Raw genomic sequence first — 1,153,433 nt, 5'->3', positions numbered from 1 at the left:
GCAGAAATTTTAGTTGAAAGTCTTAAGAAATACAAGTTCTAAGAGGACATGGAGTATGCTTTCTACTCTCTCTGCATACTTGTCAACATTTCTGAACATTGCAGGAATTAAATAAGTCATAAGAATCCACTACAAATAAAATTTTCTAAGCAGGTTAATATTTCCCACTGTCTGTTGAGCATCAGTGCTTGACTTCCCTTTGGCATTTCAAAATCATTCTGTCCAAACCTGATTTTTCTTTATTAATGATGTTAATTTCCACCCAACTATACAAGATAAAAAATCTTGACATTATTTATTTCTCCTTTCCTCCTTTATTTTCCCTATTTGATCATGCAGTTTTTTTTTTTTTTTGAGATGGAGTTTCACTCTTGTCGCCTAGGCTGGAGTACAGTAGTGCAATCTCGGCTCACTGCAACCTCTACCTTCTGGGTTCAAGTGATTCTCCTGCCTCAGCCTCCGAAGTAGGTGGGATTACAGGTGCTCACCACCACGCCCACCTAATTTTTGTATTTTTAGTAGAGACAGGGTTTCACCATGTTGGCCAGGCTGGTCTTAAACTGCTGACCTCAGGTGATCCACCTGCCCTGGCCTCCCAAAGTGTTGGGATTACAGGTGCGAGCCACCATGCCCGGCCAATATCTTCTACAATTCTAAATCAGGGTCATTTTTCTGAATTAGTCCTTTCGACTTGTTCGTGATGCTACTCTTTTAGTTCAGGCCAGCATTGTGTCTTACCTAGACAACTACGAAAGCTCCCATAAATGTTTTTCTCTCCTTTCCCTCATCTTCACATAATTCCTAAAGATCCAGTCTTACTTTACGGCTCTCCTGATTTAATATTTCCGCTGGCTTTCCACTTTATCCCTAGGATAAATCCATATGCCTTCCCCTAGTGTCTCAGTCTGTGTGCTGTAATAAAATACTACAGACTAGGTGATTTATAAAGAACAGTTCTGGAGGTGGGAAGTCCAAGATCAAGGTGCAGGCAGATTTGGCGTCTGGTGAGGGCACAGTCTCTGCTTCTGAGATGGTGCCTTGAACACTGTATCCTTACATGGTGGAAGACGGAAGGGCAAGAAAAGCCTAAGCTACTTCCCTCCAGCCCTTTTATAAGGCGCTAGTTCATTCATGAGGGTGAAACTCTTATGACTTAATTGTTTCCTAAAAGACTTCATCTCTTCCCCGGGCGCGGTGGCTCATGCCTGTAATCCCAGCACTTTGGGAGGCCGAGGCGGGCAGATCATGAGGGCAGGAGATCAAGACCATCCTGGCTAACACAGTGAAACCCCGTCTCTACTAAAAATATAAAAAAATTAGCTGGGCGTGGTGGCGGGCACCTGTAGTCCTAGCTACTCAGGAGGCTGAGGCAGGAGAATGGTGTGAACCCAGGAGGCAGAGCTGGCAGTGAGCCAAGATTGCGCCACTGCACTCCAGCCTGGGTGACAGAGTGAGACTGAGTCTCAAAAAAAAAAAAAAAAAAAAAAAAAAAAAAAAAAAAAAAAAACTTCATCTCTTAATACCACCACAATGGGAATTAAGTTTCAATAAGTGAATTTTGGGGGACATTCAGACCTTAGCACTTGCTAAATAAGCCCTTGACAATCTGTCCTTTTTTCCTGGTTTCGTCTTCTGTTTGCACTCCCACAGTACAAACCATTCAGAGGCATGGAGAGCAGACCCTGAACTCGGATAGCTCAATGTCTCTGCACTGCTGTTTCCTTATTTCACGATGCCCTTCCTCTCCTTCTCTAATATACCAGTTTCTGCATATCCTTGATAAACCAGGTCAAATGACACCTTTCCATTAAGGTTTCCATGACTTCTGTACAGGGGTTTAAATCTCTTCTTCATGTTACATAGTATTTTTTATTCATCTGAGTTCAACACTTAACCTAGTATATTTAATTACTTGCTTCCAGATTGTCTTTCCCCATTAAGCTGTGCAAGTATTCTTATTCTTTTAAGAAGGCACTTATTCCAATGACCTTATGTAGGTCCTAAATGTAATTCCTCATTGTCATTACTGGTGAGGAATTAAGCTATTAGTTTGGTTTGATCTTATTGGTTAGAAGAAAGGAAGACACTGGCTCCATAGATTTCTCTTAGGTCTTTCTGGTTACTGGGGACTATTTCAGGGCCATGGACAAAGGTAATTCAGTACTGAAATGTTTGCTGTGCTCTTAGTAAAGAATCAGACCTCGTGTGCTTCCTCAATAAGCATGAGACCAATCAAGGGTTGAGCAGAGTGTCCCAGCCAGCAACCCCCCTGGAATTCCAGGGGCACCCGGGCAAAGGCTGTAGAGAGACAGTCAGAAATCTCTGGCTTGTAGTTACTTTCCACTTATTGAAGACTTCTTTAGTACAAAAATGAGGTGGTCACACAAAGGAAATAATGAATTCTGGAATTTTGTCTCCCCCTTGTTTTTGAGTTTTTTGTTTTTTGTTGGTTTTTTTTTTTTTTCCCCGCAACCTCTTCCTCCTGGGTTCAAGCGATTCTCCTGCCTCAGCCTCCTGAGTAGCTGGGATTACAGGCATGTGCCACCATGCCTGGCTAATTTTGTATTTTTAGTAGAGATGGGGTTTCTCCATGTTGGTCAGGCTGGTCTCTAACTCCTGACCTCAGGTGATCTGCCTGCCTCAGCCTCCCAAAGTGCTGGGATTATAGGCATGAGCCACCATGCCTGGTGGAGTTCTTTCTTAAATAAGGGTGTCCGGTAGTCATTTGGCCATTTCACCCCTTAGCAAAAAGGTCTATTTTAGTATAACATTTCTTGAGTGTTTGCTATGTGTGGACTAGGCATAGCTTGGATAATGAAGACATGGAACAATTCTTCAATTGAAAAAGAATGCAGACAGACAGACACATGCACACACACATAGGCCATGAAAATACTTCTCCTAGATGTGTCTGCTCTAGAACTTTCTGGGCTGTTAGGTGAGCACAATTTACTACCAAGACTAATGACTAGACTTCAGTGTTGGTTCATTATGATTTTCCTGTCAAATCAGTGTATGCATGAGTATAATACAGATGATCCAGTTTAACTTGCATCCAAATTCCATCGCTCAAATCAGTAGTGTAGACATGGCCTATGGTTTCAGCCTATCTCCCCACCTGGGAATTTATTGGGAAATGTTGCTTTTCCCTTTTTGTATGCATTACCTTTCTTTGCTTTTCCAATAAAATTGATTTTTGCTCAGGATGAATCCCTTCCTATGATTACTCACAGTCTTGTTGATGGAATAAAGTTCTGAGGAAAAAGCACATTTTATATTCCATGTGGGAGAAACCTCACTGGGTATGATTATTTTTAACCATGTGAAGTTCCATGTGAATTTTCGTTAGATGTACAACCATTTTCAACAGAGCCTGGAGACAGAAAGGTGCTGTACTTTGTACCTGAGTCTCCGAAAGCATTCGGTCGGCTTCAGCAGTTATCTGACCTAAAGGAAACCAAGTTCTCTTTCCTCATTGCAGTCTGCCAGCTTTCCCTTCTTCCTCGCCTAAGCTTTTCAAGCGTTTGTGTCTCAGCTCAGAGGGGGAAGCAGGGAGAATGGGCCCTGACTAAATCCAGATAACATAAACATTCATTTAAAATCAGGTGGAAGAAATAAACCGGACAGCTATTGGAACAACTAAGTTCAGCAGAAGGCCACAAAGATACAGAAATATCAATAGCTTTTAAAATATACCAATTATGTGCTATATAAATAAATAAATATTCTTTATAGTTGCGTCTGTAGTGAAAAAAAACACAAAGTCTTACTTAGTTGGAAGATATTTTTAGCAGTTGGGCTATGCCTAATATTTGTGGCTTTTTAAAAACAGTATTATCTGAGAAAAAATTAATAATTCTGCCTCAATGGCTAGTCACTGGGTATTTTAAATAATTCTGCAAATAAGTATAGAAACCTTCTTTATGAACTTTTGTGACATGACATTATTATGTTACAGCAGAATAGATGAAAAACAGCACCTAATTTCTGTTCAGCCACAATGAGAGGTGAGGTTACAGCCTACTTCATTAATCTTACAGATAAGAAATAAACTTGTTTTTCCTAAACTGTTATAAGATTGATACCCCCGCTACTGTTGTGTTTTGTTTATTTGTGTAAACTGTCTGGGCTTGTGGGCACCGTACTTGATTTGTCACTTCTGGATAAGATAATTTGGGATCTTTCACATTTCCAAATTATGTTGTGCCTAGGGAGTTGAACCAGCTGACAAATGTGATGTGCCTGTGCTGTGGCTCTGAAGGGGGGACGCCGCAAGGGGGCTGATGGTGTGAGCGGCGTGTTGGTTTATTAACAGACACATTTGATTCCGGAGGTTAATGCTTTTGTGCACAAGACAGATTACACAGCACACAGTCTGCATCCTGAAAGGAGACTCAGAGGTGCAGTGAGGTGGGTTGGGGACTTGGTTCCTTGGAGCTGCTGTTGCTGTCAGCCTGCTTTAGGGGAAGTACTGTGGACCCAGTTCTTGGAAGACCATGTTTCTGGGTTTCTAGAATTGGACCCTTTCCTGCAGTTGTGGATTTTTAATTTTAATTTTGCCATTGCCTATGTAAGCCACCTTTAAACAAAAGTTTGGGATAGGAATTTGGGAATGCTGCAGGCATAGGCAACTTGTTGCATTGTCATGAATGCAGCCTTGAGTGAAGTCATTGTCAATCTATAAAAAAAGTCAGACAATAGTAAAAATATGTAATGCTTATTGAGTGGTGTATGCAAGACACTGTTCAAAATATTCTCATGTATTATTTAATTCTCATTTCAAGATGACGTGGATACTACTCATCCATTTTATAGATAATAAAACTGAGGCTCAAAGTCATTAAATAACTGCGCAAGGTCATTAACTTGAGGAGAGAATCTCCGCAAGTGTCTTTTCAACCCAAGTAAAGGCAGCTGCAGAGCTGCACTCCAAGCTGTGGTGACAGTAGCTCCCATGGGTAGGAAAAAACCTCACTTGGAGGTAATTCTAATTTGTTTATTTTTCTCAATGGGTCTACAGTCTGGCGTTGAGTTTGATCTCCTCTTGAGAGAGCATAAAAATGGTTCCTCGGCTCACATTCATCCTTAGCAGAAAGATGTCTCCCTTGATCCAAGACTTTAATACCAGAGACAGTGATATGGTTTGGCTGTGTCCCCACCCAAATCTCATCTTGAATTGTAGTTCCCATAATCCACATGTGTCATGGGAGGGACCCGATGGGCAGTAATTGAATCATGGGGGCAGTTACCTCCATGCTGTTCTCATGATAGTAAGTTCTCACGAGATCTGATGGTTTTATAAGGGGCTTTCCCCACTTTTGCTCAGCGCTTCTCCTTGCTGCCACCATGTGAAGAAGGATATGTTTGCTTCCCCTTCTGCTGTGATTGTAAGTTTCCTGAGCCCTTCCCAGCACTGAGGAACTGTGAGTCAATTAAACCTCTTTTCTTTATAAATTATCCAGTCTTGGGTATGTCTTCATTAGCAACATGACAATGGACTAATATAGGCAGAGAATTAGTGTTTTTCTAGACAACTACTCCAAGCATCCTCACTCACTGAATTTCTGTAGCTCTGGGTTCCTGTAATAGCTACTATACAGATTTGTATAACTTGAGATAATAACGACACTGCTGCTTCACCCTGCCTTTTTCTTCTGTATGCTTTCTGTTAAAGGACCATTAGCCTTGGAATAATGTCTCATGGATTCTGCTGTTCACCTGGACTTTAAAGGCAGGAATCCACTGATGCTTTTCCTGAGAAAATCTGTCTGCCATTTTGACCACAATCTGAGAAAGATCCCCACTTTCCTCCAAGTCACTGAATCTGTGACACATTCTATGTTATAAAGAAATAAAGAAACATCTCCTTTAAGAACTAAAATTAGAACTACTGTTCAATCCAGCAATCCCACTACTGAGTATCTACCCAAAGGAAAAGGAGTCATTATATGAAAAAGATACATGCACGTACATGTTTATAGCAGCACAATTCATAATTGCCAAGGTATGGAACCAACCTAAGTGCCCATCAACCAATGAGTAGATAAAGAAAATGTGGTATAAATACACCATGGAATACTATTCAGCCATAAAAAGGAATGAAATAATGTATTTTGCAGCAACTTGGATGGAGCTGGGGGCCATTAATCTAAGTGAAGTAACTCAGGAATGGAAAACCAAATATTTTATGTTCTCACTTATAAGTGGGAGCTAAGCTATGAGGATGCAAAGGCATAAGTATGATATAATGGACTCCGGGGACTCACGGGGGCAGGGAAGGTTGGGAGGGGAGTGAGGGATAAAAGACTACACTACACATTGGGTACAGAGTATACTGCTCAGGTGATGGGTGCACTAAATCTCAGAAATCACCACTAAAGAACTTATCCATGTAACCAAAAATCACCTGTACCCCAAGAACTATTGAACTAAAAAAAATTAAAAAAGAAATATCTCCCTGTCCCTATTTGTCTCCTTGCTTACCTATGGTATCTTCAGCAACCCTAATGTATGGCTGTTTTGTTATTTCACGTCTGCTCTCAGTGAGTGACTCCATAGTGGAGCCCAAGCTGCAGTTTCTCAATTTTAAGAGTCACATTTCTGCCCACATTTTAACATCTCTGAAATTGGGATATATCTTATAGTCAATGGTACACAAGATTTAAATGGGGGCATTTTTTCTTTCTTAGAGATACATAAAATAGTGTATCACATTATTGATGATTACTTAGATTCAATGAAATGGGATGATATGTATTTGAGGACCTGGGGAAAAAAATCTCTTTTCGAGTCAATGTTTGTCAAATGCCTGCTAGGTACTAAATGTTTGCCAAATGTTAGAAATACAGATGTGAACAGGGTAGATCCCTAACCTCAAGGAGCTCACAATCTCCTATTTAATAAGAGTGATAAAAAGTTTAAGAAGTGAGGACTGGGATGTATTAATGCATGCAAAGGGATTTGCTATGTTTAAAACAATTTCTAAGTATACATTGTTATTATTATGTCCTGAGTTCTATAATATTAAAACTGCCTTCAGAATTACAGTTGGGACCATCATTCTTCAAGGCTGTCATTATATTCCCTTGATGCAATATTTTTCTGACAGAAATCTGACAGAAATCAACCAGTCCTCAGAGTTTTTACTCTTAGCCTTCCTCTCAACTTAACGAGGGATCCTTTATCTTAATTGGGTTTAAATATATCTTCGTTTGACCCTAATCAACCCCTACTGTAGAGCTGTGAATTTCTTATGCTTTTTTCTTTGTCATTTTTTAATTGACTTTCCTTAGTGAGTTCTTTCAGCTAACAGACCCCTTTAGAAAATGAAGTGGTGGAAAGTAGTAGAGAGTGAAGCAAACTTACATGGAATCTGCTCTGGTTTAGCCATTTTTGTCTGTGCCTTCAGTCTTCAGTTCATGGTACTCTGAGTATGGTCCATAGACTATCACTTGGAAACTTTTTAAAAAATGCTGAATCTCAGGCCCCACCCCAGATCTACAGAAACAGAATCTGCCCAAAGTTGTTTGCGTCCATGTGAAAGTTTGAAAATTGCAGTTTAACATCACATAGCTGAAAAGTGGAGGAGTGAGGATTCAAATCTAGTTTTTTACTGATGTAAGTTATACTCTTCCACACTGATTCTTCTGTGTTCTAAAATGCCAGTGCACTGAAAGTGAAATAATATCTTTACCTATTTATATTTTTCTTACAACCCTAGACAGAATAAAGAGCTTATTAAAATAAAACAGTAAAAATAAATGTTTACATCATGATGATCTCCTCAAAACATTACACTCCATGTGCTCAAAGGTCCAGAGAGCTCAGGATTATTGTAAGGATGAGGAAGAATGAGTGGGATGAAGCCAAATGGATAAAATCAAATTATGGCCATGGTTGTCAGAACAGCCATGTTCAGAGGTTGAAATTTCACATCCTACTCTTCCAATTGCAGGAAGTGATAAGAAGGAATGGAAAGGCCTCTACTTAGGAAGAAGGAGGAGGAGGAGGCAAGAAGAGGGATGCTGGCTGGCCACCAGCTGATGAAATATTGCCAAGTGTTGTGATAAATAAAGAGAAATGAAGGGCATTCTTGGATACAGAATGGTATCAAATGGCTTCATTTGGATTCAGTGCTGTTCTTTTTGTTGTTGTTGTTGTTTTAGAGAGGAAGGGTCTTGCTCTCTCTCCCAGGCTGAAGTGTGGTGGTACAATCATGCCTCACTGCAGCCTCAACCTCGCAGGCTCAAGCAATCCTCCTGCCTCGACCTCCTGAGTAACTCAGGTGCGTGCCACCACACCCAGCTAATTTTGTATTTTTTTGTAGAGATGGTTTTTTGTCATGTTGCCCAGGGTGGTCTTGAATTCCCAGGCTCAAGAGATACATCCACCTCAGCCTCCTGAGTAGTTGGGGTGACAGGCATACACCACCGCACCCAGTTAATTATTTATTTTTTGTAAGGACTCATTATATTGTCCATGCTGGTCTCACTGGGTTCATGTGATCCACCCGCCTTGGCGTCCCAAAGTGCTAGGATTACAGGCGTGAGGTACCGCACCAGGCCTGGTGATATTCTTTATAGAATAACAACCCTTTTCCTAGTAATACCTTTGGCTCACGCCACCATCCCTGGCCATGGATTTGGTGTTATTTATTTATTTATTTATTTTTGAGACAGAGTCTCATTCTGTCACCCAGGCTGGAGTGCAGTGGCATGATCTCCAGTCACTGCAACCTCCACCTCCTGGGTTTAGGCAATTCTCCTGTTTCAGCCTCCCCAGTATCTGGGACTACAGGCACACACTACCATGCCTGGCTAATTTTTTGTATTTTTAGTAGAGATAGGATTTCACCATATTGGTCAGGCTGGTCTTGAACTCCTGACCTCAGTTGATCCACCTGCCTCAGCCTCCCAAAGTGCTAGGATTACAGGCGTGAGCTACCGCACCAGGCCTGGTGATATTCTTTATAGAATAACAACCCTTTTCCTAGTAATACCTTTGGTAATCATTATAGAAAATGGTATGGACAAATATTCTTATCTCCGTTTTTGGACAAAGAGTAAGAGACTTAAGATATGAAGTATGAAGCCGTATCTAGAGACGCACAGGGCCCCTGATGTAAGTGGTTTCTTCAATACATCCCTGATCCTTAACCTAAGTCATACTTGTTCAGTACTTAAAACTTGTCCTGCATCTGCACAACACCTCTGCTGTTATTTACTGAATATTTTTCTTTACATTGATTCCTTTAAATTTACCCTCTACTAACTACTAATATTTGTGAAATTATGGGTTACATGTGCTTGTTACATATATTTAAAAACATATTAAAATGGATTTATAATTATCTGAAAATTTACCTGCTTAAGTAAATTGCCATTCATTCATACATTGACCATTTGCCTTAATGCCACATCGTCAATCTTTTAAAACTTTATATTTGGAAATAAATTTAAATGGACAGAAAGGTTTCAAGAAGAGCACAAATAATTCTATACACCTGTCATCATGTCACTGTGTTTGCTGTATCATATTCCCCTTCGAAATCAGAAAAGTTAGTGATAGTACAATACTATCATCTAATCTACAGTCCTTATTCCAATTTTGCCTGTTGTTCCAAACATGTTCTTCATGTAGCATTTTATCTGCTAATTCTCACCAATTCTGCCAAATTCTGATTAAGATCCAAACAAGTTTCAGGCACTACCATTGTTTTTCATGTCTCTTGGCTCTCTTTTCATCTGGAACACTTTTTTAGCTTTTCTTTGCCTTTCAGGACATTGACATTTTTGAAGAGTACGGGTTTCTTGTTTGGTAGAATACCCTTAGATTTTAGTTTGTCTGATGTTTGCTCATAGTTAGATTTAGGACATGCATTTTTTGGCAGGACTATCATAGAAATGATATTGGGTCTTTCTTAGTTCAGAAATTTACTTTTAAACCTCAGTCTCTGCTAAAAGGACCAGGGCAGGGCAGTGAAAATATAAGATAAGCCCAGAACATCTTGTTGCCCAGAAAGTGAGGATTTACTTAGAATGTTGTGGAAGCCAGCTTGAAGGGGCTATCTGTGGTCAAATATAGGATAATACAAGTATTAAAAATGAATGACAGTAATGGATCAATTACCCATTGAATAACATAATACTCATAATCAATGAGAGAACACTTCCTTGTTATAATAGAATTCTGGCTAATAAATGTAGAAAAGAATAGGAAGAAAGAATATATCCTAACTAATAAACATAGAAGAAAGAAATAATAAATGCCAGGCGAGTGTGGTGGCTCACGCCTGTTATCCCAGCACTTCGGGAGCCAAGGTGGGTGGATCGCCTGGGGTTAGGAGTTCGAGACCAGCCTGGTCAACATCATAGTGAAACCCCAAGTCTATTAAAAATACAAAAATTAGCTGGGCATGGTGCATGCCCATAATCCCAGCTACTTTGGAGGCTGAGGCACCAGAATTGCTTGAACTTGAGAGGCAGAGGCTGCAGTGAGCCAAGATTGTGCCACTGCACTCCAGCCTGGGTGACTGAGTGAGACTCTGTCTCAAGAAAACAAACAAATAATAAATGCCAACTAATAAATGGAGGAGTTAGAAAAATCACCATTTTGCAGCTGTGATAGTTATAATTGGCTCAGGTAAGTCTCATCTATGGGTAATAAAACTAGAGACTAAAAGTTTAATGAAGAGCAAGTTATTTACGTAATCTCAAAGTATCTTCCCTCATTGTCTATAGTAACCAAATATATTTTGACTAGAAGTCACTTTAAAGCTGAAATACGCTGGCTAAAAATAAAGATTTCAGGCCTGCCAGGCTGGACTCATCAAATCAGAATGTCTGAGATTGGATCCCAAGAATCAGCTTTTTAATAAATGTCCCAAGATGATTCTTAAGCATGTTAAAATGTGGTAACTACTGACTTCATGCCTCCAGTCTTTGAGCTGATGAGAACTCCACTTTTGTCATTTTACCATGACCCAAGGTGGGACAGGGTGGGTGCTGACATGTATCAGAATCACCAATTTCATTTCCTCTTGATTCTGATTTAGATCTGATTATTTTAGACCAGGGATTAATTGGGGACCTTGTGCTTTCCACAAAGCATCTTTTTTTTGGTCAAACCAGGAACAAAGATTTCAAGATACTAAACATACAGTGTTCTACTTGTTATCCATGTGGTTTTAATTAAGTTTTAACTAATTCCCTTTATCTTGTTATAGTTATTAATGATTCTCCACGTCCTGTCACATTGATATGTAAAAACAGCTCCGTGGCCTGTATGGCCAAGGAACAAAGCCATTATGACCTGTCGTGTTAAAGTGGGGAAACTGATCAACTTGCAATTTGTTACCTTCTTTGATAAATTTATGCTAAAGTTGAGCAAAAGTGCAAAGGAGACAAGCGTCACAGCCTATCACCCCTGCTGCAAATGCAGTGTATAGAAAGAAGTATTGCAGATTGTTAAAATTTACATATATCACTAGAGGGATGGAAAACAAGGTGGTTCATTTCAGGGAAGCTATTGGTAGCAATTGAATCAATGTATTCCAACTCAAACTTTCAGAATGCTACAGTCTTTATAATGGCCATATGTTCTCTAATGTCAAATTGGCACATGTCATGGACAATGATTTTTTTTTAAATAAAGGTTTTGTAAAGGTGAACAAATTAAGTCACATTTATCTTCTTGCTATTGGAAGAAAAAAAAGAAATAGGAATTCACCTTGGACAATCTGGGAATAGATAGAATCACTGCAGGTGGGAATCATACTTTGGGTAAAGCAAGACAAGTTAGGTTGGAAGGGACAGCATGTGTTCTCACTGCTGCTAGAAACAAATGCTGACTATTCCGGATGTGTTTAATGCAAGCATGTTCAAAGCCTCTTGCTGTGTAAACTCTCAAGTTATCTTACAGGACAGGACCACTAAGCCTCATTAAATGTTTCTGCTGATAAGTAAGTAAAGTGATCAACATGTCCAGTTTAAGAGATCTTTAATTTTTAAAATAAAATTTTTGTTAATCTTTATATATAGCTATCATTTAATGAGCACCTGCTGTAAGTCATGCGCTATGCTGAGACCTATTCTCCACACTAATTTAATTCAAAGAATAAAACTGGAAGATGATAAGTATTATTACTGTCCCTGTATATGATGAAGGTACTGAGCTAACTGAGGTTAGGTACTTGCTCAGCTTCTCAGTGGTAGAGCCAGGATTTGAACCCAGGTCTCTGGCTTCCAAATCTATAGTGTCTGGCTCACTCTAGTGCTCTTACAAGAGAGAAAAGTCCAGCCATGCTGTCATCCTATTACTCTCTAGCCACTTTGTCCTTTCACTCTGTGAGCAGGGCCTTATGGGGAGACTTTACTCTCTGGCCCCTGGACTAGGTCAGCCACAACTCCTCCCTGTTATGTTTCTATGGTTCCTTTATTTCCTTTACCATAACAAACAATAAAACTTCATTAGTACTCACATTTAATGTTTCTATTCTCCACTAGACTGTAAGCTTCATGAGGGCAGGAGCTATGTCTCTGTTGTTCACAGCTATATCTAGTATTTCTCATGGCACACAGTAGGTGCCCAGTGAATACTGAATATACAAGGAATGTGCCAAATCATCACTGAGTTGCTGTTGTGGTGAAAAGTCTTTTCTTCAGCCCTGATGGCTCTCCCTCATCACACCTTTCATTACATCTCCTTCTCTCCTCCTACCTTTTTGTCCCATGAGAACATGTAGCAAGCTATAGAGCAAAGGCTCAGATGCAGGCCTTATTTCCGTGTTCGCATTCTTTCCTCTACCCTATGCTGTGTTTAAAAGGAGGTTTCTGGCTGTGGCTCATATCAAATCATCTGATGATTTCCCTTTTGCTTCTTATTTTCTGTCCCTAACACTAATTTTTAACTGGCTGCAGCATCATGGCAAGAAAGTGCCACCCTTGAGTGTCCTGCCTACTCAGCCAAAAGCAGCAGCTGTTCCAATAAGCAATTTGTTATTCAGCACCTGAGATTGGCTTCCTCCTTCCAGCAAGACTGCAAGCTCAACAGAATGTAGGAAAGCATGAAAAAGTTTCTAGCTTGTTTCCCTTAATGCACCAAGGAAAGCAGTACAGGTTGAGGAAGGACATTTGCACTCTGGGCAAGGAGAACGGGTCCCTACATGTACAATTTCAGCTGGATTTTTCTTGGTGGAGTTCTGGGAATTAAGAATGGTTTGTTTATTAAAGACTATAAAGAAAAGACTAACAGATGATTTTGTTATTATCCTATTGTCTGCCCCAAGTGGTGTGCCGGTAAATGTGGCTTTCCCCCTAAAAAGCCCTGATTGGCAGTGTTTGCCAATTTCTATGGTGTAAATACTTCCATCGTGACTGATTTCAAGTGAGCAACATGATGTCACTGAATACATTGTAGAGAGGTAATGCATATGACTGACTCTCATAAATTAGTGTAAGCAGATCCAGCACACTGCCGTCTGTTTGGATCCCATTACCTCCTACAGGGTAATAGCGTGGCTGAGTTGGGGCCCGAGTTAGGCCTGATATTTCTCATGGGACACCATGGTAGGTGGTAAGAAGCAAGGGGCCAAGCCAGTGCATATCAAGCTGACAAGGCACCTGCGCTAGAGAGGATATAAACAAATATCCCGTCGTCCAGTGGGCTAGAGGTGGAGGTGTAGGGGGATTAAAGTGCTGACCTCAAACATGAAAGTTTATCACCAGAGGCAGACAGATTTATAGTGGAAACATTAGTGGTCCCACTGACTATCTGGGACCTTGGATATGTGACTGAAACTCTCCATGCTTCAGTTGCTTTCGCTATACAATGAGATAATGATAGTTCTGTCATTGAACTGAACTGGATCCATTTGCCTGTGCATCAGGAAGCCAAACACCAAAGGACCAGGCTTTTTTTTTTTTTTTTTTTTTTTTAGCAAGAAAGGTTTATTGCAAGTCTACTGGCAAGGAGACAGGAGGAAATGCTCGAATCTATCTCCTTGAGTTGGGGGTTGGGTCAGATTTTATAAGCATAGGGTAATGAGGCATGATCTAATTGGATTTTATGACAAGGTGATGTTGGGAGGCATGATCTGACTGGATTCTGCCGTGGGGCAATGCCAGGGCTCAGACTCACTGGATTCTGGATCCTGCCATGTGGTGTCCACTTCTTGATTCATTCCCCTCCTTCTTGGTCCAAGCATTTAGGTTCCTCTGTGGTTGCGTGCTTGGTTCATCTGGGTACGTTCAGGCTGTATGACCTGAGGGTCCATAGCAACTGAAAAACAACTTACAACTTTATTACATAAAAGTTGAAGCAGATTGGTCTGGTGTGGCTACAGTTCTTGCCTTAAAGAGTTTTTGTGATGCTGGATTATTATAATATATGTAAAGTGCTCAGCATGGTGCCTGGCACAGAACAAGTACTCAATGTATAGTAGCTATTCAAATAAGGCTAGAATGCATAAGAATGGGGTGGGACTTCCCGAGAAATTGTCTCAAACATTAGGAGGTGTTCACAGCTTATCTCCTTGGGCTGGCAGTAGGTTTGTTGGGGGTTCACTGTCCCAACGGGTCAGGACTGTGGGGGAGTGGTCAGTGTAGCTGTTGGTGAGAAAAAAAACATCAAAACAGTTTTTGATAATTGGCAGTATTTGTTTTTTTGGTTTTGTCTTCAAAACGGGTTTAAAAAATCTCATTCTTCCCTTTGTGGCAGGTTGCGCAAAACAGTCTTTAAAATGGATTTGCAGTGGCTCATGAACAATGAACAAGTACATTTTCATGTTGAAATTCTGTTAAAGGAGAGATTAGAAACCATATTTATAGCGAGGAAGAAGAGATGAGAAAATTACTAGAACATAAAATTTAGCTCTGAGCTTTTCGGTGGCTTAAGGAGGAAATATATATATATCTATGTGTATAATATGCTATGTAGCTTTCATGAAGAATGCCTGTTTTTCAAGCAAGACCATTTCTTCTGTTTTTTTTTTGTTTGTTTGTTTTTTAAATTTATTTGTTTTTTTGTTAAATTCCAGTAGGTTCTGTCAGTCATAGGGAGCCTGAAGTACCCATCACCATCCGTCTTTCTGGTTTTTTGGAGTCTAAATTTGAGAAAGGCAACCACTCAGGATTTATTGCACCATTTCTAAGAAGTACATTGTGTCCTTCTACTGGGCCTCCATTCTTATTCCTTCTCCCAATCCTTTCTTGAAACAACAGTAAAAGTGATCTTAAACATATAAATTGGACGTCAATTTGCTGCTTAAACTCTGGAATGCCCTCAGAATCAATCCAGACCTTTCACTGTGATCACATTGCCTTGTGCAATCTGCCTCTGATGTCATGTCTCATGCTCTGCCCTGCTCTGGACCTTGTAGTTTCATGGCTTCCTCTTTCCTGCCTCAGGGCCTTTGCACATATCTTCCCTTGGCCTGGAACAATCTTCCCCTCTCCACAGAGATGGTGCCTGTCTCACTACTGTTTGCCGCCTCAGCCTTCCCAGGTGGCAGTTTCAAAAGTAGATTTCATCTCTGCTTGTCTCTTTCTCAGCTTCTTTTTTGCCTTTATGGCTGGCATTTGAACAAGCTATATTTGGTAAGATAAGATAAGGAAATAACTCTATTTTTCACCCACCGCAGCTTCAAACCTGTTTGGGAAGGATTTGCCAAAAATAATATTGCAAGCAAATCCCATGGCTTTTATGATAATTATTGAGTATTAAAATCATCTTGTTTTTTAGATATTAAATAGTTTTAATCCAACTTAATGCCATAATTTCAGTTCCTCATTCAGTTTGTTTTCCTGCCTTGTAGACTCAAGCTGGACTTAGGTCCTATTGACAACAGTCGCAAGTGTATTGTGGTTCCATCTTTCATTTTTTTTCACCTTCTTCACTTCTTTCCTCCCCTGCTTCCCCGCTGGACTCCTCCTGGCATTTTCAGAGTCAGGCTGAAAGAGGAGGGATGAGGGAGAAATGAGAGGTTAATGGGCAAGAAGATCTTTTCCAGGTAGCTGGTGCTGTTTGCAGTTCACTCGTGACTGTCAGATGTCCTCTGTCAAGGTGGATTCACAATTGCTGGCTCTTCTTTGGGAAGAAGACCCCACACAGGAGGCCTCCATCCTGCCCACCCAGCCTCAATGGGGGGACTCTCTGACTCGCTTCCATGAATCTTGGCCCTGCAGTTCCATCTCAGGCACTGTACCTCACAACCTCTCTGTCTGTGAGGGTGGCCTCACTCTCCTGGGCAGCTCTTTCAAGACAATTCAGGCCAGGCAGCTTTGCACAGCATCCACTCTGCTCACTGGAAACATTTGGTATTTTGCTGTGTACTCCTGGGGGAACTGGCCACTCCCAAGGCAGCCCTGTCCCTTGGCTCCCTTCACTGGCTGCTGCAGCCAGCCTCTGGCATGTGGACTCTTTCTCTGGTCTCTGTGCACTGGGAGACTGAAAAACTCCCTCAAAAGTCACCCTCCGTTCTGGTCCCCTGGCAGCACCAGGGAGAGAACCCCCCTCACCCCTTGCCTGAGATTCTCTCTTCCTTCATCTCTGGGCTTCCTTCATACATACAGATTAGGGTATTGGAGGTGGGCTGTGGGTCACAGGACTTCCTGGATGGGTGGTCTACACCTTTCCATCTTTAGTTACAGTTTGCTGGAGGAGGAATGAGAGGGTTTTATTTATCACCTATTGTTCTCAGCTTTGGGCTTCAGCCAAAATTCTAAGACAACACCAGAAATTCCATTTAAGATCTTATTCTATGTGACAATTTGTTATTTTTTCTCAGGAGCTCAGCTGAGCTGGAGAGAGGGCTGAGCTATCAGGTGTAGGAGTAGCTGATGAAGCATCAGGGGGGTTGACATGGAAGTACCAGCGCAGCCTTTATTCACTAACTGCCATGGTACAAGCAAGGGGCTAAACCCACGCAGTAAGATTTCCCCTGCTGCCCATGGCACAGTGCACAGGCTGAGGTCAGGTGGGTCAGAGCAGGTGTTGGGTAGAGGGAGCAGTTTATGGACTCTGGGGTTGGGGAGGATCAGGGCTGAGAGCCAGGAGTGGAAAAGTACTGAGTACTGAGTCAGAGTGGGAAAAATGGTCTTCCAGGATTTTCCGTTCTTTTCACCATAAGTAGGACTTGGCAGAGATGTCTGCGGAGGACCTCTGCCCAAGGCCTTGGACAAAGAAACCCAGGAATGAAGGCTCTGGGGCTAGGGTTACAAATATGTGAAGAGCAGGACCAGCTAGAGGGGCCTGAGTCCTTTCCAATTCCCTTCAGAGCCTGCCATGCAGTGGCTGTGAGCCAAGTCTGCTGTGGGAAGGGCAGATGTTGCCCATGGAGCCAGCCAGGTGAAGCCTTTGTACTTGCCTATGGTCAGGCCTGAAAAATCACACATAGGTTTTTTAAACCAGGAGCTGGACTCTTCATTTTATTTATGTATTTATTGTTTCTTTTTTTCTCGAATGAAATCCTTATGAAGATAAGGACCTTCTCATTGGTCCCCTGTTGATTTCCCTCATGCGAAGCACAGCGCTTGGCACATAGTAGGTATTTGATAAGGATGTGTCGAGTAAATGGAGGAATTCCAGGCCAGTGCGGTACAGAGGGAAGACCCTGTTGTGGCCTTCAAGGGGGTCCTTGACGGATAAGGCCTAAATGACAATATTTGACAGAACAGTACATGTTTAACCAGCATTTATTATTATTAGAGGAAAGAAAGATTGTTATGATCAAGGGGGCAGGAGAGGCTTCAGGGAGGGGCATGGTTTGAGGTAGTGGGTCTGTTATGGATGGGATCTGAAGAGGTGGAACTCAGAAAACACCATTTGGCTCGTAAACTTGACGTCAGGCTCACCCACACTTCCTAGAGCCATCTGTCTCGATATCTGCCACTTTCCCAGCGGAACACTTAGAGCATGCAAATATCTGCCCAAGTGCTCGCAGCTCCCCACCGGCGTCAAACCGGGAGGCAAAAGGAGAGGGTGGTATTTCGGGGACCCAAATCCTTCATCTCATTTAGTCCACTCCTTTTTTGGGTGTGGACATTTCATTCCCTTGTATTTTTTTTTTTCTCCTCCAAATCATTTTTACTCTCTTTCATCTTCTGTCACTACTTCCTGCTTCTACTGAATTTTAAGCTTCTGTTTATTGAATGGGGATGAGAGTATTTTCAGGTTTGTTTGAATGCACAAAGGAAGAAGGGGCTTTGTAAATGCATGGCAATCCTCGCTGTATTCTAGGAATCTTTGATCCTCAAAACTTGTGAGCCTTAATCCTCCCATCCTTGACCGTGGGGGACTAGTGCTCATTGTTTCTTAAGCACTTAGCCATTTGAAGACAAAAAGTAAAACCACAAAATCATAGAATCTCAGCTTAGAGAAGAACCTTCAAATTCCCCTGTAGGTAAAAGGCAATATTTTTCTTTTGGGTGGATGAATTTATAGGAACATTCCCTGGTAGGTCTTTTAGGTGAAGAAGACAAGCCCCTATCTTCCCCTTCCTTGCTCCACCCTGGGTGTACATTGGATGGCAAAGATGAGGTCAATAAGGGTCCAGAATGTACTTGTGCAGCAAAATAAGGTCAAAGTTTGAATATCTATGGCAGGCAAGACAAAAGGTTGTCAGAACCCAGGAGTCAAGGGTAGGAAGAGATGAAAGAACACAAGGAAATTTGCATGCTGCTAGACAAGAGGAGAAATAACAGAGCCAATCGGGCACTCTCTTTGGCAGGGAGTGGAGAATATATTTCTAGGGATTTGATATCTGATTTTTAGTTTGAAGCTGTTCTCTGCTTTATGCTCTAAATACCTTCTGCTGTCTGCAAAACTTTAGTAGAAATCTGCAGCACACGATTATCTTGTGTTGGTGGTACTCTGGGGAATAAATGCAGAGGGGTGCTGTGCATGGGGAAGTGACCAGGAGAGGGCATGAGCCTCAGGAGCCAGAGGGTCCACCGGGCAGCAGTGATGAAGCAGGCATTAGGGTGTACTGACTCAGGTGGACAAGAGTGAAGAAAGCCTGTGTAGTACTTCCTGCACCAGAGAGAGGCGACGCTTGAAGGACAGTGGGCAGGAACATGATTTAGAGTTCCCTTTATCTTTTTTTTTTTTTTTTTTTGAGATGGAGTTTCGCTCTTGTTGCCCAGGCTGGAGTGCAATGGTGTGATCTCAGTTCATCACAACCTCCACCTTCCGGGTTCAAGCGATTCTCCTGCCTCAGCCTCCCAAGTAGCTGGGATTACAGGGGCCTGCCACCAAGCCTGGACTTTTTTTTTTTTGTATTTTTAGTAGAGATGGGGTTTCACCATGTTGGCCAGGCTGATCTTGAACTTCTGACCTCAAGTGATCCACCCATCTTGGTCTCCCAAAGTGCTAGGATTATAGGTCTGAGCCACTGCGCCTGGTCTAGAGTTCCCTTTATGTTATCTCACCTTTGAAAAAACCCATGCATTTGATGAAATGCTTTCTTGGTTGGGATCCAAATCATTGATCCAGAGCAACAGGCCTGAAGAGGCTGCTGTTTTATGGGACCGTAACATCAGAGATGGCCTTTATCCGTCCATATCCACCTGCCAATCAGAATTCTTTGCTTTCTGGAATCAACTAGTTACAAACCATCCAAGATGTCTGTTCGCCCAGCCCATACTTCTCCATTTCCTCAGAACATTTTGATGCATCTCATCAGATGTGTCTGGAAACCAGTTATCCCATATCTGATGAGTTTCCTTTACTTTCTCAATTAGAAACATCAGTCAAAATGGGAATAGGTCAATCAGATATGACTGATTTTTCATAAACATGTGGCTTCTCTTTGGCTGGATTTAGTGTTCTAAATGATCACAAACCTATTTTCTGATAGACTTCTCATCTGTCAGGTCTGGAAGCGACGGTGGTGGTGGATCTTCTCATCCCACAGTCTTATTTTGTGGAAGACCCTGAGCCTGGACTTGGCCAAGGTCACACAGCTTATAAAAAGTAGGGGGTTGAATTTAGCTTGTAATAAACATCTCCTTCCATAGTTTTCTACTGTACGCCTTTTTTTTTTTGAGATGCGTATATACTTTGTAGCTCAACTGAAGTCTTTTTAATTTGGCTTTTAAAATGTGCATATACTCTTACACTAACTAGAGTGTAAATTCCTCTAAGGATGGATATTTTTGTTGTTTGTAGCAGAGGCCAGGGATGCTGCTAAACATCCTATAATGCACAGGGCTATGGCCCACAACAAAGAATAACTCAGTCTAAAACTCCTGTAATAACAGTTCTATTATTAGTTCTAACATGTTCCCTCTTTGTACCCTGCACCCAAGAACTTTGCAGAGAACATTCAGTCTGCTGTATCTATATTCAAAAGAAATTATTTAAGATTTTGCTTCCAAGTGACTGTCACTCTTGAGTTCTGCAATGATGAGCTAGTCATTTCAGATGATGAGCCAGGTCATTTCAGATCAATGTTTCTGTTGAGAACTAGAAAAGCAAACACACACACATGCATGCACACACACACACATGCGCATGCATGCACGCACTCGCGCGCACATACACACACATGCGCACACACAGACACACACACCCCTGTGTAAAGGTGCTGGCCAGGTTCACAAGGCAGGGAAAATGTGTAAGTTTAAGGCCTCTGGGAGGAGGGAGTCAAGAGAAGTGAGCTCCCTATTGGGAGCAGCTTTTTCCCTCATTCCAAAGTGGCAACAAAGAGGCTGAGAAGTAAGTGCAGCTTTGACAGTCTCAGGGACTGGGGACTTTTGGTTGGGATCCTGTAGGGCTACACCCTGGGACACTGGTTCTCAATGGGGCACCTTTGCCCCTTCAAGGGACATTTGATAATGTCTGGGAACATTTTTGGTTGCCACAATTGAGGGTATGCTACTGGCATCTAGTGGGGAGAAGTAGGGCATTCTGCTCAATGGCCTGCAGTGTGCAGGGCAGCTCCCCCATAACAAGGAATTTCTGATCTAAAATGTCAATAGTGCTGAGGCTGAGAAACTCTAGTAAGAAACCCTTCCTAGGAGTAAAAGCCTGGAAATAAACCAGCCCTCACAGAGACCAAAGCCTGGCTTCAAATCATCTAAATCTCTGAAAATCTCTGATTGGTTTTTCAGCCTAGCTACCTGACAGAAGCAAAACCGAATTCTCCCTGGAGCAGGAAAATGTTAAGGGAGCCTCACATGTACACTAATAATCACATATAAGGTGGGATGGGAATAAAAGGAGTCAAGCATCAGAAGATTCTAAGTTCCTCACATGGCTCACTGGCAAAATGCTAATTTATGTTAGACCTTAATTAAAGTTAAGGATGTATATTGTAGTCTTTAGAGTAATCACTGAAAGAATGGCAATTTTATCTATCTATCTATCTATCTATCTATCTATCTATCTATCTATCTATCTATCATCTACCTACCTACCTACTTATATATCTACGTATGCATCATATAGTAATATAGTTTGGCTGCGTCCCCACCCAAATTTCATCTTGAACTGTAGCTCCCACAATTGCTACCTGTCATGGGAGGGACCTGGTGGGAAGTAGTTGAATCATGGGTCTTTCCTGTGCTGTTCTCATGATAGTGGATAAATCTCACAAGCTCTGATGGTTTTATAAGGGGACTTTCCCTGCACAAGCTCTCTCTCTGTCCATCACCATGTGAGACATGCCTTTTGCCTTCCACCATGATTGTGAGTCCTCCCCAGCCATGTGAAACTGAGTCAATTAAACCTCTTTTTCTTTATAAATTACCTAGTCTTGGGCATATCTTTATCAGCAGCATGAGAATGGGCTCACATTGTGTCTGTCTGTCTGTCTGTCTGTCTGTCTATCTATCTATCTATTATTTTCTACCTATGTATCATCTATCTACCTGCTTGCTTACCTACCTACCTATCTACCTATAATTTACTATCTATTGACCTATTATTTTCTTTCTATCTATCTATCTATCTATCTATCTATCTATCTATCTATCTATCTATCTACCTCTCTATAAGGAGAAGGAGATGGGACATTTAATATCTCCCAAAGAAGTCAGGAATCCAAAAGAAATATTAAACAAGAAGATGGTAAAATTAACCACAACTATCTCAATAGTACATTAAATGAAACCTACTATTCCCATTAGAAGGGAAAGATTGCCAAATTAAGTGAAAGAAACAGAATCCAACTAGAAGATTGTGATTCGTTTCAATCATTCTGACTGAAAAGCAAATTCTTATAAGAACTAGCATTACACTGAATGATTTCTGTTTTAAGCCATTGCATGTATTTATCATGTAACCCCTGAATTTTGCTCTCTTATTTCATCTTCTTTAGATGAGGACACTGTGGCACAGGGAGGTTCAGCAACCTGCTTGAGGTCACCTGGCTAGGCTAGTACGTGTTAAAATGAGGATTTAAGTCAGGCCTTCTGGTTCTAGGACTCATGTTCTCATCAACAGTGCCAAATCTAATGAGGTGTTAGTACTATCTTGTGTTTTACGACATTTCTGGGAGTCTCAACTGATTATATTTTGTCCTACAAGTAATTAAACAATGTTTTCCAGAATGTATTCTCTTATTATTTTGTTCAGATAATACAGCATCTCTTATTATCTGTATCCTCATTTTAGCCACATTTTCATTTGGGATTCTTTGGTTGCAAGTGACAGAAATGGACCCTTTTTGCCTTAAGCAAAAATAAAGCTTCCTGAAAGAGCATGAGAGAGTTCACAGAATTAACTAAAGTTTGGAGAACCAGGCTTAGGAACCAAGGCATTTCTGGCGGGGGAGGGGTATAAAGGTGGCAAGAACAATGCAGTAGTCTTACATGGCAATTGCACTGCGTTTATAAGCTTAAACTCTTTTTACTTTCATCTCTTTCTGTCACTTTATTCAAGATGCACATCCAAGCATAGAAGTATCTGAGTGGCCTCATGTGAGTCAGATGCCCTCCCCAGGGTTAGGGGAACACAGGACATTCCAGGTGACATTCCCATCAGGTATATCACTGGAAAAGTAATACCCAAAGGAGAATATGGCCACAATTACCAAAGGAAGGTGACATAGATGCTGGGAAGCCAAGAATTCCATAGGTCCATCATGTCTCCCTTTTAAAAAATTCCAAGTAGCTCTACTATGATTACCAATTTTTTAAGAAAGGAAATTTAATATGGAAGAGTCCCTATATAGGAACAAAAAAGACTGGGAAGAATTATAATAAGATATAAATAATTTTGTTTGAGTTGTAGAACTAGGATTGTTTCCTTTTTTCTTCTTTTTTTTCCTATATTGTGCACTTATTACTTTTTTGATAAAACACTTTATCTTTCCAGATGAGTGGAATGAAGGCTGAGTGTCCCTTTTGAAGGTCTGAGGATATAATCACTAGTGACTCTGCATTAATAACAGGACCGTATGTTCCTCTTGAAATGCAACAACTGTCTTAGGATTTTATTAAACTCTAAACAGAAACAAAAAAGACACACTAACAAAAAAGACACACACACACACACACACACACACACACACACCCCCCCAAACACCTCAATTTGGAAGGGACTTGTGCTTATGGGTTGGATGCAGAAAGAAGCAATTTTCCTCTGTTTTTTTCTGCATGAGCAATGCTTTTGCACTTTGATATTTGTTTCACCAATAAGGTGTTTCATTATTTCTCACACATAAAAAGCTGGTGCCATTATGAGATACCGTTAAAGACTCTGGCTTGCCCAGATGTGTCTCAGTAAAAACAGCCTTTCTGAGCAGTGAACGAGACTTGTGAGGATGATGGGAATGGTGGCGGAGAAGAGATCCTTTTTCAGAGACTGGAAAAAGAAAAAAATATAAAGCCATTTGCCCTGCAGAGATGACAGAACACATTTTTCCTAATCAGTGGGTCACTTCACCTCTGCGCTATGTTTGGGGGAATCATCATGTAATTCCAAGCCTAAGGCGGGGTCACCAGATACGCTATCTTCTGCTGACCCTTCTCTGAGCTGCTTCTTCCAGTTTTCATGATCAAATTTCTCTGCTCCTTTGGACCGGCTGGAAAAGAAGTTATGAGATCTCTCCATCATTTGCCGCTCTCCTAGGTCCTTCTTCCTTTGAAGCTTTTCCAGTTTTGGTCTCTTTTTCTCCTCCTCTCAATGTTTCTCCTTCTCTCTCCCCAACTTTTGTATTTCTGGGGATCTCTTTCTGTTCCCCAGGGCCTTTCTCTTTCTATTTCATTCTCAAAACCCATTCTGGGATTCTATTTGAGTCTATCCATCTATCCAGCTGACCACAGCTAAAACCAGGAAGTTGAATCAGTCCCAGCTGCTGAGGCCCAGGCTTCGGCTCTGCCCCGAGTTGCTCCGGGTGTGGGCTGGTATCTGCTGTTTCCCATCATTCTCCAGGAGCGCTGCCTGTTCCGAGCTTGGATTGTGCTTTCTCTCCCCCTGCCAAGGGGCTCTGCTTCAAAAGCCCAGATTAGAAAAGATGGGACATTTGGGGAAAAAAAAAAAAAAAAAAAAAAAAAAAAGAGCTTGTGCTATCTTGGCATTTCCTGTTCCAATAGCAGATTTCTTATGCTTTGATGATTCCAGAGTGAGAACACAAATTGTTAAGTGGATTGGGGGTGGGAGGTTCTAGTGAGGGAGAAAAGCTTATTACTTCGGGCCTCTTGCTGTGGCTGTGCACCCTCCTTGCTGCCCTTCAGCCAGAGTGCGGCTGGAGGCCAGGGACTCCATCTCCCAGGCCTCAGTGCCCATTAGATGTTCAACAAATGTATGGATTAAAGATCTCTTACCCCTCTTGAAAATTTGTTTTCCAGCCTGGCCATGCACTGAATATGTCCTGAGAGCTAATGTGGTATCGACTGGTTAAAGCTGAGAAGAGCAATGATGAGGAGGAGGCATAAGCAGAGAGGAGGTTGGAAGGAAGAACAGTGGCCTGGAAGGAAGAGAGAAGCATGCGTCCCAGCAGTCAGGACTGGAATTCAAGTCACTACAATAGAAGCAGAGCAAAGGAGCCCTTTAGACCTCCCATCTCAGAGGACCTGGTTGATTTCTCAAATCTCTTCACTTCCATGGGTTATAACAATGGTAATAATGACAATAATAATAGCTAAACATTGGCATGAATACAGCATTGCCGGAACTGTTCTAAATGCTTTGCAGGTACTAACTCATTTTGTTCTCACAATCATCCTAAAATGTGTATCCTATTATTACCATTCCCATTTTACAGACGAGGAAATGGAGGCTGAGCAACTTGCACAAGGTCACACAGCAAGTAAATCATAGCACAGAAAGCATGAGACCAGTGATACAAGAAAAACTTTAGACAAGGTAAGTTTAAGAGTTTATGTGAGTGAAGAATGATTCATGAATCAGGCAACCCACAGAAGCAGAAGAGGAGATCTCTGATCTGCAACATGGGGAGTGAGTATTTATAGACAGGAAAAGGCTGAAGAAAGTAGACACAAGGAACAGAAAGTGAATTGGTCGTTTCAAAGTCCTTTCCTTGTAAAGGTTAAAGCGGAGGGGACCTCCTTATTAATCAGGTTTAGACTGGCCTGTTTGGGGATATGCTGTTATCTATTTCTCCCTCTTCTAATTCTTCAGAAGGTCATATAAACAACTTAATTATGGCTTGGTGATGTGGAACTTTAGCATGAATGACTCCATTTTGATTTGGTCTTTGGGGGCCTACTGCAGGAGGAGCTCAGTCCCAATCAATGGCCACCTCTAAATTTTATTTAAGACCATGCAGGCAGCTCCAGAGCTTGGTCTCTTCACCAACGTGCTCTAACCAGTAACTCTGGCGATTCGCAGATGTTTATCTCTAGGACTGGCTTGTCTAGAGAGTAGTTGACAGCAGACCTCCTGGGATGACCATAATCCTGAATTGGGTCCCATCTTCATGCTCCCCTCTGGTCCTCTAGAACTGCCCAGGGATGAAGCTGATTGAGGGCCTGCTGAGCTGGAGGGAGGGAAGGAAAAGATGGGGAGGACCCCTGCACAGTTGTCCCCCACTAACTCGTTTCTCCCTCTCCCCCACCTCCTGTGTCTCCTTTCTTGGCAAATGGTACCTCTTTCTAACCAGGAATCTGTAAAATTTCCTTGGGCCTCTTCTTCTGTCTCATGAGTGTCACCGAGGCTTGCTCCTCTGGCCTCTTTATGCTACTCACATCCTCCCCTCGCAGGGACTGCCACTGCCCCCATGCATGTTCTCTCAGCATTCTCTAGAGCCACCAGTAGCAGCGTCCTAACTGGTGTGCTCTCAGTTATGCTGGTGTCTAACTCGATGCTTCTCAAACTCATTAAAACACAGATTCTAAGCTCCCACCCAGATTCTGATTCATTCGGTCTGAGATGAGGCCTGAGAATGTGCATTTCTAACAAGTCTTCCGGTGTCGCTGATGCTGCTGATTGGGGACAGTGCTTCGAGAGCCGCTGTGCTAACCTGTTCTCTACACAGCCTCCAGATAAGTCACCTAAACCCTGGGAACTACCATGCTTTGAATCTGGCCATGGCTCCCCACTGTCCTAGGAGAAAGTCCAAACTACTTAGAGTGCAAAACAGCTTACCTCTGCCGCCTCGTCCTATCTCATAAGTTACACTTCTCCAGGACACAGCTGTTCCTAGTGCCACCCTCACACCCCCAAGACTACGCTGGCTCTCACCTTCTCCTCGGTGCTGGGGACACAATACATGGTAGCTGTTGTTATCATAGGGTTAGAGCTGATGATCACAGGGGCACTATTGCAGGCAGAGTCTGGACTCTCCCTTTAGCTTACAGCCCTGAGAGTCCTTTTTCAAGGCTCCCACATGCAGTTGGCTGGTTGCTTCTTGGCCTTACCCTTCCTCTCACCCAGCCTGGGCTATCCCCTCTTCTCCTTTCCTGGCCCTTTTTTTTTTGTTTTGAGACAGGGTTTTGCTCTGTGTCACCCAGGCTGGAGTGCGGTGGCATGATCACGGCTCACTGCAGCCTCAATGCTCCTGGGCTCAAGAGATCCTCCCACCTCAGCCTCCTGAGTAGCTGGGACTATACCCACATGCCACCATACCCCACTAATTTTTGTATTTTTTGTAGAGATGAGGTCTCACCATGTTGCCTAGGCTGGTCTCAAACTCCTGGGCTCAAGTGATCTGCCTGCCTTGGCCTCTCGAAGTGCTGGCATTACAGGCGTGAGCCACCACACCTGGCCTTGGATCTGACTCTTTTACATGTGCACATAGGGCCATCTGAGATAGAGTAGGAGTCAGCTTTGTGGTGGACACTTTCCTTCAGGGGACTCCTGTTAATGATGCTATTGATCCAATGAGTCATCTTGGCTCGATAGGATCAGCTTCTCTGCAGCCCATGTCCTAGCTGCTTCCAGGACAAATCTCTCTGCTAGTTGTCCGAGTGATTATTGTCAATGTCCTGTGTTCCTTTGCAGCCAAACCAGTGGGAGAAGGGAATGCAGAACTAGGAGGCAGGATGCATGTTGCCTTTTAAATTTTTTAAATTTTATTTTTATATTTCAACTTTTATTTTAGATTCATGGAGTACATGTGCAGCTTTGTTACATGGGTACGCTGTGAGATGCTGAGGTTTGAGGTATGAATGAACCTGTCACCCAAGTAGTGAGCATACTACCCAACAGGTAGTTTTTCAGCCCTTGTCTCTCTTCCTCTCTTCCCCCTCTATTAATCCCCGGTGTTTATTGTTCCCATCTTTATGTCCATGAGTATCCCATGTTTAACTCCCACTTATAAGGGAAAACATGCAACATTTAGTGCTTTGTTCTTGTGTTGATTTGCTTAGAATAATGGCCTCTAGCTGCATCCATGTTGCTGCAAAGGACATTATTTCATTCTTTTTATGGCTGCATAGGATTCCGTGGTGTATCGTACTACATTTTCTTTATTCAATCTAATACAATGCATCTGATTAAAACTTCACTTGTAGTGTTACTCCCTGATGTGCTCTTATCTTAAAATCCAAGTAAATATTCTACGCTTTGGAATGTAACTCAAGTTCTGAAAAAAAACTTGGATTTTCTTACTGATTAGATTTATCTCCCTCCCCACCCAGCTCTGCCCAAAACATTGTGCAAGAGTTTGGGTTTCCTTACAGGCTCCTGTTCCTTCTTCCACTGAGTAAAACTTTGGAGCATATGAACTCTAAGAGCTTGTCCTTAAAAGTCCCGAATCCTGTCATTAGAGGAATTTTGGCTGTTCCTAATTAACCTTGACCTTGTTCTCTCTGCAGCCTCAGGCTAAGCCTGAGCCTTTAGCTCAAACTATACAGGATGTATTACAGTTGGATAAGAGGGAGAGGAGTGGGGTCTTATGAGAAATCAATCTGGATTCAGCAAACATTTGCTGAGCCCCTACCGTATGCTATTGCCTGTGCTAGGTTCACTTACAGATACCCAGATCCTGCCTTAAAACCTGTATTTGGCAAAATGGCTTTGTAAATAAGAAAATAGATAAAACAATTATATAACTAGGCCCCATTGTCTTCACGACCTTCATAATCAGTTGCTTTCTTTGTTACATTTTAATTAAATTTGTAGGTTTGATTTCCTTTCTTGGGACTTTGGTTTTCTCTGACCCTGCAATTTAAAAATTTGCTTTTAGATCGAAGACATTTCACAAGAAAGTCTCTTATTTAAAAATCTTAATCAGACTAAAGGAACAGGCCCAAATAGTAGAGATTCTAGGTATACCCACAGAGGCTCAAATCAAGCCCACTATAAACCAGCCATGTGTAAAACTTTCTGATGCACAGTTAGAGTTCTCTGGGACAGAGACAAGTCCATGCACTCTTTAGTGGCCCTCTGTTCAGTTTCATTTCTGGGGAGTTTTTTTTAAAATCTTTTTTGGGGGTATAATTGATATACAATGAACTGCACATATTTAATGTGAACAATCTGGTGAGTTTGGACCTAGGGCAGTTCGTGATGACTGTGGGGAAGCCCAAAGATAAAACCCAAGTGTCAGAGTGTGTCATCATCCCAGCGGGGTTGCAGTCGGCTGACCCTCAGGAGATAAGCCTGTCCTAGAGATAAGCATTTGGGGATCATCAGAGAGTGTGGTAGTTGAGAGACCAAGCTCTGGAGCTGCCTACCCAGATTCATGATACTGCAGTAGCACATGCCACACTACACGTGGCAATAAAAAAAAAATGGTCATTTTTCATCTACCTGTCTCTTTCCATCCATCAGACTCTGCGGACCACCACTGTGTCTCATTCAACTCTCTGTCTCCAGCACCCAGCACGGTACTTGGTACATAATAGATGTTTATTAAGTAAATAAGTAATGATGCCAAGCAGTGATGCAGCTTACAACTTGATTGAAGAGAGAAATTGCACACAGATCCTCCTCTGGGTAGAGAAGATTTACTGGTACAATGACATGGGACACCTAAGAAAGGGGAGACTGACTGGATCTGTAGGAAGAGTTCAGGGAAGCCTTCTTCAGGAAGGCAGTATTGAGCTGAACCTTAAATAGCATTTGCATACCAACTGAGTTATATAGATAATAGATAAAAGATTTGCATATATTTTCATAGGAACCTCAAAATGCATCTCAATTCAATGTGCATGATATTTAACGTGCTTTGCTTTGCTTGGCCAAATAAGTCCCAACGGAGTACCATTAGAATTGCTATATGCTATTAAGAAACAACATACATTCTGGAAGCTCTTTGTTGTTTCACAAATCCAATCATTGAAAACCCAGCTCTATACCTTCTGACATGGAAAGAAACACCCTCTATGAATCTGGGTAGAGGCTAACCCGCTATAATGAAGATACCCCAAAATACCTTGACTTAAGGGAGATAGAAGCTTATTCATCCTCATGTAACATTCCCAAAGTGAGCAATTGAGGCTGATGTGCTGGCTCAGATTCATATGGCCATTTGTGGGCCAAGTTCCTGTCTTTTCGTCTTATGACTCTACCATTCCTTAGAGCATTGTCCTGTCTATATGGTCCCTCTGAGATGCACCTCATGTGAAGGGATATAGAGGATCTCCCGGGCAAGCAACCTGGAGATGGCACAGAAGTTGCACATTTCATTGCCACTCACTTCCCGTTGATCTAACCTAACCATACACTTAGTATGCATGGCTAGTTGTAAGGGAGCCTGGGAAATGTAGGCATAATTGAAGCTGACTGTACCCCAGCTTTGATTCTATTCCTAATGAAGAAGGAAGAAGTGGCTTCCAGTGGATAGCCATCAGTGTTTGCTGAAAAAGGATTCACACAAAAAGATAAACAATTTATAAGCATTTACAGGGAACTTTAGCAAGCATTTGATCAGTTCTTTATTTTAGGCTTCAGCAAGAAATGCTTCCATCATCCAGAATCCACAGGGTGTTAGAAGTTCAGATGGCTTATCTAGTCCAATTTTAGGTGGGACAGTTTAGTCTTAGTCTCTCAGGATGCATTCATAATTTCTCCCTTTCTCCCTCTCTCTCTCTCTCTTTTTTCTTTTTTTGAGATAGAGTCTAGCTTTGTCACCCAGGCTGAAGTGCAGTGGCATGATCTTGGCTCACTGCAACTTCTGCCTCCCAGTTTCGAGCAATTCTCCTGCCTCAGTCTCTCCAGTAGCTGGGATTACAGGCATGTGACACCACACCCAGCTAATTTTATATTTTTAGTAGAGATGGGATTTTACCGTGTTGGCCAGGCTGGTCTCAAACTCCTGACCTCAAGTGATCCACCCACCTCAGCCTCTCAAAGTGCTGGGATTACAGGAGTGAGCCACCGTGCCCGGCTCCCTTTTTTTCTCTTATTCCACACCCACCTCTTGGCCATTTTTGATCCTGTTGCTTCTTTCTTCAAACTTCTCCTTCTCTCAGTGTCTTATCTTAAATTTCATTTGTCAGTCATTCGCTGCTCTACCTGATCCCGCTGCTGGGATGGGTTTTCAGACAGAGCGAGGAGCTTCGCAACTTGAGATTAGAGGAGAGGAAAGGGAAGGGGTCCATACCGGGGTCAGGCATCAGGGCAGACGATCTAAAAGACACTTAACCTCTTATACTGCAAAGACGCCTGCAATGTATTATGCTCAAAGATTTTGTGAGTCTTTCTCCTCTGTGAATTACAAAACACAGTCCTCTTCTACAGATTAATCTCTGGAAGTCGCAGAGAAAAGGTGATGAAAAAAAGAAATGCCCACCCACTACAATGGAAAGAATTAATGCCCAAATGAATGAGTGAGTGAATGAATATGTGACATTTCTGGCTTGCTTCTGATTCACCAGCGTGTAGGGATATAGTGGGATGCAAGTCAGATGTGCTCTCTGCTCCTGTGGGGCTTACAGACTAGTAGTGAAGACAGCCACTGACTAAGTCACTTTGAGTGGACTGAATTTTAAAAGGGAAGAAGTACAAGGGGCTCTGACACCTGTAAATGAGTGAACTAGGTTAGCAGGTGGGGAAAGGAAAGGCTTATTTCCTTTAAAGCAAGGTTCAGACTGAGATTCACATGACAAGGAAGAGTTAACTAGATGAGGTGTGGGTGAGTGAGTGGAGTGGGGAATGGGCAGGGGAGAAGAACATTCTAGAAACAGAGAAAAGCATCATGAGAGCCTGGCAGTGGGAGGGAATATGGCCTCTTACCAGAACCAAGAGAAGTTCACTGTGGCTAGAGAGTAAGAAACGAGGGGGAGAGGGCAGGATGGTGCCCTGGCCATGTAATTCTCTCTGAGGAGGAGGTTGAACTTGATTCTGAGGGCAAGAGGAAACGATTGAAGAATTTTAAGTAGGCAAGTGATATGAATAGATTTTCACTTTAAAAGAAATCCATCTGGAATCAGAGTGGAGAATAAATTGGTGGAAGGAAGGGAAAGGGGCAGAATGGGAGGCTATTGCTTTAAATTCAGGACTGAGAGGACTGCAGTGGGTAGTAGGTGTGGAGTGAGGAGGGACATAGGTGGGAGGAATTTTAGGTTCTATCTAGGTGATGCCTTGGAGGCTTAGGGGGATGAAATAGGGATTTGCCCACAGTATCTAGGTTACGGAGAGGCAGAGTTTCCATCAGGACATGTAAAATCCCAAGCCCTAGTCTTCACTGTTCCTCTCAACCAGCAACTGGTGAGAACAAGTCTTCTTGTGACAACCAGAGGCAATGGACAGTTACAGATGAAGAAACAGAGGTTGTGAGGGATGAAACAATTATCCCAACATCAAATAGTTGAAGGTGGCTGATGTAGACTCAAACCCAGACAGGCAGACTCAAAAAGCCTACATCCTTCTCCATGACAGCAGTCTCATGAAGCCACAGTGTATGCCTCTGAGTCCGTTGGGCATGACCCTCCCTGGCACTGTGAAGGTCAACTCCTGCTATGCACTCTGTTCAAAGAGTTTGAGTTACAAAGCACAGTCCTCTCTTACAGACTTACTTCTGGAAGTAGCAAAGGAAAGGTGATGGAAAGAGGAGAGAAATGCCCACTGTGGCCATTCTGGGGTTTGGAGAGGAGACAGGACCCAGCAAAGAAAAATGAGGAATTGAGAGAATGTAACAAGGGAGGTAAGAGTGAGAGAAATCTGACCCTGAGCCCAGAGAACCATGACCTTTCCTGGTTCCCACTACCCCCGTGATCCAACCACATGGTCCAGTAGAAAGAGTGGGACTTTGAATTCAGTCAGTCCTCTATTTATTAATGGAGGTCTTCGGTCATTCATATGAACTTTCTGAGACTCAGTTTTTTTTGTCTGTAAAGTGGGGATAATAATACCTATATTAAGGGTTTGGGGTGAATTAGTAAAGATCATGTATGGAAAGAGCTGATTGAAGCATCTGGTACATGGTCAGTACTTAAAGCACAAGGCACCCTCATTTCCATGGTGATCATTTAATTTATTGTCCAAAGAGGACACATGGGAGTCAAAGGGGAGACTGTAATAATTACACTGGGACAACAAGCAATAACTGGAACTGTCGCAGGCAGACTAGGACGTATGGAGGGGCCTGATCACATCTCACTCTGACCTCAGAAGCCACTAAAATTCCCAGCTCTACCTGAACCCACACTTCTGCTCTGGAGTTTTCAGAACTCTCCATTCTTTCGGGCCATGTATTTATTCATTCATTTGGGGAAAACAGTTCCAGGTCTCGTGCTAAGGGCAAAGGAGGCAGTTGCTAACGAGACTCAGTGCATGGTACTTCTAGAGGGGTTCAGAGTTTGATGGAGGAGGCAGGCGGTGACACCACAGTGTGGTCATTGCAGTCTTAGGGGCAATGGCAAGGTGTCTGGAGGTGGGGCAGAGAGAAGCATGGAATTCAGCATTGGAAGAGTTCCTTGAGACGTAGTGCACTACCTTCATTTTACAAAGAAGAATACTGAGGCCCAGAGAGGTAAATCAGCTTGATAAAAGTCACTCGGCTAATTGGGGCCCACATGGGAAATCAGGACCTGAACATTTCATCCTGTTGCATGATGCCCAGGGTACTGATGATTTAACAGCCCTGGTCAACCAGAACTCCTCCCTGACCTCTCCCAGATGCGCTGCCATCTTACCCTCTACTGAACTAGCTCTGGACTGTCCCTTTTTCTTCTCACCACCTCTCTTCTCTTTCCTCCCTTCCATACATTTGATTAGATACTGTGGGGAGTGCAGACATGAGTCAAAGAGGTTCTAGCCCTTAAGGGAGATGGATGGATAAATAAATAATGAAAAAACGTAAAGAATAAATTGCTCACTAGAGGTAAAAAAAAAACGTGCGTGGGTAGTTTAAAATGGTTGAATCTGGTGGAGAGATTGCAGAAGACTTTTTTGGAAGGTGGTACTAGAGCTAAGCCTAGATACTTGTTTTAGAAACTTTTTTTTAATAGGTAAAGAAATAGGAAAGGCAATCCAAGACCAGTGTAAACAAAAGCTTAAAGAATAAAAATGCATTTCATATTTATGTGATTATTGTGGGTAGGGGACAGGCAGGCAGAGACATGTTAGGTATGAGGAACAATGAGGGGAGTAGGTCATAGAGGGTTTTAAGTACCTTTTGGAGGGGCTTTTCTTTAATAGCAATAACAAATTAGTAAGAATAATAATCCAGTGCCTGCCACAAGCCAGGAGTTCTGGTGACCACAGTTGTTTAGTTTAGACCTCATGACAAATATTTGAGTTAGATGTTATGGCCCCATTTTATAGATGAGGAAAACTAGGCACATAGAGGTTAATTACTCATCCAAGTGCACATAGTTGGTAATTGATGGGCAGACAAACTATTTGAAATCCGCCCCCTTTGCAGTAGACACAAGCCCCAGAGAAGTTTGGAGTGAAGTGAGGGGATGGGCTAGAATATTGCTGGTGCTGCCCTGTAACCTTGGATGTGTCACCTTACTTCTCTAAGCTTTAGCTTCCTCATCTCTTAGCCAGATGCCATTATAGTGTGTATTCCACAAGTGATATTACAAGTATTTAGTAACTGGTTGGCATGGCATTGACCAGTTATGATGGGGACAATCTGTAAACAACCAGGATGGTCACTGTGAGGAGCAGCTCTGCCCACTTCTTCAGGTTGTTGAGAAAATTAAGTGAGGATGTGTTTGTAAATCACTGAGAACAGTGCCTAGCCCATTGTAAGCATTGCAAAGGAGGCAGTTGCTAATGAGACTTAGTGCACGGTACTTCTAGAGAGGTTTAGAGTTTGATGGAGGAGGCAGGCAGTGACACCACAGTGTGGTCATTGCAGTCAATAGTGATTGGAGATGTGGGAGAGTTTAGGATGGAACAAGGGAAAACTTTAAAAAGTAGAAGTCAGAAGGGAGAGATAATGTGGGATAGGTTAGCACTCAGCAAGTGAGAATTCTACCTCTGAACCCCCCCAGGGGAGACTGGTACTTGGGGGAAGCCCCACATAGGCACAAAAGTTAAGACTTACAGTCTGATAGGTCCGGGTTTGAATGTTGGCTTACTGCTTGGCTGCTAATTTGTGATGTGACTTCAGACACTTACTCAACCTCTTTGAGCTGTAAGTCCTCACTTGTAAACAAGATAAATACAACCTTCCTGCAGAACTGTTGTAAAGAGCAGGTTAAGGATGCCCAGGAAGGGCCCACCCAGTCTTCATGGGGCCACATGTATTCATAGGTGACTTTCCTCACTCTGGAGTAGCTTGCTGCTCATTTGCAAGGGGCTCTGATCTGACTGGGGTCTTCATTTTCTCCTCCTCACCATGGCTGGGAAGATATTTCCCAAATGGAGCTTGAAAATACCTTGATGTGTCATAGTAAAATAAATCATTGTGATATTAAATGTCTTTCTTTCTCTCTTTAGTTTATTGCGCCTAAGACGTTGGGTATTCAGTTGGCATCTTCTATGCATTATTATAAATTGACACCGGTGACAGGCATAGACCCAGACAATGCCTATGGTGGCTATGAATTTGTTTGTTACTTAAAATGGCGCTGAGAAGTGACAAGAACAGAGGTCAATTTGGTGGAATTAAGCTTGTGCTTCTTTTTTCCAATGTTGCTGGTTGCCTAGCAAGGTGTGGGTGGGCTGCGTGTGTGCTGGGCTCCCAGGATGGTTAAAACTAGAGGAGACAGATTCTAGTGGAGGAGGCAAAGGGGTGTAGGCAGCTGATCTTGGCTGAGTGGGGACACTGAAATGAGTGAGATTGCAGTTTAAATCCAGGCTCTGAAACGTATGTGCCCTGGAGCAGGTGGCTGAATATATCTGAGTAACTGAGCGTACTGAATAACTGAGTATCTGTAATACATCTGAGTAACTGAGCATAGACATAATATGAAATGGGTGGTGGAAGGGAGAAAAGAATGGGGCAGTGCAGGGGAAAAGGTGCTGCCTCAATGTACCAAAGTAATGTCTATATCTCCATATCATGTTTCAGCATCCTCCCAGAGAAAAGAGTGTCTTTGTGTCTTCCATGAAGTTTGAACTGGCATATTCAGTTAGGATTTGAAACTGAGTTTTTGGGTATCTACAGCTCAAGATACAGGTTTTAGTTTCTGAACAATTTTATGCTTTATCATTTTGGTATGGTTATTCATGAGTTCCCTTACCAGGAATGCTGAAATAGACTAAATGTTTGTCTCCCTGCCCCAAATTCATATGTTGCAACCTAAATCTGCAATGTGATAATATTTGGAGGAGAAGCCTTTGGGAGTTGGACTGAATTCCACCCTCTTGAATAAGATTCGCGTCCTCATAAAAGAGACTCCAGAGAACTTCCTTGCCCCTTCCACCTTGTGAGGATGCAGTGAAAAGATGAACCAGGAAGTGGGCCCTCACCAGACCAAATGTGCCAGCACTTTGATCTTGGAATTCTCAGCCGCCAGAGCTTTGAGAAATAATTTTTTTGTTGTTTAAGCCACTCAATCTATGGTATCTTGTTAGAGCAGCCCAAACAGACTAAGACAATTGTCTTCATCTTTGCATGTCTAAATCATACCCAGTCTTCAAAAGCAGCTCAAATGCTACCTTTTCCTAAAAACCTTGAAAACCTTTGCAGTAGACCCGAGCCTCAGAGAAGTTTGGGGTGAATTGAGGGGATGGGCTAGAATCTTGCTGGTGCTGCTTCAGCCCTGTGACCTTGGATATGTCACCTCACCTCTCTTAGCTTCAGTTTCCTCATCTCTTAGCCAGACAGCATTATAGTATGAATTCCACAAGTGATTTTACAAGTATTTAGTAACTGGTTGGCGTGGCATTGACCAGTCATTTTGCAAGAGAAAACCTTGCAAAAAAGGTTTTGCATGGCATTGACCGGTCATGCAAAACCTTTTTGCAAGATTTTCTCTCTTCAAGCACTTGTATGTTTTTCTTTTTTGTTGGAATACATGAATTAGTTTCCCTGGTAAGCTAAAAAATTCATAGGTAAGCTCAATTGTTTATCTTCCATGGAACTTAAGACAGTGTGTTGCTCATGATAGGTATTAGACAAAGGCTGTCTATTGATTCAGAAAACAAACAAAAAAATGCAACAAGATAGTAGCTAGCAAGACAGTAAAAATCTACAAGAGTAGGTTTAAGACACTGTCCATCAAAATATTTGCCCATTAGGGCTTCTTAAATTTCTCATTCTAGTGATGTTCTAAAGGGTAAATTGGTCTTTTGCATGGGGATTTTATTTGCTTTAATATTCGTTTTTGTCACTGCCAAGGCAAAGTGGATCTCCATTATATTTATGTCCTAATAACAAGGCCCTGCTGTGCCTTGTTCTGGCTTGTTATTGTGGTTATCAGAAGCTCTCTAAGCTTCAAATTTTCTAAAATGAAGGGGGCAGGAAAGAGAGCAGGATCAGGCTAAGAAATGTTTGCTGTGATTTTCTTAAGCTTCTTCTCTTGGTTTGTTATGAGAGCAAACTGATTAGAAGCCCTAGTGAAAGCAAAGGCTAGAATTAGGAACAAAAGAAAGCAAAATTAGAGTAGAGTTAAATCTAGGTGAGATGGACAGAGATCGTGAAAATGAAACTCAAATACAGGGTATGTTGTATACTGTGTACACTGAGAATAAGATATTAAAGATGCACTACCTGGGGGAAGTCATTAGCTCATGACTTTATTTAATGAAAACATTTTTGAAGGCGTTCTCCTGTTTTTATACATACACATTCCAAAAAATACGTATGTGCTAACCTCAAATGTGTGAAAGATGCAGATATTCATGGGATGATGGGGGCTTCATTCCAGAAAGCTTAAAATACTAGAAAATCCCTACAATTACTTCTTCATTTTTGGTCACAATTTTCAATCATATATAATTAGTGATATTTTGTACATGTTTATCTTCTGTTTCTTGTCCTTGACAGTTAATCGCATGTGTGGTTGACCCATGCTAAGTTCATTAAGCATTGAATTGAAACAAAGCTTTGCTGCTTTGAGTGTGCTTAAAGATTTTTTTATTTATTTTATTTTTTTTATTTTTTGAGACAAGGTCTCGCTCTGTCACCCAGGCTGGAGTGCAGTGGCACAATCTTGGCTCACTGCAAGCTCTGCCTCCCAGGTTCATGCCATTCTCCTGCCTCAGCCTCCTGAGTAGCTGGGACTACAGGCACCCACCACCACGCCCAGCTAATTTTTTTGTATTTTTAGTAGAGGCAGGGTTTCACCGTGTTAGCCAGGATGGTCTCAATCTCCTGACCTCGTGATCCGCCCATCTCAGCTTCCCAAAGTGCTGGGATTACAGGCGTGAGCCACCACGCCCGGCCAAGTGTGCTTAAAGATTTGTATCTTAATTTTGATTGTAACATGTTTATACCTAGCTTCCTATCACAGGTGTCCAGACTATTTTTAAAAATTTCTCATTTTTATAAAATAAAAGGTAAAATATAATAAAACAGTGGGTTAAAAAATTAAACAGTGAAGTTCTTCCCAAATAGAATCTTACCAGGATCCTGATACGCAAAACATGGAAATAGGGCAACCTGATTCAATTCAACAATCCCAATACTGGGCATCTACCCAAAGGAAATCATTATATCAAAAAGATACCTGCATTTGTATGTTTCTTGCAGCGCTATTCACAATAGCAAAGATATGGAATACAAGTGTCCATCGATGGAGGATTAGATAAAGAAAATATGGTGTATATATACTCACACACCATGGAATATTACTCAGCCATAAAAAGAATGAAATCATTTTCTTTGCAGCAACATGGATGCAGCTAGAGGCCATTATTCTAAATAAATTAATTCAGGAACAGAAAACCAAATGCCACATGTTCTCACTTATAAGTGAGAGCTAAATAATGTGTATACATGGACATAAAGTGTGGAATAATAGACATTAGAGACTCAGAAGTGTAGAAGGGTGGGATAGGTGAAGGATGAGAAATTTAATGGGCACAATGTACATGATTCAGGTGATGGTTACACTGAAAGTCCAGATTTCACCATTATGCAATATATTCACAGAACAAAATTGCACCTGTACCCCTTAAATTTATACAAATAATAAAATAAGTAGACCAACTTTGATTAAAATTGAGCCAGGAATACAAAGGTCTTAGAGGCATCTCTCTGGGACCCCCAGAACCCTGTTTAAAGACCCTTCCAGTAATATATTCATATTCTGCATTGAACACTATGATACAGCCCAAGGTGACAACACTGTCAGAAAGGAACTTGATGGGTACTACTATTAAATAGTTCAAAATGTTCATTTGTCAGCTCATAGAAGAAAGTCTTTCCTGGGTATACGAAAGTCACTTTATGGCGTTGGTATGCGATGTGTGCAAAGGCAGGTTGTCTGAAAGTAGAAACTTTAGAAGTGGCCTGGCGCGATGGCTCATGCCTGTAATCCCAGCACGTTGGGAGGCTGAACAGATGGATCACTTGAAGTGATCAGGAGTTTGAGACCAGCCTGGCCAACATGGTAAAACCCCACATCTACTAAAAATAAAAAATAATTAGGCATGGTGGCATGCACCTGTAATTCAGCTTCTCTAGGGAGGCTGAGGTGTGAGAATCACTTGAACTTGGGAGGCAGAGGTTGCAGTGAGCCGAGATTGCACCACTGCATTCCAGCCTGGGTGATGGAGCAAGACTCCTTTTTAAAAAAAAAAAAAAAAAAAAAAAAAAAGGAGAAACTTTGGAAGTGGATGACTGTCTGCATTTCACTGGTCCAGAACCACCTGTCTGAGTGCAGCCATCAGACAGCTCTGTCTTCTTTCTTCTCCAATCTGTTGCAGTGAACTCTGGTCCTTCCACTCACCTTTTCTTGGCTCTGAGACTGCATTCTCCTGTCCTGTCCTTTTTGGTCATCTCAGCTGCTTCTTAGGTACGGAATGAAGAGATTGATTTTTGAAGAATTTCAAGTTCTTGGCCACTCAACATGTGACCATGCACTAATTATTATGTTGAAATTGCTGTGATGTCAGGTGTTTTCCCCAAGCCTTTACTCTGCTCATTTGTAAAATTAGTTCTTCGATCACATTCTTGAGCTTTTTATTACGCACACATTTTCTGAATGCCTGACACAGGTAAAGCACTGCGGAAACATGTGGGGCTTCCACTCCTCTTTCAAAAGCCTATCAAATGGCACCTCCTCCATGAATTTTCCTGCCTTTGTCATGGAAAATTAGGGCTCCTGGTTCTGGGCTGGGGCTTGTACATGACTATAGGCCATTGTTGATTACAAGCTATACTGTAGCTGTTTACAGGACTGTCTCTTCCACTAGTGTATGAGCTTTTGAAACATAGGGGTGCTATGGACTGAATGTTTGTGTCTCCCCCAAATTCATATGTTGAAATCCCAACACCCAGTGCAATGGTACCAGGAGGTGGGGCCTTTGGGAAATAATTAGGTCATGAGAGTGGAGACTTCGTGAATGGGATTAGTGCCCTTAGAAGAAAAACAGGAGAGGTTAATGATTCTCTCTGCTTTGTTCTCTATCATGTGAGGATACACTGAGAAGACGGCTGTCTGAACACTAGAGAGAGTCCTCACCTGAACCTGACCATGCAGGCATCCTGACCTCAATTTCTGGCCTCCAGAACTGTGAGAAATAAATGTCTGTTGTTTAAGCCACCCAGGGTATGATAGTCTGTTGTAGCAGCCTGCGCCAAGACAAGGGACTTGCTTTAATCATTTTTGTTTGACTTAAGGTAATATGATTTGCACATAGCAGACCATCTACATGTGGAAGAAAGGAGGTAAAGAAAGAAGGGAGGGAGGGAGAAAGGAAAGAAACCGTGTGTGGTGGACACACTCTAAGGTTGCCCCCAATGAGTCATACCTCCCCTTGAGTGTGGTTGGAGCCTGTGACTAGCTTCTAGACCATAGAATATGACAAAGGAGATATGACAGTCACTCCCATTGTTGTGCTACGTTACACTGGACTCTGCCCTAGCAGACAGGAGTGAGAGATAAACCTGCTGGCTTTGAAGAAGTGATCTGCCAATTTGTAGGAGGGCCTATGGAGGGGGCCACATGGCAAGGAACTGAGGGTGGCTTTAGAACTAAGAGTGATCACTGGCTGACAGCAAACAAAAAAACATGGGCCTCAGCCATGCATCTGCAAGGAAATGAATTCTGCCAACAACCATGAGTGGGCTTGGAAGTGAATTCTTCCAAGCCTCCAGATAGGAAATTGGCTCAGATGACCCCTTGATTACAGTCTTGGGAGACCCTGGGTAGGACCATGCTGAGTCAGGCCTGGACTCCTGATCCCTGGAAACTGAGATGATGAGTGGATGATGTTTTAAGCTCTATGTTCATAGTAATTTTTTCTGTGGCTGCAGAATAAGATACGGAAGTCCAGAGTGGGAGGCAGAGAAGCCTCTTAATTTGTGAGCTGCCATCTAACATGAGCAGTCAACATTCCCCAAAGGCAGCAAGAGAGAGCCTTGCCATCATCACTCCTTGCCCCCTCACTCATTCTACAAAGGAGAGGACCAAGGAGGAAGACAAGAGAGATCCTTTGGGGTTGGTGTGCTGATGGGAAATGTTCAGGTGAGAAGTGATTACCTTATCCCTTCTCCCCTCAAAGTCAAGTGATAGGGACGATCAGAGAACCCCTGGAAGACTGGAGCCAGTCACAGGAAGAGTGATGATCATCTTAGCCATTAGTTACATCTGTATTTAGGTAGCAGATCTGCCTCTTGAGTAGAAAAAGTGAATGACAGTGAGTTGGCAAAGCCTAGAAAAGGCTGGCAATCAGGCAGTCAGCACTCTCATCACTTGGCATGTCAGAAACCATGATTTTTCTAGAGGTTAAGAGTATGTCACAGGGTCAATTCAGGCTGTTTACTAGCTGGGGAAACTGCAACACCCGTGGGAGCCAAATGAGAGACTGCAGAGGTCAATTAAGATTTCCCTTTGGGTATATACCCAGTAATGGGATGGCTGGGTCAAATGGTATTTCTAGTTCTAGATCCCTGAGGAATCGCCACACTGACTTCCACAATGGTTGAACTAGTTTACAGTCAACAACGATAGACTGGATTAAGAAAATGTGGCACATATACACCATGGAATACTATGCAGCCATAAAAAATGATGAGTTCATGTCCTTTGTAGGGACATGGATGAAACTGGAAACCATCATTCGCAGCAAACTATCACAAGGACAAAAAACCAAACACTGCTTGTTCTCACTCATAGGTGGGAATTGAACAATGAGAACACATGGACACCGGAAGGGGAACATCACACTCCGGAGACTGTTGTGGGGGTGGGGGGAGGGGGGATGGCATTGGGAGATATACCTAATGCTAAATGACGAGTTAGTGGGTGCAGCACACCAACATGGCACATGTATACATATGTAACAAACCTGCACATTGTGCGCATGTACCCTAAAACTTAAAGTATAATAATAATAAAATAAAAAAAAAAAGAAAAAGATTTCCCAAGGAAGGCATCTGTGCTTTGGGAAGACTGCACAGGGCCCTGGAGGAAGCCACACAGGAGAGGCAGTGTTCAGATGCCCACCACACAGGGAGGGCCTCAGCGGTTCATGGCAGCAAATGTAAGGAGAATTCCCTTCTCCCTGATCCATCCTCTCCATGCCCACTATCGATAGGCAAAGAGCCTATCCTGAAGGGGGAGGAGGAAGTGAAAAATTAGACCTAACACCCTCCCATTCAGATTTTCCCAAACTATGTGTCCAGCCCACAAGGCAGAAGTGTTTAAGTTCGTATCACAGATAAAATTGAAGTTTTAAAATAAAAGGGACTTTTAATACCTCAAGGTAGCCATGAAGTTATGTATTATGCCTAAGTGTCATCAAGAGATTGAAGAGAGGGATTCAACAGAGAATGGTTGAAAGCAGTCATTGGAAAAGACAATGATCGTTTCACGTATATGACCCCAATGCGTTAAGACTTCCTAATACACTTAGGTTTTGCCTTCAGTGAGCTCATAGGTGAGTAGTGGAGATATAATAAGATCAGAAATAACACATGTTAGAAAGGATGAGAATAAATGTATCATATAAAGGGCCTGGGAATTCAGAGGAGAGATGGACTTTTCTGATTGGGGGAGGAAGGAAGCGTCACATGTTGTCTATAAATTTTCTTTAATGTCATCTCAACAATTATGATATGTGTTCAAAAGCAAAAAGTTCTCCATGGCTAACATCCCAGAATTATAAAAGATGTTGGACTATCTTTATTTCATTTATTTTATATATTGATGGTTTTTTACAAGATTGGACTCTGCACAATTGGCTGAGTACCAAACTAAAAATCCTGAGTGCTCTAGTGTTTCTTCCACTGTTAAGAAATGACCATTTAAAGTAACAACTTAAACTGCCTTTTCTCCCTCCCTTTCCTCTCAAATGTAACTTTGCTGAGGAAGGAAAAAGGAGAAATATTCTTGATATGTATGTTGGTAACACAAAATAATAGTGAATTTGAACCTTTTCTGATAGCTGTGTTTTAATGTGGGGTCCTGGAAAATAAGGACATATACGTCAAAGTATCATAGAATATTGGAGTTGACAAAGATAATAGTTTATTGAACATAACCTAACTAAATAGTAATGTCAAAATCAAGAGGAGAAGACAGATTTTTGAATTCTTCAAAACTTGACTGTTGGATGTGGGGTGGGTAAGGAAGAGAGAGGAGTGAAGAAAATATCTGAGGTTCTGTCTTGGTCAGCTGGGTGGGTAATGGTGTAATCATGGAATCAGAAACACTGGAGAAGGAGAACAACTTGGGGAAAAGTATTGCATTATGTTTTGTGTTACATAATGCATAAACGTTTATGCATTACATAAACGTTACATAAAACGTTTTCTGAAATCATGAGTGTTCATGAACTCAGTGGCCTTCTCCCAAGGCTATGGTCATTGAAGTCATGGCTTAGTTTGGTGAATTTTCCTGCTTTTTAAGTTCAATAACAGGCTACCACAAAGGGTTCAGTGTCAGAATGGGCATATATGTAGGCAGAGTCCTGCATGCATTTACCCAAAAATATTCACTATGTGCTACTATGTGCCAGGTACTATTCTGGTGCTGGGGAATGCCCTGGTGAAGCAATGGATAGGGTCCTTGCCCTTATGGAGTTTACATTTGCATTGGGGTATCAGACAATGAACAAATAAATAAGCAAGGGAAATAGGAGGCTAAACTCAGTTCTTTGCAGAGATGTAAACATACATTATGGAAGAGAGTGACTGGGACAATTTTGAGTTGGATATTGTAGTTGTTGCTTCTGCTTGTTTTTAGTAGCCATTCCTGCCCCAACCCTGGCCTCACTCCTTGTACTGGCTTGGCATGGCCTCAAATTTCTTACCCTCTGGTCACCTTAGGGAATGTGACCCTTGCCCAGATCCCTCACCAACATCAATCATGTTGGTCTTCTTGCCAGTGATCAGTTTAGGTACATCAGTTACTGGTCAATGGAATCAGAGGGTTACTGATTGGAGGAACTCTGGTAAATGCTTTTCCTGCTAACAGAAAGAGCTGCATGAAAGGAGGTGCCTGTTTTTTTCACTGATCACCATTGTGTCCTCATGTGAAGTCAGGAGCAGTTGTGGTCACGTTGTGACCATGAAGGGAGCATTGCTGATCTGCTGAAGATGGCAGAGTGGAAAGCTGGGAAGGACCTGAGGCTTTGATGGAGTCCTACTGCTGAATCATCCAACCCTGAGAACTACCCTGCCTCTCTATGTTATATGTGTGCATTGCTGAAGCCTTTTTATTTATTTATTTATTTTTTTGCTATTTCTGGTTGGGTCTTCTTTGTTACCTTTTGCTGAAAGCATCCTAACTGATACATGTGGGGCTTTCAAGCTGATATGTGAAAGTCAAGGGGGAGGCCGGGCACAGTGGCTCACGCCTGTAATCCCAACACTTTGGGAGGCCGAGGTGGGCAGATCACGAGGTCAGGAGATCAAGACCATCCTGGGTAACACGGTGAAACCCCGTCTCTACTAATAATACAAAAAAATTAGCCGAGCATGGTGGCACGCACCTGTAGTCCCAGCTACTCAGGAGGCCGAGGCAGGACAATCACTTGAACCTGGGAGGCAGAGGTTGCAGTGAACCGAGATCGCTCCACTGCACTCCAGCCTGGGCAACAAGGAGAGACTCCATCTCAAAAAAAAAAAAAAAAGTCAAGAGGGAGGCAAGGTATGCCAAGGGATTGGAGGAAGAGTACCATAGGCAGTAGGGGCAGCAAGTCCAGAGGCCTGAGATGGGAACAAGCATGATGTGTTTGAGGAAGAGAAGAGGTTGCTGTGGTGGTGCTGGCAGTGATGGAAACATAAATGAAGGTGAGGTCAGAGGGTTACGGCATTGCCACCCCAGGTAAAGGGGCTTGGATTTTCATCTAAATGCAGTGCAAGTCATTGGAGGGGACAGTTTCATTTCTTTCATTTCCCCATCTCCTACACCCAGCACATAATTGAACTACATTTTGGCTCAGAGGTTTTTAGTTTGATCAAAATAATTCCAATAGTAGAAAGATCGCTTGAAAGTGAATATTTTTCTCCAATGCCTCAGTGTAAAGAGATAAGACCTTCTCTCTGGCAACAGACGAAGGGGTTTCTCACAGTTCTTTTATCAGATAAAACTTCAGAAAGTACGAGTAAAGCAAGTCAGGAACACGTGCAAAACTGCAGAGATGACGACTCTTAATTAGCTGCATCAAATGACTCTTGGCATTCTTAATTTTCACCTTTTTGTAACAATTCAATTCATTCCAAGGTTTTACCAGAGTAGACAGGCATGAAATGAATTCTCCATGGTAGGTTACCAATGGCAGAGAAATTGTGAGCTTTGAAATGGCTGGAAGAAATCACGTGTGCGCTGGCTCTTGCTTTTCCCTAAACTCTGTGAATTCTGTCAATATTAGTTCTGTGAAATATGTAGACTGCATTATTTGAAAGAAATAAGCAGTTTTACTTTCTTCAAGCCTTGTCTGTACTCCATATTTTCCCTAAGACCCCACTCTCATGAGAAGGATATTTTCTAGTGGGCATGCAGTGTGGTGGCTGAGAATCAGGAATCAGGACACCTAAGTGCTAATCTGGTCTGAATGTGTAAAAAAGACAATGTAGGGGGTTTTAGTTGACTCTAAGATTTTTGTAGGTCAGTAGTGTAACAGGGCTGCCATAGTGAAATGAGATGAGCTTGCTCCCATCCTACTCTAGAATGCCCCCGCACGCCGTCCACAAGTTACTGTTTACACTGCAGAAAAAACCACACTATTTCCTTTCATTGAGTATTTTATTAAAGCTTTATTGAGGTACAATTGATATACAAAAATTTTACACAGTTAATGTATACATTTTGATGGATTTGGACATATTCATACACCTATGATACCACTGCCATCATCAAGGTACTAAACATATCCATTACCTACAAAAATTTCCTTGTGTTCTTTTATAAATTTTGTTGTTACTGTTATTTCATTTTTTGTGATAAGAACATTTAACATGAGCTCTATCCTCTTAACATCCTTTAAAGTGCAAAATACCGTATGATGAACTATAGGCTAAATTATGTTGCACAGCAGATCTCTAGGACTTATTCATCTTGTATAACTGAAACTTTATACCCACTGAGCAACAGTTCGCCATTTCCCCTTCTTTCCAGCCCCTGGCAACTACCATTCTATTTCCTGCTTCTATGAGGCTGACAATTTTAGATACTACATATAAGTGGAATCATGCAGTATTTGTCCTTCTGTGTCTGGCTTATTTCACTTTGCATAACTTCCTCCCGGTTCATCCATGTTGTCAGAAATGGTAGAATTTCCTTCTTTATTTTAAAGGCTGATTAATATTCCATTGCATGTATATATTACATTTTCTTTATCCATTCATTTGCCAGTGGGCATTTGGGCAGTTTCCCCTTCTTGGCTGATGTGCACAATGCTGCAATTGGGGGTGCAGATATTACCTACTGAGTCTTGAAATGCATCATTATTCTTCCTGGAATGTCCTTACTTTCCCAGTGTTTTCTGTTTTAAGCTATGTTGAACACAAACCTTGTTCACCTTCTCAGATTATCTCAACCACTCTTATTCTAATGCTTCTGCACACCTTCTGGAGAATGCTGTCACCTCATTTTCTGGCATCCTTATGAACTCCCTGAGCTGGCTGGCACTCACAGTTAGAGCTCTGAACTGCATTGTCTCCATGCCCTACAAGCAAGCCCCTCTGCTTCCAGACTTTTAAGATTAGAACTTAAAAGTCCCACCATGGGATATGGTATCTGGGTCCTTGATTGGATGCCAAGAGACTGGAAGGTGTAATCTGAAGTGTGGGGCAATCAACTCGCTGGAGGGTGATCTTTTCCCAATAGGAATCAGGAGATGGAAAGGGAAGCTAGGCCCATAAATTCCAACTCTTTTTGCCCCTTTTGGGTTGTGGTGAGATTGTGCAGTTCCTGTTTCCAAACATCCCAGAGAGATCTTGTGTGGTGAGTAAACATGTCTCTTGAATTGCCAACCGTATCTCTTTGTTGCTAATTGTGATGTGGTAGCTGTTGCATTGAACTGTGTTGCTCAGTCTCTTTCCTTACCTCATTTCACCTTTTCTCTTAGCCCTCAGCACCCCGGGCTTGTACGTAATAATTGAAGTGACAGCACTGTAATTCTTGCCTTGGGGTCTACTTTCAGGAGGCCCCAGACCGTAATACTTTCCTGACAGCTTCCTGCTGGACTTTGACCTCTGCTATGGGACAGTGGAAGCTCTCTTAACCCATCTCCCCCGAATTTTTTTTTTTTTTTTTGAGATGGAGTTTCGCTCCTGTTGCCGAGGCTGGAGTGCAATGGTGTGATCTAGGCTCACTGCAACCTCCGCCTCCTCGGTTCAAGCAATTCTTCTGCCTCAGCCTCCCAAGTAGCTGGGATTATAGGCATGTGCCAGCGCACCCGGCTAATTCCTTGTATTTTTAGTAGAGATGGGGAGAGGCAAACATGTGCCATGGTGGTTTGCTGCGCAGATCATCTATGTAACACACCTGCACATCCTGCATGTGTACCCTGGAACTTAAAATAAAAGTTGAAAAAAAAAACTACATTGAATAATTTGGATTTAAAGGAATGTTGCTAAAAAAAGAGAAGAACTACGGTGAGTTAATTGTAAAAGTTTTGGGGGAACATATAATCATCTAGAAAGTTTCTATAATTTCATGGCTTTCCAAGTGTCTTTAAATTCTTGCTCTACTTTAAAGAAACTGAAACTAATGACTAGGACTGATATATTATTGATGTGGCTTATGCAAGAAAGAATACACAGAATGCCAATCAGTAGTTGGATAGTTACAAAAAAGGCCTTGGCCCTGCATCAAAAGATGGGAAGCACTGACAGCTCTGTAGCAACCGATGGATGGCTTGAATATAGGAAAAGCCAGGGTGTCCAGGTATTGGGTCTTGGAGGGCAGAAGTTGCCTCTGCCCTCAAATCAATCTGCTGCTTAAAAATTTACAGAGGAGTTAAAGTCACTTATCAAAAGGAAAAAATTGATTAGGGAATAACTCTCCAATAGAATGAAAGCAGTTCTAAATTACAAGATATTTTCTAGAAAAGCATGGTGCAAAGGTAAAGCAAGTGCTACCAGTTTACGCAAAATCCAGGCAAAGATGTGCAGCAGCTGCCTGTAGCAATACAAGTGGAATTTCAAATTTTGACTTTTATTATTGGCCAACAAAAACGTCTTCAAGATTTAAGAGATATGAATTGTTTGTTTTTACAAGATAAGTATTCCTCGTAAAAATCAGCATGGACAGACACTGAGTTATTCTATAAGTTGATTTCTTTCCCATGAATGTATACATGTTGTGAAGAAGCACTTGAAGAAAATAGCCATCTGAAAAGCCTGTGCTTTCTTTATCAATGTTTTTCAAATTGTAGATTTTGATTCTTTGGTGTGTCATGAAATAAATCTACTGAGTTGGGATACAGGATTTTCAAAAATGAAATGAAATTGAATAAAACAGAATAGAAAATGTCAGTGTGCATTATATGCTGTAAAGGCATTTTATGAAAATTGTTTTATTATACATTTTTGTGTGTATGTGTGTGAGCATGTATGTATGTATGTATACATGATATAAAATTCCTAGCTGTCATGTAAAATTTGTCTTGTATTTCTGGCAAAAACTTTGAAGGCCTTTGGTCTAAAATAATGCTCCTTCATGTTTTGGTTATGAATAATGTAAAGAAAGTGATTTAAATAAATGCCAGGTTTTTATAACAGAATGCAACGTCCTTGTTCCAAGTTATGGATCAATGAGCTATAAAATGTTTTAAAAATAATTTTGGAGTTTCATTTTAGGAAAAAATAGAAGATAAGAATATATAGGCACCATACATTAAAAATAATTAACATTAAAGGGTTATTTTCTTTTCATGTAGCGTTTAGTGGGGAGTGAAATTCCCAGTTTGACATTTACTAAGTCTTAGAGAAAAAAAAAATGTTGCCTGAAGTTGACAACATTAGAAACATTTTGGACTACAAGAGATTAATTAAGAGTTAAATCAGTTTGGTAACTGAACCCAGACAAAATTGGAGTTTCCAGTGATTTAATAAAAGATAATATATGACAATGAACTAATGATTCCTATTTATGCAATATATACTAAGGGCCAGGGAAGAATCATTAAGGCCATGATAGAAATACATAAATCAAAAAATAAAGAAAAGAGGGGAAAGGAAGTGTGATATACCAAGTCCAGAGCCCAAATCTTCACATTTAGAAGCCAAAGCTGCCCTGGGAAGAGTTTTGTTTTATTGAATCAACAGCCAACTATATTACAGCATAACAAATGTACGTGCTTCAAAAGTACACTTCAAAAACCATGTTCTTTTTCTTAACTTTCAAATAATGGTTCTATTAAACAAGTGGATATTTATATATTTTAAATAAAACAGTTAAAGTTTATGTGTATCGTTTTTATGATTCACTGCCTCAAGTGATTTTTTTATTTACGTGATCAACACTGGTCGTGAGGGTTTGCATAAGGCTTCTGCAGCCATCGTCTTCTGTTGCTATTGTTTATCTTCGTCTTTCATGTAAGAGCCTAGTGTCAGTGAAGTGAGCAGTTTCTGGATCCTGACTTCCTGGGTTAGATCCTAGCTCTTCTATCTCCCACTAAGAAGATCATAGATGTGCAATCCAGCCTCTCTGAGCCTGACTTTTCCCTTGAGAAGAATGGGGCTGGAATATCACCCAACTTCACTGGATTAAAATTCGAGTAATGTATGTAAAGCCCTGAGCACAGGGTCAGGCCCATAATAAACACTCAATAAATGACAGTTTTCCCCCACTGAGATGCCTTAAATTTATCATAAATGTAATTGGCACAGTCTTTTATAATTTCAAAATATTTTTCCAGCCTAAGTTTCAGATTGCTTGGCATGGGCTAAAAATCATTGTCGATGCTCCCAGAATTTTTAGGAATTTTCTCAGCATAGCAGCAGTTCAAAATAATAACACTAGCTTATATTTTCATGCATTTTTAGCTTTTAAATTCGTCGAGAGTGGCATAACAGGCCTTATTTTCCCAGTTTTATAGATAGTTCAGGATTACAGGGCTCAGAGAGGTTAATTTACTCACCCATGGTCACCTAGCTCATGATGGGGAGAGGGGACTGACTCCATTCTCCTGACACCAAGCCTGGTTCTTTCCAACCACTGTTTTTATGTGCATAGTCTTCATGGACCTCTGTGCGATCCAGCATCACACCGCATGGTAAAGCAGCTGTCTGTAAGAACTTAGAAATGGGTCCAACTTGGAGGAATCTCATTATCACTTTTTGAAGCATTACCCTGACTGCATTTTAAGTTGTATAATTTTTCTGGATCTGACTCTTAGATTGATGTTGGTTATTGGCAAGTACTGTATTTCATTCGGGTGAAATTTTCCTCATAACCTGATTCAACCTGTATTAAAAGACAAGAGGAAAGGAAAAAAATAAACCCCTTCAAATAAAAGGCATTTAGCAACTCTCCTGCTATTTGACTTATAAAAATAAGGGCAATGATTTAGTAAGTTTATTACCTAACTCCTCAAGACCCAAAGATTTATGCCATCTGGACCTCCTGATTGGTCTCCGTTCAGTTTCTCCATGAAGCCTCTCGCCTCTTTTAAGCCACAGCTGAAATAAATTACTAGGCATCTCTTATTGTCCTATATATTACAATTCCAGCCTTTTAATATATACACACAAAAGGATTTCAGTAGCTTGGACTAGTTAAAATTAGTGGAAAATTTGTACCTTTAGTAATGTTTGGTACTTTTGTCTTGAGATATATATATGTGTGTGTGTGTGTGTGTGTGTGTGTGTATATATATATATATATATATATATATATCTCCCATCTAGGTTTCTACATTGTTGGCTGGGGTCAAATTATTCTGCATTTTTGTTGCATTATTTGCTTTCCTCAGCCTTCCTAAATTTAAAAAGCTTAGCTTTATTCCTTTCCCCATTTTAGTACACTGATTTTCACCCTTAAAAGAATCAAAATTTCATGCAGAAACAACTTGCTAGTATCTTCATAGAATTTATGATTTTAGGAGAGCAGCAAACTGATTCAATGAAATATGAGTTCTTTTTGAAAGTGGGATTTTCCTCCCTATTGCCAATTTCTGTTTCCATTTTCCATTGTCCAAGATGGAATTGGGTTTTTTTCTCTCTCAAACTATAGCATGAAGCCAGCAGACCTCGGTTTGAATCCCCATCTCCTTTTTCATGTTGTGCATTTTTAGGGTCCTAAAAAAACAGATCTTTCTAGGAAAGAATTTCTCATGCCCTTTCCATGGGTTTAGGGTGGTCTGCATTTCTTCTTATGTTTTAGAATAATCTCTCACATATGGCTATGATGGGGAGTGGTGAGGGGAAGTTGGGGTCAAGATAAACATTAGGAGGAAGAAGTGGGAGATTTGGAAAAGATTTGTCTCAACAGCCCATAGTCATGTTATACAAAGAAGGCAATGAGCAGGATTTTGGTATGCCTGAAGTCCAGAAGAGAGGTAGATAAAGTTTAAAGTTAAAAGTCTTGATTTTTCTATAATCAAATTCCCCTGAATTTAAGTACATAGGCAGTTTAGAGAGCCTAAACCATTTGGGGTTCGCTCAGCTGTGTCTCAGAAACCCAGAAAAGTCTTTTCTGTAAAATGAACTATCTAAGTGTGTGATGGTAGACATTAGCTTATTTATTTATTTATTTTAGAGACAGGGTCTCACTCTGTTGCCCAGGCTGGAGTGCAGTGGCGCTATCGTAACTCACTGTGACCTTGAACTCCTTGGCTTAAATGATCCCCCCTCCTCCGTCTCCTGAGTATGTAGAACTACAGGCATGTGTAACCATGCCCAGCTAATTTAATTTTTTCTTTTTTATTGTAGAGGCAGGGTCTCACTATGTTGCCCAGGGTGGTCTGGAACTCCTGTCCTCAAGAGAACCTCCCTCTTTAGCCTAGCCTTCTGAGTAGCTGGGATTACAGATGTGAGCCACTACACCCAGTCTGCTTATACTCTGTGTAGACATACAGTGCCTTTGAACACCCATTTGGAAAATTCCACTCTAGAGTTCACTACTCCTAAGGTAGAAACCAGAAGTCCCTTTCCTAGTCTTCTTAACAGCTTTGGTACAGGTATGTGAGCAAGATCTATTGATAGCCTGAGCCTCAGTTTGAAGCTAGTGATGTCAGAAAAGTGGGATCACAGAGAATCCACGCTGCAAGGATGGCCGGATATACCCAGGATCCAGAGGCTGTGGGAGAGAGGGCCTTCAAGTGGTGTCTGGGGCTAGAGGTCTGTGCTGCAAACTGCAATGCTCGTTCACCTGGGCAGCAACAGCATCTTGGCTGCAGCAGTTTTACAAAGTGATTTGAGATCTTTCCTGGCTGCGTTGCCTTTACTCTTGGTTTTCACATCTGTGAAAAGAGTGTTACTAACACCAGCCTCGCAGAATCTCTGTGAAGATGAAATGATAATGTATGTGAAGACACTTGGTTCCTCCAATTACAGTGAATGTCCATTTCCTTCCTTCCTTTCCCTGTGTTTCATTTCTCCCTCCGGGGTCATGTGCTAGTTGTCTTAGGAATTTGAGGGCTCTGAACTGAGCAGACAAGACTCTACCAAATGTGACTCCCCAATTCTATGGTGACACGAAGAGTTTCCTCCAGCCTAAGAAGTGAGGAGAAAAGGGCAGGGAAGCGACTTCTAGGTAGAGGTAGCTACGGGAGCAAAAGATAGGGCTCTAAACTGTTTGGCTATGAGAAATGAGAGAAATGGGAATGCAGTCGGTCTTGCTAGAGAGCTTGGAGCACGCTTGCCTTTCTGCATTTGCACTCTGTTTTGAAGTGGCATAAACATAATTATTGACATGGAAAGTTGTTTACAATATACTATTAAGTGATAATAGCAGGATACAGGGCAGTAAATGCAATATGACGCCATTTTGTTGTAGACGTGTATGCATGTTGTATACATGCATGTGTGGATTATGTGTATATCCATATACACATGAAAATCTGTAAGAACATACATCAATCTTAAGAGTACTAAATTTTAGGTTGTGAGATCACAAGTGAGTTTTTTTTTTTAAATCTTAAAATTACTTAAATTGTTTACCTATATATTTTTCTTAACCGAGTGTGTATTATTTGCGTAATAAAAATAATATTAAAAAAGAGAAAAACATTGTGTCACTAAATAGCCTTCAAACATATGACAATTTTATTTCACCTATTGTCTATTGTTAGCTAGTAGGTGGTTTCCAGTTTTATTATATTATATTCCCTATTATAAAAATGCTGGCATTAATCAAATAAGGTTTTATTTGTTTTCTGTTAGAAAGTCATCTTTAATTACTTGAGTGGCTTAGTGTGGCTATTTTTGTGTTTGCCTTTTAAATATATTTTTAAAGAAGAAATTTTTGACATTTCCTCTTTTGTACTTTTTTTTTGAGACGGAGTCCTGCTCTGTCTCCCAGGCTGGGGTGCAGTGGCGGGATCTTGGCTCACTGCAACCTCCACCTCCTGGGTTCAAGCAATTCTCCTGCCTCAGCCTCCCTAGCAGCTGGGATTACAGGCATGTGCCGTCACGCCTGGCTAATCTTCGTAGAGATGGGGTTTCACCATGTTGGCCATGCTGGTCTCGAACTCCTGACCTCAGTTGATCCATCTGCCTTGGCCTCCCAAAATGCTGGGATTACAGGCATGAGCCACTGTGCCTGGCCCACTTTTGTACTTCTTTTATAAAATGTTCTTGAATTTCCAGAATAGATGGAGCTCTAAGGTAAACTGGAACTCTGATTTTTTGGACATTCATGAAACCAGATAACACACACCAAATTGCAAATGGAATGCAAGTGTGCTCTCAATCCCTAAGGAAAGCTGCTCTCAATCCCGAAGGAAACAGCACTTAACAAAATCTGAAGGTGAAATGCCCAAACTGAAAAAGCTCTTTAAAATATCAGACCGTTTACATTTTCTCACGTGATTATCAAAACCAAACCAAACTAAACCAGAAGGAAGATTTCTACACTGTCATTTTGCCAACACATTCCTTTATATTAAAAATGAAAAGACCTTAAAATACCCTAACAGATAGCAAAGCCTTTGAGTGCAAGTTTACATGCAGGGCCAGGGATATTCATTAAAATTGTAATTAGACTATGATTAAATTCATTCACAGTAGAAACTTTGCTTGTAAGTGTTGCTACAGGAAGAAACCTCCAGTCTGAAAATTAGTTCAGCAGTCTGAACGATTTTAATTATCGTTGATTATCGCTAGAGAAGAAAACCTTTATTACAGCAACAGAATGAAGATCTTTTTTCCCCCCTTTTTGGTTTCCTGAGCTAATATGAGGTACATATTTTGATAACCAAATGTTTCTTTAGGCAAAGAAAATGTGAGAAAATCTGAACAAACTCTGATAGCAGGAGAGCAGGAGTTATTAAATGGTCTCCTGATAGATAATGCAGTGGTCTGTGTGGTTTTTCATTGTAAGTCAATCATTATCATTTGGTTAAGGGAAAGGGAAAGGGACAGAAATGGAAGTTTTTAAACTGTTATGTCTGTGTGCCATCTTTTGTGACAGGCAGTTTCTCCTAGATCCCTTCTCGTATTTCCATTTCCATTTTATAGGTGAAGAAGCTGGGGATCAGGTGAGTTAAGTGACTCTCGGATTATAAGTGGTAGAATGAGGACGAAATGCTCTCTGACCCCAATGCCTACTTCTTTCACTCTGCCATTTGGAGGAGAAATCCAAGGCGAGGGTGGAGAGGCTTTTGGAATTGCTTTTCCTCTTTCGTGTATATGCTCTAAGTTGTGTGTGTCACTTTGTGCTGTTATACACCTTCTTGGCAAATGCTTGCACCTAGTTCTGCCTTGAACCAGCAAGTCTAAGTGAGACCGAGGGGAACACATTCCGGGCCTGACTGCATTCCTTGAATCCTGTTAGCAATTACAGCTTCTGCAGATCCGGCTCCACTTCTTCCTTTCATCAAAAGCGTAGAGGCTGTAGGGCTGCTGAGGGCCTGGGTACAGTGGAACGGGGTAGACGTGCAGTCAACAAATCCGATTTCTGCCCCTAGACCACATTCCTATTAACTATGTGATTTGGAGAAATTCACTGTGTCTCCCTGGAGTTCCATTTATTCTCTGTTAAATAAAGGGGAGGTAGATTTAACATTGGAGGCTCTTACAGCAGCAATATTCCAGTATTTCCTGATGGTGTCATCAGACTTTCAAAGCAACAGTGGAAGCAGGGAGGGTCGTCTCGGAACACTCATGCTTCCTCCCCGCCATTGCCCAAAGCCATGCTGACCACTCATATTTAAAAAAATAATTCTGACAAATGCCAAATAGTAGGGAGACTAGTATACAGTATAATGGACTCTCATATACACATCATGTAGATATAACAATTGTTTGCATTTTTCCATATTGGTTGTATCTATTTTTGTGCTGAAATTTAAAGCATATTATTTATATAATGGCATTTCACCAATGAATCCTTCAGCGTGCATCTTTTTTAAACTATTTTTATTTCAATAGCTTTTGTGGTACAAGTGGTTTTGGTTATGTGGATGAATTATTATATATAGTGGTGAAATCTGAGATTTTTAGTGCACCTGTCACCTAAGTAGTGAACACTATATCCAATATATAGGTTTTTTTTTTTTCACACCCACCTCATCTTCCTGCTTCTGAGTCTCCAAAGTTCATTGTCTCAGTCTGTTTGCCTTTGTGTACACATAGCTTAGCTCCCACTTGTAAGTGAGAACATGCAGTATTTGGTTTTCCATTCCTGAGTTACTTCACTTAGAATAATGGTCTCCAGCTCCATCCAAGTTGCTGCAAAAGATATTATTTCATTCCTTTTTATGGCTGAGTAGTATTCCATGGTGTATATATACCACATTTTCTTTATCCACTTCATTGGTCAATGGACACTTAGGTTGGTTCCATATCTTTGCAATTGTGAATTAGCTTCAGTGTACATCTCTAAAAAGCAAAGGCCATTTTTTTTAAACAGAAAAGCCATACAATTTCCATGCCTAATATAATTAATAATAATTTTTTTAAATCCTCAATGACCAGTTCATGCTCAAATTTCCCCAATTGCCCCCCAAAATGTTACAGCTGAGTTGTTTAAATGAGGATCCAATCAACATCACTCTTGGTTGTTACGTCTGTTAAGTCTCTTTTCATCTAATACTATACTTTTCTTCATGACATTGACTTGTTGAAGATTTGGAAGGAACTGGGCTAATGGTCCTAGAGAAATTCCTTCTTTCTGAATTGCCGGATTGCCTCCTCCTGCTGCTAGTGTTTTGGTTCCTCTTTAATTCCCACATGAACTAAACATTCGATCTAAACATTTGATTAGATCCAGGGTAAACATTTTGGTAAAACTCTTCATGCATGATGCTGTGTCCTTCATATTTAATTACTTCAGTAGGCAAGTAATGCGCTGGCAGCTTGGCTGTAGCCCTGTGATCTTATATTTCTCCTGTGATTGGCCTTTGGCTGTAGGAGACATCATGTAAATATCCAGTTCCCTATCAACTTTTCATCTAAGGGTCTTGGTGGTGTTGATAATCCCTGCCTTAATCACTTTTTCATTAGTAGCTATAAAATGGTAATTTCCTAATTCTATACATCTTTCTCCATTTACTAGCTGATACTATTCTAGATAGAAGAATTTTCTGAGGGCTCATCTTGACAAAGGCATGGTCTAAGTCCCAAAGGTTTGGCACCCTGGCTTCTTGCTTTCAGTGTCTTACTGGGTTTTCCTTACATCAGCCTTAATTTGGGCTAGAGAAAAGTGTTTCTCAGCATTGTTAGATCAGGCTTTTCTTTTCAATAAGCCACAGCTTCTGAAGAAAACAAAGTTAAGCTAGCTCATGAAATTTGAAAGATTTCCTTTTTCTCTTGAGAGGCAAAGAATCTCAAAGGAAAACAGGCAGTGCACTGCCTCCAGAATATCTTGAAAGTATACATTCTTTTCAACAAGGCTAACGTATATGATAAAAAATTATCTCCCTTTAGAACAACTTCCTTCTCCAAATTGAACTCTTAACTTTGATATATCACTGTGGGTGTGTTAGCAACATTTTCAGGAGATACGGGTTAAATCATTCTCAGGAGATGCTGTAGCCTTTGCTGTTAACTGGGAGATGTCCTCTTGTATCCCCCTTATGAGTTACAGGTATCTTGCCACACTCTGAAGACAAGCTCCAAAAGATGTGAAAATTTATAGGCAATCAGGGCTCTGGTCCATGATGATGTGAATTCCAATGTTTCAGAGCTTGCATAGAACAACTATGAGAGAAGGTAAAAAGCTCTCTGAGATAGTGGGCATGCAGGATATTGGTTTAGCAGATGATTCCACTGAATGGACAATATGCAAGCAAGAAATCAGTGAATACATTTATTTCTGGAATATTTTGACTTTAGACCCCTAAATTTTTTTTTTTTTTTTTTTTGAGACAGAGTCTCGCTCTGTCACCCAGGCTGAAGTGCAGTGGTGCAATCTTGGCTCACTGCAACCTCCATCTCCCTGGTTCAAGCAATTCCCCTTCCTCAGCCTCCTGTGTAGCTGGGATTACAGGCGCATGCCACCACACCCGGCTAATTTTTTTTGTATTTTTAGTAGAGACAGAGTTTCACCATGTTGGCCAGGCTGGTCTCAAACTCGACCTCAGGCAATCCACCCGCCTCGGCCTCCCAAAGTGCTGGGATTACAGGCGTGAGCCACCTTGCCCACCTAGACCTCTAAATCTTAAATAGATAGCCTAAATTAAACCCTGTGATGGAACCGATGCACCCTAAACATCAGAAGTAAAATAAGAAGTAAAATCAAGGTTCTTTGTAGCAATGCCACTTAAGCTGTGTAGTGAGTTCTCAGGATGGTGTAACTTGGAGTTAGGCAGATCTGGGGTTCCCATTCTGGCTCTGACCTTTAACAACTGGGTCAATTTATTAACTTTTCTAAAGCTCAGTTTTTTCACTTGTTTATAGCTGGAGTCTTGTTTGAGCAAAAGTTGGAATCCAGAGATGTCTTTGTGTATCTGATAAAATCATAGGTCTGTCCTGCTAGAAATCAGTTGGCAGGAGGAATTTTGGCCCAGGGAAAATGAGATCAGAGGTCTTTGCAGATGCCTGAGTGTGGGGAGGAAAAGGGGAGGCTTACATGGAGTCCGTGTCAGACAGTGGTCTTTAAGATCAGCCTTAAGGCAGTGTCTAATCTGTAGGGGGTGCTGACTAGAAGCTAAATGAGATGTTTTCATAATGGTCCTGAAGGTTTACTTTTGGTGCCCAGGGGTTAAAGTGAGACACAAAGTAGGTAGACTTTCCCTCCACTTCTGCATGGATCTCAGCATGGTGTGGTGTGGCAAGGATGGCAGAAAACAAGACCTATTTTGGCAATTTAAAAGCTGATAACTTTGAGAGCACCACTGGTGAACACTTGGCAAAATACCAGTTTTCTCCCAGAGATTTGTAGACGGGGGCTGAAGTAGGATGCCAACTTCAAAGGTTTTCATGAGCAACTCCTCCTGGATAGCCCAGAGCTTGAAAAAGGTGGTTGTGAGCTCAGATAAAATACTTCCAGCACCCTAGAGATCCTGTAGAAAGAGCACACAGGCCCCACAGGATTTAAGGTACAAAGGCTGGTATTGGTTTATTTGCATTTATAGACTTTTTGTTGTGGTCTTTCTGGAGATTGATTTGTAGGAGTATGGCCTACTGCAAAGAGTTTTCTTGAAGATTAAATAAAGAAAACATTGAACACAATACTTGGCACGATGCAGCAGTTTAACAATCCTTAGCTCCCTTGTGTTTTATTTTTATCCTCATTTCTATGGAGATATATAAGGTCTTCTTCTGAGGTCTAACTCTTTGGGTAAGTAGTACATTGTTATGTATATTGGTTTATTTATTTTGCTGACTTTTCTGTACAGGAAAACATTCCTCTATTGCCCTCTTGATTCCTTTCCCCTGTTCTTAGCAACAGTGGCAATAACAACTGAACATGGGTAGCCTTCCAATAACATCCCACAAGTGGAACTGGAAAAAAAAATGTGTCCAAATAAAGATGATAAATATATTCCCGTGTTCTTGTTAATGAACAGATATCCAACCTGCATGACTTTCTCTTCTAGTCATGCAAGAGGCAAGGGTAATTTAGAAACACTCATGCTCTCTTTGTCATGCTGTTGACAAAAGGCTTGCAGAAAAAATATAATACACCTCTGTTGAAAATAAACATGAAAAAGCCCTTAAGACATGCAAAGCAAGGTCTATAATTTGGTGTAAATTTTTTAGCCTGAATAAATCACATCTGTTATGTCCTTAGTGCCAAAGAAAGGCAAGACTGTTTCTGGAATGGGGACAAGTCTTTTATCTTGTCCCCCAAAGGGCCTTGATGATGTTAGAAGGTAGTATCTTGGTGATACAGCCAGGCAGAAATTGTCCAGTAGATATGAACTATGGGAAAGGATAATTTTTTACGGATCTCAGTCTAGTCACTTGTTTTTTCTGTTTTTATTTTTATTGATACATAATAGATGCACATAGTTTGGGGTTACATGTGATCATTTAATGCATTCATGTAGTTTGTAAAGATCAAATCAGTGTAACTGGGATATCTATCACCTTAAATATTTGTCTTCTATGATGGAAACGTTGGAGTTATTCTCTAGCAATGCTTCAATGATTCAATAGATTCCACTGGCACGTTACAGTTTATGAATACAGTAAAAATTCCTTTATTTAGATCCTCCCATCTTTGACCCATATTTCAAAATGAATACTTAAACACCCTTCTCCCCCTCTCACTTGACCAGGTGGACTCCAGCTGTCCTTTAAATGCAAACTTTGCCCCCTCCCACCGTATTTGATGGAGTCAACTACCTATTCTCCATGCTGCCTCTGCACTCTACATTTACTTCTGTTAGGGAATTTACCAGACATGTTACAGATTTTTGTTTTCACGCTTGTGTCCCTAACGGGAGAGTTAGATCCTTAAGAAAAGGGCCTGGTCTTTCTATCAATTTATGCCCAGAGTTTAGCTCATTTCCTGCCTGTACAGTATTGTTCCATAAATGTTTGCCAAAGTGATTCATAGAATCTCAGGTTTAAAAGGAAACTTTTTGGTCATTTTAGGAAATGTAGAATAGTGGCACAGATTACATCCAAGCCATATGCTCCCCTCAGTTAGTAGACAGGGTTATGAGGCTTGCTCGGGGTCATACTGTGAGCTATTGGTAAGCAGAGGCCAGAATTCATAAGTCCTGGACCAGTTCAAGGACGTAACATTCTACAGAACACTAGTTGCTTGGATATTAACAGTTACTTTAAGAAAAAAATACATTACATCTTCAAATTAGTTGGGCACATCTCTTTAATGTATAACTGTCTTGTGAAGTTCTAAGAATGAGATAGAGGCTGCAGCATTTCCCAAACATTCCTTCATGGAACCCTTCCCTTGTATGCCATCTTACAGAACTGATATTCACCAAAATAGGTTTTGGAAAACACAGCTGTGCTACGCAGAAGAATTCCCCCACATCCTTGCCACACAAAGATGTCCAAGACCTCATCTCCAGAATCTGTGATTATGTTCTATTACATAGCACAGGGGAATTAGGTTGCAGGTAGAATTAAGGTTGGCAATGAGTTGACCTTTAAATGAATAGTTGATTGTGAACTATCTGGGTGGCCAACTGTGGTCAGGCCCTTAAAAGTAGAAGGGGGAAGCAGGAGAGGAGGTCAGAGTGATACAATGTGGAAAGACTCAACCTGCTGCTGTTGGCTTTGAAGATGGAGGAGAGGCCATAAGCCAAAGTGTGCACGTGGCCTTTAGAAGCTGGAAAAAGCTAAGAAGTGAATTCTCCCCCAGAGCCTTGAGAAAGGAATGGAGCTCTGCCAACACTTTGATTTTAACCCAGTGAAAACTGTGTCACACTTCTGATCTCTAAAATGAGAGGCTAATAAATTTGTGTTGTTTCAAGCCGCTAGGTTTGTGGTAATTTGTTATAGCAGCAATAGAAAATTAATACAACAGTCCTAATGTCACAAGCTGCACATTTACTGTGCTCCCACTCAAGCCTGGGAATAATTCATATTCATAATTATATTATTTATATTCATGTCTTTATGGTGAGGTGGAATGGTTTTCCTGGTTGGCTGTAACCTGATCCCTAAAAACCATATCTTATTTCATTTTTACAGGCATAAGAGGCAAAATCACATAAAATTTCATTTTTATGTATAAAGAAGGACTAATTAGTAACTGTGAGTTATGAAGGGTTACAAAAATTTGTTTTTCATAAACTAGAAATGGCAACATTTTTAGTTTACTGAAAACTTGAACTCATTATTCCACCACACCGTCTGGGTACAAAATTTAAAGTTTTTTCAGTGAAAGAGTTTATGTCAATAATTGAAATGTTTGTGATTTGGAAGGAGCAAATTTCTTCATCCATGGGGATCAGCATTGTGCTAAACTGGTTATAGTTTATCGGTGCTGGTATGATTGACTGTTAAAATAATAAATTACTGTAAGTTTAGGGATTCTAATTTAGTTTGTTGAGGACTCTTTGGTAAATCCCAGATTGTGTAGTGATATACATTTCTATCAAGAATATTCTTGGACTATAGCTTTCCAGGAATTATGTATTGGCACATAGTAAATGCTCAAATATTTGTTGATGTGTTGAATAAATGTGCTAAGTGCTTTCTGCATATTGTCACATTCAATCAAAAAACATTTTTAAATGAGCATGCTGAGGTTTAAAGGGGTCAGGTTATTTGCCCATGGTTTTGTGCTTACTTAGTCTCAGAGCTGGGTTGGAGTCCAGGAGTCTCCAATGCCAGAGACCCAGTGAGCTCTTCACCATAACACTGGGATTGTTGAGATCAAATGCTAAAGCCAATGGCTATATAATAAACTCATCCCTCTGTTGGGATTTAAGAGACTTCCTAGAGTGATGTCTCCATGTTGTTAGGGATTTACTTTTTGATCGAAAAGTAGGATTCAATGGGTTAAGAGGGGTTTTTGCCCTCCCTAATTAGACTCTGATGAAAAATTATTGAGAACGACTGTACTCAGCCAATGAGTGGCCCAAGTACCTTTGTGTGTCTTGGAATCATTTTGCCATTCCATAAGCAAGATATATTAATTACTCCTTATATGTTGGCATTGTGCCAATGGTTGAGGAAGACACCCAGCAATATGATCTTTGACTCAGGTGACCATACTTATGGGTTTGCCTAGGACAGTTCTGTTTATCTTTGTTGCCCTGCTGTAGTTAATTGTAGCACCCCCGCCGCCACCCTTTTCAGGATCTCAAAAGAGTTCTGGTTTGGATGATAAATTATACGGTCACCTTACCTGTGGTAGACCTTCAAGAGGCTTGCAAACTCATTGGTGAGAGAAAAAATATAAATATTTAGAAATATTCACTAATCTCTTTCTGTCTTTGGTAGGCGGCTCCTGTAATGGCTCCCAGTGATTTCTGTCTCCTTGTATTCATGTCTTTGTGTAATCGCTTCCCTTAGAGTGGGGTTGAACCTAGTGACTTGCTTCTAATTAATGAAATTTAGTAAAACTTATGATATTTCACTTCTGAGATTAGGCTGTAAATAAAACTGCCAGCAAAAATATAGAATGCCAACTTGAATGTAAACTTCAGATAAACATTGAATAATTTTTTGGTGTAGAATGTCCCATGCAATATTTGGGAGATATTTATACTAAAAAAGTATTCACTGTTTATTTGAAATTCAAATTTAATTAGGTGGTCTACATTTTTTTTACTTTTATTTTTAGTAAACGTAGAAAACATCAAAACACATAACATAAAATTTACCATCTTGACTATTTTAAAGTGTTCAGTTCAGTGGTGTTAAGTGTATTCACATTGTTGTGCAATTGCCACATTTTCTGATCTTGAAAAGTTGAAACCCCAAACTTATTAAAAACCCGCTCACCTTCGTCTAGCTCCATCAACCACCATTCTACTTTTTGTTTCTATGAATTTGACTCCTCTAGATACTTTATAAAAGTGGAGTCACACAGCATTTTCGTTCTTTTGTGTCTGTGTGTGACGGGTTTTTTCACTTAGAATAATATCCTCAGGGTTCATCTTGTAGCCTGTGTCAGAATTTCCTTTCTTTTCAAGGCTGAATATTCCATTGTATCTATATGCCGTATTTTGTTTATCCATTGATCTGTTGATGGACACTTGGGTTGCTTCCATCTCTTGGCTATTGTGAATAGTTCTGCTATGAAGAGTGGTGTGCAAATATCTCCTTACTAGCTATTGGTCTGTTCCCATTTTGTATTTCATGATTCAGTCTTGATAGGGTTTGTGTTTCTAGGACTTATCAATTTCATCTAGGTTATTGAATTTGTTGGCATATAATTACTTGTAATATTCTCTTATCCTTCTTATTTCTGTAAAATTGGTTGAAATGTCCCCTATTTCATTACATTTGAGTCCTGTTGCCTTTTCTTCGTTAATTTAGTTAAAGGTTTGTTAATTTTGTTAAGCTTTTCGAAGAACAAACTCTAGGTTTTGTTGATTTTCTCTACTATTTTTCTGTTCTCCAATCCATTTATCTCTCTCTAATTTCCTTCCTTCTGCTAGTTTTGGCTTTAGTTTGTTCTCATTTTTCTAGTTTGTATTCATTTTATTTATTTCTTCTTTTTTACCATATGCATTTGCAGCTGTAAATTTCCCTCTTTACACTGCTTTGAGTGTCCTGTATTTTTATTTGCTAAATATGGCAACCCTAGCTCTAAAAGATGGTGATTTCTGTTTTGTTTGTACTCCCTCTCTTGCCTTCTTCCTTTCTCACTCTGGCCAAGCCAGCTGCCTTGCTGTGAGATGCCCTGTAGATGTTGAACAAGTACCAAAGGAGGTCTCAGTCTAACAATCCATGAGGAACTGACTCCTGTCAACAACCACTTGAATGGACTTAAAAGTGGATCGACTCCCAGTTGAGTTTTAAGATTACTGCAGATCTGGCCCACACCTTGATGGTGGCCTCATAGAAGATCAGAGCCAGAGGCCCCAGCTGAGCCATGCCTGCATTTCTGACTCTCAGAAACTATGAGATAATAAATGTTTGACACTTTAAGTCACTAAATTTTGGGGTAATTTACTATGCAGCAATAGATAGGTAACACACTGTCTTAACATTTTCTTTGGATGCAATTCCACTATCCTCTAATGGCTTTACTTCTGTGTACAGTTTTTGCAATCTTGAAAATAAATGGTAACTTGAGCATGTATCTGATATGTGCATTGCTCAGAGACATGAATTAGAGAGTCTGACATAAAATTAGGTCATTTAAATGGCAAACTAGATACAATAAAAATGTCTTGTAAGTAGGAATTTTATTGGAAATAAAACAAATAAATTTATTAGAATCTTGTTGAAATTGCTGGTGAGGGTACTCCTGAGAGGTTCTGCAAACAGGAAATTAAAATGTATAATGTCTATTTAGTGCACTCTTTTCAATATTGTGAACATGATAAAGGGTTAATGTAATATCATTCTTAAATCCCTATATATATCGATTAAACTAACTATGATGTATTCATCAGTGGAAGACTATGTAGTTATTTAAGATGAGAGTCCACAAATATACCTATAGACATGGAGATTTGCTTACAGTAAAATGTGAGATGAAAAGGGTAAATCGACTGCAGAGTTTTGCTGTTATAGGTGATGCTGTGATGAACATCTTTGGAGCAAAATCGTTGCACATGTCCAGGATTATTTGCTTAGAATGGGTTTTTAGAAGTAAAATTGCTGGATCAAAGTCTACCCCACTTGTAAAGGTTATGTTGTGGCCTAATTCTTGCCATTCCAGGGGACCATGGCAATAGATTTTATCCCCGTGTCCAGCATTTGCTTGAACATTTGCACATTTCTAATTCAGGCCTTATAGGAGAGACTCATTAAACCTCCTGCCTCCAATTTGCCTACTCTCTAAGAGAGTAGCTTACTGACTAAATCTTCATCATTCTACTTCTCTCCTGAATCTATTGCTGGGCAGTTCTTTTTTTTTTTTTTTAAACATTATATTACTGACAGATCTTCATTGAATGTAGGTTTACCAGACACTGTTCTTTGGTTTAAAATCCACCAGTTTTTCTTTTGAGTGTATGTTAAACAGAACACAGTTGTTTATATTCAGAGGAAAAGTAACCTGGCTTTATCTGTAACTTAATTACCATGAGGTCTCATGTGTGGTCTCTGGTGCTGTATAAATTATTAATGCTGTAATTGTGGAGTTCACCTATTGGGGATTGTTACTCCCCTTCTCTAGAGAACCAAGCTAGCAAACAGCTTGTGCATTCGCATATATTCTTGGAGTGGACTTTTTTCCCCCTGAAGCATTTTTACCCCCTTTTCAGCCCCCTCCCCCTTTTTTATGTCACTTTTATTCTCCTTGGAAACAGTCTGTGGCATTCTTATAGCTGCTGTTTCTCCTCTGGGTAGCTATTTAAATATCCCCCTAATATTTCTCCATTATAATGTGAGCCATCAATAGCACAATGCTTTGTTGGCCTGCCTTTCCAGGACATACTACAGAGCTATTCCATTACTCTGGCATCCGTCAGGACAATAAGCCACAAATCTTTTTCAGTGCAGCACCTGGCGTGGCCACCTTTGGGTTGGAAGGCAGAGAAAGGCAGGACTGTTTACCCCGCATGGAGAGAGAGCAAACATATATATTCTGGTTTCTTCTGCATGTACTCTTTTGAATGAGCACCACATACTATGAAGGAGAGACCATGATTGGAAGGGAGGAAAGTTTTCTTTGCTTAAATGATTCAGTCAGAGAAATTTCACAAGTCCACTAGGGAAAAGACTTCATCCAATATGTGCTGGATTTTCTTTGGAGGATTTGCTAATGATTGGTGGGAGCCCCGCTTCTTATTTATTACCTACTTTTCTTAATAATAAAAGAGAGACCATGTGTTGGGTGTGTGGCTTGCTGATAAACTCACTTGGAGCAGTGACTGGCAAGTAGGTGTATTTTGTATCCTGTGCTATTAGAAAGAAAATAATAAACACTATTAAGAAATTTGTAGCGTTTAATGGGGGTTCCACTTGGACTTTAAGATTTATGCCAAATCAGCTAAAAATATGAGGTGCTAAGTGTTTTATTATTTTTAAAAGCATTTTGAACATCTTTTAACCTCACTCAGAACATCAAAATAAATTCCAGATGGTTTAAAGAGTCAAATATTTAAAAACCTAAACTGTTAGAAATTCTAGAAGAAAATAGATGTGAATATTTATGAAACCTCCTCAGGGGGAGGGTTTCTCAGCTTAAAGTTGACAGAATAAATCACTAAAGATGTGAATGACAGATCTGACTACATAAAAATTTAAAACTCTCATACATCAAAAAAATCACCAAGATTAAAAAGCAATCAATAAAACTTGGAATAATGTTGTAGAGAATTCAACAAAGGGTAACTCTTTTAAATAAATATAAAACTCATATACATTCAGTAATACCAGGACCTCAGTAAACAAATGGAAAAAGAACAAAAATAGGCAAAAGACAAATATGAAATATATTGGTAAAAACTGAAAAAAAATTTAATTTTCCTTATTAACCAATTAAATGTAAATTCAAACAATAATAGGATGTTACAGCCCTTCTTCCAAAATTTCCCCACAATTATCTGATATTTAAAATGAAATAATAATATTGAAAGTTGATGAGGGTAAGTAAAATATTTACTCTCATCCAGTGGTAAGGTAAGGAAGGTAAAAGCAAGAGACTATCCATGTTAATAAAAATACTCCATTAAATTAAAATAGGGTATAGCAAACAATTGGGAGCTTTACTTTATATAATGGAATCTTAGCATGTTTTTAAAATGTTCTTAAATAAATTTTTTTCTTTCTTTTTTTCTAGTTTTTCTAAATTCTCTGTAATAATTATATATTGCTTTTAATCAGAGGTAGATCCTTGGCCCCACTCATCTCAGTTTTGTGGTACCCTTGATCCCTTAGCCAGCAGATTTTTCTTCTAATTCCAGTTCTTATTGTAGTCACACCATTTTCTCTTCCCTGGTATTAAAGCTCTGCACTTTTCTACACATAGAACCATAACCTCCTTTTCTGCCTTTCCCACCAGTACTATGTCAGCCTATTCCACCAAATTTATGTCCTCTCTTTTTCCTATGGCTTTGACCAATATGCTGTCCTTCAAATCTGAGCTTCCATATCAATCTACTTTTTTTATTTTTATTTTTTTGAGACAGAGTCTTGCTCTGTTGCCCAGGCTGGAGTGCAGTGGCCTGATCTCAGCTCACTGCTACCTCTGCCTCCCGGGTTCAAGTGATTCTTATGCTCCAGCCTCCCTAGTAGCTTGGATCCAGGCACCTGCCCATATGCCCAGATAATTTTTGTATTTTCAATTGAGATGGGGTTTCACCATGTTATACAGGCTGGTCTCTAACTCCTGACCTCAAGTGATCCACCCGCCTTGGCCTCCCAAAGTGCTGGGATTAGAGGTGTGAGCCACCGTGCCCAGCCCACATCAATCTGCTTGTAACCCCAGCTCCTTTTTATTAGCTTTTGAGCCTTTATTACTAATGCTGATTCTCTCTGAGCTTCAGTTTTCTCATCTATTAATTGGGCACCATAACAATATCTGCTATACAGAGTGTGCGAATTTGATTAAGTGAGAAAATGTAAGTAAAAGTGCTTTGTAAGCCTTGAAGCTTGAAGCTCTTTGCCAATATCATTGTTGTTCTGATTACTATTATTTATTCCATCTATATTGGAATCAGAATTATGGTGCTAAAGGTAGCTGAGTGTTCTCTGTCCAGGCCTCCTGATGCACTGTCTCATTTGCATAGTCAGCCACCATTGGTAGGAGAGAACTTGGCCTTTGACCTTATTCGGGAGGGCCTGGGAAGGGGAATGTTTTAGCTCTGCAGCTTTTAGGAGACCTTGGTAGGACACTCTGTTTCTGTTGGTGTGAGTAGAGACAGAGATAGTGCAGGACCAGAGCATCTGTTGGGAGAAGGAGGTTGGAGAGCTCTCTGCCTTTGCTCCTAAGTCTCCTTATTTGTTTTGGGTCAGTAATGACTGTGGTGGTGGCCGTTTAGTTCATTTCTTCCTGGAGTAATGAATTGGTGGACTGCCCTTTGCTGAATGCCTCCCATAATCCAGCAGGCATTCTCTAGTACTAGGAACTCTGCCAGATGCTGAGGTCAGAGATAAGTAGGGCAGGCGCTGCCTGTCAGGAGCCTACAGACCAGAGGAGGAACACTGTCCTGTAAAGAGGTGGTTATAATAAACGGCCCATGCTACTGTGTGTAGATAATTAAGTGCACAGAAAGGTGAGTAGCCAGCCCTGTGCAGACCACAGAGAGGGCTGGGGACAGGGGCATTAAAATGTTCTGCACAGGGAAAGGATGGCCTTAGAGAAAAAGCAGGCTTTGAAATGGGCTTTGAAATGTGCAAGGTATTTTTCCAAGTGAAAAGATGGAGTAGAGCTATTTCATGCAGTGGGGGAAGCTTGTATAAAGCCATAGTTGGGGACAAAACTGTAGCATAAGGCCGTGATAAGGACTCTATATCTGGAACACAGCATGGTGGAGATAAATGAGTATGAGGTAGGAGAGAGTGAGGTTGGCAAGGGCTTGGCCACTGGGGACCATCCTTGTTATGATAAGAAAGCACAAATCACGGGCCGGGCACGGTGGCTCCTGCCTGTAATGCCAGCACTTTGGGAGGCTGAGGTGGGTGGGTTACCTGAGGTCAGGAGTTCCAGACCAGGCTGGCCAACATGGCAAAACCTCGTCTCTACTAATAATACAAAAAATTAGCCGGGCATGGTGGCAGGCTCCTGTAATCCCAGCTACTCAGAAGGCTGAGGCACGAGAATCACTTGAACCCAGGAGGCAGAGATTGCAGTGAGCTGAGATTGCACCATTGCACTCCAGCCTGGGTGACAGAGCAAGATTCTGTCTCAAAAAAAAAAAAAAAAAGAGAAAGAAAGAAAGTACAAATCACAATCCCTGATCCAGAAACCTTCGTGCCAGATGTAGTTTTAGAATTAGAATTTTTCAGATTTTGGAAACATAATTATTTTCATTGTATTGTACATCCTATCCCAGTGGGGCTTGGGGCAGCATCCTGTAAAAATTCTGTTAATATTTCTGACACCAAATAGTCACACCCAAGAAAGAAAGAAAGAACATAATGATCCTCGAGCCCGTTTAGGTCAATTTTGCTCAACTACGTATAAAGAAACTTTAGATTTCAGAGCTTGTTGAATTTTGAAAGTAAGGGTAAGGAGTTACGGGAGCATAGTAGGATTTCATTTTTATTTTAGTCCTGAGGGTAATAGGTGGTCATTAAAAGATTCTGCACAGGAAAAGGATATAATTTTAATTGGGTGGCAGAAAAATGTATCTGTAGCCTTTGTAGAGAGTGAATTGGAAGAGAGGGTCAAGGGATTCTCTGACTTTATCCTACACTCTGCTCCTGAATCTGCTGCTCTCTTTTAACATTCTTCAGACATTTCCTTTCTTTACTTCCTTCCAGATCCTCCTCTTCAGATAAGACTTTATATTTCATGCTCTTCGTAGGTCCACTCCACACATGCCTGGCCTCCCTCCCTGGGGGGAGTGAGTTTCCCTTCATCTTAAATCCCATCTCCCCAGAGAGCTCCCCTGCTTGTATCAAGAAGCTTGATTCTGTCCTCCTCAGCTTCCACTCTCTTTCATACCGCCAATCATCTTCCCTTAGTGTTGAGAATTTTAGCATTGCCCAAGAGTTGTACAAGTTCATCTGCAGGTGAAGAAATGGGCCCAGAGAGAGGCACAACAGAGCAAGTTGGCATCAGAGATGGTTCTAGACCCAGCTCCCCTTGACCATGATTTAGAGTCCCCTCTGCTCAGCAATACTGGTGAATTACAGCATTCCAAGAGTTTGATTTGAGCCTGAGCTGACTTTTCTTTGGAAGGATGATTTGAAGGCAATGTTTGATGATTTTCAAAATTTTATTATGATGCTTGGCAAGATGCCAAATGAATGATGTTTAGACTCTAGGTCAGACTTTTATACTTAGTCTTTTCTAGCGTTTATGAGCTTGAGTCACCATTTTATTCTTAACCTATGAGGTCCTTTGATATACAATAGTATAGTTATGTTTATTTTGGACAATTATTTTACAACTTTCAGTTGCATCTTGCTAGCTTAAAAGGAGAGTGTTTGGCATAATAGGAAGTAACTGTTGAAGAAATGCTGCCAAGCTCTTTATTATTTTTCAAACTGTGATGGTGAATCTTCCTTTTTTTTTTTAAACCATGAAATGAGAGGGCTGGGCGGAAATGTATAATAATTTATAAAACGGCACTTTACTTAAATACCATTATTTAAATAAGATATTGTCTTTTGCTGAGTGTTTTTAATGCACATTTGGTTAATATATATTAATGTTAAAAAGAGAAGAGGAAAGAGGAGAATGCTAATGTATAAACAGACTCGAAGGATTCTAAGAATCATATATATATATATACATATATATATACATATATATATATATACATATATATATATACACATATATATATATATATATATATGTATATATATATATATGTTTGAGACAGAGTCTCACTCTGTCACCCAGGCTAGAGTGCAGTGGTACGATCTCAGCTCACTGAAACCTCTGCTTCCCAGGTTCAAGTGATTCTCGTGCCTTGGCCTCCCGAGTAGCTGGAATTACAGGTGTGTGCCAGTACACCTGGCTAATTTTTGTAAGTTTTGTAGAGATGGGGTTTTCCCATGTTGGCCAGGCTGCTCTTGAACTCTTGACTTCAAGCAACCTGCTCGCCATGACCTCCCAAAGTGCTGGGATTACAGGCCTGAGCCACTGTGCCCAGCCTAAGAATCATATTTTTTTTCAGCTATTTTTTTTTCTTTGCCCCCTGAATTTTCCCCAGCCATTGGAAAAGGATTACTCCTACAACGCTTTGCAGCAGGCACATGTGAGCTATCTTTAAACATATTCCAGGTGATCTATGAACACCTCATCAGCACAGTATAGCACTGCTGCTGGAAGACAGGGAAGCAAGACAAAATCCTGAGATTGACAATGCTGTCAGAATATTTCAGGTGTGGAAGTTTGATCTACTTAGTCTTGGTGATCTCTCATATTGGATCTAGCTGTTGGGGCTTACTGGGTACTTGATTTATGATCATAGATAGTGTCCCTGTGAAAAGGGGAAGAGCTGGACCCTTGTTCTACTTTCTACCTGCCATGTGACTTTGGGCATGGAATTTACTTCTTTGAGTCATAATTTCTTTATATATAAAACTGATATACCTGCCTCAAAAGATTGTTGTAGAGTTTAAATGAGATCATATAGAATTACACAGCACTGCACCCAGCACATAGAAGATGCTCAACAGGTGTTGGTTTAGTGAGGTATCATGGCATGGTGAGAACACCATGGTTTTTGTCTTCATGAGCCCTGGGGGCAAATTCTGCTCCCTCATTTACCAAAGGGATAAACTAGAGTGAGTTACTTAACATTTCAAGCCTCAGTTTCTTCATTTATAAAATGTGGTAAGTTGATCAGGTAATCATGTTCATTTTTTTTTATTAAAGGGGTCAACATTGTTTATTAAACAAGTATTTGTTAAGTTCATACTAACAAATGAACTTAGTTAAGCCCTGTTCTGGGCACTGGGGATAAAATATTGCGTAAAACTTATTCCTTGCCTTTAAGGCACTCAGACACTAATCCAGGAGCTGAATATCTGAACAAGCAATCATACTAGAGTGTGGTGTGCACTATAATGGGGAATAACAGAGTTCAAATGGCAATGCCTATTTGGAGACGCTTATCCAGAGTTTGGGAGCTGCAGATAGATTTTTAAAAGAAGCGATGGCTCAGATAGAACTTGAAAGAAGTGCAGGAATTAGCTGTTAGAAGTAGGATTGGGAATAGTTTGTTATGGATAGGCATTATCTAAAATGATTTGCATTTCTCACTTAATCCTCATGATGACCTTAAGAAGGAGATATTATTATTACACTGATCTTACAGATGAAGAAAGTAAGGATTAGAGAGCTATGTCCAAATTCACTCTAGAAGGCACTTTTTGGAGTTTTGCAGAGTTCATCACAATATTTTTCCTCTAGGAATGCTTTCCCTTCACTCCCCCATGCACACAGTAGGGTCTTTAACAGTGGATTTCTGCCATATGTTCTGCTTCCTAGTGACAGTTGATTAGACCAAGAATGAAGACCTCACCCAGGCTTGGCTAAACAAATTCTGTATTGGTAATGTAGGAATTGAATCCAGAGATACAGAGAGCAGAGGTCTTAGAGTTTACTTTGTGTCAGCATGCTTGAGAGAAGGCCCATAGACAGCAAAACTTTTCTCTGTTTTGGCTTGGATTAGGTTTAGCTGTGAATAAAAAATAAACCAATTAACAGGGTTTTAAAGAAGACATTTCTTCCTCATGTAAAGGAACCTGGAGTTTGGGGTCCAGGGCTGATTCAGTGTGTCCTTGATTCTCAGTGATCTGTGAATATAAAGAACACTATGTCTTTCTTTTCCATCATTATGCTTCTTTTCCTTTATCTTGCTTTATTTCATGAAGTCCTCTATCACAATTTTGAATAAATTAGGCAGAAAATATCTCATTCCCATTCTTAAGAGGAAAATGTTATTTCACTATTAACTATTAAGTGTAGTTTTTTTGTAGGTGTTCTTTATCAAATTGTGAAAATTTTCTTCTATTCCTGATTTTTTAAGGGTTTTATCAGGAATGTGTGCTGCACTTTGTTAAATGTTTTTCCTGCATCTATTCAGATCACATTTTTTTTTCCTTTATTTGGTTAATGTGGCGAATTATATGGACTGATTTTCAAATATTGAATGAAACTTGCATTCCTGGGTAAAAGCTCATTTGGTCATAACTTTTATTCTTTTTATATATTGTGGTTTGCTGCTTTTAAAATGACATTTGTGTCTATGCACGTGAGAGATATTGGCTGTTATTTTTTTCCCTTGTAATGTCTTTGTCTGGTTTTGATAGCAGGATTACATTAACCTCAAAAAGTGAGCTGGGAAGTGTTCTTTTCTCTATTTTCTGAAAGATTTTGGGTAATATTGGTATTTGCTCCTTTGTAAATATTTAATAGAATTGACTAGTAAAATCATCTGTACCTGTGGTTTTCTATGTGGCTATTTGTGTTTGAATTCAATTTTTTAGACAGCTATAGGACCATTTAGATTTTCCATTTCTTTTTGAGTCTGCTTTAGTTTTTGTAAGTTGTGTTCTCAAGCAATTTGTCCATTTCATCTGTTTCAGGATTTTTGGAAATACACTTGTTTTTATTTCTTTATTACCCTTTTAATGTTTGAAAGGTTTGTAGTGATATTCCTCCCCTGTTCCCCTTTTTGTTGATATTAGTCATTTGTGTATTTTTTAGTTCATGGTTAGTCTTACTGCAGTTTATCAATTTTATTAATTTTCAAAGACCCAACTTTTAACTTTGTTAATTTTCCTATTGTCTGTTGTTTTACTATTTTATTGACTTCTGTTCTTGTCCTACTTTAATTTTCTTTGAAAAACATTTTAATATTTTAATATTTTATGGGGACAACTCAGGACAGAGAGTAATTTTAGTTTTCAACTTATTTTTACCTTACTATTTAAATTATATCTTGTGTAGCATATATATTTTTTGCTTTTTAAAGTCCAGTTATACACCTTCTGCCTTTCAATTAGATAGTTAATTTATATTTAATGTACTACTAACATCTTAGAGTTTAAACTTATTATTTTGCTCCTTATTATTCATTTGTTCCTTCTGTTTTTTTCTCATGCTAATTTCCTGCCTTCTTTTGGATTAATCAGTTATTTTTTAGAACAAAAATTCTATTTTGTTTTTTGTATTGGCTTCTTATTAATATCTTTTAAAATTATGCTTTAATAAGCACTATTTATGACAAACACACAGCCAATATCATACTGAATGGGCAAAAGCTGGAGGCATTCCCTCTGAAAACTGACACAAGACAGGATGCCCTCCCTCACCACTCCTATTCAACATAGTATTGGAAGTTCTCGCCAGGGCAATCAGGAAAGAGAGAGAAATAAAGGGTATTCAGATAGTAAGAGAGGAAGTCAAATTGTCTCTGTTTGCAGATTATATGATTGTATATTTAGAAAACCCCGTTGTCTCAGCCGAAAATCTCCTTAAGCTGATAACCAACTTCAGCAAAGTCTCAGGATACAAAATCAATGTGCAAAAATCACAAGCATTCCTATACACCAATAATAGACACAAATAGAGAGCCAAATCATGAGTGAGCTCCCATTCACAGTTTCTACAAAGAGAATAAAATGCCTAGGAATACAACTTACAAGGGATGCGAAGGACTTCTTCAAGGAGAACTACAAACCACTGCTCAAGAAAATAAGAGAAGACACAAACAAATGGAAAAACATTCCATGCTCATGGATAGGAAGATTCAATATCGTGAATATGGCCATACTGCCCAAAGTAATTTATAGATTCCATGCTATCCCCATCAAGCTACCATTGACTTTCTTCACAGAATTAGAAAAAACTACTTTAAATTTCAAATGGAACCAAAAAAGAGCCCATAGAGCCAAGACAATCCTAAGCAAAAAGAACAAAGCTGGAGGCATCACACTACCTGACTTCAAACTATACCACAAGGCTATAGTAACCAAAACAGCATGGTACTGGTATCAAAACAGATACATAGATCAATGGAACTGAACAGAGGCCTCAGAAATAATGCCACACATCTACAACCATCTGCTCTTTGACAAACCTGACAAAAACAAGCAATGGGGAAGAGTTTCCCTATTTAATAAATGGTGTTAGGAAAACTGGCTAGCCATATGCAGAAGACTTGAAACTGGACCCCTTCCTTACACCTTATACAAAAATTAACTCAAGATGGATTGAAGAATTAAATGTAAGACCTAAAACCATAAAAACCCTAGAATAAAAGCTAGGCAATACCATTCAGGACATAGGCATGGGCAAAGAGTTCACGAGTAAAACACCAGAAGTAATGGCAACAAAAGCCAAAATTGACAAATGGGATCTAATTAAGCTAAAGAACCGCTGCACAGCAAAAGAAACTACCATCAGAGTGAGCAGGCAACCTACAGAATGGGAGAAAATTTTTGCAATCTAACCATCCAACAAAGGGCTAATATCCAGAATCTACAAAGAACTTAAATTTGCAAGAAAAAAACAAACAACCTCATCAAAAAGTGGGCAAAGGATATGAACAGACACTTCTCAAAAGAAGACATTTATGCAGCCAACAAGCATATGAAAAAAAAGCCCATCATCACTGGTCATTAGAGAAATGCAAGTCAAAACCACAATGAGATACCATCTCACGCCAGTTAGAATGGCAATCATTACAAGGTCAGGAAACAACAGATGCTGGAGAGGATGTGGAGAAATAGGAAAGCTTTTACACTGTTGTTGGGAGTGTAAATTAGTTCAACTATTGTGGAAGACAGTGTGGCAATTCCTCAAGAATCTAGAACCAGAAATACCATTTGACCCAGCCATCTCATTACTGGGTATATAGTGAAAGGATTACAAATCATTGTACTATAAAGACACATGCACACATATGTTTGTTGTGGCACTATTCACAATAGCAAAGACTTGGAACCAACCCAAATGTCTACCAATGATAGATTGGATTAAGAAAATGTGGCACATATACACCATGGAATATTATGCAGCCATTAAAAAAGGCTGAGTTCATATCCTTTGCAGGGACATGGATGAAGCTGGAAACCATCATTCTCAGGAAGCTAACAAAGGAACAGAAAACCAAACACCACATGTTCTCACTCATAAGTGGGAGTTGAACAATGAGAACACATGGACACAGGGGGGGAAACATTACACACCAGGGCCTGTCAGGGGGTTGGGGGCTAGGGGAGGGATAGCATTATGAGAAATACCTAATGTAGATGATGGGTTGATGGGTGCAGCAAACCACCATGGCACGTATATACCTATGGAACAAACCTGCACGTTCTGCACGTGTATCCCATAACTTAAAGTATAATAAAAAGATTATGCTTTAGTGTTTGATCTAGGGCTAACATTATGTATCCTTAATTTATCAAAGTCTGTTTAGAGTCCATAGTGTACCCTTAAAATTCCCCTTAAAACTTTTCACTTGGCACTTTCCATTCCCCACTTCAAAACTGTAATTACTTTAAAACACTTACTCTGCATCCCTTTGTGCTATTGTTGCCATATTTTTGCTTCTACCATGCATATATATATATGTTTTGAATAATATTCTTAATAATAATATATAATATTAATTAAATACATTTAAAATAATTTTTTACTTTAATCATTTGTTTTAAAAGTTGTCTTTTAAGGATTATAAAAATATGAAATATGGGGGTTGGCCAAGATGGCCACCTAGAAACAGGTAGTATGCACCATTCTCAGGAAGAGGAACAGAAGGGGTAAGTGAATACAGCACCTTTAATTGAAACATTCAGGTACGCACATCAGGACTAATCATGGAGAAAACTCGACCCACAGAGAATGGAGACAAGTAAGGCAGGATGACCACCCACCCAGGAGTGACATGAAGCCAGGGTAACCTCCCCTGCTCAGGGAAGCAGCAAGTGAGTGAGTGACCCTGGTAACCCATGCTTCTCCCGTGGATCTTTGCAGCCCTAAGGTCAGGAGATCCTCTCGTGAACCCATTCCACCAGGGCCTTCAGTCTGACATGCAGACCTACATGGAGTCTCAGCAGAGCCGCTGCCCAGGCAATATGTGTAGTCCTGGGAGACTTAGATTCTCAGGCTTCCTGGAAAAACCAGCTGAAACTCCAGCAAAGTGGGAGGTTAGATTCCTGTACATACACCTAGGAAAGGGGCTGACTCCAGGGGGCTGAGCAGTGACGGCCTGTAGGTCCCGCTTCCACCGCACCTTGCAGGGTAAGACCCACTGGCGTGGAACTCCAACCAGCCAAAGGTAGCAGCATTACACCTCCTTGAGACATGGTTCCCAGGAGAAGGGGTGGGCCACCATCTTTGCTGTTTCACAGCCCTAGTCATTGTTGCCTTAGGGCTCTAGGAGTCAGAGGGAACTAGGGACTGGAGCAGCCCCCCAGCACAGCTCAGTAGCTCTATAGAGAACCAGTCAGACTGCTTATTCACCTGGATCCTGAATCCTGTTTCTCTTCACTGTGTGGAATCTCTCAACTGGGATCTCCAGTGAGATACCATCTCACTCCAGTCAGAATTGCTATTATTAAAAAGTCAAAAAATAACAGATGCTGGTGAGGTTCCGGAGAAAAGGGAACATTTATACACTGTTGGTGGGAGTGTAAATTAGTTCAACCGTTGTGGGAAGCAGTGTGGCGATTCCTCAAAGAGCTAAAAACAGAACTACCATTCAACTCAGCAATCCCATTACTGGGTATATACCCAGAGGAATAGAAATCATTCTACCACAGAGACACATGCACATGAATGTTCACTGTAACACTATTCACAATAGCGAAGACGTGGAATCAACGTAAATGCCTGTCAGTGACAGATTGGATAAAGAAAATGTAGTAAATATACAACATGGAATACTATGCAGCCATTATAAAGGACGAGGTCATGTCTTTTGCGGGAAAATGGATGAAGCTGGAGGCCATTATCCTTAGGAAACTCACACAGGAACAGAAAACCAAATACCACATGTTCTCACTTACAAGTGGGAGCTAAATGGTAACACATGGACACAAAGAAGCGAACAACAGACACTGGGGCCTCTTTGAGGGTGGAGGATGGGAGGAGGAAGAGAAGCATAAAAAGTAACTATTGAGTATTAGGCCTAGTACCTGCCTGATGAAATAATCTGTACAACAACCCCCCATGACATGAGGTTACCTATATGACAAACCTGCACATGTACCCTGAACCTAAAATAAAAGTTAAAAAAAATATAAAGTATATTCCTTATATTTAACACTTACCACTTCTCATGCTCTTTAACACTTTCTTCAGAGTTTCAATCCGGTGTCATTTTCCTTCAATCTGAAAAGTATGCTTTTTCTTTTCTTACAATGCATATTGGCTGGCAACAGATGCTCTCAGCTGTTGCTTATCTGAAATTATCTATATTTCATCCTTGCTTTTGAATAATAATTATACTAGCTATTGATATTCTAGGTTGACATATTTACCCTTCCAACACCTTTAGGAAGGAGTTCCATTATCTGTTGGTCTTTTATGTTTATGATGATAAGTAATAATTGTATTATTGTTCCCCTGAATGTAATGTGTCTTTTTATTCTGGCTGCTTTCAAATTTTCTCTTTATCTTTGACTTTTGATAGCTTCATTATGATGTCCTAGGCATGGTGTTTTTTGTATTTATTTAGCCTGAGGTTCTCTAGCCTTCTGGATCTATAAGCTAATCTTTTTAAAAATCAAATCTGGGAAAATTTTGACCATTATTTCTTGAATTATTTTGCCGTGTTCTCACTTTTCTGTTCTTCTAGGACTTATGTGATGTTTATGTTAGACTGTTTGATATTGTCCCATAGGTCTCTGAAGCTCAGTTAATTTATTTAGCTCTTTATTTAACAATTATACTAATAAAATAACTACCAATTATGAATACCTACCATGTGTAGGCATCATGTTAAATGCTTTATATATGTTGTTTCATTTAATGATTCCAACAAACTTTATGAGGTATGTTTGATTTAAGTTGAAATTATGTAATATCTTCATTGCACAGATAATCTAAGGGTGTTAGTTTTTTCTTCCTTCACAACATCCAGCTAGACTACCTTTCTCAGCCTCCCTTGCATTTGGGTGTACCTATGTGTCTGAGTTCTGGCCAATAGAATATGGGTGGAAATGATATATACCACCACTGGGCTTGGCTAATAGAAATCCTCTAAGGAATTCTCCATCCTCTCTCTTCTCTGCCAACTGAGTGTGTATGCTTGTAATCCCAGCACTTCAGGAGGCTGAGGCAGGACAATCATTTGAGGCCAGGAATTTGAGACCAGCCTGGGCAACATAGCAAGACCCTGTCTCTACTAAAAGTACTTTTAAAAAATTAAAAAAAAAAACTGAATGTGGTGGTGCGTGCCTGTAGTCCCAGCTACTTGGGAGGCTGAGGTGAGAGGATCCCTTCAGCACAGAAGGTGGAGGCTGCAATGAGCTATGATCACACCACTGTACTCTAGCCTGGGTGACAGTGAAAAACTCTATCTCTAAAAAATAAATAAAAACAAAACAAAACAAGCTTACAATCTTTTTGTTGAAAATGGTGAAGAGTCCATCAGCCTAAATCCCTGAATCACTGCATGGAACAGTTCCCCAACACTCTCCTCCATTTGCCTTGCTGCAGCTTCTACTTCACATGAATAAGAGAGAAACTTCTTTTCCCCATGCTAATGAAATTTTAGGATTTATTTGTTATAAAATCAGTATTACCTTAACTAATGCAATACTAAAGCTCAGAGGAGTTTTAAATTTTACAGACAAAATAAGTAAGGGTCAGATAAGTTAAAGAATGTGTCCAAGGTCACACAGCTAATAGGTGGTGATGCCTGCATTTTTAAAACCAGAATTCTCTTACTCAAAAGCCTGTATCAGAATCACTATCTAGTTTTCCTTCCTTTCACATCTATGTATTAGAAAAATGTTTTGCTAGTTGATTTAGAGTAAAAATGTGATTATACATTCTTACCAAGCAGCGTAGAAACAGCAGAGGGTCTGGAGTCAGGGAATCTGGTCTACGGGCAGGGTTTATTGCTTTCTGCCTGTTTAATTGGGTGCAAATCATGCAGTACCTACCTTGCAGGATTAACTCTATCATTACTTGCAGTAGCCACAGAAACAACAGGCAACATTTATTGAGCTTTTACACACATTATCTCACCACTCTGTAGTGCAAGTACTATTATTATGCTGAAGTGTATAAATGAGGAAACACAGAGGTTAACTTTAAGGACAATCTTCAATAAAATAATGTATTCATAGTACCAAGCACAGTGTCCGGCATATAGTTAAGTACAAATGTATGTTAGTTCTTTTTTTCTTGTATGTTTATATATTGTTCAGTAGAATCACAAACAACATGATGCATTCAACCAAACACTAACACAGATAATATTCTAGGGTCATGATTTTTGTCACTCAGGTTCCCAGTTCAGATTTAAACTCTTTACCTTCCAAAATACATCCCCAAAAGGCAATTCCTTCTTTATTCAATAACTCATTCACTTGGAACTATTTCATTAGCAGCTTCTAGAATTTTCATTGATGGAAATGGAAGTTCTAGATGACCATATCTTGTTCATCTCCCTGTACAGCTAGGGAAGGGTGAGAAAAGACCCTTTTTGCATTTTACTAAAAAATAATAACTCATTCAGCATTGCAAATTCAGAAAAAACTGAATTATATTTGAGCTAAATTAATCTATGTGAATTAGACTGATACTTAAATTATTTTCTTTATATAAATTTCATTATAGTTACCCAAAACATCCCGGTATGTGGGGTGTTAAGTGGTTCATGAGTAAAGCTTAAATGCCAAAATTAATAGCACAGCTGTGCAGAGAGCAGAATTTGAGCTTTAACTCCGTTATGACTTTGCTTTTTGGAGACTGAATATTATATCTTAAGTTTGGGCAAAGGATTTGAGGAGGATGAACCTTTAGATGTAGAGTAAATGATGAATTAGGTATTAAGGTAAGATTATAACAAGTGGGACAAGTTGCTAGCTTCCAGACTGAATGGAAACCATCTTTTGTTTACAGCTCACTCAGCCCTACTGCTCTGAGCATGCTCTGTTGCGTTTTGTTGTAGACAAAAGCTACATGTTAACTTCAAGCTTCCAGCGGCAGTCATGGACCTGGCTCTGCAGTCTCTACTCTAGATTCTGACAGTACTGAGACACCTGGGCCAGTCTACTTCAGAGTAATCATAGCTGAAGTGTAGCAGGTTAATTGGTCACTCTCTCTCTAAGTGGGCCAAACACACCTGAACCTCTATGAATCTTTGGACAGACCTCCAATCATTGGAGAGCTATAGACAAAGCATGAAAGATCATCTCTTCCAGGCCTACATCCTTGTAGCACTCCCAGAATAATAACACAATAGCCTGTATGACCCCTTTTCCTACTGTGGACATGCATAAGATTTGTGTCACTTTGATTTTCCAGATTAAAGCTGTCTGCAGCACCCACGTACACATATTAGCAGACTAGCCCATATCTCCTCCTCTCCTATTCTGAATTATCCAAGAACCCCCAGGTTTTCTCAGTCCAAAAGATCCAGTCTTGCCTCAAAATAGTTCTCGGAGGAAAAACTTGGCAATGTGGTAAACCCATTTTTAGTCTCTATTTTCTTCTATTGTTGCTTCTGTAACTGTCACATGGCCCAGGTCTTAAAAACAGAAGATATGCCTAGTTGTTTGCCCTCCATGGATCACATGTTTCTTTCTGGATGCCTGGGTGCTGCTCTGGGCATTCAACCATTTCATCTGCTGACAGGGCAAGTGGAGGGAGAAAGGAGAGACCTCTCCCTGCAGTGTTCTCTGGGCTTCTCAAATCCCAGCAATTTAACAGGAGACTGGATAGGGCCTTCCAGTGGTGTTTTGGGGAAGGTCCTTCCTGCCCCTCTCAGAGTCACATCAGCCAAGGATTCCCTGAGTCAACAATGGCCTAGACTCTGACATTATAACTCTTAATTCCTTCATACCAGGGCAACAACTAGCCCCTGGGAGTGCTATGTAAGAAACAGGCTCTGGAGCCCATGACCTCAGGAACCCTCAAACCATCCCCCTTCCATCTTCACATTGCTGCCCTGGAAGTCCTTCCTTCTCTCTGTTCCAAGTCCTCATCTGTTCCCCATTGCAGAATGAATGACACTGCTTTTGAGAGTCAAACTTTCTTCAAATCACATATCAATAATTATAAAAATAGTGTCCCAAATACAGTGGTCATGTATAAGGAATATATGAGGAAGATTTTCTTAGCATAGTTTTGTAGATGAGGACACTGAAGCCTGGAGACATTAAGTGACTTTATCAAGAACACAGAGAAGTGCCAGAGATAGACCCCAAGTCTGTCTGATTCCCAAAAAAATGAACCTATAGGTATGAGCATTATTTTTAGCATTACAATCTGGAACACAGACAAGAAGTAACGCACCTGGGTGGAGGGGCTGTGATACCAGTGACTATGTCAAGGACAACCCATAAGGCTGTGGCAAAAATCCACCCAGGACAACTGCTGGAACTGCACCCTCTCAGGACCTGCCATCTTCTTCCTCCTTGGCTTCTCCTCCTGTCACACATAAGGCCAGGATATCCAGTCCCTGAGATATGCATTCCTAGGTTGGAACTTCTTCCTTCCAGGTACTGCCACTGATTGGATCTTGTGGGCCAGGAATGGACCCATCCTGAGTACCCAGGGCTTAGTAGGCACAGGTCCATTAACTAGACTCTTAGTTAATGTTTGTTATATGGACAAAGAGGGATATTCACTAGACATGCACATCACAGAGACGGCCAGTTCACCACCCCCTTCAAAGGGTAACAGCCCCATTGACAAAAAGTGACCGTAGATATTTTCTTGAATGAAGAGTTGCTATTTGATATTCCTAAATTAGTAGTGAATATTGGACTTGAGGGCAGCTGATTCCTATGCTGGCTACTGAGCTATGGGGAAGCCAAGCCCAGCCTGAAAAGTGATGGGGGACAAGGGAATGAGCCTAACCAGCAAGATTTCTCCCTTTGTCTCATCTATTGGATTATCCAAGAGCCCCCCAGGAAGACCAGCCACATCAACAAAAGGAGAACTAGATGAGCAGTGAGACTGACTCCCAAAACTTTGTGTTGAATGAGATGTGCAAATCTAATGCATTTTGGAAGTTTACGTTTCCAGAGAATGGTTTAATTCTCTGGTTAATCTGAAAACTCAACAGGAGAAGAAGACTATATTCTGGTTTCATTTCTAATGCAACAGAAGAATTCTGGGTTCTGAGATCTGACATCTGACATCTTAGCAACCTGTTCTTCATGAATGAGGAAACAGGATTGGAAAGGCCAAGCCCCTTGCCTAATTTGAGATCCATTAAAGAATCCTAAAATCCTCAGACTGATGCTTACCTTCTTCACCAAAGACCCTCCCTGAAGTGCTTTTTAATGGTATAAGCTACACAATTAATAAGTTTGTTAGTGAGGTTGCTGAGGAGGGAGTGAGGGCGTGTGCAAACTGGATGTTATATATACATATACTATGTCATTTAATTCTTAAATCACCCTTTGAGATGATTATTAGTCTCACTTTAGAAACAATAAAATGAAGGCTCAAGGAGGTTAAATAATAATGATAATGATGACAGCTATCATGTGTTAAATGCTTGTTACACGCTAGTTTTAAATGGTTTACATGCAGCAACTCAATCCTGCACACAAAAAACCCTGTTAGGTAAGCACTATTACTGAGCAAATTGCCTGAGAACACACAGCCTAGATTTGAATCAGGTCCCACCACTCTGACAGCTGCATTTGAGCTAAAGCAGATGTTCCTAGAGCAAATCAAATTTCTATGTAAAAATGTGTGGGAAATTTCAAGGAATCCAGCATCAAGCATGCAAACATGTTTATTGCATTTGTGTCCTAGATAAACAAGAATCTCTGCTAGGTGGATGGACGAGGTTTATTTCATGTTTGTTTCCCCAGTGCACTCAGCATGCTGCAGCTTAGCAAGTGTTACTTGATAGATAAATGAATGAATGAATATAAAATATTTTCATTGCTTTGCCATTAACTAATTTAATGACCTTAGGCAATGGCTTGGTCTCTCTAAGCCTTTGCTTCCTACGTGTAAAATGCTGATGAGAAAAGGAAGGAGGCATGTAGTCCTAATCACTTAGCTTACCCTCTGTGCTGAGGGTAAGCACAGAGGGCTGGGAGAACAATGCAAGACTTAAGCCTACACCTTCAGAATAATTTTCCTTTTCACACCAGGTCTTGTTGGGAGTCATCCCTTATAGGTCAAGTCAGTCTCAAGCTGGAGGAAACCAAAATTCTTAGGAACAATATAGTGTCTCCAAAATTATTGGAGACAATAATTTTGTCTCCCATAATTTTTGCTCACTGGTATTAGGCTTGTGAATATGTGATGTTGCATGGGAAAATACACTTTGCAGTTGGAATTAAGGTTGCTAATCAGCTGGCATGAAGTCAGGACATTATTCTGGATTATTCAAATAGGCCCAATATTATTGCATGGGCATGTAAAGTCAGAAGAGGAAGGCAAAAGAGTCAATGAGAGAGAGATGGCAAAAGAGGAGGAGGCAGAAGAGATAGAAAAGATGCAGAATCATGAGGACTTGACACACTTCCTGGCTTTAAAGATGAAGGATGGAGGCCATAAGGCCAGCAGCATCTAGGAGTTGAAAGCAGTTCCCAGATGACAGCCAGCAAGGGATCGGGAACCTTAGCCCTGCAACCACATGGAACTAAATTCTGCTAGTAACCTGAATGTCACTGGACACAAATTCTTGTCTCCAGAAAGGAATGCAGCCTAGCCAACACCTTGATTTTGGCCTTATGAGACTCGAAGCACAGAAACCAGAAAGATCCACCAGACTTTTGGCCTACACATCTGTAAGGTAATAGATTTTTATTGTCTTAAGCCACTAAATATGTGGTAATTTGTTATTGAAACTGTGGAAAACTAATACAGGTTTCAAGTAGAAACAGGAGTGAATCTTAGTACCTGAAAAAAGGGAAATGTAATGCATCCACTCTGTTATCCTGGTGGTGGATGAGCTGAAAAGTCAAAGACAAAACAGAGAAAACCTAGAGATTGGCACTAGCAGGGAATGATGACTACTCCTAGGCTCTAGGAACAAAAGGGGGTGTTTGGATGACTGGAACCAAGGGGAGGATTAATAGGCGAAATTTGGAAACAGTGTGGAGAAGCTGCTGTTGCTGGAGATGCTGCTGTTGCTAGAGATGCAACATTAGGTATGGAAAGAGAAAAATGGCTTCCCATTTGCCAAACAGTGAAAATCTGGCTGACATGGGAACCTCAGAAACACAGCCTGCACAGCACAGGGTGGGGAGTGGTGGGGTGAAGTTGAGGAGGGAGACAGATTCCAAGTAAATGGGTCTAGGATTGAAATCACATTTCTCTGGAGGTTAGATGGGAGGCAGTTTAGTTGTCTATCATAGATTTTTACCCTGGTGTATTTTGAAACTATGTTATTATATTGAAGTAGTTTATAATTGTTACATTTTTGAAGTAAACTTTAAAAAATTGCCATTATATAGTGATCCTTTTCAAGTCTAATAATGCTTTTGGCCTTGAAGTATTTTTCTGATATCATAAAACCAACTTGCCTTCATTTGGTATTTTCCTGATATATAGTTTTCTGTACTTGTTACCTTTCTGTGTTCTTTTAAGTGTGTTGCATATAAGCATTTGGCTAGATTTTTAAAAATTCTTATCTAAACATCTTTGTTTTTTAATTGGTGAATATAGTCCATTTATATTCATTGTGGTTGCTGATGTATTTAGTTTTATTTTTACCTTTTACTTGGTGTTTTTAATTTTTTCTCTTTTTATGCTTCTTTCCCCTAATTTTCTTCTGATTTGAAAGTTCTTTACTGTTTTTTTCCTCTCCTTAATTGTTACCTTTAAAATTTTAACATGCCTATCTAGCTTAAAGCCCCAAATTATCAATATTTCCACACTCATTCAGAACATTGCAAGGAACCTAAAAACACCTCAGTTCTGATAACCTGCCTCTGGCCTAACATGCTATTATTTTCTAGTATTTTATTCCTATCTTGCTTTTTCTTTTCTATAATCTATTCAACATATTTGATACATATAAAATAATTTTTCCAAGTGATATGGTTTGGCTGTGTGTCCCCACCAAAATCTCATCTTGTAGCTCCCATAATTCCCACATGTTGTGGGAGGGGCCTGGTGGGAGATGACTGAATATTGGAGGCATCCTGTGCTGTTCTTGTGATAGTGAATGGATCTCATGAGATTCAATAGTTTTAAAAATGGGAATTGCCCTGCACAAGCTCTCTCTTTGCCTCCTGCCATCCACATAAGATGTGACTTGCTCCTCCTTGCCTTCTGCCATGATTATGAGGCCTCCCCAGCCATGTGGAACCATAAGTGCATTAAACCTCTTTCTTTTGTAAATTGCCCAGTCTCAGGTATGTCTTTATCAGTAGCATGAAAGTGGACTAATATAGAAAATTGATACCAGTAGAGTGGAGTAGAAATGGGTAACAGGCAGATGTTGGAACAATTTGTAGGGCTTAGAAGAAGACAGAAAAGGCTGGGTGTGGTGGCTCCCAGCACTTTGGGAGGCCAAGGCAGGGGATCATGAGGTCAGGAGATCGAGACCATCCTGGCTAACATGGTGAAACCCCGTCTCTACTAAAAATACAACAAAATTAGCCGGGCATGGTGGCGGGCGCCTGTAGTCCCAGCTACTTGGGAGGCTGAGGCAGGAGAATGGCATGAACTCGGGAGGTGGAGCTTGCCGTGAGCCAAGATCACACCACCACTGCACTCCAGCCTGGGCAACAGAGCGAGACTCTGTCTCAAAAAAAAAAAAAAAAAAAAAAGACAGAAAAATGTGGGAAATTTTGAAACTTTCTAGAAACTTGTTGAATGGCTTTGCCCAAAATGCTGATAGTGATATGAACAACAAAGTCCAGGCTGAGGTGGTCTCAGATGGAAATGTGGAACTTGTTGGGAACTGCAGCAAAGGTGACTCTTGTTATCTCTCAGCAAAGAGAGTGGTGGCATTTTGCCCCTGTCCCAGAGATTTGTGGAAGTTTGAACTTGAGAGAGATGATTTAGGGTATCTGGTGGAAGAAATTTCTAAGCAGCAAAGCATTCAAGACTTTGGTGCTGTTAAAGGCATTCAGTTTTATAAGGGAAGCAGAGCATAAAAGTTCAGAAGATTTGCAGCCTGACAATATGATAGAAAAAAAAATCCCATTTTCTGAGGAGAAATTCAAGCCTGTTGCAGACATATGCATAAGTAATGAGAAGCCAAATGTTCTTCCCCAAGACAATGGAGAAAATGTCTCCAGGGCATGTCAGAGGTCTTCACAGCAGCCCCTCCCATCACAGGCCTGGAGGCCTAGGAGGAAAAAGTGGTTTCATGGGCCAGGCCCAGGGTACCCATGTTGGGTGCAGCCTAGGGACTTGGTGCCCTGCATCTTAGCCTCTCCAGCCATGGCTGAAAGGGGCCAATGCAGAGCTCAGGCTGTGGCTTTGGAGGGTGCAAGCCTCAACCCTTGTCAGCTTGTAGTGTTGAGCCTGTGAGTGCACAAAAGTCAAGAATTGAGGTTTGGGAACCTCCACCTTGATTTCAGAAGATGTATGGAAACACGTGAATGCCCAGGCAGAAGTTTGCTGCAGGGGTGGGGCCCTCATGGAGAACCTTTGCTAGGGCAGTACAGAAGGGAAATGTGGAGTCAGAGCCCCCACACAGAGTCCCTGCTGGGGCACTGCCTAGTAGAGCTGTGAGAAGAGGGCCACCATCCTTCAGATCCCAGAATGGTAGATCCACCAACAGTTTGCACCGTGTGCCTGGAAAAGCCACAGATACTCAATGCCAAGGCTTGAAGACAGTCAGAAGAGAGGCTGTACCCTGCAAAGCCATAGGGATAGAGCTGCCCAGGACCATGGGAACCCTCCTCTTGCATCAGGGTGATCTGGATGTGAGACATGGATTCAAGGAGATCATTTTGGAGCTTTAAGATTTGACTGCCCTGCTGGAGTTTGGACTTGCAGGGCCTGTCCCTTCTTGGGGGCCTGTAGCTCCTTTGTTTTTGTCAGTTTCTCCCATTTGGAATTGCTGTATTTACCCAATTCCTGTACCCCTATTGTATCTAGGAAGTAACTAACTTGCTTTTGATTTTACAGGTTTATAGGCAGAAGGGACTTGCCTTGTCTTAGATGAGACTTTGGACTCTGGACTTTTGAGTTAATGCTGAAATGAGTTGAGACTTTGGGGACTGTTGGGAAGGCATAATTGGTTTTAAAATGTAAAGATATGAGATTTGGGAGGGGCCAAGGGTGGAATGATATGGTTTGGCTCTGTGTCCCAACCCAAATCTCACCTGGTAGCTCCCATAATTCCCACGTGTTGTGGGAGGGACCTGGTGGGAGATGACTGAATTATGGGGACAGGTCTTTCCTGTGCTATTCTTGTGATGGTGAATGGGTCTCACAAGATCTGAGGGTTTTAAAAATGGTGGGTTCCCTGCACAAGCTCTCTCTTTGCCTGCTGCCATGCACATAAGATGTTAATTGCTCCTCCTTGCCTTCCACCATGATTCTGAGGCCTTCCCAGCCATGTGAAACTGTAAGTGCATTAAACCTCTTTTGTAAATTGCCCAGTCTCAGCTACATCTTTTTCAGCATCATGAAAACAGAATAATACACCAAGTTATAAAACATGACAATTGATGAACATCCATATACCCACCATCAAGTGTATGGCTTTTGCATTACCTGTAAATTGTTATGTACTTTTTCTCTATCCCCTTCTCCTCTATTTCCTCCTCAGAGGGAACCACTTCTGATGTTTTTTGTTTGTTACTTGTTTTTATCTGAAAACTTTGTTGAATTGCAGCAACAATAGAAAAACAGAAAAATTTGTTGAATTGCAGCAACAATAGAAAAATGGAAAAATTTGTTGGATTGCAGCAACAATAGAAACATTTTAAATTTAAAAATTTTTAACAAAGGTTAACTAACTTTGTGGATATGTTTAATAATGTTATACTGCTTTAGGACTTGCTTTTTAAAAAACTCAACATTATATTTTCCAGAAAACACATTGCTTTGTGTAGCTGCATTTTATTCCTATCCATGGCTATATAATATTCCATTGAGTGAGATCATGATTTGTTATCTATTTTCTTGCCAATAGGTAGTTTCTCCAGTTTTTCTATTATGAACAATGCTTTTGTGAGGATTCATGTATTACTTTTCACACTGCTGTGAAGAACTGCCAGAGACTGGGTAATTTATGAAGGAAAGAGGCTTAATTGACTTACAGTTCCACATGGCTAGGGAGGACTCAGGAAAGTTATAATCATGGCAAAAGGGGAAGCAGGCACCTTCTTCACAAGGTGGCAAGAGAGAGTGTGAACATATGAAGGAGGAACTGTCAAACACTTATAAAAGCATCAGATCTTGTGAGAGCTCACTCACTATCATGAGTACAACATGGGGGAACAGCCCCATGATCTAATCACCTCCCACCCAGTTTCTCCCTCGACATGTGGATATTATGGGGATTACAATTCAAGATGAGATATCGGGGGGCACACAGCCAAACCATATCGATTCATGTCATCTAGGATGTATATTTAAGAATAGAAGAACTGGGGCATTGCCGAAAACTATTTACCATTGTATTTCATCTTTACATTTTAGATATGCCTACCTACTATTCTTTTTTTGCATCTTAGACCTCCATTCTGGAATCATTTTCCTTTCCCTAAATCATCCTTTAGAAGTTACTAAATGAGGTCATACACAGTGGCTCACACTTGTAATCCCAGCACTTTGGGAGACCGAGGCAGGTGGACCATTTGAGGCCAGGAATTCGAGACCAGCCTAGCCACCATGGCGAAACCCCATCTCTACTAAAAAATACATAAATTAGCCAGGTGTGGTGGCACGCACCTATAATCCCAGCTACTTGGGAGGCTGAGGCATGATAATCACTTGAACCTGGGAGGTGGAGGTTTCAGTGAGCTGAGATGGCACCATTGCACTCCAGCCTGGGTGACAGAGTGAGAATTGGTCTCAAAAATAATAAGTTACTTAATGAAGACATCACGCTTTCCCATCTCAGCTTTGAAAATGTTGCCAGCTATCACCTTCCCCCAGATTAAAGTTTGAAAAATTATTCTTTGAGGTAAATTGATAACTTAAGAGAAAAGTACTTATGAATAATGACATTTGGGAGTGCCCCTATCAAAGGACTGAGTCTTTTGCCCTGTGCCCTCATGTGAAACCTTCAATACCCACAGAGCTGACAATAGCATTTCCCACTTCAGTTTTAAATATGAAAGACAGCCAAGGATATATAGGCACCCATAAAAAAGGGAGTAATCTTTGGAAAAGGAAGACATGGGATTCTGTTAACAGGTTGAATGTAAAGACATTTCCTTAGTAAGTATTGGAAAATTCATCATGAGCAGTACATAGCAGACCTGAAGAGCAGCCATTGGATTGAGCAGGAGAATCGAACCTTCTTGGTGTGATAGATTAAATTATTTGTCTCAAATTCTCCTCCCCTTTTTGCAGGCACATCATTGGCACACTCTTATGGTGGGGGAGCTTGGCTTTGAGCTTGCCCATGTGACTTCCTTGGGCATATGGCATGCGGGTTGAAGTAGGAGTTGCCAGCTCTCATTCTAGGTCTCAAGGGATTTGTATGTTTCTTATTTCTTTCTCTTGCTTCTATAATCACCATGTAAAGCCCACTAGCTGGCTGGTCCTGGGAGAAAAATGAGATACACATGGTGCAGAGTCAAGCCTGCATATCCATGAAATTAATGGTAACCTTTTAAGGCAATTGAGCTTTACTGAAGAAATAGCTAACCAATACGAGTAGAGATATGATGGAGATACTATACATCTCCTGATGTGCAAGGAGGAAATACATTATGTGATCCACTTGTAAATAATATTTTATAATGTAAACATCAAATACTGATTTAACCAAAATTGAGATACAATAGTTATGTTAGGAGGACAGGGATGCAAAGTGAGTTGTGTGTGTGTGTGTGTGTGTGTGTGCGTGCACACGCTAGTGGGGATTATTTACAAGGGTAAAATACTCTTTTTTCAAAATAGAAAATTGTGAAGAAAAATAGTTTCTCAGTAATATATGTTTTTTTCTTTCATAGTAAGAGAATCTTAGCTAATAGTATGGCTTCTCACTGTAAGGACCAGAGTTCCCAACCTCACCTGCAGTGAGATGGGGCCATTACACTAAGTTCTATACAATAAGATATAAGTGGAATTAATCCATACATCATTTCCTGAGTTATATTCTTTTTTTTTTTTTTTTTTTGAGACGGAGTCTCACTCTGTCGCCCAGGCTGGAGTGCAGTGGCGCGATCTCGGCTCACTGCAAGCTCTGCCTCCCGGGTTCATGCCATTCTCCTGCCTCAGCCTCCCAAGTACCTGGGTTATATTCTTAAAGGGAAGCAACAAGCTCCCATTCTCGTCTCCCAATCCCATTGGATGAATTTTGGTCATGGTGATAGCCTGCCTTAGATCAGGTGATTAAGGATCCTTCTAACTTGATGCTCTGCCATCTGTTACAAAGAAAAACCATTCTTTATTTTAAGGCACTGTCATTTTATTGTCTGTTACACTATCCAAACCTATATCCTAAGTCAGAAGCCAAAAAGTAACGTATGAAGTCGAACAATCAAGAATGAGTGGTATAAGATATTATTTAGAAATATTTCATTAAATACCAGAAGAAATACTTAGAAGACTTAAAAAAATGTTGCCACGGGGAACTCTTAAATTTATAGAGAGAGATAGAATAGGGAACCAGTTATTTGTGCTTTTAAACTATGTACATACATTATTCCCATGAAAATTACATTAAAAATATTTCCCACACAGATTAATACACAATTTTATAATTTGTGATTGCTATCACCTTGAGTGAATTATGTTCCAACATAGAAAATTGTGATTTAAGGTATTAGAGAAAACACCAAGTTAGCAAGAGTTTCATCTGAAACCATACAACTGCTGACAAAAGTTTGATCAACGACATCACTCTCATGTTTGTAAGCCAAAAGCATACATATATTATAGACCAGAGGATGGTTTCAAAACAACTAGACTATTACATGACAGTCAAGAAATTTGAAAAAAAGTGTTTTGATGCAACTGTGGATTATCACTTCAGGGGTAAATGAAGCACTTACTGGGCATTGTAAGGCTGTAGACCTACTTGCCTGAAGTGTGATCATGATTTAAAATATATATATGGCCCACTTGTGACATGAAATAAAAAACGTTGCATTAGCCTCAGCCACGTTGGAAGAGATGAGAATGTTAATAAGACACTTTGCTGATGTTACTCTTTGGAAACACTGCCTCTTCATGTATTGCTTTTACTTAAAAACAGCCTAATAGAGCCCCAGTTTTTTAAACTCAGCTTTTAGATGAGCGGGAAATCTAGGAATTCAAAAATAATCAAGGCAATGTGGACAAATGAATTGTTATTCATCAGAGAAAGAGAATCTTAGAATCTTGCAGTATTAGATTTGGAAGGGCCCTTAGATTTAATTTCCTGCAACTGCTTCATTTTTTTAAAAAAAAGGGAGGCCAAATCATGGTAGTTACTGGCTTGGAGTCACTCTGTGACTTAAAGGCACTTCTTCCAGATGAAGACAGTGAAACACAGAAGCCACAGAGCAAGAGACCGACAAAATGAAAAAAGAGAAGACCATGCCTTGTCTCTCTCCCTGGGGATAGGTCTCTGGTCCACAGGTCAGGCTTGATGAGAGGCATGATTCAGGGCAGGGAGAAGATTTACACTGAGTGAGAAGTTGGAGTTTTCATTTAATTTTTACAATTTTAATTGTTAACTTTTATATTAAGTTCAGGGGTACAAGTACAGGTTTATTACATAGATAAACTTGTGTCATGGAGGTTTGTTGTACCAATTATTTTATCACCCAGATATTAAGCCTGCTACTCATAGGTTGTTTTTTCAGATCCTCTCCCTCCTCCCACCCCCAACCCTTTGAACGGTCCCGTGTGTGTTGTTCCCCTCTTTATCCATGCATTCTCTTCATTCAGCTCCCACTTATATGTGAGAACATGCGGTATTTGGTTTTCTGTTCCTGTGTTAGTTTGCTACAGATAATGGTAAAGTTTTGATTTTAAAAAGACTAGACTTTTAAATATGTGAAAGTGAATCACAGAGAACTCCAGGAGATTGCTCTTCTAACTAAAAAGTCGTTTGGAATACATGCAGTATGCCATGAAATGTGGTCCAAGGGCAAGCATGGAAGGCCTAACCAGGAGCGGTTGACGGCAGTGATGTAGGAAAAAGAAAACTCTTGCCTAATGGCCATGAGTTCCACACACTCAACAAATCAGTTCATTTGTCTACAACTCATCTCACCGGTATGCATCCTGCAGCACACCAGGTGGTTGATCTTGGCATTCAGAGAGGTAAGAAGGACACGTGGAGGAGGGAGAAGCAGAGAAAGTGGAGTTCAGTTTGCCAATGTTGAGTTTGAGAGATGTGTGGAATATCCACCAGTAGGGATAGTCCTACTCGCAAATGATGAGTAGGGAGTACACTTTCACTTTCTCCTTTAACTGTAAAGCTTAGGAGAAAAGTTTGCAATGGAGGTAGAATTTGAAAGAGACATTCTGTTTTCCATGGTAATTGAAATCATGAAAGGTGATGGCAAATTTCAGAGAGAATACATAGGTGAGAAGAGAAGAGGCTGAAGATACAGGCCTGAGAGATGGAGACATTTGAAGGGTGAATGAACAGCAATCCATACTGGAAGATGGGAATGTGTGGCCAGAGATAGAAGAAAAACCAGAAGGAGAAATGTCACAGGACCTGGGAAAAGAAAATGTTTTAAAGAGGAGGAGTTGTGAATAGTGTCGAATGGAGCAAATAAGTAAAAACTGAAGGCTTTGGATTTGGTAAAAGTAAAGTTATTCATGACCTTGGTATGAGACTGTGAGAGAAGTGGTGAGGGTGGAAACACAATATTGAGGGTTTATATGTAATTTTTAAGATGAGAGGAACTTGAGCACTGTATTAGTTCATTCTCACACTGCTATGAGGACGTATCCAAGACTGGGTAATTTATAAAGAAAAAGAGGTTTAATGGACTCACAGTTCCACATGGCTGGGGAGGCCTCACAATCATGGCAGAAGGTGAAGGAGGAGCAAAGGCACATCTTACATGACAGCAGGCAAAAGAGCATGTGCAGGAGAACTGCCCTTTATAAAACCATCAGATCTCATGAGACTTATTCACTATCATGAGAACAACATGGGAAACACCCACCCCCATTATTCAATTACCTCCCACAGCGTCCCTCCCATGACAGGTTGGGATTATGGGAGCTACAGTTCAAGATAAGATTTGGGTGGGGACACAGCCAAACCATATCAAGCATGTTTGAAGCTACCAGGAAGGAACTGTAGATAAGAGAGAGATTACATTGACAGTAAGAGGGGTTATAGGTGATGGTGTAAGATCCTCAAAAAGGCACAGTGAGACAGGATTAGGAGGCCAAGTGGGAGGAATTAACCCTAAATTTTCAAGAGTAGGAGGGATGCATCTTCTTAAACAGGGAACAGAGAAAGAGTTGGTGTGGAGTCATCATGATTATAGTTTTAGCTATTAGTAATAGTAACACACTTGGGCCTCATTAACAAAGGTATGCCATCAACGTCAAAGGAGGTGACAACCTCACTAAACTGTGATCTGGCCAGATGTTTTGGGCGATGCTGTGTGCAGTTTGGATGGCACATCTTCAGTGGGAGATTGACCACCTGGAGGGTTTACTTAGAGGAGTTAAGCCCTGATGATAGTGTCTGAAAATGATTGAAGAACAAGTAAATGTTAGCTTGGAGGAACGCAAATTTGGCAGAGATGCAATCATGGTTTTAAAAGATCTAAAGTAGAGGTCACTGTTGGTCTGTTTTAATATTAGAGGGCAGATATAGGCAATGAGTAGAAGTTATAGGGGGCAAACCTCTTTTCGTGATATAGTATGACTAGAATTTAAGCGTGAACTGACTTTTTTTTTAAGGAATATTAGGGAAAGTGGTGAAAGCTAGCCAAGGTTCCACAGAGAATTTAGGACTACATAAATGTTTCATTCAAAAAGTATTGAGTTTTTATCACGTGCCAGATACTGTGCTGGGTTCTGGCCACACAATCTGAATCAGGCAATTAGCCTGGAACTAAGTGTGGGAAACAGACATATAAAAAGATAGTTAAAATACAACCAGCTGCACTTGGCATAGCACACACCATTCTAGAAGATAGCCATAACTATTAATAAAATATTAATGCATTCTATTTATTTATTCATATATCTCATCACAAACACAATTAAGAATTTCATTCTTCTCAGATACAGCATTTTATGGGCCCAATGATAGAACTCTTTAAAGAAAAACACATGGTTGCTCACAACTAATATCAGGTTTTGAAAGGCAGAAGTAAAATTATGTCAGAAGTTTCTGTTCTAATTCTGTGAGAATCAGAAGGAGCACAGGTGCTATATTCAAAATAATTCACTGAACTGAAAAAGAGATGGAGTAATAGATGCCTAGAAATTACACGAAGGCTGTGTAAACACTTCCTAACTACCTGTCATCTATTCGTGTCAATATTTATAAGTCAACAGACATGGTTTTCATGCAATGCCTGCATGTTCATTGGTTAAAGTAATTGGGAGAAACAAAGCCCAACTGAATCTGGAAAATCACGTGAGGGTTTTATGTAATATATCTAAATTTAGTGCAGATACCAACAGATACCTGGGAACATGAGATCAGAGAGTAGATCTGATCCACCCAAGCCTGGTGTGGAGTGTGGAGGAAGAGGAGCAGGCTTGAGAGGTGCCTGCAAAGGCACGGAATGGAACCAGTCAGATGGATGGGAGGGAGGGTCCAGGAAAGGGAGACCACAAAGATAAAGTCATGGGTGAACTGACACAGAATGTGTGTGTGTGTATGTGTGTGTGTGAACGCGTGTGCATGTATACACCTTTACACCATGAGCAGTTCAGCAGTTCTGTAGAACAAAAATATGAGGAAAGTTTCAGTGATGAAATAGATAAAATGGTCTTTTGAGCCTAGTTGAAGTTGAGAGTCATTTGAAGAGATCAGAGTGGGCAAGACTGGGATTAGAGAAACCCTGCCTGTGGTCAGGGTCCAGAAAAAGGTGACAGTACCCAGACCACTGCAGTGAACCAAGGGTAGGGAAAGAAAATGACTTAGAGAAATGCCTGACACTTGGTTTTGAAGGTGATATGATTCAGCTGTGTCCACACCCAAATCTCATCTTGAATTGTAGTTCCCATAATCCCCACGTGTCATGGGAGGGAAGTGGTGGGAGGTAATTAAATCGTGGGGCAGTTACCCCCATGCTGTTCTCATGATAGTGAGTGAGTCCTCACGAGATCTGATGGTTTTATAAGAGGCTTTTCTCCATTTGATTGGTACTGCTCTCTCCTGCTGCTTTGTGAAGAAGGACATGTTTGCTTCCCTTTCTGCCATGACTGCAAGTTTCCTGAGGCCTTCCCAGCCATGAGGAACTATGAATCAATTAAACCTCTTTTCGTTAGAAATTTCCCAGTCTTGGGTATTTCTTCATAGTAGCCTGAGAATGGACTAATACAGAGGTGCTGTAGGATTTTGGATTTTGCAGTAGAGGAAAGAGCCTTGATCAGAGTTTCAGGAAATAAACACACTATCATTCTGGTTTGCCCTATATGACCACATGTATTCCTGTGGCAGACCCATTCACCTACTATGCCTCAGTTTCTTAGTTGCTTGCAGTCTCAGTTACCACTGCAAAATGGGGCAACCTAAGGGGAAGACAGCAAAGGTTCCTTCAAGCACAACAGTTCATGAGTATATTGTTTTCAGCTCTGGATAAGCAAAGCACAGTAACACCTTCATTCAGAATTTCTAATTACAAATATTTGAGACCAACAACGTGGCAGACACTGTGCTGTGATAAATATTTTCCTGCTTTTAGAGGGGCAGATTAGGTCCTCGTCCCCAGAACAAGTTTATTCCCCTCCCTGCTGGAGAGGAGATTTTCACCTTCATGCTTATTCTCCTAGGAACCAGAACCATTAGGCATGATTAAAACCAGGTCTTATCTGGAGTTGAAGCTGGTGCTCTGAGATGAAAATACTAGGTACTGTGAAATAAACTTATTGTAAGGATAAAAGAACTCACAGAATGCTGGCCCTGACCTAGCAACTCATCTGTACTCAAAGTGAGCCATTAAGAATCATCATTTATCTTCATTGTGGTAATTTGTCCTTTTATGAAAGAATTTCTGGATGTGTGCTTTTACCACTCTTAGAAAGCTGGTAGTTTTGACAAATTCACAAAATAGGTTTCTAATTCCATTCTGCTCCTATCGCATCCCAGTAATTCTCACATTATTTCTGGAAGATTAGCAGACACACAGTTGTAGTGAGATAATTAGTATTCATAGGAGATAATAACATCGAGGGGTTTTGTTGCTCTTAGAATCTAAATGAAAATACAAGGATAGCAAAAGTTGGATTTGTGGTAATTTCTTGGCACAAATTGGGTGCTTGTTTAAATAAATTTTAATGTCACAGATGAGATTGTGTAATGCAAACATGTTGGATAAGTCACTGACAAGAAAGTAGACTTTGTTTACTTTATCCTTAGTGTCCTACCTGTAAACAAAGGCATTGCTCTTTCTGCAGAACTCCCGTTCTGCTATGAAATGGTTAATCTTGAGAATTGTTTCAGGCAATAAAATACTGACTGGAATCTTTCCGACAATACTTTACTTCTTGATTTTTTTTATGACTAATTGAAATGAAAGCCTGGGGAAGCTTAATGTGAAGGAAACACTATGTGCTCTGTGCGGTGATTCTGTGAAGGGGTGTATGTGGTGGGGAGCTCTCTGCTCTGGAATTTTAAGTTAGAGATCTAACTGAAGAATCAATATTTCAATTAGATGCTGTAGTGGGTTTGGGATTACTGTTACTGTAGCTGAAAGATTGCTAGGTATTTTCTTGGGAGGGGTCATTACTGTGAGCTGTTTTTTTATTTTCTTTTTAATCATTGCTCCCAGAGTCTGTCTACTTTGTCTGAGTTTGAACCACTGAAGTGGCCAGCTAGAAAAGAACCAGAAATGTAAATTATTATTACTGCCCTAAAGGCTGCTAACATCTGCAGCAGCCATTTGAGGGAAAGTCACCATTGTCTATTATTTTGTAACATCCTAGCATCTGTGACCCTTTGAACTGGCAGGACCAGTCCCACCATTTTTTTTTTTTTTTTCGAATAGTGCTTCCAGTGATCACCTGGAGGTGTGGTCAGTGAGAAAGTGACAAGGCACGGTGTGGGTAGACCTCCTCCCCTTACCCTGGATTCAGTCAACTAGAGTAACTCCCCTTTCATCTATTTTATATGTTGAGTTTATGTGAGATTTGATTTCCAAGATAATTTCATTATCTATGAGTGAAACATGATTAATGCCAAGTCAACCTTTCTGACTTTCCTCACAGATGGTCATCCAGGTCCTACTGAGCCACTTCTAGGGTAGGGCATTCAGGAATTTGTCATTTTAAGTAAAGTCACCACTAGCACCACCACCAACCAAATGGTTTACTTCTCAGAATTTGAAATATTTGAACCAAGATAGTCTCATCTGACTTTGAAAGCTTTTCATCCTCAGAACCACATTTTGTCACCAAATGCTATTTTCTCATTATGGCCAAGAATAACCATACAAATTAGTTATGATCATCCTGGGAATAAATGGAATGTTTTTCCCTCTTCCTTCTGATTTTTCCAAAAGAGGCTCAGTAACTGCATGAAGCAATCACTCCTCCCGTCCTTTTCATCTGTGTTTCTTTCAATATTTATGGAGGTTTTAGCAATAGTGTATCACACAATTTAGACCATGATCTGAGAGAGTTGTTCGGAAATGTTTGTTCCTATCCAACAATCTTATATGGCCAAACTTACTACTCCATGAGTACTGGTTTTGCATCCTTGGTATAATGAAAGCAAAGAGCATTGGCTGAATTGTATAAAATGATATTTTTGTGTATCTGTTTTTTCTACTAGTTCTTTGAGAGCAGGAATTATATTGTAGTCAACTACCCCCATCCCCTAGAGCACTGCCTAATCACAATAGGTGCTTAATAAATGCAGTTTTAAAATCTGGAATCAGAGCACCTGTGTTTAAGTCTCTTCCAAGACATTTACTTGCTGTTTGACCATCAGTGAAACATTTCATTCCCTGAGCTTCTACTTCCTTACATGTAACTTAGTGAAAATAAGAGTATTACCTCAGGTTGTTGAAAGAATTGAATGAAAGACCATGAAACACTGTCAAAAGCCTGAGAGAAGAAATAAACAGATTATCTGAAGAATTCATAGTCTAAGAATTTATCAAGATATTTAAAACTTTGTCCTAGGATCAAATTGAGTCATAGAAAGGCCATATACTTGCAACATATTACTCAGCCTCTCACAGAATGTCTTTAATTAAACTATTGTTAATTATAACTTTTCAGTTATTTTGGTGTATATTGAAATATACTATAAAAACAGTTAAAAGGATCTTGCAAATGTATTACTTAAAGGAATGTTGACAAGGAAGATATTCTACTATGATGCTCAGAACTCCCTATATACTCATTATATATTTAGTGTCATGAAAAAATTAAAAATTTTAAAGAACTATTACAGTTTGATATTTGGGAATGATCTAACTATGTCTCCATTTTTCCTTTGGCTGCTGGGAAGCTCAGAGTCAAATTTGAGGCTCAATTAGGGAAAATACAATTTTCCACCAAAAACAATAAGGATAATTGATCTGGTTATTCTTTTTGGTTTGCAGTATTTGTGCTTTTGTATTACATAGTCTTGATTTATTTTTTTAAACTATGCTTTTATCTACTATGGAATTTCACATTCATGGGAGATATTTTTAAATTGTTTCATTGAATGTTTCTCAAATTACTTGTGGAACAAAAAAATTAACTTGATACTTAAGATAGCTGAATATAAAATAACATTTTGAGAAATTTAAGTATCTATGGTGGAAATGGCTAGCACCTGGCCCATCTTATAAAAAATGCAGAACAAAATTGAAATTGATCCTAACAGATATCTTACTGTTAGAATTTGGGATGAAATTTCTGCCAGCTATAAGATTGATTATGTTGGATTAAAAAAATTAGAGATATACCCATGAATCATTAAATAAAACCAATGGGCTCTGCCTGGCTGATAAATTATAATTTGCTATCACATTCTTAGAGATTCGTCTCCATAAATAAGAGCTGAATGTAGGAGCTGTGGCTGGGAGAACATGTATTCCATTGACTCATAGTGCCAGTGGTCTAGGTGTGGACATCTTCCTTGTAGTAGGCATTGTGTGTGTGTGTACGTTGGGGGAATGATATTCAATATCCAACCTCTTCCTCTTTAGGGATAGCTCACACGATGTGTGTAGATTTGGTGGGATGCAGACTGCTTACTACCATATGAAAAATGAAATCTGGGAGATTCTTATGACGGCCCCTAGTAGCTTAGAGCATGAGCACATAATTTAAGTTGATCCAAAATGCATGCAACCTGAGACTCTTGATGATTTTGAGAATAGAATAAAATCTCAGAGATTTTTCTGGATAGTGAAGTGCACAGAACTTCCACAGCTGCAAACAAAATCCAACTGAAAACAAAGTGGAAACAGAGGTGTTTAGAGATCTGGTCCTACTAAGCCTGAAACCCAACCCTGTCTTTGTTATTATGTTACTTGTACCCAAAGCATCCTAGCTGGCATAATCCTCACTCCGTAAGTCCAGTAGATTTATGTATCTAAATATATAAAGGTCTAATGGATGCTGGGAATAGTTTAGAGGCACTTCATATCACCTATTCTTTCTATATTGGGAAATTCAGGAATATTAATTCTACAAAGTTCATTATCATTAGTGAGACGTTTAGAGGCTATCTCATACCGCTTATTCTTTCTATATTGGGAAAATCAGGAATATTAATTCTACAAAAGTCATTATCACTTGAGTGGGAAAAAAGCGTAAAGTGACAACAACCTATGAATATTGTTGCAAACTTAATAACACCTCAAAATTCAGCAGAAGCACAGTTGTTGGAAAATGACTTCCACTGGACCCAAAAGAACACTAGAAATGTTTTGGAATCCTCAATAATGTCAGGAGAACATGGCCTTCACAGGAGATCAGGAACTGATTAGAGAGGTAATAGGTTGGGAAATAATATGACATTATAAATTCAGAAGGCAAAAGGATAAGACATAAAGGCAACAAAATGAAATAAGGAGGGATCAGGATGAGGAAAGGGATGATTAAAAGAAAGCTAATATTGCAATCAGAGAATTAAAATCTATTTGAGGAAGTAAAGAGTAGACCTTAGTAAATCAAATTAATTATGTGGAAATTAAACTTCAGATGCATTCTGAGACAGAGAGAGATTATATATAAGTGGAGGAAAAAAATCATCTGTATATAGTTATAGGTAATTTTATTTTCTTTTTTATTAGTTTTAAAAACATTTCTTCTATAATAAATAGGTATTAATTTTGAAGCAGAAAAGTTTTTTTCTTTCCTTCAAAATTGTGTTTTTAATATACATTTCATTCCTGGGTACCTATCCAATGTAAACTTCGTTAGCATTCAGAGGACCAGGGAAATCTTAACTTGCATAGAAAAGAACAATGAAAAGACCCCTATAACCATGGCAACACAAATGTTTGTATTATCAGACAAAGACTTGAATGCAGCAATTGTAAAAATGCTTCAAGAAAGTTTGCAAACACCGCTAAAGTGGATGGAAGAATAGAAACTCACAGTAAAAAGTGTAAGATAAGAAGCAAATGGAAATTTTGGAACTGTGAGGTATATAATAAAAATTAAAAAATTAACTAGATGGACTAAATAACAGAATGGATATGACAGAGGAGAAAGTAAATGAACTTAAAGATTGAACAATAGAAATTATCCAGCCTGAACAGTAGAGGAGGACAATAGCAAGAAGCCTGATATTTGTGTCTCTAAAGTTAAAGAAGGAGAAGATAAAGGGTCTAGTGCTAATAAAATAGGTAAAGGAATAATGACTGAAAATTTCCTGAAGTTGACCAAATAAATTGAATTTATTGTTAAACATCTTCTGAAATAAAATCCACTTGCTTTGATGGTTTCACTGTCTAATTCTACAAACATTTAAAGAAGAAATAACAATGCTATACAATCTCTTTGGAAAATAAAAGTGGAGAGAATACTCCCCAATTCATTTTACAAGGCCAGCATTACCCTAATATCAACACCAGAGAAACACAGTACAAAAAGAAAACTACAAACCAATATCCCTCATGAACATAACACAGAAACCTCAACAAAAATATTATACAATGGAATCCATTACCAAGTGGGGTTATCCTGAGAATGTAAAGCTGCTTTGATATTTGAAAATCGACCACTGTAGTTGTGATAGGTAATTTTATGTGACAACTTGACTGAGCCATGGGGTGCCCAGATATTTATCCCATCTGTTTCTATGAGGGTGTTTTTGGATGAGATTAACATGTAAATCAGTAGAATGAGTAAAGCATATTGCCCTCTCTAACTTGGGTGGATCTCATCCAATCAGTTGAAAGCTCAAATGGAACAAAATGACCCTTTAGCAAGAGAGAGAGAGAATTCTCCTGCCTGATAGCCTTCAGGCTAGAACATAGGCTCTTCCTGCCTGATGGCTTTCACACTGGGGCATAGGATCTTCCTTGTACAGTAGCCTGCCAGCCTTTTGATTCAAACTGGGACATCAGCTCTGCAGATTTTGGATTTGCCAGCCTCCATAATCACACAAACCAATTCCTTATAATAAATATCACACACATATGTATGTATATGTATAAAATGTACATATACATATACATTTTATTCATTCTGTTTCTCCAAAGAACTTTGAGTCATCCAGTAGCCCACCATATTAACAGTCTATAGAAGAAAAAACACAGGACTCTATCTACTGGTGCAGAAAAATAATTTGACAAAGTTTACGTCCATCCAAGATAAAATGTCTCACTGAAGATTGATACGGTTTTGCTGTGTTACCACCCAAATCTCACCTTGAATTGTAGCTCCCATAATTCCCACATGTTGAGGGAGGGGCCTGGTGGGAAGTAACTGAATCATGGGGGGCAGGTTTGTCCCATGCTATTCTCATGATAGTGAATACGTCTCACAAGAGCTAATGGTTTTTATAAAGGGGAGTTCCCCTGCACATGCTCTCTTTTGCCTGCTGCCATATAAGACGTGACTTTGCTCCTCCTTTGCCTTTTGCCATGATTGTGAAGCCTCCCTAAGCATTTGTAACTGTGAGTCCATTAAATCTCTTTCCTTTGTAAGTTACCCAGTCTCAGGTATGTCTTTATTAACAGTGTGAGAACAGACTAATACAGATAGAACTTCTTCAACCTAATCATAAACATCTACAGGAAACCTACAGGTAACATTATTATTAGTGGTGAAAGGCTGAATGCTTTCTCTCTAAAATGGGGAACAGGCATAATTGTTCATACTAAACCCTTTTATTCAACATCAGATTCAAAATCTTAGCCAGAGCAATAAAGCAAGCAAAAAGACATAAAATTCATGTAGGCTAGGAAAAAAGAAATAAGACTATTCTTTTTTTTTTTTTTTTTTTGAGACAGAGTCTCACTCTGTTGCCAGGCTGAAGTGCAGTGAAGCGCTCAGCTCACTGCAACCTCTGCCTCCCGGGTTCAAGCGATTCTCCTGCCTCAGCCTCCCGAGTAGCTGGGATTACAGGCACCCACCACCACACCTGGCTAATTTTTGTATTTTTAGTAGAGATGGGGTTTCACCATGTTGGCCAGGATGGTCTCGATCTCCTGACCTCATGATCCACCTGCCTCGGCCTCCCAAAGTGCTGGTGTGAGCCACCGTGCCTGGCCAACTATTCTTATTTGTAGATGACATGACTGTCTACATAGAAAATATCAAGGAATATACAAAAATACTTTTAGAATTAATGAGTTCAGCAAGGTCATAAATATAAGATTTAAAAATCAATCTCATTTCTATAAACTAACAATGAGCACATGGAAACCAAAATTTAAAAGGCAATGCCATTTATAATTGCTTCAAAGAAAACTAAATACTTAGGAAAATATTTAATATAACATTTACAAAATGTGTGTGCTGACAACAAAATGCTGCTGAAAGCAATAAAAGAAAACCTAAATAAATGGACAAACATATATTCATGAGTTGGAAGACTTAATTTAGCAAAGATGTAAATTCTCTCCAAAGTGATCTATAGATTTAATACAATTCCAATTAAAATCCAAACAGCCTTTTAAATATATATACACACTGATTTAAAAATTTATATAAAAAGACAAATGACCTGTAATAGCCAAAATAATTTTGAAAAAGAAGAATAAAGTTAGATGAATCATACCTCCTGATTTTGAGATGTAATAGAAAGCTATAATAATCATTGGATGTAATGGGGTGGAGAGAAATCAGCATCACTAGGAAGTGAGATGCAAAATAGGTTAAATATTCTGAAGAAACAGGAAAGCTAAGTTAAAGAGATGATGAGCTGAAAGATAAATTTCCCATTCATATTTTGAACAACAAAAATATGTTTTGCTAGTGCAAGCCAGAGGACTGGGAGATACCCAGGTGGCTGACATAAGTTACTATTACATTTCTTTATTTATACTTACAACATTATCTACAACAAATTTAATATTTTACACATCAGTCTAAAATGGTTATTAAAGCACATATGACAATTTTTGTTCATCTCCAAATTGTACTGAAATAACAGAAGTAATATAAAAACAAGAAAGATTCCAAGGCAGTCCTGGCAAGTCAGGAACAAAGACTTCAGTAGATCAGCAACACTGAGGAATTTCTAGGGCATAAACAGAAAAGGGGATCAAATCAATAACAGCAGTTGTGGGGGAATCCACAACACAATACAAAGAAGGAGGCCCCTGAAAAAGTGAAGTTTCCCAAAAGGACTCTGGGTGAACAATTACAATATGTGGCAATGGCTGGCAAATGGGAAGAGGCCTCGCCAGAGTTGGTAGGGTTGCTAGTTAAAAGGCTGCCAAATCACTGAGCCTGCGCAGCACCTTCAGTGTGGATGGGCTTAGGGTTTGCCCTTAGCATGAATTCAAGAGAACACATTCCTGGTAGAATGGTTGATTTGCCTCTGAGTTTTCTGAACTTGTGCCTTAGAGGTGAAAACAAGTATACGATCGTGCCCGAGGGAAGGTCTAGCTGCTGCCAGGTGGCCGGAGTCCCTGTACCCCAAAGGCACACAGACTCTTTGTAAACCCTGAAAAGAGGCCTATGCCTCTTTTGCATGGCTCCCTGTAATTATAATCCACAATCCCATGCACTGAGAACAACCTCCTTCCACTGCCAGGCCTCTCCACTAGGCATAATGGGCACAGTGCCTGTGCCTGGGGCCCATGACACTGTTAGGGGCCCAATAAAATGTTCTAATTTCTTTTGAAATCAGAATTTTAAAAAATGAATACACTTTAGCATGAAATACATTCATCTTTATACCAATGCAGCTACCAAATATAATTTTTAATATTTTTGTATGGAGAAATGGGCCCATGAAAGTTATAATGGTGCCATGCTTACTATGAATATTAATAATTCTATGTCTTCTTTGTAAGTGTAAACAGGCAGCCAGGAATCACTAAACTTTGTAAGAGAACAACATGAAATAGCAAATCAGTCTGAAAAAAATTGAGGAAAAAAATCCAAGGAAGCAGAGTTAATGAGATGGAAAAGATATAAAGTTTTGAAAATTTGAGTTAGTATGTTCAGAGGTTTGAGAGCATTTCAAATATAAAAAATAAAATGGATTATCTGAAAGCTAATCATAATTGAGCATTTCATTTAAAGTCTTTTCCACATACAGTAGTCTCCCTTATCCATAGGGATACATTCCAAGACCCCCAGTGGATGCCTGAAATTGTGGACTGTATAGAATGCGCTATACTAAGTACTGAATACACTATGTTTTTTCCTAGATAAACAGGCTATGATAAAGTTTAATTTATAAATTAAGCACAGTAATAGATTAATAACAATAATAAATTATAACAATATACTGTAATAAAAGTTATGTGAATATGATCTCTCTCTCTCTTTCTCAATATTTCATTTTACTGTCTTCACCCTTCTTGTGATCTGTCATTAAGTCTTTCTATGATGAGACATTAGGTCTGGTTCTCATTCCATGATGTGAGGCAGCCGTTGACAGTCAATGTCAAGATGCATTACTTCCTCGGGGTTGTAAAATGATGATGCACCCGCTTGATCATTCTTTCTTCATTTACTAGCTAAAATATTTCTGTAAATAGAAACTTCCCCTCATCAGCCTTTTGGTTACCCTGAGGTACAGTTTGTGCCAAAAAGACAAAATAAATGCTTTTTTTAAAAATTAATTTTTAGACTAAATGATCTGTGCCTTAGCTACTTCCAAGGATTAACCAAAGTGTTTGTGTTCACTTATTTCTTTTTGTTTTGAAGCATCATTGTGAACTGACAGATTTTAATATATTGATGTTTTAAGCCAATGCATTAAATACTCTTCTTCATGTTCACATTATTTCATATTTGGCTAGTAGGAACCTCTTCAAGTTATTCTTAAGGCCAATTCTTTACATTTCTGTCCCAGACTAACAGTGAGCTATTTCTCCAGGCATCTTTGGTTTCCTGGTAGTGGGAAATGGTGGTTAGAAACCACAATATGCACTGTTTTTCCCCTCCTATTTTTTTTTAAAACTATATATTCAGAAAATTAGCCTTTAGTCTCTAAGTTGCAACTTTCTTCCTTGCTTTATTATTTGTCTTTTATGTTGCTTATAATGTTTTTATTCCGTACTTATTTTTGCGTTCGTGTAGACTTTTAAAATCATTTAAAACTAATTTTAAGATTCTGGCTAAATTTGATAAATGATTAAAAGTATATCATGAGCAAGTATTTGTAACCTAGACTAACATTCTGTCCAAAGTATTATTCAAGTTTGAGGGTTAAGACATTTTTTTGAATAAATAAACCCTATAAGTTTACCATCTATGAGGCCGGGCACGGTGGCTCACCCTGTAATCCCAGCACTTTGAGCGGCTGAGGTGGGTGGATCATGAAGTCAAGAGTTTGAGACCAGCCTGGCCAACATGATGAAACCCTGTCTCTACTAAAAATATTAAAAAATCAGCCAGGTGTGATGGCGGCACCTGTAATGCCAGCTACTTGGGGGGCTGAGGCAGGAGAATTGCTTGAATCAGGGAGGCAGAAGTTGCAGTGAGCCGAGATCGTGCCACTGCACTCCAGCCTGGGCAACAGAGCGAAACTCCGTCTCAGAAAAAAAAAAAAAAAAGTTTACCATCTATGCATCTCTTTTGAGAAAACACAACAAAATAAATTTTAAATTTTTTACATGTATTATAAGAAACATCATTATTTTAACAGCCCCTTCTTTCTTGCTAATAGAATTCAGAATTTTGTCTAAGTACCAGATAGACGTGTACAGGAGAGGCTGGCCCCTCTTCAGCCACGAGGAATGAATCATGGTTAGACTAAGCCAAGCATGGTGATCTTATTCTCCTTGCCAGTGATGGGAGAGGAGAATCTATCTCTAGGTTCTAGAAAACACTGGGTGCTTCTGGAAAAAGTTTTCCTTAAGCCCTAAGGGAGGAAATATCTTTTTCTGTCTCAGATGCTATTTGTCTGCAAATAACACTGGGAAACACTGTCACCATTTTAAAACCATAAGAGGGCTCATTGGTATGCTGAGCCTGGCAGAACAGAAAGATGAACACCTGGTGCCTTGATGACATGGTAGAGCTGCTAGATTAACCAACAGGGACTATGGCCAGGCTTCTAGTTGTGAAATACCAAATGCCCCCACTCTATAAACCACTGCTGTAGGGTGAGATGGGGAGGGAGGACAGTGAGGTCTGTTCCTGGCGGCTGAAAGTATCTTGATTGACTCATAAACTCCATGGAAGGGGAGGTTGAATAGAAGACACACTGATGAGCAAAGGAGCCAGCTGAACTCATAATTAGGCCTAAATAATTGTTATTATTGAGGCTGAAATGAAAGGGAAAGTATTCCCAGAACGTGAGAAGCACAATGTTAAAAAAAAAAAACAAAAAACAAATCTTGAAGAAATAAAATTCCAGGTGTTTTCAAGAAAACCTGAGGGATATGGTGGTGCAGCGAAGAAGTAAATCTGTGCTAAAGATTTTGTCCATTGGGTAGGATAAACGGGAAAGTTCTAGATCAGCAGTTCTCAGCCCTGGCTGTACGTTAACATTACGTGGTACATTAAGGGCTGACATTCAGGCCCCACCTTGGACCTAAACTCTGGCAGTGGTGCCTGGTTATCATGTTTTTTAAAATGCATATTACATTACAGACTTTTTAAACAAGATTAATGAATTTATATCAGGCAAATCAAAACAAAAGAAAGGCAGAATAATAATATGAATATTACTCAAGACAGATTCAAGATACAGTGTGTGTATTAAATGACACACAAAGGGATGTTTAATTTTGATGTAGCATATATGGATAGGTCTTTAATATTTGAGATGTGAGCATTTCTATGAATCCAAATTACTTTGGAACTTTCTTTAATTTCATCTATCTGATTGACAAGAAGAACAGTGGGCTCTCTTGGGGAATTGGGGCCCTCGTGACCCTTCCTGAGATCATTGAGAGCCTAAGCAGCCTACAGAGGATGTCCGTCCAACTCCAACCCCAAAGCAAGGAGAGCCCACTTCCTGTACCTCCTCTCTACAGTGACTTCTCACTGTTGTGCAGCAAGCACAGGCCTTTCTCTGTCCTGCCAACATAGCTGGACCACACGGAGAAAAGTCTCTTTCATGCTGGCTGCTACTGTATCTCACTAGCCCAGCTACCAGCACAAGCCAGATGACCATTTGAAGGAAAGCATCTCTACTTCCTCAGGGATGCACTCTGTTCTTTCAGAGTTAGCCCTGTTTCTTCTAAGGTTCAATGCCCCAAATCCATCCATCTACCTGTTGTAAAACTCAAAGTGCAACACTTGTTCTAGCTTTGAATTCATCATGGAAGATAACAGATTTTGCTGCGTAAACAACCACCCCAACTCTTACTAGCTTAAGATAACAACCATTAGTTACTGCTCTTGAGTCAATGGGCTGGGTGGGTTCTGCTGAACCAGGCCAGGATAGGCTGATTGTGGCTGGGCTCTGTCATGTATCTGTGGGCAGCTGGAAGATCAGCTGGGGTCTGGCTGGTCTGGGATGGCATCAGTTGGAATGGCTGGTCTGTCCTTGCTGTGGTCCCTTATTCTCTACCAGGGTGGTTTGAACTCATTCATGTCACAGCAGCAGCGTTCTAGGAACAAGAGGAAAGGTGTGCAAAGGCTTTTGAGGCTTAGGCTTGGACCTGGCACAATATCACTCTGAGACTCTGTGAGTCACAGGGTCATTCCAGGTTCAAAGACTGAGGAAACAGGTCCCTCCAGTTGGTGGGAAAGTTTGCAAAGTCTCATTGCAAAGGTGCACAGATTCTGGGAGGGGAGGTCAATTTCCATATTTGGAACCATCAAGCTTTCATCCCTTTCATTTCTTGGACCAGGGTCACCACATTTAGTTGTACAGGCTTCATATTACACAGTTCCAGGGTGTGTGAGTCACATTCTAATTCTGTTCCACAAGGAATAAATCCCATCATTCTTTCTTAAGATGCTCTTCAGATACTTGAAGAGAGCTATTCACTCACTACATACACACACATACATGCACGCACACACACACACACACACACACACACCCTTCCCAAGGGCAACTTAGTTTACTACCAAATTGGTTTCTGGGACATGAAAACAAAGTCTGCTATTCTAAAATTCAGCTAACGATGTTAACATATTACAGGTTTAAATATACAGAATCTCTTTACTTCAGCTATTTTACATGGTGGCATTAAACTTGCTTAAGCTACAAAAACTTACACTGTTGACCCTTTAAAATAAATATTTATAAGTTTCATTTTTAGAAAAAATGTTTGAGTGTCTATTGGTTTGTATTATCTACAGCTAAATATATTCTGCAGTTAGTTTAGCATTATTATTTCTAAAAAATAATCCTTGGGCTTAAGTATACATTTTTGGTGAGGCTATGAGATCATTCAAGTAAATGAAGAGCCTTGACATTGTTATATCTCTTCCTTATTTTCATGAAAAAGGGGACTTTCATTAGGGCAGAGTTTTCATTTTGAAAATATTATTCCATTAAGATTGTTGCATTGCTGGGAGAGTAGATGAGTATCTATTTCTGTACATTAAGATCCAAATTCCATGTAAACTGCCTCCTTGAAACTAACGATGCTATTAATAGGTTCCTCCAGTGTTCTGTTCAGCATGGAGAGTAGGAGTGAGGCAGCATCTTTAATTTACTGAGGGTTGGAACACCTTTATACAACTATTATTTCTGGAAGCAACCTTTACCTTTCTGAATGATGTATTTGTGCAATAGGATGGATGTTACAGATTTGCATTATCAGAGGATAGAAATCACTCATTTCTGCAATATCTCTGGCAAGCTGATATTAAATGTATTTTTTTCTTTATTAAACTGAAATTGAGAGTTTGTTAATCTTAATTTTAAAAAATACTGTATTCAAATCAACCAAATCTCATCAAATATATTTATAGTAAAAACTTGCTAATTTGATCATGTTCATTAGGAATCTGTGATTATTTGGAGAAGGCCTGGGGTAAAGTTCATCTACTAGCAATATCTAAAAGATGGATTAATAAACAAAAAAATAGTTTGAACCCAATTTCAAGGAGAATACATATCTTTTAAACAATAAAATCTGCTCTTAAGTCCTTAGAAACACCTATTTCACTCCAGACAACATAATGAAAGGTTATTTCTGTTGAAACGCATGTTTGTGTGCTAATTATGAAACGTTCTTGCCTTCTGAATGAGGAAAGCCTCGAGATATGCTTGAAAGAAATAAACCTACAGTTCTGTGAAAATATTATATAATTTAGGCCACTGCTGAATAATAGTTTATGCATGAGAGTCAATTCAGGAAGAAATAAAATGTTTGCAAGCTATGTTTATTTTTTTCTTTTTGTTCAAAGCAGGATAAAGTTAATGAGAAAATTGATATTCAGCCACTAACATATTACCATTATCAGGACATATTAATATCAGATTTTGAGAAGCAGCAGTAGAATATGCTTTTCTATTTCTTGCACTTTCCATTTTGAGACCTTTTAGAGTTTACTGAGGGATGTTAGTGTGTGGTACTTCACTTTTTGCCCAAGTGATACCTGAATTAGAGTCTCACTTTGTTGACAGAGACACTCACACAGGTGAAGTCACACAGAGAGATGGCCACAGCACTGGAGTGAAAACTGGTCCGTTTCATTCAGGGCTTCATGTACCACAGGTGGAGTGGATGAGGAGCTGTGCTATAGAGAAGGATGCTGCAGGTGCTGCTGATGGAAGCCTCCACCTCCCCGCTTCCTCTCTCCTGACCAAGCTTGTCTCTAGTCTCAGCTTCACCTGCAAATGCTGCATGGAACTGAGAATGTCCTTTGACTTTCTGAACTTCAGTTTTCTTGTTCATAAAAGGGAGGCTTCGATTTGATTCGTGTTTCTAAAACATCATTCTTCCACCTACCATATGCCAATTTTTGCCATGGCCATCATCCATCAGTATATGATATGGTTTGGCTTGTCCCCACCCAAATCTCATCTTGAATTCTCAGTGTGTTGTAGGAAACACCTGGTGGGAGGTAACTGAGTCATGGGGGCAGATCTTTCCAGTGCCACTCTTGTGACAGTCTCATGAGAGCTGATGGTTATTATAAGGGGGAGTTTTCCTGCACAAGCTCTCTCTTTGCCTGTTGCCATCCATGTAAGACATGACTTGCTCCTTCTCGCTTTCTTCTATAATTGTGAAGCTTTCTCAGCCATGTGGAACTGTAAGTCCAATTAAACCTCTTTCTTTTGTAAATTGCCCAGTCTCAGGTATATCTTTATCAGCATCATGAAAACAAACTAATACAGTATCCTTGGCTTGATATCTCTCTATAATTTCGTGGACTTTGCCTTCCTAAATTTATTGATTTTCTAATTTATTGATTGCTCTCAGAGTCTCCTCTTGGTAGGCAAGTTTGCAAAGTCTCATTGCAAAGGTGCACAGATTTGGAAAGAGGAAACTTTCTACTGCTACCTTAAATGGAAAACCAGCATTACTTTGCAGGGAGAAAACCGTTAAATACCATGAAACAAAACAATGACAGTCAGTCCTCACACATGCTGTTGCCTGTGTAACATGATGCAGCTAAGACCTCCTCCTGTCTGTTAAAAGGGAGACCAGCAAGTGTTAGAGAGTTGGGAAAGACAGCACTTCATGTAGACTTTCTCCTTGACACACTCTAGTAATGAAAGGCAATTGAAAAGGGAATACCTCTTTCCTTTTGTGAGCCAAAGTCACTTAATTCATTATCTGTGCAGCACCCAAATGTCTTCTCTACCAGCTGTGGCCTGCGTCCTGCACTTTGAGAAACACTGACAGGGAGAGGGGGGTCTTTGAATGTTTTAAGAAGCTATCATTTATCCAATTTTAAAGACCTGAAAGATGGAACCCCCATGGCAATCAATGACTATCTTTCACAGCTGTCAGGTACTGGAGTTCTTTTTCTACTTCAGCCCTTCCTGCTGTTCTGGAAACTCCGGTTATATTAGCCAAGCCCCAGTAGAAGCAGAAACAGCTGTTCACCGTCTTCCCCTAAATTCCCCACTCGTGCTTGAAGATTGTTAGTGAGTCACCACTTGGTCTTTGTTTTTCTAAGCCAAATTATGTCGGGTCCTTAGCTCTCTCCTCTTCCATCCCATTTACCAATTATGTTTGTGGCTGTCTGATTCCCAACAAATTTCTACATGCACCTTGTGGATCCTTGAATTCTTCCTAGTCCAAGGCCAAGGTGTAGAAGTTTTTTGGAGGTCTGCTATCTTACCCATATTACTTAAAGGCACCTTTTCTAAGAGAAGCATCAAAGTGTATATAACACAACTTCTATCCCAGGACCAGGGTTTACTTGGCTGTCTCCTGCTCCTAGTTTCCTTCTCTAAATCTCTAGACCAGAGATGCCAAATGGGCTGCCAGAATACTGGAGCTGGTACTACTTGTGTCTAGCCCTGTGCTATTCCAGGTGTGATCTCTGGGCTGGCAGCATCAGTTCACCTGGGAGCCTGCTAAAAATGCACATTTTCAGGCCCCACCAAGACTTAACTGAACCAGAATCTCTTGGCATAGGGACCCATAATCTGTGTTTTAACAAGCTCCCCAGTTGATGTTTAGGTCCAATAAAGTTGAAGATTTGGCTGGATCCCACATAATATTTTAAACATTTTTGCATATGGCTCTGATTTTTAAAAATTAGGTCTTTCATAATAATGCAACTTTCCAGCTTCTTTTTAAAAATTCCACCATCTGGAAATAATTTTCCAGACTTCACCTCCCTCCTGGAATCGAGCCTGTCAATATCTCCCAGTGATAATCTCCGCATGGCGATCCAGTGTCAGCTGCCATTTTCCATATGCAGGCATTATTGTTTTTCCTGGAGTGGAAGGAAGGTGAATGTAAATTACGTCTTGTACGTAGATTACTATCCAAAGTGGTCAAATGAAAGACCCAGAGGGCCATGGGATTCAGTGAAAAGGAAAAAGATTTCTGAGCGGAAGTGATGTGGCTTGCTTTAATCCTCTCCATTGTTTTCCTAGCCCTGTAAACATTTGCATATGTGACTCCAAGTGTGTTTTAGATTTGTTTGACTTTTCCAGCGACAGCTTCTCCTTTGACTCTGCATATTGCCTCTGATTCCTGCTCAAACCCTCTGCCTATTCAAACCCTGGGTCCTGACCTCCTGCAGCCTGCTCTGACCCTTGGCTGTTTAACTGCTGCATGGCATGGATGCCACAAGTCACTCTTCAATTGATTAACAACCCCTGTGCTTTTAGTTTAGTACATTGATTTGTTCAGAATGTGCTGTGCCACGTAGGATAGAAGAAAAGCCTGCCTTTGGGGAATAGGAGAGCTGAGTCTGATTTCAGGCTCTGCACTTACTGGGCTGTTAGGAGAACTAGTGAGAAACACATGGAAAGTTCCTATCATAGTGTCTGACACATAGTAAACACCAAGTCAATGGTATTTTTGATGGAGTTTAGTACTTGTTTATTTGGTAATAATGTTAACTATGTATTTAGCACCTACATGAGGCCAGGGCTGTGCTAACTAGACATTAGGGTACAAAGATGAGGTAAGGGAGTCAGGCACATAAATTCTTGCAATAAAGGCCTATGTACAAAATGCTCTGGGACTGTAGTTAGGAGGAGCATTTGAAAGATTTTGTGTATGTGGTTGTCAAGCTGTATAGTCAAGGCTGCATAAGAATTTTCTTAGCAGAGAAAAGAATGAAGGGCTACCTTGTGTATAAATACTCAGACATAAGAAAGAGTGTGGTGTGTTCTGTGAATCTTCCAAAAATAATGGTTAATTTGGTGTTCCTCTAGTGAATGGGAAGAGACCAACAACATATGAGATTGGAAACGTAGACGGGTGAATGGTGAAACGCACTTTCCCAAACTTACAAGAATTTAAACTTCACGTTGGAATAAAATTTGTGTTTTCAAAAGGCCACTCTTCAAAAGGATCTTCTCAAAAATCAATTAAATTATGCTCTATAGATTGTATGAGGAAGACATAGATATGAGAGAAGAATCTTAGAGAAGTTACTATCCAAAATGGTGGACAAATATTTTTAAGGGACAATGTAGTCTCAGATTTGTTGAAAACTTAGGGAACCCATTCCTCATGCATTCCAGTGAGTAAAAGTTTTGCTGCATCAGACTTACAGCTAAGTCAACGCAAACTTTGTCATTGAAACTAAAAATGACCAGAGAGTGGTGAAAGTTGTTGCCTTGGCAACGCTGACAAAAGTACAGTCAGAGAAGGATTTACCTCCAGCTAGGCTGGGTAGGAATTTTCTGCAGCTAGGCTGTAGGTAAATTACTATTTGGTGTACTTTGGGCCAGCAAGTTAACACCATAGAAAAGTCTAGCTTGGCATTTCCTGACTTGGAAGTGCTTTAATTTGCTCCTCTTGGCGAAGTATCCCCACGGGCTTTGCTCTGGGTTGGCCCTTTGTGAGGCAAATGTGTGATTCGATGGGCTTTGACAGGCCTGCCAGGCCAAAAAAATATCTTGCCAGGCCCAACATTCCCACTCTGAGCTTTTTCTGTTGGTTAACACATTATTTCCAGAAAGCTCTGTCAAAATGTAGAAGCGTTACCGGAGAATTACAGCACAAGAAGCAAACAGCAGAGAAAAATGCAGGTAGTGTCAAAGAGAGAACACTAGATCACCAGGCAGAGGTCTGGGTTCTACCCATAAAATAACCATAGCACAGCCCTCTGATCTTGGGCAAGTCTATTATTATGATTACTATTTGAAGATTGGTTTCACTGTATATATTGATATAATATTTGTTCTCTACTGGGAAGCTATGAGGGTCAAATGATATAGTAAAGGTGTTTTGTAAACTATAAAGTACTATGCAAAATATAAGAGGCTATTATTTTAAATGTGTGTAGGACTGAGGCAGAGGATATAATATTTTGATTGGGGTGAGGAAGGAACACACAGTGACTACAGCATGGGAAAAAAGGTTGTGGCAGAAGATGAGAAGAGTGGGGTGGGCTTCCACGAGGACATGGCATGCTTTTTGAGTCTTGTCTCCATGATACCCTAAGCCACTCTCTGTCTATCTCAGCCATCCTGAATTACTTGCCATCTACTCAACAGATCATGTTGTTTCATGTTTGCATTTTACAAAAACTGTTCTCTCTGCCTGGGTTTCCCTGCTCCATCTGGTCCACCTAAGTAACTGTCTTCTTTAAAGATCCATCTAGATAGGTTAGATGCCTCACCACAGAAATACCCGATACCTTTATGTTATTTGTTTCATCACATGGCAATTATGTGTACATATTTGCCTTTTCCACTTAGATGGTGTTATGGAATGAATTGTGTCCCCCCGCCATGCTCCCAAACCCCTAAATTCATACGTTGAAGCCCTAATCCTCAATGGAATTATGTTTGGAGACACAGCCTTTAAGGTGGTAATTAAGGTTAAATGAGGTCATAAGGGTAGAACCCTAATCCAATAGAACTAATGTCCTTATAAGGAGGGGAAGAGAACTGGAGTTTGAGTGCACAAAAAAGGCCATATAGGGGCCCAGGGAGAAGGCAGCTATCTACAACTCAGGACCTCATCAGACACTAACTCTTCTGGCACTGTTATCTTAGACTTCTGACTTTCAGAAGTGTGAAAAGATAAATTTCTGTCGTTTAGGTTACCAAGTTTGTGGCATTTTGTGATGGCAGCCTGAGGAGACTATTAGGTAGACATTTTGATGGTAAGCATCTTAAGGGCAAAGACTGCATGTTACTCATTTTTGTACAAGCAGGGACTGGAAAATAGTAGATAGTAAGCATATAATTCTCAAATGAATGAATAAATTAATAATGTAGCACACTGGTCAGGCATGGTGGCTCATGCCTATAATCCTAGCACTTGGGGAGGCCGAGGTGGGTGGATCGCGAGGTCAGGAGTTCGAGAGCAGCCTGGCCAATATGGTGAAACCCTGTCTCTACTAAAAATACAAAACTTAGCTGGGTGTGGTGGCAGGCGCCTGTAATCCCAGCTACTCAGGAGACTGAGGCAGGAGAATCGCTTGAACCCAGGAGGCAGAGGTTGCAGTGAGCCGAGATTGCGGCATTGCACTCTAGCCTGGGCAACAGGGCGAGACTCCATCTCAAAAAATAAATAAATAATAATGTAGCGCACCTGGGCTCAGTTGGTGGATCAGGTGAGGCCAGAACCGGACTAGCTGTTTACTCTGGGTCAGTGACTGTGACTATGGAGGCCTGGAGAATGAACAGTAGCAGGAACTTAGTGTGGTCATAGAGCAAGTCAGGGCAGGCAGATGTAAAACCAGGAGAGTCCCACTGCAGGTCACAGGCAGATGTCCAGGCTGGCCCTGGAGTAGATGTCAGAGAAGTTTAGTATCAGAGGAGCCTGGGGATGTGGGTAATACTTGCCTAAAACCCTCTAAAGTACTCCATTATATACAGGATAAAGGCGAAGATTTTAACTCTGTCAATATGGTACTCTATGACATGGCCACAACCCACTCTCTCTGCCTACAGTCGCCCTGTAGGTTGCACAGTAGGTATTTGTTTGTCTGTTACAGGATTATGTCTTCTTCAGTTTTGTTTTTACCCAATACCAAGAAGAAGGCCTGCTATATTGTAGGTGCTCAATAAATGTTTGCCTAATGAATGGGATAAAGTCTAAGTAGGTTCTATTCTGAGTGTTTCTTAGTCACTTAAAAATCCTCTTTATAGGCAAGTGTCATAGAGCTGGTCACCAGGATTTTTAAGTGACTGAGAAACACTCAGAATAGAACTTTTTTGTAGGGTCTTACATTACTTTCATAGGGCTGCAGTATCACCAGAAACTTGGTGGCTAAAAACAACAGTAATTTTTTTCTCGTAAATCCTTCCTTACCTCTTCCAGATTCTGTGGTTCCAGGTGTTCCTTGGCTTCTGGCTGCAAAAATCTAATCTCTGCCTATCTTCCCTGGATTTCAGCTCTGTGTGTTCTCCTCTTCGTTCTGTGTCTTCTCTCCTTCTTTTCTCTATACTTGTCATTGGACTTAGGGTCCATCCTAATCCAGGATGATCTCATCTCAAGATTCTTAGCTTTATTATATCTGCAAAGACTGTTTTCCAAATAATGTCACATTCATGGTTTTGCATAAACGTATGTTTTGAGGGACCACTATTCCACCCACATAGATCCTCAGAGAATTTGCCACCAGGAAATAAGCTAAAGGAGCCATTGGTCAAAGTTGGATCTCAGATGAATGCTTAAGCTCATAGCTCAATTGCAGAGAGTGTCAGGAGGCAAATAAGATCATCAGCACAACTGGATTTGGTGTTAAATCCTTGAGCCATTGGCCTAGTGTCCCTTACATTGCTACAGACTAGTAAAGGAGCATAGAACCCAAAGAAAAGACGTGAAGACTAAGCAGCCTTGGTTTTGAGTTTGGAAGAATGCAAAAGCTGAAGTTTTTTTTTTCTTTTTATTTATATTATACTTTAAGTTTTAGGGTACATGTGCACAACGTGCAGGTTTGTTACATATGTATACATGTGCCATGTTGGTGTGCTGCACCCATTAATTCGTCATTTAGCATTAGGTATATCCCCTGGAAGTTTTGTTTTTTTTTCCTTTGACATTAAAGCCTGGTTTAAAAAAATACAGAGAGTGACACTATCCAATTTTTAAGAGAGTGAAGGGAAATGGTTACTTTCATATTGATGGTGAGGATAAAATTGGTACAACACTTTAATACTCAATGTATTGAAATTTTTAAAAGAAATTTGCATACACTGTGATCCAGCATTTCCTCAAGTAAGGCAAAGATTTGGCTGCAAGCATATAGCTACAGGAAAAAACTGGAAATAACCAGTATTTTCCACAATAGGTGATTATTTGACTACATGACAGTTATCATGAATTCAATAGGTGGAAAACCATATTCCTATTAAAAAACAAGCAAACAATTGGTGTTGCTGCAATGTACTCTTTGACCTGATGTGATGATCATAAATATTCTGCTGAGTGAAAAAAGCAGATTAAAAAGTATATACACAATATTGTGTATTTCACTATTTTAGTGAAAACATTTACATTTTACATGAAGATAAGGATGTGTGCACTCACTTGTGAAGAGCAGTTATCTCTGGTTTGTGCAATTATGAATAATTTTTTTTTTTTGCTGATTTTTGTCTTTGGTCTATCATTAACATGTATTACTTATATGAAAATGCAAGTTATTGTAGAATATGAAAAATGTGGTCTCATTGAATAAACTTTTTCTAGACTATGTGTATTAGCTGCTACTATTATAGTTATCTAGCCACAATGATCTCAGATCTAATTTGCATAGTAATGTTTAAAAAAAGGCATTTATTCTTACGTTAGTAGGAAACAAGAGCAGACAAGTGAATTTGTTTAAACATTTGTAAAGTGCCAGCAGCCTGGCTGGCTTGAGGATTCCAAAATTCATCTTAATGTTTTAGAACATGCTGGCTGCTGAACCTTCTGTGCTGTCCACACTCTGTGGCATTAAAAGCTGGAAATGTAACTGCTTCTCACTTTTGATCTACTTTAAATGATCGGATGTCAGATTAAGCGAAAGGGGGTTGGGGGAAAGCTCTTTGTAAATGGTGTGCAGCTGTGCAAGCAAGGGGCTTATTGTATCAGTGTCCCCGAAGGCATGTTGGAAATGCCATGGTTCTGGGGGCACCAAAACTCCCTTCCTTGGAGCCCCAGATTGCCTTGGAGGTGAGAAAGCAGCCTAATTGCGGGGAAGAATTAAGGGCCCACCAACTCAACCTGAGAGACTCCACTTGAGTCAATGGTGTATATCAAGGATTCTGCTGCTCAGGAAGAAATTTGAAAACCTCTGACTGATTCAATCCCCTCATTTTACAGAAGCACAAACCAAAGCCCAGGGCCAGGATGGGTTGGGGTGACTTTCCCAAGGTCACTCACTGGCATAGCTGGATTTAAATGAGTCTTTGGATCTCTAATACTAAGCCATCTTGTCTCTGGACTTTATTGGTGTCCTCATGTTAAAACAGAACTCTAGGCTGGGCACGGTGGCTCACACCTGTAATCCCAGCACTTTGGGAGGCCGAGGCGGGCAGATCACAAGGTAAGGAGATCGAGACCATCCTGGCTAACACGGTGAAACCCCGTCTCTACTAAAAATACAAAAAATTAGCTGGGCGTGGTGGCGGGTGCCTGTAGTCCCAGCTACTGGGGAGGCTGAGGCAGGAGAATGGCATGAACCCGGGAGGCGGAGCTTGCAGTGAGCTGAGATCGTGCCACAGCACTCCAGCCTGGGCAACAGAGTGAGACTCCATCTCAAAAAAAACCAAAAAAAAACCAAAAACAAAACAAAACAACAACAACAAAAAAAACAGAACTCTAGAACCTCTCATGTATAGTTATGTACTTCTTAACGATAGGGATATGTTCTGAGAAATGTATAGTTAGGCAAGTTCATCATTGTGCAAACATCATAGAGTACTTTCACAAACCTAAGTGGTATAGCCTACTATTCATCTAGGCATAACCTGTTGCTTATAGGCTACAAACATGTTCAGTATGTCACTGTACTGAATGCGGCAGGGAACTGCAATGCAATGATAAGTATGTGTGTATCTAAACATATCTAAACATAAAAGTACAGTCAAAAAATGGTATAAAAGATATTAATAAAAAAAGGTATGCCTTTATAGGGTGCTTACCATGAATGGAGCTTGAAGGACTGGAAGTTGCTCTGGGTGAGTCAGTAAATGAGTGCTGAGTGAAGGGTAAAGTTTAGGACATTTCTAGACAGTACTATAGACTTTATGAACACTGTACACCTAAGCTACATTAAATTTATAAAAGTATTTTCTTTAATAATAAATTAACCTTACCTTTTTTCACCTTAGAAACTTTTAATTTTTAAAAACATTTTGACTCATTGGTAGTACACAAAATAACTTAAAACACACATTGTATAGATGTACAAATACATTTTCTTTCTTTATATTCTTATTCTATAAGCTTTTTTCTATTTTTTTAATTTTTTATTACTAAAAAGTTTTTAAAAACGAAGACACAAACACACACATTAGCCTAGACCTCCACAGGGTCAGGATCATCAATATCAAGGTCTCCCACCTCCATATCTTGTCCTACTGGACAGTACTCCAGAGCAGTAACACACATGGAGCTGTCATCTCCTATGATAACAATGCCTTCTTCTGGAAGACCTCCTGATGGACTGCCTGAGGCTATTTTACAGTTCCCCCCCCCGCTTTTTTTTTAATAAATAGAAGGAGTACACTCTAAAATAATAATAAAAAGTATAACAGGCCGGGTGTGGTGGCTCACGCCTGTAATCCCAGGACTTTGGGAGGCCGAGGTGGGTGAATCACGAGCTCAGGAGATCGAGGCCATCCTGGCTAACACAGTGAAACCCCGTCTCTACTAAAAATACAAAAAATTAACTGGGCGTGGTGGCGGGTGCCTGTAGTCCCAACTACTTGGGAGGCTGAGGCAGGAGAATGGCGTGAACCTGGGAGGCGGAGCTTGCAGTGAGCTGAGATCACGCCACAGCACTCCAGCCTGGGCAACAGAACAAGACTCTGTCCCCAAAAAAAAAAAAAAAAGTATAACGTAGTAAATACATAAACCAGTAACATAGTTATTTTTTATCATTATCAAGTAATATGTACTGTACATAACTGTACGTGTTAGCCTTTCATATAACTGGTTTGTTTACATCAACATCACCACAAACACATGAGTAATGATATACAGTCGCTGCAGTGTCACTAGGCAATAAGAATTTTTTATCTCCATTTCTCCATTATAATCTTATGGAACCACCGTCTTATATGCGGTCCATCATTGACCAAAATGTTCTTATGAGGGACACGGGAGTAAAACTATGGCTGCCTCTGATTTGACCAAAGGTCCACAGTGATAATGGCAACAGCCCTCCTCCTCCTCTACCCTCTTCTCCCCAAGATTAGCAAATATGGAGTTTTGATCAACAGTGACCCCAAGCTCTAGTTCCTTCTGAGACCTCAGAGCTTACACCAAGTGCTCTTAGCCACAGAGAAGTGGCTCCTGGAGGGACTCAGTGATCAATGCAGACCACAGTCTCTCTCAGTGTGCAGCTGCCCCCCCCCCACCCCGCCCATCATTCCAGGGACAACGCAGGAGGACCCACTTTTATTTTATTGAAGAAGGAGGATTTTTTCAAAAGTCAATTTTGCTACAAGGTGCTGTGAAAGAGCAAAGATTACTTATGCATACCCCTTGTTCCTCAAGAATCTTACAATCTATTAGATATGTGGAGACAACCCATTTTATTACCAGGAAGAATGGAATAAGCATTTAAAACAGATTCAAGCAAATCTCTGCAGGAACAAAGAAGAAAGAATGGTTCATTCTTTCACTATAACACATGTGTGGAGCGTCTACTCATGCAGGGCACTGAACTAAGTGTTTTCACACAGGAAGTAGCAAAGAATTGTTCACTCCCGATTTCTTGGCTTGATTGCCTAGAAGACTAGAGCACTTAATAATTTTTGTTGAGCCTGGAAACATAGTTATCTTCTTTTTAAAATACAAGTAGTCATCTTTAGACATTGAGAATGTTGAAATCTAAGCTTCATAGTTACGTAGTTGTACATACATGGCCAGACATATTCATAAAGGCTGAGGCAAAGTAGAAATCACAGATGCAACTTTGCATGTGACCAGATTTCTCTGGTTGTGAGTTCTCTGTTGTGAATTTTGTGTCCAGTAAAATATAAAGCCCCTTAGAATCATGGAAATGTAGAGACCCAGAAACTTAGAAGTCATGCAGGAAAACCCATTCATTTCACAGATGATTACATTAAAATATAATTACTACTCCAATCACATTACACTGTTTTATTTTTTGATCCCATTTATCACTATTTACAAACATGTTTATTGATAAAAAGGTGAAGATGAAAGGTTATTTTCCCTTCAAAATGTGCCCAAGTTATTTGTTGTTACCTAAAGGAAACTCACATATCTCTCTTGGCCATTTTACCCAGTCCTTTGTCCCACCCCTTCTAACTCCAGGGAATGCCCTAGAATAGTATCATTAGGCAATATTAGTAATATTATTATAGCTATATCTGGCTCAAAGTTCTTTTCAATGCTCTATAGTTCCAAGGGGTGAGGTTATTGTTTTGGTGTCCATATTTGGATTCCCTTTATTTTAGATCCTCTTCCTACCAGCGGCCAAGACAATGCTGGGGGACTGGGACTGTTCCTGCTTAGGGGAAGACCTGGCCATCTCTCTTTCTTTGGCTGTGACCTCCACACCCTTTTCTGCTTTCTGACTGGTCCTTTCCAAATATCTGAGGAGGTCATATGGTGGTGGCTAGATGCCTCTTCCTGCATGGGGAGAGGAGCCCTTCCTTCCTATGCAAGGAAATCAGAGAGAGGCTGTTGTTCTGCCTCGTCTAGGCTGAAGAAATCTTCCTGACTCTGCACCATCTGTCTCACCTTCCAAAGTCTGCCAATCTAACTAAAACTTTGACATCAATACCTCTGTTATACATATGGATCCCTCCAGAACCTCAAAAGATGATAGGTGGCAGTTGAGGGAAGGATTATATCTCTTATATATCCTTTCTGTCTCTCACACACATCTATCTGTAGCTGTCTCCTCTATATATTATTGTCCACTTTTCCATGGTTTTCATAATGCTTGATAAGTGGCAGAATCACCTACTCAATCATTCAATTGGAGATATTCATTCATTCAGAAATAAGTTTACATAGGAGCCAATGAGATTTCTTGCAAATCCAGTTACAGATTAAGTCCACTGGTTCTCTTCCCTTAACATCTCTGTGCTCTATTTCCATCTCTCTGTCTCCACAGCTACTGCCTTCATCTGGCTTTCAGTAACTCTTCTTTATCCCTCTGCCAGTCTTCCTTATTCTAATCCATCATGGAGCTGGCCAAGGACAATCTTTCTAAACATGATTCCTTCCACTAGCTCCCAATGCACATGGTAAGACAGACAGGGTGGAGAACACACGCTTTCATGGGTTATTCAAGACCCTTCCAGATTTAACCCATGCTCTCCCTCTTTTGGGACCTCTTATCACCCTGATTAAGTTGCCTATGTCTCGACTACACTCATCAACCTGCAGTTCCCAACTCAACAGGTGGGTTCACACCTCCATTTCCCTGTTCACTCTGTAACTTCTGAAGAGAATTTCCATTGCCACTTGTTTGCATTTCAAGGCTCACCTATAGTGTCACATCCTTTCTAAAGCCTCTTGTCCTCTTCTCCCTCAAGCAGATTTGACCATTTTCTGTAGTGACTACTATGGGGGACTCTATTGACAGGACTTGTAAAACCATTTATTACTCTTCCTTGTCAGTGTCCACATTGGATCTAGGCCCTATTAGTTCAGATGTCTATTTTATTTATTTCTGTATTTTTCCCGTTCCTATGGTGTAAATGTGTCTCCCCCCAAAGTGCATAAGATAAAATCCTAACCCCCAAGGTGATAGTTTTAGGAGGTGGAGCCTTTTGAGATGTGATTCAGTCATGAGGTTAGAGTCCCCATGATTCGGATTAGTCCCCTTTTAGAAGAGATTCTAGACAGCTGCCTTGCCCCTTCCTCCATGTGAGGACACAGTGAGAAGGCACTGTCTATGGAGAATGAGCTCTTACCAGACATCAAATTGGCTGACACCTTGATCTTGGACTTCCCAGCCTCCAGAAATGAGAAATGAGTGTCTGCTGTTTACAAGCCACTAAGTCTATGGTATTTTGTTATAGCAGCTCAAATGGACTAAGACACCTTCCCAGCACAAGGCCCTCACACATTGTAGGCACACAGTAAATGCATGTTCAATTAGTTAAGGTGACATGAATTGGACTGGCCATTATCACACAATCCACAAGTTTTGACAGGTCAGACCAGTTCTCATTCTTCCTCCTTCTCTGCTTCTCCTCACACTCAGTTTATTTCCTTCCTTCCCCCTGAAGCCAGTTTTAAAACAAAAACCTGATTTTCAGACATCTCTCTCTTCCTCTATTAACAATGGTTTCATTATATTTCAAATAAAATCTAACTCCTTATTAGTTAGGAATGTTCATATTTAAACTTTTGCCAGTCTCATAGCTGTATGTACATGGCTAGACATATTTATCAAGGCATTATAGAAAATACAGGTGATAATTTGTACATGACCAAATTTACCTCCTTAGTTTGATCTACAAAGTCCTACATGACTTGGTTCCTGACTTCTGTTACTTTATCTGGGCCACTCCCCACTTCCTCACCACATTCCAGCACCCTCTTCTTCCTTTATCTCAAACACACCAAACTCAATCCCCCTGTCAGGCCTTTTGCACTGGGTGTTCCCTTTCTCTGGGATGCTCCCTGCCTCCTTCTGCTCAGTTTGCATCATGAGACATGCTGATAACTCAGGGCTAAGCAAAAATGCCACTTCTCAGAGGAGAAATTCCTGATAAATTCACCCCTACTCCATTGATTTTTGGTGCCACTTATCACTATTTATAAACAAGATGTTTATTGATTTATTCCCTTGTATATTGTCTTATTTCTGTGTATAAGAATGTAATGATGGCTAACACATAGCTCACATTACATGCTGGCCATTGTCCTAAGTGCTTTCATGTGTATTGCCCACTTAGTCTTTACAAGAGCCCATGAGGAGAGATCTGAAGTAGAGAGGGGTTGAGTAATTTGTCCAAGGTCTCAGTCCTCTTAATCACTGTGCTGTGCTGCTCGATGTGTGGATGTGGATCTTATGGATTCTGTTCGCTACCATATTTTGGTTCTAAAAGGATATTGTTTATATCCTTATGATCCAGGAAATGCATGAGTGAATAAATGAAAACAGTACTGAATATGCTGCCTCTCCTTATTTTAAGAGATGTTGGTATTGCATTTCAGTGAAAGAAGTTATAAAGTGGTAAAGTGAAATGCTTTTTGGTTTAAGTAAATTATCTTTATTCTAATTCTCTGGATATACTTTTCTAGACATGAATCTGAAATCACTCTACCCCAAAACAACAATAACAACAACAACAACAACAACAACAGTCTTTGTTTAAGCTGGAGTAGCAGTGGAAAAGTTCACTCTATTCTTGGGAAGACATAAAACTTCACTTGCTATGCTCCATAAAGTATCCAGAATAATTCTATGCATAGCCATTAAAGAACTCTATAAAAGGCACTGAATGTTGAGACCACTCAAGCAATCTGATTGCTTAATTAAATGTCTAGAAATGCTCAATATGTGCCAATTGAAACTGTATCACCCATAAAAAACAGCGACATGCTTTCTCTTTTTCTTTTAATTTTTGGTTTATAATAGCAATAACAACGTTGGCTGTGGGCATTTCCTGGAGATTAATGACTGGCTAGGTTTATCGCCCGGACTGCTTCTCCTGTGGACAATCAACTCCTCCCTACTTGTCGTTCATCCATTGAAAAGCACCACACAGCTCCCTCTGGTTTGCTAAGGAATGTCAGTATTTGTCAAAGCTGGTGGGGATTGGTTTGTGAATAGTGATTTGTGGATTCTTGGAAACTCTGTGGCAATATTGACATCTGCGAAGAAGACAGGTTCCTGACTAACCTCAGAGGTGGCCTTTGATACACTCAGTGTATACACGAGAGCTTGCTTTCCTCCACTGAACATTTCAGTGTGATGGTTTAAAGGGGCTTACAATGAATTTTTCTGCTGTCGAAGCTTTGTTCTTTTGTCTTCTGCTATGTGATTTTCTTAAACCCATGTATGGACATAAAATGCTTTGAAATCACAGAAAAAAAGCCTCTTTTGAAGTCAAAGATGTTGATGGCTGCATGTAAGGAAATGGTTCAGAATACGTATAGCACAATACAAGCAAGTTAAGTTTCCTTCACCCCATCTCGGCGAGGCTAAGACTGCTGGAAAATCTACAACTGGTTGCAATTTTAATTGTGATTCTTTGCTTCTTAATTGCCAAAAGAGAGACTTAATTTAAAACATGAACACGCTCTCTCCAGTTCCAGAATGTCAACGCAGCAAATCTTTAGCTACTCCTTCCCATTTGTCAACAGCAATGTCACAGTGTTGTAAGCCTGTGTTGTAAGTATGGCCTTGAGTTTTGTCCACTATAATAATGATATTAGCACCAAACATTTGAATAGTGCTTTAGAACTTACAGAATGCTTTCTAGGGACACATGATCAATCTTGTTTTCCAGATGAGGAAACTGTTCTGAGAGATAAAGTGACTTGCCCACGATCATATATTCCATAAGTAGAGGAGGTATTCCACATTTTCTGATTCTAAATTCAGTCTTTTCTCAGATCTTCCTATTTCCTGTCTTCCAAAGAGAGCTTATCATACACTTTTTTAAATCCCTTAAATAATTTCTTTTTTTCTATGTGAGAGTTAGTGACGGGCCTTAAACAATAACAGTTGCTACTGTTTATTGTTAACTATGGACACACATTTCACATATATTATTTCATTCTATCTTCACAGTTCAGTGAGGCAGGATCTATCACCATATTACAGGAGAGAAGACTGTGGTTCAACAAGGTCAAACATTCTAGTGGACTCAGGCTCTGTAGATGAGCCTCCAAAATCCATAATCTTTTGGCTGTGCTGTCATGTTACTCAACAGAGACTATCCTCTGTGGGAATTTGATGGTTTGGTAATTTTATTTCTGTTGCTTAATATCAAATATGGCTGTTCAGTGAGTCAAGAATGAAACCTTTGAGAGCTCAGGACCAATAATACTGTTGACTACAAGAAGATGAAAATAGCCCACCTGAATGGTAGCCAGAATGGAGCTCTCTTTAAAGGTGGTATGGGGTGGGCTTTGGCATTCCTCTTGATTATGACAGGAATAGTTAATTTGACAAATGTCTTCATTTTTTAAATTTTTCCTAATTGTGACATCAAGTGATATATATATATATATATATATATATATATATATATATATGTCTTGAGAGATATATATCTCAAGTGATATATATACCAGGTGGTTGGTTGTCGTATCATGGGACAGACATCTGCAGGTTTTGTGATTGCCAGGCTTAAACCTTAGCAGGGCATAGTTTAAAGACCCATTGGGCTACTAGGAACTAGATAAATCCTTTACTACATCCCTTACATTCTTTGTAGTAAGGAGACTAAAACCTAGGAAGGCTGGATTACTTTGCTCAAAGCCTTTAAGCAAGTATTGGTTTCATTTTGTTTCCTGGAGGTAAGTGATTGATGAGTTTTGTAGCTGCTCTGGGAATTATATTTGTACTGTAGAGAATGAGATAGACCCAGGCCCTGCCCTGGGAGAGCTTAATGTGTGAAGTCAGAGGTTAGAATCTTTCTTTTAGCATCATTCAATAATCAACTAAACATGTTGTTGTTGTTATTATTATTATTATTATTATTTTTGAGACGAAATCTCACGCTGTTGCCCAGGCTGGAGTGCAGTGGTGCCATTTCGGCTCACTGCAACCTCTGCCTCCCGGGTTCAAGTGATTATCCTGCCTCAGCCTCCCGAGTAGCTGGGACTACAGGCACCCGCCACCACGCTCGGCTCAGTTTTTGTATTTTTAGTAGAGACAGGGTTTCACCATGTTAGCCAGGATGGTCTTGATCTCCTGACCTTGTGATCCGCCCACCTCGGCCTCCCAAAGTGCTGGGATTACAGGCGTGGGCCACGGAGCCCTGCCCATGTTACTCATTTTAAAGCTATGCTCATGTCTTCACTCACCCTGAGTCCTTGCTGGTCATGTATGTATCACCATGTTCTTGTGATACAGCACCTGGGATGTCAGCTACACATAGGTAATAGCCAGGGAGTTTCCCTTTTAACCTGATGAATTGGAGTGAGATAAGAGACAGACCTTGAAAGTGCCCTTCACATACTTCTGGGCTGGAATTAGGCCTGGGCAACTTGGTGCCTCCCTAATGCTTTCTTTTCCCTCAGAGCTCAACTCTAGTGCTAATCTCCTGCGGAGGGATAAGAAAGCGACGGGATCACTGCTTCCTTTGAAGGCTTCACTTGCCCACTTCCTCCCTACCCTGCCTGTCTCCTCCCTTTCAGGGAGTTTCATTCTGTGATGGTCCCACTGGGCCATTTTGTTCCTCAGGTGTCCCTGACAGACATCAGAGCTCCCCCTGAAGTTTAAAGCGAGGAACAGGGCAATGTGGTCAAAACTGCATCCAGCAAGGATTGAAGATCTTGAGAAATGAGATTGTTTTGTCAGTTTTTCAAGTTGTTCATTTATATGATTTTATTACACAGCCTCAGGAGAAAACAAAAATAAAACCAAACAAAAACAAAATTAAAAAATAGCACCTTGGAACTCCAGAGTCCACGGTAATTTATTTTCTCCGAAGAGCTTTCTCCTGTGGTTTCTCACTCTGGAGAACTTGATTTGCCATCAATATTTAAGATGAAAATAAAGTAGTTCTTCAAAAATGAAGATCACCTAAAACACAGTGCTACTTAAATGTCAAGAAGCCATTATGTTTAATAACATTTTTTAAACTATTAAAGTTGAGTGGTTACCTTTTATTTTGCATTTAGTCACTGATGGGAGACATTTATTTAGTCTTCTATGCTGCAAATGGTGATGATGTTAGTAGAGAAAATTCTCATTCTGAATAATGGTCTTATTTATATCATATCTTACCAAGGAATGAAAATGTACAAACTGTTAAAAGAGTGAGGATACTGTGAAAATTATGACCTTAAGACTATAGAATTATGAAATCAAAAAATGTGATAATTAGTTTGTGTTGGTGAAATGGCATATACTGTATATGTGTTTTAACCACCTTTAGGGGAATGGGCAACCTTAGAAACAAATAAAAAGATCTTAAAATTTCTTGTTAATCAATTTAGAATACAATACCATCCAGTCCCCTTCCATGACATAATCAAACATGCAAGGGCTGAAAAGAAAATATGGAATATAAATATAAATGAGATTCTTTCACTCCTATGTGTTAATTTATGAAGCAATTTTTAAATAGCCATTTCTCATTTTTTTTCAGAACTCCTTTATTTTCATTTTAAACATTTATGGTAAATCAAGCTCTCCAGAGACTAGTGCCTGGCAGTTACTTAAGAAAAATATTTAGTAATTTTGTGGAAATCTTGCAACCTTTTCTTTAACTTTTTAATCTCCTATCAGATGCATTAAATTTTTGATAATAGCTATAAACTAGAGAAAAATTGCAAATTCCATACAAAAATGGCGTTATCTTTGGAATCTTTGTTTTTTCTGAGTACAAATCAGAAATGTAGAATGTGTTGAGGACACAGTAGAGGGCACAGATGTGTGCTGCAGGGAGCTAAAACATGCAATTCTTATGTAGACAGCATCTGATCCCTTAACATTTGTGATTTCGAAGTCCTCTGATCCTGGATCTCATGTGGATGATAACCTTTAATGAAAAAGGCCACCACTTACGGGGTGTCTACTGTATGTTGCATATTTTCCAATTTGGTCAGGTAAGATTTTTTGCGGTGTAAGTGACAGAAAAATCAAATAAGTATTGACTCTATCCAGGATTCAAACAATATCACCTGGAGTTGACGTTCCTCCACTTCTCAGCTGTTTCTTTGGGTTGTTAGATGTAATCCTGCAGTCAGAGCAGTGTTTCTTAACCTCAGCACTATTGACATTTTGGGACAGAAAATTCTTTGTTGTGGGGGGCCATCCTGTGCGTTGTAGAATGTTTAGAAGCACCCCAGCCTCTATCCATTAGATGAGAAGAGCAGCTTTCCCAGAGTTATGACAACCAAAAATGTTCCCACATATTGCCAAATGTCCCCTGCAGGTCATTGACAGCCACCAGAACCACTGGAATAAATTAACATGGCGCCAGGTGCTCTTGAAGCTGTATCTTTCCTGATGCAGACCCAGCAGAGAAAGACTTCTGTCCCAGAATTCTCAGGGAAAAACATTATGAGATTCACTCCTACTGGAGCTACTCAGGAAGGTGGACCACCCTCAAAGCAGTTGCCCTAAAATCACCCCTGAAGCCAGCTGAGATTGGCAGGCCCAAGCCATGTGTTCCACTCTAGGGATGGGAATGGAGCACCAGTCATACCATGTAGATGAGAGCTGGGTAGAGAGAGACTATCACCCAGTGAAAACCAGGGGAACAGCTGTGAGAGGGGTAGAAGGTGGGTGAGGCAAACAGCAAATGTCTACTTGCAGAAAAGTGACCTCACTTAATTTCACAATAAGTGAGGCACAGAGAGAATAGGTAAATTGCCCAAGGTCATACAGCCAATGCATGGTCAGATATACAGTTGTTTTATTATATGAATCAAAGAATGGGAAACAATGCCTTTCTTTGTGCAATCATAGAGCTGTCAAGAGTTAAAAATTCATGTCCAGGTGTATTTGCAGTGTCTTTCTGAAGCAGAGTAGGATATCTGCTCTCAGTAGCCTGACTTAAAAATTAAAATATATTTCTCCCCAGTTACAGTATCATAAGTGGTCAAACGATGTATTTATAATACTGCCACCTTAGTGTTAACACCTACTTCTGGTTCATTATGAGTTAAATAGGCTTGTTTGTTAATTTAGAAAACCAGTCATAACGTATGAAATTGTTTCTATCAAAAAAATGCATTCTGAATACTAAACTATCAGCTTACCAATGAACTTCTGGAAAATGCAGTACCTTTCTAAGCTAGGGGTTGCATGTGTTATGAAGCTGACACTCTACTTTTAGGTGATTCATTTCTTCCATGAGACTTGAAGTATTTGCTCAAAGTTTCAAGCCACTGGTTGAATTTCTAATAATAATGAAATTTACACAAGTTCCCATGTTACAGAACGGAAAATGACCCAAATCTAAGAATACATGAAACAATGAGAAGTTGCACAGTGAGCTCCAGGGATCTACCTGTCACTTGCCACCTATATTCCCATTTTTAATCAAAGGTCTTTGTTAATCATATCTGGACAGGTTATAAGTCACTATATCTTAAGAGATTTCAACTCAATATTGAGCTCAAAGTTGATTTATTTACATTAGGCAGAAAGGAAACATGATTGTTTTTACTTGTGAAATGCATTGGCTTCACTTTAAAGCTGCCCAAAGCCCTGAAAGCAGAGAGAGAAAGAGAGAGAGATCCCTGCCCTTCCTGAGGTTAGAATTTTAGACTTGTCTTTGGAAGTGCAGTACTTGTTATAAAATTTTCTTAACCTGTCTCCCACCCACATCTTCGACAATTTAACAAATTCCCTTTAAATAGGCTGCCATTTTGCACTGTTGCCATCTACTTGTCAACTTTTAAGCTACTCTTTTGCATAAGATGATGTTAATGAGCAGGGAAATCCCATTGCTTAAATTTAGTGAAACTTTAGCTCACTCAAGGGGCCTCTTTGGTAAGTTATTCTCTTTAAGAGATGATGTGAAAATATCTATTTAAAATAAGGTTAAGAGCATTACTGCAATAATTTTTACTTTTAAAAACGGGTACCTTTGGAAACACATTTATATCAAGAATGTTCAAGAATTGCAGAAAACAGCTGCACACAATCTTGAGAAAAATAGCTTTAGCTTTCTATAAGTTTTGCACTGTTTAAGGACTGCACTAAAGGAATTTGAAATCAAGATGATTGACATTATGCTTTTCTTTAATGCTGCAGACATGAGCTTTAAAAAAAAAAAGTACTCTGCACGCAAAACATAATTGCTCTCTGCTTCTGCAAAGGGTTCCCTTCAATATAATTGCATTTTGCTGATATAACTGATTAAAATAAATTAAATGAGCCACTCACTTATTCTTCCAGTTTGCAAACTTTGAAATTTTTAACAGGGTTTTTATACAGGCATACATTGTGCAACTCTACAAACTATTTAGTAAAGTGTATTATAAGTGCACTTTTGAAAACCTAGATAACAAGTTCTTAATAAAAAGAAAAGATGACACAATGTCTAGCTCAGGGGCCATCAAGTAAATCTCTCTTGATGCCTTTTCAAGACAGCCAGTTCTTACCAGCTTTGTCTAGGCCCTCTGTAAGATGGGCGCTGCCTTCGGTGAAATTTATATTTCTTCTGATTTGTTTGCATCGCCATTTGGTAAATGTTGATGAAGGAGAGGCAAAGTTCTTGGGCTGGGCTTCCATTTCCATGTTCTTTCATGATCCTTAGCTTTACTATTAAAAAAAATAGTATCTGTATGTATAGTATGTGTGTATATTACATTATTAATTATATTATGTATATGTGTATGTTTTACAAAGATGAGCTTGTTTCAAGACTTTTTATAAGAAGTCCCAACTAAGCTTTCTTGTGATGTATGCATTTATGAACACATGTATTATTTTAGTGGTAAATCGATGTCATTTGCACTACAGAAAATATATCAGAGTTTATAAATATGTTGCAAAATAATAGCTACTTGGCTTAAAGTAACTTATTGAGTATGTGGCAGTTGTTAAAAGAAAGAGTTCATGCATTGATCAATGGAATGACTGCAGAGTGACCATAAACCAAAATGGGAAGGGAGAATAGAAAGAATAGAAATCGTGGTAGAAGACAGAGTGGCAGACGAAATATTGGAAATAATCTACTCATTTTCAGTTTTCTTTCTAAATAACATCATATCTCACTGTGTCTTTTGTCACCAGGTGTTATAAACCTTAAATATGTGTGTGTGTGTGTGTGTGTTTTCTCTGAGAAATTTTGAGGGAGTTAAGGAGACCGAGCTCCTCAAGTCTTTAAACATTCTGGTCAGGTTTCCTCCAGGGGCTTGCTGCTGGAAGAATGTCTTATGGGTAAATTTCCACTCTCAGCAGGGAGTGTTTTGCATGAACTGACTCCCAGGAGAATATGTTATTCCATACAACAAAGCCCAGGCAGTGACTCATATTAAACTGACCAGGATGGGGGAGGGGAAACATTGACCTGGAGGGAGTTGAGGGGAGGGTAGAGGACACAATTTACTTTCTAAAAACTGACTACAGCTCTCTGGGAAATGAAAAAGCTCTGAGGTTTCTGTGTTTCCTTGTGATGTCTTTGTATAAAAAGTATTTGCAATGTGTCATAAGGATTTTCTAAGACAAAATGAAGATTCTCAGTCAAGGGAAGAAAACCCAAGACTTTCTTAGACAAAAAGTAAGGAAACTGTCTTTCTCACCTACAGTTGTTAGTTACAATATCAGCTATAATTGATAGGATGGATATGGCTAATTTAATAAAGCCAGTTACTGCTCAGCACAAGAAACAAGACTCATAAAGATACTGATTTTAAGGGAAAGCCATTTCTTGCCTGGGTTTGCATGTTTCAATGCGACACAACGTAAACATGGATTCTTCTCACAATAGCTAAAACAACTTGAATCTCAAATACCTTTCCTTTTTAAAAAGGTTAGAGACTCACCAACTGTTACTGCCCTGATGTTTTCTATTGTTAGAGGGCTGCTTCTTGATAAAATGATACAGCTGTGCAATTTGATCCTTTTAATTATCTTTTTTATTATTACAACATGCACCAGGGTCCTAAACTTCTGAGGATTTATTGATAAGGGCGTCTTCCACTTGTACTGCCCCATTTTATTGCTGTTTTTATAATGGTTTCTAACTAATAAAATGTTATCTTATTCATTTTGCTTATGTGTAATAAATCAGAAGCCTTTCCCCTTCTTCGGCTAGGCAGATATGGGTGTGCACGGGTAGGGGAGATTGTCTCAATATGTTAAACCAATGATGTCTTTTGCATACAAATAGAAACTAGTACAAGAGCATTTCATTAAGGAAAGTATCGCTGTTTCTGCATGACCTAGGGAAAATTAATATTCTAAATACAAAATCATGTGACTTGGGGTTTTGCCTCTTTCCAGCAATCAAAGCCGTGAAAAGCTGTCTGGAATAAAGCTTAGGTTTCTTCTTCATTCCTATGAGCAATATTATTTCCTTGTTGAAGAAAATAGATACGATGGAAAAAATAGTGTGTGCAGTTTTTAGGCAGCTTTATATTCTGGATGTTATATTCATTCAACAGATATTTATTAAACCCTTGAGATGTGTCAGACACTGTGGTAGGTACAGGAGTGAACAAGAGACATGGTTCCTGCCCCCAGACAGCTTATATTTTTATGGGGGGAAACAGATACCAAACAAATGATTATGTCAATGAATATGTAATTTCAATTGTGATAAGGGTTGGGAAGGAAAAGCTCAAGAAATTGAGACAGTATATTGCATTAGGATTCATTCACTCATTCAGATGACTTTTCATTTTCTTGCTTTATTCAAAGACAAGGAGGGCACCACTGCAGCCTGGTGAGGGAGGCTTGCCCTTGCAGACTGTCTCCTGGGGGCCCCTGAGACACTGGGTAGCAGTTCACCCAAAGGAGTAGGCAGGACGTGGTGCTGAGAGGAGGAGCTGCCATGTTATCTGAGAGCTGAAAAGTTTTCCGGGCACAAGACCACATGGGCAAAGGCAAGGGGAAGGGCAGGGCATGCTTTCAGAGGAGAGTGAATAGTTCTAGGAAACCAGGGGAGGAGACCTGCAAGGTTTGGAAGTAAGCCTGGAAAATCAGGCTGAAGGCAAGCGGTGAAGAACGTTGTGTGCTTTGCTGAGGCATTCAGACTTCATTCTGAGAGCTGCGGGGGCCTGTAGGAATTTAAAGAGGGAGGTCATAGTGGACATATTCAGTTACCGATAGAGCATCCATCTGTCCATTTCCCCTTCCTGAGAGTAGTTCCACTTATTTTCAGGTAGCTACCCATCTCCCAATAGCCCATATGCTCCAGGGGAAGTTGAACCAACCTCCAGCTGCAGGGCTTGACCCTATTAAGAATCATCAGAACCCTCTTAATACTATTTAATAGCCCTCTTAATACTTCTCTGGACCTGATTGGACTGGCCATTTTGGCTGAGGCCAATCAGCTCATGACTTCACTTTGGCTACAGGACCCAATTTAGGAATAAGTATATGACCAGTTCCTGGCAGTTAGATGCAAACGGGGGATCTGTGGGAAAATTCTGGGAAAGCAATTTCTTTTCTCTTAACAGAGCCATTGAACAAGATGCCTTTTCTTCTTATGAAAGCCAAGGGGTACAGATGTGGAGCCCAGATTGCTATAGCCAGCATGCTGTCTGGTTGCCGACCTCAAGCTGAAGCTCTCACCCCCAGTAAAGTACAGTCTGCATGGTTTTGTATGCCTCTTACTCACATGTGATTCTAGGTAGGATACACAGTGGAGATTAATCATTGTAAGTACCTCACAGGAGGTTTGGCAGGGTGCGTGGCTCATAGTAAGTGTATAATAAATGTTAATTATTTTTATTCATTTATTAAATACTTACTGAGAGTCTGCTATGTCCAGGCACCATGCTAAGTACTAAGGATAGACAGTAAGCAAGAAAGACACAATCCTTGCCCTCAGGGTATGACTTATCTTTTATTTGTCACTTGCAGGGATTTTGTTATTCTCCATATTGCAGTTAGTGACCGATGTGTACTTTACTCATGTTTATATCCACCCATGGTGCTTAAGATGGTGGCTTATAGGTGGTGGAAACTCACTGAATGTCTACTGAAAGGAAATGCCAAAATAAACATGCATCATATGCCTTGTAAGTGCAAACCCCTGAGCCAACCCACAGCAGCAATACTCATGGAGAGACTGTGTAGTTCAGTGGTTAGAGGAACTGGTGTTTGTTTCAGAAAGGCTTTCCTTTAAATTCTGGCTCTGATGCTCAATAGCTCTGTGACCCTGAGCATGTTACTCTTTCCTTGTCCTTAATATGATAATACATGTCTCATTAGGGGTGTTATGAGGGATTAAATGAGATGGAAATTATATATATTATATACTATACATAGTGTATTGCCTAGAAGTATGCAATATATTATATATTGCACATAGTGCATTGCCTGGAAGAAAGTCACCTCAATAAATTACAGTTCTTTGTTATTTGGGTATTTCACTGACATGAAATATTCACTTTGTATTCATTTGGGTATTTTATTTTAACAAACTTTAGTCATTTTGATTCCCCAGCTTCTGGATACTTTCCTATTTGAGCAGAAGCCCAAGGAGGGGGCAAGTATTTCCTGTCTCTACTGGCTAACAGCTAGATCCAGGGCCAAAACTTGAGTGTGAGTAAGAAGAAGCTTCTGTCTAGGACTTTGAATAATGAGAGAATGATGTGAAGAGACATTATCCATGGCATCTGTGCTGGACTCAGGAGATCACTGGTGTAGAGTGAATGTCCAGGGCAAATGAGTCTAGCAGCATGGAATGGGTTGGGAGGGAGCACATGGCCGGTAGTGATGGGGCAGGATCCTGGCTCTGCTCACAGACTCTTGAGCCTAGTTCCTCTGCCTTCAGATCCATTCCTTGAACGTCCCAACACCATTTATTCATTCCCTTCCTGTGTAAATCAACCAGAGTTGCTTTCTGTTGTTTGCCACCAATGACCTTAGTTGCATTTGTGATTGCATAAATGCATCTAACATTTGCATTCTATGAAATGTGAGAACTTCTAAACCAGAAATTCAAATTTTGTACTTTTATGGCATTAATGGAATACCTCATGAGTTACTGAAGGTTATTTGTGTTATTAAAAAGTAAACTTGAAAAAAAATCAATATGAAATCTTCTCACTAAACCATTAAAAGCCAGATACCCAGCTGTGAGGCTACCATATAGAAATAACCTTATTTTATATTTCTTGAGCTTGGCTAAAATCCAGACATGACGCTGCTCAGATAATGTTATTTTCAATGTGTCATCTTATTCGTGGCAATCTTCACTGTATGTGTAACTCAAGAAAATATTGACTACAAGCCAATCCATGGGCCAAAGCCTTAAATCTAAACTCTGTCCCAACTTTTTACTTTAGCTTACTTTTAACTTTTGAAATGTAGTCTTTGTAATAGGCATTGTCTCAGTTTTAGAGGAGGGGGTCTTCTGTCAACAATATTTAGATCAGTTGTAGTTAAAACTTTTTTTTTTCCTATCTGGAATGTGATTTTAATAGAAGATTCTATTTGAATAAACCCAGAGTCCAGAGGCTACATGGTTTTTATGCTACTGCTCTCAGGGAAGATTGGAGGCTTCCATTGCTCATCATCTCTTCTGTGATAAACAATATACAGAGCAAGATAGAAACAGTGATGAATTCATGGACAAAAACAAATTAAACAAATTTGAGAGGAGAAAAAGGGGAATCATGGCAGACAAGGGGCAGGACTAGATTGCAGCTCTGACTCAGATGGACAGAGCAGTGTATGGAGGCTCGCATCATGAATTTTAGCTACAGAACGACTGCAGGAATAAACTAGGAAACCCGAGGGGGCCACAGACCCTCCGAAGGAAGCAGATTGCTCCTGCAGGACCCAGGAGATACCCCAAATATGCTGAGTGCCCAAACTGCAGGAGTGGGGAAGGGAGATTGTTTACCTCTAAACACACATCCCCACTGGGGAAACTGAAGGTCTAGATTACGGCAGAAGATTTTGGCTTTATCTGGAGCTCAGTCAATTTAGAGAGCCAAGTGAGGTACAGAAGTAGAGGAAGCAGTGGAAAAGGCCCTGTGAGCTCTCTGGGTCCCCAAGCTGGTCATTCCTGCCTGGCTTCACAGGAATCCTTTGGGAGGGCTGCCAGAGGCACTGGGAAAAGGCCACAGGGAGAAGGAAATTTCCAGCTGAACATTGTAATAATTTGAACTGATCAAGAAGCCTCCTGGTCAGAACTTGGGGAAGGGTGTGAATCCAGTGTGCAGATTCCACTGACTGGGGAAGAAGGAAATCCATACTTGCTTTCGCAGCTGGGAGGCAGGTAGCCTGGGGCAAGTTCTTAGCCCTGCTCACCCACTGCCTGGAAACAGGATTGGTGCTGTTGGGGGTGTACAGTGGGAGTAAGACTGGCACTCTGGGTTGCACAGGAGCTGGGTGAGGTCTGTAACTGCTGGCTATCCCCCACTTCCCTGACAACCTGCATGACACAGTAGAGATAGCCACAGTCCTCCTAGGAGCATAACTCTGTTGATCTGGGAACCTCATCCCCATCCCCCACAGCAGCTGCAGCAAGACCCACACAAGGAGAGTCTGAGCTCAGACATGCCTAGGCCTGCCCCCACCCAATGGTCCTTTCGTACTCATCCTGGTAACTAAGACAAAGGGCATATAGTCTTGGAAGTTCTAGGGCCCCACCCACCATGTTTTTCTCCATACTACCACAGCTGATGCTCTCTGGAAAGCGCCACCTCCCGGCAGGAAGCCAATCAGCACAAAAATAGTGCATTAAACCACCAAAGCTAAGAACCCACACAGAGTCCATTTGACCACCCGGCCACCCCCACTGGAACAGGTGCTGGTATCCACGGCTGAGAGACCCACAGATGGTTCACATCACAGGACTCTGTGCAGACAGCCCCCAGTAGTAGCGCAGAGCCTGGTAGACTCCCTGCGTGGCTAGATCCAGAAGAAAGATAACAATCACTACAGCTCAGCTCCCAGGAAGCCACATTCATAGGAAAAGGGGGAGAGTACTACATCAAGGAACACCCCATGGGACAAAAGAATCTGAACAACAGCCTTCAGCCCTAGACCTTCCCTCTGACAGAGCCTACCCAAATGAGAAGGAACCAGAAAACCAACTCTGGTAATGTGACAAAACAGGGCTTTTAACCCCTCCCCCCACCCCAAAAAAATCACACTAGCTCACCAGCAGTGGATCCTAACCAAGAAAAAATCTCTGATTTACCTGAAAAAGAATTCAGGAGGTTAGTTATTAAGATAATCAGGGAGGCATCAGAGAAAGGTGAAGCCCAATGTAAAGAAATCAAGAAAATGATATGAGGTGAAGGGAGAAATATTCAATGAAATAGATAACATAAATAAAAAACAATCAAAACTTCAGGAAATAATGGACACACAGAAATGGAAAATGCTCTGGAAAGTCTCAGCAATAGAACTGAACAAGTAGAAGAAAGAAATTCATAGCTTAAAGACAAGGTCTTTGAATTAACCCAATCTAACAAAAACAAGGAAAAAAGAAAAAGAAAATGTGAACAAAGCCTCCAAGAAATCTGGGATTATGTTAAATGACCAAACCTAGGAATAATTGGTGTTCCTGAGGAAGAAGAGAAATCTAAAAGTTTGGAAAACATATTTAGGGGAATAATTGAGGAAAACTTCCTTGGCCTTGCTAGACACCTAGGCATGCAAATAAAGAAGCACAAAGAACACCTGGGAAATTCGTTGCAAAAAGATCATCACCTAGGCACATTGTCATCAGGTTATCTAAAGTTAAGATGAAGGAAAGAATCTTAAGAGGCAAAGGCACCAGGTAACCTATAAAGGAAAACCTTTCAGATTATCACAGATTTCTCAGCAGATGCCCTATAAACTAGAAGAGATTGTGACCCTACCTTCTGCTTCCTCAAACAAAACAATTATCAGCCAAGAATTTTGTATCCAGCAAAACTAAGCTTCATATATGAAGGAAACATACAGTCGTTTTCAGACAAACAAATGCTGAGAGAATTCGCCACTACAAAGCCGCCACTGCAAGGACAGCTAAAAGGGGCTCTATATCTTGAAACAAATCCTGGAAGCATATCACAATAGAACCTCTTTAAAGCATAAATCTCACAGGACTTTTACAACAAAAATACAATTTAAAAAACAAACAAAAAGTGACAGGCAACAGATAGCACTATGAGTGGAATGGTATCTCATATCTCAATACTAACATTGAATATAAATGGCCTAAATGCTCCGCTTAAAAGATACAGAACTGCAGAATGGATAAGAATTAACGAACCAACTATCTGCTGCCTTCAAGAGACTCACCTAACACATAATGACTCACATAAACCTAAGGTAAAGGGATGGAAAAAGACATTTCATGCAAGTGAACACCAAAAGTGAGCAGGAATAGCTATTTTTATGTCAGACAAAACAAACTGTAAAGCAACACCAGTTTAAAAAGACAAAGAGGGACATTATTGGTAAAAGGCCTTGTCCAACAGGAAAATATCACAATCCTAAACATATTTGCATCTACACTGAAGCTCTCAAATTTATAAAACAATTGCTAATAGACTTGAGAAATGAGATAGACAGCAACATAGTTATAATGGGGACTTAAATACCCCACTGACAGCACTAGACAGGTCATCAAGACAGAAAGTCAACAAAGAAACAATAGATTTAAACTATACCCTGGAACAAATGGACTTAACAGATATATACAGAACATTCCATCAAACAACTGCAGAATATACATTCTATTCAATGGCACATGGAACTTTCTCCAAGATAGACCATGTAATAGACCACAAAATGAGCCTCAATAAATGTAAGATAGTTGGAATTGTATCAATTACTCTCTCAGACCACAGTGGAATAAAAAAGGAAATCAACTCCAAAAAAACCCTTCAAAACCATGCAAATACATGAAAATTAAACAACCTGCTCCTGAATGAGCATTGGGTCAAAAATGAAGTCAAGATGGAAATAAAAAAATTATTTGAACTGAATAGCAATAGTGATAAAACCTATCAAAACCCCTGGGACACAGCAAAAGTGATGCTAAAGGAGAGTGCATAGCCCTAAATGCCTACATCAAAAAGACTAAAAGAGCACAAACAGACAATCTAAGGTCACACCTCAAGGAACTAGAGAAACAGGAACAAACCAAACCCAAACCCAGCAGAAGAAAGGAAATAACCAAGATCAAAGCAGAACTAAATGAAATTGAAACAAAAAAATACAAAAGATAAATGAAACAAAAAGCTGGTTCTTTGAAAAGATAAATAAAACTGATAGACCGTTAGCAAGATTAACCAAGAAAACAAGAGAGAAAATCCAGATAAGCTCAATAAGAAACAAAACAGGAGATATTACAACTGATACCACAAAAATATGAAAGATCATGCAAGATTACTATGAACACCTTTACATGCATAAACTAGAAAAACCTAGAAGAGATGGATAAATTCCTGGAAAAATACAACCCAACCCTCCTAGCTTAAATCAGAAAGAATTAGATACCCTGAACAGACCAATAACAAGCAGTGAGATTGTAATGGTAATTTAAAAACTACCAACCAAAAAAAAAAAAAAAATCCAGGACCAGATGGATTCATAGCATAATTCTACCAGACATTCAAAGAAGTATTGGTGCCAATGCTATTGACACTATTTCATGAGATAGAGAAAGAGGGAACCATCCCTAAATCATTCTATGAAGCCAGTATCACCCCTATACCAAAACTAAGAAAGGACATAACCAAAAAAAGAAAACTACAGACCAATATTCCCAATGAACATAGATGCTAAACTCCTTAAACAAATACTAGCTGACTGAATCCAACAACATATCAAAAAGATAATCAACCATGTTCAAATGGGTTTCATACCAGGGATGGTTAAACATATGCAAGTCAATAAGTGTGATACACCACATAAACAGAATTAAAAACAAAAATCACATGATCACCTCAATAGATGGAGAAAAAGCATTCAACAAAATTCAGCATCCTTTATGATTAAAACTCTCAGCAAAATTGGCATACAAGGGACACACTTCAATGTAATAAAAGCCATCTATGACAAACCCACAGCCAACATAATACTGAATGGGGAAAAGTTGAAAGTGTTCCCTCTAAGAACTGGAAAAAGACAAGGATGCTCACTCTCACTACTCCTCTTCAACATAGTACTAGAAGTCCTATCCAGAGCAATCAGACAAGAGAAAGAAATAAAGGGCATCCAAATTGGTAAAGAGGAAGTCAAATTGTCATTGTTTGCTGATGATATGATCCTCTACCTCAAAAACCCTAAAGACTCCTCCAGAAAGCCCCTAGAACTGATAAAAGAATTCAGCAAAATTTCTGGATACAAAATTAATGTACACAAATCAGTACCTCTTCTATGCACCAAGAACAACCAAGCAGAGAATCAAATCAAGAATTCAATCCCTCGTAAAATAGCTGCAAAAAATAAAATAAAATACAATACTTAGAAATATACCTAACCAAGGGGGTGGAAGACCTCTACAAGGAAAACTACAAAACACTGCTGAGAGAAATCCTAGATGAACAAACAAACGGAAACACATCCCATGCTCATGGAAGGGTAGAATCAATATTGTGAAAATGACCATACTGCCAAAAGAAATCTACAAATTCAACACAATTCCCATCAAAATGCCACTATCATTCTTCACAGAATTAGAAAAAACAATTCTAAAATTCATATGGAATCTAAAAAGAGCCTGCATAGCCAAAGCAAGACTAAGCTAAAAGAACAAATCTGGAGGCATCATATTACCTGATTTCAAACTATACTATAAGGCCATAGTCAACAAAATAGCATGGTACTGGAATAAAAATATGCACATTGACCAATGGAGCAGAGTAGAGAACCCAGAAATAAACCCAAATACTTACAGCCAACTGATCTTTGACAAAGCAAACAAAAACGTAAGTGGGGAAAGGGCACTCTTTTCAACAAATAGTGCTGGGATAATTGGCTAGCTGCATGTAGGAGAATAAAACTGGATCCTCATTTCTCACCTTATGTAAAAATCAACTCGAGATAGATTACGGACTTAAATCTAAGACCTGAAACTATAAAAACTCTAGAAGATAACATTGGAAAAACCCTTCTAGAAATTGGCTTAGGTAAGAATTTCTTGACTGAGAACCCAAAAGCAAATACAATAAAAACAAATATAAATAGCTGGGACTTAATTAAACTAAAGAGCTTTTGCACAGCAAAAGGAACAGTCAGCAGAGTAAACAGACAACACACAGAGTGGGAGAAAATCTTCATAATCTATACATGGGACAAAGGACTAACATCCAGAATCTACAATGAACTCAAACAAATCAGCAAGAAAAAAACAAACAATTACATCAAAAAGTGGGCTAAGGATATGAATAGACAATTCTCAAAAGAAGATATCCAAATGGCCAACAAACATATGAAAAAATGCTCAACACCACTAATGATCAGGGAAATGCAAATCAAAGCCACAATGTGATACCACATAACTCCTACAAGAATGGCCATAATTTAAAAAAATCAAAAAACAGTAGATGTTGGCATGGATGCGGTGATCAGGGAACGCTTCTATACTGCTGGTGGGAATGTAAACTAGCGCAACCGCTATGGAAAACAGTGTGGAGATTCCTTAAAGAACTAAAAGTAGAACTACCATTTGATCCAGCAATCTCACTACTGGGTATCTACACAGAGGAAAAGAAGTCATTATATGAAAAAGACACTTGCATATGCATGTTTATAGCAGCACAATTTGCAATTGCAAAAACATGGAATAAACTCAAATGCCCATCAAGTGGATAAAGAAACAGTATATATACGATTTCTGTATGTATTACACTTATGGTGTATATATACACATATATATACTCTGTGTGTGTGTGTGTATGTATATGTATATATATATGACGGACTAGTGCTCAGCCATAAAAAGGAATGAATTAATGGCATGCACAGTGACCTGGATGAAATTGGAGATTATTATTCTAAGTAGAGTAACTCAGGAATGGAAAGCCAAACACTGTATGTTCTCACTGATACGTGGGAACTAAGCTATGAGGACGCAAAGGCATAAGAATGATACAATGGACTTTGGAGACTTGGGAGAAAAGGGTGGAAGGGGGGTGTGGGATAAAAACCTACAAATAGGGTGCAATGTGTACTGCTCAGGTGATGGGTGCACCAAAATCTCACAAATCACCACTAAAGAACTTATGTAACCAAACACCACCTGTTCCCCAATAACCTATGGAAATTAAAAAAAATTATAAATGGAGATAAAAAATAAACACGGAAAAGGTGCAGTAAAAATATGGTATTATAATCTTATGGGACCCCTGCTGTATATGTGGTCTTCATTGACATTAATGTTGTTATGTAGAGAGTGACTATATATGGAATAACTCATGAGGCTAACATTAGAAACCATTTGAAAAATAAAGTAATAAAAAACTCCTAAAAAATAAATAAATTCGAGGGACATTAGAGATGATCTAGTCTAGAGAAATCAAACAGCCTTTATTATGCATGCCAATTTTAATCGTGGGTGGGGTTGCATGGAGTGCTGTTGAGAATATTTATGAAATTGCATCCAAATTCAGTGGGAAAGAGTACTGTAATCAACGAGTAATGTCTGTCATAGGAGGGCAGAGTCATGGTACATATGTCAATTATTTGTTCTCTGATCTAGTCCAAAACCTTCATCTCACGAATGAGGAACAAAACTCCAGAAAGGGGAGGAGCCTCTCCATGACTTGTTAGTTTATGATGTTCCTTTTCACAGATAAATGCTTCAGTTCTCCAATGATTCTTTATGGAATGTGATTTTAAGACCCTGGCCACACTTTGTTCTGTATACATTTCAGTTTGTTATGTGAGAACAGCAAGGGGTCCTGAGAGGCATTGGCTGTGGATTCCAGACATAGCTAGGTTTGAATCCTAGCTCATCTACTCCCCAACATCTCTGAAACTTAGCTGCCTCATCTTAAAACAAGATTGGTAATTATTTTATATCTATAGGGTTGTGACAATCCATTTATTCATTTCACAAATATTTCTTGTGCACTTGCTATGTGTCAATGCACTAGGGCTAGAACAGTGAACAAAATAGGCAAAATCCTTTACCATCCCGAAACTAACTTTCTACTGGGTTAAATGAGATTTTATGTGTGTCTGTGTGTGTCTATTAACAAGTACCTGACACTTGGTGGCTACCCACTAATCACTGGTTCCCTTTCATCACTTGCTGGCCCTGAACTCTACATACTTCTCTATGTCTGATGAGGGCAGAGCAGCTGGGCCTGACAATAACCTTCCTTTGTTAGAGACATGTACTAAATTTGGCTAAGAGCAACCTTAATTCACAGGAACTCTTGGGAGATAGTTCTTTTGCTCTGTGGGTCCTTTCCTAGCCTGAGTAGGGTATAACTGGCAACTATGGGTGGCCACAGATCATTGGCGCCCTGCCCTCAAATGGTAAGTTCAGCCAGGGTCTCTTTTGCATACCCATTGGATGTCAATTTCTTTGTCACTCTTTCTTCTAATTCTCTCCCTCCTTCTTACACATATAGAACAAAGGAAGAATGAAATTCATGAAGGACAAAGCCTGTCAGTGCTCAGAAAATCAGTCTCTCTCTCTCTTCCCCTCCCCCTTTTTTCCTTGCAAAAGAAGGAAGAACTCTAATGTCTAGCTGCTTACATCTCTTTCTTGAGCTTTAAGGGGATTCTATTAGGAACAGAAGAAAGGGTAGAAGCCTCCCCTACTCACTTGCCTGCCTTATAGTTGTGATTTGCACATCTCCTTCAAATTTCCATCCTGTACACTTTAGGAAAATAAAAGTGGCTACTCACCAAGAAAAGACTAGGTAGTTACTTAATAGATAGATTCAGTTCTTGTTGGGGAAAGAAGAAACCTAAATACAATGGATTTAAAATGTAAAACGATTTCAGTGGACAGTTCCTAGAATCTGGAGAAATATATAGTTATAGAAACAGTTCTGGTAATGTGAACCAGAATTGGATTAATCTCCTTCTCCCCTAAATTTGATTATTTTCCCCAGGTAGTTCACACTCTTACAATGTAATGAAGAGCTAAGTGCCCAGGGGAGTTTTCCATTTCCTCTCTCCTGCTTGGTTTTGGGTGTGCATGGAAAACAGTGCTTGTGGAAAATTTGGTTGTGGTCTGTTTCCTATGGTTCACAGTCCAGGTGAAGCCAGTTGGAAATTAGATTTCTATTTGAAGAGAGGTATAGTTTTTTTTATTCTATGCCAAGATAATGATGCTGTTGGTGTGAGGGAAAGTTGGAGGACATTTCCCAGGCACAAGATTTGAGGGTCTGGCACAAAGTTTGAGAGTGGTTTCCACATCTGCTTTTCACTTCCTGGTTGTGTAAGCAAAGAAAGTGGGAGGGGAGAGATCTTAGACATGTACAGCATCTTGCCTATGTGGAAAACTTCATAAACTTTCAAAGTGCTGCACTGCCAGCAGCATCCTCTAAATCCTGTAGGGGCCATGTGGAGGAGGCTGGGCAGAAATTATTTTCCCTGTTTTGTATTTGAGAAAATGTAGATGTGGCAGGGCAAAGTGCCTTGTTTACACTTACTAAGTAAGACAGAGGCAAGACCAGGATAAGAACCCACATCTCCTGCGCTTCAACCAGGTCCTGTCCCACCTTCCTGCCGAGGGTGGCTTCACTTGTCCAGGAGCCTGGCACCTTAAAGCTCTTCTTGACAGTTGTTCCAGCTGCTGGTCCCAGTCTTGAGTGGTTGACCATCCAGCTGAGGGTCTCAAAATCTGTGACTGTTGCCAGTGCCTAAAGCTGAGCTAAACACGGACTTCTCTGTCTGTGTCCCCACAAACCCTAAACTAAAGAGGTCATTTGGGCTTCAAGCCACATGCTGATCCCAGAATCATAAGAGCTGTCTCTTCCATCCACTAATTTAAGTTGACTCATTGGCATTCCAGTTTTATCATAGGAAAAGTAATGATGAGTATTGTTTGTCTCATGGGATTGTTATAACTAAGGGAGAAAATTAATGTGAAGATGTTTTGTAAAGAATAAAGTACTGCATGAATGTAATTTATGCATGTATTACATAGCAGTTACTGTGTGCCAACCCCTGTTTTGAAAGCTTTACAAATATTAGCTCAAGTAATCTTCACAGTAACCCTATGAGCTAAATTTTATTACAATAATAATCCTTATTTTACACATGTGGAAACTGCTGGTCCATGTCCCACAGTTGACAAAAGTATAACTGGGATATGAACCCAGGAAATACATAGCAGACAATCTACATCCTCGACCATAACCCCATGTTGCCTGCAATATGTGATGATTATAACTATGATTAGAGATGTGGCTAGAAAAGGCACAACAGTTCTCACTTTTTCTCTTTTAAAAGCCTGTGAAAAATAAAATTCAATTATGCAGAGAATGAATCAAGGATTGTTGAAGATAAAAGCAGAAATTAATAAATTATAAAAGAGAAAGATGCAGAAATGATAGACACTTTCAAGAGCTGATTCTTTGAAAAAAAAAAATCCCGTAAAAGAAAGAAACTTCTTGAAGTCTAATGAAAAAAAAAAAAGAACAAGTAAAAGCACAACCACAAACACTAGAAATGATAAGATATATCATGTATTAGAGAGGAGGTGGAAAATGTATGAATACATTATCTACAGTTCTATAGCAAGATGTGAAAAAATGTTCCCAGATCAATTTCCTAAGTTAATTTTGGTAATTTAGAATTTCTTAGGAAATTGACCAAAGAATATATATGTATATTTTTTTCTCATGTGTTGGCATGGGACATCCAGCGTAATATCCTTTAATGATAAAACTGAAAGGGATTCCCATGAACATGAACATATCCACAGTCATCAACCCTGATTTGGCAAAAAGATAAGAAATAAAGCAGAATAATTCAAAAAGGGAGACAAAACTATGTGTGATGATGTTCTTAAAAATATGAAAATCTCAACCAAAGAAGCAAATAAATTAAGAGTTCGGGAAGGTGGCAGGTTAGAAAAAATAAATATCCAGAATGTAGGTTTCCTGCCTACTAGGGATAATTAATTTTCAAATGACATGGAAAAGTCCCACCCTCTTTATAACATCAGTCAGTATTATGGAATAATTATAATTAAAAAATGGGCAAGTATGTGTACTACATTTCAAAATCAACGTATTTAAAATTTCAAAACTTTATCCCGTTGTGGTGGCCATGGAAAGAGAACCTGCTTGGCTCCAATACCGCCTACCATGTAAAGGCCACGCCCTCCCCGGGATGCTCCCAGTCAATGAGCAAGGGCGACTGGGTACCAGCACATGGCTATTTCTACCAGAGGTGGAAATCCTCCATTGCGAAATCTTTGGCCTAGGCTCCCCATCAGCTGGGTGAGATTTTCTTGGCTGCACAGCAGTGTGAGGCTATTTTTACCCATTTCCTCCCCCAACCCATTTCTTGTCCTTTCCCTCTCCCCTCTTTTTCTCAATAAGACATTTGAAGTTTATTCCTTTCCTTCTTTATGAATGTCAGATTTCATCAGTGGCTGACGGTGTTCCTGCCTTTTCCTGTGTTCTCTCCTATATTTTTCTCAGGCTCCCCCGCCACCTACCCCACAACCTAAAAAAGACACTAGAGAAAATTATCTTTAAATGTGTTGGGTTTACTCAGGAATAAGAAATCAGGATTATAATCTGGAATGCATGGAATGGCAAACCACCAGGGAAGGGTAAAGGAAGCTTGCATTAGCAAAAAGGAATTTAAATAAGATGCTTAGAAACAAAGTTTATTGTTTCCAGAGATTCAAAGCCAGGATTGCTGTCAGTTCATTGGTGGATTTCCCATTTACTGGGCACGTGTTCTGAGAGAATCTTACCTGATTTACTGCAGTCCTAAAGAATGTCTGGTAATAAATCTTATCAAAGCAGGAGATACGTGAAGGTGAAAGGGTTTCTACGGGGGTTTTTATAAAGTCCTGTGAAAGGTTTTTATCTCAGGCATGTAAGCATGCGCTTCCTCTCCTTCATGCCTTCCCAGCCTTATTTTGTCTGGGTCTGATAAAAGTGATTTCATCTTGTTATCTACAACTTTCACACCCCAAAACGCATCTCTTACATGTCTGATTCTGTTCTAACTTTGGCTTCCTGAAGAACTTGAATTGAAACCCACCAACAATGCTATTTCATAAGCCCCCTTCCAACTTTATTTTTTTTATTTAGCTCTGTCTACTATTTAACATTCTCTGTTGTACTTACTTATCTTATTCATTGTCTTAATCTCTATCTCACTAGAAAAGAAGCTCCATAAGGGCAAGGAATTCTATTTGTTCTTTATATTCAGTACCTAAAATAATTCCTGGCTCATATTAAGTGCTCAATAAACATTTGTTGAATGAATTAATGAAGGAAATGTTATTAAATAAGACTTGAATAATGTTCCTGGAAAAGATTGAAAATCCCAGTAGAATTTTTAAAAGTTTAAATTGAAAAATAAATATTTAAAAATAGGCAAAAAAATTTCAAAAACAATAGCAAGATATTATATAAGATATTGACAAGTCTAAAGATGCAATAATTAAAACAGCCTGGTGATGATATGGGAATGGATGGACTGATCAGTAGGGCAGAATTAAAGCCCACTGTCAGGCCTTTTTGCAAACTTGAGGCATGAATAAGCATTTAAGAAAAGTATTATTCAATAAATGATATTAGGAAATCAATGAGAAAATAATGAAAACACAATTCACAAGAGAAGAAATACAAATAACTTACACAACTATGAAAAAATATTTGACTCATGGAATTACAATAAAAAAAAAGGCACCATTTTCACCTTTAAATTAGGCAAAAGTAGGGTAGGTAGGTACATAGAATATTTATACCAAACAGAGAAATCATGTGTTCTTTATGCCATTGATGATGCTGTCAACAGTCTTTTTGAGGGTGATTTGACGCTATACATAAGAAAACTGATGGTTTTGTGTATCTTTTGAACAACGACTTTCCAATTTATGATTGCAGCTTAAGAAAATAACATAAATATGAGCAAAAATTTAACTAAAATATATTTCTTACCATATTGTTTATAAAAACTTATAAAATGGAAATAAATATGCGACACTAAAAAATTGGCTGAATAAATTATGCCACTTGCACATTATGATGTATAATTTAGCCATTTGAGTGATTTTGTAGAATATTTAATGTCAGAACAATGCTAAACATTTTACTGGTTAGAATAAACTAGATAAATGGAGATAGGCATAATCTAGTGTGAGAAGAATTCCAAAGTTCTCAGTGCCTTACACAATGGCCCGAAACTGGGTGACCCTTAAGGGCAGTTCTCATCCCTCCACATGTTGGTTTAGCATTTCAAGATATCTCCTTCTTATGGGAACATCTCTTATATTTCCATCTCCATGTCACAGCAGGAAAAAGGCAAATCAGATAGTCACTACTACTAAAATGCTTCTACTTCAAAGTGACATATGTCACTTCAACTTAAATTTTAATTTGACAAAGTCAATGGCTACATCGCACCTCAAAGGACAGGGACGTAAGTCTTGCAAGGAGAAGAGAACAAGATATCAATGAATAGTAGTATTCTTACAATTAACATGTTCTGTTAAGAGTTTAAAATGACAATACAGCTTGTAAAAATTGCGTGTAAATATGTGTTTGTATGTGTGTCTCTGTGTATATCTGTTTGGATAGAGATATAGATAAGATAGATGTGGATGTGGACAGATACATACGTGCATATAGGGTCAACAGAATCTCTCTGGGTAGCGGGACAATAGATGATTTTTATTTTCTCCTTTTTCTTATCCGTATTTTTTTTTTTTTTGAGACGGAGTTTCGCTCTTATCACCTAGGCTGGAGTGCAATGGCGCGATCTTGGTTCACTGCAACCTCCGCCTCCTGGGTTCAAGTGATTCTCCTGCCTCAGCCTCCTGAATAGCTAGAATTACAGGTGCCCGCCGCCATGCCCAACTAATTTTTTTTTTTTTTGGATATTTAGTAGAGACGGGGTTTTGCCATATTGGCCAGGCTGGTCTTGAACTCCTGACCTCAGGTGATCCTCCCGTCTCGGTCTCCCAAAGTGCTGGGATTACAGGTGTGAGCCACCATGCCCGGCCTCTTATCTATATTTTTAAAGTATTTTTGCAATAAGCAAATGTTACTATAATAAGAAATCAAGTTATAATATTAAGAAAAAAGGTACATAATATGTTTATAACTGTTTGAAATTCAAATTTTATGAGTCTTTTAAGAAAGTAAAGTCCTTTAAATTTTACCCTTTGCCATTTTTGATTATTTCTATCTCTTCTCTCTACTACTTCGCTCAGGTCCCTAAGCAGAATAAATTGTTGTTAAACTTCTGTTTGAGATGATTGTCGTTAATTTCCATCCCATTTCAATAAGATGGTGCTCAACTCCTGTGACTGAATTGTGATTAAAATAGCATTACTCCTCTTAAGGAAGATACAATGAAAGGACAGTTGGAGTTAAGTGTATTCTGATGGCATGCGAGCAATTGTCACTAAAGAGATTTAAGATATGACCTTTTATTCTCGACCACAAGTGTTCTTAGAAAAAAAAAGAAAGCCTTGTGCATTTTGAATATCAGCACTCAACCCCATTTGGCTTAGCAAAAACTTTGAAGGTTGAATTTTAACCTTGTTTTCTATTTCATTCTTGCCCCTTAGAATTCAAGTGTCTGTATTGGTGAAGGCGAAAGTCCTGCTTGACTGAGGCCTCCGTAGCCTGTGACTCCATCTGAGCAGTGTCCCTTCAGAAGCTGCTTAAACATTTCCCTGAGCTTAAAGAATTGCACTGCACTCTGGGTAAGCATGGTGTCTATTATATGGTATTGAGATTAATTAGATGAATCTGCCTTAGATGAGGGGATCTCCAGAAAGCATCCAAACCAGGCTGCACACAGGACAGCTTTTGTGATAAAGCAGAGTCTTTAGAGAGATGTATTTGGACTTCTACAAGTTCTGATGAGATCCTCACTCTCCTTCAGATGTGAGGCTCCAGAAGGAGGACTTTAGGATCTAGAAGTTTGCATCCCAGTGTCTCCCGGAGAATGTTGCTAATCTGTTTGCTATGAATTCTGACTTTATTAACTTTCTTCTGAATCTTTAAAATAAACAAACCCTATTTAATTTACCTGAGGAATGTCTATGCCTGTCAGTCCTTCATTCTGAGCTGGCTATTTACATTTGTAAATGTAAATATGAAGGCCATGAAGGAATAGAAATAAACTTGAGCTCACTTAAGCGGAAAAGTAGTATCCTTAAATTTAAGGACATATGCAGAAACACCCAAAACCTGTGTTCCAATTCTGGGAAAGATAATCAGAATGGTGTATCTTGGATTAGGGGATTTAAGACTCCCAAGTCAAATAAGTTACAGCCTTGTGACAATGTAAGGAATTCAATTGTATTAACTGATGACTTCCCAGTGGATGGTGTGAGGCAGTGGTCGGTGAAGGGTGATTGTGGATTTCTAGTAATTCGCTATAAAGAGAGGTATGTTGGGAACTCTCAAGAGTCTCTCGTGGTTGGGCATACCAGTGTCCATCAATGTCCAATTTCTTCCCCATTCATGGTGCAAGGAATATACTTACCTTCTTTAGCTCCCTTGCAGTTAAGTGGGTGCCATGTGACTTATTCTGGCCAATGAAGGATGAATGGAAGTGAAAGATATCACCTCTGAGCTGAGATAGTAAAAGGAGCATATGTCTTTCCAGTCTTGCTCATTCCTGCCGAATCAGCCAAGGAGGAGGCATAGAATGGCAGTGGTGTCTCCAACAGTTTAGAATTTGAGGTTACCCCACAGTGAAGGTGTATTAGTCCATTTTCACTCTACTGATAAAGACATACCTGAGACTAGGAAGAAAAAGAGGTTTAATAGACTTAACAGTTCCGCATGGCTGGGGAGGCCTCACAATCATGGTGGAAGGCAAGGAAGACCAAGTCACATCTTACATGGATGGCCTCAGGCAAAGAGAGAGCTTGTGCAGGGGAGGGAACCTCCCCTTTTTAAAACTATCAGATCTTGTGAGAATTACTCTCTATCATGAGAACAGCATGGGAAAGACCTGCCCCATGATTCAATTACCTCCCACTGGGTCTCTCCCACAACACGTGGGAATTCAAGATGAGATTTGGGTGGGGACAAAACCAAACCATATCAGGATGGTTGCCCTGGAGAGATACCTGGACCAGTAGCTGACATTAGATGACTGAGAAATGCATCTTTGTGGTGGTAACCTACTCATATTTGGGGGCTATTTGTTACCATGGCAAAAATTAGTCTATTCTGACTAATTTACTCTGTACACTGGTTCTAATCCATTTTCAGGCTGGACCCCAGTCTGGCTTTATGTCCTCTCTGATCTGGTCTCAGCTTGGGCCATTGCTGAGTGCTGACCACGCTATAGCTGTTTATTTAGCACTGGGTCTTCCAAGCCATCTTATCCACCACAGGACAAGATCCTATCTTTAAGATCCTTGACCTGATAAACTGCTCTGAGGAAGCAGTTGCCATGCCACACTTTTCAGATGGGTCCTTTCTTCCCTCCAACCTAACCTTTATTATCTAAAGTAGTTAAGAAAATGGGCTTCAGATTCAGATGAGCTTAGGCGCAAATCTAGTCTCAGTTATTTCTAGCCAAGAAAATGGAAAAAAATGAGAAAGTGGCTTAATCTCTCTAAAACCTTGATTTCCTTACTTACGGAATGGAAATGGTAATAGCACTTATGTACGGGACTGCTGAGAAGGTAAAATGAGAAAAGTGAGTAGTATGCCTGGGAAGAAGTGCTGTCACATGGTACATGCTCAATAAAAGCTGGTAGTCTTCCCATTTCTTCCCCAGATCAGGGTCAGTTTCCTATTTCCCAAGTTCTTTCTTTATAAGTCACAGTTTAGCCATTATCAACAAAGTCTGGCAGATGTGGGATGACCTGACAATATGCCCGAAAATCTTCATCTAATAATCTTTTCCTTGGGGTTTAGAGGGTAGGAATTTTATCTTCTAAAATGAAGGCTTACCAAAAGGACAAAGTGCTGGGGACAGAGTTTCACGTTTCAGCATGTATGTCCCCAAGCAATCTTCTGTTGGCCAAACAGCTGAGAGGGAAAGAATAAGCAACATCCCTCCTTCTTGCCCCATCTTTGCTTACTGGTTTGGCTGCTGTGTGTGGGCCATGCTTCTAAGAATGAATCCTCTCTATTTTCTGCTCTGCTTCCTTCTTGGGGATTCTCCATTGACCTCTGGACTCCAGCCATCCTAAACGTTCCTCTGTTCCTCCAGGGCCATGGTTTGCCTACCTCCTGGCATTCATGAGTTTTCTTCCTTTGGTCAGAAAAATCCTCCCTCCCACCCTGCCACCTTCATTTTGCTACCTCTTATTCAAAGTTAGGTTTTCACATAGACATCACTTTTCTGGGAAGTCTTTCCTGACTCTGCAGTCCTAGGGGGTTGCTTCTACTGTGAACCCCATAGCATCTCACTTCTTTCTCCCACTCCCATGTTTATCCTAATTGGCTGTCTACTCGTTTCTCATTAGAGTTTAAGCCACCTGAAGAGTTGTAGCCCCAGCGCCTCACATAGGACCTGGCACATCACAGATGCTCAATAAATATTTCTTGACAAAACAAATGAATGTCTTCTACTCAGAATTTTCATATTCATCTTAAATTTTCATTATCTACTCTATCTCTGTATCTAAAAATCATCTTCCAAAGATCCCTTCAGTTCTGCATTATTCTTTATCACCCTTGCCCCCAGTATCCCCTGCCTACCCTTCCCCTCCTCAATGCCCATATGCCAGGAGCTCCAGTTCATTCTGGAATGGCACAGTAAGAAGCATGATAGTCTAGAACCTGGCTACTCAAAGAATAATCTGGGCCACAGAAGCTTTGGCATCCCCTTGGGAGCTTGTTAGAAATAGGGAATATTGGCCTCACTCCAGACCTATTGAATTGAATCTATCATTTAACAAGATCCATAGGTATTTAATTCTGAAGCATATTTAGGTTTGAGAAGTGCTGATGTTTGATTTGTTCACTTTACCCTCTAAACATCAGTTTCCTTTTATTCCAAATGAGAAAAATAATACCTGTACCACTGAGTTTAGGTAAGGATCAAATAAGGCAGTTCATATACAACACTTAGCATAATAAAGATGGATATTATTAAAACATCCTTCCTCTTCCTGGGTCATTAGTCAGAGATCCCCAGTGTGCTTTTGCATATGAATGACAGTCTCTAATTTGCCCTGGATAATACTTGTAGACTATTTCCATTTTTGAAATCCTAGAGAGCCCATCTTTGAACTGTAACTTTTAGGAGGATCTCTTCTTCCAGTGAACTCTGAGTGGACATTACTGTTTTGGGAAATACCAGTTTTTAGTGCACATCTTAACATTTTAGAAATGTCCTCATTATCAACTAAGTTATTAGCTCCTAAGTAATGAGGCCATGTCTTAAAGCCGTTTTGTCTCTAGCAGCTGGAAAAATATAATGCCCTAAAAGAGGAAGAGCTCAAATATATTCTGATTTTGATGATGATAATGACAATTGCTTTCTCTTGATCATAACTTTCTGGAGAGGTAGAATTTGTTACTCTCATCTTCCTAGCCCAGTGTAGTGCTATGGTTTCCGAAGTTCTATTTCAGCAATGGTACCCTTTTGGCAATAAGATATTATAGAACCCCAATAGATATTCAACATCAGAACTGTGCTGCTGTGGCTAAAATTGGGAAGGGAACCCAGAATGCCTCACTTCTAGTCTCTGTGTCCCATGCCCACATTGCTACAGGAGTCTAGGAGTCAAAAGAACTGGCTTTGAGTCCTTCTGAAAACCTTAGCAAAGATCTTGGTTGTGTCACTTTCAACCTGGTGACCTTCAACCTGCTCATTCTCAAAATACACTTGTTTACAAAGTGGAGGTAAACAGAAAATACGGAAAAACTGGCATTAATACTGCTGTTTTATGTTTTAAAGGGAAACAACGTCTCCACTGTTTTGTACTTTTTGTCCTCAAATATCATGAGATATCAGAGAGATCCAGGATCTAGGACCAAGGGTCTTATAAGAAAAACTGACAAAGGGGATTTAGATTTTTAAGCACATTATCCTTGAGAGGAGGTATAGGCCCCAAAGAGCTAATTTGGCCGTAGACATAATAAAGAGGAGAGAAGTAGATTGGGGAAGTCTTCACTAGAAGTGTGGGATCTGACCTTGTTGGAGCTCAAAACATGATAACCCTAAATTTGGCACCTTGGTCTGCTAAGGATTTTAATCTGAAGGAAACTGAGGAAACCACAGAAGCAGGAAGGTTGCCGTATTAGTCAGGGTTCTCTAGAGGGACAGAACTAATTGGCTAGATGTATATATGAAGGGGAGTTTATTAAGGAGTATTGACTCACATGATCACAAGGTGAAGTCCCACAGTAGGCCGCCTGCAAGCTGAGGAGCACGGAAGCCAGTCTGAGTCCCAAAACTTCAAAGGTAGGGAAGCCAACAGTGCAGCCTTCGGTCTGTGGTCAAATGTCCGAGAGTCCAAAAGCTGAAGAAGTTGGAGTCAGATGTTTGAGGGCAGGAAGCATCCAGTATGGGAGAAAGATATAGGCCAGAAGACTCAGCCAGTCTGGTCCTTCCACGTTTCTCTGCCTGCTTTTATCCTAGCCGTGCTGGCAGCTGATTAGATGGTGCCCGCCAGATTGAGAATGGGTCTGCCTCTCCCAGTCCATGGACTGAAATGTTAATCTCCTTTGACAACACCCTCACAGGTACACCCAGGAACAGCAATACTTTGCCTCCGTCAATCCAATCAAGTTGACACTCAATATTAACGATCACAGTTGCTCTCGGACTTTTACTGTCCTTTCTTTTCTGGAGACTCATCTGACAGGTGTCCTGCCCTACACCAGCAGGGAGTGAATGTCACATAGAGAGGCCAAGCAGAATCTGAACAAATAGGCCTTGCTAAGTTCCCCCCAGGTTATTAACATTACATTATACCTTTGTCCTCCCATCATACTTCTGCATGACTATTTATAAAAATAATCCAGTTTTTCCTGAGTCTTTGGGTCTTCACTTGTGAAGGTTCCCATGTCATGTAAAACTTATATTAAATACATGTGTTGTGCTTTTCTCTTGTTGCTCTGCCTTTTGTTAGAGGGGTGTCAGCCATGAATCTTGTGATGGTTGAGGAAATTTATCTTTTCTGTCCTACAGCCTGTAAACCTTCCTTTTCTTCCTCTCTCCTTCCCTGATCCTCTATCTCACCCTCCTTCTCTTCTCATTGTGCTTTTCCTCTAGAATGGGCCCATTCTAAAAAGGCCCATATTGAGTACCTCAGAGGAAGTATAGATGGCTAATAAACATAAGGAATGATGCTCTACTTCAATATAGTTAAATAAAAGGCAATTAATGCTATAATAAGTTGCCTTGGAAGTTGTTAAAGGTCAGATTGCCAAATAAACAAGAACACCTTTTTGATGAGCTATCTTCACACAGTGTATAATTCCCTGTGTATTTTTTGAGGTATAAATAATTCCATTTCAGATATTTTGATATTTACGGAAATACCAAAAATAAGTGTTGCCTGGCCAGCCTAGAATTGCCCATTGGGGCAGAATTATTTGACTATCCAAGGGGAAGATGATGAACATGACAGGCTTTTGTGACTAGTAAAGTTTTGCATGGGTGTAAGGTACCAGCAAGGAATTTTTTTGAGGATTTGGATTTGCTTTTTCTATCCCTTCTGGTTCACCACGCTTTTTCAGGCTGGGCCCTGAATAATCAGCCAATATCTCTGGCATCTCCTGGAGAGGGGTGGGGTATGGTAGATGTCTGAAAAGGGTTAGGGCTCATTGACGGTGGCCTAGAGCATTCTCCAGTTGCTTTCCTTCGTTTCCACAGAGCAGGAAAAGCATGTTCTGTCTTATTAGATTTCGGAGACGTAGACATGGTACAATATTCCTGATTCAAAACTGTCAGCTAAAAAGAGGGGACTGAAGTCTTGGGTTAGTAATTTGAAAAGATATTAAGTGAAAGGAAGAAAATAGTTGCAAGGCCTAAAGACAGATTCTGTGATCAGAAAGATCTCTGTATTTCTCACACACTATCCTTAAAAAATGAAGTGATTAATATTTGAAATGAGAAGATCATTAACACAACTGGTGTGAATGGAAGCAGATCTTACAGTCATGTAAAGAGAAAGGGGCAGAAAGAGAGGGTGGAAAGAACTACCTACATTTACATTTGGATGAAAAGTCATTTAAGACCTTGATATGTACATGGGCAAAGGAAATGAATGAAAGTTTACACCAGAGGAAAGTTAAATAATAAACACACTAGAAAGTGTTCATCTTGTCTTAGGTAGCCCATACAACGGTGGGTATGAAATGGTTAAACTGCAAGCTCCTAGACTGTACAAACACAATTGAGATGTTTAATTATGTTTCTCAAAAAGCTGCCCCTGGTATCCACATTTCTTTCCGATTCAGGTTCATCTGAGAGTTACCTCACCTACTCCCTTCCTTTGGAACCGGGATTGCTCTTTCTAGCAACTCTCAGTGCTTGGAAAACAAGTTTGTCATCTAGAACTCTCTTTCCATTGCAAATAAACTCTGCAATAATAACAGCTTTCATTTGTGGGGCACATATCATGTACCTGGTGTTTTTCTAGGCATTCCTGTGTTAATTAACTTCATCCTTATCACCACCCTATGACATGTCTTCTTATCCTCCTCCTCCTCCTTCTTCTACAGATAAGTAAACTGAGGCAGTTTTCGCAAGGTTATAGAGCTGGGAAGTACCTGATCAGGGATTTAAAACCAGCCAGGCTCCTCTAGACCCCACACTATACCTCTCTATCTTCAACCTCTTTACCCTTTTATGGAAGCCTCTTTCTTTTTCTTATGTTAACTTAGCTTTCCCCATTCTCTACAGGATACCTATGTTGTGGTGTTACTAGGTATCCCCCCAGAGCAATGCTTTAGTAGTCAAGTATAGATGAAAAGATTATGGTAAAATATGCTTCTACTGCACAGTATTGCTCTAATTTTTTAGTTTGTATTATGATGCTTCCAGAAGAAGGTTTACTGTGCAATATTTCTTAAATGCATATAATCATGAAACCTTTATTTTACATTATTGGTTGTTTATCTGTAACATCTGGGCAAGCTACCGTTGTATAGAACACAACTGGGGAACATCACTTTACCTAAATAGCAGCTGGACCTGGGTTTTCTCCCAGACTTCACATCTCATGGAGACCTAAGCATGGGAGAAGTTCTCCCAGCTGCTTCCGGACCATTACTCTTTCATCTTTGTGGGCATAAAAGCCCTCTTCCTTTGAGGCTAATGACACTCATCTATACCACTCTTTACTACTTCTCATTGCCTTTAATTGCTTAACTCTTGGCTTCTTCCTCTTGCACACTGAAGCCTTTGGCAATTGCATAGCTATTTTTGTCTCCACCCTAGTTCCTTCAATTATCATAGGCAGCATCTATGTAGATGAGTCACCCAACAGCCAGACCTCCAAGCTCCTTTTTTTCTGTGACTCCCATGATCCTTACACTTACTCCCCTTCAACCACCTACACCCATGGTTATTGCCAGGAATCCTAAACCTAAAGAATGTAAATTTCCATACCCCACAATGACCTAAATTTCCCTCCTTTCAGCTTACTCACTTCCTTACAATGCTTCTGATTTTTAACCACATCAAGACTGCTGTACTTTCAAACTTCCTCTGCCACATGGCCTGCCATGCCCTTTCCAATACTTTTCTTTCTTCATTCAGTCTAAATCCCATGGCATGCAACTTCGACAACTTTATTGCTGGCGTCCTCACATTTCTCACCCTCTTATTCTTTTGTTAGACCTGTCCAGTTCTGCTTGGTCATTCTTTCATTCCTGCTATCAAAGGTCTTCTTCTCTTGAAAGCATGAAGGAATATGATACTTATCATTATCTCTGTCCAAGCAGTGATACTCTTCCACTTCCTATTCCAGTCTACACAATAATAGTGGTTTATACTTCTCTTTCCCTCATCTTTCTCCCTTATTTTCTTTGAGGGCTACCAGAGATCAGCCTTCAATGTTGGTTGTACCTTCACATGAATTTAGTTCCAGGAGTTCATGTATGTAATATATTTTCTTCTGTAATCAGCTTATCACAGATTAGCATTCTCAGGCTTTCTAGCATCTTCAGTGGGCTTCATATTTTCCACATCACTTTGCATTACCATTGTCAATGGATACAGCCCATCCCTTTCACAAACATCCATATTGCAGAACAATTTTTGTTCTCCTTAGCACCTTTTGTAGCAAGCCAATTTAGGCCAAATTAGATCTCCCCTGATTTAATTAAAATTCCTGCTGTTCAGGAGACATTTTGTGACATGCAGCCAGCATGCCCAGCAGAAATCCGTGTGTGTGTGTGTGTGTGTGTGTGTGTGTGTGTGTCTGTGTATTTAAAAGGTGCTTTCATGGTTTGTACCTTCTGGGTGCTAGAGTTTTGACCTAGCAAAAATCAAATAGTGCCCTCCCGGGCTTGATATCTGAATACAGCAATATCTTGATAGGTTCTTTACTTCAGGATTTTTTAAAGATGATAAAAGGATTAGTTGAGCAAGACTAATCCTTTACTCTGGAAAGAGATACTATACAGGTGATTAGACAGAAATGCTTACAACAGCCAGCCACGAACACTGTGATGTTCTAATATCAATATCCAGGTCCTTTTCTGCAAGGAACTAAAGATAACCCAAATCCAGCTGGACAAAGAAAGCATCTCTTATCCAGGCCTGGATTCTCAGCCTTTTTCTCCTTCCATTTGATTTCCAGGTGAATGCCCTATATTGCCTCGTCCCACTTATTTTTTTTTCTCAGTCATTACTTCTGGTGATTAATCACTGTTCACTGTAATCAGTGTCTTTTTTTTTTTTTTTTTTTTTTTGAGACAGGGTTTTGCTCTGTCACCCAGGCTGAAGTGCAGTGGCATGATCATATCTCACTGTAAATGTGAATTCCTGGGCTCAAGTGACCCTCTGGCCTCAGCCTCCTGGGTAGCTGGGACTATAGGCAAGGGCCACCATGCCTGGCTAATTTATTTATTTATTTTTTGATAGAAATAGGGTCTCACTATGTTACTCAGTCTGGTCTCTAACTCCTGACCTGAAGCAGTCCTCCCACCTTGGCCTCTCAAAGTGCTGAGATTACAGGCATGAGCCACTGCACTTAGCTAAGCAGTCTTCATCAGTTTATTTATTTATTTATTTCAGTTTTGCTTGTCTTTGATATGTTCTGTAAAATTATAAGTGCCTACTCTTCGTTTGTTTGCTTATTTTTCCAACTCTGAAGAAGGCTTTTGTTTTTTTGCTTCATGCTGTTGCCCTCTTTGTAACCTATTAGGGGAACCCACCCCCAATATTTCAACATAGGTTCTTTCTATTTTCCATAAGTGTTGGCCAGCTGAGAAATAAAAAGAGACAGTACAATGAGAGAAATTTTACAGCTGGGCCACTGGGGGTGACATCACATATCAGTAGGACTGTGATGCCTGCCTGAGTCTCAGCCCAGCAAGTTTTTATTAAGGGTTTCAAAAGGGGAGGGGGTGTAAGAACAGGGAGTAGGTACAAAGATCACATGCTTAAAGGGCAAAAAGCAGAACTACTAATAAGGGTCTAACAAAGATCACAGGGCAAAAGGCAAAAGCAGAACCACTGATAAGGGTCTATGTTCAGTGGTGCACATATTGTCTTGATAAACATCTTAAACAACAGAAAACAGGATTGGAGAGCAGAGAACCATTCTGACCACAAATTTACCAGGGTGGAGTTTTTCCCCACCCTAGTAAGCCTGAGGGTACTGCAGGAGACCAGGGCGTATCTCAGTCCTTATCTCAACTGCACAAGACAGACATTCCCAGAGCAGCCGTTTATAGACCTCCCCCCAGGAAAGCATTCCTTCCCCAGGGTATTAATATCAATATTCCTTGCTAGGAAAAGAATTTAATGATGCCTTCCCCACTTGCACGTCTGTTTATAGGCTCTCTACAAGAAGAAAAATATGGCTTTTTTTGCCTGACCCCACAGGGAGTCACACCTTATGGTTGTCTTCCCTTGTTCCCTAAAAATTGCTGTTATTCTGTTTTTTTCAAGATGCACTGATTTCATATTGTTCAAACACACATGTTTTACAATCAATTTGTACAGTTAACACAATCATCACAGTGGTCCTGAGGTGATGTACATCCTCAGCTTATGAAGATAACAGGATTAAGAGATTAAAGTAAAGACGAGCATAAGAAATTATAAAAGTATTATTTGGGAACTGATAAATGTCCATGAAATCTTGGCAATTTATGTTCTTCTGCCACGGCTCCAGCCGGTCCCTCCATCTGGGGTCCCTGACTTCCTGCAACAGTAACCTGAGTGCTGGATCTTATCTGAGTCCACTATCAAGTAAGGCTGAGGAGGGTGAACATTTGTTCTTATTTGTTAGGCAGGAGAGCTCATTGAGATGTGAGCTTAACATGGACCTCCATATTGTTCAGAGGCAAGAAAGAGACTTGCTGAGTAAGTGCCTACAGCAGACACTGTCAGTGTCTTATCTATACATCCTGCCTGCCAGTGTATGCATCTCTGTGTCTAGGACCTTTACCATTCTCCTTCTAAGTGTACCTATAGGAGCAAGAGGCAAGTATGAAGTATTTGGAGATTAACAATTCCTAAGCCATCTTGAATCAATGACACTTGTATGGCTGTATACATACCCCAGGTGCCTCACTTTTTGAGGGGGATATTTGTGAAGAGTGTGTTTTGCATCATTTCCCAGAGTTTTCCCTGGGATGAAGTTCTAGCCACCCACCAGGGTAATTGGCTTAATAGCACACCCTTTATCAACTGCCTTCTCTTCCTTGTATGATTTCCCCTGGTCCCCTACTGGGGTTCCCAGCACATTCCAAATAAATGTCTTACTCAAATTCTTGTCTCTAGTTCTGTTTCTGAGAAGACCCAAATTAAAATAAACATTACACATTGTTCCAGCAGCAGGAGTATTCCATTCAACTATTTAACATACTCTACTGTGAGCTACATTGGCTAAGGACTTTGAGTTTTATTTTAAACACTTATAAAGACACCAAAGATTTGAGTTCTCTGTAAAGACCAATTATACCTAAGGAAGGGTTATATTTCTTTAGGGATTTCAAGGTCTGCTAACTCCTGTTAAGTGGGGTTTTCAGACCATAAAATGCAAAATCATTCTTGGTATCACTATTTGTGAGCCCAGGAAGAAAAGGGGAGACAATAAGATTGTTTCCAATGATTCTGTAATTATTAGAGGATAGTAGCAGTGTGAAATTTTGAAATCTGGTTGATTAATGCATTGTAGCTTTAAAACAATTTATTGTATTATATTCTGAGAGTACTAAAAGTAAATGTTTTCAGTATGATTATAGCAGCTGCTATAGTGGGCCAGAGGAATGTATTCAAATGCTTATTGCTGATAAAGAATATATGTAAACTTAGGATATTCATGCATTCATTCATTAATTCACTCTGCCAAATATATTATTAGGCTGTTGAAGTTCTCTATGGAAATTTTCAGGTCAGTGATTGTGTTCTTCAACTCCAGAATTTCCGTTTGGTTCTTTTTTATGGTTTCTATCTCTTTGTTAAACTTCTCATTTTATTTATATATAGTTTATCTGACTTCATATAGGTGCATATCTGCGTTCTCTATAGCTCACTGAGCTTCAGGTTGATCAAATTTAATTCTTTGTTAGGTATTCTCCATTTCTTCAGGTTTGGTTACCAGTGCTTTATTTATTTATTTTTTGTTTGTTTGTTAGTTTTGGTGGGGGCATGTTTCCTTGATTATTTGTGATTCTTATGGCCTTGTATTGTTATCTCTGTGTTAGAAGGAGTAGGCACCTCTTCCAATCTTTACAGACTAGTTTTGGCAACGAAAGTCCTTCACCAGCCAGCCCATCCAGAGACTCTGGGTGGGCTGGATGGCAGGGTCTGTGGGTGGGCTTGCAGCTATGTTTCTTAAGGTGAGCTGGTTTAGTGCCTGAGTCCATGAGGGTGGGCATAGAGCCTGGGTACTCAGGGGTCAACCTAGTGATAAGGTCCACTGGAGTGGGCCTGGAGCATTGGTCCGTGGGTGCCATTCTGGCATGTGGGGATTCCAAGACTGGTCTGGTACTGGAATAGTTCTAGAGTTTGGGTCTGCAGAGGCTGGTCTGGAAGCTAGGTATCTGAGGGTCAGTCTGTTGTCTGGGTCCATGGGGTTGGCTTGGGGGTCTGGGTCAGTAGGGGATGGCCTGGCAATAGGGTGGGCCAGGAACCTCGCACTATGGTGGCCAGCCTGGTGCTAGAGTAGGCCTATAGTCTGGGTTGGTGGGGCTAGACTGGTGCCCGGGTCTACAGGGATTGCCTTGGAGCTTGGGGCCTTAGGGGCCAGCTTGGCCCTGGGGTGGGCCTGAAGCCTGGTTCACAGTGGTCAGTTTGGTACCATGAGTCACTGTGGCAGGGCTGGTGCTGGGGTCCACAGTGAAGTTGGGTGCTCACTTTGTTCTCCTTCCCCCACTTGGAAGGCATCTCTCACCACACGGTGCTGTGTGAGCTTGGGGAAGGGAAGAGGTGAAGTGGGTAATGTGAAATTGTCCTTCCTATCATCTTCAATGTTTTTCTTATTTCTGTGCTACATTTGGATGATATAATCTCTCACCTGGATTTCTTAGCTCTTATGAAGTTGCTTTTATGCATGCATAGTTGTTCAAATTAATGTTTCTGCAATTGGATAAGCACTAGAAACTCCTATCCTGCCATCTTGCTGGCATCACTCTCCAGACCCGTTCTACCTGAGATTATTTCTCTGTGTAATTACCTGTTAGTTTTATGTCTCCCACACTAGGATGTAATCTCCATGTGAGTGGTTAAGGGCTTTGTCTTTTTCATTACTCTATCTTTAGCACTTCACATAGTACCTGATACAGTTCAATATCCATTTGTTGAATGAATCAATGAATAAAACCCAAGTTATTCTCAAATCCACAGATGTATAAAAAACTGAATGGACCTGAAAATTCCGACAAAACTGTTGTCATATTTCATGACTGTTCTGCCTAGGATTAAGCTAGCTCTGCACTGTTATGTTCATAAAAAGTCACTAAAAATTTCCATAATAAACTCACTTTTCATGGACACATGCCCTTTGCTTGGTCTTGTGGGCTGGATACAATAAGCATAATTAAAGCAATAAATAAAAGTGCCACTAGCCACATGGGACGCAGAATTCACTCCCAAGGGCATCCCATGGTTTCTGACCCCGGTTTTACTAAATAGACACTTAAATAGAGGAAGGAGAAGTGCACATAAATAATAAATGAGTGGATATAAGCCCACTGTCTGCTGCCTCCATAATTCAAGACCACAGCTTTTCTGAGTTGGTCTTTTTGCTCCATGAACCTGAAGATGATGCTCGTGCTATTGTTTCCAGAGACCAGAGCTGTTTCCAATTTGTCTCTTTTGTATGGTCCACTTAACAGCCAAAGAACTGTTTCATCTCCTGAATGCTGGTGTTCTCCATGGAGCTCTAACACTTCTGCACATCCTGTGAGTAGGGGTATTGGAAACCTTTTCTGAATTATCTTTTTGTGTAAGTTTGTACAGCAAAGAGCCTTGGAAGATAAAGATAATGTCTCCCTTTAGGAGAAAGGTTGGGCAGGGTTGCCCAATCTTCATAATAGATGGAATTTCTTAAACTCAGGGCCCTTCGTCTATAATGCAATCCACTGTGCAGGTGTTACCTGGTCCTCTTCACATCTCTCTGTGGGAATGGAGGCTTGGGGAGCTGGCACAAACATTGGTGATATTTCAGCTATTGCTGTGGCTGTTTTGTCCTTGTTTGTGACCCAGGAGTCTTGTATCTTCTGCCAGCATCCATAAAACTTTGGCAGGTTAAGTTGTTAACTTGCAATGAGTGTAAAATCTCAGACCTTTACAGTCTTGACAATTGGAGTTTGGTAATTTCTTGTTGATTGGGCAGGATACCTGTGATAAAAATATAAAGTCTGGTGATAAGATGAGGAAATATCTGAAAGCTATATCTCATGAGGAGCAGTTGAAGGAACCCAAAGAATTCATCCTAAAGCACAACAGCCCAAGAGAGAACATGAATGCAGCCTTCTAGTCTTTTAAGAGTAGCATGGAAGAAATGAATGCTCTTTGGGCTGCTACAAAAGCCAAAGTTCAAGCCAATATGTGGAAGACATATGGAAGCAGATTTCAGCCAACTGGGAAGGAGATATGCATCTCACCTGCAAAGAGCTGTGAGTAATGCACAGAAACTGACTGGATTTTATAATAAGATAGAAACTGTTTTGTGAAGACTTTAATTAGACATGCTGAAGAACAGAATGGGTCCCCTGAGTGGGTCCTGGGCTCAAGGGTATGGAAGGTGGTTAAAACACATCTCTGGAATCATTTATAAAGAGGCCACTCTTCTATTAGATGAGAGATTATTTCAGGTAATATCTTAGGTTTTTTAGAACAATCTCAGATTCTAGACATTTTTGGTTATCATCTTGCTGATATGTCCCTTCTAGACCACAGGTTCAGGGAGGTTAGAATGCAAGTTTTGGTGTGAACTTGCCTGAAACTTTTAAGCCACTCTCTATACTCCTTTCCATAGCATTCAGCTGACTTCTCATAAAAGCAGAATTCTAGTCTAGAGAAAACCCAGAAACATATATGAGAAACTTTAGGAAGGAGCTAAGTCATACTGACTACTTCATTATTTACTCATTCATTCAATGGAGTTACTCAGCATCTAATTTGTACTAGACCCTGTGCTGGGTAAGGAGAATTTGGGGAAAAGTGACATCAAGTTGGGAACACAGATAAATAAGAGTACATCTTTCTTAGTGTTAAGACAGATGTAAACCCAGAGTTCTGTAGGAGCAAAGAGGGGAAACATGAAGTAGAGTAGGCATAGAAAGAGAGTGAGGAGACACTTCCCAGAGGAATTGAGCAATTTTAGAAGTTTAGGTTAGGGTGTAACTTGCAGAAAGAAAAGCATGTCCTGTGTCACAGAGATGGGAAACCACCTGGTATCCAAGGGACTATGAATAGTATAATCTGTCCTAAGCAAAGGTTGCATATGGAAGAATGAAAGGGCTGGGGATTTAAGCAAAAGCCATATCACAAAAGGTCTTGTGGGACAGAAATGAATAGAATTTCCTTTTGCAAAGATGACTCCAGCTGCATGAGCAGGATAGACTGGAGGGAGAATGGCTTAGCAGCAGGAGATCAGTCAGGGAGTGGCTGCAATAATCCAGGATGTTGAAGGTTGAAAAAGTGTGATGAGTGTACACTCTGAATTACGGGCAGAAAAGTATGCTGGATTTGCCTTAGAAACCCTTTATGTGTCAAGAATAATTTCAGAGTTCTGAATCTTGGACACTGTAGCCTGTCTAGGCAAAGGACTCACGATCAAATGTGCAAGGGGTAATCCCATTGATGGGGATATTGGTGGCAGCAGGTAGGCTGGGTTGGCCTATCTTTATTGGTCTGGGCTTTTCCAGTTCTTCTGAAAGGCATTATGGGTGGTGGGTGCATCCTCCAGTATCTATGGCAATCCTTTAAAGATTGGGTGCTGAAATATTTCTGAAAGGGAAAGGGCTTGGTTGCTTGGAAACCAATGGCCACTATTAACCACACCTACCAGCCCGCTCCAGATGAAGTCCTTTCTCTTTAGAAAGGAATTTCTAATTTCTCCCGTCAACTGCCACTGCCTACGTACTTAATTTCCTTTTGGGGTGTAGCAACCATCTGGCCTGCTAACAAAGGGTTTCTAATTGATTATGCAAAATGTTCATAGTTAAAACTTGGCCAGATGTGAGTCTTTCTTTTCTTGACCCCTTCTTTGAAATCAGAAGAAAACTGGGCAGGTTTTTTTCTTTCTTTCTTTGGGGCTAAGAACAAATAACACAGTGACAGTACCTTTTAGAGTTCTCATGTCCATTTCTTTTTTCTAATTGATTTTTATTGAATATCCCCAACTTCAGGCAAAGAGCTGGGCTAGACAGCGGCAGATCAGAGGAAGAAAGATGAGACCATTTCCCCCCAGTAGGTCATAATCAGGCTGGGGAGAGAAGAAGACAGGCAGGAAGTATGGGCAATAGGGCTCAGGATGTGCTACCCTCTTAAAGTGGTGGCCCAGAGCCTAGCACAACAACCTTATGCCTGGTCCTTAGAGTGTGCTCAAAGTGGATTCATAGCAGAAAACAAATCTGTTGAATCAGAACTCTCCATGCCCGGTCTTCTTCTGCACTCACCATAGGTTCCTAACAAAATGAACAGATAGTCAAAGCAATTCAATCATGGCCCAATGACGTGAATCCAGGAGAATAAAAAGAGAAGCACAGGAGCACAGCTGGGTGCAGGGAGGACCTTGGGGAGGCCCCTAATGGAGCTCTCACCCCAGGCATGGTAACCAGGAAGTCAACTACATGTTGAGAATTGTTACAGGCTGAATTGTAACCTCCTCCCTCACATTCATATGTTGAAGCCCCCGCAACTCTCAGTGCCTCAGAATGTGACTATTTTTGGAGAGAAGGTATTTAAAGAGATGATTAGGTTAAGATGAGGCTATTAGGGTGAGATCCCTAATATAATAAGACTCGTATCCTTAGAGGAGGACGAATAGACTCCAGGGATATAAGCACAGAAGAAAGGCCATCTGAGGACATGGCAAGAAGTCAGCCATCTACAAGCTAAGAAGAGAGGCTTCAGGAGAAACCAACCTGCTGGCCTTGAGATCTTGAACTTCCAGGCTCCAGAAATGTTAACCAATACATTTCTGTTATTTTAGCCAGCCAGTCTGTGGTATTTTGTTATGGCAGCCCTAGCAACTTTTATAAGAATATTCACACAGACCATCCAAACCTGGAGAGAAGCAAACTTAATGTATTTTTCTTCTTATAATTGGAACAGTGAGAAAAGCTGCAAGGACAAGTCTAATGACAAATGGAAGGCAAAGAGGTCCCAAAGAGTGATATGCTGTGATGCAGTGAGGACTCTGAGGCTCCATGCTGAGTCAAAGCAATGAAGCCAGAGGCAGTCCTCTCCCTGCTGGGAATAGCTTAATTCCCCCAGGCCCCCCAAGTAAGTAAACACTGGAAGAGGGCATTTAACACAGTGTCAGAAGAGAGAGGAGCCGCCAGGGATCCCAAGGGTGTCACATCTAATAGAATCTTGCACTTTGGTCAGCTGAGCTTCCCTGACCCTCTCCTCCAACCATCACCATCCTGAAAAGATACACCAAAAGGAACACATAGTAGCTATCCTCAAAAATGCATGTTGAGGAAGAAATTATTAGTCTTAAAAGTCACGTTGGAACAAAGAGAAGCACTTTTAAGAACTAGTCAGTAAGAGCAAGATGAAAAAAAAGAAAAGAATTTAAAAAAAGAGTGTGACAACTATAGAAATAAACCACAAGAAAAAGTAAAGAAAAAGAAAATTTCATCCAAAACATAGAGAATTCAGTCTAGAAGAAAACATAACCCAAGGAACCAAAGGCAATTCCCCATGTGTTTCTAGTTATTGAGCAACTGGGTGACAGTGTGAATTCAATAAAAACAAATGCTCGAAGATGAGCTACTAAAGCAATAGAACACGATGCAGAGGGACATTGCCGCCCTATGGAAGAAAAATGGTAGAATAACATGCTTTCAGTACATAACTAAAAAATAAAATTAAAAAACTAAAAAAGGGAAGAGACATTGCTGAAAATTTAATTATTGAAAATACAAAAAGGCTTGAAAACAGTACCAATGAAGGTGAATTAAAAAGACCAAGAAAAGTAACTGCTGATAGGGCAGAAAAAGATAAATCTAACAATTATTCAATTCATTTAGCAAATATTATAGAGTCCATCTGTGACATCAATGAGTTTACAGACAATAAACATAAACAGGCCAACATGTCACATGGTGATAAGCAACAAGGAGAAACAGAAAGCAAAGGAAAATTGGAGAGGGCAGTGGTGGGGCTGTAGCTATTTTATACAGGATGTTCAGAGAAGGCTTCATGGGGCAACTCTGGAGGTGAGACCTGAATGAAGTGAGGGAACCAGCCCGAGGTTATTTAGGGAAAGTGAGTTCCAGGAAAAAGGAACGCAAATGCAAAGGCCTGGGTGAGAACATGCCTGATACATTTGGGAGCTTCACGGGGGCCATTGCGAAGGGAACAGAGAATGGGGAAGGTGCTAGGAGATGAGGCCAGAGAAGTAGAAGGGGCCAGATGAGCATTGCCTTGTAGGCTGTGGCAGGGATTGGGTAGGAATTCCATAGAATGCTTTGAACGGAAAAGGACAGGGTCACTGTGGATGAATTGTTGAGATGAGACTGTTGTGAAGTGAGGGGGTGTGCGGAGAGAGCAGTTTGGAGATTGTTGCAGTAAATGAAGCAGGAGATGATGGTGGGATAGAGCAGGGCCAAGGGGAGGTTGGTGAGAAGCAGTCAGATTCTGAATCTATTGAAGGGAGAGATCAGAAGATTTGTAGGATCAGATATGGAGTCTGAAAGAAGGGGAGGAACCAAGGGTAACTGCAAAGGTTTTGGCCTTAGAATTTGGAAGGATAAAGCCCCCATTTATGAAACTGAGGAGATTCTGGTAGTAGCAGGTTTGCGATGGGAGCCAAAGTCTGGATTTGGGTGTGTTAAATTTGCACATAATTCAAGTGAAGATACGGGAGGTGGTTAGATGTACAATTCTGGAATTTTGAGAAATGCTCTGGCTTAAAGATATAAATGTGTGTGTTATCAGTGCATAACTGAAGTCTTTGAAGTGGAGAACCCAGCAAATAGAACAGAAAAAATATTCAAAGATATAATGAAATAAAAAATTCATGACTCTGCAGATTAACAGAACTAGCTCTGCTTCAAAACAATTTAATGGAGAGCCCCTAAGCAGAGAGGGCATGCAATGTGGAGACATATCCTGGTTTCGTTGCTGAACTTCCAAGAAAAATAATGAGCTCTTCAGGCATCCCGGAAGAATAAGTAAGTCACAGAAGCAGGAGACAAGAAGACTGATCACAGCATTATTCAGTAGTTGAAGGTAATAGACCAATGTCTACATTTTTTTTTTTTTTTGAGATAGAGTCTTGCTCTGTTGCCCAGGCTAGAGTGCAGTGGCACGATCTTGGCTCACTGCAACCTCTGCCTCCTGGGTTCAAGCAATTCTCTTGCCTCAGCCTCCCAAGTAGCTGGGACTACAGGCAAGTGCCACCACGCCTGGCTAATTTTTTGTATTTTTAGTAGAGATGGGTTTCACCGAGTTAGCCAGGATGGCCTCCATCTCCTGACCTTGTGATATCCCCATCTCAGCCTCCCAAAGTGCTGGAATTACAGGTGTGAGCCACCATACCCAGCCCAATGTCTACATTTTTTGGAGGAATTTGTGATTCAGTAATATCAGTTATAACCAAGATGTTGTTCAAGAATAGGACGACAGGCAGATATTCTTAAATAACTCATAGAACTCAGGAAATATTGCACCCTTGAGCTCTTACTGGGAAAAAATCACTTAAAAATGAAATCGGGCCACTTAAGAGATGAATCAAAGCGTAGCAGTGAGGAATGGAGGATGTGGTAAGAGTGAACATTGAATCCACTTAAATATAGACCTAATACTAAAAAATTGTTGAGAATTATTGCTACAAAGCAGAATGCAAATACTACAGTCCTGACAGAGTAAAATGATGCTCTAGCTAACGAAAACTGGGAGGTGGCGGGAGGTTTGGAGGGAAGAAGTGTGAGAGTGCTAATGGCTTCTTTGCTCACGGGAGTCAATCAATGCTGCATAAAATTGAAACTTATTAGTTTAAAAACATCTAATGTCTCTAATGATGATCATCATAATTTTATTACCTAACATCAGAAGTGTTTTTAAATATCTATTATAGTAAAGAAACATTTTAAGATTAGCAATTCCTTCCATTTCATTTTAATTTTTTTTTGTTTTGGTAAATTCAAGTAAACATTCAATAAAAATACTGCTTATAGCATGATTCTATTTTTAGAAATGTATGTATCAATCTATTATCTATCTGTATATATAGATAGAAAAATATGTGGAACAATGTTTATCTGGAATATTGATGGTTAGTTTTGGGTGAGATCATTTGAAATGATTTTTAATTTGTTGGGAATTTTTTTGTTTATGCTCTTCTGCATTGCTTGAGTTCACAATAAGTGTATATTTTATTTACAAAAATAATATTTTATATATATATATTTAAAAGTAACCATGAGACATTGCTTGTGGGTGGCTCCCAGAAGGAGTGAGAAAAAATATTACTGAGGAAGACTTCTTGGAAGAGGGGCTTTAAGGAGAGCATTTCCCATTGGGAAATACCTGGATGGGCCTAAGGAAAGAAAAAATATGTGAAGCTGTAGAACCACATAGGGAAAGCCAGGGCAAAGATACTTCTTATTCAAGGAGTAAAGAAAGCCTCCTTATATTCATCACCCATTATGTGCCAGACTACAAGTATCTGTCTCTCGCAAGGTAAAGGCTATTATCCCCATATGTAGTAAAGGGTTAATTCAGCAGACTTGGTGTGTTCAAACCCTGTACGTTCCAAAGAAAGGACTGGCCCTTGACCAGCTCCGGAGAGGTAACCTCTGCACCGTTGGAATATCCTGCCTAGTAAAAGTGTCTTCGTATGACTGAAGCTTTAGCCCCATACCAGATAGTTTAGGTTGCTTACGCTGACAATGTGATTTAAAGTGAACACCTGTTTTTGTTCACCTGAGGCCTAGCTTGCATCAAGTTTGACCTCTGGGGATGCTGAAGACTGAATAGTTAAGATCAGTCACATGGGTACTCCATGCTGACATAACTGACCCCAAATAAAAACCCTGGACACCAAGGCTTGGCTGAGCATCTCTGGTTTTGGCAAAGCTTTGTATGTGTTGTCACACATCATTTCTGGGAGAATTAAGTGCTGTCAGTATGATTCCACTGGGAGAGGACAATAGGAACCTTGTACTTGTCTCTCTGAGACTCTTCCCTATGTACCTTTTCCTTTGGTGATTTTGATCTGTATCCTTTCACTGTAACAAACCATAACTGTGAGTATAAAAGTTTTTTTTTCCTGAATTTTTTTAGTCCTTCTAGTGAATCATTGAATCTGAAGGTGGTCTTAAAGACCTCCCACAGAACTCCACTTTACATATGAACTAAAGCTCAGAGGATTTATGTGACTAGCTTATGATCACACAACCAGTAAACAAAAGAACCAGGGTTGAAACCTACGTCTTCCTGGCTATACAGCCTCACTTTTATCTCTGCAACAGAGGTTTTCAAACTATTTTTTTCTTTTTAGCAGCATAATGTTTTGGGATGGGTATACAAAAAAAGGTAACAAGATTCCCAATATGCAAATTAAGAAGTAGAACAATACAGTATTTTTGTTGAAGTGTGGGTGGATGGTGGCCACATGTCATTTGGCCCACCTCCTATCCCTGAAATGGAATGCATTAACCTCATTAGAATCCTCTGGAAAAACGGATGTTGGGAAATGCACCCTGGATTGTGTCATTGAAAAACACTAGAGTGAAACTATTTTCTCAGGACCGTTCCTCACACTCCAAGATGCTGTTTTGTGGAAGCTAAATGGAGCCTGGGCTATTTGGATTCTGTAATTCCAAATTGGTCTATTGATAAATCCAATATTGACTTGACAGCCTCTGAAGCTTCATCATGCCAAGCTAGATCTTTGGAAACAAGGCTGGAAACCCACTCCAGGCACATTTGCTACCTTTAGACCATCCTCCCTCATCAGCCTTTTCTCACTGTCTAACTCCTCCATGGCCATCTCGGGCTTCATGTGATCCTGGAAGTTGCTCCTGACCCCTCAAGTCGTAGCTCAGTGAACCCTCTGTTTAGGATGATGAACTGTTCCGGTTTGCCTGAGGCTGCCCCAGTTTTACCACTGCAAGCCCCATATTCCAGGAAACGCCTCACTCTCACATAAACAGGATGTTTTTTTTAACCCTACTTTAGTCTTCTGTAGTAGTGTCCCTCAAATTTGAATGTGAATTTGAGTCACGAAGGATCTGAAAATGCAGACTTTGCTTCCGTAGGGACAGTGAGGCCTGAGATTTTGCATTTTTAACCAGCTCCCAGGTGCTGTTGCTGCTGTGGTCCTGCTGGTGTCAGGACCACAGTTTGAGTGGCAAAGGATTGGGGCACACTTTGCTTTCTCTGTGTCGGTGATCATTGCACTTGATTGTAATTTCCTGTGTGTTGATTTCCCCCACTAACCCGTGAATTCCCCAAAGAAAGGAACTGTATCTGAAGCACCTGTATTCCCAATACTAATAGGACGCCCAGCACAAATTAGGTGTTCAAAAGATTCCCTTTGGGCGAGAAGAAAAGAGAGTAGAATTCGTTAAGAGGGGCCCAGATTTGTGCTTGAGGACCAGCCAGGACCAGTAACTAAAGACCAGTTGACTAAAGATTTTTGTGTGGAATGAGTAAGGAATTGGGGTAAGGATTTTTGAGTCGAGTTTGATGTTATGCCCCTAAAGAGACCACTGGCACGTGTGACCAGAGGGAGCGCGTGGGTCTGAAATGGAATGCATTAACCTCATTCAAATCTTCTGGAAAAATGGATGTTGGGAAATGCACCCTGGATTTTGTCATTTAAAAACACTAGAGTGAAAACTATTTTCTCAGGACTGGTCCTCACACTCCAAGATGCTGCTTTGTGGAAGCCAAAGGGATCGTGGGCTATTTAGATTCTGTAATTCCAAACTGGCCTATTGATAAATTCAATATTGACTTGATTTGTGTTAGGTAGAATCAACAATGCCACAGTGAGATGGCCTATTCAACAGAAGGGGGGAAACACTCTGAGAAGTTAAGCAACTTGTCCAAGATCACACAGAGAGTAAGCTGGACAGGGCTGAATACAATTGTATGATTCCTAATTAGAGCTCTTTCAACTACAACACACCAAATCCCAGAGTAAAAAACAAAACAAAACAAAAAACTATTGTGTGCCAGGCAGGGGGAATGTAGTTTTGTCCCCTATTGCAGCATTTTCAGAGTATCTGGGAAATAGCATTGTTCCCCTCACAAACAGAACTGTCAAAGATTGAAAAAATTCAACTTTGCAGACTCCTAAAAGAAATGGTGGTTTGGCCAGTGACCTCTGAATTGAGCTGATTGAATCTGCAGTAGGCATTGCCTGGAGCCAGCAGGACTGTAGCCTGACATAATTCTTCATCTACTCAAGTTATAAAGGGGGAAGCAAGGTTGTCCCTTATCTGGGAATCCCCCTTATTTGAAGGATTTTGACTAGACCTTGATGGTAATTAAATTGTTTTTAGGGCCTAATGCATAATATGTAATGTTTGCTTCCTAATGACCACCAGATGGTTTTTCAATGCTAATGAGGGGTGTATAATGACTCCCAGATTCCTAATAGAAGCTGTAGAAGTCAGCTGCTGTCAACCAAATGGATTCTCTGGGCAGAGTTAGTACTCCCCAGGGCTGGTCACCAAGCCTGGACTTGGGCAGAATTGGGACAGGGATTTTCCATACTTGTTGGTATTCACAGTTGGCTGTTGGCAATGAGGGCATGCTTAAATGACATCCACCTTGGACATTAGCACATAGTAGGTGCTAGATGGAGCTTGCGTGTCGAATTCATCAAAGGATGTCATACTTGGAATAGATCTTACAGTGCAGGTTTGCCCACTTTTAATTAGTGTCAAAATCTCCCAGTATTATTTAAAAAATAACTTTCCTTTTTTAACTTTTATTATATGAGTTATAGATCTGCAGAAAAATTAAAAGTCATAGATTAGCAAAAAGAACAAAAGAGAAAGAATGAAAGGGAAGAAAAAAGTAATGAAGAGAAGAGTAGAAAGAAGAATTTTTAAAAGGGGGAAAAAGCCATTTATAGGCTTACTGTATCTAGATCAATTTACCTAAATCTGGTTTGGCTAAAACAAGTTTGCCTATGAATCATTTGCCAATTTACATTTTTCTAAAATTAAATCCTCTTATGCATCTTTTTGGAGCTTACTCTTTGTCCTTGCATCTTTTTGGCATGTAAGTATTCCTAACAAAAAAGGCACTTCTAACTTAAAAGCAATTCTAACTTATTTTTGTCTATCAAATTAGGATTTGTCAAAATTGCAATGTTTTATAAATAATAAGACACATTTGAAAGGCGGATGATCTTAGCAAATTATTAGTAGATATTTGGAGAAGTGATCTTTAGGAAAACTGGTTTTAGGTGAAGTGGCTGTTACTATACCCATTACCTATCTTTGACCAATCTCCATATTTGGTCTCTGTCTAGTCTTTTTGACATGAGTCTACTCATGTCAGTATAGACAAAGGAGATTATCTACACATGCACACATATACACTAATATATATACACACACAGAAACACACACATATATACATCTATGTATATATACATATAAAACATATATATATGTATGTACATGTGAAGTACACATATATGTATGTTTCATTAGATACAGTATATTAAATATGCCTTATATGTATATTCTATACAGTGATATTTAAACAAAAATGAGATTTTAATTTAAAACCTACTCAATTAATGGAAACAATATATCACTAGAAATTCTATAACATTAAATACCTAAATAGTATTTGATTCCATTGATAAGTTATTGTTGGATGTTGCAGTTATTCCCAATGTTTCTCTATTACAAACAGCATGCTTCATGGCTTACTTTCCTTTTTGCTCCTAGCAATGTATCTCAAACATCTTTCGTGACAGTATGTATAGATGATTCTTCTGGACAGTTACATAGTTTTTTACAAAATGGATGTGCCATAATCTTTCAAAACTGCTCCATAGTCTTTGGGGCTCAACTTGTGCGTGCATATGTAGTATTTCCTCAGATTAAATTCCTAGAGGTTGTATGCAAGCTTTTAAAGCTTTCAATACATACATTTCTAAATTTCTCCCCAGAAACATTGTGCCAATTTATATGTCCACCAGGGGGATGTGATAATGCCTATTTCCTTTCACTGATCTCAACTCGGGGCTATCCTTTCTTTCTTTCTTTTTCCTTTAATTCCAAAAACAATAATGCTCATACTAAAAAAGAAAATCAAAAAACAAACCAATAATGAAGAATTATATAGAAAAAAAAGAGGGTAAAATCTCCTTCTTTCTGTGTATCTCTTTCCCTGATCTTCCCATCCAGTTTCTCTACCAAGAGGGACCTCTGTTAAAATTTGGTGAGCATCCTTCTAGAACAACTCTGTGCATATAGATTGCATGTACTTGGTCATAAATGGAATCAGACTATGTATACACACATGTGCACACACACACATACACACACACACACTATATTGCTCACTTTTCTTTTTTCACCTCACAATATATCACAAACATCTTTCCATGACAATAAGTACCACTCTTGTTCAAAAGAATCAAGATGAGTCTACTCATGTCAGTGTAGACATGATTCATCTTGATTCTTTTGAACGATTACATAGTATTTAAAGAAAAAATGTGTCACAATCTTTTAAAATTACTCCTTATTAATGGACATTTAGCTCCTATATATTCACAATTTCTAATATTTTTAAAAAATTGGTCCATTTGATAAATGAGAAAATAATGTTATTTCTATCTTAATACACATTTCCATGATTTCTGATTTGGCTAAACATTTCTCATATACTCATTGACCATTTGTATTTTGTGTGCAAATTGCCAGCTACATGTTGAAGCAGATTCTGCTCGTGCTCCCTAATATCTGGATTACACATTTCTAATAGTGTGCTTGACTGCATTTTCTAGGTCTTTTGCTTCTAAGTGGGGTCAAGTGGCTGTTGCTTATCAATTGAATGAGAGCAGAGGAAATATGTATCACTTCCAGGTTGAGATGGTTAAGGATGTGTCCTGAAATATGGAGGAGCCGCATGCTGGAAAGACCCTGGGTTCCTGAGTTACTGCATGGAGCTGAAGCCCTTGTATCCATTTACAATGAACTATGATAGAAGCAAGAAATAAACTCAGTGTTGAGCCACTGAGATTTGGGCTTGTTTATTACAGGAACTAATATTACTTACCCTGAAAAATATATGGATAGGCGGCCAGGCGCAGTGGCTCACGTCTGTAATCCCAGCACTTTGGGAGGCCGAGGTGGGTGAATCACAAAGTCAGGAGTTCAAGACCAGCCTGGCCAACGTAGTGAAACCCCATCTCTACTAAAAATACAAAAAAAATTAGCCATGCATGGTGGCAGGCGCTTGTAGTCCCAGCTACTTTGAGGCTGAGGCAGGAGAATTGCTTGAACCCAGGAGGCAGAGGTTGCAGTGAGCCAAGATGGTGCCAGCCTGGGAGACAGAGTGAGACTCTGTATAAAAAAATATATATATATAAAATATATATATTATATATAATGTATATGTATGTATATATACATGTATATGTATGTATACATATATACATATATGTGTATATGTATATATAATGTGTATATATATACATTATATATATATGTACTCAGTAAACATTTGTTGAGGACTGAATGATTTACAACATCCTCTACATACATTAAAAAAGTACTGCATATAGGTATAAGTCCTAGACAGTGCTTGGTATACAGATGGACTTGTTGATTTCCTATAGTAATTCCATGACTTCCAAGAATTTGGGGCCTGTGGATTAAAGGCATTGGTGTGGCTAGACAAACTTACTTAGCAAATTGCAAAATTGAGACCCAGAGATAATTGACTTGTCCAAGATCACCAAGAGAGTGATTACTTAGCCATGACTGGATTCTAATTCTTCTAATACCTACAACAGTACAGTGCAGTGGTTAAAACAGGCAGTGTAGATACTTGACTCCAAACTCCCAGCTCTGCCGCTTACTTGTCATGTGGCCTTTAGTAACTTGTCTAAATCTCTGTCTTTCCCTCTTTGTGAAAAGGGGACAATAGTACCTCAGTGTACCTGGGAAGTTTAAATAGGTAATAGTCAGCCTTCCTATCTGTGGGTTCTGCATCTGTGGATTCAACCAACTGTGGCTCAAAAATATTCAGAAAAAAAATTCACACAGTTTCAAAAAGAAAACTTGAATTTGCTGTGCGCTGAGTACTGCATTGAATCCAGGTGAATGAAGTGATGTGTTAGCATTGTATTAGGTATTATCAGTAATCTAGAGAAGAGATGCTTTAAGGTATACAAAAGGATGTGCACAGGTTTTATGCAAATACTATGGCATTTTATATAAGCAACCTCGGCAACTGCAGAGCTTGGTATCTGAGGGGGTTTCTGACATGCACAGATACCAAGGAATGACTGTGTATGTAAGGTTATTGTGATTAAAGTGTTCCTCTCTGAAAAGGTAGTCAGTAAAAGAAAATAATGATTATAATTGTTTATATTAGACAGCTTTACTCATTATTCACTTACTGATCCCCTTTTTGTTTTATGCCAGATCCTTGCCAAGTGCTGAGAAAACAAAGATATGTAAGATGCTATCTCTACCCTCGAGAGGCTCAGGGTCTTGTGGTCTGAGAAAGACTCACGAGCAGGCTGTTACACTAATACAGGCCCGATGCTGTGTTCAGGTGCACAAAGGGAGTGACAGGCTCCATCTGAGGGGCACTGGAGGGTAGAGAGTCCATTCCTTGTCTTCCCTCTCTAGAGAGTGAGTACCTGTGTTTCTACATATGCATAAAGCATTCTAGGTGACTGAAATAAGCAGCAGGAGTACACAAAGGCCCAGACATGATAGGATGTAGTGATTCGAGGGGACACGAAAGTTTGGAGCCTCTATGTACCTCTTTCCGCACAGACTCCTACATGCTTCCTCTCTTTACATCATGGGTGTACCAAGCAGTTCTCAGACTTGAGTGTGCATCAGAATCCCTTGGAAGGCTTGTTGAAACACAGATTGCTGGACCCCAATTCCAGAGTTTCTCCTTCAGAAGGCTGGGGTTGGGGCTTGACATTTTGCATCTCTAATAATTCCCTGGGCAATGCTGATGCTGCTTGCCAGGGAACCACACTTTGAGAACCTCTGGTCTACCACAGCAGCTCTCATCCTGGCAGCAAATTAGAATCATCAGGGGAACTTCAAAAAATAGCAGTGCCAGGGCCCTGTCTCCCACATATTTCATTTCAGTTGATCTAGGGTGGTGCTCATAGGCATATTTTTGTTTAGTTTTCCTTTTAATAGACTTTTAAAAATAGCAGTTTTAGGTTCACAGTAAAATTGAGGGAAGGTACAGAGATTTCCAATAACCCTGCTCCTCCACACACGCACAGCTTCTCCCACTATTAACATCCCCCACCAGAGTGTACATTTGTTACGGTTGACAAATTTACAATGACACATTATTATCATCTGAAGTCCAGCATTTACATTGGGGTTCACTCTTGGTGTTGTACATGCTATGAGTTTGGACAAACATGCAATCATATGTATCCACAATTACAGTAGCATACAGAATCACTGTCCTGAAAATCTGCTGTGCTCTGCTTATTCATTCCTCTCTTCCCCTGTAACTCTTGGCAACCACTGATCCTTTTACTGTCTCCATAGTTTTGCCTTTTCCAGAATGTCATATAGTTGGAATCACACAGTATGTAGCACAGTTAGATTGGCTTCTCTCACTTAGTAATATGCAGTGATGTTTCCCCATGTCCTTTCACAGCTTATGGTTTATTTCTTTTTAGTCCTGAATAATATTCCATGTCTAGATGTACTACAGTTTACTGACTGATTCACCTACTGAAGGACATACTGGTTGCTTTCAAGTTTTAATAATTATGACTAAAGCTGCCATAAACACCTGTGTGCATGTTTTTGTGTGAATTCAAGTTTACAGTTCCTGTGAGTAAATACCAGAGAGTGTGACTGCTGGATTGTATGGTAAGAGTATGTTTAGTTTTTTTGTAAAACTGCCAAATTGTCATCCAAAGTGATTCTACAATTTTCCATTTCTGCCAGCAATGAATCAGCGTTCCTATTGCTCCACATCCTCATCAGCATTTGGTGTTGTCAGTTTTCTGGATTTTGGCCATTGTAGTAGGTAAGTAGTGGTAGCTCCTTGTTCTTTTAATTTACATTTCCCTGATGACACACATCATAGAGCATCTTCTCTTATGTTTATATGCCATCTGTACATCATCTTTGCTGAGGTGTCTTTACAGTCTTTTGCCCATTTTTCAGTTGGGTTTTTTCTTTTCTTATTTTTAAGTTCTAAGTGTTCTTTGTTTATTCTGAATAACGGTTATTTATCAGATATGTTTTTTTGCAAGTGTTTTCTCCCAGCCTGTGGCTTGTCTTTTCATTCTCCTGACAGTGTCTTTCACAGAAGAGAAAAATTTAATTTTAATGAAACTGAGTTTATCAATTCTTTATTTTATAGGTCATGTCTTTGGTGTTGTACAAAAAAAGTCACCTCCAAACTCAAAGTCATCTAGATTTTCTCCTGTATTATCTTCTAGGAGTTTTATGGTTTTGCATTTTAAATTTAGGTCTGTGATCCATTTCGAGTTCATTTTTTTGAATAGTGTAAGATCTGTGTCTAGATTTGTGTATTTATTTTTGCATGTGGATGTCTAGTTATTTCAGCACCATTTGCTAAAAAGACTATCTTTGTGCCATTGTATTGCCTTTACTTCATTGTCAAATATCAGTTGATTTAATTTATTTGGGTCAATTTCTGGGCTTTCTATTCTTTTCCACTGGTTTGTCTATTTTTTTTTCACCAATACCATACTCTCTTGATTATTGTCACATTTTAGTAAGTCTTGAGGTCAGCTAATGTCAGTACTTCAACTTTGTTCTTGTCCTTTAATATTGTGTTGGTTATTCTGGGTCTTTTGCTTCTCTATATAAACTGTAAAATTAAGTTTCTGGATATCCACAAAATAACTGCTAAGATGTTGACTGGCATGGCATTGAATCTATAGATCAAGTGGGAAGACTCAACCTCTTGACAATATTGAGTCTTCCTATCCATGAACATGGAATATATCTGTATTATTTAGTTATTCTTGGATTTTGTTCATCAGAGTTTTATAGTTTTCCTCATATAGATCTTGTTGTATATATTTTGTTAGATTTATACCTAAGTATAGATGTTTAGGGGTGCTAATGTAAATGGTAATGTGTTTTTAAGTTTGAATTCCACTTTTTAAATTGCTGATATATAGGAAAGCAATGAACTTTTGTATATTAATCTTGTATTTTACAACCTTGCTATCATTGCTTTTTAGTCCCAGAAGGGTTTTTTTTTTTTTTTGTCAGTTCAGTTTTCTACATAGACAATTATGTTATCTGCAAAGAAATGTTATTTCTTCCTTTTCAATCCATATATCTTTTTTTTCTTTTTGCATTAGCTAGGACTCCTGGTACAATATCAAAAAGGAATGGTGAGAGGGAACATCTTTGCCTTATTCCTGATCTTAGTCGAAAAGCTTCAGATTTCTCATCATTACATATGACATTATCTGCAGGTTTGTTGTAGTCCACACTTTATAAAGTTGAGGAAGTTCTTTTCTATTCCTTGTTTCCTGAGGGTTTTTGTTATGAATCGGTGCTAGATTTTGTCAAATGATTTTTCTGATTGTATTGATATGACCATGTGATTTTTCTTATTTAGCCTGTTGATGTGATGGATTACATTAATCAATTCTCAGATGTTGAACCCAACTCACACACTTGGGATAAATCCCACTTGGTCATAGTGTGTAATTTTTACATTTTTTTTTTTAATTTAATTTGCTAATATTTTGTTGAGGATTTTTACATGTGCATTTATGAAAGATATTGGTTTGTAGTTTTCCTTTCTTGTAATGACTTTGTCTGGTTTTGGTATTAAAATAATTCTGACCTCACAGAATGAGTTAGAAAGTATTCCCTCTACCTTTATCCTCTGAAAAGGTTGTAGATATTTGGTATAATTTTTTTTTTAATTTTGGTAGAAATCGCTTGTGAACCTATCTTGGCCTGGCGATTTCTATTTTGAAAGGTTAATTATTGATTCAATTTCTTTAATTGGTAAAGACTAATTCAGGTTGTTTATTTCTTCTTATGACAGTTTTGGCAGATTGTGCTTTAAGGTATTGTTCCACTTTGCCTGCATTCTCAAATTTGTGGGCATGAAATCATTTCTTTATTATTCTTTTAATGTCCATAAAGTCTGTAGTGATATCCCCTCTTTCATTCTGATATTAGTAATTTCTGTTCTCTCTCCTTTATTCTAGTTATCCTGGCTACATTTTTTTTTTAAATTTTACTCATCTTTTCAAATAACCAGCTTTTAGTTTTGTTGATTTTCCTATTGATTTACTGTTTTCAATTTCACTGATTTTTTTGCTCAATTTTTATTATTTGTTTTTTTCCTCTGCTTACTTTAAATTTAATTTGCTCTTCCTAGTTTCCTAAGGTGGCAGCTTAGATAATTATTTTTAGATTTTTTTCTTTTCTAATATATACATTCAGTGCTATACATTTATTTGTAGGCACTGCTTTTGATGCATTTCTCAAATTTTGATAAGTTCTATTTTCATTTTCATTCAGTTCAAAATATTTTTAAATTTCTCTTGAGATTTCACCCTCAGCCTATGTGTTATTTGGAATGTGTTGTTTACTCTTCAAATATTTTAGAATTTTTCAACTATCTTCTTGTGATAAATTTTTAGTTTAATTTTTTGTAGTCTGAGAGCAGACGTTGTATAATTTATGTTCCTTTAAGTTTGTTAAGATGTGTTTTGTGGCCCAGAATGTGGTCTATTTTGGTGAATTTTCCATGTGAGCTTGGAAAGAATGTGTATTCTACTGTTGCTGGATGATATAGTCTATAGATGTCCATTATATTCAGTGGATTGATGGTGTTGCTGAATTCAACTATGTTATTTTCTGATTTTCCCCCGCAAGATCTATTTCTGATAAAGGAACGTTGAAGTCTTTAATCATAATAGTGGATTCATCTCTTTCCCCTCGAAGTTCTCTAAGTTTTTGCATCACACGATTTGCTGATTTGTGGTTAGGTGAATCACATTCATGATTATTATGTCTTCTTGGAGAATTGAACCTTTTCTCAGCATGTAATGACGCTCTATATCCTCAATAATTTTTCTTGCTCTGAAGTTTGCTTTTTCTGAAATAAATATAGCTACTCCCACTTTCTTTCTTTCTTTCTTTCTTTCTTTCTTTCTTTCTTTCTTTCTTTCTTTCTTTCTTTCTTTCTTTTTTTTAGACAGAGTCTTGCTTTGTCACCCAGGCTGGAGTGCAGTGGCGCCATCTCAGCTCACTGCAACCTCCACCTCCCGTTTTCAAGCAAGTCTCGTGCCTCAGCCTCCACAGTAGCTGGGATTACAGGAGTACGCCACCACTCCCAGCTAATTTTTTGTATTTTAGTAAAGACAGGATTTCACCGTGTTGCCCAGGCTGATCTTGAACTCTTGAGCCCCAGCAGTCTGCCCACCTCGACCTCCCAGATTGCTAGGATTACAGGCATGACCCACTGCGCCCAGCCCCACCTACTTTCTTTTGATTACTGTTACATGGTATATCTTTATCCATCTATTTACTTCTAACCTACATGTGTCTTTATATTTAAAGTGGGTTTCTTGGCCTGGTGCAGTGGCTCATACCTGTAATCTCAGCACTTTGGGAGGCTGAGGTGGGAGGATTACTTGAGCCTAAGAGTTTGAGGTTTCAGTGAGCTGTGATTGTGCCACTACACTTCAGACTGGGTGACAGAACTAGATGCTGTCTCAAAAAGTAAAGTAGGTTCCTTGTAGAAAACATAAAGTTAGGTTTTGTTTTCTAATCCCCTCTGACAATATATGTATTTTAATTGAAGCATTTATTTCATTGATGCTCAAAGTGATTAGTGATATAGTTAGATTATTATATACCATATTGGTTTCTATTTTCTATTTGTTGCCCTTGTTCTATTTTTGTCTTCTTTTTTCTGCCTTCTGTTGTTTTGATTGAGCATTTTATATGATTTCATTTTCTCTTCTTTCTTAGCATATCAGTTATACCTTTTTTTTAACCTTTTTTAGTGATTGCCCTAGAGTTTGCAACATACACTTACAAGTAATCCAAGTAGCTTCTTAAATAACACTATACCACCTCACAGGTAGTGTGAATATCTTATAATAACAAAATAATCCTAGTTTTTCCCTCATATCATTGTTGTCATTCATTTTACTTATACATAAGCATAACATAGATGTGTGTATATATATATATATCTTAAACATAAATATATATGTAAAGATATGTATATCTTATGTTAAGGTATGTATAGCTTAAAATGTATATAATCTTAAATGTGTATATATATGATATATACATATCTTAACATATATATAATCTTAAACATATATACATATAATATATAAGTTGATTTTTGGCTGCTATAACAAAATGCCATAGCCTGGACAGCTTACAAACAACAGAAATTTCTTACAGTTCTGGAAACGTCTCTTTATCCCCTTATAAGGGTACTAAACCCGTTCGTGAGGGCTCGCGCTCATGACCTAACATTAATCACATATCAAAGACTCCACCTTCTGATATGATCACTTTGGAAATTGAGGCAAAGGGAGGCAGAACAATTGTCTAAAGTCACACAGCTGAAAGAGTCAGGATTCAGGCCTCAGCAGTCTGACTCCAGAGTCCTAAATCATTGAACATGTGGTTGTTGGAAAATATGCAACAGACTCCCCTGGGCCTAGCTAGATTTCAGAAAACCAGGGAAGAAAGCCCCCTTTATAACTTGAAACACCCGCTTCCATTCTCTGTAACTTAGGATCACTCCCAACCCATTACCCTGAGAATCACAGCTGTGGGGCATGAGGATTCAAGAATAGATAACATCATCCTTGACTTTGAAAGGAGCTTGCAGTCTAATGGTGGAGAGAGAAAGGAATACAAATCTGAATAGATACAATAGCTACTCTTACTGAGTGATCATTAGTGAGGCCTTTCAAGAGGGTTGTGTGAGGTCAATATTATTATCGTCTTCATATTACAGATGAGAAAATTGAGAAACAGAGAGATGAAAACATTTGCCTAAAGTCAACCAGTTATAAATGGCAGAGGCAGGATTTGAATGACAGCTGTACAACTTCAGAGCCCCTCCCTTTATTTCACAACACTGAAGTGCTTTGGGGCGGGCACGCTGGTCAATGTATAGGGGTGGTTTATTTATTTAGTTTCTAACTAAGTTACTGCAGGCAGCCGTGGCTTCATGGAGCAGAGCCTTTATATTGCCACTGGGTGGATTGCTATGTGTGTTCCTGTCATCTGGCTGAAGGGTGGTTAATCCATCTCAGCTCTTTCCACCCAGTGCAACACAGGCAGGGGAGGAGAGGAAGCAATTGAGTTTTGCTTCTTGTTCTAATGACTTTAAAGGCTAAAAGTTTACAGTTGATTCTCGAAAACTCAAGTGCCTGTGAGATAACACATTTCTGTTGTTTAAGCCAAAAAAAAAAAAAAAAAAAAACCCATAAAACAAACAACCCCACAAAAACAAAACAAGATTTTAAAACACACTCAAGTGCCTATGGAGTCTAGGCTGGCAAGTGAGTGAGGGAGGACCTTGTAAACTGGAGGGCTCACACCCTCCAAAGTGGATCTGCTCCCTTTCACCCTCAGCTGCTAGGCCCAATGCAGAGGAGATGCAGAGGAGCTATGGGTTCATAGACATCACATATTTTTTTTTTTCAAAAAGGAGATGTATCAGTTTTTGTGCAAAAATCTCCCAATTTCAAAAACTAGTTTATTTATTCAACAAGGTTAATGAGGTAAATACAATATGTGGTGTGTGCTGGGCACTGTTCAACGTGTGCTGAGTATAACAATGGAGGGAGAAAGTATCTGTTCTCAAGGAGTTTATCTTTTAGTGTCAAAAGATAGTCAATACACAAATAAACAGTAGGCCATAAATATAATATCCCAATGGTGATATGTGCTATAAAGCAGGGAAATAGGGACAACAATAAAGACTTGATGCAAGGTGGCTACTGGGTATGCAGATGGTCAGGGAAGGTCTTACTGATATGGACACATGAACAGAGACATGAAAGAGGAAGAGTGAAGTCAAATACATTAAGATGAGATCCTGTCTGGTATGTGGAGATGCAAGGCCCAGAGTGGCTGGAAGGGAGGGAGGGAGAAGGAAAGTGGTGTGAGGTAGAGTCTGAGAGGAAGAGGAGGCAGATGATACGGAGCCTTGCAGGCAACTGTAGGAGATCTGTCTTCTGTACTGAGATGAGAAGCCAATGGAAAGTTCTGAGCAGATAATTGACATGATTGGACTTCCTGTTTTGAAAATGATCCCTTAGGCTGATGTTGGGTTTGGGGGCAGGGCAATGGTAGGAACAAGGTAAGTGTTTAGAAAGCTCTTGTAAAATAATCCAGGTGGGAGATGATGTTGTCATGGCCTAATATCATAGTGATGGAAATGAGACAAAGTTGTCAGGTTCAAAATATACTTTGAAGGTGATGCTGATAAGACTTTTTGATGTGGAATTTAGAAAACAAAAGAATGGAGGATAATCTCAAAGTTGTAAGGCCAGACCTGCCACTTTCCTTGGAGGAGAAGACTGGTAGTAGAAGCAGTCAGGGAAGGAGGTGGAATCAGGGGTTTCAGAGATATGAAGTTGGAGATTCCAGGTAGGTATACAAGTGAAGAGTTTGGATTTTATATGATTCAGGAGTTTGAGGGATGAATCTGGGTAGAGATATAATTTTTAGAATGGTTGCATTCTAAAAGTATTGAAAGTAGAAAGTATTGAAAGCTAGAGGATCGAATGAGATTACCTAAGGAATGTATGTAGATACAGATGAGATGTGGTCCAAGGACTGAATTCAATGTGAGACGTGTCAGCATGATTATATTTTTCTCTTGATGTGTTCTACTATGTATGTGAAAGCTCAAAATAGGCAGAGCATTGGATGTAGCCAGCATTGGGAATTTGCCAGGTATAACACAATAAAGGGACAGAAGTAAGGAAATTGAGGGTATATGCAAGGATGTGAATGTAATGGTGGACCGTACTATCTAGTTAGGGAGAACTACGTATGTGGATAAAGAGAATGAAAAGGAGATAGAGTCAATGGATTGGAAGTTCCCATAGGATTGAAGAGTTGTTGGACTTACAGTACTAAAGAGAATGATCTGGAAAGGTAGAAAGTGCTGGTTAGAGAATAGGAGAGAGAAATAGTGATTATGGAGAGGGTGCTGTTATTGGTAAGAACAGAGTTTATGAAAGTATAACCAATGCTATATACAGATGACAGTATGTGCAGGTGGGACGGTTGATCCTCCAAAGAAAGTAGGCCAAGGAATTGAAAAGATAGTTAGTAGAAGTGTCATCTGCAAAGGTAGCTCTTAAACTTCATATGCTCCAGTATCATCTGGAGGCCCCTCTCCCCCATGTCTGTTGCAGTCCAAGAATTTGCACTCCCAACATGTTCCCATGGGCTCCTGATGCTCCTGTTTCAAGACCATACTTTGAGAATTACTTCAATTAATAGCTACAAAGATAGTGAAATCTTTAAGAATCATGTCAGGAGTAGTATCTTAACCATCAGGGAATCAATTAAAGGGCTTTTGCCAGAATACATTTTTATTACCAATTAGGGAGGCATACACTGTAGCACAATGAGTCTCAAACTTGGTTGTTCATCACAATTATCTGGGGAGTTTGTGAAAAATACAAAGTCCTGGTGAAGTTCACAATCTGAGAAGTCCAGAGATTCTGAATCCATAGATTTGGGGTGAGGTTTATAAATATGCATATGAACAAATGCCAGAAGTATTTCTGAGTCAAATGGTAAAAGGGCCACACTGCAGAAACACTGGAGCAGTTACGTATATAGTCCAGCTGTTTGACCTTGGGCCAGTTTACCAACTTTTCTGAGCTGTAGATTTCTTCTCTGCAAAATGGCAATAAATATTTTGCCTGTAAGATTATTGTGAGAATTGAATAAAATACATGTGAAAACCTTTTATAAACATAAATTCGCTATCAACTCTACTTTTTATAAATATAAGTAATTATGTTAGGAAAAATTTATTTCTATATCCAGTGTTTCAGTTGTACATGGGAGGAAGAGTGAGAAAAAAAGAGAACATTTGCATTTGTTGATTTTCTACTTTGTGCAAGGAACTGTTTTAGCCATTTCACTTATGTTTTAGAATTATATTCTCACAGCAGAGTTCCTGGGTAAGAAATGTCTCAGGGCTTGTGAGAGGCGGTAATGAATCACACTGTTCTTCCTTTTGCATTTTTAACCAATTAAAAGATAAACATAATAGTCACATAAGAATCAAATGCCTTAATAGTCATAAAACTAGACTAGAAGTGGAGGTGAACTTACTTCCTCCCACTCCTATTTCACACACGTACGCCCCACCATACTGATACATACACACACATACACATACATCCCTTATGCTAATTGTTACACTATTGTTTTTTGGCTCCAAATCCACCCTTTAATACTCATCTCTGCAATGCCAGGACTGGGACTGCATTTGGGCTTTGTCGGCTACTCCCTGCTAGAATCTGCCAATAGGGGGCACTAGAGAGAGAGTATGGGAGGCCAGAGGGTAAAGGAGGAAACTGTCTGTTGGCTTCCTGGCTACTTCGAGTTCATTTGAGCATCACCCAGCCTCTTCCCTTCACCCTGGCAGTGGTGTTTCTTTCATATAGAAGTGGCTAAATCCAGTTTGCAGCTTTAAAAAAACACTCGTAAAATATACCTCATTATACTCCCCCTGCCTGCACCACAGCGGCACTCCTAGGCTGGCAGTGCCCCTTCCTCAGAGGTCTCAGTCCCAGCTCCATGGGCTGTTCTCCAAGTTCTAGGTTGTAATGACGCCAGCTTCCTCCCTGTGTTCCCCCAGCCCTATGGATGGTAGCTGCTGCTTGCAGTTACTACCTCTGCCATACCCTTGAGCTCTCTTTTATTCTTTCAGTTACCTTGGTAACAACTTTATATCTAGTTAACAATTCTTTATATTAAATACTCTCTTCAAGTAACTGGTGTGATTTCTGTCCCCTGAATGCACTGACTCTCTCTCTCTCTCACACACACACACACACACACACACACACACACAACATGCACACATACCAGGGAAAGCAAACAACTGCAGCTCTCCCCTTCCACTGGAAGAGAACTTATTTGTCATGTCCACCATCTGCCCCACACAGCAGTACCTTCTTTTTCCATTTTCAAAAATTTTTTAATAATGGCCAAGCTCTGAAAAACATGGCTATGTCTGATTATTCAGTGGTGGGATGGAGAAAGAGATTATACTGATCACTGAGGTCATCTTTTCCTCTCATGTGACCACAGTGCTTAATATATTCCTCTAGGGATGACTTAAATTATTTCCATCTTTGTAAATCCTTTGCCATGCTTTCTTGGCACGTTCAACACAATCTGGCATCTTGTAGACTCTCTTGCTCATATGTCTTTTGCCTTTCACTGGAATGTAATTTCTTTAGGAATAGGGGCCACATTTTATTATTTTATTCATCTGTGCATCCCTCCAGCTCAGGAGTTCTTCAATGGAGTTACAATTCTTGGGGCTGGGAATTTGAATAGGAAGAGAATACATCTTTATTTTCACTAACCTCTAACAGAAATTTAACATGTCCTTCAATCATGATATAGGCAACAAGCCACAGTAGAATGAGCAGTGCCTGTAACTTTGCAACAATAGAAATCCCAGATGTTTCTATATCACATTATAGGTTGTTGCAGACCTCTTAAAGTATCTAAAGCTTATCACTGCTCTGACACGATGGTAGTCATTAGACTTGCTGCTAGATTGTGTTATGATATTTAAATAAAGAAACACATATATTACCATGTCACAATTTTATAAAAGTATTTTGAAAACTGTATTTCAATATAATTGGTTTCCTTTGTAATCCTATGCTTTTGTTTTGTGCATTTACATACATTATTCTGCTAAAGGAATCTATAGCCTTCATCAAACTAACAAATAAATTCCCGTCTTGTACCATATGCAAAAATTAGTCCAAAATGAATCATACTTATGAAATTAAATCCTCAATCTATAAGACTTTTAGAAGAAATCAAGGTAGAGAATCTTTGTAACTTTGGTTTAGGGAAAGAATCAACACCAAAACATAAACCATAAAAAAAGTAAGAAATTGGACTTCATTGAAATTAAGAACTTCTGCTCCTCAACAGACCATTTTAAGAGGATAGAAGACAAAAGACAAACTGGAATAAAATATTTGTAATCATAAATCTGATAAAAGACTTGTATCCAGAATACATAAAGAACTCTCAAAACTCATAAGTAAATAAATGCCTTGATTAAAAATTGGCAAAGAATTTAAATAGACACCTCACCAGCAAACATGAATGGATGGCAAATAAGCACATAAAAAGATGCTCAGTGGCCGGGCATGGTGGCTCATGCCTGTAATCCCAGCCCTTTGGGAGGCCGAGGCAGTTGGATCACCTGAGGTCAGGAGTTCGAGACAAGCCTGCACAACATGGTGAAACCTCGTCTCTACTAAAAGTACAAAAATTAGCCAGGTCTGGTGGTGGATTCCTATAATCCCAGTACCCAGGAGACTGAGGCAGGAGAATCGCTTGAACGCAGGAGAATCGCTTGAACCCAGGAGGCAGAGGTTGCAGTGAGCTGAGATCGTGCCATTGCACTCCAGCCTGGGTGACAGAGTGAGACTCAGTCTCGAAAAAAAAGATGAGCATCATTTATCACTAAGGAAATGAAAAATCAAAATCACACAACACAATACCTCCACTTGCCTGCTGGAATCCCAAACAAAACAAAACAGAGCAAAAGTGGACAACTGACAACTAATAATACCAAGTTCTGGAAATAATGTGGAGCAACTAGAACTCGCACACACTGCTGGTGAGAATGCAAAATAGTGCAGTAATTTTGGTAAACAGTTTGACACTTTCTTGTAAGATTAGACATACACTTAATCTACGAATTGCCAATCCCACTCCTAGGTATTTACCCAAGAGACACCAAAGCTTATATTTACAAAACAATGTGAATGTAAATATTTATAACGGCTTTGTGTGTAACAGCCAAAACCTGGCAATAACTCAAATGTCCTTAAACTTATAAATGACTGTGGTACAATTCATGCAATGGCACACTTCTTAGCATTAAAGAAGGAAAGAGACCTGCACGTCCTGCACATGTATCCCAGAACTTAAAGTATACCAAAAAATGGCTAAATGAATTTTTACCAATCTGAATTTGTTTAGGATGGCCTGGTTTAAAAGATAGGCTGGTAGAATACCAGGAAATTAATCTGAGATAAAACAGGTAGAGAGCTTTCTTGTGGCCACTTGAGAGGGATTTTCTGCAGCACTAACAAGTCTTTGCAGTAACTCTGGGACTTAGGAACATCTCAAAGGGATAGACCAGCATCAGTCTAAGTGAGCATGAGTGAGGTACAAAAAAGTAGAGGCTCATGAGATCGCTGATTAGAGATGTGTCATTGAATTGATATGCCTTGTGTAGAGAAAACAGCCGTGGATCTCAATATATATGCAAGATGTTTTGTCACAAAGTGGATGCCTAGAATCACAGACATCTATTTGCAATCAAATGCTGAAGTGCGTGGTATAAAGATGGTGAAAGAGCCTCCCCAGGAATGCCAAAAGATCCACCCAGTTGGTCCAGAAATCTCTGTTAGAGGGTCAGCTGCTTCTCATTAGGCACGACTACATGACCTTTTCTGGAAACTCTGACAAAAAAATACTTGGAATCTAGCAGACCCTGTTTTATGTTATAATTTGTTTATTCCATTTTCAAAATGTGTTGTTGAAAAATGGATAAAATATATTAATTTTTTTAAAAAGGAAGAAAAATTACTGATAATGCAACAAGGATGAATCTCAAATGTATTATGATGAGTAAAAGAAGCCATAATGGCTACATAATACATGATTCAATTTTTATGGCATTCTGGAGAAGGTAAAACTAGAGATGCAGAAAACAAATTAATAGTTGCTAGTGAATGATGAGGGGAAGGGCTGGTTACAAAGGGGCATTTGGAAATTTCTGGGGGTGATGGAATTGTCCTACATCTTGATTGTAGTGGTGGTTATATGATTGTATATTGGCAAAGAATTTAAACAGATATCCTGTCAAAACTCATAGAACTCTACACTAAAAAAGGTAAATTTTATACCATATAAATCGCATTTCAATAAAAAATGGAAAAAAAATAGGCAAACGAAACAAAACACCAAAACAAATTCCCACTTCTTGTGGAGAAAAACACATTAAAAAACATATGCACATAAATACATGGAGGACAGCTGATGCTAGGAACTAGAAAGAATAGAGGAACAAAAGGAGATCAAGAATGAGAGTGCATGTCATCAATGGTAGACTGGATAAATAAAATACGGTGTGTGTGTATATATATATGTATATGTATGTATGTGTATATATATATATATATATATATATATATATATATATATATATATATATACACCATGGAATACTATACAGCCATAAAAAAGAATGATGCCCTGTCCTTTGCAGGAACATGGATGGAGCTGGAAGCCATCATTCTTTTTTTTTTTTTTTTGAGATGGAGTCTCATTCTGTCACCCAGGCTGGAGTGCAGTGGTGCAATCTCGGCTCACTGCAAACTCCGCATCCTAGGTTCACACCATTCTCCTGCCTCAGCCTCCCAAGTAGCTGGGACTACAGTCGCCCACCACCACGCCCGGCTAACTTTTTGTATTTTTAGTAGAGATGGGGTTTCACTGTGTTAGCCAGGATGGTCTCGATCTCCTGACCTCGTGATCCACCCACCTCAACCTCCCAAAGTGCTGGAATCACAGGCATGAGCCACTGCACCCAGCCCTTGGAAGCCATCATTCTTAACAAACTAATGCAGGAACAGAAAACCGCATACTCCATGTTCTCACTTATAAGTGACAGCTAAAGGATGAGAACACATGGACACAAAGCAGGGAAACAACAAGCACTGGGGCCCACCTCAGGGTGGAAGGTAGGAGGAGGAAGAGGAAGAGGGGCATAAAATAACTTTTGGGCACTAGGTTTAGTACCTGGATGATGAAATAATCTGTACAACAAACCCCCATGACAGGAGTTTACCTATATAGCAAGACTGCACGTGTACCCCTGCAGCTGTTTTACTTTAAAAAAAAAAAAAAAGAAACCCACACATTATAAATAAATAAATGTAATAGAGTCACACAATGGAATAAACTACAGCGATAAAATAAATAGACAAATAAGCCAGAAAAAAATAATGAGAGGGCATGTAAGTTTACATAGAATGGTCAGGGAAGTTCTCTCTGATCATATGAGTTGAGAACATGAGTTTGAATAAAGTTCATTGTATTTTAAAGATGGTGGAAAGAGAAAAGTGAATATTTATCAAACCTTCCGCAAGAATGATGATTTTCTAAACTCTATGGTGGAAGAAAGAATGAAAAAGATAAATAGATTTTCCTTTCCAGTATTTACAAAAGTCTGTGAAACCACCCTCTTAAAATATTGTAGAAGATGGTATCTGGAGCAATCAGACAGAGACATATGCATTAGTGAATGATTAAGAACCTGGCCTGAGAAAGGGTTTTAAGCAGAATATGACTTGGAGTGACCATGAGGAATGGGAGAGGGGATGCAGACAAAGGTGAGTACCAAGATGGTGTCTTTGGAATGTCCCTCCTGCGCCCCATCCATGGGACCTGACCCCTTGCCACAGGGTTTCCCTTCAGATCCTCAACACCTTCCTCTCTCTGATTGGAGTTCAAGAGGTTAAATGAGTAATTTCCCTTTGCAGGTGCTGTGTTCAGGTGTTCTGGTTCTATATATAAAACTCTGGGGCTCATGTGCAGATATCCAGAAAGCTCAATTAATCCCAAACATCCCTTCCCACAGAGATATCCCAAAATAAAATCTTCAGCACATATAAAGTGGCTTAACTATTTCCCTGACTTAATGACTGAATTTAAATTCATAAAGGGTTTGTATGAGGCAGATGCTGAGGTTTATTCCCCAGGTTCATGGGCAACTGAACAAAAAGACAGAAGCTCAGACTAAAGCTGGAGAGTTTGGGGCTGGACATAAGGAAGAACTTCTTAACTGCTGGAGAGATTAAACAGAGGAATTGGCTCTATGGAGCAGTCAGGGAAGTTCTGTTTCTAGAGTTGCTCAAGGGGAAAAGACACATGTCAATTGTCTCATTGACATTTATTGATTAGGGCACAAAATATACCATATTAATCTTTAAGCCCTATAATAGTGTCTGGCATATAGTAGACAAACCTCCTTGCAATACAGATACATGAATAAGTGAATAAATGACTAAAACAATGTAATGATGTGTCAGATATAAAAAATCATAAGATTTGATGATGCCCTAAAGCATTTGTATCAGTGTTCAAGGGCCACAATGATGCTGTGTAACAGACAGTCACAAACCTTAGGGACACAGAGCAATAAATATTGAGTTCGTTTCATGAATCTGTGGGTTATCTGGGGGGATTTGTTGATTCTGCCTTGTGATCTTGTGGGGACTACTGGTTTATCTTGACTCTGTTCCATTAAATCTCTCATCTGTCAGCGAGCTAGCCCATGTTTGTTCTCATGGCAGACACAGGAGTCCAAGAGAGCAGAAGTCAGCAAGAACCCCAACTCTCTGACATTCGACTGACCAAAGCAAGTTTAAGTCTAGCCCAGATTCAAGGTGTAAAGAAATAGACTGTACTTCTTGATGAAAAGGGGCTGTTAAGTCATGTTTGCAAAGCTTGGAATGAGGGGAGGGGTTGTATTTGGGTTCTCCAGAACCAATAGCACATGTAGATAATTTGACATATAAAGGGTATTTATTAGGGGAATTGGCTCATGTGATTATGGAAGCTTAGAAGTCTGATAGGCTGTCTGCAAGCTGGAGAACTGGAGAAGCCAATGGTGTCACTTTCAGTCGAAGGCCAAACAAAGGACCTGGAGTTCTGATGTCCAAGGGCAGGATAAGAAGAATGTCCCAGGTTGGGCGTGAAGGCTCATACCTATAATCCCAGCACTTAGGGAGGCCAAGGTAGGCAGAGATCACCTGAGCTCAGGAATTCAAGACCAGCCTGGCCAACATGGTGAAACCCCATCTCTACTAAAAATACAAAATTAGCAGGGTGTGGTGGTGCATGCCTATAATCCCAGCTACCTGGAGGCTGAGGCAAGAGAATCACTTGAACCCGGGAGACAGAGGTTGCAGTGAGCCAAGATTGTGCCACTGCATTCCAGCCTGGGCGACAGAGTGAGACTCTGTCTCAAAAAAAAAAAAAAAAAAAAAAAAAAGTCCCAGCCCCATAATGGAGAGAGAGAATTTGCCTTTTCCCTGCCTTTTGGTTCTATCAGCCGATTGGATGGTGCAAGCCCATATTGGGTGAGGGTGGATCATCTACTAAAAAAAGGATGAATAAAAACATGGCCATAACAGACATTTCAGATTTAATTAGGCACATACCAGGACATAACTACATGGAGTTAAGATGGAAAAGCTCTGGGAGGCCGAGGTGGGTGGATCACGAGGTCAAGAGATCGAGACCATCCTGGCCAACATGGTGAAACCCCATCTCTACTAAAAATACAAAAATTAGCTGGGCGTGGTGGCACGCACCTGTAGTTCCAGCTACTTGGGAGGCTGAGGCAGGAGAATTGCCTGAACTCAGGAGGCAAAGGTTGCAGTGAGCTGAGATTGCGCCACTGGACTCCAGCCTGGCGACAGAGTGAGACAACATCTCAAAAATTAATAGTAATAATAATAACTATATATGTAAAGGCTTCACATTGCAGGTCATGTGAACTGTATCTTCAAAGATAATTATGCTGTTCCAAGTAGAGAAGAGTCAAGGACATTCTAGATAGAGGAAACAACAATCATATAGGCTCAAAGGTAGGAAAGAACATGATGTACCTGGGGGTGTAGAGAAATGGGGAGCAGGTATGCACTGTATAGGGCGCAGTGGCAGGAGGAGAAGGGGGTACGACTGTGCTAGGACAATATCTGATTTATTTACATTTATTTGCTTGTGAATCCATCTTTCCTACTGGAATGCAAACTCCATGAAGGTCGAGACTTTGATTTCCCCAGCATGTAGAACTCCGTCTGGCACATAGGATGGCACAGTAAATATTTGTTGATTGAATGCATGTAGAATGGCCGGTAGGCCTTGTGAGGGGAGTTGAACTTTAACCCAGAGGTGTTGGGAGGGAACTTAATTTGCAGATAAGTGGTTGAAGATTATGATAAGATTTGAGTTTCAGAAAGATATCTCTGATGCTAGAAGAAATGATGAAGGATAGAGAATGGAATCCTGGCAATGGAAGTTGGAAGCAGCAGCTACACAAAAGTAGCTAAGAGTTTCAGAACAGAAGAGGCTATAGGCCTGTGTTTTCTGGAACAGAAGTGACCCTGGGAGCTGAAGGGAGTGCATGCTAGAACTTCAGGTTGTTTGCTGAGGCATTTGAGGTATTAATGATCTGCTCAATATTTTACGGAGAAATGTATCAAGGCTAAGAACTGTTGATTGAAGTTTTTCTTTTGTTGAATATTATTCAGTGTTTATTATTCATCTGGCATGATCTAGAAACTGTTGAAATACACATTTTTATTGATCTGCATAAATTTTTTTCATTTTATTACATAAACCATATAACTATCATTTGAGAAACAAAATCTTTCTCTACAAAAATAATAAAAAAGTGGATGTAGCATTATTTTCCTTCCTACTTAAAATTTGTCCGGAATTCAAAAGCATCATCAGCATCCCTGAGAACATGTCAGAAATGCAAAATTGCGGAATCACCTTAGATGAACTGAATGACAATCTACATTTTAGGAAGCTAACAAGTGATCCATGCAAAGCTTAAGAAGCTATACTTTAAGTAATATTTACTTCAGATATTTTCCCCCCAAATGAGGCCATTTAAGGAAATTTCTATTTAAAGCCACATGAAAATATATACCTATCTTTACTTCCTAATTAAGGAAAAGTTAAAATTGAAGGCATTTGAAAAATTATAAAGGATAAAAAGCATAATTATTTATCAACGTCATTATCAAATATTTGACTGTACATGTTGGTTTGAGGTTTTGCTCAGTCCCATAACTTAACATGGTTATGTTGTGTACTGAGTTGTCACTGCCCTGCAGGCTTGAGCCCAAATGTAACACAGTTCATACACTGGAGGTAGGTTCAGCGCCCTGCAGTAGAAATGCCCAGCTGAGTCCTGCCTGGATCAGCCAAAATTATTAACATGAAAATCCATGAACATGAAAATCCATGCTTAGTGTTATAAGCCACGGAGTTTTGAATAATTAGTTACCAACCAATTAATTAATACCAATTGTGCAGATGTTGACCAATATAATATTTCTACATCTACTCAGACAAAAGTATTTTATTAAAATGTATGGCCTTGAACTCAAGATGGGCACAAGTTTGCTCCACTGACAAATAGGGAGGTAAACCCACCCCTACTTGGCTCCACAGCCTGTGTCTCCACCATGACACATTTGCCTTCTCTGAAGTTTATGCTGGATGTGGTTTTCTACTGATGTGCAATATTATGGTGATGCTGTAGTAAAGCACTGTTCCAGTTGGCCACATACATTCCATTTCTTCTCCAGTTGAGTTTTCTTCATTCTGCAAATATGTGGCATTGGAAGCTGGAAAGAGGCTACTTGGCTGAATGAAACCTTTCTGATGGAGTCTATGTAAACATACAGAAGAAAAAATGTGTAACTAAGGTTCATATCCCTTAAAAAGAATATGTAGACAATTCAAGTGGCTGTATTAAAAGTTTCACATTCTACCACCACTTTGGTACATTAAAAGAGCTGTGAGAAACCTGACCTGCCAAAAAATGAAGGGCCTTAGTATACATTTTTAGCAGTCCATTCATAAAGATTTTAAGAGGAAATTAAAACAGTAATATTTGAGTAAGAATAATAAAATTTACATGATTTGGGAAAATGTGCCTGTATGTTTCTAATATGCATGTAAGTACATAGACAGCATATTTGTTTTATTGTTGGCTGTACATACTCATAAAGATCTGCATAAACTCTTTTGTGTGTATGTATCTTTTCGGGGTCTATGGTGTGCCCCAGAAACTAAGTGTGCACAGTAGTAAGAGCATTGAAGTCAGAAGTTCTGAATTCAGGTTCTAGCTTTTCTACTTTTTGGCTGTGTGGCCCCAAGGAAGATACTTTTCCTCTAAGCTTCATCTTCATTCATGAAACAAGGTTAACTGATCATTTCTTGTCTACTTTAGAGGCTTATTGAAATAATCATATAAGACTTATGATCTCATAAGGGAAAGACCTAGCATTTATTAAATGCCAGGTACATTGCTGAGCACTTGACATGCATGTTCTCATTTAATCCTTAGAACAATCTATGAGGTACTGTAGTACCAGTCCCAATTATTATATTATCCTCAATTTACAGATTTCATAACTGAGGCTAAGAGCTTAATTAAACCAAGCACTATTCTATAAATTGTAAAGTAATATTAAATAGAAAGTGCCGGTCTGACTACTACCTTCACTTTATAAGGAAAATATGAAAAATTTTCAATATATGGATCCCACCTTCTGAGAGTTGAGCGACTTGTGCCAATAACCGAAGAAAATGTAAGAAAACAAAACAACAAAAAACAAACCACAACAAAAACAGGCAAAGCAGCATTCTGTGCAGGTTCAGGCAGGTATCCTGGTCCTGGTCCAGTCCAGGTCCTGAACTAAGATAGAGAATGAAAAGAAGTTCAGAAAAGATATCTATAAATAACTGCTGTAATGGAGACATTTGTAGAGACAGAGATTATGCCACCAGACTGTCTATCCCCCGCAACCTTTCTAGATATTCTTCCTGTGATGAGAAGCATTCCCACCATAGTTTATTAGGGCTGCTTCTAGCCCTAGAGAGAACTGCTAAAGACTTATACTGACTTCCCTGGTGTGTTAGCCAGGGTTCTCTGGAGAAAAAGAAACAACGGAATGTGCATATATCTGGAGAGATTCATTTCAAGGAATTGGCTCATGCGGTTAAGGAAGCTGGTAAGTTCAAAATCTGCATGGTGAGCCAGAAGGCTGGAGACCCAGAAAAAAGCTGATGTTGCGGTCCAAGTCCAAAGGCCATCTGCTGGCAGAATTCCCTCTTACTCGGGGGAAGTCGTGCATTTGTTCTAGTCAGCCTTCAGCTGATTGGATGAGGCTCACCCACATTAAGAAGGGCAATCTGCTTTACTTGAAGTTCATGGATTTAAATGTCAGTCTTATTCAAAAACACCCTCACAGGAACATCCAAAATAATGTTTCACCAAATATCTGGACACAGTGGCTTAACCAAGCTGACACATAAAATTAACAATCGTACCTGGCTGAACATTCAATACTAGGCTTAGTGCTGGGTTGCAGCAAGGCCAAGAACAATAAGCTTATCAACTGGGCAAGTCAACAATAATTAGGGAGCACTACTTGGCTTTCTAATGGGCTCTAACACTAGTGTTTGGTGTGGGTTGTACAAAGAGTGCTGGCTTGGGACAAGGTTCCATGCCAACTCACTCTATGACCTGGGTCTCGTCTCCCTGCCAAAGCCCCTTTATTTCTTCCTTCATATCGTGGCATTAAAGTTGTGCTAAATGCAACTCTACCATGGTATGTCCCATGGCACAGCCCTTTAAAAGGACCCTAGTACACCCTACAAAGACTACCATAATCCTGTCTGCCTTCCCAGCCTCCTTGCTACCCCTTGCACCTTGTATTTTGCAAAATCACGATGCATGCTACCTCCAGGCCATCGCATTCATTGTTTCCTCTGAGTGGGTTATGTGTGGTGGCTTGGCAGAAACCCTAATTTAAGGCTCACCCTTAGAGTTCCCTCTATCATCTTTTCAGGTTTCCCCAGTCATCCTTCTTTACATGCAATGGACTAGCCTCCTCTTTATAAAATCTGTGATACTTTACTATATTTATTCATTTGTTTTTGTATCTGTGTCACCTGCTGACTGAGAATTGAACACATAAGTGCTCCATGCTTGTTTACTAGATGGTGAATGAATGAATGAGTGCATGGGCATAGACAAGAATGAATGGCATCCAGGGTTATACCACTTGCAAGGACAGAGCTGGGATGTGAACCTCTACTTTTCTGACTACAAAGTCACTGATGTTTGCTTTAGAACAAAGACTCCACAATGACAGTTGCAGCTGGTGCCAGGCTGGCTATATCTGAATCTCTAGAGCAGGTTCTTGGTAAAAATACAGCTCCACCCAGATCTCATAAACTCTTGGAGGACTGAGAATGGAGAGGAAGGGTGTTAGGATACCTGGTTTAAAAAAAATTCACACCTGTGGTTGCATTTCTAGGAGTCTGCCCTCCAGGAATAACACACAGATGCATATGGATATAGTACACAAATGTCACTTCCGCATTATTTAAGATAAAAAGTAAAAAAAAAAAAAACCAACGTATATTTTCATCAAAAGGGGAAATGGTGGCCAAGTGAATTACACTATATTTATTCTCTGGAATGCCAGGAAGACATTACAAGAGAATGAGAAAAGAGAACCAACATGAAAAGATCTCTGAGACATATTTTTCACTGAAAAAGGCAGGTCATGAAAGATAATATATGCTATGGTTCCATTTATTTATTTATATTAAAAAAAAATTTTTTTTTTGAGACAGGTTCTCACTTTGTCACCCAGGCTGGAGTGCAGTGGTGCAATCTCGGCTCACAGCAACCTCCGCTTCCTGGGTTCATGCGGTTCTCCCACCTCAGATTCCTGAGTAGCTGGGACTACAGGTATGTGCCACTACACCCAGCAAATTTTTGTATTTTCTGATGGAGACAGCGTTTTGCCATGTTGGCCAGGCTGGTCTCAAACTCCTAACCTCAAGTGATTTACCTGCCTTGGCCTCCCAAAGTGCTGGGATTACAGGCATGAGCCACATGCCTGGCCCCATTAATTTTATTAATGAAACAAAAAAGCCTCAACACATGTGTGGCTGTTATCTCCTTACATACGTGCTATGTTCTAAATGTTTGTGTCCCCCTCAAATGTGTATGTTGAAATCCTAGCCCCCAAGGTAATAGGATGTCGGGTATTTGAGAGGTAATTAGGTAATGAGGGCAGAGCTCTCTGATTGGGATTAATGCCTTTACAAAAGAAGCTCTAGAGAGCTGCCTTGTCCCTTTTTACCACATGAGGATGTAATGAGAAGGCACTGTCTATGAGGAATGGGCTCTCACCAGACACCTAATCCACCAATGTCTTGATCTTGGACTTTGCGTCTTCCAGAACTGTGAGAAACAAACGCTTGTTGTTGACAAGCCACCTAGTTTATATTTTTTGTTAGGATAGCCTGAGTTACTAAGACAGTATATAAATGTCTAAATGTATTGATAAAAGTATGGAAAAAACACCGGCCTCTTAACATTGATTTTCTATGTAATTCGAGAATGAATTGATTTGAAATCAAAATTAAAAGCTTTCAGGTATGAGGGAGTATTTGGGGGATGACAGAAATGTCACAACTGAATTGTGTAGTTGCACAACTGTATACATTTACTAAAAGTATTACGTTTTATACTTAAATGAGTGAATTTTATGGGCTGTAAATAATACTTTAACAAAGCTCTTTCTCAAACAGACTTCCCAGATGATTTTGATGTGTATCTAATTTGGGGAACACTGGCTCTAAAATGCTTTTTTCATTCCTTCCCTTTTTTCTAAATCCCATCTTCCTTTCTTAAATGAATAAGTGTGTATCCTTCATTAGGAAAGATGATAATAAAATCAAGAACACATGATAAAAATCCAAATGCCATAACATTTCTATAAAGTATTTATAACTTTGCATATTTGAGGATTGGTGAAATAAAAACACATTCGAGTTAGAATTCCTTAGGGAACTCTAACTTTTCTCAAGTTAAAATTTTTTTTAAAGGTTTGATTTTAAGCCCTAGTTACTTCTGAAGTCTATGGCTGAACATCATTCTTAAAAAAAAAAAAAAAAAAAAAAAGCCTAGAAGAATGCATTTTGAAACACAGGACTTAATAATGCCCATTTCACCAGGCTGTATAAGATCATATGAAATAACTGTATTAGATGGGAACCTACTGTACTCTCTACACCTGTCCTACCCTGTTCCTCACTCAGGAAGGCTGGCTCTGGGGTCTCTCTCCCTAGACTTCAGTTTATTGATCATGGTTGGCTCTTGGCCCATTGGAGGCTAATTTATAGGTTGGTGAGAACCTATGTGGTTACTTGGCTAAATACCTATGGGTTACTTGGCTTTAACTGCCAAGACGTATGTTGCCCCACTGAACCAATGAGATCCTATTTCTAGTGGCCTTTGAAGGCAGCCTGCTACAGAGAGGATGAATTCATTGCCCTAACAGTGGTGCAAGAGATTGGGGAAGAGTACACTATCCATTCAGTCATGAGCTGGCACTGGATGGCTCAGAACAGAGTTTCCCATGTGCTGAGCACATTCCAGTCTCCGTGTAGTCTGTCTGAGCACTTGTTTCCTGCTCTTCTTCATTTCCTGTACATTTTATGGGAAACTCCTCCTCCTTGCTGCACCTTGAATGAGGTTCTGCACTGTACAAGTGAAGCAGCCTAATTCGCCCAGCACAGGAAGTGGCCCAAGAGCATCCAGGAAGGGTGCTTGCTAGTGATGTCTCTCTATCATTCATGCTGCATTCAATAAACACACCAGTGCCTGTTTGAAATAGGCTACACACGGCCAGGCACGGCAGCTCACGCCTGTAATCCCAACACTTTGGGAGGCCGAGGCAGGTGGATCATTTGAGGTCAGGAGTTCAAGACCAGCCTGGCCAACATGGTGAAGCCCCGTCTCTACTAGAAATACAAAAATTAGCCAGGTATGGTGGCGCGTACCTGTAGTCCCAGCTACTCGGGAGGCCAAGGCAGGAGAATTACTTGAACCTGGGAGGCAGAGGTTGCAGTGAGCCGAGATCATGCCACTGCACTCCAGCCTGGGTGACAAAGTGAGACTCCGTCTCAAAAAAAAAAAAAAAAAAGAGAAAGAAAGGAAATAGGCTATACACAACAGCTTCTTGGCTTCTCTCTGATTATTTGAGTTGGGTACTATTTTTATTATTATTCCTTTTTTAGAGATCACGAAACTGAGACAGTTAAGAAGTGGAGCAGGAATCAAATGCAGGCAGTCTGGGGTCAGAACACTCACCCAAGCCAATGTGCTATTCTGCCCTCAGTCGGTACCAATTCCCTTTTTCTTCCTAGTTTTTCTTCATAACACAATTTCTTAAGAGTCTTCCATCTGCTTGTGAGGTCAAACTAGGTCACTGCTTAATCTGTCTATTTACCTTAAAGCTTCATAATTCAAAAACCTCCACTGTAGCAGATTGTCCCCTTTTTTCCTGCTTGCTCTTTCCTCCTGTGATTTGCATAACAGTATCTCACATTTCTTGAGCCTTAGCTCAAGAGAGTCAAATGTGCTCTGCAGTAGAAACAGGCATGAAACAGAGGGGAATGTAGTAGAAGGAAGATAACTTCAATATCTGACCTATTTTCTTCTTTGGTGTTTGACACAGGAATGACTTTAGAAGTACAAAGTATAACTTGAGAGACTATGGAAACTTTAATCATTCTGGTATAATTTTTCAGACAATTCTTCCAACTAAAAAAATATTTTCTGTACCATGAAAGTGAATTTTTTCTTCCTTTTAAAATGCACATGCTCATGAAAAAGAAATGCGCATGACTTCGATAACATCAGAGTGTGAATGAGTTTATTTCTGATACAAAAGAAACACCCAGAGTTAGAGGACCTTGTTTCTCAGTCCCTTTTCTGCCGTTTTCTGGCTTGGTAGCTTTGGGTCAGTCACTGAAGTTTCCTGAGCTCTAGATTCTTCACTTGTAAGATGCTTGCCTTCCTTGTGAGACTCTGAGGATGATACACCATATCCATAAAGTTCCTCATGCATGGTTGGGTTGAACATACTGCAGTGTGACACTAAACAATATCTGTTATTGTGAGCAGGAATAGCAGGAGGTCCCTGAGTCTTTGTCCTGTACTTAGGTGTAACCTCACCTTCATAAAGCTGTGAAATTTCTTCATCTGGGGAAAATCTCACATTCTTTACAGGATTCTTATGAGGATTAAATAACAATGATGTAAAATGACGTCGAAGATATAAGTTGCCAATAAACACAAATGATTATGATTGCTACACAAATCCTTCATTCCAAAGATATTTCTCGAGTGGAAAACATGCTGCGTGTCAGAGAAGGCATGATTGTAATCCTTGTTATTATATTCTGGGGGTAGGTGTGACGGTGGTAATGCAAGCTAATGATTCATAAAAGGAGGCAAGGGTAGTCAAAGGTGGATGGGGATAGTTGGGGATAGGTAAGATTAGATGAGAATGGAGGATGGATTAGGGTGATCGAGGGTAGATGAGGGTTACTGAAGATACATGAGGTTGAGAAGAGTGGTCAAGGGTGGATGAGGATAGTTGACATTAGGCAAGGGTAAAGAGGGTTAGCAAGGGGGCTTCTGAACTGTCAGCAGGGAGCATCTGCTGGAGAAGGAAGGAAGCAGAAGAACCATGTTTGGGTACTGCAGCCAGGCCATTTTTATAGGCCCCCTTAGTGAATTAAAGATGGAGTTCATTGTTGCTGAGGATGCTAAGGCATTAAGGGCTCAGGGATTGATTGGCATCTGAGCCTGAGAGTGAGGGAGGCTAAAAAAACTAGAATCTGTTCCTAAGTAATGCTGTATCATGTTGTTATGTGACAAGCACCCAAGGCAGCCAATTTTTCATTTTTCCTTTAATTAAAAAAATTTCATGATATTATAGATTGACCTATCTCTTGTCTAGGCTGTGTGAGGAAGGAAGGAAGGAAGGAAGGCGGAAGGAAGGAAGGAAGGAAAAAAAGGGGAGGGGAAGGGAGGGGAAAGGAGGAGAGAGGAGGAGAGAGGAGGGGAGGAGAGGGGAGGGGAGGAGAGGAGAGGAGGAAGGAATTCCCCTTAAATGGCTATATCTCTAAATGGCTATATCTCTAAATGGCTTCTGGTGTGATGAGCTAACAACTTACTCCACAGGGGGAGCCTGGATGGGCTGCAGGGCCAGGTTGTGGTTGCTTCCAAAGATGGGTCTAAAACAGAGGACCCCTATACTCTCTGTCATACCCTTCCCCTCTGCTTCTGCCATACCCGGAATCACCAGTTTATCATAAAAGTTTAGAATACATGACCATAGAAAGATTAATTTCCCGAAGTGCTTGCTGTAGGTTTCATGCTAAGATTAAGTCTCAAAAGTGACTTTTCAAAAAGCATAGATCTGATTGCATCACTCCCTGTTCCAAAACTTTCCATGGCACCTCCCTGCCTATGAATAAAGTTCAGATTCCCTAAAATAGTGCTCCTTGACTCCAATACTACCTCTTTGGTTTTCAATGCCATTCTTCATATCTCATACTCCCGATCTGGTTCCTGGGCCAGTCACCATTTCCCAAACAGACTCTGTGTTTTTTCAGCCACATGCTTTTATCTCCCTCCCAAAATGATCATGCTGTGGGTCCCTGTGGACTTCACAACTGTCCTTTGACACATCCTTAGAGGACAATGCACTCCATTCCCAGGGGTTGCCAGAGTCTATAGGGATCCAGTACCTTCTTTTGTCTAGGCTCACATATCAATTTTGCTATAGGGTCTTTATAAAGGCAGGTGTGAATTTGAGTTTAATCCTAATTTACAACTTATACATTCCTACTTCCAAAAGAAAGCATTCAAGGTGGCAACTGTATATTGTTGTTTATGGAAACACATCTCCTTTGCCCTGCCCAAAGTGTGGAGTTGCCCATGTTAGATTCCTATGGTGGTCATCATTTTGATAAGTATTGCAAGCATCATGATTTTATTTCCTGGCTTTTGTTTGTTACAGATATTTCTGTTTCCCTCAAGCCAGCCTGTGTGCTGACTCGCTTGGCAGCATGTTCAAGATTGAAGGACCCCTCCTTTCCCCATATGCGTAACCTATCCTGGATTTTAATTTCAGAGGAAGAGCCATAAATATGTGTCCTTCAGTTTGAAAAGCCACACTAAGAATCCGGCAGCTGGGCAAAGGAGGCTAAAGATAAGGTTTCCTAAGGCAGGAAGAAGGGGGCGCGCAGCAAAAAAGCAAGAAGGGATCCATAGTGTTGATGCTTTGCATGCTGGATTCTTGCTGCACTTACAGACTCCGTCTTTCCATTTAGGAGGTGGGAGGGAGAAGACTCCTCAGCACATGCAGAAATAACAAATGGCCATACATCTCTTACTCCAAAAGAGAAGGGCAGGCAAGATCTGCAAATGATCTGATTTCTGCTGGCTAAGCAGGAGGAGAGAAACATAACAGCAGCCTCCTCCAGCTCTGCAGAGCTGGGACTCAGCTTCCTGACTTCAACTTCCAGCCCTAGATACTTCTCTGTGAATTTTCAGGGCATATTTGCCGTTTGTATCCAGGCTCCCCTTCAGCCTGCATTTCTTTGGTAATACTTTGTGATTGCTGGCCAGTGGTTATTTTGTGGGATTGATACATAGTAGCATTGCAATTGTGCAGGAGGCTTTGTTCAGAGAAACATTGTGTTTCCATGCCAACAAACTCCAAGAGGCTGCCAATCTTCCTTCCTTCCTTCCTTCCTTCTTTCTTTCCTTCCTTCCTTCCTTCCTTCCTTCCTTCCTTCCTTTCCTCCCTCCCTCCCTCCTTCTCTCCCTTCCTCCCTGCCTCCCTCCTTTCTTCCCTTGCTCCTTCTCTCTCTCCCACCTTTTCCTTCCTTTTACCTCCTTTTTGTTTTTTCTTTCCTTCCAAATGTTTCATGCCACACTCAAAGTGCAATTGTCAGAAGGACAAACACAGTAGGAAAGAGGCTACAAGGAGATGAAAGGCTGTGAGAATGGTCGTCATAGTTCATTCAATCTGCATGTTGCCCTTTCAGTTTTAGGGTTTTTAACATGTCACACAAAAATAATTTTATACATATACACAGAAAAATAATTTCCTGAGTGCTAATTTTGCCCAGAAATGGAACAAAATTAGTCATCAGGAAATTCATACAATGCTTTATGCCAAAATTAAGTCTCAAAAGTGACTTTTCAAAAGGCAGAGATCTGATTGCAGCACTCCCTGCTCTAAAACCTTCCATACAATGCAGGATACAATGCATCCTTCATACAATGTGAAGGATGTTTGGGGAGCTTTTGGTTGACGGTGTGGACTTCCTCAATGAGACTGGAGATAGCATCTCACGTAGAGAGTAAGAGAGAAGGTGGCAGTGGACCGTGCTTTGGAAGAGGCAAGGTCCAGAGGTAACACGACCTTGCTCTTGTTACCAACGAAGCCAGTCCTCCCCAAAATGGGATATTTCCCTTTTCAGTGCTGTGAAGCCAATATGCAAAACTGAAAGTGAGCATTGAGTGATACAGATTTTATTCCACGGCCATGGAATTGAGAGGCAGGAGCTCAGCTCCCAAATCAACCTCTCAGCTCATGAGAGCTGGGAAGCCAGAAATATAGGACATATTTAGTGAAAGGGCTGGGTATTAAAAACAAGGGGAGGGATATTCATATCTTTTCTGGTAATGGGCAGACAACTTCTGGGAACCAGAGTACTGCTTTCCTTTTTGTCTTTTTATAGTTTCTTCTGGTCAGTGTCATGGTGATTGTCAGCTGTCATGGTACTATGGGAGTGTCATTTAGCATGGAAATTAGGTTATAACAAAGTTAGAGGTTCTTCTTAGGTCAAGAGAGCTGCTGTCTTAGATCTCACAAGTCTTGACTGGTTTGGCCACTAAGGGGAACTTCTGACCACAGGCATCCTGTTTCCTAAAGGTCAGTGGAGTTAGGGCAGGGTAGAAACTCACCTATGCCCTGTAAGCTTTACACTGGTAACACTCCAACCTGAAGGGAGGATAATAATTTTAAGGACACAGACCATTTTCTTAAGTCTTTACATTCCTACTCCCTACCCGACCTTGTCCAATACACTTCCTTTCACATAGCAAGTCCTCATTAAATTTTTAGAGATGAATCAGAATGAGCCCCTTGGCCTCTTCCTGACAGTGCTTGCCTCCTTTTCACTGTTGTTCCCCCATCCCATCCCAGTGACATGCTGATTTACTAAGCTGGGCTTGACTGTGCAATGACATTTAGTTTGTAGGTGGTAGACACCCAACTCAAATTGCCCTGAGGGGAAAAAAGACGGGAATATTTTCTCACAAAACTGAAAAGTCTAGGGAGAAAAACCATATCCAAAAGGCTAAAAATTGCCATGAGGATATAGAGTCTTTACCTCCCAAAGGTCCATTTCTTTCTGGATGAGGGTCATTCTCCTTCCCTGTAGTGGCCCTCCTGAACTTCAGGTCTGAATATCAGGAATGCACAAAGTGCTTCCTTATCAAATAGTCCCAGCGCATAGTGCTGATTGAATCTTCTTTACTGAGATTGTACCAAGTGCCTATTTGTGAACCAGGCCAAACCTGAGATTTGTGTCCACCTCAAAGGCAAGGGAGGGTGTTAAGACCACCTAAACTCAGGGATTAAAGTGGAGAAAGGGTGGCTTTTGGTGGAAAGTTGGGGTGCTGATAGGAGAGAGAATAAAGATGAATACCAAGGAGGAAAATTTGGGGATTGAAACAATCATCAACCCACCTGGTATAAATTGTCTTCTTTTTTATATTTGATGGTGACTGTGAACTTCAAAGTGGCATTTCCTTGCATGTGGCCAGTTGCAGGTGGCTGACAGTTCAGCACAGATGCTGTAATGACTAAATCAGAAAGTCCATTTTCATACTCTGTTCATCCATTCCCAAAGATGTTTATGAGTACTTAGATTGCAGCTTCCGGACACCAGGAGAAAACATCACTATCACGCGACGTTATAATTCTAATACCAGTCATTGGGAAAGGAAGCATAAATGATAATAATCTGGGGAAAAGCCATCTCTCCTTCTCATTTCCTGCCTGTGTGCCAGGCTGTGCTCTACTTTGAAAGGAAGCAGGGGGAGCATATTTGAATATGTCCTTCTGTCACTATCAACACTGTCACTGCTGTAGTTCCAGTCTTCAAGGTCTTTTTCTGGGATTACTCTTTGGTCTCCCAAATCAGAGTTCCAGACTGTCCTCTACTTACCTTAGTGCAACCTCCGCTCTGGTGCTTGGGTGATCTTTGGAAGGCAAATCACAGTGCACAACAACACCCTGCAGACCTAGTCATGTCACTCCGGTTGCTCCCCTGTCTAACTGTAGCAGGATTATTTCTCAAACATTCACTATTTGCCTCCACATTTTACAATATTTTTTGCTGTATCATGTACCATCTTTACAATGCTTTCTTTAATATTTTCTTTAAATGTACTCTTATTTTAAACTTGCCCTTGTCCTAAGCAATAATTTTCATTACATTTCAGTTTTGATGTGTTGCTTTTTCTTCATTGAACATGAAGGAAAATTAAAATAAGTAAACAATGATTTTTAAATGTTTCTAAAATGATCTGCTATGCCAACAAGGGTAACATGCTCTTTTTTGGGAACACTAGCCCTCAGGATTAAATCCCAAGACGAGATAGCCTTAGGTCTTCTTGATCTGGCCCCAGATCACCTTTCTGGCCTTGTATCTTACTCCAGTTGGTTCTCCGGGCTCCAGGGATTTTGTACCCTTCACATGTCGTGATGCCTTAGGCTCTGTGCCTTTGCATATACAGTTCCTTCTACTGGAATTATGCTCTTTCACTTCCTTCTTTGCTGGACAGGCCATTTTTACTCTACAGTAGTCACCCCCTTCGTGAGACTCTGCAAAGTGATTATTGTCCCTCCTACTAACAGTTGATTCAACTGTAAGCTGGACATATTGTACTGTGTCTGTGGATTACTCAGCCAACTTTCTTTTTTTCCCTCAGTCAGAAGCTCCCATCAGGTATGGGGAGAGGTGATATGTATATGTATTCTGGAGCCAAGCACAGAGACACCCTCATGAAGGTTTGCTGTGCTTTCTAGAGTCCTGCTTGGTCATATCTGTTCAATTTCTCCTTCCTCAATACCAGTAAAGATCATTTTACTTTCAGAAACTGCAACAGCAGGTATTTGCAGAAGGTCCATGGCTCATTCTGTGGGTACCATGTCTGCCCACAGAACAACCCATTATGATTAATTCCACAAAGCAGTGATCCTTGCTTCTTTTCTGGTCAGTTATAACAGAGAGTTATATACAGAATGTTCCTATATGTGATACTCTACCTTGGAAAAGCACAGGGTTATTATCTACATTTTCCTAAATGGTAACCATAACTCCATCTCCTCCTTTCTCATCCAAGGTAGCAAATTCAAAATGGCAGTGAGAGTTGTGTTACCAAAGAAATAAAGTGGGAGGTAGAGGTTGCAGTGAGCCGTGATTGCACCACAACACTCCAGCCTGGGTAAGAAGAGCGAAACTCTGTCTCAAAAATAAATAAATAAATAAATAAATACATTGCAAATATTTTAAATTGTTAGATTGGTGCAAAAGTCACTGTGGTTTTGCCATTACTTGTAATAATTATTTTTAGCAAAAATCACATGTGAAACATCTCACAACTGAGTGACGTTTTCCCCACTATAATACAAGCTCCAGGAACACAGGTATTTTGCTCGGATTTTTTTTTCCCCACAAGTACATTCCCAGTATCTGGGCAAAATGCCTTAAACATAGATGCATGGGAAATATTTGTATTAAATGATTTCACTCATGTATTGCTGACACAGCACTGGATTGTGTGAGTGGAATAACTGAGTGCTTGTAGGATGGGTTAAGGAAGGGGAGATATTACAAGGTAAGAAGATGTGCACAAAACTTGATCTATAGCCTAAACTCCTTAGAGCCGTGCATAACTACACTCCAAATGTACACGGATGCTCAATTCATGGCTGCTTGTCATTTTAGTTTAGTTTTTTTTTTTTTTTGAAATGGAGTCTCACTCTATCACCCAGGCTAGAATGTAGTGGCATGATCTCAGCTCACCGTAACCTTCACCTCCCGGGTTCAAGCAATTCTCCTGCCTCAGCCTGCCACACAGGCGTGTGCCGCCACACCCAGCTAATTTTTTTATTTTTAGTAGAGATGGGTTTTCACCATGTAGGCCAGGCTGGTCTCAAACTCTTCACTGTTTGTCACTTTGAATTTTCACAATCAATAAACACTAACAAAACAACTTTTCTTTTGTGGTGGCGTATGATATGATAATATCATATATAATGTTATATTCCATTACTATGTATAGTCTGTTAATAGGGGGTTCATACGAGGATTATCTTTGGATGGAACAGGTTATCTGTATATTTTATAGGCTTTTAAAATTTTTATTTAGATTTCTGCATTGTAGAGAAATTGCTGTAGGTTTCTTTTTTTTCTTTTTTTTTTTTCTTAGATAGAAGGGTCCTCTCACCCCCTTACCAAAAGGTCCTTTAATAGGGAGTTCATACAAGGATTAACTTTAGATGGAACAGATTATATGTATATCTTATAGGCTTTTAAAATTTTTATTAAGATTTCTGTAATAAAGAGACATTGCTCTAAGTTTCTTTTTTTTTCTTTTCTTTCTTCTGATTCTTTTTTTTTTTTTTTTTTTTTTTTAGATAGAAGTGTCCCCTGACCCCCTTACCAAAGGGAGGGATCTTCATCCTAGAGAGGATGGTGCCCACTGCTCCAAACACACCTGCTGCCTTGCCTGTTGCCACCTTCCCTTCTCTGCACCCCTGTATGGCTCCTCCCTCACCCCAAGAATCCCAATGCTTCAATTGCCCTTTTATGTCTCTCAATCTCACCCAAAGCTGCTCCTTTCCCCCACCACTGCGTAGTTGATGGGGACATAGACATACAGGCAAAAAAGCCGGGTTAGGTGCTCTTCGTGATCCCTCTGCCATGAGATTATGTGCTTTTAACCGTGAGCTACCTAAGATGACAGCATAGAGAAGGCCTGCTTTGAGCTCGTCATTTCTCTTTTGTCTGGCACTTTCTTTCCTTTTAACAGTATTTATTGATATCATAGGTTGCCATGTATCATGGTGATTACCAATGTATTAGTCCGTTTTCATGCTGCTGATAAAGATATACCCAAGACTGGGTACTTTATAAAGAAAAAGAGGTTTAATTGACTCAGTTTCATATGGCTGGGGAGGCCTCACAATCATAGCAGAAGATGAAAGGCACATATTACATGGCAGCAGACAAGAGATAAGGGGAGCCAAATGAAAGGGGTTTCCCCTTATAAAACCATCAGATCTCATGAGACTTATTCACTACCAGGAGAACAATATGAAGGAAACCACCCCCATGATTCAATTATCTCCCACCGCATCCTTCCCACAACACATGGGAATTATGGGAGCTACAATTCAAGATGAGATTTGGGTGGGGACACAGCCAAACCATATCAACCAATATGCGGTGGTGTTAGCCGTTGTTAATGATGAAAAGAACAAAGGCGGAAATGTTTAAAGCTCCAGCACCATGATCCCCAGACACAATACCTTCCTCATCACTACCTAGAGCTGACAATTGCCAAAGAGCACCCATCACTTCTAATGTTTTCTGTTTGTCTTGGGCAGAAGTCAGGTCTTCAAAGGCTTCTGAGCCAAAGATTGAGACTTCTCTGAAAAAAAAGCATCTTAAAGTCAAGCCTCATGATAAATTGGAGAGAGTATTAAATGCCACTAGAAAACAAACCAAATAAGGTAAAAGACTTTGGGTTGGGATGTTTAGGGCCTTTCCTGGCTACACAAGGCCTGTGTCCAGCAAACCCTCTTGGCGAATAAAACACTGGCCAGAAATGACCCCCAAAGGCCTTGCTGATTCCCCAAATTAAAAATACTGTGGGCTTTAATATCCAACTCAAGCCTCCATTGGCCTAACATCTTTTCTAAGCTGCAACTAAGGCTATTATTTTTACACAGTCATTAAAACCAGAAGTCCACTCATAAAGAGAAGATCAAATTTGAAAGGAAATATAAAGTAAAAAAAAATCTGGACTTCAAAACTTAATCGTAATAATGCCAGGAGCCATTCCATCCCATTTCTGATTTATGCTTCCTACAAATAAAGATTGGTAAATTGTAAGTTTTTATTTGGCATTTATTGTGCATTTCGGAGGATTTGTAAATCTGGCATTTGATTTGTTGGCATTAGGGCTGCCGTAGAGGACTTGTAAATCAGTTTTCTGATGTGGCAAATCAATTTTGTTTTAGAGATGAAGCTCAGTGGCTAAGGGAGATGGGAGTACAAAGAGATATAAATTTTGTGGGCTTCAGACGGGAGAGTGTCATGAGCAGGACCAAGGGAAGCCCTCCCCACATTCTGGAGGAACCAAAGTCTCAAGGATTGCAGATCTTAGATTATGGGTTGCAAACTGGCTTCCACGGGCCAAAATATATTCCATAAATGTGTTTTATGTAACTCATAAAATGTTTTTGTTTTTAAATTTTGGATTAACGGTCATCCCTGGGACACTTCATGTAGAAATTCAAGTTGAAGTACTCTCTCTTGAAAAAGCATCAGAAGTTCCTGCCACTTGGCCTGTGAGTCCTCATGGCAACAGCCAGCTGCAGTTGCAGAGCTGTGGCCTCCGTTACCTGAGGCATGAGCCTCTAAGTCGGCCACAGTTCCTACCTGGCCTCTCTACTCACATCACCTTCTTGCCCCCTAGGAACATTTGAGCTCATGACCCTATTGTAGGCACTAGAACATTCTGAAGACTAAGTTCAGGAAGCAAGCATACTAAAAAATTATTTGTTGTTTATCTGAAATTGAAATCTAACTTGGCATCCTATAATTATACCTGATAATCCTACTGTGGTAAGCAGAATTCTAAGGTGGCCCCTAAACTGTCCACACCCCTTATGTATATGCTCTATATGATGCCCTCCCCTTGAGTGGGGCAAGACTGTGGCTATAATTAGGTTATGTGACAAAAATGAAGACATCTTGCAAATGTAATTCAGGTCCCTGATGGGTTGACTTTGAGTTAATCAAAAAGAAGATTATTCTGGTTGAGTGTGGCTTAATTGGGTGAGCCTTTCAAAGACATTGTTCTCTTCTTGAAGGAAAAGGTATAGAGTATAAGCGGTTCCTCTGCTGGTCCTGAAGAAGTAGACAGCCATGTGGAGAGAGAGAGCCAGTGGAGGAGCACATGTGACTACCACCTGAGAGCAGTCCCCAGGTACAACTAAGAAGAAATGGTAGTTCCAGTTATGCAGGCTGACCAACACGTTGATTTCAGCCTTGTAAGACCCTCAGAAGAGAGCCCAGTTGACTCATGCCCCTGGAAACTCTGAGATAATAAATTGGTGGTGTTTTGAGCCTCTGAGTTTGTGGTAACTTACTAAACAGCAATGGAAAACTAATACACACATCCACATCAAACTCTGTCTTTTTCAAATTTCTTTGTCTTCTTCTTTTTTTTTTTTTGAGATGGAGTCTTGCTCTGTTGCCCAGGCTGGAGTGCGGTGGCATGATCTTGGCTCATTGCAACCTCCACCTCCTGGGTTCAAGTGATTCTCCTGCCTCAGCCTTCCAAGTAGCTGGGATTACAGGTGCTGCCACCACACCTGGCTAATTTTTGTGTTTTTAGTAGAGACGGGGTTTCACCATCTTGGCCAGATTGGTCTTGAACTCCTGACCTCAGGTGATCCACCCACCTCACCTCCCAAATTGCTGGGATTACATGTGTGAGCCACTTTGTCTTCATTTAAAAAATTTTTAGTCACTTTTTGGTAATTCCAGAGGTACTCATAAATCCCAGATGAGGGAAATGATAAGTCATTTTCTCTCTTAACTAGGTGATGCTCAGGATTAGTTTTATTTTGAGAGTTCTGATATGCTGACTACCAGCAAAACCCATGTTTTTGTCTATACAGAGGAAGTTTAATGTAAATAGTCACATGACAGCATAGGCCGGGGTTTAGCCTGGACTCCCTCAGTTCTCTCTTGGCTTCTCTTGCCTTACTTCCTCTTCCCTTCATGGCCTCTCTTCCATCCTAGTGGACTTCTAACTTCTCTTTTTTGCCAACACTTATTTCTCCATCTTTTCTAATTTAAATTCCTAATCACAGGAATCTAATGGGACTGGTCGCTCCCTGTTCCTGAAACGTTTTTGGGCCAGGCCACATTAAAAAATCTGAGAAGTGGGGCCTGAGAAATTAGGAATTCTGGTTATCTGTTGCGGTGTAACAAGCCATCCCAAAACTCGTTCGTGACTCTGCAATTGGGAAGGGTTCAGTGAGTCCAGCTTATCTCTGCTTCACGAGGTATCAACCGAAATGATTCAAATGGGGCTGAAGGATCCATAGCCCAGATGACTCACTCACATACCTGGAAGTTGGTACTGGCTGTTGGCTGGGAGCTCAGTGGAGGCTGCTGGCCAGGGGCCTAGGTTCCTTCCCGCATGAGCCTCTTTACATGGCTACTTGTGCTTCTCTGCAGCATGGTGCCTAGTATTTCAAAAGAGAGGAAGTAGAGGTTACAACCTCAGAAGGCCTCCCTTTGGAAACTGACATTGTATCATTTCTGCTATATTCTTTTGGCTAGGCAAGCACAGATTCAAGGAGAGGAGGCATAGGTGACCTCTGTCTTCTTTATAGGAGGGTGCCAAAGAATTTGCTGCCATATTTTTAAAATCAGAGTGTCTGAATTATCAATCTGTTATTTTACTGTGAGTCAGGTGATCATTTCTAGTTAAATTATCATGGCTGAGGAGTGATTGTTTGGTACTGAATATGGCCCCTGCTATAAAGGCAAAAACACTGGCTGCATCCCTTCGCAAGGGATGTGATTGAGGCAATTTTCCATAGAAGGTATATCAATTTATTTTGTGCTGCTATAATAGGATACCTGAGACTAGGTAATTAATAATGGACAGAAATCTGTCTCCTCTCTCTCTCTGTCTCCAAAATTTGTGCCATTGATATCAAGAATATCAACATATTCTTGATTTTAGTCACTTATCAATAATTGTGTTACAAATGAATTCTCCCAGTTGGGAATTTGTTATTACTTTCTTTAAAATGTCTTTAATGTATAAAAACATCTTAAACTTCTTCCCGAATTTCTTTCAAAATTTGATACTCTTCAAACTTTTTAAATTATTGTCCATCACAAATTTGTCCAAAACATTATTTTTCAATCAATTGGCTGTAAAGTTACATTTTAATCTTGATTTACATTTTCCTAATTACTATGGGGATTGAACATCTGTTTGTATTTTTTTTTAGCCTGTTGTATTTCTGCTCCTATTTTGTTCCTGTTCATACTTTTAAAATCCATTTTTCATTAGAGTATTTTGTCTTTTTGTTTTGTATCTAAAGGAGCTATTTACTTATTTTTTTAAAGACGGGGTTTCACCATGTTGGCCAGGATGGTCTCGATCTCCTGACCTTGTGATCCGCCTGCCTCAGCCTCCCAAAGTGCTGGGATTACAGGCGTGAGCCACTGCGCCTGGCCTAAAGGAACTTTTTATGTACTCTTTATATATTCTTGATTCTAGTCACTTATCAATTAATTGTGTTACAAATTAATTCTTGCAGTTGGTAATTTGTTGTTTTACTTTCTTTAAGATGTCTTTAATGAGTAAAAACATCTTAAACGTCCTCTCAAATTTTTTATAATAAATAGGCATTTGTTTTAAAACAGGGAAAAATTTGTAAAATGTCCCAGGTGAAATATTTAATATACATTTCAATTTAAAAATGTGTGTGCGTGTGTGTGTTTATTTGCAAGGACATATACAACAATTTTGACATGTAGTATCAAAAATAAGGTTGTAAATATTATTAAATATCTTCATACTTTTTGTGTATTTAATGTTATGCAATTAATATTTACTGTCTGGAAATTAATAATGAGATTACTGAAATTTTAGAAAAAAATTAAAATCTAGCAAAGTAAAAAAAAGACTGCTTTCTATATCAAAATAAGGTGATTCTAACACAGGCAAATAATTAGCTATATCTAATGCCTTATATAGTGAGGTCACGAACCATGATTTCAAGTATAAAACATGTAAATTGCCTTAATTTCTTAAAATACATAGCTCCAGAGAAGCCTTAAAAATAACATAATCATTGTCATTCATTAGTATTATCATTATTGAATCAAAGAAGCTAAAGTTCAACACCAGGGCTTTATGATGAAAACCAACACAAAATAAATCACATCCACTACTTGAGCCCCACTGTGATGAGACTGAGTAGAACTTTTTCCAGAGCCAGATACACAGCTCTTTTTTTTTTTTTTTTTTTTTTTGAGACGGAGCGTCGCTCTGTCTCCCGGGCTGGAGTGCAGTGGTGCGATCTCAGCTCACTGCAAGCTCCGCCTGCCAGGTTCACGCCATTCTCCTGGTGCAGCCTCCCGAGTAGCTGAGACTACAGGTGCTCGCCACCTCGCCCAGCTAATTTTTTGTATTTTTTTAGTAGAGACAGGGTTTCACCATGTTGGCCAGGATGGTCTCGATCTCCTGACCTCGTGATCCGCCCGCCTCGACCTCCCAAAGTGCTGGGATTACAGGCGTGAGCCACTGCACCCAGCCGATACACAGCTTCTTAAAGGCCACAGTTAGGAAGCACACCTCTGAATTCATATTTGGAGAAACAAATGAATTTTTGAACAAATGAATTGGTAGGCTTAGAATTTCTGTCACCACTTAGGAGTATGATATGAAAATTTATAAGACTGATCACAACCCTTACATCACACGGTATTGGGAGAGGGTGTGTCAAAAACTAATTCAGTGCATATTAGAACACACTGAGTTCAGGATTTATTAGAACTTCACATGCTGGCCCTCACTGATTTTGTTGCTAGAAGGATAATAACTATATTGTATGTTTAAAAAATATATAACCATTGTTGAAAAGAAAAGGTCAGGTAGGAGTTACAGATTTGAGTTGAAATTTCTTATATAGTAACAACTATTGCTTGTGTAATCCATCAAAGTTTTAAAATGACTCTCGACTTCGTAAAATCACTTCATACCCGTGATAATCTTATGAAGCACAGAAGAATCATTAGTTCCAAGGAGGCAATCAAATCTCAGGAGGTGTACATTCCCGAAGAAACATAATGGGCAAGTGATAAAGCTAGGATCAACTCCAGATCATTTTTCTCCAAATTCAGTGTTCGTTTTTTCTATCCGATAATGGAACCTAGGAATATGGCCGATCAGTAATTGACTAAACTGCCAGGGATATCTGTTTTTTCATTTCCTAGATGTAGTTGGGACATTAATCAGTTTTATAAGAGAAATGCGTTCCATTATGAAATTATTAAATGAGCTCCCCTCTTCCAGGGACAAAAAGAAGGGAGCAGTTCAGCTACTTGAAGAAACCAAATGGTATGTTGAGGCAAATTAAAACCAGAGAGTCAGTTGGAGAAGCCCGAAGAGTAACCCAGGTGTCAAAATACAGACACGTCAGGAGAAAACAATGCCAGCCTCCTGCCAGGGATCTATCTTAACAAAGCATCCAATTATCTTTTGGCTGCAAGGTAAGTGGAGTCAGGGGAAAGGCAATGTCACCAGATTAAATGTGGGATGTCTGGTTTTGCGGAGCCAGCTGGGGATGGGGTGAGGGAGGAAATGCAAGCTGCATGAGTAAAGACTGACGGTTGGTTGGGTCAGATGGTCTATGTCAGGAAGTGATGAATGATACAACTAAATACAGAAAGCAAAGGCCTTGAAAGATAGCAGGAGGGCCCTTGATAAAAGGGCCCTTTTATGTGATTTACAGCTTAAAAAATAGAAGAACAAGCATCATTCCTTCATTTAGTTATTCACTGAATAAACATAAATCCACTGTTCGATGTTGGGAAATCAGAGATAAAAAACACTTATGTCGGCCAGGCGTGGTGGCCCACACCTACAGCAATTTGGGAGGCTGAGGCGGGCAGATAACTTGAGGTCAGGAGTTTGAGACCAGCCTGGCTAACATGGTGAAACCCTGTCTCTACTAAAAATACAAAAGTTAGCAGGGCATGGTGGCAGGTGTCTGGTAATCCCAGCTACTCAGGAGACTGAGGCAGGAGAATGGCTTGAACCCAGGAAGCAGAGGTTGCAGTGAGCTGAGAATGTGCCACTGTACGCCAGCCTGGGTGACAGAGTGAGATTCTGTCTCAAACAAACAAAAAGAAACAAAAACACAAATACAAAAACAAAACAAAAAACACTTATGTGATCCTGAGAGAGTTCCCAGTTTATGTGTAGTTGAGGAACCACATAAACAAAAACATTATAATGCACTGGGATGAGTGCAATAATAGAAGGTTGTGGAAGCACCCACGAAGGCTTGCCGAAAGAGCTGATGTGTGAGCTGAGCCTTGAAGGGTGTCTAGGAGTTAGCAATGGGAAGAGAGTGGAAAGGATGCTCTCCTGGAAAGGGAATAGCAACCAAAAGACCCTGCATATGAGCAAGGCGGCCAAGCAAAAAGTCAGCACCACGAGGGGATGAAGAGGCAAACACACAAATCACTGGAGTTAGGAAAGTGCCTGTGAATAGGGATCAGATTTGCTGCAAGCTTCTTGTCAGCCACAGAAGAAAGAGGAGTGTGACAAAGTTGCATCATCCTCATCGTCAGAAAGGGTGAGCACTAGCTTCTTGTGGACCCCAAATCCACACAGGCTTTTGATTAGGAAATACAGAGTTAAAAATGAACAATTTTTTTAAAGGCAACAAGCTGCTAATGAATAAGCAATTATATCACCCCAAATCAGTTGGTATCATCGGAAAGGGGCACATTTGGCTTAAACCCAGATTACAAAATATCAGAGGGAAAGAACCCAAAAAGCTTCAGGTTTCACCCAATCTAGAGAGTGAGTGACCAATTTAGTGGCTTTAATTTCTGGGGCTCTAGGAATTCCATTGACCCAACTATATTTCTTCTAAATAACATCAGAAACCCCAATATAAAAACACAAAAGTGACAATGTCTTCAAGAAAATAAAGTAAGACCCATTAATTTTACACCTTGCTCAGACACCAAAAAAAAAAAAAAAAATCAGAAAAACATTTTTGAATGTGTAGATCTTATGAATTTTTCTTGAAGAAACCACTGAAATATAATGTTTAGTTAACAAAGAGATGACTGGAGAATCCGTAGCAAAAAAAAAGAAAAAAAAAAAAAAAAAACACCCTATTAGGATTATACTGAGAAGTAGAATAAAGACTGAATGAATAAGAGTATTTTAGCTACAAAACATAACACAAATGCTACATATATGACCAATGTAGAAACTATATAAATTATAATAGTTGAGAGAGAAGGATGAGAAAAAAATGAAGGCAGTATAAGTGTGTTCTTATGTTCTTATCCTTTATAACCAGGAGTAAAAAGATATCATTTAAACATGATAATTTATGGAAAGTCATTCAACTAAAATTGGTGAGTAGGGCAAGGGAAGATGTGGACATGTATCAATTTTATCACTGTTATAGAAATTCAATTGATACTGTCTAAAGAAAGACATCATTAAGTGAATTATGTTATTATAATTATAAAGAACTTATCCAGAAGATATACATAAATCTTCCAAATGATGAGAAGAAACACAACACACGCTGTATAGTGAAAATTTTTTTTAAAGTCAAGAAAATATATACGAACAGAAAGCAAAACATGACGTCAATATTAAATGTATCTGACGTGTCAATAACTATAAATGGCTTAACTACTACATTTTAAAAATACATCTGGATTTGGCCAGGTACAGTGGCTCACGCCTGTAATCCCAGCACTTTGGGAGGCCAAGGCAGGCGGATCACGAAGTCAGGAGTTCGAGACCAGCCTGGTCAACATGGTGAAACCTCGTCTCTACTAAAGATACAAAAAAATTAGCTGGACGTGGTGGCGCGTGCCTGTAATCCCAGCTAATTGGGAGGCTGAGGCAGGAGAATTGCTTGAACCCAGGAGGCGGAGGTCCCAGTGAGCTGAGACTGTGCCATTGCATTCCAGCGTGGGCAACAGGGCGAGACTCCATCTCAAAAAAAAAAAAATCTGGATTTTACAAAGCAAAATCCTATGATATGCTGAGAAAAAAGACTCATTTAAAGCAAAGAGTGGTTGAAAATATAAGAATTAGGAAAGACACACCAGGAAAAAAATGGTTAAGTAAAAATAAGAGCAGAAAGTAATGCATGTAAACAATTGTTGAACTAAAAAAAACTGTTTTTTGTTTTTTTGTTTTTGTTTTTTTTTCTCAGACAGTGTCTCACTCTGTCCCTCAGGCTGGAGTGCAGTGGCGCCATCTCAGCTCACTGCAACCTCCACCTCCCAAGTTCAAGCAATTCTCCTGCCTCAGCCTCCTGAGTAGCTAGGATTACAGGTGTGCACCACCATGCCTGGCTAATTTTTGTATTTTTAGTAGAGACAGGGTTTCACCATGTTGGCCAGGCTGGTCTCAAACTCCTGACCTCAAGTGATCCACCCACCTCAGCCTCCCAAAGTGCTGGGATTACAGGCATGAGCCACCGCGGCCAGCCAAAATAAACTGTTTTTAAGGGAGGAACAATAAATAGATAAACTCTGTTGGATAATCAACTCAGGAAAAACAGAAAGAACATACAGATTACATCATAAGAGCCAGACCACTACTGACAAAGGAAATTGAAAATATGAGACTACTTTGCTTTTTGCAAATAGATTGGAAAGCAGAATAAAATGAGTAATGATAATGAATGATTATCTAGGAATACATAGATTACTAAAACTGACCCTATAAGAAATAAAACATCCGAAAAGATAAAATTCCCTAAGTTGCTCATGTTTGCATTCACACACACAGACCCATAAACATTGAGAGCAGAACTGGATTCCAGTTTTTAGGGTCTCAATACTTAAAAAATTTTGTTATTCTCTCATAAATAAGTATAAAAATATTGAAATAAAAATAGCAAAGTGAGGCTGGGTGCAGTGGCTCATGCTTGTAATCCCAGCACTTTGGGAGGCCGAGGCGGGCAGATCACCTGAGGTCAGGAGTTCAAAACCAGCCTGGTCAACATGATGAAACCCCGTCTCTACTAGAAAGACAGAAAATTAGCCGGGCATGGTGGTGTGTGCCTGTGCCTGTAATCCCAGCTAGTCAGGAGGCTGAGGCAGGAGAATTGCTTGAACCTGGGAGGCGGAGGTTGCAGTGAGCCAAGATCACACCACTGCACTCCAGCTTGGGTGACAGAGCAAGACTCTGTCTCAAAAAAAAAAAAGCAAAGTTAATGTTTGTTTGGAAAGAAGATATAAAAAAGGATAAATTACAAACAAAATGGTAAACCCAAATGCAAATATTGCAAAGCTCAGGTAAATAACATAGTATTTTTATTAAACAATACATCCATACTATACTTTTGCAACAGTTTTTGGCAGCATACTTTGTTATCTCTTCATATAATAATGCCTTTTGAGCATCATTTTCTATAGAAAGATGAGAAAGGCAATTTGGTCTTCCTCTAGTGATATTAATTAAAAATTTTTAATTATTGCCTCTTACAGTTTTTTTTTTTTTAGCTTCACAACTCATTACTGATAATATAAAAATATCTTAGGATTATTGGCAAGTTTGGGAAAACCATTGTATTTTTTCCTATATGAGATATGTATTTTCAGGTATTTTAAATTTTCTCATGCAATGACTAATCTTAATTACTGTTTGAATTTATATCGCTCATTACCTAGAGCAATTTAAAACATTTTAAAATTTCTTCTATGTTGCATTGAACTACATAACTGTGTGATCAAATTACTCATAAGCAGCATGCATTCACATATTGATAAATATGTGTGATGTTGTCACTGGAATACTTGTTTATTCAGGCTCTTTCAGTTTTGGGTAGTAATTTGGCATGCCATTTGTCTGGAATCTCTCAACTTTGCTAAGGTGCAATTCAATAGATAGGGACACAAAAGCAGACAAACAACATTCTACTTCACATACAGATGTATTTGCTGTTTTGAGTATTGCTGCAGATTTGTGCCGTACATAGGAGAATTTTAAGTTCTATTTTGTGCAGCTTGATTTTTTTAAAGTGTGATGCTTTTTAAAGTGAATATGCTACATTATTGAGGATTTTTCTTTCAGGAGTAATCTTCCATTTTGACTGGTATTGACTGAGAACAAGTTCTTTGCTTACACATTTACACGTATGGCAATTGGAATTTTTTTTTTTTTTACAGACTACGTTCTGATTCCCTATACTTCAAACTTGGTTTCTTCTTCACCCTGGATACTTGCAGAGCCGGGCACCACTCATGTGATAATGCCAGGTGAGGAAATACCCTGGGGAGTAGGAGTACTCTGGAAGCCAAGACTACACACCAAATCTGGCAACAATAAATAACAAAACACAGAAGCTGGTTGACTGTGGTTGATTGAAAACCATAGTGTGTGTGCGTGTGTGTGGTATCCTGTTAAAATCAAACTAAATGTACATCGAACTCAACTTTCCTATTGCAGGCTGGATTCTCTAGAAGCAGATGCTGGGAGGCTATTTGGGGTACAAGGTGTTCGTTAGGAATCAACAGCTGTGTTGGGAAGGAGAGGACACAGGATCGCACAAAGGAAGACATCAACAGTGCTGTAGAGAGCCCTCCAGAGGGTAGCATTTGTCAGAGTGTTCTCCATTGGGCTGAAACACCTGGGCATTCATGTTCTTCTCACTCAATCACCAGGTAAGAGGGCTGCCCTGACAAGGGTAACATGGTCAGCAGGGAGGCTATCCCCAAAGGAGCCGGCAGCTGCAGACTGCCGAGAACACTTTCTGCAGGTGAGATGCAAGTCCTTTCTTAAAGGGGGATTTGAGCGGCCTAGTTGCAAGTCTATCACGTTCCCTTTAGCCAGACCCCCAAAAATGTCTGCAGTCCCTCCAACACCACCTGACAGAAACAGAAGGCTAACTTAGAAATTAGCATGGAGATAGTGGCCTAAGCCAATTGTGACTAAAACATCTCACTTTACAGATTTCACAAAAGCATATGATCATGTGGACAAATTGCTAGGGCCCTTTCAGGGACTTATTAGGGTCCCATGCAAGGGGCCCTGAAGCTTAAGTTCACTAGCATCCACTAAACCTGGGAGTATAGTCAAAAGTATTACATCCCCCAGAGCAAACACCCCAGATGGTTTCACAGAATAATTCCACCAAACCTTTAAGGACGAGGCTAATCCAATGTGACTTAAACTGTTCCAGAACACGGAAGTATAAAGCAGTTTTTGAAATTCTCCTTTTTGAACTTAGCATAATATTGAACCTAAACCATATATAAAGAGAAAAAAAAAGTAAATTGCAGAACAAACTAATTTACCTGTATTGATAACAAACCGAATCCAGAATGCATTAAATAAGTAATACTATAATCAAGGGGGTCTTAATCCCAGGGTATTGAAATGTTAGGGAATCCATCCATGTAATTCATCAGAGAAACTGATCAAAAGAAAAAATTATATAATTATTTCTAAAGCTACTGAAAAGATATTGGATAAAATTCAATAGTTCACCTTAATAAAACTTTAATTAATAAAAAGAGAAATGCTTATTTATATGACATACAACTATATGAATATGTATTTTAAATGTACCTTAACCTGAAAATCAACATTATGCCTAATGAAGAAACAATAGACTCATTAAATTCAATTTCAACAGAATTTTTTTGGGGGATCTAGGTAAGTTGAGTATAAAATTAATATGGAAATTAGGCAAGCAGAGAGAGTTGAAAAATGCTAGAAAAGAAGAACGATTAAGGGAATCTAGGTTTTCCATTTATTAAAACATGTTATACATCTACACTAATTAAAGCAGTGTAGTATTGCTATATGCATGCACAGATGGGTCAGTGAAATATACCAGAAAGTGCAGAATATAAATGCAAATACATATGAGAACTTAATATATGAAAAAGGGATAAAGCCAACTTCAAAAAATGGAGTTGGGAAAATGGGGTAGCCATCTGAAAAAAATACATATCTTGCTGGCTCCTGACCTCACCCACACTTGAAAATAAGCTCCATATTTTTAAAAGATTCAATATAAATTGAAACCATAAAATACTAGAAGAAAATATGGAAGAATTTTTTAATATTAATCTTGGAGAAAGGAAGTCATTTCCTAGAACACAAAACCAACATGAAACATAAATTTAACAACATAAATGTAAAAACAGAATTCCGCAAAGAAAAAAATAAGCCTAAATTCAAAGACAAAACACAAAGTAGGAGCAAATATTTGCAACTCAGACTGCAAATATAGAAATCATCTATCTAATAGAGAGAATCTACAAATCAACATAAAAAAAGATAAAAACACCTAAAAGAAAAATAGGCAAAACAGTTTATAAAATAGGAAATACAAATGGTTTTTACACATATAAAAAGATGCTCAGCCTAATAATAAAATAAATGCATACTAGAAGTACAATGAGATATCACTTTTTGCCTATCAAATTGGTAAAGTTAAGAACATTTAATAACATTCTGTGCCAGCATGGTGTGGGGAAATAGAAACTCTCCCGTAATGGGAAAGTCATCCGTACATCCTCCTTGGAGGGCAATTTGACAATATTGATTGACTTCACAAATGTCTGTCTCCTTAATCCAGCAATTCTACTTCTAGAAATTTATCCTCTTAATGCAAAATGGTTAAATATCTACATTTGTGTATGGTCCAATGTAACACTTGAAAATGATCAAAGTAATGAGTGTACAAAGAAATCATACAATAGAAATAAGCAAAGTGTCCATCATTAGGGGATTAGATAAATATGTTATGGTACATCCTTTCAGTGGAAGACCGTGTGGATACGTCTTTTTAAATAAAGTATTTTCATTTATACTGGTATGAAATGATTCCATGTTATATTACTTAGTTAGCAAAATAGTATGCATAGTATGGTTTCATTTGAGTAAAATATAAAAAAGAATACCTTCATGTATATTTTCCTGTATATGCAAAAAGTTTCCCGTGCATGATACATAAAGAAATTATTATATTGGTTGCCTTTAGGAAGGAAATCTAGGTAGTTGGGAGCAGAGATGCAGAGATACTCTTCTAACTTTTGCAAAAAGTATTGCAAATAAAGAAATATGCTAAGACATGAACCTTGGTAATATGAAAATTTGACTTTTGGTTATATAGACATAGTTACACTGGATGGTAAACATAGTTCTGAGTGTCAGGTGGCAGCAGAAAACAAAATGGACACATTCCCTGCCCTCTAGTGATGATATTCTAATAGGGGTAGAAAGACAGTACATGAAGAAGCTTATAAACACCAAGAGGTAATAAATGCCATGAATGGAAATAGAAAGGAAATATACAGGGTGGTCAGACAAGGTCGCTCTAGTAAGAAGGTGGAGCAAAAGCCTCAAAGAAGTTAGGGTTCTGATATGGTTTGGCTCTGTGTCCCCATCCAAATCTCATCTCAAATTGTAATCTCCATGTATCGAGGGAAGGAACTGGTGGGAGGTGATTGGATCATGGGGATGGTTTCCCCTGTGCTGTTCTTGTGATAGTGAGTGAGTTCTCATAAGATCTAATGGTTTAAAAGTGTGTGGCTTCCTTCACTCTCTCTCTCCTGCCAACTTGTGAAGAAGGTACTTGCTTCTCGTTCACCTTCTGGCATGATTATGTTTCCTGAGGCCTCCCCAGCCATGCAGAGCAGTGAGTCAATTAAACTTCTTTTCTTTATAAATGACCCAGTCTCAGGCGTGTCTTTATAGCACTGTGAGAATGGATTAACCCCGGTGCCATCAGAATCCATGTGGGGAAGGTCCTTCCAGACAGAGAGAAAGCAAATGCTAAAGCCCTGAAGCATGAGTCCCAGGAGTGTTTGAGAAACAGCAGAGACCAGTGGGGCTGGAGAGGCTAATGGGGATGATAGGAGCTCAGAGCAGAATGTTGATGGGAGGAAATCATGTTGGCCTCTAGGCCAGAGTAAGGATATTAAATTAATAGTCATTTCCACTCCAGTTTCAGCTCTCAAAAAGAAACAAAGTTTGATGGTGAACAAAATGCAAAGATCAGGAGGACCCAGAGCCCAGAAAGCAATATAGAGGGGGAATCCCTGGGAAGAGAAGAGGGCACGGCGCTGAGAGGTAAGGGTTGAGAGCAGTGAGCTTCGCTGTATCTTTTGAAAACTGACTGGAGCACTTGAAGATGTCAAAGAGAGCCTTAGGCCAGGACTGAAATGTTTAAATGGCAGTTAAATGAACATGGAATTAGACCTACTGTGTATATTCACACTGAAATCAGTCCCTGCATAATCAATTGGCTTTTACATCATCTTTTCTAGAAGTAAACATTTTTAACTAACAAAGAGATCATTGATGCTTACCTCCTCCAGATAAGCACTGGGGCTCTTTATTGATTTTGAGAGTCTCACTCAGCTGAACACATATTGTAAACCCTTTTATAGATCCTAAGTGTTTATTGGATAAGGACTGGGACCTTTTCAAATATATTATCAGCAGTCTTATGAGAAGTCTTTCTGAAGTTTGCTAACTTGTAGCCATGGGTCTCTCTGTGCTGAACAATGAAATGTCTTATCTTCCCTACATATGTGTCTTGAGGCTCTTTCATTCCTGTGGAAAACAAGGCAACTATTGGAGGGATATTGGATTAAACTCAGGTGTAAAAGAAAACTTCTAAAATTTTTCATTAAGGAATTGCACTGTGGTGTGCATGAGCCCTTGGGATCACTCTTTTTCAATGCAAGTCTTACAAACAGCAAAGACTTCTTTTTTCAAATGGGTGAAGTTTATAGGAGAATAAATTGACTCAGTGTAAGATTAAACTTTCTGACATAACACTTCAACAATGGGACATGATGCTTTGAAAAGTAGAGACTATTCAAAAAGAATGCAACGACCACTTTCCAGAGATGTTAAAGAAGGAATTCATGAGTAGGTAGGATTTTGGATGAAATACTTTTAGGTTTCTTCCAACTCTGAGCTGCTATAACTGTGTCATTCTATAATTCTACCTTTGCTTTTGCATTTCTGTATTTAGTATTTTCTCAGATCTGTCTGGATCTTACTCAGGGAGACAGAACTAACTAAAAATTTCATTCTTGATGGGATGGTCTGCTGAATTACAGGCAGGTTATCTCTCCAGGCTCTTCCAAGCTAGCATAGCTAGAATAAGAATCTGGATTCCGGACAAAGGAGAATATAACAGAGTGTCTTAGACTGAGCTTGCCAGAAGCAAGGCCTGAGATAAGGAAGCATTCCTAGGAGATAGTAGTAAGAGAGGCAGGAAGCAGGACAGGAAATGGGCAGAAGCCAAGCCAGAGTCCCAGACTCAATCTGATCCCACAGGGACCTCTGGAGTGTAAACTACATTTCAGTGTTTACCCCAACTTAAGCCGAGGATACTGGGCTTCCATATTCCCACACCAGTTAGTCGTTGACTAAGATATTAACACGTAGGCTTTCTGTGCTCATGGGGAAGAAGGCTTCAGTAATATAAGAGAAGACCCAACAAAGAGAGCTGCAGAAGCAAAAACACACAACATTCTGGGGAAGGACTCACAGTAAAGTTAAAAGGGATCCAAGGTGGACTTGAGCAGAATGCTAACAGCGTCCCCCTCAAAAGTCATAGCAAATAATACACAAAGCAACTTCACGTCCAAATCCTAAGACCATAAAAATGGTCAGAAACAAACGTAACAAAAGCAAGTTCAGATACTGAGTGTAAAATAGGTGCAAGTAGTTCCTTCAGGGTTGCAGAAGTTAATTTTGAGAGAGCGATGGAAGTTTAAATTGATGTAGTGTATTAGCCAGGATTCTGCAGAGAAACAGAACCAGTAAGATATATACATATTAAATATATATATATAACATACACATATTACATGAGTATGTATTATGTAATATGTACATACATATACACATATATTACATATGTATATTATACATGTAATATATATCTTTTAATATATTGTATATGTGGAGAGAGAGAAAGAGATTTATTTTAAGGACTTGGCTCATGTGATTGTGGGGGCTGGCAAATCCCAAATTTGTAGAGGAAGCTGGCAGCTGAAAACACAGGAAGGAATTGATGTTGCAGTCTTGAGGCAGAATTTCTTTTCTGGAAAACCTTAGTTTTTGCTCTTAAAGCCTTCAACTGATTGGATTAGACTCAGCTACATTATCTTTACTTAAGGTCAATGATTGTAGATGTTAACCACATCTACCATGTACCTTCAAGGCAAACATCTAGATTAGTGTTTGGTTAAACCACTGGATACTATAGCCTGGCCAAGACGACACAGAATATTAACCATCAAATAGAATATTCTGCATACCACTGAGGGTCTTTCTAAAAGTAAAATAAATTTTGTGGATCTGAGCAATACATGCTAGAATCAGGGAATGTCTTTCAGCCAAGTTTTCTGGTTCCCAACTACTCATATTCTTGTGTGGACGAGGATCCTAACTTACTCATCTGCTAACCCACACTTGGGTTACGAATCTCATCACAAAGCTTGGCTTCAAGCATGACATTTACTAAATGAACCACCTGATGTTATGTTTAAGTTGTGGAGTAAAGAACAAATTCATTAATGAGAACCCTGTTTAGAGTTCTTTTGGAATGAATAATCATCTCTTGGTTCCACGAAGACCTTGTGCCCATCTGTAAATTGTCATTATGTGAAAACATTGACTGAGAGGGAGGCTGCTGGGGAACAGAACCTGCAAATCATGGGGACTTGTGAACATTGTCTTCTTTTCCTTACTGCCTGTCAGGCATTGTCATGATGAATAACACACAAATGATAGCTATAGTTGACAATAGAAAGTAAGCTCTGACTTTAGGTTGATGGGTCTCATTTTTTTCGCCCAACACGGTTGAAGGATATAACTTCCCCCCATTAGCAACAGAGGTGCTTTACAGAGGTGATGATGGAAATATCACCCACTTGAATCTCAGTGTAGAGGGAAAAAGGGAGTTACACAGCATGGTTCTGCTCTGTTTCTTCAGTGTATACTGCCATTGAGAATCATCCTTCCCAGTAACAAAATTGTGCTTTGCAAGTTCCATATATGTGTTTTGAGTAGAATTGAATCTGGTAGAACTTCTATTTAAGATTGGACAGGCAGGCAAGATAAGCTTGAAGATTCCTTTTGTTGACTCAGTAACACAAGCCCTGTGAAGTGAATTACAAATGGTGTTCTCATTAGTGAATTTGTTCTTAGAAATCTCGAGTCAAACAGTAGCTTCTGTAAGACTCTATATAGTTTATCAATGTCCACAATAATGCTGTATGACAACCAGAGATTCTCTGTGGCAAATAACAGTAAACAAATTTCTGATTTTTGAGTTTTCAGAGTTCAGCTGATCTGAACTGGGCTTAGCTGATTTTGGCTGGGTTTGCTTATGTGTCTACAGACAGTTACGGGTCAGCTAGATGCCTCTACTGATCTTGGCTGGGCTCACTCTGAGTTCCAGAGTTGGAAGGCTGTTGGCTGATCTTGGTTGGCCCCATCTGAGATAAGTGAGGCAACTCAGTTCTGCTCCATGTGTCTCCTCGTCTAGTGGGCTAGCCCAAGCATGTTCTCATGGCAGTTGCATAAGTTCAAGAAGATTTCCTAAGGCTTAAGCTCAAAACTGGGCATGGTCACTTCTGCTGCCTTCTATTGGCCTTAGCAAGTCACAATGCCAAGCATATTCAATTTTGGGCGAAATAGACTTTATCTCTCTGTAATGAGTAGGACTGCAAAATTATGTGGCAAAGGGAATGATTTACATTGAGGGATGAGAAAAGGAGCCATTGTTACAATCAGTCTACCATGGATTCTAAATTATTAGCATGAAATCAAATTCTAGTAACCATATCTCACTGTCTACTCACGTCGGCTGGCTGTCATCCCTAGTAATATGTCAGAAATGAAATATCAGGAATGATTTTTCTTTGTCTGGAGAACTCTGACATTTCAAGGGGAACTGTACCAGCTAGTGTTGGCCCAAACTCAGCTGACCCCCTGCAATATTGAGCATAAGACTGAAATACACAAAGGCCTCCCCTCCCCTCCCCTCTCCTCCCTTCCCTTCCCTTCTCTCCTCTCTGCTCTCCTCTCCTCTCCTCTCCCCTCCCCTCCCCTCCCCTCCCCTCCTCTCCTCTCCTCTCGTTTTAGGTCATAGGATGTCCTGCCTCAGTGTATTCTCTCATTACTTACATGTTATTAATATCATATTATAATTACTAGGATAATCTCCAGGCTTTGCAATTGCCTGGTACTCCATAACTGCTCAGTAAATATAGGCTATTATCATTATAGTGCAGATATTCAGAATAAGGTGTTGTATTTTTGGAACAGGTCCAAAGTTTCTTGGTTAGTAAAATATAAAAAATGGCCTCATTATAAGCCCGCCTGACCCATTAAGAACGATCTCCCAGGACAACCTTCTAAAATGCCAGGATAGGTGCTCCACTGTAAGAGTAACCTATTAGGAACATGAGTCCAACATTCATTCTTTAGCAGTGAGATCTATGCCATGCATTTGTTACTGTTCATTTTATTCACTGTAGCTCCATCAACTTGTTGTACAATGTAATTTTCTCATGGAACTCCATTAAAGGTGGGAAGAGGGTGCATTAAACAAAACAAGAACCCCTAATTTTTTTAGCCATCAGGCATTAATTTATCAATGCTCACGTACATAATTAATGGTCTCGCACAGCTTGTGACAGCTGGTTTGTTGCAGCCAAAACCCAACCTTACTAAGTTAAGATTTGGAGGTATGCCACAAGAGCCTAGTTAAACCTGTCATGAACTCCTCATTTGATATTTTAATAGGCTTTCCTGGCATGGAACCCAATTGCCTGGGCTCACTCCCCTCTCAGTCTAAAAGGCGTGAGTTCAGCTTCATCACTCTACATATCCTCATCTTGTCTCAAACACTTGGAGAATGGGGCTTTGAAAAGGTCAAATCCACATAGAAGAGAAGTTTATGCAAAAGCTCAAATAAAAACAAGATGAACGTGCATACAGACAACATTTAGTACTGGCAGCCCATAAAACAAAACCATGTTGCTAACATGTCCAAATATCAACAAGTCCTTTTCCCAAAACATACTGAAGAATAAAGGATTTGAAATAACAGTTCAGGGTACAGTTGGTGTCATCTCACAGTTTGTAAGTTTGGCACTATTGATCTACAAAAAAACTGTAGAGAATTCTAATATATTGAGCCTCTTCTCTATGTTGTATCCCACATCAATGATTTTATCTGTTTCTTGCAAACACTTGTTTGCAAAGTTGTGATTTTGCAAGGGTGTGACTGATCCGAGGACACATGATTGATGACAGGCAGAGCCAGACTTAGAAGTTGAGTGCCTAATTCCAAGGCAAGTCTTTGCCACAGTATGCAGATGAGTAATTTAGCTTACATGAGGTATTTAGAATCTAATAGGTTCTTTATGTTCATGTTGATGGCAAATGGTGCTTCAAACACATATCTACATAAGTATTATTCCTTTGTTGCATACTATCAGATGGGGGAAGTCAGCGTACAAATTCATCAGTGAATTCTCTCTGGAATCAGCTGCTCTGTGGGCTCCTTTTGGATAAGGAAACAAGCCAGGCAGAGGTAGTCTTTCCAATTCCTCCAAGTGCTTCATCCAGTACTTCTTCTTTGCCAGCAACTACATGAGGCACTTTTTGTAGGGGACCCTACTTTCATCTTCATGACAACACTTGGAGATAATTATTGGTACCCTCAATATTACATATTTTGAAATTGAGACTCAGAGATGTGAAGTAACTTGTTCAAGGACACACAGCTAATAGTTAGCTATTCTAGCACTGAACTCAGTTCTGTCTGACCCTGAAGCCCGTGCTGTTTTGATTTTGTTCATTTTCTACTAATTTCTTATGTGGCTAAGATGCATGTCATGATCTTGCCTATTTATTAAGAAAAGGCACCTAGAAGCAACATCAGAGAGTGAGTTTCTTTTATCAGAAACAAATCTCCTGGCAATTTTGGAATTAGCCAGAAAGGGTTCAGATTGCCCGAGTGGGGCTGTGGAAATATGGTTTGGCGTTGGGACTAAGGGTAGGGAATGAGGGAGGTAGGGAGACAGAGGAGCTTAATGAAGAGGGTACTGGGAAGCCTCATCAGCCTTCTATGAAGAATTATGATCTGGCTCTTAGCTTCCAGGGAGCAGAGGTTCTAAATGGCCATGCTTTCAGTTTCCAAACTCAGGAAGTGGTGGACAAAGTGAGACCAGAGTTAATGCTTTCACACCTGTAGCAACCAGTTCCCCACCCATCCCTTGCCCTCAAATCATCTCAGGTTGTCAATATCTGATAGAAAGTTCCATATCTAGGCACTCTGAGCCAGGGACTACTTCAACTGTACGTCACTCACGACTTAGCAAATCCTATACCAAAGGCACGTTGGAACTGCCTATGGTGGTGTAAATGCTCTGAGAGTGTAGCAGAGACTACAGGTACCTGGATAGCTTTGGGATAATCAGTCTATTCCGAGCAGAAGATCAACTAGAAGTCAAGGAACTAGAGCTCCATCCTTGGAACTTTGGGGAAGAGGATCCTGGTTGGCAAGAGAGAGCTAGACAGGCTGTGGGGAGCACAGTAAACTGGATGGCATCTTGGCCAAGTCTCCGTTCTCAGTGGGACCTTAAATTTGGGCCAGGCATCAGCCTTTTTGTAAATTAGGAAAAAGGAACTTTTCTGGATGAATAATAGTGAAATGTGATCCTTCTCTCCTCTAGGTAAATGTCAGCATGAGTCATGTGTCACATGCAGTGAGGGATTTTGGCCCTGACTCACTCCCTAAGGCAGGCATATTTTGGCAGTGAATAAACTGCATCACTGTAGCTGGTAACTCTGCCTGGATAGGAATAGGGAATAGAATCAGAATCTTTTTATATTATGAGATAATAATATAATAATTGTAGTAAAGTTTAAGTCTTTATAAGGATCAGAGAGAGAATCTAATCCGCTCTAACCTAAAATACAGTATAATAATGCCTGGTACATAACAGGTGCTGGATCAAAGTTTGTTAAATAAATAAATCCCAAAGTGGGTCAGTTTTGCAGCTTCCTTCTGAATAGTGCTTATAGAACCACTAAAAATAGTTTTCCATTTTCACGTTCATGACTACTGAGGGTTCATTCTTTAGAGTACAAAGGTTTTCTATACAACTCAAAAGTTCTTCCACTGCTGTTAAGTTTTTTTCATCATTTATTGGTCCATCATCTAATCACTTTTCCTTTTTCTACTGATCTTACAATTTTATAAATCCATGACCATTTAGACTTCAGATGCCCATATCCAACATCATCTACTAAAAGTCTCTCTTTAAGACTTCTTTATCAGGAGATAAGGAGATAAGGAAAGAGTGTCTTATGGTGTGATGTTGATGAACAAACGCTCATCTTTTCAAATGCTTAATACTTAAATATCTGAGTACTGTTGTCACATGCTGTTAGCAGTGACCTTCCTTTTCATTGTGTCATCAGCCTCCTAAGTGATCCTGGTTCCACGTCATGCAGTGATTTGCATGTGCTCCATGCTGTCTTCCTCTGCATCCAGGAAGCTCATCAGACCCTTTCCCTATACTACATCTTCTGTGGTTCTTACCCAAACTATTGCAATAGTCTCCTAACAGATCTTTTGCCACCAAATCATATGTCTCTAATTTATCTTCCAAACTGCCAGAAGGAATTTCTTAAATTAAAATATTATCATAAAATTATGGACTGTTTCTCATGGCCTTAAGGGGATCAAGACACTCTTTACTTAATAAGGTACTTGAAGTCCCTCCCTGTCTGGCTCTGTCTAACTTCACAACCTCATCACTAGCTGCTTCCCCCAACAGTCCATACCAAGCCTGATGAACATTGTACATTTCTTTTCATTGTTTCAAGCCTCCCTGTCTTGCCTATTTAAAAAAAAATTCTTCGAGCATGACCATCCTTCTCCTGCTCAGATAGTAATCTATTTGTCCTTCAAGAAAAGATGCAAGTGTTTCTGCTGGTTGATGATTTTTTTCAGCCCTTCTACTGCACCTAATCCCATTCTTACTATCTTTGTTAAAGATGATGTTTATTCTGTGAGTTGCCATTATGTATGTATTTATTTTTTACCCTATTATACTTGAGTTTGTGGTGAGCAGAGGAGTGCAGAATATTTTTTTATTTATCCCTCCAGATCAACTCTCCACATGTTTCAACCCTGATTTGTGTCCAGGACTATGTATAGACTATATCCGTAAGCTCTTTTGCTCCAGGCTTCCTGGAGATTTCAGCCAATGGGAGACACTGGGGGGAAATCTGAAGAAGGAAAGAAGTTTAGGTTGGAGTGTTTTTACCAGAGCTCTCAATTCCCCACTCCTAACTGGATTGTGTATTGGCTGTATTTGTGTTTCCCTACCAGAGGCCACAGCTTCTACCCAGTAGTTGGGCCTACTGTCTCTGAGATCCAGGAATCACTGACTCCACTCATGTTCAGGGCTAGAGTTGCTAACAGTGCCTCATTATTGCTAGCACCAGGATAGAGCACCAACCTGTGCTATTGTTTGCACTTTTGAAAATGGTCGTTTCATCAAAGTCTTTTGAATTCGGAAGAATATATAGGCCATATGTTTCCTGCCAGGCCCCTGATAGATACATGGACCATGCCATTTTTATCTTGGTATATCTTGAGTGGTATCACAAATCCTGAACACCTGGCAACTGCACTGCACAGTGGTTAAGAGCTCAGGCTTTGGAGTCAGACAAAACTTGTTCTTATCCCAGCTTCACTATTATGCAATCGTGGGTTAGTTACTCTAAGTCTCTGTTTCTTCAAGATACAATCGAAATAATAATAATAATAATAATAATGCTTATTCACAAATTTCTGAGGATTAAATGGGAAGATAAAGACAGATTGTTTATCACTGGGCTGGATGTAGTAAAGAATTTGACCTTGCCCAAAAAGAGCTCTGGACCTTCTCCACAGCTCGTGGGAGGTAACCTCTAAACTCTTAAAATTTCTGGTACGAAGGTCTTTGAAATTCATAGCTTGCCCTTGGCTCACACTTGATAATTCATTATTCTAGAAAATGACTCGTGGTAGGCCCTTCAAGCCACAGAAAACCAGCTTGACCTCCATGGAGGGGGTGGCTGGAGCCTGAGTTCAACCACATGGGTAATCAACTAATCATGCCCAAGTAGTACAGTGCCAATAAAAGCTCTAGACCCCATGGCTCAGGTGAACTTTCCAGGTTCATCAAAGACTTTGATGAACATTCAGAACGCTTCCAGATTCTGTCCCATGCATCTCTTCCCTTGTGTGATTGTAATGTATCCTTTCCTTGTAATAAACTATAACAGAACACAATAGCTTTCAGTGAGTTCAGGGAGTCCTTCCAGCAAACTCTCCAAGCTGAAGGCAATTTGGGGATATCCCCAAACTTGCAGTTGGTGTTAGACACCTTGAGCAGACCTGGCAGTCTGAGGACTATGTCCGCAAATCTTATACATTGGCTAACTCTGGGTAGCATGGTATGTGGTGATCGCCCAATAAATTTTCCTACTGAATGTTGATTTAAGAAGAGAATAAAAGAATGATAGTGGGCAGTCAGCACACATACCACTTTCACAGTCTGGGGATCCCTGGTTGTGTCTGTGGGTCCCCTATACCATAAATCTGCTTTCAAGTTTTACTGACTTTATCAATGTTTCCTTTTGAGCCAGACTATCATATTTGATTTGGATCCAAGTGGCACTGTTTTGGTTACAAGCTTAGAAAGCTGAAATGCAGTAAAAATAAAAAAGGTTAAAACTTCCAAATTGCAAGTTAAGAGAGATTTTTTTTATCCCAGAATGTTTATTTTAAACATTGTTTTAATAGAAATCAGTTGAATCCCACATACCAATAAGATGATCCTCTGAGACAGATTGACTCTACCATGTCAGAATGATTTTGGCAGGCTACGGAGTTCTTAATTCTTACTGTGTGAGAGGCCATGCCTCGGTCACACCTCCACTGTAGAAATTCTCATTCTGGGGTCACAAAGGGTGACCAAGTGTCCTGGTTTGCCTGGGACTGAAGAAGTTTCCAGGATATGGGACTTTTAGTTTTATCTTTTGTTTTCTTTTTACATTTTTTTTATTTCAATAGGTTTTTGGGGAACAGGGGGTGCTTGGTTACATGAATTAGTTCTTTAGTCATAATTTCTGAGATTTTGGTGCACCCATCACCCAAGCAGTGTACACTCTACCTAATGTGTAGTCTTTTATCCCTCCCCAGCCCCCACCCTTTCTCACAAATCCCCAAAGTCCAATGTGTCATTCTTATGCCTTTGTGTCTTCATAGCTTAGCTCCTACATATGAGTGAGAACATAGGACATTTGATTTTCCATTCCTGAGTTACTTCACTTAGAATAATAGTCTCCAAGTCTGTCCAGGTTGCTGTGAATGCCATCATTTCATTCTTTTTTATGGCTGAATAGTATTCCATGTTATATATATATATATATATGCCACATGTTCTTTATCCACTTGTTGATTGATGGGAATTTGGGCTGGTTCCACATTTTTGCAATTGCAAATTGTGCTGCTATAAACATGCATGTGTAAGTTCTTTTTTTTTTTTTTTGATAATGACTTACTTTCCTCTGAGTAGATACCCAGTAGTGGGACTGCTAGATCAAATGGTAGTTCTACTTTTAGTTCTTTAAGGAATCTCTACACTGTTTTCCATAGTGGTTGTACTATTTTACATTCCCACCAACAGTATAAAAGTGTTCCCTTTTCACTGCATCCACACCAACATCTATTATTTCTTGATTTTTTAATTATGGCCATTCTTGCAGGAGTGAGATGATATCACACTGTGGTTTTGATTTGTATTTCCCTGATACTTAGTGATATTGGGCATTTTTCCATAAGCCTGTTGGCCATTTGTATATCTTCTGAGAATTGTCTACTCATATCCTTTGCTCACTTTTTGATGAGATTGTTTGATTTTTTTCTTGCTGATTTGTTGGAGTTGCTTGTAGATTCTGGATATTAGTCCTTTGTTGGATGTATAGATTATGAAGATTTTTTTCCCACTCTGTGGATTGTCTGTTAACTCTGCTGCTTATTTCTTTTGCTGTGCAGAAGCTTTTTTGTTTAATTTAAGTCCCATCTATTTATCTTTGTTTTCATTGCATTTGCTTTTGGGTTTTTGGTCATGAAGTTTTTGCTTAGGCCGATGTATAGAAGGGTTTTTCTGATGGATCTTCTAGAATCTTTATGGTTTCAGGTCTTAGATTTAAGTCTTTAATCCATCTTAAGTTGATTTCTTTATAGGGTGAGATACTATTAGTTTTAAAACTGTCACTTAAGGCTATCCTGGGATGCAGGGCTTTCCGTGCTAAAACTGGGAAAGTTCCAGGCAAACTGTGATGAGTTGGTTAGCCTAGGACCATGGGACCCCCACCTTCTGACCCCAGTAATTTAGTGTAGGCAAAGCTCCTAAGAGTAGCCAATTTCTGGGCTGAGGGTTGCCTTTGAGATGGTTTGGCTTGAAAACTGCATCTGACTGGGAAAACCATGGCTAATGAGGCCAATTACATCTTCTCTCTGAGGGAATTAGAACTTAATTTGGAGAGAGTTGCCCAACTGCTGGCAAGATGAAAGGCAACAAAAGACACACAGAGAGAAGACACCAAGAGGTAAACCAAGTCACAATAATGGAGATCCAGGGGGTGATCCATGAACTCCTCTGATGGCGAGGCATGGTGGAGCCAAAACATCTTTGGATTCTGAAAGGCCTGTTTTGAGGTTATGAATGATGGATCCGGAGCATATAAATAATATGGCTTTAAAGAAAGCGTGGGTACAGATGTGTAGAAATGCTAGATATGGCTGGTTGATGCCAATTGTGACTACTATAAGTCCTAGTTGGCTCGAAGTGGAGAAGGCTACAATTTATTTGATGTTGTTTTGTGTAAGAGCACAGACTGCTGCAAACAGGGTAGTGGTGGCGCCTAGGCATAGTGTGAGGGTTTGGATTGTTGGGTTGTTTTCTGCCAAGGGGTGAAAGCGGATGAGTAGGAAGACTCCAGCTGTTCCTGTGTCCACAAAGCTCACTGTCTTTTCGTGGTGCCGGGCTAAACTGTTGCAACTCCTGCTTTTTTATCTCCCCAAGCTCCCTTTTCATAAGCCTTTCATTTCTCAAGTGAAACTGAGCAAACTCTGTTCTAAAACAAAAGTCTAAGCAGATCATCTACACTGGAAGTTCTGGTGATTTGGGATAGGGGGAGAAAAGAGTAATTCGAGGAAATAATGGAGAAAGTGAATTTAAAGTTGACACCACATATGGCATTCGGTCTTTGAGTGAGTTTCTTTGGTTTTTATTTTGGGGAAGACATAATAGGTGTATATAATTATGGGGGACATGAGATTTTTTGATAAAGACATGCAATATGTAATAATCACATCAGGGTAAGTGGAGTATTGAGTGAGTTTTTTTGGCTCAATGAGAACAAGGGTATAAGAATGTATTTAGTGCCTAGTGGGTGTTGGGCACTTCACATAGTTTATTGCATTTAATTTAGTCTTGTTAACAAGATTAAGAGGTACATTGATTGTCTCTTCCATACAAAAAAGCTTCATAGAGGTTGAACGACTTGACCTTGGCTCTCCATAAAAGGAATTTCAATTCTAGTTGGTATCAATGCAAAGACATTAGACCTTGATGCTTCTTATTGCATATGGGAATTAATTGAGCGACTCTGGACACTGACAGGGGTCTGTGGCAATGATTGAAATATCCTTTTGAACTTGGGACACGTATAGTGGATAGCAGAGTCCATGGTCCATCTGCTCACTGCCAGGACATTTTGCTTTCAGCCTTCTCTGACTCTTTAATACATTACTGACCCTGGGCCCAATTGTCATGCAGTTACTTTCTTTAAAATTTTCAGGATACTTTCACAAATAGAGCTGATATGGTTTGGCTGTGGCCCCCCCAAATCTCTTCTTGAATTGTAACCCCCATAATCCCCACATGTCGAGGGAGGAACCCAGTGGGAGGTGATTGGGTCATGGGGACAGTTCCCCCCATGCTATTCTCATGATTGTGAATGAGTTCTCATGAGATCTGATAGTTTTATAAGGCAGTTTTCCCTTCTCTTGCTAGCTCTCTCTTTCCTGCTACCATGTGAAGAAGGACTTCGCTTCCCCTTCACCTTCCACCATGACTGTAAGCTTCCTGAGGCATCTCCAGCCATGTGGAACAGTGAGTCAATCAAACCTCTTTTCTTTTTAAATTACCCAGTCTTGGACAGTTCTGTATAGCAGAATGAAAACAAACTAATACAAGAGTGACAGTTGATTGACTAAAAAGTATAGGCTCAGAAAATGAAACAACTTGCCCAAAGCCACACAGTGAGCTTCTGCCAGATTAATGGCAAGAATACCAGGAAATGAAGGGGAAGGTAGAAGGAGGTTCCCAGAAGAGCAAAGGGCTTAACTGGCACACAGACTTGGGATAGAATAGGAACATCTAAGCCCGGTTGCCCATTAGCTGGCCGTGTGACTCACAGGCTGCTTGCTGTCTTTCTTGAGGCCTCTTTTGCCCCTTTCACCTATATGGAACTTGTTTCAGTAACAGGCACAAAATGGAGTCATTCACTACGCGCCTTGGCACTCACTGTGGTCTGAAGTTACAGGTCTCCTTCCCTCTCTCTACTCCTTCACACCATCCTGTATCTGGCTTTATCAGACTCACCATTCAAGTGTAACTGAGAAGCTGCCTCCTCCACATCCCCTGGTCCCCAAATCTGGGTAAAATTTCCCTCTTAGATGCTTCTCTAGCATCCCGTGCCTCCCCCATCTCATTTATTGTAATACCTTATTAGTTCCCGTTTCCTTTACCAGGCAGCCAACAAAGATGACATTTGTCCTGTATGCCACTGCTGCTCCAGCATGCCTGGTACATAGTAGGCATGGAACAGATAATTGTGGAATAAATTAATTAATAAAGAGCCATGGAGTCACAAACAGTAACCAATCCCAAGACGCTTAGGAGCCAACCAAATGAAGGAACAACAACAGCAGTGCCTGCTTTCCGAGTGGCCAGTGGACACCAGGCATTCCTTTCCATCATATTATTTAAATCCCTAATGGTTCTGCGAGGCAGGCATTCTCCTTCCCCTTTGAAAGGCTGAAGGTCAGAGATGTTATATGAACTGTCCAACTCATGCACTATCAGAGGCTGAGATTCAAAGACTTGCTTCTTTGATTGCAAACTCATGCTTGGAATCCAGAAATCCAATAGGGAATCAGAGCAGGAGAGAAGCGAGAGTTCCCACAGACTCCCGTGCTGGGGAGCAAAGCAGTGCATGGGTCACATGGGGCTGAAGCAAGTGGCCTGCCTGGTTTCCAGGCCCAACCCTGGGGCAGCTGCTAGGGATAGGGCTGCCTGCCCTTAGTGAGGCTCCTTCAGGCTGCCCTGGAAGGCAGATTCCCCAAAGCTTGATTTTGTTTGTCAGCATTTCTTGTTCTGCCCACGCAACATTTCTTTAGAATCTGGAGTAAAACCAGCACTGTTTTTCACAATCAAGTTTCTCCCATTACCCAGGAATAGCCAAACCGACTGGGCTGTTTCATCTGCTATTTTTCAGAGAGCTTTTGTGCTCCCCCTTGGCGGGCCTCTTCCCCTTCCCTCAGTAAGGTTGAATTCCCTGATGGTAATCCTAATTATAAGCATATGTTGTTGCTCTCAGCTACCACTGGACTTGCAAGCTTTTGTTGTAAAGGCAAAAAATTGAAAGTTGTTTTTGGAATATATTTTCTGTCAAGGGGCAGTTTCTGTAGACAGAAAAGTGATTGTCAAATGCATTCTTGGAGCAGATTTGCATACTAAGCATGAGTTCGAACCAGGTAGCCATGTCAGGCAATTACTGCATCAGCAGAACAATGTTTTATAGCTTAATGTGATGGTCACAGGATCTGAGTCTCAGAGACTTGTTGGCTTACAAAACGTTAGTGGGGAATTGAAAGCTCCAAAAAGCATCCCAACGATCTTTACAAATCAGTTCGGGAATTAGTTCAAAAATCAGACATTTTTGTAAGCAATGTTCATTTATTTAACTGATTGTAGTCCCTTTCTTCAGACTTCTCTCCTCTGCAACAGAGCAGCACGCATTCAAGGGCAAGCTGTCTGTGTCTTGGCTGGCTTTACTCCAGGCATCTGTGTAGCGATGGGGCAGAAGGGTGTGGGTGGAGGCGCTGGATGACATCTTGGCCCTGTTTACTAAGTGGGCTGGATTTTGGTCAATCTGGCAGCCTGTTCACCCCCTCCACCCTGTCCCTTCTAAGGTCTCTACCATGTTACAGAGGAGAAGTGGGGACTACATATTCCCAAATCTCCTTCCCCAAATTTGCCTGCCAGGGAGACATACTTGCACAAGATTTGGAAGGTTGAAGAGCAGGAGAAGCTGTGATTCTCTGGAGGCAGTTGTAGCAGGGATGTGCACAGAGGTGAAATTCACAGAGGCCTCCTGACAACTGCTTGAGAACGACCTGCTTCAGTGCTTCAGGCTGACGACTTCAGCGGTGGCTTCTCTGGCCTCCACTTTCCAACTCTTCCCTCAGTTATACAGCCCTCTAATTCCAATAGTGGAACGCATAGACTGGCTTCCAGTTCACTGAAGGAACCTGGTTAATGCAGGATATTTTTCAGAAAAGCATAACACTTCACAGAGCAGCAACTCACCAGCCATTTCCCTCAGTTATTTCTTACAGAATCACAGTTTGCTGATGCTGAAGGAGATCTTTGAGATCATGTAGGCTGATAGTTCCTCAAAATTTGGATTTCATTGACAAATGTAATTTTTTAAATTGTATGACTGAGTTGGGATTCACAATGATTATTTTGCTGAGAATATTTTTACATGTTTTTCAAGTAAACTATCACAATCATTTTTAGAAGAAAAGGCATTTAACATCGTGCTTCAACAAAGCAGCCTATAACATCGGTATAAAGGATATTATTTTAGAGTGAACACATTTAGCTTTATGCAAAGTTTGCTACAACTTGCTTTTTTTTTTTTTCCATTCTATGGCAGGCAGATCTAAGCTGCAGTCTTCATTTTACACGTAAGGAAACTGAAGCCCACATAAAGTAGGTAACTATCGCAGAGTTTATTCTGGGCAGAGCTAAGACCAGAACCCAGTTCTTCTTGTCTTTAGCCTAAGGTTTCTGAACCGTAGCACTATTGACATTGGGGGCTGGATAAATCTTTGCTGTAGAGGATAGGGGAGTTATCTTGTGCATTGTAGAGTGTTTGGCAGTATCCTTGGCCTCGACTCACTAGATGCCAGTAGCTCTCTCCAGTTGTGGCAACCAAACGTGTCTCCAAGCATCACCAAATGCTTGTCTCCTGGTTCAGAACCACTGCTCTGGTCTAAAGGAACTTCTATGCTAAGTTACTTGTGAATGCATTTTCACTTTTATCACCAATGACACAATTGTAAAAGAAGCAACTTTTAAAAATATCAATTATCTTTTAACTGAAGACAAACAAGGAAGAGATTCTTGGGGCTTATGACAAAGGGAGAGGCATGTAGAGTATGGGGAATATATGCCCGGGAGTTCTCATGGGTGCAAGCCTGGGAGACAAATTCATAGCATACCAACAGATTGATTAATTAACTTCATTATAATAGCTCCTCTTTATTGAATGTGCTGAGCTAGACACTTTGCAAGTATGATCTCATTTTTTTCCTGCTCAAAAAATCTGCAAGGTAGGTATTTTTAATCCCGATTTTGTAGAGGTAGAAACTGAGGCTCGAAGAGATGAAAGCTACCTACCTGGAAAGTGAAAAGCGAACCAGATCTGCCCAGCTGTTTTCACACTGCTAGTTCTCCAGGTGAGCCAAGTGTCTAAGTTTCAGCGGCAGAGGAGGCACTGGCATCAGCATTGCCCTAGCATCCTGCCCCAGGTAGCCAGGCATGGTCAGGTCTGCAGGCTGCTGCTTATGCATGCGATTCAAGGAAAGCTGGTAGGGCTTAGGGGCCCACTGGCACCACAGTTTCTAGATCCGCAAAGAGACTCCTGGGATTCCAGATGGCTTTCCAGTCTTTTCCACTTGTCTCTTATAGAAGTCTTTCTAGCTGAGTGGTCTTCCTGTGGCCCCCTGGAAACTCTCATGATTTTCTGATTTTATTCATTCTGTTCCTCTCACTTGAATGCCCATCTTTTCATCCACCCTACCAGGTAGGTGAATCTTGTTTTGTAGGATTCAATTCATGTCCTACCTTTTCTGTGAGATCCCCCTGGGCCAGACCAGACTTTTTTTGCAAAATCCTTTAACATCATACTGCTCATATGGTTCTAAGTGATATCCTACTTACTGTTGCTAATCTTTTCATAAAAGTGCACATTTATTATACTTACACTACTGGATATATATCCCTGGAAACAAGAACCTAGGATGTTTGGTTCTCATATTGATCCTGTACTTACTAGCTGTGTGATCTTAACGATGTCATCTAACCTTCCTGAGGTCCAGCTTCCTTATGAAATAAAAGAACAAGGATATTTCCCCTGTCTGTTTCTGTAAGGATCAATTAAGAGGGCAGATCAAAGTCCTTTACAAATTGTAAAACTCACCATAAATATTTCTATTATGATAATCGTTATAATAAAAATGTTTTCATACCATCTGTATATAATATATTGGCAATAAATATTTGCAGATTTATTGATTGAAATAGTCTTCACTGGCAAATGTGCTATGTAAAGGCAGGGTAAGATCGGGACTACTGAGGTCAGACAGTGCCCTTAGGCTCCCTGCACTGGGGTTGATGCTGGCTGCTGAGGAGTCAGGGTGTTTATGTGCAGAAGACAGCATGGGGTGCTTATGGTAGGCAGGATTCTAAGCTGACACCCAATGAGTCACCCCCTTATATAATTTCCTCTCCTTGAGTAGGAGTGAAATCTGACTTGCTTCTAGCCAATGGCAAAGCTGATGAGATTTCACTCTTGTGCATTGCATCACATAAGACTGCAGCAAGGGATTCTCCTGCTGGCTTTGGAGAGGCAAACTGCCATGTTGTCAGAGGGCCTGTGGGAGGGCATCAGGCAGGGAACTGCGGGGGCGCACTGCACCATTCTGTGTTTGCGAATCGTTTTTTTGGGCCCATTTGGAAGGACCTATTCTCAGCGTTTGTGTGCTGCTCAGGTACAGGAAGCACCCTATCCCCACTCACTACCCAACGTAGCTATAGGAAAAGTCAAACACTGAAAACTTGGTGTCTTGCTGCCTTCCTTTCTCCAGCCTTCTTTTCTCATCTACACCTGAGATAGGGGGCCCCAAGAACTCTGTTCTCTTCCTCTTTCTCTTTGACAGTCACTCCCCATCTCCAGAGCAAGGTGGATCTCACCCCCATGGTTGTGGAGGAAATGGCTCCATGGCGTCATTTCACAGAGAAGGAAACTGAGGCTCACAGTAGCAAAGTGACTTGCCTGTGGTCATACACGGTGAGTAGGCAGCCAAGTGGAAACTCAGACGTCCAGTCCAGCCTCATCCTGCCAAGGCTCCACCCATGGCCAACCCACACAATATGGTGGGGACTGGTGGCTGGCGGCCATCCAGCTATGCTCATTTGCAGTGTTCCATGTTTGCACATATAGAATCATACTATAAATATTGTTATTCCCTAGTTTAAATTAGAGTTGGTGATGGGTCTTGATTCAGTGTTGAGAGAGGGCTGGGGGAAATACAGAATGATGCTCAAAGACATTTTTTGTTGGTTTCAGTACTTAAAAGCAGATGGTGAAAAACAGCTCTAAAGCTGTTTAAAATGTGTGTCTGGTCAAAGTGCTTCCTAAAGTCCCAGTGCAGAGCCACAGAGAGAAGACACAGGGAAGCAAGAGGAGGTTAGACAATCCTGGGAGCATCACAGAGGCCCATTTTTCTGGGCATGATGGGAGAGGTTGAGGGCATCAGCAATAGTGCTTTCATTTTGGTTTGCTTGGTCCTAATAGATTGCAGCTGTGAACAGGCAGACAAGAAACAAATTTTGGAAGAGCAGAATTCTTGCAAAAAGAAAACAAAAGCCAATTACTCCTGAGAACACTGGGAATGCCTAGGAAACATGGGAAGGCCTCTCATGAAGGATGCTGCTGACAGCAGCACGTGGCCTCCAGTCACCAGGGCAGCTTCAGCATTGCCAGTCAGATATGTCAATAATTGGAGTTCTTTCAGCATGTGGTGCATATTCTCCCCCCATGGCCTGAACAGAATGCAGTCAAGCCAGGGATCTAGGTTTGGGGTTGAGCAAAGACAATGAAAGGCAGCAGATTCATGCAGAAGAGGGTCTTAAGAAAGCAGGACTTTATTTCAGGGAGTGATGAGATGTCAGGGCTGGAAGTGACATCAGAGGCCATGGAATTCAGGATCAGGTAACAGATTGCACCTTCAGTGGCATCCCTGGCGATTTCTGAAAGCATGGTGTTGAAAGTGGGCTTGGGCTTACTGGGAAATAGGCCTGTGATGGATTACCAATGTCTGTCAAAGGGGGCAGGAGTAAGGAGTGATAACACGTAGCATGTATATCATTTGCCCTGTCGGATGGTTCCACCAATGTATTTACAAACGAGTGAACTGTGACCTAAGAAAAGAAGTGATATTTCCAAGACACATAGCCAAGGGACAGTGGCAGAGCAGGTCCTATATTCTGATCCATTTACTAATCTCATCCAGGGCTTATCCATTTATCATTTAACAAATACTTATTGAGCATCTACTTTGTGCTCCCTTGGCAGGTGTTCTTACATTTCAGCTCTTAGCCCTTAATGCAAATGTAGGCTTAGATCCTTATCTTTTGCAAAGGATCAGTGTCATTGGGTAGGTCCTGAGACAAATTTGTTTTAATTTCCTGGACTGTGCCATTGAATGCTTGCCCTGTGGCAGGAACTGTCTTCAACACTTTATGAATCTGAAATGGTAACATAGTGGTCAAGACCATAGACTCTGGAGCTAGACAACTTGAGTCTCAATCTTTGCTTTGACTTACTAACCACAAGCAAGTTATTCAAGCTCCCTGTACTTGTGTTTTCTCATGTCTAAAATGGAGATAATAATAAGTACTATTTACTTCATAATGTTGTTTTACTGATTAAATTTAAAAGCCCTTAAAAGAATGTCTGGTGCTTCATAAATGTCAGTTATTATCATTTGAAATTTAATCTTCATAACAATCCTATAAAGTGAATATGATTGGTATCTCCATTTTATGGAACAAATTGTCTGGGTCTAGATCATGCCTCTGCTACTGATTGGCTATGTGATCTTACGCCTCAGTTTCTCAAGCATGAAATGGGATAGTAATCAAACATACAGTGTAGTCATAATAATTAAATTTAAAATGCACCAAAGTGCCTAGAACAAGGTAATTGTCAATGAACATTATTCGTCATCATCATCATCGTCATGATCATCATCATTGTAATCATCTTTATCATTGCCATGTGCAAAGGCCAAGGATAATGGAGAGTAGCATAAAATTTGAAGATGTGAGGATCTCTACTTGAACCTGTACAGCTAATGGATACTACTCTCTACACCCACACATCCAACTATTTATATCTCACCAGCACCTCATTTACAATATTGTCATAAGCAGACTCCTGATTTCTCCCTTCTTCCCTGTTTCTTCCTCAGGGAGCTCTATGCCAGGGAATGATACCACCTTAAGGAGTGCCATATCCCCACGCATATGAGCCAAGTACCCCAGCATCTCTCACCCTAGAGGCCTGCTCCATCCCCACACCTGCTTGGGTTGATTTCCTCTTTCTTGAATGCTCTCACTCCTCTCTGCCTTCACTGCCTCCTCACTGGTCCAAGCTACCATTACCTCTCATGGGACAGTTGCAGTAGATTTTGAAAGTGCCTCCGCTCACCTATTTATTTCCTTCTCCAATGTTTTCTCCACACTTTAGCCAAAGAGATTTACGTAAAATGCAAATTTCATCATTTCACACCCTTCTTTTCTGCTCACTCCACCCTAACCACATCCTTAAAACCTATACACACACTTGAAACCATCCCAGTGTTAGGATGAGAAAGGCCACATTCCTGAGCATGGCCCATCTCAAGGAAGATTCTGTGGTGCAGGCTTCCATCTCCCTCTCCTGTCTTACCCTGAGGCTCACTGGCCTTCCCTTCCACCAGTGTCATCCTGTCTCTCACCCCTGGGCCTTTGCACATGCTGCTTCCTGTCAAGTGCACCCCTGATCCCACCAACCTTCCTTAGTTAACTCTTACTCAACTTTCAGGTCTTAGGAAAGCAGACGTGAATTTTCTTCAGCTACAACACTTGGAGATAAGAAATGGCACAATATTTACTTAAGAAAATTGGACTTTAAGTCCCGGTTCACCAGGAGGCAAAAAATTTCATTTCTATTGTTTTTTCTTTGTACATGTGTGTGAACAGGGGTTAGGGAGTGTCCAGGGTCTCTGGTCTTTAGAACACCAAGGTCCTTGCTGCAATGTGAACTGTCCTAACTCAGAAGGTTCACTGCTCTGTGCTGTGCTTTGCAAGGGAGTCAGTGCTGAAGGTGGGAGCCTTCATGTCTCTGCCAGCCCCTGAGCCCACTGGCTTGCTGTTTACCCATGAATATTCGGTTGTCATACCTCCCTATGGGACTGCAAAGAAGGAGTGCAGCTATCTTTTACTGCCAACAACCACGCAAACTCCATCTTTTCCTAATACTGTGCTTCCCTCTCCCAGGGAGCTGTTTCTGTTTCTACTTCTCCAAGCCCTTCCTTTGGGCTCCAGCTCCTCCAGAGTGACTCATTTGGAAATACAGGGAATACCTGGATATAATATTATAGAAGAGGAAGGAGATGCTGACACCAGTTTTTCTTAATAACTCACCCAGTTACATCACTTAAAAAGAAAAAACGATTCTTAACCATTTTTATGCCAAAGATGCCTTTGGCAATTTGACAAAGCCCATGGATCCCCTTCCCAGGATAATGTTTAAATCCATAAAAGATGCAGGATTGCAATTCAAATAAAGTAAGTTCTCAAACATGCTTAAAATGTGTAGTGTCTCATATATGGGCCTCTTGCAGTCATTAAATATCAGGATCTCATGGTAGGTTTAATAATTAACACAGGCATATTTTGTTTTACTGAGCTTTATTTTATTGAGTTTTTTACAAATTGAAGATTTTCACATGGACACAGGAAGGGGAATATCACACTCTGGGGACTGTGGTGGGGTGGGGGGAGGGGGGAGGGATAGCATTGGGAGATATACCTAATGCTAGATGATGAGTTAATGGGTGCAGCACACCAGCATGGCACATGTATACATATGTAACTAACCTGCACAATGTGCACATGTACCCTAAAACTTAAAGTATAAAAAAAAAAAAAAACCAAATTGAAGATTTGTAGTAACCCTGTGCCAAGCAAGTCCATTGTGCCATTTTTCCAATAGAATGTGCTCATTTTGCCAGGTGTGGTGGCTAACACCTGTAATCCCAGCACTTTGGGCGGTGGAGGTGGGTGGATTGCCTGAGGTCAGGAGTTCAAGACCAGCCTGGCTAACATGGTGAAATGCCGTCTCTACTAAAATACAAAAATTAGATGGTCATGGTGGCATGCACCGTGACCATCCCAGCTACTCAGTAGGCTGAGGCAGGAGAATTGCTTGAGCCTGGGAGGCGGAAGTTGCAGTGAGCTGAGCTCGCACCACTGTATTCCAGCCCATGCGACAGAGTGAGACTCTGTCAAAAAGAAAAAAAAAAAAAAGAAATAATGTGCTCATTTTATGTCTTTGTGTCACATTTTGATAATTATTACAGTATTTCAAAATTTTTCATTTGTGATCAGTGATCTTTGATGTCATTATTATAATTGTTTTGGGGCACCACAAATCTCACTCATGTAAGATGGTGAACTTAATTGATAAATGTCATGTGTGTTCTGACTGTTCTACTCACTGACTCTTCCCCCACCTCCCTCCCCCTCCTCTTCTCTCTCCCCTCAGGGGTCCCTATTCCCTGAGAGAGATATATATATATATATATATACACACACACACACCCATATATATATGTAACATATGTATGTAACATAGATATAAATATAAATATATATATAAATCTATATATCTATATATTGAAATTAGGGCAATTAATAACCGTACAATGGCCTCTAAGTATTCAAGTGAAAGGAAGAGTCACACATCTCACACTTAAGTAAAAAACTAGAAATAATTAAGCTTAGTGAGAAAGGTCATGTTGAAAGTCCAGGCAGGCTGAAAACAAAACCTCTTGTGCCAAACTGTTAGGCCAAGTTGTCAATGCAAAGGAAAAGTTTATGAAGGAAATTAAAAGTGCTACTCCAGTGAACCCACAAATGATTAAAAAAAAAAAGCAAAACAGCCTTATTGCTGATATGGAGAAAGCTTGAATGATCCAGATGAAAGATCAAACCGGCTGTTAACTTTCCCTTAAGCCAAACCCTAGTCCAAAGCAAGGCCCTAACTCTCTTTAGATCTATGAAGGCTGAGAGAAGTGAGAAAGCTGCAGAAGAAAAGTCTGAAGCTAGCAGAGGTGGGTTCATGAGGTTTAAGTAAAGAACCCACTTCTATCTACTTTTAGTTTATAAAAGAAGGTGAAGCAGTACAAGGTGACACACAGCAAATGCTGATGAAGAAGCTACACTGTTACCCAGAAGATCTAGCCAAGACAACTGATGAGGGTGTCTACATTAAACAACAGATTTGCTACATAGACAAAATAACCTTGTATTAGAAGAAGATGCCAAAGATGCCTCTAGGACTTTCATAGCTAGAGAGGAGAAGTCAATGCCTGGCTTCAGAGCTTCAAAGGACAGGTTGACTCTCTTGTCAGGGGCTAATGCAGCTGGTGACTTTAGGTTGAAGCCAAGGCTCATCTACCACTCTTAAAATCCTAGGGTCCTTAAATCATGCTAAATCTACCCTGAGCTCTATAAGTGGAAGAACAAATCCTGGATGACAGCGCATCTACTTATAGCATAGTTAACTGAATATTTTAAGCCCACAGTTAAGACCTATTGTTCAGGAAAAAAAGGCTCCTTTCAAAATATTGCTGCTCACTGACAATATACCTACTCACCCAAGAGCTCTGATAGAGATGTGCAAGGAGATTAATGTTTTCATGCCTGCTAACACAACATCCATTCTATAGCCATGGATAAAGAAGTAATTTCAACTTTCACGTCTTATTATTTAAGAAATACATTTTGGCTGGGTTCAGTGGCTCGCACCTGTAATCCCAGCACTTTGGGAGGCCGAGGTGGGCAGATCACCTGAGGTCGGGAGTTCAAGACCAACCTGACCAACATGGAAACCCTGTCTCTACTAAAAATACAAAATTAGCCAGGCGTGGTGGTACATGCCTGTAATCCCAGCTACTCAGGAGGCTGAGGCAGGAGAATCGCTTGAAACTGGGAGGTGGAGGTTGCAGTGAGCTGAGATCGTGCCATTACACTCCAGCCTGGGCAACAAGAGCGAAGCTCCATTTCAAAAAAAAAAAAAAAAAGAAATGGATTTCATAAGGCTGCCATAAATAGTAATTCTTGTGATGCATCTGGGTAAATTGAAAGCCATCTGCAAAGGATTCACCAGTCTAGATGCCATTAAGAAGATTTGTAGTTCATGGAAGGCAGTCAAAATATCAACATTAGCAGGAGTTTGGAAGAAGTTGGTTCCAGGCCCTATGGATGACTTTGAGGGATTCAAGACTTCAGTGGAGGAAGTAACTGCAGATGTAGTGGAAACAGCTAGATAACTAGAATGAGAAGTGGAGTTGGAAGATGTGACTGCTGTAATCTCATGATAAAATTTTCACAGATGAGGAGTTGCTTCTTACAAATGTGCAAAGAAAGTGGTTTATTGAGATAGAGTCTACTCCTGGTGAAAATGCTGTGAATATTGTTGAAATGACAACAAAGGATTTAGAATATTACATAAATTTAGTTGATACAGCAGCAACAGGGTATGAGAGGATTAACTCTAATTTTGAGAGAAGTTCTACTCTGAGTAAAATGCTGTCAAACAGCATTGCATGCTGCAGAGACATCTTTTGTAAAAGAAATAGTCAATTGATGGTGTAAACTTCATTGTTGTTTTATTTTAAGAAATTGCTGCAGCCACCCCACCCTGAACAGTCAGTAGCCATCAACATTGAGGCAAAACCCTCTACCAGCAAAAAGATGACTCTTTGAAAAGTTCAGGTAATAGCATTTTTTTGGAAATAAAGTAGTTTTTCTCTTTTGAGATGGGGTCTCACTTCATCACCCAGGCTGGAGTACAGTGGTGTGATCATAGCTCATTGACACCTCAAACTCCTGGGCTCAGAAGAGCCTCCTGCCTCAGCTTCCCAATCAACTAGGACTACAGGCATGCACCACCATGCGTGGCTAATTTTTTTATTTTTTGTAGAGAAGGGTCCTTGCTATGTTACCCAGGCCGGTCTCAAACTACTGGCCCCAAGTGATCCTCCTACCTTGGCCTCCCAAAATCCTAGGATTACAGACATAAGCTACCTTGCCCAGCCAATAAAGTATTTTTAAATTAAGGTACAACATTATTGTTTAGACACAATGCACACTTAATAGACTATAGTATAGTATAAAAATAACTTTTTATTTGCACTGGGAAAATGAAAAATTTGTGTGACTCAGTTGTGTTGTTCACTTTATTGTCATGGTCTGGAACTGAACCCATAATATCTCCAAAATATGCCTATAATTTCAAAGTCTTAATGAAAGGAATGTAAGGACCATTTCAAGATCTCTGCAACAACTGTAAAACTACTACATTCGTTAGCTACCTTAATAAATTGAAGGAAAATCTAAATTTTAGTTAGAGTGTAGTTAAAATAAAGTTATACTAAAAAAGCTGGCATTCTGGGGTTAAGATAGAGGCTCACTGTTCATGCATGGCTTTTGGTATCATTTGGGTTTTTAGCATATGTACACAATATTTTTTCAATTGAAAAATTGGTTTGGTTAAAAAAAATAGATTCAAGTGATTATTTTCCACTATAAAATTTCCATTCACAGCATATAACCAACATAGAAAATTTAGATAATATTTTTAAAGTGGTTTCAATTTCATTCGTATCTATGATGTGCCAAATAATTGGTCTGCATTGGTTATTTCATTTAATCTTCACAACCACCCTGCAAGGTAAGTGCTAATATATCTATCTTACAGATGATAAAATTGAGATTCAGTGAGATTAGCTATCGTACACCAAATGACACAGATATAAGTAGCAGACATGGGATTAACATCTAGATCTAGACCAGGCGTGGTGGCTCATGCCTGTAATCCCAGCACTTTGGGAAGCCAAGGCGGGTAGACCACAAGGTCAGGAGATCAAGACCATCCTGGCCAACATGGTGAAACCCCATCTCTACTAAAAATACAAAAATTAGCTGGGTGTGGTGGCGCACCTGTAGTCCCAGCTACTCAGGAGTCTAAGGCAGGATAATCACTTGAACCTGGGAGGCAGAAATTGCAGTGAGCTGAGATTGCGCCACTGCACTCCAGCCTGGGTGACAGAGCAAGAGTCTGTCAAAAAACAACAACAACAACAAAACCACATCTAGATCTATTTAACTCTAAAGCCCATTGGTTTTTATTTATTTATTTATCTATTTATTTATTTATTTATTAACAATACTAGGGTGCCTGTTAGTATGCAGTAGAAGAAATAAAAGAAATGGGAGATATACAGTTGATTCTCATTATTTGCCATAGTTTTGTTCTATAAAGTCACTGCTAACACTTAACTGGGAATACTGAACCATTGCTCCTAGAGAAAATACAGGGTTAGTTTCCTGTGAGGCTTTGGTCATGACGTTTTGGTCAACCAATCAAGACATAACTCTGTTTGATGTGTGCTTTTGTTTAAAGATACCTTTTTAATACATGTTGTTGATTCTTTAATGTGGAACTCAGCCAACAGTAAGTGAAGGAAGCTTATCTAACACACGCATTTTCTCCGTAAGGTACATTACAGACCTTGTAGCTTAGGAACACTAGGCAGCAATTCAGCACCATGCTTGGGGCCATTTTAAATAGCAGATCACCAAAAAAGCACAAAGATTCAAAAAACGTGCTACTAAATAGACCGCGAAGAAGACATTTGTTTACAATGTGAGGGTTGAAACGAGAAGACAGAGCATCGCCTCATTGGGCCTCAGCTGGCAAAGTGCACACCAGGTGACTCAAATTTTTCACTGCACTGCACATGTCCTGAAATAACTGTGAAAGAGCCATGAGTATTGATCAGGGGGTTACAAATACATTTCAGCAAGTAGACAAATTCACAAATATGGAATCCACAAATAATGAATAGCAACTGTGTATTGTTAAGATTTAGGTCAATTATCCTCCAGTATTTCTGAAGTAAGCAGATAACTATTTTCTGATCACTCACATAAAATATGATCTCCCCATTCATTAGAATCCACTGCAATATGGCTTCCATTCATTCCAGTGTTCTCCACCCTTCTTCTCATGATTCATTGTTCTAAATAGCTCTTATCACCACTTGATCCATTGTTTTTTTTAGTGGTCTGTCTTTTCCACTAGAATATAAGCTTCATGAAGACAGGCATTTCATTTTGTTCAATCTTATTACCCCATTGCCTCTGAGAGTGCTTGCCCCATAGTATGCCCTTGGTAAGTATTTTGATGAATGAGTGAAGAAATGAATGACTATATGCGCTTGGCATTTAGTTGTGATTGAGCATCACTGCAAGCATTCAAACTTGTATGATATCTCAAAGGCAGTTTGATGGCACTGCCAGAATTCTTGGCTTGTAGCTATGTGTCTAAAACATTCCCACTCACCACCGGACGGGAAATCCAGCACAGGCTGTGTTTCTGAAACTCTGGTGAAAATGCGTAAAGGTTAAGCTCAGTGCTAAAACCACTGACATTTGAACAGCCTCAATGAGAAAGCAAAGTGGTTGCAAGAAACATTCATTTGAGGTTTTATGTTGGAAGTGTGAACTCCCACGATAACGACTCTTAAAGGACCATATCGACTTGCTGGGATTTGTATGGTTGGGCGGGTGAGGTGGAAATGCTGTTCATTAAAATAACAACACACATATGCTGGATTCTTCCAAGTGAAGATCGGTGGAGCATGGCAAATGGAGGGTCAGGTTTAATTATCAATGCACCATAAACAACGTTCTTTGCTGGGTAAACTCTCTTTGCACTGGAAAATGGTTAGAGCTGCTTGTCTTAACTTTGCTTCAAGAATGAATTCAAACCTTACTATTCTGCAAGAAGCCTTCTTAGACTCTCAGTGTCAGAACTTTTCCTCCCCATATTCTGCGGGTGTTAAAGCAGGCCTTCCATAGCACTACCATAGCCTATCCCATCAATTTATACATTTTAAGTTTCCATCTACTTTCCAGTAATACCTTCCTCCCTTGTATCCCTGAGTTTAGTCTTGCTTCCACCCCCTTTTGTTGAAATGAGGTCTTGCTTTGTTGCAGAGTGCAGTGATGTGATCACGGCTTACTGAAGCCTCGACCACCCAGGCTCAAGTGATCCTCCCACCTCAGCCTCTCAAGTAACTGGAACCACAGGCATGTGCCACCACATCTGGCTAATTTTTTATTCTTATTATTTATAGAGATGAGGTCTCATTATGTTGCCAAGGCTGGTCTTGAACTCCTGGGCTCAAGTAATCCTCCCACTTCAGCCTCCCAAAATGCTAGGATTATGGATGTGAACCATTGCGCCCAGCCTAGTCTTGCATCTTTTTAACTTATCTTTCACTCTAAGATCAGAAGGTTTTGTGCTAAAAAGCAGATTTGGCCATGCCATTTCCCTGTTTAAAACCTGTCAAGGTCTCTCCGTTGTCTTTTGCATAAGGTCTGATCTCCTCGCTTGCTTTAGTCTCCATTTGCTTCTCATCCTCACGTCCATAGAGAAAACAACATTGAACATGAGATGATATTGTTGAATCTGGTAGATGGGTAAGACATGGGGATTCATTACTATTCTTTCTACTTTTGTATATGTTCAAATTTTTCCAAATTAAAAAAAAAGAAAGAAAAGAAAAAGAAAAATGCTTTCTGGAGGTAGCTGGGTCCTAGCTGAACTTGACTTTGAGTTCCCCAGGAGCAAGAGTTTAGGTGAAGGCATCACAACCTGAGGGACCAGCATTTACAAGGCCCTGAAAGTTACCCTAGAACTTTGTAGGAGCTCATACACTTGATGGGGCACTAACTAAACAGCATTTTATGGTTCCCCCATTAGACCTAGCCATGCCAGCGTGCACCATTAATTCCATGTCAACTTCATCAAAGTGATTATTTCCATTCATCCAACCAAAGGCTACAAAAACTGTATTTTGATGCATGGTTTAAAGACTGAAAGTTTTTACTTAGTGCCACTGACCTCTTGGGGACCACAGTGGTTTAGGATGGCTGGAGTTTGATATGAGAATTGCATGAGATGAGTGTAGAGAAGGAACAGACTGTGAGGTACAGAGTGAGTGTTTGGTGACTGAATGAACGAGTGTACCAGCTGGGAGAAGAAATGTATGAAGCATGCAGAGACTTGAAATTAAGAGTCCAGTTAAGTGGAAGACATTCAAGACTGTTAGAAATGGCTTAAGAACAGTAGTGGTATGAAGGGCTCAGATTTGTTAAGTGTACTATCATGTGTATTAAACATTGGACCAAGGCTTTGACTTAGGTCTGTTTTGAAGTTTAATAGGAGTCTGCATAATAAAACATGCTTCATGGAGTACCTGGAAGTTCAGATGGTTTTAAAGCACCAACTTTAATGAATGAATAAATAGAGAAATCCTGTGGAAACATCTGGTCTTCCGCATCTGACTTGTTTAACGTGAAGTTGGCTGTTTGAAACTGAGTTCCCTCAGCATGTGTGAATTGTCAAGTCACAAGGATTATTCCTCTCCCCCATAATAGTTATGCGGATGATTTTTCAGGTGACACATGTGAGGACAAATTGGATTCCACAGAAAAGCATGAATCAAGGGCTATATGAGTTTTACACTTCTAGAAAATTTTATCTTTTCCAGAAGTGGGAAACTCATATAGCCCTTGAACCAGAACAGGTAAAATAGAACTCATATACCTCCTTTTTGTATTCTTTTCAGATCATGTTTTATGGGTATAATCCCTGAGAAGAAATAACTCTTCATGATAAAATAGAAGCCTATAAAAGCAGGCTTTTGTTGTCTTGTTATAGGAGTTCTTCACACAGATGGTCCCTGTAGAAAGATGTCCCCCCACCCCAAGTGGCAATCATTTAACAGTTATTGAAAGACTGTTTAAAAATATGTTTATGACCTAGCATTCGTTTTCTAAAGAAAGCATCAGGGATTGAGGATGAATGAGATGTTACCCGTAATACATGAAGTTTAGGGACCAATGGCAAAAAAAAAAAAAAAAAAATTGAAAAAACAAAAGAAAAACACAAGAATGACACAGTGAAATTTGGGTACTCAGAGGAAAAAGGTGAGAAGGGGATGAAGGATAAAAGACTACAAATTGCGTTCAGGGTATACTGCTCAGTGTATACAAATCACCACTAAAGAGCTTACTCACGTAACCAAATACAATCTGTTCCCCCAAAACCTATGGAAATAAAAAAATTAAAAAGAAGGCTGGGCGCTGTGGCTCATACCTGTAATCCCAGCACTTTGGGAGGCCAAGGCGGGCAGATCACAAGGTCAGGAGATCAAGACCATCCTGGCTAACACGGTGAAACGCCGTCTCTACTAAAAATACAAAAAAATTAGCCGGGCATGGTGGCAGGCGCCTGTAGTCCCAGCTACTCAGGAGGCTGAGGCAGAAGAATGGTGTGAACCCGGGAGGTGGAGCTTGCAGTGAGCTGAGATTGCGCCACTGCACTCCGGCCTGGGTGATAGAGCAAGACTCCGTCTCAAAAAAAAAAAAAAAAAAATTAAAAAGAAAAGATATTTTTGCCCATTTTGGTGCCTTTGGCTTGTAAGACCAACATGAAATGTTAGCACAAAGACATCGTGGTTTTGTGTAAAGAATATGGGCTTTGGTGTTAGCGAGGCAGGCTTGAATCCTGGCTCCATGAGTTACTTAATGAGTTTCTGATGGAACCCTACGTACATTGTGTGAAAAAAAAATTGGGTGGTGGTTGGGAGGATTAAGTCCATATATAGGCTTCTAGTAAGTGTTCAGCAAATGCTTCCCTTCTTCATTTTCTATTCTTCCACCAACATTGTCCCCTTAACTTCCTTCACCTAAACATATAAACCACTAAGAAAAGCTCAGCTATATTCCCATAAACCAGTAACAGGATCCAATATTCAGGGCTTTATGGGAATAATAGATCTAGGCCTGAAACACTAGGATGATATTTTGGGTGTATGCTTTTAACAAAATATAGAAAAACACTCAGTTGTTATGTAAAGTTACATAGAGAAATTTACTCATGTTTGTTATAGTTACCTAAACACCGTGTGTCACTTGGTATTTGTGTCCTTTTAAAATGTTTCACTAAGGTTCCTTGTACCTGTGGGGGGTCCACACTGATGCTGGCTGCAGTTTGGATGCAGAACCTGTAAGGGGGAAGCCTGGTGCTTGGGGCTGACCCCCACCTCCCAAAGGCTCTTTTGCCCCCAGGCTCCTGGTTGGCTTTGGATGGCGAGAGGTGCTGGGAAGAGACTGAGGGCAGGAGGAGAGAGAGTGGAAGGTAGGGTGATATAGTTTGGCTCTCTGTCCCCACCCAAATCTCATTTCAAATTGTAATCTCCATGTGTCAGGGGAGGGATCTGGTGGAAGGTGATTGGATCATAAGGGTAGTTTCTCCCATGCTGTTCTTGTGATAGTGAGTTCTCATGAGATCTGATGGTTTAAAAGGGTGTGACACTAACCCACCTCCCCCCGATGCACTGAGAAGAAGGTGCTTGCTTCTCCTTCGCCTTCCACCATGATTGTAAGTTTCCTAAGGCTTCCCCAGCCATGCGAAGCTGTGTCAGTTAAATCTCCTTCCTTTATAAATTACCCAGTCTTAGGTTGTTCTTTATAGCAGTGTGAAAATGGACTAATAACAGATGGCTTCCCTTCCCATCCCTGCTGCAGCGCCAGGATCCCAGCCATGGCTGTGTCTTTTCTCAACAACATCTCCCAGTGGGTGACTTCCCCGCAGCTCCAGGGCTCACTATCCTTCCCTTGCTCCCCCAGGCCCAGAGGTAGTACAAGCTTCACCTGGTGCTTGGATGCCTTGACATCCCTTGTTAGTTCCTGGGACTCTGCTCTGTGAGTGGTCCCTTCAGCCTGTTCTTGCCAGGACCCTCCTGGTCATCGTGTGCTGAGGCCTGTACGCTGGCCTCCAGTTCCCCATGATGCTGTCTCCTGCCTCCCCAGGGTGCTCTTTGCTCTGGGCTTTGGAACCTATCTGTGGCTGCCTAGAGTCACCACGTTGTCACTTGCTTTCTGAAAATGGAACTTCCTTCTCTCTGGAAGTGCCCCTGTCAGGCCCCTGGTGATTTTTCTGGCTCTCTTGTCTCAGTTCAGGCTGCCCCACCTCCAGGGCATCTTCCCTGGTACCCCCAGGTTAGGCCCAGTGCCCTTCATCTCATTTCCACAACATTTCACACTCCTATCTCACCCTGCAATTATGGCACCCTTTAGGCAAAAATGAGAGTATCTTATGTGTGTGCAACTGCAGCGTCCACTACGGTGGCTCATATATCCTAGGGGCGTAATATATCCCTACTGAAACAAAATCATGTTGGCCAACTTTTCAGTAGATAGCTCCTTCTTGGGCACACCAGGAAAGACAGAAAGAGAAGCCAATTAGAAAGCTTCAATAAATAAGCAGACACATAATTTACTGTCTAAAATCACATTTTCTGACCATAAAGAACAAGGAGTTAGGAGGCAGTCTGGGCTTTAACCTGAAATGAGGCAAGTGCCAACGTCTGCTGACTGCCAAATGACAAACCTCAGCTCTGGTCTTTCTTTAAAACATCTTAATTAGAAAAAATACAATAAAATATTTTTATTTTTAAAATCATTTCTTTCCCTCACCCATTCTCCTATGTATTTTCCAGTGAAAATGTTCTGCCCATGAAATATTTTTGCCATGGAACCTAATGCTGTGACTGGTCTGTTGAGTTTTAAAATATTTTAGGGTGCTTACTGTACCTACCCCCCGGGAGCCCCGAACACCGCTAAGAGAAAACTAAAGGGGTGGTAAGAATTTGGTTTTTCAAATCTGCTTTAAAATTAATTCTGTTCAAATATACATTAGTATTCTTTGTTCTTTTAGTTTCTGCTGCCAAAAAGAACCAAAAAATAAAAAGTGGCATTTACCTATGTGCTTATATGAAATACAGATTTTTCTAATCATGCTTTATTTGAATTTCAATCTTTTTCCTCTCTCCATGTTATGACGAGAAGGAGCAGGAGACAGTTAGCCTTGATCTATACCTGGCCTGATGTGGTCTGTGATGAATTCAACCGAAGGGACTGCTCTCTATACCCTCTTTCAGCATTAACAGGAAGCATTAGTCTGAAACACCTTCTCAGGGATACTGAGGCCATAAGAAATTGTCAAGTCTTTGTCCTAAGGGCTTTTATACAGATGATGCAATGCATATACAGAAAAATACTTTAGCTGTCTTCTATTTCTCAGAAGAGGAAGCCCATTTCCCAGGCTAAGAAATTATTTCCAAGACAAGTTTCTTAATACTCAAGTTTAAAGAATTCTATCCCAATGGATTAAAAAGAAAAGCCTCAAACATCTTCAGCCTTTGTAACTATTTCTGTCTTTGCTTCAAACCTGACCTTCTCCGTGAAGCTTTCTCTGAGCTTAAAGCAATCCTTCCCTTTTCCACGTCCCTTCCTGTTCTTCCATATAGCATTTATTTGGTCACTAATTAGCCATTCAGTGCCCTGTGGCAATAGCATGAATTGCTGTTTAGATCCAGGTTATCATTTCATTTTTACGGCTATTCCTTGGCTTTATGTCTCACAGCATGGTGTTACTTTTACTGAAATCCTCTCCTCTCCTCTCTCTGTGAACTTCAACTCATCCTTCAAAACCCATCCTGAATATCACCTCTTCTTTTGATTGTTCACCATCTTCTGATCCATACAGGCGAGGCTGCTCTCTCCTTTATGACCTCAGTGTATTTTGGTTTCACAATCTTCACCCTAGGACCATATTTACTAAAACAAAAATTACAATAGATGTGGTACTAATGCAAAAGAAGTTTTAAATGGATGTGGCCTTGTAACTATAACACTCATCAAACAGCACTGAAAATATTTACACGTCATCTCTGAATGCAGGACACCATGTCACTGTTACTTTTATCTCTCCCTGAACAGAAACTCCTTGAGAGTAGGCATTATATTTCGTATTCTTATTCTCAGAGTGTATCACAAGAACAGGTACATAACGGATGCTCAGTAAATGCTAAATAGTTAAGTAAAAAAAATAAGTGTGATTTGGTCTTAGGGAGAACAGTGTTATATTCCATCACAGTTTTCACTTTTTAATTTGATTTGTAAAAAACAAAATCAATGTCATCCCAGTGCCCTAGATACTCTAGTGTTAGGTGTTATAGAGTTTATTTTTTACTTTTATGTTTTGAAATGGAGTCTCACTCTTGTCGCCCAGGCTGGAGTGCAGTGGCGCGATCTTGGCTCACTGCAACCTCCGCCTCCCGGGTTCAAGCAATTCTCCTGCCTCAGCCTCCCTAGTGCCTGGGATTACAGGCGCACACCACCATGCCCAGCTAATTTTTGTATTTTTAGTAGAGATAGGGTTTCACTATGTTGGCCAGGCTGATCTCGAACTCCTGACCTCAGCTGATCCACCCACCTCGGCCTCTCAAAGTGCTGAGATTACAGGCGTGAGCCACTGACATAAATTATGTCAGACAGTAAGAAGTACATTGAAGGAAAATGAAGCAGGTAAAGAGGAGAGGGAGGGCGCTTTAAGGAAGGAAGCCATGGCAATTATAATGTGTCTATTACATGAAGACCCCAGAAAAAGTGCAGGTCAGTGCAGCCTGCAGGAGCAGAAGGAGCAGGCCAGGGAGCTATCTGGGGAAGACCACAGCTGTAGCCCTAACCCTGACCCTCATTCCTGGCAGAGGGAACAGGAAATGAGTGTGGCAGAAGGGGAAGGAGGGAGCCAAGGAGCTCTAAGAGCTGATATCAGAGAGATAAAGGACAGGCAGGGGCAATGCTCTGTCTATGGGTTTCTTATATTTCAGTGACTTTCAAAATGTCTGACAGTCACAGATGTTCCAGGTGTAGTCATGGATTCTGCAGTGTTAGTAGAATAAGGTCTTCTTCCTCCCTCAAGGAGCTCAGCTTCCTCAAAGACACAGAACACAAAAGAGCTGCGCAATGCAGGAAAAGATCCGAGTCGAGGTATGAACAGAGTGTGGTGAGAATTCAGAGGAGGAAGTCCAGGCTGTGCAAGGAGGTTAGGCAGGAAGTGAAGGGGGAACGGCGGGGAAGGATCAGATTACAAAGGGCCTACGTGCTTTTCTAAGGAGTTGAGGCATTCCTCCCACTCCCAGCTATTGACCCTGATTAGGAAGCATAGGAAGAAAATTTGAGATGTTAAAGTCAGTTGGACTCCCAGAAGGCACCTGCCAGGCAGTTCAGGAAGCTCTTGTCCTCTCATTTTGGATAGAATCAGAGGATGGGGCCTTAAGAGCCAACCTGAAAGATGTTTGCTCCCCTCTAAGGCCAAAGAGCTGAGTAGAAAGCCCTAGTGAGTGTGAGAAGCAGAAGAGGCACAGAAGAGTGACCACACTCCTCGAGGCATGTGTTACTTAAAGTCATGTTTGCTGCTATAACAAAATTTCTAACGTGAATGGCTTTCCCTAGTAGAGGTTTATATCTTGCTCATATAAATTCCCAAACAGGGTCTCCTGATATGGGCAGCTCTCCTCCAATGTGGAGGCTCAGGCTCACCTTTGCCCCCATCTTGTGACAATCTGAGGAAAGAGAATGAGCATGGCAGATTGTGTTGACAATTTCTGTGCGCAAGACCTGATTTCACTTTTGCTCGGATTCCACTGACCATACCTACTTGCAAGGGAGGCTGGCAATGGAGCCTACCTGTATGCTCCCAAAAGGAACAGGGTTTTGATGAAAAACTAACCAGTCTCTGATCCTCAGGGGGAGCTATGAAGTACGTATTATAATGCCTAGCACATAGGAAGGAAAAAAATAAGCTTATTCCTTGCCCCACTTCCTATTCCTTTTTCACCTCGATAAAATGCAGGAGATCTTGCCTCTGTAGCTAGTGTTGGAAAGTTTTTGTTATCTGACAAAGAGTTTTGTAATTAACTTATTGCAATAAGCTATAGTCTAGAATGGAAAAGCAGTACAAGAAGGATACAGAAGCACCCTTCAGCAGGGCACATGAGGCCTGTTCACGGCCTACCCCTTCCCCACCTCTCCTCCTTCATCTCTCACCTCTACTCCCCAGTCTCTGCATGTGCCTATGTCTCAACCACACTGGAAGGCTTGCTGTTTCCAAACATGCTGTGAATTTCCACAGCCGCTCAGCTTTGCTTCATTGCTTGTATTCTATGAGATGCCGTTGTCCCATCCTTCTATGTGCCAGTCTCAATACCAGGTGCTAAGGATGTAAAAAAAGAAAGCAAGAAAGGAAGAAGGAAAAATACAGACCTAAGACCCAGCTCCTGCCCCCATGACCCCACATTCTGACTGGGCATTCACCTTCTCTGTAGAGTCTGGTTCTGTATCTTCTTCCTACCACCTTCTCTGTCTTCTTTACAAACAAGTGCCAATAAAAGATTCTTTTTCTATACTCTGAAAACACTGTACATGCACCTAGGCCTGCAGTTCTCAACCTTTTTGGTCTCAGGACACTTCGCATGCTTAAAAATTATTTATGAGAAAATCTTTATTGACCAAGGGCCAGACAAAGAGTTCTTTGACTTGACACCAAAAAGCATAATCTGTAAAAGAAAAATATCAACAAGTTAGACTTTGTCAAAATTTAAAACTTTTGTTAAGAGGATTTAAAAAAATCAGAGACTAGAAGAAAATAGTGGCAAATCATATATTTACAGAAGACTTGTATGCAGAATATAAAAGAACCCTTTGAACTCAACAGTAAGACAACATACAATCTAATGACTACCCAATCTATGGACAAAACTTGAAGGGACATTTAACCAAAAACGTATGGATAAGTACATAAAGAGATGTTCAACATCATTAACTCTTAGAGAAATTCAAATACAAGCTAAAATGAATTACTACTACATGCCTATTAGTCTGGCCAAAATAAAAAATACTGACAATAAAAAGTATTGGTGGCCAGGCACATTTGCTCACACCTGGAATGCCAGCACAGCACACTGGGAGGCTGAGGTGGGAGGATCACTTGAGCCCAAGAGTTCCAGACCAGCCTGAGCACATAGTGGGTCCTCATTTCTACAAAATTTTTAAAAATTAGCCGAGTGTGGTGGTGCATGCCTGTGGTCTCAGCTACTTAGGAGGCTGAGGGGGGAGGATCGCTTGAGCATGGGAGATCGAGGCTGTAGTGAACCATGGTCACATTAGTGCGCTCCAGTCTTAGTGACAGAGTGAAACCCTGTCTTGAAAATTAGGACTGGGTGTGGTGGCTCACACCTGTAATCCCAGCACTTTGGGAGTCCCAGGCGGGCGGATCACGAGGTCAGGAGATCAAGACCATCCTGGCTAACACAGTGAAACCACATTTCTACTAAAAATACAAAAAGTTAGCCGGGCGAGGTGGCAGTCGCCTGTAGTCCCAGCTATTCGGGAGGCTGAGGCAGGAGAATGGCGTAAACCCGGGGGGCAGAGCCTGCAGTGAGCGGAGATTGCGCCACTGCACTCCAGCCTGGGTGACAGAGCAAGACTGTCTCAAAAAAAAAATAAAAATATTTAAAAAAAAGTACTGGTGAAGATGTGAAGCACCTGGGTCTCTCGTACATTGCAAATGGGAAGAAAAAATAGTATACTCATGGTGGAAACATAAGGCAGTTTCTTATGTGGTTAAACACATTCCCCATATGACCCAGCAAGCACAGTCCTAAGTATTTAGACTAGAGAAATAAAAACACATATATGTACAAAACCTGTACACAAATGTTCACAGTAATTTTATTTGTAACACTGAAAACTGTGCAAATGTTCTTAATGAGTGAATGAATAAATAAACTGTTGTATCCACAATGGATACCATTCCATTGAATGGTATCTATTGATTCAATGGAACACTACTTAGCAATAAAAAAGAACGGACTATTGATACAACTGCTGGGATGGATTGTAAAAGCTTTATGTTAAGCAAAAAACGCTCATTTCAGAGGGTTTCATACTGTATGCTCCCACTGGTATAATATTCTTAAAAAGTGACAACATCATAGTGATAGAAGATCAGAGAACCCAGGAATTAGGGTTGGGAGGAGAATCTGACTATAAAAAAGGTGATGAGGAAATAGCTTAGTGGTGATGGAATAGTTCTGTATGTTCATCCAAATTAATAGTGACATGAATCTATAAGTGTGATAAAATTTCATAGAACTTCCTCTCTCTCTCTCTCCCCACTCTCTCTCTCTCTGTCTCACACACACACACACACACACACGAATACATGTAAAAACTGGTGAAATACAAGTAAGATCTCTAGTTAATGGTACTGAATCAAGGTCAACGTTCTGGTTTTGACAATGCACTATAGTTACATAAGATGGTGTTATTGGGGGAAGCTGGGCAAAGGATACATAGGATCTCTCAGTACTAATTTTGCAACTTCTTGACAGTCTTCTCTTTCAAAATTATTAAGTATTATTAAAGAGCTTCTGTTTATATGTGCTATATTTATCAGTATTTACTATGTTAGACATAAATTCTGAGACAGCTTTATATATTTATTTATTAATTTATTTTAAAATAACAGTGAACCAATTATACAATGACATGAATAATACATTTTATAAAAAATGACTATATTTTCCAAGACAAAGCAATGGTGAGGAGAATGGCATTATTTTCCACGTTGCAAATCTCTTTCATGTCTGGCTGAATGGAATACAGCTGCATTGCCCTATCTGCTTCTGCATTCTATCTGTTGTGACTTTATATGTCACCTGTGGAAAACTCTACTGTACACTCATGGGAGAAAGAGGGTGAAAAAGGCAAATAACATGTTAGTTTTATTATGCAAAGAGGTTGGGCCTCACAGATCCCCTGGAAGTGTTTCAGAAATACCCAGGGCTTCCTCACCATATATTGAGAATTGCTGATCTAGGTTAAGGCGAGTCCCATAGTATCGAGCTATTGATTTTTGTGTCTCCACCCCTGTAAGACGGTGAGCTACAGCAGGGCAGAAACTTTGTCTAATTCACCTTTTTCCCTGGAGGCTAGCACTGTGCCAAGTACTTAGCAGAAATTTAATCCACATGGCCAAAAGAACAAAGAATGAATTAAGGAAAGCATTTATTATTCTGTTTTTTTCTTTTGCCTTTTAAGGTCTGTAGGTGATTACAGTTTTTAAAATTTGAAAAGAAAATCTGAGTCTCTAGAGATGTGCTGTTTGTAGAAAGTCAGTTTGTCCAGAAAGCAGCGGAAGGCGGTTGAGAGACTCAATGAGGCAAGCCAAGTTATTTGCATTCATAGTGTTCTGGCTGACTTTTCCCTCCCCTTGTCTCCTGCCATCTCTGATTTTTATGTTCCTTGTCAGGATACGGGAGTACATACAGGATATATAGCATATGTTGCAAGGTCTGGGAGGGCTTCTTTGCAGGACCACAGCTAGGATCAATTAAGTAACAAGGAAGGTAGAAAATATAGCTACAGCTGGAAAAAATCAGTTCGTCAGGCATGCAGGTTGCAACCCATAAAAGGTCAGCAGGCAACTGGAGTGAGTAAGCTGTGAGTGAAGCTTTCAGCTCTGTGGAGCTAGAAGGAGCTGCATGGTCCTGGCATCCTGATTTCCAGTTGGGCACACACACCGTGGATAAGGAAGGTGTGCTGTGGACTTTGCAAATGATGCTCAAGTTGAACCCCAGTTGCATTTTTTATCTGGCTTCTCAATTGTTGTCTTCCTGTTCCCCAGCCCTGTGTGAGTTATTCCACAGTGACAGGTTGGTTTTATGGGTTGAAGGCAGACCTCAACTACTAAATTTCAATGAGTGAAAGAAGCTGGACCTGAATTAGGGGACGTCTTGGAAGGAGGAGTACAGCAGCAGTGATCCCTAAAAATAAAAAGTAAAACTTCATACATCATCTTACCACTCAAGTGTTATAACTGGAGATCAAGTTTCAGGTTAACTTCCGACAATGAGTAACTTCTGAAAAATTGATTAATTACTTACTCTTTGTTAGTTCAGGAATTAGGGGTCATTTTTTCATACTCTGATTCAGTTCCTCCCTCTAAGCTTTTCTCAGGATAATGATTTTATATATGGACAGATATTTATACACAGTCATGCACTGCAAAATGACATTTGGGTCAATGATGGACTGCATATATGATGGTGGTCCTATAAGAGTATATTAGAGCACATAGAGAAACCTGATACATGGCGCTTGATATTAGCATTGCAAATCAAGTAGGGGAAATGATTCATATTTAACAATGGTGCTGGGACATTTGGTTTTCCATATGAAATAAATATACATACATAAAAATACATATACCATCTACATTTTTGTAAGTATGCTCTATAATGTTTGCATGACAAAACTGCCTAACAATACCATTTCTCAGAACCTATCCTTGTCTTTAAGTAGCATATGACTGTATATATTTTTGTTGTTGTTGTTTTTAAGGGCAAAAGTCTAAACAGATACATGGGAATTTTTTTTAGTGTTCTTACAAAATTAAACACACTCTTCCATTTCCATCAGAGTTCAGAACACAATTAGGGATGGAGACCTGAATTTAAATGAAGGATTTCAACTGAAAATAAGATTGCAAACATGGTCCTAATGATCACATTTGCTAAAAGTTTATGCTTTCATTCAACAAATGATTATCAAAGAACCTCACTGTGTGAGAGTCAGAGACCACAGAAATTAATAAGGTTAGTAGGGTCATTTCAATGCTACCTAAGTAAGATTATGCATAGTAGGACCACATAGTAGGACTACAAAGAGAAAGATGTTGCCTCTAACAGGTGACTTCACAAAGGTAGAGTTTTAGAGGAGGTCATTGGTTTACAATGCACTTTCACACTCAGGGTATAATTCTTAGAATCTTAAATACCCTGCGAGTTATAATCATCATCATCTTGATTCAGTTCAGAGAGACTATGCTGTGTGTTCCTGTTCGGTAAACTAAAGTTAGGAGCTAAAACTGACGCTTGGATTCAGATCCTTCGACTGCAGAACTTTTCCTAAACTACTGCTGGGATGAGAACTAAATGAGACTGTATTTGAAAGTGTGTTAGAAAGTTGTGTATAAAGATCGGGTATTGCCATCAGTAAAGCATTTTCTATAAAGTAATCATTGTAGTGGAGGTTAAAAGAGTATAATCCCTTGCCTTTTTCACACTTTCCATCAACTTTTTGCTTAAGTGCTTTCCTTCTAATTCAGTATTTATTGAGTGCTTGGTATGCCCTGCTTCGTACCTTGTGCGAGTTAAAAGAAAAGTGCATAATAACTTATCTTAGTTCATTTGTATTTGGGAATGAATGCAGCATGGTTCAAAAGGGGACTTTGGACATTAGATGGAAGCAAGTAGATTAGAAAGAGGAGCAGGTTTCTGGGAGAAGTTGATCGTTTCCATTTGGGACATGGAGAATGGGAGGTGCCAGGATCTTCTTTGAAAGGAAGGGCTCAGGACACGGGTAATGATTGGTATTAGAGCTGAGGCAGAGATATCCAACCAGATAGATGAGGAGGTGGCTTCCCCAAAGAGAAATAACAATTTTCTGAATGTGAGGCGGTCTTGGGTAGTGTGGAAATGTGGGTTCTTCTGAGAGAGAAATGCAGAATGTGTTCCAGAAGCACTTGTTGTGTGAATCTGCTGGGCTCTGGCGTCCCCTCTCTGAATGTTTTTTGCTGGAGCGAAAGAAGCATCGTAGGTAGCATTCCACTGAGCCTTTAGTCTATTCCACTGGAGTCTGAAATGTTCACCAAGATAGCCAGAAGCCCAGAACCAAAGCAACAGCAGCTCTGGATTACAAATGAAGGGCAGGAATGCAAGTGAGAGACAGAAAGTTGAGAAGTGAGTGGAAGTTTTTTTTGTTTTGTTTTGTTTTGGTTTCTTTTGATGGAGTCTCACTCTGTCACCCAGGCTGTAGTGCAGTGGCGCCATCTCGACTCACTGCTAGCTCCGCCTCCCAGGCTCACGCCATTCTCCTGCCTCAGCCTCCCGAGTGGCTGGGACTACAGGCGCCCGCCAACACACCCAGCTAATTAATTTTTGTATATTTAGCAGAGACAGAGTTTCACCGTGTTAGCCAGGATGGCCTCGATCTCCTGACCTCATGATCCGCCCGCCTCGGCCTCCCACAGTGCTGGGATTACAGGCGTGAGCCACCGCGCCTGGCCAGTTGTTCTTTTAAGATCATGGGAAGGGAGTCCACAATAACAGGGAAGCAATCCTGCTCTTTTCCGTGGAAAACTTTGATAGTAAGGGAAGTCAAAAACATTTAACCCTAGAACTCAGAGATCTTTTATTCCCATCATGATTTATCCATCATATTGTGGTTATTTGGGGGAACCAATATGGTCCTCTGTGGCAAAGACCCCACTAGTTTGTAGAAGCATACTTTGTATATTAATACTGGATATGGTATTGGTATTAAGCTTGGATATGGGGCTGAGTTTTATACTTAGGTACATGAAGGGGCAAAAAGGATGAGAAGAAGCATTTTGTTGTGTGTATGTAAAATGAAAGAATAGGAGCACCAGTCAGAAATTCTCTGTTCTTCCTTTCTTTTTCTATTTCAGAGGAGGTTGAAGAAATTTAAATAAGCCCTGATTAGTTCAGGATAGGAAAGGTGGGCTGCAAAGTCAGCATGAGTCAGTGTTGAGTCACTGTTCTTATGAAATAAAGCTCATGTTTGCCAAGGTGGAAGGGAAGAGAAGGGAATTCAAAGACTGCTGAGGAGGAAAACTCCTTGCCTGGACAAGAGTAAGTTATCAAAAAGCCTGGGCATGACTTTGCGTGAATCAGTTGTCCAAAGAGACCACTTGAGCCTGTTGATCCAAGTAGATCCAGAGCAGAGGGGCCCGCTCCACAACCCCTGGGAGTGCATTAAAACTAGTTTCCACCTCAGACCTACAGAATCCACTCTCCCCAAGGGATTCAGAAAGCTGTTTATTTTAACAAGTACCCCAAGATGTTTACACTTCCTTAGAGACAGAAATCTCTGATTATCCAGCAGCCCGTAGGAGCAAGAGACTGTTTTAGCTCTTCTTTGGAAAATGCCAAATCGTGCCTCTTTAATACAGTTGGTTCTCAAGTGTTTGGATAGGTAAATTGATCAGATCAAGTAGGAGTGGCCATGCACGGTGATATAGTTTGGCTGTGTCCCCTGCCAAATCTCACCTTGAATTGTAATAATCCCCACGTGTCAAGAGCAGGGCCAAGTGGAGATAATTGAATCACGGGGGTGGTTCCCTTCATACTGTTCTCCTAGTAGTGAATCAGTCTCACAAGATCTGATGGTTTTACAAATGGGAGTTCCCCTGCACATGTTCTGTTGCCTGCTCCATGTAGTACATGCCTTTGCTCCTCCTTGCCTTCTGCCATGATTGTGAGGTCTCCCCAGCCATGTGGAACTGGGAGTCCATTAAACCTCCTTTTCATTTTAAATTACCCAGTCTTTTTGGGTATTTCTTCATAGCAGCATGAAAATGGACTAATACACAGGGTGTAAATATAGTAGGGAGTTTTCAATATGAGCATGGTGTTTAGGGCAGTGCAGATGTCAGGCTGGGCAGAGCTGTTCTAGAGGAGCAGAGATCTAGGAGCAAGTCCCTGGGAAGGGAGAAAAAGAAGAGCACACACAAGACAAGTTTCTTGTGATCCGTATTTTTGACATGGACTGAGGAAGGTGCTTTGGAATTGAGAAGTCAGAGCAATACAGAGGAGAGGCCCTGTGGCATCAGGTGCAGCTAAGACAGTCTTGGGTTCCAGTTGTGATTTATTTTGCTGTTTCAGGTCCTGGTTCTGCCAGAGCTTCAAGACATTGGGTCAATGACATCATCTCCCTACGCCTCTGTTCCTGCTCTGCATGACGGGAGCACCGAGGCAGACCACAGCCCCTCTTCCAGACCCTCCTGGTTGACTAAAGCAGCATGGATACATGACCAGAAGTCCAGAGTTCGCATGGCTCAGGGAAATGAATTTTAGCCAGGAATGAGAGAGGAGGGAGGAGGAGGAAGTAGCAGTTTTACCACATTTACTGACAAGCTGTGCGATGTTGAATGAGTGGCAATTGTACTGCGGGAGCATGAATTTTCAACTGACTAGCCCAGCGACGCCTTGAAAAATGGCTTTTTTCATTTTTATTTTTATTTTTTTTCCCAGCCCAGCCCTCCTGTCAGAGAATTTTCAAACTGGAAAGAATCTTAGCTTAGGCAATTTGACGCTTCATTCTGCAGGTGAGAACCTTCAGGTACAGGTCTACCTGACACTAAAGTTCAAGAACTGCAATTCCAAATTCCTGAGCCCATGAACTTTTTCCCCCTAGTTTTGTCTCAGCCAACAGAACCAGCCATGGAGCTCGCTGGGTAACATTTGCTCTCTGGCTCACTGACTTTCTAGACTTCAGGGCATATTCACTTCGATACATTGTACAAATTAATTTTGTTTCTAAAATAGGAGTGGTAAATAAGGATGACTAGGGGCAGTCCTGATTTTTATGTGCTAAACATTTATGGAAATATTTACAGTTTTAGTCAAGGGTGGCAGGGTCTGGGGAGGCGTTATGAGGGAGGGGAGAATGGATTTGCCATAGCAACAGAAGTGAGCGTGAGACATGCTTTCCTTTGTTTCTGAGTTGCTGGAGCACTCATTCGGAAGTTGGAGGTGTATCCTACAATTCGCAAGTTGGGTTCTTTCCTCTTCACATTCTCCCTCTTTGTTTGGTCAAGTTGTTCACCTGTCACACTCAGGTTTCTGCACTGAGGACCGGGAGATCTGCAAAGGCTTCTTTCCTTTGCTGATACACTGGTGAACTGTGGGGACACACATAGAGCCAAGCCTCCCAGGGCTGGGGTACTAGTTTCCTAGGGCTGAGTGGCTCAAGCAACACAACTATGTTCTTTCATAGTTCTGAAGGCCAGAAGCCTAAGATAGAGGTGTCAGCAGAGCCACACTCCCTCTGAAGACTCGAGGGAAGAATCCTTCCTTGCATCTGGTAGCTTCTGCTGGTTGCTGGCTGTCCTTTGCATTCCTTGGTGTGTGGATGTGTCACTCCAGTCCCTGCCTTCATCCTCATATGGCCTTCTTCCCTGTGTGTCTCTGTGCATCTTTTCTTTTTCTTAGAAAGGGCACATCCTAATTCAGTATGACCCATCTTAACAGATCTAATTACATTTATAAAGATCCTACTTCCAAAGTTCATGTTCTGAAGTTCCAGGTGGACATGGATTTGGTGGGGAACAATATTCAACCCAGCACAGTTGGGGTTTTAGTGGTGCTTTTGAAGTGAATCCTTCAGCCTGTGTCCTATAGCTCTTGTATTTGTTCTTTCCCAGATTAGAGGGGTTGACTCCAGATCTCTCCAGGCTCAGTCCCTATCCATCTCCTCTAAGTCCAGGCTCTTTGTTTCTTGCTGACCAAAACCTTTGGCATCACAAAGAACATTTAGACGTGAGTGACTGGAATCTTGTCTGCTCCCACTTCCCCACAAAGAAGTCCATCTCCAATGTATTTTCCTCCTCCGTGCTCCACCTGCACCAACCACAGCTTCTTACAACCTGCACTTATAACTATCCAGCATTTTTCAAACTGGGTTTCCCACATTCACTCCTGGAGGCCTCTGCTCTGCCTTGAACGCCTCTTTCCCATTTCCAAGGCTTCCAACATGATGACTCAAATTCTATGATGCATTCCTCTTTTCCCACCCACCTTGTGTTTCATCAGCATATTGCTCATACTTCCGTTACAGCACTTGGCACACTCTGCCAAAATCTATTTTGGAATCTACTCCCTTTGGGCTCTCCACGTGTTTGTTGAGTGACTACTGTAAGCCATTTACTATTAAAATCGCTGAAGACCAGAAAGAGAGCAGATATATGTCACTGTGGGTTGGACGTAGCCTTAGTGGAGAAAAAGCACAGCGTGAGGCCATAAGATTATGAGGCGAACCCAGCCTAGGGTGGCTGGGGAAGACTTCACAGGGAGAGGAGGAGCAAACCACAGTGCTCAGGACGTGTATGAAAGAGTTTGCTGTTAAACAAGTAGGGCATGGGAATTCCTAGGGAAGGCAGGTTGAATACCCACCTACCTGTGCTGTGTGGGGAACCCACACATCTACCTAGAGCAGTGAGGAAGTTCTAGCCCCTCCACCTCCATCATCTCTCTGATCTTTAAACCTTGAGAGTGTGTTCCTGCTCCAAGCTCTTGCCCTTTCAGTTCTTTCTGCCTGGAACATCTTCCCTGAGGTCTTCAGGTGGCTTGTACCTTTACAACTCCCAGGCCTCAGCACAACTATCACCTTTTCCCAACTCTCTGCTCACATGCTAGCACAAAACAACATCCCTCATTCCTGTACTCTCAGTCATATCACCCCATTTTATCTTTTTCTTAATACCATTCTCTGAAATTATCTTGTTTATTTATTTGTTTACTTATGTTCTTTGTCCCTACCCACTAGACTGTCAAGTTCCATGAACAGCCTTATCTGTTTTGTTCACTTTTGTGTCCCAAGTACCTAAAAGACAACCTGGCACCCAGCAGGCACCCAGCCAGTGTGGAATGAAAGAAGAAACAGCCCCCTTTGCTGTCAGATGCCAGGAGCGTAATGAGCAGAGCACTCCGTGATTTTCTTGCCCTTATCAAACACGGTCTTTGTTAATCCCTCACAAAGACACCGTGCTCTTAACATTTATAGGGCTCTCTCATCCATTTTCTCATTGAAGACTCTCAGCCTTCCAGGCAGGCCATGTATTATCAGCCGTGTTTTGTCGGGAAGATTTTCACATATCTGGCGGGTGGAACTGAGGCCTCCTGACCCAAGGCCAGCCTCCCTCCATTACCCTCCCTCCCTCACTGCAAAAGGGCCCTCCCTGTCCATTACAGAGTCTCCACTTTGTAGCCTTGGACATAAGGAGATGGCTCAACTTCTCGGTACACTGGGCTCCAGGTCAGATATTGATTCAAATGATGGCCGCTAAGCCTTAAGTTGCACTTAGGAGTAACTGGAACAATCTTGCTCTGCTCCTGCCTCTTAGCTTTTCCCCAGCAGACCTTGAGGCTGGTCCCAGCCCTCTTTTTGGTTTCAGAAGCTCTCTGATTTCACTGCACCTGACAGTGGCTTCCGCAGAGTTTGCTGCTTCCAGTTTCTGCAGGAATTAGGAGTTCTAGTGAGAGGTAGACAGGGGGCATAGGCAACAGCTTTCATCCATTAGCTGTCACTCGTGCAGTGCTTTTGGAAGAGTTCTTCCTTAGAAGATGAAATGATCCTCTTCTGGAGATTTCTCTTAATAAAATCATCCAAAATACAGAGCAATGCAGAGTTTGGTTTTGAATAATTGGATACAGCCTAAATGTCCAACAATATGGGAATGGTTAAAAAATGAAGAGTGATCAACCCATGGAATGTTACCATTACAAACATTGAATAGAAATATCTAATAATGATCTGGGAAAACTCTAAACATCAACAAAATGTTAAGTGACAAAGGCAGGATGCAAAATTGCAGGTCTACTCTAATAGCTATAACATAATAGAAAACAGCAGCTAAAGAAAGGCTACAGAGAAAAATATCCAGTTATATGAGAATGACTATATTATGGTGCTGGGATTATGGGTGTGGTGTTTCCCTCTGTTCTTCTAATTTTTCTGTTATGCAACATTTAAGTAATTTTTTTAAAGACATTGTTTAAATGTTGCTTTTGTAACTCATGATAATTAAGCATGCTTTCAAAAGTAAATGTAATCAAAAAGGAAAAAGTTAAAATGTACTGGTATTTCCACCACTGGTAACACAGTAGCGTATAGCTTCCCATTCTCTCTACATGCACACAACTCTCCATTTTCATAAACGAGAATGAAATCATACTCTATCTATAATTTATAGTCTAGATTTTACTTAGTGATATTTTATGAATGTTTTAACATGCTAATATTCTACCACAATCTTACTGTAAATTCTGCTTAGTTTGTGTTGTATGAATGTATCACTATCTGGTTTATCTTCCATTGTAGGTTTAGATTATGTCCAACATTTGGATGTTACAAATGAAAATTGTAGATACTCTTGCTAACAAATTTGTCTCATACATTCTTGATTATTTAAGATAAAATTTTAAAGTGGGATTTTTGAGTGTTAGGACATGCACATTTTTAAGTTTATTTATATATATTTAATGTATTCTATATATATAGTCAATTTATATTTCTGTAAGTTGTGTAGGAAAGAGTCTGTTTTTCCACGCTCTTGCCAACAGATCGGTCATTATCATTTTTACACTTTGGCTCATTTAATAGCCGTGAAAGTGTATGCTATTTAGATATCTTTCCATGCAGTTTTTAAAGACCTGACTCAAATAGCTTAAGCAAAAGAGGTCAGGGGTTGGAGGAAGGGAGAGATTGATTGCCCACTGAACCACCAAGTCTCTGGGGTAGATCTCACTTTAAGTAAGATATGAAACATTGCTGGAACCCATTTCGAGACTGGGCATCTTCTGAGTTGGGTTTCTCCTCCATTATCTCAATATCTAGGCCTGAGAAGGGGGAGTCTAATAAAAACCTGAGAATTGAGTCTTTTGGCCCAGGCTGGACCTACACAGGACATGTGGCCAACAGTGTACCAGGTAGTGGAGTAGGCCCTGGTATAGACTTCTCCTCTGAGGTGCAGGGGCAGAGTGAGGGTGCCGTGGATCTATAGGCTATGGTGAGGAGAGGGCAGCTTCCTCAAAGCCAAAGCAGGGATGGCTATCAGCAAGAAAAGGGAGAGGATGTTGGGTGACTAAATGTAAAAGTATACTGTGATGTTGTGAAATACATATTTGGTCTTCATCCCCATTTTCTGACATACAGCTTCTGAAATTATTGGAACTCAGCAGGGATAAGAGTGAGTGTTACATGGACATGAACATGAGACAATACTGTGGACTGCTGGAGGAGAGGGTGGCAAGAGGGTGTGGATTAAAAACTACCTACTGGGTACTGTGCTGGCTACCTGGGTGCAATATACCCATGTAACAAACCTGCATATGTATCCCTCATGTCTAAAATAAAAGTTAAAATGTTTAAAAAAAAAGAAAACAGTGAATGTATTCTGTATGTTAACAAGATTACCACTGGCTGGGGGCCCTTAGATAGCTTCAGGATTGGGGCAGGTCACAGGAAAGACCAAGGCAGTATTAGAGGTTGGAACTTTCAGCTCCACCCAAGACTTCCAGGAATGAGACAGCAGCTGAAGTTTGAGTTAATCACCAATGGCCAATGATTTAATCAATCATATTTATAATGAAGTTTTCATAAAAACCTCAAAAGGGCTGGGTTTAGAGAGCTTCTGGATAGCTGAACACATGGAGGTTTCTAGAGGGTGGTGCACGCCCAGAGAAGGCATAGAAACTTCACTCCCATTCCTCCATAATGGTGCCCTATGCATCTCTTCATCTGTATCCTTTGTAATATCCTTTATAATAAATCAGTAAGTCTGAGTGTTCCCCGAGTTCTGTGAACCACTCTAGCAAATTAATCAAACCTGAGGGGAAAGTTGTGGGAGCTCCGGATTTATAGCCGGTTGGTCAGAAGTACAAGTGACAATCTTGTGTTTGTGACTGGCATCAAAAATGGGGGTGATCTTGGGGACTGAGCCTTTGACCTGTGGGATCTAATGCTATCTTCAGGTAGATGATGTCATAGTTGAAATGAATTAGAGGACAGCCAGTCGCTGTCTGCTGGAGAATCATCTGCAGAGTTAGTTGTTGGTGGAAAAAAGCCCTACACATCTAGAGTCACAGAAGTGTTCTGTGTGGTGAGAGGATAGTAGGAGAAACAGTTTTTTTTTTTTTTTCCCACTAATATATTATAAAGAAAATGCATCCTTTGAAAAGCTAACACCCTTAGGCCGGGCATGGTGGCTTATGCATGTAATCCCAGCACTTTGGGAGGCCGAGGTGGGAGGATCATTTGAGGTCAGGAATTCAAGAACAGCCTGGCCAACATGGTGAAACCCCATGTCTACTAAAAATACAAAAAATTAGCCGGGTATGGTGGTGCATGCCTGTAATCCCAGCTCCTCGGGAGGCTGAGACAGGAGAATTGCTTGAACCTGGGGGGCAGAGGTTGCAGTGAGCTGAGATCGTGCCACTACACTCCAGCCTGGGTGACAGAGTGTGATTCCGCCTCAAAAAAAAACAAAAAAGGCTAACACCCAAACCCACATCAGATCATATTTATGTATTCTTAAAACATCTACAGTTTCAAATTTTGCGTGGGATACCATCTTCAAGAAGAGCTCCAGATTCCTGAATGGTTGTCCCCCTCCTCCTCTCTCCCCTCTCCAGCTTTTTTCCCTCATCCTCTCTTTAATGATGTTTCCCTTTGACCTTGAACAAACTTTAATCTCCCTGAACATGTTTATCATCTGTAAAATGGGCTTACCAATCCTTACTTTAATCTAACTGACAGAATAGCCGTAAATCATACAAAATGACCGCATGTCTGGTAAAACCTTTCACATCTCGTGTTTGACTAGACATTTCCCACCAACTCCAGGACGCAGACTTAGAGCACTTGACTATGATTTTCAGACTGCCTTTAGAAAAGCTCATTGTGTGCCCTTGAGAACAGAGCCTAATTATCTGACACCCGTTGTCCCGCTCTATCAAAAATGCTGTGGCTGGGCACGGTGGCTCACACCTGTAATCCCGGCACTTTGGGAGGCTAAAGCAGGTGGATCACCTGAGGTCAGGAATTCGAGACCAGCCTGGCCAATATGGTGAAACCCCATCTCTACTAAAAATACAAAAATTAGCCAGGCATAGTGCTGCACACTTGTAGTTCCAGCTACCAGGGAGGCTGAGGGAGGAGAATTGCTTGAACCCGGGATGCGAAGGTTGCAGTGAGCCAAGATCGTACCACTGCACTCCAGCCTGGGTGACAAAGTGAGACTCCGTCTCAAAAAAAAAAAAAAAAAAAAACAAAAAACTAGCAATTCCTGCCTTCAAATACGTAATTTAAATGTAAAGAATAAAGCCCTGTGCAAGTGTGAGGTAGATGAGGCCATGGATCAATGAAGTCTTCATTTGTAGGATGGGTCCTGGTGGTACTTAACGTTTTTCTTTCAGTGACTGCTGTCCACCAACCACATGCCAGCACCATGAAGAATGCTTTCATAGGGCTCTCGTCAAGTGTGGTCCATGGAGAAGAAACCCACAAAAGGGTGTAAATTTCTCTTACACCTGTACCCCCTTAAGGGCTCTATGCCCTCACCAGCCTCCACTCATGAAATATTCTAGCTGAATTCTTCTTCCTGGTATCCTGCAGCCTCTGCTCCAAGTGAGCAATTGCTTGTGTCCTCTCTCTCTTTGCAAGTGACTGTCTCTCCTGGGATTCTGGGCTAGTCCAGTGGCCTGTGACCTCAGATCTTTGACTTATTAGAGAAAGTTCACCAGCTTGCCATTCGTTTGACTTCTTTTTGTTAAAAGGTCAGGAGCAATGCTTTTCCCAACTCTTTATATCCTGAGCAGAAACTAGAATATCTGCTCTGGGTTGTTACTTGAAACCTCGCACTGACTATGGAAGGTAGGCACTATTTGTATCCTCTTTAAAAATGAGGAGACTGGCTCAGAGTTGAGTTCAAATTCCCACACAATTTGAAAAGAGTGGAGCTGAGACTTGAATCCAAAGCCCAGTAACCACTTTGCAAAATGATTATTTGTTTTATTTTGTTTTGTTTTTTGAGACTGAATCTCGCTCTGTTGCCCAGGCTGGAGTGCAGTGGCACTATCTCAGCTCACTGCACTCTGCCTCCTGGGTTCAAGCAATTCTCCTGTCTCAGCCTCCCGAGTAGCTGGGACTACATGCACACACCACCACACCTGGCTAATTTTTGTATTTTTAGTAGAGACAGCGTTTCACCATATTGGCCAAGTTGCTCTCAAACTCCTGACCTCAGGTGATCCATCCACCTCAGACTCCCAAAGTGCTGGAATTACAGGTGTGAGCCACTGTGCTTGGCTACAAAATGATCTTTCTAAGTGTGTCTTTGGGAATAGCATTCTTCTGAGTGGCTAGACTGCAGCTTCAATGGGGATGAGGCTGAACAGAACAGGAGAGGGCAGTTCATGAAAGATGATGATTTCTAGGTGAGGAAGGCTGTAGTCCGTCAAAGATTCCTGATCAATGGGTGACCTGGCACTTAAGAGGAAGATTTGTGGCATCAGTGTAGAGGATGCATCAGAAAAGCCAAGTTTGCAAGAATTTGAACTGAGCCTTAGCTGAGGATTTAATTTTTAAATCATTTGGAACAAGAGAATCAACAGCACTTGCCGTGAGGGTGGAGAACTGGGTGTTGGAGAATCTGTTTGGGGTCTGATTTGTGCCTTTGAGAAGAAGGTGATGACACAAATGTATTCAGAATCAGGAAGAGGACCTGGTTTGGCAGCAGAAGGTGGACAATGAGCTTGGTTTTAGACAGATTGTGCTGCAAGTGTCCAACCCGGGGAGAAAAGTCTGACAGGTACCTGGAAACGGGACCCCAGGACACTGAAGCAGATCAGAGTCATGGGCTGCCCAAGGTGATCTCTAAGGCATTGTCTCTTGTCCATGCACCTACTTATCACCAAGCAGGGTCTCCAGTTTTTGGAAAACTGAAGTAAAATCAACAACTCAAATGGGAATTTTCAGGAGTTTTAATGTAGCATGCATGAAAAACAAGCAGATCTTTCCTTCTCTTTAATGCTAGAGCTCATCATGCAGTGACAATTTGAAATTTACGACTCAGACTTTTAACATGTTTCAAGGAGAACATTATCATTTGAAAACCTTGCAGAGAGAAATGTGTCTGTACTAAGTGACACTATCTCCCTTTTGTAAAGAGACCCCAATCATTTACATTTTCACTTTTGCTTCCCATCTTGTGTTAAATAATTCTGACATTTTCTTCAAATGCAAATTATATTACTGAAAATTTCTCACATGTGAGGTTTTATTTTTCCAAAAGAGAGAGAGGATTTTCTTTCATGTGACAACTCTGGCCGTCTCCTGCCTGGGTCTCTAACCCCCACCGCTCTGGTTAAAAAAAAAAGGACTAATTTCATCTGGTTTTTCTGCCTGACAATGCCACTTCTGTGTATTAGTCAGGGTTCTCTTAGAGGGACAGAACTAATAGGATATCTCTATCTCTATCTCTATCTATCTATCTATCTATCTATCTATCTATCTATCTATCATCTATCTATCTATCATCTACCTACCTATATACCTATAAAGGGGAGTTTATTAAGATTAACTTACATGATCACAAGGTCCCACAATGGGCTGTCTGCAGGCTGAGGAGCAAGGAAAGCCAGTCTGAGTCCCAAAACTGAAGACTTTGGGGTCCCATGCTCAAGGGCAGGAAGCATCCAGCACAAGAGAAAGATGCAGGCTTGGAGGCTAAGCCTGTCTCGTCTCTCTCATATCTGTTTTTCTGCCTGCTTTATATTCGGTGGAAGCTGATGAGATTGTACCCACCAAATTAAGGGTGGGTCTGTCTTCCCCAGCCCATTGACTCAAATACTGATCCCTTTTGGCAACACCCACACAGACACACCCAGGATTAAGACTTTGTATCCTTCAATCCAGTCAAATTGACCCACAGTATTAACCATCACATTCTGTCAGAAAAGGGCTCCTTGAATCTTAAACGGATGAGGAACTAGCTGTTAAGGTCAACATTCAAAATAGTCAATAATAACTTCTAAAACCCTAACCTTGGAGTTGGGAAGACCTTCAAGGTCAGCAGATGCTGGCTGCTTCCCTCCATTGCTGAATTTCCATTAAACGTCTCCACCTATTGGATGTTCAGCCAGAGCTTACATATCTCCAGTGGCTGGTAGAAAAGACACCCTAAACTAAGAAATCAAGTTAAATTTCAATTCCATTTGAAAGCTTCTACCCATTGGTCCTAGTTAGCCACTGTAGCATTAACCTGGAACAGAGAGGCAGTATTCAGCATGCTGGGGCTTTGCAAATAGACACATTTGGATTCCAGACCTTTGCCTGGGGCAGAAAGCATATTTTGAGCATCATCTGCACCACCTGGAAGCTTATCAGAAATGCAGAATATTGGGCTTCACCCCAGACCTACTGCATTCTAATAAAATCCTCAGATGATCTCCATACTTATTAAAGTTTGAGAAGTGTAGCTTGAGAGAACTTAGTCAATTACCTGTGTCTTCAGTTTCTCGTCTGAAAATTGAGACAGTTGTACTTGATAATCTTTAAAAGTTCGTTTCACCTATAAAACACTAAAGTCATAAATATAGAGTTTATAAAAATCTATTGGCAGCTTATATTGGCAAGTGAACAATTCAGATATAAAAAAACAGGGAGAATTTAAAGTACACTATTGTTTAGACATTCAGTTAGAATATTTTAATAATTATGCTGATAAAAATTATAGAAAATAGAAAATTCTGGCCAGGTATGGTAGCTCATGCCTGTAATCTCAGCACTTTGGGAGGCCAAGGCGGGAGCATCACTTGAGCTCAGGAGTTAGAGACCAGCCTGGGCAACATAGTGAGGCCCCTGTCTCTACACAAAATTTAAAAATTAGCTGGGTGTCATGGGACATGCCTGTAGTCCCAGCTACTCAAGAGGCTGAGGCAGGAGGATCCCTTAAGCCCAAAAGTGAGACAACTGTGCTGTTACACTCCAGCCTGGGCAACAGAGCAAGACCCTGTCAAAAAAAAAAAAAAAAAGAAGAAAGAAGGAAAGAGAAAGAAAGAGAAAAAAAAATTTTCTGGATACACACAAAACTTAATGATTATAATACACAAGAAATACAATTAGAACACTACCAAAATATCTCTAAATGGTTATTCATAGGTTCTGTGATTAGGAATGTATTTCCCTGCTATTTAGTGTCCCCTTATGTGATGACGACAGAAAAAAAACAAACAAAAAAGCACCTTTAGTTTTTAATCAACAAGAATAAAATACAAGATTTTAAAACTTCAAGTTTTACAGGCAACCATACAATTTATTTCATAATGAATGTATCAGCTCTATTCATCATACATAATACGTCCTTCAGCTATTGTCTTTCAAGGCCAACTCAAGTCTCACTTCTTCCAAGCCAATTTCCCTTCTTACATATTCTGAGGTCAGGGACTTTGTTTGAATCAGCTCTGTGTCCCCTTCCTGACAAAGAAATGGACTTGGATTAGGTACAAAGTAAATGCAAAATGAAGGAAAGGAAGGAAGGAAGGGAGACAGAGGAAGAGAAGACAGAAGGGAGGGTGTGAAAACAAAAGAATGAAAGCATGACAACAGGCCCCAGTGCTGATTGAACTCCAGCCTCTTTGGAATTCTGCAGAATTTTTCAGAGCCAGACCCAGCTATTAGTAACAAACGGCCTTTCATTGTTTGCTATAGTGTCATGGTTTTTGCTTCTCCAATGAGATTTCAAGTACCTTAAGGAGAAGAAAACATGCTGCTTTAAAAATGTGCTTGGTTATTGTTTTCTGAAGCAATTTGATTTGGGAGAAATACTGTTTATTCCTACTTCTATAGGAACAGGATAAAATCTCAGGATTGTCAGTGTTTGAAGGTGTAAGGTGAGGGCACAAGATTATCTAACTGGCTTTTTAAAGTTACCAACATAGTGAAGTATCTTGAGTGTGTGCACATAACAACAAAGCTTTGAATACACGAGGCAAAAACTGTTAGAAATGAAGGATGAATTGGAAGAATCCAAAATTAGATTTTTCAACAATCTTCTCTCTGTAATTGATAGAACAACTAGACAGAAAATTAATAAAAATATAGAAGTCTTGAACAACACTAGCAGCCAATTGGACCTAACTGACTTTACAGAACATTCCACCCAATAATGATAGAACTAACACTGTTTTCAAGTGTACATGGAATAGTTACCAAAATAGACTATACTCTGGGCCATAAAAAGGTATCAATAAATTGGATTAAATGTATAAAAACTATTATCCCTGGACATGATATTAGATTAGAAATAAATAATAGAAATATAAACCTAAAAATTTCCCAAATAATTATATATTAAATAACACACTCCTGGGTCAGAGAAAAAAATCAAAAGGGAAATTATATATTATTTTGAATTGAATGAAAATGAAACCACACCATATTAAAATTTGTGGAATGCAGCTTAAGCAGTATTTAGATGGAAATTTACAATACTAAACACCTATGCATAGTAGAAAAGAAGAAAGTCTCATATTCTTCCACCTTAAGAAAATAAAAAGAGCAAATGAAACTCAATGTAAGTTGGGAAAAAAAGGAAATAATTTAAAGATTGGAGTGAGAATGAATGAAACAGAAACCAGAAAAACAATTTAGAAAAATGCATTCAAAAACTGGGGTTTCTTGTTCTAGAAGAAAGGTGGCTGTTCAGGGACAAAAAGAGATAAAAACAAACTAACAATTGCCAATATTAGAAATGAGAAAGGTGACATAAAAACAGATTTTACACATATTAAAGTGATAATAAGGGAATATTATAACTTTATGCCAATTAATTCAACAACATAAATAAAATAGACACATTCCTTAAAAGACAAACTGCCAAAGCAGGCTAAGGAAGTATCAGTTACCCAAATACCTTGATATTTGTTAATAAAATTGAATTTGTAGTTAAAAACTTTCCCACAAAGAAAATGCCAGGCCCATGTGGCTCAAGGGCACATTCTACCGAATTTTTTTTTATTGAGATGTAGTTTTGCTGTTGTTGCCCAGGCTGGAGTGCAATGGCGCGATCTTGGCTCACTGCAACCTCCGCCTCCCAGGTTCAAGCAATTCTCCTGCCTCAGCCGTCTGAGTAGCTGGGATTACAGGCATGTATCACCACGCCCGGCTAATTTTGTATTTTTAGTAGAGATGGGGTTTCTCCGTGTTCATCAGGGTGGTCTCGAACTCATGACCTGAGGTGATCTGCCCATCTCGGCCTCTCAAAGTGCTGGGATTACAGGCATGAGCCACCACACCCAGCCTACCAAATATTTAAGAGTGAAATAATACCAATTGTACTCAATCTCTTCCAGAAAATTGATGATGTGATCAAATATGTAGAAAATCCAAAGAAATCTATAGCAAATGTACCAGAACTAATAAGTAGGCTGCAGTATACAAGATCAATATTTTAAAAATCAATTGTATTTCCATGTGCTAGCAATGAATAATTGAAAATTCAAATTTAAAAACATTAGTGCAAAAATTATGAAATACTAAGGCAGTGCTGGGATGAGAGTGAGTTACAAGAAGCATTCACTTCAGGCCCAAAATTTAAGGCACTGAAAACTCAGTAATCAAGATAAATAATATTATAGTGCACTATTTTAAAATATTCAAATTAATGCAAAAAATTTATGATGAGTAAAATATCAAAATTTTAAATAATGACAAGATATGTTGTTTATTTTGTGACCCTGCATTATAGTGCAAGGGAACAGTTGTTCCCAATCAGCCTGTGGTTGTAAGATCTATATACTGACAATTACAAATCATCATGGAGAGAAATTAAAGAATACCTAAATAAAAAATGGAAAGATATATCATGTTCATGAATCTGAGTATTTTGTATTATTTAGATGTAAATTTTTCCCATATTGATCTATAGATTCAACAATTCCCATAAAAACCCCAGCATGTTTTTTTATTTTCGGTGGAAATTGATAAGTTGATTCTAAAATTCAAATAGAAATGCAGAAGACCTAGAATAGCTAAAATAATTCTGAAAAAGAAGAACAAAATTGGAAGTCTTGTACTACCTGGCTTCAAAACTTATTATAAATCATTAGTAATCAACAGTGTGGTATTGGCATCAAGATAGTTTAGACAAATAGATTAATGATATAGAAGAGGAAATCCAGAAATTGACCTACGCATGTATTTTCAATAAAAGTGCAGAAACAGCTTAGTAGAGGAAGGATAGTCTTTTTAACAAATGATTCTGAAATAATTGGGTATCCGTGTGCACATTTTAAAAATTAATCATTTCTCAATAGTTCTTAAAATAGTTTTGGGTAAAATCCCAAACTATAAAAGTCATAAGGAAAGTGTTACGATCTTGGGTAAGGTAAAGACTTCTTAAACATAACATCTAAAGCATAATACACAAAATAAAAATTATAAATTGTCTTTCATTAATATTAAAAACTTTTGCTCTGTGAAAGACCCTGACAAGAAGATGAAAAGACAAGTCCCAAACTGGGAGGAAATATTACTAAATTACATATCTAATAAAGCACTTGCATTCAGAATATATAAAGAATGCTCAAAACTCAATAATAATAAAATAAATACTCCCTCTCTCAAATAGAAAAAATATTTAAACAGACTTCACCCAAAAAGATATAGAGACAGAAAATGAACACAGGAAAAGAGGTTGAGTATCATTAGTTATCAGAAATGCACATTAAAATCACAATGAGATACCACTACACACCTATTAGAATGGATGTAATTAAAAAGAATGAGCATATTAAGTTTGGGTGAGGATATGGAGCAACTGGAACTCTCATATGAAGCTGGTGGCAATGTAAAATTGTAACAACTTTGGAAAACAGTTTAGCCATTCTCTGAAAAGCTAAACAAACACCTATCTCATGTCTAGTCACTCTACTTTTAGGAATATATAGAAAAGCAGGGGTTTGGAAACTGTAAAGTAAATGTTTCAGCCTTTCCAGCCAAAATGCTATATACTCTGCCATTGTTGCACAAAAGCAGCCACGGATCTTAAATGAAGGCGTAAACGAGTGCATGTGGCTGTGTCTGTAGGCAGTACCCAAGAAGCCACAGTCTGCCAACCCATGCAGACATCCATATAAAGGCCCGTACATAAATGGTCATAAGCAGTTTGATTTATAATAGCCAAAAACTGGAAACAACCCGAATTTTCACTAGCAGAAGAACAGATCCACAGACTGTGACATATCCATACCATGAAATAAAACTCAGAAACAAAAAATAATCATTTACTGATACATACACTACATGCATCTTCAAATAATTATGCTGTATGAAAGAAACCGATTTTTAAAAAAGAGTACCTACTGTATGATTCAATTTATATAAGATGCCAGAAAATGAAAACTAATCTATAGGTGCTGGAAGCAGATCAGTGGTCGCTGGCAGAAGGGCTGGAAGCAGGCAGGAGAAAGATGTCACAAAAGTGACTTCTGAGAGAGGTGGATAAGCTCATCATCTTGATTGCAGATATTGGTCTCGTAAATGTATATATGCAAGGCTTATCAAATTGTTTACTTTGAATATGTTCAGTTTATGGTATGTCAACTATACCTCAATAACGCTGATAAAAACCAAACCAAATCAAAACATAAACCTTCAGTGAAGGGGCAGCATGGAGCTGGCCTCAGAAGGCACCGAAGTCAAGGCATTGAATGTCATTAAGACTTTTCTTTCTTCCATCTCGACGTCTCTCTACAGACCGGCTTCTCTCTCTGAGGATAGCCTGTCTACATAGGAGGCACGAGGCCTTGCTCTGCCTTCTGGAATAACTCAGAACAAGCCTTGTAGGGAGGCCGAGTGATGTCCTGGAAAGGAATGGGCATAGGAGACAGATAAACCTGAGTGAAAGTAAGATTCGCTGCTTACTTGTTTCATGATCCTCAGCAAGATCAAAGCCTCAGTTTTCTAATCTGGAAAATGGGACAATTGCTTACTTTACAAGGTTGTTGTCAGGATAAAAGAGATGAATGGGAAATCATAAAATGCTACCAAACATTAGTTCTCTTTTCTCTTTCTTCTTTACATATCAACTATATTAGTCAAGGTTCTGCAGAGAAACCAACAGGATGTGCATTTAGAGAGAGTTAATTTAAGGAATTTCCTCCCTGCAGTTATGGGAGCTGGCAAGTCTGAAATCTTCAGGGCAGGCCAACAGGCTGTAGATCCAGGAAAAAGCTGATTTTGCAGTCTTGAGCCTGAGGCAATCTAAAGGTAGAATTCCTTTTTCCTTGGAAAATCTCAGTCATTTCTCTTAAGGCCTTCATCTGATTGGACGAGGCTCATCTTCATGATGAAGGGTAATCTGCTTTACTCAAAGTCCACTAATTTATATGTTAATAACTGTTTGAAAATACTTTGCAGCAGCATTTAGACTGGCATTTGAGCAAACAGCAATAACCTAGCCCAGATGACACCTAAAATCAATCATTACCCCAACACTTCAACTATTTGAAGAGGAAAATTTTGATGGTTAGCACTCTTCTCTCTCAAAGCTAAATGTTTTCAGATTCTCCTTCCCACCCCATGGACTGGATTTTTTTTAAAATTTATTTATTTATATATATTTTTGGTTTTCAGTCCTCAGCTTACTTATGTCTTTCCTTCCAGTGACTTACAATTTTTTTTTTTCCCAGTGATATTAGACCCAGACTCCCACATTTATGGACTTCATTTCCTTTGCATTGTGAAGTGGCCTCGCCCTTAGAGTTCCGCTGACTGTATCATTTAAAGAACTTGAGCTTGTAATGAGGTACCTGTAGATTTTTAAGATGCAGAACTCTTTCCTTCCATTAGAACTGGCCAATTTTATGAGATCTTGAAAAACACAGGATGAGCCTCTGGGTTTCGGTGATGGGCCATATGCCGCAAGTCAGACTGCATCAGAGCCAAAAAATTCTAATTCCTTCACAATAACGTTTAATGGTAGCTTATAAGGGTGTACCTTGGCTGGGAATTTAAATGTCTAAGAGGAGGTAAACAGGTTGCAATTTCATTGCTTCTAAACACGTGACTGCCTCAGGGGCTTCTGATTTATTTATTTATTTTTTAATGGAGTGAGAGGCCATAAACCCTTCCTGCTGGCAGGCTGGCAGGCCATGCAGATTTTTAGAGGTGCACCAAGCTGCAGCCAAGGGCAGGTACTGGGAAGCTGACTGAGCCCCCATAATTAAAACCATGCTCTGCAAATGCTTTTGATTTCAGGGGTCACATCTGATTTCATCTAAAACATTCTTTTTGGTCCCTTCTTAACCCAGTCTTGACTTTTCAGCATTCACATCACTACCAGAGTGGAGGGTGGGAGGAACGAGGCGTGGGGGTGGGGGACAGAAGAATGTAAGGGGTACACTGAGGGTTCAGAATGGAGTTTTGTTTGTAACTTGATTCCAGTTGGGCATTTGCATACAGTGTTGGTGGTAGTTATTGAGTGTTATCTCTCTTTATCACATATGCTTTCTTTAATTCTTTAGTTTTTGAGTGTTATCTCTCTTTATCACATATGCTTTCTTTAATTCTTTATTTTTTTCTAGATACTTTGAAAAAGGTAAGAATAAAAATGACTATTTAAGGATGGATTTCCCTTATTATTCAAAGCTCACATCCAACTTCTATCATTTTCCAATGAAAAACATACATTTGTTATTATTTGCTTTTGCCCACACACATTTCCAAATGTTGGCAGGTTTGTTTTCTGTTTTAACTTGCAGGTATCATCTGCTGAGATGTTACTTGGCCTTTACCTAAATATTTGGCTGCACAGAGCACCCATTTCACTTTGGGGTAATGCTTTGTTCAGTGCCTGAAAAGTCTATGTAGTGAATGAAGACTTTTGCTGTTCAAAATGCGGAGCCTCAGTCCGAACGGACTTTGCAGGCTCTGGGATATCTGGGATATTCGAGTTCTTTTTTTTTTTTTTTTTGAGATGGAGTCTCGCTCTGTCACCCAGGCTGGAGTGCAGTGGCACGATCTCGGCTCACTGCAAGCTCCGCCTCCCGGGTTCACGCCATTCTCCTGCCTCAGCCTCCCGAGTAGCAGGGACTACAGGTGCCCGCCACCACGCCCGGCTAATTTTTTCTGTTTTTAGTAGAGACGGGGTTTCACCGTGTTAGCCAGGATGGTCTGGATCTTCCGACCTCGTGATCCACCCGCCTCGGCCTCCCAAAGTGCTGCTATTACAGGTGTGAGCCACCGCACCCGGCCTCGAGATCTTAAAAGGGTCTAATTTGGTTAGGAAATCAACAACAAAAACTTATCAAAGCTCCCTCTAGCAGAAAATGCTAGCAACTTATTTTTTCTGTAACACTTGATATGTTTTCTTAGGTTTAGGTTATTTGTTTCTGCCGCTACATTTTGGTTTAATACAATTGCATTATCTTTTACACTTTTAGTTGTATTTATCAATAACTTAGATAAAAGGAGGAAAGCAATTTGAATACCCCCATTTTAGTTAGTCACACATATTTATGGGGCATCTGTGGTGTGGTAAACACTGCGCTGGTGGACTAAGGAAGACAAAGAATAAGACATCCTTCCTGTCTCTGCCTCAGTTTCTCATCTGGAAAATGAGGTGCAGCCAGTGTGCAGCTGGTAGACTGGCTCTCCAGAAGGGGAGAAAAAGAAGCTGTGATTGTAGTGTTTGCCAACTTCTGTGGTGGAAATAATCCCACAATGGCTTATTTCAAATTATGAACCAAATGGGAGTGAACGTGGCATTGAGAAGAGGTGTGCACGATTGCCTTGCTCCAGTCTGACCTGTCTCCAGCACACACCCCTGGGGCCAGTGCAGTGCTACCTTTTCCCCAAAGCTGTCTCTGAGCCTCACCTACTCTCTACCCTCTTTCCCTTACATATGTCAGAGCTCCTGGCACATCTAGGGCAACTCGTGTCTTTTGGTGGAATAAATGAATATTAAATAGGAAATGAACACCCTGAATTTTGAACATTAGCTAAAGGCTATATGCAAACACACTCCTGTCTATCAACTCGGTGGATCTCCTTCTATAAAAAGAAGAGCTGTTCCCCCCTTCCTTTTCATTTCATGTACTTCAAAAGAAATGGCAGCTTGGTCATCATTTTCTCTTGCAGGAGTTCTCCTGCGCAGGGCGCACACTGCCACGGGCGGATGTATGTACAGCCTGCGGCTTTAAGGCTTGTCTTGCGGTTTCCTTAACTTAAACCTTAAACCAAGCTCTTGAGAGAAGCTACACGAAAAGTAATGATCCTCAAAAATGAATGCATTGTAACAGCAAGAAGAAATTTAATTAGCCGCCATAATAGCATCATTTAGGCTTCTTTTTCTTTTCTTCCTTTTAAAAATAAGTGCAGTGACTAGAAATTGTGGGTCCCACCATCTTAGTCCCTTGAACTCTATAACTGGGACAGAATGGGGACGTGTGCGTGTGTCTGTTCTCTACATTTTAGTTTTACAAATAGGCTCATCTGATTTTTAAAAATTGTAATAATTTTAAAAATAGTCCCTTAGCCTGCTTCCCAGGAAAGCCGACCTGTGATGACATTCAAGGTAAAGGGAGCAGTCAGAATGCAGGCGGGGAGGGAGGAAAAAGCCACGCAAGCTTTCCTGTGAAGATTGCGTGGCGTTTAGAGGGAGGGAGAGCCTTATAAAGAGCCCAGAGGTGCCTCTTCCTGTCTACTCTGAAGTTGCTGCAGATGAAGAGGATGCTGTAAAAAACAAGGGATGGAGCCGAGCAAGGTGGCTCATGCCTGTAATCCCAGCACTTTGTGAGGACGATCGGGGTGGATCACCTGAGGTCAGGGGTTCAAGACCGGCCTGGCCAACATGGAGAAATCCTGTCTCTACTAGAAAATACAAAAATTAGCGAGGCATGGTGGCGGGTGTCTGTAGTCCCAGCTACTCTGGTGGCTGAGGCAGGAGAATTGCTTGAACCTGGGAGGTGGAGACTGCAGTGAGCCAAGATGGCACCATTGCACTCCAGCTTGGGCAACAAAAACAAAACAAAACAAACAACAACAACAACAAAATGAGTGATGGTGGCTTCTCAACTGGCCTTTCTCCAGAAGCCTCCAAGACCAAAGGCAAAGGTTCTTCAACTGCATAGGGAAAGGAAAACTCAAGGGCAGGTCTTCTTAGATTGCCCCCAGATTTCTTGCAGGGACAGCTTAATTGCATGAGGTCCATGAAACCTCACGGCATGTTATCAATAGATAGTCAGCATCCTCTACATCTTCCCCAGCTTTATTGAGGTATAACTGACAAATAAAAATTGCATACATTTAAAGTGTACAACATGATGTTTTGATATACTTACATGTTGTGAAATTACCACAATCAATAAAGCTGATTAACATAGTTACCTTTTTTTGCGGTGATGATACTTAAGATGTACTCTCCTAACAAATTTCAAGTAGGTAATACATTATTATTAGCTATAATCACCATGCTGTATATTAGTTCTTCAGAACGTATTCCTCGTATAACAGAAAGTTCGAGCCCTTGGGCCAACCCCATTTCTCCACCCCTCTGGCTCCTGGTAACTACTCTTCTGCTCTCTGTTTCTATGACATAGACTTCTTAAAATTCCATATGTAAATAAGATCATGCAGATAAACATGATAGAGAGAGTATACTCTACATCTGAAGCCTGAAGCCAGCTGCTATTTCCTGAATGACACCCGGCTATGGGGGATACAGACCCTGACTTGCCTCTGGCCCCCGCTTCCCAGTGCAGAGATGATGTCACCTAAAGAGGAGCTTTTCCTTTCCTCTGCCTGCACAGACAATGATTAAATAGATCCAAGCTATTTTTTGTGTGTGTGTGTTGATATTTCTTTATGAGCAAAATAGATGATTCTATTTTAAAAGTAGAATTATTAAAGTCATATATGTAATTGATTAAACAAGTTCAAATATAAAAAGATAATGAAAAGTCTCCCTAACTCCTCAGAAATCACTACAATGAACAGTTTTGTGTCTCTTCTTAAAAATTCTCTATACATGATAAAGTACATTTGTATATATGTATTTAAAATTTTTTCATTTTTAGGGCAGGTGCGGTGGCTCACCCCTGTAATCCTAGCACTTTGGGAGGCCGAGGCGGGTGGATCACAAGGTCAAGAAATTGAGACCATCCTGGCCAACATGGTGAAACCCCGTCTCTACTGAAAATACAAAAATTAGCCGGGGTGGTGGCATGCACCTGTAGTCCCAGCTACTCGAGAGGCTGAGACAGGAGAATTACTTGAATCCGGGAGGCAGAGGTTGCAGTGAGCTGAGATCGCACCACTGCACTCCAGCCTGCCAATAGAGTGAGACTCTGTCTCAAAAAAAAAAAGAAAAAAGAAAAAATTTTCATTTTTAACATACGTGGGATAATGCATTACATACCTGTTTTAGTCTCCTTGCATTTTTTTGCACTTAATTTATAGAATAAGTTCCATTGCACATAATCCAAAACCAAACTACCCTGCATAATAAACTGAATTTGTTGACCTACATAATTAGAAGTTCAGAGAAAGAGCTTGATTCAAGGTGGATTTGACTCAGTGGCTTAACTATGTTATCAGAGATATGGTTTCTCTCTGTCTGCTTTGCCTTTCATGGTATTATTGTTAAGGCTGGCTTCCCATCCCGGCTGTCATATGACTTGTTAACATCCCCAGGGCTACATACCTGCATGTCCATATGTAGGCAGAAAGAGAGAGAGTTATTTCTTGAAGTTCTCTCAGAAGAGCCAGAAAACATTAATTTTAATGTTTTTTCACTTGGAGGCTCAAGTCAACAATTTTCACATCTTATTGGCATGAATTGGGTCATGTGCCTCCATTGGAACCAATCTCCTTAGAAAAGGATGGGGTTACATGAATTCATTAGATTTGAGCCAAGGAAGGACTCACCTTAGAACCAGGGGTGGAGTTATCATTTTCCAAGCATATGGGCTGTGAGTGGTAGGTGTGGCTATCCAGGCAAAAAATAAAATATTTAGCACCAGTACTTAACATCGTGTTGGGAATATCTCTCTGTAGCTGTATAGCTAGAGATATTTTCTTTTAAAAAATAAAATTGTCAGCATAGGGCTAAAGTATGTAGATACAATATTATTTAACCAATTCCTTACTAATGAACATTTAGGTGATTTCCAAATCTTTCCTGATATAAAGCCATGCTTTAGTGAATTTTATACATGCATTTTTGCATACATGTGGATTATAGGTATATCTGTTGGCCAAATTCCCAGAAGATGGGTTGGAGAATTTAATCAGCATACATTTAGTTACAGAGAATCAAATGTTTTCCAGGGGGTAAAGACTCAAGTTTGAACTTTCAGGAATGATTGTCAAAGTTACACTATTGGACTGATCCACCAAAGGAGCTGCTGCCTAACTGGGAAGTTGCCTTGCAGATGTCAGCTCCCAGAATCCCACCACCACAGAGCCATGATCAAGAAGCACCAAGATCAGGAATCAGTGATGATCAGGAAGCCACTGCTGCTCCAGAATTATCCTGTGCCAGTGAAATGGATGTTATATGCTGTGAGCTTTGATACCCACAAAGCTAGTGACCACAAATACAGCAGGAGCAAATGTCAGCTTCATTTTTTGCCTTCCAAATCTCATATGGTACTTCTGATTGATGGAATCTCATTCACACTTGAAACCTTATCTGCAAGGGAATCTGGGAAATGCGTGGCTTCCTGGCTTCCACTGTCAAGGAGGCACCCTGGGAGGAGAAAGATATGCATTCCAGTCTCTCACATGTCAGGGAGTGTGCATTTTTAATTGTGCTAGATCCTGCCAATATTCTTAATGTATATATATATATACACACACACACACACACACACATATACACACACACACACACACACACATTTCTTTGCTGCCTTTGTAGAACTAAGATCTCTATAGCCAAAATGGCCCCCATTCCAACTTCACTGTGACTCTATAGATCAAAAGCAATCCTTCACAGCCTGTATTGATTAAAAAGGATGAGCTTCCTTTCAACTGCAGCAAAGAGATGAGCTTCTGACTCGTTAGCCATTGTTGATCATTTCTATAGGCCTGATTCTGTACCAGTTAATTCTCACTTCTTCCCTACAAAGTAGGTTTCATCATCTGCAGGCTGGATATGTAGACAGTGCTCATAGGTAGAGCCCCGAAGGACTGGCTTCCCTTTTAATTGCTGGGTGACTGTATGTACCAGTTGTTAAATATTTTGAGTATCACTTTTGATCATTCCTAATTTATAGATACGAAAACTGAGGTTCTAAAACATTAGGGCATTTCCCCAAGATCAGAGGGGTGGAAAGTAATGAGAATTTGAGCCCAGTGGTGTATGGCTCCAAAGGTTGTTTTTCTACCACACCCACTGCCTTTCTGCTGAATCAAACATTAATACAAAAATGCTTATATAGTATGGTGTAGTTTAATAAAGGCTCTGCTTTTAAAACACATTAAGACACAGCTCTTAGTGTTAGTGAATATATTTTCTGGGCACAAATATTGAGACACCATTTTATGACAGATCGTCCAGCAGAGCTCACTGAGGAACTGTCACAAAAATACAGGGTAAGACCCTGTTATATAATCTGACCCAAACCAACCTCTCCACAGCCTCATCTCTGCCCCTCCAGCCCCAGGGCCCTAGATGCCACATACTCACTGTACCACGTCCTTACCCTTGCCTGGACTTAGGGGTGAAGTGCCCTTTTCCTAAAGGATGCCATGCTTCAAAGCCAGCTCAAGAAGATACCTCTTCAGGGTAACCTTTACTGACATCCTCAGAAAGTTTTGTTTTTTGTTTTGTTTTGTTTTGTTTTGTTTTTTGAAATGGAGTCTTGCTCTTGTCGCCCAGGCTGGAGTGCAATGACACAATCTCAGCTCACTGCAACCTCCACCTCCCGAGTTCAAGCAATTCTCCTGCCTCAGGCTCCCGAGTAGCTGGGATTACAGATGCATGCTACCACACCGGGCTAATTTTTTTGTGTTTTTAGTAGAGACAGGATTTCACCATGTTAGCCAGGCTGGTTCGAACTCATGACCTCGTGATCCACCTGCTTTGGCCTCCCAAAGTGCTGGGATTACAGGCATGAGCCACCGCACCTGGCCAGAAAGAGTTCTTATTTCCTCTCACCTTGTAATTGTATCTCTTTCATACTCCTGACTAAAGGTAGAATCTTCTGCCTTTTCTTCCCCCCGCCATCAGGCTGTGATTTCTTAAAAATTATATCTTAATCATTTTTGGCATTCCTTGGTGCCTGTCATATAATGCATAAATATAGAAGCGGGGGAGGGAGGCGGGGGGGCGGGTGTGGCTGCCTGTTTTTCCAAGTGGAAGGCTAAGATGGTAAGGTTGTCTGTGTTATCCATTTCTTCTACTGTAACTGAAAACTTGTACTTTGAAAGCCAATATATTGTCAACTATTCTAGAATCTTAAGTAGTTTCTTTATATAGAGCAGAGAAAGCAGTAAATTGCAATGGGATAGAGAACAGGCTTTGGAGTGAGAAACTCCTGGATTTGAATCTCAGCTCTGCTACTTGCTATGTTCATGACTTTGAATGACAACCTCCTTCAACTTTAGTGTCTGCACTGGTAAAATGGGGATGATAGGAGCGCTTATTGCATAGCCTAGTGTGAGGCTTAATGTGCATAAAGCACCTAGAGCAGTGCCTGACAGTGTCATCCAGTAGGGACACTAGCAGAAATTGATGAAGAGAAGTTTCAAATATGCCATTTTCACACTTCTGTCCCAGAAGAAGAAAGCATTAGAATATTGCTTTCAGATTTTCATTTTTGTTAAAATGCCAGAATTCAAGAATTTTGCTTAATGGGTGAAATATATTGCTCATATATTTGGAGCAATCATTAGAAATAACCTTTCCAAGAGGCACCAACCACCATCCATCCATATGAAGGAGAGCTAAGCCGCAAGAAATGGATGAGGATGTTTTTTCTCATCTCCACTGCAGCTTGTTGCTAGGTACAATCACTCCAGGAGGTTAATATCTTGATCCTTGGGTAAAACAAAGATACAACTCATAAGAAACAGATGCACAAATGGAACCACAGCTGAGCATGGAGCAAGGGAGGAAAATTTGCAAAGTAGAGATTTAAAAGTTTCATGGTACCATGTAAGCTCTGCGATAGGGACCTGGGATAGAGTGCTGGCAACACCACTAATTAATTATGGGAAAGCCATTTTGTTTTCTGTCCAAGCCCATTTTTCTCACGGGCCATGTAGGGGAAGAACAATAATTTTTTCTCCAATTCTCATAGGTTCGTAGTTGGAATGGACCCCTGTAACAATAGACAGATTAATTAAAAAAACACATTTATTAACATGTATATTTTATATATACATGGGAGATACCAGGGAATGAGTAATTCTCATAGAGGTGAATTTGAATTACAGCTTATATAGCATCTTTAACAAAGTACAGTAAAATTTTAGAGAAGCGACAAAACAAAGGAAAGGAACTTTGAATGTGCAGAATAGCAACTTGTGGAAAGGTAAACTAAGGGCACTTAACGGCAAGTTAGGAAAGCTGGTTAATGTAGATTCCACTGCTGCCATCTCCACCGGCTAATGTTGTCTTAAAGGGTTAACATTTCTTCTCTCTGGTAGGTGAGGGCATGGAAACCCTTTGCCTTTGCACATTTATATCCTGCTTTTAGGCACATGAAGGGCAGAGTGCTTTCCTGCATCTCCTCCTTCATTGCCTTTGGCTCAATAATCCTATATACTTTGGTGTGGCATATTCTGGTTTCCAATAGGCACAAAAGTTCCCATGTCTTACACCTTACCGGGGTTTTCAAAGCACTACTCAGATGCAGAAAATTTGATATTAACAAGGTTAAGAAGCATCAACCAACCCCTCTGTTTCTTGATAGCACCTTTGTTACCGGAAAGGGGCCTTTCATGCGCGTCCGTGTGAAGAGACCACCAAACAGGCTTTGTGTGAGCAACATGGCTGTTTATTTCACCTGGGTGCAGGCGGGCTGAGTCCGAAGAGAGTCAGCAAAGGGAGATAAGGGTGGGGCCGTTTTATAGGATTTGGGCAGGTAAAGGAAAATTACAATCAAAGGGGGTTTGTTCTCTGGTGGGCAGGAGTGGGGGTCGCAAGGTGCTCAGTGGGGGTGCTTTTTGAGCCAGGATGAGCCAGGAAAAGGACTTTCACAAGGTAATGTCATCACTTAAGGCAAGGACCGGCCATTTACACTTCTTTTGTGGTGGAATGTCATCAGTTAAGGTGGCGCAGGGCATATTCACTTCTTTTGTGATTCTTCAGTTACTTCAGGCCATCTGGGCGTATAGGTGCAAGTCACAGGGGATGTGATGGCTTGGCTTGGGCTCAGAGGCCTGACATTCCTGCCTTCTTATATTAATAAGAAAAATAAAACAAAATAGTGTTGAAGTGTGGGGGCGGCGAAAATTTTTGGGGGGTGGTATGGAGAGAGAGAATGGGCAATGTTTCTCAGGGCTGCTTCGAGCGGGGTTACGGGCGGTGTGGGAACCTAGAGTGGGAGAGATTAAGCTGAAGGAAGATTTTGTGGTAAGGGGTGATATTGTGGGGTTGTTAGAAGAAACTTTGTTGTGTAGAATTATTGGTGATGGCCTGGATACGGTTTTGTATGAATTGAAAAACTAAACGGAATAAGAGAGGAGAAAAACAGGTATAAAAGGTCTAAGAATTGGGAGGACCCAGGACATCTGATTAGAGAGTGCCTAAGGAGATTCAGCGTAGTCCTGCCAGCAAAGATTATTTATTTACTTTAAGAGTTAAGAGTGGCAGTTTGGGGATAGCACCAGGAGATATCAGCTGTGATGGCTTGGAGAAACAGTCTAAACTGGCAGTGTAAACAAGAGCAGGTCATGTATGAGTAGCTGAGAACGGTGAATAAGAGTATGACTAGACAGAAGATAGTAGGGATGACAAGTTTTTTGGGGCACAGTCCAAGTTGGTCTGGTGTCTGGAATGAGACTGGGGCCTAATGAAAAGGAGCGTCTATACAGGAGCTTAAATGGGCTGTACCTTGTAGCATTCCAAGGACAGGCCTGAATTCAGAGAAGCGAAAGTGGTAAAAGTATTGTCCAGTCCTTTTTAAGTTGGTGGCTGAGCTGGGTGAGGTGTGTTTTTAGTAGACCATTAGTCTGTCACTGAATACTAAGAGCCTGAAAAACTGCTTGGCTGATTTGACTAATAAAGGCTGGTCTGTTATCAGACTGTATAGAGGTGGGAAGGCTAAACTGAGGAATTATGTCTGACAGAAGGGAAGAAATGACTGTGGTGGCCTTCTCAGACCCTGTAGGAAAGGCCTCTACCCATCCAGTGAAAGTGTCTACCCAGACTAAGAGATATTTTAGTTTTCTGACTTGAGGCATGTGAGCAAAGTCAATTTGCCAGTCCTGGGCAGAGGCAAATCCCAGAGCTTAATGAGTAGGAAAGGGAGGAAGCCTGAACAATCCACGAGGGGTAGTAGAATAGCAGATGGCACACTGAGAAGTGATCTCCTTGAGGATAGATTTCCACGATGGAAAGGAAATGAGAGGTTCTAAGAGATGGGCTAGTGGCTTGTAACCTACATGGAAGAGGTTATGAAATGACGACAGAATAGAATGGGCCTGTGAGGCTGGAAGGAGATATTTTCCTTGGTCTAAGAACCACTTGCCTTGTGTGGGAAGAGATTGATAGGTGGAAGTTTCAGCAGGGGAGTAGGTGGGAGTGACCGATGTGAAGGAGAAAAACTGGCCGTGAGGGACAGAAGTTGGAGAGCTAGCTGCTTGTCTAGCCACCTTATCAGCATAAGCGTTGCCTAGAGCAATGGGATCTGACGCCTTTTGACGCCCCTTTCAGTGAATGACCCCAGCTTCCTTTGGAAGTAAAGCGGGCTTGAGTAGAGTTTTTATTAAAGAGGCATTAATGATGGAGGACCCTTGTGTAGTGAGAAAACCTCTTTCAGCCCATATGACTGCATGGTGGTGCAGAATATGAAAGGCATATTTAGAATCAGTATAGATATCGATGCGTAGTCCTTTTGCAAGAGTGAGGACTTGAGTTAAGGCAACTAGTTCGGCTTGCTGAGAGGTAGTGGAGGGGGGCAGAGCGGTAGCCTCAATAATAGATGTGGAAGATACTACAGCATAGCCTGCCTTTGCTGGTGAGTGGCGATTAGTCCTGGTGGAACTGCCATCAATAAACCAAGTGTGATCAGGGTGAGAAACAGGGAAGAAGGAAATGTGGGGAAATGGGGTGAACGTCAGGTGGATCAGAGAGATGCAGTCATGAGGGTCAGGTGTGGTATCCAGACTAATGTGAGAGGCTGGATTGAAGTCTGGGCCAGGAACAACAGTAACTGTGGGAGACTCAACAAAGAGTGAGTATAGCTGAAGGAGCCGGGAAGCAGAAAGTATATGAGTCAGGTATGAGGAAGAAAATAGATTTTGGAAGTTATGAGAACTGTAGAGAGTGAGTTGAGCATAGTTTGTGATTTTGAGGGTCTCTAAAAGTATTAAAGCAGCGGCAGCTGCTGCACACAGACATGAGGGCTAGGCTAAAACAGTAAGGTCAAGTTGTTTGGACAGAAAGGCTGCAGGGTGCGGTCCTGGCTCTTGTGTAAGAATTCTGACCACGCTAACCATGCCTAGGAAGGAAAGGAGTTGTTGTTTTGTAGAAGGTGCTGGGGTTTGAGAGATCAGTTGGACACGACTGGCAGGGAGAGCACATGTGTTTTTATGAGAATTATGCCGAGATAGGTAACCGATGAGGAAGAAATTTGGGCTTGATTGAAGTAATGGGGGCTGTCTGTGAAGCTTTGCAGCAGTACAGCCTAGGTAATTTGCTGAGCTTGATGGGTGTCAGGGTCAGTCCAAGTGAAAGCGAAGAGAGGCTGGGATTAAGGGTGCAAAGGAATAGTAAAGAAAGCATGTTTGAGATCTAGAACAGAATAATGGGTTGTAGAGGCAGGTATTGAGGATAGGAGAGTATATGGGTTTGGCACCACGGGGTGGATAGGCGAAAACAGTTTGGTTGATAAGGCGCAGATCCTGAACTAACTTGTAAGGCTTGTCTGGTTTTAGGACAGGTAAAATGTGGGAATTGTAAGGAGAGTTTATAGGCTTTAAAAGGCCATGCTGTAGCAGGCGAGTGATAACAGGCTTTAATGTTTTTAAAGCGTGCTGCGGGATGGGATATTGGCGTTGAGTGAGGTAAGGGTGATTAGGTTTTAATGAGATGGTAAGGGGTGCATGATCGGTCGCCAAGGAGGGAGTAGAGGTATCCTATACTTGTGGGTTAAGGTGGGGGGATACGAGAGGGAGGATATGAAGGAGGCTTTGAACTGGGGGAAAAGGTGGCAATGAGGTGTGGTTGTAGCCCAGGAATAGTCAGGGAAGCAGATAATTTAGTTAAAGTGTCTCAGCCTAATAAGGGAACTGGGCAGGTGGGGATAACTAAAAAGGAGTGCTTAAAAGAGTATTGTCTAAGTTGGCACCAGAGTTGGGGAGTTTTAAGAGGTTTAGAAGCCTGGCCATCAATACCCACAACAGTTACGGAGGCAAGGGAAACAGGCCCTTGAAAAGAAGGTAATGTGGAGTCGGTAGCCTCCGTATTGATTAAGAAGGGGACGGACTTACCCTCCACTGTGAGAATTACCCAGACCTTCTGTGATGGTCCTGTAGGCTTCCGAGGCAATTGGGCGGTGTCAGTCTTCAGCTGCTAAGCCCAGAAGATCTGGGAAGGAGTCAGTCAGAGAGCCTTGGGCCAGAGTCCCAGGGGCTCTGGGAGTGGCTGCCAGGTAAGTTGAACAGTCCGATTTTCAGTGGGGTCCCACACAGATGGGACATGGCTTAGGAGGAATCCCGGGCTGCGGGCATTCCTTGGCCTGGTGGCCGGATTTCTGGCACTTGTAGCAAGCTCCTGGGGGAGGCGGCTCTGGAGGAACGCCTGGCTGCTGCGGTTCAGGCATTTGGAAGTTCTTGTGTGCTGGAGATATGGCTGGGGTTTGTCTCACAGTTGAGACAAGGAATTGCCTTTTTTCTATTATTGTACACCTTGAAGGCGAGGTTAATTAGGTCCTGTTGTGGAGTTTGAGGGCCGGAATTTAATTTTTGGAGTTTTTTTTTTTTTTTTTTTTTTTTTTTTTTTTTTTTTTTTTTTTTGAGACGGAGTCTCGCTCAGTCGCCCAGGCTGGAGTGCAGTGGCGCGATCTCGGCTCACTGCAAGCTCCGCCTCCCGGGTTCACGCCATTCTCCTGCCTCAGCCTCCCGAGTAGCTGGGACTACAGGCGCCCGCTACCACGCCCGGCTAATTTTTTGTATTTTTAGTAGAGACGGGGTTTCACCGTGTTAGCCAGGATGGTCTCGATCTCCTGACCTTGTGATCCGCCCGCCTCGGCCTCCCAAAGTGCTGGGATTACAGGCGTGAGCCACCGCGCCCGGCCTGGAGTTTTATTTAAAGTTGGGAGCGGATTGGGTAATAAAATGTATACTAAGAATAAGACGGCCTTTTGACCTTATAGGGTCTAGGGCTGTAAAGCGTCTCAGGGTTGCTGCCAAATGAGCCATGAACTGGGCTAGGTTTTTCATATTTGATGAAAAAGAGCCTAAATGCTACCGATTTGGGAGAGGTAGGATAAAGAAAAAGGAGTATCAACCTTGACTATGCCTTTAGCTCTAGCCACCTTTTTAAGAGGAAATTGCTGGGCAGGTGGGGGAGGGCTAGTCGCGGAACGAAACTGTAAGCTGGACCAGGTGTGAGGAGGGGAGGTGATGAAAGGGTTATAGGGTGGAGGAGCAGAGGCTGAGGAAGAATTGGGACCTAGCTCGGCCAGGCGAGGAGGGGAGATGTCAGATGGGTCTGTAGAAAAGGAAGATTAGAAAGACTCAGCGATGCTTGGGGTTGGGACTGAGGGGACAGGCGGGAGGGAAAGGAGGAAGATTTGGGACGAGTTGCATTGGGCACAGAGACTAGGAAGGGACTGATGTGTAAAAGAATGCCTGGACGTCAGGCACCTCAGACCGTTTGCCTATTTTACGACAAGAATTATTTAGATCTTGCAGGATGGAAAAATTGAAAGTGTGGTTTTCTGGCTATTTGGAACTACTGTTGAGTTTGTATTGGGGTCAAGCGGCATTGCAGAAGAAAATAAGGCATTTAGGTTTTAGGTCAGATGTGAGTTGAAGAGGTTTTAAGTTTTTGAGAACACTGGCTAAGGGAGAAGAAGGAGGGTGGAAGATTGCCTATAGTGAATGAGGCAAGTTTAAAGAAAAGGGAGAGTAGAGACACGGAGGGAAGTGGTTCAGGGGTTCTTACCCTCCAGAAAAGAACAGGAGGACGGGATTGATCTCCCAAGGGAGGTCCCCTGATCCGAGTCACCGCACCAAATTTCATGCGCGTCCGTGTGAAGAGACCACCAAACAGGCTTTGTGTGAGCAACATGGCTGTTTATTTAACCTGGGTGCAGGCGGGCTGAGTCCAAAAAGAGAGTCAGCGAAGGGGGATAAGGGTGGGGCCGTTTTATAGGATTTGGGCAGGTAAAGGAAAATTACAGTCAAAGGGGGTTTGTTCTCTGGCGGGCAGGAGTGCGGGGTCGCAAGGTGCTCAGTGGGGATGCTTTTTGAGCCAGGATGAGCCAGGAAAAGGACTTTCACAAGGTAATGTCATCACTTAAGGCAAGGACCGGCCATTTACACTTCTTTTGTGGTGGAATGTCATCAGTTAAGGCGAGGCAGGGCATATTCACTTCTTTTGTGATTCTTCAGTTACTTCAGGCCATCTGGGTGTATATACGTGGAAGTCACGGGATGCGATGGCTTGGCTTGGGCTCAGAGGCCTGACAGGGCCCAGATCCAGACTCCAAAAGAAAATTCATGGATCTTGCCCAGGAAAGAATTCAGGGCAAGTCCATAAACTAAAGTGAAAGCAAGTATATTAAGAAAGTAAAGAAATAAAAGAATGGCTACTCCATAGACAGAGCATCCCGGAGGGCTGCTGGTTGCCCATTTTTATGGTTATTTTTTGATGATATGCTAAACAAGGAATGGATTATTCATGCCCCTCCTTTTTAGGCCATATAGGGTATCTTCCTGATGTTGCTATGGCATTTGTAAACTGTCATGGGTGGGAGTTTAGCAGTGAGGACGACCAGAGGTCACTCTCATTGCCATCTTGCTTTTGTTGGGTTTTGACCGGCTTGTTTACTGCAATCTGTCTTATCAGCAAGGTCTTTATGACCTGTATCTTGTGCTTACCTCCTCTCATCCTGTTACTTAGAATGCTTCACCTTCTGGGAAAACCTAGTACCCAGCTCCTATTCAAGATGGAGTTGCTCTGATTCAAATGCCTCTAACACCTTGATGTGAGTGTTGTCATCCTGGAGGTAAAACCAGGCCGGTGATGCCTCAACTTCCTGTCCAGGAAAGGGACCTGGGATAGAGTGCTAGCAACATCACCATCTAGTTATAGGAAAGCCATTCCTGTCCAGGGACAGAAACTAATTGAAATTGAAAAGTAGGTTGAAAAATTCATATCTTGTGTTTTCTATAAGTTTTGTACATTTGTTCTGAGGTTAAAAAAAAGTTCTTAAAATAAAACACACTCCAGAAACCTCAAGTTTAAAAATGACTATATATCACTGAACATACCACTTTTTTTTTTTTTGAGATGGAGTCTCACTCTGTAGTTCAGTGGCATGATTGTGGCTCACTGCAGCCTCCACCTCCCAGGTTCAAGGGATTGTCCTGCCTCAGCCTCCCGAGTAGACAGGATTACAGGCTTGCACTACCACCCCTGGCTAATATTTGTATTTTTAGTAGAAATGGGGTTTCACCATATTGGTCAGGCTAGTCTTGAACTCCTGACCTCGTCATCCGCCTGCCTCAGCCTCCCAAAGTGCTGGGATTACAGGCGTGAGCCATCGCATGTGGCAAACATAACTTTTATTAATAAGAATAAATATTTTATTAAACCTCTAGTATTCTTTATTTTAATTGGTTTATTTCTCTCCTTCCTTCCTTCCTTCCTTCCTTCCCTCCCTCCCTCCCTCCTTTCTTTCATTTTAATGTGTGTTTGTGTGGGTGTACCACTGAAAACCCTTCATGGAATGAGGCAGATGAACGTACATGAACTTTAACATTTTATTTAATCCTCACCACAAATTGATGAAATGGGCATGTGGCCCATTTTACAGATGAAGTAATGAAGAATCAAGGAGTTCAAGTAAGCTGTCTACCTCACAAAGCCAGGAGGTGGCAGAGCCAGGATCTAAACACAAATCTGATGCCAGGACTCCCAAATTCAGGGTGTGGGAGGACCTTGACCTACAACCTCACTGTGCTGCAGAGATGAGGGTTTCCCAAGGCTGACCTGGGCAAACAGATGAGCTGAACACTTAAATGTGAATGAGCTGACATTTACACTTGACCATTTTAGTTGTGCAACGAGCAGATAGAACTGGATGTAGGGATGGGATTCAGGTAACTTTCAACCAGGAAAGAAAGAATGGTTCAAGAGAAAAAATCCAGGATACTTCACAAGAAACCCAGGAAGCATATTAGCCCTCCTGGCTGGTTATCTTAACTAAGAATCATGGACTGGAACTTCAAGGTTTCTGGTGTAGATGTTGAATCACACAGTCATTTAAGGACACCGGGGTGGAAGTGCACATTTACACGCAATTGGTGAGAAGTGTGGAAAACATTTTGTCCTTGGCTTTTATTTATGGAATCTTCTCCCTTAGCTCCAAACTTTCTAATCTCTTCTTTTCTATCAAGAAACATTACCAGAAAGTGATTGGCCCATATATGTAAGCTTCTTTAAGATTTGGGCACTTGTGAATACCACAGGTCTTTGCAGAAGGAACCTGAGATTCCTGCACTTCAAGGCTGGCCATTGAAATGCAAGCTCTTGTTTTTAAAGAGTCACTTCCAGATGGACTTCAAACTCCCTTTTGATCTCTTCCAGGCCCTTCCCCAGCATCATTCTGGAATGCTCACTTTTCCTAGAAAGTGGCTCTTTTCCATCTGGTTGTGCACAAACTACTCTCCCTTGCTGACTTTCAATAGGGTGGAAATTAGTTTCTGGGTGATAGGGCTTCCTATCGTGATTTGTTTAGCTCTGATTGTGGGGGGTATTTATGGACAATTTAGTTAACATTGCTGTCAACACTGGCAAGCAAGTTTTCAAAAAAGTTTTCCCTAGTCACGCATCTACTTGCTGAGGAGACAGGCAGTTCTTTTTCTACTTTCTCAAATATGAGAATATGTCATTAAATGAGCCTAAGAAGAAAAACAAGTCCCCATAGTCACTGCAAGGGGCCGCAACCAGAAAGCACCTATTTTGTTTAATATTTTTCAAAGAAACATATTCATATGTTCTTGATGCCTAATCTGAAAAAGGGCAACTGCACTTCTAAATGTTGCTTTCAAACCAGTGAAACAAAGTATTCTTGGAAGAATAAATTGTTGCTCCCAAACTTGGACATGGGTGATCCCTTTTATGCTTGCTGTCTCCCAACAATACCTACAGCAGAGAGTCTTAATTTGGCTTTCAGAGGGACTCTGAAAAGTCATAAAAATGTTTCCAGTGTGTATGTGTGTGCACTTAGGATTTTTCTAGGGTCTGGGGTCATAGTTTTCATTGGATTTCTATAAGAGACCCATAACCCTCAATGTTTTACATTGAATGACCTAGTGTGGCACTGAAAAAAACTTCCTAGGGAGAAGTTGGCCTGGCCCCTATTAATTAGACCTGGGGAAAGTGGGCAGCAGAAGTAGAGTCACATCTGCCTTCAGTGTGATTCTGTCTTTCAACAAACATCTAGCAAGGACTCAGTGAAAGGCGGTAAAAGGCAAGAGATTTGATTGTCTCTCTTTTAGGAGTCACAATCGTGAATGCAATTGTTAACTGCAAATTACTCAGCCCCTTTCAAGTCTCTGGCTGCAGGATGGAAGCCTAGAGCCTTCCAATTCCTGGGGGAGCCTACATGCTGTGTGATGAAGTGTTCATTAGTTGATTTGTGTAAAGTGCTTTGAAGATCCAAAGACCCAGAGTGCTAGAAGCATCCTCGACCTCCTTAAACTTTCTTTGTCTCTCTTTACCTAAAGGCAACTTGTCAGTACCATGATGAGGTACCCAAAATACAGACCTTGCTCTGAAGTCCTCATAATCAGTAAGTGGCCCACCTGAATAGAGGCATTTTCTTCTTTCCTGAAGAGGGGGTTAAAAACTTGACTCTCATAAGAGGCCTAGTTTTGAACAGGAGCTTCCCTTGTTGACCACACTGGCAGCTTTTATTTGAAGATGCTTACAACAAGTTAAAGCCTAGAGTGTTTGGTGATAAATTAAGTCAGAGGATATGCAGGCTGGATGCCCCAGTGCATTTGGGAGGCAAGCTGCTGGCAGTGGGATCTGTATGATGCCTGAGAAGCCTCCACGGGGGATAAAAGGATCAGAATTTACAATCTAGTAGGGGTGTAAGATAAGCACAGAGATAACTACGGTATAAATCAGGATGTGTTCCACTGGGGCTATAAGAAAGACTCAAAGAACAGGATGGGCATTAGAAATGGGCCCATCATGCTTTATGTGTTGAATCAGAAGTTTCAAGAAGCCAGTGGCTTTGGAATGAGTGACATCAAATTATAACCAACACTCATTGTGTCCTCCGTATGTGCTCATTGAACTAAATCCTTTCCATGCATCATCTCATTTAATGGACCTTGACTGACAGGTAGGGTGGTGGCAGGTGGTTATGCCTGGGGACAGCATCGCTCAACGGAAAGAGCAAGGACAAGAGCCAGCAGCTTCTGTGCAAGGCTTCTCAACTAAAGCTTCTGTCTACGTTTCTTTACTCTTTTCTTGATTCCTTACGTATAAATGTAAATTTTTGGTTTGCATTAGCTTCTACTGATTAGACTCACATGTGCCAAAAGCATAAAAAATCATGACTTCAATATTAATTTCAATATCTGGATCATATGATCCGGTGGGTGCAATGTCAGCTCAGGAGCATCCAGGTGGAAGGGGCTGGGAGCAGTTGGAGACTTGTCTAGATAAGGCATTTGCCTAGCAAACATGCCTTAGTTAGGTTATTTGCATTTGCCTGGCTTGGATCCTCGACCAGAAAAAGACATTAGTGGAACATTGGGTGATATTTAAATAAGGTTTGTTAATTAATGATATTGTATTAATGTTAACATCCTGATTTTGATCATTGAATTGTGGATATGTAAGCTTTTAGTATTTGAGGAAGCTGAGTGAGGAGTATAAGGCAATTCATTATACTATTTTTACAAATATTTGCAAGTCTAAAATAATTTCATAGTGAAGAGTTAAAAATAAGAATAAATAAAAAGAAGTAAAATAATGCATGTGGATTTGGAGTGATCGGGGTGGAACTGGGTGAAGGGAATTGGGACAAAGCCTTAACCCCTTTCCTTGGTTATGTCCCTGCTGGGATGCTTGTTGAAAGCAGAATCCTGGCCCCAGAAAGTTCCAGAAAGTGGTCTGAGAATTTATATTTGGACAGGCTCCTCCAAATGATCCTTAAGAAGAGGTGAGTTTGGGAAACAGCATGATCTCATTTCCTCAAATTCCCCTGCCAAGTGAGAAACATTATCCCCAATGTTCAGAGGAGGAAACTGAGCCTGAGGGAGGGTAAGTTGCTTGAAGTTGCAGGTCTGTTAAGTGGTGAAGGTGGGGTTTGCTATGTTTTTCCTTTTAAAAACTCCCTAGTAAAACATTTCTTAGGACCCGCCACTAAACTCATGTGATATTTATATGCTTATCTGTTCCAGAAACTCCTGGCAGGCACTTCCTCGTTTAACAACCCTCCATCCTGCCTACCTTGCCAGCATCCAGCAGGATGCCTGACACATAGTAGGGAATGCTCTTTATATCTGGATTGGGCTTTAATAACCATCAGTGCTTTTATCTCATTGGTCATCTTGTATATGGGTCCCATCTAGAGGATACAAATAACTATTTTAGCTTGGAAAAATTCTTGGCTTTCTAGCCTTTCCATTTCAAGAAATGTTTCTGTTGATTTTAATTTAATTTGAGGCACATAAAACACACACAAGTGGAATTAATCTAATTTCAAATATTAATTACAATTTTAGGAAAATAACTTTGATTAAGTGATTTAAAGGCAGGGACGGGCTTCTCTGTAAAATTATTTCCAATCCCAGAGCCATTTCTGGGTTCTTCCTCTCTCCCAGTGTATAGAATCTTGGAGATTACTGGGATGCAGTAAGGCGGTGTGTTCCATGCATTGTGAAGATGTTTAATACTGTGATGACCAAGCAGAATCTAATATTCTTGGCCCTTGCACTCCCAAGCACTACTATTTTGCTTCTCCCACTCTTAATAACAGGATTAGGAGAGGAAAGGCAAACCGTGTGAGACTCATTTGAAGGAAGTAATGAGATTCAGGACACATTACCCCAAAATATAGCACCTTGGCATTGCAGGAAACAGCAGAAGCAGGAAGATCACTGTATTAGTCTGTTCTCACACTGCTAATAAAGACATACCCAAGACCAGGTAATTTATAAAGAAAAAGAGGTTTAATGGACTCACAGTTCCACATGGCTGGGGAGGCCTCACAATCATGGCAGAAGGTAAAGGAGGAGCAAAGTCATGTCTTAGATGATGACAGGCAAGAGAGTGTGTGCAGGGGAACTGCCCTTTGTAAAACTATCAGATCTCATGAGACTCATTTGCTATCACGAGAACACGGGAAAAACCAACCCCCTTGATTCCATTACCTCCCATTGGGTCCCTCCCATGACATGTGGGGATTATGGAAACTACAATTCAAGATGAAATTTTGGTGAGGTCACAGCCAAACCATATCAGTCACTCTCCCCTTCCCCTCACTTTTCTCCCACGAAGCAGGTCATAAACCCTGATGTTCTCCTGCCCTGCTATAGGTCGTAAAATCCTCATTCCAGAGGGGCCTCCTCTATACTTGGAAACAAGAAACATCCTTATCTCTGAAAACACAGGACACAGAAGAATCTGAACAAACAGGCCGTGCTAAGCCCTCTCCCTTGCCCCAGTTTATTACCACTAGATGGAATCCTCTGTTTCCAGTTAAATTTCTCCATGACTTTCTTCTTTTCATCAAACTTAACATAAAAATACACAGGTTTTTCTGTTTGTGTGAGTCTTCAGTCACTTATATAGGCTCCTGTGTCATGTAAAACTTACATTAAATCCATTAACAGGAGCAAAAAGAGAGATAATTCATTTCATCACTTAAAATTATGTATTATAATGAACTATAGTTTATTTTTCTGCCAGTGAGCACGAAGTTATCTGTTCTATAATATTCTGGAATATGTTCATAGGCATTATTATTTTTTTTTTATTGTTATTATTGAGACAGAGTCTTGCTCTGCTCCCCAGGCTGGAGTACAGTGGCAGAATCTCAGCTCACTGCAACCTCTGCCTCCCTGGTTCAAGCAATTCTCGTGCATAAGCATTATTTTTAAGTTTTATATTCCAGGAAGATTAAAATGATAAAAGCACGGGATTCAGAGACCAAAAGACCTGGGTTTACATCTAAGCTGCATCACTTACTGGCCATGGGACTGGGATAAGTCATGTAACTCCTTTCATCTCAGTTTCCTCACTGATACTACAAGGGCTCCAGTAGTCACCCTTAACCCCACTGTTATGGCCAGGTTTAATCAAATGGCATGAGTTAAAAGGACCTGGCACTGGGGATGTGGATATAATGAGAGTCACCCACTGCTAAGCAACCTGCAGTAAAGCTCCCCTCCGTATTCCACAGCCCTACTCCTTCTCGGCATCTAAACTCCAAGCACCCAACATCATGCTCCTTTTGTTCCCTGGCTAACTCAGGATGCCCCAGTTCCTTCTGTTCTCAGTAGTCCAGGAGACCCTTCCTAGTGTAGGGCAGGAAACATTTCTTTCCTCACCCATCACTAGGTTTGTGGCCGAGGCCCCTATTAAAAAATAAAAACAGATTAACACGAGAAAAATCACACAAATGTATTTAATAAGTCTTACATGTCACAGGAGCCTTCAGAAATGAAGATCAAAGAAACAGCGAAACCTGTGTATTTTTATGCTTTGATTTGATGGAGCGTGGACAAGTTGTGGAGAAATATAATTGGACAAAAGGAGTATGGTCTAACAGTAACAAACTGGGGAGAACTTAGAAAGGTCTGTTGGTTCAGATTTTTCTCTGTGTCCCTGTGACTTCAGAGGGAAGGATGTTCCCGTCCTCCAGGTATAGGGAGGGCACCTCTCACATGAGGGTCTTGTGATCTATTTCAGAGGAAGGTCAGAGAATCCTTTTATGGCACGCTTCAGGGAAGAAAGGCAGGAAAAGGTCAGAGTGACCTCCCTGCTTCTGCTGTTCTCTCCGATGTCAAGGTGCCATGTCTTGGGGGATTGTGTCTGGAGCGCCATCCCTAGTCCTGAACCTGCTCACCCTTAGGTTTAAACAGTGATTCCTGTGCTAAAGTGTTCCTGGTGAATGATGACTCTTAGGGTCATACCTCTCTGGTTATGACATGACTTATCCAGAGTCATGCAGGAACATGGTAGGAAGGCAGGAGTAGAGCTCTGGACTCTGCATTTTTCAGGCCAGGCTGGGTAGTTGTATCCTCTTTTCCATTCTATCTAGGGCCCCAGAATGTTATCCTGTCATCCTTGTGTGTGATTTGGGCTTCAGTGGCTGAACTCCTTGATCCTATTTGCAACTTTGAATATGCTTTGGGTTTCAGTTTTAGTTCAGAGACTTCTGGGACTGAAAGTTAGCTACATTGGGGGGCTTTAGTTTATGATTTTTCTTTTTCTTCTCCTATACCACTACAATGCTTTGAAAGGGAGAGCATGTCAGCAATAGCCTGAACCTCATATCTTTACATTTATTTTGCTCTTAACTATGCTTTGAGGAATTGGAGAAAATGCCAATTCCTGCACTGCAATGCAACATATTGTGATAGATGCTTCTTCTGAGATCCCATATGCTTCATATTGCCATGGAAAAAGCACTGGCATAGCAAGATTTTTTTTTTCTATAAATTTCCCCAGAGACTGAATTGGATTTCTGTTGGTTGCTTTTACAGCAACATTGTCTGATCAAGGGGGTTGGGGAGGGGCGGTGGGGGGGCAGGGAGAGAGAGAGAATGAGAGAGGCATGTTGAACATTAACAAATAGAATAGGTTTTAAAGCACAGTTGCTTTAAGACAGCAGCTTAGAGGACACAGCCTTAGGGTGCTCCTGGTTCTGATTCTGCTAACTAATATATAAATGGTCTTACCTTGGAGTATTGGAAAAGCAGTTAACTTAGAAGAAGGAAGGCCAGTTCCTGACATGGCCACTCATCCTTTCTGAGTCTCATGCAAGTGTATCAGTTAGATTTTGCTTATGAGATTTAATAATACAAATGAATTGTTTTTTTTTTATTTCTCACATTCTGGGATGGCTCTAATGGAGCTGGATTATTCAGGGTAGCCTCGCTCATGTGTCTGGCTGTTGGAATGATGTCACCTGGAGGACCTTGGCCACGTGACTCTCATCACCCAGCCAGTTAGCCCCAGCTTGTTCTCCATGGTGGTGGTCGTGGGATTGTCCAGCCATTTTATGCCTCAGCTCATGTCACATTTGCTCATGTCCTCTGTGGCCAAACAGGTCACACATCTAAGCTCACATTCAAGGGGCACAAAAATAAACTGGTCTTGACTGGATGTTTTGAAAAATCACATTACAAAGAGGCAGCAAGCACAGCCTGCTATCACAAGTAAATTATGCTCTCTGAGCCTGCGTACCCTCAAATTTAAAATAGGTGAGCACTATATACCTAATAATTCAAATTTATCATATCAAATATGACCTCTTGACCCAGTGTGCCACCCCACTTCACCTGCTCTTCCTCCACTGTCTCCTATTTTCGTAAGTGGCACCATTATTTACCTGCTAGCTGAAAGCAGACACTTGGAAGTCTTCCTTGAGCCCTCCTTTTCCTTATCCTGGTATTCCTCACAGCTAACCCAAGCAAGAAAGATTCATGGATACTGACTCCGGAAAAGATCTCGTACCTGTCCACTTCTCTTCCTGCTTTTGTCCTTTCTCCCTCAGCAAGCCCGAGCCTTCCTCTTCTTGGAATTTTCCTGCAGATATTCACGTGGGCTCCTTTGGTTCTTGGCTCAAGGTCACATTCTGAGTGGGGTGCTCCTTGGCCAGTAAATGTTCACTGTCAACCCCATACAATCTGGTATTTCATACCCGCTTTTCTTGTTTATTTTTTCTCCTTTATACTTATCACCAAGTCACCTATTCTTTAATTGTCCGCTCCACCAGAACTTCAACTCTATGAGGGCAGGGGGCTATTGGTGTTTTGGTTCACTAGTGAACCTCCAGTGCCTATAGCAGTCCCTAGCACATAATTAGCAATATCAATTTCTTGAATAAGGAAAGAATATTTTAAGGAGATACTTCCCTTGTTGTCTGAATCACAGAATGGCCTGCTTTCATGTACAAAGGCTCTTAGGCACCTAACTCAGTTCTAAAAGGTCAGAGAAATTTGCCAGAGAAGTGGCATCTGAGACCTGAAAGCTAAATAGTCATAAAGAAGGGAACAGGTGAGAAGACACAGCAGGGTACCGAAGTGGACACATAGGTGGCTCACTGGGTATAGGAAAACCCCTGATGTATATTTATTTTTCTAAGAATGAAATAAGCTTTGCTTATTTTTAATATACTCTTTAGTACTAGAGTCCTCAGTAGGTACCTGTGTGAGACAGGTAGAGGTCTCTCACTGTCACTAATACTTGGAGAGGTGTCCCCATGGGGAGATGCAGGGGTTCACAACAAAACAGTTTGACAAAGACCCTCACTTATTTGTTGTTTTTGCCACATTCTGACTCACTGGGGGTTTCCTGTGCTCAGTTGTATTAATATTATAGTCATTTAAATTGCTTTTAACTATATTAAACTTCACAAAAATGAGCAAGCCCCTTGAAAAAATTCCTGTAAAGAAACTAACTTGTACTGAAGACAATACTATGAAAGCAAGCACACACACAAAAAACCCCAAGGAGGCAGAGGCAGCATTTCACCTCCTCCTCAAAACAGTGACAATCTATTCCCATCAGACAAGAAGGGAGGGTGGTGGAGATAAAATTGCAACCACCAAGACAATTTGAAAAATAAATTTTCATCAATTATTGTTAGCGATTTCAAATAGATTATGCTTAAGCTATTAGCAACACAATGACATAAAACATTATGTTGGAGAAAATGTAAAATATAGTCCATTGAAAATTTTATCTTATTTTGGCTTCTTTTTAATTGAGGTATCATTTACAGATGATAAATTACACAGATTTTAAATGTCTGGTTACAAAGATTCCTTTTATCATTTTCTTGTATTTTATATAAATGTAATTATACAGTACATCGTGTGTGTGTGTGTGTGTGTACTTGGCTTTTTTTTTCTCAACATAATGTGTGTAAAATTTATCTGTGTTGTTTCTATCAGTAGTTTGTTCCTTTTTACTGTGTACTCATGTGCCACTGTAGAAATTTACCACAAAATTTACATTCATTCTTTCATTGATGAATATTTGGGTTGTTTCAAGTTTTTAGCAATTAAGAATAAGGCTGCTATGGACATTTTTTTTTGTAAGTTTTGGTGGACAGTTGACTTTATTTCTCTTGTATAAAAACCAGGGAGTGGAATTGCTAGATCAATAAATAAGTGAATTTTTAAGTTTTATAAGTGGTTACTTTTAACATTGACACCAGGAGTGTTTGAGTGTTTTAGTTGCTTTTCATCTTCACCTTCATCCTCATCCTGTCATGTTATCAGTTGATTTAACTTTAGCCATTCTTCTGCAGTGGTATCTCTTTATAATTTTAATTTTCATTTATGTGTTTCCTAATATCAGTTGAGCATTTTTTCACATGCTTATTGGACATTTCTATATCCTTTTTGGTGAAATGTTTGTTCATGTCTTTTGCCTGTTAATTTTTTTCCATTATTGAGTTTGTATATTCTAAATGGGACTCCTATATCAAATCTGTATTTTACAGACATATAATTCTACATTCATAAATTCAACCATTCATGGATCAAAAATATTAAAAAAATGCATCTGTACTTAACATGTACAGACTTTTTCTCGTCATTATTGCTGAAATAATACAATATAACAACTATTTACAGAGAATTTACATTGTGCTAAATATTACAAGTAATCTAGAGATGATTTAAAGTATACAGGAGAATGTACACAGATTATATACATATATTATACCATTTTATATCAGGGACTTGACCATCCTTAAATTTTGGCGTCATAAGCGGGTCCTGGAACCAGTCCCCCATGACTACCAAAGGATGACTGTGTGTGTATATATATATATACACGCACACACATATATATGTGTGTATATATGTGTGTATATATATCTGTATGTATGTATATATGTATACATATATATCTATATATGTGTATATAGATATATGTATGTATATATGTATACATATATACCTATATATGTATATATATCTATATGTATGTATATATGTATATATATCTATATGTATGTATATATGTATACATATATCTATATATATCTATATGTATATATGTATACATGTGTATATATACATATATGTATATATTGTATATATACATATATGTATATATGTGTGTATGTATATATCGCATATATACATATATACTCACCCAAGTATTTTTCCCTATGACTTAACTTTTTAAAATAGTATCTTCTGATGAATAGAAGATTTTTATTCTGATGACATATAATTTATTATTATTTTTTCTTTAATGGTTTGTGACTTCTGCCTTTTTCCAGAAAATCTTTGCTTATCACAAGGTTGTGAAGATTTTCTTCTATGTTTTCTATTAGAAGATTTATCTTTTTGGCTTTTATTAATATGTTTGGATCTATAATCTATCTCACATTAATTTTGTATATAGCATGAGGTAAGAATCTAGGCTTCTATGGATATCTATTAGTTCCAGCATCATTTGTTGAATGGACTTTCCTTTCCCTATTGAACTGCTTTGTACTTTCAATGAAAATCAATTGATCACATAAAGTCTGGGTGCAGTGGCTCACGCCTGTAAACCCAGCACTTTGGGAGGCTGAGGTGGGCTGATTGCTTGAGCTCTGGAGTGAGAGAACAGCCTGGACAACATGGCGAAACTCCATCTTTACGAAAAAAAAAAAACAAAACGACAAGAATCAGCTGGGCGTGGTGGTGTGCACCTGTAGTCTCAGCTGCTGAGGTGGAAGGGTCACTGAGCCCATGAAGTCAAGGCTTTAGTGAGCCATGATCATGCCACTGAACTCCAGCCTGGGTGCTGGAGTAAGACCCTGTCTCAGAAACAAATGAACAAACAAAAACCAAAAAACAAAAAGAAACAAACAATTGATCATACAAAAGGATTTATTTCTGGACTGCATTTTGTCCTGTTGATTGATTTGTCTATACCTATGCAAATACCACACTCTCTTCGTGATTTAGCACTACACTAATCTTAAAGTCACATAGTGTAAGTCCTCCAATTTTATTCTTTTTGGAGATTCACTTGATTATTCCAGGTTCTTTACATTTTCATAAGAATTGTAGACACAGCATACAAATTTCTATTTAAAAATCCTGGTGGGATTATTATTTCGATGGTATTGAATTAAATTCTGTGGAATTGATATCTTAATAATGTTAAGTCTTTTTACCTATAAAGGCAGCATATTTCCTCATATATTTAGGCCTTTTCAAATTTCTCTCTGGAGATTTGTAGCTTTGAGAAGAGAAATCTTGTCTATCTTTGGTTAAATTTGTTCCTAATTTTTTTAACGCTTTATGACACTATTGTAAATGGAATTTTATATATTCTTTTGTTTTGTTTTCTAATTGTTGGCTGATAGTACATAAAATTATAATTAATAGTTGGATGTTGGCCTCGATGTATCCTGAGATACTGCTAAACTCTCTTAATAGTTCCCATAGATTTTTTGAGGGAGAGAGGAGTTGGCGCCTTATGATTTTCTATATTGCTTATACATAGAAAAGTTTGACTTTTTAATTTCAAATCTTCATGCATTTTATTTCTTTTTCTTGCCTTATTAAGCTGGTTAGGGCCTCCAGTGTAATGCTGAACATAAGTGGTAAGAGTGAGTCATCTTGCTTTGCTCCTAATCTTATGGTAAAATAATTTAATATTTCACTACTAAGTGTGATGCCAGCTGTAGGTTTTTCATAGTTGCCTTTTATAAGATTGAAGAATCTTCCTTCTGATCCTAGTTTTCCAAGAGTTATTATTATGAATGGGAATAGAATGTTATGCATTTATTGAGCTGACCATTGAGTTGAGTTGGTTTTTCTTTATTCTGTAAAAATATGAGTTATTTTGATTAATTTTCAAATGTTAAATCCTACTTAGTCATGATGTATTATTCTTTTAGTATATTGCTACATTCAGTTTTCTAATATTTTCTAAGTATGTTTGAATCAATTTTATAAGGGATATTGGTGTATATATTATTTTCTTGTAAAGCCTTTGTCAGGTTTGGTATCAGCATAATGCTATTATCATAAAATAAGTAGATTACATGTCCCATTCTCTTCTTTCACTTGAAAGAGTTTCCATAGAATTTTTATTATTTCTTCTTTAAGGAATAGTAGCTTTATTTTTTTTGATAGAATTCACATGCACCTGGATATTTCTGTGTGAAAAGGTTTTTCATAACTAATTCAATTACTTTAATAAATATGAGTCTTTTTTGTAGTTTAGCTTTTGTCAGTTTTGTTAAGTTGTATTTTTAAGGGATTCATCTATTTCGTCTATGTTGCTGCATTTATTGACATTATGCTGTTCAAAATAGTTCCTTATTATCCTTTCCATGTGTGTAGGATCTTTAGGGATCTCTTCTCCTCTATAATATATTTTTCTTCTTCTTATTGATTTGCTCTTAGGGGTTTATCAATTTTATTAACCTTTTTAAGGAAATATATTTTGATTTTTAAATTTTTAAAATTGTTCTCCCTAGCATGTTTGTTTTTCACTTTACTGATTTCTACAGTGATCTCTCCATTCTTCTTCTTTCTTGGGGTGTGCTTTGGTCCTCTTTTTCTAGCTTTTTAAGTTTAAAAATTAGATAATTGATTTTAAATTTTCTTCTTCTACAAGAGTATCAGATATAATTTCATTGCAAACTGCCTCCTATAATTTTTGATATGTTATATTCTAACCTCATTCAGTTTAAAATAGTTTCTGATTTCATTTTTGATTTATTTTTGACTCATGGATCATTTAGAAATACACTGTTTAATTTCCAAATATAAGGCATTTTTTCTCATTGTCTTATTGGTATTATTTCTAACTAAATATCATTGTGGTCAGAAAACATACTTTGTAGATATCAATGCTTTGAAGTATAGTTAGCTTGTTTTATGGTGATTAAAAAAATATTTTGTCTAGGTTTTATAATTTTTTTTTTTTTTTTTTTTTTTTTTTTTGAGATGGAGTCTCACTCTGTTGCCTAGGCTAGAGTGCAAATGGTAAAATCTTGGCTCACTGCAACCTCTGCCTCCTGGGTTCAAGCGATTTTCCCTGCCTCAGACTCCCAAGTAGCTGGGATTACAGGCACACACCACCACACTGGGCTAATTTTTATATTTTTAGTAGAGACAGGGTTTCACCATGTTGGCCAGGTTGGTCCCAAACTCCTGACCTCAGGTGATCCACCTGCCTCGGCCTCCCAATATAATTGTTATATGAAGGAAGGCTATTCCAGTGAAATTTCTCCACCTGTGTTAGTTACTTATTGTTCTATAACAAATACCACAATTTGGCCAACTAAAACAACACACATTTATTATCTCCTATTCGGCCATCTTGAAAGAAACCCTACACATTTATTATCTCAAAGTTTCTGTGCATCAGGAGTTTGGGCATGTCTTAGTTGGGTCCCACAAAGCTGTAATTGAGGTATTGCCTGGTTCATGTCTTCTAATGGAGCTCAGGATCCTCTTCCAAGCTTAGGTAACTGTTGGCAGAATTCAGATGCCTGAGTTTGTAGGACTGAAGTTTCCATTTTCTAGAGGCCATAGGCAGTTTGCTGCCATGTAGGTCTCTCCATAGGCAGTTCTCAATGTGGCAGTTTGCTTCTTTAAGGCCAAAAAGAAGAGTCTCTCTCATGCACACTAGGAGAGAGAGAGAGAGTAGAGAGAGAAAGAGAGAGAGACCATTGAGAGATATATGTGTATGCATGTATGCAAACATACATATGTATGTTTATAAGCACATACACACACAGTAATCTAATCTCAGTAGGGGCATCCCATCACCTTTGCCATATCTATTAGCTAGTAAAAAGTCACAGACTTCAGTCATATTCAAGGCAAGAGGATTAGGCAAGGGTGTAGCTCACTGTTTATAAACGTAGAAACCTGCCTTCGGAAAGCGCCCCATGAACTCATCTACACACAAGCACCTGACTCCTTAGCCACTAGCATCACCTCTGGGCACCCAAAGGAAGGAGACAATATGGACAATAACACTGTGGGACCGAGATTGTTGGGTTCATGATAGAATTCTGCCTATCACACCACCTTCACTAGAAGGGCAGAATTCTGCTTTCCTTTTAAAAGATGTTTTTGCTAGATACAGAATTCTGTTGGCCCATTTTTTTTAACACATAAAAGATATCATTTCATTGTCTTTAAGCTTACATATTTCTGGTGAGAAGTTAGTTGTGATTCAATTTGTGGTAATATGTTTTCAGTGGATTTTTTTTTTTTTCCTCTGGCTGCTTTTAATTTTCATTCTTAATCTCTGGTTTTCAATCAAATAGCTGACTATGATTTGTGGCATGGTTTTCTTTGTATTTATCCTGCTTTGAGTTCACTCAGTTTTTAGATCTGGAGATTGAAGTATGCTAACTTTTTAACTTAAACTTTTTATTTTGAGATAATTGTAGATTGACATGCAGTTGTAAGAAATAGCACAGAGAGATCCTGTGTACTCTTTATGCATTTGCCTGCAATGGTAGCATTTGTGTAAAACTATAGTACAATGTTACAACTAGGACCTTGACATCGATAAAGTCAAGCTACATATTGTTTCATTACCACAAAGATTTTTCATGTTTCACTTTTATAACCATATTCATTTTCCTCCCACCCTATCTTCTCCTTAATTCCTGATAACCACTAGTCTGTTCTCCACTTGTGTAATTTCATCATTTCAAGGATATTGCATATATGGAATCATAAAGTATGTAATATTTGGGGATTGGCTTTTTTCACCCATCATAATTCTTTGTCTATTTGTAGTTTGTGCCTTTTTATTGCTGAGTAATAGTTTATCACCATATGAATGCATCACTCTCTTTAACCATTCACCAATTGAAGGTAGCTGGGCTTTTTCCAGTTTTGGAGTATTACAAATAAAGCTCCTATAAACATTCATGAACAAGTTTCTGTGTGAATGAAAGTATCATTTCTCTGGGGAAAATGCTCAGGAGAAAATGGCTGGGTATGGCAGCTCCATATTTAGTTTCTTAACAATTTTCATGAGTAATTACATACTTTTCCATATGCATCAGGAATATGTCAATGATCCTGTTCCTCTGCATCCTCACCAGCATTTGGAGTTGCTATTTTTTTATTTTAATTTGATGCATCTCACTGTGACTTTAATTTGCATTGCCCTAATGGCTAATGATGTTAAGCATATTTTCATGTGCAATTTGTTTATCTTCTTCAATGAAGTATCTCTTCGTGTATTTCATCCACGTTCTAATTGGATTGTATGCTTTCTTACTATTGAGTTTTGAGTTCCTTATATATTCTATACTCTTGAATATGTGGTTTGCAAATATATTCTGCCATCATTAGCTGACATTTTCATTCTCTAATCAGAGTTTTTCATGGAGCAAAAGTTTTAAATTCTGATGAAGTCAAATTCATCAATTTTTCTTTTATGGGTGTGTTTTTGGTGTCATGTCTAAAAACTCTTTCCTACGCCTAGATCCCAAAGATTTTCTTCTATGCTTTTTTTTTTCTGAGTTGGATGGTTTCAAGTTTAATTTCATATTCAATTTTAGTTAATTCTTGTATAAGATATGAGTCTTAAGTTGAAGTTAATTTTTATAGCAATGCATGTCCAATTGTGCCACCACCATTTGTTGAAAAAGCCATCTTTTCTCCATTGATTTGCTTTTGTACCTTTGTCAAAAGTGAGTTGAACATGTTTGTGTAAGTCTGTTTCTGGATTTTCCAGTCTGTTCCATTGATATATGTGTCTATCCTTATGCTATTATTACATAGCCTTGATTACTGTAGCTATCTAGTAAGTCTTGAAATCTGGTGGACTGATTCCTCCCATTTTATTCTTTTTTCAAAATTGCATTAGCTATTCTAATTTATTTGTTTTTCCATATAAATTTTAGAATATTCTTGCCTAAAATTTAATTTTTAATCTGTATCTACAAATATCCTGCTAGAGTTTTGTTTTGTTTTGTTTTTTGAGACGGAGGTCTCTGTCACCCAGGCTGGAGTGCAGTGGCGTGATCTTGGCTCACGGCAACCTCCACCTCCCGGGTTCATGCCATTCTCCTGCCTCAGCCTCCCGAGTAGCTGGGACTATAGGCACCTGCTACCACGCCCGGCTAATTTTTTGTATTTTTAGTAGAGATGGGCTTTCACCATGTTAGCCAGGATGGTCTCGATTTCCTGACCTCGTGACCAGGATGGTCTCTGATCTCCTGCCCGCCTCGGCCTCCCAAAGTGCTGGGATTACAGGCGTGAGCCTCTGCGCCCGGCCTCCTGCTAGAGTTTTTATAGGAATTGTGTTAAATCTTTGTATTAGTTTGGAAATAATTGACAGTGACATTTTTATTATGTTGAGTCTTCAATTCATGAACATAGTATCTTTATTTAGTTATTTGATTTCTTTCATCAGCATTGTGTAATTTTGATCATACAAGTCTCACCCATGCTTCGTTTGATTTAGACCCAAGAATTTCCTCTTTTTAAAATCTATTATAAATGGCATTGCATTTTTAAATTTTGTTGTTCATGTGTTCATTGACAGTACATGGATGTATAATTGGTTTTCGCATGTTTATCTTTGATCTTGTGACATGGTTGACCTCACTTATTCTAGGATTTTTAAAAATAGATATTTTGGGGATTTTCTGTGTCTCCAACTATACATGTGGATTCACTGATTTCAAAAATAGTCTCTTTTGACTTTCTGTATCATGGCTGCTCATGTGACTTATCTGTTTCATTTTTTATTTCTAGTTTAGTATATTGAAATTTCTGCCTCCTGGGTTCAAGTGATTCCCCTGCCTTAGCCTCCAAAGTAGCTGGGACTGCAGGCATGCACCACCACGCCCGGCTAATTTTTTGTATTTTTAGTAGAGACAGGTTTTCACCATTTTGGCCAGGATTGTCTCGATCTCCTGACCTTGTGATCCACCCGCCTTGGCCTCCCAAAGTGCTGGGATTACAGGGGTGAGCCACTGCACCTGGCCATTTAGTACGTGTTTTATCATAAAACAATATACTAACATAGTAGCATATACATAGATATACATTGAGAATGCATGTTCAGTAAGGATGTATGACCAAGAGCTTAGAGAAAACACCTGAACTAGAAAAGCAGCAGACAAACCTTTTCTCTAGGTTTGTACTGCTGTAGGTCATATAAGTCTTTACATACAACATATAAAAGTTATAGATTTCATAGCAAAGCACTTAATACTTTCTGCCATTCCATTTATTCAAGCAGAATACTGAGTGGTTTGCTTCTTTGCTTATTATGGCCTTTCTCCTTGATGTAAGATCAAGGAGAGAAGTATATCATTTTTTTCTTTACCACTGCCTGCCCAATACCTATCCCAAAGCACCCAGCCAGTGCTCAATAAAGATTTTTAAATGAATAAATAAAAGAATTAATAAAACTTGTTTTGAGTTCCTAACCTAGGATCCATCCACCCTGCCCCAAGTTCTCTCCCCGAGTGGGGAGAATTCTCTAGCTTTTATCAGATTCTAAGAAACAATTTATGGAGCTCAAAGTATGAAAACCCATGGATTGCAGGACAGGGCATGAGAGCTGATTAAAAAAAAAAGAGACATAAAAGGAAAATCCTGATAAATTATTCTATATCTTGATAGGGATGGTAGTTGATGGGTATGTGCATTTGTAAACCTATCAAACCACATTTAAAATCTGTACATTTTATTAATTTAAAATTCTATTTAATAATATTAATGGAAAACTCCATTGAGCTTGTTTCATTGTATTTTTTTCACACTAAAATAAAGAAAAGGGCTCTCGACAAATTATCCATTAATATTAAATCCTGATTCTGCTCCAGCCTGCAGGGTAAAGAAGCATTTATAGCCAGTCAGAGCTCTGGATTCTTTTTAGAAACCTTTATTATTCTTTCCTTACATTATGCTCCCCAAATGCTGTTTACTTTTTTTTCCTGTGCACGTGAAAGAGAAGCCAGCTTAGAACTTTTAAAATCTTCATGAACACAAGGAAAATGAAACAATTTCTGCTGTAAAATTATAACTGATGACAGAAAGTAATAAAAGACTAAAACTGTTTGGGGAAAATCTGGTTTTTGACATCAATAAGGAGTAACCTGTAAAAGGAAGACACAAAGGAACTAATAGATATTGCTGTTCCTGTATAAACAAGACTCTTCTTGTGTGATTTTACATCAATGAAACCTGACCTGGTGAGGTACATTGTAAATGCATCTGGAAACCAAAGAGAGCAAATGCAAAATGCCGTATCTGCTAGAACTTCAGAAAGTAAAAAGATCACGTAATGTGGGAAAGCTTTCTCGTAACAGAAATGATAATGACACCTCTGTTTTCTGAGTTAAGTCTGGCAATTTTGATGGCATGTATTCATTCATCTTACAAGTTTCATGCGCGTCCGTGTGAAAAGACCACCAAACAGGCTTTGTGTGAGCAGTAAAGCTGTTTATTTCACCTGGGTGCAGGCGGGCTGAGTCCGAAAAGAGAGTCAGGGAAGGGAGATAAGGGTGGTGCCATTTTATAGGATTTGGGTAGGTAAAGGAAAATTACAGTCAAAGGGGGTTTGTTCTCTGGCGGTTAGGAGTGGGGGTCGCAAGGTGCTCAGTGGGCAGGAGTGGGGGTCGCAAGGTGCTCAGTGGGGGTGCTTTTTGAGCCAGGTTGAGCCAGGAAAAGGACTTTCACAAGGTAATGTCATCAGTTAAGGCAAGGACCGGCCATTTACACTTCTTTTGTGGTGGAATGTCATCAGTTAAGGCGAGGCAGGGCATATTCACTTCTTTTGTGATTCTTTAGTTACTTCAGGCCATCTGGGCGTATACGTGCAGGTCACAGGGGATGCGATGGCTTGGCTTGGGCTCAGAGGCCTGACAATAAGTGTTTATAAAAGCCCCATTTGTGTAAGGGATAGTGCCAGGTCTGGGGTTCACCAATGGACATGGACTGGTACCTGCCATTGAGGAACTTCTATTTTAGTAAGGGACAGGGACCTAAAACAGAAAGCAGGACACGGTGAGTGTTGTGATGGTGGCACATGCCATGTGTATGGGATGATGGAGGTGGAGGGACACTTGTTGCTGAAGAAGTCATGTCAGCCTTTTTTCTGGGGGTAATAGTGAAGCGAGGTTTTCAGAACTGATTTGATTGACATCTTATTGGTTACTGCTCTGTTCCAGGCTTTTGTATACACATTCTCTTGCTCAATCATATAACGTAATACCTCAGGATGTAGGTAACATTCTCCTCATTCTCCTGAAAGAGTAACCCGATGTTTGAAAAAGTAAGTAAAACATTTTGTCCAAGTAGGCAGTGAGCGGCAGAGCAGGATTTGAATGCAGGGTTTTGATGGCAAGTGCAGCCTTTGTTTCTCTTTTCCTCCCTCCTTTATTCTTTGCTTCTTACCTGTTTTTTCCTTCTGGTGTCCTTTCTGCCATTTGGTACTAGATATTAGAAAATTGAAGGAAAAATAGGTGTTTGGAACTGGAAAAGCTGGCAAAGAGCATCTCAGTTCCCATCTACCACCACCCCCGGCCCCGAAAAAAGCCGATATGGACCAAAGGCCTAGAGGCGTAATATTATGTTCAGACAATAGTCCAGGGATGGCGGAAAGTTTTCAAGTTCATATCCCATTGTTCACATTTCCCCATTGTCTATTGGAATGTCCTTCCACTCCAGCTCTGTGCATGGCAATCACTGTGTTGAAGTTCCGGCTCCAATAACATATTTTCACACTGAATGATTCCTTATTTTTTTGGAGTTTGAGGTCTCAATGTGATATTTCACAAATTTGGAAGGAGGAAAATAGAGTTGCCCTCTAAAATATAAAATTTACCAGTTATAAAATCATAACAGAGATGTTCAAGGTCTTAAGGAAAAAGGATGATGTCTAAGTCATTACACGTCTATGGCTTCATTGACTGGACAGCCAAATGAAAAGACCTATGGTGCAGCATGGAGGAATCCCAAGGAAAATACAGCAGTGCTCTTCTCAAAACAGTTAAAGAAAGCCCACATTTGTATCTTCAGGTCTCGGTGGGAAAATGATTCTTATTGTAAAATGTCTGCATTGGAATAAATCAATTAAATACTCTGCTATTTTGACAAACTCATTTTGTTCTGATTCGTCCTCACTCAGCACCTTCTAATTAGGTTATGGATCCTTGATCAAGTTGGGCTGGAGCAAGGGAAAGCCTTGATCATGCCAAAGAAGTCGCTGTGGCCCAATGGACAACATTTTTCTGCATGAATTAACATATCAGTGTCTGTGTTGTAGAAGAATCTTGGTGGAAAAATTCTACAGATCTGAGATCTTTAACAACACCATGTGATGATTATTGCTGCTTATGGGCAGCAAGTGGGAGTAGCAAACTGTGATATTGGCAAAAGAAAGCTGATATTCTTCTTTCCAGAAGGTATACTACATCAAAGACGGAAAAAAAAAAAAGGTAACCCCAGCAAAAACTTTTGCCCAAACTCTCTTTGTTTACAGTCTCTGCTGGATTGATTTCGATGCTTCTATTACAGAAATGCAAGAAACTTGTCCTTCTGTGTCCTGTAGAACATGACAGAGGAGACTTATGGCTGAACATCAGCACAGACCCATCATTAGTTTCTCCTTTAAAAGAGGTCAATATAAAGACTCAAAAACATGGAGAAAAACTGCCCACCTGGCCTGCAGCAACTTGGCTACAATGCATGGATAACTCCTTTTCTTATGTGTCCTCAAATCATTAAATGGTTAGCTCTCAGCTCAGAATGCAGCATCATTTTGGACACTTAAAGATTCTCACTTCAAGTCTGTGATGATTGGTGGGCAAAAGTCTAACAGGTAATGCCTAGTATAGAGTAATTGTCCATTAAATGTTTGTTGGATGACAGTTCCTATACCTTGATTGTTTCCTCCCTGAAATCCTACCACACTTGTGTCACAAAAGTAATAGTGTATACAGATTAACCTTTTTTATCTTGCTTATTCTTACCTACTAGACTATACATTCATTAAATCCACAGATTATATGTCCTTGTATCTTTGCTGTTGGTGTACTGCCTGGTACCCATCAGGTATTCCAGTGATCTTGTTTCTGCAGTTAGGTTATTAAAAGGTTCATGAGTAGCATCTATAATAAGTCTTTTATGTACCTCTCAATATTTAAGACAGAGTTGTTCCATGCAGTTGGCACACAATAAATGTTACTGACAATGACACTGAGGGATTGAGAAGAAAAAAATTCACCTTTCTTGAGATTCTGAGCCTGTATCTATCTTGGCTAAGTAATTATGCAGATAATTAAGGCTAAAAAGAAACTTGCTGTTTTCATTTGCACGGAACTGCCAGGAGTCTAGGTCTGCGGTGATCAAAGTCTCTAGGTGATGGTTTAACTCCTTGTCTCCCCAACCTTTACAGACAAACCCATAGCACTGAGCCATCCCAGAGAGCCAAAAAGAGCTAGAGTTAAAATAACAGTCGAGCGTCGGATTTAAGAGGGAGAGACAAAGAGAATAGAGATGTCATTTTTATCTTTAGAAAAATGATCACCTCACTTGCTGCATTTTGGTAAATGGTCAGTAGATGCCTATGAAGATAATGATGAAAATGCTGAATGAAATTGCTGAGCGAGGTCAAGAGTGGACTGTGGGAGATAGGTATTTGGTATTTGCTGTTAAGATAAAGGATGGCCCTCACTCTCACCTTCCCCCCACTTTCCCCATTTATTGCCAACTATGAAGTCTTTTCTAATTGTCCTTTTTAGGGAAACCCTGTCTACTAGGCACTCGGAGAAAAATTAAAGCCTGGGAGGGAAGCAATAATGCTAGTGTTTCCAGGCACACAGAAAAGAAGAGACCACTCCAGGTCCACGCAAATGTGAGGAACAGAAAATGAGAGATGGGCTGGGTGAGGATCCCTGGGATCCAGGGGCTGTAGGTCAGTAAAAACGGGCTGCTTTTGTAAAGACCTCCTCTCTGGATGTCGGGTCGTTTCTCCCACACAGCCACCAAACAAGGCAAGCATTCGCTTAACACTTTTTTCTTTCCTTTCTTTTTCTTTTTGGTCATTAACTAAGGCATTTATTAAATATTTTTACAACAGGCCCTCACATGTATGGTTTCAGTGCATATGTGGTGTACGTGTAAACACTGCTGCATTAAATTTAAAATTACAGTGAACTTTGTCAAGAGTGCATGGAGAAATGTCAAATAACTGCTATGGAAAATAAGGTTATATAGTTCTTCCTTAATATAATAGATCTTAATGTTGGTTCTCTTATATGTTTAAAATAAGAATTACTACAACAACAAAAAAAACCCCACAGAAGTATCTCATCCATTACTGTTAAATGCTGGTGAACATCATATGGGTTATAATTTTAATATTTTTTTATTTTACAATGTATTAAATAATTATTCTTGTGCAATAACTACATGCATTTAGAGTGTGCAATTCAAAGAGGAGGTCATGGGAATCCCAACTTGAAGCCAGTGGGTCAGAAGTTCCTGAGGCCTAGACTTGCAACTGGTGTCTAAGGGGGCATAGTCTTGGGGACTGAGCTCTCGGCCTGTGGTATCTGACACTGTCTCCAAGTACATAGTGTCAGAATTTAATTGGAGGATACTCAGCTGGTGTCCACTGCTGGTTGGTGGAGAAAAACCTCCACACATTGGGCTACAGGAGTCTTCTGTGTTGATTGCTTGTGGTATGAGAGCAGAGGAAAAACCTGGTTTGAGAGTTTTTCCAAAACTTAATTTTTTTTTTTTTTTTTGAGACAGGGTCTCACTCTGTCACCTAGCCTGGAGTGCAGTGGCACAATCTTGGCTCACTGCAACCTCCACCTCCCAGGTTCAAGCGATTCTCCTGCCTCAGCCTCCAAAGTAGCTGGGATTACAGGCGCATGCCACCACACCTGGCTAATTTTTGTATTTTTAGTAGAGATGGGGTTTCACCGTGTTGGCCAGGCTGGTCTCGAACTCCTGACCTCAGGTGATCCGCCCGCCTAGGCCTCCCAAAGTGCTGGGATTACAGGCATAAGCCACCATGCCTGGCTCCAAAATTTTAATATTTAAGGTGCTGGATATCCTAATTACTTTGATTTCATTATTAAAATGTATCAGATTACCCCATATACACCAAAAATATGTATATCTTATATGTAAATAAAATAAATAAAAATAATTATGGTAAATCTTAAAAAGTGTGTGCAATTCATGAGTTTTGACAGTGGCATACACCCACAAAAGTGCCACCACAATCAGGATTCAGAACGTGTTTATCATCCCTCAAGAATCCTCAAGCCCCTTTTCAGTTGATTCTGCCCCACTCTCTCCCTCCTCGGGCCTCAGGCAAACACTGAACTGCTTTTGTTACCATGGATTGGTTTACATTTATATAAATGGAATTATACATGTGTCTGGCATCTTTCACGCAGTGTGATGCCTTTGCATTTCATTCATGTTGTTGGGTGTCAGTGGTACACACTTTTTAAAATCACTGAGCCATATTCCATGGCATGGGTTACACTAGAGCTGGCTTGACCGTTCACCTGCTAGTGGACACTTTTGTTTCACCCAGTTTTTGGCTGTTGTGAATGAAGCTACTTTGACTATGTATATACAAGTCGTTATGTGGATGTGTGCTTTCATAATACTTAGGCTGACTCATGTCCTTTTGAAGAGGTGGGAAAACGAATGGCTCGGAGATAATGGAACTAGGCCAAGGTTGCAAATAACTGACAGGGCAAGGCCTTGAACTCAATTCAATTCAACTTCAAACTCAGTTTCTGAAACTGAGCACAGTCTGGTGTTACTGGTTGAGAGTGCAGGCTCTTTAGAAGCCAAGAGAGGCTCTAAATCCCTGTTGGCGTGTTGCTGCATTAGCCTCCCGATTTCGTTTATTTCTCAATACACTTGTTGAGCTGTACTAAGTGCTCGGCTCTGGGCCACATGCTGGTGTTAGCTACAGAAACGACTAAGACACGTCCCTGGCCCAGCTGAGGCATGCTGTGATTCTCCAGTAGGGTCAGTAGCAGGGAATGCATGTGTTCTAAGTGCTGTGAATGAACAAAACTCAGGTTCAGGCCAAAAAAACATGGAGGGAACCCAAGCTGCTTAGTGTTGCTCAAAAACGGGACACAGGAAGTGGGGCCTCCATTTTCAGGGGCTAGAAAGGAAGCTGGAATGACACAAAGCAAGGGCGGGCTGAAGACTGGGCAGAGCTATGACCTCTTGCTCCTGTGAGGCAGGGAACCACTCCTCAGCTCCAGCTGATTTGGGCCAGGCCCGTGGACATCAGTTGACGTAATGCTAAAGATGGCATTCCCTGGTCAAGCACTGTTGTATTTATTTTCTATATTATTGCCCCCATTTTACTGAGGAAAGAATTAAGGCATGAAAAGTAACTTCTCTTTCCTCAAGAGAAGTAGAAATGTGCACCTTTCAATCAAAATATTCAAATTGGTAGGCTGATTAAAATTAGTGTCTGAGTTGGATGCTGTACACCTTGCAGTTTGAGATCTTTGCACTGCATACCGTACAGACTCATATGCTGAATGAAGGAAATTGGACTCTATCCTGGGGCAAGGGAAAGAAGCGATAGGGTTTAAGCAGAGGCAGTGATTTCAACTTCAATTTTGGAAAGATCATCCTGACTTTTAAAGGCGAGAGGCTATGACAACACATTGAGGACTAGTGGGAGGCAAGTCAAGTGCCCAGCAAGCAACACTGGAGGAGACACCCACTCTCAGGGCTGTTATGCAAGTGCCCCAAACAAAAGATTTAAACCAGCTAAATAAAAATGACAGCAGATTATAAGATGTCAGGCTGGACAGGACCGGAAATAATATCAGAAATGGGAGTCTTCCTGGCCTCAGGTCACATGAATTCAGCCTGGGGGTGGGAATAAATTTATCTACATTTGACTTCTGGATCCTTCACTTACCATCCCAGGGACCTGGCGCAGATCTCCTGAACTCTGAGCCGCTGGGTCTCTTCTTCTGTCAGCAAAGGCAAGAATTTGCTTTAAAGTTAGTGTGGGCATCAAAGGAAAATAAATCTTGTCATCTTGGGGAAGAGGGTGTTTATAGTAACCCCATGTGGTGGTGGATGGGTGGGGGCAGCTCTTTTTAGGACCCTGGGTCTGGAGGTTCCCAATCCATGAGAGACCTAGACTGGGTCAGGACAGCAGTGTTCCTGGCCCTGGTCCTTGCTGGGCTGTGGGGCCCTTAGTAACTCACATTACCTCTCTTGCTTTATTTCCTTCTGAAAATATGATGATTGGCTTAGATTTCTAAGGTTCTTTCGAACTCTGAAAGAAAAACGTGTATCTACAATTATATAAATGCAGAGAAAAGAATGAAAAAGACTAGGAACCTCTCAGTCTGAGATTATATCTGGATTTATCACACTATGTGGTAAAGAGGATTTTTTTCTTGTCTATTCTTGATATTTCCCATCTTTTCCAATTTTGATTGTGCTCCATTGTAAGAAACTGGCCTGAAATCAAGGGCTTGGTGGTGTGATTTTAAGAGTCCAGGTGAACCCTTCTCTGAAGACCTCCCCCAAAGATGCCACCACCTCCTGTTTACTGTTCGTTATTTTGTGGGAACAGAGTCTTCCTTGGAGGCACTTTTAAAAATGCAAACATCCAGTGGGAATGTTCTCCAAGGGCAGCTTTTGCTATTTTTAAGCCTCCACCCTTGACACTGCAGCTGCCTCTGAGTCCCCACTTCTTTCCCGGGTTTCCACACATGGCAGGCGGCAATTTGGCTCCTCTGAGAAGCGCTGGCTGGGCTTCTAGATTCAGCAAGAGCCCAGGCTTCTTTCTGCATTTCCAGAAATGGAGGGAGTGATTCAGATCAGATCCCCAAGATTAAGAGGTTGTATCTCTCTTCTGAGAGTTAAAGCTGAAGCCAAACGTTATGTAACAAAGCAGATATGTGTCTACAAAAACAAGAGCGGTTATAAAAGTGCTTATGTAGCCCTGAGGACAAAAGCATTAACAGCTGGCACTAGAATCTGTCTTGAGGGAGACTTGATTTCTCCAGGAAATTCCTTTGATTAGCCTCTTGGGGGCGGAACCCTGAGGGCATTAGTGGAGGGTGCGGGCGAGGGGTGTGGGGAAAAGAATGAAAGTGTTAAAATGAAAGGAGAAAGGGAGGTGGTAAATAGAAAAAGGAAGATGAATATGGTGGGATATCATGGCCAAGTTGAGGTACATTTTTTTTTTTTTCTGAGACAGAGTCTGGCCTTGTCACCCAGGCTGGAGTGCAGTGGTGCAAACTCAGCTCACTGCAAGGTTCGCCTCCTGGGTTCACGCCATTCTCCTGTCTCAGCCTCCCGAGTAGCTGGGACTACAGGCACCCACCACCATGCCCGGCTAATTTTTTGTATTTTTCAGTAGAGACGGGGTTTCACCGTGTTAGCCAGGATGGTCTCGATCTCCTGACCTCGTGATCTGCCCACCTCAGCCTCCCAAAGTGCTGGGATTACAGGCGTGAGCCACCATGCCCTGCCTGTTGAGGTGCACTTTTAACAATTAACAGTGGTGATTGTGCCAGCTAACATTTCCTGAGGACTTACTATGTGCCACATGATGCTTCAGGCTTCAGGTAGACTGTCTCGTATCACCGTCCTATGTTTAGGGGTAATGTTTATCCCTGTTGTACAGATGTAGAAACTTGGCAGAGGGGTCAAGCAACTTGCCCAACATTTCAAAGCTAGTGAGAGGAACAGATTTTGTAAAAGGTCCAGTATCAACTTGCCTTGTGTGTATAACACCCTCTGTCTTCCCAAGAGTTCAGTAAATGGATTCTGCTCCCAGGGAGGGCTGTTCAAGGATCTACTAGATCTAGAAGGACTTATAAATCTTCGTTCAACAACACTGGCTGGCCTCGACAGATGAGACGTAGAAACCTGGGGCTACATGACACAGGCTCAAATTGTTGAAGTCAAGACTAGGACTAGACTTCAAATTTTCCTACTCTTGGTCCCCAGAGCTCTTGCTGTTTGGTAAAGCTGTGAATTTAGGTATGCTTTGTTTGTGGACACCTCCCAGAGTTATAAAAGCAAACTCCTTAGCTAAGCATATAACGACCTTTATACTGTGTCCTAGGATGGCCTCTCAGCCCTGCTAATACCTACTCCACTGCACTTTATTCTGGCTGGAAGCAGTGTGGGCAGCAAGCTGGACTGAGTGGGCAGAGGTGAGGTAAAAATTCAGCAAAACGAACAGTGGTTTTGTTCTAATGGCAACAAAGAGAAGGAAACACATACGTGCAATACAGCAGGTGGTGGAAATACTAATAAGAAAAGTAAGGAAACCGTAAGGCTGGAGGCTGCCATGCTGGATAGCTTAGGCTGAGAAGGCTGCTTGGTGAGGTAACAGAGCAGAGATCTGAAAATGGAGCCATGTGGGAGAAGGGAGTTTCAGGCAGGAGGCCCCTCAAGTGCACATTCGCTGAAGCAGGAACGTGCTGGTGTGCATGCTTCTTGTTTATATTTGTTCGTTGCTGTGTAAACTCCACTTGTAGAACAGTGTCTGGGCACATAATAGGTGTTTAATAAATATTCTTTGGATGAATGACGGAGGTGAGTAAGAATGTCAAGGACTTAAATAAGGGCTATCTCAGGGAAAATGGATAGAAGGAATTGGCAAACTTTGTCTGGAAAAGGGTAGTAAATATAAAAGATATATTTAGAGTAAATATTAAAGGAAACATTAAATGTAAAAGATATATTAAAATATAGTAAATACAGGCAGTTAGTAAATATTTTAAGCTTGCTGGGCCCTACCGTCTCAGTCACAATGATTAAACTCTGCCCAAGTGGCACCAAAGCTGCCAAAGATGATATGTCAATGAATGAGCTTGCTGTGTTCCAACAAACATTTATTTACCAAAATAGGTAGTGAGTTGGGTTTGGCCCATGGGCTGTAGTTTGCAGATCCCTGAGATAGAAGAAGGGACAGATGCATCAAATGTTAGGACTCAAAATTTCAAGACTACTAGATGTTTAAGGAAAGAGTCAAAGATGAGTGTCAGACTCTTCTCTATAGCAATAAAACAAAGTTGGTATAATTCCCTAAGATCAAGGAAAGTCAGATTTAAAGAGAGAACAATGACACACCTAGATAGATGTTCAATGGATCTGGGTGTCAGGGGTAGGAATTCATGGAGACATAGGTTTTGAGGTAGTCTTCACTTAACTGGAAGTCAAAGGCTGGAATTTAAAGTACTTGCCAGGAGAGCTTATAGACAGAAGAGAAAGAGGTCTTTCTCTTAGCTATCATCACCTTGGGGTCCTTGAGGAGAAGACAAGGAGACTGACTTCAGCACATAAGGAAAGAAATTCACTGTGGGCAGAAAGACACTTTTCCCACTGTGGTGGAGTCAAGAACAGTTGAGTATAGCAGCAGGTAAGTTGGAAACTACAGCAGGAGCTGAGGGATAGCTTACCTGAGGACCCCACTTTTCCTATAAAGCTGGATGCCAAGTCTTCTGTTTGTGGCGTGGGGCATCTGGAAGGGAGCCGTGAAACAGGACACAACCATGGTGGGTTGGACAGGGAAGCTCACTTACTGGGAGAGCTTGTTAGTGGTGGAATCTTATGCCTTGCAGAAAAAGAATTCTTTCTCCTTTCATTTGGTTCATTCTTGAAGACCATGCTCTGTTGTCATCTTCTCCGTGAAGTCCTCCATGGCTCACCCCAGCAATTACAATTGCTTTCCCCTAGACTTTGGGTTGCCCAGTGTGCTGCTTGCTCATTCATCCATTTGCTCATTTAAAAAAAACTTCCCTTAGGCTCTGCGATTAGCCCTCTGCTATCTTCTATATTGCTCTCATTCTACCACCTTGCAGTAGAAAGGCAGTCTCAGGAAAAAGATTAGAAAGGACCCATATTATTCTGAACAATTTTCAATATACTTTATGCTTGTGACTTAAGTATCGATTCCAGTTTGTATATCTTTGAGGTAAATGCAGATCCAAAATTAGACTTTGTATGGGACCAAAAATTCCATCAAGGGTGATTTTTGGCAGGGCGGAGTCCCTTCTTTCAGGAAGGTACATTTTTCTACTAGGCACCCATGAGGATAGAGCCCAGGATAATGATGACAAGGGATTTAGAGTTGGACAGATACACCATGGTAGATGTCATATAGGGAAATTACCTTGATGCAACCATGACCTCAAGTTCAATACCACAGTTCTAGAGGTTAGAAGGCCAAGATCAAGGTATCCACAGGGATAGTTTCTTCTGAGGCGTCTCTCCCTGGCTTGCAGATGGTTGTTGTCTTCTCCCTGTGTCTTTATATCGTCTTCCTTCTGTGTCTGTGTCCTAATCTCCTCTTTTTATAAGAACACCAGTTATATTGGATTAGGACCCACTTTTATGACCTCATATTAACTTAGTAACTTAACTTACCAACTTTAGATACCCTGTCTCCAAACATAATCACCTTTTGAGACACTGGGGGTTAGGATATCATCATGAATTTTGGGGGGTGCAAGGCAGCCCATAACAAGCATCTGTGGGAATACCTTAGAGATATTGCAGGTTCACTTCCAGACTACTGCAATAAAACAAACATTGCAATAGGTGAGTCACACAAATGTTTTTGTTTCTTGGCGCCTATAAAAGTTATGTTTGCACTGTATTTAATGTGCAGTATGTCTAAAAAAAAGTACATACCTTAATTTAAAAATAATTTATTGCTAAAAATGCTAATATCACCTGAGCCTTCAGCAAATCATAATCCTTTTGCTGGTAGAGAGCCTTGCCTCCATGTTGATGGCTGCTGATTGATCAGGGTGGTGGCTGCTGAAAGTTGGGGGTGCTTGTGGCAATTTCTTAAAATAAGATAACAATAAAATTTCCCCCATCAATTAACTTTTTCTTGCATGGAAAATTTCTCTGGAGCATGAAATGCTGTTTGATAGCATTTTACCCACAGTAGAAGTTTTTTCAAAGTTGGAGTCAACCTCTCAAATCCTACCACTGCTTTATCAACTCAGTTTATATAATATTCTAAATCCTTTGTTTTTATTTCAATAATGTTCATAGCATCTTCACCAGGAGTAGATTCCATTTCAAGAAACCATGTTTTTTGCTCATTCATAAGAAACAACTCCTCATTCTTTAAAGTTTTATCATGAGATTGCACATCTTCAGGCTCCACTTCTAATTCCTATTCTCTTGCTGTTTCAACCACACCAGCAGGTACTTCCTGCACTGAAGTTTTGAACCCCTCAAAGTCATTCATGAGGGTTGAAATCAACTTCTTTTGAACCTCTGTTAACGTTTGGTATGATTTGGCTCTGTGTGCCTACCCAAATCTCATGTTGAATTGTAATCCCCACGTGTCAGAGAAGGGGCCTGACGGAAGGTGACTGGATCATGGGGGCAGACTTCTTTGTTGTTCTCCTGATAAAGTTCTCATGAGATCTGATTGTTTGAAAGTGTGTAGCACTTCTGAAACTGATTTTGCAAAATAATAACTGAGGAAATTATGACAATAAGAGAAATCAGAACTAACTGACTGTATCTTGCTTCTAACCCTTAAGCTGTCCTTGTTTATTCCTGGGCATAGGCCAAACTAACTTTGGGAAGGAATTCTGTTCATGGTTTGACTCTGAAACAAAATTGATGACAGCCCTTTCCTGAAAAGACCCCCTTCTTGCCTGGGGTCCAGTCTGCCTTTGCAGGACTAACAAATTAGCTACAAGATTAGAAATTACAATTTAGGGGTCATGCAGCCTCTGACTCCAAGAGTCTGAACCTCCCCAAATTGCTCGTGGGTGTAACATCACTGTTATAAAACCTAAGATCAGTGCTTAAGATATTTTGTAGACCCTGTACTTGATGGATCAGCTGACATCACTCAGACTGGTAATCTGGCCCAGTCAGTTCTGCCATTGCACCCAGAAACAGAAGACATTAAGAAAACCAGATTTCTATGGCTGGACGCTGTGGCTCATGCCTGTAATTCCAGCACTTTGGGAGGTTGAGTTGAATGAATCATTTGAGGTCAGGAGTTCAAGACCAGCCTGGCCAACATGGTGAAACCTCATCTCTACTAACAATACAAAAAATTAGCCTGGCATGATGGCGTGCACCTGTAATCCCAGCTACTTGGGAGGCTGAGACAGGAGAATTGCTTGAACCTGGGAGGTGGAGATTGCAGTGAGTCAAGATTGTGCCACTGCACTTCAGCCTGGGCGACAGAGCGGGACTCTGTCTCAAAAAAAAAAAGAAAAGAAAAGAAAACCCAACTTTGAGCCCCCTCCATGATTCCATCTCCAACCTGATCAATCATCACTCCCCACTTCCCAAGCCCCTACCCACGAAATTATCTTTAAAAACTCTGATCCCTGAATGCTCCAGGAGACTGATTTGAGTAATTGTAAAACTTTGGTCTCCCACACAGCCGGCTCTGCGTGAATTACTCTTTCTCCATTGCAATTCCCCCATCTTGATAAATCAATTCTGCCTATGCAGCAGGCAAGGCAAACTCATTAAATGGTTACACTTCCTTCCTTGCCCTCTGTCTCCTGCCATCATGGTAAGACATACTGTTTTCCCTTCGCCTTCTGCCATGACTGTAAACGTCCTGAGGCCTCCCAGTCATGCTTCCTTACAGCCTGTGGAACTGTGAGCCAATTAAACCTGTTTTATTCATAAATGATCCAGTCTCAGGTAGTTCTTTATAGCAGTATGAGAATGGACTAATACAATGTTGATATTTTGACCTTCGTCCATGAATTACAAATCTTCTTAATGGTATCTAGAATGGTGAATCCTTTTCAGAAGGCTTTCAATTTACTTTGCCCAGATCCATCAGAGGAATCACTATCTATGACAGCTAAAGCCTTATAAAATGTATTTCTTAAATAATAAGACTTGAAAGTTGAGATTACTTATTGATCCATGGGCTGTAGAATTAATACTGTGTTAGCAGGTGTGAAAGCAGCATTAACCTCCTAGTATGTTTCCATCAAAGCTCTTGGGTGACCAGGTGCATTGTCAATGAGTAGTAATATTTGGAAACAAATCTTTTTCTCTGAGTAGTAGGTCTCAAATGTAGGCTTGAAATATTCAGCAAATAATGCTGTAAACAGATGTTCTGTCCTCCAGGCTTTGTTTTTCCATTTGTAGAGCACAAGCATAGTAGATTTAGCATAATTCTTAAGGGTCTTCAGATTTTTTGAATGATAAGTGAGTATTGGCTTCAATTTAAAGTCACCAGCTACATTTGCCCCTAAGAAGAAAGTCAGCCTATCCTTTGAAGCTTTGAAGCCAGGCATTGGCTTCTCTTTTGCTATGAAAGTCCTAGATGACATCTTCTGCCAGTAGAAGGCTGTTTTATTTATATTGAAAATCTGTTGTTTAGTGTAGCCACCTTCATCAATGATTTTAACTAAATTTTCTGGATAACTTGCTTCAGCTTTTCCATCAGCACTTGCTTCTTCATCTTGCACTTTTATGTTACAGAGACAGCTTCTTTCCTTAAACCTCATGAACTAAATTCTGCTAGCTTCAAATTTTTTGTCTGTAGCTTCCTTACCTCTCTCAGCTTTCATAGAATTAAAGAGACTCTTAGAGCCTTTCTCTGGACTAGGCTTTAGCTTAAGGAAATGTGGCTGGTTTGGTCTTCTATCCAGACCACTAAAACTTCATCCATATCAGAAATAAGGTTATTTCACTGTCTTATCATTTACTTATTCACTGGAGTAGCACTTTTAATTTCCTTCAAGAACTATTCCTTTGCATTCACAATTTGGATAACTGGCACAAAAGGCATAGCTTTTGGCTTATCTCAGCTTTTGATCTGCCTTCCTCACTAAGCTTGATCATTTTTAGCTTTTGATTTAAAGTGAGAGATGTGTGACTCTTCCTTTCACTTGAACACTTACAGGCCATTGTAAGGTTATTAATTGGCCTAATTTCAATATTGTTGTGTCTCAGGGAATATGGAGGCCTGAGAAGAAGGAGAGAAAAGGGAGAATGGTTGAATAATGGAGCAGTCAGAACACACAACATTTATTGGTTAAGTTCACTGCCTTATATGGTTGCAGTTCGTGGCCTTCACTAATTACAGTAGTGACATCAAAGATCACTGATCACAGATCACTGTAGCAGATATAATAATAATAATTAATAATAATAATAATAAAGTTTGAAATATTGGGAGAATTATCAAAATGTGATGTAGAGACACAAAGTGAGCCCATGCTGTTAGAAAAATAGCACTGATAGACTTGCTTAAAGTAGGGTTGCCACAACCTTCAATGTTTAAACAGCACGCTATCTGGGAGGTACAATAAAGTGAAGTGCCATAAAATGGGGTATGCCCGTTACCTGCTCCAGACAGTATTCAAAGATGCTAGAGATACAGCAATGAATGAAAACAGGGGAGAGGGGAGGTGAGTACTAATAATGATAAATTATAGGAAGACAGCAAATGACAGGTTGCATAGTTGGAAGTTTCCTTGAATGAGAGGAAGGGCTTTGGGAAAGTCTTGCCCCTCCAAGCCACGTGATAAAGAAGCTCCATTCTGCAACTTCTATCAAAATGTTTTGATAGAAGAGATGCATTTGCCCATCTTTCTTGCTGCCCTTCCCATGTCCACTTGAGGGGGACATGTCCTCTCCTTTCTGCTTCCTGATAAGCCTCTACCATTATATTTTCCTCATTGTGGTGTGTGTGTGTGTGTGTGTGTGTGTGTGTGTACGCCTGAGCTGCTCTGGAATATGGTTCAGTGCCTGGCACGTAGAAGATACTCAATAAATCTTTGATGAATAAATGAATAAAACCAGAACAGGCTCTGCCCTGTAGGCTTTGCAGTCAAGAGTATGTGGAATTAGGCTATGGGTGAGGCAGAATTATAACAAGCAGCAGAAAACTCAAGAATCTGGGACAGCTAAAAGCTTCTTGTCTGCTTCCCTGCCATCAGCGGCAGGGTTTCTGCAATGCAAAGGTGGATAAAAACTTTTGTTGGCTGTTTAAAATAAAACATGAAGAGTAAACATTTTATTGTAGTTTTTAATTGTGAGGCTTTCTGCAAGAATGGGGGAGAGACAGTTCTGTTTACTCACAAAGGTAAGCCTGAAACTCTGATTTCATTTACAGTGCAAGGAAAGTAGGGGGAGTGGAGAGGGTAAGTTGGGATATTAGCACAAGTACAATTTAGTGAGTTCTTACATGCCTGGCACTTTGTTCAACTCTTTACATATGTGATTTCATTTAATCCTCATGTCAGCAGGACAGTTCTGAATGCCTTCATTTTGAATACCAGGAAACTACTCAGACTGTTTGAATAACCAGCTCCAGGACACACAGCTTTCCCATCTCAGAGCCAGGATTTGTCTGGGCCCTTCTGACTGCGTTGCACCTGCTGTTGCCCTCTCTCCTTAGATTCCCTTTCTCCAAAGATGCCTCAGTCGTCTCTTCTTGTCCCTCGCGTTATTTCCTTCCACAGTTTCTCCCTTGCACAACCTTGAGCTGTGCACTGGTACTTTGCATCTTAGCTAAGCTCCGGCTCACAGATTCTGAATCAAGAGACGACATTAACAAACCTGTAGACACATGGTTGAGTTAAAAAGTCATTTTTGTCTTGCTTTTTCTTTGCTGAGCTTGATACTCACATAGAAGACAAAAACCAAGGCAATTAACTTTCAAGAAATTACGTTGCCAAATTTTGCTCTGTGAAATAGTCAATGCATGAATCTTTTTTTGAAGATATGGCCCCCTTGGTTGACTTAAGTTAACTGAAGCTGGATCTAACTTACTGCACAGAGATCTATCATGATCTGTGAACAGTGCGAGCCATCAGGGTGAAGAAAAGGCCAGTCCTATCTGAGTCTGTAACTGAGACTGAAAATTGCTTTGATGAGTTTGTGACCTGATAGGACAAAATGCCCCAGAATTTGGTAGCTCAGGTTCTTTAAAAGTTTTGACTACAAGGTGCCTACCTCTCCTTGAACTAGCCTGTCCTATTTTAATAATCTCACCAACATCTTTCTTCATCTACCATCTTTGTGTTGCAAGGTAAAAAAAAAATGTTTTGATAGAAGAGATGCATTTGCCCAAGTTAGGATGCCTAAAGTAGTTTCTCTTCTTGATATGCTTTCTGGCATCCTATGGAATGTAATCACCTGGAATGTGTATGAAGGTTAGCGCACCTATCTATAAAAATATGCTCAACTCTGTCATCTTATATGTGTATCCTATTCATAAAAATATTGCCAATAAGAGGATCGTATATATCAAATAAGAACATGCTTTAAAATGTGTAGGGTTGAAAAGAAAAAAAGAACATTCAAGGGCAGTTGTAATTTGAAATACAGGGTTATTTTCTAGGCAAAGAGAGGAAAAAGTGATTTATTTATTTCGCAATTATTTTTTATTTGTTTTAATATTTTCCTTTCTCCATGAGGTTCTCTTCTTAGTCTTGTCCTTCCAAGATTGTACTCTGCATTCCTTTGAAAAATCCAACATGATATATTTCATGAGGAATAACCTTAGCTGGAAAATTGAGAGAGATATCGCTTGTGTACACTATTAAGCCATGACCCCTTGTAAGGTTTAAATGGAACCAAACCTTCAGTTTGGTTCAGGTCCCTGGGCCCTCAGCCAAGATTCTAGGGTCAGATGCAGTTTGGAATTTAGGATTATTTAAATTTTAGGAAAGCAACTCATTGTATACAGTAATCCGGCCATACTACTTCTTCAAAAATTATATTAATTATCACACAACGTGGGCTAAAAGCTGTCAGTAAAAGGTTAGGTTTTGTAGCCAAATGAGTCTTGAAGAAAGCTTCCAATTTTTAATTTTCTGAGTATTTTGGATTTTGGAATTCCAAAGAAGGAATTGTGGATCTGTAGTGTATAATTAGAAGAAGGTACAGGCTCTCTAATCTCATTTTCAGGCCATCAGCTGCCCTGGCAAAAAAAAAAAAAAAAAAAAGTCCTCTGGAGAAAACTCCTTGCAGAGAGACCTAAGACTCTCTTTGTCCATCACCACCCTCCTCAATTAAGCACAGTGGAGATCTGTGCAATTTGGATTCAGTCTCAGGGAAATCTCTTCCCCATCCTTTACCCTCTGTCCTGTGTTTTCTTCCTCAACTTAAAATGGTAGGAGTTTTAGACAGGGGAAAATGGAATTTGGCATTTTTATTTTTTAATTTATTGTTCTTTATTCTTCTTTTTACAAAAGTCATGTACATTTATGGAAAAATCAGATGCACCGCCAACAACAAAAAGGGTTTTAAGTCACCAACCACCCAACAATAATGTCATGAGCTTGCTCTATATATATATATGCTCTTTCAATATATATATAATATATATACATATGTGTGTGTGTGTGTGTATATATATATATATATCTTTCCAGATTTTTATTTTTCTAAGCATGTAGAAAAGGCATTCTTTTAGCCAAATGAATTAATACTACACAAAATTCTGTAATGGAGAACTTTTAGAAAATTAACACTTTACAGAAATGGTATGTATTTTCAGCAGGCAGTCATAAATTAAGAATTAAAAAATTTGAATCTCATTGTAAATATTTTGCAGTTGGAAATGGGGCATACTTTTTTATACTACCTTTTATTTAGGATTTGTGTTAACTTCTTGTTAATCTTCTTGAGAATATATATATGACCCCTGAGAATCCCACTGCAGAGCCTCAGGATGAGGTTATATCCCCAACATGATGGCAAGACTTTTGGCTTCTTTAAAACTTGACATATAAACTAGAGAAAGAGCAAATATTTTAAAATATTAGAGCTGGAAGGAAATGTGGAAATCCATTTGGCCCACTTGTGTAACAGACAAAGAAACTGGGAGTCGTGGGTGGCCCATTCAACTCAGCAACACTGGGTATTAATGCTTGAGTTCAAATCCTGTTTCCCTTATTGGGCAAATCACTTAACTTTTCTGAGCTTCAGTTTCATAAACTGGAGTAGAGTTAATACCAGTGCCTACTTCATAGGGCATCATGAGGATGAAATGAGGTAGCACACTTAGAGAGCGAAGCATTATGCATAGCCATTAGAGAGATCCCAGGAAGTTTAGTTTTGCCTGTTAGTGTCAGACCTGGGAGTGGGACTCAGGCCTTTATACTCTCAGCCAGGGCTCTTCCCCAACATTAGTCAGGGAGGACTGGGGCAGCAGTATGTGAGGTATAGTCTTCAGAATGGTGTGGTGGCAGGAAAGGGGCAGAGACAGGGCTAGAGCAACTTGAACATACTCACCCCCAGATATAGTTTGGATGTGTGTCCCCACCAAATGTCATGCTGAAATGTGATCCTCAATGTTGCAGGTGGGGCCTGTGAGGAGTGGTTGAGTCATAGGGGTAGATCCTTCATGAATGTCTTGGTACTGTCCTCGTGATAGTGAGTGAGTTCTCACTCTGAGTTTATGCTAGATCTGGTTGTTTGAAAGAATACAGCACCTCCTCTTCTCTCTTGCTTCATCTCTCATCATGTGATTCCCCTGCTCCCCCTTCACCCTCCACCATGATGGAAATCTTCCTGGAGCCTCACCAGAAGCAGATGCTGGCACCATACTGCCTGCAGAATCCTGAGCCAAACAAACCTTTTTTCCTTGTACATTACCCACTTTCAGGTATTCCTTTATAGCAATGCAAATGGCCTAATACACCTCTTCCTTTTCTTTCTTTAAAACTATCACTGCAAAGAGTGAGCAGCTGTGCAGACCATCTTTCTCTTATTACACGAAACTTGAACTATATATAGAAGGTGAGGTTCCTCAATGATAGTCTTTCACAACAATGGGGGTGGGCCATCCCCTAGTTCTACAGTTTGATGTTTATTCCCCCAAACTTAATGCTGAAATTCAACTACCAATTTTGAATGTGGGGCCTAATGGGAGGTGTTTGGGTCATTGGCTAAGAAAATTAGTACCAAGGGTTAGGGTGTTACTATAGAGATACATGAAAATGTGGAAGTGGCTTTGGAACTGGCTAATGGGCAGAAGTTGGAAGAGTTTAGAGGGCTCAGGAAAAAGACAGGTAGATTAGGAAAAGTTTGGAACTACTTAGAGTTTGGTTAAGTAGTTGTGACCCAAACGCAAGTAGATATATAGACAGTAAAGGCCATGCTGATGAAGTCTGATGGAAAAGAAGAACTTATTGGGAAATGAAGCAAAAGTCACACTTGTTACATTTAAGCAAAGAACTTGGGTGCATTATGTCCATGCCATAAAAATTTGTGGAAACCCAAACTTAAGAGTGATGACCTAGGATATCTGGTGGGAGTAATTTCTAAGTAGCAAGGCACTCAAGAAGTGGCATACCTACTTTTGATAGCTTACAATAAGATAATGGCAGTGAAGAAATTACCTAAGGTATAGTTTTAAAAAAGCAGAGTGTAAAAATTTGGAAAATTTGTAGCATTGCCATATGATAGGAAAGGAAAGAGCATTTTCAAAAGAGAAATCCATGCGTGATATGGAGCAACCACTTGCTAGAGAGATTAGTGTGACCAAAAGGGAGTCAGGTGCTAATAGTGGAAACAATGTGAAAAAGACTGTGAAGTCATTCTAGAAGTCTTCTCCCTTTTGGAATGGAAATGTTTACCTAATGCCTGTACCACCATTGTATCTTGGAAGTAAATAACTTGGTTTTTTTTACTTGTTTGTAAGTTTTTTACGGATTCATAGCTGCAAGAAACTTGCCTTGAGTCTTAGATGAAACTTTCAACTTCGGACTTTTGAGTTGATGCTGGAAAAGTTAAGACTTTTGAAAATGACTGAGAGGGATGATTGTATTTTCCACTCTCAGAAGAACATGAGTTTTGGAGGACCAGGACTGGAATGCTATAGTTTGGATGTTCATCTCCCCACACCCCATGTTGAAGTTTGACCCCCAGTGTTGGAGGTGGGGCCTAATGGGAAGTGTTTGGATCGTAGGGAGGATCCCTTATGAATGACATGGTGCTCCTCACAGCAGTGAATGAGTTCTTGCTCACTCATTATTTTTGCTCACTCACTATTAGTTTCCACAAGAACTGGTGCTTAAAAAGAGCCTAGCACCTTTCCTCTCACCCTCTCTTGCCTCCTTTCCTGTCATGTGATCTCTGCATACACCGACTCCCTTTCACCTTCTGCCACAAGTGGAGGCAGCCTGAAGCTTTCACCAGATGCCCAATCTTCCCACCAGCAGAATCATGAGCCAAATAAACCTTTTTTTCTTTATAAATTACCCAGCCTCTGGTATTTCTTTATAGTAATACAAATGGACTAAGACATCTAGGATGTAGGGGAATGAGATAAAGATGATTTTGGAAGGAAGTCATTGCGAATGTATGGGAACCTATCTGTAAGGTAGGCACTTCCCCTGAAAGAATAGCATTTCCACCTAGACATGGCTAACATTTTTGTAAAATTAACATGAAATGTGAAATATGTAGTCACTGTGCTTGGCAGTAATGTGTAGATTTCCTCAATATTATGTGAACATTGGAGTTTAATATCAGCTTGCTACTTGAAAGATGCAGAAAACACAATAAAATTTAGCTTAAAACTGATGACTGAAGAAACAAAGACATAGAACATAAACATAGATGTGTCTGGCTGGAGGAAATATGAACAGCCCTTGTGTGGCTTGAAATACACATGCACAAACACAAATCCAAGTATACACACACACAAATGTGAGTATGTGTACACACATGCACACAAGCAATAGCATCTTTTAAATTTCCTGGTGATCGTGATCTGACAGATTAGAGAATTGGTGGTACACTCCTAATGTACGATTTGCTAACCATGCGATCAATTTTATTTGCCAAATATCTTTTAATTATAAGATCCATCATCTCATTTTTATTTTTTTTTTTAATGTGAGTGCCACAAAAAAGGAGCTGGGTTTGTAACAACCAGGTCCTGTCTTCTAATTATATTTACTATTAGATTTCAGGAAATTTTAAATATTCTCTGAGTTTGGAGAATTCAAAACACTCAAGCCTCTTGGAAGATTGTGATCTATAACCTTAATTTACTTAAAAGAAATCTCTAATAAGGTCCAATAATTTGTAGCCTGATACTAATTTTTATGCAATGTTGAGATGGCCATTCATCCTTTCCCCAGGGAAGTTCTAGGGGGAAAGGTGCCAGGCTAAATCACAAATGAAATTAGTTTGCAGGCTAGAATGACATTTCTTTTTTTTTTTTTTTTTTTTTTTTAAGCCACACTATTCCTCTTCATTTCATTAGCTATTGTTTGGAATAGCACGCTTGGTAATCTCTTGGGGGAGGAGAAAAGAATTTGGAGTTTAAATATAGTTTGGGATCAGTAAAAAGTAGAACATTACTCAATGAAAGGAGGAAAAGGATCCCAAGACTCTTCTTCTGTTTATTAAAGAATTGAGGAGAAGCTGTAAGCAAAGGAAAGAAGAGACTGAGTTTTTTCTTATCTGGTTTTTAAAAATGCCATCCATGTTTAAACAGTTAAATGTATCTTATATCCTTTGCAGGAATTAATCCATTAGGGCCTTCAGAAATTCTCTTCTTGGGTGTGTTTTCTTGACATATTTGGAATGAGCGCTCGTGCAAATGGAGCATTTATAAGAAAACCTCAAACTGGAGATAACAAAACCAAAAATACAAACCATGCAGCATTAACAGTGTTTCAAACTTCCATGAATCAAGTCTAAAATGAATATAGGAATATATTTACTTTCCTCTTTGCAAGAATGAATAGGCAGGCAAACCCACTTCCTCCTCTACTGGGAGGGGAAGCAAGTCCATTAAATCATATTTTAGGTCCTTTTAAAAGGGTACTTGGAACCTATACCCAGGCTACGAGTGCCACTGTGCTCTTGCTTTAAATGCCCCAACGTGTTTTCGTGTGCTGGGTTCATCCCAGCCTTTCGCAGACGTGCACACACATCTAATCCAGCAGTACAAAGCTGCCGGAGCCCTACCCCCAGGAGGCTCTGAGCTCCTGGCAGAATCTCAGCTTTTCTGAATAAGATGGAAATTTATTAGGAGGAAATTATTCTGGTGTCTTCAGAAATATAACATTCCTGATAAAAATCTTGCTCCTGACAGCAGACTAACAAGATACATTTGTTAGTGGTTTCTGTTCCTGGGAATCAGCGGTGAATGCCCTGCCCTTTTATTGTATCGTTTGAGGGAGATGCATGCAGTGACAAGCATGATTTAAGTTCTGCATTTTACAAACATTGGAATTGTGAAATATTGCCATGTACTCTGCTGAATGTATGCTACGTGCCATAGCCCTGCAGAGGGAAGGAGTGGTGACGCCTGGCCCATAGTAGGTGAACAGTAAATTATTGGTCTTTTAAATTTTCATAGTAAATACAGTGCTTGCCTTCAGAAAGCTCATTGCCTGACAGACAGAAAAACAGATCACTTCAGATACTGGTAATTCACTGATGGGGGCTTTGTACGGCCAGATATATAGTTTACTCTCAAGAAAGCCTCTTAGAAAGCTTAGCTCTTATTTATTTCAGAAACTATTGTTACAAGCTTTCTTTTCTGATTTCCTATTTAGTTATACATTAGAAGCAGCAATTAAGAAAAGCTAGAGCTTGCTAAAAGCAGTCGTAAAAGCAGGGACACAGAGGTATACCACTGTGTGAGGGTAAGAAGCTTTGTTCTCTTATACCAGAGAGCAAAGAAGGAGGCAGAAAAATTAGAATAATCTAACCAAAGAATTCAGATACCATAGAAGTTTTGGGGTAATTTGAAATAGAAGTCTACAGAGGTATATTATATCAAATATGTTAAGGACATTTGAATACACAGGTCCTATTTTATATAGTCACGTTTATGACTCTTAATTGCAAAAAACAAAAACAAACAAAAAAAAAAACAAGGCTCAAATGTGTTCAGAATGGCCTATTTAATAAAAGAATAAGGAAATATTTGATTATTTTAAGAAAAATTTAAAAATGATCAAATGTTCAAGTGTTGGCACTTTAAAAGGATATTTCAATATTTGGACAATTTATGGATACGCTTTTCCCATTAGCCACATCACCAGGTAAATTAGATTTCACCGTGTTTGAGAGAAAAGTAGATCACTGTCTTAAGCTGAGTTTAGTATATTGTATAATTGTAAAGAAGAAAAAAGATGTGGATTATATTTTGTACTAATTATAGTTAGCAGAACCCTCTACATATTTTGAGTTAAGATGCAAACATATTATTGAATATTTAGGATTATATATTAGTTTCCTGTTACTGCTGTAACACATTAACACAAACTTGGGTGGCTTAACACAGCACAAATGTATCGCCTTCCAGTGCTGGAAGTCAGAAGTCTGAAATCAGTTTCACTGGACAAAAGTCAAGATGTTGGCAGGGCTTGTTCCTTCTGGAGCCTTTGAGGGAAGAATTTGTTTCCTTGCCTTTTTCAGCTTCTAGAGGCTGCCTGCATTCCTTGGCTCATGGCCCCTTCCTGCATCTTCAAAGCCAGCAGCATAGCGTCTTCAAATCTCTCTCCATCTCTCCCATGACTTCCATTGTCCCATCATCTTTTCCTGTTCTGTAGTCAACCCCTCTGAGTCTCTCTTATGAGGACACTTGTGATAACATTTATGGCCCACCCAGATAATCCAGGACAACCTCCTCATCTCAAGAGCCTTAATTTCATTACATCTGCAAAGTGGCTCTGCCATATAAGAAAATATTCACAGGGTCCAGGGATTAGGACATGGACATCTTTGATAGCTCAGAGCATAAATAAGTAACTGTGGGCAGGGAAAAAACTTCATTCCCATCTGACCTCATGTCTAATATTACTCTGATCTTACTCTGCCCATTATCTCATTTTTTCTGTCTGTGCTTTTAAGGTGGAGAAATGACTCAGTTTGAGTGAGGCGTGTCAAAGAAGAAAGATGCATCCTTGTCTCAGTCCCTCCCACACCTTCAAGGCTGTGTCCCAGGTTGCAGGGTGGGGGACGCTGGAAGCCACTTGCCTGTGAATGTTCTCTAATAGGACTTCATTTTGTCATTTAGGGCTCTGTTTGCATTACTATTTTGTCATATTTCACCATTGGTTTAGGTCTCAGGTAAAGAAGAGGGGCACTTTTTCAGGAGATCTCCAATAGTATTACATGCTTATTAGTAAAATTAAAATAACAGACATTTTATAAAGTAGACCTCATAATCTTTCCCTTTAAAGTTAACTACTGTGAATCTCATTACTGGGTATATACCCAAAGGAATATAAATCGTTCTGTTATAAAGATACATGCATGCCTATATTCATTGCAGCGCTATTCACAATAGCAAAGACATGGAATCAACCTAAATGTTCATCAATGATAAATCAGATAAAGAAAATGTGGTGCATATACACCATGGAATACTATGCAGCCATGAAAAGGAATGAGATCATGTCCTTTGCAGGGACATGGAGTTGGAAGTCATTAACATCAGCAAACTAACACAGGAACAGAAGACCAAACACCACATGTTTTTATCATGGTGTTTTTACTACTCTATTATTATTATTATCATTATTATTATTTTGAGGCTGAGTCTTGCTCTGTCACCCAGGCTGGAGTGCAGTGGCATGGTCTTGGCTCACTGCAACCTCCGCCTCCCGGGTTCAAGTGATTTTTGTGCCTCAGCCTCCCGAATAGCTGGGATTACAGTCATGTGCCACCACACCCAGCTAATTTTTGTATTTTTAGTAGAGATGGGGTTTCGCCATGTTGGCCAGGCTGGTCTTGAACTCCTGGCCTCAGGTGATCTGTTTGCCTCGATCTCCTGACCTCGTGATCCGCCTGCATCAGCCTCCCAAAGTGCTGGGATTACAGATATGAGCCACAGTGCCCAGCCTACTCTGTTCTTTTAAGTCTTATTTTCGCCAGGTGTGGTGGCTCATGCCTGTAATCCCAGCACTTTGGGAGGCCAAGGCGAGTGGATCACGAGGTCAGGAGATCAAGACCATCCTGGCTAACATGGTGAAACCCTGTCTCTATTAAAAATACAAAAAATTGGCTGGGTGTGGTGGTGGGCGCCTGTAGTCTCAGCTGCTCGGGAGGCTGAGGCAGGAGAATGGCATGAACCTGGGAGGTGGAGCTTGCAGTGAGCTGAGATCGTGCCTCTGAGCTGAGATCTGCACTCCAGCCTGGATGACAGAGCGAGACTCTGCCTCAACAAAACAAACAAACAAAAAGTCTTATTTTCAATTCTCCAGCCACGCCAAATGTCACATGCTGAACTGTGCTCCCCAAAATACATATGCTGAATTCCTAAGCCCCAGTACCTCAGAATGTGATCTTATTTGGAAATAGGGTCATTGCAGACGTAATTAAGATGAGGTCATACCAGAGGAGTGAACCTCTAATCCAGTATTACTGATGTCCTTATAGAAAAGGGAAATTTGGAGTCAGACATGCAGACAGCGAGAATGCCATGTGAAGATGAAGGCAGAAATTACGTGATCCATCTGCAAGCCAACGAATGCCCAAAATTGCCAGCAAACCACAAGAAGCTAGGGGGGAGGCATCAAAGAGATTCTTCTTCACAGCTCTCAGAAAGAACCAATCTTGCCCACACCTTGATCTTGAACTTCTAGCCTCCACAACTATAAGACAATAAATTTCTAAGCCACCCACTTTGCGGTACTTTGCTATGGGAGTCCTATCAAACTAATATACCAGGTTACTCAGAAACTCCTCATTACATCTTGTACGTTTCCTTTTTCTAGTTTTTATTTCTGCTTTCCCCTCTCCTCAGAACACCTTCCCTTCCTTCAGTTCCCCATCTAAGGAAATGCTACCCATCCCCCAATGGTCTACCTGCCTTAACATTCCACAGCCAGCCTTATATTTTCAAAGTAAATGCAATAGCAGTGATGCCTGGTAGTCTTGCTTTTAATGACAATGTGGTCATTGATTGGAAAGATATGTGATTAGTAGTTTGGCAGTTGCAGAAGTCATCTGAGGCCAACACCAAAGCACACTTGTGGCCCTTTCAGGAATAAGCCCATCGTGCCGCTATCTGTCCCAGGCTCACACTGTCCACTGGCCCTGGAAAAGCATGTAGGAGTCTGCCAGGTTGGACACGACAGAAGGAGATTCCAGCTGCCATAGGTGACTTCCAAATCAATTCTTTCCACAGCTGACTTGAGTGGCACTTTGGGGCATAGCTGCTCAGCTTAAGCAAGTGGGCCCTCAGCCCCAGCAGACCCACTGTACAGCTGGAAAAGGGGGTGCACATTTGCTTCTGCCCTTCATGGATAATTTTAAAGGAAATATCATAGGTTCACTGAATCATAAGGACATTTTACATAAACAGTGTCTAGAAATGATCTGAGTTATACGCTCTCCTCTATTCTTCGAGGCAGCCACAAACGGTTTTTTGCTGGTCTGAAGTCAAACACCACAATCCAGAGGACCCACCATTCCCTAGGTATGAGCGGTCTCTGAGTGGTCTCCCTACTGCTGACCTCTGTGGGCCTGCTTGTGCTTCTCTGTGCCTGAGTCTTAGAGCCCCCTCTACATCCGTGCAGGGTGTACGTCCACCCCCAGACTGTATAGTATAATGCGCCCAGTGATTTATGGGGTCAGACAGCCTGTGTTTGCCTCAGTTTCTTTCTCGGCTGCTCTGCCTAGGAGCTGGGCGACTCTGTGTCCACTGATCAGTCCCTTTCTGCCTCCATTCTCTCATTTGTAAAAGATAATAGGACCTAATTCATGAGACTGTTCTAAGAATTAAGTCAGATAATATGTGCAAACCACTCAGACGATTACCTAGCCCATGAAATAAAATTGTAGCTGTTATTGTTTTTTTATTTTCTATTACCCATAAACTACTCCTAAGATTGGAAGAAATCAAGTAAGATCATATATGTAAAACAGTGCAGGGTCTGATACACATTATGGTAACTGTCATCATTATGTAAAATGATTTGAAGACTATATATCTTTTTAAGTTTATTTTTATATATAAATTACATATAAATGTATGTATACTCATATAGAAATTATTAAAATCTCAATATAATTTGAATGAAATGGTTTGATTGTATATAAGTGATTTCTATATAAATTATTTGAAGACTATATATATTTTTTAATATTTATCTACTAATTTTTTCAGTCAGCCTTTATTGAGCACCTATTATGTGCTAGGTTTATATTTGTAGTATACAGTTTTTCCAGCGTAGTAGATTGACCACTGGGTTTCTCAATCTTTCCAATCACGATTAGTCCTTTTTTCTCTGATCTCTCCTTGTACCTCAATTTCTTGCGTTATATGTGGTTTTATGATCTTCCTTTATGCATCAGAGTAACTCTGAGTAGATCGTAAACTTCTTGAAGGCATGTGAATACATTCTCCTGTCCTATCCTAAGCAGCTCCACAAAGCCTAGGTCAGTGATCTACTCATGTTAGGGGCTCAGTAAAAGTGTTTTGGATGGAACTAAAGATTTGGTATCAGAGTCTGTCATCAGCCATGTGATTTTTTGAAAGCCACTTCACTGTCACATGTCTCAGTTTCCTCATCTCTGAAACAGATGGTTCAGATAGAGGAGAGATGGGCAAAAGGTGTCATTTGTTCTGCCAAAGCTGATGAATATGTAGTGGCTTCTTGGAGTAGAGGATGCAACTGAGCTATGGACTGGGAAAGAAAAAGGCCATTACCACCCATCAGTATCTGCCATGGTGAAAGCAGAGGGAAGGGCCAGGGCAACTCTAAGGTGCTGTCTAGAGAGACAGTTCTACATTTTTATGTGCTTTGCTTATTAATCACTGTATCCTTTCCCTTTTATTTGACACATACTGAGCATACAGCATTATTCAAATTTTGAAGGAGCTTTTTTTTTCATCCTTAGTATTCTAAAACTCAAAGGGATTTATAGCCTGTAGAAACTTGTCCATTTAAAACCAGTGACACCAGATGGTCCCCAACAAATATATAATTACTTCTGACTTGCGCTAACAATCCAAGCAATGAACTCCTGAAGAGGTAATTGGGAGACATTTGTGTTTTTGACAATTTTGAAAATGTCTTTTATTTTTTAGCAAATAAATAACTGTGGTATTTTCAGGAATATACTTTTATTGTAGATTCTTTTAAAATGCTCATGATCTAAAAGAAGAATATTAAAAAACACCCATCATTCTACTGCCTCAAGATATTTGCTATTAAAAGTTCATGCTGCCATTTCAGATTTTTTCCTGTTGTTACATGTTGCGTATATGTAAGTATATATATTTTAAACTAAAGGAGAATTATACCATTCTTTCTGTTTTATTATCTTTATGCCATCAATTTATAATGAACATCATTTTATCTTTCTATGTCAATAAACATACATATATTAAATTATTTTAAACTTAAATTATTTCATGGTATTATGTTGGGACTTTGGGAGGACCCTCCAAATAGCAACCATCTTTCTTACCTGAGTTCTGAATTATTTGAGAAATGAATATCACCTTCATTCCTGATGATGAAGGTGCAGCAGCTATTAGCTGAAGACTGGTAGACTGACTGATACTGAACCCCAGAATTAGAGAGAATTCCCTCCCCAGCCCCAGGCAGCACTGAACAGGCAAGTGTGGTTCCCGTAGAGAACAAGAACCTCTGCAAGCATCTCATTCCCAAGACATGGGAGGGAGGGACTGGCTAAGCACATCCAGTTGATTGTTCCCAAACTCATCAATGAGAAAAGTCACCCCTGATTTTCTGTGGAAGAGTAAGAAAGGGGATAGAGAGGAATAGAGATTATTCTAGTGGAGCTCCCTCCATATCAAAGGAAACATCAGAAATACAGAAGCTCCCCCCAAGGTATGCATATGCCGTAATTTATACAACCAGCCCTTATGAGACATTTGGCTTGTTTCCAATCATTCCATTATATCACACATTATTTTATCTGGACATGATTATTGTCCCCCATAGGTACAAAAGGGATGCTCAGTGTTGTCTGGGATCATGTGGTTAGTGTTGGACATACACTTTGAATTCAAGTTCTCCCGACTCTAAAGCTCAATATCCCATCCTTCCAAGGTGAATGAGAGGTTACCTTGACCAGGGCTTCAGGCAGCTATGGGAAAAGGCTTGATGGCTAAGGTGGGATTTACTGAGTCTTAACTATGGATATAGAACAACTAGGAAACTACCCAAGGATCTAAAACAAATGTGTAATGGTCTGGTGCAGACCAGGTGTAAATGGGGCAAGTGAATGATCCTAGCAGGATGGAGTGAGGTAGGGCAAGGTTCCAGGAAGAGGAGACTTTCTGTGCTGCCAGCCAGCCTGTAAGCACCGAAGACTGCCCCTGAACTATCTCTCTAAAGGACTGACCTGCTTCAGTTTAACTGACAGTGGCCACGCCTTATCTCCACTTTCTCTAAGATGTCAAGAGAAATTACAGACACGTGTCTGCAGAGCCCAAGTCCCTGAGGCTTTTTTATTGGAAACTTTGTCATACAGAAAGCAGCACCCAAGTGTCAGTGATGAGACTCAACTCAGATGGCAGGGCTTGGCAGCCGTCCTCATAGACTGCCAGTTTGATCTGAAGATGGATGTTTCATTGACAGCAGGCACTTCTGGTGTGTCAAATCCCACACTAACAGATCGCTCTCGTTTTCTAGTTTCCGGCCTAATGGTCTGCAGTGTGTAAGTAATTTTTCCCACCCTTCTTCGTGTCTCAAAGCCCTGCTGTTTGCTCTAAGGTGAGATATAGTCACAATCTTGCTTTTATGTCAAATGTATGATGTGCTTTATTTAGCTGGGATCTGCTAAGATGCTGTAGGTAATTCTTTCCCTGAGCATCCCTTGGCTGGACTGTGTTGTAACAAGTCTTGATTGAATACTGGTGGTTTGATTCAGGGAGAAAAGCAAAACTACCCCAATAGATAAAGGAAGCAGATGGGTATGCAAAGGCAGGGGGCAGCTCTGGTTCAGAAATGAGCTTAAGGAGAACACAAGGAGAAATGGACCAGAACCTCAGGAGTGCAAATGACAGGGGACCCATTCATTCCTCGTCGATTCCTTCTAGCCTGCAGGTAGTAGGTGCTTAGTGTATGTGAGGCTCCGTGTTAAGAACTGCTTCATGTAATGTGCCTGAATGATACAAAAAACAATAAAACAAATTCCTTGTTCTCAGAGGCTTATGTATAAGATGTACATACAGCTATAAAATGAAACAATATGATGCATGTGTAATGCAACAGCTTCTTGGGACACTTTTGGTTTTGTTTAATTTTGTTTTTGTTTTTCTTGAGACAGGGTCTCACTGTCTCCCAGGCTGGAGTGCAGTGGCGAGATCACTGCTGTCTGCAGTCTTGACCTTCTGGGCTCAAGTGATTCTCCCACCTAAGCCTCCCAAGTAGCTGGGACTACAGGCATGCACCGCCATGCATGCCTGGCTAATTTTTCTGTATTTTTGGTAGAGATGGGGGTTTTGCCATGTTGTCCAGGCTGGTCTTGAACTCCTGGACTCAAGTGATCACCTGCCTTGGCCTCCCAAAGTGCTGGGATTACAGATGAACGTGCCTGACTGAGATGTTCATTTGTGTCTTGTCTTCACTCTTTTTACCACCTGTCTCAGAGAGTTGCTTGAACCTCCCATTCTTTCTTGCCCTGGGGAAAGGTTCTGTTGAAGAGAGCAAGGTAGTGAAGCAGCACGCAGGGTATGTAATGGCCAATACTGCCTTAGATTATGGGTGTCATAGAGAATGAGATTAAGCCTAGTGAACTTGTTAAATGAACTTATGGATATATATTTTCAGTTTTAATAATATTTATTGAGCATAACCTTCAAGTTGGGCATTTCATTTCTGTAATTTTATTGTAGTTGTAGTAGTAGTTGTTACTGTTGCCCTTCTTAAAGAGATGGGTAAACTGAGGCCTGGAGCGTTTTAAAAACTTTTTCCTATTCTCACTGCTGGTTAATAACAGAGACAGAATTTGAGTCCATGCTTGTCTCCATTTCAGTCACTTTCCATGGATAAAAGTTTTGGATGTTGGAACTGCAAGCCGTTCCTTGCATTTCATCAAGAATCGGTCACACTATTGTTCTAAGTATGCAGACGCTATAACCTATGGACTTGAGAACTGAGGAAAAGGAAAAAAGACTGGTTGATATAGCCAAAAGAAGGTGACTGATTGCTTTAAAAAAATTATTTAGTTAGCCAGGCACAATGGCTCATGCCTGGAATCCCAGCACTTTGGGAGGCTGAGGCAGGAGGATCACTTGAGGCCAGGAGTTCAAGACTATCCTGGCCAACGTGGTGAAAACCCATCTCTACTAATAATGCAAAAATTAGCCAGGCATGGTGGTACACACCTGTAATCCCAGCTACTTGGGAGGCTGAGGCATGAGAATCCCTTGAACCCGGGAGGCAGAGGTTGCAGTGAGCCGAGATCATGCTACGGTACCCCAGCCTGGGCAACAGAGCAAGACTCTGTCTCAAAAAACAAAACAAAACAAATCAAAACAAAAAACATTGAGGTAGTTAGTTATTTTGATATGGTGGTCTCGTTATGTTGCCCAGGCTGGTCTCGAACTCCTGGTCTCAAATGATCCTCCCTCCTCAGCCTCCCTAGCAGCTAAGATTACAGGCATGAGCTTCTGCTCACACTAATCCACTGATCTTGAGTTTGATCTCACCTCCATCTTTAACTCTTCTGTAATTTTGAACCAGTTATTTCTCCCTTCGTGTTTCACTCTTCTCATTTACAAAATGAGAACTTTGATCTGACAGACCCTCTGATCTCTGCCCCTTGGAAAGTGCATTAAAAAGGGGATTCAGATCAATTATGCATGAAGCAAGAAGAATTGCAATTCTTGAATGTAGACTTCAGAAGAATGAGGGAGCGAAAGACTTCACTTTTAGAAAAGACATATTACTTTGGGAATATATTTGCTGTCTTATCTATCTTCAGAGGCTGGTATCTAGAGCAGTCCAACACGTAGTAAGCTCTCAATAAATACTTACTGGCTGCATATGATTTGCATTGCAGGAGCTAAAACTTGAGTCCCATATTAAGGGAGAATGTGGTTGATATTAAAGTCAAATATAGAAATAAGACATGGACAGAAACACAGAAATCTCTGATTCTGATTTTTAAAATTAGGTAAAAATTTATCCTTTTGATTACTTAAATGATTGTTTCCTAAAGTATATTTTATGATATGCTAGTCTTCATGCTCTTATGCGATAAAAGGGTTTTACGATCAAATAAGTTTAGCAAATATCCATTCATGCCATCCCTCTCCTTAGGGATTCAGTAAACATGTTAGCATATCAAAGGCCCTGAAAAGTCCTGCAAAAAGTAAATCTATTTAACTTCATCTAAGGTTTCCCACCATCGCCCATTCTTTTAAAACAAATAATGTTTATTAACATCTATGGAGTAAACTTCGAGAAGCACTGAATTAGATACAACTATTCTCGAGAAAGGAAAATGTATTAAATAACTCCTAAAGGTCCTGTTTATTGTTATAATAATATTTATATGTTATGATATAAATGTGAGACTGCCCTTGGCCTCTTAAATACTTGTAGAAAAATCCGTGATTCTAATTTATTTTATTTTGATCAGAATTTTAAAAGCAATATTTGGAATTTTATTTTTAGGTTCAAAAATTTGTTTAGTGCTTTTTTGCAGTAATTTTCTGCTTTTCATCTGGCTCTTTATAATCTAGAGGACCTCTAGTTGCTTTCAAAGATACATTGCTCTTTTTCTCTGGAAAAATAATATTACACCATGTTGAAGAGGATTTAAATCCATATATTTTGGGGAGTGTCTACTTTTTAAGGAGGGTGGTCTTTTGAGCTGAGGAAAATGGGTTCCTCCACGCTGATATGTATGAGAAATCTAAAAGGCACTGTGTGACTGGCTGTTGCCAAGAAAGCAAGCATAGTAATGAGGAGTTCCAATCAAGGAACCTCTTAGAGGCAGTGAGGTGCCATGAAATGAGCAGTAGCCTTGGAACCAGAGACCTGGGCTTGCCTGCTATGTTTGCCCCTTGTTCGCTATGGGACCTAGGACAAGTTACTTCATCTCATCTTAGGGTTATTGTAAGGTCCAAATCATTTAATGCATGTAGTAATATTCTATAAACTAAAATATTACCTAAATATTACAATGAGCATCATTACATTCATCTAGAACAGGGACGTCCAATCTTTTGGCTTACCTGGGCCACATTGGAAGAAGAATTGTTTTGGGCCACACATAAAGTACACTAACACTAATGATCGCTCACGACCTAAAAAAATTGCAAAAAAATCTCATAATGTTTTAAGAAAGTCTATAAATTTGTGTTGGACCACATTGAAAGCTGTCCTGGGCCTCATGGCTGCAAGTTGGGCAAGTTTGATCTAGAGGGACATATAGAAGATGAGGGTCTTTCATGTGTAATTTCTTTTTCTTTTTTTTTTTTTTTTTTGAGATGGAGTCTCACTCTGTCACCAGGCTGGGGTGTGGCACGATCTCGGCTCACTGCAACCTCCGCCTCCCAGGTTCAAGCGATTCTCCTGCCTCAGCCTCTCAAGTAGCTGGAATTACAGGGGCCCACCACCACACTTGGCTAATTTTTCGTATTTTTAGTAGAGATGGGGTTTCACCATGTTGGCCAGGATGGTCTCAATCTCTTGACCTTGTGATCCACCCGCCTTGGCCTCCCAAAGTGCTAGGATTACAGGCATGAGCCCTCTGCACCGGGCCTCACATGTAATTTCTAAACATTCAGAACGTAAGGCTTATGATTCCAAATTTCATGCTTTTTCAAACCTACTGAAACATTCACCTCCGCCTCATCTCAAGTTTTGCTTCTCAGTGTTTACTGTGGAAGCTCTACCATCTAGAAATCCAATCCCCAGTTCTCAAATTCTACCCCGACAGCTGTTCCTCAAGGCTTTCAAAGCTTCAAAAGATGGTGTCTCCAGCAGCAGGTTTAAAACTCCATGTCATCTGTTCCATGAAATCTGGACTTCTCCCACGTTACTTCTCCCACTTAAAAGTGAATTGAACCATTATTCACCTACTATTCATATTTCACCTACTATTTTCTCATGTCTGCTTTTTGGATAATATCTTTTATTCTTCCATATCCTTCACCATTCCCAGTGAATCAGTAAATTAGTAATAATCTCCTGAGTTTACTTATTTAATGCCAGCCTTTTGTAGGTTGAATTTTGCCCCACTAAAAAGATAAGTTTAGGTCCTAAACCCCAGTACCTATGAATGTGACCTTATTTGGAAAAAGGGTCTTTACAGACGCAATCAAGTTAAAATCAGACTGGAGTAGGGTTGACCCTAATTCAATGACTGGTATTCTTATTTAAAAAAAAAAAGGGGGGGGGGGGAGGAAATTTGGACACAGAGAAAAAGACATACAAGAAGAAGGTGTAGATTGCTGCAATCATGAAAAACTAGCAAGAAGTGAGGAAGGATCCTTCCCTAAAGCATTCAGAGAGAGCTCAAACACCCCAAAACCTTGACTTGGAATCCTAGACTCCAAAGCTATAAGAGAATCTATTTCTGTTGTTTGAAGCCACCAACTTTGAATACCTAGTTATGGCAGCCCTAGGAATCTAATACACATACTCACTGTCATTTTCCTGGTTCTTGCAGGGATGACTGGCTGTAAATGCTGCCTGTGAGATCATTCTGCTCCCGCCTTCCCCGTTAAATTCCATTTTGCACGTGGCAGACTGAGTGATCTCAACTAAAATTCACTCAGATCGAGTTACTTTCCTGATTCATTGCTCTTAGGATAAAGTCTCCATTTTTCTTAACATAGCTTCTCATCTTCTCTTTCTAACTATCCCTTTCTTCTTCTTCTTCTTTTTTTTTTTTTTTTTTTTTTTGAGAAGGAGTCTCGCTCTTTCACCCAGGCTGGAGTGCAGTGGCGCTATCTCGGCTCACCGTAATCTCCGCCTCCCAGGTTCAAGCAATTCTCCTGCTTCAGCCTCCCGAGTAGCTGGGACCACAGGCGCCCGCCACTACGCCCGGCTAACTTTTTGTTTTTTTAGTAGAGATGGGGTTTCGCCGTGTTAGCCAGGATGGTCTCAATCTCCTGACCTCATGATCCACCCCCCTCAGCCTCCCAAAGTACTAGGGTTACAGGCATGAGCCACCACGCCGGGCCCCCTTTCTTCTAACTTAGCTTACCCTCAGTTCTCAGCTTTCATGACATTTCCACTTCCCTGTATTCCTTCATCAGACAGGAAACTCCATGAGGAAAAGTCCTGTGTCTTATCTTCATCACTGTGATTTCCTTAGACATGGTACTGTGCTGAGCATGTCAGATATATGAACATTGGTTTCAGTAATTCATAAGTTATCCCTTGAGTATAGATACAGAGACTGAGGCCCAGAGTTTACGTGAAATCCAGATAAAGGCTGTGGACTTGCTAGCATTATTGCTATCCATAGCCTGTATTTATTGCCAAAACTGAACTATCTTTGCAACAACTCTTTGACGTGGGATCTTTTAGTATCCTCCTTTCCAGAAGAAGCAACTTAGGCACAGAGTGGGAGAGACTTGCCTGAGGTCATACTCCTAGTTAGTGGTAGAGCTGGAGATTGAGCCCACGCAGCCTGACTTCAGATGTCACAGTTTCAGCATAGCTCCATTTTCCCTGGATAGTTTGTGTCAAATATTCAGATCTGGTTGGGGGCCAGGTATCAGAAAGTCATGCATCTTTATTTTTGTTTCTGAGTATAAAGTCCCTATGCACTGTAAAGAAATTGGCATTGCTCACATACCTTCTGCACAGTGCTTTACTGGAGCCTAGATGACAAAGTTCAAATCTGACTTCATCTTCATTCAACATCATTTAGTGAGCACCTTTTATGCATCAGGTTCTATGGTAGACAGTAGGCATGCAGAGAAATCAAACCAGGTCTTGGACTTAGGAGCTCACATTCTGATAAGGGAACGAGTCAAGCAAATGAAAATATTATAGTTCAATGTAATGGATACACTCATGGATTTATTTCCAAGGTAAAGAGCTGGTCCTGGGAGGGCTGGACTCATTTGCTTTGGGAAAAGGGAGCTACAAGAAAAACTTCTGGCTGTTGAGTAGGAAAAGATGATGAAATAGTCCAGTGTTTTTCTTTTTTCTTTTATTATTTAATTCTAAGCAGTTTAGTAATGTCAAACAAAACAAAGAGGGCAGAGTACAAGCCAAAGAAAAGGGCTGGAGCCAGAAGATAATGGGATATCTATATCATGCTAGAGAGCCTGGATTTTGCCAAGGGGTTGATATAATTACTGAAGGATTTAGTAAAGGAAGAGATACAAAGACTTTTGCTTTAGAAAGTCCACGTGGCTGGCCTCCTTACATTATAAAAAGCATATTATGTTTCTATTACATGCACATATGTGCATTTTGTGTATACATGTATTTTTGCGTGTTTATATTGATGTACACATACTCCTACTGTGAGTCAGTTGAACTGTATGATACTGCGATTTCTATTGGTTAAAAAATGGTCAAATATCACTATTTCCAACAGTCTGACCTGTAATTTATAGTATGGTAGAAGAATAGATTGTGAAGTCAAAAACCCTAGGTGTGAATTTCACATTTTAGCTTGAGTTCCACAGAATCAGACTGACACAAGGACTCAAGGTGAAGGAGTTTCTGGCAGGACATGCCAGTTGAGGAAGAGACACAGAGAAGAAAATGCAGCCCACAAAGGGTGTGCTATCCAGCCAGCCACAACAGAAGCCAATGGCAGTGGAAACTTACTCTCACTGGGCAGATGTGGAATTCAGTGTAGACATGCATCTCAGAGGCAGCCCACCCAAGGGGACGGGGCTGGGATATTTGCATAGTAACTTCCATTAGTAACTGGTTAAGAGCTGCTGCTAAGGACAGGCATAGTGGCCTTCATAGCTCCAGAGAAAGTCCTTGCACTCTCTATTAACTGGGTTTACATACTCCTGTTAGAAGTCTGCCGGGGTGCAATACAATGATGAGGTCTGAGGGATATGATCCCCCACACCCCTCTCTATGACTTGCCAGCTAAATGGCCTTGACTTAGTTCCTTAATGCCTTTGAGGCTCATTTTTGTACTACCAAAATGGGGACCACAATACCTTCACCTGGGGAGGATTAACACACTTTATTGTTAATATACTACGAAGGTAATATATTTCTAGTGCATTAACACCAAAACAAATAGCAGTCTCAACATTTACAAAACAACTTTTCTTTTCTTCTAGAACTTCTCCTTACTGAGCCTTCATTTCTACTCCCAGAGAAGTCCAACAGGTAAGTTGTGCAAACCGATAACCTTGAACTCCACGAGATAAGCTCTTAGAATTGAAAAGTAACATATGCCTCTCTATGGTGTTCCTTTCAGTGAAATACAGCCCACTTATTGCTAATAATATTTCTGCTTCTTCATGCAAGGAGGATGTCAGTAGTGGGGTCACTTGTGTGGCCCATAGAGAAAGCTAGCGCTGTTTCCATGGTGTCATACTAAGAATTCTGGATTGTGTCTGCAGCAAGAGAAGTTCAGATCTCAGGGGTGGCCAGCTGCTCTGCATTGATACCTAAGCAAAGGGGAATTGAGATTTTTCAGGGTGAACACAGAGAGTCCTGAATTACAGGTTCATACCTGGAGGAAAGACCAGGAAGGCATGCGTTTCCATCTTAAAATAACTTCCTTGCCAGTGTCTGAAATCCCACTTCCAGCAACCCATGTTTTGTGTGTTAGGTATTGCTCTCTCTCTCACTCTCTCTCTCTAAATTGAACTATAATTATATATGGTGAAATGCACAGATCTTAAGCATAGAATCTGGTGAGTTTTGAAAAATGTATACACCTGTGTAACCAATAGCTCTATCAAGATAACATTTCTGTCACCCCAGAAAGGTCTCTGCTGCCTTTTATCATTCACCTTCCCCTGATAGCCATTCTTTTTAGTTTTATCCCCACAGATCAATTTTGCCTGATCTCAAAATTCTTATTAAAAATAATAAAATATGCATTCTTTTGTGTTTTGCATCTTCTGCTCAACACAATAATTTTAAGATTCATTTATGTTGTTGTGTATAACAGTAGTTTCTCCTTTGTTATTGCTGGGTGATATTCCATTGCATAGTATACCACCATTTGTTTATCTGTTTTCCTGGTGATGAAAATTTGGGTTATTTTCTTTATTTTATTCTATTTTATGCTATTACGAATAAAATTGACATGAATCTTCTTGTAAAAGTCCTTTTGTGGACAAAGGTTTCATTTCCTTTAGCAAAATATCTTGGAATAATGCTCTATAAAAGAAGGTATACAAATGCCCAACAAACACCTGTAAGAATGTTCACCACCATTAATCATGTAAGAGATGTACATTTAAACCACTATGAGATACCACTGCATCCCACTAGGATGGCTAAAGTTTACAAATATTCTCTTTGAACAGGCAAATGAATCTGGAAATAATATTCTTTTAAGTTTTTAATGTTTTTGTTAGGAAACAAACACACAAAAATAGAATAGTTTAATGAACCCTCATATATTCATTTCATAGATGCAACAATTACCAACATTTTGCCATAATTACCTTGTGTCATTTTTCAACAATAATCAATTATCCCATTCTCTGACACAAACTGGGTGGATGTCCTACAGTTCAATTCAATTCTGTCACTAATTAACTGGCATTAGTACAGACCCCACAAATCAAGGGCTCAGTCCCATAAGCCTGCCCCCACTTCAGATGCCAGCCTGAAAGCGGGTCCTCAGGACCTCTGCATTTCTGCCTGGCCAACTACAAAATTGGGAATTCTGAGGCTACTCTCCCTATCAAATTTGGTAATTATCTAGAATGACTCACAGAGTTCAGCAAAAGTGCCTTACTTATAATTACCATTTTATTATAACAAATACAGCTCAGGAACAGCCAAATGGAAGAGATGCATGGAGCAAAATATGGGGGTCATGGTTGGTGGGGTGCTTCTCAACCTGGAAGCTCCCTGAACCCCACAACTTAGAGGTTTTGTGCAGAGGTTTCATTACATGGTGTGATTGATTTAATCATTGGCCATTAGTGACTGACCTCAACTTCCACCTCCTCTCCCCTCCTCAGAGGTCCTGACATGGGGCTGAAAGTTCTAACCCTCGAATCACAAGGTTGGTGTCCCTGCTGGTGGCTAACCCCCATCCAGACGCTACCTAGGGCACCCCATAAGTCACTTCATCAGATAAACTTAGGTGAGGTTGAAAGGGACTTGTTATGAATAACAAAAGATAGTCCCCTATCACTCAGGAAATTCCAAGTGTTTTAGGAGCTCTGTGCCAGAAACAGAGGTGGGAGGAACAAAGACCAGATATTTATTTTTTTGTTACGCCACATGTCTCAGTTATGTCTTATTTGCGTATTTATTAGTTTTTAAAATTTTGCAGTAGTATTTAATTTAACTTAATTAATTAATTTAGAGTTAGGGTCTCATTCTGTTGCCCAAGCTGGAGTGCAGGGGCCAATCGTAGATCACTGTAATCTGAAACTTCAGGCCTCAAGTGATCCTCCCACCTTGGCCTCCCAAGCTCTGGGATTACAGATGTGAGTTACCATCCCTGGCCTGCTATAGTGTATTTTAAAGAAAAACTTCTATATCAGGTTGTTTTATGCTTAAGTAAGGATATTTCATATATAAACAAAACACTATTTTGTACTTAATGAACAATAATATCATCTAATACCCTCTCCATACTTAGATTTCCCAAATCATCTCAAAAATGTCTTTATAATTGATTGACACATTGCATTTGGTTGTAACATATGGTTTTCTCTTTTATCTAGAAGGGTCCCTAGCTTATCCCCTTCCTTTTTTCCCATGCCAATGAATTATTAGAGAAATCACATCAACTGTCTGTAAAATCCATGCTGTGATTGTCTCCTAATAGTACAATTTCTCTGGTGCCTTCATCAATGTCTTTTCTTTTAAAAAAAAATTTTTTTTAACTTTTATTTTAAATTTAGGGGTACATCTGCAGGCTTGTTACATAGGTAAACTTGTGTCATGGGGGTTTGTTGTACAGATTATTTCATCACCCAGGTATTAAGCCTAGTACACATTAGTTATTTCTCCTGATCTTCCCCCTCCTCCCAACCTCCACCCTCTGAGAAGCCCCAGTGTGTGTTGTTTCCCTCTATGTGCTGATGTCATCTTTTATTTAAACAAGAAGACAGATCTAAAAGATTCAGGTTCTTGTTTTTAGAGCAAGAATACTTCATAGGTGGTTTCATTTATTTTGATGGGTATTCTTTGAGTGTCTACCATGTTTTCAGTGCTGAGAGTTACAAAGGTAAATTCCATATATCAAAGCCTTGTTGTTAAAGATGTTATCCCAGTTGGTGAGAAAGGCATGTAAGCCAATCAATATCATAATATAAATGCCATGGAGGATTTGGGTGGGGGATATAAATTCTGATAGGGGCACCAAGGCTACGTGAGAAAGTGATAAATGAACCGGCTCTAGAGAAAACAGTAAGGTTTGCCAGTCGAAGGAGAGAGAGTGGGGAATTTGCTAAGCCAAGGACCTGTGTGTCTACAGGAGGAGATGCATAATTTCACCAGAACAGGTTGTTGAGGTCTTACAGAAAAGTGGAAGAATTTGGGCTTTATCTTTTGAGCACTGGCAAGTATGGAAAGAATTTTATCTGAGGGTGGGCGCTGGGTGGGATTGTCAGCCTGGAGTGCAGTGTTCAGCACCTGAGTGTGAATAGATTTACCAAGAATTGCCCTCTCATCTCGAGGCAGACTCCACAAGTCCTGTTTTAATTTCTTAGGATGTGGCCCCAGACAAAAGCTGACATTTAGCGTGTTAAATGCCCCATGCCATGTTTATTGTGCCCCTTGCCCCATCAAGTGGCCTTTGTAACCATGGAAACAGTTCAGGTTTTCAATCTAGCAGAAGATAAAGAACAGGCATATGGTGTTGAGCGGACTATGCAGACAACATTAACTCTCTTTTCCTAGACTGCTCGATGATGCTAAGCAAGTTGTAGTGGCAGCAGCCAAGGGATAGTCCTGCCAGCTGATGTCCACCCAGTAGCTGACTTCTGCAGCCTGTATATTATGTTAATGATTGGAGGAGGCATCATGGCACCTGCTCAGAGGAATCAGTGAATAAATGGCAGGCTCCCAGTTCTGGAAAACTGTAAAAATGACTCAAATAAAGAAACTAGTTGGGCTGCTCTGCCTATGGATAGCCATTCTTTTGTTTCTCTACTTCTCTAATAAACTTGCTTCCACTTTACTCAGAAAGAAAGAAAGAAGAAAGAGAAAGCAAGCAGGAAGGAAGGAAGGAAGGAAAGGAGGAAGGGAGGGAGAGAGAGAGAGAGGGAGGGAGGGAGGGAGAGAGAGAGAGAGAGAAAGAAAGAAAAGAAAGAAAGAAAGAAAGAAAGAAAGAAAGAAAGAAAGAAAGAAAGAAAGAAAGAAAGAAAAGAAAGAGAAACTAAGTAGGTGGAAGTGCTAGAGCAGGGACAAGAAAATTGTCACTGCAAAGCCAAAGGCCCCCCGATTTACTCTTCCTGGCTGCACTCAGAGGCTGGAGGCCAGGTGTGAGATCATCACAAAACACTGATTTCCAGCCCATCTCATGTCCAATCCCGTCAGGTGGAGTGGGGGACTTTAGCACTATTTTTTCAAAACCCCTAGGTGATTCAAACACAATTGGGTTTGCAAACAACTGAGCTAACCCAAGCAAAGGATAAGTCAACCAAGTCAATCCAGATGGGCAGGAAGGGGATGAGCTAAATCTAAGACCAGGCACTAAACTTCTCAGCAGCCTAGCAAGGGTGCACAGAGGAGACCTCCCTACTTTGAAGAATCCCTTTGATGTGTCTAATACATAATTAGAGAGATACCACTGCTTCAACGGTAAAGAGATCCTACACAGCAAAGCTGCTGAGAAAGAACAGATTAAATTCAGTGTTGCCCAGCACTGGTGTGTAGAACAGATGGAAAGGGCAGCACCCAGCTGCACCTTGCTGGAGAGGGAGGCATCCACACCTGTAAGCCCTCTGCTACCTATTCTCCTGTAGTCTTTAGGGGAGAGCTCTGAGTATACATTCAGAAGTTGCTTGGGAATTTTAGCAGGCAACAAAGACCATGTACTGTGGGTGAAAGCAAATTATTAAATAACAAAAAAACAATCCAAGCTGCAATCTACCAGGTTTCTAGGGCACTCAGTGTAACATGGGAGTTCTGTTGGACCCTACTGAAGCAATAGGTGTGTTGCTTTCCTTAAAGACGGACGACACCATGTCCTAATATTATGAACTCCAACTTTTTTTTTTTCCTGTAAACTCTTACCAGCTCTATCACTCAGCACCTGAAGCTTCAAATAATTGACTTGTGGAAATGAAGACATAAACAGAATTTAGCTTCTTCTGCTCCAAATCACATGCACCCATAGCCTTAATTCCTTCTTGTGGAGCTCTCGGTACACATTTGAGTCCAAGCTTCTATGTTTATCGATAAACTGAGTGTCTGCAAAAGCAATTGTTTGTGAAATATCAAGAGTTGTAGATAACAATTATAAAGGCCAGTAAAATTCAAATGTAAAACAATCAATCAGCAAATATTAAACACCCAGTGTATATTTTTCTACTTTTCCCCCCATGGCAAATTTCACTATCTAACTTACTAATAATTTACTCATTTATTAAGCATATTGTTTGTCTTTCTCCTCTTGCGCTAGGACGTAGGCTTGTTTGCGTGTTGAAGATTGTCCCAAGTCCTAGCTCAGTGCCCTGTGTGTAGTCACTCAGAACTACTTATTGGATGAATTCATGAATAAAAGATAAACAGGTTCTGGATTTCAGGTTCTGGATTTCCATGAACAAAATGAGCTAAGGCTTGATTTATAAATCCAAATTATAATTTCTGGCTTAATGCAACCCCTTTTGTATTAATAGGAAACACCAGAAGTTAGCTGAACATTGGGTGGTTGGTAGGTCCTGTCAGGGAGCAAATGAACATCAGCAGTCAGCATGGTTAGAAAAGAAAGCAAACTAGTCTGATGCTCTTGAAGGCTATTTTCATCTAGTAGAGATGTTGGGATGCTGCAAACTTTTTTTTTTTCCACTTTGAGATTTTTCTGTTTAGATCATTGGAATCATTTTACTTCATTTGCAAACAACTGAGTGAAGGTATTGTGATCTGTGACCATTAGGATAACAATTTTAGAATCAGAGATGCAGAGATTGACTTTAGACTGTAGATTGTAGGGAGGAAAGATTTCTTTCCTCACCCCTCTGTAGGTTCATGGCTGAGGCACCTGTAACAAAAGACAAATTAACAAGAGAAAAACATATAAATTTATTTCAAAATGCAAACAAATAGTTTTCCTTTGCTACTCTGAATCTGGAAAGAAAAGGACAAGAAGCTTTTACCTTCCTTTCCCCACTGGAAACTACAGACAGTGGGGAGTGTCTGTAGTATCCAGGAGTTTTTAACGTTCCTCACCCCACTGGGAACTACAGACAGTAGGGAGTGTCTGTAGTATCCAGGAGTGCTGACCTTGGGAAGAATTCTTACCTTTTTTTTGGCATTTTGTTCATTGTCCCAGGATCTCATCTGCAGGATTAAAAGTGACCAGAAAGTCTCAGCTGTTCTACCTGGGGTGTGAGAAACAAACTCGGGGGAGGCAGAAGAAATATCTTTCTTTACTATCACAGGGTTCATGGCTGGGGTCCCTATAACAAAAGACAGATTAGCAAGAGAAAATCATATACATTTATTTAATGTAAGTTTTACATGACATGGAAGCCTTCAGAAATAAAGACCCAAGGAACAGGAAATCTGTATGTTTTTATGCTAAGTTTGATGAAGTGGATAGTTGTAGAGAAGTGTGATTGGACAATAGGGGTATAATCTAATGGTAATAAACCAGGGGAAACTTAACAAAGCTTGTTTATACAGACTCTTCTCTGTGTCCTTGTGTCTTAGAGATAAGGACATTTCTTTCCTCTGGGTATAGGGAGGGTACCTCTGAGATGAGGGTCCTATGACCTGCTTTGGAGGAAGGTCAGAGAATTCTTTTATAATCTGTAGCAGAAGACACCGGCAGGGGAATGCCAGAGAGACCTTCCTGCTTCTGCTGTTTTCTCAAATGCCAAGGTGCCATATTTTGGGGTAGCATCCTAAATTCCATCAAGACTGTAACCTCCTAAACAGCAGAGACCCATTTTTGGTAGGCCTACCACACAGAGGGCACTTCCATATACAGTTGTCAAGACAAACCTCATAACTTGCCCCCAGTTTATAAATAGAAGGGTCAAGATTTGAAACCAAGTTCATTCCCTTTCCACTGTCCAGGAGGATAATCATCAGGATGGCTGGAATTTTCTGAGTGTTGTCTTTGTAGCAGCCAGTTCCAAACACCTTATATTTCAAGTTTGTGGGGAGAAGGAATTTGAATCCAGCCTGTCTCTCTTCAGAGTCAAGACTCTTTATTGTTAAAGTTGTATTTTAGTGTCCCTGAGATTGGTTTTTATGCATAGAAAACACTATTTAGAAGTTGTATTTGGGTCTAAACAACTAGTATTCAATGCATCAAAGTTATAGATTCATGAAACCTAGCTCTTTCCTAGGATTTTAGCTTCATTTTGAAGTTTTTGCTTTACTTATAAATCTAGCAAATGTTAGCAATTTTTTGTTTATTTTTGTTAGCAATCTTTTTGTTGATCAAACAGTTGACATTTTTTATTATTTTATTTTGAAAAATTTCAGACATACACAAAATAGAATGAATAACATAATAAACCCACATGTATCCATCATTCAGTTTCAATGATTATCAGTCAACTAATGGACAGTTTCTTCCATCCATACTTCTACTCACTTCCCTTTCTCTTATTATTAGAAAGCTAATTTGCATTATCCTATCATTTCACCCATAAATACTTTAATATGTATGTAAGAAAGACAAGAACTCTTATAAAAACATAGCCCCTATTTTATTACTTTACATAAAATAGCAGTCAATTTTCAATATCAAGTTTACAGTGTTACTCAATTTTTCAATTGTTTCGTAAATGTCACTCTTGTAAAAACATTTTATTTGTTTGCATGAGAATTCAAATAAGATCCATATATTGTGATTAATAGGTATTTTAAATTTATTTTAATCTATAGGTTGTTTCTTCTCTCTCTCTATCTCTCTTTGCTACAATTTGTTTATTGAAGAAAATGGGTTATTTGTCCACAATCCTTTCTTTACAGAAATAATAAAATTTATATTTTGCATAATTATTTAATTGCATTATTTCACAATACACACACAATAGTCTCTGAATGACAGCATCAACTTTGCCATAAACAATAGGAAGATTTTTGAAAGTTTACATATTTGAGGGACAGTTCTTTTTGTCCTTAGGGTGTATCCTACCCACCAGGGATAAATAGTCAAATTATTGTGACTTACAGTCATTCGGAATTATTTTTCTTTTTGTGGATTTGACACAAACTATATATACAGTGAAATTCATCTGTTTCATTTTACTTTTTATTAGTAGTAATTGATTTTTAAGTTTAATTTGTTTTAAACATATGTAAATTTTTGGCATAGTTCCCAAGACAATCAAAAAACAAAGCCAAATCTTAAAAAATAGCCCCCAAATAGGTGACTATTTTCTTTTTATTTTAGGGCTTATTCTTTAATTATTTGCTTTTTGTTAATATAAGCAAGTATATGCATATATCATACTCCCTTCATTTAAGAAAACACAGTATTCACACTTTTCTTACCTTGCTTTTTAAATATAACAATTGATCCTATTACTCTATAGTATATATTGATAGAGCTATTCCTTATTTTTTATATAAATCTGCATGTGATTACATTGTGTGAATGTGCCAGGGTTTATTTGACCAATCTTCTTCTGATGGACACTTCGGTCATTTCCATGTTTTTGCCATTATAAGTAATGCTGCAATAAACAGCCTTGATGCTATTCCTTTCCCTCCCTCCCTCCCTCCCTCCCTCCCTTCCTTCCTTCCTTCCTTCCTTCCTTCCTTCCTTTATAAGTAATCCTGCAATAAATAGCTTTGATACTATTCTTTTCCCTCCCTCCCTCCCTCCCTTCCTTCCTTGCTTTTAGCTAGGGTATTTGTAAAATATATTCCTAGAAATTGGATCGAATCAAAATGTAAGTGCACATATCTACCTATCTATCTATATTTATATATATATAGATATTGACAAATTCTCTTCTGTAAGAGTTTTACAACTTTGCATTTCTAGCAGCAATATATGAAAGTGTCTACTCGCCTAAAGTCAAACCTATAGAATTTTTGCCAAATTAATAAGAAAGCTTGGATTTTGCTACTTAATGAATGAGAAATGGTATCTTAATCTGAAGTAGATTTCTTTAATTATAAATTAACTTGAGCTTGTCTACAACAGTAATCATATAATTTTTCTCTTTTGGTTTATTAATATGGTGCCTTATACAAATACAACCTCTGATATTGAACCACCTTTGCATTCCTCAAGAAAAAAGTATCCATGGTTACAATGTTTATTTTAGTTTTTTTGTTTGTTTGTTTTGTTTTTTTTTTTTTGAAACGGAGTCTCACTCTGTTGCTCAGGCTGGAGTGCAATGGCGCTATCTCGGTTCACTGCAAGCTCCACCTCCCGGGTTCACTCCATTCTCCTGCCTCAGCCTCCCGAGTAGCTGGGACCACAGGCGCCAGCCACCACACCCGGCTAATTTTTTTTTGTATTTTTAGTAGAGACAGGGTTTCACCGTGTTAGCCAGGATGGTCTCGATCTTCTGACCTCGTGATCCGCCCACCTCCGCCTCCCAAAGTGCTGGGATTACAGGCGTGAGCCACCGTGCCCGGCCTATTTTAGTTTTTTTAATACTTTTCTTTTAAGGTTAGGATTGTTTATTTCTTTAATGCGCTATTGGGTTATGTTTGCTAATATTTTATTAAAGATTTTTGCATAAATATTCAGTAGTGTGAATGGTCTGTATGTAGTTTTCTTTTTTGACATAATTTTGTCAACTTATACCAATGTTATATTCACTTTATAAATCCATTTAGAATTTCTCCTTATTTTTATCATTTATTCTTTAATATCATATGAAAAATGCATATTCATTGAGAAGCCCTTTTAGCATTCCAATGAACTGAGGTTGCCTATCTACTAAGGAAGGCAGGTAACATCTCAGTTAACTGTATAAAAGAGACTGTCGCCGGGTACGGTGGCTCACGCCTGTAATCCCAACACTTTGGGAGGCCAAGGCGGACGGATCACGAGGTCAGGAAATCGAGACCATCCTGGCTAACAGAGTGAAACCCCGTTTTTACTAAAAATACAAAATTTAGCCGGGCGTGGTGGCAGGCGTCTGTAGTCCCAGCTACTTGGGAGGCTGAGGCAGGAGAATGGCGTGAACCCGGAAGGCGGAGCTTGCAGTGAGCGGAGGTCACGCCATTGCACTCCAGCCTCGTCAACAGAGTGAGACTCCATTTCAAATAAATAAATAAATAAAAATAAAGACTTTGTCTATGAATGAGGCTTAATGCTGCAGACAGCTGGTCAGACTCTCAGAGCTATTTTTCCTCATTACAGAAGATTGGATAGCACATAGCACGTGCTCAAAGATGTTTGATATTATGATAAGATGACAAAAGGAACATAAGCCTGATGAAAATCATGAATCCTAAATTAAAATCAGTACATGTGGTCTGGCAACAGGATACGATATTTTAAACTGGGACTATCCCAGAAACCCCCAGATGTACAGTTATGGCTCCTATAGACTCCCTAATGTTTAATTGAAGTTAACTATTTGTCCATATGCAAAGAGAGGAGGAAAGAAATGAACTAACCCTGAGAGTATTTACTATGTGTGAAGCTATATCCTAAGGGCTTTTCTCCCTTGATCTTATTTAATCCAAACTAAGAACCCTTAAGAGTAGTTATTAGTTATTATCACTAGATTCAGGTGAAGAAACTAAAGCTTAGCATAGTTCAAGTAACTTTTTAAAAGTAATTGTCAAATTAATGAGATAAGAAAGTGACAGAAAGGAAACCAAAAAGAAACTCGGACTGTTGGTTACAGAACCTACTTTTAACTACTACACAAGGAATCTTTTCTTTTCTGAGTTTATTAGGGGTAGTATACCTTAGTAGCAAAAAATTTAAAAAATAAAAATAAGACAAAAAGAAATGAAAATAGTATGAAATTTCACCTTTTGAGAAAATGTTTCAAATGCCTTCTTCCAGGACATTTCTTGTCTAAATTCATTCATATAAATATGCACATATAAATGTTTATGTGTGTGTATATATATATATATATACACACACACATATATATTTTAGCAAAGATGGGCAAAAAAGCTATAAATACACGTAGAATTTTGTTAACTTTTTAAAAAAATTGTAGAATTTTCAAGTTTTCAAGATTCTGCTTTTTAAATTTTAATAACACAATTTCCCTTCTTGCTCAGAAGGAAAACTTGATCACCTTTTTTGTGGACTCTGATGGCTGGCTTTGATTCCTCTGCCATGCCACTGCTTCTTAAGAGGTTGTACACCCCAGGCGCAGTGGCTCTCGCCTGTAATCCCAGTACTTTGGGAGACTGAGGCGGGAGGATCACGAGGTCAGGAGTTCGAGACAGCCTGGCCAACATGGTGAAACCCCGTCTCTACTAAAGACAGAAAAAAAAATTAGCCAGGTGTGGTGGCGTGCGCCTGTAATCCCAGAAATACGGGAAGCTGAGGCCGGAGAACCGAGAGCAGCTTGAACCTGGGAGGCAGAGGTTGCAGTGAGCCGAGATTGCACCATTGCCCTCCAGCCTGGGCTACAGGGCAAGACTCATCTCAAAAAAAGAAAAAAAAAAAAAAAAGAGGTTGTATATATTTTATAAGTAAGAGTGGGCAAAAAAAGGGTTGCGGAAGGATAAAGGAAACAGTCCCAGGCAAATGTAGGTAGTCAATAAATGTTTGCTAATTGAATTAAAGAATGCATGATAAGTTCGATCTTCTTATATTTAAATGCAATTATTTCATCTTTGTAGCAAGTAATAAAGGATTGCAAGTTTCTGGGGGTGGGGCCACTTTCACTCCTGTCCCCGTGAAGAGACCACCTAACAGGCTTTGTATGAGCAACAAGGCTGTTTATTTCATCTGGGTGCAGGCGGGCTGAGTCCGAAAAGAGAGTCAGCAAAGGGAGATGAGGTGGGGCCATATTATAGGATTTGGGTAGGTAAAGGAAAATTACAGTCAAAGGGGGTTGTTCTCTGGCGGGCAGGGGCCAGGTGGGGAGGGGGTGTCACAAGTTGCTCAGCGGGGGAGCTTTTAAGTCAGGATGAGCCAGGAGAAGGAATTTCACAAGGTAATGTCATCAGTTAAGGCAGGAACAGGCCATTTTCACTTCTTTTGTCATTCTTCAGTTACTTTAGGCCATCTGGATGTGTACGTGCAGGTCACACGGGATATGATGGCTTAGCTTGGGCTCAGAGGCCTGACAGCCACTACTAAGAAATGATTGTAATTATATTATTGCCTCCACTGGCTCCACTATTGAAAGTGAAATGATGAAGGAGTTCAACAGCTCACGTATGAGGAAGTAAATTTTAGGGGCCTTTTTGTGCTTCCTTTCCTCCCCACCTCTTACTCAGCTAATGATCTAATGGTAGGAAAGCAGGCAAAGGCCATAAGCAGGCAAGTTCAGAATAGAAAAATATACAGATGAATGATTGTCATGAAAATACTTAATCTCACTTATAGTCAAAGAAATGTCAGTTATTACAAAATACATAACTGTGAAATTATTGTATATGTGCATTATACATTTTGGTGGACACTGACAAATTGTCTTCCAAAAGGACAGGACCCATTCACACTCTTCCCCAGTGATTACTATGGCCATTCCTCTACTTCTCTGACAGACGTGAATTTTTTCTGTTATTAACCTAACAGGAACCAGCATTTTATGTTGATTTTCATTTTCTTGATTATAAGTGAGGTTGAATGTCTTTCCATATTCTCAGTGGTGATTTGTACTGTGTGAATTGTTGGTTTATATCTAATGTTCATTTTCTATAGGATTGTTTTCATTTTCCTATTGAGATATACATTTTTAAAAAATTAAGGCTATTAATCTTTATTCATTTATTTTGCAAATATTGCCACCAAATGTTTTATTTATCTCTTAACTTGGCTCACTGTGTTATACAAATGATAATTTCATTGCCATAATTATCAATTCTTTCTCCATTGACTTCCAGGTCTTATGCTTGACTTTGGAATATATTTCCCATAGAGATTTTTTTTCCCATTGCAGTATTATCAGAATATCCTTCTTTGGCTGGGCGCGGTGGCTCCCGCTTGTAATCCCAGCACTTTGGGAGGCCGAGGCGGGTGGATCACGAGGTCAGGAGATCGAGACCACGGTGAAACCCCATCTCTACTAACAATATAAAAAATTAGCCGGGCGAGGTGGCTGGCGCCTGTAATCCCAGCTACTCGGAGAGGCTGAGGCAGGAGAATGGCGTGAACCTGGGAGGCGGAGCTTGCAGTCAGCTGAGATCGCGCCACTGCACTCCAGCACTCCAGCCCGGGTGACAGAGCGAGACTCTGTCTCAAAAAAAAAAAAAAAAAAAAAAAAAGAATATCCTTCTTTAAATATCCTCCCCGCCTTTTTTTTTTTTTTTTTTTTTTTTTTTTTTTTTTTTTTTTTTTGACAGAGTTTCCTTCTTATTGTCCAGGCTGGAGTGCAATGGTGTGATCTTGGCTCACTGCAACCTCTGCCTCCCAGATTCAAGCGATTCTCCTGCCTCAGCCTCCTAGGAAGATGGGATTTCAGGCGTGCACTACCACGCTCGGCTAATTTTGTATTTTTAGTAGAGAAAGAGTTTCACCACGTTGGTGAATTCCATGAAGAACTAATAAAATATGGCCGTGCAATGAAGAAAGTGGGTTTCTGTAGATTGGGTCATTAGGGAAGACTCCGATGAAGAGGTGGTGTTTAAGCTGAAACCTGAATAATGATCAGAAGGTAGGCTTAGAGTCTGGGGAAAAGAGAATCCCAGAGAGTGAAAAGCAAGTACAAAGACCTTAAAGGGAATTCTAGTTTGGGGTATTTGAAGTCAGAAGGTAGGCGGAAGAACTGGGAAGAGGAAAGACATGGACGTGCTCAGAGATGTACACAGGGTCCAATAGTGAGTGGCCTCACAGAGCCTGGTAAATAGCTATCTAGGGTTTATTCTAAGTGATAAGGAGACATTGGAGAACTTTAAACAAGGACACCCTGTGGTGTGATTTAGAATTTACATTCGTATGCTTGCCCTCCCTGAGGCTGCCACTAGAGGGAGACAGGAGGCGCTGAGGCATTCACACCGCAAGCTCCCCAGGTACTGCCCCTGCTCAAGGGAAATCACCGTGCATTCAGGCCATTACCTGCTTCAAGGGCAGGGAATGTACAGGAGGGAAACCGGCTGTTCTGACTGGGGAAAGAGGGCCGGAACTTTGTGTTGTTTTTAAAAAGGCGGGTTATCAATGGATCTGCTCATGTCATCTCTTTGATTTTGTTTGTTTTCATTGTTTGATTCTAAATAAGCAATCATACTCCAGATATGAGGTTCGGCGTGCCACTTTCTGTTGTCCATATACTGACCACACCAATCTGTAGGGCCATTGTCCCCTCCCCATTGAGTGATGATCTAGTTCCCAAAGCAGGATTCTCCGGACCAATCTCACAGCCCCCTCCCCAAAACCCACAGCCTGAATCTTGGGAAATTGTTCAATTTCACCATAACCTTAAGCAGAGTCCTATAAATAACTAAAATGTATGGCTCAAATTCTTCTGCAGTAAACACATTGGAAAGAAAAATGTGCAGTCAAACCAAGTTCCAGTAGATGAGGAGCTTATTTTTTAAACTGGGGAAACTAACACATTGAAATTCACATAAAGCAAAATAATTGGGATTGTGCCTTAGAGTTTAGCATAGCAGGGGTTGAAGGAAACAAGCTGGTATGAAGACCTCAGCAGCAAAAGAGAAACGTCTTCAACATTTTAGGCTCAGAAGAATATCTTCCTCACAAGGGAATGTGGTGTAAGATCTGGGTCACTGACCATGTTGACTGCTGAAGCTTGACACATTGTGAATTCTAAGACAACCGTGTTGCCATTTACATGGGGAATAAAAGGGATTCCAAAATTTTTAACTTGTTTGAGGAAACACACTGCTGTAATAAATACTCCAAAGGCAAAATTAATGTCATTCAGCGACTGAGAGAGAGGTGGTAACCCACTTACTCCCTGAACTAGAAAAGTAAATGACAACCGCAAGTTTTATCTTTAAATAAAGCAAATATAAATGAGTATTTTTCCGTTAAACATCACTAGAAATGTTTGTGCCAAACATAAAAAATAAGTGTGTGTATAGGATATATACACACACTTATCTTTTATGGCACCCATGTTGTGTGACTTAGAATTTACATTTGCGTAAATTTTGGACTTACAGAAAAGTTGCAAAAATAGTACAGAGAGTTGCTGTATGCTCTTCACCAAGCTTCACCTAATGTTAACATCTTACACAGTCATGATACATGATTTAGTTAATGCTCACCATTTATTCTATACAAGCCTTCAGTGACTGGATAATGCCCACCCACATTGGGAAAGGCCATCTGCACTACTCAGTCCACTAATTCGAATGCTAATCTCTTCCAGAAACACTCTCACCAACACACCCAGAAATAATGCTTAATCAGATACATGGGCATTCCATGGCCGTCAAGTTGACATAGAATTAACAATCACAAGTCCACCCCTTGTCAACTTGGCACCCACACACATCCTCTTAAATCATACTTATTCTCCAAATAAACAGAATTAAAAGGTCAAAATTCCACCAAATGTTATACAACTATCATGTGTACAACCAGAAATGCACTAACCCCTTCCACAGAGGAGGAAATAAAGTCCTTGAGTGATGTTAACTCTTCTCCTTGATATTTTATGACTTATAAATTATGATGTAGTTAATAATATTAAATACTATATTATAAAGTCAACACATCTTATAATATGTGATAAGAAAATAAGAAAGGGAAGAAAACAACGTTTGCTTAATGCACACATACACACACACAGACATACTCGTAACAAAATAAGGAAGAAATACTCATGACAGTGACAGCCTTCATTTCTGTAACTGGTCACATGGCTGTAGCCAGTGTTTATAATGACCTTTTTCCACTACCCATTCTGTATTCCTCTTGCCTTCAGCAAACACCTCAGCTGGCTGTGGTTCTTTACCTGTTGGGGTGGCCCAAACTTTCATTTATGAAGGTCCTGAGCTATCTGTAGTCCTTCCTGGATTGGGTCACTCTTCATGGACATTAATCACAGGGCATGGTGACACTAAGAGACATGCTAAGGAATCTCCTACATTCCATACATCCATAGTGGAGTAGCAGTTCAGTTTCCCCTTGGAAGTCAGGATCACTCACTCCAGGCAGTACAAAAACTCCTTTCTTTGCCTGTTGATTGATTTGGAGTCATGAGGAGCCCTAAATGGCTGGAAGTCTTAACTTCCAGTTCAAAAGAATCATTTTTGTGTCTCCTGATGGAAGAACTTCTCCCTTTGGAACTAAGACCTCTAGGCCAGCAGAGAAGAGGTTGCAGGAACAGGAAGCAAAAATTTTGCTAGTGGGTCCCTAAAGGTAATAGTGAATGGTGACACTCTCATTTCTACCCTTTGATTCCTGGACCCATGAATCCTGGCTATAGGAGGAACAGTACTATATACTGGATGCTGACTGAGAGACTTATATAGTCTTTTAGAAAGCCTTGCCCCAGCCCTGCCTGGTACTGCCACCTAGCTGACATTGTTACTGAGTTTTCAACAGGCCATTTCACTGATCTATCAATGCAGCTGCTAGAGGATGGTGGGGAACATGGTAAGACCAGTGAATTCCATGAACATGCACCCACTACCACACTTTCTTCTGAAGTGAGTTCCTTGATCAGAAGAAATACTCTATAGAATGCCATGACGATGGATAAGGCATTCTGTAAGTCCATGGATGGTAGTTTTGGCAGCAGCATTGCATGCAGAAAAGACATATTCATCTCCAGAGTAAGCATCTATTCTATTAATGAAACACTGCCCCTTCCGTGGTGGAAATTGTCCAATGTAATCAACCTGCCACAAGGTGATAAGCTGATCACCTCAAGGAATGGTGCCATATTGAGCACTCAGTGTTGGTCTCTACTGCTGGCAGATTGGGCTCCCAGCAGAGGCCATAATCAGATTGGCCTCGGTGAGTGGAAGTCCATGTTGCTGAGTCCATGCATAGCCTCCATCCCTGACACCATGGTCACTTTGTACATGAGCCTATTGGGTGAAGATACGGTTGCCTGGGAAGAGAGGCTGACTGGTACTCACAGACTGGATCACCCTATCCACTTGATTATTAAAACCCTCGTCTGCTGGGGTCACCCTTTGATGAGCATTCACATGGAACTAACATATCTTCATGTTTTATGCCCACTCAAAGAGGTCTATCCACATATCTCTTTCCCAGATTTCCTTGTCACCAGTTTTCCAACCACGATCTCTTTAAGTCCCCGATCATCCAGCCAAACCAATGGATGCAGCCCATGAATTGTATATAATCGCACATCTGGCTGTTACTTCTTCCTGGCAAAAAAACCCAGATGCATTGCTTAAAATTCTGCCCACTGGAAGGATTTCCGTCTACCACTGTCCTTCAGGATGCCCCAGGAAAGAGCTGGGGTGCTGCAGCTGTCCACATTCAGTGGTGCCTGCCCATGATGCAGAACCATCGGTAAACCTGTTCCAAGCCTTTTCTTTCTGGGTCACCTGATTGTAGGGGACTCCCCATGAGGTCATAGGTCCAAAATGGAAAAGAGAAAGCAGTGTAGCAGAACTGGTGACCATGGCATTTGGGACACTTCATGTAGATTACTTGTGCCTTCACGACCTGCTCAGACCCCATCGTGTATACACCACTTCCATTGGATAATGGAGTGTTGCTGTGCACGCCTCCATTTATAGCTTGATAGGCCAGCTAACACTCAATTCCTTGTGGTCAATTCAGGTCCCATGGTGACTTGCTGGCTCATGGTTCAGTCTCTACTGAGGCCTGGTAGCAGGCCAAGGGCTATTTCTCAAAACAAGTGTAGTTAACCACAGCGGATGGCAGGGCTTGCTTCAAAATCCTGAGGGCCTGTGCTGTGATCCACCTAATGGGCCTGCTAAAGCTCCAGACAGCATTCCTTGCCCATCTGCCACGGAGACACCAAGCACTATTGAATCTGTTGGATCGTATGGTCCAAGTGGCAGAGCAGGTTGCACAGCAGCCAAGACCTGCTGCAGAGACTTCTCTTGTTCTGTGCCCCTCAAATTAGCAGCTTTTTGGTTCACCCAGTAAATGAGTTGGACTAATGCACCCAAATGAGAAATATACTGCCTCCAAACTCCATAGAGGCCTATCAGGCATTGTGTCTCCTTTTCACTTGCAGGCGTGGGGCCAGATGCATCAATGTGTTCCCTGCCTTAGAAGGGAAATCTCCATGTGCCCCACAACACCAGCCTCCCCTTGAGTGAATTGAAGAGCCATGACTCTCTGATTTTATGATTCAAGTTAGACTTTTGTTCGCTCAACCTAGAATTTGCTTATATACATTAAGTAAGAATTCAGTGGGTTTCCTGTCTATTTCACTTCTAGGAACAGCATGATCAATTAGTCAGCCCCACAGGTCAGTGTGAGTCAGACTGCTCTGAGGGCTGCTTCGACTCTGCTGTGCCAGACAGTGGCCACATTCACCTGGCCTCGGGTGGTTGATGCTGCCGTGTGGCCCCTGCCACCCCAGGATCCAATTACACCCATTGCATTTAGGTTTCCCAATTCAGTAACTGAAGTTCCACTGTAAGGCCTGGGCTATATAGAAAAACAACTGTGGGATGATTTTCCAAGGATGCTGGGGCTCCTCACATAAGTTTATTTCTCACAGTTGTGGTGGTAGGGTCTTAGGACCCTTCCAGTGTGAGTGAGTCGGTTTTAAATGGTGAATCCACCCTAACATTCCATCTCCCTAAGCTTTGAATCCCTTTTTCTACTTTATTTATTTATTTATTTATTTATTCATTTTTTTTTTTTTTTTTTTTGAGACGGAGTCTCACTCTGTCACCCAGGCTGGAGTGCAGTGGTGCAATCTCAGTTCACTGCAAGCTCTGCCTCCCAGGTTCACGCCATTCTCCTGCCTCAGCCTCCCAAGTAGCTGGGACTACAGGCACCTGCCACCACGCCCGGCTAATTTTTTTATATTTTTAGTAGAGACAGGGTTTCACTGTGTTAGCCAGGATGGTCTCGATCTCCTGACATCTTGATCTGCCCTCCTCAGCCTCCCAAAGTGCTGGGATTACAGGCGTGTGCCACCGCACCCAGCCCCTTTTTCTACTTTAAATCAAAACGGCTTTGACATTTCCAGCTCAGTTACCATGGCCCACCCTTTGGTCCATGTTCCAACCAACCAACCAAACAGCCAAACTGCTAGAGCCCTTTCTAACTCCTTGAGCTGCAGCATTAAATGCAGAATCTCTCAGTGAGTCCATACCAATAAATTCAGCCCAATCCAACTTTAAGTTTCTTCCACCATTATTCCATCCCTTACTATGCGTTCCCACACATGTTCTGGATTTCTGTCCTTGTCATTAGAAAACTCAAGTCTTTCTTTTGGAGTGCAGTGCACCTCCTCCGGGGTCACACTGTGTCCCTCAACTGTAGGGCTGCTGGGACTTACTTCTGGTTACAGGTCTAGAAGCAAACAGGAACTATGGGATGGCTCCTAAGGAGCCTCAGCATTGTCCTGCACAGCAACTGCCTCAGAGAGGCCATCCAGTTTCCTTGGGAATGCGGGGTGAGGCCCTTCACCCTGCTGACCCAGTCTACCAATTCAAATGGTAGTGTCATCCAGAAACACCTGCACTGTACAGACACATTCAGAATAATGTTTGATCAACCGTCTGGGCACCCAGTGGCCCAGTCAAGTTGACACATAATATTAACCATCACCATTTCCAACACTTGCCTAGCAGATCTGATGCATTGTGGTGACAACAAATGTTTACCCATTTCAAGTGAACATATGGGCCATTGCGTCCATAGAATATTGATTGGTTTTGATATTAATTTGTCACTGATGACATATTTCGCAGCATGTTGCATGTTTTGAAAAGTTTGCTACATATCAGTAAGTGCATCCAGACCTAGTTTGTCAAGATGTGCTAAGTACATGATACTCTGTGGGTGCAAGTTTCCAGGCATAGGGCTCAGAACCTCTTACTCCAGTTAATGAATCAAAGAAAAGGTTGAATTATAGGTTAGGAAGTCAAGGAAAGCATGCTCAAGAAGTGGCATTTATGGGCCGGGTGGGATGGCTCATGCCTGTAATCCCAGCACTTTGAGAGGCCGAGGTGGGCATATCACCTGAGGTCAGGAGTTCGAGACCAGCCCAGGCCAACACAGTGAAACCCGGTCTCTACTAAAAATACAAAAATTAGCTAGGCATGGTTGGCCTATAGTCCAAGCTACTTGGGAATCGCTTGAACCCGGGAGGCGGAGGTTGCAGTGAGCCAAAATAGCGCCATTGCACTCCAGCCTGGGCGACAGAGTGAGATTGTCTCAAAAAAAAAAGAAGTGGCATTTATGTCCAGTGCTGAAGTATGAATGCCAGGGAATTCTTTGCCCTGTTGTTTATGATTGTGAAAAATTAAAAAACACTCAAAGATTTGTCAGCTACAGTGCTTTGCATCCATACGGTGGGTTTCCTTCCACTAGCTCCCTGTGGAGGCATGGTGGCTGGAGAACTCAGCCCATGCACAAAGAGATGAGCTGCTAGATCCTTCTGTACAGCCTCTACAGTGGAGAAAATCAGGTGCATTTCACATTTTTCTTCACACTTTGAAGTATTGCATGAGTTTTCTTCATGAATGTGTATCATGCTCATCAACATAAAAATGAAATCAAAATTAAAAATTACTGGTGGGACTATATCCACAGAACTCATTTATAGGGCAATTTGGCAATATGTAACAAAAGGTTTACAAAGTACATGCCCCTTTGCCTTAAAATGATTTTACTTTTAGAGTTTTGATGTGGACACATATGGATATACAAAGAGATATAAGGATATTTATCAAGGATTGCTGTACTAGAGAAAAATTGGGAATAATGCAAATATCAACAGCAGGGGACATTGAGATCAGTTAAGGTCCATTCCCAGAAGGAAATCCTCCGTGGCTCTCAGAAATGATGTGTAGAAAACTATGAATGAGAATTCACTTGGGAAACAAAGCAGATAAAAGCAAAAAGTGGACTGATAAAAGCAGTGAGTAAATGCTAAGTCCCTTGCAAACAGGAGCGACAGTAAGTGCAGTTTTCAGGAACACAGTCGTTTCTCCAAGTTACCTCAGCTATTAAGTACTTCAAAGGCGATGGCAAATGACAGGGGAAACCTGTTTGGTTCTGGAAAATGTACCATTCTTTACAGTTATTTTCTAAATAAATTGTTTGATCTTGGATTAGGGTAGAGCTTTTATGAAAGAAAAACATACATGTGCTTCAGATGTCAGTCTCAGTAATAAAGGGACTCAAAAGTCAATTCCACGAAGGCGCAGGCTTGGGGATTCCTTTGTCAGAGAACGATTGTCTAGGTCCAAGTCGCGCAGAGGAAGTTTGTCCTTGGCAGGCTGTGTGAGACTTTGTGCAGCACACTGTCTTTCTCCAGCCTCCAGGGTGTCCGGAGGCATCCTGGTGTCAGCCGCCGATCCAAAAGTTGGCTCTCAAAGCTCCAGGGGAGGGAAAGAGAGGCAGGAGGCACATGGCTGAAATCAGGATGAGTGACAGCAGTTCTGGCAGATCGGGCAGGAAAATGGCTCAAAGTTAGTTCTGATAAAACAGAGCACGAGGAGAAAGTCATACCACAGATAATAATTTTTAGTAAGTTAGAACACAGTTTTTAAAAGGCTGTCATTTATTCATTTGTAAATATTTGCCACCCATTCTGGGACAAGCACAGTTTAGTGGTATGGCAGTGTGTGTGTGTGTGTGTGTGTGTGTGTGTGTATGTGTGTGTGTGAGAGAGAGAGAGAGAGAGAGAGAGAGAAAGAGAAATAGAGAGAGAGATTTGGAGGGAGGGTTCATGTAAAGATTAATATTTACCTAAATAGAAGAAGGAGGACTCTATTCCTGTTTGATAGCTCCCTGTGCTTGGAGGAAAACATAGCTAACTCAGCAGGGGTGGTGTGAGGATCCAATGATATAATTTTTTGTGAATTACCAGACCTTACATTTGCATGACAATTAGTAGGCAATCAGTAAATGACATTATTATTGTTATTGTTATTACCCTTGTTAGTAAAGGAAAAGAAAACAGGTAGGGTCTCCTTGCAGTCTCTTCTGTTTTGAGCCAAGTCAGCCTCTTTGTGGTTGGATAGCAGAAGGTTTGCATGCAGAACCCATATCCATTCTCTATTAGTTTGCTAAGGTTGCTGTAACAAAGTACCACAAACTGAGTGGCTTAAATAATCAGAAATGTATTCGCTTACAGTTCTAGAGGCTAGAGGTCCAAGATCAAGGTCTCGGCAGCCCATGCCCCCTCTGAAGGCTCTAAGAAAGACTTCATTCCTGCCTCTTCCCAGCTTCGGGTGGTTTCTGGCTGTCCTTGGTGTTCGTTGGCTTGTAGCTGCATCACTCTAGCTTCTGCTTCCCTCTTCATGTGTGTGTCTGTGTGTCTGTGTCTCTCCTTGTAAGAACGTTAGTCATCAGATTTAGGGCTCGCCCTAATCCAGTATGACTTCATCTTAATTTGATTACATCCACAAAGACCCTATTTACAAATAATCTCACATTGAATGTATATTTTGTGGGTGGCTATACCCATAAATGCACTCACCTTCTGGTAACAGAACCCTGCCATTTTGTTGGGTCCCTGGATTTAGGAGGGCCAACCTGCCCCGGGCTGGGGGAGTGGGCATGTGACCCAGGACTGGCCACTCTCTTGGCTGCAGAGATTGGTTTTTATGTCCGAATCAGGCAAGGAGACACAAAACTGGGATTTTTGTTGGAACTCTTGGAAAAGAAACCTCTCTTTCTGCTGGGCTAAAGTGGGAGAATATGAACCCAGCCTTACCCACGGTCACCACATGGGCAGAGTCTACCAGCAAGTGAGGAAAGCCTGCCTACAGGGGCGGCCACAGGTTCCAAGTCCTGGAGATGTAGTTTGGGCCCCTGGATCCTACTGAACCTGAACTCAAATGCTTCTGACTTTTCCAATTAGATAAGCAAATAAATTCACTTCTTTTTCTTTTTCACTAAGACATTTGGAGTGTTTTTTTTTTTCTACAAGCAGAAGAATCTTGAATGATACTCTGTCTTCATTCTCTCATTTATATTTTTCTTATTTCATGAAAAACATGTGTCACCTGCCCTCAGGCAGCTCACAATTGAGTGTGGAGATGAACAGAGACTGTGGACCCTCTGAGAGCATCAACAAGGGGAGCCAGACGCCCCTCATTCCACTCCCATTCCACCAGCTACTACCTGTGTGACCCATGGCAAGTTGCTCAGACTCTCTGAGCGTCTGTTTCCTCACCTAGAGAGTGGGAACAAAATAGTCTTTTTCTTATGGGATTGTGTTAAGGATTCAATGAATCAATATTTATAAAATGCTTGGAACAATGCTTGACACTTTGTAACAGCTATTGGCTATTAGGGGCAGAAAATATTCCTCAATTCGCATAACAGCCCTATGAAGTTAGTGCTATTATCTGCATCTTGCAAATATGGAAACTCAAGCTAACTGCAGTGATATGACTTACCCAATTGTCACAGTGAGAAAGGTTCAAAGCTGGATAGAGAATACAGCGTCCTTGACACTTGGCTGCATGGTCTTCCATAGGTCAGAAGTGGATCACAGAAGTCTCAATAGCAGCTCTGAGGTCTTCTGGATATGAAATAATTAATGATGACAAAGGGCTTTCTAGGGAATTGGTTCCTGGAAAGGGAGCCTCTCAAGTTATCAAATTTGCCCAGTTTGGTTTCCCCAGTACCTGACTTGTAGTAAGTACCCAATTGCATTAATAAATGAACAAAAATAGCCTTTATACATCACTGTTATATGAATAGCTCAGCCTGGAATTAAGGGATATAATTTGCCAGGACAGCTCCAGGGATGCATTCAGATATTTCACCTATTTATTTTCAAAAAATATACTGAGTTCCTGCATGTGCCAAGCCTTATGCGAAATTCTGAGTGTACAGAATTTTTTATACATTGGTGTATAAAACCAGCACATTATCAGCCCTTGTGGAACTTATAATCTCATAGGAAACACAGGCACAGGCAGTACACAAGTAAATAACAAATACAGATGTAATTACAGATGGTGATCAGTGTCAGAGACCTAACAAACAGAATTCAATGAGAGAAAGTAATGGAGCATGGATAAATTATTTATATAACTTGGTCATGGATGGCCTCTTTGAACAGGTAACATCTTGAGCTGAGAAGGAGCTAGCCATGCCAAGGCCAAGAGAGGAGTGTCCTACAATCTAGAAGAAAGAATCTGACATATACTGGGAATGAAGTAGAAGTGTCATGGCAGGTGGTGTTTGCTGGGTGAATACAGGCACAGATGTGGTTGGAAAGGCAGGAGGTCAGAGAGCATCTGATCCCACAGAGTCCAAAAGAGGAGGGCCCAGCACATTGCAGGTACTCAGGGATGACCTGTTTAATAATTAAATGAACATTAAGTGGTCCATGCTATGAGGTTGGATTTCACTGTTGATACTCTTGAAATAAGCTGTTATCAATGGCTATGGCCTTTCTTAGTCATTATAATTTCTTATTACATTTGGCTTAGTCAAGAAGACATTAGAGCTGGGCGTGGTGGCTCACGCCAGTAATCCCAGCATTTTGTGAGGCCAAGGCAGGCGGATCACCTGAGGTCAGGAGTTCGAGACCAGCCTGGCCAACATGGTGAAACCCCGTCTCCACTAAAAATACAAAAATTAGCTGGGCATGGTGGTGCACACCTGTAATCCCAGCTACTTGGGAGGCTGAGGCAGGAGAATCACTTGAACCCAGGAGGCAGAGGTTGCAGTGAGCCAAGAGCGCACCATTGCACTCCAGCCTGGGCAACAGAGTGAGACCCCACCTCAAAAAAAAAAAAAAGAAAAGAAAAAAGACATTAGAGAATGACAGCAAACACCTCAATAAAGGAAATCCAAGACAATTCTAAGACTGCAGGGTAGAGACAGATTTCCAAGCTCTTTGATGTACTCAGCAATGCCCTTCTCAACTCTGAATTCAATTTATAAACTTTAAAAGCCTGGACAATGACTACTGGTGCTGTTTAGAAGATGACCTTGAAGTTCCACAAAGTCATAAAAGATTTTAATTCTAGGTGGTAGCCAAGAACAATGAGAGCTTTTTCAATATCTGTTCTGGGTCTTCTGTTTCATGTGCTCTGAGAGAGTTTTCTGAACAGATGTATGCTGGGGACTTTGTTGACCAAAATCAACTTCCCAAAGCATAGTTAAGTTCTTGAGTCGCTCTGAATCTAATTTATCCTCCTTGTATTAGCAAGTCATCTTGCTTGAGCAAACCACTTATTGGCTTCCCAGTGCCCAGGCGATAAACTGCAAATTCCTTCAGATGGCACTTTCAGGTCTCCTGGAATTGAACTTCATCATCTTTTTATTATCTCTGCCTTCACCAAGTTGCTTGACTTTGCTTGATGTCAAATATGTTCATTTCCATGGTGTCCGCTTTGCTTGGCGTGAACTTTCTCAAACTTTCGTCTTAGTCTTGTCACTGATCCTATGAGGCTAAATACAAATGCCAACTCCTCTGTGAAGCCTTCCTTGATTTCACTAGTTTGAATGAATCCCTCCTTATTTCAAGGCTCTTTGTAAATTAGCATTTTGTTTATTAATATGGAGATGCCTATCATATTATGCCTTAGACCTTTTTTTTTTGGCCGCTTCTCTACTGCTCATGCCTCCTCCTTATCCCAGCCTGCCTTCTATACTTCACAGTGTCACTTTACATGTGCTTCTGATATTGGTTAATGCCTATTCCCTCTTCTAATAATAACTAATAATCATGAGGACTTACTAAATGCCAGGCACTGTTCTAATCAACATATATGCATTAGCTTATTTTATCCTCATAGGAATCATAGGGTTGCTATTAACTCCACTTTACAGATGAGATGAGAAAACTGAGGCAGAGACAGATGAAATGCCAACATCATACAGCTAAATGCAGGAGTCACGATTCAAGCCAAGGCGGTGAGGCTCCAAAGCCCATCGCTGACAACATTATTCTAGACCACCTCTCTCCTGGAGTAGGGGATTAGTTCTGTGTTTCCTTTGGTTTGGTTGTTGGAGCAATATTACCAGCACTTGGCATGGTGCTTAGTACATAGTAGGGGCTCAATATATACCTTGTTGAATGAAAGAAGCATAGTTTTGCATGTCTGCTAAGTTGCCTGAAGGCAGACACTAGATGGCAAGGGGCAGGAAGGCAGGTAGCCTGTGTGCCACATCACCTTGGCCTCCCAATGATCCCTAGCACCTAAGCAGATGCTGGGTACCTAATAATCATGTTATTATTTGAGCATTTAGATGTGAGGGTTCTAATGCTGTCAGATGTATTTGCTAATCCTTAGCAACAATCTTATAGACTAGTTTTTATCATTGTCCCCATCTTGCAATGAGATGACTGAGGTGCAGAGAGACTGAGTCATTTGCTCAGGTTCACGTGACAACTAAGTGGTGGCACCAGGGTTGAAATCTGCCACGCCTTCTGTGTTTTCATTTATCTGTATTCCTCACCACATCTCAGCTCTACCTTGCCTTTACCTATTAGTGAAATGCTTATTGACCGAAGAAGCAGGTTGTATAGGGCACAGAAATAGGTAAGGAAGGGTTGGGCGAGGTGGCTCACGCCTGTAATCCTAGCTTTTCGGGAGGCCAAGGTGGGTAGATCACCTGAGGTCAGGAGTTCAAGACCAGCCTGGCCAACATGGTGAAACACTGTCTCTACTAAAAATACAAAAATTAGCCAGGCATGGTCGTGGGCGCCTATGATCCCAGCTACCTGGGAGGCTGAGGCAGGAGAATCGCTTGAACCCAGGAGGTGGAGGTTGCAGTGAGCCAAGATTGCACCACTGTACTCCAGCCTGGGCAACAGAGCAAAAACTCCATAAAAAAGAAAGAAAGAAAGAGGCAAGGAATGGTAGAGAAGGGGAATTGAAGAGTGGTAAGAAAGCTGGCTGTCTGAAGCAAACAGTGCTTGGTTGAAGGATTTGGAAAGGATGCAATTGATAGATTAAGACAAAGGACAATATTTCAAATACTTGGAAGAACCAGGCAGGTAAATGGAAATTAGGGACATTGGAGGGGACAGCTGTAGAGTGACAGAGACCATGGTGAACGGGCAAGAACAAAGAGGCCGGCCCCACTGCACACTGCCATGCAGCAGGGATGGGGCCAAGGGTGGTCAGAGCTTATAATTTTTCAGAGAAGATGAAAATCTGGATTGTATGTGAAATTCTTCACTTTTTAAACTGTGGGTAAGTATTTCCACTTAAAGGAACAATAATCATTCTGTGGGTTAAACCTAAGGTGAATGCAGCTAAATGAGGTCCCGAGTGTAAAGGGCAGGCCAGCTTTTAGAGCACCCTGAACGTCTGCATGAGGACTTTGGGAACTCATTCATACTCAACACACAAAATGATGCGTAAATGAGCATGGCTTAATCTTTGGGGGTAATAGAACTGTTGTGTTGGGGGTTAGACTTGTTTATTCTTTGCTAGGGTACAAATACTGCATACTTGCAATTCTCTGTGGTTTTCTGAAGAAGTTGATTTACAATCTTAAAATAAGCACTTTGTTTTCTTCACTTCTTAGCTCATCCTTGACCCAGAAGAAGACCAGTCATAGCTGATCCTTCAAGAAGCAAGAAAGAAGACAAACAGATGAACGATAAAGACAACCAGGTAACCTGGTGGTGCAAAGGATTCACCTCCTAGCTTGTGGATTTAGGAATCTATGCTGGGAGATCTGGGACAATGACAAAGATGGGAGTGGTGATTTGCAGGGCAGGGCTTCAGGGGCAGGGGTCAGAGCGAGGCAGGGGGCATTGAGTGTCTGAAACTAAGCAAGACAACGAAGAATAAAATCCAAGTGAGGGGAGCCACTTTATCCTTTGCTTCTTCTTCCATTTAGTCAGGTCCATGTGTCTTGAGCGTCTACTATGGGCTCAGCACCACGCTGGCCACCGGGGACAAAGAACAGAAATGCCCTTGAGATGAGGATGGACCTGACCTCTGAGCAGCAAAATGCTTAAGTCAAGCAGTCAGGCAAACTGGCTGTGAATCTTGTCTCTGTCACTTATTCATTGCATGACTTCAAAGAACTTTCTTAGCCTCTCATAGCCTCAGTTTCCCATTGGGTAAAATGGGAATAGTAATCAAATCAATTCCACAGATTTATTGCAAGATAAACTAAGAGTGATTGTGTAGACCACTCACCACAGTGGCTGGCACATAGCAAGTACTGAACAAGTGACAGTATTTGTTCCTTTTATGTATTAATAGAAGTCCTCTAATAGAAGAATATAGAAACTACACTACACTGACGACACCAAGGGGGAGGATGAATTTTTTTTTTTTTTTTGAGATGGAGTCTCACTCTGTTGCCCAGGCTGGAGTGCAGTGGTGCGATCTCAGCTCACTGCAACCTCCACCTCCCGGGTTCACATGATTCTTCTGCCTCAGCCTCCTGAGTAGCTGGGATTACAGGCACCTGCCACTACGCGTGGTTAATATTTTGTATTTTTAGTAGAGATGGGGTTTCACTGTGTTGGCCAGGCTGGTCTCAAACTCCTGACCTCCTGATTCACCTGCCTCGGCCTCCCAAAGTGGTGGGATTACAGGCGTGAGCCACCGCACAGAGCATGCACCATAGTTTAAAATTATGTTCCCAAATATTTACTAGCTCTTCTACACTGTCTTTCCCTTGCCCTCACTAGATGGCAAGGGGCAGGAAGGCAGGTAGCCTGTGTGCTATGTCACCTTGGCCTCCCAGTGATCCCTAGAACCTAAGCAGATATCAGGTACATAATAATCATGTTATTATTATTATTTTTATTATTATTTGAGACAGGGTCTTGCTCTGTTGCCCGGGATGGAGTGCAGTGGTGAGATCTCGGCTCACTGCAACCTCCACTTCCCAGGTTCAAGTGATTCTCCTGCCTCAGCCTCCTGAGTAGCTGGGATTACATGCACCCACTACCATGTCCAGCTATTTTTTTCTTTTCCTTTTTTTTTTTTTTTTTTTTTTTTTTGGAGATGGAGTCTTGGTCTGTCACCCAGGCTGGAGTGCAATTGCACGATCTCGGCTCAATGCAACCTCCACCTCCCAGGTTCAAGGAGTTCTCCTGCCTCAGCCTCCTGAGTAGCTGGGCAGGCACGCGCCACCACACCTGGCTAATATTTGTATTTTTAGTAGAGACTGGGTTTCACCATGTTGGTCAGGCTGGTCTCAAACTCCTAACCTCGTGATCCGCCCGCCTTGGCCTCCCAAAGTGCTGGGATTACAGGCGTGAGCCACTGCACCCGGCCTATCATGTTATTATTTGAGCGTTTAGATGACAGGGTTCTAATGCATTTGGATGTATTTGCTAATCCTTAGCAACAATCTTATAGACTAGTTTCTATCATTGTCCCCATCTTGCAATGAGATAACTGAGGTGCAGAGAGACTGAGTCCTTTGCTCAGGTTCACGCGACAACTAGATGGTGGAGCTAGGGTTGAAACGTGCTCTGGCCATGCTGTTGGCTCTGCCTCTATCCACTGTGAATGGAATATTTGTTGAATAAATAAACAAATGAATGTATAATTTAAAAAGATTTATGGAGGAGACAATTTAATTTAATAGAAGGATAAGTAGCAGTTTGTAGGTAAACTAGGGCCAGAAGTACAAATGTGGCCATGCATAAGAAAGATTGCAAGTTTAGGAAGATCAAGTATAGCAAATAAATCAATGAATGAACACACAAATGAGTAAATGAATGAGTGTGTGTGAGTGTGTGTGTGTATGTGACAGAGGGAGAAAGAGACAGCACAGAAGTGCGGGTCTTACCGAGCCCTGTATGCCATGTTCCTAAGGAACTTGCACGTTTTCCTACTGGCAGCAGGGAAACACTGAGGGGGAAAACATGGGACATGATCGCTTTCACTTATCTGCAATCCACATTCTCATTTGAATAAGGACAGACCACAAGTTAGAAGAGGACTGTGAATCTGTGGGCAGGGGGACCAGTTCGGAGACTCCTGAAATAACGGGGATGAGAATCAGGGATATGGATCAGCATTATCAAGTTTCAGGTAGTTCTGAAATGAGAGTCTTTCACTATTAATGGCAAGAAATATTTCCAATTATAATTGGCAATGGTCTGCAGAAACAAATGAGAGCAAACCAGAACCTTATTCAGAGAGGGATTCCCTTCCTAAATGGATTTTTGAACTGTTTCATTTTTTTTGTTACTATTGGCCTGCACACGCCTGCCTAGGTGTTACTTTCATTCTTGAACTGAAATGGTCACATTAACACAAACTCAGGCAGACACTAAACTTTCAGAATGTCTTTAGTTTGAGAGTTTAAACATAAGGAACCATTAGGTTTTGCAGTGGCTGCCATACCAAAACGTAAATCATGCCAAAATTGTTTGAAATCCTGTCTTTAGAAGGTTGTGTGTTTTGACAAACCTTGCAGCAAATTTGGTCCAGCTTTCGGATTTGTAATGAAACCTGAAACCAAGCATTCTCGCCTGCCTTGGGGTCTCCTAGCGCAAGTTCCAAGCAGCCTTAGTGTAATACCTACCCTAATCTCATCCTGGCAAGCGACATTAGTGTGTTGGGCTGCGCTGCTGGAAGCTTGGGGTGGACTCAGCAAATATTTCATGCAATTATGAAGAAGGACTGATCAAGACAGCAATACACTTTTCTGTGTCTGAGTATTTTTAAGAGTGTAAATTGCAGAATTAGCAATACTCTATCCCCTGTTGGCTAGTGACTTGGAGATACCCAAGCCATGATTGGGGCAGAAAGTTAATTAATCTGCTTATTAAAAAGAAGAAATGTCTCATTTGCATGCATTTGCATTCAGGTCTTGAATTCATTATGCTTTTTGGTGGTCCTTTGCTTTATTTCCTTAATACCACTGACCTACCTAGGTGTTAGCTCAATACATTTAAATTTTGTGTGGCTGGGCTTTGTTTAAGTGTCGTATCTCTGGTTATAGTGGGTTCTAGCAGAATTTGATTATTTTATAGATTGTTTAATTCTCTATAGAGATTTTCCCCTTCCATGGGCTGTTGGGATTTCTTATGGTTATCATATACCACAGTTGGGAAAATATTTGTTTACTTGACCAATCTTGGAAAATACAGACTTTGTCTCCATAAGAGTTGGACATGTTATCTGGGGATGATCCATTCAATTATTTGCAATTTCCTTCTCAACCAAATTTTCCATGGTCATTTTTGTGGCAGTTTTCTCCTTCTTTGCTTTTCCTGTCTTATTGGGAGTTCTGCTTTGGGTTTTTGTTTTTGTTTTTCCTTCCTGGGAAAAAAGACCATTGCTCTCCTTAAGTGTATTTTCTACATTCCACATTCAGAACGACTGTTTTTACCTGAAAATGCCCAGGCACCTTAAGGGCCTGAATGAAGTCTTGGGAGAAGAGGGAGGTGGCTGGGAAGAGGGGTGAGTGGGGAGAGATGGGGGTGAGATGGAGTGGAGGGCAAAGAATATAACAGCCCTTGGAACAACAGCAAGTAAAGCAAAACTACATAGGGAGATTAGTGCTGAAATAAATCTCTGCATGTGAGTGAATCACCGGTCCCAATTCGGGGCACCATAGTGCCCGTGTTTCTGTATTTTGTAGTAATCAACATTTCCGATACATTACAACAGTGTGGTTGTCAGGGGTGAGCGGCTCATGTAGCGGTTAGACCACCTCTATGCTAACAAGCTTAGCAATCAGGTTGTGAAGGGTCCTGGCTGGAGGAAAAAAATTAAAACCAAACCTTAGACCTCTTGTCAGACTGCGAGGAGAATTATATTTGTGAACTAGTCTACAGTGTGGACAGGAAATGACCTCTCCACAAACTGCTTCTTTAAAAACAAGCAGTGGTGCCTAAAGCTATCCAGCTCCTCTCTCTCTCTCTCTCTCTCTCTCCCTCCCTCCCTCTCTCCCTCCTCCCTCCCTCCCTTCTTCCCTCCCTTCCTCCATACCAACCTCCCTCCCTCTCTGGAGCTCCTGCTCTCTCCCTCTCCCTCCTCTCCCGTGCTCCCTCCCTCCCTCCCTCCCTCTTTCCCTCCCTCCTCTCCTCTCCCTCTCCTCTCCTGCTATAGAGGGCTCCGACAGCAGTTCCCAGCCAGCGTGTTCAGCCTGCCTGCCTGCCTGCCTCTGTGTGTGTGTGAGCGTGTGTGCGTGCGTCTACTTTGTACTGGGAAGAACACAGCCCATGTGCTCTGCATGGACGTTACTGATACTCTGTTTAGCTTGATTTTCGAAAAGCAGGCAAGATGTCCAGCACACCACATGACCCCTTCTATTCTTCTCCTTTCGGCCCATTTTATAGGAGGCATACACCATACATGGTACAGCCAGAGTACCGAATCTATGAGATGAACAAGAGACTGCAGTCTCGCACAGAGGTAAGTACTTCAACCTTGGGGATGTGTTTGTGTATTTTTGTTAAGCTATGCATTAGCTTTTCCTAGGGTTTCTGGCTGAATTCTATGGGAAGTGTCCCACTTGATACTACCACGTACGTGGAAATGAGCGCCAGGATGAATCCACGAGTTTGAACGCTGGGTTTCCAGGCACAGCAACTCTTGTAGCAGAGGACAGTTTCTGCCGGAATCTTGAGACAACCCAGCACTTGATTCACATGCCGGGTTTCCAGAAATGTTGCTCTTCCAGAACTCTGGTGTTTTACAGGCTCTGAGTCCGTCCTGTTGGTGTTTCTTGAGATATAATTCCAAGGAATTTTGTGATTGTTTGCATCTGGCTATATATATATATATATATACATATGTATATATATATATATATATATACATATGTATATATATATATATATATATATTTTTTTTTTTTTTTTTACAAATCCTAGAGGAAGTCTGCTTTGACCTGTATTTGCTTTTCAGAGTCACCAAAATCGAGGTAAAAAGGGGCAGAAGAGTAACCCTGCCTACTTCTCAGAACTAGCCCTGGAGGGACACATGTTTGTATATTTCAGTGTTAAAATCAGAAACCAGTTGCTTGGGGCAAGGGGACTCTAGACTTTCTCCTATTGCTGTCGGCCGTGCCCCCCTGATCACTCTACCTTAGGACAGGAGCTGGTTCAGCTTTCAAGTCAGCTCTAGTTTTTGCATATTTGAGATCTTGTGCCTGAGAGAGGGAGACTCAGCCTCCTAGGCAGCCAGCAACTCTGGGAGCAGAGAGAACAGGACTTTCAGAACTTTTTAAATGCAAAACTCCAGACTCGCCTCCTGCAATTTAAATATTTTATGTCAGTTGACTTTTTCTCTGTGCTAGCTCAGCTGGCAGGTCTTGCTGCTGGATTGTCCATCTGCCTGTAAGTTGGGGCTTTGTGTGGAAGTGTTCGGAAAAGGAGTTTGTTATAGGTGCACCAAAGTCACTTTAGGAAGTGGAAATTGCTAGGAATTTAGTCTTCTCTGCAGAGTATAAATACCACAAGATTTATGCCAAAGAGCTTTTAGGGAATAGCTCTGGTGGAATTTTAGATTGAAGATTGACTTTTAACTCTAGGAAGGGACTCCATTAAGTTTGTGCTATGGGATAAAACACACTTGGCTTGAATTGTCAACAGAGCCATAGAGAATTCATGACGTTTCGTGTATTTAATACAGCTAACAAGATGTGACCTGCTTTCTGATTGGCTAACTGCTGGACAAGGACTTATATGTATTTTAAAAGCTGGGTTGTCTTTAATGACTGCTGTTTTCTTTATATGTTAATACACCATAGATGCTAAATATGACTGCTGGTACTCTTGCTCTTTCTAGAAGCCAGTAGCTTCTATAGAAGTGCAAACTATGTTTTGCTTAGGATGGTGAACTGTTGGCAGTGACTGATATTTGTGCTTGCTGTTTTGTGTATGTTGCTTTGTGTGTGTAACAGTTTGTATATTTCCTTCAGATCTTTGCAACTGTGTGTTGGAATCTTAAATCTCTGCATAAACCATTGGTTGACACAGGCTGCTTTCAGAATTAGGATAGAAAATGTCTTATAGTTCAGGCACACATTAATTGCAATACAAATTTGGAAAAAATAGTCTTTTAAAAGTATGATTAGTTATAAAAAAAAGAGGCCAGGGACCATTATGGCTCAATTCTTGAACAGCAACAATATTTAAAAATGACCTGTCCACCTTACATTTTAGAAAGTTTTTGAGGAATTGCAGAGATTCTTCTCCATCCTCCTGCAGTTAGGAACACAGGCAGCTTTCTCTGATATCTGCCTGCCCTCCTGCCCATTACTGAGCACTTGGCCAGGTCTGAGCTAGGAGACTTATCTGCAAGATTTCCCTACTCTTGCCCTCATAAAAAAAAACTGCAGGATTCAATATGGTCCCAGGTTTGTTTCCCATTTGAAACAAGACATTTGAAAAGACCTCCTTTCACAGTATGCTTTGCAAAGATGGTACATTATTTTTTGTGAGAGCTAAACTCAGGAATTCCTAACTTTTGGATTATGGGGTATTACTTTTAGAGATTTAGTTCTGAGTAGAAAAAGACTACTTCATAGCTCAAGAACCAAGAGAAGAAAGCTTGCTATGACGAATCTTAAAGATTTTTTTAAACCTCCCTGCCTGTAACAGTAAAGTGCTATGAACTGTTTTCTGGTGTGTCCTAGAGCTAACCGTTTACATTTTTCCCTCCTTAATTAGATAATTTTTCAAATAATTTTTCAAATAATTGCCTCAATACTTCTTTTTTTCTTTGCTAAGCAGTAAGTACTGTCATGAACGCAATGCCATACATTTGTTTTTATTTCATATGAAAAGGAGAGAGAATCAAATAATTGCTCCTAAGATATTTAAATATTTACATTAAATATTAAATTTTGATCATGATGTATGTACTTTGAAAAAAACAACTTTCATGTAAAGTTACACTATACCTTTACCAATAATTGTTATTTATGATAAAGCTGCTCTGAGTTCTGGAGAGGGATTGGTTGGGATAAAATACAATGATACTCAGCAAGAGTTATTAGTTTATTCACACGCAAAATCAAATATGCCTTTGAGTGACTACTTTGAGAATTTAGCCAAAGCATACAACCATTTTGGGCAAGACTGACTCACCCATCCCTCTTCCATCTCTCTCTTCCTCTCTCTCTTCTGGTTCCACTCCTATAGTATATAGTATTATTTCATTAAGTCCTAATATCTCACACACACACACACACACACACACACACACACACACCCCACTGGGTAATACTCTCAAGTCTTCACCCCTTTTGGAACATGGACCTGGCTAGAAAAAAAATATATAGCAAATCAGTATGTGATGAAGAAATTGTAATCAAGTTTCTGGAAATTTCCTAGAAACCTCCTTTTTTATATGGAAAGAAATTAGTAAAGAACCATGATGTTTACCTACTCTCCTTCCATGGCTGATCCCAGGGCATTTTCTCATGGGGATCCATGCATTTCTTCCAATTAAATTAAATCAAAGTTCTTCAGAAGCCGGGAAGTTTGAGTTTAAAGAGGATGGCTTTGGGAGTTAATATTATTTCTAACTCTTACAAACTAGTTAGCATGGGTCTTGGTTCCTCATTTGCAAATTACCAACAGTGTCCCTTTAATTGAAAATTCAGATTTTCTTTTTTTTTTTTTTTTTTAGCATGAAAAAGTATTATGAAGTAAAGAGTGCAGACATTATTTCTTTGCTCATGGTATTTAGTTCAAAATCACAAAATCACAAATAGTTCTTCATGTTGGCACTATGCTAATTTAAAAAAATACCATAAACACCAGAAAAGTGTGAGTTCCGTTATGTATTTTTCCTGTTTTGAGGGTTTTTTTTTCTTTTATCAATATTACACATCCAATAATAAAATAATTGGGTAATGGTGAAGAAAACTTGAAGGTCCAGTCTGTTCTTAAAGCTAGCACTTAGAGCAAGTAGTTCCTGGACCAAGTAGGTACTCATTAAACATTTGTTGACTAGCCAATCAGTGAATCAGTAGACAAAAGGAGAGAATTTGAAAACCAATGCTTTTAAATTAGCACCTTCCCTGAGAAATACAATTCTGAAGTTTTTTGGGGCCTGGTATCTCCTATTGAGCTGAAGCAGCTTTGCGCCTCTGCTTCTCACTCTCCCTAAAGTGTTCATCTCACATCCCCCACATTTATTTTATGTGAGGTCATTTAGATCCATAATCTTTGTGGCAAAGGAAAGCAAGTGGCTAAGTACTAACAGGACCTCACCTCTCTGTAAAGGAATAGGCATGCATTAAAAAGCAAACAGCAACAACAACAAAAGTATATTTTAAATGCTGCTAGCTGTTCTGGGAAATAAATTTTTTTTTCAACTTTAGAATCTCAGTGGAATTTAATAAAGAAATGTGTGGGTGCTCTTCCCACCCTTTAAAATGAAATTAAGAAAAATTCTGAGGTTGGCATCACTGTTGTTCACTGTAATTCCCAGGCAGCAGAAAGAAGTTTACATTTTCTGTTGCGTATGCTGTCAAAAATTGACCCAATGTCTTCCAAAATTCATGTATTTGAATGGTTTGGCAGTGCCAAATGTATTTTGGAAGAATACAACCACCCAATTATATAGTTTTAACACTGTACACACAATACAGTCAGATAGGATATAAAAATATGTTCTGAAGACTTCAGAATTTGTTCTGTGAAAAGCTTCAATAAAAGCAAAAACAACGTATTTTTTCATTTTTAGGTCTCAGCCCTGAGATGAAAATATAGGTAAAATATATGAGAAACATTACAGTGGACATCATTGTAAGTGAAGGGATTTAACTAATGTTCGATTATTATAAAATTTACGAAAGTTTATCAAGTAAAGTTCACAAATCTTTGTTACAGGAGATAACTTTTCTATACCTTGTTTTCTCATTCAAATGACCAAAAACGTCTGCATTTAAGTGAAGATATTTTTAAGTATACATAGTTCTTCATGTTGGCACCATGCTAATTAAAAAAAAAAATACCATAAACACCAGAAAAGTGTGAGTTCCGTTATGTATTTTTCCTGTTTTGAGGTTTTTTTCTTTTATCAATATTACACATCCTCTTCCAAAAGAGAAAACTGTGATTACAATCGGAAGCTGTACGCACAAGGATTTTATAGAATTACAGTTTTTAGTTTCACAGGATTTAATATGAAGGTTACAAATGTTCGAAGACCTGGAAATTTAAATCTGCTGGTTTTCACCCCTTCTCAGCTCAACTCTGAAACTCCCTGGGGAGGGGGTGGGGAGGAGGGGGATTCTTAGTCCTCTTTTCTTTCAGCTACATTTTTATATACTTTAGTCACAGGGTTTCACGTTGTAACATCATGTTTATTCATGGAATAGCTTGGTATCATTGATGTTCAGATGGAATCTAGTTAAAATGAGATTAGTTATTTTGGATAGGTGGAGAAAAAGAAAAAATGCTTTGTGGTAACTTGGAGGTTTCTCCCCCCTAGAAATTTAGAAAGAAAAATGTTGCTGCTACTCTGAGATATATGAATGATTTTCAGTGTTAAAAACAGAACTTTGCAAGTTGTTTGAAGAGGGTTGGTGAGGTGGGGGAGGGGGCTGGGTGGTGGAAAGGAAAGCTATTTTGAAAATGTTAAATGAAACCAAAAGTGCAGTTTTAAAAATGAGAACTTCCAAACTCTCTTATTTTTCAGGATCTCTACATGGCCCTCAGAAAACAAATTGTAAGACTCTTATACTGATTTTATTTTCTTGAAGTCTTTTTTTTCCCCCATTTTCTTACTATGGGAACTGTTTTTAATTAAAAATTGCTGCAAACTAACTATTCATAGGAGGCCAAGAAGAAGAAAAAAAAAAGAACTTTCAACTCACATTCAACACAGATTCTTATCAGCCTAAAATCAATGCACATTTAAATTTCTCTCTTTTTGGTGTGTAAATTATGATGTAGGATTTAAACGCTATGCATTTTTTAAACATTTAGCTTTTTGTTTGGGGTCCAGAAAGAAATTAATTTAAAGTATATGGAGAACAGGGCCATAAATCTCTTTTTATTACAATTGTCCACATTAACTCATTTTTCATGAGGAACACAGAGCACCCGCTTTCTGAACAAGCAAACGAAACGTAAAACAACCCCAAACATCCAACTTTATAAATGATCAAGAACAAAATTCATAAACTTACTTATTTGGATTTGGTTGGTGGGCCTCAAAATATAACTGACCTGGGAAAACAATGTCTTTTTGAAGTGTCAGAACATAGCATTTAAAAAAATGTCCAAAGGATGTAGATACTACAAATACCTTCGTCATTTTCTGACAAGGCGTTTTCCTTCTTTTTAAATTTTTAAAAATCAATATGAGCCTAGATTTTTTTTAAAATTTAAATTCTGGCAGCATGCATTTGAACCTAGGCAACTATTAATGCTTAAAACAAAATTCAGGCATTCCTTCAAGAATTTCCATACTTCAGGCAATGACAGTCTCAGGGTCTGGAAATATAAACATGATTAAGATATTTTCTGTCTTCTAGAAGCTTACAATTTGATAATGAGGGGAGACATACAAACCACACTTACAACAGAGAGCCATGATAGGTTAATACACGGTGTATCGTGGGCCTATTCCTGTAGTGAAAGGTATATACACCTTTCTGAAAGGCAGTCATAGAATAGCATCTATGGAGTTTTCAGTGTCTGTTGGGCAAGTATGAATACTAGGTGCTTTTTGTATGTCGGCTCAAGTAACCCTCATGATCACGTCGTATGATACTAATATCTACTAACATCTGCACTTTTACTAATGAGGAAACTGGAAACTGACAGGTTACATAAATTGTCCAAGGTCAAATAGACGGTAGTTTAGCTTCAGAGGTTGTAACTACTCTGCCATAGCACCTCTCTTGAAATAGGAAACACGAGCTAGGAATCTAGTTTTACCTATAGAAATTTTTAATGTGAATATATATTCATTTTTGTTTTCTAAGACAAATTGACTTTGGAGGTGGCTTGGAAATTGATCCCATTCACTAACTTGATTCTGCTAGATGTGTCTCAACTGCCTAACTTAATTTCCAAAGGGACCAAGTGAAATTCCAAGGGATGGATCCAGGGATGGAAAATATACCCTGGTTACTGAACAAAAAAACCCAAATTACACTCCTTATTAAAGAATACTTAAGGTCGGGCGCGGTGGCTCAAGCCTGTAATCCCAGCACTTTGGGAAGCTGGGGTGGGCAGATCATGAGGTCAGAAGTTCAAGACCAGCCTGGTCAACATGGTGAAACCCTGCCTCTACTAAAAATACAAAAATTAACCAGGCATGGTGGCACACGCCTGTAGTCTCAGCTACACGGGAGGCTGAGGCAGGAGAATTGTTTGAACCTGGGAGACGGACGCTGCAGTGAGCCGAGATTGTCCCACTGCACTCCACCCTGGGCGACAGAGCGAGACTCCATCTCAAAAAAAAAAAAAAAAAAAAAGAATACTTAAGATTCCCACTTTATCTGAAGAGTGATTGAAACTGTTATAGAATATAATGCCTAGTCATCTAAAAGGTTTTTTTTTTTTTTACTTAAAAATATTTAAATTTCCATTCAGTGCTTCTTCTTAGTTGTGCCCTGGGAAAGATAGTGTTTTTATTGTTTTAAACAGTAGTGAATGAGTATAAAAGCTATCTCATTTTTTGGTGGAAACAATAACCAAAATAAATGTTAGGAAATTAAATTACAATTCAAATTGGGTATAGTATTGGCTCCCTTTTCAGGTAATCAATTAGGAATCTTAGGGAAAATAAAGACATAAAGGGGAAAGAACTTCCAACATGTTTGGCTTCTCAGGATCTTAGTTTAATCTACTCCTGAGAGGAAGTCAGTCTCCCCACATCCTGTCTGTCTGCAGAAGTTCTTTGTGGGAGGTGATATTTCCTTCCTACCCTTGCAGACCACTTTAGCTACCTGCAAAGCCATTGTCATGAGAGTAAATGCCTGCCAGTTGTTGAAGATAAGATAGATCTCCTCATTTGATCCACCCCCAAAGCCTGAGATGCACGCATTCTGGTTCTCCTTTACCAGACAAGCAACCGAGGCCTCAGTTCATGCATGGCCATCCTGAGATTTGAGAGCCCAGGGGCTGGATCATCTAACTTTTCACTGTATGGTCTGTCCTGGAGCATATTGGTAAAGGGATGTTGCCTCCCAGCTGCCCACTTCCTCTTGGACGCCCTGGTAGCCACACCCTTCTCTCACATTAGTACCACGTTGGACCAGCCTAATTTGAAGTTTTAGTCTTCCAGTTCAAAATAGGAGGCTTAGCGTTAAGGATTTGGCAGACCCCTCTGAAGAAGAGGAATCTGTCCTGTTCTGGTGACATTACAAGCCCCCAGCCTCTCTTTTTGGAATCAGGACGGCCTCTTAACAGCACTCCCTGCCCCCCCTTTCCATCTTATAATCTGATCCCCACAAACAGCCAAGGTGATATTTTTAAAGCATAAATCAGATCATGTGACTCTCCTGCTTCCTCTCAAACCTAGAGCAAGCTCTAAACTCCTTGCTCTGGTTTTAAGAATCTATTGATCCCTTCCTTCCTGATGGTCCATTCTTATCTGCTACCAAGTGTTCACTGGACTGGAGCCACGGAGGGCTTCTTTGGGATCCATTAGCTTGCCAGGCTGATTCACACTGCAGGACCTTTGCCCTCGGTCAGGGAACACCGAATATATGGCTTTCTCTGTAATAACTCAGCTAAGTATTAGGAGACCTCAGTTGAGTTAGGATTTGGCATAGTGCTGGCTTTATTTGCAGGTAATCAATTAGAAAAAGAAAAGAAGGACAATAAAGGAAAAGAGTCCCAGCAATTAGGAGGTCCTGTACTGAGCAACTTAAATGTTCTCTTCCTAGAGAGCCCTTCCTCAAACAATTAAAATTAACCCCCAATCACTTTCTATCACATGCCTTCTTCATAGGAATTATCGGAAGCCTGTATTTTCTTGCTTCTTGTTTATTTCTTAAGTATTTGCTTGTCCTTGATAGAATATAAGCCCCATGAGGGCAGGGACCTGATTGTCTTATACATCATTGCATCCCCAGTGCCCTATATAGCACATGGCTCATGTGCAAAATATTATCTATTGAATAAAGAAAATTAAGTTGTTCCAGCACTGGCCATCCTAATGCTAAAATTTTCCCCAAGTCTTACCAACAATTGCCTACAGTTCCAGTAGGAGAAGAATCTGTGAGCCTAATAGCCCAGTGAGCATTCACTGCTAGAACGCATGTCCAGCCCAAAGGAAAAAGAAGCCCTGAGAGAACAAAATTTCTTCTCTGAAGGGAGTGTTGACCTGACTATTTTGCCCTCTGGATAGTGCAAATCTGTTGGGAATCTCCTGACTTCTGATTAAAAATATTTATACTTATCCTAGTGTTTCTTTTCTCATTTGATATTTCTGCTACTTCTCTCTCTCTGTATCTACCTGGGAGCCCACAGCCGTGAATTACGGTATGAATCATGATAATATGTTACATTTCCTGGAGCACTTTGCATTTTAGGTAAGTGCTTTCGGGGCCATTAATTAGCTTATTTGAAGTGATTTGCACAACAGAAAATATGGGAAGTTCTATCAGTATATGATGCTGTGGTCTGTAATAACTTTGTGTTTGCTAACTGGTGTGTGTGTGTGTGTGTGTGTGTGTGAGAGAGAGAGAGAGAGAGAGAGAGAGAGACATTTGTCCTAATCAGATTGTGTTTGTGTATGTGTGCAGCTTTTGGTTAGGGAATATGAACATTTTTTTTCACCAATAGTTTTTTCTTCTGGAATGAAAAGAGTGACCAGCCTTGAACATAAAGGCTTCAACCTCAGTATGACTTATAGTAATACAGATTTGGGTCCAAACTCTGAGTTTGTCTTCTACTTGCTGTGTAATATTAAGGAAGTTTCTTAAATTTTCTGAGCCTCAATTTCCTTAGCCTGAAAGTTACATTGCGAAGTAAAGAATAAATGCATGTATAATGCCTGGTATATGATAGGTGCCACATCATTGGGAACTATGATGATGATGATGACGATGACGATGATACACTTATTCTGGATTCTATCAGCAAATTAAATAATGTAAGTAATGCCAAACATTGCTTCATTTCTTAAAAGTATCTTTAAAAATACTTTTTACATGCCTGCACTAGCATATTTCAATTTAATAAACAAAACTTGCAATAACATGATCTAGGACTCTTGAGTTTGGTTGTTCTCGTGTGATAATGCCAAAGGGGCTTTTCACTGTTATATGGCAGGGATGACATAATAATCATATACCTTGTTATGTGAGAGGAATGGCAGAGTAGTCACAATCTCCTGCAAATTCAAGGCTAGAATTATTTCTTAGGCATACCTATGGTTAAGTAGTAAGGGTTGACCAATGTATGAGACCATGTGTACTCCGTTTTGTTGGGAAAAAGCTGTGATTGGGGTTTTCTCCATTTAAGAACTCAGTGGAGACAACAAAACATTAAAAGGTTCCCTTTCACCAGTGTCTTTGCAGGGCTGTCTGAATGGGGGCCCCAGGAGAGGGCTGGAGAGCACACACCCACTGGCCTTGACTGGCCATTTCTTCTAAGGACGCATGCTTCTCAATATGCAGCCCAGCACAGACTTCTCCAAGGGAGCTGGGTCAGCACTGGTCAGAAGCCTGAAGCACCACCTGCGTGTCTGGACTGATAACAGCCCTTCCAATTGATTCACTGTGACACCTTGTGGCTTAATGCACACACTGGTGGAAGTAGTGAAGTGCTGAACAGTACCATACGGTATCTTTCTGGCCACAGGGATCAGGTGGATGGGTAGTAACGCTACCTGTCTCTTTTTTTTTTACAGATGCAACTGGGCACTACACTGTGCTGATTTGAAGAATTCCTATTGAATTCCTATTCAAGAATTCAATAGGAATTCTTCGGATTACATACATTGTCCTATACTTCATTTCTCTGACCAGGGCACCTATGATTTTTATAGTCATATTAATAATAATTTTTATCAACTTTTATAAAGTAAGATCTTGTGTAGCTCAAACGTTAAATTATTTGTAGCCCTTTTTTTTTCTTTTCCTTTTGGTAGGAGTTAGGGTGTGTTAAACTTCTCTTCCCAACGTAGGTCATTTCTTAGGACTCATGAAGATTTGATCTCAATATTGAAAATCTGTGTAGAGAAGCAAAAGCTAAACCAATACATAAAACTGACCAATTGGAAATACACACAAAAAACAACCTTTTTTAGACCTTACAAGTTTAACACGATTACCATGTAGTTGGCTGAAATTTATTACTTGAAATTAAACTTAAACAGTCAGTGCATATTACCTGCCTTTGAAAGGTTCTAATTTGATGGAACCTACTAGTCCCAAATTAGATGAATCCTAGAATTTCAGGGCTGGAATGGTTATGAGACCATCTAGCCCAAGCTCCTGATTATGGAAGTGCAGAAGTCAAACCCAAGCGGGGCTAACTTGGACTAAGCAGTGCTGTCAATTCATAAGCCATCTCAGGTTTCTTTTTATTCTTTTTCTTTTTCTTTTTTTTCAAGTCTTAGCACTCTCCTGTCACTATGTAATTACCAGGAACTGGCTAAATCCAAACACACTTACCAAGCATTAATCTGCACCTCAACACTACAAAAACTTTTGTATTCCAAGCCCATATCTCCGTTTTCAGTTTTCCAATTGTCTTAAAACAGTGTTGATTTTTTTTTTTTTTTTTTTTTTTTGAGACGGAGTTTCGCTCTGTCGCCCAGGCTGGAGTGCAGTGGCACGATCTCAGCTCACTGCAAGCTCTGCCTCCTGGGTTCACGCCATTCTCCTGCCTCAGCCTCCCGAGTAGCTGGGACTACAGGTGCCCGCCACCATACCCGGCTTATTTTTTTGTATTTTTAGTAGAGATGGGATTTCACCGTGTTAGCCAGGATGGTCTTGATCTCCTGACCTTGTGATCTGCCTGCCTCGGCCTCCCAAAGTGCTGGGATTACAGGTGTGAGCCACCGTGCCCAGCCAAAACAGTGTTGATCTTTAGTGTCATGCTATTGATGTTGAAAAACACATCACTAACCTTCATTGCTTTTGAATTTATGATTTCCTTTGCCAGTTTATTTAGAATAAAGCTGCATGTGCTTTAAAATACATGTCTCCTTTTTTGGTTTTAAAAACAGTACATTATTAATGTAGAGTATTTGTGAAATACAAAAATGTTCAAGGAGGTAAAGAAAATCGTCTTTAATTTTACTGTGCAACAAAATTGCTGTGAACATGTTAGTATATAAATTTAATGCACACATACATATACATAAATCTTTACTTGCTTACAAGCATATTGAGCATCCTTTTGAATCCAGCTCTTTTAAGTAAAATTATGAGTATTTTACCGTGTCCTTAAATCTTCTTAAAATATAATTTTGAGTTGCCTGAATTATTCTTACATCTGTTTATGTTTCAAAAATTAACACCATATAGATATTTTAAAAATTATTTGGCTCCATTGTACCATGATTTGAGATCAGCTTTTGTTTGTTGGTTTGTTTTGTTTTTGAGACAAGGTCTTGCTCTGTTGCCCAGGCTGGAGTGCGGTGGCTCCATCAGAACTCACTGCAGACTTGACCTCCTGAGCTCAAGTGATCCTTGAGCCTCAGCCTCCTGAGTATCTGGGACTACAGGCACATGACACTGCACTAGGCTAATTAAAAAAAAAAAATTGTAGAGATAGAATTTCTCTTTGTTACCCAGGCTGGTCTCAAACTCCTGGCTCACGGTGATCCTCTTGCTTCGGCCTCCCAAAGTGCTGGGATTACAAGTTTAGGCCAGAGTTAAGTATTCTTAACAATCAATTTTATCTCCCATTGTGGTAGAAGATTACTGGTATGAAGGAGTTAACTATGATGACTATTATAATGACCGTTAGCATTTAGTACTAGTCAGAAGTCTTGAATCCAGACCTCTCTCTCACTCCCTATCCCCAACTTGAGGGCGGATCCTTTTTTATTTCTGCTTTTCTTTCTCTTGTATTATTTCTGAGTCAAAAGGCAGCGAGCATGTAATCTTTCACAAGGTCCATAAATCAAAATATTTTAGCACAATTCATAGTGGGAAGAGGAAGCTTGAAATAATGTTAAGGGTTAGTGTTGATCTAGAACCAGAGAGTTGGGATATAGCAAGTTAATTTATGACACCTCTGAAGGACACGTCTTTAATTCAAAAAGAAAAGGGATACCTCAAAAAGTGGGTTGTGTCATGACTTGTATGTAATGTTATCCTGTTTTCCTTACTGGATCAAAAAGGTCTTTGGGATTGGGCACTATCTTGCTCATATTTGTATCAGTCATAACAACTGATATTCTCTGTGGCCAATATCAATCTTCTTCTAAAGGCACATTTCACTAAGGCAGCCATTTTGTTATCACTTTCTTCTTTTATTTTTTTGAGACAGCGTCTTGCTCCCCAGGCTGGAGTGCAGCGGTGTGATCATGGGCTCACTGCAGCCTCGACCTCCAAGACTCGAATTTCTCACACCTTAGCTTCCTGTGTAGCTGGGACCACAGGCATGCACCACGACATTTGACTAATTTAAAAAGTTTTTTTTTTTTTTTTTTTTTTTTTTTTTTTAGAAGTGGTATCTCCCTATGTTGCCCAGGCTGGTCTCAAACTCCTGAGCTTGAGTGATCGTCCCGCCTCAGATCACTGTTTTTACATGAGTAATATGCTTTTTAAAAATAAGCCTCATACACGTATGCTTCTAGTACAACATAGGTTGTACAATAAGATCATGTCCTCTCCCATAGCATTGGCAATAAGCGCTTAACTTCTGGAGTCATGCAAATTGTTTTCTTTACTTAGTGGCTGTGTGACCTTGGATAATTTATCCATCTGTACTTGGGATGCCCCTATGGGTAATGTAGGGAATAACAGAATCTATGTGTTTGGGTTCTCATAAGATAGAGTGAGTTAATTCTTGTAAAGTGCTTAGCATAATGCCTGCACCCTATAAGGGTTAACAATTATTATTGTGGCTTATTTGTTTAATGGATATTGAACATCTACTACACATGATATTACTAGTCTAGAGATGAAGAGGGCAGTGTCCTTCTCTTAAAAGAGCTTACTGAGGACACAGTAAGGATTTACAGGGAAGGAAGGTCTTGATGGATAAATGGGAATTTGCCAATTAGAGAAGGGTGGTGGAAACGGTGTTTAAGGTAGAAAGAACAGCAAATGCAAATAAAGTGATATTATATTTTAGGAAGGGTGAAGATTTTGACACTGCTGAGGCTTAAGGTCTGGGGTGTATGTGTTAGCGTGTATATGATTGTGTGTGTAGGCCTGGAGAAGAAGTAGGGGCCAAATTGTGGAGGTATTTAAATACCAAGCCAGGGTTCTTTACCTTTTAGAGACTATACTTTGGACGATAGCATGATTATTTAACTTCTCCGTGTCTTGGTTTTCTCATCTGCAAAATGAGACAACAGTAGTCCCCACCTCACAGAGTTGTTTTAGGGAATTGAATGAGGTAAGGCATGAAAGCCCTCAGACCAACACCTGGTACATAGTACGGATTCAGTCAGTATTAGCTTCTACTATTGGGCCAAGGGAGCTAATACAGTGTTTTGTTTTATTTTGTTTTGTGTTGGCTGGGGAGTGAAGCAATCTGCTATGCCTTTGAGCAAGAACACTCTGATCCCTTTGTGGAGGGTGGACTGGTGGTCTGTCTTGGAGCACATCTGTCTGCTGAGAGGAAGAAATCAGTGGATAGGGAGATGCACAAAGGAAAAATTACACACACTTACTGGCTGACTGAGCTATTTTTAGCCTAGTGTGTCTGAAGCAAAGGATGGATTTTCATGGTAGTTTTTTTTTTAAAGATGCAAAGTTCCCGTAAGCCAAGGTGATGTAACTTGCCTTGTGACATTTTATTTGCCCATCCTTGAGGTCCACAATGTGGGCCATGAATCGTTTAGCGGCCTGGGGCCTCTAGTCTTGAGTTTTCTTCCTGCCTTGACACAATTGGGACCTGTGTGGGAAACCAGAAGTGATGTGCTGGCCGTCAGCCTGGCAGGAGGACCCCACGGTGATGTGGCAGGGAGGCAAGGGAGAAGGCTGCATGGGGAAGAGAAAAAGGCAAGAAGCGGTGAAACCTGACCTCACCCAGCACATGGGACATGAGTCTCTGACACTCAGTTTCCACACTGGTAGAATGGGAAAAATCATCTGTCAACATCAGAAGAACATCCCAAGCCCTAAATGGGCGGGTATCTGGTGTGGCTCTTCCCTCTACTGCATGGTAGTTCATGCCCCATTGCAGGCCCATACGCTTTGTGCATTGAATGTGTGTTTTTCTTGAATCTTTCTCGTACCTTCTTCCCTCTGTAAACTTAAGCCTCGGAGAAATATTTTCTTTCCCTTAGTCTGTTTCCTCTTCCGACTTTCTTGGATTAGATGAGCTATGAACACCAAGGTTCTCTCTTCAGCCGCAGTCTACGATCCCAGTTAGGTGGACTGCTGATTTCTGTTTTTAACCTGTCACATCCAACACAAAGTCAAGGTAAATAACGTATTTTTGGCCCTCTTTTGAGCCTCCTTCAGCTCTTTTTCTCCCACCTTCTTTGGTGAGGGATCTTGCTGGTCACAGTGTCTTGCCTTTCGGCACAAACTGGCTGGAGAGGACCATGTTTTGCCTCAAAATGCTCTGGGCACCATTGTCTTAAAACCCGCACAGAAAGGAAGGCTCGATGGTTGTTTTTTTTCCGTCCTCATAAAATAAGCTCGAAATGCAAATGCGGAATCTACTAAAATTACTGAGTTCAGTGGGTGCCCTGCATCGCCAGTTTTTTTTAGAAAGGTTAAAATTCATCTGAACTAAGACTAGAAAATAAGCTTCAGGTGTTAGGTTATTCTGAAAAGACTGTTAATGCCTATTGGCTAAGTGCATTAAACTGCATGGAAATGATCACTTGTGTGTACTATTTTAAAAACTGCTTGCTGGGATGGTGATTTAAACCTATTTTTTTCTGGGCTCAAAACTTCACATTTGTCTGTTGAAAAAAAAGTACTGTATTTGAAACAAATAAACATTAAAATATAGTTTATTATATTTCCAGGTGTTTGTCTGAAAGGATATGTCAAGACATTTTTCGTTAGAAGCTGAAATCTCAGCCTTAATTCACTCCATTGTATTTCCAAGGAGCTTAACCCTATATAATATTACCTGGTCTCTGGAGACCTCCTTGAAGGGATACCAGATACCCTTAGGATAACTAAAGAATGGGGGAGGTGGGGAGAGAATGGAGGGGCAATGGTTTCCAGTCCTAATTCTATATTTCCTGTGACTTTTTTGTATGGGGGCAGGGGAAAAGGAGAGAAGAAAGAACTCTGCTGAAAAGGAGAGAAGAAAGAACTCTGCTGTTAGTTTTATTACAGCTTTGATTTTAAAACCATTTAAGAAGTAGCATTCATGGTGGCACCCTGTGTTGTCTAGGATGGAATTGCATTGACTCATTCATTCCTTAATACCTTATTGAGCTTTTTTTTTATTATGTGCTCAGTGAGGGAGGACCATATATAAACCCTGCCCTCAGGATGCTCACAGCCTAGTGGGGAAGATAGCCAGCTGAACCTCCAGTTATAACTGAGGGTGCCAAGAGTGAGCTGTTGAGAGCAGCGAGGACAGAGGTTTTCCCAGCCAGGATTGCGGTACTGAGACATGCACACACGTGCATACACATGCACAGACATGTACACTCACACCCTAAGTTGCTTGTGCTATGTGGGAAATTTTGACCCACATATTCCTATGTTTAATTGAAGGCACTGTTAACTTCTTAACAATGCTACATCTCTGATGATTTTAGGAGGAATTAGACTGCGTAAACATCTCAAAACAGGGAGGTGAAGCTAGGAAGCATAAATGCCCCAGTGATGGCTGCAACTAGGTCTCTTAACTTATTGTAATCTAAACCTTGGGTGAGGGAGAAAGAAAAAAAGAGCAGCTTTTTAAAGTCCACTGAAGACTTCAGATGTGGCAAAAATAATCATTTTTTTTCTGGCCATGAGAAATTGTCTGAGTAGAGGGTGGAAAATTTCATCCTTATCAGGAAGTTAATCATAGTAATTTATGTGGAACTTCCAGTTGGTTACTTAGTCAATCTTAAAAAAAAAAAAAAAGGCCCAAATTCCCCTCCCCGAATGACAGTATCGAGAGAACTTTAGGAAGAAAGCAAATCATTCAAAGCCTTGAATGGTTAGAAATCCATAAAGATGAAGGCAGGAGCCTGGATGAAAAAAGAAAGAAAATCTCAAAAATCCAGGAGCAGGAGCCATGCTAATCAGGGTGAATATCTGCTGAGTCCCACAGCTAAGTGCTTTACATCATGGCCTCAATTAAGCCACACACTACTGTGATACGTAGTGGTATCCACTCCATTTTTCAGATAAGACAAGTGAGGCCGAGAGAGGCTTAGTAATTAGCCCAGGGCTTCAGAGGTAGCAAGAGCTATCTCTGCGACTTAAGCCTGGGTGTTCCCAAGTTCAGAGCTGAACTTCACTTGTCAGCTCCGCTGCCTCTCCAGACAGCGCCCACTTTACAGATGAAGACACTGAGGCCCAGGTAGGTTGCAGAAGGTCTTAAGTCTCACTGTGAGACGCATTCAAAGCCTTCTCATTGGCTGATGACTTCGATTTTGGTTCCTCAGTGATCCCCACATTCAACTGTGGGACCAGTATCTGTTTACTGAGAATCCACTGTGAGGGTCACACCACTGTGAGAGTCATACCACCAAGGATTTCTTGAGGTTGGGAACCTCGCCTGGCTCCTCTTTTTGTGTGTGTGTGGTTTTTTTTTTTTTTTTTTTTTTTTTTTTTGAGATGGAGTCTTGCTGTCTCACCCAGGCTGGAGTGCAGTGGTGTGATCTTGACTCACTGCAAGCTCCGCCTCCTGGGTTCACACTATTCTCCTGCCTCAGCCTCCCAAGTAGCTGGGACTACAGGCACCTACCACCACACTCGGCTAATTTTTTGTATTTTCAGTAGAGACGGATTTCACTATGTTAGCCAGGATGGTCTCGATCTCCTGACCTCGTGATCCGATGCCTGGCTTATCTTTGTATCAGCAGCAGAGGACACAGGGCCAAGGGCAGAAATGATAATCTAAATAGTGCTTGAATGAATGAGGGATATGAAAGAAGTAGTAGGCTCCAAAGTTTACACAGAGTAGGAGAGGCAACTAACTATAAGCACCATGCAGACAAGCACTGTTCCTCTCTTTTCAGGCACAGAAGGCTATGGGACATGTCTATGCAAACTAGAAAAACGTGCTCCTTCTGAGTGAGCCTATGGCCCTTTCGTGAAAATGAAAAGCTTCCTGGTCTTCCTGGCAGACATTAGCTCCATGGGGCTTAGCAAAGCGCTCTGGATTTCAGCCGTTTCTTCTCCCCTTGGTCAGCTGCCTTTTTGCAGTGTGGAAACTGCCCAACAGGAAATGGAGGCCTGTTTTGATTTAATTTAGTCACCCAGAACCTGAATTCTAATTGATCTTCACTAAATCTTGATTGGACCCATGAAGAATTTTTAAGATGGTGCTAAATTCTCTTCTGTCATTAAGATACAGTGCATAAAGAAGAATGTTTAGGCCATGTGTCATGGAGGAGGCTGGGATCGGTTTGATAAGGGATTGTAGGATTTGGATTTGTTGGGAAGAAGAAGGGCATCTGGTTTGGGGAAATAAAGGTCTGAGATGCCATCAAGCAAACATGTCTGCCATAGCAATAGGATGTGGTTGGCTGACTTCTGCACAGGAAAGTCTCTGCAGGTGTAAAGAGAGTTGGACACCAAGAGGAGACATCATTGTCTCTGTGTTCCGTGCTTGGGTACCATGTCCATAGAATGCAGTGTGAATGAGGCTTCATGGAGATGTTAAATTGGCTTCCTGTTTCTAGGGTAGACACCCTTCCTTCTCTACTCCCTCTGTGTTAGTTAGAATTCTCCAGAAAAGCAGATATAGGGTATATATCCAGGAAGAGATTCATTGTAAGCTCTAGACTCACATTGTTACGGAAGCTGAGAAGTCCCATGATCTGCTGTTTGCAAGCTGCAGACCCAAGAAAGCTGGTGGTATAGTTTAAAGTCCTGAGGGCCAGAGAGCTGATGATATAAATTCCAGTTCAAGTCTGAAGCTTTGAAACTAGAAGCACTGAAAGTAGGAAAAGATCAATATTCCAGCTCTTAAACAGCCAGGCAGAGTTAAGCCAACTTTCCTCTGCCATTTTGTTCTATTCAAGCCTTCTATAGATTGAATGGTGCCCACCCCCATTGGGAAGGGCTGTGTGCTTTACCCAGACAACAATTCTAACAGCGAGTTCTAACCCTAATCTCAGAGAAAACACCTTCACAGACATACCCAGAGATAATGCTTAACCAGGTATCTGGGCATCCTTTGGCTCAGTCAAGTTGACACATAAAATTAACCATCACATCCTCTCCTGCCAAAATGCTGCCTTCTCAGATATAATAGAGGCTGGTGTCAGAGGTCTTTGAATGTTTGTCTGAGGACTTTGGATCTGACTTTATTGCAATAGGGAATATTATATGTTCTTCAGCAGATCCATTAACATCTTATTCATTCCCTCATTTGGTACATCTATATCAAGCAGGGCCAGGTGTTTAGCATACAATACCGCATAAAAACAGACATTGGCATTTCTTGCAGGAAATTTACAATCAAGTAAGGGAGCTGTACAGCAATTAAAAACTCATACTAAAGTATAGTTGTAATGGATAAAATGTGCAGTATTTATCACAATGTAATCAGTGCACTAGAGGAATCAAGCATGTTTCTGTGAAAGCGTAAAATAAATAAGGAAAGCTGACCTATATTGGTGGCAATAGTGGTTAGGGAAGGCTCCTTTGAGGAAGTGAATTTTTAGCTGAGACTTAAAGAACAAATGAGATTTAGCTAGAAAAATAGGACATGCGATGCCAAGATGGCATTTTAAAAGAATAATAGTAAGTGCAAAGGCCCTGTAGCAGGAGGGAGCTGATTCTCCATAGTTCAGAGAGCAAAGAAGCTGATGATGCAGGTTGGGGTCAGACCGTGTTTGACTACAGATAGGATGTTAAGGGTTTTGGCTTTTTAGGTTTTTGTTTTAATTCTAAAAGTAATGGAAAATGTACTCCATTTGGTGGTGGTCTGAGAGAAGGTACATCATTAGAATGACATTTTGAAAACAACACTCAGGCTCCTCAGTAGAGAATGGCTTCAAAGGATTTAAAAGCAGAAGCAGAAGGACATATTAGAGAAGGATTGTATAGTTTTCTGGTAAAAGATGACAGTGAATTGTATGGGCAATGGATTAGCCGTGGAAGGTGTTGAGTATAAGTGGTCTCCAGCCAAACTCTATGGTTACTGGAATAAGAGAGTAGGAACCCTTCTCAGGCTTTATCTTTATCTATTCTTGTCAACTGTATGTACATGTGTCCCCCAGCCCCAAATAACTGTACAGTTTAATGATGTTCACTCTATACAGTTCCCAGAATCCATTGGAAATTGCTGTAACAGCATATCCTCAATGCCCATCAATTCTCCACGTCCAACTTCTCCATGGCCTCCTCTGCCTCTGCTGATCTGTGAACTTCCCAAGCCTCTTCCCCTACCTGCTTTCGATTGGCTTTAACTTTTACAATATCTTCATTACTCCAAGTTTGTTCAACATCTTTTTTATTTTTTTAAATCATAGATTGATTTAGTTTATTCTCTTTGCCATTTTTGAATCTCATTATTTCTCTGTTTCTCCTTGGTTATTAGTGGCTCTGTTTTCCTTCAATTGCCTCTTGTCTTTGAGAAGCTCTTGTGATTCTTTTAGGGCCATTTGCCATTTGATTGGTTTGTCTTCCTTTTCCCTATAAGCTTTAAATATGGCATTATAGTTTTATCCCCTTTCCTCTTCTTTAGGTACAACTGCAGACACTTTGCTCTTCCAAGGTTACTAAGCAGTGTCTGACACAATGTAGAAGCTCAACAAATACTGGTTAAATTTATTTCTTCTATTGATTGTTCAGGCTTTGATGACATCACTTAAAATGTTTCTTGTACACACCCTGTTTTCTACTGATATATGTATGTGTATGGCTACCTGAATCCAGGTTTCTTCTAGGAATATTCAGAAAGTAATTGATTTCTCTGTGGATCTCTAACAGTGACAAGAATTTTCACCTATGCCTGCGAGAATACCTTCAAAATTATTGGGTGCTCATCATAAACACACATCAGTTTAACAAACTCTTATGGATGCATTGACTTTCCCAGTTAGTTGCTAGATGACTTCGGATGATTTGCATAATGGGTCTCAGTTTCCATATCTGTTAAATGGCAATAATCAGAGAATTTTAAAAAATTTAAGGACACCTGGAAAGCTTGAAGGATCCCTAGAAAGCATGTGTTTATTCCACATAGTGGGAACTATGCTAGATTCCAAAGACACAAAGACAACTAAGACAACTTAGAATAAGAAGGAAAAGAGAATGATTCGTTGCAATGATCCCCTTGAAGCTCCAGTTGAAAGTCAGAGGATTGCCCTGGATTGGAAGTAGTCTCCAAACTGACATCATTTTCTTTTTCGAACCATATCTGGCCTGTCTCTCTTGCCAGATGCATATTAAAGGTAACAGATTTGAAAATGTTTGGAATAAATAAAAGCTCTAGTTAGGTGTGGTGGCACACGCCTGCCATCCCAGCTACTGGAGAGTCTGAGACTCGATGATTGTTTCAGCCCAAGAGTTCGAGGTTGTAGTGAGCTATGATGGCACCACTGCACTCCAGTCTGTGTGACAGAGCGAGACCTTGTCTCTAAGGAAAAAAAAAAAAAAGCACTATACAAATTCCACATTGGGAAATTTTCACTGAATCAGTGGTTAAAGGTTTATACAATGGATGGAGTATTTGGTTAGTGAGGAGAGATTTTTGAGGATCGATGGCAATACTTATTTCTAGAAATAGCCTTGTTTTTGCTGATTACTGTTGGTAGGGATCAGTTTAATGCTTTTTCCCCTAATGTACCTAGAGATTTGTGGTAGAATTAGCTATGCAAATTGAATCCTTAAAAAAAAAAACCCTCCACAAACCTGTATGTTATATTTATAAACTTTACATTGTACTAAAGTCAGCAAATGTCACAGAATTAAAATCAGTAAATGCAAAAGTGAAGGTTTCCATAGCAACAGTAACTCACCCATATTGCACATAAAATGAAATGTACATTAGGATTTACATTTAATCGCCTATTAGTGGAGAAAAGTCCTATATATAACAGGTGCAATATGAATACATTAGGGTGACCCTAGCAACTCTTTATCTTTTAAACTCCAGGCTCTAGCTGCCGTAACTCTTTTATATCTACCAAGTTTTGACTCCTTTAGGGAAAGTGAGGTAGGAAAATTAGAGGCAGCGTTAGAGCAGAGGTGTGTACCCCTAGATTTAAATGCAGTGGAATATTACCATTGCATAAATTATCAATCAACTCAGTAGGTGTTTCAGGGAAAGAAACAGACCCAGAATACTAAATGTTTATGAAATTGTTGCACGTAGGGTACTTAAGAAGAATTTCTGTCTAGCGTAGTCGGTTTATCCAAACCTTGAGTGCTTCTGAAATATGCTAATGCAAGATGATTTTGTGACTTTGAGTTGGTTGCGGAATGGCCCAATAGGAGGGTGGCAGGATTGGAGCCAGGGACATGGGACATGGCCCCAGCCCATCACTCTGCACATATGGCCTCCCTTGTTGAATTTCAGTTTCTTCCTATAATGCATTCCTACTTCCTATAATGCCTGCTATCCAGGATTCTAAGAATCAAATAGGAGTGGAAGGAGAAGGATAGAGGGTATTTTGTGGAAGCTAAAGCTCTCTATATGGACAATGATGTCGCTATTGTGAATGTGACTTTCATAAGGCAAATATCATCCCCAGCAGTTATACCATGCCTTTGGCTGGTGGTCCCTGGAGACGGCCTATCCTTGGCCGTCTGCTTACATAAAGGAATGTCTCTTCGCTCTGCAGCAGCTCTTCTGGTGGAGGGCTCTGAGTCATTGCTGAGAATAACCGTCATGCCTCCTCCAGCTCAGTCTACATCAGATAACTCTAGATAGAGACTCTTCTATTGGTCAAAACTTTCTTTTATAAAATTGGAAGAAATTTTTCTAGTCACTAGACAGATGATTCACTCTAAAATGCAGTTGATTTTTAAAAATAATTTTAAGTAAAATTGATCGTAAGTTTTTTTTTTCTTTTTTCCTCTCCATGAGCTTTAATGTTCTTTAGTATTCCTTGGCTTCACTCTAAACTCTTTGATTCAGTTGGTCTGGAGTAGGCCACAGGATCTGCTTTTTATCCAGTAGCATGGTAATCTTTAAAAATTTATTTTTCAATTGATAAATTAATTTTGTATAGGTGAAGACATCAAATGAGTTTATCTGATTACCACCCAGATCAGATTTTGCCAGCCCCAGAAACCCTACCCTGATGATAACCCCTTTCCTTGTATAGTCTTAATTGACTTTTTTGGTATTAATTCTCTTATGTTTCCCCAGACACTATGTTTCCCCAGCTGCTATTGATTCTCAGACTGGCCTGCCTTACTATCCAGCGAATACTTGTTGGCTGTTTTTGATTCCCTGATTTTCTGGTCTATCAGATGTTCTCTAGCTTCCTTCCTGCCTAGACCCTGATAACATGCATGTCTATGGCTGTAGTGGTTTGTTCCACTGGCTTGTATTTTGGGATGTCAGGTCCCCTTTTCTTTTCAAATATAATTTTTGTTTTATTGAAAAAATTGAAAGAGCTTTTTTAAAACATAATTGGACCAATTTTTGTCAAGTGCCACTCTTGTGCATACATAAACAAGGCTATAAATGAAATACATTGGTTAGGTATTACTAAGACTTACACTCAGGGTCTAATGGTTTAGAATTGTTCTTCAACTCATGGTTGTCCACGATTTTCCACGTAGTATAACCTTTGTGCCACCAAGGATGTTGGTGAGATGGCATTCTTCAAAATAATACTTTTAGAAAACAGACATGATGCAGGTCTCTGAGCAGGCTTTGCATTAGGTAGAGCTTGCCTAATTTTGAATTTGATTTTCAGGAATGTAGCGAATCTTGTTGGATGCACACTCTCCCTGATTCTTACCCTCAACTATTTGATTGAGAGGAGAAACAGTGATCTATCTGTCTCCCCTTTTCTTCCAAGCCATTCGCACCCATTCTGCAAATTATGATGCTTCTGCTTTGAATATTTGCACATGTACAATGACAGTGATGGCTTGACAGAGAGGGTAAATCATAGTCTAATTGTAAAACATGCATTGAGACATCAGATTGATATTGGAAAAAATGTGCATCTTAGAATTAATGAACTTATAGATAAATATAGACACGGGATTTTTCTATACTTCTTGTCTTGTAACCTTCTTTCTCACTTTAAAATATATTCTACTTATTTATTAAATATAATATAAAACTGAATCTTAAGATCTGCATATTTTCCAGCCTATGCATTGCCATGATGATCTTATCATCTAATTTTGTTATAAATGTTTTCCATGAGTTTTTGGTTTGGAGTTTGTGTAGGGAGTTGGAGATATTTTTAAATGATGCTATCTTGTTCATAACAGTCAAAAAGCAGAAGTAACCCCAAATGTCTGTTAAGCGGTGACTGGATAAACAAAATGTGATATATCAGTACAATAGGGACCATAAAAGGATGAAATTTGGATCCATTGCTACAGTGTGGACGAGCCTCAAAAACATTATGCTAAATAGAAGAAGCCTTTCACAAAACACCACATATTGTAGATTACGTGGATGGAAACAGTAATTCCTGCAATTGACATGAGAGATCATGTTGGGATCATGAAAACCTGCTGAAACACTGAAACTGGTTGTGGTGATGATTGTTATGACTTGGGCAATTTACTAAAAATTAAAACACATGAATTTTGTGATTTACACATTATACGTCAATAGGATCATGAAAAAAAACTTTGCCACCAATGCTGTTTTCTCAAATATTAAGTTTTAAGACTAAAAATATGCAGAATAATATAAAATATAAAAACAATATTAAGAAATACCAAAATACTCCTTGTTTTAGAAAACTCTTTAGGAATTGGAATAATTTGGTTTTTCTTTGATGAATTTTTTAAGGAATAAAGTAGAAGAATAGAAAGCCTAAGGACAAAGAACATTTTTTTTTTTTGTCATAAGATCAACTGGTGAATAGAGACCATTAACACCGCCAAGGTTAACCCCAGGCCGAATGCCAGGTTCTCTTTTTAACCCCAGGCCGAATGCCAGGTTCTCTTTTCCAGGTTCTAGCTCAACCCTGTCCTGTGCTCCAGCACTTTCAGTGATAGGCAGCCCACTCCATTTTGAGGCAATCCATCTTATTGACTTAGGGTTCTAGTTAAAAGAAATGTAAAAAAATTAAGCTCAAGTTTGTCTCTTAGTCACTATCATTCACCAGCCCTTTTCTGAACTTGTACAAAATGAGTTCATTCTCTCTTCTACAGGAGAGCCCTCCACTATCCAAATATGAGGAACTTATCATCCCAAGGCTCCAGGTCTTCTCATTGCTAAATATAGCACCCTGGGCTAAATATTCCCAGGGTGCTCAGCTGTTTCTCAAATGCAGAGGAAATGCCCGATACACCATTCTCCTTCACAGCATCTTTACCACCCTGCCACTTGGCCTTTTTGAACCCCCATTAGATGGTGAGCATTTTCCTTATCTGATTGCTTTCCCCTGTCACTGGGCTGTCAATGGGACTCTTAGAATTGGCCTTAGAAGCACATGGGCTCCCCGACAATGATCTGGACAGCCTTGCTTTGAATATAGTGGATCTTTTGCTTTTCTTGCTTTGTTTGCAGAACTCAAGGAAACATATTTTCTGATCTTGTCATCTTTTGCTAAAACATACTGAAAGTTAATTAATAGTCATGGCTGTGAAATCTTTTCTCTGGTTTTTTTCTGCCTTATACTGATTTCTAAACTATTTGCAAATATTATTTTTGATTGTAACAGTATGAAAGGGATTGAGAGTCCTGCCTACACTGACTTATAATAAAAGATGCCATGAATTTACCTGAGAATCTGAGAAGGTCTATTGCTCTCATTCTTTAAAAACTTTTTTTGTTGTTGTTAAGTATCTGCTTTATGCCAGTCATCCATTCTCAGCACAAGAGAAAAAGAAGCAGTGATAACAACAAAGATTCTTTTAACCAGAATAGAACTTACAACTCAGTTGAAGGAACCATACAATAAACAAGTAAACAAATATATATATGCCATAGCATTAAGTAGTATTTGAAAAGTTTTATCCAATTCTGAGGAGCAGTAACTCATGTTATGGATGAATGATTGAAGTTCAGGTATTCATTTGTGGTGAAGAAAAATAAAGATAAAAAATAAAAAATAAAGATAAAAGAATAAAAATAATATGAAGAAAAATACAGTCACAGGATAGAGACATATGATGGACACTACTTTAGATAACGTGGTCAAAGAAGACTTCCCTGAGTAGAGACCCATGCAAAGTACAGAAATGAGATCTCTATGGATAAATGTTTAACAATTGGGTCTTTAAAAAAAAAGAGCGTGTATATACATACATACGCTTATTATAAGTTTTACTAATAGATATATAGTTTACAGTTTATGGATAATAATAAAATATACAATATTTTTTATTATAAATTCTATATAGCCAATTAATTCTCCCAAAATGCTTTCATTGATTTCTGCTGAACTCTTATAGTCATAGCCCAAATGTAATTTTCATTGATGAATAAGAGTAGTTCTGATGTGGGCTGGGCGCGGTAGCTCACACCTGTAATCCCAGCACTTTGGGAGGCCGAGGTGGGTGGATCATCTGCGGTCAGGAGTTCAAGACCAGCCTAGCCAACATGGCAAAACCCCTTCTCTACTAAAAAATACAAAAATTAGCTGGGCGTGGTGGCGGGCGCCTGTAATCCCAGGTACTTGGGAGGCTGAGGCAGGGGAAATTGCTTGAACCTGGGAGGCGGAGGTTGCAGTGAGCTGAGATCGTGCCACTGCACTCCAGCCTGGGTGACAGAGCGAGAGTCTGTCTCAAGAAAAAAAAAAAAAAAAAAAGAAAGAGTGGTTTTGACATGAATGTTGGCTGATATTTTCTTTTACATTAATGATTAAGAAGACAATGAAACAACAGAGATGAATATTTGAACTTCATTCATTCATCAGTGACATGAGTCACTGCTCTCCTGAATTGGATAATACTTCTCGAATACTGGAAGAATATTTCCTCAAATTTTCTGCCACTCATTATGTTACAGCTTCAGGCATGCAAACTTTTATACTTAATTCATATTATTAACATTTTTGCATCACTTTCTTAAATCTACACAGTCAACAAAATAAAAACTCAAGCCCTGCATTTTAGCATTTGCCAATTTCTGTAGTAAATACTCCCACTATGGCTCATTTGAAGGTACATATATTCAAAGTGTGGGGTTGAGAAAAGACACACACCATTATACAGTATTTCCATCATGCAACAGACATAAATAACCCCAAGGGCACCAATAATAGTAACATGTGGCAAAATAATTAGGAATTTTGGACTATTTATTACCTTTGCTTTCAGTATGATTTGTTTAATTGGAAGTTAGAGGCTGTCTCACAAAATTTCTGAAAATTTAGCAATAGGAGAGCTCCAACACACTGCTGAGTGCAACATATGGGTCTCACTCATTTGCCAGAGGAAGCAGTGTATGTAGGTCTAAATCAGAGATAGGCTTTTTGGGTTTAAAGAACGCAAGGAGGCAGGGCATGGTGGCTCATGCCTGTAATCCTAGCACTTTGGGAGGCCAAGGTGGGCGGATCACCTGAGGTCAGGAGTTCGAGACCAGCCTGGCCAACATTGTGAAACCCTGTCTCTACTAAAAACTACAAAAACTAGCCAGGTGTGGTGGCGGGCACCTGTAATCCCAGCTACTTGGGAGGCTGAGGCAGGAGAATCTCTTGAACTGGGAGGTGGAGGTTGTAGTGAGCAGAGATTGCACCACTGCACTCCAGCCTGGGTGACAAGAGTGAGACTCCATCTAAAATAAATGAATAAATAAATAAATAAAGAGAATGCAAGGAAGTGAGTGTTGTGGGTATGAAGTGGACACAAGAAGGGAGGGAGGCTGCAGAGATGGTGAGGCCAGATCAGAGAGGGCTTTTATACCTGGTAAAGAGGGATGTTAAGGGGAGTGGGGGCGACCACAGGTCCCCATATGCTCTGGGTAAGGCCACACATACACCCCTTCAGCAGGATTGCAGAGCCCCTAATTAGCTTTGTGATTTTTAAGAGCCACTTCCCCTTCTGGCCACCACTTTTCTTATCTGTAAGATAGAGAAGTTGGACTAATGTGACATTTAAACTTCCTTCCAATTCTAACCATCTCTGGATCTGGATAAGACTTCGCTCCTTTTCGTGTAATGAATGCAGCGAGTCCTGCTGCCTACTGAATCCGTCCATGTGGCAGGCTCCTGGGCTTTCTCACTATTCCCTCCTATTAATATGGTTATGGTTAGTCTTCCAAATACTGAATCCACGGCATCTTCTGCATCTCCTTCCTTCACCTCTGAATGTCGTGGATCGCCTCTGCAGCTGCCTTGTACAAAACACAATGGCTGCTTCTTCCAGTAAAGCATTTGGGGTTGCTGCTGGCTGGCATCCCAACATGGCCACCCACTCACATAGGCTCATGTCACCATCACGCTGAAAGAACAAGTCCCCAAAGACTGAGATACATGGCTAAGAAAATACTGCAAGTAGGAAAACAGGCTCAAGGAACATCCTGAGTGTTGTTTTTGGATCACCACATTGACTTTCTAGATCACTTCCAAATTTGCAACCTGAAACAGCAGGATGTTCCTCAAATACTTAAGATGGAAGGCGACCAGAAATATCACTGGGTAAAGTGAACATCTACGTATTGGTATGACCAGCTCCAAACTCAAAAAATGAAGCACGGGAACTGTACTTTTGTGACGTAAGAAGCTCGTAACTCAATAATAGTCATAATTTTAGAAACACCCATGGTGCAGTGGTTTCGATTTCAGGCCCAAGTACTGAACTCTCTGCGCTTGGATTTCAGGTCGACCATGCCTCAGCCAAGTCATCTAACTGAAGATGAGTCTGTTGCCTCATTTTTAAATGCAAGCTGATGGTAGCAGTAACTGCCTTGTATTGGTGTTATTGGAATTAGATGAATTAATACTGTTCCATAGTGTTCATATAACATAGTTGTTTTAGAAGCACCTTCACACCCATGATTTAATTTTCTCTTCAAAACAACCCTCATTTCTGAAGAAAGTTGTCTGATATTATCACCTCCATGTCTGACGGGTCAGCATAGCACCTTTCCCAAAACTTCAAGCATTTCTGAGTTTTTTTTTTTTTTTTTTTATGACTTTTGCATTTGTGTACTAGAATTCTGCCCTTAGAACTGGACTGCCTGAGCTTAATTTCTAATTTAAAACATTTTACTACTGTGTGTCTTCAGGCAGTTACTTAACTTCTCTAGGCCCCAGCTTCCTCACCTGATGAACAGGGATAATTAAAATAATAATAATAACAATAATGATGCCCACCTCATAGCATTGTTGAGAATTAACTGAAGGAAACTTTATGAACCACTGAGGCACTTAGGGTGGTGTCTGGCAAATGGTAGCACCATTCATCATCATCAACATCATCTACCAGCATCATCATCACCAATAATGTCATCATCTTCATCATAATCTTCATTAAAATCATTCTCATCACCAGCATCATCATCACCAGTAACGTCTTCCTCTTCATTATCATCTTCATCAACATCATCATCATCACCAAAATCATTGTCAACAGCATCATCATCGTTATCACCAACATCATTACCAACACCATGACCACCATTATCGTCATCATCATCCTATGAGAAGAAACAAATCCTCAAAACAGTTAAAAGACTGGGCTAACGAAAGGCACTGAGATAAAGGTCTTGGCAATTGGTGTCCTATGTGAATAACAAGTGCTTCTGTGTTATACTCTGCATGGTTGCAATCACTTCAGTCTTCATCCTTTGAAAGGAGAAGTGTGGGTGAAAGAGGAGGAGAGACAAATCCATTCACACAATCTGCAACTTTTCCCATCTGCCTGAGTGAATATTCGTTTTGCTTTGCCTTAAGATTCTGCCACCAGACTTTGATTCCAGTGCTGAGTGACTGTCTGGGGTGGCAGAAGGGGTTGGGTGGGGGTGATGACTCTGACCTCTCTGATATTAAGAATTTATACAGAAAATAGTATTTGCTGTGCATTTTAATCAGCAAAATACACCCCCGTCAGCAGATGTTAATTTGCATTCTGACAATGCTGCCCCTGGAACCTGAGAATGTGATGTTGGAACAATAAAACATTTTTGAGTAATAATACCTTTGTCCTATCAGGCGTCCCCAAATTTAGAGGTCTGGTCCCTGTTCTTGCCTGAGATATTAAAGCACAGAAACTATGGGTAAGCCTGTTATCATTACTCAGGCTCAATTGACCCAAAAGTAAAATAAAATGGGTGATACCTACTCTCTTGAAGATAAAACTAGAATAGATAATCTATTAAGGTCCACTTAAATCACTAAGATAAACGAGTCTAATGTGATTAAAAGAAAGGTGTGGAAAATGCATATGTAATTACTGTAGGGCTTTATAATGACAATCTTTCTGGGCTTTGGTAATTTGAGAGGTCTGGACTTTATCAGGGATAGCAAATGGATTTCATTTTATGTGACAGCTCCAACAGATGCTAGTGGATTGTTTTTGAAGTGGTCAGGTTAGGTTAGGGATAGAATGTTGTCATGGATTGTTGATATCTTCTATGTGCATAGGAGGATATTCATATCCACTTGGATATGAATGCCCGACATTTTTCACCCTTGGACTTCATTGTCTTGAAGTGTCTTGGAGTGCAGCTATTTGATTATAGATCACCTCTTCACCATTGCCCCCAACTACCACCTTGAAGTCTTGGTGCTATTATCATCTTTTGCCGATGAATTACTGGTTCTTATTTCTACATTTTAAAGAGCCCTCTTTACCATCTCAAGTTAATGATTCTTTAAGTAGCTATATCTCCTGGAATCCTTCTTTACCTAGAAAACACTACAAACCTGGGCACTGCTATCCTGTACCTTAGTGGTTCTCTAGTTGTTCCTGTTTTCTATTGGCATGAAAGAACATTTATAATGTTCTATAACCGGTATGGGCTATTTCTTAAGAGTTGATTGCAGTTCCCTTTTCTTGTCTCTGTGACAGATTCATTTGTATTTCTAGTGCCCTGAGCAGGGCTTTTAATTAATACTCTGGGGGTAATTGACCTACCCATCTTTAGTGTTTACTTTAAATTTTACCTGAGTCTTACACTTACTGTATTGTATTAGATTGTGTATTAATCTGTGATGAGTATTAATCTGTGATCTGGGCAGGGCTCCGCAGGTTAGCTCATCTCTTCTCCCCTCAGTGTTACCTGCGGGTGTTTCCAAGGCTGAGCATTGGAATGCAATGAGGCCTTGCTCATTCCCGTGTCTGGCAGTTGATGTTGGCTCCTGACTGTGCCCTGGACTTCCCCACAGCATGGAGGCTGGGTTCCAAGGGCTAAGCCTCTGAGAGACACTGTGCCAGACAGCAGTCATATTATCTTTCAGCACCTAGTCCCAGAAGGTATCACTTCTTTCAGATTCTGTTTGGCAAGGTTGTCACAAAAGTCCAGCCAGGTTTAGGGGGAAGGAACAGAGCCTCCTATACCCATTGATATGGGAATATCTACACCACCTTGTAAGAAAAGCGTGTGGGATATTATGTGTATTAATGTGGCCATGTTTGGAAAATACAATTTGCCATACTCTGCAAACAACACAGGCCCATTTTTGGTTCAAGATCTTAAGATCTGATTAATACAGGGAATGAGATAATAGTCTTGGTGCTGTTACCAAGACAGGACAGTTTTGTATGTTTTATCGGTTAACATGTCAGTGGAATATGTCAGATTTTTTTCCCTATGTCCAGCTCCCTTTATGACTCCTTTCTTTGACTGAATATGGAACATAATGCAGTGGGAAAAGCACCGGCCTGGAGTCCAACTTCTTTTCACCCTGTCTTTTCATTGACTAACCTAGAGTATAACGTTGGGCCACTCACTTCCCTTTGAGGCTCAATTTCTTCATCTGGCAAATGAGGGTATTAGACCACACATTCTCTTTTCTTTCCAGATTGTTACAAAATTCTTTGATTTATTTATTTGATTTGGTTGGCTTATAAATTATGTATTTATTTTCTTAAATGCATTCTTAAAATTAATAAAGTAATATAAAGTAGCATTTTATATTTTGAAAAGTAAAAACTATTACTTATTTTTCCATTATTTAAATTCGATATTCCTCTACTTCTTCCCAGTCCTTTCCAATGTAGTTTATAAGTGAGGTGTGCTACTTTGTAACTCACATCTTTATTAACTTAGTACCATGTGTATTTTCCATATTGATGCCTTTTTGTGTATTGATTGTTTTTAAATGGCACTTAGCGGAAAGAAAATCTGCACAATCACCTTCCTATTCTCCAGGTCCCAGCTCTTATCACAAAGTCCTCTGTAGATATCCTGTTAGGCAGGAACAACAATTATTAGACTTCCATGCGGAGATAAGGCCTTTGAAGAAAAATAAAATGGGACAAGGGGTTAGAGAGTGCCTGAATGGGGGTAGCTGATTTAGAGAGGAAGTTTCTCCGGGGGAACACTGGAGCAGGGGCGTGCAGGAAACTGAGGCAGGAACCCTGTGAAGGTTTGGGGAAGAATATTCTAGATGGAGAAAGTGGCAAGCACAAAGGTGGGAATGTGTTTGGAGTGTCCATGGGGCAGCAAGGCCAGTGTGGCTGGAAGGGTGAATGAGAGATTCTATTCCTGAGCTCTCTCAGATGAATGCCTCTTCTCTTTGTTTCTCCAAAGTCAAATTGGATTATCCCCAGAGTGACTGTAGACAGCCACGTGCAAAGAGCTGAACCCTAGAGTCGGTTGTCAACTGCTCTCTGCTGATGTGAAGCTGGTTTAGCTTACAGAGAAAGAAGAGAGTTGGAGATGCTTTTTTCTCCACAGAAAGGGACATGGACACATTTACCAGATGGAAAATAACCCTTCTCTTGGAGGCTGGGGCATCCTCATGATTACAGGAGCTGGTGTGAGGAGGTGCCCTTAGTGCCGTCTCCAGCAGGGCTTGTGGAGCTGAGACTGCTGCCAGCCCAGCCCGAGCCCCTGTGCATCAAGCTGGTCGCAGGGAACGTTCCCATGCTTATTTTTCCTTCCCGTGAAGAATGCAGAGGCTTCCTGCAATAGGGCTGAGGGCAGTGATTTCTGAATACTGGTCACTGGAGCCCAGGGAGGTGTAAAGATGACCATGTAAACTCTAGGTATGGGCTCTTTCTTTCTTTCTTTTTTTGAGATAGAGCCTCGCTCTGTCACCCAGGGTAGAGTGCAGTGGCGCTGTCTCTGCTCACTGCAACCTCCACCCCTAAGCTTCAAGTGATTCTCTTGCCTCAGCCTCCCTAGGAGCTGGGACTACAGGCTCACACCATCAAGCCCAGTTAATTTTTTGTATTTTTAGACGAGACGGGGTTTCACCATGTTGGCCAGGTGGGTGGGTCTCTTAACTCCTGACCTCAAGTGATCTGCCCACTTCGGCCTCCCGAAGTGCTGGGATTATAGGGGTGAGCCACACCACGCCTGGCTGGTATATGGTATGGACTATTTTTTTTCTTTTCTTTTTAGATGGATTTTTCTCTCTTTTGCCCAGGCTGGAGTGAAGTGGCATGATCTCTGCTCACTGCAACCTCTGCCCCCTGGGTTCAAGTGATTCTCCTGCCTCAGCCTCCCAAGTAGCTGGGATTACAGGCGCCCGCCACCACGCCCAGCTAATTTTTGTATTTTTAGTAGAGACGGGGTTTCACCATATTGGCCAGGCTGGTCTCGAACTCCTGACCTCAGGTGATCCATCCACCTCGGCCTCCCAAAGTGCTAAGATTACAGGGGTGAGCTACTGCGCCCAACCGGTATGGGCTATTTCTTAAGAGTTGGTTGCAGTTCCCTTTTCTTGTCTCTGTGACAGATTCCTTTGTATTTCTAGTGGCCTGAGAAGGGCCTTTAATTAATACTCTGGGAGTAATTGACCTACCCATCTTTAGTGTTTACTTTACATTTTACCCGAGTCTTACACTTACTGTATTGTATTAGTTTGGCACCAAGGCATGCAGAGATCTATGGTGTCATCTTGTCTGTGCGAAGAAAGTCCAAGAGACCTATTCTATTTTAAGGGGTTTTTATTACCATATCTGAAAGCAGGGTTGGATTTTGATGTGATGAATCACTCTTTGATTTTCCCCTGTGTTTGTTTCCTAGTTTTGCCCTTAAAACATTTACCCTGGATCTTTAGAATGAAGATCTAATAAAATTGTAGAATAGAAAAGAGTAATGTATATTTGCCAGGTTAGACTAGCAATTGAAAAAAAATCTGTTGAATCTCAGTGCCTTAATAAAATAAAGGGTTTTTGCTGTAGGTGTGGCGGTGGTGGTCGTGGTGGTTTTTCTCTCTCTTCCTCTCTCTCATGTGAATGACAGTAGAGTACAGGTAGGTGGGAGTAGGATGAGATTCTGCATCACTGAATCCTTCAGGGACCTCCTCATTAGCAGCTGGGCTTCCTTTGAAGCCTCTTCATCCAACCAGGCAACAAGCAAAAAGAGTATGTGCCAGGCGCGGTGGCTCACACCTGTAATCCCAGCACTTCGGGAAGCCGAGGCGGGCGGATCACGAGGTCAGGAGATTGAGACCATCCTAGCTAACACGGAGAAACCCCGTCTCTACTAAAAATACAAAAAATTAGCCGGGCGTGGTGGTGGGCGCCTGTAGTCGCAGCTACTCGGAAGGCTGAGGCAGGAGAATGGCGTGAACCCGGGAGGCGGAGCTTGCAGTGAGCCGAGATCGCGCCACTGCGCTCTAGCCTGGGTAACAGAGTGAGACTCCGTCTCAAAAAAAAAAAAAAAAAAAAAAAGAGAATGTGAGTCTGGTGGAGGAGGTCTTAGAGTCAGGCCTGGAAATGTTGCACATCCGACCCACCTCTGTTGTATAAAACTCAGTCACCTGGCTCCAGCTCCTTGCAGAGGGGTTGGGAAATGTAGCAGGGTGTAACTGTCAAGTGGGAGAAAACAGATATCAGCTCTTACAAATAGTGTTTCTCAAAATGGTTTGCTCCCCACTTGCACCACAATCCCTTGGTGCTGGAGGTGGTAAGTAAAGAAATACAAATTCCCTGGCTCAAACCATCACCTAATACAATCAAATACCTGAATGTGGGGCCCAGGAATCTGCACTTAAATAAGCTGGTGTTTATGATTATTCACTAGCTAAGAGAGGAGAAGGGGGAGGTGATATTGCAGAAAACATGGTAAACTCTCCTCTCTTTCTGCTTTCTCTATCTTTGGCACCTTTTCAAAGAGGAATTAAATTAATAAGTTGTTGATTTGTAACTCTTGCCCTTTAAACATGCGAGCACTCAGCAGGCTGGATGTTGGAATCATTAGTCAATACATCAATACTCTTAAGGACTCGTTCACTTAACTAATAAAGCAAAGCCAAGGTTGTTTTTTTCCTCTGTCCTTGGCTGGCTGGAGCCCGTGCCCTCTGTGACTCCAACGATGCGGGCTGCCCAGGAAGCACTGGTGATGGATGGCGCCCTTACTCAGCTGACTCTGACTCGCTGGACGCTCTTTCCTTTCCTCGTCCTCTTCCTTTTCCTGGTTGCCAATCTCTGAGGGGCTTGGCATCTTTATAACAGTTGCACAAAGAAGTTCAAATTTGCTGGACTTCGGGGGCGGAGGACTGTGGCTTTGTTCCCATCTCTCTTATCGTTTGGTTTAATAATTCCAATTTCCTTATATTCCCGTGGGAAACTGGACACCTTCTAAAAACTACTGATGGTTGCAAACATTGTGGGTCACAGATAGAGCTATTTAGAGAGAATTCACCAAGGGCCAGAGCCAGAGGGCTCCTTTTTTTTTTTTTTTTTTTTTTTTTTGAGATGGAATTTCACTCTTGTTGCCCAGGCTGGAGTGCAATGGCATGATCTCGGCTCACTGCAACCTCCACTTTCAGGGTTCAAGCAATTCTCCTGTCTCAGCCTCCCAAGTAGCTAGGATTACAGGTATCCACTATCACGCCCAGCTAATATTGTATTTTTAGTAGAGACAGGGTTTCTCCATGTTGGTCAGGCTGGTCTTGAACTCCCGACCACAGGTGATCCACCTGCCTTGGCCTCCCAAAGTGCTGGGATTACAGGTGTGAGCCAGCACGCCCGGCCAGGGCTCTTTGATTCACATAAGATTAGAACGGCTTCCATCCTTACATTGGTATCAAACTTGGGCTTCTCCTTCCAAATATTTAGGAGAAAAATAAAAAAAAAAAAAAAAAATTGAAAAAAATGATGTATTAGGATTCAAAAGAAAGAGACTTAAAGGATTTTAGTTCTATTTCTGTATACTAAGCATGTGAAGATATAGCCCAGAGATTGTGCCCATTCTTGTAAAATAATCTCCATGGAACAGGAAGATAAAATAACTTTTGGATGAGAATTCACTGTGTGGCAGCCTCGATGTCCTTTATTTCTCACAACCTTGTATGGGAGGAATCATTGCACCCATCTTCCAGAGGAAGAAACTGAGGTCTGAGGGGGTTGGGTAACTTGACTGAGGTCAAGGGCTGGGGCATCTGAGCAAAGAGTCAATTTAGTTCCACTAATAGCTCTTGAGCACCTAGGGAGTATCCCCGCAGGTGTATAGGTTCGGGAGGATGAATCTGCCCAGTTTCTATTTGAGAAGACAGGAATGGCATTGCAGGCGGGGGGAACAGCATGTGCAAGGGAGGAGTGGCAAGGCATAGTGTGTCTGCGGCTGTCTGTTGCTACCATATGGCTAGGGCAGCAGGACCAAGCTGACTCATGGCTGGAGGCCACAAAAAGCCATATTTGAGATTCTGCAGCCCATGAGGACAAGGCTTGAGAGTTTAAAAGCACGGACTGGCGTGATAATCCCTGTGATTAGAAGGAGGCCTGGGACTGGCAAGAAGGTTAGATGGAATGGAGTCACCTGTGGGGAAGGGAGAAAGTCTAAGACAGGCTTTGGTCTTCAGAGAAGCTGAAGAATTGTTACTTCTGCTGTGTTCTTTGAGCAACTATAGCAGTATAGTGATGGTCCCGTAGGGAACACTTGTCAAAGTCTGGAGACATTTTTGGCTGTCACAACTTGGGGTGGGGGACACTATTGGCATCTAATGGGTAGAAGACAGAGATACTGCCAAGCAGCAGACAATTCATGGGACAGTCCCCTACAGCATGAACCATCCAGCACCAAAGTCAATGTTGCCAAGGTGGGGAAACCCTGACCTGCAGCGATTCAGGGCTATAACTGGCTGGTTCTGACTGAAAATCACATTCTTTTTCATCTCTTTTGATCAGTTTGGTAAGCCTGTGCTTGACTTTCCTCATCTGTACAGCATATATAAGAAGACAAGAATCCAGTGGTAGGACAAGCATTTTTATGAACATTCCAATGATCATATTTGATATATATGTTCTTCATAGACTCAGAGTCCAGCAGAGAAGTCCTCCATACCCTAATGAAGCCCGCTGCTTTTGGGGAGGTCTTTTGAGTTACCATGCCTAGTATATTTAAGCTACAGAATCCTTGTGTCAAGACGAATGCTGCTTTTTTGGCAAATTATTTTAGATTGATTTTTTTTATAGCTGTAGCAATGCCCCTGGGGTATTCAGTTTTTTTCACTAAGCAGATTTGGACCCATGTAGTAAAGAATTACAGTGTAGCCAAGGTCACAGTATTGCTGGATATAAAATACATTCACCAGCCATGACTTAGTCCACAAATGTGGATCACTGCCAATATTGCTTCAGCATTAGAGAGTCTCTCATTGAATAGTCTGGTCATGAAGCAAGTGTTCATTGAATGAGATCATCTTAGAATGCTTTGTCAAGAAATCCTAGAGCATTTGGCTGTGAGAAACCACCTATTTTGTTCAGTCCACCTCTACTCTGACAGATGAACAAACCTGGACCAGAGATATTGAATGACTTACGTGAGGTCACAGAGATGATGGGTGGTAGCCTTAGGTGGCACTCATTTATAAAAGTATAGGCAGAAGGCTGGTGTCATTTTCTTCAAGTTTGATCAGAGGTGAATCAGTGAGATAGAGACCTGTGGGTTTAACACAGAGATAACCTGAGAAGATTGCACATCTGCTCTGATACAGGACCACTTTGTGGGTGTGTGTGTATGTGTGTGTGTGTGTGACAGTGGTGCTCCTTTTACCTGAAAGATCAAAGTTTCTGAATTATTAGGCTGAAAATGCGTTTATGGTGCATTTCTTAAAGGTCTCATTAGTATTTAAATGGTACAGGAAAGTGCAGATAAATTGCGCATTATGAAAAGAGCCAGTGGGACTGGCAGGTAACATTATTTCCCTGGCTACCCAAATCCATCCGTCTTCTTCCATGTTTGTCTCAGCAGAAATCCATAGTTAGGAAGATACTCTTTTGGCCAGGTTAGGGCTGCACTTTGAGTGCATTTTCCCATGTTTGAAATAAAGCCAGGGCCATGTTGCTGGGTAGTTTTGGGTCTTTGAATTCTATCTCCATGACTGGCATGGTTTTCTGAGAGGTTTTCTCATCTGTCCAACAGGAGTATTAATAGTACTTGTCTCTAAATTGGAGAAGATTAACGACTTGAAAAAATTCACATTAAGCGTTTTGCATAGTGCCTGACAAATTTTAAACGTTCAATATATGTCACTTTTTATAATTATCTGTATCACTGCTGTTATTTCATTACGAAATGTGTCTGGCACATAGCAGATTGTCAATGAACATTGCTTCTTTTTCTTTTCAGTAACCCCTCTGGTACTGTGATTGTGTGGCCCTTGAAAAGTCATCTTCCTCTTTGGGCATCCTATTTACAATAAAACAAAGATGGCCCCTCCCAGCTTTACAAGTTCTCTGTACTGAGTCTCTGAGTCAGTGATTCTGGTCACACCACAGTTAAAGAATCCGAAAGCATAGTTGTAGGGAAAAGTAATGCACACCTAATGAGGATGCAAAGAGTAGGTCTCAAGATGCTGATTTGGTTGTGAAGGTTTGCTCCTATAATCCAATAGATGTAATTAGGAGGGGAAAACAGAAATAGGGTATTGTAGCAGCTTCAGTATTGCCATACTGTTATGGCTTTCAAAATGCGGTTTAATAGCTAGTCAAATGGCTCTTATTAAGGTGCACGTGATTGAAACACCAGGGCATACCACCAGCCTTGATGGTGATGGGGGCCTAGCTCTGTATATTCACTACTTACAGAATTCAGCTGAACACAAGTTAAAGCAGCAAAATGATTCAAGGACAAGTCATTTTTCTTTTTCTTTTTTTGGAACGTAGTCAGAGATCTGGAGTAGGACTCCCAGGGATCAGAGTAAGCATTCATGACTTATTGGTAGTGTGATTATACCACATTTCTTAGCTCAGTTTCCTCATCTGTAAAATGGGAATATTAACTGTCGTGGGGTGGTGGTAGTGCTTTAACAAAATGAAGCATAGTATAGTGCCTGGCACTTAGTAATCTCAAGAAATGTCATTTTGTTGTCATTTGTTTTTTAAAAATGTAGCAGTTGAGCAAAGTTCTATCTGAAGACTCTTTATTTTAAAAAAGTCTTCATTTGAAGCATGGAGAGTTGGCTGATCATGTGTCAATTAGCAAAATATTTTAATGGATATTAATTTTTTAAAAGATATCGTAAAGAACTTGGGCAACGATACGGAAAGAATTGTGTATTGACGCAGTTTGTATAGTTCAATAAATATTGTATCAGGTCCAGGATGGAAAAAGGATGTTGCCGAAATAATTGTGATGTGATAGTTTAAAAAAATAAATCCAACAATAGGCCAGTGTACTGGCCAGCAGGAAGCTCCAACAATACCCCCACCTTTTTCCTGTACCTTACCCGGAGTTCCTTCAGGCGACACAGATAACCGATGGGTGATAAAGTCGAGGACCGGGTCTGGTGCCAGCTGAAAATAGAAGAATTAGTGTCAAACTGTTATCTGATCAGAAAATGGACTTAGCAAACACCCTTCCCAAGCAGCGTTTAAGAAAAGTTTGTTGTGGGGGAAAAGTCTTCTTTTCACCTGAGCAGTCCCTCTTAGTCACAGTGACTCACTGAGACCCAGTTCTCTTGAAGCCCAACCACTGACTCGTCTAGTTGCAGGGGGAATTCTTGCATCATGCATGAAGCCCTCCTTGGAGCAATAATGTAAACAGGAATTCCTTGCATTTATAAAGCGCTCTATGCTTTCACCATGCCTGCCCATTCTTTATTCTACTTAGCTCTAGGAGCAACTCCTTGCTTTGAGTATTATTGGCACAGCTGTGAACCTGGGAAGTGACTCATCCTTTCTATGCCTCAGTTTCCTCATCTGTAAAGTGGAGAATAATGATCTTATCTATCTCACTGGGTTGTTACTAGAATTGTGTGAGATAATGCAGGCAAAGAATTTAGCAATATAGCAGGCATTACTTGCTGTATTTTAATAATCAAATAATCAGTAATTATTATTAATATCAATCTTGTGAAGGACAGTATTATTGCCATTTTAGAAGTGAGGAAACTGAGGCTCATTCAGTCAATATATTTATTGAACAACCAAGTCCCAGGCATTATTTTAGGTTGGGCTGAGGGGAGGGAGGGAGGGACGGTAAACAAATAAACATGAACACAAGATGTACTGTGTTCTGGTATGTGATATGAAGAGCCTAACACTGAGTAAGGGAAGAGAGAGTAAAGAAGTTGGGTCGGGAGGTTTGCTTGTTTAGACAGGGTAGTCAGAGAAAGCCTCACTGCTGAGGGTACCTTTGAGCAGAGACCATCATAAAGTGAGAGAATGAGGCTTGCCAACATTTCGAGGAAGAGCATCCAGGCAAAGGGAAGAGCCACTGCCAAGGCCATGCAGCAGGAGGGTCTCAGCGTGTCATGGGAAATGGCAAAGACCTCTTTGTGCTCGGAGCAGAGTGAGCCAGGGCAGTCTGGGGACAGGAGGTTGGATTAAAGGAAGCCAGGCTTTGAAGGCTGTGGTGAACACTTGTGATTTTGTCCAGTGGGAAGCCACAGGAGGCTTCTGAGTTGAGCTTTTGATCTGAATTAAACTTTGTGTAATGCTCACCCTGGATGCTATGAAGATCATGTATGGTAGGTAGGCAAGAATGGAAGCAGGGCTATCCGTCTGGAGACTTTTTCAGTTCAGACTAGCAAGGATGGTGGCTTGGATGTGAGTAGTAGAAGTGGAGGTGGTAGAGATGGCCACAGACAGTGAGGAATAAAAAGGGCACGTAAGATTCCATTCATTCCCAATCCTTGAGGAACCGTTGGTCTACCAAGGGATAGAGACATGTCAAAGAAACAAAGGGCTTCCCCCGACCTGCCCCTGCTGCCACCTGACAACATATTATCATTGAGGACATAAACTCCATGGGTATTCCATAAGCTCCAGAGAGAATGTTCTATGAGAATTAGTAACGGGGTCATGATGGGCTTGCATGGTCAACAAAAGCTCTAAGAAGAAAGTGGGACTTCAAGTCTACTTCAGAAAATTTGAATAGCAAGAAATAAAGGCAGGAAACTACTTAATTTTGAGGAATCTGTATAAGGAAAGACACAAACCAGATCAAATATAATATTTAATGTCTCTGAACATTTAGGTTACTTCTATAATTTTGCTGTACAAAATAATGCTACAATGACATGCATTAGCTGTATAACTTTGGACAAGTGACTTAACCACGCTGGACTCAATTTCTTCCTCTATAAAATAAAGAAACCAATAATATTTATCTCATAGGGCTGTTGTGAGGATTAAATCGGTAGTAATGATTAGAACGGTGCCCAAAGTCTATTAAACATTATATAGGTGTGAGCATTTCTTTAGAGTAAGTACTTAAGGACAGAATTACAGAGTTACAGAACATACACATTTTAAATATAAATAAAGTTTTATTGTAACACAGCTATGCCCATCCATTTACATACCCTCTATGGGTGCATTGTGCTGCAGTGGCAGAGTTGAGTAGTTAAAACTTTGACCTGCAAAATCAAAGATATTGATATTTACCGCGCGGTTTTTGTTGAAAAAGTTGGCTAACCTCTGTAATGGACACACCTTAATTGTACTTAAAAGTGACTTTACCAATTTACATTCCCTTTAGGATTCAGAGTATGAGAATATCCACTTCTGTCTACTCTCACTAACACTTGATATTATTAATTTTGAAAATTTTAGTCAAGCTGATGAATATAAAATGATATCTAAATTTAACTTCCATTTCCCTGAGCAGGAATATCAAAGATTTTGATCTCAAGCTCATCTGACACTCTTTAAAAATTTTGAGAACTCCAAAGTTTTGTTTTGGCATTGTTTCAAAGGTTTGCAAATCTCTTTAATATTTGTTTAATAAAGGGTGGATGGATTTTCATATTAGTTTCTGCATTCACTCCGCTGATTTGTTTTGTTTGAAGAAAATTGGCCTCACATAGATTTGGGGTTGGAAAAGAAAGGAATAGTCTGGAAATCTCTTGAGATAAATATAAATATTCTTTGTTGCTACATCCAAACTCTGTAAGTGGTATTTTCTTAAGTGTTAGCTTTAGTGTGGAATCTGAAACCATAGCAGTGAACTTTTCATGCTCTGTAATATTAAAATCCATTAGTCCATCTTGCACTTTGAATGGATATTTTACCCACTCATGAATTTATAATAACATGCATTGGTTATTTGGAAAATATTAGTTCACTTAGTTTTGCGTATCTTCCAAATTTGACACATTTCATTATGCAACAACAATAAAAAAATCACACTCATTAATATCATCGTCAATCTCATCAGAAAAGGCTTTAAGTGTTAAGAAGCTGTCACACTCACATAGGCAGATATAACTTTCCTAACGTTTATTTTTTTCAAGAAAGCTCAAAGTTTGTCATTGACAATAAATGCTGTGAATTGTCTTCCTCGATGTGATTGGCTCACTTTGTTCATTTTTGAGAAAATATCTGCCAACTATACATCTGAATAACTATAATTTGTGGGTTGCTTTTCAACTAAAATGGTATTGCACAAAGTAAGCCATTAGTTGAGCTTGCAACAATCATACAAGTGTTTTTCCTAGGATGGTCTTTATTCTTCTCATTCCGTCTGTCCCTCAGAAAATTAAAAACTCACGTACTCCATGGTAGAGATATAATTTATAATTTGTACTTCTTCATCAGGGAATTTTGTAAAACTCTGAGTGCATGGTGGTGACAAATATGATTGCTTCTTTATAGCTTGGTACCATTGTTAAGGATTTGTGATTTGTGCTAAGGATCCCCAGTTTTTCTCACTATTGCTGTGCACTCTCAGTGCAGTGTCAACACAAAGCAAAAGGCAAATAGTGAGTGTAGAAATTTGATGAAAATAGTTTTAATCATGTGTATCCCTGGAAATGATCTCGGAGAGTACTTGAGAACAGTTACTTTAGATAATACTGAGGTTGAGCATTATTTTGTAGGCATTTCCTTCTGTATACTGGCTGTCCATATTTTTTGCCCATTTTTTCTATTGGGTTGTTTGTCTTTTTCTTACTGATTTTTAGAAGTGAAATTATATTTATATATAAATGATCTTTGATAAATCTTGCTTCCTACCCTTTTTCTGAATCTTGCAACTATATCTCCACCAATAGGGCAAAGCTTAAATAATCGTGTGCATCCATACGTAGTAAAATGCCACAGTGTATGAAATGTACTAACATAGAAAGGCTTAAAATGTGTTGTTCATTAATATAGCATATATCACTCTTTAATTCTCCTCCTCTACATGAAACAGTTATATATATACACACATAATATACACATATATATTATAACGTTATATGTAATAGTTATATATAACATATATATAGACGTAAAGTGTATTACTTATAAATTCTTCTCCATAGTTCCTCCCGTAGGGAAAGGGAATTGGTAATACTCTACATTATTGTTTTTTTTTAACAATAAACAATACATAGTATATATTTCACCTGTGTGTGTGTGTGTGTGTGTGTATGTATATTTATATTTAAATGCACAGGAAAATAAAAAATATCTGGAAGGACACATAGCAAAATAACCACTGTTATTTTGGATTGACGGGAAGAAAGCAAAATAACCACTGTTATTTTGGATTGAGGGGAAGAACCCACAATAGAATTATATAACTGTGACTTCAAGTTTATTTGATATTTTTATTTTTTACAAATAGAATATATTTATGAATTAATTTTTAAAAGTAAACTTTATTGTGTATATTTAAGGTATACAATATGATATTATTGAATACATATAGATAGTATAAAGGCTACTATAGTAAAGCAAATAACATGTCCATAATCTCACATACTTATCAATTTGTTTTGTTTTGTTTTTTTCTGGCAAGAGCAGCTAAAATCTACTCATTTAGTAAGAATCACCTATACCATACAGTTATATTACCTATAGTCCTCATGTACAAACATTTAATCTCTAGACTGATTCATCCTACATCTGTTATTTTACATTCTTCAATCTACCTCTTCCCATTTCCTCCCTGCTCACCCCCTGCTATCCCTGGTAACTACTGTTTTATTATGTATCTCTGTATATTTAAATTTTTTTAAAAAGATTTCACATCTAGGTGAGATTGTGTAATATCTTTATTTCTGTATCTGGCTTGTTTCACATTGCATAGTGTTCTCCAGGCTCATCCATGCTGTAGCAGATGGCAAGATCTCATTCTTTTGGTGGTGCCAAATAATATTCCATTGCATATATGTACCACAGTTTCTTTTCCCTGTCATCCACTGACGGATGCTGGTTGTGCCCACATCTTGACTATTGTGGAAAATGCTGCAATGAACATGGGAGTGCAAATATTTTTATTAGGTAGTGATTTTATTTCCTTTGGGTATATGTCCAGAAGAGGGATTACTAAGCCACATGTTAGTTCTATGTTTAATGTCTTTGGAAACCTCCATCCTGTTTTCCGTAATGGCTGTACCAATCTATATTTCCACTAACAGTGTACAAGAACTCATTTTTCTCCACATCCTCACCATTTATCTTTTGACTTTTTGGTAACAGCCACCCTAACAGATGTGAGGTGGTATCTCATAATGGTTTGGATCTGCATTTCTCTGCTATTAATAATGTTGAACACCTTTCCATACACATATTGACCATTTTTGTGTCTCTTTTAGAAAAATGTCTATTCAGGTCTTCTACCCATTTTCTAACTGGATTATTTGTTTTTTCACTATTGAGTTGTATGAGCTATTTGCAAATTTGGGATATTAACCCTTTATGAGATACATGCTTTGCAAATATTTTTTCTCAATCCATAGGCTGCTGTTTCATTTTGTTGATTTAGTAATTAAAATAGAAAATTTAAAAATTAAAAAACATGCCTTCTTAATTCTTGTAGCATAATAACACATGAAGAGACATTTGTATTGCTTATTCAATAGGAAGAATTATAGTACATGCATATTTGAAAACGTGATGGTATTTTCTGGAAGAGAGGGCTTTCTTTTGGTTGCTTTCTAATGAGAAGTGATGCCTACCTAAACTGTTACAGAGATTTGGGCCAAAGATTTTTCTAAACTTAAAGTGATCTTTCTTTTTTTATCTTCAAATTCTGGCCAACTAATATAAATAAACTTACTTCAATATTTATATGAGATCCAGGGTACAGTAACCACTATTACTTAAAATATGTGGATCAGTTTGTTTAATTTACATATTAGTGACTGACTTTTACATGCCTGTAACTGCCTTTCTTATATTTACCATAGGAAAATAAAGTTTTTAGTCCCAAAAGAATAATTTAAGGGATTTAAAACAAATGTTACTCTTGTATTTAATTCATACAAAAAACAAACTGGTAAAATCCTAAATATAGCTAAGGTCAAATTAGGAAAAGCTGAAGCAAGTTAATTTCCTAGATATTATCTTCTGAAGTTATTCATGCTATATATTCTGATGATTCATACCAGTGGAATATGTAATTGGTAATGATCACAGGTATTCATATAACATCTTTTGTCCAGATGATCCTTCAAGTACTTTATGAATGGATTTTCCTTCATGTGGCAGCTCCTAGTTCATCCCATGTGTGTGGAAGTTCACCACTTCATTGCATTGCAGATGTGTATGAAGGGAAAAGAAAGATCCATCCTGTTTGTCTTTTCGTGTATCTGACGCTGTGTGATTTACACAGCAGAAGGAACATTTCCTTCCTCCCTAGTCATGGGTAGGACACAGGATACCTTGGTAATTTTAGTTTTAATGCTCTAATGTTCTGGGTAAGAGATGGAGACTAAAATGTATCTAGGACCTACTATATGCCAGGTACTCTGATAGGTGCTTTGCATGTTTTAGATAATTGCATCTTCATAAAAACCCCAAAATATGTGGTTATTATTGTCTCCATTTTACAGTTGAGGAAATGATTCTTGTCTGAGATCACAAAGCTGGAACATGAGAGGATCAGGATTTCTCCCAACTGCCTGTGATTTCAGAAATCAAGCTGGGTCACTACTGTTTCTTTTATGGTAAAAGTAATACTAATGGAGTAGGCAGAAGAACACTGGGCAGCCATTAATCTCCACCATGTTTTGGCTGCTACGCACTTGTCCACCTTGTGGCTCATGTTTCTCAGATTGTGCTCAAACTCTACCTTACTTTGATCCTCCCTCTCACTGGAGACATTGCTTGATTTCTCTCCTGCCTTCCTAAACCATTGTTTGGAAAAGACTGTCTCTGTATGTCTTCACTTCCTTCTCATTTGTTTGCTCTTAAGACAGTTTGACTAGCTTCTTACCCTTTCTCTGAATCTGTCTCTGAGGCCTCACTCATCTACACATTGGCAAATCCTAATGACATCTTTTGTGTTTACCTGTTCACCTACTGGAATTTTCTTTTTTTTCTTATTTTATTTTTTTAGAGACAAGAGTCTCGCTGTTTCACCCAGACTGGAGTGCAGTGGTGCGATCTTGGCTCACTGCAACCTCCACCTCCTGGTTTCAAGTGATTCTCTCACCTCAGCCTCCCAAGTAGCTGGGATTACAGGTGCCCACCACCATGCCCGGCTAATGTTTATACTTTTAGTAGAGACTTTCTATTGTGATTGCCACAATCCCTACTAAGAAACTCAAGTGCCTTGGTTTTCATAACACTATTGTCCTTGGTTCCTTTTTTCCATTTACTCCCCATACTATTTGGTTGGTTTTGCCTAATCCTTTGCATTCTCTCCTTCCTGCCACCCTCCTGACTCGTACCTGCTTGTGAGAGCATATGTTAATTTTTCACAACTTTTGTAAGCCTGTTGATATCCTGTTGGTAGCTTGAAGTTGGTTATGGTGGAGTATTTACACCATAGAAATTGGCAGTGGTTTAAAATCAGCTTCTCCTCACTCCAAGAGCAGGCTGTTTACTATTCACTAGCACCCCACTGCTTCCACTGACCCTCATAATTGTGGATATTTTCTAGATAGCCCTTCTGAACAAGTTTTCCCCTCACTTAACACATTCTCCCTGGGTGTCATCTCCCACTCCCCAGTACACACACACACACACACACACACACACATTTATGGTTTTAACTATTACCTATATCATTTCTCCTAAGTATCTATCTCCATCTTGAACTCATTTCAGAGTTTCAGACCTGTATGTCCAAACACTTCCTGGAAATTCCCATTTGGATGTTGAGCAGGTACGATAGATTCATCAACTCCCAAACCAAACTCACCATCTTGTTCTTTTCCTATGTCTCATGTTTCAGTGAATGACCCCACCATCCACTTTCTACCCAATCCAGAATTTGAGAGAAACGGTTACTTTGGATCACCGTATGGTTACTTTTTAATTCTTAGACTGTTCAAATTTCTACAATGTGGGAAACCTGACATCCTTGTGTTCTCCTCTGTTCTCAGGAAAGGGAGGAAATAAGCTTATGTAAATTAAATATCTATCTACTGGGTGCCAAGACTTTCAGGAGCTTTTCCATACATAAATTTACTTAATCTTCTGAATATTTCTATAATGTAGATATAACCATCAAAATTTTTTGCATGCAAGGGAAATTGAGCCTCAGCTAAGCTCAATGGCTTGTTCAAGGATGTTCAGCTAATAGGTGGTGGGGCTAGAATTTGTCCAGGCCCTATCCAAAGCCTGGGATCTTTCCCTTATTCCAGGCTTTCTCTGGCTAGATGTGTCCATGTGGAGGGAAACTGGCAGTTCTTTGGCGGCTCCCATAACGGACTCACAGAAAGCGCTGCCGACTTTCTCCTTACACAAGAGCTCCAGAGGCCCTCTTTCTAATGCTACCTTCATAGTCTCCCAAAGCCAGCATTCACCTCCCCTCCAAAGATGTTTATAGCATATCACCTCTTTGATGTACCTGAATGCATAGATGCAAAGTTTATTAATATATGTTGGAGTTTTAAAGATGAAAGCGCTTCACCTTCCTGGGGATTGTTAAAAGTATGCCTACTTTTCACAGTTTTGTTTTTAAATCACTCACCAGTATGCAAAAGCCTACCAGATGACTAGCATGTGTGCTGGAAGAGATGAAATGTAAGAGGGACCAGGTGTAAGGCTAAGAGCTGGTGTCTGCCTTCAAGGTACTGACCCTCCAGAAGTGGGCAGAACCCTCCACCCAGGGAATGGCCAGAGAGTAATAAGAGGGAATTAAGAGCAAATGCCCATGTGTTCTTGATAGCTATTTTTTCAATAGCTACACTTCAAAGAATGTGTTATTTTTTGACAAACAGGAAACAGTCATGCCATGAAGTGTCACTGTATTAAATGGCTCCCAAAGAGTTAATACATCAGTTGGACCAGAGGGATTTGAAGGAGGCAGCACAACTCTCTAAGAAGGCTCCTCAATGAGCCACCAGTCCCTTTAGACATTGCCTTTGGGTTCTTGCTGCATGGAATGTGGTCATGATAAAGTGTAACTGACATTCATTCTATCGGTATTAAATATTTGCTTGATGCCAGGCATTTTGAATGAAACAATGGACAAGATGAACAAGATCCTTTTCTCCTTGATCTTGCATTAGAAGAAATCAATTTTTAAAAGAAAAAGAAATATGATAGCAAGAAGCAAAAGAGGAAGATGAAAGACAGTATGTTTGGGGCTACTTTAGTTGGGGTGGTCACAGAAGTCCTCCCAGGGGAAGTGATATTTAAACAAAGACATTTTTGAGAAGAAGCCAGCCCTGTGAGCATCTTGGGAGAGAACTAACAGGCAGGAGCCAATGGCAAGTACAGCAAAAGAAAGACAGAGGGAAAAAAATGAATATGGATGAAGCAAATGGCCTGGGATTAAATTGAAGGCATAGTGGGGGCCAGATTTTTTGGTCTTTGTAGATCGGGGAAAGGAATTTCAATTTTCAATTTGGGATTTCATTTTAGTGCTTTGAGAAATCTTTGAAGAACTACCAGTAAGGGAGTGGTGTGATTTGATTTAGGCTTTAATCAGATATATCAGTAGATGTAGCTTTCAGGCGGCCATGCAGAGAGTGCATTACTGGAAAGAGTGTGGATGATTGAGAAGGCTCTTTCAGTGGTCAACAGGAGACATGATTCTGACTTGGGCCAGGATGGTGGCCGTGGGGATGGGGAAAAGTGGATGGATTTGAGATGTTGTTTGCTGATATATCAGATGTGGCTGACAAAGGAAACAGAAGATTAAAATATTTGTCTTCAGCAAGTATGTGGATATTGCTATTATTTACTGAGATGGGGGTTACCTAGATGGAGTTAAAAGAAAGTATGGGGAGAAGGTTATTTCTTTTGTTTTAGTGTATGACGCTGCAGCTTCTGCTAAAATCCTGTTCAAGCTGAGGAGGGTTAATATGTCCTTAGGCTGCCCACTCCATTGTTGGATGTCTCTGAAGGCCAAATATTCTTCCACATGCTAACTAGACTCTGCCTTCCTGCAACTTCTATTCATGTGTACATTCATGTTTCTCTGGAAACACATGGAATACATCTGCTGTCTTCTTAGAAATGTGTGCCAAATATGTGAATACTCAAGATTTTTGACATTGTTTTAAAACATTAAAATTTCAAATTAGTTTGGGTACAAATGCCATTAATTAGATTATAGTGTATATACATGGACTTCTCCAAATTGAGCTTCTCATCTGTGTACAGAACCATGTTACATAGCCTGAATTTAGAATGAACAGTAAGCCTTTATTAATGACTTGTTGCCAAGACCCTTTACATAGTTCTTTTTTGCTTTTTAAAATTCACTTTGTCCCTACTTTCAATATAATATATACTTACTGTAGAGTGTAAGAAAAACAGAGACAAGTAGCTGGATTTCAAAAATAAATACCTTTCAGCATTCATCAAAGACCCTGACAGTTAAGTATTTGGCTTATTTTTCTCAGTACTTATTTTTATTTTATTTTTTTCACAAGACTCTATGTATTTTACATTTATATTTGGCTTTTTCATTTGCATTATAGCAGAGATTTAAAAATATTACTTTAAAAAATGTGTTAGGCCGGGCGCGGTGGCTCACGCCTGTAATCCCAGCACTCTGGGAGGCCGAGGCGGGCGGATCACGAGGTCAGGAAATCGAGACCATCCTGGTTAACACGGTAAAACCCCATCTCTACTAAAAATACAAAAAATTAGCTGGGCACTGTGGCGGGCGCCTGTAGCCCCAGCTACTCGGGAGGCTGAGGCAGGAGAATCGTGTGAACCCTGGAGGCGGAGCTTGCAATGAGCCGAGATCCGCCACTGCAGTCCAGCCTGGGCGACAGAGCGAGACTCCGTCTCAAAAACAAACAAAAAAACATGTGTTAAAGAACTTTTACCAATGATTGCCAAGTATTTCTTTCATTTAATAAGATGATAAGTTATTGCAAGAGGTTTAGGTGTTTCTAACGATTGTTATTTTTTACCACTATGGTAAACATCTTTGATGTAAGAATTTTTTCAAAATTTGGGTAACATCCTTAAGGAGGAGGTGTCACAAAATAAGAGTTTGGACATTTCCTAAAATCTTCCTCTAGAATGTTAACACTGAGTTTCCAACAGTATTGAGTAATTGACCTTTCCATTAGTATGGATATAAATGACCCTCTGACCACATTCTGGTCCCCGTTAAATGGTATCATGAAAAAAAAATTATGCTGATTTGATAGTCAAAAATTATTTGGTGTTGATAGTCTCATTTGTATTTTGTGGCTTACTAGTGAGGATAAATATTTTTCTACATGTTATTACAACATATAGAAATGTTTTTATCTTGCCATAAAAACAATTACGGGAGATTTTTCATTAATTGGGGTCCAACTAACTAGAACCTCAACTATTCCAATTTTGGGGTGAGAGTCAAATTGAAAAGAGAATGAAATGACACATACTGAAAAAGGAGAGAAATTAAAATAGAGTGGAGTCTTCTCCAGCTCTCAGTATAAAACTCATCAAGGCAAAACTGTTTTATTTAGACATCTGGGAAATGTACTTTGACAAACATCCGCTTGATGACTGTCAGTGTCATAAAGAGACTTTGATATCAAAAATCCACAGAAATTGTTGAAATAAATTATATATTTTTGTGACAAAGCACTCTTTGCCTGCTCATTTGCATTGTCCATGTGATTTGGCTTTGGCATCTTAATACAAAGGAGAGCCCCATTTTCATGTAAATGACATGATAGAATTAATGGAGAGCTCTAGGGAGTCTACAAACTGCAAATGTGGCATCTCCCCTACCTGCTTTTAGCAATGCTTACCCGTAGTTGCTTTTCAGTATTTTTAACATATAAATGTTTCCAAAATTTACATATTCAGTGTTTTTATAGCTCTAGAAATACTCTCTCAAACTACTACAGAAGGTAACAAAACATCCTTCAAAAGTCTGATTTCCATGCATTTAGGCCATAAAAAATATATAGATAGAATTTTTAGACTCACTTCCAATAAGTTAAAATGCAACTTGTTCTGCTAAAGAGTTTGATCTTCTGCTTACCAACAGTACCGGGGTAGACAAGGTAGAATGTACTTTGCTTTCTATTTTTAAAACCTGGATTCACTGGGCTATTTGGTATTTGAAATTATTAAAGCTTAGTTAGCCATCTTGATAGGTTTACATGTTACAGCTGAGGCTTCTTATCTGTTAAACCAAGTGTATTAGACAATGTAAAAACATGTTAAGAATGGGCGGAGGTCTTAGAGAGTGCATTGCATAGAAAAAGTCTGAGAGTTGAGATCAGACGAACCAGACCTTATAATCCAGACTTGCTACTTATTAACTTTTTTTTTTTTTTTTTTTTTTGAGACAGAGTCTTGCTCTGTCGCCCAGGCTGGAGTGCAGTGGCGTGATCTCAGCTCACTGCAAGCTCTGCCTCCCGGGTTCACCCCATCCCATCCTCCTGCTTCAGCCTCCTGAGTAGCTGGGACTACAGGCGCATGCTGCCACACCTGGCTAATTTTTTGTATTTTTGGTAGAGATGGGGTTTCTCCATGTTGGCCAGGCTGGTCTTGAACTCCTAACCTCAGGTGATCCATCCACCTCGGCCTCCCAAACTGCTGGGATTACAGGCAGGAGCCACCGCGCCCAGGCTTATTAGCTCATTTCTTTTGGGCAAACTATTTGACTTCTCTTGCACTGTTTCCTAATTAATATCCCCATAAATTAGGACTAGTAGTACTTGAAAATTAAGGGGTTGAATGAGATAGTACACATAAACCAGCTAGTAGAGGACCTACCCATGGTAGGTATTTCATAAGTCCTATGCGATTAGTATTGCCTCTGGTCTTATTCCTGTCACTGTTGCTGTCATAGGATGTTGCTGCAAGAAACAGTAGATGTTGGGATAATAGGTAATCATGTATTTTGTAGTAGCCCATATGATAAATAGTATTAGCAACCATAACAAACATTTATGGAACACTTAACATGTGTCAGGTCTTTGTGCCTGCCGTAGGAAGGCAAGAGAGAAAAGCAAGCTTTGCCTATTGCCATCTGGGTTTCTCTGATAGAAAAAGCTGTTACTGAGAGAGTTAAAACACCCACCAGTGCTCAAAGGAAACAGGGGTGGCCATGGGATAGTCACAGAAAGAGCTGAGAGGAGATCTCGATGACATGCATTGCAGTTGTGATTGCAGTTACCAAAACGGCTCTTTAATAAGGAGGCTTAATGTATAAATTTGGGAGCAGGGGATCTGCTTCCACTCTTGCATTCCACTTCTCCCCTGGAAAGCCCTCTAGAGCTTCAGGGACCACAGAACAAAGGCCACTGACCTTGTGCAGCCTCCACCTGCTAGCTTTAGTACAGTGAAATTGAGACCCCACATCTCTAATCTGGGACTGGGCTGAAACATGCACTGCATGAGTCTAAGCTGTTGACTCTTAAAGAGCCAGAGTGAACTTTCCCCCAGTGGGCGGTAGATTCCGCTGCATCTGCTTATGGATGTTTACTCTTGACCTACCATTAGCAGAGACGTGACATGATGTAGTTTTCCCTCTTGTACCTTTTAACCACAGACCACAATCCATTTGCTCTGAACGTTTAATACAGTATCAAGCCTGAAATCAAATGAGTGCAGGTGGAAGAAAACATTAGGTGGTTTAGGTCAGGGAAAAGCAATGTTTTCAGGGCTTCTGCAAAATGTGCTAATGTTGTGAGGAAAATCAACAATAAGATCAGGGAAGTAGCACTCGAAACCAATGTCTTAAAAAGTCATGGACAAAAAAACAAAAACAAAACAAACAAAACAAGATGAGAGAAGACATGGGGATTGTTCTTGTAAACGCAGAGTCAATCAATTTGATTTCTTAACATTAAAACACTTTGTGCTTTAAGGATGTATCCCAGTTACCCCATCAAAAAGCAGAATTGGAAAAAAAAGTCTTAAGAGAAAAATAACAGACAAATCCTTAATATCTTTACCATAAAAAGGGACATGAGAGAGCCCCAAGTGTTCTTGTGAAATAAAGTTTAGAAGTTCCTTTTCCAGATGTGGAACTGCAGAAATGTAAATAAAGCTTTAGTAAAGGGAGGTCATTGGCCAAGGAATTTGAAATGAGGCACCCAGGGAAGTGGGAGGAGAAGTGAGGTATTTAGTTTTTACTTCTACAGCTGTTGCTTGGTGACTCACCATTGATAGATCCTTTTTTTTTTTTTTGGAGACAGGGTGTGTCTCTGTCTCCCAGGCTAGAGTGCAGTGGCTGGGCCTCAGGCCTTCACCTTCTAGGCTTATGCGATTCTCCCACCTTAGACTCCCAAGTAGCTGAGACTATAGGAGTGTGCCACCATGCCCAGCTAATTTTTTTTTTTTTTTTTTGTAGAGATGGGGTCTTGCTATGTTGCCCAGACTAGTCTCAAACTGCTGGGCTCAACCCGTCCTCCCATTTTAGGCTCCCAAAGTGTTGGGATTACCAGTGTCAGCTACCACACCTGGCTGATTGATCTTAATAGGGAAAGCAAACTCCTTAGTTTTTAAAGAAATACAAATTCGTTGGGCGTGGCAGCTCACACCTGTAATCCCAGCACTTTGGGAGGCTGAGGCAGGTGGATCACCTGAGGTCAGGAGTTCGAGGCTGGCCAACATGGTGAAACCCTGTCTCTACTAAACATACAAAAAATTAGCCGGGCGTGGTGGCACATGTCTGTAATCCCAGCTACTTGGGAGGCTGAGGCAGGAGAATAGCTTGAACCTGGGAGGTGGAGGTTGCAGTGAGCCAAGGTCATGCCATTGCACCCCAGCCTGGGGAACAGAGTGAGACTCTGTCTCAGAAAACAAAAACAAAAAAAAGAAATACAAATTTATAAAATAGAATTTTTTAAAAAATGGCACCCTGTTTTTATGCTGTTTGATAATGCCATTAATAATGTATAGGTTTAAAATATCTCATATTTTAGAACTTGGTGATGAACTATGTATACACTTGCATTCAATATTTAACATTTAAGAATCTGTTGAAGTGGTTCATTCATTCATTCACTCATTCACTCATTTACAACTGTTTGTTGTCAGACCTGACTCTAGTCTTTGGAGACTGAACAGTGAAGAAAACGACATGCTTCTTCCCCTTAAGAAGCATACACAGAGAAAATGCCTTCTTAGGAAATAATCCAGTATGCAGAAAACGCTAACTTTCCAAAGACATGTATTATAATGTTATTTTTAACACTAAAATTGAAAATAATCTTACTGTTTAAAAACTAAGGAAATGATTACTTATAATAAATTCACTGGATATAGACATTGAACAAGGTGTTTGTAAGAAAAGTGTTTATGCTGTATTAAGTAAACACCACAGAGTACAGATTTGTATATACTGAATGATTGCAATTAGGCTGACAATAAGGAAAGGAAAAAGTACCAAAAAAATGGCTGCGTGGTAAGACTGTCTTTTTTCTGTTGGCAATATTGCTCTTTGCAATATTTTCTTTTTGTTTAAGTAAAATAATAACAGTGTCCTCTTTCACAAACTTACTTTGTGTTAGGCTTTATGAGCTTAATATACATTTACTCATTTAATCCTCACAGTAGCCCTATATCACAAGTCAGGAAAATGGGGCAATGAGGGTTGTAGAATTGGATTCAAACCCAGAAATACCAGTTCCAGAACCTGACCTCTTAACTACTACGCAAATCGCTCCTTTAGAGAGAAAAATTGTTCCAGGTTTAAAAATGTGAATCCAAACGCTGGTCTCCAGAGCTCAAGCTCTTATGCCTTGTTGGTAAGATAGAGATCTTAACAATATCCACTACTCAAAGGCTGCTATGGAATGAAGCACATATGATGATGCTTGTGAAAGTGTTTTGTAAATTTTAAATTTCCATTCAAAGATCACTCATGGGGTGTATTCAAAATATCTGAGTGCCTTAATAAATGTGTATATTAAATAATTTAAAGCACATTTTTGTTGAAGTATTCACAGGTAAATTAGCTAGTTTATATATTTTAAATAACTGTTTAGAGCATGGATTTTTTTTAATTTACAGAAAATGTACTGAATAAGGTTTATTTTGTAAATTAGTTTCTTCTGCTAGGTTGACTTCTTTTTGCTCTTTCTCCGTTTCTCTCTCTGACATTCTCAGTCCCACCATTGTATGATTTTTCTTGACTTTCTCCTTTCATAGAACAAGCCTCTTCAAGGTCAGGAAACCACTGTAATTTGCACTTCGGAGGTATTTAGCAGCCAAAGGTTTAAATTCCCAGCCAGCAATTGGGAGTCCGGGCTTGGGTTGCTTTATTATGCTTTATATCTGTTGACTCTGAGTAAAAAATAATGTGTGGAGTAGAATTACAAAGGTGACTCTTAAAAGCATGTTTAAGGATGATAACTTTAAAATGTGCTCACCAAAGCCATGAAAATAGATGAGTTCCCCAAGAGGTACCCAGCAATACACCTTTATAGACTTCTAGAATGAATGTATAAATTCCATGAGGGTCTTGATGGCCTCTTGAAGAAACTGGGGAGGAGCTTTGTGTTCTAAGAGTTTATGGTGTGTTAGGTTGCATCATATGCATTTGACATTTAATTTGAAAGTGGTCTGTTTAAAATGTCATCTGTTTTTCATTTGTAGGGGCCTACTTGAAAATGGTAGGTTGGACCCTATGACCTCCTGGTGTCCTCCCAACTCTAAAGTATTGTAGTTGTTCAATTCCAAGGTAAATGTAAAATTTCTTTTCCAGCACAACAACTGATATTTGTGTACGGCTTATAGTTTACAAAACATTTTGCACACACTCCATCTTATCTCAAAGAAGAAGAAAAGGGGGAAGAAGCCCTTGATAAATCTACATTAGAAAAAAATGCACAACGTGTCTGCTATTTTTCTGTGTGTTGGTTGCCTTCGAGATGAAAAGTAATGTTCTCATTTGAAGGCAACTGTGAGAATTAGAATCTTATTCACATGTGATGTCTTCTAAAGGATTATCAAACACCTGTTTACTAAGTGCACATATAATATATAATGCCATTCAAAAAGTGGTTTTACCAGGTGGGAAATGTTGAATAAACCATGTCATCATAATCTAATTTAAATATTTGGTTCATCTGTTTCAGATATGCAAGAGAAAATATTGATTGTTCTGGGATATTGTGAATCCACTCACATTTTCTATGTGCTAAAATAGACCTTAGTATACTGGCTATGTTACCTATGCTTTTCCTGGAAATTCAGGTCTGTTCAGAAATGTCAAAGCTAGCTATGGTTATGCCTGCCCTGAATTTTAAAAAATGTAATAACTGAATCTTTTTCTACAGGGGTAAGAAAAAAAATGGTATTCTATAATTTTCCTTAGGGACTTGGTTAGATAAGTCCGGGCATATGTGGTGTACCCAATCAAAACACAATTTCACAGGTTATGAGTTTGCATGAGATGCGGTCTATCTCATGAAACTTGGGTTTGAATGTGCATGCAGAGATGGGGGAAACACTGCTGCAACCAAGCAAATCCTCTTTGATGTTCCTAATCGAGTCTATGTTACTGGCGGCAATTCTTTCCTTGCAGGGTCTCCTCTAGGTTGGACCAGGCAGCCATGAGCCAGGAATGAGGCATCACCCCTGTTATTGCAGGCAGAGAAAGAGATGTCTCTGATCATTCTTGGACAAAAAACTGAGCAATATATCATATTGAGAGCTATAGATTTCTGGACACTTTGTGTGTTATGCATACTGCATCAAGTGCTATAATACATTTGACAGTCTTTGTGAGTTGAGCATCTTTGTTTGAGACGGAGAGATGCAAAATAAGTCGTCCAAGGTCACAACTTGTTGACAAGGGACTGAGCCAGAATTTAAACCCAAGTCTATTGGACCTTAGAGTTCACAGCTAACCACTGAGCTGTCCTGTCACTCAAGTGATCCCAAACGACTTCTGTACTGTAGATAAGCTACTGAAGCCACACAGTGGATATGGCCTTCCCTCTTTCACCTTTTCCTCTTCCCACTGCTGACTTTCTGTGAGTTTTCCTCTATCATGGCTTCTTGAATAAATGGCCAGTGGCTGGAAAAGAGGACATGGAAATTATTGATGTGTATTTGTGATTAGGTTCATTGACAAAAGATTGTAAGATATATATATGTATCTTTTTACATAGTTGTGATAGTAGCACATGCATACATTTATATTACTATTTGTCACTCAAAGTCATTTTCATCTGAACTTCTCTAAACATGAGTGTCAAGTATATCACTGGTGCTGACTGCTGGGCTCAGTGCCTGAGTTTGCCATTTTTGTCTGATAAATCTATCAGAGTTGATAGTTGAGCAAGTTACTCAACTTCTTAGGTCCTTAGCTCTTTGTCTGTGAAGTGATTATATTTCCTTCCTGATAGGATTGTTGGGAAAGTTAAAACAGGTGATTCTGTAAGTGCTTTATAAAGTGAGGAGGGCTATAGACATAGTATGTATTTACTACTAGCATGCAAAGGATTTAGAAGACCTTTAGGCTGTTTTCAGCCAAAAAGACTTAGTGCACTTCATGAAAATGTTGGCCACTTTAGGTAGGCCCAAAATGCGCATGTGTGTGTGTATGTGTGTGTGTACATATTATTCATAGACCTGTTTATAAAGACTTGGATTCAGACTCAGAGCAGTTTCCTCATCTACAAATCAAAGGCTATAATTTCCTCATAGCTTATATAAGAAAATGGATATGAAGCTCATGGCACAGTGCCTGACATGTTGGTATCTCTAAATAATAGTATCTTTTTTAGTTTAAGACTTCCTACATGGAACACAGGCTGGGGTAGCTTCATATCACTGTTCTACCATTAATTAGCTGCCCATCCCTACTTAGCTTGGGCAAATTCCTTAACTCTTGACAGATTACTTAACTTGGGAAAGTTACTTAACTTTTTGAGCCTCAGTTTGCTCACGTAGAATGAGGATCATCACCACCAAACTGGGTGTTATAGTCTGGGTTTGTATCCTCCAAATCTCAAGTTGAAATTTGCTCCCCAGTGTTGGAGGTGAGGCCTAATGGAAGGTGTTTGAGCTATGGAGGTGGATCCCTCATGAACAGATTAATGGGGAGTTTGTGAATTGTCACTCTGTTAGTTCCCACAAGAGCTGGTTGTTGAAAAAGCCTGGCATATCCTACTCCTTGCTCTTGCTTCCTCTCTTACCAAGTGATCTCTGCACACATCGGCTCCCCTTGCCTTCTGCCATGAATGGAAGCAGCCTGAGGTTTTCGCCAGATGTCCAATCTTCTAGCCAGCAGAATTATGAGCCAAGTAAACCTTTTTCTTTATAAATAACTCAGTCTCAGGTATTCTTTTATAGCAGCACTAAATGAACTACTATGCTTGCTCATGGTTTTGCTTAAATATAAGCTGTGTATTAAGTGTCTAGAATACAAAGAATAAAAAATAGTTTCATTCCCCTCTCCTTTCTTTGTCTTTCATTGTTGGTGCAGCAATTTCGCAGTCCTGCTTCTGCAGAATATGCTTGGGGAAGCTGGTCTGCTCTTTTGTGAGGCTTTCTCACTAACATAGAGCAACATTTTAATTTCTCATTAATCCTAGGGAAGGAAGCTTAAAAAACAAAGGCAAATGAAGTCTCTTGAAGTTAAGTCACTGACATGACTATGCCTATTGTGCGTTTTAGAGTAAGTTCTTCCAAAATGCATGGAACTAGGCTTTTTGCTTTTTATTCTTTGCTCAGTGCATGGAAGGCTGAATCATTTATTAGTATTAATGGATAACAGATTAATGTCCTTTTCCTCACACTGGAAGTTGCCTACTCTGCCAGGCAGAGAAATGGTTGAGCCAAGTTTGTGACCTCAGTGTGTGTTGGGAGCTCCAAAGCAAGATACTTCTTCCAATGTGTTCTCCAGAGAGTGACAGTACACTCTGGGTGTCCTTTTTTAAGTACATGACAAGAAGAAGCATGCTGACATCCCAATAGCACTTCCTAAATCTTGGCCCAAAACTCTTAGCTGTAGGTTTCACAGACATGTATTTGTGTCTTTAAAGGCCAAGAGGGAGCCACAAGTGAGCCTGTGAATAAAGTTTAAAAGTCGCCTTTCCAGATGTGGAGCCACAGAAATGTCAACACAACTATGGTGAAAGGTGCCCTCACAGTCACATGCCGAGGGATTTGAGGTAGCAAGCCTGGAAGAATGAAAGGCAGATTAGTTTGAGTCTCTGCATCTGTTGCTTGCTGATCCCCATTTTTAATTTCTCCTAATTAGGGAGAAGGTCAGCCTCTCCTAGCTTAGGACCTGGAATGTGCCTTTTGATGAAAAGTTTAGCTCATATATTTCCATGTCAGAAAAACTCCATGTTGTGGAAAAACTCATGGCTCAAGAAGATGCCTAAATGTCTTTGCTGTTCATACAAACAGGGCTCTGATTTTCTTTAAATGCAAATCAAGTCAAGCTTTCATAACTGCCAAAAGCCTTATTTTGCACCTTCTCTGTATTCAAACTGTGTGAGATGCCATGAAAATATAAACCCTAGTCCCTGCCTTCAGCAATACCACAATCTCATGTACAAGTTTTATACTTTTTACAGAATTCAGTGCATGTGCACCAAGCGCCTTCCCTGTGTGAGCTAGCACGCTAAGTGCTGTAAATTTCAAACCTAAATGATACCTTCCTGCCTAACATATCATACCAAAGTTTAGTGCTTGAAACAACCACCATTTTTTTTATTTGTAGTACTGTGCGTTAGTAAATTTGACTGCACTGAGGTGAGTAGCCCTTCTGTCAGTCTCAGGCTCAGTCTCACCTGGGATCACTCATACAACTTGGCAACGTGGGCTGGGTGATTGAACGTGGCCTTATGCACATGTCTGGCAGTTAGTGTTGGGTGTTGGTTGGGCCATGTGTCTCTGACAGGTTAGCCCAGGCTTTTTCATGCAGAGCCAGAAAGCAATCCTAGTGTGCAAGTGACTTCTAAGTCTCTATTTTCATCCTGTTTTCTAACATTCAATAGACTCTGAACATTCAATAGAGCAAGTTATGTAGCCAGGTCCAGAGTCAACGTGGGAAGAGACTATGCCAAGGTATGAATATAGGAGGCAGGATTCTTTGGTGACCATCACTGTAACAACCACTAACCCTGACCTAAATAATAAGTTATTATTTTATTTATTTAGTCTCTAATATGTGTCTGGTATGGAAGTTGATGCTTCACATATGCTATTTCATTAAATATATATGGTAGTTCTCCAAGGTAGATGTTATTATTCCAGATATTCTGAAGTTAGGTAAGTTGCCTAAGGTCATACAGAGAGTAAACAGTCATGTCAGAATATGTCCATGTCAGAAAAATTCTGTGTTGTGAGAAAACTCATGGCTCAAGATCAAAATGTCTAAATATCTTAGCTGCTCATATCAACACTGAACTGAATAATTCCATGAACTGTTTTTCTCTCTACTTTGCATTCAGGGTCTGCACAGACCTGGACTAGCAACCATTTTGGGAACAGAAGATGAAGTATGAAATTGTGTCAGGCAGGTAATGGTTATGTAGCAGTTCAGTGTGTGTAATGTGAATGACCATTTAAAATCTCCAGAATTAAATTCTAGAGATTTTAATTAGACCTTCCTACAAAGTGGAAAGCATCTGGGCTTTGGTTATAAAAAGTGCTAAAGTTCAAAATCTGGCAATGACACTTTTAGTGTGTGATTATTTAAATTTTATGAGCCTCAGTGACCTCATCTTTAAAGCAGAAATACTTTTTTAAGGATTCAATAATTCCATGTGTGTAAAACTCTGAGCACAGCATTGGTAACTAGATGAAATCAATAAATGGTAGGCATGAATGATTTGGAAGGAAAAAATAGCAGAGGTAAAAGGGAGGGTATCTTAGACAAGGGGAGCAATGCTAGAAGGAGGGAAGGCTCTGATAGTAGAGAAGACGTTGGCCTCTGTCTGAGCAGTGAGAGCTGCCAGTTTGCAGCAGAGATCAATAGAAAATAGCAACAGTTAGGCAAGATAAAGCCCAAATTTGGAGAGCTTTGACATCTGGGCATCTAGGTAGAGGAGGTAAATTTGCCCAGTTGGAAAATGGAAACCTATGGACTTCCTGAGCACCTGGGAGTAACTAAGATGTTCATATGATTTCAAATCCAGCCATCCTCAGAACCCAGTTTGTTCTCCCATTATCCACGTTTATCCTCCCAGCCAAACTTTTAATCAGTGCAGATGAAGTTCTAGATTTTAGTCCCACAAGCTCAATAATTTGAGATTCTTCAAATGTTGAGGATGAGGCCAATAGTGGAATGGAAAGCCACCTCTCTCTTCTTTGTGAATGACCAACCTTTGGTTCACACCATGGATACACTTATACATACAGTCATTATCTTTGGAAAATGAATGTTCTTTTCTATTGATTGAATCTTACAGTGAAGTAATGGACAGACAGTGATGTGTTAAAGCCAACCAGTTTGTGCATTTCTATTGTGTTGCTAGCTTAAAATCATCCTTACTGGCAGTATTTACACCAAAGAAATTAGCAAATACTACAAGTCAGGACCTTGTACCCCACCATTCCTGAATGTTCTGTTAAACATTTACCAGCACATCACTAGAGCTCAGATAATATAAATGTGAAGTTGAGCTCTATCTGGTAGAGCTGGAAGGAGAGTTCCCACCTCGGAAAAATGAGTGTTTCTTTTGAGTTACCTCAAAACAAAACATCACACCTATCAAATGGCTAAAATTGTAGAGACTGACAACAGCAAATATTGCTGAGGATATAGAGCAATTAGGACTCTCATTAATTGGTGATGAGAATATAAAATAGTAAAACCACTTTTAAAACTCTTTGCCTGTTCCTTGTAAAGTAAAACTTACACCTATCCCAATGACCTAGCAATTCAAATTTAATTACCTAGGGGAAATTAAAACTTATATCTACAGGAACACTTATACAAAAATATTTATAACAGCCTTTAAAAATAGTCAGAAACCATGGCAGGGAAATGGATGAACAATTTGGATCTGTACATACAATGACACACCACTCAGCAATAAAAAGGAATGAATGACTGATGCATGAAACACCATAGAAGACTTTCAAAAATATTGTTACACAAAAGAGGCTCAAAAAGTAAATAGTGATGGTTCCATTTACATGATTTCAAGAACAGGCAAGTCCATCTAATGGTAATTGACCGCAACATTGGGCTACCTCTGTCTGGGGTGTGGGGATGGCATTGACTGGCAAGGAGCCTGAGAGAATGTTCTAGGAAATATTCACATTTCTGTAAGATTAGTGGTTATACGGGCAAACACATACTTCAAAACTCAAATTGTAAACTTGAGATTTATGCATTTTATGCCACATAAATATTACGTTGATTTATGAAATTAAGGCCTCTATTCTTGAATGTAAGATATGTGTGTAATTAGCAATTCCTTCATTGTCTATGCGGCATAATAACCAAGCCACTGGGATCAAGCAGTCTGCACCATGTACAGCTCTGTGATTTGGGACAAGGTATTTCCTCTATGAATTTCAGTTTCCTCATCTGGAATGTAGGAATAATATATTCATCTGTTGTTCAACCAATAATTCCATGTGCCAATTACTATGTAAATGGATGCTGGGAGTACAATAGTGAACACGACAGAGCCTTCCTTTCCTTCTTGACTCCTGCCTTTTTTTTTTTTTTTTTTTTTTTTGACATGGAATCTTGCTCTGTCACCCAGGCTGGAGTGCAGCGGCACAATCTCAGCTTACTGCAAACTCTGCCTCCTGGGTTCAAGCCATTCTTCTGCCTCAGCCTCCCCAGTAGAGGGGATTACACGCACACACCACCATGCCCAGCTAATTTTTGTCTTTTTAGTAGAGACGGGGTTTCAGCATGTTGGCCAGGCTGGTCTCGAACTCCTGAACTCGTGATCTGCCCGCCTCGACCTCCCAAAGTGCTGGGATTACAGGCTTGAGCCACCGTGCCTGGCCTTGACTCCTACCTTCTAAAGCTTGCACCTATAGGAGTCACGTGCTCATAGGGGTGAAGACTATCACTGATGGAATTCTGTCCCAAACTGCGGAACATATGCCCTGTGTAAAGGGGACAACCCCTATTCTACTTTCACTCAATCACGCCACATAGGTGTGATGGCACAGTGATGTCAGATCTGATTTTTCAAGAGAATCTGGAAATACTGATTGTGAAAGTTTGGCAGTTCATTCATTTTTCCCAAAGCATATTGCAGACCAAATGCTTAAGCTTGTGACCCCTTGCAAAGTTTATTCATTTATACACAATTCGTTAATAAGTCGTCCCTAAGGTGGATCAAGCATTGAGGCAAGCCCTGGACATTAGTGAACAAAACAGACAATAAGCCCTCCCTTGTAGAGGAGGCAGAACATTAGTAAATAAACAAGCAACACATAATAGAGTATCAAGAAGAACTAAGTGCCATGGTGAGAAATATATTAAGTTAAGGGGCTACTGCTGTAGAGAGAATGGCCAGAAATGATTTCTCTGGAAAGATGGCATTTGAGCAGAGACTTGAATGAAGTAAGAGAGTGAACCACGGACATTGGGTAAGAGACTTACAGGCTGTAAGAGAGCAAGTACAAAGATCCAGGGGCGGAGGTGTGCCCAGGGGAGCAGCAAAGGGCTGCGGAGCTGGAATAGACTGAGTAATAGAAAATGAGGAGGGCGGGGTGCGGTGGCTCACGCCTGTAATCCCAGCACTTTGGGGGGCTAAAGCGGGTGGATCACAAGGTCAAGAGATCGAGACCATCCTGGACAACATGCTGAAACCCCATCTCTACTAAAAATACAAAAATTAGCTGGGCGTGGTGGCATGCGCCGGTAGTCCCAGCTACTCGGGAGGCTGAGGCAAGAGAATCATTTGGACCCAGGAGGCAGAGGTTGCAGTGAGCAGAGATCGCGCCACTGCACTCCAGACTGGCGACAGAGAGAGACTCCGTCTCAAAAAAAAAAAAAAAAAAAAGAGGAAAAGATTGGTGGAAAGCGAAGCTGTTGGGACTGGATCATATTGTTAGTGTGAAAGGAGATACCGCAAGAAAAGACAACTGACACTCAATAAGTATACAAAGAATGAAGGAATAAAAGGCAAAGGAAAATTAATTGTTTCTTCTGTTTTGTGCCATAATATCACATTTGTACATACTTCTCAAGGACACCAATATTAAGAAATGTCTATTGAAAATAAGTTATAAGAAAGGTCTCATCTTAAAGTCCTTTATTGATTAATTAGACATATATCTCATCTTAAAGTCCTTTATTGACTAATCAGACATATTCCCTTTTATGAATTTCAGTGAATTTTCTAGAATATCTTATTGGCCTGAACATTAGACAGACCTAGCTTTTCTAGTTATAATTGAGTAAGCATATTTGATTTCTTTTCTTTCAGACTTTATTATGCCCCAAGATTAAGATAAAAGTGTGTTTTTTAAGTGAATAAATATTTATTTTTGTCCAACAGTGGAGCATTGGAAGGAGCAAGGATTTCATCACTGTTTGTTTCCTTATGAGTAAAATAGGAATATTCAAATGAACTTGTGTGACTGTGTGTTAGGCACTCAGTAAATATTAAGTTATTCTGAGTCCCTCAATTTATAGGATTTTTCAAAATTGTTCAGATGGTCTTGCAGTTTTGCTTTCTAGGAATGTGAGAGGTTCCTAATTTCAACCCCAGCTAACTCCTGTGTCCAGTGTCCTATTTCCCCAAGTATCAGTAGTACTGGTGGTACTTAGTACTTACAGAGGTCCCTTAAGTCTGATGATCCTAATCTGGGCAGTGGTCTTTCTCAGAGCCTTGTGGGTAGATTGTTAACATGCAGCTCAAAAAATTCTAAGCCAATTACTTATCTCTCTTCTAATCAACTTCAAGACTTAGGCTGTGCAATTTTGTTTCATTATGAAATTTGAAGTTACACTGTCGAAATAGAGTTAGTGTCAATGTGCTTAGAATATACCAAATTCATAAACATTTTCTCTAAAAAGTATTAAGCTTAAAAAGTTAATTCAGTTTAAGGAATATAAACCAAATTATTTTATATTTGAATCTCAACATAAGAAGTCAAAATGTAATGCTGCCAGATAACAATATCAAAGGTATTTTTCTTTCTCTATAATTTCATCAGTATGTCCTCTCCCTTTTCTCCTATTTGTCAAATTTTAGCAACCCTAACTCTGCTAATTATAAGCTAGGCAAGTAATCTTGGACAAGTTATTTGACCTCTCACTGCACCAGCTTTGTTATCTGTAAAATGATGATAATACCAATACCTTCTTCTTGGGGTACTGAAGATAAGAGAACATGATATGTGTAAAGTGCCTTCCACAATACCCAGAACATAGCAAACATGTAATGAATGTAGTAATAGTAATTATTTTATTTTCTTTTGATTCAGTTGGGACTATGTTCAGCTGTGAGTAACAGAATACCCAAAATAACTGTTTTAAACAAATTAAAGTTTTGTTGTGAAGTTTTGTTATGAATTCAGACAATCCAGGGCTTTTATAGATGCACCAGGATCAGCAGGTACAAAGGCATCTTTCCTGATTTCTGCCAGTCTCAATGCATGGGTTGCAATCCAGAGTCCAGGATGGCAGTTCCAGCCCTGGTTACGCCCATATTAGCACACAGAAAGAAAGAGAAAGGGATGTGCCTCTTCACTTTAATCATAGCTCCCACTAGATGCACCCACTACTTCTGCTGATACTCCATTAGCTAATGCTTGCTTACATGGTCACACTTAGTTTCCAGGGAGACATGTCTGGACAGTCATGTGCTCAATTAATATCCAAGTATCCAATTACTGAGAAAAAAAGAAACTAGCACCTTTGCTCGGTTGCATTCTTCTTAGCATAAGCCACATTCTTTTTATGAAGTTGTCCTCAGTTACTTGGATGCCTCAGTTGTCCTTTCATTTAGAAATGCTCCTTGGACATCCTGAATCTGACTTCTTTTGTCATCAGCACCATCACTACCACTGCCTTCTTCAAAGCCACCATGTTCTGTCCCAGGATGGTTGCAACAACCACCATAGGGACTTTTTGCTTCTACTTCCACACAATAGCCAGAGTAAGCTTTTGAAAATGTAGGTCAGAGCATGTCTCTCTCTTCTCTTCAAAACCCTCCGATGGCTTTTCATATTACTCAAAAGAAAACCTAAAACTTTGCTGTGAGATCTATGTGACCCGGCTTACTCTTCCTCTTACTTTATCTCTGTGTTGCTCTTCCTCACTGTACTCCAGCCATCCCACCTCCTTGCTGCTTGTCCTATACTCCTAAAAGAAGTTCAGTCTTCCCTTATGATATTTGCACTTAAAATAGAAAAAAAAAAAAAAAGCTCAGAGAGGCTGAGTTGTCCAAGGTCATGCAGGTTAGAAGTCATGGAGCTGGGATCTAAATCCAGGTCAGTCTGACTATGAGTTCTGCACCGTTCTATTCAACCCCATTGCCTAGAGGTGCTTGATTGCTCAATAATAGATTCCATGGACACAGTCAGCTCTTTCTGAGAAAAGGCAGCTCAGCATTTCCATGAGATCCGCACATCCTTTTGCAGAAGAAAACAATGTCTTCTAGGTTCTATCTCTGCTGGAACCATCAGGAGCCCTTATTCTCAACCCTGCAGCCTTAGAAAATTAAAAGCATCATCAGGTCTGAGATTGGCACAGGCTAATTGGATCAGCCATCTTCCTTTCATGAACCAAATGAAATGACACTCCTTGGACCTCCTCGGGTCCAATAACTTCTGCTGTTATTCATGCAGAATCACCTCCATTTGGCACAGGCAGAATTAGATAGAGTTCTTACTCCATTCACTGAGTTGCCTTTTTTGCTGATCATTGCAGTTGATTTAAAAGAAACAAAAAGGAATATGCTTGCTCTTAATGACTCCTTCATGTAGATCAATTATTTTACCTGGACAAGTTTCACTTGCCTTCAGAGAGTCTGACATGCCTTGGGAATTATGTGAGATCTCTCCTCCATACATATGTGGATTAGTCTGTTCTTACACTGCTATAAAGATACTACCTGAGACTGGGTAATTTATAAACAAAGGAGGTTTAATTGACTCACAGTTCCGCATGGCTGGGGAGGCCTTGGGGGACTTACAATCATGACAGAAGGAATAATAGGCACCTTCTTCACAAGGCAGAAGGAGAGAGTGTGGGTGAGTGAAGGGGGAAGAGCCCTTTACAAAAACCATCCGATTTCCTGAGAACACTCACTATCATGAGAACAGCATGGGGGAAACCACCCGCATGATCCAATCACCTCCCACCAGGTCTCTCCCTCAACACCTGGGGATTACAATTGGAGATGAGATTTGGATAGGGAGACAGAGCCAAACCATATCAACATGTGTATGTGTTTTTCTTTTCTTTTTCTTTTTGAGATGGAGTCTTGCTCTGTCACCAGGCTGAAGTGCGGTGGTGAGATCTCGATCTCAGCCCACTGCAACCTCCACCTCCCAGGTTCAAGGGATTCTCCTGCCTCAGCCTCCCGAGTAGCTGAGATTACAGGCACGCGGCACCACGCCCAGCTAATTTTTGCATTTTTAGTAGAGACAGGGTTTCACCATGTTGGCCAGGATGGTCTCAATCTCTTGACCTCGTGATCCGCTTGCCTTGGCCTCCCAAAGGGGATTACAGGCATGAGCCATCGCGCCCGGCCTGTGTGTGTGTTTTTCGAGTGAGAGGATACACAGCCTTCATCTAGTTCTCCAAGGCATCTGCCACTCCAAAAAAATGATGAGAAGTACTGGTCATAAAAAATTCCTAAGTCATTTATTTAGCACAGAACATACAGACTATGTGACATCACCTCCTTTTACTTATGAAAACAACCCCATGAGTTAGTATATTACTATGGTAATTTCATAGATGTGAAATCTGAGGTCAGGGAGATTCAATTACTTTTATATAACACACACAGGATTTAACCAGGGGAATCATGCTTCAAACCCAGATCTATTATACTCTTAAAAATGTGCCCTATTTTTATATTAATATATATTTTATCTTATCAAAGCAGCATATAGACACACGGTTTTAAAAAATAAATTGTGTTTTCAAATAAAAGTTTTCTTCTGCTTTCTGCATTGTCTGTTTCTTTTGTTCGTTATTTTCTCCCTGTTTATTTGTGTCAGTTTCTCTGTTTTGTATTGGGAACTTTGCCTAATTCTGGGGATTCCTGGTGGTCCCCTTAAGCATATGGTGCTAACAGCTACTTACAAGCTCTGAGTGTGATGAAGCTTTTGCTTAGTGGTTCTCACCACCAATTGACTGGGTAGCCAGTGAGCATGTTCACTGGAATCACCCCTGTGACAGTTCCTAGAGTTCTTTTTTCCTGGATCCTTTTCATTTCTCCAGAGAAGAACTTACTAACACTCTGCTTAGCATGAGTAAGGAAGCAATGAGGAGTTCCAGTGAGGGAGGAGGGGAGGGGGTAAGGCATGTAAGTGCTCTCACCTGAGAATGTAAGTGTTCTTAGCAGAACGCCAATTACCAATTCCGTGCTTCACCCATCTTCTTCAGCCACGCATTCAAGTTCTGAGCCTTTTGGGGGTTCTGTAGTATAAACTGGCTCACTTTTCTTTGGTATTCTTTGCTGCAGGGTGCCATGTTGCAGGTGTCTCCACTTTTAATAAAGATAGGAGTATTTCTCTATTCAATAACCATCTTCCAAGAATTGATTGAATGATCTCACTCATCTTACCTCTTCCATTCCCTTTGGCTCCTTAAGTCACACTTTTTCTGTTACTTCTCTATCATTTCAGATAGGATTTTTTTAAGTGCACGTGGTCTTGCTGTATTCTAAAATGGAAGTTTCTAGGCTTGCTCTTTCCTTTATCACTATACTATCTCCCAATATCTATCACATGATAGGTGTCCAAACTCTGAGAGAGATACAACAAAAACTTATAGGGGATTCTGCTGTTAAATATTTTGTAATCTAGCACTGATGAAACTGTGCTCATGGACTGTGTACCTCCAACACAGACACACAATCACACATCCAAGAGGAGGGGTTACAGATTATGGGCTAAAAGGAGGTAACTTTCCTAACTAGAGGTATCCAGAAAAGCACACTGGAGGAGGTGGAAGGAAATGTATTTAAGACTAGGGAAACAGTGTAAGCAAAATCCTAAAGGCAGAGAAGTGTAGGGGCCAGAGAAAAAACAGAGTCCATCAGCTTGACTTGAATAAAGGAATGCAGGAATGTATTGATACATGAATCTGGCTGGGCACCAGGTGGAGGCGAGCCTTGAAAGTTTGATTAGAAGTTTGAGTATTATTTTATCCTAAGACGATGGTTTGCCACTTACATCCTGCTAACAGATGGCATAAAGAGCGTCTGTAAGAACTGAGGTGGAGCTTCTAGAACGAGAGGATTGGAGAGCGAGGAGAGCAGATGGAAGCATCCTGGGGAAAGGGAGGAAATGCAGCTTTGGGACTGGAAGGGAAGGAAATGGTTTGGTGGAAGTGGGAGGTGGAACGAGAGAAAGATTCCAGAAAGAGACAGGAAGTACAAAAGTGGCAACAACCAAGAGTCAAAGAGGAGAAAACCAGCTGCTCCTCTCTGCCTGATGGCCGTTAGGAGATAAGAGGATACGAAATCCTGAAAGGGTGGGGAGGTCTGGCCCAACCAGTGTGTCATCTGGCCAGGGCCCAGGTACTGGCCACTCTGAGGCTTTTCCATGAATCTTTGTGATCCTCCTTGTTTCTTTTCACCCCTCCAGTTGTCAAAGCATAGACATATGTGCAAAATTTTGAAATAAGAAAAGCAAGATCATGTTGATCTTGCAGTTCTGGCAAAATGTGAATATTGAACTGCGTGTAGACAAGAGAATTTTCTTGATCTATTCACATTCCACATTACACACACACACGTATGTATATTTCTGTTTTTCCAAAATAAGGCCTTTTTGACACTAATTTGCCTAGCAAATCTTATGAACTAAATTGAAAGCCTTGCAAAGCCTATTGCCAAGCATCTCAGAATTGTAGTCTTTGCTTAACCAGTTATCCTTGTTCTCATCCTGTTTTGTTTTGGTTTGGTTTTTAAGCTTTTCCAAGTATGGTAGGAAAATTCTGAATACGTTTAAGAGCAAAAAAAGAGTAGCATCTTTTCAGATGCATCTTAGCACTTATTTCTTTGATCTTGCATAGCTCTACTCTCCTTTTGAAAATCTCAACCTGTATCCAGCCCTTCTGAATTGCCTCTCATTCTGACACTGTCCTCCTGCTGTCTCTGCAGTGCTGCCCCGAGTGGAGCTGCCTTCTCTGCTGATGAGACGGGTAGTGCCTTCAAGGAGATATCCATGAAGCACAACTTGTGATCTGGATTCTTGTTTCTTGGTGATGGGGTTGTTTTTGTATTTTACCAGCACTCCTTTAAGTGTGGCAGGATGTAATGATGAATAGCAAATAAGAATTTTCTGTGCAACTGGTTTGCACTTTCTTCAGACTTCAGGTTCTCACGAGGGAATCTTCCTTTATGTTCCTGTCTGAATCATGATTATGATTGAGCTTCTACACCAATCAAGCCTAGTTTAGTATTTAATCAATCTCAAATTACCCGCCGAGTTGTTGCAGTTCAAATGTCAGTCTTGATGCCTCACTAAGCTCCTTCCATTTGCATTTAATATACCTTTTCAATTCTTTTTCTCCTTTATTTTCCTTTTTTTTTTTTGTTCTGCCCTTTCCCAAATGTTTAAGCTTGTTGAAAAGAGCAGATTTTCTCAAGCATTTGCAGTCAAATGAATAAGCTAATAAATCATAAATGGGCTTAGAAAGAGGATTTTCCCTTTTCACGGTGTACATTAGAGCTAAGGTTTAGCAGTTGTTGGAAACGCTTGTTGAAGAACTCTGTCTACCTTATAAAACCTTTTGTGGGAGGAGCCTGGCTCACCAGAGTGAGGCAGAAAGAATTTCAATGCACTAGGAAGACAATGTCTTTTGCATAACAATTTAATCCATCCATTCATTTACTGGTGAATATTCATATTCTGGAGGTAGAAATTTCAGTATTTACACATTGGTGGAAATAGGAAATGTAGATGAGCCCCAGGTAAGGTAATATTTATGTTTTTGTTTTAAATGGCCAGAATCTCTTCAACTGAATTTCATTTTTGTCCTTTTGCTTTTGTTTACACTGAAATAAATATGACTTGGAAGGTTATAGATGCTGAACTATTGGGACTAGAAGTGCTCTGAAGACTTTCATTCTGTGACAATTATGTGATTTAAAATCAACCTGTCCAATTATGATTCGAATATTGTTTTAGTCTCAGTGTTATAGCTATCTCATCTATCTAATCTATCTATCTCTGGATCTATGTATCTATCTATATCTATCATCTTTATCTCCTATCTACATATTAGATAGATTAATATTTCTCTATCTAGTCTATAATCCATTAGTAGATTAGATAGATATATATAACATTAGGGCTAAACTAAATCAATATTAGTGATGTTAATTTATACATAAATAATAGAATATATAATGATAATATATAATGAATATATATGACATATTATACATACATAGGCACATATATATAAAATTAGTTTCATAGGTGATTTATAAATAAACTATATTTTGGTGCTTTAATTGTATTAAGACTTCCTAGAGAAAATGAAAATTGCTGTTTATTAACCATTATGGGAAAGAATTTGCCTGTGTATTGTATCTCATATATCATTTAATTCCTATGTTCAGTAACAACCTCATGAAGCAGAGAGTGAAGCCCATTGCCCAGAATTCCCAGGCCGTGCTCTGGATGTTTTTCTGTTTCACTAGAGAGGCCAAATGATGTCATTTCATGAAGTCCCACCTATTGACTGGTTTGGCTATTGGAAACATTGTAAACCTGGGCTCAGTTTAAAAAAAAAAAGAGTGGCCTCACTTACATGCAATGATTGTGGTTCCCTCCATCTCCCTATATGAATAGAATTAGAGTCTAGAATTAGAAGAAAAGGAGCACTTTTCTTCTTTACCCGCATTATGTGGCCTTGCGAAGACCCACATGAATTACAGACTGGATGTGGCCAATAGATATTCAAGGTACCCTGCTTGCCTTGGGGATTCAATGCACTCAGAAAGGTTAGGGTCTTCAAGTATTCCTCATTCTCTGGGTCATTAACCTGGAAAACCCTAGCTTCTGTCTTAGAATTGCCATTTTGGCTATAATTTGTTATTTCTGGTTAATCTCTTCACTCAGTAAATGGCCTATAGATTTAGACACACTGAGGATTCATATGAGGAATAATTGGAGCTGTTTATTCCAAGTTGTTAACAGGTCTCATTATACTATGAAACCGGTCGCTTCCTTTTGCCTGTGGTGTCCTTCCCACATTATATCTGCTAGGTGAGCTACTCATCCTTCAGGGTCTCTCTTTCCAGCCACCCCCTCCAGGAAGGCTGCCTCCCTCAGATTTCCTAGGCAGTATCTCAGCTACCACTGCATTGCAAATACTTCCCTGTTATCCCACATGTATTCACTCTGCATCTACCATATACCAGGTACCATTTAGGTACCATTAACATGTATGACATCACAGTGTAATGCTTTCCTTGTTTTATCTCTCCCTCATGTGGCTCTAAGCAGGCTGAGATGCTCACTGTCTTATTCACTTTCCTATCCCCAGCAACCAGGCTCATGCCAGGACATGGCTGGCACTCAATAACCATGTGTTGAGTTAAGGAAATCCCCGTTCAGTCTTAAAAGCATGGGTGAACACCCATGTTGTGGGTAAATTCTTCAGAAATTGGATGGATTAAAGATGCCTAAAGTTTGCCAGTGAGGAGAGTGTGTAGAACCAGGGAGTTTAACAGTTATGAACATGGACTTTGGAACTCAAACAAAGTTGGGACCACATAGGTTTAGGTTCAAATTCCACTTTGCCTCTTGGACAAAGACACTTAAGTGAAAAGCAAAAGGAGGATGATAAAACCTACTACATAAGATTGTTATGTGGATTAGATGAGACAATGTTTGGACAGGTCTCAGCACATAGTACTACTGAATATGTGGCATTCATTATTTACAGCTTTACTGGGTTGTACAAGCATTCGTGCCCTGACTTTCATTTGCAGTATCTCATGTACTCATCCCAACAGCTCGTCAAGCAACTTGGCCAAGCTGTGTGGGTGGCATGTGGTATGATTAATTTTCTAACTCAAGACTTCTAAGTCCAAAAGCTAGTGGTATTTAACTTGTACTATTCTGCTTTGTATGAAAGCACATTTGTGTGCATACACAGACACACACACATACACACACACAATCTCTCCCCTAATAACTCTTATTAATTTTTCATTTGTGTCTAAAAACCAAAGGACGGTGGTCTGCCCTCCCTCAAATGGACATTCCAAAGTGGCGAATGGTAGTGTCTTACGTTCTATGTGTTGAGCAGTACTTTTATTCCTAAATTTGCCTGCCTCTGTGGAATTTGAGTATAGTATCACTTTGCAGTGCCGCACAGTAACTTGTGTTGTGATGTGGTGTTTATAAATAGATGTAAATAGTTAACACTTCTTTGAAAACGAATCAAATCCTCACTTATAGCCTTTATCAACCAGCTGGTTCTTGTAAGCATCTTCCCGGTCTGTGTGCAAACATTACTTTTAAGTGATCAGCTGGCATAATTAGGTAAGATTGTACACTAGAAGCACAATTCAGTTTTCTCTTCATCTTGGCTGGAAGAAGAAACAAACATCAGGGGTGATGATATGATGGTAAGTTAGATGTGGGAGATTTTTCCTGCAGCTGCAGTACCTTGCTAATCATCAGAGCTAGTTATTTATTTATTTCTTTTTCTGTTTCAGTTCAAAGGTATGGCTTTGTGGAACCTCAGGCAGAGAGGTAATTACGAAGCCTGGTACTATGGGTGCAGGCATCATCACTGGCACAGAAAGCAGCTTGGCTGTGGTTAAGCTTTGTGTTTTATTTTCCATCTGGATGTTTTCGCATTTAGTGCTTTCTCCTTTTTAAAAAAAAATGTACTTAAAACTCTCATCGAAGACTTAAATCAGGTTCAGGGAAATTGAATTTAAGACCTGGCCAGGGATGGGATTGGATGCTGTGACTTCAGAGACAAGATGTTGTTAAATGGGTAAGAAGATGTTGAGCAAGAAAACCAACACAACTAACTTGATGAAGTCAAAAGAAAGTGACTTCTTATCTCGGGATAAGAAGACCAACATTCAAACATTGGCTTTGGCCATTGAGCAGGTCACTAAACCTCCTCACTTGACTTCATACTCTGATCTGTAAAATGAGGCTTTGTAAATCATCCCCAGATGTATTGACTGCCTGTTGTGAATCAAATTCTATGGTGACAGTACTGATGTGATTCTTACCTCGTGGAGCTCAGCTGCCCGGGAAGACAGACAAATTGTGCTTATATCAAGTGTGCTGTGAATCCTGGCAGGAGGAGTGCCGGACATGATGAGTTAGCAGGGCTATGTAGTTATTCTCTTCACTGACTCTGCAGCTAGGCTATCTAGGGTCACAGCCCTCACTGATTTGATCAGCTGTGTGAACTTGAGTAAAACACCAACACCTGCTTAATTGGGGTCCTGCAAGTATTAAGAATACTAATAGACATGGAATATGTAGACTATCTCCTGGCACATAGTATGTGCTTAGTAAATACTGGTTGTTAATATAAGAGCACGTGGTCGGGCACGGTGGTGCATGCCTGTAATCTCAGCACTTTGGGAGGCTGAGGCGGGTGGATCACTTGAGGTCAGGAGTTCAAGACCAGCCTGGTCAACATGGTGAAACCCTGTGTCTACTAAAAATACAAAAAATTAGCCGGGCGTGGTGGCACGTGCCTGTAATTTCCAGCTACTTGGGAGGCTGAGGCACGAGAATCACACCAGGAGGCAGAGGTTGCAGTGAGCCGAGATCGTGCCACTGTAGCACTCCAGCCAGGGCAAAAGAGCAAGACTCTGTCTCAAAAAGAAAAATAATAATAATAATACAACAGCACATGACAGAGAAAACTAAGATTATGTAGAGAGTATGGGAAGACCAGACCCCTGAGAGGAAATATTTAAACTCAGACCTAAAAAAAATTCCGTGGACACTCTTAAAGACATCCTCCACTTGACATGCTCTCTAGGTTAGCTGACATGCTTTCTTTCCTCTGTAAAACATTGTTTGTACCCTAAGCTTATGGCCATTAGTCATGCTATCTCTGCTTTAACCAATGTTCTATTAGCCTACCTACTACCAGGCCATTTTATATCAGATAAAAGAATATCTACTATAAAAATAATAGTTAATATTCATGGTGGCAGACCCTAGACACAGATAGCAGCTGAGCTGTACATAGGCAAGTATATATGAATTATCTCGGTCAACTTTTTTTTTTTTTTTAAACAATCCTAGTAAGCCTTCTTTTGATGTCCATTTTACAAATGAGACCTTGAGGTGATAAGCTACTAAGTAGCAGAGCTAAGATTTGAGTCTAGGTCTCTCTGGGGCTAAGCCTGCTCAGCTGAAAGCTCTTGGGAAATTTGTTAGGTGGAAAAAGTGAGTGTGAACATTCCAGAAAAAGAAAACTGTTCAAAACCTCTGAACTGAGATGGGTTCCAGGAGTCCTTCCTTCCAGCTCTCACGTTCATTATTTAATCATAGAGGCCACTAGTTTCACTGTAGAAAATGAGGCTTAGAGAACCTGGGCGATTTGCCCAGTGGCTTTACCTCAAAAATTCCTGATTTTTTTTTTTTTTTGCTTCAATGTTGGAATGGTCTCCATTTTCAGGTACCAAGGATAAGATTCAAATATTCCGGCCGGGCGCGGTGGCTCACGCCTGTAATCCCAGCACTTTGGGAGGCCGAGGTGGGCAGATCACGAGATCAGGAGATTGAGACCATCCTGGCTAACACGGTGAAACCTCGTCTCTACTAAAAATACAAAAAAAAAAATTAGCTGGGCGTGGTGGCGGGCGCCTGTAGTCCCAGCTACTTGGGAGGCTGAGGCAGGAGAATGGCGTGAACCCGGGAGGCGGAGCTTGCAGTGAGCCGAGATGGCGCAACTGCACTCCAGCCTGGGCGACAGAGCGAGACTCCGTCTCCAAAAAAAAAAAAAAAAATCAAATATTCCATGTAGACGGCTAGTGGTTTAAGAGGCTATGAGCTCTTTTCTACCTTTTTGAAAAACAAAATAAAAATAGCACTCTTGATACCAAAACTTGCACTGAAACTCTCAGGATAGCTAAATCAATGCTTCCTTTATGTTAGTTGCTTCCAAACCTTCCCTGTCTTTAGATTGAGTGGGAATGATGACGGAGCGAGAAAGGGAGACAATTTAACACGGAAGAAGGTGCCAAATGGGTAAAATATTTTGCAGAAAATTAGCTCCAACTTTGCACATTCTCTACTGTCAAAAAATAATGAATATTTTTCTTTTATAGCTGTAAAGCAATTGATGAGTGGTCAATCCATTTAAAAATTATCAACTCATAATAAAAAGTTAAAAAAAACTGTAAACATTTAGTATGTGATAAGACCATTGCCAATGGAAATTTGCCATTTAGAGAAATTAGGCTTTTGGGGGGCGGTGGGGGAAACATCCCTTATACCATTAAACATTATCATTCTGATCTTTGTCCTAAAGTGACTTTAAAAATAAGATTGAAATATTGTCGGACTATTTTGAGTATGTACTGTGCAGAAAAATTTTACTCTATTTTCCTTCTGTTCTCGTTTTTTTTTCTCTCAAAATTTGGAACAAAAGGGATTAGAGTTAAAAGCATGAAGAACAAGCTCTTTAAATGCTGCATATTCACATGAAGAGAAAGCGTGGTACACATGAGCTTCTTTACAGAGAACATGCCAGGCGTATTTCCTCTGGAGCCTCTGCCCTAACAAGTTCACTGCCAGGAAAGCTCTGCCTGGTATGGGGCTGACTCCTTCCTGCCATTCAGATCTCAGCCCAAATGTCACTTCCTTCGATGTTCCCTTGACCTGCACTGCTGAAGTCATCACTGACGGTTTTTCCCCCTCTATAACACTTATCACAATCTGCAGTGATCGTGTTCCTTTGTTTTCTTGTTCCTCCCTTGTCTTCCCCCTCAGCTAAGCTGTAAACTCCAGGGAACCTGCTCTTGTTCACCAATAACAAGAGCAGTGAGCAGTGCCCAACAGAAAGTAGATCCCCAATAAATATTTTTGAATAAATGAATAATAAAAAGTGCTTTAAAAATACTAAACTACCCCCCTGTGAATGTATTATCATGCAAAAATTGAAATCAGAAAAGAAATTTAAAAGTCTAAGACGATATTTGGTCACATCGTTTCTAAATTTTTTGAATAAACAATATCTTACATTTTCCCCAAAAGTCCATTTGAACTTTATTCCTCATGTACTATTTACTTGAGTGCCAATTTCTCACAATTTTAGAAATTAATATTTTGCAGCATAAAGTACTTCTGCACATAGAGCAAAAAATATATGCTTGTTGGCTGACTACAAAGTAAGAGTCTGCATTATTTTAGATTTGAGAGGAGAAAAATTACTTGGTCCCACATTCTGACCAACAGAATCCAGAGGATCAGAGAAACAAGGTCATCCGCAATTTATGTTGACTCTTAATACTTCCAAATAGGTGCTTGTCAACATTTGTAGAACTGCTGAATCATGGAATTTCAGTGCAAAAGGAAACTGATTCATTCACCTCCTTCAGTCCCCAATTCCAACACTTGAATCCCTAGATCGCTGCTTTAATTTTGCAGATGGTATCCTCTGAGTTAATTTAGCAATGTATGATATTGCTCACACTTGTGTTTTAAAATATTCCCTTGAGGTTTAATTTCTAGACATCATTATATTTAATAAAAATTGAATTGTGAGTGTTACATCTCAAATTGGAAGGATGGTTCTAATGCTTTTTAGAGAGTAAAATTTCATTTAAAAAAAAAATACTGCTTGAAATGAATGCAAAATGCATGACCTGGGTCTTGGGAATATTTTCTGTGCAGAAATTTCTTTTTTTTTTTTTTTTTTCCTGAGTGCAGGAAAGTGAGGTTCAGGGAGGGTTCTTCTTTGACCAAAATCTGACCTAAAGTACTGAATGTTTTTGGGGTTTGAATAATAAAATATGAACTGATAAATATGTCAAATATAACCTAACAAATGGCCATTTTATTCAGGGTCTTGTTCGAAATGAATTAGATATAGCCTCTGTTTTATACAAAATTATGATAGAAATTATGAATGTTCCCAGAATTCTTTCTTTTAATTTAGAAAGAATCATAAAAGGTCACCTAGCCCAGTGGCCTTCAAACTTTTCTATCTGTAACCTATAGCAAGAAATGCACTTGTATGACATAGACCTGTACACACACACACACACACACACAAGCAACCACAACTGAAACGAAAGATTCACAAGCAGTACTCATTCTTTCTGCATGAGATGTACTTTACTTTCTATTACTTGGTTTAAAAAATGTTGGCTTTGCCTTTATACAATACACTGATTTCAAGTCACATTCAGAAAACAATAATCTGGCCCAAACCATTTACTCTATAGACTGGAAGACCAAAATCCAGAGAGAGCAGCAACACTGCCTAGCTCATACTAAATTCAAGTAACCCTGTCTTGAAATTGAGTGTGGTAGTTAACATACTGTCTTTATCCCCATCAATGGTCCTATACAATAAAAAGAAACTACAGTTTAGTCAAAGAGAAAAAAATATACAACTTCCTTCTTGGAGCTGAATCCAGGTGCTTCATTGGGTAGATTCCCTAACCTCTTTAAGCCTTACTGTACTCATTTTTTATAAAGGGATTTAAACCCTCATCGTAACAAGCCTCACCATAGCCCTGGTAGGTGGTCATTGAGACAACAGGAATGAAATGCCTGACAAAATTCCTGGCTCACGTTCTTCCATTTTACTTATAAAAGAAGTCAATGAAGGAAAATAACAACAAATGATCGACAAATTCAAAATATTGTATTTTGACTCAATTGCCAGAATGTTAACTTTCTCTGTAATACCTGGTGTGGCAGAGTAGGATGATCACAGATTCATTGACAGTTCTCCCATTGAGAATGTGGTCCGTTTCCCCTCTCTTTGCGTTCTGCCTGGAGTGGGGCTGTGTTGGGTAAGAATGTGCTGCAGGCTGTGAAAGTGACGCACTGCCAGCTCTAGCTCTAGTCTTTAAGTAGACTGATAGCTTTCACCTTGATCCATTGGAGTACTGAGCCTTGTGAGAAGTGTAACCACCCTGCTAAGGAACCATGTGGGGAGATTGTGGTACTACACAGAGAAAGAGAGAGTTTCAGCAGAGGCCCGGCCTTCCAGTTATCCCCTTTGAGGGGCCAGGCATGTGGAGAGTCTCAAGGACTGTCTAGGTCAGCCCAGCCACCCTCCTCCCATCAGGCTGAGCGTCACCTAGTTTAAACCCATATGATGCTACATGGAGCAGAGAATCACTTAGCCAACCCATTGACCCACCTAATTATAAAATTTAGGAATATAATTGTTGTTTTAGGCTACCAAAATTTTGGGGTAATTTTTTTTAATTTTTTTATGCAAGAATAGATAACCAGAAACACTCAAGTTGTTACAAATAGTTCAAGTAAGCAGTTTCCTAGAGGCAGCATGATACAAATTCTGGAGCAAGACTCACTTGATTGACTCCTTGCGCTCGATACTTAATTGATTTATACCTCAGTTTCCTCATCTTTAAAGTGGGGATAATGATTCTACCCACCTTATATGATTACTTTGAGGATTAAAGAAAGTCAATACTGGTACACAGAAAGTACTTAGAACAGGACCTTCCACATAGAAAGCACTATGCAATTATTATTATTCTACAGCAAAGAAATATATATTTGAACACTGACTTAGATTACAGCTCAGAGGATTGGGTTTTACTGCTGTTGGATTGTGAGCAGGGCTTTGCTCTACATTCCAGGTCTCTTGAAATCTGACTTGCAAAATTAATTCAAACTGGCCTTAGGAATGAATATCCCCATGGGGCTTAAAAGAGATAAAGAATTGTAAACAAAGGGCAAAGAGACAGGACATTTGTCAGAATGGCATTTAGTAGCAGGGCCACTGTTCTTTAACATTGTTATTAGTGAGGTGGACAAGAGGTTGAGTAGCACATTAATCATATTTGTGACATCAAATCATGCGGAAGACTGGGGAGAACAGGAATTATATCTCTCTATCAGGAGAGAGTAGGAAGTCGAGCTGGGAAAATGAAACAGTAAGATTAAGTGTTGTAAAGTTCAAGATTTAGAATTAGAGCCATTGATACATCGATCCTTTACAAAAATATGTTTTGAAGCATTTTAGTTGAACAAATATTTACTAAGAGTGCGTTACATGCCTGGTATTGTGCTCAAAAATGGCAACTTCTAGCAACTCCTTCACAGGGCCTGTTCCCCCCACAAAGAGCTCATGGTCTTGTTGGCGATGCAATACTGAAGCCAATAAAAATAATACAGGGTGGGGGGTGCAAGAACAGATATAAGTACAGGGCGCAGATGACATACAGATGAGGGACTGAATGTTTCTACTTAAGGTGGTATGCACCACAAAGGATATGTAGACAAAAAGTTTGAAAAACTAGAGAGAGAAATGGGAAATTGAGACTATATATATAAAGAGAAATGAAATAAAAGACTGCAAGAGAATGAGATTTGGCTGTGCCCTTCTTGTTGTGAAGGACAAAAAAGAAAACAGGATGAGTTAGAAGCTGTTGTCAGAGAAAATAAGAACTAAAGCCAGGTGTAGTGGCTCACACCTGTAATCCCAGCACTTTGGGAAGCCAAGGCGGGTGGATCGCTTGAGGTCAGGAGTTTGAGACCATCCTGGCAAACATGGGGAAACCCTGTCTCTACTAAAAATACAAAAAAATTAGTTGGATGTGGTGGCAGGCGCCTGTAGTCTCAGCTACTTGGGAGGCTGAGGTGGGAGAATCGCTTGAACCCTGGAGGCAGAGGTTGCAGTGAGCTGAGATCGTGTAATTGCACTCTAGCTTGGGCAACAGAGTAAAACTCCATCTCAAAAAAAAAAAAGAAAGAAAGAAAAAGAAAATAAGAACTAAAAATGAAGATATAATTGAAGAAAAGTGATTCATGACAAAGGCATTTTTGAACTTGGGAAATGCATTGCTATGTGTTTATATATTGATAAGTAATATGTATTAATACCATGGATATCCACACATACAGCATTTGCATAGCCTTTGGAAGTAATAGGATTTTTTAATTTTTTATCTTTTGGAGACAGAGTCTTGCTCTGTCACCCAGGCTGGAGTGCCACGGCGTGATCTCAGCTCACTGCAACCTCCACTTCCAGGGTTCAAGTAATTCTCCTGCCTCAGCCTCTCAAGTAGCTAGGATTACAGGTGCCCACCACCACACCTGGCTAATTTTTGTATTTTTAATAGAGACAGGGTTTCACCATGTTGGCCAGGCTGGTCTCGAACTTCTGACCTCAGACGATCCACCCGCCTAGGCCTCCCAAAGTGCTGGGATTATAGGCATGAGCCACCGTGCCCGGCCTGAAGTAATAGGATTTTAAGCCAAATATATTAGAACTCTTCATTTGTTTATTTATTTCCTTTCAGTGAAGATGATACAATGGAAGGACCACATGTCACTGTTCTTTCAGAGCTGACAGTTCAGCTGAGCAACAATCATTAATAAAATAATCATGTCAGCATACAGTCACAACTTTGTCATCTTACAAGGAGAAACCTAGGGGAGCTATGAGAGGGGGAACTGGAATCTAGTACTGAGAGCTTCTTAAAGGGATTCTTCCCTAATTCAGTGACTTTGTCTTGAGACTTGAAGAGTGGGTTCTGTAGGTAGGAAGAGGAGAGGTGGAAAAGGCTGTAAGACAGACTACAGCCTATTCAAAGGTCCTGTAGTCAGAGGATCTTACAAATCAGTGCTTGTGAAAAATAGAGGATTCACTGGAAAGGGTACTAGATTTCAATAAACACCACATAACCTTAGATGGAAGTGTCTTGGATTTACTCTAGCTTCAACAGAAACTCAGGGGTAATTAAGACCCCAGGGAAATTTGGATTGTGTAAACCTTGGATCTAGGAGAAACAATTAAAAGAGGCTCTTCTATGTCCTCCACACGCACCTCCCCATACCCTGACAATGTCACTAGTTTCAGGGATAGTTTAGAGGTAGACTTTTAATCTGAAGTATTTGGCCTGGTTAAAATTGTGATCAACACAGTATTATTATAGCTTTCAGCTGGAAAACCTGGTTCTAAATCCAGCGGGATTTTAACACTGTCTTCCCAATGGCAAACCTGATTAATGCAATGAAAAACACAATACTTTGCCTTGGAGTTGCAATTAAAAATGTTTATTAAAGTTCATGCTCTCCTGCTTTGTGATTATTTTCAGAGTTGATGTGAACAAATAAGTAAATTACTGCATTTGAATGATGTGAATACATAGAATTGTGTTTCCCCGAATGCTCTTCTCCATAAATCGGGCATTGTTTATTAAAAGGAAGATACTTTTGCTTTTGAATGGAGCACTAGTTTTTTTCTTCCAACTTCTGCAAGTTCGAAAAAGATAGGTTGCAAATCTCACTCCATTTTCAGGACCCAGGAAGTTTTGTTGTTTCTCCAAATAACTCTGATTTGCCTGTTTTCTGATGCCTATCACTTTGTACCCCCTGATTCTAGCACTTTATCATATCCCCTTTTAAAAAACTCTCTTAGGTGCTTATAATTTTTTCATCCTGGTCATATTCCAAACCATAATTTCTAGCATAGCAGCTAGCACTTGAAAAGCTCTCAATATCTCTGTTGATGGACACATTGTCTATATTGTTGCATCAGCTAGGGCTCTTAAGTTGCAGAAAACAGAATGTGACTCCTGTTAACTTGAGCCAGAACATAAATTATTGGAGGATTACAGGGGTTGCTCATATAATGGGCAGGGAGGCTGAAGAATCAGGCTTGGGGGAGTTGGGAACGAGCAGATAGGACTTAGCAGCAAAAATGATTTCATGGTTTTATTCAGTTGCAGTCTCTAGATGGAAACCATTCTTTTCTTCTGAACTTGTGTCCTGCTATTCAAGATTCAAAGTCATAGGAGAGAGAATCCAACTGTCTGAATCTAGGTTCTGCTATTGACACATGGTTGCCCTGGAACAGACAAGTAGCCACAGGACTCCCTCAGCTTCCGCGGGTAGCTTAGTTCATTTCCCAACCTGGCCTGTGCACACTAAGCAAAGGTAATTTTCCAGAAGCAAAATCACAGGGCTGTTAGAAAAACAGTATCCCTGGCCGGGTGCGGTGGCTCACGCCTGTAATCCCAACACTTTGGAAGGCCGAGGCGGGCGGATCACGAGGTCAGGAGATCGAGACCATCCTGGCTAACAAGTGAAACCCCGTCTCTAGTAAAAATACAAAAAATTAGCCAGGCGTGGTGGCGGGCACCTGTAGTCCCAGCTACTCGGGAGGCTGAGGCAGGAGAATGGCCTGAACCTGGGAGGCAGAGCTTGCAGTGAGCCGAGATCGCGCCACTGCACTCCAGCCTGGGCGACAGAGCCAGACTCCTCTCAAAAAAAAAAGAAAAGAAAAGAAAATCAGTATCCCTGTGGGTAGCCCCTTTACCCGCCAAAGCCCAAACGAACAAAACAAACAGATATGTCTATTGCAGATGGAAATAACTCCATAATTAATGAAATTGATTTTGAGTTTGTTTTGGCCTCTAACTTGCTGGTGAGCTTGGGTGTGTCATCCTCTCTGGTCCCCTCACTGTCTTGCTTATTAAACTTGGTAACTTTGAGTTCTCTACCTCACCAGACGGTTGGGGGGACTGTAGAAGATAATGTATCTAAGAGTGTTTTGTAAATGAAAAATATCATATAAATGCAGAATACTCTTACAGATTTTTGTGCAGGAGGTGTTTGATGAATGAAATTGAGAGGTTGACTCCTCTCTTGAGCGTTGAAGCTCCAGAAAACATATAAAGGTGACTTTCTCTCATTTGCGTCAAGTATTCTAAAGATAATAATAATATTGTCTCACATTTACTGAGTATTCACTATGCATTGGGCTCTCATTGAAGACTTCTTCTATGTCCTACACACTTAATCCCCACAAAAACCCTATTGTTAGTTAAATGCTATGAATAGTCTTATCATACAAATAAGTAAACTGAGGCTGGGCACAGCGGCTCACACCTGTAATTCCAGCACTTTGGGAGGCTGAGGCAGGTGGATCTCCTGATGCCAGGAGTTCCAGACCAGACTGACCAACATGGCGAAACCCCGTCTCTACTGAAATTACAAAAATTAGCCAGGCATGGTAGTCCCAGCTACTAGGGAGGTTGAGGCACGAGAATTGCTTAAACCTGGCAAGGGGAACTGAGATCGTGCCACTGCACTCCAGCCTGGGTGACAGAGCAAGACCCTGTCTCAAAAAAAAAAAAAAGTAAACTGAGGCACGCCTGCTTCAAAAGTGTCTGTCATCAACATCTTTCTCTAGCTCTGTGTCCCATTGGTAATATTTAAATGTTAATTTTTTTTTTTCGCCATCTTAGAAGATTAATGAGGAAATGTTGGCATAATATTTAGCGTTCCTTGGAAGAAAGCTTCTGGTGAATACAATTATCGTTGTGCATTTTCATAATAATGAAATATCACACTATTTTTATATTCTTGTTCTCTTTAATTAATCTTTCCAGTCCTATCACAAGCAACTTATTTTCTAAAGCCAAAGACTTTGGAGTAGTTAACCTTTCTGTTTTCTCCTAAGTTTAAATACACACACACACACACACACACACACACACATTTAATACACAGATATATATATATATAATTTCATTGATTCCAGCCTCAAGTATTTATCACTTTTGCTTTTGTTTTCCCTGAGGGTCAGAGCTGTAGGGCTGCAAGATATTAAACCCTGTGTCAGAGAAGAGTGGTATCTCCCCCAGTGGACAGATGACCTTATCAGATTTGAATTTAGGGGAACAAAACAAGCAACCGTATGTTAAAACTTTAACTACTACTACAGAATTAATATCTGTGCCTCTTAGATCATAATGAGCCCTTCCTGTGTTAAGAGAAAAAGGAAAGGAGGGAGAAAGTGATCTAGAAAGAATTTCCCCTTGATATCTTGTCACTCACCCAAATGGCTGGTGATAATTGGACATTGGAGACATTCGTAAGATCAGACAGGATGTCACTTCCTTAAGAAGCTACATCTCTGACAATGGAGTGTCAGTCATTGTCTCCAGACACCGAAGCTCTATGCTTTGCTAATATCAATGTGCTAAACCTCAATTATCAGAAAATACAGTGAGAAATTATAAAGGACGGGATAGAAGACTTCATCCAGGTAATAGAGTGCAAGATATCTTATTTGTGATAAATGTAAATTTCCCTGTTAGCCACATAGAGATAAAGATTTGATGGGGCAGGATTGAAGGCTTAGAAGACAAATAATGGAAAAAAATATTTGGAAAAATGTCCACAATCCTATAAATGAGCTCTGATAATTTTGTTAACCAGAACAACATAATAGCCCTTCTGTCTGTATAGTCAGTCTTCCAAGTCTAAGAAAGCGCTTTCTAGTATCAAATATACATGTGCATATCCTGGCTTCACTCTTTTTACCAGCATTTACTAACCGCATTTTTATAGTAGTCTTCCCCAATGGAGAATGTAATATTTTACAGCAGAGATAGAGATAAGTTGACATGTGTGTCTGTATTGTAATAGGAACAAAATAGTTATTCTACTAAATTCAATTAATATGTTTAAGGGGGAGCAGATATACGTTTGGGGTTAGATAAACTACATTTACAGTGTAACACAATTCCACAGAAATGACAGATTAAATGATCATTGTAGAAAATCGGGTCTAGTAAATGCCCTTTCCCTAAAAGGTTTATTCCAAGTTGAATGAGTATACCACAGAGAATTGAAGTTTAGTCCAAGTTTAGTCATAGCGATATGTGAATACTTGATTAAAACCAATATAGTAGAATAAGCCAAAGGTGGTTCTATCCAGTGTAAGAATCCTAATCAATCTGACAGAAAGCATCAACTGAGTAAATATACTAAGTGAGGTATCTGCTTGGTATTTTGGGTGAATTAACCATGGGACATAGCATTGAGACCACATGTGACTCCTGATTAGTGCTCAATAAGTGTTTGCAAAATGAAGGGAAATATAAACCCAGATACCCTGAAAGTACAGTGTGCAAAGCATATCCCATGAATCAGTTCACTTAATCCTTTTAACAAACCTGTGCTGTAAATCAGGGGTCCTCAACCCCCGGGCCATAGACTGATACCGGCGTTAGATTGTCAAAGGAGCGCAAACGCTATTATGGACTGCACATGCAAGGAATCTAGGTTGTGTGCTCCTTATGAGAACCTAATGTCTGATGATCTGAGGTGGAACAGTTTCACGCTGAAACCACCCACCACCCCCCACCAGTCTGTGGAAAAATTGTCTTCCACAAAACCTGTCCCTGGTGCCAAAAATGTTGGGGACTGTTGCTATAACTGATTATTCTTACACTAAGAATGAGTAGACTGAGAAGTTTAAGACTGAGAGGTTATACTCTTAATGGAAGGTAATAATATTGGAATTTGAACCCCAGCTCAATTCCTGTTTGGGGTGTTCATAGACCCCCTGGATCTTCCGTGAACCCCCCTGAAAACCTTTTTCTGATTTGATAACTGTTCGTCTTTCTAAGGGCGGTATTAATAGTTTTCATCAACTTTTCAAATAAGATCCATAACCGTGAATTTGAACCCCAGTTCAATTCCTGTTTGGAGTGTTCATAGACCCCCTGGATCTTCCGTGAACCTCTCTGAAAACCTTTTACTGATTCGATAGCTGTTCATCTTTCTAAGGACAGTATTAATAGCTTTTTCATCATCTTTTCAAATAGGTCCATCACAACGACCCTTATCTTCCCTCAAATTTAAGAAGCTCATATACAATTGAAAAACTGAGATTTAGCCATAACAAAATAGAAAACATAAACAGATAAATTAATAAAGTTCAACATAGATAATGTGTGATTAGGTGTCTGGAATGAGGTAGAGTTTGAGATTGTAGGGACCCCCGTGGGTAGGATGATTTTGGAGGGTTTCTTTTAGGAAGATGCATTTGAGATGAGTCATGTTGAAGGATGTTGCTGTACATGTGTCATGGAACTGGGTGCCAGACTTGTGCACCGTGACTGGACTCTTCCTCCCTCCCCTCTCCCTTTATAGTAGCATTTGACAGCAAGGAAGAATTAATTACCACACATTTCCCTCTGCCTAGAGCTGATTACCTGCAAGGCTGCTCCATGAACATTAGGCTGAGAACAGCAAGGAAAATGCCATTTGGAAGCATTCCACTCAGAACGGATGTCCAGCTGCTCATTTAGATCATGAACTGTTTGTCAATACTGACAATTAGTGGGCTAAAGATTGCATTGACCACATGAAAAGAATCAATATGTGCAGTACTTGTTAGTTATTTACTGCCGAGTGTATTAAAGCCTGTAGATTTCTTATAAATCCTTCAAAGCCATCCTGCTATGATCCTCTTGACAACACGCATTGACACATCAATAAATCCTTTTGACAAGGATGATCTGTGAAAATCAATACCAGTTTATCAGCAAGTCCCATGTAGTTCCGTTTTTTTGTTTGTTTGTTTGTTTTGTTTTGTACAGGCCAGCAGAAGTTTAAGATCATTTTCCCAAAGGAAGGGAACCAACATGGTTTAGGTACAAAACTTGTAGTCACTGTATGCCTAGAAGCACTGACATTGATTAAAGTCCTTTGCTCAAAGAATCTTCATAAATCCTATAAGGGACAGAAACCCACTCCCTGATACATAGTGGTAACTGCAGCCACCTTTAAGAGTGAAGTGCGGAGTCAAAGGTCTTAGTGTATAGTAATTGTGCCTGCATCTGCCCAGTCTTTAACTCTTCTCTATCTCAAGAAAGCTCGAGACCATACCAGCAGATTCTCACCCTCAGTCCTGGACAGCCTTTAGCATTGGCACCTGTTTGTTGAACTGATTTGCTTTACATTTTTTTACCATATGAGCTTAATTGAACATTTGTGTTAAGCAAAAATACCCACAATTGAGCTTATATACAAAAGTAATGTATTAGGATAGTGATAGCTGCTGTAACAAACAAACCTCACAATGTCAATATCTGTTATGTAGCATCTGGTCAATGTAGCTGTTTCTGGACAGTGAGTGATTTTCCTCTACATAATGATTCAGGGGCCCAGGCTCTTTCCAATTGTAGCTCTGCCATCTCCTAAGATTTAGGGGATCTTAGACTTTCAGCCTGAGGAAGTAGAAATAGAGAGTAGAGATACATGCCCATGTTTAAAAATTCAGATCTAGAAATGACATATAATTCTTAGGCTTATATTCCTTTGGTAAGAACTTAAAACAGGGCCACAAAATGCAAAAGGGACTTTCAGAGTAGTTCCTTTAGAAGGGCAGCCACCTGTCAGTGACAATCCCATTCATGCAAGGGGACCACAGATTTTCGGTGGAGAGCTAGCCATAAATGTACACCAGGACCCGCTATTTACTGCTGTACTAATGCGTGTAATACATATATGCAAAACACTGTTCTGATACTTCACCAAGTTTTCTAGCAAATGTGGAAAACAGTCCATCTGTCCCAAACTAGCAGAACTTGGACAGGTTTTCTTTCTGTCACTAGTGTTTCTGGTAAGCACACTACAAAACAATAACCTTTATTTCTCTAGGCATCCATGGACCTCGGCTTTTGGTAGAAAAGTAAGCTGCTAAATCAAAACTGTCTCAAGTCCCTCCTTTGAATGTTCCATTAGCAGCAGCAGTAAAACAGTTTTAAGGTATACTGAAAGATAAAGGTTCATAATCATCTCATGTTTTCTCTTTAAAAAATCCCTCAAAACACAACAAAAACCTCAAAGGACTCAACTGCACTAAACTTTCAGGCTCCCCAGCCTCCCCTGGTCATTACTAAAATCTGCCTGAAGCTCCATTTGTCTGAGGGCATTTTTGCTATCTTCCTTCTTTCCGACTTATAAGAAAGTCTCTGCTGAACAGCCATGTCTGTGTCTTGCTGAAACTAATAAAATCATATCTATCACTCTCTTGGGGAGCTCTGTCTAGAGTTGCATTTGAGATCCAAAGACAATGAGAAGCTCCTCCTGGCATGTTGCTATAATTAAAGATTCCAGAGTTTTCCAGAGGGGCATATCAGAAGAGAGACGTCCACTGTAAGATTATTGAATTTTCTGCTTTCCTTTGCTTTTTTTCCTTCTTTTTTTCCTTTTTAATGATTCAACACACTATATTGAGTGTGTAAAGGTGTACATTCTCTCATACTTTTTTTCCCTAGCATAGAAGCTCCTTTGACATATGAAATTGGGAAAAGAAAGAGATTCTTTGGGGAAAGCCTCCCTTCACCGGTTGTACCTTCTCCTTATTTAAATATTTAAATTCTAACAGAAAATTCCCTGTTGGTAAGAGATACACTTCCTAAGTACTCTTTAGTTTTTTGCCCTGTTTAGAAATCTTTGACAATTTCTCATGTGCCAAGGCTGGAAGAGGAATGAATATTTGGAAGGATAGATGCAAATCAAGACTGGGTTTAGGGCTAGAGAAAGTTGATCTTTTGTGTCTTAGCTTTTAGCCATCACAGCTTCTCCATATACAATGTTTAAAGGGTACACCAGGGCAGGAAGGGCTTGTGTTTCTCCACAACTGACTTGACCATGAAAGATCTGGTGGGCTTTCTGCAGTATAGCAAATGAAATAGCTCATTAGCTGTAAGCAGCCAATAATCTTTTGTGATTCACCAACAGCTACTATTCCTCAGGGAAATTTATGCCAGGCAAGGCTGGAACAGTAAGAGAGCAAGAAGAAAGGGGACATATAAAACAAGGGAAGAATGAGTGAAAACATGCTTCACAGCCTTACAGAAAACACAGTTCTGTTTCTCACACACACAGGTTTTTCATTGTATTCCATCCTTGTTTATAGGCTATTTTTAGCATCCAGCATTATTCCTGGTTAGAAGAATGACTTTGGTTATTATCCATAATTAATTAAGGCCATATGGCTCTTGAAATATTCTACTTATGAATATAATAATTACAATAAGATCATTACTGTTAACATCTTTCAAGTCATGATCACATTCAGTTCTAACCCTGTGAAGTACACAAGGCAGGAATTTACAACCCATTCTCCAGATGAGATGGCGATGAAATTATACATATATCTTAGGATTGGCTTTCAGAGGCAATAACTTGAAACAGGGCCACAAACACATGTCAGAGGGACTTGTCAATGTGTCCCAGGATGGGACTGATCAGCTCCAAAAACCAGTTTTCTTGGTTCCCAAACCGTGGCTTTTTCTATTAAGGAGATTTGAAACGCAAAAATACTGCTAATAATGTGTATATAGCATTTTTCTAAGTCCTTTCTGTGTATTATCTCACTTGATTTTCCAAACAATGCTATGAGATAGGCTGTGTTATTAGCACTATTGTGTAGATAAGAAAATGAGAACAAGAAGAGGTGAAGTAGCTTGCCCTCAGTGACACAGCTGGGAAGATGAGGAGCTGGGAATACAACCCAGGCAGTCTGTCCACAGAGCTTACTCCTAAGTTCCATGCAACATTTCCACTCAACCCTAAGCAGCCATACATCCCAATATTTGGGGAAGATTCTTGAAGGTGTCCCATGGCCTTGAAGATCTGGGATTCAGATCAGAAACATGTTAGCCTTCCTTTCTGAGTCCTGAATGAACTCCTGCAAAAGTAGTTTTTCAGATATGTGGAAAAAAATTGCCCACAAAGCAGCTCCTCTGCAACTGCCTGCTCACTTAATGGCAGGGCTCCTTCTACCTCCAGCTTCACTGATTGCCGGTGTCCACTTGTCCCTTTCAGTGCACTGGATTCAGACCAGCCCTATGGGCATTTATTGGTAACTTTCATCTGCTGTGGGCTGAGTGCCCACCATGGGCCAGTCACTGAGCTGGATCTCTGGAGAACACAAAGAAAGATACACCCCACTCTTCATTCTTAAGAAAATCAGAGTTTCATGGGGAAAGAAAGAGGTGTAATCAGGTAATTACAAGATCCACAGTAAGTGCTAGAACAGAGGAATATGCAGTTCTGGCTGTGCGGAGTCAAAGAAGGTAGAATATTAATTGGCTGCTCAGGAACTGAAATCAAACAGATTTGGGTTCAAGTCATGGCCATCAGTTGGTACCTGGAAGATGTTAGGAAACTTACTTTCCTTCACTGTTACTCAATTTCCTATCCAAGCACATGAAGATGCTAATTCTGTTTCCCTGGGAGGAAATATGGTGAGAATTATATGAGAGATCTCCATATGAAACCAATCACATAGTAAGTGTTTGGTAAAGGTAATGATAGCAGTGATAACCATCCTGACAGCTTCATGGAGGCTGTGACACTTCAGGACAGCCTATGGTTTTCAGTCAGAGAAGAGAGGGTGCCTGAGAGCAGAGAGAAGAAAATTCTCATGCCAGAAATCAGCATGTGCAAGCCACAGGATAATTTCTCCCCATGGCACAGTCCTGAGAATACTGTCAGGCAATAGGCTCTACCTGCCTTTTCTCTCTGCAGGTTTTTCCTACTCTAGTTGATTCTACATGCAGTCAGAGGAATCATCTTTCGACGCTGTAATTGCTATCCTGGCATTTTTTCTCCTGAGAACAAGGTAGTGGTTCCCAATTGCCTCTTGAATCAGCTGGAATCAAATTGATCACAGGCTTCAAGCCTTCCCTCATACCCAGCAGCTTCACCTCATCTCTCATCTCTCTCCATACCCTGAATTTTCTCTCTACTCCAATCAAGAAAGTGGACCATGAGCCTGTGCATTATTCTCCACCTCTTCCTCCCCAGGAGACACTGGACACCCTGAATAAGCATTTGACAACATTTCTAAAGTGGATGTGTGCGCTGTGATTTTAAAGTGATAAATGTGTTGAAGCCTATTAGGTAGAATTTATCTGTTCATAAACCAATGACTTTGGCCCAGATAAACACTTGCTGATATAGAAATGAGTTTGTTGACTTACCCAGCATTTAAAAATATTTGAAGTCCACATTATGGACCGAATGCTTTCATCCCTTCCAAATTCATAGGTTGATGTCCCAATCCCTAATGTGAATGGTACTTGAAGTTGGGGACTCTGGGAGGTAATTAGGGTCAGATAACATGGGAGTGAGGCCTTCATGATAGAATTAGTGTCTTTAGAAGAAGAGATGCCAGAGCTCTCTCTACCCTTCTCTCTCTCTCCATCTCCCTCTCTCTCCTTTCTCTTCCTCTCTCTCTCTTTTTCCCTCTCTCTCCATCTCTCCTCCCTCCTCTTTGCCGTATGAATACACAGAGAGAAGGTGGATGTCTACAAGCAAGGAAGAGAGCCCTCAATGGAACCTAACCACACTGGCACCCCAATTTTGGATTTCCAGCATCCAGAATATGATAAATAAATTTCTTTTGCTTAAGCCAAAATACTACCCAGTCTATTGCACTTTGTTATGGTGGCCAAGGTGGACATATATTCAACTTTATAGCTTTTAGCCAAAAACAAGAAGAAAAGAAATGAGAAAAGAGCAAAAAATAAATAATTAAACCTAGCAAATACCTAACTCTCCTCCCAAATGGCAACAGTTGCCTCAAGCTGAGTAGAAGCTGCCCTTTTTCCATTGAAAGCTCCAGTTTGCCACAGTCCTCACCAATTCCTGTTACCTCTCTCCACTATACTTGGTAAGCTGTGTCTGTGCATTGCCTGAAAGACAAGTGTAGTCATTTGAGCTTTATATTCTGCTTTAGAGTCGCCCTTTCTTCCTTGGGAACAAAACTTCGTTGAAGACCAACCATTGCTGTGTTGCACAAATCAAACACAATAAAGTAGCATATATGTATTTATAATTAAAAAAATTATGTCAACAGTAAGATACAGGGGACAATTTAGAAGAGTTAATTTCCCCTTAATTGTCATTTTGCATCTCATTTACCCCTAGGCAGAGGCCCTTCCAAATTTTGTTTGTTTCTGTCTTTTTCTCTCTGTTTTACCCCCTTTCTATGTATTAATATATATGTGTATATGTAATATAAACACAAAATCTAATTGTATAAAAATATGTACCTAGCCAGGAGTCCCAGCTACTTGGGAGGCTGAGCCCATGAGTTTGAGGTTGCAGTGAGCCATGATTGTGCCACTGCACTCCAGCCTGGGACATAGAGTGAGACTCTCTCTTAAAGAAAAAAAGTATCTGTTTTTTCAATTTACACATTTACATGGATCAATTAAAAAAACTTTCTCTAAACTTTCTTCAGCATGCAATCAATAATTATATTCTAAGAGTACTCAATCAAGTGATGAAATAAAATTACAGTCTTCAGGAATCTGCTTCCTGCAGTAACATCAACAATTCTTAAAGGTAAAAACCTGTAGGCCCATTATTCTCAAAACCTGGCTGATTTGAAAGCTATTTCAGTTCCACATTAGTTATATATTTTTAAAAAAGTAAAATAACAACAATAAGCATTACTTAAGCAATTCCTCTGTGCTTGACATTGTGCTAAGTTGTTCTCTTCATTATGAACAAACCTAAAATAAGTAAGACTATTTCCATTTTACAGATGAGAAAACCAAGACACACTGAGATTCAGCAACAATAAAAATAAAGCACAGAATTGTAACTCAGATTTTTTTCCAGTAGCCCAATTCTTATTCCATTTTTGTTATATTTCTCATGATATATGGTTGAAAAATTGTTGGTCATATGTGAAGCTGCAATAAATGCATTTTTTTCTCATCAATTGTTAGCAATTTGGTGAGTGCACAGGCTTAATAAAATTTGTGCTGCTTTGATTTAATTTTAAAATAAGAACAAACTTTGCCCTGTGGTCAAGTCTTCCTTTATAAATTGAACTCTGGACCATTTTTCTTAAATGATATAAATTTATACTTGTTTTTCTCCAATTCCCAAGCAAATACTCCTACAAAGTTTTTATGAAGTTGCAATTCTCATAGGAAGTCAGCATCCTTCTAATTTCTTAACAGCAGCAATGTTTTCTATCTGATTCCCCAAAAACTGATGACTTCAGTGATTTGAGTCAATGACTTGATATAGGCTTAAAGACTTTTAAACTGAAAAAAATGGTAGGAGATGGGTTAGCAGTAAAAGAAACCAACAAACTAGGGTCAGTGAGTTCTAAATCTAAATTTAGTGATATTTGCCCAATGCACAAATAAGCTATGCCACCCTTAATGTAGTCCAACAGGGAGAGTCTTTACAGTAGAATATTACTGCATCAAAGAATCTCCCTAGGATGCCAACTCTGTAGCCTTTCTTCTAAGCCATGAGTTAAAAAATGCTCTCAGGAGACAGTGGTCAAGGGGTCTCTGGCTCCAGTGACAGCCCCCTGAATGTCCTGAGGTTCAACTTGAATCTCAGGGAAGGACACAAGGGTGGGTCCTATTTCATACTCTTCCAGCCTAGAGGATTTTTCTCTTAAAACTTGGTCTGAAATTAATGATCCTGGTCGTCAGGAGCTAATACGAGCCCTTAGAGCCTCTCACATAAACTCCACAGTTGGTGTCCCAAGCCTGCCTCAGTTCCATTGGCCCCCATGATTCAATTATCTCCCACTGGGTCCCTCCCACAACACGTGGGAATTATGGGAGCTACAATTCAAGATAAGATTTGGGTGAGGACTCAGTCAAACCATATCAGTCACATAGGCCTGTGGAGGAGTAAATAAGAGAATCCACATCAAGCACTTAGCATTTAGCTCTGGTTCTCTTCTAGTGTTTCTTTTAATCCCTTTTGTGTCTCTTCAAACAGACCTAACTTGTTTCCTGAAAGGTGAACATGAGAGTCAGCAATGAGATGCAGCTCTCTAGCAAGATGTTCTGATGGGACATGCACCCCAGCGCCATCCATAGGAGTTCTTCCCCAGGAAGGAACACACCCACATCCTCACTCCAGGCTGCTTGTTTGGCCTCTTTTTCTGGGATGGCTTTTGCTGGCAGATTTTGTTCATTCATGTGAGGAACAGGGAAAGGAAATAATTGCTGGTGAACAACAAAGAAGCAATAGACAATCAGCAGTGACTGCTGCCCCTGAGGCGGGGTGGGTCTTGTTTGAAGAGTCTAGGAGGGATGGAGCCTGCAGACATTTGTCTCAGTTCACTTTCACCACAAAGAGGATGGGCCTCCACTCACTGTGGAGATGGGGCAGTTGGTGATGGGGATGGGTGGGGCTAATGCTTACTGACACTTGGAGCCCTTCCCTACACACTATTTGGCTAATTCACCTGTGCAAGGCTATCAGGTGAATAACTTTGACAAATGGAAACCACAGCCTCCAGAGTAAGCACACTTTGGAAAGAGAGAGCTAAACTCAGGTTGTCCTTTGGGGAATCCTCAGGAGTTAGAGGATCCTGGAATTCCATGGGTGTTTTCAAATGATAACTAAAGGTAGAGATGGGACAGTCCATTCAAAAATGATTCACTAGTTTGCCTCTTTCCTGAAAGCACCTTTTCCAAACTCATTGGCTTTTCTCCAGGTATGGGTGGGTGGGGGTCAAGCATATATTTATTCTTTCTTCCTTTTAAATAAAGATTGTCTATTATTTTTGGAAAGACTATAAAACACTGAAATTTTTGGTAGATCTGTTCAATTTTATAATTCAATTTCATAGGAAGAGTGATGAACATTATTATGTTGCACTATTGAACAATGTAATCATTAAGTCTGTGTGGTTAAACGAAAGGAAATCATTGGACGATAGTGAATCAGTACTTGGGGAAGATGGGTGACTCAGTGACTTGTTCCCCAAAGTGTTTTCCTAAGAAAATATCTATAGTATGAATCTGCTTGCCCTCTTTCCCGTATTTCTTATACCTTCAATTTCCTTCTCCTCTGGGTATAAGTGGTCCTATTATACTTCCAGTTTCATTTATTCATTCAGCAAGTTTTTTTTGAGTCTCACTGTGTACCACACCCTCTGATGGAGGTGGAAATGCATAAGTAAATAAACTAAAGCAAATTTCGATCCCTGTCCTAACGAAGTGCAGTCTAATGCAGGCTACAGACAATTAAACAATAATTGCAACACAATGAGAAAAGTGCTGTGGTTCATGAAGCCCAGGGGCTTAAGAGCTTACAGGATGGGCTTCCATCTAAACCAAACAGAACTGAAGAGGGGTTGGAGGGAGCCCCAGTCTGAGGGGGTGGGAAAGTTCCTGAAATGCCAAAGACCTGGGTGGTAAAACAGCACTGCCCAAGGCAAGCTTGCCAACCAAGATGGGGAGCTTTGACTTCATCCTCAGGGTCATGCATCCAAAGTATGGGGACAGTGTCCCACGGGGAGTGAGAAGATCAGATTTATGTTTTAGAAATGTCTTCTGGCTGGGCGCGGTGGCTCACGCCTGTAATCCCACCACGTTGGGAGGCCGAGGCGGGTGGATCATGAGGTCAGGAGATCGAGACCATCCTGGCTGACACGGTGAAACCCTGTCTCTAGTAAAAATAGAAAAAGTTAGCCGGGCGTTGGTGGCGAGCGCCTGTAGTCCCAGCTACTTGGGAGGCTGAGGCAGGAGAATGGCGTGAACCTGGGAGGCGGAGCTGGCAGTGAGCCGAGATCGCGCCACTGCACTCCAGCCTGGGCGACAGAGCGAGACCCCGTCTCAAAAAAGCAAAACAAAAACAAAAACAAAGAAACGTCTTCTATTCCTCTCTATCCAGTTCATTTTATATGACTCCCTATCACCCCACAACCACTTAGGCACAGTCTTCATCTTTGACTTCCTTTCAGGGTCACTGTGCAGAGAAAAATGACAAACTGTCAACGGATGATTGTTTATAAAAGGTAAATTAACAAATCTTCTAAAATGAACACATGTCAAATATTTTTTAACCCAGTAACTAATGAAAGAACTGGTAAGATGTTACAAGCAATTGAAAGGAGAATTCAAAGGACCCTAAGTTTATATGCACTAAAAGAATGGTGAAATAGGTTTATAAACAGATGCAGAGACTGGTCTGTTCACAGGGCAATAATCAACTCGATACAAATAATGCATGTCTACACACAAGAATTATTTACATTATTATCAGTTTTATGGAGTTGCTGAATAGCTCAAAGACAATATATGGTGGAGATAACCCAGATGGACAGGACACCCTTGAATCTTTTTTGCCCTTTTGAAAGCTTTTCACTTTTTTTTTTCCCTGACAGTAAGGTAAAGAAATATGTGTCTAGGGTTCTGGAAATCTATATTTGTTTCCCAGCTCCGCCACTCTCGTTTGAGCTTTCCCGTCCCGGACCTCAGTCTTTTCCTTTTTATCTACTCATATACTGGGCCTCGGTATATAATACCATTTGAACAAAGCAAAAAATAACTATTGAAAAAATAACTTACACTATATGTAGGGTTGCCAGGTTTCCCAAATAAAAACATGAGATGCATGGGGAAATTGGAATTTCAGATAAATATCAAATACTTTTTTTAGTATAAGTATGTCAAAAATATTGCATCGGACATACTTATACTGGAAAAGTATTATAAGTTTTTTTCTGAAATTCGAATTTAACTGAGCATCCTGTATTTCATCTGGTAAACCCTAACTATATGCCAAGTGTTAAGCAAAAGGTGTAGCTGTGTATTACAAGAATCCAGAAAGGTCAATTCGAGAAGACTCAGGAACCCTGAGACTGCATTTCCCATGCTTTTGCCTTTGTTCTTGTTCAATCATAAATCCTCTATACATGTGAGGGGAGAAATCAAGTTCAATACAAAACTGGGGCACAGATTACAGGTTGGCAGGAACCTAAGTTTCTGAAGGAAAGGAAAGGATGGGGCAAGAGCCCGTGGAGAGAATCCTTTCCTTCTTCCTATTCAATGTTTGCAGGTGATAGGCTCTGACAAGTATTTGTCACTGGCAAAGGAAACTGGGCATGGGGCTTATATCCCGTGAGTGACTCCTCTGGCCCTAGAAAATAGTTCCATCTCTAAGTGGGTTACCTACTATGTGTCTGTCTGAGGCCAGCAGGTGCCTCAGGCACCATGTTCAGTGTTTGGGAGTTCACAGCACATTGTGAGTTGGGGAGACTTCTTTCTGGATCCTCCAGACTTTTACAGGATTGCATCATTCATGTTGGAGAGCTTTGCATGTTCTTTTTTTTCTTAACTGTGTAGATGGCTGACAGATGAAAACCCCAATCACGAGCTGGGCCGGTGGCTCATGCCTGTAATCCCAACACTTTGGGAGGCCGAGGAGGGCAGATCACGAGGTCAGGAGATCAAGACCATCCTGGCTAACACGGTGAAACCCGGTCTCTACTAAAAATACAAAAAAAATTAGCCGGGTGTGGTGGCGGGTGCCTGTAGTCCCAGCTACTCGGGAAGCTGAGGCAGGAGAATGGCGTGAACCCGGGAGGTGGAGTTTGCAGTGAGCCAAGATCGCGCCACTGCACTCCAGCCTGGGCAACAAAGCAAGTATCCATCTCAAAAAGAAAAAGAAAAAGAAAACCCCAGTCATGCTGAATAAGCACTGCTGAATCTCTGTCACTTGAGGTGACTGAAAATTACAGAGTCCAGTTTTCCAGGCTAGAGCCAAAGAAAGAAAAGTTGTAGGAAGTCTTCCACATTGTAGGGAGGTGAACTGAACATTTCAGGGGCAGATTCTGTTCTTACAGAGAAGGCCAAGTAGAGAAAGTTCCACTGGTTACTGGCCTTTAGGAGATGTGTGAGGGAAGAGGGAGGTGGGGGGCATTTTCAGCTTTAGCACAGGTGGCCAGTCTACCAAGACTTTCTGGGAGGTAGCAATCACGAGCCAGGAAGGTGCTTCTCAAATTACAAAGTAGATAACAGTTGATTTCGTTGGTGTGTTTCCATGCATTTATTTTTTCTCTTATTTCTTGGAAAGTCTTCTCTCTCCTGGATTCTCAGGATCCTATTGCTGCTTTCCAAGATCCTAAGTCATGTCCTCAGCTTTAGGCTTCCTCCAAGATGGACTTGATCCCATAGTTATCCAGTTGTGTGACCTGGAGCAAGTTACTTGAACTCACTTCTTTCCCCATAACATGATAGCTGGGAACTACTTCATATAATAATATTCACAATGCAGAGAAAGGACACATGGAAAGCCCTCAAAAAGTCATTTTGAGGGTCATATAGATTGAGGAATATTCATTTATATAAACACATTGAATTCTCACAATACCCTGTGAACTAAGTAGCATCATTAATCCCATTTTTCAGCTAAGGAAACCAAAGCACAATTAAATAAAATAATTTGCCTAAGATTATACAGCTTTTTTTTTTTTTTTTTCGAGACAGAGTCTTGCTCTGTCGCCCAGGCTGGAGTGCAGTGGCACGATCTTGGCTCACTGCAACCTCTGCCTTCTGGGTTCAAGCGATTCTCCTGCCTCAGCCTCCCAAGTAGCTGGGACTACAGGTGCATGTCACCATGCCTGGCTAATTTTTGTATTTTTAGTAGAGACAGGGTTTCACCATGTTGGCCAGGCTGGTCTCGAACTCCTGACCTTGTGATCCGCTCACCTCGGCCTCCCAAAATGCTGGGATTACAGGGGAGAGCCACCATGCCCGGCCTTGATTATACAGCTCTTAAGTAGTGATGGTCATAGGTGAGCAGGGAGTCTGGCTCATGGGATAAAGTTATTAACCATGAAGCTCAGAGCCTCTCTAATAAATGTTAGCTATTATTATTATCATTCCTAACTATTCTAGAGAACCCTAGGACCCGAGAATGTAACAGCTATTCAGTTCTTTAGTCATATTAATTTGGGAATACTCAAAATGTCTCAGCATATTAAAGCATTTGAGAAGTCAGATAGTAAAGACATCATTTATTTTTTTTAAGTAGACTTTTTACTTTAGAATGCTTTTAGATTTACATAAGAATTGCAATGATGGTAGAGAGAATTCTCATGTATGCTGTGCCCATTTTCCCCAGCTGTCAAGATCTTACGTTAGTATGATCTTAGTTTGATCTTAGTATGATCCTTAGTTTGTCAAAACTAATGAACCAATATTAATACATTACAGTTGACCCTTGAACAATGGGTTTGAACTGCATGGGTTTACTTACACCTGCATTTTTTTCAGCCAAAGGCGGATCAAAAATACAGCATGTGTGAGATGAAAAGCCCTCATACAGGGCGGGCTGACCTTTTCGTCTATGTGGTTCCTCAGGGTTGACTGCAGGACTTGAGGATTTTGGTCAATGCAGGGGTCCTGAAACCAATTCTCTGCATATACCAAGGAACCACTGTATTATTAGCTAAACTCCACACTTTATTCAGATTTCTTCAGTTTTTTCATAATATTTTCAGGCTTCCCTGTAGAATACCACGTTGCATTTGGTCGTCATGTCTCTATAGGGTCTTTTTGCTTGGAACAATTTCTCAGACTTTTCTTATGTTTGTTAACCATGAATGTTTTAAGAAGTGCTGGTTAGGTATTTGGCAGAATGTCCCTCCGTTTGGGTGTGTCTGCTGTTCTTCTCATGATTAGACAGGGGTGATGGGTTTTGGGGACAAAGAGTACCAAAGTACAGTGCCATTCTCATCACATCCTATGAAAGGCACATGTTACCAACATGGCTTATTAGTGACAATGTTAAGCTTGATCACCTGGCTGACTTAGTATTTGTCAGGGTTCTCCACCACAATGATTACTCTTTTTTCACGTTTCCTTACCATACTCTTTGGAAGGAAGTCACTAAGCCCAAGCCCAAGCTTAAGGGGTAGGGAGGCTCTATCTCTTTGCAAGGGGGATGTCTACATAAATCACTTGTGATTCTTCTGCATGGGAAATGTGTCTCATCTCTTCCATTTATTTATTCAACCATGTATGTATATCAGCATGGATTCATGGATGTCAGTATTATACATTGAGTTATAATCCAGTACTATGTTATTTATCTTGTTATTCAAATTTTTCCACTTTTGGTCACTCATTGCTACTGAGGTGTTGTTGCTTTCAGACTCTCTCAGCAGTGAGAGTTTAGAAACATATGTGTGTATACTAATGCCATTTAATGTTTTGTTTTGTTTTGTTTGAGACAGAGTGCTCACTTTGTTGCCCATGCTGGAGTGCAGTGGCACGATCTTGGCTCACTGCAACCTTCGTCTTCTTAGCCCAAGGAATCCTCCCACCTTAACCTCCCCACTAGCTAGGACCACACGACACCACCATGACGGGCTAATTTTTTTTTTTGTAGAGATGGGATTTCACCATGTTGCCCAGACTCCTGGACTCAAGAGATCTGCCCACCTCAGCCTCCCAAAGTGCTGGGATTATAGGCGTGAACCACCGCGCCGACTCATTTAATGTTTATAAGCAAATGTTTCCCAAATTTCTTTGACTTCGGGGACCTCCTTCCCTCTCAATACCCCAAACATTGCTTAACACACCTCAGAAGGTTAATATTCCATGGGATCCAATTTGCTAAGTGGGACTATAGCAATAGCATTTGTCTATCTCAATTTTAACAATAGAAAGTATTAGTAACAGTAGCTACAATTATAATAGGTACCGTTTAGCGACTATCTATTATGTACTGGTCCTACAGGTTAAGGTGGTGGGAGAGACTCCGGAGTCCTCATTCTCAAGGGATTCGGAGTCTAGTGAAAGAAAAACAAATTACAGATCAGTGTCATAAGTGATTTGCTGGAGATAAAGGCCTCCATTCATGGTATTGTTCAAGCCTGAATAACTGCCTGTCTTTCTGCCTTCCTCTTGCCTCTCTCTGGTACATTACCCAAGGTGAGCTAGAGTGAACCACCTCAAATGCTGTTAAGGAAGTATCTCTCTCCTTTGGAAACCCTTCAAGGGTTTCCTGTTGACCTCAAGATAAAGCCCAGCAGGACTAGGACTAGAGGGAGACCAGCAAGACACCTCAGGACAAATGTTAGGAAGGGCTTGCTCAGATGCAACCTTGCACTTGCACGTTCCTGGCAGTGAGCGCATCCTTAGATTGTGCCCAGATTTCTTTTGGTGACTTACAAGGCCTTTTATGATTGGGTCTCTGTAATATGGACTCTTTAACTGCCGTCTCCACCACAGGCTCTCTCTCTGCAGCCACATCTGACATGCTTCTCTTCCCCAGGCTCTCTCTTCACAGCAAGGTCCAGGTGTTTCTGGAAGAATCTTCTCCTCTTCATCTGACCAATTCCTACTCTTTCTGCCAGTCTTGGGTAAAGGTTATGTGCTCCGGGAAGATTTCCCTGTCCTCAACTCAGGCTCTCCATCGAGATCCTATTTTCAAGCATGTCTTCCCCCCTCCTCGCGCCCTCTACTGGCCTAGAGAGGCACTGATTCTATTGATTGTCTACTAGGTTGTGTCTTTCCTGTCTGGATTTTCGTTCACTGTTTAATTTCACTGCCTGGCACGTGGCCATGAGTGCTCAATACTGTCAGGTTGAGTAAATGAACACATGATTGTATGTGGGAATGAACTCAGACTGAACATCAGGAAAGGCTTCCAGGAGCAGGTGATGCTTAAGTTAAATCAAAAAGGAAAGATGAAGCTTCAGTAAGGCTGAGAACTTTAATAATAGGTTGAACCCCATCCAAAATTGTCATTTATGTAAACAACAAATGGTTGAGTGTTCATAAGCATCAACCTAATAATAGGTAACATCATTGAATATTTAGTGTGTTATGCTCTTTAAATGTATCAATTTATTATTGATGCTATTAACCCCATGGGATAAATACTTCTATTATTTACATTTGAAAAATGAAGAAATTGAGGTACAGAGAAGGTGAGTAACAGACCCAAAGTCACACAGCTCAATAACAAAGCCAGAGCTCCAGCCTAGGTCATCCACTTTGGAACTCAGAACCCTTGGCCTGCATCATGAAAGCAAGGACAGGAAAGGTATAAGAAGATGAGATGTGCATTTTTCATTGAGATCTGCTGCACAGATTGAAGGTACAGTGATAGCTGAGGAGGAGCTGCAGTCATCCTGAAGTGGTCATCCTAATATCATTACATGGTTTCTTTTAGCCGCCTGTTCCCTTAGCCAAGATACACCCTGACTTCCACCTCCTGTCAACTAAAGCACCTTCAGGATATAGAATATAGCCTGGCATTTTAGGGGGTGTAAGCCATATCATCTCAGCTCTACCCCAGGGTGTCAGCCCCATGCTGCCTAACCCATATATTTGAGCTGCTTGCTGTGGGCGTTAAGGTCGTTAGTAAGCTCCAAGAAGGCCCTGTTTTGATGAGAGAGAGCAGTGCTGTCCCCTTTGGGCATGGCCCTTTCCCTGGAAGGATGCAAACGCATTTTGAATATGTAATACTAACTGAAAGAGGCAGTATGGCTTAATGACCTTTAGCTGGTAAATCTAAGACATTACTGAGAGGGGTAGGAAAGGAGCTGCAGGTCCCAGATAAGTGCTTTAATTGCACCAATAACCCCATGTAGTTTTCCAAGGCCTCAGTTTCAATATCTGTAAAATGGGGATGGAGCCTGCCTGTCTCATTACATTCTGGTCCCTCTTAACTTTCATGTTCACTTATGGTTCTTACCACATCATGGTTCAGATTGATGTTCTATACAGCTGTGCTCCAAATACATTTTGGGTTTTATATTTCCTACCCCAGTGGAGTGACTTAGACTGCAGGGAGAGGTTACAAAGAGGAATCATTAAAAAGCCCTTAGTAATAATTGGTGAAATATTTACATGACAGATTTAGATTTATTCAGGTGATTTTATTCCTGAACAAAACACTGCTTTTTGTATGTATAAATGGCTGCTTAAAAGACAAAAACCCTTTAACATGAGAAAAAACACATCTTGGGTAAAGACCTGCACGATTAAAAATAAGAAGCTTCAAATGGCAACCTGGGAGCTGATGGTTTGATGGTTTGGGCTTCAGATGGAATTCCACCTATGGAACCCTCCAAACCTTTAAGTATAATTAAGCACAAAATACCACCTGAAGGAACACTGGAGATTAGACGTAAACCCACAGAAGCCAGAAAATTCAGGTCACCAGCCTCATTCTGCCCTGGTTAGAGGGTGCTTTGATGCTGTTCTCTCCCTGGGGGTCAGGAGCTGCATATAATCTCCTAAACCATAAGGACCAAAAAAAGGGCATAAAAGCTTGAATTAAAGGCAACGCGTATACCAATTTTCAGCTGCTTCCCTTTTGTCAGCTGAAGGAAGCCTATAGATTCTATTTAGCACACTTAGAAATGAAGTTTCCTGATTTGGAAAATCAAACGTTTAAGCTGTACAAAGAAAATAGCCACCTTCAACCTCTACTTATATAACCTGAAATCCTGTACAATATACTCCAACCAAGGGGGTCCATTTCTTTGGGGCCCTGCTCCTTTTCTTTTGGGTTTGAAGAGGGCTTGGGATTGTTGAACTTGCTCAACATCACACAGCAAGAATGGAGCAGAGCTGGGATTTGAACCCCCAAATTGATGTTTATTTCTACAACAGTATGCTGAAAACATTTTCAAAAGTGCCTTTATAAAATGTATCATGATGTTCCTTCCTCCTTCCTCTTGTTAAAGCTTCCTGTAAGAATTTTCATAATTCCTGCCTGTAAGTCACTGAGCAAAAAGGACTGTTTAACTGCAGAGAGGAGCCGAGGAGAGGCCAGGGACATGGATAACTGGGAGGAACGGCAGCTTTTCACATTTATCTGTCCAGATTGGCAGGGTAATGTCTATGGGCTCTGTGCTCTCCCCATAACCATGATGCATCTTTCGAAAAGGAAGAGAAGTTGCTCAGAAGGAGCAGTTAGATAATTGGTTGTGGAGAGGAGGACTTAGCAGACAGCAACAGGTATCAACTCTGTGACACTTTCATCTACATTAGAAGGTGAAATAGGTCTTAAAAAACTATCCTGTGTGATACAATTACATGGTAAGAGAAATAAAATCTCATGGCTGAGACTGAAGTCAGATCAAATTTAAAGCACAGGTAATTAAAGAGACAAATCAGTATCTATCTTATAGGCTTGTCATGAGGATTGAATATTTGTAAAACACTTTAAACACAGTCTGGCACACAGTAAGAATACAAGTATTCAGAAAGTAACATTTCATGGGTCGCCCTGTTGTCCCGACTAAAATATGAATCTAAGGATAGAGAGCTCATATTCCTATTACACAGTAAGTGCTCAACAAAGTTTAGTGGATAAAAAACTTAGGTTAACACTAATGATCTCACAATATGTGAAATCCTCAAATCCACACCCATTTTGTTTCTCATCAAGTGTATACATGTTAGGGTATTGGAAGTATAAAACACTGCAAAATCAAGATTATGAGACTGTTCAACTCCTCTCCTTCAAAATTGAGAATTTATCTACGTAAGTCACTAAAAACATTAAGGGGATCAGGAAGTATCACATAATAAAAAAATGTCTGGAGCTTCAAGCTTTCCCCATGTAAATAGGTACCACCATTTCACACAGCTCTCTGAAGTGCTCAAGTTGCTGAAATGAATGTACAGAAGTTATCTTGTTTCTGGAGATTATAGGGAAACACTTTATGATACCTGAAGGGTCAATTCGTAATCTTCAATAAAGTGCTGGTTTCTTCGTGCAAGCCTCCCAGCCTCCTTTACAAAATCAAAAACAGGAGAGGTACTACAGCAAATTACCTGATTAGCTATCTTTCAAAATTAAATTGGTTCTGATCTGGATGTTGTCAAAAAAAATATCTAAAGCCTGGGGAAGATTACAGTGTTTGTAAATCAAAAGCAGCTGCTTCTATTTGTAATGGCTGTCTTTCTTTTTTTTTTTTTTTTTTTTTTTTTCCTGAGCCAGAGTCTCGCTCTGTTGCCCGGGCTGGAGTGCTGAGGCATGACCTCAGCTCACTGCAACCTCCGCCTCCCCCCATTCAAGCAATTCTCCTGCCTCAGCCTCCCGAGTAGCTGGGATTACAGGCGCTTACGACCATGCCCAGCTACTTTTTGTATTTTTAGTAGAGTCGGGGTTTCACCATGTTGGCCAGGCTGGTCTCGAACTCCTGACCTCGTGATCCACCCACCTTGGCCTCTCAAAGTGCTGGGATTACAGGTGTGAGTCACCCTGCCCAGCCGTTTTTTTTGTTGTTGTTGTTGTTTTGGTTTTGTAAGCCTGATTTGACAATCCCCTTTTAGGTTTGAGTTCACAACAAATATGAAAACTAAGCAAAGCATTAAAGCACAAAGAACAGGCTTTGTCATGGAAATCCTAAAATGCCCTTAGCTATTGCAGGAGTGTGAGATGTTGGCTTGGGCATCAGTAGAGAAAGCTAACCTGGTAGTTGATAATGACAAGTAGTTAGGTAAGTAGATTTTCTGAGCCAGGCAGTTGGGCTTTTCTAGAAAATAGAAGTTGCTGAGCAAAAAGGGTGTGAAGAAAGGGCCTAGTGTGCCTGTATGTATAGCTCTCATCCACACAGCCTAAGTCCTGGATTGCCTACTGAAGTCTCTACTCAGGATACCGCAATTTAACAGTTTCACACATTGCTTTGGGTTTTAGGCATTTTTTTTTTTTCTGGTTCATACCTGAAAGTAACTTTTTGCAAGAGCATTAAACTTAACTCTGGGTTACCTGGAAGAAGAACTGGAAATCTCAGATGACTCACATTTCCTGTGTTGTAACTCCAGGATTTTCAAACATCTGACACTTTCATCCCAGTTATTGAGGAAATAATATGTTAGCTCCATCAGACTGCTTTGAATAGTCATGCATTGCTTAACGACAAGGATACCTTCTGAAAAATGCATCCTTAGGTGATCTTGTTGTTATGCAAACGTTATGGAGTGTACGTACACAAACCTAGGCGGTATGTACATTTTTATTTATATATTTTTTTCCTATGGAAAACCAAATGTTCCAGCACTATTACTGATATCAATCATTTCCTCTACTCATTCTGCAATGCTGATATCTAGTGCCATGTATCAGGTTTCTATATTTGCTTCAATAGAACCTTATAGGACCGCTGTCACATAGGCAGTCTGTTGTTGACTGAAATGTCCTTATATGGTGCATGACCGTATTATGTTCTGGGGTAGAAACAAAACTTTGAGGGCATGCAGACCTGAGTTTGAATCCTGCCTTCCTGCCTTAAGAGTTTTGCCATGCTGGCTAAACTCATCAGCCTCTTGGAGTCTCGAGTTGTAAAATGCAACTAGTAAATGCTGTCAGGAAAGACTTCCTTCCTATAAGCACTCAGTGTCTGGTATTTAGTGGGTGCTTTAATCACTGGCTACTGTTATTCATTGTAGACCTTTCAAAAGGGTATACAGGGACAACATGGCATTAAAAGTCACCTACTGTGTGTCCTTGAGCAGATAACTAAAACTCTCTGAGCCTTGACTTTTTTGTCTATAGAATGGGGATAACCACACCCATCTCATAGGGTTTTTGTTTGTTTGTTTTTGTTTTGAGGTGGAGTCTTGCTGTGTCACCCAGGCTAGAGTGCAGTGGCGCTATCTCTGCTATGTGCAACCTCCACCTCCCAGGTTCAAGTGATTCTCCTGCCTCAGCCTCTCGAGTAGCTGGGACTACAGGCGTGTGCCATCACACCCAGCTAATTTTTTGTATTTTTTAGTACAGATGGGGTTTCACCATATTGGCCAGGATGGTCTCAAACTCCTGACCTTAAGTGATCTGCTCGCCTTGGCCTCCGAAAGTGCTGGGATTACAGGCATGAGCCACTGCACCTGGCCATATAGGGTTTTGAGAAAGATTAAATGAAATATTCGGTGAGTGTCTGGAACATAGTAAGCAGTGAGTAAATGGACAAATGGTAGTTGTGTTATTTTCATTATTGTTGTTTGCAGCTACAACTGCCAATGAAAAACTAAATCACAAACTTCCTCTAGATGGTCCTGTTCACTTTACTCGTTACATTGGTTTCAGAGCATCCAAAGTTTGAGCTTCTTTCTTTGTTTCTTCTCTCACTCTCCTTCCAGAATGTAGGTTCATGAGGTCAGGGAACCTTGTTTGTCTGGTTCACTGCATTTTCCTCCATCTCCTAGTTCAACATGTGACTCATCGTAGGCCTTTGATAAATATTTGTCATGGAAATGAATGAATGAGTAGACACTTTAGGCAGAACCCCATTTTCTCTCTCCCACTTGGGTCCGTGGATCACTGTGGAGTAGCTCTCCAGCATCTGCCTGGTGTCTGATGGCTCTGCCATACGCATCATCCTTCCAGTAGATTCTCTCCACCTCCTGGCATCTTCTCAGGCCACCTCTTTCCGCTGCCTGCTCCCCCTCCCCCAACCAGTGTGTGCTCAGGGAATGCAAACTAATTTAACCAAAGCCAAACATAATTAGGAGAGTAAATCTGCTGCTACTGCTGCTGCTAGAGCAGCAGAAAAAAAACCCCATAGCATGCATTCCAAAATGAAATCCGGTCTGGGGGCTTTGGGGAGCCCCTACTGTAAGTGTAATGGCCCTGCTGCGGTGGGCTGCTGGCTTCCCCAGTAGGCTGGACAGGAAGGAGTTAATTGCACAGTAGTACCCTTTTGCTGCCAGGAGTATAAGGAGGCAGGGTAACACCCATCTTATAAACTTGCCTGTTCTTGGGGCTCACTATTAATGTCATTCGACGCAAGGCAGTTCCAAAACCAAACTCACTTCTTTCCTACCTTCCTTCTTGTCTTCATTCATTCATTGGTTAGTTTGTTTTTTCATCTACCGGTGCTCACCCTTCTGCTATCATGCTGGGTACTGTGCTGAGTATTAGAATCACTGCAGAGGGCAGAAGCTGGTCCAGGGCATCCCCATAGGGGTTGGGATGGCTTGGGGCCCACACCTTTTAGAAGACCAGTCTGGGATCTAAAGTGTCTCTCAGTTTCTCTTGGTTTCGCTCAGACACTTGAATGGATTCTACCCCATTACTCTCCCAGGAACAGGAGGGATTAGCATTTGAAGAATCAGCATAGCAAGTATTTTCTTTTCACTTCAATTTTATGTTGCCAAGGGTTGCTTGAGGTGGGGAAGCTTGATGCAGATGACACAGGGCATCCCCTTCCCATCACCACCCCCAAAGTCCCTCTTGAGCCACCCCTTGGCATCCGGCACTGGCAGTGAGCAAAGCATACCTTGCCCTGTGGAGAGTGGAGGCTCCTGTTAATAGAATGGTCTGGAGCTTCTTAGCTACTCTTGCCATAGGTGAAAGGCTATTGAGAAAGCTCTCGGGATTTTCTTAAAGCCAGATATCTTGATCGCCAACTCGCAGCCCAATGCCCAGCCCTCAGCACTATACAGGGAATGCCCATCTGGCAGAGAGGAGGGGGAGGATCGACTTCTGCAGCCAGGAAGAAAGAGAGTGGCCAGGCACATGCACCCCAAGCTTGGTTTCATTTATTCCTATAGGAAGAAAGAGAGTGGTCAGGCACATGTACCCCAAACTTGGTTTCATTTATTCTTAAGTAGTGGGAAGCAAATCTGAATTTGGGTCCTGACTTCCCTTTCTAGTAACAATATTTACAATATTTTGAGTGTCTGCAGTGTCCATGTGCTTTGTTAAGCTCACTAGCTATGAAATCCTGCCAAATCCTTAGGGCAGTCCTACAAGACAGTAAAAAGTGTTCCCACTTTCTGAGTAACAAAATCAATAGGAAGTGCACCATATGCCTTCTAAGTGGTAGAACTGGGGTCTGAAGGAAGTTTTGCCCCCTAATATGCTGTTGTAACACCCTATGTTTTGCTTATAGTTCATCTTCTTGCACCCCCACTCTTTTTTTTCTGAGATGGAGTTTCACTCAGTCACCCAGACTGGAGTCCAGTGGCGTGATCACAGCTCACTGCAACCGTAGCCTCCTGGGTTCAAGTGATTCTCTTGCCTCAGCCTCCCGAGTAGCTGGGATTACAGGCGCATGCCACCACACCTGGCGAATTTTTTGTATTTTTAGTAGAGATGAAGTTTCACCATGTTGACCAGGCTGGTCTCGAACTCCTGACCTCGGGTGATATGCCCACCTTGGCCTCCCAAAATGCTGGGATTACAGGAGTGAGCCACCATGCCCAGTGAATCGCACCCTATTTTTGTTACCTATTTATTATTGGCATTCCTCCGTAGGCTGTAGACTTTTTGAGGCAGGATTGCATCTTGATGGTTCTCTATAGATCCTCAACTGGTAGCATAATCTTTGACACAGCATAGCTGTTCAATACATGTTTATTGAGTGGAAAAGGGAACACCTGAATAAATGCCTCTTCAGCACCTGCTACTTTTTCCCTCTTTTGCAGCCAAAAAAACAAAAAACAAAAAAAAAACCTCTCAAACTATTTTAGAGGGAAGCTTTTTATTTCCATTTTGTGACTGACTTTATTTAGATATCAACAATAGGTTCCCCCTTCCAGCACCCTAAAACTTCAGGGGAGATGGAAATCATCTCACAGATGGGATAGGGACCCTGAGGAGGCCAGAAGAAAGCTGTACTGTGTTCCAACTCCACCAGTGGCAGGGTTCACAAAAGATTCGGGAATAGAGTGTGCAGGGCTTAGGGCCTGGTTTGGTGAGGGAAGAGAGGTGCCTCTGGTTTCTGACAAGGCATATGTATTTTTCCCCAAACAATAATGTTTAGGCATTTGAAGAGCTCTCAGTTGTTCTAAGTCTCTTATATTGACACTGAGAGGTTGGCAAAAGAGAAAACAATAAGGGGACCCTGGTAGCCCAATCCCACTCCCTTTCCTAGCCCCTAATGTCTGTGCCAACTATGTGACTCTTAGAATATACTCTTGCTAGTTTCTCTGTTTGAATATGTGTTTATGTGTGTGTATCCATTCAGATACAGGAAAACTGAAAAACTATGCAGGGTAGGACCAGTTTGCATTCCCAGGCTCCAGTTTCTCAGTACACAAGAGAGTCACAGTTAGTAAAGATGTACTGGGAGATCCCAAAATGCCAGGCAGAGTTCTAGGTACAGGGCTGCAGCAGTGAGCACAACAGCTGAAATCTTCTGCTTCCTTGAGTTCACATTCTAGTTGAAATGAGACAGACAATAAACAAATAAACAGACAGCAGATGCTCAAAAGTTCTGTGGTTGATAACGATGCCGACTACAGCATTTGCCAGCTCTGCTAATGAGTCTCCCTGGAAACTTGAGTGGTTGATAAGAGGATTAAGAACCTAGAAAAGTCTTACTGGTAGATCGGCTGACTTATGAGTTACAGAGCCTGTGGATCATGGTGGATATAGGATTCTGTCAGTTACATTCTGGCTGAGAAGAAATTCAATTAAAATATATATGTTTAAACTTTCTTCTTAAGGTATTTGTTCCAGAAATCAGAGCTCCCTTTTAGTGGTTGTTAATATCAGGAAATGAATATCTGATTACATTTTTCTAAGGCGAGTCCCTTAGCAGCAGGCAGAGTCTCATCTCATCGTATCTTCTGCATAATTCATTTTGGGGAGAGTCTCTTGAGTTTTGCTTTCAAAACTTAAGGAGGAAAATGAAGCTGGTTTGAGGGTCATAAGAGTTTTTAACCTTTCTGGATAAGCAAAAATACCTAATGTGATTCCAGGAACAGACCCTGAAATGTGAATTTCTTGAGAAGTGGTAGAGAAGCTAAGCCTTCTAAGTAGGAAGTCTAGGTGATTCTCTGATTGGTGTGGATGTGGGTCGAGGGGAGCAGGCAGACTTAGGAGTGTGAGCCTGCCAGCCAGCCAGCAAATATGTTGTCCATGCCGCCCTGTCTATCTGCCATGCATTTCTCAGGAACCACTTCTCATGCTTGACTACAGCTTATTATCACAGAAACATTACAGAACATTGTTTTCTCTGCTTTCACCCAATGCGGCTGCTGCCCGGCCATTGCAGCCATGGTAGGCGATGCTGCCACATTACATTTTGGCCTGTTTACGGAGTTGGAATGGGCACTTGCAACTGCTCATTACAGTGATGCATCCGTCCTCACCATGAAGCCTTATGTTTCTCAGCAGAGCATGACCACGTCTCCCAGGGAATATGGCCCTTTCCTCCTTTGTTCTAGACTGGCCTGAAGTTGAACTTGGACCCAGGAAGTGATTGAGAAAAGGCTGGCATTGGTTGGTGCCTGCTTCAGTCTCTGCTAGGGTGCAATTGTGGCCTGGGGTGTTCCAAACTGTTGGATGGAGGCACGTTTATCATGCTGACAGACATTTTCTTTGTGTCACATTTAGTTCTTTGGGTCACCGAGAGAATTTCCCAGAGAATTTCTTCCAGGCTTTTAAGAAAAAGGATTTATTTTTACAAAATTGGGATTATTAAATATACGTACATACACACATACCTATATAAATAACTTGATATTATTTTTCTTTCGTTCACTATTATAAGCATGCCATTAATAACAATGAAAAAAATAACTGTTCTTCAATTATAGAGCAACACCCACTCATTGTAGTAATCTAGGTCCTGTGGGAGAATGGAGGGTATTTAAGGGTGGCAGAGCAAAGGGGTGTCGACAGTCTACACCCAGGGAGCAGAGCACCAGTGAGCTAGGAAACGATTGTTTTCTGACATTATGGTTATTTTTAGGGAGAATAAAACCAGATGCAGAGTGCATAGGGTATATAATGGAGAGAGGATAGAGTTGTTGGGAGACGGAAGAAGGAGAGAGTGGTGGGCTACCATGGCAGGCTAGGATTAGACCCCAGAAAGGCCTGAATGGCATGCTGAGGAATTTGAACTTTCTTCTCCAGATGAGGGATTCCACTCTAGACTTTGATGACTTGATAAAGTGAGCAGAGGTAGATTTAAGGAAATTCACAGCATTCTTGGTTCACACAGCTTTGGCCACCTCTGCCTCTGAAGCTATTTCTAGGTCCTGAACCATTGCTCTTTATGGAGGGGAAGAGGAAAAATATCTGAGGTTCTTCACAAGAGACTCTCATGCTTGGGACCAGCCTCTGAGCCCCTGGGAAGAGATGGTGTTTCCTATTGCCTGCTAAGGAAATGTGCACATTCTTATTTAATTTTTATACTAAATTTTCAAGGTGGAATTACCAGTCCCAGTCTACAGATGAGGAAACAGAGGTGTAGAGGTTCCTACTACAGAAGCAGAATGAGGTGCAGAGAGTGGCTTTGGACTTCCAGGAGCTTGGTTGGCCTTGTAGCTCTGACAAGCTCCACATGGATGTCCTTGGACAAGTCAGTTCACCTCACTGAAGAGGAGAATTTGTTTCCTATGTGGATCACTTTTGCCTATGTGCCCCAGGGTGCCATGAGGCTTACATGAGATGAAACGCTGATTATTTTAAAAATTCTTTAAAAATTCTTTTTAAAATCACACAAAAAGTTAGCAAGCAAAGGGAACCACTGGCAGCAGGGTCAATGCACTATGCAAAACAGATATTAATTCTGTATAATCTGATTCTTGTCCAGTCATCTTAAATGAAGGCTTAAAGTGATTCTTCAGTAATAAAGGGAATTACAATTCCTACACGATTGTAGAAGCTTGGAGAGCAATTCTAGCACAAAGCAAGCAATTATACATTGCAACAAAATAAAAAACTTTTTTAAAAAGTCAAAAGGGGGGAAAAGGAAACCAAAAACCACTCAAATCCCTTTAGAAACACTATTTAATAATGCAAACTCTCTTTTCCATAGAATTCCAATCAAGGGGCACTTTGGCCATGAGGAAGCAATTAGGAACATCTATGATTTAATGAAAATGTAAAAAACCAAGGGCAAAGAAAACAACCATGTAACAAGAGTCTACTTCTCATATCCCTGCCACCAAACTGCAGGACACAGTACAGCTGCAAGGCTTATACCACCGATGGCTAATATCAGCCAGAGACATGATCTCCATAAGCCAGCTCTGCCTTGTCTTTTTGCTAGAATGCAAAGAAAATGATGCTTTAAACAAAGCAAGAGCCAGGCATGAATGGCACCAAGTGAGGACAACCTCCGTGGGTGGCCATTCAGGCCTTCTGTGATTTAATGAGGAGAAAATGCAAGGTCTGGCTTTGCTCTCTTGGGCCTTGGTGAGAACATGCATCCTTCCTTATGCAGGATTTGGCCATCCATGGGGCTCCCCCTTCCTGACCATAAACATCTACTGTAATTTTAATTGTAAACAACGTTCCTTGCAACAGTAAAGTATAAATCACTCTTCTATGACTTGGAGCTCTTCCGGCCTCAGACAATGAAGCAGGGTCAATCTGTCCTGCTGACATCATCCCATACCCCTAGGCCCCTGCTTCTCGTACATAAGCCTTCTTTCTGTTTTCTAAGCACTTTGTACTAAGTTATGCTTCGAGTCTTGGCACTAGCTGTCCTGCTGCCTGTACGCCTCATCCTTCACATCTTTGAAGACATGAGTCTTATTATTTGGGTCTCAGCTCAAATGTCATCTCCTGGAGAGAGAGAGGTCTTTCCCAGCACCATTTAACTAAAGTAAATCCAGTTACTCTAAGTATTATTCTATTTTATTTTTTTCAAGTACTTCTCATTGTCTAAAGTTATCTACACCAATAATACACCCACATGTTTGTCTACTGGACTTATCTGCCCCCTTCCTCTACTCCCCCTCTAGATAACAAGGTTCAAGAAAACAGAATTTTGTCTTCTTATTTATCACTGTGTTCCCGTCTCCTAGCACCGTTCCTAGCATAGAGTAGGCACTTAATAATATCAGTAGAATGAATAAATAAAATGCTAACTTGCTTGGGGTTTGTGAGTCTTTGGAAAGACTGTGTTGGTCAAGAAGTATTTATTTTGCTGGGTGCGGTGGCTCACGCCTGTAATCCCAACACTTTGGGAGGCTGAGGCAGGAGGATCACAAGGTCAGGAGATTGAGACAATCGTGGCTAATATGGTGAAACCCTGTCTCTACTAAAAATACAAAAACTTAGCCGGGTGTGGTGGCACACACCTGTAATACCAGCTACTTGGGAGGCTGAGGCAGGAGAATCACTTGAACCTGGGAGGTGGAGGCTTTAGTGAACCAAGATCGTGCCACTGCACTCCAGCCTGGGAGACAGAGCAAGACTCCGTCTCAAAAAAAAAAAAAGTATTTATTTTATTCATTCCTTCTTTCAACATTTGTTGAGCGCCAAGTATATTCCAGGAGCTGGAGAAAGAGCAGTGAATTAGATCTGATTTCTGCCCACAAGGAATTCAGAGTGGAGATGGAGAGAAAGAGAAGGAAGCAGCATTGCGGCCTGATGTGAGATGAGGAGCACGTCACGGTACGAAGGCTTAGCCAGCGCTTGACATAGTAATGATACCTGGCCTGTGGTTTGGAATAGTATGGAATTCAGTGGTCCTCACAGTTAAGTAAGTGGGCAAATTGTTTCCTAGGCTGCCCTAACAAGTCACCACACACTGGTGGCTTGAAAATAACAGAAATTCACTCTCTCGCAGTTCTGGAGTCTAGAAAGCTGGAAGAAAAGCATCAGCAGCCTTGGTTCCTTCTGAGAACTTTGAGGAAGAATCTGTCCCATGTGTTTCTCATGGATTTTGGTGGCAACCCTTGGCATCCCTTGGCTTGTAGATGTGACACTCCAACCTCTACCTCCATCTTTACATGGTGTGCTTGTGTGTCTGTCTCTGCTTCTTATTTTAAGGACACCAGTCATTGAATTAGGAACCACCCTTATCTTAACCTATTAATCTGCAAGGACCCTATTTTCAAATTAGGTCACATTCCGAGATTCCAGGCAGACATGAATTATAGGGGAGGGGGCAGGTGACACCATTCAATCGAGCACAGTTGGCTACACCTTACTCTTATTCTGAAAAAGATACTTAACTTTGACGAGCATCAGTGTTCTGAGGGATTTAGTATGACTCTCCACTGAGCATTTGGGTGCATCAGAGTATGAGGAGTGACCCACATAATTCTCCCCGTGATCTACTCCAACTACTTGGGGAAGAGGAGCAAAGTAGGTTAGTGGCTGGCTGGTAATCCTCCTCACTGTTCGTGCCTTCTGTCCTCCAGACTCCCTCAGCTGAGGGCTCGTACTCATCTGCTCTGGCTTTATTTTCTAACTCAAAGTCTGATCTGTGTCCCACCAAAGCATATGCCCAGTTAAGTGCTCCTCCTTGGAGTTACTCTGTGAAGACTCATTCTCAAGTACAACAGAGCAGCTAAAGAAACTGCCGCGCATGACAGCTGCCTTCACTTCTGTGTGGCCCTTAAGATCCTAGCCCCACATCCTTTGCTGCCCACTCTTATGCCCCAGCCTGGCTTCTGATCTGTGGCATCCCTATTCTGTTTCATTCTTCTGAGGCTTCCCTCCAAATCACAGTTGGGCCACGGTCTTAGCTCTTCTTAGTAATGGGAACCAAAGTCCCTGAAGTCAAAATAGAGGACCAGAACCATGGAAAGAGTCAATTAATCTATTTAAAAGAGAGGTGCTTAGCCACCTCCAGGCAACCTTAAACCCCAGAGATGCCCAGAAGGATTCAAAACATGGGGTTCAGTGGAAAGATGACAAACATGAGAATCCAACAGCCCGGAGTCCAAGTCTAAGCCCTAAACTTTATTAGACATCTCACTGTGGATAAATTGCTTAACCTTCCAAGAGGCTATTGCCTCACTGACATCAATTCTTACCATTTAGTTAATGTACTCATTAAATTTTAAAAAGTAATAAAGAATTTAGCCCAATTTGAGACACGTGGAATGTGTGTTCATGAAATGTTTTTTGAGTTGTACAAAAAAAAAAAAAAATTGAAATACCCAACACAGAGCGAATAAACTTGTAAAATTGAGAGAAAATACTGGATTGGGATCTGGAGAGAAAGGCTGTCATTTCCACTAATACACAAATACAGCTTCTCCTTGGCTTGCATTCTTCAAGTAACCTTAATGTTACCTCCTCTGGTGGCCTTATGGAGCCACCTATATCTAAAAGGAATCATCTTGGCCAGGTGCGGTGGATCACACCTGAAATCTCATCACTTTGGGAGGCTGAGGCAGCTGGATCACTTGAGGTCAGGAGTTCAAGACCAGTCTGGCCAACATGGTGAAACCCCATCAGTACCAAAAATACAAAAATTAGCTGGGTGTGGTGGCAGGCGCCTATAATCTCAGCTACTGGGGAGGCTAAGGCCAGAGAATTGCTTGAACCTGGGAGGCGGAGGTTGCAGTGAACTGAGATCACACCACTGCATTCCAGCCTGGGCGACAGAGTGAGACTCCATCTCAAAAAAATAATAAAATAAAAAAAAATTAGAAATCATCTCACTTCTGTGTAGTCTCAGTCCATTTTCCTCATACCAATTCTTACTAGTAACAATTTTTTTGGTTTTATTCACTTGTGTGTTTATGGTTTGTCACCTGCTCTAAATTTTGAGCTGCATAAGGTTTTTTTCTAAACTCTATTCCCAGCATGTGTGACAGGGAAGTCTACTTGATGAAAGTTGTTAAATGAGTGAACAAGTAAGTAAATAAACCCAGTTAGAGCAAATAGAGATGCTGCCATATTTTCACATTTTAACAGTTTCAAAAAAACAAATACAGAAAAGAAAGAAGATCTTGCATTTTGGAGAAGAAAATGAAAAAAGTCAAAAATAATTTCAAATTATATTTCTACTTGCAATTATAATAGCAAGTTAAGAATGACGAGACCTTGCATGTCATCTCCAGTGGGCACCCAGCTGATGCCTGGAACACTTGGACAGCAGCACTGCATTCAGTCAACTGAACTGACCATGGGGAAGGGGAAAACTAACTTGCCCTATTCATCCATTTCCTTTGACTACTCAGCATTAGGGCTGGTTTACCACTTGACAGCCCTAAACGTTAGTCTCTTTTAAAAAATGTCCTTCAAATATATGAGGACGCAGCCATGTCTCCTATGGCCCTTCATTTTCTCCAGGTTACTCACCCCGTGTCTTCCCACTCCTTCCCAAGAGGCAGAGTTGTATGTTTCAGGTCTTCTCATTGGCCAAGGTGGCAGGTGGGGCTAACAGCAGAGCCACTTAACTTGCCACCTAGTCTCGTTCTGAAGTGAATACCAAGTGTGAATGGAAAAGATCTGCAGACAGACCCAGGCCATGCATGCTTCGAAAGCACACTTAGTTTCCCATAAAGCCATAAAAGGTTTTAGATGACATTTTGCTTCAAAAAAGACAGATTCTTAAATGAGGGCAATTTCAAGGAGATCAGACATCCTGTGGTGCACTTAGTGGGGGAAAGCAAATTGCATAAACATTGCTCATCTGAGCAGCGGTGAGGCGTCCTGCCAGCGGTGGTGGCACAAGTTCAAATCCCAGGCTCCCAAAGCCAAGTTCTGCGGAGGCTCCCCTCCAGCTCAGTGCCCCCCACAGCTTTATGGCCAGGCTAAGTCATTCATTCCCCCATGTTTCCTAGAACAAAAGAACACAAGAGAGAAGTAAAGTGAGGTTTGTGAAAACAATGCATTTGTCTCGAAATTGTCCTTTTCTAAGTTATAGGGAGACAATGAGATAGGAATGAAAGAACATTGGCCTGGGAATCAGATGTTCTTGGTCTAATATTAGAACTGGAAGGGCCCTTAAACCAGAGCTAGTTCAGTTCTCTAACTTTACATCCAAGGATATTGAAACTTAGGTTAACTTTGTTATATATTTGTCTGTGTGATCTTGAGCAAGTTGCTAAGCTTTTTTTTTTTTTTTTTTTGCAAGTTGCTAAGCTTTTCTAGCCTCAGTTCCCAATCTGTAAAATGGAGATGATGACAACATTATCTACCCTTAAATAGTTGTGATGATTAAACCATATGGGATAATGCATGTCATGTGCCTGAGAGAGAGAAAACACTTCAAAATGGCGAGCTAATATTATTTTTCTATCAACAGGTAGTAATTGGGCTTCTGCTGTGTATCAAACTCTGCTCCAAATAATGAGGATACAACAAGAAATGAACACTGACCTTGTCTTCTTGAAGGCTGAGGGGGAAGACAGACATAAAAACACAAACTCACAAACACTCTTGATGGTGGTTGTGATAAGCGGAGAGATGGTGGCAGTGGTAGTGGGGAGGTAAGGTGAGGACAAGGTAGGGCGGGCAGGGAGCCTCTGCAGGTGTTGACTAGTAGAAATGAACCAGACTGGGAATTATGCAGAAAGTTTTATATAGAGAGGAGTTTCGTAGACATGATATAGCTCATGAGGAAGCAGCATATTTGTCTTGCATGCGTGTGTGCGTGTGATTATGTGTGTGTGTTGCATGAGGAGTGGTTTGATGGTCCTCAAAGGGAACAGTTGATTGTTCTTGGAGACATTCCCAAGACAAGTCTGAGAGCTAACATTCAGATGTCAGACCTTAAAGCATTCATGCATGGAGAAGGCCTCTTTGCCGTCAGTTTTTAGATCAAATAAGTGTGCCCAATAAGGACTACTGATGGAGAATATAAAGTTGAGGTATGCTGAGAGCTGGCAACCAGGTAGTGTCATAGAAGTAGAAACGCAGGGCTCTGGGAGCAGAGGTGTGAACTGTCCTGAGGTGGAGAGGGATGGGGGAGGAAGGCAGGGCAGGGACAAGATTGAAAAGGAAAGCTACACCAGCAATAAATCCCAGTCAGGCGTTGGTAAGCTTCCAAGAGAAAGAAAAGAAAGTGATAGCTAATATTTGTGTAAGAGTGCTATGAATCAAGACTAACAGAGTTACTGATCATGCTCTGTGTCACAGCCCTGTTCCAAGCACTCTGCACATATGATCTCATTTGATCTTGACCATAAACCCAGGCAGATGTGATTGCTGTCCCCATTTTACAGATGGGGAAACCGAGGCCAGAAGAGAGAAGGAATTTACTCAAAGTCACACAGCTATTAAGGAGTGGAGATTACTTGGTCTCATCACAGGAGGGACCTAGAACTCTAAATTGATCATGACACATGCCTGCTTAAAGCCTTTCTATGATATCCCATTGCTTGTAGGAAGAGAACCCACATCTTGTTTGGCTTTGCCAGGTCCTGCATGGGGGTTCAAGCCCTGGCGCTTCCCCAGCTTCACCTTCAGTCTCCCACAGCCAGCTTCCAATGCTTGGATGAGCATCTTCCTTTCAGTCCCTTAAAGGCATCACAGTTCTTCAATCTCAGGGCTGTTGTACTTGCTGTTTCCTCATGTCGGCTGACCAAATCCTCTCATGCCTCGGCTCTCAGTTGAAATGTCGCACTAACAGGAAACCATTTCTCACCTCCCAGACCATGGGGGTGCCCATCCTCTCTCCCCTAACACCGTATGCTCCTCCCTCACGTCATTCATCCCAGGTGTAATTTGATCATCGTCGAGAGGATATTTGATGTCAGTTGCCTGTGGGACGGGGCTAGGCTATTCCTGTTCACCCTCTACTTCCAGTGCCTGCATAGAATCCTTCTAAATCCCTGTCTGGCTCCCTCCCGCCCATTCTTCAGGATTTTGTTCTAAATGAGTGGTGCTCAAACTGGGACAATTTTGTCCGCCTGACCCAAGGACATCTGGCAATGTCTGGAGACATTTTTGGTTGTCACAACTGAAGGGGGTGTTATTGGCCTCTAGTGGGCAGAGGGCAGAGATGCTGCTGAACACCCTAGAAGGCACAGGACACCCCGCAGTGAAGACCTGGATAGCTGTAAATGTTTGCGATGCTGAGGTTGAGAAGCCTAGCTCTAAAGAGCCGTTCCCTGCAGGGCCTTCTGTGGTTATCCCATGTAAATTTTACTTCTCCTTCCCCACTCCCATATTTCATGTCCTCATTTTCTGCTTTACTACTTTTCTCCTGTACACTTAATGCTATCTAATAAATGACATATTTCATTCATCTTTTTCATTATTTGTCATCCGCTAGTATACAAGGTCTTCAAGGACATGGATCTGTGTCTTTTTTGTTCACTACATTATCGCTAAATCCTAGAAGAGTGTCTCGCGCAAAGTAGGCGCTCACTGCATATTTCTGAATGCACGAATGAATTCATAGTCCTAGGTAACTACCCCCATTCCATCAAAGAGGCCCCTTGGGGTTGAAATCCATTTGCCATCCCTATGGAGACTGTCCTTGGACTTTGGAAGAGATGGAATTTAGAGATTTCTTCTTTTATATCCTTTGGTTGTGATGTTGTCTCCACTTTAGCCATCACTAAGATCCCCCAAAAATGTTTTCACTGAAGGCAAGAGTGGGGAAAGTGGGCAGGTTCTCTCAGTAAACAACAAATTCCTAAAGAAGTGAGTGTTCTGGTAGGACCTCTTTGGAAGGACCCTTGGAATTGTCCTTATATTTGACAGATGGGGAAACCAAGGTCCAAGCACACCCTGTAAGGACATTTTGAACACTGACGATTTTTTGATTTGGACTTACTTAAGGTCACCCATCAAAGAAGTATCAGGATCAGAATCAGAACCCAGTTTCCTGACTCCCAGGGAGATGGAAGGGGGAAAGCGAAAAGTTCTGCTGATCTAAATATGGATGCTGGCAGGCAAGCCACAATTTTCTAAAGCTCTCTTTTCTCTTGCAAGTTGTGATCTCTAGTTGACAAGGAAGCAAATTGAATAGCTAAATGGAGAGCTTTCTGAGATGCTGAGATGCAAATTAGCCTGAACAATGTGCGACTGTGGATTTGAGGTTGGTGTGCAAAATAGAGGCTTCGCTTCAGTCAGTCTGCTTGAAAAACTCACTCTGATGGGTCCTTGCTCTTTTGCAGCCAGACACTATGCCAGGCACGAGGGGTACAGGAAAAATTAAACACCGATCCTGCCCTTGAGGAGTTTGCAGTCTCATTTCTCATGAGGCAGACAGACAGTGGAGGGCATGCTGTTTTTAATCCAACAAAGAGGCACTGATACTGAGAGTGTCCGTGCTGTGTCAACTGTGTGTCAGGACCCAGCTAACTGGATCATGCATTTCCTGAGAATGGGGAAACCCATCTTGAATGTCACCGGCAACCATAGTAATAATGATGGATAACAATTATTGATGCTTACTGCATTCCAGGCACTGTTCTAAGCACTTTAATTTATCAGTTAATTTAATTCTCATAATAGCACTATGAGGTAGCTACACTTATTGTTACCATTTTTTACAGTGAAGGCAAATGAGACTGAGTAACTTTTCCAAAGCAACAGAGCAAAGAATAACGTCATTGATGTCTAGACCCAGGTCCTCTGGCAGCAAGGTGTGTAGGCTGTATTTGTAAGATGCATTATGGATATATATTATTTAATATCCACAGCAACTCTGGCTTTGGGACCTTCTCTGCCACTTAATAACAGTGTCCTTTGTTGGGCATTTACTCTGTTCCAGTCACTGGTCCATGTATTATATAGCTTAATCCTCACAATTAAGAGTGAGGTATAATGATGTTCATTTTATAAATAATGAAACAGAGGGACAGAGAGCTCCGGTAATTTGTCTGAGATCACACAGGTAATAAAAGCCAGGATTCTGGACATTTTGTGTGAATGAAGTCATCATCCAGTATATGGCCTTTTGTGTCTGGCTTCTCTCATTGCCATAGTGTTTTGAGGCACATGTTATACACAGCATGCATCTGAATTTTCTTTCGTTTACTACTTCCAGTGTACCATTGTCTGAAGATACCACATTTTGTTTATCTGTTCATTAGTTGATAGACATTTGGAGTGTTTCCATTTCTTGGCTGTAGTGAACAATGAAGCTATGAGCATTTATGCACGCATGTATGTAACCTTTTATTACTAGGTATTTTCCCACAGTCCCCTGTCTCTTGCTCACACACACACATGCGCACACAAACACAAAGAGGAGTTCAAAGGGAAGAGTTCTGAGGCCAGATTATATGACTTTGATCACTGACTCCAAACTGTACCAGCTGTGTGACTCTGAGAAAATTAAGTAACCTTTCTGAGCTTTGGTTTTCTTCACCTGTAAAATCAGGATAATAATTCACCTCTCTGATAGTGTCATTCAAAGGCTTGACTTAGATAATGCACGTTGTTTGGCTCATAATTACACAATCAGTAAGTGCCAGGTAAGCAACAAGAATACAGAAAACAACCCAAAGAAGATGGTGACTCCATCCATGCAGTGCACAGTCTAATTGCTGGGACATAAAAGTATAAGAATTGGACATAATGTAAAATAAAATAAAAACATAATATTACAGGAATAGTCACCATGAGGTTCCCATTAATTTTTTAAAAAAACGCATATCTCAATCTAGAAAATAAAGACTTTTCTGCAGGTTGGAAGGTGTGAGAGGCCTTAGGATCAAGGCAGGTCAGGATGGAAGCCTTGAGGAATGAACAAGGGATGGTTGAGAAAGTGTGGGAGAATGCGTGGAATGAGGGCATTGCATCGGACTAGTTACACTTTTTGTTTGTTTGTTTGAGACGGAGTCTCACTCTGTTGCCAGGCTGGAGTGCAATGGCGTGATCTTGGCTCACTGCAACCTCTGCCTCCCTGGTTCAAGCAATTCTCCTGCCTCAGCCCCCCGAGTAGCTGGGATTATAGGCATGCGCCAGCACGCCCAGCTATTTTTTTTTTTTTTTTTGTATTTTTAGTAGAGATGGGGTTTCACCGTGTTGGCCAGGATGGTCTTGAACTCCTGACCTCGTGATCCACCTGTCTTGGCCTCCCAAAGTGCTGGGATTACAGGCATGAGCCACCGTGCCTGGCCTGACTAGTTACTCTTGAGGCTGAGATGGGAGAATCCCTTGCGTCCAGGAGTTCGAGGCTATAGAGAGCTATGACCACACCACTGCACTCTAGCCTGGGTGACAGAGTAAGACCCTGTCTCTCTAAAAAAAGAAAGGAATATAAAAAAAGAAATATTGCAACTATAGAAATGGAGGGGAGTACGGGTTCCTAACAGGAACTGGTCTGTGCAGCAGGAGGTGTGACAGGTCAGTGAATGAAGCTTCATCTGTATTTACAGCCGCTCCCCATCACTCACATTACTGCCTGATCTGCACCTCCTGTCAGATCACTGGTGGCATTAGATTCCCATAGGAGCACAAACCCTATTGTGAACTGTGCATGCGAGGGATCTAGGTTGCACGCTTCTCATGAGAATCTAATGCCTGATGATCCGTCGCTGTCTCCCATCATATGCCGATGGGATTGTCTAATTGCAGGAAAACAAGCTCAGGGCTCCCACTGATTCTACATTATGGTGAGTTGTATAATTATTTAATTATATATTAGAATGTAATAATAGTAGAAATAAAGTGCACAGTGAATGTAATGCACTTGAATCATCCTGAAACCGTCCCCCAGAGTGTCCGTGAAAAACCTGTCTTCCACGAAACCAGTCCCTGGTGCCAAAAAGGTTGGGGACTGCAGGCTTATAGCATTTTCTCCTCTTCAGACATCATAAAGACAGATATCCTCCTACCTTTTCTTCTAGTAGGTTTTGGTTTTCTTTATTTACATGTTTAATTCCTCCAGAACTTATGTTTTGTTATGTGAGCTATAACCTAATTTATTTATTATTTGCGGGTGAAAAGCCAATTGTCTCCACACTCCTCATCAAATAATTCTTCTCAACCTCACTACCCGGCAATGCCGTATCTACCAGATACTTATTTTCCACACAGGCTTCTGTCTGTGTCTTGGTTCTCCATTCTGTCCCACTGTTCTGTTTGTCTGCCTATTTTCTTCACTTTATATTATCATGTAAGAATGTGCTTGTGTTATTTTAAACCATGTGTGAACATTATATTTTAAAGATTTCTGTTTTCTTTCCAGTGGACATATCAGTTTCTTGAATCATTTCTCTATTGTAGGGCAAACACATTGTTCCTAGTTTTTTGTGTGTGTGTTTTTTTCTATTATGAGTGCTCCTATGGTGAGCAATTTTTCGTATAAAGCATTTACATATTTTTGGATTATGTCCTTTGGATGGAGTCCCAGAAATAGAATTACTGAGTCAAAGGGCATGAATATTTCTTAATGCTTTTAATTCACAGCATATATTTATTTAAAACATTAAAATGAATAAAGATTCTGTAAAGTTCCTGGTACTCTATGATGTGGTTGTAATCAGCTGGGCTGTGCCAGCTCTGAACCTTGGTATGGCTGCCCTGTGGCAGTTCAAGAGGGAGATTAATGTGTCTCCTTGATAGATTTATCTTTTGTCTTTGGTAGTTTGTCTAACACATTTTTTGTATTCATTTATTCAGGCAGTCATTTTTAACCACCTATTATATGCCAGGCTTCAGAGCAAAGCAGGCAATAGGATCTTATATTCCCAATGAACACAATTTCTTGTATGTAAGAAGACAAACAAACAAAATTGAATGATCAAGGAAAAATATAGACTGATGTGATAGCAAGTAGGCTTCTGTAGATTCGATGACCCAAAGATGACAAGGATGCTGAGATTTGAATGAGGAGAAAGAGAAAACCACACCAAAGAGAGGAAAGGCATCCACTGGTGGTGGACACAGCTGGTTCAAAGGGCCCTGTGGTGTAGTGGAGTGCAGCCCTAGGCCCAAAGGAAGGTCCCCAAGGTAAGAACCTAGATCTGCGGGCTGTGCTGAGAGTGCAGTGAACCAACAGCAAAGAAGAAGAGAAAGTCCCATCCACACAGGAGAGTGAGCTCCCTACACAGCAATGACGAACCATAGAAAAGTTTTAGCTGGGAGGGACACAATCTAATGGGTATTGTTAAAAGATCCTCCAGGCTTCTTTGCAGAGCACAGGTTACAGGGGAACAGGAGTGGGGGCTGAGAGATGAGTTAGGAAAAAGTCACTGTTGTCCAGGCTGAAGTTACTGGAGGCACAGAGAAGGGGTGGCAGTGGAAGGAAAGAAACATGGGTGGATTTCCATTCATGTGTTGGAGGTAAATTCATGGGATTTGCTGACAGATTGGAGGTGTGGAGTTAGGGTAAGACAGGAATCAAGAATATGTTCTCAAATGCTGGCCTAAGTGACTGAGAAACTGGAATTACATTATGGAGATGGAAGAGAATGAGAAGAATTGGCTTGTAGGGGATGGAGTTCGGGGAGATATCTGGCTTTGGCCATGTTAAGCCTGAGATGCCTCTTTGGTTAAGAAGTGGAGAGGTGAGTGAGGCAGTTAGAGTCACAATTCTGAAGTCCCAGGGAGAAGTTTGGAGCTGTAATATCTACTTGGGTGTCACTGACAGAGAGAATTCAAGTCCCCTGGTAAACAGATTTGTAAACAGAGAAGAGAATAGAAATGATTGACCATCATCAAGAAAAACTTATTTTTTTCTAGGTTTCAAGAATATTCTGGGTTTCTTATATTTGTCTTTGTGAACAAAAATATTTTTTTCATTTTTTCCAAGTAGGAAGAGAGAAAATCTTGAGTTTTCTTATCTAGTGGTTTCCTATGGCCTTGGTCCTGGCACAGTCCTCCAATGTTTAGTGGTGACTTGAAGAATTTTTCTTGTCATTTGATCAACTATTCAAATGCAATAGGGTGGGTCACAGAAACAAGATTTTGAATCTTGCAAGCTTTTCCAGAAACATTCCCTTGTCTGCTGTGTTTATGTTGGAATGGAAAATTTGTGCCTGATTTTACAGTGAACTTTTCTCAAGATATACGACTTGCTGCCTCATGACATTATCCTGCATCTCGGGACCTCTCACACCTAGATGGTGTGATGTAATACGATGCGCGGTGCTCACTGCCACAGAGCTGTCATGAACAAAACCTGTGCTTCTAGAGTAATGCCTTTCCACGTCATTTTCAAAGTGGCTTTGCATAGGGTTCCCAGTATATTCTTTTTGATTGTGAGAGTACATGTCTCCATGTTTGAGCATAAAATAGGAAATTTAGTTATTAAAAAACAACCAATCCTCTTTCATACTAGAATAGTATAGAGTAGAGATTGCAATGGGCAGCAAGTAAAGCTTTGTGGATGGAAAGAAAAATTTATGAGTCAGAGAGGATGCAAATTCCAATGTTGCCGCTTATTTGATTTGTAACCTTGGGTACATTTCTTAACCACTTGGGGCCTCAGTTTCCCCACTGACATTGGGATAATAAAATTACCAACTTGATAGCCTGTGAGGACTAGAAAATACTACATTTTGAAACTCTGTGTGTTTTCACTGATTCAGTCATCAAAGAATCAAAGCCCCTGTTTCACAAACATGTAAATAGAGCAGAGAGTGGCAGTGTTCAATTATCATAAAATTAAAAGTGCTGGTTTTCTTCTGGGTTTTGAGAATGTGCTGGGTTTTAGTTAAATAAATATTTATTTGTTGAATTAAGTGATTTAAATAATTAAATAATGGAGCAATTATTTGTTGCCTTCCTGCCATGTGTTAGATACTGTGCATGTAAAACACACCAGACATGGGTAAGATGTTGCCCTCAAAAAGCTGACAGGAATCCCAACTTCAAAAAAAAATTATTTCATCACACTTGTAATAAGTCTGGTAGCAAAAAAGGCTCAATTGTTGGCACATACACACTGAGGCATTTGAGTCATTGCTTTTAGTTATTCTAACTAACATTTCTGTTTGGACTGCTCAGAATTAATTACTGATTTTGTGGATCAAAGCTGGAGATTCAAATACATGAATTTCTCAGGTCTTTGGGGGGAAAACCACTGATGTAACTTCTACTGAAGAGCTGTGTCTACTGGATACCAAGTCTTGTCTTTCTGCACATTTTAATATGCCACTTTCTCAAGGCAGCATCCACGTGCACTATACAGGGAACTATAGTGAGCACCTTCTAAAAGGGAGGGCTTGATTTGTGAGTGAAACACCAAGATGCTCTCTCGAAACACACAATTTGCTATGTTGGTAACATGCCGTTTTATAATTCAGTTAAAATAATAACTAATGCTTACAGTTAAATAAAATGCAATTTAGCTGAGAATGAGCAAATCACAGTTGAGAATTAGAGAAGAAAAATTCAGTCTCTAGAACATGAGTTGTTTAAGAAAAAAAAAAAAATCCCATAGGGCTGGGCACAGTGGCTCACACCTGTAATCACAGCACTTTGGGAGGCCGAGGCGGGTGAATCACCTGAGGTCAGGAGTTCGAGACCAGCCTAGTCAACATGGTGAAACCCGTTTCTACTAAAAATACAAAAATTAGCTGGGCATGGTGGTGGGCTCCTGTAATCCCAGCTACTTGGGAGCCTGAGGCAGGAGAATCGCTTGAACCCAAGAGGCGGAGGTTGCAGTGAGCCGAGACTGTGCTACTGCACTCCAGCCTGGGCAACAAGAGGGAAACTCCATCTCAAAAAAAAAATAAATAAATAAAAAATAAAAAGAATCCCATAAAAATAAGTAAAAAAGGGGAGATTTAAAATTCCCTCTCTGCATCCTTTTCAGGCTTGTGCAGCTACCAGCTGGCAAGGGCAAATGGTCTTACCTTATTACTTTTATTTGTGTGTCTTCAAGCCAAATTCCATAGGTGTGATGGAAATCCTTGCTTTGGGCTGCCTGTTCCAGAGAGAGACCCAAACGTTCAGTGCACTTGGCCTTGACTGGATGTTGAAACAACTAAGAAGACAGATATTTTAGAGATATTGTTTTGAATAAAGGAACATCATAATGGAGCAGTCATGAGTCTAAACTTGCTAGCCAGTAGCCAGAGTCCTTGGGGTTGAACTCTTTCTTGGCAACTTGATAGCTGTGTAATGTTAAGCAAGTATCTAACTCCTCAGTGCCTCAGTTTTCTCATCTATAAGATGGGGTTAATAATGCTACTTATATTATAGGGTCATGGTGAGGTTTTAAGGGGTTTATAATGTGCAATGAGTTCAGAAGGGTGACTGGCATACAATAAGTGCCTTGTAACTGTTGACTATTATTATTAAGGGAGGCTGATTCAAAATAAACATGGTTTGAGATAGACCCTTGGTTTTGGAGAAAGGGTGGCTTGTGATTAAGGAATCAAAAACACAGTTACAGTCTTGGAAAACAAATGACCTGAGCTTCCTTCAGTGTGAGAGGGACTCTAGGTAACGGAAAGGCAGAAGGCATGAGATTTGGAATTTTTTTTGTCTTCTTTCTTAATATCTGGATATGGCAGAAAAAGAAATATAGGCAGAGCAAGTGTAGCAAGTGTGTTTCTGCCTCGGTCATTTCAGGCAAATTTATCCTTTCTTCAATATCTTCTGAGAAAAGTTAGCTGATGCATGTAAAACAGGAGTGACTAAAATAGTAAGATACAAATTAATAGTGTTATTTAAGTGTGTGTGTACAAGAGAGTAGGGTTATAAGATGAGACATTCTCATTTTTTCTAGAACCACAAGATACTGAAGAAAGTCAATGCCCTCCCATCTCCCATCTTTCAGACCCCTTCAGAATGCTCTCCACTTTGACCTGTTTAAGTTTATTTTAATAAAAAAAAAAACACATTTTCAAGGAATAGATGCTTTAAGTATGGTTCATTCTTTGGAGGGGGTGTATGTGTACCACGTGACAAGTGGTTGCCATGGTAATTTCTCATTATTGTTGAATTGAAAAATAATTACTCTGGCAAAAATCCCACGTAACCTGTCAGTGCTTAAGTTAGAGATGCCGAGGGGCAGCCCTGGCACCGGGATCCTGTTTTTGGTGAAGAGGGATAGGGTTGGGAACAGGAGAGAATCTAGGATGGAAGCAAAATGCTGCTGTAGATTTTTAAACATAATTAAGACTCTCTTCTGCTATTTGACATGACTGTGTGTCTCATCCTGATATATGATTAGGCTGATGGTGAAATTTGGGCTCACCTGTGAGATGGGACAAAAGGACTAAGGATTGTAATAGCACAAATGCATATAGGGGATTGTTTAGAATAAAGAAGCTTTGATGATATTTTTTCCTAATTAAAATATGGAAGAATTGTCAACAACCACTTCCCCTGTCTGTGTTCAGGCTGAGTTAATTTCATCTTTATTTACCTGGAGGCTGCTGTATGCTATTGTTACTTTCTAGCTTTGGGGAAAAGAATTCACTTATTACTTATTAATATTCACTAAACACTCGCCACACACAGTTCAGATACTAAACAACAGCAAGAATTGGAAGTACCTGTCTGTTGGGAAAACATGTGTCCCAGATCAGAAGCCCTGTGGCAGTGTGCACAGACCTCAATCTACACATGAGTTCGGGCATTTGGTACTCAGTCCTCCTGATCCATGAGTCATTGTGGAGTGGCATCGAAAACCTACGTTTGCTTTCTTTCCTATGCTTGTGTCAAGAAATAATCCTCCTTTTGGTTAATGAAGGCCTTAATATACACTCCTCTTTTAAAAGAATGATCGGCAAAGTTGGAGTGTTATTAGTAGTGTTACTCCATTTTTGCATCTTTTTTGGACTTCTAGATATTCATCCTTCTCCCAGCAGAGCTAGTCTCTGTTTTTGTCATTAAGCTGCTCCTGCTACTAGATCCCACTTGGAAATATATTGCTTAACAGTACTCTTTGAATCTCTACCCATGCATCAATCAGACCAGATGCAGATGCTTTTAATATGAAAGTACAGGGACCTCCTAATGAAAGGACCAAAATATAGACAGGTACAAACCATATGTCTAGGCATATCCACTTTAGGCATATGCCTGAGAGAAATTCTTACATATAAACACAAAAGGAAACTACACAGACATTTATGGCAGCATTGTTGGGATGACCAAAAAATTAGGAACTATCTGAGATTATTAGTAGCAAAATGTTTAAATAAAATGTATTACCGTATATCTATTCAGTGCATTAGTATGTAGCTTATATAAGGAAAGAGAGACCCCAATATATAAATTGGGGCCAAGTGCGCTCATGCCTGTAATCCCAGCACTTTGGGAGGCCGAGGCAGGTGGATCACCTGAAGTCAGGAGTTCAGGACCAGCTTGACCAACATGGTGTAACCCTGTCTCTACTAAAAATACAAAAATTAGCTGGGCGTGGTGGTGGGCGCCTGTAATCCCAGCTACTCGCGTGGCTGAGGCAGGAGAATCGCTTGAACACAGGAGGTGGAGGTTGCAGCGAGCCAAGATCGCGCCATTGCACTCCAGCCTCGGTGACAGAGCGAGACTCTGTCTCAAAAAAAAAAATATATATATATATACACACACACACATATATGTGTATGTATATATATATACACACATATATATACATTTATATATAGACATATATATGTGTATATATATAAATGCACACATATATATGTCTATATATAAATTGGATAGGTCTTCAAACACAATGTTAAATTTAAACAAATCACAGTTAAGGAAGAAAACAATGTATCCTATCATGTAAATAAAATATTAAAAAGCAAAATAGGACTGTATATGAGTGGAATCATGCATGTATATTAATATAAAAGATGGGCTAGGAAGATCCATATGGTTTTCATGAGACAGTTGTTTATGGAGGTCTGAGAGAGGAGAGAGAAAAACAGAGTAGGATATGGTGACCCAGAACATTTATTTATATTTGTAACATTTAATTACTTTAGAAAAGGAAAATGCAATAATATTGCAATAATTGTTAATTCCGGGTAATGGGCCCATGAGTCTTCATCATATTCTCTTTTGTTCTCTATTTTTAAAATTAATAAAGTAAAATTTGGCTTGATTAATGACAGCCAGTCAAGTGCATTCATGTACTACAAGCAACCTTAACCAACATTTCACTGAGATGTATAATACTCCAAAGGTGGCTCAAAAGCGTGGCAGTGTAGGTGTGAGATAATTTATTTAAATTTCTGCCTCCATATGAACTCCTGACATGCATGCCTGGGGCATTCCGTTATTGTGAGATGAGATAACAGTGATGTGACAGAGAGAAGACTTCTCTCGAACACTGTCTTGGCCCCTAGCCACTGAGGTTAGATTTTAAGATTCCTACAATTTTAGAGAAAGAATCTTACTCGCCTTGTGGGTAGGGCCTTATCATCTGTTTAGTCCGTTTTTCTACTCCATTATTGGGTACTAATTTATAGGATAATCCTCCTGAGGATGCATAGATACATAATGTCCATTCCCTATCCTTAAGTAACGTAGTCTGCTGGAGCATACTTTAGGAAAATGTGTATTACAAGGTGATGATTCCATGATAATTTCATATACACTCTATTGGGATTATGGTTGTCAAGATTTCCTAGTACAGGAGACAGTGAAAGAGGGGTCCACGAACTGCATCTTGGCATTTGCTGGACATTGTAGGTCAAAAGAATGACATATGCAAAGGCAGGGAGGCACAAGGAGTTGAGAAGGAGCCCTTAACCCTGACAGGTGAGCTGCTGGAGGTCCCTTGGCTCAACACATTGCTGGGAGGCTAACTCCAGGGTCCTGCATATATGTTGGCTCCTTTCTGGTGTGGTAAGAATGTTTTTTCTCTGGATAGACTCTCTTTTAGCTTACGTGCACAAAATGTTGTATCTCTTACATCTGCCAGTCCCAGATGTGCGTGCCACCCAATACACCTGGGAACAAGATGTCAGACTTGTGGTTGTGTTTTAAGAGCGTGTGCTATACCATTTACTTGGAAGTCCCAAAAGGTTGATCTTTATCTTTTGGGCAAAGATGAGACTGGTCAGTCTCAATGTACCTCCTGGTTAATCTCCAAGTTAGTTTAACTTGTGATGATTATGTGTGTGGAGTAAGAGTGATCAGCTGCACCCTGCTTTGCCTCTAAACTTTAGCGGAAACCGGATTTAGTGAGCTGCTCTATGGGATCCTTCATCAAAACGGCTTATAACTTAACTCACACAGCCTCCTGCTGGCCGTCTTGCTGAACTTGGCCACATTGCCAGGTCCAAAAGGAGAATGGGCCATTTCTGTGGTACTTCCGCATCATTTCTCCAATGATGTTGGCTCTAAGTTTACGGTCAGCAGGTGGAACTGCTAGCCTGTACATAAAGCTGCAGAATTTTAATTAGTATCTTTTCTTTCAAATGACCATGGTCTCTTTTTCTTCCTCACATGTGGCCAAGCTAGAGTCTGTGTTGCAGGGTCCATACCATTCTAGATGACTGACAATTAAAACTTGGAAAATGGAGGGAATGAATTTTTTTTTTTTTTTGTAGTGATTGTCCACAACTCATAAGGTAGCTGTGTCACCAAGAACTGAGTGTCTACTGGTAGAGTTGTTAGATCTTCTGCCAGAGACATCTATTTGGCTCAGCAGAGGTCTTAGCTGTATTTCAGCCACTCCCTAAACTCCTAATCTCTTTATTATCCGCATTACTTCTACAAAATTGCCTAACTGATCCCAGGAACTATACCAGACAACAGAATGGAAGCAAGAAGTGTTCCAAAAGGAGATTTATTATCAGGAAAACCATGTGAAGGTGGGAAAAAGGGTATGAACTCCGAAAGGTTGGAGGGGGAAATTTCCTCTAGTCAATGCTGACCTCTTCCTCTAACTCTTGTAAAGCATTTTTGGTCTTCAACCCAAAGTGGGAAATAAGTTTTTAAGTAAAATTATTTACAAAAAAGCATGTATTGGAGTTAGGCAGACTTGTTACATGAACTTTAGCTTCATCACTTTCTTGCTTTCTAACCTTTATTGAGTAGCTTACCTTTTGTGAATTTTAGATTCTCTATGAATATCTTAAGGGTTAAATGAGATAATGATAAATAATAATAGTTGACACATATTGAACAACTACTATATGCCGGGCAGTTTCTGTTTAGTCCTCACAGCACACCGAGATTATTAGTCCCACTTACCCAACAAGCAAACAGACGCAAAGAAATTAGATGTGTTGACTGAGGTCATCCAGCTATTAAGAGGCAGAAATCATATGTGTAAGTCAGTATAACATAGAAGTTAAGGACATAAGTTCTCTATAAGGCTGCCTGCTCTGCCCCTTGGTAGCAATTAGGGTAGTTGTGAATATAAAATGGTTCAATACATGTACAGCACTTAGAAAATTCTGGATTACGATACTAACATTAACCCGGGACCCTCAAACATGTGCTCTTTCCATAATAAGCTTCCTTCATATACATCCAACACAAGAATGGCCTATACCCAACACTTAGTAATTTTTGTCTTAAATCTCTATTACTTTTATTCCTTTCCTAAATAAACATTTGTTCTGTCATAACTAAAGACTAATTCAAAAGCTCTGTGTGTGTGTGTGTGTGTGTGTGTGTGTGTACATGTTTACACATGGGGGGAGATTGAAAATTACAATCTAAATACACAGAATGTCATTTTTATGCCAGTTTAAAATTATTGACCAACAGACAAAGTAGGGTCCACAATCAAGTTCTCTGGACAACTTTGTAAAGTGACTTCCCGAGCTGAGTTTGTGATGCCACGATAAGAAATTTATTCCATCCATCTATCTATTAATGTGTTCTATCAGCCAAACAAAAATATTATCTTATCTACCTATTATATGCCTGGTACTATGAACTTAAAGGTTACATTTTTATTTTGAGGATGTTCTTTCAAGATTTGTGACCAAAACCAATTATGTGTGTGTGTGTGTGTGTTTTTGTGTGTGTGGTGTTACCTAATGTGCCCATTCTCCCAGCAGACCTCTTCTGAAATTTCCTGAGACGTTGATTCATCCCATGTTCCACTGAAGCTAGTTTGAATCATATGACATTTCTCATTCTTGGGTCATTATGTCTCTTTCAACTTCTGCCAAAACTCACGTATGTATGTAGGCCCTGTGGAACCTGTAACACAGCTCATAGACATTCCTCGAACCTCATTGTAACTTGAGTACTTTCTTTTCTCCCAGTGACCTCAGATCAGCCAGCATTTCTATTGACTTTTGCCTTTCACTGGTTCGTTTTCCAGCAGAAGTGTCAGAGACCAAGAGTTAGATTATCAGAAAATAGAGGATGATATGATTTGGCTGTGTCCTCACCCAAATCTCATCTTGAGTTATAGTTCCCATAATCCCCATGTGTCATGGGAGGGACAAGGTGGAGATAATTGAATCATGGGGGTGGTTTCCCTTATCTTGTTCTCGTGATAATGAGTTGGTTCTCACGAGATCTGATGGTTTTATAAGGGGTTTCCCCCTTCACTGGGCATTCATTCCTCTCCTCCCCTTCCACCATGATTGTAAATTTCCTGAGGCCTCCCCAGCCATGCTGAACTGTGAATCAATTAAACCTCTTTCCTTTATAAATTACCCAGTCTTGGGTATATCTTCATAGCAGTGTGAGAATGAATTAATACAGAGAGGATCCAGTCACTGGGCCTCTGAATAATGAGCAAAGCAAATGAGAAGTAATACATTTTCATTCAGATTTTTAACAGTGTTATAGACAGATGCTGTTGCCAGGGAAAAGGGTTGCTAATGGTTGAAGTGATAGGGGAAAGTGCTGATTTATGAACAGACTATTTTATAAAGTTCATTTTTTTTGAGACCAGGTCTCACTCTGTCACCCAGGCTGGAGTGCAGTGGGGTGATCTTGGCTCACTGCTACCTCTGCCTTGCAGGTTCAAGTTATTCTCCTGCCTCAGTCTCCTGAGTAACTGGGATTACATGTGCCCACCACCACGCCTGGCTGGCCAATTTTTCTATTTTCTATTCCATTTAGTTTTCTATTTTCTATTCCACTGAGTTTTCTATTTTTAGCAGAGTTTGGGTTTCACCATGTTGGTCAGGCTGGTCTCGAACTCCTGACCCTCAGGTGATCCATCCACCTGGGCCTCCCAAAGTGCTGGGATTATAGGCATGAACCACCACGTCTGGCCATAAAGTTCATTTTCAGTGCAGTTCTTTATAAAGTGGAATGCCTCCTGCCCTAGATATGATATTAAAGATGGTAGACAGAGGCAGGGAAAGGGCATTTTATTGATCTTCACTGTCTTTGGGGTGCTCTTCTGCAGATTTTATCTCCTGAAGATTTTATTGATCTTCACTCCCTTTGAGGAGCACTTTATACCTACTAATTTATTTAGTCCTCAGATCTGTGCTGCCAGATAGTAACTATTGTTGTTATTATTGTTATCCTCAGGTTCTAAATAAGTAGACAGGCTGGGGAAGGTAGAATAAGTTGCTAAGTTCACAAAGCTGGGAGGAGGCAGTGTTACCTGCAGGACTGAATTCCGCCATGATGTATTACCAACTGCTTTACTGTGAAGCGCCAGGCAGTCTCCTGAGCGTGAGTCCTGGCTGCAGGTCTGCACAAGGCAAGGAGCTCAAAGAAGAAATCAACCTGAGACTAAATATTCCCTTTCAACTCTTTCTCCCCTCTTGCTGAATCCTAACCACAGCCTCTCAAAGACTGTCAGGGAAATGTAGCAGGTTGCTGTACAGAGCAAAGGATGGGTAGGTCGGGGGTGTCCAGTGGTCTGAGTTTAAATTCCATCTCTGACATTTATTTGCTGAGTGTACTGGAGCAAGTGACATTTACTGCCTAAGCTTTGGTTTCTGCAGTTGCAAAGTAGAGATAATATGAGCAGCTTCATTCATTCATTGAGCTGCTTTTATGAGTAATATCCTAGGCTAGACACTGTTCTGGGGGTTGGGAGATAAAGTAGCAAGCAAAACAAAGCCCCTGTGTACAAGAAGCTTATATTTGTATTGAAGAGAAAAAAAAAAAAACCACACACACAGAAGAAATGGATTCATAGTGTGGATTAAGTAGGAAAATACACATAAAGTCATTAGACTAGTGCTTGGCATGTGGTAAACACTCAATAAATGTTAACTGTGACTCTTTTTCCATCTGTGTAGTGATTTAAAGTCGAATAAACCAATGTATCCAGTCTTCCGAATAGGGTTTCTTTCCCTGGCAGATTCCTCCACTTCCAAGCCCACTGAGTTTTCTAAAAGCTCCACAAGCTTCCAGAGCATTGAGGACGTGTGCCACGGTCTCAGATGTGGAGTGAAGCTGCCTGTTTAGTTGCTCATGTGATTGTCTTCTGCTAGTGGGCTTTAAGCCCTTTGAGGGTAGGGACCAGTCTCTTATTCAGCTGTGCATTCTGAAGGCCTACACATAGTTAAGTGCCCAATACATACTTGTTTCTGAAAGGAGAAAAAGCAGAGTACTTTGTACGTGGATCCATGCATTGCTCTTCGGTGGTTTCCTATCTACCCTGTTTTACTGAGAAAGGGATTGGCTTTTGCTATGGTGATTGGAAGGAAGCCAAAGAGAGACGCAAAAATTCATTTGTCTGAGCTTCTTCTTTTCTGAAGGAGAGGACGGCATCAATCTTCCGTGGCTCCTTAATTATTCTTGCTGGGACTGAGGGTTCATTCCTAAGGTCTGCCAGTGACAACAACTTAATGTTGTCATAAGCAGAGCAACTTAATGGGAAGAAGAGAGGCTTGTGGTATCTCTGCCAGGACTCAGTAGTGGGACTATTACATGGGGAGTGGCAATTCCCCTTCTATCTCCCCTTCCATCTGACAGGCAGCTGGGATGCATCTTGTCTTCAACTTCCAATTCTCTGGAAAAACATGGTGCTTAAGAATTTTGGGATAAATCAGGTCCTATACCGAGAATTTGACTGGGATGTGATTCCTCCTGTAAATATGACACTCTGTATAACCTTCTTAATTCACTGTGAGAGGGGCCCTCTTCTCCCCTTGGAGATTAACAGTGATTCTAACTGCCTTAAACTGGGCCGCTTCCAAAGTGTTTTCTGCATGAGCAAGAGAAACATTCAACCCAAAACAAACAAACAGAATTCATATGGATGGCCTGCATTCTGCTGAACTGCTCTATTTTTAATACTCTTTTTTAACAACAAGCTAGTGGTTGCCTGTCCTCTTAAAACAATCAAGAACAGTCCATATATATGTGACAATCGCTTGTGTGTGAACTTCTCTATCAATCTATCCATCCATGTATCTGTACCTGTATCTTTTATAGGGATATTTGTGTATAGTAGAGCTAGGAACATCTCTGTTGATTAAATTATGTTTGAAAATTATATTTAACCTGGTTGTAATATTGTGGTTTCTATTTATAAAAATGAACTCTTAAAAGAGCAGACAGAGAGAAAGAGAAAAAAAAGTCAAGTGTATTTTACATTAAATGCAAACCCTTTTGTCAAAAAACATCACATTGTGTTTTATAGCACATTTATTAAATCTCCCCAAATATATCCTGGAGAATTAATTTTTATTCGATTGGTTTGAGCTCACTTACTGAATTGGAATTTGGTCCCTATTTGAGGCAATTAATTTGAAGAGTGACCGCCCACCTACCCTTTCCTAGAACACCTACACACATACGCGAAGTAATGAGCAAGGAGCAACTGAGTTTTTCTTTCTCTTCCCTTTTCTCTTCCTCTTTGAGATATTTCCCACTTTCCCTTGTTAAATAAATGATCTGTCTCTTTGCAGGATAGTGACAACCTCTGGTGGGACGCCTTTGCCACTGAATTTTTTGAAGATGACGCCACATTAACCCTTTCATTTTGTTTGGAAGATGGACCAAAGCGATACAGTAAGAAAGAAGTTTATTTTTCTAATATTTCCTCGTTTTGTGCCTGTAAGAAAACCGCGGGGGTCTTCAGAGAATAGCACAGAGCTGACAGCCTGACAATAATACCTCCACTCCTGACAATGTTCTTGCTTCTCATCGAGTCATTGTCACTGGGTGGCAGCCCGAGTTGGCTCTGACAGGTTTCCTTCGAGGCTTAGAATGTTTGGGTATTTGCCTGTTTAGAGAGTGAGGCAAATATGAACCAAGTCACCCAGTGATGAGTGGGAGCGGAATGATGGACAATTTCCATGCATCTCTTTCTGCCACCCTCTTTTATCCTTGACGGTTCACACTTGACATCCAATGTTCTGCTTCTGAAGGTTCTTAAAAAAAATAATTCCTACTGTCACTGTATCAGCCACATCCTTCTAATCCCCTCTTATCAATTATCTCAGGTATTTATTTGACAAGTGCTATCTTTTTTTGGGGTGTGGGGAGGCCACAGTTGCTTTGAACATACAGTTTGGGATTAGTGTTGACAGAATTATAGTTCCTTGTCTTTCAGGCGAGTGATAACTCTGTAAAGATCCTCAAATTACAGCCTGTGGCACCTTGGGTAACAGCTGATCTGTCCTGATTAGGTTCAGCCAACTTGTCAGAGATCAGATTTGCTAGTTGCGCTATCAGACCAGGAGGCATAGATGCATCAGCACAAAAGCAATTAATGTCCAGTTAGATCAGAGAGAGATGTGTTTTCAGAAATCAGTGTTGCACCTAGGAAAGAATCCATCAGAGGAAAAACATCCCCACTGTCACAAACACTGAAATGATGAGGGAACCAGCCATGGAATGATGAACCAGTCATGGTATGAATGAGTCAATCCAGAACATTTGAAAAATTTATAGGTAATAGGGTTCTTGATATGTATGATTGAAAGCTCTGATTGTTGCTAATCTATTTCAAAGCCACTAGAGAACAACAATTAAACAAAAAATTGGGAGAGGCTTTAGGCAACTTGGTGCTATTTGCATACTATTAGCAACTATACTAGTAGCATCAATTGCATAATTAACTGATTAATTATGCTAATATATGCACATGGCGATTCTGCAATAGTGTTAAACACGGGAGGAGCAGCCCAGAGTGGACTTGCTGCCCAACTGAAACTGGTTGCCAGGCGCATCTCTTCATGTTTGTGTCTCATGGACTTTTAAGGATGTGGGACATTTCTAATCAATATTTTGGGCGAGAGGAGGGGCAGGTAGTATATCAGAAAATGGGCTGTTTAGAGCACCTTTATATTCAACAAAGTGACTCCTAGTGTACACACTGATAAGCCTACTTCACAGGGGTCCTGCTGAGTTAACTTGCTCTCCGGTGTGTGGGTGCCCCCAAGCAGCCTCATGCCCTAAAGAGGTGTATCAGAAGTCCCTGGGAGATAAATGAACTCAGCAGTCCAACAATTACTCCCTCCTCAAAAAGCTGCCTGATCAATGGTGTTTAATTTCTAACCAAGCAGTCATCCATCCTGAGCCACCTTATTTTTTTCTGAGGCATAAGCTCAGATAACTTCAAGTTATCATTGTTTTATGTTCTTGTGCTTTGCTGGTTCGGGAATCCATCAGGGACTGCTCAGGGAACTAGAATTACAGTTTTAAAATATGTCCTAATACAACAGATTCTGGCTCTTCCCTCTGTCCATCCCACCCCAGCATCATTTGGGAGTGAATCACGATCATCGCCTGTTTAAGATCTTATCTCCATGAACAGGAGTAAATGCCTGACTACCAGCCATTGTTGCCCAGGTTTCTTTGTTTCTCCGAGCCAAAATATTTCCCGAGTGGAGAAGAGAAACGAAGATGATTGACGGTCTTGAGCCGAGTCTCATCAGCTGCCTTGCTGACAGCCCGGTGATGTGCACACGCTGCTGATGTGCCGGCTGGTGACAGCTGATTGACAGCCCAAGACTGAGAGACAAGGAAGATGAAGCTTGCTTAGAACGCCTGATGTGCACTGTTTATGCAGCGCTCTGAGCTCAGGCGCTGCCACCTTAACCCGTTCGAGGTCCAGGCATGCTGTGCCAGGCTGGGCAGACTCCTGGCTGTCCTGGGGCTGGAAGCTGCAGCTCTTCCTTCATGCTTCCAGGGAAGCTGAAAGCTTTGTTTTTCTGATGAGGAAAATAAGATTTGGCTGTTGCATTAGTATTTGTTAAAAAAAAAAAAATCCCCAATCACACACATACGAAATAATAAGAGATATTTTAGCTGAGGGCTTTTTTTTAGCCTTTACTAGAAAAAACTTTTCATTCTTCCTCCCCATCGCTGGTGTCTAGGGGGGTCCTTTTGGGTCTATAATACTTTATCTCTAAGTTGCCATAAATCCTGTAATAGGCGTCTGCTTATTTATTTATTGTATGTCATTCCTTATTAGAATGTTATTTGCATGTGGATGAGGGCTCTGTTTTGTTAATTGCTGAGTTCTCAGATTAATACAGGAACTCATACATAATAGGTAGCTCAATAAATATTTGTTGAATGAAGGAATAAATGAGGACACAAATGCATAGACATTTGTAGAAAAGTTTATATAATCAAGTAAAATGTTGGCAAAGCTATCCTTTACTGAGGTCTTTGGATTTTTTTGAACAGGAAGAAATTAACTCACAGTGGTCCACTGGCGTACTCAAACAAACTCTGGGTTACGATCTGATCTTTTTTTCTTTTTTTGAGACAGAGTCTCACTCTGTCACCCAGGCTGGGGTGCAGTGGTGTGATCTCAGCTCACTGCAACCTCCACCTCTGGGTTCAAGTGATCCTCCTGCCTTAGCCTCCCTACCGAGTAGCAGGGATTGCAGGTGTCCGCCACCACTCCCAGCTAATTTTTGCATTTTTAGTAGAGACAAAGTTTCACCATGTTGGCCAGGCTGGTCTCTAACTCCTGGCCCGAAGTGATCCACCAGCCCAGCCTCGGCCTCCCAAAGTGCTGGGATTACAGGCATGAGCCACCACATCTGGCTGTTCTGATAGATTTTAATAGGAACAAAAGTCCCGGCAGTATAATAATTGAAGAGATGATGATGTTCTGGGTGATATATTGTTCCTTTCATTCAGAAAGCAGAAAGCTCCTCAGTATTGACCCTCTTCCTCCACGTGCTCCATCTCTTAAGCCCTTCACTCCCCTGATGGGGGTGTGTCCGCCCAGGTGAGATATGATTGGGCAGGTGGAAGCTACTGATGTTTTCTTAGGGAACAGGTGGTAATTGGTGGGGAGAGCTTCAGGATGGGCCAGGTTATTAGACTATGTGAGAAATTGGCCTGTGCATCCCTAAGGCCACTTGCCTGCCCCCGCCCTGGACAACACCAGGAAGGTACTACTCTGGCAGCTGGAGAAGTGGGCAGTTCCATGGAGGAAGTTCTATCCTTTGGGTAAGGTGGACTCTAGGAAAGAAGAGTATCAGAGGTAGACAATTCCCTGGCAGCAGGTCAGTAGAATAAAGAACATTAGGGCTAAAAACGGTCCTTTCTAAAAATGGAAACTTGGTCCAGAGAGGTTAGGTGGGTGCCCCACAGGTGAGGCTGAGCCTCAGGTTTGCTGATTCCAAAGTCAGCTTGCTCTCTCTCTCTCTCTGTCTGTCTGTCTCCCTGTCTCTCTCTCTCTCTCTCTCTCTCTCACACACACACACACACACACACACACACACACACACCCTATTCCTACATCATGCCATAGCTAAAGGAAAATAAATGCTTTTATCAACACACACATTTCTGGTAACAGAAATAAGGGTCCCAAATAATTACTGTCCTTTATCTGAAACAGAAGACAAAGAAAGCCAAGGATCAGGTTCCTCAAAGCCCTCTGTGCACCTGCTCTGCAGTTCTAAGTCCAGCATAAAGTGTTGCTTTTCCTTCTCTGTCTTGGGTTAGGCTGATCACTTGCTATTAGTTTCAAGCACAATATTAATTTCCCTTTGCTCCTTTTAGGCATGTAGCAGAACCGTTCCCCACACTATTCTTCTGCCTTATGACAGCCACAACCACCATTTGAGTAATATGCTTCTCAGCTGGCCTAGCCTGTGTCCAGGTCCAGGTCCACAATGGCCACATTCTTAGGAAATATGTGGTTCACATCTCATTTGGAAAATATTTCCTTCCTGGGAGAGATACATGGAGAAGGATCTCCTGAGGCCCATCTCAGCAGGCAATGCAGGGCTGAGAGGCTGGATGGTGCAGGAGAAAGGGAACAGGGGTTCAATGCAAACATTCTTGGGCTTTAATCCATGCTTTGCTTGATAAACAGAGACTTCATTTTCTTATGTGCAAGTGAGTATAATACTACCATCACTGGGCTGGGTGCTGTGGCTCACGCCTGTAATCCCAGCACTTTAGGAGGCCAAGGCAGGGGAATCACCTGAGGTCAGGAGTCCAAGACCAGCCTGACCAATATGGTGAAACCCTGTCTCTATTAAAAATACAAAAATTGGCTGGGCGTGGTGGCATACGTCTGTAGTCCCAGCCACTTGGGAGGCTGAGATAGGAGAATTACTTGAACCCAGGAGGCGGATGGAGGTTGCAGTGAACCAAGATCATGCCACTGCACTCCAGCCTGGGTGACAGAGCGAGACTCTGTCTCAATAAAAAAAAAAAAAAATACTGCCATCACTGGCTTGTGAAAATTAAATGAGATGTTATAATCAAAGAGCTGAGGATCATTTGAAGCATAGAATGATCAATACTTATTATCATTGATATGCATGGCCTTGGCCTCACCATAGCTTCTATGCATTGAAAAGGCTTCCCAACTGGGCAGGACTTATCAAGTGAACAATGTGGACAGCCTGATGCCGAGGCTCCCTGGCCAGGTGGGAGTCCATACGACCTTTTTAATGGGCAGTTCCTGCTGAAATGCAGGACTGAGGAGATTGGGCTCTGCTCCCAACATTCAAGTGCAGAAACCCACTCTCGCTTCTAGTAAGTGGTGAGCAGGAGAAGGGAGTGGAGAGGGGAACAGTGATTAAGAATGTGTGGGGCAGAAGACTCCAGAACACTTGGTTAAACTATGTGTAAGTGGGCGTGGCTTTGCAGGTTAGTGGGGAAATAGTGTAACTACTAAAACACTACCTTGTTTCAGAGCACTTTCTGTTGGCCTGTTTCTTAGAGAAAAACCTAATTCTTTTCTAAGTGGCCTTATTTGAAACATAAGGGTTTGATGGGATGGCGCATGTAAAGTTTTTGGCAGTGCTTTCATCCCTTTGAAAATGCTCCATAACACATTGATGGGTGTTCTTATTAGATTGGATTCCAATAAGCACATTGTTTTCTCTAGACTGAGATCTAGGACAATGCAGATAAAATTTTCATTAACCTTTAACTACTATCTGTGGTTTGGGGCTAGGGGTCCCAGTAATTCTCTATCACACATTTGTTATTTCATCTTGACCTTAGTACCCTGTCTGGAACGAGGATTTCCAGAGAGACCACACACATTCATGGCCACACTAGCCAAAAGCTATTCCATGGCTGCTGGAGGGACATTTCGCTCTCCAAAAAGAGAAAAGTTGTTTTAAGAAATGTCATCACTCTCTGCTTTTCTTTTCCTCAGTCACCAAGGCTCATTAGATAGTCTGAAGAACCACAAATCCACACCTCTGTGGAGCCATTTCTACACTTGCTGTTTCTCTTTTACATTGTCGTTCCTTACCTCCTTTATTTTTCCTGAAAGCTCCAGTAGCTTTGCAGTATTGACTAAGTTCTTCAATTTTGTCTTGTAATATGTGTTTTTATGTGTTGTGTATTTGGACATGTTCCCCTAAGGTACAGAAATTCTGCAAGGGGCCCAAGTATGTTCACTATCTCCGGTTTCTATTTCTCTACTGCTTTTTATTGGTTCGACCTCACCCAGCTATATTTTTACTGTGCTTGCTATATAGGAATTCTGAAAGCATTTTTTCTCTATTTTTTCTTTCTCTTTCTCTAATATCCCATTACATGATTTAAAACATGTTTCTGGGAAAATCACTCCTTGGTAATATGCATAAGGCATTTTGACACCACACTTAATAACTACTATGGCAGGAATGTGGCCACTTTAAAAAGTTACATGCAAAGAATGTGCTCTGCAGCACATGGGGAAAGGGATTTCAAGCGCAAGAATTTAAGACCCGTGTGTGTTTTTTCTAGGAATAATGCCTTTGTGGTGTCCACCTGAAACCTAGAAAGGCACAGGTTTCTCTGGCCACTGCTTAAAGCTCTTGAGCCTTCTCAGAAGGTATGGCCAGCTGGCCCTGCAGACTTGGTCTTCCATAAAGTAATTTTGCTTCCCTAAACATTCCTCCTTCTTTTTTTTTTTTCCATCCATTGAGACAGAGATAACATTCACGGATTTTGGATCCACGCAGGTTCATTTTGAGTCTTTGCTCCTCCATAACTGCCAGATGTTAGGCATGTGAGATGACATTAGACATGTTGCTTAAACTACCTTAACCCCAGTTTCTTCATCTGTAACATCTGGGTAACAATGATGCCAACATTTTAGGGTTAAATGAGATGCACCTGTAACTTTAGCTTAGTGCCACTCTTGAAAAGCACAGAGTAAATAAATATTTACTGCATGAATTAATGAATGGACGAATGACAGAATAAGTGAGTGAGTTAAACCTATGAGACAACAGCCACTTCAAATTACCATGGAGTTCCCATTATTTATTTGGCACATAGTGGGAAGAACTCTGGTTTTGGGCAGAGCCAAAACAGACTTGTCTTCTTTCTATACAGGAACCAAGAATTTAAGACCAATTGGGGAAAAAATGAATATTAATGGCAAATGGTGAGTTAAACAAACAAGTTCCAAACAATTACAATTACCACATCTGTCCAACAGAGGGTGAGATTTTCATCCCCCATTTTGCTCAGAGAGCAAGGAACTGCTAAACATTTATCAAGTGCTGGTAATTTATTTGGGCAAGTTATATGTAAAGAGTGGGCTCTGTATCTTGTTCACTGAGGACCAGAGGAAAGGAAATTGATTTTGATTGCATTCAAAAATTTATTTTCAAGAAAAGAATACACTTCCTCAGAGTAGTCCTTCATGTTTAATTATGGGAATGGATTCTTGCCTCTGACTGTGGCATCTTGGTTGCTTAAAAACATAAATGTCATTGTCTCAGATGACCCTGGACCATGCATTTATTCGCATGGGGTTCCATTAAATGGTTTCCAGATGGCTCTAGCCCCCGATGTTGTGATTTTATTTTATTTTTATTTTAAAGATGAGGTCTCACTCTGTCATCCAAACTGGAGTGCAGTGGGAACTGATATTGTGATTAATGAGTGTCCATTTCAGTAGCAGTTTTCATTAGGCTGGTGAGATTTGTAGCAAATTCATTTAGAAGTAGAGCAGATTGTCATTCGAAGTTGATTTGTTCCTTCACTCATTCATGGATTCATTCTTTCAGAACTCACTGAACTCTTGCTGTTTGTCAGACATTGCCTTCCTAGGCCAGACAGTTCTTCGGAGAAAGACAGTTCATCACAAATTTTTAAATTTACTTTTGATTTGATTTTATTTAAAACTCTTACCTTAAATTAGCATAATTGCCTAAGTTGCTCAGAAAGAGAATATTCTTGTGACATTAATGGAAAATCTAGGACTAGTCCTAAAAATACTTGAGAGAAAGCCCGCAATTGATAGATGAACTGACAGATTTCTGAAAAAGAAAAAGGAGACCCATCTCTTCCCATTTGTGGTTTCAAATTGATAGTATCAGAAGTTGCAAATTGGCCATAACAGTGGCTTGAACAGACATTCCATTCTCTAATGTCTGGTAAATACCACACTAATGATCATATGAGATAATGGACAGAAAAGTGCTTTGAATGAATTTAAAGTGCGGTACAAGTTGAAGGTATAATTATTATCATACTTATAATTAATGTTTCAGATATGGTATGTTTTTATTATCCCCTAATATGTTATAAGTCAAGCTGTTATGAAATCTGAGGTGGTTGTTAGCTCTTCTCTTAGGGGGTTACAATTGTCAAACGTACAGGCTTAAACGCAAGTCATATCTATGACTGCCCTCACGAGCTTGTTCTGGAGGTCTGAATGAGGTACTAACCAGAAAATGGACATTATGTGCTCTTTGCCTGACTCTGTGTGACTATGTTATCTATGGAGTCCTGGCACGTGCATTTCCTGACTTTCGGTTTTATAGAGTATATTGCCTATGGTTTCCAAACTGAAATAACACTACCCCATAGTGGGTAAAACAAAGTGTGTCAAATCTTTTCATTGTCACAATGACAGGTGTTGCTACCAGAATTTATTGTCTGGGGACTGGAGAAGAGAACTGTTCTACACAATAAAAAATTATTGAGAAACACATTATCTGACTCTTCTTACCTCCAACTTATTATCTTTTTGAAGTTAGGGTTGCCAGATAAAATGTAAGTATACAAATGCAATACTTGAGACATCATACTTCTACTACAACATTATTTGATATTTATCTGAAACTCAAGTTTAACTGAGCATCCTGTGTTTTCTTTGTTAAACATGGCATCCCTACTTCAAGGACCCCAGTTCATGTTCAAATGTGAAATCTTGACAATTCCAGAGCAGCTACAGTGTGGTGTGAGCATGACACATGATACAAAAAAGACTAAGAGATCTACCTGGACTTCTTATTCATAAGTCTTTCTTCTATTTATTTCCAGACACTGTACTCATGAGCCCCAGTTAAAGAAAGAAATGCCCCAGCAGAGGTTGGGAGTGAGGATGCAGGTCAAAGTCTGCCTGAATTTAAGTCCAAAGTCTGCATTGCAGGCCTCCTACAGTTGACTGTGCCAGGCATCTGGGCAGGTGTTGAGCGCATGCATAGGAGTGTGATATATATGGCTTGCCCAAGGGAACTTGCAGTATAACAAGGGAGACAGACCCATAAACGATGAACTCTAATGCAATAGCATCCACCCTGTAAGAGTAGTGCAAGCAAAGTTCTGTGGTGCACTAGAGACCTAATGTACAGCATAATGACTATAGTCAATAATACTGTATTATATACCAGGAATTTTCTAAGAGATGATTTCAGGTGCTCTCACAACAATGGAAAATTGTAGAAGGATATGGCTATATTAGTTTGCTTAATTGTGGTAATAATTTCACTAAATTTATGTATATCAAAACATATTGTACATCTTAAATACATAGAATTTTTATGACAAAAATAGAATTAAAAAATATAAAAAGTACAGCGAGGCATGGAGAAGCGGGTGTTGATGAAGTCTGCTCTTAATGGAAAAAGATTGAGCCTAGGAAAGACTTCTTTCTAACCTTCTAAAAGCCTTAGTTCTTAAACTCATGAGAGAAAACACTCTACCACAATGTCCTTCAAATACAAAGCTTTCAATAGATATTTGTAACTTGAACAGATGATGCAATGCTGGTAAATAGCACAAATGTGACCCATGATGTCTGAATATCTAGCCCACAGGCACATTATTAAACCTATAGTTTTCCCCATATTTTAATAAGTTTCCACCATCACAATCTCAAGTGACTGCAGCCTGTTTTGTATTATAGAGCAATCTAGAAATTTGTCCACAAAAAGAACAAGGACTTGAGACTCATATATATATATATATATATATATTTTTTTTTTTTTCTTTTTCTTTTTCTTTTTTTTTTTTTTTTTTGAGATGGAGTCTTGTTCTGTCACCCAGGCTGGAGTGCAGTGGTGTGATCTCGGCTCCACTGCAACCTCCGCCTCCCAGGTTCAAGCAATTCTCCTGCCTTAGCCTCCCGAGTAGCTGGGACTATAGGCGCTCACCACCACACCCGGCTAATTTTTGTATTTTTAGTAGAGACGAGGTTTCACCATATTGGCGAGACTGGTCTCGAACTCCTGACCTTGTGGTCCACCCACCTCGGCCTCCCAAAGTATGAGCCACCACACCCCGCCGAGACTCATATTTTAAACTTCAAACTAAAATTATGCCTACCCAACCTACAATGCTAAGACTGATTTTTTGTCTTTGGTGCTTTGGACCATGAGATTGCTAGAGTATTTCACCACATAGTCTCAAAACTTCCTAGGAAATCCAATTATAGCATTAAATTTTACAGAATAAGTAATTCTCAGCAATGGTTAACTAGGTACTTGATTCTTATTGAATGCATCTTACTGGGTATAATTTCAGTGGAAACACCTATTTATTTATTTAACCTTCCTCAATGACTTCCCATGTGTTATCTTTCTGTGCCCTGGGAATAAGAAGATGAATGAACAAAATCTCTTGCTTTGGAGGAGCTAAAGATCCAGCGAGCTTTTGTTTCAAAGACTTGATTATTAGCAGAGCTTAGCCATGTTTTTTCATGTAGATACCCTCTGCCTCTGTTTATAAATCTGTTCCTAATAATGCTTCACACTCTATTTTTACACATTATTTCCAAACGCTACATTATTACTATTTTTTAAACGTAAAGCATTTGGAAAAATCAGTGTTCAGCTGAGATGTGTGCAGTATTTCTTTTCTTTTCTTTTTTTTTATTAGATGAACTCATTTATTTGACATATTAAATTAGACAAAGAAATATATATGTAACCAGATAAAAACAATCACATTCTCATACTACTTGAACACATAGCAGTGGTCAAAAATAATGGATTGTAAAATGGACCCCAGGATTTAATGCAAAAACCACCCCATACGAGAAAAGTTTCAGGCTTCTAACTTCACTGAATCCAGTACTAAACGTGCTTCTTTATATTCCTCAGCTTCTTCCAAGTCTTTTTCATTTTCTAGTATCTGTTGAAGATCCAAATATGCGGCTTCCAACCTGCGCTGGCAATCTGGGATCATCATCCGGGATTCTTGTAGGATCTCTGCCTGCTTTTTAATGTCATAATTTTCACCATCTTCAGCTCTCATTTTTTCAATCTTTTCTTCTTGTTGTTTTGCCTCTTTTTCATACATCACTTTTTCTTTGACCAACCGCTTCACCACGCCGGTCTTGATCTTGATCTGTCTCACGCGAGGATCGGCCATGGTCCCTCGAGCGCTGCGAGAAGCAGTATTTCTTTTAGATAATAATGGTTGGTGATATTTTGGTTTAGTGGAGTGAGCCAAATCCAGGTATCCTCCCCCACAATCCAATGTGTAGCTTAATCTTCACATTCATGTCATGTTTTAGAACTGTGAACACACCTTATTTATGCAGATGAGGTAAAATAAAGCATTTGTTGAAGTCAGGTCAAATTAGCACTCTTCTACGACTGTATTAAGCAATGTTCAGATGGATTTCATTAAGAATGTAGAGGCTCCATGACAAAATTACCCATCAGGGTATGTTTTATTTATTGTTTAATCAAGGTAATCATATTGGAGTATTTGAATTCAGGAGCTTACAGAACTGGGTGCCTTCATGTATTTTGCTTTTATTATTCATTCCAGAAGAATCAGCTTCACAAACCATTATGCCATACTTGTTTATTTTTATGAAGTTGTCCTTTCCTAATTGGTATTCTCCTTACTACTCTTTGATGGGAACTTCCCTGTCACAATATGTATTTTTGGCTTTTCAACAAGTCAGGAGAACTTGAACTTGACAATGATGACACTAATTATCATTCTGAAGATCTGAAAAAGGAGGACATAAGGTCACCTGGGAGCCTGGTGATAAAGCCCCTCCCATTTAATGAAACACAGCAGCATCACTCCCTTACACATCAAAATTTGTTCTCCATTTTATCGAAAGCAATATTACATTATTTTTACAAACTTTCCTTAAAAAATACATTATGTCTGACTTAGTCCTGCCTTTGAATAATCTTATTTGCAGTTTGATTGTTTGTCTTTTTTTACTTTGAAAAATGCATCATTTGCTATGTCAGGATGAGGTTGTTACACTGAAAACAATGAAAAAAGAAGAGTTCTTTCAAAATCTAATTATGAGCTTGTCCCAGTCAGTAATGCTTGGGAGGGTATTTCCTCATAGACACACATGGTAACTCCATGTTACTCTCATATTCCGATATTCCGGATAAAAATCAACCACCTGAGATGGTTCTCAGGTAAAGGATAATTATTTGTGTCTGTGTTTTCAGAATTAATTCAAGCTTTGAAAATATTCCAAAGATTAAAGTTAGCTAGCTGAGAGATGTATTTGTCCGTGTAAAATTTCCTCTGGAAATGTTTGTCATGTCATATATGAGAAGTACTAGCATTTGGTAAACTCAACTATACTTATTCAGTGTTCACTTGAGGCATTTAGAAAGTTCAACCTTCAAGCTTTAAAACAATTAATAATAATTCTCTTTTTCAAATTTGCCTGCATAAAATAACTTAATTCTCATGCTTATTTGCTTTCCTTCAATAGGACCATAAGAGAAATGATAAACGGTGTTTGACTGATTATGTAAATAAACTGCTAATTATATCCTTAATAGTTCTCCATGCTTCTAGACACTGTACTGGAATGTATTTCTTATAAAATGCTTTAGTACTTAGAGCTCTATTATTTTTTTAAAAGATAGGCCCAAAATCAGTAATTATGAGAGTTATTATTCAGGTTCACAGCAGTGCAGCAGCTATTTTTCACTTGATAATTACCTTGTTAAACTAATGTCAGACCAGCGCCATGCCTTATTTAAGAAAATGGTCCACCAGCCCCGAGTAAGCAGGCCCAGCTGTGGAAATATTAAAAGATTTATTAAATTCAGGCTCGTCTTCAGCATTGTCTCATCGACATTAGTTATGGGACTTGTAAGAAGTTTTCTATTTCTCATTAGATGTTTGCAGCATCGTTCTTGAGGTCCTGCTGCAGCTTCTGACAGCTGGTGTTTCCATTGTGTTCCTTCTATTTCTAGCTCTGGGCTTTGTGGCCAACCAGGGCACCTTTTAATTGGCACAATCTTCATTCAGAACCCTGAGGAGAAGATGACCCATTCCCTGGAAATTAGGAATGCATATGATTACATTTCACTTCCTATTTTCCCATTTTTTTAATTAATTATTTATTTATTGAGACCGAGCCTCACTCTGTTGCCCAGCTTGGCATGCAGTGGCACAATCTAGACTCACTGCAACCTCCACCTCCCGGGCTCAAGTGATTCTCCTGCCTCAGCCTCCTGAGTATCCAGGACTACAGGCGCGTGCCACCATGCCCAGCTAATTTTTGTATGTTTAGTAGAGACGGGGTTTCACCACGTTGGCCAGGCTGGTCTCAAACTCCTGACCTCCAGTGAGTGGCCCACCTTGGCCTCCCAAAGTGCTGGGATTACAGGCATGATCCACTGCACCCAGCCACCTATTTTCCCATTTTTAAAATTGCAGTTTCACTTATTACCTTTTTCCCTTTGGAAAAGAAAAAAAAAATCAAGACTCTCCAATATTAGCCGTGGCTTTGGCTAAAAAGAGACAGATACAGATTTGAATTTTTAGTCCCACGTAAGTACTTCTTGCTATGATATTATAATTTGCCAAAAAAATGGAGTCAGACACGTAGTTGGTTCTTGGTGTTTTTCAAATATGTTCAATAATGACTTACTGGATTAGTTAATAAGTTAAAATGATAAACATTCTAATAATGCTTTACAGTTTATGAAATGCTTTCATAAATCAGGACCATCTGTAAGCTTACTGAGGGTGAGGACTGTGTGTCATTCACCTTTGTAGTCACTGTGCCTGTTTCTGTGATAGAGAAAGGCCCATGGTCAATATTTGCTGAGTACTACTTGGTGACCATGTGTCATTCCATCATCACTACAAACCTGGGAGCAGGTGTCAGATTGACCATTAGTGTTGAAGAGACGACAAAAGCGAGGCCTTCAAAGATGCAGAATTCAACTCTTCTGCCATATAGGCCCATACTGTGTACCCTTTACCATCCCACAATTCAGAACTTTTTTTTTTTTTCAACAGTAGAGAATCTTTAAACATGACCTGTTTGGATTAAAAAAAAATTCTAATCTCTTACTCTGGATCCTGGACACTTACCTCCTTCTCTCCTCATTTGCTCCTCCCAGAAAGAGCACAGGTTAAGCATAATTAGTTCTTTGTGGCAAATGTGTACCTGCAGCCTGTTTTTCTTATTGTAGTTAAGTGTGGATTGCTGAAATCCCTTCGACATTGCTGCTATGAAGCTGACATTTATAAATTTTCTTTCTTAACGCAGTATGGGGTCCTCCATATGTCTTCCACAATAACTCTCTGTGTTTTCAGGGAATCTAAAGATTTATTTCCTTCCAAGTCCTTGTTGCTGGCATTTTCTCCAAGCCTCCAAAACTGCCAAGAGATGAACTTCAATTTAGAGGAACTGTTACATTTGTCATTGTGAATTTGCTAAACTTTGGATAAATTTGAAGATTTATGCTTATTCGCAAATGGGCCCTGAGAATATCTTTGGAGCTCAGAAAGTTCACGCTTGACTTCCTTTTCACTGTTCTAAGTAAACGAGTTCTTAAATCCCTGCAGTCTCCCCGCCTGGGCTCTGGGTCTCTGCCATTGCCTCAGCCTGCATTCATTTGGACCAACAGGAACTGAGATTTGACTTACCTCTGAGGTGTAGAGAAGGAGGGCCTTCTGCCTGCCTTGTTCTGTGGAAATCACATACTCAGTCTGTATTTCCAGGATGACCCAATTAGAGAATGCCTTACATAACCCCTCACTTTAAAGGCAAATAGCCCAGGCCTATGAGTCAGACAAGCTTGGCTTCAAATCACGACCCTGTCCTGCAGTTACCATATGACCTCGGATGTTACACCTAATTTCTCTGAGCCTCACCATTTTGATCTGTATAATGAAAATAGTGTCTATCTGACACTGTTATTATAGTATTTGTGAGTAACATACATACAATCCCTGATACACAGGAGTTTTTCAATAAGTAATAGCTATTATAATCTGTATTTATATGTACAGCTAACATACCAAGAAATTGACTTGGCTTTGACTTGCTCAAGGCAACCCAGCTAGCTGGTAATAAAGTCAGGATTCAAATTAATGTTTCCTAATTCTTCATAAAACACGTGACTTGGCTGGGCGCGGTGGCTCACGCCTGTAATCCCAGCCCTTTGGGAGGCCGAGGCGGGCAGATCACGAGGTCAGGAGATCGAGACCATCCTGGCTAACACGGTGAAACCCCGTCTCTATTAAAAATACAAAAAAAATTAGCTGGGCGTGGTGGCGGGCGCCTGTAGTCCCAGCTACTTGGGAGGCTGAGGCAGGAGAATAGTGTGAACCCAGGAGGCGGAGCTTGCAGTCAGCTAAGATCAAGCCACTGCACTCCAGCCTGGGCGACAGAGTGAGACTCCGTCTCAAAACAAAAAACAAACAAAAAAATCACGTGACTCGGCCAGGTGCAGTGGCTCACACCTGTAATCCCAGAACTTTGGGAGGCAGAGATGAGTGGATCACTTGAGGTCAGGAGTTCAAGACCAGCCTGGTCAACATGGTGAAACCCTGTTTCCACTAAAAATACAAAAATTAGCTGGGCATGATGGCGGGTGCCTGTAATCCCAATTACTCGGGAGGCTGAGGCACGAGAATCACTTGAACCCAGGAGGCAGAGGTTTCAGTGAGCCGAGATCCAGCCACTGCACTCCAGCCTGGGTGACAGAGCGAGACTGTGTCTAAAACAAACAAACCAACCAACCACATGAGTCTATTTATTAGTAACTTGCTAAAAGTTCCATACTCTCATTTTCATTTTAAACAGTCTAGAAGAAACCTAGTTTACAAGGACCACATATCATATTTTGTTCTTTGAGTCATCTTCAAAATATTTTAGAGCCAAGTATAGGGGGAAGTGTCATTAACTGCCTTGATTTTAGTGATGTGTAAAAAATTGGAGACAATCTATTTGATAGGTATTTTAGTTTTCGATTGCAGAATATCAAATTACCAAAAACTTAGTGAATCGAAATTACACACATGTATTATCTCACAGTTTACCTGCATCAGGAGTCCAGGCTAGGTTGCTGGGTGCTCTGCCTAGGGTCTCACAAGGCAGAAACTGAGGTGTCATTTGGGGCTGAGGCTTGTTGGCAGAATTTGTTTTTTTGCAGTGGTACGATGGAGGTTTCTGGTTTTTTTTTTCTGGCTATTAACTGGGGGCTGCTTTCATCCCTGGAGGTCTTCTACTGCTCCCTGGCATGGGGGTCCCCTCTACAACAAGCAGCTTGTCTTTTTAAGGCAGGAGAATCCCTCTCCCTTCACCTCTCCAACATTAAGTTCTTGCCTCATTATATCAGACCTGCCCAGGAAAATCTCTCTTTTCATGCACCCAAAGTCATCTGATTAGGGACTTTAATTGCAGTTGTAAAATGAGTCATGGGATAATATCCCATCATAGTAACAAGAGCCACTCATGATCAAGGAGAGGGATTATGCAGGGTGCATATACCAGGGGTGGGAATCTTGCAGGCCACTCAGAATTCTTTCTACCACCAGGGCATGAGGCATATACATAATTATATTATAATATGAGACATCCTGACAAGCATATTTTTTGAGATGAAGTCTCACTCTATCGCCCAGGCTAGAGTGCAGTGGTGCGATCCCGGCTCACTGCAACCTCCGCCTCCTGGGTTCAAGCAATTCTCATGCCTCAGCCTCCTGAGTAGCTGGGATTACAGGCTTGCATCACCATGCCTGGCTAATTTTTGTATTTTAGTAGAGATGGGGGTTTCATCATGTTGGCCAGGCTGGTCTCGAACTCCTGACCTCAAGTGATCCACCCACCTTGTGCTCCCAAAGTGCTGGGATTACAGGTGTGAGCCACCACACCTGGCCCTGATAAGCATCTTCAAACAAGAGAAAACTGCCCTGTGAAGCCAGAAAACAGAAGTCATTTCCTGCTGTAGGGGTTGGGAGGCATGGCAGAGGCAATAAGTATAATTTGAGTAGGCAGAAATAGAGGCGAGGGGCAGTGAGGTAGAAATGGAGTGGAAGAAGCACATCCCAAGGGAGGCAAAGAAGGTATTTCAGGAAAATGGTGAATGCTTTTGGTTGGCTAGAACTTGCTACTCTGTGGTTTTTAAGAGACTTGTGTTTTGAACCTATTGAAATCTATAGAAAAGGTGATGGGGACACTCTTGGGTATACCTGATTCCATGAGCGTCCTCTGCTTTTTTCATATACTGGCTAATGAACAAGAGGAGAATTTGGCCACATGTCTGTTGTATGTGGTGCGTTGAATCCTATCACCGTAGTCACCCTTCAGGACCTTGAAAAAGTCTTTCTTCTCCACCATTTCTGACAGAGAATTCCAAACTTAGGGGCTTCTGTGTCTTGTAAAATGCCTTTCTCCCTTTTAGAAAAGGTAGACAAGTCTGAAAAAAGTGGGTTCAATTCTGTAAGCTACACATTAAACCAGCTGGAGTTGGTTGTAGGTAAAATAACTCAAAACCATGTTGTATAAGAAATGTGTTGGCTGGGTGCGGTGGCTAAGGCCTGTAATCCCAGCACTTTGGGAGGCCAAGGTGGGCGGCTCACAAGGTCAGGAGTTGAAGACCATCCTGGCCAACATGGTGAAGCCCCGTCTCTAATAAAAACACAAAAATTAATTGGGTGTGGTGGCACATGGCTGTAGTCCCTGCTACTTGGGAGGCTGAGGCAGGAGAATTGCTTGAACCGGAAAGACGGAGGTTGCAGTGAGCCGAGATTGTGCCACTGAACTCCAGCCTGGCAACAGAGTGAGACTCTCTCAAAAAAAAAAAAAAAGAAAAAGAAAAGAAAAGAAAGAAAGAAAGAAAAAAGAAAAAAAGAAATGGTGCATGGATTCATTCATGTGTTCATTCAGCTAATACATACCATGTTCCTGCTGTGTTGCTCAATCTACTTTTCCTCTGGGGATCCATTAAACAAGATAGCAAGGGCCCCTGACCTCATAAGGTTTATAATATAGATTCTAGATCATAGATAATTTAGACTTTAAATTCTTGCAGAATAAGGAGCTTATAAAGTAAAGCTTACACTAATTATTAATGAATTTTAGTTTTGATAAGTGCTTTGAGCAAACTATATGTGATGCTTTAACCAATCTCTCCAGGGGGCAGCAGTGAAAGTTGGCATGGGGTGTGTAGAGGGGAGTCAAGCTAAACCTCTCTGAGAAGTTATAATAAAGGATGAAAAAAACCTAAGTAAAGAAATACATCTTGGAGTGTTTGCATATATCTGTTGAGCTGACAGAGTGAAGAGACTGTAGATTTGGGATAGACTGGATCTGACTGGACTCCTGTCTTGTGTTTTCCTGATCTACAGGTTCTTATGCATCACAGCCCACCTCATTCCCTAGTTCCCTCTGGAGGATTAATTGTCCCTTCTGTCTGTGCCAGTGACATGTGGCACACATATCTGTTATGTTACAGCTTTCATAGCGCGTGGTCATCTGTTTATATGTGCTCAGCTGGGACCTCTCTGGAGATGTCCTTGGACAGTAATCGCAGCCTTTTCACCCCTTAATCTCCAATATCTGATATTTCACCTGGCACTATACTTGCTAGTGAATGATATTTGTTGAATGAATATATCACAACTAGTTGGAAATGATAGAAGTCACATGTTGACAAACTGTAGTGCTTTAAAAGGAAGATCTTTCAAAACAACAGTTTTCCAAAATGCGACGATCTGCCCCAGAATGACAGGCAGAGCTCACCATCCCTGGAGCTGACAAACATCCCAGAATTCTGTGTATACAAATCAGAAGCAAAGCAGAATTTGAAAAACTCAATTATAACTACACTCAATTATCAAATTACATCTTTGATGCTATTACTTGAGAAAGTGAATGCATTTTTTTTCACAGGCTAGATTTATGTCCACAAGTTGCATTACTGATTGAGAGAGTCTTTCCTAGCCATACACTTCTGAGTTGTGCTTTGCATTTTGGTCTCCTTACTGAAAGTTGTATTTAAAAGGAGGATAAGATTTTTTCTATTATAAGTAAAATACACGCATTGCATTAAAGAGATATTCCAAGTAATTATTAGGGCTGAAAAGCTTGTCAAACTATGAATGAAAATATGCCTGTGCAATAGAGTAAGGCATCAAGACAGACAGAATAATTGTCACTTAGTATAGAAGAAAAATGTATGTTCATATACATGAATTAGATCTCATCCTGAACACAGTTCTCCAATGGAAGAGAGAAGCATAAGTGGTTATGTCCCAGAAGTCCATGAGTTCTATTAGACAAGTATCACATTAGCATGAGACAAAAATGAAACCGATGCAGAAAGTTCATGAGGTAGTACCTGCCATGCTGCTTTTAGCAGCAGGAAGGGCAAAGGATATGGAGGGACAATCAAAAGAACAGCTCGCACGATTGGAGGCCTGGTGGGATAGATCCATGGGCAAAGAACAAAAGATGTGCGATGTAGCTAAGCAACTGTTACAGAGGATGCATCGTGATAGACACCTATAAACCTCCAAGGCTCGCATGTGGCCTGTTTAGGGCAGTATGTGCCAGGAATATAACTGAATGCAAAAAGACAAAAGAAGAGTTTAAACAGCCGAGTGTGTGCCAGAAGAAAAAATGATGGAAACTGTCTCTTAGCATTGAAAACAAAGCTGATTTCTTTCAAATGGGAGATGTCACAGTTTAGTGCTAAAAAGACAAAACCAAGGAATATTTATGGAGCTCTCACAGTCAAATATCTGGTGACTGTTTCCCATCTCCAATTCCAAGTTTAATTTTTGTTTTTCTTCCATTAATCATATTAATTGTACCATGTGATTGTATGATTCCTTTATTTTATGTTAAAAAAACCTCCCTCATGTAACTCAGCAAATGAACAGATACTTTTATGTTGTGATTATAAATTTTAAAAGTATGAACATCTGAATTCAGGTGTGAAAGGCAATGTATTTCATTAAAAATAGTTGCTTTAATATATTTGGTACCTTTATTTTATGTTTAAAAAAACCCTCATATAATCCAGCAAATGAACTGATATTTTTATATTGCGATTATAATTTTTAAAAATATGAACATCTAAATTCAGGTATAAAATGCAATCTATTTCATTAAGAATAGTTATACATATATATGTATGTATATATATGTGTGTGTGTATATATATATATATATATATATATATATATTTTTTTTTTTTTTTTTTTTTTTCCCCTCTGTCACCGAGGCTGGAGTGCAGTGGTATGATCTTGGCTCATTGTAACCTCTGCCTCCCGGGTTCAAGTGATTCTTATGCCTCAGCCGCTTAAGTGGCTGGGACTACAGGCATGCACCAGCACATCTGGCTAATTTTTGTATTTTTAGTAGAGATGGGATTTCACCATTTGGCCAGGTTGGTTTTGAACTCCTGACCTCAAGTGATCTGCCTGCCTCGGCCTCCCAAAGCGGTGGGATTACAGTCATGAGCCACCATTCCTGGCCTACTTTAATATATTTTGAAATCATAATGACTTAACCTTCTTTCTTTTTTTGCTTTTTACTTGCTGTCCACACCTCCAAAAATTGTCTCCAAAAATTTTTAAATACTTATATCATCAGAAGGAGTTTCAGAAACTGACAGGGTGGTCAAAATTCAAGATTTTAAAGGAAGATGATTTGGGGGGTGCCTTAGATTGGTTTAATTAAAGAGAAGCCCACTTGAAAGTTTCATCTGGAAGAATTGGAAAAAGCCTTCTCTTTCAATCTCTCTCAGTTTCTCTCTCTCTTTCTTTCCTAATTATTTTCTTCTTCTATCACAAAGATTTTGAGGCATATTCCAGAATGATAGGGAGTTTCCCAAGTTAGAAGAATTGGGCCCAGAGTTTTAAACTGCCCCTCTCATCAAAGGACCCCAAATTACTAGAAATATCAGCCAGCCTGAATTCAGAAGATTTGCATAAAGTATGAGTAAACAATCCCTGATAAGAATTTATTCAATATGGGACTGCAAATGTTATTTCATCCATTCGCATATTCATTCATTCTACACTTAACACTGCTAACATTTGTTCATTAATTTGCCAAATGTTCTCTGTCTCCTTGTACTTAATACATGTGAACCAGATTTTCACTTCCCTCTGTGGATGCCTCTGGTAGCCTTAAGAGTCTTCATAGAAAATGTGAAAGCAAAAGTGTCTCTTCACATTTAACATACATAAATCTGGATTTTGTATAGCAAAGTAAAAATTAATTTTATGTACCGAAGGGTTAACTTTCAAAAGTTGTAAAGGCTAAGCGATAGCTTTTAGTCTGTGGTTGGCCTCATGTGAAGGCTATAGAAAAATAATTTCCAGAGTTCAAAGCTCCTTGTATGTTTTATCATTAATTGATTTTCTCCTCACCTTCCTCCTCCTCCTCTTCCTGTTTCTCTGTTTCCTTCTTCTTCCTATAAAAGAAAATACTCTTCATTATTTGAGTCTCAGGGTGACAAAGTTGTGCAATCCCTTTTGGTGTTGGGGAGGTGGGTGAGGAGCAGCGGTGTATCCAATAACAGGGCTTGTGATGTTTCTAAATTTTGTTTTACTGAAATCCTACTTGAGACGTCCCATTTTTAGGTTCCTCCCAAACTACTGACCACATCAGGTGTTGATACCTTTGGTTGGATATTCTAAATAGATCTCCTAAATCATGTGCTTTTACATAGATGCTTCTATACCTGTCACTTTATTTACTAAACAGAATGTGATTTGGGATTAGAGCAAACTCACATAAATGACTATTAAATTCAATAACACCTATAGACAGGTATTATATTAACTCAATAATAGCTGTAGACAACTAGTTCCAGTCATTTGGAATCAGATAAGTCCTTATTCTAAAGTCCCTCCATTGAGAAATAGAAATTGTTGGAGAAGAAATGCAAGGGACATATATATGTTCATTGAAGATAATTCTTAAAACACAGAAAAACAAAAGAAAGAAGGATAGTAAAAATTATCCATAATTGCATAGTTCAGAGACAAATCATTCAACATTTTTGTTTATACCCTTCTGATTTTTCTTTGTTTTCCAAGTTTATATGTTTTCTTTACAGAATCAGAAACATTCTGCATGCACTGTGCAACATGTCTTCATCTTTGCTCAATATATAACAACCACCTTTTTGTCATAAAATTTTCTTTTATGTTCCTTTTAATGCCTCTGAAATGTTCTGTTTTATGAATTAGCTTCATCTAATTAATGTACTTCCTGTCATTGAATATTATTTGCCTTAGTTTTTTATACTATAGTTAATTTTGCCTTAATGAACATCCTGTCATTAATTTTTTGTGTACACATCGAATTTTCTTTATTAGAATAAATTCACAAAAGAAAAAATGCTAAGTTGAAATAAAAATTTAAATTACTGTTTTAAGACAGGAGTGGGGGCTGATGCCTATAGCCTCAGCTACTCAGGAAGCTGAGGTGGGAGGATTGCTTGAGCCCAGGAGCTTGAGGCTGCAGTGAGCTATGATCACACCACGGCACTTCAGCCCGGGCAATAGAGCCAGATCCTGTCTCAAAAATAAATAAATAAAATTAAATAAGTGAAGAAACATAAATAAAATATAGGTTTTACATTTAAAGATTTTTAATAGACATGGTCAAATTTTGATTCTTAAAATTGGTATCAATTTAAACTCCTACCAGCAATACATAAGAAAGTCCACTTTACTCTTAGCAGCAGCAGTTATTGTTACAAAAAAAAATACATTTTAACTTTCTGGTCTCACTCACTGTTTACTTACTTATACAAAATATCTATATCTTTTTAACATTTATGTTTAAAACTAATTCCAAGCATAAATTTATGAATAGTTTTTTTGTTATTTTGATTTTGGGGGATTTAATCAGAACTAATACCTCAGGGAAGACACTTAACAATTTTTGTGTTTCTGGTTAGGGTTTTAAAAACATTATTAATTTAAATGTTTGGTATTAAATCTTTTTATGAAGAGGTCCCTGTTGATATGAATTTCTGTCACATTTTATGTTACCTCCTATAAACAAAAGAAGTCAAATTCTAGATTTATTTTTAAATAAATTGAAAAATAGACTGTCAACACCCAAGAATTTGAAGGTATGATATAGATTATATTTCCAAACCTGCACAGTTTGATATCATGTGTTCAAGAAGATTCTGCGACTCGCCCACACAACCACTTGTGTGACAAGGGCAGGGTTTGAACCCTGGATTTCCTGTACTAAATTTAATATGTTTCTCCATTGTTTTCTACTAAAGCCATTAACATCCCCTCCTGTTCAGTGTCACATTTGCATAATTCAAAGTGCTCCCGAAATGTTACATTAGATTAGGTATTAGACAAAAGAGTCTAAGTTGGAGGCAGAAACAGCCTTTTTAAAAATACAGGCAAATAGACAATGTAAAGATTGGATTCTTGCTTTTTGGGGACAGAAACTCAGGAGTGTTGTGTGTTGAGTCTAATTTCCCTATTTGGGAAGACGTTTCATTGACTTTGTTTTGGTAATCCTCTGGGAGTGAAGGAGGGTTTAGAAGTAAAGGCATGCAGGTGAATGTAGCAGGTGAGTTGAAGTCCAGGGTACATGTGCCTGTGATCCAAAGGAGGCAGATAGAGAATGTGGAGAGAGGACCCTTCTTGCCCAGAGCTGAGCTTCAGGAGCATGAGAGAGCTGGAGGTGGGAAGGAGTGTAGGAGGAAAAGCACCAGGCTGGGCTGGCCAGTGATGGCTGGTGCTGCTGGGTACTCATAGGCTGCTGCCCAGACACTGTGGCATCTATAAGTCCAGCTCCCTGGATAATTGCTCTTCTGTCTTTCTCTCTCTTTTTAATTAATTAAACTCCACACTTTCCTTGGATTTCACCAGTTTTTCCATCCAGGGTACCACATTGCATTGACTATCACATCTCCAACAGCGACTTCCGGTCTATGACAGTTTCTCAGTCTTTATTTTTCACTATCTCATCCATCTTGAAAAGTACTGTTCAGGCAAATATCCTGTAGTGCTTACTAATCTGAATGTATAGCTTTCATAGTTTTTCTTATGATTAGACTTGTGATTACACTGAGGTTGTAGGTTTTGAAACAATATACCAGAGGTGAGATACCCTTTTGTCACATGATATCCACATGCCATCGCTGGTGATGTTAACTTTCATCTCTCGGTTAAGGTAGTGTTTGCCAGGTTTCTCTCCTGTAGAATTGCTGTTTTTTTTTCTGTCCGTTCTCCATTTATTGAAATGAATATTCATTGACTCTATTCATTGGATGCCAGTCACTAAATCTAGCCACCTGCATGGGAGGGCAGAAGTTAAGCCCCATCTCCCACAGTGGGCACTAACTACACATTAAAATGTGGATTTTTTTCTTTAAGAAAGATTTATTTTTTCTTACTCATTTATTTATATAGTCATTGATTTGAAAACAGACAAGCAGAAGGGAGGAGAACGCAGCCTGCCCCAGGGAGAAAGCAACTCTTCATTTGGACAAGTGGTTTGAGCCTCTCTTCTTACAGATTCTCTGGGATGCTTCCATCTCCCTTCCTGTCTCCCACCACATCAGGGGACTGCGGGCAGCATTGGGGAGACTGATGTGAAACGCGAGCGGCAGGAGGCCCCAATGTGGACAGGCACTCATAATTTGATGTCCGCACTACATACATCATTCATCATTACCCTCAGCGTCAAACACTGTCATGGAGGAATGATGACTGTTTTCTTTCTTTTGTACCCATGTGATGGCATTTCACAACCCGAGCCCTTAGAAGATGGGAAGCAGCTGGCCAGGTCTGGTTGCTCACGCCTGTAATCCCAGCACTTTGGGAGGCAGAGGTGGGTGGATCACCTGAGGTCAGGAGTTCGAGACCAGCCTGGCCAACATAGTGAAACCCCGTCTTTACTAAAGATACAAAAATTAGCCAGGCATGGTGGTGGGCGCCTGTTGTCCCAGCTACTCTGGAGGCTGAGGCAGGAGAATCGCTTGAACCCAGGAGGCGGAGGTTGCAGTGAGCCGAGATTGTGCCACTGCAGTCCAGCCTGGGCAACGAGAGCAAAACTCCATCTCAAAAAAAAAAAAAGAAAACAAGAAGTTGGGAAGCAGCAGCAGCTCTTCCTCATCTTTGGTGAGAAATCATGGGCAAGACAGGGCCTCGGCCAGGGGGCTGGGGCAGAGGAAGGGAAGAGGGTGCTTCAGAGGGTTGGAAGGACTCTGGATGGAAGGGAAATGGGGGAAGGTGAAAGCCAGGAAATAGGGATCAGCAGTGCAACTATGTTTGTTGGAGAACCTTTTTTTGTTTTAATGAAGTCTCATTTCATTCATGACAACAAATTCTGGGTACCAGGCACCGTTCCAGGGAACAGAGATTCCACTTCTGAAATTCCTAGTGATTAGTAAAGTTGGCATGTTCCTTAAATCATTTCCATTCATTCATTCATTTATTCGTTCTTTCATTTGCTCATTTACTTAATCAACAGGATTAAATACATAGTTGTTGGATGCATTACCACAGTGAGTGGGTTTTCAAACACCTTGCTCCAAAAACTGACTTAACTAGCCATTTTTTTATTAGCCATCATCACTGTCACTACAGTTGCCATTTAAGGAGAACCTGCTATGTGCTGCAAACTAGGTTAAGAATATTACACAAAGCATCTTATTTAATCCAGCCAACAACTTTAAAAGGTGAGTATCATTATTCTTATTTATCAGATGAGAAAATGATGGCCAAGTCAAAATTTGAGCTCAGATTTTATTGTTGAATACAAACTGTTCTCTTTTCCCTATGCCAGGCTGCCTCTCTAAAAATAGGCATTGTCTCCTGCAGCTCCGTCTCTCCCAAGTATTCAGATTTTATTTATTATATCTGTTACCACTAATAACAATATTTTTAAAAATAAGCCAATATGTGATGATAGTGTGAAAAGTAAACATGGTAATTAGGCAACATCAAAATGAAGTTAATTATTGCCTTGATGACTAGGGTGGTTTGTGTACAGTCGTTGAGACGGGGAAAGGCGTCACATCAGAAAGTGGTACTCCCACATCCCTGCCGTATCACAAGGCTGTGCTCAGCCTATCAGGGGATTGCTGGAAAGGGAGCAAACCTGAATTCGCTGGTGCCACACGAAGACTTTTTACCCAGGGCTGCTATTTCCCCAAGGCTTTCTCTTTATTTTGTGATATCCCTGTAGCTTCCCTTTGAGGCACAGACATGAACCCCCAAGTTGTAGATGTTTGGTTTTGTAACCCAGAGTCCCTTGCCTGCTATGTCAGCAGCCAGATCCTGATTCACAGGCCAATTTCTAGGCTGTATTTGTGCACACTTTTTGGTCAAGAACTTTCAGACCAAATCAGGAATCAGAGGTCAAGACAACCATTCCAGCTGGATACTAGCCCTCAAGAGCCCCCCAACTTTTTTTTTTTTCCAAATTCTTAATCATTGGGTATCTGTTCAAATTTATTCCAATTATCCTGCTCACAGCATCTTCTCCAGGGTTAAATTTTAAATGACTCCAATTCACCTTATAATCATGAGTGGCTAGGTTGGATCTTATTTATTCCTATCTTGCATTATAATTAGAGGTAGAAAAGTAGGCTTCATCAAGGTAGAAGGCAGCCTCACCTGATTTTGTTGCTATTTGATCTGAACACTTAGCCTAAGTAAGAAGGCGCCTGAGTGCGGAGCTTGTTCTACTTCACAGCTTTATTCTTTTTGTTCTGGTGGTTTATAAAAACGTGTATCTGGTTCCAGTCAAGGCTAGTTCTCCCAATTGTGATTTGAGTGTGTAACCTTAGCAGCTGGCCCAGCAGGTTGTGAACATCCCTATGCCTTTCCCCTGACCTTAAAGAGTCAGCCGATGCAGAGAAACAGTAGCTAGGTAGGAAGTGGGTGGATTTGCATAATTTGGTTTTCTAAGTGTAGAGTGTTCATTTTTAACTTACATTGGCTTCACTTTGTTGCCAAAACTCTTTTCAGAAAAGAATGCCTCCCACAATTTTTTTTCCCTCTTCTTGGTCCCTAACAGCCGATCCTTCAGATGTACATGTTTGTTTGTCCAAACAGATGAGAAATCATCTCAGCTATCTCTCATCAAAATAAAACTTTCTGTATTAGGCAGTTTCTCTCGTTTTCCAATTTGACTTCTATATAGAACTATAGCTGTGGATGGTAATGAGTTTGCCATGGCAATTTCAGGCTATCTGTACTATAAAATCCTATTCTATCCTTGCATAATAATCAGGGTTATTAATGAGGAATTGAATTAGTAGAAAAACAGTAGACTGAGCCACTGTGATTTGTTCGATATAAGTTAATAATCATACATTATATAGCATTTGCAGCTTCCTTGGGCTCCAAAAGTGAAGCTATGGTGGCAAAGAGCATTGTGATCAAATCCACACTAATGAAGTAACATTTGGAGCTCTGCAGGGGATGAAAAGGAATGCATTGTTATTGTGAGTGCTGGAGCATTGTCCTTTACCATTTTAGGGTGTATTGAAATGCATAACTAATAATTGTATTTGCATTAATGAAAGAAAGCTCCAACCAAGTCCCAAGCCTCTTTGAAAAGGCAAGGCTGAGGGTGGGGTGTGAAAATCATAAAGCCGGGTGTCTTGAAACAACAGTTCATTAGGGAGGGGGACTGTCCTTTTCTCTGTGCAGCAGGTTCAAATCCATAATAAAACAGATTAGAATCTAAGCAACTTGAGATTGATAGGTTAAATTGTTTACACTAAGCTGCTTTGAAGGAAAGGATCTACTTTTCAAGGCAAGGCCTCTGAATTCCTGTTGGGACATTCTTAGAATTTCACCCACAGCTGGCAAGGAACTGGATGGGTTTTTTTCAGAGGTGGTGGATTTGCCTCAGATATCTTTGGATTTACATTGGTTTGCCTTTTTGTAGTTACTGCTTGAAAAGGGAAGCACATAGACCTAGATGAGCGAAAAAATTCTCACCAAATGTTACCAGCTGAAGACAGCCTTGGCCAGACCAAGGGATGTGGAGACTAAAGCAGGCTGAGGAGGTCTCTATGACCTTTCAGGAAATTACAAGTGTCTTAGACAGCTTGGGCCGCCATAATAAAATTTCGTATACTAGGTGGCTTAAACAATAGACATTTATTTTCTCAGTGTTGAAGGCTGGAAAGTCAAGATCAAAATTCTGGCTAATTCAATTCCTGTTGAGGGCTCTGTTTCTGCCTTCCATCTTGGCTTGCTCACTTGACTTGTGTCTTTGTGCATGTGTGCAGAGAGAGAGGGAGAACGCAAGAGAGCACACACACACGTGCATGCTGTCTGGGTCCCTTATAAGGGTACTGATCCATCAGGTGGGACTCATCTAACATCACATGGCCTCTTCTAACATCCCAAAGGCCCCGTTTCCAAATACCATCACATCAAGGGTTGGAGCTTCAACATACGAATTCTGAAGGACACAATTCAGTTCATAGCAATAAGTGAACCCATATTTCGGAATAAGTTTGTACAAAGTGGGAAGTTGGCTGTGTGTTTTAATTTCAATCCAATCCAATCCATTTCATTCCAGTCCAGTCCACTCCAGCCCATTTCATTCCATTCCATTCCAGTTCTAACAACTACCTCCCTGAGTTCTACCTGTGCAGCCAGCACACCATTGTCATTGACTCCTTCTTTCTCCTATGTACATCCTTCCCCTAGGTCTGATTCTTTTTGGTGGTCAAGAGCAGTTCGTTTATTTGTTTTCTTCCTGCTTTTTCTGTCTCCAGTGGTAAGTCCCTTGAGGAAAGTGTGGGAAAGCTTTGTCCTAACTCTGTTTTTCCCTTGCCATAATGCCTGGGGGAAGTAACTTGAACTCTAAGTAGCAAGATTCTTGACAGTCAAGGGGGATAAGAATAATATTTAATGGAACAGGATTGTTGTATGTGTTAGGCAGAATGTCTCAGAAGTAGGGTGTAGGAGCTTGGTAAATGGCACCAGGTGTCATGACAACGAATAGGTCTTATTCTGATGGTCTTGGCCCAGTGTGGGAAGCAGCTATGAGAGAAGATGAAACTATTGGGTCAGCCCCTGTGCTCCTAACTCAGCACAAGTCTGTGAGCTTATGACCTGATTCCGTCCCATGCTTTCCTAACTGGGCAAGTGACTTTAGCTCTCTAAGCCTCCATTTCTCATGGATAAAATAGAATGGAGACACTAGTTGCCACCTTATAGAGATTGGGGGAGGAATAAATGAGATGATGTAGGGGAAGTGCTTGGTTTGTAGCATATACTCTGCAAATTTTAGGTAATATTATTTTTTAAAAATCTGTAATCTGGTAAGCAATATAGTTTTTGAGTCTTTATCATGCCTAATTGACTCACTGAGCTGGACATGGAAGATTGAGAGATTAAGAACAAGATCTGCCCTGTGGAATTTAGAGTGTACAGGTGAGACAGGTATTAATCAAAGACCAGACAATACAAAGTCGTGACTATGATAATGACTGTGAAGCAAAATTCCTGGTGCTATGGGATTGTGTAAAAGTAATACTCATATTTGGGCTGGCAGCTGGCTGAACAGAGCTACAAAAGGGATGGACTCTGGGAATCTCAAGATCCCCCTATTATGCCAGAAATCACGAGAAAAGCTAAGACAAAAGGGCTAAGAAGGATGTATTACTTTCTGACGTTGCAGGCCAGAATCTAGAATTTATTACAAACAACAGAAATGAAAACAGAATAGAATAGAACAGACCTGAAGTATCTGGATAATGCAGAGCCTGTTGTTTTTAGCATGAGAAAAATATGTTTCCTAGGGAAAAACTGTATGGTGAGAGCAAATAATAGGAGGGGGTCTTGGTTATGCCCTAATATTAAACAGTTACACGACAACGACTCACACCCAAGGTGTTAAAAATCAATGCTAATGATGGAACACTTCATGCGGTCGTTATTTTAGAAAATCCCTAATCAAAACAAATGCAAGGGGTGAAGTGTGCTCAGTGCCAGAGTTTTGTGTGCTCCTTAGAAAGACGATCTATTCCCTGGAGAGAAAGGAAAGGATCAGAAATGATAACCACTTTTAAAATACATCAGCTTGCTCATGTGTCGGTGTATTTTTTCTTTATCAGCTTTTCAGCCAAAGCTTCATTTGATTTGTGCAGGGAGGTGTATAATAGGAGGAGGCCAGTGAGCTGATTTTTATAGAGTCTGTTTGTAGCTTAAACAAAGATGGGGGATTTGGAGGATAAAAGCGGCCTGAAATATAGCAGATTATGCAGCTCTATTTTTCAAAGATTTGTTAATTCCCCTCCTCCCTCTCCTGCTCTCTGGCTGAGCCGGTGTGTTTTGTACTTTTTTTTCTTTTCAGTTGCCATTCAAAGAGAAAAATCTAAGTTTTAAATGTGAATTTCCGACTGAATTTCACGTGGCCCAGCTGTTACCGTGGCCAATCCCCTGTAAGCAAATGTGCGTTACCCTTAAATAGTGTAGCCTTATGATAAATAATAGGATGAATAAAGGCTGAGCTTATAAAGGCTTTTTTAAAATGACAAGCGTCATTCACAGCATGAGGAGAAAGGGCTGGAGGGTTTGTGTTTTTGTTTTTAAAGTGAAAAATGATGAAGTTTGTTTTGAAGTCTGAAATAATCTGCAATACAATTAAGAAAGAGGGAAGCACTCAAGTTTTCTGCGAGGCAAAGACTTGCCTTTTTCTGTGTAATTCAGGAGCTTGTCATCCATATTTTCAGGATCTGGCTGGTAATGACATGAACCGTCTTTCATGCATTAGCAGACCATAGATCTATACCCAAGTCCTTCCAATAAAAAAGGGATCTCATTTGATTTTTAAATGTGGCTTTAATTTCTTGACAGGGTTTAGCACTTTATTTGCATGCAAGCTGCCTGGGCAAAAAGTCTTGTGGAGCCTCATTTTAGAAACTTTTACTTCTCTATTTTATTTTTAGTGAGATTATTACTGTGTGTTATTTAGCCTTTTAACCAACATTTATTGTGCCATCGTCTCACACAAGTCCTTTGCTGTGCTCCTTGAAGGATAGAAAGATATACGTGATATGATCCTGCCCTCAGAAAGAGGATGCTCTAGATCATCTATCAAGCCTGATGTACCAGAATATTTTCATGTTGCAGTTGGCTAGAAAAATTACCCCAATATAAAGAATAGATGCATTGTGTGAGTTACTGTGTGAGTTTCTGTGCCATGTGATAATGAAGCTTAAATTGTAAATACAATCACTATTTCTGTAATTAATATGTTTATATAAGCAAAAAATAATCCTTTTTGCCTCCCTAGGTTTGAAGTACTTAAAAAATATTTGGAGTTAATATTAATGCTCTGCCTGATACTTGATACTATACTGTACTGTTTAATTATCTATCCATCCATCTAGCTAGCTAATCTAGCTATCTCATCTCTCTATTTCTATTTCTTTCACTTTACTCTGATATATTAAAATGCACAGTTTCTGGGCAAGCTGACATCTTTGAGCCTCTTGAGGGACAGCTCCTCATTTAAGAGATCTTCTTGTTGCATGAAGGATTTACTCTTCCCTCCCCAAGCTTTTCTACAGCTTTTCTTTTCAAGTAAATTTTATTGTTTATCCCTTCTTTTACTATCTGATACCATGCTTCTTATCCTTCTTTCCACACCCTGCCCTGTGCCACCTCCTTACTTTTTCTTTAAGCATCCTCACTTTTATATGCAAAATTAAGTAACAAATGCAACTTCTAGAAATTCCTCCAGTTCCCCCATAGTAAATCTTTGTTCAGATCTCCAGCAAATTGTAGTAAGATGAGTCGGAAAACCTTGGCTCCATTTTTAAATGGCTGCTCCCATGGAGCCTTGAGAATGGTTAGACTGTAAACCTTCCTGAGCTTCCTTCAGTTTATTTATCTGTAAAACTTGGGCTAGATAATGACCTATGCTCCTTCCCACATTAACATTTCATTATTATATGTCAATTCATTTAACTGAATAGAACTTGCCTCCATCTTAAAAAAGCAAAACAAAGAAATGAAAAATGAAGACTTAATCAAACTTCAGAAATTAGAGGTTTTAATGGTAGGACAGAAAGAGTGGGATGCTAGATAAAAATTAGCTTTCAGGAGATATAAGAAAATAAACACTGGCTATTGATAAGGCAAAATGAATATTTCAGAAGTAGCTATAAAGTACCTCTCTTCAAAGCAAAATGTCATCTCTTGTGCTTGAGGAATCATTCAGGAGACAGGAGGGGAAAAGCCAGGTAAGAAATACCTCAAAAAGGGGTTCAGAGATGTGTTTCAACTGCATTCCCCATGCTCGAGTCTTCCCAGTTCCTGGAGCAGGGTGCAGAGTGCACCTAGACCTGCATGTGGGCTTGACAGACACACAACCTCGGCTTTTTATCATCCCTGGGACACCAGCCTTTTCGTTTGTAAATTGCTGAGGTTGTTTCTTCCTTTCTGCAGAAAAGAACCTCCCCTGCTCTTCTCCTAGGAGAAAAACCTAAGAACACTACACTTTCTGATCCATCTTCTAATGTCCTGGGATTTTGCATGCTCTTTGAGTTGATGAATCAGGAATCGTGCCCCTGGCAGCCTCTACCGAACTTACTAGTTCTACTTCTAAGCCACCCTGAGAGGAAACTGATCTCTCTCACCCATCTTTTAAATGCATTTCATCAATTTCTTAATCTGTGCAGTTATTTAGGAACTAACTTACCATCAAGCCACCTTAATTATACCATTTTTCTAAAGCAAACCAACCCATGTTAATGTGAACATTGTTAAGAAATAATTATACACACACACACATAATGTACATATGTAATTTTTTGTGATTCAGATTTCTTACTGTTAGTGTCTATTTAAAGCTTTTGAAAGAGGCCCAGTCTTTTCTGGAAAATGTGTGAAAATAGATTTGGGACTGTTTTGTCATCTGCTGAATATTTTTCTCTTTCTGAGCTTTAATTCTAACCAACGTTCAAAAACCCCCTATGCAGCCATTGAAAACATGGTATTGGTAATGATTCTGTTTGATTGGAAATGGCCACAGGCTGGTCCTCCCTCCCCTTTAAAGTCTTCCTTATAAATAATATATTGTGATTCGGCTAAGGTGGCTTAAACAGCTTTTTGTTGTCAGCATTTTACTTAACGCACATGAACGTTTTCTGGCTGTTGTGTAGTTGGCCAATGGTGAACTCCACATACTCATTTGGGTTTGAACAAATTCAAGGAACCTGATTCTGGTGCTGCAGTTTTCTTCTCATATTCCTTGCCTCCTGTTATTTTGCATGTACTAAAATATAAATGTATTTATTGAGGATTGAGCACCTGCCTGGGTCTGGTGCATGCATAAATACCATTGAATTTCATCTGCACTGTAATTCTACAAGTTTGGATTTATCATTGGTATTCAGAGGTAAGAACCCAAGACTCAGAAACGTTAGATCATTTGTCTTATGCCACACAGCAGGTGAGGGGATGAAGCTGAATTCAGGAACAGGTTTTTACTGTAAACTGAGCATTTGCCTTAACTAAGCTACATGCATTGTTAGTAGCATGTGACATGTTTTTTAGGTGGCAATTGAGTAAATAGATTTAATAGGTACTTACTTTAGTACTTATTAGGAAATTACTATTTTTCCATTTAAGATAAAAGTATTATAATTAATGTTAAAATAAAAATTTTATATGAAATGTATATTTAAAGAAAACATTAAACAATTCAGTGGTTACATGCACATAAAAATTATATATAAGCATTAATGGATATTTTATGTACTAATATCATAAATATATGATATATACATATAATGTATATTTATACATTATGTATACGTATAATATATATACATAATATATATATACACATAAATATATATATACGTGCACATAAATGAAGACCAACCAAATGAGAACAAGCAATGGCTATTTATTTAGAGCTTGCTGTAGCAAGGGAGTCAGCCACTGTCACTTGCTTTTGGTAGAGACTCAAAGGCAGGCAGAGGAGTGGGAAAACTTCATAGTGGGAAAAAGGGAAGGCTTCAGGTATGTCCCTGAGAGAGGTCTTTGATCTGGGGACTCTTTAGAGGGGCTAAGTAGGAGCAGGCATGCAATGTGATTGGTTAGTGGTACGTATTTGGCATCCTCTGGTTGGTTCTAAGTAGAAAGTGGGAACAAAGATTGAGGAAGCTGTCAGTTATTAATTAAAGTCTGGCCAATTTGGGCTGATTGTTACAGAAGCTATTGTTTAGCTTCCTGGATTGTTACTAGAGATAGCGGGATCCGGCTTCCTGCAAGCCTGACTTACGGCAGGTTGTCTTCCTGGGTTGTTTATTGCAGATAAGGGGTTGGTTTCCTGGACAGGTAGCTGCATGCTGTAGGTCAGAGTTCTACTTTTATGTATGGTCTGGCCATTGTCTATTGGCATATTCAATCTCTCTCTCTGTCTTTCTCTCTCTCTCTCCAGATATATATATGTGTGTGTGTGTGCGTGTGTGTGTGTGTGAACTTGTGTATGCACACAAGAGGTAGACGGCTATTTAGATATTTTATATACTAATGGCTTAGCATGATTAATAACTCAGGTTCATGTCAGTGAATAGGTGGGGCTAGCTTTAATATATTTACCCAAGAGAAATGTTCTGCTGCTTCTATATGTGGACAAGCAGTTGCAAAAGAGAGAAGTGGATAAGTCCTTATTAAAATTGGAGTTACTAGTTTCAGACACAGAGTAAATGGATCTCAGATTTTTCCTGTTTCTACCAATGACATGGTATCTCCATCTGCAAATCATTTTTTATTTCTGGACTTAACCTTCCTATGCTTCTAAAATAAAAATTCTAATGCCTATCAGTTAACTAAATGACTAGAATAATGTGTATGTGCACTGGGGAGTACCTCGTAAGCACTCTTCCTCCTCTTGTGAAAACTTCTTTCTGAATTGTTTAATTACTCATTTATTTAACATTTATTGAGTCTTGAGTAAATGCCAAAGTTTGCATAGGGTTTGGATTCAGATTTGGACACAATATCTTCTCACTGTAATTTGGGCTTGCTAATCAATGAGATGAGGGTAACTGAAAAGTATTGACATGTCTCAGAAGGTACAAACTGTGAACATGGTTCTGGAAGGAGAATCTCACAGGGCATCTGAACTTGATACTATAGATTTACCATGGCCCAGTTAAGGGTAACTTGAACTGGGGCTAGAGAGAAGACTGAGTTTAGTGCTGGCTTCATTCACTCAACAAGCATGTTTCTGCCTGCCAGGTCCCAGCCCTGGAGGCACAGGTGAACGAGACAGGATTCATGACTTTGATAAGTGCAGAGAGAAGCAAATGTTTAATAACACAACTATCTAGTTGCCAAACTAAGGTGATTTTCCCTGTACCCAGGTGCCCACAAATCTCCCTGCATCCAACACACTCCAGTTACCCATTCTCCCTCTTAGTAATAGAACACAGATACCCAGATAGTACAGCAAAGACATGAACTTCACATTATCTTGGTAGTTTCAAATATAACAGACCTTGGGACAGAAAGCTGACCAGAGATGGACTTTGGGTTGTTAAACTAATGTGTCACATTTAAATTTATTGTTGTCATAACAAACCCCTTAAAAAGCATTTTCTATATTTGTATGACAAGAAGTTTTTTCCTTTATTCATTCATTTGCCTACACAGTTTTTGATTGGCTGCACTGCACTAGGCACTGCTGTAGGCAGTGAGGAGATGGCAGGAGATGAATTGATGAAAGATTCTAACTTTATGGCACTGTCGTTTGAATGGATGAAAAATTGGTTCTATTCAAACATATTTGTCCTATTCCAGGTGGTAGCAAGTGTCATTGACAAGAAGAGGTGGCAGCAGGAGGAGGAATCTGGGAGTGGAGGGTGTTGATTCTTACTGTAGGTGGTCAGTGAAGGGCTCTCTCATTCACAGGCATTTTAGCAGGGATCTAAAGCAAGTGTGAAAATGAGTCATGTGGATGTGAAGGACATTTCAGGCAAGAGGGCAGAAAACTCAGGTTTCTGAAAGTGGGGTCTGCTTGGCATGACAAGAAACATCCAGAAGGTCCGCGTGGCTCCAGGGGACTGTGGCAGGAGATAATAAGGTTAAAATCAAGAGAAGACAGTTTGGAGGTATAAGATGGGGTGAGTTCATGTGTGGCAGGGCAAGGAAGTGATATGGTTTAAATATGTTCCCCAATGTTCATGTATTGGAAATTTTATCAATTCCCAGTGTAGCCATGTTGACAGGGTGAGACCTTTAAGAGGTAATTAGGTCACAGGGGCTGTACCCTCACCAATGGATTAATGCTGTTATCATGAGAGTGGGTCTCTTATCCTGGGAGTGGCTTTGTTCTAAAAGCGAGCTCTCTCACACTTGCTCTCCTGTCCCTCTTGCCCTTCCATCTTCCGCCATGGGATGACTCTCACCAGGTGCTGGAACCATGTCCTTGGACTTCCCAACCTCCAGAATTGTGAGCTGAATAAAAGTCTTTTCTTTATTAATTACCCAGTCTGTGGTATTCTGTTACAGCAACAAAAACCAAAGTCAGACAGGGAGCTAGGTTATCCTAATACCTTATTCTTAAACATTCTTTCTCAAAAACTTTGTCATTATCAGGAAGTGTCTTACCTTCTGTGCAGCTTACATGCTATATTAAACACAGTACAGATGCTCCTTAACTTACTGTGGAGTTACATCCGGAAAACCCATCATAAGTTGAGTACATTGTAAGCCAAAAATACACTTTCAATTTATAATATTTTCAACTTATGAGAGTTTATCTGTATATATTCCTATCAGAAATTGAGGAGCATGCTAAATATGTATTGCTTTCACACCATTGTAAAGTCAAAAAATCATAAGTGGAACCATCATAAGGTGAGGACTGTCTGGGCCTTCTTGCTGTTTCTCATCATGCCAAACAGACCCTACCCTCAGAACCTTGAGTTTTCTGTCCTTTTATAAACAAATACAGTATTTATTGATTACCTATCATGTTACAGCTTCTTGGGTCACACAGAGATGAACAAACCATGGTCCTGACGTAGGAAAGTTGGCAATCAACTAGATAAGAAAGATTGGATAAAGACAGTATGGTGAGTGCCGAGAGAAGAATTTAAACCATACTCACCTCACTTAGGATATGATGGCATCTTTGCCTAGGGCACAAAAGAGATGACAGTTGATACACATCTTAAAGGATGAATGTATTCAAGTGGAATTTCCTTCTGAGGCTAGCCCTTTAAAAATATCTGCTTAATAGATATTTTGCTATATTGTAGAATCACAGAAAAAAAGGAGCTAAAGGGTCCTGAGAGGTGTCCTGAGAGGGCACCTATTTCATCTCTCATGTTTTCCAGCTGAGAGGCAGTGTAGCAGGTGGTTAAATGTGGGTTGGAATTCCATTTGATCCCATTAACATGACCCCTGCTTGGCAAGCTACTTTCTGTGCCTCACTTTTGTCCTCTGTAAAGTGGGTTTACTAATGGTACTTAGTTTATAAGGTTGTTGGAAGGATTCTCTGAACTAAAATGCAAAGTGCTTTTAGAAAAACAACCAAAATACATGGAAGAAAGCTTTCATGAAGTAGTAGCTGCTACTATGATAAGAACACTGAGGCCCAGAAAAGTTCCATAATTTGCCTGCCGTCTCTTAGGTAATTATTGACAGACCTGAATCTAGAACCCAGATTGTTCTACTTTCTAATCCAGCAGCCTTTCATGGACACAGCATTTCATTCTGTCTTAAATTAGTTTATGGTATTTTAATTTTTTATTTAAACAAAATGAAAATGAATTTGAAACTTTTATTTACTTTGCCGAGCCATGGACTGTGGCTTAGAAAGTGAATGATTCATACCTTATCTCTAGTTCTCTTAAATTCTTGGAAGCATTTGACAAACATCACTGTACTTTCACCCTCTTTCGGCTTTAGATTATCTAGACTAACTGGCCTGTGCCCAACCCTATCGACAGAGTAACTGGGTAGTTTTAGTGTCAAGACGAGACAAGGAGACTTCCTCTGTGGTTAGGATCAGATCAGTGTGAGTTTCCTTTAAGAAGCAAAGTACTTTTCATCTGCTGACACTTCACAATTTAGGTTTGTTGCTCCATGTCCTATGGATACATTTGTGTGCAATAAGTTTGCCATTTTCCCCCTCAGTTTTTTTGTTGGATGATCTGAATTTTAGGGAGCCCAGGGGAAATTTTTGTTAAAAAAATGATGCTAATTTTAATGGACTCAGTTTAATTAATAATTCTAAAAAATTAACATAGATATTAAAAGTGAAAGGGAGAACCGGAATTCTATCTAGGAAGTGAATACTTTTTAAGCCAAGAGCTACCTCTTCCTGATCATAGAAAGGTGGGGACACAGAATTTAAAGACCAGAGGCAAAACATGCTGTCCCTTATATTTTGGATTATCTGTCAATTTGCCTCAGTTATCAATGTGGATAATTAAGAATTGACCCTGATTTAACTTGCATGTATTGTGTGCCTGTTTATAGATCTTTATACCCTCATGGGAGGCTATAAAAGGAAAGATAAGGTTCATTGATTTATTTCCAATTTTACAAACAGTCCAAGCATACACTTACTCAGTCATTTAAGGACGGTTTTATCAACAGTTTAAAAATATGATGGAGATTAAATATGTAAATTGCCAGAGGACATAGTTTTGGAATAAGGGAGTTTATGGTTTGTCAACTTCAGCTAACATTCAATGCTGAATTTTTTCTCTAACTTCCCTGTCAAGTGACTTGAACTTGGGCTTGCATTCCATGACAGATGGAGAGCTTTCCATCTCTTGGATCAGCCTAGTCTATCTTTAGACTGCTCTTGTGCTTAGAAAATCTTCCTTGTATTGAGAAGGATCCTACCGCTTTATAGCTTCTATCCATGAAATAAGATAATGATTTTAAAGATCTTGGTCCTTTGATGCAACATGGTAATTCCTTAGTAAATGTTAATGACTATTAATATTACTATTATTGTCTTAGAAATAGTAGAATTAGTGTTACATAAATATACGAACATCCATATTGCTTATTTATGGTGCATATGGTTAAAGCTTCCTAATTAAGTTAATGGGGACCTGACAAAGTCAATTGAACCAATTGACCTTGATGAGTTGAACATTGATGGTTGCCATGATGCCAGAAGATCAGAGCTGGCCTCTGTCTCTGGACATGGAGATTTGTGTTTGAACTCAGGTGTGTCAGTCAAGGTTCAACCAGAGAAACAAAACCGGTAGGAGACATATATTAGGAGAATTATTGCAAGGAATTGGTTTATGTGATTGTTGGGGATGGCTTAGCAATCTGAAAATTATTTGGCAGGCCAATGGGGATGAGCGAGCTGGAACTTTCAGGTGTGAGCTGACATTGCAGTCCACAGGTGGAATTTCCTGTTCCTCAGGAAAGCCTCAGCTCTGCTCTTAAGGCCTTTCAACTGATTTAATACTACCTGCCCCCACCACCCCTCCACCTCTCATTATCTAGGATAATCTTTCTTAAAGTCAACTGATTAGGAACTGAATCACATCTACAAAATACTTTTCAACATATACCTGGATTAGGGTTTGATTGAATTACTAGACATTAGAAACTAGCCAATTCTCACATAAAATCAACCATTACATCAGGCTCCACCATGGACTTTATATGACCATGAATGAGTTATTGAGTCTCTCTTGGCTTAAGAGAGATTATAATAGTTGAAGTTTAATAAATTAAAGGAAGATAAATATTTAAATTAGCTTTGATTTTACTTAAAATAATCTCTAGAATCTGTATCTGGTTGGTTTTTGCTTCAAGTTGTTTAGTGTCATTAGATTTCAGTTTCCTCATCTGTAAAATGAGCAGAATAATAATATCTAGCCAATAGTGTTATTGTGAGAAGTGAAGGAGAGATTGAATTTAAAATTACTGGCAAGTCATATAATATATGATAACAAATAAGGCATAATTATGGAATAAAAAACAACACTTAGGAACACTTACTCTGGGTCAGACACTTATAAATGCATTACCTGGGTTACCTTGTTTAAGAGCTGCACCCTCTCAACACTGCTGCATTAGGGATTGGTTAAATTTCCAACACATGAACTTTGGGGGACATATTTCAACAATATTACTTCCTAAAATTTAGCTAAAATTACTGTGGGCCAGGAACAAGAAAGATAGGATTCTAGGACACTTTAGCATCTTCAAAAGGATGAATGGGAAGAACAGTGGACCATGACGAATATTTTCAAGTGATTTTTGATGCTACAGAAGGCCTTCTCAAAGAACAAGTGTCAAAGGGATGGTCATCCTCTGTGGAACGGACATAGTAAAAATAAAATTATTTTGACTGACTACATTGATCTTATGAATATATTCTGTCAAGCTAATGAGCTTATCATGGCTCTATGTACACACTTTCTTTAAAACAAAAAAAATCTCTCTATAGTTGATTATGTTTTCTGCTAAATTATTTTAGCCTTTACTGAAGGAGTAATCTACCAGATGAAGCTAACAAAGTGGTCACATAAGAATTGATTCAAACACTTGAATCATATTTATGTCAAGAAGAAAAAATATGGAAAATCAAGCAGTTTATAAAAGTTGTTTAACAGCAGTTTGTCCACTGAGTAGAAAATAGGTTTTTTTTTCTTCTTTTGCATTTGGTCATGACTTTTCATATTACAGGTTGTTTCTTCTTATATGCCTATTTATTCTGAGTTTCAATTTGTACAATTTGCTACAACGTGTAAACATTAGATTCTGGAAATATGTAGAACAGGGCAACAAAATTTAATCTCTGTAAAATGTCACTGGGGAAAATAGTACAAGTGGTCTACAGATATTCTTTTAAGAACAATAGATACCTGTTTGTCATTTATTACTGCAGCATTTCCAAAAGAACATTCTGTGAGTATTATTTCCATGGGATGTCAATAGATAAAAATGCCATCCATGATCAAGTAAGATTGGGAAAGACTGATTTCTCTAAATTAAAGTGGGTTATTTGATACAATATTTCATACAGCTCTTATGCGAGGGTTTGTCATGAATCTCTAGGGTAGGAAGTACTCCCTGATTCTCAAATTGTTGACCATGACACTCTCCTCTGATTTTTGGAGAAATATCTCAAGGAATGATGATCTTCAGGGCAAACTTTGAGAAATGACAGAGCAATCCTTAGGTCAATGACTACACATATACAGGTTGGCTGACTCAATTTGTAGATCTCATTTTTGCCCATGTGGGTTAAAGATAGCAGCAAGAGTAAAAGTCATCAGAAGTTTTTAAAGCCATTAAAAACTCAAACTCAGTCTCGTCTTGAAAAATTCTTTAAATTGTTTTCATTTTTCTCTTTCATTGCATTAGACTCAACATATTCAATGGATTGAAAAATACATACACATACATACGTATCTGTGAAGTTATGTAGGTTACATATATAATTATATATTATAATATTTTCCCTTTTAGGCTGGCAATTCCTTTAGGACAGAACTCAAGTCTTATTTGTCTCTATTTCCCCAGTACCTTGTACAATACCCAGCACCCATTAGAAGCTGAATAGACCATTCTTTGGTGGATTGAGTGAGTAAAGATGTAACACTATCGATACTCTGCCCCCCACCAATAAAATTCACTTTTATATGCATTTTTAATGTACATGGATACCTTTTATTAATTTCACCCTGGGATCCGCATTTTGAAAGATTTTTGTCTATCATACTGTATTTATTACATAGCAATTAACTTGTATTTCCATTATTTGCTATTGAAAAATAGAGCTTCTGATTACAAGAGATAAGTATTGCTATCATACTGAGTTTCTAAAATTCCTGCCTAAAGCAAAGAAACTTGCTATTTCACTTAACATTGGCAGTCATATTTTGAGGAAAACTGATGTGTTTAAGGAGATTTGAGCCTGGGAAGCCCCCATTACCACTTTCAGGAAGACTTAAAGGGCATAAATGCGTGGGAGAAATTTGGGCAAAATACCAAGCAATACAATCAGTCCAGCCAAGGGGGGGTGTTTATCAGATTTGTGTATAAGGAAACATAATAATTGCATATAAAGTTATCATATGGATTCATTATTCACTTGCTGGTCTGTGTGGCAGCTAAATGCTGATGCTTTGAGACATACAGAAAACTTTTTATATGATTATTAAGATTCTTAAAGTATAAGTTTTAATCATAGTTTGGGATCATTTTTTTCTCCTCTGGGAAAACTTCTCAGCTAGTGTAAGCAAGTCAGTGAATAATGACTCAATAGCAGCTATTTTCATTACCCACGACTTTTCTGGAATGCATCTAATATGCGGGAGGGGGTATGATTGGGGTTGGAGGCAGAGTATCTTTTGTATTCAAAGTAACAATCCAGTTTTCTCCAGCTACTACCCAATTAACCAGGCCTGCTTTTTCTGACTTGCAGAATAACTAGAGTTATTGTTTCCCCTGCGGAGTCATCTTCTGTTCAACTATTTCTAGTTCCATTAAAAAGGAAACAGGAAAAGAGAGTGAAATAAATGTAGTCCTCATCATCATCATCATCATCATTATTATTATTATTATTTGCTATTAGCTTTGGCAAAAAGTGAAGAAACTAAAGCTACTATGGATGGATTTTATCTTCAGACTTCCCTTTTTCTGTGCTAACCTAACCATCTATTACTTTGAATAACTGAGAAACAGCTAATATATTAAAGTCTTTTAAAAACTTTATCTGCACCATTACTTATTAGCATTTTTTCAAATTAATTTTAAATTAAATCCCCTTTTATGTTTAACTTCATTTTAAACCACCATATCCACTAAATCATGGCCTTGATAGATTAGTACACATTAAAATAAATACATGAATATTAAAATTTAGTATAAATTTTTATCTGTACCTATACTAAATTACTGCATATACTATAATGGGACAAGTGCCATGTTTGTAAAGCCCTGTTCCATGGGGCAAAGGTGAAAGGATTCAATTCATGTTCTGAGAAATTCTAGGGTACGGTATGGGATGGGACAGGGAGAAATGCTTTAAGAAGAGGCCAAGGGGCTTTGGTTAGTCTTCAAGCCAGTTTTCATATTTTGTAATTTGGAGTTTATATGGATAAAATTTCATTTGAGGAAAAGAGTTCAAATGCTAACCCCCAAATTCTAGATTTAAAAACCACTGATCATTGGTGACGAAAGTTTATTTTATTCCCTAAGGCCTCATATACTAAAGCATTGCTACTTCAGGTGTCGCAAATCCCACATTTTGTAAATAGCTCCCACATCAGAGCCTGGCTTTCAGAGCCTTCTACAAACCTCCTTCTCCAGGCTTAAAATACACAGTTCCCTAAACAAATTCTCCACTTCATCCCAAATATTCTATGTATTATTCCGTGAATGTGGGCTTTGAGCCTGACCTTTGCTCACTGTATAATTCCCTCCAGCTCTTTGAAGCTCCCACTCCTGGGTTTGCTGAAGGCCCACTATACTGAGAAACAAGACGCATTGTTGCAGGACAGCCTGAGCCATATTCCTCTTTGAAAGCTTAAAGCTCCAGAAATTTGCTGTACATCAGAAGGGTTTGTTCCTTCTTTCCTTTAAGAAAAAGATAGAAACATTTCTTTATGATTGTTACTCTCAAGAAAGTCACACCAAGATCTGCATGAGCCTTACTTAGAAATATAAACTTTGCATATTCCAGTAAATGGGACATATAAGCCTAAGAAGTTACTGGGAGAAATCTGTGTTTAGAAATTATGTTAGCTTGCTTTTAAATGCTACTACTAAAGAACAAGAGAGACCCAGCTATAAACTCTGCCTTAAGTGAACTAAGGATATCATAGTTGCCACTCAGTCTGTCTAGAAGAGATTATAAAAAAGGTCTACAGCAGCAGCACCACCACTTCCATGCACACGTATTCCTTGTGGTTGACTCCTTCTTGTGGGTTGAATACTAGTGACTTCCCCATACACCAAAAAAATTAAGTTGAGGAGATCCTCTTAGTATGAGAAAGAGAGAGCAAAAGAGAGTGTATGAAAATGAAAGAGAGATTTCACAAGCAGATGGCTGGAATCCATGTGGCAATATGTGAAAGTCATGTAATGTTTTCACTTATTTGTGTTTCTGATGTTGTTTTATTAACAGAGGAAAAATGGATAAGGAATAACTCTCAGTCTTGTTTCATATCTCTGATCCTTAGTGTCTTGAATTTCTCTGCCTTATTGCTAGTTTTAATCAAAGCCCAAATTAGGCCTAATATAGAGAAGAGTCATTGCTAATTTTAGCAAGAAAAGCATAGTAGAATCATGTTGACATCTATACTCCAGTGACCAGTATGGAACCTGAGACATTTCAAGCATTTATTCATTCAAAAAGTTGTGTTGAGTGCCTACTGTGCTGTTTGTTAATGAATTAATGATTGAAATATGATAGTACCTATAATCTGCATAAGGTTGGCACTTTGTATGGTTGTATTTGTATGGGAGGCAGCATGGAATCCTTGTTTGAGTGTGTACTAGAGGCCTTCTGCCTCCTGGTTTAATACCTGGGTAATGTGGGCCAGTTAGTCAACCTCTCACTTTCCTCATTGGTAAAATGCATACAATACAAGCTTCTATCACATCGGGCTGTTGTGTGGGTTAAGCACGATAAGGCACATGAAGCACTTAGAAACAAGCTGGTCACATATGACATCTCACTAAATATTAGCTATTTGTTAATAAGTTGACTGTGCCCCCAAAAAAAGATATACCCCAGTCCTAACCCATAGTATTTGAAAATAGGGTCTTTGCAGGTGTAAAGTTCTTGATGAGATCATCCTGGATTTAAGGCGGTCCTAAATCCAATGACTGATGTCCCCAGAAGAGAAAGGAGAGGATATTGTGTGGCATGAAGGGGAAGACCACGAGAAAGCCAAGTGAAGACAGAGACAGGGATTAGGGTGATGTGTTTATAAGCCCAGGAACTCCAAGGGTTACCAGCAGCCACCAGAAGTTAGGAGAACGGTATGGAACAGATGCTCTCTCAGAACTTCCAGATGAAATCAATCCAGCCAAAATTTTTATTTCTGTCCTCTACAACTGTAAGAGAATATATTTCTGTTAAGTCACCCCATTTGTAATATGTGATAGCAGACAGGAAACTACCAGGCTGGGCTGTTTCATAGACTCAAGTAGAAGAGAAGGACTTTAAAGATAGAAGAGACCTTGGAAGCCACCTGTTCTAGTGTTCTCATTTTTTTCCCAGAGGGGTGATAGAGCTTGCCCAAAGCTACACAGAGAGTAGTCCTGGCAGCAAAAGCACCTCAAGTGCAAAAAAGTCCTCCAGGGAACAATGCCAGGCCACTGTCCCCAAGAAAGCTGTGGCTGCCCAGGCCAGCTGAAGCCAGTGGAGTGGGATTCCTCACATCCAGCTAGCTGAGTTGAGCAGGTATGTACTGCTCACCTGTGCTTTTCTTGAACAAGTAAAATTCTTGCTGAAGAAGCACAGCAAACACATGCTACTTTCCAATGTCATCTTCCAAGCAAAACAGTACCCTCATTCGAATGAAGATTTAAAAAACCCCTCCAGTTTCTTAGGATAAACTTCTTAGCATGGAACTGCCATTAGACACCTTTTTGGTTCCTGCTCAGAGGAGGCCAGTTTCCACCCAGTGACTTTTTTGTGGCTATTTCTGGCTACTTGTCAGAAGGAAGCTGTTAATGCTTTTTAAATATCTTCTCGCCGGTGAATGAGCTCTACCTGCTCTTAATATCTCTCTGGCTAGTGTCCTTGACCTAACATTTGTCATCTCTGATGATCTCAGACAGAAATAATCTATCAATGGACATCCACACAGAATGCAATGGCAAAGCTGGAATCAACTCGCGCTAGCCAGAGTCTATTGCTAGAAAAGAAGCAATGTGAACATTTTCTCTCAGGCAGATCAAGATGGGCTATGAGAATGTCAGGGAGTAGAGGATTGTCTAACATTAGAAAGAATTTCCAGGGCAGCCTATGAAATCCATCCCTCCTCTTGTCCCACTAGCTCTAGAAATGGCTTCTACTGTGTGCCCTTCAGAAAATTTCTTAACCTCTCTGTGCCCCCATTAGGGTTTTCTACTACATAAAACATAGAAAATAATTATCCCAACCTAATAAAGCTTTCAAAATGAAGACTACACAATGATTCACAGTAGGCACATAATAGCATCTGGCACATAATTGTTACTCAGTTGAGGTTAGCAATCTCCATTGTCCTTACTTGTAAGCCTAGAATCCTTTTGGCCACCCACCCTCAAATCCTTTAGGTTCCCAAGTTCTGCTGATGCTACTTCCTATTGTTAGTTCCCCTCATCACTTCCTTTCATTTCTCATCTGCTCTTTAAAAAAAAAAAAAAAAAAGCTTTACTATTTATTTTATGCATATTGTAAAATTCACCAATTGCCATTAAGTGTACAATTAAATAAATTTTGTTAGCATATTTACAGAGTTGTGCAACTAGCACCACAATTCGGTTTTAGAATACTTCCATCACTCCAGTAAGACCCAGACTGCACATCTGCATTCCTACTTTCTACTTCTAGCCCAAGTCAACTATTAGTGTACTTTCTATGTCTATAGATTTTCTTTATTTTGGACATTTTCAATGAATGAAATCATATTGTGTTTCTGGCTTCTTTTACTTGACTAATATATGTGAGGTTCGTCCATGTTGTAGCATGTATCATTACTTCATTCCTTTCTATTGCCAAATAGTATTCCATTGCATGATTATACCACAATTTATTTATTTGTTCAGCAATTATGAACATTTGAGTTATGTCCACTTTTTGGCAATTATAAACAATTGCTATAAACATCAGTGTATAAGTCTTTATAGAAGTATGTTTTTATTGTTCTTGAAGAAATATCTAAGAGTAGAATTATTGGATCATATGATAGTTTGATGCATAACATTTTGAGGAGCTTCCAAAATGTTTTCCAAAGCTGCTGCACCATTTTACATTCCCACTAGCAATGTATGAGGGTTCCACTTTCTCCACATTCACTCCGGTAGTTGTGATTGTATGATTATAGCCATCCTAGTGTGTATGAAGTAGTATCTCATTGAAGTTTTGATTTGCAGTTCCCTAGTGACTAATGATGTTGAGCATTTTTTCAGGTGCTTTTTGGCCATTTGTAGAAATTTCTTTTCTTTTCTTTTTGTTTTTTTTTAGACAGAGTCTCACCGTGTCACCCAGGCTGGAGTGCAGTGGTGCAATCTTGGCTCACTACAACCTCCGACTCCTGGGCTCAAGCTATTCTCCTGCCTCAGCCTCCCAAGTAGCCGGGACTACAGGCGCTTGCCACCATGCCCAGCTAATTTTCTAATTTTTAGTAGAGACGGGGTTTCACCATGTTGGCCAGGCAGGTCTTGAACTCCTGACCTCGTGATCCACCCGCCTCAGCCTCTCAAAGTGCTGGGATTACAGGCTTGAGCCTTGTATAGCTTTCTTCATCGGAGAAATGTATAGTGAATCCTTTGCCCATTTGTAAATTGAGTTGCCTTTTTATTGTTGAGTTAGAGTTCTTTATGTATTCTGGATACAATTCCCTTACTGGATATATGATTCTAAAATATTTTCTCCAAGTGTGTGTACTGTCTTTTCATTTCCTTCAGGATCTCTTTTGAAGCACAGTTTTTTAAAATTTTGATGAGGTCCAAATTGTTAATTTTTTTCTTTTATGAACTGTGCTTCTGTGATCATATCTATGAAATCTTTGCATAACCTAAGGCCTATGTTATCTTCTAAAAGTTCTATTATTTTAGGTTTCTGATCCACTTTAAATTTATTATTACGTTTGATGTAAGATAGGGATTCAAATTTGTTCTTTTGCATGTGGACAGCCAGTTATCTCAGCACCATTTGTTAAAAAGACTATTCTTTTCCTATTGACTTGTCTTGACACCTTTGTCTAAAATCAATTGGTTGTAAATGAAAGGGTTTGTTTCTGTACTTTGAATTCTATTCCATTGATCTATATGTCTGTCCTTATGTTGGAACCATACTGTCTTTGTTACTGTTGCTTTGTAGTAATTTTTGAAATCAGGTCCTTAACTGGTCTCCTGGATTACTAGCCCATCATCCTAACTGGTCCCCTGCCTCCACTCTTTGCCCTTTGCAGTTCATTCTATGCACAGCATCCAGGGAGACCTTGTTAAAACCCAGATCAGACTTGTCACCCCTGTGTAAAGTCTTTCATTGCCCCAGCCTTAATAAAAAGTCTAATTTTACCTTGGCAATCTTGTCCCTGCCAACACAATCATCCTCATTTTTTCCCATCTTCACTTCTTTCTTCATTCATCCCAGCATGACTCAGCTACCCAAGTTGCCCAATGGTGCACATGCTTTACCTTCTTTGAGCACACGAGAGAGCCCAGCACAGTGTCCTGGGGCCAAGCTCAGTGCCTGGCACAAAGTAGATCTCCACCACGTAAGGCTGAACAAACCATAATGCCATGATTCTTCCCTGAACACCATTTTGCTCTTCTTTTTAAACTGGTTAACTCCTTCTGTTTTCTCTGACCAAATCCTTCCCTGTTGTAATGCACTTTAGGTGCCCTAGAAATACTTTTGCTGTATTACATCAGAGTTATAGGTTTACATGATTATCCATCCCCCTAGCTTGTCAGAGTGTCAGCATTGGCCATTATGATGCCTGATACTCAATAGCATTGTTGAATGAATGGATAGATTAATGTATGTTTTGAAATTTCATAAAAAGCCAAGAATACCTTAGATTTGTGGGATGTAGATCATTGCTGATTGCAGTAAAATTGTTTCCCAGCCACAGGCAATAAGGGCAGAGCCAGTTGCCTTTTGGTACTTTAGCCCATCATCTCCACCCACAGCTTTGCATCTTTCCCTGTTGACTCAATGTATTATTGGGAGATGGTTCAGGGCAGTAAACAGTGGGCTAGAATTGAGAAGAGTGGAAAAGTTAAAAAAGGACAACCCTTGGCCTAACAATAAAGCTCAGTCTAAATATTGTTTAGGGATAGGTTTCTGAGTTGGATGCCCCTGTGAAAATCAAATTCATATCCTTAGAGACACATTTTTTTTTGTATTTTCTTAAATAAAACCTTCCTGTTGACTACACAGGGGTGGCTTTCTCAAGTTGCTTTCTACTTTGGGAGTCTATTTTATTCCATCTCAATAGCTATTATTTGTCTTTTATTCCACCTTCTGGGGTCCTGCCCACAAATAAATAGCTTCAGATTCCTCGGGAAGCCTGGATCCTCCACAAACTCTCAGTAATTTTCACATCATTATGTTACTGACAAGGCCAACTCCAGGAAGAATGATTTGACTGTCAGATGCCAGAATCTGAATGAAAACACTCCACGTTTTAAAGCTGTCGGTTGATTTGACTGTCAAACAAGGCATTTTTCTAGTATTTTTCAGACTGTATGTATTCATGGCCATCCCTTCCTTTCCTCACAGGCCAGGAGAGAACATGTGGAGAACAAAATATCTAATCCCATCCTGCTGTTTTCAGCTGATATGGCAAGTGTGGGAGTGTCTTGAGTTTTATTTATAAAGGCAGAAATATTTTTAAAAATTATTCTTCTTCCCATCCCATCGGTCTCCACTTTAAACTCTCTGTTTATATGTATGAATATATCCCAAAGGATTTAAGCTACATATGACACATTATATATGGCAAACTTGGTAGTATATGTGCCAAAGGATTTAAGCTATAAATTATTAAGAATTTAAAAGAGGCTTAGGGCTCCTAATCTCAAATGGCCTCTCTTACTTCTTCCTTAATATGCTTGTATAGATCAAGGTCACATGGCCAAATATCTCTAGGGGTGTATGGATGCGTAAAATTGGCCAGGTAGAGAACCTGGTGAACTGGAGAGTTCATGCCCCATTTAAATGAGTCAGTCCCAAAAAGCTGCAGGTGACATTCCCTCTGGGATTATTCTCACTTATAGTATTTCAAGATCCTCTGATATTTCAGAAGAAATTGAAAATTCTTCTGAATTATCCAATTCAGTAGAAGTTGAAATCTTTTAATGTAAAATGGTATTATCTTAAAATGTTTTATGTTGGCAAAAAATTCAATATTTAGAAAAACAATGTGCAAATCAAACAAAACACTTTTGCAAGCCCTCCTTTGATAAATTCTTGTACAGATAAGTTAAAAGTTTATCTTAGCTAATTCATTGAGTGTGTTCAATGAATATTAATTGAGTACCTTTGTGTGCTGTGTGCCAAATCATATGGACTCAGTGCTAGACAAGACAGACCCCATGTGTTCATGTGAATGATATTCTAAGTCAGGTCTTTGGGAAGTGAGGCCCTTAGGTCATAGTCACTTGGTTTATAAATAAAAGATGGAGTTTCCCATTGGGTCTTGAGGCAGACTCACAATAGTTTTGAACCTCTCTCTGCATATTATACTATAACCTGCAGAATAATTTTTGTGTTATCACCATTTCTACTCAAATATCATCTACCATATTTGAATATATCATTATCTTAAAATTGCTCATTAATTAAACACATTTTTAAAATTTAACTTATTCAAGAAATATTTATTGAGCAACTATTCTGAGCTAGGCACTGGGCAAAGAAATGAGAATTCGGTGATAGACAGAATAGACAGCTTCTCTAGCATAGAGAGACTTCTACCCAAGCCTGATGCTGAGCAGACGGTTCAAGGATGAGCTGTCATTGAATTCAAACCCCAGCTTGGGAGTCAAGAAGGGAGTGGACACCTTCTGCATCCAAAGTGTTAGAGGCCCCAGGGCAGGATGAGGTGGCTTGCAGGATAGAGACCTGCAGAGTGAGGAGAAGATTATTGTCATTTTCCCTTTCAATAAAAGCCAATGTGTTGCGTACTCCAAACTCCCACTGAGGAGAAAAGCAGGTGTTGGGGGAAAGGTAGCTCCCACAGAGAGCACAGGAAGCTTGAAGAGGGAGAAGAGAGGCTTTTGTTCTTATAGGTCTCTGTACTTCCCTAATATAATTATGTCAATCCACTATATCATAATTGTCTTTCCTTTTGACTCTAAGTTGTGTGATGAAGGAATCATGTCTACCTGGTCCCAAGAATGTATCCTCAGCTCCATGTTAACAGTCTAGTTTGTAATAGATGCACCATGATTGTTGTTGGCTGAAGAAGAAGTTTCTCTCAGGCCATATTTGCAGAGGAAGGTGGTAGGTGGTAAGTAGTGGGTAAATTCCCACAAGAGTGAAGTAATGAGGAGGAGAGGGGACGAGGACATGTCCAGGGGCAATATGGGTAGACAGGATGAGTTAAGTGTCCTGGATGGTAATGAAGTAGATGAGAAGCAGGTCTTGGAATGGGCTGACCATTGGGGGTTCTCTGCATGTGTGTGTGTTTTAATTTTCAAAATTTATTTATTAATTTTTTTTTTTTAAGACAGAGTCTCGCTCTTTTGCCCATACTGGCCTCAAACTGCTGGGCTCAAACAATTCTCCCACTTCATCTCCCTGAGTAGCTGAGTTTATAGGTGTGTGTACCACCACGCCCTGCTGGGCTGACCATTTTGTATAAGTGACTTTTTTTTCCCCCAAAGTTGGGTGTAAGTCAAGGATTCCTGTGGTGAGCTTCTCAGTGAAAGATGAATTACCACCAGTGAGCCACGGTTAAAAGAATGGAGTTTCCAAATTAGATAAAACTCACTTTGTTAAGAACAAATGTTACCGGAGCCATCCAAGGTCACTGTGTGTCAGTTTGAACACGGGAAATGGCTCATTTGAGGCACACACGCAAATCTTTTCCATTCTGTATTATCTAAGTTTGCATGTAGAGCTCCTTGCTTCCCAGCTGTGAGTCGCATGGGCCTCTGTAAAAGGTCAGTGTATAATGATACAACATCTTTCGTGATGACATTTTTTCACGATGTATTTTTCTACCCAAGATTTCTGAAAATCAATCACCCAGATTTTAAGCATTTCTTTTTTGAGCTGAGGCTGAGCAGCTGGATGTTGGAATTTGCCATCAAACCATTCACCCATCTCTAACCTTTAAATGTTTGGGGAGGAAAAGAAAAAAAAAAGACAGGTGTAAAATAATTTAGTAACCCACAGAATCGACTTAGTTTAATTTATGCTAATCATGGTATATTGGTGTACTGGCAAATAAAAATGAAGCCGGTAGAGAAGATTGCATTGAATAAACTGCAACAATTAACCCTCGAAATTATCACGTGAAATGATTTTAGTTTGCTATTGACAATAACAGTCCCAACCAATTGTCTTAACTAGTGATGATTAAAAAGCTGATTAAATTCCAGGATTTATTTTACAGTACTCCCACGTCCATTTGGCCATTTTCTGTAATATTTTAATTATAGGGGGTTTTCTTCCTTTAATTTTGTGCTCTAAAGGTTAGAGCACAGTATTAGAATTGTATTTCATTATTATGCTCAGTTATTTGCCAAAATGTGTATAATAGAAAGATAGTAGTCCTATTATTTGTCACAAGTGTTGAGGTAAAGTTCTCAGTGGCATAAAATGACCCAAAACATTGTCTTTTGGGTTCTGAGATAATCACATGAATTAGCAGATTTTATTTCATCAATTTTTTTTAAGGCTTTCATGTGTAGCTTCTGTTCCCAAAGTAAGTAAATGGGATTATTATTCATTTTACTGAGAAGGGCAAAGGAATTAAAATGATGAATATTTTGTTTAAAAGTTTTGCAGACTTTGCCTCACCCTGGATTGTTTGCCAAAGTGAAATTAATCATTTGCCTGGAGAGATCGGGATGTTGAGGGTACAGAATTGTGGTCAGTAAAGGTAGATGGAACAAAGGCTATGCTCGTACACTACTTAGCAATAATGAGCTACTTCCTAAATGACTGATCCCTGTCACCCTATGTGCCTTGAGGTATCTGAGAGCTGCAGTACTTGCTATTTTATTTTTCTGAACGTTTTCTTCACACAGCTGGCTCCTACACGTAATTTAAAATACAGCCAGCTATCACCTGCTCAAAGTCTCCCCAGATTTCTTCTACGTTTGAGTTAAATACTCCTTCTCTTATGTCCCCCTACGAAGAACTCTCTTTCTATCAATGCAAACACTTAACACACTAAACTTCTGATGTCTATGGAATTGTGTTTGCTACTATCGCATAAATAACTTAACACCCAGAATCATGATCTTGCTCTTTATGTCTTAGTCCTTTTGGGCTGCTATCACAAAATACCATAGACTGGGTGGCTTATAAACAACAGACATTTATTTCTCGCAGTTCTAGAATTGGGAAGTCCCAGACTGAGTCACTGGCAGATTAAATATCCGAGGAGGGCTCTCTTCTGGCTTGCAAATGGCCACTTTCTTGATGTATCCTTAGGTGGCAGAAGGGGCAAGGGACCTCTCTCGGGCTTCTTTTATAATGGCACTAATCTTATTCGTGGGGGCTCCACCTTCATGACCTAATCACCTATCAAGGGCCCCATCTCCTAATACCATTACCTTGAAGGTTAGGACTTCCTCATATGAATTTGGGGGTGGAAGTAGTGAAATAAACATTAAATCCATTGCACCATATCTCAAGGACTTAACATGGGGCTTAGCACGAAATGCCATCAAAAGGCCTGCTGAGTAAATACAGGAACACAAGAATTCAGAATTATTTTTACTAGCAATTTTGGCCCCTTCACTATACAAAGAAATAGTAAATATTGTCTCTAATAGTTTGAAAACTAGCCTCTGGGCTATTATCCGCAAGATTTGCCTGTTTATTTTGTTCACTTAAAAAAAAAGATTATATAGTGACTGAGAAAAGTGAAAGGTAATCTCATATGTATTTTGTGGATATCATTCTTAAGTAGGATTATTTCTTTATCTTAAATTTATATCTGATTGGAGAGAGGGGACTAGACTAACAAAAGGAACTCATGATAGACCATTAAATATTACTCACTATAAACTCTCCTAGGAAGTGGGGAAATAACAGTGGACCAAATAGACCCAGACCCTAACTTTACAGAGTTTAAAATCATGCAGAGGACAATGAAATTTGTAAAAAGGACTAGCACGTTGCTCAGCTGTTGTCCCAATATTGCTGCATAACATAAAACAGAGTGGCTTAGAACAAAAAGCCTCTATATTTTTCTTCATGGGACTGTGGTAGGCTAGGGCAGCCCTGTACTAAGCGCAGGCAGGCTGGGCTTGCCCTCAGGCCACAGATTGAATTTCCCGCCTCTCATTCTCCTTGGGATAGCAGCTTTAGGTCATGTTGTTCTCACAGCAAATTACTAGAGGGGACAGAGAGAGTGGAACCTCGCTATGCCTCCTGAGACGTCAGCTCAGAACAGGCACCTGGTCACTTCTATCCACTTTCCCTTAGCCAAAAAATGTCACATGGTCACACCCAACTTCAATAGGTGAAAAAATGGACCCTGCCTATTTTTACAGGAGCTAAACTAAGTCAGAAGCCATAGGGCATGGATGTGAACTCTATTCCAAAGAGGGGCTGAAGAAGTGTGGTCACTGATTGGAGTGAGCACACTTCTATGAAGTGAAGTAGGAAGGGCATACGACTGTTTTCAGTCTTTACAACAACTTTGTAAATTACATTATGACACATTTATGTAAACTATGAAAGGATTATGTATAATTATTATTTCATAATTAATAACAGAAATCATTTTATTCTTATTAGAGACATGGGGAACTTGAGCAAGTTAAAGATTGTAGTGAAGGCAGGTGAAATTTCCTCTTAAGCCAAAGATCCTCGTGCATCAAAAAAATTAATAACTTCATAGACAGAATCATGTAATCATAGACCTAGAGGAAGCAGACAGGACCTCACTAGGTTTTCAGGTATGTTACATTATTCATCTTTATTTTCTACCTGCCTCCTTCACTGCTGCATTAGAATCAATTGTAAGTGAGCAAGCAGTCTGTGGCTTCCACGTGGAGGGAAGTTAAGTGTCATCTATGAGGTTTGAACCTATGTCCTTGTCCTCACCATAGAGAACACACATAGCATGCATCATTGTCTATTAATAATTTATCAGAGGCTTTTTTATGTGACTACGTCATAGGCCTTGAAAACAGACATTAAACCAACAGCCCAGTCTATCATTTGTAAATTTTTTCTTGCTTTGAGCTGTAGCCAGGATTTAGTCTTGAACTACAAATCATACAAGCTATGGGAATAGATACGTATACAGAGCAGGTGTGGGTGTGAATGGGAAAACAAGAGAGATTTATGTGGCTTGCTTTTGGTTTTATTATCTACTCCCAATTAAGGCAGAAAATTTGTGGGCAGTTTATACTCCCCATACCATCAAAAAATAATAATTAACAATAATGTTAGTAGTTAAACCTTCCTTCTTAATAACAATAGAAGTAACAATAACATAGCTATCTGGATTGGTTACAATTTTTTGTTGCAAGAGAAATAAAATAACCCTGGTTAATTTAAACAAAAGGGAATCTAGTGGAAGGCTATCAGGAACTTCTAGAATTGGTAGAAAAAGGAGACCAGGTCTTAGAAAGGGACAGGGGTTTTTGTAGTTCTGGAGGCCAAAGGAAACAGAAATCACAATAATGGTCTTGTACAGGAAGAGACTTTCTCAGGCATCAGTGCTAGAATGAATGAGTGCCTTTTTTTCAGTCTTGTTGACTCTACTCAAGATGCAGATTCCAGGGAAGAAGTATCTGCTTGGCTTCACATGGGTCACCCAGTTGGGGAAAAGAGGGGCACCCAATAACAGTCCCATCAGGTATATACAATTGAAAGAAATCTTTCCCTAAAGGAAATAAGTTGCTGTTAGATAGAGAAATGGTTGCTAAGTAAATGCAAAACAAGAAACATCCACTATACCAATGTGGTAAACTTACTAAATTTGGAATACTGCACATAAATTATATCTAATTTTCAAACAGTCTGCAATTGGTGGTATTATTACTTGCACACAAATGAGTAACAATAACATTGATAATGCACCCAAAATATTGGCCATACACTAAATGCTAGGCTTTCTATATGTGACCCACTTTGCATGTAGGAAAAATTAGCTTCAGAAAAGGTAAATATATTGCCACCCAATTAGCAAAAGAGAAGTTGTCTGAATAACTCTAAGGTCTGCTTTTAAGCATTATCATGTGTTGAAAAAGATAATGATCAAAGTGGTTAAAAAATCTTGCTCAGGGCCGTACAGCCAACCGGTGGTAGACACAGCTGTCTTATTCTAAAGCCTTTGTCATATGTCCAACTGCTCTCTACCCATGAGATTACCCTTGGATAAAAACTGGCCATGACAATGACTTTATTGGCATGTCCGTAAACCACATCATTCTCTCCCAGGAAGCTCTCTGTCTACCTTACACACTACATCCATTCCTGCCTTCGCATCTTTGCATAATTTCTTCTACCTGGAACATTCTGCCCCAACTCCTTCCACAACTGGCTTCTTCTCTGCCTTCATGACTCTGCTTAAATACTAGTTCCTTTTTCAGAAAAAATACCTGGTTTCCCAATTTCATATAGCTGCCTCCCCTTACTTTTTACCAGGTCATCCTGTTTCAGCTGTTATGGCCCATATCACTTTCTGGAATCTTGTTTATGTTGCCATTTCTCTCTCCATGTTGACTTGTTCAACATTTATTTTCTCCATTTCTTAGAGCGAGGATTGGCACACAGGAGATGCTGGATAAATGAGGGTTGGTTGTGTATAGACATACACAGGAAGGACAATTAACCCAGTCTGTGTGGTCAGAAACTGCTTCCTAGAGGATCCACATTTAAACTTAGACATTCAGCATAAGTACAGGTGAGGAGGGTGCATGGGACATGGATGAGGGTAGGGAGAGTATATAGGTGTTCAAGGGCTATAAGCAATTCAATATGGCAGAGTGGGAAGGATAGGGCTGGAGGTCCGTCATGGGAAGGTCATGAGTGGCCCATAAGTTATGGTGAGGAATGATGCCCCAGCTGTGTGGGCAGTCTTCCTGCTTGGGCTTGTGTCTGCAAAGGCTGGTGGGACTGAGCTTCACTCATGCATCCCCATGCAGACCAATAGGATGCATGGACCTTGACAGCCATTGTGTTCACCTTCCCTGAATGAAGTAAATGAGAGGAAGATGACCCACATCACAGGGCCTGCAAGGGAGAGGCACTTGGACAAGGAAAATAAAGTCCATCAAAGCCTGAAACACAGAAGCAGCTTCTTTCACCTTCATTTCTCCTTACCTACTTCTTGAAACTGGCCTTGGAAGAGCACATTGAGTGAGAGGGACAGGGAGATGCTTCAGGGCTGAGGCCTAAAATGATACATGTTCAGGTGATCCAGGCTGGTGTCCCTGTTAGGGGAGGGGGAGGGGAACGGGAGCATGCAGGGCAGGCAGTTCAGACTTTTCATTTCATGGGTCCTTCTTAGGAAATATATTGACAACCATAAGAGAACTTCCCAAGTTCATGGGAAGTGTTGGTACTTGAATATTGCAAACTTTATTGGAAATAAAGTATCTGAAACTCAAAGCATTTGATATTTCAGATCTTTTTTCCTTCTGATCTTTTTCCAGCAGCCCTTCAAGGACTTCTTTTCTCCTCAAGGAACTTTGGTCTTTGTTTCATTTTCTTTTTTTCCCCTCCTCTCATTTATGGATTTCTAGAGTTGCAAGAATTATGGAACTTTTGAGCTATAAATTCTTTCTTTTTTAAGACAAGAACATTGTGCTGAAATAGGAAAGGCATTCATAGTAATAGAAAAAGCAGTGGCAATAATGATAGCAATAGTAGTAGCCACAGTAAAGTAATAGCAATAACAATAGTAATAGTGATGATAACAGCTAGCTTGTGTAGGTGTTTACTCTCTGCCAGGCAATGTTCTGCTCATTATATATCTGGTCTTCTTGAATTCTAAAGTAGACACTACTAGTACTATATCCCGAACTTACAGAAGAGGAAAACATGACATGGAAAGTTTAAGTAATGTGAACAATATTACTCAGTGTTAGAACAGGACTAGATCCCAGCCAGCCTGAACGCTACAAGCTGTACACCTATCTCACAGGCTGCAGCTGCCCCCAGAAGTTAACTAGAACTGGTACAACCCCTTGCTTTGCTTCTTTTTACCTGTGTGACTTTCCAAAGGTTACTTAACTCCTCTGCATTTTAATTTCCTCATTTATAAAGTGGAGGCAAGAATGCGGGTTACGATCACAGTGTTCTTGGTGCCATATATGCTAAATGCTTAGCCTTGTGCCTAATGAAGAGTAGAAGCTCACTCTAGGATGGCTACCATTATCATTTCATCATTACTTGTTCTGATAAGGAAACAACTATGACGTTGAGGCCCATGACCTATCCAAAGTTGTGTGGTGCCAGGCAGGTCTTGGACACTCAATCTACTCTACTCTTTTGTGATCCACCTTGCTTCACTTCTGGGAGCAAAATGGGTGTTGAGGTTGGTCAGTAGACTAAGAACATGATTGTCTACTCAAGGGTTATCTATTGAGCACTGATATCTTTGTTATGAAGGCTGAGGCTGCCTTCTAAGGAATCAGGTAGAATTAGAATCACAATCGAGAAAAAAGTTATTTTGCCCTTTGCTTACCAGATAATCTGAAGGGCAAGTGACATCTTAAGAAGAAGGTTTGAATTCTATTTCAGTCACTTCCTTGCAGTGTAGCCTTGGGTCATTATTTAACCCTTCTGTGCTTCAGGGTTCTTCAGCAGTAAAATGGAGATAATTAAAGTTCCTCTCTCACAGGACTGCTTTGAGTAACAAGTGAGTTCATATATGTAAAACACACACTCAATGCAAAATGAGAGCTATTTATATTAGTATTGTTCAATATAAGCGGTGATTTGCTCACTCATTTGTATATTTACTTGCCTTAGCTGATGAGAACATTTATTCTGATCTATTCAATAGGGGGCTTTAACTTTTTTATGAAGTCATTACCTAAATTGTTTTTGTATTCAAACTGGCCCAGGAGGTGTCAGCGGTGATCACCTTCACTCACAATTCAGTGAGATTTTGTTCTCACCTCAAGTCCTCCCACTTTGTATATTTACAAGGGGACACTGGTCAGAGAATCCCATGGCTTTCTCACCACAGGGTCTGGCTTCTGCCCAGCGTATCTTGTCTTGATTCAATTCAAGCCCAGCTTTGCAGGTGTAATGTGATTGAATATGAAGTGCCAGGCAAAATAGAATAAATATAACATAAAATAAAATAAACACACTGGATGTTTTTAGCAAGAAAACAAGTGATAATTGTGAACGTGTTTACGTGTAAGTGAAATGGGGGGCTGGGTTTTTTACTAAGATATTTGAAACCTCTCAGGATAAGAATATCTTCTTACATAGCAACCAAATGTATCTAACATATAATATTTTAAAACATTTATATTTTTGGGTTGCTTCAAGAGTCAGTTTCATGGAGTTTGGAAATTCCAAATGAAAAAATGAGAAGTTGACCATTCATTAGAATTGCCAAATAGAATACAGGGCACTTGAGTAATGCTGGAAACATATTTACACTACTAATTATTACAGGTTGAGTAGCCCTAATCTGAAAATCTGAAATGTTAAATGCTTCAAAATTTGAAATGTTTTGAGTGCTGATGTGAGGGTCGAAGGAAATGTTCATTGGAGCATTTTGGATTTTGGATTTTTTAATTAGGGATGCTGAACTACAGTTCAATGTACAACACAAACCTTCCAAAATCCGAAAGAAAATCTGACATCCTAAACACATCTGGCCCCAAACATTTCAGATAAGGGATACTTGACCTGTATTCATTGTTTATCTGAAATTCAAATTTAGCTGAGTGTTCTGGATTTTTATTTGCTAAATCTGGCCCCCCTACTGTACATGCGTTCTAAGTGGATGCAGCGTTCGCCATATTGGGAATGGAGTGCATTATGGGAATTCTCGTCCCTCTGAGGCACGTGTCTGTGTTCCCTACTCAGAGAGGAGAGAACTGAGCAATGAAAATCTGAAGTTTTTCTTTGAGCTATAAATGATCATTTAGAGCTATAAATCTATCTTTGGCATTTTCTTCCTTCTTCCTTTTCTCTATAGTTTTTCTTTTTGAAAGTTGCAATTATTGCCTTATTCCTCTCACAATTCTCAGTGTAGTTTCTTTATATTTCTAAATACTCTATATACTTCTCCACCTCACATATTCTCCATGTGAATATATATCTATTTGCGTAATGGATATGGATACAAGGCCATCATATACCTAATTACACAATAAAAGCCATCATATACCTAATTACACATATACCTAATTACACAAAAAATGGTATTGGTATACAGAACTTGTTTTATAGACAAACTCACAGAAGTAACATCCTATCTCCATGAACCGGAAAGAAATACTTATTACTTGACAATATCATCAGGGAATGAAGTCTGTAGCAGGATTTACTACGCAATTAGTTAGTGATGATCATTATCACATAGCGTTGGTTGGATTTTTGCAACATGGATCAAAAAGGAATGGCAGAATCTTTTATTTCCAATGTGTTTGCTTTATCAGAACGTCATGAGAAAACACTAGGAGACAATTTTGGCTCTGTATTAGAAGGAGGTATCTTACGATTAAAGGCGAAGAATGTGCAGTCCCCTGAAGATGCCATCATCTCCTGCTCTTGACCTCTGTTTGTTTTGCTCTCTGCTTAAACCACAATTCCTCTACCGCTTATTTGAACAAATGAGTAAAAAAGCTGTGTAACAATATAAAGAGCTGCCTCTTAAAATAAGATGCCCAATTCCTGACAGGCTGAAGGAAAAATGCTAGCTGAGCTATCATCAGAGATAATATGGAAGAGATCTGGTCATTAATTCAAAACTTTTCCTTGTTTTCTTCAAAAGACCTTTGATTGCCGAGACTTTAGGAATTTTGTATTCTATATAACTTTGCTCATGAGAAGATCACTAAGATGCTTGTTACATAAACATACATAATAAACCATTGCGTAGGAACCATGAAGAAAAATAATAAGTTTGCATTTATTTAAATTACAAACTTCTCTGTATGGCAAATAAAATACACTAATAAATAAGTATGTCATAAATACATGAAAAGAATGACAAATCAGGAAGAAATATCTGTAATGTGAATTATAAAACAAATTTTCTTAATTTACAAAGAACCGACAGAAAGAAATAAAAAAATTAACAAATCCAGTAGAATAAAGGGCAAAGGATATTAAAAAAATTCAGAAAGAAATGCAAATAGTCAATAAACATATGAAAAGATGCTCAACCTCATTCATAATGAAAGAAATACAAATCAAATACAGCAAGGAGAAAACTTTCAAACTGACAAATCAGAAGTTTGATCATAATGGGGACCTGTGAGGTGTGTGGAAAGAGTATTATCATACACTACTGCTGGGTGTGCAAATGGTGACATCGTTTTTGACGATAATTTGGCAATATCTATCATTCTTCTGATACAATAATTGCTGATATTCTTTTGATACAGTAATTCTACCCCCAGGAATATTCTTTACTAATGCAGTATTGAGTGTATGAAGACACATGTTCAAGAATGTTCGGTGAAGTATTTGTAATTAAATAAAAAACAAAACTGGAAAATGATTTGTCAACAGGAAACTGGGTAAATAAAAATAAACTGTACAATGCAAAGGGACAAAAACAGTAATGGGGTAGTTCTGCAAATGCTTATGTGGAAAACTCTCCAAGACATATTATTAACTGAAAAAAGTAGAACGTTGAACAGGGCACAAATTATCATTTTGTTTATATAACGAATACACACACGAAATGGAATTCATTTTTTAAAAAATATAACTTATCCAATGCCTACAACGTTCCAAGCATTTTTTATAGTTGCTAGCACTGCCATGGTGAACAAATTTCTACCACTTCATCTTGTTCTAATTTGCTTTAACTTACTACTATGTAAATCAATCTGACTTACATATATATATTTCTTGTTTTCCATCAGTCTTTCCCTACTGGAGTGTCAACTTGATCAGAGCAGGAACTTTGTCTGTCTTGCCCACCACTTTTCCTCCAACACTGGGGAAGGGAATTGAGGAGCCTCCCTGTAGAGCAGAGAGAACCAGTGATGGAAATGCAACACCATCTGGATTAGAAGAAGAGGGCTGAGGCAAAGAGAAGGCAAGAGCAAAGGAAGGCAGGAAGCAGTTGCAGGAAACAGGGGTGAACTGAAGAGCTGGGGTCCAGGAAAGGTGGAGTAGAGAAGGCCAAGGAGACACAGGGAGGTGGCAGACAGGTGGGAAGAAGCCGTGGTGGGGAATTTCACAGGGAGTCTTAGGAGAGTTGTTTTTTTTTTGAGACGGAGTCTTGCTCTGTCGCCCAGGCTGGAGTGCAGTGGTGCAATCTCAGCTCACTGCTCACTGCAAGCTCTGCTTCCCAGATTCACGCCATTCTCCTGCCTCAGCCTCCCTGGTAGCTGGGACTACAGGCGCCCACCACCACGCCTGGCTAATTTGTGTGTGTGTATGTGTGTGTGTGTGTGTGTGTGAGTGTGTGTATTTTTAGTAGAGACAGGGTTTCACCGTGTTAGCCAGGATGGTCTCGATCTCCTGATCTCGTGATCCGCCCCCCTCAGCCTCCTAAAGTGCTGGGATTACAGGTGTAAGCCACCGTTCCTAGGCCAAAGACAGGATTTTTGAAGAACTTGTAATTTATTCTTACTAAAGATGGAAATATAGTGCTTGGCAGTCCTTGAGGCTCCTTTTGTGCTTAAGGCCACTCTGGTGTCTGTGGAGACTCCAAGTTACCATTTCCATACTCTGTCCCCTCCCCAAATAGCTTATCCTGTTTACTGGAGAAGTGAGCATTGGACCTGGCTGATATTAGAATCACCTGGGTGACTTTTTCCCCAAAATATATATCTTCCGGCACCACTCCAGACCTACTAAATTGAAGCAATCTGGGTAGAGCCTGGAAATCTGTATTTTACAAACCTCTGCAAGGGAGTCTAATGCAGATTCTGGGCTTGCAGAAACAGCCCATTGGCAGCACAGTGACAGCATTTAGACCCATCATGGAATGAGTATGACCACTGCTCTAAGAAAAACTCTTGCTCACAACCATAATTTGCACAAAATGACACCCTAATGTGCAGAAACCGGTAACAAATATATCTTCTGCTGTGACCAGTTTACAATAGAGAGAGTACAGGCCCTTTGCTGACAGGGTTCTGTTGTCATGATGGTGCGTTCAAATGTCTCCAGCCCACTCCTCACAGAAATCATAGCTCTGCTTCCTAAAAGACCCAAATTAGGCTGTGGAGAGACAACTAATTTTGATTCTTAGAGCTGACCTTTTCTTTTATATATACTAACTCCTTTGAAAAAAATGTTCTGAATGTAAATGGCAACTTGGATTATTTTTTCTTCATTTTGGCTGATAGAATCGTCATTAGTGCATTACTGAAAAATTGTCTACTCGCAGTTTGAGCTGTGCTGGTTAAAGGACGATGGGTCAGCCTGTCTCTAGGCTCTGCAGCACCTGATCCAGCTGGAAGGGCAGCCCACCACATATAGAGCCCATGATTCATCAGAGATACTCACTGTTCCACTACAGCCCAGATGATGGTGTGAAAATTGCTTTACATTCCTCCTCTGGAGCTAAAAAGCACAGAGAAGTCCTTTTTCCCCAAGACTAGTCCCATTGTCCTAGCCTACTTTCCTCTCTCCCCAAGGCCTTTGCAGCACTTTCATTGCCTACTCTGTCTCTGCCCACAGTCAAGTCAGGGATCCCATTGCTCTGCATTTTCAGCTTCTTCAGAGCAATGCAATGATGATATGCAACCATGAGACACAGAAGACACAGATACTGCCATTTTGGTGATTTAATCCTGGAACTGGGAAACTATAGCCTGAAGCTAAATCAGGCTTAACCTCTCTTTGTGTATGGTCTGCAGGCTAAGAATGATGTTTACATTTTAGATGTTTCAAAAAAAAAATCAAAAGAAGAATAATTTTTTATGACATGTAAAAGTTATGATACTCCAGTTTCAGTGTCTATAAATAAAGTTTTATTGGAAACACAACCACACCCATTCATGGATGTGTTGTGTCATCTAGGGCTGCTTTTGCTTTATAAGGACAGATTTGAATAGTCTTTGCAGAGGTCTTATGGCCCACAGACTCTAAAATATTTAGTATTTAATCCTTTACAGAAAAAAATTGACAATCCCTAGTTCAATCCGTTCTGATTAGATGGTGCTTTTGCTAAAAAATATTGAGATATATTTTAAAGCACTATGTTTTTGTATAACTTCTTTTTACAATGTTTTATAAGGCTTTCTTTTTCTTCTTCTTTTTTTTTTTTGACAGAGTCTTGCTCTGTCTTGCCAAGGCTGGAGTGCAGCGGTGTGATCTCAGCTCACTGCAGCCTCTTACCTGGCTAATTTTGTATTTTTAGTAGAGACAGGGTTTCACCATGTTGGCCAGGCTGGTCTCAAACTCCTGACTTCAGGTGATCCGCCCACCTCCCAAAGTGCTGGGATTACAGGCCTGAGCCACTGCGCCCCGCCTAGAGCAACAATTATACTTTTTGTGGCCTGCATCTATTTGGAGCTCTGACAAAAAACTGTAGGTACCGTACCTAGAAAAACACACAAACATATTCAGAAATTTGCATGCATTTCAAGGCACTGAGTAATTGCTGAAGCCCCCTCTTGAGGTTCCTTGGATCTCAAGTTACAAGTCCATGCTAGAGGAATCTGTGAAATGCAACTTGCAAAACTAACTAACGAAACAATAGGCAGGATGAGAAAGGAAAGACAGATAAGAAGGAAAGGTAAGTACACAAATTCCTCTACAAAGAGTTGTTGTTTCCCTGGCAAGCTGGGGCCAAGATGCCATGAACTCCTTGCATTGATAGATAGAACATCAGCATTATAATCATAACTCTAGGATTCATTAGATGTTGATTACACTCCTGGCACTGTCCTGTGTGTTACCTGCATCTGCACTTTAAATCCTCTCCACGACTCTGGAAGGTAGGTGCTTGCCACAGATGTAGCCGACGAGTACATGGTGGTAGAGAGAATAAAGCTATGACTCTTGGCCATGTGATGCTAGATCCTTCATGATGAATAACAACGAATGGATTTCATCTCCTTGCCAGAGCCCGCAGCACACACCCCATCATAAGTTTCAAGCTGGCTGTGTCCAGCTAAGATTTGGAAGGGCTGGGAGGGAAGAAGGCCTTGCAGGAGGTGGGCATGATCCACCTTGGTAGACATTCCCCAGACAGGGAGAATTCGGATGCCTAATTTAGTCTGTTGTGCTTTGTAGAAACATCCTCCATTAAAATAAACATGAACTACAATGATACTTCCATTTAATGCAGCGATTATTCCCTCGGCCTTATGTTCTGGCACCAGCTGTGATCGGTCAATGTTCTTAAAACAGAGGAGAGAGAAGTGTGGAGAGAAGGGGGAGGAGGATGCAGAGAAAGCCTCTCTTCTGAGTTTCTTCTCCAAATTGGTGGAAAGTGTGAATGCGCAAGTAAATATGGCAACGTGTTTGTAAAATGCTGTTTTCACAAGCGACCATCAGGGTCAGGAATCCATTAAAATCCTTCCAGTAAGTTATCCCGAATGTGCGGACCAAATCCCAACTGAAGAAGCTTTCTCACAGTGTGGGCATTCAGCTAAGCTCTGCAGCTTTCAGGCAGAATGAAACAAAACCAGCCACAAATTACACTGGCAGCCCCAGAAGTGGTCCATTGCAGCCCCACTTTTCTGCTTCTACTTGACTCAGTGCTATCATGAGATCAACCAGGAGGAGCGACAACAGGTAACCTACACTGTTGAAAGTTTGAATGATTTCTGTATATAATGAAGTGGACTTAAGGTTATTGCCATAAATTTGCATCTCACTTTCCTTCGCTGAGAGGGAGAGAAAGGATGGTGTGTCAGGTCTCCCCTGGAATTCCTGGAATTCTTCCCCATTCTGGCTAGTGTCAGCATTGGAACATGTGCCTCAGCAGAAAGAAAAAGATGTGTATTTGCAGGGAAGTGCTGCATTCGCATTGCACAGTGGCATGGATGCCTCATGGCACAGTTTCTTGGCCTCTGCATCACTGTGTCCCTCTTTAACCTCTCTGCTGTGCTTCAGGTTTGTCACAGAACTAGAAACACACCACAGAAGGTGATCAGATTCAGCAAGAAAAGAATAAACAAGGCCGGGATCACGAGGTCAGGAGTTCAAGACCAGCCTGGCCCAACATGGTGAAACCCGTCTCTACTAAAAACTACAAAAATTAGCCGGATGTGGTGGCACACGCCTGTGGTCCCAGCTACTCGGGAGGCTGAGGCAGAAGAATCGTTTGAACCCAGAAGGCGGAGGTTGCAGTGAGCCGCGATGGCGTCAGTCACTGCATTCCAGCCTGGGCAACAGGGCAAGACTTCATCTCAAAAAAAAAAAAAAAAAAAAAAAAAAAGAACTGTTGCTCTAGGGAACAAGTAGCCCATAGTTCAAGGGCATAACCCTGTCAGAAGATTCTGAGACTACAACAGTTGCCTGGCTCTTCTCCCTATGGATTCTTAGGTACCAAGATTCTTGAGGCTCAAATAAAAATCATGATTCATAAATATAAAGGCCTTTGATTCACACTGTATTCTTAGAGACTCACTCCTTGTGTATCTCAGGACATGGTGTCTCCACTGCCAATATCCTGCCTGAAGCCAAGCCAAGGCCCTCGAAACTCATTTTATTTGCTTGCCTTTTATGAGAATTACAGGGGACCTGGTCCAGATAATTACCTAATTCCCACTCTAAAAATAGCTAGCTCTAGGGGGCAGGGAAGAAAATATTAGGAGAAAACACTTTTATAATACTCTCTACCTCAAGGAAACTAGGAGTTAATGCACATACTCACAGCAGAGGAATAAATTGCCTTGGATTTCTATAGCAGACATCAGCTTCATGCTTTTCATGTGTACATATAGGCCAGTATATGCATCTGTGAGAAACACAAAAGCGAATAAGCCATAATCACCAACTTAGCACAGGTCAACTCAGCCTCATGGACTGTGAATGGTTTCTGAGACTCACCAAGACAAATCATAATATCTGCATTTTTCTTCCTGGCTCTGTCTCTCCTGCTATGCTCCTCTGACCAGCTTGAGGGGGTGTGGGGAGTGGAAAATTCCAAACTTGAAGAGTTTCTTTTTATTTCTTCCCCCTGCAGTGCAGAGCTTTACCAAAAAAGAAGAGGAAAAAAAAGTATTTTTTCTTTCCACAGAAAAGAAAAAAATTAAACTTGTATGACTGATATAAATATTACATGTTCAGGGCGCCAGTACCTGTACATCGCTACTTTCCAAGGTGAAGTTGGAAGTAACCCTTTTGCTGCTGCTGGCAGATTTTAGACTAGATACATCCCTAAGGGCAAGGTCATACCTAACTTTTTGTTTGTGTATTTTGCCGAGGGACTTAAGAAGACGTCAGATATGCTTATTCTGAAGGTCTCAGCAATTAATCAAAGATCATTTTCTGCTTTATAGCCTCTGGGCATGAGTCAATGTATGTATATCTAACTTGTACTTCATCCAAATTCTGATGTATAACTCATAAGTTTATGTATGCATCTGCATTTTGATGTCCTAATACTCACATGATTCTCCTTTCCATGTAGAATTTCTCCCTCTAAGAACACTTTTTTTTTGCCTCGTGATGAATCAAAGGCTGCTACTTTCAATCTGTGTTTATGATAATTCAATACTGTACTGTGGTTCTCAGGATGTCACCAATGCCACAGATTCAGCACAATAAAGTCACTGGAATATCAAAGAGGAAAGGTCAGGCACTCAACTTTGTGTAATCGCAAATAGCATCAGTAATTAGCCTGCAGAGAAAAGATGTAAATAAAATTCAGGACAGGAAGCAGCTTCTCAAGGGATTATTAATTTAAGCAGAGAGGGAGTCCTTAACAGAAGGAATGAAAACCTGTATGTGTCAGACACCTACACTCTTTTTGATGATGGTCATCATGAGAAGAAAATGAGTTAACTTCTCCCTTTTATTTTAGAGTGAGAAAATGGTAGAATCAGAATTTAGAAGATGTGGAACTGCCTCTATTCCCCCAAAGAAGGCCTGAAACTAAAGCTGCCAAAGCTAATAGTCCAAGTTCAGATTGATCTCAGATGTGTTGGCCAGAGTTCTCATTCTTGAAATTAGATACTGAACTGTTCCTCCATGCACGAAACAATGGTGTTTGCTCTTCCATCCCTGCTTCCATCTCCTTCTCTCTGTCCTGGGTTCTTGGCCTGTGGTTAATTAGTCTACACTGTTCTTTACCTCTACTTAATGAGTAGCATTATACAAATGCCTCTAATAGTGCATAGTCCTTATTTACAGAATAGCCTATTTCTCTTCGGGCAAAGAATATTATAGTTGCAGTGAATTTTCATATTTGCAAAGCTGTTCCATGTCATGGTTATTCTTGTAACTTCAGTACCTCGTACAGTTCCATGAACATGGTAAGCTCTAATTAACTCTTTGTTGAATGAATAATGAAAGGGTAAGTACTACCTTTTCACATAAAAGAAGTAGCATAGTCCAGCTGAAAGAGAAAAGACCTTAGAGCCTTAGAGGCAAGCAGCCCTGGATTGGAATGACAGCCCTGCCACCAAGAAGCTATTTGACGTTGGTGACCTATCTAATGTATCTCATCACGGTTTCCTCACCTCTAAGATTTGGATAATGAAGCACACCTTGTAGTTATGCAACAAGTCTTAGATATCATTAAAGAACATAAATTGCCTGGACTATAATAGATGATTAATAAATGCTGCTGGTGGAGTGCTCATTTTTAAGAGATACAACAGGACATCAGAGATGGCTTCCTTGAGACATAGGGGAAACGGTCTGTCTGACTCAAGCTTATTTCTAGATAATTGCAGAGTCATTTTAACTGTATTAAAAATATTTCTAGAATTCAATCAACAATGGAGTTTAAGGTTTAAGAAGTTTACCACAGTTTGACTTAAATACTGAAGCATAACTTTGTCTCTTTCCCACCTCATACTTCAGCTCTCAAGGTAGAAGTTCTAATCAAACTTAACTGATAGGATTTACATTTTTGTTTGCTCTGTTGAGCCTGAGGGTTGTCTATTGGTTTAGAAAGACCAACCTCAGCTCCTAGATGATCAGAGCAGGTATAAAAAACCATACATCTTTCTTCCCTTTCCTTTCCTTCGTTTCCTGTCTTCCTTTCCTTCCTTCCTTCCTTCCTTCCTTCCTTCCTTCCTTTCCCCTCCCTCCCTCCCTCCCTACCTCCCTCCCTCCCTTCCTTCCTTCCTTCTTTCCTTCCTTCCTTCCTTCCTTCCTTCCTTCCTTCCTTCCTTCCTTCCTTCCTGCAGGGTCTTCCTCCGGTTGCCCAGGCTGGAGTGCAGTGGTGCGATCTCAGCTTACTGAGATCTCAACCTCCTGGGCTCAGGTGATTCTCCCACCTCAAGCTTCTGAGTAGCTGGATTATAAGTGTGCACCACCATTCCCAGCTAATTTTTTTGTATTTTTAGTAGAGATGGTGTTTTCTCATGTTGCCCAGGCTAGTCTTAAGCTCCTGAAAAAACCATAGACCTTTCAAGTGCCTGATGGTTCTTCATTGGAAAATCTTGGCAATAGCTGGTGTAGCATTGTTTATACCACACATCCTTGTGATAAACTTCCCCATGAGTTAGAAACTGAGGACAGTGTGTTCCTTTTCTAAGATCATGGCCATTAAAAATTAGCCCAACCATCTTTATTTATTTGATTGGCTAGCTGAAGTTGACTAAGTGCACACATAGGTATCACCCAATTTGGGTTGACCCTTTCTGAAGCCTCCTTCTGAGGCTGCTTTCTACTGGGCTTTTCTCATTAGAGGTAGTGTTAAGGAAGGCAGAGCTCTGCAAATAGATTTTCACATTTACAGCTTCAAGGCCTAACTATTCTTACAAGTTTCTAAGACACGGTCAATGTCATTAGGTTGTATAATATTTAGGAAGTGATTTACAGAAACGAGCAAATAGAAGCCATTAGCTCTCCAGAATGCATCATTATTCACTTGTAATCCAAGCAAGACCACATTCCAATAAGAAGCTACTCATTTACTATGCTCAGGGGCCTAGGTCCCATATTTTTAAATCTTCAGACTGGCTCTACATGGAGGAATTTATTTCCCTCAAATTATAGATGAGGAAACTGAAGTAGATTGAAGAATTTAACAGGAGTCAGACAGCTTCTAAGTGGAAGAGTTAGGATTTGAACCCAGGCCTACCAGAATTTTATCTCTTTTGTGTAAGGCCTGGAGATACCACAAAGACTCCACCATAGAGCTTATCTTTGAAAAGCTCACAGGCTGTTAAATATGCATAACTGTATTGGATAGCCAAATGTAACATCATGAAAAGTTTACATAAAGAGATTTGGAAGTCTAAAGGGAGGGTTCATGGAGGAAGTAGTGTGCCAGTCAGATCTTAAGGAATCGGTAGGAATTTTTCAGCTTTGTTTCCTTCTGGCTACTAGGCAAGGGTAGGAACTGGCAGAAAATTGGGGAGCGGAGGAAGGGAAAAGCTAGCATATTCCCCCACCCTGTGTTGTGGATTTGGATGCTGTCTCCAACATCAGCTTTGTACCCTCGGTGATCCAGCTCTTGTAGGACAGCTCTTCCTTCCATATCCCAGCTCATTAAAGGTTCCACCTACCCCTGAGTGACCTTGCGTCTAAATTCTTGTCTTTCCCTTCCATCACCAGGGCATGTAGCAGCATCCTGCTGTTAGTAATTTCCAGAGTGTTCACAGTCCCCTAGCGATGGTCTCAGCTCCTCTGTCATCTGTTTAATTCCCTGTATTATATTCCCTCTGTTTGAAATAAATAAAGTGTTTGTTATTGTTCTTGTTTATTTGGATAGACTCTGCCTGATGCAGAATCCACAGCTATAAAACTAATATTCATTTTCTATTTTGAAAAACCACGTTGAAAATAACATACATATTAGGAGAGATGAAGGACTGCTAGGAGCAAGAATAGAAGCTAGAGATTTTGAATTTAGTTTACAAGACTTTGTATGTTCTTCACATTGAGCCTGTAGATTTGGTATTTGGTGTGGAGAACATTACATAGTATCAACACCTCACTGAAATTCAGCCCATTCTCTGTTTTGAACACAGCTGAATTGAAAAAGCTCCAAACTAGGTCTCCTGGACAAGTCATTCAAGACTCTGTGAGAGAAGCAAAACTTTATTATAATTTATTATTATCAGATCCCATATTATAATCTAATGCTGTAACAGTAATTACTGCCATAAAACAAAATGCCATTTTGTGCTTTTTTAAGAAAATGGAATAAAACAGAAAGGAAGAATCTATCATTTCTTATGTGTCCAGTGCATGGACAGTGGCCGAAGCTGGCCTCTCAGTGCTGCAAGACTCAGGCAGCTGCCATCAATGCCCAAGCCCTGCCTCCTCTGACATGAGGGCCTGGGAGGCTGCTTAAGCACCTGCCTGAATTTGATGGATGAAGGATCCCCAAAACCATATCCACTTTATTCAAAAATTTTTTTATTTCATGAGGGTTTCCTTTGTCTTATTCCAAGTTCCTGAATCCATTTGCTGTTGAACTTCTGTATTCCTACTGTGAGGAGGCCACTCATGTATGCAGAGTAGTTGCAAAAACAATGCGAACTTTAAGGTCCAACAGGTTTTTCAAGTTCAAATTCCCATTTGTGCATTTCTATACCTTGTAACTTGGAATAATTCACGTAAGTCTTTGTATCTTATTTTCTTTATCTGACTCATAATGTGGTTCAGAAGCTAACGTTCAATGTAAAAAATTTAGCCCAATGCCTGCCATTTATTAGGTGCTGAACAAGTGGGATACTACTTTTCTGAATCACTGTAGGCAATGTGTGTTGAATTGGATAAGAGCTCCTTCTCTACCAGTTTTGCCCCCATATTTTTGCTTATGATGAATAAGGTTAATTTCAGTTCCAAAACGTGCTAACTTCTCTTCCTGAGAATTTACAAGACAGTTCCTAGAATCACATATTCTTACATGTTAGCCTTTTTCCTGATCTCCTTTTTGGTCCAGGCCTAGCATGGTACCTTGTACAGAGAAAAGGCAGGGTGGGTGTGGGAGGGTGCAGAGTTCCTTACATTGGATGAGTATAGCACATTAGTTGATATGGGTAAGTACATCTCCCAGTTGGGTCTGATAGTGTTTGGTTTCTAGAGAAGTCCAGACTTAGTTTACTTATTCCTCTTCTTTATTATTATTTCCATCATTAAAAATATGATCCTTATCTTAGTTTCTGCTGCTGTGCAGACTGGGTGGCTTAAACGACAGATATTTATTTTCTACCATTTTGGAGGCAGGAAGTCCAAGATCAAGGTGCCAGAAGATCTGGTGTCTAGTGACAGCCTGCTTCCTGGTTCATAGGCAGCAATTTACCTGCTGTGTCCTCAAGTGGCAGAGAGTAGAGAGCGAGAGAGAGAGCAAGCTCTCAAGTCTCTTTTTATAAGGGCACTAATCCCATTCATGAGGGCTTCACTCTCATAACCTTATTACCTTCCAAAGCCCTTACTTCCTAATACTATTAAATTGGAGGATAGGATTTCAAAATAGGAATTTGCAGAAAACATAAACATGTCGACCATAACAATTCATAACAAGAAACACATGGCATTACATTAATGAACTGAAGTTAATGGTTTTTTTTTTTCAAGTTTATAGAGGAAAGTCAGGCAACCTAAATGTATATACAGTATTTTTTCACCCCATATTTCACTGGTAAAGAGAAAAATATATATTCTCAAACATTCTTTCTGAAACATTAGCATGAAGAAAAAGGAGAGGTGGAAAGCAGAAAGTAGGGAAGAGGAATAAGAGACCAAAGAGAGTAAGAAGTCAGACTTTGAAAGAGTGAAAGCTGGAGGAATAAGGATCCCCTCAACCCCACCAAAATTATGATTTGTAGCAAGAGCAAGGATATGCATTAAAAACAAAGAAAAAATCAGAATGACAGTTTTTTGTACCCATGGACCTATATGCTACTGGCAACCTGAGTTTGAGCAATTCCTCATTGATTGATTCATTCATTCATTCATTCAGAACCAGGTGGAATTCACCTGCAGTATCCTAGGCTCTGTAACAATGTCAAGAACAAGCTAGTACTCCTGACTTGGCTTCTGACAGTCTCTCTGCCTTATTCATCTTCTGACAGCTCAGTGGTTTGGAAGAAGCAGTCTCTGATTTTTAGGTTTGAAGGGAAGGTTGTTTTCAGATTCTCTGCCTCAGTTGTCAGCATTTCTGCCCAAAGATTCTTATCATTTCTTGAGAGTCACACACAAGAGCAAGAGCACAATCTGTGAGGTCACATAGTCTTTCCCTGCATGTTTTGTCTTTGGGCAAGTTGCTTAAGCCATTGGAACCTCAGCCTCTGCATCAGTAAGAATGAGAGTAATACCACCCACTTTGGATCATGATTATACAAGATTCCAATGTGATGACTGGCACAATAAAAATAATAAAACTTCTTCCTAATTGTGCATCCTGCAGCCATCTCTTAGGATGTAGGTTATTGGCTTAGTATGGGATAAATAGTCACACGGAAGGGAGAATTTGGGCTATTGCTTTGTGAGGATCTAGTTAAGGGGGTCAAGAAATCCTCATTTATGGTTACTCTCTGCTTGGAGTGGCTCTCTGGCCAGGGAAACTGAATTCTTAATATTGTGATTAGCTTTGATCTGCCATGTTTACATATTTTGACTTTTGCCTCTTTTTTTAGACGGAGTCTCTCTCTGTCACCCATGCTGGAGTGCAGTGGCACGATCTCAGCTCACTGAAACCTCCATCTCCCAAGTTCAAGTGATTCTCTTGCCTCAGCCTCCAGAGTAGCTAGGACTACAGGCACACACCACCATGCCCAACTACTTTTTTTGGATTTTTAGTAGAGACGGGATTTCGCTGTGTTGGCTAGGCTGGTTGCGAACTCCTGACCTCAAATGATTCACCTGACTCGGCCTCCAAAAGTGCTGGGATTACAGGCATGAACCACTGCGCCTGGCCTCTTTTGCCTGTGTTTTGGTGACCGCTTGGTAGAGAATGCTTCCGGATTCTAAGGGAGGGTGGGCAGCTTTGCTTGTGATGTTAGGATAATAGTGAAGAAGATTCCTTTAAACTAGTCATGAAATCACGTTATTTGGATTCCATTCACATTGGGACATCGAATCTGCTTCCTTCCCCCTGCTACTTAATTTCACATACATGACTTTATTTAATGCTTTCAGGTAGAGAATATTAGGTCCATTCAACAGGTGAGGAAATGGAGCCTTATAGAGTTTATGTAACTCATCTCACCGTGTCCTCTGAGTCAAGTCAAAGGTTTTTTCTAGAGCAGTTAGCTTTCCAGCAAAAACAAAACAAAACAAAACAAAAAAACAAAAAACAAAACAAAACAAAAACTTGAGAGATGTAAAAGGTATCTGAGGTAACCTCAGCTAACTCACTGATTTTAGGGAGGCAGAAACAAGACCTATTGAAGTTAAATGGGGCGAGTGAGGATCACTTCCTCCATACTGGCAGAGCCAAAATTAGAACCTGGTCTCCTGGGACTCAAGCTCTGCTCATTAGCAGCTGGTAAATATCCTTTCCTTTCATCAACTATTTATGATAGAAGTGTTATTTATTTTATACAGAAAGTTCCCAATAAACCTGAAAGACATAGCTCCAAAATAGAAGAGGAAAACTGAGGCCCTTTCCAAGCTATACATGACAAGATTTTCCATTTTGGGTTTTCTGCCATTTCATCTCTAATTTAGGAATCAGTAAATTACAGCTTGTGGGTCAAATGCAGCTCATCGCCTGTTTTTGTAAGTAAAGTTTTATTGGAACACAGCCATGCCCATTTATTTACATTTCATAGCTATAAATACAAAGTAGAGTATCTGTAAAAGAGACAATATGGCTCATAAAACCTAAAATATTTACTATATGGTCCCTCACAGAGAAAGTTTTCCAGCCCCTGCTTTAGTTAATACTTGTTATTGGCCTAGAGTTCTGAATTTATATTCTTTAATAAGTTTTGCTTTCCCTCATAGATGATAATGTGTGGTGGCAGTGTTATCAAATCCAAAATCCAAAGGTCCAAATGGGCTAAAACCTGAATATATTAGATCTAGACTTTTCTTCATCTTAGAGAGCAAATTAAAAACAAGGTTTCTCTATCTGGATAATAACACACCACCTTTTCAAAGTGTTTTTCTCCCACAAAACAAGAAATATACTCGTCAGCAGCTCAATAAGCCAAAATATGATGAATGAGTAATCAGGGCATATATACATATTTTGTAGAAAATTCTTGACGATTGGAATTCTACCTAAATCCAGCCATTCTTCATTTGTTAGTTCTTATTATGATTGGGCAGAAATAACTGCAGTCATATTTTCTTCTCTTAGAGTCATCTGGCTTGTATTTCTGCTTGCACACATTAAAAACAAAAGGCACACAGAGCAAAACTCACACGAAATTTCAGCTGAGATTAGCTTGCTTCGAGTCATGACTGTTGCCATTTATTTAGCAGACTTTTATCACGTCACTAAAAACAGATAGAGCAGAAATTAGTTGCTGATGTAAAAGTTGCTGTAGAAAAGAGAAAGTTTGTATCTGTTGAGGAGCCCATCACATTAACTGTGATAGACGTGGCATTGCTCTTCAAAGATCAGTTCCCATTTTCCATGGAGGAAAGTAGTTGCTGCCAGCTGGCTGCCCATTCAGGAACTATAATGCCAATATCCTATTTTATGTTCCCTTATATCTAGGCAGGTCTTCTGATCCATTACTGCTAATAGAAAGTGAGATAAATGATGTGTGTTGCTTTCCAGCTGGGTGGTTAAGAAGCAGGTGAGCCTTCTTCTCTATTTTCCCATCTGGATAGATTAGAAGGATTAGAGGCTCTGCAGGTGATGGGGCCACAGGAAGGAAGAGCTGGGTCTTTGCATCACTGCAAGGTAAGCTTCCTATTGAACCTCCCCGTCAGAAAGTAGATGAACAAGAAACAAATTTCTGTTGTGCCAAGCTGCTGAGCCTTGAAGGTTCATCTATTATGGAATCTAACATTAACGAATATGCTAATCCATCATTCTACTTTTATCTATCCTGGCACCTTCCTAAGGTGAACAATTTCTAGTGGCAATGGTCTTCATTGATAGAAGTTTACCCTCTTCTGGAAAAATACTTCTCCACATTTCTGAGCAGTTTTACTCCTGTGTTCTTTGTTAATTGGTCCTGAAAAATGACACAATTTTAGAGCTGAAAGAAACTTTGGAGATTACAGTCCAAGCAACTTCTTTTACAGATAAGTTTTATAAATGATATCAAGTGGTCAAGGTCCTATTTGGAATTAATGGTAGCACTAGCTCTAGGTTGCAAGTGTTTTGATTCTCCTGAAATTCCATTTTTTAAAAATTTCACCATGGTATACATTTTTAGACTATGTGAGTTTATAATTGAAATTATGTTAGCTCTTGGGATTGAGAAAGCATAATATTAGTATTAAGGCAGGAAGTACGCCTATGTGACATCTTCCAGCTGTACAGTTATCTGCAAGGGGAATTTTCCAAACATGAATGTATTTAGAGATAAATACAGTTGTTGGTTTTGTAATGGATTGTTTAAAGTGACACTTTTTTGGGGGGGAGGTGCAGTACTCCATAAACATTTAATTAAGTTTACCTCTCATTTATCTCTGAGATAGAAAGCTCCCAAGTGGGTTGAGTTTGTCAGGCTGAAAAACTGCATTAGTGCAATTTACCAGAGAGATTTGTAAATAGGAAAGGCATTCATTAAAGGACATGTCCCAGAGTTACATGTTTTTGGTAGAAAAATCCTGTATGTCAAAATGAAAGTGGGATGAATCAGAGTTTCTTGAGAGGTATTACTGGGGGCTCAGAAGACAAGCCTCAATAGCTAGCACGCTGTTTCCCATGTTGGTTGTGAACAAGTAATGACGTAAAATACAGCATTAAAGATCAGTCTGAAATGTTACCTTTGGTTGGAGGACTCAACATGAAGTCTGTCCTAATTCTGAGCCTCAGAACCAGGTGCAGGCAAAGCTGCACTGGGGTAAGTCTTTTCCCTCCAGGAGCTAAGTTGACCTCTGGGGAACGAAGAAGGGAGGTGCTAAGCTGAGCATACCAGGGCTCTGAAATTAACTGAGCTGCCATCATAGGAAAGAAACATCAGGCGTGGGGAGGCAGCATTCCCAACCAACTGGTGGATAGTTCAGAAGGGTGAGAATAAACATTTACTGGGTATCTAACAATATTTGTCATTATTCTAAGTGCTTTATGAAATAACATTGGTCATTGTCACAGCCACCTTGTGTTGAGGCTCAATGGTCTGTGAGGAGGCAGAGCGTTCAGTTGGTAAATGAGGGAGGAGCCAGCTGAGGATGCCTGGTCTCTCCATTTCCTACAGGCATTACTGTACTTATTTTTCTATCTCTAATAATCCTTGTCCTCAGAGAAATAAAATAAACTGCTTTTTATGGCTGACAGAATCTAAATTGGGATTTTTTAAATTTTAACTAGTTACTTTTTGACTTGTTTCTAAGGCTTTGCTTTTTTCCTGACAGATTAAAATTATTACAGTGTGAGAACATGTGCTTTTTACTTATTTAAGACTCAAATCCATCAACTATCTTAAACAATTATCTTCTCTCTGTCTATATAAAATAAACACGATGATGAGCAATGTTCAAATGATATTAATTTTTAAAGGTACATAGTCACCTGGAAAATCAGTCGGTTCTGCATTTTACTGTAAATCTTCATTTATAAATAGGCACCCATCCTCTGTCTCTAGATAGTTTAACTTAATGCCACTAAAAGTAGAAGAGATTTCTCCAGCTCTCAAGTTGCAGAACTGGAATCAATGTATGTTGTTAAAATGAAGAATAGAGGCCGGGCACAGTCGCTCACGCCTGTAATCCCAGCACTTTGGGAGGCCAAGGCGGGCAGATCACGAGGTCAGAAGATCCAGACCATCCTGGCTAACATGGTGAAACCCCGTCTCTACTAAAAATACAAAAAATGAGCCAGGCCTGGTGGCGGGAGTCTGTAGTCCCAGCTACTCGGGAGGCTGAGGCAGGAGAATGGCGTGAACCCGGGAGGCGGAGCTTGCAGTGAGCTGAGATCCCATCACTGCACTCCAGCCTGGGCGACAGAGCGAGACTCCGTCTCAAAAAAAAAAAAAAAAAAAAAAAAAAAAAAGAATAGAATACAATTCAATTATTTGCTTTATCCTACAACAAAATGATTGAATTCATTATTATTGCCATGTAACAAATTATAACAAGCCTAATGGTTTGATGTAACACCTATGTATTATCTTTCAGTTTTGTAGGTCAGAAGTCCAAATGGGCTCAACTGTGTTCTCAGTTTAGGTTCTCACAAGGCCCAAGTCATGGTTTCAGCTGGGTTGGGCTCTTATCTGTAGGGTCTTGGGGCTATTTTACTTGCAAGCTCATTCAGATTGTTTGAAGAATTCAATTTCCTATTGTTATAGAACTAAATCCCCAATTTCTTGCTGGTTGTTGGCCAGGACACCTCTCAGCTTTTGGGGGTCACCCACATCCCCTTTATCCAGTCAGGGAAAACCTATTTCAAATTGAATCCCTTGAACACTTAAAATCTCTCTGATTTCCTCTTCTACAACCAGCCAGAGAAAACTCTGTTTTTAAAGGGTTCATGTAATTGGTCACTTTAAATTTCCCACTTCAAAAATTTCCATATTTTGGGGACTGCTGATTTGGGATTTCATTTACATCTGTAAAATCTCTTTATAGCAGTACCTAGATTTGTATTATATTGAATAACCAAGGGCCAGTAGTCCTGAGGCGCATCTTTGAATTTTGCCTACCACAATCCTATTTTCTTGTGACTTTTCATCTTAATGGTAAATTTCCAGATTTACTACTTAATTGACTTGTGGGCGGGCGTTTCTTTCTTTGGTTGTGTAAGTATCACAGACAATTAATTCTGAAGAGTTAAGAGAATTCAGACATGTTGCATTGTAGGAGGGTTCTTGTTTGTTGTTTGGTTTTGCTCTCATTTGCATTTTTCTTTCCCCCAGTTCTATATACTGTGCAGGTTATTTAAAAAGTAGAGAAAGGCTCTGAATACAACAATGAATATGAGCATGGCTTTGGAGTTGGGCAGACCAGGACTGAAACCCATGCTTCTATACTTATTTGCTGCTTGGCACTGGGCATGCCACTTAGCTTTTCTGAGCCTCAATATTCTCATCTTTGAACTAGAGGGAAAGTTTTTCCAGGGGATCTTTGTAAGGGGAGTAAATGAGATAAGTAAGTCCTCAGTGCAGTTCCCTGCATACCATAAGGACCCTGTAAATGGTGATTATTTTACTATTAATAGCTCACATAGTGAGTTTTAAGAAGGCAAGCACTTATGCTCATTGCCAGAGGTGGTCTTGAGATGCAGTTGGTAAAACAAAGAGCAGGCTGAAGCAGATGGTGTTTCCCTGCTTCCATTTCACTGAGTCTAGAGAAAGGTGTCTTCGTTTGCACTGCTATGCCAAGAACACCATAAAGTGGGTGATTTAAACAACTGACAAATATTCTTCAAAGTCCTGAAAGCAGGGAAGTCCAGCATTAAGATGCTGTCTCATTTGGTTCCTGGCAAGGATTTTCAGAAGGATGCCTTCTTGCTGTATCCCGGCATGACAGAGAGAGATCATCTCTCTTGCCTGTCTTCTTATGTGGGCACTAATCCTATTCACGAGGGCTCCGCCTTCATGATCTAATCACCTCCCAAAGGTCCCATCTCCAAATACCATTGCACTGGGGATTAGGGCTTCAATACAGGAATTTGGGGGGGCTTATAAAGATTCCATCTATAGCAGACAGTGAGAGTTGAAATTAGTTTCATTTAGGAAAAGGGACAAGAGAAAGATGTTCTGAGCAGAAAGGGACAGTCATTCCTGCAGAAATTCAGAGACATAAGTGCCTGAGCTACATCCAGTCTCCCTGCACTGACCCTCTGCTCTGGCCGGGCTGGCACCTGGCATTCCTGATGAAGGCCCCTTGCCCACCCTCACCTCTGGCCTTTACTCACATCAGCTCCTCCTTTACGAACACTCTCTTCCCCTGCCCCCACTATTTTCTCCTCATGGCCTTCCCTGACCACCCACTCTCAGTGCCCATCACCAGCAGCTATGGAGTGTAATGTTAAGCGCTGAAGGCGGCTCACAGACATTCAAATCCCACGTCTGCTCCTGTTTCTTGTAGATCATGCCATTGTGATCAGGTCACTTAACTTTGCCTCATTTTCCTGACCTTTGAAATGAGAGTAACAACAGTAGTACCCACTTCATAGGGTTGTTGTGAGGATTCAATGAGTTAATATAGGTAAAGGATTAGTGCCTGGCCCATAGTAAATGCTAGAAAAACGTTAGCACTCATCACTATCATTGTCATTTATTATTTTACTGTCAACTCAGAAAAGATTTCCTCCCTTCCTTCCTGCCTTCCTGCCTTCCTTCCTTCCTTCCTCCCTTCCTCCCTTCCTCCCTTCCTCCTTCCTTCCTTCCTCCCTCTCCTCCTCCTTTCCTCTCTCACTTTTTGTTATTCCCTTTCTTTATACACTGACATCACATCAAAAATTAAAAGAATCATTCATTACAGTCACTCTGATAAAATTGTTTTATTTTTATACACTATCCTTTAGTTCTTGCACATATGAATGAAAAGGATGAAAACTGAAGACTAAAAAGATTACATTTGCACCGTTTATATTACTAGAAGGCATTAATAACAAACAATTTCATATTTTACATAGTCTCAGTTAATTTGTGTATATATGATTTGTCTCTATAACCTAACAATGAGGTCAGGGACTTTGTTTTGTATTTCTTGGGTTCTCTATTGTTGAGACTTGAGAAAGCATGATAAATATCACCCTTCATCCCTATATTTGTTTGAAGATAAAAGGACTCAATCAGGTAGAAATAGAAAATTTTCTTTATAGAGGTGAAGTCTAGGTGGGAAAATAGGTTGTTAGATGAGTGAATTAAGTGAGATTTCCCTTATGGGGCTGCAGAGAAGACCATTTTCTCACCCTGTCATGAGCTGGAGTAACACACCTTGCATCTGCCTCCAGGCCCTGCCCTTGTATACCACATATCAAGATGTATGGAGAAGAGAATGAATCCTTTCTGCAGACAGTTCTCTCCCAAAAAAGAGAGAATAAAACCAAGCTGGATTTTCTTAGTAACTCCTCTAGAATTTATCAAATAGCCGATTCCACATTTCTTGGGGTAAAGTGTGGAGGGGGCCCAAGAGTAGCCCAGAGTGTTACTAGGAAAGCTCACTCCACTTAGAATCCCAGGGCTCTGGGCAAGGTCCCCCCTTCACCCCTGAAACCACACTAGTCCCCAACACTACATTTTGCCTGTCCCATGATTGGGACACACATAAATCAGACACTTGATGAACAACTAGGAGTAAGAATACTCCAAAATCAGTATGTCCAGTCTAATGTATGTCAATTGTACTTCAATTTAGCTGATAAAAAAGAAAAGAATTTATCAGTGGGCCTGGTACAAAATAATTGTTTAACAACTAATAACTCTTGACTTGACCTTTACCTTTACTGTGTTACTGTGAAGAAGGTAAGTCCTACAACTATTTGTCCTAAATGCTTCATAATCAAGAAACAGCTTGCTATGCCTCCCACTGCCATTGCTTGGTAGGGTTGGCCAGTCTGTCCTTGGTGCTTCTGATTTGGGGTTGATCTTTGAAATCGTTGTTTGCTTTCTCTATCTACTGATCTACTGCTGGTCCTAAGACAATGGGAACTTCCTTTCAAATGGAAGTCACCAATACCGCTCATAATCAAGTTTCAGATGCCGCAGAGAAAGACGGTCTACACACTTAGGTGTCTCTCAGACCCTTCAGTGTAAATTTTGCCGAAACTGATATTCTAATTCAGGCAGTTCCAAATTTGGCAAAAATAGGCCTAGCCATTTCCCAGTGTTTCTTAATAGACTAACATGCAGAAATTGAATATTATTTGTGTGGGTGGTATGAAATGGAAACACATGTCCTGGCTTGGCTGAACAGTTTCAGTTTATCTCCATTTTCCTGGCAGCCCATCTGGTTTAGCATTTGTCAGAACAAAACTCTCCCAGTTAAGACAATAAATTACATGAGTGCCTTAATTACATGGAACAAGATATTTGATCTAAAAACAATATATGTTCTGGAGTTATATGGAATTGACTAGAATCTCAGATTAGTAAGCTATTGGATCCTTTCCCAAGGAGGGGTCTTGTCTAACAGGAGATCAGCAGAGCCATGCTGCTAGGTTGAAGCTCTGAATGTGGGGGATGTGGATTGTAATCCAATTCTTCTGCCTGATGAGTGTTACCTACCTCTGGTCACCTTTCCCGCCCAGTCCAGTCATCCCTCTTGCCATTTATCCTTTGCAATTCTTAACCACATACTTCAGAGCTTTTCTCCCTTCTGTTTTGTTGATTGTGAATACACTTTTATTTGTTAACATATTTTATGCACATATGCTTATTTGTTTTGCTTTTGTTAGGTAAGCTCAGAAGACCCTTGGCAGCTTGGGAAAGAAGCTCAACTCCTTTGGCTGGCTTCAGGCCACCCTGAACTCTGTTCATCCTTCTGTTATCCATTCATCCTCTTCCTCCCCAGTGCCCCATGACTATTTTCCTTCAGTGCTGATTGGCCATGTTAAGAACTTCACAGATATTCACACTATAACTCTAACACATAGGCGCTATTCTCTCCCCACTTAACTATCCTCTCCCCACTTAAGGGAACTGAGGTTCAAAGAGGTTAAGGGACTTTCTCAAATTCACTGCTTTTAAGCGAGGGGCCAAGAATCCAATCTCAACTTGTTTGACTCAAATACCAAAAAGCAGGTTCTCTGTTCTGGCCTCACCATCTGGCACCTGACTGTTCCCACCTCTGCCCTTTGCCCTACTCTCCCATGCATGCAAATCTTACTCATCTTCAATGCCTAAACTCACACTTCGCCTTGTGCAAGAACTCTTCCTTGACTTGGATCTCATTTTCCTCCTTTCTTTTTGGTATTCCTACAGTATTTATAGCTTATACCATATGTTTTGGTTTGTTTTGTTTCTGAAAGCAAGTGTCCCATTCTTATATCACCCTTGAAACGTGTCTCATTCCTGAGTTCTCATTTGGACTATACTTTTCTCAAAGGTAGAGATGATTTCATAGAGCTGTTTGTATTGTCAGAAGTTAGTACATTGCCCTGTTTGTAGTCAGTGGTGAATATTGCTTACTGGTTGATAGATTTTTTTCCTCTTCTGTGTAATTCCCCACAGCACTTGACATTGTGCCTTGCACAGAGTGGGAACTCAATAATGGATGCCTTAATCCAGGCCAGGTCCCCAGGGTGTGCCGTGATCTTGGCGAAGGGGCTTCCTCTTAAGATACCTCAGAGCCTTCACAGTCACAGCTGCATTGGATTAGCTTTCCACTTTCTAGCAATAATGGAGCTGGAATAGACACAGAGACAGAATACTTTGCTGTCTTATTATTTTTCCATCAACATCTTCCAGAATTTTCACATGGTTCCTGAACACTAAGTTAGAAACATACTCCAGGACAAAGTGGGCTAGATGTAGCAACAAAGAAGAAATTCATTTAGATTCAGCTATATGTGAAGTGGTTTAACACACAAACGCACACACACACACAACCTCTCTTCCACGCCCTGCGGTGGGAAATTAAGTGTGTCAGGTGTTCAGACATGACATTAGCCAGTTACAAAACATTTTTTCTCTGGCTTCTCCCAGTAGAGGACTTCATGTGGGTATAAAATACTGTTATTATTACTTATAAAAGCTTAAAGGGCACCTGCCAATATGCCAAATATTCCCTCTTCCTCTGACAAGTACTTTTGTTTAATCAAGCACAAACAGATATATGTCATTTAATGGAATTCCATGTAATCTTATAATAAAGAAATGGGGAAATCTATGCATGAATAAATCAACACTGAAGTTGATTTATTTTTATGTTTCAACACATTGAATTGAATTGTTGCAATGGGAAAAGATACACAGACAGCATATTGATAGATCATTAAAGCTAATATTTTAAAATGTTAAACATATGTTACATGAGTGCTATTAATATATTAAGACATAGATAGTGTTAAAGGTACGAGTGACTTTGGGATCAAGGCCAACATAATAAGCACCAAAATATATAATTTTATTTATCTTGATTATTTTTGCAACTAATTAAGGGTTTTTTTTTTTTTTAATTTTGTACCCATTTTGGTCCTATAATTATCTATATCCCTGCCTTTCCCATGAGATTAGAAGTTCTATGACAGCAGGGGCTGTGTATTCTTTCTGTTTCTTTCTTTCTTTTTTTAAATAAAAGTGGCTGGCATAGAGATGACCCTCAATGAATCAATTGAAGTACTGTGTCTGTCTACATTAGAGATGCATTTTATTACTGTTTTGTATTTTGATTTATATTGAAGTCACATGAGGACATATCATGCCATAAAATAAAATAAGTGCGCATGTGATAAAATTGCATAGAATTAAACACATACTCAAACGAGTGGACAGAAAACTGGTGAAATCTGAATTAAGTCAGGTGTGATGGATGCCAATGGCAGTTCCTTGGTTGTCGTCTTGTACTATAGTCATGAAAGATGTTGCCATTGGGGAAAGCTGAGTGGAAGGTGTTTGAGACCCTTCTGCACCATTTCTTGCAGCCACATTTAAACCTACCATTATCTCAAAATAAAAGTTTTTAAAAAATAAATGATTGCATTTAAGATACTGCGAAGGTGCAGTGAAAATATTTAGATTTGCATACATGAGGTAAAAATTTGAATATCCCAGTGTTCACAGAGCTTCCATGTATGTAAACATGAGCAAATAGGGAATTCGCTTTCAGGTTCCTAGATAATAAAGCAGATATTTTGGTATAATAGTTTTGAATAAGGACAGAAGCCAAGTATACTCCCTTAACATTGGTGGGAAATTCACCGAAGATGAGAGGGATGTGTGTGTGTGTGTGTGTGTGTGTGTGTGTGTGTGTGTGTGTGTGTGTGCTGTCGGTAGATTTTTCTTTCTTTAATTTTTTCTCTAAAAATGACATTAACAAGTTTACTCAGTGCCTTCTGGGTGCCAGGCACCAAGTATTCATAGATCCCAACTGATGTAATAGAAAATGCATAAATTGGGGAGCAGACGGAGGACCAGTGTTTGAATCCTGGCTTACCAGTTGTCCTTAGCTGTCTTCTCTGAGGCAGCTGTATAACTTCTCCATTTCCTTAGCCATCACATGCAAGTAATTAATAATCCTCACCTTTCAAAACTATGATGCTCAGAAATGAACTTATAATAAGCATGGAAGCATCCACCCTATAGGCCACATAGAGCCCAATACGTGGACACTCAATGAATGATGGGTGCTCCTGAATTATCACTGAGAGAGCTGGGGTCCCTGCTTCTAACACCGCCTCCAGGGCAACTGCTCTTATCTTTGCATCTCAGAGACAAAGAGCACTGTCTTTCTGCAGTTGTGCATTCAGCGGCAGATGCCAGAGGAAACTGCAACCAGCTCTGGGATTCGGAACCAGATGCCTGTGATGGATTATTACAATTTCCTATCATGTAATTGCTTTTCTGTTTGACCAAAGGTACCTCATTTAATCTATTTCTAATTTGTTTTAAGGCGTTAATTCTGGAAACGCGTAAAATGGGAAATATTCTCAGGGAAATCTTTCCAACTTCCTTCCCCAGCACAGCTTCAGTTGCGTTAACGTATAAGAGAGCACTTGGTAAACACTAAGGCGATATACAAATGCAAGTTGTTCCCATTATGATTATTATTGATCTTTGCTTAAATTTCCCCATGGGCTCTCTCAGTGCTCTGGGCACAGATATCCCACAGAATTTAATGGGTCTTTTGATAGTGGAGAAGAAATGTAAAAGAGGGAGAAACGTTCTCATTTTGATATTTATATCCCCACCTTTTCAACAAGCATCTCAGAGCAGGGTAGCCCATGCTTTCCCAACCCTGGCATGTAGCATTCTGGACTGGATGGTTTTTTGTTGGGGTAGGTGCTGTCCTGTGCCTTGTAGGATGTTTAGCAGCATCCCTGGCCTCTACGTACTATATGCCAGTAGCACCCCATCAATTGTGGCAACCAAAAATGTCTCTAGACATTACCAATTGTTCCCTGGGAGGCAAAAGAAATGCCAGAAGACACTTATTATAATAGCATGGAGAAGGGTGCTCTCCTAACTTTAAGCCCTGTTCCAAAATTTGACAGTTCCTCAAATCTGATGGAACAATTTTCAGAGCTAGCGAAAATGTGTTCTTAGACGGAGGGCCTATATGAAGCACTGTGAGAAGACCTAAGCCTTTTCCCCATTGTGACCCATTTTAAAAGTGACACACAATCCCACCTCCAAGATCAAACACTGAAGCAGCAGGAGTAACCTTGACTTTGGAGTTCTACTACTTCTAATAATTATTCATTTAGTCAACAATTAGGGATTCAGTTCCACAGTGTTTTGAACATAGTCTCAGTTTAGTGTGTGCATATTGATAATCTGGAGACCTGGAAACCCTCGAAGGTAAGATGTCTGGCTGATGTTGCAGTCAGATCAATATAAACAACTTCCTATTCCTAGATTTTTAGCAGAGATATCTCTTGTGAAGTGGATTCATGCCCCTTTCCCTGAAAAGAAAAAGCACAATAATTACTACTCTCTTTCAGAATTACAATCCCATTGGTCACAAACCAGAATCTTCAGTGAGCTGGTGAAAGAAAAGAAGGATGGAGGGAGTAAGGGGGGAAGAAAGAGAGAAGGAACGAGAGCGAAAGAAGAAAGAAAGGAAGGGAAAGAAGGAAAGGATGGAGGGAGGGAGAAAGGAAAAAGAAGGAGGGAGAGAAGCGAGAAGGAAGAGAAAAAAAGGAGAGGGGGAAGGAAAAAAGGAAGGAAGGAAAGGAAGGAAGAAGGAGAGGGAGGGAGGAAAGGAAGGAAGGAAGGAAGGAAAGAAGGAAGGCAGGCAGGCACGCAAGCAGTTCTTCTCTTCCCTTGAAGAAAACATTCTCTCAGTGTTACTGCAGGGAAAGAGGATTGCTATTGTTTGTGATTTTCCTGACCTGAGAGAGGCACTGTGTTTAATTAGAGATCTGCAGGCCCTGTTTCCATTGATGTTGGCCTGCCTGTAGTTTGGCTCTTTTTTGCCCATAATATATCTATCTGCCTTTGTGCTGTAGCTGCTGCCTAAACAGATTTTCTGTTTTTAATAAGGAGCAAGAAAGTCTTGTAGTCTTTCCCAGTAGTATAGTTTAAAAAAGAAACTAGAACACAAGAAAGTAAGGGCTCAGTTCCCATTTAACTCTTGCCTCTCTGGGCAAGGGTTGAGCTAGGGCTTGGTTTCCTGAACCCATCCTTGGCTCAGATGGTGCCAATGAACTTTCAGCAGCTCCTCTCCAGCTTTTTTCCCATCTGTTCCCTTCCTGCAACCTAGGCATAAGAGAATGTGGGTATTGGAGACATCTGCATCCTGGGAATCAGTAGAGTTAGGGGTTAGACTTGCAGGCTCTGAATCCAAGCTGAATTGGCTTCTAATAGATTTCTGCCACTCACACGCTGTGTGACCTTCAGTGAGTTGGTTAGTATCTCTGAGACTTGGTTTTCTCAGCAATGAAAATGGGGATGACAGTCATACCTCCCTCACAGGGTGTTGCTCCAAGTAATGAATGAGGAAACATCTTTAAGGCACCTGGTAAGTGCTCAGTAAAGGGTCATAGTTGCTGTTGTTATTACCAGGTGTGTTCTGTCACTGGAGTCTAAATCTTCTCCATGCACCTCTCCAGGGAGCCAGGAGGCAGCTCTGGAAATTGCATCCCAGTGGACTCCAGGCAGCATTTTTCCTGCTGAGATAAATAAATTGGTGAATCATTAAAATGAAGCCAATTCAGCTGCAGCCCACTTTCATTCTGTGTGGAAAGCAACTATTACTTCTTTTGCCTGGACAGTGTAATTTCATTACAGTCCCAGTCACCCAGCTGCTTGTGGAGGAGCTCTCGGTGGATGGTTAATGAGATGTGGTGGCATCGTTTGGCTTTGTCAGGACCCCCAAGCTATTGCAGACTTTGCAATGGCATGGACCCAGCCCAGGGTAAGGGACTCCATGATCCACCTACCTGGCCCCTTCTGACTCCGAACGGTCTGAGTTCTATGTCCAAGTTCCCATCAATGTTGGCATCAGAGGCTCATTCATTTGCACATTCTAAGCCCAGGATTCTAATTGTTGGTTTGTTTCACTCTCTGGGGAATTGGCTGAGCTGCTGGACTGGACCAGGCTTGGGCTCTGACTGCTGAGACTGTAGGGACCTGGAGGGACAAAGGCAGGTGAGCTGAGGTTTCTGGGGGGTGACAGTAGCCTGCACATCAGGAGCTAGAGGCTGCATGGAAGTTTTTTACATGGAGTATCTTATTTCCCCCTCACAACAAACCTGGGAGACTAGCTTTTTACACATGAAGAAACTCATAACGGACTGAAAGGGAAATGTGATTCTAAGTACCCCAGAATAGAGATTTGCAAGGATTATTCTTCCAGGATACACTTGACGAATGATGCTCACATGGTTGAAGTACTTTCAAGGGTATACCTAGATTTTAATACCCCCCCACTTCCAAATTTTAAGAGGGAGTTAAACAAATTGGGTTTAAGCTCTAAGCACTTGTTTTTTTTTTTTTGTTTTTTTTTTGTATGTGCTATTTTAAAAAGAATTTTCTTCCAAGTACTTCAGTAATAATATCATCCAGTTAAAGATCTATTTCTGAATATGGCACAGATAAGACAGGCTGTGGGTTCTACAGTTCCCCACACACCAGCTGTAACTAATTCCTTCTTTCTCATGTAGAAGCAGATCATAAATCAGGTGACAGTGGCAGGGTTACAGGTTCAAGATAATCCATGCAAGGCTCTTAGCATACAACTGCATATTGTAAACACTCAATAAATAACAATAGCTAATTCACATACCCCTTATTACATGTCAAGCCTTCTCTTATGAGCGACATATATTTTAACTAATTCAACCACCACAAAACCTTTTTCAGGCAAGTACTATTATTATCCCCATTTTATAGATGAGGATATTAAAGCATAGGATAGTTACGTAATTTGCCCAAGGCCATGCAGGCAGTATAAACTGAGGCAGATTTGGTTTAACCCTGTGGTCCTTAACTGTTTCTATGCATTATGTCATGGTTTATTGTGAACTTGAATTGACTCTGTTTTTATTTATTTAATAACTAGCTCTAAACTTTGGAACTTAACTATTGCTATTAGTGTGTTGACTGTAGATGCTTCACAGATCACTTTGTGGCCAAAGTGTTAGGGCATCATCCTTGAGAAGTGTTGCCTAGTGCCCAGCAATGACCCCAATGGTGGGGACTTAATATTTGTTTGTGAATAAACGCAGCACTCAGCCTCTGAAATAGGACATTCATAGAAAGGAGGAAAGAGACGTCTTCAGAAGCAGAAGAAAGTGATAGATATTTGGTACCTATATCTACCAAAGGTAGGTACCAAATATCTAAGCGACCTACTTAGATTGGCTTGTACCAGTAGACTGTCCTTGCATACTGGTTCTACGTGAGGACTGACTACAAGGAGTGCTGATCACTGGCCACCTGACAAAGGTTTCGAGTGTTGGGCAGCAGAGTAGATCTCTACGTTTGGTTCAGCTCTTCATCAATGATTTAGATCAGAGGTTGGCAAACTTTTCTATGAAGGACCAGACAGAAAATATTTTAGGTTTGGAGACCCTTAGATTTCTCTCAAAATTACCCAACTCTAGCATTGTAGCACGAAAGCAGCCATGGATTATTTCTCAATAAATGTGCATGGCTATGTTCCAATAAAACTTTATTTGTAAAACCAGGCAAGGGACCAGTCCAATGAGATGGACCTCCAATGAGTTTGCTGATCTCTGATTTGGATCAAGACACAGGCAGAGGGATTACACTGGCAGTGACAAAAATCTGGGAAAGAGGGCTGGATGAAATGTGAATGAGGAAAGTGAAGGTTCATTAAGCTCTCCATGGAACAGGACAAGCTCAGGTTTTAAGTATTAGAAATTGTGTGACTAGCTGGATTAGAATTCTGGCTCTGTCACTAATTAGTATGTGACCTTAGACAAATTACTTAAGTAACTTCACCTTTCTGACTCACATGTGTTTTCCATAAAATAGAGACTATTCCTAACCTTCCTCTGTGGATCCATGTAAAGGTCAAAATATATTACTATATTTGTCAACGTATATGAGATGCTTTTTAAGTATAAAAGGATAAAGGTAGACTCCCTCCATTTATCTTTTAGAAAATAATCAACAAGGGTATAGGCTGGAAGAACTTGATTAAAAATCAGGGTCCAGATTTTAGTGGACTGAATCAGCCATGTGGCCTGGCTTCTCCAGAGGCAGCTGTACCTGTCTCTGTGGAGCTGAGATGAAGGGAACTGATAGCTCATAGCCCAAACCAATGAGCAGCCAGGAGGCTAGTGCAGGCAGAACAGCACAGTATAGGGCAAGGAACAAGCACTGGGAATTCTGGGCTGGAGTCCCACTTCTATCACCTCTTGACTATGAGGTCATGGTCAAATTACATAATCATTCTGACCTTCAGTTCCACATCTAAGAATAATATCTTGCTTACAATATTGTGAGGTCCCTGGTAGATGATTCTTGCTTTAGTTGCTCAATATTCATTCTCCACTTTCTGGTAACAGCTCCCCGCTCTTAGTTTTCCTCTGAGCACCACCTAAGCTTATGCTCAGTCTGTGAAGCTCAGGGGGATTGACCCCATTTCCTAGTATAGAGATGAGCATGTGACCCAAGCCAGATGAGTGGGAACCATATCCACCCTGTAGCAGGAGCTATTGGAAAAGAGAAGCTCTTTTTCCGCTCCAAATGGGGAGCCAGAATGTAGGTCTTAAGCACTGGGGGAGTCACCCTTAGAGGAGGTCAAAATGAACTAAGGCAGAGGTGAGACAGGGAACAAAGAAGACAGAGCTGTAATGACTCTCTTTGCATCTAACTGCACCTAAATCTCTTGTGTTTTCAGTTGCATGAGAAAATACATCTCTGCTGAGGTTGTTTTGATTTATGCTGCTATCACTTGCTCTAAAGAATCTGGAGTCATAGAACATGCAATGTAATTACTACAGTGCCTGGCATCTAGTAAGGGCTTAGGATAATATAGCTTTTATGCTTCTTATTTGTGAAAGTATTTCACTAAAAAAAATGCTGGAGGGATGTTAGAAAACCAAAGGGTAGTGGCCTTCATGGCATGTGAACAGAAACTTGGTGGTCTAGAAATGTCCCTGCACAGAGGAGAGAAATGTAAAAGAAGGAAAGAGGCTTAGCTTGGGAGACAGCAGGATTTGAAGAGACTGAGAGCTATCACGGAGAGGGATTCACCTTGTGCTATGTCGCCCCAGAGGGCAGAACTCCAGCCAAATCAGGAGTTTCTTTAGGCTGGGCTCCTCAACCAGGAGGGGAACAGGCAATTTCAGAGCAGTGATTGTGTCCATCCAGGGTCTGGGTTCTCCTGGAACCAACACTTTGCCAAAGTGTTTTTCAAGCCATTTTGACCATGACCCACAGTATTAAACATATTTTACAAGTGACCCAGTACATGTGTGTGTATATATATATATATATTTATTTATCATATATCTGATTAAAAATTTATGAAACTATCCTTTTATCATATGAAATGCATTTTAACTTTCTATTCTACTCTATTTTAAATTGTGCATTTCATTTTTTTAAAGATGTTGGTCTTGACCTAGTAATTTGGATTCATGAACTCTATTGGATCCCAGCCTGTATTTAAAGAATTCTGTTATATAGGATATTCTTGTCTGTGATGAGAGGTTGTGGTGATCGTGGAAGGTGAGCAGAGGACCAGAGTGAGAGGGAAGGTGATTGGCCACACATGCCATGCCATGGCCTTCCATAACATACAAGTGCACAGAGCATGCCAAGCCTGAGGCCAGTCCAGGGACAGCTGTGTGAGGTGCAGGCACATCTGGTCCCTCAACCCTATTCAGGCAGAAGTTGCTAATTGATCCCAGCAATCCTTTTCTCCAGGCCTGAGCGTGCCTCTGAATCCTTCTCAACCTGTCTGTCTGTGCAGTTGCTCCCCGTGAGTAAACCTATTGCCATCCATGAGTCAGCTTGCAGATGAGCGAAATTGAGATTCTGTGAGTTGCATGCATTTGGAGTTTGGAGCTCTGCCTAATTTTTTGCGTTTTTCTTTGACTCCTGCCTTCTCCTGTTTTGCAGTGGGTGGAAACAACAGGTGTAGCAGGAGCATCAAATGGAGAATCAGGAGATCCCAGGTCTGCTAGAAACTAGCCAAATTGTCCCACCTCTAGATCTCAGTTTCCTCAGCCCTAAAATGAAAATGATAATGGCACATTGCCCATGGGCTTGTCAAGAGGATGGTGTAGAACATTCCAGGTAAAGAATGTCACCCAGAGCTCCGTGCACGGCAAGGACTCTGCACACGCTCACTTCCTTCCCCTTCTCACTGTCTGAAGCTTGGGAAACATTGAGAGACCCCATGGTGTGATGAAAATACCTTTCCTTGGTTCTGGAAAATACTAGTTCAAGATCTTTTGAGAACCGTCAGCAGTGCCAGGCCTAGAGATGGAAGAGCAGTCTTCTCCCTGTCTCTGTGTGTCATTTGGCAAATCACACACACTCTCTGTGCATTCCTTTATCCTCTTAAATAAATATATAAGGTTCAGGTGGCCCTTGACAGTCCCAGGTGCTCTGCAGTGATGAACTTAATCCAGCAGATAGGCACAGTGTTCAGGAGGTTAACTAATCAACCTCTGCATACCCTCACCTTTCCATTCCCCCACCCTGTTCAAAAGGGAATTCCTTGAGCCAACCAATGTGGAGGGAATAAGGTCTTTTTCTTTGTTTTCCTCCATTTAAAAAAAATACAATGAAGCGCTGTCAGAAAACAACTGTTGCCTGTTCTGTCCAAATCTAGTCAAGGGGGAAAAACTGCACCGTCGCTTTTGGACTGGCACACGTCCAATTTGTTGTCATTCAAATACCATGATTCTCTTCATTTTTTAGATTCTGCAAAATATTGCGAATTTTCTTTCCAAGGGCCTGTCTCACAAAACTGTTACCTCGCAGCAGGTAACTGGGGTTAAGCCACAAACAGCATAAAACCCAAGCTTCTATGGACATCCATGCAGTAGAAGCCTGGTGAAACCCTGGTTCTCTTTAACATGAAGCAACACTCGAAGAACCAGCAAAGAAGTAACTGGTTTAGATGGCAGGAAGCTCATGTTTATTCCACATGCAGCAGCAGCCTGGTTCCTTCCAGAGGCAGAAAATGGAGCATGAAGGAAGAGTCACTACCGTTGTGAGGTTGCAGTTTGGAAGACAGCTGCAGGCTCACGAGGCTCCCTTTCTTCTCAGCGTAGCCTTTTTTTTGCCTTCTGATTCTGCCTTGGGCAGCACTCTGGGACAACAGCTAGCTTGGTGAGGCTTCAACTCTTGATTATTGCTCCCGTGTGAGCCAGAGAAAGGAAAATAAAAACACCTGTAACCTGCACAGCAGTGCGAGCTTGTCCTGTGGATTTTGATAAAACACAGCCCTATTGTGCTTTCCATCATCTCTTTAGGTTTCTATGGGGTAGTTTCTGTTTCATGTCGCAGCTATAACAAAGTACCACAATCCAGGCTGCTTAAAACCGCAGAAATGTACTCTCTCACAATTCTGCAGGCCAGAAGACTAAAATCAAGGTGTCGGCAGCGTTGGTTGTTTCTTTCTGAGGGCTCTGAGGGAGATTGTTCCAGGCCCCCGTCCTGGCTTCTTGTATTGTAGGCAATCTTCAACATTCCGGGGCTTGTAGCTCCATCACTTCAATCTCTGCCTCCTTCTTCACATGGCCTCCTTCCCTGTGTCTTTATGTTTTCCCTTCTCTTCACCTATAAGGACTTGTCATTAGATTTAGGGCCTGCCCCAGTCCGGGATGATCTCATGTTGATTCTAAATTACATCTGCAGACACCCCTTTTTTTTTCCATTTAAGGTCACATTTACACGTTCCAAATGGACATATCTTTTAGGGGCTACTATTGAAACCTGTTATAACTATTTTTCTTCCCCCTGTCCTGGAGAATGCTAGCCATAACTTTTCTGCTCATGCTCAGGTAGGATTCAGCCACTTTAAGTTACCAACAAGGTCTCAATTTAGTAACTAGAATATCTAATTCTGGGCTTGGCGCGGTGGCTCACGCCTGTAATCCCAGCACTTTGGGAGGCCGAGGCGGGCAGATCATGAGGTCAGGAGATCGAGACCATCCTGGCCAACATGGTGAAACCCCATCTCTACTAAAAATACAAAAACTTAGTCAGGCGTGGTGGGACACACCTGTAGTCCCAATTACTCAGGAGGCTGAGGCAGGAGAATCATTTGAACCTGAGAGGCGGAGGTTGCCATGAGCCAAGATCACACCACTGCACTCCAGCCTGGGTGACAGAGTGAGACTCTGTCTCAAAAAAAAAAAAAAAAAAAAAAGAAATGAAAAAAAAAAGAGAATATCTACTTCTGGGGAACTGATGAAGCTTGATCTTTTGGAGTTAGATCTTCCCTCCTCTGTGGCTCAGACCCGATCCAAACTGGAGGCTGCAGTGGGGAAGGAAAGCACTGTTCTTTTTACTCTTTTCTGCTCACCTTCTTTTCCCCCTCTCCCATACAGCTGCTGTTTCACTCTTTGCCAGAGTCTAAGGTAGGTGAGGTGCAAATGATGGGGTAGTTCATACTTGGCTGAGTGGCTTTGTATTATCTGGGCCTGGCAAATATTTAAAGTGGAGACCCTAGTTAGGCCTAGCCAATGCAGAAAGTACATTTGTCCTTCCATAGGAGCTTTGGAGGTTCCTGTGTGTTTTCTGTTCATCTACTCTCTCCCTCTTGCAGTTCTCTTGACCCAACGTTGATGCATCTGGTTCCTAAGCCTTGGCATCCAGCCGACACCCCAAACATGCAGAGAGTACAAGTGTGCACCTATTCCACATTCATTACAATGCAGGCACCTGAAAGGTGGGGAAAGAATGGAAGGTAATTCAGATTGATCCATTGTTTTATGCCTTGTGGGAAGGCTTGTCCCCCAGGAATGTAAACTTAAATAGGGAGATTTTTTTAGTAATCACATTTACAAAAGTAATGAAGCTATTGGACGGTCTTTTTTGATTTAAAAACAAGCAGACTCATGATAACTAATTAAATGGAGAATCAAGAACCCTTTCACAGTTCAGATCAACACGGGGGTCTTAGTTCCCACTAACATCTTCATTTTAGTGTTCCTGACTCTGTCTAGTGTCCTACTACCCCTGCCATCCTGCCCTGAGCAAATTTTGTGTTCCATATTGTCTTAGTCCCTTCAGGCTACTATAACAAAATACCGTAAACTGGGTGGCTTATAAACAACAGAACTTTATTGCTTATAGTTCTGGAGGCTGCGAAGTCCAAGATCGAGGCACCTGCAGATTAGGTGTCTAGTGAGGGCCAGCTTCCTGGTTCAGACAGTATCTTCTCTCTGTGTCTGTACATGGTGGAAGAGGCAATGCAGCTTTGTGAAGCTTCTTTAATAAGGGCTCTAGTCTCATTCCTGAAGACTCTAGCTTCATGACCTAATCACCTCCCAAAGACCCAGCCTCCTAATACCATCATCTTGGGAGTTAGGATGTGAATTTTGGGGGACACAGACTTTCAGACTGTAGAAGACATCTCTTCCAATTCCCTTTTTTTCTCTCTCTCTTTTATTGAAACTTAACATTGCTTTGCCCCTCCACCCTCTAGCTGTCTGCCAAGTATGCTGGGAGGAAATTGAGAATACCTTATATCAGTCTGTGTTAATGTGTGGTCATTACTTGGACTGTCTTTTCCAGGGTGATAGCTGTCACTAGAGGAAATTGTGCAATCTTAAAAGACAGATTCTGCTCATTGGAATTGCCTGAGAATTTATTCCCTTCAACTTGACAGTCTTGGAAGGTTAGACTGTGTATCAGGTCAAAATGGGATAAATTAGAATCTATCTATGTAGTTATGATAATGAGAAACTAGCAAGGCAAGTTTCATTCTAAAAGATCTTAGATTACGAATAGATATTTTCCTTAGAAGCAGCTGTTTATTTACTAGCTACCCTGTGCTCAACACCAAGGACACAAACGTAAACAGGCTACCATCTTGCCTTCAAGGAGCTTCACGGAAACATGCATTGTGCTTTGAAACAAAACCATCCAAATTATATTTGCACATGTCATAAAGGTGATGTAGAGGAGGCTGAGTCACCAACCATTTACATCTATGAAACTGATGAACTCTTGGGTTGAAAAAGTCAGGCAGTGGTGTGCTGGAGCCAACTTTCATGATTGTTTATGACCGCCAATTATGAGCCTCTCTTCCCAACTCTGTACTCAGTTACGTCCCAATTAATAGCTTGAAATTAGCCATGGTGGGAGAATTTACACCACAGAAATTGGTAAGTGCTGTAAATCAGGACTTCTTTTTGTTTCTAGAGAACCAAATGTTAAACATTTACCAGCACACCACAAAAGTCAGGGTAGGGCTTTCTTCTTCTGACTTTCATTTTGACTGCCAATTCACTTTAGAGTGAACCATTTAGCATCTTGGTGCCCAGAAAAATTCCATATGCTTTTAGGAAAGCTGTGAGAACCAAAGGAAGTATTCAAGAGGAAGTGCTTTGAGCTCCCTAGAAGAAAAGCTTTATTTTCTTTATTCTTTGACCCCAGGAAACAAATACTTGGAGTGGTTCTATGATTCTTTCAGGATCCTGAAAGAGTCAGTAGCAGATTTTCGGGGAAGGAGTGTTCTCATTCATTTGTTATTATAATGTTCCAAATGATTCTATTTTTCAAGGAAAATAAAACTATATAACATATATGTATTAGTCCATTTTCATATTACAATGAAGAAGCCCCCGAGACTGGGTAATTTGTAAGGAAAAAGAAGTTTAATGGACTCACATTTCCACATGGCTTGGGAGGCCTCACAATCATGGTGGAAGTCAAAGGAGGAACAAAGACGTGTCTTACATGGCAACAGGCAAGAGAGCATGTTCAGGGGAACTGCCCTTTATGAAACCATCAGATCACATGAGACTTATTCACTATCATGAGAACAGCACACACCCAAAAAAAAAACTTGCCTCACGATTCAATTACGTCCCACTGGGTCCCTCCCATGACACATGAGGATTATGGGAGCTACAATTCAAGGTGAGATTTGGGTGGGGACACAGCCAAACCATATCAATATATGAGTTTAACTTTAAAATCTTCCTCACTGTTTGTTATGATTGGATGATATATTTTTACCAAATATTAATTTTGCAAGGCACTGTGTGGGGGAGGGTGGACTTTACAAAAATTAGGAATGGGAGAACAGGGATTTCAGAAGCTGATGTCCAATATTTATTTTTTAGCTACTTTCTGTACTAAGCTTTGTTTATTTTCATCTTTCAACAAATGATTACTGAGTGTCTTCTGTGTTGGGTTTGGAGCCAAAGTCAATAAGATACCAATTCCCAGGGCAAGGTAGGATGTGAGGAAGGGCCAGGGTCTGATGAGTAGGGACTGAAGGAATGGGCACTGTGGTGAGGAATGGCATGAGTGGGGTAGAAACCAAGCTATTCAAAGGCAAAATGTAAACAGAAAGGTATTTACAAAGAGAATTTGCATAGAATTAATGCTGGGTTTTCTGGCAATCAGTTGCCCTCTTTTCTTTCACCTGTGCCCTATAGAAAGGGAAAAGACATACTTGGAATGCTAGAATGAGACCAAGTGGTCATTAAAGACTTCCTTTGGTTCAAGACTAGAATCTGTGCTGAGATCTTCCAAGAGCGAGTGCTACCTGCCCCAGTAATTAAAGTTCCCAGGGAACAAGATTCCATGTGCTCTCTCACTAATTCCTGGAAAGTCTGACTGCTCTTACTGGTAAGAAATTCCTCAGGTTTAATTAAATGCTTCTGGCTCTCATTCCTTCTTTACTCTCTTTTTCCTCTGGATCTCTTCTGTTGCATGTGATTTTCAATTCATCCAGTCATTCAAAATACTGATGCCTGGGCCCTAAGTCCTTGAAACTGGTAGAACACATGTGAACTTGGGCCAAAGACATCTGTAATGATATTGATGAAGAGGACAGTGTTAAAAAAAATGGCTATAGCCATACTAATAGCCACAGCAAACACTTAGTAGGTACCATACACTGTTCTGTATTGCATAAATTACCTCATTTAATTCTCACAACAGCCCTAGGAAGTAGGTAATTGTATCATCCCCACTGAAGATGAGGAAACTGCAGCATGGTGGGATTAAGTAACTTCCCCAAGGTCCATATCTAGTAAGTGGCCGAGATGGGATTTAACCCTCTCAGTCCATTTCTCAACCAGTTCTATGCCCTCTGTACTTCTGTAAAGTTTCCCAGAAAGTTCTGCTGTATTTCTGAAGTTGAAAGCCATGGGCCAAAGTAATAGTACTTGGCATGTGTTGGTACATAGTGCTTGACTGTCTTTTTGTGCCAAAACTGTTTGCTTCTTTCTTTTCATTCTTTGATTTCACTGTCTAGCAGTGGGGACAGATATATTAAATATACCTACATTTGTAGACACATACACCATGCACACAGTAATGAATCTTGTACAATGTACTATGAGGGGACAGGGTGAGTGTAGGGAGGTGGGGGAAAGTAATTATTTCTGTGGTATTGGAAAAACGATTGGAAAGAACAGGGTATAATTTGGCTTTATAATCAAAAGTCTATTGACGAATCCTCAAGGAATTAAATTTAAATCTTTGGTAGTTTTGCTCTCATGTGGACGTATTCCCCATTAGTCCGCATAGGACAATGCCTATATTCCTGGTATTTCTAGGAGTGGGTGGGCCTGAGGCTGAATTAGACTGGGCCACACTCCAACTGATTTATGCAATCCTTTTCCTAACACTGACCAATATATGTACTCAGATACTCCTAATCTTACAGTGTCCTTCTTCACTGGGGTCACTGACTATGAAAGAGACTCTGAAACAAGGATTCCAGGGATTGTTGATGTCATTTATCCCCAAACCTGTTTCTCTTGTTCTGTACAGCAGTAACAGTAAGATGATGAAAAGTAGAAATTAATGCAGTAAGGAGATAAAGTCTTGATGTCTACCTCATCTTTATGACCCCAGAACCTAGCAAGGTGCCTGGCATGTAGTAGGCGCACAGTAAATGTTTGCTGAAGAAATGAATAAATGAGAAAGGAAACCATGCTACTTCCATATGGACATTTTCAGTTCTCCTGGATGGTGGTGATGGCGGTGGTGGTTGTGGTTATCTATAGGTACCTTGTTAGTCATTAACTGATTTGATTTTCTCAATATCTCCTGAAGTCAGATGAGCAGGTATCACCATCCTCTTTACCCTTATTTCTAAGTATGGACATTCAGTTTCAATGAGCCTGTGAACCTTGCCTAAGGCCCCTTGATGGCCAGTACAAAATTTGAGTTTTGTGTTCAGCCTTCCCAAATTCTGTGCCTTCTCTACAATTGTGAGAGACATTGCCAATATCTAACTGCAAAATAGGATTCTGCATCAGAGAACCAGAAGAAATATAAACCCTCTTTTCCCTCTGAGATGAAAAATGTAGGCACTATCTCTTTATCTTTAGGGTATCTCTATGTCATTCTTTCTCTGTGTGTTGTGGTATACATCTACCCCTGAGATGCCAGTAGCAGTCCCTCAAGTCATGACAACCAAAAATGTCTCCAGACATTGCTAACTGTACCCTGGGGAGCAAAATAGTCTCTTGCTGACATCCACTGGTCTAAAGATTTTGTATGAATAGTACATTTTCAAATAATTGTGTTTTGGTAGCACTCTTCTTTTTCTTTAAGGGGAACACAAAGCTCCACAGTTACAAAAGCCTTTGTAAGGATCACAAAGCGAGAGATTTATCAGAAGACAAAGCCAGTCAAATATGATCTCCAGAGTCACATGACTCCTATTGTGGTAAAATAATTCTGTTTTCTTTGTCTTCCTGAACTTTGGAAATCTGTTCACTCACTTTTCTCAGAAGGCCGATTACCTTGTTACATATATACACATATATATATATATTTAATACATAGATACACTCATATATGTGTGTGTGTATATATATAAACTATGTATGTGTGTGTGTGTAATTCATATATATTAGATTTTTTTTCCTTTAGGAGTGTTCAAAACTCCCTCCTGCCTACTTAAAATCACAATTAGCTGAATAAGTTAATTTAAAACAAATTAAAAGTTAGAAAACTTTGGTCTTTGAGTTATGAGCAACATTTATTTTCTACCCAACGCTTGAACACTGAACTTCAGGAAAAGTATGGAATTAAAGCCTAATAAAATGTTATATAAACTCTTAAGTCATGTTGACTTCAGTGGTGAGGCCATGCCAAGAAAGTTAATGGAGCGGCTCCGGGGACGCCGACCCAGGGATTTATCCACCTCTGTGTGTTTCTAAGCAAAAACACATGTCTGGAAAATGAGCCTTTGCAAACTGAATACAGAAAGATCAAGCTGCCAAGTACATCTCAGGCCTTTTCCACACATGCAATTTCATATTTAAGGACAGTCTTGGTCTTTATACACTCCAGGAAAGTGGAGCAGAACCTTCGTATATGTAAGAATGTGTCTGTCTTTGGAGAACATTCCCCAGGTGGTGCTCGTATTCATGTTTCAAAGATGACCCCAACCTTAAAATCAGGCTCATTTGGTGGGTCTCTCAGTAAAGAAATTTTGTTTGTTTGCTTATTTGTTTGATTGTTTATTTCTTGCTTAAGACTTGGCCTAGTATCTATAATTAAAAGACAGCACAATATAGTAAAAAGATCTCCTGCTTTGACTTTCAGTCCTTAGGTTTTGAGACCTCAGGCAAACTACTTAACCCTTCTGAGCCTTACTGTCCTCCTCTGTAAACGGAGTTAAAGATACACCCCTCAGGGAGGTTAGGCCAATGCAAGGACATGGAACATGGAAAACACCTAGACAGTGTGGGCTACATGGGTAGATGCTTAAAAAGTGTTTATTCCTGCTTTCTTTTTTTAACACTGAGGTCACAATCGGACCACCCTGTGGGCCAAATGTGGCCTGCATATTTGTTTGTCCTGAAATGTGCTTTTGAACATTCTAAATTAATTGCCAGTGTTTAAAAATCAGGAGCTTTCAAATAAAAATCTGAAATTTCAGGCTTTAGGAAAAAAAAAAATCAGATCTAGAAATATTTTGTCCCTGTAGATGGAGTGTGTTCTCCTGAGTCCTCCAAACTCCATCACTCCCTGATGTCTGCATCTGGTCTACTTCACTTACTTATGTTACTTTCCTGATAGGTTTAAGGCTTAAGGTTTTAGCCACGATGCACATAAACTATTATGGAGACACTGGTATAAGAGAGGCCTCAAGGATGCAGAGACCTACCAGTGTAGACCTGCCTTCAAGGAATTCACAGTCTTATTAAGGGCTTATTGTAAGCGATGATTTCAATTTAGCAGGAATTTATTGAATTCTTACTGTGGACTTGGCACTGAGAATAGAAAACTTAATAAGATACAGCCCCTGCCCAAGAGGAATCTGCCATACTGACCTCTTCCATCCTATTGATTGAATTGGAATTTCTATCTTTCTGTTTCCAATCCAGGTTGAAACTCTTAATATCATTAACTTTTTATATTATGCTTACAACATCATCAAGTTGAGCCCTAGTTTTTGTTTTGTTTTGTTTTCAATATACTCGTAACATAAAATTGCGACAGTGACTTATTTGTAGATAAATTTCGTCTTCTTAAAATTTTGGAGAAGAGAACACACACAGAAACATGTCTTTCTTATTTTCTGTAGAGAGAAGGTTTTTAAAATATGTGGCTTCTCAACTCCCAAATAGTGGGGACTAAGTAAAGCGTGTTCACTGAGATAAATGGATGAATGGATGAATGTTGGGTGACACTCAAATGTCTAATCTAATTCACCCCTTCATCTACATCCATTCATTCATTTAATCAACAAATATATAAGGAACTGGGGAAAGGTGTTCCAGACACAGAGGACAGCAAATCCGAAGGCCCTGAGGTGGGAATAAGCTTGATATGGTCCAAGAAACAGAAGGAAAGCCAGGGCAGTTATGGGGAGAGGGTGAAAAAAGTGATTAGATATGACAACAGTGGTCAGATAATGTAGGATAATGTAGGTCAGATAATGTAGGGCCTTGTAGGCTTTGTGGCAGACTTGTGTATTTTCCAAGTTTGATGAAACTAAGATCTGATTTCCATTTCTAAAAGATCACGCTGGCTGCTGCATAGATAATGGATGACAAGGAGGCAGGATCAAATCCAGGAGACCAGTTAGGTGGTGACTGGTGAATTTTAAATTTTAGTTCATCACGACCAATTAGGTGGTGACAGCAAGTGAGAGGTGATAGGTAATGATCACAGGGTAATAATGATGATGATGGGACTGATTCTGGACATATTCGAAGCTTGAGTATTGATTGGCATCATGGCACTATCCAGCAGATAGATAATGCCAACCACATGTATAATTTTAAATTTTTTAGTAACCACATTCTAGGAACCACATTTCCCAGTAACAACCTTTTTGTGTTGAGTGTTGAGAAGAAACGTCTTTTCAAATGCACTGTTTTTGCTGAAAATATCTCTTTATATTGTCCGCTTCATTACCTTTAAATGTTTCAACCCAACAAACAGCTTTGTTGTGTTCTTCTGCAGGAAATTATAGTTGACATTCCTACTGAGTTTTGTGATATTCCTTCCTTTAATCTGTTTTACCTTAATTTTCTCAGTTCTAGAATAGGCTTGTGATTCTCACCTCAATTGTTCAACAGCACTAAATTTCAAAACATGTCTATACTTACTTGTTAGAACTTAAGTTAATAATTTATAATTAAAACAATAATTTTAATTTAATTATCAATTATGATTTACATAGGTATCCTCATAAATTATGCTGTTTTCATCATATATTAAAGGAAGCACATTACAATGTTATATAGTACAAAGAAAAAAAAATCACGCTGAATCAATCTGTTTACGGGGACTAAACTTACATTGGCATGATGTGTTTATGTCTAATAATACAAAGCATGTGTGTATTCAACACACTCACTGCAAATGACAATAACATCTTATGTAATGAAATAGTTAAATGGAAATGTCATCTTGCCGACACCATAAAGTCATGCTTGGTGGAAAAGTATTTTGAGCTGCTTCCGTTTTTAAATTTAACTTTACAAGAGTTAAAATGAACTAAAATTTTAAATTCAGTTCCTCAGTGGCACTAGTCACATTTCAAGTGCTCATGACCACGTGTGGCTGGTGGCTGGCGTATTGGACAGCACAGCTCCAGTGCAACTTAGACTGAGTTGTCCTGCACTTGCCAGAGAAGGCGCTGCGCTACAGGACTCCTAAATACTGTGCTCTCCTTCTGACTCCCTGCTTTTCTACTCTGTGGTACTCAGAACCCAAATATCAGGGCTTGCTTATGGCATTCAGTTAAGGAACAAATTAAGGCAATATGAAACCCAACCTTTAGGAACAAGATTACATTTTTAAAGGACGTTTTCTTGGGCCAGGTGCGGTGGCTCACGCCTGTAATCCCAGCACTTTGGGAGGCCGAGGCGGGTGGATCACGAGGTCCGGAGATCGGGACCATCCTGGCTAACACAGTAAAACCCCGTCTCTACTAAAAAATACAAAAAATTAGCCGGGCGTGGTGGCAGGCGCCTGTAGTCCCAGCTACTTGGGAGGCTGAGGCAGGAGAATGGCATGAACCCGGGAGGTGGAGCTTGCAGTGAGCTGAGATTGCGCCACCGCACTCCAGCCTGGGCGACAGAGCGAGACTCCATCTCAAAAAAAAAAAAAAAAAAAAAAAAGTTTTCTTGCAGAACAACCAACGTTTTCTTTATGAGAAGGAAATAATCTATTTGACATAGAAAAACTGACTTACACAAACATGTGACTTTTTTCACCTGCTATGTTTGAAATACACATGTCTATCAACCTGGCAGTATTGAGCATGCCAAGACTGGCTACCGGCCATAAGCTGGTGTCCACTTTGTGGCATCGAGGAGGGGCTACCACAAGCTGGCTCCATGTGTTCATTTTTGTTAAATGCCAAATATGGGGCTGTTTGATGACTGTTGCACTCCATCAAACAGATAATGCCAATAAATGTCATTGATATTCAGTAGTCCATAAGACTTTCTGGAGTCTGTAGAGCAAATGACACTCATTTTAAAATTTGTGTAACGGACGATTGTGGGTTATTAATGTGTTTGTGATGGGTGGGGTCGTCCCTGGCTGTCTCTCACACACACTGCTGCACTCATCTACACCCATGAGCATTTCTCTTCATCAGAAACACTCCCCTGATTAAACTCTGATCCTGCCACAGCTCCCCTGGCAGGTCTCCAGACCTGCCATCAGCGTGCCTTGTCCTTGGGTAGTGCTTTGAAGCATAAACAGACCCCTTCATGTCTGTGAGAATCTGGATTTCAAGAAAGATCAACCTTGACCTCCTGCTGCTGATGGAAGACCCTCTTGGCCTCTCTGTCCCCCATGGCTAGTGTCACAAATATTAATGCGGTGCTTCCACATGCTGGGCTCAGAATGGCCCCTTTTAATTAAAATATGGATCTATTTTTTCAAATGCATTTTCAGATTTCTGCATGGGGAGACGTGCTTCTTCCTGCCGAGTGCAATTTCAGATCGGGCAAAATAGGTGCAGATTTCGTTCGAATCTCTTTGAAGTTTCAAAACGTCCTTAAACCCTAGGATAATTTTTTTTTTCTGCTTTTGTATTCTCAGTGGTTTTGTGGACATTAGGGAAGAGCTTTCATGTATTCACATCTTTGGGATTCTGAAACATTATTGGATAAATATTAAAGAGAACCAAATTGAAGGGAAGTTAACGTGAATCAAATAGTGCATAAATAAAATTTTAAAAGTAACCCTTAAAAACGTATTGTTATTAACCAAGATTTTTGAGGAAGTTATAGACTTAACATGAGTCTCATACTAATAAGTCAAGGGTTTCTTATAGGGAAAAATGCCCTTTTCTTTCACATATCAATGTGTCCACTTGGAAACAGAGTTCTACATTTATCTCTTAAGATAGCAAGGGACAGATGTCAGGAAAGAAACTTTGGTTGGCTAAATTTTCCTAACTTCCTGAACGGACCAGGGCTTCCTTTGAGTCCCACAACACATTTTCTAGAACTCCTTTTTGGCATGCTTTGTTGGCATTTATATCAAATTTTATCTTGCTTTTCTTCATGCACCGACCTGCTTCTCCTATGGGATTACTCAACTCCATAAAGATGGGGCTGATGCTGGGTGTTACTATCTCATAGTTGCCTCTCCAGTGCCCTTCCACACTCTTTATCATTTTTCCCCTGCCTTACTCTAAATTTCCCATGATTCAGATGGGGTAGAACAGCTTGCAATGACCTATTCTGCAAGAATCAACAGACAAAACAGGGATTTGGAGGGAGGGAAAAATCAACTCCAATCTCCTTATTTTCACAAACATACAGAGTATCAGGGAAGTTCCTGGGTGACTGTTTCCTCTGTGTTCATAATTTCCTTATATTGTTCAAGGTTCTCACCCTCAAATATTTGTCTGCACTAAATTTTCATGCAAGTCCTTTGCACCAATATTTGGACCTTGGTAATATAACTTGTTTATAGACGTTTGAGTCTTGATATCTGTGATTAATTTGGAATCATGAACACCTTTGGAATGCCTAAAACAGAGTGGCGACCAAGTTCCACAGCTTGTCCAGAGCTCTCCAGATTTTTTAATGTGAGTTTTAGAAAATGCCTCTGAATTTCATCTCTTCCTACCAAATTTGTTACCCCAATCAAAGAAACCTTAGATATAATCACATCTGGGCTCCTCGAGGACAGTGAGTGGATTTGGGAAGGAACAATCCTGGCATATTTCAGATTTGTTTCCTAAATCGTGGTGCACCCAGCAAAGCAACAAAGCTGTCTGGCTCCCATTCTTGTCCACTGGAATGAGCCCAAGTCCCTCGAGGTAGGCACTCTTACTTCCACTTAATTTTATAGTTTGCTTTCATTTGTTCTCCTCACTGAATTTGCACTTGTCTACGAAGTCTGTTTCCTCTGAAGATCTTTCTTTTCTGTTCCTGAACTACTCGGCTGTGTTGTCTGCTTTAAACACTTTGGAGAAGAGTGGGGTTTGATCTTTGTGCAGATGCCAATGTTTTCAAGACAGAGGAGGCCTTCCTGAGGACTCCTCTTTCTTTGGCAATATTAACACCTTACTTTTGCCATTTTTACTTTTTCAGAACTTCGTTTACAGGAAATGATCCCTAGTTGTTGCTTTGTTGTTGTTGTCATCGTTGTTTTTAAATCACCAAATGCCAATTGTCAGCTCGATATTGCCACATGTAAAACTCATCCCAGTTCACCTGCTGTCCACCCTGGTGTATACCTGCTTGTGCAGGGCTGGCGGTGGGGAGAATGGCCACTCAGCAACAATTAGCAGAAGCCAAAAAATGAAAAAGAGGGTGCAAGTCAGGAAAGGTGAGACAGCAGCTGATGCGACTTAGTTCTCTCCAGTCAGGGCAGCTGGAAGACCCGGTGGCTCTATCAGCTGCAGGGCCCCTGCAACAACTTGCTCAAGCTGTGTTTCACAGCCACTCACAACAGTTAACTTCAAGCACATTTTCACACTGTTTGGCTCAAGCTCCTGGCAGCGTTCCTAAACACTCTGAGGAAATAATTCCACAAAGTGGCATAAATTAATGTGACTAATTAACATGATGTTAATTATTTGTAAATTGTATGTTTGGATACACATTACTTGAGAGGCATATGTTATATTCAGTGTTTACTGAAACAAGTGACTGCTAATAGCTCCTCCTGAGTGTTCCCTTCACGACAGTCAGCAAATGGAGGCTTCTCTAAAAATAAAAATCCTGTCCTCGGGGGAGCTGCGTGAATGACTGAATATAATCAACTGCCGTGAAGTAGCCACATTCCCTTAAAAAGTGGAAGTCACTGGGGCTTGCGGCTTCACACCTGGTGTATTTTGGAGATGACTTTATTAAAGTGGTCTCTTCTTTTCCAAAGCCCACAGACAGACGGCTTTTGATCTCCTAAAGTGGTACCCGATGTCTAGCTGGGATGATGGCAGCATCTTTGCATCTCCTTCCAGAGCTGTTTCTGTGCAGGACAGCCCCGCCTTTACCCCACAAATGGGGTGGCAGAAGTCCATTAGGACCAGGGTGGGCTAAATATCTATCAGCGTGGTGAACATAAATTCAGAATTGTCCAGGGCTTCTCACTCGGCAACTAAGCATTGTCTTTGGACTCAAACTTCACATTCCATTTCTTGGTCCCAAAATAAACCAATCTGTTTAAGTAGCCTTTCAGTTCTGAAGAGTGGATTGTATTTTGTTTCATCAAGATTTTTTAGTTTCATGTGCTTTGCGTATGTATCCTTAACATGCAAAATAAATTACTCTTTTTTACTTTAAAAAGTAAAGTACGGGTTGGCATGGTAGCTCACACCTGTAAACATAACACTTTGGGAGGGCAGGGTGGGAGGATCACTTGAGGCCAGGATTTCAAGACCAGCCTGGGCAACATAAAGAGACCTCATCTCTACAAATAAAAAATTACCTGGGTGTGGTGGCGCATCTCTGTAGTCCCAGCTTCTTGGGAGGTTGAGGGGGAAGAATCATCTGAGTCCAAGGGTTCCAGGTTACAGTGCACTATGATCATGCCACTGCACTCAGCCTGGACAGCAGAGTGAAATCCTGTCTGAAATAAAGAAATGAAAGGAAAGTCCTAGTTTTATAGAATTCTTGGGATATAGTACCTAAGTAAGAGCTCTCTATAGTAACATGTTCTGATGACACCTGTTTTGCTATGGCACGCCACCTCCCACCTGGTTAAAAGCATGTATTTTGCTTATATTTTTTAATCAGGATTGAGTGACCAAGTCTATTGGAAGGGAATATGTTGATCCCTTTTCCAACAAAGAAGACAGGGTCATAGTTAGACCTAGTCATGGGAAGGAAAGACCGTACAGGAGTCTAGGAAAGTCTAGCCGAGGAAAGACTGCACATTTATTGTAAATACCATGATTTGGGGTAAAACTCTATAGCTTCCAAACTTTATTATAAGCCTAGACATTAAAAAAAAAGATGAAAATCACCCCAGGGTCCAAGAAAATCAACTGAGGGAGTGAGGCAACTCAGTCTAGCCGTTCCTGTGTTAACTCCAGACATAGACACAGCTCTTCTCCAGATATTTACTTGCAAGGGGAACATTGACTGGAATGTGTTTCCTGGAGGGCCATGTGAAAATATTTATGAAAATATTTATGGAAAATCAAAGTCATTTGAATTTATTCATGGGCACTAATGAATTAAGTAAAACCAAATAATAATGCTTAAAATATGCATCTGATTAGCCTGGACTTTGGAGTTGCAACAAAGCCCTGCTGAACCTGATCTCTGTTGCTGCTGCTTCTAACACTAGCCTCCTTTTACCCCCTGCAACCACTGAAAGACAGGTATCTTGGACATAATGGACTCTATGGAGTGAATGGATGAGTGATCCCAGGTGAGAAGTTAAAAAGAAAGTGTGTGTTCTCCTCAAACCTAGACTACATAGTCATTCTCAAAATTGCTTAACAATACAGATAGAAAAATCCTCCCAAAGTCCCTAGGCAAAATTTCATTTTGTTTTAATTTCACTGACAAAAGGAATATGTGACATTTTGGGAAATATAGGGTGAAAGAAGGAGGAAAGTTGCTGATACTGAATTTCCCCCACACATGATAACCCATAGATACTAGGGATAGAGAAATCAAGATTCTAGAAGGGTTTTCACATTTGGGTTTGGGAAGTAGACCCTTGACTTGAGAGAGAAGTGATATCTGTCTTAGAAGAAAGGAGAGTGACCATTGATATGACAGTCTTCAGTGACTCCCACTTTTTAAGGGAATGGGGCTACTTTGTGGCAGTTGACATATGAACTGAAATGGCAGCAGGAGCCTCATTTGAGATGGCTCTGGTAGTCTTGGGGGTGTCTCTCAATGTGTTCACTTGAAGAGCCATGTCGTAGTCCAGTGCTACAAGGAAGATACCAACTATTGCTATACACTGCAGATTTGGTATTTGAAAACATAAACACAAATGTGTTTACAGTTATTAAATGTTATAAGTAGAGTTCCAGAACACAGTTGTTTTTAAGTTGTATAAATGACTACAGAAAAGGACTGGAATCTTATATAAATGACTATATATCTTATAAAAATTGTCCTGAATTCAGATTCTTTGTAACCCCAGCACACAACATGGAACCCAAAACATAGTCAACTCTCAAAAATGTTTACTGGGTGAATGAAAAAATTACACCAAGCAAACCAACAAGACCTCAAGAAGGTAGATAATAATAATAATCAAAAACGTGCTATTGGCAATTACTGTGCTACTGACCCAATGCTAAGTATTTGGCATGTATTAACTCATGGAGCCTTCACACAGTCCCATCAGACAAGTTTTATCATTATCTCCATTTTACAGTTGGGAAAGCCCAACACAGAGAGGTTAGAAAATTTGCTCAAGGTCACACAGCTTGGAAGTGGTGGTGCCAGGATTGGAAATTAGGCATGTTGATTCCAGAGATTCTTCTTCTAACACTCCTTGCTTGATTAAACAGCAGAAAAGTTTTATCTCAAAAGGAGAATGTTTTCTCCTCTGTTAAAGAACAATGTCAGAAAGATCCAGGAGCCGCCCTTGGGAGCAGAATTGGGAGCAAAGGGAGGCACTCTCCACTTACCAGTTATTGACAGGTAGGAGGAAAATATGAATATTACTTGCGGATATTTTCTCAGCCAGTTTCAGCCACCAGCTCTATGAATTCCTTAAAACCCTGTTTCGAGTAGCTCTGACTTCAGAGGAACTTTAATAGCATGGCATCATCAGTTTAGTTTTCAGTGTTTTGTGCTAGTCTCTAAGTTCTGTCAATAAGGATCATAAGAAGAGTTCAAATGGATTCAGTGTTTTCTATTTGCCAGGCCATTCTAAGCCCTTTATACAGATGTATATAGTAGGCACAGTCATTGGCATCCCCATTTTACAAATGAGGGAACTGAGGTACAGAAGTTAAGGGCTAGTAGTGGTAGAGCTGGAATCTAAGCAGTCTGGATCTGCGGTAGCTCCCAAGATTTCTGGTATGTCTTAATGTATATGTAATGGAGAAAGCGTAAAATAATGCCCTTTGTGTACTAACTTAATCTACTCAAATGTAGAAGGTATGTAATGGCTATGCTGCTTTGTGTAAGAAAAATCTGTTAAGCACTTTAATTCTCTCTCTCTCTCTCTCATCTCTCTCTCTCTCTCATATGCCAATATGCCTATGTGTTCAGAAACCTAAGGAAAGTGAAATGTTTACAATATAGTAGGGCAATTAGACTTTGGTCATACATTTTACAGGCAACACTTGGGGCAAACATATGCTCATCATCATGAGAAATGGAAGCATTTCATTCCCAGTATAAACCTAGCAAGACCTGCAGTTCTTACTTCAGCTTACCCTGAAAGCCAAATATTGTAGTTACCTCTTGACAGAAAAGAATTCAGGGTAACATTCCCACTAGGGTTCTACCAAGAGCAGATATAAAGAAGTGAAGTTTTAAGCTGAGACATGGCTTCTTGCCACTGTCTAGTTAAAATAGAATTAATATTTTTCTTTACTACATAAGAAAGTAGTTTTCTAAGGGATCATAAATTTTTAAACCAGTGACTGTCTATAATTTCTGACTTTAAAAAAAAAATCAAATTATTGGCTTCAGCTTCCATTTTTAAACTCTGCCCTGCTTTGTACTTACTTAGAACATTCAAATTTCAGAGCCCTTCATCTGTGAATTAATCATGTGTGGAGTATGTGCAGTTGGAATTTAGCTATAAATATAAATGAAATTGCTCTAGCCATGGCTGGGTTCAAAAAAACTAGAGTGACTTGGAGTTTTCAGTTAAAAAAAAAAATAGAGAAATTTTAAGGGAGCAAAAAAAAGTTAAGTTGAGAGAAGCAATTAAATAGAGTCTTTTTGCATTAAAATGTTGGGCTTGTGTTGTATATATACTTAGTTTCTAAGACTCTGCAAATCAGCTTATAAGCTCTATGTCAAGGTGAAAAGAACAGAGTTTACCAAACTCCAGAGTATCTTTCTACTTGACCTGCAGAAATTAATCAATGTGAGGAATGACCACATGATGTGTTATATAGTTACTGCCTGGTGCCAGTTGGCAAGAAGGTTCATCAAGCTAGAGAGCTGAGAAAATGAGACAGGTAGGGATGAAAATGTATACACAATGCCTGCTTGACCAAGGGCACACACCTTAGACTATGTTCTTTCTCCAGAAAGTCTGTGGCAGAAGTGGCTAGAAAACACTTTCATCTACAATGGTGTTTCTTATCAGATCTGGTTGACACCATCTTCCTTTATGATGACGGAGTGCAAAGGAGCTGGAATTTAAGTTTGGAGCTCTGGGCTAAAGTTGTAGTTGTAACAACTACCACCTAGGGGAGCCCAGCAAGCTACCTAACCCTCTCCAAGACTCAACTTCCTTGTTTATAAAATGAGAAGAGAACATCTGCCATTTAAGAGAGCTGTGGAGAGCAATTGAGATCAGCTGCTTTATTTACAGACATGTATTCAATACCTACTATGTGCTATGATGCTATGTGATGTGTTTGGGATACAAGAAAAGTTACTTTTCTCAAGGAATTCTTCTACTAGGGGAAGACAGACTAGTGAGCAATGATTAGAGATGCATTTTGGGAAAGAGATGCATTATGTTCAGAGTGTAGGTTAGCATGGGAGAAAGCTGAATAAGCCTGTAAGGTGTACTAACTTTGGTTATAAATACTCTAAAAATTGGGGAAATGCATTCTTTCTCTTTCAAGGAGGACCTGAGAGTCAGGTAAGGTCCCACAGAGAGAACCTCGTAACACAAGTATTGGTATTTGAATAGGAATTCACCTACATGGTGTCGGAAAGAGGGAATGACATGGCAAAGACATGGAGTCAGTGGGAATAAAATGACTGGTGTTGCTGAGCTGAAGCACAGGGTAAGATTGAGGGGAAACATGATCGCCTTTCTCGGGAGCTTGGATTTCATCTTGAGAACCTCAGGAGGGGAAAAGTAGGGTCAGATCGAATGCAGTTACCAGAGGCATCACAGCATGGAACTTGGGACCCACTGCCTTGCAAAAGTGATCATTCACTAGTGGCTGCATATTATGATGATATATTCTTATGCACACTATTCAGAAATAATTTTTCATTTTTATTCTTATATGTCAGCTTTATTGAGACATAATTCATGTGCTATACAATTCACCTATTTAAAGTATACAACTCAATAATTTTTGCTATATTCATTGAGCTGTACAACCATCATCATAATCAATTTTAGAACATTTTCATCACTCTAAGAAGGAACTCCATACTCATTAGCAGTCACCTTCCTTACTTTCTTCCCCAAGCTTTATAGATTTGCCTATTCTGGACATTTCATATAAACAGAATCATCCTGTATGGGGTATTTTGTGACTGGCTTCTTTCACTGAACTTAATCTCTTCAGGTTTCCTCCAGGTTGTACTATATATCAGTGCTTCATTCCTTTTACTGACCAAATAGTCCTTTATATGGATGTGACAAATTTCATTTAACTGTTCCTCAATTGATGAATACATGGGTTGTTTCCATTTTTTGGCTATATGAATAATGCTGCTATGACCACTCATGTACAAGTTTTTACATGGATATATGTTTGCATTTCTCTTGTGTAGTGGTATTGCTGAATCATATGGTAAGTGTGTGTTCAACATTTTGAGGGACCATCAGACTGTTTTCCAAAGTGGCTGCATGCTTTTCCTCTTTTCTATTAATATCTGATATACTGACCATTGTTTGTAACTATGTGAACTTTGTGGAAGAGAACCAGAGGAAGGAGTTACAGCTCCTTTTTGCTGTTTGATGGTCCCGGACAGGGGTTAGCATTTGTTGTGATAATACTGCATAAAAAGCACCAAATCTCAGTACCTACAAGGACAAATATTGATTTCTTCCTCTTAAATCTGTAAGTCAGCTGTAACCCCGCCAGTCCCTGCTAGGATTGGTAGGGCTTGACTCCAAGCTGCAGATCAGATTCATTCAGGGGCCAGTGGCTCCCCAGGCCATATTCTTCTTATGGCAGATGTGCAAGAGGCCATGTTGAACCAGTAACATTCCTTTGGCCAAAGCAAGTCACACAGCTAAGCTCAAAGTTGAACGCATGGGAAAGTTTCCTTTACCTGTTTTTCTGAAAATGTTTGCAATGTCACATGGCAAAGTGTTTTTATATAAGCCTATTAAAAGAGTGGAGTAAAGAGTTGGGAAGAAGGATCTAATATTCCACAGTTAATATATAATTTACAGTACTCTGAAACTGACTTGTTCTAGATCAAGATAATAAGCAGAGAAATAGACAAAAAAAGAAAGCAGAAAGAGAGATTTCTACATTACAGCATATTTTAAAAAACTGATCTGTGAAAAAGTCATGGAAACTTAGAAGCCAATCTTTGGAGATGTGCTTTAATGAAAGGGTGAAGGAATTTATAGATAATCTATTGATTTTACGCATTTCATTTCAATGCTTAAAGAGTCCTCAAATGCTTGGTTACTTCGTAGAATAACAAAATTCGGGGGTATAAAGAGCATCAAAGGATGTCTCTTTCTATCTAAAGAATCAATGCAAAGTGCTAAAAGAGATTCTAGCCCCAGAGTGGGTGCTCTCCACTTTCTGAGGCCACTTGGATGTCTGCCAGCCACCCGGAATGGCTCTCAGACTAATTACTTACATTCTGCTGATTTTCAAGACAGCTCTTGAAGTAGATGCTGTTATCATTCCATTATACGACCAAAAACATTGAGACTTAGAAAGATGAACGTAAAGTCACAGCTACCAAGCAACAGGTCTGAAATTTAAACTCTGACCCAAAGCTCATGTGATCAGCTACAATCCTGGATGTGTCAAATAGAAAAAAATCCCTGCTTCTGTTAATTCTGAATATATCTATCTTAACCTGAATTTACCTCCTGTTGCTTATTTCTCTCGGGTTTCCTTTGAGTGTAAGTAGGTAAAACATTACTCTGTCAGTCTTGCTTATATTTGAATCTACCTAACCAATCCTTTTTTAAAATTACTACAGCTATTGTAAAAGGAAACCTCAGCCACTGTGTGAATTAGCTTAGACTCTGAATTAGTGGAGTCAGAATCCTTGGGACTTGATCTTTTGCCTAAAAGGTGTCATAGCTATCAATGCACTTATTTGTCTGTGCTCCTTTTTGCCAAAGCCTAAATTAAACACACGTAATGTAGAGAGTTGGGCGGGGGCTGATTTTATTTTGTTTCAACAATAGTAAGAGTTTTTCTGTTTCCAACTTAAGTGTTTATGCTTATGTCTATATATCAGTTGGGCCACTAAGAGCAAATGAGGTTACCTAAAGATACCTAGAATAGTAACAGGATGAGGATGAGAGTGGAAGAGGGAAAATATGAGGGTGCCTGAAAGCTACTTGACCTGAATATCTGATATGGAAGATGATCAGAAAAGAACTAGTTTAATAGAAGAGGATAATGGAAGCTAAAATGTGAAATTATGAAAGAGAAACCTTATCAGAAAGTGTAAGACAAAAAATTGGTTCATGGCCAAGTGCAGTGACTCATGCCTATAATCCCAGCACTTTGGGAGGCCGAGGCAGGTGGATGACTTGAGGTCAGAAGCTCAAGACTAGCCTGGCCAACATGGTGAAACCCCATCTCTACTAAAAACACAAAAAAATTAGCTGGGCATGGTGGTGCATGCCTGTAATGCCAGCTACTCAGGAGGCTGAGGCAGGAAAATCCCTTGAACCCAGGAGGCAGAGGTTGCAGTGAGCCAAGATCATGCCACTGCACTCCAGCCTAGGCCATAGAGTGAGACTCCATCTCAAAAAAGAAAAAAAAGAAAAAAAAATTGGTTCATGTGAAATACCTAATGATTAAGTTGGTCATGAAAAACGAAATGGACATGTTACCGGATTTAGGGCCTAATGGCATTAGATCAGCCCTTTTTTAAGAAAACACCGGGAGCTTGGGATGAAATATTGAAGTGCAAGTCCCATCATTTGTGTCTCTACACTGGTTGGCATTCTGTATTCAAAAATATTCTGTCAAAACCAGAATTTACCAAAGTGGCAGCAATAAATCTCACACACACTCTCCCACTCTTCCAAGGTATAAACAGAGCTTCTTCAAACGGGAGTACCATACTTAATGGCATTCCAAATGGATGGGTTTCTCTGTCAGACCGTAGACAGCTGTGCTGTGAGAGTGTTCATAAACTGTGTGTGAGCAATTGACAAGTTGACAAAACATTGACAAAAAACAATTACTCAAGAAGCAGCACTTGGAAGGGCTGTTTGTTATTTAGGAGAGACCAAAGAAACAATGAAAAAGCATGGTTAGGTGCTATATTTGCCATTGCACACACACAAAAATTATTTCTCAGAATGCATCTCAAGACTCTGTAAGAAAAAAGCCAGCAAATAAAATGATGTATTATAATACGCTAAGTTTATTCGTGACATTTTATTTGTGAGATGCATTTAATTACTGGGCAGGGTTTTTTTTTTTTTTAATTAAACAACGTTAATTACGCTGTACCAAAGACCAAAATGAAGAAGTTGTTTTAAGATGTTTCTATGGCAAATAATACTTGGAATAGACAAAATATTTTGAAGTGCTTAGATACAAAATGTATTTTATTAGCTTGACATAATTACTATATTTTTAGGCATGATCTGCATACTCTATTTATTTTGAGAATAATTTGCCTTCTTGGTTTGCAAAATGCAAAGGGATCAGAGTTTTAGTGCCATTTAACAATAATAAATAATAATGATAATGATGATAGCAAAGAACATTTAGGCCTTATTTTGTGCCAATTAGCCATGCTAAATGTGTTACTTGCATTGTCTTAATGACTTCCTGATACCTCTCTATGAGAAAATAACTATTATCAATCCTTTGATATGGATAAGGAATCTGAAAATAGGAAGCTCAGAGCAGTTATATTGCTTTTTGAAGAACATACAGCTAGTAACGGAGTGTGGCATTAGGATTTGAACATAAGTATGTCATGCTCTGGGTGGTGCAGTTAGCACATATGGAGCCTCCATTGGAATTAGGAAAAAGGGCCCCCCCCACCCCACCCCACCCCACAAAGATACTTTTATCCCTATCTGTTAGAGAATTGTTGTAATAAACCGATTGTGTGGTAGACGAAGACAGCTTACTGCCATCTACCGGGAAATTGTTGTAATAAATATACATACAAGTCTATGATATGAAAGGTGTTGTTTAGAGGTGGCTCTGCCAGGCATCATACATGGAGGTTAAGGCGTTTAACCAATCCTGCTATTCAGGTGGAAGAACATACTCATTCCCTAAAAAGAAAACAATTAAAAAGACTATCTTCTTGCCACCCCTCTACAATTTTCTTTTTTATTCAGACTTGAGCCTGAATGAAACGCTATGTTGATCTTGATGTGAATGATTTATTTGTCCAATGTCTATTCACTGCTGAGGGTGGCAGTTACCCGTGGTCATCTATCAAGCAGGCAGAGATAATGTCTGCTTTCCAGGAGCTCATAATCTAAGAGGGGCAATAATTAAACATATCCTTAAGAGAAAGGTCCATGGGCTTCCTTTCAAGAGCCACCTCCAAATGATTGATCATGGTCACCTGGAGAGCCACTGTCATTGAGGAGGAACAGGGTCCTGAAGCTGGGTCCATGGAAAGGAAGCCCAGTGAATTATTATTAGTTCAGCGATAATGTTATCTTGTTCCTTCATGCTTTTTTGTGAGATTTTCTTTCTTTTCATTTTCAATTTATCTCCTTCTGGTATTTGATCATCTTGTCTCTGAGCTCTAAGTTTACTAAATTCATGTTTCTATCAACTTCTGTATCATGAAGTTTTTATGGGTATTTCCTGTTTTTTCACATTTTTTTCCATTAGGAGTGGGTTTTTGTGCATTTACCTGCTATGTTCTCTCCTTTTCTTAACATTTCCTTTTCCTGTAGTATATTCTCATAGTTACTATACAGTTCTTTGTCATATTAATCATGCTAGAAGGTTCAGACTTACTAGTTGGCTCAGTAATGCAGGCATGATCTCATTCCTCTCTCCCATATTATCTAGGACTGCTATGAATTTCCCTCCAAGCACTTGACTTTCTGAGGCAATTTGGTTTCTGGGAGATGAGACCAAGTTTTGAAGTTGTGCTGTGTTGCAACTCTCCTTTCCACTTCAGAATTGTCTTATTTCTATTTTTGGCTACCAGTTCTTAATTTTTTTCTGTTTTATTTTTAGTTGACAGGCAATAATTCTACATACTTATGGATACTTAATTTTCTTTATACTAAGTCATGCCCCCTCCCCCACTTTAGTTACTTTTAGTAATTGTTTCTTGCTACTATTTTCTTTCCTTTGTTAATGTTCTTTCATATTAAGGCAGGCGCCCTGGCCCCTGGTCCCAGCTCTCTGCCTTGTTTTCAATGTGACTCTGTGTGTCCTTTTTGCTTCTCAAGTACTTGCTTTCCAACACAGTTACTGACATAGTTTGTATATGTGTCCCCCCCAAATCTCAAGTTGAAATGTGACCTCTAGTGTTGGAGGTGGGGCTTTGTGGGAGGTGATTGGGTCTTGGGGGCAGGTCCCTCATGAATGGCTTAGTGCCATCCTCGTGGTAATGAGCGACTTCTTACTCTGAGTTCACAGGAGATCTGGTTGTTAAAAAGAGTCTGGGACCTCTCACTTCTCTTTCGTGCACCCCTTCTCTTGCCATGTGATGCACCTGTTTCTGCTTCACCTTCTGCCATGAGTAAAAGCCCCCCGAGGCCCTTACTGGAAGCAGAGAAGATACCCATGCCATGCTTCCTGTACAGCCTGCAGAGCCATGAGCCAATTAAACCTCTCAAGTCTCCCTTTATAGCAAAGCAAAACAGACTAACACAGTTACCGTGCCCCTGAGCTCTCACTCTAGAAACTTCCCCTTTGCTTTCTTTCTCATTGAACATGCCTTGTTTTCCACATAGGCTCATTTCCTGTTCCTCTTGTAGATACTAAAAGGTAAGCTCCTTTTATGTGAAATACCAGTTTCCTACCTGCCGTCTCCTGAAATTAAGTCAGCTTCTCCTAAAATGGCCTTTTCATTTCTTTCTCTTAAAATATTGTCCATACATCACAGAGATATCCTCTCCTTCTCCTCTACTGCCAAACTCCCTAGTCAAATCCAAAATGCTTCCAGTTTCCATCTATGTCCATCTCCTTGGCTTTGTTCTTTTTTTCCTTATAGTTTTCAACTTCCCACCATCATTTGGAACTGGTGTCCTGTTTGTCTTAAATGGGTAATCATCATGGGGACAAGGACTCCAAGCCTAGAGTGAAATTTGACTCAATTTAATGAAAACAAAATTGTGTTGAAATTGTTGAATTTGAACTAAAAATGACAATATTTCTAATAAGGACCTATTTCAAATAGAAATCTTAGATCTAAGATATCAAATACATAGTTCATTGACAGCCTTCTGGCATAGAATCTACTCTTTTCAGAGGAAAAGGTAAAGCACGACTATCTGAGTTTGATCCTGTATCTGTCAATTACCAGCTGTGAAACCTGGGCCAAGTCACTTCACCTCTTTGTAAGTAAGTTTCCTTATACAGAGATTGAAGATAAAAATAATGCCCACTTCATAGATTTTGCTGTGAGGATTATATTACTTAACATATAACAAGTAGTTTTAATAGTGTCTGGCTGGTAGTAAATGGTCACAAAATGCTAGCTGTTACTATTCTTTCCCTTCACCCCATGGATCTGAGAAATAATGACGAAGAAGGAAGACTGATCATTCATCCCTAATATTGTCCTTGTGGCATATTCCTCCTCCTAAAAAGTCAGGATTGTTCCTGAAGCCTCTCTAATAGCCCAGCAACTTAGAAGGTCCTTCATATTTCAGTTAACAATCTATAATCCACTAACTATCTAAGGAATTTCCATTATTGCACTGACTAGCTTATATTACAGTTCTCTATTACCCACCTCCTTCACCAAAAAACTATTGGTTCATCTGTTTGTTCAATCTTCAAATATTAAATATATCTTTTTTGTACACCCACAAGGTAGAATACTTGTCCTCTTATCCCTTGTAGAATAGAAGGGTTATAAGACACTAAACAGATGATTGGGTAATGCATTCCAACTGACATAACTACTACAAAGGAGAAAACTAGGGTGCTTCAAACATGTAGAAAGTAAAGTGGCACAGAGTAGATGTTTAGCAAATAATTAACAAAAGGATGGACAGATGGATAGATGAAAATTTGGGAATTAGCTAACTTCACTGGTGTGAGAATATTGTAAATTTGTTTGGAAACAGATGGACAACATATGCTATTTGTCATCTTTATCTCCTGCAGGTGTTTTGCACAAGTGTGAGCGCTGTGAAGGCAGAGCACATCTGCCCATTGCCTCTGGGTCTCCTGCCCTTAGGGCAGTGCTAGGTCCCTGGTTATGTATTTATTGAAGGAATGAATTTAATGCAAAACAGGGGCTACATTTCAATAATTACAAAATAAGTCTGGGTACGGTGGCTCACGCCTGTAATCCCAACACTTTGGGAGGCTGAGGTGGGTGGATCACCTGAGGTCAGGAGTTTGAGACCAGCCTGACCAAACAATGAAATCCCGTCTCTACTAAAAATACAAATTTAGCCAAGTGTGGTGGCGCATGCCTTTAATCCCAGCTGCTTGGCAGGCTGAGGCAATAGAATTGCTTGAACCTGGTAGGTGGAAGTTGCAGTGAGCCGAGATTGTGCCATTGCACTCCAGCCTGGGCAACAAGATCAAAACTCCGTCTCAATAATAATAATAATAATTCTTTTGGTTTCAGATTCCCCTGTTTTCTTTCATCAAACTTACTATTCTTTTCTTACTAAAAGATCTGTTTTTGCCAGTTTTGTATTTAGATGTTACACCTGTCTTTGGGTTTTGTTTCATAGTGCTCTCTGAAGCTAAGTCATGCCCATGCTAAATTTCTATAGACCCAATTGTTAGCACAATTAGCTTTTTAACCTTTAAATTATTTTACATGGCAACAAAAATTGGGCAACCATTGTTTTCTCCTAGACAACATCAGAAACATTTTACCTAGAGTGAATTCTACATATAATCATTCAGGGGGAAAAATGTGAAACCAAGTAAGGATTATAATACTTAGTTTATTCTTCTCCTTTGGTAAACTTTATAAAAGCTCTCAAACTTTGCTCTGAAACTTGATTCAAAAGTTGAAAGATCCAAGCCTGAGTTCTTTTTGCAACTACTCTTTTTGCAACATCAGGGAATATTTCTCTGTTTTTAATAGGGAAATGTTAAATTTCCCTCTTAATATTTAATTAATTTTAACAGAGCATTAAAAAAGGATCTTACCGATTCCAAATTGGAGATTGCATCTCTGTGCTCCCACAAAACCCCTGTGTTGGTTTCTATCACAGGACACATTGCTCTTGTCTTAGTGTATCAATCTGTGCCCTTGTTTGTGCCAAGTATCAGATGATAAACTCCTCGAAAGCAGGAAGACTGAGGTGCCTACCTTTATGTCCTAGTACCCAGCACAGTGCTTGGCAGGTAGAAGTTATTCACTGGACACGTTTTTGCTGAATGAATACATCAATGAAAGGAGATGCAGACTTTAAATCTACGGTATAAAAAGGGTTGCAAAATACAGAAGCAATACAAATTAATTAGAAAATAAAGTGTTGACACACTGGATCCCATTTAAGTGTGCCTATCTCCATTTCATTTTTGAAGTTCTTTGGGTTTTGCTTAAGATATTCATTCCTCCTTTCCCAGAGATTCCCTGCTCTCCAAGCAATCTGAGCTGGATCGGGCTGCGTTGGACAAGGTGACCTCTAAGCTCTATTCGTACGTTCATTCAGCAAATACTTCCAGAGCGTTTTCTCCAGACCCCCTTGTGCTACTGAACGGTGAACGCTCATTTGTAAGAAACATGCATCAGTTACAGCCCTTGAGGAGGTCACTGTGCCCATTCAACACCACAAAGAGTAGGAAGCCAGGAAGTACCAAGTGAAAGTGTGGGGCTGTCTTTGCGTAGTATCCTGCTTTTTATTTCCTGCAATGTTGAACCCCTTTCTAATACATTTTCTAGCAAAATCCATAGTTCCCTTCTTTGCATTCTCATGACTCTTCAGTCATTTGCAATCATGGAGCCCTTCTCATGTGCCAGGGACTACTCTAGTAAGCATTTTATGTTTTTCATTCGTTTAATCCTTAAGGCCCTTTAATTCTACAAGGTGAGTGCAGTTAATATCGTGCTTTAAAAATAAATAAATGAAGCACAGAGAGGTGAAGCCACTTGCTCAAGCTGTCCTGCTGGCAAGTGGCAGAGCCAGGATGTGGAGCCTGGCACCTGGCTCCAGAATGCAGTACCCTGTGCCCCCTCTCTTTTGACAGAGGATGTGCTTTGTTCAATTTCTAATCTCAAGCATCTGCCATGCATGCATCTGCTATGACCCTCTCTTGGTGGACTCTAATAGAAGAATGGAAGAAGAAATCTTCATAATTAAGATATTAAAGAATGGTTTATTCTCCTGCTGTTGTCCCTGCCACATTATTTCCATTCTTCTTTCTGTAGTCTGTCCTGACACCCCTATCTTAATTAAGTCTCCCCATTATGTTCTCTGAGCATCCAGGGCTTCTCTTGGTAGCTTTTGTTACAATTAATTACTATATATTAATTTGTGCAACATCTGCTTGTTGTTGAGTCAGTTTTAAACCCCAAGAGGACAGATGGGGAGCACTGGTTGACCACGTAGCCAGCCCTGCACTTGGCTCAGAGTGGGTACTCCATAAAGACTTGTGGAATTAATGAATGAGTCATCACTGACTTTACTATGTGGCCACATCATATCATTTAAGCACCCACATAATTGCTTATGAATAACAGCTCTCTTTCAACCACTTAGAGAAAAAGACACCTGCTCTATGAGGAGAGGAAATGCAAAAAAAAAAAAAAAAAAAAATCAGCCTAGGCAAGAACTTCCATAGAGCATTCAAGCCTTTCTCACAAAGAATAGGGATTCCTTATGTTAAGTGGAGAAAAGCAATCCAGTTTTGTAACTTAAACCTCCTTCCTTTAGACTCCACAAAAGTAGAATTTGTGAATATTTTCCCTGGGCTGGGCCAGACTAAAGAAAGTGTTTCCAAAGCCAGTGATTTACAGCAAGAAGACAGTAGGAGCCTTTGTTTTTCCTAGAGCAAAATGGCTTTGAGGAATTTCCGCACCTAAATTGTTTGTGATCAGATGGGGATTTCTGATTTCAGTGAAGGCAGATCCAACTGGAGTCCTATCTGGAAAATTTTTGTTATCAGGGAGTACAAATTGCAGAGTAAACTTTAATACAACATAGATAGTGCTTCTTAAAATCTTGGGCAATTATATTGCTTTTCCTTCTCAATGGCTTCTCAGTGCTTCTTTTTGCAAATCCTATTTGAACTGCTTTGACGCCCAGCTGCTTCAGAGCTTTTTGTTCTTTTTGTTTTTGCTGGCAGATAAATTACAAATTTAAAAAACATGTTATCTCTTGAATTGGTTTAGGTTTCTCACCAATTCAAACTGCCCCTCTTGTCCCCCACCCCCACATTCCCTTAGTCCAAATGTAAGAGGATTTGCTGTAATGAAATTATTCCTATTATGAACCTCAGAGAATAAAGATGCACGGTTGAAAACAAAATACATAAATATAAGTTGTCATACAGCCTGAAGGCTCTTCAGGTAAATGACAATCTTATTGTCTAGGGATCAACTTATCTCCTAAGTAACTAGAGTGCCATCAGAACCATAAGGCATTTAATCTACTCGACAGACTGGCATTGAGGTATGATACCATGGGCCTACTGCCTGTTAGGTGTCATCTTTGCAGCTCTCCATTTCTGGTTTCTTTGGTCTAGTAATTTGGGAGAAGAGGAGAAAGTACATCCTGGCTGTGGCTGGAGCAGCAGAGAATGATAAAGGCTTTTTTCCCCCCCACATTTGTGTGGTTTTCCTTATGCACCCAAGTGGACTGGAAGCTCAGCTCTGTCACTGACGTTGTGGTGTGGTCCTAAGCAGGCCACCGCAGCTCCCTGAGCCTTAGCAGTTTCTTCTGTGAAATTGGGATAACATGATGATGACTTTTAGGATTTGCCCCAGTGTAACTCAACTGGGTCTTTAGTAATTTGTGGTGGTGTTTTATATGGCGTATGCCTTCATATAAAACAATCCTTAACTCTGCAAATGTTCTACATGGACCATCACTTATATAATCAATCTCTAGTGGCCACTTCTCAGTGAGAGCCTCCACTCATCTAGAAGACACCTGAGAAACTAGGACATTAAAAATGAAGACCTGAGCCTCCAAAATAGAAACAACAAATCCAGTGAGGCAAAGCTCTTACATTTCACCTATACTATAGCCCGTGAGCCCTGACCTGGAATCATATTGACTCTTTCCAAAGGGCTTGATTATTACATGGTTTGCTAACTGATAGAAGATTAGAATCAGCACATATAGGAGGGTGGAGTAGCTACCAAGGGCAAACCTGCACAAAAAGAGTCAGGTGATGGCGTAACAAAAAGAGAGGTACGGGATCTATTTTTTTTTTTTTTTTTCTTTTCCTTCTCCCCCAGCATGAGAATTCAAAAGCATAAACTCTGTAATGGTTTGCTATAGACAAAACATCCCCACACATCTTTCAACAGTCCTTAAGGGCATGACTGCATTATAGCACAAACAAAGAACAGCAAATATAGGGTTTGCATGGATAACTCCCTTCACCTGTGTCTAAAGCAAACGCCCAAAGTCAATCTTTAAACTCTTTTAACTGATGATAATACAAGGTATCCTTGTCTTGGCTCCAGAATCCTTCTCAACACGGGACTCAAGCTCTGACTCCCAACCATTTGAATTTAATTCATGAGCTGGAATCCATTTACTATCTTGGTGTAAGTGACAACTATTGAAAGGACAGGGATGTGGGTGACTCAGTTTTTTTTTTTTTATACTTTAAGTTCTGGGTTACATGTGCAGAACGTGCAGTTTTGTTACATAGGTATACATGTGCCATGGTGGTTTGCTACACCCATCAACTCATCACCTACATTAGGTATTTCTCCTGATGTTATCCCTCCCCTTGCTCCCCACCCCCTGACAGGCCGTGGTGTGTGATGTTCCCCTCCCTGTGTCCATGTGTTCTCATTGTTCAACTCCCACTTATGAGTGAGAACATGCGGTGTTTGGTTTTCTGATCTTGTGATAGTTTGCTGAGAATGATGGTTTCCAGCTTCGTCCATGTCCCTGCAAAGGACAAGAACTCATCCTTTTTTATGGCTGCATAGTATTCCGTGGTGTACATATGCCACATTTTCTTAATCCAGTCTATCATTGATGGACATCTGGGTTAGTTCCAAGTCTTTGCTATTGTGAATAATGCTGCAATAAACATACGTGTGCATGTGTCTTTATCATAGAATGATTTATAATCCTTTGGGTATATTCCCCGTAATGGGACTGCTGGGTCAAATGGTATTTCTAGTTCTAGATCCCTGAGGAATTGCCACACTGTCTTCCACGATGGTTGAACTAATTTACACTCCCGCCAACAGTGTAAAAGTGTTATTTTTCCACAACCTCTCCAGCATCTGTTGTTACCTGACTTTTTAATGTTCACCATTCTAACTGGCATGAGATGGTATCTCATGGTGGTTTTGATTTGCATTTCTCTAATGACCAGTTATGATGAGCATTTTTTCATGTGTCTGTTGGCTGCATAAATGTCTTCTTTTGAGAAGTGTCTGTTCATATCCTTTGCCTATTTTTTGATGGGGTTGTTTGCTTTTTTCTTCTAAATTTATTTAAGTTCTTTGTAGATTCTGGATATTAGCCCTCTGTCAGATGGATAGATTGCAAAAATTTTCTCCAATGCAAAAAGTTTCTCCCATTCTGCAGGTTGCCTGTTCACTCTGATGATAGCTTTTTTTTTTTTTTTTTTTTTTTTTGGCTGTGCAGAAGACTTTAGTTTAATTAGATCCCATTTGTCAATTTTGGCTTTTGTTGCCATTGCTTTTGGTGTTTTAGACATGAAGTCTTTGCCCATGCCTATGTCCTGAATGGTATTGCCCAGGTTTTCTTGTAGGATTTTCATGGTCTTAGGTCTTACATTTAAGTCTTTGATCCATCTTGAGTTGGTTTTTATATTAGGTGTAAGAAAGGGGTCCAGTTTCAGTTTTCTGCATATGGCTAGCCAGTTTTCCCAACACCATTTATTAAATAGAGCATGTTTTCCCCATTGCTTGTGTGTGTCAAGTTTGTCAAAGATCAGATGGTGGTAGATGTGTGGTGTTATTTCTGGGGCCTCTGTTCTGTTCCATTGGTCTATATATCTGTTTTGGTACCAGCACCATGCTGTTTTGGTTACTGTAGCCTTTTAGTATAGTTTGAAGTCAGGTAGCATGATGCCTCCAGCTTTGTTCTTCTTGACCAGGATTGTCTTGGCTATGTGGACTCTTTTTTGGTTCCATATGAAGTTTAAAATAGTTTTTTCCAGTTCTGTGAAGAAAAGTCAGTGGTAGTTTGATGGGGATAGCATTGAACCTATAACTTACTTTGGGCAGTGAGGCCATTTTCATGATACTGATTCTTCCTAGCCATGAGCATGGAATGTTTTTCCATTTGTTTGTGTCCTCTCTTATTTCCTTGAGCAGTGGTTTGTAGTTCTCCTTGAAGAGTCCTTCACATCACTTGTAAGTTGTATTCCTAGGTATTTTTTTCTGTTAGTAGCAATTATGAATTGGAGTTCACTCATGATTTGGCTCTGTTTTTCTGTTATTGGTGTATAGGAATGCTTGTGATTTTTTTTATTACACTTTAAGTTCTAGGGTACACGTGCACAATGTGCAGGTTTGTTACATAGCTATACATGTGCCATGTTGGTGTGCTGCACCCATTAACTCGTCATTTACATTAGGTATATCTCCTAATGCTATCCCTCCCCCCTCCCTCCACCCCATGACAGGCCCTGGTGTGTGATGTTCCCCTTCCTGTGTGCAAGTGTTCTCATTGTTCAATTCCCACCTATGAGTGAGAACATGGAGTGTTTGGTTTTCTGTCCTTGTGGTAGTTTGCTGAGAATGATGGTTTCCAGCTTCATCCATGTCCCTGCAAAGGACATGAACTCATCCTTTTTTATGGCTGCGTAGTATTCCATGGTGTATATGTACCATATTTTCTTAATCCAGTCTATCATTGATGGACATTTGGGTTGGTTCCAAGTCTTTGCTATTGTGAATAGTGCTGCAATAAACATACATGTGCATGGGCCTTTATAGCAGCATGATTTATAATCCTTTGGGTATATACCCAGTAATGGGATGGCTGGGTCAAATGGTATTTCTAGTTCTAGATCCTTGAGGAATTGCCACACTGTCTTCCACAATGGTCGAACTAATTTACACTCCCACCAACAGTGTAAGAGTGTTCCTATTTCTCCACATCCTCTCCAGCACCTGTTGTTTCCTGACTTTTTGAATGCTTGATTTTTGCAGATTGATTTTGTATCCAGAGACTTTGTTGAAGTTGCTTATCAGCTTAAGGAGATTTTGGGCTGAGAGGATGGGGTTTTCTAAGTATACAATCATGTTATCTGCAAACAGAGACAATGACTTCCTCTCTTCCTATTTGAATACCCTTTATTGCTTTCTCTTGCCGGATTGCCCTAGCCAGAATTTCCAATACTATGCTGAATAAGAGTGGTGAGAGACGACATCCTTGTCTTGTGCTGGTTTTCGAAAGGAATGCTTCCAGTTTTGGCCCATTCAGTATGATATTGGCTGTGGGCTTGACATAAATAGCTCTTATTATTTTGAGATAGGTTCCATCAATACCTAATTTATTGAGAGTTTTTAGCATGAAAGGCTGTTGAATTTTGTTGAAGGCCTTTTCTGCATCTATTGAGATAATCGTGTTTTTTGTCATTGGTTCTGTTTATGTGGTGGATTACATTTATTGATTTGCATATGTTGAACCAGCCTTGCATCCCAGGAATGAAGCCAACTTGATCATGGTGGATAAGCTTTTTGATGTGCTGCTGGATTCAGTTTCCCAGTATTTTATTGAGGATTTTTGCATTGATGTTCATCAGGGATATTGGCCTAAAATTCTCTTTTTTGGTTGTGTCTCTGCCAGGCTTTGGTATCAGGATGATGCTGGCCTCATCAAATGAGTTAGGGAGGATTCTCTCTGTTTCTATTGATTGGAATAGTTTCAGAAGGAATGGTACCAGCTCCTCTTTGTACCTCTGGTAGAATTTGGCTGTGAATCAGTCTAGTCCTGGACTTTGCATGGTTGGTAGGCTATTAATTATTGCCTCAATTTCAGAACTTGTTATTGGTCTATTCAGAGATTCAACTTCTTCCTGGTTTAGTCTTGGGAAGGTGTATGTGTCTAGGAATTTATACATTTCTTCTAGATTTTCTAGTTCATTTGCATAGAGGTGTTTGTAGCATTCTCTGATGGTAGTTTGTATTTCTGTGGGATTGGTGGTGATATCGCCTTTATCATTTTTTATTGCATCTATTTGATTCTTCTCTCTTTTCTTCTTTATCAGTCTTGCTAGCAGTCTATCTATTTTGTTATCTTTTAAAAAAACCGGCTCCTGGATTTATTGTTTCTTTTTGAAGGGTTTTTTAAGTCTTTATCTCCTTCAGTTCTACTCTGATCTTAGTTATTTCTTGTTTTCTGCTAGCTTTTGAATTTGTTTGCTCTTGCTTCTCTGCTTCTTTTAATTATGATGTTAGAGTGTCGATTTTAGATCTCTCCTGCTTTCTCTTGTGGGCATTTAGTGCTATAAATTTCCCTCTACACACTGCTTTAAATGAGTCCCAGAGTTTCCGGTACATTGTGTCTTTGTTCTCATTGGTTTCAAAGAACATCTTTATTTCTGCCTTCATTTCATTATTTACCCAGTAGTCATTCAGGAGCAGGTTGTTCAGTTTCCATGTAGTTGTGTGGTTTTGAGTGAGTTTCTTAATCCTGAGTTCTAATTTGATTGCACTGTGGTCTGAGAGACAGTTTGTTGTGATTTCTGTTCTTTTACCTTTGCTGAGGAGTGTTTTATTTCCAATTATGTGGTCAATTTTAGAATAAGTGTGATGTGGTGCTGAGAATAATGTGTATTCTGTTGATTTGGGGTGGAGAATTCTGTAGATGTCTATCATGTCCACTTGGTCCAGAGCTGAGTTCAAGTCCTGGATATCCTTGTTCATTTTGTGTCTTGTTGATCTAATATTGACAGTGGGGTGTTAAAGTCTCCCATTATTATTGTGTGGGAGTCTAAGTGTCTTTGTAGGTCTCTAAGAACTTGCTTTATGAATCTGGGTGCTCCTGTATTGGGTGCATATATATTTAGGATAGTTAGCTCTTTTTGTTGAATTGATCCCTTTACCATTATGTAATTGCCTTCTTTGTCTCTTTTGATCTTTATTGGTTTAAAGTCTGTTTTATCAGAGACCAGGATTGCAACCCCTGCTTTTTTTGTTTTCCATTTGCTTGGTAGATCTTCCTCCATCCCTTTACTTTGAGCCTATGTGCATCTTTGAATGTGAGATGGATCTCCTGAATACAGCACACTGATGGTTCTCGACTCTTTATCCAATTTGCCAGTCTGTGTCTTTTAATCAGGGCATTTAGCGCATTTACATTTAAGGTTAATATTGTTATGTGTGAATTTTATCCTGTCCTTATGATGCTAGCTGGTGTTTTCACCTGTTAATTTTTGCCGTTTCTTTATACAGCGTTGATGGTCTTTACAATTTGGCATGTTTTGCAGTGGCTGGTACCAGTTGTTTCTTTCCATGTTTAGTGCTTTCTTCAGGAGCTCTTATAAGGTAGGCCTGCTGGTGACAAAATCTCTCAGCATTTGCTTGTCTGTAAAGGATTTTATTTCTCTTTCACTTATGAAGCTTAGTTTGGCTGGATATGAAATTCTGGGTTGAAAATTCTTTTCTTTGAGAGTGTTGAATATTGGCCCCCACTCTCTTCTGGCTTGTAGGATTTCTGCAGAGACATCACTGTTAGTCTGTTGGGCTTCCCTTTGTGGGTAACTCGACCTTTCTCTCTGGCTGCCTTTAACATTTTTTCCTTCATTTCCACCTTGGCGAATCTGACAGTTATGTGTTTTGGGGGTTCTCTTCTCAGGGAGTATCTTTGTGGTGTTCTCTGTATTTCCTGAATTTGAATGTTGGCCTGCCTTGCTAGGTTGGGGAAGTTCTCCTGGATAATATCCTGCAGAGTGTTTTACAACTTGGTTCCATTGTCCCCGTCACTTTCAGGTACACCAATCAAACGTAGATTTGGTCTTTTCACATAGTCCCATATTTCTTGGAAGTTTTGTTTGTTTCTTGTCGCTCCTTTTTCTCTAATCTTGTCTTCTCACTCAATTTCATTAATTTGATCTTCAATCACTGATATCCTTTCTTCCACTTGATTGAATCAGCTATTGAAGCTTGTGTAGGCTTCACGAAGTTGTTGTTCTGTGGTTTTCAGCTCCACCAGGTCATTGAAGCTCTTCTGTACACTGGTTATTCTAGTTAGCTATTCTTCTAACCTTTTTTCAAGGTTTTTAGCTCCCTTGCAATGGGTTAGAACATGCTTCTTCAGCTTGGAGAAATTTGTTATTACCAACCTTCTGAAGCCTACTTCTGTTTTTGTTGATGTTGATGCTATTCCTTTCTCTTTGTTAGTTTTCCTTCTCACAGACAGGCCCCTCAGCTGCAGGTCTGTTGGAGTTTGCTGGAGGTCCACTCCAGGCCCTGTTTGCCTGGGTATCACCAGCAGAGGGGGCAGAACAGCAAATATTGCTGCCTGATCCTTCCTCTGGAAGCTTCATCCCAGAGGGGTACCTGTCTGTATTAGGTGTCTGTTGGCCCCTACTGGGAGGTGTCTCCCAATTAGGCTACACGGGGGTCAGGGACCCACTTGAGGAGGCAGTCTGTCCATTTTTGGAGCTTGAACTCCATGCTGGGAGAAACACTGCTCTCTTCATAGCTGTTAGGCAGGGACGTTTAAGTCTGAAGAAGCTGTCTGCTGCCTTTTGTTCTGATATGCCCTGCCCCCAGAGGTGGAATCTAGAGAGGCAGTAGGCCTTGCTGATCTGTGGTGGGCTCTACCCAGTTTGAGCTTCCCTGCCACTTTGTTTACACTGTGAGCATAGAACCACCTACTCAAGCCTCAGCAATGGCAGATGCCCCTCCCCCAACCAAGCTTCAGCATCCCAGGTCCATCACAGACTGCTGCACTAGCAGCAAGCAAAGCTCCATGGGCATGGGACCCACTGAGCCAGGCACACGGTGGGGGATCTCCTGGTCTACCGGTTGTGAAGACCATGGGAAAAGTGCAGTATTCGGGCAGAAGTGTACTGCTTCTCCAGGTACAGTCACTCACGGCTTCCCTTGGATAGGAAAAGGAGATCCCCTGACCCCTTGTACTTCCTGGGTGAGGTGACACCCCATCCTTCTTCGGCTCACCCTCCGTGGGCTGCACCCACTGTCCAACGAGTCCCAGTGAGATGAACCAGGTACCTCAGTTGGAAATGCAGAAATCACCCATCTTCTGCATCTATCTCGCTGGGAGCTGTAGACCAGAGCTGTTCCTATTTGGCCATCTTGGAAGTGACCCTGGGTGACTCAAATTTAAGAGAGGCTTTCTCGAATGGTACAGGACAAAAAAAAAAAAAGATTTAACTCACCAGAGGATGGGTAGTGTTTTGTCAGGCAAAAAAGTTGAGAAGGGTCTTTCCCAAAAATTACCTTTCTCATCCCCAAATCATAGGAAGATGGATCTGATGCAAATACACTATCAATTTGGAAAATCAGTACCTTCAGTCCAGGGCCCTCTGTAGGGGCTGAATAGATGGTGAGCTTCTCCTGGAGAGGTTCTAAGTCAAATGGCAACATCTTGGGTTTTGGGGATCCATCCTGTTGGGAGCTTTTGGGGCATGAGATGAAAGAATGCTATTTTTCAAGGCCTTCCTGGAATTCACGTAATCCTTGCAAAACAACATTCTGATGAATTGAGTCAGAGTAATGCAACCCGTATGTTTCTGATTCACACAGAGTTTACAAGCATTTAGAAGTTAAAAGAAGAGGTACTAGGCATGATGTGCCATCCAGTTTCACTGCACCCAAACCGTTTGAAATGCAGCCTCGTTTCTCTTTCCTTATGTTGAACTTGGGGACATCCTGGCTCATTGACGAGTGGTTGGAATTGGCCACATGGAATCAGAGTGGGTTTCTTTAATGGTGCAGGCATGGTGAAAAGGGGCAGAATTTGACTCATAAACCCCATGTGCATGTTGATTTGACTCCAGCAGCTTGGCCCTCTGTGTTAGCAGTGGCCAGGTGTTCAGGCCAGTCCTCACAAGTCAGTTTATCCCACCCCTCAGTGGAATATGTGCTAAGTCACCCATGATGGAAGCCACAGTCTTTTTGTAACCTAATTTTGGAAATGATATCCCATCGCTTCTCTCATGTTCTATTTTATTGCTAGAAGCAGGTCACTAAATTCAGCCAACACACAAAGAGAAGGGATTTCACAAGGGTGGTGAATACCAGGAGGCAGGGGTCCCTGGGGCCATCTTGGAGGCTGCCTACCACACCAAGAATCCTGACTCTTTGTCACTTAGTGTCTGTGTACGCTTAGGAAAGTAATCTAATCTTTCTGAGGCTTGGGTTTTCTACCCATAAAATGGAGATAGTTGATGTAAAAGACCCGACACATAAGAGATAGCAGCCAGGCCGAGGCGGGCGGATCACGAGGTCAGGAGATCGAGACCAAGGTGAAACCCCGTCTCTACTAAAAATACAAAAAGTTAGCCGGGCGTAGTGGCGGGCGCCTGTAGTCCCAGCTACTCTGGAGGCTGAGGCAGGAGAATGGCGTGAACCCGGGAGGCGGAGCTTGCAGTGAGCCGAGATCGCGCCACTGCACTCCAGCCTGGGTGACAGAGCGAGACTCTGTCTCAAAAAAAAAAAAAAAAAAAAGAGATAGCAGCCAAAAAATAATGATGATGATGATGATGATAATGATAAATGTTAGTTTTCCCTTCCTTCTTTCCAGAAGGTGGAGTGAGCTCCCCACAAGCACCTGGGAGAATAGTCACTTGTATAGAAGAGTGGACTGGGGGAGTCTAATGTTTTTAACATTTATAACCCCTTTTTCACTGAACTGGAAAAGAACAGAAGCACACTGCTCCCAGTAGTATGGGCCACATCAATAATTACCACACACATTTATAGTATCTTCGATGATGATTTACTTCCAGATGTTTTAAGCATATAACGTGTCAAATCAAAAGTGGAATTGCGGTGGGGCGGGGATGACACTGAAGGGAATAATGGTTTCGTCACTGACCTCCCAGTGTGACTCATGGTGTGTGTCTCACTGCCAAGAAGCCCTGACTATGAATATGCAGCCGTTGGGGAAGGAGGCGTTGAGAGTGGGTACTTCATATGGCCCCACCAGAAGGATTTTTTTTAACACAGCAGCAGTAACCTTTAAGATAGCTAAGGTACAGTTCTGTGTGTTCTGTCTCCTTGCAGTTTCTGGAGAATCCTTTGTCTATAGTCCAGATCTCCTTTCATGGCTATCTAATGGATCTGTCTTCTGCAGCGTTTCCATCCAGGTGTTGGCATCCTTTCACAGTAAGCAGTAGGAGAGGCTTGCTGCCGAGGCTCATATATGTCACAAACAAGACTACCTGATCTTCATTGAGAGTCACTCTGATGAGGACATTACATGTTACCATATCTAATCAGTAGCCACTTGAGGTAGGGACTATTATCCCTACTTATTGATGAGAAAACCAGGACACAGCAAGGTAAAGCAACTTGTCCAAGGTCACAGAGCTAGTAAATGAAAAAAAAATCTGTGATGATTTACAATAAAATGAAGCTTAGCCAGAGCTGGGAACTGGAAATAAGTGCAAGTTGTATTTGCCTGATTTCTCTGTGAGAACCTTGCTAGATTTCAAGCACTGAAGTGAAGTGTCTAGCTAGTGTGATTTGGGAATAGGTATTTTCAAAGTTGTTGACATATGCTGGTCATTCGTGACCAATTTCAAACTTTAGGCTTTATGATGATGTGTCTCCCATGGCAGTACTTTTTTGACATGTGACATTCTGCCACTGCAAAACAGCGAGAGAAAGAATAAGATAAGTGCAAACAAGAACCAGGGACTTCAATTGGTGATAAAGGTAAAAATCTCATGTTCTCCAAGTAGTCTAGTAACTAACGTGTATTCTGATTAAAATGAGGTGGTTTGGATGTCTAATTAAAATGAGGCAGATGGAAAGAGAACATTAGATGTACTAGCCAGTGTGTGACACTGCACAACTTATCATCTTTAATTCTCATTTCCCTCATTTATACAAAGGGGTTAATGACTGCCAACCTCATAGGGTTGTGCTATCAATAGAATAAGATAATGCACAAAGCCTTGGTTCAATCAAATATGCAGTGTGCTGCCCTCTACCTAGTGGCCTTTAAGGATTTTGGTTCCCTGTCCTGTATCAACCTATATCACAAATCAGTGATATAGGTTGTGTCCAACACAAACCAGTGTTGGACAGGATGGTCCAGTAAGAAGACCATTCTTACTGGAGCATTCTGCAATTCTGGAACAGAACAGCGGGGACCAGTGGTTTTATGCAGAGGCTGTGAGGAGTAGGAGACATTGGAGACACTCTTTACAATGATGATGAAACAGCATGCTGGAATCAAGAAGTGCTTTTCCATCACTAAGAGAAGCCATGGAAATTAGCAGGCTTTGGGAGTGTGCTTAAACTTCTGTAAGTTTTCAGGGTGTCTTAAACTGCTTTCCGTGCAAGAACCCTTCCCAGTATTCAGAAAACTGTACTGCCCAAAGACTTTATTGCATTTGTGTTTTTCGCAGTTGAGAAGCTGATATATTCAAGGAAGAGTACTGAGCGGCCATCCGGGCTTTTAGGTGTAACTCATTTATTCACCAAATATGTATCAAGGCTACTCCATCCCTGGTATTGTGGAGATACAGCAATGAGTCAGACAGTTTGAAGTCCTTATCTTCAAAGAGCTTACAGTCTCATGAAGAACAATCATGTCAATGGTTCAATCCAGTGGGAGAAGTGCTCTGTCACTACTGAGGAGAAGGAATAGCAGAAGCTCTGCTGAGTGATCCTTTCTCCAAATTTCCTGGAAGAGGTTATTAAAGTATAAATCAATCAGAGAAAACACTTCAAGCAGATGGAACTTTATGAACTAAAACTCAAAAGCAAGGGAGAGATATCTGATTCAAAGGGGCTGTAAGAAGTTCTGTGCTGCTGGAGCAAGACTGATTGTGATGTGGGGTGGGCTGCAGGGACTTAGAGAGAGGTATGAGATGATGCAGAGAAAATAGCATGAGGATGCAGGGGACTAGCAGGTGATGGGGCAAAAGAGGTAAGCAGGGATCAGGTCATGAAAGATCCTTGCAAGTCACATTAAGGAGTCCCGATCTCATCTTGAGCACAGTGGGGAGCCATTGAAAGGTTTCAAAGATGAGAGAACTTGGCCAGATACCTTTAGTAGATGGTTAGACTAGGTGATCTTTAAGCTCTGAGTATTTTAACCATCCTAAACAGATACTATTGTATTTTCTTTGAAATTCTACCCAGAGAAACAAATTCTTTTAATACTTTAAATACAGTAAATTGTACTTTTTTAGCCTTTATTCATAAAATGGTGTCAATCTAGCAAAACTTTCATTGCTCATTTATAATGTGGAAGAGACCATGCTGGATAGGTGTTGTGGTGGTTCAATTGTGAATAAAGTTAAATCAGATTTCAAGAGACACATAATGGTCCTACACAGTAAGAGACATGGCATTAGATATATTATTGACCAATGATTGATTTTGGAGTCAGATATTCTACATGTGCGATCTTTAGCTGTCTAAGCCTCAGTCTTTTTTATATAAAATTGGGATAGTAATACTATCTTCTGTGTAAAGTCATTGAGATTATTGAAGATAGTGTAGGCAAAACACTTAATCCAATGACGAGCTCATAATAAAAAATGTAGTTACCAACATTTTATATATTTTTTTATTTTTTGTTTATTTATTTACTTATTTTAAAAATTTTACTGTGTAACTTGGCATGGTGGCTCATGCCTGTAATCCTAGCACTTTGGGAGACTGAGGCAGGTGTATTGCTTGAGCCCAGGAGTTCGAGACTAGCCTGGGCAACATAGTGAGACCCTGCCTCTATAAAAACCAAAACAAAACACAAATTTCAGTATGCAGTTTTGAAGTTTAAGATGGTGTTATGGGATGCTACACTGTGTAACAATGATTACTATAGTGAAGCAGATTAATGTTCGTCTCACATAGTTACTTCTTTCTTGTGTATGACAAGTGCAGCTAAAATCTACATAGATAACAAAAATACCTAATGCAATACAATTTTATTAACATAATTTGTAATAACAATAATGGTACTGGTACCTTTGTGAAGCTAGAACTGGCAAAAAAGAGTTTGGAGGGAGGTGGCAAGGAGAGGCTGTTGCGAACAGCATATTGTAGTTATGGTAAGATCTCTGCTTTTTGAACACCTCAAATTCAGAATTATAGGAATCTGATTTAGTATGAAATTATTTTCTCTATGGGGCCGAAAACAGTTTGCTTACAAATGAATAATGGAAAATATGGTAGCAGTAGAGGTAAGGGACTGTTAAGCTCTTTAAATATATAAATAAAACGTGTGTGTGTGTGTGTGTGTATGTGTGTATGTATATTTCAAGCACTTTAAGCAGCTTTCAAGCCATGCATGTTACATGAAATAAGCTGAGTATCAATGTGACCATATTGACTTATTCAAGTATCTTCAAGTATCACTTAATTGACAGCACATTGATAGTCATTTATTTTATTTTTATTTATTTATTTATTTATTTATTTTTGAGACAGAGTCTTGCTCTGTCGGCCAGGCTACAGTGCAGTGGCATGATCTTGGCTCACTGCAACGTCCGCCTCCCGGGCTCAAGCAATTCTCCTGCCTCAGCCTCCTGAGTAGCTGGGATTACCGGTGTGTGGCACCACGCCTGGCTAATTTTGTATTTTCAGTAGAGATGGGGTTTCACCATGTTGGCCAGGCTGGCCTTGAACTGCTGACCTCAGATAATCCGCCCGCCTCGGTCTCCCAAAGTGCTGGGATGACAGGCGTGAGCCACTGCGTCCGGCCGATAGTCATTTATTTTAAATAATATGTTTAAAAGCAATTAAATGGCATTTCTTTGCGGAACATTTTGTCTTTTTTATTTACTGTATATGTTCTTTTTTCTCCTCTAGCTTTCTCTACTTACTCTCAATGTGTGTTATTTTACTAAATTTGCAGCAGTCATCATTTACTTTTTTATTCAAAGAATATTTATTGAATGCCTGCTGCATTCCAGGAAATTGGCTGGATACTGAGACAGGAATAAATAAAAAGACAAGGGCCTCCCTTTTGAAGCATGCATTCTAGTCATAGGTTTGGTTTTGGAATAGAATAGTGATCATCTTTTGGGGGTTGGCTCAAAGTGTCTAGTGGTATATATAGAAAAATAAACGTGGTAAAATTGAACACTGACAGAATGATAAGTTAATCAGAGTTGAGATCATTATACAGGATCACAAACTTTGGGACAATAGCTTTTGGAGACACTGTTTTTGAAGACAAAGTATCTAAAATTACAGGCAACTATTTTTGGCACATAGAGATTGGAGTGTTTCCCCCATTAGCAAATGCTTTCACTCTACGCTAGAGCGATAAAATCCCATCTTAGTTTCTCAGCAATTCAACATGAATATTAACAGGGAAAATTAAGCGCTACTGGACTATTAAAAAATAGACATTTAAAGCTGTGAAATATTTAAATCCAGATCTGCTCCTGCCTTGCTCAAACCCCTTAATAGTTTCTATCTGCAGAGAAAAAGCTGAACTTTAAAGCTTTTCATTCAGAACCTCCATACAAAACCAGCCAATAGCTGTTGTTCTTCTTGATATCTTGTCTTTAATCCCCAAGGTATCCTGAAGTCTCAAGAGACCTTGGATGAAGAAGGAAAATTTTGCTATCGCTATTTCCCATAACTCTAAACACTGCCTCATCTTTGTGATTTGTATCTATCCTGGCTTTCTTTTTGTAAGCAAGTATCTGGTTCATTTATGTCATTCAACCAATAATTATTGAAGATCTTCTGTGTGCCAGAAATTTATAGTTTTTGTTTTTCTCTTTATTTGTTCCCCTTGAAATATATCATCTAATCTGTAGTTTCTCTAACTAAGCACTCAGTGTTGCTTTTCCAACTGGTATCCGGCCCACTTATCTAGAATATCAGAGTAGCTTTCCCTATCAAAGAGCTTCACTATTCCACTGATTATTCACTGGCCGCAAAGGCAAAACAAAAGATTTATTGAAGGAAGTGGCAGTAGCCTCTTTGTGTAGATTTGTTATCCACCTACTTAGCAGACATCTGCTTTTCTTAGATTGGTGCAGAAGTAATTGCGGTTACTTTTTAATTGCAAAAATCACAATTACTTTTGCACCAACATAATATTTCAAAGCATCTTTACTTCTAGTGTTGAAATATGGTTTTTAATCTAAGAAAAATTCCCACTATATTATTTTTGACAACCTCTTTCTTGATTTACATAATTGGTCAGGGCACAGTGGTTTACACCTGTAATCCTAGCCCTTTGGGAGGCTGAGGTGGAAAGATTGCTTGAGGCCTAGAGTTATTGACTAGCCTGGGCAAAATAACAAGACCTTGTCTCTACAAAAAATAAAAATAAAAAAAATTAGCTGGCGTGGTGGTGCAGGTCTGTTGTCCTAGCTACTTGGGAAGCTGAGATGGGAGGATTGTTTGAGCCCAGGAGTTCAGGGTTGCAGTGAACTATGATTGCACCTCTGCATTCTCATCAGGGTAACAGAGCAAGACCCTGTCTCTGAAAAAAAGTAAAGTTAAATTAAAATAAATAAGTTTATAGAATTGATTTAGAAGCATAATTTTTGGGAGACCCCAAACTCTTTCTAACTTGCCTTTATGATCACGTGAGGTGGAGGTGATTTTTATCTTCTCGACACACATCTTCTATCCTGCAGAATTCAGCCATCCATCCCTCTCTGCAACCATCCATTATCATGCTATAGGCTATGCCTTGCTCTACCCTCTGGGACCAAGACAGAGTCTAAGGCAGAGTTCTTGCCCTTACAGAGCTCATGTTACAAGATGCATCTGGGGCTGCCAAGGTCCCAGGTCAACTAAAGAGTCTGGATATATAAACCTGAAACTGGGCAGTTGGCTTTTGTTTGTGAATCAGTTGCCATGACCTCAGAGATATGCTCCCCCGTTATGAGTCTAGAATGTTATATAGGTACCCCTGGCCTGGCTTGAAAGTTTTTCTTGGTTATTGCTGTAATCTCTCTGAAACACAACACAGTGCTGTACACGTAGTAGATGTGTGAAGAGTTTGTGGAGTTGAATTGGGTTGATGTTCATTTGCCACCTGCCAACTATTAGTCAGTGAATCTAGATTCCAACAAAGGACACCGTGATAAAGGGTTTAAGTTCTGAACCAATTGAGAAATAAGACAAAGGTAGATGTAAAAGATGCCATCTATAATTCTGGTATAAACAGTTACTGGAGAACATGGCTTATGTCTTCAGGCAAATAACTTTTATACTATCAAGTACAGGAACAAGTAGACTTACCCACCCAGTCACCAGCACTTGGTCAGCCTATAGGACAGAGGCTCCCCTTGGAGAAGCTGAGTAGAACACACATTCCCTGTAGAGCTTGTATTCAAGAACAGGAAGAGGAAGGGAAGGGGCTGGCTACACATGCCCAAGTTTCACCTTCTAAATTTCAAGCTCTCTGATAAGATTTCATCACCCTTCTCACCTCCCCACATTCCCCAGATGGAGTGAATGAGAAGGCAGAGAGAGGCGAGAAGTATCACCTTAATGGGAATTCGTCCACAGAGAAGAAAACTTAGGAATCAAGAAAAACATTCCCTGGCAACACTCATTTCTCTATTGATTTGGAAGATGATCCTTACCTATTTCCTGGCTGGGTTCTTCATGTTTGTCTTAGCTTGTTGTTGGTTTCCCACATCTAAGCATCTAAGACTCTAAGGAGTCATATAATTCTAACAACTCAGAACTTACTTATGTCTGGTTTTTCTTGCCTGCACCTTACATTTAGGATCATCCTTTTTCCTGGATCCTATCTGCCTGACTTGATATGAGCCTATCCAGTGAGCTCAGTCATCCAGCAATTAGAGACTCACTGTGATGGATGAACACATTAATTATTTGGCAACTCTGCCAGGCACTGTTTTGGACATTAAAGATATGGAGGTGATCAAGATAGATATGGTCTCTTCCTTCATGGAACTTTTGGACAACGGGAGGCTAGAGACATGTAGCAGAAAATTTTATCCCAACTCTGATAATAACTCAGACGGAGAAAGCATGCTTCTGACATATTATACAAGATCCTCCTACACTAGCTACAGATAATAAAATATGCGTTTAGAATCCTTTCCATAGTATTTAAAGTGCCGATGAAATGGTTATTCATAATGTTTTATCTGCTATCTTTATTTTATTCTTTTTAATTTTCCCTACTATTAATATTAACTTCTCTGGTAAAAGAAGAAAAATAAAATAAACCCCTTCCAAATTTCTGTGAAGCCAGGAGAAAAAAAAAAAAACAGAGATATCCACTAGCAACTTGCAAAAACAAAAGGGAGTTCTAGGGGTAATAAAACATACACCTGACAACCGATATTATCCACTGGTGGGATATTGTTCATAAATCCACAGCCTGAAATTGCACGAATGATCACCCTGGTTATCAATTCATACATGCTTACGATGGCCTGGTGGCTCTGGGAATTACCTCCTTGGATTGCTGCAAATCCCTCATCTTCAACAAATTCATCATGCAAAGTCTCCACTATAATGAACCTTGGGTAAAGCTCAGCGCTCCAACATATTTTAACATGTTAAGTGGAGTGTGGCCCATCTCAGAAACATAACAGTTTGGGAATGTTAGAAAAGAAACTTCATCTTTCCAATTTATTTTCCAAAATTATCTTACCACATGGCATCAATGCAGTCCTGGTGGTTTGAAAACTGAAATATTTATCCTCTCAGCAGAAGGACCACTAGGGGAGGTTCTCACCTGGTGGGATGGAGTTCTCCTGATCAGGGTCTGTAGCCTGGTGTGGTCTGCAGTAGGGTAAGCCTTGAGGAGTTTCTGGCAGGACAAAGGCAGCCAGCGTGTTACCTAGTTGTCAATCACAGCAAAAAATTTTTGCTTTTGTTTTTGTTTTCTACGGCTCCCATTGGTTCTCCTGGTTATTAGTCCATTCTCACATTGCTATAAAGAACTACCTGAGACTGGGTAATTTATAAAGAAAAGAGGTTTAATTGGCTCATGGTTCAGCAAGCTGTACAGGAAGCATGACTGAAGAGGCCTCAGGAAACTTACAATCATGGCGAAAGTCGAAGGGGAAGCCAGCATGTCCTACACGGCTGGAGCAGGAGGAAGAGACTGATGGGGGAGGTGCTACACACTCTTAACCAGATCTCTCGTGAGAACTGACCACACTCTTAACCAGATCTCTCGTGAGAACTGACTATCATGAGAACAGCAGGGAGAAATCCACCCCTGTGATTCCTTTACCTCCCACCAGGCCCCTCTTCCAACACTGAAGATTGCAATTCAACATGAGATTTGGGTGGGGACACAGAGCCAAACCATATCACCTGGAAACCCTCACAGAGAAAATCTGTGATGGCAACTGGAGGCTATGGAACACTGCACCTCCTTCCAGTATTCCATACCTGAATCGGCCTCACTGTCCTCTCTGTTGAACAGAGCAGAGCAGATTCTGTCACCTACCAAACACAACTCCATGTCACGTTCAGTCAATAACTGTATATGTGCGTGTGGATATGTGTATGTATGTACACATATGTGTATATACACACATACACAAACATACACATGCACATATGTACACAAATATACATTCATACATATATACATATATACAAGGCATCACTCTTATTAGGTGCTGGGTGCCCTGACAAGTCCTATGAGCATGAATGCGAACAAGGCAGATAGGGTGTCTGTCCTCATGGAACCCACACACTAATAGGCCATGAAGACAATTCAAATAAAGCAGAGTGTCTCTGAATCTGATCTGGGATCACCTGCCTCCAAAGCACCTGGGACACTTGTTAAAAGTGTCAGACCCTAGGCTTATCCCAGTCCAGTGAAAATGGAAGCTGCTGGGGGTGAGGCCTGGGAATTGTTATCTTAACCTGCTCCTCCCCAGGTGTAGTCTAAGTGTGAGGATCACTGTAGTGTGAAAAATGCTGTAATAGACAAGTGTACGTAGTTAATGGAATTTGCAGGAGGTGCGCCTAACAGAATTGGCCTGTGGAAATCAGAGAAGGCACCCTGGAGGAAGTAGTTCCCAAGTTGGGAGCTCAAAAAAAAGAAAGAATTATCCAGAAAAATACAAGACAGAAGAGCAGTCAGAAAGAATGCTCAGCAGAGGAAAGCCAGAGAGACTATAGGAAGACTTCTCAGGGCACCCACCCCTAACATCTAAAGGACTCCATCAATACAGGCCAGGTTAGTATTCCTCCTTCTCTCCATTTATCATGCTTCCAATTTAATAGTAGAAAAAAATCTTCCTATGCGTCTTGGCATCCCAGTAAGCTGCATATATTAGTTTCACTTCTTCTTCTGCATACTTCTTTCTGATAATGACAATACCATAGAAACCTGAATTTGTGTTTGGACACAGTGCAGGATCTAAACAGATACAAAACCTTCCATGTGTTGCTCTTAGGAACACTGAATCTCTGACCTCTTGTGGTGCTATGGCTCCTTGGCGGCCATCCCCAAGGGAATGGATGATTTCACGTTTTCTATACAAAACCGAGTATGTCCCGAGAGTGAAACTTCCAACACCTACACTTGAATGGTCCATTTCTCCACTGGGTGTTAATCACTTCTTAATTTTATATTTGTTCAGGATCCAGCTTACTGTGGTCAATTAAGGTCAGGAGGAGATGTCGACTTGATTTAGTAAAATTGGATTGTCTGCCTCGAGTTTATCTCCTTGGGCTGGGCTGTCATTTGAATTTGATGTTTTTGTTCTTATTTCTTCCTACCATTTTTTTTTCCCAGGGAGGGTTTTTCAGTATTCCACTCGCCCTATCTGTTTGCAAGGAAGGTGTTTGTTTCTATAAAGTGCCTGTCCCATCTGATCTCCATCATCTTTATGGTCTTGCATTCTGTCACTGCAGCTCATGTCTGGCTGGGGTTTGTTATGTTTTGACAGGAGTTTGTTATAAAACTGGGGATCACGTCCGGCTTTGCCTTTCCAACTTCCTTCTTTACGGTTGCCATAAACCCATGCTGTTAAAATGTTCCCTCTGAGGAGAGGGTGAAATTCTAATAACAAAATCCTTGGGGGAGAGGAAAGGGGAGGAGGGGAAAGATAGAGGGATGAAGAGTAGGATAATTGAAGAGATGTTATTATGTAGCAAGGTACATACTAACAATCATTTGAATGCAAACTATAAAAATAATACCAAGAGTTTCCAAAGATTTGAGAAAATAATGACAGACAGGAGAACTTGATCTAGATTACCCTGACCTGCCTAGGTACATAATACATTTATATTGACATGGGATGGTGTCAGGGGACTTTTACTCGAGGAGGCAGCCAAGCTCTATGTCCCTGGTCTCCTGGCTCTGGGAAACAGCAAAAGGAGTAGGTTCTGATACAGAAGATGTCTCCAGACTCCAAATGCAGTCATACAGCACCAGGGCAGCCTCAAGTCACTCTTAGGAAACACGTTTTCTCTTGGTGGCCTTGTCTCCTCAACCTACAATTCACTCAAAATGGGTTATTGGCCAGAGACTAAGGTGGCTGGTTCCATCTCCTCACTCCCCTGACACCAACCACCCCTTTGCCCCACTGCCTACCTGGACATCAAGTTGATTTTATTCTCAGCACCTCTGCTTGGGAATGCATTGACCCGTCTTTCCTTCTTTCCATTCATCCTCCATCTCTCCCTTTCTCTTTTGCTAGCATTTATTCCCTACGTATTGAACACACACTCGGAATCAGGTGTTTTCCGTGTTATTTAATCTTTATGGCAAGTTAATAATAATAAAATTATAAAATAACTAACAATAGTCAACACATTATCTTGATATGTGCCAATGCAAAATTCAGTCATCCAACAGATGTTTATTTATGAAATGCCTACTATGCATTCTGAGAGAATAACCAGTAACAAAAAGACATGGTTCTTCCCTTTCTGGAGCTTGTATTCTTGTGGGAGAATGGTTGATACAGTAACAAGTATATAATGTGAGTATCCATGAATGTTAGGAAGAAAAGTTAATTAGGGTAAGGGGGTAGAGTTCGCCTGAGGCAAGAGCATTTCATGGATGGTTTTATACCATCTGTACAACATCCCCATGAGGTTGCTTCTGTTCTAATTCCCGTTTATCCAACAAGAGACCTGAGACCAGAGTGATTAAGGAACTTGCCCAAGGTTACACAGCTACCATAAGGCAGAGCACGGAGTCAAGTCCTAGGCAGGGCTGCTCCAGGTCCCCACTCTTGACCCCATGGCCCACTCCTGGCAGAGGCTCAGGCCTAAGGAGCCTTGGGAGGACGAATCCCAGGAGGGTTCCCTAGACCTTCTTTTTTTTTAATTTTATTTATTCACTTTTTAAAAATTTCTTCTAAAAAAATGGGATACATGTGCAGAATGTGCAGGTTTGTTACATAGGTATACGTGTGCCATGGTGGTTTGCTGCACCTATTGACCCATCCTCTAAGTTCCCTCCTTCACCCCCCACCCCCCAACAGGCCCTGGTGTGTGTTGTTCCCTTCTCTGTGTCCATGTGTTCTCAGTGTTCAACTCTCACTTATGAGCGAGAACATGTGGTGTTTGGTTTTCTGTTCCTGTGTTAGTTTCCTGAGGTTGATGGCTTCCAGCTTCATCCATGTCCCTGCAAAGCACATGACCTCATTCTTTTTTATGGCTGCATAGCATTCCATGGTATATATGTACCGCATTTTCTTTATCCAGTCTATCATCGATGAGCATTTGGGTTGGTTCCATGTCTTTGCCATTGTAAATAGTGCTGCAATAAAAATATGTGTACATGTGTCTTTATAGTAGAATGATTTATATTCCATTAGGTTATATATCCTGGAGATTGCTGGGTCAAATGGTATTTCTAGTTCTAGATCCTTGAGGAATTGCTAAACTGTCTTCCACAATGGTTGAACTAATTTACGCTCCCACCAACAGTGTAAAATCGTTCCTATTTCTCCAAAGCCTCACCAGCATCTATTGTTTCTTGACTTTTTACTAATCACCATTCTGACTGGCATGAGATAGTATCTCATTGTGATTTTCATTTGCATTTCTCTGATGATCAGTGATGTTGAGCTTTTTATCACGTTTGTTGACTACGTAAATATCTTTTTTTTAAGAAGTATCTGTTCATATCCTTTGCCCACTTTTTTTGATGGGGTTGCTTGCTTTTTTTTTTTTTTTTTTTCTTGTAAATGTGTTTAAGTTCCTTGTAAATTCTGGATATTAGACCTTTGTCAGAGGGATAGATTGCAAAAATTCTCTCCCATTTTGTAGGTTGCCTGTTCAGTTTGATGATAGTTTCCTTTGCTGTGCAGAAGCTCTTTAGTTTAATCAGCTCCCATTTGTCAATCTTGGCTTTTGTTGCAATTGCTTTTGGCATTTTTGTCATGAAGTCTTTGCCCATGCTTATGTCCTGAATGGTATTGCCTAGGTGTTCTTCTAGAGTGTTTATGGTTTTGGGTTTTACATTCAAGTCTTTAATCAATCTTGAGTTAATTTTTGTATAAGGTGTTAAGGAAGGGGTCTGGTTTCAGTTTTCTATATAGGGCTAGCCAGCTTTCCCAGCACCATTTAGTGAATAGGAGATCCTTTCCCCCATTGCTTGTTTTTGGCAGGCTTTTCAAAGATCAGATGATTCTATATGTGTGGTGTTATTTCTGAGGTCTCTGTTGGGCTCCATTGGTCTGTATGTCTGTTTTGGTACAAGTATCATGCTGTTTTGGTTACTGTAGCCTTGTAGTATAGTTTGAAGTCAGGTAGTGTGTTGCCTCCAGTTTGTTCTTTTCACTTAAGATTGTCTTGGCTATACAAGGTCTTCTTTGATTCCATATGAAATTTAAAATAGTTTTTTTCTAATTCTGTGAAGAATGTCAATGGTAGCTTGATGGGAATAGCATTGAATCTATAAATTACTTCGGGCAGTATGGTCATTTTCTCAATATCGATTCTTCCTATCCATGAGGATGGAAGGTTTTTCCATTTGTTTGTGTCTTCTCTTATTTCCTTGAGCAGTGGTTTGTAGTTCTCCTTGAAAAGGTCCTTTACATCACTTGTTAGCTGTATTCCTAGGTATTTTTTTATCTTTGTAGTGATTATGACTGGGAGTTCATTCATGATTTGGCTCTCTGCATGCCTATTGTTGGTGTAAAGGAATGCTTGTGATGTTTGCACATTGATTTTGTATCCCGAGACTTTGCTGAAGTTGCTTATCAGTTCAAGAAATTTGGGGGCTGAGATGATGGGGTTTTTTGAATATAAATGCATAGTAGGCATTTCATAAATAAACATATGTTGGATGACTGAATTTTGCATTGGCACATGTCATCTGCAAAGAGAGACAACTTGACTGCATCTCTTCCTATTTGAATACCCTTTCTTTCTTTCTCTTGCCTGATTGCCCTGGCCAGAACTTCCAATACTATGTTGAATAAGAGTGGTGAGAGACAGCATCCTTGTCTTGTACCGGTTTTCAAAGGGAATGCTTCCAGCTTTTGCCATTCAATATGATATTGGCTGTAGGTTTGTTATAAATAGCTCTTATTATTTTGAGATGTGTTCTATCAATACCTACGTTTATTGAGAGTTTTTAACATGAAGGGATGTTGAATTTTACCAAAGGCCTTTTCTGCATCTATTGAAATAATCATGTGGTTTTTGTCTTTGGTTCTGTTTATGTGATGGGTTGCACTTATTGATTTGCATATGTTGAATCAGCCTTGCGTCTCAGGGATGAAGCCGACTTGATTGTAGTGGATAAGGTTTTCAATGTGCTGCTGGATTCAGTTTACCAGTGTTTTTTGGGGATTTTCGCATCAATGTTCATCAGAGTTATTGGCCTAAAGTTTTCGTTTTTTATTCTGTCTCTTCCCGGTTTGGGTATCAGGATGATGCCAGCTTCATAAAATGAGTTAGGGAGGAATCCCTCCTTTTTAGTTGTTTGGAATAGTTTCAGAAAGAATGGTAACAGCTCCTCTTTGTATTTCTGGTACAATTCAGCTGTGAATCTGTCCGGTCCTGGGCTTTTTTGTTTGGTAGGCTATTAATTACTGCCTAAATTTCAGAGCTTGTTATTGGTCTATTCAGGGATTCAACTTCTTCCTGGTTTAGTCTTGGTAGGGTGTATGCATCCAGGAATTTATCAATTTCTTCTAGTTTATTTGTTTAGAGGTGTTTATAGTATTCTCTGATGGTAGTTTGTATTTCTGTGGTGTCAGTGCTGATATCCCCTTTATCTTTTTTTACCGTGTCTATTTGATTCTTTTTTCTCTTCTTCTTAGTCTAGTTAGTGGTCAATCTGTTTTGTTAATTTTTCTCAAAAAACCTGCTCCTGGATTCGTTGATTGTTTGGAGGATTTTTCGTGTCTCTGTCTCCTTCAATTCTTCTCTGATCTTAGTTATTTCTTGTCTTCTGCTAGCTGTTGGATTAGTTTGCTCTTGCCTCTCTAGCTCTTTTAATTGTGATGTTAGGGTGTCGATTTGAGATCTTTCTAGCTTTCTGATGTGGGCATTTAGTGTTATAAATTTCCCTCTTAACACTGCTTTAGCTGTGTCCCAGAGATTCTGGTACATTTTCTGTTTGTTCTTACTGGTTTCAAAGAACTTTTTGATTTCTGCCTTAATTTCATTATTTACCCAGGAGTCATTCAGAAGCAGGTTGTTCAATTTCCATGAAATTGTGTGGTTTTTACTGAGTTTCTTAATCCTGAATTCAAATTTGAGTGCACTGTGGTCTGAGAGACTGTTTGTTATTATTTCCGTTCTTTTGCATTTGCTGAGGAGTGTTTTACTTCCAATTATGTGGTCAATTTTAGGATAAGTGCCAGGTGGTATTGAGAAGAATGTATATTCTATTGATTTAGGGTATAGAGTTCTGTAGACGCCTACTAGGTCTGCTTGATACAGAGCCGAGTAAAAGTCCTGGATATCCTTGTTAATTTTCTGTCTTGTTGATCTGTCTAATACTGACAGTGGGGTGTTAAAGTCTCCCACTATTATTGTGTGGGAGTCTAAGTCTCACTGTAGGTCTCTAAGAACTTGTTTTATGAATCTGGGTGCTCCTGTATTGGGTGCATATATATTTAAGATAGTTAGCTCTTCTTGTTGAATTGCTCCGTTTACCACTATGTAATGCCCTTCTTTGTCTTTTTTGACCTTTGTTGGTTTAAAGTGTTGTGTGAGAGACTAGGATTGCAATCCCTGCTTTTTTTTTTTTTCTTTCCATTTGCTTGCTAAAGTTTCCTCCCTCCCTTCATTTTGAGCCTGTGTGTTTCTTTGCATGTAAGATGGGTCTCCTGAATACAGCGCACTAATTGGTCTTGACTCCATATCCAATTTGCCAGTCTGTCTTTTACTTGAGGCATTTAGCCTGTTTACATTTAAAATTAGTGTTGTTATGTGTGAATTTGATCCTGTCATCATGCTGCCATTTGGTTATTTTGCACACTAGTTGATGCAGTTTCTTTGTAGTGTCATTGGTCTTTATATTTTGGTGTGTTTTTGCAGTGGCTGGTACTGGTTTTTCCTTTCCATATTTAGTGCTTCTTTCAGGAGCTCTTGCAGGGCAGGCCTGGTGGTAATGAAAGCCCTCAGCATTTGCTTGTCTGGAAAGGATTTTAGTTCTCCTTCACTTATGAAGTTTAGTTTGGCTGGATATGAAATTCTGGGTTGGAAATTCTTTACTTTAATAGTGTTGAATATTGGCCTCCAATCTCTTCTGGCTTGTAGAGTTTCTGCTGAGACGTCCTCTGTTAGTCTGATGGGCTTCCCTTTGTAGGTGACCTGGCCTTTCTCTCTGGCTGCCCTTAACAGTTTTTTCTTCATTTCAACCTTGGAGAATCTGATGATTATGTGTCTTGGGGTTGATCTTCTTGTGGAGTATCTTAATGGCGTTCTCTGTATTTCCTGAATTTGCATGTTGGCCTATCTTGCTAGGTTGGGGAAATTCTCCTGGATAATATTGTGAAGGGTGTTTTCCAGCTTGTTTCCATTCTCCCCATCACATTCTGGTACTCCAGTCAATCGTAGGTTCGGTCTTTTTATGAAGTCCCGTGTTTCTTGGAGGCTTTGTTCATTCCTTTCATTCTTTTTTCACTATTCTTGTCTGCATGTCTTATTTCAGTAAGGTGGTCTCCAAACTGATATTCTTTCTTCCACTTGGTCGATTTGGCTGTTGATAGTTGTGTATGCTTCACAATGTTCTGATGCTGTGTGTTTCAGCTCTATCAGGTCATTTATGTTCCTCTCTAAACTGGTTATTCTAGTTAGGAATTCCTCTAACCTTTTATCAAAGTTCTTAGCTTCTTTGCTTTGGGTTAGAAGATGCTCCTTTAGTTCATCATAGTTTTTTATTACCCATCTTCTGAAGCCTACTTCTGTCAATTCATCCTTCTGATCCTCTGCCCCGTTCTGCACCCTTGATGGAGAGATGTTGCGATCATTTGGAGGAGACGAGGCACTCTGGCCTTTTGGGTTTTCAGCATTTTTTCACTGATACTTTCTCATCTTAGTGAGTTTGTCTAGTTTCGGTCTTTGAGGCTGCTGACCCTTGGATGGAGTTTCTGTGGGGGCCTTTTTGTTGTTGATGCTGTTGTTGCCACTTTCTGCTTGTTTGTTTTTCTTTCAATAGTCAACTCCCTCTTCTGTAGGGGTGCTGCAGTTTGCTGGAGGTTCACTTCAGGCCATATTCATCTGATTCGCTCCCATGCCTGGAGATGTCACTCAAGGAGGCTGGAGAGCAGCAAAGATGGGTGTCTGCTCCTTCTTCCAGGATCTCTGACCCGAAGGGACACCAATCTGATGCCATTAGGATGCCAGTAGAGTGTCTGACAACCCCTGTTGGAGGATCTCACCCAGTTGGGTGGCACAGGTAGCAGGACCCATTTAACGAAGCGCTTTGTCCCTTGGTGGGGAGAGTGTGTTTCGCTGAGAGGGGAAACCCTCTCATCTGTGCTATCCAGATTCCTCAGAACTACTAGGAGGAGAGGCTAAGTCTGCTGGTCAGCAGAGACTGCAGCCATCTCTCCCCCTCCGCCTAGGGGCTCAGGCCCAGGGAGATCTGAATTCTGCCCCTGAGCCTCTGGCTGGAGTTATTGGAGATCCTGCAGGGAAGCACTGCCTGAGGGAGGATGGGTCAGGGTTGGGCCTGAAGAGGCACTCTGGCCGCAGACTGCCACAGCCGATGTGTTGGGTTGTGGGGACACGTCTTGGGACCAAGCTGTCCAGCCTCCCTGGCTCCAGCAGGGGAAAAGCACAGCCTGGAGCTATAGAAATGGGTGCCACTCTTCCCCTACCTAGGGAGCTTAGGCAGCTGTGAGTCCCAGTGCTGGCTGCTGCCCCTCCCCCAAGGAGCTCAAATGGCTTAGACAGCAGGCAGCTGGTTGCCCTTCCCCTCCGCCCCCCGCCCCCAACCCCTCCCCCGGGAGTTCAGTAGGCTTAAGCAGATTCCAGCTGAGAGGCTGTTAAGAATCTGCTGGTTCCGGGGTTGGGACACTAGACCCCGGTGGCGTGGGTTCGCAAGTGGGATCTTCTGATCTGTAGGTTGCACAGTTTCTTTGGCTGGGTAGCACGCTCATTTACCATCTCCCTTGGCTGGGAGGAGGTGGTTCCCCTTCCCTGTGTGGCCCTCAGGTAGGCCACCGCCCCGCGCTGTTCTTCCTTCTCTCCATGGGTCACAACAGTCTTCTAGTCAATTTTGATGAGAGAACATGGATACCTTGATTGCTAGTGAAGGATTCACTCGCTTATTATGGTTTTTTCTATGGGAGCCTCTGAATTCCGCTGTTTCCAGTCGGCCGTCTTGGCCCCGCCCCCCAGACCTTCTTATTAGTTTTTAATAATGACAGAAGAGAGAGAATGAAGCCAGAGAGAGAAGCCTGAGCTGTGACCTGCAATGGAGCAGCCCTGCTCCTGACTCGTGTGGTCCAGCAGATGTCTGGTGTTCCTCTCTCCCTGTCAGAAGGCCTCCTCTCGTCCTGGAGGTGATGGAGTGCAGACCGTTCAGAGATGTCATTCATCTTTAGGAATGGAGCCCCAGTCCCCCACTGAAAGGTGATGGGACAGCTTCAAGGAAGAATGATGGGATAATGGCGGAAAGTCCGGTGCGCTTGTTATGTGTGTTTTAACCTATGAGAGACATTAGTGACGTGCTGCTGTAAGCATCGGCACCTAGGTCCAAGGATCAGGTTGACCAGGGCCATTTCAGAACCCATAGAATGCGCAGAGGCCGCTTTCTCTTGCCGAAAACCTGCACACAGAATGTCATACCCCACAGCTGGTGCCCAGGCAATGTTTCAGACATGGGTGGGTATAATTAGGCTGTTCCGTCCTGCTGCCTGAGAGCCTATGCAACATTAATTCTCTGTTGGAACGGTTGTTCCTTTTCTTGTAGACAATCCAAGGGTCAGAAGCACAGCCCCCTGTGGACTCCCGAGGAATGTGAATCTGACCCTTTTTTTACTGCTTCTTATTTCCAAGGACTTTTACTTCCTGTAAAATGCCCCTGGAATGCTGACCTGGCATGCAAATAGTCTTTTTTTTTTTTTTTTAAAGAAGTGTGATTTTCTGTATGGAGTCAGATGTTTGTGAATCGCACACATACAGTATGATAAGGTAGAAACCCCATCAAAACTAAGTTGTCTTAGATAGGAGACTTTATTTTTTACTAGCAGAACTCAAAATTAACTTTAAAAATGAATCTTTTAAAGTGATTACTCTAAACCAGAAACCATGTTCTGGACTAGAACATTGAGATATGAAAATTCCAGATGCAGGGCCCTAAAACCTTATTTCCCCTTTTTTGTGGTCTTGATTCTCTTGAACCTGAAATGAAAGTGGCCTTACCTCTGTGTTAGAAACCCGTGTGTACACATAACAGGTTCGAGATTGGCAGACTGTCCAAATAGGCATGCCAAGTCCACATTTATCCACTTGCCAAACATCTCATAAGTAGCTATTTACATCACAAATGTGCCATGATACTGAAATGATCAAGAAACGTTCTCTGCCTTCAGGGAACTACAGACACTGAAGGAAAGACAATAAAATTGATGATTACAATGCAGTGTGATGAGTCCCAAATCTGTGCATAAACAGGGTATTATGGGAGTGATAAGTAGAGCTAACATGTGTCAGGCATTGTGCTAAGCACTTCACGTGCATAGTGTTATTAATATTTGCAACTGCCCACTGAAGCAGTTATTGTTGTATTGCCATTTTGCAGCTGAAGAAACTAGGGTTTAGAGAGCATAAATCATTTCTTCAAGGTCACAGTATGAGTAAGTAGCACAGCCAGTGTGTGAATCAGAAACTTTCAAGGCAGTGCTCAAGTTTATGAACACTTTAAGAATACAAAGGAGAGAATGAGAGACAAAAGGGCAAGGAGGATGGTTCTGGAGCTTGAGACTTGAGGTTGCCTATGAGTTTGGATAAAACAGAAGAGATGAAGCAAGGCCCCTCTGGGTGGCGGATGCTGAATGAGCAAAGGTTTCAAAGAATGCAAGTGCATGGCAGCACTGAGGAAGTAGATGAGATTGAAATGGCATTGAGAAAAGGGTGTGGGGGAGAGCCAGTTTATTATTTTAATTCTACAAACCTTTCTTTTGACTTCAAAATCCCCTTTCAAGGGTCATGTTTTATTAGCTTCTATTTTAGTAACTGCTTAACACTTTAGAAGGAATGTCTTGTATAATATCCAACCCTGAGGAAAGGACCAGTTTTACCCAAGTCTGCCTTCTCTCTACAGAAAGGAAATCACCTCTCTCACCACTCTTAGAATTGCTAACGGTTGATGATTCCTGGTTTAGGTTAAACTGGAAATTACACACATATGTCTGTTTCTCTGGCAACATTTCTCTAACCCAGATGAATCGTGTTGATATTAAAACACAAAATTCAATGACTTAGGGTGTCCCCATTGGTTTGAGTTGGAGAAGTCCTGATAAAACATATTGAAATAATTTTATAAGAACTCTTAGAGTTTGGCAACTTTGAAAAATAAAGGAGTAGATTTTCTTTTCTACTTCTCTAGTCTGGAGTAATTTTTCCATGCAGCCAAGTGAATGGATTTTGAGTAGAAAACTGCAAACCATCTGAAAAGGTCAAATGTAAATTAGTCACTTGGAGCAATAACCACATGAGCTGGATGCCTGTCATTAATTATTTACCTTTATCATTTACATGCTGATAAACTTTTGAGTACTTGAGGGCTGTCACTTTGTGAGGGACATGCTTTATGATCTAAATGGCAAAAAATTAAAAACTTGACAATATTAAGTGTTGGTGAAAGTTGTGGGTGAAACAGGTACTATCAGGGCTGATAAGGAAGCAAATTGGTAACAGCATTTTGAAGGACAATTTCTGGTACCTAGTAAAATAAAATATATATTTCCCTTTCTACCCTGTTGAGAAAAGAATGTAAAACAATCTCTGATGTCCCTCAACATGGGAATATCTAGATAATTTTGATAGAGCCATACTCTAGAATACAATGCTGCATTTAAAATCAACAAATGAGTCTTCTTATGTACACTAACATATTTAAAGCTGAAAACATATTATTGACTAATAAAAGAAAAATCCTACCATATAGATACATTTAATATAACTTTGTGTAAATAAACACAAAATACAATGAAACAAAATAATTTAAAAATCTAAAGGCTAGGGAACATTGATAAAAAGGTGACCTAGGAAGTGGTGAAAGCACTGAGATTGGTGGGTATAGGGTGGTCAGGGAACCTACACTTACTGGTAACTGTTTTACTTAACCCTAGCAGTTTAAACAAATAAAGTTTGATATTCCAATGTCTTAACACCATAGAAAGGTATTTTTTGCTCCAAAGTCCAAATGAGTTCTCCCCAAATGTGGCAGTTCCCCCTCCTGGTGGTAACTTAGGAAACCAGAGGCTCCTCCATTTCCTGACTCCTCCATCCTTAGGGCAGTGAGCAGGGCGGGGAGGTCTCTGGAATCTGCCCACTGTGTCTTCAGTGTCTGGATGTCAGAGATAGGGAGATAGTGCACCAGCTACACACAGAATGATTTTACTGGCCTGTCTGGAAGTGGGATTTCCCTTCTTGACATCTATTCTGTTGAACAAAATGAAAACAATGGAAGTGTCCATTAGGCACTGGCCACAACTCTGTCATAAGACAGCACTGAGCTAAAAGGGAGTTTGATAATTCTGTAAGGTCTAACTCAACACCTGGAGAAAAGAATCAATTTTATTGTGACGAGCTAGTAAGTACCTGTGAGAGTAATATGGTGTTTTTTTTGTTTTTTTGTTTTTTGCACATGTATTACTAATGTGACTTAAAAACTAATTATAATTAAATCAAGACATAGAAATTACCAACATTGGTTGATCAAAAACAAAAAGTGTTCCACTTTATTCCACCCTAACTCCAAGTAAGCTATGTAGTTTTACTTCTCTGATCATGGAATTTCTCTCCTATTAAAAGGGAGGTGTGGAATATAATCATGGATAACCTCATTACTTTTATTAAATAATTGTCAGCATTTTATATTTTATTTTTTCCCACATCTGTTAAGTGCCATTCATGATCACTAATCAAGAGCTAATCAGTATTACCATAACTGGGATCATCCTACTCGAATCAGAGAAACATGTTAAGTACGTTCCTTTTTAATGATTTTTTTAAAAAAAATATAGAACTAGCTAAAGTTGCATTTGAAGACCTTCAGGAATCCATTGGGATTAGGAGATGCTGCTAGGAATTGCTGGACTAAACCTTTTGCTGGCCTTATCTTTCTAACTTAGCATCCAGCAAGTGGCTCAAATAGAGCACTGCTTTCACTGACATTTGTGAAAGGAATGAATTAATTCATAAGTTAAATTTATCCAAAAATGTGGTGTATGTGTGCATAAGAGAAAGTAAGGTTTATACTAGGAGTGCAAAAGGTGTTCGATAATTGAATCATTCTCTAAAGGAAAATTACTTTATTACTGAAAAGGCATACAGTCGAATTAGACATTTATCAGGATTAAAAAGAAAAAAGTCATAAAACCAAGGAATAGAATAATAGTTTGTTTTTCTTTCCATAGCAAGTAACAAGATCTCAAATCAACATTTAGTACTTCCCCTAGTCCTAGATACATTCCCTAAAACTATCAAGGGGAAAAAAGAATGCTCGCTACTTCCCTCATTATTTAAAATTTTTCTGAAAGTTCTGTTATACATATATATATATATATATATATTTTCTCATGTTATTGCAAAGTTATTGCTATATATATATAAGAATATATATATTCTCATGTTATTGCAATGGTTAGAACAGGACTATATATAGGAAAGGAGAATCTATATATAGGTAAGGAGAAAGGGAACAAAAATATCAATATTTGGGAATAGTGGATTATTTTGCCTAGAAAACTTTTTAAAACATTCCCAAAAAGCTATTAATATTAATGAATATTCAGTTAAATGCCTGGGCTACAAATAGAAATACAAGTTTTAAAATTCCATTAACCATTTAGCGTAACTAAAATATTCAAGGATCTTAAGAAATGTTAAGTATCCAAATATAGAAAACTACAAACCTCAGAGGGTGCAACATATTTGTTGGCCAGGCACTATGGCTCATGCCTGTAATCCCAGCCTTTTGGGAAGCCAAGGCAGGAGGATCTACTGAGGCCAGGAGTTCAAGACCAGCTGGACCCCGTCTCTATAAAGAAGTAAAAAATTTAGCCTGTCATGGTGGCACCTGTGTTCTCAGCCCACTTGGGTGTCTGAGGCAGGAGGATTCTTTGAGCCCAGGAGTTTGAGGTTACAGTGAGCTATGACTGCATCACTGCACTCTAGCCCAGGTGACGGAGTGAGACCCTTTTTCTAAAAGAAAGAACAAAGAAAAACTATGGAATTTTTAAAAGATAAAAATAAAGATTTAAACAACTGGACATACATTTCATATTCCTTTATAGGAAGATTGGATATTTTAAAGATGCCAACTTTTTCTTAGTACATTTAATTTAATTTGAATCAATTTCTCTCCCTATTTCTTTTTTGAATTTAACATAATTATTTTAAGGTTCATATGAAGAATAAAAAACAGAGTACAGTTATGAAAATGCTGACATAAAAGAGTAATACAGAGGGCAAAAATAAATCTGTCAGACGTAAACTACATCTTAAAGTTTTAATAACTAAAAGACTATTGTATCGTCATAAGGAGAGAGCAGGAGCTCTATGTAATGCAGTAGCTCATCCGGACGAGATCCTCCAAGGTATAAATATATAACATCTGACCAAGGCAGCAGCCTAGATCATGGGAATATACCACCTTCTCTAACTAATGCTGTTGCTTCTGCCGGGACCACTCTCTTGCTGCGTCCTCTGTGCCTGATTAACATCTCTGCATCCCTTAGCTCAGGTCTTTCTCTGACACCTCACTCTCTCCACATGGACTCTGCACTATCTTTACAAGCCATTAGTAACACAGCATGGACTTATTATGGAAGTCATTAGAGGATTTCAATTTCATACTTACAGGGTGTTTGATTCATGTTAAGAAGTCCAGTTAGAAGGAGGTCTCCATTGCTCTGGACTTCTCCTATACAATGTTATTGTCAGTACTTTAGATCAAAGTCGAAAGAGTTTTGCCACCATGAAAGACACACATGTAGAAGAAATAGCCCATAGTATCACTGACAGAATCAAGATCCACAATAACCTGAATATGTCGAAGTAATGGGTTCAATTAAATGAGATGAATTCTATCAGGTTTACATGTAAGCTTCTATGACTTGAGACCTATAAATTCACATATTTATTGCATTGACTTATTCATTATTGTGTGTCAGACAATGGGGAAACAGGAGAGACAAGATGGAGCCATGACACATATCGCGCATGCCCTTAATTGGTGAATTAATGATGCTAAGAATTGCTTGATCCAAAGCTCTGTAACAGCAGGAGTGAGGTCTGTCTTGGTCATCCTTGTTTCTCTAGCACTTAGCATCTACTGCAAGGTAGGGTGACTGAAGTCTTGGTCAAGTTATTAAAAATTTGGTAGGTAGAAGTGGAAGAAAAAATGCCTATTTATAAGAGGATCAAAAATTTTTATGGTGTTTTGAGACCATGTTGGCAGCTGGAAAATGCATTTAGGAAAAACAGAGTAAATTATATCATTGGCTAAAATCTTTCAATGTCTTGACATTGCACTAAGGATAAAATGGAAGCCATTTGCCGTGGTTTAGAAAGTCCCACATAATCTGACCTTGCCTCTTTCTGTGACCTCATCTCTATCATCTTGTTCTCTTTGACCACCCTCCTGCCACAAAGCCTTCTTTCTGATACTGTAGCACACTAAACTCGTTCAATCAAAATTCATTCCTGTCTTAGGGCTTTTGCCCCTGTGGTTCTTGGGCCTGGACCTCTTTAATTCCAGATCTTCGCACGGCTTTGTTCAATTGGGACTCACCTCCATCATCACTTTTTCATGGCAGCCTTCCAGGCTGGCCAATCTAAACTAGTTGGCCTTCCCGAGCTATCAAGTTTATTCTCTGTCTCCTTACTTGTCTATTTCTAGCACCTAGAACAATATCTGGCCTGTAGTAGTTACTTAATAAGTATATATGAAATAAATGAATCTTTGAAATCACAAGACAGGTCATCAGAGAGAAAATATTCAAGTAAATTAGTTTGAGAAAATAAGTAAAAGGCATATTAGAATGAAAGTCATGCCAATTTATAAAAGTAAAATTAATTAATTAATTCGACTTGCATTCCCTTCACCAAGAACAACAAGATCTACCTTGAACTAGTATCACCCCCATCACAGGTCAAGCATATTTTACTTCCATTGTTTTGGCTATATATAATGGTTATTTACCATAAATAAAATCATCAGTCTTGTTTATCTCACTCCTAGGAGCATATTCATTTGTATGTCAGCATAATGCATTTACTGATTTCTGAATACAGATAAGTTTAAAGTTTAATGACTCTTGGTGTTTATTATGTATCTGAATAATAGAATTTCCATTTGGATTTTTGAGATATAGCAGAATTACAGTAGCTTTAGCAGAACCACATAAAACTACCCAGATTTAGCCAACGAATTTATCTATTTTCATGTTTAGATAAAAATTTTTTAAATCCTAGTATGGTAAATAATTTTAATATAATTAAGTTTACCTAATTAAAAACATGTGCTTGGTTATATAGTTCTCTCTTTTCAGAGTTGCAAAATCATCAGCTAAATAGTGATAATGTGTTAAATGGCATTAATATATTGTTAGTTACAAATTTTCCTCTTACTCCACATTTTATGAAAATCAGACTCTCAACCCCTTTTGTTTCTTGGAAGTGAATTGTCTTTGAAACATAGAAATTGCAGCATTTAAAACTGTAATTCACGCCCTGAAATTAAAAAGTCTTACATTAGATGATGGTTTCTCAAAAGGCTTGTAGAACTTCAGAGCACTTAAACATAAACTTGAGAATTGCAGTTTGGTAAGGGTATTTACCAAGAGCTTAGAGTCCCACCTAACAGACTTCCAGAGAGTTAGAAATTCTCAAAATAAGAAATAATCACTACATTGATTTCCTTAAAAGTATTTGTGTATATCTGTTTTAACACAACCTCACCAGCTTTATGTTGTAATCCTTTTGTTATTATTTTAACTTTGTACTTCAACAACTAGTTCGAGTATTTTCATATGTGGTTATTTTCTACATGCAGTTTCTTTCATGTGAATTACTTATAAACATCCTTAAGTTTTTTTTAATGAATTTCATAATTACTAAAAGAGATAAAATGCTCTAAAAGGCAGACCTTCTGCTTTGGGGAGGAGGCACAGTAGTTTATGTCTTCTATATGAGCTCCCAGCTTGTATTACACCATTTTGTTTCTAAACAAGGAAAAAAGTTAATTAACATCAATGAATATCCTGTAGATATCCTAATATCTACAAGTAATACCTACAAGAAAAGATAGAAGTTAGATCCTGCCTCCACCACACCATCACCCTATCAACTTCCATAGCAAGAATTTCTGGGGAGTAGGGATGGATGTAAACAAAACAGAACAACAATGAAAATCTCCCTAAGGAGCTTGAAAGCAGGGATCCACAGCTCAATTAGCTATGAATTAAATCTTAGCTATTTCTGGACTAATCATATTTACCTATAAAGTGTAACATTCTTTATACACATTTCAACACCTGAATAATTTAATGTGTGATTTTCTTTTATCTTTCATGAATACATAGATAAATAATGTATGGTATATTTTACTCACCTAACATCACAGAAAATCTTCCTGTGTTCTCTGGCTCTCCACACTTCCCAACTTTTGGACCTTTGATCTAAATGTGTCAGAAAAATACCATCGCCTTTATAATCTACTATAATCTTAATCTCACTCCAACAATATTCAGAAGACATAATCCTTTTCATAGGAGCACAATGTAGATTTATGTATATCAATATTTAAATTATTTTAATTCCAGGGATTAAAGTATAAATGTAAAGTGTAACTTTGACATATGATTGTAACAGTATAAAATCTAAATAGATTTGGAACTGGTGTGGCTGTCGAGTTAGGTGACCGCTGAACCTAAATCTGAAATGTTCACTGATTTAGTCATTTATATCTGACTGTGCCATGCAGTGGCATGGTTGACTGCAGTAAAAGAACATGCTCATCTCAGAGCTTCAGAAATAATAAAATCGTACACTGAATTCAGGATACAGGAGATACTGATAAAGAGTTCAAAATCATAAACCCATTTTTATGCTTTATCAGCGATCACATCGTGTTATAGATACTTAAATACTTGCTACCTCTCCTGATAGAAATGAATTTGAAAGACAGGGACAAAAATCTAATTCAAATTCAAAAATGAATTTGAAAGAGAGGGACAAAAATTTGTGTTTGCAGCATCGACCGTCAACCATGGAGCTTTATACCTACTCCAGGTTCAGTGAATGTTTACAGAAGAAATTGATGAATGATCAATAGAATGATTTCTTCAGGCACATGGGATTTTGTTCTGGCTGTCTGTCCCATTCACTGCGCATTATTTATATATTGCACATTGCGTGCGTATGTGCATGGTGTATGTGTGTGTTTCTTGTATTTTTTATTGCTCTCCCTTGTAGAACAGAAGCTCTTGGCAAGTATAGTCTCTGTGGGAAGCAGAATAATGCCCCCTGCAAGGTATCCGTGTTTGAATTCCTGGTATCTGTGAATGTGACCTTACATGGCAAAAGGGGCTTTGCAGATCTGATAAGTTAAGGATCTTGAGATGGCAGATTATCCTGAATTCTTTGGGTGGATTCAGGGCAATCACAAGGATCCTGAAAGTCAAGAGGGAGGCAGAAGACGGAGTGAGAATGATGCCTCGCCAGGCCCCAACTTCCCACTATAAGTTTTGAAGATGGAGGAAGGGGCCACATGAAAGGTGTGTGAACATCCTCTAGATGATGAAACAAACAAGAAAATAGATTCTCCCTGAGAACCTCCAGAAAGGAATTCAGCCCTGCTGACAACCTGACTTCAGCCCAGCAAGCCCTATGTCTGATTGTCGGGACTATGAAATAATAAGTTTGTGGTGCTGTAGGCCACTATGTTGGTGGTAATTTGTTACAGCAACAACAGGAAACTAATACAATCTCTGACACCTTTTTAATCTCCTGCAGCTTCTAACACAGTGTGTTGCAGAGAGAGCCAGATATCTCTTGTAGCTGATCGCTCTCATCACTTCCTCTTTATTCTCTCAGTGTTTACCACCCTGCCCATGCTGGAACAGGACTGCAGTGGTCAGGATTTCTCTATTTGCAAATGACAGAAATCTAACACGAACTAGCTTGAGCCAATTTAAAAAAAAAAAAAAAGAAAGAAAGAAAAGGAGGTGAGCACCTCGCATAAGTGTGACCTCTGAGGGATGGCATTGGCTTTATTCCCAGCTGAGACTAGGGCCCAAATCAGCCCATGAAGACTCTCTGTCAATTTGCTTTGCTTTTCTTCTGTATTCAGGCTCCTATATTTCCATGACTAGAAAGTTTTTCCTGGCAAAACTTCCCTCTTTCTTTCAGGGAAGGATTCTTATTTGACTAACTTGTGGTTAGCGTGGTTGAAAGGGGCTGCAGTTATCTATTGATACATTAAAAAAACACCTCAACACATGTTGACTTAAAATACAAATATTTATTTTATTTACTTATGTTTCTGAAATTTGTGCAAGGTATGTCAGGGACAGCTCATCTCTGCTCCACGTGACACCAGCTTGAGGCAGCTCAATTGGAGCTCAAGGATTCACTTCCTGGACAGCTTCTCCCATGCAAGTTAGTGCTGTTTGTTGGCTGGAAGCTCAGCTGGGGTTGCTGGCTGGAAGACTCAGTTCTCCTTCACATGACCTCTCCACATGGCTAGGTTGGGCTTCTCATGGTATGGCAGTCTTAGAGTAGTAAGACTTTGTACATAGCAACTGACTTCTTCCTGAGAACAAAGTGAAAGTTTCGAGTTCTTTTAAAGGTGTAGCCCAAAACTGATACAAGGATACTCATGCCACATTCAGTTGATTACAGCAGATCACAGGGCCAAGCTCAGATTTATGGAGAGGGGACTACGTACACAAGGGCGTGAATACCATTGTCATGGTTTACTTGGAGCACCGAACTGTGGGTTTAGTCTGCTATGGTGGATAATGAACCTTTGTGACTAATGGTCTGAACAGGACCATGGGAAAATGGGAGGGCAGGCTCACAAAGGAAACAGGGCTGAAAACAAACCTCCAGTATCCATGGCAACCATTTCCTAGAGTGATAGAAATTATTCAATAAAGCAAAGCTGTGTTTCTCTTTAAGTGTATTTACTACATAATTTGTACATTTTCTGGATTTGGGGAAGTAATTTAAAACTTAGGTTTAAACTTAAAGACTCTCAAACCTTTTTCCCATTCAACTTTTCTTATATTATGAATGAAAACGATGGTGATATATAGCAAACAGTGCTCTAAAGGAATTAACTTGTGCAGGATTCATGATAAATAAAGTATAATGTTACTAATCCAATGGTGGTTATTTGCCATAACCTTTTTAATGTGACAATTCTTTGGCCTACATCTGCATTTTTATGGTTTGCATTTATTCTCAATGGTATGAATCCCAAATTGTCAAATTACTTAGGCTGATTTATGATAATTAGCTTTAAGTTAGAATATTTGAAATGCATTCAATTAATTTTATCTGTTTAGTGAAGTACAATATGGATTTTAGCATTACAAAGTTTTCTTTATAATATTAGCTATGCATTTGTTAAAGGACATGGTGGACTCAAATTACTCTCATTTGAATTTTATATTTAGAAAATGAGCATGCAGTATTGGAGATTAGGCAGTATTAAGAAAATGTATGTAGAAAGATTATCTAGGATGGAATCACCGAAAATCCTGGAATATTTAGCAGACACTTGTTGACTGATTTTACCTGCAGCAAATATGAGGCAATAACAACTGTGTAAATTATTTAGAGACTAGTCATCCATATGGGGATTCCTTAAAATCATTTCAGAAAACAATTTGGCAGGGTATTTTCTTTATACTTATTTTTTCCAAGTACATGTACAAAAGAGATATAGATCCACACAAAGTGGATTATCACTGATTCTTTTAAAATGAAATTAAATATTTTAAAACATTCAAGTGACGATTGGGTGATCTTTCCTAGCTAAAGCTTTCTTTGGTAGTTTATTTATCTTAAATATTATTTTTGTCTTTCAAAGGGTATTATATAGTGAATGTAAGAGATTTATTAAAAACCTTGGATTGCTTGAGAGTGCTTTAGAACTTTGCCTTAAAATCTGCACATAGGCAAAATTCCTGATATTATGAGTTGGGATTTCCAGTGTAAGAGGATTTCAAATCACTGCTGAAAAAAGGGCTTGTTACAGATTTCTAAGCGTCCTGTATCAGAAAGGCCCAGCTACTTACACAATCGCTGAAACTAAAATGGGACAGGACCAGACACATGGAATGAAAGAGACCAATTTAGACCAAGTGAAAGGTATCAACTTCTCTTAAAATTAGCCTTTTATTCTAGAGAGAGATCTTACACAGCTCCAAAAGCAGATAGAATAATCAGTATTTACATAGTTATGGATCTCTTTGTATATGGAGATGGGAATTATTTTGTAAAGATTTCCATTGTTTAAAGCAGTTGGAGACATAGTGTTTGGAAGAGCAGTTATTTGGGTGTTTATAGACATGCAGTTAGAGACCCCAAATATTTACTTACAAGTCACGTGACCTTGAAGCATTCAAAATAACCTTTATTTCCCCTCCATAATAACATTTTTGGATCTCAGTCCTGCACTCTCTTGGGGTTGTTCTGAAGATACAGTGAGAGAATACCAAAATACTTTACACACTACAAAGCATTATGTTATTAAAATTTATATTATCACTAGTAACAATAAAAATAAAACATGACTGGGTAACTGGCCTATACATACATGATGCATTAAAAAAATCCAAGCAGATTGGAAGTGTCTTATTTTTATAAACATGTTCACTCCAAAAGTATACAAGGTCCAAAGTAGTTCATGCATTTCCCCCCTATTATTTTTAAAGTACTAACCCTTATTTTATTGACTTGCAGTGGACACAAAATCTAGAGAGATGACCGGACGCATTTTTCCTGAATAGTTGGGGATTATATTTTATTAACTGCAACCCAGAAGGGTCATGGCTGTTTTTAAAGAGAAATTTGCCCCCTGGTATGGTTTCTTGAGATGATCAGTAACCGGTTTTAGGAGGTTTGGCAATGGTGTTGGGTGTGTGGGGCTGGTGGGATATTTTTGTTAATGGTTTGTTTCTCTGTGTTTCTCTCCCAGCTATCGGCAGGACCCTCATCCCCCGTTACTTTAGCACTGTGTTTGAAGGAGGGGTGACCGACCTGTATTACATTCTCAAACACTCGAAAGAGTCATACCACAACTCATCCATCACGGTGGACTGCGACCAGTGTACCATGGTCACCCAGCACGGGAAGCCCATGTTTACCAAGGTACAGGACAGGCTCTGTCACATGCCCGGCTTTTCCTACTCTGAGTGCATTAAAGAATAATAATTATGGTTTTCCTATGGAACCTGGGGCTGATTGCTCATCTCCCAGACACTTTCAACACCATGAGAGAATCTTTCTTGTTTGTGACATGGCTTGACTCTTGGGGTGAACACTGTTCTAAGATGTGTGCATGAGATTCTGAGCACATGAAAATCAAAGAGGAGGGAGCCCAAAACTAAGAGGAAGAGAGGTTCTACTGCCTTTTAAATTTTAGTTGCTAGATTAGAATTGTTGTTTTATACAAAAGATCTACTATAGCTGAAAGAACATATCCTATTTTTGCGTGGTCAGCACTGTATTTCAGCTTTGTTACTGAAATAACTTTTTAGAGCTGGATTCAAATTTGAATAAGGGAAGAATCCTCTAACCATGACCCAACTGTAATCTGTAAGGAACATAAAAACTTTAAAATGTCAATGAAATTAGGGAATTCAACAAGCAGCTGAACAAGTATACTTACAAAAGAGTGAATGAGGGGAAGGCAAGTGTCAGGATCAGATTATCACAATGTTTGAGGCTGAATTCAAAGCCCCACGAAGGCTATGAAATGAAAAATAGAAGAGATGGAGATTTAACCTCATCTTCTATACATTTTAGATCTATGATCCTTGCCCTACATAGGAAATTGACATATGGAATATTCCCTCTCACCAAAGACCTTTCTGGAACACTACAGATAATCTCTTTATGTCCTTTTGCAGGTAGAAAAATTAGTAAGAACAAATATTTAATCACAGAATCTGACAAACAGAAGTTTATTTTAATGAACACTAGTTTACTGCATTTTGACTAAGACTCAACATGAAACTAATTTGTGATATTAATGATAGCTATCTCTTTTAGTTCAAAACACAAATGACAACGCTCTCTTTATACTTAGGAGAGGTTGAATCATCAGGGTTAATTGCAGAAGCCCAATGTATAAAACTGAAGATGTGTTTATTACTTATGCAATTTTGCTGCAAGAATAAAAATATAATGTTTCTTATTTATTCATTGATCTTTTTGGTATAGTTTCATCTCTCCAGTGCCCATGCTGGTGTACAAAACCAAAGGCAAAGGAAATGGTTGTAAAATGCAAAAACAAATCATCAAATACCATTGATTCTACGGCATCTTAATTTTGTCCGTAGACTTTTTTAAATGTAGGAAAGGGTAGGGTTTTTCTTTTTTCCTGTTCTAACAGGCAGAGAGGAGAGTTGTCATTTAGTCACAAAGAAGCTTCACACTGGATGCAGAAGTCCTGGCTGACAAGAGACTTTTGCTACATGGAAAGTAATGATCACTTGAATGATGGTTTAATCTGCCCATGTCTCACTTCATTCTGGAGATGCAGAACATTTACATAATCTTGTAGATCAGACGGACATGTAAGCCATTCATTTTGCAAGCCATTCATTTCTAGTGTTACAAAGTCTTAGCATTGCAGAGAAAGCCTTTCTCTGCTCCTTCATTATTGTTTTTTTTTTTTCTTTTTTCCTCTAGGCTTAATGTTATTTTTAGGTAATTCAAGAGAAACATACCAACTCCTTATGCTGTAAGGGGAAAAAAAATCCATGATAATTAAATTAAAAACTTTGCTGTAATTAAGGAGCTGCTTCCAAAGCCAGTAGCCATTGAAAATAAAAATGTATTTTGTAGTAGTCCTTTTATATATTTACTCAATTTCTTTCTCAGGCCAAAACTGATTCATAAATGGACATAGCTGCTCTGAAAGTTTAGTGCTGAACATTTGGGACTTGTTTTAGATCGAAAAGAATCCCATTCTTCAGATGAATCGATAAAGTGTTATTTTCATTCAAATCCAGAAACTGAGGTTTTCCTGTGTTGCATTCTTTCTTATCCTGAAATTTTCCTCTCAGATAATGAGTGATTTGTTCAGGTATCTAAGGTGGTCACCAGAAACACCTGAGCACTCCCCTGAACACAGCTCCCTTGCCCCAAGCAGCAATTGTTTGGACCACCCATCTGATGCGACTCCAAGGAAGTATATTTGCCGACTCTTGAAATGAATATTTCCATACCGTGATGAAAAATATCACTTTCTGGGAAATGGAGCTCAGTTTCATGGACTTAGTCCAGATGCTAATTATGCACATTTATTTTTAGGAAATTTGAAAGGATCCATTTTTTTTTTCTTTTTTTCCTCTCTCAATTTTTTGTTTTTTGTTTTTTTTTGCTCCTTGGTGATTATTATAATACTCAAAAAACTTTCCATTGTTATTTTTCTTATATTAATTAAAAATAACTCATTTACATGTAATAAAATATCATGGCTGTTTACTACAAAACAGTGGGCTAATGACCTTTCAGACCTTTTTACAAAGAAAAAGGGTCCAGAAGCCAATGCTTATTTTTAAAGGGAAGCCTGCTATTAGTACTTAGCATATTATGTGCAGGCAGCATCACAGTGTTCTAATTTAGGCTATCAATAAACTCTCATTCCCCAAATAGCATTTGACCCAGTGGTTCTGAGTTGCTTTTATGAAAATTTGGTCAACTGGTGAATCAAAAATCAGTCGCAATCCTAATCAACAGAAATATTAACTATTCCTCAGGAGTATCATGAGCATTTTGCAATTTCCTGATACCAGGAACATTATTGATTATGGATAAATGTGTAATTAGAATTTTAAAACACACATTATAAAGCCTTTCTTTTATGTTTTCAGTTTTTTAATCAAATAGAAAACAAGGTTTAATAATCAGAAGAGCAGACATCAAGGTTTTCAGAATTAAAGACTCTGAGTAATATTTATATTTGAGGATGTGAACACTGGTGGATTCTGGGAGGAACACTTTCTAGGGTACATTCTTGGGGTTAATTTTAGATTTTACACACTGAAACAAAGTTATGGCCATTATTGGACACCCTTTTCATCTCTATAAAGATTGGTTTATGTTTTCTCTGTTCTCAATTGTTTACTATGAATTTTTTTACTGCTACAGAGAAGTACCATGGAAATGCACCCACCAGTTTTCCTATATGAATACTCACTTATGTCTTTGACAGTTCATCCTTCTTACCTTAGCCTGTATACTACATTATATTTCAGAATTTCTACTCTTCTCCTGACTCTAACCAAATTATAATATCAATGATCAGATCATGTGTGTGTTTGTGTGTGTGTGTGTGTGTGTATATATATATATATGTATGTATGTATAATGCATATGAATGCGTTTACATATGCAGTACCACTAAGGAAAATACAATGAGCCTTGCACAAGTGTTAATCTAAAAGCACTACTCCATGCATGCTGTTCCAAGCATACAAACTCAGAAAATTACATAAACACTCCCACTTAACAAGCACACTTGATTTCATCAAAGCTATATGAGAATCATTGTATTATACAGCTATATACACAGTCAATATTGCGTTACAATTAGCCAAAGAAAGAAAAGGGTTAAAAAGCTACTGGTTAGTTTGAGAAATGTTCTTTTTTAGTTTTCTTGTTCCTGGCCTAGTCTCAAGCTAGCACGTGATCGGCTGAATGCCTGCCAGCCTCTTTCTTGTTGATCCTCCGGAGACCATCTGTACTGGGGGCATTGATTAGAGTGTGTCTGCTGGGATTACATCTTTTCTGTTGCCATGCCAACTAATCAGCTGATTTTGGTTACCACAGAAACAAAATGTCAGAGCTCACAGTACGGTAACATGAATTCAGCACAACAGAAAATGTTTTCTTAATTGGGGACCCTTTTGATTTTGGATTCCAAGTGAAAGGCAGCTTTAAAAAAAAAAAAGGCCGACTTCAGATAAAAGCTACATTAATTGTATTGATTAAGAGGAATGCACAGAATTTTTCTGAAGAGAGAAGACGTTAATTCCCTTTTATAGGCTATGCCTGTTTTTTATCATTTCTGAATAGGAAATACATATATATTTTTTCTTATTTGCCTCCATTCCATTTGCTGGCTGTTGCATGTAAAACAAATCACAAAGCCTTTGGTTTCCTTTAATTTCTATGATGGGTACAGGGTGTGGAGTGGCTGTCTAGGGCCTGGAAGGTGTGGGTGTAATTACTTGGGGAAGACCAGCAGTGACCAAAATCCTCCTCTGTCCTTTCATTCAAATAAGTCATTTATTTTTCCTTAAAGAAAACATCCAGCGTAGTCAACTCAGATTTGATTCTAAGGATTCCTGCCTTGCACATGGTATACCCCAGTTAAACCGTTGGTTTTGACTGAAAATAGGAGGAGCCCAAGGCCTGCTGCAATTTTCCATTTGTAGGCCCATGACAATTTGACTGCAAGAAAGGTCCCCAACTAGCTCGCTCTGTTACCGTGAACAAAGGACACAATTTAAGTTGACCTTACAGATGCTCCAACTGAGTAATCTGTCAGAGGACTACATACATGCCTTCTCATTATGAAATTCTCTCCCAATAGAAGTAAACCAGACCCTTCACCTGCCCTGCGTTTGTGGTTCATAAATGCAAAACAAATATATTAGATAATTTTTTAAACACTGACATTTAACTAAGCTAATATTTGTTTAAATATCCAATAATCTCCCCCTTTAAAAAGGATTATAGCATCCAAAATCCCTGTCGTGTTTTTGTCAAGACATTTCACTGTTGATGGCTCCCCATAGCTACCTCCCTTTTGTGAAAGCTGTCACCACAGGTGGCTTCTGTCATGCCGACACCCCAGGGGGAATTGTGTGGCTTAATCTCCATGCAACTCTTTTTAATGTCTTGGTAAATTAATTCCAAAGTTGATGATGCTCAAGGGGAGAGGTTTGGGGGCACTGAAGTCTTCTCCCTTTTCTATGCACTCAACTCTCATGGCTGAGACACCAGAAACAAGGCACTGAAGACTACACAGCCAAGGGGTTTTGAGGCAATGTGCCCACATGCCTGAAATTACCCACAGATCCTGCTAATTGGATCTGAGGCAAAGGTCTTCACCCAGATTATCAATAATTATCCCACAGTGTTTCTGAAATCTTTGATAAGACAAAGATGGCACACGTTAACAGCATCTTTCTCGAGTAGTGTCCCATCAACACTTGTTAGTAATTCTCCTGTACTGGCATTTGACTTGCTTAAAGAACATGTTACCTTCAATTAGAGGGCATGGAATGCACCCAACCCAGTGCTGTGGACCAAGTTGCAATTCAATAAGTGGTGGTGTTTTGTGTTACATTTCCAAAGAGGAAAGTGATTATTAATATTTCATAAAAGGCTGATATAAATTGTTCACTAACTTCGTGGACTATAGTTTTACAAATACTTACATTCTCTCTTCAGTTAATTAATTTTTACTTATTCATTTATTTGTTTTTGAGTGTGTTTTTTCAAGTGTCTGGAGTGTTGTATGTTTGTTTTTAGCCTAGGAAATCTTTCTCCAAAAAGCTTGATCGGAAGCCCAATGCAGTAAAAAACAGACAAAAATCAAAGCTGCTTAGTGAAATCCAGAAAGTCAATGAGGATCTCAAAGCCGAGATGGAGGCCCAGCTCCTCCCAGCAGAGCCCCTGAGAAGCCGCCGCTAGTGAAGCCCTAGGTCTCAGGTGGCACATGATGACCATTACTGGTCTAGCGCTTTGTATTTTCTTGGGTAGCATTCTTTTTATCTGTAGCGCTATCATTTACTGCTATCCTACTACATGCCAGGCACAATTCCAGGTAGCCTACATACATAACTTTATTTAATGAATTTTCCTAACATTCTTACCCAAGGATATTTCTATTTCCATTTTACAGTGAGAAAAACTGGAATTTGGGGAATTTATTAGATTTTCCCCAAATTTCCAGAATGAGTAAAAAGTAGAATTGGGATTCAAATCCAGTACCCTCTGATGCCAAAGTATCCGCCCACTATTTTGTACTGCTTTCCTAAGGCAGAAATCATCTGATTAATGAGTTGTAACTATTTAAATTGAACCAATACACTACCACCACTTCCTAGCTCATAGTTGAAATAGGCTCAGCGGTTCGTGATTGCATAGCACTTTCCTTCATTTCAAAGTTGTTAATAGTGAAAGGAATGGTAAATAAAATAGGAACTACATGCTAAAAATGCTATGAATATCAAAAAAAGATTAAAATGCTACTCTGTCACTGATTATCAAGGAAGAGACCTTCAAAATTCTATTATGTTTCATTAATAATATATATTATTCTTAGAAAGATAAAGTGTCCCATCCCCCTAAGACTGGCCTTTTATGCAAGCAGAATTTATCATTGCTGATGTGCTGAGATTCAAGGAAAATACTCTCCACCATGCTTCTATTTTCTACATGTCAGTAACTGATAATAACTGCCTTGGGTTAAACATTGCCCTCCGGAATTTCGTTTTGGAAATACAAACTTCCTCCAGTCGGATCAAGTTGTAGTAACTCACACTTAACCATGAATGAGTTTATTGGGTACTTTGTCCTAGAGCAGGATAACCAAGATTAGAATAAGAGCTCAAGCCTCTATGGCTGAAGGATGATGAAAGTGGAGGAAAACTTTTTGACCCAATATCACCATAAGATGGGTTTTATCTCCATATTTACAGATGAAGAAACTGAGGGTCATAGAGTTTCAGTAGTAACTAGTAGAATTACTAGCACATCATGGCCAATAAGCAGCTGTACAGTCACTTGAACCCACTGATTTTAGAGCTGACATTTGTACCGTGTGCAGTGGACACATCACTTGTGTCACATCTTTACCAAGAGCTAGCACTGCCCAAGGACAGAAAGGGAGACCACGCTGAGTGGCTATGTGAGTTACAAAATGTGGCTTTCACAAAGTGAGTAATGAATGACTGTGTGCTTTGTCACTTCTAGGTATGTACAGAAGGCAGACTGATCTTGGAGTTCACCTTTGATGATCTCATGAGAATAAAAACATGGCACTTTACCATTAGACAATACCGAGAGTTAGTCCCGAGAAGCATCCTAGCCATGCATGTAAGTAATTTAATTTCTGTTTTGCTTTCTTTTCTCTTTTTTCCTCCTTCATTTCACTCAAGGGGAAAAACCCAGTCCTCTCTCTGTGAAAGAATTCCAGTAGTTGTCATGCTTTAGGTAATTAACTCTAAATATTGAGTTTTGTTCTCAACCGTTTTAATCCACAGGCCCTTTTCTCCCCTTTTTGTTTCCAAGATTGGTACGTTGTGAGACTATTTTTTATATTTTATTATTTTGAACTCCAAATTGAGGTTACTTCAATAAACAGTTTGTACTTTTCTTAAATTCCATCCAGTCATTATCAAGTACTGCTCTGCTTGGGGCTAATAAACCTGTTATGTATAACTGGGGAATGAAATAAAACAAGAAGTTAGAAAAACAGTTTCCAGTTTTGATTAGAACCATCTGACGAGACATGGGACTCCTGTATCTTCAGATTTGTGTCAGAAGTTGGTCCTCCCTGATCACAGTGCTAAATCTGAAGTGGAATATTTGGGCTTCTCTTGGTTTTGTTTGACCATAAATCACATCAAATTTATTGAGCACAAATTAGGTGCAAGGGTGGGTTCTATGCCGATCTAGAGATGTATTTTAAATGTAAGTAGGAGCTAGTCAGCTGCAATCTCTTAAGAAGTCGTCAAAGGCATCAACTTAAATTTAAGTCTCTCCTCTATAATACATGATGCTTCCAAGAAAATCTTTGGAGCAAAATCAAACTTCATAAGCCTAATTTTAAAGACCCTGAACAATCAAAAGAAAATAGCATAACAGTAACTACCATTTACTGATTTTTTTTTACTCTGCCAGGCCTTGAGCTAAACATTTTGTATATCTCATGATATTGAATCTTCACAGTCAGGCAGAGAGTTGAGTTAGTATTGTTCCTGTTTTAAAAGCAAGGAAACTGAGGTTCAGAGAATCAGTAAGTTGCCCCATGTTTTTTAGCCCAAAAGTAGCAAAATCAAGATTTTGCCCGAGGTGGTTCTGACTTTGTCTCCCAGCTGTCCCACTCCCGGCTATTTCTCCACGCATTAGTTGTCAGCCACCTCTTTCTGACTAGTTAACACAAGCTCTGCCCTTCCCATTAGCCTTATGCTTTTTGTTGCACCCCACTCTCCTGCTCCATGATTTCTGGCTGTTTATGCTCCAAGCCCTTGGTTTTTAAAGCTTAGTTTACATTCTCCACTCTCTTTGAGGAAGTCTGGAATATTCACTTCTATTTTTCTCAAAATAGACTAAAAGGCAGCAAAGGATAACAGTTGGGAACCTGGGCCCTGGATTGAGACCACATAGGGTTGGACCCTTGCTCTTGTGTGACTTTGGGCAAATGATGTGACATCTCTGTGCTTGTAGTCCCTCATCTATAAGATGGGTACAGTAATAAAGCATGTTTCAGACCATCGAATTAAGAGTTAATGACTGTAAAGCACTTAGAACAATGCCTGGCACATAGTGTGTCCTCTACAGGTTTTGGCGATTGGCTCTCATCATCATCACCGGTAGCCACAGCAGCAGGAACAACATTTTTGCATTTCTTTATTATTATCTTTCCTGTCTTTTGACTGAAATGTAAGTTCCTTGAGGTTGACCCTGGCTACTTGATAGAACAAACGCTTCCTAGCACATAAGAGTGGTTTAATAAATATAGGCTCAATGTCAGGGAAGACCTCTTTTAGGAAATTGACATGAAACTAACATGCTCTGTTTTCTCCTGCATTTTTTATTTATATATACAAATCCAATTGGTAGTATCACTATGAGAAAAGGCATGTACAGAAAAGAATAAGTCACATTAGTATAATCTAGTCTCATGAAGGCAGACGTGGAGACAAGGGGATGTTTACTTCCATCTCCCTCTGTTTAGTGCCAATTTGCTTATATCAATTAAGGAAGAAGGAAAGGCAAACAGAAAGAAAGAATATCAACCAAGAGAGTCATTTTAAAATGGATCCCAGAAAGAATTTCCATTTTCTTCTAGCCAAACAGAACATTTGGTGTGGCCCATGGTACTTTATATCCCTTCTTAAAATGTGGCTGACATTTTGGAAAATGTGATACTTACTCTTACAGTCCTGCAGGATAAAAATTGTTGGGGATATCTATTTCCAGACTCAGCTTAATGGGGAGGAGAGTGAGAATTCTCTGTCTCTCCATATATGTGTGTGTGTGTGTGTGTGTGTGTTGTGTGTGTGTGTGTGTGTGTGTGTATTTCAAGACAGTGGCAAAGTTTTCCAATACAGCCCTCAACCCCAAGCTGTAAAAACACCACCGCTATCACAGCAGGAAACAAAGGCCAGTCCTGAAGCATGGATCTGCCCAGTCCAGGGGGACTGGCTTCTCTAATGAGGGCGTTAGACCTGGAGCTCTCCTGGCAGAGTTCTGTGACTCAGGCTGGAGACCCGAGTGCCAAGGCCTCTCCAAGAGGAAGTAACGTCATTTCTCCCAAGGACTGAAAGCACATCTGAGCAGTTTGGTTTTTCCCCAGTCTTGCACAATTGATCTGAAAATGTCCTTGAGTGTTATATGCAAGTGTCTTCAAAATGTAAATTAAATTACCTCCAGCAGCCTGCCCTCCAAATAAAATCAACAATGTCGAGATTGCATTTCTTAGCAGCTGTAGCACAGTCTGAGATTTTCTCAGGACCGTCCTGTAGTGATAAAATACATGTGGGGTTTTTTTTCCATTTAGGCACAAGATCCTCAGGTCCTGGATCAGCTGTCCAAAAACATCACCAGGATGGGGCTAACAAACTTCACCCTCAACTACCTCAGGGTAAGATCAATCGAATGATTTTAATTTTTGGTGAGTTTGAAAAGTACTCCAGAGGTTTATATGCATCCTGAACCAAGAAGTTAAAATGAGGTACTGGTGATATAGCAGTGTCTATGTTCTGTACCAGATGTATGTGTGTGTGTGTGTTTTCAATGGAGGACAGGGTTTAATTAACAAAGCATCAAACCTGGAATTTGTCAGGGTTGAGTCCTATATCTGTATGTCTCTTGGAATTAATTATTCAAAGGCTAGCAATGTCCCATTATTGCAAAATGCTTTGTGGCTGCTTCCCTTGTGGTTGTCTCAAGTTCAAATGGGTTATTGGTGAGTTCATTACCCCAATGCCTCCACCCAGGCACTGGTCACCCCTTAGGAGAATCAATATACTGCCCCATAGAGTCTCCTGAAGAAATCCAATCCCGTGCTGAAACACAGATATTTCTAAGGCTTCATAAGCACTCTCTGCACAACATGTAACAGATTTGGTGGTGGGTAAAAGAAGGAGATTCTTCCTCTCTACAGCCTAGATTCCCCAGAGCCAAATCCAGGCCTGACAAGAGCCAGAATCAGCTGTGCTCCCCACCCGCCCATCCTAACACCCCCGCCATTGTGGTGGCCCTGAACTACTAAAGAGCCCACTGGTCTCTGCTCAGAGGGAAACCAAAGTCAGCCCAGGAGTGTGGGTGGACAGCAGGTGCTCCCAGCCAGGGTAGCTGGGGCTACATCTTCACAAACCTCTGGTCTCCGCAGTCAGAATGGCTCTCTTGCGGAGCAACTGACATAGTGCGGGTGGGTGGCCTGGGGCGTGATGGTCTATGAAGTTGTTCTCTCCACAATCCAGAAGGCTGCTCTGTACTGCTGGGCATATCGTCTTGTCAGGGAACAGGAGAGTTTTCGCTTAAAACAGGGAAGATGCTCTTCCTCCTGCAGATAAAGAAGTCCCACACTGTGTGTCCTCAGCTGACCCCACATAGGAAGCTGGGACTTTGAAGTCTATCCTAGACTTGGTCACTCACCCTATAGCAAGATCTTGGACGGATTCTTAGTTACATCTTTTAGCTGCATTTAACACAGATTAATAAACACCAAATTTCCTTCCTGCTTCTCCCCACTCCTCTTATTGTCATCTGTAAATGGTTGACTTTCACCCTGTGGTCAAGGCCCACCAGGTACCCCACATCCTGTGGCCCACGAAGACTGAGGTCAGACCTGTAAAAGGGAAAGAAGGCACTACCCCTCTCCTGACAATGATAGCAAGGAAATCATGTATGGGTTTGGGCAGTAGGGAGTAGTGTTTTGAGGTTACCACACGAACACCGTGCTTGCTGCATGTCAGGTTCTTTGCCATGTATCTTGTGACTGAAGTAGTCTCATAATGGACCCTGTGCCCCATTACCATCCCTGTAGCAAAGTGAGGCACCGAGGGTTTCAGTAGGTGGAGTAAGTTGCCCAGCTTTACACACAAGTGGCAGAACTGGGACTTGAACTCAGGCAGCCTGACCCAAGAATCCATGCGCTTCACTGCAGAATGCTGCTCCCTTGCTAGTGAGCACGGGAGACTGATGATATGGATAGGAATTGGGTCATATCTTTCTTGCCTTCGCTAGACAGTCAGCATCTATCAGTAAGCCTTCATTCACTTTGCCAAAAATAATATCAGTTCCTTGTAGGGTTTAGTTCCAGGATTGGGTCAGAAAATCCATGTAAAGGGCTTAGCACAGGGCCTGGGGACAGAAAGTGCCTCATTTGTGTTCAGTCTCATCATGTATTGAGACCTTCTGTGTACCCATCATTGTTTGATGTGCTGGAGCCACGTAGAGAAACACAGCGCCGGCTCTCTACTCTCACTCTGGGGGTGTCTAATGCTACTTTATTTCCTGACTTGTGCATCGTGATTCAGTAGCTATTTACCTTCCCTGCCTTCGTTCCATTCTTTTTCACTCACTCATTACTCCTGGCAGTTTTCCAGTTGCTGGGCTTCATGGTGGAGCAATGGCCTCTGTCCTCAGTTGGTAGTCACAGGCTGGTGGGATGTGGTCAGCTGTGGTTCCAGTGAAGCGTGCTGAAATAGAGGGAGATGCAAAGCCAGAGATAGCCCAGGGAATGATCCTCAGGTCTTAAGGAGCAGCTCAGTATAGAAGCCATGCATCCTAGTCACAAATCCTTCGGGCTGACGTGGGCCACTTGACAGGTCATGGCTGAGCAGATCTCAAACTTATTGCCCAAAAGCTGTGAACATGGGCTTCCTTGTGGTTATCCATATGGGGTAGGTCACTGAGAATGACAGACAAAGGTCATTTCTTCCATTTAGAACTGGGATTTAAGATTCTTCTAGTAGGCTTATCATCTAATTTTTTTAAGACAGCGGAGCAGTCACAAAATACATTCATTTATAAAGTTGCCTTAAGATCTGAAGCCTCCACATCCATCTGAGGAGTCTGGCCTTTGCCTCAAGCCCCAGAAGGTCAACTGAAGTATTGTGCAAATAAGGTAACAAGAAGCTTCAATGCCACTCCCAGTATCAGAAAAAGAGGTCAGATGGATACTTTGGTAAATATGAATCCAAAGCCTTCTGTGCAGTTGAAGAACTTTAAAAACTGATGCATCCTGCTTTGGAAAGGATGGATAGAGATTTTAAAGGCTCCAGCCATGGAAATTTCAATATGCAGTGTCTAACATAACAAAATTAAGCAGAGCAGAAAGTACGCAATTACAGCCATCTAGCTTCGTCAAAACAAGTTCATTTATTCCAATGAAATTCTAATCATTCTCACGGAGACCTGCAGTCAGGAAATACACAGAGCTGACCGAAGGCAGCTCTCACCGTTGGAGGGAGGAGCAGGCGAGACCCTGAGGATGGCCGAGCTGTGGACATTGTGAATGCAGATGATGGGGCTGAACACAGACGCTGGCCAGCAGCACTTTGGAGGGGGCTCTGGTGACCTGGTGCTTTTGAAGCAACAACAAGAACAACTATTGTCATTTGATTTGGGTTATCAAATCACCTGCTGTTCCCTCTTGTCGTTCCCTCCTGTCGCATCCCAGCATGACAAGGTTAGAGGTGCCCTGAGCTAAGAGGTACGATGATGGCTCACTCGGTGGTCCCAGTGGAGCTGTGGCTGGAAGCCGCTGAGCCTGCAGAGATGGCGCTCTGTCACAGTGCGGTCTCACTTCCTCTACAGGCTGCCTCTGTGACCTCTGGAGGGGGCTGTGGCTTGCTGACTGAGTGTCCCTGCAGTAGTTATCCAAGCCAGAGCTGGGAAGGGACCTGCAGGATGGGGAAGTCATTATTTTGTGGCTGTTGGGTATTCCGATACCGGGTGGTGGGTTTCACGAAGCATGTCCTCAGTGTTCTGGGGAAAACTGTTCCATGACATGGGGAGATGGCACCTTTCAGTAAGCAGCACTCTCTGGTGCTGGAACTTGAGCACTAGAATGGGAGAAGCAAGCCAGGAACTCGGAAATGTGTCCTTTGCCTTGTTTGTTGGGAAGCAGAAGTCCTGTTGTCCGCCTGGCATTTTATGAAGGGATCCAATTCAGCAACCATGAGAAGGCAGTGCAGTTTAGTGCTCATTGGGCCATCCGGGTCAATGAGACCTGGCTGTGGAGCCTTGTCAGTTCCCACCAGATCCTGTTTGCCCATTTATTCATTGTTCATTTCACAAGCATTTCTGACACACTTTCTTTGTGCCAGGTTTATGCCCTCAAGGAGATCACTGCCTAGAATGTAAGAAAGAAAAACAAATACACTCTTGGAGAGAAATTGCTCCCAGGTGCAGTGAGAAACATAGCACTAGCTAACATTTCTGGGGCACTTACTATGTGCCAGGCATTGCTGCTATATGCTTTGCAGGGACTTACTTTCTTTTTCTTTCTTCCTTCCTTCCTTCCTTCCTTCCTTCCTTCCTTCCTTCCTTCCTTCCCTTCCCTTCCCTTCCTTCCTTCCTTCTTTCTTTTATTTCCCTCCCTCCCTTCCTTTCTTTCTTCTTTCCTTCGTCTTTCTTTTTTTTTCTTTAAATACTCACAGCATCCATATGGGGTAAGAACTATTTTTAGTCCTATTTTGCAGGAGAGAAAACTGAGGCACAGAGAAGTAACTTCCCAAGGTCACAGAACTGGTAAGTGGCAGATCAGGGATCTGGACCCATGATCTGATTCCAGGCACAAAAGACAGAGAGGTTGTTAGAAGACAGGAGAAGGAGGCTGCAAAGTCTTCATAGAGAAGATGGCCCTTGGATTGATTCTAAAAGTTGAGTAGGTGAACATCAGGCAGACAAGGCAGAGGACAGTCCAAAGAGAGGGTCACTGTGAGAGGGGTCAGAGAAGGATGGAGAGTGTTAGTGACTTGGGGAACTCTAGGAAGTTTCACATAGTTAAAATATAAGTTTCAAGTTTGTTTTAGGTACCAACACAGGTAGGTGTTTTGAGCCAAAACAATACACCCTGGCTGAGTGATATAATTCAAAAGATTTCTTTTTCCAGTAACAGCATGGTCAAGACAAGCACCCTCTCACTGTGGCATGGGCTTGGGAGTAAGTTAAACAGTATGTATCTGAGAACATCATCTTCTTACTAGCTGTGTGACCCTGGGCAAGTTGCTTGACCTCTCTGAGCCTTCATTTTCTCATCTGTGAAATGGGCTACACCATCTCTCTCGCTAGGTTCTAGTAGGATAAATGCACGCAGAGCTTTCATTACTCATTCACCAAAGAACCTTTGTAAATGCTTCTGGTCCTCTTTTCTGGGTAGAGCACATCAGAATCTTTCATTGAATTCCCCTGTATGCAGAGCTTATGAGAAGGACTCCATGGGTCAAAACACACGGGAGTTGATCCTTCTCCCTTAATTCTTGGCTTTCATTTCATCAAAATGAAAGCTTCTTCTAACTCAGTTTGAAATTGCCATCATTTCAAATTTCTAATATGAAATTCTTGCATGTGAATGTTTACTGTATGCAACAACCATGTTTTCTTTAAATAGCTTTAAAGAATAAGATTTTAAAATTGGAGAAGTAATTGATGTCTATTTTATCTCCAACAATATAAAGAAAAGAGGGGTGGACAATGCAGAAATCATATCCTTACACATTTAAAGCAAGCTGCCACAAACTTCCAGGCTGGCATTGAGTAAAATGTGCCATTTTCATGTTCATGTATCTCCTGTAACAATAGAGTAGGCATTCCTTGCATTCACTGAACAGAATGCAAGAAACAGTAGGAATGGCATTGGTTTATACAGTTGTCTACATCTCTGATGATTTGGGGTAGTCTGCTTTCATTCATAAATTTCACATCAATTAGCTAACCAAGAATTTGGTGGCATCTACTTACTATATTTTAGTCACAAAAGGGATGGAGTGGGATGTTTACAAGAATGCCTAAGGCACATTCTCTTTTTTAAAGGAATTTAAGATACTGTTACAAGTAAGTCTGCTTCCAGTTCATATTGTCAGTCTCATCTGGGGACTTCAGGTCATTCCAGAATTTTTATCCCCTCCTAATTTTCCTAAGGATATCATGATCCTCTCAGTCTCAGCAGGGGGCTTAAATTTGACTTGTTTACTTGTTTACTTAAATTTGACCTGAATTTTTCAGTGTATTAATCAATTGCTCTGCTTCACCACACCTTCTTTCATTTGTACACAAAGCCCTCTGTGATCCTGCCTCTGCTGCCTCCCAGCCTCATTCCATGCCCCTTCCCCAGCTAGTACTCCATCCTGGACCACACGAACCACCTACAGTTAATCCAAATTGGTCATGCTCTCTTGCCTCCATGCCTTTGCACAGCATGACTCACTGCCACTGCCTGGAACGCTGTTGCTACCCTTCTCTCACCATCCAATTTTCCCAGGCTAAATCCTTCTCATCCTTCAGGATTCCTTCATCTATCAACTCCTGTGAGAATATCTCTCTGACTCTCAGCTGGGGTAGGAGCCTCTCCCCAGTGCTCTGGGAGTTCTGTGCACAGTCTCAGGATTAACTCTTGGCAGGTCCCGTATAAGAATTGTCTCCCCACTCGTTTGTCTCCTGAACTAGACTCTGAGCAATGTGAAGACACGTAAGTACCCAGTAGATATCTCTTGAGTGTATGCTTGGCAGATGGATGGTTTGGTAAATGGAAGGCAAAATTTCAAATGACAACAATAAGAACCACACAAATAAAACTCAGTTGAATTCATTTGCCCTACAGCATCTAGAAAAAAACATGTGATTCATTTCTAAAATCACTACCTAAAACTTCACCATGAAATCTGAGGAACAAAAGAGTTGAATGCATTGAGAAAATAAAAGGCAACATGGTATGAGGCCTTCACATCTCTCTAGGGTGCAGATTCCCACTTAAATACTCAGAGCTCCCGATGTTAAATTTTTATTCTAATATTATTTCTTCTACTTGCTCTAAATCAGTATTTAATCCTTACTCTAAATGTCATTATGGTATTTTCATTATACTGGAAATGCGTTCTTCTAAATATTGAAAACAGATTTTTTAATGAATGATTATCTTTTTCTATTTCCTTTGGCCACATTTTCTTAATGCTAGGTTACAAATGCTTCTTTTGTTTTTTGTTAAAATTTTAAAATTTTCAGGGTACATAGTAGGTGTATATATTTATAAGTTACATGAGGTATTTTGATACAGGCATGTAATGCATCATAATCACATCAAGGTAAATACAGTATCCATCACCTCAAGCATTTATCCTTTGTGTTTCAAACAATCCATATTCTTTTAATTATTTTAAAAAGAACAATTAAATTATTTTTTTACTGTAGTCACCCTGTTGTGCTAGATTTTTAAAATTCTTTCTAACTCTGTTTGTGTACCAATTAACCATCCTCCTTTTCCGCCACCCTGACCCTTCCCAATCTGTGGTGACCATCCCTACTCTCTATCTCCAGTTCATTTGTTTTAATTTTTAGCTCCCACAGATAAATGAGAACATGCAATATATGTCTTTCTGTGCCTGGCTTATTTCACTTAATATAATGACCTTCAGTTCCATCCATTTTGTTGTAAATGACAGAATCTCATCTTTTATATGACTGAATAGTACTCCATTGTGTATATGTGCCATATTTTCTTTATTCATTTGTCTGTTGACAGTTAAGTTGCTTCAAAATCTTGGCTATTGTTAATAGTGCTGCAATAAACATAGGAGTGCAGCTATCTCTTTGACATACTGATTTCCTTTCTTTTGGGTACTTAGGAATGGAGTTGGATTGCTGGATTATACTATATTTAGTTTTTTGAAGAACCTCCAAACTATTCTCCATAGTGGTTGCACTAATTTACATTCCTACCTATAGTGTGCAAAAGTTCCCTTTCTCCACATCCTCACCAGCATTTGTTATTGACTGTCTTTTGGCTAAAAACCATTTTGACTGGGATGAGATGATATTTCATTATAGTTTTGATTTGCATTTCTCTGATGATCAGTGATGTTGAGCACCTTTTCATATACTTGTTTGCCATTTGTATGTCTCTTTTTGTGAAATGTCGATTAAGATCTTTTGCCTATTTTTAATCAGATTATCAGATCTTTTCCTGTAGAGTTTTTTGAGCTTCTCGTGTATTATGGTTATTAATTCCTTGTCAAATGGGTAGCTTGCAACTATTTTCTCCCACTCTGTGGATTGTCTCTTCACTTTGTTGATTGTTTCCTTTGCTGTGCAGAAAGTTTTTAACTTGATGTGACCTCTTTTGTCCATTTTTGGGATGCCTGTGGGGTATTGGTCAAGAAGTCTTTGCTCAGTCCAAAGTCTTGGAGAGTTTCCCCATTGTTTTCTTTTAGTAGTTTCATAGTTTGAGAGCTTAAATTTAATTTTATAATCCATTTTTATTTGATTTTTGTATATGGTGAGAAATAGGGGTCTAATTTCATTCTTCTGCATATGGATATCCAGTTTTCCCAGTACTATGTATTGAATAGGCTGTACTTTCCTGAATGTATGTTCTTGGAACTTTTTTTGAAAATGAGTTTACTGTAGACTATGGATTTATTTATATGTTCTCTATTCTGTTCCACTGGTTTATGTCTCTGTTTTTATGACAGTACCATGCTGTTTTAGTTACTATATCTCTGTAGTGTAAGTCAGATAATGTGATTCCTCCTGTTTTGCTCCTTTTGTTCAGGATAACTTTGGCTATTCTGGGTGTTTTGTGGTTCCATATAAATTTTAGGATTGTTTTCTGTGTTTTTGTGAAGAATGTCATTGGTATTTTGATAGGGATTGCATTAAATCTGTAGATTGCTTTGGGTAGTATGGACATTGTAACAATATTGATTCTTTCAATCAGTGAAAATGGAATATCTTTCCATTTTTGTATATCCTCTTCAATTTCTTTCGTCAATACATTGTAGTTTTCATTTTAGAGATCTTTCACTTACTTGGTTAATTCCTAGGTATTTTGTTTAATTTGTAGCTATTGTAATTGGGATTACTTTCTTGGTTTCCTTTTCAGTTTGTTCACTGTTGGCATAGAAAAGTGGGACTGACTTTTATATTGATTTTGTATTGTGCAACTTTACTGAATTTGTTTATCAGTTCTAATAGTTTTTTGGTGGAGTCTTTAAGTTTTTCCAAATATAAGATATTATTGACAAACAAGGATAATTTGACTTTTTTCTTTCCAGTTTGGATGCCCTTTATTTCTTTCTCTTGTTTGATTACTCTAGCTAGGACTTCCCGTACTATGTTGAATAACAGTGATAATAGTGGGCATCCTTGTCATGTTCCATATCTTAAAGAAAAGACTAAAACTTTTCCCCATTCAGTATGATACCAGCTGTAGGTCTGTCATGTATGGATTTTATTATGTGGAAGCATGTTCCTCCATACCCAGTTTTTTAGGGTTTTTGTTATAAAGAGATGTTGAGTTTTATCAAATGCTTTTTCAGCATCAATTGAAATGATCGTATGGCTTTCGTCCTTCATTCTGTTGATATGATGTATCATATTGATTGATTTGCATATGTTGAACTATTCTTGCATCCCTGAGATAACTACCACTTGGTCATGATAAATGATCTTTTTAATGTGCTGTTGAGTTTGGCTTGATAGTATTTTATTGAGGATTTGTGCATCAATATTTATCAGTGATATTGGCCTGTAGTTTTCTCTTTTTATGATGTGTCTTTGTCTGGTTTTGGGATCAGGGTAATACTGGCCTCTGAGAATGAGTTTGAAAGCAGTCCCTCCTCCTCTATTTGTTGGAATAGTTTCAGTAGGATTGGTATTAATTCTTTAAATGTTTGGTAAAATTCAGCAGTAAAGCCACCAGCTCCTGGGCTTTTCTTTGCTGAAAGCCTTTTTATTATAGCTTCGATCTTGTTACTCATTGTTGATGTGTTCAGGTTTTAGATTTCTTCATGTTTCAATCTTGGTAGGTTGCCTGTGTCTGGGAATTTGTCCATTTCTTCTAGATTTTCCAATTTATTGGCATACTTGCTCATAGTAGCTATTAAGGACCTTTTAAATTTCTGTAGTATTAGTTGTAATGTCTCCTTTTTCAACTATGATTTTATTTATTTGGTTCTACTGTCTTTTTTTAAAAAATCTGGCTGAAGGTTTGTCTACTTTAACTTTTCAAAAAAACCAACCTTCATTTCCTTGATCTTTTGCATTGTTTTCTTCATTTTAATTTCATTGATTCCTGCTCTGATCTTTGTTATTTCTTCTAGTAATTTTGGATTTGGTTTGCTCTCGTTTTTCTAGTACTTTAAGATGCATTGTTAGGTTGTTTATTTGAAGTTGTTCTTCGTTGATGTGGGCACTTTCAGGTATAAACTTCCCTCTTAGTACTGCTTTTGTTGTATCCATAGGTTTTGTATGTTATGTTTCTATTACCATTTGTTTTAAAAGATGTTTCTGGCTCACGCCTGTAATCTCAGCACTTTGGGAGGCCGAAGCAGGTGGAAATCACGAGGTCAAGAGTTCAAGACCAGCCTGTCCAAGATGGTGAAACCCCATCTCTATTTAAAAAAATACGAAATATAGCCAGGCGTGATGGCAGGTGCCTGTAATCCCAGCTACTTGGGAGACTGAGGCAGAGAATTGCTTGAACCCAGGAGGCGGAGGTTGCAGTGAGCTGAGATTGTGCCGCTGCATTCCAGCCTAGGCAACAGAGCGAGACTCCGTCTCAAAAAAATAAAAAGTTTCAATTTCCTTCTTAATTCCCTCATTGATCCACTGGTCATTCAGGAGCATATCGTCTCATTTTCATGTATTTGTATAGTTTCCAAAATTCCTCTTTTGATTGATTTCCAGTTTTATTCCATTGTGGTCAGAAAAGATGCTTCATATTATTTCCATTTTTTGAATGTTTTAATACTTGTTTTGTGACCTAACGTATGGCCAATCCTTGAGAATCATCCATGTGCCAAGGAAAAGAATGTGCATTCTACAGCCTTTGGATGGAATGGTCTGTAAATATCTATTAGGTCCATTTGGTCTCTAGTGCAGATTAAGTTCAATGTTTCCTTACTGACTCTCTGTCTGGAAGATTGGTCCAATGCTGAAAGTGGGGTGTTATTTTTTTTAAGCATTATGTTTTACGTGACTTTAAAACATCTTATCCTGTATCTCAGCCAAAAGATATTTTCTTTGTGTGTTCTCTTCCTCTTTATCCATTCAGATGCATAATTTCTGCACAAATGCAATCAGGTTACGTACAATTTCTTAATGTTATTTAGTAAACACTTGCATGTTTCTGCATAGTCATCATTAACCATAAAATATCTACAAATATGCTTGTGTGGTGCTATGGTGTGTTTAATCATTTCTCTAATGTTGAGCGAGGAAGTCATGTTCAAATTGTTGGTGTCATTAATACCACTCCCCTAAACACCTTTGTCGTGTCCTGCTCTTAACAATGTTTTCTGCAAGTAGAAGGCTGAATGGCAGAGGCATTAATAATAGGAATAATAATAAGAAGAAGACAAATAAATGTGTTTTGGAGTCAGCAAAATGTAGGTTCAAATCCTAATGCTTCCCCTTACTACCGACAATAACCTTGAACAAGTTTCCTAAGCTCCCCGAATCCAATTTTTTTCATCTGAAACTTGGAAAGAATAGTATGTCTCAAAAGTTTGGCATGAAGATTAGATGGACCACAGTTTGAAAGAGCCTGGCAAACAGAAGAAGCATAATAAATGCCAGTCTCCTCCTGTACTTTCTGAGTGCAGCAGATCAGGACTCAACTTGTACTGCTGCCATTTATTTTTTACATTATATTGATCAAGTTGCCTTAATTTCTCAGCACCCCGGTTTTCTCATGTGTGAATAATTATGTCCATTCTGAATCACAGTAACTACAGGTTGAGGGTGAAAATAATAATGCATGTGACAAGCACTTCCTAAACTGTAAATTACTACTCCAGGAAGCCAAGTCCATACATTGGTTGCGGCTTTGAATTCTATGCTGAGATTCTGATGCTGCAGGCAAGATCAGAAAGAAGAGAAGGAGTGACTGATTGATGATGTCTGCCAAGAAGTGTGGCCTGAGGGAGCTGGAACATGTGCCTATATTTGGCACCTCTCCCCAGTACAAGTGTTATTACATATGTATAATCATTATCATTGGGATATTTTTGATACTATCTATAGGCTATTTGTTGTTGTTATTGTTAAATAAGTCTAAATCTTCAAATAAGCTGTATCATCAACTGAGTGTGAAAGCATTTAGATTTCACAGTAGTGGTTTTTGATCCTGTACCTTTAATTTCCCAAGTGAATGAAGATTTTTGTTGTTGTTATTGTTATACTTTAAAGAACATTGGTCCCTGCATGTAGCCTCCGTTGATAGCAACAGGAGTATAGTCCAGTGCCTAAAAGAATTGGGCAATTAGCTTTGGAAAATGACCTCCATCAGAATGACATAAAGTGGCCTGCAGCAGAATGAGTGTGGCCGAAGTCAGCATTTGGAATCCGGCCGAGGTTTTTTGTTTCTTATTTTTGTGAGGTTTTGACTCCCAGCCAGGGTACTTCCCTTGGTTACATGACAGGAGAAGGGATTACAATTCAACCCCCTTTTCCACCTAAATGGCAAGCCAAGCCTGAGGATGAAACAGGAATCCCTGCTCAGAGATTGAGATGACCCGTAGTTACTGGTAGTCACAGTAGGCTGGAATCCAGGTATACCATTCACCATTCATGCATTCTGACAGAGCCGCAAGAAACCCTCATTAAGCCCTGACGTTCTGAGGAGGCAGAAGCCACACCAGAAAATCTCCTATGCCTCACTCAATGCCCAGCATATTATAAATCCTCAAAAGACTTAAGCATAAAAGGTGCTATTCAAAGTGTGGCCCATGGGTCACTGCTGGCTTGCAAACTGTCTGGTACCAATCTGTCATGAGTTCAGAAAATGAGAATAAGAACTTTAAGACTACTATAACTATTTGGCATTGTCAGGTAGACTGACAGTGCATGACCAGTGGACTCATCTCATTGACTGGGAGTGCATGACTCATCTCATTGACTGGGATATAGACCAATTCAAGGTTTATCGAGCTCATATGGCAAGTGGCCACTAGTCAAAGGCTGGAGGAGCACGTGTCACAGGCAGTTTGGAAAGGACCGGCATTGAGCTCTGTAACATGAGTCTGATGCAGAAACCAGCTCCGTTGTCCCCAAGGACCCACCAGAATAACAATTATCATAATACCATTAGTTCCCTCTATATATATATTAGGAACTATATGCGCCTAATGGAATGATAAGTATCATTATCCCCATTTTTACACATACAAATCCATCAATGCCTAAGGCCACAAAGCTGATCCCGCAGCAATGTTTTCCTGGGCTCAGGCCTGGCTTGTTCTTAGAACCTGCTACACCACTCCGCCGTGGGGTTGAGAACTGGAACCCTGGCATGGGTCCATAAGGGAGAGACAGTGCTTTAGAGAAGGTGAGGGATTCGGCCTCTGAAACAAAGCTGTCAGATCTCAGTCTTACTTTTCCCTTCCTCCTCCTTCACCTTCTCCTCCTCCTCCTTCTTTTCCCCTCCGCCTCCTCTTTCTTGGAGAAAGGCCCCATCTGAGAGGAGGCAGAGAAAGCCCTTTGGAGCCATGGGAATGCGGCACACAGAGAATGATTAAAACTTGGAACACCCGAAGGGCACTTTTAATTGCATTTGGAGATAGAAAAGTAGTACATATGACTACATGATAAGGGAATTAATGCAGTTAACTCTTAAAGAAGTGAATAACCATAAGTTACAGACATGTCAGTGTCTAGAAATCAGTGATTTCTGAAGTCAGGCCAAAGAAAATGACTATCAGCACATTAAAAAAATACACACACACATATATATATACAAAACAACAAATACATATATATACAAAATAAACAAAAACAGTATTTCAGCAGAGCAGTTCTAACTGAAAACAATTTCAGAGCCACAGATGCCACCAAAATTTTTGGCCTTAAGTGTACAAATAGGGCCTAGATTAAAGAAAGTAATTTCCCAGTCTCAGGCACCAGAGAAAGAGAAAGAAATTGTTTAACAAGACATTGAAAGTCAAGACAGACAGTAAGGTGGGAAATCGGCAGTCAGTCTAAGGGAAAGCCGAGGGATTGCAAGTTAAGTGCAGATGGAGCTCAGATCCGTTGCTCCCAGGAAACAGTCTTCCTAGTTGTCTAGAATGGTTAAAAAACAAAAACAAAAAAAACAGTATATCAGGAAAATGGGGAGGGCAAAGCATGAAGGGAGTTGTTTGAATTTATTTTTGATTTAAGGCATAGGCAGGGAAGTAGCCTGAAATCAGAAAAGGAACTGGTGGGCTTCACTGCTTAGTGAACTCAGTCAACACCCTTCTCTGTGGCTGGTCTCTGATCACTCTTCCACTTTGCCCAGGTACCATCTTGCTGAATACAGAAAACTCAAGTTCTTTAAAGACAGCAACTGTTACTGTAGATTCTATGGCCTCATCGTCTGTCCCTAGCAGAGTTTGAGGCACACTATAGGTAGTAATAAACAAATATGTGAAAGAGAAGAAGGCATATGAACCTAATGTCCCTGGTCTTGATCTAGATAATGAATTTGGGAACAGCTATAAGTGTTTACCATAATTAAGAGAAAACAAATATAATTTAAAAAGTGTCCACCACATACCTCTCAATGGAGAAGAAAGGGCAGTGAACTAGTATCTTGGAGTCCTACCAGGGCAAGGCACAAAGTTGGCTTCATTTAATCCTAAATAGACATTTGAGAGGGAGATGTTAATGGCCTAGTTTTACAGAAAAAGAAACTGAGGCTCAGAAAGGTCCTGGGACTCATCTAACTTCATGCAGAAGGTAAACCGCCAGGCTGGGATTACATCCCTTGTTGACCTAGTGCCTTCCTCACTATCATGCTGCAAAAATATTACCTCCTAAGAGATCTGGATCAAAGACCTGGATTGAAGTCATTTCTACTGAGATGACCAGGCTTTTTTTTTTTTTGCCAAATTGCCCACAGATGCAACGGATCGAGAACACCAAAAACTACTCAGGGCTTAAGCATAATAGGATCAAAACCCCTCCTGGACTCATTCCATGATACCTCCTATCCCTGTTGATCTGAGACTTCAAAATCCCAGGTTTCAAGGCCACCCTTTGTCACCCAGGCTCTTATCCCTATGCTAATGTCAGCACATATATTTTAAAAATGTAGATCAAGCTGTGTCACTCCTCGAAGGAGAACCTTAAAACCATTCATTTGCTGAAAATCTGGTGACAGCCCACTGCACTCCAAATGAAATCCAAAATACTTAGCTTGGTCTGCAAGACCTTACGGGATCTAGCCTCTCCAACTTCATCTCCTTGAAGCTCCAGTGCTCCCTGCCCCCAACTTCTGGCCTGATTTTTGCTTTTCCAACATACCAAGTTTCTTATCATGCCAGGGACTTTGTACTTGCTGCATCAGGACCCTTAACTAGCTGTAGAGCCTTGGGCAGTTGCCTACCATTTCTGTGCCTCAATTTCCTCACCAATAAAACAGGGATAATAATAGCCTCTTATCTCAATGAGTAATTGAGAGCATTAAATAAAATAGTACCAGAAAAGTGTTCACGATAAAGCTGGCACATAGTAAGCGTACAATAAATATTTGCTGTTTTATGATTATCATCGTCATCATCATCATCCCACTGCCTGGAATACTCTAACCAAATTTTTTTATGACTGGCTCCCTATTATTCAGATTGCAAGACAAATGTGACTTCCTCCAAGAAGTCTTTCCTGATTAGCTTATCTTAGGCAACCTTTCTACCTTAGTTATTTTCTCTCACACCTCATCATTTGTTCTGTTTTTTGTAGTATTTTTCATCAGTTGAATTATCTTACATAATCATCAGTTTACCCTTCTGTTGCTTCTTTGCCTCCCGTGGCTATCACTGAGATGTAAACTTTTTTTTTTTTTTTTTTTTTTTGAGACGGAGTCTTGCTCTGTCTCCCAGGCTGGAGTGCGGTGGCCCCATCTCAGCTCACTGCAAGCTCCGCCTCCCGGGTTCACACCATTCTCCTGCCTCAGCCTCCCCAGTAGCTGGGACTACAGGTGCCCGCCATCACACCCAGCTAATTTTTTGTATTTTTAGTAGAGATGGGGTTTCACCGTGTTATCCAGGGTGGTCTCGATCTCCCGACCTCGTGATCCGCCCACCTCGGCCTCCCAAAGTGCTGGGATTACAGGCATGAGTCACTGTGTCCAGCCGATGTAAACTTTTTGAAAGCAGGCATTGTGTTTCTTTTTTCCCCAATGCCTAAAACAAGGACCTGATATGCAGTGAATAGAGGGTCAATCATTTTAATTCTACTCAACTTGAGATGTGCTCCTTGAAAAGTCAGAGTGTTAAAAAGCAAACACTTTGGGTGAATACCTGAGAGCACTTCTGCGAAGGCTGTTAACTGTCCTTGACATCATGGACTGAATGCCTGCAGCACTCTTCCTCCAGAGACTTGATGTTCTTATTTGCAATTCATAAACAGCCCTGTAATGTGAGGGTAGGTGTGAGGTGTCATTAACTTTATTTGATAAGCCTTCCTTATCTGTAAAATAAGACAGCTAAACATGGCTTCTAAGCCCTTTTCCAACTTAAGCATTCCGAAAGAATACAGAATAGAAATATTAACAACTACCACATATAAAATAATAAATACCATGCTGCAAATGAGGAAACTGACGCCAAGCAGCTGGATGGATGGATGGACGGATGGATGGATGGATGGAGGGATGGAGGCTGACCCAGGTTTATCTGCCTACTGGTATAGGATGGTTTGGGGTGGTCTTTTCTTGGTATTCCATTTGAAGGACTCATTCACTTCCATTCATGCCACATTTACTAAGCATCTGCTGTATGTCTGGGTCTACTCTGGTCTCCCTATTTGATACTACTTATGTCTATGCTCCTCAGAGTCTCATATATATTGCTCTGATCTCCTTAAAATTTTTTCTTGGCCAATCATAGCATAAGACTCAAAGTCTACTCAAGAAGCAGCTAATTCCTCTCTCTTCTCTTCAAGCCTAATTTCTAAACTTTGTGAAAGAAGGTAGGGATGGAGCAACCCCTTTTCCGTTCAATCATGCCATGGATCATTATGGAAACTTTTGACTTAAGAGCAGAAGTCAACTCTGGAGAACTGACAATGTGGATTTTATTTTTCGAAAGTATTTGTAGCCTTAGGAATTGAAGAAGTTGTTTTTTATCCTTCCTCTTCCAACTTTCACCTTGGATTCTGTCTGTGCTTTACCTAAAGAAAAAAATATGTGGCCACCTACCAAATTCTTGAACAGTTTTACCATGAGTAGAAACCTTCAGTAGAAAAACAGAGGTCTACATGATGTTGATTAACATTGATTAGCAGAATTTACACATATACACAAAATGGCAGGAACCCTGTTACATGTAACTTCATAAGTTTTGGAATTCTTGGTATCTCACTAACAGAAGGCAGGAAAGATAAGACCTTGCTTTGGAGAGACTGCAAAATTCCTCTGACTGTTGAAGAGGGGTCAGGCCTCGACAGTGGGTCTTATCCTTTGTCAATTACTTCAACATTAATTGCACAGTTCACCCTTGAACAACATCAGTTTGAACTGCGAGGGTCCACCTATATGTGGATTTTTTAAAACTACAGACTGTTCAAAAATACAGTAATCACAGGATGTGAAAGCCACGTATATGAAGGGCCAATTTTTCTTATCTGTAGGTTCTGCAGGGAAGGCTGTGAGTATGCACAGATTTGGGTGTTCGTGGGGGTCCTGGAACCAATCTCCTGAGTATGCTGAGGGATGAGTACATTGCATCTGCTACCTCTGGCTTGCAATTAAGAACAGGAACAGTTACTCTTCTGTAAAATGGGTTTCGGGATGGGTTAGTGGGATAATACCTACCCGCACAGGTTAAAGAATAAATGACGCCACTTATATTGAAATGCTTTGTAAGCTGTAAGGTTCTCTTGCAAAAACAGACATCCCTCGCTTACCCTCAATGTCCATTCTCTTTCTATCCTATTTCAGGAATCAATGAGTTTTCAATAATATTTCAAATAAATCCTTTGTACTCCCGTTTAAGCTACTCAGTATCTGAAACTAAGGAACAAAATTGATTTATACAGCCCAGTATACCCATTAGTTTAATTAATTCTCTGATTCCTTACTCTCTAAATCTAGAAGTAGGTTTGGATGGTGAGAAATAATTGAACTAACGGCCACCATTATTGTCACCATCACCTTACAGTCTAATTTACACAGACAAAAATAATATTGGATTGAATTATATGAAATTGCTGTTTTTTTAAGGTCAAAAATTGTTAAATATTCACTATTTGATATGGTTCACTCTAATATTTAAGGGACAGGGATCCTTTATCCAAAACAGGCCACCACTTGGTTCTATGATTTTCCATTTCTCACCCTCACTTTCCAATTCCTAATCAGTATTATAATAGTGAATATAACAGCCATTTATTGCCAGATGACTCTGTGCCAAACACTGCAAGCCATTTAACTAACCCTCACTATCTCATTTTGTTAAAAAAAAAAAAGTATTTGTACTGTAATTTATTCATATAGAATAAAATCCAAAGTGTGTAAAAACGCTTAAAGTGTAAACTTTTTTTTTTTTTTTTGAGACGTTGTCTCGCTCTGTCGCCCAGGCTGGAATGCAGTGGCACGATCTCGGCTCACTGCAAGCTCCGCCTCCCGGGTTCACGCCATTCTCCTGCCTCAGCCTTCTGAGTAGCTGGGACTACAGGCGCCCGCCACCACACCCAGCTAATTTTTTGTATTTCTAGTAGAGACGGGGTTTCACCGCATTAGCCAGGATGGTCTCGATCTCCTGACCTCGTGATCTGCCCGCCTCGGCCTCCCAAACACTCAGTTCCCCTCTCTAGAGAGAGGCAGTCAACATTGCCAGTTTCTTGCATTTTCTTCCAGAGATATTCCATGAATATACAAGCATATATTGCTTTAAACAGACACACACACGCGCGCGCACACACACTCTATGTCTGCAGTGCTAACCGTTGAGCAGTGGCATTCTTTATAAAAGCAATAGAAATATATCCTAGAGAAGGTTATCACTCTAAAGATATACCATAATTCATTTTGCCTGTATTTTATTGATGGATATTTAGGTTGTTTCTAATATTTTTCTACTATTCACAATGATGTACAAATATCTTTTCAGATTTGATTTTGCACAGGAGCAACTAAAAAACTAAATATGTAGGAGAAATTTCTAGAAGTAGAATTGCCAGATGAAAAGATATATACATTGTAATTTTGATAGATATTTTCAAGTTATTCAACATAGCGGTTGTACCAAGTTTCAGTTACACCAGCAGCATATGAAAATGACTATTTTCCCGCTTTTCAAGAACTAGAAGTTATTAAAATTTTCTTCACTATTATCAGTGAAAAATAGCATCTCATTTTCATTTTAATATGTATGTCTCTTATGACAGGAGATATTTATTATCTTCTCATATACTTAAGAGCCACTTTATTTTCTTTCTTGTGAATTGTTTGTTCGTATACTTAATCCATTTTTTAATTGGGTTGTTTTTCCTTACAGATATGTAAGATGTTATATTTTAAACAAACAACTTTGCTGTGATATACTAAAATTGCATTACAAGTTCATACGTTCTTTTTTTAAGTTTGCTTTCCATTGAATATTTTTGTTTTTGTTTGTGTGAGATGATGTGGTATTTTCCCTATGTCATCTGGTTTATGTTTTGTAATTAGTAACAGGCCTCTGAGCTAATAATAATGATATATTCTTCTGTGTTTTCTAATGACACCTTTAAAATGGGGTGATTTTTTCTTTATGTTTAAATAATTGATCCACCTGAAATTTTAGGGGTTACAAAATGAGAGGAAACTGTTTAGTTACTCAGTTGCCCAAACACTATTCATTGACTGATACGTCCTTTTCTCACTGATTTGAAATATTATTTTTAGCATATTTCTAAATTACCTTAAGTATTCGAGCCCATTTCTGTATTCCAATTCCTGTTCTCTATTCTTTGTATTTTTTGGCTTTGTGTTCTTAGTCCAGTATAACACTTGCTAAATTATTATTTCTTTATAATATATGTTAGCATCTGTTAGAATTTGTATAACCTCATCATTCTTCTTTTCAGGATTTGTAAATCTTTGTGACTTTTTTTTTCATTTGAACTTTGGAATCAGATTATCTAATTTGAACATAAATTAGTTGGTATTTATTGAAATCTGGTTAAATTTACAAATTTATGTTGGGAAAATTGCTATTATGATGATGTTTTGTCTTTCTGTTCAAAATCTTGGATAGCTTCTCCAATGAACTCCTTTTTGAGATCTTTTTTGTGTCTCTTGGTAACATTTTGAGAGTCTCTTGTGTGTGTGTGTATATGTATGTATGTATAGATACGTATGTGTGTGGTCATATGCATATATTTAGACATATATATGTACATATTTTCCATTTCTTAATAACTTTCGTGATCACAAATTGGGCCTTTTCTTCCATTTTGTAGTTTAATTGATTTGGTTTGTACTTACGAAAGTTATTGATTTCTATATGTTAATTTTATTCCCAGACACCTTTAAAATATTCTTAATATTTATAATTTTTTTAGTTTACCTTCTTGGATGTTCTAGCTAAATTTTTATATCATTTGCAAATAACAATGATTTTACTAAGTCTTTTAAAATTTTTATATCTTATTTCTTTCTTTTGACTAATTACATTGGCTAGTACCATCAGAAAAAATGTTAAATAATAGTGAGGATAATTAACATCCTTCTCTTGTGTCTGACTTTAATAGGAATGCTTCTAGATTTTTTCATTAAGCAAGGTGATTATCTGTGATTTGAGACAGACATATTTCTCATGTTAAGGTAATATCTATTCTTATTCTATTAAGAGCTATTTAAAGTAAAAAAAAAAAAAAAGGATGTTGAATTTTATCAAATGTATCTCTGATGTCCAAGGAGATGGTTTTACTCTTCTCTTTTTATTATTATGAGTAAGTATATTAATAAGAATAATTGATGCTTATTCGGTGCAACTGATGCTCAAGGCAGTATTTTAATTTCTTTACATGCATCAACTCATTTAATCTTTGCCCAGCTTAGAACTAGGTATCATTACTGTTCTCACTCCAAAGTTAAGAAAACCCACATTCACAGGCTATGTAACTTGGGCAAGACCAGATAGCCAGTAAGTGGCAGGTCTGAGCTTTGACTTCATGCTGATTTTCTTGTCTGTAAAACTAATTTCGTCATGATAGATTTCTTGTTAATTAATCATTATTTCATTTCTAAAAAAAAAATCCACTCCTTTTACTGGGCCACATTAATTACTGCTGATATTTATTTACAATTTCTTGTAATTGTAAAGGAGAATTGGATTCAAACGAGAAATTCAGTTGATATTCCCTCTTATATGATGTCATTGTCAGTGTTGAGTGTTACTAATATCCGAGCCTCCTGACCATTTGGGTAATATTCTTTTTTTTCTTTCTCCAAAGCGATTTGGATGGCACTGAAGTTATTTCACTTTTAAAAGTTGTGTAGAATTCTCCTATGAGAACTTACATGGCCCCAATTCCCCTGTGAAACCATCTGGGCCTGGGGCTTTTTTGTGGAGAGTTTCTTTCTGGTAATTTTTTTTATTTGAAGACCCTGCCTTTAATATATTTTAACATACACAGTGAATAAATAAAACTTATAATATTCTAAAGCAATGGAAGCTGTTGAAAGAAAGATCCCTTAGAAAAGTGAATGCATTTGAAAGATTTTAGGAAAGAAAAATTAGCACACTTTGATGATTAAATTGAATAAGGACACCTCACAAGAGTTGGGGGTGACAATGATGCCTTCTGCATTTTAGCTTATAGAGCAGGCTGGATGCTGGCCCCCTTCACTGAGTAGGGACAGGAAGAATATTTCAGTTGGCTTTTGCATGGGTGGTTAAGTGGAAGGAGGCATTGAGCTGTATTTTTTGATTGTTTGTTATTTTTTCTTTTTTCTGAGATAGAATCTTGGTCTGTCACCCTGGCTGGAGTGCAGTGACGAGATCTCGGCTCACTGCAACCTCCACCTGCCAGGTTCAAGTGATTCTCCTGTCTCAGCCTCCTGGGGACTGAGGCTGGGACTACAGGCATGAGCCACAGCGACCAGCCTGTTTATTTTTTTATGTGTTGGATTTCAGGGCATTTGAGACACTGAGCATTGTCAAAAAGGCAGTTAGATATAAGCTGTGAGTCTTTTGAGTATCTGGTAATTAAAATCTTGAAGACCATTAAGAAGGGGGAAGCCCAAAAAGAAAGGAGAATGAGGGAGGGGAAGAGAGCCTGGGACCCAGCCATAACCCTGCAAGGGTGTTAACTAACATTCAGCATTGGACAATCACTGTAATTGAGTATTTATTCTATTTTACTACCCATTGAGAATCTTTGATGTCAGGGCTTCTGTGGAGTCTGATCTGGAGATCTGTGGAATAATCTGTGGATCCTCTAAAAGAACAGCCATGAATTGGGGACTGCAGAGCCTCCATGTGTGTCCATGATCAGGTCTGCCATGGTGTGATTGCCTTCCAGTCTTTCTGCTATGCTGGTTTAGAATATCTGATGAGACTGGGCACGGTGGCTCATGCCTGTAATCCCAGCACTTTGGGAGGCCGAGGCGGGCAGATCACGAGGTCAGGAGATCGAGACCATCCCGGCTAACACGGTGAAACCCCGTCTCTACTAAAAATACAAAAAAAAAAAAAAAAAAAAAATTAGCCAGGCGTGGTGGCGGGCACCTGTAGTCCCAGCTACTTGGGAGGCTGAGGCAGGAGAATGGCGTGAACCTGGGAGGCGGAGTTTGCAGTGAGCCGAGATTGCATCACGGCACTCCAGACTGGGTGACAGAGCGAGACTCCATCTCAAAAAAAAAAAAAAAAAAAAAAATCTGATGAGATGGTTTTGAATATTTTTGATAATACTATGGTTTGTAATTTGGTCCATGAACCCAAAGAGACTCTTGAAACATGACATGGAGGATTTTAATACAAAAAAAAAAAAAAAATCACAGATAGAAACGAGATCCTGGAATCCTGAGGGAGATCTAGCTTCCTTTTTTTTCAATAATGTCTTTTTATTATTATTATTATTATTATTATACTTTAAGTTTTAGGGTACATGTGCACAATATGCAGGTTAGTTACATATGTATACATGTGCCATGCTGGTGTGCTGCACCCATTAACTCGTCATTTAGCATTAGGTATATCTCCTAATGCTATCCCTCCCCACTCCCCCCATCCCACAACAGTCCCCAGAGTGTGATGTTCCCCTTCCTGTGTCCATGTGTTCTCATTGTTCAATTCCCACCTATGAGTGAGAACATGCGGTGTTTGGTTTTTTGTCCTTGCGATAGTTTACTGAGAATGATGATTTCCAATTTCATCCATGTCCCTACAAAGGACATGAACTCATCATTTCTTATGGCTGGCTGCATAGTGTTCCATGGTGTATATGTGCCACATTTTCTTAATCCAGTCTATCATTGTTGGACATTTGGGTTGGTTCCAAGTCTTTGCTATTGTGAATAGTGCCGCAATAAACGTACGTGTGCATGTGTCTTTATAACAGTATGATTTATAGTCCTTTGGGTATGGACCCAGTAATGGGATGGCTGGGTCAAACGGTATTTCTAGTTCTAGATCCCTGAGCAATGGCCACACTGACTTCCACAATGGTTGAACTAGTTTACAGTCCCACCAACAGTGTAAAAGTGTTCCTATTTCTCCACATCCTCTCCAGCACCTGTTGTTTCCTGACTTTTTAATGACTGCCATTCTAACTGGTGTGAGATGGTATCTCATTGTGGTTTTGATTTGCATTTCTCTGATGGCCAGTGATGGTGAGCATTTTTTCATGTGTCTGTTGGCTGGATAAATGTCTTCTTTTGAGAAATGTCTGTTCATATCCTTCACCCACTTTTTGATGGGGTTGTTTTTTTCTTGTAAATTTGTTTGAGTTCATTGTAGATTCTGGATATTAGCCCTTTGTCAGATGAGTAGGTTGTGAAAATTTTCTCCCATTTTGTAGGTTGCCTGTTCACTCTGATGGTAGTTTCTTTTGCTGTGCAGAAGCTCTTTAGTTTAATTAGATCCCATTTGTCAATTTTGGCTTTTGTTGCCATTGCTTTTGGCGTTTTAGACATGAAGTCCTTGCCCATGCCTATGTCCTGAATGGTAATGCCTAGGTTTTCTTCTAGGGTTTTTATGGTTTCAGGTCTAACATGTAAGTCTTTAATCCATCTTGAATTAATTTTTGTATAAGGTGTAAGGAAGGGATCCAGTTTCAGCTTTCTACATATGGCTAGCCAGTTTTCCCAGCACCATTTATTAAATAGGGAATCCTTTCCCCATTGCTTGTTTTTCTCAGGTTTGTCAAAGGTCAGAAGGTTGTAGATATGCGGCATTATTTCTGAGGGCTCTGTTCTGTTCCATTGATCTATATCTCTGTTTTGGTACCAGTACCATGCTGTTTTGGTTACTGTAGCCTTGTAGTATAGTTTGAAGTCAGGTAGTGTGATGCCTCCAGCTTTGTTCTTTTGGCTTAGGACTGACTTGGCGATGTGGGCTCTTTTTTGGTTCCACATGAACTTTAAAGTAGTTTTTTTCCAATTCTGTGAAGAAAGTCATTGGTGGCTTGATGGGGATAGCATTGAATCTATAAATTACCTTGGGCAGTATGGCCATTTTCATGATATTGATACTTCCTACCCATAAGCATGGAATGTTCTTCCATTTGTTTGTATCCTCTTTTATTTCCTTGAGCAGTGGTTTGTAGTTCTCCTTGAAGAGGTCCTTCACATCACTTGTAAGTTGGATTCCTAGGTATTTTATTCTCTTTGAGGCAATTGTGAATGGGAGTTCACTCATGTTTTGGCTCTTTGTTTGTGTGTTATTGGTGTATAAGAATGCTTGTGATTTTTGTACATTGATTTTGTATCCTGAGACTTTGCTAAAGTTGCTTATCAGCTTAAGGAGATTTTGGGCTGAGACAATGGGGTTTTCTAGATATACAATCATGTCATCTGCAAACAGGGACAATTTGACTTCCTCTTTTCCTAATTGAATACCCTTTATTTCCTTCTCCTGCCTAATTGCCCTGGCCAGAACTTCCAACACTATATGTTCAATAGGAGTGGTGAGAGAGGGCATCCCTGTCTTGTGCCAGTTTTCAAAGGGAATGCTTCCAGTTTTTGCCCATTCAGTATGATATTGGCTGTGGGTTTGTCATAGATAGCTCTTATTATTTTGAGATACATCCCATCAATACCTAATTTATTGAGAGTTTTTATCATGAAGGGTTGTTGAATTTTGTCAAAGGTCTTTTCTGCATCTCTTGAGATAATCATGTGGTTTTTGTCTTTGGTTCTGTTTATATGCTGGATTACATTTATTGATTTGTGTATATTGAACCAGCCTTGCATCCCAGGGATGAAGCCCACTTGATCATGGTGGATAAGCTTTTTGATGTGCTGCTGGATTAGGTTTGCCAGTATTTTATTGAGGATTTTTGCATCAATGTTCGTCAAGGATATTGGTCTAAAATTCTCTTTTTTGGTTGTGTCTCTGCCCGGCTTTGGTATCAGGATGATGCTGGCCTCATAAAATGAGTTAGGGAGGATTCCCTCTTTTTCTATGGATTGGAATAGTTTCAGAAGGAATGCTACCAGTTCCTCCTTGTACCTCTGGTAGAATTCAGCTGTGAATCCATCTGGTCCTGGACTCTTTTTGGTTGGTAAGCTATTGATTGATTATTGCCACAATTTCAGAGACTGTTATTGGTCTATTCAGAGATTCAACTTCTTCCTGGTTTAGTCTGGGGAGGGTGTATGTGTCCAGGAATTTATCCATTTCTTCTAGATTTTCTAGTTTATTTGCATAGAGGTGTTTGTACTATTCTCTGATGGTAGTTTGTATTTCTGTGGGATTGGTGGTGATATCCCCTTTATCATTTTTTATTGCGTCTATTTGATTCTTCTCTCTTTTCTTCTTTATTAGTCTTGCTAGCAGTCTTATCCATTTTGTTGATCCTTTTAAAAAACCAGCCCCTGGATTCATTAATTTTTTGAAGGGTTTTTTTGTGTCTCTATTTCCTTCAGTTCTGCTCTGATTTTAGTTATTTCTTGCCTTCTGCTAGCTTTTGAATGTGTTTGCTCTTGCTTTTCTAGTTCTTTTAATTGTGACTTTAGGGTGTCAATTTTGGATCTTTCCTGCTTTCTCTTGTGGGCATTTAGTGCTATAAATTTCCGTCTACACACTGCTTTGAATGTGTCCCAGAGATTCTGGTATGTTGTGTCTTTGTTCTGGTTGGTTTAAAAGAACATCTTTATTTCTGCCTTCATTTCGTTATGTACCCAGTAGTCATTCAGGAGCAGGTTGTTCAGTTTCCATGTAGTTGAGCGGTTTTGAGTGAGTTTCTTAATCCTGAGTTCTAGTTTGATTGCACTGTGGTCTGAGAGACAGTTTGTTATAATTTCTGTTCTTTTACATTTGCTGAGGAGAGCTTTACTTCTAACTATGTGGTCAATTTTGGAATAGGTGTGGTGTGGTGCTGAAAAACATGTATATTCTGTTGATTTGGGGTGGAGAGTTCTGTAGATGTCTATTAGGTCCGCTTGGTGCAGAGCTGAGTTCAATTCCTGGGTATCCTTGTTAACTTTCTGTCTCGTTGATCTGTCTAATGTTGACAGTGGGGTGTTAAAGTCTCCCATTATTATTGTGTGGGAGTCTAAGTCTCTTTGTAGGTCACTCAGGACTTGCTTTATGAATCTGGGTGCTCCTGTATTGGGTGCATATATATTTAGGATAGTTAGCTCTTCTTGTTGAATTGATCCCTTTACCATTATATAATGGCCTCCTTTGTCTCTTTTGATCTTTGTTTGTTTAAAGTCTGTTTTATCAGAGACTAGGATTGCAACCCCTGCCTTTTTTTTGTTTTCCATTTGCTTGGTAGATCTTCCTCCATCCTTTTATTTTGAGCCTATGTGTGTCTCTGCATGTGAGATGGGTTTCCTGAATACAGCACACTTATGGGTCTTGAATCTTTATCCAATTTGCCAGTCTGTGTCTTTTAATTGGAGCATTTAGTCCATTTACATTTAAAGTTAATATTGTTATGTGTGAATTTGATCCTGTCATTATGATGTTAGCTGGTTATTTTGCTAGTTAGTTGATGCAGTTTCTTCCTAGCCTTGATGGTCTTTACAATTTGGCATGATTTTGCAGTGGCTGGTACCAGTTGTTCCTTTCCATGTTTAGTGCTTCCTTCAGGAGCTCTTTTAGGGCAGGCCTGGTGGTGAGAAAATCTCTCAGCATTTGCTTGTCTGTAAAGGATTTTATTTCTCCTTCACTTATGAAGCTTAGTTTGGCTGGGTATGAAATTCTGGGTTGAAAATTCTTTTCTTTAAGAATGTTGAATATTGGCCCCCACTCTCTTCTGGCTTGTAGAGTTTCTGCTGAGAGATCTGCTGTTAGTCTGATGGGCTTCCCTTTGTGGGTAACCTGACCTTTCTCTCTGGCTGCCCTTAACATTTTTTCCTTCATTTCAACTTTGGTGAATCTGACAATTATGTGTCTTGGAGATGCTCTTGTTGAGGAGTATCTTTGTGGCATTCTCTGTATTTCCTGAATCTGAATGTTGGCCTGCCTTGCTAGATTGGGGAAGTTCTCCTGGATAATATCCTGCAGAGTGTTTTCCAACTTGGTTCCATTCTCCCCGTCACTTTCAGGTACACCAATCAGACGTAGATTTTGTCTTTTCACATAGTCCCATATTTCTTGGAGGCTTTGTTCATTTCTTTTTATTCTTTTTTCTCTAAACTTCCCTTCTTGCTTCATTTCATTCATTTCATCTTCCATCACTGATACCCTTTCTTCCAGTTGATCGCATCGGCTCCTGAGGCTTCTGCATTCTTCACGTAGTTCTCAAGCCTTGGCTTTCAGCTCCATCAGCTCCTTTAGGCACTTCTGTGTATTGGTTATTCTAGTTACACATTTGTCTAAAATTTTTTCAAAGTTTTTAACTTCTTTGCCTTTGGTTTGAATTTCCTCCTGTAGCTCGGAGTAGTTTGATCATCTGAAGCCTTCTTCTCTCCACTCGTCAAAGTCATTCTTCATCCAGCTTTGTTCCGTTGCTGGTGAGGAGCTGCGTTCCTTTGGAGAGACGCTCTGCTTTTTAGAGTTTCCAGTTTTTCCGTTGTGTCTTTTCCCCATCTTTGTGGTTTTATCTACTTTTGGTCTTTGATGATGGTGATGTACAGATGGGTTTTTGGTGTGGATGTCCTTTCTGTTTGTTAGTTTTCCTTCTAACAGACAGGACCCTCAGCTGCAGGTCTGTTGGAGTTTGCTAGAGGTCCACTCCAGACCCTGTTTGCCTGGGTATCAGCAGTGGTGTCTGCAGAACAGCGGATTTTCGTGCGCCACGAATGCTGCTGTCTGATCGTTCCTCTGGAAATTTTGTCTCAGAGGAGTACCCGGCCGTGTGAGGTGTCAGTCTGCCCCTACTGGGGGGTGCCTCCCAGTTAGGCTGCTCAGGGGTCAGGGGTCAGGGACCCACTTGAGGAGGCAGTCTGCCCCTTCTCAGATCTCCAGCTGCGTGCTGGAAGAACCACTGCTCTCTTCAAAGCTGTGAGACAGGGACATTTAAGTCTGCAGAGGTTACTGCTGTCTTTTTGTTTGTCTGTGCCCTGCCCCCAGAGGTGGAGCCTATAGAGGCAGGCAGGCCTCCTTGAGCTGTGGTGGGCTCCACCCAGTTTGAGCTTCCCAGCTGCTTTGTTTACCTAAGCAAGCCTGGGCAATGGTGGGCACCCTCCCCCAGCCTCACTGCCACCTTGCAGTTTGATCTCAGACTGCTGTGCTAGCAATCAGCGAGACTCCGTGGGCGTAGGACCCTCCGAGCCAGGTGCGGGATATAATCTCCTGGTGCGCCTTTTTAAGCCCGTCGGAAAAGTGCAGTATTAGGGTGGGAGTGACCTGATTTTCCAGGTGCTGTCACCCCTTACTTTGACTAGGAAAGGGAACTCCCTGACCCCTTGCGCTTCCCGAGTGAGGCAATGCCTCACCCTGCTTTGGCTCGCGCACGGTGCTCTGCACCCACTGTCCAGCACTCCCTAGTGAGATGAACCTGGTACCTCAGATGAAAATGCAGAAATCACCCGTCTTCTGCATCGCTCACGCTGGGAGCTGTAGACCGGCGCTCTTCCTATTCGGCCATCTTGGCTGCCCTCCTATATCGAGATCTATCTTCTTATGAAAATTCTGCAAATTCTTCATGGAAGGAAAGTATGGCCACAGTTTCAATATGACTCTCTGGAATAATCTCTGCATATGATAATATTAACACATAGAGTTACTATTTAAAAATCTACTTGAAAAAAGATTAATTTAGGTTTTCTGACCATAGAGTTTTCTGGAAAATTTTAGAATCTGCCTCCCCCAAATTTGAACCTAAGTAATGTTCTTATGTTATTTCTTCCCTTCTTAAAAATGTATGATGGACTGATTTCATTATGTACAACTACAAACTGGTAACGAGACTGACTCATTTAAATAAATGTAGTTAAAACCATGTTTTCTGTTGCTATATTTATTTACATGGAGTCAGTTCAACTTTTAATGGCATAGGTTCAGTTAGGTTTTCTCTTATTAGAGGTCTCTCACCCCTCTTTAAGCCATTACTTCCTTATTAATTTCCCAGTGGCTTCAGGCAATTTCTAGCTGCAGCAATGACTATGTGAATAAACAGTCTTTATTCTTTGTGGTTTTAAGATGGAGAAAAATACCTTTGACATACTTAACATGCTGATTATTAGATGAAGTCCAAGGAATATCATTAGCTTTGATAATGCACAAAGCAGTCTCCTACTGAGTGCCCACTATATTCCAAAGCCTGTGGGTTCTAAAAAGGAAGATGTATTGCTTGCTCTCACCAAGCTTATCAATAATAACTGAAATAATTGAGTACTTACTATGTGCCAGGCATTTATTCATTCTCATATCAACTGTTTAAAGGATGCCTACTGGATGCCAGACTTGGTGCTAGGTGCTGGAAATATAAACATATGCAAAAACAAATACATTCCTGCTCTTATATGCTTATGGTTGGGTGAAGTGATGTCACAAAAATATGTTTATAATTTCAAATTTAGAGAAAAGGAACATAATAAGTCTATGAGTGAATACAACAAAGGAAATTTGCCTCCAGTCTGGGAGAAATCTCAGAAGGCTTCTCTGAGAAGGTGATAGTTGGACTGTTTTAAGGATGAGTTGGTTTTAGCTGGAGGAGAAACAGGGGAAGAATATAATACTCCTCTGCCATGCTAGAGAATCAATCCTGACTCAGGAATCAATCCCGACAGAGGTTCCATTGCAGAAAGAAGAAGAAGGGCCATGGCTGGAGCATGGGGTGATAGGGAGAGTGACGCGAGATTGAATTGGACAGGGGTGAGTGAGGGCGGAGTGGTTGGTGGCAGATGACACAGAGCATGTATTCCATGCTTCAGAACAATTTGACAATAAAGGAGGAGACATAATCTAAACACCTGCCTATGCATCAGTTAAGGCAGTGAGAGCAGATACGTCTGTCATGTGTGCTCAGAGAGGAGAGCCTCCACCTTAGAGGATCAGAGAAAGCTTCCAGGCAGAGGAAAGGAACATTTAAGGAGGTTTTTGACAGTGAATAGAAGTTTCGCATTCAAGAAAGGAGAGAAAGGGTATTCCAGGCCAGGGGAACAGAATGTGCAAAGGCTTAGAAAGATCAAGGAACATGGTGTATTCTGGAGGCATGACACACTTCATGTGATTAGCATGTATTTAGTATGTGCATGCAAGCATGTTTGTTGGTGTGTGTATGTGTGTGTACACACATGTGCAGGAAGGTTGAGGTAAAAATTCTTAAAAGACACATTTAGAAAATTCAGGTTGAGGCATTCGCAAGGCGGTACCATGTGCCATGCTAAGGAATTTCCCATAGTAACGCAGTTCTTTAAATAGATGTGACACCTCTTATAAACTTGTATTTTTGGTTTAGAACAACGTTTCTCTTAACTCTACTGAATATCAGAATCACTTGGGGAGCTTTTAAAACTCCTGGTCCTCAGACCACATCCCAGACCAATTGAATCAGAATCTCTGTGAGGGAATCCAGACATCAGTATTTTTTTTTCTAGTTGCCTTGCCCATATTAACTTCAAAAAAAAAAAAAACCACTCCATATTTTCAGAGCAGTTTTAGGTTCACAGCAAAATTGTGCAGGTACAGAGATTTCTCATATAGCACTGGCTGCATCACATGCATGGCCTCTCTCCCTATCAGCATCCCCCACCAATGTGGCACATTTGTCACATCAATGAACCAACATTGACATGTCATAATCACCCAAAGTCCATAGTTTCCATTAGGGCTCACTCTTGGTGTTGTACATTCTAGAGGTTTGGACAAATTTATAATGACATGAATCCATCATTGTGGTATCATAGAGAGCAGTTTCACTGCCCTAAAAATCTTGTGTGCTCTGCCTGTTCATCCGTCTCTCCCCATTTAACCTCTGGCCACCACTGATCCTTTTACTGTCTCCATAGTTTTGCCTTTTCTAGAATGTTATATGGTTGTAATCATGCAGTTGCCTTTTCAGGCTTTTTCTCACTTAGCAATATGCATTTACAGTTCCTCCGTGTCTTTCCATGGCTTGATCACTCATTTCTTTTCAGTGCTGAATGGTGTTCTATTTTTTGAATGCATCAGTGCATTTTAAAGCTTCCCAGGTGATTCCAACATGTAGCCAAGCTTGAGAGCTAATGGTTTAAAAAACACTCCGGCTTCATGGGAAAGTTTAGGGACCAGGAAGGAGATCAGGAGTCTTCCTGACCTCCACAGTAGATTAAAAGTCTTAAAATGGCGGCACCCAGTGGCAATGGGAAACAAAAGATGAGTTTCAAAAACCATTTCGGCTGGCTGGGCGCAGTGGCTCACACCTGTAATCCCACCACTTTGGGGGGCCGAGGCAGGTGGATCACCTGAGGCTGGGAGTTCGAGACCAGCCTGACCAACATGTAGAAACCCCATCTCTACTAAGAATACAAAATTAGCCGGGCATGGTGGTGCATGCCTGTAATCCCAGCTACTCGTGAGGCTGAGGCAGGAGAATTGCTTGAACCTGGGAGGTGGAGGTTGTGGTGAGCCGAGATTGCGCCATTGCACTCCAGCCTGAGCCAGAAGAGCGAAACTCCATCTCCAAAAAAAAAAAAAAAAAAAAAAAAAAATTCAGGCCATTGAATACGTCCAGTGGGATGTCAGGGGGAAGAGACAGAGATCTAGAGGATGTATTCTTAGTTTCTAGTGGTGGTGTCATATGAGACAGAGTGGTGGCTAAGAGTTTGAGGGTGTGGGCATGAATTCCTACTTGGCCAGTCACTAGCTATGTGGGTGACCTTAGGCAAATCACTTAATCCCACAGGCCTCAGTGTGCTCAGGTATAAAATGGGGATACTAGTGGTACCTATCTTGTTATGAGGAATATTTAAGCTACTTCACACAAAGGGCTTAGAACAAAACTCATTATAAAAGGTTTGTTCTTCACTGTTAAGAACTGCTGAGGCAGGGACAGGACAGGACATTTCCTAAGAAAGAACTTAAGCCTAAGGTAACTGATAGGAAAAGAAGCTTTCTTACCTGGTCAGGTTCAAGAGTACCAATTCCATTAGTACCTACGGGTTAAGGATTCTTGGTTGAGGTACAAAAACAGAAAACAAACAAACAAACAACAAACAACAACAACAAAACCTCTCCATGCCTCAGTTTTCTCACCTGTAAAATGGAGACAATAAAAATATCCTATTTTCAGGCCAGGTGCAGTGGCCCATGCCTGTAATCCCAGTGCTTTGGAAGGCCGAGGTGGGAGGATTGCTTGAGGCCAGGAGTTCAAGACAAGCCTGGGCAACATAGCAAGATCCTATCTCTACAAAAAATTCAAAAAAAAAATTAACTGGGCATGGTGGCATATACCTGTAGTTCCAGCTACTAAGGAGGCTGAAGTGGGAAGATCACTTGGGCCTAGGAGTTCAAGGCTGCAATGAGCTATGATTGCTACTGCACTCCAGCCTAGGCGACAGAGCAAGGTACCCTGTCTCAAAAAATAATAATAATAAAATCCTGTTTTCAGGTTACTGAGGATACTAAATCTGCCAAAGAAAATCCTTCTTTGCCTACCTAGCATGGAGAAGGGCTATTTCTTTCTTTGACATGGCTCTTCAGAATGCATGGAGATTTGGAGCTGTGTTGTCTACACTGGATGTGTGAGAGTGATTGGTAATCTGGAGGCTGACTACACTTCAGGCCTGCCCTGTGGTGGAGTCGCTGCCTTCCACCTTCTGGCTGCAACCTGCCCAAGCCCATCCTGAGTCCTAGGCTGTGTTTACTTAGATAGGTCCCTTCTCTGACTGATGAACATCACCTGCCAGTAGACACACTGTCCTTGTGATTGTTCATTTTTTTCACTTTAGCTTGTTTGTTTTCAGTCATCCAAGTCAGAAAGTGTCAAAAAGAAACCTTTGAAGAAATCTTTATGGATCTGTGGTAGAAAGGTATTTGTTGAGAGTAGCCTACAACTTTGCTTTCCTTGAGAAAGGAGCTATTGCTTGGATTTGATATTAAAGCAGTCAGCTTCCGGGAACTTTGTGCTTCAGAAATCATCATCTTAAAAACAGAAAATTATGATATTTAGGCAAGAGGGGATGGGATAAAAAAGAGAAGAGTAATAAGCGTCATTTTAGAACTATCTCTGAGGGAGTCTGTGTTCAGTCCTATGGTAGTGTTTGTTTTACAGGTATGCCACGTTACAAACAAGAAAAAAGGTGGAATCCTAGGTAGTTGCAATGGTTGAATGCTTAGAAAGAGGAAAACTTGGATATTTTTAGTTTTTTAAGAGCAAACTTTTATTAACAAAATTATAATTCAGAGCATTAGTTTAAAAATGGGAACATTCTCAATAAGATAAAATTCAAAAAAATTAGAATAATAAAAAGTGGATTTTTTAATGCTTTGTACACACTCCTGGGTCACCGCCATCTGAAATATATTCATTAATTCATTGATATGTTCAACTAATATTTGTGTGTAAGCATTTATGATGTATCAGGCACAAACAACAGTAAAATGTTCTTCTTCCTTGCCTTCAGGGAACTAAAACAGGTACACAAAATATAATACAAACCAACAAGGATAAAGGCCAAATCAAATGGAAGATTTATTTTTCCACAATCTACCCCCGGGACCTGGAAGACAGCCTACAAATAGTAGAGGCTCAGCAAATATTTGTTGGATAGTTGGAAGAATGAATGAATTATACACCTAAGACTTACAAAGTAGGAAGGAAAAAAAAATATGTAAAAAGAATGAAGAGAGGATATTTGCATACCACATACTTCGTAATATCTTTAAGAAACTCAAATGTACTGTGGTCCCTCAAAATATTTCCATTGCAAAAACATGAAAAAATAAATAGTTGGTTGGGTGCGGCAGCTCACACCTGTAATCCCAGCACTTTGGGAGGCCAAGGCAGGCGTATCACCTGAGGTCAGGAGTTTGAGACCAGTCTGGCCAACATGGTGAAACTCCTCTCTATTAAAAATACAAAAATTATTTGGGCGTGGTGGCAGGTGCCTATAATCCCAGCTACTTGGGAGGCTGAGGCAGGAGAATTGTTTGAACCCAGAAGGCGGAGGTTGCAGTGAGCCGAGATCGCGCCATTGAACTAAAGTATGGGCAACAGAGTGAGACTCCGTCTCAAAAATAAATAAATAAAAAATAAAAATAAAAATAAATAGATAGTTGAAGTAAGGGAACAAATACTTACAGAGGACTTTTTCATGGAGTTGGTCCATTTGGTTACATACTAAAGAAATTTATGAAATCTGTCTCAAACACACAGGTGCCTTGAAAATAGAGTTAGCTTACATGCAGTTTCCACAGTTAAGATACAGTTCCTTAACTTTTAAAAAATTTTATGAAATGTTTTAAGATGAAGAGAATGAACAATAATGTATCCATAATACAACTTTAAAAAATCTTAGCATTTTGGAATACTTGAGTCTTTTTATTTATTTGTGAAATAACCACATTACAACCTCAATCGACCCTCCTAAATTCCATTTTACTCTTCTCATTCCCCAGAGTAACCACCATTCAGAATCTTATAATTACCATTACTTGCATTATTTGCTGCATAATTATGCATGTATACATTCAGAAATAATATATGAATTTCTATTTATTTTCTGATTTTTAACTTAATGTAAATGGTGTACAAAAAAGTTCAAGTCTTTTCCAACTTTCGTCTTTTCTTCAGCAGTATGATTTTAAGGTTTATTTACATAAATCCCTGTTGCTTTTATTCATTTAAGTACAGCAAGGAGTTGTATTATAGGAATATGCAAACATTTATGTATTTGTTTTCCCATTGGTGGACATACAGGTAGTTTCCAATTTTATTGCTATTATAAACTGTGCTACTATAAACACCCTTGTACAAGTCTCTCCTTGTTTATGTGTGCCAAATTCCTCAAAGGCACAGATCCAGGAGTAGAATTATTTGCCAAAATGCCATGTGCATCTGAAGCTTTGTTTTCCAAAAGGCTTGTGCCAATTTGCACTCCCACCAAAAGCACATGTGGGTCCTCATCATGCCCATTCTTGTCAACACTTGGTATTGGAATTTTCACCAATCTTAATATCAAATGGTTTCTCATTATTGGTTTCCTTCTTTACTCTTTTTCTTCTAGTTTACTGATGTAACTTACCAATGTAATAAGGGAAAATGTCTTGGAAATACAAAATTATGACTTTCACACAGGAAATATACTCTCCATTTGCTTCTGAGAGCTCATTCTTTCATTTATCTAACAAATGTCATCATTTTAGGTACTGGGAATACAGAGATGAATAAGACCTACTCTTGGCTACCCAGGAACCCAGGGTCTTGAGAAGGCAGACATGCAAAACAAATAAGATGGGCTAGAAAACACAATGATTTATTGGGTATAGAGAAGGAAACTGCAGAGATGGGGAGATTAATTCTAGTAGGACCTAAGAAGGCTTCCTACAGAAAGTGATATACCAACAGAATTCAGAATGAAGAGGGTTGAATAAATACAATCCTTCAAAGTAGATATTACTATCCCATCTTACAGATAAGGAGAATGAGGCCTAACGTGTTTATTTAACTTACTTAGGTAAGATCTTTGATTCCAAAGCCAGTATACACCCCAGGACATCACATTGTTTAAGAATTCCTGAAGACTCAATTGGTACCAAAGTCCCGTGAATACAGATTGGGCAAGCTCAGAAGGACACATCTAAACTGGTGATCACCCACGTGTCTAGGTGACTTGCACACCACTTGAATTTTTGGTTGCCTTCAGACCTCCTACTAGAGCCATTAATATTTTTATTAATTTTTGTATTCTTTATTTTTTGCTGCCCTTTAGCAAAATATTTTGTAACTCTTACAGAGAAGAACTGGTATGTTCATGGGAGTCTATTATATTCGTACTTCTGATCTGAGCTTAATGGCACCAATTTCACGAGGAAGTAACTTTTCTAATCCTTTCCAGGGGCAGATAGTATACACTGAGAGTACCTGGGTTTTTAATCTGGGTAACATTGCAGGTCTTTCAACAGAGGTGCGCCTTGGTCTGTCCTAGTTTGAGCAGGAAGGCCCCACTGCTGTGTTGAGAATAGACAGAAGCTGGATAAGGGGAGAAATAGGAAGGCCAGTCAGGAGACTATTGCAAAAATCCAGACAGAAGATGATGAGGGCTTAGACCAGAGTAATTTCAGTGGAGATGGTTCTCCTGGATGCATTTTAAAGATTGAATCAATAGTATTTGCTGATAGACTGAATGTGGGGCTTGAAAGGAGAGATTGAGTCTCTTCCTATTTTCCTACTCAGTCCTCAGAAAATTGCTAACCAGAGCAGTGAAGTTGGTCTTGTTAAGAGTAGACCCCTAATGCAGTTACAACTTCCCATGTTAACTGTCTCCTATATGGAAGACACTTGGTTTTCTCTGTCAGCCTGTCATCAACACTAAACCACTGAGTGCTCCTAAAAGCTGTGTGCTGGGCATTCAGATGAAACCAGGAAAAACTTTGAAACAGCACTAAGGTTGCAAGAGTCTCTTAGAAATTGTGTACTTGTTAGCTCTATGATATCTAGAAAAAGCTCTGAACAGGAGAATGGCCTACACCAGATTCCTTCAATAATTCTAGGTCATAACTGACCTACAGGTTTCAGAACGCATAAAATCTTTCTTTGTACTCCAATACCTCCTAATCATATAAGACGCCATGCTTCTATATTTTCATTTGCTTCCAGGCATAGGTCTTGGGGTCTTGTTCTATGCTCTTAATCTTCTAGAAATCCTATTCCTTGTCCTTTACCTCCCTAAGATCACATCTCTGCCACTAGCACACTTTGCTGTTTTCCTTGTGAAATGTGTTCTGCATATAATCAGTCAGCAGACTGTAGGGTGTTGTGCTTTGTTGGAATATAAATAGTGAGTGACTATTACATTTCCCAAAAGGCTTTCAGCTAATTGTTAAAATGGAGAACTTTAGGACTATAATTTGGTAGCCAGATTCTTTTTCCGGCTCACCCTGTCATTCATCACCCAGAGGGATGCAGAAACTGGTAAACAAATGGTTATTTATTTCACAAAGATTCCCTGCACCCCCACTTTATGCAGGCTGCATTCCAAGTCTTCAAGGTACATATAGGAATAAAACATAATTTCTGCTTTGGAAGAGCTGACAATCTAATAGAAGAGGCAGATAATAAACAGATCATTACCCTTCAGCCTGCAGGGCAGTGGAGAGTGTCTGGAAGAGGCTGCATCAAAGCTAAGTCCAACTTGAGGAGAAAGGTGGGAGGAGGAGAAAGAATGAGTGGAAAGAGGAAGAGCATTGCAGATGAAGGAAAGATTTGGGATCAGAAGCCTTGGGCGAATCTTATTATGGGACTACCTGGAGGAAAGCAGCCTCATCAGAGTCAAAGGGTGAACTATGGAACATGGGCTTCTAAGGTACTGCACAGATGGGCACAGAGATACTCTTCAGAGCCACCTGCTCCATGCCTGTGTCTTTATCCCCAGATGAGGACAAGGACTCGCTAACCTTGAGTTGGGGGTCAAGAACCAGGAAAGTTCAGGCCAGGCACAGTGGCTCACACCTGTAATCCCAGCACTTTGGGAGGCCGAGGCAGGAGAATCCCTTGAACCTGGGAGGCAGAGGTTGCAGTGAGCCAAGACGACGCCACTGCACTCCAGCCTGAGTGACAGAGCAAGACTCTGTCTGGAAAAAAAAAACAAAAAACAAAAAAAAAAGAACCAGGAGAGTTCCAAATGAATGTTTGTAAATTTTTTAATTTATTTAAAAATAAAGAAAACATACTTTCTATGTGCCAAGCAGTATTCTCGGCCCTTTGTGAGTATTATTATTGGCCTGTATTACAGATGAGAAAACTGAGGTAACAAGACAGAAAACTTGCCCAAGTTCAAATAATAAGTTAAGCCTAAATGAAGATTCAAGTCCAAACATCTAGGCTTCAGAGTCTGGGTGCTGGGCCCCTCCCTCCCACTGCTGCCTCTATAATTAGGGTCTAGATTGGTTGTGTAAGTAGTTCTCGAGTAGTGGTATGAATCCCCAGTCTGCAGCATTGGCAGCTGAATCAACAAGGAGCAGGCAGGAGCCCTAGGTTGGATGTGTGTCTTAAGAAGGAGCTGTCTGTAAGACATCCCAGTCAAGATACCAAGCATCTGAAACTCAGGAGCAAGATATTGGCTGAAGCTCTAAAATTGGGAGTCTTTGGGCTTAAAGGTAGGAGTGGAGGTCTCATTTGGGTGAATATATCCATTTCCTACAGCCACTGTAACAAATTACCACACCTCATGGTTTAAATCAACAGAAACGTATCCTTTCAAAGTTCTGGAGGCCAAAAGTTCCAAGTCAAGGTGTCGCAATGGCTGCGCTCTCTCTGAAGGTCTAAGAAATCCTCTTAACTTGCTGTTTTCCAGTCATTCCAGAATGACTGAGGGCACTCCTGAACTTGTGCAAGCCTAACTCCAATTTCTGCCTCAGGTCTCTTCACACGGCTGTCTCTCCTCTGTGTCTCTCTTTGTCCTCTCCCCTTCTTATAAGAGCATCTGTCATTGGATTGAAGGTCCATCCTAAATCCAGTATTATATCATCTAGGGATCCCTACCTTAATTATATCTGCAAAGGCCTTATTTTCAAATAGTGTGCACTCACAGTTTCCAGAGTTAGGACTTGGGTGTATCTTTTGGGAGGACATTATTCAACCCACCACAATGGACAAGTTTGTCCTGAGAAGGTCTTGAGTGAAGAGGCAAGTCGACCTAGAGCAGAAGAGTGGGGCAAGACCAACACTGGGGGAGAGACAGCTAAAGAACCCTGGGAGGAGGCCAATAAGCAGCTATCAGAAGCTGAAGGAGGTCGCCAGGAGAAGAGAGAGCTAGAAACCCAAGAAGGAGTTTTATATATGAAAAGGATGACATGGACAGCAAGGTTAAATACCACTGAGAAGTGTGGAACATACACAGTGGTGGGCAAAGAGGGGGCTTTTAGTGACTTTGGCAAGAACCATTTTTTCAGTGTGGATGGGAAGGGGGTGGCAAGGAGCTGAAGACCCTGGTGGCCAGTGCTGTCATACCATGTGCAAGCTGTAAGTGGCAGTATGCACAATAGCAGCCTCGAAAAACCCAAATGAAGACCCCTGTCATACTTTTATGTTTCCAGATTCTCTGATGCTTACATAAAAGTGCACTTCACATTAATTTCTTACATACAATATGTTGAAGTGGCAGGTAAGTGAGGGACTATATCTATCTATATATGGTAATTATTTTAAATGACAACATTTTGACTTTCCATTTCCTTTAAATTAGTTTTACATGGTAGGGGGCCAATTCACATTTTAGAATTCGTGCAGAAGTTGTTTTAATTGTGCCTTCAAACGTAGATACCTGTGCTTCTTAAATGCAAAATGGCTATCTTTTGATAGGATTAAATGGCCTTTCTTTTTTATTTCACTAGTATGTTTGCACTAATATCAATGGTGAAATAACAGTGCATCAAACTGATCCCAAGGAGAGTATGGTGCTTAAAAAATGCTAGCCTGAAATAAGAATGTAACTTTTCTTACAGTTACCAGAGTTCATTTCAATTAAATCTTAATGAGGAAAAATGAGACAAATGGGTTCATGAGCATTACCTCTCAGACCTTTTAATTTTTATAAATTCACTGGCAGAGTTAGACTTACCCTGTTGCAATTATTTCATTTGGCTCTTGGAAATTTCACCTCGAATTGCATACGGCGGGTGCCAGAGGCAATCATCTGCTTCGGGGCCTAACTCTTGTGGTCATGTTATCCATCTACATCTATAATCGGAGAAGGGGCATGTTAGAAATGTGAAAAGTACCATTTGTCACAGCATTCTTGCGTAAAGATGGCTGGGGCTTTGGGAATAAGCCGGTAGGGGCAGTTTTTCTTCTCATTAGCTATTTGATTTGTAACTGCAGGGGCTGTCAGAAGCATGGACTTAATAATCTTCAAGTTTTCCTGCATTAATATAAAAAAGGTTGCATGAATTTTTGGCAAATCATTGTCCCCATGAGGGTATCAAAAATACTTTGCTGGTGAATACAGAATAACCCTTCTTTGGGGAGCTCTCAGCTGAGTTAAATATATAATTGAAGCGGATTTATCCAGAATGAGACATTTATGCTGATGGTGTACACGTTTTGAAGATTCTGAACCTTCACTCCAAGTGTCTTTTCAATTCTCCACGGGTAAAAGTTAGGAGGAAAGTACCAGCAGCGCTGTTAATATAATAACAGAGTGCAAGGGATGCATTTTGCGGTTAGATTATGATTATCTCTTTATCTGCTATGTCTTTGCATGCATCGTGGGGTATCAGGAGGAAACCCAAGGCCCTTCATTCTGTGAAGAGCACCAGAAATATCTATCCTGCAGGATCTCAGACTAACGGGAAACTGAAAGACAGAAGGAAGGGAGGGAGGGGGGAAAAAACAGAAGGAAGGGAGGGAAGAAAAGAGGGAGGGAGGGAAGTAAGGAGGAAAGAAGCAGGGAGGGAGAGAGGGAGAAAAGGAGCGGGAGGGAGGGAGGAAGGAGAGTAGGCAGATCCAAACTTCCTTTTCTTTGCTACAGCTGGTGTTTCTCCATGAAATCCTTCTTCCCTTCGTGTATGGGCATCATGCTGTCTTGGTTCTCCTCCCTATCCTCACTAGCTGTTCTCTCTCCATCTCTTGCCCCAGGATTCGGCGCACACATTTCTTCTTATCTCTTTTCATACCTGTTTCCTAGAATATCTCATTGAGTCCTATGCATTTTAATACAATCTCTAAGCTGACAACTCCTTCATTTATTAATATATTCCCAGCCTCCACTTCTCCTGTAAAGTCAAGCCTGATACAACCAACTGCCTCTTCAATGTTTTCACTTGGAAGTCTAACAGACATGTCAAATTCATCTTGGTCAGAACTAAACTGGTTCCTCCAAGGTTTCCCAAACTGGCTTTTCCTGCACACTCTCAGGCCAATGTCGCTGGTGTTTTCTCTCACTCCCTCTTATCTCCCAGCCCTATCTACCCTGTTGGGAAATCCTGCTGGTTCATCTTCACACCATGCTCTGGATCCAAAACCTCTCCCCTTCTCCCAGGAACATGGCTCCTCCAGCTGTTTCCACTCAGTTGTTCTCCACGACTGGGTGAAGCAGGCAGATTGAGCCTTTTATGCTTAAATGGAATAATGTTCTAGCACCTCTGCCAACAACTCCAGGGTTTTGTCATCTCAGAGTGAAATCCAAACTCCTCCCCTAAACCCATGAAGCCCACTTGGCCTGGTCACCGTCAGCCACCCCCATGTCTTCCTCCATCACTCCCCCAAGCCAGCTGCTCTTTCTCAGACACACCAAGCATGCTCCCTGCCGCTGGCTTCGGACTTGCAGTCCCCACATCCTCGGCTGCTTTTCCCCTGGTTGTTCACAGGGTTCATAGGGTTCTCTCCTCTCCCATCTTTTCTCCAATTGCTCCTCAAAGACCTTCTACCAAAAATAGCCAGACTGTGCCTACACACATGCATGACACTGCTTGTGATCCTCTGTTTTTCCTTCATAAAGTGTAACATTTCCAAACACATTCTACATGTGTTTGTTTATTGTTTGTCTCCACATAAAAGCAGGAATTTAATTTTTGTGTGTTGCCATGTCTCCAAAGTCTAGCACAGTACCTGCAATAGACTGGGTATGGAGTAATTATTAGGAAAGAAAAAAAGAGAGAGGGAGAAAAAAACAATTATTTGATTTTTTCTTGTAAATTTGTTTAAGTTCTCTGTAGATTCTGGATATTAGCCCTTTGTCAGGTGGGTAGATTGTAAAAATTTTCTCCCATTCTGTAGGTTGCCTGTTCACTCTCATGGTAGTTTCTTTTGCTGTGCAGAAGCTCTTTAGTTTAATTAGATCCATTTGTCAATTTTGGCTTTTGTTGCCATTGCTTTTGGTGTTTTACTCATGAAGTCCTTGCCCATGCCTGTGTCCTGAATGGTATTGCCTAGGTTTTCTTCTAGGGTTTTTATGGTTTTAGGTCTAACATTTAAGTCTTTAATCCATCTTGAATTAATTTTTCTACAAGGATATGAACAGACACTTCTCAAAAGAAGACATTTATGCAGCCAAAAAACACATGAAAAAATGCTCATCATCACTGGCCATCAGAGAAATGCAAATCAAAACCACAATGAGATACCATCTCACACCAGTTAGAATGGCGATCGTTAAAAAGTCAGGAAACAACAGGTGCTGGAGAGGATGTGGAGAAATAGGAACACTTTTACACTGTTGGTGGGACTGTAAACTAGTTCAACCATTGTGGAAGACAGTGTGGCAATTCCTCAAGGATCTAGAACTAGAAATACCATTTGACCCAACCATCCCATTACTGGGTATATACCCAAAGGATTATAAATCATGCTGCTATAAAGACACATGCACAAGTATGTTTATTGCAGCACTATTCACAATAGCAAAGACTGGGAACCAACCCAAATGTCCATCAATGATAGACTGGATTAAGGAAATGTGGCACATATACACCATGGAATACTATGCAGCCATAAAAAGGATGAATTCATGTCCTTTGTAGGGACATGGATGAAGCTGGAAACCATCATTCTGAGCAAACTATCACAAGGGCAGAAAACCAAATACCGCATGTTCTCACTCACAGGTGGGAAGTGAAAATGAGAACACTTGGACACAGGGTGGGGAACATCACATACTGGGGCCTGTCATGGGGTGGGGGGGGGGGAGAGGGATAGCATTAGGAGATATACCTGACATAAATCATGAGTTAATGGGTGCAGCACACCAACATGGCACATGTATACGTATGTAACAAACCTGCACATTGTACGCTAGAAGTATAACAACAAAACAAAACAAAAAACAAAAACAAAACGAAGGCACAAGTAAAAAAAACATTTGTAAATTGGTAAAAAAAAAAAATTATTGAGCATTATTTAGAGTTTAGGAAATAAGCGTAGGTCAATGAATAGACTATTGTTTTTGGACTTCAACATTGTATTGCAATGTCCACAAGGGCCCCTCTGATGGCCTCCTTTTGCACTTGGAATGTCTTTGAATGGATTATAAGGCTCACCATCATCTAGCCTCTGCTTCTCTTCCCTTAGTTCTCTCTGCTACAGCCACTTGGCCTTTGTCACATAAACCAAGCCCATCCCTCCCTCCGGCCTATGGGAAGGTTCTTCCCACACATCATTGCATGATTGGGTCCTGATTGCATGTCCTCTTGAAAAGACCTCCATCAAACCTGCTATCCTCATTTCTGGCCATTTTCTATCACATAACCCTGTTTTATTATCTTCATGGCATTTATCGCCATCCAGGATGTCTTGTTTATTTCTTTACTTTTCTCTCATCTCTGTCCCAGCTTTTGAATATGAGGCTTTGCAGGCTGGGGCCTTCATCAGTCTTGCTCACTGCCTTTTCCCAAGTGCCTGGAACCTGGTAGGTGTTCAGTCATTATTTTCTTAGTGGATGAGTAAATGAGGCTGCCTTCTAGGGTACTGACCTTCTTATGCCCTCCTGCTCGGCCCCCCCCCGCCCCGCCACCTGATGTAATTGTGAAGGAGGATTGTTATAGATTTGCTGTTATGTGCACATCAGTGAGGAGCCGGGCATCTGGGAAACAGGAGACTGCCAGAAGTTCTTGCCAGAAATTTCTCTAGGAAGTAAAAAAAGAAGGAGGCATAAAATAGTTGGGAAAAAAACATGTACAGCAAACCTAACTAGGTGCATTTTCATTCCTCTAGAAAAAAAACCTTTTCAGTAGAGACTCCCCACACATTCCCCAGAGCAGCAATTCTCAACTCCTATGCATCACCCCATCAGTTGTGAGTGCTGTCATGCATGGTAGCCAAATTACCAAACTTTGTCATTTATGTTTTATGTGACAGATGAGGTGAGATTTAAGGTCATCCTTGTGGCATGCTTCTCTTGCATTGGTTCTATTATGTGTTCTTGTGAGTCTGAGGGGTGAAGTGATAAGTGGTATGTTATGAGTGGCAAATGTTGCACAGATTTTCTTGATGTTGCTCAGCCCTTACCTGGGATGCCCCAGGCAGGGAGACACAGACTTGACTGTCATCCACAGATTCAGGAACCCCAATCATGGTTTATTAGGCCATTCTTGCATCGCTATGAAGAAATACCTGACACTGGGTAATTTACGAAGAAAAGAGGTCCAATCAGCTCATGGTTCTGCAGGCTGTAGAGAAAACATAGTGTTGGCATCTGCTTGGCTTCTGAGGAGGCCTCAGGGAGCTCTTACTCGTGGCAAAAGGTGAAGCTAGAACAGGAACATCAAATGGAGAATGCAGGAGCAAGGAGGCAGGGAGGGTGCCACACTTTACACTTTACAACAACCAGATCTCATAAAAACTCACTATGGACAGCACCAAGTGGATGGCACTAAACCATTCATAAGAAACCCACCCCCATGATTCAGTCACCTCCCACCACACCCCACCTCCAATACTGGGGATTATAATTAAACATGAGATTTGGTGGGGACATATATCCAAACCATTTCACATGGTGATCACCTGGATTTCACCTGCTCCATGCCCCCACATAACTCTGAAAACACTCAGGTTCTATTATACAATAAGCACAATTTTAAAGTTTAACAGGTAATCATTATGTAATCAATCCTTATACTACTAATTTGGTAGACATCACTATTTTTCATTCTATAGCTTATCCAGCGTTTCACAGAAAGTGAAGAACTCTTGTTGAACACAGATAAGATGCTTCTCTGTAAATTTTGCATTTTCTTAATTTGGGATAAAGATAAAAAAGTTGTCAAAGACTGAAAGCCCAAGTCAGAGAATCATCTGACATGAAATGATATCATTTCTAAAATTAATAAACCTGACTTGGGGTCCTCAAAGTATCCCAAGCAAAATGGTCATTTGTTATAATTTTTAAAAAATAAAATCCAGTTATGCATATTTCTTTTGTGCCAGACTCTTCCTGTAAATAATTTTTCAAAATGATTGTCACAGCTCTGCCCTAGAGGAACTTGCAATCAAGTAGGAGAGGAAGAGATGTTCAATAAATGATTCTCAAAGGACATAGCCAGCGACTCTAAGTGGTCCAATGAGGCTTACAAATGAATTGGAAAGGGACAGTTGTTGGGAAATAAAATACAAAGACAGGTAGAAAAAATGCCAACCTTTTGAGAACTATAGTAGTTAGGATGCTGGAGTAAAGATAAGACCCCACATTTCCAATGGCTTAATTTAATAAACACATTTTTGCTTTGTAAAGTCAGGCTTAGGTTGGCCACCCTCTTTCATCTTGAAACTACACCGTATGGCAAAATGATGTCCAAGGTTGCAGTATCAGGGTAAAGCAGTTAGGCTTCACCCTAACCTGGCACTTCATGTCCACTCCCAAGCCCATTGATATGGTTTGGATTTGTGTCCCCACCCAAGTCTCATGTTGATTTGGAGGAGGGGCCTGGTGGAAGGTGATTGGATCATGGAGGCATATTTCCCCCTTGCTGTTCTCCTGGCAGTGAGTGAGTTCTCATGAGATCTGATTGTTTAAAAGTGTACGGCATCATCTCCTCCACCACTCCTGCTCTGCCATCATAAGATATGCTTGCTTCCCCTTCGCCTTCCCCCATGATTATAAGTTTCCTGAGGCCTCCTAGTCATGCTTCCTATTAAGCCTGAAGAACTGTTAATCAATTAAACCTCTTTTCTTCATAAATTACCCAGTCTCAGGTAGTCCTTTATAGCAATGTGAGAATGGACTAATACACCCCTTGTCCAGAATTAGTCACATGACCCCAACTTTATTGCAAGGATGGCTGGGAAATGTAGGGGAACACATGGATATTTGGTGAACACCACTTCTGCCACAGTAGTGGTGGACTTTTAGTGAATTTGATTAATTTTGTCTTACTAGATAAGAGAAATAGCAGTGGAGTTTTGGACTCTAGATGAAAAGACCATTGTTTGACCTCTTTTGGGGGAGTAATTGAATAAATTTGGCACAAATTTATGTAATCACTTGGAAGCTAAACTATTTTTTGTGTGCCTTGCCTGCTTCATGGGATCAAGCAATTTGCCCTGGTGTATGCGGATGTGTTTCATAAGCTGCTAGGTGTGGTGAAAATCTATTCTAGTATCATTATCACCACTATCATCACCATGGTCACCTAAGTGAAAGGGGCAGAAACTGCCCTTGTCTGTGTATGTGATCAGAGGGAAGTAAAGTCCCTGCTTATCCTTCTAGTTCCATGTCTCTCCTTTTTCCTTGAAGTACCATGAACTCCAAACTTGCTGAATTTTTGATGATTTCCCAAACATGCCTGATCTTTCCTACACCTTTTTACATCCTTCTCCCTGCTTATGCCTTTCCTCTCCTTTTCTCTTCTCTTTACCCAGATAATACCCACCTGTCTCCCAAAGCTTAATCCCAGAAAGTACCTATGTGTCTCCCAAAGTCTAACCCAAGATTACTCAATCTGTAAAGGTTTTCCTTGATCCCCAACTGTAGGACAGCTTGGGTACCTCCCTACATACATATCTCTTGTGTGAAACTTTGCCTACATATCACTTAACCATTCACACATCTGTCTCCCTGATTAGCTTACAAGCATCTTAAGATTGGGGACTGAGTCTTACTTTTGGTTCAGTAGTACAGGATCAGGACTTGAGGATGCATTAATTCCAATCCCAAATCAAACACTTACTGGTTGTATGGCTTCAGATGACTTACTTCATCTGTTTTTGCCACAGTTTCCTCATCTGTAACATGAGGAAAGCAAAAGGTACTTACTTGGGGTTGTCATGATGATTAAATTAAAAATACATGCAGACTACTTAATAATAGTGCCAAACACATAGTAGAGGCTCAACAAATATTTGGTGAATGAAGGAATAAATGAATGAATGAGTGAGTGATCAATTGACGCAGTCTTATGATGGTATTACTTAACAAATAAGCTAACTAACTAAGACTTTGGGGGAAGATTATCTGCTCAAGTTCACACAGCTAGTTTATACTGACTGACTCTAAAACTTGTCCTCTAGCTGCTATAGGTGGCCTCCAGCAGGTGCTCAGCAAGCAAGTGAAATAAACATCAGAACTGATGAACCAAGACAAGCATGGTGGGAAGGGGAAAAGCTGTAGAAACCTCTTAAGAATACTTCCTAGCTTCTGCTGAATCTTGGTCATTGTGTTTTGTTTTGTTTTTGTTTTTGTTTTTTTGCTTGTTGGACTTTTCTGATTCCTTTCCAGCAGATATAAAAAGAAAACAGCCTGGGCAGCAGGATTGGAAGCCTCTGGGCACAGAGCAGGGATTTTTCATTTCACAGGTCACACACCACACTCAGCAGCACAGCGCACAAAGTCAGTCTTGATTCTTAATGCCAGGAGAAAGCAAAACAGGGCTTGTTGTTCTGCTCTGGGCCTTTGGTCCAGGCTCACTGGAGAGTGATTACACTTTTGTCTTTTGCTGCTTTAAGAGGGGAGGCAAGAAGTCCCAGGACACGAGCCAAACAGTCCATGGGTTGGGTGTGACTCAAACACTGGGCACTCTGAGAGCCACTTCGACAAGCCAGCCTCCTCAGGCACCTGAATGCCAGATCAGCCATGCCCAAGTACCTTGGCTTAAGCTCTGATGCCAAAAGGGATAAAGCAGTACAATATAAATGTAAAACACCCTTGACAGTTTGGCTCACTTTCTTTCCCTGGGAGGCAACTCCTGTAAGTAATAAGCAGACCTTCTTGCCAGTGCCCTGTCTTATACCTATACCTTAGATACCTTAGGCATCTAAGCGGAACCGGAGCTTCAGAAACCAGTGGCAGTTAAGGACAGACAGCAGAGGAACCAGATCTAGTGCTGCTCCAGTATTGACCAGCTGGGGAGCAGGGGTATTGCACATAAGTTCTACACCTCAGTTTCAATGCCTCTAAAAGGAAGTAGAGGATCCCTCATTGACCCTCCTCTCAGGGTTGTCAGCAGGACATTAGGAGCACTAAATTGCCCTCCATGAAGTTCTTTGTAAGCTGTTGTAATTTGTGCCCACAGATAACTGTAGAAGATAGGCAAGCATTGACTTCAGACATCGTGCTGTACCTAGTTCCCAATGCCCCACTGGGTTCTCTTTCCAAAACAAAGGTCTCCTCTGTAAAGAAGAGAAGAATGGAGAGAACTCATGAGACTGTTAAGGATTTTACAAGTGCTTTTGTTTTAAATATGTTTCACACATACTTCGTTTTTTCCTGAATTATTCTTTCCAAGAGAGCAGTAGATCTGTACTTGGGTTTTCACCCAGAAGGAAGAAGCTAAGGAAATCTTCACATTTCCTTCTAGAAGAAGGAAGAATAAAGGAAATCATTGGTTTCTTAGTAAAAACTACATTGTGTTTTCCTTTTCCCTGTCAAACTCTCCCATAGTTTGCTTGCTTTGTCACAAAGAATAAAAGGGTTTTAGAAGTCTTGGTGTTTCTAAGAGCCTTAGTTCTTGAAACAGTCTCACCACATGAGTAAGGAAAACTCTAAAAAGAAAGGAAGTCCCTCTTTCACAAAAGAAACCTAGACACTCAGCCACACACACAGGCTTATACCAATCATAAAAACGTAAACTGTAAAAACCTCAAAAAGGCAATACCAAAATATGAGTTTAGGAATATGAGTAGAGTAACATTATGATTGACAAAGCACCAGCACTGGAGTGGGCCCAGCACTTCATTTACGTCATCCTGTTTCATTTTTAGAGCAGCCCTAAAATGGGCTTTATTTTTGAACACAGAGACTGAGTAACTGGCCTAAGGCCACACAGTCAAAAATAGAGAAATGGGATTAACACCCACTTGTTTGACTCCTAACCTGTGCTCATCCTTCTAGGCCTTCCTCCCAGCCCTGCAAAATCTTTGGGAAGGTGTTCAGCAGCTCTGACACTCCCTGCTTGAGCCATTCTCCATCCCCTGACCCATCTGAGTCATGTGATTCCCAACGGTGGCAGAACTGGGATTCCCTCTACCCTGGGATGACTTCCTGTTGAGTGAGAAAAAAATGTGCTCATTCCATAGTACGATTTGAGTTAACACAATGCCTGTTCATCACATGCTGGCTCCTTTTCTCACCCAGCTGCCAGGTCCTTTGTGTGTTTCCCCTGAAGGAAAATGATCAACTTCCAATGGAGGCACAAACTTCTCTGGACAGTAGCAGAGGTCTTCTGGACATCTGACCAGCAGCACAGCATGCTGGAGCACTCAACGAGGTGTAGGAAGGCGACTTGGCTGGGGTGGACCACAATCAATTTGGAAAGCCACAGCCCTCAGACATTTACCATAAAGCAGGAGTGATTTGAGAACCTCTTTCCTAGCTACTCATCTTCCCAAGGCAGCTCTATCACCACGGTCACACCCAGCCAGGGAGATAAAAGGCTGATGGTTGCTATCTGCTCCTACACAAATGAGCTACATGGGCATCCTTCATATGGGCTGTTCTTCTCCTGGTCCAGTATAGAAAACAAAGTTAGTTAGTGACTGGGGAGAGGGCCGACCATCCTGTAGGGGCAAATGCATTCCCCTTACCGTTTGTGGCCTAGTGCTCTGTCCAACTTTCTTACAAAGTAAGCATAGTTGGGATTGGGTTTTTGTGCTATGCAGCTTCATCTACTTTGGCAAATAACACCTTAAGGCTTATTTGCAAGGATCTTTCCCAAGTCACAAAGGATAGCAGCACAGTGCAGTGGTTAGAAATGCAAGTTTTTTATTATTCCTTTTACACAAGTTCAATTCCCAGTTCTGTTGCTTCTTACTTGGGACCATAGAAAAAGCATCTGAGCTTTCTACACATCGGTATCTTTGTTTACATATGGTGATAATAATAAAACCTGCTTCATAGAGGAGATGCTCTGTGGAAATGCCCAGCATAGGGCTTAGCATAATGAAAGCATTCAGTAAGTGCTACTACTATTGTTTACTATTATTGTCCAGCATTTACTAGAGTCAATAACTAAACCATCTGGTCCCAGTTCTGGTATGTTTTTCTCCCAGGAAGCCTTTGCCAACACAGCCCTCCCACCCTAGTCTGGATTGAATATTCTTCCTTGTTGTATTCTGCAGCCCATGTTCTTCCCCCATAATAGTGAAAATCACCCAGGCTTGAAGGAAGGGACTATGTCTGCTTTGTTTATTGTATCTGACATAGAACCTGGCACACAGAATGTGGACACTCAAAACATATTTGTTGGATGAATAAATGAATGACTATAAGGAAAGCTTGAGGTCCTCGCCATATTGAAGAACCCAAGAAACAATAAGGCACCAAAGGCTCTATTAAAGGAAACTGAGGGTACAGTGGCAGCACAGTGATGAGAAGGGGTGGCAGGACCATTACGCATGTCTTCCTACCCCTAAATCGCATCTGTGCCTTTTATATTGTATCATGTTAGATGAGGGTCTCTCCTGCCTGTGAGAGTGGTTAGCTCCCCTTCCATGGTCATCCAAATGGTTTTCTTTCAAGAACTAGCAATTACTTCTGTCCTTCTCTCACGCCATCACAGCAGCTGACCCGAAGCCCCTTGCTCCAGATGCATGGAAAAGCCTGCTAGGCTGGAGAACTTCTTACTTTCTTTCAACCTGTCAAAAATGACAGCCGTGTATCACTTTGGGGAGAGTTGAGACTGGCACAAAACTCATCCCCTGATGTGTCATAATTACATTTCTGGCTTTATTACACTTCTTAGTATGTAGTTTGGGTCTGGACACTAGGATGGGGTGGCCATGCTGATGTGATATCCTGAGCTGAGAGACCTCAGGGTACATGAGGGCTTTGGGAAGGTCTTTATGATGGAAAAAGTGTAGCGTCCAGATAGATGGATAGCAAGGGAGACCCTACAGAAGTTCATCTGAATCTGTCCTAATACTTCTGGGTCGGATATCCTCTTCTTTCTTGGCATCTCAACTGAGTTTTGCTCTTCTAATTCATCTTAGAAAGTGAAAATAACAATTTCATGTCACTTTTTGTCTACCACATGGGCAAAGCTATTTTTTTAAATGATAATACATAGTGTTTGTAAAGATACGGACAAAGCAGAAGCCTTTTAAGCTACTTGAGAAATATAAATTAGCACAGCTATGTGTTCCAATACATTTTTTCATTACTCAGAACTAGCATAAGCCTTTAGCAAAATCATCAATGATAAAACACACACTTCCCTTACCCCAGTGCTGGAGACGAGAATTCCTGCAAGGCCAGCTCGGGGTGTTTAGGAGGGGAATGGAAATTATGAGGCAAGTCCCACTGGGGTAAAAGTTCGTTTCTAAAACCCTACTAAGGCATCTTGTTCATCAACATAAAAGTATCATGATACTCCGTGGGTTTAGGATGGAGGCTGAGATAAAATGAGAACATCGAGGATATTAATCACATGTTGCTACATACAAAATTTGGAAGCACAGCCAAATTCACTCAAGCTTGGACTTTAAAATGGGTTTCCTCCCTGCAGGCACTGTGCACAGAATATTTGTTGTTATTTTGTTATCATCAGAGGAACGTGAGTTGTGCATGGTGCATCATTCTGCTGGACTCCCCTGCCCCCCAAGTTTATGATCATTTACCTTGAGAGCTAAAATCAGATCGTGGCATTCCATACAAAGGCTATGCTGCTGTAATTAATAATGCAGAGTCCTCACATGCTGTATGGTATGAATTGTATTGCTAATTATATTATTATGAATGTGGTTTAGAGTATTATTAATGCAGGAAATATCAATACTTAAAAGCCTCACTGGCATGAAGATTTTTACTTCGGTAGGCATGAACTGGCCTGGAAGCATTAAATACTCTCTTGCTTAGAGGCATTAATCTGTATTCCCTTTGAATACATTTAATTAAAAATTTCACCTTTCCAGGAATTGTTGTTTTTATGCAACCCCAAAATGGAATTTTACTGGAGGGCAGGTCTTTTACATAAGCACCCATTTGTTCAGCCAGGGTGACGTCCCTCAGACAAGGTGTCTGTCTGGTAACGTTAGGGACATGGTGAAGGAGTTTCCCTTCTCTGTCACAGTCTTGCTTTCTTGAGAGAAGTCTCAGCTTTATAGACAAAAATAAAACCATGTTCAGAGTCAAATGCAGGGACACACAATCCAGGATACAATTTCATTGTGTCATTTGTCATTGCTTTTTTAGGATCCACTTAAGTCCATCTTAATCCACTTTGGAACTCAGCAACCAGGGCTCTGAAGTTTGCGATTTCTTGTATGTGTAGATACTTGCAGATGTGATTTTGCTTTGTATCCTCAGATCCATGAGGTAGCTATTATTATTTCCATTTTTGCAGACATGAATGGTTTTTTAACTTTAGAAGTGGGATCCTTAACCTCAGACTAGAGGTTAATCACATGTTGATAGCACCGAGGCTTGAGGAGAGTCACACAGCTGGTAGGACCTGGCTGGGATTTGAACCTGGGTCTGTCTCTAAGGCCAAGTCCCTTCCTAGTTTCCTTCAGGCTCAGGCCAGTGACTCTTCCATCTAGGGTAACAAGCCAACCCACTGAATGGGACTGAGAGGTTTCCTGGGATCTGGAACTTCTAGTTTTAAAATCTGGGACAGTCCCAAGCAAACTGAAGCAAGTTGGTCACCCTAATTCCATCCCCTAACTCCTCATTTTACTCCATCTTTTCAGCTGATTGAGATGTCGAGTTTATTATAGACAGGATATTGGAGTCTGTTGACTGGGTCCCTTTCTAGAAAGTGGTTCCTATGCTAGGAATGTCAGACTGGCACACAGAGAACATTTGCCACAGGGAGGGATAGAAATTCCTTGAAGCAAATATGACTGAAGAAGTCCCACAACAAGGCGCATGGATCAGTTACCACAAGATGCTAATACCACAGTAGATGATTTCCTGCAGCATTGGGTTTGGGGAACCATAATGGTTATTATTCGGAGCAAGGTGTCATGGAGACAAATAAACAGACATGGTCTATTAGGGTAATGGGGGGGAAAAGCAACATTTATCAAGTATTTACCTCTCCAAATAATTTGCAGCTGATTTAAGAAGCTCTTCGTGAACACACCTAAGAGTACCAGACTCTAAGACTTTACTAATAAAGTTGAAAATATGCTAGTGTTAATATAGCTGGCACGAAAGAATAGGAAATAAATGCCTGAAGTTTGTCAGCTTATTAATCATTCCTTTGTAAGCAGTGCTTTTACTTTTGTTGTTGCAACATCTAACCACAGTTCATTGGCTAAAGGCCAAGCTAGCTTTTGCATTGGCATATTACCATGCGCAATGGCTCTGTGCTTCTTGTCTATTTATTAATGCTGCAGACTTCCTACAATTCAGTCTAAAAATAGCATCAGTTCTGTGAAAAATACTGCATTTGTGCTTTAGCCATGGTAAGGAAACATGGAAGGGTATATGTGTGTGTGTTTGTGTGGACCCGAAGAAAACATTGTGGTGCCTAAAATCCATAATTGTTACACTCCTGAAAACCTTACTTTTTTGGCATACCTAAAATTAAAAGAAAAAAATTCAAAGGGAGTAAGTGGAAAGAGAAGGGTGAAGAGAGAGGCTGATTCCTCCCCCACAAATCCTAGCTATGCATAATCTGTTTATTTTTAGTACACAAAATGATCATGCTAAGCTAGAATGAAACCTCAGAAAAAGCCTTTTATTAGAGGGTTTTATCCTTAAATGAAACTGTGTTCCCTCATCTCAGGACCTCTCCTACCTTCCTCCATCTGTTTGAACTGCAAAGCGTCCATGGAAAAACTATGGGTGGGCATATTTCCTTACACGATGTCTGGAAAAAATATATTACTTTGGGTGCTTTTGGACAGAACATTCCTAGACAAAATTTATTCTAACTGTAAGGTTTTCCTGAACCATATCCCTGGTTTGAAGGTGTCTATCTATTTAGCTATGCCAGCACTCAAGCGTGAATGACACAGTGATAATTTCTCTAAATCCATGATTTATTTTGCACCCACAAGAACTTGAACAAGACAAATAAGGTTTGAGAAGACATGTGAACCTGAGGGAGTTGCCAGGGACACAGGTGAAGAGTAATAGAGTATGTGTTTCATCATCAAAAGGAAGAACAGCAATAGTGGTAAGGTCCCATGGCTGCACAAATAGAGAAAGTGAATGGTTTGCCTATCAGGCGTATCAGGTGTTGGGATTTGATGCAGAACTCCTGAATAATACGTTGTTTGCCTTTTGGAGGAATTAAGAGGAAGGAAATGTCATTCTTCACCTTCACACATGATTGTGAAGAGAGATGGTAGAATGAGAAATTGTTGTTTCCTGTTTCTGAAAGATACTGCTGGGAGCAAGGGTGACAGGGAAGTACCAGAGGAACTGGGACAGCCCAAAGTGGCCTGAGAAAAGAGGACTTGGCAACATGCTTTTTAATCAGCCTTGGTGTCAGAACTGTGTACCAGACAGAGGGATAACAGTTTTGTAATAGTAGAGTGCAGTGGGAAGAACTTGGGCTGCAGAATCGTCCATTTGTTCAACAGGTGTTTATGGAGCACCTGCTTTTGCTGAGCACCTTCCTGGGTATGGGTCAAAAGAAGTTACACTGAAACCTGGTTCCACTACTTTCTAGCTATGGGTCTGGGGCAAAGCACTTAACCCCTCTAGAAAACACCAATGATGGTCTCTGAAAATAAGGATTCTAAGTCCTAATCTTGTTGGGAGGACAAGATGAGATCATTTATGAATGGTGAGTCACTTAAATCTCTGTAAGCCTTAGGTTGCTTATCTCTAAAATGAGGATAAAATTACCCAAGTCGTAGAGCTATGATGCTGTCTAGATGGAGTAACAGAGCAACTAGTTGTGTGCCAGCCCCCGAAAATAGTAGATGGCATTTTAGGAGGCTGTGTGTTGGCTCAGGTGAATCTATTTCAGAAAGAACAAACTTCAGGAGAGTCTCTGTGAGGATAGACGGGAAATTGTCATTTTGGGAAGGTTCTGTACCTCAAAGAAAGCCTGTATCGTGCAAAAGATTCCAGAAGAAGGGAGGTATATGTTAACCCTTATTTTATGTTTTCAGAAGAAAGGAATATGTATTTTGAATCAGAAATAAACTAGGTCCTTTTTCAGATAGTAGGTTCTGCCTCAGATCATGAGGGACATAGTGACAGACTTTGCTTTCAGTGTGCCCTTGGGCAGCTTACTTTCTGCTGCTGGGCAAACTGATATTTGCCCATACATAACAGCATTGGAAAACAGAAAGTTCTGAATGTCATAGGAGAGTTATGGGTTTCAAGAATTTTCCAAGAGCTAGCAAGGAAGTTTGAGACTAGACCAAACTGAAAGCAAATGTCCTATTTGAAAAGGGGAAAGTGTTACCATGTGTCATGGCATGGTGAAAAGGACAAGACCTTGAACAAGGAGAGCAGCCACAATTTCAAGGCTGACACCAAGGCAGCAGTGCGAGGTCAGGCAGACCCTCTTAAACCCAATGAACTTCAGCTGTCACTACTGTAAAAATGTCCAGGAGTATGCTAACTTTCAAAATTCTATAATATTAGGAGTTTTATGATATCTGCTTGCTGGTTTATAAATAATTTGGGAAACTGAGACTCCATCAAATGTAGTAGCCCGGAGTGAACTTGTGATTGTGTTTTCTTGCCTTTCTTACTGGAAGGCACCTGGGTTATTTCTGTCAATTAGACCAGCCATTTCCAATGAATATGCTCACCCCAAGCTTCTCACTGCTCCAGAGGGCATAAAGAACACATTCTTTCTCACATCTAGAGACTCAATGCCAGAATGGGCAGGATCAGACAGATGTCAACCATGAAACTTTACACATACACACACAGAAACCAAAGAAAGTGGAGGCTGAAGCCGCAATATATTGCATCAATTTATGGGCTAGAACAGAAACAGATTTTCAAACACCATATACAGATCTTCCATAAAGGACCCAGGGGACAAGGATGCTCTCAAAGCATGGAAGAATGAAAGGGAAACAATGAGATAGGACACGAGGAAGAAGACAAGGAAGAGAAGCTCCCTATGTGATTAAATGCAGATAGGTGGAGGAAAAATAAAAACAAGCTTCAATCTCTGATCCCTCTCAAAGTTTTGAATACTCTCTGTGGGAAAACACACAATGAAATTAGAAGTGATGCACATTGAAATGACACTGGAGAAGTGGTGGCAGAAGGCAGGGTCCTCAGCTCTGACCCATTTCTGCTGAGGATGAAGGGACATGGGCCCTGCTGCACCTGCAACCTGGCCTGTCAGTGGTTTGCCTCATTCATTCATTCAACATTAATTTGTTTCTCTGCTTGCCTACTAGGATCCCAGGCTCATTAGGGAGGCAGACACATATTCAGCTCATTATACCACAGGATGATAAAGATACATTCCCAAGCATGGGCATAAAAATTAAGATGGGGGTAATTGATTCGGTCTGGGGCCCAAGTTCAAGGAGGACAAATCTAATGAGTCCCAAAAAGCTGCGTCCTTGGGCCCGTTACTCATTCCCTCTGGTTTCCCTTTCCTCATCTGTATAGTTAATGGTGCCGGGGGTAAGGCACTGAGCCCAGTGCCTGGTACCCTGTAAACACCAAGTACTGGTAATGATTAGAGGTAGTGATTTATTAAGCTTCTAAAAGAGTTTTATAGTCATCATTTTTTCTCTTCTGGCAACTGTTCCAAGAAAATCCAGGTACGTTTGAAGATTGAAATGTGTGTGGCTTCTTGGGATCTTGGTGTAGACTCTGCTGCTCTGAACTAACTGAGTAGACAGGTGTCATGACACGTGTCTCTCTTGCTGAGTTCCAGAATGATGAAACTGGGCTTTGAACATAATGTCTTCAGCCTCATGAAGCCCCTATACGTCTGTTCTTCGCCCATGTCCCTTACGATTGGCTCACAAACCAGATTTCTTCTCATGAATCACTTTTTTCCTCTTAACATCTTCTGCTCTCCCACCAGGCACTTCTCTATACCTTACTGGTTCTGGTGGCAGGTGGCACTGCACAAGTCTACCAATTTGAAGGCCTGCTGCCCTCCCAGCTTGCGTGCGCCTCTTCAGCAAGGCTGGCCGAAGGCCCTGCCCTCAGGTTGCTTACCGTCAGCCTCTCTCCATTCTCAGGAGGCCCCAAATACTGGTCTACCTCTATTCAAAATCCTCCAATGTCAGCCAACTCTCTCAGACCAAAGGCCAACATCCTCATTATGACATTTGTAATCCATTAGGTTGGTGCAAAAATGATTGCGGTTTTTGCCATTGCCTTTAGTGACAAAAACCTCAATTACCTTATTTAAAATATTATTTTTTATTTCCATAGGTTTTTGAAGAACGGGTGGTATTTGGTTACATGAGTAAAATTTTTCGTGGTGATTTGTGAGATTTTGGTGTACCTACACCCAAGCAGTATACACTGAACCCAATTTGTAGTCTTTTACCTCTCACCCCCTTCCCTCCCTTTTGCCCTGAGTCCCCAAAGTCCATTGTATCATTCTTATGCCTTTGCATCCTCATAGCTTAGCTCCCACTTATGAGTGAGAACATACAATATTTGGTTTTCCATTCCCAAGTTACTTAACTTAGAATAATAGTCTCCAGTCCCATCCAGGTTGTTGCTAATGCCATTAACTCATTCTTTTTTATGGCTAAGTAGTGTATATAGATATATATATATATATATTACATGTATATATATACATCACAGTTTCTTTTTCACTTTTCCTCCCAGCTTTATTAAGGTATACATGACAAAAATTGGATATGTTTAAGTACACAACTTGATGCTTTGATATATTTACAGCGAAATGATTACTGAAATAAAGATAATTAACATATTCATTACCTCACATAGTTAATCATTTTGTGTGTGTGAGGTAAGAAGACTTAAGATCTACCCTCTTGTAAATTTAAAGTATACAATATAGTATTATTAAATATAGTTACCATTTCTGCTTTCATGGGTTTGACTATATACCACAGTTCTTTATCCACTCTGATTGATGGGCATGTGGGCTGGTTCCACATTTTCGCAATTGCAAATTGTACTGCTCTACACATGCGTGTGCAAGTGTCTTTTTCATATAATGACTTATTTTCCTCTGGGTACATGGGACTGCTAGATCAAATGGTGGTTCTACTTTTAGTTCTTTAAGGAATTTCCATACTGTCTTCCATAGTGGTTGTACTAGTTTACATTCCCACCAGCAGTGTAAAAGTGTTCCCTTTTCAACCACATCCATGCCAACATCTATTTTTTTTTAATTTTTTTGATTATGGCCATTCTTCCAGGAGTAAGGTGGCATTGCATTGTAAAAACCTCAATTACTTTTACACTAACCTAATAGTTCCCCACAATCTCTCTGAACTCATCTTCTCCTGCTGTTTCCCTCATTCTCTTCACTCCAGCTGCACCTCCCTCCTAGAAGTTTCTCAAAGAACTCAAGTCTTCACTCTTGCTCTTCCCTCTGCTCCTGAGAATTCTACCCCAGCAGAAATGCTGTCCCTCTGCCTGGAATGTGTTCCCCAAATATCTCGCTGTCTAACTTTCTCTGAGATTTGGGGTGCCAGATAAAATACAAGATGCCCAGTTACATTCGAGAACAGATAAATAATAAATAAGTTATTAATAATGTATTACTTTAATAAGTTATTGTTTATTATCTGAAATTCAGATTTAGCTGGACATCTTGTAGTTTTATTTGCTAAATATGACAACTATATCAGAGTTCTTCACTTAGAAGTTGCCTTTTGGATGCTTATATTGGTTTTCTATTGCTGCTAAGACACATTACTACAAACTTAGTGGCTGGGAACAACATAATTGATCTTGCGGTAGATCAGAAGTCTGATACAGATCTCATTGCACTAAAGTCAAGGTGTTGGCAGGATTATATTCCTCTCTGGAGGCTCTCAGGGAGAATGTGTTTCCTTGTCTTTCCCAGCTTCTAGAGGTGTACACATTCCTTGGCTCCTGGCACCCTTTTATTTTCAAAGACACAATGTCAGGCCAAGTCCTTCTCATGCTGCCATCTTTCTGATTCTACCTTCTGAATCCTTCTTCCACTTATAAATACCCATGTTAGTCAGGGTTCACCAAAAGGATGGATGGATATATAGATGATAGATGATAGACAGATAGATGAGAGAGAATTCATTAGGTGCACTGGCTCATGTGATGACAGAGGCTGAGGAGTTCTGCAGTAGATATCTGCAATCTTCAGCCCCAGGGAAGCTGGTAATGTGACTCATGGCAAGTCTCAAAGCTACAGAGCCAGGGAAGCCAAGGGGGTAATTCTCACTCCCAGGCCGAAGGTCTGAGAACCTGAGAGGTGGGGGTCGGGGGAGCACTGCCTAGTGCTAGAATCCAAAGGCCAGAGAACCTGAAGTTCTGATGTCCAAAGGCAGAAGAAGGGTGTCCCAGCTCCAGAAAAGCAAGAGAGAATTCATCTTTCTCTGCCTTTTTGTTCTATCTGGGCCCCCAGCTGATTGTGTGGTGTCTGCTCACATTGACAGCAGATCTTCCCCACTGAGTCCACTAACTCACACACCATTCTCCTCTGGAAACATCCTCACGGACATACCCAGAAATACCACTTTACCAGGTTTTTAGGTATCCCTTAATCCAGTCAAGTTGACACCAAAAATTAACGATAACAGTACCCTTGTCATTATATTGGGACCACCTGGATAATTCAGGCTCCTCTCTGGATCTCAAGGGCAGTTGATTAGCAGCTGTAATTCCCTATGCCATGGAACCTGCTGTAGTCACAATTTCGAACCATTAGAATGTGGATATCTCTGCAGAGCCACTATTTCTATCTCAGTGGCTTTAGCGAAGGTATCCACATTTTCAACCCTCCCAGCTCCAACATTTCATATCCCTCTTCCCTACGTTACCTTTTCTCTTTGGTACTTATCACTACCTGACATAGTATGTCTTTTGTTTATTTATTTATTATCTGACTCCTTCATTAAAATGCAGTTCCCTTAAGAGCAGTGATTTTCTTTTTTCCTGCTTACAGCACCCCCAGCACCTAGAACAAACAAACAGCACGTAGTACACATTCAGTAAATAGGTGTTGAATGAATGAATTAGTGAATGAATAATTGAACCACAACCTCTGCCAACTCCATTTTCATACAGTGCTGGCATCATCAACATGAATCTTACTTTTCACCAAACTCCCTTCTATCCCTGGGAGGGGAGAGGCCTGCAGATACAAGCACACAGTGATGGAATGGCTGGGGAGCAATTGAGCAGCTGAGTGCTGCATTATTGAGAAATCTTTCCTTTCCTTTGTGTCAGAGCAGAGCTGGAGAGCTGTTGCCTGGTAGAAGCTCCCAAGAAAGCAGCCAAGAAGACAGCTGTTCTAAATGCAGCCACACTTGGCGTGCCCAGAACCAAGAGAGAGAAGACCACATCCCCACACTGATCAGCAGCCCCGAAATCCTCCCAAACAGCAGCCTTAGGGACACAGCCCCAAACCCCAGCACAAAGCTGTCTTTAACAGTCTTGCGGGTACTTATCCCAGGGCAGGAGGCAGGCGTAACCACTCAGTTAATGTTCAGAAGGGATTATAACTGCATGAACAAGATAGTCATGTTCCTTGGAAACTGTCACTGACAGCTCTCAAGGAACATATCCAAATTCCCTTATTTGCAGTATTGCAATTATAAAGCTGCATTTATAAATGTTAGTGTTTAAATGTTACCTTACCGTAAGTACCTAGTCTCTCAGGTCCCTGGGAAGAATAACCAATATGCTATAAAAGCTGTATATTTCCAGTGAGGCAAGGATGGATAATTGCAAAGGGTTCCTATGCTGGGGGTCAGTCTCCAAGCAGCCATTGTTTGCCTTTTGGGATATTTGGTGCTTCGTTTCACCAAACACATCAAAATGCTGATGGTTTTCTCATGTTCAGGAAACATGGATGAAAGAGCAATATTGCGTTTGACACATTTCAGTTTAATGTAAACCCTAATGGCATTTGCAGAGGGTTTATCACACACACAATGTTTTTGCCTACATTATCTGTGCCTCTCAGCTCCTCTATGGGTCAGAAAGTGAGGCTTTGATTTAACCGGATCCCTGCCTGCCTGTCCACTGCAGCTCAGGCTCTCAGCCCCTCCCTCATACTCTCTTTCCACGATGTGGTGGTTTCCAATGCCCTGTTCTCTTGCATTCACACGTATATTTCCTCTGCCTGAGATACCCTCCCTACCTCTATCTTAGGAATCTTCTCTTTCACCTGGCTGACTCCTAATTCATCTTTGTATGTCTCAACTTAAATATCGATTCCTCAGGCAGCCCCTCCTGACACGCTTTGCCCTTCTTTATTATGTGCATCCAGTTTGGAATCCTTGTTTATCACCTCTCTCTCCCTCCAACAGGGAGCCTCAGGGGAGGGAGCTGCAACTGCTGTGTTCACCATTGCATCCCGAGTGCCACTCTCCTTCCTGAGCATATAGAAGGTGCCTGATAAATACTATGTGATACATGCTTGAATAATGTGCCCCAGGTTACTACAGTTATGAAGTGGATAAAGCCAGATCTGGTCCATTTGTTTTCCATCCTACCGCATCCCTATTTTCAAGCATTCATTCCTTCCACAAACATCAGACCTATTGCTTGGTAACTTGAAAGATAAATAAAATAAACTCACAGGATACAGCCCAGCCCTCTAATTGTTTATAGTCTAGTGGGGGGCACGCTAATAGTTAATTTTAATCGTCAACTTAGCTAGGGCGTAATATTAGTTGCTGTAGGTCTTTCTTACCTATGGTTTTGTTTCCTGCAGTTTCAGTTACCTATGGTCAACTACAGTCAGAAAATATTAAAGAGAAAATTCTAGAAATAAACTATTCATAAGTTTTAAATTGCCATTCTGAGTAGCGTGATGAAACCCCACACTGTCCTTTGTCCCACCTGGAACATGAATCATCCCTTTGTTCAATGGATACACACTATCTACACTATCCACCCATTAGTCCCTGAGTAGCCTGCTTGGTTATCAGATTGACTGTCGCAGTATGGCAGTCCATGTGTTCAAGTAACCATTACTTTAATTAATAATGGTCCCAAAATGTAAGAGTAGTGATGCTGGCCATTCAGGTATGTCAGAGAGAGGCCATAAAGTATTTCTTGTAAGTGAAAGGTAAAAGTTCTCGACTTAATGAAGAAAAAGAGTCCTGAAGTGACTAAGATCTACAGTAAGAATGAATCTTCTACCTGTGAAATTGTGAAGAAAGATAAAGAAATTCTTGCTATTTTTGCTGTTGTACCTTAAACTTTATTATAGGTATCTACATATAGGTTAAAAAAATGGTATATATAGAATTTGGTACTATTGACAGCTTCCAGCCTGTGGAAACTATGGATTTTGGGACTTGGTAACCCATAAAATCACATGAGCCAATTTCTTAAAATAAATATGTACATACATGCATACGTACATATACATACCCCATTGGTACTGTTTCTCTAAAGAATCCTGACTAATATAGTGACAGACAATAGACAGTCAATGTCTGAGGCCATTTAGAGTAATTCTGGGCCACTGGCCTTCATTTTTAGTGCCTTGGCTGAACTGAAGGACAATAATTCGTCAATAAGAATCTTTAAAACTTACCATAAATTTGCTTGTACCTCTCTAGGTGACACACAGCACTCCGCAGATGTTTGTTAATGATTGTGGTGTGTTTCCAGGCAGATGATTCCTCTTTCTTTTGTAAACCTCTAACTACTGTGCCCTAGAATTTAGAGATGCTGCTAGAACCCACAGATGGGATATTTGAGGCAATAGCCCAATGGTCAGAACAAGTTATATATACCATAGACAGAGTGACCAATATTTTTTAGACATCCATTGTATCATCAAAATCTAATTTTCAGGTCATGTGTGTGTGTATATTTACATTTCTCTCTATATATACAGAGATACATAGAGTTGTTCCTCAGTATCCATAGGGGATTGGTTGCAGGACCCACAGACACCATGATCCCCCATATAAAATCGTGTATTTGCACATAACCTTTGTACTTTTGCTCATATATTTTAAATCATCTCCAGATTACTTATAATACCTAATACAATGTAAATGCTAAATAAGTAGTTGTTATACTGCATTGTTTAGGAACTAATGACAAGAAAAAAGTCTGTACATATTCAGTATTGACACAACCATCCATTATTTTTTCAATATTTTTGACCTGTGGTTGGTTGAATCCACAGATGTGGAACCCCCAGATAAGAAGGGCCAACTGTACATACATACACACACACACACACACACACGCACACACAAACACACACACACGGCGGGGAATATCTATACAATTTTAACAAGTAGGTCGTGCCAAGTTTTAAAGTGTCTTCTGTGAAACCCCTGCCCCCCTCTTGGTAATAGTCCAATCATATTAAACATGTATAGAGCACTTTCCATAAGCCAGAACCTAGGTAAATACCTCAAATAAATTTGCTTGTTTCTGCTAGTTACCCCACTAGTTAGTTACTATTGTTATACCAAGCTTGCCGATGGGGAGACTGAAACACCAAGAGATTAAGTCACTTGCCCAAGGTCACCCCCTTATTAAGTAGCTGGAGTTTGAACCGCAGCTGAATTTGCATACCTAGCCACAACACACGAGGCTCCCAGACACCCAAAGTCCTTCATCTTGCACATATTGTCTAATTTCTTATAAACTATGTATGTCAATCAGAGTCCACCCAGGAAAACAAAACCCACACCTGATAATTTAATAGAGGAAATTTAATATAGCATATGCTTATAAAGATGTTGGAGCTGGACAAACAATCACAGGAAGATGAGGAAGCACTAAGATTAGCAATTGCCACTCCTGGGGCTAGAAGAACAAAGGCAGAAGGTGTAGGGTCACCTGGTATCAGCTAGAACTGTAGTGGATGTGTCTGATGACAGCTGCTGAAAAGGCTACCTGAACTACAGAGAAGGCAAGAAATACCCCTCCTTATTTCCTTAAACATAGAGTAGGTTGAATAGGCTCCCTCAAAATTCATATTCCCCTGGAAACTTAGAATGTGACCTTATTTGGGAGTAGAGTCTTTGCAGATGTTATCAGTTAAAGATCTCAGCATGAAATCATTCTGAATTTAGGGTGCACCCTAAATCTAATTACTCGTGTCCTTATAAGAAGAGGAGAGGACACAGACACATAGGGTAAAGGCCATGTGCAGATGGAGGCAGAGATTGGAGTGATGCAGCTACAAGCCAATAAGCCCCAAGGATTGCAGGTGCCTGCCACCAGCAGCTAGGATGAGACATGGCAGGATTCTTCATGGGAGCCTTCAGAGGGAGCTCGGCCCTGCCTACTCCTTGATTTCAGATTTCCAGCCTCCAGAACAGACAGCATACATTCCTGTTGTTTTAAGCCACCCAGTCTATGGTACCAGGATATGGCAGTCCTAAGAAACGAACACAACCTGCTTCTCTCTAATCTCCCTGAGTACCTCCAACTGGCCAAACCTCGCCTGAAGCCAGTTGGCAAAGACAGCTGGGAAATAATGTGCAGGGGCTTGTCTCCTGCCATGCAGAGTTGGAAGGAAGAGACAGGGCTAAGAGCAAAGAGGCAAATAACCCAAGCATTGTGGAAGGGGGTGCCCAGGCAGGAAGATATGAAAGAGAAATTATGGCTGTAGAATCAGAGGTAAAGAACAGAACAGAAGGGGCCTTGAATGGTCTCTTCATGGGCCTAATGGATGCAGCAGAAATCGTGAGCTTGGCTAGTCTGACAGGGCGCCCCAGGGTAGGAAAACAGTCCAAGCACTTCTCCCCTGGGTGGGTCAGAAAAGCAGTCAATGACCTCCTTCCCAACAGCCTCAAAACTGAAATCAGGAAAGATCACTCTGGAAGAAGGATGGTCCCTTCAAGACTGGAGTGACAGCTGCCGCCACTCTCCTCTGCCTGAGAACGGAGGGACACCCTGTCTCCAGGGTTGGATGCGATAACTTTCATGAGTAATCAATTTGCAAACAGACTGAGAAAAGGTAACACATCCCCCGGTTGAATCTTCAGATAAAAAGGAGTATGTTTTGAATTTGACAACCAATCTACCTTTAATCCTATCAGGAAATAAACCTGAATCATAATCTGATGTTTTGGAATTGCATCGCTTCTAAGGGAAAGTGTTTCCTCTATCCCTTGTTCTTCCTCTTCAGAGCAGAGTGAGTTTAGTCATGTGGATGCCTGTTATTCATTCTTATCTGCTTCTTAGTGGGGATTATTTGCTTTTTTGTTTTTTTCTTTTAGATTCCATATATTATCTTTTCATTATGTGTTTCTTAATTAGAGAGACTCCTTCACTCTTAGATAAGAGTTTGTTTTTTAATCTCCCCCCACCCCCATCATCTGATGTCTTTCTGGTACGGATTTAGCCAGAGGAGTAAATTACTGGCTGTGGGGCGGCGGGGAGGGGAGGGTGAAAAAACCTGGCTGTGGAATTGAACATTTGGTATTTATCACTGAATTCTAAATATGGGTTATTATCGGAGACGTTAGCTACTAAAATGCCATGTGCCATTGGCCTGATTACTACTCTTCGGGGCATTCATTGTATCTAGTGACCCTAAGACTTCCAGAGACCATGTGACTTACTTCCCAAAGAAGCTTCTCAGTCCCATAATACATTGAACTCCTGGCTCAGTGGGGCTGGCCTTTAAGGCCATAGCATTTCTCATCACAACAGTGTTCATCTTTTGAGTGCTGACCTAGTTCCAGGCTTTTGTATTAAGGGTTACTTACTTTGTTTCAAACTGTCAGAGATAAGTAGTATTACCCCCATTTTCTAGATGAGGAAACTGAGATTCGGAGAGGCTAAAATTCTTGGCCAAGAACACATGGCTAGATAATGGCTGACTTGGAGGGCTTGAACCCAGATGAATCTGGTTCCAAAACCTACACCGTTCTGCATCACCTACCTCTCTGTGTCGGTTTTGGAACCAGATTCATCTGGGTTCAAACCCCCAAGTTTGCCATGTATTAGCTCTGTCGATCAATACCATTTGAAAAGAGAAACACAAAAACAGTGAAAGGCTTTGAACTTGGTATCTTAGAAGTCATTTAAGCCACTGATATTCAGAGAGGTAAACAACATAGCAGTTACGAGTTAATAGTACAGGGTTGAAGTCAGAGAAACTTGACTAAACCTCTTCTCTGCCCTTCAGATAGCTGTATTGCCTTGGATACACTGTAGGAACCACATTCTTTATCACTAGTTCTGGATGATTTAATGGGTTTGGGTATGAGTTTTCTCACCTGTAAAAGTGGGCCAAAAGGTGGGGGTGAGGGTTAATGACATAATAATTTAAGGTGCATACTCCAGGGATAGACATAGACTAGGCATTCTGTAGATATTATTAAGTTATGACTCAACAAATATTTGAGTATACCTAATACCGTGTTAAATAAAAAGAAAAGTAAAATATAGCTTGCCGTAGATAAGAGGTGAACAAGGTCACAAGAAAGGAAAATTTCTAATGCAAATATAAACACTGGGATGTGCAAAGATTCACGATAAGTGCTATAGAAGCAAAAGAGTCCCTTGCAGGATAGGATGGTCGGAGACAGAGGTGGGGTTTGAGCTGGACCTTGGAGGACCTTAAATGGTCCAGATGGTGTGACTTAGTGTGGGCGACTGGTTCGCAACAAGTAAAGGAGCTCTCTCCAGGACATAACTCAACTATTTCACTGGGCATATTGTTTAGTTGATCTGATACCTTTTTAATGCAAAACTTTCTCAATAAAGGAAGCAGTGAATTGAACATGCTCTGCCTCAAGCTCTTTATCCTATTATGGAGACGTAACAAGTCATTTGCAGCCACCTTCTTGGAATAGTACCGATTTAGTTCAAGGGTCAACAAACTTTCTGTGAAGGACAAGATAGTGAGTATTTTTTAATTTGTGGGCTGTCCAACTACTGAGCTTTGCTGTAGCACAAAAGCAGCTATAGACAGTAAGTAAGCACGGATATTTAGTCCACAGGTCGTAGTTTGCCAAATCCTAGTTAAGATGACTGGGAAAGAGGAGAGAAGGCCTTTTAAAAGCGAAAAAAAAAAAAAAAAACACAAGCAAAGGTCTGAGCAACGCGTTGACCTAGCAACTCTGAAGAGACCGACATACAAAGAGTAGAGGGTTCAAGGCCATAGGATGTCACACAAAAGAGATGGAATTAAAATGTTGATGGTAGACGGAGCCTAGATTGGGAGATAATCAAATACTGCTTTGTAGTTCACAGCCAACTCTGACAAGCACCACCTGTTCCTGAGATTCGGGCAATGAGATGCCCCAGAAGAATGGGTATGAGTGTGTAGTGAAAAGAATCAAATTTCTCCAGGAGAGCTGTCAGATGAAAAGCAAAACAAGAGCAAAACACTGCACTGTCTACATTTGTTAGGCCCTCTGTTAATATGAAAAGGCAGGAATCCTGGGACTGAGCTAAGAGCTTCCTGCCTGGCCAGGACATACATATGCATTGTGCAAAGCATTTTGCATGCAGGAGACAATCATTTATTCATCAAATGAACAAATTCATCACTTCAGAGCACACAGGACCATGCCTGATTTGTCTGTCATTAACAAATGACTCCTTGCTATAAATCTGGCCAAGCTATCTATTATCCATCCATCCATCCATCCATCCACTCATCCATCCACTCATTCATCAAGTTCCTGTTGTGATTACAAAATTTCATACCAAAGGGTCAGTGTTGGGGCCAGAATCTCCGGAAAAAAGAGGTCAGAAGCATAGGAGAGCAAGCTCAACCTAAAACATTCACTAAATCTGCAAAAAGGTGTCCTTGGAACTTTGCCAGGATGAATGATGGCTTTCTTAGGGATCCTATCTGGACTTGACAGGGACACCATGTTTATGGGTTTTATATTCAAAGAGGGATCTCGGGCCTTGCTGATCCCTTCCCTTTCCACAGCGTCCTGGGATTCCTCATGGTATTCTTCACTCCGGTACTACCCCAGGAAGAGACCAAACAAAAGTGCAAGCCTGCATGCAGGCTGCTGCAGATGTTGCAAACATGTTGTCTTTGGCCTTTCTTTTTAGGCAAAGGGAAAAAGTCCAGTGGGCACTTTGTAGCTGTCCTGACTGTGCAGATTAGTTTTTTCAACATCAAAGGACCATGTGTTATTATGCTCAGTTCTATAATGTGCATTTGACTGGTGTTTTTTTATGTGTATGTGGAGTGGGGTAATGAGGAAAAGGCATATATCTTGTAACCTGGCTCATACTTATTACAAACAGGGGACTCTTCCTAGAGTCGATGGATGGGGCTATAGAGGATTCAACAACCACCAGAAATTTTGTACAAAATTTGAAAGACAGGCTGCATAGCCTTCACCAGATTCTCTTGAGGGTCTCAGACCTCAGAGAGGGTAGGAACGGCAGCTCCCAACGGATTTGACTAGCAACTAAGGGAACCCACTCCCCAAACCTGCTTCCTGATTTCATTTCATAATGCCCCAGGCCTTTGCTGTTGCCAAGATGCACTGGCTTACTGCCAAAGAAGACAGGCTCTTATCTGAGTTAGTTCTGCCACCTACAGCACAGAGCCCAGCAAAGCCATTGCATCTTTGCAGCAGAGAAGAAGCCTCATTTGCATACATGAATAAGGGGAGGGCTGCCTCTCCAGCCCCGGACTCTCCACTGGAAGAAAAATGACTTTGGGGATTCTCAATTAGCATTCAGAGATGCAAGCTCCTTTGGGGTGGGTTACAGCGATGGGAAGATATTTTTACATTAAAGGGAAAGGGATAAATTTTGAGGATTAGCACCTGAAAAAGAAATGTTGCTGAAAACCCAGAGAGGAAAGTCACTGCAGAAAAGGAAAAGACAATGAGCTCATGCGTCCTCACAATAAGTGTAACTCTCCCATTTTATAGCATGCCCAATGCTGATAGTCCTTTCTAGGTCCAAACAGGTCACCCCCACCATCTACCTTGTCGTACAATGAAAAATACTTGCTTTGGAAGAATGTGATTTCCTAAGACAGGATAGTTTTATTAATATACTTAAAGCATTCTTAAGGATTCCCTCTAAGGGGAGAGATTGTGTTATTCTCATTTTTGTGTCCCCAGCACCAAGCAGAATGCTTGATACTTAGGAGGAAGCTCAATAAATGTTTGTTGATGTAAAGTAATAGAAATGTAGTTTGTATTGCAACCTATGCATGCTTGCTAATATATAATTAGTAATATCTACAGATTATTAAATAGTCATGCATTAGACATATTAACTCAAATTCTCACAACAGTATATAAGATGGGTATTGTTTTGCAGGTGAAACTGAAACCCAGTGTTTTTAAATAACTTACCCAAGGATGCATATCTAGTGACAGTCAAAATCCATACCTAGGCTGGGCGTGGTGGCTCACGCCTGTAATCCCAGCACTTTGGGAGGTTGAGGCGGGCAGATCATGAGGTCAGGAGATTGAGACCATCCTGGACACATAGTGAAATCCCGTCTCTACTAAAAAAAATACAAAAAATTAGTTGGGCGTGGTGGCGGGCACCTGTAGTCTCAGCTACTTAGGAGGCTGAGGCAGGAGAATGGTGTGAACCCAGGAGGCAGAGCTTGCAGTGAGCCAAGATCACACCACTGCACTCCAGCCTGGGCGACAGAGCGAGACTCTGTCTCAAAAAATAAATAAATAAAATAAATAAATAAATAAATAATCCATACCTAGACTTCTTAGCTTGTAAAACCATGTTTGTTCCACTCCACCCATGTATTTTATCTCCAGCGTAAGCTCATTTACAATGAGTGGTAAATGAACCAAATGAAAATAATTTGAAAATGTTGAAAAGATTTTTAACTGTTTTAAATACTAAAAAAAAACCTCTAAAATGTTTCCTAGTCTTTAGGATTTCTCTGAAGCTTTTCTTACCATTCTTGCCTAATAATAGATGCAGTGGTACTTCTTTGAGGGATAACCCACTCTTAAATCTACTTGCATAGATGATTGTGGAATCTTTCACTCCTTTTGGTCTGGTGAGCATTGATGGCTTGGAAAGGCAATGAAGTAGTCTGTAACTTACACTTTGATTTGTAGCAAAGCATCTTTTTTACAATTTTCATTTTAGATTCAGGAAGTACATGTGCAAGTTTGTTACATGTGCATGTTATGTGATGCTGAGGTTTGGGCTTCTATTGACACCGTCACTCAAATAGTGAACACGGTACCTGATAGGTAGTTTTTCAACCCTCCCTCCTGCTTTTGGAGTGCCCAGTGTCATTGTTCCCATCTTTGTGCCCATATGTACCCAATGTTCAGCTCTCTTTTATAAGTGAGAATATGCAGTATTTGGTTTTCTGGTTTTGTGTTCAGTCACTTAGGATAATGGACTCCAGCTGCATCCATGTTACTACAAAGAACATGATTTTGTACTTTTTTATGGCTGTGTAGTATTCTATGGTGAATGTGTACCACATTTTCTTTATCCAATCCACCACTGATGGGCACTTGGGTTGATTCCACGTCTTCGCTATTGTGAGTGGTACTGCAATGAACATATGAGTAAAGGTGTCCTTTTGGTAGAAGGATTTATCTTCATTTGGGGATATACCCTGTAGTGGGATCAGCAAGGAATTCTTAACAGAGTAATGCACACAGAGTCTTCATAATGTTGGAATATGGAGTTAACTCTGTAGTAATCTTGCATTTTTCACAGGTTTTTCCATATTAACACTTTAGATTTCAAAAAGGACATCAAAGTAAGCAAGATTGAAGATCCAGCATTACTAACCCAGGTCTCATTACTTTACAGCCTGGTTTATTAGGGTTGGTGTCTTGGCCCCTGTGATGTGCATATTCCTTGTGTTGTTCAGGCTTTAATCTTATTGTCTTCCAGATAAATTACAAACGAAAGAAAAGTGCAGCTGGCCCTTAAATGGGGTGAGTGGTTTAAGCAAGCTTAGGCCAGTAATAGGTACAAACAACTGAAGAACCTTTCTAGGTAAACATAATTATCATGCTTAGACTTAAGAAGGAAGGAAGAGAACATGAGACAGTTGGTGGAAGTGAGAAAAGGATGGATTTAGAACTGGACACCACTGGGGATTTGTGCAAGTCTTGCTGTCTCTATTATCTGTTCGAAAGCCCTGGATATATAGGTTAGTGGACCTCAAATTCTAGTCGTGTTTGTCAGCATTATGTGAGGGCATAGGGATACAAAAGTGTGATTCCTTTTCTTACCTATTATAAGGGTCACTCCTATAACAAAAGACAAGTTAACAGGAGAAAAGTATAACATATTTATTGAATCGAAGTTTTACATGACACAGGAGCCTTGAGAATGAAGACCCAAAGATACAAGAAAAATGATTCATTTTTATGTTTAGGCTCAATGAGGAATGCACAACTGTGTTGGACTGTGATTGGACAAAGAGAGTATGACCTAATGGGAATAACTGAATAGGGAAACGCAGCAAGGCCTGTCTGTTCAGATTCTTCTTTGTCTCTCCGCTCAGCATTCCTTCCTCCTGGGTATGGGACAGGATCCTTGCTGGAATGGGGGTCTTATGACCTACTTCCAAAGCAGGTCACCGAATTTCTTTATGGTCAGCTCTTACACAGAAAGGCAGGGAAAAGTTAGAATAATATGTTTAGATTTTACGTCTACCTTTGGCGGGGATAGGTTCTGGTTTCTATGACCTTCCTTGGGGAAGAGGCATTCTAGTTTCTATGGCTTGCTGTGGGGGAGAATGAGGGATGGCAGAGTAGGGCAGGAGAAAGTAAAAGACAAACTTTGCTTTATACAGAGGCCTTCACTTGGGGGTATCATTTTCTGAGCCCCAACAGGGGTATACAGATTTGGAACCCCACCTCAAGACCCAATGAAACAGAAGTGGCATAGCCCTGAAATCTGAATTTTTAACAGTCAGCCCATTTGACTCTGATGGAAGTGTTTCTTAGATCACACTTCGAGAAACGTCAGCATAGGAAGATCCTCCAGACTTTCTAAGAATCACTCTTTAAATGCATCTATTCGTTTGAGTTAAACTAGGAACACAGAGATAAAAGGCGTAGTCTCAGCCTTGGAAGAATTCATGGCCTAGTGGTAAAGGCAGACTTAGAAGCAGATGGTTTCATAGCATGAATGAGTGAGTCCATACAGCAGAAGGAGCTGGGTGCTATGGAGAACTGAAGAGAGGCACGCAGCTCAGCCTGTGTGGGGAGAGGTGCACATCTGGGAGGAAGGCTTAACAGAAGAAGTAACTATGTCTTCAAGGATGAGTGAGCATTTTCCAAGAGGAGGGGAGAGAAGAATTCCAGGTAGAGATGTGCAGTCTTCAGAGATATCAAGGCTCAGAGCTCAGAGGACCAAAAGCAGGGTGGCCTCTAGGGACATGTTCAAGATGAGGGATGGCATAAGAAGAGGGGCTAATAAGGAAGATAGGCTGATGACGCTGAAGACTGCACATCTGTCTTTCATAAAAGGTGATGCTTTTTCACAGAAGAAGGTGCATGGCCGATATTTATATCATTGTAATTGCAATAGTGATTAATGTGCAATTCCAAATTGTGGTCTCTGTCCTCATAAGTGCAGTATTCTCAATGCAGTGGTATTCTGATGAGCTTCCAATTGAGAAGGAATTCGGAAAAGTCCAAGGCAATCCTAAATGGTTTTATCTTCTTGTTTTCCTCATTAATCTTTGTCATCAGATGTCTTAGACCAAAGTAAGGCTGAAAAAATTCTAACCAAAGGAAGGAACAAGGTGGCTGTATGCAGAACCACAAAAAACCTCCCACACTGAATGAATGTTGACATATGTTCTTTACAGTATCATCATGCATACAATACAGATGAGTACGTGAATAAAAATAAAATAGTATTCATCATCTACCTTTCTAAGAGTTAAGATCAAAAAGTGCCTGTAGTTGCCACTCTGTTCTCCAGTTTAAAAGATGGATTTCACTACCAATCTGCATAAACTAGCATTGTAACTCACAGCGTGTGGTTATACAAACAAGAATAGAAACCAGAGTAGAAATCGAAGCATGCTGAAAGAAGAGGGGTTTTTTTTGTTTCTTCGTTTTTGTTTTGTTTTGTTTGTTTTTAACCAGAAAGAGTTATTTGAATTCAGAATAGAGCTACATATATCCACCCCATTGTCTGTACAGGTGTGTGTGTACACGTATATCTGTGTGTTTGTGTGTGTCTGTGTGTGTATCCGTGTGAATCACATTCAGCTGTAATATATTATAAATGATAATTAAGTAGATATAATCAAGTTTTTGCAATATTTATTTTTCCTCACATTTATATAAAGAAAATCAAAACCAGGAAAATAAAAGTATTCTCAAAGCTGTCTACTTGATTCCAGCTGTTAGCATTATTTATTGTAATTAGTGTTATAAAGTAGTGAAATGCCAATGTCTTTGAACTTCTTGCAGTTATGTGTAATATTGGAGCCAATGCAGGAACTGATGTCGAGACATAAAACTTACAACCTCAGTCCCCGAGACTGCCTGAAGACCTGCTTGTTTCAGAAGTGGCAGAGGATGGTGGCTCCACCAGGTACACCCTCATTCTTCACTCTCTCTCTAAACACGTTTTCAGAGGTGTCTTCCAGGGATGAAGTGATGTGAAAAAGAAGAAAGTGATCATTAATGTATCAGGACAAGTAGCTTATTAGGGATATTCTGACCATGGTTGTGGACATAAAGACAATGAATTTGTGACAGGCAAACATCCTTAAGAATTATCTACAGTCTCCTCACTTACCAGATTAGGACCTGCAACTCAGAGAGGTAAAATAACATGTTCAAGGTCATCAAGAAGGTCATTGGCAAAGCTGAGATCAGAGCCAGGGGTTCCTGTCTTCCAATCTAGTGGTTCTTCCACTGAGCCAGACTGCTGGCTTCTCACGGCCTAATGTTTTAGGTTTTTGTTTTTTAAGAATGACAGACATTATGAAAAGGAAGGAAGAAAGGGAAGATAAGGAAGAAGGAAAGGAGAAAAAAGAAGGGATGGAAAGAAGGAAGGAAGAAAGGAACAGATGAATGAAGGAAGAAAGGAGGAAACGATGAAGGAAAAATGAAGTTTGCTCTGTTTTTAAAGATATATTGTATCAAAAGTTCTGATCATGAAGAGAATATATAAGCAATTCCATTTCCCTCACTTCCCTAGAATGCAGTTTAGATACTATAGTCTCCTGCTGGGGTTCTGAAATTACCGATTCAAGTCATCATTAATTGTCTTCCTATCTAATATACTTTCACTCCCAGGCGTGTGTTGAGCCTCATTCATCATAAAAGCAAAATGTAGCCATTCGCTAAAAATTATTTTTATAAAAAGTAATTATTAACACAAGGCACATAGCTTTCTGAATCACAAAATATAATGGTCACCTTCGGCTGGTAATTGGCCAGGGGTTTTATGTAAAATGAATATAGCAAATTTAATCAAGTACATATTTAGAAAGCTGAGAAAATAAGTGTTATTTTATGTAGAATAGTTACATCCCCATCTTATGGGAATTTTAGACTTTTGGAATATTATTTTTCAAATATATTAAATGTGCTTAAATTGGCTTTATTTTTTCTTTTAATGCTAATAAGACTTTATGGAGAAAATGTAATCCACTCAACAAATGCTATATTTTCTAACATAGGCATATATAATTGATACATTATTCATTAATTCCTTCATTCATTCAATAATTATTTATTGAGTTTTATTAGGCTCCAGACGTGGTTCTAGCCACTGGGAGTTACAAAACTGAATAAAACATGCAAAAATATTGAATCCTTACCATAATTTTAAATGTATTATCTCCATTTTATATAGTGCACTCTGAGACTTAGGGTAGTAATTTGACACAGCCAGTCTCATGGCTAACAAATGAAGGAGGACTGTGTCACCAAAAGGTTTTTATGTCTCCAAAGTCCATCATTTTACTACCACAGCCACCTACTGGTAATGGGAATAGTCCAGAATATGGATTTTAGGTACACTTGCCCCAATTTCATGGTCAAAGTACAAATAAAAAGAGCACCAAATTTATACTCTTACGGTCAAAGAAAGAAGATACTTGTCAGGAGTGGGCCTGAGTATCTGCTGGACTTTAGAATGTCCTCCTCAACCCTTTATTCAACTCCATGACCTGGAACAGTTCTATATCCTATTCCTCTCATCCTTCAGAACACGCACCCTGAACTCGATGGAAGGAAATGATAGACCATTTGATGAAAATCTTTAAGCATAAGAGACAAAATATTTAGGGAGGATAAAAAAATAGTAGATGAGTAGAAAAGTCAAAAAGAAGTCAGGGATACTCATTGGACTAAGTGGTCTTTGAAATGAGCCTTAGAGGAAGATCCTTCCCATTGTCCACCAGAAGTGGCATAGGTGTTTTTTTGGTGTGATTTTGTCTTGCTTTGCTTTGTTTTTGAGACATGGTCTTGCTCTGTCACCCAGGCTGGACTGCAGTGGCACAATCATAGCTTACTGCAGCCTCGACTTCCGGGCTCAGGTGATTCTCACACCTCAGCCTCAAGAGTATCTGGGACCCCTGGTGCGTATCACCACACCTGGCTAATCTGTGTATATTTTGTACAGATGGGGTTCACCATGTTGCCCAAGTTGGTCTCGAATTCCTGGGCTCAAACAATCCACTTGCCTCATCCTCCCAAAATGCTAGGATTATTGCCATGAGCCATGGCACCCGGCCAGCATAGGTATTTTAAGAAAATGTTACAAGGCCCTCTTATTTGGTTCCAGTGTAGCCCTGAGTTGCCTTCTCTCCATCACAGTCAGGTCTAAAATAGAGCTGGCAAAAAGGATGCTCTTACTTGCCATTTCCAACTTATTCAGTAACTGGCAGGAGAAGGCTTCTGAAACTTTCTCATTTATGAAACAAAGATTACAATAATAGTTCCTAACTAATAGGATTTTTTGAATATAAAATAGTGCATTGGAAACATTAAGAATAGTGACAAGTATTACATAATGTTCTATACCTTATAAGTAAACAAACAAATAAATAAAGACTATTTCTCCTATCACACTTTACCTTGGGTCTCTATATTTCCATTAAAGGGTTGCCCCATCCTTCAAGTCCAAAATATTTTTCTCTGTTTCTGCATACGCCTTTCTTTAAGAGGTCTAGTTTCCCCTCAGTAATATGCTGGCTATACCATGTACTCAGACATATTTTTTTCTAGCAATTTTGGAATTAGTAGCATTTATTAAACAGCAGGGCCCAAACCATGGGTATTCCTTCTGAACTTGGGAATCCCTAAGCTCCACATCCACAGCTGATGGAACTAACTTTACTTGAGAATTTTATAAAGGTATAATAGAGGTGGGTTGCAATATGACATTTCAGCAGTAGATGCTGCTGTTGCACACTGGCTCATGAATTTGGCTATTTAAAGTTCATACTTCACTCGTACCTTGGAGGTACCCTAGGGATCCCAGGAGTCCTCTCTTTGTTTTAAAGAGAAGATACACCAGAGGAAAAAAGTTTCCCAAATTTTCTAATGGTAAAATATTTTAAATCCAATTATGAAAGTGGTACTTGCAGTTACACACCTAAAAAATATTTTTACAAAATTAAATACATATCATTAGGGAGAACGATTAAATAAAAATTATTTGATCTACACACAAAGAAAAGAGTGTCACATATTTTGTGCTAAAAACACATCTACAGTTTTCTCCTTTTATTCTTTCTAAAGCTATAAGAAATGGAAAATGTTTAAATAGTCTACTCTTCAGTTTACCAAGACAGCTTCCTTAGAGTAACCATACTGATGATTGCCTTGTTGCTTCTGCCCTAGAACTGATCCCTCTTCCCTTTTCCATATTGCAGCAGAACCCACAAGGCAACCAACAACCAAACGGAGAAAAAGGAAAAATTCCACCAGCAGCACTTCCAACAGCAGTGCTGGGAACAACGCAAACAGCACTGGCAGCAAGAAGAAGACCACAGCTGCAAACCTGAGTCTGTCCAGTCAGGTACCTGTAAGTCTCGCTTTCCTCTTAGGCCCGAAATCCTAACTGTCTGCTTCCTACTCAAAGGGCCCAAATTAAAGTCTCTTTTCATTAGAAAAAAAAAAAAATCCTGGGCAGGTTGGAGGTGGGGGAGGGATAAAAGACAGGGACAGAGGTTGGGATGGGAGGGAGGAACTCTGCCATGGAAACCTTCCCCTGCAAACTGGGAATTAGAAAGGAATATTAAGAGTCGTGCTGCAATAGGACCTGAATTAAAAAGCCATCAGAGTCACAGACAGGAGATATGTCACTTAAGGTTTAATTAAAATATCACTTAGCAGCATGCCTGGTGGCATATTAAGGCCTCTCAGCACCATCATTGGAGACCCTGTGCTCCACTGGAAACTAGCTCCCAGCGGCTCAGTCCCATATTGTAATTTGACTGGGCCTTCCCAACATGGGCGTCCCCTCTTATTTTAAGACTCAGGTAATTAACCAGCAGCCACTAAAAATGTAGCTCAGTGAAGCTCTCGCTTAGCCCATTTCATTAGCTAAGGGGGAGGATCAGCCTCTGGTTTGGTCTCAACTCTCTCGAACCCTTGGCCCCTTTCTTTCATTTCTTTATCTTGACAAAGACCATTAGGAAGGAGACTTCTTTGAATTCCAAAGCTGACAGCTGAGGGTAATCCCATATAGTGAAAACTGCACAGGAACTTTCTTCATCTTTTATTCATTCTTCTTGAATTCTGTCCCTTCTGCCTAATTCCCTCCCATCTCCTAACTCCCCAGCCCCTTATTAGACTATCTCCTTTAAGTCCTTTGCTCCTTTAAAGTGCTTCTGTTCCTTCTCTGCTGTCCCTGTCATACCACCCTATCACCAGGTGTTTGGCCATCATTCAAATCCTGAGATTTTCTTAGTGCTTCATGGATACCTTTTAGATACTCTGTTTTCCAAAGTTGCCCTATTTCTTGTTACATCCCTCAACCAGTACAATTTTACCTTTTCCGTCTTTCCCACGTTTTTCCCCCTCACCCTTCTTGCTCTCATCCTTACCCTTATTTTTCTGATCCTGCTCCATCGCTTCCATGTGCGAGTGGACCTTCGCACAGGGATTCCCCACTTACTTCCAAGTGTGTCTTTCAAATCTGCCCCCACCTACTTGTATCTACTTTCCACTGGTCAGTTCTCTTTGGCCAAAACCAACCCCATCAGTACCCTGAGGATTCCTTGGGCCATTGTTTCTCTTCTCCTGTCTCCCACAGACAGGGGGTATACTTTTCATTCCCACTGCATTAGAAAGAAGGGGTCATGGGGAGAATGACCAGCCTAAAATGGAAGGTGCCACGTTACATTTTACAAGGTTACAAATTGCAGTCTTCAAATAATGAAAACAGTCTCCAGGTGGTCCTCCACTTTCTGAGCTAGGCTTTATACCTATTACCTCTGAAGATCAGGGGGGAAAAGCCAAAAGAGGAAAATAAAGAGTCTCTTTATTAAAAAAGTATCGAGTTATGCCCACTCCTGGTGAAATTTTGAATAGAGAAAATGGCCTGATTTAGATAAATCAACTGAGAAAGTATACACAGGAGCCCATTTCTTTATCCAATCCTGGAGTTAAAGGCAGTAACATTCGTTAGTTTCCTCTAGCAAATAAAAAAAGTGCATCTCAGAGGATTCTGAAACGGTGACATAGCTACTTAAAGGCACTGTAGCTGCAAGAATCCCAATCAGTTCAACAGATGTTTTCTGAGCTCCTACTATGTGCCCACACTGCGCCAGGTACCAGCAATACCAAGGTGAAAAACAATAACAACAACAAAGCCCTGTCATTGAAGAGCTCACTGTCTAATCTAGGGATGGCAAGGACATTTTCTCTCTCCTGCCAGCCCTCAGAGTATGGTATTGAGGAGGATTCTAAGGTCTAGTCTGGGTTTGGTGGGCCATCCATTAGTGATGTCTGACATGGTTGTAGAAGTTGAGAGTAGCAGCTTATGTGTCATATGTTTTGACACATATGGTCTAGTCAGAATCATTTCAATTTCATTTGAAAGAGGATATAGCTTCTGTACTCTGTTACGCTCCTGTCTTCCAAATCAACAACTGTATTTTACTGGAGGTTACCTGTATCCAGAGGGTTTATAACAAGTAGAGACCCTTTGCATTTTGTGTGATTAAGAGCAAGGCACCGTTAGGAAATGAGAGTTGGATTTCATCACTATCTCCACACTATGCAGTTAAAGATGTTTTAATAAAGTAAAATTGTCAGATGTCACAGAGAGGCAGAAAGAACAACCAGCTTAGGAGAATGTACAAATTCATATGTGTCCTGGAGTTGAATGGACATTAAATGATAAGCGTTGGATGACTTGTGGTGACCATATCTTTTAACCCTGTCTACTGAGTTATCAACACTATTCTACTGGTTAACTAGAGATGCTACCTGCAGGCATCCACTGTCTGGTCCAAAGGCATGTGCCACTATGACCACAGCTGTGGTCTGTGTAGCTGCTGCGGCAGCGATGTGTGTGTCTGGCGAGGGCTAGGGTTTAATCCTTGGATTCTGCTTCTCACTCCATGAGCAGGGGCTAGGAGCGATCCCGAACTGCAGCCTCAACCCTGGGAGGGATGGAGACCTGTGTCATTCAACAGCAGTGACCCCTTCTGGCCAATTTAAGGAGAAGCATTGAGGGGCCCTGAAAGGAGTCACTTCCAGTCCTCCTCAGAGGTTGGTGGTCTTTGCACGGGGGATTAGTGAGAAGATGTGAAATGGGTGAGAGCTGGTGGCACCTCCGGGCTTCCAGCGAGGAGCAGAAGTTGGCCTTGTGGGGAGCTGAGGGCATATGGACCTCTCTCAGATGGCTCGCTGTTGTCTCTCGTGGACACACAGGATAGAGATGGGAAGGAAATGTACTCTCACTGCCAATGTTGGGGGGATTTTTAACAAAATGGGGGGGAAATGTTGCTAACAACCCCTAATCAGAGGCAGCCTAGAATGTGCATCATGCTTTATTTATTTTGTGTGAGAATAACAAATCAAGACTGCCAGAGCAGATAATCACTATCCTAGTCTAGAGGCTTAGAAGAACCAGTAGAAATATGCGCATAAATTTTTAAGTGGCCTTAACTGTCTGTGTGCATATGAAGCCCTTAACTTGCCATTTGTCAATTACGCACGCATACAAACACATACACACACACACACACACGCTCTCTCTTTCTCTCTCACACACACACACAACTAAGTAAGTATCTAGCTAGGGATATTTTATATAATTAGTAAAACATATGTGGCATCCCTTTGAAATTTAGTACATTTAAAAACACCTATGCCTAGACATCTTTTCCAGCTGCTCCTAGAACAAAGATTCACCGAACAGATTACAAGCCTGTGGGCTCCATTGGAAATGATTCAAACCACTATGTTCATAGTACTTTTCTTGAATGATTGTTGTTTTCTAATTCAATGAATGCATTTGGAGTGTTGAGGGCTTTTCTTTTAATATCATGCTTAAGTTGGCTGCTTTTTATTTTCCTCCTCCTCTTTCAAATTATGCTTCCTCATACCTCCCATCCTCTCTCAATGACTTTGGAGTCACGATACTAATGCAGACCCACTTGGTTGGTTAACATCCTTCTCCTGCCCTGCGACACCTTATGCATGTGTTTTCCAAGCCCTTCAAGTGTGCTGGACACAAGTCATGAAATGAGATTAACCCTCAGGTCATGCTCTGTACAACCTAGCCCTATTCTTTCCATCTCCCTTTGTTCTTGATCATAAGTGTCATCTCCTAATTGCCTATAACTCAGTGGCACTCTTTTATCCTGAACATCCCCCAACAGGTAACATTGCAGCTGCCCAGCTAACTGAATACCATTCATGCCTCTGCGGTGGCCACACTCCATCTAAAATCCTGTCATCCTTTCTGCCAGTCAGAAGGACGGTATCTACTTTGCATCTCACCTTAACAGTCTTCATGAGTCTCATTCCATGTCACTGTCATTTCTGGTTCTTCATTGCATAATAAATAAATAAATCTTGGAAGCACAGAGCTGAATATCCCCTGGCATTTTTATTGCTGGGTTTACCAAGCTCACATTTTAGGCACTTACTCCATTTGGGACATTTCTTTTTAAAATCATTTTTATCTATTCACAAGAATGATTAGTCAGAAAACATAGTTTGGAAACCTATTAATTATCTCCCCTAACTCAAGAATGGTGGGGAGCAGAAATAAATAAAACAAGGTTTTCCATTGTAAAAGACTAGGGGGTAACTAAGGGATTTGTTCAATGGACACTTTCAAAATCCCACTGGTCCTTCTCCTGACAGTAGGCAGTATTCCATTCTACTGTCCCAGGAAAGCCTTCTCTGGGCAAAGCTCTAGTAAAATGAATTTCTGCCCAGTTGTCAAAAATATTTTATTGAATTAGCCTTTCTACTGGAAACCCCACCCTCTCATCTCCAAAAGCATCTGGCTAGCCCTACTTTCTCTGGCCTCAGTGGAGGCTGATCACAGTTGGTCACTTTCCTGAAGTTACTGCACTTTTAAGTGGAGTATTGCTCAGAGCCTGCCCAGAAGAATCCACCTGACAGATGTCCTGTCCCATGCCAAGGTCACTCATCAACCCCATATGGTCCCCTTTGAACAAAGAAGCTGGAGCTCTGCCCTGTGTGTGCATTCTTCTTCCCCATCCCTGGCCTCTCCAGCTGTGGCCTCCCCATGCTCCCAGCTACAGTAGGTGGCTTACTTATTTGCATGGAAGGACAATTTGTACTTAAAAGAGTGATTAGATGGATTCTTCTTGCACGCTTCCATCTCTGATGACTACCAGCTTCATCAATGTAATTACAATTAGCGTTCTTCATCTTCCCTTTATGGCACCAGCTGGACAGACCGGTTCTCTTTACTGCCCAGATGGGTGGCAGGGTTGCCTGTGTGGTGATAGGTGACAGGCACCATGAAATAACAGATGGTAAATTCAAGGCTTGTTGGCAATCAGCAGGTTTTTGCTAATGACTTAATTAGCTATGCAAATTGTCAAATCAGTGTGAACATTGTTTTTATCGAAAACTTTACCTAAATTAATTACCATAATTAAGTAGCAGAATGTCAAGGATATTGGCTGCATAAAAGGGCCTGGCTGAGTAGAGAAAAGAGAGATTCTGTCTTCAATTAAAATGTATATCATCCCTGGGACAGAGAAAATACCGTTTGGAATGAGTTGTGTGAATATTGCAGAATTGCACCTTATGTGTGTCTCCGGTCACTGCTAGTTTCCAAAGCCATTCACAGGCCCTAAATAAAAGTGGCAGATTTTTGGAGGTACTGAGAAGCACCCAGCAGAAGGTTCCACAGCCCTCTCAAAAGTCCCCAATGTCGGCAAGTTGAAAGCATGGATTTTTTTAATTTTGAAAAATACATTTTTTTATTTCTGCAGATTGCTAGCATTGCTCGTTCTCCAGTGTCAGGCTGCGCACTAAGGACATAAACTCGCGTGGTTGTTACACATCAGGAGGCGATGTTTATTTCCTGTAGAAATCAAATATGCGTCTCGGCCCCCGACATTGAGACTTGACCCCGTTGTACAGTACACGAGTGTGTCTGTCCTAGATTCCCCGACTCCTCCCACTGTTATTTTAAGCTGAGCTTCTCTCTCCCAAGGTTTCCCTGTAATAATGTCAGCTGCTGTTCACAGGATGTGATGGTGGTAGGAGAGCCAACTCTGATGGGAGGTGAGTTTGGGGACGAGGACGAAAGGCTAATCACTAGATTAGAAAACACGCAATATGATGCGGCCAACGGCATGGACGACGAGGAGGACTTCAACAATTCACCCGCGCTGGGGAACAACAGCCCGTGGAACAGTAAACCTCCCGCCACTCAAGAGACCAAATCAGAAAACCCCCCACCCCAGGCTTCCCAGTAAGATGATCGGCACCAGAATCCACTGTCAATAGGCCCGTGGGTGATCATTACAATTGCAGATCTTTACTTACAGGAGAGGAAACAGAAGAGATAAAAACTTTTCCATGCAAATATCTATTTCTAAACCACAATGATCTGATTTTCTTTCTTCTTTCTTTTTTTCTAATTGAGAGGATTATTCCCAATAAGCTTCCATGACCCTTTCTTGGAGGCCTTCACAGGTAATACAGATACTGGCACTGATTGTAATTAAAATGAGAGAAAACTCTAGCGCATCTTCTGGCACGGTTTTAACAACGTGTTTGTGTTGAATTTCCTTTTTATGCATCAAATGAAGGCCATATTGTCCATAAATGCTCAGTGCTCAGGATCCCATTAATATGCCGAACCTAACTACAGATGACTTTTTAATATTGTAAAATATTTTCTGCTTTTTGACTTGCATCTGAGAGTTTCTTGTTTCAGTAAAAAAAGAAAAGACAAAAAAATCAGCTTTGGAAAGTAATTTAAATGTACCTTATTTTTTTTTCTTTATGTTTTCTTTCATTGGGCAACAGCTAAGAGGGCCCAGCAAGGTAATTTATGGTTGAGCTGATGTCAATTGGTTCTTGTCTTGAGTCGACTCAATTTAGCCCAAGTGCTGAAACAAGAAATGTCATTTTTTTCATCAAAGACACCAGGGCAGATTTTTAAGTAAAGAAAGACAATTGGACCCTTAAGAATTTATGCATTTGTAAAGTTGCTGTTGATCCAAATATTTTCAAGCCATGTAATCCATTGGTTTTGTGGGCAGTTTAATTAATAAACCTGAACCTTTGTGTGTTTTCTAATTGTACCTGAGTTGACCATCCTTTCTTTTTATAGTATATTTCTTGTATGATATTTTGTAAAGCTCTCACCTGGTTCTTTTATGGGGACTTTTCATTTTGGGGCAACTCCAGTGTATTTATGTGAAACTTTATAAGAGAACTAATTTTTCCATTTGCATATTAATATGTTCCTCCACACATGTAAAGACACAGTGGCTCCGTGTGTTAAAAAACAGCTGTATTTTATGTATGCTTTACTGATAAGTGTGCCAATAATAAACTGTGTTAATGACCAAAGCAAGTGAATCTGGCTATTTGTGTGAGTATGTGGGTAGCAATCTGCTCACAATTATCAGAAGTATTGAGCTTAGATTCATGGTCCAGACTCCAAATGAAGTGGAACCATAAAATCTGTGTGAAGCAAGTTCACTGTGCACTGGTTACCAACTTGTCTGAGTCCAGTGAGCCAGAAGACACTTATGTGCAACAAATTACATGGAGCAGGTTTATTACTTACAGAGAGGCAGCAAGAAACAACAGAAGCCTAGGATTCATGGGACCTAGTCCCCAAGACTCAGAAAAGCTGCCCAGGGCAGATGGAGTCTCAGCTGTGGTGCAAAGCCCCATTTGCACCACAGCTGAGGGACCCTGGAAAGCAGCCGGACCTGGGTTTTATACCCTGGGGTCATGTGACACGCTGGACTAAAGCACTGAAGGGCATCCTGTTTCTATGAGGGGATGGGTTGGGACCAGAGCTCAGGCTGTTTCAGCCAGGCACCCCTTATCTTAGGATGTTTCATTCCCAGCTCATGCTACAGTTATTCTTGAGAACTAAGAGCAAGAAAGAGGAGAGAACTGGGTCAGTTGGAGGCCACAGAAGCACTGTCCTACAACCTGTGCCATCTTTTATGAAGTATTGTTTGTTTCTTTCCTTCTTCACTGCAGCTTCTTGATCAAACACAGAAATGCCTTCTCTGTGCTGAGCCCTGTGCTAGCCGAGGATACAACATGAAAAGATAGACTGGATGGTGTTCTTGGAGGTTGTAGTCAAGTAGAAAGGCAGTAGCTTCCAGTCACTGAGTGCTTGCTCTGCACTAAAGAACTCTACTTAAGGCTCATTATTTCAATTAATCCTCATGATAACTCCATAGCATAAGCATGATTACTACCATTTTAAAAATCAATGTCTCACCTGCCTATTTTTCTATACAGAGTAAGGAAAAATCACTGGAGGATCTTTTATGTTTAAAGAACATTACTCATATTTTTCACTTTGCGCTAATGATAAAGAAAGATGAGAGTGGAAATCTGTTATTATTTATTGAGTGTTTATTAAGCGCCAGGCAATTTCAATTTATCATCTCACTGAATTCTGGGAAGGGGATTTGAAAAGGGGAAGCTAAAGAAAGGTTAAGTGTCTTAGGTTCGGATCTCTAGAAGCAGAGCCTAAAGCTGGGATTCAGGGACATGAGGTTTATTAAGGGTATGTTCTACAGAAAAAAAAATTATATATGCATAATATATAAAATCATATATATATATATATATATATATATATATATATATGAGTGGGAAAAGCAGGATAGGGAAGGAGAAAGAACTAAGGAAAGCTATGGGCCTCCACAGTCAGCTTCCTGGGCCTAATCCATGAGGTGAAGGCTTTGTAGACCTCACTGAAGAGTTATCCCCGCTTGTGCTACAGCCCAGCCTTTTGGCACCTGTATCAATATCAACCCTTCATTGATTGGGAACCATCCCCAGAATGTATGAGGGATTTGTGACCTTCACAGCAAGATGGCTTCATCAACCGAGGGGCATTCTACAGAGAAGAAACCAACTAGATGCAACAGTAACAGTATCTTGGGACCAGTGTTCTGGCTTAATAAAGGACATCTATGTGGGCACAAATTTGCTTACTCCATTAAGTAAGTTGTCCCTGGCCTCCTACATCAGGAATGCAACAGTTGGGATTTTAACCTGGATTTTCCTTGACTATAAAGCCTGGTTTGGTTTTGTTTTTTTCCTAGAATATTACATTCCCTTCCGAGAACATTCTTACTTTTTATTTTTATTTTTCTGTTTTAATGTTTTATTTATTTTCTTTTTTTTTTATTATACTTTAAGTTCTATTGTGCATGTGCACAATGTGCGGGTTTGTTACACTATACTGTAACAGCAACAGAACTAATGAAAATATAGGGAAACAGATACTTTATTGCTTTCCCACTGTGTACTTTTAAGATAACTTCCAGTGCATCCCTCACCCTCACCTCACCATTTTAGGTTTTCTTTTATCAATTCTTTAAAGTCATTTATATATACAATCTTAGTCCGTTTTCTGTAATATCAGAATACCACAGACTGAGTGATTTATAAATAAAATCAGCTTATTTAGCTCACAGTTCTGGAGGCTGGGAAGTCCAATTGAATGGTATCAGCATTTGGTGAGGGGCTTCTTGCTGCATTGTGACATGGTGGAGGGCATCACATGGCAATAGGGCAAAAGCTTGCCAGCTCAGATCACTCTTTCTCTTCTTATAAAGCCATCAGTTTCAACATAGGGACCCCAGCCTGATGACCTTATTTAACACTAATTACCTCCCAATGTCCCCACCTCAAGATGCCATCAACGCATAAACTTGGGAGTTCAGTTTTCAATACATGAAATTTGGGGGACATATTCAAACTATTGCACAATCATTACAGATGATGCATAGAACAATTTATCTAACACCTATTCCAGTTATTTGTTGCTGCATAGTATAACAATCCAAAACTTATTAACTCAAGAGAACACTTTATTATTATTAGTTACCCTTCTGAGAGTTCACTGCTCTTTGCCAGGTGATTTATACCTTAGAGTGTCAGATGGCAGCTGGGGGAGAAGTCATCAGAGCCTTGACTAGGCTGGACATTGTAGATGGTGCCCTCACTATGCTAGCTATTGGGTAGGAGATTAACCAGTGCTGTTGACTGAAGTGCATTTTGATAGCCTCTCTATGAGGTTATCATAATATAATGGTTGGGTTCTAAGAGAGGGTGTTGCAAGAGACAGCATCCCAAAACGTAGGGAATAGAAATTGCCAGTGCCTAGAACTGGCACTGAAGCACCTCTTCTGTATGCTATCCACCAAAGCAGCCACAAGCCAGCCCAAGTTCAAGGCACTAAAGGACAGACTACACTTATGATGGATAAATGGCATGTGCATACCAGGAGGGAAGAAATTGATAGCTGTCACCTTTGGGAAAAAAACATCTACAACAACCAAGGCAATTTACAACCCAGCCTCAGCTTACCTTACAGTTAATTATTTTCACTCCCTCCCCACTTAGACCTGATTAACTCTCTACCCTAGATTACTATTTTCTGAATACACCAAATGTTTATGCCTCATGTGTCTTTAAATATTTATCCTCTTAGAATGCCATTCTCAACCTTCTTATGTAACCAAAGCCACTCATCTTTAAAAACTCTGCTTGATTCTCTTGTCCTCTGAGATATCTCCCCACCTCTGGTTAGGCTTGACTGCCCCATCTGGGGTCCAAAAGCACCTGATTCTTGCTTCATTCCAGCATTTCCTTTCAAATTCTGTTGTTGCTGAATACCCCTCACTGTCCCATTAGACTTCTTTGGCTCTGAGAAGTTTAATCATTGTAATCTGTATTCTTAATATCTAACCTCTATCATACATAATGGTTGGATTGAATGAGTGAAGAAATTCCAAGTAAGAAATCATGAAACCACTTTTTGCCATTGTATTAGTCCATTGTCACACTGCTATAAAGACATACTCAAGACTGAGGAATTTATGAAGGAAAGAGGTCTAATTGATTCACAGTTCCTCATGGCTGTGGAGGCCTCAGGAAATTTACAGTCATGGCGTAAGGTGAGAGAGAAACAAAGGCATGTCTTATATGGCGGCAGACAAGAGATAGTGAGTGAGCAAAGGGGAAACAGCTCCTTATAAAACCATTAGATCTTGTGAGAGCTCACTCACTATCACAAGAACAGCATGGAGGAAGCCACTGCCATGATGCAATCACTTCCCACCAAGTCCTGCCATCAACACGTGGTAATCATGGGAGCTACAATTCAAGATGAGATTTGTGTGGCGACACAGAGCCAAAACATATCACTCTGCCCCTCCCACCCCCACACAAATTTCATGTCTTTTCACAGTTCAAAACCAATCATGCCTTCTCAACACTTCCCAAAGTGTTAACTCATTTCAGCATTAACTCAAAAGTCCATAGTCCAAAGTCTCATCTGAGACACAAGACAAGTCTTTTCCACCTAGGAGCCTGTAAAATCAAAAGCAAGTTGGTTAATTCCAAGATTAGTGGTAACATTTATCCCTGTAAGTATATAAGGTGGCAAGAGATAGACAGAGATGAGTGTGTTTAAGTTTCTCAGAACTCAAATCAGCACAAAACAAACATTTTGCAAGGGATTGGACCAAGCCTGCCTTTTAGTATAGAAACCCCATGAGATTTGTCCGGACCAGAATAAGTGTAATGATAACCATTCGTCAAGAACATTTTATCTACAAGTCACTTGCCAGATGTTTTACCTCGGTGGTCTTAAACTGGGAACTTAAGTGTAATACATTACTTGGATTTTCCTTTGTAATAATTTCAAAATTTCAATGGCTGATGACAAGCAACACTTTCTTTTTTTTTCACTCATGGAACTAATTCTTCATCAGCTGGGGCAACTCTGCTGTGGGTCTGTCCCTCATGTTTCTTTCAGAAACAGTGGCCCTCCATGGAATGCTCTTCTCTTGGCACAGGGCAGAAGTGATAGAGACCATGTCAAATCACACACACACATGCACACACCTGCTCACACTGCCATTGGCCAAAGCAAGTCAAAAGGACAAGCCCAGAATCTGTAGGGCGGGGAAATACACTCTGCCTCTTGCAAAGTCAAATGGCAAAGGCTATAAGTAAACAATTAGGAATCCAGTCTACCACTGGTGGCCTATATAATGTTGCCTGAACAGTTTCTTATTATTTGCCAGCACTTGAAAACTGATGAATTTCCTATAAAAATTGAAGTATCTTATTTTTCTTAAAAAATCAGATCAGACAACAGCCTCACACTTCTGAATTGCTGGATGGTAACAGTTGCCTGGTGTTGAGTCACAGTTGCCCTGGTTGGCTGCTTTCCAGCTTGTAACATTCAGCCTGTTTCACTCACTCTTGCTACCTGCCTGGCTGCTGTTGGCTACTGCATTCACTCTATGCATGGTCATTACTCCTTATAGCCACATTTGGAAGTAGGTATCATAAGCCCCATTTGCAGATATGAAGACTGATGCTTACGCAGGTTAAGTGACACCCTTTGTCACACAGCTAGTAAGTGGTGAAGTGAGCTTTGAACATGGGTCCTCAAGGTCAAAGCCTGTGCTCCTTTCATGAAACCATGCTGGTCTAATAAGAGTCACAGTAATGGTTATCCTCCATGGGTTAAGTTAGGAGCTTGACAAGCATGATGACACTGAATCTGCAATGTCCTGGTGGGTATCTTGGTCAGTTTGGGTTACTATAACAAAATACCATAGACTGGGTGGCTTATAAATAACATAAATTTATTCTCACAGTTCTGGAGGTTGAGGTCTGAGATCAGGGTGCCAGTATAGTCGTGCTCTGGTGAGGGTCTTTTCCCTGCAAACTGTCAACTTCTCAGTGTATCTTCACATGGCCAAAAGGAGAGAGCAGCAGGGGTCCCTTTTATAAGGGCAGTAATCCCATTCATAAGGGCTCCACCCTCATGATCTAGTCACCTCCCAAAGGCCCCACTTTTTAATATAATCACTTTGGGGATCAGGATTTTACCATATGAATTTGGGGAGGACATAAACATTCAGTCTTTAACAGTGAGGTGAAGTTATTATCCCCCATTTTGCAAATAAGACAGAACAATTAAACAGTTTTCTCAAAGTTGCAGAACTCACAAATGACAACATGCCATCTTGACTCTGAGCCACTTTATTAGACTTGCTGTCATGTCAGGTACACAGTCTGCAGGTCAGCATCCTCTGGCCTGGGAGAGGGATCCTGACATCCACCCTGCTGCCATTCACTATGTATTTTGAGGGGTTGTCAAAGAGTACATCAGAGGTCAAGACTCTGCTTACCTGGTAATGGCACAAGCAGGGAGGCCCCTTTTTAGGACCTTGAAATCTCAAGGGCATCTGACAAAGGACTTATAAATAAGTGGCCCAGTCCTGCAGGAAATCCTTTCTTTCTCTATTTCTCTTTAACCTTGGGGTGAACATTTAATGCAATAGGATAACACAACTCACATTGGTGCTATCTGTGGTGGGGTGCTGTGAGAACAAGGCCATCAAGATCAATTTCCCTAAAGCAGGATTTGCAGCATCCTTAGGAAATTCATTTTATAATGGAATATCCCCTCCATCCTCCATAAGAAAAAATTGCTAGGCTTTTTCCCCCTGATTGTACAGTAATACATGCTCATTGTACATCATTTGAACAAAGAGGAACAATAAGAAAGTAATCTCATTGCTCTAATGTGATCAATACTAATACTTTGATACAAGAAGACTGCAAGTCTTCTTGTCTCACATACATTACAACACTGATCATATTCAGAGTAGACAATTACAGATTCTACCCCTTTCATTAAATAATATATCATGAGCTACCTCATTAAGTATTCTTTAAAAACATAATCTTAGTTTCTATATAATGGTCCACTAATGGAAGATCCTGTAATGTATTACCCCACTTATTTATGACTGGTCCATTCCCTTTTTTCATCCTATTAGAATTTATTTATCATTAATAGGCTTGTTGAAGGTTCAAAAGAGTTTGTTAAATCAAACTTCATTTATTGGGTATCTGACATATGCCTAACACCATGTGAAGCATTACTAGAGATTCCTGTACCTAGCCTCCACCTTCAAGGTGCTCTCAATTGACTTGGGATAAGGGACAGTGCATAAAATGCTAACCACGTACATAAGGCTGAATAAACTCAAGGTGTCAACAAAGCACAGAAGATAAAAGCTCTAGGAGTTTAGAGGTATGGAGCTCAAATGTATTGTGCACTTACCATGCAGCACTTTGCATTTAATTTATCCTTCACTGCAACCTGGGGATGCAAGTGTTTTGTATATGAAACTCAGAGAGGGTGAATAATTTGCCAAGGTAGCACAGACAGAAAATAGCAAGGTCAAGTTTGAATCAGTGCAGGACTCCAAAATTTGTTTTTTCTCTGTTAAGCCTCAGATTTCTGGGGAAAAGGCAAATGCTGTGATTGTGTATTGTCAGGAAAGACTAAGAGAGAGGGTGGATGGTAACACATTAATACACATACACATAGCTGGGTGTCTGGTTGTTTCCACAAAGTTCCTCTCTGGCCACCTCCTTTTATTCATCAGAAGAGTTAAGATGGTGTCTCTGATCATTGGGAGTATTGGGAAGTTTCCGTTTTAAACAAAACCTAATGCATTTGAACTGTTGGTGTTTATATAAAGATGTTTTTCGCTTGAAGCCACTGAGCTGAAAAAGACATTGAAAAGTTTTTTAAACTATACATTGGCCAGGCACAGTGGCTCACGCCTGTAATCCCAGCACTTTGGGAGGCCAAGGCAGGTGGATCATGAGGTCAGGAGCTCGAGACCAGCCTGGCCAATATGGTGAAACCCCATCTCTACTAAAAGTACAAAAATTAGCCAGGTGTGGTGGTGCGTGCCTGTAGTCCCAGCTACTCGGGAGGCTGAGGCAGAAGAATTGCTTGAATCCAGGAGGCAAAGGTTGCAGTGAGCCCAGATCGTGCCACTGCACTCTAGCCTGGGCGATAGAGGAAGACGCCATATCGGGAGAGAAAAAAAAAAACTGTACATTAAGGAAATTGGTGAAGCAACATCAAAAGCCCCACCAAACCCTACCTTTTTTCTCAGTTTCTATTCACTCTAAAACTTTACCATTCTAGACAAATGAAACATTTCTCACTTTCCAGTAGCCTTCAAATAATCTCCTGAAAATATCCATTCCTGGCCAGGAGCAGTGGCTCACGTCTGTAATCCCAACACTTTGGGAGGCCAAGGCAGGCAGATCACTGGAAATCAGGAATTTGAGGCCAGCCTGGCTAACACGGTGAAACTCTGTCTCTACTAAAAATACAAAAATTAGCCGGGTGTGGTGGTGCGTACGGTAATCCCAGCTACTCAGGAGGCTAAGACAGCAGAATCGCTTGAACCCGGGAGGTGGAGGTTGCAGTGAGCCGAGACTGTGACACTGCACTCCAGCATGGGTGACAGATAGAGACTGTCTAAAAAAAAAAAAAAAAAAAAAAAACCCTCAGATAAGCAAACTGGTTCTCCTTTTGATGCGTTCCAGAGCTGACATGCTCTATCTTCAGCCCTGTTCTCTGATTCCAAATTTAGGTCAATCCAGTAATAATAAGTCATTCTCTCTCTTTCAATTATTTGTTACAAGTAGTTTACTCTTTTGGGGTTTACAAACTCCTCTGTCATGTTCTAGTGAAAGCATTAATGCCGTAAGAGAGATCTTCAAAAATTCACAAATGAGCATGAAATTGTTTTAATAGCATGGGCTTCTGAGATATAGCTGAAATCCATTGTCACAAAAATGAAAACTTTCATTTTGCAGAAAAAGGAAATTTGGGAAAACGTAGGCCCTATAAGGGATCAAACAAGTTTTGTTTTCCTCGCCATCTAAGATGGTGAGTAGTCTCTCGGGAACTTGCATTGGGAAAGCTTCTGAGGTAGTAACTTATTCAGAGGGAAGAAAGGTGTGAACTCAGCAGCGCCAGCCATGGCAAAGCAGCAGAGCTTGTGAGCGGGGGTTTCTTCCATTTGCCATCTCCACATTAAATCACAAGGATTCCAAAAGCAGGGGCCTATGAGATTCATTACAATTGTTTCCTCATAATCAGGTGACCAACCAATGGAATTTTTTTCCATTCTATGCTCTAGTAATTGCTACATTTCTGTACACTGATGTCTTAATTGAACAATTTTACTGAATTTTCTTATTAATTCTAATAATTAATTTTCTCTGTAATTCTCATTCCATTCTATAGAATTTTTTTAAAAATATAATTAATTCATTTGTAAATACTGAGGATCTTCTCTCTCCCTTTTCAATGGACTTATCTTTTGTTTTTATTTCTTTATTTAATCCACTGGCTAAAAGTTAAACTGTGCTAAATAGTTGACAGTGGTAACAGGCATCTTTGTATTATTCTTGGTTTTAGTAAAATTGATTCTAGTGTGTTTATTCATTTAATATGATGTTGTCAATCTTATCATATGTAAAGAAAACTATCTTCTAAAAAGTTCTGGCTGGGCATGGTGGCTCACGCCTGTAATCCCGACACTTTGGGAGGCCAGGGCTGGGTCTAGCCTGGGAGATCACTTGAGTGCAAGAGTTTGAGACCAGCCTGGGCAACATAAGGAAGGAAGACCTCCATCTCTAATTAAATAAGTAAATAAAAATAAATTAATTAAATGTTCTAATTAATGTTTTTTATTTAATCACTGACAGAAGTTAAATTTTAGCAAATGCCATTTTCCGACTAAGGAGATGATCAAGTATACTTTTGCCTGTTGTACTATTCACAAGAATTATTTTGTTGATTTATTTCCTAACTTTACTAGGTTAAACTCTACTTGATCGTGGTAAATTATTTCCATGATATACTGTTACATTTTATTTTCTATTATTTCATTTCCTTCATGTATCTGTGTTCAGAGTAGAATTTTGATGAGGATTATATTGAATCTGTAGATCAGTTTGGGGAGACTTGCCACCTTAGCAATATTAACACATCATTTTTTTGCCGGTGAACATCCAAGACAGTTAACTGAGAGCATTTTCAACAGGTTCCCAAGTTGGCCTGGTACACTATCAATATACAAATTAGCACCTTTCATGTTTGTCAAAAATAACTGCAGAGAGGTAAAATGAATGAAAGCAAGAACGTATATAAAATATGTAGGAATAATTTTAATTTTAAAAGTATAAAATCTATATAAGCAAAATGATAAAAATCTACTATGATAGAGAAAAAGAACACAATTGGAAGGATCTCTCATACATAAGCAGTAGAGTCAGACCTGAGTTTATGCCTCTAATCAGCGATGTGGATTTTGGAAATTATTCCTCTTGGCCTGATTTTTTAAGTGAATATCATAAAAGAACCTATTCCATAAGGTTGTTTTGGAAATTAAATGAGATATTATTTATGTTGCACTTTTGAAACATCAAAAGTATTCAATAAACACCAAGTACTATTATGATTATGTTTCTACAAAGATGTATATTTATCTTGAATTAACATAAATATTCAATCAAAATCCCAAAATTATTTTGTCCCAAATATCATTTGACATTTCTTTAAGAAATACAATCAAGCAGAATTGCTAAGGAGTCTTTTAAAAAATAAGAGCAATTGGTGAAGAGCAGTTTTTCTCTCTTTAAATGCATTATAAAGCATCAGTAATTCAAAAAATATTGTATTTATGACAACTGACAGACTGTTGAATCAGAATAGATAGCTTAAAAACAAACTCTAGTATGTGTAAAGATTTTGTTTATGATATAATGGCATCACAAGTCTAAAGGAAAGAATTATTTGATTAATGATATCTACACAATTAGCTAACTATGGGAGGAGGACATAATTGTAAATTCTCAGCACTCAGAAGAGAAAATAAATATATTTCAGCTAGAACACGCAGCTAAATGTGTAAAACAGAAGTGTAAAATAAGAAGAAAATATAGTTGTATTATCTTTCTTGTCTGTGATTGTAGACTGACTTGTCAAGTATAAAAGCAATAGATTAAAATTTCATGAAAAAGATTATTTAATTTTTGATATGGTTTGGCTGTGTCCCCACCCAAATCTGATTTTGAATTTTAGTTCCCATAATCCCCACATGTCATGGGAAGGACCTTGTGGGAAGTAATTGAATCATGAAGGTGGTTACCCTCATGCTGTTCTTTCCCTCACTTCAATCAGCACTTCTCTATCTTGCTGCCATGTGAAGAAGGACGTGTTTGCTTCCCCTTCTGCCATTATTGTAACTTTCCTGAGGCCTCCCTAGCCATGCTAAACTGTGAGCCAATTAAACCTCTTTCCTTTATAAATTACCCAGTCTCGGGTATGTCTTTATTAGCAGTGTGAGAACGGACTAATACAATTTTATTTTGTAAAAATATAAAGCTTGTTTGTAACATCAAACTAAAAGAAAATTATTAACTGGGAGAATTATCACAAATCTACCAAGCAAATAGTTATCATTGTTATTAAAAGGCATTGCTTTATTGGAAAAAATTATAAGAGAAAGTAGACAAGGAACATTAGAAAATTATAGAACTGTAAATCATGAATAAATAGACAACAATGGTTCAGCCCCACTAGTAGTCAAAACAATACAGTGTCTAACAACAGTCATCTACCAATTCTTAAATGTCAGGTGCAGTCATCTACCTAGGCTCAAACTCCCAATTTTACAGCCTGAGGAATTCTAATGCAGTCCCCACTACTTCTGCCAACCATATACCTCCCTGTCTCATGGCTCTGTGCTGTCCTTCCACATCTGCACATGCTATCTCATGTGAACCTGGTCACTGACATGGATTGTCTTCCAACCTTGCAGTATCCATTCCCTATTCTTCTACTAGACAACAGTCTGTTTCCTTTGGGGAGATCAGCTGTTCTGCTCTCCCGTAGCCAAAAATATAGCTTGTGATCCAGATAGACCATTCGGAATATTGGTCCCAGGGAATGTAGTTGGGGGAAAAAGAAGATAAATAACTGAGATATTAGATGATGAGGTGGTTCACAAAGAATGCAAACAAGATAGCAGGCTAGAACCTACCTACAACTGCTGTAGGTACAGGGCCCAGGTCACAGTAGGGCAGCTTTGGCAAGCTGGGTCACCACTAGCACAAAAATACAGTTGGCACCTCAGTTCCATTGAAGTCAAACAGCACCTAATTTTAAAAGGTTTCATTAAGTGACCAGATCCAGTGTTCATGAAAGCTGATGCTTCTACCTAAGATAAACATACTGTTTCTGGCCTTCTGTGATTTTTACACTCAGATATTTTTTTTTTAAAATGTTTAGAGGGATAGCCTCTTCCTTTCTACCTATATTGTGCAACTGAACTTCATAATTTGTTGCAAGAATTCAAATTGTGGCTAAAACAATCTTTATTTTTGCTGTATGGTTCAGAGAGAAATGAATGATTGTCTATTTTGAGTATTAATCTTCGGTTGTTTCCATGGATACCTGATTCACTTAGAAAGGAAGCAATGAAAAATAAAGGACTCAGAGGCCAGAGAATCTATATTTGGTCCCTCATGGAGGAAAAACCTGAGGCTTGGGGAGGTGAAACTGTAAACTCTCTAACAATGGGCATGAATTGGTTAAACAATAAAACTCCAGCTGCTGTGTTTGGGAGAGGGAAAAGCATGTTTAATCATTTTTACAGCTGTTGTAATCACTTCTGAGTTTCTGTTCAAAGGAGGAATCCATTTTCAGATCACACCCCAATCGAAGGGTTGCTTTCCCACTCCTCAGCTCTTATTGTGGAGGAGTGGAAAATAAACACAGTGTTAACGAGACTCAAAAGGAAGAACGGCAGAGGTAGAACCTTCACAGAGACAGAGAGGAACAGTACTATCACAAAACAGAGGGAACCCTTGCCTAGAGCAACACCTTTTCAGAAATGCTTTTCATTGAGTGTCTGTATTTAAAGTTGCATTTTTAAACAATAGTATGCAGAAATCAAGATTTTTGTCTGTAATTTCACATTATGTCTATCATCAAAGAAAAGCACATATGCTGGTGGCTAACCCGGGATAAAAGTAATAAGAGACAGACCTGTGAGACTCAGCAGAACCTGAGCGACAAATGAAGAGAAATTGGGACAAGAACAAATAAAGACAGTTCTTTTATTCATGCCTGGCCAAAGGACTTCACTGGCTCTATCTAAAAAAAAAAAAAAAAAAAAAAAAAAAGGAAAAGAAAAATTATACCAGTCCCTTTGTATTTTGTTTATATTTTGCTGTGTAGCATTACACTTGTTAACCATCTTATGTTTTGGGTTGAAAATTTCCTGAAGATCAAGGCAAAGAGTGAATCATGAATTGTGATTTTTATATGTTAGAGTGAGAGGGATTCTAATCAATAAAAGGAGCCACTTTCCTGACAAAATTTTGTATCAATTTAAGTTGAATATGAGTTGAGTTATGTAAATATTCAAATATCATAGTGCTACTGACAATGCTGACATGGAAAATATGGCTGATGTATGCAGGAAGGAAGCCTTCCTAAACTGAATTGGAGAGACTTAGCCAGCCAGTCAGAGGTGGCCCTGCAGCCCTGAAGACTTGTCAGAGAGGCCTACTTTGCCATATGACAGCAAACCAAACAGAACCCGTGCTGCCTTCATAAGAGCAATGAGTTGGGAAGAGGCTGCACTCACTTTCCCTTCTCAAGTTCATTGATCCAGTAAGTCACTCCACTGCCCAGACAGGAAGTGACATGGTTTGGCTGTGTCCCCACCCAAATTTTGAATTGTAGCTCCCATAATTCCCACTTGTCATGGGAGGGACCTGGTGGGAGGTGATTGAATCATAAGGGTTTTCCCCATGCTGTTCTCATGATAATGAATAACTCTCAAGAAATCTGATGCTTTTATAAATGAGAGTGCCCCTGCACTAGCTCTCTCTTGCCTGCTGCCTTGTAAGACATGAGTTTGCTTCTCCTTTGCCTTCCACCATGATTGTGAGGCCTCCCCAGCCATGTGGAACTGTGAGTCCATTAAACCTCTTTCCTTTGTAAATTACCCAGTCTTGGGTATGTCTTTATTAGCAGCATGAGAACAGACTAATCCAGGAGGGTAGAGTGAGGTCAGAAGCACTATCTTAGTGGGTTCTATTACCCACCCCCCACCAACAGTAGGGCCCAAAAATAAAAACAAATCAGCTTCCCAGGAAAGCCAACTTTCTTTGTACTGAGACTTGAATTTCCAATACCATGATGTATTTCAAGGCAGCATACTCCTTCTGTGTCCTCTAAGGCCAAAGCCCTCATATTGACAACAACAACAAAAATGATTGTTGAGATTCATTCATTGGAGCTGAATTGTTGCTCCCTGCAGGAGAGGGAACCTGTCTCTTAATACAGGGCTCTGTTAATTACAAAGGAATCAGTAATTAATGGTGAAGTTTCAGAGCCTGTGGTATTGGGGACGAAGGGAGAACAGCAGCAGCCAGAGAGCCTGGAAAGCGTGCATATTTTGTAAAGGGAGTTCACCTATAAAAGCCTAATTCTCCAGACTTGGAATATGAGAATAAGGACTTAACTAACATTGAGTAGTGAGTGCATGCTCTTTTGCAGGCTCCACTGTAATAGCTCTTGTTCTCTTCTTATAAGAGTCACCCTAAGAAGCTGACCCAGGAAAGTAGCCCTTTGACAGCATCACAGCACGAGACACAGGTAACAGCATAGAGTTTAACTCTCTAGAATCCTAATGTTTTTTGCAATAGATGTCATGCAGGTTTCCAGACAAGTTTTGAGAAAAAATATGTGTTGAACCCTTTAAAAGTTTCTATTCTTTCCAGTATTCTCTTCACCTGCAGATACATTCCCAACCAAAAACAAGCAAGCATGAAAAGTGCTCCTAAGTCAAGTTATCTGTCCAGAAGATGGTGACTATACTTCAAGTCTCTCAGCAATTCATTTCAAAAATTATTTTTAGAACTCCTACTAAGTGCAAGACCTTAAGAAAAAAAATAGGTCTTGCCTTCCAGAAGCACTCAATCTACTGAGAGTTTCAAAGCCACCCATAAGTCACCTCCCCACTTCCCAAGCAGAACACAGATTAAAGGCTATGATATTAAAGAACACAGAACATGTGCTATGGAAACACAGAGAGAAAGAGATAGTTCTTCTCGCTGGAGAAGAGACGAGTTTTACACTAACTCTTGATATAAGATGAGGAATTGAATAGAATTAAGTTTGTGGTTTATCTCGTCCCTTAGAGCAAAATTGTTGGCTAGTTAAGGGGAGGGTTAGTATAGAAATAGAGCTGTTACATTTCAGAGAGCATGCCACATTATTTTCTGTATTGGGCTATCTAATTCTGCTCAGAACTTCCATTCACAGGGGTCAGTGAGGGGCCCAAGCTATCCATTGTTTTTTTCTGACTTCTGTATGGTGACTGCCCCTGGATGCTTCATTACATGTTTCAGTCACATCTAACGTGTGGGCTGGAGATATGGTGAGAAGCCTGGATCAGTTTCCTTACACCAAGGACTTATCTCCTAAGGCCACTAAGCTACAAACTCTGAGCTGGTCAATTAGAGTAAAACTGCTCAGGGATCCAAAGTCATGCACAGATGACCTTTGGAACTGGAGGCTTCTTGCAAAGATGTCTGGGTAGCATAGAAAGCCCCCCCTTTCTGTGGCTAACTTCTATGCATCGCTCAATTCTTGGTTTGCACCACACTTCCTCTGGAAGCTTCCCTAACACCCTTACACCAGGCTAGTGACCCCTTCTCTGTGCTTCCATATTACCATGTACTTATCTCCATCACAGAACTTACATACTACCTTGTAGTTGTGTTTTTACTATCTTCCTTTCCCAATGGTAGTGAGTATGTTCCATGATAGCAAAGACTGTTTTGTGGATAGCTGTATCCCTAGACTCTAGTAAAGTGATTGCCCCATATTAGGCATCTTAATAAACACTTGAATGAAAGAACAAACCAACTATAGCATTGAGTTTCAGCTCTTTTGACACTGGAGTACACAGTAGGTCAACAGAAAAATCAAAGAAATAACTCATCATTGCTACAGAAAGAAATCTGGAATGAGGTACCTTCTCTTTATTTACCATCAATTTATATTTCTGCTAAGATAGGAATTGGATGGTTGACATTGCCACCACTCAGCATGGAGCACCTCTGTTAGCTAGAGTTCACTCCAGGCCACCCAGCAGGTGGCTGGCCATCCCACAGCCACTCCTCAGGGTCAGTCACCTTTGGCTCCTATGCTGATGCACTGTCCACAGCTGGAGCTCAGGCAATAGGCCTGATTGCATCTCCATATCACTAGTCTTAGCACCTGATTCCAAAGCAAAGTGTCTAACACTGCAAGGTCTAGTGAACGTCAAGCCTGTACAGACTCCATTGTGAGCTCTTCCTAGAAGTAGCCTCCAACAAGCTATGTAGCCACAGGGCACAAACTAAAACACAAACAGAAGTTTGAAAGTCCCAGGACATTAGGGGCTGCAGTGATTTTGTAAACTATAAGTTCTGAAGTTGGAAAAGTTCCTTAAGTGGGCTCCAGTGGAGATGGCTGGATGGAGTGAACAGCCAAGAGAAGGGCTCCTGCAAGACTCAAGAACTAAAGTCAGATGGGAATTCATCAGTGTATCTGCACCAACTTTCTCCTGTAAACAGTTGCATAACCATTGTTTTTTCCCTAGAGAAGGGCTTGGCCTGGAATACATTGCAATCCAGGCTGAAATTTTTTAAAGAGTTTTAAAATGCCAGTAATAATTCCATATTAGATTTTCACAAGCATACTTAAAGGTTCTTCCTTATCAAACTTTAAAGACCGGCATTAGCATTTTAATTTCTGAAAGATCTATTACATGATCTTATTCTTTCCTTATCACTAAACAAACATCAACATTTAGAAATGGAAACAGTACACTTTTGAGATTCACCCCCGTTTCATATGAACAACAACAAAAAACTCAACAAAGAGCCATTTTTCCTGAGCAGTTTCAAGATCCCCCCAACACCACCCGCATCTGAAAGTCATGACTTGCCTCCAAGTTACTCTGGAGAGGCTGTCAATGGGATGCCTTATTTGGGTCTAAACAAACTCAGCTTTTGGCCCAGGCAAACCCCACCCTTGATTATAAACAATGCTGGCACTCTCCGACCAGTATTTGCAGACACATGGGGGCAAGCAAAGGAAAAAGCTGCCAGTGATGGACTAGGGGCATTGTATAAGGGCATGCTTACTGGTAAGAATATCCAAGAACTCATTCCAGGTCTCTCCCCCTCCAGGAAGTCTTCCTAGACTACAGCCCACAGTGGTCTCTCCCCAGGGAACTTCAATTTTTTTATTACCCACATATCAAATGCTCATAGAAACATAGAAGTCAGAGCTGGATGGGATCTTGAGACATCTAGACCATGGTCCCCAGATCATTACCAACAAGAAACGGAACCTACAGATGTACTTTCTTTAGACTGTATAATTTTTAAGAAAATATTTAGTTATCAGTTAGAACTAGGAAAATTTCACATTAAAAAGCAATCTAGAATTCCTGCTTTCTTGAGAAATAAGTAGTTTTTGCAATGCCAGTCATGCTGGTTATTAAACCACTGACTCTTAATGCCAAGCCCACCCTTTCTTACACTGGTCGTGAGGCAGATGCTGGAACTCTGCAAACATTTCTCTTTTGCCATCTGATTCCCTGTTGGGTTCTGCTAATAAGAAGCATTGCGGAGACAGTCTGAAATGCAGAGGAGAAAGAAAGGACACATACCTTCCTGTGTCTTTCCTCTTCATCATTGTCACCCAAGCAAAAGTTCTTGACCCTGATAGAGTAGTGATTCCCATTTGTGGTTTTTCAACATGCCCCCAAATTAGCATAGTCACTCCCCTTCACTGAGATTCAAGCACCAGCCATCCCACTCACCTCCTTGGAGGTCTGGGTTTCTGAAACATGGGGCCTCTGTTCCAAGCTTTTAAGTTAGTGCTGTCCAACAGAAGTATAATGAGAGCTACAAATTAAAATCACCTATGTAATTTTAAATTTTCTAGTAGCCACTTTTCAAAAGACACAAAGAAACAGAGGAAATTAATTTCAACCATAGATGCTACTTAATTCAACTCACCCAAAATATTATTATTCCAACATGTAATTAATATTTAAAACTTTTAATGAAATATTTTACATTGCTTTTTTACACACTAGGACTTTGAAATCCAGTGTGCATTTCACACTTATAGCAGCACTTCCCTATTCAGGCTGGCTGCTTTTCAGGTTCTCAACAGCCACATGGGGCTGGTGGCCTCTGTATTGGAATTGGCAGCACTAGGCTCTAAGAACCACGTTCTCTCTTTCTTGTTGCTCCAGCCACTAGCAGTGTAGCAGCATCCTGCAGTTACCAGCTGAGTGTTATCTTAGTGTGATCCTTAAGCCTTTCCGTCCGTCAACTTGTTTAATTATTCCTTGTAATAATTCTCCACTTTGAAATGATTGATGTATCAGTTTTCCCAATAGATCCTGATCAATACAGTTTGTACTAATAATTGTTGAATAATAATTGGCTCCTCTGATGTGTCCAGAGCTCACCCTTTAATGCCAGATCCCACAACTCCCCAGTTCTGAGGCTAGAGAGCAAATGGGTTGTTATTTGCCCCTCGGCTTCTGGTAGAATTATGAAGAAAGTGATTATCCCACTATCCTTACTTTGAAACATTGAAAAAGTTAAAAAAGAACAGATTGTGTATCAGAAATAATGTAAGTGGGCCATATTGTTTTTGCAAGAAGTCAAGATTATTCCCATAGTTTAATCTTCACCCAATCACATTGTCTCCCTGGCTCTCTATGGACACTCCGGCCACAGAGATTGCCCTGGTTCCAAACTGTTCTGGTTATGAGCTCTCAGAGGATGGGATTCTCATCCCAGGGACAAACACTAAGTCCTTGTGACTCAGACCTCACTGGTAAAACAGAGCTGTTGTTGGCCATGTCCTAGGCAAGGCTGAGAATAGGTAATGGTAACCATGATTGTGATTTAGACTTTACAAAATACCTTTGTGTACATAATTTCATTAGCTGGATATATTCATGGTGCATTCCCGTGTGCAACCTGAAATGTAGACAACCTTGCTGCCCACTTCATACCCCAGTCTGCCACACTCCCTGCCTTTGCAAAACAAACTGCCCTGAGCAGTGGTTTGGAGTAAGGACGCTGAGAACACAATAGCTGGGCTGTAATTCAAATCTACCATCTCTAGCTGTGGGGCAAGATCCTTAACTTCCTCTCTCTGCCTCCATATCCATATTCAAAAAATGGGACAATAAAGGCATTGACGTTATTGGGTTGTGTGATGATTAAGTGTGTTAATGCATGATCATATGTGTTAATTTACTGTGTGCTTAGTATACAGTAAATTCTCAATAAACATTCAGTGATATCATTGTCATCATCATCATCATCACCACCACCACTTTCTGGCCTGATTATGCCAGCAGAAGAGGATAGAGATTAAGAGCTTAAATTTGAATTTTTAAATTCAAAGTAATGTTCAAATCTTGGCTCCTCCACTTCCCAGCTGTATTACCTTAGGCAAATTACTTAACCTCTCTAAATATCAGTTTCCTCATCTATAAAATCACAATATATGCATCAAAGAAGATTTTTGGAGGATAAAATGAGGTACTACATGAGTGTAATATTAGGCACAGGAGAAAGGCTAAAAAGAATGTGTGTTGTTGTTATCAACATAATCACCACCATCATCATAATCACCATCATCTTTCCACATGGTAAAATACAAGTATGGGAAAATGTTTCATCTGTTTAGTTTCACTGCATTTGAGGTCTGGGAAACCTACGCAAATTAGTATGATATTCCCACTAAACCATGAACCATTGCCCAAATTACTCCACAGTCTTCATAAGTAAATTAAGATATTTGGACTAAAATTCTAAAGCTCTTTCTAGCTTTAAAATGTTTTATTCTCTAAGCCTTTAAACATTCCCATGAATTAGTTTATTAGGTAAGTTTCAGATATACAAAGAGCCTCTATGGGACAGAATACAGGAAGAATAAGTTTGGGTGATAGGAAAAAGGAAGAAGGAATGATCAAAATATGAATGGATGCATGGAAGGATAAAGATAGATAGATAGATAGATAGATAGATAGATAGATAGATACATACATACATACATACATACATACATACATACATACATAGATGATATAGATAGACAGCTAGATAGATAGATAGATAGATAGATAGATAGATAGATAGATAGATAGACAGACAGATAGATAGATACATAAATACATGGATAGATACATAGCTAAATGACTAAACCTAGCAGGTTCAAGTTTCATCTGGAAGAACAGAATCCTGGGAGGAAGGTTCCGTAATGGGAAAAACAGAAATTACAAATTTACTGGGCACCTTACTCCACAGGTCAATTAGAACTTGCTATTTTATGTAATTATTTTTCCTATCTTACAGTTGAATCCAGAGATTAAGTACCCAAAGCCACAGCACTTGTAAGCAGCAGAACCTGGACATGAACCAAGAAATATTGAACTTCAAAGCTCAAGTTCTATTTCTAAACAGCTGAGTCTGCCAGTTCAACATGAACCTGGCTGGAAAGGCAGCCACAAACCTGAATCCTTAATTAGAAAAGCAAAAATGAAATAAGAAATGGTGCTCAGTTAATTTCATAGGAAGCTCTCTCCCCTTCCAAGTGTGGGTGAAATGAACTGAAATGAAACTGTCATCTTGAAACTAAAATCTCCGCCTTGCAGCCAGCTGAGTCTATGTGCAATATACTTGTGATTGGCCCTTTGGAAATTTAAGGGGGGTCAGGCAGTGCTGACCTCCTTACCCAATTTTAAATCCAGGCAATATTTAAAACATTTCACTCTCAAGAAACAATCTTCCTCATAAAGCAATTAAAGAAACTGAACAAGAAATAGGACCCCTTCTCTAGGAATAAAAGATAAAATTGCTTGTCCTACATTTTCACTAGTTGTTTACTCAAGGTTTTTCCCACAACAAACAGAGTTCACACTACAGAGAATTCTCTAGCATCCAAGTTAATCAACTGCTTTGCTCCACAGAAACCTTCTCTGCTCAAGCTAATCCTCTCATCAGCTAGACAAATATCTTAGACCTTTCTAAAAGTGGTCCAATTGGCTTTATTGTTATAAGCTTGTTACCATTGTACATTTTGATACTCAGACCTCAGCAACAGCCCACTCAGCTAAGGTAAGGCCTAAAGTCAGAAAACCTTGGGGAAGGAAAGTTTCTGTGAAAGTTCAAATGGCTGGCCCAGAATATCCAACAGTATCAGAAACTAGGCAGAGAGAGGCCAGTTGAGGTTATTATAGTTTCACAGTGATTGAGACGAAAGCGAGAAAGTGGCTCCCAGTCACCAGCTGGTGACAATGTCAGGACCCAGTGTCCCTCTTTCACATTCTACTTCTTCAGGCTGTTGTGTTCTGTTCCATCAATGCACCAGCACACATGATGCGCAGTTCTCCACCCTCCCACAGTGCCTTGTTTTCCAACCCATTCCAATGCATGCCATGTGACATTCACAACTCTGAGAGATGGGCATTGCTATGGGTTCAATGGTGTCCTCCATAAAGGTGTTCCACTTCTAATCCCCATTACCTGTGAATGTGACCTTATTTTAAAATAGAGCATTCACAATAAGACTGCATCCTTAGGAAAAGGAGTTTGGGCACAGAGCCAGGCACATACAGAAGAAAAATGATGTGAAGACAGAGCCAAGGAATGCCTGCAGCTACCAGAAGCTCGGAGAGGCCTGGAACAGATCCCGCCTCAGAGCCCTCAGAAGGATCCAATCCTGCTTTGGAACCAATATCTTGATTTTGGACTTCTGGCCTCTGGAACTGTGGGACAATACACTTCTTCTATTCAAGCCACCCAGGTGGTGGTACTTTGTTATGAGAGCCCTAGGAAACTAATACAGGGATCTATGGCATTTTTCAGTTGAATAAAGTGAAGTCTAGACCTTCTGTGATTTTCCCAGCTTGTAGTTAATGTAATTAGGTCCAGAAATAATAAGATTTTCTGGTTCCCATATGAGTTTCACATATGATAATGGGAAAATAACTAAAAATAGTCCGGGTGATTGGACGGGGCCCTAAATCTAAGACACCCTGGTTTCCAAATTGTTTCACTCCATTGTCTGCCAAAAGACAAACAAAGATAAAACTTGTTTGTCTGCTCTGCAAGCATCTTTGGGATGTGGCCCTTGCCAGCCTTCCCAGAATTAGCTCCTGGCCTCGCAGACTTGAATGCTATACTGTAGCCCAGGGTTTGCCGGAACGTATGTATCAGGTAAGATTATATTACGCTGCATGTAACAAACACTCGTCTATAATGGCTCAACTGCAGGCAGGGCTACAGTACCTGCAAAATGAAGGCAACAGGGACCAGGCTTCGTCTAGCTTTCTGCTCTGCCACTCAGCATATTCCTTTCATCCTCACAGAGGTGGCTACCACACTTCCAGGGACTGAATCCAGGCTCCAGAAAAGAAGAAAGGGGAGAAAGGGATAGGATGATGAAAACGCAAAAGGCACATGCCAACTAAATTTTATCCAGTACCATCCAGTAAACTTAGATTTTATTGGCCAGAATTTGGTCACACAGGCAACTCAATTAAATTGGGCACAGTGCTTCCTCAAACAAAATGTATTTCTATTACTATAAAGCAGGGAAGAAGAAATATTTCATAGTCTACTAGCAGAGTCAGAGACAACACAGGGCACATAAAATTGGTGACACATAGAAAACTATTTTTTACACTTATAATAGTTAAGCATGTATTTTAGTATGTATTCAAAAAATGATTAAGATATCAGGCTTGAGATTTTACAAATATTTTTGTCTAGAACGATATTAAGGTTGGGAGCAGAGCAAGAAGGTAAATTGATTTCAATAAGATGATAAGTAAAATTGTACTGCTGGTTTGAAAAGATAACACAAGATACTTAAATCACTACAATTTGGGATATGCTGGGATTAACCCATTGTATTTCTGAAAACATGTTTGGCCACTTTAATTCTCTGTGCCTTTGCATATGCATATGTCATCCTGAAATTACCTTCCCTGGGCTTTTCTTCCTGGACAAATCCTAAATGCCTGCAAAACTCTTCCTAAAGGTCACTTCATTTGTGATGCATTCCTAAAAGTCTCCAGTTAATTATCACCTCCTCTAAGTTTCCTCCAGCATTTGGTATATATATCTGTATCTGCCTTTATCTCCTTGTATAAGTCAGCATTGTCTATAATAATGCTTTATCACATACAGTCTCCAGAGCTTAAAGGCGTACAAATACAAATAACTATTTCTCACTCATGTTATACCTGTGGATTTGATGCTATAGCCCTGCCAGACTGTGGTTGAGTTTGGGGTCTGACCCACAACTTTTCTCAATTTAAGTGTCAAGGCTGAAGGAGAGTCTACTTTCCACCTGCAATCATAAATGTGAAGTTCTCATGGTAGAGGGCAGAAATCTGAGAGAAAATTTGAAATACCTCTTAAAACCTTTGCTTGGAGCTACCAAACCATCTTTTTCACCCACAATTGCATAAACGAAAGCAGGTCACATCACCAAGTCTAAAGTTAAGCAGGCTCCCTCTTTGTGGGGTGTGAGAGTAGGTATGTGCTGGATAATAATACAAACCTCCCTACTCCCAGTGTTATAATTATTTATACCCCTGTCTCATCACTAGACTGTGCTCTTCCATGGCAGAGGCTAGGTCTAGTGGACATTTGTCATGGCTTTCAAAGAGTCTTACCCCAAGTTAAAATCCTAAAACTCACTTTACCAGGTTCCCTTGCAGCTAGAATAGCTAGGCATGTGACCTGGCCTCCCCCAGTCAGATGAACTCATGGGAGCCTTATGTTCAGATATTGTGTCCCAAAGCAGGGAACCATGCTGAATCCATTTCCAACAAGATGGATGTCTGACTTTCAGCAACGGCTGCAGGCTAGGGAGCTTCTTTCCAGTGCTTGCCGCAGAAGGTTCATTAGAGCAATCCTGCAGTAGAAACTGGCACTGTGGCTACCACTATTGGCCAGTAGCTGTCCCACCAGAGATTCTATCGGCTAGCAATATCTCTTGAAAAATTCATTTTCTGCCTAAATTAGCTACAATAGATTCTGCTGTTTGCAACTATGAGCCTGACTGATACACTAGGTCTTACCACAATGCCCAGTACAGAGTAGGTGCTATAGGTTTGCTGGAAGAAAGTAATTAATATGATTGAAAATCACTAACTTATTCAAGCACTTACTGTACACCAGATGCCATTCTAAAATATATCTTAATTTTTTATTCAATCTTCACCACAAACCTTTGAGGTAGATGCTATTTTTGTTCCCATTGTACAGATCAAGACACTGCAGCATAGAGAGGTTAAGAATGAATAATGATCAAATCATGAAATGCTGATCAATAGTTCTTCTAAGAGACATTATTTCTTTAGCACTGCTTGAATTAAAAAATGTGGTCCCCACAACTTCTCAGATATCTGACCTAGTCAAGACCACCAGTCCTGAGGGGCTACATGGAATCTCATGGCCTTTTTTTTTTGTCAACCCATTTAGGAAACATTTAGCAAACACTCAATTTGATTCAATCACTTAACACTTATTATATTCTCCTCCAGTTCTCATTTCATCACATAAAATTATATTCTCCTTGAATGATCTCTGGGGGATTGAAGGACTAAAAAAGCTTTTAAGAACATTGTTTCAGTAGTTCCACCAGCCTCTTTAGGAAAATGGCTCTGAGATAACTCAGGTGTTATTTTTAAATTGTTGCTTAGTGAATTAACTCTTCAGCACCTTTCAAAGATAGGAAGTATTATCAATTCCACTTTGCTAATCTTCTGTTCCAAGATCAAATATGCAGAATACAGGTGGAGTGAATTCTGAAATATGCTGGAAGATTATAATTTAGAGAAAGTTTTCTGTTGCATCTTTTAAAATTATTTCAGCTGATTTTATTGATGTAGGGTAGATGTCAGCAGAAAACGGAAAGTGAGATACAAACAAGTTTACAATCTGGATAATTTGTATTGATAGACTTCTGTGCAAGGCTGTTTCTCCCCAAAAGGCATTTACATGAAGAAAACTGACTCTTTCCCATGGACTGCTAGCCCCTTCTTCTCTTCTGTGTGCCCTGGTTTTGAGTTTGCTCCTTGCTATTTTTTGTTCATTAGGAAGGAAGAAAGCTAACAATGGTAAGGGCCAAGTGAGTGTCCACACTGAGTAGTATTGAGTAGGAAACATAATCTCAATTTTCACAATGACCATTATGGACCCTACTGAAAGGGGATGAAGCTGAGGATCATAGTCATTAAATGACTAGGGCTAGTGAAAAGCAGATTTGAGATTGGAACTTCTAGTGCAGTGTTCATTGTATCAGACCATGTGGTTCTGAGCCCAGACATATCAATGCAACTGAGACATCTGCACTTAGAAACTAAAGGATGAAAATTCTTGTAAGCACAAACAGATAAAGTAAAAGGTGGGATCAGATGCAAAGGGGTCCCCTCTGAGCATGTTGGCCTACAGGTAGGGCATAGGCGACCTACTACCTAGGTTCTATATGCTTTGTGAACTACTGTGAGTTGCTCTTTTGAGGTTAGAGTGTTTCATTCAAGAAAATAATTCATCCAGACACTGACAAAATCTGAAACCAAATCAACTTCAGTGCCTGTTGCAGGATCCCTTCAAGCTCCCACATAAATGGCATCTCCTTCAAGTCTTCTACCTAATAAAGATAAAAAGGATCTTTGAAAATCAGGGAAGGCTAATACTCAGAACTTAGTGAATTCATCCATTGTAAATGGGTAATCACTGACACAGCAAAATATCCTGATGGCTACAACATACAGATCAGCATGCCTATAGGTTAAGAGCAAGGGTTCTGGAGCTACATGACCTAGGTTTGAGTCCTGCCTCTGCCACCTCTATGTGTTCTTAAAATCTTCTATATCCTTATCGGCTTTTCTTCCTACCTGTTCTATCAACTATAGAAAGAGGGGTATTAAAATCTTCAACTATATTTATGGATTGTTTTTATCTTTAGCCATTCTGTCAGGTGCTTCTTTATATATTTTGACACTCCATTATTAGTTGCATAAAAGTCCCAAATTGTTTTGTCTTGATGAATTTACCTGTTTGCTAGTATAAAATGTCCTTCTTCATCTCTGGTAAGATTCTTTGCTCTAAAACCTACTTTGTCTGATGTTAATGTAGACACTCAGCTTTTTTGAAATTAGTGTTAGCCTTTTATATTTTTCCATGCTTTTGCTTTTAACCTATATGTGTCTTTACAGTGAATTTATCTAAAGTGAGTTTACTGTACTCAGAATATAGATGGATCTTACCTTTTCAGTATAAACTGACAATCTCTGCTAAAATGATTCTTGACCTGACTAGGTTTAAATCTACCTCCTACTCCTTGTCTATTGGTCCTATCTTTCCTTTGCCTCATTTTTCTTTCTTGTTGCCTGCTTTTAGATTAAACATTTTTATGATTCCATTGTATCTCCTTCTTGGCTCATTAGCTATAGCTCTTTGTTGTGTTAGTATAGTGGTTGCCTTAGGGTTTACAGTATGCATCTTTAAATTACCACAGTCTACTTTAAATAATATTATAAAAGTTCATTTATAACATGAGAAACTTACACTAGTATACCTCTATCTTTCCGACAACCTTTATGCTGTGGATTTTTTACATTTTACTTTTACACAGTGTCAGAAATTATACACTGCCTTGTTACTATGTTTGTTTGAACAATAAACTTTGTTTTCTTAAAGTTTTTATTTTTAGATCATAGTAGATTGTAAGAAATAATACAGAGATTCCATATACTTTTACCCAGTTCCCCCCAGTGGTAATATTTTGCAAAACTATAGTATAATATCACCACTGTAATACAGACATTTATATGAGAGGATTTCAAAAAATTCATGGAAAACCTCAATAAAAGAGAAAATAAAAAATATAAACTTTATTTCTCAATATAAGATCCATCAAGTTCAATACACTTTTGTAAGCAGTGATATCAGCCATTTAGTATAGCCCTAAAGAACTGAGCATCCTGGGAATTTAACCATGTCAATGCTATCTTTGTTTAAATTATTAGCTGAAAAATGGTGTCCTTTAAAAATTTTTTAAGATTAAGAAATGAAAAAATAAAAGAATAACCCAAATCATTCACCTGTAAGGTGAGTGCCTGATGATTTTCCATTGAAACTCTCACAAAATTGCCCTAGTTTGATGAAAGGAATGAGCAGGAACATTGTCGTGGTGGAGAAGAACTCTTTGGTGAAGGTTCCCTGCTTCTGCTAAAGCTTTGACTAACTCTCAAAACACTCTCATAATAAGCAAATATTATCATTCTTTGGGCTTTCAGAAAGCCAACAAGCAAAGCACATTGAACATTACAAAAAACTGTTGTCATGGCCTTTGCTCTTGCCCAGTTAGCGTTTGCATTGACTGGGCTACTTCTGCCTCTTGGTAGCCATTGCTTTATTGTGCTTTGTCTTCAGGATTGTACTGGTAAAGCCAAGTTTCATCTCTTGTTACAATTTTTTTCATCTCTTGTTACAATTCTTCAAAGAAAGGTTTCAGAATCTTAATCCCACTTGTTTACAATTCCAAAAATTTCCATTGAAAGCTCTGCTGTTGTTTACAACTTACTTGGACACAGTGGTTTTGGTACCCATTGGGTGGAAAGATCATTCAACTTTAATTTTTCAGTCAGAATAGCGTAAGCTGAACCAACTGAGATGTCTACGATGTTGGCTCTTGTTTCTGCTGTTGATTTCTGCTCCTCTTCAGTTAGAACACAAAAAAGATGAATTTTTTTCTTGCAAATTGATGTGGGTGATCTGCCACTGTAGAGTTCATCTTCAACATTGTCTTGTCTGCTTTGGACTTTATCTTCAACATTGTCTCATCCTTTCTTAAAACAAGTTTCCCATTCGTAAATTGTTATCATTTTTCCACTGCCTAAGGGACTTCCTTTAAGTATTTCCCATAGTATAGGTATGCTGGTGAAAGCTTCTTTTAGCATTTGAATATCTGAAAAAGTCTTTACTTTGCCTTTGTTTACTACAATTTTTTCTGAATGTAAAATTCTAGGTTAACAGTTTTTTTGAGGAGTTACTGACAAATTGTTGCTTCACCGTCTTCTTACTTGCATTCTTTCTTCAGAATTCTGTCATTCTTCACTTTGTTCCTCTAAATATAAATTATCTTTTTTGTATGGATATTTTTAAGATTTTCCCTTTACCTGTGGCTTTGAGCAATTTGACAATGGTACATCTTTATGCTGTTTTCTTCATAATTTTTGTGCTTTGGGTTCATTGAGGTTCTTGGATCTGTGGATTTACAGTTTTCACTCAAATTTGTACATTTTCCAGCCACTATTTCTTTAACTATTTGATCTATTTATCTTTCTCTTCTTTTCTTCAGGATTAATTACACATATATTAGGCCAGGAGAGTTGTAGCATGGTTTAATGATGCTCTGTGCATCTTTTTTATTACTATCTTTCACCCTTTACTCCATGTTTTATTTTTAAATAGTTTCTATCACTGTGTCTTCAAGTTCATTAATCTTTAATTCTGCAACATCTAATTTGCCATTAATTCTGTCAAGTGTATTTTTTATCTCAGACATTGTAGTTTTTATTTCTAGAATATTATGTTGGGTCTTTTTTATATATTTTATGTCTGTAGTTAATTTTTTTTGAACCCATAGAATGCTGTTACAACTGTTTTGATGTTCTTTTCTACTAATTTGACATCTCTGTCAGTTCTATTGGTTTTTATTGATTGTCTTTCCTCCTTACTATGGATCATATTTTTCTGTTTCTTTGCATGTTTCATAAGTTTTGATTAGATGCCAGACATTGTTAATTTTACCCTGTGTGGTGGTGGATGTTTTTGTATTTACATAAATATATGTGAACTTTGTTGCAGGACGCAGTTAATTTACTTAAAATAGTTTGATCCTTTCCAGTATTGCTTTTTTTCCCCAGTATTGCCTTTAATGTTTACTAATATATGACAAGAACAATGCTCAGTCTAGGCTTATTTATTAGCAATTACTAAGGCAAAATCCTTCAATGTACTCCACCCAATGGCCTATGAATCATGAGGTTTTTCCAGTTTGACTTGTGGGAACATACAGTATTCTGATCCTCTCTGAGCTCCAGGCACTGATTTCCCTAAACCAAGCTTGTTCAACCCACAGCCCATGGGCCACATGCAGCCCAGGATGGCTTTTAATGCAGCCCAATACAAATTTGTAAACTTTCTTAAAACATTATGAGTTTTTTTTGCAACTTTTTTTTAGCCCATCAGCTTTCATTTGTGTTAGCATATTTTATGTGTGGCCCAAGACAATTCTTCCTCCAATATGGCCTAGGGAAGCCAAAAGATTGGACATCCCTGCCTTAAACCTTTCCAGTGTTTGTTCCCCCCCACCCCCGCTAGAGGCCTCAGGTACTTTCCTCACAAATATGCATTGATCAGAATTCTGTTGAATACTTAAGTGGGGGTCCCTCTGCAGTTCTCTGGTTTTCTCTCTGTGTGCAGCTGTCTCCTCTCTGGTACGCTATCTTGTGAACTCTACCTGCTTTGATCTTCTTAGACTCTAAGCTTCATTACCTCATTTATTCATCTCCTCAACTCATGAAGTTTGCCAGGCTCTACCTGGGTTCTCTCCCCCTATGTTACAGCCTGGAAACCCCCTCAATTCAATAAGCTGGAGAAGCTGGGCTCACTTTATTGTGTTTACTGTCTCTTGAAGATCACTGTCATTATTTTTCTAATGTTCAGTGTTCCAAAAATCATTGTTTCATATATTTTGTTATGTTTTTTTGGTTGTTTCAGGCTACGGGGTAAATTTGATCTCTTTTTTCCTGTCTCGGTCAGAAGCAAAGAGCCCTTTTTAAAATCAATGTAAAATTATACGGTACTTAATGTTTTGGGTCCATAATTATTACCTTTCCATTTGGTAAAGTTCCTTTTTCTCCACTATCCAGGCAATATTCAAATATCCTCAATTAACCCCCAATCTTTACATCTAAATCATTTAAAACAATATCCAATCCAATACAGCAGAGTTCATGCTGTTTATTCCTTTAAGTCTCTTTTATTTGTAAGCATTTCTTATTACTTAAAAAAATCTTACTTGTTAAAAAGACTGGACACGTCGTCCTGCAGATTGTCCCAGCTGGTGAATTTGTTTGGTTGTCTCCTAGGGGTATTATTTAGCTTGTTCCTTTATTCTTTGTATTTCCTGTAAACTTGATGTAATTAATTTAGATAATTTTGACAAGAACACATCATGGATATTGTAGTATACTACATGTTGCATCACATCATATTCAAAAATACATATTCTTTGTTTAACCCACCATTATGGGCTGAAGTGTGAACCCCTACAATTTGTGTGTTAAAGTCCTAACCCTTAGTACTTCAGAATACTTGGAATATTTGGAGATAAGGTCTTTACAGAAATAATTGAGTTAAAATGAGGTCATTAGGCCCTAATTCAATGTAGCTGATGTCTTTAAAAGAAGAGTAAATATGAACACAGTTACCTGGACACATAGAGTAAAGACCATGTGAGGACATGAGAAGGTGGACATCTGGAAGCCAAGGAAAGAGGCCCCAGGAGGAAACAACTGCCGACACCTTGATCTCAGATTTCTAACCTCCAGAACTGTGAGAAAATAAATTTCTGCTGTTTAAGCCAACCATTTTGTGGTAGTTTGTAGTTTGTTAGGCAGCCCAAGCAAACTAATAAACACCACTATGGAAGCTAAGATTGAATACTACTGAACTCAATTTTGGTTGTCATTTTTCACCTGCATCCAGAAAGCAACCTATGTGGTGTTTATTGACATTATTCAAACATCCAGTTGTCCATCAAATGTTCATCTAATGACTTTAACATCTATGGAAACTTTTCGCTCCAAACAATATTGTCAAGAGGGTTTATAAATTAAAGTTTTTAAAAATTCAATCACTCCTTTCCTATTTACCTATACATTGGATATTTGTATTTTAATCTGATGTTCTTTTATACACTGGAGATTTACATCTTAACTAGGGCTATTTAGTAACACCAAAGCATAGATTCTACTGGAAAAGAAAGATACTTGCTTAACTGTATCCATGTAATTACCAATTTTCAAAGTACAGTTCTCTCTCATTCTCTGTGGGGGACTGGTTCCAAGACCCCTGATAGAACAAAATCACTGGATGTTCAAGTCCCTTAAAACGACATAGTATTTGCATGTAACCTACACACATCCTCCCATATACTTCAAATCATCTCTAGAATATTATAATATCTGATATAATGCTGCCACATCACTTAATTTACGTGAATTCAATGTAATACTCATCATGTAGCAAACAATGTGTTGCTTTTTAAAACTTTGTGAATTTTTTTTCCAAGTAGTTTCAATCTGCAGTTGGTTGAACCCACAGATGCAGAACCCATGAATATGAAGGGCAGACTGTAATCAATTGTTTTAAACTGCCTAAAATGATAAGAAATAGGGGTTTTCTTTTCATTTTCTAAATATTACTATAGACTTGTGGATTTTTATTGACTGAATGTTTAAATATATTACAATTATTACTGTTTTTATGTTCAAATTCTCATAACATTTTATGACACTTTGTAAGTTGGCTCCTGGGTCTTTTTTATGTTACAGTAGTAAACTTTGAAAGTTTCTTTGCTTTTTAGCACAATGAAAGGCCTTTAGTTCATCTTGTATCATTTTTTTGGGGGGAGGGGGGTGATTGCCTCAGACCTGAAATTTGCCATTTTTCTAGGAATCTCTAGTTCCTTTTACTGTGGAATTGAATTAGTGATCATAATATGGATTCTAGAGGTGCTCATTGCTACTATTTCCATGGTAAGAGCTACAATAAACAATGCATGTACATGTGTGGATGCATGTGTGAATGTGTGTATGAACTCTCTGTCTCTCTCTTTCTCTAATCACGTATTCTTTTTTAAAATATCCAACTTTTATTTTAAGTTCAGGGGTACATGTGCAGAATGTGCCAGTTTGTTACATAGGTAAATGTGTGCAATGGTGGTTTGCTGCACAGACCATCCCATCACCCAGGTATTAAGCCTAGCATCCATTGTCTGTTCTTCCTGATGCTCTTCCTCCTCCCATCCCCAATCCTCTGACAGGCTCCAGTGTGTGTTTTTCCTCCCCACCCACAATGATTCCACCTGTTCTCATCATTCAGCTCCCACTTATGAGTAAGAATATGTGATATTTAGTTTTCTGTTCCTGCATTAGTTTGCTAATAATGGCCTCCAGCTCCATCCATGTGTCTGCAAAGGACATGATCTCATTCCTTTTTATGGTTGCATAGTATTCCATGGTGTGTATGTACCACATTATCTCTATCCAGTCTATCCTTGATGGGCATTTGGGTTGATTCCATCTCTTTGCTATTGTGAATAGTGCTGCAGTGAACATATGTGTGCATGTATCTTTGCAACAGGATGATTTATATTCCTCTGGGCATATACCCAGTAACAGGATTGCTGGGTCAAATGGTATTTCTGCCTTTAGATCTTTCAGGAATCACCATATTGTCTTTCACAATGGTTGAACTAGTTTACACTCCCACCAACAGTGTAAAAGTGTTCCTTTTTCTCCACAACCTCATCAGCATCTGTTATTTCTGGACTTTTTAATAATCACCATTCTTACTGACATGAGATGTAATCTCATTGTGATTTTGATTTGTATTTCTCTAATGATCAGTGATGTTGAGCTTTTTTTCATGTTTGTTGACTGAATAAATGTCTTCTTTTGAGAAGTGTCTGTTCATGTCCTTTGCCCATTGTTTAATAAGGTTGTTTATTTTTTTTCTTGTAAATTTGTTTAAGTTCCTGGTAGACTCTGAATATTAGACCTTTGTCAGATGGATAGATTGCAAAAATTTTCTCCCATTCTGTAGATTGTCTGTTCACTCTGATGACAGTTTGGTATCTGAATTTGGTATTTGACTTAAGAGGTATTTTTATTTTTAGATTTTATTAATGGTAATACATTTGCACTATATAGAAAGTTCTACCCAGAAAAATCTTGTTTCTACCCCTTATTCTACCCCATCTGCCCTCTTTTGTAGTTTACCATTCTGTAGTAGTTTTTATCTTTCCAACATAGTGTTTGCCTGTTTCCGTAGCGTAAATATTCCTTACCATGTCAATTTCAAAATACCATGGGTATGCCAACTAGCTGGAACAAATCCTGAAAATTTAACAATCAGTCCTTACAAGCTGGTACAAACTTCCTCCAGAACACGTCTACCTGTCTTCCCATGCCCCCTTTACACAAGAATTAGTAAGCTGCACTGAGCCTTTGTTTTTGTTCTGTGTTTTTACTTAATAGCACGTGGTCAAATACTATGAACTGGTTGTCATATACATCATCAGAACACTTTCATTAATATCTCATATTATGTAGCATGATTTACCACTTTTTCCTAAGACTTGGGAAGAGAGTTTGAATTTAGAATCAGAAAAATTTGGATTCTAACCCCGACTCAGGCCTTATCTTGCCTTATCTTTCTGAACCTCGAGTTTTTCATCTATGAAATGGAGACCATAATATAAAATCTGTGATATAATCAAAGAAATAAAATGTTCAGATATAATATTAACTATAATATTAATAGTCAGCACATACAAGTGCCCTGTTCTTGCCAGATACTGTTCTCAGCATTTTACTCAGCATTTAATTCTCACTTCTAAATGTGACATGTACTATTATTATTCCCATTTTACAGATGGAGAAAGTGAGTCACATAGAGGCTAGGAAACTTTTCTACGCCACACAGCGAGTAAGTGATGGAACAAACATTACACTTAGGACATCTACCTCTAGAAACCACTCTCTCTTTTAGAACTACCCTCTAAAACACGCTTAGTACATAGTGGTAACTCAACAGAGTCACTGTCCTCCACTACCTCTAGTTTCTTAGTTTCAGCTGCAACCTCCTCTTGGTGATTTGAGGCAAGAACTTCCATATTTGTGGGCCTCCTGGGCTCCTGTATTAGTCTGTTCTCACACTGCTAATAAAGACATACCTGAGACTGGGTAATTTATAAAGGAAAGAGGTTTAATTGACTCACAGTTCCACATGGCTGAGAAGACCTCACAATCGTGGTGGAAGACAAAGGAGGAGCAAAGTCATGTCTTACATGGCATCAGGCAAGAGAGCTTGTGCAGGAAAACTCCTCTTTATAAAACCATCAGATTTCATGAAATTTGTTTACTATTACAAGAATGGCATGGGAAAGAACCACCCCCAGGATTCAATTACCTCCCACCAGGTCCCTCCCACAACACATGGGAATTATGGGAGCTACAATTCAAGATGAGATTTGGGTTGGGACAGAGCCAAACCATATCAGATCCTCTCACCAACTTCCTAGCTTTCTTTTTTTCTTGTCTCAGTCTCCAAAATCCTCCCCACCCACTCCAAGTTCACTGCCACATCCATCTGTGGAGAACATGACAAACGGAGAGGAAAGGCTAGACAAGCAGCACTACCCTGAACCTTCCCCAGAGACCCCCTGAACTGCCCTGCTCTGGTTATTCAGCTCAGCAGGGAACTTCCATGCGGTTTTCACACTAATAGCTTGGTGTCTTTGCTGGGCTAGTTATTAAATACTGTGAATATTTAAGAAGGCAGTTTCTGTTGTATATATCCCCATTACGTAAATGAGGAAGCTGGCTCAGAAAGATTAAATAACTTGCATGAATCCTGGTAGAATCAATGCTAGGATTCAAACTCAAATCAATGTTACTACCAAACTCTTACACCTTAGCAGTTTGGGAATGAAATGAAAACCACCATTTCCAAGAGTACTTGGGACAGAGGCTGATTTTGATCAGTGTAGACTTGACTGTCCAGTTAGAAATGGCTTTAGCCTCAACACTGTCCTAAATCAGAGTTATAATCTTAATCACTAGCATTTGGCTTGGTCTCAGAATCCTAGGACTGGCATTGAGATTTAATAATTTACCACACACTCAGCACTGATTTAACAGAGACTCTGCTGCCTTAGGAATGGATGAAATCAGCTGACGAGATCACGATTCATGCTAACATTCTTGCAGGGATTAAACAAGATAATTCATGAAGAGCTTGCTATGGTGCCTGGAATACAGTCAACACTCAGGAAATGCTATTTATTTTATTATTACTGCAGCAAAGATTACATGAGATAAAATGATTGAGAACTTATCTGAGTTTTAAACTCAGGACTGATATAGACCTTAAGTAGTCCTGTATGTCTCTGAGTGTTCCCATCTTTAATTTCTGTAAGGAGTAAAAGAGATGATATACATAAAGCATCTAGCACACAGTAGGCACTCAATATAACATAGCACACTTGACTGTATTTGCCTAGCAGCAGAAAGTTAATAAAGAACTTTAACATGCATGCAAACGGCCAAACAGAGGGGTCCAGAGACTTGCATTCTAGTCCTGACTCTGACTTTAACTGAACAAAGGAGCCAAGTTATGGCTTGTGTTTCCTTTTCCTCCTCTGTAAAATGGATGATTTGGAGCCCATGCTTCCTTCCTCGTTCTGACAAGCTATTCTTTTTTTTTTTTCTTTTTTTTTGAGACGGAGTCTTGCTCTGTTGCCTAGGCTGGAGTGCAGTGGTGCAATCTCAGCTCACTGTAAGCTCTGCCTCCCGGGTTCACACCATTCTCCTGCCTCAGCCTCCAGAGTAGCTGGGACTACAGGTGCCCGCCACCACGCCCGGGTAATTTTTTTGTATTTTTAGTAGAGACAGTGTTTCACCATGTCAGCCAGGATGGTCTCGATCTCCTGACCTCGTGATCTGCCCTCCTCAGCCTCCCAAAGTGCAGGGATTACAGGCGTGAGCCACCGTGCCCGGCCGCCATTATTCTTTAGAACTTTCTGCCAATCTTCCCAACAATGCTGTGAGTCAACAGGCGTGTGTCCATCTTACAGATGTGGAACCAAGACTCAGAATGCTTGGACTCAGAATCACAGAATCTCGGGGTCAACATGATCCTTAGAGAATGTTAGTTCAGTGGTTCTCAACCTTCTGAGACCCTTTGTTCACACTCTCTCCTTCAATCCTACTCTCTCAGTGGGGAGTGGGGGAGAATGCTTGGCCCCTCTTTGTTGACTCTGAGAGTGTGGCAGAAAAAGTCAGCTGCTATGGTAGCTGATGAGTTATGAAGTGGGCTCTGCGATCACATATAGATGCAGGAATGGTGAGAAACAGCACAGGACAGCAATAAGAATTCAGGAGCTTTTAGTTGATCCACTGTGTTCATGGCCACGCCAGCAGGAGGTACGAGTTCCCAGGCTCAGTAAAGCCGTCTATCCATCACTGAGTCTCCCCGCAGATGATGTTATTCTCCACCGCCTGCGCAAATGTTTTCAGGTTCTATCTTCATTCTTCTTGTGATTTTAGGACTGTCAAATTTGCTTAATATCCTCTTTCTAATTCTGTTAACTGGATTCTATTTCACATACAGAAGATCTTTAAACATGCATGGCTACATATAAAGTCTCCTCAGTATATGTTTATATCAACTTAAAATAATCAAAAGGGTCAGAATCTAGTTTCAAGAGAGTTTATTCAAGCGCAATTGTTTAAGGATAGCCACCCAGGAAAGGCAGATTCCAAAAAATGGAAGTCGGTGTTTCAAAGGGTAGAAGTTTGAGATTGTTTACGTAGACAAAGTTTAACATCTTCCTATATAAGGCTTAATGTATAGTTACAATGATCTAATTAGTTTAAGTAGTCTTTTTCTTTCAGGAAACGTATATGTAACATTTCACACTGAAGGTGTAGCAGTCATGGGGTCTTTTGCAGTGTCTAGTCGGAGTTAGGAATGGGACAATAAAGGAGGCAGTTAATCTACAACAAAGATCACTGACCGGAATGGGGAGGGCCTGGTGTCTGGTCTCCCCTAGTCAGTTACAGAATAAGAACAATGAAGAAGTGAGTTAATCTATCATCTAAGACACAGAATTGCAAAACTGCTCTGTGACTCAATCTCCAGGGCTTAATTCTTCCTTAGCATAATAAATTTAGAGGCCCCTGAAATCTTATTTTTGTCTATATTCCATACAAAAAGTTATCTCTAATTTTACACAAAAACTTCACCCATCTATTTTGGACATTTCACAAACACCCACCCATTTGGTGACTTGGCTGCAAGGACTCATGGGACTTGGAGGCAGTTGTACCTGCATCCTTGCTTTAGTGTGCTTTATGTGTTCTCTCTCTCAAGGGGACAATCATATAGAATGTGCTCCTTCCTCCAGCAATGAAATGCAGCAATGTATGTGAAGTGTTTCTGCCTAACAAAGCACACTTAAGACCCAGTGTCCAGGGTTTTCATGGGGGGGTTGGTCACCCAGGCATCTGATCACTAAAGAAAGAATACAAAGTCTAGCAAGCTGGTACAGTGCCCTAGGCACACAAAACAGTCTTATCAGTTAATAACATAGGGAATACTCCAAAGCCAAGTTCCCAGAGGCCAGCCAATGGTCTACCGCAAAGCAAGCCCATCGAACCAGCCACATCAAGCCTGCTATGCACACTCTTTCCTGCACGCCACCGTTCATGCTTTCTTGGAACAAATGTAAATATCCCACATGCTTATTGAGTTTTTGAAATTTCACAATGGATAAAATAGTAGGATTATACTGAGCACAAGTTTGATATCTGCTCACAAAGAGTTGTACAATGTGACAGCATTTCCCCTTACACATTTCAGAATCACTGATCTACTGCACCAACCACCACCCCTCAGTCACAGGCAGGCCTTAAACTCAGGCCTTCTAAACTCCCTAGAGTTATTTCTGTATACACCATGATCACCTAGGAAGCTTTAGAAACTACTAGGCCTGGGTCCCCTTCTGAGATTCAGATGAAATTGATCTGGAGTGCAGCCTTGGCTTTGGAAATTTTTTTGTTTTTTGAGGGGGGAAGAGAGTCTTACTCTGTCATCCAGGCTGGAGTTCAGTGACACTGGCATGGCTTACTGCAGCCTCAACCTCCTGGGCTCAATCAAGCAATCCTCCTGCCTCAGCCTCCTGAGTAGCTGGGACTACAGAGGCGCACACCACACTCGGCTATGCTTTGGAATTTTTAAAACTCCTCAGTTAATCCTCAAATAAGACCCACTCCTCCTTAGGACCAACGGTTCTCAATGTGTGTTTTCTAGACCACCAGCATCAGCATCACCTAGAAACTTGTTAGAAATGCAAATTCTCAGGCCCGCACCAGGCCTATGAAATCAGGAATTCTGGGTGTGGGGCCCAGAAATCCATGTTTTAGTAAACCCTCCAGGTGATTCTGATGCCCATTCAAATTTAAGAACCCTTGCCCTAGACCAAGACACAAGTCTTCTATGTGCCCCCCTAGGTTCTTGGTCAGGGCCACTGCTGACACAGCCACAGGAAGCCTGAAGCACTACACCTGAATGCCTCCAAGAGCCACTACTTAGACAGATTTACTTAGCATCCCCTTTCCTTCAACATTTCCCAAAACTGGCTTTACATGTGGGGGAGTGGGACCCACCTTGTCAGACTCATGGATAAGTATAGGAAGATGAGTGAGTGAACAAAATTTGTAAACTGTCGAGAGGGACAAAGCAGAGAGTGTGGACATTAGATAGTCAAGCAAAAGTGCCTGATAACAGCAGAGTCAAGAAGCCAGCAAACCGAGACCTGAATTCTACTTTCTGCTGCCTCTCTTCTTGTACCCAAATGTCTGTGTCTCGGTTTCATCATCTGCAAAATGGAGACAATAATTCCTCCCCGATCTAATTCAGAAACCCTCTTTGCTGGCTGCATGAAATAATGTGTGGAAATGTGTAGGGATCTGACAAAGATAAGGTATTGTTCTCCAGTCTGTAGGGTGAGAGGCCAGGCTGAGAGCAATAGCATTGTCTGTCTGCTGAAGAGTTTATTGACCTAATCCTTCATTTAAGATTTATGTTCGCCAAGTAGGCTAACCAGTGTCTGCAAAGTGGAAAATTCTGCCCAGTTTCTATATTGGTATCATGTTAATTCACAAAACTATCTCAACCATTTCACTAATTTCAGTCTATATATTTTTCTCCAATTTAGTGAACTTGATTATACACATGCAAATATAGCTCTTGTCTGCTTTCATTGATACTTTCAGTGGGGAAGGGAGGGAGGGAAAGAAATTAGCAGTTTTCCAGTACTTGACATGTACCATTTGCCTTCCATTTCTTTTCCTTTTTTTTTCTTTTTTTTCTTTTTTTTTTAGACAGAGTTTTGCTCTTGTTGCCCAGGCTGGAGTGTAATGGTGCGATCTTGGCTCACCACAACCTCCGCCTCCCGGGTCCAAGAGATTCTCCTGCCTTAGCCTCCCAAGTAGCTGGGATTACAGGTGCCTACCACCACGCCCAGCTAATTTTGTATTTTTAGTAAAGACGGGGTTTCTCCATGTTGGTCAGGCTGGTCTCGATCTCCTGACCTCAGGTAATCTGCCTGCCTCGACCTCCCAAAGTGCTGGGATTATAGGCGTGAGCCACTGCACCCAGCCTGCCTTCCATTTCTTAACATTTAATTCCTACTATAAACCATAGAAGGCGAACATGATCTGTATTTCACAGATAAAGAAACAGAAAGTCAGAGAGGTTAAGGAACTTGACAAGAACCATACAGATGGCTGGAGGCAGGGGCAGCACTGTTCACAGGTCTCTGCAGTTCATATGCTTCCCACCAGTCCAGTGTCTGTCATTTGCAGACCCACTCCAACTAGCGGGTGAAATTGGTGATACTCATTAATTAGAAAGACTGGCATTTCCAGCCACATAAGATTTGTCTGTGATCATGGAGCCCTCCCTGCAGTGTCTAAGCCAAGTGAATGAGAGAGAGCTTCACAGAAAGCAAACACTCTCTTCTGAAGCTCTGCTCATTGCACTTTCCAAATTGAAACATGGAAGATCCCATAGGCACTCGAGGAAATCAAACTCTTTTGTACATGGAGAAAAATCAGTGTAAATCTCTCATAGATTTGAGTCACCAACACAGAGAAAGGTGCTTTGGAGCATAAACAGCCTTCCTCAAGAAATCAAGGGACTAGATACATTGATTAATCTATCTTCAAAGAAAACACACTCACTCTCCTGAGATATCTTGATATCTGCTTTCAAATCCAGGAAAACCATTACCATAGCTAGAACACTTGGATTTCCTCCTTTTGTTCCAATGCAGCAGGCATATGCCTGTGGGCACTTGTCCCTCTGAGTCATCCCCTCTCTGAAGCTTTAGCGGCTTCTGCAGATTCTCCAAACCAGGGCAATAGAAAGGAGACTCTTCCTTGAACCCTTAATTGCAGTTGTCAGGATGTCTTAATAATGATTTTTTAATTATTTTTAGGCAGTCCCATTTCAAACTCTTTCCTGCTAATTTCAACTTTAGGGTTAAAAATAATACGGTGTTATACTTATCCACAGGATGAAACTTACGTGGCCACATTTTGAGAACAATGAATTGTTTAACACCTACAGTGTACATCACCTAGAACTACACCTTGTCCTGAAGATAATGAAACAGAAGATTTGAAACCTAACTTAAGTTTACAGAACCTCTGGAGGACTCAATCCTATTTGAGTAAATAAGTATGAAGGAGCTTTTTAGTGGTACAATTTATAGGTGCCCCTATTTGACTCCGGAGCCCCTCCTCATATTCCCATATGCCTTCCACTTCCCTTTGGGGCACATAAGACATTAAGTGGTGCTGTTGGTAAGCGGTGCTGTTGGTTTACTTACCTGCATACCCTGCAATATCCTCAGCTTTTTGAGGTCTGGAACCATGTATCTGAGTCACCACTATCCCAGAACCTACTACATAGTAAGTGTTCATTAAAAAAAATTTGTTCAAAGAATGAATGGGACAAAGAATTGCTTGAGTTAAATATTTACAAATTAAAATCTATTTTAACTCTATTAATTGAGCACTTTGGGAATAAACTTACTTTTTTTTAGTAAAGTAGTTTCAAATGGGTAAAAAATCCTCCCCTTTCTGATCTGCCAACAGAGAAATTTAGTGACTGGGACATGAAGTAAGTGTGTGGGCAAGAGGTCTAGAATTCGATGGAATCCCAGGAACTGGAATATGGCCTGAGGGGTTGGGAGGCTGGGCTAGGAGGTGGTGCATTGATGTGATACAAATAATCAACAAAAACTAAATGTGATAAAAAGTTTCTAAGGTGATAAACCCAGTGAAAGGTGCCTTAAAGGCAATGTCTGTAAGATAGGGGCCATTATTACCACCCTTTCACAGATAAAGAACTGAAAAAGGAATAAAGTAGGTTACATGGTTTTTGGATGTGCTACAGCTAGGGAGCTAGTGGAGGTGGGTTTCAAAGTCAGACCATCTGCCTCCAGAAGCCCCACTGCTGACCCCAGCTGTCCCTGAGCTCCACAGGCAGGCTGGGGTAGGGGGTGAGTCTCCTCAGAAGGGTGCCCAAAAGGAATAGCAAGTTCAGGCAGGATTCTGACTAAATTGGGGTCCAGGAATTTTAATGCAGTACCCAAGACAGTAAGGTCAGGTCACTTACAGGTAGGTTAGGGACTCTCCTCTGAGAGCCCATAATACCTTGTGCATATCTCTTCCACCAATTACACTTACCACATTTATACATGTGTATGAATATTTTAAACTTTTGTGTTTTAATTGTTTTTATTTCTTAAACAAAATATTTTAACTATTTATTCAGCCACAGATATCTCCCTCCAACCCAAGCCACTAAAAGTGCTCGTCAAGTGCAGGAATCCTGTCTTACTAGTATGGGGGATCAGAATATGCCATCCCCAAAGATGAAGCATTGTTTAGGTAAAGGCAATTAAGAAGAAGCAAATGCAGGAAAGCTCTCCACCTTCCCTCTATTTACCTAAAAGCAGGACCCAGATTTACAAAGTCAAAAGGTATCTTTCCCTCCTTCTATCAGAGAGTGCCACTGAAGATAAATTTAGACCCTGTCATCTGGAGATGGCACCAAAGAAATCTATATGAACAAGCTCTACTAACTCACCTTTCTCTGCTATGTATTTGCCTTCCTACAAGTTGCTGCCCTGAGAGACTCACAGTCCTTTCCTTTGTCTTGTCATTTCTCTAAAAATGTACTGTTCTTTTAATTGAAGATGCTATACGACTTGGAATTCAAAGCTACCTCTTGGAGAATTACTCATTCCCTGGGTGTCTCTCATGTACACATGAAATATCCATGTTAATTTGTGCCTGTTTTTCTCTTGTTCATCTGTCTTTTGTTGCAGGGGTCCATTCAATCTGAGAAACTGTGAGTGTTGAATTTAAAAAGTATTATTCTTCCCTTTCACTAGCAAAAACGGGGTATCCAATTGATGTCCAGTAAATGTTTGCCATGACTATGGACAGGTGGATGGTGGATGGATAGATGATAATAGAAAGAGAATAGAAACAAGTAGAGCCTCCAAGGGTATTTTTCCAGGAACTCAACTCATATGAAAAATCCTTCCTAACCCCTGCCTACAGGCTGTGTGAGGAGGTGAGAGAATGAGTGGGATGAGCAAAGAAAAAAAGATCTCATCCTGAGGAAGAAGGGAGTGTTGTGGACCAGCTAGATTCTGACTCAAAAATGAGCCCTGAACTCACAGAGTACAGGGGCACATCAAAGGTTGAACCAGAGCCCATACCCCATGGTCTGGGCCAACAGGAGGCAGTCCTGCCATAACTTACGGTTGGGATGAACAGCAAACTCTCCACACTACTCAGCAGCTAAGGAGACCCGTGGAGAAAGAACACAGAGAGACCCAGTAGTCGCTCCACCTGTTAGTCCAGAAACAGGAGCCAAAGGAGGTGACAGTGATAGGGACAGGAGGCAGGGAAACACTGGATAGAAGAGGGCGGTTCCCTGGCAAAGGCCCCACCCTCAAGCCTAGAGACCTGAGGCCCTAAATGGAACAGGCCTTCCTGTTTTTGTGCCCAAGTGTTTCCTTTTGGGCTGCCACACCCCACTATCCTGTACCCATATAAATCCCAGGCTCAAGTATAGACGAGCAGAGGAACAGAAGAGCAGAAGAGCAGCAGAGTGGCAGAATGGCAGAGCAACATGGCAAAGAAGGAGAGAACAGAAGAATCTGAACATGGAGAGGAGTTTAGTTGGGGGCAATTGGAGAGATCAGCCGCAGGATGGCTGAACTCCAGGGGAAGATCATCTTCCCACTCCATCTCCTCTCCAGCTCCCCATCCCACTGAGAGTCACCTTCATCACTCAATAAAATCCCCAAATTCACCATCCTTCAAGTCCATGTGACCTGGTTCTTCCTGGATGCTGGACAAGGACCCAGGTACCAAGAGGGCAGAGTGTAAAAAGCTGTCACCCTGACCTTCCACTGAGCTGGTTTAACATTCAGCCCTCCACAGATGGCAACTGCTAAAAGGGCATTAATTGTAACACACTCCTAGATGCTACCATGGGGCCAGAGCCCAAAAGCACTTGCCTTGGCTCCTGCACCTGCCTGTCTGCATGCTCCCCTTCCCGTAAGGGATTTGAGTGCACAGTGGCTGAGTAAATGAGCCACACTCCTGTCACAAGTCCTGAGAGGGGTTCAGGGAACTCTCCCGTTTCAAGAATAATAGTTGTATGCTTGACATGCTCATGTCTAACACATTCCATACCCATGAGCTGTGCATGCAAAGGCAGAACAATGAAATAGTCAGAAGCATGACTGTTCCCTGAGGAGGAAGATCTGAGCTAGCTCTTAAGAAAAAGAGGTGTTTGCTGGGTGCAGTGGCTCATACCTATAATCTCGACACTTTGGGAAGCCGAGGTTGGGGGATCACATGAGGTCAGGAGTTTGAGACCAGCTTGGCTGACATGGTGAAATCCCATCTCCATTAAAAAAAAAAAAAAAAGTTAGGCAGGTGTGGTGGCACACATCTGTAGTCCCAGATACTCAGGAGGCTAAGCAGGAGAATCGCTTGAACCTGGGAGGTGGCGGCTGCAGTGAGCCAAGATGGTCTAGATTGAACATATTTTCAATCTAGGTGAAACAGCCTTCTATTGGAAGGAGATGCCATATAGGTCTTTCACAGTAGGAGAGAAGTCAATGTCTGGCTTCAAAGTTTCAAAGGACAGGTTGACGCTCTTGTTAGGGGCGGATACAGCTGGTGACTTTAAGTTGAAGCCAATGCTCATTTACCATTCTGAAAATCCTAGCATCCTTAAGAATGATGCTAAATCTACTTTGCCTATGCTCCAGAAATGGAACAACAAACCCTGGATGACAGCACATCCATTTACATCATGGTAAATTGAATATTTTAAGCCCACTACTGAGACCTACTGCTCAGAAAAATAGGTTCCTTTCAAAATATTACTACTCGTTGACAATGCGCCTCATTACCCAAGAGCCCTGATGGAGATGTACAAGGAAATTAATGTTGTTTTCATGCCTGCTAACACAGCATCCATTCTGCAGCTCATGGATCAATGAGTAATCTTAACTTTCAAGTCTTATTACTTAGGAAATACTTTTGGTAAGACTGTAGCTGCCATAGATTGTGATTCCTTTGGGGGACCTTGGCAAGGTCAATTGAAAACCTTCTGGAAAGGATTCATCATTTTAAACATCATTAAGAACATTTTTGATTCATGGGAAGAGTCAAAACAACAACATTAACAGGAATTTGGAAGAAGTTTATTCCAATCCTCATGGATGACTTTGAGGAGTTCAAGACTTCTTGGAGGAAATCACTACAGATGTGGTGAAAATAGCACGAGAACTAGAATGAGAAGCAGAGCCTGAAGGTGTGCTGAATTTCTGTGATCTCGTGATAAAACTTTCACAGATGAGGAGTTGCTTCTTATGGATGAGCAAAGACAGTGGTTCCCTACAATAGAATGTACTACTGGTGAAGGCGCTGTGAACATTGTTAAAATGACAACAAATGATTTACAATATGAGATGAACTTACTTGAGAAAGCAGCAGCAAGATTTGAAAGGATTGTCTCCAACTGTGAAAGAAGTTATATTGTGGGTAAAATGCTATCAAACAGTCTCATATGCTACATAGAAATCTTTTGTGAAAGGAAGAGTCAATCGATGTGGCAAACATCATTGTTGTCTTAAGAAATTGTCACAGCTACCCCAGCCTTTAACAATCACCACTAAGATCAGTCAGCAGGCACCAACATTGAGGCAAGATCCTCTATCAGCAAAAAGATTATGACTCACTGAAGAAGATAGCATTTTTTTTTAGCTATTAAGTATTTTAAAATTAAGGTATGTACATTGTTTCTGTTGACATACTGCTGTCTCACACTCAGTAGACTACAGTATAGTGGAAACATTACTTTTATATGCACTGGGAAATAAAACATTTGTATGACTTACTTTATTATGATATTCATGTTATTGTAGTTTGAGACAAACTGAACGTGCAATATCTATAAAGTATGCCTGCAAATTCCAGATGTTGTCATTAATAGTATCTAAATCTCAGATTGACCTGACCTGCATAGTTGCCTGAGATTTTGCTGTTATTTCCAGATCTTTGGGAGCTGAGGCAAATAGCAGTGTGGCTAAGTGTACCCAAAAGAGGGAAGCAGATGCTACCAGCAGGGCTCTGCATCATGTGGTCCTAGGCAAGGCAAAACCTCAGAATGGTGTCCTCAGCCTTGGAAACCCCTATAAATATCTTCCAACTGTTGTAACAATCCTAAGAAGGAGTCACTAAGAAGTTAGAATTTTGTTTTGTTTTGTTTTGTTTAGCCAACTCTAGTATCTGCCAGTTGAGCCACATTTGATTTGGTTGAAAAAAAATAATTTTTAAAAATTATTATTATACTTTAAGTTTTAGGGTACATGTGCACAACATGCAGGTTTGTTACATAAGTATACATGTGCCATGTTGGTGTGCTGCACCCATGTCCAACAATGATAGACTGGATTAAGAAAATGTGGCACATATACACCATGGAATACTATGCAGCCATAAAAAATGATGAGTTCATGTCCTTTGTAGGGACATGGATGAAGCTGGAAACCATCATTCTCAGCAAACTATTGCAAGGACAAAAAACCAAACACTGCATGTTCTCACTCATAGGTGGGAATTGAGCAATGAGAACACATGGACACAGGAAAAAAAATAATTTAAGCAACATTCCCTACCTCTTGACTATGATGGGTCAAATGCATATTCATTTTATATGTATTATTTAATTTAATTCCCACAGCCAAACTATGGTGTTGGTATTAAATCTCCCCATTCTGCAGCAGAGCAAACTGAGATTCTGAGAGGTTAAGGAACCTTCTTGAGGCCATACAGCTAGTAAGCCAGGGTGTGACCCTAGGTCTGCCTGATTCTAAAGTGTGTGTGTGTGTGTGTGTGTGTGTGTGTGTGTGTGTGTGTGTGTGTGTTTGTGTGTATTCTCATCTCCAAAGGCTGACTTTTACATTAAGTGGCAAAGAGCTATTTAAATATATTCAGGCCACAAAGTGTTAATAAAATACAGAAAAAAGTCAGAAAAAAATTTTCCATTTTTATTGCCATTTCTGTCCATTTAAAATTCCTTTCCTGTTAGGTTCTAGCCTTTTGACCCTTATCTTCGTTAATGTAATGACTGGAGAGCCTTGATTGTTTAATTAGAAAATACGGCACCGTTATTCAAAGAGTTGTCATTACCTAAGCTGTAATGGTCAGAGGACAGTCTTAAAACAAGAAAAAAAATACTTGATGTATCTCTCTAATTTAATTGTATTTATTTTCATATTTCTAAAAATATCCTCTCTGAAAACAGCTTCTGGGCACAAATTCAAAACTATAAATTGGTCAAGCTGACAGCACTCTCCTCCTCAGCTTCCTCATTTAGGAAATGTCCAAAACGTCATTTGTACCTTGTATTTTGTTTCATCATACCGTACCCTGGATGATGTCTCCCTCCTCTCCCATCTAAAACGTCCAGCTGTCAGCTGGTGCAGTAAGCACTGGATGAACACGGGCTCCAAGCCCCAAGTGGGAGAGGTCCAGGATTCACGGATGTCTCAGACATAGTCCCTGTTCTCAAGAGGTTGTTGTCTTAAGAAATTGCCGCACCCACCCCAGGGCTGGGCTTCTTAGACCTGAGGCCATCTCAGATTCATCCCACCATTGAGAATTTTCATGCTGGTGGTCACCTGATCACACTTTAACAATCCTGGTGTAGGAACCGGGCACAGAGGCTCACAACTGTAATTCCAGCACTTTGGGAGGCCAAGTCAGCTAGATCACCTGAGGTCAGGAGTTCGAGACCAGCCTGGCCAACATGGCGAAACCCTGTCTCTACTAAAACTACAAAAATTAGCTGGGCATGGGGGCAGGTGCCTGTAATCCCAGCTACTCGGGAGGCTGAGGTGGGAGAATCGCTTGAACCTGGGAGGCAAAGGTGGTACTGCACTCCAGCCTGGGTAACAGAGTAAGACTCTGTCTCAAAAAAAAAAAAAAGACAGAAAAAAGAAAACAATCCTGGTGTAGGGAGATGAAAAGGAAATTTCAAGGGCACTTGTCAGAAAGTTGAAATGATTGCCACCATAATAGCTAATACCTACTGAACGTTTACTCTGTGTCAGGTACTGCTCCGTGAGCTCAACTCATGTATTCCTTAAAATATTTCTATTGATGCCATTTCACAGATGAAGACACTGAGGCACAGAGTTACTAGGAAAGAGAAAAAAGGATTCCTAGGGATGGGGATGGAGACCAGGTGCTTCGGGCTGAATTGTGTTCCTCCAAAGTTCGTATGTTGGAAGTCGTAATCCCTGGTGCCTCAGAATGTGACTGTATTTGGAGACAGAATCTTCAAAAAGATAATTACAGTACAATGAGCTCATTAGGATGGACCCAAATTCAATATCACTGGTGTCCTTATAAGAAGCGAAATTTGTACACAGACCTGTGGACACACAAAGGAAGAACCAGATGAAAACACAGGAGGAAAGGGGCCATCATCAAGCCAAGGAGAAAGGCCTTAGAAGAAACCAAGCTTAGCCGGGCACAGTGGCTCACACCTGTAACCCCAGCACTTTGAGAGTCAGAGGTGGGAGGATCACTTGAGGTCAGGAATTTGAGACCAGCCTGGCCAACGTGGCGAAACCCTATTAAAAATGGAAAAATTAGCCAGGTGTAGTGGCGCACACCTGTAATCCCATCTAGTTGGGAGGTTGAGGTAGGAGAATCGCTTGAACCCAGGAGATGGAGGTTTCAGTGGGCTGAGATCGTGCCACTGCACTCAGCCTGGGTGACAGAGTGAGAACCCATCTCAAAAAAAAAAAAAGAAGAAGAAGAAGAAACCAAGCCTGTGGACACCTAAAATTTTGAATTTCTAGCCTCCAGAACTGTGAGCAAATACATTTCTGTTGTTTAAGCCAACCTGTTGTTTAAGCCTGTTTAAGGCACTTTGTCATAGAAGCCAAAGCAAAACAACACAGTAGGTGTTCAACAATGGCTCATTAAAATGGCATGACGTAGTGTTGCCGACCTGGTCTTTTTAATGACTAGGAGGTCCCATACCTCACTTTCCCGGCATCCCTTGATTAAGACATAGCAGGAATTGGCCGGGCACAGTGGCTCACGCCTGTAATCCCAGCACTTTGGGGGGCCGAGGCAGGTGGATCACGAGGTCAGGAGATCGAGACCATCCTGGCTAACATGGTGAAACCCCGTCTCTACTAAAAATACAAAAAAAATTAGCTGGGCGTGGTGGCGGGCGCCTGTAGTCCCAGCTACTTGGGAGGCTGAGGCAGGAGAATGGTGTGAATCTGGGAGGCGGAGCTTGCAGTGAGCCAAGAACACACCACTGCACTCCAACCTGGGCAACTGAGCGAGACTCCATCTCAACAACAAAAAAAAAAAAAAAAAAAAAGACATAGCAGGAATTCTTAGGTGGACCCTCCACACAAAGCCACCGTTCCCTCCCTTCTCCAACCCCACTTGCTCCCCATAAAAGAGTGCTGGCCATGACACAGAAATGCAAGTAGCCAATAGCAGAGCTGCAGGCAGCTATAGGAGAGGAATGGGAAAGAAAGTCTGATGGAGCCATTCTGCAGATGGTGTGTTTCCTTCCTAGGAGCCAAGTCTTAGGCATCGACAACCCTGGGCCTTTTGTTTTCTGTTCAAAGCGACTGGCTTATTTATTCAGGGCCAATGTCTTTTTGCAGTGACTGTCAGATCTTGGCGATTTATCTGTATGTCCCAACCAGATGGCAAGTGATCAGTGATATGGGGTAATACAAGAGGAACCAACCAAATCACACATGTCACATTCACAACTAAATTGTAAATAATCCCTGCCCAACTAATATTCCTAAAACTCAGCAACTGTGGTTATATGGTTCCCCCATGTGGCATGTGGCAGTACCCCCATAACCCCCCAAAACTCAAGCACTATAATTTAGCCAAATGGAACTTCTCATATACAAAATGTTCAAACAAATCCCATTAGAATATAAATCAAATAGCACTTTAAAACAATTTGCTCAGGAAAATCAAGTATAGCTTCCTTTCAGTAGCCTAGGCAGGACAATTTTTCAGTAGTTTTAGGACACCTTGGTATTTTTTTCTTTCCCAACATGTCTGGCACCTAGCAGGCCTTCTTTCTCAAAATGCACATCATTAAACCTTTAAAATAACCCTTGAAGCCCAACGACTTTTGCACCAACCTAAATATGTCCAATTTGTACAGATAAAAGATTTTAGGCACAGAAGGGTTTAGGCATCTAGATCCTCTTCCTGCATATTAAAAAAACAAATGGAGAGGTAAGGATCTTATCTCGGGGTTCCCTGACTCCAAAGCCTGCAAGCTTCCTATTGTTAGAACCACCTTCTTCAGATCAAGGTTTTCCCTCTGAGGTTACCTGCAATGTTTATTTGTATACAGATTTACCTGAACAACATGCAGTCCCCAAAGAGGGATTCATCCCAAACCTGGGAGCCCAACCACAGAGTACCTAGCCAGTGACCTCTTGATGCACCTGTCTAGGGACTAAAGCCACCTTTTTTCACCCATCAATCCCCTTTGCTATGCTAATCAATAGGCCTCTAAATCCAGTTCAAAGAAGACCATTGTCTTGGATCTGAATTGCTCATTCCACAGAGGGATCATTCAAGTGATCCCTCTGTTTACCTGCAAATTTCAGAAAGAGACCAGGCTCTTTTATGAACTGTTGTCTCTGTGATCAAAGTGAATCGTTCAGCCTTGTGATCAAAGAGATGCTAACTCCCAGCTGGACTCCTTTCCCAAACTGCACAGCTCCCTATCGAAGCTGTAATTAAAAAATGGTTCAGCTCAAGAATTCTGATTACAGTATCTAAACAGCCTTCTCCCCACCAGGCTTTGAACAAAGCCATGGAGAGGGTCAGTATAAGCTTCAATATTATGAGAAATTACGGTGACAGTAAATACTGTGATCTCACAGGTCAATATGCCTCGACAGTCTCTAACCTGCTAATTGGCTTTAAAAATCTTAAGGGCACACAGCATGACCCATACAGAAAGGCAAAGATGGAGGAGGCAAAGTAAAGGGGAACCAAGGGGCAGGAAAAGAAGGCCCATGGCCTTTGAAAACCTCCCAGCTTTCATCCAACACTGTTTGCCAACAGGAGCTCTGGGAGGCTGTAAAATTGAAGCATCACTTGGTGACATCCTGTGTCTGCGATGGTTTCATGAATTACGTCTGCAGCTGACACAATGAGCATAACAAACTTCTTGTCTCCAGGCTGACACAATTCAGCAGCCCAAAAGGTTCAAAGAGGCTTCCTTTGCAGAAACCCCATTACCCATGGGAAGGAGGGGCAGTGTTCTGAAATGAGACTTACTGTAGAGTCCGGGGCAGAGGGCAAAGAGACAAGACAAGTTAGCTAAGTTTCTTCAAAGGAGGGGAGACCAAGAAAATAAATCATTTTTGCAAAATAAAATAAATCATCACAATCACCAGGAAAGTAACAGGCGGCCAACCTTGATGATACAGATGAAGCATGTTCAATCCAGAGGCCACTTGTTAAAAGGCAATCAAGGCCAAGACCTCTGACACTTAGCTTGTGTCAGGAGAGATCAGGACAGCACTGGGGTAGTGAAGCCATCTGCATGTTCTGAATCTTTTCTGCAGCTGAGGCTACTGATTCATGCTGACAAAGCAAAGAGAGACCACCCTTGGAAGTCCGAGTTCTCAAGGTTATGGACTGATGCTAGCTTTAACAGAAACCCGCCGTTACTATATTCAACTCATCTTACCCCACCAAGAATTCATCAGTTATTATGGCACAGGTGACTTGGTTATGTGGCTTATGTTTCTCCTGTAATTGTTGAACTGTTCTAGTTCTTATCCAGCAGTTCTTATCCCTTATATAGGGGTAGAAATGAAGATTGGATGATGAGGAGTGTATGTGTGGATTTCAGAATGATGAAGGGAAATGGGCTAGAATCCCAGGGACCCTGAATAATATACAAGTCGGGAAAACCCTCAAACCTTTAGTGGAGGCTTGAGAAGGACCAGATGATATGCAGTTACTATATAACCCCTGCTGTCCAGCACAGGGCACCGACCTATCCATCTTTATATCCCGGGACGCAGTAATTACATCATAATAACATGGATTCAGTATCGGCATGCAGATGCCATTAAGAGCTTGATAGACACTATTTGTATATGCACCATCAAGCAGGTGCTACATACTATGCCTATTTTGCCAGGGAGGAAATTTGAGACTTTTCAGAGTTAGAAAACTTGCCCAAGTTCACATAGCCGGTAAATAAATAACAAGACTTAGGATATAAACTTAAGTCTTCTTGACCGCAGGGACTGACCTTGGAAATTCTACCTCTTCCCAGCACAGGGGCTGCTCAGAAAATGTTTGAGAATTTACAGTGGAAAGACAAACAATGCCCATATGGATGAATAAGTAAATGAACAATATCTTTATCTTGGAGTAGCCCCAGGTTCTGGTACTAGACCAAGTCTCTAGATTGTAAAATTCTTTTCTTTTTATGAGGTAAGGTCTATGTGACAAAAACAAATTATCGTTGCTGTTTTATTAGCAATTAATGATTTTAAAACCCATTGTTAATAATTAATAAAGTGAAATATTAAGTGTAATTCAACTATATAGTTTTTAAGTCTGCCAGGACCAGGGTCAAACTGGATATAATGCAGGATTTTAATAATGGTTTGCAAATAAAAAGCTATTATTATCACATATCACGGCAATAGGTCAAAGCCAACAAAAATTATATCAAAATGGTGCAAAGGCACTTTATAAAATTTATGACCGGTCTGTTTTTAAAATTCAAGTAGGAATATAAGAGGAGCTACTTACCAGAAAAAGAAAATGTATTTCACACTGATAGTTGGCAGTCACTTCATATCAAAATCAAGAGCCAAAAAAGCAAATTCTTTTTATCATCATATTTTACATTGTTTGAGAAATTCTGACCAAAAAATATTTTAAATAGAAAATATTATTCCTTATAGATCATGTACTTATCAGTCTAAAAGCTCCAAAGGCATGTGGTATAAAGTATCAAAATTTAATGTAACTTAGCAATTTGAATGCAAGATAAACAAATAAAGAGTACCAAAAATAATGTATAAAATAATTTAAAAATTCCTATTTCCAGCAACAACAAAAATGATAATATATCATGAGACAATTCTAATGAAAACTGTGTGACCTACATAGAAAGCTGAAAGACTTTACGAAAACATATAAAAGAAGTCTTGCATAGAAGGAGAGAGAGATACCATATGGTGAGGCTGGATATTGCTAAAGTATAAATTCTTCTTAAATTAATGTGTGGCTTGCTACAATTTTAACAAAAATCCCAACCTGACTTTGATAAAATGATTCTAAGATTCACCTATAAAAAGAAACCGAATATTGAAGAAAATGTTAAAGGGGAAGTACACTGCATTTTATAAAGCTATAAAGATTTAAATAATGTGACATATGTGCGAAAATAGCACCAGGGACAACATCCCAGAAAATGATCCTATTATCTATCATATTCTAATATATGATAAAGAATTCATCACAAGTCAATTCCCAGAAAAGCTCGAGTTATTTAATAAATGAGGTTGGATCAATCAGCTAACAATTTGGAACACAATATATTTAAATAATTACCTTATTCCATATACTAAAAGATATCCTGATTAATTAAAAATATAATGTATATAAACAAAAATTAAAAGAATATTCAATTTAATTCTCTTTTTTGAAGAGAGAAAGACTTTCTGTTTTTAAGAATAATAAAATAATTCATAAAAGGAAAGATGGGCAGACAGATCCTAGTACAGTGCACAGACAGCACCCATTTTGACGGATTTGTGTTTGCACTATACTTGTTTACATTTTCAAAATCACTCTTGCAGGCAAGAACATACCAATTGGAATTTTTGCAGGATGAAAACAACAAAAAAAATGAGAACCAGCAGACTAGGAAAAATAATGCAACACATTTGAAAAACAGATAAGAAAACCATGAAGACGGTTTCCAGCTTCATCCATGGAAGCTGGAAACCATCATCTTCAGCAAACTATCGCAAGAACAAAAAACCAAGCACTGCATGTTCTCACTTGTAGGTGGGAATTGAACAATGAGAACACTTGGACACAGAAAGGGGAATATCACACACCGGGGCCTGTCATGGGGTGAGCGGAGGTGGGAGGGAAAGCATTAGGAGATACACCTAATGTAAATGACGAGTTGATGGGTGCAGCACACCAACATGGCACATGTAAACATATGTAGCAAACCTGCACATTGTACACACGTACCCTAGAACTTAAAGTACAATTTAAAAAAATTAAACATAAAAAAAAGTGCAGAAAAGGCAAGCTCTTTAGGCTGGGACAATCAAAAAAGTAGGTCATTATATGAACTAGGCTTCAAAAAAAAAAGAAAAGAAAAGCATGAAGACTCCTATAGGTAAGTCAACAAAGGAAAGAAACAGAAAATTCACCAAAAAGGGAAATGCAATTAGCAAATCAAATATGGGAAAGTGTTTGATCTCAATGCACATTACGAGATACTATTTTTTCCTGATCATTTTATGTGTGTGTATTTTTTAAACTAAAAAATCCAAATACTCACAAGAATGAGGTGAAAGAGACACCCTTGAGTATTGCTAATGGCAATTAGCAATTGGTAATTTTGGAAAGGAGCCTAGCAATTTGTAAAAGAACTTTAAAATGCTCATTTTCATACTTTTACCCAGGAATTCCTCTCTGGGAAATCTATTCTAAGTAAATAATTCTAGATGTAGAAAACACTGAATGAAGATGTTAAATGCTGTGGTACATATAATAGAAAAAATTGTAATAATTCTTCAACTTCAGACGAATGGTATAATGAATTGAATTATATCCTCCAAAAAGGTATGTTGAAGTCCTAATTCCCAGCACCTTTGAATAGTACCTTATTTGGAAATTGGGTCTTTGCAGATGTGTTCAAGTTAAGATCCACCCTAATCCAATATGACTAGTGTTCTTATAAGAAAAAGAGAAGACATACAGAGTCACACAAGGATAGGCCATATGAGGATGGAGACACAGATTGAAGCAACGCATCTACACAGCAAGGGATTGCCTGCAACACCAGAAGCCATGAGAGAGGCCTGGATAAGCTTCTCCCCTAGAGCCTTCACAGACAGTATGGCCAGCTAGCATCTTGACTTTGGACTTTTAGCCTCCAGAAATGTGAGAGAATAAATTTCTGTTGTTTTAAGCCACCCGGTTTGTGGTAATTGGTTACCACAGCTCTAGGAAACTAATACAAACAGTAACATCTTTATGTTAGTTGAGAAATAATTTCTTAAAGAAATATGCAGCCAATAAAAATAAATTAGAATGAATTAGACTTAGAAAAAGGAGCACAATGTATTATATGTAAATAGGTAGGGTACGATAGCATATGAGGTTATGAATACTATATGCTAAAACAATTCACTGGTGCATAGAAAAAAGACTGGAAGGAATTTCAAGAAAATATGGAAAGTGGTTGCATTTGCATAGTGAAATATCAGTATGTTTTCTACTTTTTTGGAGTTCTCAATTTTCTTTAATGAAAATCTATTCATAATCATCATAGTTGGTTGAAACTAATCAAGACTCATACCTAGGACTAGGGCTGGACTCATCTCTTATAAAATCCTTGGACTTGAAGTTGATAGGTCTGAACAAAATTGGTTCTAATTAACAAGAAAGAGCATAGGATGGTTAGGTAGGCAACTAAAAACTTCTTGTACATTGTTGTACAATGTACAAGACCGTAAAACAATATGTACAAGTTGTAAAAACATCTTGGTCCATTAGGATTGCTGTAACAGAATACAGCAGAATACAGACTGGGTGGCTTATAAACAACAGGAATTTATTTCTCATACTTCTGGAGACAGGGAAGTCCAAGATCAAGGCTCCAGCAGATTCAGTGTCTGGTGAGGACTCTCTTCCTCACAGCTAGCTGTCTTCTCATTATAACCTCACATGGTAGAAGGAGCCTCTTTTCTATGAGCACTAATTCCATTTATGAGGGCTCTCCCTTCAGGAACTACTCTCCTCCCAAAGTCTTCACTTCCTAATACCATCACTTTAGAGGTTAGGATTTTAACGAATGAATTTTGGGGTAACACAAACATTCAGTCCATTGCATATCAGGTCCTTGTCTACTTCAAGTTTTGATAGAAGCTGTGAAGAAGAGGACAATAAAAATATTATAGCTAATGGGGAGAAGGAAGAGTGTCCTTCCTGAAGAGCAGGTGTTACTACTGAGTGACCATTAGTTCATTGGTAAAGCTCAACTTAATGTGACACATGTTGATTACCTAAGAGCCAATCTTAGAATCATAGACAAACTAACTTTCAGTATTTTTGTGAAACCAAACACTAGCAAATTCCCTACAGTTCTTTCTTTCACAGAGGTGCATGTTTTACTCAGTCAACCACAAAAGTTACATTCACAAAATTCACTGGTATATATTCATAATTTAGTTGTGCATACCCTGACGTATCAGTTTATTTAAACAGGCATTCATTCATATTTCTTGAAAACCTACCAAAAACCCAACACTGGATCAATAATTCATAATACAACACTGAACAAAAACATCATGATTCCAACCCTCAAGTATCTTCTAGCCACACTGGAGAAACAGACATTAAACAAAGTATGGCATGTAATAGAAAACTATATTGTGACTAAGTGACACAAACAGAAAGCAACAGGTGCCATCATAAGAGCAGATAATAAGGAAAACTATTCTAGCTTGGAAAGACAGGGAAGGTATAGGTAAGATGAGGTTAAACTGATTTTTGAAGAGAAAGGAATTTGCCAAGCAAATTGGAGAAGGAGAGTGATGTTAGTGCTCTGAATAGAAGGAACAGCTTGTGCAAAGTTTCCAAGTCTAGAAATATTCCAGTTGATTTGAGGGGCTAAATGAAGGCAGCGTAATTGGCATGGAATAAGCCAGGCCGGAAGTAGTGAGAGATGAGGGAGTGCACACAGAGCCCTGCAGACAATGTTACAGATTTGGGTCTTAATCCAGAGTGTAATGGAAAGCCACTAATGGAGTTTACTTCCTGACCAGCAGGTGTCACTACTGAGATGACCATTAATTCACTGACAAAACAACATTAGTGTGACACATATCACTTAAGACTCATGAATGAAAAATAAATTTGCATGCTATATGCCACTGATATTTTTAAGGTTTGTTACACAGCAATAGCTGACTGACCCACAGCCTTCCCTTCTTTTAGGAATTGTTTGCAGCTTATGGTCCAGGAAATGTTTTTTCTCTCTCTCTCTTTTTTTGAGACGGAGTTTCACTCTGTCACCCAGGCTGGAGAGCAATAGCGCAATCTTGGCTCACTGCAACCTCTGCCTCCTAGGTTCAAGCGATTCTCCTGCCTCAGCCTCCCAAGTAGTTGGGATTACAGGCACTTGCCACCATGACTGGCTAATTTTTGTATTTTTAGTAGAGACGGGGTTTCGCCATGTTGGCCAGGCTGGTCTTGAACTCCTGACCTCAGGTGATCCACCCACCCCAGCCTCCCAAAGTGCTGAGATTACAGGTATGAGCCACTGCGCCCAGCCCATTTTCTCTCAAGCTACTTTTTCTTATTTATTTATTATTTCTAAAATAAATATTTTATTATTTTTTAAAAAAAATTCTATCATTCTCAGGTGTTTGATGTGGAAGGAAGATATTTCAAATAGTTCTCAGGCTATCATTTTGAAATTTGAAACGTGAGTATGACATTGAATCAGTTATGAGATTATTTCAACTGGTTTGATCACAAAAGCTCTAGGAATTTAAGGAAAGACTGAAGTAAGACTGAAGACTACAAATTCAGGAATAACTTTCAAATTACAACAAAGGACTGCTTCAGAAGTGGCACAACCACTGCCACTTCTGGGCAGAGATAACATGGATTGTTCCTCTGATGCTGGGGGCACCACTAGAACCTCTGCCAACACTGCTACCTCTGCACAGCAATGGACCACGTGCCTGTCACTGCCTAGCACCTGGATATCCATTACACTAGTTTCCACATGGACATCTCACACCATTGTGTCTGACCCAGAGCAAGGAAAGTTGGAAGGTGAGTTTCTGGCTTTCACCTTGGAAAGAAGCAAACTCATAAGATAGGAATGTCCTTAAACATAGAAAAGCAGCTTAAAAGGTTTACAGGGATGCCTTATAATCACTACTTGGTTATGTTGGAGGTGAAAAAAATTAAAAGTAAACAAGACAAGTCTATACACTTAAAGAATCAAGACTACAGTTCTCAATTACAGTTCATCAAGATAACACACACAGATGCCCTTGTTAGGGAATCTGTCACATAGGCATTCAACAAATGACAAATCAGTCAACCAATCAATAAAACCACAAACCACTGCCATAAAATGAAGCACAATTACCCCTTTATTCCAGACTTTTAGTCTTGCCTTTAATTCTCCAATGAATTCCTTTGCTTTTTTGTTCAAATTTCCATATTTTACTTTATCACCTCTAATCTTCTGGTGCGATGATTTCATTTTACGGTACACACTTGTCAGACCATGCCAGCTGCACCTACTTATGCCTTACCATCTCCTCGTCCACTGGGTAACAGTCTCTCCTGGAAAAGGTTCATTCTAGGTAGTTGGTCTGAATCAAGAATTTAAAGAGATAGAAGCATCAGTGGGCCAGTGATCCTCAAAACTGTCACTTGAAAGGCACAAATATATCTCCATTTTGGCATGCCTAAAGCTTTTTCCTATAATCTCAATAGTTCAAGGAGACAGGAAAGGGTGGAGAAACAACACACACATACACACACACACGTGTGTGTGTGTATATATGTACATATATGTATGTATATAAGTATATGTATACATATATACACACATATGTGTATATATATATACATACACATTAGTGGGACACATATCACTTAAGACTCATAAATGAAAAATAAATTTGTATGCTATATGCCACTGATATTTTTAAGGTTTTTTACACAGCAATAGCTGACTGACCCACCCATATGTATGTATGTATACATATATACACATACATATGTGTGTGCGTGAGTGTGTGTATTTTCTTTCCTGTTTCACTTCCCCTTCCCTCACTTCTGTGTCCTGAACTCACACTTCCAAATAAACTTCCCATCCGTGAACCATTGTCACAGTCTCCTTTCAGAAGAACCCAGGTTAAGATTCTCTCTGTTTTCCTCCTACCCTTCCTTCCTTCCTGAGCCTTTTCCTTTTTTCAGTGCTATTACCCATCTACTTTCACACTCTCACATATATATATGTGTATATATATATGTGTGTGTGTAAGTACATATATATTTAGTGTTTCTCCACCCCTTCCTGTCTTCTTGAACTATTGAAATTCCACATGTGAAGTGAAATACAGAAAACAGCAGACCTAAGTTAATGATTTTTCTGGGAAAGACAAGGAAAAAGAAAATATAACTTTCCAACTTTGCTAATGTAAAAATACATTTTACACTTGTGTTTTTGGTAGATTGGGCAATAATGGTTAGCCCACACTTTCCAAAATCTTTGGATAGACATTTACTGAACACTAGTCATGTTCCAGAACTGGGTTGGACACTGGGATAGAGTGGTAAGAAGTGCTGACATTTTACCTACCCAAATCTGCTGTATTTGAACTAGGTCTTCCAGTCAGATGACTCAAATAAGATCAAAATATCCGCTAATCTAAGAAAAAAGTTAATATCACTTCAAAAAAAAGGAAAGGCTAAGGGAAAAAAGAAAGGAAGGGCAGGAGGAAGAGAGAGAGAATCTCAGGCTGGGTCCTTCTGAAAGCAGATGGTTACAGTGGTCCAGTGACGGGAAGTGATTTGGAAGTGTGAGTTCAGGACACAGAAGTGAGGGAATGGGAAGTGAAACAGGAAAGAAAAGAGCCATTTCCTTCCCTCCCTCACTTCCTTCCTTTCTTCCTTCTTTGTTCCTTCCTTCCTCCCTTCCACATTTCAAAATTCTTCTCAGTTAGATCAAGTATCCAGTCACCTGTGGCAGCCAATGGAAAATGGAAATGGAAGGAAGGGAAGGAAGGGAAGGAAAGGAAGGAAGGAAGGAAGGAAGGAAGGAAGGAAGGAAGGAAGGAAGGAAGGAAGGAAGGAAGGAAGGAAGGATGGATCCTGGCAATTGTGATTTTTCTATCAGAAGGATCTAACAGAAACACAGCTCAAATATTTCTGCTTCTCCCACATTGGATAATTACAGCTTTTCCTTATTGATAATCTCATTTGATCTTCAGAACAACCCCATGAAGCAGGTATTATTTTTATTATAGTATTGTGCTTTAAAGTGTGAGCTGTGCTGTGAGACAGCTCGGAATGAAATACGGGCTCCATCACTTGTGAGCTTTGTGACCTTGGGCAAACTAACATGTTTATGCCTAAGTCTTCTTTAAATGGGCAATAATAAGTGCAACAACTGTTTGTTGTGAGTATTAAATGAGTTAATATTTGTAAAGTACTTAGAATTGGTCTGGCATATAGTAAGTTAGCTTTTATAAACACCTGTTTTGTTTTGTTTTGTTTTTCTGATGCTCTCAACTGTGGACAGATTTTGAATGCCTTCTGATGCATAAAATAGGAGAAGCACTCACATTAGCAGAATGACTTTGAAACTCTGCACAGTGTGATCCTCAACAGGAACAGTCCTAAACAAGGTTATGGGGGAGCCAAATGTGCAGGACCCAGCCAGGAAGACTTGGAACGAAGGGGTGAGGCTCAGCTGGGAAAGTGTGTTTTGAGCAAATACACATTTCACTGATCAACAGCTTCTTGCAGGATGTCCTTCCTAAGTCATTTCTGTAAAACATAAAATCTCCATTCTAGGCAGGGTGCCATATTTTTCCTTCTCTGCACCCAATGAGAGAGTGCTTCCTTCTCCCTGGCCATTTGCAGGGAAAATGAAGCCAAGATCCCATTTTAGTACAAATGCTCAACTTTTATGGAAATGTGTTTGGATAATTTACAAAGGACACCCCTCCTCTTCCACTCCAGTTGAGAGGTTTTAGAAACTCAGGGGGTTCTTTTCACTGCTTCCTACCCCAATTCTTGGTAGACTGGCAAAGAAGCTTCCTCTCCCTCACTCCTCAGCACCCCACTGATTCTACAATGTCTGGGAGGCCATCAGCATTTAAACAACAACAAAAAATGGTCCTCATCTGAAACCACAGAAACCCTATTTAGCACAATCAGGACTAAAGAGTCATTTAGAGAGCAAGCGCCTTCATTATAATGTGTGAAGCAGAGTCTCAACTGACTATGGAAGCCTTCAGCCTTGAAGGAAGAGAGGGGCTGGGGAGACAGAAAGCAGGAGGGACAGTAGAACATATAAGCCATTTTCCCAACTTGGGAGGCATATTTAACATCGGCAGAAAGCAATCATTGCAAAATGTGTATGTGTTTATTTATTTATTGGATTGAGTATACCCAGTCATCACTTTTTCTCTCTAGGGGCAACTGGAAGAACCACAGAAAATGAGACTCACTCATATCTTGCTTTTACAGCTTAAACTACTCATATCAGACCTCATAAACACAAGTAATCTATTATATTCTCACCAGTTCTCACACCCACCCTTGGATGGCAATACAAATTCCATTTATATTCCTGAGTCCTAAAACCAGAATGGACTCATGCTTCTGGATAGTTATAGCAAGGGTACCAGAAGCTGGCTGTCTGACTCATTCCTGCTTGCAAATTTTATCCATCTACTTTCACACTCTCACAAACACAGGCACACAGACCCAGTGGTCTCCTGTCCACTTTCTAGCCAAAGAATTTCACTCCTATTTCTTCAAAAACTATTTAAGCTTTCTGAGAATTGTGAAGAGTTTTCTAAATAAAGTCCCCAAGAACCACAGATCTCTCCCATTTCCTCTATACACCCTTGTCTTCCTCTTATTCCCCACCTACATAACAACATGTTCCCTCATCTATCACGCTCTGACTGTTTTCCCGTGCCTGTCCCTTTTTATTGATCCAAACAGGTTTTTTTTTCTTTTCCAATGGACCATGCCTGCCTTTCGCGTTCCCATGCATGTGAGAGCTGGGAGATCATCTCTCAGACTCCAGCCCTCTTGCTTCTCAGGCAAGACATTGAAGGCATGAGGAAAGAAGGGATTTGTCTGTTCCTGGATGACCATGAAAGTAATTATTACATTGTGACCCAGTATGCCAAGCTGCCAAAGAGGACAGAGATGCATCTTATACAAGTATTCAGTTTGCAAGTCTCTGAGTCATCTTGGAAGAAAAGGAGAGTTGACAACTTCAAGTGAATTCATCCAGCATGTTTATGCTGGTTGTGGAATATAAATTACTAATAGCTATAAGTTACCAGTGTGGGTTAGTGGGATCAGTCGCTGGCCTGGAGACACAGATTTGTAACCATCCCTATAAACTTTATAAAAGTAAAGGAGAAGAAAACTGAATTTAAGTCAAGAAGAAAGGAGGGGAAGAAACAAAAATAAATCCAGCTTGCAGCACATTCAGCATTAACTATGACGGGAGCTGGCTCTCTGACCTGCTTCCTCATAGTTGTTGGTGCCTGTTGCCCCAGAATCTTGCAGACCCTGTCACAAGATTAAAATTCCCCTTAACTGCTCTATAGATAACAACTTAGGCATTGTGAAACTTAAATTTTCTATTTGGAGATGTTCTTTCAGATCCTGCATACCAGTGAAACTACTAAGAAGAGGCTGACTCACTGAAGAATGTTGTTCCTACATTCTAATGATTTCATCCCCCTTAATACAAGTAGCCAATGACCTCAATTTCCCAGCCCCTCACTCTCCATAATCCCCTTAAAAACTCCAGCCCAGAACTTCTCAAGGAGCTGAATTTAAGTATCCCTCTCATCTCATTCAGCCATCCTGTGATAATTGAACTCTTTCTCTGATGCAAACCTTGCTGTCTCGATGTATTGGTATGTTACTGCACAGTGGGCATACAAACCTGTTGGTCTGGTAACACATTCAAAATTCATCTCTACTTCTAATGCCATGGGCAATTTGCTTATGCTCTCTGTGATGGTTAATACTGAGTGTCAGTTTGATTGGATTGAAGGATACAAAGTATTGTTCCTGGGTGTGTTTGTGAGGGTGTTACCAAAGGAGATTAACATTTGAGTCAGTGGACTGGGAAAGACAGACCCATCCTCAATCTGGGTGGGCACCATCTAATCAGCAGCCATCAAGGCCAGAATAAAAGCACTCAAAAGACTAGACTGGTTTAGTATTCTGGCCTACATCTTTCTCCCATGCTGGATGCTTCCTGCCCTCGAACATTGGACTCCAAGTTCTTCAGCTTTGGGACTCTTGGACCTTCGACCACAGACTGAAGTCTGCACTGTAGGCTTCCCTACTTTTGAGGTTTTGGGACTTGGACTGGCTTTCTTGCCCCTCAGCTTGCAGATGGCCTATTGTGGAACCTTACCTTGTAATTGTGTGAGTCAATACTCCTTAATAAACTCCCCTTTATATATATGTCTATCCTATTAGTTCTGTCCCTCTACAGAACCCTGACTAATACATTCTCCAAGTCTCCATTGCCTTGGTTTCCTCATCTATAAAATGGGGATATTGATAGAGCACTCATGAAGTTATTGTAAGGATTAAATGAGGTCCTACATTAAAATAATAAAAAAGTTACTATTTATTGAGCACTGAGCCAAGTGTTTTAAAATCCGTTTTCCAAAGAAAAACACTGAACCTCAGAGAAATTACATAACCTTGTCCAAGGTGACACAGGCACTAAGCAGCAGAGGTAGAACTCAAACCCCTACCTGTTGATGCAACGACAATGCTTCCCCAGCCTGTTACTCTGCTTACCATGGTATCAGATATCACTCTGCCCCATCCCAGGTTCAAAGGCTACAACATTTAAGGGTCTTATCTGCCTGTCTAAGCCACCAAACAACACATATCTTAGCACCTGCTGCTTTACCTGTTTTCTTTAGCCATTTATAACCATATGAACAAATCTTTTAGATTTTACAAAAGCCAAATATGTGAAATTTATTGTCACCGATGATCCTGTTTCGAGCCAAGGACTTGTCAACACCTGGAACTTAGGGTGCAATTGGGCATATCTTTAGAGCTAATTTAATTTACCCAGAGTAACCAGCATGTTCAATTGTGACCGTGAAGCAGCCAGGCAAACCTTAAATCTAGAACAGCTGAATATATTTTGGGATTTTTTTTTTTTTTTTTTTTCCCCTTCCTCACTCAGCTAGCAGCAATCAGTGCCAAGTATCCAGCAAATGTCATCTAGGCGCTGGCCAGGGACAAAGTCTCCTGGGTAGTTCTGTGACCACATGGCCCTGTCTTGCTGAGCGTGGCTACATCTCCCCACTTATACCCCCTCCTTCAGTTCCATCTTTATTGTTCTGAGTTATTATTCTCCACAAAGCACTGAACTGGATTCTGAGTAGAGTGCAGAGATAATCATGAAGAGATCTGTACACTCTGGGCATTTAACATGTTATCAAAGTGGATTAAACAAAAACATAATTAGCAGTGTGCTTACCCTAACAGTTGTCCAGATAAAGTGATACAGAAGATGGAAGAACAAGGAAGGGTAAGGTACAATTATTATAGGAAAGAACTTACTGAGGAGGTAATATTGAGATGGGTCTAAGGGTTTACTTATCCATCTCTTCTTCCCAAGGTCATGACCCTGGGGGAGGGGAGGTTCTAACATCAGCCATGTTCTGTGCCAGAATCTGCCTAAACAATCCATTCTTCATATCTATCTGTTTTTTATTTAGTACTAAATCCATTCTTCATATCTATCTGTTTTTTATTTAGTACTAAAGGCTGACTTCATGGACATCCTCAAATGAGCACAATAGTCCACTATATATTTTCCAAAGTCTAAATAACTCAGTCTTCATTAGCACAATGTTGAGGATACCAAGTGTGATGGTTAATTTTATGTGTTAGTTTGACTGGGCCACAGGATGGCCAGATATATGATTACACATTAGTTCTGGATATTTCTGTGAGGTTATTTCCAGAAGAGATTAGGATTTGAATTGGTAGACTGAGTAAAGCAGATGGCCCTCCACAATGTGAGGGGGCATCATCCAACCTGTTGAAGGCTTAAATAGAACTAAAAGGTGGAAGAAGGTTGAATTTGTTCGTTGTCTGACTGCATGAGCTAGTAAGTAAATCTTTTCCTATCCTTGGAGCTCCTGGTTCTTAGGCCTTCGGGCTTGGACTTGAATCTATAGCACTGGCTCTCAGTCCATTAAACTACACCACCAGCTTTTCTGGATCTCCAGCTTGCAGACAAGCAGATTATGACATTTCTCAGTCTTCATAATTGAGTGAGCCAATACCTTATAATCTCCTACGTTAGATAAATATATAGATATATCCTGTTAGTTCTGTTTATCTTGAGAGCCCTCACTAACATACCAAGGGATATGGTTTGGCTCTGTGTCCCCACCCAAATCTCATGTTGAATTGTAATTCCCAATTTTGGGAAAGGGACCTGGTGGGAAGTGACTAGATCATGGGGGTGGATTTCTTCCATGCTGTTCTCGTGAGAGTGAGTGAGTTCTCATGAGATCTGATAGTTTAAAAGTGTGTGGCACTTCCCCAACCCCTTCTCCTATTCTGTCAGGGTAAGACATGCTTGCTTCCCCTTAGCCTTCCACCATGATTGTAAGTTTCCTGAGGCCTCCCCAGCCATGCTTCCTGTTAAGCCTGCAGAGCTATGAGTCAATTAAACCTCTTTTCTTCATAAATTCCCCAGACTCAGGTAGTTCTTTATAGCACTGTGAGAACGAATACACCAAATATTCAGTGTAAACCCATTCCTTAGGAGAAATACTTCCTGTTTTCCCCAAAAGCACAGTTGTGATAAAGATATACCCAATTTACAGTCATAAACAGGACACTGAATACCACGGAAGACAGCCAATTTATGGCTGGTTCAACAGCTTTTCTTGTTCCTTTACCTTCTTGTTACCACATACATGGAGCACTGGCCTGCCTGAGCTCAGCCCCATGGACTTCTCCCCCGACCCAGGCACACCTAGTGCACAAAGGCCTGGCACAGGCCTGCAACCAGCTGGTTCTCAGGCTTTTGCACGCGCTTCCGTTTTTCCAAGGTGCAGGTGGCTCTTCCTCAAATTGGAATAGTAAGATCTCAGATTTGTGCTTTGCATGGGCACGTAGAGGAAGCAGCCTCTTGAGTTCACATTGAGAACAGACTGCCAGGCTGAACAATCTTAAAAGGAGATATTTGTTCTTCTAATGCCCAGCCTCTCTCAACTTGTGTTTGGGTCTGCTCAATCCTCATGCAGACTATGCTACTCCAGTTACCTCTGCTCCTCATGAGCAGAAGCTAGCTGCCCAGCTGCTGAGAACATAGTCCATGTGTGAGAATGCCACTTCAGACCTCGGTAGGATTGTCTCCCAACTGGTTTATGCTCTGTTAGAGTGACACACCACCTATGCCACTACTTTCTTAATATATTTTTATTGATCTAAATAGATTCACTTCTGAAACTTAGCATGGTCCTAGGCAATAATATCTATAAAATCATAGTTTGATGTTCCAATTCTATATTTGCTATACATTGAAATAGATATATGACTGTCAAATTTTTTAAAAGTAATTGCCGCTCTACCACTTACGATCATTTTGGCTTACCACCAGGGATGTGGGCAGACCACGCTTAGGGAATTGCTTTCTGATGCTACAGTTCTATGATTATCACAGAAGAGGTTTGAATCTGCAAGAAGGAAGGGAGAGGTGGTACTAGTTCACTGAGGAAAACAGCATAGTGAAATAGATGAAATTAAAAAATGTAAGATAACAGCAGGAAGCACAGATTCAAAGGTTTTCAAATAGATATAAGAGCTGCACTGATCTCTGGGGAGGAAAAAGTGTCCATTCTTGGCCTGTTTTTTCCAAGCCAGTGAGTAAATTTCTACTTGTGTTTAGAGAAGGGAATGTTGTTTTGTGCCCTTACTTGAAAAGAAAAGAAAGGATTTTACACATCTCTCTGTTTCAATTGGATAGAGAGGGCATTTCCTTTAATTTCCACCAGCATGTTTTTGTTTGTAGCTTGGGGTTGCCAGTTGAAAGAAAATGACAGCATTTTGCTGTACATATCAGAATGTGTACAGATGGCATAGTTTTTTATGAGACCTGAATCTATCTGTAAAGAAAAAGCCATGGAATACAATTAATTCACTAAATTTCAAACTCTATTTTTTGTGTGTGGGGGAACCAAAATCTTGTGTTTTTTGTTTTTGTTTTTGTTTTTTTGAGATGGAGTTTTGCTCTTGTTGCCCAGGCTGGAGTGCAATGGCGCCATCTTGGCTTACTGCAACCTCCACCTCCCAGGTTCAAGCGATTCTCCTGCTTCAGCCTCCCGAGTAGCTGGGATTACAGGCGCCCGCCACCATGCCTGGCTAATTTTTTGTATTTTTATTAGAGACAGGATTTCACCATGTCGGCCAAGCTGGTCTCAAACTCCTGACCTCAGATGATCCACCCGCCTCAGCCTCCCAAAGTGCTGGGATTACAGCCATGAGCCACTGCACCAGGCCGAACCAAAATCTTAATGGAAGTTTTCAAAATATGCTTAGCATAACCATAAAATATGTTGGCATTTTCTCCATGTATATCTACCGTCTCCCCAGAAGACCATCTAGGTCACAGGTCTTGAAACTTTCCATACCATAAAGGGAGGAGCAACTCTGGGGAAAATTACTGATGTTGACAGTATTTGTTTTTAATTATCCAACTTTGAATTTGAACACCTTTTCCTCTTTTGTAGTCTCCAATCCTCATGATACACGACACACATTCTAAAGGTTGCTGGAAACTTTTTCCATCACCTTGACAAAGATATTCACAGGAAAGCCTCTGACCTCATTCACCCCCGATAATATCTGCCACTGTTCCTCCTCCAGACACATTTGCAGGCTCTGACCTCACAGAAAGGATAGAGTGAGGAGACGAGAGTGTGGCATATTGGAAAGAGTATTATATTTGCAGTAAAACGAGCTGAGTTCAAACCCCAAGTCAGACCATGTGACTAACTGCTTGTCTTAGGGAAAGCAAACTTTTCTTCCAAACAGAGCCAATTTACCTGGTTTGCTCTGGTGGCAGTTGAAATATTTTTGGGATTATAAATAGTTGTTGCCCCAAGATTCCTTGGTGTACCTTCCCATGGCCCCAGCCATCCTAACTTGCTCCTGGGGAACTCCAGGACCTATGGCCAGAGTACTTCCAAATCGTCTCTGCCTGTGTTTTTCTGATTGCTAAATATGTCAAATATCTTTCTTGGTCTCTGTGCCCTAATCTGTATAATGGGGTAATAATAATACAAACCTCAAGGATTATCATGGTGATTAAAAGAAAAAAAATGAAAGCATCTGACATTTAACAAATGACCAACAAATGCTAATTGTCTTTGCTCTTCATGTCAAAAGGATTCAGCCTTCAATCATAGAACTTTCTTTCCCATTATTACAAATAAGTATTTTCAAACTCAGGACTCAAAAGATACCCCTCAACACACACACACACACACACACACACACACACACACACACACACACACACACATAGGGCCCTTGTCACAACAATTTTGTAGCCGAAAGATCAGAGGGCCTTGCTAATGTCACAGCCCTTAATACTAGGCAAACATGGTGATAGCCTTGAAAATACAGAGTTCCATGTCACCAAAATCTTAGCTCTCTCATGTCCTTCCCTCCCTGCCTCTAAACTCCCTTTCATGGGCTGTCAGATCAATTTTACAGCATGTTTGAGTAAGCTGATGAGGACCTGAGGGAGCAGCCCCAGCTCTGCACTGGACTAATGAGGAGGGGAGCTGGGTTGCTGAATGCAGGGGAAAGCAAACTCCTCTTTCCTGTTCAAAATATGTGCTGAAAAAAGACCATTTTTGCTCAGTTGTGCAGTTTTTTTAATGTTCCCCAGTCATTTGAGCCCAAAAGTATAAATCCGAGCTTATGCCTGACACGGATTTTTTTCAATCAGCCTATTTTAATTGCATAAATGTTCATCTTTGTCTTGAAGGGAAAATATAATACATAGTTCGGTGGAAAAGGATGTCGCCTTGATTGGTATAATTAAGACTTTCTGTTCCAATGCACTGTATAAAGACCAGAAGCCATACAGGTTTTCTCCTTTCATATCACCTCTAAAAACTAAAGAGCTTTTACCCCAATCTGTTTTTCCGTTTTTATTTTTTTAATTAAAAAAGAGTATATGCAGAGGCAAAAAAAATTACTTATATTGCTGCCATTAAATATCCTCATCCTTCCCAAACTCTAAGGTGATTTTTTTGTGTGTTTTGCATGTATTGCAATAATGTCAGTATCAAGGAGGAGTCTCCACGGGCTGACATAGTGGAGGCCTCCTCTCTTTCCAGGAAACTGAGAGTTTGTTTTGAGCTCTCTTGCACACCCAAAGTTGCCACTGGGTTAGAAGTTTCTAGTTGTTTTAAGAAAACATGGTTTAGCTTTTATATCAATTATAAAACATTGTTTAGACCCATCATGGGTTGAATTGTGTCCCTCCAAGAGCTATTATTAAGTCCTAACCCGCAGCACCAGTGAATCCAGTGAATGTGCCTTCATTTGCAAATAGTCTTTGCAGATGTAATCAAATTAAGAGGAAGTCATGCTGGATTACAATCAGCAAAAATCCAATGACTGCTGTCCTTATGAGAAGTCCATGTAGAGATACAGAGATGCAGAGATGCAGATGCACAGGAAAGAAAGCCAGTGAAGACAAAGGCAGAGATGGGAGTGATGCAGCCACAAGCCAAGGGATGCCAAGAATTGCCAGCAATCGGCAATTACTGGAAGAGGCAAAGAAGGATTCTTCTCTAGAGCGGCTAGAGGGAGCATGGCCCCACTGACACCTTGATTTCAGAATTTTGGCATCCACAACTGTAAGAGAGTAAATTTCTATTGCATTAGTTCACTCAGTTTGTGGTAATTTCTTACAACATCCTTAGGATACTAATATAAACCCAATTCCTAGGATTCAACAAGGAAAAAAGAAGATAACACTGCCTACCATTTTGTGGGAACAAGATAACATGGCCAAGGCTCCTAAACAGGTTGAAGTACATGCTGCTTTTACAAGCCCAACCTGAGGAAAAAGTGTGACTGCATCATTGTTCCCTGCAACAGTCTCTTCTGACTTCCTCCAGAGCATTCTGGTGCTTCAGATTCTCTTTGCCATTTTATTTTGTTTTATTTTATTATTTTTTGAGACTGAGTTTTGCTCTTGTCGCCCAGGCTGGAGTGCAACGGCATGACCTCGGCTCACTGCAACCTCCACCTCCAGGGTTCAAGCGATTCTCCTCACTCAGCCTCCCGAGTAGCTGAGATTACAGGCACCCACCACCCACCTAGCTAATTTTTGTATTTTTAGTAGAGATGGGGTTTCACCATGTTGGTCAGGCTGGTCTTGAACTCCTGACCTCAGGTGATCCACCGACCTCAGGTGATCCACCTGCCTCAGCCTCCCAGAGTGCTGGGATTATAGGCATGAGCCACCACACCCGGCCCTCTTTACCCTTGTAGAATTTCCAAGTTACAGGACTGGGAAAAGCCAATTTGCAACCAAAACACACATATTGGGGTCAAACATACATGACGTCAAATCCCTGCTCAGCCACTGACTAACTCTGTTTTCGCAGGGTGTTAGGAGATCTCCCTGAGCCTCACTGGCCCATTTCCAAGTTGGGGAGAGTAATGCCAACTTCACATGGTTTGGAGATGTTTACATAAAGTAATTTATGTTAAAATTCTGGTATCCACCAGTTCCACAGTAAAATGTAATTTCCCTCATTTCCCCTTCCCAAGAGACATACATACTATTAATTAAAGATTGCAAGTAGACGTTAGACACTGCTGGTTAAAATGCAAATTAGTTCGGCCACCATGGAAAGCAGTTTGGACATTTTTCAAATAACTAAAAATACAACTACCATTTGACCCAGCAACTCCATTACTGGATATTTACTCAAAGGAAAATAAACTGTTCTTCCAAAAAGACACATGCACTCACATGTTCATTCCAGCACTATCACAATAGCAAAGACATGGAATAATCTAGGTGCTAATAAGTGGCAACTGGATAAAGAAAATGTGGTACATACACACCATGGAATACTATGCAGCCATAAAAAGAATGAAATCATGTCCTTTGCAGCAACATGGATGCAGCGGAGGCCATTTATACTAAGCCAAGTAATGCAGAAACAAAACCAAATACCATGTGTTCTCATGTATAAGTGGGAGCTAAACTCTGGATACACACAGACACAAAGATAGGAAAATAAGCACTAGAGATTCCAAAGAGAGGGAGGCAGGGAGTGGAAAAGGATTGAAAAACTGCCAGTTGGGAGTACTGTGTTCACTACCTGGGCGACAAGATCATCAGAAGCCCAAACATCAGCATTATGCAATATACCCAGGTGGGAAACTTGCACATGTACCCTCTGAATCTAAAATTAAAAATAATAATAATAAAGATTGCAAGAAGATGAGTGCAGAGAAGTCAGATAAAACAAGGAGAAGATTAAGAGTCCCTGAGGACAGAGGTTGTCTGGAACCCACCATGGGCCAGGCACTCGGCTAAATCCTTTACAAGTGCTGGTTCAGAGGCTCCTCACGTATAACCTATGAAGCAGGTGCTATTTCGTCCCAGTTTTCTGGAAAGAAACTAAAGCTTAGAGCAGAACTTATCTGCCACAACACTATTAATATTTTCAGACCAGATAACGTTTTATAAGTTGGTGCTGTTCTGTGCATTGTAGGATATTTAGCCACATTCCTGGCCTCTACCCATTAAAACAGCCCTCTCCCTCAACTGGGACAACTGGAAACGCCTAAAGACATTGCCAAATGTCCCCTGGGGAGCAAAATTACCCCAGTTGAAAACCACTGGTTTAGAGAGATTAGCTATTATTCCAACATCACAAAGCCAGCATAACCTAGGTTTTCAAAACCTATGTGAGTATTGTTAGCCAAGAATGACAGAGAAGGTGATCTTTTGCCCTAAAACATAGACAACTGACTTTTCTCCCTGTTGCCCTGGTAATGCTGGCTTTTGATGAGAGCAGAAGGAGGTACTGTTTATACGCAAGGCAAATAAGAAGACAGAGTGAGGATACGGGGCTTGAATCAGGAAGATTCTTCACGGGTTTTAAGGTAAGCAGTAGAAGATACACTAATCCACCCTGCAGTGTGGGGCAAACTCTCTTTCCATATTAACTGCATTTTTAGATAGTCTCATAGTCAACTGCATTGAAGAAATCCATGCCCAGCCTGACTTGCAGCTACATGTGGCCAGGTGATGTATATCTGGCCAATGGGATGTGAGTGGGAGTGATGCTGGCTTCTTTGGAGACATGTGCTTAAAAGGAAGGCGGATCCTTTCCTGCTTAGTCTCTGCTCCATCCTGATGCTTGGTGGATGGATATAGGATGAGCCATCTAGCACCATGTAGACAAGGACAACGTGTTAGAGATGGCAGAGCAATGAGACAGAAGCTGCCTGGGCCCTGGCAATTTGCAGACCAGAACTTCCAGACCACCTGAACTTTTAGATGAGATCAAACCAAGCTTCCATCTTTCTTTAAGCCACTGTCATTTTGGGCCTCTGCCATCAACAGCTGAGGCAATAGCTAGATCTCTCTAATACAAGGTATAGATGCCTTCAGAATAATACACTAGGCCTTGTGAGATTTGCATTTAATAGGGCCCATACCTTCACCTAAGTAATTAGTGGTTGAAACCCAGCTACTGATGAAAAATAGGCAGGAAAATAGGTGGAAAGCAGTCTTCCTAATCTCTCTAAATCATACTATATGAGTAATTATGGTAGGTAATATTCACTGAATGGTTATATGTGCCAATAATTGTTATAAGTGTTTCATATACACTCACTTATTGAATGCATACCTCAGTCCCCCGAAGTATGTATGATTATAATCTCCATTTTAAAATAATAGAAACTGAGGAAAAATAAGATGAAATAAGTTGCCTAAAGTCACCCAGCTTATAAACACAGGGTAGAAATTTGAGCTCAGCCAACTCCATGCCAAAATGTCAAAACCTGCACCTTCAACTCCTGCTCTGCCAACTCAGATACCCACCCCTCGGTGCAGAAGGATTTAATGATTTTCTCCTTCTCTCTAGTTCTACAGACCTGTGGTTCCATAGATCCCTTGGCTGGAGGACTGCCTTTCATATGTTGTATATGTAATTATTTGGTGCAATCACCATGGTTATTAGAAATAGGTGACTCAACCTTAAATATCTGATAGTTATAACTGAATACCAAGCAAAGTAAATGTTACTCTCTGGGGGAAATCTCTAGTTTAATAACATAGGTGGTAAAACAAAATTGTACAGTTGTCCTTGATGAGTCACTTTGGATAGGAAAGTTTTCTAGATAACTAAAAATTTAGTCATTTTAGCTATAGAAAATTTAAAAAACTTATGAAGGACTTCAACTTTGGAGAAGATGGAGTGAATGTGCTTTTTCCTATTCCTTCTGTTAAGCACACTTAAAACCTTGGATGTTATAGGTAAAATAAATATGAGAAGGCTATGAAAAGTAGAGAGAAGAAGATAGGCCAGCTAGGGAACTCAGGGCCCAAGCTCCTTCCCTCATATATCCCAAACTGTTCCTAAGGAAGCCAGCAGCCCGTAGATGTGAGCAAGCACAGACAAAATAAAGCCCAACAGAAGCCTGCTTCCTCCACCAAAGAACCAGGAACAGGGCAACCCAACAAGCGAACCAAGCTTCCATCTTTCAAGTCAGAAAACTTCCAGAAAATAGCAGCTCATCTCCAGCCAAACCCAGCAGAAAATTCTGTGCTCCACTCATGTCTGCAAAGGTCCAGTAAAAAGCCTAGATTTCTATCCCAACTGAGATGTAATGAGGCTCCCCAGTTCCCCACTGGGAGAAAGAGGATGTCAAAGGAGGCTGAATATAAAGATAGGACCTTCATCTTTGCTGGGCAGTAGTAGCACCCCACATGGAAGTAACTGGGTGCACCTCCCACTCCACACTAAGTTGGTGTCCGAGGAGGCTTAGTGGAAAGTTAGGATTTTCAATACAACCCAGTGGTAGTGGGGCTGGCCCTCCACCTCTCCACCACGATGTTGGTGGGGGTTATGTGGGGAGAAGTAAGAAGGTATTCCTACCTCTTTCAGCCAAGGAGGTATCAGTGGAAGCTCAGAAAAGATCTGGAGCTCTCACCTTACTCACCAGTAATGAGGACCCTCCCAGCATTGGATGTCAATGGAGGCCGAGTGGGGAAGTGGAACTTCTTCTCACACCTGACAGTAATAAGGTGGCACTCACCCCTTCAATTCAATAATACGATGGTGTCCACTTTCATCACTCTTATTCACCACAGGGATGGAAGTTCTAGCCAGTGCTGTAAGGTGAAAACAAACAACAACAATGGAAATAAAAGACATGCAAGTGAAAATGGAAATAAAGAAATTAAAACTGTCCCAACAGACACTGAAAATTAAAAGGCAATAAATACCATTTGCAATTGAAAAATAAAAATGCTTAGTTTTAAATCTAACAAAACACACACAGGGCTTGTATGCTAAAAATTACAAAACACTGATGAAATAAATTACAGATCAAAATAAATGGAGAGACATGCTGAGTTCATGATTTGAAAAAAGCAACACAATAAATACATCAATTCTCTTCAAATTGATATGCACATTTAATGCAATTCCCATAAAAACTCCAGCAAGATTTTTTGTAGGCATAGATAGGTTCATTCTAAAATTTAAATGGAAAAGCAAAGGAACTAGAAGAGCTAAAACCATTTTGCAAGATAATAAAGTGGAAGGAATCAGTCCTCCTGATTTTAAGACATATTATATAGCTACAGTAGTTAAGACTGTGTGGTCTTGGTGGAGGGATAGACACATAGATCAATAGAAGAGAATAAAAATCCAGAAATCGGTCCACAAATATATCCCCATCTGATCTTCGACAAAGTTATACAAAAGCAATTCAACAAAAGAAATGGAGACTTTTCACAAATGGTGTTGAAGCAATTGAATCCATAGGAAAAACAATGAAACTTGACCTAAGCTTCACACCTAATACAAATATTAATTCAAAATTATAAACTTAAATGTAAAACATAAAGCTACAAAACTTATAAGAAAAAACAGAGGATAAGAATCTTCAGGATTTAGGGTTAGGCAAGGAGATCTTACACTTGACAGCAAAAGCATGAACCATAAAAGGAAAAATTGGTAAACTGAATTCCATCAAAAGTAAAAGCTTTTGATCTGCAAAAGATCCTGTTGAAAGGATGAAAAAACAAGCTACAGACTGGGAGAGAATATTTGTAAACCACATAGCTAGTAAAGAACTAATATATATATATATATGTAGATATTTCTCCAAACTCTGAAGTTAAAAAAAAAAAACCTAAACAATCTAATTAGAAAATGGGCAAAGGACATGAATAAACATTTCACTACAGAAGATATACAGGTGGCAAACAAGCACCTGAAAAGATGTGGAAGATCATTAGCCATTAGTCAAGTACAGATGAAAACCACAATGAGATATCATTACACACTTATCAGAATGATTGAAATTAAAAATAGTTATAATACCAAATGCTGGTGAGGAAGCAGTAAAACTGAATCACTCATACATTGCTGATGGGAATTTTAAATGGCACAGCTACTCTGGAAGAGTTTGACAGTTTCTTACAAAACTAAACATGTAACTACCATAGGATCCTGGAACTGCACCCGCTAGGCATTCATTATGAAGTAATAAAAACATATGTTCACACAAAAATGTGTACATGGAAAATTATAGCAAATTGATTCATAATAGTCCCAAACAGGAAACAACTGAGATGCCCTTCAATGGGTGAATGGTGAGACAAACTGTGGTATATCAATACCATGAATACTACTCAGCAATAAAAAGGAATGAATTATTGATATACACAATGACATGAATGAATTGTCAAGGATCTATGCCAAATGAAAAAAGCCAATTCTGAAAGCTTACACACCATAAGGCCCTTTTATATAACATCCTCAAAATGACAAAATTATAGTAATGGTTAAGAAAGAAATGAAGGGCTCTGTGGTCATAAAAAGGCAGGAGGAGAAATACCTGTAGTGATGCACCTGTTGTGTATCTTGACTGCATTTGTGTTAATAGCCAGTTGTGATCTTTAGTATAGATTTGCAAGATGTTACCACAGTAGGGAACTGGATAAAGGGTACATAGGATCTTTTTATATTATTTCTTACAACTGCACATTTATTATAATTACCTCAAAATTAAAAGCTTAATTTAAAGCAATTTGCACATTTGTGAGTCTTTCATAGTTATCTACTTTCCCAATACATTGATTATATTTTAACCTTCTCTAATGACCCAATGTCTCCTCACACTGTCTTCCTTTTACTTTTGTTTTCTATAGCACTTATCACTTCTAGCATGTTAGAACATAATTTAATGCTTCATGTTTACTTTTTACCACTTATCTTCCCCCACTAGAATAAAAGCACACCAGGGTCGGGTCTTAATCTGTAAGACCCTGTATTGTTTAATAATCCATTCCAAGTTCCTAGAATGGTACTTGGCACATAATAAGTGCTCAATAAATAGGTGTTGAACAAAGAGGTAAATTATTATAAATATCAGTGTATTAGGGTTCTCCAGGGAAACAGAATCAATAGAATGTGTACGTATATGTAGAGAAAGATACTTATTTTAAAGAATTTGCTCACACAATTACAGAGGCTAGCAAGTCCAAAATCTGCAGAGAGGGCAGCAGGCTGAAGACCCAGAAAAAAAGCCAATATAGCTCAAGACCAAAGGCCATGTGCTGCAGAATTCTCTCTTGCTCAGAGGAGATCAGTTTTTTTTTTCTACTCAGGACTTCAATTGATTGGATGAGGCCCACTCACATCATAGAGGGAAATCTGCTTTACTTGAAATCTACTGATTTAAATGTAATTCAAAAACACATCAGAGAAACATCTAGAATAATGTTTGACCAAGTATCTGGGCACCATGACCCAGACAGGTTGACACATAAAATTAACCATGACAATCAGTTATTGTACTAGGCTAAAATAGAAAAAAACCCTTGGAGTCCGTATGTATGTAGGATTACACACCCCTTCACTTAATGGTCATAAACTACTGTGCTTTTTACTGTGAGCAATTTATGTCTTCTTGTTTACCAGCAGGCTAGTAACAACCATATTTGCAGCAGTACTAATAGCAACCTCTGAATTTTCTATAATTTGCTGCTTTTAACATTTATAAATTTGGGAATTATTTAGACAAGTTTGTTACATCAATGCAAAGAAAAAGATTAGCAGGTCCTAAGAGAGGCCTAAAGATGCTCACCTGTGAACAAAGTGCAAGAGATTCAGAATAGACATAACTTGGAGCTCAGAGGCTATTTTTCTTATATCTTGGGCCTCAGCTGTGATCCTAATAATTAAGCTCCCCTTGCAAAAAAGAAGCTAAAGCTAGAAATGCACAAGCAAATTTATTTATTTTTATTTTTATTTTATTTTTATTATTATACTTTAAGTTTTAGGGTACATGTGCACAATGTGCAGGTTAGTTACATATGTATACATGTGACATGTGACATGCTGGTGCGCTGCACCCACTAACTCGTCATCTAGCATTAGGTATATCTCCCAATGCTATCCCTCCCCCCTCCCCCCACCCCACAACAGTCCCCAGAGTGTGATGTTCCCCTTCCTGTGTCCATGTGTTCTCATTGTTCAATTCCCACCTATGAGTGAGAATATGCGGTGTTTGGTTTTTTGTTCTTGTGATAGTTTACTGAGAATGATGATTTCCAATTTCATCCATGTCCCTACAAAGGACATGAACTCATCGTTTTTTATGGCTGCATAGTATTCCATGGTGTATATGTGCCACATTTTCTTAATCCAGTCTATCATTGTTGGACATTTGGGTTGGTTCCAAGTCTTTGCTATTGTGAATAATGCCGCAATAAACATACGTGTGCATGTGTCTTTATAGCAGCATGATTTATAGTCCTTTGGGTATATACCCAGTAATGGGATGGCTGGGCCAAATGGTGTTTCTAGTTCTAGATCCCTGAGGAATTGCCACACTGACTTCCACAATGGTTGAACTAGTTTACAGTCCCACCAACAGTGTAAAAGTGTTCCTATTTCTCCACATCCTCTCCAGCACCTGTTGTTTCCTGACTTTTTAATGATCGCCATTCTAACTGGTGTGAGATGATATCTCATTGTGGTTTTGATTTGCATTTCTCTGATGGCCAGTGATGGTGAGCATTTTTTCATGTGTTTTTTGGCTGCATAAATGTCTTCTTTTGAGAAGTGTCTGTTCATGTCCTTTGCCCACTTTTTGATGGGGTTGTTTGTTTTTTTATTGTAAATTTGTTTGAGTTCATTGTAGATTCTGGATATTAGCCCTTTGTCAGATGAGTAGGTTGCAAAAATTTTCTCCCATTTTGTGGGTTGCCTGTTCACTCTGATGGTAGTTTCTTTTGCTGTGCAGAAGCTCTTTAGTTTAATTAGATCCCATTTGTCAATTTTGGCTTTTGTTGCCATTCCTTTTGGTGTTTTAGACATGAAGTCCTTGCCCATGCCTATGTCCTGAATGGTAATGCCTAGGTTTTCTTCTAGGGTTTTTATGGTTTTAGGTCTAACATTAAAGTCTTTAATCTATGTTGAATTGATTTTTGTATAAAGTGTAAGGAAGGGATCCAGTTTCAGCTTTCTACATATGGCTAGCCAGTTTTCCCAGCACCATTTATTAAATAGGGAATCCTTTCCCCATTGCTTGTTTTTCTCAGGTTTGTCAAAGATCAGATGGTTGTAGATATGTGGCGTTATTTCTGAGGGCTCTGTTCTGTTCCATTGATCTATATCTCTGTTTTGGTACCAGTACCATGCTGTTTTGTTTACTGTAGCCTTGTAGTATAGTTTGAAGTCAGGTAGCGTCATGCCTCCAGCTTTGTTCTTTTGGCTTAGGATTGACTTGGCGATGCGGGCTCTTTTTTGGTTCCATATGAACTTTAAAGTAGTTTTTTCCAATTCTGTGAAGAAAGTCATTGGTAGCTTGATGGGGATGGCATTGAATCTATAAATTACCTTGGGCAGTATGGCCATTTTCACGATATTGATTCTTCCTACCCATGAGCATGGAATGTTCTTCCATTTGTTTGTATCCTCTTTTATTTCATTGAGCAGTGGTTTGTAGTTCTCCTTGAAGAGGTCCTTCACGTCCCTTGTAAGGTGGATTCCTAGATATTTTATTCTCTTTGAAGCAATTGTGAATGGGAATTCACTCATGATTTGGCTCTCTGTTTGTCTGTTGTTGGTGTATAAGAATGCTTGTGATTTTTGTACATTGATTTTGTATCCTGAGACTTTGCTGAAGTTGCTTATCAGCTTAAGGAGATTTTGGGCTGAAACAATGGGGTTTTCTAGATATACAATCATTTAAAGCGGCCCGTTTAAAGCCAGACCATCGTCTCTGTTATGTCCTGGGTCCAAACTGGTCTTAGTTTTGATTTTCAAAAGAGCGTACCTTCAGACAAATACTTAGGAACTGGTAGTTCATCTGGGAGATGATCCCACACGTCCTGTGAGGAAGTGAGAAATCTGAGACAGGGAAGAAAGAAAAGCCAGTAAAGAGTACGTCAAAGAGCAGATAAACATGTTGGGCAACTGAGACTCAACCCGTGGTGACCCTCTGAGGCATCAAGTAGAACACCCCACAGCATTGTCCCACTGCAGACAGGTGACTTGGGGTTATTATCCACTACCCCATACTGCCAGGTTGTGTTTGGCTCCTGGAGAGAAAGCTCCTAAGGAGCTGAGAAAGGTCTCAGGTGAAGCAGATGAACGATCTGCTGCTTAAAGTGGGAAGATGTTAGCATGCTGAGAAGTCTACTAGGACTGCCAGTTAATACAGAGGGGGCAGGAGGACAGGTGAGCAAAACGTCGACAGTGTCCGTTACTCATAGATGGCTTACTCTCAATCAGTCAGGATGGTAAGACAAAGAGACCAAGACAGAAAATCAACAAAGAAACATAGGAGTTAAACTATACACTAGACTAAATAGGCCCAACTGACATTTACAGAACAAATCACCCAGCTGCTGAACAGTACACATTATTTGTATCCACACATGGAACATTCTCCAGAACAGACCATATCTTAAGCCACAAAGCAAGCCTCAACAAATACCAAAATCATATCAATTTCTTTTCTGACCACAGTGGAATAAAACTAGAAATCAATAACAAGAGGAACACCAGAAAACATACAAACACATGGAAATCAAACAACATGTTCCTGAATGATCAATGGGTCAGTAAAGAAATTAAAAAAGAAAATTTTTAAATTTCTGAAACAACTAAAAATGGAAATGTAACATCCTAAAATCTGTGGGATACAGCAAAAGCAGCACTAAGAGGGCAATTTATAGCAATAAACACTCATACCAAAAAAGTAGAAAGACTTCAACTGAATAATCTTGCACCTCAAGGAACTAGAAAAGCAAGAACAAACTGACTCAAAATTAGTAAAGGAAAATAAAAAGGATCAGAGCGGAAATAAATGAAATTGAGACAAAAAATACAGAAGATCAGCAAAATTAAAAGTTGGCTTTTTGAAAAGATAAATAAAATTGACAAACCATTAGGTAGATTAAGAAAAACAGAGCGCAGACCTAAATGAAATTAGAAATAAATAAGGCGACTAACAACTGAGACTACCGAAACACAAAGAATCCTTAGAAACTATTAGGAACAACTATATACCAACAAGTTGGAAAACCTAGAAGAAATGGATAAATTCCTGGACACATACAAACTCCAAGATCGAACATGAAGAAACAGAAAACTTCAACAAACTAATAATGAGCAATGAGACTGAAGTGTAATAAACAGTCTTCATCAAAGAAAAGCCCAGAACTTGATGGATTCACTGCTTAATTCTACCAGACATTGAAAGAAAAACTAATAGCAAGTCTTTCCATTTCTAAAGAAAGAGATTCTCACAAAACTTCATCTCAATTTGTCCAATGGATTGTCTTCTGAATGTATAAAGTCTATCATCTTATATCAAGGTTTTTAAGAAAATCACTAAAGGTACTTAAAAACTTGGCCTTAATTATGTTTTGCAGAATTAATCAAGACCATTGGCAGTCATATGACTAACAAGCCATTTAGGGTCATTCAGCTCTCTGGGCGCTTCCCAGAGAAACAAATTTGTAAAAAAAAAAAAAATCAAACACCTCTAGCTTTAATATACATGGAGAAGGACTTGTGGATTGGGGAACAGTTTGACAAGAGCAAAATTAACATAAACAGAAGTGGAAACATAATACACAAGACAAAATGAAGAAAATCAAACTGGTGTGCTTTCCAAGGCACTGGATTCTCCAGTGGAGGAAAGAAGGGACCGTTAACCAAGTGTCTACTCTGTGCAAACACACTGCTGGACATTTTATAACTATTGTCTTCTTTGGTCCTCAGAACAGCCCTGTGAAGGAAAACTTGTTATTTCCACTTTACAGATGAGGTAACTAAGGCTCAGTGAAGCAATTCACCCAAGTTTACACAGCAAGACTGAATCAGAATTCACTTCCTGCTTGTTTCATTTCCAGCTTCCATGTGCTTTCCTCAAGTTTCTCGCTCCTGGCTGTGCACCAGAATCATTTGTATCAAAGTAAGTTTCCCAGGCCCTACTCCAGACCTACTGAATCATGATCTCTGGGAATGGGTCCAAAAATTTCTATTGTAAATGTTCCCCAGGTAATTCTGCTCAGTCATACTTGAAAACTTCTGTTCATGATGGTTTTTTTCCCCTTGATGTTTCTGTAGTCAGAGAGGTAACATTGAAAAGAGACTGTAGCCAATTTAAAATCAGTCAACATTAGAGCGGCACCCAGGCTTCCTAACAAGAAAGCATGCTCTAATACAGAGTTTGACAAACACCTTCTTTAAAGGCCAGGTAATAAATATTTTAGTCCCTGCCGTAACTACTCAACTCTGTCATTTGTGAAAGGAGCTATACGTAAAAGAATGGGTGGGAGTGGTTGTGTTCCAATAAAACTTTATTTACAAAACCAGGCAGTGGGATGAATTTGGTCCATGGGCCATAGTTTGCTAACCCCTACTTTAACAGCAGGTGCTTTTGGAGGTGTTCCAGGCAAATGGACATCCTCTGATGCTAGGATACCACTCCAAAAGGAAAATTGTCTCTATTCATATTCATGGTCACGAGATTGAGTTTTATGTTCATGCATGTGACTAGACCACAACATAAATGATCTGGGTTTTTTTGGTTGATTTAATATTTTATGTAAATTATGACAATCAAATAGGCTACAGTATTAACCAAGGCAACCACTGACTGAATGAATTGGCTATGATGGAGAATGTTCTCAGACTATAGCTTCAGAGGCACTAGAGCTTCATGGTAAAATATCTACTTATCTCAAACTATAAGAAACTTCATAATTTGAAGATTGAACAGGCAGGAAAAAGACTTTGTTCCTGTCAGCTCTGGGTGACCACGAAAAACACTTAATCCTTCTATGCCTTACTTTTCTTACTGGCAATGTTAGAGGTTTCATCAGAGTCATTCAGTAGTTTTCTTGATGACCCTAGCACAGCTGATACTAAACAGAAACCTTAAGGAGACATCACCACTGGTCAGGGTATGGCAAAGGGATATCCACACAAAAAGTAATATGGATCTAGATAATCCATTTTACAGGATATAGTTTACTCATCTTCAGCTTTATTTTCATTACTGAAGCTTTTCCTTTCAACACATCTATTCTCCAGAGGGGCATTTCTAAACATGTAGACTCCTCATGTCTGGGCTAGGAGAGACAGCAGAGTATGTCAGAGTGAGGTTACCAAAGACCCATTTGTACAGTTCATGTTTCTGCTTGACAATCTGGAACTAATAAACCAGATGATAAGAAAGTTCCTGCCCACAAGGGGTTCCAGTAGGAGAGACTTCTAGTGTAAATACGTAATGCCATATTTTAGTATAACACAGGTAGTGTAATATCATGTATTATATATACATACATACACACTGATATGGTTTGGCTGTACCCCACCCAAATTTAATCTTGAATTGTAGTTCCCATAATACCCACATATGGTGGGATGAACCTCGTGGGAGACGACTAGGTTATGGGGGCAGTTCTCCCATGCTGTTCTCATGATAGTGAGTGAGTTCTTATGAGATCTGATTGTTTTATAAGGGGTTTTCCCCACCTCGCTCTGCATTTCTCCTTCCTGCGACCATGTGAGGAAGGAAGTGTTTGCTTCCCCTTTCACCCTGATTGTAAGTTTCCTGTGGCCTCCCCAGCCCTGTGGAAATGTGAGTCAATTAAACCTCTTTCCTTTATAAATTACCCAGTCTCATTTATTTTTTCATAGCAGCATGAGAATAAACTAATACACACACACATATAATAATATGATTAGATTAGTCCAAAGTGAAGCTACCAACTCATTGGAGCCTGGCCAGTCTGGAAGGAACACCTAAGGCCTCTTGTAACCCTAAGTCTACGATTCTGGGGCACACAGTGGGTGACATTCTGTACTTTCAACTCATAGTAGCAACAAGGGCTAATTTGTCGGAAGGTTGGAAGCACTGGTTTCCATTTGACTGCCTAACTTAAAAGACAGGAGAACATGCCTAGGAATTTAACTTTTGTGAACCTGTCCCAACAAAGGGTGTTCTAAACATCTTCAATATCCTCTCAAAATGCTCATCTCTAGCATGACCACCCATTCATTTATCTGAACTTCTCTTGAGGCTATTTATTTTCACCCCATTACCTTACAGCAACAATGGCATTCCCTGGAATGTGAAGATTAGCATTTTCCAAGCTGGGGCTTAAAGTACTGTGTATAAATCACTGGACTCCAAGGATGGGCTGGGCTCTTCCTCTTTGCCTCTGCAGTGCTCCTTGTTTTATTCTATTACAGCTCTCAGTTGGAGTGCTGTGATTACTTTTTTAAGTGAGTCTGATTTCCATCATAATACTGAAATTCATGAAATATCACATTATCTCATTTTGCCATATCAAATAAAAATATATCTTGGAATTCCCTGTACATAGTGTTGATTTCTCAACACTGTAGTCATCAATGGGACACCTTCTCCCTCAATCCACAGGAGATCTTCAGCTATGCAGACATTCACAAAATTTCTTTTAATCTTTTGTGATATGTTCATCATCTGAGGCCACAATAGGTAAGATTCTGCAGTTTCTGCACCAGTTTGGAGCTCCAGGCCTTTGCAGATGCACATTTGAGAAATCTTCAGAGGGAAACTGATATTGGAGGACAAACAGCAGCCTCTCATAATGCTTATCTGCTACTTCTTAATTTCGCAGGTTTAGACCTTACCTTCCTTCTAGAAATTTAGCTCTCATTCTCTTTACACACACAAACACACACACACACACATACACCCTCCCCTCCCTCCATCTCTCCAATGTAGATACAGAGAGATACTTGTTGTACTATGTATTAGTGTTTATCTGACTGATTCTGTATAAATGTTATTTGTAACTCCTTAGTTCTCCTTTCTGTAACTTTTTATTCTCCTTCAAGTTAATAGTTACCTTGTATTTAATTTGCTTAATTCCCTATGCACCCAACACAAATGTTATTTCAAACCCTCTGAATACCACACAGCTGTCAATTGTATTTATGTTGGTGACCCTCCTCTGCAGCTCTCTGACCTTTTGTCTCAGTCTAGACTGGGAGCTGGCTAAGGTGGCTGCAAAACTGTCCTCCCTGAATGTCTCTTCTCCATCACCCTGTGAATCCTCTCCCTGCTTGTATTAGGCCATTCTTGCATTGCTATAAAGAGATATCTGAGATATCTGAGAGTGGATAATATGCAAATAAAAGAGATTTAATTGGCTTATGGTTCTGCAGGCTTTACAGGAAGCACGGTGCTGGCATCTACTCGGCTTCTAGGGAGGACTCAGAAAGCTTACAACCATGGCAGAAGGTGAAGGGGGAGCAGGCATGTCACACGGCCAGAGCAGGAGCAAGAGAGAGGGGGACAGGTGCCACGTACTTTTAAATGGCCAGATCTCACAAGAACTCACTATCCAGAGGACAGCACTGAGGGGATGGTGCTAAACCATTCATGAGAAATCCACCACCATGAGCCAATCACCTCCCACCAGGCCCCTATCAGGGTTGATATTCAACATGAAATTTGGGCAGGGACAAATATCCAAACTATATCATCGCTCCTCTGTGTAACTGACCCTTTCCAGAATTTCACATCCCCCAACTTCTTGTCGTATTCCTTTTTTGTTGTGAATCACTTTCTTCTCAGAAAGGGAGTAGGAGAAGTAAGATTATTGAGAACTTGCACACCTGAAAATGTCTTTATTCCAGCACCACGTTTTAATAAGTATTTTCTAGATACGGAATTCTGGAATGAAATTCATTTCCACTCTGAATTTAAAGTTACTCTTTTGTCACCTAGCTTCAAGTGTTGCTATTGAGAAGTCTGATGTCATTCTGATCCCTAATCCTCTGCCTGAGCACGCTTTTGTCTTTGGGAGATTTCAGTATCCTTTCTTTATCTCCAGTGTTTTGAAATTTCATTCAAATATGACTTGATAAAGGTCATTTTAAAAAACCTTCATAGTGTGCCCTTTAAAACCTGGGAAATTTTCTTACCCTATTTCCATAGATCCCTCCTTTTTGTTCTGTCCCCTCTTTTTGGAACTTGCCTGTGTTTTTCATACATCTTTCTCTCTTTGTTCTACTTTCCGGGAGATTACTTCAATTTTACTCTCCAACAGTTTTGTTGAATTTTTAATATTTCTACTGTCATATTTTTGACTTTGAGAAGTTCTTTTTAAAATTTTACAAATATTCCTTTAAATTTTTTCGTAAGTATAATATCCTGTTTTACCTTCCTAAGTAACTATTATTAATTTGGGGGCTTTTTTTATTTCTTCATTTGCCGCACTGTTTGTTTTCTATTTCTTTTTGTTGACAGCATGTTTTGGCGCCTACCTTTCATATTATATGCTTTCTGCAAATGTCAGGTGATCCTTACCCATCTGTTCTTATTTGAGAATGGGCCATTAAAAAGCCATTTGGGCCTTCTGCGTATGGGCCAGGCTTACCAAGTAGTAAACTTCACCATACAGTGACAGAACTTGGACCTGGTCATTATGTACGATTCCCCCATCAAAATCTGCAGATTTGAGGGAAGAGAGGGACTTCCTAGTTGCTACCTAGAGAATTCTTCAGCATACTGTCAGGCGCTATGAGCTGGCCTGCTAGCATTCTTCGCACAGTTGGGAAGAGGAGGCTGAGATTTTCACAGTACAGTATGTTAGTTAACTCCCACTCAGTCTCTGTTTTTTTCTTTCTGATGAGGCTCCTCTCTGTTCCTATTTTATGTCTCAGGTCCCCAAATCTGGAATTTGTCTGGTTTAATTTTTGCTGAGAGTAAACCTCTGATCTTCTGCAGAGGTGATTCGGGAGAATTGCCTATTTGGGGAAAATATCCAGGCTTACTGCTTCCATGAAAACTCACCTGCACTCCTTCCTTTCAGTTCCACACATTCTTTCCCCTCGATGCTGCCTGATGCCTTGCATCCCTGAGGCCTTCCAGGGCTCTCTGAATTGGATCTGTTTCCTTCTTATCTTCATCCCAGTGGGCACTTAGGGCTCAGCTTTCTCAGCCACATAACTCATTACCAACAGTCAACTTGCTGACCAGCTTTTTAAGCTGTGCTGCCATCTCTCACCTCCTTTAGTCTCTTCCTTTATTCTCTTGGACTACATGGTCTTATGCTTGTTTAAATCCCTTTACTATCATTTTAGTGAGATTTGGAGAAGAAACATGTAAATATATATATTCAGTTTTTCACATGAAAGTTGAACTTCCATAAAAATCATTTTTAATAGTCCCATAATATTCATTAGTAGATACATTATATCTAGTTTTTAGACAGTTAAATTTTTCCCCTTTTTTCACCTCCACCAAAAACAACACAGTAGTGAGTCTCTTTACTCATGAAATTCTTTCTACCTTTGAAACTATCATTTTTAAGAAAGATTTCTGAAAGTATAATTAATGACAAAGTTTAAAGGTTTTTTCACAATTCCTCTGCAAAATAGTTGTATCAGGGAACAGAACCACAAGGAGAGCATGAGAGCATTCACCTCTTTCCAACAGGAGCTTTGCAAATTATTCCTCAATTTTAAATCAAGGCCATATCAGAATAGGGTTTTTTTTTCTGTGACTTTTAAAAGCAAGATTTTTCTCCATGGGAGAAATCAAAGTGGAATCTTAAAGAGGAATGACAGAAAGAATGCTGTGAGCAGCCAGGAAGTGCTAGAAAACCAATGATATATAGAAAACAAATGCTGCTCTGCAAAAATGACCTAGCAGAAAGCCAGTTTTGCTTTGTTTCTTAAGACCAGGAGTTTGACAAGTCCTGATGAGGATAAAAGGCTAAATTATGAGACACTTTTAGGAATGTGTGTGCACTGCTTGGGGGTTTCCTGAGTTTGCAAGGGGTGTCCACGGGAGTCTACAAAGACTAAACCGTAAGTACCAGGCAAGTGTGGGGGAGTGGCCACACAGCAGGAGGATGGGCTTGGGATCCAGGGATTTAGGTGGATTGCAACGTACTCCACCTGTGCCTCCTAAGTCCCAGTGTCCTCATCTGTAAAATGGAGATCTTGATGCCTTCGGCACAGACTTGTTATGAAACACCGGAAAGAATTCGTGAAGGTTTCTTGCTCAGGGCTTTGCTTGTGAGGCTGAAGATTGTCTAGCCCCTTTTCTTTCCCTCCATGAGGATGCTACGATTTGCCAAGACAATAAATATTATTGATCCAGTGATTTCTTCGATTTTTTTTTTTTTTTTGAGACAGAGTCTCACCGTGTCGCCAGGCTGGAATGCCATGGTGCAATCGCGGCTCACTACAACCTCCGCCTCCCAGGTTCAAGCAATTCTCCTGCCTCGGTCTCCCGATTAGCTGGGACTACAGGCACCCGCCACCACGCCCAGCTAATTTTTTGTATCTTTAGTAGAGACGGGGTTTCACCGTATTGGCCAGGATGGTCTCGATCTCTTGACTTTGTGACCTGCCCACCTCGGCCTCCCAAAGTACTGGGATCACAGGCATGAGCCACCGCACCAGCCTATTTCTTTGATTTTTAAAAATCAATGACTATAGGTCAGGCATGGTGGCTTACATCTGTAATCCCAGCACTTTAGGAGGCCGAAACGGGAAGAACACGGGGTCAGGATTTTGAGACCAGCCTAGCCCACATGGTGAAACCCCATCTCTGCTAAAGATACAAAAAATTAGCTGGGCGTGGTGGCGCATGCCTGTAATCCCAGCTACTCAGGAGACTGAGGAAGGAGAATTGCTTGAACTTGGGAGGCAGAGGTTGCAGTGAGCCGAGACTGCACCACTGCACACAAGCCTAGGCAACAGGGCAAGACTCCATCTCAAAAAAAAAAAAAAAATCACTGGCTATAATAAGCTTATATCTTAAAGGATTTGCATTTTCTTCCCCTTCTTTACTGAGAGCACCACTTAAACACCTCGTCTATAAACTGAAAGATTTCATCCCTAGTTTTAGGCATTCTCTGGTTGTTTATCCAACGTGACCAAGTTGATTAACAGGCCAGCCCAGGTTTGCTTTTTTAGTTTTGTTTTTATACCCACAGTGAACACAGCCACAATGCACAATACAATGGCAAGCCTGTGTTTCCACTCAACAGCTCAGAAAACCCCAGGTTGGCAAGTCAAGCATGTTTTTAAAAGCTAGAACTTATGGGGCTTAAATCAGATGTAGCTTTAAAACCGCCTGTTAAATTTCAAGTGAGTTATTTTAAAAGTAAACTATAAGTCTGCTATAGCAGAGAAAGCAGTATTTTATCAGGAAGCTTCTGGTAGACACACCGATCACTCAAGCATAGCCAGGAAAGCCTGAAATATATATGCCCAGATTAGATGCTAACACAGGCATAAAGATAACGGTGCATTTCTAAGGCTGGGACACAGTAAAATGCGATGGGAACCCAGGGGTTAACAGGGCTGAATGCAAAGGAACATATTGGTAAAGACAATTTATATGAGTAGTAAAAGACACTGAATAACCCTTGGCATGAGATGTAATAGATGGAATTGTTGAAAGATTTACATGACTAATCCTGAGCTGAAGTCTAATATCAACTACTTTGCTGGTATGGTCTACTTAAGATTGAATACAATTTTTTGTGTGTGAATTTGAGATAAAGTATGTATACACATTGTGCATACATACTAACTTATTTGTTGCTACATCTCCTGTAGGGGCTTCCTACCAGAAATTGAGTATGTAATAGAAAACTCACTGTTTGTCTTGTTTGTTCTTTTTTTATTTGTTTTGTTTTCGTTTTTTTGAGATGGAGTGTTGCTCTGTCGCCCAGACTGGAATGCAGTGGTGCGATCTCAGCTCACTGCAACCTCTCCCTCCTGGGTTCAAGTGATTCTCCTGCCTCAGCCTCTGGAGTAGCTGGGACTACAGACATGCGCCACTGCGCCCGGCGAATTTTTGTATTTTTGTAGAGACAAGGTTTCGCCATGTTGGCCAGCCTGGTCTCGAACTCCTGACCTCAGGTGATCTGCCCACCTCGGCCTCCCAAAGTGCTGGGATTACAGGCATGAGCCACCGTGTCCAGCCTCGCCCTTTGTCTTATTAAAGGAACAGACAGTGTGTTCGCCACCTACTCCTGTCTTACGCCACCCACTCCCTGGCCTCTTGGTGGGCAAAATTCCCTGGAGAGAGTTTTTAGAAAATCTTTCTCAACATACCTGTAGCTTTACATGTGGATTCCTGTATACAAGCTTAAGATGAGACAGAGCGGGGGAAAGGGAGAGAGAAAGAGAAAGAAAGAAAAAGAAAGCCTAAATTAATAACATGTAGACAGAAATGTCTGCTGGAATCTTCCAGACTCTTGAAATCTTGGTAAGATTGGAACCTGTATTTCACTATCTATAAAGATCCAGAGCTTTCCACCATTATTATTTTCAAAACTGGGGGACAATTACATCATTGCAGCCAAATCTACTTCTAAGGTGCTGCTTCTGCTGAAACAGGGTTCTGCCTCATCTAGATCCAGATGTGGAATTCAAACCCTTCTTCAATTCCCACATGATGATAATGACAGCAAAACAGCTCACAAAAAGCATTTGCAAGTGCATGAGGATCGGACACTTGATTGAATATTTGGAGGGGAGCCTGAGGGAGATGAAGAATGGGTTTGCATCATGGAAAAACAAACCATTTGAAATTAAACATTAGAACATTTTTGTCTTTAAAGCATCCTTTGGCCATTTTGGCACCATGGGATTTTCACTGCGGACTTCACCCCCTGCCAAGGCTCTTGTTGACTTCTCTATTTTTTTCTCCCTTCTCACCCTCTTCCTTCCCACATTTAGATTTTTGAATTATTCTTTCACTCTTGTGAGTGGCAGTCCTGCCCTCTCCATCCCTGACTTTCATCCCTGACTTCCAAAATCAACACCTGGCAAATTTCACACACACAAACCCATTATATAAGATGCAGACCTGGCTTCCCTGGAGGGCAGCTGTTCCACAAAACATGATGCTCATTCCTGTCAAGTGAGGGGTCTACCCTGGCTGGCTGACATCTGGTCTCAGAAGAGCGAGGCAAGCCACACATGAAAGACACACTCCAACAAAGAAAGCTGCCATGCAAGACAATGGCGTAGCCCAATTCCTGGCACAAAGTAGATGCTCAAAAAAATGGCCATCATGAGCATGACTCTGTGGCCTTTTAAAAGATGAGATAACTAAGTTTTCATTAGATCATTTATCTGCCTTCCATGAACATCCATTCAACCCATTGTCCTGGAAAATTCTTAATGAAGGGCAAATACAGCAAAAACCAGCTCTCTCTAATCAAACATCATGGACTGTTCCATGATGGGGTTCTCTACTCCAGTGAACACGAGAGGGGTCTGGGGTCTATGGCCTCCTGCATGTCCTGTGCTGTGGTGGTAGTGACGAAGGAAGGAAGCAAGCGGGAGCTTCCATGGATCTCCATTACAGTCTTAAAAGACATCCTTGGCTGTTTGCAAAAATCTCTATTGTTGGATGCAGGTAAGAAAGAGGGTAAAGGTAGACCCAAGTCTTTGTGAAATTCCACCAAGAAATACAATCCTCTTCTCCTAGAGTTTCTGATGCAGAAAAGCAATGTTATCCCCCAAGGAGGAAGAAAGTGTGGGAAGAAACTTAAGTGGTAACAGGAGCTTGTAGGGATTTGAACTGATCCTGTGTCTTTCCACATCTCTGCAGGCCCACCAAAGGCTCTCACCACCTTGCCCCCTTAGGCTGGTCTGCATTTTATTAAAAGACAGGTATCCAACCCCCTGGGGAAGAACCATTCGCCGGCTGTGTGCTGCTGTGTGCTGTGTGAGAGACTGCACTCCTTCCTCAGCCTTCTTTCTGGGGCACCTCATGAGACAACACCAAAGGGGACAGCACAGAAATTATTGAAATTTGTGTGCACTGGTTTGGTTTTACTCTGCCTTGTCTCACAAGGGATTTGAAGCAGTTTTCAACCATATATATATAGTTAAAATGACAGCAAAACAGCTCACAAAAAGCATTTGCAAGTGCATGAGGATCAGACACTTGATATATATATATGTGTATATATATATACTTGAAATATATGTATATACATATATACATTCACACACACATACATATATATAATAAATTAAATAAACAAAAAAAACCCATGCTACCATCACCAAAATATCTTTTATAGAAATAAGATTTGAATATTGAGGGTCTGAAAAATGTAAGTGAAGGACAAAGAATTCAAGATTAGGATGCAGCTGGGGTGTACTCAGTCACGGGCCACAGATACCTCCAGTCATCCCAGTAGCATTCTCAAAAATCAGGGTTGTGTGGTCACCCCTTGTCGTCGGCACTTCTTTCCTGTCTGACTCTGCCTGCCACTTTCTCTTGCCATTGGGACTGCAGTGGATACTGTGGTGTGATAGCAAGAGCCGTGGATGTGCACCCTCTTGTAACTCAATCTGTGTGACTTGAAGTAAGTCGCGGTGGAGACAAGATGGCCGAATAGGAACAGCTCCGGTCTACAGCTCCCAGCGTGAGAGACACAGAAGACAGGTGATTTCTGCATTTCCATCTGAGGTACCAGGTTTATCTCACTAGGGAGTGCCAGACAGTGGGTGCAGGACAGTGGGTGCAGCGCAACGTGCATGAGCTGAAGCAGGGCGAGGCATTGCCTCACTCGGGAAGTGCAAGGCGTCAGGGAGTTCCCTTTCTTAGTCAAAGAAAGGGGTGACAGACGGCACCTGGAAAATCGGGTCACTCCCACCCTAATACTGCGCTTTTCCAATGGGCTTAAAAAACAGCACGCCAGGAGATTATATCCCGCACCTGGTTCGGAGGGTCCTACGCCCACGGAGACTCACTGATTGCTAGCACAGCAGTCTGAGATCACACTGCAAGGTGGCAGCGAGGCTGGGGGAGGGGCGCCTGCCATTGCCCAGGCTTGATTAGGTAAACAAAGCAGCTGGGAAGCTCGAACTGAGTGGAGCCCACCACAGCTAAAGGAGGCCTGCCTGCCTCTGTAGGCTCCACCTCTAGGGGCAGGGCACAGACAAACAAAAAGACAGCAGTAACCTCTGCAGACTTAAATGTCCCTGTCTCACAGCTTTGAAGAGAGCAGTCGTTCTCCCAGCATGCAGCTGGAGATCTGAGAATGGGCAGACTGCCTCCTCAAGTGGGTCCTTGACCCCTAAGCAGCCTAACTGGGAGGCACCCCCCAGTAGGGGCAGACTGACACCTCGCACGGCCGGGTACTCCTCTGAGACAAAACTTCCAGAGGAACGATCAGGCAGCAGCATTTGTGGTTCACCAAGATCCACTGTTCCACAGCCACCGCTGCTGATACCCAGGCAAACAGAGTCTGGAGTGGACCTCTAGCAAACTCCAACAGAACTGCAGCTGAGGGTCCTGTCTGTTAGAAGGAAAACTAACAAACAGAAAGGACATCCACACCAAAAACCCTTCTGTACGTCACCATCATCAAAGACCAAAAGTAGATAAAACCACAAAGATGGGGAAAAAACAGAGCAGAAAAACTGGAAACTCTAAAAAGCAGAGCGCCTCTCCTCCTCCAAAGGAACGTAGCTCCTCACCAGCAACAGAACAAAGCTGGACAGAAAATGACTTTGAGGAGCTGAGAGAAGAAGGCTTCAGACAATCAAAGTACTCCGAGCTACAGGAGGAAATTCAAACCAATGGCAAAGAAGTTTTAAACTTTGAAAAAAAATTAGACGAATAGATAACTAAAATAACCAACGCAGAGAAGTCCTTAAAGGAGCTGATGGAGCTAAAAGTCAAGGCTCGAGAACTACATGAAGAATGCAGAAGCCTCAGGAGCCAATGCGATCAACTGGAAGAAAGGGTATCAGTGATGGAAGATGAAATGAATGAAATGAAGTGAGAAGGGAAGTTTAGAGAAAAAAGAATAAAAAGAAATGAACAAAGCCTCCAAGAAATATGGGACTATATGAAAAGACCAAATCTACGTCTGATTGGTGTACCTGAAAACGATGGGGAGAATCGAACCAAGTTGGAAAACACTCTGCAGGATATTATCCAGGAGAACTTCCCCAATCTAGCAAGGCAGGCCAACATTCAGATTCAGGAAATACAGAGAACACCACAACGATACTCCTCAACAAGAGCAACTCCAAGACACATAATTGTCAGATTCACCAAAGATGAAATGAAGGAAAAAATGTTAAGGGCAGCCAGAGAGAAAGGTCGGGTTACCCACAAAGGGAAGCCCATCAGACTAACAGCAGATCTCTCGGCAGAAACTCTACAAGCCAGAAGAGAGTGAGGGCCAATATTCAACATTCTTAAAGAAAAGAATTTTCAACCCAGAATTTCATATCCAGCCAAATTAAGCTTCATAAGTGAAGGAGAAATAAAATACTTTACAGACAAGCAAATGCTGAGAGATTTTCTCACCACCAGGCGGGCTCTAAAAGAGCTCCTGAAGGGAGCACTAAACATGGAAAGGAACAACCGGTACCAGCCACTGCAAAAATATGCCAAAATGTAAAGACCGTCAAGGCTAGGAAGAAACTGCATCAACTAACGAGCAAAATAACCAGCTAACATCATAATGACAGGACCAAATACACACATAACAATATTAACTTTGAATGTAAATGGGCTAAATGCTCCAATTAAAAGACACAGACTGGCAAACTGGATAAAGAGTCAAGACCCATCAGTGTGCTGTATTCAGGAAACCCATCTCACGTGCAGAGACACACATAGGCTCAAAATAAAGGGATGGAGGAAGATCTACCAAGCAAATGGAAAACAAAAAAAGGCAGGGGTTGCAATCCTAGTCTCTGATAAAACAGACTTTAAACCAACAAAGATTGCAAGAGACAAAGAAGATCATTACATAATGGTAAAGGGATCAATTCAACAAGAAGAGCTAACTATCCTAAATATATGTGCACCCAATACAGGAGCACCCAGATTCATAAAGCAAGTCCTTAGTGACCTACAAAGAGACTTAGACTCCCACACAATAATAATGGGAGACTTTAACACCCCACTGTCAACATTAGACAGATCAACGAGACAGAAAGTTAACAAGGATACCCGGGAATTGAACTCAGCTCTAAACCAAGCGGACCTAATAGACATCTACAGAACTCTCCACCCCAAATCAACAGAATATACAATTTTTTCAGCACCACACCACACCTATTCCAAAATTGACCACACAGTTGGAAGTAAAGCACTCCTCAGCAAATGTAAAAGAACAGAAATTATAACAAACTGTCTCTCAGACCACAGTGCAATCAAACTAGAACTCAGGACTGAGAAACTCACTCAAAACTGCTCAACTACATGGAAACTGAACAACCTGCTCCTGAATGACTACTGGGTACATAACGAAATGAAGGCAGAAATAAAGATGTTCTTTGAAATTAACCAGAACAAAGACACAACATACCAGAATCTCTGGGACACATTCAAAGCAGTGTGTAGAGGGAAATTTATAGCACTAAATGCCCACAAGAGAAAGCATGAAAGAGCCAAAATTGACACCCTAACGTCACAATTAAAAGAACTAGAAAAGCAAGAACAAACACATTCAAAAGCCAGCAGAAGGCAAGAAATAACTAAAATCAGAGCAGAACTGAAGGAAATAGAGACACAAAAAGCCCTTCAAAAAATTAATGAATCCAGGAGCTGGTTTTTTGAAAAGATCAAGAAAATCGATAGACTGCTAGCAAGACTCATAAAGAAGAAAAGAGAGAAGAATCAAATAGATGCAATAAAAAATGATAAAGGGGATATCACCACCGATCCCACAGAAATAAAAACTACCATCAGAGAATACTATAAACACCTCTACGCAAATAAACTAGAAAATCTAGAAGAAATGGATAAATTCCTCGACACATACACCCTCCCAAGACTAAACCAGGAAGAAGTTGAATCTCTGAATAGACCAATAACAGGCTCGGAAATTATGGCAATAATCAATAGCTTACCAACCAAAAAGAGTCCAGGACCAGATGGATTCATAGCCGAATTCTACCAGAGGTACAAGGAAGAGCTGGTACCATTCCTTCTGAAACTATTCCAATGCATAGAAAAAGAGGGAATCCTCCCTAACTCATTTTATGAGGCCAGCATCATCCTGATACCAAAGCCTGGCAGAGACAAAACCAAAAAAAGAGAATTTTAGACCAATACCCTTGACGAACATTGATGCAAAAATCCTCAATAAAATACTGGCAAACAGAATCCAGCAGCACATCAAAAAGCTTATCCACCATGATCAAGTGGGCTTCATCCCTGGGATGCAAGGCTGGTTCAATATACGCAAATCAATAAATGTAATCCAGCATATAAACAGAACCAAAGACAAAAACCACATGATTATCTCAATAGATGTAGAAAAGGCCTTTGACAAAATTCAACAACGCTTCATGCTAAAAACTCTCAATAACTTAGGTATTGATGGGACGTATCTCAAAATAATAAGAGCTATCTATGACAAGCCCACAGCCAGTATCATACTGAATGGGCAAAAACTGGAAGCATTCCCTTTGAAAACTGGCACAAGACAGGGATGCCCTCTCTCACCACTCCTATTCAACATAGTATTGGAAGTTCTGGCCAGGGCAATTAGGCAGGAGAAGGAAATAAAGGGCATTCAATTAGGAAAAGAGGAAGTCAAATTGTCCCTGTTTGCAGATGACATGACTGTATATCTAGAAAACCCCATTGTCTCAGCCCAAAATCTCCTTAAGTTGATAAGCAACTTCAGCAAAGTCTCAGGATACAAAATCAACGTACAAAAATCACAAGCATTCTTATACACCAATAACAGACAAACAGAGAGCCAAATCATGAGTGAACTCCCATTCACAATTGCTACAAAGAGAATAAAATATCTAGGAATCCAACTTACAAGGGATGTGAAGGACCTCTTCAAAGAGAAACCACAAACCACTGCTCAATGAAATAAAAGAGGACACAAACAAATGGAAGAACATTCCATGCTCATGGGTAGGAAGAATCAATATCGTGAAAATGGCCACACTGCCCAAGGTAATTTATAGATTCAATGCCATCCCCATCAAGCTACCAATGACTTTCTTCACAGAATTGGAAAAAACTTTTTTTGGTTCATATGGAACCAAAAAAGAGCCCACGTCGCCAAGTCAGTCCTAAGCCAAAAGAACAAAGCTGGAGGCATCACGCTACCTGACTTCAAACTATACTACAAGGCTACAGTAAACAAAACAGCTTGGTACTAGTACCAAAACAGAGACATAGATCAATGGAACAGAACAGAGCCCTCAGAAATAATGCCACATATCTACAACCATCTGATCTTTGACAAACCTGACGAAAACAAGCAATGGGGAAAGGATTCCCTATTTAATAAATGGTGCTGGGAAAACTGGCTAGCCATATCTAGAAAGCTGAAACTGGATCCCTTCCTTACACCTTATACAAAAATTAATTCAAGATGGACTAAAGACTTAAATGTTAGACCTAAAACCATAAAAACCCTAGAAGAAAACCTAGGCAATACCATGCAGGACATAGGCATGGGCAAGGACTTCATGTCTAAAACACCAAAAGTAATGGCAACAAAAGACAAAATTGACAAATGGGATCTAATTAAACTCAAGAGCTTCTGCACAGCAAAAGAAACTACCATCAGCGTGAACACGCAACCTACAGAATGGGAGAAAATTTTCGCAACCTACTTATCTCACAAAGGGCTAATATCCAGAATCTACAATGAACTCAAACAAATTTACAAGAAAAAAACAAACAACCCCATCAAAAAGTGGGCAAAGGATATGAACAGACACTTCTCAAAAGAAGACATTTATGCAGCCAAAAAACACATGAAAAAATGCTCATCATCACTGGCCATCAGAGAAATGCAAATCAAAACCACAATGAGATACCATCTCACACCAGTTAGAATGGCAATCATTAAAAAGTCAGGAAACAACAGGTGCTGGAGAGGATGTGGAGAAATAGGAACACTTTTACACTGTTGGTGGGACTGTAAACTAGTTAACCATTGTGGAAGTCAGTGTGGCAATTCCTCAGGGATCTAGAACTAGAAATACCATTTGACCCAGCCATCCCATTACTGGGTATATACCCAAAGGATTATAAATCATGCTGCTATAAAGACACATGCACACGTATGTTTATTGTGGCACTATTCACAATAGCAAAGACTTGGAACCAACCCAAATGTCCAACAACGATAGACTGGATTAAGAAAATGTGGCACATATACACCATGGAATACTTTGCAGCCATAAAAAATGAAGAGTTCATGTCCTTTGTAGGGACATGGATGAAATTGGAAACCATCATTCTCAGCATACTATCGCAAGTACAAAAAACCAAACACCGCATGTTCTCACTCATAGGTGGGAATTGAACAATGAGAACACATGGACGCAGGAAGGGGAACATCACACTCCAGGGACTGTTGTGGGGTGGGGGGAGGGGGGAGGGGGGACGGATAGCATTAGGAGATATACCTAATGCTAAATGACGAGTTAATGGGTGCAGCACACCAACATGGCACAGGTATAGACATGTAACAAACCTGCACATTGTGCACATGTACCCTAAAACTTAAAGTATAATAATAATAAAATAAAAAAATAAAATTAAATTAAAAAATTAAAAAAAAGAAGTCACTCACTTGTCCTCTCTGGGCTTTGGCCCCCTCATCTGTAAAACCAGAGAGAACATTAAGAATAAATAAGACCAAGACATTGGCTCACAATGTAGTAACCCTGTTTACCTCCTTGACATGCTCGCAACAGACCAGGGCAGCAAGGTGCTCAGATGCAGAGATCCAGGCTTTCCAGGAAGAGTGAGGCAGGAACAGGGACAGGCCTACTTGCACTTCAGGCCTGATAGATGGGAGGGGGCTTCCCTGCACATGCTCCCTCCTGTTCCCCTAGCTTTTCATTCTGAGGTGGGGAGAAAGGCACTGGGCAGAGAGTGCTGCTGTCCAAAATAAATATAATGCGAACCACGTGTGAACTTTTAATTTTCTAGTAAGCACTTGAAAGAGTAAAATGAAATAGGTGAAATTAATTTTCATAATATATTTATTCAACCCAATAGTTTAAAAATATTATTTCAACATGTTCATGATATAAAAACTATTATTGAAATATTTTACGTTTCCTTTGTACCAAGTCCCCAGAATATGGTGTAGGTCTCACACTTGCAGCATGTTGCAATTTGAACTAGATACATGTCAGATCCTCCAGGAATAGTCAGATGGCACTCATGGTCACCCTATAGGACAGCGCGTTTAGTGGGAAAGAGAATGGAGGCTTTTGTCCTCTGAGGGCAAAGGAGAAGGACTGACCTGTTACCAGGGGGCTGGATCCCATGCTGCAAGGCGAGGGCAAAGGCTTTAGGCTGCAGCAGGGATGGAGGCTGCAGTCTACTCTCAGACATCACTCCAGGACCGCAGGACCTTGGAGAGGTTGTGTGGGGGCGACTATGGAGAGCCTGGACACTAAATTCAGTGACTTCAGGGGGCCAAGGGAAGGGCCTTGGGACACAGTGCTGATCCAAGTGAGGGAAAGATGTGTTGTGAGGCATGTCTCTGGTGTCACTGGAAGCAGAGATGCCAGAAAGGACATTGAAGGAACAGGACCTGACCTCTGCATTTGTAGCAGAGTGGTGTGATCAGTGGGGACAGATGCCTCGCAGCCTCCTCTCTCCCTATATTATTATAGTGTGTGGAAGCCCCGGGATTGCAAAGCAGGCCAGTCATGTGGCTGTCATTGGGCTTCTCAGGGACCTTGGTGAGCAGAGGCCCGGAGCCAGGGTTTACGTGATTTAGACAAATCTAGAAATGTGACACCTTCTCCCCCTCAAAACTTACAGAGTAATTTATACCTGTTGTATCGGTCCTAAAGTCCTTTGTCACATATATATTTTTTAAATCCATAAAACAAGAAGCTTGATGTTGAAACAGATCCAGGGATAAGATGCACAGAGGCTCACTGCTCTCTGATACCCACTTCTGTTCATGCCCTGCCTTGCCTCAGGAAACCTTTGCCTCAGATTTGTCTAGGTACTAAAAATATCAGGCCGGGTGTGGTGGCTCACACCTATAATTCCAACACTTTGGGAGGCCGAGGCGAGTGGATTGTCTGAGGTCAGGAGTTCAAGACCAGCCTAACCAATATGGTGAAACCCCCGTCTCTGCTAAAAATACAAAAATTAGCCAGGTGTGGTGGTGGGTGCCTGTGATCCCAGCTACTCGGGAGGCTGAGGCAGGAGAACTGATTGAACCTGGGAGGCAAAGGTTGCAGTGAGCTGAGATTGTGCCATTGCACTCCAGCCTGGGGAACAGAGCGAGCATCCATCTCAAATGAATAAATAAATAATAAGGACACCTATCGCTCAGAGGTCTTTCCTTTAAAGCTTCCATATTCTTTACACGGCTTTCATCTCACACAAGATGAGGACAGTTGGACTAGCCACAGAGCAAGCGATCCTCAAAGAGTTAAAGAGGAACAGCCCTGGTCTTGGATTCCCTACACCTCCACAGCCACCTATCGATCGTGGTTATCACACCTACGTAGAGAGAAGACTTCAGACAAAACTGTTCTTCCATTTTAGCCAGAGATCTGGTCCTACGGCCTTGTAGGAAATTCTCCATTGAAATTCCTTCCCCTTTACCCCTGCAGCCGAAGGCCTAGATTGGTTTTCACATCTGGCCACACAGTACAATCACATGGGAAACGTTTAACATCTACCAGTCCTCATTCCCACTATCAGAGTTTCTGCTTGAGTTGGTCTTCGGGTAATTTTAATGAGTGACCAAGGCTGAGAAATGCTGACCTAAACCAAAAAGTGGAAGTTCCTTATCTTCTAGTTCCTGCTCCCCTTGCTAAGAAAAGGAAGGAATCTCTTCCAGATGGGTGGAGTTCCGGGTCCACTTTACAGCAGTGGCCAAGTGGCCTAGGAACTAGAGCAGTGCATCTCAAATTTTAATGTACACGAAGACCACACGTCCTGTAAAAATGCAGCCAGCCTGGGGTGGACACAAGATTGTGCATTTCTAACAATGTCCTAGAGGAGGTTGGGGTTGCTGGGCTGCATCTGGAGTAGCAAGGCTACTCCACACTCAAGTGTCTCCCACGGAATAAGGAATTTATTCTTTCTTTCTTTTTTTGTTTTTTTGAGACAGAGTTTTGTTCTTGTTGCCCAGGCTGGAGTGCAATGGCGCAATCTCAGCTCACCGGAACTCCGCCTCCTGGGTTCAAGCTATTCTCCTGCCTCAGCTTCCCAAGTTGCTGGGATTACAAGTGCCCGCTACCATTCCTAGCTAATTTTTTGTATGTTTACTAGAGACAGGGTTTTGCCACGTTGGCCAGGATGGTCTTGAACTCCTGACCTCAGGTGATCCACCCTCCTCGGCCTCCCAAAGTGCTGGAATTAGAGGCATGAGCCACCGCGCCCAGCCAGAATAAGGAATTTCTAATCTCCTTTCTCTTTCTAATCTCCTAAAGCTCCTCTTCTTCAGCCATGATGCAGTTGTGACTGTGGCCTTGAACTTCTCAGCGCAGTTCTCCTCAGTCTAACTTTGGAGAAAGTCTGTAGGTTGGGTGACTTTGCTGAAGACTTGGGTGGGTCACAGCTGGAGGTCACATGCATAGAACACCGTCATCCCACAGGCCCAGCTCGCAGCTTTCTCTACCACCTGCTTGGCTGCCTCCCAATCCCAGACACAGACCCCAGAGTCACGGATGAGTTTTCCCTGATCTTAGCCAAAAAAGCTGCACCCTTGTCCAGCCCCACTGTGAGGTCTGCCTCTCTAACCCATGGACTTCGCTGAAGTCCCTCCTAAGAGAAAGTCTGGTCAGCGGTGTATTCTCTATCTGGTGCAGGTACAGCAGAGGAGCTCTTGTGGAGAAAGGAAAAGAGGGCGGAATGTGTGGGTGCACTGAGCCTCCGTGAACCCAGCGGCTCTGAGTTAACTCTGCAGCGGCCCCTACAGAGGGAGAATGCCTAATACTCACCCTGTGCAGTGCCGGCCTGTGCACTAAATACCTCTCACCAGAGCCACATTATGACTGCCGGGAATTCTACATACTTTGCCTTCATGGTCCCCTTCCTCCATTAAAAAAAATAATATTATTAAATAACAAATTCTATTTTATGATTGCATTGGCATAAAGATGACTTTATGTAATAAAGTATGTAATAAAATATTACATCGAAAAGTTCATTTTTTTCCCTTCTGATTTTTAAAAGAAATTAAAACACCGGGCGCGGTGGCTCACGCCTACAATCCCAACACTTTGGGAGGCCAAGGCGGGCGAATCATGAGGTCAGGAGATAGAGACCATCCTGGCTAAAGTGGTGAAACCCCGTCTCTACTAAAAATACAAAAAATTAGCCGAGCGTTGTGGTGGGCGCCTGTAGTCCCAGCTACTTGGGAGGGGGAGAGAGGAGAATCGCTTGAACCAGGAGGCAGAGGCTGCAGTGTGCCAAGATCGCGCCACTGCACTCCAGCCTGGGAGACAGAGCGAGACACCATCTCAAAAAAAAAAAAAAAAAAAAACATTTCCTGGGATCCTACAAGTTTTGTGACCCCTAGGCATGTGCCTACAATGTCTAATGGATAAATCAGTCCTGCCTCAGACACATCTGTTTAATCTTCACAACACTATATGGAAAGTTCCAGCAATGTCTCATTTTATATGTGAGGAAGCAGAGCACAGAGAGTTTGTGACCTGCCCCAAGTCACACCGTAAGGGGTGGAGCTGAATTCAAATACAGATCACCTGGCCACTGAGGCCCTTGTCATTCAAAACTACCATGCCACAGCACCCCTCTCTTTCAAATGTCTGGGGACAGCTCTTCTGTCTTCACTCCCTCCACTCCATAAACTTTCCCAATGTTTTCACACAGAGGGAAGCATGGTACAGCAGACACAGAACGGAATACAGACTAACTCTGGGTTTTTGTTCTGCTTTTGTGCCAAATCAGCTGCTTTAATTCTCCTGAGTAATTAACTCATCATGAGCCTCAGTTGTGTTCTCTATCTTTTTGTCACACAATCCCTGCCCTGCCCAACACTCACAGTAGTTACATGGATCAGAGTCAGTGAGGGCATGCTGGCAAATATTCCTAGCTATTATTGCTATTAATAACTGTTAGGTGCATTGAATCTGATGTTAGTTGCTTTGCAAGGCATATTAATAATAAGAGTAATCATAGGAGCTGCCATTGATGAAGTGCCTACTGTGAGCCAGGCATGATGCCACTCCTGTGACCATCATTCTCTCTTCAAATCCTCACAACCACCAAATCAGGTGTACGTAGCATGTTTATATCCCCAGTTTCACAGATGAGGAAATGGAGATTCAGAGAAGTTAGGAAAAGCCTTCTAAAGGGCACGGAGTCAACAGCAGAGCCAAAATTTAAATCCAAGTGTGTCACTTCAGTTCATTTCACTAAACCACACTGTACTGTATTGCATTAGTGAAGTGTACATACCATTGTATGATACATAATACAATACAGTATTACATATTGCAATATTGCATTACAATACAGTATTCCATACAACAGAATAATATGTATTAGGACATTAATGTCCAATAATGAATTAGGACATTATAGTTAGTTCATAAAGCTGTAATCATACTACTAATAATATCTACCTTCTATGTAGGGCCCACCACACACAGCTTCATGTGCTTTTCATGAATTAACCCATACCAATCCCATGACTAAAGTCCTATCATTATTTCCAAATGACAGAAAAGAAAAATGAAGTGCAGACATTTAAGAAACTTGTTGTATTTGGTCAGACTCCTCAACAAAAGACCCTGAGATGAAGATTCGTGTGCAAGACCAGGCGTGGTGGCTCACATCTGTAATCCCAGCATTTGGGGAGGCCGAGGTGGGTGGATCACGTGAGGTCAGGAGTTTGAACCAGCCTGACCAACATGGTGAAACTCCATCTCTACTAAAAATAGAAAAAATTAACCGGGAGTGATGGCATGCACCTGTAGTCCCAGCTACTCAGGAGGCTGAGACAGGAGAATTGCTTGTAGCCTGGAAGCGGAGGTTGCAGTAAGCCGAGATCGCGCCACTGCACTCCAGTATGGGCAACAGAGTGAGACTCCATCTCAAAAAAAAAAAAAAAAAAGGTTGTGCGCAAATGGTTTCTTAAGGAAATGCCTCTGGGAGAGAGAGCACAGGCAGCACAGGTGTTGGGGTGAGTTGGACAGGAAAAGGGAGGAAGATGAGCAAAAGGTAAGAAATCAGCCGAAGTTTTGCATGGGGTAGCATTCGCCTGATCCTTCGGGGAGCTCTGGAGTGTAAATGCTCTCACAGTTGTGCCAACTCAGGACAGGAGAATTCTGAAGGAAAATCACAAATTGTTTTTCCTATTTTCACACAGTCAACACAACACAAAACAATTCACCTTTGGTTACCTAAATGTGTGTGTACATTTTTCCCCACATACTAACCAAGCAATTCTCCAGCAGACACCAGCCAGGCATCATTAAGTTCGATTTAAATCTGACACTGTCTACCTGGAGTTAGCAACAGATCCCATGGGTTAAGGGCCCAGCCCCACAGACTTCCCCTGACTTCAGATGCTAATTCCAAGCCTCAGGATGTGAGCTGTGCTTCTGATCAACCAGACCAAAGCAGCAATTTCCTAGAGGGACTCACAGAACTCAGAGAAATAGCTTACACGTTTACCTATTTATTGTAAAGTATATTACAAATGATACAGATGATGCCAGGTGTGGTGGCTCATACCTGTAATCCCAACACTTTGGGAGGCTGAGGCAGGAGGATCAGGAGGAGGATTTCTTGAGGCCAGAAGTTCAAGACCAGCCTAGGCAACATAGCAAGAACCTCATCTGTACAAAAAAGAGAAAAAAAAACTTTTCCAGGCATGGTGGTGCATGCTTGTAGTTCCAGCTACTCAGGAGGCTGAGGTGGGAGGATCACTTGATCCTAGGAGTTCAAGGCCGCAGTGAGTTATGATTGTACTACTGCACTCTAGCCTGGGCAACACAGGGAGACCGTCTCCCTCCATCTCTCTCCCTCTCTCACTTTCTCTCTCTCACAAACACACACACACACAATACAGATGAACAACCGGATGAAGAGACAGGGCAAAGCACGTGGGAAGGAGCACAGAACCTCTACATGTTCGGCAACCAGGAAGCTCTCTGAACCTGGGCCTTTGGGGTTTTCATGGAGGCCTCATTACATTGGCATGATCGATTAAAGGTGATCAACTGAACCTTCAAACCCCCTCCCTTCCCTGGAGGTTTGGGAAAGGGATGGGGCTGAAAGTCCCATCACTCTAATCATGCCCGGGTCTTTCGTGTGACCGGCCCGCATTCTGAAGCTACCTAGAGACCCCCAGCCATCAGTCATCTCATCAGCATACAAAAAACCCTCATCATTCTGGAGATTCCGAGGGTTTTATGAGCTTTGTGCCAGGAACCGGGGACAGAAACCAAATATATATTTCTTATGACATCACAATATGACAGAACTGAGCCCTTTGTATTCCTGTGCTCTTCAGTCATTGGGTAAGGGTCATCCCAGTGAATCCACTAAGAGGGACTCAGAGGGATCGGGACAGAGCACCTACATCCTCCCTACACTTGGCTGAGACGCACAGTACTGAGCAGTGGAGCTGGGACTTGACCCCAGCCAGCATAGCTCCAGGAGTCATTATCTTAATCACTATTAAGTTTATCTCTAAATAATCAAGGGAGATTTAAAAAGTAACCCCATGTGACAAATCTGTACCGGGGCTGTCCTCCTTCAGTGGCCAGCACACTAACACCTGCTTACCTCATTACCCTGGGCCCATTAAAAAAAAAAAAAAAGTTGAATTAATTGGATCTCATAGAACTAAAGAGCTATGAGGGGGGAAAATAGTCTCCTGATTTATTTATGCAGATTATACGTTTCTGCATCTGCTTGCGTAGAGCCAGCAAACATAAGCATTTATTCAAATAGGCCCACATTTTAGAGTTGTTACAATACCTGCAACTTACAAGACGAGCATAATTATCCTATTTTTTTACAAAGTCTAATGTGATTTCAATTGATGTCAGTAAGTTTTGATTGAATTTGCTGCTGATTAGAGTTTATCATCTCTTTGAACAACAAGAAATTATGTCTTATTCAGTTTGTTAGCAAGACTGGCATTCAGTTTATAGCCATAGCACCAATGGTAATTATCAAGGATAATTGATTTCTAAAGTGGACATATTAATTACATAGATATAGGAAAAATAAAATAGCTTACCCTGTCAATTAGTATTATGAAAAATAAACCATAGACCTTGAACAAGAAAGTTTAGTTTACTCTGCCAACATACCTTCCTTTTTTCCAGGGAAACTGTACATCCCATTAACGTGGTTATGGCACAGACATGGCACAGAGACAGGCTCTAATGGGCTAGCTTGGAAGAGCAGATTGCAAGGGAATTTTAAGTGTGACCTATAGCAGAGTAAGGGGAGGAAGAAAATATATGTGGAAAGAGAAAATTAAGGTTTCTGTCTCCTCTGAAAACCAAAAAGAATGTGTCATGTGGGGGTGGCACATATGAGAACCCAGGCAATCATGCATTCATTCAACAAATATTGATTGAGCACCTGCTATATGTTGAACAGTGAGGTTAAAGTACTGACACTGACTGTCCTCATGAGCTTACAACTTAGAGGGGAAGTCAGGCATTCCCCACAAAAATACCTACATAACCATAAATCTTAAGTAGCATGAAAGCAAAGGACAGGCTGCTATGTGAAAGACTAATTGGGGGATCTAATTTAGAAGGAGAGATCAAGGAAAGCCTCTCTGAGAAGGTAACATTTAGCCTGAAACCGGATGAGTTACAGAGGCGAAGAGGGAAGAAGGGAGAAAGGTGTAATGGTGGGAAAAAGTTTTGTGTGCTGGAGAAAATGAAAGATGGTGAAACTTCTGGAATTATAGTGATGCTCTATATCTGTGCTGTCTAATATGGATGCATCTATTCAGCACCTAAAATGAGGCCAATGAAAATAACAAACTAAACTTTTAATTGTAACTGCATTTAATTTAAATAGTGACTTGTGTTCAGAGGCCACCATATTAAAGAATGCAGATCAGGGGTCTTATAACCCCTGATAAGGACTGCAAATTGTATTCTAACAGCTGTGGGAACCACTGGAGATTTTGTAAGCTCAGGGGTGCCAGGGGTGCCACAGTTCCATATATGTTTTTAAAGACACACAGTCTTCTGATCCAAAAGACTCTCTCATAAGACTGCTCATTCTTTTGGAAAATAGAAATAGGATTTGTCAGATTTTTCTATCAACCAAAGACATCATGTTTTAATGTGTGCTTACTGACCAAACTTGTTCTTCTAATTCTGTTGGTAGTGTTTATAAGGCATGAATAACTCTTCTGGATAATGCTAGGTGATCCTAATTATAGTTTTCCCAAGTCAAACACAAACTAAACACAACAAGATATTTTTCATGGTGTCCTTAATCTTGACCCTTCAGGCCAGGGACAGGTGGCAACAAGGCCTTTCAGAGTACACACTGATGCATCATTCTGGAGAATGAGGAACTGCACTGAAGCCAAGGCTTGCATTTTTGAGCCCATGAATGCAATGACATGAAGAATCAAGAGGGCATTTGGCCCCCCATGCAGGCACAGGCCCCACATGCCAACCTTGACCTTGGTCAGAAGGATTGGCAATGCCCTTTCAGAGTGGTTTAGATGATCCAGGATTGGGTCTTTCTGCATTTAAATATGGCCAGCATCAGGGGAATCCAGTAGCAAGCAGCTGAGTCTAATAGACAGGGCCACTCATCTGGGCCACAATTTCAACATTATCATTAGGAGAAATAGGCAAGGTCAAGCAGCAACCTAAGGCCCACGCTTCTTTTGGTGAAACACTCTTTCCAGGTCTGACCCAGTTAATAGCTAATTGGTAAGCTACAACTTATACAGCACTTACTATGTCTCAGGCACTGTTCTAAACAATGGGAATAATAACGATATGGACATTGTGACATTGTGAGAGCTAATGAACATTATCCATTCATACATATTTTATATATATATGTACACACACACACATACACAACAATGTCCATATAATATTATTATTTTCACTTGCAGATAAGCGACCTTGGGCACAAAGAGTTAAATAACTTGTCCAGGATCACACAGCTAAGAGATTCCAAGGTCTGGGCACACTTGCTGCAAATGAGAGGTGCATGAACTTAGCACATTAAACACTGGTGTGTCACTGGTCTGAGAGAAGATCTCTAACCCAAGCTGGCCCAATAATTGGACCTGAGCTCATGGCCACTAATTGGTCCAAATTGTGTGGGTGTCACCCAAGTTTGTGCCAATCACAATATTTCCTGTGAGTGTTTGCCTCTGGAGACCAAGTTCAGAAGAAGCAAAGCAAAGAGCTGCAACATCATCTGTAGAAACTGGGAGAGATCAGCGCTCCAAAAACAGAGAAAAGCCAAGAGTGACAGCGAGTAAATCTTGGTGGAGTTCAGGTCTCTCAGTCTAGTTTTCGAGGTGCTGGATTTGCCTTTCCTTCCCAAAGCCTGGATTCTGGCTTTTAGTGGATGCTGAGAGCAACTCCAGAATCTTCAGCTGGTTCCAGTTGGGTTCATGCATCTTGTCACCAAAAGTTGCACATACAGGCAAGTGACTGACTAGAAGAGGTCAGTGCAGATTCCCACCATCATCCTGCAGACCTGCGTAATGTGGCAGAGTGCCAGAAGTCAAATTTAGTCTAAATGTTGTTGTTCCCTGAAGGACTTTCAATACGGTGATTAAAATTTCCAGGGATCATTCACCCAATGGTTTCAGAACATTTGGATAGTATCTGAACTCAGTGAATCTCTGCCTGCAGCATTTAGTTTGATCTATGGCCATCAACAGCACCCACCAGGAGGTGGAGGCCACAGCTTCATATGCTGTCCACTATTTGCCGATCAGTCTACATTTTTCAATGACTTATTGTCCTTCAAACCTTTGTCCACTAGATACTTACTTAATTTTAGTGATTGACAAGGACATTTCTACAGTTAGAAGGACATGCATCATCTGGAATAACAAAGGGTAGGGTTAGCCATGAGGTAGGGAATAAAGTGCTGCAAAATATACATGGATTTTCTTCATTTGGCCAAAATGTGGCTTTTCTCTTAAGGTTGTCTTCCTTCTAACTAACTTCTATTTTAATATCCTTATAACTTAGTCATTCAACAGGTTTTTCTTGAATGCCTGCTATATGTTAGACATTGTGCCAAGTATTGGGAGTACAGAGATGAAAAAGGCAGTATTACTGTCCTCAAGGAGATTCATCTAATGGTGGACTCAAACATAGCAAAGACAGTTGACAGCTTACTCAGCATCTGTAGCCCCTTCCTCCTTCTTAACAGACCCCTGCTCTTGTTCAGTTATCTGCCCTCTGCCACTTATGGGTCCAAGGACAAGGTGACCCCATTCCTGGCTTGAAGATTGTGCATGATGGTTCTAAGGGGAACCCCTTAGCCTTGCCAGGGATTAGTGCAGGAACCCAGGCCTGAGAGGGTCAGCACCAGCCTTCCCAACTAAAAGACTGACTCAGAAGCAGCCACATGACCTCTAAGAGTTCAATGAGATAAAGAGGGAAAGTCTGCTGTCTCTTTCTCTGGCCACTGGATGTAGTAAAATCATTACAGCCAACTTGGAGATGAAGCCAGCACCTAGAGGAAGGCAGGGCAAGAGAATCACAGAGAAACTCAGCAGAAGCGCCCAGATTAGGTCAGCCCTGCAGCCCAATCAACCTGGGCAATCCCAGCAGCAAGAGTCTAGATTTTTTGCCCATTATTTAAACCCCTTTGAGCTGGTCTGTTCCAATTGATAGAGACAACTGAATAGAAACTGAGAATGCAATGAAAAGTAGTGCAGAAGGCATTAACGGATTGCTGAGGTTAAAGGATAACCACTGGCAGTCCCAGTGAGGGACAGGGTGTAATGGGCAGCTCAGGGCGTGCTTTAAGCAGAAGAGACACCCAAGTGGAGCCTACAGGGATTATTAGGAGCTAACCAGATGAGGGAAGGAAGACAGTTCAGATAGAAGGAACAGCCAGACAGAAGAAGCACAGGAAGGAAAAACAGATCGAGGCTCAGCTTTTCTGAGTCATGAACTATAAGGTAGATAGTGGAAGGTGAGGCTAGAGCCAGACCATGAAAAATCTGGATACCATGAAGTGGAATTTCACACTTCCTGGTGACACCTTCCGTGACCACTCAGAGAAGCTCCCACTCCTCCAACAGCAAAGTCTATCCCCTAACCCTGATATTTTTTTTCTTCACAGCATTTATTACTGTCTGACATTATATTACTTATTTGTTTGTTTCCTGGTTTCTTATCTGTTTCTCTCACTGGAATGTAGCTCCATTAGAGAAGGGAATTTTGTCTTGCTTTCTGTTACATCCCTACCCAGAAGAACACTACCTGGCACATCACACGCAAAGAATAAATTCTTATTAAGTGGCTGAGTGAATAAATTCCTGCCCCTATCACCAGAACAATCTAATTTATGAGGGTCTTATCAGGAAAAACCTAAAACCTGAGTCTGAAATTGTGACCATCATTTCTTATTCTATGTTCAGTTTTCCCATTTTGCAATCTCTGCTCTTCTCATATCATCCTATGATAGCTCCCATGCAATCATCCTGGAAAAACCTGGGATGCCTCTATATCATATATGTCATCTGTAATATCCAGCAATGCCAAGCATCCAAAATGACCCAAAGAGACTATAATTACTTTAAGGTCAAATGGAATTCAGGATGTTAGTGTGATAGAGGTGTGACACGGAGGGACAGAGACAAGAGGAATGCAGGTCTAGGTGGGTGAAGAACAGACTTTAAGATGCATGTCCAATGTAGGTTAGTCTTATGAAGTTTAAGAATTCCAATATCATCGCCAGCTGTTAGAGGTGAAGGAAACCTACTCCAGAGATCATCTAGCTGCCTTGCTACTCTAAGTAGCAGCATTGCATCACCTGAGAGCTCATTCACAATCCCACCTGTCAACAAGGGAGAATTCATGTGCACGTCTTAAAGCCCTGCTTTACCCCATTCACCCAGCAGTAACATCCTAGGTCTTCTGTTTGGACTATCCAGCTTCATCTTGCTCAGAGTCTTCATAAAATGTAATTCTGTTTCCCATATTTAAAAAACAAGGAATGTCACAAAGAAATCTGATCCCTAACTTTGTTTTGAAAAATCTGAAATCTGGCAATCCCAAGTGTGTGCATTCCACAGGTCACCAACTGACAGGAGGTGAGCAGTGGCTCCCCTTGGGGCAGGTAAGCTCCAGTTTCTGCAGTCACCCTTGATACCTGTCTAGATAGGCATTTTCTTTCCAACTTGTCATCTGGTCTAACAGAACTCATTTTACAGAAAAAGAAAACAGGCTTAGAAGGGTTAAGCATCTCGGCTAAAGAATCACAGCTAGTACAATGCTCATTCACTTCTACTATCCTGCCTAAGTAACAGGTAAGTGACTTCATTGTTACCTTGAAGATGAGAGAACTGAAGTGTTTTTAAAGAACTCACTGGCTCCTTTAAAATCAATAAAGAAATAAACAACAAAAATACCCTGATTTCCCAACACTGAAAAGGAAGGGAGAATCTCCCCATGGGGTAGGAAGGCTGAAGATTCCCTGCAGGGCTGCACCACATGCAAAGACTCATCTTGAGAGATGGTCCTTCCCTTGATGATTCACTCAAGATCATTTCACCATTCCTTATGGGAAAGGAAGTCTCGGGAAGCAGACAAAACGCCTCTGCAAATGGAGTTTATGCCTTCACTGACAACAAGGGAAGATTCTAGTGGGATACCATGAATTGACCATAATGCAATCAGTGACTGACTCAGTGTATTAGGCTGATCAGACTTCCATTACCAAATACCATGGAGTGTGTGGCTTAAACAACATAAATCCATTTTCCCACAGTTCAGGAAGCCAGAAGTACCACATCAAAGTGTCAGCAGGGTCACTATCTGGTGAGGGCTCTCTCCTCGGGTTTTAGATGGCCACCTGCTCTCTGTGTCCTCACGTGGCCTGGCCCTCTGTGTGTGCGCATGAAGATCACTCTCTCTTCCTCTTCTTATAAAGTCACCAGTCCTATAGGATTAGGACTTTACCTTATGGCTTCATTTATCCTTTACTACCTCCTAAAAGCCCTATCTCCAAATACAATCACACTCACTGCTAGGGCTTCAACATAAGAATTTTTGAAAGACACAGTTCAGTCCATAACACCCAGACTCATATAAGTACCAGAGATAAAAGTCAAGGGTAGAATTCCAAATTCCAAATCCAGACTAGGCTGCCACACCATATAATTATTGGCTATTTTTATATTTCTGGATTTATCAAGTTCCCCACTCCCCTATTTCTCACTCTCAAAATTAGTGATAAAAATAAATAATTAATAGTAACAAAAATAAATAATTCCAACAAATAAAATCCATTCTAATGGTATAGTGCTTCATAGTTATCTCATTTGAAATCGTAACATACATGATTTCCCTCTCATTTCACAGATTAGAAAATAACCTGTCCAAGGTCACAGAGAAAATAGGTGCTCAAACTGATACTCAAACTCATATTCTTTAACTGTTTGAAGGCACTTATTTCTGTAACCAAAGGGATATCCAAAGAGAAGAACATGGTGTCATTTAGGTAACCTGGTGAGAATCATTGAGAAGACAACATAATATATTTAAAGAAAGTATAGAACAATAGTTAAGAACTTACACTGAGAATGGAAAGACAGATGCTCAAGCCCCAATTCTGCCAATAATCAGCTGTATGAATTTATTGTGCTGTGTGGATGTGACTCAACCTTCCCAGGCTTCCATTTCTTCATCTATTAAATAGGGTTAATAACAACACTTGTCTCATTCTGAGAGTCAAACAATATAATGTGTGTAAAAATGCTTAGCCCAGTGCCTAACACATGGAGTAAATATTCAATAAACGAGAAGCAATTCTGATACATCAGCCTGGAAAGAAAGATATCTAATTGCAGCACCTAGAAAGATCTGAGAGGTCTGTAAGCCAAAAAAAATTAGGTATAGAGCAAAAATGAAAAGAGAAATCTTATTCCTCTAATCTAGCAACAAGAGACTCCAGGGAAAGCAGAAATTGTGATGTATAAACAGCTTTGAGATTACAATATAAATTAATCAAGGGAATTACTCTTCCTTCCAGAGGATTTAGACTAAGGAGCAATGGCCTGAAGCTACAGAAGGGGGAATTTGGGTTAGATACAGCAAGACAAGAAAGTTCTCGGCAGGGAAAGTAATTAGGAAATGAAATAGACTCCCTGGGGTTGGGATGGAGGAATTTTCCCTGGCAGTAATCAAGGAGAAATGAGGGGAAGAGGACGAGGCAGGCAAGGATTGCAAAATACCCATCAATTAGAAGAAATGGTTAGCTGGTTACCTTTTTTAAAGAATCCATCAAGCATGTAATTGACAGTCATCTATAACCAAGAACTAGCAATTGTTGGTGGTCAGTGAGGGCTTAGGAGGGATGCAGGATATGGATGCTGACCTCAGGAAGCTTACAGTCCAGTAGAAAAGGCAGATTTTCCCAGACAAAAAGGCTTAAAATGTATAGAGGGTGGATTAGTACCATTTAACCTTGCCAGCTACTTTCCCCCTTAATACCACTCAATTATTTCATTGGTTTTTGTTTTGACAGATTCCACTGAGACAGAACAAAATGTCTGAGTTAGGTTTCAAAATAGATATGATTAATTTTATGTAGACAGTTCAAAATTTATTTTTTCCTGTGGGCTAAATGAGACGTTAGAGTGGAACATTATCTTGGTGGGGGCAGAGTGATGAGATAATACAGTGACTCTTTGGCACACAAGAGAAAAACAGAAAACGTTATAAGAGAAAAACTAAGATTGATACCTGATTGTTTGGTGAAGACATTTGTCTGAGAGGAAAATCATGGTAGCCTGGAGGAGTCAAAGATATCCACTTGGAAAGAGGTGAGATTCAAGTTAGACACTGGCCTGAATCATGATGGATTTAAGAGAGTAGATAGATAGCATTGGCTATCTATCACCACAATATTGCTCTGTAGCAACCACCCGCCCCAAACTCAGCAGCTTAAAACAATAGACATGTATTAATTATCACAGTTCTGTAGGAAGCCTGGGTGGCTCTGCTGATCTGGACCAGGCTTGGCTAAGTTTTCCTGGGCTTGCTCCTGTGTTGGTAGCCAGCTAGCGTGGAGGCTGGTCTGGCTTGTCAAGGATGGCCGTGGCGGGATGGCTCCTTTCTGCTTCCCACCATCTTCATCTCCTGTAGGCTTGTTTGGGCCAGTTCTTGTGTCCATGTCAGGATTTTCAGAGAGCATGTGAGAAGCAAGGCTTCATGAGGCCAGTGCTCAGAACTCAGCATTCCCCTGACCATCCCCATATCCTCTTGTTGAAGGAGGAGGAATTCCGGTCAAATTTATCCCTGCCTCTTTTTTGGCTCAGTACAGATAATGAGGGAAAGGGGATAATTTTGATTAATATAATGAAGAACTAAACTCAAAGAGAAATAGGGAAAGAGGGAAAAAAGTGAGAGGCTGTTGTGCTCCCATTTAGAGAGAGTTTTATGGGGAATTTAGAGGAAAGCAGAGGCTGGGGGTGGCACATGGCAGTAAAATTTATGTACAAAAGATGAAAAAAGCAGATTCAAAACTTCTGCTGTGAGTGAGACTGAGATTAAATTGCTTTACACTTTTTATTAGTTTGGGACTGCCATTGCTCTGAGTGCAACTCTGTGCAGTCTGCCCTTGGTTTGGTGGGTGGACAGGACCATGGCGCCCACTGGGAGCAGAACACCATCAGGCTCATGCTCCAGTCTAATAAACATCTCACATCTACCTTTGCTCAGGGCTGACCATTTGGCACCTAACCAAAGGGATAAATCAATCCTAACTCTGAATGAAGGCTGGAAATGAAATTGTCTCCAGAAAGAGATGGCCTATTCATCTGACCACTCATAAATTTTGCCTTCATTTGAAATTGGAAGAAATCTTACAGATCCTTCTTCCTGATTAAGAATGTCATAAATCCCAGGGATCAGAGGGATACACAAACTTTCTCTGGCTTCTGAAGTCTAATACCTTCTGAAGCAGAATAGTATCTATCCCACTCAGAGAAGTTCCCTAATATTTTGTTCTGTGACCTCAGAAACTGACTGCAGAAAATCACAATTTGCTAACTCAGAAACATTTTCCAATTATTTCTGAAAACACGCCTTTAACTTGAGACTCTACTTTCTGTATGTTCATTATCAGTGTGAAGGGATATTCAGAGAGACTCAAAGCACTATACATTGGCTGTCTAGTGTTAAAGAAAAAAATTTTCAATGATACTTGTGAAACATGGTGAGGAAGACTTTATTCAAGACCATCACAAATAGGCACAGCAACTATGGCAATGGGATTTTGCAGTACAGAGAGGTTGCACTGAACTCCAAATACAGCATGGGCAAGTGGGAATCTATAGCCAAGGAGCCCTGGGGAGAAGTGGGAGGGGAGCCAGTGGATGAAAAATTACTAAGAGGACACATCAGGGGAAAGAAGGATTCTGGCTCAATTTTGACCTAAGAGGATTCTTGCTGAAGATGGTACAGGGTGATCAGACATCACAGAGGACACAGTAGAGGGTGAGGAATCTGATCAGATATCAAGGCTGATCAGGTATCGAGGATGGGGAATTCTTGCCAAAGTGACTCAGCAGTTATTTGCTGAAAATGGATTTTACTAGAAAGTGCATAGATGAGCCTAGGAGAAGGTTCAGGAGCCTGACTAAAGTTTGGCCAAGAAACACATCTTTGTCACTAGTTTCATAAGGAAAATGCTATTTCAGGAGTCTGTTACCCATATCAATGACTGAAGAACAAGTTAATGATTTAATGAATTAGCAGTTGTTCTCATCGTAGCACCCCCTGAAGATTTCTAAGCCTAGTGGAAAAAGGATAGACTGAGGACACGCTGTTGCCTGAAGATAATGCCCTTTTTGCATGGCAGCCAGCAGCAAACAGAAAGCAGAGCCATGTGGGATCAAAGTCCAAGACTTGGAAAGCTGCTCTGGTCCCTTGAAATCTCAAAAGCTGAGGGCTGCCCTTATAAGATCACATCAAACTTCTTAAAATCCTTCAAGGGTTTCCTGAGTCTTTAGGGAAAAGTTCCACTCTTAGGGGCCAACAAGGATGCTTATGCTCAGGTCCCTGTCCACCCCCACCCCAGCATCACCTCCATCCAGCTGCCCCATCCACCACCCCTCACATACATGGGAAATCTCAGACTAGTCAGTAAGGTCTAGTGAAAAACAGTCCAGAAGCCGCTCCTGGTACATGTACACTGCAAAACTTCCCCAGCTGATGTGTCTTTGTACATTTCATTCTACTGCTTGGAAGGCTCCCTCTGCAGCTCCAGATGTTGAAGAAAATCCTCTCAACTCACAACTCCTCCCCTTGGAAGACTTCCTTGACCACTCTAGGCAGCCATAAGCTCCCTCCACTACAATCCCCTGGAGCCATGCACACTCTTTTGTCCATAGCACTTACTTCACTGCCCTAAAACTGTGTGTTTGCTGTCTTGTCTGTCAAGCAGAAAGGAATTTTCTAAATATCCACCAGGGATCACTAATATAAAGACACTCAGCACAGTGCAAATTGGTCCAAGTATTTACATTAGCTCCTCTAGGTCATACGAGAGGTTACCAAGTACATGTAATAGACCAGAGATCCTCAGCAGATAATCTGTATCTCTTCAGAGCTGAGGCCAGGTTGATTCACTCATTTATTCATCTATACATATTTGTTGAGTGGTAGCTACCTGCCACCATATCAATTATCTGTTGCTCTATGCCAAATGACTTCAAAACTTAGAGGCTTGAAGCATCCATAACCTTTGTGTGGTCACCATTCTGCAATTTTGGCAAATCTTAGTGGGAACAGTTTGTGTCTGCTCCACGTGGTGTTGGTGGGACAGACCAACCCGAATTAGGGGACACAAGATCACGTCACATCTGCATGTGCCTAGTGGCCCAGCTCCAGTGACCAGAAAGGCCTCTGTGTGGCTGTGGATCTCTTCCGTCATGCTCTCTCGCCCTCCAGGCTCTGTCTCCCTATGCGGTCTCTACAGCAGGATAGCCTGGGCAGGGTATCTCCCTTTTTCCAGAGGAAAAAGGCAAAAATTGCAAGGCCTCTTGAGACTTAAGCTCTAAAATATGCACCCTGTCACTTCTGCCACATCCTATTGGTCAAAACAAGTCACAAAGCCAGCCCATATTCAAGAAGTGAAGAAATAAGATGCCATACCATCTCCTGAAGGGAGGTGCCAAGTGGTGGGGTGTAGGGACCATCCTGAAAGGCCTAAGACATCCAGGCAGTGTTTAGGGTACTGGAAATACCCAGTATCTATTGCTATGATCGCTTTTTATTGGTGAATGAGACACAGTTTCTGTCCTCCAGACAGGAAATGGATTAGTAGATAATTACTAAACATTAAATTAGGTGCCACCGGCATCCACAGGTTGGGTAACATTTTCAGCCTTGGGAGTCAAGACAATGATTGCAAAGAATACTATAAATCTCTCTGCTAAAGAAGGTGTGATGATGATGGGGAAAAAAGAATATTTACATTGTCTTCCCAAAATACTTGCAGACTCCTCAGGAGCCTTAAGGCATATCCTCTCCATTCAGACTTCTCTCTCCATAGGTTGGTCCTCTTCTTGTCTCCCAGAAGATTTGCATTCACATTTCCATTCTCAGGCATCAGGCAAACATTTTTTTAAAATGCCATCATAAACACCCCAGAGAAATTGTTGCTGCTGCTTGTGTCCAGCTGCTGTGAGGTTTGGTCATCTTTGGCCCCCTTTGGAATTTCAGATGTTCACCTGCGCATCCCACTACCTCCCCACTGCACTCTGATTGAATTAATAGATGGTATATTTTAACTGCAAGAACTTTATTTCCCAAGAACTAGCAGCTTCTAAACTTCTGAGAATCTGACCAGAGCGACACATCTTTTCTCTGGAAAAGCACACACTTGGATTTCACTTACCCTATCAGAGGACCCACAGACCACTAAATCCCAAGTAAGAATCCACTGTCCTGATTTTGCTATTTTGTCTCTGCACCTCAACTGCTTGTAACAATGCCTGACACATGAATGAATGAATCAGTGACTCAATGAACGAATCGATTAACTGATTGATATTTGAGAGCGCCAATATCACTTTCAGTTGTCTCTGGTTTAAGCAGAATCAGGGCCACCTCTCCCTCAAATCTACACTGTCATCTCAATGGTTAATCAAGTACAAGGAGGGGAGGATTCCAGAAGTATTCAAAGTCAAATCCTTCCAGTTGGCAGTGAGTCTGAGCATTTAGAAGAGGCTTCTCTAAGGTAACTCACCAATCCTTGTCTCAGCCCGATCACCGCCTAAGCCTGTGTCAAGGATGGGAGCTTAGCTGTTGGTCACATTATCCCACCTCCTCTGCCTCCACTTTTTCCTTCTGACAGAGGATTTCTTTTGAGTTTTATGTAAAGAGAAAATATAAGGGCTGCCAGAAGGAAGACACAGCTGTCAGCCACTTCCAAACTCTTTCCGGATGCAGAGAAAGAAGGGGGAGGCTCTGGGCCCTTTTGTAAATAAGTGAACCGAAGCCTCAAATGCAACAGGCTGGATTGCCCCAGTGTGGCCAGGCCTGATAATTCAATTTAATGATATCTTTTCTCTTCTCTTCCCCTCATCCCCCTGTTCCCCAAGGAGCAGAGAAGGCTTTGTAGACTTGATTTCATTAGTCTTCAGGAAATCCTGGGGCAAGATGCTGCATCCTCGTGTGCCTGCAGAAACTGTCTGTGGGGAGAAGAGGCTTGCCGAGGTCACAGGATGCTCGTGCTCCAAATGCAGACAGCTGCGCTCTACCTCTGATTCTGCAGAGGGACTCCGGGACAAAAGCGGCAAATAAGTGAGTGCCTTGGTAGAGGGAGCCCTAATCCACTTAAGTTCTACATCAGTTACCCCAGAGACACAAGGATCCCCAAATAACCTATCATCTAACAAAAACCTGTATCTGACCTATACTGAATAAAACCTATACAATACCCTGTATCTAATGAAAGCCTATAGTAACAATAATCTATAATCTATAGTATAATATGAATTATGTGTAATATAACCTATAATAAGAATAAGCTGTATCTAATAAAAGCCTAAATAATTTATATCTAATAAAACTTTGGCCATTAATTAGAGTTTAAGATCAGGCCCCTGGCCCCTTTACAACCAGATAAATGGCCCTAATCTCCTTCTGTGAAGACACCCTGGAGCTACCACTGCCAAAGGCAAGGAGAGGCTGAAGAAAAGGGGAGCCAAGGACCCTCCTAGAGCTACTTCTCTCTTAGACATCTGTGCATTGCTTCATTTGAAGACAAGGTTCAAGTCCTATTTTTTCAAAAGATAGAAAACCTCTGCTCTCGACTTGACTGCCCAAAGAAGATCAAATTAGGCTATGAAGAGAATTTGGCCAGAATAATAAAATTCTTAAATCACAGCACCACTGAGAAAGAACTGTCAATGATTCATAAATTGGCTGGCAGGGAGGTTTGGTAGCTCTTGCTTAAAGTCACCATTTGGGCATTGCCATTATTTTTTAAGTTTGCAGATTGAAGAAGTATAAAATTTCCTTGCTTAAGCGTGCAGCCTGTGTCAAGTATCTTTTATTTTTCTCTCAAATTTAATTTCACAGCATGAATGACCCTGGAAAAGTTTAATGTCGCTAAGTCTCAGATTCTGCATTTGCAAAATGGAGATAATAATACCTACTGAATAGATGCCCAAGGAATGGAAGAAGGCCGAGTGCACTACTTTGCATGCAGGAGGCTCACACTTGTTAAAATTTCTGTTAGGGAAGTGAAATTGGTTTTGTTCCATTCTCTGTTTCTCTGAATTAACACAGTATGCTCCTAATGTTTGTAGAAAGAATGAATATGCTCTAAGATCATATAAAAATGACTTAAACATGGTACAGTGTTTTGGAATGTCTACCTTATGATTCAATGATAAAGCATCAACAATCAAAACTAGTTACATGTTCAGTACGCAAAATGTCACCAGAATGACAGAAGGTGCCAGTTAAGTAATTTATGATGGAAACATGTTGAAAGCTTCTAAAACTATGTGCAAAGGGACCATTCTGTTACTTAGATCTACATTTTACTGGTAAATTTATGTCAATAAAATGACATAAATTCATTCTCATTAGGCATAATGAGTTCATTCAACTCAACTAATAATGTGGAACATCTGGCAGGGTGGCCTTCCAACATGCTCTTTTCAGTGATGTCACAGAGCTTGTTGATTTGTGTCCCCTTAAGGGCACCAAGAGGTGAAGGTCAGCTGGCTGGTCAGTGCACAACGGCTGTGAGACCCACCTCTCATTTTCTATTGTGGGCTGAGTCATGTCACTAAAGTCACATTATGCAAAGTATATTCTAAACAAGTCTAGTCCTTTGAGATCTTAAGAAGTAGGGAGGGAGGGAGGGGGAAGGAAGGAAGGAAGGAAGGAAGGAAGGAAGGAAGGAAGGAAGGAAGGAAGGAAGGAAGGAAGGAAGGAAGGAAGGAAGGAAGGAAGGAAGGTGGTGCAGAGGGACAAGTCGGGAGGGAGAGAAAAGAGAAATTCCACCATCTTTTACATTAGGCAAACATAGAATTAAACGATATTTATTAAAGGACTTCTCAGACCCTTTACAAATAACTCTGCATTATGACTTTCTAAATGGAGGATTGGAAAGCCTGTGTTTAGTGCTCTATTAAAAGGACTTAGGTTCCATGAAAATCACTCAGAAAGATACTGGAAAAAATATTGTAGCCCTGGTTCTTCTTTTTCCTGAGTATGACTCAAGTCAATGTTCTTTGCTGAGGCTCCTGCAAAGCCTTCAATTGTTGTCTTAGTCTGTTTGGGCTGCTATAAAAAAGTCCCATAAACTGAATGGCTTATAAACAACATAAATTTATTTCTGTCACTTCTAGAGACCGGTAAGTCTAAGATCAAGGTACCAGCAGATTCAGTGTCTCGTGAGTGCCCGTTTCCTTGTTCTTAGATGTCATCTCTTCACTGTGTCTTCACATGGCAAATGGGGCAAGGCGGCTCTCTGGGGCCTCTGTTATAAGGATGCTCTGCACTTGTGGCCTAATCACCTTCCAAAGGCCTCATCTCCAAATGCCATCACGTTGGGGATTAGGTTTCAACACATAAACTTTAGGTGGACACAAACATTCAGTCCATAGCAACTATCCTCACAGCAGTTACTTCAGGCATTGTAAGAAGAACGTTACACTGTGTGGGTGTGTCGCCAATCTTTGACTTTCTCAGTGACCTTCAAAGCCAGCATGAAGTGACCCTTTAGGCACTGCAGTAGGTTGATGCCAGCCTTTCCCAGGTGGAGCTCCCAGGCGGAAGAAGAACTGGAGTGAGACATTACCTAAATCTCATCTTTAGGCAGGGCCAAGCTTAAACTAGGGTGTCTTACTCAGACATCAGATATGGAGTTCAAGGAGCAGAAACAGTAGAAAATGCAAAGGTTCTAAGCCCACATATCCATTAAAGATGAGCAAGGGACAAGAACAAAAGAAATTCTGGAAACAAAAAAAAAGATGGGTTCATGGCATGGATAAAACTGGGGAGATGCAGTGACTGAGGGGGTCGGTCTGATTCAAAAGCCCAGGGTGCATGCTGACAGACAAGGTCCTAAACAAGTTCTAAACAAGACAGACTGTCTGTTGGGACGCCCAGGCTCACAAGCTGGTGGGCATCTGGAATTGCTTTTATTATTGACAAAGATTTTTTGCTTGCCTAAACTTTAGTTATGCTCCTGAAAACTTCCTAGGCCCATCTGTGTACATCCCTGTAAAATCCAATTTTGACAAGTAACTTTCCTGAGTCAATCTGTCAGGAAGTTCCTGACATCAATGACTGATCGATAGCTGGTTAGGCTCTTCATCCTCCACCATCCCCAGGTGATATCTGATCACCCTGGCCTGTCTTCAGCGAGAATCCTATTAGGTCAGTTTAGACAGAATCCCACTTGCTCCTGCTGTTTCCTTTTAGACATTTTCCATCCACTGACCCCCACACTACTCCCTGGCTATACGTTCCCATCTACCCATGCTGTCTATATTCAGCATTGAGCCCAATCTCTCTCCTTTAATGCAAAAACCCCATTACCGCAGTCTCTATACCTCTCGTGATGGTCTTGAGTAAACTCTTATCACCACGCTTTAACAAGAATCACTGACTCACTTTTTCTTCAACACTATCATAGTCATGCAATTCAACAAGTCTGGGGTGAGCCTTTTGTCCCTACAAGACCTCTAGACACCTAATCACCATTGCATCTGCCTCCATTTCCAGTTTGCCTCCTGATAAGCACATTAGTTTTCACTGAGATTGTAGGCTGACAACCTGCCTTCTCCCTGCCAGACTGTTTCCCTAACCATGATTTGCTTCTGAGCCCCAGCTGCCATAAAGAATCTGGTATCAAAACAGAAAGACCATGCAGAGCAAGAATATTGCTACCTTCATGGCTTCTGCTTCCATACGATTTGGGGACTCTTGAGGAGAGGAAGAGAACACCCATCAAGAAAGCACAGAACCACAATGGGCAGGGTCCTTGTGTTGAGCTTTCAGCTGCCTTTCACTTATCTCACTTTTTATTTTATCCCTTAGCACTAGTATTTCATCCTGCATTGAGACACTCTGGATTTCATCCTGCATTGAGACACTCTGGGTTTCCATCCCCTTTTCTTCTGAAAACAGTCATAAAATAGTCATATTAAAGAATAGCATATATCTATATAGATACATGTATTGATATTGTTACAGTAGGTAACTAGTCAGACATGAGTAAGGCAGGCGAGGGCTCCCCACTACCAGGAATGTCAGGCAACCATTAGAAGATGGTCAGGCAGCTGTCAACTGTCTCTCTAAAATAATAATTGGTCACAGCCAGCACCACGGAAAGGCAACCTCTCTATAGACAGAAAAAACCTAAAACTGGTGATCAGCAGCTTCCCAATACAATCTCAGGAGTTGAGTGAGTGGGCTCGAGCATGCAAACTAAGAGGCAAAATGGTGGAGTTTAACTGATATATGACATTCCAGGAACATTCCACCAGTAAGGGAAGAACACCTCAAGTGAGCATGCGTACAACTACAGTAAACACACTGTGCATGCTCCCCTCCCAAGTACTAGCAGGTAACCATGCATAAAGTGCTCTAAAGCTTTTTAATAAGCTTTCACTTCTCTTAAAACTTGTCTCAATGTCTCCTTCTGCCTTATGCCCCTCAGTCTAATTCTTTCTTCTGAGGAGGCAAGAATTGAGGTTGCCACAGATCCATATGGATCCACCACCAATAACATACTTTGGTGCTATGTGACTCTGATACATCCCCTAGTGTTAAGACACCTCTATGCCTCGCCTTCTTTGGCTGGAGGCATTCAATCCCTGTATGCAGTTTTCTTCTCCCCTTTCTCTCTCCTGCTTACTAACCAACCGCCAGAGCAATTTCTCTTGGCCATAAGTGACTCTGCGCCCCTCAGTTGATTTCTCAGCTCACCCTGATGGGTGGCTCATTGGGGCAGGAAGGACCTTAGGGTCTGCATTGAGTATAACTGAGGCACTAATGGCCCTCCTGGACAGGAGGCTTGCAAGAGCAGTAGGGCTAAAGCCTAAAATCATGCAATGTCTGGGGTTTCCTCTGCTTTTTCAACTACAGTTGACTCTTTCACAAAAACCTGCACTGCCCATTCTCCTGTTTTCTCTGTGTGTGTTCTGAAATGGCCTTAAGCATCCTGCCTCTTCATTATTTTCACTTAGCATGCCACATAACTTCTTAAACACACACTCCCTGTTATTCGTGCACCTGCGGCTTTTGCTGCATTTGTGTGGGAGCAAAGACACAGGCTCCCTTGTAACAAGTATAAATCTCTGGGGAGATTTGTACTTCTTTTTACCCTAAGTCTCAGATGACCTTCAACCCTTCCCCTGTCTGCTGGCACATTGCCGGGACAGACACTAATTGGAATTCCAGCTCTGCCAGATCTTTATGACTTACCATATGTTTTTCATTCCTGTTATGCCGCAGGGCCGAGTTTTCCAGTGGCATTTGAAGCAGTTTGTTCGCCTGCATAGGGTCTCACTCTGGCCCTTTAAGGATTCCACCTACTTGCTTTTTTTGAGTTAGCACCCCTTTGGGCGGAAAGAAATTCTTCATTTGCCATTTGTGAGTTCTCACCCCAAGTCCCAAGTCCTCCAGAGGTTCCTCCTTTATGTCGAGAGGGCACATAAAGCCCTCTTGAATCCAAGGGCTGCTATTTTTGTGAGCATGAGTAGTCCTCTCACTTCCTTCCACTTCCTCCTACAGCCTCCACTTCTCCAATTACTTCCACACCATTCTCAATATGCATCAAGACCTTCAAGGTTATATTTGAAGGTAGTGGAGAGGGAAGTTCAGCCCCATGTGCCAGTTATCTAAAAAACAGGCTTCTTGTCATTTAAAAGACCATGGGAAATAGGAATCTGTAAAAAGAGATAATCTTTTTTTTTTTTTTGCTGGAATGCTCTGAACGACACTATTAGGTCACGGAGACAAGGATATAGGCTGGCCCAAGGCCTTGGGTGCAAGGAATCCATAGGACAGAATTGAGGGGTGGTCCCAGGCTAACAGATTACCATTAGAACAGAGATGAAAGGTTAGGGGGCACATGACACGACTGGTTATTTCAGAACCCCAAGGATGAAGAGGGGGCCCACTGTTCACTGCATATCTCCTCTACTTTCAAGTGGGCAATCGTGACAAGATGGGACCAAGGGTACACCATAAGACTGGTTCATTCCAGGACCCAGAGGACGATGGGGGACGCCTCATTCAGGACAACAGGAAAGTAGAGGGAACATCTTCTTTTTTCTTTTTTTCTCCTTTATTCTTTCTTCACAGATGGGTAATCACGTCTCCATACCACAGGACATGCCCCATGGATGCATCCCCCAAAATTGAGAAAAGTTTGATTCCCCTAAACCTTAAAACAAAAAACTAGTTTTCCTTTGTAATACTGTTTGGCTTTAAAATGAACTGGGAGGAAATTACAAAAATCAGCCTTGGAACCCAGTGCCCCTGTGAAGGAGGTCCTCAGGTTAGCCTCTTCAGTCTTTTGTAACTGAGAGCGGAATAAGGAGGACAGGAGCTAAGCCCGTTAAGTGATCAGGGCAAATGGCATCCCCTCTCTCCAAAACAAAAGATTCACACTCCGCCTGACATTCCTGGTGGTGGGGAGCCCTCTCCTGCCCTGCTCACGTCTGACTAGCTACCTACTGTAACAATAGAATGCATACTTATAATTTAAAAATAAAAACAATATAAAAAGCCCAGTATTCACCGTGCAGTTTAACAAATAGAACATTGTCAGCACAGGTGAAGCCCTCTGTGTATGTCTAATGGATTACATCACCGTCTTAACCTCTCTCATTGAAAAAAAAAACTACTATCATAAATTTTATGTTAATCATTCTCTATCTGTCCTGAGGATTTTGCCACGGTTATTCCCAAACAATATAATGTTTAGTTTTGCCAGTTTTTGAACTTTGGATAAAATAAATCATATTGAATATATTCTTTTATAACTTGCTCTTCAAACTCAACTTTGAGAACCATAAGGATAAATATAACCCTAATCTCTTGAATTCCATTGCTGTACAGTATTTCATTGTTTGAATGCAGCAAACTTTTTTCTCAACTCTAATGTAAAGTGACATTCGAATGTTTTCAGCATTTTTATTCTTGTATATGGGCCCTATTGCATATGCACAAAAACTTCTAGGGTGAAGCTTCTCAATTTTTTTTTTTGTTTTGCCTGAGTATCTGCTACAAACTTTTTGAAAATTCCCTCAAATATTTTTAAATATTTCTAAGTGGACATCTAAAATTAATTAACAGAAGTTTACATTGTTGCAAAGACCATAATATTTGTCATGCCGTAAATATGGTAAAACTTGGTGATAAGGCAAATTCCAACATAAAACCTTTAGTAATTGTCAAATTTCTTCGACCAGTTTCTGTTCTCAAATGAGCTTTAATCTATGGGACCAGGGGCTGAGAGTGGAGGTAAAGGAGAGGATAGAGCTGGGTGAGAAAACAGCAGGCAACACAGAAGGTGGAAAGTGGGTTCCTGTATCTTCAGAAATCATTGGGCTGTAAACCAAAAATATAATTCTAAATCCCTCAACCCACTAAAAAGATCCCTCCTCTCAGTCAAGAAGATTCCAAAGAAACCTGAAAAATTAATTCAGGCCATTATGGAAAGGAGGGTCAGACATGACTCATTGTACCTTTCTCCCTTTGGAACTCATTGTATCTTTCTCCCTTTGGAACTCAGGCAAAACTGACCAGCATTAACATTAAAACAGAGATCTTAAGACTGACAAAACAGACTCTTTGCAGCAATAAGATGCCAAATTCCAATCTGACTCTAATATAGTATCACATGACAGATAGCAGGCCTTGAAAGTATTTTACCCAAAAATATATTTCTTTGTCATATTCTGAAATGGTGCTGCAAAGCTGTCTATTGTGAGGGAAATTTACATTCTGTAGATAATTTTCTTCTCTTTCCGGGTCCTTTTCTGATCCTGAAAGAGACTAGCTAAGAGTGTAGCACCTTTTAATGGTCTGAGTAGGAAACATCTGCCATCTATTGCCTCTAAGGGAAGCTACCTATGAGACTTCATCTACATAACAACAACCTTGGTCTCCATAATCCCTTATCTTAATCTAGACATTCCTGAATATTAATTCCAGGTCTTTTGATAATAATGTAACTCTTTCAACCAATTGCCTATCAGAAAATCTTTGAAGACATCTAAGACTTGTAAGCCCCCACTTTGAGTTTGTTCTGCCTTTCTGGACCAAACCGATGTATATTTCACATGTATTGATTAATATCTTATGTGCCCTAAAACATATAAAACCAAACTTCAACCCAATCACGTTGGGCACACGTTCTCAGGACCCCTTGAGGCTGTGTCACAGGTTACAGTCCTCACATTTGGCTCAGAATACATCTCTTCCAATATTTTACAGAGTTTGGCTTTTTTGGCCAACAGAGCCCAGGCTCCCTAGATCAGGCTGAGAAGATGGACCTCACCTAACAGAGATGCCTGGAACAATGCTACCATTGTTCTGGGCATTCCAGAAAGTCGCAGGACTCAGAAACATTTCCTTTGCTATTAAACCTGGAAATGAAAAAAATTTTTTTGAAAAATAAAAATTGCTCAATTCTTTGAATTCTCTGTTTTATGCAAAAATTTACTTAGTAATCTAGCATCTGAAAAATTACTTTCAAGGGCCCATCAACTAACCATTTAATAAGGTCTTTTGTCAATTTGTTTGAAAGTAAAGAATTGGAAACTATGTGACTTGCAATAACTTTTTCAGTCATTTGAATTATTCATTTTTTTCAGTTTATGGGAAAGATAGCAAAGACACTTTATTATATATAAATTTCAGGAAGATTTAACAAATAACTATTCATTGTACCTATAACTTTTTCCTTAGAGGCATCTTGCTTAACCTGATGCACTTGGAAAGAGTTGTGACAAGAAAATATTATTTATTTTCATCAAATTTTGCTGATATATTTTTTGATAAAGTGCTTTTATCATATCATGTATTTATCATTAAAATATTTTCATCCAAACCTAAGAAATAAAGATAATGCTAATTCAATCTGTGTATAGTATCTGCCAACCTGAAATAATCAAAAGAATTGGAATCCACTTGGTTTTTTGTTGTTTTGTTTGTTTGTTTTTCTGTTTTTTTGAGACTGAGTCTATTTCTGTCGCCCAGGCTGGAGCGCAGTGACATAATCTTGGCTCGCTGCAACTTGCACCTCCTGAGTTCAATCAGAAATCCAGTTTTAAATAGTTTATTAAGGCTAAAAGCTGGGAATGGCCATCCTGGGAAGCTGGATTCCAGAGAACTGGGGTCAGTACTTCAAAAGTAAATGTTAAGGTCTTGTTTTTATAGGCAGAAAGCAAAAATAAAAATTAGTAGGATTATAACATTTTCTATACAAGGGTGATTTGTGAGTTACAACAATTTAATTGGTTAAGTTTGTTTTCTTTTTTGTGTAGCTTGTTTTCTTTTCCTTTACACTTTAAAAGAGTGTATTTAATATTCCATCCTAGACAATGTGATAATCATGAAGACTTTCATGCAGGAGAGATAAAAGAAGGAAGTTAATCTAAATACCTATTCGTGTCTTTAGTCCATTTATCCATTGGGAATCATTTGGCTTTTTTCTTGCTGATTATCAAGAGTTAAAAAAAGATATACATAATAGTATTTTGTCAATTATATGTATTAAAAATATCTTCTTTTAAATAAAATAAAAACAACTTTTCATGGTTTGTGGATTACCTTTTCACCATGTTTATAATGGGTCTTGATAATCAAAAGTTGTCAATTTTAATGTAGTCGAATTTGTCAATATTTTTCTTTATGATTTGTGCTTTTTATATTTTAAGAAATTCTATCTCAAAATCATAAAGCCATCTCTTATATTCTCTACTAAAAGTTTAAAGTTGTATCATTCACAATAGCTACTTAATCCATCTGGAATTGATTTTTATGCCTGAGATAGAGGATTCATTTTCATTTCTTACCATCTGGATTGATAATGGTCCAAGTATCACTTATAGAATTTCCCATCCTTTTTCATTGATTTTCAGGCCCAGCTCAATTATGTAGCAAGTTTCCATATATGTGTAGATCTGATGCTGGCTCCGTGTTTTGTCCCATTGCCCTGCCTATCTATGTATGTATCAAAATTACAATATCTTGATTACTTTAGCTTCATTATAATAAGCCTTGATATTCAGAAGGGCAAGTCTCCACTGCACCTGGGTAGGGACTTCATCATCAAAAGTGTCTTGGCTGATTTTGGCACTTTGTCCTTTGTAGCAGCCATAAAGTATACTACTTAGGTCTTCCCTCAAAGTGAGAACCGTCCAATGGGGAGTGCAGTAAGCTGGAGATGTCTTCAGAATTGGCCTCAGCTTTAAACCTGAGGCTGTGCACTCACAGACAAGTCCCAGCACTGAGCACAATGGCGGCTGAGGATGGGCTTGCTGTGTTGGGCCAGATTGAGACTCCTATATAGGCGATTATTTTAACAACACTCACCAGTGTGGACGACCGGAAATTTCTCACATTTGCATTGCAGACTGAGGCTCTTCGCGCCTCCTGTCCTCCCTCTTTCCTTTTACAGGGATCAGATCAACATGGCAGTCTAAAGGCCTTCCCTGTCTACTTCTACTCCCTCTTCCTTTTTTCTTTCTGAGGCATTTCACCCAATAAACCACTAGTACCTCTAACTCCATCATGGCATCTGGTTTCTACAGAACACAACCAGTGCACAATCCAAGGACAACTTTTGAACTTCTCAATCATGTTCCACAAGAAAATATGTTGAGATATAGGTTGAAAAAGCATTGAATCTATTGTTCAATTTTGAGAGAATTAACCTCTTTACAATATTAATTATTTCTGTACAGATACCTGCTATGTCTATGTATTAAGTCTTCTTGACATCTTTCAACTAAGTTTTTATTACAAAAAAAATGTAATGTCATTATCAAAAAATGTATTCCTTTGTACTTTGGTTTTGGTTAAGATTATAACTGCATAATTAAATTTTTATTTTCTGGCTTTTAAGCTGATTTTTTTGTTTGATTTTTGTTTGTCTTATGTTGTGTTGTGTTGCTGATGTAAAGAAATACTTTAACTTTTGTATCCTAGATGCATGAGCCTTACTAAACAGTTTTATTAAGGCTTTTGCTTTGCTTTTACCTTCACTTAGGTATCCTTTGTAAACAGAATTATCTGTGAATTACGGCAACTTTCCTTCCTACTTTCCAATCCTTGAAACTAACTTATAATTCTCATCTAATTACATGTGCTATGACTTCCAATAGAAGGTTACATAGAAGTTGCAACTAGGGGAGGGGAAAAGGGACATCCTGGTCTTGTTCTTGAACTTAAGAAAATTCCTTACATTTTTTTTCCTTTGAGTACATTGTTTTCTGTAGGGTTTTTATAGATTATTTTATTAGTTTAGGAATGTTCCAATCTATTGCTAGTTTTTGAGGGTTTTTTAAAATAGTGAATGATATATTAGACTCCATTGTACCCTGACTCCTATTATTCAATTCTATCTTTTACTCCAGACATTGCTGCAGAAACCAGCTTGTGCAGTATAACCAGGCAACACTTGCATTAGTTGCACGGTGGTGTTCGATTACCAAGATTTTAAAATTCCTTCTGCTATTATGTTTTATACATACTATTTATCGTCTTTTTCTGTTTTTTATTGCCTACCCACTTACTGAATTGATTCAATTTCTCTCTCTCTACACCCTCCTCCCTTGTCACTCCTACTCATATGCTTTCCATTCTTCCTTCTTTATTAGCTTGGAAATCATGTATGCTGCTGCTATTCTGCAGACTTAAATGTCCCTGTCTGACATCTCTGAAAAGAGCAGTGGTTCTCCCAACACAGCATTCGAGCTCTGAGAAAGGACAGACTGCCTCCTCAAGTGGGTCCATGACACCCGTGTAGCCTAACAGGGAGACATCTCCCAGTAGGGGCCGACAGACACCTCATATAGGCAGGTGCCCCTCTGGGACGAAGCTTCCGGAGGAAGGATCAGGAAGCAATATTTGCTGTTCTGCAGCCTCTGCTGGTGATACCCAGGCAAACAGGGTCTGGAGTGGACCTCCAGCAAACTCCAACAGACCTGCAGCTGAGAGACCTGACTGTTAGAAGGAAAACTAACAAAGAGAAAGGAATAGCATCAACATCAACAAAAAGGACATCTACACCAAAACCCCATCTGTAGGTCACCAACGTCAAAGACCAAAGGTAGATAAAACCACAAAGTTGGGGAGAAACCAGAGCAGAAAAGCTGAAAATTCTAAAAATCATAGTGCCTCTTCTCCTTCAAAGGATCGTAGCTTCTCGACAGCAACGGAACAAAGCTGGATGCAGAAAGACTTTGATGAGTTGACAGAAGTAGGCTTCAGAAGGTCGGTAAAAACAAACTTCTCCAAGCTAAAGGAGCATGTTCGAACCCATCGCAAGGAAGCTAAAAACTTTGAAAAAAGATTAGACGAAAGGCTAACTAGAATAAACAGTGTAGGGAAAACCATAAATGACCTGATGGAGCTGAAAACCATGGCACAAGAACTTCATGACACATGCACAAGTTTCAATAGCCGATTTGATCAAGTGGAAGAAAGGTTATCAGTGACTGAAGATCAAATTAGTGAAATAAAGCGAGAAGACAAGGTTAGAGAAAAAAGAGTAAAAAGAAATGAACAAAGTCTTCAAGAAATAAGAGACTATGTGATAAGACCAAATCTACGTTTGATTGGTGCACATGAAAGTGATGGGGAGAATGGAACCAAGTTGGAAAACACTCTGCAGGATATTATCCAGGAGAAATTCCCCAACCTAGCAAGGCAGGCCAACATTCAAATTCAGGAAATACGGAGACCACCACAAAGATACTCCTCGAGAAGAGCGACCCCAAGACACATAATTGTCAGATTCACCAAGCTTGAAATGAAGGAAAAAATGTTAAGGGCAGCCAGAGAGAAAGGTCGAGTTACCCACAAAGGGAAGCCCATCAGACTACAGTGGATCTTTCAGCAGAAACCATACAAGCCAGAAGAGAGTTGGGGCCAATATTCAACATTCTTAAAGAAAAGAATTTTCAACCCAGAATTTCATATCCAGCCAAACTAAGCTTCATAAGTGAAGGAGAAATAAAATCCTTTACAGATAAGCAAATGCTGAGAGATTTTGTCACCACCAGGCCTGCCTTACAAGAGTTCCTGAAGGAAGCCCTAAACATGGAAAGAAACAACCGGTACCAGGTACTTCAAAAACATGCCAAATTGTAAAGACCATCAATGCTATGAAGAAACTGCATCAATTAACGGGCAAAATAACCAGCTAACATCATAATGTCAGGAACAAATTCACACGTAACAATATTAACCTTAAATGTAAATGGGCTAAATGCCCCAATTAAAAGATACAGACTGGCAAATTGAATAAAGATTCAAGACCCATCAGTGTGCTTTATTCAGGTGACACATCTCACGTGCAGACACACATAGGCTCAAATTAAAGGGATGGAGGAAGATCTACCAAGCAAATGGAAAGAAAAAAAAAGCAGGGTTTGCAATCCTAGTCTCTGATAAAACGGATGTTAAACCAACAAAGATCAAAAGAGACAAAGAAGGCCATTACATAATGGTAAAGGGATCAATTCAACAAGAAGAGCTAACTATCCTAAATATATATGCACCCAACACAGGAGCACCCAGATTCATAAAGCAAGTCCTTAGAGAACTACAAAGAGACTTAGACTCCCACACAATAATAATGTGAGGTTTTAACACCCCACTGTCAATATTAGACAGATCAAGAAGACAGAAGGTTAACAAGGATATCCAGGACTTGAACTCAGCTCTACACCAAGCAGACCTAATAGACATCTATAGTACTCTCCACCCCAAATCAACAGAATATACATTCTTCTCAGCACCATATCACACTTATTCTAAAATTGACACATAATTGGAAGTAAGCACTCCTCAGCAAATGAAAAAGAACAGAAATCACAACAGACTGTCTTTCAGATCATAGTGCAATCAAATTAGAACTCAGGATTAAGAAACTCACTCAAAACTGCACAACTACAGGGAAACTGAACAGCCCTCTCCTGAATGACTACTGGGTACATAATGAAATGAAGGCACAAATAAAGACGTTCTTTGAAACCAATGAGAAAAAAGACATAACACACCAGAATCTCTGGGACACATTTAAAGCAGTGTGTAGAGGGAAATTTATAGCACTAAATACCCACAAGAGAAAGCAGGAAAAATCTAAAATCAACACCTTAACATCACAATTAAAAGAACTAGAGAAGCAAGAGCAAACAAATTCAAAAGCTAGCAGAAGGCAAGAAACAACTAAGATCAGAGCAGAACTGTAGGAGATAAACATACAAAAAACACCTCAAAAAAATCAATGAATCCAGGAGCTGGTTTTTCGAAAAGATAAAATTGATAGACTGCTAGCAAGACTAATAAAGAAGAGAGAAGAATCAAATAGACACAATAAAAAATGATAAAGGGGATATCACCACCGATCCCACAGAAATACAAACTACCATCAGAGAATACTATAAACACCTCTACGCAAATAGACTAGAAAATCTAGAAGAAATGGATAAATTCCTCGACACATACACCCTCCCAAGACTAAACCAGGAAGAAGTTGAATCTCTGAATAGACCAATAACAGGCTCGGAAATTGAGGCAATAATTAGTAGCTTACCAACCAAAAAAAGTCCAGGATCAGACTGATTCACAGCCAAATTCTACCAGAGGTACAAAAAGGAGCTGGTCCCATTCCTACTGAAACTACTCCAATCAACAGAAAAAGAGGGAATCCTCCCTAACTCATTTTATGAAGCCAACTTCATCCTGATTCCAAAGCCTGGCAGAGACACAACAAAAAAAGAGAATTTTAGACCAATATCCCTGATGAACATCGATGCAAAAATCCCCAATAAAATACTGGCAAACAGAATCCAGCAGCACATCAAAAAGCTTATCCACCACAAGCAGGTCAGCTTCATCCCTGGGATGCAAACCTGGTTCAACATACGCAAATCAATAAACATAATCTATCACATAAACAGAACCAAAGACAAACACCACATGATTATCTCAATAGATGTAGAAAAGGCCTTCGACAAAATTCAACAGGGCTTCATCCTAAAAACTCTCAACAAACTACGTATTGATGGAATGTATCTCAAAATAATAAGAGCTATTTATGACAAACCCACAGCCAATATCATACTGAATGGGCAAAAACTGGAAGCATTCCCTTTGAAAAATGGCACAAGACAGGGATGCCCTCTCTCACCACTCCTATTCAACATAGTGTTGGAAGTTCTGGCCAGGGCAATCAGGCAAGAGAAAGAAATAAAGGGTATTCAATTAGGAAAAGAAGAAGTCAAGTTGTCCCTGTTTGTAGATGACATGATTATATATTTAGAAAACCCTATCATCTCAGCCCAAAATCTCCCTAAGTTGATAAGCAATTTCAGCAAAGTCTCAGGATACACAAAATCACAAGCATTTCTATACACCAATAACAGACAAACAGAGAGCCAAATCATGAGTGAACTCCCATTCACAATTGCTACAAAGAGAATAAAATATCTAGGAATCCAACTTACAAGGGATGTGAAGGACCTCTTCAAGGAGAACCACAAACCACTGCTCAATGAAATAAAAGAGGACACAAACAAATGGAAGAACATTCCATGCTCATGGATAGGAAGAATCAATATTGTGAAAATGGCCAGACTGCCCAAGGTAATTTATAGATTCAATGCCATCCCCATCAAGCTACCAATGACTTTCTTCACAGAATTGGAAAAAACTACTTTAAAATTCTTATGGAACCAAAAAAGAGGCTGCATTGCCAAGACAATCCTAAGCAAATGGAACAAAGCTGGAGGCATCACGCTATCTGACTTCAAACTATACTACAATGCTACAGTAACCAAAACTGCATGGTACTGATACCAAAACAGATATATAGACCAATGGAACAGAACAGAGGCCTCGAAGTAACACCACACATCTACAACCATCTGACCTTTGACAAAACTAACAAAAACAAGCAATGGGGAAAGGATTCCCTATTTAATAAATGGTGCTGGGAAAACTGGCTGGCCATATGTAAAAAGCTGAAACTGGATCCCTTCCTTACACCTTATACAAAAATTAATTCAAGATGGACTAAAGACTTAAATGTTAGACCTAAAACCATAAAAACCCTAGAAGAAAACCTAGGGAATACCATTCAGGACATAGGCGTGGGCAAGGACTTCATAACTAAAACACCAAAAGCAATGGCAACAAAAGCCAAACTTGGCAAATGGGATCTAATTAAACTAAAGAACTTCTGCATGGCAAAAGAAACTACCCTCAGGGTGAACAGGCAACCTACAGAATTGGAGAAAATTTTTGCAATCTACCCATCTGACAAAGGGCTAATATCCAGAATCTACAAAGATCTCAAACAAATTTACAAGAGAAAAACAACCCCATCAAAAAGTGGGCAAAGGATATGAACAGACATTTCTCAAAAGAAGACATCTATGCAGCCAACAGACACATGAAAAAATGCTCATCATCACTGGTCATCAGAGAAATGCAAATCAAAACCACAGTGAGATACCATCTCACTCCAGTTAGAATGGCAATCATTAAAAAGTCAGGAAACAACAGATGCTGGACAGGATGTGGAGAAATAGGAACACTTTTACACTGTTGGTGGAAGTGTAAGTTAGTTCAACCATTGTGGAAGACAGTGTGGAAATCCCTCAAGGATCTAGAACTAGAAATACCATTTGACCCAGCCATACCATTACTGGGTATATACCCAAGGGATTATAAATCATGCTACTATAGAGACGCAGGCATACGTATGTTTATTGTGGCACTATTCACAATAGCAAAGACTTGGAACTAACCCAAATGTCCATCAATGATAGACTAGAGTAAGAAAATGTGGCACATATACACCATGGAATACTATGCAGCCATAAAAAAGGATGAGTTCATGTCCTTTGCAGGGACATGGATGAAGCTAGAAACCATCATTCTCAGCAAACTATCACAAGGACAGAAAACCAAACACCAGATGTTCTCACTCACAGGTGGGAGCTGAACAATGAGATCACTTGGACTCAGGGTGGGAAACATCACACACTGGGGCCTGTCATGGGGTGGGGGCTGGGGAAGGTATAGCATTAGTAGAAATACCTAATGTAAATGACGAGTTGATGGGTGCAGCAAAGCAACATGGCACATGTATACCTATGTATCAAACCTGCACGTTGTGCACATGTACCCTAGATCTTAAAGTATAATAATAAAACACACACACACACACAATAAATAAATAAATAAATAATTTTTAAAAGATACTAATGATCAGGGAAATGTAAAGAAAAATCACAATGTGGTACCGCCTTACTCCTGCAAGAATGGTCATAAGCAAAAAACCAAAACATAATAGACGTTGGGGTGGATGTGGTGAAAAGCGAACACTTCTACACTGCTGGTAGGAATGCAAACTAGTACAACCACTATGAAAACCAGTGTGGAGATTCCTTTAAAAACTAAAAGTAAAACTACCATTTGATCCAGGAATTCCACTACTGAGTATCTACTCAGAGAAAAAGAAATCATTATATGAAAAAGATACTTGCACATACATGTTTACAGCAGCACAATTTGCAATTGCAAAAATGTGGAACCAGCCCAAATGCCTACTTGCCCAATGCCCAAATGCCCATTTTGCCCACAAAAATGTGGAGCCTGCCCAAATACTCAATCCAATGACTGGATAAAGAAACTGTGATATATATATATATATATATGATGAAATACTACTCAGCCATAAAAAGGAATGAATTAATGACATTCACAGCAACTTGGATGGGATTGGAGAATATTATTCTAAATGAAGTAACTCAGGAATGGAAAACCAAACATTGTACGTTCTCACTCATAAGTGGGAGCTAAGCTATGAGGATGCAAAGGCATAAGAAGAATACAATGGACTTTGGGGACTCATGGAGAAAATGTGGGAAGGGAGTGAGGGATAAAAGCCTACAACTTGGGTTCAGTGTATACTGCTCAGGTGATGGGAGCACCAAAGTCACAAATCACCTCAAAGAACTTACTCATGTAACCAAATACCACCCTTTCCCAAAAAAATCTATGTAAATTTAAAAAAAAGAAAATTCTAAATTGTCTATGAAGATACTCTGCCTTCAAAGAGGCAAAACATAACTCCTTATTTCTTAAATGTGAGCTACACAAAGTGACTTCCTTCCAAAAAATACGGTACAGAAGAAAGGAGTAACTTTAGTGAAGAAACGTGACAAACACTACCCCCACCAAGTAATGAAGTCAATATGAGCAGTGATAAGTCATGTTAATAGTGTTTACCCTTGATACCAATGTACGACTTTATCTTTGTGGTCTTTCTTCCAAAAGCCCTGACCCCAATCTAAGCATGAGAAAAACAACAGACAAATGCTAATTAAGGAACATTCTACAAAACACCTGACTGGCAATTCTCAAAAGCATCAAAGTCAACAAAAATAAGGAAAGTCTGAGAAATTATGATAGCCAAGAGAACCTCAGAAAACATAACATCCAAGTGGAATGTGGGATCCTGAAAGGAATTCTGGAACATAAGAAGGAGATTAGGCAAAAATTAATGAATGATGAATAAATTATATTCTTTAGTTAATAATAGTATATCAATACTGTCTGTAACATTTCAATCGTAACAAATATGCTATACTAATGTAAAATGTTAATAATAGGGAAAACCAAGTGTGACATAAATGGGAACTCTCTGTGCTGTCTCTGCAATTTTTCTGTAAATTTTAAACTGTTCTAAACAATAAAGTTTATTAGTAAAATTCTGTATCCTCTTCTACAAAATAAAGTTTACTAATACACCAGAAACACCCTCATGGACATACCCAGAAATAATGTCAGACTGAATGTCTGGGCACTCCATGACCCAGTCAAGTTGAAGCATAAATTAGACATCATAGTTGGAGTCAACAATAATCCAGACAGCAGACCTCCACCCTCTTTGCCTCCACCCCTGGCAACTGGGAGCCCATCTACTTTTCTACGTTTTGCACAGGCAGCTCAGCTGTAGGGTCTACTCTGCTCCGTTGGCGGCCTTCCTTCCAGAGGGGAATGCTGTCAGGAACACAGCCCTACTGCAGTAATAAAAACACTTCAACATTCACTGCCTGAGCCTGTGTAAGGACCGAATGAGAGAGTGTGTGGGAACACACTGTGTATGCTGTTGAGTTCTACAGAGGTGAAAGGCTGTCATTATTCTACTATTTTCCTGTGGATTAGCAGCATTCACATTATCTTTATGTTTTCTAGGCAGAAATAAAAAAAAATAGCATATCTGAAAAGCTAAGCTCCTGTGAATTCAAAAGAAAGGATGGCTAGGATTGCCTGCATCAAAGAAAAGAATAGCAACTCGCATTTCTGTGCTGCTCTTGGCACACAAGCCACTTTCTAATGTATTATCTCATGTGATCTTTACAAAATCTTGTACAATGGAGTGTGCTATTATTATTCTTTTGTAGATATGGAGAAAGACTGACAGAGGTTAAGTGACTGGCCCAAGATAACACAGCTAGGTGGTAACTGAATTATATTTTAACACCAGTCCTCACATTCAAAATCCATCTTCTTTTCACTGAAGCACAATCCTTCTTGTAACAGCAAACAGTAAACTCAGCCTTGGCAGCATAATGATCCGTAAAGAAAGACAAAGAAACTTTCATAACTGAAAAATAGATATTTAGTTTTTTCATATTTAAAAGAGCATATCCAGGTGAGGGTAAGAGTAGCTGAGGAATCTAGTTTTATGTTACCCATTAACTCATATAGTCACCCTTCATCCATCCATCCAATCAGCAAATTAAAAGTCTATTCTCGGCACAGCATTGTTACAGGTGCTGAGAATTCACATGATAACTCCCTCAAGCATCATCATCACCAATCATCACCAACAGCAACAACAATTTTATCCCAATTACTTTGGTTATGTACATGTCATGTGTGGCTAGGTGGTGTGTCATAAGACTAAGACTACAAAACATGGCCCAGATAGTGTATTCATCACCAATATGGCGCACACTCACCAAGGCAGGCAGACACTAGAAGGCAGAGTAAAGGAGATACAGTCATCTGAACAAAAGTGAAGAAATGCACAATTAATACATGAAGTCTACAAGGACAAATGTACTTTGCGAGGGTATGCTGAGAAGAAGGAACTGTGATATTTAAATTAGTAAAATTGTAAGGAAGTGCCATGAAGTGGATCCTGAGGATTTTGTTCCCAAGTAGGCAGCTTGATGAAGGTTTTTCAAGCCATAAAGGCAGGGTGATAGCTTGTATCTCTTGCTTTTCTGGTTTTTTTTTTTTTTTTGTCTTTATTTCCAATAGGGATGAGCTCTACATTCTGCATATAGCAGATCTTGAGTAAATGCTGTTTCCCTCAATTCAGAAATATATTTGTGAAATATTTTTCAGAGAAGCTGCTTTAATTTGGAAAATAATATAAATTCCTCAGAAGGGAAAAACCACAAATGTATAAACTCTTCCCTTCCCCCTTTTCCACCTAAACAATGCTTCCTATTCTTCTTTAAGATGCAGATCCAATTTGATGTCTGTCAGGAAGACTTCTTCCCATTCTGGCAAGCGCCGCTCATAGTTGATATTTCTGCTTTGTAACCTCATGGGACACCTACCTGGGACCTGAGCACACTTCACTGTAGCCTCTGCCTTTGCTCCTCCTTCTCTGCTGTTATTGCATATGAAACTCCATGCTTCTATCTTAGGTGAACCCATACATTGTTTAAATATCCACTTACCCATTTAGCTGCAGCAATTCTCTCTGTCTCTCATTTTTATTTTCCCCTTAGTTTTAGTTTTCAACTTTAATGTAGTCTTTCTACTAGGTCTTTCCCAACAGCAAACATTATTTCTTTTAAATTCAGCTTAAAAAATAAAAATAACTTAACTACACTTCTCTTAGGAGGCAGACCACAGCCAATGACAAACGAAAGCAAGCCCACTGTCTTGAGGTCAGGTTAACTCTGTAGTACAAATTGTTTTCCAAAACTCACTTTGAGAACAGACTGAAACTAGTTTTCCTCTGAAGCTACATCCCTGCTTAGCTCCTCTCCTGCTTTATCATTCTTTCCTCACTTCACCTGCTCTGAAAAGCATTTTCCCAATAAACCATTTGATTACCAATACCCACCTCTGGATGGGTACTTTGTTTTTAGGGACCCTGGCCTAAGACAACTGGTACCAAAAGTGGAGTAGTCCTAGGAGGCTCTAAGGATGGGATTTTAAAGTTGTGTCACTTGCTGGCTGAATGGCAATAAGGATCCCACTACTAGTCTTAGCTGGATTATAGATTGTCCCTGGCATATTCAAGCATTGTAATTGCTAAGACTTCTACTTTTGATGGACTAAGATGAGACACAATTGGAAGGAGGTGTACTAGCTGGTGCAGTATCTTTGACACTTGAGAGATGTAGAATAAATAATGATAAGAACTGCAACTGGTAGCTGTTTCTAAGCAGCATTGTCTTACTAAAAAGAAAAAAAAATGACAGGCTTGGATCTATTATTCAACATCTTAAAGCAGAGAGTCATAGGGTATTCTTGGGAGCATTTAAAGACTTTTATCTCCTACAGCCAGCAGGCAGACATTGCTTAAGATTAGGCACCAGACCTAATTTTAAGAATTGTAGAATTTTTAAAGAATTCTGGAATTTAAGAGAATCTTGAAGTATCAGCCTATGCATGTATACAGTGAAAAAGTCAGGGCCCTGATACAGTGTAGAACCCTAAGATTTGGGATAGGGATATCCAGGCAGACACATTTGAAGAGTCACATCCAGATTCCTTTGAACCCTCTGAACCTACAGAAGTGTCCCACTCTCTTTTTGGAAGGTAGAGAACCTCTTGCCTGAAAACTATATAGAGACCTAAAATGAAGCAGGTGCGCATGTTCTCACTCATAGGTGGGAATTGAATAATGAGAACACCTGGACACAGGGAGGGGAACGTCACACACCGGCTCCTGTTGTGGGGTGAGGGGAGGGGGGAGGGATAGCTTTAGGAGATATACCTAATGTAAATGACGAGTTAACGGGTGCAGCACACCAACATGGCACATGTATACATATGTAACAAACCTGCACGTTGTGCACATGTACCCTAGAACTTAAAGTATAATAAATAAATAAATAAAATGAAGCAGGTGCTTTACAATGTAATAGTTGCCTTCATCAGAATCTCTTTCCTCCTTTCCTACTGGCCACCAGACCCATAAGTAGAGACAAATCTCAGCCAGAAATGACAAGATAAGTGGCAATCCTGCTAAGTAAAGAAAGGAATGATTTACCAAAGGAGCTGTAGGACCATGTGCTAATATGTATTGTCAGGAACTCAGATTGGTGGATCCTGAGCACGCTGGACCATGTTTTCAACATGAGGCATTCCTCCATAACACAATGTTTGACATCTGGCAAGGACCTCACGTGATTGTTCTAATACATTGCTGGAGTAACTCTTGAGAACTTGGGAAACGTTATGGCCCATCTTGTAGAAAGGAGAGATGCCAGAGCAGCCATGGAAAACTCTGGAGGAAGGAATCCTGAGCCTCAGAGAAGTAGGGATACTAGAATATGTCTATCATAGGAGACCAGAAAATGAACCAACTACAAATGTTCTTAAGATGGCTCATCAGTTTAGAACATAACAGTGTTTCTTCCTCATCTGAAAACTCAGATAAACCTCTGAACTTGACTTTTATCAAGAAGGAATTTTCAAATTCAAATAATCTGGACAACAAAAGCACTAACCCAGTGTTCGGCACAAACCCTTTTAGTGCCAAACCTTTATACACAGCTCTTCCACCTCAAAGTGCATTTCCCCCTGCTACTTTCATGCCACCAGTTTAGACCAGCATTCCTGGGCTACGACAATACCCAACACTGGATCAGATAAGCTTCCTACCACATATAGCCTACACCTACCCAACTGGCCACATATAGCCTACACCTGCTCAACTGGAGCAACTACCTTTGCTGATACGCAGCGAAGGAGAAAGTACCTGCGGAAACAAGGATTTCAGGGAATTGCTTTATGGAGCACAAGACTACATGTCAGGCCTAGATGTTATGACAGACTCCAACTGCTGTCTGTCTCGCAAGAAGATCAGGAAGACAGAGAGTGGTATGTATGCATGTGACTTATGTGACAAGAAATTCCAGAAAAGCAGTTCCCTTCTGCGACATAAATACGAACACACAGACCACATCAGTGTCAGATTTGTAAGAAAGCGTTTAAACACAAGCATCACCTTAACGAGCACTCAAGGCTTCACTCGGGCGAGAAGCCCTATCAGTGTGATAAATGTGGCAAGCGCTTCTCACACTCCGGCTCGTACTCGCAGCACAGGAATCACAGGTATTCCTACTGCAAGCGGGAGACGGAGGAGCGGGAAGCCGCGGAGAGCAAGGCAAGCAAGAAAGGGCACTTGGAACCCACCCTGCTGATGAACCGGGCTTACCTGCAGAGCATTATCCCTCCAGGGTACTCTGACTCGGAGGAGAGGAAGAGTACGCCGAGGGATGGCGAGAGCTAGAAACAGCGCGAGAAGGCAGGCGAGGATGGCTACGGGAAGCTGGGCAGACAAGATGGCGACGAGGAGTTCGAGGCGGAAGAGGAAGAAAGTGAAAATAAAAGTATGGATACGGATCCCGAAACGATACGAGATAAAGAAGAAACTGGAGATCACTCCATGGACGACAGTTCGGAGGATGGGAAAATGGAAACCAAATCAGACCACGAGGAAGACAATATGGAAGGTGGCATGGACTAAACTACTGCATTTGAAGCTTCCTTTTTTTTTCCAGTAGTATTGTTACCTGCTTGAAAACATTGCTGTGTTAAGCTGTTCATGCACATGCCTGACGCTTCCAGAAAGCTGTGGAGAGGGACAGAAGGGGTGGTTCAGCCAAGACAGATGTAGACAGAGTTGGAGCTGGGTATTGTTAAAAACTGCATTATGCAAAAATTTTGTACAGTGTTAAGGCCTAAAAACTGTGTGGTTCAGAGACTAATTCCTGTGTTTAATAGCATTTATACTTTAAGCACAACTAGAAAATTGTAAAAATTGCACTCTACTTACGTATCACTACAAACTTTACAAAACTATGTCTAATTTACATCAATACATTTTTAAAAGGTGCCAGCACTACCATACATCATTATTATTATTGTTATTCCTTTTTAATTTAATCTGCTCGCACTACAATGCATCAGTATTACGATTCCTCTGTACTTTCCTTTTGCTATTCATCAATTTCCCTTTTTTTTTCCAGCTTAAGTAACCACACAATTTTAGGCCTCAATTTTTTTTTTCTATGAAGAAACTTGAAGTGTTGCATGTGTGAATTTAAGATACCGAAGTCTTAAAGTGACCTGGATGCAAAAGAAAAAGTAAGATGAGAAATAAAGCCTTTGTAAGGTGGTTTTAAAAGCCTTACATGCAAACCTTTTACTCTGGGTTTCTGCAAGTGCCATCTTTGTACAGTATTAAGAAGATAACATGGGTTACCTTTCCACCAGCTTCAGTGTTAAGCTCACCCTGTTCTCTGAAGCAACCATGTCAGTATTAGAAGAATAGGCAGCAGTTCCTTAGTTTACATATGTTCGTGCAATTATTTTATGTACTTTTTTGTTCATTAATTTTGTCAGCATTACACCAAACTGTTTTTGCAACAACAAATTTTTTTTTGCATTCATTTAATTTTAGGTCAAATAACTATTTATTTATTTATTTTTTATATTTCCTAATTTTATATTTCCTAATTTTATTTATTTCATACTATAGTGTACGGTATTATAGTTCTTCAATATATAGATATATTTTAGTAAAAAAGGAACATGACATTGGTCATTTGGGCAAATTTTATGTAAAGAGAAGAGCATTTATTGTGTTTTGGAACATTAATTGTGTGATGGAATTTTTTGATTTTATTTTATTTTTGTTTTTTTCCAATTACTGGAAATTCCAAATTTGGGAACTTTTGATACGATCTTGTGAAAACACTGTATTTTTTATTGAAAATTCCACTTTCTTCATCTTGTTTTTTAGCTAAAAAGAGGGACTGTTAAATACAATGTATGATACCATGCAAAAATCTTTCTGAATTGTCTTTGTAAAAGTATTATTGAATTTTTAATTTGTAATTTCTTTTGAAAATGACCATGCTCGAATAAAAATGTAGCCAAATTAAAAACAAAAAAAAAGATGGCTCAGAGGACATTTTATTAACAAAAATGATAGAGGGCTCTGGTGAGAGAGTCACAGGCAGTGCAAAAGTGAGCAGTAATTATCCTCTGTAGGTCAGGAGTGATGATAGGAGAACTTGTTGTTACAGAAGTGGGCTCCCTAACAGTAATGAGGATAAGACTCTGGAATAGAAGAGGCCAGGAGGCAGCCCTTAACAGTCAGAAAAAGAATAAAGTAAAGCCAGTTACTGTAATGGACAGCAAGACTGGAATGGCAGCCAGAGGCATCTGTCCCATAGGAATCATGGCAATGGCTCACAGAACATAGTATTCTTAGGTGCAAAATAGATGGGCAACCAGAAAGTGTACTGCTTAAAATACATGATCCAAAAAGTTCAGAGAATGACAGTCGGGTGTGGTGGCTCATGCCTGTAATCCTAACACTTTGGGAGGCTGAGACGTGCAGATCACATGAGTCCAGGAGTTACAGACCAGCCTGGGCAACATGGTGAAACCCTGTCTCTGTAAAAAATACAAAAATTAGTCAGGTGCAGTGGTATGTGCCTGTAGTCCCAGCTACCTAGGAGGCTGAAGCAGGAGGATCTTGAGCCCAGGAGTTTGAGGCTGAAGTGAGCCATGATCACCCCATTGTACTCCAGCCTGGGCGACAGAACAAGACACTGTCTCAAAAAACAAAAGGGTTCACAGAGAATGGATGATCAAGAGACTTAAGGTCTGCTGCCTCTGTAAAAAGACTTTTTTTTTGAGACAAGATTTTGCTCTGTTTCCCACCTGGAGTGCAGTGGCCTAATCACAGCTCACTGCAGCCTTGAACTCCTAGGCTCAAGGGATCCTCTTGTCTGAGCCTCCCAAGTAGCTGGGACTGCAGGCTCGCAACACAACACCTAATTTCTTTTTTTAATTTTTAGTAGAGACAAGGTCTTGCTATGTTGCCCAGGCTGGTCTCAAATGTTAGAAAGTCTTGATTGCCCAGTTTACAGCCCTGAGGAGTTCTCAGATCCAGAGCACGTCGACTAAAGAAAGATCATATTCCCACAGAAAACAAAAAAATCCTACAACACAACAGCCAGTGAGCACAGTAGTGCTTTCCCAGTTCTTCCCAACAAGCAAATAACAGCAACAATGAAAAGAAAAGAATTATGGCTATGTACTCAAATAATTGTACACTGCAGAAAGGGGAATACCCAAATCCTTCAAAGGCTATAGGACATAGAATTGAGTAGGCACTAGTACCCAGGAACCCAAAGTACCAATATTATCCCTGATAGTGCCTATGGGGGGTCAAATAATAAATGAAGTCCTGGCCCAGGTCCATCTCACAATGGATTCATTCTCATCCATTGCTATTTCTCTGATTCCTAAAGGCATAAACAACAATTTCATACTCAGGAGTTGACAGAACTCCCACACTGGCATGCAGAGTAAGAGCTATGGCAGTAGGAAAGGCCAAGGGGAAGTCCCTGAAACTGCTCCCTGCTCCAAGATAGTAAATCAAAACCAAGATCCCATCCTGGAGTATATGACAGATATTAATGCCACCTTCAAATACTCACGTAATGCAGGAGTAATAGACTCTGTCATATCCCATTTATTCAGTAGGGCAAAAACTGGATGCATTATGATAGATGTTAATGGACTATCACAAACTTAGCCAAGTGTAGTCTCATTTGTAGCTGCTGTGCCAGATATGGTGTCTTTACTAAAGGAGATTAACACAGCTTGAGATATATCATACGTGGCTATCGAACTAATGAATGTGTTCTTTTCCATATCTACATGAGAGGAAGATAAGAAGCAGTTTGCATTCTTGAGGCACAAATAATGGTACAAATTCAGAGTTGCTGCAGAACTTTGTTAATTTTTCCATTCTCTGTCATGCTAAAATCCAAAAGGACTGTGAATGTCTGGACATCCTAAAAATGGTAGTGAGCACATAACTGTGGAATCCATCAGTCCTGCCATACACAAACCATCCAGAAGCTATTGGCCTGATAGAGTGATGAAACAACCTTTGGAATGTACAGCTGAGGGGTCAGATTGAAGACGACATCCTTCTGAAGATGGGGTGCTATAATTTATGATGGGGTATATACTGTAAACCAACGGTCATTATATGGTGGTGTGTACCCAATAGATAGAACATATGGGTGAGAGAAATAGGGATGGAAGTAGCATGAGCTGCTGAGAAAATTTGTGTGTCCTTTGTCTGTACCTTTATACACTATAGGTACAGAAGTCCTAGTCTCCAGAGAAGGAGGTGTTTCCACCAAGGGATGCAGTTGAGAGTGCTACGTGGTCATTGGGCATCTTAATGCAAATAGACGAGCAGTCACAGAAAGCAGACACTATATAACAGCGGGGATAATAGACCACTGTCCTCATGAGGATATAGAACTGCTCCTTAATAATGGGGCCAAAAAAATGGCTGGCATTAAGGTGATCTTTCAGAATATCTTGATAGTTCTACGTCCTATAAATGGGCAAATACAACAACCATCGTCCTGTGGAACTATATCCTATATCCTCTGGAGGAAAGACCTCAGCTAATGACTGACTGATATGGGTGTACAAAAGACTAAGCACCCCTTGACTCAAGGTAAGACTAACTCTGCTATGTTATTTGTGCTTCAGAGCTTCCCCATGGGAACAAACTAAGGCTAGCCTCCAGTTGAGGCCCCATTCTTACTTAGCTTTTATTCCCTCCCTATTCTGCTTCCTTCATTCCCCTCTTCTATGACCATTTCCTGGAAAAAATTACTTGAACAAAGATACCTGTTTCAGCAGCTCCTAAGGAATTTTACCTAAATGACAGAGTTTTAACGGTTTTGTTTACTGATATTTCAAAGGTACTAGAAAGCATGGGACACAATGGGCCCCAGATAATATTGTTGAATAAAAGTTTAAACCATATCATACTGAATTGTCATGCTGGGTTTACTTGCCATCATTTATTCATTTAGTAATTTCTTTTACTCACATAATTGGCTTTTATCTAGTGCTTCCTATGTTTTAGGCTTCATGCCAAGTGTTGGAGTTACAAAAAACAACGTAAGTCTGTGCTCCAGTTCTGACGGCACTGTCAGCCTTGTCATGTAGACATATCGATAAACCGACTCACTTGAGTACGAGATAACGAATGCTAATGTTATGGATTTAACTGTATGCCCTCAAAATTCATAGGTTCTATATTTTGAGATAGGACCTTTAGGGAGGTAATTAATGTTAAATTAGGTTATTAGAGAAAGACCTTAAATCAATAGAGTTGGTATACTTTTCAGAAGAGGAGGAGGCACCAGAGCTTGCTTGTGCTCTCTCTCTCTCGTTCTCTTTCTGCATGTGCACAGGGGTAAGACCATATGAGAACACAGTGAGACTGCAACCCAGGGAGAGAGGCCAACCTTTGTTGGCACCTTGATCTAAAAATCAACCGTGTTGGTACCTTGATCTTGGGCTTCCAGCCTTCAAAACTGTAAGAAAATTAACTTCTGTTGTTTAAGCCGTCCAGCCAGACAAGCAGAAACACCCAAGACCAGAGACTTGGGGCAGCCCAAGAAGACTGATACAGCTACTATACAGTGAGGGCCCGTATCTTCCATGTCTTTGCCCTGAAAGAGAAACACAGATGCTGGCACACAGTGGGCACTCAATAAATAAATAAATCACTTGAAAAAATTTCTCACAGCCTTATGCAATGTTGAGACCTGATTAGATCTTGTCAAGCACAACATCTCTCGCCTTCCATACCTCCCTCTCCCTAGCACTGTTTCAATTCTCCAACTCATGCTGGGAAAGCCATTCCATTCCTCTTTGGCTAATAAACTCCTGTTCACCTCTGGAGCATTCTCTGATCCTATTCCACCCTGAGATCCAATAGGTGCCTTCTCCAACCCGCTGGGTCTGCCTCTTCCATTGCATTCCGAATTTTGTACCACGATTTTGTGTCCATCTGTCTATCTTTTCTATGACTTAATAATCATATCAGGAACTGCGTACCCAGAACTTATCAACTGGTTTTTTTAACATCCAAAGGAGGATTGGTGTATAGAAAAAAAAAATTATCATGACTTGGGTTTTTATTGATAGTAATTTACTTACTTTTTTAAATTTTAAAATCTGTCATTCCTTTAGCCTTTAAATTCAACTTTCAAGTCCAGTATATTTGCTTATAAATTTAACAATTGGGAGTGAAAATTAAAAACATTCTCATTCTTTAATTTCTGCTAATTTATAGCATAAATTTCACAGATTAATTTTTCCTAAGCATTATTTTCAAACTTCAACAAATTTTTTCAGACATATCAAATTAAAGTCATAAAGCTTATAAACAAATTAAAATCTCTCATACTATCTAAAACTTAATTAAGTTTCCTTAAACATGTCAAACTATGTTCATAAATTGAATATATTTTATTTTCTCAAGCTAACTCTTCCAACTTTAATAAATATGAATTTATCAAATTAGTAGATCAGATACAGGTAAGCATTTCAATATCTTCAAAAGCAATATATAAATTTAGTAACTTCAATTCTCTTAAGCTTTAAGCAAATATAATTAAATAAAACCATCTTACAATTTAAATTAAAATCTTAAGCCAGATTCTCTAGAATGTCATTGTATCTTAAATGTTTCAAACATCCTACCAAGTTTATCCAAACAACACAATGAATACAAAAGTTTTCATTACACTTGTATAATCACAATTTACATGAAGTTTTAAACACCAAATTTATTTTTTATCATCTCTATGCTTATATTTTATACTTTCCTGTAGTTACAAAGTCACTTATCCAACCAAACAGAATAGAATTACCATCTCAGCCCTACTTTAGCAAATGAAATTACAGATTCAATGTTGTCAGAGATTTGAGACACAGGTTGCAAATTCAAGGGATTTGTGAAAGACTTGGGAACACATAACCTAAATCAAACCGAGAGGAAACAGCCAGAAAAACACAAATTAACAGACATTCTACAAAACAACAGACTGTACCCTTCAAAAATGTCAATGTCATTAAAAAAAAGAGAGAGAGAAAGAAGGCCAAATAGACATAATGACTACATGCAATGCATAATCCTGAATTGGATTCTGGATTAGGGAGAAAAATCATAGCCAAAAAGGCAGCATTGGAACAATTAACAACATTTGAATGCAGACTATATAGTGGATATCAGTTTTAATAAATGTAAACTTCCTGAGTTTGATAATTGCATTGTGATTATATTGGAAAATGTCACTTTCTTTAGGGTAGTGACATTGAAATACTTGGAGTGAAATGTAAGATCTCCACAAATGGTTCAGCAAAAGATAAAAATAAGAATAGTGAAAGGAATAACAATGTGAGCACATTTGTGTGTAGAGAGGAAGATAGAGCAAAAATGTGGCACAAATGTTAACAGTAGGTAAATCTAGATGAAGGGTAGGTTCTTGCAACTTTGCTACAGTTGTTTTTACAAAATAAAAAGTTAATTAAAAACAAAATTAAAGATTAAAAGTAAGATTTTGAATGGGATTATGCAAACTTGGATGTGACTTCAAGAGAATAAACTTGGGCGATAGATTTATTTTATGCAACAGAAAACCACTGGCAAATTTAAACCATAAACTGCTCTACCATCAGGATACTGGATTCTTTAGAGCTGAAGGAATATGGGGAAACCAGCTTCAGAGGCTGTGCTTGTAGGGAAAATGGCAAAATTCAACTTCCTTGCGGGAGGACAACACTGTGTCATTGCTGAGATGAGGCATGGCAGGGTGCACCACCAGTACTGCCTGATAGATGCAGACAGTGAAACCATCACCATGGCCACTGCTCCTCTAGAAGCTGGATGCTGCTGTTGTAGCTGTTGCCACGTGCTACCAGAATGAATTCTCTGCTTTTCTTCGCATCGGTAGCTCACAATTCACAGCCTAAGGCACCTGTATCTGATTACCCGAGTCCAAGGCACATACCAAAGCACTGGCTGCATGGAAGCTAGGAAAGTCAGAATCTGACTTTCAGGGTCTGTAATGTCATCAAGTCTCTGTCCACTGTCATCAAGTCTCCTAAGGGATGGGCTTCCTAAAGGAAATGGATTCCTTGATGGGGAGAAATAAGAAAAAGGATACACATCTAGGATACACAGAGGACCTCTCTAAAATGGGCCCACTGTATCTAAGGGGCCACCATAGCCAAGCGTTTCATCTGGGATTTGACTTTGCCATCCCAGTTTCACCTCACCCCTTTCTTAAGACAACCTCTTTCAATTCTCGTCACTGATGGAGTACACAGAAGTCTGCTCATCTCATCCTCACTGCTTTCAACAAAATATTTTATTGGCTAATTGTTGAATTATTTGACCTTTACACCCCCTTACCCTTTCACCACCCTAGTCAGGATTGTGACTGATGTCTCCTGGTTATGAATTGTTGTGGGACATTCCCCAGCCTTGTTTCCACTTTCTTATTCATCTGTTGCTCATTATTTAGTAAGCATCTACTGTCAGGACCCAGTGCAGGACCCAGAAGGTGGTGAGCGCTCCTGCGTGAGGACTGGTAAATGAACACATGAAGGAATGGCTAAGCAGTAAGTGGATAAATAAATTGATGGATACTATAAAAATTACCTCCCTGGCTACACAAATGACATATAAAGCACACAAATCCTGAGCCATAACCACAGACACAATTGCAATCTATTCCTTGGAAAATCTTGGCTGTGTTGAAACATGAGAGTTGATTTCCTAAGGCTGCTGTGTCCACTGGGTAGTGGGGGGCTGCAGAAGGGGTGGACTCTGTTCCTACCTGTGTGTAGGAGGAGAGAGGTCTCTTCTGTGTCATAAGAGATGGCAGGGCCAGCTAAAGATCCCATTCCTACAGCAGCATAGAGTAGCTTCTTTCCATCCTGGGGCCACCACATCCACTCCTTAGAAGGGATAACAAGCGACTAACTTTGCTCATGGCTCTGAAACCCCAGCCAGACACTAAACTACGAAAACAAACTGGTTCATTCACAGATTCTAATTTTTTAAGAGAGATGAGTAGGACACAATGAGTTAATCATCAGTGTTCAGAATCGACAAAGAGAAGCCAGTCGCAGGGCAAGTTCCCCAGCCATCCCATATTTTCTCTCTTTTTCTTGGCCTTCCTTCTGCAGCCAGGGACCTTGAAGCCCAAAGGCTGAAAAGCCTATTATCACCAGATAGAAATGTAAGTAAACAAGGCATCACAATAATGAATGCTAAAGCAGAAGGCAAGAATGGGGGAAGGACCTCTTCGCTGCAAAGGATTGGGCTGGAACTGGGCCATTTTCCAACTACCATAATAATAGAGGGCTTTTGTTGGTTTCTAGACATGTAAGTCAAAAAGGATACTTCAAGACAAGAATGGAAGGATGAAAGGGTTTCTTCACCATTGACCCTCAATCTGCATTCCAAAATTGGCTTCAAGGCTAAGAAGCTCTAATCCTTCAACCAAACAGAGGGAGCTAAAAAGAATGGATCTGAAAAGACCACAGGAAATAAGAGTGGCTATAGCACTCGGGACATAGCCCTAGTCAAAGGATTTGGGGACGTTAAAAGGAGACGAAAAGGAAGAGTCAAAAAATTATCTGCAGAATATGTATGAAACACAAGGCTGAGACCAACTGAATTACTACCCTTATTTCTCTCCCTCTCTGTGGATGTTTTAGACACCAAATCTGCGATTCCAGAGGCTGCAGCTGATATGATTGGAAATGCCGTGCATCTGTTTGTGAACTTCGAGTCTAAATTGTATTAGCGTTAAGTGATAGGGACCCCGTTTGCAATTTGATAAGCAGGAGCCGACTGTTTCTGATGTTTTACTAACAATTTGGGTAAATACACTGAAACCAATATGTTCAGCCAGGTGTTGAACGCATTTAGCCCAGCGTGGAATGGGTCTGCACAAATCTGTATCCCCAGATGGAAGAAGCCGAGTTACAAATTAGTGCAATTCAAACAGAAGAGGTTTGACCAAGGGAGAGCTTAAAGAGATCAAAGGAAAAGCAGAGGGAAATTGGATACAGTTGCATGCCAGTTCATTAGGAGGCAAAGGGGACTTAATTATTTTATTCCAGTTTTTTCTTTTTTTCTCAAAGAATTGGGTTAATGCTCTTACTATTTCAGTTTGGCCTTAAACTTCCCAAAATTATAAGGAAGCACTGTGTCACAGTAACGTGTTAAATACTAAAGAATTTTATTCTATCATTATTAATCTGGAACCAGGCATGAAATTCCAAGTGTATTCAAAATCAGAACCCAATTTTTAAAAGGAGTATTTACATTTAAGTGTCATCAAAGAGATCTGTTTACATAGTGTGCCATAATTTTTAGGATTTTCATTTATTTCTTTTTATTTCCTCTAAAGAATAAATTATTTTAAAGTTATAATTAACTAACACAATAGCTTTTTAATTATTCTCCTATTATATCATTTTATCTCTCTCTGTAGACATGTAAAATCATAATGATTTAGTTGTTTACCTCCCTGGTTGGGGGTCTTGCCCAGAAATAGAATGATAATTAGTTTTTAAAAAGAAGAATTGGAATCATGGACTGTGTCAATGGTGAGTTGTCAACCATAATCCGTGTATAAAGGACAAAGAGACAAGACTATCCAGGCAGTATGTTAACATTATTTACAATGTCCCTAAAATTCAATTTGTAACCAAACAGCATGGTGCTGTTCAACTCCCTTGAAGTGGGATTCTAGAATGGAGGAGAGAGGCTAGCAGACAGGAACTATGTAACATGGGAACTAAATAAAAGTGCAGACATGGACTCAAAGAGGAAGTGGTAACATCCAGAAGAGTGGAATCCATAGCAAAAGACTTAAGATGGGTGCTGGCTGCAAATTCAGAAAAATTAGGAGTAATATTAGGTCTTTTGAGGAAAGTCTGAGAACTTTATTTGCAAGGTGCTCAAAAGAATCCTGTGGGAAGAAACTCATGCTAAGGAAGAAGCCTCATGAGGAAAGACAAGGGAGGATAGAGATGGGGTCAGAAAGACAAAGAGGAGACAATATCCGCCTTGTAGGATGGAGCTGGGAGTCTGGATTTTATTCCAAGGTCAATGGCACACCTGTGTGTGTGTTACCAATTGAAATGCTACCAGGTGCTAGACCTGTTCCAGATGCTGAAGATACAGCAGGAACCCACCTTCTGGTCTCTCGAGCTCAATTCTAGGAGGAGGAAGCAACACGTAAATGAACAAACAGGATAATGCTATAGGTTTTACAAAGAATTAAAAACACACTGATGTGATAGAGAGACTTGGGGCTACCTTTTTACACTGAGTGATCGAGGAAGTCTCTCTGAAGAGTTATACTTAAGTTAAGAAAATTATAATGAGCCACATTTGCATATGATTTACCACGGACAAGCCCCCTGCTAAGTACTTACAAACTTTAAAGTTGTTGAGGGAAACTGAGGCAAAGGTAATTTAAGAAACTTATCTAATGTCCCTTGCTGAAAATTGTTGAATTTTAATCCAAGAAATCTGACTCCAAATCCCTCATTGCTTACCAGTATATTCTAAGTGACATCGCCTGAATGAGAAGAGATGAGGATTATCAGGAGAAGCAAGTCATGGGAGTCACTGGGGAAAGAGTAGTCCAGGCAGACAGAGGAGTAAGAAACAGCAAGAAGGCAAAGAGGTCTGGAACAGTGAATCAGGGGAGGGAGGAACAGGAGCAAAGTCTGAGAGACAAACAGAGGGCAGAACACATAGGGCCTTGGAAACCAAAAGAAGCATTTCTTCTAAGGGAGACGGGGTTTTTTTTGTTTTGTTTTGGTTTGGTTTGGTTTTTTGAGACGGAGTCTCGCTCTGTTGCCCAGGCTGGAGTGCAGTAGCATGATCTCGGCTCACTGCAAACTCCACCTCCCAGTTTCAAGTGATTCTTCTGCCTCAGCCTCCCGAGTAGCTGGGAGGTGCACACCATCACACCCGGCTAATTTTTGTATTTTTAGTAGAGACAGGGTTTCACCATATTGGCCAGGCTGGTCTCAAACTTCTGACCTCGTGATCTACCCGCCTTGGCCTCTCAAACTGCTGGGATTACAGGCTTGAGCCACTGCACCTGGCCATAGATGGGGGATTTTAAGCAGGGGAAAGGTGTGATCTCTTTGGAGTTTGCAAAATACTACCTTGGCAGCTGGGTGAACAATGGAATGCAAAGAGAGAGAGCCAAAGTGTTAGCAGAAGGAAGAATTTTAAGGAAGTGCAAGAGAGAAATGCTGCTGGCTTGTATGATCATGGCCAAGACTGACTTGAAAAGAGGTAGTGACAGGGTAACTTGGAGATGGAGCTGGCAAGGCATACTGCTGGAATGAATAAAAGGCATGTTGGAAAGAAAGGAAGTAAGAATGACCATTATGTTTTTAGCTTGAGCAACTGGGTGAATGAATGATGAATGGTAGTGCCCTTTGCTCAGATTGGCTAGGTGGGGAAGTGATGGAAGGAAGAGGGGATCAATGTTGTGATAAGGACAGTGGAAATAGAGCAGGGTAATGTAAGCTGGCATGGGTATCAGAGGAGGAAATGACTTTTAAGGTAACACCTTAGGTCATTCACACATTCCTAAAGGTCATGTAGGAAACATAAGCCATTCTCTCTTGCTTGAATGACCTTCCTTATGGCCTCTCTAGCCAACCCTACTCATCTTTCAAGCTCCAGATAATACATCCCTTCCAATGTTACAGCCAAAAGTGTTCAAAGAAAAGCTTCATGCCAGCCACAATGCACTTTGAGAATACAAAGACAGTAAAACATTGGTCCTCTCTCAAGGAGGTTATTGTTTAGGGAGGGAAAACAAACATACAACAAACAAATACAATACCTACTGGAACGGAATTGTGTGCAGATTAGAGTGGAAGCTCAGGCAGACTCAGGAAAGTCTTCATAGAGGGGCAGATACTCTAGTTTTCTTGCAGGATAAGGATATGTTCTCATCCAGGAAGATGAGAACAGTTTGCTAGGAAGACACAGCACAGAGGGTTGCCAGACAGATGCAACAACATAGAGAAAGGCACAAATGCATAAGGCAACAATAGCATCTTGGAAAATTACCTGTAACAGAGACCCAGATTGGATGGATTAGGGTTGAGGGTGGTGTGTGGATTGACAGTGACAATAGTGAGAAATGAGCTTGAAGAGGTAAGCAAAAGCCAGATCAGGCATGGATGCTGTGGCAAACCCTGCCAGTGGCTTACCCAATGTCACTCACCATGTCTTCCCTGCTATCAGAATCTTGATTCAGGTCACATATAGAGATCCCTTGATCTCTGAGAAGGCAATCCTCTTCTCAGTCAAGGGATTAAACTATGACTGGTCTAAACCAATTAGGTAATATCATTCCCCTTCCTCAATGACTGGCCAACAAGCAGACATGTGATCCAGTTCTGGCCAATAAGATGTAAAGAGAAGTCTTTTGTCTCTTCCCCTTCTTCCTGCCTTCAACATGAATATGGTGCCTGGAGCAGTAGCAAGCATCATGTGACCATGAGGTAGCATGCATGAGAGTTGCCAACATGTTAATAGTGGCAAAGTAGAAAGGTAGAAAGACCCTGCATCCTTTACTGAGGCTCTGAACAAATACCAGTCATCACCTGTTTGCAGACATTTTATCATGTGAGAAAAATATGTATTTACTAGGGACTCATGTCACAAGTTAGGTAGATTTAATTTACAGTGGACAAAAGCATACTAACTGATGCATATATCATGTTAAAGGGTTTGGATTTAATCCTGAGGGTGAAAATGTTTTTAACAGAAAGGAATCAACTTTGTTTTCTAGAAAAATCACCCTGGAAGCTTTGTAAAGGATAGAAGAAACGGGTGAGATAAAAGAGGTAGGTAGCCCAATTAGTAAACTACTAAATATTCAAAGTTAATGATGATAAAAGAATGGAAAAGGGACATGAAAAGAAATGAAAAGAAGGGAAGAGAAAAGTTATATTTTAGTGAGATCGAATTAACAGGACTTGTCTGAGTAGATGTGAAGGATGGGGAAGGGAAGGGCAGGAGAGCACCTAGACTCACACGGATAAGTTGAGCAGAATGCTAACATTTCATGAGGGAACACAGGAGAAAGGGAGATGATAGTCAGGGAGAAGAAAATATCTTATTTATTCTCAGATAAGCTGATTTTATAGTCTAACCAAAATGCACTAAGTTTCATTATGTCTAAAATTTACCTTAGTCATGGAAATGATCACATTTTGTTTACTTGTCTGAAACCACAACTAAACCATGAGCTCCTTGAGGGCTGAAAATGAAAATGATGTTAATGGCAAACACTTAATGTGATGTTTGATATGTCAGGCACTAGTTTAAGCCTCTTGCTAAGATAAGGAAACTGAGGCATGGAAGGATAAGTAACTATCCCAAGATCAGAAAGCTTATAAGTAGTGTTGCTGCTGAGGCAATGAATTCAACCCCAGGCAGTTAAATTCTAGAATCTGTGAGCTTAGCCACATGCTCCACTGCCTCTCAGAGATGGTTCCATTTTGACAACTCCCATTAGAGTACCCAAAACAAAGATTAGTGTTCCAAACATTTTCACAATAAATGAAAAAATTAGTGAATTAATATGTAATTGTGTCTCATGAAATTTAAAAGACACATCCTTAATTTGTTTTAAAAATATTAATTTAAAACTATTTATTAAAAGATATTCACGGCTGGGCACAGTGGCTCACGCCTGTAATCCCAACACTTTGGGAGGCCAAGGTGGGTGGATTGCCTGAGCTCAGGAGTTCGAGACCAGCCTGGGCAACACGGTGAAACCACATCTCTACTAAAATACAAAAAATTAGCTGGGCGTGGTGACATGGGCTTGTAACCCCAGCTACCTGGGAAGCTGAGACAGGAGAATCACTTGAACCTGGGAGGTGCAGGATGCAGTGAGCCGAGATTGCATCACTGCACTCCAGCCTGGGTGACAGAGCGAGACTCCATCTCAAAAGAAAAAAAAAAAAGATATTCACAGAAATCTATAATAAGCATGTCATGAGGCAGATAGATGTCCCCATAAAGATTATGCATCCTATGACTCAGTGTCAATTAAAAAAAAAAGATATGCATCCCTGGAATATGTTCTATTACATGGCAAGGGGAAATTAAGGTTGCTCGTTAGTTGACCTTAAAATAATAGAGTTATCCTAGATTATCTGGGCTCAGTGTAATTACATGGGTCCTTAACTGTGGAAGAAGGAGGCAAAATGAGCAGGACTTGACTGGCCATTACTGTCTTTGAAGATGGAAGAAGGGGACAAGAGCCAAGAAATGTGAGCGACTTTTAAAAGCTGGAAAAGTCAAGAAAATGAATTCTCCCCTAGAAGATCCAGAAGGAACACAGCCCTGCCAATGTCTTTATTTCAGCCCAGTAAGACCTGTTTTAGACTTCTAACCTTCATAATTGTAAGATAATCAATTTTTGTTGTTTTAAATCATAAAGTTTATGGTAATTTGTTATAATAGCAATAGGGAGCTAATTTAAATTTTGGTACCTGTAAATGTGGTGTTATTGAGATAAATACCTACAAATATAGAATTACCTTTAGAATTGTGCAATGGGAAGAGGCTGGAAGAATTTTGAAGTGCATGAGAGAAGAAAACCTAGATTGCCTCACAAACACTCTTAGCAGAGATATTTCTGTTAATGACTCTGTTAGTGAGGACACAGAAGAAAGTGAGGATCATGATAGGGAAAACTTACAACATCTTAGAGAATGCTTAAATCATTATAAGCAGATTGTTGGTGGAAATATGGACATTAAAGGCACTGCCAGTGAGGGCACAGATGGAAATAAGGAATATATTATTGAAAACCAGAGGAAAAGAGATCCTTTTTACATAATGAGAGAAAGTTTAGCTGAATTGTGTACAGGTATGTGGAAAGCAAATTTGTAAACAATGTGCTTGGATATTTAGCTGAAAAGATTTCAACCAAAGTATTAAAGGTGAAGTCTAGTTTCTTCTCTCTGCTATAGTAAAATGCAAGAGGAAATAGGTAGACTGTAGAACTGTTAACCAAAAAGAAACTAGAATTTGATAATTCAGAAAATTCTTGGCTTATCCATATTACAAAAGATATTAAAATTAGGATACTCAGTTTCAGGGAAGCATGCTCTGGAAAGAAAGTCAAGGGTGTGGTGGACAGCCTTATGCTAGTGCTTTGGAAGAATCAGAAGATCAGAGTATTCAGTTGCACAGATGGGTTTTTGAAGAAACTAGAGAAACTAGAAGTGTTACTCATGGATCATTTCAGCTATCTAAGCAGAAGCCAAGAACAGAGTTGGGCTTATCCAGGAAATATCTGTGGAGGAGCCTCTTGTCTAATGGCATGAATCCCCATGACATACACGAGTGATCAACAAAGTTCTTGAAATCTCATATCAGCAGAAATACTGCCATCTTGGACTGAAAGGTGCAGGGAGAGGATGAAATGAAAGTCTGTCAACCCCTCCCCCAGATTCTAGAGGCAAAAAACAGGCTGGTAAAACTACTCAGCTGTAAATGCATGCTATCTTTTAAGAAAAAGGAGTTATGATTGTGAGAATAAATCCATGAGCCTAAAGGTTGAATCCTCCAGCCCAGAGGGAGGTGCCTCAAGTCATAGAGGATTATTCCCAGGTCCTGGAATCAAATGGAGTTTTCCTGTCAGGATTTCAAAATTGCTTGGAACCACTGACTCTTGGGTTTTGTTTGTTTGCTTGCTTGTTTCCTTCAATTTTCTCCCTTTTTGAATGGGAATTTCTGTAGCTGATATCTTATGTCTGTCCTACCACTATATATTTTGGTATTTCTTGAGTTTTGTAGGTTTCAGATGGAGAATTTGCCTTAGAATGGATTATACACAGAGCCACATTCATACCTGATTTAAATGATTTAGATGGTGAGAATTAAGACTTTTAAGCTGATGAAATTTAGATGACTTTTTTTTTTTTACTGTGTATGCTGTAATTAGTTCACACATTTCTGGCTGTTAGGAGGAATTAGACCATTGTGAATGCTTTCATATCCAACTTATGTTTTGCATGTAAGTTGGATATGAAACTTTGAGGCCAAACAGCACATTGTAGGAGGCAGAATAATTTCTTCCACTCCAAGGATGTGTATGTTCTAATTTGTAGGAGCTGTGAAATACCATGTTACATGGCAAGGGAGAATTAAGATTACAAGTGGAATTAAGATTCCTAATTAAATTTGAGGCCCTGCCTCACACCATACATAAATCCATCCCAGCTTAAACAAAGACTTAAATGTTAAAGGCATAACTGTAAAATCTTTTAGAAGACACCACTAAAAAGTATTTTATAAGACTGAGGTAGAAATTAACTCTGTAAACAAGAGAACAAAATGAAATGAAATGCACAAATTCTAATAGAAGAAACTAATAAATTCAAATACACTCATTAAGACTTCCCATTTATGCAAAGGACATGAACAGACACTTCTCAAAAGAAGACATACATGTGGCCAACAAACTTGGAAAAAAGCTCAACATCACTGATCATTAGAGAAATGCAAATCAAAACCACAATTAGATATCATCTCATGCCAGTCAGAATGGCAATTATTCAAAAGTCCAACCAGGCACAGTGGCTCACTCCTGTAAACCCAGCACTTTGGGAGATGAAGGTGGGCAGATCACCTAAGTTCAGAAGTTTGAGGCCAGACTGACCAACATGGTGAAACCCTGTCTCTACTAAAAATACAAAAAAATTAGCCGGGCCTGGTGGCGGGTGCCTGTAATCCCAGCTACTCAGGAAGCTGAGGCAGGAGAATCGCTTGAACCTGGGAGGCGGAGGTTGCAGTGAGCCGAGATCACGCCATTGCACTCCAGCCTGGATGACAAGAGCGAGACTCTGTCTCAAAAAAATAAAATAAAGTAAAATAAAAATAAAAAGCCCAGAAACAACATATGCTGGCAAGGTTGTGGAGAAAAAGGAACAACACTGTTGGTGGGAATGCAAATTAGTTCAACCATTGTGGAAGACAGTGTGGCGATTCCTCAAAGATTTAGAACCAGAAATACCATTTGACCCAGCAATCCCATTACTAAGTATATACCCAAAGGAATATAAATGATTCTATTATAAAGATACAGGCACACATATGTTCATTGCAGCAATATTCACAATAGCAAAGACATGGAATCAACCCAAATGCCCATCAATGATAGACTGATAAGGAAAATGTGGTACATATACACCATGGAATACTATACAGCCATAAAAAGGAGTGAGCTCATGTCCTTTTCAGGGGCATGAATGGAGCTAGAAGCCATTATCCTCAGCAAACTAATGTGGGAACAGAAAACCAAACACCACATATTCTCACTTATGAATGGGAGCTGAACAATGAGAACATATGGACACAGGTTGAGGAACAACACACAGTGAAGCCTGTCAGGGGAGGGCATGAGCAGGGTGGGGAGAGCACAGGAAAAATAGTGAATGCATGCCGGGCTTAAAACCTAGGTGATGATAGGTGCAGCAAACCAGCATGGCACACATTTATCTATGTAACAAACCTGCACTTCCTGCACATGTACCCTGGATCTTAGACAATAAGAAAAATTGTAAGACTTCCCATTTGTCAAAAAACAATAAAGAAGATGAAAAGACAAGAAAGAGAAAATATTTGCAGCATATACTGACAAAGAATGAATATCCAGAATATATAAAGAAATACAGAAAAAGACCAGCAATCCAATAGATAAATGGACAATATGTATGAACAAGGTTTTCACAGGAGAAAAATCACAAATGGTGAGCAAACATTTTAAAAATTAACCTTATTAAAAAAGCAAGGAAATGCAGGCTATATACCCTCATTCTTTCCCCAGCCACCACAACAGAACTTGAATAATGTTTGACTGACAGGAGTACAAAAAGCCCCCTTCTTTCAAGGAGGACTAACTCTGTGGTGCAATTTGTGCTCCAGAGATTCCCCTTAGATTATATAGAAAGATATACTTAATGCTAAATGACGAATTAATGGGTGCAGCACACCAGCATGGCACATGTATACATATGTAACAAACCTGCACGTTGTACACATGTACCCTAAAACTTTAAGTATAATAATAATAAAATTTTAAAAAAAGATTATATTGAAGCTAGTCTGTAGCAGAAAGCCACTCTTGCTTGAGTTTCTTCCCTGACCTATTCTGCTTTCTTTACTCTTCTTCTCCTGAGAGCATCCCTGCAGTAAATAACCTGAACACGGATCCTCATCTCTGGCTGTATTTCTTGGGAATCCAGACTTAGAAAAAAGTAAAAGTAACAAACAAATAGTAGAAGAAATTGAAATAATTTAAAAAATCCAAAAGAAGGCAAGAAATTAGGGTGACCAAACATGAAAAAAGTGAAATACGTTTTTAAAAGGTAGTAAGATGATAGATTTAAACCCAAATATATTTGTAATTACATAAAATGTCAACAAAGTAAGTAATTAAAAGCCAAAGATTGCCAGATGGGAAAAAATAGAAATACCAACTCTGTGATACTTTCAAGAGATATTCCTTACATAGAAGAATATAGAAAAGTAAAACAATGGAAAATGTATAACATCCAACTAATATGAAACAAAATAGAATTTAAGGCAAGGAATATTATTAGAGAAAAAAAGGGAAGGCTGGGTGCAGTGGCTCACACCTATAATCACAGCACTTTGAGAGGCCATGGCAGAAGGATTGCTTGAGTCCAGGAGTTTGAGACAAGCCTGGGCAACATAATGAGACCCAATATCTAAAAATAAAAAATAAAAACAAATTTTAATAAAAGGGATATTGTAATTATAAGAGAGTCAATCTACAGGAAAATATTTTTAATCTAAATTTTTATGCACAAAATAACACAGCTTCACAATATATAAAGCAAAAAATGACCCAAATTCAAAGGAGAAACATATGAAGCCACAATTATAGTGGGAAATTTTGAGATACTTCTATCAGTAATCAGTGGAATATGGCATCATAAACAAAACTAAGGAAATGTAAGATTTGAACACGTATGCAATAGTGAATCTAGTTAACTTATATAGGAAAATGCATTCATAACCTGCAGAAAACATATTATTTTGGGGTACGTAGGACATATAGGAGTTGTCAAAACCAGCCATACGTTGGACCATAAAGTAAGTCTCAACAAATTCTAAATGACTTAAATGAGAATATATCCTTTGATTACAATGAAATTAAGCAAGAACAGTATTAATGGCATAAGCTAACTGGAAAAGCTCCAAATATCTTCAATTTAAGCTTTACACTCTCGAATAACCCATAAGTGAAAGAAAAAGTCAAAATGGAAATTAAATAATAATTTGAACTGAATGATAATAAAAATGCAAGATATCAAAACATATGGGATGTAGTTAAAATCACGCTCATAGTTAAACATATAGCCTCAATTAAACCTAGCAGATAGGAAGACAGGCTTGAAGTCATGATACAAGATGATGACAGGAAAAACATGTCAAGAAGAAAATAATGAAGATGAAATTCTAAATTACTGCAATACAACATAAATGTACAATAAAAAGAATCAATAAATCTAAAAGTTGATACTTGAAAAGTTAATACAATTGACAAATCCATTGTAAAACACATCAAGAAAAAAATAAGCTGTAAAAAAGTAATACCATCAGTGAAAAATAGGACATAACTACAAATTCTATAGACACTCAAATTAATAAAATGATAAATTTATACCCATAAATTTGGAAATGTAGGTTAAATAGGTGATTTATTATAAAACAACTTACCAAAGCTAAACAAGAAAAAGTAATTTGAATATGTATATAAGTATTAAAGATACTGAACTAAGTAAAGTTTTCCATAAAGAAAATTCCATACCAAGATACATCACTGGTGAACTCTTCCAAACACTTTAAGGAAGAAATAACACCAATATTACACAAATTTTTTCAGAGTATGGACAAAGACAGTTCCCTTTTCAAGTCATATTACACATAAGGCCAGTACATCTTTGAAATCAAAACTTGACAATGATATTGCAAGAAAAATACTAGAGACCAATAATTCACATGAACATAAATAAATAAAACACCAAACAAAATATTTGCAAAACAAATTAAGCAACACATGAAAAGAATTATTATGACCACATTGTGCTTATTTCAGGAACATGAGGTTAACTTAATGCTCAAACATCAATGGATTATAATCCACCATATTAATAGAATAACATAAAAAATTACACAAACATGTTAATAATGCAAAAAAATGGATAAAATTTCCTATTAAAAACTTTGAGTAAACTAAGACTAGAAAGGACCGGGTTAAATTTGATTAAGGGCACCTGCAGAAAGAACTTCAGAAAGTATTTTATTTCAATATATACTAATATATTCAAAGTAATAATGCAAGATAAAGAACTAAAAGGTATAAGAATTGGAAAAAACAAACAAAGTTGTCATTATTTGCAGATAACATTATTGTATGTATAGAAAAATCTGAAAAAATACAGGTAAGATAGAATTTGTTAGTAAATTTGGGAAAGCCACCAGATAGAAACAATATAAAATTAATTTTATTTCTATATACTAACAAAAAAACTACTAGAAAATGAAATTTAAAAAGACATCTTTTACTGTAGCATAAAAACTTATAACTATAAATATATATAACTATAAAAATATATATTTATATATACCTCTATATATAATAAATAAAATAAATAAAAATAAAAAGCCCAGTATATATGTGTGTGTGTATATATATATATATAGAGAGAGAGAGAGAGAGAGAGAGAGAGATAGAAACCTATTGAGTAAAACATTTTAAATACCTTAAAAAATGGAGGAATATTTCATGCTTATAGACTGAAAGAAGTTGTAATTATCAATTCTCCACAAGTTAATCATTATAATTTTAATCAATATCCCAGAAGAATTGCTGTAAAAATTGACAAGCAGGTTTAAACATTTTTAATGAAAATACAGGGTCAAGAAAAGTGAAAACAATCTTGAAGAAGAACAAAGCTAGAGGGTTCATGGTCTCAATTGTCAAGATGTATCATGAAGCTACAGTAATCAAGAGAGTGTAATATTGACATAAAGATAGACAAATAGGTCAATGGAATGTAAAGAAGAGTTCAGGGATGGGTAACACATAATGGTCATTTCATATGAGAGTGTCCCCGCACTGCAGTAGCGAAAAGATGATCTTTCAATAAATGATACTGGGTCAATTAGACATCCATATGAATCTGAATCATTACCTTATAAAATACATAAAAACCAATTCCAGAGAGATTGCATATCTAAATATGTAAAGAACAATAAAGCTTTTGAAGGAAAACATGAGAAAATATCTTCATGGCTTCAGGGTAGACCAGGACTTCTTAAAGAGAACATAAAAGGCATTCATCATAAAGGGAAAGATTGATAATTGGGCTACATTCAAAATAAAAAGTGTATATTCATCCAAAACACAATTAGAACAGTGAAAACGCAAGACACAGAGTGGGGAAAGATATAACCGACAAAGAATTCCTATTCAGAATATATTCCATGAATCAATAAGGAAAAGATTGGCAACCTAATTTTTTAAATGGGTAAAAATCTTGGGCAAGCAATTTAGAAAAGGTAATAAACATATGAAAAGGTATTCAACCTTATTAATCATTAGGTAGCTATAAGTTAAAACCATGGTATTGAATGACTATCTTTAAAAAGACTGAAAATGCCAAATGTTGAAGATGTAGAGTAATGGGAACTTTAAGAACCACTGCTGGCAGCGTAAATTGGCACACTTTAAATAACTATTTGACCAATTTAATTATTGATGCGAATTTCCTCATTTCTCTGTAATAGAATTATATATTCACACACTAACAAAGACCGCATGGTGGGTGGCATGATTTTTCCCCATCCCTTGGGTGTGACTTGCATTGCACTGAGGATATTGGTGGACAACATGTGAGCAGAGGCTTGAAATATGCTTTTGCAGTTAGGCAAGCCATCTTGGTTCCAGCATCTTGCTGTGAAAAGAATGTACTACCAGAGAAGCCACTGGTCTGAGAAAGATGAGAGACACCCAAACAAAGCCAGAGTAAGCCCAACTTAAATCAGCAGCATCCCAGCCAGCCCACAGACGGGTGAGTAATAAATGCTCATTGTTATATGTTGCTCATTTTGATGTGGTTAACTTCATGCCATTATTGTGACAATGGTTGATTCATATGTGCTCTACTCTACCTGGTAAACCTCAATATATATCCAATCTATGACTCAGCAAATCCACTGTTTATATATATAATTATATTTATATATATTTATAATACATATTTATAATTATATATAAGTATAATTATATATAAACATATTTTAAGTATATATTTAAATGGACATACATGTATATATCCAATTAAAATGTGTGTGTATATACATGTATATATGTATATATATACATATATACATATACACATGTATATAATCCACATATATTATATGTGGATTATATACATGTGTATATATATGTATATACACACACATGCACACCCCAAATGTATGAGCCTTACTGGAGCATTATTCATAATACCACGCAATAAAAATAACTCAAATGTTCATCAACCCTAGAATGGATACACATACAATTATATGCTCAAACAATAAAATACTATATAACAAAAACAAAAAAAAATGAAAGAACCACACTACACCTACCAACACAGATAAATCTCACAAATACTATGTTACACAAAAGAAATCCAGATTCAAAATAATTTCCATTGTATGATTCCTTATGTATAAAATTAGAAAAACAAGCAAATTAATCTGTGGATTTAGAAGTCAGGACGGGAGTTATGTGGGGGAAGATGGAAGCACACAACCACAGTGGGCGCTGGGAAGGTTCTATTTCTTGATCTTCATGATGGTCATGGGGTGGATTCACTTTAGGAAGCTTCATGAAGGTGTGCACTTTGGTATGCACACTTTTCTGAACAAGTTAGACTACAAAGAAATAAAATTTTTTTGTATTTCCTTACAATTATATTTTCTGAGGAAAAAACATTAGCTGAAATCAATAGACTCTAGTCCTTCCATTTCCAGCAATTCAGTGTCCTTCAGTATGAGGTGAGCATGGCCATTTTGGGAACAGTGAAAAGAAAATATTAAGAAAAATTATTTAACTATTCATCCTTGAGAAATAATAAGAGCTTTACTAATGTTTTACATACATATTGATACTCTCACCCACCTTTGGTTGTTATGTGAGAGGGTCACATGCCACATAATGTGCAAAGAGTGCTCTCAAGGACAAGTTCCATGAAGGGAAGGGACAGCTGCAGCTCCCTCACACATCTGTTCACTGTCAGTATATTAACATGCACCTGGTTAAGTGGATATGCATTTTATTGTCCAGTTCTAATCATACTAATCATCACGAAATGGAGAAGTGGCTGAAAATATCCCTGCAAAGAAATGGTGGGTTGAGCATAATACAGGAAGAAAACAAGAAAATGGCAGAGTTGATGCTTCTCCTCCTGGTATGAGTTCTTGGTCAGCCCCATCACAAGATAGAAATAATGCAATCAGTTAAAAATTTCTTCAATGTATTTTCAAAAAGTGTTTGACTGTGAAATTATATATTAATGTTAATAATAAACTTCATCCAAGCATGCAGTGTGCCTCCAGAGACCAATATGCATGCCTTAAGCATAGTATGAAGCCACTAAGACCAGTGAGACAATAAATATTGTTCGTATTATCTCATTCTTTTTTATTTCTATTATATATAGTAATGTACGTAATATGGTTTTTTTGGTCATTTTTTGTTTGTTTGTTTGTTTTTGTGTTTTTTGTTGTTTTTTTTTTTTTTTTGAGATGGAGTTTCTTTTGCTCTTGCTGCCCGGGCACGATCTCGGCTCACCGCAACCTCCGCCTCCCAGGTTCATGCGATTCTCCCGTCTCACCCTCCCGAATAGCTGGGATTACAGGCATGCACCACCATGCCCGGCTAATTTTGTATTTTTAGTAGAGACAGGGTTTCTCCATGTTGGTCAGGCTGGTCTCGAACTCCCAACCTCAGGTGATCTGCCTGCCTCAGCCGCCCAAAGGGCTGGGATTACAGGAGTGAGCCACTGTACCCAGCCTATAATATGTTAATATAGCTATCCATGATTCTAAATACATATATATATATATATGAAGTGCATGTTTAAAATTTTTTTATTTATAGGCACACAACCAAAATGCTTTAGAAACCATTGCATACTGCGAGACTTTAGCTGCTAATTCTCTCTGGAATGAAATTTATCTATACAATAAGGAATATTAAGTTAAAGCTGAATTTTCCTTCTTTTTTTTTTTTTTTTTTTGAGACAGGGTCTCTCTTTGTCACATAAGCTGGAGTGCAGTGGCATGATCTCAGCTCACTGCAACCTCTGCCCCCCGGGCTCAAGCAATCCTCCCACCTTGCCTCCCTAGTAGCTTGGACCACAGGTGCACACCACCATGCCTGGCTATTTTTTTTGTATTTTTAGTAGATACAGGGTCTCGCCATGTTGCCCAGGCTGAAAGCTGAATATTTCTTAGATTCTTTTCTACTCTGCTGTTCTATGAGTGTATTATTTTACGTAGTAAGGGGGAAATATTACTTTAAGATGTAATTTCCCCAAATCCATAAAAAATGCTATTTAGAAAACAGAAGGAGAATTATCATATAGCACCAACTATGAGCCAAGCCCTGAGCTAACAGCTTTGTGTATACAACCTATTCAATGGCAACAGACTCAAGAGGGAGATATTATTACTCCCATTTTCCAGATGAGGAGACAAAGTTTGATATGTAAATCATTGTTAAATAAGGAAACAGTCTCAGGTTACGTTGTGGAGCAGTTGGGAATTTTAAATCAAGATCTGACTGATTGCAAACTTTTTCTTATTCCTTCACATTAGTATTCTGAAGGAGAACATGAAATTTATGTTTTTATGTGATTTTTGTGTGTGTTTATATGAAATGTCCTGTTTTACTTACGTTTAGAGGTGCTAGGGGTCTTACCAATTGTCACTGTTAACTTCTATATCCCAAGTGTCCATACAGTGCCAAGTACGTGGTGGCATTCCATAAGTATTTGCAGAAAGAAAGATGAATGAACGAATGAATGAATGAATAACATGGTAGAACATATTCCATGCCAACTCTAAAGGTACTCAACTGTTAACAGAGAAGCTCCTCCACTCGGAATTTTGATTTTGCCATAAAAAATAAATCCAATATGAGCCTTCCTTCAGATGTATATTGCAATGAATACAAAACCAAAACATGCATTTAAATCACTTATATCTAACTTTTTATGATGCCACTGGGAATGGTGTTCTTTTTGCATTTGCAGTTAAAGGGTAGAACAGATGGTGGAAGTTTAGTTTCAAGTGATGGGCCCATTAAAATAACTTATGCTGTTGAGCGATTGTTCACTCTAAAGGCTCCATTCATTATATCTGCGTTTGCAAGCTTCAAAATACTTGGAAGGAAATAGGACTTCAGGAAATGTTTGCTGTATCAAGAGACTTGCTGGAATAGGACTGCAGACCCACACGTTCTATCCCTTAGAAAAAAGAGTATGAGCTTGCCTGAGGCTTAGCTAAATAGGAAGCTTGTTTCATAGAGTACCCACCCTGGAAGAACTTATGCAGGAAGAGACGTGGAGTTAGAAAATAATGTTCTGGAGAACAAGTGTGGAATTCCCTTGAACAACTTTTTTTCAACTTTTCTATCTTCTAAGACTGTGAATTTAAATATAAAAATTTGTAGCTACAAAAATAAGTATAACAACAGAATGAAAGAGAAGAAAACATAAATGTCAAAATATGGTCTGGAAGAGTCAGCTGGGAGCCGGCTGCAAGAACTCCTTCATCTCTTATCACTGGTTTAGCAACATGGACGTACACGCCAGGAGTAGGGCCACATGAAGTCCTTCCTATATACTAAACTATCACATATTCGGCTCAGTTTGGTTGGCCAAATGGTGGTGTGCACCCTGGAATGGAAACCAGGACATCTGGGTTCTATACCAGGGAACTCAGGTGCATCAGCTCATTTAATCTTCTCAACAACCCAGTGATGTAATATTGTCTTCATTTAGCAATTGACAAAACTGAGTATGCCCAGTGGCACCTCTGATCCAAACCCAAGTCTACATGACTCTGAAATCTTTCCTCTACCCATTATTGCACACTCTCTCTTCCATCACAATTTCCAAACTAAAATTCGCTTAGGTAAAATGATGGGTCTTGGCTGGAAAATATCAAAAGTCAGGTCCAGTTATAACACTTCATGATTACACTATGACATTACAAAATTTAGTAAGTTTATTACAGAATATTCAATATTCATTTCATCAGCATCAACTGAGTGCTGAGATACAGGCTTGGTTTGAACTATTGAGGATCTGGTTACAGATTAGATATGACCACTGCCCCTGTTAGTCAGGGATCTGGCAGGAAACAGAGAGCATGTTCAAGTTGGATAAGTTAAGGAGAAGAAAGTAAAGGGAATACCTCAAAGGAATGGGCAGGAATAGAAAAGCTAATGAGAACACGCATAGGACCCTGGGACTAATGACAGAGAGGAGCAGTTCACCTTTCTTCCTGAATGGGCAAGAGGAAGGGAAGGTTGCCAGGACCTAAAGTAGCTGCATGCAGAGACACCTGATACGAACTGAGCTCTTCAGACAACCCCTGGAGGGTTGGCATGAAGTCACACTTGCAGCCCCCTTTTCCTAAACTGTACCAGTTGGAGAATGTTAGAAGTTCGTGGGTTGGAAATCTAGAGGTAGCTGCAACTTTAAGAGAGATTTCAAAGCAAACGGTTGCCCTCAGGACTGCTTTTTCTGACCTCATATATTCAACAAACATTGATTAAATGTCTACTTTTGGTCCATGCACTAGGGTTACAAGAAATAATAGATAAGCCCAGAAAGTTGACAGGTAAAACACAGGCATTTAGAATACAGGATGAAAACTGCAATAGGCATAGTTCTGGAAGGTATGAGAACTGATCTGGAAAGAAAACATCCTGGGGAAGGATGCTAACACCTTGAGTCTTGAAGGACAAAGAAGATAATGTGACTTGAAAGGAGGGAAAAGTCCTCAAACCAAGAGAGCAAATGTGCAAAGGCCTGAAGAAGACAAACGGCACGGTTCCAGAGCCTGTGGGATCTCAGAGGCCAGATAGACTCAATAAATAGCTGTAACTGGAGTTGAAGATAGAAATGTAGCATCATCCAGGAGAATGAGAAAGGTCACCAAGGAGCATGCAGAAAGAAAAAAAAGGAAAACAGCTACAGACTATGGGGCCTGAGGTATGCAGAAGAAGTCCACATCGTAATTCCTGGAATCTGTGACTATGTTACCTCACGTGGCAAAAGGGACTGAGCAGTTGATTAAATTAAGGATCTTGACATGAGAGATTATCCTGGATTATACAGATGGGTTGAATGTAATCTCAAGGATCTTTATCCATGAAAAGGGGAAGCACTTTCTCCAGAAGGAGTGCACCCCCGTGCATACCTTAATTTTATCCCAGTGAAACCCATTTTCAGCTTCTGACCTCTGAACCATAAATTTTAAACCCCCATGACATGAGTTTACCTGTGTAACAAACCTTCACTTGTACCCCTGAACCAGAAATAAATGTTTTAAAATAAATAAATAAATTTGTATTGCTTTAAACCACTACGTTTGTGGTAATTTGTTATGACAGCAATAGGAAGCTAATACAGTACCCATAGAACGCTTTGTTGTATGTTAAAAGAATGTGATTGGCCCATTAGTAGTAACAAGGAAACATTTTTCAAGACACATTGTCATTGTTTTTAAGACAATTTGCAAAAATAAATTATGTAAGTTTTTTTAAACCTCCACAAAACTAAACTAAATACCCATGGATTTATACAGGTCTATAAATGCATGGGAAAAGATCTGGTACCATTTCTATTAAACCAAAACAGTGGTGACCTCTGGGGTAGAGGAAGGCTCTAAAGATTGCAGATACTAGAGGACTTCAAAAAGTTTATGGAAAGTGGAACTAAAAGATAAAAATAAAATATGTAAGTTTTATTTCACATCAAAGTCAAGACACTTTTTTAAGCTATGATTTCAGCCATTTAGTTCATCCCTAAAGAACTGAGGGTCCTGAAAATTTAGCCATGTCTATGCAACCTTTTTTAGATTATAAACTATCACATTAGTATTCTGAAGCAGAACGTGAAATTTATGTTTTTATGTGATTTTTATGTGTAATTATATGAAATATCCTGTTTTATATTCCTTTAGAGGTGCTAGGGGTCTTTCTTACCAATTGTCACAGTTAACTTCTATATCCCAAGTGTCTAGTATAGTGCCAAGTACATAGTGGCATTCCGTAAGTATTTGCAGAGAGGAAGAGAATGTGAATATGTTACCTCATGTGGCAAAAGGGACTGATCAGTCGATTAAATTAAGGATCTTGACATGAGGTAACTGAAGAAAAGTGGGTGCCCCTTACAGATTTTTTTTAAGGTTAGACAGCAAAAAGAAGTTAGAAGACACCAAATAACACCTGTAAGGTGAATGCCTAATAATTTCCCATTGAAACGCTCCCAAAATTTCCCTTGTTTGATGAAAGGAGTGAGCAGGAGCATTGTCATGGTGGAATAGGACTCTCTAGTAATGCTTTCCCAGACTTTTTTGTTTTTTTCTGCTCAAGCTTTAGTTAACTTTCTCAACATTCTCATAATAAGCAGATGTTATCATTTATTGGCCTTCCAGAAAAATCAGCAAGCAAAATACCTTGACAATCCCCCAAAATTGTTACCATGACCTCTGCTCTTGGCTGGTTCCCTTTTGCTTTGACTGGGCCACTTCTACGTCTTAGTAACCATTGCTCTGATTATGTCTTGTCTTCAGGATAATATTGGCAAGCCATGTTTCATTTTCTGTTACAATTCTTCTTAAAAAATGCTTCAGGATCTTGATCCCACTTGTTTAAAATTTTCATTGAAAACTTTTTTTTGTCTGCAGATGATTTGGTGGACACAATGGTTTTGGAACTCAACAAGTGGAAAGTTTGTTAAACTTTAATTTTTCATTCAGAATTGTGTAAGCTGAACCATTTGAGATGTCTATGATGTTGGCTCTTGTTTCTGCTGTTAATCATCAGTCCTCTTCAATTAAAGCACAAACAAGGTGAATTTTTTCCTTGCAAGTTGATGTGAATGGCCTGCCACTGTGGGCTTCATCTTCAACATTGGATTTATTCCTTGTTAAGACAAATTATTCATTTGTAAACTGCTGAATAATATGGGGCATTATCCTCATAAATTTTCATAAAGCATCAATGATTTTTATCAATTTTCCACCCTAGTTTCACCATAAATTTGATGTTTGTTTTTGCTTCAATTTTAGCAGAATTCATGTTGCTCTGATAAGGATTCTTTTCAAACTGATATATTGTCCTTCTTAGTGCCTCAAACTAGATTCTGTTCAGACACGGTATAACACATTAGTATGAGTTTATTTTGGTGCAAAAAAAAGTGAAAACCATGCATAGTTTGTTCATAATATGCATTTTCTATGAGCATTTTGAAGACCCCTCATAGGTGTGTATGTAAAGGCTGAGATAACAAACTCAGGAGTGAACTTCACCAAAAGATAAACACAGTTACCTCTGCAATATAGAAAGGGATGAAGGGTGGTATTTTAGGGGAACTTTGGCTTTATCCAAAAACAATGAATGGTTTATAAAGAGATATATTCACACATTTATTATGTAAAAAATAGAAAGCCAAATATTGGTTAAAATCCTTTAAGTAGAAAATAAAATGACCTGAATATAAAACTGCAGGTAATATGAATTTATTACATTCCAGCAAAGGGAGAGGAATAGGCAAAAGGGAATGGAAGGACCAGTGAGGGGAAGAAAGAATTTGAAGAATGTGTCCAGTGGTTTCAATCATGTTAAGTGCTGCTGAAATAAGAAAAGTAACATCAAAGCTAAAAAGAAATGCACTAGGTTTAGCCCACAGGTGGCCTCTGAAGGCTGAGGAATCAATGGGAAAGTCAGACATGGTGAGAGAAAGGGTGGCTAGGTGTTAGGCAAACTAGAACAGAAAAGAAAGAGCCACGCAAGCCAGAAAGACTCAAGGGAGGGTTTTCCAAGATGGCAGAGGTTTGGGAATATTTAGATGTTGGTGGGAAGGAAACTGAAGAGTAGGGGAAGTACAGAGGGAGGAGATAATTGATACAGCCCCAAAGCCAGGTGACTGAAGAAATGAAAAAGGAGGTGATCTAGTGCACAGGCAGAGAAATTATGCTTACAGTGCATAGGGCACATTTTTCTCTGCATGTCAAGGGAAAGCTGTAAAGATAAGTTAGTATATAGGGGGTGAGAGGGTAACAAGCATCAGTTGGTTTGGTTGGCTTTGATTGTTTTTAGTGAAATAGAAGGCAAGTCTGTGGACTGAAAAGGGAATGATGAGTGATTGGATGGGAGTTTTAAGGAGGGTGGGAGGTTTGAAGCACTACAGAGAAGTAGAATGAGAGCTGACTCAAAAAATGCACAGTTGTTGCCAGGTAACACTGGGGATTGAGGTGAGCTCCAAGAATGTGAATTCAAACAGACACTAGGCCACACAGGGACTAGCGGACTTTACAAGTAGCAGCCAGCAGTCAGGTGGGCATTCAGGAAAGAAAGCTTGTTAGAGTGACTCAGGGATGGGGGCTTACAGTTACTCAAGCCAAAAATGACCTAAGGCTTCTCGTTCTTTCATGCGCCCTATCATTAACCGAGGACATTTTGTTGAATTGAGCTCCTACATTTCTCTTGAAAGTATCCATTTCTCTCCATCCTGGCAGCCTTTGCCTCATGCCATTTAACATTCATCTCACTGGGATTATTGCATCTGCCTTCTCTTCAACTCTGACATCTTATTCTGAGTCAACATTCTTTAAAGTAAATGTTATAACATTATAAATTCCTTCCATTCCTTTTTTTCCCTTGGGACAATATCCAAATCAAGCCTCCCCAGCCTTCTCTCTCACCAAGACCAGTCCTCAAGCTTTCTAACCATGCTGAGTTGCTTGCAGTTTCTGAAATATGCCTTACCTTTTCTTGGCTCTGGGCCTTTGCTTGACCTATGTTCCAACTCTTCACTGGATAAACTCCTGCTCATATTTTGAGGTTCATAAAAGACCTCATTTCCTCCAAAACTTCTCTAGCTTCCAAATTTAAATGCCATTGTGTATGCTTTCATTAATACCCAGTTCCTTCCCATCATAACCATATCATGCTGTATCATAATTGCACATTTCCTCATCTGTCTCTTGCCATTAAATTTTGAGCATTATAAAGACAGGTGCTGTGTCTTATATATCACTGAGTCACTGGCACCTCACAGCATGCCTAGAACACATTCAAGATTGATTGAACAGTATGGTAAACCAGGCCTCAAAATCCTGGGCTTTTCCCATTAGACTCTTATTTATAGCACAAGAGGTTAAAAACATGGCATGTATGTGTTTGGGAAAGGGATGTAGTCATGACAAGCTAAGGAGTCAACCACTCAGTATCATTAAACAGGCAGCACTTATCCTCTATGGCTTGAAAAGAATCTATTTTGATGAAGGACATGCCAGGTTTCTCAACATCAATGCCAGGTGATTTCTTAATTAACTCACAGGTACTGTCCATAGGAAAGTCCAGCGTTGATTATAAATGAGAATTAAGATAAGAGCACTGCTTCCTTTAGAACTTTAAAAATACTTTGTAGCTACTCCATAATCAAAGTAATGTTTGAGTAAGATTTGTACAATGTTTAATGTGCTGTTAATCCTATTTGGTGTACTTTTCATCTTAGATGTAATTTTCATCTCTAGAATTTTTATTGGAGTCTTTTTAAAATCTCTTCTAGGTCTCTACTTAACGTGTTCAGTCTTTCTGCTAGCTTATTAAATATATGGAATACAGATGTAATAACTTTTAGTGTTTTGTCTATTAATTCTATCATCTGTGTTATTTCTGGGTCAGTTTCAATTGATAGATGTTTTTCCTAATTAAGGTAATCTTTTCTTGCTTTTTTGTATGCTTGATAATTTTTGATTGGGTGCCAGGTAGGTTTAGTTGCTCTCCACTACTGAGGCAAGACCATTATTCATGAATGTCTTGTGAATTACAAGGTTTTCCACTTCGGCTGTTGGGCACAGGCACTATTTCCAGCCCTGCATAAGTTCTGAATACTGTTCCCTCTAATCCTTTGAGGTGGTTCTTCCTCTGATCTTGAACAGTTTCCTCATAGGCATGCACTGTATTACAGAGATGCATCAATACTCATCTATATACTTGAGAAAGATCCTCTGTAAATCTCTGGAGTTCTCTCTGCAACACGTTTCTCTTTGGTACTCTACCCTGTGAATTTTATTACCTGCCTTGGCTTCTCCAGCCTCCCAGCTCTGTTTCTTCAGCTCTTAGAATCTACTGAGCTCTGCCTGGCTTCCCACTTCCCATGCTGTGGCTGAAAATGCGAACATAGACTGGATGACTCTCTAGGACTGCTCTATGGTTGCAATCTGGAACTTTCCTTCACTGCCTCTCTGTTGGCTTTCCTGTTCCCTGGATTCTGGATTTTTCTACTTCTATGTCTTAGCTTATTCCCTTGTTTTGCTGAAATACATCTTCCAAAAGCTTCCTAAAAATGAATATGTAGGAGATTAAAAATGCTAAGTTCTTTTCTATCTGAAAATGGCTTTATTTTACACTGGGGCTTAATTGAAAGGTGACTTATTAGAGAATTATATGTTGAAAATAATTTTCACTCAAAATTTTAAAGACATTTTTCTTTGTTTTCTGGCATATAGCATATTTATTCTATTTTCTAATGCCATCCTTAATCTAGTTTCTTTGTACTGACTTGTATTTTTATGTGAAATCTTTGGTTCTTATTTTCACTGGTAGTCTAAAATTTCTGTAAATCTATTTTTATTCACTGTGTTGGGGATTGGGTAGGCCCTCTCAACCTGAGAAGTAATGTCTTACTGTTCTGAGAAATTTCTCTGTATTATTTGTTTGAAAATTTTCTCTCAATATTATTCTCTTTATTCTTTCCAAAGTCCCTGTTAGCTAGATATTAGACTCCCTAGATTAGTTTTCTAATTTTTCTTATTTTTCTATCCTAATGTTCACCTATTTGATTTTTACTCTACTTTCTGAAAGGTTTTCTTGATATTTCTACCAGTCTTTCTCATTAATTTTTCATTTCATTTATTATATTTTTTAAATTGAAAAGTGTTTTTTTTTCTTATTACTCATTGTTATGTAATCTTATTCTTTTTCATACACTCAAGATCTTGCCTTATGTATCTAAAGGTATTAACAGAAAAAGTTCAAATTTTTTTTTGCTTTCTCTATTGCTTTTGTTTCTTCTGAGTTCCTTTTTATCTGGTGTTTTTCACTCATTTCTCAGGTATCTAGTGATACTTCATATTTGAGAATGGGTCACTAAAATAAGAGTAGAAAGCCTCACTGCAGGGTAGTTTGGAGGCAAATTGGGTTTTTCCTTTCTATTTATTTATTTATTTATTTATTTTGAGACAAGAGTCTCACTCTGTTTCCCAGGCTGGAGTGCAATGGCCGATCTCAGCTCACTGCAACCTCCGCCTCCCAGTTTCAAGTGATTCTCCTGCCTCAGCCTCCCGAGTAGCTGGGATTACAGGTGTGCACCACCACCCCTGGCTAATTTTTGTATTTTTAGTAGAGACAGGGTTTCACCATGTTGACCAGGCTGGTTTCAAACTCCTGATCTCAGGTGATCCGCCTGCCTCGGCTTCCCAAAGTGTTGGGGTTATAGGCGTGAGCCACTGTGCCCGGCCAAATTGGGTTTTTAATTGGGGAGGCCAGTACATGGTCAGGATGCCAATATCTGTAGCAGTTTTCTGCAATTCCATTTCTCCATAGAAGAATTTTCTGATCTCCTGTGTGTGTTAGTGGACAAAGGATGGAATACCCCTGGCTAATGAAGTTCTAGACACAAGTCAGGAACTGAAGCAGGTAGGCAGTGTCTGACTATTCAGTCTAGACTCTCCCCTAACCACTCTGATTTCAACCTGATGCCTCACTCCTCCACTCCCTTCTCACTGGTACCCTCAGTGTTTGAGACTAAACCTCTGGTCTCTGTGGAGGAGAGGAAAGGAGCTGTCTTTGGGCAGCGAGAGGTGGAGACATCCGGAAGTCTTACTGTTCTAGTTCAGACTTTCAGTTAATTCTTTTGATTTTCATCTGGATCCTCACCTCTGGCCCAGCAGTTCATGATGTTTCCAAGTTTCAAGCCTTTGTGGGGTTCTCCAGGGTAAATTCAGACTTGCTTTGTATGCTCATTCCTCTCTGCTTCTGCTTTTTCTGCTCTGTTGTGTCACTGAGCTCTACTCCATGCACTTTCCAGCTTCTGATATATGTTGTTATTTCTCATAGATTGTTTTTTCCTCTCCTACCTCTCCTCTTTCATTCTTTTACTTTCATTTTAGTGATGATCTAGTGGGGAGCTGAATAGACATAATTCAATACTATAAATCATAAGCAAGTTTTACACATTCTGTCATTTAATTCTCACAATAATCCTATGAATTGAATGATAATTATCCCTATTACATCGATAGGGAAACTGAGACTCAAAGATGTTAAGGCATTTGCCTAGGTCACATGGCCAGTAGGGCCATGAATTTATGACCAGTTTTGACTCCAAAGACCATGACTATATTGGCTATATTTGGCACCATTCTGATTTTAAGTGTGTATGTGTGGATTTGCAAATTTGATCCCATTAGTCACTGGCATCTGGGTTCCCAGAGCTCCCTTATCTAATTGCACTTGGATCCCCAAAGTCTTCTGGTCCATGTGCATAAGATCTGAGGATATCCAACCTTGACCTCTGATGTCCTGCATTCCTTGGACACACACAACTACTAAGACACACTCCAAAAACCTTTCAGTCTTCCAGTTATGTTTCTTTCATTCAGTACTTAACCCTGGGCAACTTCATGTGCTAAGCACTTGCTGGAAAAATGTGTCCATGAAGCAAACACAGGCTGCCTTCAGAGTGATCATGTCTAGTCAGAGAGAGAGAGATCCTGAGAGCGAGACAAAGAAGAGAAGGCCAAACTGGAGTAATGTGCCCTTGTAGAAAAGAACCTACTATAGCTTGGATTTCTTGGAAAACCTCGCTAAAGAGATGATGTTTAAGCTGATACCTGCAGAGTCCATTCATTCATTCTTTCAAAGTACATTTGATGAGCATCTATCACAGACCAATAAAAAGAATCATTCAAACCTATGCGAGAACTTTCAAGTGTTTGGCACTATTCTAAGTGCTTGATGTATGTTAACTCATTTAATCTACCCAAACGTAGAAAGTAATTTCTATTACTTTTCCTATTTTACAAAGAATAAGAAGGGGGTACAGAGATTTGATGTATCTCTTTCAAAACATGCAGGAAGTTTTAGGCTAAGATTCTGCCCAGGCTATTGGGTGCAGCATTGGTGCTCTTGAACACCATGTTAGGAGGGGAGGGGGATATGGAGGTAAATGTGTCAGATGGGTTCCTGCCCCCTTGCAGCTGATTTTCTAGTGATGAGAATGAGATGAACTTAGTGATTTGGCAAAAGGGGCAGAAAGACACTGAAACTATGCATTGCAATATATATGAAATGGGCTTCAGAGGGGGAAGGTTATATGTCTTGAAGTAGCACAGAGTACACAATCTTCCAGCACTCATTATCCCCTAGACAAAGCTGGGCTGTGCCTGCTACAGGATCTGTTCCAGGAGAGAGGATAGCAGACCCACTGTACCAGCTGCCAGCTAAACCTCTAAAAGGGGGAAGGAATGGGATTTAAAAATGGTTTAGATTTGTCTCTTTTCACCAATCCAGCAGAGACCAGATGAAGGGGGAAGGCCAAGTGCTTTGGACAAAGTAACCACATCTGTTGGGAGTATGATAAGGGACAGGTCATTGGAGGTCAAGGTTAGACACCTGGGTTGTATGCACATGAACCATAAGGCTTGAGGGACATAAGTGAGCCTTGGGGGCCCTGTTACCCACAGAATAATAGAAGATGCATGGCCAGGGGAAAACCCTGAACAAAGGCCAGTGTATAGAGTGTGGTGGATGAACTGTAGAATGGTAAGAAAAGGGTCTGGAGCAGAAGGCATGGGCCACATAATGCAGGGCTGGCTAAGCCATTTTGGGAGGGTTGGTTTTTCAAGCCACTGAAGATCTGATCCATTTTAAGAACACCTTCTGGCTCCTATTAAGAGACTGAGTATGAAAAGGGCAATAGGGGAGAAGCAGAGAGACTAATTAGAATGTAAAAGATATCAAAGGCTTGGACTAGTGGCTTCAGAGTAGAGGAGGAATGGATTCAGATTAGAGACATATTTAGGAGGTGGAATTGAGAGCACTTGTTGATAGACTGGATAAGGGAGTTGAGAGGAAAGCATTGAAGGACAGCTCCTAGGAATTGTGGAGCTATTTGCTGAGCAGGTCATGACAAGCTGAGTGGTAGAGAGGAGGTGGTGAAGGTAGACTGGGGCTTCAATTTATACTGATCTACTGCACAACTAGGATGGAGAAATACTGGATCAGAAGCACAGGTATCTTTCCATAGATTGCCACAATGCCAGTGGAGCCAGCTCAGCCCCACACTTACCTAGTGCAGACTGAGCCCAGCGAAGCTCAAGTCTCTGAACTCTTACAGGCTGGAAACCGGAGAACTTTAAATGAATAATATAGCCCAGGCTCCTCTGGGTCACAGAGCAATCACCCCTCCTAAAATATGACTGTTTTCCTCACCATTTTAATGCCATTTCAAGGATACCTTACATTTCCGTTCAGATCTGCCGTTTTATCCAGCTGGATTTCTTTTCAATTCAACCCAATTTTAACCCCAATGCTCAAGTTATTTTTTCCCATTATGCCCATGAATAGAAGCAAATCATACCATCTTGCATAAATGCAGCTGTTTTCTCTCCTCTTTTCTCATTTTAGATGAAAATCTTCTTTCTTCTTTTTTTATTAACAACAGCACCCCCTCCTTGCTCCCTGCTGAGGGCCTCACCATTGGCTCTGTTTGTTCCTCATCTCCTGTGCTCTTTCCTGTTTCTTCAGGGAGTCCCTGCAGAGATGTTTTCTTATGTAATCAAATTATAGGTCAAATTCATCAAAAGAATAGCACACAGGTACATTCCTTACGAACATTAATGAATGCAGTAAGTAACACATTCTTTTTTTAAGTGGAGGAATTGGTAAATAAAGATGCTCTTTGGTAAAGAAAAATGAAGCAAGGAACACAGCTTTAAAATATGCCAAATTTCCTTGTTAAACTGTAAAGTTGCGCAAATGTTTATTGCCATCACCACCATTGTTATGACCATGTGTAATATATATCATAGGAAATATTTTTAAATATTTTATAGTTGATTTCAATAAATATCATTTGGGCACCTATTACAAGATACACACTGTGCTGAGCATAGGCATGCAGAGACTGCAGAAGGTAGTTCCTTCATGACAAAGGGAAAAAGCAGACATACAGAGCACATAAACAGATAATTTTGATGTAAAAAATAGAAATGCTATAATAATGACAGCAGCAGAGACATGCCTGCAATAATACCTGCAGTGGTAGGCAACTCCAGCCAAGGCAGACATTGTCAATCATGCTTTAGATACACAACCCCATTTAATCCACATGGTAATCATTCAAAACAAGATTATGATCCTTATTCCATAGAAAAGAAAACGGAGCTACAGCAAGGTTAAGTAGCTGTCTGAAAGACACCAAGATACAGAGAAGCAGAGCAAATGAGAGGGAAAAATCTCTCCCTGACACCAAAATCTTGATTTTTTTCCCCACTTCTCCCAAGGATGTTGATATGGTTTTGCTGTGTCCCTACCCAAATCTCATCTTGAATTGTAGCTCCCATAACTCTCACATGTTGTGGGAGGGACCCAGTGGGAGATAACTGAATCATGAGGGCAGTTTCCCCCATACTGTTCTCGTAGTAGTGAATAAGTCTCATGAGAGCTGATGGTTTTGTAAGGGGTTTTCCCTTTTGCTTGGCTCTCATTCTCTCTTGCCTGCCACCATGTAAGATGTGACTTTGCTCCTCATTCACCTTCTGCCATGATTGAGGCCTCCCAAGCCACGTGGAACTGTAAGTCAATGAAGCCTCTTTCCTTTATGAATTACCCAGTCTTGGGCATGTCTTTATTAGCAGCATCAGAAAAGACTAATAGAGATGTATATAGTATGGTTTAGAAGGAGAGAAGGGGGCACTGAAATCAGCCTAGGGTAGAGGTAGGAATGAATGGGTCTTTGAGGAACGCTGAGGGAGCTATGTCTTAAATGTTGAGCCATGAGTCAAGAAGGAAGGGGAGGTGGAGATGGGGCATCCTAGGCAGGAGAAAAGCGGGGAGGCATGGAATAGCATAAGACTTTCTGGCCAGACTCAAGTAGTATGGGATAGCTGGAGGACTAAGTTTAGAGAAATAAAGCTGGGGAGAGACAAGGCCAGGACCGGATTACAAAAGGCCTTATGTGTCACACTAAGGAAACTGGACTTGATTCTGAGAACAATAGAGCAGTAGGTGGATGTTGCTTTAGAAATGACATTGTCAGCCAAATGGAGGGTAGATTAGATGAGGCAGTGCTAGAAACCTGGCTGTTGTTATCACCCGAGCATCCATGAGAAGGGTTAGAGTTGTGAGGCTAACTCAGTTTGTGCAAAGCTGTCCCTGGCTGCTTCAGCTGTATTCCCAATGGCTCAAAGCAATGGCTCTGCCATGGTGAGGCTGGTGTCATTCACCTGATATCCTTGGGAGACACCCAAGCATTGTCACCCATCTTGCTTCCTTGGCTTGGAATTCAGCCTTACCTGACGCATCTCTTGCCACTCCATTCCAGTTCACCTGAAATTCTGGACACATCGCACTTCTTACTGAGCATCAAATGTCACGTCAGCCTCTTTCAAGCCTTTGCACATTTTTTTGACCTGGAGTGTCCCTTCCGTTCCTCTTTGTCTGGAGAATCCCCCTCCAAATAAAGACTTACCTCTTCCTTTACCAAGCCCTACAAAGAGTCAGTCTTTCCTCTAGGCCCTTGTGGGGGCCTTGTACTTTTGTTTGTAATGTCACATTTTACACGGTAACAGAATCATTCCTCATCTGTCTCTTTCCTTACTTATGCAGTAAGTTCCTACTTCCATAGATATTTCATGCATATACAACTGTGATGGTTAATTTTATGTGTCAACTTGACTTGTCTAAGAAGTGCCCAGATAGCTGGGCAAAACATTATTTCTGGGTGTGTCTCTGAGGGTGCTTCCAGAAGACATTAGCATTTGAATCAGTAGGTTGAGTAAAGATGATCACCCTCACCAATGTGAGTGGCCATTATCCCTGTTGAGGTCTCAAATAGAGCAAAAAGGCAAATGTAGAGCAAATTTACTCTCTTCTTACACTGGGAAATACAAATTTTCTTGCCCTTGGACATTACTTTTCCTGGTTCTCTGGTATTTGGACTCAGACTGGGACTTAGACCATTGGCTCTCCTGGTTCTCAAGCCTTCAGGCTTGGACTGGAACTACACCACTATTGTTCCCGGGGCCTCCAGTTTGCAGACAAGCAGATCATGGGACTTCTCAGACTCCATAAACATGTGAGCCAATCTCTCGTAACAAATCCATTTCTATATTAATCTATCTACACCTATCAGTTCTGTTTCTCTGGAGAATCTTGACTAACACAACAAGCAAATACCTATCTATCTACACACAATACACACATACAAGTTTTTATTTTTCTTTGCACAATGATGGCATACTTACACTTCCTGAACTTTGCTTTTTTAGGACTTGAGACTACACCTTAGCAATTTTCCCATAAATATACATGAAGAACTTCTTTATTTTGTAGATGAAAAAAAAATTTAACAGTCACCTTCTGTTTAACATTTTGGTTGTTTCCAGTCTTCTGCAATTACAAACAATTACATATCATGCAAAAATTAACCTTGCTTGTACAAACATTATTTCTCATGCATGGGAGCATATCTGCTGGATAAATTTCTAGAAGTAGGAGTATGAGGTCAAAGAATACATACATTAGCAAACTTGATAGCTACCTTCAAATTGTTCTCTGTAGAATTGTGCAAATTTCCATTGCTGCCAGAAATGTATAAAAATACCTGGTTTCCTGTGACCCCAGTAACATCCAAATTTTGGATTTTTGCTAGTATGGTTTCTGACGGTATGATTTGCAATAATGACATTCTTGCATAGCTTTAATTTGTGTTTCTCTTTTTAAGAATAAGTTGAGCATCTTTTTGTATGTTTTATACTTCTGTTTATAATTTTTTTCTGTCTGTTTACATCCTTTAGCCATTTGTCTTCTGACCATGGGTCTTTCTCTTAACCATTTCTAGTGAGCCATTTGTCTAGGATTCAAGAAACATTGAGCAAGTGTTTCTCCCGATTTGTTGTGTGCTTCTGAGGTTGCTCAGTGTTTTTCTTTGCACTTTTTCTCTGTAGAAATGGCACAAAGTTGGGTGAGTGATTGCCAAAGCTGAAGAAGTTTGGGTCATCACTGATTAAAGCTCATAATCTTGCTAGAAAATGACTGTAATTTCTAATAATAATACATACCATGTAGCAGAAATAAAAGGTACCCAATGATGTGTTCATTTTCTTTTTCCTCAAAAATAAAAATTTGCTTTAAGAAAGGATTTGTGGCTTAGCACGGTGGCTCATGCCTATAATCCCAGCACTTTGGGAGGCCAAGGTGGGCAGATCATGACCTCAGGAGATCGAGACCATCCTGGCTAACATGGTGAAACCCCGTATCTACTAAAAATGCAAAAAAATTAGCCAGGCATAGGTGGTGCACACCTGTAGTCCCAGCTACTCGGGAGGCTGAGGCAGGAGAATGATGTAAAACCCGGAAAGCAGAGCTTGCCGTGAGCTGAGATGGCGCCACTGCACTCCAGCCTGGGCGACAGAGCGAGACTCTGTCTCAAAAAAAAAAAAAAGGAAAGGATTTGCTATAAAATTTGAACTGTAGAAGATTTCTTTGAGGTTGGCACATGCTTCCCTCTCCTTCTAAACCAGTACATTTGGATTTTTTTTTTTTTTAGCCTTAGCAAAAGATGCTAAATTCTTACCTCAGACAAGCCTTGCTTCTAATTTTTGCCAAACTATTTCGACCATGTGACCTTAGAAGGCTGCCACTAAAAGATTCCATTTTAGGAGCCAATTTTTAAGAGGTGAATGAACCCCTTACATAGTTGATTTGAAAAATGAGAAGTAGACACAGAAAACTTTGTGATATCATCTAAGAATGGTAGATGGTTTAGATAAATCCAACCCTTGCAGCAACCCCTGGATAAGGATCATACTTAATCATTTTAAAATCTGTTCATGAAGAGCATTCCTGGATGCTTTTAAGTTGAAGGAGGTTATGACAAGAAATATCCCACAGCATGTTGCATGGTAAATAAGTATGCAAGAAATGTTTGCTGATTGACTGATATGCTTTGCTATGTATATGTAGTTTCTATGAACACAAAACTGTCTCAAATAAAGCGATAAAAACCGCTGCTCCCGGTCATCAAGTTATTAGCATGAGATGTGTACACGGGTAATCTCAGCTTCTTTTTCCCCCTCAAACACTGATGTGCTGGACACTGAATCACTTAAAATGATAATTTGGCATAAGGAACCATATCAAACTCTTCCAATGACTTCTCCACCAGAAACAGTCACTAGGTCCCCCTGCCGAGTACTCACTGCAGCTAGAAGGCAGCGGGATATGCTGCCCACACTTCACACCCTGGTTTCTGAATTCCAGGGCTTCCCACATGGCCTACACCAGGAGGTCTCATGCCAGATTGGCAAGAAACAAAAGCTATCATCCTCTCCCTACCTCTCACATCTCTAAAGTTGGTACAATTAAGAAATTAAACTCTATCACAGCAAAGTATGAAATTAATTTTGAAAAAAGTACAAGTTATTCATTTATCTTAACATGTATGATGAACCAGGCACTCTTCAAGCTTATGAGCTCCCAGTGAGCAAGAAACACAAGATCCCAGCCCTCTTGTGGGACATGAAAAATAAATACATGACAACACAGAAACAGGGCATTTGCAGGTCAGGATGACTTAGACAGAGTGGTTCAGGAAGGCCTGTTAAGGAGGTAACTTTTGATACATGAACTTTAAAGAATAAAAATGAAGCATATATTGGAAAAACTAAGAAAATAATAATCTAGGAGCAAAGACCAATAAGGGCAAATCCTATAATAAAATGGATTCAAAGAATCAAAGAATGGAAGAGGGAGTTTCAAATTTATATTAAAAAAATATTATCATCATCGAGCCATCTTAACTCTTCTGTTATACAGATATAAAAACAGCGATTCAGAAAAGGTAGTAATTTTGTCAAGGCTACCTTGCTTGGGCAACATGATTAAAGGTGACCTTCCTGAACACCAGTTAGCCAGCTATTCTGACACCATCTTTTATATTCCCCTACAAGTCAAATGTTAAACTTCCATAGGTATTAGAAATCTATGACATGACTTTAGCAAGGAAGTAGAAAACAATGATTTAGCTCTGGGGTTGGAGGGAGTAGAGAAAAGCACTCAAACGCATATTAAACCCTTCCCTTCAGAGAAGTACTCAGTCAGTCAAGATTCTCAAGCACCATAAAAACAATTCTAAATGATACTTCATTTTTAAAAAGTGTCTTTCAAAAATCCCAAAAGACTGATGGAAGAAAGATTAATAGCTATCATTTGATGGCTGTGAAATGGTTGCTTCAATCTTGGGAAAAACAGGTTGGATTTCAAGGGAGATCTTATGAATAACACGGTGCTTGGAAAAAAATATATACATATAAATGTATAAAGTATATTCTGTATTCATAGTATATTCATATATAAATTTGTAAAAGTATATATGAATATAATATTTATATATTTTGATATATTCATATATTAACATATGTATAAATATATATATGTATGAATGAATATATGTTTATATATAAATGAAAACTATGTGAAAGACTGCTATTATATACATCAAATTCTGCATGGGCCTGCTGGTGCAGTCCAGTAACAGCAAACACCTGCTCTTAACTGGTAGCTGACCATGGGCCAACTGAGAAGACAGTGGCAGGAACTTGCTGTTGCCTGTGGGTTGGTTTTCCATTCACACATACTCAAGACTGAACTTGTTCATAGGTCAGTGCCCTTCACCTGTGCATTCTCTTCTTTGCTATACTCTCTGATCTTCCTCTGTCTCCTCTGCCCCCCGCAGATTTATTCCCCAGGGCCCCAACTTCATACTGCCTGAGTCCAGTATGGTCAAGGCAAAGATCCACCCCTCCAGAGAAAGCAATAATGACTCCTACTAGAATCTTCCAGGGCCTTTGGAGAAGAGCAACTTCAAGACAAATTTTAAAAGTGCTAATACTGTGTCCATTTTAGTAAATACCTTGGATGCATTGTTACTCTAAAAACCATTCTCTGTTCAATGGAGGATGAGACCTGGAAAGAAGAAAGGGATGATGATGAGGAACTGAGAACCCCAGCCTGCCTCCTATGCTTGTCTGACCCTCTGAGACGGCCATGGGAAGCTTTTCCCTAAAGCCTTTGGCACTTCAGTTGTGTCAATTGCTGCCCCTTTGGTGTCTTTTCAGAATTTGTGTCACCACACTCTGCTGGTGTGTCTGCCAGAAGCCTGACCATGCTTAGGATTCGGCCTAAGGATTCAGTGAATCTAACAGCTCACACCTGGATGGAGAAGGGAGGAGAAGATTGGGACATTAGTACCAGAATCCAAGAGGGTTAGTCTTACGCAAGTCTCAGAAATTGGCACTCCCTCGGTATGAAGCCAACCTCTTTCTCCCAGGCCCAATCAACAGAAAAAGGATGCAAGTGGCAGAAAAGTAAATTATTGAGACTCTGTCTTTTAAACCACATCATCAATTTGAAAATAAAGCTTTTTATTTTTAGGATGCCAGCAGAATTGTTATGGCTCTGCCCCTGCAGTCTCAATAGTGGCCTTGGGCTCTAAAACCTTGACCTTGCAAAGAAAACATTTACATTGTAAATGCACTGGCAGTATGAGCATGTTCTATGGTGAAGTACCCAACAGAGGCTAAAAATTCAGAAGCGGCTTTTCCCTTTCTTCTGAAAGGCCTAATCCGCGGGGCTTTCACAGTGACAAAATCAAACTCTTAGCAGTAATTGTGCATTGGTTCTAGCTGTGAACTTGCATAAAATCTGAAATTTCACGCCACCTATCCTGTTGCAGGGAGTTTACCACTGATCATCAGGAAATGGAGCTTCTGGAGAGGCTTGAAGGAAATTAGACTGTGCAGGCCCTTGGGCAAGCATACTTGTGAACAAAATGCCTTTACAGTCATCCCTTCTTCCAAAACACAGGCAGCTTCACGCTTTGTTGAGCTGGTACTTGAGTCCTGCAGAGGCACACAGGTTCTGATGCGATGGCTTCGAGAAAACAGACTATGTCTACTTTAGATACCTAAAGTCAGCCTACTACACCCAGACATTCTCTTATCCATCTCCAGTTAGGCTGGAAAAGGGAAGACTCAGAGTGGCTTGATGGCTAATTCCATGTGCTCTGATGGAGTGTCAGGAAGAAGGACAAGGTCCATTATGACCAGTGGGCAAAATGATAGCCAGTGGGTGGAAGCAATGGGAGGAAGCTTCTAGCCCATCCAGCAGGGGTTCTTTCTCCTCATTAGGATGGTCTGAAGCTGGAATGAGCCAGCTCTCAAGCTCACAATTGGCTTATCACTGAAGATGTCCAGAGGGGGGCCTCCACTGACAACCCTTGACACTAATTCTTTGCATGGTCTTGGCCCAGCATCACAGAGTGACGCAGACTGGCCTCACAGGAGCAGCTCTGGAAAATGGAGAGACATCAAGGGGTCAAGACGAGATCATTCACCTTTCTGGGGTCTCTGACTCCTTAGGAAGTTCTCCTTAAGGTTCAGGACTGCTCCAAGTGTTTTACAGTTATTAACTCATTAAAGTTGCACACCAATCCTAAGATCAAAGGTGGGTGCTCTCATCTTTTCCTACTTTACAGATGAGGAAACCAGGGCTCAGGGGTTACCTAACCCCTCCCAGATCGCAGAGCAAGCAAGTGGCAGAGGAGAAGTCCCTGGCTAAACACCACAGTCCACTCTCATAGCCTCTGTACTGCTCTGTCTCAGAATGCTCTCTGCAGGCCCCCTGATGTCCTGTAGTGTGACCACCACTATCTGCTTTATCTTCCTTCCTTACCAGTAGCTGTTCCGCTGATGGACTGGGTCTCTTCCGACATCGATTTTGCAAAGGCAATATCCCCTACACAGACTGTGAAAAACCCCAAGGTTATCCTCTTTGGTTAGTGATAGACCTTGAATTCATTTTATTTTTCAGACACAGTTCCAGATACACAGCCAGCATCTGCCACCAATGGCACTCAAAGCTGATGGAATGAATGATTTCACATCAGCAGTCACACAAATTATCACCACTGAATTGCTTGGATGTTATCAAATCAGAAAGAAATGAGGCCAAAGCAAATATCACACATATGTAGTGCTTTTGCTTCTTAAATTTAAGTTTTATAAGTAATTTTGGCTCTGTATTAAAAACAAAAAAAATAATAATATAATAGCTAACACTTATATCATGTTATGTGCCAGACCCTATCCTAAGCTCTTTTCTCTTATTAACTAATTTAGTCCTCACAAATACCCTGAGATGTTAGGCAGCATTACAATCCCCATTTTAAAGAGGAGGAAACCAAAATACAAAGAACTGAAGTTTAGGTTTCAGTACCTGAGCTAGTAACCAGACTAGTGTGCCAAGCGCCAGAGGAAGGTGGCCTAAACCAAAGTAATTTGGAAGAGGTTCAGAGAAAAGGATTAATTCAAGAGACATCACACTAAATAAGTAAATTGCAATAAAGCTGGAAATGGGAGGCAAAGAAAGAGACACCGTCGAAGACAGCTGCCAAGCTTCCAACGAACATGTCTTCTTGTCAAAACTGCAAAGATTCCACCTCTATGTCTTTGTTCAGGCTCTTCCCTTTGTTTGCAATGCCTTTCCATGCCCTTCCATGATTGCTCTGCAAAGCCTCTTATTAACTGCTCCTCACCTCCTGCCTCTGCATCCCTACATCTCATTGTTAGTTGGCATACACTTCCTGGCCCTCACCCATCTTCCTCCATGTTTTAAGCTCCTCAAAGGTAAAGACATAGCACAGTGATGAGTGGGGAGTCCCAAACTCTAGCCATTTAACATCAGTTTTGTGATTCTGTCTTGCTATACAGTCATGCCTGCATTACTTTTCACTTAATTTTTAAAATAACTTGGATGACCCAATAGGTGCAGTAAACCACCATGGCACAGATTTACCTATGTAACAAACCTGCACTTCCTGCACTTGTACCCCAGAACTTAAAATAAAAATAACTTGCCTATAGGATTGCAAAGGGTATACAATAAGAAATAGAAATATAAAATAGAATAAAATAATAACTTGCTTATTTTAGGAGAGTTTTAGATTCATGGAAAATTTGTGAAGCTAGTACAGAGAGTTCCCACATAGCCTCTACAAGTTTTCCATATTATTAACATCTTATGTTGGGATGGTATATTTGCCACAATTTATGAACAAATATTGATACATTTTTATTATCACCTAAACTCTGTAAGTTTATTCAGATTTTCTTAATTTTTATTTTAACAAATGTCCTCTTTTCTGTTGCAGAATCCCATCCCGAATATCGCATTTGGTCATCCTGTCTCATTAGGTTTCTCTTGGCTGTGACAGCTTTTCAGACTTTTCTTGTTTTTGATTACCTTTGTATATTTTGGATAAAGTTCTTTATTAGGACTTATATCGAGTTGCTCACTTTCAGGTTCACTTCTCTTTCTTTTCAGCTATTTGCTATGGCTGTTGGGTGGCTGTGCTGGGTTGAACAGTGTCCCCCCAGAATTCATGTCTACCTTGAACTTGTTAATGTGAATTTGGAAATAGGGACTTTATGGATACAGTAAAGTTAAAATTAGCTCATAATGAATGAGAATGGGCTCCAATCTGATGACTGGTGTTTTTCTAAGAAGAGGAAGGTTTGAGGCTGGGTGCGGCGGCTCACACCTGTAATCCCAACAGTTTGGGATGCGGAGGCAGGTGGATCACCTGAAGTCAGGAGTTCGACACCAGCCTGGCCAACATGGTGAAACCCCTTCTCTACTAAAAATACAAAAATTAGCCAAGCATGGTGGCACGCGCCTGTAATCCCAGATATACTCAATAGGGTGAGGCAGGAGAATCGCTTGAACCAGGGAGGCAGAGGTTGCAGTGAGCCGAGATTGTGGCACTGCACTCCAGACTAGGGCACAGATCAAGACTCTGTCTCAAAAAAAAAAAAAAAAAAAAAAAAAGATGGAGGTTTGCACAAAGACTAGCAAAAGATAACTCCATGTAATGTCAGAAGCTGGGATTGGAGAGATACGTCTGTAAGCCAAGGAAGGCCAAAAGTTGCTAGAGCCACCAGAAGCTAGGTGAGAGGTCATCTTTGCTTGTTCAGCCAATAACAACTGAGAAGGGAAGGTGGGGAAGGAGGTAGATAGATGGATGGCCAGGGGAGATGGGCTGGATTCCAGCAATTCAAATTGGCATTGGTCTGGTTTGGGTTGCTATACAGAGCTGGTGCTGCGATGATTTTACAGAGAAGAAGAGACATTCCTACTGTTTACAGCTTTGGGTCATACAGACAAGCCAACTTTTAGTATCTCTCACCTAGAAAAACCTTCCCATCTTATTGCTTTCAAGTGAAATCATTCCTTAAGAAACACACACACATGAGCTCGCTCCTCTACTTCATATCCAGAAAGTCCTCATGGAGAACATATACAGTAATAAGTTGGGTAGAAGCTGGTGGAAAGTCTGTAGAGACTTTTTTACTGTGTTTTTTAAATGTCCCCTCCAGGTTGAGCATAAATGAAAGTATTAGCTTCTAGAATTTTCTCTTTATAAGGACTTGGTTGGGGTTGCACACAGGGACTGACAGATCCTGTTCACTGTCAGGTTTGGCCCATGTCTGAAGGCCATAAATGTCACTCTTCTCTTATCAAGTAAAGAAAATCATGAGCTTCATGGGAAGAAAGGGTTTGGGGACCTGCAGACCAGAAGTTCTCTTTACAGGCTCTGTCGCTTAATGGCTTTGCAACCTTGGCAAGTTCCTCAGCTTCCTCATATAGAAAGTAAGGATGAGAACTCCTACCAGATGGGGTTGTGGAGGGATTAAATAAGAGAATAGGAGCAAAGCCATTGACACATCATAGGTAAACAATAATAATATTTCCTGTCCACTGGCCATCCTAGAGGATAAAACAAAATTCCCACTTTTGAAAAATTTTCACTAAGAAAATTCTTGACCTCCCTCAGAAATCCAGTCTTGTGCTATACTTTTAATGATCATTTGTGTTAAACTCCTACTATGTAAATGGTGTTACTACAGGTGCTTTAGAAATATTGGCAAACATCAGTGTTCCAGCAACTCTTAAGGTGAGATTTATTATCCCCATGTGGAGAGGATCTGATTGGTGGTCATGGGGTTAATAATTTGCCCAGAAACAGGGTAGCTATCAGCAGAGGCAAATCTCTATCCCAGGTCCAGGTGACACTACCATGTTGGAAAGCAAAACTCCCCACAGTTCTGCCAGTGTCCAAAAGCCATGAGTGAGCTACAAGAAGTCACAACCTCATGGAATGGAAAGGTTCTTACAGTGGCTTTGAGTTGGGTGGGTTCTGCAATGTTATTGTCAGCTGTCTTTGTCTATTCCTGTTGCTGTAATAAACTATAGGAGACTTGGTAATTTCTAAAGAAGAGAAATTTATTTCTCACAGTTTTGGAGGCTAGGAAGTTAAAGATCATGACACCAGCAGGTTAGCTGTATGACAAGGGCCCAGTATCTGCTTCCAAGATGGGACCTTGCTGCGTCCTTTGGAAAGGTCAAACACCTTGTCCTCGAGTGGCAAAAAGGGCCTAGCTAGTTCCCTCCTCCAGCCCTTTTATAAGGTACTAATCTCATCTGCCTTCATGGCCTAATCACCACCTGTACGTCCCAACTCTTAATGCTGTTGCATTGGGGTTAAGTTTTAACATGAATTTTCTAGGAAACACAAACATTGAAACCACAGCACCAACCACATTAGACCAGGGTTATCATGTAATAATCTGTAGAAGAGTTTACCAGTCTTTTCCAATCTCAGTTGAGTGGTATAAGTCAGGTAGGGGACCTGTGAGAATCTGTGTAGACCTCAAGGGAATATTCCCTCATTTGTTGTGGCTAGAAGGAGCTTGGGGAGGGTCTGGAATGTCTGTTCAACTCCCTTGGTGTGGTGGTAGGGTTCACAGTCAGGCCTGGCCCCATCCTATAATAATACACATTCTTTGATGTTTCCTGAACAGGCAGAGTGGATCCTAGTCATTGGAATATAAGACGTGAAGACAAGCATTTTGTTGTTGTTGTTGTTTACTGCTAGTTCTTGGCCCCAGAACACTGCCCAGCATATAGTTAGAGTTCATAATAAGCAATAAATAAATTAATTAACATCAGGGAATTTTCTCTGACCATTTCCTCTATTTGGAACATCTTTAGCCCAGGGTTAAATGGCTAAATTCCTCCATTTGGGTCTAGACTCAAAAGTCACCTCCACAGGGATGCCTCACCTGACCACCCCACCTAAAAATAGCTACCTTCTATCGCTTTTATTCTCTTCCTTTGCTATGCTTTTCCTCTTAACTCATGTGTAATCATGAGTTCATCATCAATTTCCCCACTGCCAATTTCCATGAGGGCAGAGCACCCATCTCTTGTACATCCATTGCTATATCTCTGGCACCTAGAACAGAGCCTGGCTTGAGTCAGTGCTCTGTAAGTTATATATTGAGTAAGTGAGTGAATAAGTGAATGCAGGCATCATGCATAGGAAAAGCTTAGCACAGTGCCTGGCACATAGCAGATGAGAGATAAGTGTTAGTTTTGATGATGTTGATAATGACATCCAAATGTCACTCTGAGGCAGTGGCACTGTGGATTGGCCTCTGACATTCTCATTGTATATCTCAGTAGGTTGGGGAGTATAAAGGACTGTCCTTCCACCCTACCTTCCATTCCTCCCTGCCACCATCAGACATGCTAGAGAACAGTGCTTTCACCAACTTCTGCTCCTCACTTTTCCCTGTCTGTGAAATTATGATTAGGCATTGGGGACTGTTCATCCTCTTCCCCAACTCTCGAAGTGAAACACTTTCAGATCCTTCATAGTAGTAAATGACTAACAGCAGTCTCGTCTCATCCCATCCCAGCCACGTGACCTCTCTCAGAATCTGGAATTTCCCATCTTTCTTTCATGTTGTCAAACACCTAAAGTACCTCTACTTTGCGCCATTTTATTCCTAAAGATAATCTCTCCAAAATCCAGCTCCAATATTACCTTCCTTGTGAAGCCCAAGCCCAGATATTGCAGCAGTTTCTGCCTCCTCTCTCTGGTTTTCCATGGAACTCTCTGCCCCTTCTGTTACAGCCCTCATCACAGGGCACTCTATGCAACCAGATCTTTCTTCTCCAGAAATGAGCTCTGCAAGGACAGGGGTCCTGCAGATGATGGTGAGAATGGGCAGCTCTGACCTGAGTCAGTACAGGAGGTTCCTCAATCCTGTGAACTCTCCTGTCAGAACTCCTGGGTTCTAATCCTGCCTCCCCTCTTACCACCGATAAGACCCCAACAGGTGATTTAATCATACCATGTACCGAGTATCCTGCCTGAAAACAGGGATCCTAATTATTACACTTCAATAAGCATCAAGCACCACAGACCAATGGATAAAACTATAAAGGGGGATTCTGAAATGGGTTGCATTAGGAAATAGGTAGAAAACTGGAAGTTGTTCCTTAGTTTTTCCACTGATGTATAGGGACTACATTATGAGTTCACTTGGTACTAGACACAAAGAAATCAAACAGTGGTTGAAAACATGTCTGAAAATCATTCAGAGCTGTATTATCTTTGCTAATTCAGCAGTAAGTTCATCACTCTGCCTCATTCAGCTCAAGGACAGGTCTTCTCTGCTCATATGCACGTTACCGTGTGGGCCATGGAAGTACATAATGAGGTAGATAGCTTCTGAAAATCATATCCAAGGAAGTGAATATAAAGCAAAACAGAAAGAACAAAAATTATGAAATCTGTTAAATATTCCACTATACTCTCATACCACAAAAGTTCATAGCTTATGGGAAACTTTACAGCATACAGAGGGGCTTATGACACGACCTGCCCTGTTCTCTTAACCTAATTACCATTACATGTCTGTAATACCATGAGGAAGATATTGCAGAAGGAGCTCCAGGACTTTCCACATTACTACTGATCTACTGGCTGGTCCATTTGCTGATCTGTCTGCTGGGTTGTCTTTAACAGGGTTTTGCTGCCTTGTGTATTTGCATAACTTGGTTTAGCAGTGGTCAAGATTTGTGTCTGTGTTGAGCTGGTGAGGGTGCTAAGTCCTGGTTTGGCTTTGTGGACTCTCTCATCTCTATCCGATATTTCAGAATGGTCTCTGGGACCTCCATTAGCTCTGTAGGGATGGTCTTTTCCACTTCCACCTGCTCTGTGGTAGTGATCTTTTCTGTCTTGATTGTCTCAGTGGGAGTGGACTCTTCAGTTTGCTCTACGGTGGTGGTATCTTGGTGGTGATTGGCTCTGTGGGGGTGGTGTTTGAGATCTTGATTGGCTCTGTAGGGATGGTCTTTTTGGTCTTGATTGGCCCTGTGGGGGTGATCTCTTCTATCCTCAATGACTCTGTGGAGAATAACTGTTGGATCTGGGTCTTCTGCTTGGGGAAGCATGGTTTGACCTTGGTTGGGTCCCTACAAGTGGACTCTTCGACCTTATCCCACACCGTGGGCATGAGTTCCATGTCACTGTGGCTGGGTCTCTTATTTGTGATCAGAGTGGAATTCACCAGCTTGACATTGGATTCTGGATACTTCTGACAACATGCCCTGGTCACCAGGTTGGCCTTGGAGTTCTCATAGGCATGTTTCTTGTGGCACAGGTTCTAGCTAATTTATTTCCAGTAGACCACATTGTTGTCCAAAAACCGTAGGCACAGTCTGGATTGCCCACAGAGACACAGGAAAACTCACTGTTCATTCAAACACCCTCAACTTTGAGAGTGATTCCCTCTGCCTACTCAGTCACAGCCCATCTACAGTTGGCTTGGTCTTTAGTGACAAGGCTGCTGTGATTGGGAACTTGTATGGCAGGGTTTTCGTCACAATCTGGAGCTCTAGGGCTTTCCCAGGGGGACCCATTGATCCCCGGGCATTACTCTATTGTCTGCTTTACTCCATTTTTCCCCTCCACCAGGAGCACCTGAGAAGCCAGTAGGAGAAAGGAGAACAGGGTGAGGCTATGGGTATTCATGGCTACATCTGGGTGGCACCTGTTTGACAAAAGGCAGGTGAGTCAGTGGCAGGCAGCAGTTCCGCTGTGCAGGATTGCACCTTGGCCTTCCTCCACCCTGACAGGTGCCTGCCTAAATTAGGAATAGACCAAGAATGCTTCTGCCCTCTGGAATCACTAGACAAGCAGCCTGTCTACTCACATTTCCACTTGGCTTGAGTCCTGAGTGTCACAAAACTACCATTCTTTGGAGCCTCATGAACCCTTATTTCTCATCTACTCACTCAAGAACTCCTGCATTTACTCACTCCTCACTCTCATTCACTCATTCAACAAGCATTTATTAAGTGCCTACTATTAGTACTTGCCATGCACTAGACTAGGTATTCAAGATACTACTGTGAATGAGAAAGCCTCAGGTTTTAAAGACCTTAGAGGCTACTCATTGGGAAATTTAAATACCATTAACAAGGGAGTCTGTCCCATCTCTGTCTCAACTTGATCTTAGACAAGTGACTCTCCCCTGGGTCTCAGTTTCTTTTTTTCTTTTTTTTGAGACAGAGTCTTGCTCCGTCACCCAAGCTGGAGTGCAATGGCATGATCTCAGCTCACTGCAACCTCCACCTCCCAGGTTCAAGCAATTATCCTGCATCAGCCTCCCGAGTAGCTGGGATTACAGGCACCCACCAACACACCTGGCTAATTTTTTTGTATTTTTAGTAGAGACATGGTTTCACCATATTGGCCAGGCTGGTCTCGAACTCCTGAATTCAGGTGACCCACCCACCTTGGCCTCCCAAAGTGCTGGGATTACAGGCTTGAGCCACAGTGCCTGGCCCTCAGTTTCTTTATCATCTGGAAATCACAGTGTTGGATGAAATGATAACCAAGCTCTCTTCCAGCTCCAATGTGCTAAATTTCTATCTCACAATCTCACATGGATACAGATGACCACAAAATGAGAAAAGGCATGGTAAAGCTCATGAAAGTGTCAAAAAAGATGATGTTGACATTGACAGAGGGTTGAACAAGCATGGGCTTTGACACACTGAAGTGGGTGGGGTTGTGGGGGTAGGAGGAGCATTTGGGGAAGAGGTAAGAGCCTCAGGAAAGGCATGAAGGAAGGAAGGTCATCTGATTTGACTGGGTAAAGTGAACCCAGGGCATAAAGAAGACCCATAATCAGGCCAAGTGCAGTGGCTCATGCCTGTAATCCCAGTACTTTGGGAGGCCGACACAGGTGGATCACTTGAGGTCAGGAGTTTGAGACCACCCTGGCCAACTTGGTGAAATCCCGTCTCTACTAAAAATACAAAAATTAGCCCAGCGTGGTGGTGGGCACCTGTAGTCCCAGCTACTCAGGAGGCTGAGGCATGAGAATTGCTTGAACCCAGGAGGCAGAGGTTGCACTGAGCTAAAATCGTGCTACTGCACCCCAGCCTGGGCGACAGAGGGAGACTGGGTCTCAAGAAAATAAAAAAAGAAGAAGAAGACACATAATCAATGTTTTTTGAAAGAAATCATTGACTCAATGATTGATGACTCAATGATGACTGGGCCAAACTACTTAGCCTCTCTAATCTTCCATCTACTCATCCTCCCTGTCCTGACAAAAGCAGCACTTCATGTATGGTTGCATACTCAATACTCACAGTGCTGAGTTATTAACATAAAGTGAAGCAAAAGAAATTTGGTTCATAATGGGGTCTGAAACTTAGTTCTTCACAAAAAGACATATTTATGTATTCATCATATAGTAAGAGACTCACGTCCATTAAAAAAAAAAGATGTGGACTTCAGTATACCTTGTCACCTCACTTTTCATAGATTTGGGCATACAAAAAATTGTTCACTTCTTTCTTAACTCAAGAATAAGAAAAGCAGTAGTACAACTTTGATGATGAATGGTAAATGACCTTTGGCTTTGGGGCAGGCATCATGGTAGGGACTGCAGCAAACTAGAGCTTCTGCCTCTCTAAAGGTCAACAGTCAGCTCCAATTGACTAAGACGGTGTGTGTGGATAGGGCTCAGTATTGTCAGACTTTTTGATTGTTTTAAGAGATGCTTCAAAATAAAGGTGTGTTTATATGAAATTGGTTGACATGTAATCCAAATTTCTGAAAAGCAGTGTCTTGATCTAATGATGTACAGGTTAAAACTTGTAACTGTATTTGGATTTCATGTATAGTCCACCTGTTTGAGAATTCTGTGGTCACAGCTACAGATGTTGACTGATTTACTCAGCTGCTCAGTCTCTGCATAAATCCACCGGAAGCAGCCATTTCTGAAGGTGTGTACCTCTCCTAAAATTGGCTCACCCAGGGGTCCATCTTCACTGTCCTCACAAACACTCCACTGAGGCCCTGACCTCTGCAAACAGGTGCTCTGTTGCAGTATTTTTTTTGGAGGATTATTTGGACATAAGGAGATAAAGCTGTTTTGCTCAACAAGGGAGACATAAATCGGTGGGTCTCCTACAAAATGTGAAATTCTACTTGATCCTCGGGAGGCAGGCAGATTCTTTCTGGAGGAAGATTGCAATGGGAACACAAAGCATATTTATAAGGAAACACACAGACTACAGGGTCTTTCTGGGAAGTGCTTCTCTGAGATTTGCCAGGTGACACCACACACTCCCCACTGGCTCTCTGGGACCCTTCCCCTTCTGTGACTCCCATCCTAGCATCTGCCTTGGTCTTTTCCTTCTAGAATGGGTGGCAAAGTATCAAAGCCTGCAGTGGCGCAGTTGCCTGCTTGGCCTATCCTGTCATCCATCCCCAGGTACACACAGAGGGACACACATATACACAGACAGACACACACACACACACACACACACAAAGATACATGCAGACATACAAAGACACATACACAGATACACACAGACATTGACAGAGACATACACAGACAGACACACACACACACACACACACTGCAATCTGGCCACACTAAAACCCTGTCCCACCATTTGCAGACGCTCTGTGCCCACACCCACTTCCTGCCTTTGCCTCTGCTGTCCCCTGCACTTGGGATCCCCTTCCCTTCCCTCTCTGCCTGGCACACACCGCCTCATCCTTCAAGGCCAGGCTCCAATGCGAGCCCCTCTCTGTTGGTGCCATTGGCTCGTGATGCTCACCATATCACCCCACGCCTTCATGGATGTCCACAGGGAGAAATGCATGCTTCCTCCAATGAGCTTATGGCGTGCTGGGCAATGTGCAAAGGCTGTTTCCCCAAGTTTTCTTCACATCTAGATGAGCTTAGGAAACGTTCTTTTCCAGTGCCCTTGGGGAGACTGCAGAGGACATGGAGCCATACAGTGCATAGAAGGTTCCTGCAGCTATTGGCCTCTCCACCTCCCCATGCTTCCAGGACTGAGGGGATATGTAACTCCTAGAGATGAATGTGTGAAGGCCCATTGGCTTTTATTCCACAAGAACCCTAACCTAGGGGCAAAGTCTGCCCAGGTTCTCATAGGATAGATGGGAACTGTGGCTTACAGGGGCCGAATCCTTGGGCAAATGCTGCAGAGCTCAGAAAGCAGAGCCTGGACTTGCCTGGGTCTATGGGCAATGAACCTCCCAGCAGAGTGTTTGGGGCATTGTCACATGGTTCTTAAATATGAGCCTCTCCCTCCCATAGATTTTGGGGAAAAGACAATCCCTCCGTCTTAGATACCTCCATCTTCCATTCTTCATAGCACTTCCTGGTATATACTAGATGTCTTAGTCTAATTATTTCAGTAATAGATTGAGAATCTCAACTTTAACGAGCTTAAAAGAACAGAAAAATGTGCTGGCTCACTGTATATAAGAAGTGAAGATGGTTCAGATAGACATGGATCCAAATGTTTACATAATCTCTGTCTGGTCTCTGTCTCTCTCTGTGTGTGTGTGTGTGTGTCTGTAGCTCTGTCTCTCTCCCTGTCTCTCTCTGTAGTTCTCTCTCTCTCTGTGTAGCTGTGTGTGTGTGTGTCTGTAGCTCTGTCTCTGTGTGTGTGTGTGTGTGTGTGTGGGTAGCTCTTTCTCCACATCTGTGTGTGTGTGTCTCTGTGTGTGTGTGTGTGTCTGTGTGTGTGTGTGTGTAGCTCTCTCTCTCTCTGTGTGTGTGTAGTTCTGTGTGTGTGTGTGTGTGTGTGTCTGTAGCTCTGTCTCTGTGTGTGTGTGTGTGTGTGTGGGTAGCTCTTTCTCCACATCTGTGTGTGTGTGTCTCTGTGTGTGTGTGTGTGTCTCTGTGTGTGTGTGTGTGTAGCTCTCTCTCTCTCTGTGTGTGTGTAGTTCTGTGTGTGTGTGTGTCTGTAGCTCTGTCTCTGTGTGCGTGTGTGTGTGTGTCTCGGTAGCTCTATCTTTCTCCACATCTGTGTGTGTGTGTGTGTCTGTAGCTCTGTGTGTGTGTGTGTCAGTAGTTCTATCTTTCTCCACATCTGTGTGTGTGTCTCTCTCTTTGTGTATGTGTGTAGCTCTGTGTGTGTGTCTCTCTCTTTGTGTGTGTGTGTAGCTCTCTGTGTGTGTGTGTGTGTGTGTGTAGCTCTCTGTGTATGTGTGTGTGTGTCTGTAGCTCTGGCTCTGGGTGTGTGTGTGTGTGTGTGTGTGTGTGTGTGTCTGTAGCTCTGTCTCTCTCCACATCTCTCTGTGTTTGTCTCTCCCTGTCTCTCTCTCTTTCTCTGCTGGGCACTTTCCATTATCTAGTTTCATTCTCAAGCATGTTCCTTCTATTTGCAAAATAAAAGAACCTGACCTTTATCTCCTTAGCACTCATGTGAACTCTGAAGGGATCTCTCATTGCCCACCCCTGGTACAATCACTGAGTCTGTCACAGGGAGCAGCGGCCACATGGTGTACAGCCGCCCAGAAACCCACAGAGTAGAGGAGGGCAGTTCTCAACAGGAAAGGGGCTTCTACTGTCCACAGAAAAAGACGGATACAACTTGCATGCCTGCACTTCAGGAGTTACTCATTAGATAGGAACTAATCCAGATAATAAACTACAAAAACAATTCACAGCCATCAGCCAGTTGGCTATATTATTGAGAAAGACTTCCTTGGGGCTGGGTACCATTGAACTAATTCAGGAAGCTATCTCAAACTCATGAGACACTCTGTTGGAGGATCAGTAAGTAATCTAGTTGCCTGAAGGAGCAGGTTTGTGGTGGGAGAAGTAGAAGGAAGATTGCAAAGTCGAAGAGAGGTCTTAACTGCAAAGCTGAAGAGTTTATCCCACTGGCCAAAGATGACAATTCACCTGGATCACTTTCCCCTCCAGTGCCCCCGGAAGGCTTCTTGGCACTCCCACGAGCCTGAATACAGCCTCAGAGGTCATTTCAACCCCAGCCTCCAGAATGCCAGCATAAAGAACAACCTGTCTGCTGGTTCTGCTGTAGATGGGGGAAGAGATTTTGATCCTCATTCTTAAACAGAAGAGTCAGCGAATTTATCCTGTACAGCATCCTCAAGCTTTAAGCAAGAAAGTAAACATGCATCAGGACTAGAACTTCCATGGAAGGCTTTCCTTTCCTTCACATTTTGTTCAGGTTTAATAACCCTGGAGAAAAAGTAGAACCAGTACTATCTAAAGTCCCAGGGTTGGATGTCTCCCCTTGGTCTGAGAAAGGATTTGTCTCCAACCAACCAACCCTACAGGGGAGATGGAAAGAGAAGCAATGGCGCAGAGACAGGGCTGGACAACCAGGGTAGAAGGAACCTTCATGTCATTATGACTCTTTTTAGGGTGCTTGAAGCTGAGAAATATTCACCTAACAGAACTCACTTTGTCCTTCCAGCAGACTGGTGAGACAGTTATTCCTATTTTACACTAAGGAAACTGAGCTTTAAGATATTAAGTGATTTTCCTCCAATATATCTAAATAATGATGATAATGATGATACTGATAATAACTATCAGCAACATGGTACTTCTCCATTCAAAGCACTGCTGTAAAAACGTGTCTCACTTCATTTTTACAGCCACCCAGCTATGGTCTCCTTTCATTTAGAAAGGAGAATACAGAAACAGAAGCACAGAGAGGGTAAAAAGAGCTTGCTAGGCAAGTTCCTTTGACCTGAAAATCAGATTCCTCACCTGTAAATGGGGGAGAACTGTATCCACTCACAGGGTTGTGTTATGCTTAAGTGAGATCTGTACAAAGTATTTAGCACTCGTGTCTGACACACAATGAAATGAGAGAATTAAAGATCACTTCTGTTATTTTTATTAAAATGAAGTAATGTGCCATACATTGAAAAACTTCTCTCTCTTTTTCTTTCTTTCCCTTTCATTCTTTACATTTGAAAAAAAAAAAAAACTTTAGAATCGTTTTACATTTTCAGAAAAATTGCAAAGAATATTCCTGCCCCACAGTCACCCAGGGTCCCCCATGTTAACCTCTTACATTGCTGTGGTACATTTACAACAACTAATGAAGCAATGTTGATAACTCGTTATTAAACTCCCTACTTTATTCACACTGTATTAGTTTATACCTAGTGTCCTTTTTATTATTAATGGACTATAATTTTTGCAGCAGTTTTATGTTCACAGCGACATTGAGCAGAAAGTACAGACTGTTCCCTATGTCCCATACCCCCACCCAGGCACAGCCTCCCCTACTGTCAACATCCACTCCAGATGGGATATTTGTTACCATCAATCAACCTACGCTAACACATTATGACCACCAAAAGTCCTGGTTTCAACTCTTTGTGTTGAACATTCTGTGGGTATTGAGAAATGTATAATGACATGTATCCACCATGATAGTACCAAACAGAATACTGTCACTGCCCTAAAACCCTGTTTGCTTATTCACTCCTTTCTTCCCCCTAACTCCTGGCAATCACTTCTCTTTTTACTGTTTTGCCTTTTCCAGAATGTGAGATAGTTGGAATCATACAATATGTAGCCTTTTCGGACTGGCTTCTCTAGTTCAGCATTTAAGGACTCTTCATATCTTTTCATGACTCGATAGCTCATTTTTTAAAAATCACTGAATAATAGTATATTATTGGATAGTATTATTAGTATTAGATACTATTATGAATACTATCCACTATTATTGGATAGTATTAATAGTATTATATGGATGTACCACAGTTTTTTTGCTTCCAAATTTTGGCAATTATGAATCAAATTACTAGAAAACTGTATGTACAAGATTTTACATGGACATAAGTTTTCAATTCATTTACAAAAAATGCCAAAAAGCAAAGCATGATTGCAGGATCATGTGATAAGAATAGTTTTTAGGAAACGTCCAAAGCATCTTGCAAAGTGGCTGTACAATTTTGCATTCCCACTTGGTATAAATGAGAGTTCCTGCTGTACCACACCTTTGTCAGCATTTAGTGTTGTTGGTGTTTTGGGTTTTGGCCATTCAAATAGGTATATGGTGGTGTCTCATTTTCATTTTAATTAACAATTCCCTAATGACATGTGACGTTGAGCACCTTTGTTTATGCTTATTTGCCATCTGCATATCTTCTTTGGTGAGATGTCTATTCAGATATTTTGCTGATTTTTTTTATTACATTGCTTTTCTTATTGTTGAGTTTTAAGAGTTATTTGCATAATTTTATTACCAGCCGTTTAATATATATGTTTTTTACAAGGATTTTACTCTGTCTGTGATCTGTCTTTTCATTCTGTTAGTGTCTTTCACAGAGCAGAAGTTTTTAATTTTAATGAAGTCTAATTATCAATTTTTTATTTCATGGATCATGCTGTTGTATTGAAAATCTCATCACCAAACCCAAGGTCAACCTGATTTCTTCCTATGTTATCTTCCAGGAATTTTATAGTTTTGCATTTTACATTTAAATCTATGATCCATTTTGAGTATGATTCCATTTTAACTTCTTTTTGAGTGGTTGCCCTGAGTTAAGTGATACACATTCATAATTAATTATAGCTCTATATCACTTCATGAGTAATGCAAGTATCTTATAATCTTATAACAAAGTATTACCAATTCCTTCCTGTCTGTCTCTTGTGACATTGCTGTCATTCATTTCACTTATCCATATATGCTAGTATCACCCAATACATTGATACTATTGCTGCTTCAAACTGACAGTTATCTTTTAGGTGGATTAGGAATAGGAAATATAAAAAATTTTATTTTACCTTCATCTATTCCTTCTCTGTCACTCTTCCTTTCTTCATGTAGATCCAAGTCACTGAACTATATCATTTTTCTTCTCCCTGCAGAATATATTTTAACATTTGTTGCAAGAGAGTTCTGCTAATAATGAATTTCCTGTCTTTGTTTAAGAAATTCTTTATTCCTCCTTTCTTTTTCCAGAATTATTTCATTGGATATAGAATCCTAGACTGGTGGATTTTTCTTTCAACACTTTATTTATTTATGTATTTATCTTGAGACGGAGCCTCACACTGTCACCCAGGCTGGAGTGCAGTGGCGTGATCTTGGCTCACTACAACGTCCACCTCCTGGGTTCAAGTGATTCTCCTGCCTCAGCCTCCCAAGTAGCTGAGATTACAGGCAACTGCCACCAGGCCCAGCTAATTTTTTTGTATTTTTAGTAGAGATGGGGTTTCACTATGTTGGGCAGGCTGGTCTCGAACTCCTGACCTCATGATCTGCCCACCTTGGCCTCCCAAGGTGCTGGGATTACTGGCGTGAGCCACTGCGCTTGGCCTCTTTCAACACTTTAAACAGGCAACCCACAAAATGGGAGAAAATTTTCGCAACCTACTCATCTGACAAAGGGCTAATATCCAGAATCTACAATGAACTCAAACAAATTTACAAGAAAAAAACAAACAACCCCATCAAAAAGTGGGCAAAGGATATGAACAGACACTTCTCAAAAGAAGACATTTATGCAGCCAAAAAACACCACATGAAAAAATGCTCATCATCACTGGCCATCAGAGAAATGCAAATCAAAACCACAATGAGATATCATCTCACATCAGTTAGAATGGCAATCATTAAAAAGTCAGGAAACAACAGGTGCTGGAGAGGATGTGGAGAAATAGGAACACTTTTACACTGTTGGTGGGACTGTAAACTAGTTCAACCATTGTGGAAGTCAGTGTGGCCATTCCTCAGGGATCTAGAACTAGAAATACCATTTGACCCAGCCATCCCATTACTGGGTATATACCCAAAGGACTATAAATCGTGCTGCTATAAAGACACATGCACACGTATGTTTATTGTGGCACTATTCACAATAGCAAAGACTTGGAACCAACCCAAATGTCCAACAATGATAGACTGGATTAAGAAAATGTGGCACATGTACACCATGGAATACTATGCAACCATAAAAAAGATGAGTTCATGTCCTTTGTAGGGACATGGATGAAATTGGAAATCATCGTTCTCAGTAAACTATCGCAAGAACAAAAAACCAAACACCGCATATTCTCACTCATAGGTGAGAATTGAACAATGAGAACACATGGACACAGGAAGGGGAACATCACACTCTGGGGACTGTTGTGGGGTGGGGGGAGGGGGGAGGGGGGAGGGATAGCATTGGGAGATATACCTAATGCTAGATGACGAGTTAGTGGGTGCAGCGCACCAGCATGGCACATGTATACATATGTAACTAACCTGCACATTGTGCACATGTACCCTAAAACTTAAAGTATAATAATAAAAAAAAGAAAGAAAAAAATCTATAAAAAAATGAAAAATAAATAAATAAATAAATATGTCATTGTACTCTCTTCTTCCTCGCATGCTTTCAGATAAGAAGTCTGATGTAAATCTTATCCTCACTTCTCCTATAGATGAGGTGCTTTTTTCCCTGACTTCTTTCAAGATTTTCTCTACATATGTGCTTTTCTGCAGTTTGAATATGATATACATAGGTGTAGACTTTTTGATATTTATCCTGCTTGATATTTTCTGAGCTTTCTGGATCTGTAGTTTGATGTCTGTCATTAATTTTGGAAAGTTCTTGGACATGATTACTTTACATATATTTTCTGCTCTATTCTCCCTTTCTTTGCCTTCTTGCATTTCCACCACACAGAAGTTATACCTATTGTCACTGCTCCACATTCTCTTGTAGCTGTAGCTGCTGACAATTCAGATTCCTCTAGTGTCATTCTGTCTTCCCTCTTAACCTTGGCCTTCCCTGTATGCTCTTCCTCAGAAAGAGTGCCTTGCAGTTCTTTCAGCTGCAATCCACCGTGATACTGCATCCTTGTTGGCGGGGTCACCAGATATCAGGGAGAGAGAGCATCTTACCATCTCCTGATTAAAACTCAGACTTTTCTTGTGCCTGGGTCTTGGGATCATGACCTTCACAAGTGTTTCTTCCATGATATAAATTTCTGCCATGCACCTTGGCATCCCTCTCTGGCCTCAGCATTCCAACTCTATTTCCTTGAAGCCCTGTCCTCTGATGACTATGAGTTTTCTTCTCCTCAGGAGGGACAGGAAAGCCAATGGCATCTGGAGTGGGGAGGAATTTCCTCATTCCAGCTGGAATAAGTTTCCATTAAAGTTACTTTTAGGAGAGCTGCCCTTCTTCATCAAGTAGGCTCTGAGCTTATTTCACAATAGTTACTCTCCCTTTCCACTGCCAGAGCCTCAAGGAGGTTTTTCTCAGTCTCCCCATCATGAGAACTCGATGTGGCTCCTAGAGGGAAGGCCCACTGAAAGTTTGGAGACCTCTACCAGTTTCCCACTCTCACATTGGTCCTGTATCTCAGGCAATTCATTTAAATTACCACTTAGATATTCCCCAGTGTATGGCATTAGTAGCTTCCCTCTAGGTAAGCAAATCTCTGGATGCACCTGTCTCTCTACCGTGTTAAGCTGGCAGCTTGTTGTGCAATCACACTTCCCTGATGATTCCAGGAAAAGTCACTGATTTTCAATTTGTCCAGCTTTTCCTTTAAAGATGGGAATGATGGCTTCCTAGCTGTTTACATGCTTGAGCTAAAACTCAAAGTCCCTACTTAATGTTTTATATTTTCAAAATGTGCTTTTTTATTTTAATGGATTCTACTGAATATTCCTTATCCACAGAAATCTTCTTGAGTCTTATTTTGTTGTATTTTGTGATCGCCGTGACTCTGAAACTACTTTTCTTTTTCTTTTTGACAGAGTTTCACTCTTGCTGCCCAGGCTGGAGTGCAATGGTGCAATCCTGGCTCACTGCAACCTCCGTCTTCCGGGTTCAAGCAATTCTCCTGTCTCAGCCTCCCAAGTAGCTGGGATTACAGGCATGTGCCACCATGCCTGGCTAATTTTTGTATTTTTAGTAGAGACAGGGTTTCACCTTGTTGGTCAGGCTGGTCTCGAACTCCTGACCTCAGGTGATCCACCCACTTTGACCTCCCAAAGTGCCGGGATTCAGGGGTGAGCCACCACACCTGGCCGACTCTGAAAGTTCTAAGCAGCAGACTTTTCCTAGCTCTGCAAAGAAATAACCAAAGAGCTGTTGGCCTCTAGCTAGACCGCATACCTCTTGTTGCCTAGCCTGGAATTCCACACTGCTGCCCACTCCCTTTTGGAACCCATAGAACACTTACTTGCAACATGCATCCTGGAAGTAAAAGAGAGTGGTGACCAGGGGACCATCTTTGACTAATGGAAGGAAAGAAGCCGATGGATAAATGTTTTTCTCTTTCATCTCCCAGGGACATAAGGATTTCAAAAGGCCCTCAGAACATCCTGGTGAGACCGAACTCCCACCCCCGCAGCAGAGGTCAGTTCAACAACTCATTCTTGTATCTGCTTCCTGATCTACTCCCAAATTTCTGCTCCCTGAAATCATTTTCCAGAGGATTAGCCCATATGAGAACCTTCGTCTTGGGCTTTGCTTTTGGAGAACCCAGGCTAAGATATAAGATTATTTAAAAGAAAAAATTTAAAACATGTCTGTAAATGGATAAAAACAGCCATTTGCCATTACAAAGATGAATTCTTCCCTTCCATGACTTTCCAAAACTTCTTTGCCTGTAAATATCTATTCCTCTTAGCTCATTCTTCCCATCCTTCTGCATTTTGATAGCACATTATCAGTTGCATAAAATTATCAGTTCTTACCCACCTCCCTCTATATTTTGAGAAATTTAGAAGAAAAGAAAAGAAAACGATGCCATTAAGGACTATTCCTTATACTCTTATGTTAACAAAAGATTAGCAAGTGTTGAAAGCAGTACTCAAAGTGTGGTTTATGGACAGATTATTGGCCTACAAACTGCTTTTTTAGTTTACAAACACTTAATAAGCTTGCTCCAAATGTAAATCAACTAAATCACTATATACAATACTACAACTGACTTTAAAAACAAATTTATGACTTCTTCAATGAAGAAAGCAAGGCATTGATTTACATTGCTGTGTCAGACTCCTGATCTCAAGAAGTACTGTCTCTTTGAGTAACACTGGATTACAGGATTAGACAGTTATCAAAGTACTAACGGTGGACATTTCTTAGTATGCACTCAGTTCTAAGCACTCTTTCATAGGCCTTACTGATATTACCTCATTTAATTCTCAAAAAAAACCTTGCATATGAGGTAGGTTATATTATTATTCTCACTTTATAGGTAGAGAGACTGACGCACAGTGAAGTTTAATAATTTTCCCAACATTACAGAGCTAGTAAGTGGTAGTGGCAGCCTCCCAGGTGACTGACCCCCAGAGGTCTTTGCCTCTTGGTATTTACTCCCTTGTGTAGTCAGCTCCCATAGTGTATTTGTGACCAAAGCACACACAAGGGATATTGTGTGATTTTCAAGGATAGATCGTAACAGATATTGTTCCTTTTGCCTTGCTCTCTGGCATCAGCTACTTTAAGGAAGCCAGCTTCCACGTCATGACAACATTCATGCAGCACTATGGAAAGGCAAGAAACTGAGGCCTCTGTCAGCAGCCAGCACCAACTTGCAAGCCATGGGAGGGGGCATTCTTGGAAGAGAAGCCTTCTGCTCACTCAAGTCTTCAGATGACTCCAGCTCTGGCTAACATCATGACTATGACCTCATGAGAGATGCTGAGTCAGAACCACCAAGCTTAGACACTTCTTCATTCCTGACCCACATGATATGTGCAAGATAATAAATTTTTATTGGTGTTTGCCATCTCTAAGTTTGGGGCTAGTTTCATATCCAACAATAGATAACTAAAATAGTAGTAGAAAATCCGGCTCCAGAGCCTGTTTTGTTAACTGCTATGTGTACTATCTCTCAACTGAGAGTTTATCTTGGGTATACGAAGAAGGATTAAAACAGAATTGAAGGTGGAGAAGGAAATGACTTCCTTCCTATGTGATGTTATTTAATGCCAATATTGTGTACCAGCTACCCAGCTACCATCATCTCCACTAACACCAGCAGCATGCATTCAAAACTCTAAGAGAAGAGGAGTAGACAAGAGAGTATGGGATTTGAAAGAAGATAGTCTGGAATTGAATCCCAGTTCAGTTCCTTTGCTCATTTTGGGTATTCCAAAAAAGAGGCCATAATAACGAGCGAGAAAAACCACTTGTAAAGCCCAGTCTCTCTAAGCACAGCTGAGAGCTGGCTATATATATTTATTTGGGATGTATGGAGTTCAGGGATTCATGGAATTTCTCAGAAGTGGGGGTACTTACAGATTGGGTAATATTTAGCTGTATGCCTGAGTGACAGTCTTGCTGATTGGATGACTTTCAGCAGTGTTTGTGCTGATGCAAAATAGCTAATGACCAATTAGGAAAAGTTTAAAACCATGTCTGGCAATTGTTTCAAGGCCAAAGAACAATGAGCCCTTTCCTAAGAAGATAGGAACTTTCTGTTCTTCCTTAAGCCATTTCCCTTCAATGTTCTTACCTGTAAAATGGGGAGAATACAGACAACTATTTATTAAGGGCCTACTATGATACTTGCCACACGCTAATCAACTCAGCCATTGTATGGCAGCAGCTGCCATAAACCATAAGTACACAAATGTATGTGGCTGTATTCCAATAAAACTTTATTTACAAAAATAGGCAGCAGGCAGGATGTGGCCAGTGGGCAGTAGTCTGCCAGTTCTGCTCCAGGTTATCTTTAGTCCCAGCTGTGGCCTGCTCTTCTGCCTCTCCTAGCTTCTAGCTCTGCTGTCCCATTGATCTGTATTACACTTTCCCCTCTCCTTAAGTGCTTTTCTTCTACTGATGTGTTAGCTTTCAGTAAAGCATTACCTCATCAGGAGAAAGTGCTGTCCACAACTTTAGACTATTACAGGCCCCCCTGCTGTGTGCTCCCAAATGCATTTCCTCTTTCGCCACCTTCATCTCACTTTGTTATAATTAATTATTTCCATGTCTTTCTTCCCTGCTAAACTGTGAGCTCTGTGAAAGCAGGGATTGTTTGTCTCCCATGCCATTTGATCACAGGGCTTAGCACAATTCCTGACACATAGTAGGTGTTTGGTAAATACAAGGGAAAAGAATGAATAAGCACGATTTTACAGAGAACATCTAAGATAAACTTTGGCTACTGTACACTTGTGTCTACCTATTTTACAATTTTTCCTAAAACCACCTTGTTCCCAAGAAATGGATTCTTCACTTATATATATTTTCAAGCTCACAGGCAATTTTGCCTCTATTTTACAGCGTAAGAATTTTGAAATGAGGAAACATCAGTGAAATCCATGTTTAAGGCACTTTTATTCTCATGCCACTATTTCCCTGCAATGGTGACCTTTAAATTTAGCCTGAGTATAAGTGGGGTTGTCAGAACATCAGGTTACATTATGTTATTCAGCTATTTGTGCCTTTTAAAGACGATGTAAGTTCCAACATAGACCGCACAGCGGGAAAGTTATCCTGATGATATTCTGGAAACCCCCGCAGCCAGGATCACATCCGGAAGTGGGTCAGTATTCAAGAAGGCTCATGCTTCTTGGAAGTCACTTTCACTGGAAACAGGCCCACATTTATCCTTCCAGAAAATAAGTAACCTGTGGCTCGTGCATGGCCTTTCTTCTTCAGGCAGATTGGAGAGAGGATTGTGTTTGAAAGAAAAGAATGGAAATGTGCCTGCAGCACTTGTTTTTCTCCTTCAGGGTGGCGTGTGGAGCTGTGTGCTTGGACCTGCAGTGAACGGTGGAGTCACTGATTTTTCCACCTAATCTGGGGTTCAGAGGACTCCGGGCTGGTACTGGTCCTCCACAATTCCTCCTAGATGTAAACCAGCCCCCCGACCTTTTTTGCAGCTGTTTGACTAGCTGAGCCCACTTCCTCATTGATAAACAGCTTTGATAAATAGGTTGAACTAAACGGCTCCCAGAGACACTTCCAGCTCTGGTCATGCAATTGATTTCTTCAGGATGCTTTCAGAGACACATCAGGGCAAGAAGCATGGGGCATGGGGTGAACGGAGGAGGGAGAGGGGATCCAGCTTTGAATGGTAAGGCAGGGCTTCTCCACTTTTTGTTGCATTGCCATGAAACAATGACCTCTCGCTGTGCTCCCAGTCCCAAAGAATAAGCTGTAAGCTGATGTCTGAGAAGAAAGATCCGAAGGAGATGCATAGACACATAGAAATCACAAATAATAATAATAATAAAACCTAATACAATGCCTAACTTGCTCCTTAGAAAACTGCAATGTGGCACTAGACAAAAGACACCTTCCTGGGCTTTACCCCAACCCAGTCCAGTTTAAATGACAATGGACCTGCACACTTTAATAGTTTTTAAAGCCCATTGCCTATAGACAGGCAGGATAATCTAGTAACAATGAGAAACATCATCAGGCACTAAGTTCTAGCACTGTTCTGATTGCTGTAAAGGTATTAGGTAGAGTCATATGCAGCTGCTGTTTTTCTAGGCCAAAAATGGATAAACACCAGCCATTTCATATTTCTATCTAAGATTAACTCTTTTGATTTTTACAACAATCTTCTAAACACTGTTGTTGTCTTTTGTTAGGAGCTCTAGATGGGTTTTTAACTCAGCTCTGCTACTCTGGTCAAATGTGCCTTCGTTTTCTCCCATGTAAAATGAGACTAATAATACTGCTTGCTTCATAGGGTTATCATGAGGACTAAATGAGTGAATAAATGTAACAGTGCCTGACACATAAGTGCTAAATAAATATCGGTCATTATCATTAGCTTTACGTAAAGTGACGTTAAGGTCTCCTTCATTCTAGAAATACTTTGTGCAGTGGCATTTCATGTTTTTTTTTTTTTTTCCTACCAGGCACTTATTTCTTCTTCTCTTCTAAAATAGCATCCCAATTTCCCTTTCAGGGAACTTGTCCCCCTGGCTGACTATCAGCCAGGGATCCTTGCCTCCCCTCACTATGGCGTATACATGTACCCTGAGGTTAGCCAGCCTCTCTCCTGTGTCCTGTATTTTCCAAAGCCACATTATTCTGCTTTTCCTGTGATTCTGAAGCTCTTCTGTGTCCTTCCAATAAATTCCTTTTTTATTGCCCATGAACAATGGGCACGTGGAGGAAATACAGAAGGTAATTTAGCAGATTGTTGGCAAGTTAAGTTAGCAAGATAAGTGGTTTCTATTGTTGCAACTAAAGATCTTTAAAATATATATCATTGGAAATAGACATTGTAATGTTCTTTTTATGAATAATGAAACCAGCTAACATTTACTGATTCTCTGTCTAGACTTTTACTATGTGGTTATGTTTAACACACTTCTGCGACAGTAGGCGTCATTAACCCCATTTTGCAGAGAAGAAAATTGAAGACTTAGATTCTCCTGCCAGCTTGTCCTGCTTGTGTGTCCTTGAGCAAGTCTCTGAACATCTCCAAGGTCTCAGTGTCCTGATATGTGAAGTGGGGTTGGTGACCTTTCCCACCCACAGGGTGGTTTTGAGAATCAAGCAAGATGATGAAAGTATAAAAGCTCTTTGTAAACTATATAGTTACATGCCATATACGGGTAAGATTGCATTATGATTCTCTTTGACGAAAGGACACATTTTAACTCCTGTGTCTTGGTGCCTAATTTAAGCCATTTGTTGTTCTTTCTGCATAATAATAATAATAACAAATAAATAATGCATGTTTCAAAGTGAAAGCCCTAGCTAACACACACCCCAGAATGAGATTCTTTTTCTTGGAAGCAACACTACACCTATGTGGATTTCCTGGCTGCTTTATGTTCTTGCCAGGCTAATCACGGCTGAAACTTGTGTTCTCTGCTTTTCTGATCAAACTTAGAGCCCTTCTCTCTCTTTTCTCTTTATTTCCCTCCTGTCTTTCCCAATCTCGAAGCTCCCCAAGGACCAATAAATTCCGGCAATGACTACACACAGCCTTCTAAGGGTTTTCAGTATATTAGAAATAAGATCCAACTTCCTGTATTGAAACCAGAATTTAAATGAAGTTTTTCCAAACTCTACTGAGGATTATATAAAGAGTAAGCAGGAATCATAAAAATTAGGAATATTATTTTCAAATGCTAGGGTTTTTAATAGACAAATAATGTATGGGATCAGACTGCAGTAAATGAGCAAAAAGATAGAGAAAAACGAATGAAAGAGAAACATATTTCACTGTGAAAACCAGATGAATATTCTTATTGGCCCACAGTGCCATCTTGTGGATCATTTTTAAATAGGGCTTCGTTTTCAGTTGTGATTGCATTTGTTTGACTGTTCCTAATCATGTAAAGCATCCATTAAAGTCTGCAAATGATTTCCAGGTAACCCAAGAGAACATAGATGAACACACCTGGTGGAACTCATCTGTTTATTGATATCTCATCCTCCTTAGGCATAGTTGGCCTGTCATTCCATGCTTTAAATAACTTCTCTCTCTGCCCTCTGTAATAGTAGATGTTCACAGTTCTCTCTGGCCATTTTCTTCCAGCCTTCATCAAATCTACTTTATCTATGTAACTCCTAAGGTATGTTCTTTGCCTTCTCTTTCTAGATGTAGTGGTTATGCACCTTTGCATAGGTTTTGTAACCCATAGAGAACCAATGGTTACCCATGGTCCACGGACATTCTTTCCAGAAAAAGACACTCAGATGACCGTGCCCCTCCTGGCACACACACTCTGATAGACAAAGAACACACACTCTTACACACTCACACACACCTACACTCACATACATGCTTACACATTTCAGCCAACAATTTCAGGGGGGTTCACAAAGCTCCTGGTTCCATGTTTAGAACCTTTGCTTGACAGTACTTCCTTCAGTGATGTTATGGAATCCTAGACTTGTAACTATCACACCTATGAAGAGGTATCTCAGATGCCAGGTTCTTTTCTATATCCAGTCCTTTGTTTCCAACCGCCCTCACTATTTCTGATGTAAACATCCTGCCCTTCCCTATGGCTAATGCTGTAGCCATGTTGATCTCCTCTCAAGGAACACTTCTGGGCACGTTCAAATTCTGTTCACTCTCCAAGCCCCAGCTCATATACTACCATCTCTGGGAAGTCAATCTCTAATCAGAGAGAATTAAACTTTCCCTTTGTGATCTCTTAGACTATTTTTTTAAGTTTTCACATTAAATATTTCAGACTTTCTACTGTTTATAATTGCCTGAGTAGATAGGTTCTTAAGGAAAGAAAACATGTCTGGTTTCATTTTGCAGCTTCTATCATAACGAGAGGGGCTTACCTTGTAGCTTGTAGCTTTTCCTTTAAAGTCTTCGAGATTGGAAGACTTGGTTTAATTTCTCACTTTAGACCTTAATGTGTGACTGTGAGCAAGGTGGTTAAGCTTTCCAAGCCTCGGTTCTTCATCTGTACACAGGGATCCGATGGTTCCTATATGTGGGGTCTGTGGGAGGATTCAATGAGTCAAGGTATGTAATGCACTTTGCATGTTTCCTGGCACACAGCTGGGGATCAAAATATGTTTCTTGAATAATAGGACCCTCAGAAAAGGAAAAGAAGCTGAGGTCACTCTCTCCAAAAAATGTATTCCCATGATTTTGAAATCAAGGAGTTTGTCCTTTCTTTCTGTAGGAGTGATTAGGATGTCCCTAAATGTTAGAAACTCAGTTAACAGCAGAGAAACAAAGATGAATCAGCAGTTTGCTGTAATAGATCCAATCTTTGAAACCTTTCAATCAGCATTGGGATGGCAACCCAAGTAATTTTTTTAAGTATTATTTTATTTAGGCCTGTGTGGCTGGCTTTTCAGTCTGGGCTGACCATTAGCAAGAGCAATCTGCAGCTGGTTTCGGTCTCCTGGCACCAGTGGTTTTCACAGCAACAGCAAGTTGTCCGTGGTGCAGTAGAAAGAGCACTGAAGTTGGAGGTAGAGGGTCTGACCCAAAGGATACCCTTGTTCCTCCAAACCACATAGCCCAGAGAATAAATATGGACTTCTGCTGCTCATTGAGGTGCGCATGTCTATTGATATAAATTACTTTATGTCCTCCAGCATGATATTTTGTGCAAAAAACCACTATTTTTGTAAGTTTATATTTTTAATTAAAATCTGTTTAGTTTACAACTTAAAAAATATTATCTTCCCGGTTTCTGCCATATTGCTTGCCAGCCCACTCCCCAGAGTGTTGATCCAGTTAACAACGGGCTGGATCACATTTCCCACAGCTCCCACAGGCTAAGATGTGAAGCTTATTGTTTCTCCCTCCCCAACCCTGCCATCCTTGTTGAACTAAATAACCTCCAACAATATGATTTTCATTAATCTGATAGATGTACTGTGGGATCATGTTGCCATTTAACTTAGGAATTTCTATGGTTATGAGAGATGTTGAACTTTTTTCCTAAGCTATTTAAATTTCCCATTCTATGACTCCCCTACTTATGTCCTTTGATGACAGAGTTGGCTTTCTTACCTTTTTCTTGTTGGTTTGCAGGAGTACTTTGTATATTCTAGGTATTAATCCCATTCAAAAATTCTCCTATTTTTTTCATTAGCTTGTAGCTGTATGTTTCACATTGAAGTCTCTAATTATCTAAAAGTTCCTCCCTTGACCAGCCTGGAAAACAGAGTGAGACGTCATCTCTACTAAAAAACACAAAAATTAGCCAGACATGGTGGCATATGTCTTGGTCCCATCAACTCAGGAAGCTGAGGTGAGAGGGTCGCTTGAACCTGGAGGTGGAGACTACAGTGAGCCGTGATCATGCCACTGCACTCCAGTCTGGGTGACAGAATGAAACCCTGTCTGAAAAATAAAAGAAATAAATGAAAGTTCCTCTCCTTGCTTATGGAATAAGATGAAGATCTCACTTTATTTTTCTCCTTAATATGAGTCTATTTCCCAATATCAACTTCTTAACAATCTGTCCTTGAGCCACCGACTTGTCTTGCCACCTCTGTCATATATCAATTCCTAGATATATATGGATCTGCTTCTGAATTTCCTGTTCCATTTCATTGTGATAGTTGAATGTTCCTGTGATAGTACTGTTTTTGTTTCCATGGTTTTGTAGTATATCTTCATATCTGCTAAGAAATTCTCTTTCATTTTCTCTTCTTTTTAAAAATTAACTTAGCTATTCATGGACTTTTAGTATTAACCACAAATTTGAGATAAGTCTTAAGTTTATTTAAAAAATGCTGTTTATAAACTGCATTAATTTCTAAATTATTGGTTTTTGTTTTTGTTTTGTTTCGTTTTTGAGACGGAGTCTCGCACCGTCGCCCAGGCTGCAGTGCACTGGCGCGATCTCGGCTCACTGCAGCCTCCACCTCCCAGGTTCAAGCGATTCTCCTGCCTCAGCCTCCTGAGTAGCTGAAATTACAGGTGCCTGCCACCATGCCTGGCTAATTTTTTTGTGTTTTTAGTAGAGACGGGGTTTCACTATGTTGGCCAGGCTGGTCTTGAATTCCTGACCTCGTGATCCACCCACCTCGGACTCCCAAAGTGCTGGGATTACAGGCATGAGCCACCGTGCCCAGCCAAATTAATTTTTAAAGAATTGACTCTATTACAATTTTAGGTCATTCCACCCATGAACATAATGGCATTTTCATGTATTCAAGTCTTTGTCTATTTCCTTTAATAAAGCTTTAAATTATGATCTGTAAAGCTCTTATATTTTGTTAAGTAAATTCTTAAATATGCTAGAGATTTATTGCTGTTGTAAATGTTATGTTATTTTCCATTATATGTTCTAGTTTGATGTTGCTGGTATAGAGAAACACTATTATCATTTGATACAGTCTCTGCAAATATTACTGATATGTCTTATTAATTCTAGTTCATGACGGTTTGAGTTTTGTGTAGATTATCATATCATCTTCAATTATGTAACTCTTCTCATCCTTTCCAGTCTTTAAATTTTATTTTTCTTGGCTGACAGTAGCACCCAAGACCTCCAAAGCCAAAACCACATTCACAGTAGCAGTAATAAAAGGTTGCATTCTATTTTCCTGATCTAATGAGAATGATCAAAGATTTTACCATTAAAGATCATCCTACAGTAAGGTTTAGGTATGGATATTTTATCAAGTTTAAGAAATTCCCTGCTAGTCTGAATTTGCTAAGAGGTTTTAACATAAATATATTTTGAATTTTATCAGATATTTTAATCTACTAATCATACAATTATTCTTATTTAGACCATTTATTTGGATACCTAGTTAATTTTCATTAATATTTCTCATGTGCTAAAAGAAAATGTCATCAGTTAGGATTTTTTTGCTTATATATCTGTTATCAAATTGTCTTCTGCATGAAAGTCATTCATTCTACTTTTAAAGTATTTATCCTTAATTATTAAGACCTATACTTGTGTTTATTTTTCTATATGGGTCTCTTAAACTTAGCATTAACTCTATGTTTCTCCAAACAGTACAAAGACCCTAATTATCTTCATTCCTTCTCCTTTTATTTATTTATTTTTTGGTTTGATAAGAGTCCACTGTTTCCATTATAGACTTCTCACATCCTAATTTTCAAGTTGGTTATTCTTTGCAAGTGCTTGTTCTGGCCTTTATTACAAATTCCCTTGACTACTCCTTTGAGATATTTACTATATCTATTTAGATTTTTTAAATATGCTCCATTCATTCTATTGCATCTAGTAAATATGAATGGCTTCACCATATCATCTCTACCAGGAGAGGCAAAAGTTCAGCCCCTGGTTTCCCTCCTGTAAGTCTGAGGAGAAAGGATCCTGCCTCAGGACATTGGGCCTCTGGGATTACTTATTTATCTTGGTATTGTCCACTTGCCACTTCTACCAGCAACATTGACCTTTGCTAGCACTGCTTTAACAAGGTACCACCAACAGAATGGTTTAAACAGTATATTGTCCCATAGTTCTGGAGGCAAGAAGTCCAAGATCAAGGTGTCAGAAGACTTGTTTCGTTCTGAGGGATGTGAGGAAGAACTGGTTCCAGTTGTTCCAGTTCTCCCCTAGCTTCTGGTGGTTTGCTGGTGTATTAGTTCATTTTCACACTGCTGATAAAGACATACCCAAGACTAGGCAATTTACAAAAGAAAGAACTTACAGTGACTGGGGAGGCCTCACAATCATGGCGGAAGGTGAAAAGCATGTCTCACATGGCAGCAGATAAGAGAAGAAGAGCTTGTGCAGGAAAACTCCTCTTTTATAAACCATCAAATCTCGTGAGACTTATTCACTACCAAAAGACATATTCACTACAAGACAGCATAGGAAAGACCTGCTCCCATGATTAAATTACCTCCCACAGGGTCCCTCCCATAAGACATGGGAATTTAAGATGAGATTTGTGTGGGGACACAGAGCCAAACCATATCATTCTGCCCCTGGCCTTTTCATGTCCTCACATTTCAAAACCAATCATGCCTCCCCAACAGTCCTCCAAAGTCTTAACTCATTTCAGCATTAACTTCAAAGTCCGTAATCCAAAATATCATCCAAGACAAGGCAAGTCCCTTCCTCCTATGAGCCTGTAAAACCAAAATCAAGTTAGTTACTTCCTAGATACAATGGGGGTACAGGCATTGGGTAAATACAGCTGTTCCAAACGGGAGAAATTGGCCAAAACAAAGGGGATACAGACCCCATGCAAGTCAGAAATTCAGCAGAGCAGTCAAATCTTAAAGCTCCACATGATCTCCTTTGACTCCATGTCTGATATCCAGGTCATGCTGATGTAAAAGATGGGTTCCCATGATCTCAGGCAGTTCCACCCCTGTGGCTTTGCAGGGTACAGCCTCCCGCTTCACTGCTTTCACGGGCTGGCATTGAGTGTCTGTGGCTTTTCCAGGTTCACAGTGCAAGCTGTTGGTGTATCCAGGTGTTTTCATACATCCTCTGAAATCTAGGCAGAGGTTCCCAAACCTCAATTCTCCACTTCTGTGTACCCACACCACATGGAATCTGACAAATCTTGGGACTTGCACCCTCTGAAGCCATGGCCTGAGCTGTACCTTGCCCCCTTTTAGACATGGCTAGAGTGGGTGGGATGCAAGACACTAAGTTCTTAGGCTGCACACAGCACGAAGACCCTGGGCCTAGCCCACGAAACCATTTTTTCCTCCTAGGCCTCCGGGCCTGTGATGGGAGGGGCTGCCATGAAGACCTCTGACATGTCCTGGAGACATTTTCCCTAATGTCTTTGGGATTAATATTTGGCTTCTTGTTACTTATGCAAAATTTTGTAGCAGGCTTGAATTTCTCTTGAAATGGGATTTTCTTCTCTATCACATAGTCAGGCTGCAAATTTTCCAAACTTTTATGCTCTGCTTCCCTTATAATACTGAATACCTTTAACAGCACCCAAGACTCCTTTTGAATGCTTTGCTGCTTAGAAATTTCTTCTGCAAGATACCCTAAATCATCTCTCTCAAGTTTAAAGTTCCACAAATCTCTAGGGCAGGGGCAAAATGCCACTAGTTTCTTTGCTAAAAGATAACAAGAGTTTTGCTCTTTGTAACAAAGTTGTTTGCTCCAGTTTCCAACAATATCTCCATCTCAGATCACCTCAGCTTGGACCTTATAGTTCATATCAATCATCTCCATCTGAGATCACCTCAGCTTGATCCTTATAGTTCATATCACTATCAGCATTTTGATCAAAGCCATTCAACACATCTCTAGGAAGTTCCAAACTTTCCCACATTTTCCTGTCTTTTTCTGAGCCCTCCAAACTGTTGCAACTTCTGCCTGTTACCCAGTTCCAAAGTCGCTTCCACATTTTTGGGAATCTTTTCAGCAGCACCCCACTCTACTCATACCATTTTAGTGTATTAGTCCGTTTTCACACTGTGGATAAAGACACACCCAAGACTGGGCAATTTACAAAAGAAAGAGGTTTATTGGACTTACAGTTCCAAGTGGCTGTGGAGGCCTCACAATCATGGTGGAAGGTGAAAGGCATGTCTCACATGTTGGCAGAAAAGAGAAGAGAGCTTGTGTAGGGAAACTCCCCTTTTCAAAAATCATCAGGTCTCTTGAAAGTTATTCACTATCATGAGAACAGCACAGGAAGGACCTGCCCCCATGATTCAATTACCTCCCACAAGTTCCCTCCAATAACACATGGGAATTTAAGATGAGATTTGGGTGGGGACACAGCCAAACCATATCACTTGGCAATCTTTGACATTTCTAGACTTCTAGCTGTATTGCCCCAGTCTCTGCCTTCATATTTACATGGCATTCTCCCTGTGTGTATGTCTGAGTCAAAATTTCTCCTTTTTATAAAGACAACAGCATATTGGATTAAAGGCCCACCCTATTCCAGTATAATTTCATCTTAACTAATTATATCTATGATGACCCTATTTCCAAATAAGGTCACATTCTCAGGTACTGGGGCTTAAGACTTCAACATATAAATTTTGATGCCTTTATAAAAAATATATAGTTTGAAAGACACAATTCAATCTGTAACAGCCTTCAAAGTACCTCCCTGGACCTCTGCCCTGGGTGCTGCTATTTTATAATCTAAATAACTAATCCTTGCTCTGTAGAGAGGAATGGAGAGGTTTGTCCTCAGCTTTTATTTTCTTCCCACCCCAGTTGCATGTATCATTTCTCTGTGGTCTATAGCGAGGGCTAAGCTTATGATACTGTTTTTCTGATTTATATTGGCAGAAAACATTAGAGAGAGAAACAAACACAACGACAGAGCTTCCACCGTCTGCAGTTCCTGCCTTCTTCTATTCTAAGCTGCCATTTTTCCTCTATATTGTGACCCAACCGTTGTTTTATCTCTGGGAGTTTTTTACAGTTTTTATTCACAGTCTCAGATCCACCACCTTCTCTCTTGCTTCTGTGGCATTTCAAAAAATTCTTTCACAGGCGGGAGACTTAGTCCATGTGAATTTGATATCTAGTTGGAATCATCCTTTGCCTGAAGTTGTTTTATAGCACACCAGTACACAGGAAAACCCTTAGTTTATCAGGTATTTCTCATTTAGGGAAGAAAAAAATGAGTGTTTTTATAATTCCTACAATGGAGGCAAATGGATAGGCAATTAAAGCTAAAAGCAAAGTTTTAAAATATATTTTAAAGTTAAAGATTTTTGCTCAAGAAAGAGTAAGCAGCTGTAGAAAAGTTAGTACATTGATAAATGATTGTTTTCCAGACATGGATTATTGTTGAAAACAAGAGGATGCTTGTTAAAGTGCTGTAGATATATTAATTTTTCTTTTCAGCATTGTTTGCTTAATACTTTGTTATGGTTCTTCCTGTCAACTTAAGACTAATGAGATCTATAAGTTTGGAAAGGACACTCTATTTCCTATAGAGGATTACAGCTTGTAAAGTGACCATTCTGACAGGCTCAGAGTGTAGCCTCCAGTCCAAGCCTAGAATCAGGCACTTGGAGAGAGGGAAGCGTGAGACAGGAATTTAAGCTGAACAGGTTGTCCAAGTATACTTATTCAACAGATTACAGGAGGAGCTATGAATATTCATGAAGGTGGTCCTAACTCAAGTGTACTGAATAAACATACAACCTATGTTCACTATGGGATAGAGACTTAACCTTTAAGTGTATTATATAGGTCTTTACAGGACACAAAAGCATTCCAGTGTGCAGTCTCTGTAAACTGACCAAAACCAGTTCATGATCAGTGGCCTCTTATCAGGAGAAAGTGATTGAAATCAGTATCTTGTCCAGTGAAAGCTATACCTGTGGCTTTTGGAACAGGAGAACCAGTCAGTATCTTGTGGTAGATGAGCAGCAAATTATTTTAATATTGCTTATCTTGAAGCCAGTGCTTGTTTCACTGCTAGAGAAAAATAAAAACCTGTGGCAGTTAGAACATAGTTTATTTGTTGCCAGCTGTGATGGCTCATGCCTATAATCCCAGCACTTTTGGAGGCCGAGGCAGGGGGATTGCTTGAGCCCAGGAGCTCAAGATAAGCCTGGACAACATGGCAAAACCCCATCTCTATTAAAATAAAAATAAGTAAATAGATAAAAACAAGAAACAAAAAATGTTAAGCAGTTTTTTTTAAAAAAGAACATATTTTAGTCTTTTAAGTGTAGGGGCATAGGTCTTGCCTGGCATGGTCTTAGGTTTACAGGTTGGGATCATATTGCCACAGAGTCCATTCTGTCAGTCTTATGATCTCTATTTTAACATCAATGCTGATCAGTTGTGTCTAAACCCAAAAGGAAGAGGGTATAATGAGGGGTATCTGATCTACTGTCCGTCCCATCATGGCCAGGAACTCAGTTTTTACAGTTTCTCTGGGGTACCCTTGGCCAAGGGGATTCAGTCAGTTGGGGGAGTTCAGATTTTCTTTTAGTTCACATTTCTCATGCTCTAATGCACTTTTACCAGCTGAACGTGATGGAAGAAATCATGGGGTGAGAGTCGAAATGCCTGGGGGCTTGACTTGACACTGAGCAGGTCCACTGAGCTTCCATTTTCCTCTGTCAAATCAGGGGCTAGAGCCCACCTTCTGTCCACGTTCTCACCACATTTAACATTCCATCAAATAGCATTTGCTTGTCACAGAGTGAAGATCACTGTGCATTGTACTTTTGTTAGTTTGAGAACTTGAAGGGGCTAAACCTCCAAGAAATTTTGTACATATTTTCTTTTGTATCGATTTATCTCACAGATGGATGATATAACCTATCTGCAGTAATTCTGAAGTAATTTTATAAATCTGGTGGTAAAATGAGATTTACAAATATACAATTTGACCCTAATGTCTACATTTCTAAATGGATAGAAAATGAACACTTTCTAAAAATACCCAAAACAAAGCCATATAATATGCAAAAGCAGACAAGTGTTCCTTTGATTTAAAGAATGTACTTCAAAAAATGAATTTACTTCTCAGTCTATCCTTGATGGTCATGACCTTGGGAGTCTTGAGGCATACTGGCCAGATGTCCTGTAGAATGTCCTGCAATTTGAGTTCGTCTGATGTTTTTCTTGCAATTATCCTGGGGTTATTGGCTTTTTACAAAAACCTTACTGATGTGAATTACATCACATCAGATTAGGTGATACATGATATTTGCATGATACCACTATACTACCTTAACTTTTATTACCTGACTAAAACAGTGTTTTCCAGGTTTCTCCACTGCAAAGGTACTGTTTTTCCCTGTCCCTGTGTTATTCTTTGGAAGGAGTCATTAAATGTAGTCCACTCTCAATGACAAGAAGTGGGGGAATTAAACTCCAACTCTTAATGGAGTGGGAGACCACTACATATGTCATTTGAAATTCTCCTATATTGCTTGACCTTTTGATACACTTGTTCTATTTTGTTTTGTTTGTTTTAGCCATATATCAATGGTGTGGCACAGTTGGCTCATAGCTTGAAAGAGCCTATTGTTAAATTTTCAGAAACTTTGCATACTGGTTGACATCATGTTGGTAGCCTAAAATCAACTATGGTGGGAGTGTTTACACCATAGATATTGGCAAACACTACAAATTAGGACTTTTTTTCCTAGGGAGCTGGCTGTAAAAGTTATCAGCACACCCCTGTATTGTACATATGCCAAATAAACATACCAAAATATTAAATGCCAAAAAAGCAAAGGAAGATAGTGAACAGATATCACCATGGGCCCTTTATTTCTTTCCTGATTGAAACAGAAAAAGAAATCAGAAGATGTCCGTGCCCTGCCACCTCACTTCTACATTAGACACTACGCCATTGTCAATGAAGAGGCTCAGCCATAAGTCTAGGCAAGCTCTCAGCTGTTTGACCCCATCAATGGAACCAAACCATCTATACCATCTCTGGAGCCATAATATTCTTCAGACTCCCAGCTGATAAGCTTTTAATATCTATGTTGCTTTGTATTATCTCAAATGCAAACGTGAGGTTTCTGGATCAAATCAATACTTATTACTTATTTATAGCAATAACTGCATCCATTCCTCATGCCTCAATTCTTTTCCCTTCAGGAGTGGCACAATGAGAGCCACACATGCCCACCCAAAGGAGTTTCTTGTATCACGGGAGAGGAACCCCAGAAAACACGAATCTGCAAGCCTATATACAAGTTGCCCTCTCCACTCCAGAGAGAGGGAGGGAAATCTGGTCTTATTGTACATGTAGGCCCTTTGGGAAGGAAAGAGGAAGTTTCCGGTTTCTTTCCCTTCTGAATGTAAATAAATGTCACATCCCCAGGGGTAAGTAAGACAAACTGGAGTTTACAACCAAGGGCCTTATTCCCCCATTTGAAATGTAAATACGTAGCTAACTCTTTAAATCCCTGTTAAGGTCTCCTGGATTTAAATCACCATCTCACTTTCAGGCTTGTTCTTTATCCTAAGCCTCAGATTTCTTCACTCAGAAAGCCCTATACATACAGATACAAAAATATCTTCTCTACTTTCCCACACCATCTCCTAGTAGAAGGCAGGGATCATGCAGATCAACAATTTGAAGTTTTATTTTAAAAGAGCTAAATGGAGAAGAAAACTCCTAAGCAGTCTCCAGTCTCTGGGGTCTTCTGTTATAATCCAAAACACCAATATTGTGGTTTTAGCAAAAGAGATGAGATAACTCCCATTTATAGGACCCTAAAATTGGGCAAACGAAATTTTTTAGAAAGATCGTTGGTCTCATGAGGAGAAACAAGTAACAAGTGCTGTCTCTCCAGGAAAATGATAAATGCTCCTCTGCAAATTCATCAGGCAGAGTTGGTGTCTATGTTGTGCAGAGTGGTCCCAAGGTGAGCTGGAAGGATTCCATCCCCCATCATCCCTATCACTGGGACTCATTGGAGGCCTCCTGAATTGGAATCTCCAAGATTCTGGTGCCCAGGAATCCAAATTTTTAAGTCTCTTCAGGTGACTCAAAGGGCACCCCAATTTACCCTCAGCTTCTCCAAGGTTCCTCCCAACTCAAAATGTTATGGTTCTGAAAAAGGTTACAGCTCCACCTACAGATGATACATGGTTTTGCAACAACTCAATATACACCAGGAATATAGTTTCAGTGGGATGTAAACATGAAGACCTGAAACATTAACTTTTCTACAATTATTCCCTTCATACAGACTCTTTGATATCTGTATTATGCTGTTTTCACACTGCTATAAAGAACTGCCTGAGACTGGATAATTTGTGAAGCAAGAGGTTTAACTGACTCACAGTTGCACAGGCTTAATGGGAAGCATGAATGGGAAGCCTCAAGAAACTCACAATCATGGCAGAAGGTGAAGGGGAAGCCAGTACATTCTTTACATGATGGCGGCTGTGGGGAAGTGCCATACGCTTTTAAACCATCAGATCTCAGGAGAAATCACTCACTATCATGAGAAGTTTGGGAAATTTGCCCCCATGATCCAATCACCTCCCACCAGCATTGGGAATTATTATTCAACATGAGATTTGGGTGGGGACACAGAGCCGAACCATATCATTCCTCCCCTGGACCCTCCCAAATTGCATGTCCTCACATTTCAAAACCAATCATGCCTTCCCAACAGTCCCCCAAAGTCTTAACTCATTCCAGCATTAACTCAAAAATCCAAGGCCAAAGTCTCATCAGAAACAAGCTAAGTCCCTGCTGCCTATGTGCCTGTAAAATCAAAACCAAGTTAGTTACTTCCAAGGTACAATAGGAGTACAGGCATTGGGTAAATGCTCCCATTCCAAAAGGGAGAAATTGGCCAAAACAAAGGGCTACAGGCCCTATGCAGGCCTGAAATCCAGCAGGGCAGTCATTAAACCTTAAAGGTCAAAAATAATCTCCTTTGACTGTATGTCTCATATCCAAGCTCCACTGACACAAAGGATGGGCTCCCAAGATCTTAAGCAGCTCCATCCCTGTTGTTCTGCAGAGTACGGCCTCTGTGGCTGCTTTCATGGACTGGCATTGAGTGCCTGCAGCATTTCCAAGTGTATGCTGCAAGCTTTCAGTGGATCTACCACTCTGGGGTCTGAAGGATAGTGACCCTCTTCTCACAGTTCCACTAGGCAACCCCAGATTTCCCCTCTGCACTGCCCTAGTAGAGGTTCTTCATGAGGGCTCTTCCCCTGCAGCAGACTTCTGCCAGGACATCCAGGCTTTTCCATGCATCCTCTGAAATCTAGGTGGAGGTTCCCAACCTTCACTTCTTGCCTTTTGGGCACCTGAAGGCCCCACAGCATGTGGAAGTCAACAAGGCTTGGGGCTTGCACCATCTGAACCAATGGCCTGAGCTGTACCTTGGCCCTTTTTAGCCATGGCTGGGGCTGGAGTGGCTGGGACACAGGATGTCATATCCAGAGGCTCCACAAAGCAGCAGGTCCCTGGGCTTGGCCCATGAAACCATTTTTCTTCTCCTAGGCCTCCAGGCCTGTGATGGCAGGGGCTGCCAGAAAGGTCTCTGAAATGCCCTGGAGACATTTTTCCCATTGTCTTGGTTATTAACATTTGGCTACTCTTTACTTATGCAAATGTCTGCAGCAGGTTGAATTTCTCCCCAGAAAATGAGTTTTTCTTTTATACCACATGGCTGGGCCGCAAATTTTCCAAACTTTTATGCTCTGCTCCCCTTTTAAATGTAAGTTCCAGTTCAGATAATCTCTTTGTTCATGCATATGAGCATACATGTTCAGAAAAACCAAGTCAACTCTTGAATGCTTTGCTCCTTAGAAATTTCATCCAACAAATACCCTAAATCATCTCTCTCAAGTTCGAATTTCCACAGATTTCTAGGGCAGAGGCAAAATGCTGCCAGTCTCTTTGCTAAAACATAACAAGAGTGACTTTTACTCCAGTTCCCAAAAAGTTCCTCATATTCATCTGAGGCCACCTCAGCCTCAACTTCATTGTCCATATCACTAACAGCATTTTGGTCAAAACCATTTCACAAGTCTCTAGGAAGTTCCAAACTTTCCCATATATTCCTGTCTTCTTTTGAGCTCTCCAAACTGTCCCAACCTCTGCCCATTACCCAGTTCCAAAGTCACTTCTACTTTTTCAAGCATCTTTATAGCAGTGCCCCACTCCTGGTACCAATTTTCTGTATTAATTTGTTTTCATACTGCCATAAAGATACTACCTGAGACTGGGTAATTTATGAAGAAAAGAGGTTTAATTGGCTCACAGTTCTGCAGGCTTAACAGGAAGCATGACTAGGAGGTCTCGGGAACTTAAAATCATGGCAGAAGGTGTAGGAGAAGTAAGCACCTTCTTCACGTGGTGGCAGGAGGTGGGGGAGAAATGCCACACATTTTCGAACAATCAGATTTCATGAGAACTTACTATCATGAGTACAGCATGGGGGAAATTTGCCCCTATGATCCAATCATTTTCCATCAGGTCCCTCCCTCAACATTAGGAATTACAATTTGACATGAGATTTGGGTGCGGACACAGAGCCAAACCATATCAACATGTTTGAGGGACATCTTGGGCAGGTGCTATAACTTTCCAGACACATCCTGCAATTAAAAGTCCAGACCAGTTTAAAACTTGAGACTTAAACATGATTTAAATCTCATCTTCTCTCTGTTCCCTCCTCAACACTGCTAACCTCAGGCTGTTTTGGTGGCATAAAGAATTAGGATAGAAGTTGGGGACTCTTTCCTAATCAGTCTCAGACCCCTTAAAGGAGAAGGAGAGGTGTGTAATTCCTGACACACGAACATCCATCCCTTTCCTCTTTTGAGTCTAGTTCTCCTAAGGTTAGTGGAAAGTGGAGAGGAGAGAGACTCGTTGGAGAAGGTGGTGTATGGAGGATGTCTTTTTATGTAACTACTAACATTTTGTGACATATTGGTGGTGGACAGGCGCCCCTACTTGGGTCAGATTTGGACTGAGATTGATTTTGTTTTGAGGTCATTGTTCCTCACCAGTACCACCACTGTCCCTCAGCAGTACCATGTCCCTCACCAGTACCATTAAGATAAGTGGGGATTAGAGCACACCATTCATTGGCATACCACCATGGGTGCTTCCACTAAACAGCAGAGTTGAATAGTCATGACAGAAGCCCATGACCTACAAAACCAAAAATATTTACTGTCTTAAACTTCATGTAAAAATTTGTCTCCTCCTGTGATAGTGGAAAGAACTCCAGGTTGGAGTCAGAAGATATTAATTTTAGTGTCATTTCTACTTCTTTCTCAACTATGTGCTGAAGATAGTCTAGCTTTCCACCTGCCCATTATCCATTCCCTGCTTATTCTAGTAACTCACCCCAGGTAAAAGTTCCCCCCAGGTAAAGTCTCCATTATGACACAGTTGCATCACTTAGGGTGACTTTAGGGGCAGCTCCAAACTGAGGACCCAGCTTCAAACTGCTTTGAATAAGAAGAGAATAATCACAGAAGTCCACGGGCAGGCAAAGTTTCATGGCTCAGGGATGTCATTAAAGACCAGGAATCTTGCCACCTCTCTACTTTGCAGGTTACAGTGACATCTTAGTCTTAATGGTTTATTCCCTTTCTTCTGGTATCATGTTGCCAATTTTTCTTGCAGGAACCACCTCTCCTAACAGAAACACTTTATCCAGAAGTGCTTTGTAAACTGTAAAGTAGCAGGTAAGTATAAGGAGTTATATTGTCATTGTTATGTTGTTATTTTGTGAAATCCCTAACAAACAAACAAAAAACAGCAGTGGGTTGTTGATTTAAAGTCTTTATTCTGGCCGGCCATGGTGGCTCATGCCTGTAATCCCAACACTTTGGGAGGCCATGGCAGGCAGATCACTTGAGGCCAGCAGTTCAAGACCAGCCTGGGAAACATGGCAAAACCATGTCTCTACTAAAAATACAAAAATTAGCCAGGTGCTTATAATTCTGCTACTATTATATTTCTGCTATAATTATTACCACATGCTTATAATTCTGCTACTCAGGAAGCTGAAGCATGAGAATCACTTGAGCCTGGGAAGCGGAGGTTGCAGTGAGCCAAGATTGCACCACTGCACTCCAGCCTGGGCAACAGAGTAAGACTCTGTCTCAGAAAAAAAACAAAAACAAAAACAAAACCCAGCATTGGGGATAGGGAATAAACAAAATATCTTGGCTCTTGAGTATTGATATATTTACTCTTTCATTCATTTATTCATTGATCATATACTAGAGTATATGTCAAACACTGTGATAGATGGTGGGATACAAGATTAAGATATAAGAAGATTAAGACAAAGAAACTCTATAATGGTTCACTAATAAGGCCATATTCTGTGACTTTTATTTAAGGAGTTTTTACCTGGTTCCAAAGTACTTCTAAAAATGTTAACATCAGTGGTTAAAATTTGGATGCTCAAAGGTTAAATTTAACCACTATGACCAATTGTTTGCCCAAATAGTGCTTTTAAATAATTGGACTTTTACCCTTTTGGGGTCCACTTTATAATCTGCTGGTAGCTCTGAAAATGGGTGTGAATACAAAAATTTGCATACAATTTTAGGGAGTTCCTTGAATCCTCAGGTAAAAGCTCTTTGATGTGATAGTTGTATCACTTAGATACAATTATGATTACTAGAAGGATTTAAGCTGCAAATAACTGTAAATCCAAGCTCACACTGCTTTGAACAAGAAGCAAATATACCTGGAAGTCCAATTAGGCCTTATGTTCCAGACTGAACTGTGTTCCCTTTGCCCAAAATTTATATGTTGAAACCCCATCCTCCAATGTGACTGTATTTCGAGATAGGGTAATTAAAGTTAAATGAGGTCATAAGGATGTTGCCCTAATCTGATAGGGCCAGTGTCCTCATAAGAAGAGGAAGAAACACCAGAGTGCTCTCTCTCTCTCCATGAGCACACACAGAAGAAAGACCATGCGAAGACACAGTGAAAAGATGGCAAGCCAGGAAGAGAGGCCTTACCAGAAACCACCCCTTCTGGTACCTTAATCTTGAACTTCCAGCCTCCAGAACGATGAGAAAGTAAACTTCTATTGTCTAAGCCACCCAGTCTGGGGTATATTGTTATGGCAGACCTAGCTGACTAATGCATCTTTCCAAAATTGGCAACTCTCTAAAGCCTTCTGCTGGCTTCCTGCAAAAGTTGTGTTACTCAAGGATGACACGACTATGGCTCTGATGTGGACAATGTTGCAAAAAGCCCCGAGGCCCATTAATAACATGAAAGATAGCAGCTGATGCGTACTGAGAACTTACCATGTCCCAGGTGCCATACCGTGTGCCCTACATATATTATCTCATTTAATTATTATGATAGGAATAATTGTCCCTATCTAACAAGAAAAAAAGAAAACTGAAGGTATTTGACTCCAAAAGCTTTTCTCTCTCCATTATGCATCCCTAGTTTGAGTAACTAGGCTATAGTATGGCCCAAAACTGTACCCCCAAAGGCTGGGCTCATTGAAGGGGCCCCAAGTTCACAGTCATCTCTGATCCCACATTCAAACACTCACCCAGTCTTTCTGCAGATGCCCAAGATGAACCCTTAGACCTGTGTAGTGACAGATGCAAATTTGTTCTCTGGACTCAGATCTGCAGAAAAAAATAACTATTCCACCTAATACCTGTCTACACCCAATGGATAGTAGAAAAAAATCTAAATTTGCAACATTCTTCCAGTTTAAAACAATGTCATTTCAGATTAAGTACTTAGTCAGCCCAAATTTCATATATCAAAAAACTGAAACACATGTAATCCACTCTTCCCATTATTAAAACTTAACGATGGAGCTGAATTAAGAAAAAAGAGAATGTTATGTAGGGGTGTCAGATGCCCAGTCCCTGCCTCCTCTAGACTGTGGATACCAGAAGGAGTCCTGGAAGAGAGGAAAAGACAAGAATGAGAAACCCATCCTCACTTCTGGTCCCAAGGGGATATAGTGGAAGTGCGAGTAGACCAGCAGCCAAAGAGACAGCCTGTCCTTGTTTCCCCTCTCTGGGCTCTGGCTGGGAAATGGGGAAGGGTGCATCCCTAAAAATCCCTAAAAATGGGAAAGGGGAGGGTGCATCCAAGAAGGTATAGGACGCCAAGGAAAGACGGCACTTGCCTCACTTACACATGTGGCTCTGAGGGGCGATCACCTGCCAGAATGCCCCATCACCACCATTGAAGAAATCATCTCTGAGTGCATTTGACATGTCAGGCACTGATCCAGCACATCAGACAAGAAGATGACCATATTTTAATTGCATGCACATGTGTGTGTATATGGATTTTTGGATCATTTGATTCTATTAAACTTCCTGAAAAAAATATAAATTTTAGAGATTAAATAGTAATTTCACTGCACCAGGGGCACTTTGGGATTTAAAGACCATTTTTAAAAGAATCCTTTTGTAAAGTAAAGGTTAAGTCCCCAGTGGTTTGTTTTGTTTTGTTTTTAATGCAAACTCAGATTTTTCCTATACATTTGGTTTACTTAAATTATACACACACACACACTCACACACAAAAATATCTCAATTCCCTTGGCAGCCTATGATATTTGCTTCATTTATCAGATTGGAGGAAGGAGAAATATTGAAGAGAAGAGGAAGATGAGATGGGTAATTCGTGCTGTGGAATTTTTAAATAAAATTTTCCTAGAACAATCACATTTTCACATTTGCAGTTTATATTGTTTTTCTGTCATGAGTGGCTTAGAAACTAAACAAACAAACAAACAAAAACCTACATCAGAGGAAAGGTAATGGAACAAACTGAAACGCTGGTTTAGAACCAAGAGTTTAGTGGGAGTGTATTATTATACTTCCTTAATTCTGCCACGTGGCAAGGTTTTCTATGTGATTAATGAGCCACCATTGTACAACATTACCAGAAGGCAAACAATTCCAATTACCGATAGAGCTAAACCATAATTACCATGCAAATGATTTCAATAACGTAATAGAATGGAATATCTGGTCATTACAGGGCAGACAATTCACAACGTTAATTGGGGGCAGTCTGTTTTCAGAGAGTAAATAATATTAACAGTAATATAAATCCAAACTAATATTAGGTTTGACTTTGCTTATGATCAAGAGGAATGGTCTACTTCCGAAATTACGTTTACATTACAAAGACAAACCATACTTGCTTCGGTTTCTATCATAAGTAAAATGATTTGTATCGAAAATACTGGGAAGCAAAATGATACTGAGATGAGATTGAAAATTTGAGAAAAGAGGTCAGCAATTGAAGGCCTTTAGGCAAGAATTCAGACATGGGAATAGACAACCTCTAATTCCCAGAGTCGCCTCCTGGGGGCAGGAGATGATGGTTGAGAACTCTGAAAATAGGGGAGAACAAGAAAAAAGAAAACTGCTGTTAAGTCATCCTCTTAAATCCTACTTTTCCTCTCATTCTTTCTTCTATTATCCAAGTTTTAATCTTACATGACCACCTACTTGGTCTATTGTAATAGTTTTCAAGTCAGTTTCCTGCTCACTCCCTCCTCTTCCCCATTCATACTTACCTCTTCCCCATTCTGTGCAATATCAGCAGAAAAACATGAAGTTCTTCCCTCCCACTACTAAAGTCCCAATACTTTCTACTTCCGTTCTGAAATACCCAGAGGCTCCTTCCCCAAGAACCTTCCTCTCACCATTCTGTACAGTCCCTACGAAGTGCATGGTCCAACTTGGCCATTTATATTCATTCTTCCAAGGCTCCCAAGGCTCAGAAGAATTGGGGTTTTTTTTGCTCCAGCAGCAGTGCCCTGAATTTTGTGAAGTTCCTGTTGCTTATACTTCCACAGTAGACATAGTTTATGTTCGTGGCTCCTCCCATCCTATTTTTAAGCTTGATTCTCCAGTTTCCCTCTTATTACCTAATCCATACATCCCTCTAACAAATTCCCCTTTTATAAGATCTTGGCCAGAGTTCATTTTTGTGGCTTTCCAAAGAGGAACCCTAACTGATACACCTCTCCTAAGAAATTTAAGCCAGATCCACATGGCTTCCCCTGATAGGAGGGAAGACAGTCATGATTATCTGGCAAATTGGGGCTGTTTCTAAGGATTGCTTGCGATCATTTTAAATTGGAAAATATCCTGTGAGTAGATGACATAATCAGATGCAGTGGAGGTAGTGGTTAAGAACCAAGCTCCGGAGCCAGGCCTTGCGGGTTTAAACCTCACTTCCTCCACTGAATAGTTGTATAACCTTGGGCAAGTTGCTTAAAAGTGAAATGGAGAAAGCAAGAAGCCATTTCTCCTGGGACTGCTACAAGAATGAATGAGCTGTACATGTGGAATTCATAGAGCAGAGCCTGACACCAGCAAGCATTTGTAAGCATGTAAAATGTGATTATTAAGACTTCTGAAAAAATAGGCTCTGTGAGTAAGCAAATAAGATTTTTAAAATAATGATTCAATAAACTTACCTGACATCCGTATACAGGTAAATTGTATAGCATCCAAGTAGTCACCCTGGGGCTACAAATATTCTCATGATGTTGCCATTATTCAAGGGTTGTTTTTTTTGTCAGAATTTCTCCTTTAGAATTTTATTTAGAATCTGCCATACATAGGTTTGATTGCCCTTGTTCCAGCAAAAAAGGGATTTAGTTACAAAATCCCAATGAAAATAATGATTAGAATATGTAGGCTCAGTGTGTGACCATTCCTCCTTCTGGTCACCCAAGCCTTGTGCTGCAGGTAACCACAGAGGTGAGGAACTGTGAATCTTTGCCCCTGTGAGCCTCACTGGCTTGGGGAAACCAAGTCCTGTGGAACAACTCCAAGTGCTTGCCTGGAAAGACTCTAAGTCTCCTTAGCTGCCTTGACAAGGTATCAGATGGCTTCCAAGGAAACCTCAGTCCCAGAAAATTTTCTTGGCTCTATGTCCCATCTCACTTCTCCTAGAGGTCTTCATCAGTGAGTGCTGCTACTACCGCCACCGCCTCTTGGTCCTTTGCCAAGGCTTGGGTGGGTTGCTCCCCAGTCCTGTCTGTAGTGCTTTCTTAAGCTCTCCAAAGGTATCCAGAGTCAGTCCATTCATCATAGCCCCTGACACATGTTAACTTGAATCAGTTCCCAGCAAACTGAATCTATGGGGTAACTGAAGGTCCAACCAATGCCTTATTAAGTAAGGTTTAACCCTCTGCACTGTTAAGGATTTGAAGATAATTGAGAGTGAGAAAATTTAGCTCCCAACTGCCAATAAGAGCAGGAAATCAAAAAGCCCATGGGCTCCCATCCCAGTGCCAACTGATGCTGTGCTTCTTATTCAGGACTCCCCAGTGCTGACAGATGTCTTGGTTGAGGGGTAGTGATGGTAGATATCATCAAGGCACAGGTGTATTTCAATGTATGTGTGAATCAAAGAAACAGTGTTTGAGTAGAAGCAGGCATTGATGATCCTGTTATGATCCCAAAAGATGGTCCAAGTGACCAAGTCCTATGGTGAACACAAGTAGTGGTACAGTCCTCCAGTAGTAACTACTTTTTAGGGATACTGGCTCACCAGTGATGCTGCCTTAGGAGGCCTCTGAGCCCAACCAGTCAGGCTCTTAGATGAAAGCTGCTTCAGTTCCTACAGCCTCAGAGACAGAGACAGATGATTGTCTCTGAAGCCAGTATGGACACAAAGTGCAGCTCAATGAGTGAGAAGAGGCTTGGGAATAGATGAGTGGTTCTGCTGCTCACCACTGGGAAGCCTAAACTCCAGAGACAAGGGTTGGTGGGAGGAAAAGCAGGTTTATTTGGAGAATCAGCAAACCAAGAAGATGGTGGACTAGCATCCTAAAGTATCATCTTAACTTGGTACAAATTTCAGGCTCTTTTCATGTTAAGGGCAGGGGGAAGAAGAGGGAGTTGTGATCAAGAGGTGACAAATGACTGCAGACATCTGAGCGCCAGTGAGGGTTGGAGGAGGTTGGGAACTTCTTTGTCGTCAGTCAGGTCACAGTGCACCTGTATATCTTTAACAAAGTACAGTTAATTGTTTACCTACTTTCCCTCTAATTCCAGAGTTAGTTACAGAAACTCCGTGACTGTTGTTTTTGCATATTATCTCAGTGCTCTAAAATTATCCTAGCCTAGGTGCAGGAATGGGTAAACTCCGTTTAAACAAAAACTGAGTTAGTTATGTTAGTTCGTTTGCTGTTTCCCTGTTACAATAAAAGCCAGGGCTGTTCAGAAACATGGCTACTGTTGGGACTCTCCTGCGAAGACACAGGCTCCAGGGAGGTCATTCCCTACCTTTGCAGGGGAAACAGTCCCTGAAATGAGGGTGGAAAACAATAGAGGAGGCCCATCCTCAAGGCCCTTCTGGATTAGTGACCCACAGCACGAGGCTCCATGGAGACACCTGCAGCACTTACAAGGCAGAGCCCAGTGGGTTTCAGTGACAACAGGTTGGTATAGGTCTCCTGCCACAATTTTGACACCGAGCTCCTAATACCATCTTGGCAGTCTCAGTGACCATTTCTTCAGCAATGTTGCTAAACTTAAGCTAGTTCAAATTAACACCCAATTTTTTATAATTTCTCCTTTCTCAACTACTAAATCTTGTTCACATATATAAACTGCTGACTGTATGTATTAATGCTTTATTTTGAATTCTACAAATAAATATTCTTAAGGAAGATTCATCTGTTTTCATTTCTCATATTGTCCTTGTTTTGTTTTCAAGGGGAGATCAGCCTTATAAAATGAACTTAAGAACTTTGTCTTTCTCTAGTCACTGGAACAGTCTGCATAAGCTAGTGAAGAATCTTTCTTCACAATTTGATGGGCTTAGTCTTGAAAATTGTCTGATCCAGGTGAGTGACAGCGTGTGTGTGTGTGTGTGTGTGTGTGTGTCTGTTTTTGAAGACAAATTCAATTTCTCTAGTGTTAACAGGACTTTTCAGATTTTCCATATCTTCTTAAATCATTTTTGGTTCTCTACGTTTTTCTACAAGCTTACTGAACTATTTGCAAACTTTTTGGCATAAAGTTGGAAATATCTGTAATATTTTCTGTATCTGGTTGTGATTCCTTTTTCATTCCTAATGTTAATAATCATTTGCCAGTAATAAATGCTTAATATCAATTATCATTGTTGTAAGTTTGTCTGTTTTGTTAGCCTCTTCAAAGAAGTGTTTTAGTGGTCACTGATGGTCTATTTTTTTTGCCTCCCATTTAGTTAATTTCTGCTTTTATTTTCATTATTCCCTTTTTCTCTTGCTTTAAGGTTACTCTGCCATTCTTTTCCTAACTTCTCAGACTAAATAGTTTCTTTTGTAATTTTGTATCTTCTTTTGTCTAATAAACGTATTAAAGCCATAAATCTAAAGTATTGCAATAGCTAAATCCCATTATCTTTTATATGTAGTGTTTCGTTGTTATTCTCTTAATATTTTGTAATTTTTATTATAATTTCTTCTTAAGATATACATTATTGATAGCTATGAATTTTTTAATTTCCAAAACTATGGGGATTGTTTTTAGTATCAATTGCTAGTTTAAATTGCATTTCAGTCAAACAACGGGGCCTACAGCATATTAATTTTTAGGTAATATAACTTTTTTGTGGCTCAGATTTTTTTGTGTGTCATTCAGTAATATGTGTATTCTCTAACTAATGGATCAGGGCTCATTTTACTGTATTGCTCAAAGTTTCTAAATCCTTAAACAAATTGTTTTATCAAATTTTGAGAACATATGATAAATTCTCCCATATTTAGTAAGAATATACCCATGAAATTCTTTAGGTATTTACTTCAGCTTTTTGAAAGACGATGTTCTTAGCCGCAGGTGGGGTCAGACTATTTTAACTTCCTGTTTTTATTTTATTGTTATATAGTCATTCTCTTATCCCTAACATTGCTTTTGCTGCTATGAAAAAGGTAGTATCAAGCTAATATTGATAATTAATATTAATAATAATGCTACTTTTTTGGTTTTTGACATGGAGTCTGGCTCTGTCACCCAAGCTGGAGTGCAGTGGTGCCATCTCTGCTCATTGCCACCTTTACCTCTCAAGTTCAAACAATTCTCCTGCCTCAGCCTCCCGAGTAACTGGGATTACAGGTGTGTGCCCCCACCCCTGGCTAATTTTTTCTTTCTTTTTTTTTTTTTTTGTAGAAATGGGGTTTGGCCATGTTGGCCAGGCTTATCTTGAACTCTGACCTCAGGTGATCTGCCCGCCTTGGCCTCCCAAAGGATTACAGGTGTGAGCCACCACGCCAGGCCAATAATAATGCTACTTTTAATATTGCTATCACAACTTTTTGGGGAGGAGGGCTTGCATAGAAAACTCATTTCCTGGAGGCAGTGAGCATGGCTTGGGCTGCCAGCCTGCAAGCTCAGGACCCCTTTGCTTAGGCCAGCCCTCAGCGAGAGAAAGCAGAAGCATGTCCTGTAAGCTCTGTCTTGTCTCTCCTTGCCCTGCATGTGCTGGGCAGGGACAGGGGAGCCAAGACTTTGCTGATGAGCCCTTCTTCATGGGCTGCTGACATCTGCAGATGCTGCTAAGCAGAAGTGCCCTGTTCTGAGCAGCTAATCCTGCTCCTCCTACCATACTGCAGCTCCTCTCCACACCAGGTAAGTCTTATCCCGCTCTCTCACCGAGAACAAGGAGCACATCCCAGCGTCTAGCACATTCGATGGCTATCAAGACACTTCAGCCTAAGCTCAGCTCTGCCATGAAGAAGCTCGGAGACCGGGTAAATCTACTTGGCCTGTCTGGGTGTATGTTTCTTCTATAAAGTAAGGGAGGTACATGTTTTTAATGTTTGAGGTCATGGCTAGCTAAGGGAAATGCTATGAATCTATCTAATTGTAGTAAGTGATCTTGTTTTTAACATATTATGAATTTCAAATCCTAAGTGCTTCACTGAGAAATTAGACAAATCCTCAGAATTAGGCACAAGAAGGCTTGGTGATGGGGAATGGCAGGAAAAGCCATGAATAATAGGAAATATTTATTAGATTGCAGCCTGGTAGAGCAGGAGCAACTTTCTTTAAAAAAAATCAAACTAATGATGACTTTTTTTTTCCAGAAAATTCCCCTTTTTCCTAAACTTTCACATATCTGGGGAAAATGACAATTTTCAAAACAAAGCAGGTGTAAGTACGGCTAAAACATGTTTAATACATAATATCCCTTTGAATTTTATCTTGGTCCTCCAAAAATCTAACAAAGTAACTTTCTCCTAAGGAAAAAAGACTAAACACATACACATTATAGAGAGCTTTTCCTAGGAAATCTTACCTATACCAGTGTTTTCACCCCAAAGTGCTACATAATTTGGGAAAATCCCGATACTTATCAAAATTCAGATACAAAAAGCACAAATCTGAGATCCCAGGCACAGCTCTCCTGCTTCCTTATCGTCAAGCCTATGAATTTCACTAGGTGGCAGCATGTAATAACAAATAATGACACTATAAGGTTATAAATAACAAAACTGTAACAAGCTACTTTAATAGCAAATGTCAGCCTCACAAAGATTCTAAAATAATAGAAAGAGTTCTAATCCTTTTTCAGCATAACTCTAAAGTCCTTTAGAGGACTTTTTTTCTCCACACATTCACACATTCTATTTTAAGTAAAAATTATGGAACTAATGGCTAGAGGGGTTAGGATTCTCTTTGACATCTTTTATTCATTAATATTTAGATAAAGGAAATGAAAACTCACCTCTAAGCCAAAAGAAGTTTTAAAAGATACCAACAATTACTTACAATTAAGTCTTTCTCAAGGTCAGGATTTTATCTGGCAATTAGTGATCTAGAAAAGAATGCCAAAATTTTTGATGCAGAAAAAAACATACCAATGCAACTGAAATATTTAAGGCCATAGGTAGCATTCTACAAATTCAGGGCATGAACATGTTTTGCCTGGCCTGAACTCTGTGTGTGTGTGTGTGTGTGTGTGTGTGTGTGTGTGCGTGTGTGTATGCAGAATTGTCCATATTCAAATTTGAACTTTTTTACAGAAAACTGAGATAAATTAAGGAAGAGCTAAGTTGATAGAGAGTCACTTTCATAGATTGGAAGACTCAATATTATTAAGATGTCAATTCTACCCAATCAAATTTCCAGCAAGTATTTTTGGTAAAGATTGACAAGTTAATTCAATAATTTGCAAATCCAAATGACATAGAATTGCCAAAACTATTCTGAAACAAAAAAAGAATAAAGTTTAAGAACTTAAACTACCTAATTTCAAAACTTATTTGAAAGCTGCAGTAACCAAGACAGTATGACAGAGATACAAAGAGAGACATACACATCAGTGGAAGACAAGACAATGAAGAGTTTAGAAATATGCAAACATATATGGCCCATTAATTTTTGCTGAAAATGCCAAAATAAATAAATGGAAATACAGTAGTCTTTTTAGTAAATGGTGTTGAAAAACTAACTATCCATTTGCAAAAAACGAACTATCCATACGCAAAAAAAAAAAAACTCAATTTTTAATTCACACCACACATTAAAATTCATTTAAAATGGATAAGACCTAAGTGAAAAAGCCATAACTACAAAGCTTCTATAAGGCGGAAAACAATTTACATTAAAAAGCACGAAAGAAAATCCTCACAACTTTGGGGACAGGCAAAGATTTCTTAGATAGAATAGAAAGGACACACCATAAAAGAAAAACTGATAGATTTGACCTTATCAAAACTTGTCCTTTCTAAAAGGCACTATTAAGAAAATGCAAAGACAAGCCACAGATTGTGAGAAAATGTTCACAATCCATATATATGAGAAAACACTTGTATTCAGAATATATAAAGAATTCTTCCAACTCAATAACAAGAAGACAAACAAACATCCAGTAAAAAATGGACAAAAGATTTGGATGCTTTATTGGCTAATAAACTCATGAAAAGATAGGCAACATCTTTAGTCTTTAGACCAATGCAAATTTAAACCAAAATAAAATATAACTGCACTTATAGTTTAGAATGGATAAAATTTAATAGACTGGCAATATCTAGTATTAATGAAGGTAAGAAGCAACATTGCTGGTGAAAAACCATCTGACAATTTCTTATAAAGTTAAATGTATATTTACCATCTCACTATTCAGTATATACCCAGAAGAAATCAAAGCATATGTATATGCACATGAATCTCCATAGTAGCTTTGTTCATAATAGCCAACCATTGGAAACAACCCAAATGTGTGGTTTGATTGGATAAACAGATTGTGGTATATTTATAAATAGACTACCACTCAGAAATAAAAAGGAACAAATTATTGATAACAACATGAATGAATCTCAAAAATGCTTTGTTGAAGAGTCCGGACACAAAAGAGTGTATACTATCTGATACTATTCATATAAACAGTCAAAACTAATATGGCGCCTGGGCGCAGCAGCTCACACCTGTAATCCCAGCACTCTGGGAGGCTGAGGCGGGTGGATCACTTGAGGTCAGGAGTTCGAGACCAGACTGGCAACATAGCGAAAACCCATCTCTACTGAAAATACAAAAATCATCATGACGTGGTGGCAGGCGCCTGTAATCCCAACTACTCAGGAGGCTGAGGCAGGGGAATCGCTTGAACTTGGAAGGCAGAGGTGGCAGTGAGCCGAGATCGCACCATTGCACTCTCCAGCCTGGATGACAGAGAGAGACTCTGTCTCAAAAAAAAAAAAAAAAAAAAAGAAAACCCTATTGTGGCTTTCTGCATTCGAACAAGCACAACTAGTCTATATTAAGAGCAAGCAGATCTATGGTTTCTTGAGATTGGAGATGGGGGACTTTGAATGCAAAGGGGCATGAGGTAACTTTTTAGGGTGATGGAATCAAACTTATGTCTTGATTGGGCTGGCAATTACATAAGTGAATATATATATATATTTTGAAACTTATCGAACTGTGCATTTAAAAGAAGGGGGGGGAAGTATACAAATTATCCCACAATAAAGATAATCAAATTAGTGGGCCCAGCAGTGTGGGGAGGGGAAATATAAGAAAGAGTAATTGCACCAACGTTGCTGTTTTCTGCAGCTTCCCTTTGATGTGTGACACATGTGTGCTTCCGGTAGCCATGCTTCATGCTTTCTGCACTAGAATATATTAAGGATTCAATACAAATAGCAAAGAATTCTCTCTCTCCACCTACAAACACTTCACACTTTATTTTTCTGCATTTTTGTACATCTGCTTTTCTTTCTGTCATCCTGACTGCTGCACTAGTCCAAACATAGCAATGAAGAGTATTGTGTGTGTGTGTATATATATATACATATATACACACACACATATATATACACACATATATACAAACACACGCACACATATATATATACACATATATATATACACACACACACACACACATATATATATATATACATATATATATGTCATCTGCCTTACATAAAATCCCACCAGTCTTAAGCCCAGCATAGCAGACACTGGGAAAATAAAGCCTACCTGCCAAAAAATAGTAAGTGCAGAGACCATTACATATTTATTTCTAAGGAGTCACACTTCACCAAATGAATAAGGCTCCAGGGGAGGTGGAAAGGACAGGGCCAACAGACAAGCAGGGGAACTGGCCTTAGGAAAAATCCAGGAATCCTGTCATTGAGACAGGAAAGAAGAAGGGCTGAAAATAGAGCTGTTGTGAGGGGGACGCTGCAGAATTGGCAGCCTTTTGTCTCTGCATCGTGGAAGAAAAAGTGGATAGGGTGGGGTTGGGGCTTGAGGGAAATGAGAAAAGTTTGCAACAGCCACTGTGAAGAACTGGAAACAAGTTCACCACCAAAGAGCCGTACTGACACTGCCCAGTGCCAGGTTGATCAGAAGCCTTCAGTTTCTGATGGCACCAGTCAGTCTCCAGGCAAAATTGTCTCTTCTGAGGGTCTTGGGACTGTTCTTTTTTTCACAAGCAGGCATTTGAGCATTTTGAAAATGCAGAAGTATGTATATATATATCACTACACATCTCTGGGTAGTGAGACTATGGAGGTGTTACTTTGTATTACTATTAGGTTGGTCAAAAGTAATTGTGGTTTTCATCGTTACTTTCAATGGCGAAAACTGCAATTATTTTTGCACCAACCTAATATAAATGTCCCTAAGTCTTCTCCTTTCCAGCTTAACATCTCAACCTACAATCATTCCTCAAAAAGCAATCATTTTGCCATCTTGGCAGTTTTCTCTTGGAAAAAGATAAATTACAACAAAAAGTTAATAATTCTTCACATTACTTTATGTGATGGTTAACTTTATGTGTCAACTTGGCTGGGCCACAATGCCCAGATATTTCATCAAACTTTATTCTAGATGTTCCTGTGAATATGGTTTTTGAATGAGATTTGTATTTAAATTGGCTGACTTTGGGCAAAGCAGACTGCCCTCCATAATGTGGGTGGGCCCCATTCAATCAATTGAAGGCTTTATTAGAACAAAAACTGATCTTCCCCCTGAGAAAAAAGAATTCTGCAGGTGGACTGACCTTGGACTTGAAGTGCAACTCTCCTGTGGGTCTCCAGTCTGCTGGCCTGCACAAACAGGTTTTGGACTCACTAACCCTCCACAACCACATGAGCCAGTTCCTTAAAATAAACCTAGATAGATAGATAGATAGATAGATAGATAGATAGATAGATAGATAGATAGATAGCAACAAAGATAGATATAAACATAGACATAGACATAGACACAGACATAGACATATAAAGATAGCAATATGTAATTCTGTTGCTTCTATTTCTCTGGAGAACCCTTGCTAATATACCTTATTTTTTTAAATGCCTTCACATAAGCTATCCAGTAGGTGGATCATGGAAGCCATTTTGCTAATCAGCTCATACAGATTTCATTCACTCAGAAGGAAACATAACATATAAGATCCTTCCTCCATTTCTTCTCACTAACAGTAATTTCCAAATACCAAACCCCATAGAGACCACCAAATTTTGTGTGATATTTAGTATATCAATAGAGATCAGAAAAGAGTTAGTTACACAGTTGTATGTTCATTTTTTAAATTAAGACATTTATTAACAAGTGCTTGCAGTTTGTTAACTTTTTTGAAAAAAGTCATTATAAAATTTTATTACATATAAAAAATGTTCTTAAAAATCTCAACTTGACTGGATATAAAACATTTAAAAATCTTTAAAGGCATATTCAGTGAAACCAAGCCTCCATTCATGGCATTTAAAAAAATAATTAGTGAGCAGGAATTGGTTTATTTTCCAACTTTCCCACTGATCTTCAAATACGTCACTTTTGTTCAAATAATGCAAGGTTTCTAACAGTCCAATTGTAAAGATTTTTACTAAAGTAAAATATTTGAAATTTAGCCTCTAATCTATTGAGAATGATGAGGATTTTGCTGGAACAAAGATGACTAATAATTATTATCAAGAACTGCAACAGCTAGGCTGATGCAACTGGCAACTCACCCACGTATTTCCAAAAGCGGCCCACATTTTATAGATGCGTGATGTGATACTAGCACCCTTCTCCTCAGGCTAAGCTGCCAGGGTCTTTTCTTTGACCCAGTTTGTTGACAGATCATTACTTTCAAGCAAACAAATCCTTGTCCCTGTGTTTAAGATGGGAAGTGAATTGAGGAACATAGTATATACAGGATATATTGTCTCTCTTTTCAACTCTAGTTATGTAGGATTTTGTTTGTGGGCAGAGCTACTTTAGATCAGAAGCACCAGCACAGCTAAACCAGATATTAAGATAGTGAAATTGCTTTGTACTTGTTGGAACATGGCTGCTATCCTATGCAAACACCTTCACCCCATACTACCACTTCCTCTTCTCTGGTACACTCTTAGGACCCCTCCAAGACCTTTCCACAATTTCTAACTAAAGGGATAATGCATGGCAGAGTTGGGGCCCTTAGGACCCTCATCAGGAGCTACTGCCTGCATTTATTCCAGTCGGGCAGCATCCATGCCCTATTGATGGCTAAATATTCTAATAACATACTTGATCAATAGGGACATTTTTGAGCATCTTTTGACCTCCTTTGTTTGCTCATAGAGAGATTCTGATTGCTCAATCTATTTTTGTTAAAAATAAGAAGTACAAGCATTTGTATAACAATCTACCCTTTGTAGCTTTCCCAATACATTAGCTTATTCAACAACTATTCATTTAGCCCTGCTATGTTCCAATCACTGTGATAGGTATTTACACACACGTATATGCACACATCATTTATTCCTCATGACAGTCCCTAACTTGGGTGGTACTATAATAAATTTCACCAAAAATTACAATATTAGCAACATTATATATTATATTCATATATTATTACTGTGCTATATTATTAGTTATAATAATTATAATCACTAATATAATAATTATATCACTGTAATTATATTATTACTATATATTATTCTGTATGCTAGATGACAGGCACTATGCTAAACACATAACATGGATTTGCCAATTTGATCTACAAAAATGTCTTGAGATATATTCTCTTTTCATCCCCATTAGATGGACAAGTCAACTGGGACTGGAAAAGGTTAGGACACATCCTTAAGGCTAAAGAGCTGTAGGAACAGGGCAAGGACTCTGATCCAGGTTATCCAATTCCAACTTTTCCACTGTTTTCTCCATTGTTCCAAGTTCCCTCGCATTAGAAGTTGATATTGGCAGAAGTACTGAATAACAGGGCTATAGTAATTTCTAAATGGATACAAGTATCTTGAGTCCTGACTTTCAGTTTTGGCGTTGGCATCTTATATTTTTCACATTAGAAAAGTGACAAATTCATACCAAAAACCAACTGTTTTCTAAACGAAGCTCTGCTCCAATTTCTCTTTGCTAATTATTCTGTTTAAAGGATGGGCATTTTGCTAGCCTTTGGAGACTCTTTCTGTGTTTTTCTTATAAATTTTATTTAAGATTTCTACATTGATATATCTTGCTAGGGATATTATAGAGAAGAAGGGAAAGCTTGACCTGATTCTGTCTCCTCTCCCAACTTTTCCCTACTCTTGTCCAGGGAGGAATGCTAGACCATAAGCTTTGAGGAGAGGGACTATGTCTATTTCATCACATCTCCAGCCACCAACCTAGTGCCTAGAACATAAGAAAATAATAAATATTTTTTGAATGCTGGAATAAGTATGGGTGGTGCTTTTTAAATGTCTATAAGAGATACGATTGTCATAAGTATGATAAATGTATGTTTTAGCTCCCACAACATTCTGCCCACTCCAACCAGGTTAAAAATCCACTATATGTAGTGTATGACATCTGGCACTTGGTTCTCTCTTCATTCTTTTATACAACAAACACTTACAAAAAAATGCATTCATTTATTTAACAGGTATTTGCTGAGCACCTCCATATGCCAGGCAATTTGCTAGATTGTGGCACTACAGTGATGAACATGAAGGTAAGTGAGGCCCCTTCTCAGAGAGCTTAGATCATAGTTGGGAGGAGGAAACAGGATAAACACATCTAACAAACAAGTTTTTTAAAATAAGCAAATTAATTACCAATTGTTTGAAGGACTATGACAAAGATAAACATGGGAAAGAGAATGAGTAGCTGGGAGTAGCAGTGAGAAGGTGACCTTTCAGTTGAGACCTAAAGGATGAGGATGACCCAGCTATGCAAAGAGATGAGAAAAAGAGCCCTCTAGGCAGAGAGGAGAACAAGTGCAAAGGCCAAGGTTCCCAGGGAACAGAAGGGAGGCCAGAGCTGCTAAAGTCCAGTGAGCCATGGAGAACAGTGAGGGGAGGAGCAGCCAGGCCTTCCAAGGCTCCGTGGTGCAGTTTGGATTTTATTCTCAGATACATGACAAGCCAGTAAAGGAAGATGAAAATAATTCTCTCTCTACTGTGGAGAGTGGGCTGAGAGGGAAGAATAAAAGCAGTGGGGTGATGTGGGTTGCACTCACAAAATGACAGTGGAAATGGAGAGAAGTCAATGGATTCAAGTTCTACAGCAACTGGGTATGTCAGACAAAGGGAGAAGGTAAGGGAAAGGAGACGTGACTCAAGCAACCAAGATAGGGAAGAGCAAGGTAGGGGTAAGTTGCAATCAGGAACTTTCCTGTAGCCCTCTAGGCAGAGAGGAGAGCAAGTGCTTCCCCTTCACCTTCTGCCATGATTTTAAGTTTCCTGAGGCCTCCCAGCCATGCTTCCTGTACAGCCTGTGGACCTGTGAGTCAACTAAACCTCTTATCCTCATAAATTACCCAGTGTTTTCCACTGGCTATGACATACCCAAATGGAAATATCAAGTAAGCAGTTGGATATACAGGTCTTGAGTTCAGGAGGGAATGAAACCAAAGCTGGAGGTAGTAAATCTGGGAACCAACCACAGATAGATGGGATCAACACCAAGCTAATACATACAAGGATCTGCTATTTAAATACCAGTTATGAACCATGCTAATTCTATGATCTTGAGAAAATAACGACTTCACTCCTCCATTTTCTCATCTGAAAAATGGGAATGAAAGTAATACTTTTTAGGGTGGTTGTGAGGATTAATAAAATAATCCCTAGTACCTGGGTAAGCACTCCGAGAATGCTATTGTAACTGGTTTATATTATTTTCCACAACTGCCTTTACACTTGCTCTGGGTATGGCCGTTTTAAGACAACTAAAGCCTGAATGCTTTCCATGGGGTCCACTCAGACATGCTTGCTCATTCAAACTCTGCAAGTCCTGAAGGCTTACCCCTCTGCTGGCCCAAATCCTCACCAGCCATCTCAAATAGCTTCAGCCAGCTTTGCACCCTTGGAATTCTCCAGGCTAGAGAAAGGCACCAGTCTCATGGAGTGATACATCAAAATCCGCTCTCGGTAGACGTCTTCCCTTCGAGATCTGCTTTGAGGGCTGCCCTAACTTGGCATAAGAGGACAAACCCTCGGCTTTCTCTCGCGCGCGCGGTGTGGTGGCAGCAGGCGGAGCCGCGAAATGCAGAACGACGCCGGCGAGTTCGTGGACCTGTAAGTTCCGCGGAAATGCTCCGCTAGCAACCGCATCATCGGTGCCAAGGACCACGCATCCATCCAGATGAACGTGGCTGAGGCTGACAAGGTCACGGGCAGGTTTAACGGCCAGTTTAAAACTTATGCTATCTGCGGGGCCATTCGTAGGATGGGTGAGTCAGATGATTCGATTCTCCGATTGGCCAAGGCCAACAGCATCGTCTCAAAGAAGTTTTGACTAGAGAGAATCACGGATGTGGAATATTTGTCATAAATAAATAGTGAAAACCTAAAAAAAAAAAAAAAAAGACAAACCCTCTTTTCATCCCACAGAGTGAGGAGTCAAGAAATGTCAAAATGCTCATACACCTATAAATCCCCTTTAAGGCACCTTCTCAAGCCCTCTCTTACATAGTTGAAGGGGGTTGACGGAGTTGATAGCCACAGGTTCCGTATTGTAATTTCTCAGTAAGTCCTAAAAATGTGTCCAGCGTCTCTATTTATAATGTAGAGAACTTGTACATTATAATCAGCTTTGAGCTTCAGCCACAATTCCAAGAAACAAGAAACATCTTGATGTGGTTTGGCTCTGTGTCCCCACCCAAATCTCATGTTAAATTGTAACTCCCAGTGTTGGAGGAGGGGCCTGGTAGGAAGTGACTGAATTACGGGACAGACTTCCCTCTTACTCTTCTCATAATAGAGTTCTCATGAGCTCTGGTAGTTTGAAAGTGTGTAGCACTTTCTCCTTTGTTCTCTCTCTCTCCTGTTCCACCATGGTAAGAAATGCTTGCTTCCCCTTCACCTTCTGCCAAGATTTTAAGTTTCCTAAGGTCTCCCAGCCATGCCTCCTGTACAGCCTGTGGACCTGTGAGTCAATTAAACCTCTTTTCTTCATAAATTACCCAGTCTCAGGTCGTTCTTTGTAGCACTGTGAGAACCGACTAATACACATCCTATTTCCCACCATATATATTTTATTTTTAATTTTTTTCTCAGTATCAAATGTATTAGCCCATATAGCCTCCATGCAAATAAATACTGTCACATGAATCTGAAGTCGAAAGAGATTTAAGACAAATGATGGTATATAATACTGCCTCTCCTTTCTATATGCTTACGTATTGGGTTACAAATATGAATAAGGCCTTACAAAAATCTGTATTATACAGAAGTTTGCCAAAAAAGTCAACTGGGTGATGTTTGAGTTTAAGGGAAGGTGATAATTAATCGATGCTTTTCTCCAGAGTTCAACACTAATTAAGAAATGGAGTCAGATTCAGAGAAGCCAAATCATTGGCCGTATAATATAGAATGGCTAGAATGGAGAAGGCAGCTTATCCTGTAGTAAAACGTAGGCTTGGCCAGGTGCGGTGGCTCATGCCCGTAATCTCAGCACTTTGGGGGGCCTAGGAGGATGGATCACCTGAAGTCAGGAGTTCGAGACCAGCCTGGCCAACATGGTAAAACCCTGTCTCTAAAAAAAAATACATAAATAAATTAGCTGGGTATGGTAGTGTACGCCTGTAATCCCAGCTACTCAGGACGCTGAGGCAGGAGAATTGCTTGAACCCAGGAGGCAGTGGTTGCAGTGAGCCAAGATCGTGCCACTGCATTCCAGCCTGAGCAACAAGAGTGAAACTCCATCTCAAACAACAACAACAACAACAACAACAAAAAAAAAAAAAAAAAAAAAAACCACGTAGGCTTCCCACTACTTCCCTCTACTACCAGCTCAGAAAGGCAGGCTGCCATATTTGTCAAGATGAAAGCCTGTTCTTGAAACCCTCCCACATGGAGGTGGGAGTCATGAAAGCACGCTTACTGCGGCAGGCAGATCTCAGAGACAGAAAGGAGGGACAAATAATCTGAGAAGCTTGAACAAGAACAGATAAGACTTTCCTTGCCTTCTAAATCAGAATAATGAAAATGGAAGCAGATGCTAAAACTAATCCTTGCATCTATTTCCTTCCTTTCTGTTCCAGAGAAAGGAAGGTTGGAGGATAAGGGTACCCCTCAACAGGAAGAATGAAATGCTATAAGAATAGAGAGTAGAGAAAGAACACCTTGAAGTAGAAAAACCCACGAATGGCAGAATCCATGGATGCTCACTTGTTCTGAGCCTGCAAGGTGTGATTTTTTTTGTTTGTTTGTTTTTTAAGGAGAAGGTATGCAGGAAGCTTTCCATTCAGAGGGGAAGCATGAGTGAAAGACAAGTGGGGGAAGGCAGTTGGGCTCAGGGAAAGGTTAGTGGGCTAAACTTACCTGAAAATCCAGGGTTTGGGTGGGAGAAGAGTGAGAAACAGTGAAAAGGCAATCTGAAGCCACATCAGGGAAGGTCTTGGTTACAAGTCAAGGACTTTGTATACTATTTGGTCAAGAACTGGAAGGCAGTCAAAGTTTTTGAGTAGGAGAGGAACATAATTATAGCAAGGCTTTAAGAAGACTAAGTGGGCAGCAGGGTGCAAAATATATAATCTAAGGAGAATTTGGGAAGGAGAAAGTTCAGTTAGAGGCTCCTGTATAGATTGGAAGAGGAAGTAACATTAACTCATGTCATCGCAGTGGGACTGGAAGGAAAATGACATTTGTATAGTGCTTTAGAGTTTACAAAGTTCTTGTTGCATTAATTACTTCATTTGATATAGCACTTGTGGAAAGTAAGTTAGCTCAAAGAAAAACAGACCATAAGACAGTTTACAGTCAATAAATGTGAAATGAATAAACATAAGACTCTAAAGGGCTCGGTGACTACACACAGGAGGGAATGCAAGTGAGGAGTCAAATATGACTCACAGCCTTGAATAACTGGAATTATTCATTCATCAAGTATTTGTTGAGCTTTTGCTATATGCCAGGAAAAGTGCCAGATGCTAGGATTGCAGCAAAGAACATGGTAGACGAAGACCCTATTCTCAGGGAGCTAATGTACTAATGAAAGAGAGTATCAATAGATATATAAAGAAATATAAAACATCATATGGCAAACGAAAAAACAAATCAGGGTAAGAGGATAGAGTCTGTGGGGGTGCTTTTTTAGATATTATGGTCAGAGAAGGCCTCTTTCCAGAAGTGACTATTGGGCAGAGACCAGAAGAAAGCCAGGCAGTGAGCCATGTGAAGTTCTAGGAGAGAAGTATCTGGGGCAGAGAGAGTAGCATGAAAAAAGCCCTGAAATGAGTGTCCATCTGGTGTGTTCAGAAAGTAACAAGGGGGCCTGTGTAGGCAGCAGAGTCAACAAGGAGGAGGTGATAGGTCATGAGCCCAGAAAGATAGCCAAAGGCCTAATCCTGAATGGTCTTGTAAGCCAAGGTAAGCACCTCTGGCTTTTGTTTGGAGGAATCATTTATAGAGAGCAAGAGTAAACAGATACCAGTAAGAAGGCACCATGGGAGCCCAGGGAAGAGACAATGGTGGCTTGAACTGATGTAGCACTGCTGGAGGAGATGAAAAATGGCCAGATTCCAGATCTATGATCAGGCAACGCTTGTAGGATTTCTTTTTTATTGGATTTGATGTAGAGTAGAAGAAAAAGGATGATTCCAGAGTTTGTACTCAGAACAGCTGGGTAAATGGTGGTGCCCTTACCAAGATGCGGTATGGTGGGCAAAGACAGCAGGGGCTTTGCTTAGCCCCTGTTAGATTTAATAAACCTCTTGGACGTTCAAGTGGAGATGTTTTGAAGGAAGGATGTGATCATGGAGTTAGGAGGAATGTCAGGGTTAGAGATATAAATTTGAGATGGCTTTACCACCATCAAAAATAGAGAAACCAGGAGAGAGAAGCAGATTCACATACTGTATGTATTCACATTCAGTATGTATTAAGTACAGAAAAAGTGTGTGAATCCACTTACTGTGTGTTAAGCACTTTTTAGGCCCTGGGTGTACAGACATCAAAGACATACTTCTTCACTTCCAAGGGCTCACAGTTCACCTGGGAATACAAACAAGTAAGCAACCAGCTACACTTTAGTATGATACGATCTATAACAGAAGTTTCCAAGGGGTGCTATAAGAGACAGCAGAAGGGCATCAGATGCAGGAAGCCTTCCTAAGGAAAATGATACACAAGAAAAATTTGGAGGGTTGAGGAAGGAATGTTTTGGGACAAAAAATTCGGGCCCAAGGAGAAGGATGTTTCGGGGGACAGAACGTAGTTTTCAATAGCATAGAGGCATGTGAAACATGACATGTTCGTGAAACTGCAGTTATTTGACATGACTGGAAAAAAGGGTGCTTGTAGAAGAGTGGTAAGAGATGAAACGGGAAAGGTGAGCAGGGGATAGGCCAGAAAGGTCTCTTTAGCCCATACTGGGGAGTTTGAAGGTGAAGAAGACAAGTTTTGTTTTAGAAATGCTAAGTTTAAAATACAAATGCATGCTGCTCAGGTGATAGATGCACCAAAATCTTACAAATCACAACTAAAGATCTTACTCATGTAACCAAGCACCACCTGTTCCCCAAAACCTATGGAAATAATTGTTCTTTTCCAATCACTCTGGGAGCTTTTAATAGGCACAAGTGCTGCAGCCCCATCCTACATATTCCAACATAATTGTTCGGGGGTAGAGACCTGACATTGGTCTCATTAAGATGTGTTTGTGTGTATATGCACAATATACATGTATATGTATTACATATGTATATGTATTCATATATATATATACAGTACATATGTGTATGGATTCATATTTTTACAATACATATGATTATCTCATTTCTTTCTATAAAAATAAAATAAAATACAAATGGGACTTGCCTAGCAGGTAACAGAAAATGGGAGATTAGAACTCCAGGGGAGGTCAGGGTCAGATTTATATTTCTAGTTATGTCTGTATCTGTCATATTTCAAAACCTCTGTCATAGAAATCATCATTGAAGCCATAGGAGTGAATTAAATATCCAAGAAATAGAAAATGCAGAAAAAAGAGAAGTAAGAAAAGAACAGTTCTGTAGGCAGACCCCACAATTAGAAGACTGGAGAAGGCCGGGCGCGGTGCCTCATGCCTGTAATCCCAGTACTTTGGGAGGCTGAGGCGGGCGGATCACAAGGTCAGGAGATCGAGACCATCCTGGCTAACACGGTGAAACCCCGTCTCTACTAAAAATACAAAAAATTAGCCAGGTGTGGTGGCGGGTGCCTGTAGTCCCAGCTACTTGGGAAGCTGAGGCAGGAGAATGGCGTGAACCTGGGAGGCGGAGCTTGCAGTGAGCCGAGATGGCGCCACTGCACTCCAGCCTGGGTGAGAGTGTCAGACTCCGTCTCAAAAAAAAAAAAAAAAAAAAAGAAGACTAGAGAAGTGGAAGGGGAGTCATTATGGAGCTCAGGGAAAGAACAGTCAGGAGGATTTAAGAGCTGGAAGAGTACAATGTCACCATCGCCATGGAAACAGGGACTCATGAAAGGGACAGTGGTTGACAATATCAAACACAGAGAGGTTAAGGAAGGTAAAAATGGAGAGAAGGTCATCAAATGTGATGACCACGTGGTCCTTTGGTGACCTTTGGGAGAGTAATTTAGGAGAAAGCAGGGGTAAAAGTCAGCAGCAAAGATGTTGGAGTAATTAGGTTACAAAAAGTGAAAACAAGGAAGGTGGACTTTACTAAGCCTTCTTTTCCAAGCCCGTCCCATTTTCCTGCCTGGCATCTGCCTTTTGTACTCCACCTTGACTTCACCTTTTTCTCCTGGCATTTTGTCCTGTCTCTCTTACTTCCACTGTCTACTGGCCCCCTGTAACAGCATTCCTTGCCAGCAACAATACTAGCATTCAGCCAACTAGCAAGCTATGAACTGAATCACCAAGTAGACTTTAACAGATAAGAAAACAGATCAAAGGTTACCTTGGTGAAACATGTGTCATGATAGATTCTGTATAATGAATGGAATCTCTTTAAGGACATTTCTGACTGGAAGAATCCCCACCTGTCTGTTAACAGAAGTTGTCCCAGGGGTTTTAGACAGTAGGAGGTTGTGGTGGGGGATGCCTTTTTATTTTTACCATATAAATAACCTTATTGTTTTAGGTTGTTGTGATTATTGTTGTTTTACAACAAAAAATGTTTTGGTTTTCAAATTTAATTTTTTTTTTGCATGCCCTCCATTCTTCTAATCTGCAGAGGTACCATTTGGCTAAGATTGTCTATATTTCTTCTTCTTTTCTTCATGTTCTCCTCCCATAGTTCTTTGGCAGCCAGAATTAACTCAATGGAAATGTTGGCAAATTCTCCAGTCAGTCTTTGTTCTTTTTAATGTCATGGACATATCTAGATAATTGTTCTTCTATATCAATTGATACTTAGCTTTTAATGTAATTGGACCTTTGCATATCCAAAAGCCACTTATGCAAATTTAAACAATGACTTCACTCAATAAACTGGGAATGATAACCACAGTCATTATGAAAGTGGGAGAAGCTAATCAAAGTCCCATCTTCATAATTTTCATTTTAGACACCAGCAGCTAAAAACAAGTAGACAGGAAGAGAATAATTGGCCACTTATTCTAATCCCTGCCATTTGTAATAATAATAAACAGCACAAATAGCAAACAAATTAATGACTGCTCCCCCTGAGCCAATCAATTACCAAGCTATGATCACTTTACCTCCTACTTCTTGAATCTTTTCCTTCACCACTGACTCATTCAAGCTGTCTTTTCCTCTTTCGTGGATCATGGCAACAGCTTCCCAGCCTCTATTCTTGTTTATCTTAAAAATATCCTCCATATTGGTCACTAAAATGAGCTCTCTCATACAAAAACCAAGCCATTGCCTTGCTTAAAACCCATCAATGGCTCTGAAAGCATCATGGAATGTCTAACCTCCTTATTGCAACATGTAAACTTGATAGTTTCCTGACTCCTACCTGTAAATCTTCTGCACTCAGACTCATAGTGCACCAGACTGAGCTCTTTAACCTGGAGTTAGTGCTGTTGTGTGGAGTTCAGATCACTGCCAGACTCTACTTCCCCTTGTGGTGAGTTGGCCTTTGGGACCTTACTGTCCTCTTCTCTCATGCACCTTGGTCAAGACCATCACAATCCACTGTGGCAGGGTTTCCTAATTTTAACGTTTGGTTAAAATTTCCTAATTTTAACATAGGAATTGGTGCCTCCCTTCCTTCTCTTTCAGAAGGGTTTTAGGATCCTTATTCAAATACATCCACTCCCTCCCCAAACCTCTGCAAACTGAGGAGAAGCCTTTGCTAAGACAGAGGACTTTTTTTTTACAGTTAATTGTATACAATTTTCCAAAGTCAAAATATGCCCCAATTCTTCACCTAAAGGATGCTGTTCCAACATGACTTTCTATGTTCACCTCTAAATAAAAAATTCCACCACACCAGGTACACTGTTACACACATATAATTAGATGTGTATAAAATTCAACTCTCTATAAACACATACATATATCTTAAAGCTTTATATCTCAGCTTAGAAAATTAATTTTCTGACAACATCCTTTAATAATATTATTGCTGTTTTATAGAGGTCAATAGGACTAAGATCAGAGCCTTCTGTGACTTTAACCAGAACTCAAATGAATGAACCCTCTCAATTAACTGATTATTATTTCTTCTATACCAGACTTCTAAAAGAAAGAAAGAAAGAGGCTAATAAATACAGATGTGTCAGAGACCATTTTCAGGCTGTTGAAACAATGCCTTCATCTATAGACTTCATTCATAAATACACACACACAAATACCTACAGTTCTTAGGATCTATTGACATTCTGGAGGACAAAGTCTTCAAACTTGGCCCATTCAAGCCCTTTCACCATGTGTAACCCTACCTCTGGAAGATCTTACTCAGGCATGTAGAAAATGGTGACCACAGAGATGGGAATTTCCATTGAAGAACAGATGGAACAAAACTTTAGGAGCAAAATGCTGGACCGTCTAACAGCAATAAAAATATCTACAGGCCCTACAGTCATACAATCAACTAGCAAGCTACAGATTTAAAGATCTTTAAAAAGATCTTTAAATATGTAAAATATAAAAGTCAGTCCCACATATGTTTCCACGTATGTTTTCAACTCCTTCAGATTTCTGAGGTCATCCACTCTCAAAAGTCCAGGTTGAAGCAGACAAGAAACTACTTTAAAGACATTAGCAGCTCTAGAACCTCTGGAAGAGCCCAAGAATCACTGTTGAAAGCTATCTAGAGAGGTACTTGTAAATCAACTTATGCGAGGAGTTCCACCTATTTGGTTTGAGATTATTGGGAGAGATAAAGAAGGCTTTGGGTCCTTCTTCACATTACAGCACCTTTAAAAATAATAATAACAAGAAGAAGAAGAACCTTATAACCCAATGCTTAGCCCCTTTTTGCTTTACTCTCAGGCAACACAGAGCTCAATTCAGAACTCCTGGCAGTAGCTCCCCAATTAAAGGGTTGGACACATCCACTTCCCTTTTGGAATTACCTTGTTTAGATGGGTTAAATTTTAAAAGCCAAAATACAAATTCCAAATAAACAAATTAAATTAAATAGAAAGCATAATATCATCACAGTGAATTATTTCTAGACCAAGGTACAGACATAGTATGGCTACGGCTTATTAAATAGACTCTAGATTATCAAAAATCAAATGTCCAAGGCTTACTTTTGTCAGGCCCTCATGTCTTCTGAAGTCATCATCCCTTAAACATTTTACCAAGAGGGCCTGGGTCTCATATCATATATCTTGGAAAATTCTGTGGCTACCTTCTCCCATCACAGACTCCCACATCCAGATACCACATGCACATACACTTGTCCCATCCCCATGTCAGCATCTCGAAGTTACCTCAGTAAGATTGTGTTTTGAGCAGTCGGCATATCCTCAAATCTGTCTTCTTTCCCCACTTCTTTGCTCCAAGGTGGTCGGTACGGTAGATGCCACTGGTGCTCCGTTTATCAGAGATTTGTCTCAACCAAAAAGGAGCTGCTTCATTCAGATCACACTTCCACCTCAACTCCTTCAGAGAAGACTGGGGCCAATGACTGACCAACATAAGGGTTTAAAGACCATACTCCTTACCCTAAGAGGAGTCCAACTCTGTCATGCAATTCATGCTCCAGAGGGTCTCCATGGGATCTAGACTAATTTGATCCCCAGCCAAAACAACATCCACACTTGGGCTTCTTTCCCACTCTGTTCTTCTCTCACTCCCCTTGTCCTGAGAGCACTCCCTCAATAAGTCACTTTTACAACAACCCCCGCCTCAGGCTCTACTTCCTGGGAACCCTTCCTGACACAGTTGGATTCAGTAGCTTTTTCCTGAAAGACAATAATAACTCAACATAGAACAGTAACAATTTAGATGTGAGTATCCATGCTACATTGCTAAAAGAAGGAGCATCAGAGTGAACAACTGCAGAGTCCACAGCTCTCTCCTCTATACAGGGTTTTGTAACCCAAGTGGAGAACATCATCTCTATTTTCATGTATCAGAGGCTTTTACTCTGTACTCTCTCTTGACTGCATCCCAGGGAGGGAAGTGAGCACAAAAATAAGAAAGCAAATCCTTGGTGTAGGAACATTCTAGAGTTTGACACTTGTATTAAAAAGTTTCTGAAAGCTGGCCTGGCGCAGTGGCTCACATCTGTAATCCCAGCTCTTTGGGAGGCTGAGAAGGATGGATCACCTGAGGTCAGGAGTTCAAGACCAGCCTGGCCAATATGGTGAAACCCAGTCTCTACTAAAAATACAAAAATTAGCTGGGTGTGATGGTGCATGCCTGTAGTCCCAGCTACTCAAGAGGCTGAGGCAGGAGAATCACTTGAACCCGGGAAGCAGAGGTTGCAGTGATCCGAGATCACGCCACTGTACTCGAGCCTGGGTGACAGAGCGAGACTCCATCTCAAAAAAACCAACCAACCAAACAAACAAACGGTCTCTGAAAGCTGTTGGAAGAGACACATGGCATAGGAACCAGATAATTCAACTCATAGATGCATGCTTCCCCAAACTCATTCCTCTCACTTTCTTTCTCACTTATCCTTATCTACAAACTGAAAAATGTTTCCCTCAATTCCTTTAGAGATTGTGCTAAGAGCTGCCAGGAGGGTATTGTGATGCCATGAGGGAGGGTATAGGCAATGTGATCACAAGGAAGTCCGTGAGACCCGAGATGGGCAGGAAAGGCATAGCTTCCCCACCTACGAGGTGTGGATGCCATAAGGTTAATGTCCATTCGGGCTGCTACATGGTTCATTCTGGTGGGTGGGCTAAATTTGAGAGATATACAAATTGCCACAGGACTACAGAAAAAGAAACAACCAATACCACTTGGTGATGAGGCAGGGAAGGTCAGCAAAGTTTCCACTGAGTGTAGAATGTCTGATCTGTGCCTGAGAGGATAAGTAGATGGCCATGTAGAAAAGAAGAAAAAAGTCCCAGGCAAAGAGTCTGGACAGCACAGAGATGTGGATGCAGATGGCAGTGGTGGGACCAGGCAAGCACAGACTACCTGCTAGGGTGTGGCAGTATATAAGGCTGGGAAGACAGCCTGAAACCCACTTGAGAAGGTCCAGAGGATCGTGGAAATTGTTCCAGCAGGAAGTGCTTTGTTCACATGTATTGTTAAGACCAATCTGCACACTCTCTGGGGAATAGATTGGTGAGATGAGAAGGCAGCAAAACCAGTTAGTAGTCTTTTGAAATGATACCTAGTGCTTATTATATATTTATTACGTAGCCAGGCACTATCCCTAGCATTTTACACATTTTATCCTCACTCTGACTGCATGTGACAAATACTCTTTGGCATCTCAAATGACATGAGGAAACTGAGGCACAGAAGGTTAAGTAAGTTACCCAGAGAGTCAAAGCTAGTAAGTACAGGGCAATTAATTAAACCAAGGGGGATCTGGCTACTTTTCTGCCCCCCTAATGCTGAGGGACTATTCTAGGGCAGTAATGACTAAAATAGAAAACAGAGGACAAATGACATTTTGAGGGTGAATATAGGTGAGGCAAAGAGATAAATAAAAAGAACTGAGGTTTCCAGTTTCAGTGACCCAGGAGAAGGGAATTAGAATTAATAAGAGATGGAGCAGCAGCTTCGGGGTGAAAAGAATACCAAGGTTTGAGGCATGCTATGTTTGCAGAGATTGGGAGACATTCCGGTAAGTGTCTGAAATGTTTGTCTTACTCCCAGCCTTATCTTAAGATATCCTCTCCCACTGTGATGGTTAATACTGATTGTCAACTTGATTGGATTGAAGGATGCAAATTATTGATCCTGGTTGTGTCTGTGAGGGTGTTGCCAAAGGAGATTAACATTTGAGTCAATGTGCTGGGAAAGGCAGACCCACCCTTAACCTGGGTGGGCTCCATCTAATCAGCTGCCAGCATGGCTAGAATATAAAGCAGGAAAAAAATGTGAAAAGGCTAGACTGGCTTAACCTCCTGGCCTACATCTTTCTTTTCTGCTGGATGCTTCCTGCCCTTGAACATCAAACTCCAAGTTCTTCAGTGTTGGGACTCGGACTGGCTCTCCTTGCTCCTCAGCTTGTAGACAGCCTATTGTGGGACCTTTGTGATCGTGTTAGTTACTACTTAACAAGCTCCTATATATATCTCCTATTAGTTTTGTCCCTCTAAAGAACCCTGACTGATACGCCCATCTTCCATAACTTGGTATCATCACATATGCTCTCTCCTTTGTGCAATCAGAGTCTGTTCTTAAGGCAGTGTCCAGTATAGATGCCATTCACACATTAATGTCAGCAAATTCTCTCTTCCCAGGTAGGCCTGATATTAAATGAGAGCTTTACCTCTTGTTAACGAAATCAGTAAAACTTAACAGACTATGATGGAGAGGCATTTCTGGAGAATCTATCCTGCCTAAGTGTAAGACACTCAGCCCTACCTCCCAAGACAAAACCAGACATTCAACCCGATCAGGTTCTCCCATTAATTCAATAGCTGTGGAATGGATTTGGTGAGTTCTCAGAGTCCTCTCACAAGGCACAAAAGCCACAGGGAATAGAGAACACTTTGGAATGTCAGCCAATTCCCTAAAGTATCCAGGTCTTCTTTCAAAAATGTTCTTGGCCAGGGTGCAGTGGCTCACACCTGTAATCTCATTTGGGAGGCCAAGGCAGAAGGATCACTTGAACACAGGAGTTTAAGGCCAGCCTGGGCAATGTAGGGAGATCCATCTCTACAAAACATAAAAAATTAGCCTGACATAATGATGTGTGTCTGTGTTCCCAGCTACTCAGGTGGCTGAGGTGGGAGGATCACTTAAGCATGGGAGATCAAGGCTGCAGTGAGCCATGATCATGCCACTGCACTCCAGCCTTGGTGACAGAGTGAGACCCTGTCTCAAAAAACAAAAGGAAAGTTCGTGTTCAAAAGATTATCTTTTTAAAAATGAGTCATCTTCCTTCTCCCCCCACCACCCTCACCTCTCTCTCTGTCTCTCTCTTCTGTCCTTCTACCCTCACCCCTACTTGTTTTTGTTAAAAGAAAGTGTTAAAAGAAAAACTAAGGCACAATACAAATCTTAGAGCTTATCTGAGCAAACAACAATTCATGAGTTGGGAAGCACCAAAACAGAAGAGGTTTGGAGCTCCATAAAGAGGCACAAGGAACTGGCTTTTACAGAGTGAATGCAGAAATAAAGAAAATATTTGCTCAGCACCTGAAGATGTCAAGACAAGGGGAACGCTTAAGGCCAAAAGTTTGAGACTAGCCTGCACAACATAGCAAGACCCCTATTTTGTCCCCCTTTCAGCCCCCTTTTCTACAAAAAAATTAAAAATTAGCCAGGTATGGTAACACATGCCTTTAATCCTAGCTACTTGGGAGCTCAGGCAGAAGGATCACCTGAGCCCAGGAAGTTGAGGCTGCATTGAGCTATGCTCACGCCACTGCATTCCATCCTGAGCAACAGAGTGAGACCTTGTCTCTTAAAATTAAAAATAAAATGTTTGATTGAATATTTAATTTCCTTATTTGGTTTGTCCCACTAGAAAGTCTCTAGTTACCTAAGTCAGTTGGCTGCTTCTGATTGATTGAGCTTAAGTTTTGTTTTCCTCTGATATAAGCATTTACATGTAATGGCCCAAGTTAAGTTTTGCTTATGTTTGCAATTTAAAAAACGTTAAGGTTATTTTCAAGGCCTAACTCACTTTGTCTGCTGAGGGATTTTTCAGGTCTAGTCTCCATTTTAGTTTGTTTTTATAACTGCCCCTTTTTGGTTATCCTCTTTATCCTCTCAGCAAACTGAGAGTGTAATTAAACGGTATAGCATTCGTCTTGGTTATCGCCATTGAGGGAGTTGACGTAGACACTGGGACAGAGTCATAGAGACATTCTCATCGTCCATAGTTGCACTGGAAGGAAGGGTGGTGGTGTCACTGTTATCAGCACCTCTGTAGCCATCACTGGTCAGGTGGTTGAGCTCCTCAAGTTATCTGATCCTGATGGCAATCATTTGATATGTGAGTAGCTGCTGGAAAGCATTTAAAACCCCTGATAGGACACCATGCACTAGGAAGGTAAATACAACGACTCTAAAGAGAATAATCGCCAAGGACTGAAAAATCTCCCAGAGCAGAGATTCCCAGAAGCCACGATTTAGTCAACTAAACAAATCAGTAGGTGTAGCATCACCTCTGTGATGAAAAACCTGTATCTCTTCTTTTAAGATCTTTTAGATTTGGGGCAACAATTTGTGATTTATTAACATAGAAGCTACAGTTTTCAACACTAACAGCACATGCACCACCCTAGTGAGTGGTTAGGGTATACAGAACTTCTCTATTTTGCAAAACTAATGAAGCAAGGTTGGAGAGACCTCATTTGTAAAGCCAAGACAAAAGTGGCAGTGTCATTAGAGCTTTTTTCTAAAGTCCTGGGAACATTTATAATAGCCTTTCCTAATTCAGACGTATCAATGGAAGGAATCAATGCTCTGACGAATGAGTGAAACCCAAAATTGCATGTAGTGAGAAGCTTAGCACTGCATGAATTTCTCTTATAAGAAGATATTTTATGGACAAATGAGCCAAGATTAATGGTTTCATTGCAGAGAGGGTTTTTTGTCTCTGAACACTCGGAGCCACTTTAATCCAAAATGGTCATTCAATTTGCGGGCAATTCTTGCACAAAGTTGTGGTGCATTGGAAATAGAGTCCCATTCCTTTCATGGGTAATGCTAAAATTTGAGGCTCTCAGTTCTGTTCCCTCCAGTTTCCTTAAGAAGTAGGGGGTAAGCAGACTTCCAATTATTGAATTTAGATAAAAAGAAGAGTTTGCTGTTGGATATAGAATTGGGAAATACCTAGTTCAGGAAAATCTATCTGGATTATAGAATTAAGAATGGGTATAGGCAGAGGAGGATTTTGTGTGGTTACATTGGGAAAGGCTAATCCGAACAGTTTCAACACACAATTGAGGAGTAATATATTCTAGAGAGGAATAAGTCTGATTACTAAAAATACAGACAGGGAATTTTCTTTCATTTGAGGATAAATAGGGAATATAGTTGGGTAAGACTAGCTAGGCTTTGGAGATGTGTCCACATCCCGTTAGGTTGGTACCAGGCTGTTTTATTGGCTGGATGCAACTGTGAAAATATATCAGGTTCTTCATATATTGTATGGGCACAAATCCAGCATTCTGACTGATTAGTTATAGATGCTATTTTTTATACAATATCCACCAAGGAGTGTTTGCAATCAATGTTAGTAAAGCCTAATAAAGGTATTGATAACAAAAGCATTTTAATCATAGTGCCAGTAAACTTGTATCATTGATAGATGCAAAAGACTATTCATTGTGTCATTATTTATAATAGTAGAAGATTGAAAACAATCCAAATATCTACTGATAGGGGATCTATAAACTATGATATGTCCCCAAAATGCTGTATATTCAGCTTTGAAGAAGAAAAATAAGAAAAAGCCTCATGTACTAATATGGAGTGATCTCCAAGAGAAATTGTTAGTGCAAAAATCAAGGTGCAAATCAAGGTAAGTAGTATACCACTTTTATATATATGCATATGCAATTCTTCCAGTATTTCTTTTTGTGAATATAAGCATACATATTTTTGCAAATATAAGCAAACATATTTTTGCAAATATAAGCATACATATTTTTGCAAATATAAGCATATATATTAATCCAAGTTAATATATGTTAATATAAGCATATATATGCTTATACTTAATATTAACCAAAGTTACTATATCAAAGCATATATATAATATAATATAATCAAGACTATATATATATATATATATATATAAAATATATATGCTTATATTTGCAAAAAGAAATACTGGAAGAATAAACCAGAAACAAAAATTAGTTACCTGTAGCCAACTGAGGCAACAGGGTACAGGGCTCGAGGCTTGAAGTAAGAGTATCCTGGCGTATTCGTCCATTTTCATGCTGCTGATAAAAACATACCCGAGACTGGGCTCTTTATAAAAGAAAGAGATTTAATTGGACTCACAGTTCCACATGGCTGGGGAGGCCTCACAATCATGGCAGAAGGCAAAGAGGAGCAAGTCACATCTTACGTGGATGGTGGCAGGCAAAAAAAAGAGCTTATGCAGAGAAATTCCCGTTTTATAAAACCATCAGATCTCGTGAGATCCACTCATTATCATGAGAACAGCATAGGAAAGACCCATACCCATGATTCAATTATCTCCCACTGGGTCCCTTCCACAACATGTGGGAATTATGGGAGTTACAAGATGAGATTTGGGTGGGGACATGGAGCCAAACCATATCACCTGGGTATAACTATATAACGTTGCCTATAACTAAATAATGTTGACTTTGGAATTATGTGTTATATATATTCAAAAATTGAAATTTTAAAAAGGAATAAACCCATCTCATGTAGACATTCAGAGGACATATTTTACAAAAGCAAATCTACAGGGAGAAGTCAAACCAAGGCCTAACCATGGTTTATGGACCTTAGTGCCCACTCAGTCCTCTAGATGGCCTGCCGAGGATGAGTGTAAAATGGGAATGGAGAACAGTAGCAGGGAAAAGACAAGGATTGGATAGAGAAGGGGAGACAATGTCAAGAAGAGTGTGGCCAAGAGAAAGTGACAAGAGAACAGGAAGTGAGAAGCAGCACAGACAAGACACTGCTTCTCCAGACCACTGCCTCTGTCTGAAAAGCCTTCTCTCTCAATCTTGCCAGAGATCTTTGTCATTAGCTAATATTGGCTTTTTTAATAAGTTAAAAGTATATTTTTTCTAACAGTCCTAGTAATTTAGGGGATCTTTTGTTTGTGTGGCAGGGCACTATTTTAAGATACAAAGCTGTGCAATTTTGTCTCCACACGTGTTCATCCTTTCGCTCCATGCTCCTCTGTCTCCTGTCTAAGCAAGTAGGCACCTGTGTTCACTACCTCAGGGAGCAGATGTGGAGGATACAAAATGAAAGCCCCTCTGTCTAACATTCACTGCTCCTCTCACTTCCTGCCCTAGGGAAGTGGGGGAGAAAGAGGAAGAAAGCAGCCACTGGGGTCCTGAGCACTATTCCTGCAGGGAGGGGAAGACTTGTGCCAGGAATGGGCAAGTGGCTGCAACACTCTATGCAGAGGGCATCATAGGCAGCCTTGCACACATCTGTGATCCAAGCAAGGGAACTTGGAGGGAAACAGAGAAAGACCCACTGGATTTGAAAAAGCTATGCAGTCAGGAACCTGTGGAGTCCCACCCATTCCTTGCAAAGGACAAGATCAGGAACTGCTAGACACAAAGTCAGAGAGAGAAAGAGAGTGCTGGGGAACATTTTATTTTCCCAACAGCCTGCCATAATGTAGAGTTCAAAGTTAATATTAAAGTGGTTTACAGATAATTTTAATGTAGTATTTACTGCACATTTTATTTTTTAGGAAGACACTTATGTCCAATATCTCTGACTTGTTCTCAACGTAATTAGACATGCTTTGACCTCAAGGGGTATAGAGGCCTGGTGCAGGAAAGCAAGAACAGGGCATCTCCAGCTTTCCCCAGGCTTTCTCTCTCTCAGACCCGTGCTGTCCCCCACAGGACCCTACCCACATGGGGTGTCAGTGCTGGCACCCAGAGACAGCAGCACAGCCAAGGAATCAAGAAACAGCAAAACAAGCAAAGGCAGAGCCTTAGAGAACTTCTCAGAGAAAGATACAGATTATGACCTCTCAGTTCACCTTTATTTCATTCATATGCTCAGAACTGAGTTCCACAGAGATCAAACAAATACACTTGACTCAAGAACAGACACAAAATTGTCCTGCACTTTGTCCTGAAGGCAAAACCAACCAACCAATCAACAAACAAACAAAAAGTTCAGAACGGGGTCAGGGTGCAAGGGGATGCTAGGTAAAAATATAAAGGGATTTGAAGAGAATGCCCTTTTTTCAATGTCCTGGAAATTTAGTAGCTGATCTTGGCTGCTACATAAGCAAATGAGTTTTCTTTAAGATAAATCGCAGTCCTGGAACCTATCCAACTCATAAAACAGACTTACCCTTGCGAGCTGTGTAGACTGGCAGGGGAAACAATTACGTGAGGAAAAGAAGAGTGTATTTCATATGTTCAACTGAACTCATGAGATTGTTTAGATTCTACCAAAAAAAAAAATTAGGGTAATCTACCAGTTTCTCCTTACCTAGGCTAAACTGGTTCTTCACTTTGCCCATCTAGTACACAGTATCGCAACAAGGATTAACTTACCTGCAGGACCGGGAACTCCCTAAGGGCTAGAGCCATGTTTCTTCATGGTTTAACCTCCATTTCTTATTGCAGTGCCTGGTGCTAGGAAGTGCCCAATAAACCTGCAGTGAAGACACCAGGGGTGGTTAGATGAGCCCTCCGTGGATGAAGAGAAGGATGTGTGCATTGGCCACCGCCCCATTATTCATAAGGCAACCCAAGTTTTGCTGTAATTTGTTCAGTCTCAGGACAAATGGGAAGAACAGAGAATGGTCAGGGTCACAACACAGTGTTTTGTTTCATCTGACCTGTGAGTGGTAGATCTAGTAGATGAGGTAAGACCCAGCTCACAGCTGGAGAGCAAGAGTATCAAAGCTTATCTGATGTTGTGGCCAACACGTGGTAGCAAGACTTTCTCAAAAGCAGTAATATTCAAGCGTCATGGCAAGTGATAGTACTGTGGGGTTAAGGGCAGTAAGATCCCCTTGACTGAGATATGAAAGCAAGTGATAGCAGCTCTGGAGAAAGTTCTGGGCCCAGGAAGGAATTAGGGGTTTAATGGGGAACCCAAAGTAAAAGCCGAAATGGATGGGCCAGATTGAGGATGGTTCTGTCTTGGGCACGGCTGCAGAGGAATCATTAGATATGGAGATTTAGGCAGCAATGCTAAATTCTACCCCCGGAAAGGACTGGGATCTTAATTTTCTTCTTGGGGATCCTGTTCCAACTCTCCTGTACATTCATCCTCTCCTCTCTAACCCATCGGCACCTAACCATGCTTAAGTCTCTCCGTACTAAAAGGAAACAAACCAGCCAATCAATAAGCAAATTTTTCTTCTTGCAGCCCAGTGTTGTCCTTGTAATTGTCTCCACATCTTCGCTTCCTTCTTGCTCCTCTTCTGTATACCCAGCTGCATATCTTTCTCCGTTCATGAGGTTGCCTTCAGTGATGACAGGGTGATGTTATTGTTGCAAAATCCACACATTTCAGTATGCATCCTCTTTGCAGCATCCAACATCGTTGACCACTTCCTCTTTCTTGACTTGACTTCCACAAGAATGCCGTCTTGTGAGTTTCTCCCTACCTTCTACCGCTCCTTCCTGGATTCTTTCTCCTAGTTTTCTGGGGTGCTCTTCTCTTACGCTATACACCCTCTGGTGAGATGTCATCCACTCTCTTGCCCCCATACCCAGATGCAAATGCTTACAAATCTACATTTCATCCTAGACTTCTCTTCAAATCGCCATACCTATATACATGTACCTATGTTCTGGACTTCTATCCTTGGCTCTTCCATAGGCAGAAGAATGCCATTTAGATTCTGAGGCAGTTTTGGTTTTAAGGACCAAAATGAAACCGACAAGGGCCAAAATGATACACAGCAAAATTTGTTATAGATGAAAAGCTGACTTGAGAATCACAGATCATTGGTAATTTTTAAAGTTGAAAAAATTGTCTCATGAAACTATTTCACTGGTTACAAAAAAAAGGTAAAATACAACTGAAAATAGCAAAAACAGAAAATGGTAAAAAGTTATTATTGCTCACAAATTAATGAAAAATCAAAAAGAGTAGATGTCCAAAATTTGACACGGTAAAAATAGTAGAGCTAAAACGACATTTATCATGAAAAAGTTGTATCTGTAAAAATTTGAAAAAGATGATGATAAAGAAGTTGATAAATCAAGTATTCATTGTAAAATGTACACAAGAAAGATTTTGTCCTGATGGAAACAGTGCTAGTAAAACAACAATACAGGACGGAACAAATTGGAAAAGATTAAATTTGCCATATGAGAAATAGGTCAAGAAATTAAACTAGCTTAACAAAGTTAACCCTGGAATAAATCTTTACCACAAAATTCATCAGTGTTGATATCATCTTGATGGCAATGTTTATATTCAAGAACAAAAAAACAGCAGGGTCAAAACATACAAGAGCTCAAAATGATGTCAAAATGTCCTGCGCTCCCTCTGGGTACTTCAAATTCCACAATTTCCACACTGGACTCACTTTCCATTCCCTACCTATACCCTAAGCTGCTTCTCTTGCATTTCCTATCTCTGAGAATAGCACCGTCATCCTCAAGTCAAAATTCTGTACATTTCCCCCGAAATCTCCTCTCTCTTCCTTACACACTTTTCCCCCACCTGTACACCATATCACTTCCTGCCTTTTCTGGCACCTAATTATCTCTCAATGCATTCTCTCCACCCCATTTCCACTGTAACTCCTGCTGTTAAGGCCATTAACACTTCTGGGCTACAGTCTCTTCACTGGTCATAGTGATTCTCTTGACTCCCTCAAATTATTCCACATGCCAGCAAGGAAAGAGATCTTCCTGAAGTGCAAATCTAATCATCTACTCTTCACACATTCCCTCTGCCCTGAGCCTAGATTGCAAGGCCCCTTGTAATATTTGTATCTGCAGCCTAACCCCACCATCACCTCCCTCTGTGCCTTAGACTTCCCATCCTCTCCCTGGCTTAAAGGCATTGCACACAGTTCTCCTTCTACCTCAGATCCTGCTGCTTTCAACCTAAACCTGATCACTCCTGTGCTAGTGAATCCTTACTCATCCTTTAAGAATTATGTTGCAACTGTCTATTTCCTAGTCTTTCTCTACTACCACATTATAAAGTTCTCAGGATAAAGTCATGACTTATTCACCTTTATATTCTTAATAGCAAGTACAGTTACACTTGCAATTACTGACATGTAATAGGACGTCTCCATATATTTGTTGAACTAATGAATGGAGCTTATTTAATCTTCACAACAATCCTGCATAGCAGATATTACTATTGTTGTTTTAAAGAAGCTCAAAGAAGTAACTTGCCCCAGTCCCCACAGCAAGTAAGGAGCAATTTGGATTTAACCTGTATCAATTTATAAGGTGCATGTTATTTCTATTCTACCATGCCCTGTCTTTCAACTGGATGCAACCAAAATACAGATATGGGGACACAGTTCCTACAAATATGGGATTGAGAGCTGACAGGGGGAGTAATGCATTAAAAAATAGTTACAACGCAGTGTGGTGTGCAGTTGTAGATGCATGAACCATGGGTGTATACTGAAAAGAATGGCCATGGGGGAATGGGAGGTTAAAAGACTGTGAAGTGGAATATTAGAGCTGGGGCTTAAAAGAGGTGGAAGAGCTTGATTGGCAAAGTTGGGAAGAGAGTCCTGGGCAGATGTAGAAAATAAGTTGTTTTCTTATACATCAGTTACTGCATCAGAATAAGCTTAGGAAATTAATATTCCTTCTGAGTGTAGTATAGATGACAAAGCTGCTAATGCCAATATTTTGAAACTCTAAAATGATTAAATGTATAAGAGTATAAATCATCAGCTAGGATGATTTCTCAGAAGCATTGAGCATTATACTGAAAGCATCTTTCTTGGATGCTGCCAGAGACCTCGGGCAGGCCATTATGAACGTATTTCTTCATGTCTTGTGCTCATCAATGTATTCTACTGGGTTCCAAGTGCTAATTAAAATTGCACATCGACTGCCAAAGAAAAAGCAAAAGCGCTTACATTAAAATAATGTGTCTAAATTAAATGGCTCAAAACAGAGAGTCTGATTCCAAATTGACATACAGTTCTTACCCTACTCCATAACTATGGGGGATTAGGCTGAGACTCAGACACAAAACTGAATACATAATGTCTTCTTCCTGATATTTATACTTAACTCACAATAATCTAGAACTTTAAAGTTTACAAAAGACTGCTTCCAAGCCATCAACATCCCATTTCATCCTTTCAAAAGATGGAAATGATTTGATTTGAGGTTTTGAGGCTAAATATGATATTTTACATGTGAAGAATACATTGCCTATCATTAAAATGTATCTGTGAGTTGCTGTCAAAAAATGTTAATCCTTAATGATTTATTGTCTTATAGCCAAACAAAACAAATTTAAAAAAAAAAAAAAGTTTGTTCTACAAATGTTATGCTGAAACAACTTTTCAGAAAAAAAAAAAAGATGGTAAAATGTCTTAACTAGATACTGGACTTGGACATTGAGAATAAGACTTAATGCATAGTAAATGTTCAATAAACAGATTATTATTCCAACTGTTCTTGTGAAAATTTTGTAGAAATGCAAGCAGATCACAATATATACCAGATTAAAAATACAAACAAACAAAAAAAAACGGAATTACCCTTCAACATGTGGAGATGGCCGAGCGGAAGTGTTGGCAACCCATTAATGCCCTAATTCCTCATTTCACTTCCAGGCCATTCTTCCCCACTCTCAAGTCAAAATGCCCTATCCCACCCCCACCTTATGGCCTACTATTTAGCCTTGGAAACAGAAACTGTATCTTGAAGTTCTACTCAAACACCACGCATCTTCCTACCTCTCTCATTCTGCCCGTGCCCTAGCACCCACCCGTCAGGCCCTTCAATTGCCGTCCTCAGCCCAGTTTTCCATCTGGCAAACACGTCTTTCCAGATCCATCCAAATGCCATTTCCTTCTAAGCTGACCTGGTCATCCCAAAGCAGAAGTAATCTCTCCTCTGAACTACCATGGCACTTCATTCGGTCTTCCATTGTGGTACTTAGTGTATAGCAATGTAATTACTCATGGGTGGGAAATTCATCTTATTTACCTTTGTTACTCTAAGGCTTTGTACCAGTACCGGACACATAAAATCTGGTCAACAAATGTATGCTGAATAAGAAATACTAAAGACTGCTGATTGAAGGTAAGCAATTTCAGATAAACATTATCATTTACAACAGGGTACCTGAGCTCACCAGAAGGAAAATATTACAAATGAATGTCAGCATTTAATGCTAGCCTTAAATAACCCAAGAGGCACCTAAAAAAATCACATAACTCTAGAGCTGAAAGGAGACTTTGAGACAATCTAACCCACCTTCTGCTACATGAATTAGGTAATGATGGCCCAGAGCACATCCACGTTCCACAACTAGTAAGTGGCAAGCCTCCTGATTCCAAGTCGATAGCTTTCTCCATTGCATTCTGCTACTCTCTATATGATGAACTTTTATAGCCTACTGCCATCATTCAAGATTAGTTTTTATGGTCTAGTCCCAAACAAATATTTCACCCACTTTGGCACACAGGCAAAAGAACAGACTGTTTTGAGAAAACTATCCATTAGTTAAAAACAAATGCTCGCATGGGTGAATCCACCTGTGTGTTTATATATGTCCCTGAAGGATTAACGGTTGCTGCCTTTCTAAAAGATTTAGCTTAAAAAAACACACACTCAGAAGAAAAACCTTTGCTGATAAGCTATTTTTAAAAAATACTCCTAATTAAAGAAAATTATTTGCTTTCAAGGGAGAAGCCAGTTGTACTGTCCATAAAACACCAGTGAAGAAGGCTAATCCCACCAATGAGGCATCCTCTGTGGAACACTATTAAAATATCAGAGGGAAACAAACGACAGATTTGGAGTGGACATTGCATTGCCCAAAGTCAATGGAACCAACTGATTTTTGGACCTTTAATTACTTAATACAAGACTGATTTTTGTTGGATGCATTAATTACATTACATTAATTACATTAATTAATTACATTAATTTAATTTCATGTAATTTGATTTTATTTTTACTGTGTAAAACTGTGTGTTTATCCAGCTAGTAAAAATAAAATCAAATTACATGAAACTAAGTACCGTTCAGAAAAAGAATATCTAGCCAAACATGTCAGATAATAAATATCAGAACTGTAATAAATATTGAGTATTTAAAAATGGGTTGCAGCACTAGAAATGAATTATTTATATTAAGACAATTGTGTTATTACACTGCTAAGTAGATGGATGAAAGGTCAGAGTGTAATTTAAAAGATGATAATGACCAGCATGTGATTTAGTCTCAGTTTTCTTAGCAATTGAATATTTATGTGTAAATTATACACGCCAAATATGTAACCCCAGTGTGTATCTGTCAAGAGTGGGCATATGCTTAGGAGAACATGAATTAACGTTAGTACCAGCTTAGGCGAAGTATAATTAGGAGGATAAAACTGTCACAAGAAAATAATGCTTGCTAAAGCCACAATATGTTTTCTTTTTATTGCTATTTCAAAAAATTAACCACATTCTTCTATTCTCCTCCATGAAACTGTATACCTAAGTTATAGTATTTATTAAGCATCCACATGGAAGACAAGCAGGTAACAGTGGTTCATTATTAGAAATTGATACTAAATTGGAAAATGTCAGAAACAAGAGAAGCATTTTACACATAAACATAGGCTTAGAACTGAAAAGAAAAGGGAATAGAATAGATGCATATAAAAGAGCAATTTGAAAATCTAAGGCCTTGAAATCAGATAAACTAATTTCTAAAACCTGGAAAGCAGAAACCCTGAGATTTTTGAGAATCTGAAAATTTATCGTGCATTTCCAATAAATTTTGGTATGAACGCAAAAGAGAGAGATAAATACTTGGGTTTGCCTAAAAGATAACAAACAATAGATCCTTGTAAGAGACTGCTTTCACTTTTTAATATCTCAGAAACAAGAGGAGAAAGAAAAGGAAAAACTGTCAGAATGGAAACACTGATTAATGAACAGGATGAAAGCTAATTACAAGAGCAGGATCACAGCCCAAAAGAGCTTAAAGGGCATCAATGTCAAGAGAAAAATTACTCAGTTACCTTAATCCATCATAGTTCAACCAGAAACACTAGAAAAAAGCAAAAAATTATCCTAAATATCATGTAAAATCTTCTGATTACCAACTACTATTTGATGAGTGGCCAAAAGAAGCAATAAATAACTTGCCACTGGGGAATAACAAAAAGAAAAAAAAAAAAAAAACTCTGAAAGGCAAAATTCAAAAGGACTAGCAACAGGAACTGGGTGATAAATAAAATCTCCCCTGCTTCCTGAATTCCAAAATGAAAGCCTTTGCTAGCTAGAATTATAAAAAAGGATTTTTGACAGTTATCAACACATTTACTGGAAGGTCTGAATTTATTCTGCAAAAGGATTCTTATTAATTAACCGACTAAATGATTAATACAGTTTGAAACAACGTCTATTTATTTTCATCGTGATAATGAGAAACACTTCTTTTTTCTTAGAGATAAATCTGGAATGGAAAGCCTGCTGAGTCATTACCAGGGCCCCTTTCATCAGTATTTTGAAATTTTCCAGAAATTTAAAGTACAGCACAAAATAAATTTTATATCTGATCATGAATAAAAGGCCCTATAAGCCAATAAGCCATGAAATTATATAGGTTCATACACTTTTATTACATAAACAGAACCTACTTTTAGGTCTTCAGAACATAATATCCTTCATAAAACACCCCTTTTAGCAAAGTATTGTTTTCAAAAAGTCCTATTTACAATGGTTTGTCATATATTTGCATGTCAAAGAAATGCTTTTAAAAATGATGTTGCTCATGACAGTTTTAGTTAAGGTGTAACAGGTACATTGGAATCAAAGGCACATTACTTAATTTGTGTTACATCTTCCAGAAATAAAGCGAACTGGTGTCCTTTACAAATCCATGGAATAAAGCCCAAAGAGAATAAAACGTAATGAGCGTCAGTCCAAAAATGATTACCAAAGATAGAAAATATTACTACTGAAACTCAGAAATTCAAACTCACATTAATTTAGTGCAAAGGCTTGATCTGGGTTCAGTGGTATATTTTATTTCTTTAGAACATCAGCTGCAAAGCTGTTTAGATCTTTCAACAACATCAACTCTTCTTTTTGACGACAAAATGGTGAATGAATTAAATTCAGAACTACAGTTTGTGAAGAAACATGACATTTATGATTCATGAAATAGAAGTCATGTAATGCTAAAATAAAGTTTCAACTGAGAAATACAGATTTAATTAAAACTGTGCTCTATTCCGGGTTTGAATCCACACTATGAAAATCAACTGTACATTGATTACTGAGTAATCATCTCAAATATAACTTCAGGTGCTGTTTAATGTCACCTTACAGCAGAGTTCTTAGACTCAGGTGTGCATGGGTACAATACTGGAAATTTGTTCAAAATGTAGAAACCCTGAGGCCTGGTGTGAGAAACACAGCCTTAGAGTTCTGGAAGGTCACTGAGAAACCATCACTTCTCCTCATGCCAAGGAATGAAGGACTAATGCATAGAACATAAAGGTACATAAAAACTTACATGTCTTTGTTGTGTTATCAACACAATTATTGCATTTGAACTCTATGCATTCAAATCTTAGACTCAATTACAAAGTGACTCTAAGCATTTCATATTTTTCTACAAATGTTGATAGTGCAGGTCTGTCTACTATTTTTAACTCAGAAGGGAGGTGCATGGAGTTTAGCCCAGAATTTTGGAGCTACAAGGGAGGATCAGTCATTGAGTCCAATACTCTACAGGTCAGAAAATGAAGCAGAAAGGGGTCACCTGTGCTCCTTTGGTCAAAGACTTTAGTTGAAGGGTCAGAGAGAATCCAGGCCATCTCCTGACTCGGGATTCTTTCAAGTTAGCAAATATGTGATGTTTTTATTACTCAGGAAAAGTGTACAGAACTACTTTCAAAAGTACTTTAGGGACAATACACTAGAAGTGTTATCAAGAGATAAATTGCTTTGTAGTTAAAAAGTGAAAACTACAGCCTAAATGAAAGGAAGGGAGAATAAAAGGAAAATCGTTATTTTTTTCAGCTTTCATTATACAAAAGATGTTGCCCCAATTTACCAATGAAAAGACACTGAGGGCCACAGTGGCCCTCTGAGACCCTCTTTCCAGGGTCACATAGATGAAATATGTGGCCAAAACAGTATCTTTCCCAAGGCTTGTAACTGTAGGCCCTTGTACTACACTGTGCTATACCTGGTAGGAAAGAATACAGATATACAAACTAAAAAAATCACTTATTTTAAAACTTGTTATTTCATGAAATGGCAGACCATAATGATTTGGTGTGGACATTAAACAAAAAGAGTTTATATGCCTCATTAAGATAATTTTCTGGAGCTCTGAATCCATGGTTTATACATAATGGGTTCAGTATATTTTGTTTAGCCACAAAATCACTATTGTTAAATCTTTACTGAAATATGAAGTTACACAATTTATTTTTGAAGTCTGTGTACGCTACTCACCAAATTTTTGTTGTTTAAAAAATATTGTTTTGCAATTTTCAAAATACATTAGCCTCATAGTGCATATAGCAATCTTAAGACTTTATCAACCTCTGATTTCTGAACACACATCCAATATTCATCACTTTCCTCTGCTGAAATTATTTCCCACTAGTGGAGTATTTTTTTTCTTTCTAGTGCGATGACATGCTACAGCACACCATCTTATTGTTTGTGAAATCAATACTTAAGTTGATTCAGGAAGTGTATGGAACGAATTTCAAACATCTTTTAGGGGCAATTCACTACAATTGCCCCTAAAACCAGTTATAAGATAAAACCAGGATTTGGATAACAATGATGGACAATATTGTCATTGTCATCCAAATCTTGGTTTTATCTTATAACTTAATTCAGAATGTTATTTGATGCCTATTTAATGGCTAGGGTTGCTATATTTCTTAAATACTCATATTGTTTTTCTAACGGTAATACCATAAATCTAAGCCTGTATATTTTTCTTTTTACAACTGATATAAAGTGCATTATGATATTTTAACTATTTATCTTCCTCAGAGAACTGCTGGTTCTTCTATGCTGCATAAATATTTCTTGTTTTAAGGTAATTTGTAACCTAGTATTTTGAAGATTCCAAATACACATTTGAAAATACTATTTTCCTGGATTCTAACTAAGTTGCAATATGTTGAATTAACTCAAAGAAAACAACTTTCCATATGCAATAAGCTATTTGATTATCTGATTATCAACACCTATACAAGGGAAGAATAGCGTTAACTGAAAAAATTATTTTTACTAATGGTTGTTTTTTAAATGCTTTTTTGTATGTTGACTTCAATATGGGTTTGTTTGAAATTGTGTAGTTTCACATGTCAGATATAATAAAGCAGCTTCAGTGAAAAGATTCAACCGACGAGAAGCTACAAGTTCCTCAACTTGCCCACATTCGCATTCCCACATTTCCAATTTGTTCCCCCGCTTCTTTAGGCAGTACCTAGCCTTGGCACGGCTGCTTCCTCTTCTTCTTTTTTTTTTTTTTGGCACGGCTGCTTCCTCTTCTTCTTCTTTTTTTTTTGGCACGGCTGCTTCCTCTTCTTTTTTTTTTTTTTTTTGAGACGGAGTCTCACTCTGTCGCCCGGGCTGGAGTCCAGGGACGCGATCTCGGTTCGGTTCACTGCAACCTCCGCCTCCCGGATTCAAGCCATTCTCCTGCCTCAGCCTCCCGAGTAGCTGGGAATACAGGCGCCCGCCATTACGCCCGGCTAATATTTGTATTTTTAGTAGACACGGGGTTTCACTATGTTGGCCAGGCTGGTCTGGAACTCCTGACCTCGTGATTCGCCCGCTTCGGCCTCCCAAAGTGCTGGGACAACAGGCGTGAGCCACCGTGCCGGGCCCTCTCTCTTCTATTTAAAAGGATAGGCACAGCCTTTGGAACTGAATGTCTTTCCTCAGGCCTCATAATAGAAAATGAGGAAAGTCCATTCTGACAACTGGCTGCCTTAGGAAACAGAATTTGGGATTCCTACCCTTCCAGCTCCTGTTGAGTCAAAGGCAAAGGCAATAACCCAATAAATGTGGTGAGACAGTAAATGGAAACTGACATAAAAATAGCAATAAAAGCCTACTTCCTTCTTGACAATCAATACATAATGGAATGGGTATGATTTTACACCATAAAACATCAGAGAATAATAGAATATGGGCTGAAGAAAGCTCAGAAGCCACAACATTTTCCCCACCTTTTGATTTTCAAAACGATTCTTAAGATTTGTAGGGAGTATTTGTTTTCAATTGTTTCAGTGAGGCTCAGTTTTGACCACATGCAACCAAAATAGAGAATTTCATGGAGGATGGTCACAGGATTGGCTTAGAAATGTAATCCTGTGAGCTGTCCCGTTTCATAAATAATAAGGTTCCGACGGCTGCACCGAATGTTCCTCCTTTCAACGAGGTTGGGCCGAGGTTGGGCTCCCAGCTGCTGGGACATTTTTAGTCCATCTTGGACTCTCACCTCTGCCTCCTGCTCAGCTGTCAGAATGCCAGGCGGCTCTGCAGCCCAAAGCCCACTCCGTTTTAAACTTGCTCAGTTTGCAATCACGTAACCCGCTACTGACGACAGAACCCTCAAGGCCCATTTATATGCGGTTCTCAAGTTTAGGTCTAGAGAAGTTTCCAGGAAGCTTAGTGTTCGGGGAGGAATTCGTTTTGCTTTTGCTAATCAAAGAGACACAAAAGCACAGCTGAGTCCCGAAGCTGGCACACGGGAAATCGAGGTACCACTGTCCCCTCACCGGAGCGCGCAACAATCACTTGGGGAGCGGGGAAAAGGTCTCCACCTTCCCCGAGCCTGGGGCACCTTCGCTCCCACCGCCCCAGCTGGTGGTGGTCTCGACACCACGCTCGTTGCGGGGTCACACGCCAGAGCTGGAAAGGGGAGGTCCAGCCCCAAGTAAAGCGACAAAGTAAGGACACAGTGGTGGCCAAGGGCTGTCTCCTAACCCCAGTCCCGAAAGACAGTGTGGAAAGTCCGCCGGCGCGCCAGCCCTTGAAACTCTCTGCCGGTCCGGCCGCGGCCCCTCCCCTGCGCGTCCCCACCTGTTGTGAAGCTGCCCAAGCTCCTTCTTGCCCAAAATGCTTTGGAAACTGCCAAAGGACACTCAGAGGCCAGGGAATGTAACAGGCAAGCATAAATATGCAGAAGAGATGGAACCAAAATAGCGGGCACGCAGGGCCGGCGCTCGTGGGGGTCGGTGATCTGGAGCCGGGCCCCCGCCGCTGCGGCCGCGCCAGCAGTGCCAAGACCTGGCGGGCGGCGCCGGCGCACTCCGGGCACCGAGTCTCCAAAAGAGGCCCTGAGCGGGCCGCCGGACACCTCGCAGACTGCAGGCAGCGGTGGTGGCGGCCGCCTCCCCGGGGCTCCACGGCCGACCCGCCGCCCGCCGCCGCCATCCCCGGCCCGCTCCTGCCGGGTCCCCGACCCGAGCCCCGGAGGCGCCCGCTCTGCGGGACCGCGCAGCCCAGCTGCATGGAGCCCGGCGCGGTGCCCCGGCCGGCCGAGCCAGCCACGGCGCGAGAAACCGCCGCCCGCCACGGCGAGGGCAGGAAGAAGATGGCGGCTGCCGTGGCGGCGGCGGCGGCGGCAGCGGCCTCACACGCGTCGCTGACGCCAATGGCTCGCGCCGGTCGGCGGGCCGCGGATGGCGGCGGCGGCGGCGGCGGCTCGGGCTCCGGCGAGGGGCGGGGCGAGGCGGGGAGGGGGCCGGCCGGAGGCAGAGGCTGGAGGGAGGCGGCGGGGACAGTTTGTTGTGCTCGGAACATGGCGGGCGTCGGCGACGCGGCCGCCCCGGGGGAAGGCGGCGTGGACGGCCCGCAGCGGGACGGCCGCGGCGAGGCGGAGCAGCCGGGCGGCAGCGGCGGACAGGGGCCCCCGCCGGCGCCTCAGCTCACAGAGACGCTGGGCTTCTACGAGAGCGACCGGCGGCGGGAGAGGCGCCGGGGCCGCACAGGTGAGGCGGGCGGCGCTAGGCCGTGGCGGGCTCCGAGGGGCGGACTGGGGACCGAGGGCGGCGGGGGCGCCTTGGAACCCCGGCCCCCGAGCCGCGCGGCCGCCGTTGCCTCCCGGGGCTCCCCAGGCTGTGGGCGCGCGGAGCCGCCGAGGCTGCCGAGGCTCCGCGGCCGTTGACAGCTCCTCGGGCGGGTTCCGCGCGCAGCCCCGAGGCCCCCGCGGCCGCGCCAGGCCAGGTGTGCCCTAGAAGCGGTCTGCGGCCGGGAAAGTTCTGTCCCGGTCCTTGCACCGCCCTCGGAAGGTCTTAGGTTGGCGGGCATCTCCCACGTCTCTGAGCCCAAACGTGAGAAGTACACGGCTGATTTCTTAATTATATTCATGCCAAGGTGACTTTTTTTGTTCTGTATTTTAAGCAAACTTGAGCCATAGAAACCTGTTAACTTGCCCTGCAAGTAGATTTTTCACAGACAGCTGACGGTGTGGTAGTGACCATGAAGTTCAGTAGTTTTGCCCAGTACAGAAATATTTAACACTCCATAAAATGTTGCATCTGAACTTTTCCTGAACTGAAACATGCCAAAAAAATTACTAGATGAGAAAATGTGTACTTATGAATCCTACATTCAATGACCAGTTTTAAACGTATTGTTACAATGTTACAGTTTCTATAAGCTGTAGGTTTTTATTCTCATTTTAAAATAATTTTTAAAACTTGCATTTGTATTCATATTACAGTTACAGATTAGTTTTAAATGAAAAAGTTTTGAGATGGATGTCTTCTTGAATATAGAGTGAACCCAACGTTTTAATTCTCAAGCTGTAAACAGCAACTGAACCATAACTCCATTAAATTTCTTCCAACTAAAAAATTACTTCTGTTGTCCAAAAGGGGCTGTGTTAGCCGTTATTTCCTGAAGTTCATGCAAATAACTTTAAGTTGTGAGGCTGATTACATCATTGATTGTACTTGAGTACTGAAATTTTAAAAGAACTTAAGGGGCATAAAGTTGATCAGATGAGATTCTAATTGATTTGCTGATTCCCAGAACTGGACGTAGGTTCGATTTTGAAGCAGTCTATATCTTTGGAAAATTACAGACGGTCTTGTTTGGTCTTTTTCAATTAACCACTTAAAAATTCTCAACCATACTTTATTTGGTTTAGTTCTCAGTTAAACATTTGCTTTCAAGAGTATTTACTTTCTGCATTGGCAGGATCTAAGTAAGACAAAATATCAAATCTCTCAACTGTTTACTTACTTAGACTTGAATATTAAAAGCACTCTGTTGTAAATAGAGATAGATATAGCCAGGCTTCACTATACTTTCTTTAAAACATTTCTCAGTTGCAGGAAAGCCACCATTTTAAAAGCCTTTTTTTTTTTGTTATTTGCGTGGAGAGGAAATGAAGTTGTTTGAAGCCTATTGATGAGCACAGATCTTGAGCTTGCAGTATCACTTAACACTTCTTCCCTGGCTTTTTCTGGGACTGGATACCTGGACTTCCATGGACTTCATTATACCACGTATCCATTCTTCACCAACATGGTTCACCATGTTTAAGGCTGGATTTTTTTTAACCCATAGTTGCAGGAAGTCATTATCAGGGAGATGCCTCCAGGTTTAGCTGTTGGGGTAGTCCTTGTTCTTTCCCCAGTTCCATTGATTTTGTGTGAGGAGATGTCAGTGGCCACTCCTGCTTTACCAAGTCACACTAGCCTTGGCGATCAGGATTTAGGTGAGAATTCCAAATTCCAGGAGTATTTCAGCTGGAGCCACTGGCCAGTGTTCTCTCTGAGCCTCCACATAAGCCCCTCCTTCTTTTCCCCGGTGTCCCTGCTCTGCTAGTCACATAGCTCCTGCCACTGCTAGCACCCAGTCTGTAGCTCCGATAACCATAGTTGTTAGAGGTTTCCCCACTAGAAACAATTATTTTAGTCCTTCTTCAATGCCCAGGCTGCTAAGTCTAGCGCTGCCCTCTTCCCCTGCTCTGTAATCCTTCCTTCCCCTCCTTTAAGAATTTTTAAAAACGATTCCCTAGGAGCTGGCCTGGGTCAGAGGGCCTTTGAGTGGCAGCACCTAGAGTCATTTGGATAGCATTTCTCCCTGAATCAAACTAGTCCTCCACGGCTAGATGCTCGGACTTAAGGTATTACTTGTCGATTTTTTATATTCTTGTGTGCCTCTGAGAGTCTAGCACCCCTGCTCTTGAGATCTAGATCCCCCTGCAAGTTAAGGCAACCTTTGGCTTTTCTTTTTGAAAGTCATAATCTTAGTGTCTTGGTGGCTGAACCATCAGTCAGTTCCAAAGTTCCCTTTATCATTTCTCACAAGGAATTTAGGGCTCCTACAGGTAAGACATTTGTTGATCAGTCCCAACAGCCTAGAATTCCCTAAATGAATGTACATATTAGGTACTTATCCAAATCTTTCCATGTGAATAAAATAAATCAAAACGTGGTGTCTGAGGCTCATTTTTTGTTTTATATCTCTCCTTGTTGATTTATGTGTTTAGAAACTAGATATGTATATTTGTCTGTATGAATAGCTGTATATGCTCTATATTGTATTATACTAAACATGTGTCTCCATTAAGTCTAAGCTTTCTTTTCCTCATCACTTCGTTCTCAGAACTCCCGTTCTGACTTATATTTAGCCTGGCAATAGGCTGAAGCATGTCTCAGATGCGAGTACTTACACCTTTTAACATAGTTAGAATTGGGAATCCCACTCATCATTCCTATTTTTATTTGCTCTCTCAGAATGGTCATTGTGTATTTCCTTGTTGCATATGTGGTTACTGGCCTTGAACTTTGGATATAGTGGTTATCAAGAACTGCAGATTGATCTCTTCTGTATTTTCTTCCTGTCCTTGAAAATACTACCAACTTCTGTTGTTCCTTTTGACATAAAACCAAATAATCAATATTATGTTTTTGTGCTTGTTCCCCACTTGATTCATCTGCAGAAGTCCTAGGTAGGAGAGTTTGTGTATATCCATATTTTTATTTAGGAATCTAAGTACAGCAAATCAACTTTGGACTAAGCATTAGGAAATCTGTGTTTTTGGCTTGGTTGGGTTGTTGAATTGCTTTGTAAACTCTGTGCTTGCTTAGACTGCTTGCCTAATCAGTTTGGTTCTGTTTCATAATGCCACTACTAGATAGTTCAGTATCTGAAGCATCTAGGTTGCTTCTAGTCACCATGGAGACTTAACAGAAGGCTTGGTGTAAATAAGGGTAGCACCTGTGAGGGTAGCACAGATGAAAAAACAATACCTGTGTAATGCAGGTGTTGGAGATGCTTGGGGATAGGTATTGCTTGTAAAACAAGAAAGCCTGAAGTCGGGTATAGGTGAACATATTGTTTCTACTGGTACAGTGCCATGGACCCATTTCTTTCCTCCTTTAACAGTGACTCTGGACTTCTAAAACTTCAACTTATCCATCTCTTTTGCCTCTCTCCTCTCCCTTTAACCATGGTTAGACCTCTTCTTGCTTCACCTCTGTTAGAGATTGAGCAGAGGCAGGAAGAATGAAACCCAGAAAAGTCAACGGAATTTTTAGCAATACCCTCAAAAGATTTCGAGTGGGACGAAGGTTTTAACTATTCATATTACCTATGTCTTATTCTTTGTGTAATTGAAAATTTGTCAGTTTCTTCTTACAAATACATTTTTATTAAAATATGTTTTCATTTAACCAGTCTTCACCTATATCACATAGTTATCCCAGTGGCCCCAAACTTAACCAAATGGATGATTAAAGGGTGACTGATTCTAAAATTATGATCTAGAGCCAATTAATTTGTTCACAAAGAAAAATAAAAATAATAAAACCGGGAAATTACTTGGAGTAACCACAAACCAGATACAAAGTAAAATTAGCTACTTCTGACAAACTATTGCTTTGCTTTTAAAATTCTCACTTGCTTTACTTAATTAGTATATATAGACCAAACGAACAATGAAAAGTTACTTATTTTGGTTTTTGATCAGTTCAGTGTCTTGGCTTTTTACAGTTTTTAACTTTAACTTAGTTTATGCTCTGAAATTCAATCCTAGCAGCTCATTGGTGTTCCAATTTGGGGACTACTTGCATGAAAGAAGTCTCTGGAAAGCCTATATAGCATTGACTGTCAAATTAATGATATTCTATTCTCATTTGTAATCCTTTGCTTTATAACCTTATGACCTTGGAAAAAGTCACTCCTTTGTTTATACCTGTTTTCCATCTATACATGTGTAAATATTCTACTCTTTACTCCTCTAAATGAGACTATAAACATTTTTTCGAACATCTTAAAAACTTGAATATACTGTGTGAAATGGTTCTTTACTTAATGTTTGACTTAGGAAGGCAGAATTGCTGTTGTATTATTGAGTCCCAGAAAAGCTGATTACTAATTGGCCTGGTACAAGAGTGTGTCTCTGTTTAATAAGCTTATTTAATATTTTAGTGTAACCTTAATAAAGTTTACTAAAGTTTTATGTTATTTAAGACTATGGAGATATGCATGTTTCATATTTTCCTAACAGTTAACCAGTATTACTTTCCAACTTTTTAAATGCTCAATGCTATTTTAAGAAAGATATATTTAGACATATTACTGAACATATAAATATATTTATGATTACTCATTACTTTTAATTAATACTTTTTAATCTTTGGTTCTTATTTCTAAAATAAGCTTTCTTAGAAGATAATTAAACATTGTGGTTTTTTCTTTTAGGGGTGAGGAAAAAGCAATTTATACTATGCTTTTTCTGAATTTAAGTTCTGGATCACAGAGCAATTCTGTGGTAGGAGATGATATCATGTAAAAATATGCTGGAGGGGCTGGGCGCGGTGGCTCACGCCTGTAATCCCAGCACTTTGGGAGGCTGAGGTGGGTGGATTGCCTGAGCTCAGTAGTTCGAGACCAGTATGGGCAACACGGTGAAACCCTGTGTCTACTAAAATACAAAAAATTAGCTGGGCGTGGAGGTGTGCGCCTGTAATCCCAGCTACTTGGAGGCTGAGCCAGGGGAATTGCTGGAACCCAGGAGGTGGAGGTGGAGGTTGCAGTGAGACGAGATCGTGCCACTGCACTCACGCCTGGGCAACAGGTGACAGAGCAAGACTGTGTCTCCAAAAAAAAAAGTATATATATATATGTACGTATGTGCTGGAGGAATTGATTTGGATTTATGATTGGTATTATTTTCCTCATATTACATATTCACAGTTGACGGCTGGGCACGGTAGCTCACACCTATAATCCTAGCACTTGGAGAGGCCAAGGCGGGTGGATTGCTTGAGCCTAGGAGTTCAAGACCAGCCTAGGCAACATAGTGAAACCCTGTCTCTATAAAAAATACAGTGAGCCAAGATTGTGCCACTGGGCTGCAGCCTGGGCAACAGAGTGAGACCCTGTCTCAAAAAAAAAAAGAAAATTCACAGTTGACAAAACATAGTTCTTCTAATGTTAAGCACTTGTTTATGTTATAATAGTAAAATGTTTCTTTTTTTCTTTTTTTTTTGAGATAGAGTCTCGCTCTGTCACCAGGCTGGAGTACAGTGGTGCGATCTTGGCTCACTGCAACCTCCGCCTCCTGGGTTCAAGCAATTCTCCTACTTCAGCCTCCCGAGTAGGTGGGACTGCAGGCGTGCACCACCATGCCCAGCAAATTTTGGTATTTTTAGTAGAGACGGGGTTTCACCATGTTGGCCAGGATGGTCTCCATCTCTTGACATTGGGATCCACCCGCCTCGGCCTCCCAAAGTGTCTATTTTTAAAGACTTTTACTGAATGATATTTCTTCCTGGTAAGATTGGGATAAATGAACTAAGATTAATTGACATCTTAAAAACTGAAATCAGTGTTCAGAAAGTAAATATTTGGATTATTGGAAAAATACTTATTTTTAAAACGTAAAGGTAGATGTTTGGCATAACAAATGAGAGTGACTATTTTGCTTAGAAGGAATGAAATACTGCAAAAGTCTGACAGAAGTTAAGATGTACTTAGCTGTCAGAGTTCTTGGTGATACCCATAGGTAAAGAACAGTGGCTTTGCTAAATAATTAACCAGTCAACTATAGCCAAAATTATAGGACAGATAAGTTCAGATAGGTCTATAGAATTCTAGACAGCAATGTTTAACAAAATAAAAACAAGCGAAACACTGAAACGCAGGTATACCTCGGCACTGGAGATTGAGTGGCGCTCTGGGAAATGCAGCCTTCTCCAGGAAAAGGTGGGAGTGGTCCTGGCAGAGCAGAAGCAGCGAGGCTAACTCGATGGCTCTGGCAGTGAGGCACTGTACCCTCCTACCTCCTTCACCATGAATCACAGCCAAATTATAATTGTCGGAGAGATGGTTGATCATTTTGATGTAGGGGAGAGAGCACGCTGGACTAGGTACTATTCCCAATTTGTCACTTAGCTTTTCAATGACTTTGGACAAGTCTCTCAACTTCTGTGAACCTCAGTTTTTTCATAATATGAAAATGGACAAAATATGGACACCATTAATTGCTCTGTTTAGCTCTTATGATTGTTGCAAGAATTGTATGAAGTAATGTGTGCAAGACCTTTGTAAACTGCCTTATACTATAAAGTAGAAGGATCTTAATCCCTAAAATACAGCCACTTACGCAGGAGTAGGTGAGAAGGAGGTAAGACAAAGCTTTCAAGATATTTACCTTATGAAACTTTGTTGTTGTGGTTAGTATTTCTTTAATGTGTCATTTAAAACCATTCCCCAGCCTATTAGCATCACGCTAATTGTACGCAAAGATTACCCTTACATTCAGAACTCACCGGCAGGGCTGGACTTCGAGAATATAGGGCTACATGGGGCCTGCTCTTAGAAAGTTCATGGTCTTGTAAGGGAGCAACTAGTAAAGAGTGTAGCTTCACAGAAGTCAGCCCAAGCTGCAGTGGGAGCACAGGTTAAGGGGAGGGACAGAGGGCTCCTAATTTTCCAGAAGTAACACAGTGGCCTGTTTACAAAGGCACTTGAGGCAATAATAGGCAAAGCTATCTAATGGTGAAAAGCACACACTCTAGCCATAGACTGCTTGACTTTGAATTCTGGCTTTTCTGCTTGCTTCCTGTGTGACCTTGGAGATCTCCTTAGCCTCTCTGGGCCTTGGTTTCTTCATCTGCAAAATGGGCATAACAGTAGAACCTGTTTCATAGTTATGAGAGCTGTACACTCAAAATAGGTTATGTTTTTATTTGACTTTTTATATTCTCCATTGTAGAATCTAAACTAGTGTTTATAATTAAAATTCTTGGATATCTAGAGGTAGAATCCAGACACTGTATTGTTTTGTACTTGTAATTAAAACACTCAGTATTTATGTTGTATGATAACATGTTTACAGAAAATTACTTAGATGATATATGTTGTTAAATATACTTATTTGTCATATTACCTTTTAATGATAGAGCTAGGATTGCAGAAATAAACATTAGATAACCACCAAACCAGAACTGATTAATACTACAGTACTTGTGAAGTTAATATGAAGTAGTTGAAGACACTGCGTCATGCTTTGCAGTTTTTATATACTTTCATACAAATACTGTCTTAGTCCTTTGATGATTCTGTGGATAAGGCAAACAGTTGACAGGTATTAAAAAACTGCTCTAAGCTTCCATTTTCTTTTCGGTGAAATTGACATCTGTGACTGGAGCAGGGTCACAGGACTAATGTTTAAGACAGCTGGTACCGGGACTGCCTTCCTCTGGTTGCTAATCCCATGCTCTTCTGTGGATCATAACACAACTCTTATTATGGTCAAAGCTGTCATCTCCAGTCACCAGAGAAGACACCATTGTGGAGAATAATTTTCCAAATAAACCTCTTTTTCTTGAGATGGAGTTTCACTCTTGTCACCCATGCTGGAGTACAGTACACGATCTCGGCTCACTGCAGCCTCTGCCTCTGGGGTTCAAGTGATTCTCCTGCCTCAGCCTCCCAAGTAGCTGGGATTACAGGCACCTGCCACCACACCTGGCTAATTTTTTGTATTTTTAGTAGAGACGGGGTTTCGCCATTTTGGACAGGCTGGTCTCAAACTCCTGACCTCAGGTGATCCTCCCACCTTGGCCTCCCAAAATTGATGGGATTACGGGCGTGAGCCACTGTGCCCGGCCCCAAATAAACCTTTTTATTTAATTTGCTTTTTAAAATTGAAAATGATTGTGCAGTAATGTGTTTCTGTATCTCTTTAACCCAGATGGCATTCTTGTGGGCTGCGTAATTTCTTTCCTTGCACTTAGTGTGGACAATGAGGATCTCCTTATTCCCAAACCCAAGGCACTCACTGGCTGTGACTGCATCATGACACCCTGTTCCCTCAGGGGGTTTGAGGTTCAGGTACCCGTTGGGTTACCTTTACAGTCACTTAGCTACACATACAGAGTAGAGGCTCCTGAATCAGCAGCAGCTGCTACCTTGAGTGAAGCTTTTCACTCCTTCCCTGCTAACTCCCCAAGTCTCAGAACAATTCTGGCACAATCACAAGTTCTTTTCTCAAGTATCTGGAATGCTCTTCTTTTGTCATGTCTGATTTTTGTTTTATATTGGTACATTGTTATTTATTAAGCAATTCCATTACTATTGAACATTTTGATTAATTCCAGTTTTGTTTTCATATAGATCATCTTTCAATAGAGAAATTCAGCGGTAAAGAAAAATGAGAAAATACCAGAAATTATCATATCAGAAGGGACAAATCACCCACATGAAAGTTTAGCTCAGTTTGCTGTTCACATCACTTCCTCAATTCTTTGTCAGTTCTGTTCTTTGCTGCCTGACTCCTAAAGAGACTAATTTGGCCACTCCATTTTATGTCTAATTCTTTCTTTTCTTAGTCACTTCCCTTTCCATTTCATTTTTAGCTTCTCACTGTCTGATTCTGTTTTTGTTCTCTGACCTGTATATTGTTATAGCAAAGATTTGTTGAGTACCTGTTATGTGCTGGGTCCCAGTGATGCAAAGGTGAATGAGAAAACCAGACAAGAAAATGAATGTAGTATCCTGCAGAAAATCATAGGCAGGTGCAGGTACTGTGGAAGCCGAGTAGGGGAAAGGACAGACTCTGCCTGAGAAACTTAGGGAAGTCTTCACAGAGAGGGTACCGTCTGGGCATGTTCACTCCTGGAAAATTGGTAGGGGATTCTCAGACCAAGAAGCAGTGTGAACCCATTGACATGTTTGGGAGAAATGAAAAGTAGTATAAAAAGAAAATTGTGACCTAGAGATTCAGGGGAGGCAGGTGTGAAGCATGACTAAAGAGATGGCCTGTGTCCAGTTGTAGAGGTTCTGGGATGGCCCGCACTGAGGAGGTAGGACTTTATTCTGGAGGTAATGAAGAACCACTGAAGGGTTTCAGCAGAACCATATCTGATCTGTGTGAGCTACTGACTGGCTGCCAGGTGGAGTTAGCATTGAAGGGAGGAAAGATGGGAAGAATGGTACTCAATCAAGAAGCTTTTGCAATAACCTGGAGAGAGATGGAGAGGACTAAACCAGGGTGGAGTATAGGAAAAAGGGGAAAAAGTTAATGTTTTAAAGGAAGAATTGGTAGACCTTGGTAAGAAGAGAGAGGGGATTGTCAAGATTGGCCCTGGGCTTCTAGGGCAGCAAGTATGTCACTGGTAACGCCAGGAACTGAAGTCAGGACTCCAGGAGAGGTGCTGAATCAGTGGGCAAGATACTGGTTTCGTTTTGTAGGTAATTTCCGTGTCTATGGGATGTCCAGGTAGAGGAGGCTGTTGGAAATATGACTCAATAGCCAGAGCTGAAGATGTGATTTTAGGATTTTGATGATGGTTTTAATTTTAGTTAGGAATCTATAGGAAACAAAGCATGTGTAGGAAACAGAGTAGGTATAGGGAATAAATACAAGAAAGAATGATGAGGACATATTGGAGAATACCGTCATTAAAGGATGGCTGACATGTTACTGTAGTGAATAGAGCACTGAACCAGCAAACACTTAAGGATCGGGTACAGGAGGAAGGGCTACCAAAGAGACTCAGATGAGAAAAATCAGCCATTCAAGACAGAAGAGCACCACTGAATCAGGTTTAGGTGACATGGAGGGACAGGGAAGCTGCAGGGTTGGCTGCTGTCCGGAAAGTGTGGTGAAGTGGCCTCTGGGGTTCAAAATTCAGAGTTCACTAAGGTCAGTGAAAAATTATATATGTGGAATCTCCTCTGCTTTCTGAAAGTCCTGTTGCTTCTCGATTTTTACATGAAAGAACTGATACTTGTAGATACTAACTAATCAAAACATACTTTTTTTCCTGATTGGAAAACTGACTGAACTGAGTATGATTTGTTTATCTTTCATTAGTCTTGGCTGTTTTTGTTTGCAACTCAAAAGGTTTTCTTTTTCTCACCTTGAAAGAGCAGAACTTGTTCTGGTTCTAGCCAGCGTAGAACATATTAGAAAGTTCCTAACCAGAAGTTCTACTCTACGTGGATTTGGTTAGACTAAGTCCTTTAAATCCAAACATCTGTTAATTTATACAATAGAGTTTACATATTGCATGCACTTAACCCATGTGACTTCAACTGTAAATGTATTGAAAAGAGAAGGTACGACACATGTAGATAGATTCCGCCTCCTGTTGCGTGAGGCTGGCAAAGGTGGAAAGAAGTCTGCTTTCTTCTTCTGTTTCAACTCCAGGTATCTCTCATGGTAACACTGACTCCCCAAACAGATTATGAATCTGGTATTTAAAGAAGTGTGTATGTGTATGTGTGTACATATATATGGAATAAACCCTAACATAAGCAAGCCACTTGACATAATACTCAAAGAACCAGGAATCCGTTTTAATGCTGGAGGAAGTAAGCTGTTGTAGACCTATTGTTTAAAACCATAGTCAAGTTGGCTTCTAAGTCTTTCCAAGGGCTTTTAAGGATATATATATATATATTTTGTTGTTGTTGTTTTGAGACACAGTCCTGCTGTGTCACCTACGCTGGAGTGCAGTGGCGTGATCTCGGCTTACTGCAACCTCTGCCTCCTGGGTTCAAGCGATTCTCTTGCCTCAGCCTCCCAAGCAGCTGGGACTACAGGCGCCCACCGGCACGCCCGGCTAATTTTTTTTTGTACTTTTAGTAGATAGGTTTCACTATGTTGGCCAGGCTCGTCTTGAACTCCTGACCTCGTGATCTGCCCACCTCGGCCTCCCAAAGTGTTGGGATTACAGGCGTGAGCCACCGCGCCTGGCCAAGGATATTTTTTACTATAAACGCTTCCCCCCTCACATGTCGGCTTTAGATCATAGTACTCCTAGAAGGTGCAACTCCTTAAGTAGATCTGCATAAATGAAATCAACCTTCCTCCCTTGTCATTTTTTGGAGGGAACATTAAGACCACATTTGGTAGAAAGGACCACAAGGCCAGCTCAGAGCAAAGAGAACAGTGGACAGTTGGAAACCTTTTGGTAACCTGCGTTCTGGAAGAGAGTTTACCTCCTGCAGAGTAAAAGTAGGAAGCTGTAGATGAAGTAAGGGGTGCTGAGGGTCATTGAAGGGATGGGCTATCAGGGAAGTGTAATGCACTGGGAAGAGGTGGGGTTGAGCATCCAGAGCCTTCGCTTCTCACCTCAAGCTTCCAATTGTAGTGAGTGGAAAGTATATAAATAACTTCCTTTGACCTTGTTTTTCTCACCTGAGATGAGATAACTATGGAGTAATTTGCTTTAGAGGAACAGAGGAAAAACACGGGTGAATGGAAAGATCCAAGGAAAGGGAGGTTTTTCTGATCCGGTTGAGGTTGCACTTCGCGTAATAACTATTGTGAGTATCATGTTGGTAAGTCTTCGTGTAGGGAAACGGCATTATTTAGATGTTTGTGCAGGATCTCTGAGGCTAAACTAAGAAGGGAGCTGGGGCACCAGTATCCATGTAGTTCATCCAGGATGGTTCTTGGACTAAAGTGGTGCCCGTTGTGTGACTTTGCTCCCTTTTGACTCTATATATTGCTCTATTTTATATATTCTTGACACCTACTGATTTTCCTTCCATGTCTGTCAGTCCAGGTACTGTATCACCTGTAAGAACCAAGACTGAGCTCTTGAAAAATACTTTTCTGACTATTCTAGCCCTTAATAATTATTCCCTTCCATATTCCTGTGGCATTTTCAGGTTATACCACAAAGAAGAATACTTTTCTCAAAAATACTTGCTGATCATTGTGTGCAGTTCTAGGCATAGAATTATAGATAACATTTATGTTGGTCTCTTTGTTTTATATGTATATTACCTGTGGCCCCAGCTAGCGTGGAAGTTCCTTGATAAATACTGTTCTTTTTGTTTTCTGTCATTTTCTTTTCTGTAGAGCTTTCATTGTTGAGGTTCCTCAGTGCTGAACTAACAAGAGGGTACTTCCTTGAACATAATGAGGCCAAGTATACAGAAAGAAGAGAAAGAGTATACACTTGTTTGCGAATACCAAGAGAATTGGAAAAGGTACTATTTTTTCTTCATTACCAGACATCATTTTGAAAGTTATGTCAAAGTATTAATTATGCAAAAGAATGGTCAACAGCTACAGTTGAGTTTTTTAAATAATTGAAATAATGTTATTGGGGGAGTAGAAATTTCCTTACAGGAAAAAGCTTTAAAGTTACATTTTTTAGTGTAAGACCCAGTGATAGGATATTAATAGATCTATCAAAATCTGAACTTTTCTGCCTATCATTATCATTGTGTGCTACATCAAAATAACTTTTGTAAGGAATTAATCTCTACTTCTGTACCCTTTTAGTTCCCTTCAGTTCTGTTTTACTAGAAACAGGTTTTTTTTTCCCCATTCAGCATGATAAATTATTTAATTTCAGCCTTTTTAAAGGTTTCAGTTTCTCAGAAAGCCCACATGTTTATAAACATACAGGACAGTCTCTTCAAAGAAAAAGATGGTTTGTTTAATCTTTATCACAGGAAGCATTACATTACAGGGTGAGTGTAGTAACAGCAGCACTACATCTTCACGTGTCTTATTTCTTGGCTGTGCCTTATCCTATCAAGACCAGTAAAATAGGCTGGGAAAGCAGCCCCTTCTCCCCTAGGCGATGCTAGAGTTGGTGAGTCTAAGCAATTCCAAAATTTCTTGCTAAAAGAAAAGAAGAAATAATTCAGCTTCAGCTATATTGAAACATGTTTTCATACTTCTATAGTAACGTAAATCTTGTAATAGTCCAGTCGTCTTCTTAGAATCATACTTTCTGTTGGAGTGGCTATCAGAAGAGTTTGGTTGGCTGGATTTATTGGTACATTGTAGTAACAAGAGGTACTGCAGGCAATGAGGAGTAAGGACCCAGCTGGTTTGGCTGATGTTCTATTTCTGATAGTCTATCAGTTTAATAGAAGAAAAAGCCAAATGTAGAGTGACAGTTTCAGAAATGTTGCTTTATGTAGGTTCTTGGTGAAGCGTCACTTGCTGAAGTTTTAGGGAGTTCTGCATTAGGGTGGGATTTAGAGAGCTGGTGAGCAAGCAAAGATTAGAGAACAAATATGGCAATGGTTTGATTGCCTTTGACAAGGATCATTAAATATGCTTAACTATTACTGTATTCCTGCATTTCTAGAGGACTAGAGTTCCATGGGGGAGCCTGAGGGACTTACAGATAAGGAGGGAGGAGGAGTGGGCAGGGCTCTCCGCAGCACTCCTCTCCAGCGCAGCAACACTCTGTCTTATACATTGAGATTTATCAAAGATTTTGTCTGGGGAAAGGAGTAGGGTAGGCGGATGTTTCTTTTACTTGGAAAAAAATAAAAGATTAAACCAGTTCTTGTGTCTTAAAAGACTGTTAGCTTGCTTTGCAGCTTTCTTCCAGCAATAAGCCATGAGATGGAAGTGTGAGGACACAGTGCAGGGGAAGTGGGAAGGACAGCCTGCCAGGGCCTGTATTTGGACAGGATAGTGCCAGCCACAATCAGCTTTTGCCCACCTGGCCTCAGCCCTCTACAGGGGAATTTGTTTCCTGTCTGTCTGAGTAGTTATGAACTCCCATTTTTCTCTGGGGAGGACACAGGGATTTGCCTGCAACTCCCACCAAACTTTATGAACACAACCAGGGGACTGCTTCAAAGTGGGTTGGTATCTGTCTCACCCCTTTTATTACCCCTCCTGTGGCAAAACTAATGAGCAGTGGCAACATCCACTCCTGATTTTGTTACCTCAGCAGAGACAGGCTGGTTTCACGCTTCCTTCTTTCTTTCTCTTAAGGCAACACTGAAATAACAAGCAATGTTTTGGGGTAGATTTCTCACAGAAACTAATAAGCATTTCATGTTTGTAATTATGAGTATAAATTGTTTTCTGGAGAAAATAGCTTATACTTACGTCTTGATGAGACTAAAGTATAAACCAGTGATTCTAAATTGTGGTCCACTATAGAACCACTAACAGGTCAAGTAATCAGTATAAGTTGCCATCAGAATTTTTTTTTTTAAGAAAATAGAAGAAGTATTAGAGAACATTGCCTATACTAAGAATAAGTATTGTTTCATGAAACTTTGGTTCCATTTGTATGAATGTAAATGTATAATGTCAGAAAAGTTGCATCAACACTGCTCATACACAATTGTAATAATTTTCTAATGATTTTTGTTTTCCCTGAGAGAGGCTTTAGGCCTGTTTGGGAAAATTTGATGTAGTCTCTTAGAACAATACTTAAGAAGCTTTGTAGCCTAAATGTACAAAAGAACATCATGATTTTCTGTTTGGAGCATTTTTTCTTAACTTCTAAAACCAAGTGGGATGTAGAGGAAAGCCATTTTAGGTTTCAGTTTAATTCCAGGCTTAAATATCTCTCATAACTGCATGAATTCACTCTGATATCTTTAAGGCCTTTATTTTTTATAAGTAGGATTTCACTTAAAGTTTTTATTATGAGTTGAGAGCCTATCTAGACATGCAAGATAACCTAAATAATTTTTTATTGGCTTTTTTTGTTTACATTGTCTATTCTAATATATAATATCTTACTCATTTTTTTTCTTGTTTTCGATGAATGCTATGATATTTTCACCTAACCTTTTCAGGAAGAGAAACTTGAAAATTAAAGAGCACTTTGCTTCTACAAAGGTTGCAAACACCATAAAACATGTCATTAATTTTTATATTTTAAGATAAAGGTCAACTTAATATCTCTTATCAAACCTGTTTACTAATGTGAAAAAAAAAAAAAACCCAATTTTTGTGTTGTATTGTCATTGGATAAATACCTTATACTTGACATTTAGTAAAAATGAATTGCTTATATATTTTACATAGTATTTCCAATTATTAGCACATTATTTTCACTCTTAAACTTCTTATTTTAAGCTAAAGGTATATAATTTTGGAGTGTTTTATTGGCTTTTGAGAGACATTTCTTCTCTTCCACCATAAATGTCCTCCCCTGACCCTACAACCCCTTGGGTTCTATGTACCAGATCTTCTGCTGTTTATGTAGTCCACTTTGGGAACTTTATTTTTCTTTTTTATACAACCAAGGAGATTAAACTATACTTTCTCTGCCTTCTAAATTGAGAGGCAAGATAGCAAAGTGTTTAAGGGGATCATCTCTAAAGCTGAACTGTCTAACTCTGAGTCTTGGCTTCACAGTTTATTGGCTGTGAGTCCTTGAGCAATTCACTTAATCATTCTCTGCCTAAGTTGTCTCATCTATATATTAATTATATGGTAAGCATGTAAAATTTTTCACAACCTTAACATCAGCAACTCAGGGGGAATGCACTACTCTGCTAGAGTGAGAGGAATTTAAAGGTTGCTTGTCCCCGATTACATTCTGGTGGATGTAATATTTTTCTTTGCAGTAGGGATAGCTTTCATCTTTGGGATGTGCACAGCAGGAGGTGATTGGGAGAGGTGTGGTTTTTAGGATTTCCCTGTGTCCCAGTTTTATCTCACATTATACTTTTAATCTCCCTGCTTTGCTTGCCACTAAATTCGACTTTGCTAACCCTGCAAGGGGCATGATTTTCTGGCTCTTGGCCCTCTTGAGTTGCTGACCATAGGCAGAAAAAACCTCTAGGGAAAGCTGTCTTCTTTCCTCTTTCCTTTTACCCAGGCTGTCTGGGGGTAAAGCTGATCTCTTTCATGAAGAACATAACCAATGGCCATGAGAGATGATAACACACCCTGCCATTTTCTGCCAAGCCCTATAGAGTCTGGCCTCAATGGGCACATGCCTGAAACCTACAGTTATAACAGAAACAGGGTGCTTTAACCAGAGGCTTGGTGAAATCAAGGGCAGGGAGCACCAGTTTCCTAAAGAGGAAATTCCTGGTGAGTGAGTTCTCACTGTCCCATACCCCACCTTGACTTGGACACTTACATCCCACCTCTTGTATCCATTTCTGTGTGAATAATAAATAATGTTTGTTATGTAAGGATTAGGTGTCAGGTACTGTCCTAGGCACTTTACATGTGTTTGCGTTCAATCCATTCAACAGCCTCACAAGATATATATACTATTAAAGCTCCAATTCCTTTGTCCACCCCACTGTGGCAGTTCTACATTGACTTCCAGACAGATCTCTCCTTCCACCGTTGTTTGGTGGAGGTATGTGCTAGTAGTATATGCTCTCCATTTAGGTCCCCTAGGAACAGTTTACCATGCATCAGGTACAAAATTGTCCCTTGTCTAAGGACTAATTTTGTCATCTTTGTGAATCTAAAGCTACAGTAAATAGTAAAGAAATACACATTATAGGATCTTCTAAAATTTCCTCCTATGTTTAAATTCAAATTTAGAAAGGTAAAGATCACTTACACACTTAATTATTAATTTGCTCCATCTATATTTTGAGTACTTTCTATGTTCCAAGAAGGCACTTTTGCAGTGCAAAATACAGAGATAAGACTCACACCTAGCTTAGGAGATATCAGATCCGTAAGTTATTATAATACAGGATACAACGTGACAAGTGCTTTTAAATAGTACAAATAAAATATGAAGAATTTAGAGAAGGGGAAGTGTGCCTAGACAACAGACCTGGGACGAGGATCCAGGAAGGAAAAAGAGGGAGATTTTGTCGTATATGCTTTGTAGGATGGGGTGGCTATGCTAGGAAGATCCAGAGGTGGAAAATTGTTAGGTGTGAACAGGAAACCACCGACACATGCTGGAAAGAAAGATAGACTGGCCAACCTAGGCAATGTGACAAAACGCTGTCTCTACAAAAAATACAAAAATTAGCCAGGAGTGGTAGTGCACGCCTGTAGTCCTAGCTACTCGAGAGACTGAGGCAGAAGGATTGCTTGAGCCCCAGAGGCAGAGGTTGCTCTGAGCTAAGATCATGCAACTGTACTCCAGCCTGGGCAACAGAGTGAGACCCTATCTCAAAAAAAGAGATAGGCTAGATCCAGTTATGTTGAATGGTCAGGCTGGAGAGTTTAGAGTTGAGTCTATGGAAGGAGACTATTAAATATATATTTCTTAGGAATGCTTTCAGCTGTATAGAATGGAAAAGCTGGCTAACAGTCATTTAAACAAGTAGGAAATTATTTTTTTCAACAAATCTAGTAAAAAAGAGGTCTCAGTTGTTGCAGCAGATTAATGAAGCTGTCATGGACCCAAGTCCTTTTCATCTTTCTATTTTGCCATCCTTGGCAAATTGGCTTTGGGTCCTCTTGCTTGTTGTCTTCTAGTAGAAAGATGACGGCTGCAACCTCGGCATTACATCTGCAATATAAACAAAGAAATGGGGTGGGCATTGCCACTTTTTTGACTATGCCTTTTATAAAGATTGAAAGATTTCCCAGACGTGGCCTGGAATACTTCCACTTCTGTCTTATTGTCCAAACTGAGCTACATAGCCATTCCCAGCTGCAAAGGAGGCTAGGACAGTGAATGTTAGGCTTTTCCAACAAACAGAAAAGAACTGAGAATGGTTATTGGGTTAGCCATCCGTCAGAGCTTTCTTTCTGGAAAATTAGTATAGTCATATTCAACATGGACTGGAAATGAGACAAGCAGGGAGAGCTCAGGATCCTTCCATGAATATAGTTCATATATAATTTAATTCTACAATTAAAATTCTTATTTAATTCTACAATTACATAATTTAATTCTACAAATTAAAATCTTCATTTGATTTACTTATTCCCCTCTCATGGTATTTATTTCTTGTGTTAAATATGTCAGATGTATGTTGTGGATTATCATGAAGCCTTTTAGCAATATTCTTTTCCGTGTTTATATATGTTCATGTAAGCTTGCATATCTGGTTAAACTAAAATGAAAATATTCTGTTGACTTTTCTTTACCTTGTAATTCTGTGCTTTTTGGCAATTCATTATTTCATTGTTACCATGCCTTGTACATTATAGCTATTTAATACATTTTTCTAAAAATTAAATTCAACTGCTTAAATAGAATGACTTAGTTTTCTTACCAATGTAGCAAATTTTTATAAGCCTTAAATTTGTCAGATTGAAGGTGTAAGTATTGATATATTGTTATTACTAGGCATAGACTATTATTGTTGAAAGGGGGAAGGGTTACTGTCATACAGGGGAATTATTTGTAATCAAGCATCAACAACCTTAGCTTCTTGAGTCTGTTTGTAATAGCTGAGGCCTGATCAAGGCATCAAATCTCTCTTGGGTTTTACTTTCTTCTATGATTAGAAGGCTGTACCTAGGTCATCTCAAGAGGTCTAATAGTGCATGATTCATTGAATGAGTTTGCCTGTGAGGAATGGTGAGGGTAGATGGAAAGATTTAAATGTCTAGCGGAGTAACTTAATTTTGCCTTTTTGAAGGTTGTGGTGGGGTTAACATTTAGGAAAAAATAATCCAAAAGTTCATTTCAAACAAATGGACTTAAAATGTCATATAAAGCCTTTTTGTTTTATGTCAGTGTGAGGATATGTTAAGAAAACGTAATGACTATTGTTTCCCCTTTATTTCAGTAAAACAGTCCTGGGATTTCATTGTGAAACTAATAGAGAGTATTTACTCAGACCCATATTTATGGCAGTGTTTGCTTGGGCATCCTAGTCAGTTTCTGATTTCATAAAAACATGTTCAGAGAATCATCCCTCTAAATTCTTCTCATAATGCAGCTCTTGCTGGTGACACACCCTTGTGCAGATGTTCCCCCCCCCTTGTCCCCCAGCCCCTGCCGTGTGGCTGCTGAGAAGCAGGAAAGCCAGTAGGGATCCACATGTCTCAGAAGCTCAGCAGCCTTGGCTGGTGCTTCTCCCCTTCTCTCGAGGCTTGTCACACCCTGCTTGTGGTGGTGGTGACCACAGCTTCCGCGTTCTTTCTGCAACTGTCTTACCATTCTTAATTTTCTCAGGGGAGATTGGGCATATGAGACCCATCAGATAGTTCTAAGACAAGCCAGCAAAGCCTTTAGGCCTCTAGCACATTTATTAATGTATTTAAAAGATAATTTTTGAACTTGGCACCATGGGGCCATGTTTATCTTTGTGAATCAATCACTTATTTCTCTCATTTCAGCTTTGGAAACAGTCTTAAATTTCTCTTCTCTGTCTTTCCATTGTCCTATGTCAGGCTGCTGTGATCATTCACACTGATGGCTCTTCTCCTTCCGTACTGTCCTCTCTGCTCACTGCAGCCTGCTGTGGTGCTTCGTGCTGACCACTCCCTAGAAAGTCGATCTGATCCTAGATAGAAGGTGTAGGATCAGAGCCTAGAGCCGCAGCTAAGACCTCTGTTCCTTAGGTGACACTCAGTCTTGCCCTGGGACCCTGAGGGCACTCCTGCCTTGCTGCATCATTCCAGCCTCTCAGCAGGAGCACCACAGCCCTGTCTAAGCCCTGTCTGTAGCAAGCAAAATACCAAGTAATAGTTCCTGCCTGGTGGGTTGTTGTGAGGATTAAGTTAATGTGGGTCACGTGCTTAAAATATAACAATATTCAACATGGATTGGAAGTAAGAGAAGCAAGAAAGTCTCATTATCATTCTATGTGCATAGTCCTACAAATTAAAATCAATTGACTTGTTTTCTATGGCTGCATATGCTTACATAGCTTGCCTATCATAAGAGAACTTGGCTCATGATAATCCCTTTCTTGGCCATCTCCTAGAGTATAGACTTTCTGGGGCATGAATTTTTTAATTCGGATGATTAAAATGATTTTATTGTAGGGATGACCTTGAATCTGCAGTAATTGCTTTCAAAGTCAGTCATTTATAGTTTTCTTATTGATATCCTGTTCCCCTTAACATTCTGCTGATTATTGATCCCTATATGTGAGTTTATTGAGAACATCTTCATTCTCAGCAGAGATTTATCAAAATGTACATGTTTCAAAATAACCTAATCATCTTCAGGTACCTCTTTAAAATAAAAGAGCTATAAGTGAAAACAGTCAAAAGACAAGGATACCTTGGAACCTAAGAATGAAAATTTGAGCTCCTTAACAATGAACTGAACATGATTTTTATGCCTCTTGCATAATGATTATATCCTAACCTCACCGCTAGGAGGCTACTCACATTGTACCTGTGCATGCTCTTTCCTTGGTTTGGAATTCGGTCCTCTTTACTGCCTGGCAAAATCTAGTGCCCGTCTTCTCTCCTCTGTGGGACATCTCTGCTATCTCTTGCACCGCCTTCCCTGTGGTGTGCATGCCACTCTCACCTGCCCCCAAATACACACACTTTACAGACCCAGGCTCTTCACCTGTGTTTCCAGAGCACATCATTCATCTGGCACTTAGTGTGCGGTTTGTGTCAAGCTCACTGGGTTGTGAATTCCCTGGAGAGGATGTCTTTCCTCCCAGTGCAGTATTAAGCAAGATATGGTCTCTGCTTTTACAGGAGTAGACCCAGAGCTTTAGCACAAGCTTTATAAAAGTGAGACTAAGCCTCTTTACTCCTACTTTCTAACACCCTAGACCAGCGATCCTCGACTAGCAGGTGGTATTTGGTGGTTGTGGTGGAGGAGATGGTATTCAGAATTTCCAGAAGATGGTTAGTGTAATTCAAGGAGATATATTGCAAAATCATTATGCTTCTTTCATTTTAGCCATAACATTTTATTTATTTTGAAATTTCAAATGGTGCTAAAAGAAGGGCAGGAGATTTTTGTCATAAAGGGACACATAGATTTTTTAAAAGGTGAAGAAACCCTGCTTCATTCCCCACAGAAAGAGGCTGGCGTTTTTACTTGTTTATTTCTCTTGAGGCAGATATTTTTCAGATGCTAAGTGCAGTACTATTAGGTTCAAAATAAATATGATAAGAGCAGGTTGTAGAAATTTTCACAAGTGAATATTTTGTTTACTTACAATGTCACAGGATAATTTTCATTTTGTAATTTCCTTAGCATTAAAGTTCAGATGTTAAAAACTTATGTTAAACTTTATTTTAAAATGTGTATAATGGTAAATCCAGTGGTGAGTGAGGCCAGAAGGATGAGTGAAAGTGTCATTAGTAGAAATAGTGCTTCAGTTTTCTGCAGACTGAGTGAAGTCCTGGCTCTGCCTCCACCACTCAAGAACCCAGGCCAACTCCTTGTCTCACTGCAGAGTGTGGGTGGTACTAGACTGCGGCCATGCACAGGCAGGGCCCAAGCCCAGCACCTGGCCAGTTCCCGGTTGCGTTGCCCAGAACCTGTAGAAGGCTTCTGAAGTCCTTCCAGAAAAGACCTCTCAGAGACAGAGAGCCTGGTGAACATTTCTGTCCTTTTATTGTTTTCACTTATAACTCTTTTTATTTTAAAGAAGTACCTGAAGATATTAATTAAGCAAAAGATTATTTTGAAACATGTACATTTTGATAAATTGCTGCTGAGAATGAATTTTAGAAAATATTTTAAAATTATATGTCTGCAGTTTGTAACTCAGTACTTTTAATTCAGTTTTGCACAAAGAACTTCCCAGTGTGTTCCCACTTGTATACTCTTCTGCAAAGCTTTCTGTAGTCAGTTTGAGCTGAACTGTCTTCAGTGCTTTGGAAGCTGCCTAGGAAGGAACTAAATTTCAGCCTGGCTGCCTATCCGGGACCTGATTTTCAGACTGAGTTGCAACTTTTTAGTGGATCACAAACGCTCCTTCTGGGAACATCAGGTTTCTGGCAGTTTCTACCCTCAGTACTGAACCAGCAGTCCACTCGCAAGGACGGAAAGGCTTCTCAGTGATAGGAGAGTAATAGAAAAGGACCATGAACTCTATCTATATGGACCTTGCTCAGCCTCCTGCTGTACTGCTTTGTGTGTAAGACAAGAAAACATGCAACACTGGGACTCTACGCTAATCTACCGCACGTGACTCTATGCTAATCTAGCATCGTATTTTCACTGCTGTTCATAATGAGTCTAAATTGTTAAAAACAAAAAAAGGGACTATATATTCAGATTAAGAAATCTGGCAAATATTATGTGTAGCATATTTTTGAGATATTTTTATCCAAAATTAATAAAGTGTATTCTTTCATTTAAAGACATGTGAATTCATTTGCTAGGGCTGCCATAACAAAGTACCATAGACTGGGTGGTTTAAACAACAGACATTTATTATCTTGCGGTTCTGGAAGCTGGAAGTGTGCAATCGAGTGTCAGTGGGGTAGTTTCTTCTGAGGCCTCTTCTTGGCTTGCAGATGGCTGCCTTCCTCTTCGGTCTTCATATTATCTCTCCTCTGTCTGTGCCTGTGTCCAAATTTCCTCTTTTATAAGGACTCCAGTCACACTGGATTAGGGCCCACCCTAATGACCTAAACTTAAATTACCTCTTTAAAGACCCTACGTCCAAGCACGGTTACATTCTGAGGTTCCAACATAGGAACTTGATAGAGGGGACACAGTTCAGCCTGTAACTGTGAATTTTAATCTGTGGAGGCAGGGCAATTTATTGACTAAAGATACATGGATGCTGTGGTGAGGGCATATGTATCATACCATAATTGTGTGTCAGACATACAGAAAGTTGCCACTCTTAAAATGAGTAGCTGAGTTTGTTAGCCTAGTGGTGGCTACTTGGCCAAGTCCTCGAAAGACTTCACCCTCTTTCTGTGAAATATAGTCCTAAACTTAACAAGTAAGAGTGTCTAATGATACCACAAAAAGAAAGGGTATGGCAAGTACTCAAGAAAGGAGGAGAAATATAAACACTAGGAGGCTGGTCCTGGAATTAAGAATAAGGCCTTCTGAGTGCAGCAAGTTTCAGTGCACATGAAATTGTGTTAAAGTTAGTGATCAGTTTGCATATTTTTAACATAAACAATATTGTAACTCAATATATATTCCAGTCTTTCCCATCAATGAAGCATTCTAATAAACAGGAATAGCAAAATTATGAGGAATAAAGATTTTCCATAATATCTAGAGCTTGAGGAAGTACTCAGAAAGCCACATCAGATGATGTGCCATTAACTATGGTCAAGGGCAACTTGTTTTTGAGTAATTTCTTTTGTGAGTCGTAAACCAAAGGCTCTGAGGAAGCACAGACTCACTCTTTGAAGAGTAGAACTATTAATTTGTTATTCCCAGGGCTAAGTTTTAAGAAATTAATTTTTTATAATGTTTAGAAATTCTGGTTGTTTGGAATTTTCATCTACAAGTATTTAAAAAAAAATTTTTTTTTTCTTCTCTCCTTGTTAAAATTCAGCTGATGGTTTTTGGAATCTTTCTGTGCCTGGATGCGTTTTTGTATGTGTTCACCCTGCTTCCTTTAAGAGTTTTCCTGGCACTATTCAGGCTCCTCACTTTGCCTTGCTATGGCTTAAGGTAAGTTTAAGATCATTAACTATTGTAAATGTATAGTATTTCATTATTTTTAATACTTGTAGTGGTTGCAGAGTAAGGATAATTCATACAGTTTCATCCACACTTTGGCCCTTCATGCATAAACTGTTTACCTTTTTAATGGATATTATATAATATGTTTATATAATATTATGCTTTTTATATGCTTATTTTTTTCCAGAATTGTTTTGAACCGAAACTTTGCTTTAGCCGGTAAAATAATGTTAATGCTGGAGGCTTTGTAGCAGTGTAGAAAGGACCCGGGTCTGAAAGTCAAAGACCTACTTATCACGTTCTTAACTCACCTGGGCCTTTATTTCCCCAAAGTCCTTGGGCCTCGTAGGCATCATCTGTAGAAAGGACAGGGTTCTAGGCTGGAGTGGAAAAGGAATCTCCTCAGGAGCTCTTACTGCAAGGGTTCCTCCTCCATTTCATTTGAGAATCATTGTAATGATCTGTGGAGCCTTAGTTACTGGTTATGGACGAGACTGATTTGTGAGAGTGGAAAAACTCTGGAAGACCATTGTCCCCATGGGGAAGATCAGAGAGCCCGACCCGACATTGATTAGCTTGTGAGCTGTGCACAACAGCCTGACTTCTCTAAGTGTGCTTCCCCATCAGCAAAAAGGGGGTATTGAGAGCTCAGCATCTTTTACCACAAAGATTGGAAGATGTAAAAAAAATACCCAGCATAGTACCTGGCTCATAGTAGACCAGAACAGATAATCTGTTTTCTTCTTTTTCTTCTCTACCAAAACTAAGAATAGTAAGGTGAAGATGTTAAGCTTACATGAAGCTTAATGCTTTATTGGTCTTGAGGTTAAAAGCAAGTTTGGCTTTTACGGTTTTCTTTCTTTGGACAATTATGCCAGTGTGTCTCCACTCTGTATATAGTCACTCGTCACAGCATTTTTATTTAGTTCTTAGCATAGATGTCGAGGTTACATTTCTGACATGCATCACTTTTCTACATACATTTCATGCTGGAAAAGTTCTAAAATGCTAAAATGGACAATAATTTGTGAGACTTCATTGAACTATGGTGACTGTTCCATGGTGTATAAAATATATAATTAATAAAATAATTTAACCGTAGCAGTTGAGTTAAAAATTAGTGGTCGATATACACATTTATATGGTTTGTTTTTTTAAAAGACTGAAGCCATGAAAGGTTCTTTTTTAAAGTAGTAAATGAGCGTATACTTGATATTTAGTAACACATACAGTCTTTTTAAAAATAAGACTTAATCAGTTTTGATAGAAATTCCTCCCAGTATAAATTGGAATAATTATTATGATGATCACATTATAAAAGGATTTAAAATGCTTGTTTTGCAAGATTACATGGAGTAAAACAATTATAAAAATTCAGCTCCTGTCATTGTTATATGCTATATTCTGTAACTTACTTGCCTTCCAGGATAACAGTGAATTAGTGTTACATATTTTCTTAATCACAAGTTAATCAAATGGGAAGGTAGTTTTAGAAATTTAGTTATTTGCTTTAAGGCATTTCTAGTACATCCTTTTTTCTTTTGGGAGAAGTTTTAAGAAGGCCTTATTATTAACAAGCCTTTTTAAAGGCATTTGTAGCGTGATGCATTAATACTAACAAAACCTAACCACAATAAACTATTTTCTTTTATCACTACTGGGAGCTTCATGATATCATGGCATTTTAGTTCATTTTCAGAAGACCCAAATACAATCTAATAGAACATTACCAAATATACATCTTTATTTGGAACGGGATAAAGCGAATAGAAACATGGAAATTTAGATAAAGTCAGGTGAAACACATGACATAAAATTACTAATATTGCTGGATGTGGTGGCTCATGCCTGTAATCTCAGCACTTTGGGAGGCCAAGGTAGGAGGATCGCTAGAGGCCAGGAGTTCAAGACCAGCCTGGGCAACATAGTAAGAACTTGTCTCTACAAAAAATTTTAAAAATTAGCCAGACATGGTGGCACATGTCTGTGGTCCCAGCTACACCAGAGGCTGAGAGGTTGGAGAATCACTTGACCCTGAGAAGTCAAGGCTGCAGTGAGCCATGATTATGCCACTGCACTCCAGCCTGGGTGATGAGTGAGACCCTGTCTCAAGTAAAGAAAGAAAATAACTAATACTATGTAGGGCTTTTCACATCTACATTATGAGCTGCATTACTTTTTAGTTATTCTTTGATCAACAGTGTGCGTCAAGTTCATGTTCTAGCCATCTTTATGTGGATGGCTTTTAAAGACATGTCGTGTTCTTAGTGGCTGTTGGCACAATGTGGTAAAACATTAAAATGATAGATAAGCTAATGACTATATTCCTTCTGGAGTGGTCCCTTCCTTGGGCATTGGTTAGCACACGTATGAGGTATACTAAGTAACAGTGGTGATTTGCCAGTGATCCCAAGGGTCTCTCTTCGGGGACAGTTGTTTGAAGTTCCACCTTGTTATATTGTACAGGCATCTAAAACTGTGTTGCACTCAAGTTCATTTCTGTGTAGCCCCTGTTACGTGGGGGTACAGGGCACATAAAATAGCATTAGAAGAGTCTTTTCTAGACCAGCACGGTGGTACACACCTGTCATCCTAGAACTTTGGGAGGCCGAGGTGGGAGGGTAGCTTGAGGCCAGGAGTTAAGACTAGCCTGGGCAACATAGCGAGACCCTGTCTCAACAAAAAATAAAAAATTAGCCAGGTGTGGTGGCACATACATGTAGTCCCAGCTACTTGGGAGGCTGAGGTAGGAGGATTCCTTGAGCCCAGGAATTCGAGGCTGCAGTAAGCTGTGATTGCAAAACTGCATTCCATCCTGGTTGACAGAGCAAGACTGTCTCTTTAAAAAAAAAAAAAAAAAAATTCTTAAAGTGTTTGTTCTAAAAACTAAAAGATGTTGCAGGGAACTGGGAAATCTTAAATCCTCTGCCAGTATTTACTTTTACTAGTGGTTAATGATCCCTACCTCTAACCTTTTTTAGATATTTTAAGATTTTTTGTAGTGCATAAGATGATTGCTTTCTTACATTAGTTTGAACTACTTTGAATCTAAATTAATTTGAGTATCATTTGAAAATAAGATGTTTTCTATTTTCAAAGTTTTATAGCTAAAATGACACTAGAGGGCAGCCTGTTACACACGACATTTAAGACTCCATTGAGGATTTCCCCTGCAAACACTTCTTACTATTTCTGCTTTGGATTAACTGAAAAATTAATTTCATGCTATCACTAATAAATACTTATATGTATAAAAACATGAAATGCAGTTAAAATTATATAACTGTTTCAGCAATTTTAAATGATAGGAGTTTAAATGAAACTTAAATTTTCATTTAAATTTTAAATGAAACGGAGTTCAGGCAATTATAAAAGCTTTGAGGATAGGCCAGGTTACACAGAATATGAAAATCCTGCCTAATGTCTTAGTGCCTTAAGTATGGTTTATCAAAATTGAGTAATTTGTGCTTACAGTAATATAGGCTGCAATTTTTGTTTCTTTGAGCAATTTAGAAAATATCTCTTTGAGCATTATTTTTAAAGTCACAAAACTTGAAATATTTGATAAGGTAAAAGTTACATAAACCAAGCTATTGTTAATATTAAGTCTAAGACCTTTCAAATATTTTGGAATATAAAAATACTTTTTAGGTTTACCAAATGATTATTTAGAAATAGCCAGATTTTGCCTTCTGACAGCTTTTATTCCTGTGTTTTCTACTTCCATTAAAGATTATTCGATTTGTCTTGCCTGTAGTGATGTCATGTTCCATCCTTTTCAGCAAGCAAAAAGTGCTCTTTCCTTCAATCTGACTTTATTTTTTTCAAAGAAATAAGAAGAAGTGAAATAGACTGGCAAAGAAGTTGATTGCAATTTTTTAAGTAATGTTTTCTTTTTTCACTCTCCTGTATTTCAATCTTCTTTCTGTAAAAACTTACTGTCTTCCTAGTCTCTTTGTTCTTTGAAATTGTTTTCACAAAAGGGAGGAAACAGTCCATTTGTCAAATTAATCACAATGCTGACTTGAAAACAGTAACTCTTTGCAGACTCTAGAACTGTTTGGTTCAGTATCACATCAATAATGTAAATTATTGCCTTCTTTTTATATTTGAGATCAGTGTTCTCACCTCATCTGTTTGCAGATTTACATCTTGTACAGCATTTGTGAGAAGCTTTTTAAAGCACATAGACCCCCGTGTTCTCTGCTTCATAACTTAATATTTGAACCTATTTCTAGATCTTCTGCAGACTTGCCATGGTTTTTGACTTAAGTAAAATAAAGACCCTGTCCCTTCACTAAGGCTGAGGACAAGGGTGGTTCTACAGTGCCTTAAGTAAACCCAGCCTTCATCATGATGGCTCATCCAGCAGGGTGTTTTGCTGGCTTTGACCCTGTTGTTTAAGTACTGTTCATTATGAGATGTTGGCAGGGTAATTATCTGCAGTCATATTTGTGTGTGGTGTTTGCCAAGGATGCACTCGCTCCCTAAAAGTTAATGTCTGTCCTCAGTGATCTCAAGAATACTTCATTGAAATAGTTTCTGATGAATTAACAACCTTGAAAAATCTTTGCCCGCAAATATTTTGTTGTAGACTTAAAAAAAAAATTAGAAAATGCATCTAAATTCTTTAAAAGCAGATTCACTTATGTATATCTTCCCTCTTTCCCAGATAAGAGTAGTGTCATTTTAGAAATCATTTGAGAAACTTCTTGAACGAGGATAATCTTTTTAATGATTCATGACATATAAAACAGAACTAAGTTTTGATTTATTATATGAAGTGTCTATTCCTTGGAAGAATGATAGAATTTTTTGTTTTTCAGAAAAGCAGACTGCTCTATATTATGTTAGAGGTACGAAACATCCTTTTCCCAAATTTGCTTGTAGAATTGAATGAAAAATAGCTAACTATGTACATTTGATTTACCTGGCATTTTTGTCAGCCCTCTATTCTCCTGAAATTTGTGACTTCGTTTTGTGCTTTAGAATTCTCAGTCACGTGAGTTAAAAGTTAAAGAAGATTGTAGAGAAAAATGATAAAGCCTGGTACCAAGAATTGAGTTATTATTGAAAAAACTTTACTGAAACATTTTAGAAAGTGATACATGAGTTGAACAGGCTTAAGTAATAAATGCCAGAGTGTTTTTTGGTTTTTGTTTTTTACTATTAGAGCAACTAAAATATGTGTGAGCAAATGTTCTGTCCCCTGGCCCGGCTTTAGGCATAACTCTCACATGAGGCTTCACAGGCTTTTATTTTTCTTGGTTGAAGAGGCAATAGTATCATTTTCTTTTGAGAGTTTATCCCATGGGAGAGCTCTTGTCTCCCAGAATTATGAATTTCAGATGCTTGAGAGTTTCCTAACCTTTTGAGTTTCCTTCGTATGCCTTACCTCTTTCGAAATAGTTCTGCCCAAGATTAACCTCACCTATATGTTATAATAGATTTTTCTCTTTTTAGACAAAATTAAGCCTTGATTTTGGCCTAAGTGATTGATGCCACCACTGTAGCACAAGTAGGGAGAGCTCTTGGTAACTTTCTCTGGGGAAACAAATATGCCTTTTACTTCCTTTTACCAGGGCTGATCTATGTGGCTTATTTGTTGAGAGCAATATATTTGTTATTAGAAAGTCTTCGTAACACCAGGTTTTATTGTTCCGTTTCCTCACCATGGAGCTCTAAGTAGCGTAGCAACATTACAACCTTCTCTCTTTCTTTCTCTCTTGTAAATCAGACCGAAGGGAGGAGCACTTTCACTTCCTTTATAGAATGGAATGTGGTGGCACAGGGACTCCTTGTGGTGAGTAAACCCTGATTTTTCCTTCTATACTCTTGGCCAAATTGACATTCATTAAATGCAAAAGTAAACAGGATAGGCAGACATAGCCATTAGGGGGTAGAAACATACTGAAGAAAATGTGGATCCCTGTCCTTTTTAAAATAGCATCTTTACTTGGTCTTAAAGCTTTGTCCACATTTCTTTGTGAAGGATTTGACTGTGATTTCACCTAACATGAAAATCCGCTCAAAAGTCATCTTTACACATGTTAGCTTAGACTTAGCAAATACTTCATCCCCAAAGCCACAGAAATTGGCTGAGCTTAATTCCTTCCATATAAGCAATTTTTATTTTGCATTACTAAAATTGTGAACATAGCTTTATAAATAAGTTATTTTTTTCAGTATAGTTTGAAATTAAAGTTTAAGAAATGGTTTGAATCATTCCGTTTAAGTATTTATTTTTCTGTTACATATCAGTCAAACTGAAGATTTAAGATACTTAATTTTCTAATTCAGGAAAACATCTTGATTTCACTACTTTATTCCAGTTTACTTAAATTATAAAAGGATTTCACTTTCAAAAATAAAAACATATTATTTTGCATTTTTATTTCAGTAGTGCTTGTGTTTCTTCACTCTTTCAATTATACCACAAATGGCTGAAAATATTGAGAGAGAGCGAGAGATCTAGTCTATGTATTTTGTAATGAAATAACTCATGCTAATACTCTGGCATGTTTCAACACTGATTTGAAATAACTATGCAGGGATTCTCCCATTTTTCTCGCTCATTTTTGGTGCCACATCTTCCTTCTTGATCTTTCTGTCCACTACTAGATTTTACTTTAATCATAGTTAGCATATTATCTTCCCCTAAAGAGGAAAAGGAAACAGCTTACCCTTGATCGTCTTTCTCTACTGTATAATTCAGTTTCTGTAAGTCTATGAGCCCTTTGAAACAACTAGAGATGCTCTAACTGGTAAATTGTACAATGTAAAATTGTACAGTTACCAGAAATACAATGGAAATGGAAATGTTTGTAAGAATAAAAAGTAAAATTTTAGAAATTTAGCTAATTTGGTTTCTGTAAGGGTGGTTTTACTAGAAATTTTTAAAAGAATTCTGTTTAAATGTCTTATGTTGAAAAATGTTTAAGTTTTGTTAAATACCTGATGTAATATTACTTGTGTGATGACATACACCCAAACCTGCAAATTAGATTAGTGGGTTTTTCACTTTGCCCAACAGTATGTTTCACTTGTTTATGCTTTCATATGGGGTTTTCATCATTTGCAAGGTGAATTGCCAGTAACCACCACTTAGCCATTTATAAGAACTGTAGCATGAAAGTATTTTTCAAAAGCCAGTTCGGGGTTGAATGGCAGGGCCTTGGATAAGCTTCTTAGGGAGTTTGAAGTGCTTATCAGATAGTCATCTAAAAATATCCTGGCAGAGAAGGAACAAATAAACTGATTGGTTCAAGTTGTTTTAACCAGGTAAACTTATTTGTGAGGTTAGGTCTTTTCTTAGAAAGAGGCTGTGGTACACACAGCTGTGTTTTAAGAGGCCACCTTAGAAACAATTTTTTATTTTGGCAGCCTTTCTTTTTTATTAACAAGGACATTTATATGAAAACAAGACCCTTATCGGGCACGGTGGCTCAAGCCTGTAATCCCAGCACTTTGGGAGGCCGAGGCGGGTGGATCACCTGAGGTCAGGAGTTCAAGACCATCCTGGCCAACATGGTGAAACCCTGTCTGTACTAAAAATACAAAAAATAAGAAGAAGAAGAAGAAGACAGAAATCAAGACGCTTGTTTTTTAAAGGTTCTGCTTCTTGTATTCTTTATTTGAATAATATTCCTCCTGAAAATCACAGTCATTCCTGCAGCAACCAATTACGATGTTAGCAATGGATGGAACGCTTTCACCAGAGCAGGGGGTGCACAGAAAGCAGTGAATTCAATATGTGTATATCATATATATATCATAATAGTCCAGTTTTTTTTTTGCATTCATTTTTAGAAATACCAAATGATAGATAGGTTTGTTTTTTTGTACAGCAATTTATTGAGATGAGATTGCAGTACTGTGATAAAGTATCCAGTGTAAAATTTTACAGAAAGATAGTAGGTTCTGAGTTGTTGATTCCTGCAAGTTTAGAAGTTCTGTTTTAAAAAGTCTAGAGTGCACATGGTTCTGAAGAGCATGCCTTCTGGAGCCAGGTTGCCAAGTTTCCATCCCTGCTGCACCGTGTGGGAACTTAATCACTGTACAACCACAGGCATGTTCCTGACTGTCCCTTGGCTCATTTGTAAAACCAAGATGATTAAATAAATAGGATTATTGTGAACACTGAAAGGAATATATGTGGAGTGTCTAGAACAGTGCTTGCCACGTAGTAACTGAATTGTAGCATTAGGTGTTTCTACAACTTTTCTTTGTTAATTTATCAGCTTGGTTCAAAAAGTGTGGTATTATATCATTTTGGGATATGTGTTTCCAATGTTTGGTAGATCTAATTTCTAACTATGGCTTGTATTAAATATACTATTCCTTCATTGATATACTAACAACATTGTTCTTTGATTCAAAATATGTATATAAAGAAACACAATTGGATATATACTTAAAAGCCCTTTGTCTCTTAAATAAAATTGCTCTGACTGAGATCACTCAACTAAGTAGATGCCATCTAATACGAAAAGCTCTAAGTATAGTTTTCTACTTTAATTAGTTATCAAAATTATTTTCATAATTAACACAAATTAATACTACCCTACTTTTAGCTCGTATCATTTTCTTTAATTTATAAACATGACTTACAGTCTTTAAACACAAAAGCCCATGACTGTTGATGATGTGTGACTTTCAGTATATGCTGAGCTGTGCTACACTTCTGAGTGGGGGCTGGTGGCTCACGTTTGTTCCCTGCTGCCCAAGTGGACAGTCACACCAAGGCCAGGAGCTCACAAGTGTTCAAAACGTCTCCTCTTCTCAGTGTTTGAATGAGAAATATGTTTAAGTGATCAAGATCCAATTCTTGGCAGATATAATAGGTCTTCCATTTTCAGTCTTGTAGGGATAAGGGCAGGAAATTATCTTGATATTCAGGTAGCCCTTGGCAGAGATCTGTGCTCTGGGCTGGTTGGTTGGGAGTCAGGAGATGAAGGACATTCTTTGTTCCCTGAGGAGAAAAAGGTCTCTCTTTCTCTCTGTGGGAGAAAGAGGAACATCATTGGATAAAAGAAAGTCATGGTGAAAAAGAAATAATGATAGAGATTGATCAACTTTGTCCTTGATGCAATCTTTCCTGAAGCCTTAACTTCAACTGCTAAGAGTAGTTTTACTTGGCTTTTCATACCCATCTTAAGTCATGTGATCTGACTTAGACACATTCTGACCTCTCTCTTATTTAGGCTCATTGGTCCAGCCCAGTGTATTTCCAGCCACCTTTAGCCCTTCATGAACAGTCTTCACAGAATTTGTCTGCTTTCAGAATTTCTGCAGTATCTTAGATTCTGTCTGTAAATAGATCAGCCAAATTAATATCTAACCGAAAACATCATACAGTGCACATTGTAGAAAACAAGAATGAGTTTCTGTAACAACTGCTCACAGAATTGGTAGAGCATCATTGTGACCTTATAAAGCAATGTTTCAAGTAACAGTTTGGAAGATTTACAAATTCCTTCTTAAACTCCACAAAGATCTTTGGAGGAAAAGCATTAGGAAAGAGCTCTGGAGAATATGTAGCCAAGGAATATCAAATACATAGGTGACTCAGATGGCCAATGGCCATTTAGAAAATGAGCCCACCCCTGTATTGTTCCTTAGAACATTGTCACAATTGGTGGAAATGAAGAGATTCTGCAGCTCCTAAAAAAAAGTACTCGGGCCGTTTTATTGATTGCACTATGCATAAAAGCTGCCAAAACAAGAGACAGCATTTTCTGTCCTGAGGAATCAGCCTGCGACAGGCAAAGAAAACGTATCTTTCCCATTCTTGTCACAAGAATTTTAAATCCAGTGGAAGAAATCTTAAATTTCTTCTTTTCTAATGTATTTTTTGCTCTGTCTTGTTAAGATGGTTCCTTTCACAATTTAGGTTTAGCTCCTTTTACTCTAACCTCAGAAGTAAGGAGTGATTCTTCTGCTCATATTAATTATGAAAAAAATATTTCAACTGACTTCACAGAGGTCTAACATTCGTAATACAAAAGCTGTCCTATAAACCAGTACAAGAAAGATAGGGAGTGTTCATATGAAATATAAATAACTGTTAAATATGTGGAAAGATGTTTAGTTTCCTAATGATAGAAATTAATGGTGAAACTACACTGTGTACGATTTTCCATCAGTGAGACTGGCAAAGATCCAAAAGTTGATCAAACACTGTATCAGTGCCCTGGGCTACAGGCTTTCTCATGACATCGCTAGTTGAGGTATAAACTGTACCCAGTACAGTGGGCAGTTCAGCTGTTTCTATCAAAATTTCAAGTGAATATAACCTTGGAATTCCAATTTCAGGAATTTATCCTACAGATACACTTTCATATATGTGACATGGCATGTAAATTGCATCATGGCTCATAATTGCAAAAGACTAGAAATCTGTCAGTTATACGTTAAATAAATTATGGTTCATCCACATAGTGGAACACTATGCTGCCAAAAAAGTATGAACTCCTGATGAACTTATATGGAATATCATGCCGTTAAATAAAGTACAAAATGCAGAGCAGTATGCATAGAATGTAGCATTGTGTGAAAAGGGCTGATCCAGCAGGCCACGTGCAGGGATTCATGATTAGGTTAAAAGCTTATGCCATAATGGTGGAAATCTGTTGCTGGAAAGCACCCTATCAGTAGATACCTGCCCTCTGTGTTCATTTGTTAAGATTGCCAACATCTAATAGTAATTCTGAAAATCTTTATATTCTATACTTGGACAGAAAATTTTACACTGTCGAGTAGTCATTTAGTTTAACCTCCCTTGTTTGAAGTTTTTAAAAGATCAACATAATTCTTATTTTTACCTTTGTATGCCAGTGTATATCGAGTAAAGATTGTTGTTTTTGTGAGAACATACAGAGTAAAAATTATATTTTTATTACTTCTTGTATGTTTCAGGGACAGACGTTTGCTTCAGCCTGCCCAGGTGTGTGACATTTTGAAGGGTGTCATTTTGGTAATCTGCTATTTTATGATGCACTATGTTGACTACTCCATGATGTACCACCTGATAAGGGGGCAGTCCGTCATCAAGCTCTACATCATCTACAACATGCTGGAGGTAAGGGCCTTGCTTACCCCACACAGGCCTGGCCAGGGCACTCAGCTTCAAGTCTTCAGTTCTGAAGGTACCTGAGAGTCAAGAATGCTCTACCGACTCTAGTTATGGTACTTCTGGCCTTTACTGTGCTGTCATCACTTGGGGGCTCTTCTTAAACATGGATTCTGATTTAGGAGATCTAGGCTGGGTCTGGAGAATCTGCATTTCCAAGGCGGTGGGGCTCATGCTGCTGGTCTGGGACACACCTCTGGTGGCAAGCCTGCAGGCATGGCATGTCCTCATGTAGGCTGGGAAGATTCTTGCTGCCCAGACATTTTAGAACCAGTACCCCCTTGAGTATCCAAATTGTCAAGTGCTAGGGAAATTAGTTTCACAACTTCATTGGAAACCCATGCTAGAACTTTAAATTATGAAGTAAATGTTATGATTATGTATATGTTTGCTGTAAGAAATACACATTTTAAATTGCACATTTAAATTCAGATCTTTACATAGGGTAAATAAATATAAGTTCCCAATTTTTGTAAGTAATGTTTTTAGTACAATATGTCTCACTTCAAAGCATTCAGCATATGAAAATCTGCATTTATATAAAAAATAAGTTGAGCTGATATACATTCACTTTACAAAAAAATGCTTCACTTTATAAGCCAGATATTCACAAGTTTTTTAAATAGTAAGCTACCCTAAGTTATATAATAAACTTTGAAATTCAAATTGCAGGCCGGCACGGTGGCTCACACCTGTAATCCCAGCACTTGGGGAGGCTGAGGTGGGGCGGATGACCTGAGGTCAGGAGTCCAAGACCAGACTGGCCAACATGGTGAAACCCCGTCTCTACTAAAAATACAAAAATTAGCCGTGCCTGGTGGCGCGTGCCTGTAATCCCAGCTACTTGGGAGGCTGAGGTAGGAGAATCCCATGAACCCTGGAGGTGGAGGTTGTAGTGAGCTGAAATCGTCCCACTGCACCCCAGCCTGGGTAACACAGCGAGACTCCATCTCGGGGAAAAAAAAAAAAGAAATTCGAATTGCGTTTTTATATTTTATTTTTGGGGGGATACAATAAGGTCTATTTATCTTTCTAATTAGCCATGAAGAGATTTTTTCCTAGTGAGAGGACAGATGGGGTGGGGGCTGCTGGCCTTTCTGCTCTGAAGCTGCATCGCTGTGGTAGACAAGGACTCTCCATCTCTTCACAGAAGCCATGGAGCTCTAGCCTTCCTGGTACCTCCTAAATTCAAGACCAAGATGTTTTAAAACCATACCCCAGCTACCTGATTCTAGGCTTGCTGCGCGTACACTTTGCCCCACCAAGTAGGTTGCCTAGGGGTGGATGGGGACAAAGTTTGTGAAACAGAATAGCTCATCTTGTTCTCCCTTCCTTCTCATAGAAAGAGCCTAGGCCTCATTCCCTGTTCCCCTCTGCTCTCTGCCTTGCTCTTTTCACTGCTGCCCTACTAGTCTCTCCTTCGTAGGCTTTCCATCTTAGGACACTGGAAAGTGCGAGGGTTTCTCCCTGTCCCCTGACTTACAAAGCCCTCTCAAGGTAGTATTATTATTGTTACTAGAAAATAGGCCGAGAAAAAGGATCCATGAATTGCTGACTAAAATGATTTATATACGTATTCACATTGCAGACTATAATTGATGAGGTGGCTTAAACACAGTGGATGAGAGTCCATGCTCTGGAAGAGGCAAACCACCTCTGACCAAATCCTAGTCCTTCCTTTATTACCTGTTATCCTGGACATAGTTACTGTTGCTGAATATCTCTAATCCTCAGTTTCTTATCTGTAAAGTGGAGATACTAGGGAGATTATGAGGATTAAATAGACTTCACATAGAAAGGGTTTAGCACAATATCAGGCCCATGGTAGGAGCTCCCTAAATGGTAGCTGTTATTCATTCAGCACATCTTTAGTTGGCACTTGCTGCATGCCAAGCATCTTAGACCCTGAAGACTCACAGGTGAACCAGCCTATTCTCATGGAGCTCATATTCTACAGGTGAGAGATAGACAATAAACAAGGAGGTATTAGGAAATGATATATCTTATGATGAAAAAGAACAGACTAAGGCAGTAGAGACCATAGGAGCCACAAGAGATTGGATGGTCTGGAAAAGGCCTCTGTTAGGATGTGGCATTCAAACTGAATCCTGAATATCATGCCCTCCTTTTCTCTCTTTTATGTGTCAATTTTTACCTGTTATACTGTATTCAAGGAGATTGTTACCTGAAAATGTGGTTAGGAAGTAAATCTGCATATTTTATTCCATATAATAAACCTCAAAAAAATAGTTACCATTATTTACAAATATTAGATATGAGTAGGTCAAATGATATATTTGTCCTAAATTTGAATCCTGAGTTTGAATTTAAAGTGCTAAAACCAGAGGAACCATGATTTTGATGTGCCCACCCCCTTTTTTTCTTTTTTTGGTTGAGTCAGAGTCGCGCTGTCACCCAGGCTGGAGTGTAGTGGCGCAATCTCGGCTCACTGCAAGCTCCACCTCTCGGGTTCACGTCATTCTCCTGCCTCAGCCTCCCGAGTAGCTGGGTCTACAGGCGCCTGCCACCACGCCCGGCTAATTTTTTGTATTTTTAGTAGAGACGGCGTTTCACTGTGTTAGCCAGGATGGTCTCAATCTCCTGACCTCGTGATCCGCCCACCTCGGCCTCCCAAAGTGCTGGGATTACAGGCATGAGCCACCGTGCCCGGCCAGATGTGCCCACCCCTTTTATTTTTGCCACTATTTAAGACTTTCTTTGTTACAAACATAGCTAATTAGTCTAATTGAAATTCTATACATATTTTAGCAGTTACTATTTGTTAAAGAATAAAGAAATGTGAGTGAATAAGTAAACAAAGATCCTCACTCCTCTTTAGCTTGCCTTCTACTAGGATTTAAAACACAGATCTCCAGGATTTGAGCTATATCTCAATTTTAGTTATATATTTAAATGGAATATTAAGAAACATCTTACAAATAATTTTTTTTTTAGGTAGCTGATCGTCTGTTTTCATCTTTTGGACAAGACATATTAGATGCCCTCTATTGGACAGCAACAGAGCCTAAAGAAAGAAAAAGAGCCCACATTGGGGTGATTCCTCACTTTTTCATGGCTGTTCTCTATGTCTGTATCCTTATAGACCTACTGGAAATTTCCGACAGTTAATGCATAGTCTACCTTATTTTATTTGGTTAGCCATTTTATAGATTTAAAGATATATAGATAATGTATGTATCCTGAAGATTAATGTGAAATATCTGTGTTCTGTTGAGAAATTGATTGTCATAATAACTAACTAATTTAAGAGCCTCATGTATGCATTACTCTTTGAGCTGCTGGAAAACAGTTCTGTTTGCAGTGTAACTGATTATAAGGAAGACTTTTATAATAAAAAGGCAGTGTATTTTTATACATACCTGATATAGATCTATATAATTTTTCGTACTTATGTTAGAATTTTTCTTGAAGTTATCTTTAAATCCAGGAATTCTTTTTTATGGGCTTAAAATGCATGGAATTTATCTAAAAGTGTAATGTGAAATTGGTTGGGAGGAGTTTTGGTGGTTTTATGTGTTTGTGTATTCTTCCCTGGCTTAAAGCTTTTCTATTGGAGAGTAAGTGCTTTACTGTATAAGCAGTGTACATGTTTGTGTGTACCCCTACATATTTATACACACATTCCTGCTCTTAAGTTCCATGTGAAGTCAGGACTCATTCACAAGAATGAGTCACTTTTTTTTTTTTTCTATCTCTGTAAGAGTGACACTTGAAAGAAATTGGGTTAATGCTTGGAAAGTTAAAGAACCAAGTTGGAAGATACCTGTGAGGGTAAAAGCTTGTTCCAGTTTTAATGGAGTAAAGCAGTTACCACTCTTAGATATAAATTAACTATTCTGTATGTAATACAAATATAATTCTGCAGTTTATGGATATCTTCAAAATGACATATGAAGAAGAATCTTAATTATCAGATATTTCCTACTGCCTTACATTCCACATTTCCTGAAGAATCAGGGAAGAAAATCACTTCCAGAATTATATTTTGTGCTTTCTTTTTTAGAATGCAAATTATTTTAATTCAGAATGTGTATTTCTTAGTCTCTTCTTTCAGTATTTACCATAATTTATTCCATTTACTTAACAAACTTTTTTGAGGGCCTATTTCCTGAGCACTGTGCCAAGTGCCAGAGATACAGAAAGAACAAAACAACCCTGTTGCAAAGGATTCATGGGCTAAATAAATGAATGCATAGAGGTACATTTCCACTTTTGTTCGTTTCATGTGGATTGCACATATCCTGTCAAACTTATATCAACTATAGCTAATAGGGAAATTATGAAGATAATACAATACTTATTAAGACAATTTAGAAAAGAAAGTCATCTTTATTATTCACTTTCAAATTTTTATAGTATTATCAGTAATAATATGAAAGCAAATTTAAGTTTTTTCCTTGACCTTCTATTAGTTTTGCATGCAATTCTTATAATGGTTCAAGCAACAACTCTCAATGTAGCTTTTAACTCACACAACAAGTCTTTGCTTACTATCATGATGTCTAATAATGTAAGTATGAGATTTATCTTACATTTTTGAAGTTATACAGGCATTTCAGCTGCAATACTTTGGGCGGGATAAAATTCTTTGTTCTATATGTTGTTCTCCCGAAAGTTTTATAAGTAGCAAGTCCAGTTTTTAAACTGTTATAATCATAAAGATGTTATTTCTGTTTACTATTTCAGTTTGTTGAAATTAAAGGAAGTGTTTTCAAGAAGTTTGAAAAGAACAATCTCTTTCAAATGTCAAATAGCGGTATGTACAATTAGATTCTACTTGAAGTTCGGTGCAGTATTATTTTGCAGTTCATTCTGAAATCCTAATGGCACATTTTCTCTGGGCCACTCTTCAGCTTAAACTGTACCTTCTCTTATGCTATCAACATCTTTACTAGGTTTTCTTATTTTTGGTTACTGTAATCACAAGATGTTTGAGATAAAAAAATTAGAAACATTTGTGTAGCACCATACGCTACTTTGAGAAGCTTCTTAATAGTCTAGAAATTTCTCCGAAGTGGGTGGTATTTTTCCATTTTATAGATGTGAAAACTGAAACACAGAAAATAATTTGACTTCTCCACAGTCACATAGCTTCTAGGAGAACTATGTCTATAAATCTCAGATTGTCTCTAAGTCCTTAGCTTTTTTAGTTATTATTTAGTTATTATTTACTGCCTTCGTTCTAATCCTAAAAAGTGTGAAGGCACAAAATTTTTGTGCCTGGAGTCATTGTCTTACATAGTTTTTGAAAGCCAGAGCCACATTGCATGGTGGATCATGGAGCCCCCAAGAACAGTCCCAGGGGCTCTGCCAGGGAGTATGCTCAGAGTCAAAAGTGTTTTCACAAGAATATGAAGACATTATTCATCTCTTCTGCCATGGTGACATTTGCACAAGTCATGAAAAAATGGTGGTGTTTTAGCATGAATCCAGACAGATGTACAATAGAGAGGACCCCTAAAGGAACCTGGCTTGATGATGTCCTTGAGGAAGGAGGGGTGTGTTATGGGGAGGCCTGCAGTCCGGTCGTAGATAAGAGCACACATGGCTCATCCAAAGCAGCGCTTGTCAGACTTTTTGGTCCTGAGAACCCTTTTACACACTTTAAAAAGTATGATGATCAGCCAGGTGCAGTGGCTAACGCCTGTAATCCCAGCACATTGGGAGGCCGAGGCTGGTGGATCACCTGAGGTCAGGAGTTCAAGACCAGCCCGGCCAACATGGTAAAACCCCGTCTCTACTAAAAATAACAAAATTAGCTGGGTGTGGTGGCGGGTACCTGTAATCCTAGCTACTGGGGAGACTGAGGCAGGAGAATTGCTTGAACCTGGGAGGCGGAGGTTGCAGTGAGCCAAGATTGTACCAGAGCACTCCAGCCTGGGTGACTAGAGTGAAACGCTGTCTCAAAAAAAAAAAAATTATGATGATTCCAAGGGACTTTTATTTATATGGATTATGTCTCTCCCTATTCACCATATTCGAAATGAAAACTGAGAAATTTTAATAAAAATATTACATGCTTACAAAAATAACATTTCAGTAAAAAAGATATTTTATAAAACAAAATTTAGTGAGAGAGTTTCTCAACAAGTAATGCTGGAACAGTTGGATAAAGGTTAAAAAAAAAAAAGAACTTTGGCCCCTTCCCTGCCCAAGAAAATTAATTCATAGTGGTTCATAACCCTAAACATAAATGCTAAAGTTATAAAACTTCTAGAACAAAATATAGGAGAAAACATTCACAACCTTGGTCTAGGCAAACATTTTTGGAGACCACACAAAAAGTACTAAATGTAAAACAGAGAAACTGGACTTCTTCAAAATTAAAATGTGTGATCATAAAACTTAAAAAGTGAAAAGGCCAGCCACAGTACTAAGAGAAAAGATTTGAGATGCATATATCTGACGATAGATTTTGTTTGTTTGTTTTCTGAATATATAACAAACTATACCAATCAATAATGAAAGGACAATCTAGTTTTAAAATGGGGAAAAGGCTTGAACAGACATTTCACAAAAGAAAATCTATAAATGTCCAATAAGGTCATGAAAAGCTGCTCAGCATTATTAGGGAAAATGTCACTGGAGAAAGACAAAGCCATAATGAGCACTGCACACCCTCCAGAGTGACTGCTCTTGTAGCCTGACAGTGCCACAAGTTAGGATATGGATTAACTGGCACTCACGCATCGATGGCGTGAGTGTAAAGTATTACAACTGCTGTTTTTGGCCATTTCTTATACAGTTAAATGTTCACCTGCCCTGTAATTCAGGAAATATATTTCCTCAGTAGGACTTCTTGCAAGAGTTATTATGGCAGCTTTGTTCATACTAGCCAAAAACTGGAAACAACCCAAATAGCTATCAATAGGAAAATAAACAAACTGTATATCCATACCATAGAATACTACTTAGCAATTAAAGATAAAAGAATGAACTCCTAATATTGTCAGCTATGTAGGTCTCAGAAGCATTATGTTGAGCAGAAAAGCCAGGCACAAAAGTGTACATGATGTATTATTTCATTTATATGAAGTTTATGATCAGACAAAATTCGTTTATGATGATAGGAATAAGAGGTTGGTTGTTGGGCATTTGGATTGACTAAGGGGACTCAAAGGAGCTTTCTGGATGATGGAACTTCTTTCTGTATTAAGGGCTTGGTGTCACAAGTTATGCATTGATCAGAACTCATCACATAATGTACTTAAGATCTGTGCATTTCACTGTATGTAAATTTTACCTGTATATTAGACAAGGAAAATAATGGCATATGAATATGTTAAATAAGTTATAGGAGATTTGAAAACTTAGCAAGGAACAAAAAGAACAAATGGAAAACTTGAACATAAAGCCTAGATGATTCTATGAGGCCATGCTGGACCTGACTCTCAAGGCTCTGAGAAGCAGTTCATATTCTTGCTGCTTATTAATGTTCCTCACCTTTCAAGTGCAGACTGCCAAGCGTCATGAATTAGAAATGAAAGAGGAAGGAGGGAAGGTACTAAATTATAGAATACTTTGCTTCAGTAGTTAACCATAGAGTAAATTGATTCAACTGTAAGAATTTCGTTTGTTGTGGAAACCATGTTTTTTTAAAATTAATTCATATTAGTAACCTCCTTTGGGTAAGTGCTCTTTATAGAGCCTTAAACTAGACACGCAGATCTTAAGTTTTAAAGGTTTTCAATCCTTGTGTATAAAAGCTTCAAAATTATGAGGGGGAAATTGTGAATGTTTTTAACCTTATGGCCAGCATGTTGATGTAATTAATACCCCTTTTCATTTTTATAAACGGGTTCCCCAGAATTCCAACCTCTCAGCTTAGAAAGATTAGGTATTCAATATTTGAGTTTTAAGAAAACTCTGGGGAAAAAAATGATATAATGATCAGGTATGCATATCAGTCTACAAGAAATTTGGACTTTATTTTGGCTTAAAATGGTTACTACTTAGCACCAAAAAAAAATTACTTTTTGCTGTAAGCAAAGTAGCTCATGTTACAATGCAAGGTGGTCTGCATTGTACCCTTTAAGAGTTTTATAAGAAATTAACTTTACCCTAAGGCAGATTTTAAGACCCTTCTCAAGTAAGAAAAAAAATATTCTAGGCAACGTTCAGCTATTAAAATGGAAAGATCAGGAGTCACCAAGAGGTGCTTTTTACTCTTCATATGAATATGTTGCTTTCTTCATATGCTTCAGTAGTAGCTACTTAATGAGAGCCAGTCAGGAGGGATACTCATATCGGCTATTTTTTTCTTATGAATTTTCCTATGAATTTTTTCTCCATCAGAATTTGAGTTGCCAGATATGTAGTGTAAGGTTCAGTCCTTCATGCTGGTTTAATATAGAAGACTTCATGGAGAAATCTGAGAGTAATTTTACCCCTTTCAGTGGTAGTTCACTGTATATTTTCTTTGGAGGAATTGCCTGAGGACATGTGAAAAGTAGTTTAGTTAACAAAACCAGATTTTTAACAAATTATCCTTTTCTTCACTTCATTTTAACATAAGCATTAGCTGAATGTGGAACCCCAGCCTTTCTGGTTTGCATTCTTGAGATGAAGAATTTTAGGTAGTTTTTTACGCATTGGTAATGTGAACTGTGCATTTAGAAAGGTCCTTCAGGAGTTAGGTTGTCTGGAGTAAGCTTATAGCTCGCTTAACACTCTTAGAAGCCTGCATATCTGCAATAAATGTGGATGTTTGTTGGAAATAGTCACTCATTTTATATTTAAAATGTGACTGCAAGTATGTTAAAGTATATCCCTGTTAGTGGTAATATAGCAAGGAAAAAGCTTAATAACCTGAATGTCAGAAATATTTTAAAAGCATTAATACCAATGTTTTTAAGCTTCTTAATAAAGGTTAGGAGAAAACATTCCTAGAAATTTTAATTTTTAATCAATGTAAGAGTTCAGTTCTAATCCGAACCCTGACTATTCTGAAGATGAGATGGTATAAATATGTTGCTGATTGCATTATTTATCTAATATATGTTCGATTATCAGTATCAGACTCTGTTATTCTCATAAAAATTTTATTTCTTTTTATATCTTTGGAGAAACTTAAAATTTGGGTATTTTTTAACTCAAATTTTAAAAGTCAAATCTTGATTTTATAATGTCTATGTAAAACATTTAAATGTAAAAGTTGTGAAAGTGTAAGAATAAAACTTCCAAAAAATCTTCACATAACAGCCTCATTTTTATAGTTATAGTTTTGTATCTTTTATCAAATAAAGATAGAGTTAATTTTTATGATGTCACTTTTTAATCTTTAAGCTTGCCATCCTTCACATCCTTCATCTTATAAAATTGCATTCATTTACCAAATTTATCCATTTTTATTAATCTCTGTCATATTTTGAAATAGTCTGCTTTTCTAAAATTTGTTTTGGGCCAGGCACAGTGGCTCACACCTGTAATCCCAACACTTTGGGAGGCCAAGACGGGCGGATCACCTGAGATCAGGAGTTGGAGACCAGCTTGGCCAACATGGTGAAACCCTGTCTCTGCTAAAAATATAAAAATTAGCCGGGCATGGTGGCACATGCCTGTAATCCCAGCTACTCCGGAGGCTGAGACAGGAGAATTGCTTGAACCCGGGAGGTGGAGGCTGCATCCAGCCTGGGAGACAAAGCAAGACTCTTGTCTCAAAAAAATAAAAAAATCTTAAAAAATAAAATCTGTTTTGCCTTAAATACACCTTTAATGAGATAAGTTTTTCCCCCTTTCATCAGTATCCTTAGAAATGAAATTATTGCAGATTTTCTCTATACTTGCAGCTGCCATATGTCCAAAAATCAAATACAATTAATTTAAATTCGACGGTAGTTTTGCTTTGTTAGAGTTTACAAAAGTTACTTTGGCTCATTTCAGATAGTGTTTTAAATTTCTCAAGGCCATTTATTTTCAGATAATTCTGTAATGAAGCAAGTCTATATTATACATGTTTGGGAAGTATCAAAAATAAATACATTTCATTGTTAAATTCATTTATGGAAATTAGAAAGGACTTAGCACACATATAGGTACAGCTTGGTGAATAATTCTACAGAATTCCAATTAAAGATACATTGGTAAATTTAACCCCATGAATTAAGATCCACAGTTAGCTGTAGTAACAAAGAATATATTTTGTGTCAGACTTTGATGGAACTTATTCTAGGGCAGACTTTCCTTAGTTTCCTTTAACCTGTATCCTCTTTTGAAGTCACAGAATAAATTAAACATGTGATCTAGACAAATCAAAACAGGTGCACCTGAAAATCCACATGGCCTTGCTCCGGAGGTGCCCTGCCTCCTAAAGAGGCATCTCAGTGCTTGGTACCTTAAGACTCACTGTGCCCTGAGCTCACACTCATAATGAATAGTGCTTCAGCTTTGGAAATAGGAAGCGAGTAGTGCCCACTGGGCTTTGAGGGAGTGAAGGCACAGCTCAAACCCATCACTAATAAGGAGGTGAGCTACCCTGAAAAAGAAGGTACCAGCAACTGACTGGAAGAGCTTAAGGATGTAGGGAAGGTACAGAGAATAAAGGCCAACTCGCTTACAGAGAATGAGGTTTTGCTGTGGAGTAAAAGTTTGTATCATGTTGCTAGAGAATAATGGGGAAAGGTGGAAGTAAAAAAAGAGAAGCAAAGACAGTCCCATGAAGTACATCAGGATGAAATTGAAATTCAGAGCGCTTACAGGAGGTGCGCCATGGCTGAATGATATGGGTGAGGCTTGCATTTACTGAGGCAGTGGGAAAGTAGGGAAATGACAGCAGACTGTAAAAAAGCTTTTGAGATGGGTTGTTATATGAGTGATTGTTTCTAGTCACAGCCCCCACTATTGCATCGGCACACATACATGGGTGTGCCACTCTTAACTGCAGACAAATTTATTTCGTCCCATTTCTTGGTTACACGGTATCTTAGACTATGAGAAAGTTAATAGCTTAAAAAGTGAAATGTGTACACTGGCCTTTAGCAAGAATTCAGTGATTTGCTTTTATTAAATTCCTTCCACCTTATCTCAGCACACAGTTATTAGTTTATGGTAAATATTATGAAGCCCAATTTGGGGTTATTTTACCTCAAGTTCTACATACACCCCCGGAAATGCTATTGTAGTAGCAGGATTCTCTCAGCTAAAGGACTCATCAGTTCAGTAATTGTGTACTATTTACCAGATTGGAAATAGTCTGGGATTTTATACAAGGATTTTGTTACCCAAAGTCTTTCATTTTACTCTTTGCTTCTATTTTTTCTTCCGTAAAATGGAAACAGTTGTCATATGTCCCCAAAGCCCATTGGAGGAACCTAATGACCCAGTCTGAGCCGTTTGATGGTTTGAATACTTTTTGAAGTTTATAGAAAACTGGAATTTCCATACTAGAATTATGTTGGCAAAAGAAGTCAATGGCTTACCATGGTAGCACCAGCCTATATATATACACACACACACATATATATAAAAAGTTGTATATTTATAGACATTTATACATCGTCTAATAATTTCATCATGTTCTGGCTAAAATAATTATATATGTACTTTATTATGTTTTTTATATACACTACAGTACTTATGTTGTTTTTTTTTCTTTTAGATATTAAGGAACGATTCACAAATTATGTGCTTTTATTGATAGTGTGTCTAAGAAACATGGAACAGTTTTCTTGGAATCCAGGTAACTCACTCTTAACAAAACAGTGTCTTATAATTTTACTTCTAAGCCAAAGTCATTCTTTTACATGGAATAAAATGAATATTGCAGAAAACTTCAAAAGACTTTGGCTGTTTTACTGTTTGGGTATTGGTGAAACAATCATCTGTCACTTAATGACCTTCAGTCAACAATAGACCACATATACGATGGTGGTCCCATAAGATTCTAATGGACCTGAAAAATTCCTGTCACCTGGTCTCCTAGTGTCCTTTTCTGTGTTTAGACATGTTTAGATACACTTACCATTGTGTCACAGTTTGCCTACAGTATTCAGTATGGTAACGTGCTGTACAGGTTTGTAGCCTAGGAGCAATAGGTTATACCATATAGTCTGGGTGTGTGGTTATACCATCTAGGTTTGTGTAAGTACCCTCTATGATGTTAACACAGTGACAAAATTGGCTAACAACACATTTCTCAGAATGTATCCCTGTTGCTGAGCGACACATGACTGTACCTGTTTCAGTAGAATGGATTGGGTATGTTTTCTGTGGTGTAGTGGGATGCTGTCATTTTCCATAAACTCCTCAGTGTCTCTGGAGCTGTATACTCAGTAGGTGAGTGCGCCCTGTTATGCCTGGCAGCTCTGAGCCTTTCAGTTTTTAACTGTAGTGTACTTTAGTTACCTAAATCCAGAAAGATCGTTTTCATCTTAGGGGTTAACCAGGAGAACCTTTGCTCTTCCCTAACATTATCTTTTACCCATTGATTAGCATTTTAAATAGGGATAAATTAAATATAAAGTAAGGTGGAAATTTTGCTACTTAGGTGCGTCTCTGAATTCAGGCTGACAAGAAATTGTCAAGACTCCATGAATTTTCATTATCCATTCAGTTAGCAGACATTCACTGAGCATATGCTAGTTTCTAGGCACAAGGGCAGGCACTGTGGCAATGTAAAAAATGCTACGACATTTGTAGGACTTACAGGCTAATTAAGGGGAAGTGGGTAATTATAATGCTAAGTGAGCTAAGTGGGAAATGATCAATTTCTCACGTATCTCAAGTAATTTAGAGTTTTTGTTTGAATGTCTGATGTTTTTGTTGGAATCTCATTCTTAAAGGATGCAACCATGTTTTGGATTTCATTTATTACTCCCAGTATTATATATGTTATAGGCATTTATTAACTTCTTAATTTATTTTAATTCATTGGTAATTTTCAAGTAACTGTGAAAAATCAAAAACATATAAAATGAGAGATACGCTCTTGGAGATACATTTTCAGAAGTTTTTTTCATAGAGAAACCATAAGATTAAATGACATCTCACAGCAGCTCGAGTAGGCTACCTGGCTTGTGGTGGAAAAGCCTCTTCCTCCACACACACAGCTAGATTCTTTGTGTACCCAAATTTGTTTTAGTGAATGGTGGTATATTTCTTTATAACTAAGTCACCTAACAGGGTGTCCATGAAGGGCAGAGGGGTATGTGTCACTGGTTCCAGTAGAGTACATGTAAGATCAACAGTTCCCAAAGCTGAGTGGTTAAACCAAAAGACAAATAGTCTTTATGCCTCCTAGACAGCTGGATATTTGAAGTCATATTCTCATTTATACTGCGACTTTTAATAAATTATCTTGCCTCCTTTGTTAGTACTATGGCAGATAATATGATAAATGGAGCACTTGCTTTTATTGATGAATTCACCATTTTCACTCTTGTTTTAGGTTTTCACTCTTTTTTTAGGTTTATTAAAATTTCTTTAAAAAAAAACCAACAAAGTGCCATTTATGGAAGGTTGCTCTAAGTTCTCAGGGTCATGAGGAACATAAAAACAGCACTAGCCATTTTGTATGCCAGGCACATTGCTGTGCACCATTATCTCATTTAGTTCTCATAATAATTAAGTGTAGACACTTATTATCCTTAACCTTGTGGTTGAGGAAGCTGGAATTTAGCTCATTAAGAAACTTGCCCTTTGCTAGTGATGTGGATTAAAAAAAAAACTTGTCCAAGGTCATATAGCAGTTAGTAGCAGAGCTTATTGGCGAAAGAGGTCCCTTGATTTCCAAAACCTGATGTGATGCCAGACTCACAGAAGCTGTCTACACGGTCAGCCGGGATAGCCCAGCTGTGTCATCTCCATCCCACCTTCCGGCTACCTGGGTCTTGAGTTGCTGTGGGTCCTTGTCAGCATTTCTCCCTATCTTTTTCTTGCTGTGTCCCACTCTTACATTCTTTTCCAAGTTCTTAGGAGGTTGTCTGTAGGTGTGTTTCATCAGGTACCTGATACTGAATTGGCATTAAAAAAATTTTTTTATTGATGCATAATTTGCATAGTTTGGGTGTGCAAGTGATAATTTAATGTATTCATATAATTTGTGAAGATCAAATCAGTGTACTTGGGATATCCATTACCTTAAATATTTGTCTTTTTGTTAGAACCAAATTCTTCTCTTCTACCTATTTTGAAATACACAGTAGATTATTGTAAACTATGGTTACCCTATTTATCTAACACTAGGTCTTATTTGAATAGACATTTAAATATAATGGTGAGCAAATTTATCAGGCTAACATCTGTATGACAGTGAAACAAAGGATTGATTAATATCTTTACATTGTAGTGATCAAAGAAGGAGAAGACTGCTCATCTACAAAGACTACAGCACATCTCTTCTAGCTATTTACTGTCACATTGAGGCAGCTATGGAATTAAAGGATTTTCTAAGGAACCTGCTTAATCTAGTCATCCCATCAGCATGTCAGCACGTAGGCTTCGTGAAGGCAGAGGCTCTCTGCTAAACCACTGGAGCCCACATGTAAAGCAGTTCTTGGCACTTAGAAAGTACTGACTAAATATTTGGGTTTTTGTTGTTGTTGTTTGAGACGGAGTCTTGCTCTGTCGCCCAGGCTGCAGTGCAGTGGCGCGATCTCAGCTCACTGCAACCTCCACCTCCTGGATTCAAGCAATTCTCCTACCTCGGCCTCCCAAGTAGCCGGGACTACAGGTGCACGCCACTATGCCTGGCTAATTTTTGTATTTTTAGTAGAGACAGGGTTTCACCATTTTGGCCAGGCTGGTCTCAAACTCCTGATCTCAGGTGATCCAAAATGCTGGGATTACAGGCGTGAGCCACTGCGCCGGGCCTGAGTAAATGTTTGTTGAATGAAGTATCCTTTAACTTGATACATTATAGCTCTTTTGATAAAGGTTATAATTGAATGCTAGTTCATCATTTACTGAAAATGCTACAGTTTTGTTCTAGAGATTTCATATTTCTCTGGTAGCCTGTGATATGGATTCTGTTCATATTAAGATATTTCGTTGTTTTCCTTTTTTCTATTTACAGATCATCTCTGGGTGTTGTTTCCAGATGTCTGTATGGTAATTGCATCAGAAATTGCCGTGGATATTGTAAAACATGCCTTTATCACTAAATTCAATGACATTACTGCAGATGTATGTATTTTGATATGCACTTCAATGTTTAAAGTTTACTTCTGTTGCTTAATTTTTAAAAGTTGTAGAATAATAGGAGTTTGTTAATACTTTAAGGTCAGAATTGTAATTTTAAGTTTCTAAAAATTATTACACTATTGAAAGTATTCTGTTTTAATATTAGGCAATGATAATTCCATATTCTTGGGGTAGAAGTATAGACCAGCCAGTAGTCGAAGTCACAGTGTCACTAACTCAAAATCATTCTGATCAGTTAACACTGTCATAATCTGTTTAAAGACTTTAAAATCACATTGTTTCTATTTTAAAACTTAGACCATCAAAACTTTTCTCTCTGGCTAGGTTTTTTAAATATTTTATATTTGAAAGTTGATTTTTTTCCACGATTATGAATAGGTTCCTGCTAAGTTTTAGAAGACGAGAGCCTACATTTTTCTGGTGAAAGTGTTTAAACTTTGAGAAATTTGTTTTATGTTCTAACCAGATGTTCTGGATAATTTCTAGAAATAGATATGTGGCTATAGATTTATTGCATATAAAACATAAGAAAGTTTCCTAATGTAGTTCTCATTCCTGTCTCAGTCCCAAAATAAATAATAGTTCCACAGTTTTCTAGATTTTACTGGGTGGTACTTTTAATAACAGTCTCACAGTAATATTTGTTTTGTTTCAAAAGGCAATTATTTAAAATAAAATGCAGTTGCAACAGCTGTGATTCAATTATGAGTTTCTGAATGTTTTAATATACTTAAAGTAAATACAGTTTTGTACTTTTTTGTAAAGCACTGATAAAGTAATTTCACCATTTACTTTCTCAGCTTTCTTAATGCAGAATTATTCCCTTTTCATAGGATCATTTATTTAGCATCTGAAGTCAAAATTAATAGGCTTGATTGAGACACTTGTGCACTTTTTAGTGGTAATGATCATTCACAAGTGCCTTCATATTTACTATGTTCCCTAACTTAGTTTTATGTCTTTTTCAGCATTCATTTTTCTCAGAAGGCATTATTATGATTAGACAAACAGTAATTTTTTTAAACTATTCATTTAATTTAAAATTTCAAAATTATTTTATATACATTACACTACTTAAAATAGTCACTCTTCCCCAAATTCTAAACTCTCAGGATCATAGTCATTGGATATTTATTCCCCTTTAAAGAAAAACCTTTAGAAGATCTATGAATGTTAACAGTTCGGTGGAATTGAGGTTACATTTTACCTTTACTGTAGGAAAACAAATAAGGAAATTATGCCCAGATGTCAGCTTGGTTATTAGCACTTGTTCCTGGTTAATTATTAAATGTTTTTATTAATAAAGTCGCAGTCTTTCCACATGATATATTTTTACTGTATTACTTGATACTTCATTCTTGTTTGTTTTTAGGTCTACAGTGAATATAGAGCCAGTCTTGCTTTTGACCTTGTTAGCAGCCGACAGAAAAATGTGAGCATTTATCAAGGGCGTAGTCTGAAATTAACAAAGGCATAGTCTGAAATTAACTGAATAATGATTAATTTAGCATGAAATATTAACTAAAGGAAAGCTACATAAACTGCCTACTGATCTCTATTCTCAACACTAAATAAACATTTACAAATTAAGAATAATAGTAATACTTTAAGTAGTATATGCTCTTTGCAGCATTTTAAGTTATTCAACTTTGTATTTAAGACTTGTGAACATTTGGATTTCCACATCATTTTATAAGTGCCAGGTTCTGTTCTTGCTCCATAGCCTCACCTGTTTAGAACGTTTGCTGGTAATAAGTGAATAGTACTTTTAAAATGCTGTTTAAATCCCATAAATCTGAATCTTTTGCTTCTTTCTCTGTTCAGGCATACACTGATTACAGTGACTCTGTAGCACGGAGGATGGGCTTTATTCCTCTCCCACTAGCTGTTTTAGTAAGTGCATACTTTTTAATGTTTTTTGTAACAAAGTAGCCATCATTATAGAATATTAATAAATGGATTATTAATATGATTGTTTCAAAAGGACTTGATATAAAAATTAAGGGTAAATAACTTGGAAGAAAATTTTGTTTTAAATTATAGCAGTAGCTTATATATCCGAATATCTATTGGTTGAGCCATCCAATAGATGAGTGACGCTTAGCTGTTTTATGTAAATGGCTTTCCTAACAAGGAGAATACTCTTTTTTGCTTATTCATTTAGTAAAAAAACATTTTTTTAATGGAAATATCTGAGCATGGGCATTAACGTGGCCACTGCAACACATATTGGTGGACGTATAAATTAATCCAGTGTTTCTACAAGGCAATGTGACAGTATCATGCTTTAATTCAGTCATTTCATTTCTAGGAATTATCCTAAAGAAATAGTTATAAAAGACACACAATGATTTATGGGCATGGCTTTGCATTTCAGTGACATTTGTAATAATAAAAAGTTAGAAACAAATGAAATAGGTTAAAAAATTATGGTATGCCCAAATGAAGACATATTCTCTATCAGTGGTAATTAATACTTTTTAAAAATTGTCCAAACTTTTTGCAATGAAAATTCCTGCTTTTATACCCAAGAAGTATGTATTTTTTTTTAACTCGGGAGGCTGAGGCAGGAGAATTGCGTGAACCTGGGAGGTGGAGCTTGCAGTGAGCCGAGATCGTGCCACTGCACTCCAGCCTGGGCGAAAGAGCAAGACTCCATCTCAAAAAAGAAAGAATAAAAAGAAATATGTATTTTTTTCAAAAGTACTACTGAAACTTACTAAATCAACCCTCAACAAGTCATCAACTTTGAATATTTTAATGAATTGCCCACAACAGGCTTGCAAATAGTTTCTAGCCAGGTTAGGCTGTAATAATGTTAATTAAGACGATTTGTTTAGCCTGGCTTAGTGGCATGCACCTGTAGTCCTAGCTACTCAGGAGGCTGAGGCAAGAAAAAAAAATTTGCTGGCTGCACTTGTATTTGATTATGTTCTTTCTTGGCTACCGATTCTAACATCAAAACAGATGCAACCAGCTGGGCACAGTGGCTCACACCTGTAATCCCAGCACTTTGGGAAGCTGAGGCAGGTGGATCACCTGAGGTCAGGAGTTTGAAACCAGCCTGGCTAACTTGGTGAAACCCCATCTCTACTAAAAATACAAAAATTAGTCAGGCGTGGTGGCAGGCGCCTGTAATTTCAGCTACTTAGGAGGCTGAGGCAGGAGAATCACTTGAACCTGGGAGGGAAGGTTGCAGTAAGCCGAGATCGCGTCACTGTCCTCCAGCCTAGGCAACAAGAGCAACACTCCATCTCAAAAAAAAACAACAAAAACAAAACAAAACAAACAAATGCAACTGTCTTTTTTGCCAAAGGATATCTAGACTTCTATAGCTGCAGTCTCATGCAAATCAGCTAAGAAATATGTAAAGAAAGTGGTCATACCAGCTATGTTTTAGACCAGCTTCCTTGACTTTTTTTTAGATGACAGATGATTAATAGGCTTAATGCTATTTAAATTTCAGTGTGCCTTTACAGACAACCACATCCCTAAACATTTTTAATTATATTAATAGCTTGCTTATTACATCATAATATAGCTTTCTTTTGCTTCGGAAAAGGAACTCCTAGAATTTCGGAAAAATGGAGGCTTCTAAATAATAAAATTGTTTGTTAAAGGCTTAAGAGATTGATAAAATAGAATATTAAATATTTCCGCATTTGTTTACTACAACTAGAAATATGAAACATACAAATATAAGGATAAACCTACAAGGCCTGAATTTTTTTTTTTTTTTTTGTAAGGATTGGTCAGATGGTTGGATTTAAATATGATCCTGTTTTGCCAAATAATAATTGACTTATTTGTCTAGTAACTTGTCAGAAAATTCATAGTATGAACTTTTTTTGATTTAGTATTTAAAAATTTTTCTTCAATCCTTGTTTTATTCTTTAAATGAGTTTTTATGGCTGTTATACCAAAATATTTATGAATAATTAATAATTGACAAAACACTTTTGGAACACCTGCAGTGTGCTGAAAGGGGGTTATATAGTTAGGCAGAGATCTAGTGGGCTTCCTTCCATAGCACTTTGCTCACAGAGCTTCGTCGTGTGCCACAGTTTTGGCGGGCATCCAGGAGCCTTGAGAAATACACCGAGGCCTCTGTGACAAGTTAATTCTTTAATTAAGGCACAAGGATGGCAATTTTTTCTTCTAAGCGTTACATTGGGTCGTAAAATGATTTTATATCCGAAAAAAGGAAGAAAAAATGTGTATTAAAGTCTCATGGAAATTAGACTGAGTAAAAGTTAACTGATAATATGCTAGATGAAAGTATAGTTATTTAAGCCTTAAATGTGATCATTGGTTTGCCTTTCATATTAATGAATAAAATCCTGGAGTCATGTTAACTTCAGTCACAATTGCCTATACAGTAGACATTACCCTGTAGAGACTGTGACACGGTTGAGGGCTTCCATTGTCACTTTTCTCATAGTGAGAGTTTATTGAACATATGACAAGCCATTGCCCCAGCTCTTCCCAATTGTTCTTTTATTAAAAGCATTTTTAAATGTCTTTTTAAATGTGTACCATTATGATGTTTATTTAAGATACCCTAATAGACTTTGGATAACTTGACATTACTAGATAAGACGACTTCTCCCTAATTCTCTATTTCTCTTTTAACATATGGGTATAGCAGCACTTGTAACGTGTGGACATTTTCCTTTAACTGATTCCACCAGATTTATTCAGCAGACTTCCAAGGATAATGCTTTTATTCCTTTATTTCTGTGAAAGAAGTAAGAAAATGGATATTTAACTGTATCCAAAAGAGAGAACTGTTTCAATGTTTAATTAATTTTTTAATAGTGTTTAGTTTTTCTAAATACAAAACTTTTAAGGTTCCATTTTTCCTGTGTTCCCTGTGAGTTACTGGGAGTTCTTAAAAGAGTCAAGAAAGGACGGAGGGCAAAAAAAGCAGGAATAAGGAAACGCCCACCAAATGATTCTAGCTTTGGTGTGGACACGTGTAGCAAGATGAAATCATTTGTACTTTGCAGAATAATATTTTATAAAAATCAGCTGCTTTGCATCCCTGTGAGGTGTAAGTGTGACATTCATGACCTAGGTATAGGGCCGAACTTAGAGAGTCCACAGGAGTCAAACTGTTGCACTAGCCACAGGCATCCCAGATTTGCTTGAACCAATCCAAATGTACCACAGAAGGTTTCACAAGCAGGCAGATTTTGATACAAATTGACAAATCTGCCTTCTTGGATTTTTAGACAAAGGCCATAGATATATGCCTAAAATGTTAAAGTCAGCATGGAGAAATCTTTTTAAGTATTAACTAATAACTCTGTGGTTGTGTGTTCTGTTTGTGTGTTTTTGTTGTTTTGGTTTGTTTCTGGCTAGCTCATCAGAGTTGTAACAAGCTCAATTAAAGTGCAAGGAATCCTGTCTTATGCCTGTGTCATACTCTTCTATTTTGGGTAAGATTATTCTTGAATATGTTTTTGGCTATACAGTAAAGCATAAATGCAAGATGTAATGGAAGTTAATAGCATCCCAATCATACTACTCCCAATCTATGCCAGGGGTTTCCATTCAACAGCTATACCTCCAAGTGTATTTATTTGTGACTCAGTTAGATTAACTACACTGCTATTTGGTAGTAGTATTAATAGTACTTTAGATTTTATTTTAGTTTTTAGCAAAATCTTAAAGCCCTTTTTGCTTAAGATTTAGGTTTCACTCACATTTTTTTGATGAATAAAAGCCTGCCATTGCAGACATGTTTTCATATTTAAAAACATCTTTGACCCTCCAATATGTTTGCCACATTGAGTTGTTCAGCACACTGTAGGCAGGCATCACGTAAACCCAAATGTAATGCACAAGCTTAGGTTTTCTGTCTGTGACCAGTGGAATCCATCTGCAGGTTTGTTGGTCTCATGATCTTACATTTTGGTTGGGGGAGACATACAGTAAATTAACAACTAATTAAGATAGAAATAAATGGTATGAAGAAAATAACAATGTAAAATGATGATTTTGCCATTGTTACTTTTCTCAAGAAGTGAACGATGATAAAGTACCCAGACCTGGCAGTCAATTAACTTACTGAAAAATGAAACGGGAAACCTGTTCCACCCTCGCCTAGGTGGTGTGCATCAGGAGCTTCACTCAGGGAGGGGTGGTCTGAGAGGGTTCGAACTTGAATCCCTCCAGAGGAAAAAGGTTGGAGGGTAAGCAGAGCAGTCACAACTTGAGCGGTGCATTTGCTTAGAGTTCCAGTTTCATGGTATTTTTAGTGTGTTTTTCACATTGTTTCCTGCCCAGGGCTTAGCACACTACCTAGCATGTGCTCAGGAAGCTTCTGTTGAAGTAGCATGAGAATAGTCACTTACTGTCTGCACTTTCCACCTCTCCACCAAGTATCCTGAGTCGTGAGCCTGCTTCCCAGCTCCTGCAGTAGTGGGCTCAGGCCCTTGTCCTGCAGAGCTGTGTGTAGGTCATGTGGCTAATTTCAGTGTTTCACAGAGGAGGATGAGGTTCTGATCACACTGTACAGCATTGCCTGTTGTTTGTTTGAATGAGTATGTAAATGGTTTACTATATTAATGTAACTCTTTTCATTTTTTGACATTAAAAAACATTAAGACCTTCCTTTTCTAATGTAGATTCTCACACCGCCCCTCAATGTTTTTAACATTGTGCTGTGTTTACGAAGTGGTGTTGCTGTAATCTCAATGGGAATAATTGTTAGACAATCTAATTATTCTAGTGTTTTTTACATAATAATCAGGAAATGAAGCATGTATATGCTACATCTGAAAACCTTTGTTTAGTTACACTTGCCTGTGCATAGTTCACCCAGGGGTATGTGCTTTAATCTTGAGTTACTTAGAATTCAGGGCACCTGTGCCCCCAGCCTCCCGTGTCGCCTCACTTCTCCACCTGGATAGTGCAGCCAGACAGATCTGCTTACTCACCTTTCTACTTTATTCACCTACTCTAATCCTCATCTCAGGGTGATTCCTAAATTATCCTCTTCTCCTTCAGAAGCTTTCTCAAAACTACCTTGTCCATGCCTTCTTTATCAATTAATTACACCAAACCCAGGAATGTGTCTTCAGTTAAAAAAATAAAATCAGAATTCATTTGGGCTTTTTGACATACAATGCCGAACTTTCTCCCACCACACCCGGTTTCTCCTCTTTCCCTCCAGACTCACTCTTGCCAGCTAAGGTGGGAGGACTTGCCAGCCTCTGCCGTTACTGCTCTCTGCCCAGTGCCCCTCAGGGAATAGCTGCTTAGCAGCAGGGCCTGGGCCTGGGCCTGGGCTGGTCTAGGGCTTGGCCAAAAAGAAGCCAGACAAGTGCCCTGCCTTGATGTCACAGAAATTCCCAACAACAAATAGACAACAACTAGAAAAACAAGTCACTCTATTGACAGTTGGTAGGAATCATTAGGAAGAAAAGCACAGTAGTATGAGGAGATGAATGGGAGAGGCAGATGCAGCTGCCTTAGAGGGTGGCCAGGGCAGGCCTCTCTGGTGAGCTGGTGTTTCAGTAAGGAAGGGAGCTGTGCAGCCACCTGGGAAGAGCGTAGGCTCAGCAGAAGGGCACGGGGACACAGGCCTGATGGAGGAACAGCAGGCGCCAGGCAGCTGCAGTAGTCCATGAGCAGCCATGGGGGAGGAGGGCCCGGGGACGGGAGACTATAAAAGGAGCTGAGCAGAAGATGGCATGGTGGCTCATGCCTGTAGCCCCAGGACTTTGGCAGGCTGGGTGGGAGGATTGCTTGAGCCCAAGAGTTTGAGACCAGCCTGGGCAACATAGCAAGACCCCATCTCTACAAAAAAGAAAATTAGCTGGGCGTGGTGGCATACACCTGTGGTCCCAGCTGTGCAGGAGGCTGAGGTGGGAGATTGCTTAAGCCCAGGAGTTCAAGGCTGCAGTGAGCGATGATCATGCCACTGCACCACAGCCTGGGCGACAATGCAAGACTGCCTCTTAAAAAAAAAAAGAAAACCAACTTCTTCACTGGTTATAAAACTGGCATTGAGGTTAATGTGAGACTTTTTTCTTCCCATACTTTTTTCCAGATTTGTATTGAATGCCTTAAAATATTCATATTCTTTGACCCAGAAATTTTATTTCTGTAGTCATAGGTATCTAGGTATCCTAAGGAAATACAGATTTAACGTGTTTTCTTAATCAGAAACTTTTTAGTAGAAGCAAAATATTGAAAATAATCTAAATATCCAGAAATAGGAGTTGTTTGGAGCTTTGTTATTTGATAACCCATATAGTGATGTTATAAGGCCATTTAAAATAATGTCACTGAGGAACATTAACTGATATGGAACAAATTCATGATACATTGTTATATAAATAACAACAATAATAACAAAATTGCTTGCCATTTCTGTGTGCCAAGCACTGCTCTAAGCACCTTACCTGACTGCTCTCCTTTCCAGATTAGCTGGTTAAGTAGCTTGCCCAGGTGCACACAGGTTCTAAGCAGTGGACTCAGGACTCCACACAGACACACTTCACCCCAGAGTCCATGCTCTGCCTCCTGACTCCACTCGCCTACTGCCTTGTAAAATAGACCATTTCTATACAGCAAGAAAGTACAAATAGAGGCGTACTCAGAGAAAGCGACTGAAAGATAACATACTAAATGTCACAGTGATTATCATAAGGGTGTGGAATCATGTAATTTTATTATGTTCTTTTTTGTTCATCTGCATGTGCTAAATGTATTTGTTGTGTAATAAAAGAATAAATGTTATAATATTTAATACCAGGAAAAATTTCTAAATGGTATAATTTCTTATAAGAGAACTAAGGAGGCCAGGCATGGTGGCTCACACCTGTAATCCCAGCACTTTGGGAGGCCGAGGCAGGTGGATCACAAGGTCAGGAGTTTGAGACCATCCTGGCCAACATGGTGAAACCCTGTCTCTACTAAAAATACAAAAATAGCTGGGCGTGGTGGCGGATGCCTGTAATCCCAGCTACTTGGGAGGCTGAGGCCAAGAATTGCATGAACCCAGGAGGCGGAGGTTGCAGTGAGCCAAGATTGTGCCACTGCACTCCAACCTGGGTGACAGAGTGAGACTCTGTCTCAAAAAAAAAAAAAAGAGAGAACTAAGGAATTCCGAAGTTTTACTTTGTGGCAAGGAGGCCTCAGAAAACTCAAGATTTGTGTAAGTTCCTCTAAATCCCTAATCTGTCCCCGTCCCATGCTGCCCCACCTTCTCCTTAGCCATGGTAGTAGATGGCATTCACAGGGATTTAGATGAATTCCAACGGATGTGGTTTGTTTTGTTTCTGTTTTTAGATTGATATCCCTGAAAGTACTTAATAGCATCGTGCTGTTGGGGAAATCGTGCCAGTATGTGAAGGAAGCCAAAATGGAAGAGAAGCTGTCGAATCCTCCCCCAACCTGCACTCCAGGCAAGCCGTCCAGTAAATCACAGAACAAATGTAAACCCTCTCAAGGTAGGTTTGGTCCCTTTCTTCACTTCCCTGGATCATTTTCAAAAAATTAAATCACAGTTTGATCAATGTTAAGCAACGCTTTAAAGATTGGTTTCCCTTTGCATAGATTTTTGGGTCTTTTAATGGTTGTGTTTTAGATTTCATCCCATATATACCTGGCCCAATGTTCTGAGTTTTTCCATTTACTCATTCGCTGTTCAACATTGAGCACCTGCGACACATCAGCTCCAGTGGATACAGCAGTGGGGTGGAAAGGCAATTCTCTGCTCCCATGGAGCTTGTTCTAGATTGTCGGGAAGAGGGGTAGAGAGAAGTAAATATGCACTATGTCAAGTGACGGGGAACTGCAGAGAAAACAAAAGCAGGACGGGGAAAGGGAAGTACAACAGGGAGTTGGGCCCTCCCCCAAGTGTGAGAAGATGGCACTGCACAGAGTCCTGGAGCCCGAGACAGCGCATCCAGCCTTCCAGGAGCAGCTCCCAGGCAGAGGCCCGGCAGGCCCAGCAAAGGCACCAAGGCAGGAAGATGCTTGGCGCATAAAAGGACATTAAAAGCAAGGTGGCTGCAGTGGCCCATCCCAGGGAAAAGGACTGGAGAGGGGGTCTTGGGGGCCGGGGCCATGGAGGGCTACAGGCTGTTATGAGAACCTTCCAGGTGGAAGGGGGCTGTTGCAGGGCTTTGAGCGGAGCAGTGGCATGGTGCAGCTGACATTTTAAAAGGATCATTCTCAAGCTTTGTGGAAAATAAACTCCAGAGGGGTGGGCCCAGAGGTAGGGACCAGAGAGGCAGCTATCTGGCCAGGAGCAGGGTAGGTGGTGTGAGCAGGGAGACCTGGCCAGGTTCTGGATAGACCTGGGAGGTTTGCGTGAAGTATTTGCTGGTGAGGAAGTTATGCAGTGTGAGAAGAATAGGTGAGTTCAGGATGATTCCAAGGTTTCTGGGTTGGAAGATTTGGAGGAAGAACTGGGACGTTGACTTAATTTTTGTTGTTAGGTGGCAGTTCCCTGTTCACAGAGGTATTTGTTCATATAACTTTTAGTTTAAATGATGTATTTTTTTTTTTTTTTTTTGGGACGGAGTTTTGCTCCGTCGCCCAGGCTGGAGTGCAGTGGCGTGATCTCGGCTCACTGCAAGCTTCACCTCCCAGGTTCACGGCATTCTCCTGCCTCAGCCTCTCGAGTAGCTGGGACTACAGGTGCCCACCACCACGCCCAGCTAATTTTTTGTATTTTTAGTAGAGACGGGGTTTCACCATGTTAGCCAGGATGGTCTCGATCTCCTGACCTTGTGATCCGCCTGCCTCGGCCTCCCAAAGTGCTGGGATTACAGGCGTGAGCCACCATGCCCGGCCTAAATGATGTGTTTTTAAATGTGTGGAATAACTGTGTGCAAGGTCATAGAGGAGATGCTGAAGAGAGAAAAATAAAGGATGTCCTTCAAGGCCTCATGTAACTACAGGGGTCCAAATAGGTGAGCAGAGGGTTTGGAGGGACAGGAGAGGGTGGTTCTTCTAAACTAAAAGCTTGAAGGATGAAACTGGCCCAGGGCAGACTGGTGGAATGGGCACTCCCGAAGGGCCAGCATGAGTTAGATCATGGAGACCTGGAAAAGCGTCTGGAGAACTAGCAGCTCAATATGGCAAGTGTGGAGTGTGCTTCAGAAAGAGGCAGGAGAGGAGAGTTGGGCTGGACTGGAGTCCTACCTGAAAGTGGGTCTGTGCTCATCATCTGTACTTAACCGGAAGCGAAAATAAAGTAAAATAACAATGTGTATAATCACTGGGAAATTATTTTTTTCATTATAAGAACACTGTTAGTAATAAGGATTGCATTTTTTTCAACCAACTAGGTAATTCATAGTGGGGCCTGTACGTGTTCTCTTGTTATGCATATTAGTTAAGAAGTTAGGCTAGGCATGGTGGCACATGCCTTTAATAATCCCAGCACTTTGGGAGGCTAAGGCAGAAGCAGCGCTTGAGCCCAGGAGTTCGAGACCAGCCTGGGCAACCTAGTGAGTCCCATCTCTACAAAAAATATAAAAACAAAAAGTTAGTAAGCGTCACTCTTGCTTTCAAGGAGGATCCAGTCTAATGGGGATAAAAGCTTTAAGCACGTACTGCAGGGCAGGGCCATTGACTCAGGGGTCATGTTATGAGAAGTACATTCAGGACGATGACCTGAGTGTTTGCTCAGAATGTCTTGGAGGTCAGGAGAACACAGACTGGAGAACATGCAGGAGGGTGTTGAAGTCAAGCTAAAGAGAGGGAGGGGGCTGTCTCTCAAAGCTGCATCAGATTCATCACGTTGTAAAAGAGACAAAAGACAGCGGTTCTGGGGGTGAGGGCAGGAGAGAGGGATTACTACAAGAGAGCTGGATGTGTCATTACCTCCATCATGGCAGTAGTGTGACCAGGTGTATGCACATGTCAGAACTCATCAGATTATACATTTTAAATGTGTACAGCTGATGGTGTGTCTTTTTTGCCTCAAAGAAGCTGTTCTTACATGGATTGAATGTATGATTCAGATGAGTCTCTCCAGGCCCCAGCCCAGCTGTCCCCAAAGCCAGGCTCCAGGATCTCTGTGGCCTAAAATAAACATTGGGGGTTTTGTTTATTTGTTTGTTTGTTTTTAACCTCTGATTTGGACTTCCCAGAGATGATGATGCTAAACCATCTGTAGCTGAAGTGATTACAGATGACAGGTGGAATGTAGTAAAGTCTTCTTGGCCCACTCCCTGATGTTCTGTATTGGAGCAAGTGTTAATGTTTCAGGACTGCCAACAGTCATGTTAGGTCTTGATTATATAGAGAGGAGCCGTAATGTAGGAGTTGTGATCTTTCTGCAGTTGGGTGATGGCATTGTTTGTGTGATACGAGCAATGTAATGTACCCTTCCATAAAGTTGAACAAACAGATGATTAGCCTCTAAGTTTTATTATAAATGATGGCTGCTTATACAACATGCTATTTGGTTATCATTTGCTTTATCGGAAAGCATGGATAATGGGCACTTTTTTCAGCACCACTGTATTGGTAAGTTTGTATTTATTAATAATTGGAGAAAAGTCTTTCTCTAATTTAATGGATCTATTTTATCACAGGCCTTTCCACAGAAGAAAACCTGTCTGCCTCCATCACCAAACAGCCTATTCATCAAAAGGAAAATATCATACCATTACTTGTGACAAGCAATTCTGATCAGTTTTTGACAACTCCAGATGGTGACGAGAAGGACATAACGCAGGACAATTCTGAATTAAAACACAGATCCTCAAAGAAAGATTTGTTAGAGATAGACAGGTTCACAATTTGTGGAAACCGAATCGACTGAATCTGTGGCTTCATGCGCTGAAGAAGCTGGGTCCTGGGGCAACAAGTGCTGTGTTGCCAGAACAGATAGATGCTAAACATGGCACTTAAATATTTATTTAAAAACTTAAATTATTATTGGCAAGCAAATCTTAGTATCTTTCTTCCAGTAATATGGCCTGGCTGAGGGTCAGACCACAGGACAGGAGCGACCTCCGGCCTTGACTGTCTGGGAAGCTTGATGGATTATAAAACTTCCTCCTGCCTGGCCAAGCAGCAGCATCACTTCCAGGACCCAACGAAGGCAACATCAAAATCTGTTTTGCTTTGTCAATCTGGGCTTCCAGAATGTTGAATTTGCCTCAAGGCCTCTTCAGTATAAGGAAATACCTGGAAAACTGTGAAACTTTTACCACGACGTAATCTTTCCAGTCTCATACTATTTTCACAAACAGTTTTCAAACGTTACTTCATCTGCCAAAGCATTAAAAAAATTAAACATAAGTCAAGATAAATGTTCTTACCACCAGAATAACCCTTAAAGATGTATCTTAATTAATCAGAATAAAAGGCTACCTTAAATAAGACATGATGAATAGTAGCATTTTGTAGGGTTAAAAAAAAAAAAACGCTAAACTAGTTTATTTATTAAAAAAATAATTAATGAAGGCTATGCATTACTGGGAAAAATCCTTCATAATTTTTCAGTTTACTCTTTAAAGCAAAATGTGAGCTGTATGTCATTTAATTGGTGGATAAAACATAAATTTCCTTACAAAAGGGCACTTTTTACACCAAGGAAGCAGAGCAGTGTTAACTTTAAGGTATACTTAACTGATTTTGCTTTAAAACTAATTACTTCATAAATTATTACAGCTAAAAGGATTTGATGTTGAACAGGCTGAAAAATTGTCAATGTACAAAATTCAAAACTGTCAACTTTAACTGTAAAGTAAATGCTCCAAGTGTGTTAGGCAGCATCATCTTGCTTGGGCTTACCAAATGCATTAGTCTTTCTGTTTGGGTCGACAGCGAGTGTGCCTGTGCTGGGGCAGGGTGTGTGTTCTGTGGGAGGGTGTCTGTGGGGATGTGACTATCAGGGTGGGCCTGTGCTGGGGATGGGGCAGGCCTGGATCTGGAGAGGATTTTGTGTGAAAGTAAATGGGGTGTTTGAGGCGTATGGGTGGCTGTTGGTGTGGGGAGGCATCTGTGTATGGCTGTTGGGAACAGCAACCAAAAGGTGCTTTTTGGTTTTATTTGAGATCAAGATTCTGTTTCCGCTTAATTACTAGTTTGTGGTCTATATCATAGAAGTTATTTCCCACCCCATTTTATCTTGACAACCGTGTTTGCATTTCTGTAAAACTTCTACAACTTCTGGTTTCAGAACTGTCCAGAAGATGGTACTGTTAACTGTTATTTCCTTTGATGTTTTGATTTTGAAGTTTAGCTCCCATGCAAATGTTTCAGGCATACATACATAGGCAGAAAGCAATTTTTAGGTGATTTGTCTGTTTCTTGGATGAAATATAAAGCAAGCTTTAATGTTCTGACTTGTTCATTTGAAATACAAAAAAGTAAGTGAATTTTAATGTTTTGCATTAACTAAAGAAATCTGAAGATTAATGTTGAGGAAATTGTATGCACATGCCTTTGTGAAACCAGGAAGTATTTTAAGTTAAAAATGAAAAAGCTTTTAATTGCTTAATGTGTGTTTTAATGGAGCCCCATTTTAGAATTATTATTTTTTCCGTCTCCCTTTACCAACAAAAGGAACAATGCCACGGTGAATGGAATAGTTTGGGGAAAGCTTTGCCAAACACAACCCTGATTTCAGAGCAGGAACATGGTTTGCATAGATCTTCAGTTCCGCTTGAATTATTCTGTTACTGCGCTGTCATTTTCAGAAGATTTCCATTCCTTTGCAGATGCTGTTGGGAGTTCGGGATTATGTTCATTTCTTCTGTTATAATGGCATTCAGTACTAATTTTATAAGTGCATCTTGTGTGAATCTCGATAAATTCAGTTTTGTAATCTTTTTTAAAAAGGTCACTGAATTTATTTTAATATTTACTATTGTATTTGGTAGAGTGAATTTCCCACTGTATAATAAGAATTTATTTGTAATTCACAAGTGATAGAGCTATCTTAATTTGAATTATTGCTTTGGTCTTAATGGTGGCAAAATGTTTAATTTTGTCTTTGGAAAAAATAGGCTGGGCCTTGATTATAGACCATTTAATATTTCTCAGCAAATGAAGGTATTTGCATTTTACAAGTGTTTTGAATGTCACACAAAATATTTTTCACATCTGGGAGTCAAGTTCAAGACAGTGCTTTGGTTTTAAAAAAATCTAATGAAGGCACAGCATAGGCCAGACCCTTATTAGGTTTTCCTTTAGAATAAGTGTAAAGACCAAGTGTCACTGATACGCTTGTCCAGATTTTCTTGTGGACTTTGGCCAGTATTTAGAGTTTATATTCATTTTACATAAAGTGAAAGAAACTTGCTATAATTAGGCCATCAAAATATATCCTGCCACTCCTGGTAACTCAGCAGAGGAGGAGATAAATTTACAAAATAAGGTAATATCTCTACATTGTTACATGTTTTCAACTATTTTTTATCAACAAAGATTTGTTAATCACTTCCTATGTGTCAGAAACTGTTCTAAGTGGTGGGATCAGCAATGAGCAAGATAAGTCCCTGTTCGTCTGTGGAAGACTGATAGGAACAAGTCGATGAAATAATGTCTGCTGGTCACAGAGTGTCCACTGGCCAAATGATCTCTCAGGCTTATTTTGGCTCTAAAATATAGTTCTTTAAAACATTTATGTAAGTCTGATTTTTTTCCTATTGGATTAGCTTGAAATAAGATAATTGTATAGCAATTTTACAGTGCTTCTATAAAATAGAAATAAGAAAAGACTTTCTCCCTGAAAACTGCTAGTTGTCCAGCAGAATCCATTCTCCTGTTCCATCGTGTAGAGTTGTAGCTGGGCATGTGCTGCTTGCTGGGGACTGCATTTCTCAGCCCCTCTTGCTGTTACCTGTGGCCAGCTGACTCATTCTCCCAGGGGATGTAAGTTGAAGGGTGTATTCTGCTATTGGGCCAGGACCCTTAAGACCATGGGTGAGTCCCCCTCACCTCCTCTGTCCCCTTCCCACAGGTGGAACCCAGAGAAGGTAGTGACCTTGTCCCAGTAGGTGCCCATCATGGCAGAGCCATGAGAGAGAAGGAACCTGGGTCCCTGAATGCCGCTGTGGAGCAGAGTTGCTGGTCAGCTTGGAAAATTCCTCTTGACTATACATAAGAGAGAAACTTGTGAAATGCCATTGTTTCTAAGCCACTGAACCTGGAGGTTCTGTTCATGAAGTTTAGCCCACGTTAGTACATTAGGAAATCTGAGAGGGACTATTTAGAGATCTTTACATAAAAGGAGCAAGGAGTTAGACCTATCTTGCTAAAACACATTCTTCTGAAAATTCTCTCTGGATACTCATTATTTATTATTTATATGGAAAAAGATAAAGATTACTCCACCCCACTTTTTCAGAGGTCAGACTCTCAGCACCCTTGGCTGTCTTGAACTGAACATTAAACTTGCCCATAAGTGGCAAAGTTCTATTTGTCCGTATACTCTATCAAATAGACGTTTCTTGCCCTTTATCTCAGAAAAGTGTGTATAGTAAAAGAGTAAAGTGTAAGTAGAGCTTAACAGCAAGGAGAAGTAGAAGCAAGAGGAGTTAATCAAGAGAGCAGTAAAAATATACCTGACGTCAGTGATGCCATGCCTGTGATTGCCAATAAACTGTGTTACAGGTCAGTGTGATGTGTGGTATGCAGTGATAAACTGTGTTACAGGTCAGTGTGATGTGTGGTATGCAGTGATAAACTGTGTTACAGGTCAGTGTGATGTGTGGTATGCAGTAAGTGTCTGAGATCTAGGATGATTTAGATTGTGTTCATTACATACAATTAAGGATTGTGTTTGATACAAATTAAGGTTCGTACAATTGAGGGGAAGTTGTTCAGAAGAAAATGGCGTTCTCAGGGACCTTGAGTTATGTGAAAAGTTTGCTTATAGGGAGGAACTATTGCTTAGCAGTGCTGAGCAAACAAGGCATTGCTGTTCTAAATTTTATTAAGAGAGTAAATGTATCAGCAAGTTGGCAAAAGGCACAGTTATGCATAGTGTGGTAAAGTTGTATTTGAGGTTTTTGATATTTAATGACAAGGTAGGTATCAATACAATATGTTTTGCTTATTTATATGTTTTGTTTTTTGGGTTTTCTTGTTTGTTTTTTGTTTTTGGCTTATAAGGAAACCAAGGGAGGTCTTGAAGGCCCATTTGGCCTCCTATTAGAGGTATTAGCTCAGGGACTACAGAATGAATGAGCTCTTGCAGCGTGAATAATCTTCGAAGTGGATGGTTAATTTTGAAACTGCAATTATTTTCAATAAGCACATTCTCATTCCATTTTTAATATGTCAACATAAGAATGTAAATACTGGGAAGATTAGAAATCGCCATAATGTCAGGTTTAACCAGATAAGTGAAATGTATAACAAGGAAAAGGCATAAAAAGCTTGTTAGACTTACTTTCACAGATATTAATTGCACTCACTGAGCAGAGCACAGAAATGAAGGAGCTGTGCTTTCTGCCCATGGGGCTTAACTGTAGTCTGACAGTGAAAAGTCCAAGATTCTTAGCAAGGCACTAAAAACTGGGGGGCTGACCCGGCAATTACAGCCCTGTGTGATAAGTACCACCATAAACCACGCCTCTGGCTGCAGCAGAACATTCAACCACATTCACTGCTGTAGCCCTTGCACCTCGTTCCTGGCACACACAGGCGGGCAATAAACATTTATTGGATGAAGAAAACAGGGGCCATTGCAGAAGGTGTGCACTTGGGCCGCCTTGAAAGAAGTAGGAATTAGATGGATAAGAAGGGAGAGGAAGGGCAAGGCACAAATGAACAAAAGAGGAAAAGAGTACAGCGGAAGCTGCAGCGCAGGTTTCCTTCACTCCCCATTAAGTGCCAGCTGTCTTGCTGAGAAGATGAGGAGGGAAGCTTCCGTCCCATCCCTGGGGAAACGAGGTGGAGGATGGAGGCAGGGGCTAGATCTCAAGAGCGCTCTTAATGCCTTGCTAAGAATCTTAGACTGTTAATCCTATAGACAAAGGGTGGAGGAGCTAAGTGGAATTTTAAATTGTTGTAATTATCAAATGAGAAATGGAAAAAAAAACTACTTGGTAAACTCTGAAGTGCTATGATCAGATCAGTTTTAGAAAAGTCAGGCTGGTGTCCTTGTAAAGGATTATTGTGTAATCGCTTTTGTGTTCGTGTGAAAGCAGGGGTAAGCTCATTTTCTACATTCTTCTCATTGAACCTTTATGTCTCTCTAAAGCAGACACTGTTACCCCATTTTGTAAGTAGAAAACTGTGGCTTAGAAAGGTTAAGTAACTTGTTCAGGGTCACACAAGGAGCAAGGAGCACAGCAGAAAGTTAAACCGCCTTCCTGAACTGGAAAACTGGAGCTCAATCTCTCTGCCTTCTGCTGTTTATGGAGAAGGGAGAAGCCAGGCAAGGAAAACCCTTGAGGGAGGTGCCTGCAGCCACTCACAGCAAAGTGCGAGGACTTCAGGGATGTAGGGTGTACTGAGCTCTGGGATATTTACCCCTCTAAGATACTCTGGAGGGCTAGCCTGCCATGTGATGTTGCAGTCAAGACCCTTGCTCTATGCAACACAGCAAACCTCAGTCTCCTCATCTGCAAATCAGGGTTGAGAATATCCACTTCTCAGGGTTGTGAAGAGCAAATCAGATAATGCATCTGAAACTGTTTGTGAAGGCAACACACATGTCTAAGCTATCATGACTCAGCCCACATCAGTGATCCCCACAGTGTGGTCCCCGGGCCAGTGGCATCACATCACCTGGGAACAGACCAGAAATGCAGATCCTTGGGCCCTGCCCAGATGTGCTGAATCAGAAACTTCAGGGGTGGAGCTGGACAATGTTTGTTTGTTTAGACAGAGCCTTCGTTTTTTGAGACGGAGTCTCGCTCTGTCGCCCAGGCTAGAGTGCAGTGGTGCGATCTCAGCTCACTGCAACCTCCGCATCCCGGGTTCAAGCAATTCTCCTGCCTCAGCCTCCTGAGTAGCTGGGATTACAGGCGTGTGCCACCACGCCAGGCTAATTTTTGTATTTTTAGTAGAGATGGGGTTTCACCATGTTGGCCAGGCTGGTCTCGAACTCCTGACCTCAAGTGATCCACCCACCTCGGCCTCTCAGAGTGGTGGGCTTACAAGTGTGAGCCACTGCGCCCGGCCAGGACAGTCTGTTTTAACAGGCCCCTGGGCGAGTCTCCCCACTAAAGTGTGAGAACCCTGGAAAGTCATCATCCTCTAGGATCTGGATTTCAGGGTGATGGGTCCAAAAACTCACCTCTACTTTTTCCAAAGTAAAGATTGGAGAGACTAAAACACGATTTGGGGACCAGAAGTTCTCTAGCATATGACTACATTCTGTTTAAAATCCATGATTGCTGTCACTCACTCAAGGCCAAGCAGCTAGACAGAGGCAGAGCAGGCTAGGACCAGGGGTTTCTAGATCTTCCTGAAACCCCCGCGCTCCTTCTACCGCATCCTCAGGGCTCCACCCCATCCTCTGGCAATAGTACCTTTCAGACGAGTCCTGCAGAAATCATAGAGCACTCATGATACCAAAGCTTTAATCACCAAGAGTTGGGGAAGGGAGAAAGGATATACAATCCACTAAGTGGCGTGATTCAGCACCAAAGCACCTCGTAGGGGATTCAGTCTGTTTTCACTGAGCATCTCCACCGATCTAGGAGTTGCTGGTGCAGCCAGCAAGGCAGGCATATCCCCTCTCTTTAGAAGCTTATATTCCAGTAGAGAAAACATCATAAAAATGTGAACAGGGCATTTCAGAAGGCGACCTGTGCTACAGAGGTAACAAGGTAAGGTGATAGGGACATGATGCTTTCTTGAAACCACGTGGTCAGGGAAAGCCTCTAAAGGTGACATACAAGCGGAGACCTGAACTAAGGGAAGGAACGTCATGTGGCAGAGGCCCTCAAGTTCAAAGCTACTGAATTGAGAGGGAACAGAGTGTATCCTAGGAGCAGAAAGAAGTTCATTAGGGCTGGGAAATGAAGACATGGGGGTGGGAATGGGTTGCAGCTTGAAATGGTATGGGAGTGGAAGTCCAGGTCATCCAAGCCCCAGGACCAGAGGAGTTAGGTTACTACTGGTCCAAGGACGAGGTAAAGAGTTAGGATATTACTGTCTTCTGCTCTCCGAAAAACGGGTTGCAGGGCAAGTAGCATAAAATCAGAGAGGCTAGCGAAGGGCTGTTTCTGTGATATAAACCAGGCTCAGGCAGGCCTGGACTCATGCCAGGGCAGGGCCAGGAACCCCCAGCCTGGCCTGGCTCTGTCTCCACCTCAGAAGGGCAAAGCAGCAGTAGCCTCTTGCAGGAACCTTAACACTTCCTTTGGCAACACAGACGCAGGACAGAGGATTCTGAACCTAGCTTTACCCATTTGTTTCTTCAATGCTGACACCACCTAGTAGGCAAAGTCAACTTCTATCTAATTGTGTTTCTCATTGGATGATCATGGTGATGAATGGCCTCCAGTTCTGCTACTCTCTGAAATGATGCCCGGGGGAAACAGAGGGAAGCATCTGTAAGCTCCCCACCGAGCAGCAGGAAACAGTTCCACTCTCCCAGTGAGGGAATTGTGCTGAGAACTGGAAATGTTTTTTCCAGTTGACAAGATGAAATTTTTTTGAAGTTCAGATTCTATCCAAAACACAGTAGAAAATAAGATGACTTTCCCTTGCAATTATTATGGATATAAATGCACCGTTCATTTCTCTTTCAAAGATGAGTTTGAAGATGACTTAGGTCCTAGGATGATGGGATCTCAGCATTAAAGCAGCTCTAACAAAGCATCTGACCCCTATTCCAGGGCTTCTGTTGTCCTGTACTCCTGAGAAGTTATCAAATAATTTTGTCTTCAAATAAGTGCTGTAGTATTAATAATAATTTTAAAACCAATCCTTTTTTTTCTTTTTTTTTCTTTTTGGAGAAGAAGTCTCACTCTGTCGCCCAGGCTGGAGTACAGTGGTGCAATCTCGGCTCGCTGCAACCTCTGCCTCCCGCGTTCAAGCAATTCTCCTTCCTCAGCCTATCAAGTAGCTGGGACTACAGGCACGTGCCACCACACCTGGCTAATTTTTGTGTTTTTAGTAGAGACGGGATTTCACCATGTTGGCCAGCCTTGTCTTGAACGCCTGACCTCAAGTGATCCACCTCCTCAGCCTCCGAACATGCTGGGATTACAGGCGTGAGCCACTGCACCCAGCCTAAAACCAATACTTATTAAATATCTACTACAAATCATCATACAAGACCCTTTTAATTCATTACCTTAATTTGCACAGTGTCCCTGAAAAGTCCTCATTTTACACATGTGGAAACTGAGGCTCGGGAGGCTCTTTTCTCAACAAAGTCACCCAGCTAGGGAGGAACAGGGCCAGGATTTCAACCCTGGTCCTTCTGATCCCAGAGTGCCGGCCCGTAACCATCATGCAGCCTATAGGGCTCAGGACAGCCTTCCACAAGAGCTCTTGCAAAATTCTTTTTCTTAAATCATTTTCTAACAAAAGCATGCATACTTAACAGAATTTCCATTCCTCCTGCCCTCCTTTCAGTTCACATTTTCCAGACTTTCATGTGATTCTAATTCTCCATAGATTGGCTTTGCTGAATGTTATTTTTAGCATTTGGATTATGAATAGATTGTTCTGGTTATCCTGTTTATATTTTATATTGTTGAATCACCTATTTTCTCACTAAGGAATTGTGACAGCGTGAGGTGTATTTATGTGATGCCTGGCACTTTTTTTTCTTTTGTTTTTCAGAGATGTGGTCTCACTGTCACCCAGGCTGGAGTTCTGTGGCTCAACAATAGCTCCACTGCAGCCTTGAACTCCTGGTCTCAAGGGATCCTCCCACCTCAGCCTCCCAAGTATCAGGGACTACAGGCATGTGCCACCATGTACAGATAATTCTTTTCTCTCCTTGACTTCTGATTCCACCCTGCAAGGTGGGCATAGTATGAATGGGGATATCCATGTGCCAACCAGGAAACCAAGGCCCTGGTTTTCCGAGAGTCCAGATGCAGTGCCTGGGCTGGGAAGTGGGACTTCACACCGTAGGCCAGCACAGGGCTTCCAGCACTGCTGTTCTGCCCTGAGGAGGGGACAGTGGGGAGAGTAGCCTGCTTCCTGGCTTAAGCAATGGCGATTAACACACATTTTTAGAGCTTTTATTGTTTCATTCTGTAAGTAATAAGTGGCCACTGTCCTTAGCAAACTAATGCAGGAACAGAAAACCAAATACCACATGTTCTCACTTATAAATGGGAGCTAAATGATGAGAACTCACGAACACAAAGAGGGGAACAACAGACACTGGGGCCTACTTAAGGGTGGAGGGTGGGAGGAGGGAGAGGAGCAGAACAAATAACTACTGGGCACTAGGCTTAATACCTGGGTGATGAAATAATCTGTACAAAAAAAACCCCCGTGACACTAGTTTACCTATATAACAAACCTGCACATGTACCCCAGCATACCTATAATTTCACCATCTAATTTGGTGCATATTTCTTCAACTCCTTCTGATAATATATAATAGATATAGGTTTCTACATGTAAATATACCTCAGTGAGACTCTACCATATATGTTGGCTTGTAACATGCTTCATTCCCTTTACATGTAGTGGGCATTTTTCCATGTCAATAATTTAAAATGTTTTCAAAGGCTATGTAGACTTCCCGTGTATGGCCAAGTCCTCATTTGTTTAATCGCTTCCTTTGTGCTGGACAAATTCTCTGATTATTTCCTTAGGATGCATTCTGAGAGCGGAATTAGTTGGACAAAGTCTTGATGTCTGTTGCCAAATTGCTTTCCAGAGGCACCGAGTGTGGAAGCGTGCCTGAAGTCTCCACACTTTCACCAGCCCTGGGTTGAATGAGTGGCCTCCTAGGGCTTGCCAAGCTTACAGATGTTTTAAAAAAGGTACCCAGTTTTAAGAATGTAATGAAATATTTAAATATTTAAGAATGTAATTAAATATTTAAACATATTAATTATTAACATATTTATTAACATTATTAACATATTAATATGTTTATATTAAACATTAATTAGATATTTTCAGTACATTTTTAGTGACATGTTTGTATCTTTTTCTTTTTGATGTCAATGTTTTTCTTAATGATTTAAAAAAGTTAATGAATTAAAGGTCATCCACTTGTTTAGGGGATCTGAATGCATCCATTAAAAGGTGGAAATTCCTTGCCCCACCCAAGGAATCAGGCCAGGTCCTCAGTGAGACTTGGAAATCAGTTTTTACTCTTGAAATATGCTACCTACAAAGAAGGAAGAAAGAAAGGAAATGTTAATGTCTTAATACTTACAAGGCCTTTGGTAAGAAGCCAAAAAGGGGACGCATGAAGCATCTCTTATGTGATGTGTCTATGAGAAAAAACTGCCATGGATAGAAAAATAATGTATATTCAAAGTCTCTGGATTAGGACTCAGAAAAAAACGGATTCTAGTGAAGCTCCACTATGAAGTATTGGAAGGATCCCCTAACTATTTCAGGCCTTCGTTTTGTCTGCTTGTAAAGTGAGAATTGATGTTTGGATGCATTCACCAATGAATTTACTGAAGGATTTTCCATCCTGTCATTCTATGGTCATGTACATTTTGCTTGCTTTTTCTCTGTCTTCCATTTAATAACCTTTCTGGTCAGTTGAGCCAATGCTGGAGTTGGGGCTTCAGAGGCAGCTACTGAAGACTTCTCTGTTTTTAGGAGTCACTCCAGTGAGCTCAAAGGACCAAGAATTTCCTTGGGTAGATGTTTTAGAGAAGATGGAATAAGGTGGAAAGATGGCACAAACCGAAGGAACTGAATTGTGCTCTCCTTGGACAGCAGATTTAGGTGACCCTTGGTTGCCTTCTCATCCCTAGTGCTCTGTAAACCATAGTCTAGTCCCCTTTCCTGGGGGTTGCTGAGTGTGTGGGCCTGAGGGAGTTGTCCTGTAGCCCATATTATATTGGGAAATTTCAGAAATCTTTAAAGCGATTTGCTAAGGAGCAACCCAGACATTGGGAAACTCAGTCTCTTTTTCACAAAAGCAACCTCTTTTCTGGAAGACTGCTGGAAAAAGCGGAAAAAGCTTTCCACTTTGGAATCAGAAAGACCTGAGTCCGAATCGAGGCATTGCCTCTATCTTAGCAAGTAACTTTGGTGAAACAATCTTACCTCTCAGAGGCAATCCCCTCTGAGTAAAATAGAAATAATAATACAAACCTCCCAGGATGGCTGCATGTTTAAGTGAAATAATGTACGTGAGTATCTCAGCAAGTCACACTTCCTTTCTCCCTCGCTTTCTAATCTAAGAGGTGAATGGTTTCACATTTTGGCCATTTTGTCCAATTCATCCAACAAACAAACATGTACCTGCAGTATTCAAAACGTGGTGCTAGGTACCGATGGCGAAACCCAAGGTGAATCAAACATGTCACCATCGCTGTACTGCAGAACAGATGCAGTAAGAACCATTGGGCATATGGAGATCATTGCCACGGTGGGTCAGAGGGAGGGGAGGCTGTGCCAAGTTCTATGGAAAAGACGGCATTTGAACTGGATTTCTATTAGGCAAGACTCAGCTGCAAGTGACAGTAAACCCAACTCCAGCAGCTTTAAGAGCACCAGGTCAGCAGAGCTCTGGGATGTGTGGAAAGAGGTGTGGCTGGAAGAGTTGTTTGAGCTCTGCCTGCCACAGAAGACCTTGGCTGCCAGGCTGCAGATGAACCCTCCTGGAAGAGTTAGCCTTAGGCAGGGTTCTCAGCTCCTCAGTGCCTTTCTTCCCAGGGTTCACTTCTCTAACACAGGCTACCCCACCCCGGGGATATTCTCCAGGTGTGCTCCAGTTACAACTATTTCTCAGCATTCTTTTTCTCATATGAGATAAACTGTCCTCATGTCTTTTTAAGCTCACAGTTGTCACAAATGCTTCCTAAGATTTTGTTTAAACTCATCTGGATATTTCCCCAAATGACTTTGGACAACTGTGTCATGCAGAATATGAGTCATTTTTCGATGGGGCTCACATCATTGGAGCCAGGGTGCACAGGGCATCTGATGGATTGAACCCAGCCTGTGGGACTCAGCACTCTGCATCCTCTTGTTTCTCTCCACCATTGTTGCCCCATAGGCTGAGGACACAGCAACTGGGTATGAACTGATCCCTTTTCTCCCCCAAAGGAGGGCTTTGCTCAGTCTCCTTTGTGTTCAGAAAGAAAGCATTTTGTCTTTCCTAGTGGTTCTTTTCCATTCCTTTGGATGAGTGTGCCACCAAACCTTTGATGTGTCACATCCTGATATTAGTGAAAGTCCTGACACTGGCTCCTGACCATTTGCAGCATCAGCTTCCTTTGTCATAAAGGTGACAGTCGGTGATGGTCAGAGGGTGGTGGATAGGGAAGAGGTCCTTTGCCCACAATGCCTTTATGACTGGATTATGCTTGTAAGGCAGGGGATGTCTAACAGCTTATCATGGGTACTGCAAAAGTATAAAGTAGTCTTCAGGGAATGAAGAGGGATCTTATTTAAAGGGAACCTTAACTCATCATCTTCCATTCACTCATTCATTCACTCAACAAACTTAAGTGGGAAGAAGAGTCTCAGAGGATCACTTTTACTGCTCTGCATTCCATATAAGAAATAGCCATAGTAGGCTGGACACTGTGGCTCACGCCTGTAATCCTAGCACTTTGGGAGGCTGAGGAAGGCAGATTGCCTGAGCTTAGGAGTTCAAGACGAGCCTCGGCAACATGGCGAAACCCCGTCTCTACTAAAAATACAAAAAAAAATTTAGCCGGGCATGGTGGTGCACTCCTGTAATCCCAGCTACTCTGGAGGCTGAGGCACAAGAATCACTTGAACCTGGGAGGTGGAGGTTGCAGTGAGCCAAGATTGTGCCTTGGCACTCCAACCTGGGTGACAGAACAAAACTCTGTCTCCAAAAAAAAAAAAAAGAAAGAAAAAAAGAAATAGCCATCTGAAACTCCTTATCATATTTATTAAAATACTGATTGCCACAAATACCACAGAGAGTTTCAGATGGCTGTTTCTTATAAGTAATTTTAAAAATAGATACATACACTTCTATACATTGAGTTTTTGTGGGTAAAGGCTGTGGACAAATAACTAATGAGCAAGGAAACAAAATCTCCATTTTCCGATAAGGTAGGGCTCCCCTGCTCTGAGAGACGAGAGAAATGATCAAGATGTGATGATAATAAATCTTTGCATATTGTAGAGCCTGGAACTTTCTGTACTGTGTTCTCATCAACTATCTTCTCTACTAGATGAAATCGGTTTAATTATCTTCATTTTTCAGAGCAGAAAAGGCCTGCAAAGGCTAGACAACCTGGCCTAGGTCACAGATCACACACTAGCCATGAAGTCAAGACCCACCCAAATGCAAGTCTCTGACCCACAGCTGTGGATTTGTCCCACCCCACTGCTTGAAGAGAGCACCCTACTGCCACGATAAGTTGCATTCCTATGATTTCCTAATTAAAATGGCAGTAATTAGCTCTGTCATTTTAACATAGATCACTGATATCAATGTAGTCTTTTCCTTCACTTGCAAAAGTCCTTTTGCTTCCCACTACTTAATTAGGCCACAAGATAATCCCCCTAGCAAGCTCCTGACCCCATTTGAAAAGCTGAGGTCTTATCTCCTTGCAGAAGCAGCATCCTAACTGGGAATTAGAGTCTTCTATGTGTCCATGAACTCTGTCTACAAACACAAAGGCAGCCTCCTCACCCCTGGGTTTCGTCCTAGAGTGGTTCATTTTCCCGCGCTACTGTTATGATCAAATGACACCAAGCTTTTACGTTTAAGTAGCCATTTACAACTCATCAACCCTGCGATTTAGAGAGAAGCTGCAAGCTCAAAGTAATACAGTAAGTGGCAGAGGCAGGATTTAAATCCAAGCAGGCTGGCTTCAGAGCCTACTTGAACCCTTGTCTGGTCCGCTCCCTCTGCAGACTTTCTGCGGCACTGAGAGCTGTGTTTGATAGCTGGACCAGGTCCAGTCCATAGAAGGAGCAAGACCAGCAGAGCAGCGAAGGGTGCTAGAACTGTCCTCTTCTATGGGCCCCTCCAGATGACATGCACATCAGCTGATTCCACACAGGGACCAAAGGGTACAGAGGAAAGAGGGGTGGGTACTTGCCATATCCTGTCTTAATCCTCACAGCAAGGAGGGTAATATCTCAGGCCTATAGCTGAGGAGCCTGAGATCTAGGCAGGCCAAGTGAACCCCCTAAAATCATGCAGCAGGTGGGGAGATAAGAATTAAACCCAGTCTGTCTGATGCAAAAGACCATTCCGCTATGGCAGACGGAAGGGTGGCAACATCATCCCATTCAGAATCAGAGGAAACAATCCCAGGTGCAACTGGTGCCAGTCATCAAAGAGGATTAGGAAAGAGCCATTGGCAGCTAAATGTTGTAACTGGCAGTATAAACCAGGCTCAGGCAGTGTCAAAGGCTCCTTAGTTAAAACCTCAATAATTCCAGGGCTTTTGTTTCTCAAGGATCAAGATCCAAGACACATTACAGATGGAACATGCTTTCCTTAGGGGAGCCAGACTCAGTTGTTTCCTAGAAAAATCAAGACTCACGTTGACACGTCCTGCTTCCTTCCATATAATGCAGAATTCAGCCAGTTCTCAGACTGACCCACATTCAGAAGACCCTGCGGTCTCCCCTTCATGATACCTGGGCATCCAGTGGTAGCAAGATGACAAAACACACAAAGCAAGATGGTAGAGGGAGGGTGTAGTTCCTAGAGCGACTGGAAGGACAGGATGAGAAGAGTGGCTAGGGAAAGGTGAGTTCCCCACTCTCTTCATTCAGACACAGTCTCTTCTGTGAGGCCACCTCCACCTGTGAGGTCCAGGGAATAAGGAGGACAGGTCATGTCTCCCCTGCTGCCCTTACCCACACCTGCCCTCTTCCCCACTGTAGGAACCTCTGACCCACCCTTCTTCAGTGGAAGAACTGCCAAGACCTACATGAAAAGATGAGATCCATTTGGGGAGATTAGCATTACATGTCTCCCTGCTCAGGAGACAGCCTCTGGAGCTGGAGGCCAGGAGAGCTACCGAAGCTGGCGGGACAGCCCAGGAAGCCAAGTTCCCTAAATATCCCTTTTCCCACTCCACCTTGGAGTAATAAGGCAGACCCCTGAAAGAGCAAGTTCTCAGAGGCCCACTCCTGAAGGACACCTGCACACTTGCTATGTCCCAAGATTCTCCCCATTCAAAGGACAACACCTGGCATGGCTAAGGCCTGAGTCTATTCCAATTGGTGCCTATGCCTTTGGGTTGCAAAATATTTTATATCTCACACTAGGTTCTGAATAAAATTTTATCAGACAAAAAGTTTTCTACTGCTTTAAAACAATTGAAAACCATTCTCCGGTGCTTTGCCACCCCTCTCTATGTCCAAGGTTTCTAACTGGAGCCCACACTTGATTTTAGTCTAAAATCAATAATCAATAAAAAATAATGGAATGTCAAGTTACAAGAAAAAATCGTGGCTGGGCGCGGTGGCTCACACCTGTAATCCTAGCACTTTGGGAGACTGAGGCAGGTGGATTGCCTGAGCTCGGGAGTTCAGCACAGGCCTGGGCAACATGGTGAAACCCTGTCTCTACTAAAATACAAAAAAATTAGCCGGGTGTGGCGGCATGCACCTGTAGTCCCAGCTACTCGGGAGGCTGAGGCAGGAGAATTGCTTGAACTCAGGAGGCGCAGGTTGCAGTGAGCTGAGATTGTGCCACTGCACTCCAACCTGGGCAACAGAGCGAGACCCCGTCCTCACCCCTGCCCCAAAAAATCATAAAGCATGAAACATATTTGGAAATTATATGACAAAGGTGATATTGCCATAAAAAAATCAATAAGAAAAAAGAGAGCTCAATGGAAGAGAAGAAAGGGATATGCAAAACTGATTCCAGAAAAAATTAAATGCATACAGCCAGTAAGCATAAAAATATGCAATCTCTCAAGTAACTTAAAAATTACAAGTTGAAACAAGAACAAGAGACTAGTTTTTGCATATTAAATTAATACAAGATAATGAAGAACTATAAAACCAATGCTGATTGGGATCATGAGCACTTTTCTGCATTTTTGGTAGAAACTATAAATTAATATGACTTTTCTGGGCCCAGAGCTATTTGACAGAAGGTATCAAAAGAATTAAAAGATACATAAACTCAGTATATTTTGGGGTTCAGAATGATTAACAGCTCAAGTTCTAGATTCAGATAAACTAAGTTTGATCACAGTATTTGCTGTTCATAGCTGCTTAACTTTAGGCAAGTCACTGAATCTCCAAGTCTCAGTTATTTTATCTGTAAAATGGGATTAATTTTAGTGCCCGCTTCCTAAGTTTCTCTGAATGCTTTTTTTCTTTTTTTAGATGGAGTCTCACTCTGTCGCCCAGTCTGTAGTGCAGTGGCATGATCTCAGCTCACTGCAAACTCCTCCTCCTGGGTTCACACCATTCTCCCGCCTCAGCCTCCCAAGTAGCTGGGACTACAGGCACCTGCCACCATGAGTTTCTCTGAATATTAATTGCAGCAACATTTGCAAGGCACTTCACTTAGTCACTGACTTTTAGTAAGTGCTCAACAAATATTCACTGTTTTATTGTCATTAAGAATCTATTTTAGGAACGTGATTTGTTCACAATGTTCTTTATAATAACACAAGTTATGATGATGTCTAAAAAATGTGGTGTTTAAATTAATTATAGTTCATCCACATAATACATTTCCATGGAGATATTTTAAAATATAACATCTTTATTGACATAGAAAAATGCTTCTATCATATCGCTAGGGTGAACCCTAAATATCTGAGACAGGTCCAGTCAATTTACAAAGTTTATTTTGCCAAGGTTAAGGATGTGTGCCTATGACACAGCCTCAGGAGGGCCTGATGACATGCTCCCAAGGTGGCTGGAGAACAACTTGGTTTAATACATTTTAGGGAGACATGAGACATCAATCAACATATGTAAGGTGAACATTGGTTCTGTCCAGAAAAGCAGGACAACTTGAAGCAAAAGCGGGACAACTCAAAACAGCGAGGAAGGCTTCCAGGTCATAGGTAGATAAGAGACAAATGGTTGCATTCTTTTGAGTTTCTGATAAACCTTTCCAAAGGAAGCAATCAGATATGCATTTATCTCAGTGAACAGAGGGATGATTTTGAATGGAATGGGAGGCAGGCTGGCCCTAAGCAGTTCCCAGTTTGACTTTTCCCTTTAACTTAGTGATTTTGGGGCCCCAAGATTTATTTTCCTTTCACCCTAGCAAAGGAGAAACAGGCGAAAAACTATAATAGGAAACTATATTTTTAAGTCTTTACAAAGAGCCAAGAACATTGGTTGAACTGTTGAGTGATTATAATATTTGTGTGTGTGGTCAGACTCCCACGTGTTTTTTTTCATTATGTGATTTTTTAAAAATAGGCTTTTGTGTTTTTTTATTGATATATCATAGTTGTACATATTTGGCAGGTACATGTTATTGGGGGAACCTGCCCCCCATTATTTCAATGTAGGTTCTTTCTATTTTCCATAAGTGTCGGCCAGCTGAGCAATAAAGAGAAAGAGTACAAAGAGAGGAATTTTACAGCTGGGCCACTGGGGGTGACATCACATATCAGTAGGACCGTCATGCCCACCTGAGCCTCAAATCAGCAAGTTTTTTATTAAGGGTTCCAAAAGGGGAGGGGGTGTGAGAACAGGGAGTAGATCACATGCTTCAAAGGGCAAAAAGCAGAACTACTAATAAGGGTCCAACAAAGATCACAAGGCAAAGGGCAAAAGTAGAACCACTGATAGGGGTCTATGTTCAGCGGCACACGTATTGTCTTGATAAACATCTTAAACAACAGAAAACAGGGTTCGAGAGCAGAGAACTGGTCTGACCACGAATTTACCAGGGCAGAGTTTTTTCCCCACCCTAGTAAGCCTGAGGGTACTGCAGGAGACCAGGGCGTATCTCAGTCCTTATCTCAACCGCGTAAGACAGACACTCCCAGAGCGGCCGTTTACAGACCTCCCCCCAGGAACGCATTCCTTTCCCAGGGTATTAGTATTAGTATTCCTTGCTAGGAAAAGAATTCAGCGATATCTCTCCCACTTGCATGTCTGTTTATAGGCTCTCTGCAAGAAGAAAAATAAGGCTCTTTTTGCCCGACCCCACAGGCAGTCAGACCTTATGGTTGTCTTCCCTTGTTCCCTAAAAATCACTGTTATTCTGTTTTTGTTCAAGGTGCACTGATTTCATATTGTTCAAACACACATGTTTTACAATCAATTTGTAGAGTTAACACAATTATCACAGTGGTCCTGAGGTGATGTACGTCCTCAGCTTACGAAGATAACAGGATTAAGAGATTAAAGTAAAGACAGGCATAAGAAATTATAAAAGTATTATTTGGGAACTGATAAATGCCCATGAAATCTTCAAAATTTATGTTCCTCTGCTGCGGCTCCAGCCGGTCCCTCCATTCAGGGTCCCTGACTTCCCGCAACACATGTGATATTTTGACACATGTGTAAAAGGCATAATGATCAAATCAGAGCAATTGGTATATCCATCACCTCAAACATTTATCTTTTATTTGTATTAGGAACATTACAATCCTTCCAGCTGTATTGAAATGTACAATAAATTATTGTTAGCTATAATTTCCCTACTATACTATAAAATCATAGGATTTATTCCTTCTACCTAACTGTATTTTTGCATGCATTTATTTTTTAAACCAGTTTTAGGTTCACATAAAAATTGAGTGTAATGTACTGAGTTCCCATATGTTCTCCACCCACCACACTCGCAGCCACCCCCACTATCAATGTCCCCCACCAGGGTGGTGCATTTGTTAGAACTGATGACAATTCTACATTGACACGTCATTATCACCCAAAGTTCATAGTTTTCGTTAGGGTTCACTCTTGGTGCTGTACATTCTTTGAGCTTTGACAAATGAGTAATGACATGGATCCACCATCATAGTATCATATGGAATAGTTTCACTGCACTAAATATCCTCTGTGCTCTGCCTCTTCATCCTTCCTTCCCCACAATCCCTAGCAACAACTGAACTTTTTATTGTCTCTATAATTTTACCTTTTTCAAAATGTCATATACAGCATTTGGAATTATACAGTGTGTAGCTTTTCACACTGGCTTCTTTCACATAGAAATACGCATTTAAGCTTCCTTCACATCTTTTCATGGCTTGGCAGCTCATTTAAGCATTGAATAATATTTCGTATTCTGGATGTCCCACAGTGTATTTACTCATTCATCTGTTGAAGGACATCTTGGTGCTTTTAAATCTTGGCAATTATGAATAAAGCTGCTATAAATGTCCACATGCAAGTTTTTATAATTTTTATAGCATCTTTATTGACATATAATTCATATATCATAAAATTCACCCATTTAAAGTGTACAAGTCAATAATTTCTAGTATATTCACAGAGTTGTACAACCATCACCATGATCAATGTTAGAACACTTTTGTAACCCTCCAAAGAAACCCTATACTCACTAGTAGCCACCCACCCACCCCAGCCTTAGGAAATCACTAACCTACTGTCTATCTATAGATTTATGAACTCTGGACATTTCATGAAAGTGGAATCATACAACAGGTAGTCTTTTGTGACTGGCTGCTTTTACTTAGCATAACATTTTTAAGGTTTATCCATGTCACAGCACATATCAGCACTTCATTCCTTTGTATTGCTGAATAACATTTATTGTATAGATACACCATATTTTCTTTACCTACACATTAATTAGTAGACATTTAGATTGCTTCCACCTTTAGATGCTGTTGTGAACATTCATGTACACACTCTTCTGTAGACCTATAATTTCATTTCTCTTGGGCATATCCCCAGGAGTGGAATTGCTGAGTCACATGGTAACTCTGTCTAACTTTCTAAGGACCTGCCGATCTGTTTTGTAAAGTAGCTGTACCAGAAGCCAGCAGACTATGAGGGTTCCAATATCTCCCACCCTTACCAACCCTGCTATTATCTGTCTTTTTTATGACAGCCATCCTAGTGGGTGTGGTGGCTTGTTTTCATACAAGGTCCATTTCTCTGTTTTACAATGATGTGTATTACTTTAGTAATCGTGAGGGGTGTGTTATTAAAACAAACCATAAAAGTCACAAAGTCCTCTGCTGGGATTTCCATTAGCAAAAGTGCACAGAAATGCAGTTCCAGTTTGGGAAGTTGGGTGGGCATCTGTGGGAGAACAGGGACATGGGGGGAAGTCTTTGCAGCCTGCCTCTATTGCTGTTGTCTGAGGCTCTGACCTCACTCCACCGTTTCCCCAACCCCACCTGGCTGCCCTCTATGGGCATGGCGATGGCAGCCTCCTCCACAGCTCATTCTTCATGTGCAGTTCTTTCTCCAGGCTGTGTAGTGTGGTTGGAAGCCTCCTGGCCTGCAGAGTTAGGTAGACCTGGGTGTGAACCCTGCTGTGGGACCTCTGCTAGTGCATAACCTCTTGAGCTTTGCCATCCTCTATAAAACTGAGACACATCTCAGCCTCATGGCGTTGCCGATGGCTAAATGCAAAACAGCTGTCCAGGGTGCTCACAAGAGTTGTGTCCTCTGCCCCCCTTTTCTGCACTTCTGCTCTGTGCATGTGGGGATTGGCCCTCTCTGCCTGCATTTCAGGTTTACTTTCTGGTTTGGGTCTCACTTCACTCTGCTCCTTGGCTATTGGGCAACAGAAAGCACTACACGATTAGAAGACCTCTAAGGGTATTACAGGAAGATGCTGGAAAGAGCACTGAGCTTTGTTAGGTCCTCTTATAGGCAATGTCAGCCCCGAGCAAGGACCAAACCTTTATCAAAAGGTAAGGTTCAGAACTACGCACCTCAAATATGCTCCAGGTCACCAGTTTAACTTAGTGCATCTAGTATTGCTGGAGTGTACGTGTGATTAGTACTGTGCTCCCGGAGAGTCTCAAACTCCAGATGTCTCAGAGATAGTCAAATGACAGGGGACTTTTTTTTCTTTTTAAGTGCAAACCTAATAATGTGATCATTGTCTGTGTAGCCCAAGTTACAGAACTGAAAGCAATGCTAAGAATTGTAGCTGTCACTATTAATTGAGGATTTAATGCCTTTAACTCTGCTAGTGGTTTACAGACACTATCTTAATCCTCTGGCACTCATGAGCTTCCTTGTAGCCCCATTTCCTTGCCGTCTCAAATGTTGCAGAAGCAATTCCTTGCCCAGTTTGTGTTTTTATTCTGTATTTTTGATGCTTTGACATTTCGGGGCTTTGCTGACCCTGGAGGGACCACCCCTTACTGGGCTAGCGAATTCCTAGGAATAGCAAATGTCTGGTGTGTGAGCCAATGTGCCTTTCATATGCAAACCAACCAATCCAGAGCCATACCCCAACCACCTCTGATATCTGTTCTCATACTCCAGGCCACTATCTGCCTGCTCTAATCACCCCAGGGCCAGACAACCGGGGTCAGCCCTAGGGAAAGACAATTAGGGACAGACAACCAGGGGCAGCCCCTGTGCCCAAGAGCCTGCTAAGATTATTCAAATTAGACAATCCTAAAGCTGCTGACACTACCTCACCTGTTCCTCCCTGTGGAAACCTCAGTAAAGGACTAACATGGGTGCTTCTCCATGTGGCCCTGCACGCCCTGCTTCTAGGGACCTGTGAGTAGCAAACTTCTTCATGACAGTCACTTTCATGTCTCACCATAACAGCTTAAAACAAATTTGGGATGCCTTTTAAACACTCCTAGAGACCCAGTCTAGAGCCACCCAACTTCCTGACAGCTTTCAGATGATTTCTGGAAGCACCTAATTCACTGTATTAATTCTCTGTATACCTAAAACCCACTAGGGGACTTTCTGTTTCCTGCCATTAACTCTGATGATAGAGTAACTTACTCCGGACTGTGGAGCTGACCATGGACAAAGACACACACTGTTCACCTTGAGCAACCAAGCCCTCTACCAAGAAGCTCTACTCTATTTACACTGGTATTTGGATCCTAATCTACAGTCCCAAAGGCTTGCCTCTCTGAAAGCATTTCCCCAACCACAGAATGTTGCTCTGTCCATTATATGACCTTTGTTGGCCAGCCTCCAGGTAAAGCTGTTGCCTGAGTAAGTGTTTTGAAATTCCTTGAGGTCTGGATCATTTCCCTGTAGTGACCTGGGCTCCAGGTTT

The 1,153,433-nt window shown here is 40.2% G+C and overlaps 3 protein-coding genes, 3 long non-coding RNA genes and 2 pseudogenes across 18 annotated transcripts; 6 read left to right on the top strand and 2 right to left on the bottom strand.

Annotated features, from left to right (window-relative positions):
- The first annotated feature begins 23,600 nt into the window (after positions 1–23,600).
- Positions 23,601–172,236, top strand: LOC134730258 (uncharacterized). The gene is made up of 4 exons (XR_010111925.1): positions 23,601–25,059; positions 25,205–25,305; positions 152,356–152,493; positions 166,235–172,236. It is a non-coding gene; the product is annotated as an uncharacterized LOC134730258 (long non-coding RNA).
- Positions 172,237–223,474: 51,238 nt separating this feature from the next.
- LOC117979924 (uncharacterized) lies at positions 223,475–390,625 on the top strand. The gene is made up of 5 exons (XR_008625102.2): positions 223,475–225,547; positions 228,844–228,968; positions 242,018–242,116; positions 362,772–362,820; positions 390,536–390,625. It is a non-coding gene; the product is annotated as an uncharacterized LOC117979924 (long non-coding RNA).
- Positions 390,626–394,796: 4,171 nt separating this feature from the next.
- Positions 394,797–792,075, top strand: LDB2 (LIM domain binding 2). 11 transcript variants are annotated; one of them, XM_003826806.5, is made up of 8 exons: positions 394,797–395,349; positions 534,289–534,391; positions 697,967–698,139; positions 704,986–705,108; positions 707,798–707,881; positions 781,498–781,621; positions 784,920–785,071; positions 790,740–792,075. In XM_003826806.5, the coding sequence occupies exons 1-8, from the start codon at positions 395,218–395,220 to the stop codon at positions 790,968–790,970; spliced, it is 1,122 nt and encodes a 373-aa protein (XP_003826854.1). In that variant the 5' UTR covers positions 394,797–395,217; the 3' UTR covers positions 790,971–792,075. The 11 variants fall into 11 exon arrangements, with proteins under 11 accessions (XP_003826854.1, XP_008950398.1, XP_008950403.1 ...); XM_008952150.4 differs by having other exon boundaries at positions 394,805–395,349; positions 784,920–785,065; XM_008952155.4 differs by having other exon boundaries at positions 394,805–395,349; positions 784,920–785,065; positions 790,482–792,075.
- On the bottom strand, positions 544,894–555,703 carry LOC100978543 (tubulin-specific chaperone A-like). The gene is made up of 3 exons (XM_034958344.3): positions 555,665–555,703; positions 546,980–548,653; positions 544,894–546,007 (listed from the first exon to the last, which is right to left on the bottom strand). Exon 3 carries the CDS (start codon positions 545,414–545,416, stop codon positions 545,090–545,092), a length of 327 nt encoding a protein of 108 aa, XP_034814235.1. The 5' UTR covers positions 545,417–546,007; positions 546,980–548,653; positions 555,665–555,703; the 3' UTR covers positions 544,894–545,089.
- A 140,465-nt stretch (positions 792,076–932,540) lies between the features above and the next one.
- LOC134730315 (zinc finger E-box-binding homeobox 2-like) lies at positions 932,541–935,491 on the top strand (annotated as a pseudogene).
- A 3,199-nt stretch (positions 935,492–938,690) lies between these two features.
- LOC117979923 (uncharacterized) lies at positions 938,691–1,007,843 on the bottom strand. 2 transcript variants are annotated; one of them, XR_004670991.3, is made up of 6 exons: positions 1,006,566–1,007,843; positions 1,005,374–1,005,535; positions 994,926–995,003; positions 971,918–972,071; positions 971,243–971,416; positions 938,691–938,850 (listed from the first exon to the last, which is right to left on the bottom strand). It is a non-coding gene; the product is annotated as an uncharacterized LOC117979923 (long non-coding RNA). The 2 variants fall into 2 exon arrangements; XR_010111924.1 differs by lacking the exon at positions 971,918–972,071 and having other exon boundaries at positions 1,006,566–1,007,838.
- Positions 1,007,844–1,037,883: 30,040 nt separating this feature from the next.
- Positions 1,037,884–1,046,508, top strand: LOC129397571 (small ribosomal subunit protein eS21-like; annotated as a pseudogene).
- Positions 1,046,509–1,066,990: 20,482 nt separating this feature from the next.
- TAPT1 (transmembrane anterior posterior transformation 1) lies at positions 1,066,991–1,132,690 on the top strand. 2 transcript variants are annotated; one of them, XM_057302039.2, is made up of 14 exons: positions 1,066,991–1,067,145; positions 1,080,540–1,080,670; positions 1,091,792–1,091,910; positions 1,102,840–1,103,002; positions 1,106,009–1,106,144; positions 1,107,487–1,107,584; positions 1,107,761–1,107,830; positions 1,114,671–1,114,751; positions 1,118,085–1,118,194; positions 1,119,585–1,119,644; positions 1,120,037–1,120,105; positions 1,123,577–1,123,653; positions 1,127,516–1,127,676; positions 1,130,779–1,132,690. In XM_057302039.2, exons 3-14 carry the CDS (start codon positions 1,091,795–1,091,797, stop codon positions 1,131,006–1,131,008), a joined length of 1,371 nt encoding a protein of 456 aa, XP_057158022.1. In that variant the 5' UTR covers positions 1,066,991–1,067,145; positions 1,080,540–1,080,670; positions 1,091,792–1,091,794; the 3' UTR covers positions 1,131,009–1,132,690. The 2 variants fall into 2 exon arrangements, with proteins under 2 accessions (XP_057158022.1, XP_034814230.3); XM_034958339.4 differs by lacking the exon at positions 1,066,991–1,067,145 and adding an exon at positions 1,068,000–1,068,189.
- The last annotated feature ends 20,743 nt before the right edge of the window (positions 1,132,691–1,153,433 follow it).

This window comes from Pan paniscus, chromosome 3, assembly GCF_029289425.2.
Source record: "Pan paniscus chromosome 3, NHGRI_mPanPan1-v2.0_pri, whole genome shotgun sequence".
Taxonomy (NCBI): Eukaryota; Metazoa; Chordata; class Mammalia; order Primates; family Hominidae; genus Pan; species Pan paniscus.
The sequence above is the reverse complement of the archived record's forward strand: the minus strand, read 5'-3'. Positions and strand labels throughout refer to the sequence as shown.

What these genes read in the sequence shown, in the direction of transcription:
- LDB2 (XM_003826806.5), top strand. Translation starts at nt 395,218, where the DNA reads ATGTCCAGCACACCACATGACCCCTTCTATTCTTCTCCTTTCGGCCCA. An exon ending in GACTGCAGTCTCGCACAGAG is followed by an intron (nt 395,350 to 534,288) that starts GTAAGTACTTCA and finishes GTCTCTTTGCAG; the next exon opens with GATAGTGACAACCTCTGGTG. An exon ending in GGAAGCCCATGTTTACCAAG is followed by an intron (nt 698,140 to 704,985) that starts GTACAGGACAGG and finishes TGTCACTTCTAG; the next exon opens with GTATGTACAGAAGGCAGACT.
- LOC100978543 (XM_034958344.3), bottom strand. Translation starts at nt 545,416, where the DNA reads ATGGCCGATCCTCGCGTGAGACAGATCAAGATCAAGACCGGCGTGGTG.
- TAPT1 (XM_034958339.4), top strand. Translation starts at nt 1,068,000, where the DNA reads ATGGCGGGCGTCGGCGACGCGGCCGCCCCGGGGGAAGGCGGCGTGGAC. An exon ending in GAGGCGCCGGGGCCGCACAG is followed by an intron (nt 1,068,190 to 1,080,539) that starts GTGAGGCGGGCG and finishes TCTTTTCTGTAG; the next exon opens with AGCTTTCATTGTTGAGGTTC. An exon ending in TTAGCAGCCGACAGAAAAAT is followed by an intron (nt 1,119,645 to 1,120,036) that starts GTGAGCATTTAT and finishes TTCTCTGTTCAG; the next exon opens with GCATACACTGATTACAGTGA.